The sequence below is a fragment of the Stegostoma tigrinum genome, chromosome 31, assembly GCF_030684315.1.
Source record: "Stegostoma tigrinum isolate sSteTig4 chromosome 31, sSteTig4.hap1, whole genome shotgun sequence".
In the NCBI taxonomy this organism is placed as follows: domain Eukaryota; kingdom Metazoa; phylum Chordata; class Chondrichthyes; order Orectolobiformes; family Stegostomatidae; genus Stegostoma; species Stegostoma tigrinum.
The window spans coordinates 40,724,898-41,834,832 of record NC_081384.1 but is presented as its reverse complement, the minus strand read 5'-3'; the positions used below and the strand labels follow the sequence as shown (position 1 = coordinate 41,834,832).

At 44.5% G+C, this 1,109,935-nt stretch overlaps 4 protein-coding genes and 3 long non-coding RNA genes across 12 annotated transcripts; 3 read left to right on the top strand and 4 right to left on the bottom strand.

Moving 5' to 3' along the window:
• Positions 1 to 11,201: 11,201 nt before the first annotated feature.
• On the bottom strand, positions 11,202 to 71,794 carry LOC132206137 (complement C4-like). Its single transcript, XM_059638815.1, has 7 exons — positions 71,393 to 71,794; positions 33,969 to 34,022; positions 28,672 to 28,881; positions 24,924 to 25,085; positions 17,535 to 17,594; positions 15,859 to 16,023; positions 11,202 to 11,432 (listed from the first exon to the last, which is right to left on the bottom strand). The coding sequence occupies exons 3-6, from the start codon at positions 28,798 to 28,800 to the stop codon at positions 16,000 to 16,002; spliced, it is 375 nt and encodes a 124-aa protein (XP_059494798.1). The 5' UTR covers positions 28,801 to 28,881; positions 33,969 to 34,022; positions 71,393 to 71,794; the 3' UTR covers positions 11,202 to 11,432; positions 15,859 to 15,999.
• Positions 71,795 to 264,152: 192,358 nt separating this feature from the next.
• On the bottom strand, positions 264,153 to 307,181 carry LOC125466435 (uncharacterized). The gene is made up of 8 exons (XR_009442832.1): positions 306,911 to 307,181; positions 302,608 to 302,767; positions 299,891 to 300,056; positions 298,700 to 298,802; positions 271,207 to 271,343; positions 269,279 to 269,437; positions 265,035 to 265,094; positions 264,153 to 264,492 (listed from the first exon to the last, which is right to left on the bottom strand). It is a non-coding gene; the product is annotated as an uncharacterized LOC125466435 (long non-coding RNA).
• A 3,975-nt stretch (positions 307,182 to 311,156) lies between these two features.
• Positions 311,157 to 405,674, top strand: LOC132206113 (uncharacterized). Its single transcript, XR_009442834.1, has 3 exons — positions 311,157 to 311,236; positions 321,829 to 321,937; positions 405,647 to 405,674. It is a non-coding gene; the product is annotated as an uncharacterized LOC132206113 (long non-coding RNA).
• LOC125466178 (corticotropin-releasing factor receptor 1-like) lies at positions 365,485 to 636,891 on the bottom strand. Of its 5 annotated transcripts, XM_059638671.1 has the most exons (15): positions 635,877 to 636,891; positions 592,531 to 592,640; positions 576,468 to 576,576; positions 560,645 to 560,764; positions 507,581 to 507,666; positions 489,225 to 489,331; positions 469,484 to 469,601; positions 464,842 to 464,995; positions 438,610 to 438,670; positions 425,638 to 425,710; positions 415,001 to 415,086; positions 405,182 to 405,317; positions 388,466 to 388,507; positions 371,762 to 371,863; positions 365,485 to 368,958 (listed from the first exon to the last, which is right to left on the bottom strand). In XM_059638671.1, exons 3-15 carry the CDS (start codon positions 576,535 to 576,537, stop codon positions 368,953 to 368,955), a joined length of 1,161 nt encoding a protein of 386 aa, XP_059494654.1. In that variant the 5' UTR covers positions 576,538 to 576,576; positions 592,531 to 592,640; positions 635,877 to 636,891; the 3' UTR covers positions 365,485 to 368,952. The 5 variants fall into 5 exon arrangements, with proteins under 5 accessions (XP_059494654.1, XP_059494652.1, XP_059494655.1 ...); XM_059638669.1 differs by having other exon boundaries at positions 365,485 to 371,863; XM_059638672.1 differs by lacking the exon at positions 388,466 to 388,507 and having other exon boundaries at positions 365,485 to 371,863.
• LOC132206112 (uncharacterized) lies at positions 506,132 to 850,334 on the top strand. Its single transcript, XR_009442833.1, has 3 exons — positions 506,132 to 506,246; positions 790,429 to 790,594; positions 849,952 to 850,334. It is a non-coding gene; the product is annotated as an uncharacterized LOC132206112 (long non-coding RNA).
• A 23,128-nt stretch (positions 850,335 to 873,462) lies between these two features.
• On the top strand, positions 873,463 to 916,653 carry LOC125466344 (aquaporin FA-CHIP-like). The gene is made up of 4 exons (XM_048560728.2): positions 873,463 to 873,843; positions 882,617 to 882,778; positions 883,837 to 883,917; positions 915,505 to 916,653. The coding sequence occupies exons 1-4, from the start codon at positions 873,472 to 873,474 to the stop codon at positions 915,658 to 915,660; spliced, it is 771 nt and encodes a 256-aa protein (XP_048416685.1). The 5' UTR covers positions 873,463 to 873,471; the 3' UTR covers positions 915,661 to 916,653.
• Positions 916,654 to 952,406: 35,753 nt separating this feature from the next.
• Positions 952,407 to 1,057,058, bottom strand: cdc27 (cell division cycle 27). 2 transcript variants are annotated; one of them, XM_059638691.1, is made up of 19 exons: positions 1,056,908 to 1,057,058; positions 1,037,527 to 1,037,602; positions 1,033,548 to 1,033,695; positions 1,029,201 to 1,029,326; positions 1,018,959 to 1,019,056; positions 1,018,707 to 1,018,861; positions 1,007,926 to 1,008,143; positions 1,006,720 to 1,006,834; positions 1,002,137 to 1,002,252; positions 999,322 to 999,430; positions 993,849 to 994,056; positions 991,315 to 991,487; positions 987,856 to 988,008; positions 984,205 to 984,413; positions 973,031 to 973,148; positions 963,817 to 963,945; positions 963,650 to 963,724; positions 961,941 to 962,121; positions 952,407 to 953,418 (listed from the first exon to the last, which is right to left on the bottom strand). In XM_059638691.1, the coding sequence occupies exons 1-19, from the start codon at positions 1,056,932 to 1,056,934 to the stop codon at positions 953,327 to 953,329; spliced, it is 2,526 nt and encodes an 841-aa protein (XP_059494674.1). In that variant the 5' UTR covers positions 1,056,935 to 1,057,058; the 3' UTR covers positions 952,407 to 953,326. The 2 variants fall into 2 exon arrangements, with proteins under 2 accessions (XP_059494674.1, XP_059494675.1); XM_059638692.1 differs by lacking the exon at positions 987,856 to 988,008.
• Positions 1,057,059 to 1,109,935: the final 52,877 nt, after the last annotated feature.

The following is a 1,109,935-nucleotide window of genomic DNA, read 5'->3' as shown; positions in this document are numbered from 1 at the left end:
CCCACTACTATCCTTGATTGGGCCTAATCTTACTTTTCTCATTCTTTTATTTCTTAAATACCGATAGAAAACCTTACGGTTCACCCTGATCCTATCTGCCAACAAATTCTCAAGTCTCCTCCTGGCTCTTCTGAGCTCTCTCTTTCGGTCTTTCCTGGCTACCTTGTAACCCTCAAGCACCCTGACTGAGCATTCACATCTTATAGTAACAGAAGCCTTCTGCTTCCTCTTGACCAGAGATTCCACTTCCTTCGTAAACCACGGCTCCCGCGCTCTACAGCTTCCTCCCGGCCTGACAGGTACATACTTATCTAGGACACACAGGAACTTTTCCTTGAATAAGCTCTACATTTCTATTGTGCCCATCCCTTGCAGTTTCCTTCCCCATCCTATGCTCCCAAAATCTTGCCAAATCTCATCGGAATTGCCTTTCCCCCAGATATAACTCTTGCCCAGTGGTGTACACCTCTACCTTTCCATCACTAAAGTAAACATAACAGAATTGTGATCGCTGAGGTTGGCAGTTTATTATCTTAGAATTGTGATCGCTATCACCAAGGTGATCACCTACTTCCAAATCTAACACCTGGCCAGGCTCATGACCCAGTTCCAAATCTGATGCGGTCACTGCACTCCAATTCCATTAGTCACTACATCCCACTTCCCTCAGTCACTGCATCCCACTTCACTCAGTCACTACAACCCACTTCACTCAGTCACTGCCACCCATTACCCTCAGTCACTGCATCCCATTTCCCACGGTCACATCATCCCATTTCACTGAGTCACTGCCTCCCATTTCACTGAGTCACTGCCTCCCATTTCACTGAGTCACTGCCTCCCATTTCACTGAGTCACTGCCTCCCATTTCAGTGAGTCACTGCCTCCCATTTCAGTGAGTCACTGCCTCCCATTTCAGTGAGTCACTGCCTCCCATTTCAGTGAGTCACTGCCTCCCATTTCAGTGAGTCACTGCCTCCCATTTCAGTGAGTCACAGCCTCCCATTTCAGTGAGTCACACCCTCCCATTTCAGACAGTCACTGCATCCCATGTCCACAGAGTCACTGCGTCCCATTACACTCAGGCACTGCATCCTATTTCCCTCAGTCACTGCATCACATTTCACTCAGTCTCTGCTTCCAATTTCCCTCAGTCACTGCATCCCAGTTCACTCAGTCAGTGTTTCCCATTACACTCAGTCACTGCGTCCCATTTCCCTCAGTCACTGCATCCCTTCTAACGGAGACAGTGAATCCTATTCAACTGCAACAGTGAATCCATTTCGATCATCACCACACCCAATTCCCCACAGTCACGGCATCACATTACACTCAGTCACTGCATCTCATTTCCCTCAGTCACTGCATCTCATTTCCCTCAGTCACTGCATCTCATTTCCCTCAGTCACTGCATCTCATTTCCCTCAGTCACTGCATCTCATTTCCCTCAGTCACTGCATCTCATTTCCCTCAGTCACTGCATCTCATTTCCCTCAGTCACTGCATCTCATTTCCCTCAGTCACTGCATCTCATTTCCCTCAGTCACTGCATCTCATTTCCCTCAGTCACTGCATCTCATTTCCCTCAGTCACTGCATCTCATTTCCCTCAGTCACTGCATCGCATTGTCCTCAGTCACTGCATCGCATTGTCCTCAGTCACTGCATCGCATTGTCCTCAGTCACGGCATCCCATTACACTCAGTCACTGCATCCTATTTCCCTCAGTCACTGCATCCCATTTCACGCAGCCACTGCATCCCATTTCACGCAGCCACTGCATCCCATTTCACGCAGCCACTGCACCCCACTTCACTCAGTCACCGCATCCCATTTCACTCAGTCACTGCCTCCCATGTCAGTCAGTCACTGCCTCCCATGTCAGTCAGTCACTGCATCCCATATCACTCAGGCACTTCATCCCATATCACTCAGGCACTGCATCCCATTTCCATCAGTCACTGCATCCCATTTCCTTCAGTCACTGCATCCCATTTCACTCAGTCACTGCATCCCATTTCACTCAGTCACTGCATCCCATTTCACTCAGTCACTGCATCCCATTTCACTCAGTCACTGCATCCCTTCTAACGGAGACAGTGAATCCTATTCAACTGCAACAGTGAATCCATTTCGATCATCACCACACCCAATTCCCCACAGTCACGGCATCACATTACACTCAGTCACTGCATCCCATTTCACTCAGTCACTGCATCCCATTTCACTCAGTCACTGCATCCCATTTCCCTCAGTCACTGCATCCCATTTCAGTCAGTCACTTCATCCCATATCACTCAGGCACTGCATCCCATTTCCATCAGTCACTGCATCCCATTTCCTTCAGTCACTGCATCCCATTACACTCAGTCACTGCATCCCATTTCACTCAGTAACTGCATCCCATTTCACTCAGTCACCGCATCCCATTTCACTCAGTCACCGCATCCCATTTCACTCAGTCACCGCATCCCATTTCACTCAGTCACCGCATCCCATGACCCTCAGTCACTGCATCCCATTTCACTCAGTCACCGCATCCCATTTCACTCAGTCACCGCATCCCATTTCACTCAGTCACCGCATCCCATTTCACTCAGTCACCGCATCCCATTTCACTCAGTCACCGCATCCCATGACCCTCAGTCACTGCATCCCATTTCAATCAGTCACTGCATCCCATTTCAATCAGTCACTGCATCCCATTCACTCAGTCACTGCATCCCATTTCACTCAGTCACTGCATCCCATTTCACTCAGTCACTGCCTCCCATTTCAGTCAGTCACTCACTCCCATTTCAGTGACTCGCTCCCATTTCCCTCAGTCATTGCATCCCATTTCACGCAGCCACTGCATCCCATTTCACTCAGTCACTGCATCCCATTACACTCAGTCACTGCATCCCATTACACTCAGTCACTGCATCCCATTTCACTCAGCCACTGCATCCCATTTCACTCAGCCACTGCATCCCATTTCACTCAGCCACTTCATCATATTCACGCAGTCATTGCATCCCATTTCACTCAGTCACAGCATTCCATTTGACTCAGTCACTGCATGCTATTTAACGGCGACAGTGAATCCTATTCAACTGAGACAGTGCATCCATTTCGCTCAGTCACCGCACCCTATTCCCCTCAGTCACCGCATCCCATTTCACTCAGTCACGGCATCCCATTTCACTCAGTCACTACATCCCATTTCACTCAGTCACTACATCCCATTTCACTCAGTCACTACATCCCATTTCACTCAGTCACTGCATCCCATTTCAATCAGTCACTGCATCCCATTTCAATCAGTCACTGCATCCCATTCACTCAGTCACTGCATCCCATTTCACTCAGTCACTGCCTCCCATTTCAGTCAGTCACTCACTCCCATTTCAGTGACTCCCTCCCATTTCCCTCAGTCACTGCGTCCCATTTCTCTCAGACACTACATCCCATTTCACGCAGTCAGTGCATCCCATTTCCCATAGTCACTGGATCTCAATTCCTCAGTCACGGCATCCCATTACACTCAGTCACTGCATCCCATTTCACTCAGCCAGAGCATCCCATTACCCTCAGTCACTGCATCACATTTCACTCAGTCAGAGCATTCCATTTCACTCAGTCAGTGCATCCCATTACCCTCAGTCACTGCATCTCATTTCCCTCAGTCACTGCATCTCATTTCGATCAGTCACTGAAACCCATTTGCATTAGTCACTGCATCCCATTATCACTCAGTCACAGCATCCCATTTCACTCAGTCACTGCATCCCATTTCACGGAGACAGTGAATCCTATTCAACTGAGACAGTGAATCAATTTCCATCAGTCACCACACCCTATTCCCCACAGTCACGGCATCACATTACACGTGGTCACTACATCCTATTTCACTCAGTCACTGTGTCCCATTACCCTCAGTCACTGCATCCCATTTCACTCAGGCACTCCCTCCCATTTCAGTCAGTCACTCCCGCCCATTTCACTCAGTCACTGCCTCCCACTTCACTCAGTCACTGCCTCCCACTTCACTCAGTCACTGCCTCCCACTTCACTCAGTCACTGCCTCCCACTTCACTCAGTCACTGCCTCCCACTTCACTCAGTCACTGCCTCCCACTTCACTCAGTCACTGCCTCCCACTTCACTCAGTCACTGCCTCCCACTTCACTCAGTCACTGCCTCCCACTTCACTCAGTCACTGCCTCCCACTTCACTCAGTCACTGCCTCCCACTTCACTCAGTCACTGCCTCCCACTTCACTCAGTCACTGCCTCTCAAATTCAGTCAGTCACTACCTCCCATTTCACTCAGTCACTGCATCTCCTTTCCCTCAGTCACTGCATCACATTTCACTCAGTCATTGCATCCCATTTCCCTCAGTCATTGCATCCCATTTCACTCAGTGACTGCATCCCATTTCACTCAGTGACTGCATCCCATTACCCTCAGTCACTGCAACCCATTTCCCACAGTCACTGCATCGCATTTCACTCAGTCAGTGCATCCCATTTAACTGAGACAGTGAATCTCATTGAACTGAGACAGTGCATCCCATTTCCCTCAGTCACAGCATCTCCTTTAACTCAGTCACAAAATCCCCTTTCACTCAGTCACTGTATCCCATTTCACAGAGTCACTGCACCCCATTTCACAGAGTCACTGCACCCCATTTCACTCAGTCACTGCACCCCATTTCACTCAGTCACTGCACCCCATTTCACTCAGTCACTGCACCCCATTTCACAGTCACTGCACCCCATTTCACTCAGTCACTGCAGCCCATTTCACTCATTCACAGCTTCCCATTTCACTCAGTCACAGCTTCCCATTTCACTCAGTCACTGCCTCCCTTTTCCCACAGTCACTGCAAACTTTTCCCTCAGTCACTGCATCCCATTTCCCTCAGTCACTGCATCCCATTTCCCACAGTCACTGCATCCCATTTCCCACAGTCACTGCATCCCATTTCCCACAGTCACTGCATCCCATTTCACACAGTCACTGCATCCCATTTCACACAGTCACAGCATCACATTTCACACAGTCACAGCATCACATTTCACACAGTCACAGCATCACATTTCACACAGTCACAGCATCACATTTCACACAGTCACAGCATCACATTTCACACAGTCACTTCATCTCGTTTCCCACAGTCACTGCATCCCATTTCCCACAGTCACTGCATCCCATTTCACGCAGTCACTGCATCCCATTTCACGCAGTCACTGCATCCCATTTCACGCAGTCACTGCATCCCATTTCACGCAGTCACTGCATCCCATTTCACGCAGTCACTGCATCCCATTTCACGCAGTCACTGCATCCCATTTCACGCAGTCACTGCATCCCATTTCACGCAGTCACTGCATCCCATTTCACGCAGTCACTGCATCCCATTTCACGCAGTCACTGCATCCCATTTCACGCAGTCACTGCATCCCATTTCTCGCAGTCACTGCATCCCATTTCACGCAGTCACTGCATCCCATTTCACGCAGTCACTGCATCCCATTTCACGCAGTCACTGCATCCCATTTCACGCAGTCACTGCATCCCATTTCACGCAGTCACTGCATCCCATTTCTCGCAGTTACTGCATTCAATTTTCATCAGTCACTGCATTCAATTTCCATCAGTCACTGCAATGCATTCCACTCTGTTACTGCATCCTATTTCACTCAGTTACGGTGTCCCATTTCACTCAGTCACTGCATCCCAATTCACTCAGTCACTACAACCCATTTCCCACAGTCATTGCAGCCAATTTCACTCTCTCACTGCATTCAATTTCCATCCGTCAGTGCATTCAATTTCCGTCAGTCACTGCATCGCATTTCACTCAGTCAGGGCATCCTATTTCACTCAGTCAGGGCATCCTATTTCACTCAGTTCCTGCATCCCATTTCCCTCAATCACTGCATCCCATTTCCCTCAATCACTGCATCCCATTTCCCTCAATCACTGCATCACATTTCACTCAGTCACTGCATCACATTTCACTCAGTCACTGCATCACATTTCACTCAGTCACTGCATCACATTTCACTCAGTCACTGCATCACATTTCACTCAGTCACTGCATCACATTTCACTCAGTCACTGCATCACATTTCACTCAGTCACTGCATCTCCTTTCCATCAGTCACTGCATCTCCTTTCCATCAGTCACTGCATCTCACTTCACTCATTCACTGCATCCCATTTCCCACAGTCACTGCATCCCACTTCACACAGTCACTGCATCCCACTTCACACAGTCATTGCAGCTCATTTCCCTCAGTCACTGCATCCCATTTCCCTCAGTCACTGCATCCCATTCCCCTCAGTCACTGCATCACATTCCCCTCAGTCACTGCATCACATTCCCCTCAGTCACTGCATCACATTCCCCTCAGTCACTGCATCACATTCCCCTCAGTCACTGCATCACATTCCCCTCAGTCACTGCATCACATTCCCCTCAGTCACTGCATCACATTCCCCTCAGTCACTGCATCACATTAACCTCAGTCACAGCATGCCATTTCCCACAGTGACTGCATCCCATTTCATTTAGGCACTGCATCCCAGTTCAATCATGCACTGCATCCCAGTTCACTCAGTCGCTGCATCCCAGTTCACTCAGTCGCTGCATCCCAGTTCACTCAGTCGCTGCATCCCATTCCGCTCAGTCAGTGCATCCGATTTCCAACAGTCCCTGCAGCCCAATTAACGGCCACTGCATCCCATTTCACTCAGTCACTGCATCCCAGGACACTCAGTCACTGCATCCCCGTTCACTCAGTCACTGCATCCCCGTTCACTCAGTCACTGCATCCCCGTTCACTCAGTCACTGCATCCCATTCCCCTCAGTCACTGCATCTCCTTTCCCTCAGTCACTGCATCCCATTTCACAGAGTCACAGCACCCCATTTCACTCAGTCACTGCAGCCCATTTCACTCATTCACAGCTTCCCATTTCACTCATTCACAGCTTCCCATTTCACTCAGTCACAGCATGCCATTTCCAACAGTGTCGGCATCTCCTTTCCATCAGTCAACGCATCACATTTCACTCAGTCACTGCATCCCATTTCGTTCAGTCACTGCATCCATTTCCCCACAGTTTCCGCATCACATTTCACAGAGACACGGCGTCCCATTTCACTTCACCACTGCAACCTGTTACCCTCAGTAACAGCATCCCGTTTCCACAGTCACTGCATCCCATCTCCACAGTCACTTGCACCCATTTCATTCAATCACTGCATCCCATTTCCAAAAGTCACTGCATCCTATTTCCCTCAGTAACTGCATCCCATTTCCCTCAGTAACTGCATCCCATTTCCCTCAGTCAATGCATCCCATTTCCCTCAGTCACTGCATCCCATTTGCATCAGACACTGCATCCCATTTGCATCAGACACTGCATTCAATCTCCATCAGTCACTGCATCCCACTTCACTCAGTCACTGCATCCCACTTCACTCAGTCACTGCATCCCACTTCACTCAGTCACTGCATCCCACTTCACTCAGTCACTGCATCCCACTTCACTCAGTCACTGCATCCCACTTCACTCAGTCACTGCATCCCATTTCACTCAGTCACTGCATCCCATTTCACTCAGTCACTGCATCCCATTTCACTCAGTCACTGCATCCCATTTCACTCAGTCACTGCATCCCATTTGCATCAGACACTGCATTCAATTTCCATCAGGCACTGCATCTCACTTCACTCATTCACTGCATCCCATTTCCCACAGTCACTGCATCCCATTTCACTCAGTCACTGCATCCCATTTCACAGTCACAGCATCACATTTCACACAGTCACAGCATCACATTTCACACAGTCACAGCATCACATTTCACACAGTCACAGCATCACATTTCACACAGTCACAGCATCACATTTCACACAGTCACAGCATCACATTTCACACAGTCACTGCATCCCATTTCCCACAGTCACTGCATCCCATTTCCCACAGTCACTGCATCCCATTTCCGTCAGTCACTGCATCCCATTTCACGCAGTCACTGCATCCCATTTCTCGCAGTCACTGCATCCCATTTCTCGCAGTCACTGCATCCCATTTCACGCAGTCACGGTATTCCATTTCACTCAGTCACTACAACCCATTTCCCACAGTCGTTGCAGCCAATTTCACTCTCTCACTGCATTCAATTTCCATCCGTCAGTGCATTCAATTTCCGTCAGTCACTGCATTGCATTTCACTCAGTCGGGGCATCCTATTTCACTCAGTCGGGGCATCCTATTTCACTCAGTCGGGGCATCCTATTTCACTCAGTCGGGGCATCCTATTTCACTCAGTCGGGGCATCCTATTTCACTCAGTCGGGGCATCCTATTTCACTCAGTCGGGGCATCCTATTTCACTCAGTCGGGGCATCCTATTTCACTCAGTCGGGGCATCCTATTTCACTCAGTCGGGGCATCCTATTTCACTCAGTCGGGGCATCCTATTTCACTCAGTCGGGGCATCCTATTTCACTCAGTCGGGGCATCCTATTTCACTCAGTCGGGGCATCCTATTTCACTCAGTCGGGGCATCCTATTTCACTCAGTCGGGGCATCCTATTTCACTCAGTCACTGCATCCCATTTCCCTCAGTCAATGCATCCCATTTCCCTCAGTCAATGCATCCCATTTCCCTCAGTCAATGCGTCCCATTTCACGCAGTCACTGCGTCCCATTTCACGCAGTCACTGCGTCCCATTTCACGCAGTCACTGCGTCCCATTTCACGCAGTCACTGCATCACATTTCAGGCAGTCACTGCATCACATTTCACGCAGTCACTGCAACACATTTCACGCAGTCACTGCATCACACTTCACGCAGTCACGGCATCACATTTCACTCTGCCACTGCATCACATTTCACTCAGTCACTGCATCTCCTTTCCATCAGTCACTGCATCTCATTTCACCCAGTCACTGCATCCCATTTCACACAGTCACTGCATCCCGTTTCTCATCTGATGCTGCATTCAAGTTCCGTCAGGTACTGCATCCCATTTCCTCAGTCACTGCGTCCCATTTCACTCAGTCACTGCGTCCCATTTCACTCAGTCACTGCGTCCCATTTCACTCAGTCACTGCGTCCCATTTCACTCAGTCACTGCGTCCCATTTCACTCAGTCACTGCGTCCCATTTCACTCAGTCACTGCGTCCCATTTCACTCAGTCACTGCGTCCCATTTCACTCAGTCACTGCGTCCCATTTCACTCAGTCACTGCGTCCCATTTCACTCAGTCACTGCGTCCCATTTCACTCAGTCACTGCGTCCCATTTCACTCAGTCACTGCGTCCCATTTCACTCAGTCACTGCGTCCCATTTCACTCAGTCACTGCGTCCCATTTCACTCAGTCACTGCGTCCCATTTCACTCAGTCACTGCGTCCCATTTCACTCAGTCACTGCGTCCCATTTCACTCAGTCACTGCGTCCCATTTCCCTCAGTCGCTGTATCCCATTTCTCTCAGTCACTACATCCCATTTCCCACCGTGATTGCATCCAATTTCACTCTCTCACTGCATTCAATTTTCATCTGTCACTGCATCCCATTACCCTCAGCCACTGCATCCCATTTATCTCAGTCACTGCATCCCATTTATCTCAGTCACTGCATCCCATTTCACTGAGTCACTGAATCGCATTTGTTGTTCTCACTTGAATGCAATGGTCATGAATCTCCTCCAATGGCTGGTCATGTATTTCCAATGCAAAATTTTACCAAGTTTTGATTTTCAATTTTGATTACATGTGTCTCCTCTAATCTATAAGATGCTGCAATAAACTCAAATTTTATAAATCATAATTCAACCACCATTACCTACAGAGTTAATTTCATCAAACAGATCCAATTAGAATTGTCACATTCCCAAATCCTGATTCTACTTTTTCTAATTATGGGCCACGTGGTTCAGAAAAGAGACACTTAGAGTCAGAGAGATGTACAGTCGGGAAACAGATCCTTTGGCCCAATTTGTCTATGTTGACCAGATATCCTAAATTAATTTAGTCCCATTTGCCAGCATTTGGCCCATATTCCTCTCAACCCATCCTATTCATATACCCATCCACATGCCTTTTAAACGTACAAGCCTCCACCACTTCCTCTGGCAGCTCATTCCATACATGCACCACTATGAAAAAAATCCGGTCCATTTTAAATCTTCCCTCTCTCATTTTCAACCTATTCTCTCCAGTTTTGGATTCCAGCAACCCGGGGAGAAGATCTTGGCTGTTCGCTCTATCCACGTCCCTCGTAATTGTATAAACTTCTATATGGTCAGCCCTGAACTCCAAAGTTCCAAGAAATCGCTGCCTGTTCAAGCCCACGGTCTACCTTCAACCTCCGATGCTGGTAACATCCTTGTAGATCTTCTCTGAACCCTTTCAAGTTTACAACATACAACAATACAGCGCAGAACAGGCCCTTCGGCCCTCAATGTAGCGCCGACATCCTTCCTCTCGCAAGGAGACCAAAAGCGATTGCAGTAGTCCAAAAGCAGCCGAACCAACGTCCTACATGGCTGCTAAGTGATCTCCTAACTCCTACACTAAATGCACTGACCGATAAAGGCGAGCACACCAAATGTCTCCTCAATATCCTTTCTACCGGTGGCTGTACTTTGATGGAACTACGAAACTGCACTCCAGTGTCTCTTTATTAAGCAACACTCCCCACAACCTTCAGTGTAAACGTGCTGCCCTGATTTGCCTTTCCAAAATGTAGCACCTCACATTTGTCTAACCTCAACTCCATCTGCCACTCCTCAGTTTATTCGCCCTTGTCAATGTCCCATTGTATTCTGAGGTGACCTTCTGGGCTGGCTACTACACCTTCAATCATTGGGAAACTTACTAACCACACCTTCTATTTTCATATCCAAATCATTGCATCACTTCAACTCCCCCTCCCACTCCCTGGACGACATGTCCATCCTGGGCCTCTTCCAGTGTCACAACCACACCACCCAGAAACTGGAGGAGCAGCACCTCATATTCCGCCTCGGGAGCTTCCAACTCAATGGCCTCAATATGGACTTTGCCACCCTCAAAATCTCCCCACCCGTCAGCCTCATCCCAAGACTAGTTCCTCCACTCATCCCCCCCTCCATGACCTGTCCGCCTTCTCTCCCACCTATCCACTCCTCCCACCTCACTAACCAACTCCCACCACTGCTTGGAATTATTCTTCTTTTCACACTTCATCAGCTCGATGTTATTTCTAAAATCTATTTTCCAATTTTGGAAAAAGTGAGATAAAGAGAAGTAAAAGAAGTTACATTCTTATCACTCGTGAAATCTCTGAATATTCTTCTGTTGAAAGGCCGCCAAGGAACGATGCAATTCTTGTGTCACAAACGCTGTGAGGGAGACATCTTTTTCGGTTCCACTAACTCCACCCTAAGGAAGACAAACGCACGTAACATATCTAGTGACTTAAAGCATACTCTATTGTTGCCCAAGGTGGAGAGCTGGATGAACACAGCAGGCCAAGCAGCATCAGAGGAGCAAGAAAGCTGATGTTTCGGGACGAGACCCTCCTTCAGAAAATTGGCGCTGGAGAATCTGAGATAACAAGGTGTAGAGCTGGATGATACTGCTTGACCTGCTGTGTTCATCCAGCTTTACACCTTCTTATCTCAGATTCTCCAGCATCTGCAGTTCCTACTACCTCTATTGTTGCCCTTTCACTTTACTGAACTAATATGAGCCAGTAGTTTTGTTTAGGCTCGTGTAATCTGACGGTTATTGGCCTGTACAAAATCCTGAATTAATTTTGATCGACTGACGGGAGGAGAGATGAATTTTATAGAAATTTTTGTTTTCTACCAATTTGCAGAGGGCATCGTGGGTGATTGAAGGACAGTGTTATTATCCTCCAGGTCTGCGGACTGCATCGTTACCAACTTGCCCATTTGCTTATACATACAGTATTCATTATGTACCAATGAAACATAATAAACCAATACTGTGTACTAAAAACAACGTTCACATATCAATGGAAAGTTAAATATTTATCATAGACTTTGAAGGATTGAATTCAATGATACAAAGCAAAAACCAGTGAAGATGAGTGCAGTTGGTCAGCACTTTTGCCACTAAGTGGAGGTTGGCAGTTTGAGGCCACCCAAGAACAAGCAAGCTCTGTCTAACTCCAAGGGCAGCACGGTGGCTCAGTGGTTAGCACTGCTGACTCACAGCGCCAGGGACCCAGGTTCGATCCCACCGTTGCGTGATTTTCTGTGCAGAGTTTGTACATTCGGCCCATGCCTGCATGGGTTCCTGCTGGGTGCTCTGGTTTCCTCCCACTGTCCAAAGATGTGCAGGCTAGTTGTATGGGCCATGCCAAACTTGCCCATTGTGTTTCGGGATGTGTAGATTAGGTGTGTTAGTCATGGGAAATGTAGGGTTACTGAGGAAAGGGTCGGGGAATGAGTCAGGGTGAGATGCTCTTTGGAGGGTGGCTGTGGACTTGTTGGGTCAAAAGGGGCTTGTTTCCACACCGTAGGGATTCTATGATATGGAAGTATCTTTTGAAGTGGGCATTCATGGGTATGCTGTAACAGAGACCTTGAAATACTACACAACAAATATTTGGAACTAGACTGCATCAAGACATAGCATCAAAAAAAGTCATGGAAGTTGTCACCGATATAAAGCAGGATTGATGAAAATCCAGCAGGAAATGGTGTCAAAAGGCACAGTATCTTTTATTCATCTCCAGTTATTTTGTCCAAGGCACTGGATGCTGGCAGGATTGAAACATTTAAGAAATGATTCACAAATCACATATAAGGACCTGCACATCTTTGAACAATGGGAGGAAACTGCAGCACCTGGCAGAAGCCCCTCGCAGACGCGGGGAGGACATGTCAGTTCCACACAGATAGTTACCCAAGACTGGAATCTCAATTGGCTCCCCAGTGCATGAGCAGCTCTAACCACTGAGCAACTACCTTGCCCAGAAGGGGTTTTATAAGCGCATACATTATTTCCATTAATAGTTGGGGTAAGACAGATCCAATCCTCTATGTCCAATCAAAATAACATATCGTAGATATCATGACAACAATCATAAATGATTTTGAATAAGTAAATCAAAAAAATAGAAATTGTTTCCAAGCCTAAATACTAAATATGGTGCAGTTAAGATGAATAGCGCAACAACAAAAAGGCCATATTTTATGTGACCATCGGTAACACTTGAAAACTTGCAACAATATAGTCACCAGTAGAGATCTGGAGTGGTTTGATGATGCACTCCTTCATACACTGGAATGAAACTCCAAAGATCACAAATTCTCCTTCAATACCGTGTTATAACAGTGACTGCATCAACCTGTGTTTATGGGCCTGACTGGAAACCTACACAACACGCACAAACAAAAATATAATCTAAGGTGATAGGAGAAATAAATGTATGTATGCAACGTCTTTGAAAAGCAATCATTTCTAGCGGATGCAAGCCCATAAGGAATCTCGTTTCGCAGATTATATTCATTTGCACTGCAGTTCACGCCAGTCAGAATCAGTTTTCGTTTCATGACAGATAACTAAAATGTCCATTACAATGAACTTTGTTTGATCAGAAGATTTTAAGTAAGGACTATGTCTTGTGTGAGCTGACGGCATTAGGGGATGGAGAAGGTACGCTCACTGCTGGCATCTTGACACCATTGAATGAGCAAGCGTGGACGCAAAGGTTGTAACAGGTAACAATTGTACAGGCAATATCTTTTGAGCTCCTTCCGAGCAGGCCTGTAATACTCTAAAGCTGTGCTAGACCCTCACTTACTCCACCTTACGTACGCTGCCTTTTTCTTTTCGACAAGAAGCACCTCTGCACCCCTGCACCCGTCATCCAAGGCTCCTTAATCTTACCCCTTCTTACCTGTCTCAGAGGAACAAATTCATACATCACTCGCAACAACTGCTCCTTGAACAGCTCCACATGTCTGCTGTGCCCTTTCTGTGGAACAATTGCTCCCAATCTGTAGTTCCCAACTCCTGTCTGATTGCATCATAGTTTCCTTTTCCCCAGTTAAATATCTTCCCCTGGTAACTGCTCCTTTCCCTTTCCATGGCTATGGTAAATGTGAGGCTGTTGTAGTCACTGTCGCCAAAGTGCTCTCCCACCACAAGATCTGACACCTGTCCTGGCTCATTGCCGAGCACCAAATCCAAAATGGCCTCCCTCCTCGGCCTGTCCACATACTGAGTAAGGAAACCCTCCTGAACACACCTGACAAAAACGGCACCATCCAAACCATCTGCACTCAGGAGGTTTCAATCTATATTGGGAAAGTTGAAGTCACCCTGAACAACAACCCTGCTACGTTTGCACTTTTCAACTATCTGCCGGCCAATGAGTTCTTTGATCTCCCAACTGCTATTTGGGGGCCGTAGAAAACCCCCAGTGAGGTGACTGCTGCCTTGCTGTTCCGAACTTCCACCCATACTGACTCAGTCAACAAACCTTCCTTGGCAACCTCAGCCCATACCACCGCAGTAGACGAGTCCTCAAAGGTTCTTTCAGCCGCCGTTATCGTGTCCTTGACCAACAAAGCGACCCCTCCCCATCTTTTACCACCTTCCCAGACCTTAATCAAAGATCTAAACCCTGGAACCTGCAACATCCATTCCTGACCCTGCTCTATCCATGTCTCCGAAATGGCCACAACATCGAAGTCCCAGGTACCTATCCAAGCTGCAACCTCACCTAACTTATTCCGGATACTCCCGGCATTAAAGTCGTCACACTTCAATCCAGCTTGCTGTCTGCCAGCACACTCCTGTGACAGTGAGGTCCTGACCATGTCCTCCCGACGCTCATCCTCCTGTGTACTAGGACTACACCTCAGTTTCCCATCCCCCTTCTGAGCTCGTTTAAATCCACCCAAATGGCACTAGCCAATTTCCCACCCAGGATATTCGTGCCCCTCTGGTTCAAGTGGAGACCGTCCTGTTTGTACAGGTCCCACCTTCCCCAGAACGAGCCCCAATTGTCCATGTACCTGAAGCCCTCCCACCTGCACCATCCCTGCAGCCACGTCTTCAGCTGAAATCTCTCCCTGTTCTTTGCCTCGCTATCACGTGGTACGGGTGACAAACACAGATGACCACGCTCTTTGTTCCAGCTCTCAGCTTCCACCCTAGCTCCCTCAAATCCTGCCTGGCATCCCTATCCCTCTTTCTACCTACGTCACTGGTGCCTACGTGGACCACGACTTGGGGCTGGTCACCCTCTCCCCTCAGGACCCTAAACACACTATCCGAGACATCACGGACCCTGGCTCCTGGTCGGCAACACACCAATCGTCAGTCTCTTTCGTTCCCGGCAAATCTTCTATCAGTCCCTCTAACTATTGAGTCCCCAATGACTATCACTCTCTTCCTATCCCCGCTTCCCTTCTGTGCAAGAGGGACAGACTCTGTGCCAGAGACCTGCACCCTACTGCATGCCCCTGCTAAGTCGTCCCCCGGAACAGTATCCAAAACCGTATACTTGTTTTTCAGGGGAGCGACCGCAGGGGATTTCAGGGGAACGACCACAGGGGAAGGTTGGTCGAGCTACACCGGGTAAACGTACATTTTTGGCTGAAGAAACATGTGTTTCAATGTGAGCTAATGGAAGAAGCCATGGAGTCAAAGCTAAACATTTCGACAGTAAGACAACCATTCTTAAAAGCAGCAGACAGCATGAAAAAGAAATCAGCGGCTTTAATATCCGGTTAAAATTTGTGGAATATCAGATGGAATTTTCTTATTGACTCCATTGTGCAATCATATCGATCTAAAAATGTTAACTGCATTAATTAATACTAACCAGAAACGGACTTTGTAGTAAATGGTTTGACTATTTTCTGTATCTGGAACATCCCTTTTCCTTCTCCAACGAAGATCGTATCAACCTATGGTACCAAACTGTGAGTCAAACGGACGGGACTCGTGATCTTTAAGTTCCTCATCAAAACAGTCTAATTGTATGGTTCTGTGCAATAAAAGAGAAAGAATAAACATGTTTCCCACAATTTTGCTGATGTTTACGAACAGAATGCACAAATTCAACAAGTTTGAGCTGGCATGTCTGCTTCCTCCAGCCTGTTTAAACTGTTCCATTCAATGTGAAATTTGTCATAAGTTTTAGCACACAGGTCTACTTGATCTGTGCCACCACCTTCTATTAGTCATACATGCTTTTCCCACCTTCCTGTAATACATTCCTTGAAGTGTTCAATGAGATTTTGATTTTAAATCTTATCGTCATATTCTTTTGATTCTCAAGCATCAATGAATCTGATGTCGCCGCCATTCCATGCAGTGCATAGCACGTCAAACAGGAGTCTGACTCTTGCCATGAGCACTGAGGGAGTACGGGATCATAACTGTCTCATAGTTCAGAACGAAATTCTACATCTAGGGCTATGTAGAGTCATGCAGTTAATTTTATTTGACATGCTATTTCTTTTCTTCACAAATATGCTGGATTTAAAGTGATCTTCACCCTCATTTAAAATGAATCCAATATCCAACCATGTGTAAAACAAGCATATCCAAATTTTAATTGGAGTTTAGTGTTTCACAAATATATTACTTTCTTAAAAATTATATTTGAGTCAACATTATCATTTCATTCCCTGACAGCGGGTGAACTTACTTTTAAACTCCAATTTTCCTTCGGTATTAACGGAGAGGTGAGCCTTTTTGCAAGCACCGAAAGGCTGCACCAGTTTATGCTAAAACTTACGGAACTGTAAGTTTCACAAATATGTTCCTGTTAAACACTAATTCCTATTGAAGCAGTATGAAGCTAAATTCATTCAACTGGACAGCAAAAATGGTCAAGATTTTAAAAGCAAGCAACTATTTTGAAGTCACTCTTTGAACTAAATTCCGTCTTGGTGTGTGAGAGTCCATAGGTTCCTCACTCTCAAAGAACCATTCAAACTGTCATGCAATTACTGAAACACACAGACAAAAAACATCAATGTTAACAGTCACTAAGATTTTGAGAGTGATTTGGAATTCGTACTCAATACCCCCTGGGGAAAATCTGTTCCAATCTGGATAGTACTCACTTATCACCATCCCACCTACCTTCCCCAGCACCTCCTCCCCCTCCACACTGTTTGTTTCTGAGCTCCCTTCCACCCTCCATTTCTCAGGAAGGGTCCTGACCCAAAACCTCACCTTTCTTGAGCCTCTGATGCTGCCTGCCCTGCTGTGTTCCTCCAGCTCCACAATGTGTTATCTCAGACACCAACACTGGCAGTTCTTACTATCAGGAGAACTCATTCTCACCTTGTCACAAGTGATTTATACTCATTTTCTTTTCAGATTACGCATGTACATGTATATACATAGATATACATTTACACTTTTGTGCCTGAACCACTAACCTAGAGGATATTTTAAAATAGTCTCTTCATATCTGCATGAAAGAGAAATCATCAAGGTCATAACTTTCATTTTAGGAATAACTCGAACATTCAAAGTACTCACAGTCAGTGTCCCATTTCCTTGACCAGTCAACTTGATGTGAATCTTTCTTCCAAGTGGAAACTATAACAACAATTATATTTGAGAATCAAACTCTTCATTGCATCACCAATATTTCCTTGTCTGTTTGAAACATAAGATAATGAAATAATCAGGGACAGATTGGCCAACAGTGTAATTTAATGCGTGTTACAACCATTGAAGTGATCTTTAAAAAGCTGTTGTCACACAACACACCACTTTTTGAGATGCAGTGATGAACATACTTCCTGAGACGCAAATAATGTATGCCGAATTAATTCCAAAGAATACCTTTACAATTAAAAAGAAGCTAAAAATCTCTTTACATTGTGATGCTTATCAGATTGTTATTCGTCAATGGAAATCGTTCAGAACAGTTATTTATTCCCAGATGAAAAGGAAGTGTAGACATTTCATTTTCACATCTTATCCAAGAGAGAAAAAAAAACACCTTCATGAATGCATTGTCAAACAAGAAGACTCAGAAAAAAAGTCATTTGGCCCATTGAATTTCCTCCATCATTCGCTGAGATCATGGTTGATCTCATTACATTTATCACGACACAACATTTCCACCAAACCCTCCTTACAGCTAATACATAGAACATAGAACAGTACAGCACAGAACAGGCCCTTCAGCCCACAATGTTGTGCCGACCATTGATCCTCATGTATGCACCCTCAAATTTCTGTGACCATATACATGTCCAGCAGTCTCTTAAATGACCCCAATGACCTTGCTTCCACAACTGCTGCTGGCAACGCATTCCATGCTCTCACAACTCTCTGCGTAAAGAACCTGCCTCTGACATCCCCTCTATACTTTCCACCAACCAGCTTAAAACTATGACCCCTCGTGCTAGCCATTTCTGCCCTGGGAAATAGTCTCTGGCTATCAACTCCATCTATGCCTCTCATTATCTTGTATACCTCAATTAGGTCCCCTCTCCTCCTCCTTTTCTCCAATGAAAAGAGACCAAGCTCAGTCAACCTCTCTTCATAAGATAAGCCCTCCAGTCCAGGCAGCATCCTGGTAAACCTCCTCTGAACCCTCTCCAAAGCATCCACATCTTTCCTATAATATGGCGCCCAGAACTGGACGCAGTATTCCAAGTGCGGTCTAACCAAAGTTTTATAGAGCTGCAACAAGATCTCACGACTCTTAAACTCAATCCCCCTGTTAATGAAAGCCAAAACACCATATGCTTTCTTAACAACCCTGTCCACTTGGGTGGCCATTTTAAGGGATCTATGTATCTGCACACCAAGATCCCTCTGTTCCTCCACGCTGCCAAGAATCCTATCCTTAATCCTGTACTCAGCTTTCAAATTCGACCTTCCAAAATGCATCACCTCGCATTTATCGAGGTTGAACTCCATCTGCCACCTCTCGGCCCATCTCTGCATCCTGTCAATGTCCCGCTGCAGCCTACAACAGCCCTCTACACAGTCAACGACACCTCCTACCTTGGTGTCGTCTGCAAACTTGCTGACCCATCCTTCAATTCCCTCGTCCAAGTCATTAATAAAAATTACAAACAGTTGAGGCCCAAGGACAGAGCCCTGTGGAACTCCACTCACCACTGACTTCCAGGCAGAATATTTTCCTTCTACTACCACTCGCTGTCTTCTGTTGGCCAGCCAATTCTGTATCCAAGCAGCTAAGTTCCCCTGTATCCCATTCCTCCTGACCTTCTGAATGAGCCTACCATGGGGAACCTTATCAAATGCCTTACTGAAGTCCATATACACCACATCCACAGCTCGACCCTCATCAACTTTTCTAGTCACATCCTCAAAAAACTCGATAAGGTTTGTAAGGCATGACCTACCCCTCACAAAGCCGTGTTGACTGTATTTGATCAAGCCATGCTCTTCCAGATGGTCATAAATCTTATCCCTCAGAATCCTTTCTAACACCTTGCAGACGACAGACGTGAGACTTACCGGTCTTTCATTGCCGGGGATTTCCCTATTTCCTTTCTTGAAGAGAGGAATTACATTTGCCTCTCTCCAGTCCTCAGGTACGACTCCAGTGGAGAGCGAGGATGCAAAGATCTTCGCAAGTGGCGAAGCAATTGCATTTCTCGCTTCCCAAAGCAGCCGAGGACAAATCTGATCCGGGCCTGGCGACTTGTCAATCTTAATGTTTGACAAAATTTTCAGCACATCAGCTTCGTCTATCTCTATCCATTCCAGCATGCACACCTGCTCTTCAAAGGTTTCATTCACTACAAAGTTGGTTTCTTTCGTAAAGACAGAAGCAAAAAACTCATTTAGGGCTTCCCCTACCTCCTCAGGCTCCACACACAAGTTCCCTATGCTATCCCTGATCGGCCCTACTCTTTCTTTGACCATTCTCTTATTCCTCACCTAAGTGTAAAATGCCTTTGTGTTTTCCCGGATTCCTTCTGCCAAGCCTTTCTCGTGCCCCCTCCTGGCTCTCCTCAGACCATTTTTGAGCTCCTTCCTTGCCTGCATGTAATCCTCTCTAGCTGAACTTGACCCTAGCTTCCTCCACCTTATGTAAGCTACCTTCTTCCTTTTCACTAGAAGCTCCACCGCTCTCGTCATCCAAGGTTCCTTAATCTTACCCCTTCTTGCCTGTCTCAGAGGGACATATTTACTCATCACTCCCAACAACTGTTCCTTAAGCCGTCTCCACATGTCTATAGTTCCCTTACCATGGAACAACTGCTCCCAGTCCATGCTTCCTAACTCATGTCTAATCGCATCATAGTTTCCTCTTCCCCAATTAAATATCCTCCCATTCTGCCTAATCCTCTCCTTCTCCATAGCTATGTAGAATGTGAGGCAGTTATGGTCACTATCACCAAAATGCTCTCCCACCACAAGATCTGATACCTGCCCCGGCTCGTTTCCGAGCACAAAGTCTAGAATGGCCTCTCCCCTCGTCGGCCTGTCAACGTACTGCGTTAGGAAACCCTCCTGAACACACCTTACAAAAACAGCTCCATTCAAATCTTCTGCTCGAAGGAGGTTCCAATCAATATTAGGAAAGTTAAAGTCACCCATTACAACAACCCTACTGCGTCCACACTTTTCCAAAATCTGTCGACCTATGCTTTCTTCAATCTCCCTGCTGCTATTGGGGGGCCTGTAGTAAACCCCTAACGAGGTGACTACTCCCTTCCGATCCAAGTAACATCCTGGTAAATCTCTGTTTCTGTGCCATGCCTTGTCTTTCTAAATATTTTTTCAGTCATCTACAAATTTAGCCACAGCACATGCACCTCTTTCCTCCAAGTCATTAATAAACAAGCACAAGAGCTGTGGTTCCTTCAGCGCGACCTCATTTCTTACTGACAAGCCAATCCTGGCATCTCTGTCCATTTGTATCGGAGATAATGGGAACTGCAGATGCTTCAGAATCCAAGATAACAAAGTGTGGAGCTGGATGAACACAGCAGGACGAACACACAGAAGTAGAAGGGCCTCGGCACGAAACGTCAGCTTTTACGCTCCTGAGATGCTTCTTGGCCTGTTGTGCTCATCCAGCTCCACACTTTGTTATCTCTGTCCATTTGCCTGTTCTTTCTATTGGACATGAATCATTGGATATTTCGTTCCCAACACTTATCCCCTAACAACCACCTCTCTGTGATACCCAGAGTGATGTATCTGTCAATTTCAATCTGCTCCACAAACTCATTCACTTTGTTTCATACACTCCCTGCAATTCAATACAAGATCTTCAGTCTGGCATTTACAGCCACCCTTCTTATCTGCTGCAGCTGAAGTGAGATTCCTGACCATTTCGATACTTTTTGTCCTATTACTTGCTCTGGAAACTTTGCTGAGCACTTACCAGCTTCTAACTCTTTCCACAATTTTCCATGCAACTGAGCTCACCCGCTCCACACTTTTTATTTTAACGCCCTACCCCAAGACCGAGCTCTGTATTTTGCCAGGATACTTGTCCCAAAATGATTCTCGTCGAGCCTATAACACCAGAACGACTCCCTCCTTCCCCATACCGATGCCAATGTCCCATGAATTCAAACACATTTCTGCCATGCCACCATTTGAACAATGCATTTGCATCTATAATTATGCTCACACCGTGCCAAATTGCTCAGATAATAATCCAGAGATTATTACCATTCTGGTTCTGCTTTCTCATTCAGCACCTCAGTGCTCATAATCCCTCAGCAGAACCTCCTTCCTCTTTCTTCCATATCAATGGTACCTGTGTGGACCACAATCGCTGGATTTCTACTCTTCGCACTTCAAGTTCCTTTGTAGCCGAGATGGAATATCCTGAACCTGGGCACCAGGCAGGCAACACTACTTTCGAGACTCTCGATCCTAGTCACAACGAACAGTGTTCATTCCCCAAACTATACTACCTCTGATTATAACTACATTTCACTTTTTATCCCCTCTTGAACGTCCCCCTGTACCACAGTGCTACAGTCAGTTTACTCATCTTCCCTATACCCTGCACTCTCATCCACACAGGAAGAAAGAATCTCAAACCTGTTAGATAAGATCAAAGGCCAAGGTTCCTTCTGCACTACATCCTGGATCCTTCCATCTGCCCTGTTCTTTGTCACAGTCTCACGTCTCTGGCCACTGACCGAGTTTCTTCGAGTTAATCTAAGGTGTGTGACTGCTTCCTGAAGCAGGGCATTCTCTGGTAACTCTGCCCCACATGATTTGTTGATTGGTCGAAACTGAGATTCCAGTTCATCAACCCTGAGCTGGAGTATGGGGTCTGACCACTCCCCCATCATGTAGGTATAAATCATCATCTGGCCTGGCATCTCCATTTCAATTACTTGGATCTTAATTTGATTTGAAAACATTCTGGTCTTTTAGTTTGTAGCCTGTAAATATTTCTCTGATTTACTTTCAACCTGAAAGCTACCGTTAGTAGATTCTTAAACCAGTAGCGATCACCAACCAATGAACCTGGTTCACCCTCTCGGTCCCTGATTCTGGCTTCAATTCACCCTGTCTCAACAAAAACTGCTTACGAACTATCAGGCGAAAAAAAGCAAGCAAATGGCACCTCTTACCCTCTGCACTGACTTGCCACATTGCCACCAACTTCCCCAAAATATATATTCATTTGGTGCATTTCACTCGAGATGTGATCTCTCCTTCCAGGACGTGCAAAGCATACTGAACCATCGCAATATACTACCTTCAAAACCTCAGCTCTTAGCTTATTACTTTTGAGTACATTCTCAAATGCTTTCTCCAAGTCCAAACACAACACATGTACTGGTTTTCCTCTATTAATTCTCCTTCCAAAACTTCCTCCAAAAACCCAAACAAATTAGCCAGACATAATTTCTCTTTCACCAGGCTATGGTGATTCTGTTTGATTAGATTCTGATTTTCCAAATGTCCTGCTATTATTTTCTTCATAGTTGATCACCGCATATTTCCAACAACAGATGTTAGGCTGTTTCGATTGTAGTTATCTTCTTTTTGCCTCTCTCCTTTTTAAATAGGAATGTCACATCAGCATTTTTCCAGCCCTCAGATGCTTCTCTAGAATCTAAACCTTTTTGGGAAATTACAATCAATGCATACACCGACTCTGAAGCTCATTGTTTAGAATCTTAGAAAGTCAAACATCACGGCAAAGAGTGTAATCTGCTTTCACTCCATTAGATTGTCTCCTGCTACTTCTCTCATGGTAGTGATGGTGTGGTAGTGATGTGTTTAATTCCTCCCTGTATTCTTTACTAATAAGGGGATCCTTGAAGTATCTTCCACTGTAAATACTACCCTTTTCTCATTGTCGTTGTTCCTTGATTTAAAAATTAACCTGGCCATCTCAGCCGTGCATATAATTAATGGCATTACCTCTAAAACCTTCTCTGCCAAAGTGTTCAATAGATTGCTACAACCTGAAAGAAGTAATTCTTCCCCTAAATTAATAGGCAACCAATTTGAAAATGTGGCCTCTGGTCGCAAAATCTTTCACAATGGGAGTAATCTCTACGGATATACACTATCAAGCCTCTTAAGAATCTTAAATGTTGAAAAAATAAGATTTTTTTCAATCTTATAAACTCCAATGAATGTCGTCTCAGCCCGCCCAACATTCCTAAGCATGGCGATTCCCTCCGCCATTTCCGAAATCAACCCAGTCAACATGAGGTGTACGGCCTCCGCAGCATTCACTCTGTGGCCGTAGACGACTTATAAGTTACCATCCTGCTGCTACTTCTCGACTTCTATTTGCGATGCAGTCCTCTGTCCATCCTAACATACTACCCTTGAACACGTGGGCTCTTTTCTTTTGAGACACCTTCTGAGCTGTACCTTATCAAATGCTTTGTTGAAATCTCAATGTACTACATCATCAGTAATGTTTGTTTCCTTCTCAAAGCACTGTAGCAAGTTTGTCAAGTATTATTTCCCCTTTATGAAAGGATGTTAACTCTGTAGGATGTTATAGCACACTCAGTACCCTGTTATTTCATCTTTCATTGCCGGCATGAACATCTACCCAGGTTGACCTAAATTGGCAATACTTGCTTGCTATTTTGTCGAAGTATTTTTCTCATCATGGTGTTATGTTCACAATCTTTCAATCCTCTGAGAAGTTTCCCCAATCTAAGGATTTTTGCGACATTATCATCAGTGCCTCCATTGTATCTGTAGCTGCATTGTTCAACATGAGAGGATACAACTCATCATACCCCTTGGATATTTTCTCTACTGATTGGAGTCATGTTTGGAATTCTGTGCAGTGACATTCACTTTTAACAGTTTGCTAAATACTACCAGGAACAGAAATTGTGATCCAGCTGCAACTAAACTAAAGCTTTCAGCACGGAAGAAAGTATTTGAATTCATTATGACCCGAATAACTCCTGAAAAGGGCAATACAATTTGCCTCAGTCCATAAATGTTCTTTCTCCAACATCCTGAGATGCATTATCTGTATTTCTTCAAATTTACCACAGATTCTGTTTCAATCACCCTTTCAGCAATACGCATGACAACATTTCAGCATTCTTAGTCCCCCTGTAGCCTCCGTTGCACATGTGCATTGTTGGACGATTATTTGTTTGTGTGCCTGCTTTTTTGCTCAAATGGTTAAAGGTAAGTTGGTGTTCTTTTGTCATCAGAGCTATTGCCTCCTCATTCTCATCTTCCTTGTTTTATCCTGTGCTGGAATATTTAATTTGTTGACATTGTGAAATATGTTGTTGAATGGATTGGGTTTTGTAACATTGCATTCCCCATAGACCATCTCCCGATATTGTTGCTTGTTCTGACAGTTATTAACTTGCAGAGTGGAAAATGCAGTTTGAAAGCAATGGAACATTATCGATGAAGAAGTTGATGCATTAATTGCTGCGATCTTCCAAACTACAAACTCACCTTCAATTCTTTCTCGGTCAGAGCATTATGCTGGCGCAAATGAATCGTGTTCTCAATGGGACTTCCAAAACCATGGAATTGAATTTGCATGTTGATTTCTTCTTCCCTCTTCAGAAATGCAATGTCGTATCGTGATGAAGCTTCCAAGGCAATGATTGTGTCCTTCAATGAAGGGAAAAGTGACTTTTAGATTCATGGAAATATTTCAGTACTTCCACATACATGAAATGCAAACATTCTCCCTGCATGCTGACAAGTCCGCAAGACTAGGGCATGACCCAGTCTCATTTTATCGTATCTTTCTGATTTTACATGCCACGGGATAATCATTCAGGCGTAACAGAAATGTTGATCATGGAAATTTATCAGTGTTTTAAGAAATAATGGCAAATTTTCAACATCCTGCAAGTGTATGAAGGCTCAATCTCGTGACACCTTGCCTGCTGCACAAAGACATTCTTACACTGCTTTGAACGTTGGGGCTCAAACAAAACACAATCATTACACAAATGCATCAACACACTACTTTCAATAGGATCTGGCGCAGGCTTGGAGGGCCGAAGGGCCTGTTCCTGTGCTGTAATTTTCTTTGTTCTTTGACCACATAAAAAGGAAAACAGAGGTGTATAACAGTCATCAAGGGAACAAGAGTCCTTGTAGACGCACTAACGTCAACCAGGCCAACATCCCCAGCACTGAGGCACTGACCATCCTCGATCAGCTACAATGGGCTGGACACTTCATCTGTATGACTGACACGAGACTCTCCACATGTTCTCATCCCAGCTTCAAAACAGCAGGTGCGACCCAGATGTGCAGAGGAAGCACTCGGTGATAAACTCAAGTCCTCAATGGTGAAGTGCGACATTCCTGCAGACACCTGGGAATCGCCGGCCTAAGACGGTCCAAAGCCTGAAGAGCACCTGGGAAGGCATCAAACACTTCGAGGCTTGCCTTTGGAAGCAGCGGAAGCCATGCAGCCACACCAACACCTCCCTCACCCCTTCCCACGACTGCCTTCTGCCCCGAGTGCAACAGAGCCGACGGTAGCTGCATCGGTCTGTACAGCCGGCGATCAATTCAGCCTGAGAGTGGGAGAGTGTCATCCATATCTGCGAGAAACCACCATGATGATGATGTATAGTGTGCAGGGGCATCTCGTCATAGCAATTCAGAGAACAAATACAGGGCAACAGAACACTGGTGACCAAGATTAGGATTAGGGAGAATCTCACAATCTTCTCCAAGTGTCTCAGAGGGAAAGAGAAAACCCAGGGAAAACCAGGTCTCATTAGGGATGAAGAGGCAAATGAATGGTTTGAACTGGAGGGCAATTGTCAGGTGTTAAACGAGAACTTCACATCAGCTTTTACATGTGAGAAGGAGCACACAATTCTTGGACAGAATTAACAGAGGCTGGGGAGATGTTAGGTGTTTCGGTGAATTTAAAATTGGACAAATCCCAGGTTTGGATGAGGTGTATGCCAAGATGCCCAGGGAGATGAGAGCAAAAATTCCACTCGCCCTCATACAAAGCTTTCAAAAGTACCAAAGGACTGGAGAACAGGTAACATAGTTCCACTTATCAAAATGCATGACAAACATAAAGCAGAGTATTACAGACCGGTGAGTATCACATCAGTAGATAGGAAAATATTGGAGAAAATTCTGAACGGCAGACGCAATTTCCATTTCAAGAAGTGGGGTCTGATCAGCGATCGTCAGCATAGTTTTGTCAGAGGGAGGTCACGCCTCACAAACTTAGATGATTCTTTCAAAGAGGTGACAGAGTGTGCAGATGGGAGTTGATGTCGTGAAAATAGATTTCAGCAAAGACTTGGACAGGGTCCCAAATGGGAGCGTGGCAAAGAAGGTAAAGCTCGGGGGGTCCAGGAAAATACAGCAAGTTGAATCCAAAGTTACAGATTGGTCAAATGGGCAGGTCAGTGGGAGATGGAATGTTAACCCTGATCAATAAGGCAATTTGGACAAACTAACAAGGCAAGGAATCATTCAAAGAAATGCCAGGACACTAGGAAGATCAGAGGAATGGTGTGATCTTGGGGTGCTTGTCCACAGATTCCTGAACATGGAATGGCAGCTTAAAAGGACAGTTCAGAAAGCATGTGGCTCAAGAGCTGGACAGGACTTTGGTTAGGCCCCAGCTGAAGTGCTCAGTGCAGTTCTGGTCTCTCCATTATAGAAAGGAGGTGTTTGCATTTGAGCATGTGTGGAGGACATTCATCAGGATGTTCTGACGGGGTGAAGCATTTTAACTCGTGGGAGAGTCTGGATAAGTTTGCGTTAGCAATAACTGCCAATGCTGGAGTCTGAGATCACACAGTGTGGAGCTGGAGAAACACTGCAGGCCAGGCAGCATCACTGTTGCCGATCTCTGATTAAGGGTCTAGGCCTGAAACATCAGCTTTTGTGCTCCTGAGATGCTGCTTGGCCTGCTGTGTTCAGCCAGCTCCACACTTTGTTCTCTTGGATTCTCCAGCATCTGCAGTTCCCATTGTCTCTAGCATCACTGTTTTAACAGGATAAGGTTGGATTGTTTTCTTTCGAGTAGAGAAGGTTGAAGGAGGTCCTGAAAAAATTGTTTGGATTAATATGGGTAGGGGCGAGGTAAAAAGAAGGTCCATAATGGGGTCGGTCGGGGGGCGGTGGTGGTAGAGGAAGAGATACATACATTTAAGCTAAAAGCTCAGAAGGAATTTCAGGAAGGAAAAGACACCCAGAAGGTGCTGGGGGTTTGGAATTCATTGTCTGGGACTTCAGTTGAGGTGGATAATCTTTTCACATTAAAGAAAAAGGGTTGGTGCAACACTTAAAATGAAATAACATTCAAGGCCATAGGCCTATTGCTAGAACATGAGCTGAATGTCAACTTAGTGTGGCTTCAGTGGTTACAGACACAATGGAATGAAGTGCCTGTTCAATTCTGTAGAATTCTCTGATTCTATGATTCTGGAGCAGGGAACAGTGAGTGGACAGCACGGGACAGTTCACCTATCTTCTCCTTTATCCATCTTCTATCTGCCTCCCCACTTCTCCCTACTTTTTACAGAATCCCCTTCTCCTCCCCCATTTTTGAAGAAGGGTCTCGACCCGAAACGTCAGCTTTCTTGCTTCTCTGATGCTGCTCGGCCCGCTGTGTTCATCCAGTTCGACACCTTGTTCTCTCAGATTCTCCAGCATTGGCATGTTCCTACTATCCCTTGAGGAAACTTACTTGTTTTTGCACCCAACCTGTGGTGAGAATGTGGAACGCACCGAATGTGTGGGTGGTAGAGGCAGAAAGCATGATAACATTTAACAAGTCTGTGATTGGGCATTTGCGATGCCAAGGCATACAAGGCTCTGGGTCGAGTGCTGGGAAATGTGATGAGAATAGTTCGGGACTTGCATCTTGTGAGGGCACATACAATTTGCTGAAGGGTCTGTTCCATTGCCATGGCACTCTATTATGCTGTCCCTCAATGATCCTGTGACAAGCAAGTGAAGGTTTACAGAAACAGGTACTTTTCAAGGACAATGCCAAAAGGAAAAGTGATGCACAGTCAAAGTGCATGTCAGAATTTAACAAAGGATTAACACCATTGAAGAACTGGAATTTGTGCCAATGCACCAAACCTGCAGATGAAAATGCAGTGTCCAGTTTGATTGCAAACTGCAACAACCACCAGTTAGTAACATGATCAATGGAAATATCTGAATGCCTGTTCTTGTGATCTCAAGCATTTACCTGCGTCGAGTGAAATCCACCACCATAGTTCTGTTGCATCGTTAGCCACCTCGCAATCGGTGTTGCATAGTCAATATCATTCCTTGACAATGCTTGAAGCAAGGCATAAGCAGTGGTTTCCACAGTCATCGCAAAAGCCTATGCTGCTTCAATTGGATACGGCTTCTCGTCCTCCAACAATGGAGGCTTTCCAGTTACCGACATCAGAATCTGTCATTTGAGAAAGGGATTAGCTGAGAATAAAGTTTACATCATATAGATTTTTGTTTGCATTTCACCAACACAACAATGGTTTTCTGGTCAAGATCCACCATTGTCTCACCACTGATGTCCATAACATTCTCCGTACTTCCCGCTCAGTGATGGGTCCTTTTGTTTGGGAAAAATAGGCACCTTCGAATGCAAATGAATCAAGATGAGGTTTAGTTTCTCATCAGGCTACATGGCAGTTATTACAAGATGTTACGAACAAAAGGTGAAGAGGCAGATGAAACCATTCAGAGCATCAGTCTGGATGACCTTCTTGCCCTCATCCTGAGGAGGCATCACAGATCTTAACTTACACGCAATTCAAGTTATTTCACGCAATGACAAGACTGAATGTTCTGGATACTGCAAATGCCATGGCACCTGGCAGCATCCCACAAACTGTATTGGAACAATGTGCCCCAAGGTCAGCACACCAACAGTAAATGTTTTTCAGTACATTTTTAAACACTGGCGACACTCACATTTCAGAGAAAGATGACCTATCACGCAATCGGCAGACAAATTGTGCTGACCAATTGTGGCCTCAATGTATTCTCAATCATCAGCAAAGTAATGCAACATCTGGATGACAGTGCTGTCAAACAGCTGCACACTGAGGTTCAGTTTACTTTTCGTCAGGCTCACACTTCTCATAACCTCATTCAGGATTTACCACAAATACAATCAGAGATCCTGAGCTTGAAAAGGAAGGAAAGTGCAATCTGTCATTTCCACCAAGGCAACTTCTGATTGAATGTGGTGTGAAGCAGAGGAATAGGAAGTTGAGTCAGTGGCATTCACTGGATACCTGCACTGGTTGAAGTCATGTCTTCATTTGAACCAAAGTGGAGACATGAATGTTCACTGAATATTGTCCAGGTATCCAGCAGAATTCATGACTTTTCCAACAGTGAAGTCAACGATGAGAAAATACAGTGAGACTTGGACAACGATCAGGCTGGGCCTGATAAAGGATAAGTAACATTTGCACCACACAAGTGCTAAGCAGCAATCAGCTCCAACAAGAGAGAATATGACCATATCACAAAATTCCATGTCCTTACCTGAACATCATCCTTACATTTTTGTTTTAAATGTACAAGTGCTATCCAAGCCATGCAAGGCTATGCGCCAGGTGTTGGAAATGAGGTTAGAAAAATTCACTGCTTCTCTTTGACTGTCACAGAATCCGTGAGCTTAAGAATTTAATTCTCCTGTATTGTAAACTACTGAGGTGCTTGGCTATCCACTTAATCAAGGTTAACACTGATCTAAAACTAAACCAGGTCAGTTAGCTAATCAGCAGGAGTCAGGTCCGTGGTACAAACCGCCCTGCTGTGGAACAGGGTCAGGCAAATCCAAGTGAGTGATCGTGGTTGGAGATTCATTCGTTGGGGGCAGAGTGTCTGTAGCCACATTTGAGACACCAGGGCTGTGTGTTGCTTCCCTGGTGCCAAGGTCAAGGACATCTCTGAGTGGTTGCAACAAATTCTTAAGGGGGAGGGTGAGCAGCCAGGGGCCATTGTGCACATTGGTACCAATGACGTAGGTAGAAAGAGGGATGTGATCCTGTGGACTGTGTACAAGGAGTTAGCAAAGAGGCTGAAAGGCAGGACCTAGAGGGTAATAGTTACTGGGTTACTACCAGAGTCACATGTTCGTGAGCTAAATTATAGAAAGATAGGTGAGACGAATGCATGGTTAAGGAGCTGGTACTGGGGCCAGGGTTTCAAGTTCATGGATAACTGGGTCCACTTCTTCGGCAAGGGGTGACCTGTGTAAGAGGGATGGGTTGCACCTGAACTGAACGGGAACAAATATCTTCACACGGAGGTTTGCTAGTGCTACTTAGGATGATTTAAAGACTGGCAGGCAGCTGGAAATGAGAGCAGCAGGTCAGCAAGTCGATGAATTGATGGCAGGTACATGTTAGGACCAATAAATCAGAAAAGAAGGCAGTCAGAGACAGGTACATGAACGTGATGGCACAAACAAGCTGTAATATGTTTATTTCACTGCAAGGAGTATGATAGGTAAGGCAAATGAGCTTAGAGCCTGGATCAGTACATGGGTCTCTGATGTTGAGGCCATTACATGGGTTTGGTTGAGACAGAGACAGGACTGGTTGCTCAATGTTCCAGGGTTTCATTGCTTTAGACAAGATAGAGGGGAAGGTAAAAGAAGGAGGTGCACTCCTAACCTGTGGGAAATGTTACATCTGCACCGAGAAAGGACATTCAGGAGGGCTTGCCCACTGAGGCAATAGAGGTAGCGTTCAAAAATAAGATAGACACAATCACTCTGATCAGATTAAACTAATAGCCTGCTCCCCTGTTGCCACTGACACACTGAGGAACAAATATGTAGGCAGCTTGTGAAACGATGCACTAACTCAGAGTTGTCACAGTCAGTGAATTTAACCTCCACGGTATTGACTGGGACTCCCTTACAACAAGAGTTTAAATGAGGCTGAATTTGTTAAGTCTATCCAAGAGAGTTTCTTGACACAGTATGTGGATAGAAGATGGGCCATGCTGGACTTTGTCCTGGTCAGGTAACTGGTGAGAAGGGTGGGAAAGCATTTTGGAAATAGTGATCACAACTCCTTCAATTTTAAGATTGCTATGAAGAAGTATAAGTCAGGACCTTGGGGGAGAGTAAATTATATCAATTTTAGGTAGGAGCTGGGGTGTGTTAATTGGGAGGAGCTGTCACATTTGCCATATGGGAATTGTTTAAAGGCCTGCTTATGAGTTTAGGATCAGGAAGGAGGAAGGACAAGGATGGCGAGGTAAAGACCCTTGGATAATTGGGGAGGTTGTGAAGTTAGTCAAAAGGGAAAAAAACAGAAATATGTCAGGTTTAGGAAACTAAAATCGAACAGGGCCGACATAAGAAAAAGCAGAAAAAGAAAGGGCGATGAAATGACCTTGGCAAGGAGGGTTGAAGGAAATCCCAAGGCATTCTGTGCATACATCAAAAACAAGGGGATAAATAGTGAGAAAGTAGGACCATTCAGGATAAAGGAGGGAACTTGTGTACGGAAGCAGAGGATATGGGCAAGATCCGAAATGAGTACTGTGCATCACTATTCACTCAGGCGAAGGGTGTGGAGGATAGTGGGATTTGTGTGGAGCATGCTCATATGATAACAGCATTTTGAGATCAACAAAGAGCATTAAGGTGGATAAGTCCTCAGGACCCAATGGTATCTACTCAAGGATTTTGAGCGAGGTGAGAGAGGAGATTGTCGGGGCATTCAGCGATATCTTTGTATCCTTGGTAACCACTGGAGATGTACTGAGGACGAGCAAGTTGCTAAATGTTCTTCTTCTGTTCAAGAAGGTAAATAGGGTCAATCCAGGAAACTATAGACGAGAGAGTCTCTCATCGTTCATTGGGAAGCTATTGGACAGAATTCTTAGGGATTGTATTTATCTGTATTTGGAACAGCATGGCCCAATTAGGGACAGTCAGCATGGCTTTGTACAGGGCAGGTCATGTCTTGTCTTACTAAATTGACTGAATTTTTTGAGGAGGTAACTAATGTGATCATTGAAGATAGAGTGGTGGATATTGTTGACATGGATGTTCGCAAGGCTTAAAACAAGGCGCTTCACCGTAGGATCATCCAGAAGATGAAGATCCATGGGGTCCGTGGTCACTTAGCTGCTTGGATTCACAACTGGCTTGCCCAGAGAAGGCAGAGGGTGGTGGTGGAAACGTGCTTTTTAGGCTGCAGATCCAGGACTATTGTGTTCTGCAGGGATCTGTACTGGGACCTCTGCTGTTGTGGTATATATATAAAATGACTGAGGTGACAAGATAGATGGATGGGTTAGGAAATTTTTAGACGATAGAATGATTGGTAGAGTGGTAGTTAGGGTAGAAAGTCATAAAAGGATACAGAAGGATACAGATCCATTGCAGAAATGGCAAGTGAATTTTAATCCATTAAGTGTGAAGTGCTCCACTTTGGGAAATTAAATGTTAAGGAAAAATATACAGTTAATGGCAGGACCCTGAGCAGCATTTGTGTACACAGGGATCTTGGGATTCAGTTCATAGCTCCCCGAACGGGGCCACACAAGTTGATAGAGTGGCAAAGAAGACGCATGGCATGCTTGCCTTTATTAGTTCAGGAATCGAGCACAAGAATCAGGATGTCACGTTCCAGCTTTAGAACACTTTGGTTCGGCCTTAAGTATTGCACTCTTAAGAATTATATCCAATTCTGGTCGTCATGTTACAGGAAGGGCGTGGAGGTTTTGAATAGGGTGCAAAAGAGGTTGCCTGGATTTGAGGGCTTGAGCTAGAAAGGAGAGGCTGGAAAGACTCAGGCTGTTTTCTCTGCAGTGGCAGAGGTTGAGGGAAGACTTGATAGAGGTTTACAAATTTATGACATGCATAGACAGATTCTGACTGTAACCCTTCTCCCAGATTTGAAATGTCTAAAACTGGGGGCATGTATTTAAGGTGAGAGGGGGAAAGTTCAAAGGAGATGTCAGAGACAATTCTAATAGACAGAGAGTGGTAGGAGTCTGAAAAGCACTGCCGGGGTGGCTGTGGAAGCAGATACAACAGGGCCGTTTAAGACACTTTTATATATGTACATGAATATACAAGGAATGTAGGGATATGAATCAAGGACATTCAGAAGGCTTTAGCTAAATTTGGCATCATGTTTGGCACAACATTGCATGCCAAAGGGCCTGTTCCTCTGCTGAAGTGTTCTCGGATCTATGTTAATCAATGTGACTGGAACCGTAGATCAGAGACAATAGATTCTACAGCAAGTAACTCACTTTGGACTTCTCAACATCTGTCCACTGCCGAGAAACTCCAAATCCGGGTGTCAATGAAATACTCTTCACTCAGCTGAACGAGTGCGACTCCGACAACACTATCGATAAACGACAGCAATGCAGTCAAATCATCCCATTGATTGATCCCCCTTCTTACGTAAGGATATAGGAAAACAAGTCAGCCATTCAACCCTTCAAACACTTTCTACCATCCAATGAGATTATAACTTAATTGTGGCCTACCTCCATATTGCCTTTGGTCCATATCCCTCAATGCTGTTTTTCCTTTCGGTCGAACTGAAAATGTACAATTAACAATGGATCTAGAATGAACTGTTGTTTGAGATGGGGAGTTACAATGAGACAATGCACCAATTCATCAAACTCCTTCCACAGTACCTGATAATTGTGTGAACCCTACCACCCAAAAATATTTAAACAGCAGCTCCAGAATCTGCATGTTCCCTGTCAAAATCAGCAGAATCCTGATCTGGAACTGTATGACTGTTACTTCATTTCCACTGAGTAAAAGCAATTCATCTCCTGTCCTCAGTCGTTCATTAATATATTCATACCACGTGCATTGCAGCTATTCAACAGGCCAATTCTCCACAACCTTCTCAACAGCAATTCTGGATGGATAGCAAATGCAGCCCAAGAAAGCAACATCAATGACATGCTCGTGAATTTTAAAAATTATAATGACAATATTTGCGGATTATAACAAATCTCCGACTTCATGACGTCGCAAATCCGTTCTCCCCCTCTCCCCACTGCTTGGATGTGCATTCATGATTGTGATTTACAAAGAACAGCAACTAATTTGAAACAATTCACTTGCAAAAATAGAACAGAAATCTAGTTTTGTGCAAAACCGATGCGAAACAGATAGTAGCGGATAGCGAAGGGGACTGTTGGAGAATGCAGAATATAGACAGATTGGAGAGTTAGGTGGAGAAATGGCAGATGGAGTTCAATCTGGGCAAATGTGAGGTGATGCATTTTGGAAGATCCAATTCAAGAGCGAACTGTACGGGAAATGGAAAAGCCCTGGGGAAAATTGATGCACAGAGAGATCTGGGTGTTCAGGTCCATTGCACCCAGACGGTGGCAACGCAGGTCAATAGAGTGGTCAAGGAGGCATACGGCATGCTTTCATTCATCAGACGGGGTATCAAGTATAAGAGTTGGCACGTCATGTTGCAGTTTTATAGGACTTTGATTCACATTTGGAATACGGCGTACAGTTCTGGTCGCCACATTACCAATAGGACGTGAATACTTTGGAGATGGTGCAGAGGAGGTTCACCAGGATGTTACCTGGTTTGGAGGGCACTAGCTATGAAGAGAGGTTGAGTAGATTGGGATTATTTACATGAGAAACACGGAGGTTGAAGGGGGTGACCTGATTGATGTCGACAAAATCATGAGAGGTATAGGCAGGGTGGATAGCAAGAAGCTTTCTATCTCAGAGTGGGGGGATTACTAGACGTCACAATTTCAAGGTGAGAGGGGAAAAGTTTAAGGTATATGAGTGGAAAGTTCTTTATGCAGAGAGTCGTGGGTGCCTGAAACGCGTTGTCAACGCAGGCGTTCGAGGCGGCACAATAGCGTCATTTAAGATGTATCTAGACAGAAACATGAATGGGCAGGGAGCAAAGGGAACAGATCCTTGGAAAATAGGCGACAGGTTTACATAAAGGATCTGGAACGGCACATGCTTGGAGGGCCAAAGGGCCTGTTCCTGTGCTGTAATTTTCTTTGTTCTTTTCCTCTTTGAAACAGTTTGAAGGCTGGCTATCAGCTAGACAACAGCAGCGAAACCTGGGATTCGTCATTAGAAACATGAAGGAGTTTCCAGCATCAATTGGAGAGAGAGCATATATGAAGATTCAAGTCACTATTTCATCTGCAACTTTCCACTCACACCGGTGAAATTCCCTTTCAGAACTACAGTGCACGTTAGTCCAGAACATGCTGCACTCAAGCCACTTCCATTTTTCCACTTCCTGAACTACAATTTGATCCCTTCATTTCCTGGTTTGTTTGCTTTTATGTTTTTCTAGTCTTGAAGATTTCTACAGTACAAATTTACAGTTGCCCTATTTTAGAAGGATATTATTAAGCAAGAGTGGGCACAGAAGAAATTTACCAGATTGTTGCTGAGCATGGAAGGTTTCAGTGTTAAAGGAAGGTTGGGTCAGCGAGAACTTTTTTCACTGGAGCAAAGGGGATAAAAGGTGACCTGATCGAGGTTTATAAATAGGACAAGGCTGAAGGGATATGGGCCACGAAGAGGCAGTTGGGACTAGTTTAGTTTGGGATTATGTTGGACCTAAGGGCCCATTTCCACGCTGTACGACGATGACTCTATAAAATAGGCTGACAAGGTCAAGTAACACTACCGTACCAAAACGAGAAAAAAAAGCACAGCATCCCCTTCAAATTACATCTCACCACAGGACAAGTTAAGGCCAGGCTACTACATAGAACAAACATCAACACTGCATCTCAAACCTCCACTGGAATTGAATAGTTTTGCATTTATCTTGATAAGTGAAACCACATTCTGTTCTCCAACCCTCTGGTACTTCCCTTGTGAGAGGAATTGAAAAACTGGTCAGGGCCACTGAGAGATAATGGGAACTGCAGATGCTGGAGATTCCAAGATAATAAAATGTGAGGCTGGATGAACACAGCAGGCCAAGCAGCATCTCAGGAGCACAAAAGCTGACGTTTCGGGCCTAGACCCTTCATCAGAGAGGGGGATGGGGGGATTTTCTTTGAGGTAACAAGGTGTACAGCTGGACGAAAACAGCCGGCCAAGCAGCATCAGAGCAACAGGAAGGCTGACGTTTCAGGCCTAGACACTTCTTCAGAAATGGAGGAGGGACAGGGGGTTCTGAAATAAATAGGGAGAGAGCGGGAGGCGGATAGAAGTTGGATAAAGGAATAGATAGGTGGACAGGAGACACGCAGGTCAAAGAAGCAGGGATGGAGTGCAGGTGGGAAGTTAGGGAGCAGACAGGGCAGTCCAGAGAGGACGAACAGGTCAAGGGGGCGGGAAGAGGCTAGTAGGTAGGAGCTGGGGGTGGGGCTTGAGGTGGCAGGATGGAATAGGTGGGTTGGTTTTGGGTTGCGGGAGCAGGAGGGGAGATTTTGAAGCTTGTGAAGTCCACATTGATACCACTGAGCTGCAGGGTTCCCAAGCGGAATATGAGGTGCTGCTCCTGCAATCTTCTGGTGGCACTGCAGGAGACCCAGGATGGACATATAATCTGAGGATTGGGAGGGAGAGTTGAAACGGTTCGCGACTGGTAGGTGCAGTTCTTTTGTGCATTAGTGACTTGCAAAGGTCCCGAAGCCTCCGCTTGGTTTCCCCGATGTAGAGGGGGCTACAATGGGAACAGCGAATACAGTATATCACATTAGCAGATGTGCAGGTGAACATCTGCTTGATGTGGAAATTTCTTCTTGGCGCTTGGGATGGGGGTGAGGGGGGAGGTATTGAGACAGGTGAAGCACTTCCTGCAGTTGCAGGGAAAAGTGCCGCATGTACTGGGTGCTGGAGGGGAGTGTGGAGCGCACAAGGGAGTCACCTAAGGGTGGCGAGGGAAAAAATGTCTTCGGTGGTAGGGTCAGAGTGCAGATGGCAGAAGTGTCGGCGATGATGCATTGAATCCGAAGGTTGGTGGGGTGGTACGTGAGGGCGAGGAGGACTCTGTTTTGGTTGTTGTTACGGGGAGCGGGTGTGAGGGGTGAGTTGTGGGAAATGTGGGTGACCCGGTCGAGGATGTTTTCGACCACTGCGGGGGGGTGGGGGGTAGTTGCAGTCCTTGAAAACTAAAACTTCTCTTTTAAATCCTCCCACCTCCTACAGGCAAAGTGGGTGGCCAGGGTATCCACATGGGCCCAAGCTATGCCTGCCTCTTTGCAGGTTACATGGAACGATCCCTCTTCCGTACCTACACTGGCCCTAAACCCCACCTCTTCCTCCGTTACATTGGCGCCGATACGGTCATCACTAATGTGGTATGCTGCAAAATGTGCTATGTGGTAATCCTTTCACCATGTAGATTTCGTAATCAAACAACAACCTAAAGGAAGACAACAAAATGTGGGGCTGGATGAACACAGTAGGCCAAGCAGCATCTCAGGAGCACAAAAGCTGACGTTTCGGGCATAGACCCTTCATCAGAGAGGGGGATGGGGAGAGGGTTCTGGAACACATAGGCGGAGAGGGGGAGGCGGACCGAAGATGGAGAGAAAATAATATAGGTGGAGAGGAGAGTATAGGTGGGGAGGTAGGGAGGTGATAGGTCAGTCCAGGGAAGACGGACAGGTCAAGGAGGTGGGATGAGGTTCGTAGGCAGAAAATGGAGGTGCGGCTTGAGGTGGGAGGAAGGGATGGGTGAGAGGAAGAACAGGTTAGGGAGGCAGAGACAGGCTGGGCTGGTTGTGTGATGCAGTGGGGGGAGGGGACGAACTGGGCTGGTTTTGGGATGCAGTGGGGGAAGGGGAGATTTTGAAGCTGGTGAAGTCCACTTTGATACCATTGGGCTTCAGGGTTCCCAAGCGGATTATGAGTTGCTGTTCCTGCAACCTTCGGGTGGTATCATTGTGGCATTGCAGGAGGCCCAGGATGGACATGTCGTCTGAGGAACGGGAGGGGGAGTTAAAATGGTTCGCGACTGGGAGTTGCAGTTGTTTATTGTGAACCGAGCGGAGGTGTTCTGCAAAGCGGTCCCCAAGCCTCCGCTTGGTTTCCCCAATGTAGAGGAAGCCACACAGGGTACAATGGATACAGTATACCAACTGCACCTCCCAGTCGCGAACCAATTTAACTCCCCCTCCCATTCTTTAGATGACATGTCCATCATGGGCCTCCTGCAGTGCCACAATAATGCCACCCCAAGGTTGTAGTAACAGCAACTCATATTCCGCTTGGGAACCCTGCAGCCCAATGGAATCAATGTGGACTTCACCAGCTTCAAAATCTCCTCTTCCCCCACCGCATCCCAAAACCAGCCCAGCTCATCCCCTCCGCCCACTGCAACCCAAAACCAGTCCAGCCGGTCTCCGCTTCCCTAGCCTGTTCTTCCTCTCACCCATCCCTTCCTCCTACCTCAAGCCGCACCTCCATTTCCTACCTACTACCTCATCCCGCCTCCTTGACCTGTCCGTCTTCCCTGGACTGACCTATCCCCTCCCTACCTCCCCACCTATACTCTCCTCTCCACCTATCTTCTTTTCTCTCCATCTTCGGTCCGCCTCCCCCTCTCCCCCTATTCATTCCCGAAACCTCTCCCCATCCCCCTCTCTGATGAAGGGTCTACACCTGAAACGTCAGTTTTTGTGCTCCCGAGATGCTGCTTGGCCTGCTGTGTTCATCCAGCTTCACACTTTATTATCTTGGATTCTCCAGCATCTGCAGTTCCCATTATCTCCTGGGGGTTACCATTGACTAGAAACTCAACTAGGCTTGGCACACAAATAGATTGGCTACAAGAGCACATCAGAGGCGAGGAATACTGTGGTGAATAATTTACCTCTTGACTCCCTAAAGCCTGTGCATCGTCGACAAGGCACAAGTCAGGAATATGATGGAATACACCCTTCTCGCCTGGACAGGTGCAGCTCCAACTTTCAAGAAACTTGACACCTTCCAGGACAAAGCAGCATGCTTGATTGGTCCCATATCCTTTCCCACGACTACTGACACTCAGTAGCAGCACTCTGTACTATCTACAAGATGCACTGCAGAAATTCACCAAAGACTCTCAGACAGCACCTTCCAAATCCACTACCAATTCCATCTAGGACAAGCACAGCAAATACATGGGAACACCACCACATGCCTGTTCCCCGCCGAGCCACTCAGCATCCTGACTTGGAAATATATCACTGTTTTTTTTCCACTGTTGCTAGGTCAAAAGACTGGAATTCCCTCCCTGACAGCATTGTGGGTCAACTTACAGCATGCGGATTGCAGTGGTTCAAGAAGGCAGCTCACCACCACCTTCCCAAGGGCAACCAGGGACGGGCAATAATGCTGACCCAGATAGTGATGGCCCACGTCCCACAACTGAATAAAAATAAACATAAGAACACACACACAGTAACATGACAATGACTAGAAAATCTGTTTTTTTTTTGTTTGCTTTCATGATACTTATTGTGGAAATAAATCCCAGCCAGATGAGCAAGAAGAATGTCCATGATTACATGTGGGATTTTTTGCATCGAGCTGAGAGGGTTAATGTTTCATCTTAATTACAATACCTCAGGCAGTGTTGCACTCTATATGTCGTCCCCTGCTGTGGGATTTGAACCCCTGAACTACCAGGCAATATATCTCATAAATTTCACTTCTGAGGGTAGGAGATAATAACTTGCAGAAACTATCCTGATGTATCAATGGATTTCCCCTTAGACACAGAACCTTTTCATCATGTTTGTGCAGAAATGACCAAGTTTCTGCATTCAAAGGACAAGCAACAGCTAACACTGCTGGAGAGACTCGGGGAGAGAGAGAGAGAGAGAGAGAGAGAGAGAGAGAGAGAGAGAGAGAGAGAGAGAGCACCAAAAGATGAAAGCGCCATGTGAAGAAATTTCAGTGAGAAATGCAAAAACGTTCCAAATGAAAATTCAAACACAGAAAGCACAATTGCAGTATTATACTGAACGCTGAATTTAATGGAAGTGATGGACATTAAGCGAAGAAAAAAAACAACACTGAACGGTTTGTGTCTTGTATTTTATAGCTGTACTAGCATGATAGATTTTCATACAGCTCCTGGTCCATTATTAATGGGTGGTTTTTCAGTGATGGTAGCTATACCCATATTTAAAGCCCACCTCTAGCTGCCCGCAGTGAATTGTATTGAATTATTTATTGTCACTTGCAGTGAATAATACGGTAAGATACAGTGAAAAGCTCCAACTGTTTCCGCAATACAGTGCCATTATGGATGGTCTGAGAATAAAAAGAGTAAAAAGAAAGTTTTTGTTCCACTGCCTCCAGGATGACTCTGAGCCGGCTCACCAAAGACATCTGCACTGCCAGCCCTCTTGCGCCGTCTTGCACCATCTGTGCCAGGTCCACCAACATAGGTGTCGCCACTCTTCAGGAGCCTTGCCACGGGGCTCACATCACTGTCACCAAGTCCCGTGCTCAACACATAATCGCCCCACATACGGGAATTCCCGATTGCAATCCGTCGCCACCTTGCCAATAACCAGGGGTCCCTGCTCCAGGCCTGCAATCAGCGGTGCCTGCCCGCACTGCCACCTTGATGATGCCAGGAGTTCCCACTCTAGGCCCACCACATCCAGGAGTCCCTGGCTCTGCTGGCGACCACCTCGCCAAGAGCCTCGCTCTGGCTGCCTTCACCCAAGGTGTTGACTTGCCGGTGCCGCCATCTTGAAGCATGCGCAGCAGCTGCTGGCCCCACGTGAGGACATCCCTGATGCCATTGCCATGGTTTCTGACTGCCAGGAAGCAGCTGCCAGTCTTCACGTGGCCCGTGCTCACTGCAACGTCAATCCGGGTGACTCACACGCCAAAAAGATAATCCAGGAAAAAAAAGCAGAAATAAAAAGAATAAAAAGTGAAAGAAAACAGATGGGAGTGGGTGAGCCCCAGGCAAGAGCCCAGACACAACACTGCTACTCCCTCCTAGAAGGAGTGCAGTGGTTTCAGGCACTTGAAGAGTTTGAGTAACAGGCTGAGGTCCAGTTCCTGTTCCTATCTCAGCCAGAGATAACAAGGTGTAGAGTTGGATGAACACAGCAGGCCAAGCAGCATCATAGGAGCAGGGAAGCTGACGTTTTGGGCCTAGGCCCCTCTTCAGAAATTTCTGAAGAAGGGCCTAGGCCCGAAACATCAGGTCTCCTGCTCCTATGATGCTGCTTGGCCTGCAGTGTTCATCCAGCTCTACACCTTGTTATCTCAGATTCTCCATCATCTGCAGTTCCTACTGCTTATGTCAACCATCTTGTGTGGAAATGTTGTTCAGTGCAGAAAATACAACAAATGCAGACTAGCGTGGTGGCTTGCCTGACAGATATCAGGATGCCATTTAGGAGTTTGCGACAAACCAAAAGCTTTTGTCGTCATTTCCTGATGCCAGTCTGTTGTTTCCAGCATGCACTGAGAGACCACTTACTTACTGATTTTCAATCATGAAGGAGCCACGGGTTTCCATGAAAGACACTTAGAACATTGAAGGCAATGCCAGGGGCTCATGTCTTTGGAGTGTTCTGCCAGTCATGTCTAAAATAGACCAGCAGGTGAAGCAAAGTGATAATGGGAACTGCAGATGCTGGAGAATCCAAGATAATAAAATGTGAGGCTGGATGAACACAGCAGGCCCAAGCAGCATCCTGAGATGCTGCTGGGTCTGCTGTGTTCATCCAGCCTCACTTTTTATTATTAAGGTGAAGCAAAGGGCAGTTTTCAACCTTAAAAGCTCCAACACGCAGCCACAATCAGCAGCTCTCACTGCACAATGGACGGTTCCTGCTTATTATTTCACGTTTGGAGTGCGCTCTAATGAGTACAGTTCATTTTTAATACACGAATTATTTCAAACATCAATTCAGAATGCGTAAACATTTTTGCATTAATTCAGCTTTAATTGGCCAATTTGCTCTCATAACAAGCATTGTTGCAAAACAATCTGACCCAGAGCTGAAAGATTAAAACATCCTGTAAAAGCCAACACATGAGAATTGTTAAGAATGATATTCACTCATTCACATCACCCATTTGGATCTTTGCAGCTCTTAAAAAGGTGAATCCTGCTCTCTGTGTTTAAATAGGTTTCCAGTGGATGCTTCTGTTGCTGGTCATGAATGCCTCTGTTGGCATTGCTGAGATGTTGACTGCTCTGCGCTAACCCTCTACTAATTTTGCATTTATGGGCTTTACATCATACTAATGTACCTATCACAGCAACTTTATTCAGAACTGCAGATCATCCAGCTTGTTTAAATCTGAGCAAGGTGAAGAACTTTGAATATGGGAAAAGAAAAGCATACTTTGTGTATCATTGTCAGCTGTTTATCTCTAGCATTAGAAAGTTAGGCAGTTCTGAACAGTTTGATTAGAAAAGTAGGTCAATCATAATTTCTATTTAAAAAATGGACCAAAAGAGTGGGCACTGCAGGGGATAGGGTGCTTTATTTCCCCATGAGAAGAAAGAAAGCAAAAAGGGGAAAAAATCTAGGCAGTTATGATTCCATTATTTCCCACTCCCAGACTTAGAGTTCCACTACCTTGAATCAGTATTCAACAGCCTTTTGTCATCCAACCATCCTGAGAGACGAATTGGAACAGTCTTAAAGAAAAACTGCATTAGTGCAATGCTTTTCACAAGTTCAGGGCATCTCAAAGCAATCAAAGCCAATGAAATACTTTCTGAATTGTAGTCACCACTGTAAAGTAGAAAACAGCAAACTACTGCAAGCAACAATGTAACCTTGTTTTGCCCTTGAAAACACAAATTTTGATTGTATTATGTTAACTGTTGAGCTCAATGACATTCAAAAAGAAAGTCAGAATTCCATTTAATAGTTAAAAACAGTAACACTACTGAAACTTATTTTAAAACCTGTACTGCAACAGATGACCAAAACACCATTGATTAAGCATTATTATGAAAGACAACTTAGATTTTGAACTACAAAAAGGATCATTTGCCTTTTAAACTTACCCACACATTGCACATTCCATGCACATTGTAAACCATATGCAGTAGCTCCAACCCTACAATGGATTTGTATTTCCATGTTTTACATTCTAGCAGCTTCAAGTGGCCCTCTCCAGGTACTTCCCTCAATTTTTATAGTTTCCTAATCCACCAGGAGTAGTAAAGTCTATCTCAATGGATTTTCTTCCCCGACCATGTCAAGACAAATCTCCTGCGATCTTTATATCTCTATGCCTATGAAATGCATCTCTTCAACTAGAGTTGGTCTCATACCACAGCCAGTTCACAAAGTCAAGTGATAATGGGAACTGCAGATGTTGGAGAATCCAAGATCATAAAATGTGAGACTGGATGAACACAGCAGGCCCAGCAGCATCTCAGGAGCACAAAAGCTGACGCTTTGGGCCTAGACCCTTCATCAGAGAGGGGGATGGGGTGAGGGTTCTGGAATAAATAGGGAGAGAGGGGGTGGCACACCGAAGATGGAGAGAAAAGAAAATAAGTGGAGAGGAGAGTATAGGTGGGGAGGTAGGGAGGGGATAGGTCAGTCCAGGGAAGACAGACAGGTCAAGGAAGTGGGATGAGGTAAGTAGGTTGGAGATGGAGGTGTGGCTTGGGGTGGGAGGAAGGGATGGGTGTGGTGCAGTCGGTGGAGGGGACGAACTGGGCCCAGTTCGTCCCCTCCCCCCACTGCACCACACAACCAGCCCAGCTCTTCCCCTTCACCCACTGCATCCCAAAAGTTGAGGGAGGCAGAGACGGGCTGGACTGGTTTTGGGATGCAGTGGGTGGAGAGGAAGAGCTGGACTGGTTGTGTCGTGCAGTGGGGGGAGGGGACGAACTGAACTGGTTTTGGGATGCGGTGGAGAACTAAAAAAAAATTATACAGGTTTTAATCAAACAGAGACTCAAAAAAGGAGTGGGTTGGAGGTGATGTTGGTGGTAGGAAAGAGCTCAGAGGGGCAAAATCAAATGATGTTACAAAGGGGGAATTGGGCAGGTCTGACTCTACGTTGTGGATAAGTGATTGGAAGCTCATCTCAGAGTCACATATGACACCACCGAGTGCGCAAACAGGCTCCAGCCTCTGACAGACGCCAGGAAAAGGAATCTGTGGCCAGGAAGCGTAGTTTGTTTTGGGTTTGAAGATAATGGTTTGCAATACAGAATAGAATCACGACAAAAGGGAGATGAAAAATCGAGCACAATATCGGATTCCTCATATAACGAAAATATAATAACAATGACGTGATTGCAAGCTTTCAGGATCTCTGCCATATATTCATTAAGTGGTAATGGAAAACAATGTTGCATTGTTTGGATACAAGTGCATTTTTACAGTAGAAACATTAGAAAAAAAATTATACTGCAATATAGACAGATTAGAGAGAAGTTAAAAATAGTCTTCTGAACTTAAGTTGATGAAAGCTCCGTTAAGCCGATGGTTATGGATCTGTGCCGTTCTTTGCATTAAATCTGTCAGTGCTGGAATTTCACAGAATCTCAAACAGGGCTTTGGGTCAGCTTGGATTGAGGTGAAGTCCAAGACAAATATACAGCTATTATCACAATTCTCCAGCACAAAATAGCCACAAAACATTTGGAAGCAAACAAGACCCCATTTTCTGTTGTCAAAATTGGTTCTGCACCAACAGAATATACAGATGCAAAGATGGCATTCTGAAAAGATTCAACACTGACCAGTGGGCCGTCTAAAAACTGGATTGAGGCCATTGGCTATTGTGTGTGAACAGTCCTTCCACCTCTCTGGAAGAAACTTGTGAAAATGGCAAAGGAAATGAGAATGCTTTTTGGCCTGTAGCAATGTAGAACCAATGAGATAAAGGAGAAAAATTGGGTTTCTGATATACAGCGGAAGGGGCAGTATGGTGACTCAGTGGTTAGGCCTCAAGTGCCAGAGACCCAGGTTCGCAGATGAGTGTCTGTGTGCAGTTTGCACGTTCTCCCTCTGTCTGTGTAGGTTTCCTCCAGGTGCTTTGGTTTTCTCCACAGTTCAAACAAGTGCAGGTTAGGTGGATTGGCCATGCTAAATTGTCCATAGTGCCCAGGGATGCGCAAGCTGGGTGGGTTAACCATGGGAAATGCAGGGTTACGGTGATAGGGGGTTGGGTTTGGGTGGGATACTCTTTGGAAGGTCAGTGTGAGCTCAATGGGTCGCATGGTCTGCTTCCATTCTGTGGGGATTCTACGAACTGAATTATCAGTGAGGAGGACCTGATCTTCAAACTTTACATGAGATAAATCAAAATATCTTCCAGCCACACTCTGATAAATGAGCACATATTAGAAATCAGCATTTAGCATACAAGAGCAGCTACAGCTAAATGCATTGTTACTGTTGATTACTGGCTTTCGATATGTAGAAGAAGTACATCCAACAGATTTTCATGTAGGCAGTGTGGTATTCTGCAAAGCTGCATTTGGTCAGTTGATGAGGACACTACTTCTACAACCTCCTCTTAAACAAGCAGATCTCTGATCTCCTACAACTCAGGCCTTGTGTGCAAGCCTTACTCCTTTGACCCATTGCTGGTCAAGCATTTAGCCATTTCCAACCTGAGGTTTGGAATTCATTCCAGAGACCTCTTTATCCCTGTCTCCTCCTATAAGATACTTCTCAAACACTTTCTTTCACTCAGTATGGCTCCCTGTTTGATTCTGCTCCTCTGACATGCTTTGGGGCTTGGTAGCTATGGCAAAGGCACGAGACAAATGCAACTTTGATTACAGATGACAAGTGAATGTGAAGTGTACAGAATCTGTTAGTTCGTGCCAGTTTTAGCAGCTCTGCTGATAGGTTCCTAAAGATTAGCCCTTAGGATCATCCAGACACTTGACTGCATTTACTTAATCCTGGAAAGCATCATTTTGGTCCACTTATCAATAACATTCACACTCGGAGAGAAACAAAAAATGTTGCCAAACCAGAAGTTTGTTGATTTAACAAAACAGAAATAAATCAAGAGTTAAAGAAAAATCTGCTCTCATAAAGACAGATCAGAATATCTGTTTATTTGACAATCATCCAGGACTCTAAGGGCAGAGATCTTCACCTCGTCATTGAGCTAGCTAGGAAAACACATTGCATTGAACGGAACTAATTACAATGGGAAACAAAAACACTTGTCAATAGAAGGGTGACAACTGATAGTCAGCATGTGACATTGCTGTGTTGCTGTTGCCAGGTCTATTTAAGTCACAGTAAACCTTTAGGCTCCTTGAGTCTTAGAAACAGCAGCAGCTTTCCTGAATAAAATACTACATCAAAGTCATTAGATTTCTGACAGCCTGGAACAGTAGCAAGGCCAGATTTGAAACAATAGCTGGTTGAAAATAGGCCACATAAGAATCTATGCATGAGGTTTTTCTGTACTTGGGATGAAAATCTAATGTCTCATTTAGTTAAAGAACAAAGCAAAACAAAGGTCATTTTAAAAAATTTAAAAATGCAATCAAAGTTCAACAATGAAGAGAAGGAACAATTGCACTCAAACAGGGAAGTTGGTGCTTAATCGTACAAATTGATTGCTTTGGTTTTGTATGAATTATAATGGCACTTTTACTTCACACTTAATTTTCAACCTTTTGACTGAGGCGGTCAGTCATATACAGGAAAGTTGAGTTGTGTGTGCACATGCTCCGTTTTATCTGTCCAGAAAATAAGAACAGGAGGCCATTCAGTCCTTGAACTTCTTCCACTGTTCAATTACATCATGACTGTTCTCTGATTTAACTCCAAAAGCCCAACTTGCTTCAACAAGACTCTTATAAAATCTCAGTCACCTTCCAAACTGGTGATCACTACTATTTAGATAAACAAGGAGAACTGACTCATGGGAGCACCACCTTAAAGTCACTCACTATACGTTCTTGGAACTATATCGCTGCTTCTTTGCTGCTGAGTCAGATCCTTCAAACTCCCTCCCTGACAACACTGTGATGTCCTACACCACATCAAAAGCAGACGTTCAAGAAGGCAGTTCATGACCTTTTTCTCAAGCGCAGATAGGGATGAACAATAAATATGCATTCCAAACTCAAACAGACAAAAAGGATTGATCTCCCACCTCGATAGGTTTTGAGGGGAAGAGCTTTCCAATGCTTTCAGCAACCTTTGTTCAAGAAGTACGTCTGGAACAGCCTAGCTCTGATTTCAAGGTTACACGCTCCTTGAGCTGCAATAGGATGAAACTGACATTGAGGGTCCTGAGCTCGCTGGGCCTGACATCAGTGAGTTCCAGCTGGTTTCAGAGCTCCATGTGTAGAAATTGCATTGTAAATGCATGTTTTGCAATGAGTTCGGAAACCACCCCATCTATCAGCATCACTGAGAGCACTTTCACTGCACAAACTGCCAGCAATTCAGCAAGGCAGCCCCTTTCGCAAGTTCAATAAACAATGATCAGCAAATGTCAACTTTGTCACCAACATCCCATGAGTTATTTTTTTACAAAAACACATTGCAAAACATTGAAATTTCTTTTACCAAGATAAAGATCTTTTACCGCATGACTGTCAACCGGAATTGCCACTGAACATATTCTTGGACTATAATCACACAAGATGTCCAAGTACTGGACTGTTTTCCTCTATTTCCAAAATTTGTTTAATTAAGAAATTGAAGTATTTAAAGAAACACCATTTTCAACGTCCCTGGATTTTTCTCTCACAATCTTCAATCCTCAAGGAATTCCAGAGAAATCCGAGAAGGTTGGAAATCCTACTCTAAGCCATGTTGATTACAGTTCAGCCACATGAAGACCCACAGCAGAAATTTGCAATCCTGAGTAGACATCATCCTCAAATGCAGGGATAGCTGATGATGGTGACTAACAATGGTGGGCTTACAATGGAAGTTAGACAAGTACATGAATAAAAAAGGAGCAGAAGGACGTGCTGATAAAGTGAAGATGAGGAAGGTATGAGGACTCATACGAAGTATAAATAGCAGCTTACCCTAGTTGAGCAGAATGGCCTGTTTCTGTGCTGTAAATTCAACATAATTCTACACAGGAGTCAGGAAATCTTTCCTGTACGATGAAACATTGAGAAGGCCATGATGAGACTGAGCTGGCAAAAACCAATTCTATCATACTCCCATATTAAAAAAACCTGAAGAGTTCTGAGGAATGGTCACTGGACCCGAAACATTAACTCTGTTTTTCCCTTTGCACATGCTGCCAGACCTGCTGAGCTTTTCCAGCATCTTTGTTTTTGTTCTATCATACCCTTTCTGGATAGAAACACAAAAAAAAGGAATAGGAGTAGGCCATTCAGCCCTTTGAAGCCAGCTCTGCCATTATGATCGTGCTGGTCATCCAACTCAAGTACCCTGTTCCCTCTTTTAACTATACTGTTTCATCCCTTTCACTGCAGGAACTATGCTTGTCTCCTTCTTGAAAATATTCAACGTATTGGCCCCAGCTGATTTCTTTGGCAGTGAATTCCACAGGCTCACCACTCTCTGCGTGAAGGAATCTCTCCTCATCTAAGTCCTAAATGGCCTACCCATATCTTTACATTATCATTCCTGGTTCTGAACTCCCCACTCCTCAGAAATATCCTTTCTTGGGTTTACTCTGCCTATTCCAGTTAGAATTTTATAGGTGTTTCGGACACACCCCTCCCCCCCCACCCCCAATCTGCTGAACAGCACTGAATACAGTTCAAATTGATCTTGACTCTCTTCATACAACAATCCTGTCATCCCAGGAATCAGTCAATTTCAAACTCAACATTGGATTGAATATTTCATGGTATTATTTCAAGAAATTCAGTAGCAGTGCCCAAGTATGAATACAGTGTAGGTCAATATTTTTCTCTCAGCTTTGCTTAACAATTCCAGATTATCAGAGGGTATTTGGGATGTTTTTGTCTGCACAATGATATTGGGGCTACAAGAGTTAAAGTGTGGGGCAGGCTGCAAAAACTTGGCTTAATTCCCAAATTTAAAAGATTAGGGAGTTTACAAATTGATCTGCTTAAAATGATTTGATGAGGGAAATGAAGAGAAACTATTTTTTTCTGGTCATACAGTCTGAAATAAGGGAATATAATGTTAAACTTAGAGCTAGGCTGTTCAGGCTGATGTCAGAAAGCATTTCTTCACCCACTGCAGAGTTGAATCCTGAAATTGGGACCTCACCCCCACCAACTCAAACCCCCTCAAAAAGCTGTTAAATGTGAGGATCAACTGAAAATCTCAAATCTGAGTTTATTTATTTAGGTAAGGGTAGTAAGGAATACAGAATCAAGTTAGGAAATCTATTATTTTAAAATTCATTCACGGGACCTGGGAATCTCTGGCTACATTAACATTGATTGTTCATCGATAATCACCTTTGACTACCAGCGAAGGTAGTGAGAAGCATTTTTTGAATCACTGCATGTTCTGAAATGTAGAAACGCCACATGAAAGGAATTTCCAGGATTTTGCCCCAGTTGACAGTGAAGGAATAATGATAAATATTTCTGAGTCAGGATCATGTGTGACTCGGAGGGGAACCTGCAGGTGGTGGTGATCCTATGTATCTACTGGCCCAATCCTTCGAGCTGGGAGAGGTCGCAGATTTGGAAGGTACTGTCAATGGAGTTATAGATAGTATTTCACTGCTTTTTCCACATGGTAGCTGTCACTGTCCATCCTGTGGTTGGAGGGCATGACTGTTGAAGTTGGTGGATGGGGTACCAATCAAATGGGTTGTTTTAGCTGGGCTGGAGTCACACTGCTCAAGTATTGTCGGGGTTATACTAATCAAGACAGTGGCCCCAGTTTGCTGTTAGCTGTTTGGATGTGCTGGGAAAGCAGGGCTTAGAGCTGATTTGTTTCTGGGCTGACCTTAGCTCTGTCTATCACTGAATGGCATGCAAGTAGTCCCATGTTGTGGCTTCACCAGGTTGACACCTCATTTTTAGGTATGTCTGGCATTGCTTCTAGCATGTCCTCCTGCCCTTTTCACGGAAGAAGGGTTGTTGCCCTAGTTTGATGGTAAGGGTAGAGTGGGGGATATGTCTGGATGTGATTATGTAAGAGTAAAATTCCGCTGCTGTTGATGCCCCTTCTGAATGCCCAGTCTTAAGCTGATGCCCTTTTGGAATGCCCAGTCTTGAGCTGCTAGATGTGTTTGAAGCCTGTCCCATCTACCATGGTGTTGGTGCCACATGACAAAATGGAGGGTACACTCAAAGCCAAAACAAGACTTTGTCTCCGCAAAGACTGTGCAGTGGTCTCTCTCACCAATACAATCAGGGACAGACACCTCTTGGTGAGAACAAGATCAAATAGATTTTTCCCTCTTGTTGGTTCTTTCAGCACCTGCCACAGATCTAATCAAACAGGCTCGTCCTTTCAGACTTGACCAATTCGATCAGTCGGGTACTTAATGAAACAGTCCAGAGCAGAGTTAGTAGTGAAGTCCCTCACCCAGAGAGCCCTGTGTGCCTTTAACACCCTCGATGCCACCTCCAAGTGATGTTCAACATGGAGCAGCTGTGGAGAAAGGGTGAGGAGTGGTTGTAGGTAGTAATCAGTGGGATGTTTCCTTGCTCATGTTTGATTTGACGCCATCAGACTTCATATGGGCTAGAATCAAAACCAGGGACTCGCAGGGTAATTGCTTCTTGGCTGTAGTTTCTGTGCTACCATCTCTGTCAGGTCTGTCCTGTTGGACCGGGCACACCCAGGGTGGTAATGGTGGTGTCTGGGTTATTGTCTGTCCGCTATGACTCAGTGAGCATGAGAATGACAGGTTGTTGATTGCCTCGTTTGTGGAACAGCTCTCCCTATTTTGGTGCAGATGTTAATAAGGAAGGCTTTGCAGCGTCAGGGGGGGTTAGGTTTACCATTGGTTTGACGCTGACCAGTCAATCTACTTTAGTCCCTTTGTATGGGCTTTGTAGTAGTTTGACTGGCTTGCCGAGCCATTTCAGGGGGCAGTCAAGAGTGAACCATATTGCAATGGGTCTGGAGTCACATGTAAGCCAGTCCAGGTAAAGACAGCAGATGTCGTATCCTCAAGGACACTGGCAAACCAGCTGAATTTTCATGACAATTAGCAATAATTTGATTGCTGCCATTAGTCTCTTTTTTATCTCCAGGTTTTATTGAATTAAAATTTCACCATCTGCTGCCTTGGGATTTAAGGCCAATCAACCTTAATCTAACTGCATAATAGCACCAGCTTTAGAATGATGTGTCTTCTAGATATGATATGGTCTGAGTGCTGTCCTATATGTTAGCTCACATAACATTTACCACAAAGACTGGGTACTCCTTGAGACAGATGTCTTGAAGTTCATTAACAACACTAACTATTTACACTGCTATAGCATCTCGTACTCATAGTCTGGTTTCAGTGCTTATTGATGTTACTACAAATTACATGCACGTAGCTGACTGAACATGCCAGACTGACCTAATTGTCTGAGCGCTTGACTGAAGGTGAGGTGGGTATCTTTATGCAAGAGTGTTACACATGATGTCAAGTAACTGTTTTAAAGGTACACTGCCTGTCTGTGCTGGAATCTCTGTAATAACAAACAGAAAAGCTGATTGGCCTACACCAGTTCATATGTCAGACAAGGAAAGGCAGCAAGTTAGCCATTATTTGAGGTTTTTTAGTCAATATGCATCTAACAGTGCAGTGTAGGCACAGCCATTATACAAAAGCAGTGTTGCACTCCAGTATCCCACAACGTCTTTAACAGGCTGGTAGAGCTTATAGGCACCACTGCAAAGTATTTAATTTCCATCAGATGGTGTCCTTTCAAGTGCAAGAATTTGTTTGCAGACCATCAGTCAAACCTGGCTGTTAAAATTATCCCCATTACTACAAAACACCAATTCTGCAACACTCTTTAAAAGAACTACTGAGGTGGGAGATCAGCATGTATTCATAGTGATAATGGAAACTGCAGATGCTGGAGAATCCAAGATAATAAAATGTGAGGCTGGATGAACACAGCAGGCCAAGCAGCATCTCAGGAGCACAAAAGCTGATGTTTCGGGCCTAGACCCTTCATCAGAGAGCATTTATTCATACATCTGTTTAAGGTCACGAGTGAGCCGAGTCGAAAAACATCAGGCTCCAAGGTTGGGTACACAGAATTCTGTGTTTCTTCCCAAATCTGTCCTCCCCGCTACGTCTGCAAAACTATAATTATTCTTGGCATTTAAAAGCCGGAAGAAAAGAGTGGTGTTTAGAAAGGTGGGGGGACGGGGGGACAAAGAGGGAGAGCTGCACATCTTATTTGTCATGAAAGGTGAAGCTTCAATTTGTAATTAGATTAAGTGACAGCAGTCGCAAATGTGACCATTCTTATCAACAACTCCTCAAGTCAATTAGCTGTAGAGAGCTCTTTTCCAATCGAGTGCTGGGGAGAAAGCGTGATAAAAAGCTGCTTCATTAAAAAAAAGACAGAATTTTAATAGCCTGCCAGAGAAGAGTGGACTCACCTCTTAAAGGAACAATGCCAAACATGGACAGATGATTTTTTTTTCAGGCAACTTTGGTTCGTGGGAGTTGTCACGTATTAGAGTGTCATCCCAAACCCTGCAGTAGGTACATTTTTGTTTATTTAAAAATATAATGCTGCTTTATTTGAAATGAAATGTCTGTGTGGATTTCCTCCAGGTGCTCCAATTTCCTTCCACAAGATGTGCAGGTTAGGTGGACTGGCTATTCTACATTGCCCATAGTGTCCAGGGGTGTGTGGGCTAGCCATGGGAAATGCAGGGTTATAGGGATAAGGATGGATTGGGTGGGATGCTCTTTGGAAAGTCGGTGCAGATTCACTGGGCAGAATCTTGTAGGGATTCTATGATTCTAGGAAATTCCAACAAAAGTGAAGTTGTGGTTGATCTGAAGTCAAGGACAATGATGTTGTTGTCAGCAAATATGGCTGCAAGAGAAGTCACCCTTTAAAATGAAATAGCCTTTCTGCCAGCATGAAGCTTATTTCTGAATCGAACAATTAAAACTAATAGCAAACTTGCATAAGTATTGCTTAAGAATGTATTTCTTCAGGAGGGAACTTTCAAATTGACAGTGTACTTGGCAACATTTCCCAGAAATTATTATGTTTTCTATATGCCAGGATGTCTCAGCTGGGAAAAGGAAAGGCTTTCCAGACCTTGCATCTTGTACCAATATCAAGCACTCCTCGGTCAGGTAGAATATGGCTTGATAGTAGGGAATTGGTCCCATACTGAAAATGTATGACATTATCCATCACATGAACTATTGTTTTAGAGATTCTAAGACTGCCAATGCCGTGCCAAGTAATTCCAAATCAGAATTACAGCAGCAATGGTTTACTTTATGTGGACCAATGAATAATCTAATTGCATATATTTGGTGGTTTTCACCACTGTTCTTTTTCAACTAGCATCCTATCCTCCCCATCTGAAATAAGCATCAACCAAATGCACCAAAATGGACCACATCAGCTGAATAGTTAGTTTCTATGCTGTAAAAATCTATGTAAATGTTAAATCACTCCATTCCCTATTTGTGGGATCTTTCTGTGCATGGGTAGCCACCAGCTTTGTCTACGAATTGTCATTGTACTGTGAGATGATCTACTGTAAGAGTTACTTTGAAAGATTTCTGAGGGCTAGGCATGTTTGTTTTTCCTTCGAAACTGGCTGGCTCTTTCGAAGACATTGGAACATGTTCATTGGCTTCCATCATTGTAAAAGATTTCTGACTTCCCGTTGCTCACTGAGGACAATTAGTGGCAGAAACTCAGTGCTGCAGCTTTAGCGCAGCACTCCATGTGATCTTTCCCAAAATGATCTGAAATGTTGAGGCCACAGGTTCTGAGGCAGGAATGATATTCACAAAGTTCTGACCATGTTCTATCAACTGTGTGCCTATTCTAACAGTTTCCTGTTCTCACAGGCCACCCAACAACTCACAACTTCCCCCAATGACCCCGCACCCATACATGCCTCACAGAGGGGATGCAAGATGTTTTAGGCCTCAAAATGGGTCACAGTGGCAAGATGTTGAAGGAGCACTGGCTCATTGGATCCTAACTCACTTCCCAGTGTGTACACCAGCCACAGACTCCAGTTTTAGACAAATGTGGCTATCTGTTTGACATCACTATTAATATGGCACAGTGGCTCAGTGGTTCGCACTGCTGCCTCACAGCACCAGGGACCCAGTTCAATTCTAACCTCTGGCAAATGTCTGTGTGGAGTTTGCACATTCTGCCCTTTGTCTGCGTGGGCTTCCTCTAGGTGCCCCAGCTTCCTCCCACAGTCCAAAGATGTGCAGGTCGGGCGGATTGGCCATGGTAAATTAAGACCGTAAGACCATAAGACCATAAGACATAGGAGTGGAAGTAAGGCCATTCGACCCATCAAGTCCACTCCGCCATTTAAATCATGGCTGATGGGCATTTCAACTCCACTTCCCTGCACTTTCCCCGTAGCCCTTGATTCCTTCTGAGATCAAGAATTTGTTGATCTCTGCCTTGAAGGCATCCAACGTCCTGGCCTCCACTGCACTCCGTGGCAACGAATTCCACAAGCCCACCACTCTCTGGCTGAAGAAATGTCGTCTCATTTCAGTTTTAAATTTACCCCCTCTAATTTTAAGGCTGTGCCCACCGGTCCTAGTCTCCCCACCTAACGGAAACAACTTCCTAGCGTCCACCCCTTCTAAACCACGCATTATCTTGTAAGTTTCTATCAGATCTCCCCTCAACCTTCTCAACTCTAATGAGCACAATCCCAGGATCCTTAGCCGTTCACCATATGTTAAACCTACCATTCCAGGGATGATCCGTGTGAATCTCCGCTGGACACGCTCCAGGGCTAGTATGTCCTTCCTGAGGTGTGGGGGCCAAATTGTCTGTCGTGTCCAGAGATGAGCAGGCTTCGTAAATGCTGGGTTACAGGGATAAGGCAGGTGCGAGACTCTGCAAAGAGTTGGTGCTGACCTGATGGGCTGAATAGCCTCTATCAGTACTGTAGGGATTCTGTGGTATCAATTACAAAAGTTACACTTCAAAGGGGTTAAGTACAGTAGCTATCTTGAGTTGGACAAGGGACTGAAATTTTGTGCCTTTCTATTTTCAAGGAACTGCCAGAAAACCAGCCCCATTTTACCTCAGTACCAATCACAGACATTAATGCTTTGCTCTGACGTGTTGAAAGAACAAATCAAGTCCTGCTCGGCCCTCTGCAAGTATAGGCAGAATGGTTTTGATCCAGATAGGGAGACCCAGAAACAGTCCAGGGTTCGTTGTTTTGACCATACAGTGGTCTATTCTTTTCTTTAGGTTTTGTCAAATTTTGATGTAACTGGGTGCCTTGCTAAGCCATCCCAGAGAGCAGGCACCCATCGCTGTGGGTATCAAATCACAAGCAGAGGGCAAGTGACCAGCTAAGAATAGCAGTTAAAGGGTACTAGTGAACCAAATGAGTTTTCACAACATTCAACGTGGTTGCCACTAATTCCATTTCAGTTACTGCCATGGCAGGGTTTGAACCAACGACCTCAGTACATTGCCCTTGTCCTCGGGACTCCTCAGACAGTAAGACTGTCTTCGCATTGCCGCCTCCCCATTTTCTCAGCACTTCTGTATGATGATGCTTGGCATAAAGGATCCCATGGCTGCTGTTGTCAAGTTTTTCCTGGTATCCTTGCTATTACTGGGATCTTGCTGTGTGCAGCCCTGTCAACCTACATTTCCTCCATCACAACCGCACCTACACTTCAGAAGTGTCTCTTAGGTTGTAACACATCCCAAAATAATGAAATATGCCAAATAAATGCAAGAATTGTCATTTTTTCATCTTTTTGTATAAGGCTAAAACCATGATAAAAGTAAAAGTAGAGGCAAGCTCAAATTAACTTAAATACAAAAGGTTCTGACTACTAGAAGCCACATTGATGCATTGATTAAAATGAATGGCTAGGTCATCAAGCAATAAAGGTGAAACACACAAGAATCATGGAGCCAATTAAATTTGTGTTGCATGTGTGACAGGGTCACAGGATCATAACACACTCCTTTACAATGGGCACATATTTCACAGAATGTTACCTGATCAAAATAAGTCAATTTTTTCTCAGCTTGATGCTGCATATAATTAACACAATGGTTTCCATCTGGAAGTGTTTTAACACATGAACATTCTATTTTAATATGGGATGGGAGACAAGAACTTCAATAAAGCCAGTCCATACTGGATGTAAATGCTGTTAAATACAACAAGAATAACTTGTTAATAAAATGTGAGGCTGGATGAACACAGCAGGCCCAGCAGCATCTCAGGAGCACAAAAGCTGATGTTTCGGGCCTAGACCCTCCTGAGATGCTGCTGGGCCTGCTGTGTTCATCCAGCCTCACATTTTATTATCTTGGATTCTCCAGCATCTGCAGTTCCCATTATCACTCAAGAATAACTTGTTAATATGGAGTGTTTTTAGAGTCCCAAGTTGCTTCACGAGAAGTCATTGGGTAATTTTTTACATTGAGCTACATCGTGATATATTAGGACAAGTGACCAAAAGGTGAGCACTTTAAGTGAGCAGAAACAGATAGTGGAGATTCAGAGAGAGGTTTGTGAGGGAATTACAATGGTAAGGCAGTAGGAACCTGAAGCTAAAACTGCTGGAACAGTGAAGACAAAGCAAAGTTAAGTACATTTAAGACGTCATTGGACAAGCATATGGAATAGTGTAGGTTAGATGGGCTTCAGATTGGTCTGGCTGGTCGGCACAACATCAAGGGCCGAAGGGCCTCTACTGTGCTGTAATGTTCTATGTTATATTCTATGAAATTAAGGGTGTGGAAGAAGCCAGATTTGAAGGAATGAAAGAATCACAGAGAGTTTGAGATTTGGAGGGATTGACCAAGATAAGGAGGAATGGGGCCAAGGAGGGCCTTGGACTGTGTAGCCAAAGACCCGAGTAATATTCTGGGCACCTGGATTCATATCCTGCCGTGACAGACGGTGGAATTTGAATGTAATTTAAAAATCTGGAATTAAGAGTCGAAACAATGACCAGGAATCCATCGTTGACTGTCGGAAAAAGCCGTCTGGTTCACAAATGTCATTTAGGGAAGGAAACTGCTTTCCTTACCTGGTCTGGCCTACACGTGACTTCAGACCCACAGCAACATGGTCGACTCTTAACTGGCCTCTGGGCAAACAGGGAAGGGCAATAAATACTGGCTTAACCAGCAACGCCCCCACCCTGTGAATGAATAAGTAAATATTTTGTTTCCCGAATCCTTCAGTTCTCTGATCTTTCTTTGTGTTTCCTTCACTGCTTCATAGGAGGCACAGAGCGACCAGTTCACAAATTACAAAGTCTTTGGCTTATCGGTTAAAAGCAACAGCTTACAACAAGTGTTGAGCGAAACAACTGGTTTTCTTTTAGTTCCAAGTATTATTTACTGCAGAGACAAAGAGAGACTCTACCTTCCATTTCTGAAGCCTGAAGGCTTCCACGGTATCATTCACACCCACAAGCTGTTCACCTTCCCAGGAACCAGAGAGCTGTCGTCAGGCTGATGACCTGTAGCATCCACAACTAGTCACAATTCCACAAACCAATCAGCAACCACAGCATGTACTGCATGATACGGCCCAGTCCATAAGCAGCAGGAGGCTGACTTGGGTTTTCAACTTGTGAAAGAAATAGAAAACTGGGAAAGCTAAAGACAATTTCATTGCATCGAAGAAGGAGTGAATTAGCTGAGAGAATGTGTTTTGAACTTTAATTTCAAAAAGAGGCAAATTATTCCACAGGTAAGTCCATGTAATGAACAGAACATTACAGGTTCAATATCTGCCTCAATTTCGAATACCTTCCACCCCAAGGTACCAACTTGAGGCAAGACATTTTGCTGAGGGGAATCAACAGATCTCCCATTGCTTCCTGGTATGTATGGTGATTAAAGCACTCTATTGGGTAGACAGGGGAAAATGAAATAATTGAATAGGCTAATGGCCTTACTAGAATGCAACAGGATAGAAATCATGCTTCAGTGATATGAAGCTCCACATCTCAAGAGGAGTTTTGGACACCATGTCTTAGAAAGGATATTCTAACCTTGTAAATGTAGGTTTAATCAGAATAATACTTCTAAAAACCTACAAGGGTGAAATAATGAAGAGAGATTACACAAACAAGGGCTGTACCTGCTATAATTCAAAAATATTAAGGCATAAATTGATTGAAGATTTTAAAATAATAAGGGGAAAAGTCGTAAAAAGATGTTTCTGCTCATTTGAAAAAGTCTATGGCGGCGAGCGTCTTCAAAAAATTTGAGTCAGGCCTTTCAGGAATAATTGTTTTATACAAAGGGTGGCTGCATTTAGACCTTACTTCACAATTGTCAATTTTTAAAAAAAAATGATTGATTTATTTTTGTTAGCTGAGGGTATCAAAGAATATAGAGCAAAGGTGGCTATACAGAGTTGGGTCACATATTGGCTATGATCTCACAAAGTGGCAGAACAGGCTTGAGAGACTAAATGGCCTCTTCCTGTTCCAATGTTCCGGCTGTTTCATTTGGTTTGGGAATTCTGAACAACACAGCATAAACGTAACATCAGGGCTAGGCCGATCTTGGGCACCGTCAGGAAGCAGCATTGTACACAGTGTGACAGAAATCTGGAACTCTGACATCCAAAAACGTTAAATTTCAATTGAAAGTTTCAGAACTGAGAGACTGGTAGATTTTCATTTGGCAAAATGAAGCAATATGGAATCAGGGCAGGTCAATGGAGTTCGGATTCAGTTTGTCCGTTAGCTAAGTTAAAGGTAGAATAAGCTTAAGGAGCTGTAAGGCCTCCTATGATACAGAAACACCAGTTTGTGTGTGTCTGAGCAGTTTGCCTTCCTGCCATTACCTGTTCAATTGATTCAGTGATCCACTGGGGTTTAAATGAACAGAGAACAGTAAAATAATGTGAGAATTCATAGTGATAAGGAGATAGAGCCTTACAGTCATTACAAATGAGGGGGGCGTTCCATCAATAGTACTTAATCATCATCCATGAGTAATTCCTTCAATCTATATAAATATCATACTGAACAACAGTTAGATTGTCCTATTCCTATAATTAAAATATCATACTTGAGGCATTTGGAGCCTGAAGAGCATATGAAGCAGACACAGGGCACACAGTAATTCCATCAGAATTATAAAGCAATCAAATAGAGAGAAAATAACATCTAAAATCCAGGTTCACCTATTTTAGTTCTACTGTAAAAATTTGGCCCAATATAATTTTAAAAATTAATATAATGAAAAGCATCATATTAAGTTGTCAAAACAAAGTCTTTGAAATTAACCTCGAGCTACAGGGAAAATTTGGCAATATTCTACAGTGGTGTATGAATAATATGTTTTCCAGGAGCAAAGCAGAGTCCTCCCACTGAAATACTAATGCACACCTTTTTTTTATCTTTTCCGAATAAAGGCAAAAGTCTATGGTATTTGCATGCAATAGAAAACACGCTGACCTATGTATCGTACACACATTGTTTGTGCATCTTATATCACAGAAAAACAAATACTTTATTCTTCCTGTAATTTAAGGTATTATAACGGGCACCCTTGCATTTAGTCTTCACATCGTCAACTGTTTCACTCCTCACCAGTGATTTCTTTGCTGACATTTACAGTAGCATGTAGATGTCCTTTGGTTTACTACTAATCGGAAACAAAGGCACCAAATGACATGAATCAGTTTCAATTGTGGGTTGACTGCTGATCACAAGTTTTATTGACCATAACTGATATGTGTCAGAGTAGTCAGTTCATCTTATGTCCGTTGAGATTATCATGGGTTTCATATCACATTGATGTTGCCAATTGAAAATACTATTGTATCTGAGCCCGAGTACATACCGAGTTAATTTGGTTACATTGCTTTATTTTAAAGTTCTGTCTTTCTCAGTTTGAAGAGATTAAAGCAAGACATCATCACCTTGAAACCTCTATGTGATGTACACGCTTCACAAATAATGTTCATTAAAACATTCAAATAGGCCGGCTCCATCATTCAATTGGATTATTGATGATCCCAGCTCAACTTCATCTTCCCACGCTTTGCTCTAAATTCCTTCAAAACCTCACTGAACAAAAGAAAACTATCAGAAAATTTATACAGAGATAGTAGGAACTGCCGATGCTGGAGAATCTGCTGTGTTCATTCAGCTTCACACCATGTTATCAGAAAATTTAAAATGATGCACAAACACAGCCCTCTGGAGGGAATTTCAGATTTCCCCTGTCTTCTGTATACACAGCTGCTCCTGCTCAGCTTGGGTTCCAATATGAAGTATTAATCTTTTGTTCTGGATTCACCCCAAGAGGAAACAGTTCCTCTATATTTATCCTAATGAATCTATTCATCATGTTAAATATTTTGTTGAGATCAACGCGGACCATCTAAACTGAAGAGATAAGCTATGTCCAGACAACCTGTCTCCATAACTTAACTCTTTAAGCCCTGCTATCATTCTGGTGAATCTACAATTTACCTCCTCAAAGGCCTTCTCTGAGGCATGCTGACCAAAACTGAACATTGAATTCCAGATGCAGTCTGGCCAAGCTTCATGAATTTGAACTGCCTTGAGATAAAAGCAATCTTTTCTACTTGAACTCTATCCTGTAATGGTCTGTTTGTCTTGACACACCAATCTTTTAAAGCTCCTGGTCTCATTATTAAGGAGATCGGCCTCAGACTTGTTCACATTGCGATGCTTTGACCCATTCCCCTTCTTTTTGTTTCTGCGCTGTATCCTCCTGACTTTTGAAGAGATAACTCGGTGAAAATGCAGAATTTCCTATTGACAGCTTTGTTTTTTCAAATATTATTGAAATTACAACTTCTCCTTGGCATACAGTCCTTCACGGTAAACTCAGCCGGTACAAGAATCGGACTCACACTATTGGTATCATTTTGCATCCCAAACCAGCCATCCAGCCAACTCAGCTAACCAACCAAGTATATGCTGAAATATTTCAAGTTGAATGTAATGGAAAGTGCATTAGAATTCAACTTTCCTCCTTACAACATATTCCGCTCTGAGGCATCTCAGAGCAATTTCCGTACTATTAGTATTTACTGCATACATACCATGCCAAACGTACAACCTTCGGGAATCTATGTCATTTTGGCCACTAGGGTAGAATAGCTAAAAGGCAATGGTGATCCTTCCCCAGTACCATCTTTATTTTATATCCACCAAAGGCTCAGGCAGTACAAAAACTGTCTGGTTTGGAATTGAATGACACAGACCAGTCTGTGATATGTTATCTGATCTAAGTGATGAAGAAGACATTACTAGTAATCTCTGCATGCCAGATTAAAGGAAGGAATGGGAATCAGAGCTACCCACAACCGCTGCTCATAAGTGATATCTCTTTTCAAAAGGTTGCTCTGCACAGTCACTCGGAGATATCAAGAGCTGCAGATGTTGGAGTCAGAGTCAACACAGTGTGGAGCTGGAGGAACATGACAGGTCAGGCAGCATAAGAGGAGCAGACAAATTGACGTTTCAGATTTACAGCCCTGATTGAATGTATGGTCACTATTCTGTGCCCTGTGATGCTCCCACTGAGAACAAGTCAATTCTTGGTCTCATGACACTCCTGCAAATAGTGGGTGCTCAATTGGAGAACCAAATCCTGGCAGCTGGTGTTGTTTCTCAAATGTTGGCCTCATATAAGATGTGTGAAAGATATGCGAGCCCTCCGATGTTTGTTGGATGAGTGTGCATTCTGCTACATTCAAATACCATGACTCTTAACCTTAATCTTGAATAACTTATACAAAGGGATAATGCAATGATGCACATTAGTATTTAAGACTGCAGACTCAGCTTTACTCGTGAAAAAATACATTGCTCATACTTTGCAGTACTGCCTCATTTTAGCTTGTAATTTAATTGTAAAAGGCTACGTTTTGACTAATCATCGTTTCTTAACATAGAACTTCTATTTCACTCCACAAGAAAGGATCTTCAATGCAGCTGAAAGCTGGGTGAACATCGCTGTGAAATGGTATTATTTCTCTGTCATTTGATAGTGATTGGGTCATCATGAACCACAGCTCTGGTAAATGCCAGTGTCTTCAGTCAGGGAAAAGGATTGGTTTTGTGCCTTCATACATGTGTTCCAATATGGTTACGAAATGCAATTGCGATATTAAAAAGAAACATCCACCAGCTCGGCCTATTGGATGTCACAGTCATTCAAATTCACTCACAAGTAATTGGCTACAGCCAGTCATCAAGCATCAATGGGCAGGAGTCTCTTGCTTCTGTCAGGGAGGATCATTCACTCTTCAAACACCAATAAAACATGTCACTCAATGATACAAACTCATCTGATGTTTGTCTGATAGTTCAATAGAATAAAGCACTTTGTTTTCTTTGCCAGAAATTCTTCACTGAACTATAACCCACATTAACCATCAGGATTGAGAGAGTGTGGGGTAGAAATTACATGTAATTCATTCATTTTATTATAGCATCTGGTACTTTCATAACTTTTCTTTCCACTGGTAGATAGGTCAACACATTGAAATATCAAGCACTACTCTGGTTTGATAAGCTCCAGGCTTCTGTAAATAATAATAAATACAGATAAAATAAGGCCAGCCTCCTCCTCCCATCCAATCGCCACTCCAAATACAATGAGCATCTCTGTATTTTAGATCATAGGATGACTCTGTAAAGCTGTACCTACTCATCCAAATTACACTTAACTGCTCGATGTACCCCACATTATTAAAAAGCATGTAATTTGTATTATCATGACTTCTGCAAAGTGAAGCATGGTGTTTAGTTATTAAATATGGTTGTAATCTCATCATTTTTCTAAATCAAATTATACTATGTCCAATATTATAGAAGCCACTGGAGAATCCTCATGCAACAGAATTCCTCTTCTTTCATTTTTAAAAAGATGAACAATACATAGTGCCTTATAGTGCATCAAACATTTCAGGAATAGATTGTAAAATTTGAAAGTTACGAATATTAGCTTCAAATCACACAGAAGAATGAGCTGTTGAGAAAATATAACTGGAGCCAACTTTCCGACAGAAATCCACAAATAACTTGCCTTTATAAAATCTCTCCCTGAGCTTAAAGGACATCTCCAAAGCATTTTTTTCAGCTAAATAAGTACAATATTTGGTGTAGGCCAAACCTTAACTTAATTTCTCACCCAATAAAAAGTACCTCTGACATTGCAGCACTCCTTCAATACTGCAGTGAAACGTGCTCATATCTCTAGAAAGTGACTTGAATCCACAACCTTTTGACTCAATGGTGATATTTCTACTAAGCCAATACAGTAACAATGGAATCTGTCATGTACCTTCACATCACAGCTATTTCTTTTCTCCATGACTTCATCTTGATTGGCAGCTTGTAAACAGTCAGCACCATACAATACTAGCATAGTAAGTGGCTCCCTACACTCAGAATAGAGGATCTCGAATGAGGATGCAAGTAGATGCCTTAAAGTGGATGCTCCAACTGGAATCTACAAGATACAGTGCAATAACATTTCTTCAAAGGTTTCTCCAGAACCCACAACATCTACCAACCAGCAGGGCAAGGACAGCAGGCACATGGGGGCATCACTTCTCAGTTTCCCTTCAATCTTCGGATGTACACACAATCCTGACATGAAAATGTTGCCATTCCATCATCTTCACTGATTGAGAATTCTGCAGCTCCCTCCTTATCATCGCTTTGGGAATACTGTGGTTTTGGAAGGCAGCTCAGGAGCATCTGCTCATGAGCAATTAATGCTGGCCCCGTATCAGTGATGCCCACATTCAATAAATAAATAATATTTTAAAAAGAGGCATTCAGAATGAATCACCTCTCTTGCCACCCACTTTGCCAATAGTGTTTCTAGGCCAACCCAAGCAGCACAATGAAAGCAAGATGCTCTGAGGCAGGAGGAATGAAGTAGTTTAAAATGGGAAATATTTGCAGTGGTGCAGAGAAAAGACTGGGAAGTGGGGCAGATCAGAAATCTCTTTCCGCCAGTCAACCCAGGCATAATGGATTGAATGGACTCATTCTGTGCTGTACAATTTTATGATTTTAACCATTGCGGAAAGTGGATGGCAAAGCACAAAGCCATCTATACAAAGTCTAAGTGCTTCAACAAGCAGCTAGGCTGCCACATTACTTTCTGATTTATTGTGCAATTCCATTTCTTTGGTTTAATAGCTTTTTTAAAAAATAAATCTGTATGTACTTACAATGTGTTCTGCAAAACCCACAGCAATTGCTATTCTCCTTCCTTGAAGTTATAAGCAGTTTTACGACAAGGTACGAGAGGCAAGCAAAATCAATAAGGCCATACAAAGCAACCAATTCTGTTCAGGCCAGACTATTCATTTCCTGAGTTAGATGCTATAACACCTAAAAGACACTTAGAATCGTACATGAACAGGAAAGATTTGGAGAGTTATGGACCAGGAGCAGGCAGGTGGGACTAGTTTAGCTCGAAAATATGTTTGGCACGGGCTGGTCTGACTGAAGAATCTGTTTCCATGCTGTATGATTCTATGACTCTGTTTCTCAAGCAGTTCTCAGAAATATTATAAAAAGATTGAATCTAAAATGAGAAGAACAAAAGGTACTCATATACTCCTTTTTCCTCTCTCCAAATCTAATAAGTGACACCCAGAAAAAAAGAGTCACAATTTTGGCTATTTGATCTGAGCTTACAAGCTAAGAGATTCTGGACAGCAGCAGGAAGAGGGATCAACCTATGTGCAGTTGGATGATGGATGTTAGAACGGAATATAGGAACATGTCATTTGAGAGCAACAGAAGACCATTCAGCCCTTTAACTCTGCTCCACCATTCAGTGGCTGATCTGCTTGAGGACTCAAGCCCCTCTGTCCTTTTTCCCCAAGCCCTCGTCTCCCACATCTATCAAAAAACCATCTAACTCAACCTAGAATAAAGTCAATGGTACAGCCGCCAATACTTTTTGGGGAAGAGAATTCCACAGACCCATACCCCTCTGATGGAAATCCTCCTCGTCTCCATCATAGAAAGAAGACCTCCTGTTCTTAAATTGTACCCCCTTTTTTGAGATTCCCTCACAAGAGGAAACATTTTCCCTGTACATAATGTATCAAGTCCCCTCAGGATTTTATATATTGCCATAGGATCAATTCTCATTCTTCTAAGTTCCAACTGGTACAGATCCGACCTTTCCTCACAGGAGAACCCTATCTTCCCAGGAACAGGTCACAGAGTGGTGTCACAGAATGGCTGCCAACAAACCACAACCGATGTATGAGGGTGGCATAAGACAGACAGAATTGGCACACCATGACAGCAGGTCTCCTGGCAGGAGCGGCTACAAGCAGCAGCTTAATAAGAAGGTGCACTCACAATCTATTGGCAAGTTTCTGAAAATTTGCTCCGAGTGAGTGAATGAGAGCAGGCTGCACAGTGTGGTGTTTACACCATTTTCCTTTCACTCACTATACAGATCAATCATTGGATATGAGCTGCAGCTCAGTGGGTTTCACTCCAACCGTTAAGACAGAATGTCATTGTTCAAGTCAGGATCTATAGACCTGAGAAGAAAATCTAGGCTAACATACCCAGTGCTCCATTGTTGGAGGTGCTGACCTTTGGATGATACCATTCGAACCAACACTCTACCCTTGGAAATTGTGGCTTCAGGTGTCTAGTTGTTAAATACTCGTATTCCCTCTCAGGTAATATAATGCCTCTGTTGTCAAGCAGAGTTATCCTGGTGTTTTGGTCAATACTAAGCTCTGAACTGATATTACTGAAGGGGTTTTCTGGTCACTGTGATGTTGCTGTTTGTGAGATCTCACTGTGCACAAATGGACTGCCATGTTTCCACATTACGACAGTGACTCCAATTCTCAACTATTCTCTTGGCCAGAAGTTGTTTGGGATATCCTAAAGCTGTGAAATGCACAATGTTAAGAAAGAAAGCCTTCTCTTTCTTCCCTTTCATGACCTCAGGACATTCCAAAGCACTTTACAGCCAATGAAGTATTTTGGCAGTAATCAGCTGGTAATACAGAACTTGAAAAAAATACATTTTGTTTATCCTTTTCATCTTGCACTTATTGGGGCAATTTGCAAGAAGTGAAGGGAAAAGCTGTACACAAAGAGAGAGTGCTGATTCATTTGGAAGTGGAACCACATCAATATTTAGGAACAGGTACAGCAAATGGTTGGAGTAAAGATGAATAAAGCAATTACAGTGGACTCTGAGGTGTTTCCACAGGGAAAACACCAGGACTCACTTCTTATTTACTATAATAGTTGATCCTTTTACATTGTATTTGATGTGAATTGTCCTGTTAAGTGCAAGTTGAAAAGCTGTAGCAATATGTGCCTTTTCTCAGCAGTATTCATATTTTGGAAGTGTAGTCACTATTGCAATGTCAGGAAATGCAGCAGTCAATTTAGGCACAGCAAACTGCTACAGTTAACAAAGCAATAGTGAGAAAAATTCATTCCCTCCACCAGTGATGGGAAGTAGCAGCTGTGCACATCATCTACAAAATCCCCTGCATAATTTCACCAAGGCTCTTTAGAAACCAACACTTTCATAAATACTACCATCTAGAGGATAAGGGCAGCAAATTTATGGGAATACCACCACCTGCAAGTTGCCCTCCAAGCCATGGTTCAAGAAGGCAGCTCACCAACACCTTGTCAAGGGCAGCTCTGAGTGGGCAATAAATACTGGCCAGCCAGCAGCAGATCCATTCTAAGAATGAATACAAAAAAGCCCCAGGTAATTTATTCAGTGCCAGTTCTTCCTTTCTTTAATGACTATTTAAAGTCTCTATTGATGGTATAACTAAAGCAGCACAAGCCCTTGTTTCCAACTGCTGCATCAAACACAGAGTTCAAAATGTGCAACCAGAATTAATGACTGAACAGGCAGCCAAGTCAATATTTAGGAATAGGTTAAGCAAGTGGTCAAAGTAAGGATGAATAAAGCATTCACTGGAACAGAGTGGGCACATGGGATTAAGACTCATGTCCATGTAGAGGGTAAAATCTTTATACAAAAACGTTGGTGAGAGTGAGTGGCAACTGTTTGCCTTTATTCACGTCTTTAATGGATTCTAAGGCATGTCTCAGAAACTGATACTGCAATATCAAGTAGATAGTAGCAAGGGGAAGAGGTAGGTTTTCATCAGACTGATGTTCTATGTCATTAGCGAACTTCTGGAAGAGCTTTACATTCTACTTCAATATTCAAAGGGGAGACTAAAACCTCTCCAAAGTAACGCCGCTGATTATATCAAATGATTATATCAAATATCACAAGGTATACACACACACACACACAGTATCCATATTGTAATTTCCATGTCATTTTCATTGTGATTGTGTTGAAGGTCAAAAGGCATGGAATTGTCACAGCAAACCTCAAACTGCTGAAGTCTGGCAGAAATCCAAGAATCATCCCAACTGAAATAAAATGCACCTTTCAATCTGTGAAGACATGTCACAGCACAGGAGTTGACATAGGTGCAGTTGGAATTTTGAGTTTTATCATTAAGAGAATAAAAATGTCTCATGATTTTAATTTTTCATACCAACTTGCAGAGAAATCACGTACTACACATCTGGCATGATAGTAAAATAACAGTGGGACACATAGATGCTCTACAATAGAGATAACAAGGTGTAGAGCTGGATGTACACAGCAGGCCAAGCAACATCAGAGGAGCAGGAAGGCTGATGTTTCAAGCCAAGACCCTTCTTCAGAAATCTTTGACATGATTTTGGAGTATCGTGGAAATTTGCAGCAATGGAAGGAGAGCATTTGGCCCAGCGCATCTTTGCCAGCCAAATTAAAACTATCAAGTTGAATCCTGTTTTCCAGCTCTTGGCCCTCTACATTAATGTTAGTTCAAATACAGATCCAAGTTATTTTTAAACTCTAGCAGCTTTTATGTCTTCAGTTGCAAAACTTTATGGACCCTCTCGACACTCTAAATATTTTGTCCCATCCTCTCCTAAAAACACTGCTTCGTGTTTTTGGCTGCAAAGTAAGTGACCACAGTCTCAGCCAAGAAACCAATCAGTCAGTATCTTGTATTATCATGGGAGGTGGAGACAGAACACTGGGCTTAGCCAGGATCTGTACTTCCATTAGCATTGCACACACCACATAGAGTTCCCAATTTAATAAAGAAACGTTCTAATTATGTGGATTATGCTGGCAAAGTCACCATTTTATTGCCCATTTTTATGAACTATTTGCTATACTACTTCAGAAGGCAAGTAAGGGTCAACTGCCTCAGGGCTGAATGACACAAGACTCTGGGTTCCCCACCTCTTTGACTAAAAGCACAGAGGTGGGGAAGTCTGCCAAGCTCTGCAACCATCTGATGGGTTGATTGCTCCGCTTATACATGAAGATGTCCTGCCTCAGAGAGATTCAGGCCAGTAAGTGATTGGCAGCATTCCAGCACTGTACCAGCAGCACCACCAGAAGACGTGGTCTTTACTGGTATTGCACTTGGGACTTAGACAGATTGTTCCAGATTCAGCTCACCAAGTGAGAAGAATTGGTAGGCCCTAGTGAGGATATGTTGGGGAGTTGGGGTGTTGTCAGAATTTTGAAGACTGGTGATAAGCAAGGCATTACGTATGATCCTCTAATGGGAGCATGGGCTAATTTAGAAGAGACAGTCACCATCTGCCACCCCACCCTCAAACCCAGCCCCAACACAGCTACCTGCTGGGTATTTGGCGTTAGGCCTCTCCAGCCATTTAAATCCCAATGATACCGCACCCTCCCACCTCGACTTATTGTCTAATAACAACAGCATGTATGCATCTTGCATTGCTAAAAGTAAAATGTCTCACAATATTTCATAGGAGGAATGATCTAATCAAACGTGACACTGGCAATATCAACACAGGTAACCGCTCTGGTATTTTATAACCAATAATGTAAAGGAGAACATGGTCGGGGGGGGGGGGGGGCGGGGGGTGGTGGTGGTAAAGGAGTGGTGAGATTTATGGAATAAATTCCAGAGCTGAAGGCATTGTCAGCTGAAGGCATGGTCACCAATTATGGAGCACCAATAGACACGAAGACAGACTTTGTGAAGCATGGAGATTTTCATTATCTGTCCCAAGGAAAATAGCATCATCATCACAGATATGATCATTATTGGTAAACATTGATACAGTGTTGCATTCAGTCAGTGAACTTAGAGAACCAATAGAGAGAAATCCAACAAATGCACAGGCCACGCATTCAAAATCTAAACTCAACAGGGATCATGAGGTCAAAGGGAGAGTCAACCCACAAAGGTTCTCAACACCAGAGAATAAGCCAGAAAATTACAAATCAAAGTACTGTGTGTGACATGATAAATCAGTAAGAAACTATTTTTAAAGGGACATGGTGTCTTCTCCTCAAAGACTTCCACTGCATCCAACAATTGGAGTCTTGTAGAACACAACTACAGCAGCTCTTCATAACTGGATAGCAGAGCAGCGCATCTCCAGACTATGACAGAATCTCATCCTGGCAAATAATGCTTTTAGTTTATTCCACCATCCTTAATCACAATATGTTTTACTCATGTAGGAGCAAGTCACATCAAAATAAATTAACATTTTCCCACGATTTACTCACAGTGTACCCTTCAAATCCCATTATTCTTTTATTTTTAACAAAATATCTGGAGTGAAGCTTTAGGCAAATATAGAACTGAATAAGATTCCCCCTCCCACATTGTGGCGTACATTATCAAGTTTCCAGTTAAGCGATACATAAATGTTTCAGAAATCCTCACTGTGCCTTGTTCGGAAAGGGTTGCCTTTTCCTCCTCCTTGCAGCCAGGATAACTGGGAGAGACATCACTCCTGCGTCTCAGACAATCTTTCCGAAAATACTGTTATTACTACATCATAGATCAGCCAGCTCGAGGTCTCCCCCGTTTAATCCTGGTTAATTTTAGAATTGAAATCTATCAATTAAAGCGTCTCCCAGCAAAACTGCTTCTAATTACCAGATCTGCAGCATCTGTTGCTTTGTCATCAACAGGCACTTGTCAGCCCATCAATCAAGGGGTTAAATTTAAAATAGCCCCGGTTGTTTGGGGCGTGCGAGCCAGTGAGCATCCGGCAGGAAGGGAACAGCGTCAGAGGGCTGCAAGCTAACGGGGTCCGAATCATGTTGCCAAACCACTGCCCGGGTGTGGAGTCACTGCATTTGTCACATCCAAGTCCCCCCTCACGTCTCTAGGCTCTCTTTGCAACACAGCAACAACAACCTGCACAGAGTGGGTCAAACAAGATCTCCAGTTTGCACTTCCTCAGAAGCGAGACTCTGAGCTATTACCTTCTTGACAGCTTTCCACTAGAATTAGCTGTTTAACCATCTTAGTCACTGGCCTGATATTCTCTGGTCGGGCACTTTTTTTGCCGAAACAGAACAGTGCAAACCTCCAGAACCACCTTTCCCCTTATACGAACTGATTCTGTGCGTTGTATCTCAACCGTGGATTCGCTACAAACCATCTGCAATCTCTTGCCCGGTTGATAGGGAATCTAGGATTCCCAGTATTGACCTTATCAATCCTCAACGTCCAATCTGCGCTGTTAGGAGCAGAAAGCGCCGGCTTGTGAAGCTGAGGGATGCAGGGGAGCTGTCTGAGGGAGAGAGAACGCACTATTCAGGCTAATGCTACATTCCCACCGATTGCACTGTATCAAGAGTCGCTAACAGCATCGGTCAAGATAGGAGAGCCCATATTGAACAACAGACCAAACTCCCTCCCCTCCTACTCCACAATAACAGGACATTTGCAAAACACACACACACAAAAAAACGCAGGCACATTCACATCAGCCAATGGAACGGTGTGTAAAGGGTACTCACTCGCTTTGCCTTGTTTCGGCCTTTGCAACAGCTTCTGCATTGCAGCTACATCTTCAGTTTTGACAGCTTGCAGTAATTCCTGATCTTTCCCCATGGCTTGTTGATGTGTGTGTGTGTGTGTGTGTTTATGTGCGTGTTTTTATATCCGATGCATCTTACGTTTTAGGAGCTGAAGCGAGAGAGAGACACACACACACAGAGAGGGAGGAAGACTATGCCTGGCAGTGTGTGTGCATAGAGGCAGGGACAGGAGGAGAGCTACCGATGGGTGAAAGGCATAGACAGCCTCGTCTCGTGTATCACAAACCAAAACAGCTCTCTCTCCCAAGATAATAAAATGTGAGGCTGGATGAGCACAGCAGGCCCAGCAGCATCTCAGGAGCACAAAAGCTGACGTTTCGGGCCTAGACCCTTCATCAGAGAGGGGGATGGGGAGAGGGAACTGGAATAAACAGGGCGAGAGGGAGAGGCGGACCGAAGATGGAGAGTAAAGAAGATAGGTGGAGAGGAGAGTATTGTTGGGGAGGTAGGGAGGGGATAGGTCAGTCCAGGGAAGACGGACAGGTCAAGGAGGTGGGATGAGGTTAGTAGGTCGCTGGGGGTGCGGCTTGGGGTGGGAGGAAGGGATGGGTGAGAGGAAGAACCGGTTAGGGAGGCAGAGACAGGTTGGACTGGTTTTGGGATGCAGTGGGTAGTGGGGGAAGAGCTGGGCTGGTTGTGTGGTGCAGTGGGGGGAGGGGACGAACTGGGCTGGTTTAGGGATGCGGTGGGGGAAGGGGAGATTTAGCATCCCTAAACCAGCCCAGTTCGTCCCCTCCCCCCACTGCACCACACAACCAGCCCAGCTCTTCCCCCCTACCCACTGCATCCCAAAACCAGTCCAACCTGTCTCTGCCTCCCGAACCGGTTCTTCCTCTCACCCATCCCTTCCTCACCCCCGCCCCCCCAAGCCGCACCTCCATCTACCTACTAACCTCATCCCACCTCCTTGACCTGTCCGTCTTCCCTGGACTGACCTATCCCCTCCCTACCTCCCCACCTACACTCTCTCCACCTATCTTCTTTACTCTCCATCTTCGGTCCGCCTCCCCCTCTCTCCCTATTTATTCCAGTTCCCTCTCCCCATCCCCCTCTCTGATGAAGGGTCTAGGCCCGAAACGTCAGCTTTTGTGCTCCTGAGATGCTGCTGGGCCTGCTGTGCTCATCCAGCCTCACATTTTATTATCTTGGAATTCTCCAGCATCTGCAGTTCCCATTATCTCAGCTCTCTCTCTCTCCTTCCCCACCCTGGATTATTGCAAATAAAAAGGACAACACAAAATCCTCCTTGCTGTCCTCCCCCGAGAGCCTGGTGGCTGCACTAAGTACACAGCGGCGATGCCATGGTTCTTCAGTCCGTCCTGACTCCCATCGCGTTTCGCAGCCGCTGCCTCACGCTCTCTCTCCACAAGAGCTGAGATCTGCTTTCAATGCTCCTACCCTGCCGCATGGCGGAGCAAGATTGTACAGGAGCCAAATCATCACATCCCTCTCATACCAAATCGGACAGATCCTGGGACAAGGCAGGTTTATTTCTGGAAGCGCTCTTAAAGGAAACCCCTACCAAAGAGTGCGTGTTGGGGGTGGGGTGGGTGGGAAAGGGGTGGAACTAATCGTTTTAAAATCTCTGGTTTGTAACCATTTTCTGAAAATAACACCGCTTTACTTTCTAACATCCCGCTAATCCTTCCCACCATTGCAATATCTGTATTTATTGGTCGATAGACAAGAATTGAACAGGTGAAACTGCACATTTAAACATTATGCTCATCACAATATTAACTGATGGAAATGGATGCTGTAACTTCAACTTGGCCGGGACTGTTCCAAACTCTCTATCATCCTGGATTAAGAACTGCAAGGTAATGCAGCGTTGGTACCTGGTCCCTTTTCACTGGGGGTTGCCAACCTGCTGTCTCAGGAGTCAGCATAACATTTGGCGATTGCAATTTTACGCTGCAAATAGCGCCAATTTGAAAATAATACCGGCGTCTCCGGAAGTGAATTAAACTTGGACAAGAAGCAAATGCGGCTTCCATCAATCATTCCACCCGCCACCACAGCCCTCTCCCACTTCTTACGCCCCTTCAATTATACTTAACACACAAATACAGCTCAATTCCGATTAGCACGTCTCGTTATTTTTTCACTCCCTTCCCCGCCACGTTAACCAGTTCTCACTGAGCACCCTGGCTGGTTCCTTATCTGGTCAATCCATAATTGTACATCCCATCTGTGGTCTGGGATCAAGCTAGTTATTTGGGAATTATCTCCATACCTGTCTGAAAGGCAGTGTCTTGTTCTCCCTGGGTTATTTTTAATCTGGAAGCAATGCTAATGATGCTGTCTGACTTGGGGGTCATGCTTGTCATCAAGATTTGTATGTGCACTCTGCGCAGGGTGGCAATTAACTCGGAAATGTTTTCAGCTAGCGGCTGAACGGCTCTAAGTGTCTGCACCCCTCTCATGTGTGTAAATTATCACCGACATGTAAATCTCTGATGGTTCTAATTTGGGATACCACATTATCAATGAGTTATTTTCCGTGTCTTAAGATCCAATAACGTCAGTATCCACTTGCCCACATCATTTGGATGCTTGAGATAGTCGCAGGTAACAGAGAAGGTTGAAAAGGACAAAGATGCTGTTGTGCTGTGCATGGGCTATCCAAAAGCATTTTGTACAATTTTTGAAGAAAATCTTAGAATGAAAGGGACAGCAGCAAAATGGATCCAAAATTGTCTGAGGGATAAGAAAGAGAGTGTAATATAACAAAGTGTGTAGCTGGATGAACACAGCAGGCCAAGCAGCATCTCAGGAGCACAAAAGCTGACGTCAGCTTCTGTGCTCCTGAGATGCTGCTCGGCTTGCTGTGTTCATCCAGCTGCACACTTTGTTATCCTGGATTCTCCAGCATCTGTAGTTCCCATTATCTCTGATCACAAGAGAGAGAGTGTGATGGGTGTTTTTCTGATTGAGAGGATGTTTGTTGTGGAGTTCCCCTGAGGCTGGTATTGAGACCCTTGCTTTCCTGATAGGTACATAAATGATCTAGGCTTGGGTGTGCAGGGGACAACATTGTACTGTACAGATGACATAAAACTCCAATGTACTGCGACCTGTTATGAGACATAGAGTCATAGAAATGTACAGCACAGTCGTTGGTCCATTTCATGGGCGCTATTAGACTTTCATTCCTGGGTGTTGTTTTTAAATTGAAATTGGATTCAAACATGCGTCATGGTGAAAGTTGATTCTGATTACCTGAATCTCCGGATTACTAGTCCAGTGATGTTGTCACAACGCCTCCATTTATGAGAATGATTCTCAGGGATGAGAAACTCAGTTATGAGGATTTTTTCAAGGTACTGGGACTGCTTTCCTTGGAAACTTGATAGAAACTTTCCAAAACCATGAGTGCTCAGGAGAAAGCAGATAGGAATAAAATGCTTCAGAGATAGTAGGAACTGCAGATGCTGGGGAATCTGAGATAACAAGGTGCTGAGCTGGATGAACGCAGCAGGCCCAGCAGCATCAGACGAGCAGGAAGGCTGACATTTCAGGCCTAGACCTTCTTCATTTTTCTGAAGAAAGTTCAGAAAGCTCTTCATCCAGTTCTACACCTTGTTATCTAGGAATAAAATGTTCCCACTCCTAAAATGAATCTAGAACCAGAGGGCACAGTTTCAAAGATGCTAACAAAAGAAGCAAATGGGCAGTGAGAAAAAAATACTTTATTCAGCCAGTGAGTGATCTGGGCCTGGAATCCACTGCCTGGAAATGTGGTGGTGGCAGATTCAGCGAAGGCACGCAAGAGGGATGGTTACTTAAACAGAAAAAAAAATACATGCAGGGTTTTTGGAAAAAGGTAGAAGATTGGCCTTAAATTAGAGTGCTCAGAGAGCTTGGCAAGTATGATGGGCTGAATGTCCTCCTTCTGCGTTGTAGCAATTCTGCGTTTCTGCCAGGTTCACTCTTCTGTTGTGGGCAGTGATGGATGGCATTTTTGCAGGCAATCACGTAGGTGCTGGATTTTGTACATGACGGGTAGAATTTAACACCCCTCTCTTTATGCGGGGTTTGAGCTGGAGAGTGTAAGTACGGACCTGACTGTCTTTCAAGTTTTACCCTGATGCAGTCTCGATTGGGAAGGCTGGTAAATGGTCTTTACTCCCCTGAGTGGGCAATTAATAACTTAGGCTGAACAAATATCACACAGAAAGTTTGAGAAGTAAAACTCTTAATTATAGAATCCCTACAGTGTACAATCAGACCCTTTGACCCAACATTGACCTTTGCAGCATTCCACCCACACCCATTCCACTATAACCCACCTAACCCACACATACCTGGACACTCTGGGCAACTTAGCATGGCCAAGCCATCTAACCTGCACATCTTTGGACTGTGGGAGGAAACTGGAGCACCCAGAGGAAACCCATGCAAACATATACAGAATGTGCAAACTCCACACAGACAGTCACCTGAGGTTGGAATTGAACCTGGGTCCCTGGAGCTGTGAGGCAGCAGTGCTAACCATTGATTCGCCATGCCATATTAGTAGCGATGGCAAACAGATAGCACCTGACTACCTTTTCTTACAACCTCCTGATTCCCTGGCCAGAAAACCTCTCCCACGACCCCAATTTGTTCATGACTCACTAATAGCATTGGATTAATTGCAGTACCAGCATCAGCCACCCTTCCTGGTGGCACCACCTGCAATGGCGAGACACTAGTCTCTGTTTGGCCAGCATCTCTCAGTGAGTGGGGTTTTAGCCACAGACTGCCCCCGAATGGTAAGTGCTCGGTTGGCACTTCATTCACTGGAACTTTCCTGACAAGGTAACCTGGGGTTTCTGTCAGTTCTCCAAGTGCTAGGTATAATCCCTGTCATCTGATTCACATTCTGATGGAAGTATGCGTAATGCTGCTTGGATGCTAATGGTATATGTTTTGACCTCAGTATTCCAGTTACAATCCTCTCTTAATCCAGTGCAGTGAGGTTAGAGATATCACCAACTACTTACAGGTTAGATGCAAGTGGATTTCCGCTGACTCTTGTAAAAGTGTTTCGTGGTTTTCAGAGCTGTTTAAGCCAGCTGAAATCTCTCAGGAATGGGGAAGCATTCCCTGACTGTGAGGATACTGCACAAGTCAACAACAGGGCTACAGTAGTGGCTATCCCCTCAGACAAGCATGACTGAGAGAATGGACAGAAATCACACAGAGCAGGACAGGTGACTGGAATAAGGTGAATGATGAAGGAGACAACGATTCTCAGTGGGATACCTGAATCTCCAGAGTCTGAATGGAGCCATTTTTCCCGTCGTGAAGAACTGTGCGTGAGCTTTCACCTTAGTACAGACATCCTCACTGGAATTGATCACTTCTGAAACTGTAACTACAACCTCCAAGCAGGGTCACAAGGTCATGGCCAGAGGATGGGAAGATTCCAGGCTGGCCCAAAGATTACTTGCAAAATTTTCCAGCTTGTCATTTTTCCTGTTCCCATAAGGACCTGTAATGGGAATCAAAATTACATGAAAATCAAGTACATTTCTGAATCTGTCTCAGAGTTTTAACCTTTATTTCAAAAGCAGGAATTTACAAGATGCCACACTGACTGACTGTAACTACAAGTTGTGTGCTTTTTCAACAAAATATCTGCAAATAAACAAACATCCTGGATGAAGACTTATTATCTGACACTCCACTCTCACCGGTTGTATGATCTTTTGGTCTGTCTGCTTGTAAATTGTGTGTCTGTGTGTTTTCCTCTCTGGCCGCGCGTGGTGGGGGGACTGCATTCCGGGGGCTTGTGTGATTTCGGGTGAACCTGTCGGATTATAACCTGGTGCCATGTGACTTCTGACTTTGTCCATCCTAGTCCAACTTCAACACCTCCACATTATAAGTGTTTGGAACCAAGTCAGTGCAACAGGCATATGTCGAACATTTGACTTCGGAAGGATGCCTAGTGTCGACAAATTCATGTGATTAGGTTCCCCATGGTAGGCTCATTCAGAAGGTCAGGAGGAATGGGATACAGGGGAACTTAGCTGCTTGGATACAGAATTGGCTGGCCAACAGAACACTTGAGTGGTAGTAGAAGGAAAATATTCTGCCTGGAAGTCAGTGGTGAGTGGGGTTCCACAGGGCTCTGTCCTTGGGCCTCTACTGTTTGTAATTTTTATTCATGACTTGGATGAGGGGATTGAAGGATGGGTCAGCAAGTTTGCAGACGACACAAAGGTCGGAGGTGTCGTTGACAGTGTAGAGGGCTGTTGTAGGCTGCAGCGGGACATTGACAGGATGCAGAGATGGGCTGAGAGGTGGCAGATGGAGTTCAACCTGGATAAATGCGAGGTGATGCATTTTGGAAGGTTGAATTTGAAAGCTGAGTACAGGATTAAGGATAGGATTCTTGGCAGCGTGGAGGAACAGAGAGATCTTGGTGTGCAGATACATAGATCCCTTAAAATGGCCACCCAAGTGGACAGGGTTGTTAAGAAAGCATATGGTGTTTTGGCTTTCATTAACAGGGGGATTGAGTTTAAGAGTCGTGAGATCTTGTTGCAGCTCTATAAAACTTTGGTTAGACCGCACTTGGAATACTGCGTCCCGTTCTGGTCGCCCTATTATAGGAAAGATGTGGATGCTTTGGAGAGGGTTCAGAGGAGGTTTACGAGGATGCTGCCTGGACTGGAGGGCTTATCTTATGAAGAGAGGTTGACTGAGCTCGGTCTCTTTTCATTGGAGAAAAGGAGGAGGAGAGGGGACCTAATTGAGGTATACAAGATAATGAGAGGCATAGATAGAGTTGATAGCCAGAGACTATTGCCCAGGGCAGAAATGGCTAGCACGAGGGGTCATAGTTTTAAGCTGGTTGGAGGAAAGTATAGAGGGGATGTCAGAGGCAGGTTCTTTACGCAGAGAGTTGTGAGAGCATGGAATGTGTTGCCAGCAGCAGTTGTGGAAGCAAGGTCATTGAGGTCATTTAAGAGACTGCTGGACATGTATATGGTCACAGAAATTTGAGGGTGCATACATGAGGATCAATGGTCGGCACAACATTGTGGGCTGAAGGGCCTGTTCTGTGCTGTACTGTTCTATGTTCTATGTTCTATTTCAGTTTTCCTTGTCAGAGAGCAGCAGGATACCGAACAGAAGACTTTGTAATAATTTTTCAATATTCTGCCCTGCCATCCTCATTTGAACAACTTGAAGTAATGAGGAGGTGACAAGAGCCTTTGTTTGATGACGTGGGCCATATGGGAGTGTGTATTATACACTCAGAGGGGCTGCATAAAGTACCACAGGAAATGTAATGGTGCAGACCACTGGAGTAGTTCAATGTTGTTTCTGCTGCCTGGAGCACTCTGGGGCAGTCCTGCAGTACAGAGAAGGGCCGGTGTCGTCACGATTCTTGATAGTCTCCAACCTTGGCATCATGAGGGTACGCTGTCGCTGCCAGTGATAGGGCACCAGCTGAGAAAGAGGAGGAGTTGGAAGCAGTGAGGAGGTAACCATTGCAGCTTTTTTGTTGCCAGACTTTCTGTGATCCACTCGACCAACTGTAATACAGGTAAATGTAAGATCAAATTCCACTAACAAGGCTGAACCTTCCCTCTCCTTGGCTGTTGACTACCACTGCACCACTTGTCTACAAACAACAGTAAATGCCATCACAATATCGATATTTCAAAACAATAATGTTGAACAATCTATGCCATAATGCATGCAAATATCAACTGCCCTCATTTATTTCCTTCATACCAGTATTACAGGTGCCTTTTTCTTGCTTAATGCTCCCACAGAGTGCGATCCCTGTGACTGTGGCACTGCAGGTGAAAGCTGATGATTTTTATTGTGTTTATCCTGAGTAACTCTCGCTCCAGAAGGGCCCACCCAGGACTGTACCACAACAGCAAGGTGTGGCAGAAATCAGGGCTGGCTGGCTGACCAGCAATGTTAGCAAGGGCACTAACAAGGCAAAGGATTGGCAATAAGGGAAGGACACTTGCAGACAGCTGTTTCATGACCCATTGCATCCTTGCCACTTCTTGCTGTGACTGTCACCCCCACCACCCCCCCACCACCCAGCCCTGGGCAGCAGTGCTGGAAATGCACTGCACTTTGAGCACTGGAATTGCTGGGCATGATGACATGAGTCTGACCTTGCAGCCATTTCATTGGCTTCTGCTTTTTCTGGAGCAGAGATACCAATCATGACTCAATCTGTAACTGTTCCCATCAGGTTGGCCACAACTCAGTGCTGGAGTGGATGGGTTCCAAACACTGCGCCAGATTGAAGCCAGAGTCTTTCATGCTCCGTGACATTAATGGCAGGCTTTCTAACCTGCCAATGCACCAATCCTTCTTCTGTCGGCCACCCCATCCCCATTGCAGTTCTCATCTGAATCCCCTGTAGCTGAAATGGAGTGCGACTTCATCCTCTGGTGAACTGGCTCCAATTCCTTGAGACCTCACTGCAGGTCACTCATGCTCAGTGTCCGAAATGAGGAATAACTGGTTGAGGGACAGAATGGTTGAGGAAAGAAATTCCAGTGTTCGTACCTTGGCAGCTCACAGCAATGCCACCTGTGAGCTAACTACAACTGGAAATGTTCAGGAATGAGTTAGTGTAAGACTGTAGATAGCTCTGAAAACTAGGAGACTGGAGGGGATTACAGAGATTAGGAGAGGGATTCAAGACCGTGGAGGGATTTGAAACCGAAACTAGAGTTTATTAATTAATATTAAAATTGAGGATTTGCTGAACTTGGAATTGATGCAGGTCAAGGGGCACAGGATGTGCTATGAACGGTTAACATAAACAGCAGAAGACCCTGATTTTATCGAGAATAGAAAGCGGGAGGTGCGCAGGGTGCATTGGAATAATTAAGTGCAAAGGGACCAATAGCAAGAAAGTCTGTTTCAGCAACAAATAAACTGGGATTGGAACAAAGTAAGATGTTACAACAGCATTCGTTTGATCGTTCTTTGTGAAAGGGGTGGGGAGCGGTTGTGAGGAAAGAAGGGCTGAGGGCAGGACATTTCCATAATTCTTCTTTCTTTGAATTAGAGTTTCTTTATTTAGTTTTACTGTCTTCTGTCCCTGTAGAGTGCACTGGGTTAATGGCAGGAAATGTACAAGGAGAAGTCCCCTCAGTGACAGCCAACTGTGTGAGAGCTATTAAAAGAGGAATTACTAAATAATGGTTACTAAATCTGGAGAACTATGATTTTGTTTACTAATGAGATTTATCAGCTCTGGTTTCTTTCAGTTGACAGCAAGAAGTTTGTTGATGAATCTCTAACATTCACAGCTTTGACTTTCAACCAACTTTCCACAAGGGGTGGGGGGGGGTGGGGTTCGTGAATGGAAGGAGCTGCCAACAGATGTGGTCGAGGCAGATAAAATTGCTGTATTTAAAAGACATTTGGACAGGTACACAATTAGGAAAGGTTAAGACGGATACCAAACACAGGCAAATGGGACCGGTTAAGTTTGGGACACCTGATCAGTACAGATGATTGGGACTGAAGGTCCTGATTCTGTGCTGTATGACTCTATGAATCTATGACTGAAGAGCTAACTAGGTGTGTGCATGAGGGCAATGCATTTGATACAGTCTACTTGGGCATCAGCAAAGATTTTGACAAGATCCCCCATTTGAAGACTGTTAGAACAGGAAACAGTCCATGGGATCTGAGGACACGTGCACAGGAAATCATAACTCATGTAATTTGATTGAGTTTTTTAAAGTAGTAATCAAGAGCATTGATTAAGGCAGAAAGATGGACGCATACGGGCTTCAGTAAGGCGTTCAAGAAGGTTCCTCACGGTAGTCCAAGAGGGAAGTTAAATCACACGGAGCACAGGGAGAGCTAGCCACAGAACATAGAACATTACAGCACAGTACAGGCCCTTCGGCCCTCGATCTTGTGCCGACCTGTCATGCCGATCTAAAGCCCATCTAACCTGCACTATTCCATGTACGCCCATATGCTTATCCAATGGCGACTTAAATGGACCTAAAGTTGGCAAATCTACGACCGTTGCAGGCAAAGCGTTCCATTCCCTTACGACTCTCTGAGTAAAGAAACTACCTTTGACATCTGTCCTATATCTTTCACCCCTCAATTTAAAGCTATGCCCCCTCGTGTGCGCCGTCACCATCCGAGGAAAATGGCTCTCCCTATCCACCCTATCTAATCCTCTGATTATTTTATATGTCTCAATCAAGTCACCTCTCAACCTTCTTCTCTCTAATGAAAACAGCCTCGAGTCCCTCAGCCATTCATTCTAAGACCTTCCCTCTATACCAGGCAACATCCTAGTAAATCTCCTCTGCACCCTTTTCAAAGCTTCCACATCCTTCTTATAATGCGGTGACCAGAACTGTACACAATACTCCAAGTGCAGCCGCACCAGAGTTTTGTACAGCTTCATCATAAACTCTTGGTTCCGGAACTTGATCCCTCTATTAATCAAAGCTAAAGCACTGTATGCCTTCTTAACAGCCCTGTCACCCTGGGTGGCAACTTTCAAGGATCTGTGTTCATGGACACCAAGATCTCTCTGCTCATCTATACTACTAAGCATCTTACCATTAGCCCTGTACTTTGCCTTCTGGTTACTCCTACCAAAGTGCATCACCTCACACTTGTCTGCATTAAACTCCATTTGCCACCTCTCAGACCAGCTCTGCAGCTTATCTATGTCTCTCTGCAACCAATCCTTTGTCACTATCCACAAGTCCACTGATCTTAGTGTCATCTGCAAATTTAACCCATCCTTCTACGCCCTCATCCAGGTCATTTATAAAAATGACAAACAGCAGTGGACCCAACACCCACCCTTGCAGTACACCACCAGTAACTGGTCTCCAGGATGAACGTTTCCCATCAACTACCACCCTCTGTCTTCTTTCAGCAAGCTAATTTCCGATCCAAACTGCTATATCTCCCACAATTCCATTCCTCTGCATTTTGTACAAGAACGTCCTGTGGGGAACCTTATCGAACGCCTTGCTGAAATCCATATACACCACATCAACCGGTTTACTCTCATCCACCTGTTTGGTCACTTCTCAAAGAACTCAATAAGGTTTGTGAAGCACGACCTTCCCTTCACAAAACCGTGCTGACTATCCCGAATCAATTTATTCTTTTCTAGATGATTGTAAATCCTATCCCATATAACCTTTTTCAACACTTTACCAACAACTGAGGTAAGGCTCACTGGTCTATAATTACCAGGGTTGTCTCTACTCCCCTTCTTGAACAGGGGAACCACAATTGCTATCCTCCAGTCATCTGGCACTATTCCTGTAGACAATGATGAGTTAAAGATCAATGCCAAAGGCTCGGCAATCTCCTCCCTGGATTCTCAGAGGATCCGAGGATAAATCCCATCCGGCCCAGGGGACATAGCTATCTTCACCCTCTGTAGGATTTCAAAAACCTCTTCCTTGTGAACCTCAATCCCACTTCGTCCAGTAGCCTGTATGTCTGTATTCTCCTCGACAACATTGTGGTTTTCTAGAGTGAATACTGTTGAAAAATATTCATTTTGCGCTTCCCCTATCTCATCTGACTCCACACACAACTTACCACTACTATCCTTGATTGGGCCTCATCTTACTTTTGTCATTCTTTTATTCCTTAAATACCGGTAGAAAGCCTGAGGGTTTACCCGGATCCTATCCGCCAACAACTTCTCATGTCTCCTCCTGGATCCTCTTTCGGTCTTTCCTGGCTACCTTGAAACCCTCAATCACCCTAACTGAGCCTTCACATCTGAAAGTAACAGAAGCCTTCTTCTTCCTCTTGACCAGAGATTCCACTTCCTTCGTAAACCACGGCTCCCGCACCCTACAGCTTACTCACTGCCTGACAGGTACATACTTATCTAGGACACACAGGAGCTTTTCCTTGAATAAGCTCCACATTTCTATTGTGCCCATCCACTGCAGTTTCCTTCCCCATCCCAAGCTCCCTAAATCTTGCATAATCTCTTCGTAATTGACTTTCCCCCAGCTATAACTCTTGCCCAGTGGTGTACACCTATACCTTTCCATCACTGAAGTAAACATAACAGAATTGTGATCGCTATCACCAAGGTGATCAACTACTTCGAAATCTAACACCTGGCCAGGATCATGACCCAGTACTGATGTGGTCACTGCACCCCAATTCCATCAGTCAATACATCCCATTTCACTCAGTCACTGCATCCCACTTCCCTCAGTCACTGCATCCCATTTCACTCAGTCACTGTATCCCATTTCACTCAATCACTGCAGCTCCTCCACCACAGTCACTGCGTCCAATTTCCATCAGTCACTGTTTCCCATATCTCACAGACGCTGCATTCAATTTCCGTCAATCACTGCATCCCATTTCCGTCAGTCAAGGCATCCCATTTCCCATAGTCACTGCATCCCATTTCCCTCAGTCGCAGCATCCCATTTCCCTCAGTCACTGCATCCCATTTCACTCAATCACTGCAGCTCCTTCACCACAGTCACTGCGTCCAATTTCCATCAGTCACTGTTTCCCATATCTCACAGACGCTGCATTCAATTTCCCACACTCACTGTATCCCATTTCCCATCGTCACAGCATCTCCTTTCCCTCAGTCTCTGCATCGCATTTCACTCAGTGATTGCATCCCATTTCCCTCAGTCACTGCATCCCATTTCCCTCAGTCACTGCATCCCATTTCCGTCAGTCACTGCCTCCCATTTCCGTCAGTCACTGCATCCCAGGTCCCTCAGTCACTGCACCCCAAGCCCGCACGGGCACTGTATCCCCATTAACTCACTCACTCCTTCCCAGTACCTCAGTCACAGCATCAGATTTCCATCAGACACTGCATCTCATTTCACTCAGTCACTGCAGCTCATGTCACTGTGTCACTGCATCCAATTTCCATCAGTCACTGCATCTCATTTCACTCATTCACTTCATCCCATTTCACACAGTCACTGCATCCCATTTCACTCAGTCACTGCATCGCATTTCTCTCAGTCACTGCATCGCATTTCATTCAGTGATGCATCCCATTTCACTCAGTGATGCATCACATTTCACTCAGTGACTGCATCCCATTTCACTCAGTGACTGAATCAAATTTCACTCAGTCACTGCATCCCATTTCACTCAGTCACTGGATCCCATTTCAAGCAGTCACTGCAACCCCTTTCACGCTGTCACTGCATCCCATTTCACTCAGTCACTGCATCCCATTTCACTCAGTCAATGCATCCCATTTCACTCAGTCACTGTGTCCCATTTCCCACAGTCACTGGATCCCATTTGAAGGAGTCACTGCATCCCATTTCACGCTGTCACTGCATCGCATTTCACGCTGTCACTGCATCGCATTTCACCCTGTCACTGCATCGCATTTCACGCAGTCTCTGCATCCCATTTCACTCAGTCACTGCATCCCATTTCACTCAGTCACTGCATTTCCTTTCCCCGAGACACTGCATCTCCTTTCGCCAAGACACTGCATTCCATTTCCATGAGACACTGCATCCCATTTCCATCAGACAATGCATCCCATTTCACTCAGTCACTACATTTAATTTCCTTCAGTCACTGCATCCCATTTCCATCAGTCACTGCATCACATTTCTGTCAATCACTGGATCCCATTTCACTCAGTGATGCGTCCCATTTCACTCAGTGACTGCAACACATTTCACTCAGTGACTGCAACACATTTCACTCAGAGACTGCATCCCATTTCACTCAGAGACCGCATCCCATTTCACTCAGTCACTGCATCCCATTTCACTCAGTCACTGCATCACATTTCTCTCAATCACTGCATCACATTTCACTCAGTCACTGCATCACGTTTCACACAGTCACTGCATCCCATTTCACTCAGTAACTGCATCTCATTCACCACAGTCACTGCATTCCATTTCCATCAGTCACTGTTTCCCGTATCTCACAGGCGCTGCATTCAATTTCCCACACTCACTGCATCCCATTTCCCATAGTCACAGCATCTCCTTTCCCTCAGTCTCTGCATTGCATTTCACTCAGTCAATGCTTCCCATGTCCCTCAGTCACTGCATCCCATGTCCCTCAGTCACTGCATCCCATTTCCCTCAGTCACTGCATCTCATTTCACTCAGTCACTGCATCTCATTTCACTCAGTCACTGCATCCCATTTCCCTCAGTCACTGCATCCGATTTCCCTCAGTCACTGCATCTCATTTCACTCAGGCACTGTATCCCATTTCCCTCACTCACTGCACCCCAAGTCCGCTCGGGCACTGCATCCCCATGAATTCAGTCACTCCTTCCCAGTACCTCAGTCACTGCATCCCATTTCCCTCAGTCATTGCATCCCATTTCACTCAGTCACTGCATCCCATTTCCCTCAGTCACTGCATCTCCTTCACCACAGTCACTGCATCCCATTTCACGCAGTCACTGCATCACATTTCACTCAGTCACTGCATCGTATTTTACTCAGTCACTGCGTCCCATTTCACTCAATCACTGCATCTCCTTCACCACAGTCACTGCGTCCAATTTCCATCAGTCACTGTTTCCTGTATCTCACAGACGCTGCAGTCAATTTCCCACCCTCACTGCATCCCATTTCCCATCGTCACAGCATCACCTTTCCCTCAGTCTCTGCATCGCAATTCACTCAGTGATTGCATCCCATTTCCCTCAGTCGCTGCATCCCATTTCCCTCAGTCACTGCATCCCATTTCCATCAGTCACTGCATCCCATTTCCCTCAGTCACTGCATCCATTTCACTCAGTGACTGGATCACAGTACACTCAGTGAGTGCATCATATTTCACTCAGTGACGGAATCACATTTCACTCAGTGACTGAATCACATTTCACTGAGTCACTGCGTCGCATTTCACACAGTCACTGCATCCCATTTCACGCAGTCACTGCATCGCATTTCATGCAGTCACCTCATGGCATTTCACGCAGTCACTGCATCCCATTTCACTCAGTCACTGCATCCCAATTCACTCAGTCACTGCATCTCCTTCACCACAGTCACAGCATCCCATTTCCATCAGTCACTGGTTCCCGTATCTCACAGTCGCTGCATTCAATTTCCGACACTCACTGTATCCCATTTCCCATAGACACAGCATCTCCTTTCCCACAGTCTCTGCATCTCATTTCAATCAGTGATTGCATCCTACTTCCCAAAAATACTGCATCCCATTTCGCTCAGTCAGTGCATCTCATTTCACTCGGTCACTGCATCCCATTTCCCTCAGTCACTGCATCCAATTTCCCTCAGTCACTGCATCTCATTTCCGTCAGTTACTGTATACCATATCCATCAAACAACGCATCTCATTTCACTCAGTCACTGCAGCTCATGTCACTCTGTCACTGCATCCAATTTCCATCAGTCAATGCATCTCATTTCACACATTCACTGCATCCCATTTCACTTAGTCACTGCATCGCATTTCACTCACTCACTGCATCGCATTTCACTCAGTCACTGCATCCCATTTCACTCAGTCGGTGCGTCCCATTTCGCTCAGGCACTGTATCCCATTTCCCTCACTCACTGCACCCCAAGTCCGCTCGGGCACTGTATTCCCATGAACTCAGTCACTCCTTCCCTGTACCTCAGTCACTGCATCCCATTTCCCTCGGGTACTGCATCACATTTCCATCAGACACTGCAGCTCATGTCACTCTGTCACTGCATCCAATTTCCATAAGTCACTGCATCTCATTTAACTCATTCACTGCATCCCATTTCAGGCAGTCACTGCATCCCATTTCCATCAGTCACTGCATCCCATTTCACACAGCCACTGCATCCCATTTCACTCAATGCTTCACGTTACACACAGTCAGGGCATCCCATTTCCATCAGTCACTGCGTCCCATTTCCTCAGTCACTGCATCTCCTTTCCACAGTCACGGCAATCCCATTTCACTCAGTCACTGCATCCCATTTCACTCAGTCACTGCATCTCCTTTCCATCAGTCACTGCGTCACATTTCACTCAGTGACTGCAACACATTTCACTCAGAGACTGCATCCCATTTCACTCAGTCACTGCATCCCATTTCCCTCAGTTCACTGCATCCCATTTCCCTCAGTCACTGCATCACATTTCCATCAGACACTGCAGCTCATGTCACTCTGTCACTGCATCCAATTTCCATCAGTCACTGCATCCCATTTCACCCAGTCCCTGCATCCCATTGCACTCAGTGATGCATCCCATTTCAAGCAGTCACTGCATCACATTTCACTCAGTCACTGCATCTCATTTCACTCAGTCACTGCATCACATTTCACTCAGTCACTGCATCCCATTTCACTCAGTCACTGCATCCCATTTCACTCAGTGACTGCATCACAGTTCACTCAGTGACTGAATCACCTTTCACTGAGTCACTGCATCCCATTTCATGCAGTCACTGCATCGCATTTCACGCAGTCATTGCATCTCATTTCACTCAGTCACTGCATCACATTTCACTCAGTCACTGCATCCCAATTCACTCTATCACTGCATCTCCTTCACCACAGTCACAGCATCCCATTTCCATCAGTCACTGGTTCCCGTATCTCACAGACGCTGCATTCAATTTCCCACACTCACTGTATCCCATTTCCCATAGACACAGCATCTCCTTTCCCACAGTCTCTGCATCTCATTTCAATCAGTGATTGCATCCTACTTCCAAAAAATAGTGCATCCCATTTCGCTAAGTCACTGCATCTCATTTCACTCGGTCACTGCATCCCATTTCCCTAAGTCACTGCATCCCATTTCCCTCAGTCACTGCATCTCATTTCCGTCAGTTACTGCATCATATTTCCATCAGTCAGTGCATCTCATTTCACTCATTCACTGCATCGCATTTCACTCAGTCACTGCATCGCATTTCACCCTCTGACTGAATCAAAGTTCACTCAGTGAGTGCATCCCATTTCTGTCAGTCACTGCATCCCATTTCCCTCAGTCACTGCATCCCATTTCACTCAGTCACTGCATCTCCTTCAACACAGTCAGTGCATCCCATTTCCGTCAGTCACTGTTTCCCTTATCTCACAGATGCTGCATTCAATTTCCCACACTCACTGCATCCCATTGCTGATAGTCACAGCATCTCCTTGCCCTCAGTCTCAGCATCTCATTTCACTCAGTGATTGCATCCTTCTTCCCACAAATACTGCATCCCATTTCCCTCAGTCACTGCATCTCATTTCACTCGGACAGTGCATCCCATTTCACTCAGTCACTGCATCACGTTTCACTCAGTCACTGCATCACATTTCACTCAGTCACAGCATCACATTTCACTCAGTCACTGCATCCCATTTACTCAATAACTGCATCACCTTCACCACAGTCACTGCATCACATTTCCATCAGTCACTGTTTCCCGTATCTCACAGACGATGAATTCAATTTCCCTCAGTCACTGCATCCCATTTCCCTCAGTCACTGCATCCCATTTCCCTCAGTCACTGCATCACATTTCCATCACACACTGCAGCTCATGTCACTCTGTCACTGCATCCAATTTCCATCGGGGTCACTGCATCCCATTTCACCCAGTCCCTGCATCCCATTGCACTCAGTGATGCATCCCATTTCAAGCAGTCACTGCATCACATTTCACTCAGTCACTGCATCCCATTTCACGCAGCCACTGCATCACATTTCACTCAGTCACTGCATCACATTTCACTCAGTCACTGCATCGCATTTCACCCACTGACGGAATCAAAGTTCGTTCAGTGAGTGCATCCCATTTCCGTCAGTCACTGCATCCCATTTCCCTCAGTCACTGCATCCCATTTCACTCAGTCACTGCATCTCCTTCAACACAGTCAGTGCATCCCATTTCCATCAGTCACTGTTTCCCTTATCTCACAGACGCTGCATTCAATTTCCCACACACACTGCATCCCATTGCCGATAGTCACAGCATCTCCTTGCCCTCAGTCTCAGCATCTCATTTCACTCAGTGATTGCATCCTTCTTCCCACAAATACTGCATCCCATTTCCCTCAGTCACTGCATCTCATTTCACTCGGTCAGTGCATCCCATTTCACTCAGTCACTGCATCACATTTCACTCAGTCACTGCATCACATTTCACGCAGCCACTGCATCACATTTCACTCAGTCACTGTATCACATTTTGACCCAGTTACTGCATCACATTTCACTCAGTAACTGCACCCCATTACCAACAGTCACTGCACCCCATTTCCCTCAGTCACTGCATCCCATTTCACTCAATCACTGCCTCCCATTTCACTCAGTCAATGCATCCCATTTCCCTCAGTCACTGCATCTCCTTTCCCTCAGTTACTGCAGCCCATTTCACTCAGCCATTGCATCCCATTTCCCATAGGCACTGAATCGCATTTCACTCAGTCGCTGCATCACATTACACTCAGTCACTGCATCCCATTACACTCAGGAGACTGCATCCCATTACACTCAGGAGACTGCATCCCATTTCACTCAGTCACTGCATCCCATTTCACTCAGTCACTGCATCCCATTTCACTCAGTCACTGCCTCCCAATTCACTCAGTCACTCCATCCCATTTCAGTCAGTCACTGCATCCCATTTCACTCAGAAACTGCATCCCATTTCACTCAGTCACTGCATCCTATTTCCCTCAGTCACCGCCTCCCATTTCACTCAGTCACCGCATCCCATTTCACTCAGTCACCGCGTCCCATTTCACGCAGTCACCGCGTCCCATTTCACGCAGTCACCGCGTCCCATTTCACACAGTCACCGCCTCCCATTTCACGCAGTCACTGCATCCCATTTCACACAGTCACTGCATCCCATTTCACGCAGTCACTGCATCCCATTTCACGAAGCCACTGCATCCCATTTCACTCAGCCACTCACCCCATTTCACTCAATCACTGCATCCATTTCATTCAGTCACTGCATCCCGTTTCACTCAGTCACTGCATCCCGTTTCACTCAGTCACTGCACCCCATTTCACTCAGTCACTGCGTCCTATCCTCAGTCACTGCATCGCATTTCACTCAGTCACTGCACCCCATTTCCCTCAGTCACTGCGTCCTATCCTCAGTCACTGCATCGCATTTCACTCAGTCACTGCGTCCCAGTTCACTCAGTCAGTGCATCCCATTTCACTCAGTCACTGCGTCCCATTTCCCTCAGTCAGTGCAACCCAATTCGCAAAGTCACTGCAACACATTTCCCACAGTCACTGCATCTCCGTTCCCTCAGTTACTGCATCCCATTTCACTCAGTCACTGCAACCCATTTGGCACAGTCACTGCAACCCATTTGGCACAGTCACTGCAACCCATTTCCCACAGTCACTGCAACACATTTCCCACAGTCACTGCAACACCTTTCCCACAGTCACTGCATCCCATTTCACTCAGTCACTGCATCCCATTTCACTCAGTCAGTGCATCACATTTCACTCAGTCATTGCAACCCATTTCCCATAGTCACTGCATCCCATTTCCCTCAGTCACTGCACCCCATTTCCCTCAGTCACTGCGTCCTATCCTCAGTCACTGCATCGCATTTCACTCAGTCACTGCGTCCCAGTTCACTCAGTCAGTGCATCCCATTTCACTCAGTCACTGCGTCCTATTTCCCTCAGTCAGTGCAACCCAATTCGCAAAGTCACTGCAACACATTTCCCACAGTCACTGCAACACATTTCCCACAGTCACTGCATCCCATTTCACTCAGTCACTGCATCCCATTTCACTCAGTCACTGCATCACATTTCACTCAGTCATTGCAACCCATTTCCCGTAGTCACTGCATCTCCTTTCCTCAGTCACTGCATCACATTACCCTCAGTCACAGCATACCATTTCCCTCAGTCACAGCATCCCATTTCCCACATTCACTGCATCTCCTTTCCCTCAGTCACTGCATCCCAGTTCACTCAGTCACTGTATCACATTTTGACCCAGTTACTGCATCACATTTCACTCAGTAACTGCACCCCATTACCCACAGTCACTGCACCCCATTTCCCTCAGTCACTGCATCCCATTTCACTCAATCACTGCCTCCCATTTCACTCAGTCAATGCATCCCATTTCCCTCAGTCACTGCATCTCCTTTCCCTCAGTTACTGCAGCCCATTTCACTCAGCCATTGCATCCCATTTCCCATAGTCACTGAATCGCATTTCACTCAGTCGCTGCATCACATTACCCTCAGTCACTGCATCCCATTACACTCAGGAGACTGCATCCCATTACACTCAGGAGACTGCATCCCATTTCACTCAGTCACTGCCTCCCAATTCACTCAGTCACTCCATCCCATTTCAGTCAGTAACTGCATCCTATTTTACTCAGTCACCGTGTCCCATTTCACTCAGTCAGTGCATCCCATTTTCCTCAGTCACTGCATCACATTACCCTCAGTCGCAGCATCCCATTTCACTCAGTGACTGCATCCCATTTCACTCAATCACTGCCTCCCATTTCAGTCAGTCACTCCCTCCCACTTCACTCAGTCACTCCCTCCCATTTCACTCAGTCACTGCATCCCATTTAACGGAGACAGTGAATCCATTTCCGTCAGTCACCGCACCCTCATCCCCACAGTCACTGCATCCCATTTCCCTCAGTCACCGCGTCCCATTTCACGCAGTCACCGCGTCCCATTTCACGCAGTCACCGCGTCCCATTTCACGCAGTCACCGCATCCCATTTCACGCAGTCACTGCATCCCATTTCACACAGTCACTGCATCCCATTTCACGCAGTCAGTGCATCCCATTTCACGCAGTCACTGCATCCCATTTGACTCAGCCAACTGCACCCCATTTCACTCAATCACTGCAAACCATTTCCCATAGTCACTGCATCCCATCACACTCAGTCACTGCATCCCATTTCACGCAGTCACTGCATCCGATCGCACGCAGCCACTGCATCCCATTTCACTCAGTCACTGCACCCCATTTCACTCAATCACTGCATCCGTTTCATTCAGTCACTGCATCCCGTTTCACTCAGTCACTGCATCCCGTTTCACTCAGTCACTGCACCCCATTTCCCTCAGTCACTGCGTCCTATCCTCAGTCACTGCATCGCATTTCACTCAGTGACTGCGTCCCAGTTCACTCAGTCAGTGCATCCCATTTCACTCAGTCACTGCGTCCCATTTCCCTCAGTCAGTGCAACCCAATTCCCACGGTCACTGCAACACATTTCCCACAGTCACTGCATCTCTTTTCCCTCAGTTACTGCATCCCATTTCACTCAGTCACTGCAACCCATTTCACTCAGTCACTGCAACCCATTTCCCACAGTCACTGCAACATATTTCCCACAGTCACTGCATCCCATTTCACTCAGTCACTGCATCCCATTTCACTCAGTCAGTGCATCACATTTCACTCAGTCATTGCAACCCATTTCCCATAGTCACTGCATCCCATTTCCCTCAGTCACTGCACCCCATTTCCCTCAGTCACTGCGTCCTATCCTCAGTGACTGCATCGCATTTCACTCAGTCACTGTGTCCCAGTTCACTCAGTCAGTGCATCCCATTTCACTCAGTCACTGCGTCCTATTTCCCTCAGTCAGTGCAACCCAATTCGCAAAGTCACTGCAACACATTTCCCACAGTCACTGCAACACATTTCCCACAGTCACTGCATCCCATTTCACTCAGTCACTGCATCCCATTTCACTCAGTCACTGCATCCCATTTCACTCAGTCAGTGCATCACATTTCACTCAGTCATTGCAACCCATTTCCCATAGTCACTGCATCTCCTTTCCACAGTCACTGCATCACATTACCCTCAGTCACAGCATACCATTTCCGTCAGTCACAGCATCCCATTTCCCACATTCACTGCATCTCCTTTCCCTCAGTCACTGCATCCCAGTTCACTCAGTCACTGTATCACATTTTGACCCAGTTACTGCATCACATTTCACTCAGTAACTGCACCCCATTACCCACAGTCACTGCACCCCATTTCCCTCAGTCACTGCATCCCATTTCACTCAGTCACTGCCTCCCATTTCACTCAGTCAATGCATCCCATTTCCCTCAGTCACTGCATCTCCTTTCCCTCAGTTACTGCAGCCCATTTCACTCAGCCATTGCATCCCATTTCCCATAGTCACTGAATCGCATTTCACTCAGTCGCTGCATCACATTACCCTCAGTCACTGCATCCCATTACACTCAGGAGACTGCATCCCATTACACTCAGGAGACTGCATCCCATTTCACTCAGTCACTGCCTCCCAATTCACTCAGTCACTCCATCCCATTTCAGTCAGTAACTGCATCCTATTTTACTCAGTCACTGTGTCCCATTTCACTCAGTCAGTGCATCCCATTTTCCTCAGTCACTGCATCACATTTCACTCAGTGACTGCATCCCATTTCACTCAATCACTGCCTCCCATTTCACTCAGTCACTGCCTCCCACTTCACTCAGTCACAGACTCCCAGTTCACTCAGTCACTGCATCCGATTTCACTCAGTCACTCCCTCCCATTTCCTTCAGTCACTGCATCCCATTTCACTCAGTCACTCCCTCCCATTTCAGTCAGTCACTCCCTCCCATTTCACTCAGTCACTGCATCCCATTTAACGGAGACAGTGAATCCATTTCCGTCAGTCACCGCACCCTAATCCCCACAGTCACTGCATCCTATTTCCCTCAGTCACCGCATCCCATTTCACTCAGTCACCGCATCCCATTTCACGCAGTCACTGCATCCCAATTCACACAGTCACTGCATCCCATTTCACGCAGTCACTGCATCCCATTTGACTCAGGCAACTGCACCCCATTTCACTCAATCACTGCAACCCATTTCCCATAGTTACTGCATCCCATCACACTCAGTCACTGCATCCCATTTCACGCAGTCACTGCATCCCATCGCACGCAGCCACTGCATCCCATTTCACTCAGCCACTCACCCCATTTCACTCAATCACTGCAACCCATTTCCCATAGTCACTGCATCCCATTTCCCTCAGTCACTGCATCCCATTTCCCTCAGTCACTGCATCCCGTTTCATTCAGTCACTGCATCCAGTTTCATTCAGTCACTGCATCCCATTTCACTCAGCCACTCACCCCATTACCCTCAGTCATAGCATCCCATTTCCGTCAGTCACAGCACACGATTTCCATCAGTCACTGCGTCCCACTTCCATCAGTCACTGCGTCCCATTTCCCGCAGTCACTGCAACCCATTTCCCGTAGTCACTGCAACCCATTTCCCTCAGTCACGGCAGCGCATTCCCCTCAGTCAGTGCATCCCATTTCCCTCGGCCACTGCATCCCATTTCCCTCGGCCACTGCATCCCATTTCACTCGGCCACTACATCCCATTTCACTCGGCCACTGCATCTCATTTCACTCAGTCACTGCATCCCATTTCCCTCAGTCACTGTATCCCATTTCCCTCAGTCACTGCACCCCATTTCATAGTCACTGCATCCCATTTCACTCAGTCACTGCATCTCATTTCCCTCAGCAACTGCATCCCATTTCCCTCAGTCACTGTATCCCATTTCCCTCAGTCACTGCACCCCATTTCATAGTCACTGCATCCCATTTCCCTCACTCACTGCAACCCATTTCCCACAGTCACTGCAACCCATTTCCCACAGTCCCTGCATCTCCTTTGCCTCAGTCACAGCATCCCATTTCACTCAGTCAGAGCATCCCATTTAACTGAGACAGTGAATCTCATTGAACTGAGACGGTGCATCCCATTACCCTCAGTCACCGCACCCTATTTCCCAAAGTCACCACATTCCATTCCCCTCAGTCACCGCATCCCATTTCGCTCAATCACCGCATCCCATTTCCATCAGTCACTGCATCCCATTTCACTCAGTCACTGCATCCCATTTCAGTCAGTCACTCCCTCCCATTTCACTCAGTCACTGCATCCCATTTAACGGAGACAGTGAATCCATTTCCATCAGTCACCGCACCCTAATCCCCACAGTCACTGCATCCTATTTCCCTCAGTCACTGCGTCCCATTTCGCTCAGTCACCGCATCCCATTTCGCTCAGTCACCGCATCCCATTTCACTCAGTCACCGCGACCCATTTCACGCAGTCACCGCGTCCCATTTCACGCAGTCACTGCATCCCATTTCACGCAGTCACTGCATCCCATTTCACGCAGTCACTGCATCCCATTTCGCTCAGTCACTGCATCCCATTTCGCTCAGTCACTCCCTCCCATTTCACTCAGTCACTCCCTCCCATTCCAGTCAGTCACTCCCTCCCATTCCAGTCAGTCACTCCCTCCCATTTCACTCAGTCACTGCATCCCATTTAACGGAGACAGTGAATCCATTTCCATCAGTCACCGCACCCTAATCCCCACAGTCACTGCATCCCATTTCACTCAGTCACCGCGTCCCATTTCACGCAGTCACCGCGTCCCATTTCACGCAGTCACCGCATCCCATTTCACGCAGTCACTGCATCCCATTTCACACAGTCACTGCATCCCATTTCACTCAGTCACTGCATCCCATTTCATGCAGTCACTGCATCACATTACCCTCAGTCACTGCATCCCATTACACTCAGGAGACTGCATCCCATTACACTCAGGAGACTGCATCCCATTTCACTCAGTCAGTGCATCACATTTCACTCAGTCATTGCAACCCATTTCCCGTAGTCACTGCATCTCCTTTCCTCAGTCACTGCATCACATTACCCTCAGTCACAGCACACCATTTCCCTCAGTCACAGCATCCCATTTCCCACATTCACTGCATCTCCTTTCCCTCAGTCACTGCATCCCAGTTTACTCAGTCACTGTCTCACATTTTGACCCAGTTACTGCATCACATTTCACTCAGTACCTGCACCCCATTACCCACAGTCACTGCACCCCATTTCCCTCAGTCACTGCATCCCATTTCACTCAATCAATGCATCCCATTTCCCTCAGTCACTGCGTCTCCTTTCCCTCAGTTACTGCAGCCCATTTCACTCAGCCATTGCATCCCATTTCCCATAGTCACTGAATCGCATTTCACTCAGTCGCTGCATCACATTACCCTCAGGCACTGCATCCCATTACACTCAGGAGACTGCATCCCATTACACTCAGGAGACTGCATCCCATTTCACTCAGTCACTGCCTCCCAATTCACTCAGTCACTGCATCCCATTTCAGTCAGTCACTGCATCCTATTTTACTCAGTCACTGTGTCCCATTTCACTCAGTCAGTGCATCCCATTTTCCTCAGTCACTGCATCACATTACCCTCAGTCACAGCATCCCATTTCACTCAGTGACTGCATCCCATTTCACTCAGTGACTGCATCCCATTTCACTCAATCACTGCCTCCCATTTCACTCAGTCACTGCATCCCATTTCACTCAGTCACTCCCTCCCATTTCAGTCAGTCACTCCCTCCCATTTCAGTCAGTCACTCCCTCCCATTTCACTCAGTCACTGCATCCCATTTAACGGAGACAGTGAATCCATTTCCGTCAGTCACCGCACCCTAATCCCCACAGTCAGTGCATCCTATTTCCCTCAGTCACCGCGTCCCATTTCACTCAGTCACCGCATCCCATTTCACACAGTCACCGCATCCCATTTCACGCAGTCACTGCATCCCAATTCACACAGTCACTGCATCCCATTTCACGCAGTGACTGCATCCCATTTCACGCAGTCACTGCATCCCATTTGACTCAGCCAACTGCACCCCATTTCACTCAATCACTGCAACCCATTTCCCATAGTCACTGCATCCCATTTCCCTCAGTCACTGCATCCCGTTTCATTCAGTCACTGCATCCCATTTCATTCAGTCACTGCATCCCATCTCCCTCAGTCACTGCATCCCATTTCCCTCAGTCAATGCAACCCATTTCCCACAGTCCCTGCATCTCCTTTCCCTCAGTCACTGCATCCCATTTCACTCAGTCACTGCCTCCCATTTCACTCAGTCACTGCCTCCCATTTCAATCAGTCACTGCTTCCCATTTCACTCAGTCACAGACTCCCATTTCACTCAGTCACTGCCTCCCATTTCACTCAGTCACTGCCTCCCATTTCACTCAGTCACTGCCTCCCATTTCAGTGAGTCACACTCTCCCATTTCAGTCAGTCACTCCCTCCCATTTCAGTCAGTCACTGCATCTCCTTTCCCTCAGTCACTGCATCTCCTTTCCCTCAGTCACTGCATCTCATTTCCCTCAGTCACTGCATCGCATTATCCTCAGTCACGGCATCCCATTTCCCACATTGACTGCATCTCCTTTCCCTCAGTCACTGCATCCCATTTCACTCAGTCCCTGCATCCCATTTCTCTCAGTCCCTGCATCCCATTTCACTCAGTCCCTGCATCACATTTCACTCAGTCACTGCATCCCATTTAATGGAGACAATCAATCCTATTCAGCTGAGACAGTGCATCCATTTCCCACAGTTACTGCATCACAAGCCCGCTTGGGCACTGCATCCCATTGCACTCAGTCACCGCATCCCATTTCACTCAGTCACCGCATCCCATTTCCCACATTCACTGCATCTCCTTTCCCTCAGTCACTGCGTCCCATTTCACTCAGTCAGTGCATCCCATTTCCCTCAGTCACAGCATCTCCTTTCCCTCAGTTACTGCAGCCCATTTCACTCAGCCATTGCATCCCATTTCCCATAGTCACTGAATCGCATTTCACTCAGTCGCTGCATCACATTACCCTCAGTCACTGCATCCCATTACACTCAGGAGACTGCATCCCATTACACTCAGGAGACTGCATCCCATTACACTCAGTCACTGCATCCCATTTCCCTCAGTCACTGCATCCCATTTCACACAGTCAGGGCACCCCATTTCACTCAGTCACTGCGTCCTATCCTCAGTCACTGCATCGCATTTCCCTCAGTCAGTGCATCCCAGTTCACTCAGTCAGTGCGTCCCATTACCCTCAGTCACTGCGTCCCATTTCCCTCACTCACTGCAACCCATTTCCCACAGTCACTGCAACCCATTTCCCACAGTCCCTGCATCTCCTTTGCCTCAGTCACAGCATCCCATTTCACTCAGTCAGAGCATCCCATTTAACTGAGACAGTGAATCTCATTGAACTGAGACGGTGCATCCCATTACCCTCAGACACCGCACCCTATTTCCCAAAGTGACCACATTCCATTCCCCTCAGTCACCGCATCCCATTTCACTCAATCACCGCATCCCATTTCCATCAGTCACTGCATCCCATTACCCTCAGTCACTGCATCCCATTACCCTCAGTCACCGCATCCCATTTCACTCAATCACCGCATCCCATTTCATTCAGTCACTGCATCCCATTACCCTCAGTCACTGCATACCATTACCCTCAGTCACAGCATCCCATTTCCCTCAGTCACTCCCTCCCATTTCAGTCAGTCACTCCCTCCCATTTCACTCAGTCACTGCATCCCATTTAACGGAGACAGTGAATCCATTTCCATCAGTCACCGCACCCTAATCCCCACAGTCACTGCATCCTATTTCCCTCAGTCACCGCGACCCATTTCACGCAGTCAACGCGTCCCATTTCACGCAGTCACTGCATCCCATTTCACGCAGTCACTGCATCATTTCCCGCAGTCACTGCATCCCATTTGACTCGGTCACTGCATCCCAGTTCACTCAGTCACTGCATCCCATTTCACTCAGAAATGGCATCCCAGTTCACTCAGAAATGGCATCGCATTCCCCTCATTCACTGCATCCCATTACCATCAGTCACTGCATTCCCTTTCACTCAGTCACCGCACCCTGTTCCCCACAGTAACTGCATCCCATTGCACTCAGTCACTGCATCCCATTTCCCTCAGTCACTGCATCCCATTTCCCTCAGTCACTGCATCCCATTCCACACAGTCAGGGCACCCCATTTCACTCAGTCACTGCGTCCTATTTGCCTCAGTCACAGCGTCCTATCCTCAGTCACTGCATCGCATTTCCCTCAGTCACTGCGTCCCATTTCCCTCACTCACTGCAACCCGTTTCCCACAGTCACTGCAACCCGTTTCCCACAGTCCCTGCATCTCCTTTGCCTCAGTCACAGCATCCCATTTCACTCAGTCAGAGCATCCCATTTAACTGAGACAGTGAATCTCATTGAACTGAGACGGTGCATCCCATTACCCTCAGTCGCCGCACCCTATTTCCCAAAGTCACCACATTCCATTCCCCTCAGTCACCGCATCCCATTTCACTCAATCACCGCATCCCATTTCCATCAGTCACTGCATCCCATTTCACTCAGTCACTGCATCCCATTTCAGTCAGTCACTCCCTCCCATTTCACTCAGTCACTGCATCCCATTTAACGGAGACAGTGAATCCATTTCCATCAGTCACCGCACCCTAATCCCCACAGTCACTGCATCCTATTTCCCTCAGTCACTGCGTCCCATTTCACTCAGTCACCGCATCCCATTTCGCTCAGTCACCGCATCCCATTTCACTCAGTCACCGCGACCCATTTCACGCAGTCACTGCATCCCATTTCGCTCAGTCACTGCATCCCATTTCACGCAGTCACTGCATCCCATTTCACGCAGTCACTGCATCCCATTTGACTCAGCCAACTGCACCCCATTTCACTCAATCACTGCAACCCCTTTCCCATAGTCACTGCATCCCATCACACTCAGTCACTGCATCCCAGTTCACTCAGTCACTGTATCACATTTTGACCCAGTTACTGCATCACATTTCACTCAGTAACTGCACCCCATTACCCTCAGTCACTGCACCACATTTCCCACAGTCACTGCAACACATTTCCCACAGTCACGGCAACACATTTCCCACAGTCACTGCATCCCATTTCACTCAGTCACTGCATCCCATTTCACTCAGTCAGTGCATCACATTTCCCATAGTCACTGCATCTCCTTTCCTCAGTCACTGCATCACATTACCCTCAGTCACAGCATACCATTTCCCTCAGTCACAGCATCCCATTTCCCACATTCACTGCATCTCCTTTCCCTCAGTCACTGCATCCCAGTTCACTCAGTCACTGTCTCACATTTTGACCCAGTTAGTGCATCACATTTCACTCAGTAACTGCACCACATTACCCACAGTCACTGCACCCCATTTCCCTCAGTCACTGCATCCCATTTCACACAATCAATGCATCCCATTTCCCTCAGTCACTGCATCTCCTTTCCGTCAGTTACAGCAGCCCATTTCACTCAGCCATTGCATCCCATTTCCCATAGTCACTGAATCGCATTTCACTCAGTCGCTGCATCCCATTACACTCAGGAGACTGCATCCCATTACACTCAGGAGACTGCATCCCATTTCACTCAGTCACTGCCTCCCAATTCACTCAGTCACTCCATCCCATTTCAGTCAGTCACTGCATCCTATTTTACTCAGTCACTGTGTCCCATTTCACTCAGTCAGTGCATCCCATTTTCCTCAGTCACTGCATCACATTACCCTCAGTCACAGCATCCCATTTCACTCAGTGACTGCATCCCATTTCACTCAGTGACTGCATCCTATTTCACTCAGTGACTGCATCCCATTTCACTCAATCACTGCCTCCCATTTCACTCAGTCACTGCCTTCCACTTCACTCAGTCACTGACTCCCATTTCCTTCAGTCACTGCATCCCATTTCACTCAGTCACTCCCTCCCATTTCAGTCAGTCACTCCCTCCCATTTCACTCAGTCACTGCATCCCATTTAACGGAGACAGTGAATCCATTTCCGTCAGTCACCGCACCCTAATCCCCACAGTCACTGCATCCTATTTCCCTCAGTCACCGCGTCCCATTTCACTCAGTCACCGCATCCCATTTCACGCAGTCACCGCATCCCATTTCACGCAGTCACTGCATCCCAATTCACACAGTCACTGCATCCCATTTCACGCAGTCACTGCATCCCATTTCACGCAGTCACTGCATCCCATTTGACTCAGCCAACTGCACCCCATTTCACTCAATCACTGCAAACCATTTCCCATAGTCACTGCATCCCATTTCCCTCAGTCACTGCATCCCGTTTCATTCAGTCACTGCATCCCGTTTCATTCAGTCACTGCATCCCATCTCCCTCAGTCACTGCATCCCATTTCCCTCAGTCAATGCAACCCATTTCCCACAGTCCCTGCATCTCCTTTCCCTCAGTCACTGCATCCCATTTCACTCAGTCACTGCCTCCCATTTCACTCAGTCACTGCCTCCCATTTCACTCAGTCACTGCCTCCCATTTCAATCAGTCACTGCTTCCCATTTCACTCAGTCACAGCCTCCCATTTCAGTGAGTCACTGCCTCCCATTTCACTCAGTCACTGCCTCCCATTTCAGTGAGACACTGCCTCCCATTTCAGTGAGTCACACTCTCCCATTTCAGTCAGTCACTCCGTCCCATTTCAGTCAGTCACTGCATCTCCTTTCCCTCAGTCACTGCATCTCATTTCCCTCAGTCACTGCATCACATTATCCTCAGTCACGGCATCCCATTTCCCACATTGACTGCATCTCCTTTCCCTCAGTCACTGCATCCCATTTCACTCAGTCCCTGCATCCCATTTCACTCAGTCCCTGCATCCCATTTCACTCAGTCCCTGCATCACATTTCACTCAGTCACTGCATCACATTTCACTCAGTCACTGCATCCCATTTAATGGAGACAATCAATCCTATTCAGCTGAGACAGTGCATCCATTTCCCTCAGTTACTGCGTCACAAGCCCGCTTGGGCACTGCATCCCATTGCACTCAGTCACCGCATCCCATTTCACTCAGTCACCGCATCCCATTTCCCACATTCACTGCATCTCCTTTCCCTCAGTCACTGCGTCCCATTTCACTCAGTCAGTGCATCCCATTTCCCTCAGTCACAGCATCTCCTTTCCCTCAGTTACTGCAGCCCATTTCACTCAGCCATTGCATCCCATTTCCCATAGTCACTGAATCGCATTTCACTCAGTCGCTGCATCACATTACCCTCAGTCACTGCATCCCATTGCACTCAGGAGACTGCATCCCATTACACTCAGGAGACTGCATCCCATTACACTCAGTCACTGCATCCCATTGCACTCAGTCACTGCATCCCATTTCCCTCAGTCACTGCATCCCATTTCCCTCAGTCACTGCATCCCATTTCCCTCAGTCACTGCATCCCATTTCACACAGTCAGGGCACCCCATTTCACTCAGTCACTGCGTCCTATTTGCCTCAGTCACTGCGTCCTATCCTCAGTCACTGCATCGCATTTCCCTCAGTCAGTGCGTCCCAGTTCACTCAGTCAGTGCGTCCCATTACCCTCAGTCACTGCGTCCCATTTCCCTCACTCACTGCAACCCATTTCCCACAGTCACTGCACCCGTTTCCCACAGTCCCTGCATCTCCTTTGCCTCAGTCACAGCATCCCATTTCACTCAGTCAGAGCAACCCATTTAACTGAGACAGTGAATCTCATTGAACTGAGACGGTGCATCCCATTACCCTCAGTCACCGCACCCTATTTCCCAAAGTCACCACATTCCATTCCCCTCAGTCACCGCATCCCATTTCACTCAATCACCGCATCCCATTTCCATCAGTCACTGCATCCCATTTCACTCAGTCACTGCATCCCATTTCAGTCAGTCACTCCCTCCCATTTCACTCAGTCACTGCATCCCATTTAACGGAGACAGTGAATCCATTTCCATCAGTCACCGCACCCTAATCCCCACAGTCACTGCATCCTATTTCCCTCAGTCACTGCGTCCCATTTCACTCAGTCACCGCATCCCATTTCGCTCAGTCACCGCATCACATTTCACTCAGTCCCTGCATCACATTTCACTCAGTCACTGCATCCCATTTAATGGAGACAATCAATCCTATTCAGCTGAGACAGTGCATCCATTTCCCTCAGTTACTGCATCACAAGCCCGCTTGGGCACTGCATCCCATTGCACTCAGTCACCGCATCCCATTTCCCTCAGTCACCGCATCCCATTTCCAACATTCACTGCATCTCCTTTCCCTCAGTCACTGCATCCCATTTCACTCAGTCAGTGCATCCCATTTCCCTCAGTCACAGCATCTCCTTTCCCTCAGTTACTGCAGCCCATTTCACTCAGCCATTGCATCCCATTTCCCATAGTCACTGAATCGCATTTCACTCAGTCGCTGCATCACATTACCCTCAGTCACTGCATCCCATTACACTCAGGAGACTGCATCCCATAACACTCAGGAGACTGCATCCCATTGCACTCAGTCACTGCATCCCATTGCACTCAGTCACTGCATCCCATTTCCCTCAGTCACTGCATCCCATTTCCCTCAGTCACTGCATCCCATTTCACACAGTCAGGGCACCCCATTTCACTCAGTCACTGCGTCCTATTTGCCTCAGTCACTGCGTCCTATCCTCAGTCACTGCATCGCATTTCCCTCAGTCAGTGCGTCCCAGTTCACTCAGTCAGTGCGTCCCATCACCCTCAGTCACTGCGTCCCATTTCCCTCACTCACTGCAACCCATTTCCCACAGTCACTGCAACCCATTTCCCACAGTCCCTGCATCTCCTTTGCCTCAGTCACAGCATCCCATTTCACTCAGTCAGAGCAACCCATTTAACTGAGACAGTGAATCTCATTGAACTGAGACGGTGCATCCCATTACCCTCAGTCACCGCACCCTATTTCCCAAAGTCACCACATTCCATTCCCCTCAGTCACCGCATCCCATTTCACTCAATCACCGCATCCCATTTCCATCAGTCACTGCATCCCATTTCACTCAGTCACTGCATCCCATTTCAGTCAGTCACTCCCTCCCATTTCACTCAGTCACTGCATCCCATTTAACGGAGACAGTGAATCCATTTCCATCAGTCACCGCACCCTAATCCCCACAGTCACTGCATCCTATTTCCCTCAGTCACTGCGTCCCATTTCACTCAGTCACCGCATCCCATTTCGCTCAGTCACCGCATCCCATTTCACTCAGTCACTGCGACCCATTTCACGCAGTCACCGCGTCCCATTTCACGCAGTCACTGCATCCCATTTCACGCAGTCACTGCATCCCATTTCACGCAGTCACTGCATCCCATTTCACGCAGTCACTGCATCCCATTTCGCTCAGTCACTGCATCCCATTTCGCTCTGTCACTCCCTCCCATTACACTCAGTCACTCCCTCCCATTCCAGTCAGTCACTCCCTCCCATTTCACTCAGTCACTGCATCCCATTTAACGGAGACAGTGAATCCATTTCCATCAGTCACCGCACCCTAATCCCCACAGTCACTGCATCCCATTTCACTCAGTCACCGCGTCCCATTTCACGCAGTCACCGCGTCCCATTTCACGCAGTCACCGCATCCCATTTCACGCAGTCACTGCATCCCATTTCACACAGTCACTGCATCCCATTTCACGCAGTCACTGCATCCCATTTCACGCAGTCACTGCATCCCATATGACTCAGCCAACTGCACCCCATTTCACTCAATCACTGCAACCCATTTCCCATAGTCACTGCATCACATTTCACTCAGTAACTGCACCCCATTACCCTCTGTCACTGCACCCCATTTCCCACAGTCACTGCACCCCATTTCCCACAGTCACTGCACCCCATTTCCCACAGTCACTGCAACACATTTCCCACAGTCACTGCATCCCATTTCACTCAGTCACTGCATCCCATTTCACTCAGTCAGTGCATCACATTTCACTCAGTCATTGCAACCCATTTCCCATAGTCACTGCATCTCCTTTCCTCAGTCACTGCATCACATTACCCTCAGTCACAGCATACCATTTCCCTCAGCCACAGCATCCCATTTCCCACATTCACTGCATCTCCTTTCCCTCAGTCACTGCATCCCAGTTTACTCAGTCACTGTCTCACATTTTGACCCAGTTACTGCATCACATTTCACTCAGTACCTGCACCCCATTACCCACAGTCACTGCACCCCATTTCCCTCAGTCACTGCATCCCATTTCACTCAATCAATGCATCCCATTTCCCTCAGTCACTGCATCTCCTTTCCCTCAGTTACTGCAGCCCATTTCACTCAGCCATTGCATCCCATTTCCCATAGTCACTGAATCGCATTTCACTCAGTCGCTGCATCACATTACCCTCAGTCACTGCATCCCATTACACTCAGGAGACTGCATCCCATTACACTCAGGAGACTGCATCCCATTTCCATCAGTCACTGCCTCCCAATTCACTCAGTCACTGCATCCCATTTCAGTCAGTCACTGCATCCTATTTTACTCAGTCACTGTGTCCCATTTCACTCAGTCAGTGCATTCCATTTTCCTCAGTCACTGCATCACATTACCCTCAGTCACAGCATCCCATTTCACTCAGTGACTGCATCCCATTTCACTCAGTGACTGCATCCCATTTCACTCAATCACTCCCTCCCATTTCACTCAGTCACTGCATCCCATTTCACTCAGTCACTCCCTCCCATTTCAGTCAGTCACTCCCTCCCATTTCAGTCAGTCACTCCCTCCCATTTCAGTCAGTCACTCCCTCCCATTTCACTCAGTCACTGCATCCCATTTAACGGAGACAGTGAATCCATTTCCGTCAGTCACCGCACCCTAATCCCCACAGTCACTGCATCCTATTTCCCTCAGTCACCGCGTCCCATTTCACTCAGTCACCGCATCCCATTTCACGCAGTCACCGCATCCCATTTCACGCAGTCACTGCATCCCAATTCACACAGTCACTGCATCCCATTTCACGCAGTGACTGCATCCCATTTCACGCAGTCACTGCATCCCATTTGACTCAGCCAACTGCACCCCATTTCACTCAATCACTGCAACCCATTTCCCATAGTCACTGCATCCCATTTCCCTCAGTCACTGCATCCCATTTCATTCAGTCACTGCATCCCGTTTCATTCAGTCACTGCATTCCATCTCCCTCAGTCACTGCATCCCATTTCCCTCAGTCAATGCAACCCATTTCCCACAGTCCCTGCATCTCCTTTCCCTCAGTCACTGCATCCCATTTCACTCAGTCACTGCCTCCCATTTCACTCAGTCACTGCCTCCCATTTCAATCAGTCACTGCTTCCCATTTCACTCAGTCACAGCCTCCCATTTCACTCAGTCACTGCCTCCCATTTCACTCAGTCACTGCCTCCCATTTCAGTGAGTCACTGCCTCCCATTTCAGTGAGTCACACTCTCCCATTTCAGTCAGTCACTCCCTCCCATTTCAGTCAGTCACTGCATCTCCTTTCCCTCAGTCACTGCATCTCATTTCCCTCAGTCACTGCATCGCATTATCCTCAGTCACGGCATCCCATTTCCCACATTGACTGCATCTCCTTTCCCACAGTCACTGCATCCCATTTCACTCAGTCCCTGCATCCCATTTCTCTCAGTCCCTGCATCCCATTTCACTCAGTCCCTGCATCACATTTCACTCAGTCACTGCATCCCATTTAATGGAGACAATCAATCCTATTCAGCTGAGACAGTGCATCCATTTCCCACAGTTACTGCATCACAAGCCCGCTTGGGCACTGCATCCCATTGCACTCAGTCACCGCATCCCATTTCACTCAGTCACCGCATCCCATTTCCCACATTCACTGCATCTCCTTTCCCTCAGTCACTGCGTCCCATTTCACTCAGTCAGTGCATCCCATTTCCCTCAGTCACAGCATCTCCTTTCCCTCAGTTACTGCAGCCCATTTCACTCAGCCATTGCATCCCATTTCCCATAGTCACTGAATCGCATTTCACTCAGTCGCTGCATCACATTACCCTCAGTCACTGCATCCCATTACACTCAGTCACTGCATCCCATTGCACTCAGTCACTGCATCCCATTTCCCTCAGTCACTGCATCCCATTTCACACAGTCAGGGCACCCCATTTCACTCAGTCACTGCGTCCTATCCTCAGTCACTGCATCGCATTTCCCTCAGTCAGTGCGTCCCAGTTCACTCAGTCAGTGCGTCCCATTACCCTCAGTCACTGCGTCCCATTTCCCTCACTCACTGCAACCCATTTCCCACAGTCACTGCAACCCGTTTCCCACAGTCCCTGCATCTCCTTTGCCTCAGTCACAGCATCCCATTTCACTCAGTCAGAGCATCCCATTTAACTGAGACAGTGAATCTCATTGAACTGAGACGGTGCATCCCATTACCCTCAGTCACCGCACCCTATTTCCCAAAGTCACCACATTCCATTCCCCTCAGTCACCGCATCCCATTTCACTCAATCACCGCATCCCATTTCCATCAGTCACTGCATCCCATTACCCTCAGTCACTGCATCCCATTACCCTCAGTCACCGCATCCCATTTCACTCAATCACCGCATCCCATTTCATTCAGTCACTGCATCCCATTACCCTCAGTCACTGCATCCCATTACCCTCAGTCACAGCAACCCATTTCCCTCAGTCACTCCCTCCCATTTCACGCAGTCACCGCGTCCCATTTCACGCAGTCACTGCATCCCATTTCCCGCAGTCACAGCATCCCATTTGACTCAGTCACTGCATCCCATTTCGCTCAGTCACTGCATCCCATTTCGCTCAGTCACTCCCTCCCATTTCACTCAGTCACTCCCTCCCATTCCAGTCAGTCACTCCCTCCCATTTCACTCAGTCACTGCATCCCATTTAATGGAGACAGTGAATCCATTTCCATCAGTCACCGCACCCTAATCCCCACAGTCACTGCATCCCATTTCACTCAGTCACCGCGTCCCATTTCACGCAGTCACCGCGTCCCATTACACGCAGTCACCGCGTCCCATTTCACGCAGTCACCGCATCCCATTTCACGCAGTCACTGCATCCCATTTCACACAGTCACTGCATCCCATTTCACGCAGTCACTGCATCCCATTTCACGCAGTCACTGCATCCCATTTGACTCAGGCAACTGCACCCCATTTCACTCAATCACTGCAACCCATTTCCCATAGTCACTGCATCCCATCACACTCAGCCACTGCGTCCCATTTCACGCAGTCACTGCATCCCATCGCACGCAGCCACTGCATCCCATTTCACTCAGCCACTCACCCCATTTCACTCAATCACTGCAACCTATTTCCCATAGTCACTGCATCCCATTTCCCTCAGTCACTGCATCCCATTTCCCTCAGTCACTGCATCCCGTTTCATTCAGTCACTGCATCCCGTTTCACTCAGTCACTGCATCCCGTTTCACTCAGACACTGCATCCCATTTCCCTCAGTCACTGCATCCCATTTCCCTCAGTCACTGCCTCCCATTTCACTCAGTCAATGCATCCCATTTCCCTCAGTCACTGCCTCCCATTTCACTCAGTCAATGCATCCCATTTCCCTCAGTCACTGCATCTCCTTTCCCTCAGTTACTGCAGCCCATTTCACTCAGCCATTGCATCCCATTTCCCATAGTCACTGAATCGCATTTCACTCAGTCGCTGCATCACATTACCCGCAGTCACTGCATCCCATTACACTCAGGAGACTGCATCCCATTACACTCAGGAGACTGCATCCCATTTCACTCAGTCACGGCCTCCCAATTCACTCAGTCACTCCATCCCATTTCAGTCAGTCACTGCATCCTATTTTACTCAGTCACTGTGTCCCATTTCACTCAGTCAGTGCATCCCATTTTCCTCAGTCACTGCATCACATTACCCTCAGTCACAGCATCCCATTTCACTCAGTGACTGCATCCCATTTCACTCAGTGACTGCATCCCATTTCACTCAATCACTGCCTCCCATTTCACTCAGTCACTGCCTCCACTTCACTCAGTCACAGACTCCCAGTTCACTCAGTCACTGCATCCGATTTCACTCAGTCACTCCCTCCCATTTCCTTCAGTCACTGCATCCCATTTCACTCAGTCACTCCCTCCCATTTCAGTCAGTCACTCCCTCCCATTTCAGTCAGTCACTCCCTCCCCTTTCAGTCAGTCACTCCCTCCCATTTCACTCAGTCACTGCATCCCATTTAACGGAGACAGTGAATCCATTTCCGTCAGTCACCGGACCCTAATCCCCACAGTCACTGCATCCTATTTCCCTCAGTCACCGCGTCCCATTTCACTCAGTCACCGCATCCCATTTCACTCAGTCACCGCGTCCCATTTCACTCAGTCACCGCGTCCCATTACACGCAGTCACCGCGTCCCATTACACGCAGTCACCGCGTCCCATTTCACGCAGTCACCGCATCCCATTTCACGCAGTCACAGCATCCCAATTCACGCAGTCACTGCATCCCATTTCACACAGTCACTGCATCCCATTTCACGCAGTCACTGCATCCCATTTCACGCAGTCACTGCATCCCATTTGACTCAGGCAACTGCACCCCATTTCACTCAATCACTTCAACCCATTTCCCATAGTCACTGCATCCCATCACACTCAGTCACTGCATCCCATTTCACGCAGTCACTGCATCCCATCGCACGCAGCCACTGCATCCCATTTCACTCAGCCACTCACCCCATTTCACTCAATCACTGCAACCCATTTCCCATAGTCACTGCATCCCATTTCCCTCAGTGACTGCATCCCATTTCCCTCAGTCACTGCATCCCGTTTCATTCAGTCAACGCATCCCGTTTCATTCAGTCACTGCATCCCATTTCACTCAGCCACTCACCCCATTTCACTCAATCACTGCAACCCATTTCCCATAGTCACTGCATCCCATTTCCCTCAGTCACTGCATCCCATTTCCCTCAGTCACTGCATCCCATTTCCCTCAGTCACTGCATCTCCTTTCCCTCAGTCACTGCATCTCATTTCCCTCAGTCACTGCATCGCATTATCCTCAAAAACGGCATCCCATTTCCCACAATGACTGCATCTCCTTTCCCTCAGTCACTGCATCCCATTTCACTCAGTCCCTGCATCCCATTTCACTCAGTCCCTGCATCCCATTTCACTCAGTCCCTGCATCACATTTCACTCAGTCCCTGCATCACATTTCACTCAGTCCATGCATCACATTTCATTCAGTCCCTGCATCACATTTCACTCAGTCACTGCCTGCCATTTGACTAGTCACTGCCTCCCATTTCCATCAGTCACTGCATCCCATTTCCCTCAGTCACTGCATCCCATTTCCCTGAGTCACTGCATCCCATTTAATGGAGACAATCAATCCTATTCAGCTGAGACAGTGCATCCATTTCCCTCAGTTACTGCATCACAAGCCCGCTCGGGCACTGCATCCCATTGCACTCAGTCACCGCATCCCATTTCACTCAGTCACCGCATCCCATTTCCCACATTCACTGCATCTCCTTTCCCTCAGTCACTGCGTCCCATTTCACTCAGTCAGTGCATCCCATTTCACTCAGTCAGTGCATCCCATTTCCCTCAGTCACAGCATCTCCTTTCCCTCAGTTACTGCAGCCCATTTCACTCAGCCATTGCATCCCATTTCCCATAGTCACTGAATCGCATTTCACTCAGTCGCTGCATCACATTACCCTCAGTCACTGCATCCCATTACACTCAGGAGACTGCATCCCATTACACTCAGGAGACTGCATCCCATTGCACTCAGTCACTGCATCCCATTTCCCTCAGTCACTGCATCCCATTTCCCTCAGTCACTGCATCCCATTTCCCTCAGTCACTGCATCCCATTTCACACAGTCAGGGCACCCCATTTCACTCAGTCACTGCGTCCTATTTGCCTCAGTCACTGCGTCCTATCCTCAGTCACTGCATCGCATTTCCCTCAGTCAGTGCGTCCCAGTTCACTCAGTCAGTGCGTCCCATTACCCTCAGTCACTGCATCCCATTTCCCTCACTCACTGCAACCCATTTCCCACAGTCACTGCAACCCGTTTCCCACAGTCCCTGCATCTCCTTTGCCTCAGTCACAGCATCCCATTTCACTCAGTCAGAGCATCCCATTTAACTGAGACAGTGAATCTCATTGAACTGAGACGGTGCATCCCATTACCCTCAGTCACCGCACCCTATTTCCCAAAGTGACCACATTCCATTCCCCTTAGTCACCGCATCCCATTTCACTCAATCACCGCATCCCATTTCCATCAGTCACTGCATCCCATTTCATTCAGTCACTGCATCCCATTTCATTCAGTCACTGCATCCCATTACCCTCAGTCACTGCATCCCATTACCCTCAGTCACAGCATCCCATTTCCATCAGTCACAGCATCCCATTTCCCTCAGTCACTCCCTCCCATTTCAGTCAGTCACTCCCTCCCATTTCACTCAGTCACTGCATCCCATTTAACGGAGACAGTGAATCCATTTCCATCAGTCACCGCACCCTAATCCCCACAGTCACTGCATCCTATTTCCCTCAGTCACTGCGTCCCATTTCACTCAGTCACCGCATCCCATTTCGCTCAGTCACCGCATCCCATTTCACTCAGTCACCGCGACCCATTTCACGCAGTCACCGCGTCCCATTTCACGCAGTCACTGCATCCCATTTCACGCAGTCACTGCATCCCATTTGACTCAGTCACTGCATCCCGTTTCGCTCAGTCACTCCCTCCCATTCCAGTCAGTCACTCCCTCCCATTCCAGTCAGTCACTCCCTCCCATTTCACTCAGTCACTGCATCCCATTTAACGGAGACAGTGAATCCATTTCCATCAGTCACCGCACCCTAATCCCCACAGTCACTGCATCCCATTTCACGCAGTCACCGCGTCCCATTTCACGCAGTCACCGCGTCCCATTTCACGCAGTCACCGCATCCCATTTCACGCAGTCACTGCATCCCATTTCACACAGTCACTGCATCCCATTTTACGCAGTCATTGCATCCCATTTCACGCAGTCACTGCATCCCATTTGACTCAGGCAACTGCACCCCATTTCACTCAATCACTGCAACCCAGTTCCCATAGTCACTGCATCCCATCACACTCACTCACTGCATCCCATTTCACGCAGTCACTGCATCCCATCGCACGCAGCCACTGCATCCCATTTCACTCAGCCACTCACCCCATTTCACTCAATCACTGCAACCCATTTCCCACAGTCACTGCATCCCATTTCCCTCAGTCAATGCAACCCATTTCCCACAGTCCCTGCATCTCCTTTCCCTCAGTCACTGCATCCCATTTCACTCAGTCACTGCCTCCCATTTCACTCAGTCACTGCATCCCATTTCAATCATTCACTGCTTCCCATTTCCCTCAGTCACTGCATCCCATTTCCCTCAGTCACTGCATCCCGTTTCACTCAGTCACTGCATCCCGTTTCACTCAGTCACTGCACCCCATTTCCCTCAGTCACTGCGTCCTATCCTCAGTCACTGCATCGCATTTCACTCAGTGACTGCGTCCCAGTTCACTCAGTCAGTGCATCCCATTTCACTCAGTCACTGCGTCCCATTTCCCTCAGTCAGTGCAACCCAATTCCCACTGTCACTGCATCCCATTACACTCAGGAGACTGCATCCCATTACACTCAGGAGACTGCATCCCATTTCACTCAGTCACGGCCTCCCAATTCACTCAGTCACTCCATCCCATTTCAGTCAGTCACTGCATCCTATTTTACTCAGTCACTGTGTCCCATTTCACTCAGTCACTGCCTCCCACTTCACTCAGTCGCAGACTCCCAGTTCACTGCAACACATTTCCCACAGTCACTGCAACACATTTCCCACAGTCACTGCAACACATTTCCCACAGTCACTGCATCCCATTTCACTCAGTCACTGCATCCCATTTCACTCAGTCACTGCATCACATTTCACTCAGTCATTGCAACCCATTTCCCATAGTCACTGCATCTCCTTTCCTCAGTCATTGCATCACATTACCCTCAGTCACAGCATACCATTTCCCTCAGTCACTGCATCCCATTTCCCACACTCACTGCATCCGCATTCCCTCAGTCACTGCATCCCAGTTCACTCAGTCACTGTATCACATTTTGACCCAGTTACTGCATCACATTTCACTCAGTAACTGCACCCCATTACCCTCAGTCACTGCACCCCATTTCCCATCGTCACTGCAACACATTTCCCACAGTCACTGCAACACATTTCCCACAGTCACTGCAACACATTTCCCACAGTCACTGCATCCCATTTCACTCAGTCACTGCATCCCATTTCACTCAGTCACTGCATCACATTTCACTCAGTCATTGCAACCCATTTCCCGTAGTCACTGCATCTCCTTTCCTCAGTCACTGCATCACATTACCCTCAGTCACAGCATACCATTTCCCTCAGTCACAGCATCCCATTTCCCACATTCACTGCATCTCCTTTCCCTCAGTCACTGCATCCCAGTTCATTCAGTCACTGTCTCACATTTTGACCCAGTTACTGCATCACATTTCACTCAGTAACTGCACCCCATTACCCACAGTCACGGCACCCCATTTCCCTCAGTCACTGCATCCCATTTCACTCAATCACTGCCTCCCATTTCACTCAGTCAATGCATCCCATTTCCCTCAGTCACTGCATCTCCTTTCCCTCAGTTACTGCAGCCCATTTCACTCAGCCATTGCATCCCATTTCCCATAGTCACTGAATCGCATTTCACTCAGTCGCTGCATCACATTACCCGCAGTCACTGCATCCCATTACACTCAGGAGACTGCATCCCATTACACTCAGGAGACTGCATCCCATTTCACTCAGTCACTGCCTCCCAATTCACTCAGTCACTCCATCCCATTTCAGTCAGTCACTGCATCCTATTTTACTCAGTCACTGTGTCCCATTTCACTCAGTCAGTGCATCCCATTTTCCTCAGTCACTGCATCACATTACCCTCAGTCACTGCATCCCATTTCACTCAGTGACTGCATCCCATTTCACTCAGTGACTGCATCCCATTTCACTCAATCACTGCCTCCCATTTCACTCAATCACTGCCTCCCATTTCACTCAGTCACTGCCTCCCACTTCACTCAGTCACAGACTCCCAGTTCACTCAGTCACTGCATCCGATTTCACTCAGTCACTCCCTCCCATTTCCTTCAGTCACTGCATCCCATTTCACTCAGTCACTCCCTCCCATTTCAGTCAGTCACTCCCTCCCATTTCAGTCAGTCACTCCCTCCCATTTCACTCAGTCACTGCATCCCATTTAACGGAGACAGTGAATCCATTTCCGTCAGTCACCAGACCCTAATCCCCACAGTCACTGCATCCTATTTCCCTCAGTCACCGCGTCCCATTTCACTCAGTCACCGCATCCCATTTCACTCAGTCACCGCGTCCCATTTCACGCAGTCACCGCGTCCCATTACACGCAGTCACCGCGTCCCATTTCACGCAGTCACCGCATCCCATTTCACGCAGTCACAGCATCCCAATTCACACAGTCACTGCATCCCATTTGACTCAGGCAACTGCACCCCATTTCACTCAATCACTGCAACCCATTTCCCATAGTCACTGCATCCCATCACACTCAGTCACTGCATCCCATTTCACGCAGTCACTGCATCCCATCGCACGCAGCCACTGCATCCCATTTCACTCAGCCACTCACCCCATTTCACTCAATCACTGCAACCCATTTCCCATAGTCACTGCATCCCATTTCCCTCAGTCAATGCAACCCATTTCCCACAGTCCCTGCATCTCCTTTCCCTCAGTCACTGCATCCCATTTCACTCAGTCACTGCCTCCCATTTCACTCAGTCACTACATCCCATTTCAATCAGTCACTGCTTCCCATTTCCCTCAGTCACTGCATCCCATTTCCCTCAGTCACTGCATCCCGTTTCATTCAGTCACTGCATCCCGTTTCACTCAGTCACTGCATCCCGTTTCACTCAGTCACTGCACCCCATTTCCCTCAGTCACTGCGTCCTATCCTCAGTCACTGCATCGCATTTCACTCAGTGACTGCGTCCCAGTTCACTCAGTCAGTGCATCCCATTTCACTCAGTCACTGCGTCCCATTTCCCTCAGTCAGTGCAACCCAATTCCCACTGTCACTGCATCCCATTACACTCAGGAGACTGCATCCCATTACACTCAGGAGACTGCATCCCATTTCACTCAGTCACGGCCTCCCAATTCACTCAGTCACTCCATCCCATTTCAGTCAGTCACTGCATCCTATTTTACTCAGTCACTGTGTCCCATTTCACTCAGTCACTGCCTCCCACTTCACTCAGTCGCAGACTCCCAGTTCACTGCAACACATTTCCCACAGTCACTGCAACACATTTCCCACAGTCACTGCAACACATTTCCCACAGTCACTGCATCCCATTTCACTCAGTCACTGCATCCCATTTCACTCAGTCACTGCATCACATTTCACTCAGTCATTGCAACCCATTTCCCATAGTCACTGCATCTCCTTTCCTCAGTCACTGCATCACATTACCCTCAGTCACAGCATACCATTTCCCTCAGTCACTGCATCCCATTTCCCACACTCACTGCATCTCCATTCCCTCAGTCACTGCATCCCAGTTCACTCAGTCACTGTATCACATTTTGACCCAGTTACTGCATCACATTTCACTCAGTAACTGCACCCCATTACCCTCAGTCACTGCACCCCATTTCCCATCGTCACTGCAACACATTTCCCACAGTCACTGCAACACATTTCCCACAGTCACTGCAACACATTTCCCACAGTCACTGCAACACATTTCCCACAGTCACTGCATCCCATTTCACTCAGTCACTGCATCCCATTTCACTCAGTCACTGCATCCCATTTCACTCAGTCAGTGCATCACATTTCACTCAGTCATTGCAACCCATTTCCCGTAGTCACTGCATCTCCTTTCCTCAGTCACTGCATCACATTACCCTCAGTCACAGCATACCATTTCCCTCAGTCACAGCATCCCATTTCCCACATTCACTGCCTCTCCTTTCCCTCAGTCACTGCACCCCATTTCCCATCGTCACTGCAACACATTTCCCACAGTCACTGCAACACATTTCCCACAGTCACTGCAACACATTTCCCACAGTCACTGCATCCCATTTCACTCAGTCACTGCATCCCATTTCACTCAGTCACTGCATCCCATTTCACTCAGTCAGTGCATCACATTTCACTCAGTCATTGCAACCCATTTCCCGTAGTCACTGCATCTCCTTTCCTCAGTCACTGCATCACATTACCCTCAGTCACAGCATACCATTTCCCTCAGTCACAGCATCCCATTTCCCACATTCACTGCCTTTCCTTTCCCTCAGTCACTGCACCCCATTTCCCATCGTCACTGCAACACATTTCCCACAGTCACTGCAACACATTTCCCATAGTCACTGCAACACATTTCCCACAGTCACTGAAATGGGACGCGGTGACTCAGTCACTCCCTCCCATTTCAGTCAGTCACTCCCTCCCATTTCAGTCAGTCACTCCCTCCCATTTCACTCAGTCAGTGCATCCCATTTTCCTCAGTCACTGCATCACATTACCCTCAGTCACTGCATCCCATTTCACTCAGTGACTGCATCCCATTTCACTCAGTGACTGCATCCCATTTCACTCAATCACTGCCTCCCATTTCACTCAATCACTGCCTCCCATTTCACTCAGTCACTGCCTCCCACTTCACTCAGTCACAGACTCCCAGTTCACTCAGTCACTGCATCCGATTTCACTCAGTCACTCCCTCCCATTTCCTTCAGTCACTGCATCCCATTTCACTCAGTCACTCCCTCCCATTTCAGTCAGTCACTCCCTCCCATTTCAGTCAGTCACTCCCTCCCATTTCACTCAGTCACTGCATCCCATTTAACGGAGACAGTGAATCCATTTCCGTCAGTCACCAGACCCTAATCCCCACAGTCACTGCATCCTATTTCCCTCAGTCACCGCGTCCCATTTCACTCAGTCACCGCATCCCATTTCACTCAGTCACCGCGTCCCATTTCACGCAGTCACCGCGTCCCATTACACGCAGTCACCGCGTCCCATTTCACGCAGTCACCGCATCCCATTTCACGCAGTCACAGCATCCCAATTCACACAGTCACTGCATCCCATTTCACGCAGTCACTGCATCCCATTTGACTCAGGCAACTGCACCCCATTTCACTCAATCACTGCAACCCATTTCCCATAGTCACTGCATCCCATCACACTCAGTCACTGCATCCCATTTCACGCAGTCACTGCATCCCATCGCACGCAGCCACTGCATCCCATTTCACTCAGCCACTCACCCCATTTCACTCAATCACTGCAACCCATTTCCCATAGTCACTGCATCCCATTTCCCTCAGTCAATGCAACCCATTTCCCACAGTCCCTGCATCTCCTTTCCCTCAGTCACTGCATCCCATTTCACTCAGTCACTGCCTCCCATTTCACTCAGTCACTGCATCCCATTTCAATCAGTCACTGCTTCCCATTTCCCTCAGTCACTGCATCCCATTTCCCTCAGTCACTGCATCCCGTTTCATTCAGTCACTGCATCCCGTTTCACTCAGTCACTGCATCCCGTTTCACTCAGTCACTGCACCCCATTTCCCTCAGTCACTGCGTCCTATCCTCAGTCACTGCATCGCATTTCACTCAGTGACTGCGTCCCAGTTCACTCAGTCAGTGCATCCCATTTCACTCAGTCACTGCGTCCCATTTCCCTCAGTCAGTGCAACCCAATTCCCACTGTCACTGCATCCCATTACACTCAGGAGACTGCATCCCATTACACTCAGGAGACTGCATCCCATTTCACTCAGTCACGGCCTCCCAATTCACTCAGTCACTCCATCCCATTTCAGTCAGTCACTGCATCCTATTTTACTCAGTCACTGTGTCCCATTTCACTCAGTCACTGCCTCCCACTTCACTCAGTCGCAGACTCCCAGTTCACTGCAACACATTTCCCACAGTCACTGCAACACATTTCCCACAGTCACTGCAACACATTTCCCACAGTCACTGCATCCCATTTCACTCAGTCACTGCATCCCATTTCACTCAGTCACTGCATCACATTTCACTCAGTCATTGCAACCCATTTCCCATAGTCACTGCATCTCCTTTCCTCAGTCACTGCATCACATTACCCTCAGTCACAGCATACCATTTCCCTCAGTCACTGCATCCCATTTCCCACACTCACTGCATCTCCATTCCCTCAGTCACTGCATCCCAGTTCACTCAGTCACTGTATCACATTTTGACCCAGTTACTGCATCACATTTCACTCAGTAACTGCACCCCATTACCCTCAGTCACTGCACCCCATTTCCCATCGTCACTGCAACACATTTCCCACAGTCACTGCAACACATTTCCCACAGTCACTGCAACACATTTCCCACAGTCACTGCATCCCATTTCACTCAGTCACTGCATCCCATTTCACTCAGTCACTGCATCCCATTTCACTCAGTCAGTGCATCACATTTCACTCAGTCATTGCAACCCATTTCCCGTAGTCACTGCATCTCCTTTCCTCAGTCACTGCATCACATTACCCTCAGTCACAGCATACCATTTCCCTCAGTCACAGCATCCCATTTCCCACATTCACTGCCTCTCCTTTCCCTCAGTCACTGCACCCCATTTCCCATCGTCACTGCAACACATTTCCCACAGTCACTGCAACACATTTCCCACAGTCACTGCAACACATTTCCCACAGTCACTGCATCCCATTTCACTCAGTCACTGCATCCCATTTCACTCAGTCACTGCATCCCATTTCACTCAGTCAGTGCATCACATTTCACTCAGTCATTGCAACCCATTTCCCGTAGTCACTGCATCTCCTTTCCTCAGTCACTGCATCACATTACCCTCAGTCACAGCATACCATTTCCCTCAGTCACAGCATCCCATTTCCCACATTCACTGCCTCTCCTTTCCCTCAGTCACTGCACCCCATTTCCCATCGTCACTGCAACACATTTCCCACAGTCACTGCAACACATTTCCCACAGTCACTGCAACACATTTCCCACAGTCACTGCATCCCATTTCACTCAGTCACTGCATCCCATTTCACTCAGTCACTGCATCCCATTTCACTCAGTCAGTGCATCACATTTCACTCAGTCATTGCAACCCATTTCCCGTAGTCACTGCATCTCCTTTCCTCAGTCACTGCATCACATTACCCTCAGTCACAGCATACCATTTCCCTCAGTCACAGCATCCCATTTCCCACATTCACTGCATCTCCTTTCCCTCAGTCACTGCATCCCAGTTCATTCAGTCACTGTCTCACATTTTGACCCAGTTACTGCATCACATTTCACTCAGTAACTGCACCCCATTACCCACAGTCACGGCACCCCATTTCCCTCAGTCACTGCATCCCATTTCACTCAATCACTGCCTCCCATTTCACTCAGTCAATGCATCCCATTTCCCTCAGTTACTGCATCTCCTTTCCCTCAGTTACTGCAGCCCATTTCACTCAGCCATTGCATCCCATTTCCCATAGTCACTGAATCGCATTTCACTCAGTCGCTGCATCACATTACCCGCAGTCACTGCATCCCATTACACTCAGGAGACTGCATCCCATTACACTCAGGAGACTGCATCCCATTTCACTCAGTCACTGCCTCTCAATTCACTCAGTCACTCCATCCCATTTCAGTCAGTCACTGCATCCTATTTTACTCAGTCACTGTGTCCCATTTCACTCAGTCAGTGCATCCCATTTTCCTCAGTCACTGCATCACATTACCCTCAGTCACTGCATCCCATTTCACTCAGTGACTGCATCCCATTTCACTCAGTGACTGCATCCCATTTCACTCAATCACTGCCTCCCATTTCACTCAATCACTGCCTCCCATTTCACTCAGTCACTGCCTCCCACTTCACTCAGTCACAGACTCCCAGTTCACTCAGTCACTGCATCCGATTTCACTCAGTCACTCCCTCCCATTTCCTTCAGTCACTGCATCCCATTTCACTCAGTCACTCCCTCCCATTTCAGTCAGTCACTCCCTCCCATTTCAGTCAGTCACTCCCTCCCATTTCACTCAGTCACTGCATCCCATTTAATGGAGACAGTGAATCCATTTCCGTCAGTCACCAGACCCTAATCCCCACAGTCACTGCATCCTATTTCCCTCAGTCACCGCGTCCCATTTCACTCAGTCACCGCATCCCATTTCACTCAGTCACCGCGTCCCATTTCACGCAGTCACCGCGTCCCATTACACGCAGTCACCGCGTCCCATTTCACGCAGTCACCGCATCCCATTTCACGCAGTCACAGCATCCCAATTCACACAGTCACTGCATCCCATTTCACGCAGTCACTGCATCCCATTTGACTCAGGCAACTGCACCCCATTTCACTCAATCACTGCAACCCATTTCCCATAGTCACTGCATCCCATCACACTCAGTCACTGCATCCCATTTCACGCAGTCACTGCATCCCATCGCACGCAGCCACTGCATCCCATTTCACTCAGCCACTCACCCCATTTCACTCAATCACTGCAACCCATTTCCCATAGTCACTGCATCCCATTTCCCTCAGTCAATGCAACCCATTTCCCACAGTCCCTGCATCTCCTTTCCCTCAGTCACTGCATCCCATTTCACTCAGTCACTGCCTCCCATTTCACTCAGTCACTGCATCCCATTTCAATCAGTCACTGCTTCCCATTTCACTCAGTCACAGCCTCCCATTTCAGTGAGTCACTGCCTCCCATTTCAGTGAGTCACTGCCTCCCATTTCAGTGAGTCTCTGCCTCCCATTTCAGTGAGTCACACTCTCCCATTTCAGTCAGTCACTCCCTCCCATTTCAGTCAGTCACTGCATCTCCTTTCCCTCAGTCACTGCATCTCATTTGCCTCAGTCACTGCATCCCGTTTCATTCAGTCACTGCATCCCGTTTCATTCAGTCACTGCATCCCATTTCACTCAGCCACTCACCCCATTTCACTCAATCACTGCAACCCATTTCCCATAGTCACTGCATCCCATTTCCCTCAGTCACTGCATCCCGTTTCATTCAGTCACTGCATCCCATTTCACTCAGTCACTGCCTCCCATTTCACTCAGTCACTGCCTCCCATTTCAATCAGTCACTGCTTCCCATTTCACTCAGTCACAGCCTCCCATTTCAGTGAGTCACTGCCTCCCATTTCAGTGAGTCACTGCCTCCCATTTCAGTGAGTCACACTCTCCCATTTCAGTCAGTCACTCCCTCCCATTTCAGTCAGTCACTGCATCTCCTTTCCCTCAGTCACTGCATCTCATTTCCCTCAGTCACTGCATCGCATTATCCTCAGTCACGGCATCCCATTTCCCACATTGACTGCATCTCCTTTCCCTCAGTCACTGCATCCCATTTCACTCAGTCCCTGCATCCCATTTCACTCAGTCCCTGCATCACATTTCACTCAGTCCCTGCATCACATTTCACTCAGTCCATGCATCACATTTCATTCAGTCCCTGCATCACATTTCACTCAATCACTGCCTGCCATTTGACTAGTCACTGCCTCCCATTTCCATCAGTCACTGCATCCCATTTCCCTCAGTCACTGCATCCCATTTCCCTGAGTCACTGCATCCCATTTAATGGAGACAATCAATCCTATTCAGCTGAGACAGTGCATCCATTTCCCTCAGTTACTGCATCACAAGCCCGCTCGGGCACTGCATCCCATTGCACTCAGTCACCGCATCCCATTTCACTCAGTCACCGCATCCCATTTCCCACATTCACTGCATCTCCTTTCCCTCAGTCACTGCGTCCCATTTCACTCAGTCAGTGCATCCCATTTCACTCAGTCAGTGCATCCCATTTCCCTCAGTCACAGCATCTCCTTTCCCTCAGTTACTGCAGCCCATTTCACTCAGCCATTGCATCCCATTTCCCATAGTCACTGAATCGCATTTCACTCAGTCGCTGCATCACATTACCCTCAGTCACTGCATCCCATTACACTCAGGAGACTGCATCCCACTGCACTCAGTCACTGCATCCCATTTCCCTCAGTCACTGCATCCCATTTCCCTCAGTCACTGCATCCCATTTCACACAGTCAGGGCACCCCATTTCACTCAGTCACTGCGTCCTATTTGCCTCAGTCACTGCGTCCTATCCTCAGTCACTGCATCGCATTTCCCTCAGTCAGTGCGTCCCAGTTCACTCAGTCAGTGCGTCCCATCACCCTCAGTCACTGCGTCCCATTTCCCTCACTCACTGCAACCCATTTCCCACAGTCACTGCAACCCGTTTCCCACAGTCCCTGCATCTCCTTTGCCTCAGTCACAGCATCCCATTTCACTCAGTCAGAGCATCCCATTTAACTGAGACAGTGAATCTCATTGAACTGAGACGGTGCATCCCATTACCCTCAGTCACCGCACCCTATTTCCCAAAGTCACCACATTCCATTCCCCTCAGTCACCGCATCCCATTTCACTCAATCACCGCATCCCATTTCCATCAGTCACTGCATCCCATTTCACTCAGTCACTGCATCCCATTTCATTCAGTCACTGCATCCCATTACCCTCAGTCACTGCATCCCATTACCCTCAGTCCCTGCATCCCATTACCCTCAGTCACAGCATCCCATTTCCATCAGTCACAGCATCCCATTTCCCTCAGTCACTCCCTCCCATTTCAGTCAGTCACTCCCTCCCATTTCACTCAGTCACTGCATCCCATTTAACGGAGACAGTGAATCCATTTCCATCAGTCACCGCACCCTAATCGCCACAGTCACTGCATCCTATTTCCCTCAGTCACTGCATCCCATTTCGCTCAGTTACCGCATCCCATTTCACTCAGTCACTGCGACCCATTTCATGCAGTCACCGCGTCCCATTTCACGCAGTCACTGCATCCCATTTGACTCAGTCACTGCATCCCATTTCACTCAGTCACTCCCTCCCATTTCACTCAGTCACTCCCTCCCATTCCAGTCAGTCACTCCCTCCCATTTCAGTCACGACTTCCCATTTCACACAGTCACTGCATCCCTTTTCCACCAGTCACTGCATCCCATTTATCCCAGTCACTGCATCCCATTTCCATCAGTCACTGCATCCCATTTCCCTCAGTCACCGCAACCCATTATCATCAGTCACCGCATTCCATTTCACTCAGCCACTGCATCCCATTCCCCTCAGTCACTGCATCCCATTTCCCTCAGTCACTGCTTCCCATTTCCCTCAGTCACTGCATCCCATTTCCCTCAGTCACTGCTTCCCAGTTCACTCAGTCACTGCATCCCAGTTCACTCAGTCACTGCATCCCAGTTCACTCAGAAATTGCATCGCAGTTCACTCAGAAATGGCATCGCATTCCCCTCATTCACTGCATCCCATTACCATCAGTCACTACCTCCCATTTCACTCAGTCACTGCCTCCCATTTCATTCAGTCACTGCGTGCCATTTCCCACAGTCAGTGCAACCCAATTCCCACAGTCGCTGAAACCCATTTCCCACAGTCACTGCAACTCATTTCCCATAGTCACTGCAACTCCTTTCCTAGGTCACTGCATCGCATTACCCTCAGTCACTGCATTCTATTTCCCTCAATCAGTGCGTCCCATTTCACTCAGTCACTCCCTCCCATTTCAGTCAGTCACTCCCTCCCATTTAGGTCAGTCACTCCCTCCCATTTCAGTCACTCCCCTCCAATTTCAGTCAGTCACTGAAACCCATTTCCCTCAGTCACTGCATCCCATTTCCCACATTCACTGCATCTCCTTTCCCTCAGTCACTGCATCCCATTTCACTCAGTCAGTGCATCCCATTACCATCAGTCACTGCATCCCATTTCCCTCAGTCACAGCATCCCATTACCCTCAGTCACAGCATCTCATTACCCTCAGTCACAGCATCTCATTACCCTCAGTCACAGTATTCCGTTTGCCACAGTCACTGCATCCCAGTTCACTCAGTCACTGCATCCCACTTCCCTCAGTCACTGCACCCCATTTCACTCAGTCACCGCATCCCATTTCACTCAGAAACGGCATCCCAGTTTACTCAGAAACGGCATCCCATTACCCTCAGTCACAGCATTCCGTTTCCCACAGTCACTGCATTCCCTTTCAGTCAGTCACTGCATCCCATTTCAGTGAGACACTGCATCCCATTACACTGAGTCACAGCATCCCAGTTCACTCAGTCTCGGCATCCCATTCCCCTCACCCACTGCAACCCATTACCCTCAGTCATAGCATCCCATTTCCGTCAGTCACAGCACACGATTTCCATCAGTCACTGCGTCCCATGTCCATCAGTCACTGCGTCCCATTTCCATCAGTCACTGCATCCCAAGCACACGATTTCCATCAGTCACTGCGTCCCATTTCCATCAGTCACTGCGTCCCATTTCCATCAGTCACTGCATCCCATTTCCATCAGTCACTGCATCCCATTTCCATCACTCACGGCATCCCATTTCCCTCAGTCACTGCAACCCATTTCCCGCAGTCACTGCAACCAATTTCCCTCAGTCACTGCATCGCGTTCCCCTCAGTCAGTGCATCCCATTTCCCTCGGCCACTGCATCCCATTTCCCTCGGCCACTGCATCCCATTTCACTCGGCCACTACATCCCATTTCACTCGGTCACTGCATCTCATTTCACTCAGTCACTGCATCCCATTTCCCTCAGTCACTGTATGCCATTTCCCTCAGTCACTGCACCCCATTTCATAGTCACTGCATCCCATTTCCCCTAGTCACAGCACCTCATTTCACTCAGTCACTGTATCCCATTTCACTCAGAAACGGCATCCCAGTTCACTCAGAAACTGCATCGCATTCCCCTCAGTCACTGCATCCCATTTCACTCAGCCACTGCATCCCATTTCACTCAGCCACTGCATCGCATTTCACTCAGCCACTGCATCCCATTTCACTCAGTCACTGCATCCTATTTCACTCAGTCACTGCATCCCATTTCACTCAGTCTCTGCATCCCATTCCCCTGTCACTGCATCCCATTACCCTCAGTCACTGCATGCCATTTCCCACAGTCACTGCATCTCCCTTCCCTCAGTCACTGCATCCCATTTCCCTCAGTCACCGCATCCCATTTCCCTCAGTCACCGCAACCCATTACCATCAGTCACTGCATCCAAGTTCACTCAGAAATGGCATCCCAGTTCACTCAGAAATGGCATCGCATTCCCCTCATTCACTGCATCCCATTACCATCAGTCACTGCATTCCCTTTCACTCAGTCACCGCACCCTATTCCCCACAGTCACTGCATCCCATTACACTCAGTCACTGCATCTCATTTCACCTCAGCCACTGCATCCCATTTCACTCAGTCACTGCCTCCCATTTCACTCAGCCACTGCATCCCATTTGACTCAGCCACTGCATCCCATTTCACTCAGCTACTGCATCCCATTTCACTCAGCCACTGCATCTCCTTTCCTCAGGCACTGCATCCCATTTCCAACAGTCACTGCAGCCAATTTCACTCAGTCACTGCATCCCACTGCCCTCAGTCACTGCACCCCATTTCATAGTCACTGCATCCCATTTCCCCCAGTAACAGCACCCCATTTCACTCAGTCACTGCATCCTATTTCATTCAGAAACGGCATTCCAGTTCACTCAGAAACGGCATCGCATTCCCCTCAGTCACTGCATCCCATTACCATCAGTCACTGCATTCCTTTCACTCAGTCACTGCATCCTATTTCAATCAGTCACTGCATCCCATTTCACTCAGTCACTGCATCCCATTTCACTCAGCCACTGCATCTCCTGTCCTCAGTCACTGCATCCCATTTCACTCAGTCACTGCAGCCAATTTCACTCAATCACTGCATCCCACTTCCCTCAGTCACTGCACCCCATTTCACTCAGTCACCGCATCCCATTTCACTCAGAAACGGCATCCCAGTTTACTCAGAAACGGCATCCCATTACCCTCAGTCACAGCATTCCGTTTCCCACAGTCACTGCATTCCCTTTCAGTCAGTCACTGCATCCCATTTCAGTCAGACACTGCATCCCATTACACTGAGTCACAGCATCCCAGTTCACTCAGTCTCGGCATCCCATTCCCCTCACCCACTGCAACCCATTACCCTCAGTCATAGCATCCCATTTCCGTCAGTCACAGCACACGATTTCCATTAGTCACTGCGTCCCATTTCCATCAGTCACTGCGTCCCATTTCCATCAGTCACTGCATCCCATTTCCAGCAGTCACTGCATCCCATTTCCATCAGTCACGGCATCCCATTTCCCTCAGTCACTGCAACCCATTTCCCGCAGTCACTGCAACCCATTTCCCTCAGTCACTGCATCGCATTCCCCTCAGTCAGTGCATCCCATTTCACTCGGCCACTGCATCCCATTTCCCTCAGTCACTGTATCCCATTTCCCTCAGTCACTGCACCCCATTTCATAGTCACTGCATCCCAATTCCCCTAGTCACAGCACCCCATTTCACTCCGTCACTGTATCCCATTTCACTCAGAAACGGCATCCCAGTTCACTGAGAAACTGCATCGCATTCCCCTCAGTCACTGCATCCCATTTCACTCAGCCACTGCATCCCATTTCACTCAGCCACTGCATCCATTTCACTCAGCCACTGCATCCCATTTCACTCAGTCACCGCATCCCATTTCCATCAGTCACTTCCTCCCATTTCCCTCAGTCACTGCAACCCATTTCCCGCAGTCACTGCATCCTATTTCCGGCAGTAACTGCATCCCATTTCACTCAGCCACTGCATCCCATTTCACTCAGTCACTGCACCCCATTTCACTCAGTCACTGCACCCCATTTCACTCAGTCTCTGCATCCCATTCCCCTGTCACTGCGTCCCATTACTCTCAGTCACTGCATGCCATTTCCCACAGTCACTGCATCTCCTTTCCCTCAGTCACTGCATCCCATTTCCCTCAGTCACCGCATCCCATTTCCCTCAGTCACCGCAACCCATTACCATCAGTCACTGCATCCCATTTCACTCAGTCACTGCATCCCATTTTCCTCAGTCACTGCATCCCATTTCCCTCAGTCACTGCATCCCAGTTCACTCAGTCACTGCATCCCAGTTCACTCAGTCACTGCATCCCAGTTCACTCAGAAATGGCATCCCAGTTCACTCAGAAATGGCATTGCATTCCCCTCATTCACTGCATCCCATTACCATCAGTCACTGCATTCCCTTTCACTCAGTCACCGCACCCTATTCCCCACAGTCACTGCATCCCATTACACTCAGTCACTGCATCCCATTTCACCTCAGCCACTGCATCCCATTTCACTCAGTCACTGCATCCCATTTCACTCAGCCACTGCCTCCCATTTCACTCAGCCACTGCATCCCATTTCACTCAGCTACTGCATCCCATTTCACTCAGCCACTGCATCTCCTTTCCTCAGGCACTGCATCCCATTTCCAACAGTCACTGCAGCCAATTTCACTCAGTCACTGCATCCTACTGCCCTCAGTCACTGCACCCCATTTCATAGTCACTGCATCCCATTTCCCCCAGTCACAGCACCCCATTTCACTCAGTCACTGCATCCTATTTCATTCAGAAACGGCATTCCAGTTCACTCAGAAACGGCATCGCATTCCCCTCAGTCACTGCATCCCATTACCATCAGTCACTGCATTCCTTTCACTCAGTCACTGCATCCCATTTCAATCAGTCACTGCATCCCATTTCACTCAGTCACTGCATCCCATTTCACTCAGTCACTGCATCCCACTTCACTCAGCCACTGCATCTCCTCTCCTCAGTCACTGCATCCCACTTCCCTCAGTCACTGCACCCCATTTCACTCAGTCACCGCATCCCATTTCACTCAGAAACGGCATCCCAGTTTACTCAGAAACGGCATCCCATTACCCTCAGTCACAGCATTCCGTTTCCCACAGTCACTGCATTCCCTTTCAGTCAGTCACTGCATCCCATTTCAGTCAGACACTGCATCCCATTACACTGAGTCACAGCATCCCAGTTCACTCAGTCTCGGCATCCCATTCCCCTCACCCACTGCAACCTATTACCCTCAGTCATAGCATCCCATTTCCGTCAGTCACAGCACACGATTTCCATCAGTCACTGCGTCCCATTTCCATCAGTCACTGCGTCCCATTTCCATCAGTCACTGCATTCCATTTCCAGCAGTCTCTGCATCCCATTTCCAGCAGTCACTGCATCCCATTTTCATCAGTCACGGCATCCCATTTCCCTCATTCACTGCAACCCATTTCCCGCAGTCACTGCAACCCATTTCCCTCATTCACTGCATCGCATTCCCCTCAGTCAGTGCATCACATTTCACTCGGCCACTGCATCCCATTTCCCTCAGTCACTGTATCCCATTTCCCTCAGTGACTGCACCCCATTTCATAGTCACTGCATCCCATTTCCCCTCGTCACAGCACCCCATTTCACTCAGTCACTGTATCCCATTTCACTCAGAAACGGCATCCCAGTTCACTCAGAAACTGCATCGCATTCCCCTCAGTAACTGCATCCCATTTCACTCAGCCACAGCATCCCATTTCACTCAGCCACTGCATCCCATTTCACTCAGCCACTGCATCCCATTTCACTCAGCCACTGCATCCCATTTCCCTCAGTCACTGCATCCCATTTCACTCAGTCACTGCATCCCATTCCCCTCAGTCAATGCATCACATTTCACTGAGTCACCGCATCCCATTTCACTCAGTCACTGCATCTCATTTCCCTCAGCCACTGCATCCCATTTCACTCAGCCACTGCATCCCATTTCACTCAGTCACTGCACCCCATTTCACTCAGTCTCTGCATCCCATTCCCCTGTCACTGCATCCCATTACCCTCAGTCACTGCATGCCATTTCCCACAGTCACTGCATCTCCTTTCCCTCAGTCACTGCATCCCATTTCCCTAAGTCACCGCATCCCATTTCCCTCAGTCACCGCAACCCATTCCCCTCAGTCACTGCATCCCATTTCCCTCAGTCACTGCATCCCAGTTCACTCAGTCACTGCATCCCAGTTCACTCAGTCACTGCATCCCAGTTCACTCAGAAATGGCATCCCAGTTCACTCAGAAATGGCATCGCATTCCCCTCATTCACTGCATCCCATTACCATCAGTCACTGCATTCCCTTTCACTCAGTCACCGCACCCTATTCCCCACAGTCACTGCATCCCATTACACTCAGTCACTGCATCCCATTTCACCTCAGCCACTGCATCCCATTTCACTCAGTCACTGCCTCCCATTTCACTCAGCTACTGCGTCCCATTTGACTCAGCCACTGCATCCCATTTCACTCAGTCACTGCATCCCATTTCCCTCAGTCACAGCATCCCATTACCCTCAGTCACAGCATCTCATTACCCTCAGTCACAGCATCTCATTACCCTCAGTCACAGTATTCCGTTTGCCACAGTCACTGCATCCCAGTTCACTCAGTCTCGGCATCCCAGTTCACTCAGTCTCGGCATCCCATTTCCCTCAGTCATTGCATCCAATTTCCCTCAGTCACTGCATCCCATTTCACTCATTCACTGTATCCCATTTCAATCAGTCACTGCATCCCATTTCCCTCAGTCACTGCAACCCATTATACACAGTCACAGCATCACATTTCCACAGTCACTGCATCTCCTTTCCATCAGTCACTGCTTCCCATTTCACTCAGTCACTGCATCCCATTTCCACCAGTACTGCATCCCATTTCACTCAGTCACTGCAACCCATTTCCCGCAGTCACTGCATCCTATTTCCGGCAGTCACTGCATCCCATTTCACTCAGCCACTGCATCCCATTTCACTCAGTCACTGCACCCCATTTCACTCAGTCACTGCACCCCATTTCACTGATTCTCTGCAGTCCATTCCCCTGTCACTGCATCCCATTACCCTCAGTCACTGCATGCCATTTCCCACAGTCACTGCATCTCCTTTCCCTCAGTCACTGCATCCCATTTCCCTCAGTCACCGCATCCCATTTCACTCAGCCACTGCATCCCATTACCATCAGTCACTGCATTCCCTTTCACTCAGTCACCGCACCCTATTCCCCACAGTCACTGCATCCCATTACACTCAGTCACTGCATCCCATTTCACCTCAGCCACTGCATCCCATTTCACTCAGTCACTGCCTCCCATTTCACTCAGCCACTGCATCCCATTTGACTCAGCCACTGCATCCCATTTCACTCAGCCACTGCATCCCATTTCACACAGCCACTGCATCTCCTTTCCTCAGGCACTGCATCCCATTTCCAACAGTCACTGCAGCCAATTTCACTCAGTCACTGCATCCCACTGCCCTCAGTCACTGCACCCCATTTCATAGTCACTGCATCCCATTTCCCCCAGTCACAGCACCCCATTTCACTCAGTCACTGCATCCTATTTCATTCAGAAACGGCATTCCAGTTCACTCAGAAACGGCATCGCATTCCCCTCAGTCACTGCATCCCATTACCATCAGTCACTGCATTCCTTTCACTCAGTCACTGCATCCTATTTCAATCAGTCACTGCATCCCATTTCACTCAGTCACTGCATCCCATTTCACTCAGCCACTGCATCCCATTTCACTCAGCCACTGCATCCCATTTCACTCAGCCACTGCATCCCATTTCCACCAGTCACTGCATCCCATTTCAGTCAGTCACTGCATCTCATTTCCCTCAGCCACTGCATCCCATTTCACTCAGCCACTGCACCCCATTTCACTCAGTCACTGCACCCCATTTCACTCAGTCACTGCACCCCATTGCACTCAGTCACTGCATCCCATGCCCCTGTCACTGCATTCCATTACCCTCAGTCACTGCATCTCCTTTCCCTCAGTCACTGCATCCCATTTCCCTCAGTCACCGCATCCCATTTTCCTCAGTCACCGCAACCCATTACCGTCAGTCACTGCAGCCTATTTCACTCAGCCACTGCATCCCATTCCCCTCAGCCACTGCATCCCATTCCCCTCAGTCACTGCATCCCATTTCCCTCAGTCACTGCATCCCAGTTCACTCAGTCAGTGCATCCCAGTTCACTCAGTCACTGCATCCCATTTCACTCAGAAACGGCATCCCAGTTCACTCAGAAACTGCATCGCATTCCCCTCAGTCACTGCATCCCATTTCACTCAGCCACTGCATCCCATTTCACTCAGCCACTGCATCCCATTTCACTCAGTCACTGCATCCCATTCCCCTCAGTCAATGCATCACATTTCACTCAGTCACTGCATCCCATTTCACTCAGTCACTGCATCTCATTTCCCTCAGCCACTGCATCCCATTTCACTCAGCCACTGCATCCCATTTCACTCAGTCACTGCACCCCATTTCACTCAGTCTCTGATCCCATTCCCCTGTCACTGCATCCCATTACCCTCAGTCACTGCATGCCATTTCCCACAGTCACTGCATCTCCTTTCCCTCAGTCACTGCATCCCATTTCCCTCAGTCACCGCATCCCATTTTCCTCAGTCACCGCAACCCATTACCATCAGTCACTGCATCCCATTTCACTCAGCCACTGCATCCCATTCCCCTCAGTCACTGCATCCCATTTTCCTCAGTCACTGCATCCCATTTCCCTCAGTCACTGCAACCAAGTTCACTCAGTCACTGCATCCCAGTTCACTCAGTCACTGCATCCCATTTCACTCAGAAATGGCATCACAGTTCACCCAGAAATGGCATCGCATTCCCCTCATTCACTGCATCCCATTCCCATCAGTCACTGCATTCCCTTTCACTCAGTCACCGCACCCTATTCCCCACAGTCACTGCATCCCAGTTCACTCAGTCTCTGCATCCCATTCCCCTGTCACTGCAGCCCATGACTCTCAGTCACTGCATGTCATTTCCCACAGTCACTGCATCTCCTTTCCCTCAGTCACTGCATCCCATTTCCCTCAGTCACCGCATCCCATTTCCCTCAGTCACCGCAACCCATTACCATCAGTCACTGCATCCCATTTCACTCAGCCACTGCATCCCATTCCCCTCAGTCACTGCATCCCATTTTCCTCAGTCACTGCATCCCATTTCCCTCAGTCACTGCATCCCAGTTCACTCAGTCACTGCATCCGATTTCACTCAGAAATGGCATCCCAGTTCACTCAGAAATGGCATCGCATTCCCCTCATTCACTGCATCCCATTACCATCAGTCACTGCATTCCCTTTCACTCAGTCACCGCACCCCATTCCCCACAGTCACTGCATCCCATTACACTCAGTCACTGCATCCCATTTCACCTCAGCCACTGCATCCCATTTCACTCAGTCACTGCCTCCCATTTCACTCAGTCACTGCCTCCCATTTGACTCAGCCACTGCATCCCATTTGACTCAGCCACTGCATCCCATTTCACTCAGCCACTGCATCCCATTTCACCTCAGCTACTGCATCCCATTTCTCTCAGTCACTGCATCCCATTTCACTCAGTCACAGCATCCCATTACCCTCAGTCACAGCATCTCATTACCCTCAGTCACAGCATCTCATTACCCTCAGTCACAGTATTCCGTTTGCCACAGTCACTGCATCCCAGTTCACTCAGTCTCGGCATCCCAGTTCACTCAGTCTCGGCATCCCATTTCCCTCAGTCATTGCATCCAATTACCCTCAGTCACTGCATCCCATTTCACTCGTTCACTGTATCCCATTTCAATCAGTCACTGCATCCCATTTCCCTCAGTCACTGCAACCCATTATACACAGTCACAGCATCACATTTCCACAGTCACTGCATCTCCTTTCCATCAGTCACTGCATCCCATTTCAGTCAGTCACTGCATCCCATTTCCACCAGACACTGCATCCCATTTCACTCAGTCACTGCACCCCATTTCACTCAGTCACTGAACCCCATTTCACTCAGTCTCTGCAACCCATTTCCCACAGTCACTGCATCCTATTTCCGGCAGTCACTGAATCCCATTTCACTCAGCCACTGCATCCCATTTCACTCAGTCACTGCACCCCATTTCACTCAGTCACTGAACCCCATTTCACTCAGTCTCTGCATCCCATTCACCTGTCACTGCATCCCATTACTCTCAGTCACTGCATGCCATTTCCCACAGTCACTGCATCTCCATTCCCTCAGTCACTGCATCCCATTTCCCTCAGTCACCACATCCCATTTCCCTCAGTCACCGCAATCCATTCCCATCAGTCACTGCATCCCATTTCACTCAGCCACTGCATCCCATTCCCCTCAGTCACTGCATCCCATTTTCCTCAGTCACTGCATCCCAGTTCCCTCAGTCACTGCATCCCATTTCACTCAGAAATGGCATCCCAGTTCACTCAGAAATGGCATCCCAGTTCACTCAGAAATGGCATCGCATTCCCCTCATTCACTGCATCCCATTACCATCAGTCACTGCATTCCCTTTCACTCAGTCACCGCACCCTATTCCCCACAGTCACTGCATCCCAATACACTCAGTCACTGCATCCCATTTCACCTCAGCCACTGCCTCCCATTTCACTCAGCCACTGAATCCCATTTGACTCAGCCACTGCATCCCATTTCACTCAGCCACTGCATCCCATTTCACTCAGCCACTGCATCTCCTTTCCTCAGGCACTGCATCCCATTTCCAACAGTCACTGCAGCCAATTTCACTCAGTCACTGCATCCCACTGCCCTCAGTCACTGCACCCCATTTCGTAGTCACTGCATCCCATTTCACCCAGTCACAGCATCCCATTTCACTCAGTCACTGCATCCTATTTCATTCAGAAACGGCATTCCAGTTCACTCAGAAACGGCATCGCATTCCCCTCAGTCACTGCATCCCATTACCATCAGTCACTGCATTCCTTTCACTCAGTCACTGCATCCTATTTCAATCAGTCACTGCATCCCATTTCACTCAGTCACTGCATCCCATTTCACTCAGCCACTGCATCCCATTTCACTCAGCCACTGCATCCCGTTTCCACCAGTCACTGCATCCCATTTCACTCAGTCACTGCATCTCATTTCCCTCAGCCACTGCATCCGATTTCACTCAGCCACTGCATCCCATTTCACTCAGTCACTGCACCCCATTTCACTCAGTCACTGCACCCCATTGCACTCAGTCACTGCATCCCATTCCCATGTCACTGCATCCCATTACCCTCAGTCACTGCATCTCCTTTCCCTCAGTCTCTGCATCCCATTTCCCTCAGTCACCGCATCCCATTTCCCACAGTCACCGCAACCCATTACCGTCAGTCACTGCATCCTATTTCACTCAGCCACTGCATCCCATTCCCCTCAGCCACGGCATCCCATTCCCCTCAGTCACTGCATCCCATTTCCCTCAGTCACTGCATCCCAGTTCACTCAGTCACTGCATCCCAGTTCACTCAGAAACGGCATCCCATTTCACTCAGAAACTGCATCGCATTCCCCTCAGTCACTGCATCCCATTTCACTCTGCCACTGCATCCCATTTCACTCAGCCACTGCATCCCATTTCACTCAGCCACTGCATCCCATTTCACTCAGTCGCTGCATCCCATTTCACTCAGTGACTGCATCCCACTCCCCTCAGTCAATGCATCACATTTCACTGAGTCACCGCGTCCCATTTCACTCAGTCACTGCAACCCGTTACCTTCAGTCCCAGCATCCAGTTTCCACAGTCAATGCACCCCATTTCACCAGTCACAGCGTCCCATTTCACTCAGTCACAGCGTCCCATTTCCCTCAGTCACTGCATCCCATTTCACTCCATCAATGCAGCCCATTTCACAGAGTCACTGCAGCTCATTTCACTCACTCACCGCATCCCACTTCACTCAGTCACTGCATCCCATTTCCCTCAGTCACGGCATCCCAGTTCACTCAGTCAATGCATCGCATTTCACAGAGTCATTGCAGCCCATTTCACAGAGTCATTGCATCCCATTACCGTCACACACTTCATCCCATGACCCTCAGTCACTTCATCCAATTACCCTCAGTCAGAGCATCCCATTACCCTCAGTCAGAGCATCCCATTACCAACAGTCAGAGCATCCCACTTCCCTCAGTCACTGCATCCCATTTCCCTCAGTCACTGCATCCCAGTTCACTCAGTCACGGCATCCCAGTTCACTCAGTCACGGCATCCCATTCTCCTCAGTGTCTGCATCCCATTGCACGCAGTCATAGCATCACATTTCCCACAGTCACCACATCCCATTACCGGCAGTCACAGCATCCCAATTCACTCAGTCAGTGCATCCCATTTCACTCAGTCACTGCATCGCATTGCCCTCAGTCACGGCATCCCATTTCCAACAGTCACTGCATCTCATTTCACTCAGCCAATGCATCCCATTTCACTCAGCCACTGCATCCCATTTCACTCAGCCACTGCATCCCATTTCAGTCAGCCACGGCATCCCATTTCAGTCAGACACTGCATCCCATTTCACTCATCCACTGCATCCCATTTCACTCAGCCACTGCACCCCATTTCACTCAGTCACTGCACACCATTTCAATCAGCCACTGCACCCCATTTCACTCAGTCACTGCATCCCATTTCACTCAGCCACTGCACCCCATTTCACTCAGTCACTGCACACCATTTCACTCAGCAACTGCATCCCATTACCATCAGTCACTGCATGCCATTTCCACAAGTCACTGCATCTCCTTTACCAGAGTCACTGCATCCCATTTCCCTCAGTCACCGCAACCCATTACCATCAATCACAGGATCCCATTACCCTCAGTCACTGCATCCTATTTCACTCCATCAATGCAGCCCATTTCACAGAGTCACTGCAGCTCATTTCACTCACTCACCGCATCCCACTTCACTCAGTCACTGCATCCCATTTCCCTCAGTCACGGCATCCCAGTTCACTCAGTCAATGCATCGCATTTCACAGAGTCAGTGCAGCCCATTTCACAGCGTCATTGCATCCCATTACCGTCACTCACTTCATCCCATTACCCTCAGTCACTTCATCCAATTACCCTCAGTCACTGCATCCCATTTCCCTCAGTAACCGCATCCCATTTCCCCCAGTCACCGCAATCCATTACTCAGCCACTGCACCCCATTTCCTCAGTCACTGCATCCCATTTCACTCAGTCACTGCATCGCATTGCCCTCAGTCACGGCATCCCATTTCCAACAGTCACTGAATCTCCTTTCCCTCAGCCACTGCATCCCATTTCACTCAGCCACTGCATCCCATTTCAGTCAGCCACGGCATCCCATTTCAGTCAGACACTGCATCCCATTTCACTCATCCACTGCATCCCATTTCACTCACCCACTGCACCCCATTTCACTCAGTCACTGCACACCATTTCAATCAACCACTGCACCCCATTTCACTCAGTCACTGCATCCCATTTCACTCAGCCACTGCACCCCATTTCACTCAGTCACTGCACACCATTTCAATCAGCCACTGCACACCATTTCACTCAGCAACTGCATCCCATTACCGTCAGTCACTGCATGCCATTTCCCACAGTCACTGCATCTCCTTTACCAGAGTCACTGCAGCCCATTTCCCTCAGTCACCGCAACCCATTACCATCAATCACAGGATCCCATTACCCTCAGTCACTGCATCCTATTTCACTCCATCAATGCAGCCCATTTCACAGAGTCACTGCAGCTCATTTCACTCACTCACCGCATCCCACTTCACTCAGTCACTGCATCCCATTTCCCTCAGTCACGGCATCCCAGTTCACTCAGTCAATGCATCGCATTTCACAGAGTCAGTGCAGCCCATTTCACAGCGTCATTGCATCCCATTACCGTCACTCACTTCATCCCATTACCCTCAGTCACTTCATCCAATTACCCTCAGTCACTGCATCCCATTTCCCTCAGTCACCGCATCCCATTTCCCCCAGTCACCGCAATCCATTACTCAGCCACTGCACCCCATTTCACTCAGTCACTGCATCCCATTTCACTCAGTCACTGCATCGCATTGCCCTCAGTCACGGCATCCCATTTCCAACAGTCACTGAATCTCCTTTCCCTCAGTCAATGCATCACATTTCACTCAGCCACTGCATCCCTTTTCACTCAGCCACTGCATCTCATTTCACTCAGCCAATGCATCCCATTTCACTCAGCCACTGCATCCCATTTCACTCAGCCACTGCATCCCATTTCAGTCAGCCACGGCATCCCATTTCAGTCAGACACTGCATCCCATTTCACTCATCCACTGCATCCCATTTCACTCACCCACTGCACCCCATTTCACTCAGTCACTGCACACCATTTCACTCAGCCACTGCACCCCATTTCACTCAGTCACTGCATCCCATTTCACTCAGCCACTGCACCCCATTTCACTCAGTCACTGCACACCATTTCACTCAGCCACTGCATCCCATTACCGTCAGTCACTGCATGCCATTTCCCACAGTCACTGCATCTCCTTTACCAGAGTCACTGCATCCCATTTCCCTCAGTCACCGCAACCCATTACCATCAATCACAGGATCCCATTTCAGACACTGCTTCCCATTTCACTCAGTCACTGCATCCCATTCCCCTCAGTCACTGCATCCCATTCCCCTCAGTCACTGCATCCCATTACCCTCAGTCACAGCATCCTATTTCACTCCATCAATGCAGCCCATTTCACAGAGTCACTGCAGCTCATTTCACTCACTCACCGCATCCCACTTCACTCAGTCACTGCATCCCATTTCCCTCAGTCACGGCATCCCAGTTCACTCAGTCAATGCATCGCATTTCACAGAGTCAGTGCAGCCCATTTCACAGCGTCATTGCATCCCATTACCGTCACTCACTTCATCCCATTACCCTCAGTCACTTCATCCAATTACCCTCAGTCAGAGCATCCCATTACCCTCAGTCAGAGCATCCCATTACCAACAGTCAGAGCATCCCACTTCCCTCAGTCACTGCATCCCATTTCCCTCAGTCACTGCATCCCAGTTCACTCAGTCACGGCATCCCAGTTCACTCAGTCACGGCATCCCATTCTCCTCAGTGTCTGCATCCCATTGCACGCAGTCATAGCATCACATTTCCCACAGTCACTGCATCCCATTACAGGCAGTCACAGCATCCCATTTCACTCAGTCAGTGCATCCCATTTCACTCAGTCACTGCATCGCATTACCCTCAGTCACGGCATCCCATTTCCCACAGTCACTGAATCTCCTTTCCCTCAGTCAATGCATCACATTTCACTCAGCCACTGCATCCCATTTCACTCAGCCACTGCATCTCATTTCACTCAGCCACTGCATCTCATTTCACTCAGCTACTGCATCCCATTTCACTCAGCCACTGCATCCCATTTCACTCAGCCATTGCATCCCATTTCACTCAGCCACTGCATCCCATTTCAGTCAGCCACTGCATCCCATTTCAGTCAGACACTGCATCCCATTTCACTCAGCCACTGCATCCCATTTCTCTCAGTCACTGCACACCATTTCACTTAGTCACTGCACACCATTTCACTCAGTCACTGCACCCCATTTCACTCAGTCTCTTCATCCCATTCCCCTGACACTGCATCCCATTACCCTCAGTCACTGCATGCCATTTCCCACAGTCACTGCATCTCCTTTCCCAGAGTCACTGCATCCCATTTCCCTCAGTCACCGCAACCCATTACCATCAATCACAGCATCCCATTTCAGACACTGCATCCCATTTCACTCAGTCACTGCATCCCATTTCACTCAGTCACTGCATCCCATTCCCCTCAGTCACTGCATCCCATTCCCCTCAGTCACCGCCTCCCATTCCCCTCAGTCACTGCATCCCATTACCCTCAGGCACGGCATCCCATTTCCCGCCGTCACTGCAACCCATATCCCGCCGTCACTGCAACCCATTACACTCAGTCACTGCATCGGATTTCCCTCAGTCAGTGCATCCCATTTCCCTCGGCCACTGCATCCCATTTCACTCGGCCACTGCATCTTATTTCACTCGGTCACTGCATCCCATTTCCCTCAGTCACTGTATCCCATTTCCCTCAATCACTGCACCCCATTTCATAGTCACTGCATCCCATGTCCCCTAAGCACAGCACCCCATTTCACTCAGTCACTGCATCCCATTTCACTCAGAAATGGCATCCCAGTTCACTCAGAAACAGCATCGCATTCCCCTCAGTCACTGCATCCCATTTCAGTCAGCCACTGCATCCCATTTCAGTCAGCCACTGCATCCCATTTCACTCAGCCACTGCACACCATTTCACTCAGCCACTGCATCCCATTTCACTCAGTCACTGCAACCCATTTCACTCAGTCACAGCATCCCACTCCCTTCAGTCAATGCATCACATTTCACTGAGTCACCGCATCCAATTTCACTCAGTCACTGCAACCCGTTACCTTCAGTCCCAGCATCCAGTTTCCACAGTCACTGCACCCCATTTCACTCAGTCACAGCGTCCCATTTCACTCAGTCACAGCGTCACATTTCCCTCAGTCACTGCGTCCCATTTCACTCAGTCACTGCACACCATTTCTCACAGTCACTGCATCCCAGTTCACACAGCCATGCGTCCCATTTCCCTCAGTCACTGCATCTCATTTCACTCAGCCACTGCATCCCATTTCACTCAGTCACTGCATCCCAGTTCACACTGTCACTGCATCCCAGATCACACAGCCACTGCATCTCATTTCACTCAGCGACTGCATCCCATTTCACTCAGCGAATGCATCCCATTTCACTCAGTCACTGCATCCTAATTAACGGAGACAGTGAATCCAATTTAACTGAGACAGTGCATCCATTTCCCTCAGTCGCTGCATCCCATTTCCGTCAGTCACTGCATCCCAATTAAGGGAGACAGTGAATCCCATTTAACTGAGACAGTGCATCCATTTCACTCAGCGACTGCATCCCATTTCACTCAGTCACTGCATCCCATTTCCCTTAGTCACTGCATCCCATTACCCTCAGTCACTGCATGCCATTTCCCACAGTCACTGCATCTCCTTTCCCAGAGTCACAGCATCCCATTTCCCTCAGTCACAGCATCCCATTTCACGCAGACATTGCATCCCAATTCCCTCAGTCAGTGAATCCCATTACCGTCAGTCACTGCATCCCATTCCCCTCAGTCACTGCATCCCATCACCCTCAGTCACTGCATCCCAATTCAGTCCATCAATGCAGCCCATTTCACAGAGTCACTGCAGCTCATTTCACTCACTCACCGCATCCCACTTCACTCAGTCACTGCATCCCATTTCCCTCAGTCACGGCATCCCAGTTCACTCAGTCAATGCATCGCATTTCACAGAGTCAGTGCAGCCCATTTCACAGAGTCATTGCATCCCATTACCATCACTCACTTCATCCCATTACCCTCAGTCACTTCATCCAATTACCCTCCGTCAGAGCATCCCATTACCCTCCGTCAGAGCATCCCATTACCAACAGTCAGAGCATCCCACTTCCCTCAGTCACTGCATCCCATTTCCCTCAGTCACTGCATCCCAGTTCACTCAGTCACGGCATCCCAGTTCACTCAGTCACGGCATCCCATTCTCCTCAGTGTCTGCATCCCATTGCACGCAGTCATAGCATCACATTTCCCACAGTCACTGCATCCCATTACCGGCAGTCACAGCATCCAATTTCACTCAGTCACTGCATCGCATTACCCTCAGTCACGGCATCCCATTTCCCACAGTCACTGAATCTCCTTTCCCTCAGTCAATGCACCACATTTCACTCAGCCACTGCATCCCATTTCACTCAGCCACTGCATCTCATTTCACTCAGCCACTGCATCCCATTTCACTCAGCCACTGCATCCCATTTCAGTCAGACACTGCATCCCATTTCACTCAGCCACTGCAACCCATTTCACTCAGCCACTGCACCCCATTTCACTCAGTCACTGCACACCATTTCACTCAGCCACTGCACCCCATTTCACTCAGTCACTGCATCCCATTTCACTCAGCCACTGCACCCCATTTCACTCAGTCACTGCATCCCATTTCACTCAGTCTCTGCATCCCATTCCCCTGTCACTGCATCCCATTACCCTCAGCCACTGCATCCCATTTCACTCAGCCACTGCATCCCATTTCACTCAGCCACTGCATCCCATTTCACTCAGCCACTGCATCCCATTTCACTCAGCCAATGCATCCCATTTCACGTCAGCCACTGCATCCCATTTCACTCAGTCACTGCATCCCATTTCACTCAGTCACTGCCTCCCATTTCACTCAGCCACTGCATCCCATTTCACTCAGTCACTGCACCCCATTTCACTCAGTCTCTGCATCCCATTCCCCTGTCACTGCATCCCATTACCCTCAGTCACTGAAAGCCATTTCCCACAGTCACTGCATCTCCTTTCCCAGAGTCACTGCATCCCATTTCCCTCAGTCACCGCAACCCATTACCATCAATCACAGCATCGCATTTCAGACACTGCATCCCATTTCACTCAGACACTGCATCTCATTTCACTCAGTCACTGCATCCCATTTCCCTCAGTCACTGCATCCCATTTCCCTCAGTCACTGCATCCCATTCCCCTCAGTCACTGCATCCCATTACCCTCAGTCACTGCATCCCATTTCACTCCATCAATGCAGCCCATTTCACAGAGTCACTGCAGCTCATTTCACTCACTCACCGCATCCCACTTCACTCAGTCACTGCATCCCATTTCCCTCAGTCACGGCATCCCAGTTCACTCAGTCAATGCATCGCATTTCACAGAGTCAGTGCAGCCCATTTCACAGAGTCATTGCATCCCATTACCGTCACTCACTTCATCCCATTACCCTCAGTCACTTCATCCAATTACCCTCCGTCAGAGCATCCCATTACCCTCCGTCAGAGCATCCCATTACCAACAGTCAGAGCATCCCACTTCCGTCAGTCACTGCATCCCATTTCCCTCAGTCACTGCATCCCAGTTCACTCAGTCACGGCATCCCAGTTCACTCAGTCACGGCATCCCATTTCCCTTAGTCACTGCATCCCATTACCCTCAGTCACTGCATGCCATTTCCCACAGTCACTGCATCTCCTTTCCCAGAGTCACAGCATCCCATTTCCCTCAGTCACAGCATCCCATTTCACGCAGACATTGCATCCCAATTCCCTCAGTCAGTGAATCCCATTACCGTCAGTCACTGCATCCCATGACCCTCATTCACTGCATCCCATCACCCTCAGTCACTGCATCCCAATTCACTCCATCAATGCAGCCCATTTCACAGAGTCACTGCAGCTCATTTCACTCACTCACCGCATCCCACTTCACTCAGTCACTGCATCCCATTTCCCTCAGTCACGGCATCCCAGTTCACTCAGTCAATGCATCGCATTTCACAGAGTCAGTGCAGCCCATTTCACAGAGTCATTGCATCCCATTACCATCACTCACTTCATCCCATTACCCTCAGTCACTTCATCCAATTACCCTCCGTCAGAGCATCCCATTACCCTCCGTCAGAGCATCCCATTACCAACAGTCAGAGCATCCCACTTCCCTCAGTCACTGCATCCCATTTCCCTCAGTCACTGCATCCCAGTTCACTCAGTCACGGCATCCCAGTTCACTCAGTCACGGCATCCCATTCTCCTCAGTGTCTGCATCCCATTGCACGCAGTCATAGCATCACATTTCCCACAGTCACTGCATCCCATTACCGGCAGTCACAGCATCCAATTTCACTCAGTCACTGCATCGCATTACCCTCAGTCACGGCATCCCATTTCCCACAGTCACTGAATCTCCTTTCCCTCAGTCAATGCACCACATTTCACTCAGCCACTGCATCCCATTTCACTCAGCCACTGCATCTCATTTCACTCAGCCACTGCATCCCATTTCACTCAGCCACTGCATCCCATTTCAGTCAGACACTGCATCCCATTTCACTCAGCCACTGCAACCCATTTCACTCAGCCACTGCACCCCATTTCACTCAGTCACTGCACACCATTTCACTCAGCCACTGCACCCCATTTCACTCAGTCACTGCATCCCATTTCACTCAGCCACTGCACCCCATTTCACTCAGTCACTGCATCCCATTTCACTCAGTCTCTGCATCCCATTCCCCTGTCACTGCATCCCATTACCCTCAGCCACTGCATCCCATTTCACTCAGCCACTGCATCCCATTTCACTCAGCCACTGCATCCCATTTCACTCAGCCACTGCATCCCATTTCACTCAGCCACTGCATCCCATTTCACTCAGCCAATGCATCCCATTTCACGTCAGCCACTGCATCCCATTTCACTCAGTCACTGCATCCCATTTCACTCAGTCACTGCCTCCCATTTCACTCAGCCACTGCATCCCATTTCACTCAGTCACTGCACCCCATTTCACTCAGTCTCTGCATCCCATTCCCCTGTCACTGCATCCCATTACCCTCAGTCACTGAAAGCCATTTCCCACAGTCACTGCATCTCCTTTCCCAGAGTCACTGCATCCCATTTCCCTCAGTCACCGCAACCCATTACCATCAATCACAGCATCGCATTTCAGACACTGCATCCCATTTCACTCAGACACTGCATCTCATTTCACTCAGTCACTGCATCCCATTTCCCTCAGTCACTGCATCCCATTTCCCTCAGTCACTGCATCCCATTCCCCTCAGTCACTGCATCCCATTACCCTCAGTCACTGCATCCCATTTCACTCCATCAATGCAGCCCATTTCACAGAGTCACTGCAGCTCATTTCACTCACTCACGGCATCCCAGTTCACTCAGTCACTGCATCCCATTTCCCTCAGTCACGGCATCCCAGTTCACTCAGTCAATGCATCGCATTTCACAGAGTCAGTGCAGCCCATTTCACAGAGTCATTGCATCCCATTACCGTCACTCACTTCATCCCATTACCCTCAGTCACTTCATCCAATTACCCTCCGTCAGAGCATCCCATTACCCTCCGTCAGAGCATCCCATTACCAACAGTCAGAGCTTCCCACTTCCGTCAGTCACTGCATCCCATTTCCCTCAGTCACTGCATCCCAGTTCACTCAGTCACGGCATCCCAGTTCACTCAGTCACGGCATCCCATTCTCCTCAGTGTCTGCATCCCATTGCACGCAGTCATAGCATCACATTTCCCACAGTCACTGCATCCCATTACCGGCAGTCACAGCATCCAATTTCACTCAGTCACTGCATCGCATTACCCTCAGTCACGGCATCCCATTTCCCACAGTCACTGAATCTCCTTTCCCTCAGTCAATGCACCACATTTCACTTAGCCACTGCATCCCATTTCACTCAGCCACTGCATCTCATTTCACTCAGCCACTGCATCCCATTTCACTCAGCCACTGCATCCCATTTCAGTCAGACACTGCATCCCATTTCACTCAGCCACTGCAACCCATTTCACTCAGCCACTGCACCCCATTTCACTCAGTCACTGCACACCATTTCACTCAGCCACTGCACCCCATTTCACTCAGTCACTGCATCCCATTTCACACAGCCACTGCACCCCATTTCACTCAGTCACTGCATCCCATTTCACTCAGTCTCTGCATCCCATTCCCCTGTCACTGCATCCCATTACCCTCAGCCACTGCATCCCATTTCACTCAGCCACTGCATCCCATTTCACTCAGCCACTGCATCCCATTTCACTCAGCCACTGCATCCCATTTCACTCAGCCACTGCATCCCATTTCACTCAGCCACTGCATCCCATTTCACGTCAGCCACTGCATCCCATTTCACTCAGTCACTGCATCCCATTTCACTCAGTCACTGCCTCCCATTTCACTCAGCCACTGCATCCCATTTCACTCAGTCACTGCATCCCATTTCACTCAGTCTCTGCATCCCATTCCCCTGTCACTGCATCCCATTACCCTCAGTCACTGAAAGCCATTTCCCACAGTCACTGCATCTCCTTTCCCAGAGTCACTGCATCCCATTTCCCTCAGTCACCGCAACCCATTACCATCAATCACAGCATCCCATTTCAGACACTGCATCCCATTTCACTCAGACACTGCATCTCATTTCACTCAGTCACTGCATCCCATTTCCCTCAGTCACTGCATCCCATTTCCCTCAGTCACTGCATCCCATTCCCCTCAGTCACTGCATCCCATTACCCTCAGTCACTGCATCCCATTTCACTCCATCAATGCAGCCCATTTCACAGAGTCACTGCAGCTCATTTCACTCACTCACCGCATCCCACTTCACTCAGTCACTGCATCCCATTTCCCTTCAGTCACGGCATCCCAGTTCACTCAGTCAATGCATCGCATTTCACAGAGTCAGTGCAGCCCATTTCACAGAGTCATTGCATCCCATTACCGTCACTCACTTCATCCCATTACCCTCAGTCACTTCATCCAATTACCCTCAGTCAGAGCTTCCCATTACCCTCAGTCAGAGCATCCCATTACCAACAGTCAGAGCATCCCACTTCCCTCAGTCACTGCATCCCATTTCCCTCAGTCACTGCATCCCAGTTCACTCAGTCACGGCATCCCAGTTCACTCAGTCACGGCATCCCATTCTCCTCAGTGTCTGCATCCCATTGCACGCAGTCATAGCATCACATTGCCCACAGTCACTGCATCCCATTACCGGCAGTCACAGCATACCATTTCACTCAGTCAGGGCATCCCATTTCATTCAGTCACTGCATCGCATTACCCTCAGTCACGGCATCCCATTTCCCACAGTCACTGAATCTCCTTTCCCTCAGTCAATGCATCACATTTCACTCAGCCACTGCATCCCATTTCACTCAGCCACTGCATCCCATTTCACCTCAGCCACTGCATCCCATTTCACTCAGTCAATGCATCACATTTCACTCAGGTACTGCATCCCATTTCACTCAGCCACTGCATCTCATTTCACTCAGCCACTGCATCCCATTTCATTCAGCCAGTGCATTCCATTTCACTCAGTCAATGCATCACATTTCACTCAGCCACTGCATCCCATTTCACTCAGCCACTGCATCTCATTTCACTCAGCCACTGCATCCCATTTCACTCAGCCACTGCATCCCATTTCACTCAGTCAATGCATCCCATTTCACTCAGCCACTGCATCCCATTTCACTCAGCCACTGCATCTCATTTCACTCAGCCACTGCATCCCATTTCACTCAGCCACTGCATCCCATTTCACTCAGCCACTGCATCCCATTTCAGTCAGACACTGCATCCCATTTCACTCAGCCACTGCATCCCATTTCACTCAGCCACTGCATCCCATTTGACTCAGCCACTGCATCCCATTTCACTCAGCCACTGCATCCCATTTCACTCAGCCACTGCATCCCATTTCACGTCAGCCACTGCATCCCATTTCACTCAGTCACTGCCTCCCATTTCACTCAGCCACTGCATCCCATTTCACTCAGTCTCTGCATCCCATTCCCCTGTCACTGCATCCCATTACTCTCAGCCACTGCATCCCATTTCACTCAGCCACTGCATCCCATTTCACTCAGCCACTGCATCCCACTTCACTCAGCCACTGCACCCCATTTCTCTCAGTCACTGCACACCATTTCACTCAGTCACTGCACACCATTTCACTCAGTCTCTGCATCCCATTCCCCGGTCACTGCATCCCATTACCCTCAGTCACTGCATGCCATTTCCCACAGTCACTGCATCGCCTTTCCCAGAGTCACTGCATCCCATTTCCCCCAGTCACCGCAACCCATTACCATCAATCACAGCATCCCATTTCAGACACTGCATCCCATTTCACTCAGTCACTGCATCCCATTCCCCTCAGTCACTGCATCCCATTCCCCTCAGTCACCGCCTCCCATTCCCCTCAGTCACTGCATCCCATTACCCTCAGACACGGCATCCCATTTCCCGCCGTCACTGCATCCCATTTCCCTTAGTAACAGCATCCCATTTCCCTCAGTCACAGCATCCCATTTCATGCAGACATTGCATCCCAATTCCCTCAGTCAGTTAATCCCATTACCGTCAGTCACTGCATCCCATTCCCCTCAGTCACCGCCTCCCATTCCCGTCAGTCACTGCATCCCATTACCATCAGTCACTGCATCCCATTTCCCGCCGTCACTGCAACCCATTTCCCGCCGTCACTGCAACACATTTCCCTCAGTCACTGCATCCCAGTTCACACTGTCACTGCATCCCATTTCCCTCGGCCACTGCATCCCATTTCACTCGGCCACTGCATCCCATTTCACTCAGTCACTGCAACCCGTTACCTTCAGTCCCAGCATCCAGTTTCCACAGTCACTGCACCCCATTTCACTCAGTCACAGCGTCCCATTTCACTCAGTCACAGCGTCCCATTTCCCTCAGTCACTGCATCCCATTTCACTCCATCAATGCAGCCCATTTCACAGAGTCACTGCAGCTCATTTCACTCACTCACCGCATCCCACTTCACTCAGTCACTGCATCCCATTTCCCTCAGTCACGGCATCCCAGTTCACTCAGTCAATGCATCGCATTTCACAGAGTCAGTGCAGCCCATTTCACAGAGTCATTGCATCCCATTACCGTCACTCACTTCATCCCATTACCCTCAGTCACTTCATCCAATTACCCTCAGTCAGAGCATCCCATTACCCTCAGTCAGAGCATCCGATTACCAACAGTCAGGGCATCCCACTTCCCTCAGTCACTGCATCCCATTTCCCTAAGTCACTGCATCCCAGTTCACTCAGTCACGGCATCCCATTCTCCTCAGTGTCTGCATCCCATTGCACGCAGTCATAGCATCACATTTCCCAGTCACTGCATCCCATTACCGGCAGTCACAGCATCCCATTTCACTCAGTCAGTGCATCCCATTTCACTCAGTCACTGCATCGTATTACCCTCAGCCACGGCATCCCATTTCCCACAGTCACTGAATCTCCTTTCCCTCAGTCAATGCATCACATTTCACTCAGCCACTGCATCCCATTTCACTCAGCCACTGCATCTCATTTCACTCAGCCACTGCATCCCATTTCACTCAGCCACTGCATCCCATTTCACTCAGCCACTGCATCCCATTTCAGTCAGCCACGGCATCCCATTTCAGTCAGCCACGGCATCCCATTTCAGTCAGACACTGCATCCCATTTCACTCAGCCACTGCATCCCATTTCACTCAGCCACTGCACCCCATTTCACTCAGTCACTGCACACCATTTCACTCAGCCACTGCACCCCATTTCACTCAGTCACTGCATCCCATTTCACTCAGCCACTGCATCCCATTTCCACCAGTCACTGCATCCCATTTCACTCAGTCACTGCATCTCATTTCCCTCAGCCACTGCATCCCATTTCACTCAGCCACTGCATCCCATTTCACTCAGTCACTGCACCCCATTTCACTCAGTCACTGCACCCCATTGCACTCAGTCACTGCATCCCATTCCCATGTCACTGCATCCCATTACCCTCAGTCACTGCATCTCCTTTCCCTCAGTCTCTGCATCTCATTTCCCACAGTCACCGCATCCCATTTCCCACAGTCACCGCAACCCATTACCGTCAGTCACTGCATCCTATTTCACTCAGCCACTGCATCCCATTCCCCTCAGTCACTGCATCCCATTCCCCTCAGTCACTGCATCCCATTTCCCTCAGTCACTGCATCCCAGTTCACTCAGTCACTGCATCCCAGTTCACTCAGAAACGGCATCCAGGTTCACTCAGAAACTGCATCGCATTCCCCTCAGTCACTGCATCCCATTTCACTCAGCCACTGCATCCCATTTCACTCAGCCACTGCATCCCATTTCACTCAGCCACTGCATCCCATTTCACTCAGTCGCTGCATCCCATTTCACTCAGTGACTGCATCCCACTCCCCTCAGTCAATGCATCACATTTCACTGAGTCACCGCGTCCCATTTCACTCAGTCACTGCAACCCGTTACCTTCAGTCCCAGCATCCAGTTTCCACAGTCAATGCACCCCATTTCACTCAGTCACAGCGTCCCATTTCCCTCAGTCACTGCATCCCATTTCACTCCATCAATGCAGCCCATTTCACAGAGTCACTGCAGCTCATTTCACTCACTCACCGCATCCCACTTCACTCAGTCACTGCATCCCATTTCCCTCAGTCACGGCATCTCATTTCACTCAGTCACTGCATCCCATTTCCCTTAGTCACAGCATCCCATTTCCCTCAGTCACAGCATCCCATTTCACGCAGACATTGCATCCCAATTCTCTCAGTCAGTGAATCCCATTACCGTCAGTCACTGCATCCCATTACCCTCAGTCACTGCATCCCATCACCCTCAGTCACTGCATCCCATTTCACTCCATCAATGCAGCCCATTTCACAGAGTCACTGCAGCTCATTTCACTCACTCACCGCATCCCACTTCACTCAGTCACTGCATCCCATTTCCCTCAGTCACGGCATCCCAGTTCACTCAGTCAATGCATCGCATTTCACAGAGTCATTGCAGCCCATTTCACAGAGTCATTGCATCCCATTACCGTCACACACTTCATCCCATGACCCTCAGTCACTTCATCCAATTACCCTCAGTCAGAGCATCCCATTACCCTCAGTCAGAGCATCCCATTACCAACAGTCAGAGCATCCCACTTCCCTCAGTCACTGCATCCCATTTCCCTCAGTCACTGCATCCCAGTTCACTCAGTCACGGCATCCCAGTTCACTCAGTCACGGCATCCCATTCTCCTCAGTGTCTGCATCCCATTGCACGCAGTCATAGCATCACATTTCCCACAGTCACCACATCCCATTACCGGCAGTCACAGCATCCCAATTCACTCAGTCAGTGCATCCCATTTCACTCAGTCACTGCATCGCATTGCCCTCAGTCACGGCATCCCATTTCCAACAGTCACTGAATCTCCTTTCCCTCAGTCACTGAATCTCCTTTCCCTCAGTCAATGCATCACATTTCACTCAGCCACTGCACCCCATTTCACTCAGTCACTGCATCCCATTTCACTCAGCCACTGCACCCCATTTCACTCAGTCACTGCACACCATTTCACTCAGCCACTGCATCCCATTACCGTCAGTCACTGCATGCCATTTCCCACAGTCACTGCATCTCCTTTACCAGAGTCACTGCATCCCATTTCCCTCAGTCACCGCAACCCATTACCATCAATCACAGGATCCCATTTCAGACACTGCTTCCCATTTCACTCAGTCACTGCATCCCATTCCCCTCAGTCACTGCATCCCATTCCCCTCAGTCACTGCATCCCATTACCCTCAGTCACTGCATCCTATTTCACTCCATCAATGCAGCCCATTTCACAGAGTCACTGCAGCTCATTTCACTCACTCAGTCACTGCATCCCATTCCCCTCAGTCACTGCATCCCATTCCCCTCAGTCACTGCATCCCATTACCCTCAGTCACTGCATCCTATTTCACTCCATCAATGCAGCCCATTTCACAGAGTCACTGCAGCTCATTTCACTCACTCACCGCATCCCACTTCACTCAGTCACTGCATCCCATTTCCCTCAGTCACGGTATCCCAGTTCACTCAGTCAATGCATCGCATTTCACAGAGTCAGTGCAGCCCATTTCACAGCGTCATTGTATCCCATTACCGTCACTCACTTCATCCCTTACCCTCAGTCACTTCATCCAATTACCCTCAGTCACTGCATCCCATTTCCCTCAGTCACCACATCCCATTAACCTCAGTCACCGCAATCCATTACCATCAGTCACTGCATCCCATTTCACTCAGCCACTGCATCCCATTCCCCTCAGTCACTGCATCCCATTTTCCTCAGTCACTGCATCCCATTTCCCTCAGTCACTGCATCCCAGTTCCCTCAGTCACTGCATCCCATTTCACTCAGAAATGGCATCCCAGTTCACTCAGAAATGGCATCCCAGTTCACTAAGAAATGGCATCGCATTCCCCTCATTCACTGCATCCCATTACCATCAGTCACTGCATTCCCTTTCACTCAGTCACCGCACCCTATTCCCCACAGTCACTGCATCCCAATACACTCAGTCACTGCATCCCATTTCACCTCAGCCACTGCCTCCCATTTCACTCAGCCACTGCATCCCATTTGACTCAGCCACTGCATCCAATTTCACTCAGCCACTGCATCCCATTTCACTCAGCCACTGCATCTCCTTTCCTCAGGCACTGCATCCCATTTCCAACAGTCACTGCAGCCAATTTCACTCAGTCACTGCATCCCACTGCCCTCAGTCACTGCACCCCATTTCGTAGTCACTGCATCCCATTTCACCCAGTCACAGCATCCCATTTCACTCAGTCACTGCATCCTATTTCATTCAGAAACGGCATTCCAGTTCACTCAGAAACGGCATCGCATTCCCCTCAGTCACTGCATCCCATTACCATCAGTCACTGCATTCCTTTCACTCAGTCACTGCATCCTATTTCAATCAGTCACTGCATCCCATTTCACTCAGTCACTGCATCCCATTTCACTCAGCCACTGCATCCCATTTCACTCAGCCACTGCATCCCATTTCCACCAGTCACTGCATCCCATTTCACTCAGTCACTGCATCTCATTTCCCTCAGCCACTGCATCCCATTTCACTCAGCCACTGCATCCCATTTCACTCAGTCACTGCACCCCATTTCACTCAGTCACTGCACCCCATTGCACTCAGTCACTGCATCCCATTCCCATGTCACTGCATCCCATTACCCTCAGTCACTGCATCTCCTTTCCCTCAGTCTCTGCATCCCATTTCCCTCAGTCACCGCATCCCATTTCCCACAGTCACCGCAACCCATTACCGTCAGTCACTGCATCCTATTTCACTCTGCCACTGCATCCCATTCCCCTCAGCCACGGCGTCCCATTCCCCTCAGTCACTGCATCCCATTTCCCTCAGTCACTGCATCCCAGTTCACTCAGTCACTGCATCCCAGTTCACTCAGAAACGGCATCCCAGTTCACTCAGAAACTGCATCGCATTCCCCTCAGTCACTGCATCCCATTTCACTCAGCCACTGCATCCCATTTCACTCAGCCACTGCATCCCATTTCACTCAGTCGCTGCATCCCATTTCACTCAGTGACTGCATCCCACTCCCCTCAGTCAATGCATCACATTTCACTGAGTCACCGCGTCCCATTTCACTCAGTCACTGCAACCCGTTACCTTCAGTCCCAGCATCCAGTTTCCACAGTCAATGCACCCCATTTCACCAGTCACAGCGTCCCATTTCACTCAGTCACAGCGTCCCATTTCCCTCAGTCACTGCATCCCATTTCACTCCAACAATGCAGCCCATTTCACAGAGTCACTGCAGCTCATTTCACTCAATCACCGCATCCCACTTCACTCAGTCACTGCATCCCATTTCCCTCAGTCACGGCATCCCAGTTCACTCAGTCAATGCATCGCATTTCACAGAGTCATTGCAGCCCATTTCACAGAGTCATTGCATCCCATTACCGTCACACACTTCATCCCATGACCCTCAGTCACTTCATCCAATTACCCTCAGTCAGAGCATCCCATTACCCTCAGTCAGAGCATCCCATTACCAACAGTCAGAGCATCCCACTTCCCTCAGTCACTGCATCCCATTTCCCTCAGTCACTGCATCCCAGTTCACTCAGTCACGGCATCCCAGTTCACTCAGTCACGGCATCCCATTCTCCTCAGTGTCTGCATCCCATTGCACGCAGTCATAGCATCACATTTCCCACAGTCACCACATCCCATTACCGGCAGTCACAGCATCCCAATTCACTCAGTCAGTGCATCCCATTTCACTCAGTCACTGCATCGCATTGCCCTCAGTCACGGCATCCCATTTCCAACAGTCACTGAATCTCCTTTCCCTCAGTCAATGCATCACATTTCACTCAGCCACTGCATCCCATTTCACTCAGCCACTGCATCTCATTTCACTCAGCCAATGCATCCCATTTCACTCAGCCACTGCATCCCATTTCACTCAGCCACTGCATCCCATTTCAGTCAGCCACGGCATCCCATTTCAGTCAGACACTGCATCCCATTTCACTCATCCACTGCATCCCATTTCACTCAGTCACTGCACCCCATTTCACTCAGTCACTGCACACCATTTCACTCAGCCACTGCACCCCATTTCACTCAGTCACTGCATCCCATTTCACTCAGCCACTGCACCCCATTTCACTCAGTCACTGCACACCATTTCACTCAGCCTCTGCATCCCATTACCGTCAGTCACTGCATGCCATTTCCCACAGTCACTGCATCTCCTTTACCAGAGTCACTGCATCCCATTTCCCTCAGTCACCGCAACCCATTACCATCAATCACAGGATCCCATTTCAGACACTGCTTCCCATTTCACTCAGTCACTGCATCCCATTCCCCTCAGTCACTGCATCCCATTACCCTCAGTCACTGCATCCCATTACCCTCAGTCACTGCATCCTATTTCACTCCATCAATGCAGCCCATTTCACAGAGTCACTGCAGCTCATTTCACTCACTCACCGCATCCCACTTCACTCAGTCACTGCATCCCATTTCCCGCAGTCACGGCATCCCAGTTCACTCAGTCAATGCATCGCATTTCACAGAGTCAGTGCAGCCCATTTCACAGCGTCATTGCATCCCATTACCGTCACTCACTTCATCCCATTACCCTCAGTCACTTCATCCAATTACCCTCAGTCAGAGCATCCCATTACCAACAGTCAGAGCATCCCACTTCCCTCAGTCACTGCATCCCATTTCCCTCAGTCACTGCATCCCAGTTCACTCAGTCACGGCATCCCAGTTCACTCAGTCACGGCATCCCATTCTCCTCAGTGTCTGCATCCCATTGCACGCAGTCATAGCATCACATTTCCCACAGTCACTGCATCCCATTACAGGCAGTCACAGCATCCCATTTCACTCAGTCAGTGCATCCCATTTCACTCAGTCACTGCATCGCATTACCCTCAGTCACGGCATCCCACTTCCCACAGTCACTGAATCTCCTTTCCCTCAGTCAATGCATCACATTTCACTCAGCCACTGCATCCCATTTCACTCAGCCACTGCATCTCATTTCACTCAGCCACTGCATCTCATTTCACTCAGCTACTGCATCCCATTTCACTCAGCCACTGCATCCCATTTCACTCAGCGACTGCATCCCATTTCACTCAGCCACTGCATCCCATTTCAGTCAGCCACTGCATCCCATTTCAGTCAGACACTGCATCCCATTTCACTCAGCCACTGCATCCCATTTCTCTCAGTCACTGCACACCATTTCACTTAGTCACTGCACACCATTTCACTCAGTCACTGCACCCCATTTCACTCAGTCTCTGCATCCCATTCCCCGGTCACTGCATCCCATTACCCTCAGTCACTGCATGCCATTTCCCACAGTCACTGCATCTCCTTTCCCAGAGTCACTGCATCCCATTTCCCTCAGTCACCGCAACCCATTACCATCAATCACAGCATCCCATTTCAGACACTGCATCCCATTTCACTCAGTCACTGCATCCCATTTCACTCAGTCACTACATCCCATTCCCCTCAGTCACTGCATCCCATTCCCCTCAGTCACCGCCTCCCATTCCCCTCAGTCACTGCATCCCATTACCCTCAGGCACGGCATCCCATTTCCCGCCGTCACTGCAACCCATATCCCGCCGTCACTGCAACCCATTTCACTCAGTCACTGCATCGGATTTCCCTCAGTCAGTGCATCCCATTTCCCTCGGCCACTGCATCCCATTTCCCTCAGTCACTGCATCCCAGTTCACTCAGTCACGGCATCCCAGTTCACTCAGTCACGGCATCCCATTCTCCTCAGTGTCTGCATCCCATTGCACGCAGTCATAGCATCACATTTCCCACAGTCACCACATCCCATTACCGGCAGTCACAGCATCCCAATTCACTCAGTCAGTGCATCCTATTTCACTCAGTCACTGCATCGCATTGCCCTCAGTCACGGCATCCCATTTCCAACAGTCACTGAATCTCCTTTCCCTCAGTCAATGCATCACATTTCACTCAGCCACTGCATCCCATTTCACTCAGCCACTGCATCTCATTTCACTCAGCCAATGCATCCCATTTCACTCAGCCACTGCATCCCATTTCACTCAGCCACTGCATCCCATTTCAGTCAGCCACGGCATCCCATTTCAGTCAGACACTGCATCCCATTTCACTCATCCACTGCATCCCATTTCACTCAGTCACTGCACCCCATTTCACTCAGTCACTGCACACCATTTCACTCAGCCACTGCACCCCATTTCACTCAGTCACTGCATCCCATTTCACTCAGCCACTGCACCCCATTTCACTCAGTCACTGCACACCATTTCACTCAGCCTCTGCATCCCATTACCGTCAGTCACTGCATGCCATTTCCCACAGTCACTGCATCTCCTTTACCAGAGTCACTGCATCCCATTTCCCTCAGTCACCGCAACCCATTACCATCAATCACAGGATCCCATTTCAGACACTGCTTCCCATTTCACTCAGTCACTGCATCCCATTCCCCTCAGTCACTGCATCCCATTACCCTCAGTCACTGCATCCCATTACCCTCAGTCACTACATCCTATTTCACTCCATCAATGCAGCCCATTTCACAGAGTCACTGCAGCTCATTTCACTCACTCACCGCATCCCACTTCACTCAGTCACTGCATCCCATTTCCCTCAGTCACGGCATCCCAGTTCACTCAGTCAATGCATCGCATTTCACAGAGTCAGTGCAGCCCATTTCACAACGTCATTGCATCCCATTACCGTCACTCACTTCATCCCATTACCCTCAGTCACTTCATCCAATTACCCTCAGTCAGAGCATCCCATTACCCTCAGTCAGAGCATCCCATTACCAACAGTCAGAGCATCCCACTTCCCTCAGTCACTGCATCCCATTTCCCTCAGTCACTGCGTCCCAGTTCACTCAGTCACGGCATCCCAGTTCACTCAGTCACGGCATCCCATTCTCCTCAGTGTCTGCATCCCATTGCACGCAGTCATAGCATCACATTTCCCACAGTCACTGCATCCCATTACAGGCAGTCACAGCATCCCATTTCACTCAGTCAGTGCATCCCATTTCACTCAGTCACTGCATCGCATTACCCTCAGTCACGGCATCCCATTTCCCACAGTCACTGAATCTCCTTTCCCTCAGTCAATGCATCACATTTCACTCAGCCACTGCATCCCATTTCACTCAGCCACTGCATCTCATTTCACTCAGCTACTGCATCCCATTTCACTCAGCCACTGCATCCCATTTCACTCAGCCACTGCATCCCATTTCACTCAGCCACTGCATCCCATTTCAGTCAGCCACTGCATCCCATTTCAGTCAGACACTGCATCCCATTTCACTCAGCCACTGCATCCCATTTCTCTCAGTCACTGCACACCATTTCACTTAGTCACTGCACACCATTTCACTCAGTCACTGCACCCCATTTCACTCAGTCTCTGCATCCCATTCCCCGGTCACTGCATCCCATTACCCTCAGTCACTGCATGCCATTTCCCACAGTCACTGCATCTCCTTTCCCAGAGTCACTGCATCCCATTTCCCTCAGTCACCGCAACCCATTACCATCAATCACAGCATCCCATTTCAGACACTGCATCCCATTTCACTCAGTCACTGCATCCCATTTCACTCAGTCACTACATCCCATTCCCCTCAGTCACTGCATCCCATTCCCCTCAGTCACCGCCTCCCATTCCCCTCAGTCACTGCATCCCATTACCCTCAGGCACGGCATCCCATTTCCCGCCGTCACTGCAACCCATATCCCGCCGTCACTGCAACCCATTTCACTCAGTCACTGCATCGGATTTCCCTCAGTCAGTGCATCCCATTTCCCTCGGCCACTGCATCCCATTTTACTCGGCCACTGCATCCCATTTCACTCGGCCACTGCATCTCATTTCACTCGGTCACTGCATCCCATTTCCCTCAGTCACTGTATCCCATTTCCCTCAATCACTGCACCCCATTTCATAGTCACTGCATCCCATGTCCCCTAAGCACAGCACCCCATTTCACTCAGTCACTGCATCCCATTTCACTCAGAAATGGCATCCCAGTTCACTCAGAAACAGCATCGCATTCCCCTCAGTCACTGCATCCCATTTCAGTCAGCCACTGCATCCCATTTCAGTCAGCCACTGCATCCCATTTCACTCAGCCACTGCATCCCATTTCACTCAGCCACTGCATCCCATTTCACTCAGTCACTGCAACCCATTTCACTCAGTCACAGCATCCCACTCCCTTCAGTCAATGCATCACATTTCACTGAGTCACCGCATCCAATTTCACTCAGTCACTGCAACCCGTTACCTTCAGTCCCAGCATCCAGTTTCCACAGTCACTGCACCCCATTTCACTCAGTCACAGCGTCCCATTTCCCTCAGTCACTGCGTCCCATTTCACTCAGTCACTGCACACCATTTCTCACAGTCACTGCATCCCAGTTCACACAGCCATGCGTCCCATTTCCCTCAGTCACTGCATCTCATTTCACTCAGCCACTGCATCCCATTTCACACAGTCACTGCATCCCAGTTCACACTGTCACTGCATCCCAGATCACACAGCCACTGCATCTCATTTCACTCAGCGACTGCATCCCATTTCACTCAGCGAATGCATCCCATTTCACTCAGTCACTGCATCCCAATTAACGGAGACAGTGAATCCAATTTAACTGAGACAGTGCATCCATTTCCCTCAGTCGCTGCATCCCATTTCCGCCAGTCACTGCATCCCAATTAAGGGAGACAGTGAATCCCATTTAACTGAGACAGTGCATCCATTTCACTCAGCGACTGCATCCCATTTCACTCAGTCACTGCATCCCATTTCCCTTAGTCACTGCATCCCATTACCCTCAGTCACTGCATGCCATTTCCCACAGTCACTGCATCTCCTTTCCCAGAGTCACAGCATCCCATTTCCCTCAGTCACAGCATCCCATTTCACGCAGACATTGCATCCCAATTCCCTCAGTCAGTGAATCCCATTACCGTCAGTCACTGCATCCCATTACCCTCAGTCACTGCATCCCATCACCCTCAGTCACTGCATCCCATTTCACTCCATCAATGCAGCCCATTTCACAGAGTCACTGCAGCTCATTTCACTCACTCACCGCATCCCACTTCACTCAGTCACTGCATCCCATTTCCCTCAGTCACGGCATCCCAGTTCACTCAGTCAATGCATCGCATTTCACAGAGTCAGTGCAGCCAATTTCACAGAGTCATTGCATCCCATTACCATCACTCACTTCATCCCATTACCCTCAGTCACTTCATCCAATTACCCTCAGTCAGAGCATCCCATTACCCTCCGTCAGAGCATCCCATTACCAACAGTCAGAGCATCCCACTTCCCTCAGTCACTGCATCCCATTTCCCTCAGTCACTGCATCCCAGTTCACCCAGTCACGGCATCCCAGTTCACTCAGTCACGGCATCCCATTCTCCTCAGTGTCTGCATCCCATTGCACGCAGTCATAGCATCACATTTCCCACAGTCACTGCATCCCATTACCGGCAGTCACAGCATCCCATTTCACTCAGTCAGTGCATCCCATTTCACTCAGTCACTGCATCGCATTACCCTCAGTCACGGCATCCCATTTCCCACAGTCACTGAATCTCCTTTCCCTCAGTCAATGCATCACATTTCACTCAGCCACTGCATCCCATTTCACTCAGCCACTGCATCTCATTTCACTCAGCCACTGCATCCCATTTCACTCAGCCACTGCATCCCATTTCAGTCAGACACTGCATCCCATTTCACTCAGCCACTGCAACCCATTTCACTCAGCCACTGCACCCCATTTCACTCAGTCACTGCACACCATTTCACTCAGCCACTGCACCCCATTTCACTCAGTCACTGCATCCCATTTCACTCAGCCACTGCACCCCATTTCACTCAGTCACTGCATCCCATTTCACTCAGTCTCTGCATCCCATTCCCCTGTCACTGCATCCCATTACCCTCAGCCACTGCATCCCATTTCACTCAGCCACTGCATCCCATTTCACTCAGCCACTGCATCACATTTCACTCAGCCACTGCACCCCATTTCTCTCAGTCACTGCACACCATTTCACTCAGTCACTGCACCCCATTTCACTCAGTCTCTGCATCCCATTCCCCTGTCACTGCATCCCATTACCCTCAGTCACTGAAAGCCATTTCCCACAGTCACTGCATCTCCTTTCCCAGAGTCACTGCATCCCATTTCCCTCAGTCACCGCAACCCATTACCATCAATCACAGCATCCCATTTCAGACACTGCATCCCATTTCACTCCGTCACTGCATCTCATTTCACTCAGTCACTGCATCCCATTTCCCTCAGTCACGGCATCCCATTTCCCTCAGTCACTGCATCCCATTCCCCTCAGTCACTGCATCCCATTACCCTCAGTCACTGCATCCCATTTCACTCCATCAATGCAGCCCATTTCACAGAGTCACTGCAGCTCATTTCACTCACTCACCGCATCCCACTTCACTCAGTCACTGCATCCCATTTCCCTCAGTCACGGCATCCCAATTCACTCAGTCAATGCATCGCATTTCACAGAGTCAGTGCAGCCAATTTCACAGAGTCATTGCATCCCATTACCGTCACTCACTTCATCCCATTACCCTCAGTCACTTCATCCAATTACCCTCAGTCAGAGCTTCCCATTACCCTCAGTCAGAGCATCCCATTACCAACAGTCAGAGCATCCCACTTCCCTCAGTCACTGCATCCCATTTCCCTCAGTCACTGCATCCCAGTTCACTCAGTCACGGCATCCCAGTTCACTCAGTCACGGCATCCCAGTTCACTCAGTCACGGCATCCCATTCTCCTCAGTGTCTGCATCCCATTGCACGCAGTCATAGCATCACATTTCCCACAGTCACTGCATCCCATTTCCCTCAGTCACTGCATCCCAGTTCACCCAGTCACGGCATCCCAGTTCACTCAGTCACGGCATCCCATTCTCCTCAGTGTCTGCATCCCATTGCACGCAGTCATAGCATCACATTTCCCACAGTCACTGCCTCCCATTACCGGCAGTCACAGCATCCCATTTCACTCAGTCAGTGCATCCCATTTCACTCAGTCACTGCATCGCATTACCCTCAGTCACGGCATCCCATTTCCCACAGTCACTGAATCTCCTTTCCCTCAGTCAATGCATCACATTTCACTCAGCCACTGCATCCCATTTCACTCAGCCACTGCATCTCATTTCACTCAGCCACTGCATCCCATTTCACTCAGCCACTGCATCCCATTTCAGTCAGACACTGCATCCCATTTCACTCAGCCACTGCAACCCATTTCACTCAGCCACTGCACCCCATTTCACTCAGTCACTGCACACCATTTCACTCAGCCACTGCACCCCATTTCACTCAGTCACTGCATCCCATTTCACTCAGCCACTGCACCCCATTTCACTCAGTCACTGCATCCCATTTCACTCAGTCTCTGCATCCCATTCCCCTGTCACTGCATCCCATTACCCTCAGCCACTGCATCCCATTTCACTCAGCCACTGCATCCCATTTCACTCAGCCACTGCATCACATTTCACTCAGCCACTGCACCCCATTTCTCTCAGTCACTGCACACCATTTCACTCAGTCACTGCACCCCATTTCACTCAGTCTCTGCATCCCATTCCCCTGTCACTGCATCCCATTACCCTCAGTCACTGAAAGCCATTTCCCACAGTCACTGCATCTCCTTTCCCAGAGTCACTGCATCCCATTTCCCTCAGTCACCGCAACCCATTACCATCAATCACAGCATCCCATTTCAGACACTGCATCCCATTTCACTCAGTCACTGCATCTCATTTCACTCAGTCACTGCATCCCATTTCCCTCAGTCACGGCATCCCATTTCCCTCAGTCACTGCATCCCATTCCCCTCAGTCACTGCATCCCATTACCCTCAGTCACTGCATCCCATTTCACTCCATCAATGCAGCCCATTTCACAGAGTCACTGCAGCTCATTTCACTCACTCACCGCATCCCACTTCACTCAGTCACTGCATCCCATTTCCCTCAGTCACGGCATCCCAATTCACTCAGTCAATGCATCGCATTTCACAGAGTCAGTGCAGCCAATTTCACAGAGTCATTGCATCCCATTACCGTCACTCACTTCATCCCATTACCCTCAGTCACTTCATCCAATTACCCTCAGTCAGAGCTTCCCATTACCCTCAGTCAGAGCATCCCATTACCAACAGTCAGAGCATCCCACTTCCCTCAGTCACTGCATCCCATTTCCCTCAGTCACTGCATCCCAGTTCACTCAGTCACGGCATCCCAGTTCACTCAGTCACGGCATCCCATTCTCCTCAGTGTCTGCATCCCATTGCACGCAGTCATAGCATCACATTTCCCACAGTCACTGCATCCCATTACCGGCAGTCACAGCATACCATTTCACTCAGTCAGGGCATCCCATTTCATTCAGTCACTGCATCGCATTACCCTCAGTCACGGCATCACATTTCCCACAGTCACTGAATCTCCTTTCCCTCAGTCAATGCATCACATTTCACTCAGCCACTGCATCCCATTTCACTCAGCCACTGCATCCCATTTCACCTCAGCCACTGCATCCCATTTCACTCAGTCAATGCATCACATTTCACTCAGCTACTGCATCCCATTTCACTCAGCCACTGCATCTCATTTCACTCAGCCACTGCATCCCATTTCATTCAGCCAGTGCATTCCATTTCACTCAGTCAATGCATCACATTTCACTCAGCCACTGCATCCCATTTCACTCAGCCACTGCATCTCATTTCACTCAGCCACTGCATCCCATTTCACTCAGCCACTGCATCCCATTTCACTCAGTCAATGCATCCCATTTCACTCAGCCACTGCATCCCATTTCACTCAGCCACTGCATCTCATTTCACTCAGCCACTGCATCCCATTTCACTCAGCCACTGCATCCCATTTCACTCAGCCACTGCATCCCATTTCAGTCAGACACTGCATCCCATTTCACTCAGACACTGCATCCCATTTCACTCAGCCACTGCATCCCATTTGACTCAGCCACTGCATCCCATTTCACTCAGCCACTGCATCCCATTTCACACAGCCACTGCATCCCATTTCACGTCAGCCACTGCATCCCATTTCACTCAGTCACTGCCTCCCATTTCACTCAGCCACTGCATCCCATTTCACTCAGTCTCTGCATCCCATTCCCCTGTCACTGCATCCCATTACTCTCAGCCACTGCATCCCATTTCACTCAGCCACTGCATCCCATTTCACTCAGCCACTGCATCCCACTTCACTCAGCCACTGCACCCCATTTCTCTCAGTCACTGCACACCATTTCACTCAGTCACTGCACACCATTTCACTCAGTCTCTGCATCCCATTCCCCGGTCACTGCATCCCATTACCCTCAGTCACTGCATGCCATTTCCCACAGTCACTGCATCTCCTTTCCCAGAGTCACTGCATCCCATTTCCCCCAGTCAACGCAACCCATTACCATCAATCACAGCATCCCATTTCAGACACTGCATCCCATTTCACTCAGTCACTGCATCCCATTCCCCTCAGTCACTGCATCCCATTCCCCTCAGTCACCGCCTCCCATTCCCCTCAGTCACTGCATCCCATTACCCTCAGACACGGCATCCCATTTCCCGCCGTCACTGCATCCCATTTCCCTTAGTAACAGCATCCCATTTCCCTCAGTCACAGCATCCCATTTCATGCAGACATTGCATCCCAATTCCCTCAGTCAGTTAATCCCATTACCGTCAGTCACTGCATCCCATTCCCCTCAGTCACCGCCTCCCATTCCCCTCAGTCACTGCATCCCATTACCATCAGTCACTGCATCCCATTTCCCGCCGTCACTGCAACCCATTTCCCGCCGTCACTGCAACCCATTTCCCTCAGTCACTGCATCCCAGTTCACACTGTCACTGCATCCCATTTCCCTCGGCCACTGCATCCCATTTCACTCGGCCACTGCATCCCATTTCACTCAGTCACTGCAACCCGTTACCTTCAGTCCCAGCATCCAGTTTCCACAGTCACTGCACCCCATTTCACTCAGTCACAGCGTCCCATTTCACTCAGTCACAGCGTCCCATTTCCATCAGTCACTGCATCCCATTTCACTCCATCAATGCAGCCCATTTCACAGAGTCATTGCATCCCATTACCGTCACTCACTTCATCCCATTACCCTCAGTCACTTCATCCAATTACCCTCAGTCAGAGCATCCCATTACCCTCAGTCAGAGCATCCCATTACCAACAGTCAGGGCATCCCACTTCCCTCAGTCACTGCAACCCATTTCCCTAAGTCACTGCATCCCAGTTCACTCAGTCACGGCATCCCATTCTCCTCAGTGTCTGCATCCCATTGCACGCAGTCATAGCATCACATTTCCCAGTCACTGCATCCCATTACCGGCAGTCACAGCATCCCATTTCACTCAGTCAGTGCATCCCATTTCACTCAGTCACTGCATCGTATTACCCTCAGCCACGGCATCCCATTTCCCACAGTAACTGAATCTCCTTTCCCTCAGTCAATGCATCACATTTCACTCAGCCACTGCATCCCATTTCACTCAGCCACTGCATCTCATTTCACTCAGGCACTGCATCCCATTTCACTCAGCCACTGCATCCCATTTCACTCAGCCACTGCATCCCATTTCAGTCAGCCACGGCATCCCATTTCAGTCAGCCACGGCATCCCATTTCAGTCAGACACTGCATCCCATTTCACTCAGCCACTGCATCCCATTTCACTCAGCCACTGCACCCCATTTCACTCAGTCACTGCACACCATTTCACTCAGCCACTGCACCCCATTTCACTCAGTCACTGCATCCCATTTCACTCAGCCACTGCACCCCATTTCACTCAGTCACTGCACACCATTTCACTCAGCCACTGCATCCCATTACCCTCAGTCACTGCATGCCATTTCCCACAGTCACTGCATCTCCTTTCCCAGAGTCACTGCATCCCATTTCCCTCAGTCACCGCAACCCATTTCACTCAGTCACAGCATACCATTTCAGACAGTGCATCCCATTTCACTCAGTCACTGCATCCCATTCCCCTCAGTCACTGCATCCCATTCCCCTCAGTCACTGCATCCCATTACCCTCAGTCAATGCACCCCATTTCACTCAGTCACAGCGTCCCATTTCACTCAGTCACAGCGTCACATTTCCCTCAGTCACTGCGTCCCATTTCACTCAGTCACTGCACACCATTTCTCACAGTCACTGCATCCCAGTTCACACAGCCATGCGTCCCATTTCCCTCAGTCACTGCTTCTCATTTCACTCAGCGATTGCATCCCATTTCACTCAGCGAATGCATCCCATTTTACTCAGTCACTGCATCCCAATTAACGGAGACAGTGAATCCCATTTAACTGAGACAGTGCATCCATTTCCCTCAGTCGCTGCATCCCATTTCCGTCAGTCACTGCATCCCAATTAAGGGAGACAGTGAATCCCATTTAACTGAGACAGTGCATCCATTTCACTCAGCGACTGCATCCCATTTCACTCACTCACTGCATCCCATTTCCCTTAGTCACAGCATCCCATTTCCCTCAGTCACAGCATCCCATTTCACGCAGACATTGCATCCCAATTCTCTCAGTCAGTGAATCCCATTACCGTCAGTCACTGCATCCCATTACCCTCAGTCACTGCATCCCATCACCCTCAGTCACTGCATCCCATTTCACTTCATCAATGCAGCCCATTTCACAGAGTCACTGCAGCTCATTTCACTCACTCACCGCATCCCACTTCACTCAGTCACTGCATCCCATTTCCCTCAGTCACGGCATCCCAGTTCACTCAGTCAATGCATCGCATTTCACAGAGTCAGTGCAGCCCATTTCACAGAGTCATTGCATCCCATTACCGTCACTCACTTCATCCCATTACCCTCAGTCACTTCATCCAATTGCCCTCAGTCAGAGCATCCCATTACCCTAGGTCAGAGCATCCCATTACCAACAGTCAGAGCATCCCACTTCCCTCAGTCACTGCATCCCATTTCCCTAAGTCACTGCATCCCAGTTCACTCAGTCACGGCATCCAAGTTCACTCAGTCAAGGCATCCCATTCTCCTCAGTGTCTGCATCCCATTGCACGCAGTCATAGCATCACATTTCCCACAGTCACTGCATCCCATTACCGGCAGTCACAGCATCCCATTTCACTCAGTCAGTGCATCCCATTTCACTCAGTCACTGCATCGCATTACCCTCAGTCACGGCATCCCATTTCCCACAGTCACTGAATCTCCTTTCCCTCAGTCAATGCATCACATTTCACTCAGCCACTGCATCCCATTTCACTCAGTCAGTGCATCCCATTTCACTCAGTCACTGCATCGCATTACCCTCAGTCACGGCATCCCATTTCCCACAGTCACTGAATCTCCTTTCCCTCAGTCAATGCATCACATTTCACTCAGCCACTGCATCCCATTTCACTCAGCCACTGCATCTCATTTCACTCAGCCACTGCATCCCATTTCACTCAGCCACTGCATCCCATTTCACTCAGCCACTGCATCCCATTTCAGTCAGACACTGCATCCCATTTCACTCAGCCACTGCATCCCATTTCACTCAGCCACTGCACCCCATTTCACTCAGTCACTGAACACCATTTCACTCAGCCACTGCACCCCATTTCACTCAGTCACTGCATCCCATTTCACTCAGCCACTGCACCCCATTTCACTCAGTCACTGCATCCCATTTCACTCACTCTCTGCATCCCATTCCCCTGTCACTGCATCCCATTACCCTCAGCCACTGCATCCCATTTCACTCAGCCACTGCATCCCATTTCACTCAGCCACTGCACCCCATTTCTCTCAGTCACTGCACACCATTTCACTCAGTCACTGCACACCATTTCACTCAGTCACTGCACCCCATTTCACTCAGTCTCTGCATCCCATTCCCCTGTCACTGCATCCCATTACCCTCAGTCACTGAATGCCATTTCCCACAGTCACTGCATCTCCTTTCCAAGGGTCACTGCATCCCATTTCCCTCAGTCACCGCAACCCATTACCATCAATCACAGCATCCCATTTCAGACACTGCATCCCATTTCACTCAGTCACTGCATCCCATTCCCCACAGTCACTGCATCCCATTCCCCTCAGTCACTGCATCCCATTCCCCTCAATCACTGCATCCCGTTCCCCTCAATCACTGCATCCCATTACCCTCAGTCACTGCATCCCATTTCACTCCATCAATGCAGCCCATTTCACAGAGTCACTGCAGCTCATTTCAATCACTCACCGCATCCCACTTCACTCAGTCACTGCATCCCATTTCCCTCAGTCACGGCATCCCAGTTCACTCAGTCAATGCATCGCATTACACAGAGTCAGTGCAGCCCATTTCACAGAGTCATTGCATCCCATTACCGTCACTCACTTCATCCCATTACCCTCAGTCACTTCATCCAATTACCCTCAGTCAGAGCTTCCCATTACCCTCAGTCAGAGCATCCCATTACCAACAGTCAGAGCATCCCACTTCCCTCAGTCACTGCATCTCATTTCACTCAGCCACTGCATCCCATTTCACTCAGTCAATGCATCCCATTTCACTCAGCCACTGCATCCCATTTCACTCAGCCACTGCATCTCATTTCACTCAGACACTGCATCCCATTTCACTCAGCCACTGCATCCCATTTCACTCAGCCACTGCATCCCATTTCACTCAGCCACTGCATCCCATTTCACCTCAGCCACTGCATCCCATTTCACTCAGTCAATGCATCACATTTCACTCAGCTACTGCATCCCATTTCACTCAGCCACTGCATCTCATTTCACTCAGCCACTGCATCCTATTTCACTCAGCCACTGCATCCCATTTCACTCAGTCAATGCATCTCATTTCACTCAGCCACTGCATCCCATTTCACTCAGCCACTGCATCCCATTTCACTCAGTCAATGCATCCCATTTCACTCAGCCACTGCATCCCATTTCACTCAGCCACTGCATCCCATTTCACTCAGTCAATGAATCTCATTTCACTCAGCCACTGCATCCCATTTCACTCAGCCACTGCATCCCATTTCACTCAGTCAATGCATCCCATTTCACTCAGCCACTGCATCCCATTTCACTCAGCCACTGCATCTCATTTCACTCAGCCACTGCATCCCATTTCACTCAGCGACTGCATCCAATATCACTCAGCCACTGCATCCCATTTCAATCAGTCACTGCATCCCATTTCAGTCAGACACTGCATCCCATTTCACTCAGCCACTGCATCCCATTTCACTCAGCCACTGCACCCCATTTCACTCAGTCACTGCACACCATTTCACTCAGTCACTGCACACCATTTCACTCAGCCACTGCACCCCATTTCACTCAGTCACTGCATCCCATTTCACTCAGCCACTGCACCCCATTTCACTCAGTTACTGCATCCCATTTCACTCAGTCTCTGCATCCCATTCCCCTGTCACTGCATCCCATTACACTCAGCCACTGCATCCCATTTCACTCAGCCACTGCATCCCATTTCACTCAGCCACTGTATCCCATTTCACTCAGCCACTGCACCCCATTTCTCTCAGTCACTGCTCACCATTTCACTCAGTCACTGCACCCCATTTCACTCAGTCTCTGCATCCCATTCCCCTGTCACTGCATCCCACTACCCTCAGTCACTGCATCCCATTTCCGACAGTCACTGCATCTCCTTTCCCAGAGTCAACGCATCCCATTTCCCTCTGTCACCGCAACCCATTACCATCAATCACAGCATCCCATTTCAGACACTGCATCCCATTTCACTCAGTCACTGCATCCCATTTCAGTCAGTCACTGCATCCCATTCCCCTCAGTCACTGCATCCAATTTGCCTCAGTCACTGCATCCCATTACCCTCAGTCACTGCATCCCATTACCCTCAGTCACTGCATCCCATTTCACTCCATCAATGCAGCCCATTTCACAGAGTCACTGCAGCTCATTTCACTCACTCACCGCATCCCACTTCACTCAGTCACTGCATCCCATTTCCCTCAGTCGCTGCATCCCAGTTCACTCAGTCACGGCATCCCATTCTCCTCAGTGTCTGCGTCCCATTGCACGCAGTCATCGCATCACATTTCCCACAGTCATTGCATCCCATTACCGGCAGTCACAGCATCCCATTTCACTCAGTCAGTGCATCCCATTTCACTCAGTCACTGAATCTCCTTTCCCTCAGTCAATGCATCACATTTCACTCAGCCACTGCATCCCATTTCACTCAGTCACTGCATCCCATTTCACTCAGCCACTGCACCCCATTTCACTCAGTCACTGCACACCATTTCACTCAGTCACTGCACCCCTTTCCCCTGTCACTGCATCCCATTACCCTCAGCCACTGCATCCTATTTCACTCAGCCACTGCATCCCATTTAACTCAGCCACTGCATCCCATTTCACTCAGCCACTGCACCCCATTTCTCTCAGTCACTGCACACCATTTCACTCAGTCACTGCACCCCATTTCACTCAGTCACTGCACCCCATTTCACTCAGTCTCTGCATCCCATTTCACTCAGCCACTGCATCCCATTTCACTCAGCCACTGCATCCCATTTCAGTCAGCCACTGCATCCCATTTCAGTCAGCCACTGCATCCCATTTCACTCAGCCACTGCATCCCATTTCACTCAGCCACTGCACCCCATTTCACTCAGTCACTGCACACCATTTCACTCAGCCACTGCATCTCATTTCACTCAGCCACTGCACCCCATTTCACTCAGTCACTGCACACCATTTCACTCAGTCACTGCACCCCATTCCCCTTTCACTGCATCCCATTACCCTCAGCCACTGCATCCCATTTCACTCAGCCACTGCATCCCATTTCACTCAGCCACTGCATCCCATTTCACTCAGCCACTGCACCCCATTTCTCTCAGTCACTGCACACCATTTCACTCAGTCACTGCACCCCATTTCACTCAGTCACTGCACCCCATTTCACTCAGTCTCTGCATCTCATTCCCCTGTCACTGCATCCCATTACGCTCAGTCACTGCATGCCATTTCCCACAGTCACTGCACCTCCTTTCCCAGAGTCACAGCATCCCATTTCCCTCAGTCACAGCATCCCATTTCACGCAGACATTGCATCCCAATTCCCTCAGTCAGTGAATCCCATTACCGTCAGTCACTGCATCCCATTACCCTCAGTCACTGCATCCCATCACCCTCAGTCACTGCATCCCATTTCACTCCATCAATGCAGCCCATTTCACAGAGTCACTGCAGCTCATTTCACTCACTCACCGCATCCCACTTCACTCAGTCACTGCATCCCATTTCCCTCAGTCACGGCATCCCAGTTCACTCAGTCAATGCATCGCATTTCACAGAGTCATTGCAGCCCATTTCACAGAGTCATTGCATCCCATTACCGTCACACACTTCATCCCATGACCCTCAGTCACTTCATCCAATTACCCTCAGTCAGAGCATCCCATTACCCTCAGTCAGAGCATCCCATTACCAACAGTCAGAGCATCCCACTTCCCTCAGTCACTGCATCCCATTTCCCTCAGTCACTGCATCCCAGTTCACACAGTCACGGCATCCCAGTTCACTCAGTCACGGCATCCCATTCTCCTCAGTGTCTGCATCCCATTGCACGCAGTCATAGCATCACATTTCCCACAGTCACCACATCCCATTACCGGCAGTCACAGCATCCCAATTCACTCAGTCAGTGCATCCCATTTCACTCAGTCACTGCATCGCATTGTCCTCAGTCACGGCATCCCATTTCCAACAGTCACTGAATCTCCTTTCCCTCAGTCAATGCATCACATTTCACTCAGCCACTGCATCCCATTTCACTCAGCCACTGCATCTCATTTCACTCAGCCAATGCATCCCATTTCACTCAGCCACTGCATCCCATTTCACTCAGCCACTGCATCCCATTTCAGTCAGCCACGGCATCCCATTTCAGTCAGACACTGCATCCCATTTCACTCAGCCACTGCATCCCATTTCACTCAGCCACTGCACCCCATTTCACTCAGTCACTCCACACCATTTCACTCAGCCACTGCACCCCATTTCACTCAGTCACTGCATCCCATTTCACTCAGCCACTGCACCCCATTTCACTCAGTCACTGCACACCATTTCACTCAGCCACTGCATCCCATTACCCTCAGTCACTGCATGCCATTTCCCACAGTCACTGCATCTCCTTTCCCAGAGTCACTGCATCCCATTTCCCTCAGTCACCGCAACCCATTTCACTCAGTCACAGCATACCATTTCAGACAGTGCATCCCATTTCACTCAGTCACTGCATCCCATTCCCCTCAGTCACTGCATCCCATTCCCCTCAGTCACTGCATCCCATTACCCTCAGTCAATGCACCCCATTTCACTCAGTCACAGCGTCCCATTTCACTCAGTCACAGCGTCACATTTCCCTCAGTCACTGCGTCCCATTTCACTCAGTCACTGCACACCATTTCTCACAGTCACTGCATCCCAGTTCACACAGCCATGCGTCCCATTTCTCAAAGTCACTGCTTCTCATTTCACTCAGCCACTGCATCCCATTTCACTCAGTCACTGCATCCCAGTTCACACTGTCACTGCATCCCAGATCACACAGCCACTGCATCTCACTTCACTCAGCGATTGCATCCCATTTCACTCAGCGAATGCATCCCATTTCACTCAGTCACTGCATCCCAATTAACGGAGACAGTGAATCCCATTTAACTGAGACAGTGCATCCATTTCCCTCAGTCGCTGCATCCCATTTCCGTCAGACACTGCATCCCAATTAAGGGAGACAGTGAATCCCATTTAACTGAGACAGTGCATCCATTTCACTCAGCGACTGCATCACATTTCACTCAGTCACTGCATCCCATTACCCTCAGTCACTGCATGCCATTTCCCACAGTCACTGCATCTCCTTTCCCAGAGTCACTGCATCCTATTTCCCTCAGTCACCGCAACCCATTTCACTCAGTCACAGCATACCATTTCAGACAGTGCATCCCATTTCACTCAGTCACTGCATCCCATTCCCCTCAGTCACTGCATCCCATTCCCCTCAGTCACTGCATCCCATTACCCTCAGTCAATGCACCCCATTTCACTCAGTCACAGCGTCCCATTTCACTCAGTCACAGCGTCACATTTCCCTCAGTCACTGCGTCCCATTTCACTCAGTCACTGCACACCATTTCTCACAGTCACAGCATCCAAGTTCACACAGCCATGCGTCCCATTTCTCAAAGTCACTGCTTCTCATTTCACTCAGCCACTGCATCCCATTTCACTCAGTCACTGCATCCCAGTTCACACTGTCACTGCATCCCAGATCACACAGCCACTGCATCTCACTTCACTCAGCGATTGCATCCCATTTCACTCAGCGAATGCATCCCATTTCACTCAGTCACTGCATCCCAATTAACGGAGACAGTGAATCCCATTTAACTGAGACAGTGCATCCATTTCCCTCAGTCGCTGCATCCCATTTCCGTCAGACACTGCATCCCAATTAAGGGAGACAGTGAATCCCATTTAACTGAGACAGTGCATCCATTTCACTCAGCGACTGCATCCCATTTCACTCAGTCACTGCATCCCATTTCCCTTAGTCACAGCATCCCAGTTCCCTCAGTCACAGCATCCCATTTCACGCAGACATTGCATCCCAATTCTCTCAGTCAGTGAATCCCATTACCGTCAGTCACTGCATCCCATCACCCTCAGTCACTGCATCCCATTTCACTCCATCAATGCAGCCCATTTCACAGAGTCACTGCAGCTCATTTCACTCACTCACCGCATCCCACTTCACTCAGTCACTGCATCCCATTTCCCTCAGTCACGGCACCCCAGTTCACTCAGTCAATGCATCGCATTTCACAGAGTCAGTGCAGCCCATTTCACAGAGTCATTGCATCCCATTACCGTCACTCACTTCATCCCATTACCCTCAGTCACTTCATCCAATTGCCCTCAGTCAGAGCATCCCATTACCCTCAGTCAGAGCATCCCATTACCAACAGTCAGAGCATCCCACTTCCCTCAGTCACTGCATCCCATTTCCCTAAGTCACTGCATCCCAGTTCACTCAGTCACGGCATCCCAGTTCACTCAGTCAAGGCATCCCATTCTCCTCAGTGTCTGCATCCCATTGCACGCAGTCATAGCATCACATTTCCCACAGTCACTGCATCCCATTACCGGCAGTCACAGCATCCCATTTCACTCAGTCAGTGCATCCCATTTCACTCATTCACTGCATCGCATTACCCTCAGTCACGGCATCCCATTTCCCACAGTCACTGAATCTCCTTTCCCTCAGTCAATGCATCACATTTCACTCAGCCACTGCATCCCATTTCACTCAGTCAGTGCATCCCATTTCACTCAGTCACTGCATCGCATTACCCTCAGTCACGGCATCCCATTTCCCACAGTCACTGAATCTCCTTTCCCTCAGTCAATGCATCACATTTCACTCAGCCACTGCATCCCATTTCACTCAGCCACTGCATCTCACTTCACTCAGCCACTGCATCCCATTTCACTCAGCCACTGCATCCCATTTCACTCAGCCACTGCATCCCATTTCAGTCAGACACTGCATCCCATTTCACTCAGCCACTGCATCCAATTTGACTCAGCCACTGCACCCCATTTCACTCAGCCACTGCATCCCATTTCACTCAGCCACTGCACCCCTTTCGCTCAGTCACTGCACACCATTTCACTCAGTCACTGCACACCATTTCACTCAGTCACTGCACCCCATTTCACTCAGTCTCTGCATCCCATTCCCCTGTCACTGCATCCCACTACCCTCAGTCACTGCATGCCATTTCCCACAGTCACTGCATCTCCTTTCCCAGAGTCAACGCATCCCATTTCCCTCAGTCACCGCAACCCATTACCATCAATCACAGCATCCCATTTCAGACACTGCATCCCATTTCAGTCAGTCACTGCATCCCATTTCAGTCAGTCACTGCATCCCATTCCCCTCAGTCACTGCATCCCATTACCCTCAGTCACTGCATCCCATTTCACTCCATCAATGCAGCCCATTTCACAGAGTCACTGCAGCTCATTTCACTCACTCACCGCATCCCACTTCACTCAGTCACTGCATCCCATTTCCCTCAGTCACGGCATCCCAGTTCACTCAGTCAATGCATCGCATTTCACAGAGTCATTGCAGCCCATTTCACAGAGTCATTGCATCCCATTACCGTCACACACTTCATCCCATGACCCTCAGTCACTTCATCCAATTACCCTCAGTCAGAGCATCCCATTACCCTCAGTCAGAGCATCCCATTACCAACAGTCAGAGCATCCCACTTCCCTCAGTCACTGCATCCCATTTCCCTCAGTCACTGCATCCCAGTTCACTCAGTCACGGCATCCCAGTTCACTCAGTCACGGCATCCCATTCTCCTCAGTGTCTGCATCCCATTGCACGCAGTCATAGCATGACATTTCCCACAGTCACCACATCCCATTACCGGCAGTCACAGCATCCCAATTCACTCAGTCAGTGCATCCCATTTCACTCAGTCACTGCATCGCATTGTCCTCAGTCACGGCATCCCATTTCCAACAGTCACTGAATCTCCTTTCCCTCAGTCAATGCATCACATTTCACTCAGCCACTGCATCCCATTTCACTCAGCCACTGCATCTCATTTCACTCAGCCAATGCATCCCATTTCACTCAGCCACTGCATCCCATTTCACTCAGCCACTGCATCCCATTTCAGTCAGCCACGGCATCCCATTTCAGTCAGACACTGCATCCCATTTCACTCAGCCACTGCATCCCATTTCACTCAGCCACTGCACCCCATTTCACTCAGTCACTGCACACCATTTCACTCAGCCACTGCACCCCATTTCACTCAGTCACTGCATCCCATTTCACTCAGCCACTGCACCCCATTTCACTCAGTCACTGCACACCATTTCACTCAGCCACTGCATCCCATTACCCTCAGTCACTGCATGCCATTTCCCACAGTCACTGCATCTCCTTTCCCAGAGTCACTGCATCCTATTTCCCTCAGTCACCGCAACCCATTTCACTCAGTCACAGCATACCATTTCAGACAGTGCATCCCATTTCACTCAGTCACTGCATCCCATTCCCCTCAGTCACTGCATCCCATTCCCCTCAGTCACTGCATCCCATTACCCTCAGTCAATGCACCCCATTTCACTCAGTCACAGCGTCCCATTTCACTCAGTCACAGCGTCACATTTCCCTCAGTCACTGCGTCCCATTTCACTCAGTCACTGCACACCATTTCTCACAGTCACTGCATCCCAGTTCACACAGCCATGCGTCCCATTTCTCAAAGTCACTGCTTCTCATTTCACTCAGCCACTGCATCCCATTTCACTCAGTCACTGCATCCCATTTCACACTGTCACTGCATCCCAGATCACACAGCCACTGCATCTCACTTCACTCAGCGATTGCATCCCATTTCACTCAGCGAATGCATCCCATTTCACTCAGTCACTGCATCCCAATTAACGGAGACAGTGAATCCCATTTAACTGAGACAGTGCATCCATTTCCCTCAGTCGCTGCATCCCAGTTCTGTCAGTCACTGCATCCCAATTAAGGGAGACAGTGAATCCCATTTAACTGAGACAGTGCATCCATTTCACTCAGCGACTGCATCCCATTTCACTCAGTCACTGCATCCCATTTCCCTTAGTCACAGCATCCCATTTCCCTCAGTCACAGCATCCCATTTCACGCAGACATTGCATCCCAATTCTCTCAGTCAGTGAATCCCATTACCGTCAGTCACTGCATCCCATTACCCTCAGTCACTGCATCCCATCACCCTCAGTCACTGCATCCCATTTCACTCCATCAATGCAGCCCATTTCACAGAGTCACTGCAGCTCATTTCACTCACTCACCGCATCCCACTTCACTCAGTCACTGCATCCCATTTCCCTCAGTCACGGCATCCCAGTTCACTCAGTCAATGCATCGCATTTCACAGAGTCAGTGCAGCCCATTTCACAGAGTCATTGCATCCCATTACCGTCACTCACTTCATCCCATTACCCTCAGTCACTTCATCCAATTGCCCTCAGTCAGAGCATCCCATTACCCTCAGTCAGAGCATCCCATTACCAACAGTCAGAGCATCCCACTTCCCTCATTCACTGCATCCCATTTCCCTAAGTCACTGCATCCCAGTTCACTCAGTCACGGCATCCCAGTTCACTCAGTCAAGGCATCCCATTCTCCTCAGTGTCTGCATCCCATTGCACGCAGTCATAGCATCACATTTCCCACAGTCACTGCATCCCATTACCGGCAGTCACAGCATCCCATTTCACTCAGTCAGTGCATCCCATTTCACTCAGTCACTGCATCGCATTACCCTCAGTCACGGCATCCCATTTCCCACAGTCACTGAATCTCCTTTCCCTCAGTCAATGCATCACATTTCACTCAGCCACTGCATCCCATTTCACTCAGTCAGTGCATCCCATTTCACTCAGTCACTGCATCGCATTACCCTCAGTCACGGCATCCCATTTCCCACAGTCACTGAATCTCCTTTCCCTCAGTCAATGCATCACATTTCACTCAGCCACTGCATCCCATTTCACTCAGCCACTGCATCTCATTTCACTCAGCCACTGCATCCCATTTCACTCAGCCACTGCATCCCATTTCACTCAGCCACTGCATCCCATTTCAGTCAGACACTGCATCCCATTTCACTCAGCCACTGCATCCAATTTGACTCAGCCACTGCACCCCATTTCACTCAGTCACTGCACACCATTTCACTCAGCCACTGCACCCCATTTCACTCAGCCACTGCACCCCATTTCTCTCAGTCACTGCACACCATTTCACTCAGTCACTGCACACCATTTCACTCAGTCACTGCACCCCATTTCACTCAGTCTCTGCATCCCATTCCCCTGTCACTGCATCCCATTACCCTCAGTCACTGAATGCCATTTCCCACAGTCACTGCATCTCCTTTCCCAGAGTCACTGCATCCCATTTCCCTCAGTCACCGCAACCCATTACCATCAATCACAGCATCCCATTTCAGACACTGCATCCCATTTCACTCAGTCACTGCATCCCACTTCCCTCAGTCACCGCAACCCATTACCATCAATCACAGCATCCCATTTCAGACACTGCATCCCATTTCAGTCAGTCACTGCATCCCATTTCACTCAGTCACTGCATCCCATTCCCCTCAGTCACTGCATCCCATTCCCCTCAGTCACTGCATCCCGTTCCCCTCAATCACTGCATCCCGTTCCCCTCAATCACTGCATCCCATTACCCTCAGTCACTGCATCCCATTTCACTCCATCAATGCAGCCCATTTCACAGAGTCACTGCAGCTCATTTCAATCACTCACCGCATCCCACTTCACTCAGTCACTGCATCCCATTTCCCTCAGTCACGGCATCCCAGTTCACTCAGTCAATGCATCGCATTTCACAGAGTCAGTGCAGCCCATTTCACAGAGTCATTGCATCCCATTACCGTCACTCACTTCATCCCATTACCCTCAGTCACTTCATCCAATTACCCTCAGTCAGAGCTTCCCATTACCCTCAGTCAGAGCATCCCATTACCAACAGTCAGAGCATCCCACTTCCGTCAGTCACTGCATCCCATTTCCCTCAGTCACTGCATCCCAGTTCACTCAGTCACGGCATCCCAGTTCACTCAGTCACGGCATCCCAATTCACTCAGTCACGGCATCCCATTCTCATCAGTGTCTGCATCCCATTGCACGCAGTCATAGCATCACATTTCCCACAGTCACTGCATCCCATTACCGGCAGTCACAGCATCCCATTTCACTCAGTCAGTGCATCCCATTTCACTCAGTCACTGCATCGCATTACCCTCAGTCACGGCATCCCATTTCCCACAGTCACTGAATCTCCTTTCCCTCAGTCAATGCATCACATTTCACTCAGCCACTGCATCCCTTTTCACTCAGCCACTGCATCTCATTTCACTCAGCCACTGCATCCCATTTCACTCAGCCACTGCATCCCATTTCACTCAGCCACTGCATCCCATTTCACCTCAGCCACTGCATCCCATTTCACTCAGTCAATGCATCACATTTCACTCAGCTACTGCATCCCATTTCACTCAGCCACTGCATCTCATTTCACTCAGCCACTGCATCCCATTTCACTCAGCCACTGCATCCCACTTCACTCAGTCAATGCATCTCATTTCACTCAGCCACTGCATCCCATTTCACTCAGCCACTGCATCCCATTTCACTCAGTCAATGCATCCCATTTCACTCAGCCACTGCATCCCATTTCACTCAGTCAATGCATCTCATTTCACTCAGCCACTGCATCCCATTTCACTCAGCCACTGCATCCCATTTCACTCAGTCAATGCATCCCATTTCACTCAGCCACTGCATCCCATTTCACTCAGCCACTGCATCACATTTCACTCAGCCATTGCATCCCATTTCACTCAGCCACTGCATCCCATATCACTCAGCCACTGCATCCCATTTCACTCAGCCACTGCATCCCATTTCACTCAGACACTGCATCCCATTTCACTCAGCCACTGCATCCCATTTCACTCAGCCACTGCACCCCATTTCACTCAGTCACTGCACACCATTTCACTCAGTCACTGCACACCATTTCACTCAGCCACTGCACCCCATTTCACTCAGTCACTGCATCCCATTTCACTCAGCCACTGCACCCCATTTCACTCAGTTACTGCATCCCATTTCACTCAGTCTCTGCATCCCATTCCCCTGTCACTGCATCCCATTACACTCAGCCACTGCATCCCATTTCACTCAGCCACTGCATCCCATTTCACTCAGCCACTGCATCCCATTTCACTCAGCCACTGCACCCCATTTCTCTCAGTCACTGCACACCATTTCACTCAGTCACTGCACACCATTTCACTCAGTCACTGCACCCCATTTCACTCAGTCTCTGCATCCCATTCCCCTGTCACTGCATCCCACTACCCTCAGTCACTGCATGCCATTTCCCACAGTCACTGCATCTCCTTTCCCAGAGTCAACGCATCCCATTTCCCTCAGTCACCGCAACCCATTACCATCAATCACAGCATCCCATTTCAGACACTGCATCCCATTTCACTCAGTCACTGCATCCCATTTCAGTCAGTCACTGCATCCCATTCCCCTCAGTCACTGCATCCCATTCCCCTCAGTCACTGCATCCCATTACCCTCAGTCACTGCATCCCATTTCACTCCATCAATGCAGCCCATTTCACAGAGTCACTGCAGCTCATTTCACTCACTCACCGCATCCCACTTCACTCAGTCACTGCATCCCATTTCGCTCAGTCACTGCATCCCATTTCACTCCATCAATGCAGCCCATTTCACAGAGTCACTGCAGCTCATTTCACTCACTCACCGCATCCCACTTCACTCAGTCACTGCATCCCATTTCCCTCAGTCACGGCATCCCAGTTCACTCAGTCAATGCATCGCATTTCACAGAGTCAGTGCAGCCCATTTCACAGAGTCATTGCATCCCATTAGCGTCACTCACTTCATCCCATTACCCTCAGTCACTTCATCCAATTACCCTCAGTCAGAGCATCCCATTACCCTCAGTCAGAGCATCCCATTACCAACAGTCAGAGCATCCCACTTCCCTCAGTCACTGCATCCCATTTCCCTCAGTCGCTGCATCCCAGTTCACTCAGTCACGGCATCCCATTCTCCACAGTGTCTGCGTCCCATTGCACGCAGTCATAGCATCACATTTCCCACAGTCATTGCATCCCATTACCGGCAGTCACAGCATCCCATTTCACTCAGTCAGTGCATCCCATTTCACTCAGTCACTGAATCTCCTTTCCCTCAGTCAATGCATCACATTTCACTCAGCCACTGCATCCCATTTCACTCAGCCACTGCATCTCATTTCACTCAGCCACTGCATCCCATTTCACTCAGCCACTGCATCCCATTTCACTCAGCCACTGCATCCCATTTCAGTCAGCCACTGCATCCCATTTCAGTCAGACACTGCATCCCATTTCACTCAGCCACTGCATCCCATTTCACTCAGCCACTGCACCCCATTTCACTCAGTCACTGCACACCATTTCACTCAGCCACTGCACCCCATTTCACTCAGTCACTGCATCCCATTTCACTCAGCCACTGCACCCCATTTCACTCAGTCACTGCACACCATTTCACTCAGTCACTGCATCCCAATTAACGGGGACAGTGAATCCCATTTAACTGAGACAGTGCATCCGTTTCCCTCAGTCGCTGCATCCCATTTCCGTCAGTCACTGCATCCCAATTAAGGGAGACAGTGAATCCCATTTAACTGAGACAGTGCATCCAGTTCACTCAGCGACTGCATCCCATTTCACTCAGTCACTGCATCCCATTTCCCTTAGTCACAGCATCCCATTTCCCTCAGTCACAGCATCCCATTTCACGCAGACATTGCATCCCAATTCTCTCAGTCAGTGAATCCCATTACCGTCAGTCACTGCATCCCATTACCCTCAGTCACTGCATCCCATCACCCTCAGTCACTGCATCCCATTTCACTCCATCAATGCAGCCCATTTCACAGAGTCACTGCAGCTCATTTCACTCACTCACCGCATCCCACTTCACTCAGTCACTGCATCCCATTTCCCTCAGTCACGGCATCCCAGTTCACTCAGTCAATGCATCGCATTTTACAGAGTCATTGCAGCCCATTTCACAGAGTCATTGCATCCCATTACCGTCACACACTTCATCCCATGACCCTCAGTCACTTCATCCAATTACCCTCAGTCAGAGCATCCCATTACCCTCAGTCAGAGCATCCCATTACCAACAGTCAGAGCATCCCACTTCCCTCAGTCACTGCATCCCATTTCCCTCAGTCACTGCATCCCAGTTCACTCAGTCACGGCATCCCAGTTCACTCAGTCACGGCATCCCATTCTCCTCAGTGTCTGCATCCCATTGCACGCAGTCATAGCATCACATTTCCCACAGTCACCACATCCCATTACCGGCAGTCACAGCATCCCAATTCACTCAGTCAGTGCATCCCATTTCACTCAGTCACTGCATCGCATTGCCCTCAGTCACGGCATCCCATTTCCAACAGTCACTGAATCTCCTTTCCCTCAGTCAATGCATCACATTTCACTCAGCCACTGCATCCCATTTCACTCAGCCACTGCATCTCATTTCACTCAGCCAATGCATCCCTTTTCACTCAGCCACTGCATCCCATTTCACTCAGCCACTGCATCCCATTTCAGTCAGCCACGGCATCCCATTTCAGTCAGACACTGCATCCCATTTCACTCAGCCACTGCATCCCATTTCACTCAGCCACTGCACCCCATTTCACTCAGTCACTGCACACCATTTCACTCAGCCACTGCACCCCATTTCACTCAGTCACTGCATCCCATTTCACTCAGCCACTGCACCCCATTTCACTCAGTCACAGCACACCATTTCACTCAGCCACTGCATCCCATTACCCTCAGTCACTGCATGCCATTTCCCACAGTCACTGCATCTCCTTTCCCAGAGTCACTGCATCCCATTTCCCTCAGTCACCGCAACCCATTTCACTCAGTCACAGCATAACATTTCAAACAGTGCATCCCATTTCACTCAGTCAATGCATCACATTTCACTCAGCTACTGCATCCCATTTCACTCAGCCACTGCATCTCATTTCACTCAGCCACTGCATCCCATTTCACTCAGCCACTGCATCCCATTTCACTCAGTCAATGCATCTCATTTCACTCAGCCACTGCATCCCATTTCACTCAGCCACTGCATCCCATTTCACTCAGTCAATGCATCCCATTTCACTCAGCCACTGCATCCCATTTCACTCAGCCACTGCATCCCATTTCACTCAGTCAATGCATCTCATTTCACTCTGCCACTGCATCCCATTTCACTCAGCCACTGCATCCCATTTCACTCAGCCACTGCATCCCATTTCACTCAGTCAATGCATCTCATTTCACTCAGCCACTGCATCCCATTTCACTCAGCCACTGCATCCCATTTCACTCAGTCAATGCATCCCATTTCACTCAGCCACTGCATCCCATTTCACTCAGCCACTGCATCCCATTTCACTCAGTCAATGCATCTCATTTCACTCTGCCACTGCATCCCATTTCACTCAGTCAATGCATCCCATTTCACTCAGCCACTGCATCCCATTTCACTCAGCCACTGCATCTCATTTCACTCAGACATTGCATCCCATTTCACTCAGCCACTGCATCCCATATCACTCAGCCACTGCTTCCCATTTCACTCAGCCACTGCATCCCATTTCAGTCAGACACTGCATCCCATTTCACTCAGCCACTGCATCCCATTTCACTCAGCCACTGCACCCCATTTCACTCAGTCACTGCACACCATTTCACTCAGTCACTGCACACCATTTCACTCAGCCACTGCACCCCATTTCACTCAGTCACTGCATCCCATTTCACTCAGCCACTGCACCCCATTTCACTCAGCTACTGCATCCCATTTCACTCAGTCTCTGCATCCCATTCCCCTGTCACTGCATCCCATTACACTCAGCCACTGCATCCCATTTCACTCAGCCACTGCATCCCATTTCACTCAGCCACTGCATCCCATTTCACTCAGCCACTGCACCCCATTTCTCTCAGTCACTGCTCACCATTTCACTCAGTCACTGCACACCATTTCACTCAGTCACTGCACCCCATTTCACTCAGTCTCTGCATCCCATTCCCCTGTCACTGCATCCCACTACCCTCAGTCACTGCATGCCATTTCCCACAGTCACTGCATCTCCTTTCCCAGAGTCAACGCATCCCATTTCCCTCAGTCACCGCAACCCATTACCATCAATCACAGCATCCCATTTCAGAAACTGCATCCCATTTCATTCAGTCACTGCATCCCATTTCAGTCAGTCACTGCATCCCATTCCCCTCAGTCACTGCATCCCATTCCCCTCAGTCACTGCATCCCATTACCCTCAGTCACTGCATCCCATTACCCTCAGTCACTGCATCCCATTTCACTCCATCAATGCAGCCCATTTCACAGAGTCACTGCAGCTCATTTCACTCACTCACCGCATCCCACTTCACTCAGTCACTGCATCCCATTTCCCTCAGTCACGGCATCCCAGTTCACTCAGTCAATGCATCGCATTTCACAGAGTCAGTGCAGCCCATTTCACAGAGACATTGCATCCCATTAGCGTCACTCACTTCATCCCATTACCCTCAGTCACTTCATCCAATTACCCTCAGTCAGAGCATCCCATTACCCTCAGTCAGAGCATCCCATTACCAACAGTCAGAGCATCCCACTTCCCTCAGCCACTGCACCCCATTTCACTCAGCTACTGCATCCCATTTCACTCAGTCTCTGCATCCCATTCCCCTGTCACTGCATCCCATTACACTCAGCCACTGCATCCCATTTCACTCAGCCACTGCATCCCATTTCACTCAGCCACTGCATCTCATTTCACTCAGCCACTGCATCCCATTTCACTCAGCCACTGCATCCCATTTCACTCAGCCACTGCATCCCATTTCAGTCAGACACTGCATCCCATTTCACTCAGCCACTGCATCCCATTTCACTCAGCCACTGCATCCCATTTCACTCAGCCACTGCATCCCATTTCAGTCAGCCACTGCATCCCATTTCAGTCAGACACTGCATCCCATTTCACTCAGCCACTGCATCCCACTTCCCTCAGTCACTGCATCCCATTTCCCTCAGTCGCTGCATCCCAGTTCACTCAGTCACGGCATCCCATTCTCCTCAGTGTCTGCGTCCCATTGCACGCAGTCATAGCATCACATTTCCCACAGTCATTGCATCCCATTACCGGCAGTCACAGCATCCCATTTCACTCAGTCAGTGCATCCCATTTCACTCAGTCACTGAATCTCCTTTCCCTCAGTCAATGCATCACATTTCACTCAGCCACTGCATCCCATTTCACTCAGCCACTGCATCTCATTTCACTCAGCCACTGCATCCCATTTCACTCAGCCACTGCATCCCATTTCACTCAGCCACTGCATCCCATTTCACTCAGCCACAGCATCCCATTTCACTCAGCCACTGCATCCCATTTCAGTCAGACACTGCATCCCATTTCACTCAGCCACTGCATCCCATTTCACTCAGCCACTGCACCCCATTTCACTCAGTCACTGCACACCATTTCACTCAGCCACTGCACCCCATTTCACTCAGTCACTGCATCCCATTTCACTCAGCCACTGCACCCCATTTCACTCAGTCACTGCACACCATTTCACTCAGTCACTGCACCCCATTCCCCTGTCACTGCATCCCATTACCCTCAGCCACTGCATCCCATTTCACTCAGCCACTGCATCCCATTTCACTCAGCCACTGCATCCCATTTCACTCAGCCACTGCACCCCATTTCTCTCAGTCACTGCACACCATTTCACTCAGTCACTGCACCCCATTTCACTCAGTCACTGCACCGCATTTCACTCAGTCTCTGCATCCCATTTCACTCAGCCACAGCATCCCATTTCACTCAGCCACTGCATCCCATTTCAGTCAGCCACTGCATCCCATTTCAGTCAGACACTGCATCCCATTTCACTCAGCCACTGCATCCCATTTCAGTCAGCCACTGCACCCCATTTCACTCAGTCACTGCACACCATTTCACTCAGCCACTGCATCTCATTTCACTCAGTCACTGCACCCCATTTCACTCAGTCTCTGCATCCCATTTCACTCAGCCACTGCATCCCATTTCACTCAGCCACTGCATCCCATTTCAGTCAGCCACTGCATCCCATTTCAGTCAGACACTGCATCCCATTTCACTCAGCCAGTGCATCCCATTTCACTCAGCCACTGCACCCCATTTCACTCAGTCACTGCACACCATTTCACTCAGCCACTGCACCCCATTTCACTCAGTCACTGCATCCCATTTCACTCAGCCACTGCACCCCATTTCACTCAGTCACTGCACACCATTTCACTCAGTCACTGCACCCCATTCCCCTGTCACTGCATCCCATTACCCTCAGCCACTGCATCCCATTTCACTCAGCCACTGCATCCCATTTCACTCAGCCACTGCATCCCATTTCACTCAGCCACTGCACCCCATATCTCTCAGTCACTGCACACCATTTCACTCAGTCACTGCACCCCATTTCACTCAGTCACTGCACCCCATTTCACTCAGTCTCTGCATCCCATTTCACTCAGCCACTGCATCCCATTTCACTCAGCCACTGCATCCCATTTCAGTCAGCCACTGCATCCCATTTCAGTCAGACACTGCATCCCATTTCACTCAGCCACTGCATCCCATTTCACTCAGCCACTGCACCCCATTTCACTCAGTCACTGCACACCATTTCACTCAGCCACTGCATCTCATTTCACTCAGCCACTGCACCCCATTTCACTCAGTCACTGCACACCATTTCACTCAGTCACTGCACCCCATTCCCCTGTCACTGCATCCCATTACCCTCAGCCACTGCATCCCATTTCACTCAGCCACTGCATCCCATTTCACTCAGCCACTGCACCCCATTTCTCTCAGTCACTGCACACCATTTCACTCAGTCACTGCACCCCATTTCACTCAGTCACTGCACCCCATTTCACTCAGTCTCTGCATCTCATTCCCCTGTCACTGCATCCCATTACGCTCAGTCACTGCATGCCATTTCCCACAGTCACTGCACCTCGTTTCCCAGAGTCACAGCATCCCATTTCCCTCAGTCACAGCATCCCATTTCACGCAGACATTGCATCCCAATTCTCTCAGTCAGTGAATCCCATTACCGTCAGTCACTGCATCCCATTACCCTCAGTCACTGCATCCCATCACCCTCAGTCACTGCATCCCATTTCACTCCATCAATGCAGCCCATTTCACAGAGTCACTGCAGCTCATTTCATTCACTCACCGCATCCCACTTCACTCAGTCACTGCATCCCATTTCCCTCAGTCACGGCATCCCAGTTCACTCAGTCAATGCATCGCATTTCACAGAGTCATTGCAGCCCATTTCACAGAGTCATTGCATCCCATTACCGTCACACACTTCATCCCATGACCCTCAGTCACTTCATCCAATTACCCTCAGTCAGAGCATCCCATTACCCTCAGTCAGAGCATCCCATTACCAACAGTCAGCGCATCCCACTTCCCTCAGTCACTGCATCCCATTTCCCTCAGTCACTGCATCCCAGTTCACTCAGTCACGGCATCCCAGTTCACTCAGTCACGGCATCCCATTCTCCTCAGTGTCTGCATCCCATTGCACGCAGTCATAGCATCACATTTCCCACAGTCACCACATCCCATTACCGGCAGTCACAGCATCCCAATTCACTCAGTCAGTGCATCCCATTTCACTCAGTCACTGCATCGCATTGCCCTCAGTCACGGCATCCCATTTCCAACAGTCACTGAATCTCCTTTCCCTCAGTCAATGCATCACATTTCACTCAGCCACTGCATCCCATTTCACTCAGCCACTGCATCGCATTACCCTCAGTCACGGCATCCCATTTCCCACAGTCACTGAATCTCCTTTCCCTCAGTCAATGCATCACATTTCACTCAGCCACTGCATCCCATTTCACTCAGCCACTGCATCTCATTTCACTCAGCCACTGCATCCCATTTCACTCAGCCACTGCATCCCATTTCACTCAGCCACTGCATCCCATTTCAGTCAGACACTGCATCCCATTTCACTCAGCCACTGCATCCCATTTCACTCAGCCACTGCACCCCATTTCACTCAGTCACTGCACACCATTTCACTCAGCCACTGCACCCCATTTCACTCAGTCACTGCATCCCATTTCACTCAGCCACTGCACCCCATTTCACTCAGTCACTGCATCCCATTTCACTCACTCTCTGCATCCCATTCCCCTGTCACTGCATCCCATTACCCTCAGCCACTGCATCCCATTTCACTCAGCCACTGCATCCCATTTCACTCAGCCACTGCACCCCATTTCTCTCAGTCACTGCACACCATTTCACTCAGTCACTGCACACCATTTCACTCAGTCACTGCACCCCATTTCACTCAGTCTCTGCATCCCATTCCCCTGTCACTGCATCCCATTACCCTCAGTCACTGCATCCCAGTTCACTCAGTCACGGCATCCCAGTTCACTCAGTCACGGCATCCCATTCTCCTCAGTGTCTGCATCCCATTGCACGCAGTCATAGCATCACATTTCCCACAGTCACCACATCCCATTACCGGCAGTCACAGCATCCCAATTCACTCAGTCAGTGCATCCCATTTCACTCAGTCACTGCATCGCATTGCCCTCAGTCACGGCATCCCATTTCCAACAGTCACTGAATCTCCTTTCCCTCAGTCAATGCATCACATTTCACTCAGCCACTGCATCCCATTTCACTCAGCCACTGCATCTGATTTCACTCAGCCAATGCATCCCATTTCACTCAGCCACTGCATCCCATTTCACTCAGCCACTGCATCCCATTTCAGTCAGCCACGGCATCCCATTTCAGTCAGACACTGCATCCCATTTCACTCAGCCACTGCATCCCATTTCACTCAGCCACTGCACCCCATTTCACTCAGTCACTGCACACCATTTCACTCAGCCACTGCACCCCATTTCACTCAGTCACTGCATCCCATTTCACTCAGCCACTGCACCCCATTTCACTCAGTCACTGCACACCATTTCACTCAGCCACTGCATCCCATTACCCTCAGTCACTGCATGCCATTTCCCACAGTCACTGCATCTCCTTTCCCAGAGTCACTGCATCCCATTTCCCTCAGTCACCGCAACCCATTTCACTCAGTCACAGCATACCATTTCAGACAGTGCATCCCATTTCACTCAGTCACTGCATCCCATTCCCCTCAGTCACTGCATCCCATTCCCCTCAGTCACTGCATCCCATTACCCTCAGTCAATGCACCCCATTTCACTCAGTCACAGCGTCCCATTTCACTCAGTCACAGCGTCACATTTCCCTCAGTCACTGCGTCCCATTTCACTCAGTCACTGCACACCATTTCTCACAGTCACTGCATCCCAGTTCACACAGCCATGCGTCCCATTTCCCTCAGTCACTGCTTCTCATTTCACTCAGCCACTGCATCCCATTTCACTCAGTCACTGCATCCCAGTTCACACTGTCACTGCATCCCAGATCACACAGCCACTGCATCTCATTTCACTCAGCGATTGCATCCCATTTCACTCAGCGAATGCATCCCATTTTACTCAGTCACTGCAGCCCAATTAATGGAGACAGTGAATCCCATTTAACTGAGACAGTGCATCCATTTCCCTCAGTCGCTGCATCCCATTTCCGTCAGTCACTGCATCCCAATTAGGGGAGACAGTGAATCCCATTTAACTGAGACAGTGCATCCATTTCACTCAGCGACTGCATCCCATTTCACTCAGTCACTGCATCCCATTTCCCTTAGTCACAGCATCCCATTTCCCTCAGTCACAGCATCCCATTTCACGCAGACATTGCATCCCAATTCTCACAGTCAGTGAATCCCATTACCGTCAGTCACTGCTTCCCATTACCCTCAGTCACTGCATCCCATCGCCCTCAGTCACTGCATCCCATTTCACTCCATCAATGCAGCCCATTTCACAGAGTCACTGCAGCTCATTTCACTCACTCACCGCATCCCACTTCACTCAGTCACTGCATCCCATTTCCCTCAGTCACGGCATCCCAGTTCACTCAGTCAATGCATCGCATTTCACAGAGTCAGTGCAGCCCATTTCACAGAGTCATTGCATCCCATTACCGTCACTCACTTCATCCCATTACCCTCAGTCACTTCATCCAATTACCCTCAGTCAGAGCATCCCATTACCCTCAGTCAGAGCATCCCATTACCAACAGTCAGAGCATCCCACTTCCCTCAGTCACTGCATCCCATTTCCCTCAGTCGCTGCATCCCAGTTCACTCAGTCACGGCATCCCATTCTCCTCAGTGTCTGCGTCCCATTGCACGCAGTCATAGCATCACATTTCCCACAGTCATTGCATCCCATTACCGGCAGTCACAGCATCCCATTTCACTCAGTCAGTGCATCCCATTTCACTCAGTCACTGAATCTCCTTTCCCTCAGTCAATGCATCACATTTCACTCAGCCACTGCATCCCATTTCACTCAGCCACTGCATCTCATTTCACTCAGCCACTGCATCCCATTTCACTCAGCCACTGCATCCCATTTCACTCAGCCACTGCATCCCATTTCACTCAGCCACTGCATCCCATTTCAGTCAGACACTGCATCCCATTTCACTCAGCCACTGCATCCCATTTCACTCAGCCACTGCACCCCATTTCACTCAGTCACTGCACACCATTTCACTCAGCCACTGCACCCCATTTCACTCAGTCACTGCATCCCATTTCACTCAGCCACTGCACCCCATTTCACTCAGTCACTGCACACCATTTCACTCACTCACTGCACCCCATTCCCCTGTCACTGCATCCCATTACCCTCAGCCACTGCATCCCATTTCACTCAGCCACTGCATCCCATTTCACTCAGCCACTGCACCCCATTTCTCTCAGTCACTGCACACCATTTCACTCAGTCACTGCACCCCATTTCACTCAGTCACTGCACCCCATTTCACTCAGTCTCTGCATCCCATTTCACTCAGCCACTGCATCCCATTTCACTCAGGCACTGCATCCCATTTCAGTCAGCCACTGCATCCCATTTCAGTCAGACACTGCCTCCCATTTCACTCAGCCACTGCATCCCATTTCACTCAGCCACTGCATCCCACTTCCCTCAGTCACTGCATCCCATTTCCCTCAGTCGCTGCATCCCAGTTCACTCAGTCACGGCATCCCATTCTCCTCAGTGTCTGCGTCCCATTGCACGCAGTCATAGCATCACATTTCCCACAGTCATTGCATCCCATTACCGGCAGTCACAGCATCCCATTTCACTCAGTCAGTGCATCCCATTTCACTCAGTCACTGAATCTCCTTTCCCTCAGTCAATGCATCACATTTCACTCAGCCACTGCATCCCATTTCACTCAGCCACTGCATCTCATTTCACTCAGCCACTGCATCCCATTTCACTCAGCCACTGCATCCCATTTCACTCAGCCACTGCATCCCATTTCACTCAGCCACTGCATCCCATTTCAGTCAGCCACTGCATCCCATTTCAGTCAGACAGTGCATCCCATTTCACTCAGCCACTGCATCCCATTTCACTCAGCCACTGCACCCCATTTCACTCAGTCACTGCACACCATTTCACTCAGCCACTGCACCCCATTTCACTCAGTCACTGCATCCCATTTCACTCAGCCACTGCACCCCATTTCACTCAGTCACTGCACACCATTTCACTCAGTCACTGCACCCCATTCCCCTGTCACTGCATCCCATTACCCTCAGCCACTGCATCCCATTTCACTCAGCCACTGCATCCCATTTCACTCAGCCACTGCATCCCATTTCACTCAGCCACTGCACCCCATTTCTCTCAGTCACTGCACACCATTTCACTCAGTCACTGCACCCCATTTCACTCAGTCACTGCACCCCATTTCACTCAGTCTCTGCATCCCATTTCACTCAGCCACAGCATCCCATTTCACTCAGCCACTGCATCCCATTTCAGTCAGCCACTGCATCCCATTTCAGTCAGACACTGCATCCCATTTCACTCAGCCACTGCATCCCATTTCACTCAGCCACTGCACCCCATTTCACTCAGTCACTGCACACCATTTCACTCAGCCACTGCATCTCATTTCACTCAGTCACTGCACCCCATTTCACTCAGTCTCTGCATCCCATTTCACTCAGCCACTGCATCCCATTTCACTCAGCCACTGCATCCCATTTCAGTCAGCCACTGCATCCCATTTCAGTCAGACACTGCATCCCATTTCACTCAGCCACTGCATCCCATTTCACTCAGCCACTGCACCCCATTTCACTCAGTCACTGCACACCATTTCACTCAGCCACTGCATCTCATTTCACTCAGCCAATGCACCCCATTTAACTCAGTCACTGCACACCATTTCACTCAGTCACTGCACCCCATTCCCCTGTCACTGCATCCCATTACCCTCAGTCACTGCATCCCATCACCCTCAGTCACTGCATCCCATTTCACTCCATCAATGCAGCCCATTTCACAGAGTCACTGCAGCTCATTTCACTCACTCACCGCATCCCACTTCACTCAGTCACTGCATCCCATTTCCCTCAGTCACGGCATCCCAGTTCACTCAGTCAATGCATCGCATTTCACAGAGTCAGTGCAGCCCATTTCACAGAGTCATTGCATCCCATTACCGTCACTCACTTCATCCCATTACCCTCAGTCACTTCATCCAATTGCCCTCAGTCAGAGCATCCCATTACCCTCAGTCAGAGCATCCCATTACCAACAGTCAGAGCATCCCACTTCCCTCAGTCACTGCATCCCATTTCCCTAAGTCACTGCATCCCAGTTCACTCAGTCACGGCATCCCAGTTCACTCAGTCAAGGCATCCCATTCTCCTCAGTGTCTGCATCCCATTGCACGCAGTCATAGCATCACATTTCCCACAGTCACTGCATTCCATTACCGGCAGTCACAGCATCCCATTTCACTCAGTCAGTGCATCCCATTTCACTCAGTCACTGCATCGCATTACCCTCAGTCACGGCATCCCATTTCCCACAGTCACTGAATCTCCTTTCCCTCAGTCAATGCATCACATTTCACTCAGCCACTGCATCCCATTTCACTCAGTCAGTGCATCCCATTTCACTCAGTCACTGCATCGCATTACCCTCAGTCACGGCATCCCATTTCCCACAGTCACTGAATCTCCTTTCCCTCAGTCAATGCATCACATTTCACTCAGCCACTGCATCCCATTTCACTCAGCCACTGCATCTCATTTCACTCAGCCACTGCATCCCATTTCACTCAGCCACTGCATCCCATTTCACTCAGCCACTGCATCCCATTTCAGCCAGACACTGCATCCCATTTCACTCAGCCACTGCATCCCATTTCACTCAGCCACTGCACCCTATTTCACTCAGTCACTGCACACCATTTCACTCAGCCACTGCACCCCATTTCACTCAGTCACTGCATCCCATTTCACTCAGCCACTGCACCCCATTTCACTCAGTCACTGCATCCCATTTCACTCACTCTCTGCATCCCATTCCCCTGTCACTGCATCCCATTACCCTCAGCCACTGCATCCCATTTCACTCAGCCACTGCATCCCATTTCACTCAGCCACTGCACCCCATTTCTCTCAGTCACTGCACACCATTTCACTCAGTCACTGCACACCATTTCACTCAGTCACTGCATCCCATTTCACTCACTCTCTGCATCCCATTCCCCTGTCACTGCATCCCATTACCCTCAGCCACTGCATCCCATTTCACTCAGCCACTGCATCCCATTTCACTCAGCCACTGCACCCCATTTCACTCAGTCACTGCATCCCATTTCACTCACTCTCTGCATCCCATTCCCCTGTCACTGCATCCCATTACCCTCAGCCACTGCATCCCATTTCACTCAGCCACTGCATCCCATTTCACTCAGCCACTGCACCCCATTTCTCTCAGTCACTGCACACCATTTCACTCAGTCACTGCACACCATTTCACTCAGTCACTGCACACCATTTCACTCAGTCTCTGCATCCCATTCCCCTGTCACTGCATCCCATTACCCTCAGTCACTGCATCCCAGTTCACTCAGTCACGGCATCCCAGTTCACTCAGTCACGGCATCCCATTCTCCTCAGTGTCTGCATCCCATTGCACGCAGTCATAGCATCACATTTCCCACAGTCACCACATCCCATTACCGGCAGTCACAGCATCCCAATTCACTCAGTCAGTGCATCCCATTTCACTCAGTCACTGCATCGCATTGCCCTCAGTCACGGCATCCCATTTCCAACAGTCACTGAATCTCCTTTCCCTCAGTCAATGCATCACATTTCACTCAGCCACTGCATCCCATTTCACTCAGCCACTGCATCTCATTTCACTCAGCCAATGCATCCCATTTCACTCAGCCACTGCATCCCATTTCACTCAGCCACTGCATCCCATTTCAGTCAGCCACGGCATCCCATTTCAGTCAGACACTGCATCCCATTTCACTCAGCCACTGCATCCCATTTCACTCAGCCACTGCACCCCATTTCACTCAGTCACTGCACACCATTTCACTCAGCCACTGCACCCCATTTCACTCAGTCACTGCATCCCATTTCACTCAGCCACTGCACCCCATTTCACTCAGTCACTGCACACCATTTCACTCAGCCACTGCATCCCATTACCCTCAGTCACTGCATGCCATTTCCCACAGTCACTGCATCTCCTTTCCCAGAGTCACTGCATCCCATTTCCCTCAGTCACCGCAACCCATTTCACTCAGTCACAGCATACCATTTCAGACAGTGCATCCCATTTCACTCAGTCACTGCATCCCATTCCCCTCAGTCACTGCATCCCATTCCCCTCAGTCACTGCATCCCATTACCCTCAGTCAATGCACCCCATTTCACTCAGTCACAGCGTCCCATTTCACTCAGTCACTGCGTCCCATTTCACTCAGTCACTGCACACCATTTCTCACAGTCACTGCATCCCAGTTCACACAGCCATGCGTCCCATTTCCCTCAGTCACTGCTTCTCATTTCACTCAGCCACTGCATCCCATTTCACTCAGTCACTGCATCCCAGTTCACACTGTCACTGCATCCCAGATCACACAGCCACTGCATCTCATTTCACTCAGCGATTGCATCCCATTTCACTCAGCGAATGCATCCCATTTTACTCAGTCACTGCAGCCCAATTAATGGAGACAGTGAATCCCATTTAACTGAGACAGTGCATCCATTTCCCTCAGTCGCTGCATCCCATTTCCGTCAGTCACTGCATCCCAATTAGGGGAGACAGTGAATCCCATTTAACTGAGACAGTGCATCCATTTCACTCAGCGACTGCATCCCATTTCACTCAGTCACTGCATCCCATTTCCCTTAGTCACAGCATCCCATTTCCCTCAGTCACAGCATCCCATTTCACGCAGACATTGCATCCCAATTCTCACAGTCAGTGAATCCCATTACCGTCAGTCACTGCATCCCATTACCCTCAGTCACTGCATCCCATCGCCCTCAGTCACTGCATCCCATTTCACTCCATCAATGCAGCCCATTTCACAGAGTCACTGCAGCTCATTTCACTCACTCACCGCATCCCACTTCACTCAGTCACTGCATCCCATTTCCCTCAGTCACGGCATCCCAGTTCACTCAGTCAATGCATCGCATTTCACAGAGTCAGTGCAGCCCATTTCACAGAGTCATTGCATCCCATTACCGTCACTCACTTCATCCCATTACCCTCAGTCACTTCATCCAATTACCCTCAGTCAGAGCATCCCATTACCCTCAGTCAGAGCATCCCATTACCAACAGTCAGAGCATCCCACTTCCCTCAGTCACTGCATCCCATTTCCCTCAGTCGCTGCATCCCAGTTCACTCAGTCACGGCATCCCATTCTCCTCAGTGTCTGCGTCCCATTGCACGCAGTCATAGCATCACATTTCCCACAGTCATTGCATCCCATTACCGGCAGTCACAGCATCCCATTTCACTCAGTCAGTGCATCCCATTTCACTCAGTCACTGAATCTCCTTTCCCTCAGTCAATGCATCACATTTCACTCAGCCACTGCATCCCATTTCACTCAGCCACTGCATCTCATTTCACTCAGCCACTGCATCCCATTTCACTCAGCCACTGCATCCCATTTCACTCAGCCACTGCATCCCATTTCACTCAGCCACTGCATCCCATTTCAGTCAGACACTGCATCCCATTTCACTCAGCCACTGCATCCCATTTCACTCAGCCACTGCACCCCATTTCACTCAGTCACTGCACACCATTTCACTCAGCCACTGCACCCCATTTCACTCAGTCACTGCATCCCATTTCACTCAGCCACTGCACCCCATTTCACTCAGTCACTGCACACCATTTCACTCAGTCACTGCACCCCATTCCCCTGTCACTGCATCCCATTACCCTCAGCCACTGCATCCCATTTCACTCAGCCACTGCATCCCATTTCACTCAGCCACTGCACCCCATTTCTCTCAGTCACTGCACACCATTTCACTCAGTCACTGCACCCCATTTCACTCAGTCACTGCACCCCATTTCACTCAGTCTCTGCATCCCATTTCACTCAGCCACTGCATCCCATTTCACTCAGGCACTGCATCCCATTTCAGTCAGCCACTGCATCCCATTTCAGTCAGACACTGCCTCCCATTTCACTCAGCCACTGCATCCCATTTCACTCAGCCACTGCATCCCACTTCCCTCAGTCACTGCATCCCATTTCCCTCAGTCGCTGCATCCCAGTTCACTCAGTCACGGCATCCCATTCTCCTCAGTGTCTGCGTCCCATTGCACGCAGTCATAGCATCACATTTCCCACAGTCATTGCATCCCATTACCGGCAGTCACAGCATCCCATTTCACTCAGTCAGTGCATCCCATTTCACTCAGTCACTGAATCTCCTTTCCCTCAGTCAATGCATCACATTTCACTCAGCCACTGCATCCCATTTCACTCAGCCACTGCATCTCATTTCACTCAGCCACTGCATCCCATTTCACTCAGCCACTGCATCCCATTTCACTCAGCCACTGCATCCCATTTCACTCAGCCACTGCATCCCATTTCAGTCAGCCACTGCATCCCATTTCAGTCAGACAGTGCATCCCATTTCACTCAGCCACTGCATCCCATTTCACTCAGCCACTGCACCCCATTTCACTCAGTCACTGCACACCATTTCACTCAGCCACTGCACCCCATTTCACTCAGTCACTGCATCCCATTTCACTCAGCCACTGCACCCCATTTCACTCAGTCACTGCACACCATTTCACTCAGTCACTGCACCCCATTCCCCTGTCACTGCATCCCATTACCCTCAGCCACTGCATCCCATTTCACTCAGCCACTGCATCCCATTTCACTCAGCCACTGCATCCCATTTCACTCAGCCACTGCACCCCATTTCTCTCAGTCACTGCACACCATTTCACTCAGTCACTGCACCCCATTTCACTCAGTCACTGCACCCCATTTCACTCAGTCTCTGCATCCCATTTCACTCAGCCACAGCATCCCATTTCACTCAGCCACTGCATCCCATTTCAGTCAGCCACTGCATCCCATTTCAGTCAGACACTGCATCCCATTTCACTCAGCCACTGCATCCCATTTCACTCAGCCACTGCACCCCATTTCACTCAGTCACTGCACACCATTTCACTCAGCCACTGCATCTCATTTCACACAGTCACTGCACCCCATTTCACTCAGTCTCTGCATCCCATTTCACTCAGCCACTGCATCCCATTTCACTCAGCCACTGCATCCCATTTCAGTCAGCCACTGCATCCCATTTCAGTCAGACACTGCATCCCATTTCACTCAGCCACTGCATCCCATTTCACTCAGCCACTGCACCCCATTTCACTCAGTCACTGCACACCATTTCACTCAGCCACTGCATCTCATTTCACTCAGCCAATGCACCCCATTTAACTCAGTCACTGCACACCATTTCACTCAGTCACTGCACCCCATTCCCCTGTCACTGCATCCCATTACCCTCAGTCACTGCATCCCATCACCCTCAGTCACTGCATCCCATTTCACTCCATCAATGCAGCCCATTTCACAGAGTCACTGCAGCTCATTTCACTCACTCACCGCATCCCACTTCACTCAGTCACTGCATCCCATTTCCCTCAGTCACGGCATCCCAGTTCACTCAGTCAATGCATCGCATTTCACAGAGTCAGTGCAGCCCATTTCACAGAGTCATTGCATCCCATTACCGTCACTCACTTCATCCCATTACCCTCAGTCACTTCATCCAATTGCCCTCAGTCAGAGCATCCCATTACCCTCAGTCAGAGCATCCCATTACCAACAGTCAGAGCATCCCACTTCCCTCAGTCACTGCATCCCATTTCCCTAAGTCACTGCATCCCAGTTCACTCAGTCACGGCATCCCAGTTCACTCAGTCAAGGCATCCCATTCTCCTCAGTGTCTGCATCCCATTGCACGCAGTCATAGCATCACATTTCCCACAGTCACTGCATTCCATTACCGGCAGTCACAGCATCCCATTTCACTCAGTCAGTGCATCCCATTTCACTCAGTCACTGCATCGCATTACCCTCAGTCACGGCATCCCATTTCCCACAGTCACTGAATCTCCTTTCCCTCAGTCAATGCATCACATTTCACTCAGCCACTGCATCCCATTTCACTCAGTCAGTGCATCCCATTTCACTCAGTCACTGCATCGCATTACCCTCAGTCACGGCATCCCATTTCCCACAGTCACTGAATCTCCTTTCCCTCAGTCAATGCATCACATTTCACTCAGCCACTGCATCCCATTTCACTCAGCCACTGCATCTCATTTCACTCAGCCACTGCATCCCATTTCACTCAGCCACTGCATCCCATTTCACTCAGCCACTGCATCCCATTTCAGCCAGACACTGCATCCCATTTCACTCAGCCACTGCATCCCATTTCACTCAGCCACTGCACCCTATTTCACTCAGTCACTGCACACCATTTCACTCAGCCACTGCACCCCATTTCACTCAGTCACTGCATCCCATTTCACTCAGCCACTGCACCCCATTTCACTCAGTCACTGCATCCCATTTCACTCACTCTCTGCATCCCATTCCCCTGTCACTGCATCCCATTACCCTCAGCCACTGCATCCCATTTCACTCAGCCACTGCATCCCATTTCACTCAGCCACTGCACCCCATTTCTCTCAGTCACTGCACACCATTTCACTCAGTCACTGCACACCATTTCACTCAGTCACTGCACTCCATTTCACTCAGTCTCTGCATCCCATTCCCCTGTCACTGCATCCCATTACCCTCAGTCACTGAATGCCATTTCTCACAGTCACTGCATCTCCTTTCCCAGAGTCACTGCATCCCATTTCCCTCAGTCACCGCAACCCATTACCATCAATCACAGCATCCCATTTCAGATACTGCATCCCATTTCACTCAGTCACTGCATCCCATTTCCCTCAGTCACCGCAACCCATTACCATCAATCACAGCATCCCATTTCAGACACTGCATCCCATTTCAGTCAGTCACTGCATCCCATTTCACTCAGTCACTGCATCCCATTCCCCTCAGTCACTGCATCCCATTCCCCTCAGTCACTGCATCCCATTCCCCTCAATCACTGCATCCCGTTCCCCTCAATCACTGCATCCCATTACCCTCAGTCACTGCATCCCATTTCACTCCATCAATGCAGCCCATTTCACAGAGTCACTGCAGCTCATTTCAATCACTCACCGCATCCCACTTCACTCAGTCACTGCATCCCATTTCCCTCAGTCACGGCATCCCAGTTCACTCAGTCAATGCATCGCATTTCACAGAGTCAGTGCAGCCCATTTCACAGAGTCATTTCATCCCATTACCGTCACTCACTTCATCCCATTACCCTCAGTCACTTCATCCAATTACCCTCAGTCAGAGCTTCCCATTACCCTCAGTCAGAGCATCCCATTACCAACAGTCAGAGCATCCCACTTCCGTCAGTCACTGCATCCCATTTCCCTCAGTCACTGCATCCCAGTTCACTCAGTCACGGCATCCCAGTTCACTCAGTCACGGCACCCCAATTCACTCAGTCACGGCATCCCATTCTCATCAGTGTCTGCATCCCATTGCACGCAGTCATAGCATCACATTTCCCACAGTCACTGCATCCCATTACCGGCAGTCACAGCATCCCATTTCACTCAGTCAGTGCATCCCATTTCACTCAGTCACTGCATCGCATTACCCTCAGTCACGGCATCCCATTTCCCACAGTCACTGAATCTCCTTTCCCTCAGTCAATGCATCACATTTCACTCAGCCACTGCATCCCTTTTCACTCAGCCACTGCATCTCATTTCACTCAGCCACTGCATCCCATTTCACTCAGCCACTGCATCCCATTTCACTCAGCCACTGCATCCCATTTCACCTCAGCCACTGCGTCCCATTTCACTCAGTCAATGCATCACATTTCACTCAGCTACTGCATCCCATTTCACTCAGCCACTGCATCTCATTTCACTCAGCCACTGCATCCCATTTCACTCAGCCACTGCATCCCATTTCACTCAGCCACTGCACCCCATTTCACTCAGTCACTGCACACCATTTCACTCAGCCACTGCATCCCATTACCCTCAGTCACTGCATGCCATTTCCCACAGTCACTGCATCTCCTTTCCCAGAGTCACTGCATCCCATTTCCCTCAGTCACCGCAACCCATTTCACTCAGTCACAGCATACCATTTCAGACAGTGCATCCCATTTCACTCAGTCACTGCATCCCATTCCCCTCAGTCACTGCATCCCATTCCCCTCAGTCACTGCATCCCATTACCCTCAGTCAATGCACCCCATTTCACTCAGTCACAGCGTCCCATTTCACTCAGTCACAGCGTCACATTTCCCTCAGTCACTGCGTCCCATTTCACTCAGTCACTGCACACCATTTCTCACAGTCACTGCATCCCAGTTCACACAGCCATGCGTCCCATTTCCCTCAGTCACTGCTTCTCATTTCACTCAGCCACTGCATCCCATTTCACTCAGTCACTGCATCCCAGTTCACACTGTCACTGCATCCCAGATCACACAGCCACTGCATCTCATTTCACTCAGCGATTGCATCCCATTTCACTCAGCGAATGCATCCCATTTTACTCAGTCACTGCAGCCCAATTAATGGAGACAGTGAATCCCATTTAACTGAGACAGTGCATCCATTTCCCTCAGTCGCTGCATCCCATTTCCGTCAGTCACTGCATCCCAATTAGGGGAGACAGTGAATCCCATTTAACTGAGACAGTGCATCCATTTCACTCAGCGACTGCATCCCATTTCACTCAGTCACTGCATCCCATTTCCCTTAGTCACAGCATCCCATTTCCCTCAGTCACAGCATCCCATTTCACGCAGACATTGCATCCCAATTCTCACAGTCAGTGAATCCCATTACCGTCAGTCACTGCATCCCATTACCCTCAGTCACTGCATCCCATCGCCCTCAGTCACTGCATCCCATTTCACTCCATCAATGCAGCCCATTTCACAGAGTCACTGCAGCTCATTTCACTCACTCACCGCATCCCACTTCACTCAGTCACTGCATCCCATTTCCCTCAGTCACGGCATCCCAGTTCACTCAGTCAATGCATCGCATTTCACAGAGTCAGTGCAGCCCATTTCACAGAGTCATTGCATCCCATTACCGTCACTCACTTCATCCCATTACCCTCAGTCACTTCATCCAATTACCCTCAGTCAGAGCATCCCATTACCCTCAGTCAGAGCATCCCATTACCAACAGTCAGAGCATCCCACTTCCCTCAGTCACTGCATCCCATTTCCCTCAGTCGCTGCATCCCAGTTCACTCAGTCACGGCATCCCATTCTCCTCAGTGTCTGCGTCCCATTGCACGCAGTCATAGCATCACATTTCCCACAGTCATTGCATCCCATTACCGGCAGTCACAGCATCCCATTTCACTCAGTCAGTGCATCCCATTTCACTCAGTCACTGAATCTCCTTTCCCTCAGTCAATGCATCACATTTCACTCAGCCACTGCATCCCATTTCACTCAGCCACTGCATCTCATTTCACTCAGCCACTGCATCCCATTTCACTCAGCCACTGCATCCCATTTCACTCAGCCACTGCATCCCATTTCACTCAGCCACTGCATCCCATTTCAGTCAGACACTGCATCCCATTTCACTCAGCCACTGCATCCCATTTCACTCAGCCACTGCACCCCATTTCACTCAGTCACTGCACACCATTTCACTCAGCCACTGCACCCCATTTCACTCAGTCACTGCATCCCATTTCACTCAGCCACTGCACCCCATTTCACTCAGTCACTGCACACCATTTCACTCAGTCACTGCACCCCATTCCCCTGTCACTGCATCCCATTACCCTCAGCCACTGCATCCCATTTCACTCAGCCACTGCATCCCATTTCACTCAGCCACTGCACCCCATTTCTCTCAGTCACTGCACACCATTTCACTCAGTCACTGCACCCCATTTCACTCAGTCACTGCACCCCATTTCACTCAGTCTCTGCATCCCATTTCACTCAGCCACTGCATCCCATTTCACTCAGGCACTGCATCCCATTTCAGTCAGCCACTGCATCCCATTTCAGTCAGACACTGCCTCCCATTTCACTCAGCCACTGCATCCCATTTCACTCAGCCACTGCATCCCACTTCCCTCAGTCACTGCATCCCATTTCCCTCAGTCGCTGCATCCCAGTTCACTCAGTCACGGCATCCCATTCTCCTCAGTGTCTGCGTCCCATTGCACGCAGTCATAGCATCACATTTCCCACAGTCATTGCATCCCATCACCGGCAGTCACAGCATCCCATTTCACTCAGTCAGTGCATCCCATTTCACTCAGTCACTGAATCTCCTTTCCCTCAGTCAATGCATCACATTTCACTCAGCCACTGCATCCCATTTCACTCAGCCACTGCATCTCATTTCACTCAGCCACTGCATCCCATTTCACTCAGCCACTGCATCCCATTTCACTCAGCCACTGCATCCCATTTCACTCAGCCACTGCATCCCATTTCAGTCAGCCACTGCATCCCATTTCAGTCAGACAGTGCATCCCATTTCACTCAGCCACTGCATCCCATTTCACTCAGCCACTGCACCCCATTTCACTCAGTCACTGCACACCATTTCACTCAGCCACTGCACCCCATTTCACTCAGTCACTGCATCCCATTTCACTCAGCCACTGCACCCCATTTCACTCAGTCACTGCACACCATTTCACTCAGTCACTGCACCCCATTCCCCTGTCACTGCATCCCATTACCCTCAGCCACTGCATCCCATTTCACTCAGCCACTGCATCCCATTTCACTCAGCCACTGCATCCCATTTCACTCAGCCACTGCACCCCATTTCTCTCAGTCACTGCACACCATTTCACTCAGTCACTGCACCCCATTTCACTCAGTCACTGCACCCCATTTCACTCAGTCTCTGCATCCCATTTCACTCAGCCACAGCATCCCATTTCACTCAGCCACTGCATCCCATTTCAGTCAGCCACTGCATCCCATTTCAGTCAGACACTGCATCCCATTTCACTCAGCCACTGCATCCCATTTCACTCAGCCACTGCACCCCATTTCACTCAGTCACTGCACACCATTTCACTCAGCCACTGCATCTCATTTCACACAGTCACTGCACCCCATTTCACTCAGTCTCTGCATCCCATTTCACTCAGCCACTGCATCCCATTTCACTCAGCCACTGCATCCCATTTCAGTCAGCCACTGCATCCCATTTCAGTCAGACACTGCATCCCATTTCACTCAGCCACTGCATCCCATTTCACTCAGCCACTGCACCCCATTTCACTCAGTCACTGCACACCATTTCACTCAGCCACTGCATCTCATTTCACTCAGCCAATGCACCCCATTTAACTCAGTCACTGCACACCATTTCACTCAGTCACTGCACCCCATTCCCCTGTCACTGCATCCCATTACCCTCAGTCACTGCATCCCATCACCCTCAGTCACTGCATCCCATTTCACTCCATCAATGCAGCCCATTTCACAGAGTCACTGCAGCTCATTTCACTCACTCACCGCATCCCACTTCACTCAGTCACTGCATCCCATTTCCCTCAGTCACGGCATCCCAGTTCACTCAGTCAATGCATCGCATTTCACAGAGTCAGTGCAGCCCATTTCACAGAGTCATTGCATCCCATTACCGTCACTCACTTCATCCCATTACCCTCAGTCACTTCATCCAATTGCCCTCAGTCAGAGCATCCCATTACCCTCAGTCAGAGCATCCCATTACCAACAGTCAGAGCATCCCACTTCCCTCAGTCACTGCATCCCATTTCCCTAAGTCACTGCATCCCAGTTCACTCAGTCACGGCATCCCAGTTCACTCAGTCAAGGCATCCCATTCTCCTCAGTGTCTGCATCCCATTGCACGCAGTCATAGCATCACATTTCCCACAGTCACTGCATTCCATTACCGGCAGTCACAGCATCCCATTTCACTCAGTCAGTGCATCCCATTTCACTCAGTCACTGCATCGCATTACCCTCAGTCACGGCATCCCATTTCCCACAGTCACTGAATCTCCTTTCCCTCAGTCAATGCATCACATTTCACTCAGCCACTGCATCCCATTTCACTCAGTCAGTGCATCCCATTTCACTCAGTCACTGCATCGCATTACCCTCAGTCACGGCATCCCATTTCCCACAGTCACTGAATCTCCTTTCCCTCAGTCAATGCATCACATTTCACTCAGCCACTGCATCCCATTTCACTCAGCCACTGCATCTCATTTCACTCAGCCACTGCATCCCATTTCACTCAGCCACTGCATCCCATTTCACTCAGCCACTGCATCCCATTTCAGCCAGACACTGCATCCCATTTCACTCAGCCACTGCATCCCATTTCACTCAGCCACTGCACCCTATTTCACTCAGTCACTGCACACCATTTCACTCAGCCACTGCACCCCATTTCACTCAGTCACTGCATCCCATTTCACTCAGCCACTGCACCCCATTTCACTCAGTCACTGCATCCCATTTCACTCACTCTCTGCATCCCATTCCCCTGTCACTGCATCCCATTACCCTCAGCCACTGCATCCCATTTCACTCAGCCACTGCATCCCATTTCACTCAGCCACTGCACCCCATTTCTCTCAGTCACTGCACACCATTTCACTCAGTCACTGCACACCATTTCACTCAGTCACTGCACCCCATTTCACTCAGTCTCTGCATCCCATTCCCCTGTCACTGCATCCCATTACCCTCAGTCACTGAATGCCATTTCTCACAGTCACTGCATCTCCTTTCCCAGAGTCACTGCATCCCATTTCCCTCAGTCACCGCAACCCATTACCATCAATCACAGCATCCCATTTCAGATACTGCATCCCATTTCACTCAGTCACTGCATCCCATTTCCCTCAGTCACCGCAACCCATTACCATCAATCACAGCATCCCATTTCAGACACTGCATCCCATTTCAGTCAGTCACTGCATCCCATTTCACTCAGTCACTGCATCCCATTCCCCTCAGTCACTGCATCCCATTCCCCTCAGTCACTGCATCCCATTCCCCTCAATCACTGCATCCCGTTCCCCTCAATCACTGCATCCCATTACCCTCAGTCACTGCATCCCATTTCACTCCATCAATGCAGCCCATTTCACAGAGTCACTGCAGCTCATTTCAATCACTCACCGCATCCCACTTCACTCAGTCACTGCATCCCATTTCCCTCAGTCACGGCATCCCAGTTCACTCAGTCAATGCATCGCATTTCACAGAGTCAGTGCAGCCCATTTCACAGAGTCATTTCATCCCATTACCGTCACTCACTTCATCCCATTACCCTCAGTCACTTCATCCAATTACCCTCAGTCAGAGCTTCCCATTACCCTCAGTCAGAGCATCCCATTACCAACAGTCAGAGCATCCCACTTCCGTCAGTCACTGCATCCCATTTCCCTCAGTCACTGCATCCCAGTTCACTCAGTCACGGCATCCCAGTTCACTCAGTCACGGCACCCCAATTCACTCAGTCACGGCATCCCATTCTCATCAGTGTCTGCATCCCATTGCACGCAGTCATAGCATCACATTTCCCACAGTCACTGCATCCCATTACCGGCAGTCACAGCATCCCATTTCACTCAGTCAGTGCATCCCATTTCACTCAGTCACTGCATCGCATTACCCTCAGTCACGGCATCCCATTTCCCACAGTCACTGAATCTCCTTTCCCTCAGTCAATGCATCACATTTCACTCAGCCACTGCATCCCTTTTCACTCAGCCACTGCATCTCATTTCACTCAGCCACTGCATCCCATTTCACTCAGCCACTGCATCCCATTTCACTCAGCCACTGCATCCCATTTCACCTCAGCCACTGCGTCCCATTTCACTCAGTCAATGCATCACATTTCACTCAGCTACTGCATCCCATTTCACTCAGCCACTGCATCTCATTTCACTCAGCCACTGCATCCCATTTCACTCAGCCACTGCATCCCATTTCACTCAGTCAATGCATCTCATTTCACTCAGCCACTGCATCCCATTTCACTCAGCCACTGCATCCCATTTCACTCAGTCAATGCATCCCATTTCACTCAGCCACTGCATCCCATTTCACTCAGCCACTGCATCTCATTTCACTCAGCCACTGCATCCCATTACCCTCAGCCACTGCATCCCATTTCACTCAGCCACTGCATCCCATTTCACCTCAGCCACTGCATCCCATTTCACTCAGTCAATGCATCACATTTCACTCAGCTACTGCATCCCATTTCACTCAGCCACTGCATCTCATTTCACTCAGCCACTGCATCCCATTTCACACAGCCACTGCATCCCATTTCACTCAGTCAATGCATCTCATTTCACTCAGCCACTGCATCCCATTTCACTCAGCCACTGCATCCCATTTCACTCAGTCAATGCATCCCATTTCACTCAGCCACTGCATCCCATTTCACTCAGCCACTGCATCCCATTTCACTCAGTCAATGCATCTCATTTCACTCAGCCACTGCATCCCGTTTCACTCAGCCACTGCATCCCATTTCACTCAGTCAATGCATCCCATTTCACTCAGCCACTGCATCCCATTTCACTCAGCCACTGCATCCCATTTCACACAGCCACTGCATCCCATTTCAGTCAGACACTGCATCCCATTTCACTCAGCCACTGCATCCCATTTCACTCAGCCACTGCACCCCATTTCACTCAGTCACTGCACACCATTTCACTCAGTCACTGCACACCATTTCACTCAGCCACTGCATCCCATTTCACTCAGTCAATGCATCCCATTTCACTCAGCCACTGCATCCCATTTCACTCAGCCACTGCATCCCATTTCACTCAGTCAATGCATCTCATTTCACTCAGCCACTGCATCCCGTTTCACTCAGCCACTGCATCCCATTTCACTCAGTCAATGCATCCCATTTCACTCAGCCACTGCATCCCATTTCACTCAGCCACTGCATCCCATTTCACACAGCCACTGCATCCCATTTCAGTCAGACACTGCATCCCATTTCACTCAGCCACTGCATCCCATTTCACTCAGCCACTGCACCCCATTTCACTCAGTCACTGCACACCATTTCACTCAGTCACTGCACACCATTTCACTCAGCCACTGCATCCCATTTCACTCAGTCAATGCATCCCATTTCACTCAGCCACTGCATCCCATTTCACTCAGCCACTGCATCCCATTTCACTCAGTCAATGCATCTCATTTCACTCAGCCACTGCATCCCGTTTCACTCAGCCACTGCATCCCATTTCACTCAGCCACTGCATCCCATTTCACTCAGCCACTGCACCCCATTTCACTCAGTCACTGCACACCATTTCACTCAGTCACTGCACACCATTTCACTCAGCCACTGCATCCCATTTCACTCAGTCAATGCATCCCATTTCACTCAGCCACTGCATCCCATTTCACTCAGCCACTGCATCCCATTTCACTCAGTCAATGCATCTCATTTCACTCAGCCACTGCATCCCGTTTCACTCAGCCACTGCATCCCATTTCACTCAGTCAATGCATCCCATTTCACTCAGTCACTGCATCCCATTTCACTCCATCAATGCAGCCCATTTCACAGAGTCACTGCAGCTCATTTCACTCACTCACCGCATCCCACTTCACTCAGTCACTGCATCCCATTTCCCTCAGTCACGGCATCCCAGTTCACTCAGTCAAGGCATCGCATTTCACAGAGTCAGTGCAGCCCATTTCACAGAGTCATTGCATCCCATTAGCGTCACTCACTTCATCCCATTACCCTCAGTCACTTCATCCAATTACCCTCAGTCAGAGCATCCCATTACCCTCAGTCAGAGCATCCCATTACCAACAGTCAGAGCATCCCACTTCCCTCAGTCACTGCATCCCATTTCCCTCAGTCGCTGCATCCCAGTTCACTCAGTCACGGCATCCCATTCTCCTCAGTGTCTGCGTCCCATTGCAGGCAGTCATAGCATCACATTTCCCACAGTCATTGCATCCCATTACCGGCAGTCACAGCATCCCATTTCACTCAGTCAGTGCATCCCATTTCACTCAGTCACTGAATCTCCTTTCCCTCAGTCAATGCATCACATTTCACTCAGCCACTGCATCCCATTTCACTCAGCCACTGCATCTCATTTCACTCAGCCACTGCATCCCATTTCACTCAGCCACTGCATCCCATTTCACTCAGCCACTGCATCCCATTTCAGTCAGCCACTGCATCCCATTTCAGTCAGACACTGCATCCCATTTCACTCAGCCACTGCATCCCATTTCACTCAGCCACTGCACCCCATTTCACTCAGTCACTGCACACCATTTCACTCAGCCACTGCAACCCATTTCACTCAGTCACTGCATCCCATTTCACTCAGCCACTGCACCCCATTTCACTCAGTCACTGCACACCATTTCACTCAGTCACTGCACCCTATTCCCCTGTAACTGCATCCCATTACCCTCAGCCACTGCATCCCATTTCACTCAGCCACTGCATCCCATTTCACTCAGCCACTGCATCCCATTTCACTCAACCACTGCACCCCATTTCTCTCAGTCACTGCACACCATTTCACTCAGTCACTGCACCCCATTTCAGTCAGTCACTGCACCCCATTTCACTCAGTCTCTGCATCCCATTTCACTCAGCCACTGCATCCCATTTCACTCAGCCACTGCATCCCATTTCAGTCAGCCACTGCATCCCATTTCAGTCAGACACTGCATCCCATTTCACTCAGCCACTGCACCCCATTTCACTCAGTCACTGCACACCATTTCACTCAGCCACTGCACCCCATTTCTCTCAGTCACTGCACACCATTTCACTCAGTCACTGCACCCCATTTCACTCAGTCACTGCACCCCATTTCACTCAGTCTCTGCATCTCATTCCCCTGTCACTGCATCCCATTACGCTCAGTCACTGCATGCCATTTCCCACAGTCACTGCACCTCCTTTCCCAGAGTCACAGCATCCCATTTCCCTCAGTCACAGCATCCCATTTCACGCAGACATTGCATCCCAATTCTCTCAGTCAGTGAATCCCATTACCGTCAGTCACTGCATCCCATTACCCTCAGTCACTGCATCCCATCACCCTCAGTCACTGCATCCCATTTCACTCCATCAATGCAGCCCATTTCACAGAGTCACTGCAGCTCATTTCACTCACTCACCGCATCCCACTTCACTCAGTCACTGCATCCCATTTCCCTCAGTCACGGCATCCCAGTTCACTCAGTCAATGCATCGCATTTCACAGAGTCATTGCAGCCCATTTCACAGAGTCATTGCATCCCATTATCGTCACACACTTCATCCCATGACCCTCAGTCACTTCATCCAATTACCCTCAGTCAGAGCATCCCATTACCCTCAGTCAGAGCATCCCATTACCAACAGTCAGAGCATCCCACTTCCCTCAGTCACTGCATCCCATTTCCCTCAGTCACTGCATCCCAGTTCACTCAGTCACGGCATCCCAGTTCACTCAGTCACGGCATCCCATTCTCCTCAGTGTCTGCATCCCATTGCACGCAGTCATAGCATCACATTTCCCACAGTCACCACATCCCATTACCGGCAGTCACAGCATCCCAATTCACTCAGTCAGTGCATCCCATTTCACTCAGTCACTGCATCGCATTGCCCTCAGTCACGGCATCCCATTTCCAACAGTCACTGAATCTCCTTTCCCTCAGTCAATGCATCACATTTCACTCAGCCACTGCATCCCATTTCACTCAGCCACTGCATCTCATTTCACTCAGCCACTGCATCCCATTTCACTCAGCCACTGCATCCCATTTCACTCAGCCACTGCATCCCATTTCAGTCAGACACTGCATCCCATTTCACTCAGCCACTGCATCCCATTTCACTCAGCCACTGCACCCCATTTCACTCAGTCACTGCACACCATTTCACTCAGCCACTGCACCCCATTTCACTCAGTCACTGCATCCCATTTCACTCAGCCACTGCACCCCATTTCACTCAGTCACTGCACCCCATTTCACTCACTCTCTGCATCCCATTCCCCTGTCACTGCATCCCATTACCCTCAGCCACTGCATCCCATTTCACTCAGCCACTGCATCCCATTTCACTCAGCCACTGCACCCCATTTCTCTCAGTCACTGCACACCATTTCACTCAGTCACTGCACCCCATTTCACTCAGTCACTGCACCCCATTTCACTCAGTCTCTGCATCTCATTCCCCTGTCACTGCATCCCATTACGCTCAGTCACTGCATGCCATTTCCCACAGTCACTGCACCTCCTTTCCCAGAGTCACAGCATCCCATTTCCCTCAGTCACAGCATCCCATTTCACGCAGACATTGCATCCCAATTCTCTCAGTCAGTGAATCCCATTACCATCAGTCACTGCATCCCATTACCCTCAGTCACTGCATCCCATCACCCTCAGTCACTGCATCCCATTTGACTCCATCAATGCAGCCCATTTCACAGAGTCACTGCAGCTCATTTCACTCACTCACCGCATCCCACTTCACTCAGTCACTGCATCCCATTTCCCTCAGTCACGGCATCCCAGTTCACTCAGTCAATGCATCGCATTTCACAGAGTCATTGCAGCCCATTTCACAGAGTCATTGCATCCCATTATCGTCACACACTTCATCCCATGACCCTCAGTCACTTCATCCAATTACCCTCAGTCAGAGCATCCCATTACCCTCAGTCAGAGCATCCCATTACCAACAGTCAGAGCATCCCACTTCCCTCAGTCACTGCATCCCATTTCCCTCAGTCACTGCATCCCAGTTCACTCAGTCACGGCATCCCAGTTCACTCAGTCACGGCATCCCATTCTCCTCAGTGTCTGCATCCCATTGCACGCAGTCATAGCATCACATTTCCCACAGTCACCACATCCCATTACCGGCAGTCACAGCATCCCAATTCACTCAGTCAGTGCATCCCATTTCACTCAGTCACTGCATCGCATTGCCCTCAGTCACGGCATCCCATTTCCAACAGTCACTGAATCTCCTTTCCCTCAGTCAATGCATCACATTTCACTCAGCCACTGCATCCCATTTCACTCAGCCACTGCATCGCATTACCCTCAGTCACGGCATCCCATTTCCCACAGTCACTGAATCTCCTTTCCCTCAGTCAATGCATCACATTTCACTCAGCCACTGCATCCCATTTCACTCAGCCACTGCATCTCATTTCACTCAGCCACTGCATCCCATTTCACTCAGCCACTGCATCCCATTTCACTCAGCCACTGCATCCCATTTCAGTCAGACACTGCATCCCATTTCACTCAGCCACTGCATCCCATTTCACTCAGCCACTGCACCCCATTTCACTCAGTCACTGCACACCATTTCACTCAGCCACTGCACCCCATTTCACTCAGTCACTGCATCCCATTTCACTCAGCCACTGCACCCCATTTCACTCAGTCACTGCATCCCATTTCACTCACTCTCTGCATCCCATTCCCCTGTCACTGCATCCCATTACCCTCAGCCACTGCATCCCATTTCACTCAGCCACTGCATCCCATTTCACTCAGCCACTGCACCCCATTTCTCTCAGTCACTGCACACCATTTCACTCAGTCACTGCACACCATTTCACTCAGTCACTGCACCCCATTTCACTCAGTCTCTGCATCCCATTCCCCTGTCACTGCATCCCATTACCCTCAGTCACTGAATGCCATTTCCCACAGTCACTGCATCCCATTTCCCTCAGTCACCGCAACCCATTACCATCAATCACAGCATCCCATTTCAGATACTGCATCCCATTTCACTCAGTCACTGCATCCCATTTCCCTCAGTCACCGCAACCCATTACCATCAATCACAGCATCCCATTTCAGACACTGCATCCCATTTCAGTCAGTCACTGCATCCCATTTCACTCAGTCACTGCATCCCATTCCCCTCAGTCACTGCATCCCATGCCCCTCAGTCACTGCATCCCATTCCCCTCAATCACTGCATCACGTTCCCCTCAATCACTGCATCCCATTCCCCTCAGTCACTGCATCCCATTTCACTCCATCAATGCAGCCCATTTCACAGAGTCACTGCAGCTCATTTCAATCACTCACCGCATCCCACTTCACTCAGCCACTGCATCCCATTTCAGTCAGCCACTGCATCCCATTTCAGTCAGACACTGCATCCCATTTCACTCAGCCACTGCATCCCATTTCACTCAGCCACTGCACCCCATTTCACTCAGTCACTGCACACCATTTCACTCAGCCACTGCATCTCATTTCACTCAGTCACTGCACCCCATTTCAATCAGTCTCTGCATCCCATTTCACTCAGCCACTGCATCCCATTTCACTCAGCCACTGCATCCCATTTCAGTCAGCCACTGCATCCCATTTCAGTCAGACACTGCATCCCATTTCACTCAGCCACTGCATCCCATTTCACTCAGCCACTGCACCCCATTTCACTCAGTCACTGCACACCATTTCACTCAGCCACTGCATCTCATTTCACTCAGCCAATGCACCCCATTTCACTCAGTCACTGCACACCATTTCACTCAGTCACTGCACCCCATTCCCCTGTCACTGCATCCCATTACCCTCAGTCACTGCATCCCATCACCCTCAGTCACTGCATCCCATTTCACTCCATCAATGCAGCCCATTTCACAGAGTCACTGCAGCTCATTTCACTCACTCACCGCATCCCACTTCACTCAGTCACTGCATCCCATTTCCCTCAGTCACGGCATCCCAGTTCACTCAGTCAATGCATCGCATTTCACAGAGTCATTGCAGCCCATTTCACAGAGTCATTGCATCCCATTATCGTCACACACTTCATCCCATGACCCTCAGTCACTTCATCCAATTACCCTCAGTCAGAGCATCCCATTACCCTCAGTCAGAGCATCCCATTACCAACAGTCAGAGCATCCCACTTCCCTCAGTCACTGCATCCCATTTCCCTCAGTCACTGCATCCCAGTTCACTCAGTCACGGCATCCCAGTTCACTCAGTCACGGCATCCCATTCTCCTCAGTGTCTGCATCCCATTGCACGCAGTCATAGCATCACATTTTCCACAGTCACCACATCCCATGACCGGCAGTCACAGCATCCCAATTCACTCAGTCAGTGCATCCCATTTCACTCAGTCACTGCATCGCATTGCCCTCAGTCACGGCATCCCATTACCAACAGTCACTGAATCTCCTTTCCCTCAGTCAATGCATCACATTTCACTCAGCCACTGCATCCCATTTCACTCAGCCACTGCATCGCATTACCCTCAGTCACGGCATCCCATTTCCCACAGTCACTGAATCTCCTTTCCCTCAGTCAATGCATCACATTTCACTCAGCCACTGCATCCCATTTCACTCAGCCACTGCATCTCATTTCACTCAGCCACTGCATCCCATTTCACTCAGCCACTGCATCCCATTTCACTCAGCCACTGCATCCCATTTCAGTCAGACACTGCATCCCATTTCACTCAGCCACTGCATCCCATTTCACTCAGCCACTGCACCCCATTTCACTCAGTCACTGCACACCATTTCACTCAGCCACTGCACCCCATTTCACTCAGTCACTGCATCCCATTTCACTCAGCCACTGCACCCCATTTCACTCAGTCACTGCACCCCATTTCACTCACTCTCTGCATCCCATTCCCCTGTCACTGCATCCCATTACCCTCAGCCACTGCATCCCATTTCACTCAGCCACTGCATCCAATTTCACTCAGCCACTGCACCCCATTTCTCTCAGTCACTGCACACCATTTCACTCAGTCACTGCACCCCATTTCACTCAGTCACTGCACCCCATTTCACTCAGTCTCTGCATCTCATTCCCCTGTCACTGCATCCCATTACGCTCAGTCACTGCATGCCATTTCCCACAGTCACTGCACCTCCTTTCCCAGAGTCACAGCATCCCATTTCCCTCAGTCACAGCATCCCATTTCACGCAGACATTGCATCCCAATTCTCTCAGTCAGTGAATCCCATTACCGTCAGTCACTGCATCCCATTACCCTCAGTCACTGCATCCCATCACCCTCAGTCACTGCATCCCATTTCACTCCATCAATGCAGCCCATTTCACAGAGTCACTGCAGCTCATTTCACTCACTCACCGCATCCCACTTCACTCAGTCACTGCATCCCATTTCCCTCAGTCACGGCATCCCAGTTCACTCAGTCAATGCATCGCATTTCACAGAGTCATTGCAGCCCATTTCACAGAGTCATTGCATCCCATTATCGTCACACACTTCATCCCATGACCCTCAGTCACTTCATCCAATTACCCTCAGTCAGAGCATCCCATTACCCTCAGTCAGAGCATCCCATTACCAACAGTCAGAGCATCCCACTTCCCTCAGTCACTGCATCCCATTTCCCTCAGTCACTGCATCCCAGTTCACTCAGTCACGGCATCCCATTCTCCTCAGTGTCTGCATCCCATTGCACGCAGTCATAGCATCACATTTCCCACAGTCACCACATCCCATTACCGGCAGTCACAGCATCCCAATTCACTCAGTCAGTGCATCCCATTTCACTCAGTCACTGCATCGCATTGCCCTCAGTCACGGCATCCCATTTCCAACAGTCACTGAATCTCCTTTCCCTCAGTCAATGCATCACATTTCACTCAGCCACTGCATCCCATTTCACTCAGCCACTGCATCGCATTACCCTCAGTCACGGCATCCCATTTCCCACAGTCACTGAATCTCCTTTCCCTCAGTCAATGCATCACATTTCACTCAGCCACTGCATCCCATTTCACTCAGCCACTGCATCTCATTTCACTCAGCCACTGCATCCCATTTCACTCAGCCACTGCATCCCATTTCACTCAGCCACTGCATCCCATTTCAGTCAGACACTGCATCCCATTTCACTCAGCCACTGCATCCCATTTCACTCAGCCACTGCACCCCATTTCACTCAGTCACTGCACACCATTTCACTCAGCCACTGCACCCCATTTCACTCAGTCACTGCATCCCATTTCACTCAGCCACTGCACCCCATTTCACTCAGTCACTGCATCCCATTTCACTCACTCTCTGCATCCCATTCCCCTGTCACTGCATCCCATTACCCTCAGCCACTGCATCCCATTTCACTCAGCCACTGCATCCCATTTCACTCAGCCACTGCACCCCATTTCTCTCAGTCACTGCACACCATTTCACTCAGTCACTGCACACCATTTCACTCAGTCACTGCACCCCATTTCACTCAGTCTCTGCATCCCATTCCCCTGTCACTGCATCCCATTATCCTCAGTCACTGAATGCCATTTCCCACAGTCACTGCATCCCATTTCCCTCAGTCACCGCAACCCATTACCATCAATCACAGCATCCCATTTCAGATACTGCATCCCATTTCACTCAGTCACTGCATCCCATTTCCCTCAGTCACCGCAACCCATTACCATCAATCACAGCATCCCATTTCAGACACTGCATCCCATTTCAGTCAGTCACTGCATCCCATTTCACTCAGTCACTGCATCCCATTCCCCTCAGTCACTGCATCCCATGCCCCTCAGTCACTGCATCCCATTCCCCTCAATCACTGCATCACGTTCCCCTCAATCACTGCATCCCATTACCCTCAGTCACTGCATCCCATTTCACTCCATCAATGCAGCCCATTTCACAGAGTCACTGCAGCTCATTTCAATCACTCACCGCATCCCACTTCACTCAGCCACTGCATCCCATTTCAGTCAGCCACTGCATCCCATTTCAGTCAGACACTGCATCCCATTTCACTCAGCCACTGCATCCCATTTCACTCAGCCACTGCACCCCATTTCACTCAGTCACTGCACACCATTTCACTCAGCCACTGCATCTCATTTCACTCAGTCACTGCACCCCATTTCAATCAGTCTCTGCATCCCATTTCACTCAGCCACTGCATCCCATTTCACTCAGCCACTGCATCCCATTTCAGTCAGCCACTGCATCCCATTTCAGTCAGACACTGCATCCCATTTCACTCAGCCACTGCATCCCATTTCACTCAGCCACTGCACCCCATTTCACTCATTCACTGCACACCATTTCACTCAGCCACTGCATCTCATTTCACTCAGCCAATGCACCCCATTTCACTCAGTCACTGCACACCATTTCACTCAGTCACTGCACCCCATTCCCCTGTCACTGCATCCCATTACCCTCAGTCACTGCATCCCATCACCCTCAGTCACTGCATCCCATTTCACTCCATCAATGCAGCCCATTTCACAGAGTCACTGCAGCTCATTTCACTCACTCACCGCATCCCACTTCACTCAGTCAGTGCATCCCATTTCACTCAGTCACTGCATCGCATTGCCCTCAGTCACGGCATCCCATTTCCAACAGTCACTGAATCTCCTTTCCCTCAGTCAATGCATCACATTTCACTCAGCCACTGCATCCCATTTCACTCAGCCACTGCATCGCATTACCCTCAGTCACGGCATCCCATTTCCCACAGTCACTGAATCTCCTTTCCCTCAGTCAATGCATCACATTTCACTCAGCCACTGCATCCCATTTCACTCAGCCACTGCATCTCATTTCACTCAGCCACTGCATCCCATTTCACTCAGCCACTGCATCCCATTTCACTCAGCCACTGCATCCCATTTCAGTCAGACACTGCATCCCATTTCACTCAGCCACTGCATCCCATTTCACTCAGCCACTGCACCCCATTTCACTCAGTCACTGCACACCATTTCACTCAGCCACTGCACCCCATTTCACTCAGTCACTGCATCCCATTTCACTCAGCCACTGCACCCCATTTCACTCAGTCACTGCATCCCATTTCACTCACTCTCTGCATCCCATTCCCCTGTCACTGCATCCCATTACCCTCAGCCACTGCATCCCATTTCACTCAGCCACTGCATCCCATTTCACTCAGCCACTGCACCCCATTTCTCTCAGTCACTGCACACCATTTCACTCAGTCACTGCACACCATTTCACTCAGTCACTGCACCCCATTTCACTCAGTCTCTGCATCCCATTCCCCTGTCACTGCATCCCATTATCCTCAGTCACTGAATGCCATTTCCCACAGTCACTGCATCCCATTTCCCTCAGTCACCGCAACCCATTACCATCAATCACAGCATCCCATTTCAGATACTGCATCCCATTTCACTCAGTCACTGCATCCCATTTCCCTCAGTCACCGCAACCCATTACCATCAATCACAGCATCCCATTTCAGACACTGCATCCCATTTCAGTCAGTCACTGCATCCCATTTCACTCAGTCACTGCATCCCATTCCCCTCAGTCACTGCATCCCATGCCCCTCAGTCACTGCATCCCATTCCCCTCAATCACTGCATCACGTTCCCCTCAATCACTGCATCCCATTACCCTCAGTCACTGCATCCCATTTCACTCCATCAATGCAGCCCATTTCACAGAGTCACTGCAGCTCATTTCAATCACTCACCGCATCCCACTTCACTCAGCCACTGCATCCCATTTCAGTCAGCCACTGCATCCCATTTCAGTCAGACACTGCATCCCATTTCACTCAGCCACTGCATCCCATTTCACTCAGCCACTGCACCCCATTTCACTCAGTCACTGCACACCATTTCACTCAGCCACTGCATCTCATTTCACTCAGTCACTGCACCCCATTTCAATCAGTCTCTGCATCCCATTTCACTCAGCCACTGCATCCCATTTCACTCAGCCACTGCATCCCATTTCAGTCAGCCACTGCATCCCATTTCAGTCAGACACTGCATCCCATTTCACTCAGCCACTGCATCCCATTTCACTCAGCCACTGCACCCCATTTCACTCATTCACTGCACACCATTTCACTCAGCCACTGCATCTCATTTCACTCAGCCAATGCACCCCATTTCACTCAGTCACTGCACACCATTTCACTCAGTCACTGCACCCCATTCCCCTGTCACTGCATCCCATTACCCTCAGTCACTGCATCCCATCACCCTCAGTCACTGCATCCCATTTCACTCCATCAATGCAGCCCATTTCACAGAGTCACTGCAGCTCATTTCACTCACTCACCGCATCCCACTTCACTCAGTCACTGCATCCCATTTCCCTCAGTCACGGCATCCCAGTTCACTCAGTCAATGCATCGCATTTCACAGAGTCAGTGCAGCCCATTTCACAGAGTCATTGCATCCCATTACCGTCACTCACTTCATCCCATTACCCTCAGTCACTTCATCCAATTGCCCTCAGTCAGAGCATCCCATTACCCTCAGTCAGAGCATCCCATTACCAACAGTCAGAGCATCCCACTTCCCTCAGTCACTGCATCCCATTTCCCTAAGTCACTGCATCCCAGTTCACTCAGTCACGGCATCCCAGTTCACTCAGTCAAGGCATCCCATTCTCCTCAGTGTCTGCATCCCATTGCACGCAGTCATAGCATCACATTTCCCACAGTCACTGCATTCCATTACCGGCAGTCACAGCATCCCATTTCACTCAGTCAGTGCATCCCATTTCACTCAGTCACTGCATCGCATTACCCTCAGTCACGGCATCCCATTTCCCACAGTCACTGAATCTCCTTTCCCTCAGTCAATGCATCACATTTCACTCAGCCACTGCATCCCATTTCACTCAGTCAGTGCATCCCATTTCACTCAGTCACTGCATCGCATTACCCTCAGTCACGGCATCCCATTTCCCACAGTCACTGAATCTCCTTTCCCTCAGTCAATGCATCACATTTCACTCAGCCACTGCATCCCATTTCACTCAGCCACTGCATCTCATTTCACTCAGCCACTGCATCCCATTTCACTCAGCCACTGCATCCCATTTCACTCAGCCACTGCATCCCATTTCAGCCAGACACTGCATCCCATTTCACTCAGCCACTGCATCCCATTTCACTCAGCCACTGCACCCCATTTCACTCAGTCACTGCACACCATTTCACTCAGCCACTGCACCCCATTTCACTCAGTCACTGCATCCCATTTCACTCAGCCACTGCACCCCATTTCACTCAGTCACTGCATCCCATTTCACTCACTCTCTGCATCCCATTCCCCTGTCACTGCATCCCATTACCCTCAGCCACTGCATCCCATTTCACTCAGCCACTGCATCCCATTTCACTCAGCCACTGCACCCCATTTCTCTCAGTCACTGCACACCATTTCACTCAGTCACTGCACACCATTTCACTCAGTCACTGCACCCCATTTCACTCAGTCTCTGCATCCCATTCCCCTGTCACTGCATCCCATTACCCTCAGTCACTGAATGCCATTTCTCACAGTCACTGCATCTCCTTTCCCAGAGTCACTGCATCCCATTTCCCTCAGTCACCGCAACCCATTACCATCAATCACAGCATCCCATTTCAGATACTGCATCCCATTTCACTCAGTCACTGCATCCCATTTCCCTCAGTCACCGCAACCCATTACCATCAATCACAGCATCCCATTTCAGACACTGCATCCCATTTCAGTCAGTCACTGCATCCCATTTCACTCAGTCACTGCATCCCATTCCCCTCAGTCACTGCATCCCATTCCCCTCAGTCACTGCATCCCATTCCCCTCAATCACTGCATCCCGTTCCCCTCAATCACTGCATCCCATTACCCTCAGTCACTGCATCCCATTTCACTCCATCAATGCAGCCCATTTCACAGAGTCACTGCAGCTCATTTCAATCACTCACCGCATCCCACTTCACTCAGTCACTGCATCCCATTTCCCTCAGTCACGGCATCCCAGTTCACTCAGTCAATGCATCGCATTTCACAGAGTCAGTGCAGCCCATTTCACAGAGTCATTTCATCCCATTACCGTCACTCACTTCATCCCATTACCCTCAGTCACTTCATCCAATTACCCTCAGTCAGAGCTTCCCATTACCCTCAGTCAGAGCATCCCATTACCAACAGTCAGAGCATCCCACTTCCGTCAGTCACTGCATCCCATTTCCCTCAGTCACTGCATCCCAGTTCACTCAGTCACTGCATCCCAGTTCACTCAGTCACGGCATCCCAGTTTACTCAGTCACGGCACCCCAATTCACTCAGTCACGGCATCCCATTCTCATCAGTGTCTGCATCCCATTGCACGCAGTCATAGCATCACATTTCCCACAGTCACTGCATCCCATTACCGGCAGTCACAGCATCCCATTTCACTCAGTCAGTGCATCCCATTTCACTCAGTCACTGCATCGCATTACCCTCAGTCACGGCATCCCATTTCCCACAGTCACTGAATCTCCTTTCCCTCAGTCAATGCATCACATTTCACTCAGTCACTGCATCCCTTTTCACTCAGCCACTGCATCTCATTTCACTCAGCCACTGCATCCCATTTCACTCAGCCACTGCATCCCATTTCACTCAGCCACTGCATCCCATTTCACCTCAGCCACTGCGTCCCATTTCACTCAGTCAATGCATCACATTTCACTCAGCTACTGCATCCCATTTCACTCAGCCACTGCATCTCATTTCACTCAGCCACTGCATCCCATTTCACTCAGCCACTGCATCCCATTTCACTCAGTCAATGCATCTCATTTCACTCAGCCACTGCATCCCATTTCACTCAGCCACTGCATCCCATTTCACTCAGTCAATGCATCCCATTTCACTCAGCCACTGCATCCCATTTCACTCAGCCACTGCATCTCATTTCACTCAGCCACTGCATCCCATTACCCTCAGCCACTGCATCCCATTTCACTCAGCCACTGCATCCCATTTCACCTCAGCCACTGCATCCCATTTCACTCAGTCAATGCATCACATTTCACTCAGCTACTGCATCCCATTTCACTCAGCCACTGCATCTCATTTCACTCAGCCACTGCATCCCATTTCACTCAGCCACTGCATCCCATTTCACTCAGTCAATGCATCTAATTTCACTCAGCCACTGCATCCCATTTCACTCAGCCACTGCATCCCATTTCACTCAGTCAATGCATCCCATTTCACTCAGCCACTGCATCCCATTTCACTCAGCCACTGCATCCCATTTCACTCAGTCAATGCATCTCATTTCACTCAGCCACTGCACCCCGTTTCACTCAGCCACTGCATCCCATTTCACTCAGTCAATGCATCCCATTTCACTCAGCCACTGCATCCCATTTCACTCAGCCACTGCATCCCATTTCACACAGCCACTGCATCCCATTTCAGTCAGACACTGCATCCCATTTCACTCAGCCACTGCATCCCATTTCACTCAGCCACTGCACCCCATTTCACTCAGTCACTGCACACCATTTCACTCAGTCACTGCACACCATTTCACTCAGCCACTGCACCCCATTACCCTCAGTCACTGCATCCCATTTCACTCCATCAATGCAGCCCATTTCACAGAGTCACTGCAGCTCATTTCACTCACTCACCGCATCCCACTTCACTCAGTCACTGCATCCCATTTCCCTCAGTCACGGCATCCCAGTTCACTCAGTCAAGGCATCGCATTTCACAGAGTCAGTGCAGCCCATTTCACAGAGTCATTGCATCCCATTAGCGTCACTCACTTCATCCCATTACCCTCAGTCACTTCATCCAATTACCCTCAGTCAGAGCATCCCATTACCCTCAGTCAGAGCATCCCATTACCAACAGTCAGAGCATCCCACTTCCCTCAGTCACTGCATCCCATTTCCCTCAGTCGCTGCATCCCAGTTCACTCAGTCACGGCATCCCATTCTCCTCAGTGTCTGCGTCCCATTGCACGCAGTCATAGCATCACATTTCCCACAGTCATTGCATCCCATTACCGGCAGTCACAGCATCCCATTTCACTCAGTCAGTGCATCCCATTTCACTCAGTCACTGAATCTCCTTTCCCTCAGTCAATGCATCACATTTCACTCAGCCACTGCATCCCATTTCACTCAGCCACTGCATCTCATTTCACTCAGCCACTGCATCCCATTTCACTCAGCCACTGCATCCCATTTCACTCAGCCACTGCATCCCATTTCACTCAGCCACTGCATCCCATTTCAGTCAGCCACTGCATCCCATTTCAGTCAGACACTGCATCCCATTTCACTCAGCCACTGCATCCCATTTCACTCAGCCACTGCACCCCATTTCACTCAGTCACTGCACACCATTTCACTCAGCCACTGCACCCCATTTCACTCAGTCACTGCATCCCATTTCACTCAGCCACTGCACCCCATTTCACTCAGTCACTGCACACCATTTCACTCAGTCACTGCACCCTATTCCCCTGTCACTGCATCCCATTACCCTCAGCCACTGCATCCCATTTCACTCAGCCACTGCATCCCATTTCACTCAGCCACTGCATCCCATTTCACTCAACCACTGCACCCCATTTCTCTCAGTCACTGCACACCATTTCACTCAGTCACTGCACCCCATTTCACTCAGTCACTGCACCCCATTTCACTCAGTCTCTGCATCCCATTTCACTCAGCCACTGCATCCCATTTCACTCAGCCACTGCATCCCATTTCAGTCAGCCACTGCATCCCATTTCACTCAGCCACTGCATCCCATTTCACTCAGCCACTGCATCCCATTTCACTCAGCCACTGCACCCCATTTCACTCAGTCACTGCACACCATTTCACTCAGCCACTGCATCTCATTTCACTCAGCCACTGCACCCCATTTCACTCAGTCACTGCACACCATTTCACTCACTCTCTGCACCCGATTCCCCTGTCACTGCATCCCATTACCCTCAGCCACTGTATCCCATTTCACTCAGCCACTGCATCCCATTTCACTCAGCCACTGCACCCCATTTCTCTCAGTCACTGCACACCATTTCACTCAGTCACTGCACCCCATTTCACTCAGTCACTGCACCCCTTTTCACTCAGTCTCTGCATCTCATTCCCCTGTCACTGCATCCCATTACGCTCAGTCACTGCATGCCATTTCCCACAGTCACTGCACCTCCTTTCCCAGAGTCACAGCATCCCATTTCCCTCAGTCACAGCATCCCATTTCACGCAGACATTGCATCCCAATTCTCTCAGTCAGTGAATCCCATTACCGTAAGTCACTGCATCCCATTACCCTCAGTCACTGCATCCCATCACCCTCAGTCACTGCATCCCATTTCACTCCATCAATGCAGCCCATTTCACAGAGTCACTGCAGCTCATTTCACTCACTCACCGCATCCCACTTCACTCAGTCACTGCATCCCATTTCCCTCAGTCACGGCATCCCAGTTCACTCAGTCAATGCATCGCATTTCACAGAGTCATTGCAGCCCATTTCACAGAGTCATTGCATCCCATTATCGTCACACACTTCATCCCATGACCCTCAGTCACTTCATCCAATTACCCTCAGTCAGAGCATCCCATTACCCTCAGTCAGAGCATCCCATTACCAACAGTCAGAGCATCCCACTTCCCTCAGTCACTGCATCCCATTTCCCTCAGTCACTGCATCCCAGTTCACTCAGTCACGGCATCCCAGTTCACTCAGTCACGGCATCCCATTCTGCTCAGTGTCTGCATCCCATTGCACGCAGTCATAGCATCACATTTCCCACAGTCACCACATCCCATTACCGGCAGTCACAGCATCCCAATTCACTCAGTCAGTGCATCCCATTTCACTCAGTCACTGCATCGCATTGCCCTCAGTCACGGCATCCCATTTCCAACAGTCACTGAATCTCCTTTCCCTCAGTCAATGCATCACATTTCACTCAGCCACTGCATCCCATTTCACTCAGCCACTGCATCGCATTACCCTCAGTCACGGCATCCCATTTCCCACAGTCACTGAATCTCCTTTCCCTCAGTCAATGCATCACATTTCACTCAGCCACTGCATCCCATTTCACTCAGCCACTGCATCTCATTTCACTCAGCCACTGCATCCCATTTCACTCAGCCACTGCATCCCATTTCAGTCAGACACTGCATCCCATTTCACTCAGCCACTGCATCCCATTTCACTCAGCCACTGCACCCCATTTCACTCAGTCACTGCACACCATTTCACTCAGCCACTGCACCCCATTTCACTCAGTCACTGCATCCCATTTCACTCAGCCACTGCACCCCATTTCACTCAGTCACTGCATCCCATTTCACTCACTCTCTGCATCCCATTCCCCTGTCACTGCATCCCATTACCCTCAGCCACTGCATCCAATTTCACTCAGCCACTGCATCCCATTTCACTCAGCCACTGCACCCCATTTCTCTCAGTCACTGCACACCATTTCACTCAGTCACTGCACACCATTTCACTCAGTCACTGCACCCCATTTCACTCAGTCTCTGCATCCCATTCCCCTGTCACTGCATCCCATTACCCTCAGTCACTGAATGCCATTTCCCACAGTCACTGCATCCCATTTCCCTCAGTCACCGCAACCCATTACCATCAATCACAGCATCCCATTTCAGATACTGCATCCCATTTCACTCAGTCACTGCATCCCATTTCCCTCAGTCACCGCAACCCATTACCATCAATCACAGCATCCCATTTCAGACACTGCATCCCATTTCAGTCAGTCACTGCATCCCATTTCACTCAGTCACTGCATCCCATTCCCCTCAGTCACTGCATCCCATTCCCCTCAGTCACTGCATCCCATTCCCCTCAATCACTGCATCACGTTCCCCTCAATCACTGCATCCCATTACCCTCAGTCACTGCATCCCATTTCACTCCATCAATGCAGCCCATTTCACAGAGTCACTGCAGCTCATTTCAATCACTCACCGCATCCCACTTCACTCAGTCACTGCATCCCATTTCCCTCAGTCACGGCATCCCAGTTCACTCAGTCAATGCATCGCATTTCACAGAGTCAGTGCAGCCCATTTCACAGAGTCATTGCATCCCATTACCGTCACTCACTTCATCCCATTACCCTCAGTCACTTCATCCAATTACCCTCAGTCAGAGCTTCCCATTACCCTCAGTCAGAGCATCCCATTACCAACAGTCAGAGCATCCCACTTCCCTCAGTCACTGCATCCCATTTCCCTCAGTCACTGCATCCCAGTTCACTCAGTCACGGCATCCCAGTTCACTCAGTCACGGCACCCCAATTCACTCAGTCACGGCATCCCATTCTCATCAGTGTCTGCATCCCATTGCACGCAGTCATAGCATCACATTTCCCACAGTCACTGCATCCCATTACCGGCAGTCACAGCATCCCATTTCACTCAGTCAGTGCATCCCATTTCACTCAGTCACTGCATCGCATTACCCTCAGTCACGGCATCCCATTTCCCACAGTCACTGAATCTCCTTTCCCTCAGTCAATGCATCATATTTCACTCAGCCACTGCATCCCTTTTCACTCAGCCACTGCATCTCATTTCACTCAGCCACTGCATCCCATTTCACTCAGCCACTGCATCCCATTTCACTCAGCCACTGCATCCCATTTCACCTCAGCCACTGCATCCCATTTCACTCAGTCAATGCATCACATTTCACTCAGCTACTGCATCCCATTTCACTCAGCCACTGCATCTCATTTCACTCAGCCACTGCATCCCATTTCACTCAGCCACTGCATCCCATTTCACTCAGTCAATGCATCTCATTTCACTCAGCCACTGCATCCCATTTCACTCAGCCACTGCATCCCATTTCACTCAGTCAATGCATCCCATTTCACTCAGCCACTGCATCCCATTTCACTCAGCCACTGCATCTCATTACACTCAGCCACTGCATCCCATTACCCTCAGCCACTGCATCCCATTTCACTCAGCCACTGCATCCCATTTCACCTCAGCCACTGCATCCCATTTCACTCAGTCAATGCATCACATTTCACTCAGCTACTGCATCCCATTTCACTCAGCCACTGCATCTCATTTCACTCAGCCACTGCATCCCATTTCACTCAGCCACTGCATCCCATTTCACTCAGTCAATGAATCTCATTTCACTCAGCCACTGCATCCCATTTCACTCAGCCACTGCATCCCATTTCACTCAGTCAATGCATCCCATTTCACTCAGCCACTGCATCCCATTTCACTCAGCCACTGCATCCCATTTCACTCAGTCATTGCATCTCATTTCACTCAGCCACTGCATCCCGTTTCACTCAGCCACTGCATCCCATTTCACTCAGTCAATGCATCCCATTTCACTCAGCCACTGCATCCCATTTCACTCAGCCACTGCATCTCATTTCACTCAGCCACTGCATCCCATTTCACTCAGCCACTGCATCCCATATCACTCAGCCACTGCATCCCATTTCACTCAGCCACTGCATCCCATTTCAGTCAGACACTGCATCCCATTTCACTCAGCCACTGCATCCCATTTCACTCAGCCACTGCACCCCATTTCACTCAGTCACTGCACACCATTTCACTCAGTCACTGCACACCATTTCACTCAGCCACTGCACCCCATTACCCTCAGTCACTGCATCCCATTTCACTCCATCAATGCAGCCCATTTCACAGAGTCACTGCAGCTCATTTCACTCACTCGCCGCATCCCACTTCACTCAGTCACTGCATCCCATTTCCCTCAGTCACGGCATCCCAGTTCACTCAGTCAAGGCATCGCATTTCACAGAGTCAGTGCAGCCCATTTCACAGAGTCATTGCATCCCATTAGCGTCACTCACTTCATCCCATTACCCTCAGTCACTTCATCCAATTACCCTCAGTCAGAGCATCCCATTACCGTCAGTCAGAGCATCCCATTACCAACAGTCAGAGCATCCCACTTCCCTCAGTCACTGCATCCCATTTCCCTCAGTCGCTGCATCCCAGTTCACTCAGTCACGGCATCCCATTCTCCTCAGTGTCTGCGTCCCATTGCACGCAGTCATAGCATCACATTTTCCACAGTCATTGCATCCCATTACCGGCAGTCACAGCATCCCATTTCACTCAGTCAGTGCATCCCATTTCACTCAGTCACTGAATCTCCTTTCCCTCAGTCAATGCATCACATTTCACTCAGCCACTGCATCCCATTTCACTCAGCCACTGCATCTCATTTCACTCAGTCATGGCATCCCAGTTCACTCAGTCACGGCACCCCAATTCACTCAGTCACGGCATCCCATTCTCATCAGTGTCTGCATCCCATTGCACGCAGTCATAGCATCACATTTCCCACAGTCACTGCATCCCATTACCGGCAGTCACAGCATCCCATTTCACTCAGTCAGTGCATCCCATTTCACTCAGTCACTGCATCGCATTACCCTCAGTCACGGCATCCCATTTCACACAGTCACTGAATCTCCTTTCCCTCAGTCAATGCATCATATTTCACTCAGCCACTGCATCCCTTTTCACTCAGCCACTGCATCTCATTTCACTCAGCCACTGCATCCCATTTCACTCAGCCACTGCATCCCATTTCACTCAGCCACTGCATCCCATTTCACCTCAGCCACTGCATCCCATTTCACTCAGTCAATGCATCACATTTCACTCAGCTACTGCATCCCATTTCACTCAGCCACTGCATCTCATTTCACTCAGCCACTGCATCCCATTTCACTCAGCCACTGCATCCCATTTCACTCAGTCAATGCATCTCATTTCACTCAGCCACTGCATCCCATTTCACTCAGCCACTGCATCCCATTTCACTCAGTCAATGCATCCCATTTCACTCAGCCACTGCATCCCATTTCACTCAGCCACTGCATCTCATTTCACTCAGCCACTGCATCCCATTACCCTCAGCCACTGCATCCCATTTCACTCAGCCACTGCATCCCATTTCACCTCAGCCACAGCATCCCATTTCACTCAGTCAATGCATCACATTTCACTCAGCTACTGCATCCCATTTCACTCAGCCACTGCATCTCATTTCACTCAGCCACTGCATCCCATTTCACTCAGCCACTGCATCCCATTTCACTCAGTCAATGCATCTCATTTCACTCAGCCACTGCATCCCATTTCACTCAGCCACTGCATCCCATTTCACTCAGTCAATGAATCCCATTTCACTCAGCCACTGCATCCCATTTCACTCAGCCACTGCATCCCATTTCACTCAGTCATTGCATCTCATTTCACTCAGCCACTGCATCCCGTTTCACTCAGCCACTGCATCCCATTTCACTCAGACAATGCATCCCATTTCACTCAGCCACTGCATCCCATTTCACTCAGCCACTGCATCTCATTTCACTCAGCCACTGCATCCCATTTCACTCAGCCACTGCATCCCATAACACTCAGCCACTGCATCCCATTTCACTCAGCCACTGCATCCCATTTCAGTCAGACACTGCATCCCATTTCACTCAGCCACTGCATCCCATTTCACTCAGCCACTGCACCCCATTTCACTCAGTCACTGCACACCATTTCACTCAGTCACTGCACACCATTTCACTCAGCCACTGCACCCCATTACCCTCAGTCACTGCATCCCATTTCACTCCATCAATGCAGCCCATTTCACAGAGTCACTGCAGCTCATTTCACTCACTCGCCGCATCCCACTTCACTCAGTCACTGCATCCCATTTCCCTCAGTCACGGCATCCCAGTTCACTCAGTCAAGGCATCGCATTTCACAGAGTCAGTGCAGCCCATTTCACAGAGTCATTGCATCCCATTACCGTCACTCACTTCATCCCATTACCCTCAGTCACTTCATCCAATTACCCTCAGTCAGAGCATCCCATTACCCTCAGTCAGAGCATCCCATTACCAACAGTCAGAGCATCCCACTTCCCTCAGTCACTGCATCCCATTTCCCTCAGTCGCTGCATCCCAGTTCACTCAGTCACGGCATCCCATTCTCCTCAGTGTCTGCGTCCCATTGCACGCAGTCATAGCATCACATTTCCCACAGTCATTGCATCCCATTACCGGCAGTCACAGCATCCCATTTCACTCAGTCAGTGCATCCCATTTCACTCAGTCACTGAATCTCCTTTCCCTCAGTCAATGCATCACATTTCACTCAGCCACTGCATCCCATTTCACTCAGCCACTGCATCTCATTTCACTCAGCCACTGCATCCCATTTCACTCAGCCACTGCATCCCATTTCACTCAGCCACTGCATCCCATTTCACTCAGCCACTGCATCCCATTTCAGTCAGCCACTGCATCCCATTTCAGTCAGACACTGCATCCCATTTCACTCAGCCACTGCACCCCATTTCACTCAGTCACTGCACACCATTTCACTCAGCCACTGCACCCCATTTCACTCAGTCACTGCATCCCATTTCACTCAGCCACTGCACCCCATTTCACTCAGTCACTGCACACCATTTCACTCAGTCACTGCACCCCATTCCCCTGTCACTGCATCCCATTACCCTCAGCCACTGCATCCCATTTCACTCAGCCACTGCATCCCATTTCACTCAGCCACTGCACCCCATTTCTCTCAGTCACTGCACACCATTTCACTCAGTCACTGCACCCCAATTCACTCAGTCACTGCACCCCATTTCACTCAGTCTCTGCATCCCATTTCACTCAGCCACTGCATCCAATTTCACTCAGCCACTGCATCCCATTTCAGTCAGCCACTGCATCCCATTTCAGTCAGACACTGCATCCCATTTCACTCAGCCACTGCATCCCATTTCACTCAGCCACTGCACCCCATTTCACTCAGTCACTGCACACCATTTCACTCAGCCACTGCATCTCATTTCACTCAGCCACTGCACCCCATTTCACTCAGTCTCTGCATCCCATTTCACTCAGCCACTGCATCCCATTTCACTCAGCCACTGCATCCCATTACCCTCAGTCACTGCATGCCATTTCCCACAGTCACTGCATCTCCTTTCCCAGAGTCACTGCATCCCATTTCCCTCAGTCACCGCAACCCATTTCACTCAGTCACAGCATACCATTTCAGACAGTGCATCCCATTTCACTCAGTCACTGCATCCCATTCCCCTCAGTCACTGCATCCCATTCCCCTCAGTCACTGCATCCCATTACCCTCAGTCAATGCACCCCATTTCACTCAGTCACAGCGTCCCATTTCACTCAGTCACAGCGTCACATTTCCCTCAGTCACTGCGTCCCATTTCACTCAGTCACTGCACACCATTTCTCACAGTCACTGCATCCCAGTTCACACAGCCATGCGTCCCATTTCCCTCAGTCACTGCTTCTCATTTCACTCAGCCACTGCATCCCATTTCACTCAGTCACTGCATCCCAGTTCACACTGTCACTGCATCCCAGATCACACAGCCACTGCATCTCATTTCACTCAGCGATTGCATCCCATTTCACTCAGCGAATGCATCCCATTTTACTCAGTCACTGCAGCCCAATTAACGGAGACAGTGAATCCCATTTAACTGAGACAGTGTATCCATTTCACTCAGTCACTGCATCCCATTTCACTCAGCCACTGCACCCCATTTCACTCAGTCACTGCACACCATTTCACTCAGTCACTGCACCCCATTCCCCTGTCACTGCATCCCATTACCCTCAGCCACTGCATCCCATTTCACTCAGCCACTGCATCCCACTTCCCTCAGTCACTGCATCCCATTTCGCTCAGTCGCTGCATCCCAGTTCACTCAGTCACGGCATCCCATTCTCCTCAGTGTCTGCGTCCCATTGCACGCAGTCATAGCATCACATTTCCCACAGTCATTGCATCCCATTACCGGCAGTCACAGCATCCCATTTCACTCAGTCAGTGCATCCCATTTCACTCAGTCACTGAATCTCCTTTCCCTCAGTCAATGCATCACATTTCACTCAGCCACTGCATCCCATTTCACTCAGCCACTGCATCTCATTTCACTCAGCCACTGCATCCCATTTCACTCAGCCACTGCATCCCATTTCACTCAGCCACTGCATCCCATTTCACTCAGCCACTGCATCCCATTTCAGTCAGACACTGCATCCCATTTCACTCAGCCACTGCATCCCATTTCACTCAGCCACTGCACCCCATTTCACTCAGTCACTGCACACCATTTCACTCAGCCACTGCACCCCATTTCACTCAGTCACTGCATCCCATTTCACTCAGCCACTGCACCCCATTTCACTCAGTCACTGCACACCATTTCACTCAGTCACTGCACCCCATTCCCCTGTCACTGCATCCCATTTCACTCAGCCACTGCATCCCATTTCACTCAGCCACTGCATCCCATTTCACTCAGCCACTGCACCCCATTTCTCTCAGTCACTGCACACCATTTCACTCAGCCACTGCACCCCATTTCACTCAGTCACTGCACCCCATTTCACTCAGTCTCTGCATCCCATTTCACTCAGCCACAGCATCCCATTTCACTCAGCCACTGCATCCCATTTCAGTCAGCCACTGCATCCCATTTCAGTCAGACACTGCATCCCATTTCACTCAGCCACTGCATCCCATTTCACTCAGCCACTGCACCCCATTTCACTCAGTCACTGCACACCATTTCACTCAGCCACTGCATCTCATTTCACTCAGTCACTGCACCCCATTTCACTCAGTCTCTGCATCCCATTTCACTCAGCCACTGCATCCCATTTCACTCAGCCACTGCATCCCATTTCAGTCAGCCACTGCATCCCATTTCAGTCAGACACTGCATCCCATTTCACTCAGCCACTGCATCCCATTTCACTCAGCCACTGCACCCCATTTCACTCAGTCACTGCACACCATTTCACTCAGCCACTGCATCTCATTTCACTCAGCCACTGCACCCCATTTCACTCAGTCACTGCACACCATTTCACTCAGTCACTGCACCCCATTCCCCTGTCACTGCATCCCATTACCCTCAGCCACTGCATCCCATTTCACTCAGCCACTGCATCCCATTTCACTCAGCCACTGCAGCCCATTTCACTCAGCCACTGCACCCCATTTCTCTCAGTCACTGCACACCATTTCACTCAGTCACTGCACCCCATTTCACTCAGTCACTGCACCCCATTTCACTCAGTCTCTGCATCTCATTCCCCTGTCACTGCATCCCATTACGCTCAGTCACTGCATGCCATTTCCCACAGTCACTGCACCTCCTTTCCCAGAGTCACAGCATCCCATTTCCCTCAGTCACAGCATCCCATTTCACGCAGACATTGCATCCCAATTCCCTCAGTCAGTGAATCCCATTACCGTCAGTCACTGCATCCCATTACCCTCAGTCACTGCATCCCATCACCCTCAGTCACTGCATCCCATTTCACTCCATCAATGCAGCCCATTTCACAGAGTCACTGCAGCTCATTTCACTCACTCACCCCATCCCACTTCACTCAGTCACTGCATCCCATTTCCCTCAGTCACGGCATCCCAGTTCACTCAGTCAATGCATCGCATTTCACAGAGTCATTGCAGCCCATTTCACAGAGTCATTGCATCCCATTACCGTCACACACTTCATCCCATGACCCTCAGTCACTTCATCCAATTACCCTCAGTCAGAGCATCCCATTACCCTCAGTCAGAGCATCCCATTTCACTCAGCCACTGCATCCCATTTCACTCAGCCACTGCACCCCATTTCTCTCAGTCACTGCACACCATTTCACTCAGTCACTGCACACCATTTCACTCAGTCACTGCACCCCATTTCACTCAGTCTCTGCATCCCATTCCCCTGTCACTGCATCCCATTACCCTCAGTCACTGAATGCCATTTCCCACAGTCACTGCACCTCCTTTCCCAGAGTCACTGCATCCCATTTCCCTCAGTCACCGCAACCCATTACCATCAATCACAGCATCCCATTTCAGACACTGCACACCATTTCACTCAGTCACTGCACACCATTTCACTCAGTCACTGCACCCCATTTCACTCAGTCTCTGCATCCCATTCCCCTGTCACTGCATCCCACTACCCTCAGTCACTGCATGCCATTTCCCACAGTCACTGCATCTCCTTTCCCAGAGTCAACGCATCCCATTTCCCTCAGTCACCGCAACCCATTACCATGAATCACAGCATCCCATTTCAGACACTGCATCCCATTTCACTCAGTCACTGCATCCCATTTCAGCCAGTCACTGCATCCCATTCCCCTCAGTCACTGCATCCCATTCCCCTCAGTCACTGCATCCCATTACCCTCAGTCACTGCATCCCATTACCCTCAGTCACTGCATCCCATTATCCCCAGTCACTGCATCCCATTTCACTCCATCAATGCAGCCCATTTCACAGAGTCACTGCAGCTCATTTCACTCACTCACCGCATCCCACTTCACTCAGTCACTGCATCCCATTTCCCTCAGTCACGGCATCCCAGTTCACTCAGTCAATGCATCGCATTTCACAGAGTCAGTGCAGCGCATTTCACAGAGTCATTGCATCCCATTAGCGTCACTCACTTCATCCCATTACCCTCAGTCACTTCATCCAATTACCCTCAGTCAGAGCATCCCATTACCCTCAGTCAGAGCATCCCATTACCAACAGTCAGAGCATCCCACTTCCCTCAGTCACTGCATCCCATTTCCCTCAGTCGCTGCATCCCAGTTCACTCAGTCACGGCATCCCATTCTCCTCAGTCACCGCAACCCATTACCATCAATCACAGCATTCCATTTCAGACACTGCATCCCATTTCAGTCAGTCACTGCATCCCATTTCACTCAGTCACTGCATCCCATTCCCCTCAGTCACTGCATCCCATTCCCCTCAGTCACTGCATCCCATTCCCCTCAATCACTGCATCCCGTTCCCCTCAATCACTGCATCCCATTACCCTCAGTCACTGCATCCCATTTCACTCCATCAATGCAGCCCATTTCACAGAGTCACTGCAGCTCATTTCACTCACTCACCGCATCCCACTTCACTCAGTCACTGCATCCCATTTCCCTCAGTCACGGCATCCCAGTTCACTCAGTCAATGCATCGCATTTCACAGAGTCAGTGCAGCCCATTTCACAGAGTCATTGCATCCCATTACCGTCACTCACTTCATCCCATTACCCTCAGTCACTTCATCCAATTACCCTCAGTCAGAGCTTCCCATTACCCTCAGTCAGAGCATCCCATTACCAACAGTCAGAGCATCCCACTTCCCTCAGTCACTGCATCCCATTTCCCTCAGTCACTGCATCCCAGTTCACTCAGTCACGGCATCCCAGTTCACTCAGTCACGGCACCCCAATTCACTCAGTCACGGCATCCCATTCTCATCAGTGTCTGCATCCCATTGCACGCAGTCATAGCATCACATTTCCCACAGTCACTGCATCCCATTACCGGCAGTCACAGCATCCCATTTCACTCAGTCAGTGCATCCCATTTCACTCAGTCACTGCATCGCATTACCCTCAGTCACGGCATCCCATTTCCCACAGTCACTGAATCTCCTTTCCCTCAGTCAATGCATCACATTTCACTCAGCCACTGCATCCCTTTTCACTCAGCCACTGCATCTCATTTCACTCAGCCACTGCATCCCATTTCACTCAGCCACTGCATCCCATTTCACTCAGCCACTGCATCCCATTTCACCTCAGCCACTGCATCCCATTTCACTCAGTCAATGCATCTCATTTCACTCAGCCACTGCATTCCATTTCACTCAGCCACTGCATCCCATTTCACTCAGTCAATGCATCCCATTTCACTCAGCCACTGCATCCCATTTCACTCAGTCAATGCATCTCATTTCACTCAGCCACTGCATCCCATTTCACTCAGCCACTGCATCCCATTTCACTCAGTCAATGCATCCCATTTCACTCAGCCACTGCATCCCATTTCACTCAGCCACTGCATCTCATTTCACTCAGCCACTGCATCCCATTACCCTCAGCCACTGCATCCCATTTCACTCAACCACTGCATCCCATTTCACCTCAGTCACTGCATCCCATTTCACTCAGTCAATGCATCACATTTCACTCAGCTACTGCATCCCATTTCACTCAGCCACTGCATCTCATTTCACTCAGCCACTGCATCCCATTTCACTCAGCCACTGCATCCCATTTCACTCAGTCAATGCATCTCATTTCACTCAGCCACTGCATCCCATTTCACTCAGCCACTGCATCCCATTTCACTCAGTCAATGCATCCCATTTCACTCAGCCACTGCATCCCATTACCCTCAGCCACTGCATCCCATTTCACTCAGTCAATGCATCTCATTTCACTCAGCCACTGCATCCCATTTCACTCAGCCACTGCATCCCATTTCACTCAGTCAATGCATCCCATTTCACTCAGCCACTGCATCCCATTTCACTCAGCCACTGCATCTCATTTCACTCAGCCACTGCATCCCATTTCACTCAGCCACTGCATCCCATGTCACTCAGCCACTGCATCCCATTTACTCAGCCACTGCATCCCATTTCAGTCAGACACTGCATCCCATTTCACTCAGCCACTGCATCCCATTTCACTCAGCCACTGCACCCCATTTCACTCAGTCACTGCACACCATTTCACTCAGCCACTGCATCTCATTTCACTCAGCCACTGCATCCCATTTCAGTCAGACACTGCATCCCATTTCACTCAGCCACTGCATCCCATTTCACTCAGCCACTGCATCCCATTTCACTCAGTCTCTGCATCCCATTCCCCTGTCACTGCATCCCATTACACTCAGCCACTGCATCCCATTTCACTCAGCCACTGCATCCCATTTCACTCAGCCACTGCATCCCATTTCACTCAGCCACTGCATCCCATTTCACTCAGCCACTGCACCCCATTTCTCTCAGTCACTGCACACCATTTCACTCAGTCACTGCACACCATTTCACTCAGTCACTGCACCCCATTTCACTCAGTCTCTGCATCCCATTCCCCTGTCACTGCATCCCACTACCCTCAGTCACTGCATGCCATTTCCCACAGTCACTGCATCTCCTTTCCCAGAGTCAACGCATCCCATTTCCCTCAGTCACCGCAACCCATTACCATCAATCACAGCATCCCATTTCAGACACTGCATCCCATTTCACTCAGTCACTGCATCCCATTTCAGCCAGTCACTGCATCCCATTCCCCTCAGTCACTGCATCCCATTCCCCTCAGTCACTGCATCCCATTACCCTCAGTCACTGCATCCCATTATCCCCAGTCACTGCATCCCATTTCACTCCATCAATGCAGCCCATTTCACAGAGTCACTGCAGCTCATTTCACTCACTCACCGCATCCCACTTCACTCAGTCACTGCATCCCATTTCCCTCAGTCACGGCATCCCAGTTCACTCAGTCAATGCATCGCATTTCACAGAGTCAGTGCAGCGCATTTCACAGAGTCATTGCATCCCATTAGCGTCACTCACTTCATCCCATTACCCTCAGTCACTTCATCCAATTACCCTCAGTCAGAGCATCCCATTACCCTCAGTCAGAGCATCCCATTACCAACAGTCAGAGCATCCCACTTCCCTCAGTCACTGCATCCCATTTCCCTCAGTCGCTGCATCCCAGTTCACTCAGTCACGGCATCCCATTCTCCTCAGTGTCTGCGTCCCATTGCACGCAGTCATAGCATCACATTTCCCACAGTCATTGCATCCCATTACCGGCAGTCACAGCATCCCATTTCACTCAGTCAGTGCATCCCATTTCACTCAGTCACTGAATCTCCTTTCCCTCAGTCAATGCATCACATTTCACTCAGCCACTGCATCCCATTTCACTCAGCCACAGCATCTCATTTCACTCAGCCACTGCATCCCATTTCACTCAGCCACTGCATCCCATTTCACTCAGGCACTGCATCCCATTTCAGTCAGCCACTGCATCCCATTTCAGTCAGACACTGCATCCCATTTCACTCAGCCACTGCACCCCATTTCACTCAGTCACTGCACACCATTTCACTCAGCCACTGCACCCCATTTCACTCAGTCACTGCATCCCATTTCACTCAGCCACTGCACCCCATTTCACTCAGTCACTGCACACCATTTCACTCACTCACTGCACCCCATTCCCCTGTCACTGCATCCCATTACCCTCAGCCACTGCATCCCATTTCACTCAGCCACTGCATCGCATTTCACTCAGCCACTGCATCCCATTTCACTCAGCCACTGCACCCCATTTCTCTCAGTCACTGCACACCATTTCACTCAGTCACTGCACCCCATTTCACTCAGACACTGCACACCATTTCACTCAGTCACTGCACCCCATTTCACTCAGCCACTGCATCCCATTTCAATCAGCCACTGCATCTCATTTCACTCAGCCACTGCACCCCATTTCACTCAGCCACTGCATCTCATTTCACTCAGCCACTGCATCCCATTTCACTCAGCCACTGCATCCCATTTCACTCAGTCAATGCATCTCATTTCACTCAGCCACTGCATCCCATTTCACTCAGCCACTGCATCCCATTTTACTCAGTCAATGCATCCCATTTCACTCAGCCACTGCATCCCATTTCACTCAGCCACTGCATCCCATTTCACTCAGTCAATGCATCTCATTTCACTCAGCCACTGCATTCCATTTCACTCAGCCACTGCATCCCATTTCACTCAGTCAATGCATCCCATTTCACTCAGCCACTGCATCCCATTTCACTCAGCCACTGCATCTCATTTCACTCAGCCATTGCATCCCATTTCACTCAGCCACTGCATCCCATATCACTCAGCCACTGCATCCCATTTCACTCAGCCACTGCATCCCATTTCAGTCAGACACTGCATCCCATTTCACTCAGCCGCTGCATCCCATTTCACTCAGCCACTGCACCCCATTTCACTCAGTCACTGCACACCATTTCACTCAGTCACTGCACACCATTTCACTCAGCCACTGCACCCCATTTCACTCAGCCTCTGCATCTCATTTCACTCAGCCATTGCATCCCATTTCACTCAGCCACTGCATCCCATTTCACTCAGCCACTGCATCTCATTTCACTCAGCCACTGCATCCCATTACCCTCAGCCACTGCATCCCATTTCACTCAGCCACTGCATCCCATTTAACCTCAGCCACTGCATCCCATTTCACTCAGTCAATGCATCACATTTCACTCAGCTACTGCATCCCATTTCACTCAGCCACTGCATCTCATTTCACTCAGCCACTGCATCCCATTTCACTCAGCCACTGCATCCCATTTCACTCAGTCAATGCATCTCATTTGACTCAGCCACTGCATCCCATTTCACTCAGCCACTGCATCCCATTTCACTCAGTCAATGCATCCCATTTCACTCAGCCACTGCATCCCATTTCACTCAGCCACTGCATCCCATTTCACTCAGTCAATGCATCTCATTTCACTCAGCCACTGCATCCCATTTCACTCAGCCACTGCATCCCATTTCACTCAGTCAATGCATCCCATTTCACTCAGCCACTGCATCCCATTTCACTCAGCCACTGCATCTCATTTCACTCAGCCACTGCATCCCATTTCACTCAGCCACTGCATCCCATGTCACTCAGCCACTGCATCCCATTTACTCAGCCACTGCATCCCATTTCAGTCAGACACTGCATCCCATTTCACTCAGCCACTGCATCCCATTTCACTCAGCCACTGCACCCCATTTCACTCAGTCACTGCACACCATTTCACTCAGTCACTGCACACCATTTCACTCAGCCACTGCACCCCATTTCACTCAGTCACTGCATCCCATTTCACTCAGCCACTGCACCCCATTTCACTCAGCCACTGCATCCCATTTCACTCAGTCTCTGCATCCCATTCCCCTGTCACTGCATCCCATTACACTCAGCCACTGCATCCCATTTCACTCAGCCACTGCATCCCATTTCACTCAGCCACTGACCCCATTTCTCTCAGTCACTGCACACCATTTCACTCAGTCACTGCACACCATTTCACTCAGTCACTGCACCCCATTTCACTCAGTCTCTGCATCCCATTCCCCTGTCACTGCATCCCACTACCCTCAGTCACTGCATGCCATTTCCCACAGTCACTGCATCTCCTTTCCCAGAGTCAACGCATCCCATTTCCCTCAGTCACCGCAACCCATTACCATCAATCACAGCATCCCATTTCAGACAGTGCATCCCATTTCACTCAGTCACTGCATCCCATTCCCCTCAGTCACTGCATCCCATTCCCCTCAGTCACTGCATCCCATTACCCTCAGTCACTGCATCCCATTATCCCCAGTCACTGCATCCCATTTCACTCCATCAATGCAGCCCATTTCACAGAGTCACTGCAGCTCATTTCACTCACTCACCGCATCCCACTTCACTCAGTCACTGCATCCCATTTCCCTCAGTCACGGCATCCCATTTCACTCAGTCAATGCATCGCATTTCACAGAGTCAGTGCAGCGCATTTCACAGAGTCAGTGCATCCCATTAGCGTCACTCACTTCATCCCATTACCCTCAGTCACTTCATCCAATTACCCTCAGTCAGAGCATCCCATTACCCTCAGTCAGAGCATCCCATTACCAACAGTCAGAGCATCCCACTTCCCTCAGTCACTGCATCCCATTTCCCTCAGTCGCTGCATCCCAGTTCACTCAGTCACGGCATCCCATTCTCCTCAGTGTCTGCGTCCCATTGCACGCAGTCATAGCATCACATTTCCCACAGTCATTGCATCCCATTACCGGCAGTCACAGCATCCCATTTCACTCAGTCAGTGCATCCCATTTCACTCAGTCACTGAATCTCCTTTCCCTCAGTCAATGCATCACATTTCACTCAGCCACTGCATCCCATTTCACTCAGCCACAGCATCTCATTTCACTCAGCCACTGCATCCCATTTCACTCAGTCAATGCATCCCATTTCACTCAGCCACTGCATCCCATTTCACTCAGCCACTGCATCTCATTTCACTCAGCCACTGCATCCCATTTCACTCAGCCACTGCATCCCATGTCACTCAGCCACTGCATCCCATTTACTCAGCCACTGCATCCCATTTCAGTCAGACACTGCATCCCATTTCACTCAGCCACTGCATCCCATTTCACTCAGCCACTGCACCCCATTTCACTCAGTCACTGCACACCATTTCACTCAGTCACTGCACACCATTTCACTCAGCCACTGCACCCCATTTCACTCAGTCACTGCATCCCATTTCACTCAGCCACTGCACCCCATTTCACTCAGCCACTGCATCCCATTTCACTCAGTCTCTGCATCCCATTCCCCTGTCACTGCATCCCATTACACTCAGCCACTGCATCCCATTTCACTCAGCCACTGCATCCCATTTCACTCAGCCACTGCATCCCATTTCACTCAGCCACTGCATCCCATTTCACTCAGCCACTGCACCCCATTTCTCTCAGTCACTGCACACCATTTCACTCAGTCACTGCACACCATTTCACTCAGTCACTGCACCCCATTTCACTCAGTCTCTGCATCCCATTCCCCTGTCACTGCATCCCACTACCCTCAGTCACTGCATGCCATTTCCCACAGTCACTGCATCTCCTTTCCCAGAGTCAACGCATCCCATTTCCCTCAGTCACCGCAACCCATTACCATCAATCACAGCATCCCATTTCAGACACTGCATCCCATTTCACTCAGTCACTGCATCCCATTTCAGCCAGTCACTGCATCCCATTCCCCTCAGTCACTGCATCCCATTCCCCTCAGTCACTGCATCCCATTACCCTCAGTCACTGCATCCCATTATCCCCAGTCACTGCATCCCATTTCACTCCATCAATGCAGCCCATTTCACAGAGTCACTGCAGCTCATTTCACTCACTCACCGCATCCCACTTCACTCAGTCACTGCATCCCATTTCCCTCAGTCACGGCATCCCAGTTCACTCAGTCAATGCATCGCATTTCACAGAGTCAGTGCAGCGCATTTCACAGAGTCATTGCATCCCATTAGCGTCACTCACTTCATCCCATTACCCTCAGTCACTTCATCCAATTACCCTCAGTCAGAGCATCCCATTACCCTCAGTCAGAGCATCCCATTACCAACAGTCAGAGCATCCCACTTCCCTCAGTCACTGCATCCCATTTCCCTCAGTCGCTGCATCCCAGTTCACTCAGTCACGGCATCCCATTCTCCTCAGTGTCTGCGTCCCATTGCACGCAGTCATAGCATCACATTTCCCACAGTCATTGCATCCCATTACCGGCAGTCACAGCATCCCATTTCATTCAGTCAGTGCATCCCATTTCACTCAGTCACTGAATCTCCTTTCCCTCAGTCAATGCATCACATTTCACTCAGCCACTGCATCCCATTTCACTCAGCCACAGCATCTCATTTCACTCAGCCACTGCATCCCATTTCACTCAGCCACTGCATCCCATTTCACTCAGCCACTGCATCCCATTTCACTCAGGCACTGCATCCCATTTCAGTCAGCCACTGCATCCCATTTCAGTCAGACACTGCATCCCATTTCACTCAGCCACTGCACCCCATTTCACTCAGTCACTGCACACCATTTCACTCAGCCACTGCACCCCATTTCACTCAGTCACTGCATCCCATTTCACTCAGCCACTGCACCCCATTTCACTCAGTCACTGCACACCATTTCACTCACTCACTGCACCCCATTCCCCTGTCACTGCATCCCATTACCCTCAGCCACTGCATCCCATTTCACTCAGCCACTGCATCGCATTTCACTCAGCCACTGCATCCCATTTCACTCAGCCACTGCACCCCATTTCTCTCAGTCACTGCACACCATTTCACTCAGTCACTGCACCCCATTTCACTCAGTCACTGCACCCCATTTCACTCAGTCTCTGCATCCCATTTCACTCAGCCACTGCATCCCATTTCACTCAGCCACTGCATCCCATTTCAGTCAGCCACTGCATCCCATTACCATCAGCCACTGCATTCCATTTCACTCAGCCACTGCATCCCATTTCACTCAGCCACTGCACCCCATTTCACTCAGTCACTGCACACCATTTCACTCAGCCACTGCATCTCATTTCACTCAGCCACTGCACCCCATTTCACTCAGACACTGCACACCATTTCACTCAGTCACTGCACCCCATTTCACTCAGCCACTGCATCCCATTTCAATCAGCCACTGCATCTCATTTCACTCAGCCACTGCACCCCATTTCACTCAGCCACTGCATCTCATTTCACTCAGCCACTGCATCCCATTTCACTCAGCCACTGCATCCCATTTCACTCAGTCAATGCATCTCATTTCACTCAGCCACTGCATCCCATTTCACTCAGCCACTGCATCCCATTTTACTCAGTCAATGCATCCCATTTCACTCAGCCACTGCATCCCATTTCACTCAGCCACTGCATCCCATTTCACTCAGTCAATGCATCTCATTTCACTCAGCCACTGCATTCCATTTCACTCAGCCACTGCATCCCATTTCACTCAGTCAATGCATCCCATTTCACTCAGCCACTGCATCCCATTTCACTCAGCCACTGCATCTCATTTCACTCAGCCATTGCATCCCATTTCACTCAGCCACTGCATCCCATATCACTCAGCCACTGCATCCCATTTCACTCAGCCACTGCATCCCATTTCAGTCAGACACTGAATCCCATTTCACTCAGCCACTGCATCCCATTTCACTCAGCCACTGCACCCCATTTCACTCAGTCACTGCACACCATTTCACTCAGTCACTGCACACCATTTCACTCAGCCACTGCACCCCATTTCACTCAGCCACTGCATCTCATTTCACTCAGCCATTGCATCCCATTTCACTCAGCCACTGCATCCCATTTCACTCAGCCACTGCATCTCATTTCACTCAGCCACTGCATCCCATTACCCTCAGCCACTGCATCCCATTTCACTCAGCCACTGCATCCCATTTCACCTCAGCCACTGCATCCCATTTCACTCAGTCAATGCATCACATTTCACTCAGCTACTGCATCCCATTTCACTCAGCCACTGCATCTCATTTCACTCAGCCACTGCATCCCATTTCACTCAGCCACTGCATCCCATTTCACTCAGTCAATGCATCTCATTTCACTCAGCCACTGCATCCCATTTCACTCAGCCACTGCATCCCATTTCACTCAGTCAATGCATCCCATTTCACTCAGCCACTGCATCCCATTTCACTCAGCCACTGCATCCCATTTCACTCAGTCAATGCATCTCATTTCACTCAGCCACTGCATCCCATTTCACTCAGCCACTGCATCCCATTTCACTCAGTCAATGCATCCCATTTCACTCAGCCACTGCATCCCATTTCACTCAGCCACTGCATCTCATTTCACTCAGCCACTGCATCCCATTTCACTCAGGCACTGCATCCCATGTCACTCAGCCACTGCATCCCATTTACTCAGCCACTGCATCCCATTTCAGTCAGACACTGCATCCCATTTCACTCAGCCACTGCATCCCATTTCACTCAGCCACTGCACCCCATTTCACTCAGTCACTGCACACCATTTCACTCAGTCACTGCACACCATTTCACTCAGCCACTGCACCCCATTTCACTCAGTCACTGCATCCCATTTCACTCAGCCACTGCACCCCATTTCACTCAGCCACTGCATCCCATTTCACTCAGTCTCTGCATCCCATTCCCCTGTCACTGCATCCCATTACACTCAGCCACTGCATCCCATTTCACTCAGCCACTGCATCCCATTTCACTCAGCCACTGCATCCCATTTCACTCAGCCACTGCACCCCATTTCTCTCAGTCACTGCACACCATTTCACTCAGTCACTGCACACCATTTCACTCAGTCACTGCACCCCATTTCACTCAGTCTCTGCATCCCATTCCCCTGTCACTGCATCCCACTACCCTCAGTCACTGCATGCCATTTCCCACAGTCACTGCATCTCCTTTCCCAGAGTCAACGCATCCCATTTCCCTCAGTCACCGCAACCCATTACCATCAATCACAGCATCCCATTTCAGACACTGCATCCCATTTCACTCAGTCACTGCATCCCATTTCAGCCAGTCACTGCATCCCATTCCCCTCAGTCACTGCATCCCATTCCCCTCAGTCACTGCATCCCATTACCCTCAGTCACTGCATCCCATTATCCCCAGTCACTGCATCCCATTTCACTCCATCAATGCAGCCCATTTCACAGAGTCACTGCAGCTCATTTCACTCACTCACCGCATCCCACTTCACTCAGTCACTGCATCCCATTTCCCTCAGTCACGGCATCCCAGTTCACTCAGTCAATGCATCGCATTTCACAGTGTCAGTGCAGCGCATTTCACAGAGTCATTGCATCCCATTAGCGTCACTCACTTCATCCCATTACCCTCAGTCACTTCATCCAATTACCCTCAGTCAGAGCATCCCATTACCCTCAGTCAGAGCATCCCATTACCAACAGTCAGAGCATCCCACTTCCCTCAGTCACTGCATCCCATTTCCCTCAGTCGCTGCATCCCAGTTCACTCAGTCACGGCATCCCATTCTCCTCAGTGTCTGCGTCCCATTGCACGCAGTCATAGCATCACATTTCCCACAGTCATTGCATCCCATTACCGGCAGTCACAGCATCCCATTTCACTCAGTCAGTGCATCCCATTTCACTCAGTCACTGAATCTCCTTTCCCTCAGTCAATGCATCACATTTCACTCAGCCACTGCATCCCATTTCACTCAGCCACAGCATCTCATTTCACTCAGCCACTGCATCCCATTTCACTCAGCCACTGCATCCCATTTCACTCAGCCACTGCATCCCATTTCACTCAGGCACTGCATCCCATTTCAGTCAGCCACTGCATCCCATTTCAGTCAGACACTGCATCCCATTTCACTCAGCCACTGCACCCCATTTCACTCAGTCACTGCACACCATTTCACTCAGCCACTGCACCCCATTTCACTCAGTCACTGCATCCCATTTCACTCAGCCACTGCACCCCATTTCACTCAGTCACTGCACACCATTTCACTCACTCACTGCACCCCATTCCCCTGTCACTGCATCCCATTACCCTCAGCCACTGCATCCCATTTCACTCAGCCACTGCATCGCATTTCACTCAGCCACTGCATCCCATTTCACTCAGCCACTGCACCCCATTTCTCTCAGTCACTGCACACCATTTCACTCAGTCACTGCACCCCATTTCACTCAGTCACTGCACCCCATTTCACTCAGTCTCTGCATCCCATTTCACTCAGCCACTGCATCCCATTTCACTCAGCCACTGCATCCCATTTCAGTCAGCCACTGCATCCCATTACCATCAGCCACTGCATTCCATTTCACTCAGCCACTGCATCCCATTTCACTCAGCCACTGCACCCCATTTCACTCAGTCACTGCACACCATTTCACTCAGCCACTGCATCTCATTTCACTCAGCCACTGCACCCCATTTCACTCAGCCACTGCATCTCATTTCACTCAGCCACTGCATCCCATTTCACTCAGCCACTGCATCCCATTTCACTCAGTCAATGCATCTCATTTCACTCAGCCACTGCATCCCATTTCACTCAGCCACTGCATCCCATTTTACTCAGTCAATGCATCCCATTTCACTCAGCCACTGCATCCCATTTCACTCAGCCACTGCATCCCATTTCACTCAGTCAATGCATCTCATTTCACTCAGCCACTGCATTCCATTTCACTCAGCCACTGCATCCCATTTCACTCAGTCAATGCATCCCATTTCACTCAGCCACTGCATCCCATTTCACTCAGCCACTGCATCTCATTTCACTCAGCCATTGCATCCCATTTCACTCAGCCACTGCATCCCATATCACTCAGCCACTGCATCCCATTTCACTCAGCCACTGCATCCCATTTCAGTCAGACACTGCATCCCATTTCACTCAGCCACTGCATCCCATTTCACTCAGCCACTGCACCCCATTTCACTCAGTCACTGCACACCATTTCACTCAGTCACTGCACACCATTTCACTCAGCCACTGCACCCCATTTCACTCAGTCACTGCATCCCATTTCACTCAGCCACTGCACCCCATTTCACTCAGTTACTGCATCCCATTTCACTCAGTCTCTGCATCCCATTCCCCTGTCACTGCATCCTATTACAGTCAGCCACTGCATCCCATTTCACTCAGCCACTGCATCCCATTTCACTCAGCCACTGCACCCCATTTCTCTCAGTCACTGCTCACCATTTCACTCAGTCACTGCACACCATTTCACTCAGTCACTGCACCCCATTTCACTCAGTCTCTGCATCCCATTCCCCTGTCACTGCATCCCACTACCCTCAGTCACTGCATGCCATTTCCCACAGTCACTGCATCTCCTTTCCCAGAGTCAACGCATCCCATTTCCCTCAGTCACCGCAACCCATTACCATCAATCACAGCATCCCATTTCAGACACTGCATCCCATTTCACTCAGTCACTGCATCCCATTTCAGTCAGTCACTGCATCCCATTCCCCTCAGTCATTGCATCCCATTCCCCTCAGTCACTGCATCCCATTACCCTCAGTCACTGCATCCCATTTCACTCCATCAATGCAGCCCATTTCACAGAGTCACTGCAGCTCATTTCACTCACTCACCGCATCCCACTTCACTCAGTCACTGAATCCCATTTCCCTCAGTCACGGCATCCCAGTTCACTCAGTCAATGCATCGCATTTCACAGAGTCAGTGCAGCCCATTTCACAGAGTCATTGCATCCCATTAGCGTCACTCACTTCATCCCATTACCCTCAGTCACTTCATCCAATTACCCTCAGTCAGAGCATCCCATTACCCTCAGTCAGAGCATCCCATTACCAACAGTCAGAGCATCCCACTTCCCTCAGTCACTGCATCCCATTTCCCTCAGTCGCTGCATCCCAGTTCACTCAGTCACGGCATCCCATTCTCCTCAGTGTCTGCGTCCCATTGCACGCAGTCATAGCATCACATTTCCCACAGTCATTGCATCCCATTACAGGCAGTCACAGCATCCCATTTCACTCAGTCAGTGCATCCCATTTCACTCAGTCACTGAATCTCCTTTCCCTCAGTCAATGCATCACATTTCACTCAGCCACTGCATCCCATTTCACTCAGCCACTGCATCTCATTTCACTCAGCCACTGCATCCCATTTCACTCAGCCACTGCATCCCATTTCACTCAGCCACTGCATCCCATTTCACTCAGCCACTGCATCCCATTTCAGTCAGACACTGCATCCCATTTCACTCAGCCACTGCATCCCATTTCACTCAGCCACTGCACCCCATTTCTCTCAGTCACTGCACACCATTTCACTCAGTCACTGCACACCATTTCACTCAGTCACTGCACCCCATTTCACTCAGTCTCTGCATCCCATTCCCCTGTCACTGCATCCCACTACCCTCAGTCACTGCATGCCATTTCCCACAGTCACTGCATCTCCTTTCCCAGAGTCAACGCATCCCATTTCCCTCAGTCACCGCAACCCATTACCATCAATCACAGCATCCCATTTCAGACACTGCATCCCATTTCACTCAGTCACTGCATCCCATTTCAGCCAGTCACTGCATCCCATTCCCCTCAGTCACTGCATCCCATTCCCCTCAGTCACTGCATCCCATTACCCTCAGTCACTGCATCCCATTATCCCCAGTCACTGCATCCCATTTCACTCCATCAATGCAGCCCATTTCACAGAGTCACTGCAGCTCATTTCACTCACTCACCGCATCCCACTTCACTCAGTCACTGCATCCCATTTCCCTCAGTCACGGCATCCCAGTTCACTCAGTCAATGCATCGCATTTCACAGAGTCAGTGCAGCGCATTTCACAGAGTCATTGCATCCCATTAGCGTCACTCACTTCATCCCATTACTCTCAGTCACTTCATCCAATTACCCTCAGTCAGAGCATCCCATTACCCTCAGTCAGAGCATCCCATTACCAACAGTCAGAGCATCCCACTTCCCTCAGTCACTGCATCCCATTTCCCTCAGTCGCTGCATCCCAGTTCACTCAGTCACGGCATCCCATTCTCCTCAGTGTCTGCGTCCCATTGCACGCAGTCATAGCATCACATTTCCCACAGTCATTGCATCCCATTACCGGCAGTCACAGCATCCCATTTCACTCAGTCAGTGCATCCCATTTCACTCAGTCACTGAATCTCCTTTCCCTCAGTCAATGCATCACATTTCACTCAGCCACTGCATCCCATTTCACTCAGCCACAGCATCTCATTTCACTCAGCCACTGCATCCAATTTCACTCAGCCACTGCATCCCATTTCACTCAGCCACTGCATCCCATTTCACTCAGGCACTGCATCCCATTTCAGTCAGCCACTGCATCCCATTTCAGTCAGACACTGCATCCCATTTCACTCAGCCACTGCACCCCATTTCACTCAGTCACTGCACACCATTTCACTCAGCCACTGCACCCCATTTCACTCAGTCACTGCATCCCATTTCACTCAGCCACTGCACCCCATTTCACTCAGTCACTGCACACCATTTCACTCACTCACTGCACCCCATTCCCCTGTCACTGCATCCCATTACCCTCAGCCACTGCATCCCATTTCACTCAGCCACTGCATCGCATTTCACTCAGCCACTGCATCCCATTTCACTCAGCCACTGCACCCCATTTCTCTCAGTCACTGCACACCATTTCACTCAGTCACTGCACCCCATTTCACTCAGTCACTGCACCCCATTTCACTCAGTCTCTGCATCCCATTTCACTCAGGCACTGCATCCCATTTCACTCAGCCACTGCATCCCATTTCAGTCAGCCACTGCATCCCATTACCATCAGCCACTGCATTCCATTTCACTCAGCCACTGCATCTCATTTCACTCAGCCACTGCACCCCATTTCACTCAGACACTGCACACCATTTCACTCAGTCACTGCACCCCATTTCACTCAGCCACTGCATCCCATTTCAATCAGCCACTGCATCTCATTTCACTCAGCCACTGCACCCCATTTCACTCAGCCACTGCATCTCATTTCACTCAGCCACTGCATCCCATTTCACTCAGCCACTGCATCCCATTTCACTCAGTCAATGCATCTCATTTCACTCAGCCACTGCATCCCATTTCACTCAGCCACTGCATCCCATTTTACTCAGTCAATGCATCCCATTTCACTCAGCCACTGCATCCCATTTCACTCAGCCACTGCATCCCATTTCACTCAGTCAATGCATCTCATTTCACTCAGCCACTGCATTCCATTTCACTCAGCCACTGCATCCCATTTCACTCAGTCAATGCATCCCATTTCACTCAGCCACTGCATCCCATTTCACTCAGCCACTGCATCTCATTTCACTCAGCCATTGCATCCCATTTCACTCAGTCACTGAATCTCCTTTCCCTCAGTCAATGCATCACATTTCACTCAGCCACTGCATCCCATTTCACTCAGCCACTGCATCTCATTTCACTCAGCCACTGCATCCCATTTCACTCAGCCACTGCATCCCATTTCACTCAGCCACTGCATCCCATTTCACTCAGCCACTGCATCCCATTTCAGTCAGACACTGCATCCCATTTCACTCAGCCACTGCATCCCATTTCACTCAGCCACTGCACCCCATTTCTCTCAGTCACTGCACACCATTTCACTCAGTCACTGCACACCATTTCACTCAGTCACTGCACCCCATTTCACTCAGTCTCTGCATCCCATTCCCCTGTCACTGCATCCCACTACCCTCAGTCACTGCATGCCATTTCCCACAGTCACTGCATCTCCTTTCCCAGAGTCAACGCATCCCATTTCCCTCAGTCACCGCAACCCATTACCATCAATCACAGCATCCCATTTCAGACACTGCATCCCATTTCACTCAGTCACTGCATCCCATTTCAGCCAGTCACTGCATCCCATTCCCCTCAGTCACTGCATCCCATTCCCCTCAGTCACTGCATCCCATTACCCTCAGTCACTGCATCCCATTATCCCCAGTCACTGCATCCCATTTCACTCCATCAATGCAGCCCATTTCACAGAGTCACTGCAGCTCATTTCACTCACTCACCGCATCCCACTTCACTCAGTCACTGCATCCCATTTCCCTCAGTCACGGCATCCCAGTTCACTCAGTCAATGCATCGCATTTCACAGAGTCAGTGCAGCGCATTTCACAGAGTCATTGCATCCCATTAGCGTCACTCACTTCATCCCATTACTCTCAGTCACTTCATCCAATTACCCTCAGTCAGAGCATCCCATTACCCTCAGTCAGAGCATCCCATTACCAACAGTCAGAGCATCCCACTTCCCTCAGTCACTGCATCCCATTTCCCTCAGTCGCTGCATCCCAGTTCACTCAGTCACGGCATCCCATTCTCCTCAGTGTCTGCGTCCCATTGCACGCAGTCATAGCATCACATTTCCCACAGTCATTGCATCCCATTACCGGCAGTCACAGCATCCCATTTCACTCAGTCAGTGCATCCCATTTCACTCAGTCACTGAATCTCCTTTCCCTCAGTCAATGCATCACATTTCACTCAGCCACTGCATCCCATTTCACTCAGCCACAGCATCTCATTTCACTCAGCCACTGCATCCAATTTCACTCAGCCACTGCATCCCATTTCACTCAGCCACTGCATCCCATTTCACTCAGGCACTGCATCCCATTTCAGTCAGCCACTGCATCCCATTTCAGTCAGACACTGCATCCCATTTCACTCAGCCACTGCACCCCATTTCACTCAGTCACTGCACACCATTTCACTCAGCCACTGCACCCCATTTCACTCAGTCACTGCATCCCATTTCACTCAGCCACTGCACCCCATTTCACTCAGTCACTGCACACCATTTCACTCACTCACTGCACCCCATTCCCCTGTCACTGCATCCCATTACCCTCAGCCACTGCATCCCATTTCACTCAGCCACTGCATCGCATTTCACTCAGCCACTGCATCCCATTTCACTCAGCCACTGCACCCCATTTCTCTCAGTCACTGCACACCATTTCACTCAGTCACTGCACCCCATTTCACTCAGTCACTGCACCCCATTTCACTCAGTCTCTGCATCCCATTTCACTCAGGCACTGCATCCCATTTCACTCAGCCACTGCATCCCATTTCAGTCAGCCACTGCATCCCATTACCATCAGCCACTGCATTCCATTTCACTCAGCCACTGCATCTCATTTCACTCAGCCACTGCACCCCATTTCACTCAGACACTGCACACCATTTCACTCAGTCACTGCACCCCATTTCACTCAGCCACTGCATCCCATTTCAATCAGCCACTGCATCTCATTTCACTCAGCCACTGCACCCCATTTCACTCAGCCACTGCATCTCATTTCACTCAGCCACTGCATCCCATTTCACTCAGCCACTGCATCCCATTTCACTCAGTCAATGCATCTCATTTCACTCAGCCACTGCATCCCATTTCACTCAGCCACTGCATCCCATTTTACTCAGTCAATGCATCCCATTTCACTCAGCCACTGCATCCCATTTCACTCAGCCACTGCATCCCATTTCACTCAGTCAATGCATCTCATTTCACTCAGCCACTGCATTCCATTTCACTCAGCCACTGCATCCCATTTCACTCAGTCAATGCATCCCATTTCACTCAGCCACTGCATCCCATTTCACTCAGCCACTGCATCTCATTTCACTCAGCCATTGCATCCCATTTCACTCAGCCACTGCATCCCATATCACTCAGCCACTGCATCCCATTTCACTCAGCCACTGCATCCCATTTCAGTCAGACACTGCATCCCATTTCACTCAGCCACTGCATCCCATTTCACTCAGCCACTGCACCCCATTTCACTCAGTCACTGCACACCATTTCACTCAGTCACTGCACACCATTTCACTCAGCCACTGCACCCCATTTCACTCAGTCACTGCATCCCATTTCACTCAGCCACTGCACCCCATTTCACTCAGTTACTGCATCCCATTTCACTCAGTCTCTGCATCCCATTCCCCTGTCACTGCATCCTATTACAGTCAGCCACTGCATCCCATTTCACTCAGCCACTGCATCCCATTTCACTCAGCCACTGCACCCCATTTCTCTCAGTCACTGCTCACCATTTCACTCAGTCACTGCACACCATTTCACTCAGTCACTGCACCCCATTTCACTCAGTCTCTGCATCCCATTCCCCTGTCACTGCATCCCACTACCCTCAGTCACTGCATGCCATTTCCCACAGTCACTGCATCTCCTTTCCCAGAGTCAACGCATCCCATTTCCCTCAGTCACCGCAACCCATTACCATCAATCACAGCATCCCATTTCAGACACTGCATCCCATTTCACTCAGTCACTGCATCCCATTTCAGTCAGTCACTGCATCCCATTCCCCTCAGTCATTGCATCCCATTCCCCTCAGTCACTGCATCCCATTACCCTCAGTCACTGCATCCCATTACCCTCAGTCACTGCATCCCATTTCACTCCATCAATGCAGCCCATTTCACAGAGTCACTGCAGCTCATTTCACTCACTCACCGCATCCCACTTCACTCAGTCACTGAATCCCATTTCCCTCAGTCACGGCATCCCAGTTCACTCAGTCAATGCATCGCATTTCACAGAGTCAGTGCAGCCCATTTCACAGAGTCATTGCATCCCATTAGCGTCACTCACTTCATCCCATTACCCTCAGTCACTTCATCCAATTACCCTCAGTCAGAGCATCCCATTACCCTCAGTCAGAGCATCCCATTACCAACAGTCAGAGCATCCCACTTCCCTCAGTCACTGCATCCCATTTCCCTCAGTCGCTGCATCCCAGTTCACTCAGTCACGGCATCCCATTCTCCTCAGTGTCTGCGTCCCATTGCACGCAGTCATAGCATCACATTTCCCACAGTCATTGCATCCCATTACCGGCAGTCACAGCATCCCATTTCACTCAGTCAGTGCATCCCATTTCACTCAGTCACTGAATCTCCTTTCCCTCAGTCAATGCATCACATTTCACTCAGCCACTGCATCCCATTTCACTCAGCCACTGCATCTCATTTCACTCAGCCACTGCATCCCATTTCACTCAGCCACTGCATCCCATTTCACTCAGCCACTGCATCCCATTTCACTCAGCCACTGCATCCCATTTCAGTCAGACACTGCATCCCATTTCACTCAGCCACTGCATCCCATTTCACTCAGCCACTGCACCCCATTTCACTCAGTCACTACACACCATTTCACTCAGCCACTGCACCCCATTTCACTCAGTCACTGCATCCCATTTCACTCAGCCACTGCACCCCATTTCACTCAGTCACTGCACACCATTTCACTCAGTCACTGCACCCCATTCCCCTGTCACTGCATCCCATTACCCTCAGCCACTGCATCCCATTTCACTCAGCCACTGCATCCCATTTCACTCAGCCACTGCATCCCATTTCACTCAGCCACTGCATCCCATTTCACTCAGCCACTGCATCCCATTTCACTCAGCCACTGCACCCCATTTCTCTCAGTCACTGCACACCATTTCACTCAGTCACTGCACACCATTTCACTCAGTCACTGCATCCCATTCCCCTGTCACTGCATCCCATTACCCTCAGTCACTGCATGCCATTTCCCACAGTCACTGCATCTCCTTTCCCAGAGTCACTGCATCCCATTTCCCTCAGTCACCGCAACCCATTACCATCAATCACAGCATCCCATTTCAGACACTGCATCCCATTTCACTCAGTCACTGCATCCCATTTCACTCAGTCACTGCATCCCATTCCCCTCAGTCACTGCATCCCATTCCCCTCAGTCACTGCATCCCATTCCCCTCAGTCACTGCATCCCATTACCCTCAGTCACAGCATCCCATTTCCCACAGACACTGCATCTCCGTTCCCTCAGTCACTGAATCCCATTTCCACCAGTGACTGAATCCCATTTCCACCAGTCACTGCGTCCCATTTCCCACAGTCACTGCAGCTCATTTCTCTCATTCACAGGATCCCATTTCACTCAGTCACTGCATCAAATTTCACTCAGTCTCTGAATCCCATTTCCACCAGTCACTGCATCCCATTTCCACCAGTCACTGCATCCTATCTCACTCAGTCACTGCACCCCATTTCACTCAGTCACTGCACACCATTTCACTCAGTCACTGCACACCATTTCACTCAGTCTCTGCATCCCATTCCCCTGTCACTGCATCCCATTACCCTCAGCCACTGCATCCCATTTCACTCAGCCACTGCATCTCATTTCACTCAGCCACTGCATCCCATTTCACTCAGCCACTGCACCCCATTTCTCTCAGTCACTGCACACCATTTCACTCAGTCACTGCACCCCATTTCACTCAGTCACTGCACCCCATTTCACTCAGTCTCTGCATCCCATTCCCCTGTCACTGCATCCCATTACCCTCAGTCACTGCATCTCCTTTCCCAGAGTCACTGCAACCCATTTCCCTCAGTTACCGCAACCCATTACCATCAATCAAAGCATCCCATTTCAGACACTGCATCCCATTTCACTCAGTCACTGCATCTCCGTTCCCTCAGTCACTGAATCCCATTTCCACCAGTGACTGAATCCCATTTCCACCAGTCACTGCGTCCCATTTCCCACAGTCACTGCAGCTCTTTTCTCTCATTCACAGGATCCCATTTCACTCAGTCACTGCATCAAATTTCACTCAGCCACTGCATCCCATTTCACTCAGCCACTGCATCCCATTTCACTCAGCCACTGCACCCCATTTCTCTCAGTCACTGCACACCATTTCACTCAGTCACTGCACACCATTTCACTCAGTCACTGCACACCATTTCACTCAGTCACTGCATCCCATTCCCCTGTCACTGCATCCCATTACCCTCAGTCACTGCATGCCATTTCCCACAGTCACTGCATCTCCTTTCCCAGAGTCACTGCATCCCATTTCCCTCAGTCACCGCAACCCATTACCATCAATCACAGCATCCCATTTCAGACACTGCATCCCATTTCACTCAGTCACTGCATCCCATTTCACTCAGTCACTGCATCCCATTCCCCTCAGTCACTGCATCCCATTACCCTCAGTCACTGCATCCCATTACCCTCAGTCACTGCATCCCATTACCCTCAGTCACAGCATCCCATTTCCCACAGACACTGCATCTCCGTTCCCTCAGTCACTGAATCCCATTTCCACCAGTGACTGAATCCCATTTCCACCAGTCACTGCGTCCCATTTCCCACAGTCACTGCAGCTCATTTCTCTCATTCACAGGATCCCATTTCACTCAGTCACTGCATCAAATTTCACTCAGTCTCTGAATCCCATTTCCACCAGTCACTGCATCCCATTTCCACCAGTCACTGCATCCTATCTCACTCAGTCACTGCACCCCATTTCACTCAGTCACTGCACACCATTTCACTCAGTCACTGCACACCATTTCACTCAGTCTCTGCATCCCATTCCCCTGTCACTGCATCCCATTACCCTCAGCCACTGCATCCCATTTCACTCAGCCACTGCATCTCATTTCACTCAGCCACTGCATCCCATTTCACTCAGCCACTGCACCCCATTTCTCTCAGTCACTGCACACCATTTCACTCAGTCACTGCACCCCATTTCACTCAGTCACTGCACCCCATTTCACTCAGTCTCTGCATCCCATTCCCCTGTCACTGCATCCCATTACCCTCAGTCACTGCATCTCCTTTCCCAGAGTCACTGCAACCCATTTCCCTCAGTTACCGCAACCCATTACCATCAATCAAAGCATCCCATTTCAGACACTGCATCCCATTTCACTCAGTCACTGCATCCCATTTCACTCAGTCACTGCATCCCATTACCCTCAGTCACAGCATCCCATTTCCCACAGACACTGCATCTCCGTTCCCTCAGTCACTGAATCCCATTTCCACCAGTGACTGAATCCCATTTCCACCAGTCACTGCGTCCCATTTCCCACAGTCACTGCAGCTCATTTCTCTCATTCACAGGATCCCATTTCACTCAGTCACTGCATCAAATTTCACTCAGTCTCTGAATCCCATTTCCACCAGTCACTGCATCCCATTTCCACCAGTCACTGCATCCTATCTCACTCAGTCACTGCACCCCATTTCACTCAGTCACTGCACACCATTTCACTCAGTCACTGCACACCATTTCACTCAGTCTCTGCATCCCATTCCCCTGTCACTGCATCCCATTACCCTCAGCCACTGCATCCCATTTCACTCAGCCACTGCATCTCATTTCACTCAGCCACTGCATCCCATTTCACTCAGCCACTGCACCCCATTTCTCTCAGTCACTGCACACCATTTCACTCAGTCACTGCACCCCATTTCACTCAGTCACTGCACCCCATTTCACTCAGTCTCTGCATCCCATTCCCCTGTCACTGCATCCCATTACCCTCAGTCACTGCATCTCCTTTCCCAGAGTCACTGCAACCCATTTCCCTCAGTTACCGCAACCCATTACCATCAATCAAAGCATCCCATTTCAGACACTGCATCCCATTTCACTCAGTCACTGCATCCCATTTCACTCAGTCACTGCATCCCATTACCCTCAGTCACAGCATCCCATTTCCCACAGACACTGCATCTCCGTTCCCTCAGTCACTGAATCCCATTTCCACCAGTGACTGAATCCCATTTCCACCAGTCACTGCGTCCCATTTCCCACAGTCACTGCAGCTCTTTTCTCTCATTCACAGGATCCCATTTCACTCAGTCACTGCATCAAATTTCACTCAGCCACTGCATCCCATTTCACTCAGCCACTGCATCCCATTTCACTCAGCCACTGCACCCCATTTCTCTCAGTCACTGCACACCATTTCACTCAGTCACTGCACACCATTTCACTCAGTCACTGCACACCATTTCACTCAGTCACTGCATCCCATTCCCCTGTCACTGCATCCCATTACCCTCAGTCACTGCATGCCATTTCCCACAGTCACTGCATCTCCTTTCCCAGAGTCACTGCATCCCATTTCCCTCAGTCACCGCAACCCATTACCATCAATCACAGCATCCCATTTCAGACACTGCATCCCATTTCACTCAGTCACTGCATCCCATTTCACTCAGTCACTGCATCCCATTCCCCTCAGTCACTGCATCCCATTACCCTCAGTCACTGCATCCCATTACCCTCAGTCACTGCATCCCATTACCCTCAGTCACAGCATCCCATTTCCCACAGACACTGCATCTCCGTTCCCTCAGTCACTGAATCCCATTTCCACCAGTGACTGAATCCCATTTCCACCAGTCACTGCGTCCCATTTCCCACAGTCACTGCAGCTCATTTCTCTCATTCACAGGATCCCATTTCACTCAGTCACTGCATCAAATTTCACTCAGTCTCTGAATCCCATTTCCACCAGTCACTGCATCCCATTTCCACCAGTCACTGCATCCTATCTCACTCAGTCACTACATCCTATCTCACTCAGTCACTGCATCCCATCTCACTCAGTCACTGCATCCCAATCCCCTCAGTCACTGCATCCCAATCCCCTCAGTCACAGCATCCCATTTCCCACAGTCACTGCATCTCCTTTCCCTCAGTCACTGCAATCCATTTCATTCAGTCACCGCATGCCATTTCACACAGACACGGCATCCCATTTCACTGAGTCACTGCATCCGATTACCCGCAGCCACAGCATCACATTTTCAACAGTCACTACATCTCCATTCCCTCAGTCACTGCATCCCATTTATCTCGGTCACTGCATCCCATTTCACTCAGCCACTGCATCCCATTTCCATCAGTCACGGCATCCCATTTCCCTCAGTCACTGCAACCCATTTCCCTCGGCCACTGCATCCCATTTCACTTGGCCACTGCACCCCATTTCACTCAGTCACTGCATCGCATTCCCCTCAGTCACTGCATCGCATTCCCCTCAGTGATTGCATCCCATTACCCTCAGTCACTGCATCCCATTTCCCTCAGTTACTGCATCACATTTCACTCAGTCACTGCATCCCATTTCACTCAGTCACTGCATCCCATTTCACTCAGTCACTGCATCCCATTTCACTCAGACACTACATCCCATTTCCCTTCGTCAGTGCATCCCATTACCGTCAGTCACTGCATCCCATTTCCGTAAATCACTGCATTCCATTTCCGTAAGTCACTGCATCCCATTACCCTCAGTCACTGCATCCCAGTTCACTGAGTCACTGCATCCCATTTCACTGAGTCACTGCATCCCGTTTCACTGAGTCACTGCATCCCGTTTCACTGAGTCACTGAATCGCATTTGTTGTTCTCACTTGAATGCAATGGTCATGAATCTCCTCCAATGGCTGGTCATGTATTTCCAATGCAAAATTTTACCAAGTTTTGATTTTCAATTTTGATTACATGTGTCTCCTCTATTCTATAAGATGCTGCAATAAACTCAAATTTAATAAATCATAATTCAACCACCATTACCTACAGAGTTAATTTCATCAAACAGATCCAATTAGAATTGTCACATTCCCAAATCCTGATTCAACTTTTTCTAATTATGGGCCACGTGGTTAAGAAAAAAGACACTCAGAGTCAGAGAGATGTACAGGAGGGAAACAGATCCTTTGGCCCAATTTGTCTATGTTGACCAGATATCCTAAATTAATTTAGTCCCATTTGCCAGCATTTGGCCCATATTCCTCTCAACCCGTCCTATTCATGTACCCATCCAGATGCCTTTTAAACGTACAAGCCTCCACCACTTCCTCTGGCAGCTCATTCCATACATGCACCACTATGAAAAAAAATCCGGTCCATTTTAAATCTTCCCTCTCTCATTTTTAACCTATTCCCTCCAGCTTTGGATTCCAGCAACCCTGGGAAAAGATCTTGGCTGTTCGCTCTATCCACGTCCCTCGTAATTGTATAAACTTCTATGTGGTCAGCCCTGAACTCCAAAGTTCCAAGAAATAGCTGCCTGTTCAAGCCCACGGTATACCTCCAACCTCCGATGCTGGTAACATCCTTGTAGATCTTCTCTGAACCCTTTCAAGTTTACAACATACAACAAGACAGCACAGAACAGGCCCTTTGGCCCTCAATGTTGCGCCGACATCCTTCCTCTCGCAAGGAGACCAAAATCGATTGCAGTATTCCAAAAGCAGCTGAACCAACGTCCTACATGGCTGCGAAGTGATCTCCCAACTCCTATACTCAATGCACTGACCGATAAAGGCGAGCACACCAAATGTCTCCTTCATATCCTTTCTACCGGTGGCTGTACTTTGATGGAACTACGAAACTGCACTCCAGCGTCTCTTTATTAAGCAACACTCCCCACAACCTTCAGTGTATACGTGCTGCCCTGATTTGCCTTTCCAAAATGTAGCACCTCACATTTGTCTAACCTCAACTCCATCTGCCATTCCTCAGTTTATTGGCCCTTGTCAATGTCCCATTGCATTCTGAGGTGACCTTCTTGGCTGGCTACTACACCTTCAATCATTGGGAAACGTACTAACCACACCTTCTATTTTCATATCCAAATCATTGCATCACTTCAACTCCCCCTCCCACTCCCTGGACGACATGTCCATCCTGGGCCTCTTCCAGTGTCACAATCACACCACCCAGAAACTAGAGGAGCAGCACCTCATATTCCACCTCGGGAGCTTCTAACTCAATAGCCTCAATATGGACTTTGCCACCCTCAAAATCTCCCCACCCGCTAGCCTCATCCCAAGACTAGTTCCTCCCCTTATCCCTGCCTCCATGACCTGTCCGCCTTCTCTCCCACCGATCCACTCCTCACACCTCACTGACCAACTCCCACCACTGCTTGGAATTATTCTTCTTTTCACACTTCATCAGCTCAACGTTATTTCTAAAATCTATTTTCCAATTGTTGGAAAAAGTGAGATCAAGTAAAAGAAGTTACATTCTTACCACTCGGGAAATCTCTGAATATTATTCTGTTGAAAGGCCGCCAAGGAACGATGCAATTCTTGTGTCACAAACGCTGTGAGGGAGACATCTTTTTCGGTTCCACTAACTCCACCCTAAGGAAGACAAACCCACATAACATATCTAGTGACTTAAAGCATACACTATTGTTGCCCAAGGTGGAGAGCTGGATGAACACAGCAGGCCAAGCAGCATCAGAGGAGCAAGAAAGCTGATGTTTCGGGACGAGACCCTACTTCAGAAAATTGGCGCTGGAGAATCTGAGATAACAAGGTGTAAAGCCGGCTGATACTGCTTGACCTGCTGTGTTCATCCAGCTTTACACCTTCTTATCTCAGATTCTCCAGCATCTGCAGTTCCTACTGCCTCTATTGTTGCCCTTTCACTTTACTGAACTAGTATGAGCCAGTAGTTTTGTTTAGGCCCGTGTAATCTTACGATTATTGGCCTGTACAAAATCCTGAATTAATTTTGATCGACTGACGGGAGGAGAGATGAATTTTATAGAAATTTTTGTTTTCTACCAATTTGCAGAGGGCATTGTGGGCGATTGAAGGACAGTGTTATTATCCTCCAGGTCTGTGGACTGCATCATTACCAACTTGCCCATTTGCATATACATACAATATTCATTATGTACCAATGAAACATAATAAACCAATACTGTGTACTAAAAACAACCCTCAAATATCAATGAAAATTTAAATATTTATCATAGAGTTTGAAGAATTGAATCAATGATACAAAGCAAAAACCAGTGAAGATGAGGGCAGTTGGTCAGCACTTTTGCCACTAAGTGGAGGTTGGCAGTTTGAGGCCACCCAAGAACACGCAAGCTCTGTCTAACTCCAAGGGCAGCACAGTGGCTCAGTGGTTAGCACTGCTGACTCACAGCGCCAGGGACCCAGGTTCGATCCCACCGTTCCGTGATTTTCTGTGCGGAGTTTGTACATTCTGCCCATGCCTGCATGGGTTACTGCTGGGTGCTCTGGTTTCCTCCCACTGTCCAAAGATGTGCAGGCTCAGTGTATGGGCCATGCCAAACTTGCCCATTGTGTTTAGGGATGTGTAGATTAGGTGTGTTAGTCATGGGAAATGTAGGGTTACTGAGGAAAGGGTCGAGGGATGGGTCAGGGTGAGATGCTCTTTGGAGGGTGGCTGTGGACTTGTTGGGTCAAAAGGGGCTTGTTTCCACACTGTAGGGATTCTATGATATGCAAGTATCTTTTGAAGTGGACATTCATGGGTATGCTGTAACAGAGACCTTGAAATACTGCACAACAAATATTTGGAACTAAACTGTCAATTCAGACATAGCATCAAAAAAGGTCATGGAAGTTGTCACCGATATAAAGCAGGATTGATGAAAATCCAGCAGGAAATGGTGTCAAAAGGCACAGTATCTTTTATTCACCTCCAGTTATTTTGTCCAAGGCACTGGATGCTGGCAGGATTGAAACATTTAAGAAATGCTTCACAAATCACATATAAGGACCTGCACATCTTTGAACAATGGGAGGAAACTGCGGCACCTTGCAGAAGCCCCTCGCAGACGCGGGGAGGACGTGTCAGTTCCACACAGATAGTTACCCAAGACTGGAATCTCAACTGGCTCCCCAGTGCATGAGCAGCTCTAACCACTGAGCAACTACCTTGCCCAGAAGGGGTTTTATAAGCGCATACATTATTTCCATTAATAGTTGGGGTAAGACTGATCCAATCCTCTATGTCCAATCAAAATAACATATTGTAGATATCATGACAACAATCATAAATGATTTTGAATAAGTAAATCAAAAAAATTGAAATAGTTTCCAAGCCTAAATACTAGATATGGTGCATTTAAGATGAATAGCGCAACAACAAAAAGGCCATATTTTATGTGACCATCGGTAACACTTGAAAACTTGCAACAATATAGTCACCAGTCGAGATCTGGAGTGGTTTGATGATGCACTCCTTCATACACTGGAATGAAACTCCAAAGATCACAAATTCTCCTTCAATACCGTGTTATAACAGTGACTGCATCAATCTGTGTTTATGGGCCTGACTGGAAACCCACACAACATGCATAAACAAAAAAATAATCTAAGGTGATAAGAGAAATAAATGTATGTATGCAACGTCTTTGAAAAGCAATCATTTCTAGCGGATGCAAGCCCATAAGGAATCTCGTTTCGCAGATTATGTTCATTTGCACTGCAGTTCACGCCAGTCAGAATCAGTTTTCGTTTCATGACAGATAACTAAAATGTCCAAAACAATGAACTTTGGTTGATCAGAAGATTTTAAGTAAGGACTATGTCTTGTGTGAGCTGACGGCATTAGGGGATGGAGAAGGTACACTCACTGCTGGCATCTTGACACCATTGAATGAGCAAGCGTGGACGCAAAGGTTGTAACAGGTAACAATTGTACAGGCAATATCTTTTGAGCTCCTTCCGAGCAGGCCTGTAATACTCTAAAGCTATGCTAGACCCTCACTTACTCCACCTTACGGACGCTGCCTTTTTCTTTTTGACAAGAAGCACCTCTGTACCCGTCATCCAAGGCTCCTTAATCTTACCCCTTCTTACTTGTCTCAGAGGAACAAATTTATACATCACTCGCAACAACTGCTCCTTGAACAGCTCCACATGTCTGCTGTGCCCTTTCTGTGGAACAATTGCACCCAATCTGTACTTCCCAACTCCTGTCTGATAGCATCATAGTTTCCTTTTCCCCAGTTAAATATCTTCCCCTGATAACTGCTCCTTTCACTTTCCATGGCTATGGTAAATGTGAGGCTGTTGTGGTCACTGTCGCCAAAGTGCTCTCCCACCACGAGATCTGACACCTGTCCTGGCTCATTGCCGAGCACCAAATCCAAAATGGCCTCCCCCCTCGGCCTGTCCACATACTGAGTCAGGAAACCCTCCTGAACACACCTGACAAAAACGGCTCCATCCAAACCATCTGCACTCATGAGGTTTCAATCTATATTGGAAAAGTTGAAGTCACCCATAACAACAACCTTGCTACGTTTGCACTTTTCAACTATCTGCCGGCCAATGAGTTCTTTGATCTCCCTACTGCTATTTGGGGTCCGTAGAAAACCCCCAGTGAGGTGACTGCTGCCTTGCTGTTCCGAACTTCTACCCATACTGACTCAGTCGACAAATGTTCCTTGGCAACATCATACCACCTCAGTAGACGAGTCCTCAAAGGTTCTTTCAGCCGCCGTTATACTGTCCTTGACCAACAAAGCCACACCTCCTCCTCTTTTACCACCTTCCCTGACCTTAATCAAAGATCTAAACCCTGGAACCTGCAACATCCATTCCTGACTCTGCTCTATCCATGTCTCCGAAATGGCCACAACATCGAAGTCCCAGGTACCAATCCAAGCTGCAACATCACCTAACTTGTTCCGGATACTCCTGGCATTAAAGTCGTCACACTTCAATCCAGCTTGCTGTCTGCCAGCACACTCCTGTGACAGTGAGGTCCTGACCATGTCCTCCCTACGCTCATCCTCCTATGTACTAGGACTACACCTCAGTTTCCCATCCCCCTTCTGAGCTCGTTTAAATCCACCCGAATGGCACTAGCCAATTTCCCACCCAGGATATTCGTGCCCCTCTGGTTCAAGTGGAGAACGTCCTGTTTGTACAGGTCCCACCTTCCCCAGAATGAGCCCCAATTGTCCATGTACCTGAAGCCCTCCCACCTGCACCATTCCTGCAGCCACGTCTTCAGCTGAAATCTCTCCCTGTTCTTTGCCTCGCTATCACGTGGTACGGGTGACAAACCAGAGATGTTCTAGCTCTCGGCTTCCACCCTAGCTCCCTCAAATCCTGCCTGACATCCCTATCCCACTTTCTACATATGCCGTTGGTGCCTATGTGGACCACGACTTGGGGCTGGTCACCCTCTCCCCTCAGGACCCGAAAGAGACGATCCGAGACATCACGGACCCTGGCTCCTGGTAGGCAACACACCAATCGTGAGTGTATTTCGTTTCTGGCAAATCTTCTATCAGTCCCTCTAAATATTGAGTCCCCAATGACTATCACTCTCTTCCTGTCCCCCCCGTCCCTTCTGTGCAAGAGGGACAGACTCGGTGCCAGAGACCTGCACCCTACTGCATGCCCCTGGTAAGTAGTCCCCCGGAACAGTATCCAAAACGGTATACTTGTTTTTCAGGGGAGCAACCACAGGGGATTTCAGGGGAACGACCACAGGGGAAGGTTGGTCGAGCTACACCGGGTAAACCGGGTACATTTTTGGCTGAAGAAACATGTGTTTCAGTGTGAGCTAATGGAAGAAGCCATGGAGTCAAAGCTAAACATTTCGACAATAAGACAACCATTCTTCAAAGCAGCAGACAGCATGTAAAAGAAATCAGTGGCTTTAATATCCAGTTAAAATTTATGTGGAATATCAGATGAAATTTTCTGATTGACTCCATTGTGCAATCACGTCGATCTAAAAATGTTAACTGCATTAAATAATACTAACCAGAAACGGCCTTTGTAGTAAATGGTTTGATGATTTTCTGTATCTGGAACATCTCTTTTCCTTCTCGAACGAAGATCGTACCAACCTATGGTACCAAACTGTGAGTCAAACAGACGGGACTCGTAATCTTTAAATTCCTCATCAAAACAGTCTAATCGTATGGTTCTGTGCAATAAAAGAGAAAGAATAAACATGTTTCCCACAATTTTGCTGATGTTTACGAACAGAATGCACAAATTCAACAAGTTTGAGCTGGCATGTCTGCTTCCTCCAGCCTGTTTAAACTGTTCCATTCAATGTGAAATTTGTCATAAGTTTTTGCACACAGGTCTGTTTGATCTGTGCCACCACCTTCTATTCGTCATACATGCTTTCCCCACCTTCCTGTAATATATTCCTTGAATTGTTCAATGAGATTTTGATTTTAAATCTTATCAGCATATTCTTTTGATTCTCAAGCATCAATGAATCTGATGTCGCCGCCATTCCATGCAGTGCATAGCACGTCAAACAGGAGTCTTACTCTTGCCATGAGCACTGAGGTAGTACGGGATCATAACTGTCTCATAGTTCAGAACGAAATTCTACATATAGGGCTATGTAGAGTCATGCACTTAATTTTATTTGACATGCTATTTCTTTTCTTCACAAATATGCTGGATTTAAAGTGATCTTCACCCTCATTTAAAATGAATCCAATATCCAACCATCTGTAAAACAAGCATATCCAAATTTTAGTTTGAGTTTAGTGTTTCACAAATATCTTACTTTTTTAAAAATTATATTTGAGTCAACATTAACATTTCATTCCCTGACAGCGGGTGAACTTACTTTTAAACTCCAATTTTCCTTCGGTATTAACGGAGAGGTGAGCCTTTTTGCAAGCACCGAAAGACTGCACCAGTTTATGCTAAAACTTATGGAACTGTAAGTTTCACAAATATGTTCCTATTAAACACTAATTCCTATTGAAGCAGTATGAAGCTAAATTCATTCAACTGGACAGCAAAAACGGTCAAGATTTTAAAAGCAAGCAACTATTTTGAAGTCAGTCTTCGAACTAAATTCCATCTTGGTGTATGAGAGTCCATAGGTTCCTCACTCTCAACGAACCAGTCAAACTGTCATGCAATTACTGAAACACACAGACAAAAAACATCAATGTTAACAGTCACTAAGATTTTGAGAGTGATTTGGAATTCGTATTCAATGCACGCTGGGGAAAATCTGTTCCAATCTGGATAGTACTCACTTATTACCATCCCACCTACCTTCCCTAGCACCTCCTCCCCCTCCACACTATTTGTTTCTGAGCTCCCTTCCACCCTCCATTTCTCAGGAAGGGTCCTGACCCAAAACCTCAACTTTCTTGAGCCTCTGATGCTGCCTGCCCTGCTGTGTTCCTCCAGCTCCACAATGTGTTATCTCAGACACCAACATTGGCAGTTCTTACTGTCTGGATAACTCATTCTCACCTTGCAACAAGTGATTTATACTCATTATCTTTTCAGATGACGCATGTACATGTATATACATAAATATACATCTTGCACTTTTATGCCTGAACCACGAACCGAAAGGATATTTTAAAATAGTCTCTTCATATCTGCATGCAAGAGAAATCATCAAGGTCATAACTTTCATTTGAGGAATAACTCGAACATTCAAAGTACTCACAGTCAGTGTCCCATTTCCTTGACCAGTCAATTTGATGTGAATCTTTCTTCCAAGCGGAAGCTATAACAACAATTATATTTGAGAATCAAACCTTCATTGCATCACCAATATTTCCTTGTCTGTTTGAAACATAAGATAATGAAATAATCATGGACAGATTGGCCAACAGTGTAATTTAATGCGTGTTACAACCATTGAAGGGATCTTTAAAAAGCTGTTGTCATACAACACACCACTTTTTGAGATGCAGTGATGAACATACATCCTGAGACGCAAACAATATATGCCGAATTAATTCCAAAGAATACCTTTACAATGAAAAAGAAGCTAAAAATCTCTTTACATTGTGATGCTTGTCAGATTGCTATTAGTCAATGGAAATCGTTCAGAACAATTATTTATTCCCAGATGAAAAGGAAGTGTATACATTTCATTTTCAAATCTTATCCAAGAGAGAAAAAAAAACACCTTCATGAATGCATTGTCAAACAAGAAGACTCACAAAAAAAGTCATTTGGCCCATTGAATTTCCTCCATCATTCGGTGAGGTCATGGTTGGTCTCATTATATTTATCATGACACAACATTTCCACCAAACCCTCCTTATCGCTAATACATTCCGATCCATGTAACATCCTGGTAAATCTCTGTTTGTGTGCCATGCCTTGTCTTTCTAAATATTTTTTCAGTCATCTACAAATTTAGCCACAGCACATGCACCTCTTTCCTCCAAGTCATTAATAAACAAGCACAAGAGCTGTGGTTCCTTCAGCGCGACCTCATTTCTTACGGACAAGCCAATCCTGGCATCTCTGTCCATTTGTATCGGAGATAATGGGAACTGCAGATGCTTCAGAATCCAAGATAACAAAGTGTGGAGCTGGATGAACACAGCAGGATGAACACACAGAAGTAGAAGGGTCTCGGCACGAAACGTCAGCTTTTACGCTCCTGAGATGCTGCTTGGCCTGCTGTGCTCATCCAGCTCCACACGTTGTTATCTCTGTCCATTTGCCCGTTCTTTCTATCGGACATGAATCATTGGATATTTCGTTCCCAACACTTATCCCTGAACAACCACCTCTCTGTGATACCCAGAGTGATGTATCTATCAATGTCAATCTGCTCCACAAACTCATTCACTTTGTTTCATACACTCCCTGCAATTCAATACAAGATCTTCAGTCTGGCATTTACAGCCACCCTTCTTATCTGCTGCAGCTGAAGTGAGACTCCTGACCATTTCCATACTTTTTGTCCTATTACTTGCTCTGGAAACTTTGCTGAGCACTGACCAGCTTCTAACTCTTTCCACAATTTTCCATGCAACTGAGCTCACACGCTCCACACTTTTTATTTTAACGCCCTACCCCAAGACCGAGCTCTGTATTTTGCCAGGATACTTGTCCCAATATGATTCTCGTTGAGCCTATAACACAAGATGATCAGTGGATGAGATCGGGTGGACAGTGAGGGTCTTTTTCCGAGGATGATGACGTCAGCTTGTGTGAGGGGGCACAGCTAAACAGTGGGGGATAATAGATTTGAGATAGATGTCAGAGGCAGGTTCTTTACTCAGAGAGTGGTAAGGATGTGGAACCCCCTGCCTGCCAATGCAGTTAGCTCAGCCACATTAGGGGCATTTCAACAGTCCTTGGATAAGCATATGGATGATGATGGGATCGTGTCGGGGGATGGGTTTAGATTAGTTCACTGGTCCATCCACATCATCGCAATGAGCAAAAAAGCACACCGTTGTCTCTACTTCCCAGGAGGCTAAGGCAATTCCGTGTGTCCACAAGGGCAACTTTCATTGATGTACCACAGAAAGCATCCTATCTGGATGCATATCACAGCACGGTTCCTCTAGCAAAACAATCCCTAATTATTATGGCTCCTGCCTTTCTTCTTCCAGGCAGAATTGGTTCTGCTTTGTCATAACTAATTTGGGAGAAAATCCATGCTCAGCGTAAGTTAATTCTTCCAACAATTCAGATACCATGGAATACTGAGCAATGAGTTGGTGTGTGAGAGAGCGAGAGAGAGACAGACAGACAAAGCCAGAGAGGTTGGGGGGGTGGGGGAGGTAGACAGAGAGAGAGAGAGAGAGAGCGAGAGAGAGAGAGAGAGCGAGAGAGAGAGAGCGCGAGAGAGAGAGGGAGCAAGAGAGAGAGAGAGCGAGAGAGAGCGAGAGAGAGAGAGAGCGAGAGAGAGAGAGAGAGAGAGCGAGAGAGAGAGCGAGAGAGAGAGCGAGAGAGAGAGCGAGATGGGTGATGAGGGAGAGAGAGACAGACAGAATCGGCGACAGAATGTGAGTGTGTGAGCGCCTGCATCAGACAGTGAGAGAGATGTTGCTGAGGTGGAGATAGTTGAGAGTGTCGATCACCAACAATCTCTCCTGGTCCACCCAGATCGTCGCAATGGACAAAAAAGCACACCCATGTCTCTATTTCCCCAGCAGGCTAAGGTAATTCAGTGTGTCCACAAGGTCAACTTTCATGAATGTACCAGAGAAAGCATCCTATCTGGATGCATGTCACGGCATGGTTTGGCAACAGCTCTTCCTAAGACCACAAGAAACTCCAGAGTCATGAACACAGCATAGTCCATCATGCAAACCAGCCTTCCATTCGTTGATTCCACCTATACTTCCCGCTGCCTCGGGAAAGAAACTGACATAATCAAAGGCCCTTCTCACCCCACAGTTACACTCTCTTCTCCCTTTTTCTGAAGGGAAGGTGTAAAAAAGTTTGTATACATGTGTGAAAAGATTCAAGAACAGCTTCTTCACCGCTGTTATTGGACATCTGAATAGGACACTGAAAAGTTTAAATCTAATTTTGATCTCGCTCTCTGTAGCTGTCACTATGTTCCATTTCATTAATACGCCTTGTATGGTATGATCTGTCTATACTGCATGCAGAAGAAAACTTTTCACTGTACCTGGGCACATGTGACAATGATGACTCAAGTCAAATTGACTGTGTGCAATAAAGAGGTGAGCGTATGATTGTGTTCAAGAGTGCAAAGACAGTGCATGGAAGTGTGAGCGTGCGCACGACAGAATGCGTGTGCCAGTGACTGTGCTCGAGAGTGTGTGAAAGAGAGTTAGCACAAGAAGGGAGTGTTACAGCATGCATGAGGGAGTGAGAGTGTCTGTAAGAGTGAGTGAGCTTGACAGCAAGCAAAATTGCAAACCTAAGTGCGTGAGGGAGAGATTTGTGGTAGTGTGCGTGTACTTGAGAGTAACAGCATTGGCAAAAGATCCTGCGACAGTGCATGCAAGTGTGCCACAGAATGTGTGCAAGACCGTGTACGACTGTGTGATAGTATGGAGTATGAATGAGTGAGAATGTGACAGAGTGTGTTCGTGAGAGACTGTGTTCCTGACTTTTTTTTGTGTGTGTGTAGTGTGTTTGTGCATGAGGGACAGGATATGCATGTGCAACATAGTGTGACTGTGAACTTCTGTTTGTGCCTGTGAGTGAAGTGATGGGGGAGAACAGGGAGAGGAGAGATAAAGAGAGAGGGAGAGAGAGAGAGAGAGAGAGAGTGCGTGAGAGAGAGATGAGATGAGGAATTAGAAATGATGAGTGGTCAATACCTGGAGGAAAAAAAGAACAGTGTGTGAGCGTTAAGAGAAGCTGCTGGATGTAATATGGAGGCTATTGTTTTACTGATTGTACTGAATGAAAAGCAAGTATCAACTCTCAGTGTTAGGGGACAGGAGATGTGCATTAGAGAAGGAGATATAGTCAGCCTTGTTTGAGACAGCAGACACATTGCAAATGCACAGAAACTGACATTAAAGCTTTCATGTCAATGTGTAAAGAGGTGAGACAAGTATGACGAGTTAATATTGTACCTTTGCGCTCAGTAAAATCATAGAATCATGAATCAGAGAACCCTTACTATGTGGAAACAGATCCGTCAGCCCAACATGTCCACACTGCCCCTCACAGCATCCCACCCAGACCCATCCACCTATAACTCACCTAACCTACACATCACTGAACACCTTGGGAAATTTAGCATGGCCAATCCACCGACCTTGCACATCTTTTGACTGTGGGAGGAAACTCGAGCACCCGGAGAAAACCCATGCAGGCACATGGAGAATGTGCAAACTCCACACAGAAAGTCACCAAAGGGTGGAATTGAGACAGCAGTGTTAACCAGAGCCACTGTGCTCTATATTATGCTCATTAAGCTGCAAGCATTTTTTTTCAAGAAAGGAAACTTACCATCGTCACAGGATGCGAGTGCTTTCAATGTTCTATCAGCTTTGAGAACTTTATCCATGTCTGCCTTCACAAGGGCAAGGTGATGGCAATGGTGCGAGACCGGTTAGTATTCAGCAGCTCGCCATGCAAAAAATTAACGGCACTTTCATTGCTTTTTCCCTCGGGGCATAACAGAAAGACAAGAACATGAAAAAATCCTGAAATCTTTCTCCAATTTCAATCTCAAAGGGATCATCCATTCCTCAAAAGTCATAACCAAACTGAACATGGGCCTCCTGCAGTGCCACAAATGATGCCACCCCAAAGTTGCAGGAACAGCAACTCATATTCCGCTTGGGAACCCTGCAGCACAATGGACATGGCTGACAGCTCTGTCAACCACGAATGCAAGGAATGCTCAGTTGAGGAAGAATGCAGACATTTCGGAATCCCTCCAGCAGAAGATGATATCATTAGAACAAATGGATCTGTCTGGACAGTCCTGTTTGTAGATTTTGGGAAGTAAGACTCTATTGTTTGTCATCAAGGATATGGTTGAGTGATCATATTCAGACTGAAGAGACCAAGGCTGGAGAATGGGTGGAGAACTATGCCTCTAGGAATCCCTCTGCGTGTCTATGCTTGGCTTGGGCTACTATGGTTACCTTGTCCCAGTTTCGTATGAGAGGCGTGATTCTCCACCGATAATGCCACCAACAAACAGATACAATTGGACCCCCACACACAAACCCATACAGATCAAAACCGGAAATGACAGTACTCATGGTAACAGACTGGACAGTGTCAATTCCAGACAGAGTAGAATAACATCGTTTCATTGGAGGCTGTACCGATGATGTCACCGATCATGGTGACGAAACGTCTGAATGAGAAGAAGCCAGCTCGGCGAGCAAGTCAACAACCTCAATCAGAGAACTGGCTGTTTTGAACTACCTTGTTCAAGAGTTTCATTTTTGATCTTGAATGTTAAATCTCGCTCCCACATAGGGATGGAGGATTACTGTTAACAGCTGCATTCTAACTAATTCGTATCGAATCATTATTGTTTTGACCAGTCTTCGGGTCAGGCTCCCTCGGTGACTGAGTCTCCCAAATTGTTAAGTTCCCTCGTGAAAGACTCCCCTTCTTTACACACCCAACTAGATCCACCTCAGTTGGTACGAATTAAGCTGATTGAAAAGGATCTTTGTCTTGTGGATACCTTCCTATGTTTCAGAAGGAGTCAAGATAACTCAGGGTGACACGGTGACTCGGTAGTTAGTACTGCTACCTCACTGCACCAGGGACCTGAGTTCCATTCCAGCCTCGGATGACTGTCTGTGTGGAGTTTGCACATTCTCCCCTTGTCTGTGTGGGTTTCTGCTGGGTGCTCTGGTTTCCTCCCACAGTCCAGAGATGTGCAGGTTAGGTGGATTGGCAATGCTGAATTACCCACAGTGCCCACGGATGTGTAGGTTAGGTACATTAGCCATGGGAAATGCAGGCTGACAGGGATAGAGTAGGGGAATGGGGATGGGTCTAGGTGGGATGCTCTTTGGAGGGTTGCTGTGGGCTTGTTGAACTGAGTGGCCTGTTTCCACACTGGGGATTCTATAAAACTAGCTTCTCCTGAACTCATGAGAGAGTGAGTTTATCAATTGCTAAATGCAAGAAGTCATAAGGCACCACAAATATGCACAAGTTAGAAACAAGAAATTAGCTCAAAAACCAGAAAAGTTAAGAGGGATACGGATACTTCAGCCTTTGGATTGTTTGTGAAGAATAGAAAGTGGGATGTTGTGGCCACTAAGTTGGGCAATCCCCGTAATGTTGATATGAATTCAGCAGTTAATTTTGAGATTCTTGTTGAAATTCTTTTGACCTTGTTTCCCTTTTGACATTGCCCAGGTTTGCAGAGCTCAGAGCAAGAGATTTTCTTTTCTTCTTACCTGCAGCATAGGGCGATGAAACGGCTGTCCCAGAGCCGTGACCTCCGCAACTCCTGAGACCACACGAGCACATTCGCCCAGGAATACACACGGACTGAGATGAAAGAACTATCGGGATAACAATACTCAGCGTGGGACTGGAAAAGACAGCATGTACAAACAGAAAACAGCTGTAAATAGTGTCAAGAGGTGAAATCAAGTGATAAAGCTAAATTCATGGCTCTTTGCTTGCGTGCTCATTGTATTCAGAACAAAATCAACAAATTCAAAGCACATTTCGAGGTTGACGGGCATGATTTTATAGCTATTACAAAGACATGTTTACAAGGAGATCAACACTGGAGGTAAGTGTACAGGGCTGTACAACATTCCAAAAAGACAGGCAGGAGGGAAAGTGACTGTAAGCAAAGAAATTATTATGAGAGCAAGAAACGATCTTGGATCGGAAGATGTAGAATCTAATTTTATTTATTCATTAATGGGAGGAGGACATCACTAGCTCGGCAGTGTTTATTGTGCATCCCTAATTGCCCAGGGGACAGTTCAAAGTCAATCATATTGCTGTGGGTCTGCAGTCACATGTAGGCCAGACCATGTAAGGGTGGCAGTTTCCTTCCCTAAAGGACATCAGTGAACCAGGTGGGTTTTTCTGACATTTGGCAATGAATTCATGGTCATCATTATATTCTTAATTCACGATTTTCTTTTATATTGAATTCAAATTCCACCATCTGCTGTGCTGGGATTTGAACACAGATCCCCAGAATGTTATCTAAGTCTCTGAATTAACAGTCCAGCAATAATACCACAAGGCCATTTCCTCCCCCATCTTGGAACAAGAAAACCTGTAGCTGACTCCCACTTGGGAAAAACACTGAACCAGGAGCTTCTTAAATGGGGCGATCGCATCTCCTTACATTTTAAGACAACTATGAATAATCAGGACCTTGTGGGAAGGTACTAAATTGGGGGAGGGAAAATTACATCAGTGTTAGGTAGAACCTGAGCAGTATTAATTGGGAGGAGCTTTTATTGAACAAGTCAACATTTGATACGTGGGAATTATTTCAAGTCCTACTGATCAGCGTTCAGAACTGGCCTATTCCAGGGAAGGAGGAATGACAAGGATGGCAATCTAAGGACATAAGGACATAAGAAATAAAACAGGAGTCGGCCATCTGACTCTTCCAGCTCGCTCCTCTGATCTTTTTTGCGGACTCAGCTCCACTTAGCCTCCCATTCACCATAACCCTCAATTCCGGTCCTGTTCAAAGATCTATCTGTTTTGGCCTTCAAAACATTCAACCAGGGAACCTCAACTGTTTCACTGGGCAGAGAATTCCACAGATTCACAACCCTTTGGATGAAGAAGCTCATCCTCAACTCAGTCTTCAATCTGTTCACCCTTATTTTGAGGCTGTGCCCCCGAGTTGGAATTTCACCCATCAGTGGAAACAATTTCCTATCCATTTGTTTCATAATTTGAAAAGATTCTATTAGATCACCCCTCATTCTTCTAAATTCCAGTGAGTGCAATCCTAGTCTACTCAATCTCTCCCCATACAGCAACATTTTTAATTCTGGAATCAACCTCGTGAAGCTCCTTTGCACCCCCTCCAGTGCCAGTACATCCTTTCTCAAGTGAGGAGACTAAAACGGTACAAACTACTCCACACCAAGCCTCACCAGCTCCCTATACACTGTACCATACCCTCCCGATTTTTAAACTGCATCACTCTCGCAATGAAGGACACTATTCCATTTGTTGTCTCAATTACCAGCCGTATCTGCAAACTATGTCATTCATACACAAGGCTGCCCAGCTCCCTCTGCATAGCAGCATGCTACAATTTTTCACCATTTAAGTAATACTCCATTTTTCCATAATTGCTACCAAAATGATGGGCCTCACATTTACCATCATTGGACTCCATCTGCTAGACCCTTGTCCATTCACTTAAACTTTCTGTATCCTTCTGCAGATTTTCATGGTCCTCTTCAGACTTTACTCTCCCACTCATTTTAGTGTCATCTGTCAACTGTAATAGAACATAGAAAAATACAGCGCAGAACAGGCCCTTCGGCCCTCGATGTTGCGCCAACCTGTGAACTAATCTAAGCCCATTCCCCCACACTATCCCACCATCATCCATATGCTTATCCAAGGACTGTTTAAATGCCCTGAATGTGGCTGAGTTAACTACATTGGCAGGCAGGGCATTCCACACCCTTACCACTCTCTTGGTAAAGAACCTGCCTCTGACATCTGTCTTCAATTCATCACCCCTCAATTTGTAGCTGTGCCCCCTCGTACAAGCCAACATCATCATCCTAGGAAAGAGACTCTCACCGTCCACCCTGTCTCATCTTTCTCTGATCGTCCTGTATGTTTCTATTAAAGGCCCTCTTAGCCTTCTTCTCTCCAATGAGGACAGACCCGAGTCGCTCAGCCTTCTCTCATAAGACCTTCGCTCCAGACCAGGCAACATCCTGGTAAATCTCCTCTGCTCCTTTTCCAATGCTTCCACATTCGTCCTGTAATGGAGCGACCAGAACAGGCCACACGAGTGTTTTGTGCAGTTGCAACATGACATCACGGCTCTGGAACTCAATCCCTCTACCAATAAAATCTAACACACCGTATGCCTTCTTCACAGCACTATCAACATGGGTGACAACTTTCAGGGATCTACGTACATGGACACCAAGATCCCTCTGCACATCCACACTACCAAGAATCTTTCCATTGGCCCAGTATTTTACCTTCCTATTATTCCTCCCAAAGTGAATCACCTCACATTTATCCGCATTGAACTCCATTTGCCACCTTTCCGCCCAATTTTGCACTTTATCCAAGTCTCCCTGCAACATGCGACATTCTTCCACATTGTCCACCACTCCACCGACTTTAGTGTCATTTGCAAACTTACTAACCCATCCACCTATGCCTGCGTCCAAGTCATTTATAAAAATGACAAACAGTAGTGGTCACAAAACAGATCCTTGAGACACATCATCAGTAACCGGACTCCAGGCTGAATATTTTCCATCAACCACCACTGGTTGCCTTCTTACCCAAAGCCAGTTTCTAATCCAAACTGCTAAATTTCCCTCAATCACATGCCTCCGTATTTTCTCCAATAGCTTACGATGTGGAACCTTATCAAAGGCTTTACTGAAGTCCATGTACACTACATCAACTGACCTTCTCTCATCCACATGCTTGGTCACCTCCTCAAAATCTCCATGAGGTTTGTGAGACACGACCTGCCCTTGACAAATCCATGTTGACTATCTCCAATCAAATTGTGGCTTCCGAGATGATTATAAAACTTCTCTCTTATCACCCTTTCCAAAACTTTTCCTGCAACAGATGTAAGGCTCACTGGCTGTAATTGCCTGGGTCATCTCTACTGCCCTTCTTGAACAAGGGCACAACATTTGCAATCCTCCAGTCCTCTGGTGTTAAACCTGTAGACAATGAGGACTCAAAGATCAAAGCCAAGGGCTCCGCCACCTCCTCCCGAGCTTTCCAGAGAATTCTCGGAAAAATCCTCTCAGGCCCAGGGGATTTATCTAGCTTCACACCTTCTAGAATTAATAACATCTCCTCCTTACTAACCTCAATCCTTTCAAGTCTAATAGCACGTACCTCAGTCGTCTCCTCGATGATATTCTCCTCTTCCTCAGTGAAAACAGATGAGAAATATTCATTTAGCACCTCTCCGATCTCTATCCGGTCCACACACAACTTCCCACTTCTGTCTTTGATTGGCCCTATTCCTACCCCAGTCATCCTTATATTCCTCACATACCTATAGAAAACTTTACAGTTCTCCTATATTCTACCTGCAAATGACTGCTCATGACCCCTCCTTGCTCTTCTTAGCTCTCTCTTTAAATCCTTCCTTGCTCATCTGTAACTCTCCATTGCATCAACTGATCCATCTCATCTCAACATCACATAAGCCTCGCTCTTCTGCTTAACGCGAGATACAATTTCTTTAGTAAACCACGGTTCCCCTACCTTATCACTGACCCCTGCCTGACAGGGACGTACCTATCAAGGACACGCAATATCTGTTCCTTAAACCAGCTCCCCATTTCGATTGCCCCCATCCCCTGCATTTTGCTACCCCATTCTTTGCCTCCTAAGTCTTGCCCAATTATAATTGCCTTCCCCCATCTGTAACTCTTGCCCTGTGGCATGTTCCTCTCCCTTTCCATCGCTGAACTAAATGTAACCGAATTATGGTCACTCTCTCCAAAGTGCTCATCTACCACTAAATCAAACACCTGGCCTGGTTCATTGCCAAGTACCAGATCCAGTGTGGCCTCCCCTCTTGTCAGCCCTTCGACATACTGTGTCAGGAAACCCTCCTGCGTACATTGGACGAAAACTTATCCATCCGACGTACGAGAGTTACAGCATTTCCAGTCAATGTTTAGGAAGTTAAAGTCTCCCATAATGACCACCCTGTTCCTTTCACTCCTGCCCAGAATCGTTTTGCCAATCCTCTCCCTCAGATCCCTGGAACTTTGCGGAGGCCTATAAAAAACTCCCAGCAGTGTGGCCTCTCCTCTCCTGTTTCTGACATCAGCCCATCCCACCTCAGTAGACGAGTCCTCCTCAAAAGTTTTTTTCAGCCCCCGTTATACTGTCCTCGACTAACAAAGCCACACCTCCCTCTCTTTTACCACCTTTCCTGACCTTAATGAAAGATCTGAACCCTGGAACCTGTAACATCCATTCCTGACCCTGCTCTATCCATGTCTCCGAAATGGCCACAACATCGAAGCCCCAGGTACCTATCCAAGCTGCAAGCTCACCTCGCTTATTCTGGATACTCCTGGCAGTGAAGTAGACACACTTCAATTCAGCTTGCTGTTTGCCAGCACACTCCTGTGACACTGAGATCCTGTCCACGTCCTCTCTATTCGCTTTCTCCTGTGTACTGGAACTACACCACAGTTTCCCATCCCCTTGCTAACCTAGTTTAAACCCACCCGAACAGCACTAGCAGATTTCCTGCCCAGGATATTAGTGCCCCTCTGATTCAAGTGGATACCGTCCTGTTTGTACAGGTCCCACCTTCCCCAGAATGAGCCCCAATTGTCCATGTACCTGAAGCCCTCCCTCCTGCACCATCCCTGCAGCCACGTTTTCAGGTGAAATCTCTCCCTGTTCTTTGCCTCGTTATCACGTGGTACAGGTGACAAACCAGAGATAACCACTCTGTTTGTTCTAGCTCTCAGCTTCCACCCTAGCTCCCTGAAATCCTGCCTGACTTCCCTATCCCTCTTTCTACCTATGTCGTTGGTACCTATGTGGACCATGGCTTGGGGCTGGTCACCCTCTCCCTTCAGGACCCCAAACACACTATCCGAGACACCACCGACCCTAGCACCTGGGAGGCCACACACCAATCGTGAGTCTCTTTAGTTCCAAACAAGCCCTGTCCCTCTAACTATTCAGTCCCCAATGACTAACACTCTCCTCCTATACCCAATTCCCTTCTTTGCAAGAGCGACAGACTCTGTGCCAGAGACCTGCACCCCAGTCAGTATTGAGGTAATGCCTCATTGTAAGGAGGTCAGAATTGAGGGAGTGGCAGATATTTAGAGGGTCAGTACTGAGGCAGTGCACAACCGTCAGAGGGTCAGTACTTAAGGAGAAGCCTATATCAGAAGGTGAACACGAATGCAGAGTCACGTTGTCAATGGTTCAGTCCTGAGGAATCACCTCATTATCATAGGGTCAGTCCTGAGGCAGTGCCTCATTGTCAGAGAGTCAGTATTAAGGTTTAGAATTGAGGGAGTGCTCTCTGATTATGTCACTCTGACAATGAGGCACTTTCTCAGTTCTGAATCTCTGACAAGGAAGCATTCCCTCAGTGCGAACCTTCCAACAGCGCTTCAACATCTCTGCATGGACCCGATGTCAATGAGGCATTCGCTGAGTACTGACCCTCTGACAAATTTCCAATAGCTTACTACTGACCTTCTAATCATGTGCCCCCTACCCCATTTCTAAATCTATTACATTGAGGGCACTGCCTCAGAACTGACCCACTGGCTATAAGGCAGTCCGTAAGGACTGATCCGCTGATCATGAGGCTGTCCCTCAGTTAATGACCCTCTAAATATGAGGCACTCCCTTAATTCTGACCGTCAGCAACTACCTCAATGTTGACTCACTGATATAGAGGCACTGCCTCAGAATTGACATGCTGACAATGGGGCACTTGCTCACTCTGATAGACCTGCAGGTTTGATATTAGGGCAGCGATGCACCACGACCAGGTCAGTATTAAGGGAGTGCCACACAGTCAGTGGACCAATATTAGGGAAGTGCCACACTGTCAGAGGGTCACTCTTAATGGAGTGCTGCACTTGTGGTGAGTGAGTACTGAGGCAGTGCAGCACTGCAAAGGGTCAGTAATGAGACATAGCTCCATTTTCAGAGGGTTAGCACAGAGGAAGTGCTTAATCAGAGAGTTATTTCAGAGAGAGTGCTGTATTGTCAGAGTTTCGCACTGAGGGAGTATCACAAAATCAGAGGTCCAATATTAAGGAAACAGTGCACTGTTGGAGGGTTGATATAAAGGGAGGGCTGCACTGTCACAGGGTTAATGATGTGGGAGTGCTGAAATATCACAGAATCAGTCCTGAGAAGTGCTGCACATTCAGAGAGTTAGTGCTGAGGGAATGGTCTAATGTGAAAAGATTGATATCAAGGGGCACTGCCGAAGGATCAGTCGTGCAATACTGTCAGAAAAACAATATTGAGGGAGTTCTGCTGTGTCAGTGGGTCAATATTACAGGATTGCTACACTATCCGCGTATCAATGTCAGACGGTCAGTCCTGAGGGAGTGCTGCACTGTTGGAGGGCCAATATTGAGTGTGTGCGACACTCAAAAGGATCATTTTGTTGGAGTTGTGCACTGTCAGAAGTTCAATTATAAGCAAGTGCCACACTGGTAGTGGGTTAATATTATGGGAGTGCTGCACTGTCAGAGGGTTAAAGATGAGGGAAAGCTTCTCTTTGCGGGGATGAGTATGAAAGAGAACCGACCGTCAGGGGATAAATATTAATGTTGTAGAGTCATCACAGAGGGAGTGCTGCACTGTTGGAGGGTCAATAAGAAGCATGTTGCTACACGATCGAGGAGTCAATGATGACAGAATGCTGCACTGCCAGAAGATCAGTCGTGAGGGAAAACTCAGTGTGTCAGTGTGTCTTCATCAAGAAAGTGCCACTCTGTCGGAATGCCAATATTAAGGGAGTGCTGCACTGTCACTGGATCAATATTAGGGGAGCGTTGCATGAACAGAGGGTCAGTGATGATTGAATGCTTAACTGTTGCAGAGCCAGGACTGAGGGAAGCCCTTGATGTTACGGTGTTATCATTGAGGGAGTGCTGCACTGTTGAAGGGCCGATATTAAGGGAGTGTGACACTGTCAGAGTGTCGTTATTAAAGGTGTGCTACACCATTAAATGGTGATTAATGAGGGAGTGCTGCACAGTTGGAGGGTCAGATCATCAATATTAATGGGGTGCTTCACTTTCAGGGGTTTGGTATTCGGGGAGTGCTGCACTGTTAGAACATAGAACGTCGAAAAGTACAGCACAGTACAGGCCCTTCGGCCCACCATGTTGTGCCCTGGAATATTCCTAATCCTAAAATAAAATAACCTAACCTACATTCCCCTCAATTTACTGCTGTCCATGTGCATCTCCAGCAGTCGCTTAAATGTCACTTATGACTCCGCTTCCACGACTGGAAGGTCAATATTAAAGGAGTAACAGAGGGACTGCACTGAGGGAGTGCAGCTGCTGCGAAGATCACTACAAAGGATATGGCAGACTTTGAGTGGTCCATTTTGTGGGGACTGATGAAATGAGGTTCTGTCCTGTGAGACGGTTCACTGTCACAGGGCCCGCATCGAGGGAGTGGTGCACGAACAAACCAACACTGCCAGACCAAAATAAACAAAACAACTGCGGATGCTGTAAATCAGGAACAAAAACAAATTTGCTGGAAAAGTTCAGCAGGTCTGGTAGCATCTGTGGTGGAGGAAACACAATCAACATTTCAAGTCCAGTGACCCTTCCTCAGATCTGGGGAACTTCCTCAGAATAGTTCTGAGGGTGACTGGACCCGAAACATTTACTCTGTTTGCGCCTCCACAGATGCTGCCAGACCTGCTCAGCTTTTCAAGCACTGCCAGACAACTGACGCTCTGATTGTGAGGCACTTCCTCAGTACTGGCCCTCCAAAACTGTGTACTCTGATGACTGATTCTCTGACGGTGCATCTCTGCCACAGTATTAATCCTCCGACATACAGGTATTTTCTCAGCAACAACACTCTGAGAATGCCATGCTCCCTTCCCATTGACACTCTGACCATGGGACACCTCTTCAGTGCAGCATACACTCATCATTGCCTCTGTGATATTGCAGTGCTGCCCTCAGACTGACCCTTTCACAGTGCAGGACGCACCAATATTGAACATCTAAAAGTGCCGCTCTCCCTCAGTGCTGACCCCAGTCTGTGCAGTACCACCTCAATTCTGACCCATTCAGCGTAGCACACCCTTCATTCTGAACCCCTCAGTGCAGCACTACCTCAATGCTGACCCCCACGGTGCAACAGCCCCACAGTAATGACCCCATCAGTGCTGACCTCCCTTCAAGTGTTGGCTGCCCTCTGTGCAGCTCAGCGCTGGCCACCTTCAGTCCTGACCCCTCTCAGAGCCGGCCCCACTCTGTGCAGCACTCCCTCAGTGCAGCATACCCTCTGGGCTGACATCCGTCAGACACGCTCACAGTTCTGTCCCTCCCACAGACCCTCGCAGCTGACAACCCTCAGTGAAGCACTCCCTCAGTGATGACCCCACATAGAGCAGCACTCCCTCTGTTCCGCATTCCCTCAGTGCTGACCCCGCTTTCTGCAGCATCCCTCAGTGCTGACCACCCTCACTGCAGCACCCACTCAGTGCGACCCTAGTCGATGCAGCACTCTCTCATTCCTGACTTCCCTCAGTTCAGATCCCCCGCCTCAGTGCGATGCCCCTCATGCAGGACTCCCGCAGTGCTGACCGCACTCTGTACAGCAATCCCTCCCTCAGTCTTAACCACCCTCAGTGTTCACCAACTTAGTGCTGACGCCCTCCTCACTCAAGCTCATCATCTGACAGGGCATCACTCCCTTCATATGAACCCTCAGGCGGTGCAGCACTCCAACAAGTTAGTTTCAGAGGCATGTTGTCCCATCAAATTGACCCTCTGAGACTGGAGCATGCACTAAATATCGACCCTCTCACAATGCAGCATTCCCTTAATACAGGCCCTCTGGCAGGGCGGCTCCCTTCCACGCCTTCCAACAGTGCAGCATTCTCCCATCATTGACCCTCTGACAGTGCAGTACTCTCTTAATATTGAATGTGTCACACTGCACAACTCCATTAAAATTGACCCAAGCAATCCATGAATATTTGCCCACTGACAGTGCAGCTCTTCCTCAGTTCTGACTCTCTGACAGTGCAGCACTCCCCGAAATACTGTCAGAGGGTCAATACTGAGAGAATGCTGCACTGTCAGAGTCAGCTCCCTGCAGTCCTATCAGATGTTCAGTATTAAAGGTATGCCGCACTGGGAGTGGGTGAGCGTCAGTGAATACTGCACTGCAAGAGGGTCAACAATGAGGAAGAACTGCAGTGTCAATGTAACAGGGTCGGAACCGAGTGCCTCACAATCAGAGGGTCAGGATTGAGGTCAGAATTGAGACAGTACTGCAGGATTAGAGTGTCACTGCTGTGGTACAGTAGTACTCTGAGGGTCAGTGCACAGGGAAAGATTCATGGTCAATGGGTCAGTTCTGAGGCTGTGCTACTTTGTCAGAGGGTCATACTCATGTGGTGCCTCATTGTGGGGTTAACACTGAGGGCGGTGTGGGTGAAAAGAATGAGGAAGTGCTGCACTGAGCGGGGCCAACATTGAAAGAGTGTTGCACTGAGCAGGGTCAACACGGAGGCAGTGCTGCACTGAGGTTGGGTTAGCATTGAGAGGTGGTCAGCACTGAGGCAGTGAGGCACTTAACAGTGGCAGCCCTGACGAGGTGCTGCACTGCGGGGCCTCAGACCAAGGGAGTCCTGCACTGGGGGATAGTCAGTATTGGGATTGCGGTCAGCCCTGGGATGGGGTCAGCAGTGGGATGGCGTCAGCTCTGGGATAGTGTCAGCACCGAGGGTATGCTGCTCTGTGGGGGATCGGCACTAGGGAAGTGCTCCACTAAGGGGGTTTGAGCAACGATGGGGTGTTAGCACTGAGGGAATTCTGCACTGATGGAGCGCTACACTGAGGGGTACTCAGCACTGGGATGGTGTCAGCACTGGGGAAGTGCTCCATGAAGGGGGTTTCAGCAACGAGGGGCGAGTTTGCACCGAGGGGGATCCAATATGAAGGAAGTACTGCACTATCTGACCATCAACAATAAGGGTGTGCTCCACTCTCGGAGGGTCATTCTTGAGGAAGCACCGCGTTGTTGGAGAGTCAGTACTGAGGGAGTGTTGCATGGTCAGTGTCATCACTGCGGGAGCTCTACACTGTTGGAAGGTCAATACTAAGAGTGTGCTGCACTGTTAGACAGTCAATGATGAGCTAGTGATGCATGTGCGACATTCCCTCAACTCTTATCCCATTACAATGAGGCACTGCATTAGTATGGCCCTCGGACAAAGTAGCACAGCTTTAGAACTGACCCATTGATCATGAAGCTTTCCCTCAGTACTGAACCTCAGAGTGCTCCTCAGCCACAACACTGACTCTCTAATCCTGCAGTACTGTCTCAATTCTGACCTCAGTCCCGACCCTGTTACATTGACATTGCAGTTCTTCCTTACCATGGACACTCTGGCATGGGACACCACTGTTGGCCCTGTTGCAGTGCAGAATTCACTGACACTCACCCTCTCCCATACCTTCAATACTGAATGTCTGATAGGACTGCGGGCAGCTGACTCTGACAGTGCAGCATTCTCTCAGTATCGACCCTCTGACAGTAATTAGGGGACTGCTGCATTGTCAGAGAGTCAGGACTGAGGAAGAGCTGCACTATCAGAGGGCAAATATTAATGGAGTTGTGCACTGTCACAAATTCAATATTAACAGAGGGCTGCACTGTCAGAGAATCAAAGATGACGGGGCAGTGCGTTGTGAAAAGACCTGTAATAAAAGGCATGCGGCCTGTCAGAGGGACCAAACGGAGAGCTTCACTATGAGAGGGCCAACATTACTAAATGCTCCAGTCTCAGAGGGTCAATGTGATGGGAGAACATCTCTCTGACATTATCTTGTTGGCGGGTCAGCGCTGACGTAGTGCTGCACCGTCCGAGGGGTCGGAGAAAGGGAGCGATGCACGACCAGGTCATCAGGGAGTGCTGAAGTGAGGGGGTCGTCAGGGATAAGTGGGTGAGCTCTGAGGGAGCGCAGCACAGAGTGGGGACTGAGAGATTGCTGCAGTGAGGTGGGGGGCGGTGTTCGCACTGAAAGGTTGTCAGCACTGAGGGAGTGTTGCACTGCGGGTTGTTCGCACTGAGCGGGAGTCCGCACGGTGGGAGAGCTGCACTAAGCGGGGGTGAGCACTCAGCGGCACGTCACCAATGAGGGATTGCTGAACTGTAGTGGGTCAGTTTAGGCGAGGTCACCACTCGCGGTGGGGGGTCAGCACTGAGTGCAGCTCAGTACTGAAGAGGCGTCAGCCCGGGGGGAGCGCTTCACTGAGGGAGGGCCAATTTTCAGAGAGTACTGCACCTTCAGAGCATCAGTGCTGTGTGTAGGAGTTTCAATAATGAAGGAATTCTGTACTGTCAGAGGGTTAAACTTAAGGGAGTGTTACAGTTTCAGAAAGTTAATGTTGTTGGCGGGGGCGTCGCAGAAAGTCATGATGGGTAAGTGGTAAGTCAAGCTACACTACTGAAGGGAGATGAGACAAAACCTCTCAGAGGGTCAATATTGAGGGAGAGCTTCAGTCTCAGGAGATCAATATTAAGAGAATGCTCCAGGGTCAATGATGAACAGGTGCTGAAGTCTTGCAGAGTAAGTACTGAGGGAGTGCTGCATTATCAGTGTCATCTCGGAGGTAGCTCCACACTGTCGTTTGGCCAATATTTGGGGAGTGTTGCACTGTCGGAGGTCACTACTGAGGGAGTACTGCACTGTCAGAACAGTCAACCATGATGGAGTGCTGCACTGTCAGAGTGTCAATATTAAGAGTATGCTACACTGTTAGACAGTCTATGATGAGCGAGTGATGCACTGTGCGACATTCCCTCAATTCTGATCCCATTACAATGAGGCACCGCATAAGTATGGCCCTCTGACAAAGTCGAGCAGCCTCAGAACTGAGGGGGTGATGCAATGAGGTGATCAGCACTGAAGGAGTGCTGCACTGAGGGGTGTCAGGACTGAGTAGGAGTCTGCACTGAGGGAGTGCCGAATTGAAGGGGGTCAGCACTGCAGGAGTGCTGTTCTGAGGGGGATCAGGACTGAAGGGTGTCAGCACTGAAGCAGGTCAGTATTAAGGGAGTGCTGCGCTGAGGGGTTCAGAAGAAAGGGTGTGCTACACTGAATGGGTCAGCACTGAGGGAGAGCTGCACTTTAACGTGTTCAATATTAGTGTGTACTGCACTGTGAAAGGGTCAGTATGAGGGCAGCACTGCAATATCAGAGAGGCAATGATGAGTATATGATGCACTGCTGAAGGGTTAAATTTGAAGTGGTGTCCCACGGCCAGAGTGTCAATGGTAAGGGAGCATGGCATTCTCAGAGTGTTATTGCTGAGGGAACACCAGTATGACGGAGGGTTAATACTGTGGCAGAGATGCACCGTCAGAGAATCAGTCATCAGAGAGTACGCAGTGTTGGAGGGTCAGTACTGAGGGAGTGCCTCATAATCAGAGCGTCATTTGTCTGGCAGTGCTGGAAAAGCTCAGCAGGTCTGGCAGCATCTGTGGAGGCAAAAACAGAGCTAACGTTTCGGGTCCAGTGACCCTTCCTCAGAACTGTTCTGAGGAAGATCCCCAGTTCTGAGGAACGGTCAATGGACTCGAAACGTTGATTCTGTTTTCTCCTGCACAAATGCTGCCAGACCTGCTGAGATTTTCCGGCAACTTTCTTTTTGTTCCTGACTTACAGCATCCGCAGTTCTTTTGTTTTTTATGTCTGGCAGTGCTTGTTTGCTTGTGACCTTCTGAAAGCACAGCACACCCATATTGTTGGCCCTGTGACAGTCCAGCACTCCCTCAGTACTGATCCTCCAACAATGGAGCATTCCTTCAATACTGACCCCCAGCGCAGCACTTTATTTCTGAGAGTAGTCTGAAAGAAACTACCTTTGCTTACCCAGAGACACAGGGAGAGCAAGTGCGTATTCTGTAGGTGACTCAGGATGTATTGTAACCTTAACAAGTCAAACAGTATTTCAGATTAGTTTATAATAAAAGATTATTGTAAGTGTTCCTGACAAAGTACAGTCTCCACAAGGTGGTGCTGATACTAATACACTCACTCAAAAGTGACCCTCCAGCAAAGCAGCCCTGCCTCAGAACTGACCCTGTGACAATGAGCTACTGCATCAGCAGTGAATCTGTAATCACGTGGCACTCCCTCAATTCTGAAAACATTACACTGAGGCACTCCTACAAAGGGATCTGCGTTTTAGGGATTATTTACAGTGATCCCTGTGATTTACAGGTTATTGAAAGGGGTCACTGTTTTCGGGTTTATTTTCACCCTCCAATCTTGCAGCACTCCCTCAATTCAGGCGTGTAGCAGTAATATCTCCAGACTGAATCTCGAAAAGTGTTGCAAACCCTCAATTCTGATCTGCTCAAAATGAGCCACTGACTGAGTACTGGCCTACTGACATAAAGTCACTTATTCAGAACTGGCCTTCTGACAATGTGACACTCGTTCAGATCTGACCCTCCAGCAATGAGGTAATGCCTCAGAACTGATCCGCTGACAGTAAAGCACTGCCCCCTCAGTTCTGACCCTCTGACAGAGCTGCAATACTTCAGGACTGAACTTCTAATCATCTTGTACTCCATCAACTCTGAATCCAATGCACTGAGGTACTGACTCAGTATTTACAGTCTGCTCCTAATACACCCTCAGAATTGACCCTCAGGCAATGTGACCCTGCCTCAGAACTAACTCTGTGACAATGAAGCACTTACTCAAAGCTGAACCTCTCATTGTGTAGCACTCCCTCAGTTTTTAGGCACTCCTTCCATACTGGCACACTCTCAAGGCTGATCCTGCAGCAATGAGGTATTGCCTTACAACACAGCCACTAACAACCTGAGATGCTGCTGGGCCTGCTGTGTTCATCCAGCCTCACATTTCATTATCTTGGATTCTCCAGCATCTGCAGTTCCCATTATCACTAACAACAAGGCCCTCTTTAGGACTGTGTCTGATAACGAGGCACTCACTTGGTTCTGAGCCTCTGACAATGAAGCACTTGCTCAAGTCTGACCACATTAAAATGAGGCACCCTCAAACTGATCTGAAACACCTCTGTTTCGACCTTCTCATGGCTCTGAAATGCCTCAGTTTATATCCTCTGACTGGTCTTTTAATTCTGACACAATTACAGTGAAGGTCAGCCTTCGTGCTGACACTGAGAGTACGTCACTCCCTCTGACAGTGTTGCACACCCTGAGCATCAACCCACTGACAGTTTCAGCGTTCCCTTAATATGGACCAACTCAGTGCAGCACTCCCCTAATATTATTATTAATATTGACCATCTGACAGTACAGCCCACCTCAGTGTTGACCCTCCGACAGCACAGCATTCCCTCATTACTCACCCTTTGATACTGTAGCCCACCATTGGTAATGACACTCTGTCAGTGTCAAAGAGGCACTCCCTTAGGGCTGACCTTGCACCAATCAGATACTGCCTCACACCAAACTCTCTCGAATAATGAGGGACTGCTTCAGTACAGACCCTCTGACAAAGACGCACTGCCTCAGAACTGACTCTCCAGCTATGGCAACCGGCCACAAAACGGACCTGCTGACCATGAGGCACTTCCTACCATCTTGAATCATGCGGCATATCTCTAATCCTGTGGCCCTCTCTCAGTTCTGTCACCATTGCATTGAGGCATTCTCTCTTCGTTGATCCTCTGAACTCCCTCAAGACTGACCATCCACCGTTGATGCACTACCTCAGATCTGACCCACTGACAGTCCTACAATCTGTTACCATTCCACGTAGCATTCCATCAATTCTGACCCCATTTCAATGAGACGAAACGAAGCACATTCTCAGGACGAAACCTCTGAAACTAAAGCACTTCCTCAGTACTAACTCTCTGGCAGGCAAGTACTGGGGGTTAGGTTAGGGCTGAGGTTAGACTTGGAGCTTAGGCGAGGGTTGGGGTTGAGGCGAAGCGTTAATTGGGGCTGTGTGTTACGGTTCATTTTAGGGCTGAGGCCATAGCTAGTGGTAGGGCTGAGGCTCACTTTAGGGCTGAGACTAGATGTTCAGTCTGAGGATCAGCATTAGGGCTGAGGGGAGGGAGGGTTTACGCTGAGGATAGGGTTAGGGTTAGGGTTAATGCTGAGGTGAGGGTTAGCCTGAGGCGAGTGTTTGTATGGGTTTAGGGCTGAGGCTGGGTTTAGAGTCAGGGTTCGGGCAAAGAGACGCTGCCTCAGAACTGACCTGCTGACAATTAGCCAGTACCTTAGGTACTGATGAGCTAATAAAAAGGCCCGCTCTCAGCACTGACACTGCAGCAATGAAGTCTCGCCACACAACTAACTCACAAAGGGCTCATAATTGAGGAAGTGCCGAATGATGAAAGGGTGCGGACTGAGGTGTTGCATAACTGTCAGAGGGTCAGAACTGAGGTATTGCATCATTATCAGATGGTCAATACTGCAGCAGTGGCCCACTGTAATAGGGTCAGAAAGGTCATACTGAGGTCTTGCAAGATAGGGTCAGAACTGTTGGAGTGATTCATTATCAGAGGGTAGGCACTGAGGCATTGAAGCATTGACAGAGGGTCAACACACTGTCTGTCTTGAACATGTGGCAATAATGTTCTGACTCCATTACATCAAGGCACTGCCTCAAAACTGACCCTTAGTACTGACCCTCGCACAGTGCTGCATTGCCTCAGTCGTGATGCTGCATTCGTGTGGTACTAGCAGTTCCAACCCCATGAATAGGATGGGCTGAAGGGTAACATTTCTTGATATTTGAGAAATGGTTGACTTTGAATGAGTCCTGTCAGCATTCCTGTTTTACAGTTAGTTTTATTTCTGTAACTGGTTTTTTTCTTTGCCAAGTTGTTGTTACACCGTAGCAGAGGGACCATTTTGTTCCTCAGCACTGGACGTCATCTCGGACTGAGACCGTGAATGGTGCCAGGAACAACCTCAGCCTCCAGGCCAGCCATTGATCGAGGGGTCCCTCACAGCCACAAGAACATGAGGCTTATTGTTTTTTACTCTCTTCTTTTTATTCTTTTTAATTACTCTTTGTCCATCTTTTATTTCCTCAATAAATGTTCATCTTTCAGAAAATTGGCAAGCATTCCTTTAACTGCACTTGATAGAATCACAAAAGAACCACTTTGATGCACGCTGTCATCAAAAACGCACCATTATTATGAGGCACTGCCTCAGCTTTGATCCTCTGACAATATCGCACTCCCACAGTTTTGACCCTTTGACAATGAGGCACTGCCTCAGTATTGAAGCTCTGACAATGCTTCAATCCCTCAGTTCTGACCATCTGACAAGGAGGCACCTTTATTTCTGACCCTCTCACAGTAGCAATATCTCAGGACTGACCTTCTATTTGTATGGCATTGCCTCACCTTAGAATGAGGTGCTGCCTCAGTCTTGACCTTCTGACAATAATGCACTCCCACAGTTCTGACCCTCTCATATTGCTGCATTTCCTCAATACTGACACTAAAAATGTGTGGCAGATCTTTAGTGCTGATCCTTTTACAAGGAAGCATTGTCTCAGTACTGACCATCTGACAATGATGAACTCTCACAGGGGTCAGGACTGAACCCCTGTCAATGTGGCACTTCTTCAGTGCCCGCACTCATTATTCCCCTTCTGACAAAGCTTCAATACCTCAGTACTGACCCTCTCACAGGGCCGATCTTCTGTCAAATATAGAGAATTAATACAGAGGAGGTGTCTCTTATTAAAGGGTCTGCCTGAACTCCAGCTTCAATGTAATGTTGAGGGTTTGCTCCAGCTGAGGTATTGCAGCTCTATCAGAGGGTAAGTACTGTGTTAGTGCCTCATTATCAAACAGTCCAAACTGATGGAGTGACTCTTTGTCAGATGGTCCATTCTGAGGCAGTGGCTCAGTGTAATAGTGTCAGAATTGAGGGTTCGCACACATTTAAATAGTCAGTGATGTGCTTTTGCATTTCTATCAGTGGCTCATACTGACCGAGTGCTTCATTATCATAGGGTCCGTACTGAGGTATTGAAGCACTGTCAGATCTTCAGTGCTGACGTATTGCAGAACTGAGAGTGGCTCAGTGCTGAGAGAGTGCATTACTGTCAGAGGTTGAACGCTGAGGCAGTGCCTCAATCGGAAGGTTTCAGAATTCTGCGAGTGTCCCTTGATGAGAGGGTCAGGACTGAGGTATTGCAGCTCTGTGAGCAGGTCAATTCTTAACCAGTGCCTCGTTCTCAAGTGGTCAGTGTTGAGGCAGTGACCCCACGCTGTAAGGTCAGTCTTGAGGGAGTGCCTCATTGTTAGAGGGTCGTTCCGGAGGCTAAGTCTCAACGTAATGTTGACAGAACTGAGACAGAGCCACATGATCAGAGATTCAGGGCTAAGGGATTGACTCCATCACAGGGTTGACCTGAGGCAGTCCCTCTTTGTCAAAGATAACAAAGTGTGGAGCTGGATGAACACAGCAGGCCAAGCAGCATCTCAGGAGCACAAAAACTGACCTTTCGGGCCTGGACCCTTCATCAGAGAGCTCCCGAGATGCTGCTTGGCCTGCTGTGTTCATCCAGCTCCACACTTTGTTATCTTGGATTCTCCAGCATCTGCAGTTCCCATTATCACTGATACAATTTTACCCTCTTTGTCAAAGGTTCAGTTCTGATGGAATGTATTTGTCAGAGGCGTTCAATACTGAGCCAGTGCCTCATTGTAGTGGGGTCAGACTGACAGGGTGCTGAACAATTATCAGGTCAGTTGTGAGGTGTTACAGTTCTATCGTGGGGTCAGCACTGAGGGAGTGCCAGAGTATCAGTACTGAGGTATTGAAGCACTGTCTGAGCATCAGGGGTTAGGGAGTGCCTCATTTTGTCAAACATTAAGATTGACAAGTCGCCAGGCCCGGATCAGATTTGTCCTCGGCTGCTTTGGGAAGCGAGAAATGCAATTGCTTCGCCACTTGCGAAGATCTTTGCATCCTCGCTCTCCACTGGAGTCGTACCTGAGGACTGGAGAGAGGCAAATGTAATTCCTCTCTTCAAGAAAGGAAATAGGGAAATCCCCGGCAATTATAGACCGGTAAGTCTCATGTCTGTCGTCTGCAAGGTGTTAGAAAGGATTCTGAGGGATAAGATTTATGACCATCTGGAAGAGCATGGCTTGATCAAATACAGTCAACACGGCTTTGTGAGGGGTAGGTCATGCCTTACAAACCTTATCGAGTTTTTTGAGGATGTGACTAGAAAGGTTGATGAGGGTCGAGCTGTGGATGTGGTGTATATGGGCTTCAGTAAGGCATTTGATAAGGTTCCCCATGGTAGGCTCCTTCAGAAGATCAGGAGGAATGGGATACAGGGGAACTTAGCTGCCTGGATACAGAATTGGCTGGCCAACAGAAGACAGCGAGTGGTAGTAGAAGGAAAATATTCTGCCTGGAAGTCAGTGGTGAGTGGAGTTCCACAGGGCTCTGTCCTTGGGCCTCTACTGTTTGTAATTTTTATTAATGACTTGGATGAGGGAATTGAAGGATGGGTCAGCAAGTTTGCAGACGACACAAAGGTCGGAGGTGTCGTTGACAGTGTAGAGGGCTGTTGTAGGCTGCAGCGGGACATTGACAGGATGCAGAGATGGGCTGAGAGGTGGCAGATGGAGTTCAACCTGGATAAATGCGAGGTGATGCATTTTGGAAGGTCGAATTTGAAAGCTGAGTACAGGATTAAGGATAGGATTCTTGGCAGCGTGGAGGAACAGAGGGATCTTGGTGTGCAGATACATAGATCCCTTAAAATGGCCACCCAAGTGGACAGGGTTGTTAAGAAAGCATATGGTGTTTTGGCTTTCATTAACAGGGGGATTGAGTTTAAGAGTCGTGAGATCTTGTTGCAGCTCTATAAAACTTTGGTTAGACCGCACTTGGAATACTGCGTCCAGTTCTGGGCGCCCTATTATAGGAAAGATGTGGATGCTTTGGAGAGGGTTCAGAGGAGGTTTACCAGGATGCTGCCTGGACTGGAGGGCTTATCTTATGAAGAGAGGTTGACTGAGCTCGGTCTCTTTTCATTGGAGAAAAGGAGGAGGAGAGGGGACCTAATTGAGGTATACAAGATAATGAGAGGCATAGATAGAGTTGATAGCCAGAGACTATTTCCCAGGGCAGAAATGGCTAGCACGAGGGGTCATAGTTTTAAGCTGGTTGGTGGAAAGTATCGAGGGGATGTCAGAGGCAGGTTCTTTACGCAGAGAGTTGTGAGAGCATGGAATGCGTTGCCAGCAGCAGTTGTGGAAGCAAGGTCATTGAGGTCATTTAAGAGACTGCTGGACATGTATATGGTCAATTTGAGGGTGCATACATGAGGATCAATGGTCGGCACAACATTGTGGGCTGAAGGGCCTGTTCTGTGCTGTACTGTTCTATGTTCTATTGTCACAGGGTCAGAAATGTGGGAGTGCGTTATTGTCAAAGGGTCAATGCTGAGGGAGTGCTGCCATTTAAGGGGGACAGAATTAAGGAAGTTGCTCACATTTCAAGGGCCAGTACTGAAATAGTTTTGCACTGGGAGGGCCTCAGATGCGGTGGGTTAGTATGACGGTCTCCCCTATGGTCAGTGGAACAGTCCTGACACACTCTCTCATTGTCAGACGGTCAGTACTGAGGTACTGAATCACTGTCAGCATATCAGAACTATGGGACTGTTTTATTGTCACAGGGTCAAAACTGAAGCAGTGCCTCATTAAAAATGGGTTAGAATTGCGAGAGACCCACACATTACACAATCAGTAATGACGTATTGCATCACTGTGAGACAGTCAGAATGAGGGAGGGCCTCATTGTCGCAGGGTCTGTGCTGAGCGATAGCATCATTTTCAGACACTCCGTACTGAGGCAGAGCCTCATGGTGATAGGGTCAGAATTGAGGGAGGGCCATTCGATTACAGGGACAGTACTGAAGTATTGCAGTTCTATGGGATGGTCAGGTCTGATGGAGTTCCTGATTGTTAGGTGGTCAGCACTGAGGTATTGAAGCACTGTCAGAGCATCAGGACTGAGATGTTACAGGTCTATCAGAGGTCAGTATTGCGGGAGTTCCTCATTGTCAGAGATACAGTACTGAAGGATTGCCTCATTGTCAGAGGTCCAGTCCTGAGGCAGTGCCTCATTGTCAGAAGTCCAGTACTGAGGCAGTGCCTCATTGTCAGAGGTCCAGTACTGAGGGAGTGCCTCATGTACTCCACATGTCCAGACAGTTACCCCAGGGTGGAATCAAACCCGAGTCTCTGGCACTGAGGCAGCAGTGCTGATCCCTGAGCCACCGTACCACCCTTGTTGGAGTGTTACACGATTCAAGGAGAGTACTGAGGTATTGCATCACTGTCACACAATTAACTATGAGGGACCGCCTTATTGTCAGAGCTTCAGTCCTGAGAATGTGCCTCATTGTCAGAGGATCACGTCTGACGGAGTGCATCATTGTCAGAGATCCGGTACTGAGGGAGTGCCTCATTGTCAGAGGTCTGGGGTATAACCTCTGTCTAATGGAGTAAGCATCGAGGGAGTCCTCTCCTGATAATATAATAATTCGTACAAAATTACTGGCGTTTTGCAGACTTGTCAGAGGATCAGAACTGCCAGAATGCATCCGACCCCAGCACCAAAGACATTTTTCCCTCCCCACCCTGATCTGCTTTCTGGAGGGACCACTCTCTCCATGACTCCCTTGTCCACTCCACACTCCCCTCCAGCCCCACCTCACCTGGCATTTTTTCCTGCAAGTGCAGGAAGTGCTGCACCTGCCCTCACAATGATGCAGGCCCGCAGATCTGACCCACCGGCAGTGTGGACTTGTTGGGCTGAATGGCCTGTTTCCACACTATCGGGATTCTATTAATCACTATTAAGAGAGTGCTGCACTGTCAGAGGGTCAGTATTAAGGGAGTGCTCCAGTATCAGAGGGTCAATAGTAAGGGACCACATCTCTCTCAAATGGCCTTGTCAAACGGTTAGTCATCAGATTCGTGCTGAGGGAATGCCGGTATGGCAGAGGGTTAAAATATGGCAGAGGGTCAACATATGGCAGAGGGTCAGTCATCAGTACTCCAGAGTGTATCGTACTGTCGGACGGTCAGTACTGAGGGAGTGCCTCGTAGCCAGAGGGTCAGCTCTCTGGCAGTGCTTCTTTGCTGGTGTGCCACTCCCTTAACGCTGACCCTCTGACAGTGCCTCATTGTCAGAAGGTCAGTGCTGAAGCAGTGCCACATTCTCAGAGGGTCAGTATTAGGGTTTAGAATTGAGAAAGTGCTCTATGTTTATGTCACTCTGTCAATGAGGCACTCACTGAGCACTGGCCGTCTGACAGAGCTGCAATAGCTTACTACTGACCTTCTAATCATGTGCCCCCTACCCCATTTCTAAATCTGTTACGTCAACCTACTGCCTCAGACCTGACCCACTGGCTATAAGGCAGTCCCTCAGCACTGACCCGCTGATCATGAGGCTGGCCCTCAGTAATGACTCTCTAAATGTGAGGCATTCCCTTAATTCTGACCCTCATAGGCACTACCTCAGTATTAACCCACTGATATAGGGGCACTGCCTCAGAATTGACATGCTGACAATGGGGCACTTGCTCACTCTGATAGAGCTGCAGGTTTGATATTAGGGCAGAGCTGCACCGGGAGCAGGTCAGCATTAAGGGAGTGCCACACTGTCAGTGGACTGATATTAGAGGAGGGTCACTATTAATGGAGAACTGCAGCTTCGGTGAGTGAGTACTGAAGCAGTGCAGCACTGTAAAAGGTCAGTAATGAGAGAAAGCTCCATTTACAGAGGGTTAGCACAGAGGAAGTGCTTAATCAGAGAGTTATTTTAGAGGGAGTGTTGTATTGTCAGAGTTTCGCACTGAGGGAGGATCACACAATCAGAGGTCTAAATTGAAGGAAATAGTGCACTGTTGAAGGGTTGATATAAAGGGAGGGCTGCAGGGTCAGAGGGTTAATGATGTGGGAGTGCTGAAATATCACAGAATCAGTCCTGAGAGAGTGCTGCACTGTTACAGTACTGAGGGAGTGCTATAATGTCAGAAGATGGATGTCAAGGGGCACTGCCGAAGGATCAGTAGTGCAGTACTGTCAGAAAAACAATATTGAGGGAGTTCTGCTGTGTCAGTGGGTCAATATTACAGGGTGTGCCACTCAGGGGATAATTTTGTCGGAGCTCTGCACTGTCAGAAGTTCATTTTGTAAGGAAGTGCCACACTGGTAGCGGGTTAATATTAAGGGAGTCCTGTACTGGTCAGTGGGTTAAAGATGAGGGAGAGCTTTGTTTGCGGGGATGATATGAAAGAAAACTGCCCATCAGGAGATAAATATTAATGTTTTAGAGTCCGTACAGAGGGGGTGCTGCACTGTTGGAGGGTCTGTAAGAAGCATGCTGCTGAACTGTCGAGGAGTCAATGATGACAGAATACTGCACTGCCAGAAGATCAGTAGTGAGGGAAAACTGCATTGTTAGTGTGTCTTCATCGAGGAAGTGCCACTCTGTCGGAAGACCAATATTAAGGGAGTGCTGCACTGTCACTGGATCAATATTAGGGGTGTGCTGCACTAACAGAGGGTCAGTGATGATTGACTGCTGAGGGAATCCTGCGTTGTTACAGTGTCATCATTGAGGGAGTGCTGCACTGTTGAAGGGCCGATGTTAAGGGAGTGTGACACTGTCAGAGTGTCATTATTAAAGCTTTGCTATGCTATCAACGGGTGGGTAATGAGAGAGTGCTGCACTGTCGGAGGGTCAGCACTGAGGTGGGCTGTACTGTCAGATCGTCAATATTAATAATAATGGAGTGCTTCACTTTCACGTGTTTGATATTAGGGGAGTGCTGCACTGTGAGTTGGTCAATATGAAGGGAACGCTGAAACTGCCAATGGATTGATGCCAAGGGTGTGCAACACTCTGGGGAGTGCAGCAACTGCGAAGATCACTACAAAGGATATAGCAGACTTTAAGAGGTCCATTTTGTGGGGATTGATGAACTGAGGTTCTGTCCTGTGAGGCGGTTCACTGTCACAGGGCCTGCGTCGAGGGAGTGGTGCACGAACAAACCGGCACTGCCTGACAAAAATAAACAAAACTGCGGATGCTGTAAATCAGGAACGAAAACTGAGGAACTTCCTCAAAACAGTTCTGAGGAAGGGTCACTGGAACGAAACGGTACCGAAACGGTAGCTCTGTTTTCACCTCCACAGATGCTGCCAGACCTGCTGAGCTTTTCCAGCACTGCCAGACAAATGACGCTCTGATTATGAGGCACTCCGTCAGTACTGACCCTCCAACAGTGCATACTCTCTGATGGCTGATTTTCTGCCACAGTTTTAACCCTCTGATATCCTGGTATTCTCTCAGCAATAACTCTCTGAGAATGCCATGCTCTCTTACCATTGACACTCGGACCATGGGACACCACTTCAAATTTAACCCTTCAGCAGTGCATCATATACTCATCATTGCCTCTCTGATATTGCAGTGCTGCCCTCATACTGACCCTTTCACAGTGCAGTACACACTAATATTGAACACGTTAAAGTGCAGCTCTCCCTCAGTGCTGACCCATTCAGTGTAGCACACCCTTTCTTCTGAACCCCTCAGCGCAGCACTCCCTTAATACTGACCTGCTTCAGTGCTGACACCCTTCAGTCCTGATCCCCCTCAGAACAGCACTCCTGCAGTGCTGACCCCCTTCAATTCGGCACTCCCTCAGTGCAGACTCCTACTCAGTCCTGACACCCCTCAGTGCAGCACTCCTTCAGTGCTGATCACCTCATTGCATCACCCCCTCAGTTCTGAGGCTGCCCGACTTTGTCAGAGGGCCATACTTATGCGGTGCCTCATTGTAATGGGATCAGAATTGAGGGAATGTCGCACAGTGCATCACTCGCTCATCATAGACTGTCTAACAGTGTAGCATACTCTTAATATTGACACTCTGACAGTGCAGCACTCCATCATGGCTGACTGTTCTGACAGTGCAGTACTCCCTCAGTAGTGACCTCCGACAGTGCAACACTCCCCAAATATTGGCCAAACGACAGTGTGGAGCTACCTCCGAGATGACACTGATAATGCAGCACTCCCTCAGTACTTACTCTGCAAGACTTCAGCACCTGTTCATCATTGACCCTGGAGCATTCTCTTAATATTCGATCCGCCTCCCTCTCGCTCCCTATTTCTTTCAGAACCCTCTCCCCATTCCCCTTTTCTGATGAAGGGTCTCGACTCGAAACGTCAGCTTTTGTGCTCCTAAGATGCTGCTTGGCCTGCTGTGTTCATCCAGCTCCACACTTGGTTCCCAGAGGGAGTGGTGGAGGCTGGTAAAATTACAACATTTGTGAGGCATCTGGAAGGGGATATGAATGAGGGGGGTTAAGATGGCTATGTAGCAAACGCTGGAAAATGGGACTGGATTAATTAGGATATCTGGTTGACATGGACAAGTTGGACCAAAGGGTCCATTTCCATGTTCTACAGCTCGATGACTCTGACTTTATTTGGCAAGTTGGACTCAGAATGGGCTGAGTTGGCAGGAAGCAGAAGGTTATGGTTGATCCATGTTTCATGACTGAAAGTCTGTGTCCAGTGAGGCTCTCCAGGGATTATTGTTCGAGCGCTCACTGCCAGAATGATTTAGACTTAAATGTTAAGAGGGGTGATCAGTAAGTTTGTCAAACATATGAAAATTGCTGAGATGGTAACTTGTGACAAAGAGAGCCCAGGATTGCAGGGTGATGTAAACAGGCAGGTCAGATTGATTTGTGTGGCAAATGGAAATTAATCTGAACACATACGAGATGGTGCACTTGCGAAGTACATACAAGGCAAGGGAATTCACCAAAATCCATCAACAGCATTTTCTAATTCACAACCACTTCCATTTAGAGGGACAAAGGCAAAAGTAAGATAGGATTCCTGTGTGACAACCCTGCATTTCGCTCTGTCATGACATTGAGAGTACCCACAGCACATAGACAACAGCTGTTCAAAAAATAAGCTCCCACCACCTTCTATATACTCGCATAATTGAATCCTGTTAACTAAATCGTAGAACTCTGTTTTTGGAGCACTAATTGGGCCATCGTTATTAAATCGAAAATTATTGAAAATGCTTCAGAACTTGGAATTTGCCTGTGAAGGCAGGCTTTTGTTTTTAAAAGTCTTCCATTCAAATTAAAATGCAACACACACTCACAACGCATTGCTGCAGCAGCCAGGACATTATATTTCAAATCCTGGAGTAAAAGAAGGCTCCACAACCGATTGGAATCAGCTCAATGCCGCAGCCCAATGACCCACCGGTTATACTTGAATTTTTTGAGACAGCATAGCCTGGGTTAGAGATCGTCTCAAGTCTTGACAGACCACCGAAACTGCCTGCAAAATCAAGTTAATGTACCTTGGCTTGTTCTAGAAATATCATCTTTGACAAAGACATCATCTTTGAATTCATTTCCGAGATGTTGACATCACTGGGCCTCGTTGCCATTGAGGAAGTCAGGATGAGCTAGCTTCAATTTTGTGTAACTAGATTCACAATCCTGTTAGGAAGTCGGTTTCATGATTTTAACCATGAGGGAACTGAGATATATTTCAGTTTCAGGATCATCAGTAGCTTGAATAGGAACATACTGCTGATGGGTCCCCATTTATCTATCGTTCTTGTCCTTCTAGTTACCAAATATCATCGTTTAAGACTACATGGCCAATAGAAATAGGTCCTTTGACCTGATCCTCCATCCAATAGGATAATGGTTGATGTAATACTCTGCATACCCACTTTGCTGTCCTTTCACCGTCACCCTTGAACACCCATAACTTGCCAAGAATGTATTTATCTCAGTCTTATGCATGCTTTCGGACTTTTCCATCATAGATATCTATTGGCCAGGTGTTCCAAAGACACTCAGCGCTCTGAAAGAAGAAATTCCTTCTTATCTCAGTTGTAAACTGGTGCATCTTTATTTTGAGTCTACGCCCTCTGGTCCTAACCTCTTCCGTGAGGGAAACACAATGCTCTCAGCATTTACCCTGTCAAGACCCTTAAATATCCGACATCTCTCAGCATGATCACCTCTCACTCTTTTAAACTCCAGTGGATTGAAGCTCAACCTGTTTAGCCTTTGGTCACAAGACAATCCTTCAAGACTAGGGATCATTCCAGTCAACTTTCTCTGAATTGCTTCCAATTAAATGATATATTTCCTTCAATAAGGGGACCAAAACTGTAAACATACTCCAGATGTGTTCTCACCAACATCTTTTACAATTGCAGTCATACTTTAGTACTCTTATGCTCCAATGCCCTTGAAATAATGGCCAACATTCCATTAGCCTTCTTAATTATCTGCTGTCCTTGTGTGTTTTCTTCTGTTTTGTGCACAATAGCTCTAAGTCCCTTTACGTTGCAGCTTGCTTTTACTGCAGTTATGCAGTTATTCCATTTGTAAATATTCTGCTCTTTTGCTTTTCTTTCCAAAATAAACAACCTAGTGTTTTCCCCACATAATGCTCCATTTAAGAACCTTTTGCCCACTTACTTAACCTCTCAAGATCACTCTGTAAGCTACTTGTATTCCTGTCACAACATGCCTTTCACCTGTTTTTGTCTTGTCTGTAGACTGACGACAGTGCATTCACTTCTTTCATCCAAGTCAACAACATTTACTGTAACAGTCATGATCCTAGCGCTGATCCCCCTGAAACCCCATTGGTTACAAGTTGCCAACATGAAAAATAACCCTTTATCTCTTTTCACTGTTTCTTGCCAATGGGCCATTTGGAAAGGCACTGCCTGAGGCGTGTTCAAAAAGTTTCTGTTAGGCAGGAATGCAATACCTTGAAGCCTTCTTCAAAACATAGCAGACTGAAGGCTGTGGTGACACTCCCTCCTCCTTCCACTTAGGATGGGGTGACAAAACCGAAAGTAAGCTGTCACTTACTTGGATTATAGAAATCATATGGAGTGGCTGATGCTGGCTGCATGAAACCCATTGGCACAATTTGTTTGGTGGCAAACACGATACATTCTTTCTGCTCATGGATCTGAAGCAGATCAGAAAAGAAACAGTCACAACAAAGAGACTATTTCAATTTAATGTATAATTAAAGACAATCAATCTGAAGGGAATCCTTTTGTAAATGATCCTATCCCAGGTGAAAATGAGTGAGCACAAATAAAAACCTCAGCATTAATGTGAGAAATAATCAACCCCTTTGGCAAACAAAATCTAACTACTAAGTTGAAAATTGTTCTCTTCGTTATGACTTGATATACTGTGAAAAATAATGCTAGAATATGCTGATACAGCACGAGATTATTTCACTGAGAATGTCTTTGAATGTCTTGGGGTGGCACAGTGGCTCACTGGTTAGCACTGCTGCTTTATAGCGCCAGGGACCCGGGTTTGATTACTGCCTCGGGTGACTGTCTGTGTGGAGTTTGCACATTCTCCCCATGTCTACGTGGGTTTCCAACGTTGTTGGGCCAAAGGGCCTGTTTCCACACTGTTGGGAATCTAATCTAAATGTATTCTAATCTATATGTGAGTGAATCTTTATCAGGGACTTGTATATTTAAAAAAAAACTTACAACAAGGTGTCTGAATGATGGCATTATCCAATTTAGATAACTGCAAATATTTTTACAGGCCTCTTGAGATCAATTGACACTAGGTTTGCAACTCACTAGGAGCGAAAATGTCCTTCTTCGATTACTCAATTATATATTTTGACGAACAAAGCAAAGCAAAATGAAGGTACATGGAGCTTCAAAACATCAAGGGCATCAACAAGTTTGCAGCGGGGGAATGTGGTGATAGAGGCATATCGAAGACCTTGAATGAGCATGGCATTGGAAGATGAATGTTGGTCAAGCTACACCGGGTAAACATACATTTTTGGCTCAAGAAACACGTGTTTCACTGTGAGCTAATGGAAGAAGCCATGGAGTCGAAGCAAAACATTTCGACAATAAGACAACCATTCTTAAAAGCAGCAGACAGCGTGAAAAAGAAATGAACTGCTTTACTAGCCACTTAAAATTTATGTGGAATATCAGATGGAATTTTTTGTTGACTCCATTCTGCAATCATGTCGATCTGAAAATGTTAACTGCGTTAATTAATACTAACCAGAAACAGACTTTGTACTAAATGGGTTGACGATTTTCTGTATCTGGAACATCCCTTTTCCTTCTCGAACGAAGATCGTACCAACCTATGGTCCCAAACTACGAGTCAAACGGACGGGACTCGTAATCTTTAAATTCCTCAACAAAATTAGTGTAATCGTATGGTTCTGTGCAATAAAAGAGAAAGAATAAACTGGTTTCCCACAATTTTGCTGATGTTCATGAACAGAGTGCACAAATTCAAAAGTTTGAGCTGGCATGTCTGCTTCCTCCAGCCTGTTTAAACTGGTCCATTCAATGTGAAATTTGTGCTAAGTTTTATCACACAGGTCTGTTTCATCTGTGCCACCGCCTTCAGAGTGTATTCAATTTTATTAGACATTCATGCTTGCCCCCTTTTCCTGTAATACATTCCTTGAAGTGTTCAATGATATTTTGATTTTAAATCTTATCGTCATATTCTTTTGATTCTCAATCATCAATGAATCTGATATCACCGCCATTCCATGCAGTGCACAGCATGTCAAACAGGAGTCTTACTCTTGCCATGAGCACTGAGGTAGGACGGGGCCATAACAAACAGGTCCAGTTCTTCGCCGCCTCCCTAGCCAGTCTTTTCTCCCTCCTATCCCCTCCTCCCACATCAAGCCCAACCCCCATCTCCTACCTCCTAACATGCTAACATTGTCCCGCCCCCTTGACCTGTTCTTCCTCCCTGGACTGACCTATCTCCTTCCTAAGGAGCAGGTAGAATCACGGAGAACCCTAAAGCTTTCTCTATGTATGTAAGGAGTAAGAGGATGACTAGGACAGGAATAGGGCCAGTCAAAGACAGAAGTGGGAAGTTGTGTATGGGCCCAGTGGAGATTGGAGAGGTGCTAAATGAATATTTCTCATCTGTTTTCACTCAGGAAAAGGAGAATATTGTGGAGGAAAAGACTGAGTTACAGGCTACTAGAATTGAAAGGATTGGGGTTATACGGAGGAGGTGTCATCAATTCTACAAGGTGTGAAGGTAGATAACTCCCCTGGGCGAGATGGGATTTTTCCAAGGATTCTCTGGTAAGCTAGGGAGGAGGTGGCGGAGCCTTTGGCCTTGATCTTTGAGTCCTTAAAGTCTACTGGTTTAGTACCAGAGGGCTGGAGGGTTGCAAATGTTGTGCCCTTGTTCAAGAAGGGCAGTAGATTTGACCCAGGTAATTATAGACCTGTGAGCCTTATGTCTATTGTAGGAAAAGTTTTGGAAAGGATGATTTTTAATCATCAAGCAAGCAACAATTTGCCTTGTTTCAATAAAATATGCCTCACCCCAAACCAAATACATTTTGTTTTTTTTTTAAACAGATTGACATTCTCCTCTCCCATGTTGAAAAGTCTGTTGTCATGGTCACTATCACTAAAGCACTTAGCCACTGTTACCCTGAACAATGGCTTTGTGTCCCAGAAATAGGTCCAGCATTGCACTGTCCCTGACAAGCTCGTCTACACGTTGATGTAAAATAATCTTTCAAATGTATTTAAAGAATTATTTCCCAAGTCAAACTTTTATGTGATCTCAATTAATGTTGTGCAGTTGAAATCCCCTAATACAACTTTTATTTTATTAGTTTCTCACCCCTCAGTGAATTACCTGCTCTTCAATTGCCAATGCTTGCAGGCCTAGAGCTTAAATTCCTCACAACATTAGCAAACCCTTGTGCAAGGATTTTGGTTGCTTTCTGGTTCAGCTGCAGACTAGCGCACTTGTAGAGTACCATACCCACAAATTGTCCTTCAGATCCAGGTGCGCGCGTGGGGTGCGCGTGTCGGGGGGTGTGTGTGTGTCTAGTATGTTGGTGCATGAGGGATAGGATATGCATGTGCAACATAGTGTGACTGTGAACTTCTGTTTGTGCCTGTGAGTGAAGTGATGGGGGAGAACAGCGAGAGGAGAGATAAAGAGCGAGCGTGTGAGAGAGCGAGCGAGAGAGAGAGCAAGAGCGAGAGAAAGCGAGCGCGAGAGAGAGAGTGTATGAGAGAGAGATGAGTGAGGAATAAGAAATGATGAGTGGTCAATACTTGGAGGAAAAAAAGAACAGTGTGTGAGTGTTAAGAGAAGCCACTGGATGTAATATGGAGGCTATTGTTTTATTGTTGTACTAAATGAAAAGCAAGTGTCACCTCTCAGTGTTAGGGGACAGGAGATGTGCATTAGAGAAGGAGATATAGTCAGCCTTGTTATAGACAGCAGACACGTTGAAAATGCATAGAAACTGAAATTAAAGCTTTCTTGTCAATGTGTAAAGAGGTGAGACAAATATGACCAGCTAATATTGTACCTTTGCGCTCAGTAAAATCATAGAATCATGAATCAGAGCATCCTTACAGTGTGGAAACAGGTCCGTCAGCCCAACATGTCCACACTGCCCCTCACAGCATCCCACCCAGGCTCATCCACCTGTAACTCACCTAACCTACACATCACTGAACACCTTGGGAAATTTAGCATGGCCAATCCACCGACCTTGCACATCTTTTGACTATGGGAGGAAACTGGAGCAACCAGAGAAAACCCATGCAGACACATGGAGAATGTGCAAACTCCACACAGATCGTCACCAAAGGGTGGAATTGAACCTAAGCTGCTGGTGCTGTGAGGCAGCAGTGTTAACCAGAGCCACTGTGCTCTTTATTATGCTCATTAAGCTGCAAGTTTTTTTTTAAAGAAAGGAAACTTACCATCTCCACAGGATGCGAGTGCTTTCAACTTTCTATCAGCTTTGAGAACTTTATCCATATCTGCCTTCACAAGGGCAAGGTGATGGCAATGGTATGAGACTGGTTAATATTCAGCAGCTCGCCATGCAAAAAATTAATGGCACTTTCAATACTTTTTTTCCTAGGGGCACAACAGAAAGACAAGAACATGAAAAAATCTTGAAATCTTTCTCCAATTTCAATCTCAAAGAGACCATCCATTCATCAAAAGCCATAACCAAACTGAACAGTAATTTGATTCACTCTAAATCAACTATAACACTAATTTCCAAATCTTTGAAAACTCAATGTCCTGTTTTTCGAAGATGTCTGCAAGTTCCATGTAAAATCATGTATTTTCCACTGCCTACCAGGCTAATCATTTGCTCACTATGATCTCTGACTCTCTCTCTCTCTCTCGCTCGCACTCTTTGATTTCTGTAATACCCACCATCCCTACCCTCAGCTACCTGTGCTCGAGGCTTCTCCAATTTTCTGATGTTCGTGCTAATGCTTTAAAGATCCCTGCAGTGAATGTCAGCAATTTTTTCCATAAGCCTCAATGACTACTGCCCAGTGGATCTTACATCCATATTTATAACTATGAGCTGCTTTGAGAGGTTGGTCATGGGTCGCATCAACTCCAGCCTCCCACATTACCTTGATCCACTGCAATTCACCGACTGATGCAGCAGATCCATGGTAGATGCGCTCTCCTTGGCTTTCCACGCTTCTCTGGAACATCCAGATAATAAGGACATCTACGTCAAGCTCCTACTTATTGACCACATCTCCACCTTCAACACCCTAATTCCAAACAAACACATCTCCAAGATTGTGAAGAGGATTAATTTCTTCTATTTTTATGCCAATTATATGACTGACTTAATCAAGTTGATTTAATTTTCAAACAAGTCTAGATTTCTATTTATTTCACCAGAATCCAAATGTAAATTTATTCACATTAAAATTATTTGTATGTTGAAGCCATTCATGTAAGTTCAGAGCTGATACACATTGTCATATAGGTTATGACACTTAGAAAACATGATGTAGCAAAGACACCTAACATGTATAGTCTCTATGATAACAAGGTGTAGAGCTGAATGAGCACAGCAGGCGAGCAGCATCAGAGGAGTAGGAAAGCTGACGTTTTTGGTCTCGACCTTTTGTCAGAAAATGGACACGAAAGAATCTGAGATAACAGGTGTCGAGCTGGATGATGCTGCTTGGCTTGTTGTGTTCATCCAGCTCTACACCTTGTTATCTCAGATTCCCCAAAATTGGCAGTTCGCACTATCTATGTGGGCGTCCTCCTACGAGGGTGCTCCCGTTTCCTCCCACAGTCCAAAGATGTGCAGGCTAGGTGGATTGGCCATGCTAAATTGCCCATAGTGTTCAGGGGTGCGTGGGTTATGGGGGATGGGTCTGTGTAGGTTGCTGCAAAGGGGAGGTGTGGGCTTGTTGGGCTGAAGGGCCTGTTTCCACACTGTAGGGAATCTAATCTAATCTAATCCTCCACATCAGGGAAACCAAGTGGAAGCTAGGTTCACACTAAACAACTGAACCTCCCAGTCACCAACCATTTCAACTACCTCTCCCATTCCTCAGATGGAGTGTCCATCCTGGGCCTCCTGCAGTGCCACAACAATGTCACCCAAAGGTTGCAGGAACAGTACCACTTATTTGACTTGAGAACACTGCAGCCTCATGGTATCAGTGCGTACTTCACAAGCTTCAAAATTTCCCCTCCCGTTACCACATCCCAAAAGCAGCCCAGCTCATCCCCGCCTCACTAACCTGTCCTTCCTCCCACCTATCCACTCTCCCACTTCAAGCCTTACCCCCCATCTCCTTTTCGTCTCTGATGAAGGGTCTAGGCCCGAAACGTCAGCTTTTGTGCTCCTGAGATGCTGCTGGGCCGGCTGTGTTCATCCAGCCTCACATTTCATTATGTTACATTTGGACATAGAGCAGTTTTTCTGCCACCGTCGCCTCCATGCTTACTTCTCTAACCGGGAGCCGAACCCTCCCTCCACTGACCCCTTCACCCGCCTCCAACACAAGTCCTCCTCCTGGACACCACCCCCAGGCCTCCTACTCTCTCTCGACCTCTTCATTTCCAACTTCTGTCGAGACATCAACCGCCTCAACCTCTCCACCCCTCTCACCGACTCCAACCTCTCCCCCGCAGAACGGGCAGCCCTCCGCTTCCTCCGCTCCAACCCCAACCTCAACATCAAACCACCCCCGAGCACCAAACCATCATCTCCAATACCATCCATGACCTCATCACCTCTGGGGACCTCCCAACAACAGCCTCACACCTCACTGTTCCCCAACCCCACACCGCCCGCTTCTATCTCCTTCCCAAAATCCACAAACCCGCCTGCCCTGGCTGACCTATTGTCTCCGCCTGCTCCTGCCCCACCAAACTCATCTCCACCTATCTGGACTCCATTTTCTCGCCCTTGATCCAGGAACTCCCCACCTATGTCCGTGATACCACCCACGCCCTCCAACTTCTCCAGAACTTCCAATTCCCTGCCCCCACCACCTCATTTTCACCATGGACGTCCAGTCCCTATACACCTGCATTCCTCATGCAGATGGCCTTAAGGCCTTCTGCTCCTTCCTGTCCCGCAGGCTCGACCAGTCCCCCTCCACCGACACCCTCATCCGCCTAGCCGAACTCGTCCTCACCCTCAACTACTTCTCTTTCGATTCCTCCCACTTCTTACATACAAAGGGGATGGCCATGGGTACCTGCATGGGCCCAAGCTATGCCTGCCTCTTTGTAGGTTACATGGAACAGTCCCTCTTCCGCACCTACACTGGCCCCAAACCCCACCTCTTCCTCCGTTACATTGATGATTGTATCGGCGCCGCCTCTTGCTCGAACAGTTCATCCATTTCACCAACACCTTCCATCCCAACCTCAAGTTCACCTGGGCCATCTCGAACACATCCCTCACCTTCCTGGACCTCTCTGTCTCCATCTCAGGCAACCAGCTAGAAGCTCATGTCCATTCCAAGCCCAGCGACTCCCACAGCTACCTAGAATACACCTCCTCCCACCCACCCCCCTGCAAAAATTCCATCCCCTATTCTCAATTCCTTTGCCACTGCCACATCTGCTCCCAGGATGAGGCATTCCACTCCCACACATCCTCGATGTCCGCGTTCTTCAAGGACTGAAACCTGCACCCCCCCCCACCACAGTGGTTGAGAATGCCTTTGACCGTGTCTCCCGCATTTCCCCCAACACATCCCTCACACCCTGCCCCCGCAATAACCGCCCTAAGAGAATCACCCTCATCCTCACATACCACCCCATCAACCTACGGATAGAACGCATCATCCTCCGACACTTCCGCCATCTGCAATACGACCCCACCACCCAGGACAATTTTCCATCCCCACCCTTGTCTGCCTTCCAGACAGACCACTGTCTCCATGACTCCCTTGTCCACTCCACACTCCCCTCAAACCCCACCACACCTGCAACTTCCCCTGCAACCGCAGGAAGTGCTATACCTGCCCCCAAACCTCCTCCCTCACCCCCATCGCAGGCCACAAGAGGACTTTCCATCTTAAGCTGATGTTCACCTGCACATCTGCCAATGTGGTATACTGCAGCCACAGTACCCGGTGTGGCTTCCTCTACAATGGAGAAACCAAGCGGAAGCTTGGGGACCGCTTTGTAGAGCACCTCCACTTGGCTCGCAATAAACAACTGCACCTCCCAGTCGTGAACCATTTTAACTCCCCCTCCCATTCCTTAGATGACATGTCCATCATAGGCCTCCTGCAGTGCCACAATGATGCCACCCAAAGGTTGCAGGAACAGCAACTCATATTCTGCTTGGGAACCCTGCAGCCCAATGGTATCAATGTGAACTTCACCAGCTTCAAAACCTCCCCCTCCCCCACTGCATCCCCAAACCAGCCCAGCTCGTCCCTGCCTCCCTAACCTGTTCTTTCTCTCACCTATCCCCTCCTCCCACCTCAAGCCGCACCTCCATTTCCCACCTACCAACCTCATCCCACCTCCTTGACCTGTTCGTCCTCCCCGGATTGACCTATCCCCTCCCCACCTATACTGTGCTCTCCACCTATTTTCTCCTCTATCCATCTTTGGTCCACCTCCCTCTCTCTCCCAATTTTTTCAGAACCCTCTCCCCATCCCCCTCTCTGATGAAGGGTCTAGGCCCAAAACATCAGCTTTTGTGCTCCTGAGATGCTGCTTGGCCTGCTGTGATCATCCAGCTCCACACTTTGTTACCTTGGATTCTCCAGCATCTGCAGTTCCCATTATCTCTCATTCACAGTCTTGATGTCATTACCGCCTCGTTCATTGACCCTTTGACTTGATGTAATTGCATGCATCGTAACAGTTAGTAGAATTACATGATTCCAATCTGAGAAAATATATTCAGAAAAAATGTCGAGCAGGTATTATGTAGAATCAGCTCGATCATCCTGCATGACGATTTTGACCTCCTCTCCCTGCTGTAAGCGACTGTCACTCGATTCAACCGCTGTTCCTGCTGAAGCTTGCTGTCTTCTTACCTGAGAGAAAGAAGTCACTCTTACATATTGCAGCAAAGTGAGAGGGTGGGAGTGAGAGAGAACCTCATTGTCAGAGAGTCAGAACTGAGCGAGTGCCTCATTGTCAAAGAGTCAGATTTGAGGATGTGTCACGCATTTAGGGGCTCAGTACCTAGGAATTGCAGCACTGTCAGAGGATCAGAACTGTGGGAGGCCATGCATCAATGTTAAAGAGTCGAAACTGAGACAGTTACTAATTGTGAATGCCATCAGAGTTGTGGATGTACAAGATAACAAAGTGTGGGGCTGGATGAACACAGCAGCCCAAGCAGCATCTTAGGAGTTCAAAAGCTGACGTTTCGGGCCTAGACCCTTCATCAGAGAGGACGATGGGGAGAGGGTTCTGAAATAAATAGGGAGAGAGGGGGAGGCGGATCGAAGATGCTTCGAGGAGAAGATAGGTAGAGAGTATGGGTGGGGAGGTAGCGAGGGGATAGGTCAGTCCGCGTAGGACAGACAGGAAAAGGGGACAGGATGAGGTTAGTAGGTAGGAAATGAGATGACGCTTGACGTGGGAGAAGGGGATAGATGAGAGGAAGAACAGGTTAGGGAGGTGGGGAACAGCTGGGCTGGTTTTGGGATGCAGTGGGGGCAGGGGAGATTTTGAAGCTTGTGAAATTCACATTTATACCATTGGACTGCAGGGTTCCCAAGTGGAATATGAGTTTCTGTTCCTGCAACCTTCGGGTGGCATCATTATGGCACTGCAAGAGGCCCGGGATGGACATGTTGTCTAAGGAGTGGGAGGGGGTGTTGAAATGGTTTGCGACTGGGAGGTGCACTTGTTTATTGCAAACTGAGTGTAGGTGTTCTGAGAAGTGGTCCCCAAGCCTCCGCTTGGTTTCCCCGATGTAGAGGAAACCACAATGGGTACAGCGGATGCAGGAGACCACATTGGTAAATGTGCAGGTGAACATCTGCTTGATGTGGAAAGTCATCTTTGGGCCTGGGATGGGGGTGAAGGAGGGGGTGTGCGGGCAAGTGTAGCACATCCTGCAGTTGCAGGGGAAAGTGCCGGATGTGGTGGGGTTGGAGGGGAGTGTGGAGCGGAGAAGGGAGTCACAGAGAGAGTGGTCTCTCTGGAAGGCAGACAAGGGTGGGGTTGGTAAAATGTCTTTAGTGGTGGGGTCGGATTGTAGATCACGGAAGTGTCGGAGAATGACGCGTTCTAGGCAGAAATGTTGTGGATGATGCGTTGTAGGCGGAATTCTGGGCTTGCCTCATGATTAGATGGTTAGTGCTGAGGTATCGCAGCTGTATCAAAGTGTCAGTCCTGATGGAGTGCCACATTGTCAGGGATTCAGAACTGAGGATGTCAGAGTTTTATTCCTAAATGTAGTCCTCAATGTCAAAGGGTCATTACTGAGCCAGTGCCTCACGATCATGGGGACAGAACTGAGGGAATGCCACATGACAAAAGGGTCAGTAGTGAGACATTATTATAAGCAGAAACCAAAAGATCTGCTGATGCTCTAAATCGGGAACAAAAACAAAGTTGCTGGAAAAGCTCAGCTCATCTGGCAGCATCTGTGGAAGAGAAAACAGAGTCTGCAGCTTTCGTCTGACCCTTCACCAGACCCAAAACATTAACTTTGTTTTCTCCATCAGAGATGCTGCCAGACCTGTTAAGCTTTTCCAGCAACTTTGTTTTTGTTCCTGATTTACAGCCCCCACAGCTCTTTCAGCTTTCATAGTTACAGGAGGCTCTGTTTTACAGGTTTGTTTAAATAGGATTCTGTGTTCTAGGTGTTATCGTCATCATTTCATTTCAGAATTTGCACCTCAATATAGTAGTAGCAGAACTGACAGTGGGCTGCATTGAAACACTGTCAGAAAGTGAGAATTGTAAGAGTGCTTTATATTATATTCGGATCCGGTGACCCTTCCTCAGAATGTTAACTCTGTTTTCTCACCCACAGATGCTGCCAGAATTGCTGAGCTTTTCCAGCAACTTTGTTTTTGTTCCTGAGATATAATATCACTGCTGGGACGTCAGAATTGAGGGAGTACCTCAGTGCTGGAGGGTCAGTTATGAGGGAGTGCATTGTCAGAGTGTCACTAGTGAGGGCTTGTCCCATTGTCATTGGATCAGTTGTGTGTGTGAGGGGCATCATTATCAATATTACAGTGCTGAGAGCGTGCCTTACTGTCACGTGGTCAATACTGAGGCAATGCCTCAAGATAATAGGGTCAGAATCTAGAAAATGGTGAATGATTAGGGGATCACTTGGTATTGCAGCTCGATCAGACAATCAGTACTGAAGGAGAACTGGACTGTCAGTCATGAGAGAGAGCCTCATTCTCAGGCAACATGTTGTTGCCCAGTGCCTCTTTGTGAGTGGGTCATTGCTAAGGGAATGTAGTACTGCCAGAGGGTCAGTGCTGAGGGCGGGCTTCATTAGCAGTGTGTCAGTACTGAGGGAGTACCTTCTCATCAGAGGGTCAGGTCTGAGGCAGTACCGATTTGTCAGGTGGTCAGTTCTCAGCTAGTTTCTCATTGTCAGAGGGTCAGAACTGACGGAGTGCATTAATCTCTCACAATGAGTACTAACACTTTAGCAAAGATGCAATCCTTCCAGAATGACTCTTAAATCATGTTGCATTCCCATGGTTCTGACCTGTTAATCAGGCACTGCTTCAATATTTACCCTCTGAATATAAAGCACTCTTACAATTCTCACTTCCTGACAGTGTTTCAATGCAGACCCAGTAATTGAGTGCCCACCGTCAGTTCTGCTCCTACTATACTGAGGTGCAAATTCTGAAATGAAACAATGACAATAACACCTAGAACACAGAATCCTATTTAAACAAAGCTTAAAAACAGAGCCTCCTGTAACTATGAAAGCTGAAAGAGCTGTGCGGGCTGTAAATCAGGAACAAAAACAAAGTTGCTGTAAAAGCTTAACAGGTCTGGCAGAATCTCTGATGGAGAAAACAAAGTTAATGTTTTGGGTCCGGTGAAGGGTCAGACGAAAGCTGCAGACTGGCTGCAGTGCCCCAAGTAGGGAACACGTCCCTGGCTCATGGGGACAGCAAAAGCAGGCAAAGTACATTTGTTAAAATCAGCCCTCTTCAATTGTTGGATTTGTAATGACAAAAAAGTGACTCGCCCAGGCTGAGCACTAAAGTGACGAGGAAGTAGGCTGCCTCCAGACTTGAACTCGGGTCGCAGAGATCAGAATCGCATGGTCACTTCAGATGTCATTACATTTCAGGCCGAGTAGAAAGAATAAGACGGTCCAATCGCTGGATGAACACAGCAGGCCAAGCAGCATCTCAGGAGCACAAAAGCTGACGTTTCGGGCCTAGACCCTGAATGTGTTTCGGAGCCTGCCTGAGAGTGGAATTCGCTGTGCTGTTTTCTGAGCCGCCTTCAAAGCCGGCATACGAAACGCTGAGGCTGACAAGTGAGCCAGTGCGTGCGAAAGCTGAAAGCAGAAAGAAATACCGGCGGCAGATTGTCAGTTTGCAAGTGAGAGAGGCCAGCGAGCAGCACCTCCCTTCGGTGACTATGGTGGGTTACAGCGAGGCTGCCGCTCAATGGCACATTTGAAAAAGTTGACCAGAACTCAAGAGCAATGCCTTGCAGCACCTAGAGTGTCGTGGTTGCTGTGGCGTAGTGGTGAGCATGTGGATTGGTGACCGCTGGGGTCTGAGTTCAAGTCTCACGGCAGCCTATTTCTTGGTCAATTTAGTGCTCAGCCTGGGCGAGTTCCTTTTTTGTCATTAAAAATCCAATAATTGAAGAGGGCTGATTTTAACAAATGTGCTTTGTCTGCTTTTGCTGTCCCCATGAGCCAGGAACGTGTTTCCTTCTTAGGCTTGTAGCAGTTCTGTTTGTTTGTTTGAAACTGCTTGTTTGAAACCAGGGCATAACATTGTGTGCTCTGAGCAAAACAGCGCTGTCGGTTCCATGGTGTAACGATTAGCACTCTGGGTTTTGTATCCAGCGATACGAGCTCGAATCTCGGTGGAACCGCTAATTGTCGGGAAGGCGGTGAGTCAGAGATTTTAAAACTTTAAAAAGCTTACCTCGAGCGTCGGAGCCTTCCATTTCTTTGTGCAGCAGCAGCAGCACCTCGGAGCGGAGGTTTCTGGGCAGGGAGGGATTTTTTTTCATCCCTCAGCTATACAAGTGATCGTTGTCTAAACCTGAGACCCGACTCTTGTAGGGCCTCCCACCCATCCGCCTCCTCTAACCTTATACACTAGGGACAAATCAAGGTAACCTTCTCTTTTTTTTAACTTTCTGTTTAGGGGATTAGCAGGGATGGCAGTGCAGGTGGACGAATGTTCCTCCTGCATGATGTATGAGGTGAGGGACGCCATTAGTGTCCCTCCAAATACATCTGCAGAAAGTGCACCCAACTCTTGCTCCTCCAAGACCGCGTTAGGGAACTGGAGCGGGAGCTGGATGAACTTTGGATCATTCGGGAGGCAGAGTCAGTAATAGAGAAGAGTTACAGGGAAGTAGTTACTCCTAAGCATGAAGAAAGCTGGGTAACTGTTAGAAGCGGGGAAAAGCAGTCAGTGCAGGGATCCCCTGTGGTCGTTCCCCTGAAACACTGTGTACCGTTTTGGATACTGTTGTGGGGGAACGACTTACCAGGGCAAGCAGTTGGGTGCAGGTCTCTGGCACAGAGTCTGTCCCTCTTGCACAGAAGGGAAGGGAGGATAGGAAGACAGTGACAGTCATTGGGGTCTCAATATTGAGAGGGACTGATAGAAGGTTTGCCGGGAATGAAAGAGACTCACGGTTGGTGTGATGCCTCCCAGGTGCCAGGGTCCGTGATGTCTCGGATCGAGCGTTTGGGGTCCTGAAGGGAGAGGGTGACCAGCCTCGAGCCGTGGTCCACATACGTACCAACGACATAGGTAGAAAGAGGGATAGGGATATCAGGTAGGATTTCAGGGAGCTAGGGTGGAAGCTGAGAGCTAGAACAAACAGAGTGGTTATCTCTGGCTTGTTACCCGTGCCACGTGATAGCGAGGCAAGGAACAGGGAGAGATTTCAGCTGAACACGTGGCTGCAGGGATGGTGCAGGAAGGAGGGCTTCAGGTACGTGGACAATTGGGGCTCATTCTGGGGAAGGTGGGACCTCTACAAACAGGACTGGGACTTCGATGTTGTGGCCATTTTGGAGACATGGATTGAGTAGGGGCAGGAATGGATGTTGCAGGTTCCAGGGTTTAGATCTTTCATTAAGGTCAGGAAAGGTGGTAAAAGAGGGGGAGGTGTGGATTTGTTAGTCATGGACAGTATAACAGTGGCTAAAAGAACTTTTGATGAGGACTCGTCTACTGAGGTGGTATGAGCTGAGGTTGCCGAGGAAGGTTTGCCGACTGAGTCAGTATGGGTGGAAGTTAGGAACAGCAAGGGAGCAGTAACCTCATTGGGGGTTTTCTACAGACCCCCAAATAGCAGTAGGGAGATTGAAGAACTCATGGGCCGGCAGATTGTTGAAAAGTGCAAACATAGCAGCGTTGTTGTTCTGGGTGATTTCAACTTTCCCAATATTGATTGAAACCTCCTTAGTGCAGATGGTTTGGATGGAGCGGTTTTTGTCAGGTGTGTTCAGGAGGCTTTTCTTACTCAGTATGTGGACAGGCCGACGAGGGGGGAGGCCATTTTGGATTTGGTGCTCGGCAATGAGCCAGGACAGGTGTCAGATCTTGTGGTGGGAGAACACTTTGGCGACAGTGACCACAACAGCCTCACATTTACCATAGCCATGGAAAGGAAAAGGAGCAGTTACCAGGGGAAGATATTTAACTGGGGAAAAGGAAACTATGACACTATCAGGCAGGACTTGGGAAGTACAGATTGGGAGCTGTTGTTCCACAGGAAGGGCACAGCAGACATGTGGAGACTGTTTAAGGAGCAGTTGTTGCGAGTGATGCATAAATTTGTTCCTCTGAGACAGGTCAGAAGGGGTAAGATTAAGGAGTCTTGGATGACGAGAACAGAGGTGCTTCTCATCAAAAAGAAAAAGGCAGCTTACGTAAGGTGGAGGAAGCAAAGGTCTAGCGCAGCGTTAGAGGATTACAGGCTTGCTCGGAAGGAGCTCAAAAGTGGACTGAGGAGCGCCAGGAGGGGGCACGAAAATAGCTTGGCAGGAAGGATTAGGGAGAACCCTAAGGCATTTTAGTCATACGTGAGGAATAAGAGAATGATCAGGGAGAAGGTAGGGCTGATCAGGGATAGCGTAGGGAACTTGTGCGTGGAGTCTGAGCAGATAGAGGAAAGCAGACAAAGTGCATTTTTTAAAATCAGCCCTCTTCAATTGTTGGATTTGTCATGACCAAAAGGTGACTTCCCCAGGCCAAGCACTAAACTGACCAGGAAATAGGCTGCTGCCAGACTTGAACTCGGATCACAGCGGTCAGAAACCAGCGTGCTCACCATTACGCCATAGAAACCACAGTGCTTCAGGCAGTGCGCGGCATTGCTCTTGAGTTCTGGTCACCTTTATCAAATGTGCCATTGTGTGACAGCCTCACTGTTTCCCATCATCATCAACAAAAGGAGGTGCTGCTCGCGGGCCTCTCTCAGTTGCACACTGACAATCTGCTGGACAATTGCAGCCACCGGTATTTCTTTCTGCTTTCAGCTTTCGCACACACTGCCTCACTTGTCAGCCTCAGCGTTTCGCATGTCAGCTTTGAGGGCTGCTCAGAAAACAGCACAGTGACTTTCACTCTCAGGCAGGATCTGAAACAAATTCTATTAGACCAGGGATTGGACCGTCTTGTTCTTTCTACTTGGCCTGAAATTTAATGACATCCGACATGACGGTACGAAAAGGCCAGGCCTTAAATTCGCCCGTAGGCGGATTGCACTGTCACATCCCAAATTAAGCAAGGAGGGACGCAACAATTAGAGGTTCCACTGAGATTCGAACTCAGATTACAAAACTCAGAGTGCTAACCGTTACACCATGGAACCGACAGCGCAGTTTCTCTCAGAGCACACAATGTTGTGTCCTGTTGTCAAACAAGCAGTTAAACTGCTACAAGCCTGCAGACGTAAGTTGCAGACTGGCTGCAGTGCCCTAAGAAGGAAACATGTCCCTGGCTCATGGGGACAGCAAATAGTCATAAATCCTATCCCTCGGAATTCTTTCCAAAACCTTGCTGACCACAGACGTAAGACTGACTGGTCTGTAATTGCCAGGGATTTCCCTATTCCCTTTCTTGAAAAGAGGAACAATATTTGTCTCCCTCCAATCTTCCGGTACGACTCCCGTGGAGATTGAGGAAGCAAAGATCTTCGCCAGCGGCTTAGCAACCTCCTTTCTTGCTTCCCGGAGCAACCTAGGATAAATCTGTTCTGGCCCTGGGGACTTATCAATCTTAATGTTTGCCAAAATTTCCAGTGCATCAACTTCCTCAATCTCGATCTGTTCAAGCCTGTTTCCCTGCTCCTCAAAGTTCTCATTCACAGCAAGGTCCCTTTCCTTAGTTAAAACCGAAGCAAAAAACTCATTTAGGGCTTCCCCTATCTGCTCAGACTCCACGCACAAGTTTCCTACGCTATCCCTGATCAGCCCTACTTCTCCCTGATCATTCTTGTATTCGTCATGTATGAGTAAAATGCCTTCGGGTTCTCCCTAATCCTTCCTGCCAAGCATTTTTCGTGCCCCCTCCTGGCCCTCCTCAGTCCACTTTTGAGCTCCTTCCGAGCAAGCCTGTAATCCTCTAAAGCTTTGCTAGACCCTTGCTTATATAAGTTGCCTTTTACTTTTTTTTGTTTTATGTTCTATGCATTTGTGCATGAGCTAGAAGTTATATATATAATTTCACAGCACCCTGTTTTATGTAGGCAAAAGGAATTTGTACAGATATTGCAATTCTTTAATAAGAAAGGCGTCATGGGGACAACCAAACACAGCTGCATGACCATGGTGACACTCATCACTCAGAGTCCAGCTATGTGGTCTGAGAGATACTAGGAACTGCAGATGTTGGAGAATCTGAGATAACAAGTGGCAGAGCTGGATGAACACAGCAGGCCAAGCAGCATCATAGGAGTAGGAAAGCTGACATTTCGGGCCTAGGCCCTTCTTCAGAAACGTCAGCTTTCCTGCGCCTATGATGTTGCTTGGCCTGCTGCGTTCATCCAGCTCTACACCTTCTCATCCGTGCGGTCTGAGAATTATGATTGACAGCTAACTGTTTTTGCAGCATCTCCATGGTAATAATGGTCCAACCAATCAGCACCCTTTTCTCATTTTGTGTAAAAGCTTCCAACTCCTTTCTTAATGGTTTCAAAGGAGAAAAGATGGATTTGTACCTGTATCAGCAATATTTCTCACACAGTTTTCATGGAAATACTGGGAATATAATTTGGGATGCAGTTGTTCACTATTGTTGCATCAGAAATCTAGTTTAAACACAGAGGATGGAAGTTTGGTGAGTTCAGTTACTATGTTTCTAAAAGTTCAAATTTGTTTGAATTGAAGACCTAACAGTTTTGATTTACCAGAATATTACTGTTCATTAATAAACATTCATTAGTTCACAAAACCTATCCACCTTGTAGCAAAGCTTTAAAACTTGTCCTTTTTCTAACAGAATTATTACAAATGCAAAAATACTGACAAGTTAGATGTTAACTTCAACTACACAGAAAATCCATCAGTTTCTTGCTCAACAGCAAAATCCTATCAAGGACTCACTGGTGGAGAGAGTGATGAAGATAGTTTTTGGTATCCTTGTCTTCATTGGTCAGTGCAGTGAGTATAGGGATTGGGTTGCCATGTTGTTGGACATTGGTTTGGCCACTTTTAGAACACTGCATTCAATTCTGGTCTCCCTGCTGCAGGAAACTTGAGAGTGTTCAGAGAAGATTTACAAGGCTATTGCTGGAAAAGGAGATTTTCAGCTGCAGGGAGAGACTGAATATGCTGGTGCTATTTTTTCTTGACTGTTGGAGGCTGAGGGGTTGACCTTGCAAATGTTGCATAACGAGTGTTACTGATGACTTGCACAGCTGTCATAGTACAAGGCAAGCTGGACTGGATTCACAGGACATGATATAAACATGGCTTTGGAACCACCGTGACAGGTCCACCCACAGGAGACAAACAATGAGGCTCCTGGTGTTTATAGTATTTGGTCTATTTGTGCAGGGTATTGTGTCAAATTATTTAGAATAAGCCCCTGATAACAACTTATTTCTGTCTTTAAGCTCTGAATATGTGCGGTTAAATGTCTCCTCTTGCTGGGTATGCATCCATTATCTGATTCACTCAAAAAGGGGGCAATCCCATTATGACCAATCTCCTTTAATGCCTCCGAAGTGGCTGAGTGGGTATTAAAACAGAATGGCTCACTACTCGGGAATTGGGATGGCGTGCAGCCTGAAGTTGGTCACTATGTGGTTAATGCCGATACAGACAGGCAACAGTGGAAGTCGGCAGGGTACTCCCTTACCACTTTTGTAGGATGGTTCCAGCCGGATTATTGTAACACCTCCCCCCGTCATCTCTTTTTTTTATGTTAACTGTTGAAAACAACCACATGGTCCCAATTTGCATCACTAAAATAGCAATACAGAAAAGGGTAGACCCATTGGTAATAGCCATTGCTCCCAATATTATAATGTCTCTACTTCATCCTCCCAGCCTTGGGAAAATTCCCAATTTTTCTGATCAGAGGGGTTCTTAACGAGTCTCTCAGTACGCAGGGCTTCAACAGCCTTCTCAGTTTTCCAAAGCCAACCATTTAGGCATTTTTCAACAAAATTGGTACCTGGAGTTGATCACTCAGTGCATTCCCTTTAACGGTACATATGTTGTATATGGCTACACAGCCTACGTCTGGCTGCCTCCCTCCTGGACAGGATCCTGCTATCTTGCATATATAGTCCTCCATATGTGCCACTTCCCCACTTTACACTATCATCCCTGGATTAAACGGCGCAATAGGGCTATAAATGAGACCAAGCATTTCTTCATGATAGTCTTCCTCATTTATGGAACAGGGAGAGCAGCCCAGGAACTGATGAACATGGCCTCAGCCCCAGAGAAATTGGCCAACGAAACCGCCCATGCTGTCGAGGAGACAAACCAAGCCATTACCGAGCTGAGTGCTGAATATGTAGTGGTGCAAACAGTGGCCCTACAGAATATACTGGCCAAATTTTTTGCTGGCCAAAAAAGAAGGCACTTGCAGTTATGGGACAGGATTGCAGCACCTTTATCCCAGATCAGTCTGAAAACACCACACGCCTATCGGATTATGTTCAGTGAGCTGTCAGCAAAATAAAAGTGATAGGGAATGAATTCCACAATGGCAACCACCCCGGGATCTAGATGGTGGCCCTTTTGGGACTTGATGGAGCATCCTGAACCATTATGGGATCACCCTTGTTATAACTGTAGTACGCGTTCTAGGACCTGCCTAATATGTGCCATTCTCCCCTGGGCGTGACAAAACCCTGTTCCCACATTTCTCCGTTACATATCCAACAGTTCTGATTATGATGAAAAGGAATGCTTGGGCATGAGACCTTATCCCCGAGGTATGCCCGTCCATTTGCAGAGGAAGACTGGAGAAGCTGACCTGGGGATCAAAAAGGAGGGAATTGTGGAATTCTTGTATGTTGAGACTGTTTAATTTAGGCTGAGTAGTAATGAGTTAAAATGATACATGACTAGGAGCACAAAGTAGGGAAACTTTAGCATTATGAAACAATGCATCTTGCTGTAACTGCAAACTGCTTTTCCCTAGTCTGAGAAGTCACGTAGGATAGATAGCAAAAAGCTAGAGCTTGCAGCATCTGCACACTCTTATCTTCACCAAATTCTGCTTTAATTAGTGTGTGGCTGGTTGCCTCAGGAATAACCTCGCCTTGCTAAAACACAGTACAATTGCAGTGTGTTTTAACTTGTTTGTACCACTGTATAAATTCTGCCTCTTTTCTGTATGTGTCAGAGTCTTCGGACCTGATCTTTTGTCAGCGTTGACTCTCCATGATATCATGAATAAAATCCCTTTACCTCAAAGTAAAGGGCCTTTGGTGTGTGATTTAATCTAGTCTCTTCGACAACATCCTTCCTATAACAGGGAGACCAGAATTGAGCACAGTAATCCAAAAGTGGCCTAACGAATGCCCTGTACAGCCACAAAATGACCTCCCAATTCCTGTACTCATTGACAACATTGAGGAACGGTCACAAGACCCAAAATGTTAACTGTTTTTTTCATTCACAGATGCTGTCTGACCTGCTGAGCTTTTCCAGAAACTTTGTTTTTGTTCCTAATTTACAGCATCCACAGTTCGTTTGTTTTTTTTTTAAGATTTTTAAGTTGGTTCTCAACTCTTATTTACTGAAAGCAGACATTCACTGGCCAGCATACATGTTCCAATTCCTATTGGAAAGGAAAGGATCACCCATTTCAGTGACAAATGTGAGCCCAGGATGGAGATCATACAGTGACTCAAATGTTGCAAACATTTTTTGCATGTTGGAAATATGCAAGGGGTTAGAGGCTAGTTATCATGCCATCACAAATGTATTTTGCACAGTTACCAAACAAAGATGTGAGCAAGAGTTTGACTTGGAGAATCCACCATGCTAATACCAACTGTTTAGGCATACGTGATGTTATTGGAACTTTAGTTAACAGCACAAATTGTGAAGTTCTTGAGTTTGATGAACCCCAATCAAACACAGGTGGTACATTTAGATTTCACTGGGTTATTTGAATGGTTTAGTGATAAATACATTGGCAATGTTGAAAGAACACATGGCATGCCGTTGCTCTCAACATGTAGGTCTTAGATGGTCTTAGTGAATGTGAAGGAATCCTTCACTATGTATGTGGAAAAGTCATTTAGATGTGATTGCCACAGTTTTACACAGCCATCTGGCCAGTTAATGCTGTCAGCCCTGGATTTGATAGGATATAAAAGGGTCATCACTTTTGTGTGTCTCGGGTGACCTATACATGGTGGGTGCAGTGAGCCCTGACACACATTCTATGGTATACATCATTAGGCAGTTTACCTCCTTTACACAAGCCCAACAAGTGATTCGTCAATCTCGACACGTGTTTCATTACCAGAGAGATGCTAGAAACTACATCGCAATGACAGTTGGACCATAATCACAATGCTTGTCGATTTGACCATTCTCTGCTGGCAGCAGGCTGCTTGTGATTATCCAAGCCATGCTTGTAGGCCTCAGAAAAGCATATACACTATTTGAAGTGATTCTGCTTTGGAAATCATTTATCAAATAATCTGAACTATGCTAGGTGTTAAACTGGAAACCAATTTAAGATCATCAGCTGGGATTACGGTGTGATGCATCTGTGCATAAGCTAGAAGTTACATATATAATTTCACAGGACCCTGGTTTTTGTAGGGAAAGGGAATCTATATAGACATTGCACTTCTTTAATAAGAAAGGCATCATGAAACAACAAAATACTGCCACATTGCCATGGTGACACTCTGACCACTCAGACCACTCACTGTCTCATCTGAGAATGAGGACTGAAAGCTAACTGTTTTTGATGCACCTCCCTGTTAATAATGCCCCAGCCAATCAGCACTCTCTTCCCAATCTGAATAAAAAGTTTCAATGTCTTCCTTAATGCTCTCAAAAAAAGGGCTGGATTTCTACCCGTATCGGCAATATTGCTCTCACGGTTTTTACGGTCATCCTGGTATTATTGTTTGGTACACAGTTAATCACCATTGTTCCATGAGAAATTTAGCTTAAACGCAACGGGTGGAAGTTTTGTGATTTAAGGGAATATCTTTCCAAAAGTTTTACTTTGTTTGACTTTAAGACACAACAGTTTGGGATTACCAGAATATTATTTTTAGATTTTTGCCCATTCTGGATTCTGTATGGGATCTCACTGTGTGTCAATTGCCTTCAGCATTACTGGCACAGAAAAAGTCCTTGACTTATAAAAATATTGTCAAAAATAAATGCTACAATCTTTTTAAATATGAGACAATGATTGCAGTGTACGATTCAAATGAAAGAGAGAGAGAGACAGAGAAGATCAGAGATGGATTACATAAAATTGCGATGCGTGGATAGTTGGAGTCTCCTTCCCAGGAAGAAAACGTGAAATACCACTGGACGTAGGTTTCAGGTGAGAGGGGAAAGTGTAAAGGACACCGTGCTGCATAGGGAGGTGATAGAAGCAGATACAAAAGCACCGTTTAAGAGGCATCTAGTCAGAAACATGAATAGGCAGAGAACAGACGCGTATGGACTATGTGCAGGCAAAAAGTATACGGTTTAGTGTAGCATCATGGTTAGCACAGACGTGATGGAATGAAGGGCCTGTTCCTGTGTTTTCTTGTTCTATGTTCAATGGAGCAAGAGGGCTGAGGAAAAGGAAAGGCAGCAGTATTTTCAATTTGTTAAACAACAGGACTTTCTCTTTCTGTAGTAATGTGGCTAAAACTGGTCCCTTAAGTAGAGTGACTGGAATACAAGGTCTGGTTGATGTTACTTTATGGGATCTTCCAATGCACTGATTTGAATGTCTTGATGTGACTGCATGGAAATTAAATAGCCATAAACTGGAGTCTGGTGTAATTCCAAAAATATTAATGTCTGTTTTGGTGTCAGGTATTTAACTTTGAAGTTAAAAGTCCAAAGGGAGTATTTGAGTGCAGTTTTAATTTTTACCTTAATTCTGTTTGTGGGACTCTCTGTGCCCTCACTGTCTCTCTCGCCCTCTCCTTCCTCTTTTTTAAGAGGGAAAGAAAGAGAGAGAAAGAGAGCAAGAGTGTCAGACTTCCATAGTGGAAAATCAGAGAGAGGGAGTAAAGACATATATGGATACTGAAAGAAGGGACTGTCTGACCATTAACAGTTGGATCTTGCTGTGAATATACTGTCTGAATTTAGTCTCTCTTTACAACAGGGACAGCACTTTTAAAAAAAAATTTTACTGCCTCGTAAGTTCTCCGAAAGGTTTCCAATTGATGTCACAAACGTTTGTTTTTTAGAAACTTCATCACTTTTCTGGGTAGGCTGGACTGTGAAAACACAGCTGTTTGTGGGTTCTTACTGTATATGAATTACCTATGTCACTTATTTGATCACAATCATTTAGAAAAAGAATGAGATCAAGAGAAGACAATGTCATGAGAGAGAAGGAGCTTGATGACATGGCAGCAGCTGAGTGAGAGCCAGGTTGTTTGCAGCTGCACAAAGCAGAGAAATGAGAAACAGATAGATGGGGGACAGAGAGAGCGAGAGAGACAGTTGGAGGCAGCTGGATGGTGGTAAAAAAAAGTCACAATCTGAACATAGATAATAAAATGTGAGGCTGGATGAACACAGCAGGCCCAGCAGCATCTCAGGAGCACAAAAGCTGACGTTTCGGGCCTAGACCCTTCATCAGAGAGGCTCTCTGATGAAGGGTCTAGGCCCGAAACGTCAGCTTTTGTGCTCCTGAGATGCTGCTGGGCCTGCTGTGTTCATCCAGCCTCACATTTTATTATCTTGGATTCTCCAGCATCTGCAGTTCCCATTATCACTGATACAATCTGAACATGAGTGTTCAAAATACCGTATGGTGAGATCTTGCTTTGTAAAATACCTGCAGAAACCACTAAACTACAGCAGAGACCAGCCTGTACAGATTCATTCATGGACTGCAAGTGCTTCCAAGGGCAGAGCACAAGAAGCGGGGACCACTAACAAGCAAAGATTTCGTGAGTATTCACAAGTGACCTGCACCTCTGGCTTACTCAGTGAACCATTACGGTCTGGTACTCCCGCCTCATAAGATGAAATTTCACTTGAGTGGTAGGTAGCAACTTTATAGATGATCCGTCCTTTAAGTACATGGTCATGAGCCACCTTGAGACCTCTTGGATAGTTAAAGGCAACTAGGTGTGAAAACTACACCTTGTGAGAAACAAACCCCTGAAGGTGGCCCACGGGCAGGACTTGACCAAATTGGACAGGTGAGTAAAGACAGATGGTCGAGGTTCCCTCATGGACATTGTGTGGAGGTGCTGGTGTTGCTCAGAAGTCACATGACATCAGGTTATAGTCCAACAGGTTTATTTGAAATTACACACTTTCAAAGCATTGCGTCTTCCACTGGTAAAGTGTAAAGAAGCACAGACGTACAGAATTACAGCAGAGAGGTCAAAAGATCATACAAATGGGCAAGTTGAATGTCGACAAGTTGAATAATAAGCCTCTGCAAGTGATCGAGTGCATCTGAAGGTGTGGGTAAAGTGTCAATAGCTGAATAGCAGCTGAAGGGTCGACCTATAACCCAAATAATTGAGGCTGATATACAATTCCAAAATTTTAAGGATAAGGCAGCGCTGGAGACAAAGCAAAAGGCTGGAATAACATGACAGGTATAAGAGTCATATGCCGAGAGTCTAACTAAAATAACAAGGAATCCAAATCTGTACAAATTAAATACTGTGGAGACGTCATGGCGAGTTTTCAAAGTGATGGTGTTAAAACAGGAGAGTAAGGAGAATATTACACGTACGGAACAGTACGGTGGAGTTACATGTTGCATGACATGAGCCCAAGATCGCAGTTGAGGCCGTCTTCTTGGGCTCAGAACTTGGTTGTCAGTTTCTGCTCAGTGACTCTGCATTGTTGTGTATCTCAAGGCCAGAAGGAATGGTGAAGGAGGTCACATGTTTCTCAGTCTGTCATTCTCTCATCCCCACAATCACCACTCCACAACATTTCTATCCCCTACTTGTTTGAGAGTAGCCATCTCAGCTCGAGGACATGATTGAATCATAGAATCCCTGCAGTGTGGAAACAGACCATTCTGTCCATTGAGTTCTCCGAATGATTCCAGGGATGAAGGATTTGAAGGGATGAGTAATGGTAGAGGACTCTGGGTGTGTGTATGATGGAATTTAGCAGGACGAGGGGGGAAACCTGATAGAAGTGCATAGACTTCTGAAAGGCCTTGATAGAGTGGACATGGGAGAGTTTCAACCTGTGGGAGAGACTTGAGTGAAAGTATGGCTCTATCGGATCTGAGATAAGTAAGAGTTTTAGCTGCAGTGTGGTTAATTTTGGAACTCATTGCTACAGAGGATTGTGGAAGCCAAGACATTGAATGTATTTAAGACCAAGATATGTATAAGACAGATCAATTTCAGCTTATATAATGGAAGGGTGATTGTCCCAGAAAATGAATGACGTCAGCTGCTAGATCATGTCCCTAGAAGCTGCAAGGATAACAGGTAAAATTATGTCATAGTGAATAGTTGCTTCTTGGAAGCTACCAGCAATATTAAATATTTTCTCATTAAAAATGCTCCAATCATAGAAGTTGGTTTCAATACATAACCAGGATATAATACACTTCTTTTTAGATGTAGCGAATAACTAGCCATTGAAGATGCCTTCTTTATGCCCCAAACAAGATAGCCCATAAATTACAAAATACTGATAGTAAATGTAGTTGTCAATAGTTACATGTAGAATTAACTTTATAACAGAAGTTAACCTTTAAGCAATTAGTTAAAACTAACTGACTATTTATTTTTACATGATGTAATTGAGACAGTGGAAAAATAAAAGGAATAACTGAGTCTGATAAAAGACAGCACCAAAACACAATGGGAAGTAGAATTTGATCTGTCCTTACAGATAAACAAGCCTGAGAAAAACCAGGTGGAGTAGAGCCATTGAAATTTTGGAATGTGAATGAATAGGATGCATGGGCGGAGATCCCAAGTCCTAGACATTATTACAGTGTCTGATTAATATCATAAGATTATGGGAACCTAGGGCTGTCCATGCAAGTGCCAATCACTGATTAGGTGTCCTACACAGGATTTGCCAATGGCAACATTTTATTTGAATACTGTAACACAAAATGTATAAAAATGCTGTATTTATTTGTAAAAGCAGAGCCAGATTTGGGGAAGATCCTTTAGCCCTCTCCCTGCCTAAGCCGGTTTCTGCTTGAATAAGTATCTGCCACTTGCCTGAACCCTGCCTGCCTCCCAGGTCTTTGTCCCAGTTTGGGAAAAACATTCCTACTAAAATATTGCTGTGGCCCTGGAGTTATAAGTAGGCCAAACCATGTAAGGATGGCAGTTTTCTTCCCTCAAGAAAATTAATGAACTAGATCGGTCTTTCTGACCATCCACAATGGTTTCATGGTCATCAATGGAGTCCAATTTACAGAATTTCATTGAATTCAAGTTGCACCATTGGCCATGGTCAGGTCTTAGCCCGGGTCTTACAAACATCAGCTGGTTTCTGCTGAACACTAGGTCAAATCAACACTTTGACAACTTCCCCCAACACACAGACAGACAGATGCACACAAACACACAGACAGGCAGATGCACACAAACACACAGACAGATAGACGCACACAAACACACAGACAGACAGACACACAGACAGATAGACGCACACAAACACATAGACAGACAGATGCACATAAACACACAGACAGATAGACGCACACAAACACACAGACAGACAGATGCACACAAACACACAGACTGATAGACGCACACAGACTGATAGACGCACACAAACACACAGACAGACAGACAGACGCACACAAACACACAAATTCATGTAGCTCATACATCCATACAGTATACAAAAGGTCCTTTAGCCTGTTGAGCCTAGTCCCACTCAGCAAGTTATGAAAGCCTCAACCACACAATGTTATGACACTTCAAGTGCTAATCTAAGTACTTTTTGAATGTTGAGATTTTCCCCCTCAAGTGCAATGCTTTCCAGATCGCTTCCACCTCTGAATGAAGAAGATTTTTCTCCAATCCTCTCTGAAACTCCTGTTTTTCAGTTTAAAATTATGCTCCCTCATTACCGAACCTTTGAATGGGAACAGCTGTTTTCTATTCACTCCATGCATGTCCCAGATAATTCTGTACACGTCTATCAAATACCCCGCTGACAACCTCAATCTTCTCTGCTTGAAAGAGCCACTTGAGCTTTATTGTTTCTCTTCGCATCTGAATCCCATCTCAAGCAACGTCCTGGTTACTCTCTTGTCAACCCCCTCCATCACAATTCCATCCTTCCTTTAGTGCAGTGACTAGAACTGCACAAAATAGACCAGCTATGGCCTAACCAAAGTTTTGTACAGCTGCAACATAATCAACCTGCACATACAAAATATGCCTCAACTGAAAAATGTAAACATCCCTTACAGCTTCTTAACTATTCTAATAACCTGTGCAGCCATCTTCAGGGATCTGTGGACAAACACACCAAGATGTGTCTGTTCCTCTAAGTTTCCTCCTATTCATTGAGTACTCCCTTGTCTTGTTACCTTGTTGAAGTGCATTTTCTCAATTTTATCAGGATTAAATTCTGTCACTGATCTCTCTTCCTTTCATTTGCTTTGCCTGTCTGCCTTGCATCAGACTCATTTTTCTCTCATTTGCCCCGCCTGCCTTCCTTGTTTCTTCTTTCTCTCCAGTTCACTCTTGCCTGCTGCCCTCTCCTCATTCTGTCTCTTGCTCGCTCTCTTTCACTGTCTCAATCTATTTTTTTCTTATTTCTCCATCTGTGGTCCTCTCTGTGTCTTGCTATTTCTGACCATCTCACCATATCTCTCTCTTCGTTAATATCTCACCACTTCTTGTTTCTATATCACTGTTTTTCTCCCCTCCCCCACCCTGTCTATCTATCTCTCTGACCTCCTCTTTCAGTATTCCTCTCTATCTTTTCCCATTTCCTCAGAACTGATGGTGACTGGCAAAACGTCAGTTTATATCGTATGATATAAACTTACGTTCTCCCAACCACCATCAGTTCTGAAAGGGTCTTCGGACCCGAAATGTTAACTCTGTTTCTTCCTTCACAGATGCTGCCAGACCTGCTCAGCTTTTCCAGCAACTTTGTTTTTGTTCCTGATTTACAGTATCCGCAATTCTTTTTGGTTTTTATTTTGTTTATCCAATAACTTCTCCTCATCAATTCTCAACACTTTATCGCTTGCTTTGTCACTGTGACAATGATCATTTGTGTTGTGAATGCTTTACCCAGGCGAAGACTTCCTGACAAGGTAGCAGCTTGTGATTTATAACAAACCTGTTGGACTATAACCTCATGTCGTGAGACTTCTAACTTTGTTCACCTCAGTCCAACACTGGCACCTTCACTTCATGGCCTTACCTGATGGTATGATGGAACAATTCTTGGAAATGTGTGTCCCTCAACAGGGAGCCTCTGGCTCTGAGAGAAAAGAGCAGAAGTTTAGCCATGGACTCTTAATATTTTTTTCACTCATTTACATCAGGTCCAAATGGTTATGTTGTTTATTCTCCTCGTGTTGTGTGTTGTCTATCACTGGTTGCTTGTGGAGTGCTGTCAACAATCATTCTTCCTAATACTGAGTCAAAGGGCTTATCTAATTAGCAGTACTGGATGATAAATCATAATTGAATTTTCAGGAATAAAAGAATACATAACATGATGTAATAGGCAATGCACATCTGTCTCGATCGGGACTTCATTCCCACCTAAAACTATGTGATATCACGAGCTTGGGTGCAGCCTAAGAAAGTCTGATATTTATACAAGACCTCCCATTCTTCTTCTCACCTTATCAGCATAATCCTCTTCCTTACATATTAATCTAGCTTCTCCACAAATATGTGGCACGGTGGCTCAGTGATTGGCACTTGGGACCCAGGTTTGATTCTGGCAGGCTTGGTGGATTGGCCATGCTAAATTACCCAGACTGTTCTGAGATGCGTAGATTAGGTGTATTAGCCATGGGAAATACAGGGTTACAGTGTAGGGGGGATGGGTCTGGGGGGGTGCTCTTCAGAGGGTCGTTGATGGGCATAAGGGCCGGTTCTGGATGTGAGTTTGCTCGCTGAGCTGGAAGGTTCGTTTTCAGACGTTTCGTCACCATTCCAGGTAACATCATCAGTGAGCCTCCGACGAAGCGCTGGTGTTATGTCCCGCTTTCTATTTATCTGGTTAGGTTTCCTTGGGTTGGTGCAGGAAATGACATCACCAACCCAAGAAAACCTAACCAGATAAATAGAAAGCGGGACATAACACCAGCGCTTCGTCGGAGGCTCACTGATGATGTTACCTAGAATGGTGACGAAACGTCGGAAAACGAACCTTCCAGCTCAGCGAGCAAACTCACATCCAGATTCTTCACTGAAACGGTTCAGAGAAATCTGTAAAGAAAACACAAAATTCCCAAGTAAACAAGTGAATGTTCAGTAAGATTTGGTTTCAGACAAACTTCTGATTTAAATTTAATTGATTTGTTTCTGATGTAGTCTGTTAGTCAGGTGGAAATGCCTAAGCTTTGTAGTAACCAATGGGGATAATTATGTTCAAATGTTGAATGCGTTGAGAAACGGATAGGAGCAGGCAAATTCAGTCTCTCAAGCCTGTACTGTGACTGAACTAGATTCTACTTGAGTTCCTTAAAACATTACCCATCAGCCATAAAACCTATTGCATGGATACTTTTTGACCCCATTGCCATGTCAGGACATGATTTTGAAGACTGCAGGATACATCTGGTCGAGTAGGGATACAGCTATGGGAGCTGTCAAAGGAAAAAAAACATTTTCTTTCTGCTCAGTGCTGTTTGTGGTAGCCATTGACCCGAAAGGTCGTTGGTCATACAATCTCAAAACAGACTGTCTCTGTCCTCTTTCCCATCACAAATTAAATATTAAACTGGCCTGAATGTAGGAATCGTATGCACGACTCACCTCTCTTTGGCCACAGAAGTGAATGGACTGTTTACAACCAATTCCTTTAACGCTTCTCTGGGATTTGGGAGACTCCAAGTCTCCTCGTTGTGAATTCAGAACTGCAGCCATTGTTTCCAAGGGTGAATAACTTGCACTCCCTTCTCACTAAAACAGTCTAAGCCTTTTTTTGATCTTATATCATCAAGTTGCCCAGCATGGAGATTTCAGAACAGGTCACATGATCCGCTTCTTTTGGGCCAAATTTAAAGACACAGCCCCGAAATGTAATCAACTTATAGTCACATAATTATAACAGCAATAACACTCTCACATACTGATTATGCTCTTGACTTGAGATAATGCCATCAAATCCAGGGAGATGTATTTGATTATCGAGAAATTTATTTCCCAAATGCGATGTTTTGATGGTGATCAGAGCAATTGGGAATTTCCTCTTGGGATTGGGAACAATTAATCTGTTGTAGACTACAATGAGTCATTTAATCACAAATTTACTGAGGCAAAACCCAGCGACACTTACTTTCCTCCTTATGTTTGCCTTACAATTTTAATTTTCCTGCTCTGTTAAAAATTCTCCAGATTCCACAAGTCTGCTTTACCTCCGGCTGCTAGCCCCAGAGTCACTGACAGTCATCACTAATCCTTACGCGCCTCAACTTGAGACCAGGTTATTTAATTGTCATCCCAGTTGAAATGCAACTGGAGATTACAGCATATAAGCAGCAGTTTGGCTATGCTTAATCCTATCCCTACTGCCTCCAGAGGAAGTGGTGCAATGAATTCACTAGACAGCAGCTTTGAACGTAAAGCCTCTGCTCAAACAAGAGATATAAATGCTAGCTGACAATGAACCTCTGAGTAATTATTTCTGAAGCCACTATCCTCACCATCACCTTCTCAAGGGCAGCTGGGGACAGGCAATGAATGTTGGCCAGCCAGCAACTCATCCCACAACAAAAAAAATAAAAACGACTGTGAGAAGATGACGCTGATCCTGAGCCAGGTATTCTAAGAACAAAGAAAATTACAGCACAGGAACAGGCCCTTCAGCCCTCCATGCCTGTGCTGATCGAGATCCACTGTCTAAACCTGTCATCTATTTTCCACGGGTCTGTATCCATTTGCTCCCCACCCATCCATGTACCCATCCAAATACATCTTAAAAGACATTATTGTGTTGGCGTCTACCACCTCCAGTGGCAACGCGTTCCAGGCACCCACCACCCTCTGTGTAAACAACTTGCCATGCATATGTCCCTTAAACTTTCCTCCTCTCACTTTGAACTCATGGCCCCTAGTAATTGAGTCCCACACTCTGGGGAAAAAGCTTCTCGCTGTCCACCCTGTCTGTACCCCTCATGATTTTGTAGACCTCAATCAGGTCCCTCCTCAATCTCCGTCTTTCTAATGTAAAAAATCCTATTCTACTCAACCTCTCTTCTTTGCTACCACCCTCCATACAAGGCAACATCCTTGTGAACCTCCTCTGCACCTTCTCCAAAGCATCCACGTCCTTTTGGTAATGTGGCAACCAGAACTGTATGCAGTACTCTAAATGTGGCCGAACCAAAGTCTTATACAACTGCAACATGGCCAGCCAACTTTTGTTCTCAATACCCCGTCCAATGAAGGAAAGCATGCCGTATGCCTTCTTGACCACTTTATTGAACTGTGTTGCCACCTTCAGGGATCAATGGGCCTGAACACCCAGATCTGTCTGTACATCAATTTTTCCCAGGGCTTTTCCATTTACTGTATAGTTTGCTCTTGAAACCATAGCTGAGTGCATGACAAATTATTCTTGAAGCCAGCAAAGCTACCGATATGACCTCATCTATATTACTGGAATTGTAGTTGGCAGAAAAGCTTTCTTTCCTTCCCTAGATTTATATGCAGTTTCAGCTGGATGATCTGTGAAACTAAAATGTCTTGTAGTTTTTTTTTCATCTTGTAGAGTGAGTATTAGTAATTGGTGAGCTTGTCCATTTGCGGAGCTCACTGGAATGACGAAGACAAATCCTTCAATAATGAATTCGAGGTATGGGGAGTGAGAAACAAAAACAGAAATTGCTCGCCGAACTCAGCAGGTGTGGCAGCATCTGCAGCCAGAACGTGATGCTTACATTTTCAGTCTGGTGACTCTTTCTTGTGATGATTATAATGAGTGTGGCTAGTTGAATTGTTCTTGCAGAGATCCTGCACTGGACCAACTTTGCAGACTCATTCACATTGGAGAAAGTACAGAGGCACGGGATTGAGGGAGATTTAGCAGTTTGGATTAGAAACTGGCTTTCTGTTAGAAGGCAACAAGTGGTGGTTGATGGAAAATATTCAGCCTGGAGTCAGTGGTGTGCCTCAAGGATCTGTTTTGTGACCACTGCTGTTTGTCATTTTTATAAATGACTTGGACGCAGGCACAGGTAGATGGGTTAGTAAGTTTGCAGATGACACTAGTCGGTGGAGAGGTGGACATTGTGGATGAATGTTGCAGGTTGCAGGGAGACTTGGATAAACTGCAGAATTGGGCTGAAAGGTGGCAAATGGAGTTTAATGCAGATAAATGTGAGGTGATTCACTTTGGGAGGAATAATAGGAAGGCAGAATACCGGGTCAATGGAAAGATTCTTGGTTGTGCGGATGTGCAGTGGGATCTTGGTGTCCATGTACATAGATCTCTGAAAGTTGCCACCCAGGTTGATAGTGCTGTTAAAAAGTCTTATGTTGTGTTAGGTTTTATTGATAGAGGGATTGAGTTCCAGAGCCGTGATGCCATGCTGCAACTGTACAAAACGCTAGTGCGGCCTCACTTGGAATGTTGCGTACAGTTCTGGTCGCCCCATTACAAGAAGGATGTAGAAGCATTGGAAAAGGTGCAGAGGAGATTTACCAGGATGTTGCCTGGTCTGGAACGCAGGCCCTATGAAGAAAGGCTGAGGGACTTGGGGTCTGTTCTCGTTGGAGAGAAGGAGGCTAAGAGGGGATTTAGTAGAGACATACAAGATGATTGGAGGATTAGATAGGATGGACAGTGATAATGAAGTGTGAAGCTGGATGAACACAGCAGGCCGAGCAGCATCTCAGGAGTACAAAAGCTGACGTTTCGGGCCTAGACCCTTCATCAGAGAGGGGGGATGGGGTGAGGGTTCTGGAATAAATAGGGAGAAAAGGGGAGGCAGACCGAAGATGGAGAGAAAAGAAGATAGGTGGAGAGGAGAGTATAGGTGGGGAGGTAGGGAGGGGATAGGTCAGTCTAGGGAAGGCGGACAGGTCAAGGAGGTGGGATGAGGGTAGTAGGTAGGAAATGGAGGTGCGGCTTGAGGTGGAAGGGATGGGTGAGAGGAAGAACAGGTTAGGGAAGCAGAGACAGACTGGGCTGGTTTTGGGATGCAGTGGGGGGAGGGGAAGAGCTGGGCTGGTTGTGTGATGCAGTGGGGGGAGGGGACAAACTGGGCTGGTTTTGGGATGCGGTGGGGGAAGGGGAGACTTTGAAGCTGGTGAAGTCCACATTGATACCATTGGGCAGCAGTGTTCCCAAGCATAATATGAGTTGCTGTTCCTGCAACCTTTGGGTGGCATATATTGTGGCACTGCAGGAGGCCCATGATGTCATCTGAGGAATGGTTAAAGTTAAAATGGTTCGCGACTGGGAGGTGCAGTTGTTTATTGCGAACCGAGCGGAGGTGTTCTGCAAAGCGGTCCCCAAGCCTCCGCTTGGTTTCCCCAATGTAGAGGAAGCCACACCGGGTACAATGGATACAGTATACCACAGTGGCAGATGTGCAGGTGAACCTCTGCTTAATGTGGAAAGTCATCTTGGGGCCTGGGATAGGGGTGAGGGAGGAGGTGTGGGGGCAAGTGTAGCACTTCCTGCGGTTGCAGGGGGAGGTGCCGGGTGTGGTGGGGTTGGAGGGGACTGTGGAGCGGACAAGGTCTCTCTGGAAGGCAGACAAGGGTGGGGTTGGAAAAATGTCTTGGCTGGTGGGGTCGGATTGTAGATGGCGGAAGTGTTGGAGGATGGTGCATTGTATCCGGAGGTTGGTGGGGTGGTATGTGAGGACGAGGGGGGTTCTCTTTGGGCGGTTATTGCGGGGGTGGTGTGTGAGGGATGTGTTGCGGGAAATGCGGGAGACAATAGGATTCTCCAGCATCTGCAGTTACCATTATCTCTGATTAATCCTCACTTTGCAGTCTTCCTCCTTGGTCTTTTGGCTGAGATTAAGTGTGTGTTATACCAAGTAGTACCACTTGGTGGCGCTCTAACGTGCTGAGGCTTTGTCTCAGTGACGGTGATGTCTGGGGTCGTTTTAAACGGTCTCAGTGTGGAGGCAACACCACAGAAAAAGCAAGAAGTTACTATGATGGCCACAAGTGAGGCAAAATGAGTGGCTTTGCCCTCCTGCAGGTGATGTCAACAGAGAGAGCTGATTAGTGGGTAAAGTAACTAAGTCCCTACAATGTACAGAGCTTACGGTACTTTGTTGGCTTCAAATCTGTAAGAGTAGAGAAAGGCTGGCCACAAATAACTGGATTTGATTTAAATCTAATGTAAACTGCTCTTCCAGGTATAAGCCTTGATTTGCTCCTCATGCTCCATGTGGCAGGCTGGGGACGGTTCCAGTCCCCCAGGCCAGCATGTGTACAGGAAATGTCTCCAGCTACAGCTCCTGGAAGCTCAAGTTACAGAGCTGGAGCGGCAGCTGGGGACACTGTGGGGCATCCACGAGGCAGACAGTATTGTGGACAGCATGCCAAGAGAGGTGGTCACACTGCAGGCTCAGACTCTGCAGGCAGGAAGGGAATGGGTGACCACCAGACAGAGCAAGAGAGATAGGCAGGTAAGTGCAGTAATCTTCTGTGGCCATTCCCCTGTAAAATAGTGAAAAAGACAAGCTTAAAGGCTTTGTGGCTGAATATATGGAGCATTTGCAACAAAGTAGGTGAACTAATCTTGCAGATAGTTGTAAACGAGTATGAATATATTGGGATTAAGGAGACATAGCCACAGGGTGAGCAGGGGTATTCAGTTTTTAGGAAGGACAGGCAAAAAGGAAAAGGTGGTGGAATGCCATTGCTGGTTAAAGAGGAAATTAACACAATAGTGAGAAAGGAAACAGATAACAAAGTGTGGAGCTGGATGAACACAGCAGGCCAAGCAGCATCTTAGGAGCACAAAACTTTCTGATGAAGGGCCTAGGCTTGAAACGTCAGCTTTTGTTCAGTTGTGTTCATCCAGCTCCACACTTTGTTATCCTGGATTCTCCAGCATCTGCAGTCCCCTTTATCTCTTATCAGTGAGAAAGGAAAGTTGCTGTGACAATGTGGAGTCTGTATGGGTAGAGTTGAGAAATACCATGGTGTAAAAAACATTAGTGGATGTCGTACATCGACCCACAAACTGCAGTGGTGATGTTGGGAATTGCATGAAACAGGAAATTTAGAGATGCATGTGATGTGGGAATATCAGTGATTATGGGTTATTTTAATCTGCATGTAGACAGGGCAAATCGTATTTTCCACAATACTGTAGAGGAGGAATTTCTGGAGTGTGTATGGGATGGTTTTCTTGACCAATATGTGGTGAAACCAACTGGAGAACAGGCCATCTTAGACTCAGTACTGTGTAATGAAAAGTGAATCATTGTCACTAGCTGCGTGAGACCACTTGGGGACGAGCAACCGTAACATTAAATACTACTCCAGGATGCACATTCCCAATCAAGTAGGTCTGCTACCATATTCTATTTAAATAAAATCCTTTCCCTTGACTGGATCCATGCTATTCCATCTATTATACATTATACAAGGTGCGTTAAATATGTAAGCAAAGCAGATAAGGTGCTTTCTTGCAGCAAACAACCAAACATTAATGCAGCATCACAATGACACAATTGATTTCTATTTGCTGTAGTTAACTCAATAGCAGCGTCTGTGATATTTTTCAAAGGGAGATTGAGTTTTGGGGACAGTACAGCACAGGAACAGGCCCTTCAGCCCTCCAAGCCTGCGCTGACGCATTTTATTGTTCCACACTAAAACTGCCTTCACTTACGTGATCTGTATCCCTCTATGCCCTTCCTATTCATGGATTTATCCAGATGCTTCTTGAATGCTACTACTGGGTCTGCTTCCACCACCACTCTTGGCAGTGTGTTCCAGGCACTCACTGCCCTGCAAAGAACTTGCCACGCACATCTGTTTTCTACTCCCTGTCCCCTATCGTGAACCTGCGTCCCTTAGTAATTGACTCCTCCACCCTGTCCTTTCCACTCTATCCATGCCATTCACAATCTTATCATTTCTGCCCAGTTATGCCTCAACCTCCTGAATTCTGGTGAAAAGAAATCCAATCTATTCAACCTTTCTCCATAGCTAAAATCCACCATACCAGGCAACATTGTGGTTAACCTTTTGTATACCCTCTACAAAGCATCCACATCCTCCTGGTAGTGTGGCGACCAGAACTGTATGCAATATTTCAAGTGTGGTCCAACTAAAGTTCCATAAAGTTGCAGCAAAACTTATGATAGGGTTAGGGTTAGGCTTTCCTTGTACTCAATGCCCCTTCCAATGAAGTCAAGCATGCCATTGGCCTTTTTTTTTTGTTACCTTATCTGTTTGTGCTGCCAGCTTCAGTGAACAGTGGACCTGCACGCCCCGATCCCTCTGCATATCAATACACCAAAGGGATCCGCCATTCACTGTAAATGTTACCTATTCTAGGCCTTCTAAAATGTACCCCCTCACATTTTTCTGGATTACAGAAAACTCCATCTGCCATTTTTCTGACCATGTCTTGAATTCATCTGTCTCCTGCCTCATCCTCTGACAAGCCTGCTCACTGTCTGCAACTCAACCAATCTTTATATCCTTGCAAATGTATTAATTAGGTCAGCCATGTATTCCTCCAAATTCTATATGCAGACCATGAAAAGTCGAGGTCCAAGCATTGATCTGTGTGGAACACCCCAACTAGTCACAACCCTCCATTCCAAAAAGCATCCTTCCAACACTACCCACTGTCTCTAGTTACTAAGCCAGTTCTGTATGAATTTTGTAAGCTCACCCCAATACCACGTGACTTCACCTTTTGTACCAGTGTGCCATGAGGGGCTTTGTCAAAGGTTTCATTGAAGTCCATGAAGACAACATCAACTGCTTTTCTCTCATCGTTCATCCTCATCACCTCCTCAAAAAAGCTGGATCAAGTTAGTGAGGCATGACCTCACTAAAACCATGCTGTCTATTGCTAATAAGTCCATTTGCTTCTCAAAGTGTGTATATCTTGTACCTGAGAATGTTTTCTGAAAATTTCTTGACTACCAATGTGACTCTCACAGGCCTGCAATTTCCTGGATTATCTCTGCTACCCTTTTTAAACAAGGGGATAACATTAGCTATTATCCCCTCTGGGATCTCACCTGTAGCCAAAGAGGATGCAAAGATGTGTGTTAATGTTCCAGCAATTTGTTCTCTTGCCTCTCTCAATATTTTGGGATAGAGCTCATTGAGACATTTTGTGTGTCACATCCATGTTATGAAACACATTTTCGTGGTAGATGTGCTTGGCCTGGGAAAATAGTGGCTTGATTTTTAATATAGTCATCTTAGTTTTTCAATCCCTCTGTGGCCTCGCCCCTCTCAATCTTTATTTGCCAACCTGGAAACTTCCAAGATAGCTGCACACCCTTTACGTATCATCATCATCATTGGCAGTTCCTTGTAGATGACAATGATTCGTCTCCACTCTCAAGGTGAGTCTGTAGGTGACTGTACAATTTGATGTGGCTTCCGTGGTCTCTACCAAACTTGGGGCACAAGGTCCTCGTGGGAAGTGATGGGTGGGCTTTGGTGAGACAATGCTCTCTTTAAGCTACAAAAACAAAGTGGATGGAAAAGCTCAGAAGGTCTGGCAGCATCTGTGAAGGAGAGAACAGAGTTAACATTTCAGGTCCAGCGACCCTTCATCAGAACTGATGGTGGCTGGAAAAGAATCAGTTTATATGCAGAAAATAGGGAGGTCGGTGGAGTAGGGAGTAAATGATAGGATAGAGCCCAAAGAGGGAGAAAAACAGTTGGACAGACAACGGAGCTGATAATGACTGTGAAATTAAAGTTGGTGGGCAAGAAGAGAGATTGAAATGGAAATCCCGTCAGAGAGGAACAGAACTTCAAGGTGGGCATGCCTGGAAGAGATGTGGCAGTGAGTTAAATACTAAATAAAAACTAAAAGAACTGTGGATGCTATAAATCAGGAACAAAAACAAAGTTGCTGTAAAAGCTCAGCAGGTCTGGCAGCATCTGTGAAGTAGGAAACACAGTGAATGTTTCGGGTCCGGGGACTCTTCCTCAGAACTGAACCCAGGTCTCTTTAAAATATCTGCCCAGCGTTAAAACTTTCGTAAGTATATTAAGTTTCAATCACTCTACTATTGGTGACGCTGCCCAGGCTATAATCACTGGAATAAATTCTTTCAGCCTCTGTGACTTGACCTCACTTTCCTCCTCTGAAACGATTCTGATGAAGGGTCTAGGCCCAAAACATCAGCTTTTGTACTCCTAAGATGCTGCTTGGCCTGCTGTGTTCATCCAGCTCTACACTTTGTTATCTCGTATTCTCCAGCATCTGCAGTTCCTGTTATCTCTGATATCTACCTCATTGACCAAGCTTTGGCCTCCGCAGCCCTCTGTGGCAATGAGTTTCAAAGACTAACCCTTTTTGGCTGATGAACTTCATCCTCATCTCCTTGCTAGAGGATCGTCTCTTCGCTCCGAGGCTGTGACTCCACAATATAATTATTCCCATCACTGGGAAGATCTTCTCCACATCTGCACTAGCAAGACCTCTCAATGTTTTACGTTTCCATCAGATTCCCACTATCCTGCTAAAGTCCATTGAATACAGGCCCAGAGTCCTCAACCTCCTCATTTGACATGCCCTTGAAGCTTGGGATCATTTTTCTAAACCTTCTTTAGATTTCCTCCAGATCATGTTTCCTTCGATCCTGGGGCAAGAACTGCACACAATGTTCCACGTACTGTTTGACCAGAGCCTTCTACAGCCTTGGCAGTACAACTCTGTTCTTGTATTCCAGCCCTCTTGAAATGAGTGCTGACATTGCATTTGTCTTCTTACCTGCCATACGAATCTACATGCTAACCTTTAAGAGAATCCTGAACTCGGACACCAAAGTTCCTTTATTTTCAGATTTCTGAAGGTAAGCTTCCTACTTCCTAAATACATAACCTCACACTTGCCCACACTGTCTTCTTTGCTACTTCTTTGCCCACTCTCCCAGCCTGGCCAAGACCATCTGCAACCTCCCCATTTCCTCAGCGCTATCTGCACTTCATCACTGTGTCATCTGTAAACTTGGTTACAATACTTTCAGACCTGTTTTCCAGATTGTTCACATACAACGTGAATGGATTTGTCCCAACATGGACCTCTGTGGAACTCCACTAGTCACTTGCTGCTACCCTGAAAAAAGACCCATTTGCCCCTACTCTCTGCCTTCTGCCAGTCAACCAACCTCTATCTATGCCAGCACCTTGCATGAAGAACCTTCATTTCCTGCCCCACATCGTGACTACAACTAGCAAGCCACATTCATCATTTCCATCAGTGTATTTTCTCCTTTGTGATTCCTCATCTCAGCTTGTGGGCTCTTGTCTTATTTTGCACATTTCTGTAGGGTACCTTGCCAAAGAGCTTGTGGAAATCCCAATAGATCATATCCACATCTCCTTTGTCTAATTTGATAACTTGTCCTCAAAGAATCTATTTTTGATTTGTCAAGCATGACCTGGCTTTGACAAAGCCATGCTGACTCAGCCTAATTTTACCATACACTATTAAGCACTCTGCAGTCTCACCCTTAATAATGGACTCTAAAATCTTACCAACAACAGAGGTCAGACTAACTGAACTATAGATTTCTATCTTCTACCTCTTTCCCTACTTAAATAGTAGTGTTGCATTCGCCATTTTCCAGTCTTCTGGACCCCCTCTGACTCCAATGATCCTTGAGAGATCACCATCAATGCCTCTGCAAAAGCCTCAGCAATCTCTTTCGGATCTCCAGGGTATAGTCCATCTGATCCAGGTGTTTTGTCCATGTTTAGACCATTCAGCTTCCCAAGCACATGATGGCCACCACCTAGACCTCTGCCCTCTGATTCTCTTGAAGTTGTGGTATTCTTTTGTGTTTTCCACTGTGAAAAACTCTTTATTATCAGATAGCATATTCACATATTTCATCTTCTCCCCATTATTACTTTTTTTCAGTTATCCTCTGCTGGTTTTTCAAGGCTTCTGTCATCCTCCTCGTCTTCACCACCTTGTATGCCTCTTGTTTTGCTTTGATATTAATCCCGGATTCCCTTGTCAACAAGGGTTGCCTCATCCTACCCTTAGCATCTTTCTTCTTTGGGAGGCACAGCAGAAATTTTCCCAAAATTGTCCCAAGAAACTCCTGCCATTGCAGCACCACCAACTTCCCTGCTAGGCTTCCCTACCAATCAACTCTGGCCAGGTGCACCCTCAAGTCTTTGTAGTTATCTTTTCTTAATTGTAATATTGTTACATCTAATTCAATGTCCTCCGTCTCAAACTGCAGGTTGAATTCTATCATATTATGATCACTGCTTGAGAGGTTCCTTCACCTTCGGCTCCCTTATCCAGTCTGTCTCATTATAACACCAAATCCAGAATTGCCAGTTCCTTAGTGGGCTCTACTGCAAGGTGCTCCACAAAGCCATCTTGTGACATTCCACAAATTCCTTTTCTTCAGATCTGTTAACAACCTGATTTTCCCAGTGCATCTGCACATTGAGAAGTCCCCCATGATCATGGTTATGGCGCATTTCTTCCCTAGCTTTTCGATCATGTGAATCATTTCCTGCCCCACAGCCTGAACTGCTGCTAGGAGGCCCATGCGTAACTCCCGTCATGTTTTTTCTCCTTCGATTCTTCAACTTGACCCATGCAGTTTCTGTGCCTTCTGACTCCATATGAATTGTTGCTATTTTAATTTCATTTCTATCTGACAAAAAAACCCCATTTAGCCAACTGACCTATCCATTCAAAAGGGTGCATCACATTGGATATTTAGTTTCCTGCTCTTACCCCCTTTGCAGCCACATCTGTGATACCCATAATATTGCACCTGTCAATTTTAATTTGCAATACAAGCTCATTTAGAGATAGTAATAAATGCTGATGCTGGGGTCTAAGATAATAGCGTGGAGCTGGAGGAACACAGCAGGCCAGGCAGCAGCAGAGGAATAGGAAAGCTGACATTTAGGGTTGGAACCCTTCTTCGGAAATGGGGGAGGGGGAAGTTAGTTCTGAAATGAATACAGAGAGGAGGGGGTGGGGCTGGGGGGATGGTGATAGGTGAACGCAGGTGAGATCAATGTGGACTTTACTGGCTACAAAATCTCCCCACCCCCATCCTCATCTCATGGCCAACCCTTCCTCTCATCCCTGCCTCCTTGACCTGTCCATTTTCTCTCCCACCTATCCATTCCTCCCACCTCACTGACTGACGGCCACCATTGCCAACCTGCACTCACCTCTGATGCCTTCCATTTTGGATTTTGGATCTCAGAGCAGTCCTGACCCGGCTGTCAAATACCTTTATTATCCTCTGTAAATCATCTTGGGATTTTTTTTTAATGTGTTGAATGCGCTGCAAACACAAATTGGCATTAATGTAGCTTGGCACGTCTATAATGTCCATGGGTGTTGGTGCCAAGGAACTACAGGAAAGCTCGGTATCTTATCTCGAGATAGTAGGAACTGCCGATGCTGGAAAATCTGTGATAACAAGGTGTGTAGCTGGATGAACATAGCAGGCCAAGCAGCATCAGAGGAGCAGGAAAGCTGACCTTTCGGGTCAAGACCCTTCTTCAGAAAAAGTTTTGACTTGAAACATCAGCTTTCCTGGTTCTCTGATGCTTGGCTTGCTGTGTTTATCCAGCTCTACGCCGTGTTACCTTATCGAGGGCCTGCTTTTTAATTGGGTTTCTGTTTGGGTTTCAATGACTTGACATGTTCCTTTCTAATCCTTTTGTTACCTGCTTTTCTTTATCCCAATTTGGCAGAAATCTACAGAAGACTTGGGCAAGGCACAAGTTTGTTTGCCATCTTTTGCTTTGTCTCTGTAGGCTATTCCAGTCAATGTTATTGATGATTTGAGATAATTGGCAAAGAAAAAGAGAACAGTGCTATGAGGAAAAAACCTTCTGGACAATGAGTATCCGTGATTTGGAATGCACAGAGTTAGAACAAAGAACGAAGAAAATTATAGCATAGGGACAGGCCCTTCAGCCCTCCAAGCCTGTGTTTATCAAGATCCTCTGTCGAAACCTGTCATCTATTTTCTAAGGGTCTGTATCCCTTTGCTCCCTGCCCATCCATGTACCTGTCCAAATACATCTTAAAAGACACTATCGTGTTGGCGTAAAGAACCTTCCATGTATATCTCCCATAAACTTTCCTCCTCTCACTTTGAACTCATGACCCTTCGTAATTGAGTCCCCCACTGTGGGGGAAAAAGCTTCTTGCTATCCACCCTGTCTGTACCCCTCATGATTTTGTACACCTCAATCAGGTCCCCCCTCCATCTCCGTCTTTCTAATGTAAATAATCCTAATCTACTCAACCTTTCTTCATAGCTAGTGCCCTCCATACTAGGCAACATCCTGGTGAACCTCCTCTGCACCCTCTCCAAAGCATCCACATCCTTTTGGTAATGTGGCGACCAGAACTGTACGCAGTACTCCAAATGTGGCCGAATCAAAGTCCTATACAACTGTAACATGACCTGCCAACTCTTGTACTCAATACCCCGTCCAATGAGGGAAAACATGCCTTCTTGACCACTCTATTGAACTGTTGCCACCTTCAGGGAACTATGGACCTGAATGCCAGATCTCTCTGTACATCAATTTTCCCTCGGACTTTTCCTTTTACAGTATAGATCTTCCAAAATGCATCACCTCGCATTTGCCCGGATTGAATTCCATCTACCAGTTATCTGCCCAACTCTCCAATCTATCTATATTCTGCTGTAATATCTGACAGTCCCCTTCACTATCTGCTACTCCACCAATCTTCGCGTCACCTGCAAACTTGCTAATCAGGTCACCTATACCTTCCTCAAAGTCATTTATGTGTATCACAAACAACAGATACCACTGGTCACAGGTCTCCAATTTGAGAAACCCCCTTCCACTACTACTCTGTCTCCTGTTGCCCAGCCAGTTTTTTAGCCATTTCGCTTGCACACCCTGGACCCCATGCAACTTCTCTTTCTCCATCAGCCTGCCATGGGGAACCTTATCAAATGCCTTACTGAAGTCCATGTATATGACATATACACCCTTTCCCTCATCAATCAACTTTGTCACAAATTAAATACTGGCTTTCAGTGGAGAATTTGACCAGCATTTGAAGGATATAGAACTGCTGAGAAAGGATAGACAGTAAAGTGGCTGAGTAAGTCTTGCAGTTAGCTGGCACAAGCTGAATAGTCTTCTCAGCTGTCACTACTATAATATTAGTGTAAAAAGGACACAGAAATTTAATCAGTTCTGGTTAATCAACTGAAATGATTTCCTCATTACATTTTTCTGGTCTTTGCTATCTTATTCCTTTGTTGCCTTTTAAGTGCTACCAATAATCAATGTCAAACCAACAGAAAGAATGACTTGCTTTTGTCTAAAGTCTTTTGTAATGTCAGTATATATGTGCAACGAAATAATTCTGACGTACTGTAGTGTAAGAAATTCAGCATTCAATTTGCACACTGTAACATCTGAAGCTGTTGGTTGTTGGATAATTATTGGCCAGAACATCTGGGAGAATGTCCTTGCGCAGCTTTAATTAAAGTAGAGCTGAGGGTGCCAGAGGAGGGATTGGTTTCAAATCTGTCATGAAAAATAGCAGCTTTGACAGTGCAGCTTGCCCTCAGTACTGCAGTGAAAGAAGAATATAAAATTATAAAACTATAAATTTGAAACCGAAGCCCTCCTCTGGCACCGTCAGCTCTACTTTAATTAAAGCTGCGCAAGGACATTCTCCCAGATGTTCTGGCCAATAATTATCCAACAACCAACAGCTTCAGATGTTACAGTGTGCAAAGTGAATGCTGAATTTCTTACACTACAGTACATCAGAATTATTTCGTTTCGTATAGGGTGAACAGTCAGAGACTTTTTTTTCCAGGATGGAAATGTCAAATACTGGGGGACATAACTGAAAGAGGAAAAGTTAAGTAAAACGTTTTTTTTTAGCAGACAGTGATAGGTGCCTAGAACGTGCTGCCAAGGGAGATGGTAGAAGCAGATAGGACACCAATGTTCAAGAGGCATTTAGAAAGCCACATAAACAGATAGAGAGTAGATGGATACAGACCATGAGCAGGCATATGGATTTAATAATAGAATAGCATCATGGTCAGCACAGGTTTGGTGGGCCAAAGGGCTGGTTCGGTACTGTACTGTTTGATGTTCAAGCTCATAAATGATTTTAATATGTCTGAACTATTGCATATGTCTGCATATTGCCTGGGAAATTCCTCTGTTGTTCCTGCTCCCCTGGCAAATTTATGGTGAAGTAGAGGCAGGATTTCCTTTCCCTCCCTGCAGAAATTACAACATGTATGCTGACCAGTGGATGCAGGTTTTCAGTAAATAGGAGTTAAGAACCAATTTGGCCAATTTCTCAATAGATATATCACGGATAGGATACTCATTTTCAGTGGTAAATTTCAGCTGATGATGGAGCTCAGAGAGCGATATAAAGAAATTCTTCAATACAGATTCAAATATCACAAACATATTCTCTACATATCGTAAATATGCATGGAGATAGAAGCTAGTTAGCATGCCATTAAATATTGTTTTGCAAGAGTTTGACCTGGAGAATCTCCCATTGTAACACCAGCTATTTGGGCATACATGGTGTTGTTGCAACAGAAACAACTGCACAAGTCGCTGAGTTTGTGAGTAAGGTGAACACTGAATCAGACATAGAACATGGAACGTTACAGCGCAGAACAGGCCCTTCGGCCCTCAATGTTGTGCTGACCTGTGAACTAATCTAAGCCCCTCCCCCTAAATCATCCCATCCATATGCTTATCCAAGGACTGTTTAAATGCCCCTAATCAGGCCGAGTTAACTACATTATAATAAAATGTGAGGCTGGATGAACACAGCAGGCCAAGCAGCATCTCAGGAGCACAAAAGCTGACGTTTCGGGCCTAGACCCTTCATCAGAGAGGGGGATGGGGTGAGGGTTCTGGAATAAGTAGGGAGAGAGGGGGAGGCGGACCGAAGATGGAGAGTAAAGAAGATAGAAGATACCTATAGAACATAGAACAGTACAGCACAGAACAGGCCCTTCAGCCCACAATGTTGTGCCGACCATTGATCCTCATGTATGCACCCTCAAATTTCTGTGACCATATACATGTCCAGCAGTCTCTTAAATGACCCCAATGACCTTGCTTCCACAACTGCTGCTGGCAACGCATTCCATGCTCTCACAACTCTCTGCGTAAAGAACCTGCCTCTGACATCCCCTCTATACTTTCCACCAACCAGCTGAAAACTATGACCCCTCGTGCTAGCCATTTCTGCCCTGGGAAATAGTCTCTGGCTATCAACTCTATCTATGCCTCTCATTATCTTGTATACCTCAATTACGTCCCCCTCTCCTCCTCCTTTTCTCCAATGAAAAGAGACCGAGCTCAGTCAACCTCTCTTCATAAGATAAGCCCTCCAGTCCAGGCAGCATCCTGGTAAACCTCCTCTGAACCCTCTCCAAAGCATCCACATCTTTCCTATAATAGGGCGCCCAGAACTGGACGCAGTATTCCAAGTGCGGTCTAACCAAAGTTTTATAGAGCGGCAACAAGATCTCACGACTCTTAAACTCAATCCCCCTGTTAATGAAAGCCAAAACACCATATGCTTTCTGAACAACCCTGTCCACTTGGGTGGCCATTTTAAGGGATCTATGTATCTGCACACCAAGATCCCTCTGTTCCTCCACGCTGCCAAGAATCCTATCCTTAATCCTGTACTCAGCTTTCAAATTCGACCTTCCAAAATGCATCACCTCGCATTTCTCCAGGTTGAACTCCATCTGCCACCTCTCAGCCCATCTCTGCATCCTGTCAATGTCCCGCTGCAGCCTACAACAGCCCTCTACACTGTCAACAACACCTCCGACCTTTGTGTCATCTGCAAACTTGCTGACCCATCCTTCAATCCCCTCGTCCAAGTCATTAATAAAAATTACAAACAGTAGAGGCCCAAGGACAGAGCCCTGTGGAACTCCACTCACCACTGACTTCCAGGCAGAATATTTTCCTTCTACTACCACTCGCTGTCTTCTGTTGGCCAGCCAATTCTGTATCCAAGCAGCTAAGTTCCCCTGTATCCCATTCCTCCTGACCTTCTGAATGAGCCTACCATGGGGAACCTTATCAAATGCCTTACTGAAGTCCATATACACCACATCCACAGCTCGACCCTCATCAACTTTTCTAGTCACATCCTCAAAAAACTCGATAAGGTTTGTAAGGCATGACCTACCCCTCACAAAGCCGTGTTGACTGTATTTGATCAAGCCATGCTCTTCCAGATGGTCATAAATCTTATCCCTCAGAATCCTTTCTAACACCTTGCAGACGACAGACGTGAGACTTACCGGTCTATAATTGCCGGGGATTTCCCTATTTCCTTTCTTGAAGAGAGGAATTACATTTGCCTCTCTCCAGTCCTCAGGTACGACTCCAGTGGAGAGCGAGGATGCAAAGATCTTCGCAAGTGGCGAAGCAATTGCATTTCTCGCTTCCCAAAGCAGCCGAGGACAAATCTGATCCGGGCCTGGCGACTTGTCAATCTTAATGTTTGACAAAATTTTCAGCACGTCAGCTTCGTCTATCTCTATCCATTCCAGCATGCACACCTGCTCTTCAAAGGTTTCATTCACTACAAAGTTGGTTTCTTTCGTAAAGACAGAAGCAAAAAACTCATTTAGGGCTTCCCCTACCTCCTCAGGCTCCACACACAAGTTCCCTATGCTATCCCTGATCGGCCCTACTCTTTCTTTGACCATTCTCTTATTCCTCACGTAAGTGTAAAATGCCTTTGTGTTTTCCCAGATTCCTTCTGCCAAGCCTTTCTCGTGCCCCCTCCTGGCTCTCCTCAGACCATTTTTGAGCTCCTTCCTTGCCTGCATGTAATCCTCTCTAGCTGAACTTGACCCTAGCTTCCTCCACCTTATGTAAGCTACCTTCTTCCTTTTCACTAGAAGCTCCACTGCTCTCGTCATCCAAGGTTCCTTTATCTTGCCCCTTCTTGCCTGTCTCAGAGGGACATATTTACTTATCACTCCCAACAACTGTTCCTTAAACCGTCTCCACATGTCGATAGTTCCCTTACCATGGAACAACTGCTCCCAGTCTATGCTTCCTAACTCATGTCTAATCGCATTATAGTTTCCTCTTCCCCAATTAAATATCCTCCCATTTTGCCTAATCCTCTCCTTCTCCATAGCTATGTAGAATGTGAGGCAGTTATGGTCACTATCACCAAAATGCTCTCCCACCACAAGATCTGATACCTGCCCTGGCTCGTTTCCGAGCACCAAGTCTAGAATGGCCTCTCCCCTCGTCGGCCTGTCAACGTACTGCGTTAGGAAACCCTCCTGAACACACCTTACAAAAACAGCTCCATTCAAATCTTCTGCTCGAAGGAGGTTCCAATCAATATTAGGAAAGTTAAAGTCACCCATTACAACAACCCTACTGCGTGCACACTTTTCCAAAATCTGTCGACCTATGCTTTCTTCAATCTCCCTGCTGCTATTGGGGGGCCTGTAGTAAACCCCTAACGAGGTGACTACTCCCTTGCTGTTCCTAATTTCCACCCATACTGACTCAGTAGGCAGATCTTCCTCGACAAAGGAAGCTTCTGTAGCTGTGATACCCTCTCTGATTAGTAGTGCTACACCCCCTCCTCTTTTTCCCCCCTCCCTATTCTTTTTAAATGTTCTAAACCCTGGAACATCCAGCAACCATTCCTGCCCATGAGAAACCCATGTCTCTGTTATGGCCACAACATCATAGCACCAGGTACTGATCCATGCTCTAAGTTCATCACTTTTATTCCTGATACTCCTTGCATTAAAGCAAACACACTTTAACCGATCCCTTGGTTCCTTCCCAGGAAAATCCTTCCCACTAGCTGGTCTACCTCTTGCTACTGCCTCACCTGCATCAACGCTCACCTCTGGTATACAGCTCAGGTTCCCACCCCCCTGCCATACTAGTTTAAACCCTCTCGAACTACTCGAGCAAACCTTCCACCCAGGACATTGGTCCCCTTCCAGTTCAGATGCAACCCGTCCTTCTTGTACAGGTCCCACCTTCCCCAGAAGGCATCCCAATTATCAACATATCTGAAGCCCTCCCTCCTACACCAGCTGCGTAGCCACGTGTTCAGCTGCGCCCGCTCCCTGTTCCTCACCTCGCTATCTCGTGGCACCGGTAGTAAACGAGAGAACACTACTCTGTTCGTCCTGCTCTGCAGCTTCCATCCTAACTCCCTGAAATCACTTTTTATATCCTCAAACCTATTTCTGGCTATATCATTTGTTCCAATATGTAACACGATTTCTGGCTGTTCGCCCTCCCCTTTTAGAACTTTATACACCCGATCGGAGACGTCCCGGACCCTGGCACCAGGGAGGCAACATACCTTCCGGGAATCCCGATCTTGCCCACAAAATCTCCTGTCGATTCCCCTAACTATCGAGTCCCCTACCACGAGTACTTTTCTATTCTGCCCCCTTCCCTTCTTTGCCAGTGTCAGGCTCAGTGCCAGAGAACTGACTACTATGGCTTTCCTCTGGTAGGTCATCCCCCCCCAGCAGTATCCAAAACGGTATACTTATTGCTGAGGGGAATGCCCACAGGGGATCTCTGCTCTGTCTGTCTGTCTGTCTGTCTGTCTGTCTGTCCCCTTTCCTCCCCCTAACTGTAACCCATCTATCCTCGTCCTGAGCCTTAGGAGTGACCAACTCCCGATAACTCGTCTCAATTACCCCCTCTGCCTCCCGAATGATCCGTAGTTCATCCGCCTTGCTGATATATATGGTCACTGCTTTCCTTCCCGGCTGCCCCTCTGGTCCTCGTCACTTCCTCTGGTGCTCCCGCTCCTTCTCTGAAAGAGGTAAAAAACACCGCTGCCCGCTACCGGTAAGTAATTTTAAAAATAAACTGCTTTACCTTAGCTGCAGTCTTCCGGGTCCGTCTTGCCTCCGCTGCTGCTCGCACTCAAAATGGCCGTTGGCGTCGAAGGGTGAGTATTTATACTCACTGCTTTCCTTCCCGGCTGCCCCTCTGGGCCTCGTCACTTCCTCTGGTGCTCCCGCTCCTTCTCTGAAAGAGGTAAAAAACACCGCTGCCCGCTACCGGTAAGTAATTTTAAAAATAAACTGCTTTACCTTAGCTGCAGTCTTCCGGGTCCGTCTTGCCTCCGCTGCTGCTCGCTCTCCATCTTCGGTCCGCCTCCCCCTCTCTCCCTATTTATTCCAGAACCCTCACCCCATCCCCCTCTCTGATGAAGGGCCTAGGCCCGAAACGTCAGCTTTTGTGCTCCTGAGATGCTGCTTGGCCTGCTGTGTTCATCCAGCTTCACACTTTATTATCTTGGATTCTCCAGCATCTGCAGTTCCCATTATCTCTGAGCTAACTACATTGGCAGGCAGGGCATTCCACGCCCTTACCACTGTCTGAGTAAAGAACCTGCCTCTGACATCTTTTTTAAATCTATCACCCCTCAATTTGTAGCTATGCCCCCTTGTACAAGCTGAAGTCATCATCCTCGGAAAAAGACTCTCACTGTCCATCCTATCTTCTGATCATCTTGTATGCCTCTATTAAATCCCTCTTAGCTTCCTTCTCTCCAATGAGAACAGACCCAAGTCCCTCAGCCTTTCTTCATAGGGCCTGTGCTCCAGACCAGGCAACATCCTGGTAAATCTCCTCTTTTTTTCCAATGCTTCCACATCCTTCCTGTAATGGGGCGACCAGAACTGAACGCGATATTCCAAATGAGGCCGCACTAGCGTTTTGTACAGTTGCAGCATGACATCTCGGCTCTGGAACTCAATCCCTCTACCAATAAACCCTAACGCACCGTAAGCCTTCTTAACAGCACTATCAACCTGGGTGGCAACTTTCAGGGATCTGTGTACATGGATACAAAGATCCCTCTGCACATCTACACTACCAAGAATTTGTCCATTGACCCGGTATTCTGCCTTCTTATTATTCTTCCCAAAGTGAATCACTTCACATTTATCCGTATTAAACTCCATTTTCCACCTTTTGGTCTAATTCTGCAGTTTATCCAAGTCTCCCTGCAACCAGCAACATTCATCCACAATGTCCACCACTCCACCGACTTTAGTGTCATCTGCAAACCTACTAACCCATCCACCAATGCCTGCGTCCAAGTCATTTATAAAGATGACAAACAGCGGTGGTCCCAAAACAGGTCCTTGAGGCACACCACTAGTAACCGGACTCCAGGTTGAATATTTTCCGTCAACCACCACTCGTTGCCTTCTTACAGAAAGCCAGTTTCTAATCCAAACTGCTGAATGTCCCTCAATCCCGTGCCTCTGTATTTTCTCCAATAGCCTACCGTGTGGAACCTTATCAAACGCTTTACTGAAGTCCATGTACACCACGTCAACTGCCCTACCTTCATCCACATGCTTGATCACCTTCTCAAAAAACTCAGTGAGGTTTGTGAGACACGACCTGCCCTTGACGAATCCATGCTGACTATCTCCAATCAAATTGTTGCTAGCTGGATGATTATAAATGCTATCTGTTATAATCCTTTCCAAAATGTTTCCTCCAACAGATGTAAGGCTCACAGGTCTATAATTACCTGGGTCATCTCTACTGCCCTTCTTGAACAAGGGCACAACATTTGCAATCCTCCAGTCCTCTGGTACTAAACCTGTTGACAATGAGGACTTAAAGATCAAGGCCAAAGGCTCGGCCATCTCCTCGCTAGCTTCCCAGACAATCCTCGGAAAAATCCGATCTAGCCCAGGGGATTTATCTACCTTCACACCTTCTAGAATTGATAACACCTCCTCCTTACTAACCTTAATTCTTTTAATTCTAGTAGCCTGTAACTCAGTGTTCTCCTCTACAATATTCTCCTGTTCCTTAGTGAAAACAGATGAGAAATAATCATTTCGCACCTCTCCCATCTCCACAGGGTTCACATACAACTTCCCACTTCTGTCTTTGACTGGCCCTATTCCTCCCCTAGTCATCCCCTTATTCCTCACATACCTATAGAATGCTTTAGGGTTCTCCTTTATTCTACCTGCCAATGTCGGCTCATGTCCCCTCCTTGCTGTCTTTAAATCCTTCCTAGCTAATCTGTAACTCTCCATCGCCTCATCTGAACCATCTGGTCTCATCGTCACATAAGCCTCCCTCTTCCGCTTAACAAGAGATACAATTTTTTTAGTAAACCACAGTTCCCTTACCTTATCACTTCCTCCCTGCCTGACAGGGACATACCTATCAAGGACACACAATATCTGTTCCTTAAACCAGCTCCACATTTTGATTGTCCCCATCCCACATCACATAGGTGATACTTTTAGATTTTAATGACTTATTTGAATGATATACTGATAAATAAGCTGGCAATGTTGAAAGGGCACATGGGCAAGCTATTGCTCTCAATATGTAGGTCTTAGAAGGTCTCAGTGAACATGAAGGACTCCACTGTCTCTGTAAAAACTCATATAGGCACGGTCACAACAGTTTCACACTGCCATTTCGTGAATTCACGCTGTGCAGAGTCAGTTATGGATGTGACAGGATGTAAAAGGGACATCATTTTTGCGTGTTCTGGGTAACCCATATATGTTGGATCAGAAATTGGCTTGCTGAAAGAAGACAGAGGGTGGTAGTTGATGGGAAATGTTCATCCTGGAGACCAGTTACTAGTGGTGTACCGCAAGGGTCGGTGTTGGGTCCACTGCTGTTTGTCATTTTTATAAATGACCTGGATGAGGGCGCAGAAGGTTGGGTTAGTAAATTTGCAGATGACACTTAGGTTGGTGGAGTTGTGGATAGTGACGAAGGATGCTGTAGGTTGCAGAGAGACATAGATAAGCTGCAGAGCTGGACTGAGAGGTGGCAAATGGAGTTTAATGCAGATAACTGTGAGGTGATGCACTTTGGTAGGAGTAACCGGAAGGCAAAGTACAGGGCTAATGGTAAGATTCTTAGTAGTGTAGATGAGCAGAGAGATCTCGGTGTCCATGTACACAGATCCTTGAAAGTTGCCACCCAGGTTGACAGGGCTGTTAAGAAGGCGTACAGTGTTTTAGCTTTTATTAATAGAGGGATCGAGTTCCGGAACCAAGAGGTTATGGTGAAGCTGTACAAAACTCTGGTGCGGCCGCACTTGGAATATTGTGTACAGCTCTGGTCACTGCATTACAAGAAGGATGTGGAAGCTTTGGAAAGGGTGCAGAGGAGATTTACTAGGATGTTGCCTGGTATGGAGGGAAGGTCTTATGAGGAAAGGCTGAGGGACTTGAGGCTGTTTTCATTAGTGAGAAGGTTGAGAGGTGACTTAATTGAAACATATAAAATAATCAGAGGGTTAGATAGGGTGGATAGGGAGAGCCTTTTTCCTAGGATGGTGACGGCGAGCACGAGGGGGCATAGCTTTAAATTGAGGGGTGAAAGATAAAGGACAGATGTCAGAGGTAGTTTCTTTACTCAGAGATTAGTAAGGGAATGGAACGCTTTGCCTGCAACAGTAGTAGATTCGCCAACTTTAGGTTCATTTAAGTCATCATTGGACAAGCATATGGACGTACATGGAATAGTGTAGGTTAGATGGGCTTGAGATCGTTATGACAGGTTGGCACAACATCGAGGGCCGAAGGGCCTGTACTGTGCTGTAATGTTCTATGTTCTATGGGCGTAGACAGCTGTGATAACACATTCTACCATATACGTCATTAGGCAGGTTACCTCCTTTACACAAGCCCAACATATGATTCACAAATGAATTACATGACATTAGTTTCTGTGCTGCCAAATATGTAGGTCCTACATTGTGATTACTGGTGTACTGTACCACAATGCATGTACCATTCGCTGCTGGCGGTAGCCTGCTGTGATCAAGCAGCCTATGCTCTTAGTCGTCAGAAAATCATATCCACCATTAGAAGTGATTTCAGTCTGGAAATTGTTTATTAAATAATCTGAACTATGCCAGGAGCTAAACTGGGAAGTAATTTAAGATCATCAGCTGGGATCACAGTTTTATGCATTTGTGCATGAGCTGGACACTAACTCTGCAATTACACAGGATCCTGGTTTATGTAAGCAAAAGGGATTTGGACGGACATTTCAATTTAATGGCTACAACCAAACTGTGCTGCATTCCCATGGTGACATACTGACCAATCAGACTCCAACTGTCCAGTCCTGGAATTAAGGTTGACAGCTAGCTGTTTTTGCAGCATCTCGATGGTAATGATGGCCCAGCGAATCAGTACTCTCTTCCCATTTCAGAGAAACAGCTTCAACTCATTTTGCAACATTTAGAAAAAAAGGATAGATTTCTACCTGTATGTGAGAAATATTGCTGACACTGTTTTCAAGGAAATGCTGAGATTATATTTTGGGATATGGTTGATCACTTTTCCTGCATCAGAAATACAGCTTAGACAAAGGGGATGGATGTTTGGTGAATTGAGCAAAAGTCTTTCCAAAAGTTTAAATTTGTTTGACTTTAAGACATCACATTTTAGATTTAATAGAAAATAACTATTCATTAACAAACATTCACTAGTGCACAAAACCCATCCACTCTACAGCAAAGCTTTAAAACCTGTCTTTTCAAGAAATTGCCACAATTGCTAAACCACTGAAAAGTTAGTTGTTAACTTCAGATACCCCTGAAAAACTCACCAGTTTCTTGCTGAACAACAAAAATATTCCATATATACCCTGCAATTTACATCACAATGGACCTCATGTAGTAATCAAAATTGTGTTATAGTGCAGAAGGAGGCATTTTGGCCCATCATCGTTGTTAAAGCTCCTGGTTGTTAAAGGTTACCTTATGCCAGTCTCCGGCTTTTTCCCCTTGCACATTATTGCCCTGGGAACTGGTAGTTGACAAAGGGACCTGGAGTGTAGGCACATTGTTCCTTGAAAGTGGAATCGCAGGTGGACAGGGTAGTGAAGAAAGTGTTTGGAATGCTTGCCTTCATTGTTGAGAGCAGTGAGGAGTGGAGCTAGGAAGTCCAGTTGTAGGCCATTGCTTAGGCCACATTTAGAATACTGTTTTGGGAAAGATGTTATTAAACTTGAAAGTGTTCAGCGAAGATTTGCAATGATGTTGGGATTGCAGGGCTTGAGCTGCAGGGAGAGGCTGAATAGGCTGGAATGTTGGAGGCTGAGGGGTGACATTACAGAAGTTCATAAAATCATGAAAGGTATAGATAAGATGAATAGCCAAGGTATGTTTCTCACTGTAGGCAGTCCAAAATTAGAGGGCATTTGGTTTAAGGTGAGTGGAGAAACTTTTGAAAGGAACCTGAGGGACAACTTTTTCACACAGAAGGTGGTGCATATATGGAATGAACTGCCAGAGGAATTGGTGGAAGCAGGTATGATTATCACATTTCAAAGGCATCTGAATGGGCACATGAATTGAAAGGATTTAGAGAGATATGGGCCAAAAGGTGGCAAATGGGACTAGATCAGTTTAGGCAATCTGGCCAGCATGAATGAGTTGGACTAAAGGGTCTGTTTCCATGCTGTATAACTATGACTCTAAGCGCCCTGTTGAATACCTCAATTGTACCTGCATCTGGCACATTTCAGAAATTGGATTCCTTACCTGAACTGCTCACAAAGTGAAAAAGCTTTTCTTCACTTCATCCTTGCTTCGTTTACCAAACACTTTAAAACTATGCCTTTTTGTTGTTCCTTTTATGAGCTGGAATAGTTTCTCTTTATCTACTCTATCCACTTGCTCATGATTTTGAAAACGTCTCTATCTGATCAATGCTGAGTCTTCTTGTCTGCAAGGAGAACGGTTCCTTTTCTTTCATCAATTCTTATCACTGAAGTTTGTCATTCCTGGAACCATTCTTGTGAACAACTTCCAACTCTCTCCAGTTCATTCACAGCTTTAATGTAATATGGTATCCATAACTGTACACAGTTTTCCAGTGGAGGACCAGCAAGTGTTTTTGCTAGTTCAACATCACCTCCTTGTTCTTGTACTCTAGGGCTCCACTGACACAGTTGAGAATACTGTATGTTATATTTATATCACTATCCAACAGTCCTGCCACTTTCAGTGATTTATGCACATATGCACTCTTCAAGATAGTACCTTTCTCTTTATACTGTCTTATCTACATGTGCTTTCCATCTCACATTTCTTTGCATTAAACTTCATCTGCCACCTATGTGTGCACTTCACATGCTTGTCAATGTCCTTTTGAAGCTGTATACTGTCCTGTTCACAATTTACAACACTTCCAAGTTTTGGATCATGCACAAGGATTGAGATTGTTCCCTGCACACTGATGTCCAGATAATTAACTGATATCAGAAAAAGCAAGGATTCCAATACTGACCCCTCAGAAAGTGTTAGTGTGAGAAACGGAAAAGGGCAAGCATCCCTCCAGCCATCGCAATGATCTTCTTAACCATCACTTCTCCTTCCTTATCCAAATGCCTTGTATCCAGGAATATTCAATACCCAGTCCAAGCATTTCTTGAGCCAAGTCTCTTATTGCTGGAACACCATAATCCCATGTGGTAATCTATTTTTGTTTCATCCTTTATTCATTCACAGGATGAGGGCATCGCTGGCTCGGCAGCATTTATTGCCCATCCCTAATTTCCCAGAGGGCATTTCAGAGCCAACGACGTGCTGTGGGTCTGGAGTCACATGAAGGCCTGACCAGGTCAGGGTGGCAGATTTCCTTCCCTAAAGGGAATTCGTGAACCAGATCGGTTTTTCCGACAATTGACAATGGATCCATTGTCATCATTAGACTCTTAATTCCAAATGTTTATTGAATTGAAATTCCACCAACTGCTATAGCGGGATTCAAACCCGGGTCCCCAGGATTTTATCTGGGTCTCTGGATTAACAGTCCAGTGATAAATGCCACTAGGCCATTGCCTCCTCAGATGCCTGTAATTCACCAAAATTATTTATTCTTCTCCACACATCCACAGAAATGCACAGTAACTCTGATTTAAAAGATTTAAGTTTCTCCAACTCCACCTCCTAACTTGGGCCAGTAAATTATTTGGTTGACACCAATTAACTAAGAAGGCATTTGGCACAGTGCAATGAGTATGGGAGTTGGGACATCATGTTGCAGCTGTACAGAACATTGCTGAGGCCACTTATGGAATACTGTGTTTAATTCTGGTCTCCATGCTTATGGGAAAGATGTTGTTAAACTAAAAAGGGTTTAGAAAAGATTGGCAAGGATATTGCTTGGAATGGTGCATTCTGAGGTCTGGGGAAGGCTGACAAGTCTGGGGCTCCTTTCCCTGGAATGTTGGAGACTGAAGAATGATTTTATGGAGGTTTATAAAATCACGAGGGGCATGGATATGGTGAATACTAACGTCATTTTCCCAGGATAGAGAATTTTAAAAGCGGAAATTTAAGATGGGGGGGGAGATTTAAAAGGGACTTGAGGGGCGGCTTTTACTTGCAGAGGGTGGTGCACATCTGTTATGAGCATTTGTAGAGTAACTGGTGGAGGCAGGTGTAATTGCAACATTAAGAGGTACCTGGAGGGGTATATGAACAAGAAGGGTTCAGCGGCCTTTTCAGTTGTTTCAGTGACAGGAGTCTGGGAGGAAGTGGCAGCCTGGGAAGGTAGGTTTCCACCCAATAAATTTGGGAGTATGATGCAGGAGCAAGCTGACCCCATTGAGAACGGCACTGACAACATCTGCAGCAAGTGTTGGCAGCTTGAGGAGACCTGGCTCAAAATTGATGAGCTGGAATCCGAAAGTACATCTGGGAGGGGGAGAAATACCTGGATACTGTGTTCCAGGAGGCAGTCACACCTGGTAGATTAACTAATGTTAATTTGATCAGTGGGCAGGGACAGCAGTGTGTGACTGCGTGTGAGGCAGGTAGAGGGACTCTGCAGACAGAAACACAGGAGCCATAGCCCTTGATATCGTCCCACAGGTATGAGGCACTTCCTCCCTGCGTGGATGAGGAACAGGGCTGCAGGAAAGATGAGTCAACTGACCAAGGCACCATGATCCAGGAGGCCATTGAAGAGGGAGCAGTAAAAGACAGATTGTAGTTGTAGGGGATTCCATCATCAGGAGGATGATGGCTAGCAAAGGACACTTTGGTAGCATGATAGAGAATCCCACATGGTGTGTTGCCTGCCCGGTGCCAGGGTGTGAGTCATCTCTGACTGGCTGGAGAGGATACTAGAGAGGGAGGGGGAGGATCCAGTTGTTGTGGTCCATGTAGGTACCAACAACATAGGCAGGATGAGGAAAAAAGACCTGTTTCAGGATTATGAAAAGCTAGGAAAAAATAAAAAAAACAGGTCTTCAAGGGTCATAATCTCTGGATTGCTGCCCTAGCCACGTGCAGATTGGCATAGGGAGGCAAGGATCAGGGAAGTAAACACATGGCTAAAAGAGTGGTGGGTGAAAGAGGGTTTCCTTTTCATGGGGCACTGGCGTCAGTTCTGGGACAGGAGGGATCTGTACCACTGGGATGGACTCCACCTGAACAGGGCCAGGTCCAGTGTTCAGGCGAAAAGAGTAAATAGGGTGGTTAGGAGGACTTTAAACTAGTAAATAAGGGGGAAGGGAGAAGTGAGCGTAGAGGGAGAAAAACAATGAATGCAAGGCAAAGCAGCAGGTTAGCAGGTGACCGGGAAGCTTCAACTCCATTGAAAAGTAGGAAAAAAGCTAAAGGGAAGGAGAACTCAAGAGCTGTTAGTAATGGAGGTAACAGGACCCAAAAAGAAGGTGCAAAAACTGGCATAAGGGCACTTTTTCTGAATTCTCACAGCATTCAAAACAAGGTGGATGAATTGATGGTGAAAATCATGGCAAATGGGTACTGACTCTTGGTTACGGGATGGTCATGACTGGGAGTTAAATATCCAGGGGTATCAAACTGTTCGGGAGGACAGACAGGAAGGTAGGGTAGGTGGTGTTGCTCTGATCTTTAAGGATGATATCAGGGCGGTTTTGAGAGATGAGATAGGTTCTACTGAACAAAACGTTGACTCCATTTGGGTGAAAATTAAGGATAGCAGGAAGAAGAAGTTACTGATAAGTGTGATCTGTAGGCCACCACATAGTGACAATGTGATGGGGGGGGGAATAAACATAGAAATAGCTAATGCATGTAAAAATGGAATAGCAATTATCATGGGGGATTTTAAACTACATATCGATTGGTCAAATCAGGCCAGTCATGACAGCCTTGGGGAGGGGTTCATAGAATGCATCCATATTAATTTCCTTGAACAATACGAGGGAGCAAACTATCCTAGATTTAGCCCTGTGTAATGAGACAGGAATAATTAATGATCTCACAGTTGGGGATCCCCTCGGAAGGAGCGATCACAGTATGGTTGAATTTAAAATACAAATGGAGCGTGAGAAGGTTAAATCTAGTACCAATGTCCTATGCTTAAACAAAGGAGGCTATGAAGGATTGAGGAAGGAGTTAGCTAAGGTAGAATGGGAGCAAAAACTTGATGGTGCATCATTTGAGGAACAGTGGATGACTTTCAAAACAATTTATCACCGTGCTCAGCAGAAGTATATTCCAGTGGTAAGGAAGAACTGTAGGAAAAGAGAGAGCCAGCATGTCTAAAGAAATAAAGGGAAGTATCAGATTGAAAAAAAAATACAAAAAACAAAGAGTAGTGAGAAATTAGTAGACTGGGAAATCTTTAAAGGCCAACAGAAAGCTACAAAAAAAATTATAAAGAAAAGTAAGGTAGATGAGAGTTATCTAGCACAGAATATAAAAAACAGGCAGCAAAAGTTTCTATAAATTTGTAAATCGTAAAAGAGTGGCAAAGGTAAACATTAGTCTTTTCGAGGATGAGAAGGCCAATTTAATAACTGGGAATGAGGAAGTAGCCAAGACTTGTGTGAATGAGCAGGAAGATCTCGGTGTCCCATGCGCATGAAAGTTGCCACCCAGGTTGATAGGGTTGTTAAGAAGGCGTAGGTTTTATTGGTAGAGGGATTGAGTTTCGGTCATGTTGCAGCTGTACAAAACTCTGGTGCGGCCGCACTTGGAGTATTGCGTGCAAGTTCTGGTCGCCGCATTATAGGAAGGACGTGGAAGCATTGGAAAGAGTTCAGAGGAGATTTACAAGGATGTTGCCTGGTCTGGAGGGAAGGACTTATAAGGAAATGCTGAGGGACTTGAGGCTGTTTTTGTTAGAGAGAAGAAGGTTAAGAGGGCGACTTAATAGAGACGCACAAGGTGATCAGAGGATTAGATAGGGTTGTTGGTTAGAGCCTTTTTCCTTGGATGGTGATGGCTAGCATGAGGGGACATAGCTTTAAATTGAGGGGTGAAAGATTTAGGATAGATGTCAGAGGTAGGCTCTTTACTCACAGGGGAGTAAGGGCGTGGAATGCGCTGCCTGCAACAGTCGTTGATTCGCCAACTTTAAGGGCATTTAAATGGTGATTGGATAAACATATGGATGATAATGGAATAGTGTAAGTTAGGTGAGCTTCAGAATGATTTCACAGGTCAGCGCAACATCGAGGGCCGAAGGGCCTATATTGCACTGTAATGTTCCCATGTTCCTGCTTTTTGTGCCAGTCTTCACAGTGGAAGACACAAATGACATGCCAAAAACTGATAGCAAGAAGGTTATAGCAGGTGAGGACCTAGAAACTATCATTATCACTAAGGAACCAATGCTGGGCAAGCTAATGGGGCTGAAGGTGAACAAGTCTCGTGGCTTGTTGATGAAATGCATCCCACGGTACTAAAAGAGGTGATGGGGGAAATAGCAAATGCACTGGACTCTGCAGTGATTCCTGTGGATTGGAAGACAGCCAACGTGATGCCACTGTTTAAAAAGGAAGTAGACAAAAAGCAAGTAACTATAGGCCAGTTAGTTTAACTTCAGTTGTGGGAAATGCTTGAATCTATCATGAAGGAAGAAATAGCAAGACATCTGGATATAAATTATCCCATTGGAAACACCCAGCATGGGTTCATGAAGGGTATGTCATGTTTAACTAATTTGGTGGAATTCTTTGAGGACATTTCTTACATGGTGGATAACGGGGAACCTGTGGATGTGGTGTTATCTGGATTTCCGGAAGGCATTTGACAAGGTGCCACACCAAAGGCTGCTACATAAGATAAAGTTGCACAGTATTACAGGTAATGTATTGGCATGGATAGAGGTTTGGTCGACCAGTAGAAAGCAAAGAGTAGGGGTAAATGGGTGTTTTTCTGGTTGGCGGTCAGTGGCTAGTGGTGTGCCTCCGGAATCAGTGTTGAGACCGCAATTGTTTACAATTTACATAGATGATTTGGAGTTGGGTACTAAGTGTGGTGTGTCAAAATTTGCAGATGACACTGCAAGTCTGCAGAGAGATATAAATAGTCTAAGTTTGTGTGCATAAGTCTGGCAGATGGAGCACAATGTTGATAAGTATGAGGTCATCTATTTTGGTAGGAATAACAGCAAAATGGACTATGTTTTAAATGGTGAAAAAAATTGCAGTATGCTGCTGTGCTTGGGTGTCCTTGTGCATGAATCGCTGAAGGTGGGGTTGCAGGGATTAAAAAGGCAAATGGAATTTTGTCTGCTATTGCTCGAGGGATGTAATTTAAAAACAAGGAAGCTATGCTACAGCTGTATAGGGTCCTGGTGAGGCCACACCTGAAATAGTGTGCAATTTTGGTCTCCTTACTTGAGAACAGATATACTAGCATGGAGGGGGTGCAGAAGAGATTCAGTTGGTTGATTCCAGAGTTGAGAGGGTGGGATTATGAGGAGAGACTGAGTAGACTGGGAATATACTCAGAAGAATGAGGGGAGATCTTATAGAAACATATAAGATTATGAAGGGAATAGGTAAGGTGGAGGCAGGGAGGTTGTTTCTGCTAGCAGGTGAAACTAAGACTAGAGGGCATCGCCTTGAAATAAAGGGAAGCAGATGTAGAACTGAGGGCAGGACGACCTTCTTCACCCAAAGGGTTGTAAATCTGTGGAATTCCCTGCCCAGTGAAGTGATTGAAACTACTCATGGAATGTTTTTAAGGCAAGGCTAGATAAATTTTTGAACAGTAAATGAATTAAGGGTTATGGTGAGTGGACAGGTAAGTGGAGCTGAGTCTCAAAAAGATCAGCCATGATCTTATTAAATGGCGGGGCAGGCTCGAGAGGCTAGATGACCTGCTCCTGCTCCTAGTTCTCATGTTCTTATATGGATCAGTTGCTGGAAAACTAGCCTGGATCAGTCCAGGCTATGTGGTTGGCATGGATGTTTTGAACTGAAGGGTCTTCTTCCATGCTGTATTTACTGTATGTTTCTGTGACTCTATGCTAATTCTTGCTATCCTAGTCTTTCCCAGTATTTTCTGTACCCTGCTACTCCTGTGATGTTTACTTCTAAATCCCAAACCTCAGCTGATTTACTGTAAACCCTCTCCAAACACTCTGTCAAAATGCTGCTTGGAACCTAATGTCAGCTCTGTTCAGGTACAAACAGGGGGTCCAATGTGAATGGCTGCTATCTGTCCCAGAGCAAGTCATAGGATAGAGAAGTCACGAGGGAGGTGGCTGTTGCATCTGGGGAGTATTTCACATCGGGGAAATCTGGCGATGGGGTCAGACCAGTACTGGAGGAGGAGGGTTATTGGAAATTTCATTTCGGATCAGGGGCTTGTCAAGTCTGGTGATAAGAGGACACCAATAGGTCATGGAATGAATGAGAGAGAGAGGGTAGAGGGGATGTAATCGAGTCAGGTCGTTAAGGTGGTAGGAGGTGGGGAAGTTGTGTTTGGATGGAGAGTGATTGACACGGGTGCAAGTGGTCGGGTGATGAAGTTGGTAGGGGAAATTTCACGAGCGATGTCCGGGTCTGCTTAATAGTTACACTGCAGTTAGAGTGGATTTTTATTCTCTTACTTTCCAAGGTAACTATTGAGCTTAAGTGAGTCTAACTTGTTAACCTGAACCGTCAGAAGTTTTCATTCTTAAAAGGCAATCCTTCAAAAGCTTCCAGATGCAGGAGAGTTGTCCATTGGAGATTTTAGAATCCCAGGAAATTCCCAGACAATCTGCTACATCAGGTTTTTGCACAGTCATGATATATAACTCTAATCTATCTTGTTCCAACACCTTTCTGGCCAGTGGACTATCTGGGCCTCGTTACAGAAGAGACAATGCAGAAAACATTTCCTCAACTCATTGATTAGTTTACAAGAATGAGAGGTGATCCTACTAAAACTGATATAACTGGTGCAAATGACTGAACCAGCTCCTTCCTGTATGTCCAACCTTCTGAGATGGTCGCAGGATCTGTATGTTGGATAAAGAGTGTCCGAATAAGCATCATGACTCAGTACCATTTTCCTGCTTCTTTTTTCCCCATCTCCTTGCAGACTATTTCTATCCAAATATTCATCCAAAGACTTGTTGAATATCTCAACTGAACCTGGCTCCATCACATTTCCAGGCAGTGCACTCCACACCCTACTATTCGCCGTGTGAATTTTTGTTTTCACTGGCACATTGTGATTTTCATTGTAGTTTGATGGGTTTTATCATTGGTGTCAGAGAGCATCATTTCCCTGTGTTAAAGTGAAGATTGGTTTAAACTGAAGCAACAGAACTTAGTATACCGTGTTAGCGTGTCGATTGATTAATTGGGTTTATTACTGGTTTAATAGACTGTAACTATACTATTATAGTACAGATTGACTGGATGTATTAATGGTGTAAAAGAACTTTATTACCCTGTGCTGGAGTGTAGTTTGGTAGGGTTTATTTACTGGTGTTACAGAGCTGTGTCACATAGTGTTAGACTGTAGATTGAGAAGGGTTTATTATTGGTGTAGGAAAGTTTTTTTGCCCTGTGCTGGAATGTTGATTGATAAGGCTTTGTTCTCAGCACACTGTGTTCGAAATTAGACTGGAAAATACACATCAAACAAAACTGATGCTCCCACTGTCACACTAGCATTTGTTGCCCACATCCTGTGGTCCTTTCTTTCTGGAATTTGGCGCTGTTTCTTCATGAAATATTGACAATGAGCTTCCCATTCCTAACACACGCACTTCTCTCTTTTTCACTCTGACATCCCCAAATGCACTCCCCACCCTTCTCTCTCCTTGATCATTATGTTTTGCCTAGTATCACATTTGGTGGGGAGGGGACAGCAAGGCATGGGGAATTGAGAAAGAAGTGGTGCAATTCATTCACAGATCAAGAGCAAACTGAAGGTGGGGGCACTGTTGTAGAGTGAGACAGATGTACAGAATAGAATCACACCCATTGGATCAAGTCATCCATGCTGACCCAATGTCCAGGATAAATCTAGTCTCATTTGACAGCACTTGGCCCATATTCCTCAAAACCCTTCCTATTTGATACCCATCTAAATGTCTTTTAAATAGTTTAATTGTACCAGTGGAAGCTGCAGAGGCTGGTCACAATTGAAATGTGGAGTTTGTTCAAGGAACAGCTACTGCGTGTCCTTGATAAGTATGTACTTGTCAGGCCAGGAGGAAGTGGTCGAGCGAGGGAACCGTGGTTTATTAAAGAAGTTGAATCTCTTGTCAAGAAGAAGGAGCCTTGTGTAAAGATGAGGCGTGAAGGCTCAGTTAGGGTGCTTGAGAGTTACAAGTTAGCCAGGAACGATCTAAAGAGAGAGCTAAGAAGAGACAGAAGGGGACATGAGAAGTCTTTGGTGGGTAGGATCAAGGAAAACCCTAAAACTTTCTATAGGTATGTCAGGAATAAAAGAATGACTAGAGTAAGATTAGGGCCAGTCAAGGACAGTAGTGGGAAGTTGTGTATGAGCTCCGAAGAGATATGAGAGGCACTAAATGAATAATTTTTGTCAGTATTCACACAGGAAAAAGACAATGTTGTCGAGGAAAATACTGAGATACAGGCTATTAGACTAGATGGTGTTAGGTTTGTTTTCGGAGACCCTCACAGACTTGATGCAATAATAAGACACTGACCTGTTTAGAAAAACTCAAATAATTTATTACAAAGCAAGTACAAGCTGTGGAGGATCACTGTACTCAACCCAGCACAGAGTGCATAGTCTCGTAAGCAATTCTCTCTGAGCAGCGGACAGTCCCTGCTTTTTATACCTTATCAAGTGCATAATACATAAAGCAATTTTAACATCTCACAATGGCATGATGCATGAAACAATCACTACAACAGACAATGACATGATACAAAACAATTACTACATCGAAAACATAAAGAGAGCAGGATATAGTATTGATCGTTCACAAAGTGACTGCTCATGTCAGGAGGCGATTTCAAGTTGCCGAAGTGGCAGGATGTAATTTCAAGCTGCCAAAGTGTCTGGCTTGAACATAAATCAGTGCCCTGGTCCCTTTGTCAGAGACAAAAGTTACGTACTTCAGAAGTCTCACACCTTTACAAATGATCCTCACTTAACTTTATTTGAGACAGTTTCCACATACCCCCTTGCAGGAAGATAAAGATTTGCACAGTTTAACTCTAATTCTATTCAGGCAGGAAGCATAAGGCAGTGTCTGCATGCCTATGTGTAGGAAGATAAGGAGTTACAAAGTTTTACACCTAATTTCTAGTTGGGCAGGAAGTTTTAAGGCAGTGTCTGCATACCTATGAGAAAGCAGATAAAGGACTAATTAATTTATAGAAATATAGAAATCAATGGGATGTTATGCCAATAACATCTCAATGGGATTGAGGTTCATAAGGAAGACGTGTTAGCAATTCTTTAAAGTATGAAAATAGATAAGTCCCTTGAGCCAGATGGCATTTATCCTAGGATTCTCTGGGAAGTTCCCACAAGTCCTAGCACTAACCCTATTGCTAGTATAAATCCTTGCACTAATCCTAAACCTAACCCTAATTTTAACTCCAGCCCTCACCCTAACCCTAATCCGAACCTTAAATCTCACCCTAATCCCAATTTTAAACCTAACAGTAACCGCAACCCTAACCCTAACTGTAATCTTAACCCTAGCCCTAGCCCTAGCACTAGCTCTAACTCTCAACCTAGCCCTACCCACAGTCTATAATTATCCCTAGTGTTAATCCAAACCCTATCCCTAACCCAAGCTTAACACTAACCCTATCCCCAACCCTAACCTTAACAGAATCCTAGCCCTGACAGTAGCCTGGGATCTGACCATAACCCTCGATCTAACTTCACCTTGATCCTAGCCCTCACCTTAGCCCACACCATAACCTAACCCTAGTCCTAATACTAAACTTAACCCTTGCTCTAGCCCTAGTCCTAACCCTTAAGTTAACCCTAACCTTAACCCAAAACCTAACCCTAAACCTCGCCTAGCCAATGCTAAGCCTTATCCGAGCCCTAACACTAACAGGAATAAAAACTGAAAGAACTGCAGATGCTGTAAATCAGGAACAAAAACAGAAGTTGCTGGTACAGCTGAGCAGGTCTTGCAGCATCTTTGAAGAAATGTCAGAGTTAACATTAGGGCCTGGTGACATTTCCTCAGTTCTGAGCTTTTCCAGCAACTTCTGGTTTTGTTTCGGACAGTAACCCTATCCCTAATATTAACCCTAACTCTGACTCTGACTCTAACACTAATCCAAACCCTAGGCCTAACCCTAACCCTAACCTTAGCTCCACCCTTGCCTTTGCCCACACCCGACCCTAATTCTAACTGTGACCTTAACCGTATCCTAACCCTAGTCCTCCTGCTAACTCTAAACGTAACCATGAACATAGTGCTAACCTTGACTATATCTGTAGTCCTAGCCCTAGCCCTTCACCTTAAACTAGATCCAGCCCAAAGCCTAATTCAACTCAAATCCTAAACCTGATCCTAGACCTTGCCCTAACCCAAATCCAAACACTAAATGTGGCCTTAGCTGTCGCCCTTGTCCTTACTTTAGCCAGATCCATAATACTAACCCTAAGTGAACTCTAACCCTAACCCTAGCCTTAATCCAGTCCCCAACCCTAAGCCTAACTTTATCCTTAGCCCTAACTCAAAACCTACTATGAACTCTAACCCACACCATAACATTAATCCTAAACCTAACTCAAGCCCTAACCCTTATCCTACCCCTTGTCCTTGCCCTAGCCCTAGCTCTATTCCTAATCTACCTCTTACCCTGGGCTGTGGCCTTACCTAGCCCTTTTCCAACACTATCCCTAACCCTATTGCTAATACTAAATCTAACACTAGCCCCAGCCTTAGCCCTCAGCCTTATACTACAGCAGCACTTACCCTTGCTGTAGACGTATCTGTAATCCTAATCCTCACCCTAAACCTAACACTATCCATAGCCTTAGCCCTTGCCCTCGCCTTAACCGACACCATAATCCTAACTCTAACTGTAACTCTAGCCCTAACCCTATACCGAACCCCAAACCTTGCCTTAACCCTAACTCTAGCCCTAGCTTTAGACCCAGACCTTACATTAGACGTAGCCCAATCCTAACCCAACTCAAACTCTAAACATAACCCTAGCACTTGTCCTAAGCCTAATCCTAACACAAAACTTGGTTGTAGCCCTAGCCCTCCTCTTTACATGAGAGCTAACCCTAATGCGACCCCAAATTGAGCTCTAACCCTAGCCCGGAATCTAAATGTAACCTTATCCCTAGCCCTACCCCAAAACCGAGTCTGAGCTCTAAGCCACATCATAACCTTTACCCTAACCCTCACCCTTGCCCTAGCTCTATCCCTAAATCTAACCCTAACCTTAATCCGACCCCTTACTCTAGGCTGTAGCCTAGCCCTTGCCCCATCCCTGACTGCTCCACCCTGAGTCCTAGACCTAGCCCTAACAAGCACCTTAACCATAATAACCATAAACTTATCCCAACCCGTGGCTCTCACCTGAGACCTAACACCAACCCTAACTCTTAATGTAGACCTCATTAATCTCAATCCTTGGCCTTTCCCTAGCCATAACCCTTTCCTTAAGACTAAGCCTAACCATTCTTGGCCTAGACGTTATCCTAACCTCAACAGTTGCTCCAGCCCTAGACTTCTCTCTGACTCTAACCCTCACCCTAACCCTAATCCTTGCCCCAACCCCTTGCCCTAGCCCTATCCCTAAACCTACTCCTAAGCCTGACCCTAATCTGTGCTCTAATCTTATCCCTAACCCATCACTAACCCTAACCCTTACCCTTGCCCTCACCCTTCTCATAGCCCCAACCCTAACCCCTACCCTCACACTACTCTTGCTCTAGCTCTAACCCTAACTCTGTATCTAACCCTTACAGTAGCCCTTACATTAGACCCAACCTCGCCCTAACCCTTACCCAACTCAAATACTACCCCTAACTCTAGCTGTAACCTTAACCCTGCCCTAACCCTAACACAAAAACTGGCCTTCGCCCTAGCCTCATCCTTACATCAGCCCTAACCCTCACCCTGGTCCTAGACTTAACCCTCATCCTTAACCAAGGCCTAGCTTTAGTCCTTGCCTTAACCTTTATCCTAACCCTAACTTAAACCTAAGTCTAACTGTAGCCTAACCCCAGCCTAACCCTAACCCTAATCCTAACCTTAATCTTAACCCTTGCCCTGTGCTAGCCTTGACCCTAACCCTAGCCTTAGCATTTCCCACAGCCCTAACCTTCACCCTTGCCCTTGTCCTAGCCCTAACCCTAACCCTAGACATACCTCTAAATCCAGTCCTTTCCACGCCTCTATCTCTAACTCTAATTGGACCCCAAGTCCTAGCCTCAAGAATAACCCTAACACTAGCCCTAACCCTAACACTTACTGACATATGCTGTGTAACACTATAGTGTCATTTGTATCAAATATTAAAAAGCTTGATGGAAATGGAGATTTTGGTGTGCCAATTTCTTGTCTCAGTGAATTATGCAGTTAAGTAAAATCCAACAGATTTTTAGGTGTTTGATAGAATTGGGGACTTTGATGCGTAAAGTTGCTTATCTCAATGAGATATGCACTTTAGCAGCATCTACAACACATTTTAAGCGCATACCAGCATTTTGCAGACATTTTCTGGAAAAGATAAGTTTGGTGTTTAAACCTGCTGATCTCACCCAAAATACACTTTAGCAACATCTACATCAGATTTCATGAAATTTGCTGGAAATGGAAATATCACTGTTCCAGGTTACTTATCTCACTGAGGTATGCACTTTAGTAGCATTAACATCCGATATTAAGAAGTTTGCTGAAACTGGAAACTTTGGTGTTCCATGTTGCCTACCTCACAGAGATATGCATATTAGTAGCATCTATAACACAAGTTAAGAACATGCCAGTATTTTGCAGAAGCTTGCTGGAAATCAAGATTTTGGTGTTTATACCTGCTGATCTCACCCAGGCATGCACTTTAGTGACATCTGCAATGTATCTTAAGGTGTTTGTTGGAAATGGAAATTTTGGTGCTCCAAGTTCATTATCTCACTTACGTGCTTTTGTAGCACACACATCAAATTTTAAGAAGCTTGATGGAAATGGAGATTTTGGTGTGTCCAATTGCTTGTCTCAGTGAGTTTTGCAGTTTAGTAACATCTAGACGAGACTTTAAAACATTTGATAGAATTGGAGACTATGATATGCAAAATTCCTTTATCTCACTGAGACATGCAGTTTAGTATCAGCTACAACACATTTTTCTAATCCCAGCATTTTCCAGATGTTTGCTAGAAATGCTGATTTTAATGTTTAAGCTTGCAGGTATTATCTACATATGTACTTCAGTAACATCTATGTTAGATGTTGCTAAAATTGGTGATTGTGGTGTTCACCCTTTTTTATCTCACTGATATATGTACTTTGGTAGCATCTAAAAATGATTTTTTAAAAGTTTGCTAGAGCTTGAGAGTTTGGTGTGCCAAGTTGCTTATCTCACTGAGTTGTCCACTTTAGTAGCATCATAGAATCCCTACAGTGTGGAAACAGGCCCTTTGGCCCAACAAGTCCATGCCGACCCTCACAGCATTCCACCCAGACCCATCCACCTGTAACGCACCTAATCTAATACATCCCTGAACACTACAGGAAACTTAGTATGACCAATTCACCTTGCCTGCACATCTTTGGACTGTGGGAGGAAACTGGAGCACCCAGAGGAAACTCACGCAGACACAGAGAGAACGTGCAAACTCTACACAAGGGAGGAATCAAATCCCGGTCCCTGGCGCTGCGAGGCACGGAGCCACCGTGCTGCCCCAAACGGAGCACCACTGTTTCTGCCTGGTTTCTAACCAGGGATCTTTTGCGTGTTAAACATACATGATGACCCACTCCACTAAAGAAACCCCACAAACCCCAGCATCCGAAATAGATTTTAAGAACACGGTAGAAATGGGGATAATGATGTGCAAAGCTGCTTACATCAGTGGGATATGCACTTTAGCACCATCTACAGCAGATTTTAAGAAGTTCAACAGAACTGGAGATTTTGATGTGCCAAGTTGCTTATCTAAGTGATTTATGCATGTTGGTATTTCCCACAAGAGAATTAAAGAAGTTTAATTGAATGGCAGATTTTGAAGTGGAAGGTTGCTTATCTCAGCGAGTTATGCATTTTACTAACAAGATTTTAAGTAGCATTCAAAAACTATTTTAAGATTTAAAAAATATTGCTAGAAATGATTAGCTAGTTAATAAGTTGTTCTGTAAATTTTGCATGGTAGACCAGAGTGAAATTGGATGTGAAAGTTGCCATAGGGTCATAAGTAATTAATATGAATTGTGCAAGACATGGTGATACAATTCATTGTGTGTGATGGTGATAAACTCATTAGGCCTTGAGACAAAAAATCCATTAAAAAGTTCATCACAATTTGAACTCAGCCAAAAATACATAAATCTCTGTTCTATCAATGTTGTTGGATTAAAGTCCTGGAACACCCTTCCTGATAGGGTGCAAAGTTTTATAAGCACAAAGTGAACTGTCCCTCTCCAGTTTCACAAATCTTACTGGTCACAACATAAAATTATGTTTTCCCCAGTTAGCTACATAATAATTTGTCAATATGTTTTGTCAATGATAGGATTTAGGATAAAAAAAGTTTCCATCAACCAGGTTGCTTTAATAACCAACAAAGTAGATTCATCATGAAAACAGAACTTATTCAACAATGATGTAAACCAGGTTCAAACACAGTTTATAGCATGAAAGTATTAATAGTCTGACAATGCTGTGTTACTGTAAAAAGTTTTCTTTGAAGAGAAGTTGTAAAGGCAGCTGTTCCAAAGAGTCTGAGAAGCTAGAAAGCTGAACCAATTTAACAATGGAAGGGTGTGGCTGGTTTGCCCAGTTCAGGGTTTTCTAGTTTTTTTTCTAGCTGTAGCAGTCACAAGATGTTTTGAGTACCAGAAAGGTTACAAGCTTCAGTAAAGGATTCCTCACTGGCTTTCTCTAAAATTTCTCTGGATGTTGTTCCCTCCTGCTATTAAGAATCTGTATTTGAAACCTTTTTGCTCAGAGGTATGTTTATGGGATGTTGCCATATTGGAACAGTTAATTAACTGAGTTGCAGTATCAGGTCGGTTAAGTTTTCCAGTAGTTAAGTTATCCTAAATTCCGGTTTTTTCGACTGCAGTGTTTAAATAAATTCTTTTTTGCTTAAAGCCAAGTGGTTTGACCAATTGCATCACACCAGGAACTCCACTTCACACCTATCTTTAAAATAAGAAAAAGTTAGGCTACATTTTAAAAATATTTTGAGAGAGTCTGGCCTGGTCTATAACAATAGTTACCTTTCTAAATAACCATCCCCTTACACAGCATTTTTAACCATAAAAATAACAACCATGGAGTGATTAATTTCAAGGTCAAAATATATTTTGACCAAGTAATGCTTCGTTAACGTATATAAGGATATCTACTGTAAGCGACTCAGTATTGTGTATGTGTGTGTGTGCGTAAGCGCGCTTGCAAGTGTGCATGTGTTTGTGGTATGTTTTGCGTGCAGTCCTACTGGAGCTTTCTAATTTGGGGGGTTATACACAGAAATAATTACCATGATGTCCTGAGTTGTTTAGGTAAATTAAAATAAGCTATCATGATGCTCCGAACAACGGGACAGCAAGAACCGTTTTGGAGTAGTTGGAAACGGAGCATGATACAACAATTTGATTTCCATAAATTCCAAGATTACAGCAATGAAAATTCCACTACCGTAATCCCTTGTTTAGATAGAATTTTCTTTGCATCAGTTGCAGAGTATCCACTTTTACTATACTGCAATTAGAAACAGCCAAGCGCTGGAATGGCTTAGGGAAGCAAAAATTGAAATATTTTGAAATTACTGAAGTGCAGAAAAGTGGAAAAGGGCATCATTTATTTCCCTAAATGAGAGCTCTTTTCAGTCAACATTTGAAGAAAATAGAACAGACCTGAAGTCTGGATAGACATGGAGAAATACGACTTAAAGATAGGGGGAGGAACAGGAAGTGTTCAGGATCTGAGCAGACTGCAGAAGGACTTGGATAGGCTAGGAGAGTGAGCAAAGAAGTGGTAGATTGAAGACAGTGTGGTATGAGGTTGTGCCCTTTGGTAGGCAGAATTATGATGATATTGACCATTAACAGATGTGTCCTGTCCTGTTTCTCTTGTAGAGGGGTGATGTCATTTGTAGAGGGGTCACAAAATGTCTTTTTCATACAAGCAGTTGATAAAAAGTTTGAGTTCTTCCTAGGTGACTCTTTTTTTAGGTAAGACAAAAGAAGCATGAGTGGATGGGCTCAGCCCAAAAGGGTTTTAGCTTTGCTAGTTGTGTAGGTTTTTTTCTGGCTGATGGAACTGAAAGTTTGAATTCTCTGCTGCTAGCAGCACGGTGGCTCAGTGGTTAGCACTGCAGCCTCACAGCGCCAGGGACCCAGGTTCAATTCCAGCCTCGGGCGACTGTCTGTGTGGAGTTTGCACATTCTCTATATGTCTGCATGGGTTTCCTCCGGGTGCTCCAGTTTCCTCCCACAGTCCAAAGCTGTGCAGGCTAGGTGGATCGGCCATGCTAAATTGCCCGTAGTGTTCAAGGATGCGTGGATTATAGGGAGATGGGTCTGGGTGGGATGCTTCAAGGGGCAGTGTGCACTCGTTGGGCCAAAGGGCCTGTTTCCACACTGTAGGTAGTCTAATCTAATCTAGATTGAAGCCTTACACAGAAAGGCTAGTTCGGAATGTTCCAGTTGATTGTCATTGGACATTGAAGACACTCTACCAACTGAAGCTAAAAATCAACTTCCTCAGGATCATATGGAACACCAGATCAAATGTTAAAGAAAAACTGAGAATTAATTGGACAAATTTAACTATGGCACAGCATTTACTGAAACACAGAATCATTTGGAAACAGAATATGCTAGCCAACAGAAACAACTATATGAAACAAATGAGAACGAAAGATCTACAGAACAGATTCAGCTGGAAAATGGAATCAACTTTATCATAGTATTGATAAAACACCAGTCTACTGGATGACATAATCAAACAGAATAGTAAATCTACTGGTCACAGATTCAACTGGAATACAGAAACAGTTTGAACAGAGATTCAGCTGAAACGCAATCACTTTGAAAATAATATCCTCTGAAAATAGGTTTTACTCTTTTGAAATGTAAAAGTGATATTCTTTGATAAATCAAGGGTCATCTTTTTGATTTAGCATTCTAACATTCTGAGTGGGTACAACCAAATTTGGTGGTGGATAATAGAAAACAGGCTGTTGATAAACTATGAAAAAAACTGGGAAAAGATACTTGTGTTCGTCTTGTGCGACCTGATGGAGAGATTCGCAGCTGTGAATCTTCCCAAGTGACAGATTGGGCCTGTCAACTTTCTTTCGTGTCATACAACGGTATTCAGCATTAGAACTCTACACTAGTTATTTGCTTAATGACACAATATTGTTGAAATTACTCCATAGAGTTTGATTGCTGTATCTTTGTGTGCTTTTTGTCAGGGCCTCTAAATGCCACAAAGTACACTGACTGTTAAAAGTGGCAACAATGTTAACTATAACTGACACTGTACATTATACATACGTTAGAGATAAATTAAGCCACTTTAATCCCTACCATGACATTGTTACACTTAACAGCACTTTACAAGTTTGGTGTACAAGAGAGACAGCTGCTTCCAGGAAAGGATTTTGTGGCTGGGGAAAAATAAAATGGTCAATTTTGCTACAGGGACCTAAAAGTTGAAATTTGAAATTAATTAAACGCCATTCCACTTAGCTATGAATCTGCTAATGTTCATATATTTTTGTTGCTTGTATCCCTCAACAATTATTGTGGAGTTAAATATGAAGCCCAGGTCAGTTTGATAGGCAAGCAGAAGCAGAGAATGTCTGGGTCAGTTTTATGAAGCCCAACATGTACTGAAGGTCAGCTGGAGGAACACAGTGAGCCAGCATCAGCTTGTTCTAGTTCCATGTGTTTACACAGCTGTTGTCTGCTTGATGCTCTGAAAACTGACCCTAGTGGGAGATGTTGGAATGGACATTGCCCTGGCAACCCGAGTCTGGATCCAGTGATTGTCTTGCCAACGATGCCATCTTTTTCTCACAGCTGAACGAACCTGTGAGAGGATACATTGACATTAAACAACTGAACAGGTGCTTTTCATCTTTAAACCTTCATTGATGGTAGATTATACAATCCTGTGAAATTATTCCATGCAGCATCCCTATTTAGTTATTACCTTACTGGCACAACTGAAGCAAGCCCCAATTAGATAAATATTTAGCCCCCAAATTGATACATAAGCAAACAAGTGTTAATTCAGTGCATTTATAACTCTAAATATACTCTTCTTGTTTCTCTCTCGCATATTATTGAGAATCTGTTCCGGACCCAGGAGACAGAATGAAAAACTGATTAATATTGAAGTCTAATTTTTTTGGATCAAAGGCTTTTCTTAAAAAAAGGAAGTGAGGACTCATATTTGTTTTTTTTTAACCCATATCTTCTTGTCCCGGAGAACACGGGAGTGAGCTACATTCTTGAACCTGTGCAGTCAGTGTATCAGGAGTTCCAGGATTTTTTGATGCAATATCAGTGAAGGAACCATGTTATAGTTCCAAGTTGGAATGGTCTGCCTTGAAAAAGAACTGAAATGTGATGATCTCCATTTTTTCCAGCTCTTAATGTTTGAGATGATAGAAGTTTTAAAACTGTTGTTAAAATGTCAAATAACCCATTTCAAATTCTTACCACTGTTATTGGTATACACTGCTGTTATTGGTGAAGTGAATGATTAAAGTAGGAGATTTATTTGTCTTGGATGTTACTGAGCGTTTTGAGTGTTGTCAAAGTATCCAAGTGATTTGAGAGCACTTCTAGTCCTGGGATTGTAATTCAAAAGCCCATGCTCTGGCTGCATGTGTGCAAATTCCACCATGGGAGATGGTGAAATTTGAATTCAATAAATCTAAAACCTAATAATAACTAGGAGCAGGGAGAGGCGATTCTATCGCTCAGGCATGTTCCATCATTTGATAGAGTCATGACTAATCTCATCTCAGCCTCAACTCCAAATTTCCTATCAGGTAGAACCCATCAATGTATTCCTTATTAAAAATCCATCTATCTTTTCCCTAAATTTGCTCAATGTCCCCGAATCCTTATAGTACTCTGGTGTCATGATTCACCACCCACTTCATCTCTGTTTTAAATCTGCTACGCCTTATCCTAAACCTCTCTCACTCTAGATTTTCCCATATGAGGAAACTTCTACTTACATATTCTTTAACATTTCCTAATGATGACCGTGAGACCATTGTTAATGCCCATCTGGTTCAGTAATGTTTTTAGGGAAAGAAATCTACCTGACTTTATACGATTCCATACAAAGCAATGAAGTTGGTTTAATGAAGTCTTAAATGTCCCCTGAAATGGCTTAGTAATCTTTCAGTTATAACTGATAGGTTTGAAGTTCAGGAAAAAAGGACTGAAATCAGAAAGACAACCTGACATTGACCTCGGCACTGAAAAGGACAATGGCAAACCCTGTTGATCCTGCAAAGTCTTTCTTATTAACATCTATGTGCTAGCTCCGAAACTGGGAGAGATATCCTGTAGACTAGTCAAGTAGCAATCATATCTAAAGATATCACCATCCGACATCCAAATGTAGCAAGACCTGGACAACATCCAAGTTGATGAGTGGCAATTAACATTAGCACCACACAAATGAGACTAGCATATAGAAAAATAGCAATCTCTCCTTGATATTCAATAGCAATATGATCGCTAAATTCCCTATTATTAGCATCCCGGGCATTACTATTGTCAGAAGTTGAACTGAACAAGACATCTAAATAATGTGGCTACAAGGCATGATGCACGTCTTGCATTTCTGCAGCAAGAAAATTACCTCTTGACTCAACAAAGCCTGTGCAGAACGAGCAGGACACAAATCAGGTCTTTTGCCAGTGTGGCACAGCTGCAACAACACTAAAGAAACCCAACATCATCCAGAACAAAGCAGCATGCTTAATTGGCACCCCAACGTACTAACCGTGACATTACTCCATCAACAATGAACAGTCGCAGCAGTGCATATCATCTACCAGATGCACTGCATCAACTCAACAGTGATCCTTCAATAGTAACTTGCACACCACTTCCTTTACCACTGAAAAGGATAGCAGCAGCAGCTGGCCCAGTGGTCCTATCTCAATTTTTCTAGAGACCCAAGCAATGTTCTGCATTTCTTCAACAGACCAGTCAGTGGAGCAACCACACTGCTATAATTTGGAACAAATTTCCAACGGAAACCACTCAGTGCCTGGAATCCTAATGCTTTCCTCTCTGTCAATGATATGGGCAACTCACCAATAATCTTTGTTTTCACAGCCTATGAGGCCATCTGCCCCTCACCGTTAGCCTGGCTTTTCACCAAGCCTGCCTTGTGAAATCGATCAATCAATTCCAATAGATGCTCCAAATGTTCTTTCTATATGTGACTAAAAATCAATTTGTACACCACACAATTGGGTAATCCCAAAATTATCTTATTGGTTAGTTTTTGAAAGGTAGCTAGTGCATTTTTCATATCAAATAGCATAACTTTAAACTTGCAAAGTCCATTCAGTGTCACAAAAAACAAAATTTCCTTTGCTCTTTTGGATAAGGGTACTTGCAAGTCCTCTCTGACAAATTCAACTTAGAAATATAACTTGTTTGTCCCACCTTCCTAACACAGTGATCCAGGTGTGCAAGAAACAGATTTTGTAGCTGCATTGACTTTGAGGTAATCAACACACGCTCGCTGGTCACCATCTGGTTTTAGAACTATCACTTTGGGTTAGCTCCATTCACCGCAAATCACTTTGAAAATATTGTCTCTGAGAAGAGACACTAACCAGAAATGTTAATGTTGATTCCTCTCCACATTTCTTGCCAGACCTGCTGAGCTTTTTCAGCAATTTCTGTTTTTCTTAATTCTATAAGGATGTTGCTTAATTGGAACAACATTTCCTGTAGCTACTTCATGCATAATTAAGTTAGTGCTTCTCAGCATATTCCAACATATAACTCCATGTGATTGTAATATCTCTTACAAGTCATTTCGATTTTCCTCTAGAAAATTCATCCCAATTTATGAAAACTTTATCACCTAATTTAATTTGAGGAATATCAAATGCAAATTTATCTGGATTTGGCTTTTCACACAAGTTGTAACAAATACTACATTCTCGTTTTGCTTTTCATCTCTATCCATATACTGCTTGACCATATTCATAACACATACTCTGTGGGTTTTCCTTCTGTCTGGCATTCCTATCAAGTAATTTACCTTGCTCAATTTCCTTTCAATTTGATAAGGTCTGCTCAACCATGCTTTTAAAGAATTATCTATCACTGGTGCTTAACTAACATTTTATCCCCTCAGGCCAAAGTATTAATTTTTGATTACTTGTCTGCTTCCTGTTTCATCATAGAATGTGCTACATTCAAATATTGCCTAGCCAACTCACCTATTCTATTTAATCTTACCTTAAAATTTGACACATCATCTAAATATGTGGTCTCTGAACTCTGATTTACCAATTGTCCTTAACTAAATTCAGTGGTCCTCTCACCTCATGTCCAAAAACTAATTCAAACTGACTAAATTTAGTTGATTCATTAGTCCATCCCTAATGGCAAAAAGGCCCAATCTTCTGGGTAGTCTTGACTATAAGCTGTCAACATGGTTTAAAGTTTAACATTTGATGCCACCGTTCTAATGCTCCTTGCGATTCTGGACGGGATACAGTTGATTTAAATTGTTTTATTCCGAAGCTATCGATAACTTCCTTGAATAATTTTGATGTAAAATATGACCGCTGATCTGATTGTATCTCTGTGAGTAGTTGTATCTAGTACAAAATTTGTGTAACTTTTCTACGATCCTTTGCACTACGATATTGCATAATGGAATGGCCACTGAAAATCTAGTCGACACATCCATTATGGTCAACAAATCTGCACAGTCAATTATGGCTCTTCTAAAAGGTTCCTCAAATTCTGGAAGCGGTATGAAGGATGCTGTTTTCAGAAGTGCATGAAGTTTTCCAATTATCTTACATGACGCATCCAGCTAAGCTTAACCATATCATTTTGCAGTCCAGACCATTAAAAATCATTTTGTATTTTGGCTTCAGTTTTCCTTACTCTCAAATGACCTCTACTGGTAACTCATGGACCAGCAACAAGATCTCCTTTCTATAATTTGTCAGTAATACAACTTTAGAAGATCATAGATCATAAAATCCCTACAGTGTGGAAACAGGCCCTTCAGCCCGGCAAGTCCACACCATCCCTCAGAGCATCCTACTCAGACCCATCCCCCTATAACTCACCTAATCTACACATGCCTGAACACTACGGGCAATTTAGCATGGCCAATCCAACTAGCCTGCACATCTTTGGACAGTGGAAGGAAATGGGAACACCTGGGGAAACCAACGCAGACATGGGGAGAATGTGCAAACTCTGCACAGACAGTTTCCCAAGGGTGATATCGAACCCAGGTCCCTGGCACTGTGAGGCAGCAGTGCTAACCACTGAGCCATCGTGTTGAACCCCTGCTCATTTTTCTTTTGTTTGAATATGTAGTGGCCTCCATTTCCTCATCAAGACTTCATTTTAAGGTAGTAACATTCTGGGACACACTGAGATTTTACTTTTGTCTATGCTGTCTGATACTCGGCTTTATTTTTTCATTTTTTTATTGTAATTCAACTGAGTCTCTGAATTAAGAATACTCACTTTGCCGCCCTCCTGTTCTTTTTTTCTTATCCATTTGATCAAACATAGTTTCTGACAATTGAACTTCAACTTCCTTACCTTTATTCTTTGATTTCTCCTCCTGTTTCAACTTGTGACTTTGTGACCTTGTTACCAAACAGTCAGGAAAAATCCCATGATATACTTCCTGTAATCCCTCAGTTATTTGATTGAAAAACCAACGGAAAACCAATCACTTTCACCTGTGATCCAGCTATATCATACCCGAGGATAAACTGTATCTCTGGAACAGAGAATTTCTCTGTTACTCCTACCACCAGTTTTCACCAGAGTCTCCAACCTCACCTCAAACAATGGAACACTACTTTTCTCATCATGAATTCTGTATATTACCACCTTTTCTGACAATGCAGCTTCAACGTAAATACCTCCTCATCTCTCACCATTGAAGACTGACTTGCTCCTGTATCTCTTAAAATGTTAATTTCTTTATCTACTCCTCCTGGTACACATGAGTAAACCACAGATAAACTTAAAGAGATCTGGTACTTTCTTATTAACTGAATACTGACTCTTTTCTTTTGCAGCTCTTTAGCTTCCAATGGGATCTCCTGTACAACTTCAATAAACTCCATTGGCTTATCCTGTTTTACCATATCTGTTTTCCCAGTGTTTTTCTCGAACCACTGACACTGCAACTTCATGCACACATATTATTGCTTTATTACAGTGCACGAACCTGAGATTTTTTACTTCACCTCCCCACCTCACAAGTCATCAAGATGATCAGAGGATTAGATAGGGTGGACAGTGAGAGTCTTTTCCTTGGATGATGACGTTGGCTTGTACGAGGGGGCACAGCTACATATTGATGAGTGATAGATTTACGACAGGTGTCAGAGGCGGGTTCTTTACTCAGAGAGTGGTAAGGGCTTGGAATGCCCTGCCTGCCAATGTAGTTAACTCAGCCACATTGAGGGCATTTAAACAGTCCTTGAATAAACATATGGATGATGATGGGATAGTGTAGGGGGATGGGCTTTAGATTAGTTCACAGGTCAGCACAACATTGAGGGCTGATGGGCCTGTTCTGCGCTGTATTGTTCTATGTTCTATGTCATGCTTTTTAACCTGTAGTAAATTATCTCTACTGTCTCCAATGAGATCTCCTTTGCTTTTACTACCTGAGGATGTCTTATTTTCCTCCAATTTCTATCCCTCACAGAATTAAATTTATGTTGGAAGCCAAACTTTAGTTTGTGAACTAATTCAATCCTACAGGATTAGCAGCAGAAATTGCAGACGATGATGAGTTACGAACCCTCTGCTCCTCCATGATTTTGCACAATCTCAGGAAGTGAATTGAACTCCTCCAAAATAACCATCTCTCTAAAAGTATCTGATGTCTGTTTGATCTATTTTAATGCCCTTATCTGCCAATCAGTGTAACATTGTTTGATCCTTTTAAACTCTCGGTAGATTTGCCCAGGTTCCCTTCTTAGATTCCTAAAATATCATCTGTAGGTTTCTGACACTAGTTCATATGAATTTAACATGGCTTTTTTCATGTCATTAGGCTCCTTGGATACCTCTTCTGATAGTAATGCAAATATCTCATGAGGTCTACCTACCAATTTTGTTTGAATCAACAATGCCAACATAGTTACTGGCCATTTCATTTGTTTAGCCACTTTCTCAAATGAAAAGATAAAGGCTTCTATGTCCTTCTCAGGAAACTTTGTTAATGCTTGGACATATTTAAACAGATCCCACTAGGCTCTTTCTCACTGTCCACACCACTATTCCTGTCTTCTACCTTCACAATTTTAAGCCAGCTTTCTTCTTTCATTGTCAACTATTGAAATTCAAACCTCTTTCTGTCTCCCTTTCTTCTTTCTCTTTCTCCCTTTCCTTGGCTCGGGTCATCCTTCATTTTTATTTTCATGCTGTTAGGAACATTCTTTCCTTTTCTTTTTGTTCTACCAGGGCTATTCTTTCCAGGTCTGAGGAAGGGTCACCAGACCCGAAACATTAACTCTGTTTTTCCCCTCACAGATGCTGCCAGACCTGCTGAGCTTTTCCAGCCACTTTGTTCCTGATTTACAGCATCCACACTTCTTTCAGTTTCTATTCTTTCCTTTGCTTTCTCCTCTACTTTTAATCATAATTCAAACTGTTTCATTTCCTTTCCTCTTCCTTTTTCCCATGCCATTGCTTCAAATTCAAGCTGCTTCATTTGCAATTGAATTTTAGCCATTTCCAATGACTCTGAATGTATGTCCTGCTAAAGGGTCAGACAGACCCGAAACATTAACTTTAATTTTTCTTCACAGATGCAACTGGATCTGCTGAGCTATTCCAACAACTACTGTTTTTGCTCCGAATTTACAGCATTTCAGTTTAGATTCCAAATGTATTCCTGATAATCACAAGTGTTGAGCTTTGCTAAGTTTTTCCCGTTTCCTCACGGACACAGGTAACTCCAGCTTTAGCTTGCTTGCCAGCTCCGAACATTTTGCCTTGCTCACGTTTGAAGTGGCTTAATACAAACCCCAGAAAACTCTTAGTGACTGGAAGAGCCATTATCTCACAAGGTACACACCTGTTTAAACCAACCAAATACAACATCCGAAGTGTCCACCAACTGACTGTCTTTGAATCCAAAAATCCTCAAAATTGGAATTAGACATGTTGATCCCAACAAGAACCCCCAGATTGTTATGGACCAGGCCAAACCCCTTCAAAATACATCAAGGAAATAGCATACACCCTAACTTTTATTTACAGGTAAGTGTAAGGTGATGGTTTCCAGATGTGATTCGGTTGGTCATACTACCAGGCTTTAAGCAAAACACACTTTATTATTACACTACATTTAAAATACAAACAAAAGATCAAATAATTGCACTAACTTTAACTGCATTGGAAAACTTAACAGAATAATAGATTATTTCACTACTAAATAACAGCTGTTCCAAAGTAGTAACATCCCATAAACACATCCTTGGCAAAGGCAAATTCAATAAAATAGATTGTCCCACATGTGACTTTTTTTCTAGTCCAGGAGAAATGAACACCAGGAGAAATTCAATGAGAGAGAGAATTCCAGCTTTTTGCTGTGGCCGACAGATATATACAGCTTCAACAGCCAACTTCAAAACCTCCACAACTGAAACCTAAGCTAAAACCCAGACTCTGTGGGAGCCTGACTCCACCCATTAGTGCTGCCTCTATTATTGTAACTTAAAAACACACTCTCACAAGCTGCTTATTTCATTGGCTTCAAAGTGACAGCTCACCATCTCTGGCTCAAAATCTCTCTTCAAAAAACCTGGATAAAATACACCTCTTAAAGGCATAGTATTGTCACAACAGGTTTGCTCAGTGACAATTGATAGAATTTAGGTGCAGAACAAGATGAAGTAGATGATGTCCTTAATAACTACTGCATCAGTCTTCCACAAGAATGATGGTAAGATTAGAGAGGGGCATGTTGATATTCTAGGGTATGTCAATATTACGGAGGAGGCGCTCGATAGCTTGAAAAACATTATAGCAGACGGATCTCTCGGCCAGATGGGATCTATCTATAATGAAGGAGTCATACGAGGAGATTGCTGTGCCTTTACAGAGATCTTTGTATCTGCTTTAACCACAAAATGAGCCCCTGTAAGACAGATCAATATTTAATATTGTTCCTTCGTTTAAGTAGAGCAACTGGGATAATCTAGAAAATTACAGGTTGGTGAGTTTTACATCAGTGACAGGGAAATTATTTGGAGAAGATTCTTAGGGGCAGGATTTACTCACATTTGGAAAAAATAGATTTATAGGGATAATCAGCATGGCTTTACAATTGTCTCAGAAACTTGGAGTTTTTTGAGGAAGTGATGAAGATGATTTATGAGGGCAGTGGATGTTGAGAACATGGAATTTACTATAACATTTGACAAGGTCCCTCATGGTAGCCTGGTCCAGAAGATTAAGTCTCATGTGAAATCTATGGTGTGTTGATAAGTTTGACACAAATTTGGTCTGGTCATAAAAGACAAGGTTAGTTGTTCAGAGGTGTTTTTCTGGCTGCAGGATGTTGTTTGCAATTTCTGTAAATGGCTTGGTTGAAAATGTGGATGGTCTGATTCAGATGACATAAAAATTGGTGGAGTTGTAGATATTGAGGTCAAAGGATGCAGCAGGATATAGGTTAGTGGGAAAGTTATGTGGAGAAATGGCAGATGGAGTTTAATCTGAATAAGTGTGCAATGCATTTTGGGAGGTCAAATGTAAGGTAAGGAAATGACAGGACCCTTAGGAGAACTGATATAGAAAGGGATCTTGGTGTACAAGTCCACAGCTCCCTGAAAGTGGCAATAAAAGTGGGTAATCATAGAATATTTACAGTGGGGAAGCAGGCCATTTAGCCCATTGAGTCCACCTTTCTGAATAGCATCTCTCCTAGACTCACCACCCAAGCTTATCCCTGTAACCTTGCATTTTCCATGGTTAATCCATCTAGCCTCTACATCCCTGGGCACTATAGACAATTTAGCCTGGGGTATCCACCTAATCTGGACATCTTTGGACTGTGGGATGAAGGGAGCACCTAATGCAGACACAGGTAGAATGTGGTTAAACTCCACACAGTTGCTTGAGGGTGGAATCAAACTTAGAACCCTGGCGCTGTCAGGCTGCAGTGCCAACTACCATAAGGTGGTAAAGAAAATGTCTGGCATGGTTGCCTTTACTGGACATGGCACTGATTATGAAAACTGGCAAGCAATTTTGCAAGTGTATAAAACTTTAGCTCGGTCACGTTTGGAGTACTGTGTGCAGTTCTGGTCACCATGCTATAGGAAGGATGTGGAGGCCTTGGAGAGGATGCAAAAGAGGTTTACCAGAATATTGCCCCTGGTTTGGAGTGTGTTAGTTGTAAGGAGAGATTGAGAAAACTTGAATTATTTTTGTTAGAGCATTGGAGGCTGAGGGGTGAATTGATAGAAATATGTAAAATTTTGAGCGGCATAGTTGGGGTGGATAGTCAGGGTCTTTTTCCCTAAGTGAAAATGTCACATACTAGGAAGCACATGTTTAAGGTGCTTTAAGGTGAGAGGGGGTGAGTTTAAAGGAAATGTGTGAGGAAAGTTATTTTACAGAGCTGGTAGATGCCTCGGACCTGGTGCCCAGGGAACATGGAAGAAACAGATATGATGGCAACATTTAAGAGGCATGTAAAATGTCACATGAACAGGCGTGGAATAGAGAGATGGAAATAGTTTAGAGAGGCATCATAATCACACAGAGAGTTGGTCAAAGGTCCTGTTCCTGAGCTACACTGTTCTGTGTTCCTTGTTCTAAGCTCTGTAGTCCTGCCTCAACTAGTTGGGAACGATGCTGGACAATTAAACAACTCACTGGAGGACGAGGCTCCACAAATCCTCAATGATGGTGGAATCCAGCACCTAAATGCAGAAGATAAGGCTGGAGCATTGAAAACAACCTTCAGTCAGCAGTGCTGATTGGATTCATAGACATTGTCATAGAATCCCTACAGTGTGGAAACAGGTCCTTTGGCCCTACAAGCCCACACTGATCCTTGGAACACCCCATCCAGACCCATCCACCTATAACCCACCTAAGCTACACATCCCTGAATACTACGAGCAATTTAGCATGGCCAATCTACCTAACCTGCCCATCCTTGCTCTGTGGTAGGAAACTAGAGTACCAGGATGAAACCCACGCAGACATGGGGAGAATGTGCAAACTCCACACAGACAGTCACCCAAGGGTGGAACTGAACCCTGGTCCCTGGTGCTGTGAGGTAGCAGTACTAACCACTAAGTCACCATGCTGCCCTTCATGGCCTCCTTGTCAGGTCCCCAACATCACAGATGGCAATACAATTCACTCCATGTGATAACATGAAAATTAGGTTGTTGACTCGCTCGCTGAGCTGGCTTGTTTTTGATCAGACATTTGTCACCATGCTAGGTGACATCATCAGTGGAGACTCTGATGAAGAGATGTTATTCTACTCTGCTTGGAATTTATACTGTCTGGTCTGTTATGGTGAGTGGTGTCATCTCTGGTTTTGATCAGTATGGGCTTGTATATGGGGTCTAATTCTGTATGTTTGTTGATTGAAGTATTGATGACGAACCATGCCTCTAGGAATTCCTGTGCGTGTCCATGTTTGGCTTGGGCTACTATGGTTACTTTGTCCCAGTTAAACAGATGTCCTTCATTGTCTGAATGTACCAATATTAAGGAGAGATCCTTGAAAGTTGCCACCCAGGTTGACAGGGCTGTTAAGAAGGCATACAGTGTTTTAGGTTTTATTAATAGGGGGATCGAGTTCCGGAACCAAGAGGTTCTGCTGCAGCTGTATAAAACTCTGGTGCGGCCGCACTTGGAGTATTGCGTACAGTTCTGGTCACCGCATTATAAGAAGGATGTGGAAGCTTTGGAAAGGGTGCAGAGGAGATTTACTAGGATGTTGCCTGGTATGGAGGGAAGGTCTTACGAGGAAAGGCTGAGGGACTTGAGGCTGTTTTCATTAGAGAGAAGAAGGTTGAGAGGTGACTTAATTGAAACATATAAAATAATCAGAGGGTTAGATAGGGTGGATAGGGAGAGCCTTTTTCCTAGGATGGTGACGGTAAGCACGAGGGGGCATAGCTTTAAAATGAGGGGTGAAAGATATAGGACAGATGTCAGAGGTAGTTTCTTTACTCAGAGAGTAGTAAGGGAATGGAACACTTTGCCTGCAATGGTAGTAGATTTGCCAACTTTAGGTACGTTTAAGTCGTCATTGGATAAGCATATGGAGGTACACGGAATAATGTAGGTTAGGTGGGCTTGAGATCGGTATGACAGGTTGGCACAACATCGAGGGCCGAAGGGCCTGTACTGTGCTGTAATGTTCTATGTTCTATTTTTTATGTTCTAGAGTTCATTGTGCTGTTCTGCTGCTAGCTGATGTTCCTGTATTCTTATGGCTAGTTTTCTTCCTGTCTCTCCGATGTAATGTTTGTGGTAGTTATTGCAGGGTATTTTGTAAACTATATTGGTTCTTGACGTTGTGGGAATGGGATCTTTAATCCTTGAGAGTGTTGGTTGTAGAGTTGCTGTGGGCTTCTGTGCTACCCTGATTCCTAGTGGTCGTAGGAGTCTCGTCAGTTCTGATATGTTCTTGATGTCGGGCAGTGTGGCCAGTGTGTTAGGGCGTACTGTATCCTCCTGCTGTTGCCAATTTAGTAAGCACCTGAGGTTGAAGCTGCGGGGAAATCTATTCATAGCAAAGATTTTGTATATGTGCTCTTCCTCTTTCCTGCATAGTTCTGGTGTGTTACGAGGATCTTGTATAAGTGTTCTTCTATACAAGATCCTTTTGCCTTAACTGGATATCCCCACAACTTCATCCACAGATACCTATGTAACAGACAACAACAGGAGGACATAGTATGACCTAACACACTTACCACACCACACGAACATCAGCTAGCAGCAAAGTGGCATGATGAACTCTTCTTAACATTGAAGACCATCAGTTTAACTGGGACAAAGTAACCATAGTAGCCCAAGCCAAACATAGACACACATGGGAATTCCTAGAGGTATAGTTCTCAAATTGTAATGCAATCAACAAACATATGAAATTGGACCCCATATATAAACCCATATGGATCAAAACTGGAATGATAGTACTCATGTAACGGACCAGACAGTATAAATTCCAAGTGGAGTGGAATAACATTGCTTCATCGGAGGCTACACTGATGTCACCTAGCATGATGACAAAATGTCTGAACATAAACAAGCCAGCTCGGCGAGCAAGTCGACAACCTCATTCACAACCCACGCTACAGATCTTTGCCCAAACTTTAAATTACATGAAAATGCCTGAGGCAATGGATACCGTAAAGGTTATGGGCCCTGACAATATTCCAGCAATAGCACTGAAGATTTGTGTTCCAAAATTTGCCGCAACTCTATCCATGCTGTTTCAGTCCAGTGAAAACACTGGCATTTATTCAACAATGTCAAAAATCGGCCAGATATGTGCTGCTCAGCAATAACCTGTCACTGGTGCTCAGTTTGGATTCCACCAGGATCATTCAATTCCTGATAACAAAGTGTGAAGCTGGATGAACACAACAGGCCAAGCAGCATCTCAGGAGCACAAAAGCTGACGTTTCGGGCCAAAAGAGCTCTCTGATGAAGGATCTAGGCCGGAAACGTCAGCTTTTGTGCTCCTGAGATGCTGCTTGGCCTGCTTTGTTCATCCAGCTTCACACTTTGTTATCTCGGATTCTCCAGCATCTGCAGTTCCCATTATCTCTGATCACTCAATTCCTGAGCTCAATACAGACTTTGTTCAAAAGTGCTGAATTTCAGATGATGCGAGCGTGATGGCCCTTGACATCAAGGTCACATTTGACTGAATGTGGCATCAAGGAGACCTACCAAAACTGGATTCAATGTGAATTAGGGGATAAATTGTCCATTGGTTGGAGTCATATGAAAATGACTGTGGCTGTTGCAAGTTAATCATCTCAGATCCAGAACATCTCTGTAGAAGTTCCTTACGGCCATACCCAGGATCAATCGTCTTTAATTGCTTGGTCAATGACCTTCCCTCCATCATAAGGTCAGAATTAGGGATGTTTGTCGATGTTCGCATGGTGTTCAGCACCATTCATGACTCCTCAGATACTGAAGCAGTCCACTTCCAAATGCAGCAAGACTTTGAAAATCTTTAGAATTTGACTGAACAGTGGCAAGTAACATTAGCAATACACAAATGTTAGGCAATGAGCATTTCCGATGAGAGACATTCTAACAACGGACATTCAAAGGAGTTATCATTGTTGAAGACTGCAAAGAATATTTTGCAGGAAGAGGAAATGCATCTCTTGATTGCCCAGAACTTGTCTACTATGTACAAGGTACAAGTCAGGAGTGTGATAGATGGCCTCCCTCTTGCCTGGATGAGTGCAGTCCCAACAATACTCGAGATGTTTGGCACGATTCAGGTCAAATCCACTGCTTGATTGGCACCACATCCATGAACAGTCATTCCTTCCATCGCCAAACTCAGAAGCAGCAGTGTGTACCACTACAAGATGCACTGGAGGAATTCACCAAAGATCCTTAGCCAGTACCATCCAAACTCACATACATTGCCATCTAAGATAATAGGAACTGCAGATGCTGGAGAATCCAAGATAACAAAGTGTAAAGCTGGATGAGCACAGCAGGCCAAGCAGCATCTTAGGAGCAGAAAAGCTGATGTTTCGGACCTAGACCCTTCATCAGAAAATATTTTCAGCTCCCCTTCAACCCAATCATTATCCAGACTTGGAAGCATACTACCCATCCTTCAGTGTCAATAGGTCAAAATCCTGAAATTGCTTCTAATATCACTGTGGCTGTATGTATCTGCCCCTCACCACCGCCCCCCCCCCCCCCCCCCCCACCCCACCCTGCCCCCAGCTGCAGCAATTCAAGAAGCTACTCACACCATTTTACTCAGAGTATTGGGGATGAGCTGACTCAGTCGGCAATATTGTATGAAAGAATAAAAATAATCCCCCTCTTGACATATATTGTCATGGGTGAATTTGTAAAGTCAGGAACTGTGTTACTCCACATAGAATTCCCACCATCTGATGACAAGTTGTTTTCAGGGTTTTCAGAATATTCTGTAATATTCATCCTGACTAATTTTATGTACAGATGGTCTTAACCAAAATCCTTCTGTCCCACACATCCTTATGTCATATTTTTTTCAAGTGAGTGCTTTGGCCCTTGTTAAAATTAATTGTTGCACTGAGTCATAGTCCAATTTTGCCTTTACAAATTAATCTTTTATTAAAACATTGTTGATCAGTATTTCCTTGAACACTTCCCTGAAAACTCCATTGTTAGATCTTATTCCACATGATATAAATATCACATGAATTCAAAGAGAAAGTGCTGGAAATACTCATCAGATCAAGCAACAGTGGTGAGTGAAATGAAGATAACTGGTGAATTTTTCCTTTATTAACTTTATTTTCACAGCCATTCTTCTTCTTTCGGCGTGGATTTTTAAACAAATGTGTACTCTGGTATATTTATTACTTAACATTAGTCACCTTATTTCCATGCTGTTGTCATAGCAATTTTATCAAATCCATTTATCTCTATTTGTGTCATTAATTTGTCTTTTTTTGTAATGCTTTAATCTAAAGAGACTTTAATTGTATTTTATCACTAATTTTGTCTGGACCTTATTTACTTAAGCACAGTAATCGTGAAACTCTCAGTGCCTTCAAGTCCCACACAATTTCTCTTTACCAAAGTCATTCTTACCTTAACTTTTCACTTTGAAGTTCTAAATTTTCAGCACTCAATTCTCAGTTCGCTTAAAGACTTATTCATAGTCATATTATACAACTTGCTGGGACACTGAATTAAGCCCAGTTTAAGTGGAGCCCATCTTAATGGAACAGCTCACTCCCATTTTTCCTAGTACTGCTGCTGGTGCGTCATGTATCAAAACTCACACCACTCATAGTCATGGAAAAATTCACCAGTTATCTTCATTTCACTCACCATTGTTGCTTGATCTGATGAGTATTTCCAGCACTTCCTCTTTGAATTCGTGTGATATTTATATTATGTGGAATAAGATCAAACAATGGAGTTTTCAGGGAAGTGTTCAAGGCAATACCAATCTGATCAACAATGTTTTAATAAAAGATTAATTTGTAAAGGTAAAATTGGACTATGACTCAGTGCAACAATTAATTTTAACAAGGGCCAAAGCATTCACTTGAAAAAAATCAAGTTGCAGTACAGCTGCCAGTGAAGATGCATGTCGTTGCAAATTATAACTGGATTTGACATCCTATTTCAAGTCGGCCATGCAAGTGTTGCAAGGTGAGCGCTTGCTTCGTCAATGAACTGCACAATGGAACGATCATTGGGTGCAGACATCTGGTGCTGGGTGTTTTGAGGAATTGGGATTATTATGCTTTAGAGGCCTTGCAGAGTCTGGAAAGGGTTGGCAAGCTGTGTACATCATTGAAAGTCAGGAATATTGCACAGAAGCAGTGCAGCTAAATTAAAAGCACAGCCATATGCTCTGAATGAAACTTTGTTTGAGGTGCTTGAATGACAGTGTTTGAGGTTGGGCACTTATGAGTTAATGCTCCTTCTTCATTTGATTTAGTATATTTTCTTCAAGCAGGGCAAGATGAAAGAGATGAGTTCTCAAGTGGTAAGTTTCAAAGAGCCAGCAGGAAGTTACAGGTTAGAACATAATGACATATTATTTATTAGATGCCTGAATCTAATCAAGGGTTACTGAGTTTTTTAAATAAAAATTAAGATGCCATCAAGATAAATTAAGAGTGGGGGATATTGGCTGCAATCTAATTGAGATGTTTGAGTGGTTTATAAATTAAATAACATGTTCCTTGATGTGACTTACAGGCCGGAATCTAAGTGAAGAGTGATTAAGGACAACAAATTTAGCAAGGAATGTTGTGGAAGTGTGAGATCAGAGGTGAGGGACACAGGACAGAATGGGTTGTCCTTCACATATCCATATTGTACAGACATTATGCTTCAGCTGACCAGAATAGAGCAATAGCTTTAGGAGAGCATTTTGTATGCCTTGCAAAGAATTGATGCATTGAGTGATACAGGTGGGTTAAGTGTCAATGTGTTAAAAACAATGGGAAACTCATCAGTATTGATGGGTATATTAGACAGGGAAAGAACACCTTATTCACAGCAGTGACAAAATACTTGAGAAGAGAGGAAGGTGAAGGACCTGGGAGCTTCAGATGGAGGTTGTTACTTAGGCTGTCAATGATGGTGAGAATGAACTCTGTGAATTCTTCATCAGCCAAAGCAGCACTGCCCTATTGAAGCAGGGATTTCATTTGCTTACCTCACCATTCAAGAAACAGTAAAAGATGGAGACAAAGAAGCCCTGTAAGGAGAGAAGAGACATTTTAAGAATCATCAAACTTGGAATTCAACATTACAGATCCATATAGGTCATTCCCCCTTAACAGCAGGAATTGAACAAGTTTCAGGTACACAAAAAAATTAGGCAAGTAGTTATATGTAGCTGTTGTGGGGAAGTTGTTGGAGTCTATAATCAAGGATGAAGTAGCTGAACATCTTTAAAAAATTTCAGTTAATTAGGGTGAGCCAGCATAGATTCATGACAGATAGGTCATGACTGACCAACGTGAACAAGTGGCTGAAGTGCTGGACAGGGGAAGGACTTTATGGGGACTTCCGAAAATGTTTTGATAAAGTTCCACATTAGAGACAGTTAACTAAGAATTGAGAGCAAATTGTCGATATGGTTAGATAATTGGTAGGTGTTCAAACTGACTAATGGTTTCCCACAACGATTAAGGTTTAGGGCCTCAATTATTCACATTACTTCTGAAACACTTGAATGGTGGCATAGAAAGTCATATATCCAAAATTTGCTGATGACACAAAGTTAGGTGACATTGTAGACAGTGTAGATGATAGCATAAAATTACAAAGGATAGACAGAGTGATAGAACTGTGGGAGATGCAATACAATGTCAGAAAGTCGAAGGTTATCTATTTTCAACTGAAAAAGGATAGCTCAGGTACTTCATAGATGGTATGAAGTTAAATATAATGGATGTCCAAAGAGATTTGGCGGTTCAGGTGGATAGATCTTTAAAATGTCATGAACAGGTGCAGAAAATAATCAAAAAAGCTAATGGAATACCTCGAGGACAGGAATGCAAGGATGCAAATGTTATGTAATACCCTGATTATATACCACTTGCAGTATTTATGAAGGATATATTGGTTTTGGAGGGAATACCACATAGGTTTACAAGAATGATATCTGGACCAAAGGAGTTAAGTTATGAGGATAGATAATACAAATTAGGCCTGTTTTCTCTAGGATTTAGAAGTTTAATGGGTGATCTGATTGATATTTTCAAGATATTGACAGAAAAAGACAAGGTCGGTGAAGATAAATTATTTCTACTAGTTGTTGATGATTCTAGATCTAGGGGTATGGTCTGAGAATTAGGGTCAAACCATTCAGGAGAAATGTTGGGAAGAACTTCTGTACACATTTACGAAGTTAGATCATAGATCAACCATGATCTCATTAAATGGTGGCACAGGCTGAATGGCTTACTCATGTTCTTATTTTCTCATTGTAAGTCACTTGGAGGATAAAAATGAAGAAGTGTTAATGCAATTGTAAAAGTCTTTAGTAAGACCGCATTAGCATATGGTGTACAGTTGGGTGGATCTCCTGAATTAAGGAAGAGTATATGGGACCTGCAGGGAGTACATAGAAAGTAAGCAACACTGATTCAGCTAGAATACAAGGATTGGCCTATGAGGGGAATTTGAGTACACCATTTCGATACTCCCTCGATGGCACAACAAGAGGTGACTGCATTTTGAGATAAAATTTCTAAGGGGCGTGGACGTAGTATATTTACATTTTCAAAAGGCTTTTGATAATATCCTTCATGACAGGGTAGTAGGCAGAGCATAGGATGGGGTAATCTGTTGGCATGGATTGAGAATTGGTTGACACTGAACAGAGTGGGAATAAATGGGTGGCAGGCAGTGACTAGTCGGTTTCCACAATAATCATGGAATATCGAACATAGAATAGTACAGCATAGTATAGGTCCTTCGGCTCATGATGTGCTGAACTTTTACCCTAATCCTGAGGTCTATCTAACCTTCATCCCTACCTTATACTATCATCCATATGCCTATCTAATAGACGCTTAAATGTCCCTAATGAGGCCGACTTCACTACCCTCTCTGGCAATACACTCCACGCCCCTACTACTCTGAGTAAGGAACCTACCTCTGACCTACCTCTACCACTTCTTCTGCTAGGTCATTCCACACATGTGCTTGCCTCGGTGTGAAAAAGTTGGCTCACAGTTTGGTGTGAAAAGTAGAAAGCAAGAGTATTATTGAAATGATGATATATTGAGAAGTATGATGTCCTAAGGGATATGAGTGTCCTTGTCCACCAGTCAATGAAAGTAAACAGATAAATGCAACAACCTTTCGGCAAATGTTAAACTGTCCTTCATTGCAAGAAGATGAGTTCAAGTAGGGATGCTTCACTGTAATTATACAAGAACTTAGTGAGACCACACCTGGAGTATTGCATGCAGTTTTGATCTCACTACCTAAGAAGGGATATACTTACCATGGAGGAAGTTTAGCAGAGGTTCATAATGCTGATACCAAGATGGAAGGACTGTCCTATGGGGAGAGATTGATACAACAGGCCTTATATTCACTAGAGTTCACTAAAAGATGAGAGGGTATCTGATTGAAATATGTAAATTTCTAACAGGGCTGGCCAGACTGGACATGGAATATGTTTCCCCTGACTGGGGAGTTGAGAACTAGCGGATATAGGATATGAGATAAACCATTCAGGACTGAGATGGGGAAACATTTCTTCGTTCAAAGGGTAATAAGCGGCAGAATTCTCTGCTATAGAAGACTACGGAGGCCAAATCACTGAATATAATCAAGGAACAGAAAGATAAACTTTTATATTTTAAAAACATCAAGAGGTATTGAGAGAATGCAGGAAAGTGGCATCTAAGTAGAGGATGAGGAATGATCAGATTGAATGGCGAGCAGGCTCAAAGGATCGGATGGCCTAATTGTGCTCCTAGTTTCTAATTTTCTGTGTTAATTAATCCATGAATGCTGAGTACCCTATAATCCAAAGTTTCCAACCATTATGGCTGGTAATGCAGCACAACAAACCTGTGAGCAAAGTTATAATTATTAGAACAAATGGGATAGTAGCAAAGTGAGTGCAAAATTGGTTAAATGGTAGGGAATAGACAGTGCTTGTTAATGGCTACGTTTGGGCAAGGGAAGGTTTTAGTAGAGTTTCCCAGGCATCATGTTGGGACTTTTGCATTTCCTGATGATATACTTTAGACCTTTATGTACTCGTTAAAATTTCAAAGATTGCAGAAATGATACTCTCAACATTTTGAAATGTAAAGACTTGAAAAAAAAAGAGTTGAAAAGTTGTTGGAATAAACAGTCAGTTGGAAGTTGAAATTCAATGTGGAGAATTGGGAAGTGGTTCATTTTGGTAGGAATAACATGGAGAAACAATACAAAATAAAAGTATGATAGGCAGAGGGATCTGGATATACAGGTACACAGGTCACTGAAAGTGGCAGTGCAGGTGGATGAGGCTGTCATCAAGGCATATGGCATGCTTGCCTTCATTGGCCAGGGCACTGAGTTTAAAAATTGGCAGGTAATGTTGCAGCTTTATAGAACCTTAGTTAGGCCACATTTGGAATATTGTGTTCAATTCTGGTTGTCATACTACCAGAAGGATGTGGTGGCTTTGGAGATGATACAGAAAAGATTTACCAATGTGTTGCCTGGTATGGAGGGCATTATCTGTGAGGAGAGGTTGGAGAAACTTGGGTAGTGCTTACTGGAACAACAGAGGTTGATGGGTGACCCAAGAGGTCTACAAGATTACGAAGGGCATGGACAGACTGGAGAGTCAGAAGCTTTATCTGAGGGTGGAACGGTCAGTTACCAGCGGGCATAGGCCTCAGGTGCAAGGGGCAAGATTTAAAGGTGATGTACGAGGCAAGTACACAGAGGATGGTGAGTGCCTGGAACTCACTGCCAGAGGAGATACTGGAAGTTGATATGATAGTGACTTTTAAAGGGCGTCTTGACAAACAGATTAATCCAATGAGAATAGAGGGATACGGTCTCTGCGAGGGTAGGGGGTTTTAGTTGTGATGGGCAGCATGTCGGTGCAGGCTTGGAGGGCCAAAGGGTCTGTTTGTGAGCTGTAATTTTCTTTGTTCTTTATTCTAAAAATGGTTCAACTTTAAAGTGAATATAGGAGCAGAGGGACATGGAGATATATGTTCATAAGCAAGTCTAGGTGACAGGATAGGTTCATAGTACATCATATATGAGGAGAATATGTTGAACTTGTTTTGACATCAGCTAGTGTATTATGCACTATTTTGGGTACTGTTATTTAGCAAGGCACTAGAAAGACTACAGAGAAATACATGTGAATAGTTCCAGGGACAAGGAAACTCAGGTATGAAGATAGATTGGAGGTGTTAGAAAGATTTTCCCTCGAGAAGCAAAATTTGATTAGAGATATTCAAAATTATGAGGGATCTAGACAGAGTAAATGAGCAAAGTTTGTAAAAAGGATCGATTAAGGGCAAAAATGAAATAACATCAAAGCTGATCTGCTAATGACTGAGAAAAGAGTCAAACTTTTCACTTTGCACTCATCAGGACAGACTTAAAAATGCCAATTTTCAAAGGGACCAACAACCTATACCTGAGGTTTTGCCATGGAAATGCACCAGGGGATATTTGTCAGAAAAGCTTTCATTTAATTCAAAAAGACACAATACTTGGATAATTCCCTGCAAATGTAGCTTCTAGCAATGACTCATATGTCAAGCCCAGGTGATTACAATTACAATATCTTAGCAAACTAGATGTGCTGCCAATATCTGAGACTGCATTCAATGAAGTAACATTTACAAGTGCCAGGCAATGATCACATTCAACAAGAGAGATTCTAATTTTCTTCCCATGACAGTCAATGGCATTATCATTGCTGAATTCCACACTGCCAACATTTTGGGATTGATCCTATCATTGAGCAGAAAGTGAACTGGACCAGCCAAAAGAGTAAAGAACAAAAGAGAAGTGCAGCATAGGGTTAGACCTTTTGGCCCTCCAAGCCTATGCCAATCATCATGCTGTAACTAAACTAAAAAACTAAACTTTTCTGCCCTTATTCTCTCTGGAGAGAAGGAGGAAGAGAGGTGACCTGATCGAGGTGTACAAGGTAATGAGAGGCATGGATAGAGTCGATAGCCAGAGACTTTTCCCCAGGGCAGGATTGAGTGCCACGAGGGGTCATAATTTTAAGGTGTTAGGAGGAGGGTATAGAGGAGACGTCAGAGGGAGGTTCTTCACCCAGAGAGTTGTGAGCACATGGAATACTTTACCAGTGGTAGTCGTGGAAGCAGAGTCATTAGTGACATTTAAGCAACTGCTGGACATGCACATGGACAGCAGTGAATTGAGGGGAATGTAGGTTAGGTTATTTTATTTTTGGATTAGGATTATTCCACGGCACAACATTGTGGGCCGAAGGGCCTGTACTGTGCTGTACTTTTCTATGTTCTATGTTCTATGTTCTTATTCAGTCAGTATCCCTCTATTCCCTCCCTATTCATGTACGTCCACACACCTCTTAAATGTCACCAAAGTGCCTGCTTCCTCCACCTCTTCCTGCAATGCATTCCACGCTCCCAGCCATCTTTGCATGAAAAACATCCTGTGTACATCTCCCTGAAACTTTTCCCCTGACAAGTTGAACCTGTGCCTCCTTGTAATTGAAACTTCAATCTGGGAAAAAAGCCTCTGACAATCCGCTCTATCTATGCTCCTCATAATTTTGTAGATCTCTATCAGGTCACCTCTAAGCCATTGCCTTTCCAGTGAAAACAATCCTGGTCTTTTTAACCTTTTCTCATAGCCAATGCCCTTGAGATGGGGCAACATCCTGGTGAACGTTCTCTGTACTCTCTCCAAAGCTTCCATGTCCTTCTGGTAATGTAATGACCAAAACTGCACGCAATATTCCAAATGTGGCCTAACAAGGGTTTCAGATAGGTATAATATGGGGTTTGCCAACTTACGTACTCCATGCCCCGGGCGATGAAGGCAAACATGGCATTTGCCTTCTTAATCACCTTGACCACCTGTAATGCTGCTTTTAGGGAACTGTGGACCTGCATGCCCAGATCCATACGTACGTTAATGTTTCTATTAGTTCTGCCGTTTACAGTATAATCCAAACCTAAATTTGATCCTTCACTTCGCATTTGTCTGGATTAAACTCTATCTGCCATTTATGTGCCCAAGTCACCAGTCTAGCTATATCCTGTTGTATACTTTCACAATCGTCGGTATTATCAGCAACTCCACTAATCTTCATGTCATCTGCAAACTTGTTAATCACATTTTCCATCACATTATTTATATATCCTACAAACAGCATAGGACCTAAGGCTGATCCCTGTGGAACACAACTAGTTACTGGTCTCCATTCAGAAAAACATCCTTCTGCCACTAACCCTCTGTCTTCTATGACCAAGCCAGTTTTGTATCTAGCCAACCCAGCCCAAATCACATGGGGTTTTAGCCTTCATACCAATCAGCCATATAGGACTTTATCAAATGCCTTACTCAAGGCCATATAAACTACAACCACAGGCCCTTCCCTCATCGATTATCTTTGACGTATTTTCAAGAGGCAACAGTCAGGTTGGTGAGACATGACCTTCTCTGTACAAAACCATGTTGCCTGTCACTAACCAGTCCATTTCATTCAAATGTGCACATAGCTTGTCCTTCAGTATCTTCTTCAAGAACTTCCCCACAACAGACATCAGGTTCACCGACCCATAATTTCTTGGATTATCCCTGCTTCCTTTCTTAAACAAGGAACAACATTGGTTGCTCTCCAGTACTCTGGAACCTCACCTGTGGTCAAACAGGATGTGAAGCTATCTGCTAACGGCCAAGCTAATTCTTGTCTTGCCTCTTGCAGTAACCTGGGATAGGCTCCATCTGGCCCCTGGGGTTCCTATCTACCTTAATGCAATTTAGGATACCCAAATTTTTCTTCTTCAATACAGTGACATTCTCTGGAGTAGTCATACACTCATCCCTGACCTCAACATCAGTCATGTCCTTTTCCATAAGACCATAAGACGTAGGAGTAGAAGTAAGGCCATTTGGCCCATCAAGTCCACTCCGTCATTTAAATCATGGCTGATGGGCCTTTCAACTCCACTTCCCTGCACTCTCCCGATAGCCCTTGATTCCTTCTGAGATCAAGAATTTGTTGATCCTTGCCTTGAAGGCATCCAATGTCCTGGCCTCCACTGCACTCCGTGGCAATGAATTCCACAAGCCCACCACTCTCTGGCTGAAGAAATGTTGTCTCATTTCAGTTTTAAATTTACCCCCTCTAATTTTAAGGCTGTGCCCACGGGTCCTAATCTCCCCGCCTAACGGAAACAACTTCCTAGTGTCCACCCCTTCTAAACCATACATCATCTTGTAAGTTTCTATTAGATCTCCCCTCAAACTTCTAAACTCTAATGAGTACAATCCCAGGATCCTTAGCCGTTCATCATACATTAAACCTACCATTCCAGGGATCATCCGTGTGAATTTCCGCTGGACACGCTCCAGGGCTAGTATGTCCTTCCTGAGCTGTGGGGCCCAAAATTGGACAAAGTATTCTAAACGGGGCCTAACTAGAGCTTTATAAAGCCTCAGAAGCACATCGCTGCTTTTATATTTCAACCCTCTTGAGATAAACAACAACATTACATTTGCTTTTTGAATTACGGACTCTACCTGCAAGTTAACCTTTAGAGAATCCTGGACCAACTCTCCCAGATCTCTTTGTACTTCTGCTTTGCGAATTTCCTCACCATTTTGAAAATAGTCCATGCCTGTATTCTTGTTTCCAAAGTGCAAAACCTCACATTTACTCACATTGAATTTCATCAGCCATTCCCTGGACCACTCTCCTAAACTGTCTAAATCTTTCTGCAGCTTCCCCAGCTCTTCAGTACTACCTGCCTGTCCACCTATCTTTGTATCATCGGCAAACTTCGCCAGAATGCCCCCAGTCCCTTCATCCAAGTCATTAATGTATAAGGTGAACAGCTGCGGCCCCAACACTGAACCCTGTGGGACACCCCTCATCACCGGTTGCCATTCCGAAAAAGAGTCTTTTATCCCAACGCTCTGCCTTCTGTCAGACAGCCAATCCTCAATCTAAGCCAGTAGCTCACCTCGAACACCTTGGGTCCTCACCTTGCTCAGCAGCCTCCCATAAGGCACTGTATCGAAGGCCTTTTGGAAGTCTAGACAGGTAACATCTACTGGGTTTCCCTGGTCTAACATAATTGTTACCTCTTCAAAGAATTCTAACAGGTTTGTCAGGCACGACCTCCCCTTACTAAATCCATGCTCACTTGTTCTAATCTGACCCTGCACTTCCAGGAATTTAGAAATCTCATCCTTGTTGGATTGTAGAATTTTACCAACTACCGAGGTTAGGCTAATTGGCCTATAATTTTCCATCTTTTGCCTTGATCCTTTCTTAAACAAGGGGGTTTCAACAGCCATTTTCCAATCATCTGGGACTTTCCCTGACTCCAGTGACTTTTGAAGAATCACTACCAAAGCCTCTGCTATTTCCTCAGCCACCTCTCTCAGAACTCTAGGATATAGCCCATCGGGGCCAGGAGATTTATTAATTTTTAGACCTTTTAGCTTTTCTAGCCCTTTCTCTTTGTAATGCCTACCATGCTCAACTCTGCCCCCTGACTCTCCCTGTGTTGGCATACTACTCATGTCTTCCACTGTGAAGACTGACGCAAAGTACTTATTAAGTTCTTCAGCTATTTCCTTATCTCCCATCACTAGCCTCCCAGCATCAATTTGGAGCAGCCCAATATCTACTTGTGCCTCTCGTTTGTTTCTTGTGTATTGAAAGAAGCTTTTACTATCATTACTAATACTACTAGCTAGCCTACCTTCATATGTGACCCTCTCCTTCCTTATTGCTCTCTTTGTTATCCTCTGTTTGTTTTTGTAGCCTTCCCAATCTTCTGATTTCCCAGTGCTCTTGGCCATTTTATAGGCTGTCTCTTTTTCTTTGATATATTTCCTGACTTCCTTTGTCAGTCATGGCTGTCTAATCCCATCCCAGATAATCTTTCTTTTCTTTGGTATGAACCTCTGTACTGTGTCCTCAATTACACCCAGAAACTCCTGCCATTGTTGCTCGACTGTCTTCCCCGCTAGGATCTGCTTCCAGTCGATTTTCATAAATTCCTCTCTCATGCCCCTGTAATTACCCTTATTTAACTGTAACACCATTACATTCGATTTTGCCTTCTCTCTTTCAAACTGCAGACTGAACTCTACCATATTATGATCGCTGCCTCCTAAGCGTTCCCTTACTTTAAGGTCTTTTATAAAATCTGGCTCATTACATAGCACTAAGTCCAGAATGGCCTGCTCCCTTGTGGGCTCCATCACAAGCTGTTCCAAAAAGCCATCCTGCAAACATTCCATGAATTCCTTTTCTTTGGATCCACCGGCAACATTATTCACCCAATTCACCTACATATTAAAGCCCCCCATGATCACCGTGACCTTGCCTTTCTGACATGCCTATCGATTTCTCGGTGCATCTTGCGCCCCTGGTCCTGATCACTGCTAGGAGGTCTGTACATAACTCCCATTATAGTTTTTTTGCCTTTGTGGTTCCTCAACTCCACCCACACAGACTCCACGTCTTCTGACCCTATGTCATTCAGTGCTGTAGATTTAATTTCATTCTTAACTAACAAGGCAACCCCACCCCCTCTGCCCACCTCCCTGTCTTTTCGATATGTTGTGAATCCTTGGATGTTTAACTGCCAGAACTGAGCTCCCTGCAACCATGTCTCTGTGATGCCTACCACATCATAATCATTCAAGAGGATTTGTGCTGTTAATTCATCTACTTTGTTGCGAATACTACAAGCATTTAGATAAAGTGCCTTAATGCTAACTTTCTTATCATCATTAGAGAGGTAGGAAATCCCAAGATGTCTTAAGCTATCCTTCCTTTTTGCTGTATTCCCAGTCTGCCGTGAGCTTAAATCCACCTGTACACATGCTATCCTGTCACTTATATTTCCATTTAACTCCATACTCCCTGTCTCTTTCACTTTCCGTTCCCCCCCAACTCAGAAATTTAAAGTCCTACTGATCACCCTATTTATCCTTTTCGCTAGAACACCGGTTCTAGATTGGTTCAGGTGGAGACTGTCCCAACGGTACAGATCCTCCCGGTTCCAAAACTGATGCCAATGCCCCATGAAATGGAATCCCTCTTTCCCACACCAATCGCTTAGCCACGTGTTTACTTCCTTAACTTTCTTTTCCCTATGCCAATTGGCACATGGCTCAGGCAGTAATCCGGAGATTATGACCCTTGAGGACCTGTACTTCAATTTCTTTCCTAGTGCTTCATAATCCCTGAACAGGTCTTCTACCCTAGCTTTGCCTATGTTGTTAGTCCCAACATGGACCACAACAACTGGATCCTCTCCCTCCCGCTCCAATATCCTTTCAACCCGGTTGGAGATGTCCCGCACCCTGGAACCGGGCAGGCAACACACCATGCGGGACTCACAATCCGGCTTGCATAGGATACCATCTGTTCCCCCTAATAATAGAATCTCCTATAACAACTACCTGTCTTTTTGCTCCCCCCTCTTGAATGGCCTTCTGCACCACGCGCCGTGGTCAGCTGGCTCATCCTGTCCACAGTTCTTTTCCTCAACCGTACAGGGAGCAAGAATCTCATACCTGTTGGTCAAGATCAAGGGCTGAGGCTCCTGCACTCCTGAACTCTGAATCCCTCTACCTGCCACACTTACAGTCACACCTTGTCCCTGAGCACTTTCTGAATTTGAGTTATTTAATCTACCGGGTGTGACTGCCTCCTGAAACAAAGTGTCCAGGTAACTCTCCCCCTCCCAGATATGCCGCAGAGTTTGAAGCTCAGATTCCACATCATTATTCTGATCCGGAGTTCTTCCAGCAACCAACACTTGCTGCAGATGTGGTCGCTGCCGTTCACAATGGGATCAGCCAGCTCCCACATCATACAGCTACAGCACATCACCTCTCCAGCCATTACTACTTATTTAGTTAACTTTTACAATTTATGTAACAATACGCAAGGATATAAATTGAAAAGCCTTACCTTAACAACACACGAGAGTCCTTCTCAGTTAGAGCTCCCGCTTTTCCTGCTGCTGGAACAGGAATGGAGGGCTCCGCCGGTCAAGGTAGGTATTTGCTAATCTTTAAAGCAGAGACTCACCCACCTGTAGGCCTCTGATCAACACTCTCGCTCTTCCTGCTGCGAGTCTGTGGACTTTTAATTAGGTTAGAGGAGGAGGGAGGCCGTACTGTGTAGGACCTGGGGCTTCAAGGTAAGGTTTAAATAACGGTCACTTACCTTCCCAATTGCGTCTCTGCTCCGACCTCACTTCTGCCCAGCTCCCGCTGCTCTCTGCTGAAGAAAAGACCGCTGGCTTCGAGGTAAGGGTTTAAATAATGGTCACTTGCCTTCCCAACTGCCTCTCTGCTCCGACCTCACTTCTGCCTGGCTCCTGCTGCTTTCTGTCTATCCCTGGTGAATACCAACATAAAACAAAGGTAGTTCTCCTGTGACATGATAGTTGCATTATTGTGTAACCTCTTACAAAAGAGAATTGCTGTACCTTTACAGCAGAAAGTTTACGTTAGCCAAACAGCATCCACTAATCATTTATCGCATTATGGCCAATTTGCATTAATAAAACATGCATTGTAGCAGAACTACCTGTACGCGTTAAGGTTCTGTCCCACTTCCTGTGGCTCCCATGTATAACTTCCCCCCTCTGTCCTTGACTAAGCATACAATTTCCCTTGTCATACCTGGTTCTTGAATCCTCTCATTCCTACTCTTCAGTTTTGCACGGACATGCATGTCCTGCACTTTAATCAACTGCTCTTTAAGACAGGTGTAGATATCTGCTCCCGGTCAGTATTCCCTAGTTCCTGTTAATTTGGATGTAATTGGCCCTTAACTAAGTAAACACTCTCACCCAAAGTCGAGTTTTGTCCTTGTCCATGACTACTTGAAATCTTATGGAGTTATAGTCATTAAGCTAAAAGGCTCTCCTCCTGAAACATCACTCACCTGTCTTCGCTCACTCCCTTGTACCAAGTCTAGTTTGGCCTCCTCTCTGGTTGGATTGTCAACATATTATCTCAAAAACCCCTCCTGGACCCATCTAATAAATTGCTCTCCATCTGAGCCCTTGGATCTCAGGGTGTCCCAGTCAATAAGAAGAAATTTAAAGACACTCACCACAACTACCTTGCTTTTTTCACACCTTTCCAGTATCTGACTACATATCTGCTCCTCTCTTTCTTGTGGGCTGTTAGGGAGTCTATAGAAAACTGCCAACATCATGATTTAACCCTTCTTATTCCTGAGCTCTACGCATAATGCCTTACTCGAGAACTCCCAGGACAACTCCCTCCTGATTGTATACCACTGTGTCCACACCTCTGATTGATCTGCCCTGCTGGTGGAACAAGGCATACGGTGATGGTGATGGTGCCAGTAAGGTGTGATTCTATGAGTATGCCTATGTCAGGCTGTTGTTTGACTCATCTGTGAGACAGCACTCAAAATTGTCGCACTAGCCCTGAGTTGGTAGCCAGGAGAATTTTGAAGAGCCAATAATGCTGTTTTCATTGTGGCCATTTCCGGTCTTTTGGACAATGCCAGTTGTTCCATCTAGTTTTGTTTTTGTATGGAGACTTCACTGCAATTAATACAACTGTGTGGCTTACAAGCCTATTTCAGAGGGCAGTTTAAAATCAACTGTATCACTGTGGTTCTGGAGTCACTTGTAGAACAGACCATTTTGGGAGACTAGCATATGTCATTTTATTGAATTAGATGGGTTTTTCCTGACAGTCAACAATGGCTTCATGGTAATAGGTAGATTTTTAATTCCAAAGGTATTATTTATTGCATTGAAATTCCATCATTTCTGCGGCGGGATTCGAACCCATCCCCAGATCATTAATTGAGTTGCTGGATTTATAGTCTTGTGAACATAACACTAGGCTGTCACCTCTGCCAATTAGTAACAGGAAACAAATGCTGTCCTTGCTAGCTGAAGAGAAAAGCATTTCTGAAGAAGGGTCTAGGCCTGAAACATCAGCTTTCCTGCTCCTCTGCTGCTGCTTGGCCTGCTGTGTTCATCCAGTGCTACACCTTGTTATCAAAGCATTCCTGTACTTGTTCCAAAGTCCCTAACACTAATCATGCCACCACTGACAATAGTATCTCAAGTTTCCTGGGTCCAGTATCAGAATAAAGTAGCAGCTATACTCAATGAGAAACCTTGTCACCTGAAAAGAGCTGCAAATGCCTGAAACCATACACCCATGGATACTCAATCGTCAAGGGCAGCCAGAGCTCAACAGATTGCAGGATACTAAGAGAACCCACAAATATGAGATATTGGAAGGAGCAGCTATGTTTGAAAGTAACCTTGATCTCATTGAATGATGGTGGAGCAGGCTCCATGGATTAAATGACCCATTTGCACTCCTAATTCTTGCAATGTGATGTCCCAGACTGTAGAATGCATGCGCTAGATCTTTACATCTCACTAACTCTCATTCTCTTATGAGGAAGAGAGGGATGGAGAAATTGGAGGCAATTTCAGAACCTCCAAAGAATAGGCAGCTTCTAAACTGATCTCAGGACAGGGTTAAAGTGACAGAATAAAATTTGCAATAGCACAGAATAACATATTGTGCATATTGTAGCTGTAAAGGCTCTTTATTCACAAGTAAAAATGGGTACTATGAAGAATTGTGCATGTCACTTATATATAATTCAACCTCAGATTTTGTGTGTCATTTATGATTAAATTCCAGGTTGTCAATGACCTGTATGATTAGGGCCAGATCATGTCACAGGATGACAGATTTGTTGTGGTGTAGAAGGACCTATTGTGGCTGCACTAAAATTTCAAGCAGACATCATAGAGTAATACAGCATGTAAACAGGCCCTTTGGCCCAAACTGGTCCATGTTGACCATGGTTCCCAATCAGCTAATTCCAGTTGCCTGCATGTGCCTGCATATCTTTCTAAATTTTTCTCATCCATGTACGTATCCAACTTTTTTTTTAAATGATGCTATTGTACCCGCCTCAACCACTTTCTCTGCAGCCCATTCCATATATGCACCACTCTCTGTGTGAAGACGTTGCCCCTCAGGTCATTCTTAAATCTTTCCCCTCTCACCTTAAACCTATGCCCTCTAGTTTACAATTCCCTATCCCTGGGAAAAAGACTCTATGCATTCATCCTATCTGTGCCCCTCATGATTTTATATAGTACAATAAGGTCACTCCTCATTCTCCTATGTTCAAAGGGCAACACAGTGGCTCAGTGGTTAGCACTGCAGCCTCACAGCGCCAGGGACCCGGGTTCAATTCCAGCCTCGGGTAACTGTCTGTGTGGAGTTTGCACATCCTCCCTGTGTCTGTGTAGGTTTCCTCCGGGTGCTCCGGTTTCCTCCCACAGTCCAAAGATGTGCAGGCTAGGTGGATTGGCCATGCTAAATTGCCCGTAGAGTTCATGGGTGTGTGGGTTATAGGAGGATGGACCTGGGTGGGACGCTTCAAGGGGCAGTGTGGACTTCTTGGGCTGAAGGGCCTGTTTCCATACTGTAGGGATTCTAATCTAATCCTCAGAATAAAGTTCTATACTGGCCAACCACTCCCTCTAACTCAGGCCTACTAGTCCTGGCAACGTCCTCGTAAATCATCCTTCCATATTTTCCAGTTTAACCGACTCTTTCCTATGACAGGGTGACCAAACCTGGACACAATACTCCAAGTACAGCCTCACAATGACTTATACAGCTGTAACATAATGTCCCAACTCCTATTCTCAATATCTTGACCAATGAAGGCCAGGCATGCTAAATGCCTTCTTCATCACCCTGCCCACCTGTGATGCTGCTTTCAACGAACTATGTACTTGTACTCCTAGGCCTCTCTGTTCCACAACACTGCTCAGGCCCTTACCATGTACTGTATAAGTCCTAACTTGACTTGACTTCCCAAGTTCAACACCTCATACTTATCTGTATTGAATTACATTTGCCAATCCTCAGTCCACTTTCCCATCCTTCTGTAATTTTTGATAACCTTCTTCGCTGTCAATTACACCTCCTAACTTTGTATCATCTGCAAACTTACTAATCATGCCTTGTACATTCACATCCGGATCATTTAAGTGCATAACAAATAACAAAGGCCTCAGCACCGACCCCCGTGGCACACCACTAGTCACGGGCCTCCTGTCCGAGAAACAACCTTCAACCATTACCTCCTGCTCCTACCGTTGAGCCAAATTTAAATCCAATTAGCCAGCTCTCATTGGATCCCATTCAACCTATCCTTCATGGTTAGCCTGCCATGTGGGACCTTGCCAATGGCCTCACTAAAACATTAGTACCTAATGCCAATCTCCTGTTTTTTTCTCCACACCTTTGCACATTATTTCTATCTAAATAATCATCCAATGTCCTCTTAAATGCCTCAAATAAACCTGACTGCAAGACATTTCCAGGCAATGGAATTTCATACACTAGCTACTCTGTGCATGGATATGCTTTTCTTTCTCTCCTATCATTCTTGTTGTTTTGCACATCATTTAAAATACATGCACCCCTCATTTCTTTCATGAGCATGTACAGCTTTCCCTGTCTACTCCATCCAATCCACTCATTATTTTAAAAATCTTAATCAGCCTTCTTCTCTCCAAGGAAAACAGAACTAACTTCTTCAATCTATCCTCAAAACTGAAGTTTCTTACTCCTGGAACCAAAATTCTAAATCACTTCTGTACTGCATTCACATCTTTCCTATACAGGTTGTTCTGCTTTAATACAAGCTTCATTAACACAAATTGGCTCTAAAGTGATTGATGAATCGTGGATGCTGTTTGGATAACATAAAATTTCTGCTGTACAGGTATAGTGATTTTCTATAGTGATTTCCCTATGATGCAATTTTCTGTGGTGATTTTCTATAGCGTGAGGTCACACAAGAATTATCACATTATAGAAAAACTACCTGCACACTGTGGTACTTACAACTGTACACAATATTCCAACTGTGAACTAATAAGTGTCTTGTGCATCACCTCCTTACTTTTGTACGCTATGTCCCTATTAATAAAGGCAAGGATACTTAATGCTTTATTAACTATCTTTCCTACTACATTCAATATCTGTGCTCATAAACACCCAGGACTCTCTGCTCCCATACTCCCTTTGGAATTGTTTTCCCTATTTTATATTTACTTTTCAATGTTCTCCTCTCGTAGTGCGTCACCTTACGCTTCTCTGCTTTGAACCCCACAGCCATCTATCCTCCAAAATTGTCAATGTCCTTGAAGAACACTGCGTGCCCTGTTTGTAAACAGTGTGTTTTGAAGGTGTTCACTTCGTGTGTAATGCAAAGAGGACACAACTAGTGAAGACCAACCATGATTAGTGGAGAGTCATGTCACTGATGTGGGAAACTTGGGACTGGATGAATCGGGAGCTGAGTGGACCAGGATTTGTCTTATGATATGCAGCAGGTGTCTAGGTATTTTGTTCCAACTTCTTGCTGCTGTGAAGTTTCCAGTGGATTCCATTAATCTAATGTTGAATAATCTGACATCAAACAAAAATCATGAGTCTAAAAGTTTCACAGAATTCTTTCAAATTTAACTGTTTTTACATCTCTCTGGAAATCAAATGTTGACAACATTCAGGCACAGGGCAGTTGCTGCGCTGTCTCGGTGTCAACATAGCAATACACAGTGAGACGTGAACAGTGATCATATTTATGTACCTGAAAGGACTGAAGGAATGAATTGAAGTAGATGAAGACGATCTGTGATATGTCATCCTCGCCAGGATTGACAAAGAACAGCATGTAGGTAATCCCAAGCAATGGCAACAGAACGAGTGTAGCTTTCACCGCTTTCCTGTGAGGGGAGACAACAATCAGAATAAGAATCAGAATCAGAGTAATGAGCACCTTTGTTAGTGCGCTGGAACTAAGACTTCTTAAGATCTCCATCTACTAAAACTTTCCTTTGTAGCTGTGCCACCAGAACCAGAGATTTAATGGCTGCTCAACCCGTACATGGTCACAGTAAGATGACAAAAGGAAATGGGAGGAAACAGAGGAGCGAATTTAAGGAACAAATGAAAAGTATAAAAATATATGTCGTCAGATGACTGTGATAGGCATGCAATCAGTACTGGAGAGGTTGCAATAACTTTCTTCATTTCCTTTTGTTTTTAATTTCAGATTTCTTGCAATGCAGATTGTCCAATTGGGAAATCTCTGATTCATCAGCTGATGTGGCTATTAATTCAGGTACAGACATTGCCATCAATTAACAGACTGCACAGTATTCTCTCCTTATATTTCAATGTGGCTACAAATGATGCACAGTTGCTGACTGGCAAATCAGACACTGACCCAGTATAGCAGTGCTGGATTTAATGCAGGGCCTGGTAACTTGCCCATCAGCTGGAGAGCTGGAAAGACCTTCATGTTGCCTATTTTCAGTCAGGCTATATAATGTGTCAGAAAGGCACTTTATAACAACAAGATCAAGAACTCTGGTGACAGTGGTCTGCCTGCCAAGACCCTCTGGTCAGAGACTGGTTGAACCACCGAGAGGATAGCAACTGCTGATATCACAACATACAGCCGAAAACATTGCATGGGTAGTCAGGTCATGCTCTCAGCATCGTGTCTGCTGCTGGGTAAATAGCAGAGGTGGCAAGATGAAGTCTTTAAGTGGGTGTTAATTACATTCTCAGGGGCTTCAACTGGTTTGGGGAAGACCTTCCATAAGATAAACTACAACATATTTAATTGGGGTTGAAATGTCTAAGCACCAGGGTCCTTACCCATCTGCTCCACAAGAACACATGCATTAGGGGCAGTAGTCGGCCAATCAGTCTCTCAATTATACTCTGCCACTCAACAAAATCATGACTGATATGGCTATGGTCCCAATGCCACTCTTCCGTCATAACCTTTGACTCCCTTGATCAAATTTTATCCATCTCATTCATCAGCTCAGCCTCCACTGCTCTCTGGGAAGAGAATTCCATAGAAATACGGCCTCCGGGAAAAAGAAAATTCTTATTTTCTCAGTCTGAAATGTGAACCCGTAACATTTCAGAGTCCATGCAGTCATGTCCCCTCAAGATCTTATATATTTCTATTCACTTATTCCATCACTTATTCTTTTAACTACATTGGTAGGACCCAATTTGCTTAACCTTTCCTCCTAAGCTAAGTCATTCATCCCAGGAATTAGTTGAATTATCACTTTCTGAAATGCTTTTAATGCTATAGCGTACCTACACTGATTGCAGTTACAGTAAAGGTCAACCATTCTTTTGCTTTCCTAATCATTTCTTGTACCTGCATAATAACTCTTTGTGATGAATGTCGATCACTTTGTACCACTGTTATCTGCAATCTCTCAACATTTAAATCATACATTGCTATTTTATTAGTGTCAGAGAGGGTAAGTTCTTATTTTTTCATGTCATATTCAATTCGCCATATTGTTGCTCACTTTCTCAGCCATTCCAAATTCCTTGTGTGCCACACCAGTGCGCTACTCACCCCTTCCCAAAACAACCACCTGCCCCAAGTGTAACAGAGCCTGTATTGGTCTGTACAGCTACCCATAGGACAAAGAAAAAAGAAAGATAAAGAAAATTATAGCACACGAACAGGCCCTTTGGCCCTCCAAGTCTGCGCTGATCCAGATTGTCTATCTAAACCTCACCGTGAGAGTGGAAGAGAGTCATCCTCATCTGCAAGGGACTGACTTTCCTATCTATTCTTGGAAAGGCCTGTGAACTATGAATTTGTGCAAGCTCATTTGCAAACACTTTTATTCACAGAATCATAGACTTTTACAGTACAGAAGGAGACAATTCAACCCATTGCATTTTTACAGACTCCTGAAACAGTTACCCAGCTAGTCTCCATAGCTCTCTAAATTCGTCACTTCTAAATATATATCCAGCTCTCTTTTGAAACATTCTATGAGATCTTGCTCCCAGGTGCCAGGGTCCGTGATGTCTCGGATCGTGTCTTTGGGGTCCTGAAGGGAGAGGGTGACCAGCCCCAAGTCGTGGTGCACATAGGCACCAACGACATAGGTAGAAAGAGGGATAGGGATGTCAGGCAGGATTTCAGGGAGCTAGGGTGGAAGCTGAGAGCTAGAACAAACAGAGTGGTTATCTCTGGTTTGTTACCTGTGCCACGAGATAGTGAGGCAAGGAACCGGGAGAGATTTCAGCTGAACACGCGGCTGCAGGGATGGTGCAGGAGGAAGGGCTAAAGGTACATGGACAATTGGGGCTCATTCTGGGGAAGGTGGGACCTCTATAAACAGGACGGCCTCCACTTGAACCAGAGGGGCACTAATATCCTGGGTGGGAAATTTGCTAGTGCTATTCGGGTGGATTTAAACTCGCTCAGCAAGTATAGTCCTAGTACACAGGAGGATGAGCGTAGGGAGGACATGGACAGGACCTCACTGTCACAGGATTGTGCTGGCAGACAGCAAGCTGGGTTGAAGTGTGTCTACTTTAATGCCAGGAATGTCAGGAATAAGGTAGGTGAGCTTGCAGCTTGGATAGGTGCCTGGGACATCGATTTTGTGGCTATTTTGGAGACATGGATAGAGCAGGGTCAGGAATGGATGTTGCAGGTTCCAGGGTTTAGATCTTTCATTAAGGTCAGCGAAGGTGGTAAAAGAGGGGAAGGTGTGGCTTTGTTGGTCAAGGACAGTATAAAGGTGGCTGAAAGAACTTTTGATGAGGACTCGTCTACTGAGGTGGTATGGGCTGAGATTGCCGAGGAAGGTTTATCGACTGAGTCAGTATGGTTGGAAGTTAGGAACAGCAAGGGAGCAGTCACCTCATTGGGGGTTTTCTACAGACCCCCAAATAGCAGGAGGGAGATTGAAGAACTCACTGGCCGGCAGATTGTTGAAAAGTGCAAACGTAGCAGGGTTGTTGTTATGTGTGACTTCAACTTTCCCAATATTGATTGAAACCTCCTTAGTGCAGATGGTTTGGACGGAGCCGTTTTTGTCAGGTTTATTTCCTTACTCAGTATGTGGACAGGCCGACGAGGGGGGAGGCCATTTTGGATTTGATGCTCAGCAGTGAGCCAGGGCAGGTGTCAGATCTTGTGGTGGGAGAACACTTTGGCGACAGTGACCACAACAGCCTCACATTTACCATAGTCATGGAAAGGGAAAGGAGCAGTTGCCAGGGGAAGATATTTAACTGGGGTAAACGAAACTATGACGCTGTCAGACAGGACTTGGGAAGTATGGATTGGGAGCAATTGTTCCACAGAAAGGGCACAGCAGACATGTGGAGGCTGTTTAAGGAGCAGTTGTTGCGAGTGATGTATAAATTTGTTCCTCTGAGACAGTTAAGAAAGGGTAAGATTAAGGAGCCTTGGATGACGGGTACAGAGGTGCTTCTTGTCAAAAAGAAAAAGGCAGCGTACGTACAGTGGAGGAAGCAAGCGTCTAGCACAGCTTTAGAGGATTACAGGCTTGCTTGGAAGGAGCTCAAAAGTGGACTGAGGGGGGCCAGGAGGGGGCACAAAAAAAGGCTTGGCAGGAAGGATTAGGGAGAAGGCGAAGGCATTTTAGTCATACGTGAGGAATAAGAGAACGATCAGCGAGAAGGTAGGACTGATCAGGGATAGCGTAGGGAACTTGTGCGTGGAGTCTGAGCAGATAGGGAAAGCCCTAAATGAGTTTTTTGCTTTGGTTTTCACTAAGGAAAGGGACCTTGTTGTGAATGAGAACTTTGAGGAGCAGGAAAACAGGCTTGAATAGATCAAGATTGAGGATGCTGATGTGCTGGAAATTTTGGCAAACATTAAGATTGATAAGCCCACAGGGCCAGACCAGGTTGCTCCGGGAAGCGAGAAAGGAGTTTGCTAAGCTGCTGGCGAAGATCTTTGCTTCCTCACTCTCCACAGGAGTTGTACCAGAAGATTGGAGGGAGGCAAATGTTGTTCCTCTTTTCAAGAAAGGGAATAGGGAAATCTGTGGAAATTACAGACCAGTCAGTCTTACGTCTGTGGTCAGCAAGGTTTTGGAAAGAATTCTGAGGGATAGGATTTATGACTATTTCAAAAAGCATAGCGTGATTAAAGGGAGTCAGCATGGCTTTGTGAGGGGCAGGTCATGCCTTACAAATCTTACTGAGTTCTTTGAGGAAGTCACGAGACAGGTTGACGAGGGTTGAGCAGCGGATGTGGATACAGGGTGATTTGGCTGTCTGCATTCAGCATTCGTTGGCTGACAGGAGGCAGAGAGTGGTTGTAGATGTTAAGTATTCTGCCTGGAGGTCAGTGCTGAGTGGTGTCCCACAGGGCTGTGTTCTTGGGCCTCTGCTCTTTGTAGTTTTTATAAATGACTTGGATGAGGAGGTTGAGGGGTGGGTTAGTATGTTTGCTGATGACACAAAGGTTGGAAGTGCTGTTGATAGTATCGAGGGCTATTGCAGGCTTCAGCGAGACATTGACAGAATGCAGAGCTGGGCTGAGAAATGGCAAATGGACTTCTACCTGGATAAATGCGAAGTGATGCATTTTGGAAAGTCGAACTTAAATGCTGAATATAGGATTAAGGGCAGGATTCTCGGCAGTGTGGAGGAACGGCGGGATCTTGGTGTTCAAGTGCATAGCTAACTCAAAGTTGCCACCCAAGAGGATAAGGTTGTTAAGAAAGCCTCTGGTGTTTTGGCTTTCATTAACAGGGAGATTGAGTTTAAGAGCCGCGAGGTTATGCTGCAGCTCTACAAAACCCTGGTGAGACCACACTTGGAATATTGTGTCCAGTTCTGGTCGCCCTATTATAGGAAAGATGTGGAGGCTTTGGAGAGGGTGCAAAGGAGGTTTACCAAGATGCTGCCTGGACTGGAGGGCTTGTCTTACGAGGAGAGGTTGACTGAGCTCGGACTTTTCTCTCTGGAGAGAAGGAGGAAGAGAGGTGACCTGATCAAGGTGTACAAGGTAATGAGAGGCATGGATAGAGTTGATAGCCAGAGACTTTTCCCCAGGGCAGGATTGAGTGCCACAAGGGGTCATAGTTTTAAGGTGTTAGGAAGAAGGTATAGAGCAGACGTCAGAGGGAAGTTCTTCATCCAGAGAGTTGTGAGCGTATGGAATACTTTGCCAGTGGTAGTCGTGGAAGCAGAGTCATTAGTGATAGTTAAGCGACTGCTGGACATGCACATGGACAGCAGTGAATTGAGGGGAATGTAGGTTAGGTTATTTTATGTTTGGATTAGGACTATTCCACAGCACAACATCGTGGGCTGAAGGGCCTGTACTGTGCTGTAGTTTTCTATGTTCTATGTTCTACTCCAGTACTCTCCCAGCCATGGCATTCAAAATCCTAACAGTTCTAAATTTCATTTCACCCCGAGGTATCTTGCTGAGAATCTTGAAATCGTGACCCCTAGTTACTGACGTACTAACTCGTGGAAATACTTTATCCTTGTCAAAATTGTTCATAATTTTTAACATCTCAATAAGGTCATCTCTTAATCTTCTTTACTCCACGGACAATAAGCCCAATTTCTGTCATTTTTTTCTTTGTATCTAAAATTCCCCATTCTTGCGCCTGTATAGTGACTCTTTGTGATCAATGTGCCAAAAAACTTTGATCCCTTTGTACCACAGTATTCTGCAATCTCTCATCATTTAAATCAAACATTACAGTTTTGTTTTGACTGTCAGGGTGAGTCAGTTCTTATTTTCTCACATTATGTTCCATTTGCCAAATTCCAGTAAAAATCCTTTGCACTCTCTACAGGGCTTTAACGTCCTTCCTTAAGTAAGTTGGCTAGAACAGAAAACAATAGCCCAAATGTAGTCTGACCAATGATTTGTACAGGTATAGCATCATTTGTATTTACTTTATGCCTCTATTTATAAACCTCTAAGCGTTCTTAACAACTGTTTCAACTTGCCTGGCCACCTTCAGAGAATCATTGATGTGAACCTTGAAGTCCCTTGCTGCCCTCAAGGTTGTACCATCAACATGTGCTGTCTTTCCACGTTTCTTCTATCAAAATGCATTATCTCACATTTCTCTGCAGTGAAAGTAATCTGCCAAGGCTTTGTCCATTGGCCAACTTGTCATTGTCCCTCTGAAGTCACCTAGCATTATCCTCACAATTTGCTGTTCTCCTTAGCTTTGTGTCATCTGCAAATTTAAAGATTTTTCCAACACTCACCTCCAAATCATTTACATGAAGCAGAAAAACGGTCCCAATACTGATTCCCTAGGGAACACCACTTCCAATACATCTCCATTCTGAGAAATGCCCATCGATACCCATGCTCTGTTGCCTGTCATTTATTTAAATTCTAATCCATGCTGCCAAGGACCCATCAATCCCAAGCATTTCTAATTTACTCACCATCCTATGATGTGGCATCATATCAAATATTTTCTGCAAATCCAAATACACAACATCTACAGCATTACCCTCATCTTCTCCCTATGTCACCTCAATCATTTGTCAGAAATGACCTGCCCCAAACAAAACCATGTTGGCTGTCTGGTATTAACTTATTTTCCTCTAAGTATATATTTACCTTAACTTGTATTATGGCCTCCATTGGGTTGCCCACTATTAACATAACTGAACAGGATTGCAGTTTGCTGAGTTATCTGTTGCCCTTTTCTGAAACACCAGTGTCACATTTGCAATCCTTCAGTCTCCCCAGACTAATTCTGTTTACAAATTTCTGTCAATGGCTTCACGAATTGCTCCATGACCTCTGTGAGCCGTCTAGGAAGCATCCCATTTGGGCCTGGCGACTTCGCTGCCTGGAGTGCTGCCAGCCTTTTTAGGATCTTTTCTTTATCTATCACTATATTGCTCAGTTGCTGAATACCCTCATTTTCAACTAGGTTATTGTCACCATTTTCTAATCTGGTAAAGAATAGAAGCACAGTACTTATTTAGTACCTTTTCCATCTTTGCTTCAGTGAGCAGCCTACCTTGTTTGTTCGTTATAGATCCTACTCTATTTTTTGCTAATCTTTTATTCATAATATGTTTAAAGAACACTTTTTTTATTTGTTACAGAGCATCTTGCCTTTCTTGCCTCATGTTTACTCTTAACCTTAAATTTCTCCTGCATTTGAGAAACTCTCTCAAATTTCTATTGCTATTAATATTCCAGAAAACATCGTATGCTTCCTTTTGCTTCCTTATGTTCTCACCAATATCTTTAGTCATCCAGGGTACTTTAGCCTTGGATACCCTGTATTTACTTCTCACAGTTATGTACCTAGCTTACACTCTATACATCTCTCTTTTGAAATTGCCCCATTTTACATCTACCGTCTTATCTATCAAAAAGATTTTCCAATTAACCTGCTCTAGTTCAACTTATAGACCCATTAAAATCTTCCCTTTTCCAGTCTGGGATCTTAATTATTAACTGATTATATCCTTTTCCAACTCAATAATTAACCTTGTTATATAATGATTGCTATTCCCGAATGCTGTCCCATTCCGATTTCTCTACCTGGCCTGCCCAATTTTCAAGGACCAGATTCAGCACAACTCCCTGCCTGTAAATGTACTGTTCCAGAAAGTTCTCCTGCACACATTGCAAGTATTTCTCCCTCTGTGCCCCAAACTCTGTCATTTCCCCAGTCCACCCTAGAGTAAAGGAAGTCACTAACTATCACACCCTACTCATCCTGCAGATTTCCATAATCTTCTTATAAATGCTCTCTTCTGCTTCCTCCCCACTATTTGTCCTGGGCCTCCTCCAGTGTTACAATGACACCATCTGGAAACTGGAGGAGCAGCACCTCATATTCCACCTTGGGAGCCTACAACCCAATGGTTTTAATGTGGCCTTTACTAGTTTCAAAATCTCCCCAACCCCAACCTCATCCCAAGACCAACCCTCCCTCTCATCCCAACCTCCTTGACCTGTCTATCTTCTCCCCCATCTATCCGCTCCTCCCACCTCTCTGATCAATCCCCACCACTGCCTACCTGCACTCACCTATCACCATCCCACCTACCTTCTCCAGTACCACCCCTCCTCTCTCTGTTTATCTCCCAGCTCATTTCCCCCTCCCCATTTCTGAAAAAGAGTCCCAATCTGAAACTTGAGCTTTCCTGTTCCTCTGATGCTGCCTGGCCTGCTATGTTCCTCCAGCTCCATACTGTGTTGTCTCTGGCTCCAGCATTGGCTGTTCTTATTATCTCCAAGAGGCTCACAATCTCGACTACAAACTAGACTGTCTACCCATCTAATTACTGAGCCTCTCACTACTACTACCTTTCTAACCTGCCAAACAGTCTGTCTTTTCCCAGAGTAGTCTTGAGCATCAGGGTTTTTTCTTGAGCTATCCACACTGATGTCAGTTGTGCTGCTCACTAGACAGGCATCTGAAATTTCATACCAGTTAGCTGCAAGGAGTCCTGGGATTCCTGGACCTGCTGTCTCCTTCCCTTTTGGAAAGTGGTCACCCACTCAACTGCCATCTACGCACTCCTCTTTGCTGGCTGCTGTGGAATGTGGAATGACCACTATTTGGACTGTTCTAGAAACCTTTCTCCTCCTTTTATGGTGTGCAATGAAGAGAGCCACTGTTCCAAATCAGCCACATGTTGTTCAAGGACTGCTACCTGCTGGCACTTCATGCAGATGTGCCTTTGGATCCAAAATCTCTTATGTTTTACATGTCATACACATTGCAAGCTTTCCAAGCATCCCTTCCATCTTTACTGATCTAGATGATGGACACCCTCTTGTGGCACAGTGGTACTGTCCCTATCCCTGGACTGAGGCACCTGAATTCAAGTCCCACCTACTCCAGATGTGCGTAATAACATGTCAGAACAGGTTGCTTAAAAAAAAGTTAAATAATTTTTTTAAAAATTGGGTGAAGGCCTAGTGGTATTATTGCTGGACTGTTAATCCTGTTGTGGTGGATTCTGTAGTCAAATAGCTGGGGATTGCTTCCTGTTGGTTAAGCAATCCTCCTCCTATTCAGATGTGTAACTCCCTAGACATGAATGCCTACTTGGGAAGTAACCTTTGATATGCCACTTTCTTAAATGCCTTTTGGAAATCCAATTGAACCACTTTTGCATCTTGCTCAGGAAATTGTTCACCCAATAAATTGGACCCTACCACCAAACTTACAGTGGAAGGACGCATTAAATTCAATTCTGTTCTCAGATTCAAAATGGCACTGTCACCATCACAGATTCTGACATGACTACTGATAATGATGCAGACTCCACATATATCTTTCTTATGGATTGATAGACATGGACACAAAAATAATCTTGACACTACTGTGCCCACTACTGTCGTGCTGATAGAATTTCTTGTCATATTTTGTATTTCCCTAAACTCTATAAACCTTCCATTTGTTTTTGATGATGTGGGTGATTTATTCAAACATGTAGCCCCTTATAGTTTGGAGGAACTAAAAGTTTAACAACTTTTTTACAGTTGAGCTGCAACTTTCAGAGTTAAAAGGAACATTGCCCAGGACTCTGTTTTCTGATTCCCCATGAAAAAAGTTGCTTTTTAGCCATTTACCTGTACTGCATGGTTTCGGAGGTAGTGGATGCACGTAGTTTTGTCATCAAGATCCTCACAATGTTAAAAAGAAAGATGAAGTTAATCTGAGAATGAGAAAAGAATTAAAGATCCCTTAAGAAGCAGCAACAAAAAGGGAGACTTTTTGAAAGAAGTCACAAAGTCCATTCATGTCACACAACCAGGGGAGCCTATCGACAGGCTTTCTGCCCTCTAGCTCCATAAAATAGATTTTATAGAAAATACTGCTCTTCTGTTGTTAATTGAAAGATTTGGTGGAAAATATGACACCTGGTCAGATGCTCAATGACAACTCCTGCCAAACACACAAACCCTTCTCTGGGAGCACACTGCCCAAAATATCAAACACCTGACAAGATAGACAGAATCTTTGAATACCATCCCTTTATGACTGAGGTTTGCGGTATTTTCTAGTTCCACTCCAATGGTTACAGTAAATTTTAAATGTAACCGGGTTGGTGATATAGCCAATTATACAGGTCTCCGACTGCATCAGGTTCAGTATTAACAACAATCCCTCAGTTAGCAACAAATAGTTGGTTTATCACCAAAGACAAACTTGCATAAACAGATGCAAAGATTATTGAAAAAAGTTAATGCAATTTCATGTATCTACCCTTTTGAAATAGAATGAACACATGCACTCATGTCTAAGGACAAACCAAAAAATCTGCAGTTTTCATTTTAAAGCACTCTGGCCAATTAATTGTTCAACTCATTAAAAAAGGATAAATCATGGATTATTCTAATTCTGATATGTTCTGATTCTTAATGTAATCTACACCCCTGCTGGTTGTACTGCTGTCTTTTCCTAGAACAACTGTGATAGCTGAATTCCCCTTGCTTTAAATGGTAGGATACATTTCAATAAATCATCTTCAGGAATCTTCAGCTCACACACTAAGGAGAGAGGTTGCAGAGAAGGAGAAATGGGCTGTTGCTATTCAGGCAGGTTAAATCCACTCTCAGAGAACGCCAAAATACAATATCCTTATCTCACTCACAAAGTGGGTCCTGTGGTCTCTCTCTGAAAGTTCTCCATATTGCATGGTTCCATCTGAACTCTCTGATCGCTGCAAGTGCAAATTGTTACTGTTGTACCCAGTACCTTTACAAAGTGTCCTTTGTTTAAAAGCTCAAAATATTTTCATAAATGAAACATTTTTAACTTCATCTTTGCTGGGCATTTGTTTAGAAAGAACAAACTTAATTCTGAATAAAAACTGAAAGAAGTGTGGATGCTGTAAATCAGGACAAAAAACAAAGTTGCTGGAAAAGCTCAGGCAGAATCTGTGAAGGAAAAAACAGAGTTAGAGTTAACGTTAACGTTTCAGGTCCAGTGATGCACGCCGACCTTCGGAGCATTGCACCCAGACCCATCCCCCTGTAACCTACCTAATCCACACATCCCTGAACACTACGGGCAATTTAGCATGGCCAATCCACCTAGCCTGCACATCTTTGACTTGTGGGAAGAAACTGGAGCACCAAGAAGAAACCCACACAGACACGAGGAGAATGTGAAAACTCCACACAGACAGTCGAACCCCGGTTCCCTGGCGATGCGAGGCAGCAGTGGTAACCACTGAGCCACTGTGCTGCTGTTTTCTTCATTCAGTTAGACTACAAATGGTCAAGTCATTTTTGGACAATGAGAAGCCACTGGCAATAATGACAGGTTCTTTGGATTCCTATCACATCAGGCTTCCTCCCTCCTTGAATCAGCAAAGTCAATCACCTGCGTGGGGCAAACTGTAGCAGGAGTGATTAAGTTGTCCTAGACTCATATCACAAATTCAAATTCCAGGAACTAACACACTGAGAAATCCAGAATTTACAAATAATGTCGGAATGAAATCTACTTAGTTTCTGTCATTGGATTTAGGCTACGAGACCACACATAGCTTTAATAATGCATATTCTGAAGCCTACACAAAGTCTCGAATTATTTTTAAAAATTCACATCGAGGAATGTGAGTTATGCCTCAAACATATTAAGGGTCCTTTAGCAAGGGAGTGAGGGCTGAATATTTATGAAATCACCACCATGACTCATTTCAACAATTTCTATTTATACAGCATATTTAATAAATAGGCTGCATCAAAATACTTCAAGGAAGAATTTTATAAAACAAAATTTGACACTGAGCAATATCAAGAAATGTTAAGACTGATAACCAAAACTTGATAAAATGAGTTTTTAAAATTGAAGGAGATCTGACAGTTGGAGAGACTTAGTGAAGAAATTACAGATTTTACTGTCTCAAGCAGCCGAAAGCATGGTCACCATTGATGCAGTAAATCATAATGAGAATTGCGCAAGGGTAAAATTTGGAAGAGGACTATTTTCTTGAAGGATTGTGGTGCTTGAGGAAATTACAAAGATTGGTGAAGCAAAGCCATGAGGAATTTTAAAATGGATAAAAAAATTTAAAACTAAGGCATGGCTTAGTCTGGAAGCAATATAGTTAAGTGAAATCTAGAGGTATAAAAGCACAAAGTAAGGTTTCTGCTGGAGTTGAGGTGAGACACAAACAAGGTTGGACAAATTCATGGAGGTGAAAATACGCAGTGTTAGGGAAGACTATAAATATGCAGGCAAAAGCTCAGTTTGGGGGTCAAGTGAGATCTCAAGATGGTGAATACTTTGATTTACTATCAGTTATTGGCCAGGGAGAAAGACAGTGTCCGGCATTCAACAGGAGGTTTGAGGTGGAGACCCAAATAAATCATTTCAGTTGTTCTAATATTTATGTGGAGCAAATTTCTGCTCATCAGTACTATATATCAGAGAAGAAGTTTGATGATTTCGAGGCAAGGTCAGAAATCATATGACACCAGGTTGTAGTTCAACAGGTTTATTTGAAAGCACAAGCTTTTGGAGTCCCGTTCCTTCTTCAAGTGTTAGTGAGACAGGTGTTATCAGAATTTAGAAGTAAAAGATCAAAGGGTCACACCACTGATGAGGATGTATTAAACAAACCTGAGATGTTGTTAAATCTTTAGGAAGTTAGAAGGTTTTAATTGATTAATATTTTTACATAAATCATGAAATTCCTTACAATTCACTGCCCTGAGAGAACTAAAGGTTTTATCAGTATAAAGAAAAAATGACATTTTAGGTCAGGCAATGCATGTTAGGTGTGAGGCCTTGTTTAGAATCTGTTTGTGTTTTGGTTTGGAGGGAAACTGATTTTATTCCTAAAGTAGGAATATATAAATGCTATATGGACTGACTGTATAAAAATTGTGTGCTTTTTGGACAAAATAGAACGTATCTGCAAATACAAATTCACCCCACAGATTTAGGGGTGTGTGTTTGTGTGTGTGTGTGTGTGTGTGTGTGTGTGTGTGTGTGTGTGTGTGTGTGTGTTAGACACAGGCATCTCCATCAGAGACAGACAGCTCAATACCTCACTGTACTGGAGATATACGGATACCCTCAAAATTCTGCACTTCTCTAGCTTCCACTCTAAACAACCATCCCCTACACACAAACAGGCTATGTTCAGATGAGGAGGAACATAAAGAATACCTTAAGGTGTTGAAGGATGCCCTCATAAGAACAGGATACGATGTCTAACTCTGACGTGCCACAGCGAAAAACCGAAATGACCAACTCAGAAGACAGACACTTGATACGTCCAATAGAGTACCCTTCGTCATCCAATACTTCCCACAAGCGGAGAACTGTGCCATGTTCTTCGCAGCCTTCAGCACATTGTTGATGACAATGAGTACTTCACTAAGATATTCCCTATGCCTCTACTTTTCACCTTCAAACAACTGCCAAACCTTAAGCAGACCATTGTTCGCAGCAAACTACATACTACAAGGGCAATATTGGCCACAGTGCTATACAACTGTGTCATGGCAACCTCTGCAAGAAATGTCATATCTTCGACATGGACCTACCATCACATGTGTATCACCACCCACCATGTACACAGCAGACACTCATGTGAGATAATAAAATGTGAGGCTGGATGAACACAGCAGGCCCAGCAGCATCTCAGGAGCACAAAAGCTGATGTTTCGGGCCTAGACTCTTCATCAAAGCCTCTGATGAAGGGTCTAGGCCCGAAACATCAGCTTTTGTGCTCCTGAGATGCTGCTGGGCCTGCTGTGTTCATCCAGCCTCACATTTTATTATCTTGGATTCTCCAGCATCTACAGTTCCCATTATCACAGACACTCATGTGACTCAGCCAATGCTGTCTATCTCATACACTGCAGACAAGGATGTCCTGAGGCATGGTATATTGGCAAAACCAAGCACATGCTATGACAACAGATAAGTGGTCACTGCGCAACAATCGCCAGACAGGGATATTCCCTCCCACTGGGTGAACACTTCAGTGATCAAGTGCATTCAGCCTGGCAAATGTCCTGCAAGGCGGACTTCAGGTAACACAACAACGCAGAGTCAACAAGCAGAGGCTGATAGCTAAGTTCCATAAGGGCAGCCTCAACTGGGATCTTGGGTTCATGTCACACACACCACACACACAGACACACACACTCACGCACACACACAGTTTTTGAGTTAAAAATCTCAGGTACTCCACAGTTATAATTAAGAAAGACATTGTGGGATCGACAGGGCAGTGTTTGTGGTCGTTGTTTTCAGAGTCTAAGTCAATGTCCGGTGTTCTAGCTTGTTTTGTTCCTTTGTTTAGACTTCATAGGAGTTTAACACAACTGACTGGCTCGAGAGGCAGTTAAGACTGACCCACATTATCTTAACCCGACAAAACCAGCTAAGTTGGAAGATTGGAATATAAACAGAGGCTGCTGGAAATGCTTAGCAGATCTGGTAGCATCTCTGAAGAAAAAGTCAGAGTTAACTTTTTGGGTCTAGTGACCCTTTGTCAAAACTAGTTCCTCAGAAAGTTCTGTGGAGGGATCACCGCACCCAAAACATTAACTCTGACTTTTTCGTCACTAAAGATGCCAGATCTGCTCAGCTTTTCCAGCAACTTCGGTTTTTGTTCCTGATTTACAGCATCTGAAGTTCTTTTGGTTTTTATTAAGATGGAAGATTTTCTTCCTTCAGGATATTAGTGAAGCTAGTGGACTTTTATGGCAATTGATAATAGTTGCAGTGGTTGCCATGAGCCAACTTTTAATTCCAAATGTTTGTTGAATTCTAATTTCACCATCTGTCCAGGTGGATTTCTAACCCATAACCCCAGAACAATTATTATGGATTACTAGTCCAGTGATAGCGCCTCCCCACTGTCATAGGGGTCAAGGGTAGACCTTTTTTCAGAAAACGGTGGAGGATACCAGATTTGAAGAATGGAATAGTGTTACCTAAAGGGAAAAGAAACCTATTCATAAGCCAGTTTACCTAGGAGATGGGCAGAGAGGTCGCATGGTCTGCAGCTGAAGTGGACTAATATTGAGGAAGGAGAAGATAGCATGAATGGACTTTACCAGTTTCAAAATCTCCCAACCCCTGACCTCATACCAAGACCAACCCTCCCTCTCATCCCTGCCTCCTTGACTTGTCCACCTTCTCTCCTACCTCACTGACCAATCCCTACCACTGCCTACCTGCATTCACCTGTCACCGTCCCACCTGCCTTTCCCAGCTCCGCTCCAGCTCTCCATTTATTTCAAAGATCCCTTCCTCCTGCTCCATTTCTAAAGAAGAGTCCCGACCCAAAACGTTAGCTTTCCTGCTCCTCTGAACCTGCCTGGCCTGCTGTGTTCCTCCAGCTCCACGGTATATTTTCGCATGTTCAAGATGAGTTTAGAATTGTTGTGTGAGAGGATTCTGCACAAACTCAGGGAAATGCAGTTTGAGGGCAAGGATTGATCTCAAAAAGAAGATGGGCCTGCTAGGTTAGGGAATGGAGGGAACCATAGAGAGAGCTGATCGGACTGTCACTAAGATTGAGACTAACAGTTTTTGCACTTATGAATGAATAAGTCTAGATAGCGTTTCACATGGTCCAGCCAGATCTGGTGATGAATTGTTATTACCGGTTATTCATGATACCCATTCCTTGGACATTAGGGAATGAAGGAGTAATGGCTCGGATGAGAAACTTTTTTCTTCTGCTCCACAAGAAAGCCTTCAAAGGATGCTTCTTTATCTTCAGGGCAACTTTAGTATTTTTTCCAGGTCTGAATAGCACCTTTATTTTCTCTTTTTTTCTTCCCCCCTAAACACAAGATATATATTTGGGAAATAATGCGAGGCAAGTGACTGAGGTGTTAGTGGGAGAGCCATTTTGGACCAGTGACCATACTACTGCCAGTTTTAAATAGTTACAGAAAAGGATAAGTTGCATCCACAAGTTAAAGTTTTAAACTGGGGCAAAGCCAATCTGGACAAGAGCTTTCTAATATTTATTAGGGGAGGCTGTGCATAGTGAAATGAACATCTGGAAGGTGGGAGGCTTTCAATAACAAGATAATCAGAGTTTAGGGCCAGCATGTTCCTGCTAGTGTGAAATACAAGGCTGACAGGAGGAGAGATATTGAGTCTCAGGTCAAGAAAATGAACGAGGAACTTCTCATGTATAGGCAGCTGGGATCTACTGAATACCTTGGAAGACTATAGAAATTGTAGGAGTACACTTGAGAGGGAAATCAGGAGGGAAGAAACAGTACAACAGCTTTAACGGTTAAGGTTAAAAAAAATCAAACAGCTCCTACAAGTATATTAATGGCAAAAGAGAAAGTAGGGATAGAATGGAGCCCTTTAAAGATCGTAAAGATCAATAAGAACATGTATGTGTGGAGCGACAGGAGGTTCTTAGTAATATTTGTCATTAGTATTTACCACGGAGAAAGAAATGGAAGCTAGGGACACAGAGAAGTAAATAGTGATATCTGAAAATAATCCACATTACAAAAGAGGTGGCGATGGAAATAAACAAATCCCTGAAACCTGATCAAGTTTTCCCCAGGACATTGTGGAAGCTAGAGAAGTAATTGTCAGGCCCCAAGTGGATACAAATTGATAGGAGACAGAGGGTGGTGGTAGAAGGCTGTTTTTCAGACTGGAGGTCTGTGGTTAGCAATGTGCCACAAGAATCAGTATTACTACTGTTTGTCATTTATATAAACAATTTGAATGAGAAGAAGACAGAGGGCGTGGTTGGTAAGTTTGTGGATGACATTAAAATTGGTAGTTTATTGGAAAATAAAAGATTATCTAAGTGTATAACAGGATCTTGATCAACTGGGCCAGTGGGCTGAGGAATGATAGATGGAGTAGAATTCAGATAAATGTGAGGTATTGCAGTTTGGTAAGGAAAACCAGGGCAAGACATACACAGCTAATGATAGGGGCCCTTTGATTGTTGTCAAACAGAGAGACTTAGGGTTGCAGGTACCTAGCTCCTTAAAAGTAGAGTCACAGGTGCCAATTTTGCCTTCGTAGTTCAGAAATTGGTAAGGCCACATTTGGGGTACTGCAAACATTTCTACCCACCCTGCTGCAGAATGTTATTGAACTGGGCAGGATGAAAATAAAATTTTATTGAGGATGTTACTGAAAATGGAAGGTTTGAGTGACAAGAAGAGGTTGTATATGCTGGGACATTTTCCCTGGAGGTTATAAAATCACGAGGGGCATAGATAAGGTGAATAGTCAATCATTTTTCCTCAGCGTAGGAAGTCAAAAACTAGATGGCATAGGCTTTAGGTGGAAGAGGAAGGATTTAAAAGGGACCTGAGGGGCAACTTTTCCATACAAAGAGCAATGTGTACATGAACAAACTGCCAGAGGAAGTGTAGAGACAAGTATCGTTACAACATTTAAAAAAACATTTGGACAGGTACATGGATAGGAAAGGTTAGAGGGATATGGGCCAAATGCAGGCAAATGCTCAGTTTACAAAACGTGGTCAGCATGGGTCAAAGTGCTTGCTTCCATGCTGTACACTTCTGTGACTTTATCCAAGATAAAGGGGCCGTGAATTGAGAAGAAAGAGAACAGGAAAAGTTGAGATAGTGGTTGATGCCGGTTACCAAAATAAGAAGTTGCCGAGGACAAAAGCCACGGGAGACAAAATCATAACAATGTCCTGCAAGAAAACTCTCACAACCCTTGAGTTGGCAATAGAAGTAAAGTATTTTGAATGAGAGATGAGAGGATCAGAACTGGTCAAATCCTGAAAAAAAAGAGAAACTGTCAGTAGCTGGTGAAATCCCTGAATACTGGGTTGATTTCTTCCATCCACCACCGCGCCCCCCACAACCAATTCGTCCCCGACTAATCTAAGGCAGATGTCTCCCTCCAAGGGCAGTATGGGATTTCCAGGTGACACTCTATTCTACCTGATTCAATGAATTGATTAGGACAAGTCATTGTGAAGGTTACCCCGGGACAGATTGATATATTTTCTTATTTATTAGTCCTGACAGTGTATACCAGGATTAATGAGTACACTATTCCATGTGCACAAAGAAATAGCAGAAATGAATGAACTCAGATCTTATGATTCCAACAGTTTTATGGCACTAGAAGTAGACAAGCCTCAGCTTCCTACTGCTAATAAGCTGCCAGTATCTGATTAAATTGAGACTTTTGTTAATTCAGGTGGTTAATGACCTCATTCTCAGGTATGGCATCCTGCAATTTCAGTCCAGCTCATCACAGTTTCCCTGCTTTACTGTGACAGTAATGGAGTCATTAGTGGTGACTCTAAAGGGCTGGATTAAAGGGTTACAGATAAAGTAAGGATTCCTCTGTACTATTGTATCAAATAGTCTACGTCAGTTATCAGCTAGATTAGATCTAAATAAAGCTGGGCTGTTCCGGACTGAAATAAGATGAAAATTCTTGTGGTTAATATTTTTCAAGACTATGAAATGTCTCAAACTCTTGACAGTTTGCAATGTCACTGTCACCTACAAATCCAAAGAAGGATAACATCTGCTTAATTGCATGATTTCTGTCCTTAAATATTTCAGCTGGCCAATACTAAACCTATACATCTTTAGGCACAAGGAGATGGGAGTTGTACTGAAGTACAGGGACCTCAAGTAAAGGGTGTACTCTTTTTCCTTCCCTTCTATAGCTTCTCCATAACTATTTATCTGTCAGTTACTGTCGATGTTGGATGAGCCATCACCACATTGTGCAATTAGCAATTTCCTACCATTCATTGATGTCAATTTGTCTTCTTTTCAATGAGACCTTCAGAATATCCATGAAAAAGTTTCTCTGCTCCCTTGAGATTGGGTACCATTTAAGTTGAGAAAAGAGGTTCAGCTTCAGAATCTGATTATCGTAGAAGTTCAGTATTGTGTGATTGTGATACTGGTTTTCAGTAATGTGGGTTTGTTCATCTGCTTCCCATTCAACTGAGTATCCTGCTGAGACACTATTGGTGGTAATTCTCTAGCAAACAAAGGTGTATTTCTTCAGTGATCCAACATCATTGGAGGCTCAACCCCTTGTTCCCCTAGGAGATCTATCTCATCTGTTGTTCAATTTTGAAAGGTTACCCTAACATAGCAGATTCTGTTCTGAACCTCCTCTTTGATGGTAAATCTTTAAGAGCCTTTTCTGCGAGACAGGGAAGTGTTTGATTAGTTCTATAGTCTTCCTATTATTAATGATAGTTGGAATGTATTTGTTGTTATAATACAGAAAATATGGCAGCCAACTCCCAAAAACAATATTGTGAGATTGGTTGAACAGTGTGTATTTATCAAGTTAATCAGGCAAGTAGCCCCATTGTTTATAGCTACCTGAGTTGGCAGGATGCCAGTTTAAAACTTGAATAAAAGCACAATGCTGCAGATACTGGAAACCTTAAACAAACACAGAATACTGGAGAAACTCAGCAGATACAGCAGTATCTGCAGAGAGAGAAACAGAGCTAATATTGCGTCTGGTATGACTTTGTTCTGAAGAACAGTCATACTGGACTTGAAAACATTAATTCTGCTCCTTTTCCACAGATGTTGCCACACTTATTGAGTTTCTGCAGCATTCTCTGTGTTTGTCTTGGTTTAACATCCTGCCCAAAAGGTTGTATCTCCGACAAAGTCACACACTTGCTCAATACTGTCATAGAGCAACAGCCTTGATTTTTGTGCTTGCGCCCTCAAATAGGACTTGTAGCCAGAATCTCTGACTTCAGAGTCAACACTACGAGACACTACATGCATTTGACAACATTGACAGCACTTCAAAAATTGGTCATTGGCTTGAAAGTACTTACAGAAATTTGGTGATTTTGAAAAGAGCTATATAAGTGCAAATGTTCACTTACCAGCCCTCCTCTATACTTTGGGAATGAGAATGTCACTGTTTACACACCACCATGTGATGGCTTTGTATCGAATTAAAAAGATTCAAAAAATGCTAGAAACACTCAGCAAGTCAGGGAGCATCTGCGGAGAGAAGCGGAGAGACAGAAACTGTTCAGTATAATTGTCAATGACCTGAAATGTTAATTGATTCTTTCCACAGATGCTGTCTCAGCTGCTGAGTTTCTCCTGCAGCTTCTATTCCTAGTTTGGATCTTCAGAACCAATAATATTTTGCTTTGTTTTAAAGTAACTTGATTTCAACATGAACTGATTGGATCAAAGTGCTTCTTTCTCCATTATCACTGTAGTATTTCGCTACATATAACACTTACCAGTAACACCAAGATCACTGGGCCTTGGTAGATGTAGTCAATATGTTTTCGTGACCGCTTACCAAACCAGCACCTACAGTCAAACAAATAAATTGTGACAGAAGTGAACAAAACCAAACTGACGTGCTCACCTTCAACGTTTAGCTCCCTGGTTTATCTGCTCACTGTAAGATGGTACTATTGCTTTAAGAGGTGTATTCTGTCCCTTTTTTAAATAAAGAGGTTGAGACATAGGCACTGAGTGATCTGTTTCAAGCCAATAAAATAAACAGTTGTGATGTCTTGGGTTAAATACTAAATAAAAAACAAAAGAACTGCGGATTCTGTAAATCAGGAACAAAAATAAAGTTGCTGCAAGTGCTCAACAGATATGGCAGCACCTGTGGAGGAGAAAACAGAATTAATGTCACTGGACCCGAAACATTAACTCTGTTTTCTCCTTCACAGATGCTGCCAGACCTACTGAGCTTTTCTAGCAACTTTGTTTCTGTGATGCCATTAGGTTTTCTTAAAGTTAAAACTATAGAAACAGCATGAATGGGTGAAGTCAGGATTTCACGAACTGGGATTTTAGTTTAGTTTTTAGCAGTTGTTGGTGTTTTGAAGTTGGCTGTGGAAGCTGTCTCTCTTGCTACCAGAATTTTCTCTCTTTGCTATCAGAATCACAAATGGGACAATGTATTTTATTGAATTTGCCTTTGCAGTGTTTCTGGGGTGTTAGCATATTGGAACAGTTGTTGTTTAGGAGTTAAAGAATCTATTATTTTATTAATTTTTCCATTCGAGTTTATCATATCAATTCTTCTTTCTTTTGTTTGTACTTTAATGATAGCGTAAGAATAAACAGTGTTTTGCTTAAAGCCAAATCAGTGTATCCAATCTAATTATATCTGGAACAGAGTACCTTACATTTGCCTTCAAATAAGATTTAAAGTCAGGGTCCAGGCTATTTCCGTGATATTTCTGATATTTTTGATCTGGTCCACAACAACTGTAACTACAACCTCTCTCCTCAAATGTCTACTATGATGTAGAACTGCCGATGTTGGACTGAGGTGGACAAAGTCAAAAGTCTCACTAATGGTCCAGGCCAGGTTGTTTAAAATCACAGGCTTCATACACTTCACCTGATGAAGGAGCAGGTGCCGAAAGCTTGTGATTTCAAATAGATCTGTTGGACTCTAAAAAGTCTCACTAATGGTCCAGGCCAGGTTGTTTAAAATCACAGGCTTCATACACTTCACCTGATGAAGGAGCAGGTGCCGAAAGCTTGTGATTTCAAATAGATCTGTTGGACTCTAACCTGGTGTCATGTGACTTCCGACTTTGTACACAAATAGCTACTGAATATTACATAATAAGCTATGCCGAATGACAAAATCAGAGAGAACCAGTGTCTCTAATAGGTCATCTTTATATCCCTTGTATATAGTTAAGATTAATAAAACGGGCGGCACGGTGGCTCAGTGGTTAGCACTGCAGCCTCACAGTGCCAGGGACCCTGGTTCGATTCCAGCCTCGGGCGACTGTCTGTGCAGAGTTTGCACATTCTCCCCGTGTCTGCGTGGGTTTCCTCCGGGTGCTCTGGTTTCCTCCCACAGTCCAAAGATGTGCAGGCTAGGTGGATTGGCCATGCTAAATTTCCTGTAGTGTTCAGGTGTTCAGGGGTGTGGGGTTGTAGGGGGATGGAACTGGGTTGGATGCTTCAAGGTGGGGTGTGGACTAGTTGGGCTGATGGGCTTGTTCCCGCACTGTAGGGAATCTAACCTAATTTAATCAAAAAATAAAATTAATGTTCATACTCCTGATCTGACTTTACTAAACAGTAACAATGGTGACCAGATGGGTGGCATGGTGATTTAGTGGCTAGCACTGCCACCTCACAGTGCCAGAGACCCTCCCGGAGGGTCGGTGTGGACACGATGCACTGAATGGCCTTCTTCCACACTGTAGGGATTCTATGAACTATAAGCTCCATGGAATAAAAGACAAACAGCACAAACCACCTGAAGTGAGACCCAGAAACAGGTGATTCAAACAAGTTGAGTGAGTGGAAAAACAAATGGCATATGAAGTACAATGTGGCTAAACGTGAAGCTGCTCACTAAGATGTGAGAAGCAGAGAAGGAAGAGTATAATTCAAATAGTGATAAATTGGGAAGTGTGGATACCCAAAGAGATCTGAGTGTCCTTGTATAGCAGCTAATGAAAGTGGACAGGTGGGTGCAGCAAGCAATTTGGAAGACAAATGGTATGCTGATTTTCATTGCAAGAAGGTTTTAGCTCAGAAGTAGGGATGTTTTACTGCAGTTATACAGGGTGTTAGTGAAACCACATCTGGAGTATTATATGAAGGTTTGGCCCCTTCCATAAGAAAGGACATACTTGCCATAGAGGAAGTTCAGCAGAGGTTCACTGGGCAGATCCTTGGAATGGCAGGACCGTCCTATGAGGAGGGATTGGTTCAACTGGGCTTATATGCACTGGAAGTTAGAAGAATGAGCAGGTACCTGATTGAAGCATATAATATTTTAACAGATTGGGCAGGCTAGATGCAACGAGGATATTTACCCTGGTTGGGAAATCTAGAAGCAGGAGACCTAGTCTCACGATACGGGACAGATCATTTAGGACTGAGATGAGGAAAAAATGATTTCACTCAAAAGGGTAGTGAACTCTTAAAATTCTCTTTGACAGAAGGCTGTGGAGACTAAAACACTGAATATATTTAAGAAAGAAATAGATACATTTTTAGCTTTTAAAGGCATAAAGGAAATGGGGAGAATGCAGGAATATGGCAAAATATTAGCCATGATCATGTTGAATGGTGGAGCTGGCTTGAAGATCCTAATAGCCTGCTCCTTTTCCTAGTTTGTGTTTCTATGAAAGCAAAGTGCTACATGTGAACAAACCTAAAGTGTGAGAAAAACAACTGAAAAGAAACTTAGCAGTGACAGGCAGGAATGAATAACAGACTTCAAAGTATACTTAGGGATCCAAACAATGGAAATACAAAGCCCATTAAAAGACTAAAAAGGAAGATAAAGCTCACAACAAGAAACATCTCAAGTAAAACGTAAGTTATTGATCACACCAAGTAAAACATTACCGGAAATCTTTTCAGCGATAGGGAAGAAAATAGTACTCAGAGTCTGCCTGATAAAAAAGAGTGAGAGAAAACATAGGCTGCTGAAGGCAGGAGCTAGGCCTGGCCAGTATTATGCTCTTGAGGCAAACAAACAGACCAGATTGGAATTGTATTGACAGCACAGAAAGAAGAAAACAGATTGCAGCAGTTTGCAAGAGTTAGGCTAAAGAATGTTGAAGAAGAAATCAAATTATTTTTGGGGGATATAGCACACCTACTGGATGCTTTCAGATCCTCTGATTTTGCAGACACACAAGACAAGTTTATATTTGTAGATATAATGATTAATGGCTTGAAAATAGCTTTAAATTTGATACTAGGACTGAGGTATTTATTCTTTCAGATGCTCACCCAAGATTGGGACAAAAGTTTCTCAGATCATCCTACTACATTCACCTTTGGAGTGCAGGACATGGTGAAATCAGAATGACAGAGCAGATTCACACTCAGTATAATGGAAGAACATTTCAGAAACCCTGTACATCCTTCTAAATATTGTGCTTCTTTATGAACTGGAGATGCTTGTGTAGCTTTGATTTATAGAAGAGGTGCTTTGGCCGATCATGTCCCTATTAGGGAGAAAGAAAAAACTGGCAGGTTTAGGGATCCCTGGCTGAAGGCCGGAGCTAGGATAGTGAGGCACTGGTCAGGAAAAAGAAGGCAAAAGATGATTTAAGCTATTGGGCTTGAGTAAATCCCTAGTTGGCTATAAAAAAGCATAGGAGCACACTTAAGAAGGAAATCAGTAAAGCAAAAAGAGTGTTTGAGATGGATCTGACAGATAAAGTTAAAAATAATCCCAAGAAATTGTGTACCTATGTTAAGAGTAAAAGGGTGTCGTGGGAGAGAATAGGTCCCCTTAAAGATCAGCATGGCTGTCTTTGTGTGGAACCTCAGGAGATTTTTAATGTATTCATAGAATCCATACAATCCCTACAGTGTGCAATCAGGCCCTTCGGCCTAACAAGTCCATACCAATTCTCAGAACATCCCATCCAGACCCATTCCCCAAACCCACCTAATCTACACATCCTTGGACACTACGGGCAATTTAGCATGGCCAATCCACCTAGCCTGCACATCTTTGGGTTGCGGGAGGAAACCGGAGCACCCGGAGGAAACCCACACAGATATGGGGAGAATATCTCCACACAGGCAGCTGCCCAAAGAGGAATTGAACCCAGGCCCCTGGTGCTGTGAGGCAGCAGAGCTAACCATGGAACCACTGTGCTGTTTTTACTGTATGCTTTTTTAAAATTTATTTATTAAAGGGGTGAGGGCATTGCTGGCTAGGCAGCATTTATTGCCCATCCCTAATTGCCCAGAGGGCAGTTGAGAATCGTTCACATTGCTGTGGATCTGGAGTCACATGTAGGGCAAACCAGGTGAGGATGGCAGTTTCCTTCCCTAAAATAATGAAGGGCATGAATGGGATGAATGCATTTAGTCTTTTTCCCAAATTAGGGAATTAAACTAGAGGGCATAGATTTAAGGTGAGGGGGATAGATTTAAGAAGGACCCGAGGGGCAACTTCTTCACACAGAGAGTGGTGTGATTATGGAATGGTCTGCCAAAAAAAGTGGTTGAGGCAGGTACAATCGCAACATTAAAAAAACTATTTGGATAGGTACATGGATGGGAAGGATTGAGAGGGATATGGACCAAATGCCTAGTTGGAACTAGCTGAGTGGGTACCGTGGTCAGCATGGACCAGTTTGAGCTGAAGGGCCTGTTTCCATGCTGTATTACTGTATGACTATATGACTCTGTCTGCACGAACAAAAAAATTACTTTAAATCTGTGATGAACCGAGCACTGCCAGGAAAGCAGGAAACAAGAGAGTTTATTACAGTTCAATACCAAATATACACAAGAGAAATTACAAACATTCCTACATCCAGAAAATTCACCACAATACTTTAAATACTTTGAGAACTTAGAAAAAAATCTTTAATCATGCATACAGCTCGAATAAAGATTCATTAATATTGAAGCAGGCTGGAGGATATCCCAAATGCATTGCCAGAATATGATCACATCTTTACTATCATGCATAGAAAACATCTGGAGTCATTGAGTCATACCGCATAGAAACAGGCCCTTCAGTCCACCACACCTATTCTGACCAACAACACCAAATTATACTAATCCCATTTACCTGCACATGGTCCACAGCCTACAATGCCCTGGCATTTTCAGTACTCATCCTGATGTTTCTGAAATGTTGCGAGAGTACCTGCCTCCAGCACCCACTCAGGCAGTGCATTTCATATTTCTTCCACCCTCTGGGGAAAAAGGTTTTCCTCAGATCTCCTCTAAACTACTTTGGCTTCACCTTAACCTGTGCCCTCTTGGCTTAGATATTTCTGCCATCAGGAAAAAGATTCTTAATCTGTCTATGTCTCTCATAACTCTGTATGCTTCAATCAGATAATTCCCTCAGTCTTCTTTGATCTAGGGAAAACAAACCCAACCTATCTGACCTCTCCTCATAACTATGATTTTCTAGTCCAGGCAGCATCCTGGTGAATCTCCTCTGCACCCTCCACCTTGCAATCAAGTCCTTCCAATAGTATGCTGACCAGAACTGCACATAGTATCCCATCTGTAGCCTTATCTCTATAAAATTGCAACAGGACTTCGCTGCTCCAATATTCATTGCCCCAGCTAATGAAGGCAAGCTTACTGAATGTCTTCATTGTCATGAGGTCAGCCAGCTGGACCTCAGAATATGAGTTCCCTGCCTGGGTCTGCTAATCTGGTCCAATAGAGAGCTCTGACTGACATAAAAGGGTCAAGTGTCAGTGATAATGACACTCTGGTGCCTGACTCTATATGAGGCACTACCCTATCAAGAACTGTACATGTGCAAATAAGGGGTGGCTTAGTGGCAAAGACAGGCCTCAGAGTTATTTCATTCACCACCCTGTTTACTTGTGCTGACAGCCGCAGGGGTCTATGGATTTGTACTCAAAGGTCCCTTTTAACTTCATTACTCTCCAGGGAACTACTATTCATTATATAAGTCTTTCCTTACTAGACCTCCAAAAATGCATGACCTCAGACTTATCAGGATTAAATTCCACCTGCCATTACCTTGCCCAATTTATCAGCAGATCAGACTATACTCTTCAATATCAACAACATCACTAATTTTTCATGACATCTGCAAACTTAGTAATTACACCTTCTACATTCACATCCAAGTTATCAATGTACACAGCACACAGTAAGAGTCTCAGCAATGATCCTTGTGGCATGCTGCTGGTCACAGGTTTCTAATTACAAATACAACCCTCTACCATTTGCAAGCCAATTTTAGATCCAGTTTGCCAACTTGTCTTAGATCCCACGGACCAGGTCTCCATGTGGGACTTTGTCAAAGGTCTTACTGAAGCCCGCATAAACCGCATCAATTGCACTCAATATATTTGGTTATCTTTTCAAAAAACTGAATTGAATTAGTCAGACAGGATCACCCCTTTAACAAATCCACACTGACGATCCCTAATCAATCCCTGCCTTTCCAAGTGTTGATTTATCCTGTTTCTTAGAATTTTTCTCAATGATTTCCCTACCACTGATGTCAGACTAACTGGTCTGTAACTACCTGGCCTATCCCTGCTGCCCTTCTTGAACAAAGGGACCACATTTGCTATCCTACAGTCATCTGGCACTTCACCTGTGGCCAGAAAAGTATCTACTTTATAAATATACATGATATAAATATATCTACATTAAAATTATCTACTTTTAACTTGGCAAATTTAAAGGAAATCTTCAAACTTTAAAAACAGCCCATCAAGTGGTAGCTTGAAATGTGCAAGCAGCTGATAAAAAGCTATCTGGGGAAAAGGATATGCTTCAGCACAAATTATGCCATTATTCAATATTCAGAAGTGACTGAGCTGTAGATAATGACGGCTCAGAACTGCAATGCAGGCCCACCAGCCAGCGATACATAAAACTTTTAAGATTTTTTTCAGTTACCTACTAAAGGACAAAACTATAGAACTTCAAGATAAGGAGAAGGTTTACACTAAATTTAAAGTTGAACATCAAAAGCAGCTTGAACAATCAAATTTAAACACGCGACGTTAGATGCCTTCAAGGTAGAGATCGACAAATTCTTCTTCTCAGAAGGAATCAAGGGCTATGGGGAGAGTGCAGGGAAATGGAGTTGAAATGCCCATCAGCCATGATTTAAATGGCAGAGTGGACTCGATGGGATGAATGGCCTTACTTCCACTCCTATGTCTTATGGTCTTATGGTCTAAACAAGAATGAGAGAGCCCCAACTATCACAAAAGAGACCACTGATTTAGACGTCCAGCTGTTAGCAGCAATGCAATGACAAATTAAAGTAGATTTCCAAAAGACCAGTGCAGAAAGGGCCAATTTTCCCATGCAGTTGACACAGGTGATACTATCATGGAAGAAAAAGTGTCTGTTTCATAAAATTATTCAGAGCTCACTGCGCTGAGGAAAGATTTTACTGCAATTAATGAGTGATGATCTTGTATAAACTGACAGAGAGAACAAACAGCATGGTTTAAGTTAATAGAGGACTATCATAGAGAAGCATCCACTTGTAATTGACCTGCAGAAAGAGAATCATCTTTTGAAAAAAAGGTCAAGACACGCAAAGCAAGATAATCCAATTTGCTGTCCAACCCGTAGACTACTAGTGTTGTGCATTGTGTATTGGCATATCTGTGCTTAAGCATATCATTTTCTCTGAATAGCTTTTTATTTGTTTGCAAATCTTGAACAATCACTTGATGAACAGTCTCTGAAGTTTGAAGATTTTATGGATGCTGGTACAGAATTCCATTTCTTTATTGACAATGAAACATTGCACTTTCTGATGGAGTTTCAGAAATGTTCTTGTCTGCAGAGAATCTGCCCTGAGCTTACCCTCCTGGATAACAACAAGGATGCCTAGATACATCCTCTGTACACTCTAAGAGAACTGAGAAGACGATTGGAGATTAATGCCTCAGGCCGGGCATCAAGCTGGAGGTTGGGTAGGGGTAAAGAGTTAAAATGTCCATGGTTAAATGTTAAAAGTTAAAGGGGATCCTACAAAAGGATCTTGGGGGAGATGTACGGTAAAGGTTTCGCAATGGCTTTAGGAATAGTTGCTGAGAATTTGCAAGGTCAGAAGCTACATGGTGTCAGGTTTTAGTCCAACAGGTTTATTTGAAATCACAAGTTTTTGGAGCTTTGCTCCTTCATCAGGGTGGAGTGTACTCTACCTAACAAAGGAGCAGTGCTCCGAAAGCTTATGGCTTTAATTAAACCTGTTGGACTATAACCTGTTATCATGTGACTACCAACCTTGTCCACTCCAGTCCAACACCAGCACTTCCACAACGGGAATATGCATGAAGGGGCTATGCCATAATGATTGAACGGCCAGTGAGACAATGCTACGGTTTGAAGAGATTATTTTGTCCTTTTTTTCAAAAATGCAAGGATATAAGACATAGGTACTGAGCTGTCTACTTGGCAACCTAGCAAAGTAAACTGAACTTTTACCTGAAACCTAAGGTCCATCTAACCTCCACCCCTACCTTATACAATCATCCATATGCCTATCTAATAGCCGCTTAAACGCCCTTAATGAGGCCAACTCCACTACCTTCTCCAGGAATGCATTCCACGCCCCTACCACTCTGAGACAAGAGCCTACCTCTGACATCTTCCTGATATCTACCTTCTTTCACTTTAAAACAATGTCCCTTCACAAAAGCTACCTCCACCCTAGGAAAAAGTCTCTGGTTGTCTACTCTATGTCTCTAACCATTTTGTACACCTCTATCAAGTCACCTCTCATCATTTGTTGTTCTCAGGAGAAAATCCCTAGCTCTCTCAACCTTTCCTCGTAAGACCTTCCCTCCATTCCAGGCAACATCCTGGGAAATATCCTCTGCACCTTTTCTAATGCTTCCACATCTTTCCTGTAATGAGGTGACCAAACTTGACACAATGCTCCAGATGTGGTCAAACCAGGATTTTGTATAGCTGGAGCATAATTTCACGGCTCTTGAACTCAATCCTTGGATTAATGGCGGCACAGTGGCTCAGTGGTTAGCACTGCAGCCTCACAGTGTCGGGGACCCGGGTTCGATTCCCACCTCGGGCGACTGTCTGTGTGGAGTTTGCACATTCTCCCCGTGTCTGCGTGGGTTTCCTCTGGGTGCTCTGGTTTCCTCCCACAGTCCAAAGATGTGCAAGTTAGGGGGATTGGCCATGCTAAATTGCTCGTAATGTTCAGGGGTGTGTGGTTTATGGGGGAATGGGCTGGGTGGGATGCTTCAAGGGGCAGTGTGGACTTGTTGGGCCGAAGGGCCTGTTTCCACACTGTAGGGAATCTAATCTAATCTAATCTAATCTAACAAACCATATGCCTTCTTAACAACTCTATCCACCTGGGTGGCAGCTCTCCAGGAACTTTGGACATGAACCCCAAGATCCCTCTGCTCCTCCACACTGCCAGGAATCTTTCCATTAACCCTGTATTCTGCTTTCAAGTTTGTCCTTCCAGAATGAATCACCTCACTCTTACTAGGGTTAAACTCCATCTGCCACTTCTCAGCCCAGCTCTGCATTCTATCAATATCCTTTTGTAACCTTGAACAGCGCTTCACACTGTCCACAACATGAAGCATCTTTGTATCGTCCGCGAACTTGCGAATCCACCCTTCCACTCCTTCATCCAAATCATTTACAAAAATCATGAATAGAAGAGGATCCAGTACAGATCCTGTGGAACACCACTCATAACTGAGCACCATGTTGAATATTCTCCGTCCACTACCACCCTTTGTCTTCTCAGGGTCAGCCAATTCTAAATAAAAACTTCCACATTTCACCCGATCCCATGTCTCTTTACCTTCTGCATGAGCCTACCAGGGGAATCTTATCAAATGCTTTACTTAAATCCATGTGTACCACATCCACTGTTCTAACTTCATCCATGTGTTTGGTCACCTCTGCTAAGAATTCAATAAGGTTTGTGAGGCATGATCTACCTCTTCAAAATCCATGCTGACTGTCACAAATCAAACTGTGCCTTTCCAAGTGATGTTAAATCCTGTCTCTCAGAGCCTTTTCCAATAATTTGCACACCACTGATCCAAGACTAACTGGCCTGTAATTTCCAGGGTTATCCCGATTCCATTTTTTGAACAAGGGAATGATATTGGCCTCTTTCCAATCTTTCAGCACTGTACCTGTGGACAGTGAGGATGAAAATATCATCGCCAAAGGCCCTGCGATCTCATCCCTCACTTTCCATAGAATCCTTGGATAAATCCCATCAGGACCAGGGGACTTATCTATCTTCAGTTTCCTCAGAATTCCTAGCACATCTTCTTTACTAACATCGACCTCCCTAGCTTACCAGCCTGTTTCACAATGTCATCCTCTGAACTAGACCCCTCTCAGTTGTGAAGACTGAATAAAAGTATTCATTAAGGACCTCTCCTATCTCTTTAGGCTCGGTGCACAAATTCCCTTTACAATCCTTGATTGGTCCTACCCTTTCTCTGGTCATTCTCTTATTCTTCACATACATGTAAAAAGCCTTGGAGTTTTACTTGATCCTATCCACCAAGGTCTTCTTGTGCCCCCTTATAGCTCTCCTAAGCCCTTTCTTCAGCTCCTTCCTGGATAACTTGTATCCCTCTAGAGCCTTTTCTGTTCCTCTTTTCCTAAACCTTATATAAGCCTTCTTCTTCCTCCTAACTAGTCGTTCGACGTCTCTTTAGGACCAAGGCTCCCTCACTCGATCACAACTTCACTGCCTGCTAGGGACAAACACATTAAGCACAAACAGTATGCATTCCTTAAATAATCTCCACATTTCAACAGGGCTCTTCCCTGACAGCATCTGCTCCCAATTTATGTTATCAAGTTCTTGCCTAACTGAATTGTAATTACCTTTCCCCCAATTATAAACTTTACTCGGCCGGATGTACCTATGCTTATCCGTGACTCTTGTAAAAGAAACAGAGTTATTATTGCTACCTCCAAAATGCTCTCCTACCAATAGGTCCAACACTTGGCCTGGTTGGTTGCCAAGCACCAAATCCAAAGTGGCCTCTCCTTGTGTTGGTCAATCTACGTACTGTGTCAGGAATCCCTCCTGACCGCACTGGACAATATCTGCTCCATCTAAACTATTACAACTAAAATGTTTCCAATCAATATTTGAATATTGAAGTCACCCATGACTACAACCCTGTGACGTCTGCACCTTTCCAGTATCTGCTGCCCAATCAGCTCCTCCACTTCTCTGCAACTTATTAGGGGGTCTGTTTTTAAAAAAAACTCCATCAAAGTGACTGCTCTTTTTTTGATCCTGATCTCAACCCAAACTGACTCTATAGACAAAGCATTCTCGAACTGCCTTTCAGTAGCTGCTATACTTGCCCTGACTAGCAATCTCACTCCCCCACCTCTTTATCCACCCTCCCCATTTCTTTTAAAGCAACTAAATCCCAGAACTTCCAACAACCATTCCTGTCCCAGAGTTTCCCAAGTTTCTGTACTAGCCACGACATCATTGCTCCAAGTGCTGACCCATGCTCTAAGTTCATCCGCTTTATTTCTGATGCTTCTAGCATTGAAGTATACACACCTCAAACCGTCTTGTTGTCTACAATTACACTCCATTGACCACATTTCTTTATAAACAACCTCAGCCCTTGTTGCGTCTGTTGGAAGCCCGAATACTTCATCCTCTAAATTATAAATCCGGTTCCCTACCCCCTGCCAAACTAGTTTAAACCATCCTGTACCGCTCTAGCAAACCTCCCTCCCTGGATATTTGTGCCCTTCCTGTTCAGGTGCAACCTGTCCTTACTGTACAGGTCCCACCTTCCCCAGAATGTGATCCAATTATCCACATAATAGAATCCCTCCCTCCTACACCAGCCCTGTGGCCATGTGTTTAGCTGCACTGTCTCCCTGTTTCTTACCTCATTATCACGTGGCACTGGAAGTAATCCAAAGATAACTACCCTGTTTGTCCAGGACTTCAGCTTCTAACTTAACTCTCTGTACTCATTTTTCACGTTCTCAGTCCTATTTCTATCTATGTCATTGATATCAATGTGTACCATGACTGCTGGTTGCAGCATCAGAGGAGCAGGAATCTGACATTTTGTGTCAGGAACCTTCTTCATTTTCTGAAGAAGGGCCCCAACCCAAAATGTCAGTTTTCCTGTTCGTCTGATGTTGCCTGGCCTGTCGCGTTCCTCCAGCTCCACACTGTGTCATCTTCTTCTTTCTTTTGTTGTATTTCAACTATAGTGTTTAAATAAATTGTGTTTTGGTCACTTTCTTAAAATACTTTGATGGGGTCTGGACTGGTCCATAACCATAGGGAAAACCAGGAGACTTGAGTCTGTAGGATATTACCATCCTATATAATAATCATATAACTATATCATCCTATTGCAATTTTTATTGAAACCTCTTAAGGTTTAGTTTCAGACATGATTTTACTGCTCTCAGTTTTAACTATTGCACCTCTTGTTGAAGTTTTTTAATCATACTCCCATCAGGACAGTTCACAAGAAATGGAGAAGAAAAGGGAAGATGACTTGGATTGTATGAGAGAAGGATGTTCATTGGTCACTGGTTGACTGACGTGTAAGGTATTGTCATGGAAACATACCAGTTAGATGATGACAGGCAGTTAACAGAGAAAATAAAGAACCTTGGATGCTAAAAGTATGAAACAAAAACAGTTCTGTAATAAAGCTACACAAAGTTCCCCTAAGAATGATCATCCAGTATTATATAGAACTTACTGCTCATTTTCATAGTATAGTTTTGCGACTGACCAGGCCATAATGATGGGGAGTGGAATACCTGCAAAATAGATCAGAGAACAATATTACACTGATATCATGAAGCTGTATTATCACTTTAGCTGTGTCCTTCCTTACTTTGATCCCAGATTCTCAAGAAGTGTGGCAGGTGGAGTTTAACTTTGATAAAGTGAGGTGTTGCATTTTGGTAAGAGAAATCAGGGCAGCACTTACACAGTTAATGGTAGACCTCTAGGGAATGTTGCCAAACAAAGGGATGTAGGGGAGCAGGTGCATAGTTCCTTGAAAGTGAATCGCAGGTAGACGGGGTAGTGAAGGAGGTGTTTGGCATACTAGCCTTTATTACATAGATCATAGGAGTTGGGATGTCAGGTTGCAGCTGTACAAGACATTGGGGAGGCCACTTTTAGAATATGGCTTTCAATCAGAGAATGGCTGAGAGTCATCACAGCAGAATTATGGAAGACATCACCACAGTCATTATGACTATCCAGAAGACCTCTGCAGGACACCCTCCGTGAAACAGCAACTCAATGTTCCAGGATACAGAAGCTATAGATGTGACAGAAGTACAAGTAAGCAAGGAGGGGAGTTGCTCTTTTGATAAGGGAAGACATAACAACATTGCTTAGAGAGGATATTCTTAAAGGGTCATCAAATGAGGCCATATGCTTAGAACTTAGAAACAAGAACGGGATTGTCACTCTATTGCGATTGTATTATAGACCCCCAAACCAGCCAGCGGGTACTAGAGGAGCAGATGTATAGAGGTTGCACATACCTGGAGTAAGAACAGAGCAGTATCGGTTGGTGATTTTAATTTCTCCTGTATGACTAGGCCATCCAGACTGTAAAAGGCTCAGACATGGTGAAATCTGTCAAACATGTCCAAGAATGCTTCCTAAATCAATATGTAGAGGGCCCTACTCAGGAGGGCGCAACACTAGACCTCCTCTTCGGAAACAAGATTGGACAAGTGACTGAAGTGTCAGCCAGGGAGCACTTTGGGTCCAGAAAAAGATAGAATGGATTCACAAGTTAAGGTGCTAAACTAGAGCTGGGCCTATTTTGGGGCCATTAGGCAGGAAATAGCAGAGGTTGACTGGGTGAGTGTGTTTGCAGGAAAAGAAACAACTGGCAATGGGAGGCTTTTAGAAGTGTGACTTCAAGAGTCCAGGGACAGAATATCCCTGAGAGGGTGAAGAGTGACAATGGATATTGAGGGTCTGGTCAGGAAAAAGAAAACGGCATATATTAGGTTGAAGCTATCGGGCTCAAGTGAATCCCCAGATGATTATAAAATGTGTAGGAGCACACTTAAGAGGGAAATCTAATAAACAAAAAGAGGGTATAGGATTCATCTGGCAGATAAGGTTAAAGATAATCCCAAGAGGTTCTTTAGCTGTGTTAAGAGTGAAAGGTGGCTAGGGAGACAATAGGTCCCTTTCGAGATCAGCATGGCCATCTATGTGTGGAGACACAGGAGATGGGGGAAATGTTTTAATGAATATTTCTCCTCAGTGTTTCCTGAAGAGAGAATCATGGATGCTAAGGAAATAAGGGAAACAAGTGGGGATGCTTTGGACCGCATTCACATTATCAGAGAGAAAATGTTTGCAGTCTCAGATAACATTAAGGTGGATAAATCCCCTGGGCCTGATCAAGTCCCTCTTCAGACATTGTGGGGGGGCTAGGGAAGAAATTTCAGAGGCCCTTGCAGAGATTTTTGCTTCATTTTTAGCTACTGGTGAAGTTCCAGAAAACTGGAAGGTGGCTAATATTGTTCCATTGATTAATAAAGGTAGAAAAGACAAGCCAGGGAACTACATCAGTGAGTCCTATGCCAGTGGTAGACAAGTTATTACAGAGATACTGAGGGACAGGTTTAACCAACATTTAGATAGTCGAGGTCCAATTAGGGATAATCAGTGTGGATTTGTGTGCGGGAAGTCGTGACTAGCGAGTTTTGAGAAGGTTTGTAGCTCAGGTTGAGGTTCTGGATGTGAGTTTGCTCGCTGAGCTAGAAGGTTCGTTTTCAGACATTTTGTCACCATTCTAGGTACCATCATCAGTGAACCTCCGGTGAAGCGCTGGTGTTATGTCCTGCTTTCTATTTATCTGGTTAGGTTTCCTTGGGTTGGTGATGTTATTTCCTGCTCTTTTTCTCAGAGGGTGGTAGATGGGCTCCAAATCAATGTGTTTGTTGATGGAGTTCCGGTTGGAATGCCATGCTTCTGGGAATTCTCGTGCGTGTCTCTGTTTGGCTTGTCCTGGATAGATGTATTGTCCCAATCAAAGTGGTGTCCTTCCTCATCTGTATGTAAGGATACGAGTGATAGTGGGTCATGTCGTTTTGTGGTTAGTTGATGTTCATGTATCCTGGTGGCTAGCTTTCTGCCTGTTTGTCCAATTTAGTGTTTGTCACAGTTCTTGCAAGGTATTTTGTAAATGACGTTCATTTTGCTTATTGTCTGTCTAGGGTCTTTTAAGTTCATTAGCTGCTGTTTTAGTGTGTTGGTGGGTTTGTGGGCTACCATGATGCCAAGAGGTCTGAGTAGTCTGGCAGTCATTTCCGAAATGTCTTTGATGTAGGGAAAGTGGTTCTGGTTTCTGGGCATGTTCTGGGATGGTTGCCTCTGTAGTTCAGTATCTGGTCCGTATGTGTTGTTTTCAACAATACTGAACTACAGGAGCAACCATCCCAACACCCACAAACGAAGCTGCATTAGAACATTATTCCAACAAGCCACCACACACTGCAGCACAGAGGAACTACGAAGAGCAAGAGAAAATCACCTATGTGGCATATTCAAAAAGAACGGGTACCCAATGAACACAGTCCGCTGATTTCTCAGCAACAAACCCAAACAAACAGACAAAACGTGCCCAGAAACCAGAACCACTCTCCCCTACATCAAAGACATTTCGGAAATGACTGCCAGACTACTCAGACCTCTTGGCATCATGGTAGCCCACAAACCCACCAACACATTAAAACAGCAGCTAATGAACTTAAAAGACCCTATACAGACAATAAGCAAAATGAACGTCATTTACAAAATACCTTGCAAGAACTGTGACAAACACTACATTGGACAAACAGGCAGAAAGCTAGCCACCAGGATACATGAACATCAACTAGCCACAAAAAGACATGACCCACTATCACTAGTATCCTTACATACAGATGAGGAAGGACACCACTTTGATTGGGACAACACATCCATCCTAGGACAAGCCAAACAGAGACACACACGAGAATTCCTAGAAGCATGGCATTCCAACCGGAACTCCATCAACAAACACATTGATTTGGAGCCCATCTACCACCCTCTGAGAAAAAGAACAGGAAATGGCATCACCAACACAGGAAATGACATCACCAACCCAAGGAAACCTAAACATAGAAATAGAAAGCGGGACATAACACCAGTGCTTCACTGAAGGTTCACTGATGATGTTATCTGGAATGGTGACGATACAGATTAGTGTGAGGTGTTACAACTTGGAAAGTCAAATCAAGGTAGAACTTATACAGTAAATGTTAAGGTCTCAAACAGTGTTGTGGAACAGGGGGATGTAGGAGTACGAGTACATAATTCATTGAAAGTGGTGTCACAGGTAGACAGAGTGGTAAAGAAGACATTTAGTATGCCAGCCATCACTGGTTGAGGCACCAAGTATCGGAGCTGGGATGTTATGTTACAGTTGTATAGCTAGTTGGTGAAGCTACCCTTGGAGTATTGTGTACAGTTTTGATCACCCTGTTAAACGAAAGACATAGTTAAACTGGAATGTGTGCGAAGAAGATTTATGAGGATATTGCCAGGACTAGTAGGCCTGTAGAGGTTGGCCAAGACAGGACTTAATTCCTTGGAACATAGGTGAAGAAGGGGTGACCTTATTGATGCATATAAAATCATGAAAGGCATAGATAGGATGAATGCATGTAGTCCTTTATTTCTCCCAGGGATAGGGAATTGAAAACTAGAGGGCATAGGTTTAAGGTGAGAGAAGAAAGATTTAAGAATGACCTGAAGGGCAATGTCTTCATGCAGAGAGTGGTGCATATATGGAATGGGCTGCAGAGAATGTGGTTGAGGCAGGTACAATAGCATCATTTAGAAAGCAGTTCCATAGGTCCATGGATGGGAAGGGTTTAGAGGGATAAGGACCAATTCAGGCAATTGGAACTAGCTGAGTGGGCACCATGGTCAGCATGGACCAGTTCGGACCGAGAGGCCTGTTTTCATGTCGTGTTGCTCTATGACTGATTAATTAAAAAGGCACGGTGGCTCAGTGGTTGGCACTGCAGCCTCACAGCGCCAGAGACCCGGGTTCAATTCCAGTCTCGGGTAACTGTCTGTGTCGAGTTTGCACATTTTCCCTGTGTCTGCGTGGGTTTCCTCTGGGTGCTCCGGTTTCCTCCCACAGTCCAAAGATGTGCAGGCTAGGTGGATCGGCCATGCTAAATTGCCCGTAGTGTTCAGGGATGTGTGGGTTATAGGGGGATGGGTCTGGGTGGGATGCCCCAAGGGGCAGTGTGGACTTGTTGGGCCGAAGGGCCTGTTTCCAGATATCTTAAATAAATCCTATCGCATTTGCCAGCATTTGGCCCATATTCTTCTAAACCCTCCCTATTAAACATAAAATAACCCGTTGTTCTCTGGATTGTGGACTCTACGGTGGAGGTTGCTTTTCAGACTGGAGGCCTGTGACCAGCGGTGTGCCACAAGGATGAGTGCTGATCCATTGCTTTTTATCATAGGAATATGAAGATGAATATAGAATCATAGAGTCATAGAGCAGTACAGCATGGAAACAGACCCTTCAGTCCAATTCATCCATGCCGACCAGATATCTGAAATAAATCTAGTCTCATTTGTCAACATTCGGCCCATATCCCTCTAAATCCTTCCTATTCATGTACCCACCCTGATGCCTTTTACATGTTGTAATTGTACCAACCTCCACCACTTCCTCTGGCAGATTATTCCATACAAGCACCAACCTCTGCGTGAAAATGTTAGGTCCCGTTAGGTCCCTTTTAACTCTTTGCCCTCTCACCTTAAACCTATACCCTCTAGTTTTGCACTCCCCTACTCCAGGGAAAATAACTTGCCTATGCACCCTATCCATGCCCCTCATGATTTTATGAAATTCTATAAGGTCACCCTTTTGCCTCTGACACTCCTGTAGCCCCAGGCAGTCAGCCCCTCCTATAGCTCAAACTGTCCAATCCTGGCAACATCCTTGTAAATCTTTTTTGAACACTTCCAAGTTTCACAACATCCTTCCTGTGTTAGAAAGACTAGAATTGCACACAATATTTCAACAGTGGATTAGCCAATGTCCTGTACAGCTACAACATGACCTCTGATCGCCTCCACTCAATGCACTAACCAATAAAGGTTAGTGTACCAAATGCCTTCTTCACTATCCTGTCGACCTGGGACTCCACTTTCAAGAAACTATGAATCTGCGCTCAAAGGTCTCTTTATTCAGCAACACTCCCCAGGACTTTATCATTAAATGTATAAGCACTGCCCTGGTTTGCCTTTCCAAAGTGTATCCCCTCTTATTTATCCAAATTAAACTCCATCTGCCAGTCCTCGGTCCATTGGCCTGTCTGCTCAAGGTCACAATGTACACTGAGGTAGCCTTCTTCGCTGTCCACTACACCTCAAATTTTAATGTCATCTTTAACTTACTAATCATACCTCCTATGCTCGCATCCAAATCTTTTATAAAAATGACAAGAAGCAGTGGACCCACAACTGATCCGTACTATACCCTGCTAATTGCAGGCCTCCAGTCTGAAACAACTCTTCCCTGTCACCCTGTCTTCTACCAGTGAGCCAGTTCTGTACTCAATAGCTAGTTCTCCCTGTATTCCATGTGATCTAACCTTGCTAACCAGCCGACCATGAAGAACCTTGTTGATCACCTTACTAAAGTCCATATAAATCACATCCACCTCTCTGTCCTCATCAATTCTCTTCATTACTTCTTCAAGAAACTCAATCAAGTTAGTGCGATATCTGATGAAGGGTCTCGGCCTGAAACATCAGCTTTTGTGCTCCTGAGATGCTGCTTGGCCTGCTGTGTTCATCCAGCTTCACACTTTGTTATCTTGGATTCTCCAGCATCTGCAGTTCCCACCATCTATAGTTCCCTGGCTTTTTCTTGCCACCTTTCTTAAATAGTGGCACCACCTTAGACAACCTCCAGTCTTCTGGCACCTCACTTGTGGCTTTCAATGTTACAAATACCTCAGCAAAGGGCCCAGCAATCACTTCCCTGGCTTCTCACAGGGTTCCAGGGCACATCTGATCAGGTCCTGGGGGTTTATCCACCTTCATGCATTTTAGGACACACAGCATCCCTGTAATATGGACAAATTCTCAAGATGTTGCTCATTATTTCCCCATATTCTCTAACTTTCATAACCTGTTACCTGTAACTTACAGTGAGAGAAAAGAGGAAAATACAATGAAAAGCTTTTCCACTGCCACTGTAATTCGGCATTATTTTGAATATTTTAAGAATAGAAAAAAAATAGAAAGATACAGCTTATGGAGTATCTATCAGTCCTGAGCAAGCTTATCATAAACAGTACCTACAGCACCATCCCTCCTCCACTGCGGTCTACACCATACCCAATAAACATTGGGGTTGCCACTCTTCAGGTGCCATCTTTCACTATTGGGCTGATTCTCTTCTGCCACTGCCTCATCGCTGCCTGTGCCGGACCCATCGGCGTCAGAGTTGCATTTCTCACTGCTGGGCCCATCTCGAAGTCCCTGCGATGCTCACCAGTGCCAGACCGATCTTTGTGTGCCATCCTTCATCACTGAGCCTCCTTTGCTGACATCGCCTCTGCTGATGTATCAACTGCCAATCGTGATACCAGATCCCGTGCTTACCAAAATTAAACAAGGGCTCACACAAGTCATCTCTGGGATTCCTCACTATTACTGATGCCATACAAGCTTGGGATAAAAGGTAAGTAAGGGAAAAGACAAGGAGGAAAAAAAAAGAGATGACAAAAAAAAGTGGTCAGAGCAAACCATTCAGAAGCCCAACTCCACTGACATCTTGATGAGGAGGTATGGTTAGTAAGTTTGTACTTGACACCAAAATAGGTGATGTGGTGGACAGTTAAACTTGAGAGAGCGCATAAGAATTTCCAAGGATGTTACTCAGACCGGAGGGTTTGTGCTCCAGGGAGAGGCTGCATAGGCTGGGGCTTTATCCGCCTGGAGAAGTCAGAGGCGAGGGTTGATCTTATACAAGTATATAAAATCATCGGGGAATGGTCAGGATGAATAGCCAAGGTCCTTTACCTGGGGTGGGAGAGTCCAAACTGAAAGGCCATATGTTTAAGGTGAGAGCGCAAAGATTTAGAAGGACCGAAGGAGCAACTTTTTCATGCAGAGGGTGTCGCATGCATGGAATGAGCTGCCAGACAAAGTGGTGGAGGCTGGTAAAATTACAACAACATGTAAAAGGGATCTGGATGGATATATGGATAAGAAAGGTTCAGAGGGCTATGGGTCAAATGCTGGAAAACTGGGATGTCCAGTCAGCATGAACTAGTTGGATCGAAGGATTGTTTCTGTGCTGTATGACTTTATGACTGTAAGTTTATTCCATGGCATAGGTGTATACGTCCTGCCCTGATGTGCCTTTCCAAAATGCAGCACCTCACATTTATCTTAATGGTATCAGCCAGTCCCCTATCCATCTGCCTCTCTGATCATGGTCCTAATGTACTCTGAGGTAATCTTCTTCACTGCCCACTATACCTCCAATTTCTTCTTTAGTTTTTAGCAACAGGGCATTCTATTACAGCCTTCACTTTAATTGGCCCTTGCAAATACTTTTCTCATGGTACAGTGTGCCTTAGGTAAGATACTTTTACTGTTCTAATTTCACTTTTGATTAGATTTAACATTAAGCCACAACAGTACTTGCTTAAATAGGTCTGCTACTCATTTCACATGGTTTTCCCATTTTTCACGATATACCACAAAGGGGAAAATATGTAGTTGTGCACTTTGGCAAGAAAAATAGAGGAGCTGAACATTATTTAAATATGGAAGGCTATGGAATAAAAGGCCTAGCTTATGAGTGTGCAGTGATTGTACCAAGGTGAACCAGGTGGAGCTCGTAGAATATGACTGGGGCTGATAATCTGGTCTAACCAGGGAGCTCTGGCTGACAGACATAAATATGAGCGTCCATAGCCTTTGAAACCATTTGATTGCTGATCATATGAAACTGGATGATAAATGGTGTTTGAAAGTAATAAATAAATGAAAAGAAGTCAGAGATCCTGTTCACTCTGAAAGCTAGCTCTGAAGAAACTGGACCAGTGTCAAGGACTCTCAATGTGTAAAGAAAGGGTGAGTTGGTGATGGGATACTGGCCTCTGGAGTTATTTCAGTGGCAATGAGAGAAAAGTGTGCTCCTGAAGAAATTCACTCTCAACAGCCATCTTTAAGTTGGGGTAAACATTTTCAGAATCATGCCACACTTGGGGAAGTTTGATTCATTTGATCCTGCTGTCAAAGACTAGGCCCATGATGTGGAAGAATTTTTTTTTCTGGGTAAATGACATTAGGGAAGATAAAAAGCAATGAGTAATTCTTCTCACAGAGTGTGGACCCATAGCATTTTTGCTTATTAGGAGCCTAACTTGCCCCGAAGCACCAAATTTAAAAACCTTTCAAGAGTTGCTAGATTTAGTTAAGGAATATTGCGACCCAAAGCCTCCTCTAATTGAGATGCGATTGGTTTTACTTTGGTAATTTGAGAACTGGGGAACCCATATCAGGATTTTTTTGACTAGGTTAAGTTGACTGACATGAGACTTTGGCTTAACGCTTAATGAGATGCTCAGAGTCCATTTGGTTTGTGGGGTTAATGCTGTGCCTATTAGCTGAAGCCCAACTGGACTTCAAACAGGCATTACAACTGGCTTGAGATAATAGGAACTGTAGCTGCTGGAGAATCCGAGATAACAAAGTGTGGAGCTGGATGAACACAGCAAGCCCAGCAGCATCATAGGAGCAGAAAAGCTGACATTTCAGGCCTAGACCCTTCAAAACAATCTGATGAAGGGCCTAGGCCCCAAACGTCAGCTCATCTGCACTACACTTTGTTATCTCACTACAACTGGCTTCATCATTGGAAAATTCAGCAAGTGGGCACATGAGTTAAAAGATATTCTGATGGAAGTGCATACCCTTACCAATCCAAATGAGCTTGGGGAACACTGCTTGAGTAAGGCAATTGCACAGCTTCACTCAAGATCGATCCTGAACAGCAGACTTAAGGTCAGCCACTGCTAAACCCCTAAACCAATGTAAAACCTTGGCTAAATGGTTAAAATTTTCTTCAGGATCCAGGCCCACAAGCCATTGTAGCTGCTGCTGGCATTTGGATTCAAGTTGGCAAAAAGAGTTCCACAAGATCTAAACTGAGTAAGATAACTCAAGCTGGTATTGCAGAGCATGCACACCCTGTAAGGTCCACCAACATGTGGTTTGGAACTGTTAAATTGTTTAGTAACATCCAAATCAGAACCAATCAAAATAAGCATCTGGTTATATGATCACCTGTTTCTAATTGAGTTTGATACTGGCTCAACAGTGACTACAGAACCGGTCTTTAACAAAATTCACTCTAGACTCCACCCCTTAAGTTTGCACAAAACTTCAGCGAGACTGAAAATCCATACTGAGAAACCTTTGCAGATTAAGGCTACAACTTCAGGTCCAGCCTCGCTTGAAAAGCAGCTGGTTCAGTTACCACTGATTCTAGTGAAAGGCATGGACAAAATTGGTTGAGAAAGATTCACCTCAATTGGTTCATCTTTGTTTTCATAGAACATAGAACAGTACAGTGCAGAACAGGCCCTTCAGCCCTCGATGTTGCTCCGACCTGTGAACGAATCTCAGCCCCTCCCCCTACACTATCCCATCATTATCCATATGCTTATACAAGGGCTGTTTAAATGCCCCTAATCAGGCTGAGTTAACTACATTGGCAGGCAGGGCATTCCAAGCACTTACCACTCCCTGAGTAAAGAACCTGCCTCTGACATCTGTCTTAAATCTATTACCACTCAGTTTGCAGCTATGCCCCCTCGTACAAGCTGACGTCATCATCCTAGGAAAAAGACTCTCACTGCCCACTCTGTCTAATCCTCTGATCATCTTGTATGTCTCTATTAAATCCCCTCTTAGCCTCCTTCTCTAGACCTAAGTCCCTCAGCCTTTCCTCATAAGACCTTCGCTCTAGACCATGCAACATCCTGGTAAATCTCCTCTGCACCTTTTCCAATGCTTCCACATCCTTCCTGTAATGGGGCAGCCAGAACTGTACGCAATATTCCAGGTGAGGCCGCACTAGCGTTTTGTGCAGTTACAGCATGACACCACGGCTCTGGAACTCAATCCTTCTACCAATAAAACCTAACACACCGTAAGCCTTCTTAAAAGCACTATCAACTTGGGTGGCAACTTTCAGGGATCTATGTACATGGACACCAAGATCCCTCTTCACATCCACACTACCAAGAATCTTTCCATTGACCCAGTATTCTGCCTTCCTATTATTCTTCCCAAAGTGAATCACCTCACAGTTATCTGCATTAAGCTCCATTTGCCACCTTTCAGCCCAATTCTGCAGTTTATCCAAGTCTCCCTGCAACCTGCAACATTCATCCACAATGTCCCCCACTCCACCAACTTTAGTGTCATCTGCAAACTTACTAACCCATCCACCTGTGCCTGCGTCCAAGTCATTTATAAAAATGACACACAGTAGTGGTCACAAAACAGATCCTTGAGGCACACCACTAGTAACTGGACTCCAGGCTGAATATTTTCCATCAACCACCACTTGTTGCCTTCTTACAGAAAGCCAGTTTCTAATCCAAACTGCTAAATCTCCCTCAAACCCATGCCTCCGCATTTTCTCCAATAGCCTACCATATGGAACCTTATCAAAGGCTTCACTGAAGTCCATGTACTCCACATGAACTGCCCTACCCTCCACATGTATGGTCACCTTCTCAAAAAACTCAGTGAGGTTTGTGAGACACGACCTGCCCTTGACGAATCCATGTTGACTATTTCCAATCAAATTGTTGCTTGCTAGATGATTATGAATCCTATCTCTTATAATCCTTTCCAAAACTTTTCCTGCAACAGACGTAAGGCTCACTGGTCTATAATTACCTGGGTCATCTCTACTGCCCCATTATAGGAAGGATGTGATAGCATTGGAAAAGGTGCAGAGGAGATTTACCAGGATGTTGCCTGGTCTGGAGCGAAGGGCACAAAATTTGCAATCCTCCAGTCCTCTGATACTAAACCTGTAGACAATGACAATTCAAAGATCAAGGCCAAAGGCTCCACCATCTCCTCCCTAGCTTCCAGGAGAATCCTCAGAAAAATCCCATCTGGCCCAGGGTATTTATCTACCTTCACACCTTCTAGAATTGATAATACCTCCTCCTTACTAACCTCAATCCTTTCAATTCTAGTAGCCTGTAACTCAGTCTTCTCCTCTACCATATTCTCCTTTTTCTGAGTGAAAACAGATGAGAAATAATCATTTAGCACCTCTCCAATCTCCACAGGGTCCACATACAACTTTCCACTTCTGGCTTTGACTGGCCCTATTCCTACCCTAGTCATCTTCTTATTCCTCACATATCTATAGGAAGCTTTAGGGTTCTCCTTTATTCTACCTGCTAATGTCTGCTCGTGTCCCCTCCTTGCTCCTCTTAACTCTCTCTTTAAATCCTTCCTAGCTAATTTGTAACTCTCTATCACGTCATCTGAGCCGTCTCGTCTCAACATCGCATAAGCCTCCCTCTTCCGCTTAACAAGAGATACAAGTTCTTTAGTAAACCACGGTTCCCTTACCTTATCTCTTCCTCCCTGCCTGACAGGGACATACCTTTCAAGGACATGCAATATCTGTTCCTTAAACCAGCTCCACGTTTCAATTGTCCCCATCCCCTGCATTTTGCTAACCCATTCTATGCCTCCTAAGTCTTGGGTAATCACATTATAATTGCCCTTCCCCCATCTGTAACTCTTGCCCTGTGGCATGTTCCTATCCATTTCCATCGCTAGATTAAACGTAACTGAATTATGGTCACTCGCTCCAAAGTGCTCACCTACCACTAAGCTACACTGGCCTGTTCATTACCAAGTAGTGGATCCAGTGTGGCCTCCCCTCTTGTTGGCCCTTTGAAGTACTGTGTCAGGAAACCCTCCTGCACACATTGGACAAAAAGTGATCCATCCGACATACTAAAGTTATAGCAATTCCAGTCAATGTTGGAGAAGTTAAAGTCTCCCATAATGACCACCCTGTTCCTTTCGCTTCTGCCCAGAATCGTTTTACCAACCCTTTCCTCCATATCCCTGGAACTTTGTGGAGGCCTAAAAAAAACTCCCAGCAGTGTGACCTCTCCTCTCCTCTTTCTGACCTTAGCCCACACCACCTCAGTAGACAAGTCCTCGTCAAAAATTCTTTCAACCACCGTTGTATTGTCCTTGACTAACAAAGCCACACCTCCCCCTCTTTTACCACCTTCCCTGATCTCTATGAAAGATCTAAACTCTAGAACCTGCAACACCCACTCCTGACCTTCCTCTGTTGATTAGAAAGTGGCTGCCTGAATGAAATTTTCATTAAATACCCTGACATTTTTCAGATATCTAGGGACTATCAAAGGAGCCAAAGTCACCTTGCATGTTGACCAGGGTTCAATGCCACAATTCTGCAAGGCCTGCCCAGTGCCATTTGCCTTAAGTAAAGGCAGAAATCAGAAGGCTGGATAATGAAGGAATCATCAAACCAGTCCAGTTCGTAGAACTGGCAACACCAGCCATACCGATTGTAAAGCCCAACGGGTTAATATCCATAGGGGCTTGAACCAGTATATAAGACTGTGTCATTTCAGGTATCCTCTGCCTGTGCAATTTTTTAGCAGACAATGGAGAGCTGTTTTACAAGGTCTACACTGAGTTGCTATTTGTCTAGACTACATGCTAATAACAATGAAGAACAATAAAAGTCCACTTAGATGTAGTCCATAAGACCATAAGACATAGGAGTGGAAGTAAGGCCATTTGGCCCATCAAGTCCACTTCGCCATTTAAATCATGGCTGATGGGCATTGCAACACCACTTCCCTGCACTCTCCCCGTAGCCCTTGATTCCTTCTGAGATCAAGAATTTGTTGATCTCTGCTTTGAAGGCATCCAGCGTCCCACCCTCCACTGCACTCTGCGACAACGAATTCCACAAGCCCACCACTCTCTGGCTGAAGAAATGTCGTCTCATTTCAGTTTTAAATTTACCCCCTCTAATTTTAAGGCTCTGCCCACGGGTCCTTGTCCTTAGATGTATCTCTCAGGTGGCCCTATGCCTTAAGGGAAAATGTGGTCCAGGTGCCTCAAGTGACCCATTCAGGTTACAGAGTCAACAAGATCAAGTTACATCGTTGGAAGATAAAGCTGGCTCCCATGTTTGTACTGAAACTTAGTCTTTCTGTGGGCTGATGAATTCTTAGAGGAATTTCATACATAACCTAGCCTCCAACCCAGTAGCTTTGCATCTGCTTCTTCTAGGCCGAAACGTCAGCTTTTGTGCTCCTGAGACGCTGCTTGGCCTGCTGTGTTCATCCAGCTTCACACTTTATTATCTTGGATTCTCCAGCATCTGCAGTTCCCATCATCACTCAGCCTCAGAAATGGTTGAGTAGCCAAGCTATAGCTTTCAGAAAATTGAAGAAACAGCTATCATATTCTAAGGTGTTGACACACTATGATCCCAAGTGAGATCTGGTATTGACAATGCGATTCTTCCCTGGACAGCATTGGTGTAGTATTAACCCATAGGTGACCCAATGGAGCGGAATGCCCAACAGTGTATACATCCAGGACTTTGGCTAATGCAGAATGTAAATAATCCCAGGTAGAGAAGGTTTGGTAGCCATATTTGGAGTCAAAGTTCCACCAATACTTTTATGGACATAAATTTGCAGTAATAATTGGCCACAAATCTCCACTAGGTCTACTTAAAGAGGACAAGGCGGTGCTTCCAGCAGCTTCAGGCAGAATTTAGCAGTGGGCTCTAATAATGAGCATATATAATTACAAGTTGGAAGACTGCAGAAGACAAAGTAGCAAATGTGGATGCATTGAACTGCCTCCTGCTGGCAGGTACACCACCGGTGGTATTGTCACTAGAAGAAGACGTAATAGTTTTAAATCTTCTGGATACTTCTGGTCACAGCTGACAATCTTAGAATTTGGATACAAAGATCCAGGTCTGGCAAAACTAAAACATCTGGTGGTGATGGGGGAACCCAAGGAGCAGTCACAACCAGAATTATGAATATCTGGGATCTGGAGAAACCAGATCACAGTACAGGACAGTATATTATTATGGGGGGGAAAGTAAGTGTCCTGAGCAAAGATCACTGCCAGATACTGGCTGAACTTTATCAGGGTTATATGGAGTTTCCAAAAGGAAGATGTTAAAGTGAATTGTTTCGTGGATATAGCTGCATTGCTGGGCTCGTGCCCAGGGTTCAACAAGGATGAAAATTAACACCAGCAGCTTCCCCACATTCGTGGGAATGGCCGGACAAAGCCTGGTCTTGGATACATGTCAACTATGCAGGTCCTTCCATTGGCCCTGTTTTTTTTTTATTCATTATGGACACCCACTCAGAATGGTCACAGATAACGGGTTACCATGATGAAATTACGTATTTCTTGAAGCCAAATTGTATTGGTCATATGAGGAGAGCTTCATACCATCTATCATCCAATGGTCTGGCAGAAAGAGCAGTCCTAACTTTGAAGGCAGGCTTAAAAAGACCACCTACATATTCACTGGATACCCAGTTCTTATTCGATTATAATAGGACCACCCCTCATGCAACTACAGGGATAGCTCCAACAGAGTTGCTAATGGGGAGAAGACTCTGCACCAGGTTAAATTTGATCCGCCCAGGCCTGAGGGAAAGAGTGAAACAGTGAGAAACTGTGTTTACTTCAGGGGGATGACAATTGGTGTAGGAACCAAGGGTAATGGCCCTGCATAAGGAAGAAGCATGGTCAGTGAGAGGTCAGGTCCAGTGAACTATGAAGTTCAGGTAGGTGTCACAGTCCTGAACAATCTTCAGAGAGCTCAGAGTCATTATATTCCTGTTCAAGTAAAAGGTAAGGCTGGTAGGTTTAGAGAACAATGGGTAAAAGAAGATATTGAGATTCTGGTCCAGAATAAAGATTAGATATAAAAAACTGAGTTCAAATGAATCTCTTGAACATTATAAACAGTGTAGAGTTTAGTAAAGCTTTTGTCAAGGTTCCACATGGTAGACTAATTGGTAAAGTTAGATCACATGAGATTCAGGGGTGACCTTGTCAACTGGATACAAAATTGGCTTCACAACAGGAGACAGTGATGGTGAAGGGGTAACAAAGTGTGGAGCTGGATGAACACAGCAGGCTAAGCAGCATCTTAGGAGCACATGGTGAAGGATTGTTTTCTGGGCTAGAGCCCTGTGGCTAGCAGTGTTCCGCAGGTATCAGTGCTAGGTCCACATTTTGTTTGTCATTTATGTCAATGATTTGAGTCAGAATATGAAAAACATGGTTAGTAAGTTTGTGGACGACAAAGGTTGGTGGTATAGTGGACAGTGAAGATTGTAGAGATGATTTACCAGACATGGATAGAGCAGGGACAGGAATGGTAGTTGCAGGTTCTGGGATTTAGATGTTTCAGTAAGAACAGAGAAGATGGTAAAAGAGGGGGAGGTGTGGCATTGTTGGTCAAGGACAGTATTACAGTTGCAGAAAGGATGTTTGGGGACTCATCAACTGAGGTAGTATGGGCTGCGGTTAGAAACAGGAAAGGAGAGGTCACCTTGTTGGGAGGTTTTTATAGGCCTCTGAATAGTTCCAGAGATATAGAGGAAAGGATAGCAAAGATGATTCTCGATGGGAGTGAGAGAGAGAAGGTAGTTGTCATGGGGGACTTCAACTTTCCAAATATTGACTGGGAACACTATAGTTCGAGTACTATAGATAGGTCAGTTTTTGTCCAGTGTGTGCAGGAGGACTTCCTGACACAGTATGTACATGCCAACAAGGGGCGAAGCCACATTAGATTTGGTACTGGGTAATGATCCTGGCCAGGTGTTAGATTTGGAAGTAGGTAAGGACTTTGGTGATAATGATCACAATTCTGTTATGTTTAGTGATGGAAAGGGATAGGTGTATACCACTGGGCAAGAGTTATAGCTGGGGGAAAGGCAATTACAATGAGATTAGGCAAGATTTAGGGAACATAGGATGGGGAGGGAAACTACAGGGGATGGGCACATTAGAAATGTGGAGCTTATTCAAGGAAAAGCTGCTGTGTGTCCTACATAAGTATGTACCTGTCAGGCAGGGAGGAAGCTGTAGAGCGTGGGAGCTGTGGTTTACGAAGGAGGTGGAATCTCTGGTCAAGAGGAAGAAGGAGGCTTATATTAGGATGAGATGTGAAAGCTCAATTAGGGCGCTTGAGGGTTACAAGGTAGCCAGGAAAGACCTAAAGAGAGAGCTCAGAAGAGCCAGGAGGAGACATGAGAAGTTGTTGGCGGATAGGATCAGGGTAAACCCTAAGGCTTTCTATAGGTATTTAAGGAATAAAAGAATGACGAGAGTAAGATTAGGGCCAATCAAGGATAGTAGTGGGAGGTTGTGTGTGGAGTCAGAGAAAATAGGGGAAGCACTAAATGAATATTTTTTGACAGTATTCACTCTAGAAAATAACAGCGTTGGCGAGGAGAATACTGAGATACAGGCTACTAGACTAGGTGGGATTGAGGTTCACGAGGAAGAGATATTAGAAATCCTACAGAGTGTGAAATAGATAAGTCCCCTGGGCCGGATGGGATTTATCCTAGGATCCTCTGGGAAGCCAGGGAGGAGATTACCGAGCCTTTGGCATTGATCTTTAACTCGTCATTGTCTACAGGAATAGTGCCAGAAGACTGGAGGATAGCAAATGTGGTTCCCCTGTTCAAGAAGGGGGGTAGAGACAACCCTGGTAATTATAGACCAGTGAGCCTTACCTCAGTTGTTGGTCAAGTGTTGGAAAAGGTTATAAGAGATAGGATTTATAATCATTTAGAAAAGATTAATTTGATTGGAGATAGTCAGCATGGTTTTGTGAAGGGTAGGTCATGCCTCACAAACCTTATTGAGCTCTTTGAGAAGGTGACCAAACAGGTAGATGAGAGTAAACCGGTTGATGTGGTGTATATGGATTTCAGCAAGGCTTTCGATAAGGTTCCCCACAGTAGGCTATTGTACAAAATGCGGAGGAATGGGATAGTGGGAGATATACCAGTTTGGATCAGAAATTGCTTGCTGAAAGAGGACAGAGGGTGGTGGTGTTCTTATAATGAAAGCTCAGGGGCAGTACATTCCTGTTAGTGCAAAGGGAAAGGTTGGTAATGTAGGGAATGCATGATGACTAGAGAAACTGAGGCTCTGGTCAAGAGAAAGAAGGAACCATATATCAGGTATAGACAGCTGGGATTGAGTAAATCCTTGGAGGAGTATAAAGGCAGCAGGAGTATACTGTGATGGAAAATGTTCATCCTGGAGTCCAGTTACTGGTGGTGTACCGCAAGGTTCAGTGTTGGGTCCACTGCTGTTTGTCATTTTTATAACGACCTGGATGAGGGTGTAGAAGGGTGGGTTAGTAAATTTGCAGATGACACCAAGGTCGGTGGAGTTGTGGATAGTGACGAAGGATGTTGTAGGTTACAGAGAGACATAGATAAGCTGCAGAGCTTAATGCAGACTGTGGAGTTTAATGCAGACAAGTGTGAGGTGATGCACTTTGGTAGGAGTAACCAGAAGGCAAAGTACTGGGCTAATGGTAAGATTCTTGTAGTGTAGATGAGCAGAGAGATCTCGGTGTCCATGTACACAGATCCATGAAAGTTGCCACCCAGGTTGACAGGGCTGTTAAGAAGGCATACAGTGTTTTAGCTTTTATTAATAGAGGGATCGGGTTCCGGAACCAAGAGGTTATGGTGCAGCTGTACAAAACTCTGGTGCGGCCGCACTTGGAGTATTGCATACAGTTCTGGTCACTGCATTATAAGAAGGATGTGTAAGCTTTGGAAAGGGTGCAGAGGAGATTTACTAGGATGTTGCCTGGTATGGAAGGAAGGTCATATGAGGAAAGCTGAGGGACTTGAGGCCGTTTTCGTTCGAGAGAAGGAGGCTGAGAGGTGACTTAATTGAGACATATAAGATAATCAGAGGGTTAGATAGGGTGGATAGGGACAGCCTTTTTCTTAGGATGGTGATGGTGAGCAGGAGGGAGCATAGCTTTAAATTAAGAGGTGCAAGATATAGGACAGATGTCAGAGGTAGTTTCTTTACTCAGAGTAGTAAGGGTATAGAACGCTTTGCCTGCAACGGTAGTAGATTCGCCAACTTTAAGTACATTTAAGTTGTCATTGGACAAGCATATGGACGTACATGGAATAGTGTAGGTTAGATGGGCTTCAGATTGGTATGGCAGGTCAGCACTACATCAAGGGCCGAAGGGCCTGTACTGGGCTGTTATGTTCTATGTTCTATATTGCCAGGCATGGAGGGTTAGAGTTATTGGGTCTGGATAGGCTGGGACTTCTTTCACTGGGGTGTAGGAGGTTAAGAGATGACCTTAGAGGTTTATTTAAAAAATGAGGGGTATAGATAGAGTCAGGTGTTCTATCATCAGGATAGGGGATTTCAAGACAAGGGGACATATTTTTGTGGGGCCAGCAGAAAGATTTTAAAAAAGTCATGAGGGGCAAATTTTATACCATGTGATTTGTGTGAAAAGAACCTCCAGAAGAAGTGGTGGATGGGGGTACATTTACAATGTTTAAAAGACAGTTGGATAAGTATATAAACAAGAAATGTTTGGAGGGATATGGGTCAAGTGCAGGTAGATGAGACTAGTTTAGTTTCAGATTATGGTCGTCATGGACTGATTGGACCAAAGGGTCTGCTTCCATGCTATATGACTCTATGACTCTAAGCATGTGAACTGTCTCAATGCTGCAAGCTCACAAATGGTGCCACAGCAAAATGCGCTTAGTCCCACAATTGTCTTTCCAACTGTTCTAGTACCTCTTCAATAGATCAAACTTAGCAATAAGACAACGTAATAATCATGCAATCTTCTAACCATTCAAATTGGTACACACTTGTCTTCACAACCATATTTAACATTCCAAAAATCAGTACAGAGTCAAGCTAATCCATCCAGCTTTGAAACTAACGTTAGAGATGAACTCCAGTTCCTCTGACTGCATTCAACTGATAAAGATATTATTTAAATTGGTCCTGACTACATCCACATCATATCTAGCTAATGAAGAGATCCAGATTTATCTCTACGTAACCTTTCACTTTCTCAGTCATCTTACAAGATCCTCCTGTTGTCCTTTCTCTAAAAATAACCATAAGACATAGGAGCAGAAATTGGGCCATTCAGCCTATTGTCTGCTCTGCCATTCAGCCATGGCTGATTAGTATAAATATGAGAACATAACGTCTAACTATTCCAGTATTTCTACATTAGCTAGCCAAATTACCAGAGGTTCACTGAGAACTGTCTGTCTCTCCTTTTGCCTCATTCTTACTTTATTCTTGTGTGTCAAGTGATGAGTGGTCGAAAATTACAAGAATTTGACAGGTACACAACTGTCAAAATTACTTCACTTAACCTTGAATTCACTACCAGATTTTCCTGCTATTCCTTAAATTCTGAAACTTTTATCTATCTGCCCTAGGCTCTCACTCACTTGCAGCCAACGTAGTTTTCCAAGTGCCATAATTCCTAGAAACCTCCCCTGACAGTGAAGCAGAAATTTATTGTGCTTAATCTGTCAATTTGTGCTATCCCCCAATTCATTGTCTAGTCATTTTCTCAAATGATATGGAGAACACCCTCATGTCCTTTTACTCAAATTAGTAGGGCTTGTACAAACTTAAAAATTGCCTTTCTGGACATTAAATTATGACTCCAGTTCTCACCACCTCAGATGCTGGAAGACCTGAGCTTTTACAGCATTTTCTGCTTTTATTTCTAATTCTAGATTACTAATTCTAGTCTTCTCATTTCCATTATTTTCATTTGTATTTCCCTCTCCTTACCTTTGTGTCTGCCATCTCCTAATTTCTTTTATTGTATCGTTGAGCTCAAGCTCTAACCATAACGAAACATCATCTAATTCTAAAATGTCACTCCCCAGAGCATATGATCTCTTTTTGTTGGTACTCTAAACCCAAGTACCGTGCTGGCACCTTAATTAACTCTCCCTTCCTAGCTTTGCTAGGCAATGCAACTACCAGTTTACTAGTCAAGTCAATCAACCTGGTTGTGAAGCCTGTTCATGACTGAACAACACAAAATGGCCAAAAGCTACCCATGGCTAATACAGCAGAAAATTACTGATAGCAGTTCGAGAACTTGGGAACATATTTACTTAATGCAATCTTCACTAGTAGAACAATAGCAGCACTGTAGACCCGAGGTTACTGGGCTAAGATAGGATGTGCAGCAGCAGTTGTTTAAGACATAGATAAGAACATTTCACATTAATTTGTGCTCTTGAATTACTTGATTGTTCTGTTGCAGTACTAAGAGTAGATTTTAATTATTATTTTTCAGATAGTCATAGATATAGATTCTGAAGTTGTTATAGATCATGGAAAGGCAATGGCCTAGGTATTACCCTGGACTGTTAATCCAGAGACCCAGGTAATGCTCTGGGCACTTGGGTTCAAAACCCACCATCGCAGCTGGTGGAATCTGAATTCTATAAATATCTGGAATTAAAGGTCTAATGATGACTGCCAAGCCTTTGCCAGTTGTGTGGAAAAGAACACCTGGTCCACTAACATATTTTAGGGAAAAAAATTGCCATCCTTAACTGATCTGGTCTGTATGTGACTCCAGTCCTACAGCAATGTGGTTGACCCATAACTGCACTCTTGGCAATTAGGGATCAGCAACAAATGCTGGCCTAGCTAGCAATGCCCTCATCCCATGAATGAATAAAGGATGTCCACCTATGTACAAAATAATCTCTAAAACCATTAGAGGAAAAGATTCAAACCGTCTCATAGTAAAAGCAACCCCCCCATCCCATATCAGTACAGGGAGATAGCAAAGTCTGGTAACACCATGGAGAACCAGGGGTGGATCACAAGCCTGTCCATCTTTGTCACTCAGTAACATGATTAGCTTAATTGGAAACACATTGAAACTACTGGGTGCGACAGTACTTCTTTGGGTTATGGGCTATTAATATTTAAACCACTAACACAACAGCAAATAAATTGCTGAGGCAAGCTTGAACTGGCTAAGGTGCTGTACCAGAACCAATTACAAAGTGATAACTTGTCACCACTGACCAATTGTAAACAAAGGAGGGGCATGTGTGTTCCAAGTTCAAACGGTATAAGACATTCTGATGCTTTTTGTGTACCTTTATTGATCTGGAGAAAGCTGCAATGAAGGTCACTGGAAACAACCCCGCAACTCGGATTCTCATTGGAAATTGAGATCTAACGTTGGTCTTTGCGCTTCTGTTAACACTGCCAGAGGCAAATCTATCACCTGCAGGAAACCCTTTGTTTCAAGGGCCATGTCTTAAATGCAGTGTAGATCAGGTATTCTCCTTTACTATGTTATTTACAAATACCATACCCAAATCCTCATTTGATTCAAATTTCTCCCAGATGAGCCCTCAAACTTTGTCACAACTAACTGAACTATCTGTTAGAAATCAACCATTCCCACAGCTATTATAAACGTTAAGAATTTTAGAAGAACAGCAAATTCCCCAGTTTATCTACCTTACTATTTGCCAGGACTCCAGAAAGCTCAGAACAGATTTCTATACTTAACAAGAATTATTAGAATGAGGTTTGATTCCAGCCTCGGGCGATTGTCTGTGTGGAGTTTGCACATTCTCCCCGTGTCTGCCTGGGTTTCCTCCCACAGTCCAAAGATGTGTAGGCTAGGTGGATCGGCCATGCTAAATTGCCCGTAGTGTTCAGGGGTGTGTGGGATAAGTCTGGGTGGGATGCTTCAAGGGGCGGTGTGGACTTGTTGGGCCAAAGGGCCTGTTTCCACACTGTAGGGAATCTAATCTAATTACTTATTAAAAATACTACATACAACTATAATAATCAAAACTTTAACCGACTTATAGAATTTCTGCTGTACTCAGGCATGTTGACAGGCACAAGGAGAACATGGCTGTTATAGGCAGATGAAAGGACTGGAAGCAGTTTAATGCTCCCTGTCTACAGGGTTTGTTCAGATGATCCTTTTGTTAATCAGATTGCTTCTCAGCCTTCCTTCTGCAGGTGTTTTCTTTTGTTTACAGGAGGCACAGGACGACATTTTGACACAGGCCTGATAAAGGTCTCTGGCTTATTAAAAGTCACAGTCCTGATGAGGTCAAATAAGCTGGCTATCTTCATGTTTGAGACGCTTTTTACTACAGAGCTAAACAGTTCCTCTCCTTCTAGAAGTTAGTTTGCTTTTGGCCTAAACACTCTTGCCCCCAAGCTGTTCAGCTACATGGGAGCCAATCACATTGTTGTTGGCAGGTAGAAAGCCTTTGTTGTGGATAACCTGTCACCATTTGACCAACAGCTTGAACAAAACTAGAGTAGCCAGCATTTACGATGTGTCGGGGTACCTTTTTTTAAAAATAGTGAAGAAATTCTTCAACACCCCTTGGTTTTTAAAACAATATTTTTATCCCCCCTCATTTCAGTTTAGCCCAATCCAGCGAAGACTATTTATGAACATTGTAAAGCCTAAGTTGGGCTGGTGGCAAGGTCTGGAGGAATATGTCAAGTCTGGGGAAGTGTCTAGAGTCTGAAACATTTAGGGCTGGGGCAATGCACAGGATATGGTTAAAAGTGTCAAGCCTGTGGCCTGGAATGGAGAGTACAGAGTCTGAGGGATTGTGTACAGTCTGTAGGAATATATAATGCCTAGGAGAGTGTGCAGGTTCTCAGGTATTGTGTGGAGTCTAGGGAGCACGCAAGGTGTGGGGGATGTTTGGAGACCCTGGGGGAAGTTTTAATGATCTGATTATGTATCTCCAACTTGGGGACTGCATAGGGATTTAGGAAATCTGTCAAAATACATTGGACGTTTCAGAATGCAAATCCAGGGATTGATCTGTGCCAAACATGCAGGCAAGGAAGGAGCTCAAAAATGGTCTGAGGAGAGCCAGGAGGGGGCACGAGAAAGGCTTGGCAGAAGGAATCCGGGAAAACACAAAGGCATTTTACACTTACGTGAGGAATAAGAGAATGGTCAAAGAAAGAGTAGGGCCAATCAGGGATAGCATAGGGAACTTGTGTGTGGAGCCTGAGGAGGTAGGGGAAGCCCTAAATGAGTTTTTTGCTTCTGTCTTTACGAAAGAAACGAACTGTGTAGTGAATGAAACCTTTGAAGAGCAGGTGTGCATGCTGGAATGGATAGAGATAGAGGAAGCTGATGTACTGAAAATTTTGTCAAACATTAAGATTGACAAGTCGCCAGGCCCGGATCAGATTTGTCCTCGGCTGCTTTGGGAAGCGAGAAATGCAATTGCTTCGCCACTTGCGAAGATCTTTGCATCCTCGCTCTCCACTGGAGTCGTACCTGAGGACTGGAGAGAGGCAAATGTAATTCCTCTCTTCAAGAAAGGAAATAGGGAAATTCCCGGCAATTATAGACCGGTAAGTCTCACGTCTGTCGTCTGCAAGGTGTTAGAAAGGATTCTGAGGGATAAGATTTATGACCATCTGGAAGAGCATGGCTTGATCAAATACAGTCAACACGGCTTTGTGAGGGGTAGGTCATGCCTTACAAACCTTATCGAGTTTTTTGAGGATGTGACTAGAAAAGTTGATGAGGGTCGAGCTGTGGATGTGGTGTATATGGACTTCAGTAAGGCATTTGATAAGGTCCCCCATGGTAGGCTCATTCAGAAGGTCAGGAGGAATGGGATACAGGGGAACTTAGCTGCCTGGATACAGAATTGGCTGGCCAACAGAAGACAGCGAGTGGTAGTAGAAGGAAAATATTCCGCCTGGAAGTCAGTGGTGAGTGGGGTTCCACAGGGCTCTGTCCTTGGGCCTCTACTGTTTGTAATTTTTATTAATGACTTGGATGAGGGAATTGAAGGATGGGTCAGCAAGTTTGCAGACGACACAAAGGTCGGAGGTGTCGTTGACAGTGTAGAGGGCTGTTGTAGGCTGCAGCGGGACATTGACAGGATGCAGAGATGGGCTGAGAGGTGGCAGATGGAGTTCAACCTGGATAAATGCGAGGTGATGCATTTTGGAAGGTCGAATTTGAAAGCTGAGTACAGGATTAAGGATAGGATTCTTGGCAGCGTGGAGGAACAGGGATCTTGGTGTGCAGATACATAGATCCCTTAAAATGGCCACCCAAGTGGACAGGGTTGTTAAGAAAGCATATGGTGTTTTGGCTTTCATTAACAGGGGGATTGAGTTTAAGAGTCGTGAGATCTTGTTGCAGCTCTATAAAACTTTGGTTAGACCGTACTTGGAATACTGCGTCCAGTTCTGGGCTATTATAGGAAAGATGTGGATGCTTTGGAGAGGGTTCAGAGGAGGTTTACCAGGATGCTGCCTGGACTGGAGGGCTTATCTTATGAAGAGAGGTTGACTGAGCTCGGTCTCTTTTCATTGGAGAAAAGGAGGAGGAGAGGGGACCTAATTGAGGTATACAAGATAATGAGAGGCATAGATAGAGTTGATAGCCAGAGACTATTTCCCAGGGCAGAAATGGCTAGCACGAGGGGTCATAGTTTTAAGCTGGTTGGTGGAAAGTATAGAGGGGATGTCAGAGGCAGGTTCTTTACGCAGAGAGTTGTGAGAGCATGGAATGCGTTGCCAGCAGCAGTTGTGGAAGCAAGGTCATTGGGGCCATTTAAGAGACTGCTGGACATGTATATGGTCACAGAAATTTGAGGGTGCATACATGAGGATCAATGGTCGGCACAACAGTGTGGGCTGAAGGGCCTGTTCTGTGCTGTACTGTTCTATGTTCTATGTTCTAACTGCTGAAAATCCAAACTCGGGCTCCAATTTTCATAAACCATCTAATGTATCTTACAAAAGTCCCAACCTCAAGAGAATTTCCTTGACCTAACTACATCCTCTAGCTAAACTTTCAAGTGTGAAATGTGTTGCCGTGCACACTGGCTACTAGGTCAACTCTAGATTTTTGACAAAAAAAACGACAAAATGCGCAGCACTGAAGACACTGTGCCACATGAATACCAAGATCTTAAGAATTAGAGGTTCTCCCTAAAAGGCTTTCCTGAAAATTACAGCAGTGCCTGATTGGGTCAGGCACTTAAAACTGGAAGACAGAGGGTATTGGTTACAGATGGTTACTGAAGTAGCAATAATTAGGAAAAGGCTGGATAATGACAATAAGTCATGATACTCATTTGCAGAATCAGTGTACACATGATCAGCTGAATGGCTTCCTTTTATGCAGCACTTGTGTGATTTCATGATTCTACATCTATTGACCACTCTCGAATGATTTCCTTGGATTCTGCCTACTTTGCCAGAGATGATCTCCACTTGGCATTTGACCAAATGGGACCATAGGTTCATGGGCAAAAAAAAATTGCCAGATTCAACATCCTACACTTCCCATTGTCCAACATCACATTTAAGATGCTGGCAAAGTTTCATTTTTGTGCACTGTTTTATAGATGTTTGGATATGTTTGAGTTTTAATCTTGAAGATCTTGCTGATTATATTTGGACTAGAAAAATGTTAATATTGTATAAAATGAGGCAGAAAGGCTTCCCAATCCACTATTTTCTAAAACAATTCCTTTTCTGGGCTCATTGTTAAAACTAAACATCATTCAGCACTCAAACTCCTGATTCCACTGATAAGCTGGTCTCAACTTGAGCTGGGAATACCTCACAGCACCAGATTGTTCAGTTTATCAGAATGTTCAGAAATTCACAAGGTTATTTCTGAACTTATAGCCCCAGATGTGAGCACATGCAAAGCCCAAGCTTTAGGAAGTCAAAAACTCACACCAGCCAATGCAGAGGAACATCCATTTGCGCAGTTTATTTGTGGAGTAGGTCAGGACAATTGCTGTGTGGAGGTAGCAGCCCTCACCAAACATCCAGAAGAAATTAGTCACACAAAAGTAATTATAAACAGCTGTGACCAATCGGCACCAGACCTAAAATGGGAGACAAATAAAAATCAATTAACATGATTACCTTTTGTTCATGCAGATGATTAATAACTATTGATTCCTCAAATCACCCTATTAACAATCAATCACTGGCTACCTACTCTCCCAACGTGGGATTAGTTATTAACATTTATTAGAAGAAAAACGCTCAGTTGCAAACCTTTATCACTATCACTAATCAAAAGACATAGTTACCAAACAGAATCAGAGTCAGACAGTGCAGAAAAGACCTTTTGGCCCATCAAGTCTAAAAGTGTGCTAATCCTAATTTCGTGCACTTGCCCCATATCCTTAAACGTTATGATATTTCAAGTGCTCATCCAAATATTTTTAAAAGTTGTAAGGTTTCCGGTCTTCACAACCTTCCCAAGTAGTGCATTCCAGAATCCCACCACCCCCTCAGTGAAAATAGGGTGGCACTGCTGCCTCACATTGCCCAGAAACCAGGTTCAATACCAGTCTTGGATGACTGTGTGGAGTTTGCATATTCTCCCTGTCAGTGTGGATTTCCTTGCACAGTCCAAAAGATGTGCAGATTTAGTGGGTTGGCCATGGGGAATGCCGGGTTATAGGCAAGGGTGTTTGTCTGGATGGGACGCTATTTGGAGGGCTAATGTGGGCTTGATAGGCTGAATGATTCTATGAATTTTTCTTTTTCTCAAATCCCCTCTGAACCTCCTGCGCCTTACCTTAAAACTATGACCCCATGATTGACTGCTCAACCAAGACTGCTGTCTATTCACCGTGTCCATACCAGTCATATTCTTGTACCCCCACAGTCTTCTCTGCTCTACAGAAAACAATCCAAGCCAATCTAGTCTGTCCATAAAGCCCAACTTTTTCATCTCAGACAACATGCTGATGAGCCTCCTCTGTAGCCACTCCAGTGCCATCACATCCCTCTGTCGTGAGGTGACGAGGACTGCACACAATACTCCTAACCAATGCTCTGTACAACTCCAACATTACCTCTTTGCTTTTATATTCTAAGCCACAACTGCTGAAAGCAAGTATCCCATATGCCAGCTTAACTATCCTATTCACTTGCTCTGCTGCCTTCAGAGATCTGTGAATAATTACCCTAAGATCCCTCTCTTCCTCTAAGCTACCACTGTCCTGCCATTCATTCGTACACTCTCATCTTGTTTCTTCCAAAGTGCCATTTGCCACTGCCATCAGATCAACTCATCTATGTTTTCCCACAATCTACAACCATCTTCGTCAGTTTCAACCACCTTACCAATCTTGGTGTCATCTACAAACCTGCTTAACATTTTTCCCACACTTTCATCCATATCATTTATGTACATAACAAACAACAACTGTTCCAGTACTAATCCCTGTGGCACACTACTGTACACCAGCCTGTAGTCACTCAAATAGCCTTTGGCCTTTGTGTTCTATTACTAAGTCAGTTTCTTCCCTCAATCTCAATCAGTATCACATGTGGGACCTTGCCAAATGTTTGGCTAAAATCAATCTAAATTACATCAACTGAACTTGCTTCATCCACACGTGATCACATTTTCAAAAATTTCTGACAAATTTGTTAGGCACGGCCTTCCTGTGACAAAGCCATGCTGACTATCACTAATTACCCACTTGGAAAGGCATGGGTTATTAATTTACACCTTCAGAATTTTCTCCTATAGTTTCCTTACTGCAGTGAGAGTCACTAGTCTATAGTTTCCTGATTCATCTCTACCGTCCTTCCTGAAATGTGGGAACAAATTAGCCATTTCCCAGGCCTATAGTACTTGCTACATGCCTAGAGAGAAATTTTAAAAAATTGTCAGAGTCCCTGCAATTTCTTGCCTCATCTCCCACACCAGCCTGGGATGAAATTCATCTGGGCCAAGGGATTTGTCTATTTTTTTAGCCAAACAGAGCCTCTAGCACTTCCCCATTTCCTGTGTCTAACTTTGCAAGTTCCTCACAGTCCCTTACCCTGATTTTCATACCTACCTTCCCCTCTTGCAAAGTGAAGACTAAAGATAAGTATTCATTTAACACCCTTCCAATATCCTGCGGCTTCACACTTAGGTTGCACTTGGGTCCCTAGTAGAAATGTAGAAACGTAAAAACAGGTGCAGGAGTCCGCCATTCAACCCTTCGAGCTGCACCACCATTCGATATTATTGTGGCTGATCATCTAATTTCAGTATCTCATTCCTGCTTTCTCTCCATATTCCTTGACCCTTTTAGCTGCAAGGCCTACATCCAGCTCCCTCTTGGATATATCCAGTGTTGGCCCTAACGGCATTCTGTGGTAGAGAATTCCACGTGCTCATAATTCTGTGAAGAAATTCTTCCTCATCTCAGTCCTGAATGACTTACCCCTTATTCTTAGACTGTGATCCCCTAGTTCTGGACTTCCCCAACATTGGGAACATTCTTCCTGCATCTGCCCCATCCAGTCGGATCAGGATTATGTATGTTTCTGGATTCCCTCCTTATTTTTCTAAATTTCAGCAAATACAAAGCATCAATCCAGTCTTTCCTCATATGTCAGTCTTGCAATCCCAGGAACCAGTCTTGTGAACATTTTCTGGACTGCCTCTTAGCAAGAATTTCCTTCCTCATGCTACGAGGCCAAAGCTGTACACAGTACTCAGTGTGGCCCCATGAAGGCCCTGTATAACTGCAGCAAGACATCCTTACTCCTACATTCAAATCCTCTTGTTATGAAGGCCAGCATGCCATTAGCTTTCCTCACTGCCTCCTGTATCTGCATGCCACCCTTCAGTGGCTGTTCCACCATGACACCCAGGTCTCACTGCAACTCACCTTTTTCTAATGTGCCACCATTCAGATAATAACCTGCATTCCCGTTTTTGTTATCAAGGTGGATAACCTCACATTTATCCACATTATATGGCAATTGCCAAGTATCTGTCCACTCAGCCAGTCTGTCCAAATCACCCTGCAGCCTCTTGGCATCCTCCTCACAGCAAACACTGTTGCCTGAATAGGCCCTACTTTATCAGAGATAATGGGAACTGCAGATGCTGGAGAATTCCAAGATAATAAAATGTGAGGCTGGATGAACACAGCAGGCCAAGCAGCATCTCAGGAGCGCAAAAGCTGACGTTTCGGGCCTAGACCCTTCATCAGAGAGGGGGATGGGGTGAGGGTTCTGGAATAAATAGGGAGAGAGGGGGAGGCGGACCAAAGATGGAGAGAAAAGAAGATAGGTGGAGAGAGTATAGGTGGGGAGGTAGGGAGGGGATAGGTCAGCCCAGGGAAGACGGACAGGTCAAGGAGGTGGGATGAGGTTAGTAGGTAGATGGGGGTGCGGCTTGGGGTGGGAGGAAGGGATGGGTGAGAGGAAGAACAGGTTAGGGAGGCGGAGACAGGTTGGACTGGTTTTGGGATGCAGTGGGTGGGGGGGAAGAGCTGGGCTGGTTGTGTGGTAACCTCTTCCCTTTAATGTATTTATAAAACATCTTAATATTCTCCCTAATCCTGTTCACAAGTCCTTTTTCATGTACCATTTTTGCTCTTCTAATTGCTCAGTGAAATTCCCTCTTGCACTACCTATATTCCTCTAGGGCAGCAGCTGAATTGCTTGCTCTGAACTTGCTACAAGTCTTTTCCTTTTCCTCTTCCTCATCCATGAATTGTCCCAGCCATTATCGCTGCCACGTTTCTCCCTAAAGCGTACTCATCGGACCTGTACTCTCCCCAGCAACTTTATGAATGATCCTACCCTGCTGTAGATGTACGCACTAGGAGCTGACCTGTTTATTAAATAAAATCTACCTCCTCCCCCATCCTCCAACAAAGCCATCTTTTACTAGCCGTCTTTTTCCTTGTCCATAACAAATTTAACCCGTACTGTGTTGTGGTCATTAGTGCTAAAATGTTCCCCCACTGCCATATCAAACACTTGCCCAGCTTTTCCCTAGAACCAGAACCAGCACTGCCCCATCCATTGTTGAGCCTTCCACATGATGACACAAGAAGCTCCCCGAATATATTTCAGGAAAGCAAATCTTATCTTAGGACATCACTGCTCTGTATACATCTGCTCACGCGCCCTCCCCCAGATGTCTTTTTTTCCCCCACCCGCAACTTTCCTATGCTGTAGCCTGCCATAACCATTGGATCCTGACAGTGTGGAAGCAGGCCATTAAGCCCATCAGGTCCAAATCAACCCTGCAAAGAACATTCCACCCAGACCCATCCCTTACACCATCCCCATGTCGCTCATGGCCAATTCAACCAACCAGCACATCTTCGCACTTTGGGAGGGAACCAGCAGAAACCTACACAGATACGGGGAGAATGTGCAAACTCCTCTCAGACAGCAAATCAAGGGTGGAATTGAACCCAGATCCCTGGTGCTGTGAGACAGTAATGCTAACCACTGAGACACTGTGCTGCCCAAAAACCAAAGAAAATAGAGTCCAGCAGTCATCCATCAAGGAATCCTGCCAAAGTGAACTCCCTACAATGTGCAACATGACCAACCTTATTACTTGCATGAATCCTGGGATCAATCTTCTGTAGCACAAACCAGGTGGCATTACGTAGGATAAAGGTGGAAATCAGATTCCAGTGGATAATGTTCCGAAGACATCGGATACTCCTAATGTGGAATTAAAACAAAAATGTTTTCTTTTTCAGATGACCAGTCATGATGTTTCTTTGCTCTATATTACTTGCTATGTATGTACTCACTGTGTTCACAAAAAAGTCACTCTGAAGCAATGTGTTTAGATGCAGATACTTTACGATTCCATACTCCAAGAAGGCTTAGGCATTGTAGCTGACACTGATTCAGGTACAGTCACTACAGCTGTGTTTAGCTACAATAAACTTGTGACTGAATGAATGTCTACTCACAGTCATTTTGTGAATGTGTGCTTGGACATGATCACCTTGTTACTGTCAACACAGGTAAGACTGTGTGCTTAAGATGTATCTGTTGGATTTTATTCAGGTATAGTCACTCACTGCATATTGTGGTTGGTGTTACTGTGTTTGGAGAAACCTGCTCTGTGATTTCAACTGGTTCCGTGAATAAACTCCTTCCTCTCTCCTTGAGAACACCCATCCATTTCCTAACTACCCTCTTGCCCCTAATACTCACATGAAATTGGGTTGAAGAAGCTAAAGTTGCCAGCCTTAGGGCAGTAGGATCAAGTGGTGATTTGCCAGATGTGTAAAAGATTGCCAAAAGTTTTGAAAAATGTAACAAAGAAGAGTTATTTGTATATTTTGGTAGCATAAAGTTGAAGAGAGACAGATTAGGGTTTTGGGCAAGAGATGCAAAGGGGTGTGGTGCAGAACCTTTTTATGCTGCCAGTGGTAGTGATGTAAATAAAGTCAAGGACTTTATTGTATCAGTGATAATGCGAACTGCAGATGCTGGGGAATCCAAATAACAAAGTGTGGAGCTAGATGAACACAGCAGGCCAAGCAGCATCTTAGGAGCACAAAAGCTGACATTTCGGGCCTAGACCCTTCATCTACAGCAGGGTAGGATCATTCATAAAGTTGCTGGGGAGAGTACAGGTCCGATGAGTACGCTTTAGGGAGAAACGTGGCAGCGATAATGGCTGGGACAATTCATGGATGAGGAAGAGGAAAAGGAAAAGACTTGTAGCAAGTTCAGAGCAAGCAATTCAGCTGCTGCCCTAGAGGAATATAGGTAGTGCAAGAGGGAATTTCACTGAGCAATTAGAAGAGCAAAAATGGTACATGAAAAAGGACTTGTGAACAGGATTAGGGAGAATATTAAGATGTTTTATAAATACATTAAAGGGAAGAGGTTACCACACAACCAGCCCAGCTCTTCCCCCCCCACCCACTGCATCCCAAAACCAGTCCAACCTGTCTCCGCCTCCCTAACCTGTTCTTCCTCTCACCCATCCCTTCCTCCCACCTCAAGCCGCACCTCCATTTCCTACCTACCACCTCATCCCGCCTCGTTGACCTGTCCGTATTCCCTGGACTGACCTATCCCCTCCCTACCTCCTCACCTATACTGTCCTCTCTACCTATCTTGTTTTCTCTCCATCTTCGGCCCGCCTCCCCCTCTCTCCCTATTTATTTCCAGTTCCCTCTCCCCATCCCCGTCTCTGATGAAGGGTCTAGGCCCGAAACATCAGCTTTTGTGCTCCTGAGATGCTGCTTGGCCTGCTTTGTTCATCCAGCTTCACACTAGGTTATGGCAACATTACACTTAATAATGATTTATTTTAAGATTCCCTTCAGTGTGGAAACAAGCCCTTCAGCCCCAAGTCCACACCGCCCCTTGGAGCATCCCAGCCAGACCCATCCCCCTATAATCCACACACCCACGAACACTACGGGCAATTTCGCATGGCCGATCCACCCAGCCTGCACATCTTTGGACTGTGGGAGGAAACCAGAGCATCCGGAGGAAACCCATGCAGACACGGGGAGAATGTGCAAACTCCACACAGACAGTTACCTGAGGATGGAAATAAACCCGGGTCCCTGGTGCTGTGAGGCTGCAGTGCTAACCACTGAGCCACCGTGCTGCCCAAAGTTGGTCAGGAAGGGACATGTTGTATAAACTTAAGAAGAAAGCAACAAATTGGGTCATAAGTGTTAAAAGACAGAATGAATGGCCTGTTTATTTTAATGTGCATGGTATTTGGAACAAAATAAATAAACTAATGGCACAAAGTGGCTAATGGGTCTGACCCTAGCCATTGGAGAGACATGGTTACAAGGAAATCAAACTTTGCAACTAAATATCTGGGAGTATGTTGCTTTATGAAAGTTAAAGCTGGAAGGAAAGGGTGGGGAGTTAGCTATAATAGTATGAGATGGAATAAATACACAGTGTCAAATGTTGTAGACTCCATATGGGTGGAGGTCAGAAACAACAAAGGGAAGAAGTCATAGGTGGGAGTAATCTACAGGCTCTCAAACAGTTTATTTCCTGTAGGATAGAGAATGAATTAGGTAGCATGGTGGTTAGCATAGCACCAGGGACCCAAGTTCAATTCTAGCCTTGGGTGACTGTATGGAATTTGTACATTCTCCCCATGTTTGCATGGATTTCCTCCCACAGTCCAAAGATGTGTAGGTTAGATGGATTGGCCATGCTAAAATTGTCCGTAATATTCGGGGACGTATAGGCTACTTGGATTAGGCATGGTAAATGTGGGATTATGTGGATACAATGGAGCTGATTCTGGGATGCTCTTCAAAGAACCAGTCAGGACTTGATGGGCCAAATGGCCTTCTTCCACATCATAGGGATTCAATGAAATCATAACATGAAGATCGATAAAATTCACCTGACAAAGGTAGCCACGAGGAAGAATTCAGAGGGCATTCAGACAGTTTCCTCGAACAATATAGATAGATCGGAGAGTTGGGCAGATAAATGGCAGATGGAGTTCAATCCGGGCAAATGTGAGGTGATGCATTTTGGAAGATCTAATTCACGAGCAAACTATACAGTAAATGGAAAAGTCCTGGGGAGTATTGATGTTCAGAGAGATCTCGGTGTTCAGGTCCATTGTTCCCTGAAGGTGGCAACGCAGGTCAATAGAGTGGTCAAGAAGGCATACGGCATGCTTTCCTTCATCAGACAGGGTATTGAGTACAAGAGTTGGCAGGTCACGTTACAGTTGTATAGCACTTTGGTTCGACCACATTTGGAATACTGCGTACAGTTCTGGTCGCCACATTACCGAAAGGATGTGGATGCTTTGGAGAGGGTGCAGAGGAGGTTCACCAGGATGTCGCCTGGTATGGAGGGTGCTAGCTATGAAGAAAGATTGAGTAGATTAGGATTATTTTCATTAGAAAGACAGAGATTGAGGGGGGACTTGATTGAGGTCTATAAAATCATGAGAGGTATAGACAAGATGGATAGCAAGAGGTTTTTTCCCAGAGTGGCGGACTCAATTACTCGGGGTCATGAGTTCAAAGTGAGAGGAGGAATGTTTAGGGGAGATATGCGTGGAAAATTCTTTACACAGAGGGTGGTGGGTGCCGGAACGCGTTGCCAGCGGAGGTAGTGGACGCAGACACGATAGTGTCTTTTAAGATATATTTGGACAGGTACATGGATGGGCAGGGAGCAAATGGACACAGACCCTTAGAAAATAGTTTATAGGTTTAGACAGAGGATCTCGATCGACGCAGTCTTGGAGGGCCGAAGGGCCTTTTCCTGTGCTGTAGGTTTCTTTGTTTCTTTGTAATATGTTGTGGATCCAAACAGGGATCAAACTATTTTGAATCTGGTAAAGTGCAATGACGCAATAAGAGATCTCCTGGGGAACAGTGACCGTAGGATGGCAGAAGTTAGCATTCAGTTTGAGAATGAGAAACATGGGTAGGAAATAATTTGTTAAATTTAAATATGTGTATTTGCAAGGAAAGAAGGCAGAGTCGGTTGGAATGGACTGAGAAAGGAGTTCAGAAAAAATATGGTTGAGTATCAATGGCAAACATTTAAGAAAATAGTTAATGACTCACAGCAAAGACATATCCATTGGGGAAGAAGGATTCTAGGAAGGGAATAAATTCATTGATGAACCAAGCAAGTCAAGGACTGTATCAATTTGGGAAAAATAATGACATACAATGTCACAAAGATTAGTGGTTAATTGGAAGATTGTGAAAGCTCCAAAAGCCAACAAAAGCTGACAAAAATGTAAAGAGAAGGTTAACAATAAATGCAAATTAATAAGTAATGTGAAAATGGACAGTAAGCTTTTCTTTAAAAATATAAAAAGGAAAAGTGAACAAAAGTGCTTTAGAAAACAAAACTGGCATAATATTGGGGAACAAGGACATGGAAGAGGAGTTTTTATAAAGAAAACCTTGCATCAGTATTCACAGGGCAGGACATTATCAGCATTCCAAAAATACTAAATTAACGGCCCCAATTTAAAAAGAAATTTTTTCATGGGACGTGAACATTGCTGGATTGTCAGGATTTACTCACTTTGAGAAGGTGGTGGTGAGCTGCCTTATTGAAGCACTGCTGTCTAGGTGCAGTAGGTAGACTCTCAGTGCTCCAGGATTTTAGCCCAGTGACAGTGGCCTGGAGGGGATTTTGCAGGCGACAGTATTCCCAAGTATTTGCTGCTTTTTAAACTGAACTGGTCATGGATTTAGAAAGTGCTCTCTAAGTATCTTTGTATTTCTGCGGTGTGTTGTATACATAGTACACATTGCTGCTATTAAGTGTGGAGAGAATGGATGTGTGTTGATATGGTGCCAATCAAGTAGACTGTCTTGTCCTTGACGGTAAATAAAAACTGAAAGAACTGCAGATGCTGTGAATCAGGAAGAAAAACAGATGCTGCTGGAAAAGCTCAGCCAGTCTGGCAGCATCTAAGAAAAAATAGTTAACATTTTAGGTTTGGTGATCCTTGGTTAGAACTAGTTCCTCAAAGTCCTAAGGGTCACTGGACTCAAAACATTAACTCGTAATCAAGCTTCTTGCGTGGTGTTGGAGAGGCAATCATCCAGGATTGTGTGGAGTATTTCATCACACCCCTCACTTGTGCCCTGTAGACGCTGGATTCTGGGGAGTCAGGAGATGAGATACCCTCTGCCGTATTCCTCACCTCTGACCCGCTCTTACGATAGGGTTATGGTTAGGGTTAACATAGAACTGTACAGCACAGTACAGGCCTTTCGGCCCATGACGTTGTGCTGACTATTACCCTACTAAGGTCAGTCCACCCCTGTATACCCTACATTTTGCTATCCAACAGTCGCTTAAAAGGCTCTAAAGTATCTGACTCCACTACCACTGCCCCAGCGCATTCCACATGCTCACCACTCTGAAGAACCTACCTCTGACATCTCCCCCATACCTTCCTCCAATCATCTTAAAATTATGCTCCCTCATTTCTGCCCTGGGAAAAAGTCTCTGACTATCCACTTTACCTATGCCTCTCATAATCTTGAATACTTCTATCAAGTCTCCTCTCATCTTTCTTCGCTCCAATGAAAAAAGTCCTAGCTCCCTCAACCTTTCCTCAAGTCCTGTCCTCCAGTCCAAGCAGCATCCTGGTAAATCTCCTCTGCACCTTCTCTAAAGCTTCCACACCTTTCAGGTAATGAGGTGACCAGAACTGAACACAATATTCCAAGTGTGGGGGTGTAACCAGAGTTTTATAGAGCTGCAGCATAATCTCACAGCTCTTAAACTCAATCCCCCTGCCAATGAAAGCCAACAAACCATATGCCTTCTTTACAACCCTATCAACTTGTGTAGAACTTTGAGGGATCTATTGAAGTGGACCCCAAGATCCCTCTGTTCCTCCACACTGCTAAGAATCCTGCCATTAACCCTGTATTCTCCATTCAAATTCACCCTTCCAAAATGAATCTCTTGACACCACCGTATTTTATATGGAGAATCCATTTGAGTTTCTGGTCAGTGCCAACATCCAGGATGTTGATTGTGGGGAATTCCACGATAATGGCATTGAATGTCAAAGGGCAGTGGTTGGCTTGCCTCTTATTGCCTGACATTTCTGTGGCACAAATGTTACCTGCCATTTCTCAGTCCAAACCTTGATATTAGGTAGATACCAAGGGGTCAAAACAGCAGAAACCCTGGATAATCTCCCCTCTACTAGATAGGGTTCCTTTCGTACCAAGATCTTGGATGGGGTCAGGGGAAGTTATTAGGTGTGTCTAGGAGGGTTTCTGGAAGCAATATGTAAATAGTCCAACTCGAGAAGGGGCTGTACTAGATCTCTAATTGAGCATGATAAAGGTAATCAAAGTTTAATTGAGAGAGCATTTCAGATAGTGACCATTATTTTGTAAGCTTTAAGTTACGTATGGGTAAGAATAAGACCAGTCCTTGGGTGAAAGTATTAAATTGTGGGAAAGCTAACTATGACAATATTAGATAGAAACTAAGGAATGTAGAATAGGGACAGTTGATTGAGAGAAAATCCAGATCTGCCATGTGGGAATCTTTTCATGGTCAGTTGATCAGAATTCAGGACTAACATATGCTGTAAATCAGAAACAAAAACAGAAATCCTTCCTCACTGGACCTGAAATGTTAACTCAGATTTCACTCCACGGATGTTGCCAGATCTGCTGAGCTTTTCCAGCAATTTCTGTTTTTGTTCAAGACTAGCGTGTTCCTGTGAGGATGGAAGGGGTAGCAAGATTCAGAAACCTTGGATGAAGCAATATTGAAACCTTGGCCACAAAGAAAAAGGAACCAGATGTAATGTTTCAGAAATGGAAATCAAGACGGCATGTCAGTTTGAAGCAAGGAGAAAAGCTTTTTAACAAGAATTTAGGAGGGCAAAAAGGTGTCATTGAATGTCCTTAGCACTTAGGATTAAGGAGAATCTTGAAGTATTTTATCTGAATAGCAACAGGGTAACAAGGGAAAGGGCGGGTCCGCTCAAGGACAAAAGGAGGGAATTTATATGTGGAGCCAGAGAGAGTGGGTGAGGTCCTTAAAGACCGCTTCACATCACTATTCACCAAGGAAAAAGACATGAAAGATTAGATTAGGGAAGGGTATGTTGAAATTCTGGATGGGAAATAAATGCTGGCCTAGCCGACAAAACACTCAACCTGTGAATGAAAATCAAATTAAGGAGGAGGAGGTTTATTTCAATTCATTCGGGATGTCAGCAATATTGGTTGGCCAGCATTTCTGGCCCGTGCCTAGTGAAATAGCTCTACAGAGGCTGGTATCTCATCACCAAGCTACCCTTTATTTACATCTGAACAATCCTTGACTATAATGTTCTGGTACCTGACTCTGTATGAGACAGTGTCAAAATATCTCTGCTCACATAATTGGATTAGATTAACAGCCCCAATCAGGGAGCTCATATTCTGAAGCCTAGCTGGCTGCCCTCATTTCAATCATTACACCGAGTTGTCCTTAGAATGTGTTGCTGTCTTGAAAAACATTAAGGTAATGGGGGTTTGATGGGGTCTATCCCAGGATACTAAGAGGCAAGGAAGGAGATTGCTAAACTTTGACAGAGATCTTTGTAGGACCTTTAGCCACAGGTGAGGTTCCAGAAGACTTGAGAAGGGCAACAGGTTAATCCACGAAATTAAAGGATGGTGAATCTTACATCAGTGGTAGGGAAATTATTGGAAAAGATTGAAGAAGAGACAGGATTTCCTTGCATTTAGAAAAGAATGGACTTATTGGGAATTGTGAGCAAAGCTTTCAGGGGAGGTCTTGTCTCAATCCTGAATGAGTTTTTTGAGCAAGTAATGAAGAATGGCAGTCGATGCTGTCTGCATGGACTTTGTTAAAGCGTTGAATAAGGTTCCTGATAGCAGGCTGGTCCAGAAGTTTAACATGGCATCAATGGTGAATTGCCAAGTTGGATATAAAATTAGCTTGGTTTTAGAAAACAGCGGGCAGTTGTACAGAGATGTTTTTCTGACTGGAGGTCAAACCAGTGGTGCTCTGCAAGTATCAGTGCTGGGACCTCGATTGTTTGTATATAAAAAAACTGCTGGAGTTGTGGATAGTGAGTAAGGTTGTCAAAGAAAACAGCCTGATTATAGATTGTGTGGGATGCTGTTCGGAGGGTCCGCTATGTGGATGACACCTTTGTCATCACTAAACAAAACAAATTAGAGGAAACCTTCAAGACCATCAATAATACCCTTTACTGGCATAACATTCACAAAAGAGGAGGAAAACAACAACAAACTGCCATTCCTAGATGTCACAGTAGAGCGAACAGCCAATGGGGAACTTCAAACCAGCGTCTACAGGAAAACAACACATACGGACCAAATACTGAACTACAGGAGCAACCATCCCAACACCCACAAATGAAGCAGCATTAGAACATTATTCCAACGAGCCACCAAACCCTGCAGCACAGAGGAACTACGAAGAGCAGAAGAAAATCACCTATACAGCGTATTCAAAAAGAATGGGTACCCTATGAACACAGTCCACCGATTCCTCAGCAATAAACCCAAACAAACAGACAAAACGGGCTCAGAAACCATAACCACTCGCCCCTACATCAAAGACATTTCCGAAATGACTGCCAGATTACTCGGACCTCTTGGCATCACGGTAGCCCACAAACCCACCAACACACTAAAACAGCAGCTAATGAACTTAAAAGACCCTAGACAGACAACAAACAAAACGAACGTCATCTACAAAATACCTTGCAAGAACTGTGACAAACACTACATTGGACAAACAGGCAGAAAGCTAGCCACCAGGATACATGAACATCAACTAGCCACAAAACGACATGACCCACTATCAGTGATAATGGGAACTGCAGATGCTGGAGAATCCAAGATAATAAAATGTGAGGCTGGATGAACACAGCAGGCCCAGCAGCATCTCAGGAGTACAAAAGCTGACGTTTCGGGCCTAGACCCTTCATCAGAGAGGGGGATGGGGTGAGGGCTCTGGAATAAATAGGGAGAGAGGGGAAGGCGGACCAAAGATGGAGAGAAAAGAAGATGAGTGGAGAGGAGAGTATATGTGGGGAGGTAGGGAGGGGATAGGTCAGTCCAGGGAAGACGGACACGTCTAGGAGGTGGGATGAGGTTAGTAGGTAGGAGATGGAGGTGCGGCTTGGGGTGGGAGGAAGGGATGGGTGAGAGGAAGAACAGGTTAGGGAGGCAGAGACAGGTTGGACTGGTTTTGGGATGCAGTGGGTGGAGGGGAAGAGCTGGGCTGGTTGGGTGGTGCAGTGGGGGGAGGGGACGAACTGGGCTGGTTTTGGGATGCGGTGGGGGAAGGGGAGATATTGAAGCTGGTGAAGTCCACATTGATACCTTTGGGCTGCAGGGTTCCCAAGCGGAATAAGAGTTGCTGTTCCTGCAACCTTCGGGTGGCATCATTGTGGCACTGCAGGAGGCCCATGATGGACATGTCATCTAAAGAATGGGAGGGGGAGTGGAAATGGTTTGCGACTGGGAGGTGCAGTTGTTTATTGCGAACCGAGCGGAGGTGTCCTGCAAAGCAGTCCCCAAGCCTCCGCTTGGTTTCCCCAACGTAGAGGAAGCCACACCGGGTACAGTGGATGCAGTATACCACATTGGCAGATGTGCAGGTGAACCTCTGCTTAATGTGGAAAGTCATCTTGGGGCCTGGTATAGGGGTGAGGGAGGAGGTGTGGGGGCAAGTGTAGCATTTCCTGCGGTTGCAGGGGAAGGTGCTGGGTGTGGTGGGGTTGGAGGGCAGTGTGGAGCGAACAAGGGAGTCACGGAGAGAGTGGTCTCTCCGGAAAGCAGACAGGGGTGGGGATGGAAAAATGTCTTGGGTGGTGGGGTTGGATTGTAGATGGCGGAAGTGTCGGAGGATGATGCGTTGTATCCGGAGGTTGGTGGGGTGGTGTGTGAGAACAAGGGTATACTGCATCCACTGTACCCGGTGTGGCTTCCTCTACATTGGGGAAACCAAGCAGAGGCTTGGGGACCGCTTTGCAGAACACCTCCGCTCGGTTCGCAATAAACAACTGCACCTCCCAGTCGCAAACCATTTCCACTCCCCCTCCCATTCTTTAGATGACATGTCCATCATGGGCCTCCTGCAGTGCCACAATGATGCCACCCGAAGGTTGCAGGAACAGAAACTCATATTCCGCCTGGGAACCCTGCAGCCCAAAGGTATCAATGTGGACTTCACCAGCTTCAAAATCTCCCCTTCCCCCATCGCATCCCAAAACCAGTCCAACCTGTCTCTGCTTCCCTAACCTGTTCTTCCTCTCACCCATCCCTTCCTCCTACCCCAAGCCGCACCTCCATCTCCTACCTACTAACCTCATCCCACCTCCTTGACCTGTCAGTCTTCCCTGGACTGACCTATCCCCTCCCTACTTCCCCACCTATACTCTCCTCTCCACCTATCTTTTCTCTTCATCTTCGGTCCGCCTCCCCCCTCTACCTATTTATTCCAGAACCCTCACCCCATCCTCCTCTCTGATGAAGGGTCTAGGCCCGAAACGTCAGCTTTTGTGCTCCTGAGATGCTGCTGGGCCTGCTGTGTTCATCCACCCTCACACTTTATTACCATGACCCACTATCACTCGTATCCTTACACACAGATGAGGAAGGACACCACTTTGATTGGGACAACACATCCATCCTAGGACAAGCCAAACAGAGACACGCACGAGAATTCCTAGAAGCATGGCATTCCAACCGGAACTCCATCAACAAACACATTGATTTGGAGCCAATCTACCATCCCCTGAGAAAAAGAACAGGAAATGACATCACTGACACAGGAAATTACATCACTAACCCAAGGAAACCTAACCAGATAAATAGAAAGCGGGACATAACACCAGCGCTTCGTCGGAGGCTCACTGATGATGTTACCTAGTATGGTGACGAAACGTCTGAAAACGAACCTTCCAGCTCAGCAAGCAAACTCACATCCAGAACCTCAACCTGAGCTACAAATCTTCTCAAAACTCGCTAGAGATAAACCTCCAAGGCCAGATGAAATGTATGCCAGGTTGTTGAGTGAAGAAAGGGAGGAAATAACAGGGGGACTCAGGAAAATTTCAATTCCTCTTTAGCCACTGGAAAAGTGCCATAGGACTGGAGGGCAGTCAATATAGTACTGTTATTGAAGAAGTGAGCAGTGGATAAACTAAGAAATATTGGCCAGTCAGTCTGATCTCGGTGGTGGAGAAACAATTGGAATTTAGCTCTTTTGGCCATATGTAAACCAAGGCTGTAATGAGATCATGAGCTCAGTGACGCTGGTGGAACCCAAACCAGGCATCAGTGAATAGGTTGTGCTAAGTAGGTGCTAATTGATAGCATTATTGACGATACCATCCATCACTTCACTGATTAAAAATGACCTCTTGGGATAGTCAGTGGCTTGGTAAGATTAGTCCTGCATTTTTGCGCATAGGATATACCTAGGCAATATTCCACATTGTTGGATAGATGCTAGTGTTATAGCTGTACTGGAACAGCTTGGCCAGGACAGTAGCAAATCTTCAGTGCTATGCTGGAGCATTGTCAGGATCATAGCCTTTGCGGTATCAAATGTCTCCAACCATTTCTTGATATCATGTGGAGTGAATTGAATTGGCTGAAAACTGGCATCTGTGCTGGGTACCAATGGTGGAGGTTGAGATGGATCATCCACTTGGCACTTCTATGAATGCTTCATCCTTATCTTTCATAGTGATGTGCTGGGCTCTTCCATCATTGAGGTTGGGGATACTTGTGGAGCCTCCTGCTCCAGATGCTCAATTGTCTATTACTATTCACAACTGGATGTGGCAGAAATGCAGCATTTAGATCTGATCTGTTGGTTGTGAGATTGCTTTGCTCTGTCCATCATTTGCTGCTTATACTGCTTGGTATGCAAGTAGTCCTGTTTGGTAGCTTCACAAGATTGAGACATTTTTTTTAGGCATACTCGATGTTGCTCCTGGCATGCCATCCTGAAATCTCCATTGAGCCAGGGTTGATCCCCTGGCTAGATGGTAATGGTTAATTGGGAAAATGCTGAACTGTGAGGCTGCAGATTGATCTGGCATGCAATTCTGCTGTTGATGGCCCACAGTGCCTCTCAGATACCCAGTTTTGAGTTGCTACATCAGTTCAAAGGTTGACTTGCTCACTGAGCTGGCTTGTTCTCATTTAGACATTTTGTCACCATACTAGGTGACATCATCAGTGAAGCCTACGATGAAGCGATATTATTCTACACCGCATGGAATTTATACTCTCCGGTCTGCTATGGTCCACCACCGAGCTGCAGATCCAGCCTGCCAGCTAGATCCTTTGTGGCTGGACCAGGTTGATCTGTAATGCTGCTGCCAAGCTACTCTTGGTGATGGACATTAAAGTTTTCTTGATATTTGGCAGCGATTTCATGGTCATCATTAGATTCTTAACTCCAGACATTTATTGAATTCAAAGTCCACCATCTGCCGCAGTGGGATTCAAGCCTGGATCCATAAATGTGAGGAAGAATCTGTCTGTCTCAGCCTTAAAAATACACAAGGACTCTGCCCCTATTGCTCTCTTGGAGTTCAAAAGACATTCAACCCTCCAAAAGAAATTCCTCCTCTTCTCAGTTTTAAATTTACAGCCATTTATTCTGACAGCCCACAGTATTTATGCTTAGCATCAAATACCAAGATACAGTTATGCCATTCCCCTTTACGAGGGGAGAAAACCTAACCCTGCCTGGCTGAAGAGGGCTGTGGCTGATGCCATGCCTATGCACATAGCCCTAAGACAAAGACAGCATTCCAACCACTAATCCCTGTGACATCTGGACTTTGATTCAGCAGGTGGACTTGAGTAAGATCCAAACCAGGTCTGGACAGGTAGAGCCAAGAGTGGTTTAACCTTTGCCATCTATCTCAGAGGACCTCGGAAAACCTCAGCTGATTGACATAGGCATCTCAGAGAGAGAGAGAGAGAGAGAGAGAGAGAGGGTTGTATTAAATCATCCTTTCCAAAAGTCTCAAATGTCAAATGCTACTGGCAGTTCCTGTTCAAGCAAGCAAACAAGAGACAACAGGGGGCTGCCCTGACCAGACAGTGATATTACTGACCCAGGATTGTTGCTTATTATTGATGGTGACTGTCTCAGTTGTGAGAGAAGGACTTTGAAAGCCAGGTGATGACTTCTCCCCAGCAAAGGATCCCTGGTCATCAAGAGATCTCTGGAATTTTGCAGTGAATCCCTTGACTCCAGTAGTAACAGGACTTGGCATGTTTTCAATATTCACAGATGTCTCCAAGTTAACATCGGCCATTCCTACCAAAGGGCCTTAACTGGTCCCAGAGTGTTAGTACATGATTGGCTTGTCTGCTCTTTTGTTACATGTTGGGTTTACAGTGATCAGGCCTGCAACTTTGAGAGCAAATCCTACAGGCATTTGGGAAGTTTTATGGCATTGTCAAGAACTGTACCAACCTTTATCATCCAAAGGGTAATGGACAGTGTGAAGGATTCAAATGTATTCTACATGACCATTTATGCACCTTGCTTCCTGAGAATAAACAAAAGTGACCTGAGTATGTTTCAGTGTTGGTTTATACTTGTAATAACACCCCATAGGCTGTCCTCCATGCTTCTTTAATGAGATTCAGTCCTTTTGGTCGACCATCTCCTTGGCCTCCTCCCACCTTCATATTGGGCTAATCAGGGCAATTTGTGGATAGCCAAGCATCACATGAGGCTAAGCCAAGGATTTAAGATGGTGTCTAATTGACTGTGAACTAAACACAAGAAGTGAAACATTGACTCTTTTCAAGGCAGACAGGACTGACCATACAATTGGTGCAAGGGTATTTCTCTGAAATTGGAATATCAGGGGTCTGTGTAAGATACTGTATGTGTGGGACCCTGAAACCTATAGACATCAAGCAGAGATAATGGGAACCGCAGATGCTGGAGAATCCAAGACAACAAAATGTGGGGCTGGATGAACACAGCAGGCCAACCAGCATTCCAGGAGCACAAAAGCTGACGTTTTGGGCCTAGATCCAAGCAGCTGGATACAGGGAACCATACTAATGGTGGGGGAAAATCAGAAAGTGGATGCTAGGGAGAGGGGAGTTGCTTGAGACCAATTCACTCTACTTATCTACTCATCAACCATCAGACCAGCAGATTCCTGAAATGACTTGCGTGTAGTGAACCAGGAGGACCCCTGGAAAATAGTGCAAGTTGTAGCTGCCAGGACCCAGAAACTGAAGCAACAAATGTTGCTGATATGGATCCCTGAAGACCTGACTGACACAGACCTCAACTTGGGTGATCTGCCACGAAGGTAAGACAGATAACTGGCTGAGGAGGGTTTTTTTCCCCAGACAAATTCTGCATATCAACCTCAACCATTAGCTTAGATTAGTGGTGCAGCATTATTGTGGGCTCAAACATTGTTATCAGGGAGAAACTGAAGAGTTTGGTAGTTGTAATCATACAACTGCTTAGCACATGGTCACTGAGTTGTGTTTAGATGCTGCAAAGCAACGGCAACACAATGGCTCGATGGGTAGCCCCCAGTGCCAGGCTCTTGGGTTTGATTCCAGGCTTGGGTGACCGTCTGTCTGTGTGGAGCTTCACGCATTCTCCCTTTATCTGCATGGGTTTCCTCTGGGTGCTCCAGTTTCCTCCCATATTCCAAAGATGTGAAGGCTAGGCGGATTGGCCATGCTAAATTGCCCATTGTGTCTGGGAATACACAAGCCATATAGATTAGCCATTTGAAATGCAGGGTTACAGGGATAGGCTAGGGTGGTGATCCTGGGTAGGATACTGTTTAGAGGGGTGATGTGAACTCTAAGGGCTGAATGGCCTGTTTTCACACAGTATAGATTCTATGAAGTATCCATTGGGGATGTGTGCAATGGGACCTGCTGCAGCTGGAACAGTCAGACTGCACCTGGGGTTGCAAAGTATGGGTCTGACTGTGGAATGAACTAAGGAGTGGGACTGCTCTGTTAGTTTCACCTGTCTTTCATGGAGAAATTTGCAAACAGAAACACCTTTGATCACAAGTCCATCAGGAAGTGGTCAGCACATAGCATCCTTCCGATACTGTTAGAAAAGCAGAGGGTGGATCCTGTCACATGGCTCCCTAAGCAGGCTGTCAATGTCATTTGGCAGAATGTCTCACCACTTTTTAACAAGCACCAAAACGTTGCTTGGCTGCGAGTGGGAAAGACACAGCCTATGAAATCCTTCATATTTACCTGGACTCTCTGCGCTACCATACTGCCCTCAAAGCAGCTGGAGGGGTAGAGACTGACCCACATCTCCTGCTAGAATGTACTTTTTGCAAAGGAATTGTGGAGAGAGGCGCAGTGGCTTTTGTTGACATTTGTTCTGAGCAGCTCCGTGATGCTGGACTCTGCTCTATGGTCTATTCCCCAGGACCCACAGAGTGGGGGATTACTTTAGCAATAGTGACCAAAGCTCGGTACCATTCAAATTGTTCTGGACGAGGAAAAAGATGGTCTGCAAAAGATGGTTTTGGATTGGGGAAGGCAACCTTTATTAAAATAAAGCAAAATCTGGCCACAGTTGACTAGGAACGGCTCCTTGCACAGCTGAGCAGAGGGGAAATTCAAAAAGGAGCTGGGGAGAATGTAAATCCAACGTGTACCCTTTACAGGAAATGTAGGAGTAAAAAGTTCAGAGAACCCTGGACGTCAAGGAAAAAGGACTGGAAGAGGAAGAAAAGGGCTTTTAGCAAGTCCAAAGGGAGAAATTCAGCTGTAGATCGAGAGGAATACAGGAAGTGCAGGACGGAACTTAAGAAAGTGAAAAGGAGTTGTGAACATGATTACAGAGAATCCTAAGTTTTTTTACAACTGTAACATTAAAGGGGAAGAGCTTAACTAAGAAAATATTAGGGTCAATTAGGGACCAGGTGCAACCTGTAAGGTACTAAATGAATACTTCTGTTCGGTGTCCACTCTAGAAAAGGAGAATTATAGGTACAGATTTCAGGAAAAGAGACTGAGGGGGACTGGCACAATTTGACATAAGAAATGGGTTGCTATTGGAGGCTCTGTCAGTCTTCAAAAGGAGAAATACCCAGGCCTGGATTGAAGGAGGGGCAGGAAATTGCAGGGGCTCTGACACACGTTTTGTATTCGTTTCTGGCCATGGGAGAAGTGCTGGAGGACTGAAGGATGGCAAAAACGGTTCCACATTTTAAGAAGGGTGGTCACGTTGTGCTAGGAAATTGCAGACTGCTGAGTCTAATGTCAATGGTACAGAAACTATTGGAGCAAATTCATATCACTTGAAAGACGTGTCAATGAGGGATAGTCAGCATGGCTTTGTTAGAGGGATGTCATGCCTAACAAATATGTTAACATTTTGAGAATGTGTTCAAGTGTGTGGATGTCAGAAGTTTGGTTGATGTCGTTTATGTGGATTTTCATAAAGCTTTCCCCACATTGGAAACTGATTGTGAGGTAAAAGCACATAGAACTGAGGGAAACTTGGTGAGCTGGATTAGAACGTTGTTTAGTAATGAGTCACAAATTGTATTGGTAGAAAGCTGTGTGTGTGTGATTGGAGGCCATTGTCTCGTGCTGTCTCACACAGATCAGTATTGGGACTCTTATTGTTTGTGGTATTCATTAATAACATAGATGAAAATGTGGGGGGCATGTTAAGCAAATTTGCAAATGACACCAAGCTTTGTAGAGTGGTTAACAGCAAAGAAGATGGTTGTAGTTTACAGAAAGATATAGCTGGGTTGGTCAGATGGGCAGGCCAGAGACAGATGATATTTAACCCTGATAAGTGCACTTTGGAAGAAGAAACAAGAATGAGATAATTTAACAATGGGCAGGACACTGAATAGTTTAGAGGAGCAGAAGGGTAATTATTCACCGATCCCTGAAGTCAGCAGAGCAAATGAACAGGATAGTTAAGAAGACATACAGGACACTTGCTTTCATCAGTTGCAACTGGGAGTGTAAGAGCAAGGAGGTAATATTGGATTTATACAGAGCATTGATTAGGCCACACCTGGAGTAGTGTGTGCCATTCTGGTCACCTCACCATAGGAAGGATGTGATAGCGCCAGAGGGGGTACAAAGGAGGTTTGCCAGGATGTTACCTGGATGGAGAAATTGAGCTACAGGAGAGGATGGATTGGCTTGGATTGTTTACTTTAGAGCAGAGAAGACTGGAGGAACATGATTGAGGTGTCCTAGATTGAGGGATATGCACAGGATGAATAGAGAGCAGCTGCTGCCCTTGGTTGAGAGGTCAATCATGAGAGGGCATTGTTTTATGGTAAGAGGCAGGAGATTTTGAGGTTTTTTGAGGTGGTGGGGGGAAAAGAGAGAAAACCTTTTCAATTAATGGGTGTTGGGAATCCAGAATGCACTGCCAGAGATTGTAGTGGAGGTTGGGAACCTTTAAAAATATTGGATGAACACTTGAAATATCATAACATCCAAGAATATGGGACAACTGCAGGAAATTGGGATTAGAGCACCTTTAAGTGGTAGTTATGTTGGTGCAGACCAAATAAGCTGAAGGGTCTGCTCTGCACTGTATGAATCAATGAATCTGTTCTGAGGGGTCTGGATTAGCTAACTACTAGAAAGTAGAATGTGTAAATTTAGAATAGTTCTTTTGTTGCCAACTCAATTGCCTTTTTCTGTACTGTATGATTCCATAATTCCAAGATAGTAGCAATAGACCTCAAAACAGCATAGATTGGTGGAATGGGAGCACATGTGGTAGACAAAACTCAATGCAGAGAAGTGTGAAGTAATACATTTTATTAGGAAGAATGGGAAGAGGCAAAATAAAATAAAGGGGACAATTCCAAAGGGAGTCCATGAACAGAGACCAAGCGGGTAAACATGCACAAGTTGCAGAAGGACACATGGCAGGTAAGAAAATGATTAGTAATGGAGAGCTACACAAAGTAGGCAGGGGAGTGGCACAAGGTGAATTTTTCTGTCAAAGAACCTACATAAACAGGTGGAATTGTCTCCCTCTTGACAATAACTATCGTATGATTAGAACCATAAAACTGTAGAAATGAGACAGCACAGAAGAGTACCATTTGGCCCATCTTGTCCGTGCTGATCCAAAGATATCCAAATGCCCTTTTTAATCCCATCTTTCTCCATTTGGCTCATAATCCTGCAGCTTACAACACTTAAAGTGGAAATCAAAAAGAAAGAGTTTAGGGTCTCATTATATCTATACTTTTGATTTTTTTAATTCCTCTGCAAATGAGGGAGACTATTCCATATTCCTTTTTGATAACTTTATCTACCTGTACAGTTACCTTTAGGTACCTGTGCACTTGCATGTCAAGATCTCCCACTTTTCTTGCCTTCTCAGTACATTCCCATTTATTGACTTTCTTAAAATGCACTACCTCACACTTATCACCTCACTTGACCTCCATTTGCCACTTTCCTGCACACTCCACTAACCTATCATTTTGGAGGTTAGAGCTATCCTCTATACTACCTACTATGCAGCTAATTTTTGTGCTGTCTGCAACTTTCCCAACTGTGCCTGACACTTTCAAATCCAATTTGATAGTGTATAAAACAAACAGCAGGGATCTCAACATTCAGTCCTGCAAAACAGCACTTAACAGTCATAGAGATACACAGCACAGAAGTAGACCCTTCAGTCCAACTCATCTATGCTGACCAGGTATTCAAAATTGATCTAGTTCCATTGCCAGTATTTGGCCTACATCCCTCTACACCATTCCTATTCATATGCCCATCCAGATACCTTTTAAATGTTGTAATTGTAACAGTTTCCTCCACTTTCTCTGGCAGCTCATTCCATACATGTACCATCATCTAATAAAGTACTCTATTGTTCTCTCTTTGACTTCCTTATTTCTTTTTTAAACTCAATCCCTGTGCTTTCTACACTCCTAGGCTATTTGCACCATTGAGGTTTTAGTTTGTGACTATCATGCACTTTGTTTTTCTGGTTAATATTTGTTTTTCTTGACATCATGGGGGTCTGGTTTGAAGAGGACATATCTGCTTAGTGTCCTGAGAATCTAACTTTATAGTGCCACTCACTAGTTTAACACTGATTTATCCTTTAGCAGTCCTGTATGGTTCACCTCAGCCAAATCACTTGTCAGTTTTGTAAAATTTGCCTACCTTCCAGATCAAAACTTTTTCTCCTGATTTATCCTTTACCATCATAATATTCAACCTAACCAAACTGTGGTCACTATGCCTGACATGGTCACCCACTGTCATTTCACCTACTTGCCCATCCTTATTTCCCAAATCCAAATCTCCTGTATCTCCTCTCATTGGGCTCATTATGTAATGTAAAAAAAATAAACATTCCTGATTTCTTTGATGAGCTGGTGCAGTTCTCTTTCAAGAAGAATTTGAGAGATTTGTTAGAACTGCTCAAAATCACAAGAAATCGAGATGGAGTAAGTGAGAGAAACTCTTCCATTGATAGAGGGTAGAAAAACAAAGGGCATCAATTTAAGATGAATTACAAAAGAACCAATAATGAAAATATTTTTCATGCAGCAAGGGTTGGGATCTGGGATGCACTACCTGAGAGTGTGGTGGAGGCAAATCAATGCCAACTTCAACTTAAGAATTTTAGATAAGCACCTAATACAATTGTTTGTGTGTGGAATAAAGGCAATAACTAACTTGCTGTTGTAGAGAATTGTCATGAACACAACTGACCAAACAACTTCCTTCTGTGCTGTTAAGAGTTCTATGGTTCTATCAATTTGCTTACCTCAGACGCATGAATAGCATGAAGGCAATGATGAGGGCAGCTAAGGAAAGGCAATGTCCCAGATAATTGATGATCACTGCCAGTTTGTAGTGTATCTGGTGTTTCCTCTGAAAGACAAGGGAATATCAAAGTGAGGAGAGCTTGACTTACTTACATTATGTTCAGCGAATGTCTTCTGCCCAGCAGGTTAAGGTATTTCAATATCAGTGCTTCTTTCATACATTGTCAATGTCATGACTTCTAAAGCTATGTTAAATTTAAGTATTTCACAGCAGGAGAGATGTTTTGAAACTTACCAGTTCTAAAAAAAGAGATGAAAGGGTTCCTGTGGTGGTTTACTGATGCAGCGCATAACTAATCTCATATACCAATGTCTGAGGTGATTCAGTGAAGGACTATTTCACCTTCCCTCAGATCAGCCACACACTGTAAATCCTAGAACTTCTGGCCAAAAAACCAAAAATGCTGGAAAAACTCAGGAGGTCAGTACCATGAGTGGGCAAATTGAGAAAAGTTGGAAATGTAATTGATTTTGAGTAAGACAAGGGAGGGGTTGGAGGCAAAAAAAAATGAAATGGAAGCTCTGACAGGATGGAGGACAAGAGATTCTAATCAGCGAATATAGACCCTCAGATGTTAACTCTGTTTCCCTCTCTTCCAGATACTGAGTGTTTCCAGCATTTTTTGCTTTTAAGCGCGAAAAGGATCCTGGCTGGAAACAAACCAACATTGAGACAACTTCAAGATAATAAAATGTGAGGCTGGATGAACACAGCAGGCCAAGCAGCATCTCAGGAGCACAAAAGCTGACGTTTCGGGCCTAGACCCTTCATCAGAGAGGGGGATGGGGGGAGGGAACTGGAATAAATAGGGAGAGAGGGGGAGGCGGACCGAAGATGGAGAGTAAAGAAGATAGGTGGAGAGGGTATAAGTGGGGAGGTAGGGAGGGGATAGGTCAGTCCAGGGAAGACGGACAGGTCAAGGAGGTGGGATGAGGTTAGTAGGTAGCTGGGGGTGCGGCTTGGGGTGGGAGGAAGGGATGGGACAACTTCACTCAGTGTCAGGCTGTAGTGTTCCTCTCTGTCCCCTCAACATAATTTTTCTGCTTCTCATTTTCTTCTTCTTCATCTTCCTCTATTTTCCTTGTTTTGTGACTTTTTTCTCGTTCTCACTCTTTTTTTGCATTTCTCTCCTTTATTTCCTATTTCTCTTACTCCGTCCCTCTCTTTCTAGCTCTGTTTCTCTCTTCTTTCACTCTGTTTCTCTCCTTTTTTAATTTTTCTCACTTGTCCCATTGTTTACCTTTTCTAATTAAGTCATCAACTCTTCAGAGTCATTCTGGGCAATAAGCCTACAATCACCTTATCTTTAAGTTCTGGGAGAGCTCTTTTTGAAACTACTGTGGCTCCCACTTTTACAAGTTAGTCATCAGCTTACACTTTGTACTAAAAACAATTCAGGTAAGATGCAAGAGGTTTGAGTAAATAATACTTTCCTTCCAATGAATTCAGGGAGCATTTTCAATGAAAATTTGGTCTAACCACAATAAGGTTCAGAGATCCAGTATAACTCAAAGGCCGCCCAAGTTTATCCCATGTTCTCTATATTATGTGAATGTTTCATTCTGAATGAGAGACCCTTGGGGATAAGAGAAGATTTGTGTCTCTGAAAGCAAGCTTTTGTGGTGACAGTATGGCTTTAACAGGTGTTTCTATGGTCCTGGGTTTCTTTTTGAAGAAAGATTTTAAGTCAGTGGTGATGAGCTGTCACGAAGTAAACGGCGTGTGAAGGCTTATTTATAAAAAATGTTAGAACAATAGAAGCAGGTTGAATGGGTGGGGTCAAGCTCCCATAGAACCAGAATTTTTAGTTTTAAGTTTTCACTTGCTCTTCTGGGGTCTTGAAGCTGGATATGGAAACTGTTTCTCCACTGAAAGCTGGGGGTTCTCTTCCTGCTGTTATGTGAGACAATCTATTTTGCTGAATTTGCCTTTTGTCAAGGGTGTATTTATGGGATGTTACTATATTGGAAGTTACTGTTTAGTAGTTAAATATTCTGTTCTTTTGAATTTTCGAATACAGATGTTATTCCAATTTCTTCTTTGTTTTATAAGTTCATAAGATATAGGGGAAGACTTTGGACATTTTAGCCCATTGGAGTCTGCTCTACCATTCGATCATGGCTGATATGCTCCTCACGCATATTTTCCTGCCTTGTCCCCATGACCATTCAATCCATTCCCAATTAAAAATCTATCTAACACCCTTTTAAATTTACTCACTGTCCCAACATCCAAAACACTTTGGGGTAGTGAATTCCACTGATTCACAACCCTTTGGGAGAAATAGTTACTCCTCAGCTCCGGTTTAAATTTGCTACCCTTTATCCTGAGACTATGACTCCTCATCCTAGAATGCTCTGCAAGAGGAAGCATCTGCTACTCGTCTCTTTTATCTATACCTTTTATGTTGAATACTTCAATTCTACCTCCCTAATTCCAGAATTTAGAAGAGAGTATAAGCCTAAACTGCTCAATCTCTCTTCATATGACAAATCCCTCATTTCTAAGATCAATTCAGTGAACCTCCTCTGATCTGCCTCTGATGCCATCATATCCTTCTCCCTATAATGGGTCCAAAATTGTGCACAATACTCCAGGTGCAGTCTCACCAATGCCTTGTATATTTACAACAATACTTCCTTACCTCTATATTCTATTCCTTTTAGCTAGAAAAGCCAACATTCCATTGGCTTTCTTTATCTGCTATACCTGCATGCAAGTTTTCTGTGACTCAGGAATGAGGACATCCAGATCCCTCTGCATTGGAGCACCTCAAAGTTTTGCCCCATTTAGATAATAGGTCGTCTTCCCATTTTTCTGACCAAAATGCATGACCTGACACTTATCCACATGAAACTCTATCTGCCACACTTTGGCCCACTCCTAACCTATCTGTATCCATTTGTAAGGTTCTTATTTCCTCATTGCAATTTACTGTCCCGTCTACTTTTTGTCATCCACAAATTTGGATATACAGCCTTCTACTCCTGTGTCCAAGTCATTAGTGTAGATTGTAAATAGCTGGAGTCCAAGGTCTGAACCCTATGGCACCCCTTTAGTTACTGCTTGACATCCAGAAAAAAACCTATTTATCCTGATTTGTCTTCTGTCAATCAGCCAGTCACCTGCCCAACTAGTAAATTTACTGTGGACTTCACCAGCTTCAAAATCTCCCCTTCCCCCACCGCATCCCAAAACCAGCCCAGCTCGCCCCCTCCACCCACTGCATCCCAAAACCAGCCCAGCCTGTCTTTACCTCCCTAACCTGTTCTTCCTCTCACCCATCCCTTCCTCCCACCCCAAGCCGCACCTCCATTTCCTACCTACTAACCTCATCCCACCTCCTTGACCTGTCCGTCTTCCCTAGACTGACCTATCCCCTCCCTACCTCCCCACCTATACTCTCCTCTCCACCTATTTTCTTTTCTCTCCATCTTTGGTCTGCCTCCCCCCTCTCCCTATTTATTCCAGAACCCTCACTCCATCCCCCTCTCTGATGAAAGGTCTAGGCCCGAAACGTCAGCTTTTGTGCTCCTGAGATGCTGCTTGGCCTGCTGTGTTCATCCAGCTTCATATTATCTTAATAAATTACTCCTAATCCTATTTGATCTAACCTGGTGAATTAACTTTTTGTGCGGCACCTTATCAAATGTCTTTCAGAAGTCAAGATATATTACTTCTACAGGATTCCCATTATCCACCACTTTTTACATCTTTGAAGGACTCTATCAGATTATTCAAACATGATTTGCCCTTAATAAAACCATGCTGACTCTGATGGATAGTGTTTTGACTTTCCAAATGTCCCAATATTGCTTCCTTGATCGTTCATTCCAACACTTTGCCAACAACAGATGTTAAACTAACACGTCTGTAATTTCCCACATATTGCCTCAACCCCACCCCACCCCCACCTTTTGGAATAAGGGCATTACCTTACCATTTTTCCAATCCACTGGAACCTTTCCCTTGTCCAGGGAATTTTGGAATATTGTAACCAATGGATCCGCTATCTCCGCTGCCATTTCCTTTAATATCGTAGGATGTAGGCCCTCAAACCTAATAGTTTGCTGAGTACATTTTCCCCATTGATGTGCGTTCTAAGTTCTACCCTTTCTACTACTTCTGACTTGCCCATTCCAATTTGAATGGTACTACTGTCCTCCACCATTAAAACTGATGCAAACTACTGATTTACCATCTGTCATTTCGGTGTTCCCCACAATTAACTCTTCAGTTTCATCTTCTGAGGGACCAACATTTACCTTAGTGACTCTTCCCTTTTATATACTATTGAACATAGAACATAGAACATCACAGCACAGTACGGGCCCTTCGGCCCTCAATGTTGTGCCGACCTGTCATACCGATCTCAAGCCCATCTAACCTACACTATTCCATGTACGTCCATATGCTTATCCAATGACACCTTAAATGTACCCAAAGTTGGCGAACTTACTACTGTTGCAGGCAAAGCATTCCATTCCCTTACTACTCTCTGAGTAAAGAAACTACCTCTGACATCTGTCCTATATCGTTCACCCCTCAATTTAAAGCTATGCCCCCCTCGTGCTCGCCGTCACCATCCTAGAAGAAAGGCTCTCCCTATCCACTCTTCTAACCCTCTGATTATTTTATATGTTTCAATTAAGTCACCTCTCAACCTTCTTCTCTCTAATGAAAACAGCCTCAAGTCCCTCAGCCTATCCTCGTAAGACCTTCCCTCCATACCAGGCAACATCCTAGTAAATCTCCTCTGCACCCTTTCCAAAGCTTCCACATCCTTCTTATAATGCGGTGACCAGAACTGTACACAATACTCCAAGTGCAGCCGCACCGGAGTTTTGTACAGCTGCAGCAGAACCTCTTGGTTCCGGAACTCGATCCCCCTACTAATAAAAGCTAAAACCATATGCCTTCTTAACAGCCCTGTCAACCTGGGTGGCAACTTTCAAGGATCTGTGTACATGGACACCGAGATCTCTCTGCTCATCTACACTGCTAAGAATCTTACCATTAGCCCTGTACTTTGCCTTCCGGTTACTCCTACCAAAGTGCATCACCTCTCACACTTGTCTGCATTAAACTCCATTTGCCACCTCTCAGCCCAGCTCTGCAGCTTATCTATATCTCTCTGCAACCTATAGCATCCTTCGTCACTATCCACAACTCCACCGACCTTAGTGTCATCTGCAAATTTACTAACCCATCCTTCTACGCCCTCATCCAGGTCATTTATAAAAATGACAAACAGCAGTGGACCCAACACCGACCCTTGCGGTACACCACTAGTAACTGCTCTCCAGGATGAACATTTCCCATCAACTACCACCCTCTGTCTTCTTTCAGCAAGCCAATTTCCGATCCAAACTGCTATATCTCCCACAATTCCATTCCTCCGCAATCATCCAGGTGATTTGGAAGAAAAAGAATACCAATCCCTTGTTTTCTGGAACATGACAAATTGTAGCTACCTTCAAGAATGGAGATAAATCATGATGTAGAAACTATTGAGGTGTTTCACTTTTGTCCATGGCAGAAAAAATCTGGGTACACATTGTCCTAAATCACCAACCTCCTGTAATGAAGAAAACCAAAGCTTTGGTTATATTTAGTCTATGAATATTGTGAGTTTTTCTTCAAATCTCATAGGTTCGATGAATCAAATTGTACCCAGAATGCAATGCTTGGCACTTGATCTATAAAATAAGAAAAGTTAGGGTCTAGGCTGTCCTCTTAATATAATCTTAAGGGGATTTGATCTGGCTTATAATAACAAAGAGCTTTTGTTGGCATCAAAATCTTTAAATCCAGGTTGGCTTTAGGCAGTTGGCAGTGGGTGGTGAGTGTGGATTTTTTTTTAAACTTCGGGAGTTGAATTTGGTTGTTTTAAACAGGGTGTGATTTATATAATAATGGCTCTTTCAGAGTTTCCTGACGATGGAAGAAATCACTTTGGGAGTTTAAGAGAAAGTGAGCAAGGCAAAGCTTTCACAATTGGCAAACAAACTGAATTTGTGGTTGCCTGTGCCTGTTAGGAAAGGGGAGATAATTTGTGGTAATCACTCAGCATTTACAATTGCCAGGAATGGCATCAGAATCTTTGGAAATGGTTAATATTTAATTGAAAACGAAACTGCTTGAACAGGAAAAGTAATGAAGCAGTTTGAATTGGATTAAAAACAGAAGAAAGGGAGAAATAGTTTTTGAACTTGAGATTGGAACTGAAAACTCAAAGATGATTTAAAATGGTGGAGGCAGAGGTGAAAAGTAGATGCAGTGGTGAGGATAGTGAAGGAAAGCAACCCCATCATAGCCAAAGGCCTGTGGGGGGATCTGTTGAAATGTGTCCAAGCATTACCTAAGTTCAAGAAGAAAGTGGAAGCCCTTTTCATTTCATCTGAGAAAGTGGCTAAACAAAAAATGGCCAATGACCATTGTAGATCCAAACAAAGTTAGTAGGTAGAGGTATCTGGCGAGAAAAATGAAGTGAAAAATCCTGTTTTAGGTATGTATAAGCTATTATCAAAAGCCTACAGACACTTTTTTCAGAGTCGAAGGAGGGAACCTAACCAAATGTACATTGAGTTTGAAAGATCAAACGAAGAAATTTTGACAGATGGATATGGACATTGAATATAGATTAAACAATTGACGCTCTCAGAGAAATTATTTTGAAGGAGTTCAAAATTCATATCTGGAAGTAGAGAGAACTTGTCAAAAAGCAGGGAGTTAAGACTACAGAATTAGTAGCAGAAATGATGGATGATTATGGTCTCTAAATCAAAATTTGGCTTCCAACATCAGTTTCAATCTGTCAGGGATAAAAACTGGGCAAAGCAGAAATCCTTAGGTGGTATGGGAAAAGGAAAAGGCATTGAAGATAGTTAAGACAGTTTACTGCAAGGCAAAAAGGAATCTCATAATGTGCGAAGATGTAAAAAAGCTCTGGTCTTTCCACTGTAATAAAGTAGGCCACATGCAGTCGCAGTGTTGGTTTAGAAAAAGCACTGGGAAAACAGATGTGAGAAAACTGGATAAACTGGTGAGTATCGTTATAGCGGTAAAGGAAAGCACATTGGAAGCTAAATAGCCGCATAAATACTCAGAACCTGTTCAGGGGTTGGTTGAGAAGAAAGTGCCAGATCCCTGTAAAGAATTTACTTGAGGGGAAGGCCGACTCCTGTGTGTCAGGAGGAGCAGGTAAAGAAATTAAATTACAGAAGCAAGTCAACGTTCGTGAGAGATAAGGAGGTACATAACTCCCAAGGAGTATTCCAGATAACATTGTAATGTGTGGAATTCATAGTGAGAAGAGCAATCTTCCATTATATAAAGTTAGGTAGGAGAATCTGGTGAAGAGTGGTGAAGTGACAATAAGAGTAATGGAGAAATTCTCAATTCCAGACATAGTTTATCTTTGTGTCAGAGATCGTAGGAACTGCAGATGCTGGAGAATCTGAGATAACAAGGTGTAGAGCTGGATGAACACAGCAGGCCAAGCAGCATCAGAGGAGCAGGAAGGCTGATGTTTCAGGCCGAGACCCTTCTTCAGAAATGGGGGAGGGGAAGGAGGTTCTGAAATAAATAGGGAGAGACGGGGAGGCGGATCGAAGATGGATAAAGGAAAAGATATGTGGAGAGGAGACAGACAGGTCAAAGAGGCAGGGATGAAGCCAGTAAAGGTGAGTGTAGGTGGTGAGGTAGGGAGGAGACAAGTCAGTCCAGGGAGGACAGACAGGTCAAGGAAGCAGGATGAGGTTAGTAGGTAGGAGATGGGGGTGGGACTTGACGTGGGAGGAGGGGATAGGTGGGAGGCAGGACAGGTTAGGAAGGTGGGGACGAGCTGGGCTGGTTTTGGGATGCGGTAGGGGGAGGGGGGATTTTCAAGCTTGAGGTCCGCATTGATACCATTAGGCTGCATGGTTCTCAAGTGGAATATGAGTTGCTGTTCCTGCAACCTTCAGGTGGCATCATTATGGCACTGCAGGAGGCCCAGGATGGACATGTTGTCTGAGGAATGGGAGGGGAAGTTGAAATGGTTTGCGACTGGGAGGTGCAGTTGGTTAGTGTGAACTAAGCGTAGGTTTTCTGCAAAGCAGTCCCCAAGCCTCCACTTGGTTACCTATCTTCTCCTCTTCTATCTGCTTCCCCCCCCCTCTCTATTTATTTCAGAACCCCCTTCCCCTCTCTTCACCCAGAGAGTTGTGAGCACATGGAATACTTTTCCAGTGGTAGTCATGGAAGCAGAGTCATTCGTGACATTTAAGCGACTGCTGGACATGCACATGGACAGCACTGAATTGAGGGGAATGTAGGTTAGGGTATTTTATTTTTGGATTAGGATTATTCCACTGCACAACATCGTGGGCCGAAGGGCCTCTGCTCTTTGTAGTTTTTATAAATGACTTGGATGAGGAGGTTGAGGGGTGGTTACTATGTTTGCTGATGACACAAAGGTTGGAGGTGCCGTTGATAACATCGAGGGCTATTGCAGGCTTCAGCGAGACATTGACAGAATGCAGAGCTGGGCTGAGAAATGGCAGATGGAGTTCAACCTGGATAAATGCAAAGTGATGCATTTTGGAAGGTCAAACTTAAATGCTGAATATAGGATTAAAGGCAGGATTCTCGGCAGTGTGGAGGCACAGCGGGATCTTGGTGTTCAAGTGCATAGCTCCCTCAAAGTTGCCACCCAAGTGGATAAGGTTGTTAAGAAAGCATATGGTGTTTTGGCTTTCATTAACAGGGAGATCGAGTTTAGGAGCCGCGAGGTTTTGTTGCAGCTCTACAAAACCCTGGTGAGACCACACTTAGAATACTGTGTCCAGTTCTGGTCGCCCTGTTATAGGAAAGATGTGGAGGCTTTGGAGAGGGTGCAAAGGAGGTTTACCAAGATGCTGCCTGGACTGGAGGGCTTGTCTTACGAGGAGCGGTTGACTGAGCTCGGACTTTTCTCTCTGGAGAGAAGGAGGAAGAGAGGTGACCTGATCGAGGTGTACAAGGTGATGAGAGGCATGGTTAGAGTTGATAGCCAGAGACTTTTCCCCAGGACAGGATTGACTGCCACAAGGGGTCATAGTTTTAAGGTGTTAGGAGGAAGGTATAGAGCAGACGTCAGAGGGAGGTTCTTCACCCAGAGAGTTGTGAGCGCATGGAATACTTTGCCAGTGGTAGTCGTGGAAGCAGAGTCATTAGTGACATTTAAGTGACTGCTGGACATGCACATGCAGTGAATTGAGGGGAATGTAGAATAGGTTATTTTATGTTTGGATTAGGATTATTCCACGGCACAACATTGTGGGCCGTTGGGCCTGTACTGTGTTGTGCTTTTCTATGCTCTATGTTCTATTTCTGAAGAAGGGTCTAGGCCCAAAATATCAGCCTTCCTGCTCCTCTATAGTTTATCCTTGGTAAGGATACAATTGGATCACAGGTGGGAGTGATGCCTACTATGGTTGTAAAGCCAGTGGAAAAATCAAGAAACTGAGGTGTTAAACAAAGTATATCCTGGGATTTTTCCTGATGTGATCAAATGATCGAGAGAAAACAAGAAACTATAGAGGATAATTTGGATATTTTTAGTTCAGAGAATTAAATGGAAAGATGAAAAACCAAAGAAGTTGTGCCAAAAATCATACACAGAAGAATCTGTGTATCCCAGAATGTTACTATCCTTAAAATGACATCTTGATGAGGAAATGTAGACCCTATTCAGGCAGAGACATGGGAAGAAGTTTGTCAAGTTGTGTGCGAAGGTGGGTTACAGAAAGGAAGTGTTGCAGGTAGCAAATGAATTATGAGTAGGAGGCAATTTGGGAGTAATGAAAACTCAAGCCAAAATACAAAACATTTTTATTGGCATGGACTGCATGAGAATGTGGTTGAATTTTGCCAGACATGTCAGATAATTGGAAAAAAACTCAGGCAGGAATAAAACCAGCACCCTTAATACCAATTACCATCAAGCCAGGGGATTAACACCGGCTCAGTGGAGAGTGCAGCACAGAAAACCAGGACCAGCTTCAGGCGTACCTGAAGAACAGGTGTCAATCTGATGAAGCCACCAAACAGCATAAACATCAAGTGACAAGAGATATGCAATCGCACAACTAACGAATCAGTCTAAGCTCTGCAATCCCACCACATCAGTCATGAATGGTGGTGGGGGATTAAACAAATCACTGGAGGAGGGGGCTCCATTTACATTGGGAAAGCCAAATGCAGATTGGGTGAGTGCTTTGTGAAAAACCTCTACAGAGTTAACAAGCTTAACCTCTACCTTCTGGTCACTTTTGATTTTGATACACCATCTTGTTCTTGAGCTCACATTTCTGTCCAAGGCCTGCTACAGTATTCCAGTGAAGCCCAGTACAAGTTGGAGGAACAGCGGCTCATTTTCTACTTGGGTATGTTACAGCTTTCAAACTCAACACTGAGTTTAACAATTTCTGACCATGAATTTTGTACTCCATTATGATGTTCTTATCTCCATGTCTGTACATTGTCTTCATGTCTTTGCTTCAATTTGGAGCTGAACATTTCCCTTTTATTTCTTTCACCATAAAATCCATCACCTTCTTACAACTGTTTCTTCCGTTCCAAAGAGTAAACATAATGAGCTCTCCACTTCAATTGTTACTCACTACACAAAGGCTGCCAAACCTGCTGAGTTTTTATCCAGCACTTCATTTTTATTCCTAATCATTAAATCCTTATAACGTGGAAGCAAGCTGTTCGACCCATCAAGTCCACACCAACCGTCCAAGGACCATCTGACCCAGACCCACTACGATATGGGCAATTTAGCATTGCCAATCTATCTAACCTGCACATCTTTGAACTGCAGGAGGAAACTGGTACATCCAGAGAAAATCCACAGGGAGAATGTGCAAACTCAACACGGATAGTTGCCTGAGGCTACAATCGAACCTGGGACCCTTGCAGGGAGGCAACAATGTTAACCACTGATCCACCATGCTGCTTCAAATCTGACCCTTGAAATCAATCTTGTGAATCTCTTCTGCACAAACTGTGATGCCTTCGCCTCATTTCAGAAAGCATGATGCCCAGAGCAGGATATATTACAGTTTCAGAGGCTGAGGGGCAACCTGACAGAAGTATATAGGAGTGTGGAGGGTTTGAATCTTTCAGCCAGGGTGGAAATGTCAAATAGGAGATAATCTGAGGATGGGAAATATTTAAAGGTGTCATGTAAGGCAAGGTGGTAGGTGGTTGGAATGTGCCAGCAGAAGCATTAGAAATAGATGATAACAATGTTTAATAGGTATTTAGACAGATACATGAATAGGCACGTACTAGAGGGATATGGACCACATGCAAGGAGATGGGATTAGTTCAGAATGGCATCATCATCAGCACAGACATGTGGTCCAAGGAACCAGTTTGTATGTTATACTGTTCTGTGTTCTAACGCTTCAGTTGAAATTGAACCAGCATTTTGTGCAGATTAATCATAACTTTATGTTTTATAAAGCTCCAACAGGCTTTGTTAACTACTCTCCTTGCCCACCAACCACCTTCAAAATTTGGTTACGTATACACAGTTGCCCTGCTCCTGCAGCCCCTTCAGAATCATACCTTTCATTTATTATTTCTTCATGCTCAACCTACTGGAATTAGCGACTTCACACCTCTACAGTAAACATATTCAGGCACTTTTCTGCCATTACACTGACTCACTACCTTTTGCATTATCTTCTTGACATTTCACCACTCTTTCAAGTCTCATCTAAATATTGAAATTAAGTAGTGTAAGAAAGTTATTAATACATATCAAAGAGCAAGGCTCTAAACTTGACCCCTGGATCTTCACCATCAATCTTTCTCCAGCTTGACAAACAACTGTTCACCACTCCTTTTCCCTGTCATTCAGTCAATTTTGCATTGGTCAGTCACATCTCTTGAATTCCACAGTCTCTATCTTTATTCACAGATCTGTGGGATGCAGTTTTATCATGCCAGAGAGTTGAACACGAGTTTAAATTGTCACAAGGGAGTATTGCACCATCAAAGGTGCTGTCTTTTGACTGTTTTATTGTACTTTAGAGTCATGTGGATATAAAAGATGCTACAGCACTAGGTTAAAAAGCAAGCAAATGTTTCCAGTATCCTGACAAAACTTGACTCCCCACTCAACATTACAAAACCAAAATTACCTAGTTGCTGATATGCTGAGTATTCTTTGTTACACAATTGCAGGCTAACACATTGTTTTCATATCAGATGGTAAACAAACAATGAATCAAACTATTAGCACTTTGCACACTTTCTTCTTAAGACTACTTGAAACTTATTTGTTACAATATTTTTCTGTGGGGGGAAAAATGGTCAAAAAATCCTAAAACTTCAGCTTTGATGAAGTGGTTTGTCAGCAAGGTGAAAATGCATGCTACCATCTTGGGTATAAGTACTTGAAGGTGGGGCATAACCAAATACAGCTTAGGTCCCCTTTCATTGCAGATGTTCCCAAGAAACGGAACCATTTTCAAGGAACTTGAACAAAACAAATTCTGGAAATGTAATACTCCAATAACACTCAAGAAGCTCAACAGTATTCAGGATAAATCAGCCCTCTGATTTAGAACCGATCCACCACCTTAAGCATTTGTTCCCTCTGCCACAGGGTCACAGGAGCTAAAAGTGTAGCATCTCCAAGATACAATGCAGAATTTATGACAGTCTTCAATGACCTTGACATCCACACTGATCAAGACCCTTGTGTATAAAGCACTCATCCTTCTGACTCTTCTGTACATCTCTGAAATTTGGACTATGTATAGATGCCACCTCAAAGCTGGAGAAGTACAATCAATGATAATGGGAACTGCAGATGCTGGAGAAGCCAAGATAACAAAGTGTGAAGCTGGGTGAACACAGCAGGCCAAGCAGCATCTCAGGAGCACAAAAGCTGATGTTTCAGGCCTAGACCCTTCATCAGAGAGGGGGATGGGGAGAGGGTTCTGGAATAAATAGGGAGGGGGGGAGGCGGACCGAAGATGGAGAGAAAACAAGATAGGTGGAGAGGAGAGTATAGGTGAGGAGGCAGGTTAGTCCGGGGAAGATGGACAGGTCAAGGAGGCGAGATGAGGTGGTAGGTAGGAAATGGAGGTGCAGCTTGAGGTGGGAGGAAGGGATGGGTGAGAGGAAGAACAGGTTAGGGAAGCGGAGACAGGCTGGGCTGGTTTTGGGATGCATTGCAGGGAGGGGACGAGCTGGGCTGGTTTTGGGATGCATTGGGGGAAGGGGAGATTTTGAAGCTTGTGAAGTCCACATTGATACCATTGGGCTGCAGGGTTCCCAAACGGAATATGAGTTGCTGTTCCTGCAACCTTCGGGTGACATCATTGTGGCACTGCACGAGGCCCATGATGGACATGTCGTCCAAAGAATGGGCGGGGGAGTTAAAATGGTTTGCGACTGGGAGGTGCAGTTGTTTATTGCGAACCGAGCAGAGGTGTTCTGCAAAGCGGCCCCCAAGCCTCCACTTGGTTTCCCCAATGTAGAGGAAGCCACACCGGGTACAATGGATACAGTATACCACATTGGCAGATGTGCAGGTGAACATCTGCTTAATATGGAAGGTCATCTTGGGGCCTGAGATGGGGGTGAGGGAGGAGGTGTGGGGGCAAGTGTAGCACTTCCTGTGGGTTGCAAGGGAAGGTGCCGGGTGTGGTGGGGTTGGAGGGGTGTGTGGAGCGGACAAGGGAGTCCTGGAGACAGTGGTCTCTCTGAAAGGCAGACTAGGGTGGGGATGGAAAAATGGCTTGGGTGGTGGGGTTGGATTGTAGATGGCGGAAGTGTCGGAGGATGATGCATTGTATCTGGAGGTTGGTGGGGTGGTATGTGAGAATGAGGGGGATCCTCTTGGGGCGGTTGTGGCAGGGGCGGGGTGTGAGGGATGTGTTGCGGGAAATGCGGGAGACGCAGTCAAGGGCATTCTTGACCACTGCGGGTGGAAAGTTGTGGTCCTTGAAGAACTTGGACATCTGGGATGTGCGCGAGTGGAATGCCTCATCCTGGGATCAGATGCGGCAGAGGCGGAGGAATTGGGAATAGGGGATGGAATTTTTGCAGGAAGGCGGGTGGGAGGAGTTGTATTCTAGGTGGCTGTGGGAGTCAGTGGGCTTGAAATGTTCCTAGCTAGTTACCTGAGATGGAGACTGAGTTCCAGGAAGGTGAGGGATGTGTTGGAGATGGCCCAGGTGAACTTGCGGTTGGGGTGGAAGGTGTTGGTGAAGTGGATGAACTGTTCGAGCTCCTCTCGGGAGCAAGAGGCGGCGCTGAAACAGTCATCGATGTAACAGAGGAAGGGGTGGGGTTTGGGGCCTGTGTAGGTGCGGAAGAGGGACTGTTCCACGTAACCTACAAAGAGGCAGGCATAGCTTGGGCCCATGTGGGTACCCATGGCCACCCCCTTTGTCTGTAGGAAGTGGGAGGAATCGAAAGAGAATTTGTTGAGGGTGAGGACGAGGTCGGCTAGGCGGATGAGGGTGTCGGTGGAGGGGGATTGGTCAGGCCTGCGGGACAGGAAGAAGCAGAGGGCCTTGAGGCCATCTGCATGAGGAATACAGGTGTATAGGGACCGGACGTCCATTGGTGAAAATGAGGTGTTGGGGGCCAGGGAATTAGAAGTTCTGGAGGTGATGGAGGGCATAGGTAGGGATATCCTGGACCAAAGGGGATAAAATGGAGTCCAGATAGGTGGAGATGAGTTAGGTGGGGCAGGAACAGGCTGAGATAATGGGCGGCAGGCAGGTTTGTGGATTTTGGGAAGGAGATAGAAACGGGCCGTGTGGGGTTGGGGAACATTGAGGTTGGAGGCTGTGGGTGGGAGGTTCCGTGAGGTGATGAGGTCATGGATGGTGTTGGAGATGTTGGTTTGGTGCTCGGGGTGGGGTCATGATCAAGGGGGCGGTAGGAAGAGGTGTCGGAGAGTTGACGTTTGGCTTCAGCGATGTAGAGGTCAGTGTGCCATACTACAACTGCGCCTCCCTTGTCTGCGGGTTTGATGGTGAGCTTGGGGTTGGAGCGGAGGGCTGCCCGTTCTGTGGGGGAGAGATTGGAGTGGGTGAGAGGGGTGGAGAGGTTGAGGTGGTTAATGTCTCGACGGCACTTGGAGATGAAGAAGTCGAGGGAGGGTAGGAGGCCTGGGGGTGGTGTCCAGGCAGAGGACTTGTGTTGGAGGTGGGTGAAGGGGTCAGTGGAGGGAGGGTTAGGCTCCCGGTTAAAGAAGTAAGTGTGGAGTTGAAGGCGGCAGAAAAACTGCTCGATGTCCAAACGTGATTGGTATTCGTTGATGTGTGGGTGGAGGGGGACAAATGTGAGCCCCTTGCTAAGGACTGACTGTTCGTCTTCAGTCAGGGGGAGGTCTGGGGGGAAGGTGAAGATGCGGCAGGGCTCAGTGTGGCTGTCTTCTCTGGGGTTGCTGGCTGTGGAGGTTGTGGGCGGAGCGATGAAGTACAATCAATGTTGTTTGAGACAGATTCTCCACATCTGCTGGGAGAATAGGCACACTAACATCAGCAACTTTGAAGCAGCCAATAGCATCAGCACTGAGACCATAATCCTCCAAAACCAATGCCTCAGGAGCAGCCACATGCTTAAGATGCCTGAATTCTGACTGCCAAAGCAAATCTTCTTTGCCCAGCTCAAGAGAGCCTCTCAAATGAGAGGAGACCAAAAAATCTTTCAAAAACTCCCTGAAGGCTTCCCTCCAGAAATGAAACATAGACATCCAAGACCCGTGAGACCTTCACTCAGAAGAAACTGACTTGGGAAAACAGTTACATTGCTGTATGAAGAGATATAATTCTTCAAAAACACCCATCAGCATGAAGTATGGAAAAGAAACTTGAGATAGGAGTGCAAATGATTTCACGGCCGAAGGACTGTTTTCACTTCCTGGAAACCCTTGCTAAATGTGTAGTTGGAGATGTAGCTCTAGGATCAGGCCAATTAGCCATGCAAGAACCCACAGAACTCATGACAGTGATAGAGTTTCTTAGGTAGACAATCATACTCATTAGTGAGTGATTGTTGATGATAACAGCAGGGGAATGTCTGTGGATATTGTTTAAGCAGTTACCTAGAAAGCAATCTGTGAGCCAACCACTGCAAGTTGAAGGGACAAACCAGTTCGAGGATCGAAAGTCAAATGTGTGACGAACAGGAGCTGGCTATCTCTGGTGACTTAGGATTAGTTTATGATGTATTTGTACTTGCTGGAAGTAATGTAACAAAAGTTTTTTTTAAAAAATGAGCCTTTTTCTCCCCCTGTTATTTCTTAAATTTGTAATCCTTTTCTGTAATATTAACCTTAGGTCATTTTAAAATTTGTATTTGTGATATAAATACATTACTCATTTGAGAATATCAATTTCTTCCTTCGGTTTGCGTCATCATACCTCAAAGGAGTTTGTCAGGAAACAAGTAAACTATTTGGATTGTTAATTTAGAAGCTTAAATGGTGATTTGGTTTAAGTCTTATAACATTTAAGGGGAAACCAATGAGTACATAGAGAGAAAATATTTTTATTTGGTAGGAATCTAGGTCTGTGAGGAGTTAAACCAGAGCTTTACGTCAGAAATTAAACACTTCTCTATACAATAGCTGGCGGACATTAGGAACTGCCTTCCACAATGGCAATTGATTTTTGATTAGATCTGAAATTGATGGAGTTTTGTTGCTTTAAGGGATATCATGAAAAAGAGCAATATGGAATAGTGCTACAGATTTGCCACAATTTAACTGTTTGAAGGAACGAGGTCAAAGGGCTGAATTGCCTCCTGCTGTTCTTATGTTCATTTGACACAATCCCTCATGGACTGTAAAACTGAGGATGTTGGTCATGAGCACTGAAGCCACGGAAACAAATAGAAAGCATCTAGCTCTGCCGAAGCCATTGGGGTTACATATAGTGTAGGAATACTAAAAAAGGTAAGAACAAGGATTTGTAATTGATAATACATGGCTGTTCAATGCTGTGTTACAATAACATTATAGTTTAATTGTATGAACTATAAACTTTGTTTCAAAGCACAGAGAGAGACCATGAGGGAAACAGAGTAAGAAAGCAAAATCAGGTAATTGACAAAGGAATAAGGAAAGTATGCAGTATGGTGATGCTGCAGCTTTAAGAGGTATATTTTTTCCTTTTGTCTGGAGAGGTTTAAAGTAGAGGTAGCAAATTTTCTAGTCAAAGCCAAAGCTAATCAAGTAAAACAGCTTGTGAGGACATTTTTTAAAGTTGGAACAATAATAGCATCCAGAATGGATGCAGCAAGCTCCCACAGAACCCAGGTTTTTAGATTTTTAGTTTTGCAGTAGCAGTTGTTGCTGGGGTCTTGACGATGTGGAAACTGTTTTTTCCTCTCTTGATTCTCTTCCTGCAGCTGGAGTGGCTCATGAGATAATCTCTTTATGGGATGTTTATGGGATGTCTGTATATTGGAACAGTCACTGTTTAATAGTAAAGTAATCTATTATTCTGTTAAGTTTTCCAATTGCATTAAGTTAATCCAATTTCTTCTTTCTTTTGTTGTGTTGTAACAATAGTTAATGAATAAAGTGTGTTTTGCTTCAAATCTGGTAGTTTGACCAGTCAAATTGCTTCCAGAATGCAACACCTGGCACTTAGTTTTTAAAATAAGAAAATGTTAGGGTTTAAACTATCTTCTGAGTAATTTCAGGGAGTTTGGTCTGGTCCGTAACAGCAGCCAAAGAAAGGGATAGTTATGGGAAAATGGTTTGGGGATTGAGATAAGCGCATGTCAACAATAAGTTTCAATAGGTCTTGGTTTTGATGTGAGTTGGAATTTGGATCAGGATTGCAGTTAGGTTTGTGTTGAGTCCAGGTGTGGATCTTGATGAGGTTGTAATCTGTTAGGGTCAGAGTCTGATTGGAATCTAGGTATCCTCCATACAGAATGCAGAATGGTAGAATTGAGCCCATGGAGGAAGTAGGAAAGAAATAGATTTTGACTTTCTTTAATGAGAGGAAATGAAAGCATGTCAAGACTGCAGGTTCCAGAAGTAAACCTCCAAACCAGATGCTGACCCCCTGTGTTCGTGTCCGTTTTAACAGTCACACACTGATACCATTACTGACCCATTTAAGAAGTCGTGCTGACATATGGGATTATTGGCTTTAACACACTCTAACCCCTGGAGTTACTACAGATGTGTGTGAAGTTTGAGAATGTAATTACGTTGTAAAATGATCTCTTCCTATGCTATTCATGTCTTTCTAAATGTTTTAAAGCAGCACAAACCTTTTGGTGCAGGATTGGTTGGCACTGGGAGTAGTCAATCCTGCTTGCCCAAGTCCCATTTCCGAGGCATTCTCTGAACACATTATCTGTAGGGAAATGGTTGAGAAAATTTATTCCAGTCATTCATGAGAAACTGACAGTGACATACATGTATTATAGCGTGCCTCTGTTATTTGAGGAATATAAGAAAATTTAAGCAAGGAAATGGGCCAGCCCATTTGATTCTTCATGTCTGTTCCAACATTTAAAACAATCATGGCCAATCATCTCTTTTTATTCCTTCTTGTCATACTATCACTATATTTCCCGATTTCCTTGAGATTCCATGGTCAAGTGCTTCTGATGCATGTTGGTTTTTTTTAATCTGTGAATACTTCACTCACTTCAAGATTTTTGCTGTCAGTCTCAAGCTTGGGTAACAATTTTCCATGACTCCCATCTGGTGGTTGCTACAAGCGCAGATGCAGAAGGGTCCAGCCCGAGAATTTCAAAAGCCTACTGCCTTAATCTCAAACTGAACACTGCAGAACCTCGACCCAGTCTGAGTATTTTATTTCCTGTTTTAAACTTGTATTTCTTGTTGATTTCTTCTGAGTGATTAAATACCAGGTAAATATTAATAAAACCCGTGATTGTAAACGTTTATGGGGGAGCTAGGGGTCACTAATTAAAACTTCCAGGGTCGCCCATTTAAAACGAATCGCATTTCAAGCAAGGAATTGAAATGTTATCAGGAATAGGGAGGAGTATGTACTTAAGGTTATATTCAGATCAGCCATGATCCTATCGAATGGCGGAGCAGGCTCGAGGGGTGAGTGGCCTATTCCTGCTCCTGGTTTGTGTGTTTGTATATTGACAGGATCAATTTTACTCATCATACATTTCAGTTAGGCAAGGTGTAAAACCAAACCGCAATCTCATCAACTAATTTTGATTCACAGGTTTCCCAACGGAAGAGTTTTAGTATAATAGCAATGCACCATCAGCGAATTCCCCTCCCAACAAAATTCTGCATTTATGTGATATCTGATGTAACTCAATGGTGTGAAAATGAAGTAATCACACAATCCATTCACAAGTACACAAGTCTGCATTCTTTGTGGTGGACTCACTTGAAGACTGTTCAGTAAAGAGTCGAATTATTGTGATCTTCACATAATTTTAAACGTGACAATGCCTTTTGCAGCTGTAATGCCTTCTAGCTATATACCTCATGGACTTTACTGTATACAGGAGAGGTTAAGATTAGATAAGGGAGAGATGGGTTTGAAATGGAGCAGGTAATGGTGTGCATGCTTAAAAGTTTTTTTTTCTAATCCATTCCAATCTATACAGTATAGTAAATACAGAATCAAGTGGCTACTTGATTCAAGCAGCAGGAGTGGTGTGACCGTGAGCCAGGGGCAGCCAGGAAGGTAAGGTTTTGCTTATAAATGCTGAGGTTGTGAATTAGCAGCCTACTTGATTTGAACAGCGAGTGTGGAGTGAGCGTGAGCCGACTAGTGAACAATTATATTCGGGCATTGTCTAAATCCAAAACACTACACAAAACCCCCACCCAGCCTCCTCCTCTAATCAAAAAAAAAGACTGTGTGGCGGGTCAGTAAGGTAAGGCATTTTTCTTCATTCTTTTGGCAATCTAGAGTAGAGGGAACGGAAGCTATGGCGTTTCATGCTCCTCTTCAGGATGTAAGAGGTAAAGGTCACTACTGGTGTCCTTCTGACTTCACCTGCACCCAACTCCAGCTCCTCACAGATCACGTTAGGCCATTCAGGAGGCTGAGGGAGTGAGAGAGAAGAGCTATAAAGAGGTGGTCATACCCAAGGTACAAGACAAAGGTAGCTGGGTGACTGTCAGGAGGGGGAAAGGGAATAGGCAGACAGTGCAGGGATCCCCTGTGGCCATTCCCCTCAATGATAAGTATACCACTTTGGATACTGTTGGGGCAGAATGACCTACCAGGGGAAAGCCATAGCGGCCAGATGTCTGGCACTGGGCCTGGTTCTGTGGCTCAGAGGGAAGGGGGGATAAAAGGAGAGCAATAGTGATAGGAGATTCTGTGGTTCTGAGTGAGACTTCCGGATGGTATGCTGTCTCCTGGGTGCCAGAGTCAGGGATGTCTTGGATCGAGTCTTCAGGATTCTTAAGGTGGAGGGAGAGCAACCAGAAGTCATGGTAAACATTGGTACCAGTGACATAGCTAGGAAAAGGAATGAGGACCTGAAAAGTGAAAATAGGGAGTTAGGATGGAAGCTGAAAGCCAGGTCGAGCAGAGCAGTAGCTTCAGGAATACTACCAGTGTCACAGGCTAGTGAGGCTAGAACCAGAGAGCACAGCTGAACACGTGGCTGCAGAGCAGGTGTAGGAGGGAGGGCTTCAGGTTTTTGGAAGATTGGGATACCTTCTGGAGAAAGTGGGACCTGTACTAGAAGGATGGGTTGCACCTCAACTGGAGGGGTACCAATATCCTGGTGGACTGTTTGCTAGAGCTCTTTGGCAGGGTTTGAACTAGTTTGGCAGGTGGATGGGAACCAGAGCTACATATCAGAGGATGGGCTAGCTAGTGTACTAGGGTATACAGGGTAGATTGATCTTAATAGGATAATAGGCTGGCAGGACATTGTGGGCCGAAGGCCTGTGCTGTGCTGTACTGTTCTATGTTCTGTTGAAACAAATAAATACTCCTCAGCGTTGATGATTCCCTTTCTTGTTGGGAGATAAGAGACTTTTACAGCAGATGAATGTTAACAATAAATGTATCCTCTAGAGTTTGAGAAGTATAGAATCATTATGGCACAGGAGAAGACCATTCAGCCCACTGAGTCAATGCTCATTGTATCATTGTTCGACAACTCAAGTCATTTTGCACAAAACATTATAATTAGGTACAATCAGTGATGTCACTTCAACAGCTGGATTTGATAGTCAGTGGGGACAATTTGAAGGGGGATGAAAAGAATACAGAAGAGACTAATGAAAAATGGGGAAAAGAGGATAAACTGAAGTAACCAGGTTAAAGGAGGGGAGTAAGTAGGTAGAGAGAAAACAGGATAAGAAAGACATTTACTTGAGCTAAACTTTCTCCATTCTCGCTGTACTTGTAGAAGCTTTTTGCTTTTTTATTTTTCCAATAGTTTACTTTTATATTCTTATTTTGCCTTTATTATTCTTTAGTCATTCTTGATTTTTGATTTTAGTGCCAAAGCATTTGAACTGGAGATGCAATTTTCCAAAATATTAGCTGTTTGCTACTGCAAACTGACTAGATTAAACAGGACCAGTCAAAAGCTTGAGCTAAGGAGGGAAGAAGTGGAGTGAAAAATGACTTATAGATTTGCTCATTTCTATCTCTCTTATTGGGTGGTCTTTCTGATCAAAGATCAGTAAAGTGCAACTAATTTGACAATGTAATGTGACTAACACATAAGAAAAAAATCCCAGTGGTTTCATAAGTGTCAACAGGAAGACTTCAATTCCATTTGAAGGGTAGAAGTGGTTACCTTTAACTTAGATCAAATCTCAGAAAAAGATGAAAAAGAAAACTTAATATATTCAAGCAGCTTCTTTAGAACTGGATAGTAGCTACAAAAATGTACCACGTATGAAGTCAGGGCTTGGTGCTGGTGGTGGGTGCGGGAAGGGTAAGGGAGTAAACGTTAGGTGAAGACAGAGCTCAGAGGTAGAGAAAAATACAGTCAACCCATTTTCGCCTACTTATGATTCCCATCATCAGCTTTTCTGTCTCCCCGGTTTATGATTATCAATCCTTTGCCTGCCTTACTTTCTTACTCTTCTCGTGGGCTTCGTATCCACCTACTGTTTAATCTGTTATGCACACTCCAGAGTCTTCAGCACATACCACTTTTGCCTACTACTATCTATTCTGAAGAAGGGGCATTGGACCTAAAGCTGTTTTCTCTCCATTTGATGTTGCCAGGCCTGCCGAATTTCCCTAGCAATTTCTATCTTCGTTTCAGATTTCCAGCAATTGCAGTTCTTTGTTTTATCCCTTCGTTAATGTCTCCATTGAGCCTTAACCTTAACGCACTCACAGGTAGTGCAATCCAGATCTTAACCACTCGCTGGATGAGACAGATTCATGGGATGTGGGCATCATTGGTCGAGCCAGCATTTGTTAACAATCCCAAACTGTCTTGACAGACCTTTGCGATTTACGTGGTGTACTGTCTAAAGGGCAGGCTGTACACTAAAGATAGCCACAGTGCTATTAAGAAGGGATTTCCAGAACTTTGATCCAATGACAGTGAAGTAATGCGATAGTCAGAATGGAGGGATACTTGAAAGTGGTAGTTCTCCCTTGCATGTGTTTTCCTTGGCCTTCTAGGCAGTAGAGAACAGTTTTGTTTTTGAAGGATCCTTCACTGGATCATATCAGCAGTGCTTCTTTGGTCAAAGTACTTTTAAATCTGTACCCTCTCATTCTTAATACACTGTTGCAATTGGAAATAATTCTTGCCCAGTTACTTTGTCTAGACCCCTCATGATTTTGGAACATCTGTTCAAAAATTTAGTAAATGTCCATTCTGTAAACAGAGGTAGGATTAATACTGGTATTTTCATTAAAAAGTGGTTAAAAATAACAATGGATTTCCACTTGCACAATACTTTACATGACACCAGGAGAAATTAAAGCAAAGTAGCTGTTATGGTGGGCTTTGGAAACCAGCAGGCAATGTAATTTCACATTTTCGTTTCTTTGTTCTAGCCAAATTAATATTGTCCTTGACCCAATGGGACATTTTCATTCTCTAACACAGATGTTTTCAAGGGCAAATAGAGATGAGATTTGCAATAAATGCTCATCCTATGACTGAATAATTAAAGTTAAAAAAGTGACAATTTGAACACAAGATCCAACAAAAACAGACGGTGTTAAATAGATTCAGAGTATGAACTGCTGATGCTGGAGAATCTTAGATAACAAGGTGTAGAGCTGGATGAAGCCAGCAGGCCAAGCAGCATCAGAGGAGCAGGAAGGCTGACGTTTTGGGTCTGGACCCTTCTTCAGAAAGGGTTTTGAAGAAAACATTTCTGAAGAAGTGTCCAGACCCAAAATGTCAGTTTTTCTGCTCCTCTGCTGCTTGACCTGCTGTGTTCATCCAGCCTTACACCTTGTTATCTGTGATAAATAGTTGTTTTTGTGATGCTAAATACATATTGTCCAAAATACAAAGTCACAGAACTGTTACATTGCAGGAGGTGGCCATTTGGCCTGTTGTCTGCTCTGGCTCTGCTAATGAGTGATTTTGCTTTGTATCATTTTTCTGCCTTCTTACTCTGGCTCGTTGACTTTTTTTTGCATGATCAGTGTCCTTTAAATATTTCCCCATTGACACTTGGTCCAACTTATTCTCCAGAACCAGAACTAGTGCAGATCCTTTTTTCATTGGACTGGAAACAAATTGCTGTAGGTAACTTTTCTGATCACACTCGATGATTTCTTGCCCCTCTCTGCCCTTTACATTGGTATTATCAGAGTCTGTATGTTAATAAATAACATCCCACTACTCTATAACTATAACTCTACAGTTCTTGCATTTCTCTATAATGTGTTCCTCTATATTCTTCCTCTCTCTTGTGTACTGCATGTTCTTCTTAAGCAATGCTGTTATTACACTCTCCGTTCTTCCTTTACTGTCTTTCCTACATTTTGTAACCAGGAGTATTTAGTACTTAGTCCTGCCCTTCTCTGAGCCAGGTTTCTGTTTTAACCATAAAAATTCCTTGGGAGCTTTCAGCTGTTGTCACCTCAAGAAGCAGTCTATCCAGCTACTGGTTACATTTTTAGCACAATCAACGCAGTCCTGTCTTTTCCTTGATGGCAGTTGTGTTTGGACAAGGTATGATCTCAATTGCTGGAACCCCAATGTACTATAGGCCACACAATAATCGACAGGAGAATGAGAATCAAACATGTAAGGAGATCACCGATAGCTGCAATAGGTTGAAATAATAGGGTATTTTAGCTTTCCTAACATTGGCTGGGACTGCCAGTGTTAAGGGCTTGTATGGAGACAGATTTGTTCAGGAGAATTCCTCTTGTAGTACACAGATGGCGCTACTAGAGAAGGGGCACAGTTTGACTTTCTCATGGGAAATAAGGTAGAGCAAGTGGCAGAAGTGTTAGCAGGGGAACACTTTGGGACCAGTAACTGTAAATCCATTAGTTTTAAAATATTTGCAGAAAAGGATAGGTCTGGTCCACAACTTAAATTTCTAAATTGAGGCAATGCCAATTTTAATAGTTTTAAATAGGAACTAAAGTTGATTGGGGAAGGCCCTTTGCTGGCAAAGGGACGTCTGGTAAGTGGGAGGCGTTCAAAAGTTAACTAATATGGGTTCAGGGACAATATGATCTTGTTAGCGTGAAGGGTAAGGCTTGGAAGCATGGAGGACCCTGGATGACCCTGTTATTGAGGCCCTGGCCAAGAAAAAGAAACAGGCAAATGACAAGAATAGGGAGCTGGGAGCAAGTGAATTCTTTGAGGAGTACATAGGGTGCCTTGAGAGAAATCAGGAGGGCTAACAGGGGACATGAGACGGCTTTGACAGATAAGCTCAGGAGAATCCAAAGAGATTCTACATGTACAAGGGCAAAAGAGTAACTACAGAGAGAATATGGCATCTTAAAGGTCAACATGGTCATCTACGTATGGAGCCACAAGAGAGGGATGAGACCCTAAATGAATATTTCTCTTTAGTATTTACTGTTGAGAAGGGCATGGATACTGGGGAACTTGGGGAAATAAAGTGATGTCTTGAAGAGAGTGCACATTACATAAGACAAGACACTGAAGTCTTAAAACATATTAAGGTAAATAAATCCCCACATCTGATAAAGTATATCCAAAGACTCTGTGGGAGGCTAGGGAGGAGATTGTGGGACACCAGCAGAGATATTTGTTCCATTGACAACCACAGGAGAAGTGTCTGACGACTGGAGGGTGACTAATGTTGTGCCATTATTTAACATAGGTTGGAGAGAAACTGTTAGGAACTAAAAACTAGTGAGACTGATGTCTGTGGGGGGTACGTTGTTAGAGGAGATTCTGAGACAGTATCTGCAGACATTTGGAAAGGCAAGGACTCATTTAGTAGTGTCAACATGGCTTTGTGCATGGGACATTTGTAGTGATTTGAAGGTGTGACCAAGAAAGTAGATGAGGGCAGTAAGGTAAATGTGGTCTACATGGACTTTTGCAAGGCATTTGACAAGATACAGCAAGGTAGATTGTTGAGTAATGTTAAATCTCATGGGACCCAGCAAAATGAATACAAAGATAATAAAATGTGAGGCTGGATGAACACAGCAGGCCAAGCAGCATCTCAGGAGCACAAAAGCTGACGTTTCGGGCCTAGACCCTTCATCAAATGCTCTCTGATGAAGGGTCTAGGCCCGAAACGTCAGCTTTTGTGCTCCTGAGATGCTGCTTGGCCTGCTGTGTTCATCCAGCCTCACATTTTATTATCTTGGAATCTCCAGCATCTGCAGTTCCCATTATCTCTAAAATGAATACAAAATTGGCTTGAAGGTAGAAGACAGAGGGTGGCGGTAGAGAGATGTTTTTGAAACTGGAGGCCTCTGACCAGTGGTGTGCCACAGGGATTGGTGCACTGTTGTTCATTTATATAAATGATTTGGATGAGAATTAAGGAGGTATGGTGAGTAGGTTTGCCGATAGTACCAAGACTAGTGGTACAGTAGACGGTGAAGGAAGTTATTTGGGAATACAGCAAGATCTTGATCAACTGGGCCAGTGGGCTGAGGAATGGCAAATGGAGTTTAATTTAACAAATGGGAAGTGTTGCATTTTGGTAAGGCAAACCAGGGCAGTAGTTAGTGTCAATGGTAGGGCCCTGGGAGCGTTACAGAACAAGGAGTCTGGGGTAAAAGTTCATAACTCCTTGAAAGTGAGTCACATGTATGCAGGTCGATGAAGAAGGCTTTTGACATGCTTGCTTTCATTGGTCACAGCACTAAGTACAGGAGCTGGGATGTCTTGTTGCAGCTTTACAAGACGATGGTCAGGCCAAAATTGGAGCACTGCATATACTTCTTGTTGCCAATGATAGAAAAAATATCATTAAAGAGTGCATAAAACATTTACTAGGATGCTACCTGGACTGGAAGGCTTGAATGAAAAGGAGGGGTGGATAGGTTGGGACTTTTTACCCTGGAGCACAGGGGTATCAGAAGGGTGAACTTACAGAGGTCTATAACATCATGAGAGGCATGGATAAAGTAGATAGCTGACAGCTTTTCCCCATGGTAGGGGAGTCTAAAACTAGAGGGTATGGTAAGAATAGAATAGAATGTTTTTATTGTCACATATACACCTGTGCAGAAGTACAGTGAAAAATTGTTACAATGGCTGCCTTTAATGGTGTCATCGTAGGTACAAGTCTTAGAGTAAACAAAAATATAGATTAGCGTGAAACAGCAAAAAAGTACAGAATGATAATAAGTGACCATAAGTACTTAAGTTCCAGTCCGTGTCTATAGCCTCCAGAGCATGACGTCATGCTGCCTCAATATGCCGGCCTCCATCCAGGGCTCACTCTGCCCCCGGGACTCGACCCACTTGTTCCATTCCTCAATTCCACTCTTCCGGTAGTGCGACTCATCAGGTGGGGGAGGAGGGGTGATGGTGGAGAAGAGAAAGCCACAAAAGAGAAGGGAAACAAATAGGAAAGGGACAGGCAAGCAGAGGAGCTCCGAACAGAGCTTTCTACTCTGTGGTTCTGTTTTGGGACCACTGCTGTTTGTCATTTTTATAAATGACTTGGACGCAGGCACAGGTAGATGGGTTAGTAAGTTTGCAGATGACACTAAAGTCGGTGGAGTGGTGGACAGTGTGAATGAATGTTGCAGGTTGCAGGGAGACTTGGATAAACTGCAGAATTGAGCTGAAAGGTGGCAAATGGAGTTCAATGCGGATAAATGTGAGGTGATTCACTTTGGGAAGAATAATAGGAAGGCAGAATACTGGGTCAGTGGAAAGATTCTTGGTAGTGTGGATGTGCAGAGGGATCTTGGTGTCCATGTACATAGATCCCTGAAAGTTGCCACCCAGGTTGATAGTGCTGTTCCGAAGGCTATCAACCTAACGGTGTGTTAGGTTTTATTGATAGAGGGATTGAGTTCCAGAGCCGTGATGTCATGTTGCAACTGTACAAAATGCTAGTGTGGCCTCATTTGGAATATTACGTGCAGTTCTGGTCGCCCCATTACAGGAACGATTTGGAAGCATCGGAAAAGGTGCAGAGGAGATTTACCAGGAAGTTGCCTGGTCTGGAGCGCAGGCCGTATGAAGAAAGGCTGAGGGGCTGGAGTCTGTTCTCATTGGAGAGGAGGAGGCTAAGAGGGGATTTAATAGAGACACACAAGACGATCAGAGGATTAGATAGGGTGGTCAGTGAGAGTCTTTTTCCGAGGATGATGACTTCAGCTTGTACAAGGGGGCATAGCTGCAAATTGAGGGGTGATAGATTTAAGACAGGTGTCAGAGGCAGGTTCTTTACTCAGAGTGTGGTATGGGCGTGGAACGCCCAGCCTGCCAATGTAGTTAATTCAGCCTAATTAGGGGCATTTAAACAGCCCTTGGATAAGCATATGGATGATGATGGGATAGTGTAGGGGGAGGGGCTTAGGTTAGTTCACAGGGTGGCGCAACATCGAGGGTCGAAGGGCCTGTTCTGCGCTGTATTGTTCTATGTTCTATGTACTCTGCCACCCTCTTAAAGCGGTCAAGAGAGGAGAGATACAAAGGGGTCCAGAGGGGCAATTTGTTTCACACAGGGGTAATGAGTGCCTGCAATGGACTGCCTGAGGTAGTGGTGGAGGGCAGTACAATTTCATCATTTAAGAAATAGACGCTGCATGGATGGGATAGGTATGCAGTGATATGGGCCAAAGGCAGGGAAATGGGACGAGTTCAATTGTGAAAACTGGGCAGCATGGACAAGTTGGACCAAAGTACTTGTTTCCATGCTGTAAACCTCTATGACTTTCAAACATGGTACCCTCTTGCTGGTCCCTGAGTCACACTCACGTTCTCTTTTCCCCCACAGACATGCCATAGAAGCTGAATCCCTCCGAGTGAAGGCAAGAGGTTGGTTCATCCTATAACATTCTTCTTTCTGTCATGCTAGGTCATGTTTCTGCATTCTGACACTTGGTAGCAATGCCTGGGACAGGGAGGGAATTTGGATTCACAGCTCAGCAAAACCTGGCAACCTCAAACAATGCTCAAATCATTTGTTCACCAGTTAGCTTCAGTACTAAATAGTCACATCAAACCGTTCATGCAAGATTATGATCAGATCATTTCTTGTACATCATCAATGGGTGTAAGGTTACCACTTTTGATTCCGTGTGCCAAGGAAATGTGTCAGGTCTACCTCAGACTACCCTGGGAGGGCAGGATATCTCAAAGATTAGGGAATAGTGAAGCTTGCTGTTTCATGCTGCTACTTGGAATAGTAACATGCCTCTAACAACAGGATGCTGCCATCAAGTCAAAAAGACATTCTGCCTATCACATGAATGAGCAATGCAGTTTAGGAATTTTATAGCCAGATAGGATGCCAGATACGTGGGCCAGGAGTCCCAAACAGTAGTGGATCAAATGCAACAGCATACCTTCTTGACACTTTGTACCATATCAGCCGGTGCTTTCAAAACTCTTCACATTGTTTTTAACATTAGATATGATTCCATAATTGGACAGCATATTAATTATGATTGTGCTAAGAATTACTCTTTCTATATTTTAAATGTAGGGGAGTGGCAATAGTGTCAATATTTCAAGTCCAGTGACCCTTCTTCAGAACTGAAATAGGGTTAAGTTTAAGGACCCAAAACATTAACACTGATTTCTGTCCACAGATACTGCCTGACCTGCTGAGATCTTCTAGCGTTTTCTGTTTGTTATTAATTCAGATACTCTGTACTGTTCTGTGACATGGATTTGAAACTCACCATGACAGATGGTAGAATTTCAATGCAATAAATAGGAGTCCAATGACGACCATGAAGAAAATGTCCTTTAGGGAAGGAAGCTGTCAATCCTCCCTGGTCTGGCCTAAGTGTGACTCCAGGCACACAGCAATGTGGTTGACACTTAACTGCCCTCTGAGTAGTTAAGGATGGCTATTAAATGCTGGCCAGGCCAGTGTTACCCACATCCTATGAATGAATTTTTAAAAAGCCAATCAAATTTGCGGTATGATGCATTTGCTCATTACAGGAAAGATGTGGAAGTGTTGGAAAATGTGCAGAGGAGATTTACCAGGATGTTGCCTGGAATGGAGGGAAGGTCTTACAAGGTAAGGTTGAGAGAGTTAGGGCTTTTCTCTTTAGATCAACAAAGGATGAGAGGTGACTTGATAGAGGTGTACAAAATGATCAAAGGTATGAATAGAGTGGACAGCCAGAGAATTTTTCATAGAATCATAAAATCCCTACAGTGTGGAAACAGGCCCTTCAGCTTAACAAGTCCACACTGATCCTTGGAGCATCCCACCCTGACACATCCCCATATAATGCACACACCCCTGAACACTATGGGCAATTTAGCATGGCTAATCCATCTAGCCTGTACATCTTCGGACTGTGGGAGGAAACCAGAGCACCCGGTGGAGACCCACACAGACGCAGGAAGAATGTGCAAACTCTGCAGTCGCCTGAGGCTGGAATTGAACCCAGGTCTCTGGAGTTGTGAGGCTGCAGTGCTAACTACTGAGCCACCGTGCCGCCAAGCAGAGGGTGATAGTTGAAGGTTGTTTTTCGGACTGGAGGCCTGTGACTAGTTGTGTGCCACAGGGGTCGGTACTGGAATCTTTGTTATTTGCATAAATGATCCGGATGTGAATGTACAAGGCACGATTAGTAAGTTTGCGGATAATACAAAATTAGGAGGTATTGTTGATAATGAAGGAGGTTATCAAAAATTACAGAAGGATCTTGAGCAGATGGGGAAGTGGACTGAGGATTAGCAAATGCAATTCAATACAGACAAGTGTGAGGTGTTGCGCTTTGGAAAGTCAAAGCAAGGTAGGACGTACAGTAAATGGTAAGGTCATGAGCAGTGTTGTGGAACAGAGGGGCCTAGGAGTACAAGTACATAGTTCATTGAAAGTGGCATCACAGGTGGCCAGAGTGGTGAAGAAGGCATTTACCATGCTGGCCTTCATTGGTCAAGGCACTGAGTATAGGAGTTGGGACGTTATGTTACAGTTGTAGAAGTCATTGGTGAGGCAGTTTTGGTCACCATTCTAGGAAAGACTTAGTTAAACTCTTGAAGTGTGCAATGATGATTTATGGGATGTTTCCAGGAAAAATAGGACTGATATGGAGCGGTTGGATAGGATAGAGGACTTTATTCCTTGGAATGTAAGAGAATGAGAGGTGACCTTTTTGAGGTGTATAAAATCATGAGGGGTATAGATAAGATAAAAGCATAAAGCCTTTTCCTCGGAATGGGGAATTGAAAACTAATGGGCATAGGTTTAAGGTGAGGGGATAGATTTAAGAACTGAGGGGAAATATGTTCATGTAAAGAGTTCTGTGTATATAGAATTGGCTGCCAAAGAAAGTGGGTGAAGCAGGTATAACAGCAACATTAAAAAAAAAATTTGGATAAGTATATGCATGAGAAGGGTTTAAGAGGGATATAGACCAAATGCAGGCAATTGGAATGAGCTGAATAGACACCGTGGTCAGCATGGATCAATTTGGGCCAAAGGGCCTGTTTCCATGCAGATTGGCCATGCAGGGGTTGTTTTCTTTGGAGCAGTGGAGACATGATTGAGATGTATTAAATTATGGGAGCGTAGGGAGCACAGAATGGGTAGACAGGAAGAATCCTTCCCCCTTAATGGGGAGATCAATAACAACAAGGGACAGAGATTTAAAGGTAAGGGACATCAGATTAGAGGGAAAGTGAGGGATTTATTTTTTCACCCAGACGATGGTTGGAATCTGAAACTTACTGCCTGTAAGCGTCGTAGAAATAGAAGAATCAAGTAGTATTTAGATGTATGCTGGTGATGTCAAGTGCTCAAAAATGGGATTAGAATATAGTTAGGTGCTGGGTTTAATGGTGTGGACTCAATGCATTAAAAGGTTCTTCTCCTGTGCTATAGACCCCTACAACTTGACGACAGCCTGTAATTAAAGTTGACAATGTATCAGGAACAAGTGGGATGCATCCAAATATTTTCAAGGAAGTGTTGGTGGAAATTACAGGGGCATGGGCCATAAACTTTCAGTCTTCCCTGGACTTGGGGAGGTTTCAAAACTGTATTGATAATCCCAGCAATTCTAGGCCATTCAGTGTTGTGAAATTTTGAGAAATAATTACGTTGGATAGAATTAGCAGATTCTGGGCTCATTTGGAAGAAAAGCTGGGTTCATTAGGAAGAGACAGCATGGATTTCTAAAGGGGAAATCATGTTTCCCTAACTTGGTGGAGTTTTTATAAGGGGTAACAGAAAGGGCTGATAAAGGTAACGCTATTGACATGATGTATGTGGCCTTCCGGAAGGACTCTGATACAGTGCTATACAACTAATTTGTGAGTAAAGTTCGAGGTTATGGAACAAAAGGGACAGTAGCAATGTGGATTAAAAACGGGCTGAGTGATAGGTAAGACAGCAATGGTAAATAGGTATTTTTCAAGTTAGTGCAAGTAATTCTATGGCGGTCCCTACAGTTTGGTTGGTATTGGGACCTTTATTTTCTTCATATACATTAAGAATCTCAATCTTCATGTGGAGAGGACACTGATCTTTGAAGAACTGTAAACTGTGAGGAGTACAGTGTAGAATTCCAGAAGGACATGACAAGTGAGTGGAATGGACAGATAAGTTGCAATTGGGGCTCAATGCATAGAGGTTTAAGGTCAATCATATTTAGCATGGGTTCATGAAAGAGAAATTGTATGTGACTAATTTATCAGAGTTTTTCAAGGCGTTTGACGAGTTACTTCACAAAAGGTTAAGTAATAAAATAAGAAGCCGTGTTGTTGGAGGTAGCACAGATAGAAAATTGGTGATTGGGGAGAAACCAAGTGGAGATAAGGGGTTCACTTTCAGGTTGGCGACCTGAGATTAGTGAGGTTCCACAGGGTTCGGTGCTAGAACCATAACCATTTGCAATATATTAATGGGCTTGAAGGAAGGAAGTGAATGTACTGTGGCTAAATTTACAGACGACACAAAAATAGGTGGAAAACCAGGTTGCAAGGGGAACACAAACAGTTTAACGAGAGCTATTGAAAGGTTAGATAAGTGGACAACAAATTGGCAAATGGAGTATAATGCAGGAAAACTTTAGAAGGGAGAACATAAGAGTGCAGTATAATTTAAAAGAAAATGGCTCATAGCTACAACACAAAGGGGCTTGGGGATCCTTAAATCATGAAACATAGATGACCAGCACATTTGTGTAGCAGATAATCAGGAAGGCTGAAAGAACTTTGGCTCGGGCCCTCTTGTGGTGCAGTGGTAGGGTGACAATCCCTGGACCGAGGGTCTTGGGTTCAAAGTCCCACTTGCTTTAGAGGTGTGTAATAACATCTTCAAACAAATTGATTAGAAAATAAATTTTAATAAAAGAAATGGAATGCTGGCCTCTATGTCAAGGGAATTAGTGTATAGGTGTAGGGAAGTCTTATTGCAACTGTACAATGTTCTGGTGAGACCATATGTGGAGTACTGAGCAGTTTTGGTCCCTTGGTTTATAACATGATATTATTTCCTTGTGAGCAGTTCAGAGAATGTTCACAAGGGAGGGATGATCTATTGAGTAAAGGTGAAACAGGTTATATCTCTACTCACTGGAGTTTAGAAGAATGAGAGGTGATCTCATTGAAATGTATAGGATTCTTAAGGAACTTGACACAGTAAATGCTGAGATCAGTCTATGACCAGAAAGCATAGTCTCAGAATAAAGAGTGCCAATTTAAGACTGAGATGAGGAGTAATTTTGTGTCTTGAGTGTCTTTGGAACTCCCTGGCACAGAGTGTAACAAGGCAGCTGGCCTGACAATAGTTAAAGCTAAGATAGGTAGATAGATTCTTGATCGGTAGGGGAATGAAGGGTTATGGGGAAACGGCAGGATTGTGCTCTTCAGGAATGTTGAGTTAGTCGAGAATCACTCCACACAATTTGACACGGTTGAGGAGTGTGGTGGCGTCCCGTAGCTACTTAGGAAATCAAAAAGCAGAGGATGGAACAAAAAGCAAAAATTTGTCCTGTCTTTATATGAGATAACAAGGTGTGGAGCTGCATGAACACAGCAGGGCAAGCAGCATCATCTTGCTCCTAAATGTTGCTTGGCCTGCTGTGTTCATCCAGCTCCACACCTTGTTATCTTGGATTCTCCAGCATCTGCAGTTCCTATTATCCCTAACTTTATATGATTTATTTCTTTTTATAATTCTTGTAATGAATATGGCACTGGCTTATGCTGATTTATACCAATGTTATTGTATTTTCATAAATATACGTAACAATAAATTACTATTACTATTCCCTGCTTATTTGCATATCGGTCAAGATGCCTCTTAAAATGTTGCTATTGTATCTGCCTCTATCGCCTGTTCTGACAGCACATTCTAGGCACTTACCACCCTCTTAAAAAAAAAGAAAAGAAAACTGCCTCTCACATCTCCTTTAAACATACTCCCTTTTACATTAAAAGAAGTGGGGTTTCTTCTTTTCAGGGAGCAAATCGGATTGGTTTTTGAAAACCATGAGTTGGCTAGATAGAATAGAAAGGAGAAATTTTTTACTTCTCATAATAGGAATGATATCAAGGAAACATAGATTTAAAATTAATTTGTAAAAGAAGCAAATGTGAGGTGAGGAAGGAGCTTTCATACAATTTATAGTTCTGCTCTGCAATGCATTGCCCAAAAATGCGATGGAGGCAGAGTCAATTAAGACATTAAAGAGGAAATAAATGTGCAAGGGTATGGAGAAGAAGCATGAGATTAGTACTAAGAAATGATAGTAATTTGGACAGGATGGGTCAAGTGACCTCATTTTGTTCTGTCACACTTCCTTTCAAACAAACGAGACATTGGGGAAAAAACTTGAGCGGCCTGATTCAGTTCATCACTTTATACCGAGAAACCTCCGTGTTGGGAACAGGCACCATCATTTCGGGGCGCACTCCATAGGCACTAGCTATAATGTACCATGTGACATCTGATGTGTGTCGGCCTCTGAGTGCCCTTAAGATACATCTTTGATCCACTTAAAAGATGCTTCTGAACTTCGATACTGTGCCAGCCCCATAGAACATAGAACATTACAGGCCCTTCGTGTTGTGCCGACCTGTCACACCGATCTCAAGCCCATCGAACCTACACTATTCCATGTATGTCCATATGCCTGCCCAATGATGACTTAAACATACCTAAAGTTGGCGAATCTACTACCGTTGCAGGCAAAGCGTTCCATTCCCTTACTACTGTCTGAGTAAAGAAACTACCTCTGACATCTGTCTTATATCTTTCACCCCTCAATTTAAAGCTATGCCCCTTTGTGCTTGCCGTCACCATCCTAGGAAAAAGGCTCTCCCCATCTAACCCTCTGATTATTTTATATGTTTCAATTAAGTCACCTCTCAACCTTCTTCTCTCTAACGAAAACAGCCTCAAGTCCCTCAGCCTTTCCTCGTAAGGCCTTCCCTGCATACCAGGCAACATCCTAGTAAATCTCCTCTGCACCCTTTCCAAAGCTTCCACATCCTTCTTATAATGCGGTGACCAGAACTGTACATGGACACCGAGATCTCTCTGCTCATCTACACTACTACCAAGAATCTTACCATTAGCCCAGTACTTTGCCTTCTAGTTACTCCTACCAAAGTGCATCACCTCACACTTGTCCGCATTAAACTCCATTTGCCACCTCTCAGCCCAGCTCTGCAGCTTATCTATGTAAATGTATCATTGTAATGCTGCAGAAAAGGCACTGAACTGAACCAGACTGCATCTCCGGGCTTTTCGTTTTCACTTACTCTCATAAACTACATTCATTCACAAAATCCCTGCCCTTTATTTGTCGCATTCACCCTCAGACACAGATGTCAGGCTGACATAACTGCCATATTGTACTGCCATTTAGTGAGGAAAGAATACCATGAGGCTTGTGTTGGTTGTGATCTTCTGGGGAACTTTGGCCCCCATGACTAGCAGTTGAAGTTCTATGGGAACTAGTGCTAACTTCATCAAGATATTTTGGTTAGCATTTACTGTCAAGAAATGCATGGATGTTAGAGAACTTGGGGAAATAAATAGTGATGTCTTGAAAAGGGTCCACATTCCAGAATAAGTGGTGCTGGAAATCTTAAAAGACACTAAGGTAGGTAAATTCCCAGGACTGAAGAAGTGCATCCCAGGACTTTTGTAGGAAGTTAGGGAGGAAATTGCAGGGCCGCTGGGAGAGGCATTTGCATTATTAACAGCCACAGGTGAAGTGCCTTGCGTAGTGGCTAATGTTGTGCTATTATTTAAGAAAAGCTGCAGAGAAACGCTTGGGAACTACAGACCAGTAAGCCTAATGTCTGTGGGTGGCCATGTTGCTAAAGGGGATTCTGAGAGACAGGATCTGCAGGCATTTGGGAAACAAGGACTCATTTGGGATAGTCATCATGGCTTGTGTCTGTGGAAAATCAAGTCTCACGAATTTAATTGAGTGTTTTGAAGGGGTGACCAAGAAAGTAGATGAAGGCTGTGCAGTAGATATTGTCTACATTGATGTTAGCAGTACCTTTGACAAGGTAGCATTTGGTAGGTTGTTGAGTAAGGTTAAATCTCATGGGGTCCAGGGAGAGCTGGTTAATTGGGTACAAAATTGGTTTGATGGTAGAGGTTTGTTTTTCAGACGAGTGAACCTGTGACCAGAAGTGTGCTGCAGGGATTCGTGCTGGGTCCACTGCTAATCATCATTTATATAAATGATTTGGATTAGCATTTATGAGATATACATTTGTGGATGACACCCAGATTGGTGATATACAGGACAGTGAAGAGGACCGTCTGGGAATGAAGCGAGGTCTTGATCAACTGGGCCAGTGGGCTGAGGGATGGCGGAAGGAATTTAATTTAGATGAATGCATGGTCTTGCATTTTGGTAATGCAAATCAGGGCAGGTTTCACAGTCAAAAGTAGGGCCCTGGAGAGTGTTATAAAACAGGGAGATCTGGGGGTACAGATTCATAGCTCCTTGAAAGTGGATTCATAGGTTGACAGGGTGGTGAAGAAAGTTTTCAGCATGCTAGCTTTCATCGGTCAGGAGTTGGGATGCCTTGTTGTAACTATACAAAAAGTCGTTGAGGCCACATTTGAAGTACTGCTTGCAGTTCTGGTCATTCTATAGAAAGGATATAATTAAACCAGAAAGATTGGAGAAAAGATTAATGAGTAAGCTACTTGCACTGGAAAGCTTGGATTAAAAAGGGGAGGTTGGATAGGTGGGCACTTTTCCCCCTGGAGCGTGGGAGACTGAAGGGTGACCTTATAGAAGGCTGTGAAATCATGATAGGCAGTGATAAGGTGGATAGCCAGCAGCTTTTCTTTATGGTAAGAGAGTCTAAAACTAGAAGACATAGGTTCAAAGTGAGAGGGGAAAAAAGGTACAAAAGATTCCAGTGGGACATTTTTTTTCCATATGGGGGTGATGAGTGTGTCTGGAGCAGGCTGCCAGAGACAGTGGTGGAAGTGAGTAAAATATGGTCATTTAGTAAACATTTGGACAGGTATATTGGACAGTTAGGAACAGCAAGGGAGCAGTCACCTCATGGGGGTTTTTCTACAGACCCCCAAATAGCAGGATGGAGATCGAAGAAGTCCTAGGCCGGCAGATTGTTGTAAAGTGCAAACGTAGCAGGGTTGTTGTTATGGGTGACTTCAACTTTCCCAATATTGATTGAAACCTCCTTAGTGCAGATTGTTTGGATGGAGCAGTTTTTGTCAGGTGTGTTCAGGAGGGTTTCCTTACTCAGTATGTGGACAGGCCGACGAGGGGGGGGCAGTTTGGATTTGGTGCTCGGCCATGAGCCAGGACATGTGTCAGATCTCGTGGTGGGAGAACACTTTGGCGACAGTGACCACAACAGCCTGACATTTACCATAGCCAAGGAAAGGGAAAGGAGCAGTTACCAGGGGAAGATATTTAACTGGGGAAAAGGAAACTATGACGCTATCAGGCAGGAGTTGGGAAGTACAGATTGGGAGCAATTGTTCCACAGAAAGGGCACAGCAGACATGTGGAGGCTGTTTAAGGAGCAGTTGTTGCGAGTGATGTATAAATTTGTTCCTCTGTGACAGGTAGGAAGGGGTAAGATTAAGGAGCCTTGGATGATGGGAACAGAGGTGCTTCTCGTCAAAAAGAAATAGGCAGTGTACGTAAGGTGGAGGAAGCAAGGGTCTAGCACAGCTTTAGAGGATTACAGGCTTGCTTGGAAGGAGCTCAAAAGTGGACCGAGGAGGGCCAGGAGGGGCACGAGAAAGGCTTGGCAGGAAGGATTAGGGAGAACCTGAAGGCATTTTACTCATATGTGAGGAATAAGAGAATGATCAGGGAGAAGGTAGGGCTGATCAGGGATAGCGTAGGGAACTTGTGCGTGGAGTCTAAGCAGATAGGGGAAGCCCTAAATGAGTTTTTTGCTTCAGTTTTCATGAAGGAAAGGGGCTTTGTTGTGAATGAGAACTTTGAGGAGCAGGAAAACAGGCTTGAACAGATCAAGATTGAGGAAGTTGATGTGCTGGAAATTTTGGCAAACATTAAGATTGATAAGTCCCCAGGGCCAGACCAGATTTATCCTAGGTTGCTCCAGGAAGTGAGAAAGGAGGTTGCTAAGCCGCTGGCGAAGATCTTTGCTTCCTCACTGTCCATGGGAGTTGTACCAGAAGATTGGAGAGGGGCAAATGTTGTTCCTCTTTTCAAGAAAGGGAATAGGGAAATCCCTGGAAATTATAGACCAGTCAGTCTTACGTCTGTGGTCAGCAAGGTTTTGGAAAGAATTCTGAGGGATAGGATTTATGACTATTTGGAAAAGCATAGCGTGATTAAAGGGAGTCAGCATGGCTTTGAGAGGGGCAGGTCATGCCTTACAAACCTTATTGAGTTCTTTGAGGAGGTGACGAGACAGGTTGACGAGGGTCGAGCAGTGGATGTGGTGTACATGGACTTCAGCAAGGCATTTGAGAAGGTTCCCCACGGCAAGCTCATTCATAAAATCAGGAGGTATGGGATACAGGGTGATTTGGCTGTCTGGATTCAGAATTGGTTGGCTGACAGGAGGCAGAGAGTGGTTGTAGATGGTAAGTATTCTGCCTGGAGGTCAGTGCTGAGTGGTGTCCCGCAGGGCTGTGTTCTTGGGCCTCTGCTCTTTGTAGTTTTTATAAATGACTTGGATGAGGAGGTTGAGGGGTGGGTTAGTATGTTTGCTGATGACAAAGGTTGGAGGTGCCGTCGATGGTGTCAAGGGCTATTGCAGGCTTCAGCGAGACATTGACAGTATGCAGAGCTGGGCTGAGAAATGGCAGATGGAGTTCAACCTGGATAAATGCAAAGTGGTGCATTTTGGAAGGTCGAACTTAAATGCTGAATATACGATTAAAGGCAGGATTCTCGGCAGTGTGGAGGCACAGCGGGATCTTGGTGTTCAAGTGCATAGCTCCCTCAAAGTTGCCACCCAAGTGGATAAGGTTGTTAAGAATGCATATGGTGTTTTGGCTTTCATTAACAGGGGGATCGAGTTTAAGATCCGCGAGGTTATGCTGCAGCTCTACAAAACCCTGGTGAGACCACACTTAGAATACTGTGTCCAGTTCTGGTCGCCCTATTATAGGAAAGATGTGGAGGCTTTGGAGAGGGTGCAAAGGAGGTTTACCAGGATGCTGCCTGGACTGGAGGTCTTGTCTTACGAGGAGAGGTTGACTGAGCTCGGGCTTTTCTGTCTGGAGAGAAGGAGGAAGAGAGGTGACCTGATCGAGGTGTATACGGTAATGAGAGGCATGGATAGAGTCGATAGCCAGAGACTTTTCCCCAGGGCAGGATTGACTGCCACGAGGGGTCATAGTTTTAAGGTGTTAGGAGGAAGGTATAGAGGAGACATCAGAGGGAGGTTCTTCACCCAGAGAGTTGTGAGCGCATGGAATACTTTGCCAGTGGTAGTCGTGGAAGCAGAGTCATTAGTGACATTTAAGCGACTGCTGGACATGCACATGGAATGAATTGAGGGGAATGTGGGTGAGGTTATTTTATTTTTGGATTAGGATTATTCCACGGCACAACATCGTGGGCCTAAGGGCCTGTACTATGCTGTACTTCTATGTTCTCTGTGGATGTGTTAGGTATGGATGGATATGGACCAAGTGCAGGAAAATTGGACTAGTTTAACTTTGAAAACTGCGTGGCATAGGCAGGTTAGGACAATGGAGCCTGTTTCCATACTGTAGACTTCTATGACTCTCCAATGAGAAAAGGGAGAAGTGAAACGAATTGTCTGGAGCTAACAACAGAAGCAGAGGTGTCCTGTTTACACGACTCTTGGAAAAAACGTGCTAAGAACTATAAGGATTTTATGGAAAGGAGGCATGCCAACATTCTTGAAGATTAGGAGAAAACATATCAAAGAAGATACATAGGGACATCAACAGCAATGACTCAAAACCCACCATTGTAAAGAGGACACCTTGAGTTCAGAACTCAGGGAAGACCACGACTCAGTGAAGCTGGCTCGTTCATCATGAGTAGTTTATAGGTTTTAGTTAACTCTTTAGATAATGTATGGATTGTATGCTTTTGAAGGACTAAACAGCTACTAAAAAAAGAGGAAGCTCTATTTGATCCTAATTTGGCTGTCTGTTCTTCATCTGTCATGAAATTCAAGATCCTAATGGAAAAGAGGTCAACATAGTCATCAGCAGCCTTGAGTCTAGTCAAAGGAACAGCTAATTTCAGCGTCTCCTGGTACAGTAACTGAAGGGAAGCTTCCAGTACCAATCCAGATCCAACATCATAAACATTGAAGAGCTTAATGATGGGAGCACATTACTTATCTTGATTCATTCTTCTCTATTATGGGCTGTTTTCCACCTGGAATGGGAGACAGGCAGGTATTACAGCAGATGAAAGTTGGTGGCACAGCTGATGCTGTTGGTGCAGCAGTGCCTCAAATGAGTGAGTAAGCAGTGCAGAGGGCATGGCAATGGTGTCAGTGTTTAGGGGAGTGAGAGTGGGTGAAGATGACATTGAAGGTGCACCAAGCCTCGCAATAGCATACCTGGGAAGCCTTTTTCCATGTAGTTGCTTCTCACTATTGCTCATTAAAAGGGCCAGCTTGCCAGAGAGAAGTTCCCTTCTCAATTAAGCTCTCTCCAAATTAGCAATATGCAACTTCAGATTGGAGGTTGTTCGAGAGGCGTTCAGCAGCCAAGGTAGTGTACTGATTGAACTTTGGATTTAGGGGTGACAGACAAAGGCTGTCCAAAAAGGACAAACCTCAGCCTTACCAGGGTTGAGATCAGGTGGTAGTTGCTGGAGTTGCACCAGAATGCATGATAACCAAGGGAGAGATACCAAAGTGGGCTTAGGTCAAGGAATCCAAAGTTGGGAATCTGTTAAGGGAGAAGGGTAGAGTGGCTGGGAAAGGAGGGAAGGGCCAGGCTATTTAGCTGCAGGTGTCCATGCTGAGAGTTCATGAGATGCAGTGAGTAAATGCCTGATTGTGTGCCCTTTAAATGCAGTGCCAGGACCATTGAGCCCAGAATGTACCCAGAATGACTTTTCTGCCTCTCTGCACAACAAGATTCACTGAACTATATACACATGCACACATAATGGGCTGAGAATTATATAATCACTTGAGAAAAGCTGACTTCCTGCCGAGTAGTAGTGATGTTCACATGCATGCTCAGCACCAAATGTACACTCTAACAGAAAATTCTGAACAATGTGATTTTTAATAATGTTCAGATTAGCATTCTGAATCACAGTGATCATAAATTTTCACAACTATTACAGACTGTATCCTCATTGTGGTCTTTTTCTCAAAATGTTACCCTTTGGATGAGATGTTAAATATCTGTATTTTCAGGTGGGGATGATCCCATAATTGAAAAACAAAAAGGAGCAGCAAATTTTTTTCCCTTTACCATCATAATGAAAACAAATTATCCCTTCATTTATCACACATTATTCTTTAGTCCTTGTTGTGTACAAATTAGCCACTATGTCTCCCACATTATAGAACTGACTTCATTTCAAAAATATTATCCAGACAATTAAATGCTTTTTTGGGCCCTAAAGACATGAAAGCTGTACAGAAAATTTCCATCTTGTATTTAAACTACAAAATTGCACCATCGTGGTTAAGATCTTCATATCAGCCTTGTCCTTTGTTGCCTCAAACAGGAGATCATTGAATGGTTCCATGTGTTTCACACAGGTAATTATAAAACAGCTTCTTTTTGTTACAGAGTCAGAGTCAAAGTTACATAGCACAGAAGCTGACCTTTTGGTGCATGTCATCTTTGCCCAGACATCCCAATCTGACCTAGTTCCATTTGCCAGCTTTTGATCCATATTCCTTCAAACTCTTCCCATTTGTTTACCCATCCAGATGCCTCTTAAATGTTGTAATAGTACCCACCTCCAACATTTCCTGAAGCAGCACATTCCACACATGCACTATTCTCTGCGCATTACCCGTCATGTCCTTTGTCAATCTTAAAACAATGCCCTCTAGTTTTGGACTCCCTCATTTTAGGAAAAGAGACCTTGGTGATTCACTCTATCCATGCCCCTCATGATTTTATACACCGCAATAAGGTGTATAAGCCTCCGACACTCCAGGAAAAAAGTCCCAGCTTATTCAACAATTTTGTACAACTCAAACCCTTCTATCTTGGCTGCATCCTTGTAAATCTTTACTGCACCTCACAAGTCTAACAACATCTTTCCTGTAGAAGGGTGGCCAGAGTTATGTTCCAAAAGTGTCTTGTATAGCCAGAACATAATATCCCAACTCCTATAATCAATTGTTCTGATCAATGAAGGCAAGCATGCCAAGCACCCTCTTCACCACTACCTGCAACTCTACTTTCAAGAAACTATGCACAAATTAAACTGTATATGCCACTCCTAGGCCCATTGCATTGATGATTATTGGGAGAGAAAGCAAACTCAATCTATTCCAATACCTAACAAAAAATCCAAAGAAAGGTAGATGCTGGAAATCAGAAACAAAATTGCTGAAAAAAATACTCTGCATGTCAGTCAGCATCTATAGAGAGAAAGCAGAGTTAACATTTCAGGTTCAGTGACTCTTCTTCAGAAGAGTAATTTTTTTTTAAATTGTACGATGGATTAGCTGGCTATTGCCATTGTACGACAAAGATCACAGCAACAGAAATCTTCTGTTTATTATTTTCTTTTAAATCTTCTCTTTCAATATTCTCAGAATAAGCTATTTCAATGCAACAGAGTGTGGTTTTACTGATGAAACTAATCAGAAATCAAGTAAAAATGCTTTAGAGTTTACAAACATTAAGACTACTTGAAGAACTTGAATTTGTTACTTCAGTTCATCCAGTCTGCTACGCCTTCAACGCCATTGAACATAACCTCTGGAATTCCTTCCATTACCCTAACCATCCTTGTATCTGTCTTTCCAACTTTAAGATTCTTTAAAAATGTATCTTTTTAATGAGGCTTTGTAGTCATCTGACCTAATACTTCCTCATGGGAAAAAAATCTCAAACATATTTTATTTCAAAGATTCTATATAAATCTAAGCCATTGTTGCTAATCACAAATACTTCCTTGGTCAGAGGGAACAGTCAGAGGGCATCTTGCAGTTTATTGTGAAGATGAGTGTTACAATATATTGTTGCTTTACAGTCATGTAGCACAGAAACAGGCCCTTCGGTCTTACCTGTCAACGTCAGCCTGGTATCCTAAACCGATCTAATCCCGCTTGTCCGCATTTGACCCGTATCCATCTGAACACTTCCTATTTATGGACCATTCTTTTAAATGTTGTAATTGTAAAAGATAAAGCATCATGGTTCTTCATACACCATGACCAATATTTGTAGTCTCGAGTAGAATCATTTAATTTGTAATAAAGAGCAGAAGGAGAAATCGTGGGCCTCATCTGGTTTGGATGATTGTGTATTTGCTGAACTTACTACTTGGAAGCTAGAAAGTTGAGAAATCGTCTGTACCCAATCCATTTCCAGAATAACATTGTTGATGTAATAGCAGTATTATCTGGTTTAAACAAGTCTACAAACTGTGGGAAAACAGGAAATTTTTCCAATAAGTAGACTGGACAAAGGCTTTGAAAGGTCCAAATCTAAGAACAAGTGGAAATAAAGAAATTCAAATCATAAAGTCATGATTTCTTTCCAAATGAAGCCACCAGATGTGCCTAATTTGTCATCAGACAGTATAATGAACAGGACAGGCAAAGTGATTTGAAAAATTAATAGTTGCTTCTAGCTCAGAGGAAGAAGTGAAGCATATCAACATTTGTGATAAATGGTGTGGAAGCAGATGTATTTTGAGCTCTTTTGAAGAGATTGGAGATAATTGAGATGATTGAACTACTTTGAGATCAATAGTAGTCTCAGAAATATAAGCTTTGAATGAAAAAAAATTAATCCAGGGAGCAAGATCAATACTTATCAGTGAATGTTTTTAAAAAAAGCTTGCAAACAGCTGACGATTGTATGGGAATGAGCAGCAGCACAAAATGTACATGTGTACACATGTACACACTCTCTCTTTGGGAATCGTGGAAGAACTCCAGGGTGATTATCAACCACTGAACTGTATTATTTATAAGCATTCCTTCTATGGCCAATAAGTTCTGGTAGGACTTGAACTTGTCTTCCTGACTAGATGTCAGTACGTGATCCATTGTGTCACAAAATCTCCTAAGCGTAGAATCAAGAGACAGTGAAAAAGTGGCTGAAATAACTCCACAGATGCCAGTATCCCTTCATCAAGTCACCCTTCACACATGGTTGTCTTCAACTCTAATCCAGCCCCCTCAGAGCAAACAGGAAGTCCTGTTCTTCTCCTAAAAAAAAACAAATCCATGATTCAGCTGATGCCTTACGCCGGTTTCAGAGCTTCCGGTTTACTGGTTCCAGCCACCTTCTCTTTACCATGGACGTGTAATCCCTTTACACATCCATTCCCCACCAGGAGGGCCTTAGGGCTCTCAACTTCTTCCTGGAGCAAAAAACCTGAACCACCCCCAGCCACCACCACCCTTCTCCGCTTGGCTGAGCTTGTCCTCACCCTCAACAGCTTCTCTTTCAACTCATTTTCTTCAGATAAGAGGCGTTGCCATGGGTACCCGCATGGGACCCGAGTTATGCCTGTCTCTTCGTGGGGTATGTGGAACATTCCTTGTTCCAGTCTATTCTGGCCGCCACCCACAACTGTTCCTCCGATACCTCGATGATATCGTCGGTGCTGCTTCCCTCTCATTGGGAATTGGGAAACTTCATCAATTTCGCCTCCAATTTCTACCCTACCCTCACTTTCACCTGGTCTATCTCTGACTAACCCTAACCCTAGCCCTAACCCTTCTCTTCCTTGACATTTCTGGGGATAGACTGGCCACTAATATCCATTACAAACCCACTGACTCCAACAGCTACCTGGACTATACATCCTCACACCCACTTCCTGTAAAGACTCCACCCCATTCTCTCAGACCCTCCATCTCTGTCGCATATGTTCAGATGAGGCCAACTTTGACAAGGGAGCTTCTGAAATGTCCACATTCTTCCTCAACAGAGGATTCCTCAGCTCCGTTGTCAACAAGGCCCTCAATGGGGTCCAACCCATCTCCTGCACTTCTGCCCTCACCTCTTCTCTTCCTTCCTGCAACAGCAATAAGATTCGCCTTATTCTCACCTGCCATCCCACCAGCATCCACATCCAGAAAATCATCAGACGCCATTTCCACCACCTCCGGAGAGATGCCACCACCAGACACGTATTCCCCTCCCCTCCGCTGTCCACCTTCCACAGGGACCGTTCCCTCCAAGACACCCTGGTCCATACCTCCTTCACCCCCAACACCTCCCCACAGCCCTATGTCACCTTCCCCTGTAACTGGCAAAGGTGCAACACCTGTGCATTTACCTCCTCCCTCCCCAAAATCCAAGGGCCCAAACATACCTTCCACGTGAAACAACACTTCACCTGCACTTCTAAGAATCTAGTCTCCTGCATTCGCTGCTCAAAATGTGGTCTCCTCTGCATTGGGGAAACGAAACATAGACTTGGCGACCACTTCGCAGAACATCTATGTCCTGCTCGCAAAAAAAGACTCTGAAATACCTGTTGCTTGCCACTTCAATATACCACCTTGCTCCCTAGCCAACATGTCTCCAGCTTGCTACAGTGTTCCAGCGAAGCCCAACGCAAGCTGGAGGAACAACACCTTATTTTTCACTTGTGGACCCTACAGCCCTCTGGACGCAATATTGAGTTCAATAATTTTAGGGCCTAAACTCTCCCATGTCCCACGCCCCCACACCAACACAAGGCCTTGTTACTGCATAGCCTGCCACTGCACACCCCCCCGTTGTTAGTCACTAACTGTCCCCATTAACAACTATTCACTCTCCCAGCCTGAGCGTTATCAACTCTTAGTCTGTCCAACTGACTTTGTCTCTCTTTGAGCTCTATTCTATCATTTACTCCCTACCCCACCCACCTCCCTATTTTCTGCATATAAATTGACATTTTCCCAGCCACCATCAGTTCTGAGGAAGGGTCACTGGACCCAAATTGTTAACTCTTGTTTTCTCCTTCACAGATGCTGCCAGACCTGCTGAGCTTTTCCAGCAACTTTGTTTTTGTTCCTGTTCTTTACTGTTGGCGATAGATCCCTGATTGGATGGGATTAACAGCCCCCATAAGAGAACTCATTCTAAAGTCCATCTGCCTAACTTAGTTACAATCACTACATACCTTACTTTCCAAGTCTGACACCTTCTGAGGTGAAAAGCCATCCAAGGTGTTTTAGCACTGGGTCAGTTTCCTCCAACTCTGCCTCTGATATGGGTGGCATGTAACACACAGTATTTCACCTCTTGTGCCTGAAGCAAATCGAAGAAATTCTTTTTTCAGGTGGAAAAACATTGAGCTTGCAACATCCACCTTGTCCATCTCAGATTCCAAGGTACTTTTGATGCTTGATGGAGAGGGAGAGCCCATGGGCTGTGGAACAGTCAGGAATGTGGTCAAGTAGCCAGGCACACTTTGCTCCAGCATCATTTGCAAGTTGTCAGCTTTCATATGGTCCACATGCTTGTGCAGTACCCACCACACCTAACCAAACTTTATACATCACTGGATCTGACCTTGAGATAACCATGCCTCATACCCTAAAGAGGCCATTCCCACAATTTCTACAGCAAACTGTGCCTGCTAAAGAAAAACTGTCTCTCTTGCTTAGCAATCTTGTCTAGCATTGGCATTCCACCATCCCAGGTCCAGGAAGATCATGGAGTCAGAGGTCTATAACATAGAAGTCTTTCGTCCCAACTTACACATGCCACCCAGTTTTCACAATTAAACTAGTCCCCTTTGCCTGCATTTCATCCATATCTCTCCATACCTGTTCCATGCACATATCCATCTAAATGTTTCTTAAAAAACAAAATTGTATTTGCTTCCACCACTATCCCTGGCAGCCTATTCCAGACACTTTCACCACCCTCTGTATGAAAAAATTGCCCTTCATGATCATTTTGTATCTCTTCCCCCTCACCTTAAACTTATGCGCCCTGGTTTTAGCCAACATCTTTTCCCCATGTTAGGAATCTATCTAACCTACCTATGCCTCTCATGATTTTATAAACTTCTACTAGGTCACCCCTCAATCTTCAATACTCCAGAGAAAAATTCCCAGCTTATCTAATTTCTCCTTGTAACCCAAACCTTTCACTGCAGTTATCTTTGCAGTAAACCTTTTCTCTAATCTTTCTGATTTAATAATGTCCTTTCTATAGGGTGACCAGAATTGCATGTAGTACTCCAAATGTGGCTTCAACAACCTTTTGTACAGTTGAAATGAGACATCCCACCTCCCATACTCAATGCTCTAACTATTGAAAGCTGGCATGCCAAAAGCCTATAAATCTATTTGTTCTATAGCACGGCCCTACCATTGACTGTTTAAGTCCTGCCCCGATTTGACCCAAAAAATGCAACACCTTGCATTGATCTAAGTTAAATTCTGTCTGCCATTCCTTAGCCCACTGGCCTAGTTGATTAAGATATTGCTGCATTCCCACTTTTTCACTGATAGTAGGAACCGCAGATGCTGGAGAACCTGAGATAACAAGGTGTAGAGCTGGATGAACATAGCAGGCCAAGCAGCATCAGAGGAGCAGGAAGGCTGACGTTTCGGGCCTAGACGAGCCCTAGCCTGGCCTTCCTTCTGAAGGATGATCTAAGCCCGAAATGTCAGCCTTCCTACTCCTCTGATTCTGCTTGGCCTGCTGTGCTCATCCAGCTCTATACCTTGTTATCGCTAACCTTCTTCACTGTCGACTATACCACCAATCTTGAATTCCTGTGCAAACTTATTAACCATACCTTCTAAATTCTCATATTCCTCATTTTATATAAATGATTTGTAACAGTGCACCCAGCACTGATCGATGTGACATACCCCTGGTCACAGGTTTCCAGTCTGAAAAACAACCCTCTACCACCACCCGCTGTCTCCTATCTGCAAGCCAATTTTGTATCCAATTTGCTAGCTCTCCCTGGATCCCATGAGATTTAACCTTACTCAACAACCTATGTGGTACCTTGTCAAAGACCTTGCTAAAGCCTATGTAGACAACGTCTACCTCACTGCCCTCATTTACTTCCTTGGTTGCCCCTTCAAAAAACTGAACCAAATTTGTAAGACATGATTTCCCATGCACAAAGCTGTGCTGACTATCCCAAATGAGTCCTTGCCTCTCTGAATGCCTGCAAAGTCTGTCTCTCAGAAATCTCTTACATACCACAGACATTAGGCTCACTTGTCTGTAGTTCCCAAGCATTTCCTTGCAACTATTCTGAAATAATAGTGCAACATTAGCCACCCTCTAATAGTCAGGCACTTCACCCGTGGCTGGCAACAATTCAAATTTTTCTACTAGCCTCCCAGAATTTGGTCTCTAGCCTCCCACAAAGTCCTAGAATGCACTTCATCAGGTCCCAGGGATTCATCTTTCTTAATATGTTCCAAGACTTCCAGCACTTCCTCTTATGTAACGTGGTCTCATTTCAATACATTACTATTTATTTCCCCAAGTTCCCTAGCATCAATGCCTTTCTCGGTGGTGAATACAGAAGATAAATGTTCAATTAGGATCTCAATCACCGTTTGTGGCTCTGCACACAGACAACCTTGTTGATAGTTTACAGGCCCTTTTCTCTCCCTAGTTACTCTTTTGCCCTTTGTGTGCTTGTGGAATCTCTTTGGATTCTCCTTTACATTATCTACCAAAGCCACTATTAGCCTACCTATTTATCTCTTAGGTGTTCTCCAACACCCTCTGCACTCAAGGAATTCACTTGGTCCTAGCTGCCTCTACATGTAATTCCTTTTCTTGACGAGGTCCTCAATAACTCTAATCATCCAGGGTTCCCTACTCCTGCCAGCTTTACCCTTCACTCTAACAGAAACATGCTGGCGCTGAACATGGAATTGAAAACTAGAGTGCATAGATTTAAGGAGAGAGGGGGTAGATTTAAGAAGGACCTGAAGGGCAACTTCTTCTCGCAGAGAGTGGTGCATATATGGAATGGGCTGCCAGGAAAAGTGTATGAGGCAGGTACAATAACAACATTTTAAAAAACATTTGGATAGGTATATGGATGGGAAGGGTTCAGAGGGATATGGATTAAATGCAGACAGTTGGAATTAGCTGAGTGGGCACCATGGACCAGTTTGGGCTGAAGCACCTGTGTCCATGCCATATTACTCTATGACTCAGTGGTCCCAAAGCATTCATCGACTAACTCTTCCATCACTTGTCCTGCCATATTTCCCAATCGGATGTCAGATTTTACCCTTCCCTAGTAGGACTATCTATATACTACATGAGAAATTCTTGCTGAACACACAAGTTTCTCTCCATCCAAGCCCTTAACATTGTGGCAGTCCCAGTCAATGTTAGGAAAATTAAAATCCTCTACTATTACAACATATTATTCTTGCAGGAATCTACAATTTCCTTACATGTTTGCTCCTCAATCTCCTACTGACTACTTGGGGCCCTATAATACAATTCTATCAAACTAATCTCGTCTTTTTATTTCTCAGTTCTACCCATATAGACTCAGTGGACAAACCCTTTCTTCTCACAGTTCTACTGTGATGTTTTCCTTAATCAAAATTGCAACTCCCCCTCCTCTCTTCCTTCCCCTTCTATCCATCTTGCAGCATCTGTATCCCAGAGCTTTGAGCTGCCAGTCCTTTTCCTTCCTCAGTCATGTCTCGGTCTTAACTATAAATATCCCAGTCCCATCCATTCCCGGAGTTCATTGCCTTATCTGTCAGGCCACTTACATTGAAGTAAATGCCATTTAACCCAGACATCCCTTCCTTTCCGCTGTGGTCTTGCCTGCCCAGTCTAGTCAGTCCCAGTGGATTATCAACAGTGTATTGACTACTTAAATTACTCTCATTAACTTCTGTACTGTCCTCAACCTTCTCTTTCATCTCTCTTCTGCTTTGGACCCCAGCCCTTGATGAACTCATTTAAACCCACTCCAGTGGCTCCATCAAATCTGAGAGAGGATTTTGGTCCCCCTCCAGTTCAGGTGTAACCCATCCCTCTTGTACAGGTCACCTCTAACTCAATTAGGTTTAACTGGCACAGAGTTTTCTCTCCATTAGTAACTCTGCTAGAACTGACCCTGTAGTTGCATGAGGGGTGGTCCGATAATCAAATAGAAACTAGGACAGCTTGGTATCTAGTGAACCTGTAGGCTGTTCCTTTCATACTGCCTCCAAAGTTTGTCCTGCTCTTTCTGTCAGAGAAAAAGGTGATGGATGGTATGGAGATGTCCTTAAATGTCAAATACCATTTGATTTTAGGACATGCTCAATTTACTTACTGGTAATGATAGCCTGTTACCTATAGCCAACACTTCCAGGAGTCCGTATACTGCAAAAAAAATGTCCACAGTTTTTCTTTTGTCATCCCCAAGTCTGAAAATTGCACATCCAGCCACTTTGAGTGGGCGTCAACAAAGATTACGAACATAGAGCCCATGAAAGGGCCTGCATAGTTGATGTGTAATTGAGTCTAGGATTTACTCAACCATTCCCAGAAATGTGGGGGAGCTGCTGGTGGTAATTTTTGTCCTTGTTCGGCTACATCAGCATCCAATCCTGGTCACCAGACATAATCTCTCACCATGATCTTCATTTTGGACACCACTGGATGACCTTGGGAGTTCAGCCAGTATCTGGCAGCAACCTTTGCTCAGGGCAATCTCTCCTGCTCCCCATAATAGATCCTCAACAGTGATCCGGTCTCTCCGGGTCCAAAAACGTTTCAATTCTAATAGTGGCTACTCCTTGGTTTCCTCCATCACCACCAGCTATTTCAGTTTCCCCAGGTCCAGATTTTTCTGTATCTAAAGTCTGATACTGTCAGCTGTGACTGGAAGTGTATCCAGAAAATTTAAAACCATTACAGACTCTTCCAGTGGTCGTACCGCTGATGGTGTATCAGCCAGCAGGAGTTGGCTCAATGTACCTGCATTTGTTACTTAGCCTCCTGGATGGTGTCCCAGTTTGTAATTGTACACATTTAGTATTACAGCTCACCACTGAATTTGACCTGAAGCTATGCACAGCACCACCTTGTCCACTTTAAATATACCAGCAGGGATTTCTGGTCCATAAATATTATGACAAATGTACATCATACTAGTATTGTTGGAACTTCCTGACTCCAACCTTCCTCATCTATCTGGGCATATTTACCCCCTGCATTAGCCTGGATGCATACACCATTGGGCATTCCTCTCCATTGGGTCACCTATGAGCAAATACTATCCTGATGTTATGCAGGGGAGATCGCACGTTAATATCAGATCTCACTTGCAATCATAATGTGCCAACACCTTAGCGGACGATAGCTGTTTCTTTACTTCCCTAAAACCTGTGACTTGGTTATGTGACCGTCTCCAAAGTGGACCCTTTAAGAGCGGATGCAAAAGGTGCCAGGATGGAGGCAAAGTTATGTATTAACTTTCTGCAGTAATTCACCAAACCAGAGAAAGTTTCAGTACACATGGGAGCCAGGACACCTTTGATCGCCTTCACTTCCAACAGATGTAACCCAATCTTGTCGACTCTGTAGCCTGGTGCAGGTCACTTGGGATGCCTAGAACACATTTAATCCCTTCTAAAGTACAGTCACTTGGTGAAAAACATTTAAGACAATGTCTGAGTTCTCCAAATGGTCCTTATTGGTCTTTTCTGTTATTAGGACATCATTTAGATAAATGGTGACCTGGGGCAGACTTTGCAAAACGTTTTACTTTGTCCAGTGAAAAATTGAACAAGCTGATGATACCCTAAATAGCAGTCTGGTACAAACCCTTATGGGTTTAATTGTCACAAACTTTCCCAGAAATAGTATTGTCCAGCTGCAAAAAGTAGTTTAAAATTCCCACAAAGACAAACTGACTCATCAGGCTTCACAATTGGTACAAACAGTGCAGACCATTCAACAAACTGAACTGGTTTGATGATCCCTTGACTTTCCAGCCTTCTAATTTCTGCCATTACTTTTGCCCATAAGACAAATGGCACTAGTCAGGCCTTGCAGAATTATGACATTACTTTCTGGTCAACATGCCAAGTGGCCTTGGCTCCTTCGGCTCCTGATAACCACACAGATATTTAACTAGGTTTCACTCAGGCAGCCATTTTCTAAATGAAAAATGTTGAGCTAATCAAGTTGAATCTTTCTCAACCAATTTTGCTGAATCAGGCACGCACCCAAGCGTTTTCCTCCAGTAGACTGGCAAAGAGGCAAAGTTATCCCCTTAATCTGTAAAGGTTCCCCCGTTCTCAAAGTTTCTCAACCTGACCAAGGTCTTGCACAAAAGTAAGGGTTGGAGTTCAGAGCGAATTTTGTGAAAGACTGTTCCAGCAATCACTGATACAGCCACATTGGTATTGACCTCCATTAGAACTATGTGACCGTTTAACCAGATGTTTGTTTCAACTGAGAAAAAAGAAGCACAAATTGCAGGAAAAGATCAGCAGGTCTAGCAGCATCTGTGTTGAAAAGCCAGAGTTAAACGTTTCGGGGACGGTGACCCTTCCTCAGAACCACTCCAATTGCCACATTTTCCAATGATAAACCAGTTGTAGTGCCTATCTGGAGCCCATTTGGGCTCCAACAAGTAGCTTTTGCATTGAAACATCATTAAATCCTATATACCAAACAGTCTCTCAGCATCGCATTAAGGGTTAAACCAAAGCCACATGCTTCTGCCAGTCATCTTAACCCAATCAAAAATCCCAACACGGACACCCCGGTCCTTGAATTGCCAAGTTAAACCAAGCAAATCTCAAAATTAAAGCCAAGTTGGGTCATAACATTCCTTAATTAGAACATAGAACAGTACAGCACAGGAATAGACCCTTCGGCCCATGATGTTGTGTCAGACATGATGTCTAATCTCTTCTACCTGTCAATGGTCCATTTCCCTCCATTCCTGCATATTCATGTGCTTATCTAAAAGTCCTTTAAATGCCCTACCGTATCTGCCTCCATGACTACGCCGGCAGTGTGTCCTAGGCATCTACCACGATAAAAAACTTGCCTTTACATCTTCTTTAAACTTTCTCTCTTCCCACTTTAAATGCATGCCTCCTAGTATTAGGCATTACAACTTCGGGAAAAAGATTCTGACTGTCAATCCTACCTATGCCTCTGACAATTTTATAAACTCATATCAGGTCTCCCCTCAGCCTTCACTGATCTAGAGAAAACAACCTTAGTTATCCATCTCTCCTTATAACTCAAACCGCTAATCCAAGCAGCATCCTGGTAAGCCTCTTCTACACCCTCTCCAAAGCCGCCACATGCTTCCTGTCATGTGGCAACCATGACAGAGGATCTCAAGTGGTGCTGGCTTGGAGGGTCAAAGGGCCTGTTCCTGTGCTGTAATTTTCTTCGTTCTTTGTTTTTTATTCAGAACTTAATGCAATACTCCAAGTGTGCCTAACCAATCTTTTATAAAGCTGCAACATCACTTCCTGACTCTTGTCAACTCTTACTTGATGCCCCAACCAATAAAGACAAGCACACTATACAACTCTTTCATCACCCTACCTATTTGTGTGGCCACTTTGAGGGAGCTATGGATTAGGATTCCCAAGATATCTCTGTACATCAATGCTGTTCAGGGTCCTGCCATTAACTGTATACTTCTAACATCTGATCTCTCAAGCTGCAGCACCTCATACTTACCTGAAATTCTACTCTCACATCTGCAAAAGATCTACATCCTTTGACAACCTTGCACAATATCCACAAATCTCCTGATCTTTGTGTCATCTGCAATCTTCCTAACATGCCCAACTACATTTTTATCCAAGTCAATTATATAAAATCAAAACATCTTACAGTCCTCTGGCACTTCCATTGTGGCCAGACAGGAATTAAAAATTTATGTCAGAGCTCCTGCAATTTTCTGCCTCACTCCCAAAGTAGCCCAAGATGCAATTTGTCAAGGCTGGGATTTGTCCATTTTTAAAACTGACAAAGCCTCCAATACATCCCCATTTCCTATTTCAAATTGTGCAACTTTCTCATAGTCCCTTTTCCTGAATTTCATACCTACACTCTCCTTTTCCAGATAGAAGACCAAAGAGGCATATTCACTTAACATCCTTCCAATATCCTGCAGCTTCACACTCAGATTGCCCTCTTGTCCCTAATGGGCCCTATTCTTTCCCTAGTTAACCTCTATGTATTTATAAAATACCTTGGGATTCTGCCTAATTCTATTGCTAAGTCCTTTTTGCTTTAATTGCTTTAAGTTCCCTCCTGCATTCCTTTAGGGCCACAGCTGCCTTGATCCCTTTGGACTTGCTAAAAGGTTTATCTACTTCCTCAACCAGTCCCGGATTACCCTTGACATCCAAGGTTCTCTGAACTTAGCACTCTATCTTCTCCCTCGAAAGGGTACATGTTAGACCTGTACTCTTCCCCAGCTCCTTTTTGAATGACACCACCCCCCGCCCCCCACCACAAGCCAATCCATTGCCCTGCTGTAGACATACCCTCAAGGAACTGTTCTCATCAACTTTGGCCAGATCCTGCTCTACTTTAATAAAATCTGCCTTCGCCCCAATATAAAGCCATCTTTTACAGGTGATTACCACCTTGTCCAAAAAAAAAAATCTGTACCATACCATGCTTGGTTGATATCGTGAAAATGATCCCCCACTGCCACGTTGAACATTTGTCTGGCCTCTTTCCCTAGAACCCAATCCAGCACTACATTGTCCCTTCTGTGCATTGATAGAAAATAACTCTTCTGGATACATTTCAAGAAATCCAACCCCTCTAAATCTTTAAGGCTATGAATATCCCAAATTATGTTGTAAAGTTGAAATCCCCGAGTATAATTACCTGATGATTACTCTTATACACCTCTGTGAACTGTCTTCATATTCACTTCTCTAATGTATACTGCAGGCTGGTAGTACAGCTGCCTTGCGCTCAATATAGTTCAGCAACTACCCTAGAACCCAAATTGATCACTACTCAGCTGATGACTCACCTACATATCAGTTACCTTGCTAACCTATTACCCTAACTAGTGATTGTTGCCTTCTGATCCACCCACCGTAATACTCACTTCCTCACTTAAGAACTAGTACTGTAAAAAGGGATCATGCCTAATTTTGCCCCCAGTGCTACATAGCTGTGATGAAGATCTTTAGAAACTGTACAGTCTGTATGCCCCATTAAATCACCCTCAAAAACACCAACCACCACATAGTCATGGAACAGGTCAACTGGAATGTCAAACCGATGATGATTACCATTCCTGGAAGATGCAAGCCATTGTTTAGCGGGGATTACAATTACTTTTGTAATGTTCTCAGCAGATGCAATTACTGGACAAGTCAGAACCCATCCAGTAACCTAGCTTGATCAAGCATGTTTTGTTTTGGTTTCAAAAAGTGGATTCTCAGTGAAACAGAAACATAATGAGGACTGGCTTTTAAGTAATGAGAAACATAATGCTGCTTTTTTTTTGAAGAATAAGATAAAAGCTTATTAGCAACCAAAGTGAAGGTAAAAATAAAATTAAACCAAACTCTCTACTTATTACACAAACTCAAAATTTTTAAACACGCAGTGAAAGTATCCCATTAATCCCAAAACATTTCTTTTATAAATTGAAAAGAGAAACAACAGCTTTTGTGTAGTACCCAAAACTCCACATATACAGTAGTCACTCCCTGCCTTTAATATTTTCGTTGCCTTAAGTCACTTGTGACCTTAACGTATAGACTGGAACTGCAATTAGCTTTTACCTAGAGCTAGTTTACAATTGAGCCTTCATGAACTTAAACTGAAGTAACCTCTTTAGGGTCTTATCCCACCATTATTGCTTTGGGACTAACACTAACTCTTTTCTCTAAGATATCACTATAGCCCTCCCTTCTCAGGAGCACTAATCAGCCTTTTTCACATGAGGACATGACACTACGCTCAAAACTTGATGTGAAACTAGTCAAAGTTCCCTCTCCAAACAACAGATGTTTTCCCCAAGCCTGAAAAAACAAAGTTCCCCAAATCTCAAATAAATCTTAAGGCTCTACTACTTACCTTGCAAAATGATCCAAGGTAAACAAAAATCCATTAGTAGCGTTCAAAAGTACTTAAAAGCCAGTCCTCAAAAATCGGTCTTAAAAGAAACTATCATGACTACAGAAATAGTTAAAGAATGAATTATTAACTTCAAACACATGGAAAAACCCATGTTTCTTACTACCCAAAATCCAAAAATCTAAAAATTTTCAATAAATTATATCAAAAATCTACATAAATCCTACCGCATACATTATACTTCATTAGCATTAATATTGCAATATAAATTCACTGTTTTAAAATCTTCAGCCTGAAGCCTCCAGTCTTAAGTGAGACCCTTGGTCACCTTCCACCAAAAGAGTACATCCACTGTTTATGATAGTTTATAATTCCCAAACACGACAGCACACTACCTTTCTGACCCATAGACAGTAGTCAGTAAGAATTGGTAATAATACCTCCTTCACCAAAAATCCATAACACCAGTGCCCCATGGCTGCATTCTCAGCGCCCCTACTATACTCCTTATAAACTCGTGACTTGTGGGCCAAATTCCACCTCAACTCCATTTACAAGTTTGCTGATAACACCACCATAATGGGGCAGATCTCAAACAAGGACAAGACAAAATACAGGAAAGAGAATGCTCAGTGACAGTGTAAAGGAAAACAATCTCTCCATCAACGTCAGCAAAACGAAGCAGCTGGTCATTGACTTCAGGAAGCAGAGTGGAGGGCATGACTCGTCTGCATCAGTGGTGCAGAGTTCAGGATGTTGGAGAGCATCAAGTTCCTGGGAGTGATGATCACCAATCTGTCCTGGTCTACCTACATTAATGCAAGGGTTAAGAAAGCACATTGACGTCTCTTCTTTAGAAGTTTAAGAAATTCAGCATGTCTACAAAGACTCTTGCCAATTTTTATAGATGTACCACAGAGGGCATTTTGTCTAGATGCACCACAGGTATGGTAATTGCTCCTCCCAGAACTGTAAGGCAGTACAGAAAGCTGTGAACGCAGCCCAGTCCATCATGCAAACTAGCCTTCCATCCACTAACCTCATCTGTACTTCCTGGTGCCTCAGGAAAGCAGCCAACATAATTGAAGACCAGCCCCTCCATCCCAATTATACTGTCTTCCACTCTTTTCTGTCAGGCAGAAGATAAAGTTTGAATACATGTACAAAAGATTCAACAACCGCATCTTCCCCACTGTTAGACTTTTGAATGAACCTCACAAACATTAATAATGATCTCTTTCTGAACCTTCTGTATAGATGTAACACTGCATTTTACACTCCGTTCTGCTACCCTGATGTACATTGTATGGTACAGTCTGCCTGTATAGCATACAAAACAACACTTTCTGTATCTCTGTTCAGGTGATGACAAACTCAAACTCCAAACTCACACTGTTGCCACCACTCTGCAGCGCAAACCAGCTGCCCTTCCAACTGAACTAACTGAATTCCATACCCTGTTGAGAGCCTGATGCATCATGAGTAATAAGAGAAAGAAGGGTCATACAGAGCAGTGGGCCCAGCTGATATCCTTGGCTAATAAAATGTGAGGCTGAATGAACACAGCAGGCCCAGCAGCATCCCAGGAGCACAAAATCTGACGTTTCGGGCCTAGACCCTTCATCAGAGACGGGAATGGGGTGAGGGTTCTGGAATAAATAGGGAGAGAGGGGGAGGCAGACCGAAGATGGAGAGAAAAGAAGATAGGTGGAGAGGCAATGGGAGAGAGATTCCCTGAGGTTGGTCCGGAGGAAGGAGCTTTTGTGCTCCTGGGATGCTGCTGGGCCTGCTGTGTTCATCCAGCCTCACATTTTATTATCTTGGATTCTCCAGCATCTGCAGTTCCCATTATCACTGATATCCTTGGCTCTTGTCTTACAACCCTTTCTCTATTCTTTCCCTGGCTTCTGCATCTAACAGTGTTGAGGTAAGAGAGTCAGTCAACAATGTCTGGGACAGGAGGTGCAATACAAATGGTGGTGGACAGTGGATGGCCAGAGAATAGGAACCTTGCAGGTCTGTGCCCTGCATAGTGCATAGGCCTGTGTGCAATGTTGTTCCACTTCAAAAGGCCCGAGCACAGGGTCTTGCAGATCCTTCCTCACAGGTCAAGACACATCACATGCACTCTGGGTGCAATTGAAGCCATTTTTATCACATTGCACGTTTTTAATTTCTGACACAATGGAAGGTGCCTGTGATAACTCTTCAACAAGTGGTTTGCAGCCTCCACCACCTACAAGCTAGTGAGCCCCCAAACATCCACTTCTTGATAGTCTTTCCTGTAAACTCCTTACCCTTCGTGCAACACATCTGTATGAGCATTCACCCATCCACCTTTTCCCGCTCCCTGGCTTGAGGTGACCATGCCAGATGTTGCTATAAACGTACTCCACCGCCTCCGCACTATCCCACCAAAAGCCAGGCTGCTCCTGATGTGGATAAACACTCCACTGCATGACCCTTCAGGCACATGCTATTGTTCTCTTCCCAATTGTCAGTTTTCATTACCCCAACCTGCAGTCCCAGTCCTGAAGAACAATTTTGAGTCTCCTTTCCTTCCCACTGCAGTGATGCCCCTTGTCCCAACTCCCTTTTCCCCCCAGGTTTCTGTGGACTCAGCAAATGGATCGACTACGACACAACCCATACAGCAACCAACCTGAAAAACGCCAGACATGAAATGGCCAGATCCCCAGTTGGTGACTGCATTTCTCCCTGACTGTGTAAGTCCTATCCCCTAGACTGGCCACAATGAAGCCACAACACTGACAATGAGCCACTCCCTGGACTGCAGAGACACAAACGTCTCACCAAGAATACCCCACACAGACCCTGACTAGGCCCAATATTCTGGATCGATATAGGAGGTTGCCTTCGACTTACTGTGCCAGGATACCTGACTGGCAGGTGCCTCAATGAACCTCAGTGAGAATAACTCCTTTTGATCCCTGACTGCCTGCACTCTATACGTGCAGAGTGTTTGCTACACAAGTTGCTGGCACATGGAGCAGGTGTAAGATTGTTGCAGCACATTCAAGTCCCTTGAACGAGGATTGGTGACCAGTAAGGCAAGCTGCCTTGTCCTGAGCTAATTGGCATGTCATGGCTAGGCAAAATGGCATGAACATGCAGTGAGGTGCGACATAAGTGACCACTGAGAGAAGTATTGAGCTGCAGCCTGGTCCAGTCCATAAGCCGTCCATGTGCCCGTCATCCCTGTTGTAGTCTTTCAGTGCAGAGCACACCAGTGACCAGCAATGCAAGTCTGTGTTTTTTGAGTATCCTGCAAGCATATCAGAGATTTTGAGAGGGGTTGGCAAATGCTAGACGTCAATACCTAGAGACAAAGTGTGCATGCGGCTGGAGACCACAGATCATGATTGGAGGAGTTGCTTGGTTGCATTGCACCATGGAGGTCCTTTGGAGTAAACAGTGAACTGAATTCGTCAGATACCTGCTCTGATTTCCATGTTCAGTTTCCCAAAGTTTAGCCTGTTTGTACATTTTGTCAGATAGGAAAGTGAACATTAATGAAGTGGCTTTGGCTGTTAACAAAATCTTTAACAAGCATTAAGCCCCTTTAACTGACAATTCACTGCTGACTGGTAAGAAACTTGTCATGTCATTTGTGAAAGTATTAAGGATGGAAAGAGTTGAGTTTTTCCAGATTTCACTCTAATTCTACCACAAATCTTTGCCATATCCATGTTGGTCAGACACCTGTAAATGTATCTCACTGTTCCTGCCTTCACAGTGTGTAAATCGAATTGAGTCATGGCTCACTGCATGGTATCAACCTAAAATTCCTATGAGAATATTTAATGAGAAACGCAAGGAGGAGCTTCAGTACATCAAATTAGAGATAAAGAATATCTTCATATCACACTGGTTGCCTAGTAACACGGTGAACCACTGACACGGGAACAAAGAAGCCTATTAATTGCTTGTTAACCTAATTGAAAGCCTTGTAATTATACATGTTTACATCAATCAACAGCATGAAGCTGCATAAAGACATCTAATTATGTTGTCTACTCAACCATCTGCTGGTAGCAGCTGATAAGAAACACCCTAATATTAACCATGATGCCAATACCAAAACCAAGATCAATAACACTCTGGTTTCACAAACCATAAATAATATGTCAGAGTCAACAGTATAACAGTATCTCCATTAAACCAGGATCACTAATGAAACAATGTAACCTGTTACATCAATATCATTAACAGTACTACCACCACTAAGCCAACCTCTTCAATCAGAAAAACCTTGCCTATAAGACTCAAAGAACGGATGTGGTGCACAAGGAGGTTACTTGATCAATCATGTCTGCACAACCCTTTCAAACAATCTCATGACTTAGTGCCAATCTCCTGCTTTTTCTCCATATCCCAGTATATCATTTCTCTCCAAGTAATCATTCTAATACTCTGATGAATGCCTCAATTGAAACTGCCACCATCGTATTGCCAGGCAGTTCATTCCAAAGTCTAATTACTCACTGATGATGAAAAAGACTCTCTCTCCTCCAATCACCCTTGCTTCTTTTGCACATAACTTTAAACCTATGATAACAAGGTATAGAGCTGTATGAACACAACAGGTCATGCAGCATCAGAGGGGCAGGAAAGCTGACGTTTCGGGGCTAGACCCTTCTTCAGAAATGGGGGAAGGGAAGATTTAAATCCATGCCGTGTTGTTCTTGTTCCTTTTACAGTTGGGAACAGCTTCTCCCTATCTTCTTTATCCAGCCCACTTGTAATTTTGATAACCTCTATCAAATCTCCTGTAAGCCATCTTCTCTCCAAGGAGAACCATCCAAACTTCTTCAATCTATTCTCATAATTTAAAAAATTCTCATTCCTGGAATGTTGTCACAAAATCCTTTTGCACCATCTCCAATGTATGTTGCCTAAAATGTGACACCCACAACTTTACACAATACAGCTGAGGTGTAACAAGTGTCTTGTACAGGTCCAACATCATCTCTTTGCTGTTGCACTCTATGGTTCTATTAATGAAGTTCAGGACATTGTACTCCTTATGAATTGCTCTATCTACCTGTCTCACCACCTTCAACGACCTATACACATATATACTCCGTTCTGTCTGCTGCGGCATCCCTTTCAGAATTGCACCCATTATTTTATGTTGAAATTGAATGTTCTTTCCAACAAAGTGCATTACCTCATATTTCTCTGGATGGAACCACATCTGCCACCTATAGAACATAGAACATTACAGCAGAGTACAGGCCCTTCAGCCCTCGATGTTGTGCCGACCTGTCATACCGATCTCAAGCCCATCTAACCTACACTATTCCACGTACGTCCATATGCTTTTCCAATGATGACTTAAATGTACTTAAAGTTGGCGAATCTACTACCGTTGCAGGCAAAGTGTTCCATTCCCTTACTACTCTCCGAGTAAAGAAACTACCTCTGACATCTGTCCTATATCTTTCACTCCGCAATTTAAAGCTATGCCCCCTCGTGCTCGCCGTCACCATCCTAGGAAAAAGGCTCTCCCTATCCAACCCTCTGATTATTTTATGTCTCAATTAAGTCACCTCTCAACCTTCCTCTCTCTAATGAAAACAGCCTCAAGTCCCTCAGCCTTTCCTCGTAAGACCTTCCCTCCATACCAGGCAACATCCTAGCAAATCTCCTTTGCACCCTTTCCAAAGCTTCCACATCCTTCTTATAATGTGTTGACCAGAACTGTACACAATACTCCAAGTGCGGCCGCACCAGAGTTTTGTACAGCTTCACCATAAACTCTTGGTTCCGGAACTCGATCCCTCTATTAATAAAAGCTAAAACACTGTATGCCTTCTTAACAGCCCTGTCAACCAGGGTGGCAACTTTCATTCCACCTCCAATCCACCAACTTGTCAATGTTTTTTTTTGGGAGTTCCATGCTGTCTTCTGACAGTTTACAATTCTTCTAATTTAGTGTCATCTGCAAACTTTGAAATTGTTCCCTGCACATTAAGATTGTGATCATTCAGGAAAAACAAGGGTTCCAATACCAATCCCTAGGGAACTCCACTATTAACTTCTTCCATCTAGAAAAATATCCATTGCCCTCTGCTTTCCATCCCTCAGCCAATTTTATGACCACATTGCTACTGTATCTTTTGTACTATAACTTATACCACAAGTCTATAGAGTGGCACTCTCTCAAATGTCTTCTGGGTAAGTATATTACATCAACTAGCATTTCTTTCACCCATTCTCTCTGTTGTTTCTTCAAAAATCTCCAGGAAGTTCAGTAAACATAATTTCCCCTTTAGAAATCCATAGATCTTCTGAATCAACACACCCTTTTCTCTGTGACTACAGATTCTATCCAAATAACTATTTCTAGAAACTTCCACACCACTAACATTAAACTGACTAGTCTGTGTTGCTGGGATTATCTATACAAACCTTCTTGAACAACGCTGTAACGTTTGTATATCTCTAGTCTTCTGGCATCACCCTGGAGTCCAGGGAATATAGAAAGATTGTGACAAGTGCCTCCACAATTTCTCACTTCTCAAAATTCTTAGATGGGTCTCATCCAGTTGTGGTGCCTTGTCAACTTTAAATCCCAACAGTCTATCCAAGACTTCTTCCTTGTAATTTTGAAATCTCCAAGTTTCCTCCTATTGTCATCACTGTCCAGGCAGCTTTTGCTATTTTGGTAAAGACACAATCAAGATCCTCTTAAGTCCTGTAGACTCATGTCAAAATTGGGAGTTTTCCACGACGGTAGTCATGTAATAGACTGACCTAGTCACCAAATCCCACATGACAATGTGCTTGACACCTACATGAGTATTCCTGGGCATTTCCTTTTACATTAGCACAAAAGATCCTCTCGTGGTATACAATCAGGAGGGACCTGCCTTGGAATCTTTAACATTGACTTCTGGGAAATCATGGCAACAATTGAGTCTTAGATTAGATTCCCTATAGTGTGGGAACAGGCCCTTTGGCCCAACAAGCCCACACCGCCCCTTGGAGCATCCCACCCAGACCCATCCCCCCTATAACCCACACACCCCTGAACACTACGGGCAATTTAGCATGGCCGATCCACCTAGCCTGCACATCTTTGGACTGTGGGAGGAAACCGGAGCACCCAGAAGAAACCTACGCAGATACAGGGAGAATGTGTAAACTCCACACAGAAATGTGGACAAGGAAATCTTCTGATTACTATCTTCCATAACCCCCATGAATTAGTGTTCCTCCATGTTGAACATCAATTGGAAGTAGCACTGAGGAAAGCAATATGTTCTGGATAGGGGATGGAGTCTTTCATCAATGAAAAAAAAAGTACACTCCCCAAGGTCGGTTTGCTGGTTGTGCGGTATTTATTTGCTTGAAAGGATGGTTAGTGGGGTGCCCAATGCTTAAATCACTCGGCCCTCGTTAAGGCCAAGGTGAGGAGAGAATACGTGGACAGCCTTTCTGCCTGGCCCCCAGATAAGGCCCTTAAATAGGCAACTAATGTCCATTTGAAGGTTACATTCTGTCATCACTGGCATTTACCCTTCGGAGGTGGGGGAATGGGACTTGCCATGCTGAAAGACAACAAACAAACCCAGTTCATTCTAGGTGAGAGAGTTAGTAAGAACTGCAGATGCTGGAGTCAGAGATAACACAGTGTGGAGCTGGAGGAACACAGCAGGCATGGCAGCATCGCCTGCTATGTTCCTCCAGCTCCATACTGTGTTATATCTGTTTCTTCTGCGTGCTAGCTAAGAGGTTCAGGGGACTTGATTGTTCAAAAGAATTTGATGCTGATTTATGGTCCTGGCAAAAGGAAGGGGAAGCTCAGTGGAGCCCACTGACCTTGTTACCAACTCCATTCCCTCCTCAAAGACCCCAACTCCCCTGGCCATCAATCACCTACAATGACAGTTGCCAGTGTCCAATTGGCTGGCGGTTCTTTAGTTTCAAAATTCCCACACTCATTCAACAGACAGTCTGAGCAGGTAATATGAGGCTGTCATTTTTCTTCCCAACAGTGGACGAGGCCCTTGTTGCCTCTATTAAATATTACTGTAAGACTGACTCAGTAGGATTACAGCTCAAACTTGGCAAATTCTAAAGGATTTATCCACCAGGAAAGATTTGTGGCAGAGAGTAAGAGAATAACATGGGTGAAAAATTTTCTCAAGCACCTCCTTGTCTAAGTGTGCCAGATAAACATGTTCATAAGAGATTGTGCAGTCCTTGCAGAAGTGAAGTGCTGTCATCACAATAAAGATATCTACAATCACGATGCGTGATACTACCACTGTACTCCCTGAATATGAACTGTTCAAATCAGAAACATTGCTAATAAGAGATAAACACTCGAAGCTTCTAATCTTGCATCCATCATGAGGATGCAAGGAACAGATCTTTCAAAAAAAAGGGACCCCAATTTACACAGCATGTGAAGAGGGTGCTGATTGGTTGGGCTGTTATGACCATGGGATTGAGCAATAACAATTAACTGTTAATCTTAGTTCTCAGACAAGGCAGTTAGACCCTGGTCAAGGTTTGCCCTGGGAATGCAGAAGAGATCAAAGTCTTCAAGACCCTTTTTGACCTATGGGAAAGGTGCAATGTTTGCTTAAATGTCTACATGAAACAGGGCTCTATATGTTAATACATATAGCTAGGGGAGGAGGTAAAAGAAGAGAGGTGTCACAATATTGAACAGGGAATTAATTTACAGCAATAAGGAGGGATGACATCTTAGAAGGCTCCTCAAATGGAGCCATATGGAAAGAATTTAAAAACGAAAAAGGAAGAATCACATTGCTGGCCCATAGACCCTCTAACAGTTCAAACAAAAGAAAAGAGCAGATATGTAAACAAATTTCAGGGAAACGCAAAAGTTGTAGGGTAATGATAGGAGGGGATTTCACCTTCCCCAACATTAAATGATGTTACACAGAATAAAAGGAGTAGAAGTAATGAAATACTTAAAATGCACCCAGTACAGCTTTTTAAGCCAGTACATAGAATGCCCTAATTTTAGGCAAAGAGATGGGCAAGTGGTTGAAGTATGGTGTAGCATTTTGAAAACAGTGACTATAACTCTGTTAGATTCAAGATTGTTATGGTGAAGGACCAGGACACGCCATAAATCAAGATTCTAAACTGGGGGAAGGCCAATGTTAATAAGGTCAAATATGATTTTGCCAGAGTGCATTAGGAGACAAAATTCTCAGGTAAATCTGCCTCCGAACAGTGGGATGCATTTAAGGAAGAAACAAGATGAGTACAGGGCCAAGTTGTTCCGTTAAGGAAAAAGGGTGAGTGAACTAAAGATGTTGTGTTGATTATGATGCTCAGCGAAACGAATCGCTTCTGCAGGCCCTTGGTTCATATCCCTCCATTCCTGCACATTCATGTACTAATCTAAAAGTCCCTTAAAGACTTCTATCTTATTTGCCTCCACCACCACCCTTGGCAGCATGTCCCAGACTTCAAGCACATTCAAAAACTTGCCCGTTACATCTCCTTTGAACTTTTCCCCCCTCTAACCTTAAATGCATACCCCTTAGTATTAGATATTTTAACTCTGGGGAAAAGATTCTGACTGTCAACTCTTATTGCATATCATAACTTTATAGACTATCAAGTCTCCCATCTGCCTCCACTACTCAAGAGAAAACGATTTGTGTTTTTCTAGCCTCTCCTTATAGCTCATACGCTCTAATCCAGACAGTATTCTGGTAAAGGAATAATGGGAACTGCAGATGCTGGAGAATCCAAGATAACAAAGTGTGAAGCTGGATGAACACAGCAGGCCAAGCAGCATCTCAGGAGCACAAAAGCTGTCGCTTCGGGCCTAGAACCTTCATCAGAGCCCAAAACGTCAGCTTTTATGCTCCTGGGAGGCTGCTTGGCCTGCTGTGTTCATCCAGCTTCACTCTTTGTTATCTAGTATTCTGGTAAACCTCTTCTGCAACCTCTTCAAAGCCTCCACATCCCTCCTGTCATGTGGCAACCAGAATTGAACACAAAACTCTAAGTATTGCCTAACCTAAGTCTAAGAAAGCTGCAGCATGACACCCTGACTCGTACTCAATTTCCTGACCAATAAAGGCAAGTATGCCACAAACCTTCTTTATCACCCTATCCACTTGCTTGGCCACTTTCAGGGAGCTATGGACTTGAACCCCAAGATTCTTTTGTACACCAATGCTGTTCAGGCTCCTGCCATTAACTGTACAATTTTCCTTAACATCCAATCTCCCAAAGTGCAGCACCTCACCCAGATTAAAGTCCATCTGCCATTTCTCCACCCATATCTGCAACTGATTCATATCCCACTATATCCTTTGCTAAGCTTCTATATAATCCACAAGTTCACCAATCTTTATGACATCTGCAAACTTACTAACGTACAAATCAACATTTTCATTCAAGTCATTTATATATATCACATAGCAGAAGTCCCAGATTCCTGTGAAACACCACTAGTCAAGGACCTCCAGCCGTTAAACCACCCTTCCACCATTACCCTCTGACTTCTATGGGCAAGCCAATTCTGAATCCAGTTGGCCAAGTCACCGAGGAACCTACCAGGTGGGACCTTCTCAAAAGTCTTACCGAAATCCAGGCAGACAACATCCACTACTCTACCCTCATCGATCATCTTCATCACCTCTGAAAAATTCAATCAAGTCAGGAAGACACGACCTGCCCTACACAAAGCCAAGCTGACCGTCTCTAATTAGACAGGTTTTTATTCCCCCAAATGTGCATAAATCTTTTCCCTAAGAGTTCTGTCCAATAGCTTCCCAATCACTGATGTAAGACTCACTGTCTAGTTTCCTGAATTATCCCTATTTCTCTTCTTGAACAGAGGAACATTATCTACTCGCTAGTCCTCTGTGATCTTTCCAGTGGCTAGTGAGTGATCCTACCTTCTCCTTAGTTATCTTCTTATTTTTAATGTGTATACGCAATGACTTAGGATTTTCTTCAAATCTATTTGCTAAGGGCATTTCATGGTCCCATCTTGCTCTCTCTCCTAACTCCCAGCTTGAGTTCTTTCCTGTTTTCTTTATATTCCTCATGGGCCCTGTCCAATTTTAGCTTCATAAAACCTTATGTATGTTTTTATCCTTTTGACTAAATTCATAACCTCCCTCATTATCCTTGCCTTGCCACCCTTTTCCTTCTTCTCTACTGGATCATGCCAGTCCAGAAATTTGATCAGTAGGTCTTTAAAAAACTCCTACATGTCAAGTGGGATAACAGCTCCTCCCAATTAACACTCACGAGCATCTGACTAATACTGACATAATTTGCCCTCCACCAATTTAGTGCCCGCAAGGCCCCAACTTATCTTTGTTCACAGCTACTTAAAACTTAAGGAGATAGTGAGAACTGCCGATGCTGGAGTCTGAGATACCACAGTGTGGAATTGGAGGAAAGAAGAGTCCTGATCCAAAACGTCAGCCTTCCTGCTCCTCTGATGCTGCCTGGCCTGCTGTGTTCCTCCAGCTCCACACCTTGTTATCTAAAACTTAAGGAGTTGTGATCACTGTTTCCAAAATGCTCTCCCACTAAAAGGTCAGCCACCTGACCAGGTTCATTAGCTAATACAAGGTCTGGTATGTCCTCTTCCCCTAGTTGGACAACCCACATACTATTTCAAGAAACTATCTTGGATATACTTAAATTCTGCCACATCTAAGCCTCTTGCTCTAAGGGAGTCCCAGTCAATAGTGGGGAAGTTTAAATCCGCCACTATGACAACAGTTATTGTACCTTTCCATAATCTGCCTACATATCTGTTCCTCAAATCTCAGTGGCTGTTGGAATCCCTTAAGTATAATCCTAACAGAATGATTACACCCATCTTATCTTTGAGCTCTACCCATACTGGCTTAGTGATGAACCCTCCATTATATCCTCGGAGTTAAGGTAACGACCTTCTCCCTGATTAGTAATGCAACTCAACCTCTTTTTTTCTTTCTGTCCAGCTCATCTAAATCAATGAGACCCTGGAACGTTGAACAGCCACAACATCACAGTCCCATGTACCGATCCAGTCTCTAAGCTCATCTGCCCTACCTGTAATACTCTTGCATTGAAATAAACACACATCAGCCCATTAGTACCAGCGTGTTCATTTACCTCTCTCTGCCTGTTCCTCATTTCAGTTTTACTGGCCCTGACATCTACCTTCGTCTCAATCCCTCCACTTGCTGGCCTACTTCTTTGATTCCCATTCTAGTTTAAACCCTCCCAAGTAGCACCAGAGAGCCTCCCTGTGAGGATATTGATTCCCTTCCAGTTTAGGTGCGACCTGTCCCTCTTGTACAGGTCACCCCTCCCCCAGAAGAACATAGAACAGTATAGCACAGTATAGGCCCTTCGGCCCATGATGTTGTGCTGAACTTTTACCCTGAACCTAAGGTATATCTGACCTCCACCCCTTCCTTATACTATCATCCATATGCCTATCTAATAGCCGCTTAACTGCCCCTAATGAGGCCAACTCCACTACTCTCTCCAGCAACGCATTCCACTCAGTAGGTCCCAATGATCCAAGAACATGAAACCTTGTCCCCTGCACCAACTCCTTAGCCATGCATTCATCTGTCCTATCGTTTTATTCCCTGCCTCACTAGCACGTGGCAGTGCTAGTAACCCAGAGATTACAACCCTTGAGATCCTTCTTTTCAGTCTCTCTCTCTCTCTCTCTCTCTCTCTCTCCCCTAACTCCCTGTACTCATTCCTCAGGACCTCATCCCCTTTTCTACCTACATCATTGGTACCCATATGCAAAACGACCTCCAGCTACTCACCATCCCCCTGAAGAATTGCATGCAACTGTTCAGAGACATCTTTGACCATAACATCAGGGAGGGAACACACGATTCAGGTGTGTCAAAGGCAGACACAGAAAAGCATGTTTGTGCCCCTCACTGGAGAGTCTCCCTTTACTATCGCTTGATAGGACTTTGCCTGACCCTGCTCTACAGCAGAGCCAGTTGTAGTGTCACAGGGCTAGCTGCTGCTGTTACACTCCCATGAGAGGCTGCTCCAGTCCAACCCCAGCAGTAGAGTGGATGTTGAGAAGATGTTTCCACTAGTAGGAGAGGCTAGATCCCAAGAGCACAACGACATATGAAAGGATGAGCCTTTAGAACTGAGATGAAGAGGAATTTCTTAAGCTGGAACTGATTGCTGAAGGCTATGGAGGCCAAGTCATTCGCTGTATTTAAGATAGAGTTTAGAGGTTCATGCTTAGTCAAGACGATCAAAGGCTAAGGGGAGAAAACAGTAAATTGGGGTTGAGAAACATCTCAGCCACAATCAAATGGCAGAGCAGACTTGGTGGGCTGAATGGCGTAATTTCTGTTCCTATCTTATTGTCGTGCCGCAGTTCAACAATGATTGTATTGAATCTTGGATTAGATTAAAGGGACTGAATTTCCTTCTGTTTTATTGTTTCTCGATTAAGCAGATTTAAATGATCATTTGCCACATCTCCATCATTCTCTTATGGACTGTATTGCTATTTGCCTGTGTGCTCACCAACTCTAAGAAAAATGTTACGATCTGAGATTTATGTTTGAGATCTGGCCAGGGATTTGTGGGCACATTGTGAGATTCCATGGATTCTCCTTGATTCCATGGTTTTGAACAAGAATAATAAATGTTGTTGGACAACATTAGATTTCTAACATCTGAATTAATATCAGCAGATATGAATAATAAGTTGTGATTTGACAACCTACAGAGAACATCAAATTATAAGTGCTAATAAGTCAGATCCCAGATTTCACAGCAATTCCCCTTGCATATGGGGTTTTGAACCTTATTAACCCTCAAAAAAAAACAGTAATTCTTACATTTGCAGATCTGCCCTTGAAATTCATTCTCAAGAACTTCACCTTCATGGACTACTCAATGACTGCTGCTATTTTGGGTGATTACCTTAGATCTTGAGTGATTGCCCTCCTGAATGGCAAAACTGCATCCAGTACTCACTTAAAGTTATAATTCCAGCTCTTCCCTCGCACCTAGCTTCACTGAACCAGACCAACCCCCAAGCTTTTCCTTGAGCTCTGATCTTGCTCAGTTGCATCCAGCAAGTTTGGCTGGTGGCCTTTTCAACCTCCACACTCTCAACCTCAATATTAATGCCGACAGGCTTTTTTTCCCCCAAGACCCTCACAGCTTTTCCGAACTTAAAGCTAGTGACCTTCCCACTTTTCCATCCTCCAAGGATGACTTAGTGTCTAGACTCCAACACACTTAAACAGCACAGTGACATCCGACTGCTGTTGATTCTGCACCGAGACCCCTACGCATGTACTTAAGCTGCCTTCCCTGCAATACAGCTAACAGAACCTTCTGTCTCTAACACAGACACACACACACACACACACACACACACACACACACACACACACACACACACGAGAAATTTCTTCACCCAGGGAGAGGTAAGCCCATGAAATTCACAAACACAGAAAGCAGTCAAGGGCAGCACAGTGGCTCAGTGGTTAGCACTGCAGCCTCACAGTGCTAGGGACCCGGGTTCAATTCCAGCCTTGGGCGACTGTCTGTGTGGAGTTTGCACATTCTCCCCGTGTCTGCGTGGGTTTCCTCCGGGTGTTCCAGTTTCCTCCCACAGTCCAAAGATGTGCAGGCCAGGTGGATCGGCCATGCTAAAATTGCCCGTAGAGTTCAGGGGTGTGTGGGTTATAGGGGGGATGGGTCTGGGTGGGATGCTTTAAGGGGCGGTGTGGACCTGTTGAGCCGAAGGGCCTGTTTCCACACTGTAGGGAACCTAATCTAAAAAAAAATTGTATGATTTCAAGAATGAGCTGGATATAACACTTGGGGCTAAAGCGAGAGTAAGCAGGAACAGACTATGGAGTTGGATGATCAGAAAGGGTAGTAGAGCAGGCTTGAAGGACTTAATGGCCTACTCCTGCTCCTATGTTCAGCGTCCTTGAGCAACCAATTTACAATGCCTCCCCTACTGCTGAGCAAAAGTGAATGTAAGCCCTTGAATTTTCTGTTCCAATGTAACATGATCACAGAATTGCTGCAAATGGATTTCATCACAAAATACTTACTTGTTGTGTTGTATTGGATACCATTGAAGTATTCTGGACAGGGTCTTGTTACAAGTTGCCCAACTGGGCTTTTGTGCCAACATGTTCCAATCAGGTCGGTGGATGAATTGCAATAGGGTCCTGAAAAATAAATATCTATTGAAGATACAAATATTCTGATATTTAATTAAATCACAAATGTATCAACTTAAGAAGCTGGCCTCTTTAGTGTATTTTGTCTTTTCCTTTACCTGATTTCTACACTACATTTGGTTTATGTCAGACTCTTCCCAATAGATCTGGCTCAAGACTGCTTTATAAATTTGGTAGTTAGAACCATCATCAGAATCAGGCTTTCTTTGTTCACATCTGAACTACATCCAGAAACAAGAACCAAAGTTCAAACGAGATTTACCAGAATGCGACCAGAGATTTTTGTATTTATTCACGCATGAGATGTGGGCAGTACTGGCAGGACCAGCATTTATTGGCTATCCCTAATTACCTTTCAGAAAATGGTAGCGAGATACTCTTGAACTGTTGCAGTCCACATGCTGCAAGTAGATCTAAAATGCCTTGAGGGAGAGAGCTCCATGCTTTTTGAACCAGGGACACTGAAGGAATGATGCGATATTTGCAAGTAAGGATGGTGGGTGGCACAGAGGAAAATATGCAGGTGATAGCATTCTCATCTATCCTTTCTTGTCCTTTTAGATAATAGTGGTCATAGGTGTGGAGAGTGCTGTCTTTGGAGCCTTGGTGAATTTCTTCAGTACACCTTATTGGCATACATACTGCTGCTACTGAATGTTGGTAGTGGAAGGAGTGGATGCTTATAGATTATAGTGCCAGTCAAGTAGGCTGCTGTATCCTGAATGGTGTCAAGCTTCTTAAGTATTGTTGGAATTGCACTCATTCAGGTAATGGACTGAAGGGTGCAACTCATCACAATCTCGATTTGTGCCTTATAGATGGTGGACATGTTCTGGGGAGTCAGGTGGAGGGTTACTTGCTACAGTATTCCCATCCTCTGACCTGTTCTTGTAATCACTGTATTTAAACAGCTAGACTATGCCACCCAAGATTCACCAGGATGTTGCCAGAAATGAAAAGTCTCAGGTATGAGGAGAGATTCTTTGATTTCCTTGGAGGAAAGTAGGCTGAGAGGAGTATCTGATTGAAGTAAACAAAATTGAGATGTACACAATAAAGTAGATCATAAGAATTTCTTCTCCATGTCAGCTGTGTCCAAGGCAATAGTGTATAAGTTTTTTTTCCTAAGTTTAACGTGAGGAACAAGTGGTTTAGAGGGGATCTGAGAGATCATTTTTGCTCATTCAGCATATGCTGGAATATGGAATGACCTGCCTGAGGATGGTAAAGGCAAGCACTCTCAACACTTGAGAAGCATCTGAATGAGTACCTAAAATGCCAGGACATAGGAGCCTATGCACCAAGTTCAGGAAAATGGGACTGATGGCATATGCTGCTTGATTGCACTGTTGCTGATCTGTTCAAACATTTTACTGACGATCAAGAGTAGTCAGATGGGATGATAATTGACCAGGTTAGATTTGTCCAACTTTGCATGTACAGGATATCCGGGCAATTTTCCACATTGCCCGGTAGATGCCAGTGTTGTAGCTGTACTGGATTAGGGGTGTGGCATGTTCTAGAGCAGTTCTAGTCTTGAGTGCTTTTGTCAGAATATTTTCCTCTAGCTGAGATAAGATAGGCATTTGTGTTGCTTGTTGCTCTTTTAATTACAGATTGATTCCTTCCTGTGGAGATGACCACCAATGACATTACTGGACAGCCAAGTATTCACACTCTAGTGGGTGGTGAATCTATATTTTAATAAAAATCTGGAATGAAAGGGTAGATTGAAAGCTAACAGGGGTGGGATCCAGAGATAATTTTCAACAGGGGATGTCGAATAGCCAAAATCAGAAGAGACAACGACTGACTAAGGAAGGCATTGTCATCGTAGGTCACATAAGGCACAAGGGAGTTTGGCAAGCTTTGATCATACTTACTTTACTTTTAGGACTCTGACAAACAAGGCAGATGAGTAGAGGACACAAATTAAAACACATGAGTATGATGTTGTTGCTGTCTGAGATATGGTTGAGAGAGGGGCAGGATGGCAGCTCATCATTTCAGGTTACAAGGTCTTCAGGAGAGGTAGAGGAGGTGGTAAAAGAGGAGGAAATGTCACAATATTGATCAGAGAATCTATTGCAGCAGTAAGAAGTTAGAAGGCTCCTGAAATGAAACAGTTTGGGTAGAACTTAAAAACTAAAATGGAGCAATCACATTGCTGTGAGTGTACTCTTGGCCTAACAATCGGAGAGAAACAGAAGGGCAGATATGTCAGCAAATTTCAGTGAAGTGTAAAAGTAATAGGGTAGTGGTAGTAGGGCATTTCAACTTACGCAATATTGATTGGAGTAGCCTTTGTGTGAAAAGGTTTGAAGGGAACAGATTTTTTAAAATTCATCCAGGAGAGCTTTATGTCAGTACATAGAAAGCCTTAAAAAGAGAGGGAGTGTAACTGCGCTTAATTTTAGTGAACACAACAAATGGTTGAAGAATTGAAGTTCTAAACTGGGGGGGAAAGGCTGACTTTAATACAATTAGGTATAGTCTGGCCAGAGCGGACTGGGAGCAGATACTTTCAGTTAAATCTGCCTCAGAACAGTGAGATGATTCAGCAAGGCAAGAAGAGTATATGGCCAACATGTTCCAATAAAGGATGGGACCATCAAATCCTGAGAAACCTGGATATTGAGTAGTATGCAGCATTTGATAAAGAGAAAAGGGAGACTTATGACAGAGGCTGAGGGCTCAAAACAACAGATAATCAGGAGAATTGAATGTACAGGAAGGAGCTAAAGATTAGGAGAGCTAAACGGTGATATGAAAGGATACCGACAGGTAAAATAAAGGAAAATCCTGAGTTATTTTTCAGGCATGTGTAAAGGATGCAACTTGGGTTCTAAATGAATACATTCACCAGTGAGGGGCATGTATATGAACACAAAAAGAAAACAAAAGTAATCAGGGAGAAGGTCTGTGATACAATTGAAGAAATTAGTATAGACAGAAAGGAGGTTCTGCATGATCTGACAGACTTAAAATTTCCAGCACCAGATGAAATATATCCTAGTTTGAGTGACACAAGGGAGGAAATAGTAAAGGTGTTCCAAAAATTTTCAATTTATCTCTGGCCAGAGAAGGAATACCAGGGGACTGGAGGACAGCCAGTGTGGCACTGTTAATCAAAAAGGGAGCAAGGGACAAACCAAAAACTGACAGGCCAGTCAGTTTAACCTTGAAGAGGAAACTACTGGAAGCAATTCTGAGGGGCAAAATTAATCTGCATTTAGAGAGATAGGGATTAAATCAAGAACCGTCAGCATGATTTTGTTAACAGGAAATCACATTTGATCAACTTGACTGAATTTTTTGAAGCGCCGACCAGGTGCATAGATGTGGACAATGCTTTTGATGTAGTCTACTTGCATTTCAGCTTTGTGATAAGATCTCACATGGGAGACTGATAACAAAGAGCCCATGGGATCCAAGGAAATTTAGCAAATTGGATCCACACTTGGCTGATTGGCAAGAAACAGAGGGTGATGATCGGGGTTGGGGGGGCGGTGTTTTTTTTTCCCTGACTGGAAGCATTATCCAGTTGGATCCCACAAGGGTGCTGGGGTCCTTGCTGTTTGTCAGTTATATAAAATGGGTTAGACTTGAATGTAGGACAGTTGATCAGTAAGTTTGCAGACAATACAAAAGTTGGTAGGATTGTAAGTAGCTGGGAGGATTGCCTCAGATCATTGCAGAATATAGACAGGCTGGTCAATAGTTTATAGAATTCAGTCCAGTTAAGTGTGAGATGATGTACTTTGGCAGGACAAACAAGGCAATACAATGGTAAGACCCTAGCAAGCACTGAGGGTCAGAGGGGCCTTGGTGTGGATGTACATTGGCCGTTAAAGTATCAGGACAGGAGCATGAAGTTGTACAGAAGGCATATGGTATTATTGTTGCCTGGGTTGGAGAGTTTCAGTTACAAAGACAGATTGGACAAACTGGATTATTTTCCTGAGAAGAAGAGGTTGAGAAGGGACCTGATTGAGATGTAGAAAATGATGACGGGCAGATACGAAACATTTCCTCTTGATGGTGGGCTCAGTGATAAGGGGGCATAGATTTTGTTCCTGGGCAGATGGCAGGTGACTGCCCTTGATGTCATGATGGTGGCAATCTGGAAATCACTACCTGTAAGAGTGGTAGAGGCAGAAACCTTCATAATATGTAAGAAATTGCAACATTTGCAATTTCAAGACATACAAGATAATGGGCTGGAAAATGGGAATAGAAAAATAAGGTGGTTGTTTTAGACTGGTGCAGACATGATGGGCTGAAAGGCCTCCTTCAGTGCTGTAGATCTCTAGGATGATCAACACCACTCCCTCAATTTTTTGCAATTTGATCAGGATCCACATCCCCAGCTTTTTTTGCTCTGAGAATAACAACCGTGGTCCATCTAGCAATAGGAACAGAAGCAAGCCATTCAACACCTCAGACATGTCCTACTATTCAATAAAATCACGGCTGATCTGTGACCTAACTCCATATACTGCCTTTGACCCATATTCCTTCATAACTTTGGTTAACAAAAATTTACCTGCCTCTGTTTAAAGTTAATAACTGATCTGGCATCAACTACTGTCTGTGGAAGAGCATTCCAAACGTCGACCACCCTTTATGTATAGAAGTGCTCCCTAACATTACTACTGAATGGTCTGGCTTTAATTCATCAATTATGCCCCTTAGTCATAGTTGAAAACAGTTGACCCACCCTATCTTTTCCTGTGGCCTCTGTGCCCATTTGGAATCACTGAGTAAAGTGAGAGACATACAGAACAGAAACAGATCCTTCAGTCCAACCAGTCCATGCTGACCATAATCCCAAACTAAATCAGTCCACTTGTCTGCTCCTGGTCCATATTCCTCCAAACCTTTCCTATTCATGTACTTATCCAAAATGTCTTTTAAATGTTCACCACTTCCTCAGGAAGTTCATTCTATATGTGAGCCACCTTCTTTAAAAAAATTTGATTCACTTTTTTCTTTAAAATCTCTCTCCTCTCACCTTAAAAATATATCTGCTAGTCTTCAAATTGACGATCCTAGGGAAAAGACAACTTCCATTAACTCTACCTATGCCTTTCATTATTTTAAAAACTTCTATAATATCACCTCTTAATCTCCTACACTCCAGCAAAAAAAAGTCCCAGTGTATCCAGCCTCTCTCCATAACTCAAACCTTCCATACTGGGCAACATCCTGGTAAATCCCTTCTGAACCTTCTCCAGCTTAATAATGTCCTTTCTATAACAGGGCGACCAGAACAGTAAACAGTATTCCAGAAAAGGCCTCACTGATGTCCTGTACAACCTCAACATGACTTTCCAGCCCTTTTACTCAAAAGTCCAGCAGAGGGCAACAATGACATTGATTGGCAGTTGGGGATGAAGATTTGCATCGACGCAGTCACCAGAGCAGACAGAGGACCTAAGTAAGGCACCAGAGATAACAGGAACTGCAGATGCTGGAGAATCCGAGATAACAAAGTGTGGAGCTGGATGAATACAGCAGGCCAAGCAGCATCTTAGGAGCACAGAGCTGATGTTTCAGGCCTAGACCCTTCACACATTCATCTCCTCTATCCTCTTATTCCTACCTTCACTAGCTCGTGGCATTGGGAGTAATCCAAACATTACTGTCCTTAATGCAACAAGGTGTAGAGCTGGATGAACACAACAGGCCAAGCAGCAGAGGAACAAGAAAGCTGATGTTTTGGGCCTAGACCCTCGTCAGAAGAAGGGTCTAGGCCTGAAATGTCAGCCGGCCTGAAACGTCAGCCTTCCTGCTCCTCTGATGCTGCTTAGCCTGCTGTGTTCATCCAGCTCTACACCTTGTTATCTTGGATTCTCCAGCATCTGCAGTTCCTACTACCACTATTCTTGAGGACTTCATTTTGAAATTACTGCCTAATTTCCTACATTCTCTCCTCAAAATCTCATCCTTTTCACTTCTAATATCATTAGTTTCAATGTGTGCTATGACCTCCTGCAGGTCTTTCTCCGCTATGAGAATATTCTGTACTCTGAGTTATCCATGATCCTGGCTCCAGGGAGGCAACACATCATTCTGATTTCTCGCTATGAGCCGCAGAATCTGTACGTCTGTGCCTCTGACTAAAGAGTCTCCTGCCACAAATAGATGGCTCAGAATCTGGCACGCACCTCATTATGTTAGAGCCAGTCTCTCACTTACAGAAGCCTGGCTGCCTCTCCTATCTTTGCTGGAGGTCATCCATCTACTTGACTATATCTTTGGTTTTTCTCCCTTCCTTCACCTGACATCTATCAAACCCCCTTGCTCCTGCAAATTCCTCACTGCCTCTAATGGCTGCTGCAAACAATCCATGCAATCAGAGATAATGGGAACTGCAGATGCTGGAGAATCCAAGATAATAAAATGTGAGGCTGGATGAACACAGCAGGCCAAGCAGCATCTCAGGAGCACAAAAGCTGACGTTTCGGGCCTAGACCCTTCAGAGAGATCCATGCAATCAGGTAGGATTGCAACCAACTTCCTGCAGACATAATCATCAGTAACAATGGAAACTCTCCCTAATGTCCCACAACCAACAGAAAGAGCACATCAATCTACTAAAGGCCATCTTTGCACCCTAATCTACAGACGTAGAAAACAGCGCAATCTTACTGCTGATAAGAACACTGCTCCAGGCTAACTTAGTAACTAAGCTTTAGATTTTTAAAGTTTAAACAAGAAGACTTCAAAAAAATTAGAAGAGTTAAGCGTGTGCATGAGAAAGCATTCGTGTGTAGAATAATGAAAAGACAACTCAAAAAGATAAATTTAAGGGAACTCTACCTGAATGGACATATAACTTGCAACAACATAGATTCATGAGCACAAATAGAGATCCATAGTTATGATATATTTGGCATTACAGAAACATGGTGACATGGTGATCAGGACTAATAAGTGAATATTCAAGAATATTTGATGTTTAATAATAGATAAGGAGGGATATGTGGAGCTGTGCTGATAATAAGGGATGACATCAGTACATTAGAAAGGGAGGAGCTTGGATTGGAAGAACAATGTGAAAATCTGTTTGCATAGAGATAAGACATAGCAAGGGGCAGCAGACATTGATTAGAGTTATTTATAGGACACGAATAGTAGTGGGGAGGTGGGAAGTGGTATTATTCAGGAGATGAGAGAATCATTTAGCATGAGCAACACAATTATCAAGGGTGGCTTCCATCCAAATATCATACATCACAAGAAATTTTGGAAGCAGACTGTTCGTCCCATCAAATCCACAACAAATTTCCAAAGAGTACTTCACCCAGACCCACAACCCTATGCTATCCTATCCGTGTAACCCTACATTTCACGTGGCTATTCTACCTGGTCTACACATCCCTGGACACGATGGGCAATTTAGTGTGGTCAATCCACTCACCTATCAGGCCACACTAACAGTGTAACCGGTACTGCCAATTCTGCAAACTGGACTGGTTTGCTGATTCCTTTGCTTTCCAGCCTTCGGATTTCTGCCTCTACCTTTGCCTAAAGGACAAATAGCACCGAGTGAGCCACTTTCTGGTCAATATGCAAGGTGGCCTTGTCTCTTTTGATAGTCCTTAGGCCTTCCTGAAAAACTTCCTGGTGTTTAATGAGGATTTCACTCAGGTAGCCATTTTCTAATTGAAAAACATTGAGCCAATTAGTTGAATGCTTCTCAACCAATTTTGCCCCAACAAGCTTGGGCCCAAGCCTTTTACTACAATCAGTAGTAACTGAACCAGCTGCTTCTCTTAAGACACTGAAACAAAGTCATACGCTTAATCTGTAAATATTTACCATTTAAGTTGTCGGTCAAGCTGAGATCTTATACAACCTTATGGATTGGAGTCCAGAGTGAAATTTCTTAAAGACTGGTTCTACAATCACAGAAATGGCCATCCTGGTATCAACTTCCATTAGAACTGGGTGACTATTTAGTCAGATGTTTATTTTGATTGGCTCTGATTTGAATGTTGCTAAGCAATTTAACTGTTCCAAACCAGGTGCTGGTCAACTTTCAAGGATGTGCATTCTCACGGATACCATCTTATGAGTTTTTGTACTTAGCTTAGGTCTCACGGGACTCCTTTGCTGTTTCAAGTCTGCATACTGGCAGCAACTATAATGGCTTGTTGGCCTAGAGCCCGAAGAAACTTAAGTATTTGGTTGAGGCTTGGCTTTGTTTTGAACTGATCTAGCGTCGCTCAATTCACAATATCTCCTGAGTGAGACAATGCATTTTCCTTCCATCAAATGGTGTTCCTTAAGCTCCATCAGACTGATGATGGTGTCTACTTCCATTGGAATGTCCTGCAACTCATATGCCTCACTTGCTGCATTTTCCACTGATAATTTAAGATATTTATCAATTTGGCAGAAGAGATTTTGACATAATTTATGTAATTTTTTAAAACCATACTTAGGATGTGGCATCACTGGCTAGACTAGCATTTGTTGCCCATTCTCGATTGCCTTTGAAAAGGTGATGTAATCTGCTTTCTTGAACCGCTGTAGTCAATCCGATGTAAGTGTTGATTACAAGGAGATACATGCTTTTGACAGGGTTCAGGCATGCACTTTTTACACTGAGTTTTATTTCAAATGTTCATAAATGAAAAGCCCTCCAAACTTCTGACTGACAAATCTTTATGCACATTTTAAAGTAGTTAACTAATTAGCCTTTTTACATCTAACTTCAAGGTATTTAGCATCCCATTAATGAAATCAGATACTAACAACAGGTACATCCACAATGCCATTAGGTAGGGAGTTGCAGGATGGTGACTCATCGACAGTGAAAGAGCAGTGTTATAGTTCCAGGACAGAATGATGTGTGGCTGGGAGGGGAAATTGCATCATGTTCCAATATATATCCTGCCGTTGCCCTATTAACTTGTAGAAGTCATAGATTTAATGTGCTGTGCATCTTGTAGATGGTACACACTGCTGCCATTATGTATCAGTGGTGGAAGGACTGCATGTTAAAGTAATAAATTGGGTGCCAATCGATTCAGCTGTTTTGTCCTCAATGCTGTCAAGCATCCTGAATGTTTTTTAGCTGCATTCATTCAGGCAAGTGGAGAATATACTAACACATTTTTGACCTGTGCTTTATAGATGGTGGAATGGTTTTGAGGCATAAAGAGGCTAGTTATTTGCTGGAGAATTCCTGGTTTCTGTCTTGCTTTTCTGGTCACGGAATTATATGATTGGAAACTGGACTGAACCAATCAATGGTAACCTCCAGGATGCTATAGTGTGGAGATGTCAGTGTTGACAAAGGTGACAAAGTCAGAAGTCCACACGACATCACGTTATAGTCCATCAGGTTTATTTGAAAACACAAGCTTTCGGAGTGCTGGTCCTTTGTCAAGTAAAATCACCAGAGTAGATTCTAGTACGTTGATTGTGTGGGTCCAATGATAATAATTCCATTGAATATCCAGGGGCTGTGGTTGGATGGACGATTGTAATGTAGCACACGTACAAGTGTGTTGTCAGGGCCCATGGCCTTTGCAGCATCCACTGCTGAGAGCTGTTTCTTGATATCATATGGAATTAATTCAATTGGCCAAACCCTCGGATTTTTGATGGTGGGACCTCAGGAACAAGCCATGAAGCATCATCCACTCAGTACATCTAACTGAGGATGCCAGTGCTTCAGCATTGTCTTTAGCACTGGTGTACTGGTCTTCCCCCCCCTCACTGAGTATGAGGATATTTGTGCAGCCTACTTCCCCAGTGAATTGTTTAATTACCCACCAACATTGATAACTGGATCAGACAGGACTGTGGAGCTTAGATCTTAGATTATAGGGTAGGCGACGGCCTAGTGATATTATTGCTATCCATAAACCTAGTTTATGTTCCGTGGATCCGGATTTGAATCCCACCATGGCAGATGGTACAATTTGAATTCAATAATTAATATTAAAGTCTGGAATTAAGAATCTACTGAGCGCCATGATATCATTGCCACCATCATCTGGCCTGGCCTACGTGTGACTCCAGACCTACAGCAATGTGGTTGACTCTCAATTGCTGTCTGAATTGGCTTGCTAGACTATCAGTTGCACAAATTGCTACAAAGTCTCAAAGAAATGAAACCAGACAGATCAACTGGCATTAACCTAGGCAACAGAAAAGACCATGGCACAAACAGCATTGTCAACCCTGCAAAGTCCGCCTCTCTAACATCTGCGGGTTAGTGCCAAAATTGGGAGAGCTGGCTCACAGACTAGTTAAGCAATAGTCTGACTTGTCATACTCACAGAATCATACCTTACAATGTCCCAAACGCCACCATCACCATGGATATGTCCTGTCCCATTGGCTGGACAGATCCAGCAGAGGTGGTGGCACAGTGACATACAGTCAGGAGGGTGTTGCTCTAGGAATCCTCAACATTGACTCCGGACCACATGAGGTCTCATGGTTTCAGGTTAAACATGGGCAAGGAAACCTTGTAAATGATTTGAATGAAGGAATGGAAGGGTGGATTAGCAAGTTCGCTGACAATATGAAGGTGGGTCACATTGTGGACAGTGCGGACAGCTGTTCTAGGTTACACAGAGACATTGATAGAATGCAGAGCTGTGCTGAGAAGTGGCAGATGGCGTTTAACCCTTAAAAAGTGTGAGGTGATTAATTTTGAAAGGACAAATTTGAAAGCAGAATGCAGGATTAACTAAAGATTCTTGGCAGTGTGGAGGAGCAGAGGGATCTTGGGGTTCATGTTCACAGTTCCCTGAAAGCTGCCACCCAGGTGGATAGAGTTATTAAGAAGGCATATGGTGCGTTAGCTTTCATTAATAGAGGAATTGAATTCGAGAGCCGTGAAGTTCTGCTTCAGCTGTACAAAAGCCTGGTTCGTCCACATCTGGAGTATCATGTCCAGTTCTGGTTGCCTCATTACAAGAAAGATGTGGAAGAGTTGGAAAAGGTGCAGAGAAGATTTCCCAGGATGTTACCTGGAATGAAGGGAAGGTCTTACAAGGAAAGGTTGAGAGCGCTAGGGCTTTTCTCTTTTGAATGATAAAGCATGAGAGGTAACTTGATAGATGTGTACAAAATGATCAGAGGTATAGATAGAGTAGACAGCCAGAGACGTTTTCCTTGGGTGGAGGTAGCTTTTACGAGGGGACATTGTTTTAAAGTGAGTGGAGTTAGATAAGGGGGAGATGTCAGAGGTAGGTTCTTTACTCAGCATGGTAGGGGCATGGAATTCATTGCCGGAGAGGGTAGTGGAGTCAGCCTCATTAAGGGCATTTAAGTGGCTATTAGATAGGCATATGGATGATACTATATGGTAGAGGTGGAGGTTAAATAGACCTTAGGTTTCAGGTAAACGGTCTGCACAACATCATGGGCCGAAAGGCCTGAACTGTTCTATGTTCTATGTTCTAAAGCCAATTGTTGTGCCTGTTTGATGTCCAATTGAGCTTCAACTCCTAGGTGCTTTTGCAGGGTTACATCATTCATCCCACTTACCAAACAATCAATCTGTCACCATCTCATTAAGGGTTAAATCCTGATATGGGTTCCCCTGGTTTTTGAATTGCTGAGCAAAACCGATAGCACCTCAGAAGTAGACGAGGCCTGGTGTCATAATATTCCTTAAGTAAATCCATCAACTCTTGAAAGGCTTGGATCTCAGGGAAATTCAGGCTCCTAATAGTCAAAGCAGATGTGTGTCCACAAAGTCAGGATAATTACTTGCTTTTTATCTGCCCCAATATTTGCTCTGAAAAAAAAAATTCTTTCTATGTACTGGTCCCAGTTTTCAACAGCAGGGTCAAATAAGTCAACTTTTCCAAATAATTGTGTGATAGTAAAACCTGGGAATTATAGATAAGTAACCTTAACATCTGTGGTAGGTAAGTTACTTTTGAAGATTCTAAGGGATAAGATATATATGCATTTGGAAAGACAGGGTTTGATTACTAATACTCAACATAGCTTTGTGCGTGGGAGATCATACCTGACATGTTTGTTAGAGTTCTTTGATGAAGTGACCAGGAAGGTTGATAAGGGCAGGATGGTAGCTTAAGTCTATATGGATTTCAGTAAGGCCTTTAATAAGGTTCCACATGGTAATCCAGCTCTGGAAGGTTAGATCACATGGAATCCAGGGAGAGCTGGCAAATTGAATATACAATTGGCTTGATGGTAGGAAGCAGAGAGTGTAATACTAGAAGGATGCTTGTCTGACTGGAGGCCTCTGAGGTCAGTGCTGGGCCCATTATTGTTTGTTATCTAGGTCAATGATTTGGATGGGAATGTACAAAGTATGATTAGTAAGTTTGCAGATGACATTAAAATATGTGGTATCATGGACAGAGAGGAAGGTTATCAGAAATTGCAGCAGGATCTTGATCTCAAAGTGTGGAGCTGGATAAACACAGCAGGCCAAGCTGCTTGGCCTGCTGTGTTCATCCAGCTCCACACTTCGTTATCTTGGATTCTCCAGCATCTGCAATTCCCATTATCTCTGAGGGTCTTGATCAGCTGGGGAAGTGGGCTAAGAAATGAAGAATGGAGTTTAATAAAGAATGCGTGTGAGGCGTTGCATTTTGGAAAATAAATCAAGGTAGGAGTTTCATGGTGAATGGTGGCGCATTAAGGAGTATAATGGAACAGAGGAACCCTGGAGTTCAGGTGCATAGTTCTCTGAAAGTGAAGTCACAGGTAGATAGGACAGTAAAGAAGGCGTTTGACACACTGGCCTTCAGTCAGGGCATTCAGTGTAGAAGTTGGGAAGTTACGTTGCAGTTCTACAGGATGTTGGTGAGGCTGCAATTGGCATATTATGTTCAGTTGTGGTTGCGCCTTACAGTAGGAAGAATGTTATTAAACTGAAAAGAGTGCAGAAAAAAATTTACAAGGATGTTGCTGGGACTCAAGGGACTGAGTTAGAGGGAGAGGTTGGACAAGCTAGGACTTTTTTTCTTCTTCAAGGCATAGGAGACTGAGGGAGTATCTTATAGAAGTATATAAGATTGAGAAGCATGATTAGGGTGAATATACTCAGGGTTTTTGCAAGGTTTGGGGAATTGACAACAAGAGGGCATCGGTTTAAAGGAAGAGGAGGAGAAAAGAATACATGGGAACCTGAGGGGCAACATTTTTATACAGAGCGTGATACACATATAGAAGGAGCTGCCAGTGGAAGTGGCTGAGGCGAGTACCTTAAAAACATTTAACAGACATTTAGACAAATACATAGATAGGAAGAAAGGTTTAGAAGGATATGGGCCAAGCTCAGGGAAATTGGATAGATGTTTTGGTCATCATGAACCACTTTGGGCCAAAGGGCCTGTCTCTGTGCTGTAGGACTACAAATGCAACCCCAACTCAAAGACAATTGTTGTAAGTTAATTTCTTCAAGACTATACTTTTTCTCTCATCACAGCTAAAATACTCCAGAGGCATTTATCTTTTTCCTGGAGAATCACTGACATTAATCCAGTTCTGTCAGAGTGAGGAGGATGTTAGACACTGTTCCTTTTTCCTTCTTTCCCAAGGAAACACTAGCTATGGTCAGCCAGCTCAGAGTCAATTCTCAAACAGAGGAGATTCTAAATTTTTTCACCTGTATTGTGGGGGTGAGGGAAGTCAGTAAAAACACAGTGAAACATAACTTTATTACACATTTCCACCACCAGGAAAACACCAAGGCAGTCAGTAAACCAAGTGAACAAGCAGTACTCATCTGAAATCAAAAGTGGGACAGGAGTGTACTCCCATTCTTACCTGTTCATCAGGGTACTCTGATTGAACTGGACTAACAGCTCTAATTATTTTCTATAAAGATCCACCTGGCTGACCTCATTAGACTCATTGTGCCATTGTGACATCATGTGCCATTGCATATGTAGTGACTCAGTAAAGACACTGTTGTGCAAGAACTTCAAAAGACCTTTTAAATTGAGGTGAGCTGTGATGACTCATACTTGTTAAGCTTCAATAGTAATTAGCACCTATTAAGGCTGTATTCAACCTTCAGGTGGCGGACTCAGTCAGTCACCTTATTAAACTTTTCAACCTATGGTTGTAGGTGGGCAGTTTGGACAAGTGGAAAAAGGATGGAGTCAAGGTAGGATGAAATGAGTTTGGTGGGATGGGAATAGGTTAATGTGATGAGTCTACTGGTGTGGTCTGGTTTATGGATTTTGGGAAGGAGGTAGAAGTAGGCTGTCTGGGGTTGGGAGAATATTAGGTTGGAGGCAGTGGGGAAAGATCTCTGGAAGGAATGAGGTCAGTGACGGTCCAAGCAACAATGGCCTGATGCTTGGATAAGGGGGTCATGGTTCAGTGGGGAGGTAGTAAGTTGGGTTTGAGCCTCTACAAGGTAAAGTGTGCCAGGCAACAATGGCATCACACTTGTTGGCAAGTTTGATGGCAAAGTTAGGGTTGAACCTGAGAGAGCAAAGTGTTGCAATTTCAGAGGGGGACAGGTTTGGTGGGGGGGGAAGCAGTGAAATTGGGATAGCCAATAACACACTAACAGTTTTCAATCATAATGTTGAGGGCAGGTAAGGGGTCAGAAGAGGTCCAAGCGGAGAGAGAATACAGGAGGCAGGTGACAAAATCAGTGGAGTAGGGGGTTTGTGATAGAGTGGGCAATGTTGGTGATGGTGGTTCTAGATTCCTGCCCAAAGAAGTGAGAATGAAGATGGAGATGGAGACAGTGGGAAAGCAGTTCAACATCAGGATTTGCTCCTAAATGGAAAATTGCCTGCTATTTCCTACCTTGCTTGTTTAATAACCTGAGATGTGTTTCATCTAGCCCTGGAGCTTTAGTTTCTTTTAAACCTGCCTGACCACACAGAATCCTCTCTCTGTCTGTGCTAATTTCTTTAATTGTATCACAGATTAAATGAGTTTTTGTCAGTTCCGTGGAGGGCAGTCAAACCAGTTCTAGTTCCCTGTGCTCTACCTGTAACTCTGCTAATTTAAGTTCCTCCAGTGTGTATCCAATTTTCTTTTGAAATTATTCATATCTCTGATTCCAGCAACTTCATGGGCAGTGAGTTCTAAGTCATTACCTGTCATCATGTAAAAATATTCTTCCCTGAAATCACCCTTTTTATCTTTCACAAAACAACATAAAACAAAGAACAAAATCATGGAACGGAAACAGAAAATGTGAGAAACTAGTACTCTGTTAGTAATTAGTCAAAATGAAGATAAGGCATTGCCTATGCCGTAATTTTCAAGTTCATTTTTGTTCGGCTTTAATATTGCAACAAATCCCTGCTGTCTACTTCAATACAGAGCACTCTCAAATTACTTCATTATTTGTAAATTGTTTGGGGGTATCTTAAAATATCCCTAAAGCAACAATATATGAACAGAAATATTGTAAAAAGAAATAAAGCTCTCTGTAGATGTGGTATAACAAAGAGGAACTTTAATTTATTCATTCATGGGAATTGGGTGTCACTGGCTGGGTCAGTGTTTATTGTCTATCCATAATTGCCCTGGAGAAGGTGATGGTGAGCTGCAATAAGGAAGCATAAACTTTGAGGTGGTAGTGGTCATCTCACAGTCAGAAAGGTAGAGTCAGCAATTTCTGCAGATTTAGTAATAACTTTGTGACTGAACCATCTTTCTGGTATTTAGAGAATGAAGCTGTTCATTACAAGGTCTGTTTGCTCACCTGTGAAGTTGCTTGCAGCTGAGAGAGCCTCACAGTACTGATCAAGTATGGTAGCTGAATGCAGCATCATGCAATGAAGGATCGCGTGTTCAGAGAGAAGAATGCTGAACTAAAAACGGAAGAAACAACAACTGGAATCAAATGCTGTGACATAGTTAACTAAACCTTTCCACTAATAACAGCTACTGGACATGTGCATAAGTAATATTAGATTACATGGATAATAAAATGTGAGGCTGGATGAACACAGCAGGCCAAGCAGCATCTCAGGAGCACAAAAGCTGACGTTTCGGGCCTGGACCCTTCATCAGACCCTTCATCACCCTCTCTGATGAAGGGTCCAGGCCCGAAACGTCAGCTTTTGTGCTCCTGAGATGCTGCTTGGCCTGCTGTGTTCATCCAGCCTCACATTTTATTATCTTGGAATCTCCAGCATCTGCAGTTCCCATTATCTTAGATTACATGGAACTGGGATATGTCTGTAGGTTTCCAGCGATGTCCTCACTTACAAGATTTTATATATAGTTATGTTTAATCAATTCCATTCATTTTCTTTCACCCAAAAGCATATCTGATATTTCTACACGGTGGCAGCAGTGACTAGACCCAGTAGAACCAGAGGCAAATGGTAAGTCTCTCCTGAATTGAAAACAAGCAGCACCGGTCACCCATCTACTTGACTGCAACTGCAGTGTTACCACAGCTCCTTAATTAGTGTCTGTCACACACTCTCTGTCCACTGCCTGCTCTCCAGTGTGACCGATGACAACACCAGTTGAGCGACATAGCCTGTGAGGAGCTGCAGTCAGTCACACTTCCTGCATACATAGTCATCAGGGACATTAAAATGCTCCCTAATCTCCCATATCTGGCACCACTGTCCTAACTGCCATCTTTGCCCCTTACACTGAGAAAGATAAAAGAATCTTACCTTGCCTTTATCTTGCTCACCTTTCTTACTGAAGCCCAATATTTACCTAAGCCCATACTTTTACCAACCAGTTGTACTGGCTACCTAAATTTTTATAGTGCCGTCTTTACAAATAGACCAAGTACCCTCTTAGACTGTGAACCTTGTTCTCATCGTCCCCCAATACCAGGAACACTCTTCCTGCATCTAGTCTATCCAGTCCCATTGAGATTTTGTTTCCGAGATTCCTCTTCCTTATTCTAAGTTCTGGTGAGTACAACCCCAGTTGATCCTGTCTTTCTCATATCAGCCCAGCCATCCCAGGGTATCAGTCTGGTAAACCTTCACTGGACTCCCTCAACAGTGAGAATTTCTTTCCTCAGACTGGGAGACCAAAATTACACTCAATACTCAATGTGTGGCTTCACCAAGGTCCTGTATAACTGCAGCAAGGCATCCCTAACCCATACTCAAATCGTCTCACTGAAGGCCAGCATGCCATTAGCTTTCCTCACCACCTGCATGGCAACCTTCAGTGACTGTTCCACCATGACACCCAGGTCTCACTGCACCTCCTCCTAAATGGCTGCCATTCATTTGATAATCTGCCTTCCCATTTTGGGGACCAAATGTGATAACCTGACATTTATCCATATTATATTGCATTTGCCCACTCGGCTAGTCTGTCCAAGTCACCCTGCAGCCTTTTATTATCCTCCTCACAGCACATACTGCCACCCAGCTTAGTGTTGTCTGCAAATTTGGAGATATTGCATTTAATTCCTTCATCCAATTGTTAATGTATATTGAGTATGCCTGGGGTCCCAGCACTGAACCCTGAAGTACCCTACACATCGCTGCCTGCCACTCTGAAAAGGACCTGTTTATTCCAACTCTGTCTGCCAACAGTCCTCTATTCACGTAAATACATTGCATCCAATATAATGCTTTAATTTTCCTTATTAATTTTTCATGTGGGCCCTTGTCAAAAGCCTATTGGAAGTCCAAATACATAATACCCATCGATTCACGCTTTTCAACTCTACTGGTCACAAACCTCAAGAATTCCAGAAGGTTTGTCAAGCATGATTTCCATTTAGTTAATCCATGTTGACTTGGACTGAGCCTATCACCTCTTTCCAAGTGCTCAGTTATTACATCCTTAATAATTGATTCCAAAATTTTTCCTACCAATGATGTCAGGTTAACCAGACTATAATTCCTCATTTTCTCTCTTCCTCCTTTTTGAAGAAGTGGGGTTATCTTAGCTACCCTCCATTACATTGGATAGCATCCAGAGTCCATAGAACACAGTAAATGATCACTAATGCATCCACTATTTCTAGAGCCACTTCCTTAAGCACCTGATTCTAACTTAAAGGGACTTCCGTTTGTCTTCACCAGTCCTTTTCCTTTTCACAAATCTATGGAAGCTTTTGTGGTCAGTTTTTGTTTTCTGCAAGCTTAATACAGGACTCTATTTTTCCCTTCCAAATGAAACCCTCTGTCCTCCTCTGTTGAATGTTAAATTTCTTCCAGAACTCAGCTTTGCTGCTTTTTCTGGCCAATTTATGTGCCTCCTCTTTGGCATTAACACTAACCCCGATCTCCCTTGTTTTCTCTAATTGAGCCATCTTTTCTGCTTTAGGAGATGAGCTCCTGCAACGGGAATTGAGGGAATTAGGAAAGAAGTTGAAAAGTAGGGCTTCTACATTTGTAACCTTGGGATAACTCCCAGTGAAGCCAGGAGTAGGAAAGTAGTACTTATTGAATATGTGGCTAAAGAATTGGTAGAAGACACAGGGCTTCAGATATCTGGATCAGTGGAATCTGTTCCAGGGAAGGTGGGAGCTATACAAGAAAGACTAGATGAACCTAAACTGGAGGGGCATCAATATCCTGGCAGGGAGATTTGCTAATGCCACTGGGGGAGGGGAAAGAAGCAGAAAGTGGAACAGGCAGGATTATGCCACCCCAACACCCAGGTTTTATTGCACGGCTTCCTAAACGAGCATGGTGGGACTGGCAGTCTGAAGTGTATTTATTTTACTGCAAAAAGTATAATAGGTAGATGAGCTTAAAGCCTAGACTAGTACATGGAGCTATGATGCTGCAGCCAGTACAGAAACATTTATTCCCTTTATTCATTCATAGGATGAAGGCATGGCTGGTTAGGCAGCATGTATTGGCCATCCCTAATTGCCCAGAGGGCAGTTAAAAGTCAACAACATTGCTGTGGGTCTGATGTCACATCTCCCTAAAGCACATGAGTGAACCATATGGGCTTTTTCAACAATCAACATTGGATTTATGGTCATTGTTAGACTCTTAATTCCAGATTTTTATTGAATTCAAATCCCACCATCTGCCAGGATTTGAACGCAGAACATTACCTCTGGATTAACTGTCTAGCAAGAACTCCGCTAAGCCATCACCTGTCAATATTCCAGGATTTATATGCTTCAGGTGAGATAGAAATGGATCTAAAAGAAGTGGTGAAGTTGCATTATTAGTCCAGGAGAATATCACAGCTGTACTATGGGAGGGCATTATGGAGACCACGAAGGCCGTATGGGTATATGAGAGTCAATAAAATGTAGAGCCGGAGAAGCACTGCAGGTCAGACAGCATCAGAGGAGCAGAAAAGTTAATGTTTCAGGACTGACTGGGTATATGAAAGTTTGGACAAGCTTCGGCTGTTTTTGCTGGAGCCTTGGAGGCTGAGGGGTGGCCTGATAGAAACTTTTAAAACTACAAAAGGTATGAATCATTGAAGTCTTCTTACCAGATTGAATTATCAAATACTAGAGACATAGATTTAAGGTGGGAGGGGCAAAATTTAAAGGAGATGTGCAAGGAAAGTTTTGCTACACAGTAGATAATAGGTGCTTTGAACATTCTGCCATTGCATGTGGTAGAAGTAGACGCATAAGCAAAAGGGTGTTTCGACAGACATGTGAACAGGCAGGGAATAGAGGAATAGAAACCATATGCAAACAGATGGGATTAGTTTTGAATTGAAACGATCAGCAGAGACATGGTGGGCTGAAGGATCACCTGTGCTGTATTGTTTTATGTTCTAAGTTGACAGTGTTTTACTTAGGAGAGGTGAGGGCCAGGAGGTGTAGATAGAGTAGATAGCTAGACACTTTTTCTTAGGGTGGAACTGACTATTACGAGGGTGCATAGTTTTAAAGTGAGTGGAGGTAGATATAGGGGAGACATCAGAGGTAGGTTCTTTACTCAGAATGGTCGGGGACAGAGGGGGTAGTGGAGTCGGCCTCATTAGGGGTGCATTTAAGTCACTATTAGATTGGCATATGGATGATGGTATAAGGTGGGGACGGTGGTCAGATTGACTTTAGGATTAGGGTAAAAGTTCGGTACAACATCGTGGGGCGAAGGCCCTGTACTGTGCTATACTATTCTGTGTTCTAAATTTTCAAAATCATGAGTGGGCAGAATAGATGGGGAGAAATTGGTCTTGCTTGTAAGAAATATCAAGAATGAGAGGACATAGATTTAAAGTAGTATGCAAACAAAACATGCAATATGAGAGAGGGGAAAAAAAGTATCACTTAGCTAGGGTATGGAATCCGCTCTCTGGATGTGTGGTGACAGATTCAATTAAGGCATTCAGGAGAATTAGATTAGATTATATTCCATTCCCTACAGTGTGGAAACAGGCCCTTCGGCCTAACAAGCCCACACTGCCCTTTGCAGCATCCCACCCAGACCCATCCCCCATATCCCTGAACACTACGGGCGATTTAGCACGGCTGATCCACCTAGCCTGCACATCTTTGGACTGTGGGAGGAAACCGGAGCACCCAGAGGAAACCGGTGCAGACACGGGGAGAATGTGCAAACTCTGCACAGACAGTCGCGTGAGGCTGGAATCGATCCTGGGTCCCAGGTGCTGTGAGGCTGCAGTGCTGACCACTGAGCCACTGTGCCACAATAATTGAGCAATTATTTTGGATAAACATAATGTGCAAGGGTATGGAGAAAAGATAAGAGAATGATACTAAGTCAAAACTGTGCTCTGGTTTTCTCCCACAATTGAAAGATATACAGAGTAGGTGGGATGTTCAGGTTAGGTGGGTTAGACATGTGGAAATGCAGGGGTAGGGGAATAAGTCTGGGTGGGTGCTCTTCGGAGGGGCGGTGTGGACTAGATGGGCTGAATGGCCTGTTTCCATACTGTAGAGGTTCTATGATCAAAATGCTTGTTTGGAGAGCTGGTGTAGATGTGATGGGCTGAATGGCCTCTTTCCACATAAAAGCAAGGCTATGATTCTGTGATCTGAAATGTCCCTCTCCAATCTCTCTCCAACTGCCCATATTGTCGTTGAGTTTATATTGTCTCTAAGACTCTCCTCTGACACCCATGACCTCATTCTGAAAGTGCCATGTGAAGAGTTTATTATACGAATAATGTTCAGTCGTTTAGTTCGTCATGAAATTTTGTTCATCAGCTTATTGTCAAGATCACTGAGTAAGGTGAATTTAAACCACAAGCTGAAGGAACAGCATCTCATGCAAAACTAAAAATGGAACTTTGAAGCCCATTAAGTTTTATACATTAAACAAGAGGAACTGCTTCATTTGTTCATCTTGCCCTCGGAAGCAATCAACTGCAGAGGATGATTTTCCTGACAATAGCTGGGAGGACCCTGCTTGACCTTTCTGAAAGCAGGCAGATGGACTGCTCAGAATTCAACTAAATGTAGAACAATTCAAAGATTCAACTCAGCTCAACATAGCCTACGGGTGGAGGAGGGGACGATGGAAAGCATGATCATAAAAATAGATCATTGCAATAAGGAGACATCACAAAATGTCAAGAAGAGCACAAGAAGATGGCAGTGGAGTTTAGGACTCTCTCCTTCACCATATTCACTGAGCTACTGTTGGGATGGCAGAGACTGGAGAAGATAAATATGTAAATATGCCTCTGAGGTGTGTTGTGATGTAACATGACTTCAGCTAATAATCAATATTATTAATAGTTAATAATCAAAGCTAACCAACAGATTTCTGGAGACTAATGATATCAAAAGGATATTGAGATAATGTGGGAAAGTAGCATTGAGATAGATGATCTAATTGAATGGTGAGGAAACTTGATGAGCTGAGGGGCCTCTTTGGTCCTATGTTCCTCAAGCAGCTGGTAATCATTATCAAACTCTGTTTTTAATGCCCATGCCAGGGCCCTCTTTTTGTGTAGTGGTAATGTCCCCACCCCTGGAATGACAGCAAGATACAAATAGAATCCATGGAAGCCCTAAAGTGCGGAAACAGGCCATTTGCCCCACTAAGTTCGCACCGACCCTAGAAGAGCACCCATTTCCTCCTGCCCCCCCCCATCATGCTACATTTTACATGGCCTACACATCCCTGAACACTATAGGTAATTTAACACGGCCAATCCACTTATCCTGCACATCTGGATGGCTGTGGTTAGCACTGCTGCCTCGCAGCCCCAGATCCCAAAGATGTGCAGTTTATGTGGATTGCCCATTGCTAAATTGCCCATGGTGTTTATGGTGGGAAATGCAGGGATAGGGTATCAGGGTGGATCTGGGTGGGATGCTCTTCGGAGGATTGGTGTAAACTCAATGGGCCAAATGGCCTGTTTCCGCACTGTGGGGATTCTGATTCTATTCTATCCTTGGACTGTGGGAGGAAACTGGAGAACCTGGCAGAAACCCAGACAGACATGGGAAAATGTGCAAAATCCATATAGCCCGTCAGCTGAGATTGGAATTGAAGCTGTGTCCCTGGTGCTGTGAGGCAGCAGTGCTGACCGCTGAGATACTGAGCTGCCCTGGAGGAAGTCAGCCACACCCCACAGGCAGAGGAAGTGGCCGACTATTGGGAGGAAATGTAATGAATACTGCCAGAGTTGGAGGGTTTGAGCAATAAGGAGAGGCTGAATAGGTTGGGGCTAGTTTCTCTGGAGCATCGGAGGCTGAGGGATGACCTTTATAGAGATTTATAAAATCACAAGAGTCATGGATAGGGTGAATAGCTAAGGTCTTTTTCCCAGGGTAGGAGAGTCCAAAACTAGAGGGCACAGTTTAAGGTTATCATGCAGTGGGTGCTGCATGTATGAAATAAGCTGCCAGAGGAAATGATGGAGGCTGGTACAAATACAACATTTAAAAGGCATCGGGTTGGGTTGATAAATATAGAACAAAGAAAATTACAGCACAGGAACAGGCCCAGCTGCCCTCTAAGCCTGTGCCGATCCAGATCCTCTATCTAAACCTGTCGCCTATTTTTCAAGGATCTGTATCCCTCTGTTCCTTGCCCATTCATGTATCCATCTAGATACATCTTGAATGATGCTATCATGCCCGCCTCTACCACCTCTGTTGGCAACGCGTTCCAGGCACCCATCACCCTCTGCAGAAAGAACTTTCCACACAGATCTCCCTTAATCTTTTCCCCTCTCATCTTGATGGAGGGTTTAGAGTGATATGGGCCAAATGCTGGCAAATGGGACTGGGCATATTCAGGAAATCTGATGGGCATGGATGAGTTGGACCGAAGGATCTGTTTCCATGTTGTATGACTCTATAACTGAGGGGAGTAGCCTGGATGAGAGGAGAGTGGCTCAGCTCAGACTAGCCTGTTGAGAGGAAATGAGAGAAGAGCTTGTAGAAGCAGTATAGTCCAGATTGAGGAAGAAGGCAAGGTCACACAATAGTTGCAGTTGCTGTTTGTTCTCTAGAAACAAGGTCAGCACTACTGCCTGGACCACCTTCGTACTGAATTGTTTTGCCGCTGCCTGGGCCCAGCCCTATCCTGGACTGTCTGCGGTTGCTGCTTGGGCCTAGCGACTGTGCTCAGCTGCAACGGTTTTGTACGAGGCTGGTCCAGGCAGTAGTGCTGACAGCCATTCCTGACAGCCTTCTGCTCACAGCAGTGAGCTGTGTAAGTGAATTCCATGGATGGAAGGCCAGCATCGTGATGGTCTGGGCTGTGCACACAACCTTCTGTAGTATCTTACAGTCCTGGGCAGAGCAGTTGCCATACCAGGCCGTTATGCACCCGGACAGTTTGCTTTCAGTGGTGCGTCTGTAGAAGTTGGCGAGGGACCTTATGGACATGCCAAATTTCCTGAGCTGCCTGAGGAAGAACAAGATGCCTTGTTGTGCCTTGACTGTGACACCTATGTGATAGGCCCAGGACGGGTTGTTGGTTATTGTCACTCTGTGGAACTTGATGCCCTTAAACCTCTCAACTTCAGTTCCATTGATTTAGATGGGGGAACATTCTCCTCCCTTCTTTCTGAAGTGAATGATCAGTTCTAGATAATTCTGGATGTGATTCCACTAGTGAGAACCTTGATTGTGTGACCAACACCCCAATCCCACTCAAAGTTTCCCCGGCCTGGCCCTTTGTCACCTGATTATGGGGAGTTCAGAGCGCAATAAGAAATGACAGAGACAGTCTTCCCCGACATTGTCACTCACCAGCCTTGCCCTAGCCAAGTGATTGTCGAGCAGCTGGCAAGAAGGTGCAAAACTCCCAAGAACACCAGACATGGCATGCTAAAGGAGACCACCACCATGAAAGAAGAAATGCTGCTCCCTGCAGGAGCAGAAGTCCCCTTTCATCAGGGTGAGGTACTGCTCTTGCCCCAGGGGAGAACCCGCAGCACCCCCTGCCCCTCTGGTGCTGTGGCCTAGCGGTCTCGAGCCTTGGGAGTTTACAGCAGGCTCTTCTGCTGCCAAAATCCCAGTGACATGTGGGATTGAGCTGGAGCCCTGCAAAGGCTGTAGTGTGGTTACTGTTACCAAGTCATCGGGTGGTAGAGAAGAGGGAGGTGTTTTGCTTACTCCTCCTTCCCAGGCTGTTTTATCGAGTGCCTTGGTCCTGGAGGAAGACATTTTCCCTGAGGAGCCGAGCGACCTAGTGTCGGGAGATGAGCTGGGCCCCCGAGTCCCTGCCACCAATTACATAGAGCCAGAGCGTCCCCTGATGGAGTCCACTAAGCAAGTCCCTGCTGGTGACATACATGTGGTGTAACTTGGGCGAATACAGCCAGCTGGTAACTTAAAGCCAACTCTCAGCCAGGGTGGGAGAGCAGGTGGCTGGGGATGACTGCCTGGAGGACTACACAGTGTCGATAATGGGAGCTGTGGCTGACATAGTGTCTGTCTCCAGCAAGATTTTTGGACTCCCTGGTGCCTTCCACTGAGTTTCCCCTTATCCTCATTGAGGAACCCCAGGATTTTCTTTCGAAAAGTTTCAGTTGTTGCAATAGAGTTCAGCTGGCTCTGGACTGCTGGAATAATTTTGAACTTGTCCACCTGGGCGCCTCTCAGGCACCTGGATTGTCCTGGTGGCAGTTCAGGACACTTCTTGATGGGGAAGGCAAGGGACCGTGTGGCTTTCCTTCAACCATGCACTGAGCATTTTAAAACTTTGATGGGTTTCACATTGCTGCCAGCATGAAGACTACCATAGCCAGCATCAACATCAATGGCTGCAGAGGATCACAACACAGATTCTACAACTTCTCAGTCCTTTGGAACGGGAAATATGTGGTGTGCTCCCTGCAAGAAACCCATACCATCCCAGGAGATGAAGCCACCTGGTTTCTGGCGTGGCAAGGGGGGTGGGGCCTGGTCTACATGAGTCACCTTGCCTGCAATTCTGACATGGTGGCTATTGGCTATCTTGTTGGCCCCACATTTTCAGATTTTGCGGGTCCAGGAGTCTGTGCCAGGGTGCTTGCTTCACCTGATGGTCTGCCCAAGGGGACACAATTCTTCACTTTGTGAACGTATGCGTTCCTCTGGTCAGGCCGAAGTAAACGCACTTCTTCGAAAAAGTATCCACTCACTTCACCTCCGTTGACGAAGGCCAATGCATTATTGTTGGGGATTTTAATTTCATCTTCAAGGAGCCTCACCTTTGTGAGGCCTGGGGTCAGAGTGCTGAGGCTCAACTGCCTCTATGTTTTGCAGGCGTACGCCTCCTGTGTGCTGGTGGCCTCCATGCAGCGGGTACCATGCAGGGACCATCACCTGGTTTTATTTTATTCATTCATGGGATGAGGGCTGTCACTGGCTATATAGCATTTATTGCCTATCCCTAATTTTCTGGGTGTATTAAGAATCAACCACTTTCCATGGGTCTGGAGTCACATGGAGGCCAGACCAGGTAAACATAGCAGTCTCCTTCCCTAAATGACGTTAGTGAAGCAGATGTTGACTCTTAATTCCAGATATCTATTGAATTCAATCCCACCGTCTGCCTTGGTGGGATTCAAACCCAGGTCCCCAGGATGTTATCTGGGTCTCTGGACTAACAGATCAGCGACAATACCACTCAGCCATCTCCTCCCACTGGTGTAAGCAGAGCTCCTTCCATTTGGTTTCCAGCTCGAATCTGTGTACCGGCACTCTAACAACCTGTTGCTGGAGGGCGAATGGTTCTAGGATTCATTTTGTTGGTTCTGGACCAGCTGGAGAAGGAAGCGGGGGACTTGCCTCAAGGAGGTGATGTTAGGATGTGGGCATCCAGCTTGTGGCTGATGCCAGCCGTCCCCTGAAAACAACAGTGTTCAGACCCAATGTCAGGCACCAGTTGGAGGATGCTCAGGTGTGCGGTGGAATCCCATCTGCATTACCCCTGCTTGGATGGAATTTCACATTGGACCCAAGATCCTGAACCTCTGTCAAGAGCCCATGCCCCCACAACCTGAGCCACCTCCTGAATATGTGTTGTGTCCTTTTAGGGATATCTTGTATAGACTGCAGTGTTAGGGCCCTCTGGGATACAGTGGCACTGTCCCTACCCCCTGGGCCAAGAGATGCAGGTTCAAGTCCCACCTGCTCCAGAGGTGTGTAGTGATGTCTCAAGTAGGTTGATTAGCAAGATAAGTTTAAATAAAATATTTGTAAATAAGTAAAAATGGACCAGCCCCTCCAACTCTATTTCAATGTAATTCTCTTCCTACTTTCCTCTAATTTTGTTGTTGCACTGTCCCAGAAGATAGTGCTTATACTTTGTGAATTTAATGAGAGACACTCATGATTTAGCAGCAGGCTAGTTATGAAAAATAAAATTAAATAGGAGCAAGTGTGACTTATCCATGGAAGGAATTGTAAGAGTGAACAGAGGTCATGTTGCGGCACAATGGTAGTGTCCCTATCCCTGGACCCAGAGGCCTGGGTCCAAGTCCCACCTGCTCTGACATGTAATAACATCTCTGAACAGCTTGATTAGATAAATAGGCTGATCTTTTTTTTTAAAAGATCAACGTCCCTTCCAGAGGCCCTCTTGCTACACAGCAGAGGCATCATTGGTACTGGACCAGGAAACCTGGGTCCAAGTCCCATCTGATCTACAGATGTGTAGTTACATCTCTGAACAGGTTGATTAGAAAGTAGCTTAATGCCCATACCAGCCAACATTGCTGGCTCTCAGTCGAGACTTTAATTATACCCAGATAGCTCAGGCGGTAAAGCATGAGACTCTTAATTTCAGAATCGTGGATTCACAAGTCCCACATTGGTTGCCTTTATTTCAGAACTTCACTTTTGAGGTGAAACCCAGATCTTCATTCCCCCAACAGTGTCACTACTCAAACAATATTTTAATCCTGGTGATTTGAGACCGCAGAGCTTTAGCGTCCCTACCCCTGGATCCCAGGTTCAATTCCCACAGGTGTGGAATAACGTCTCTGAAAAGATTTATTAGAAAAATAGGTTAAATAAAAAGAATGTTTCATTCTCTTGAAATGAGAGCTGCCTTAAACAGGAGTTAAAATCAGTAAGTCCCATTTACCCTTACAGTAAATCTACCTATCGATAGTCATATATTCAAATAAAGAACATGATTGTTGTGCCGAGTGTGTGAGAGACACACATTCTTCTTTCAGACAAAAATGTAACACGATGGCAGCTGGAGTTTTCTGAAGATTTTTGATTTTAAGTATATCATCCGCAATGTGTTGGAAGTGTATTTTTGAAGATTTGACTGAACAGAACATAAGACTCTATGTTTCACACATAGAAAGAAGAAAATACTGGTGTGAACATGAAATATCTAACATTTGGATTCAATTTTGCTGGTCTGCAGGTCTTCTACACACAATGCCTTTGCTGCAAAGCACCTCATTCTAACCAGAAAGGATCAGATCCCAGTAAGATTGGTCAAATCTGGGAAATTTAGAATTTGGAATTTGACTGCAGTGTTTAAATTGGGGTACAACTTAAATATCAGATTCTGGAGTGAGACCTTATCTCAGTGAAATATTTGTTAAAGTCACAGGCAATAGTTATTTTGCAAAAGCAAAGCTATGGGATTGGTGGTAATATACTGGCATGGATTGAATTTTGGTTAGCAGGCAGAAAACAGATTAGGAATGAATGGGTTGATTTGAAGTAAAAGATGATGAAAAGTGGGATCCTGAAGGTATCAGTGTTCAGACTACAGCTATTCACAGAATATATCAGTGATTTGGTGGCACATTAGCTTGCACTGCTGCCTCACAGCACCAACTTCTCAGGTTCCAGCCTTGGGCAACCGTCCATGTGGAGTTTGCGTGTTCTCCCTGTGTCTGCATGGGTTTCTTACTGGTGTTCTGATTTCTTCTCTCAATCCAACTGGATTATTTTCACTGAAGCATTGGAGGCTGAGGAGTGATTTGATAAGATTACTTAAAATTATGAGAGGCATGGATAGGGTCGGTAATTCGGCTCTCTTTCCCAGGCTGTGAATGTCAAATATTTGACATGAGTTTAAGGTGAGGGGGAGAAGTTTAAAGGAGACTTGAGGAAATTTTTATTTTGATATAAATAAAAATTTTGATTTTTATACAGAGAGTAGTATGTGCCTGGAACACACTGCTGGGGAAGTGTTAGAAGTAGACACATTAGAAAAATTTAAGAGGCATTTAGATAGACACGTGAACTGACAGGGAATAGAGGAATATGGACCATGTGCAGGCAGATGGGATTAGTTTAAAATGGCATCATGATCAGCATGGATTTGTTAGCTTAAAGGGCCTGTTCCTATGCTGTGTTTCTCTATGTTCTATGTTCTAATAGAATTTTGAAATGTAACAAGCAATGTATTTCCTGAAATGCCCCTTAAAGCTGTATATCATGTCACAACACCCTGACACATCAGGGTAAATAGTGAATTTATGTGAAGCTGTAAAATGTAGATTAGCAAAATGATGTTGTTGCTGTTATTACAATAGTCAATTTATTAAAAAGAAATTGCCCATACTGATTACATGCTCTTGGTTTCTTGGGAGTGCCATCTATACCCTGTATGCTTCTAATACTCTCTCTATATCTATAATCCATTTCCTACCTACTCAATTCTTCTCTTTGACTGATTAGCATTATTTTCTTACCTGATGAGAATGCTGAAGGGTTCTCTTACCTTCATCTATAAACTCCTCAAAGGCCTAGATCTTCTTCATGTCACACAGGGTGGAATTAGCAATTAGAATCATAACCCATGCACTTGATTAAAATTCACTTCATCAAGGCAAGAATGAACAGTCCAACTGAGAGATGAGCAATTATCAAGGAGAGTATCGGGAAAAACATTGGATAGTTGAAGAATGTTGGACTTCTTGGCCATCATTAAAATATTTACAATGATCATGAACAACCGGTGACCAAGGAAAAATACTTCTGGATTACTTTTGCACAATCTGGAGAGCGGTCCATAAGCATATTTGCTCTTCCTCAGGGCCTGTGAATTGCTGTATCATATATAGTTTAGCTGCAGCTCTTAACTGCTCCAAACAGTCCTGTAGAACTGGTATGAAGATGCCTGGCTGTAGTAACAGCCTGTCTTCCTTTTTATTTTGTGAAAATGATTTTTCTAAATGAAAATCCTGCCATTTAATCAACAAATCCCCAATCTCAAGACGTGTTGCTCACATCCATGACTCAAAACATCTGCCTGTGATTCTCTGTCTTGGTTCATTTCACACCATAGTCACTCCTGGAGTGCCAACGTCAGGTGATACCTGGAGTTTGGTTTAATAGAGTGTAGGCAGATGGATTTAGTTGTCAAGGAGGCAAGCCTATCAAGTGGCAACTGTTTAGATTAGATTCCCTACAGTTTGGAAACAGGCCCTTCGGCCCAACAAGTCCACACTGCCCCTTGAAGCATCCCACCCGGACCCATCCCCCTATAACCCACTCACCCCTGAACATTACGGGCAATTTAGCATGGCCAAGCCACCTTGGCTGCACATCTTTGGGCTGTGGGAGGAAACTGGAGCACCCAGAGGAAACCCACACAGACACGGGGAGAATGTGCAAACTCCACACAGACAGTCACCCAAGGCTGGAATCGAACCTGGGCCCCTGGTGCTGTGAGGCTGCCGTGCTAACCACTGAGCCACCGGGCTGCCCAAACTGTGCCGTTTAGTGGCTGACTCACCATTAATAGACAGGAGTTGTATTTAATGGAGTGCCCTAAAAGGTCAAGAGGCAGGTCTGGTGAGGGGCGACCATTTGGTGGCCCTCTGAACATTAATAGACTGAAAACAGAATTTGCATCCCTGAGGAACAGGAAGTCCTATTTCAAAGAACTACCAGCCAATCAGAGGTCAGCAACTCTTCAGTAGTGGCAGCACCATTGCAAGTAATGAGCACTGGCATTGTTACACTATGGCCTTCACCAGGCCTTATTGCTATTCTTCAAAAAGAAGGCATCTGGCCAAAGATTCAAATCAAATTGAATACTGTAATTTAAATTCAAAAGAAACACCATCCCCATCATGTTTTCAGCTAATTGTATTCACTCTCTGTGAAGAAATGGAGCAAAGACAATAAATGCAAAGCTTGGGGCAGTACATGGCTCAGTGGTTGGTACTGCTGCCTCACAGCGCCAGGGGTCTGGGGTCGATTCCTGCCTCAGTCCACTGTTGATGTGGAATTGGATGTTCTCCCTCTGCCTACATGGATTCCCTTCAGATGCTCTGATTTCCTCCCACAGTCCAAAGATGTGCAGGCTAGGTGGATTGGTCATGCTAAATTGCCAATAATGTTCAGGAATGGGTAGATTAGGTGGGTTATATGGGAATGGGTGGGATGCTCTGAGGATTGGTGTAGACTTGCTGGACCGAAGATCCTGTTTCCACACTATAGGGATTCAGTGATCTTATGCCCTGATAATACTGTGGCAACAGTATTGAAGATTTATGTTTCAGAGCTAACTGCAGCTCAAGACAGTCTGGTACCTAACTTAGAAAACAGAAAACTGTGTGGGCATATTCTGTCATCCAAAATGGGACAAATCCAACTTTGGCTATTTATTGCCCCATCAATCTACTTTCGACTGTCTGCAAATTGATGAAACAGTGAAGGGACAAGTACTTAGCAAAAACTTACTCGCTGATGCTCTCACCAGTTTGGGCCCCGGCCTCACTGTAGATATGGACAAAAGGTGAGATGAGAACAACTATCTTTGACATCAGTGGTATTTGACCAATTTGTGAAATCAAGAAACTCTAGCAAAACTGAATATGAATCAAGGATAAAAGTGAAACACTCAAGAAGCTTCACACCTTCTAGGACAAACCAGCTGTTTGATCTTCTCCCATAACATTCACTTCAAATATGTGTGACATATACTAGATACACTATCGCAACTCACCAGAACAAAATCAGAAATTGCTGGAAAAACTCAATGGGTCTGACAGTGTCAGTCACTGGATCCAAAATGTTAACCTTTTCTTTGTCTCCATAGATGTTGCCAAACCTGCTGAGTTTTTCCAGAAATTTCTGATTTCAAGCATCCACAGTTCTTCGGTGAGTTGCTGTAAATAAAAAAAAATGCCTTCATGATCTCTACAAAATAGAAAAAAAAAGCCAGCTGATGCAAGACAACCATTACGAACTGAAATTTAACTCCCAAAACCATATCACCATCCTGACTTGGAAATAGCTTGCCACTCCTTCACTGTCATTGGGTCAAAATCCTGAGAGTCCATCCCTACCCCATAAGCACTGCAGCAGTTCAAGAAAGTAGATCACATGACCTTCTCCAGGGCAGCTGGAGATGTGTAATAAATATTGGCCCTATCCATGATGCCTAGATCACGTCACATCAATAAATAATGAATGAATGAATGCAGTCATCTGTAAAACTACTTACTTTTTCAATAATGCAATCTTGGCCCCAGTGAGTTGTTGACTGTTTTTTGAAGACAGAACACCAGCACGTTTTACATTAACCTGTAGTACAAACCACAGTCTCTCTTCTCTCTGAGAAAAGAAATATTTAACATCCAATCTAATTCAATGCTTGCATGGATTTACTGATCAGTTTAATGCATTTTAAACGTATGTTAACTCACGGTGCTGCATGTCAACTGGACTGAACAAGAACTATTATTTATTTGAAATCTTTAGACTACAGCTACAGGTGACAAGATATAAACAATTGGCCTAAATGCTACAAGCTAAAACTCAAATAACATTATAACCTCACACACACTTTTTTCATTCTTGGGACATGAGTGTCATTTGCTGCTCCTCATGTTGGCAACCTTTATTGGTCTCCCTAAATTGAAGGTGGTGGTGAGCTACCTCCTTGGGATCTTGCAGTCCATGAGGTGTAGGTAGGTCCACCATGGCGTTTAGGAGGGATTTCCAGGATTTTGACCCAGTAACAATGAAATAATTGAGATGATATTTCCAAGTTAGGATGGTGAGTGGCTTGGAGGGGAACTTGAGCAGATTGTTGATATAGCTGCTTGATAGCATTGTTGGTGACACCTTTCACTACTTTACTGATGATTGAGAACAGACTGATGGAGCAGTGATTGGTCAGATTTCATTTGTCTGCTTTTTCTGAGCAGGACATACCTGAACAACATTGACAAGTAAATGCCAATGCTGTTACTGTAACTGTACTGGAACAGCTTGACTAGGTAAGTGGCAAGTTCAGGAGCACCAATCTTCAAAACTATTGCTGGATTGCTGTCAGAGTACATCACTTTTGCAATATCCAGTGTCTCCAACCGTTTCTTGATTCAAATTTGCTGAAGACTGACAGTTGGGATGCTGGACACCATTACAGGAGGACAAGATGGATCATTAACTCAGCACCTTTGGCTGAAGATTACTGAAAATGCTTCAGCTCTATCTGAAAGCTTTGAGTATAAGACTTGAGACATCTTGTTGCAGCTGCACAAGACATTAGTCAGGCCACATTTGGAATATTGCATGCAGTTTTGGTTGCCCTACTATAGAAAGGATATTGGAATTAAACAAGAAAGAATGCAGAAAAGATTTACCAGGATGCTACCTGGACTGGAAGGTTTCAATTATAAGGACAGGCTGGATGAGCTAAGGCTTCTTTCCCTGGAGTGTAGGATACTGAGGGGTGACCTTATAGAGGTCTGTCAGGCCATGAGAGGCATAGACAAAATAGACAGCCAACAGATCTTCCCCATGATACAGGAGTCCGCCTTGCGACCGCTTTGCAGAACACCTACGCTCGATTTGCACTAAACAACTGCACCTTCCAGTCGTGAACCATTTCAACTCCCCCTCCCATTCCTCAGATGACATGTCCATCCTGAGCCTCCTGCAGTGCCACAACGATGCCACCTGAAGCAACTCATATTCCGTTTTGGGAACCCTACAGCCCAATGTGAACTTTACAAGCTTCAAAATCTCCTCTCCCCCTACCACATCCCAAAAAACAGCCCAGCTCATTCCTGCCTCCCTAAACTGTCCTTCCTCTCACCTATCCCCTCCTCCCTCCTCAACCCCGACCCCATCTCCTACCTACTAACCTCATCCTGGCTCCTTGACCTGTCCATCCTCCCTGGACTGACCTATCTCCTCCCTACCTTCCCACCTACATTTACCTTTACTGGCTCCACCCCGCCTCTTTGACCAGTCTGTCTCCTCTCCACCTATCTTCTCCTCCATCCACCCTCCTTCCACCTCCCCCTTTCTCCCTATTTATTCTCCCTTCCCCTCCCCCATTTCTGAAGAAGGGTCTAGGCCCGAAACGTCAGCCTTCCTGTTCCTCTGATGCTGCTTGGCCTGCTGTGTTCATCCAGCTCTACGCCTTGTTATCTCAGATTCTCCAGCATCTGCAGTTCCTACTGTCCCCAAAACATTAACTCTGTTTGCTCCTCCACAGATGCTGCCAGATCTGCTGAGCTTTTCCAGCAACTTTGTTTTTGTTCCTGATTTACAGCATCCGCAGTTCTTTTGGTTTTTCTTTTTGGATTTTAGATTAGATTAGATTCTCTACAGTGTGGAAACAGGCCCTTCGGCCCAACAAGTCCACATCACCCTTGCAGCATCCGACCCAGACCCATTGCACTCACACCCGTGAACACTACGGGCAATTTAACATGGCCAATACACCTAGTCTGCACATCTTTGGACTGTGGGAGGAAACCAGAGCACCCGGAGGAAACCCACACAGACATGGGGAGAATGAGCAAACTCCACACAGACAGTTACCCGAGGCTGGAATCGAACCTGGGTCCCTGACGCTGTGAGGTTGCAGTGATAACCACTGAGCCACCGTGCCACCCCTATTGCATTTCCTTCCCATCTTGTTCCTTGCACAAATTTTGATATTATGTTCTATCTGACTCCATGCCCCCAACATAATGCCCACTCAATAATAAAAATCATGAAGTTTAAGGAGCTAACAATTGATTCCTAAATAACACCATTAGTATCATTTTCTGAAGCTGAAACTTATCCATCAACGTCAACTAAGGGACTGCAGCCAATTCAAAATCTAACATTGCAACCTTCCAATGTGTACAGTAATTTATTCTGTAGAACGTTATTTAAATCTTTCTTAAAGTCCAATTAAGTGATGTCTACGGGATTTCTGTCATTCTTTGTTCCAGTCACTTCCATAGCTTATCAAATATGTTAGGCATGTTCAATTTTAACATGTTGTGTGATTAATTTCTAATGATCCCAGTGATGTGATTGGCATCACCAATATTCCCTTCTGACAGCATCTCCATAACAGATGTCAGACCCAGAGCTCCCTAGCTTTGATTTGTCCATTTCCTTGATCAAAATGATGAACTACATAAGTTAGCTTCCAGTCTAAGGGAAATATCCCTAAATTCATTAAGCTTCTGAAAATATGGATAAGAGGCTCACGGAGCATTTGTTTCATGACTTTAATCGTTCTTGAAGAAATATAGCCCGGATCCAGAGACTGATCAAATTTGATCTCTCTAACAGATCCAAAATGACATACCAATAGTGCTGAGCACATTCATTATCACCAAAGCATCATCTAAAGGGTAATAGGCTGATGCAAAAAAGGCCCTTAGCAGCTCTGTCATGACCTGAGAATCAGTTTGAATATTGTGATGATGCTGTCACTTTAAGAGGTTATTTTGTCCTGGTTTCTTTTGAAGTGAGGCTATATGGCAGAGTGACTGAAATTGGCTACTTTTGAGAAAATAGCTTGGGAGGCTTTGGGTGTGGCCAGCTCTCACAGGTCACATTTCTGGGGTTTGTTTTTTTTAAATCACATCAGAAGTCTTTGGGTCTCAAAAGAGTAGGAAGCTTCAGTGAATATCTCCTAGCTGCTACTTTCTCTGAATTTTCTCTTTGTTTTTGTTTATTCCTCCTGGATTGAAGAACAGCATGCAAAAATTTTTATTTGAATTTGTCTTTTTTATGAAGGAGTGTGCTTATGGGATGTTACTACATTGGAACGGTAAATTAGTAATAGATAGTGTATCTATTATTCTGTTGAGTTTCCAATCTGTTAAGTTATTCTAAATTCCTCTTCCTTTGATTGTATTTTAACTACAGTGTTTAAATGAATTATGTTTTGCTTAATGCCAAGTCGTTTGAGCAGCTGTATGGCAACTGAGGCTGTAGTGATTGGAATCAGGTGGAACTCATTGACTACAGGAAGAAAGTTTAAGGGAGATATGCGTGGAAAGTTCTTTACACAGAGGGTGGTGGGTGCCTGGAACGCGTTGCCAGCGGAGGTGGTAGACGCAGACACATTGGCATCTTTTAAGATATATTTGGACAGGTACATGGATGGGCAGGGAGCAAATGGACACAGACCATTAGAAAATAGATGACAGGTTAGAGAGAGGATCTTGATCGGCGCAGGCTTGGAGGGCCGAAGAGCCTGTTCCTGTGCTGTAGGTTTCTTTGTTCTTTGTTTGTATAAGGTCCCTGATTGGGTTTGTTAACCTGGGCCAATTTGATGGCACTGGCTGACCAGTATAAACAGGGATTTAGAATCTCCTCAGTTCAGGGGACCGACTCCGAGTTAGCTGGCCACAGCCAGTACACTGTGCACAAGTAAATAAAAAGTGAGAGAGATAATGGGAACTGCAGATGCTGGAGATTCCAAGATAATAAAATGTGAGGCTGGATGAACACAGCAGGCCAAGCAGCATCTCAGGAGCACAAAAGCTGACGTTTCGGGCCTAGACCCTTCATCAGAGAGGGGGATGGGGGGAGGGAACTGGAATAAATAGGGAGAGAGGGGGAGGCGGACCGAAGATGGAGAGTAAAGAAGATAGGTGGAGAGGGTGTAGGTGGGGAGGTAGGGAGGGGATAGGTCAGTCCAGGGAAGACGGACAGGTCAAGGAGGTGGGATGAGGTTAGTAGGTAGCTGGGGGTGCGGCTTGGGGTGGGAGGAAGGGATGGGTGAGAGGAAGAACCGGTTAGGGAGGCAGAGACAGGTTGGACTGGTTTTGGGATGCAGTGGGTGGGGGGGAAGAGCTGGGCTGGTTGTGTGGTGCAGTGGGGGGAGGGGATGAACTGGGCTGGTTTAGGGATGCAGTAGGGGAAGGGGAGATTTTGAAACTGGTGAAGTCTACATTGATACCATATGGCTGCAGGGTTCCCAGGCGGAATATGAGTTGCTGTTCCTGCAACCTTCGGGTGGCATCATTGTGGCAGTGCAGGAGGCCCATGATGGACATGTCATCAAGAGAATGGGACGGGGAGTGGAAATGGTTTGCGACTGGGAGGTGCAGTTGTTTGTTGCGAACTGAGCGGAGGTGTTCTGCAAAGCGGTCCCCAAGCCTCCGCTTGGTTTCCCCAATGTAGAGGAAGCCGCACCGGGTACAGTGGATGCAGTATACCACATTGGCAGATGTGCAGGTGAACCTCTGCTTAATGTGGAATGTCATCTTGGGGCCTGGGATGGGGGTGAGGGAGGAGGTGTGGGGACAAGTGTAGCATTTCCTGCGGTTGCAGGGGAAGGTGCCGGGTGTGGTGGGGTTGGAGGGCAGTGTGGAGCGAACAAGGGAGTCACGGAGAGAGTGGTCTCTCCGGAAAGCAGACAGGGGAGGGGATGGAAAAATGGAAAAACGAGGGGGATCCTCTTGTGGTGGTTGTGGCGGGGGCGGGGTGTGAAGGATGTGTCGCGGGAAATGCGGGAGACGCGGTCAAGGGCGTTCTCAATCACCGTGGGGGGAAAGTTGCGGTCCTTAAAGAACTTGGACATCTGGGATGTGTGGGAGTGGAATGTCTTATCGTGGGAGCAGATGAGGCGGAGGAATTGGGAATAGGGGATGGAATTTTTTGCAGGAGGGTGGGTGGGAGGAGGTGTATTCTAGGTAGCTGTGGGAGTCGGTGGGCTTGAAATGGACATCAGTTACAAGCTGGTTGCCTGAGATGGAGACTGAGAGGTCCAGGAAGGTGAGGGATGTGCTGGAGATGGCCCAGGTGAACTGAAGGTTGGGGTGGAAGGTGTTGGTGAAGTGGATGAACTGTTCGAGCTCCTCTGGGGAGCAAGAGGCGGCGCCGATACAGTCATCAATGTACCAGAGGAAGAGGTGGGGTTTGGGGCCTGTGTAGGTGCGGAAGAGGGACTGTTCCACGTAACCTACAAAGAGGCAGGCATAGCTGGGGCCCATGCGGGTGCCCATGGCCACCCCCTTAGTCTGTAGGAAGTGGGAGGAGTCAAAAGAGAAGTTGTTGAGTGTGAGGACGAGTTCAGCTAGGCGGATGAGAGTGTCGGTGGAGGGGGCCTGGTCGGGCCTGCGGGACAGGAAGAAGCGGAGGGCCTTGAGGCCATCTCCATGCGGAATGCAGGTGTACAGGGACTGGACGTCCATGGTGAATATGAGGTGTTGGGGCCAGGGAATTGGAAGTCCTGGAGGAGGTGGAGGGCGTGGGTGGTGTCACGGACATAGGTGGGGAGTTCCTGGACCAAAGGGGAGAAAATGGAGTCCAGATAGGTGGAGATGAGTTCGGTGGGGCAGGAGCAGGCTGAGACGATGGGTCGACCAGGGCAGGCAGGTTTGTGGATTTTAGGAAGGAGATAGAAACGGGCCGTGTGGGGTTGGGGAACAATGAGGTTGGAGGCTGTGGGTGGGAGGTCCCCTGAGGTGATGAGGTCATGAATGGTGTTGGAGATGATGGTTTGGTGCTCGGGTGTGGGGTCATGATCGAGGAGGTGGTAGGAGGTGGTGTCGGAGAGTTGGCGTCTGGCCTCGGCGATGTAGAGGTCAGTGCGCCATACTACCACTGCGCCACCCTTGTCTGCGGGTTTGATGGTGAGGTTGGGGTTGGAGCGGAGGGCTGCCCGTTCTGCGGGGGAGAGGTTGGAGTGGGTGAGAGGGGTGGAGAGGTTGAGGCGGTTGATGTCTTTGACCTGTCCGTCTTCCCTGGACTGACCTATCCCCTCCCTACCTCCCTATCTACACTCTCTCCACCTATCTTCTTTACTCTCCATCTTCGGTCCGCCTCCCCCTCTCTCCCTATTTATTCCAGTTCCCTCACCCCATCCCCCTCTCTGATGAAGGGTCTAGGCCCGAAACGTCAGCTTTTGTGCTCCTGAGATGCTGCTTGGCCTGCTGTGTTCATCCAGCCTCACATTTTATTATCTTTAAATAAAAAGTGACTTGGGTGACAGGATACCGGCCTCTGCAGTTATTTCAGAGACTTTTAATATCTGCCTTTAAAATAAGAAAACATTAGGGTCTAGTCTACTTTTAAATGTGATTGCAACAATAACAAAGATAGGAACTGAATGTTCAAACAGTATTCAGCAATTAGGAAGGACAAGCAGCAAGTAAAAGGAGGCAACATGGTACTGCTTGGGTGGAGTTGAGAAAAAGCAAGGGGCAGCAAACATTGGTAGGAGTTGTTTATTTGCCATTAAACAGCAATAGAGGAAATAGTTTAAACCAGGAAATTTAAAAAGTAAAAACAGGTATCACGGGGGATATAATCTACATAAAGATTGGGTAAAACTAATTAGCATTAATTGTATAGAAGAATCCTTAGGAGAAACTTTCCATCAACAGTGTGTTGAAGAATAACCAGAGCATGTTCTATTTTGGATCTAGTATTGTGTAACAAAATAGGGCTAATTAATAATCTTGTGAAGCTGGATGAACACAGCAGGCCAAGCAGCATCTTAGGAGTATTATCTCATATTCTCCAGCATCTGCAGCTTCCATTCTCTCTAATTATCTTGTTGTAAAGGAGTCTTGAGAGAAAGTGACCATAATATGATGGAATTTTACATTAAGTATTAAATTGACTAGTTTTAATTCAAAACCAGATCTTTAAATGTAAACAAGAGAAACTATGGAGGCGTGAGATGCAAATTTGCTGTAGTGGATTGAGAAACTATACTTAAAGGATATGGTTTACATGAAATTAACATTCCTTTGAGGTGCAAACACCAAGCAGGAAAGGTCATCCACCACGGCTGACAAGAGAAGATAAAGCTTATATTAGATCAAAAGAAAAGAATTATAAACTTATCAAAAATGTAGTTAGCCTAGGGATTGGGAACATTCTAAGAAACTGACAAAGAAAGAGAAAATAGAAAATGGAAACACACTTGCAAGAAATATAAAAACAATTTTAAGAGTTTCCATAGATAGGTGAAGAGCAAAAAAAAGTCACCCAGCTAAAGGCAGAGACAGGAGAATTTCTGATAGGGGACGAGCAAGTGCTAGTGAACTCTAGGCCTGAAACGTCAGCTTTTGTGCTCCTAAGATGCTGCTTGGCCTGCTGTGTTCATTCAGCTCCACACTTTGTTATCTCAGAACCTATACTTTTTTTTTGGTACTTCAAAGCCTCAAAATAGCAGAGAACTAGGGGGCAGGAGGCAGACTACCCACCTTGTCCAGGCCAAATAGGAATGCATCATAAATTGCTGGCCCAGCTATTAACACCCATATTCTCTTGAATGAATCTTACAAAATGATAATTTTCTTGATAGGCTGTGTATATTGGGCAACCTGCGATTGCAATCAGAATGTATGCAGCCTTTTAAGTTTTTTTTAGGTAATGTGGATTACTTGGAAAAATGGATTTTTTTTCTCTGTGATTTGTCATAGTCATTGGATCTGAAATGTATTTGTGTTCTGCACTGATGCATTGAATTAGAAACCAATGAAGCCTGAACAGGCCGAGTGTAATGGGGAGAAGGGAGAGAGGGTGAGCTGTGTAAGTGTGTGAAGGGGATGATGTGTAAGGGAAGAGAGAATGTGTGAGGGAAGTGACATTGTGTGAAGAGAGAGTGAGAAGGATGGAGTAAGTGAAAGAAGAGAGCAGTGGATGGTTATCTGTGGGGCAGGGAATATGTATGAGTATACATCTATTCAGGTTGCAGACTGTAGTATAGAGGATAAATATTATTGTTACATTGTGTTAATGCCAATGTAAAACTGAGATATTTCCCTGTGGGATCTTCACTTCAGCAGTAAATGACTAATTAATTAGACACTGGAGAGTATCCAGTGGGCAGGGCCAGGACACCATTTCCAATGGATGCGCAAAATGGAAACGTCCCTAATTCAGCATGAATTAGTTATCACATTGGATGATAGCTGTGGGTAATGAAACAATGCAGTATTGATACTGGAAAGGGAAGTATTCTGCCTTTAGTATCAGATTTTTTTGTTGGAGCAAAGCAAAGGAAGCTTTTGCCTGCATCAAAACCATCCTGCACTTGTATGAAACTAATTGGCATAGGCATTGGCCGACAGGTATTAATTCCTTGTGTCAAATGTTTGGGATTTGTGGTCTCTGTGTTAGAAGCGAGATTGAGCATCTGTCAACCTCTTGTAAACATAATCATATAAGAGTCAGCCCTGTGACTTCTGACCAAAAAAAACTCTCAAAAATATTATGCAAACGTATAAGGTAATTAAATGAAGCAGTGGAAATGAATCTCAGCCAAAATAGAACTATTAAAAATAGAACCTAAAATCACATAGAACACAACAAAACATGTGCTGGTCAGGCCAACCTGTGACAGAATATACCCAATGAGCTAAATTCACAAACCCTCCTCAAGGGAGCCATTGTAAGAACCTGCTAGACATTTGCTGCCAATCACAAAGTAGCAATTTCTTGAGCTGTGAGAAATAATGCCATAAAGGCCAATATCTCAACACCAAGTCACACGTGCATAATACTGACCCAACTACATAAAAACCAGCTCCTAAAGACAGCAGAATCTCTGGCACACTAGTTTATGTCTATCAGCCAGGAGTCCCTGATTAGACCAGATTAACAGACCAATCAAGGAACTCCTATTCAATGAAATCCACCTGGCTAACATAATTACAGTTACTACATTCCTTCCTCTCTAACGGTCATAGTCCTGTTCTCTGTCGCTTCTCCAGGTCTAGTTTCTCTAACTGTACCTTGGAAACTGGCAGAGTGTACCAGACTGTAACCCACCTCTTGCATCACCACACCTTTTACCTATGGTTTCATCGCAAAACTTTGTTCCCTGAAGTAAGCTGCCATTCTCTCTTAGAGGAGCCTTGTGTCCAGCATTTGCATTCCCAATGCCTTTTCATCTGCCACCACCACCACCAAGCCCCACCAAGTTCGGGAAGTGCGTAGTCTTCACCCATTAGTAACTCTGATGAAGCTGTCCCTGTAGTTGCGTGAGGGGTGATTCCATAATCAAACAGGAATTGGGGCAGTTTGATATTGAGCCAAGCTGTAGGTTATATCTTTGAGCCTGCCTTCAAAGTTTCAACTGCTCTTTCCACCAGACTATTGGGTGACAGATGGTATGGAGCTGTCTTTACATTCTGAATGTCAATCGATTTTAGGAAATACTCGAATTCCCTGCTGATAGGTCATGGCCCGTTGTCTGTGACCAACACCTCTGGAAGTCCGTGCATTCCAAAAGATGTTCGTAGCTTTTTAATCGTTGACAAATGACGTCCAAGTTGATAAGTAACGAAGCCCAGGGTTTACCTGGCCATTCCCACAAATGTGAGGGAGCTGCTTGCACTAATTTCTGTCCTTGTTGGCACTCTGGGCAGTACCCTACCAACGCAGCTATGTTGCATCCAATCCTGCTCACCAGATGTAACTTCTCGCCAGCATCTTCATTTTGGAAACCCCTGGACGATCTTGGTGGCGTTCAGCCAGTATCTGGCAGCAAACTTTGCTCAGAAAAATTCACTCATACTGCCAATGGTAATATGCCATCCTTTATAGCGATCTGGTCTCATTGGGTGCAGAAAGGTTTCAAGGCTGGATGTGATGACCCTTTTGTTTCTCACATCACCACCAGCTGTTTTAGTTTTGTCAGGACGGGATCTTTTCACGTCCACGGCCTAATCAGTGGTGACAGGAAGGGTGTCCCAAAAGTTTAAAACCAGACTCTTCCAGTGGCAGCACCACCAGTCATATATCTTCCAGTAGGTGGTGGCTCAAGGCATCCACATTTGCCAATTGGACTCCCTAACTGTGTTCTAATCTATAATGATACACACTCCGAATAAGAGCCCACTGCAGAATTCAAAGTGAAGCATAGGTGGCACAGTACTGTCCTCTTTAAGTAGCCTGAGGAGGACTTTGTGGCCTGTTACTATTTCAAATTTATGCCCGTAAAGGTATTGGTGTAACTTTTTCCACACCAAAGATGACTGTCAAATCGTCCTTCTCCAGCAGGACATGTCTGCGTTTGCATCAGCCAAAGTCCAGGGAGGATGCGCTGTTGAGCCTTCTTCTCCACTGAACCACTGGTGAGTCAACACTACCCCAGAACGTACAGGGTAATATCGCATGTCAGCACCACATCCTGCTTGGGATTGCAATGTGCCAACATCTTCACTTCCCAAAAGTTTACAACTTGGCTGTGAGACCATTTCCAAGGCTGACCCTTTCTCAATAGCAAATGTAATGGAGGCCAGTTTACATATGAATTTTCTGTAAGAATTCACCAACCCATGGACAGACCTAAGTTCCAGTACAGACATGAGAGCCGGGTCATCTTTGATCCCCTCACTTTATTTTCCAACAGTGTAACCTGATCTGTAGCCCTGTTTAGGGTCACTTGGGTGCCTGGAACATGCATTTTTCAATCCTATTACACATGTTTGAAATTTCTACAAAGGCGAACCATGCCGTCAGGCTTCACAATTTGTACAACCGGTGCTGCCCATTCCACAAACTGTACCAGTTTGATGATTCCTTCACTTTCCAGACTCCTGATTTCTGTCTCTACTTTTATAGGTAAGGCAGATGACAACTTGTGGGTCTTGCAGAACCATGGAATTGCTTCTTGGTCAACGTGCAAGGTGGCCTTAGCCCCTTTGATAGTCCCTAGACTTGCGTGAAAAAATTTTGGGTATTTAGTTAGGACTCCACTCAGGCAGCCATTTTCTAATTGAGAAATGTTGAGCCAATAAGGTTGGATCTTTCTCAACCAATTTTGCCCCATTAAGCTTAGATCCAAGCCTTTTACTACAATCAGTGGTAACTGAACAAACTGCTTCTCAAGAGACTGGAACAAAAGTAGTACCCTTAATCTGTAAAGGTTCCTTGGTAGAGGTTCTCAGACAGGCCAAAGTCTTACGTAAACTTAAGGGTTGGAGTCCAGAACAAATTTTGGTAAAAATTGGTTCCATAAATCACTGACTGTGCCGTGCTAGTATCAACCTCCATTACCACTGGGTGACTATTTAACCAGATATTTATTTTGATCAGTTCTGATTTGGACAATGCTAAGCAATTTAACTGTTCTGAACCAGCTATGAGTGAACTTTCCAGTGTGTTCACTTTCCTGGGTACGGGCCTATGAGTTGTCTAACTAAATTCAGGCCTAGTGGCACTCTTTTGCTGTCTTGAATCTACGTACCGGCAGCATAATCAAATGGCCTGCCATCTGGGTCTTCAAGAACATTACAATTGTTTGACCAAGGCTTGGCTTTGTTTTGGGGCTTTGCTGTGGGCTCACCTGAGTTCCTGTGTTCAGGATATGTGAGGCACTGCAATTGCCTTCACTCAAATGATGTTCACCCAGCTCAGTCAGCCTAGCGAGGATGTCCATTTCCATCAGAATACCCTGAACTCATAAGCTCCACTTACTGCTTTTTCTAATGACAAAGCCAGTTGTAGCACCTGTTTGAAATCCTTTTCAGCTTTAGCTGGTAGGTGCTTTTGCATGGTCATATCAATCCCACATACCGAACAGTCTCTCAATATCTCACTTAGGTTTCAATAAAAACTACATGCCTCTCCCAATCATCTTAACCTCATCAAAATCATGATATGGATTCTCCTATTTCTCCATCTGTCAAGTAAGACTGATAGTGTCTCGGAATTAGAAGCAGTTTGGTGCCATAATGTATCTTAGCTAAATCTGTCAACTCTTGAAAGGTTTAAGTATCCCTGGTACCTCAGGCAAAGAAGCTGCTAATAACTGAAAAAGCTGCGGGTCCACATGCTGTCAGGAGAATTACTCATTGCTTTTCATCTGTCTCAATGACATGTTTCTTCCAGGCAACTAACACATTCGTTCCACATCTGAGGTCCAGTCTTCGATGGCAGTATCAAATGAATTAAGCTTCCCAAACAGCAGCATGCCAGCAATACTTACCCCAACTCAAAGAAAACTATTGCAAATGAATTTCTTCAGGGGCTTTTGTTTTTCTTGTCACAACTAAAATAACTCATGAAGGCCAGTATCCCATCACCAAATCACCTTTTTTTTAAACGTGTGCATAGGGCATGGCACCATCCTAGCCAGCACAGATTGGCTCATAGAGTCAGCAGAACCAAATCAGTCCAAAGCAGTTTCTGGTCATTGTTAATCCCCAGATTGCTAAAAATGGGGGATTCAGGGATGGTAACACCATTGAATGTCAAGATGTAATCATTAGACTATATTTCTTATTGAAGGTGATCATCATCTAGCATTTGTGTGGCACAAAGTTTGCTTGCCCAGGCCTACGTTTTCCTGCATTTGAACATGGATTGCTTAAGGGTCTGAGGGGTCACAAATGCGGCTGATCATTGTGCAATTAACACTAAACATGCCCACTTACATTAGGGAATGTTGTTGCATATCTGTCTTCACACTGTCCTTGCCATCATTAGCAAAGTTTGAAATTTTACTCCCTATTCCAAAAACCAAATCATTTCTATATTTCAAAACAAGCACTTGCTTTTAGAGAAAATCTTGACTTAACATTCCCTAACCATCTATCGTAACTCACCACTTTCTGTACTTCAATCAGTTTATTATCTACAGTGCTCTTTCCATGAATTGCTCCCTTGCCACGATAGAGTGGCTTGAGTGCTCCATTGATTCTAAGAATGATACATCTGGAGTTCTGTCAGAGTCAACCATGACAGTAAGGCTAGAGGGGAGGAACCTGACGAAGTGCAATCTTACAAAGTCCTCAAAGATGATCCAGGCAGAAAATATCTGTGGGATATCAATGACTGCAATGGAGGGTGAAGGTTGCAGCAGTAGGGAGATCCCTAGTTCTTGCGGTTTCCTTCCCATTGAACTAGACCTACCTTCTTGCAATGACAGTGTGACTACAAATGTACAACAGCCTTCCCCATTAAAAGATATTCCCCTAAGATATCTACCTAGAGAAATTCGAACACCCACAGACATACAACACAAGCCCTGCGGCAATTGGCAAGAGTGACAGGGTCAGGATTGAGAGTTCTGGAAGTCCCTAGCTTTCAGTTGCCAAAAGATAAAAGCAGAAATTGTTGGAGAAACTTATCAGGTGTGGCAGCATCTGTGGAGAGAAATCAAAGTGAAGGTTTCAAGTGCCTCCAGCATAGTCAACTCATTTTTAAATAGTTCTGGCCTCCATTGTCAGGTTTTCTGTCTCCCTGTCTTACCATGATCCATGCCTTTATCTGCCTAATTGTTTTTCAATCCCTGCACACATTGCCTACTCCTTTATACCCTTGCCACCCTCCTCCCTACATTTGCCTTTAGCATATATAAAAACAACAGGGTTGTTGTTAATTTCCTCAATATTAACAGGAATTCCCTTTAAACCAGTGGATTAGATGGGTCAGAATTTGTTAGGTGCTTCCAGAGAAGTTTAAGGGAACAATCTCAGTCAGGTGATCAAAATTGCTCTGAAGGATCATTTGGGAACAGCGATCATAATTTCATAATTTTTAAGCCAGTTAAGGGTAACAATAAGACTGGTGTTCCAGTGCAAATGCTAAATTGGAAGAAAGCTAATTACAACAGTATTAGGCAGGAACTGCAGGAATTATATTGAGGGCTGCTATTTGAGAGTAAATCTATATCTGATATGTATGAGTCTTTCAAAGACCAGTTGATTAGAGTTCAGGACCTGCATATTCCTGTGAGGATGAAAGATGAGAATAGCAATATTTGGAAACCTTCGATGACAAGAGAGATTGAAAGTTTAGTCAAAACGAAAAAGGACGTATATGTAAGGTTAAGGATACTCAAATCAAGCAAGGCCCTTGGGGATTATAGAGAAAGCAGAAAGAAACTTAAACAAGGAATTAGCAGGGCTAGAAGGGGCCATGAAATGTTCTTGGAAAGTAGGATTAAGTAGAATCCCAAGGCATTTTACACAGATATTTGGAACAAGGGGGTATGTTCACTCAGGAGAAAATTTCTGCGCTGTGCCAGAGGAAGTGGGTGAGGCTCTTAATGAGTATTTTGCATTGGTGTTCATCAAGGAGAGGGACATGGGCGATGGTAAGATTTAAGAATGGTATGATGATATTCTAGGTCATATCAACGCTAAAAATGAGGTGGCATTGGGTGTCTTTAAAACCATTGAGGCAGACAACTCCCCAAGGCCTGATGTGAGTCACCTGAGGATAGTGAAGGAGTTAAGGGAGGAGATTGCTGGACTTTGACAAGGATCTTTGTATCCTTTTTTGCCACAGGTGAGGTCCAAAAAAATGGAGAAGAGTCATTGTTGCTCCTTTGTTGAAGAAGGACAACAAGGATATTCCAGGAAATTATAAGTCGATGAGCCTTACATCAGTGGTAGGGAAATTATTAAATTACTAGAAGCAGGATTTACTTGCATTTAGAGAAAAATGGACTTGAAAGGGATAGTCAGCATGGCTTTATGTGAGATAATAGGATCTGCAGATGCTGGAGAATCCGAGACACAACAAAGAACAAAGAAAATCATGGCACATGAACAGGCCCTTCGGCCCTCCAAGCCTGCGCCGATCGAGATCCTCTGTCTAAACCTGTCATCTATTTTCTAAGCAGCATCTCAGGAGCACAAAAGCTGATGAAACGTCAGCTTTTGTGCTCCTGAAATGCTGCTTGGCCTACTGTGTTCATCCAGATTCACACTTTATTATCTTGGATTCTCCAGCATCTGCAGTTCCCATTATCACTCATCTATTTTCTAAGGGTCTGTATCCCTTTGCTCCCTGCCCATCCATGTACCTGTCCAGATATATCTTAAAAGACACTAGCGTGACTGCGTCTACCACTTCTGCTGGCAATGTGTTCCAGGCACCCACCACCCTCTGTGTAAAGAACTTTCCACACATATCTCCCATAAACTTTCCTCCTCTCACTTTGAACTCATGACCCCTCGTAATTGAGTCCCCCACTCCGGGGAAAAAGCTTCTTGCTATCCATCTTGTCTATACCCCCTCATGATTTTGTAGACCTCAATCAGGTCCCCCTCTCAATCTCCGTCTTTCTATTGAAAATAATCATAATCTACTCAACCTTTCTTCACAGCCAGTGCCCTTCATACCAGGCAACATCCTGGTGAACCTCCTCTGCACCCTCTCCAAAGCATTCATATCCTTTAGGTAATGTGGCGACCAGAACTGTATACAGTACCTTAAATGTAGCTGAACCAAAGTCTTATACAACTGTAACATGACCTGCCAACTCTTGTACTCAGTGCCCTGTCCGATGAAAGAAAGCATGCCGTGTGCCTTCTTCACTGCTCTATTGACCTGCGTTGCCACCTTCAGGGAACAATGGACCTGAACACCCAGATCTCTCTGTACATCAAACCCTTCTCCCTCAACAACTTCTCTTTCAATTCCTCCCACTTCCTACAGAAAAAGGGGGTGGCCATGGGCACCCGCATGGGCCCTAGCTATGAATGCCTCTTTGTAGGTTACATGGAACAATCCCTCTTCCGTACCTACACTCGCCCTAAACCCCACCTCTTCCTGCATTGCATAAAGTTTTCTGCAGAAGGGTCTAGGCCTGAAACAATAACCTTCCTGCTCCTAAGATGCTGCTTGGCCTGCTGTGTTCATCCAGCTTTACACCTTGTTATCATGGCTTTATGTGGGGGAGGACTTGTCTCTCAAACTTGATTGGGTTTTTTGAGTGAGGAAGTGATGAAAATGTTTGAATGTAGGACTGCAGATGTTGTCTCCATGGGCTTGATTATATGCTTTGGACAAGTTCCCTCATGGTAGATTGATGCAGAAGAATAAGTTCATGAGATCCATGGTGAGTTGGCAAAATAGATACAAAATTGGATTGGTCATAGAAGACAGTGGGTAGTTGTGGAAGCGTGGTTTCCTGATAGGAGGCCGGTGACCAGTCACGTCCTGCAAAGATCAATGCTGGGATTTCTATTGTTTGTTATTTATCTGAATGATTTGAATATGTGGATGGCCTGATCAGTAAGTTTGCAGACACAAAAACTTGTGAGAAGATTATCAAAGGATACAGCAGGATATAGACCAGTTGGAAGTTTGATTGGAGAAATGGCAGGTGGAATTTAATCCCCAGACAAGTGTGAGGTATACATTTGGGAGGTCAAATGCAAATACAAAAGGAAAGTTAGCAGTAAATAGCACTGATATACGGATAGATCTTGGGGTGCAAGTCCATACCTCCCTAAAAGCAGCAATGTGAATGAATATGGTAGTTAAGAAGGTATACAGCATACTTGCCTTCATCAGTTGGGGTAATTTTATTGCCGCTGTGTAAGAATTTTGTTGGATCACATTTGGAATATTGCGTGCAGTTCTGGTTGCTACACTCTACGAAGGATGGGGAGGCTTTGGAGAGAGTGCAAAAGAGATTTACTAGGATGCTGCCTGGATTGGAATCAAGGTTTTAAAAATCCATATTTATAATAGCCACAACATTGACTTCATCAATTTTCCCTGTTACTTCATCAATTGAAGAGCAGCACAGTGGCTCAGTGGTTAGCGCTGCTGCTTCACAGCACTAGAGACCCAGATTTGATTCCAGCTTCGGGTGGCTATCTGTGAGGAGTTTGTGCATTCTCCCTGTGTCTGTGTGGGTTTCCTCCCACAGTCTAAAGATGTGTAGGCTAGATGGATTGGCCATGCTAAATTGCCCTAAGTGTTCAGGGATGGGTAGATTAGGTGGGTTGTAGGGTAATGGGTCTGGGTAGGATGTCTGAGGGTGAGTGTGGACATGTTGGGCTGAAGGGCCTGTTTCCACGCTGTAGGGATTCTTTTAAAAGAATACAAATTTAATTGGTCAAATGCAAATATATTTTTACAAATCTATTCTGTTTCTCTCTCTCTTCAATTAACTCAAACTTTTACAAGTCAGAGTTATAGAGTTATAAAAGCCTACAGCACAGAAAAAGGCCCTTTGGCCCACTGAGTCTGCTTCAGTCAAAAACACCCTCATTTTCTGGCTATTGATCCATGGAATTGTATGCCTTGGCATCATACATGTACATTTAAATACTTAAATGTTAGAGGTTTTTGCCTCTACCGTACTTACAGGCAGTTAATTCCAGATGAACAAAACTTTCCTCACAACAGTTGTAAACCTTCCATCCCTGAACTTAAATCCATTTTGACCCTCTTCCAATGAGAAAATGTCTTTGCATCTGCTCTATATGTTCTCCATAATTTTACGTGTCTCAATCATGTCCCCCTCAGTTTCCTCTGCTACAAGGAAAACAATCTCATTCCATCCAATCTTTCCTCATAACTAAAACACTCCAGCCCAGGTAGCATCCTGGTAAATCACCTCTGCACCTCCTCCCATGCTATCATATTCCTCCTATGATGTAGATTCCAGAATTGTTCACAATACACTAACTGTGGCCGAAACAATTTTCTGTACAGTTCCAACATAACTTCCCTGCTCTTATATACCACAAACAACATGGACCCTAACACTAACTCCTGATCCCTGTGGAATCCCACCGGACACAGGTTTCCAGTCAGAAAAACACCCATCGACTTATCACCCTCTGCTCCCCTCTGCTTCAGTCAATTATACTTCCAATATGCCAAATTTCCTTGGATCCCCGGGCCTCTAAACTTTGCTATCTGTCTCCCATGCAGGACTATACCTAAAGCCTTATTAAAGTTCAAGCAGACTATATTGAATGCATGCGTATTAACATTTTGTTACCTCAACAAAAATTTAAATCAAGTTGGTCAGACATGATCTCCCCTCAGCAAACCAATGCTGATTGTTGTTTATTAGCCCCTGCCTCTCCAAATGCAGATTAGTCCCATCCCTCAGAGTTGATTCAAATAGTTTCCATATCACTGAGGTCAGACTGACTGGCCTGTCGTTTCCCGACTTATCCATTTCTCCTTTCTTGAATAATGGTACCATTAGTTGACCTCCAGTCCTCTGGCACCTCCCCTGTGACCAGAGTGGGATTAATAACTATTGTTAATACCCCTGCTCTTTCCTCACTTAACAATCTGGGATACAGTTCTTTCAGCCCTGGATATTTATCTACTTTTAAGCTTGCCAGAGGGCTTAGAACCTCTTCTCTGTCTATGCTAAATTCTTTAATTATCTCATAGTTCTTCTCCAGGTCTGATCCCAATCTCAGTCGACTGTCTCTGTGGAGTTTGCACATTCTCCCTGTGTCTGTGTGGGTTTCGTCTGGGTGCTCAGTTTCCTCCCACGGTCCAAAGATGTACAAATTAGCTGGATTGGCCATGCTAAATTGCCATAGTGTTCAGGGACATATGGATTAGGTACATTACACAGAGGAAGTGCAGGATTATAGTGTAGGGGGATGTGTCTGGGTGGGGATAATCTTCAGAGGATTGGTGTGGACTTGTTGGGCCAAATGGCCTGTTTGCCACACTGTGGGGATTCTACCTGCTGACTATTTATATGCCAGTATGATGTTTAGGCTCTCTCTGTTAATGCTCTCCGTTTAATTCGTTTCCACTTCCCCTTTCAACTAATTGCATTTCACCTACTTCCTGCTTGAAGAATTCACCTTACATGATACAGTTTCATTAATTGTTTCATCATATGCTCTTGCCTCCCTCATTATGCAAGGAGCCCAGGTTTTGATTGCCCTGCTCTCCCTCTTGTTAAAATGTCTGTCTCAAGGCCCTGAATGTTTTCCTCCTTGAAGATCATATGCTATTCTGTTAAAACATTTCTTGTCAGTCTTTGGTACAGTGATGTTGTGGGTAGTTCTGTCATCCCATTCAATTTATCCAATTTAGAAACACTGTTTTGCTCTTTTACCTGACTAATTCATATGATGGTCACTCTCACCCCAGTGATCTCTGACAGAAACTTGGCCCACCTCATTCCCCAGCATCAGATCAGCAATGTCTCCTTTTGAAAATAAAAGCAAAAAGTGCTGGAGAAACTCAGCAAGCCTAACAGCATTGATGGGGTTATTTCAAAGGGAATTGGGTATAAAATAGGGAGGTCTTGTAAAACTATATAAGGCATCAGTCAGACCACAAGTATTTGCACAGAGACTCTTGCTGTTTGTAACAGAAATGTGGAATTCCTCCAGTGTGGAAGTAGGCCATTTGTCCCATTAAGTCCACACCAAACCTCCAAAGAGAATTCCACTCAGACCCACTCCCCCGAGTCAAGCCCTGTAACCCTGCATTCCCCATGGCTAATCTAGCTAGCCTGCATATCATGGGCAATTTAGCATGGAACCCAACCAGCACACCTTTGGACTGGTTGCAGATGACATGAAAATTTAAGCTTGTTATTGACAGAGATAGGAATAGTCTCAGGCTACAGTCAGATAATGATCAGCTGGTACATTGGGCAGAGCAATGGCAACTGGAAGTTAATCCTGACAAGTGTGAGGTGATGCCTTTTAGGAAATCTAATCAGGGAAGGATTACATGAAATGTACCCGAGAGGGTGGTGGAGGTGGGTATTCTTGTAACGTTTACAAAGATTCTGCACGAGCGCTTAAAATGCCAGGGCTGAGTAGGCTATGTGCTTAGTGTACAATAACAGAAGTTGCTGGAAAAGCTCAACAGGTTTGGCAGCATCTGTGAAGAAAAATTCAGAGTTAACATTTCAGGTCTGATGACCCTTCCTCAGAACTGATGATAGCTGAGAAAATGTTTATTTATTTGCAGAAAATAGGGAGGGATGGCATAAGGGGTAACCGACAGGATAAAGGATAGAGCCTGAAGAGAGAGAAGAGCAGTTGGATAGACAAAGGAGTTGATAATGATCTAGCTAGGAAGTTGAATAGCTGTTAATAAGACCATAAGATATAGGAGTGGAAGTAAGGCCATTCAGCCCATCAAGTCCACTCCGCCATTTAAATCATGGCTGATGGGCATTTGAACTCCACTTCCCTGCACTCTCCCCATAGCCCTTGATTCCTTCTGAGATCGAGAATTTGTCGATCTCTGCCTTGAAGGCATCCAATGTCCTGGCCTCCACTGCACTCCGTGACAATGAATTCCACAAGCCCACCACTCTCTGGCTGAAGAAATGTCGTCTCATTTCAGTTTTAAATTTACCCCCTCTAATTTTAAGGCTGTGCCCACGGGTTCTAGTCTCCCTGCCTAACGGAAACAACTTCCTAGCGTCCACCCCTTCTAAGCCATATATTATCTTGTAAGTTTCTATTAGATCTCCCCTCAACCTTCTAAACTCTAATGAGTACAATCCTAGGATCCTTAGCCGTTCGTCATACATTAAACCTACCATTCCAGGGATCATCCGTGTGAATCTCCGCTGGACACGCTCCAGGGCTAGTATGTCCTTTCTGAGATGTGGGGCCCAAAATTGGACGCAGTATTTGAAATGGGGCCTAACTGGAGCTTTATAACGCCTCAGAAGCACATCGCTGCTTTTATATTCCAAACCTTTTGAGATAAACGACATTACATTCGCTTTCTTAATTATGGACTCTACCTGCAAGTTAACCTTTAGAGAATCCTGGACCAACACTCCCAGATCCCTTTGTACTTCTGCTTTATGAATTTTCTCACCATTTAGAAAATAGTCCATGCCTGTATTCTTTTTTCCAAAGTGCAAAAACCTCACATTTACTCACATTGAATTTCATCAGCCATTTCCTGGACCACTCTCCTAAACTGTCTAAATCTTTCTGCAGCTTCCCCACCTCCTCAGTACTACCTGCCTGTCCACCTATCTTTGTATCATCAGCAAACTTCACCAGAATTCCCCCGGTCCCTTCATCCATATCATTTAATATATGAGGTGAACAGCTGCAGCCCCAACACTGAACCCTGCGGGACACCACTCATCACCGGTTGCCATTCGGAAAAAGAGCCTTTTATCCCAACTGTCTGCCTTCTGTCGGACAGCCAATCCTCAAACCAAGCCAATAGCTCACCTCGAACACCATGGGCCCCTCACCTTGCTCAGCACCATATCAAAGGCCTTTTGGAAGTCTAGATAGATAACATCCACTGGGTTTCCCTGGTCTAACATACTTGTTACCTCTTCAAAGAATTCTAACAGGTTTGTCAGGCACGACCTCCCCTTACTAAATCCATGCTGACTTGTTCTAATCTGACCCTGCACTTGAGGAATTTAGAAGTCTTATCCTTGACAATGGATTCTAGCATTTTACCAACTACCGAGGTTCGGCTAATCAGCCTATAATTTTCCATCTTCATCTCACGGGGTCTGTCAGTAAGTAACAATAGGTAGTGTGTAATGGCAGGCTGTGATAACAAGGCCTGGTGTATGGGGTAGGGGGTCTAAGATATGGGAGAGTTTAGGCCCTAAAATTATTGAACTTGATATTAGAACATAGAACAGTACAGCACAGAACAGGCCCTTCAGCCCACAATGTTGTGCCGACCATTGATCCTCATGTATGCACCCTCAAATTTCTGTGACCATATACATGTCCAGCAGTCTCTTAAATGACCCCAATGACCTTGCTTCCACAACTGCTGCTGGCAACGCATTCCATGCTCTCACAACTCTATTGAACCTTGAAGTCTGAAGGGTCCCCAAGTGGAAAATGAGGTGTTATTCTTCCAGCTTGCTTTGAGTTTCGCTGGAACACTGCAGCAAGCCAAAGACAGATGTTGACCAGGGAACAGGGTGGTATATTAAAGTGGCAAGCAAGCGATAGCTCAGGGTCTATTTTGCGAGCAGAACGTAGATGTTCTGCGAGGCAGCCACCCAATCTACGCTTCATTTCCCCAATGTAGAGGAGACCACATTGTGAGCAGCAAATGCAGTGACTAGATTCTGGGAAGTGCAGGTGAAGCATTGCTTCACCTGGAAGGTGTGTTTGGGCCCATGGATAGTGGGGAGGAAGTGAGTAAATGGGTAGGTGTTACACATTCGATGGCTGCAGGGGAGGGTGCCGTAGGGCTGTGGGGGAGTGTTGGAAGTGAAGGAAGAATGGAGCCGGTTGTGTGGCCCGTGTGGTGCCTGGGTTCGAATGGCTAAATGACCTATTTTTGCTCCTCTGACTTATCGGTGTACAGATACAAAGTTTCAAGTACAATGTGACTTCTTCAGAAGAGAGAAGTGGAAATGTGATGGGCTTTATCCTTTTGAAAATGGGCAGGAACATCAGGAACAGAAGAGCAGGTCATGGAAAGGTTATCAGAATCAAACATATCATAGAGCAAAAGTCAAAGGGAGTAATGATGTGTAGACTACTGATAGATCTTAGATAGTAACAATAAATAACAGCTGGAATAAAATGGGCTCTGACTGAAAGCAAAACTATAAGAAATGCAATTAAATCAGAGGATAGAATTTACGATTTGAAGTTGTTCAAGTCAGCGTTGGCTCCTGAAAACTATAAAGCGTCCAAATGGAAAATATGGTTTGTTCCACCAGTTTGTGTTCAGCTTCAATGCAATGCTGAAACAGGACTAGGGCAGAGGTGTTAGCATGAGAGCATGATGGTGTATTGAAACAGGCAGTGACCAGAAAGCTGGAATAAATCTTGCTGATAGAGTGGGTGTGAACTGCAAAGCAATCATGGAATGTGACCTTGTTCTCCCCTTTGTACAGGCAGCTATGCTGTCAAGAAAGCTTCCTTCCTAAATAGACCAAGAATGTACTGACCAACAGTTCCCTGAACACATTTTAAAAATTTCTGCCCATCCTTTGCCGTTGCTCTAATCTTCTCCAAATTGATATTTGAGTAAGTAATTAATACTTTTATTACTCTAAACTCCTTGCACATAAATTATGTCCCTGGATATTGGCTTCAATGTCTCTCTTACTATTTAAAGATTTATAGAATGTACCCCTTGCCCCGACTCTTTGTCTTGTGGTCATTTTTGCTTCAAGCTCTAACTGAATGGAAAGCAAAAGAACTGTGGATGCTGTAAATCAGTAACGAAAACAGAAATTGCTGGAAAAGCTCAGCAGATCTTGCAGCATCTGTGGAGACAGATCAGAGTTAACGATTTGGGCAGTGACCCGGGAAGCTGACTGTGATATACATGAACAAATTAGCATTGAGAAGGAGGAGGTCTTTGCAATTTTAGCATGCTTGCAAGTGGATAAGTCAGCTTAAATGAGGGTAATGTAGTTGGTGTAGTCTACATGGACTTCAGTGAGACATTTAACAAGCTCTCACATAGCAGACTGAATAATGAACTAAGACCCCATCGGATCCAGAACAATTTGGAAATCCAAAAGCTGGCTTACTAATGGGAAGCGGAGTATAGTGGTTAGGAGAATGATTGTGTGACTGGGAGCCTGTGTCAGTCCTGGATGCCTTGCTGTTTGTTGTGTATTTTACTGATTTGGACATGAATGCAGGAGTACAACGGTAAGTTTGCAGACGACACAAAAATTGGTGGTATGGTAAGTAGTGAGGAGGATAGCCTGAGACCACAGGATGATATAGACAGAGTGATCAGATGGGCTGAGTGGCAAATTGAATATAATCCTGAGAAGCATGAGGTAATGCATTTTGAGAGAACAAACAGGGAAGGGAGTACATGATGAATGGTAGGACCCTGGAAAGTACAGAATATCAGTGTGACCTCGGTGTGCATTTCCAGAGATCCTTAAAGTTAGCAGGACAGGCAGATAAAGTCATTAGAAGGCATAAAGAATAATTGACTTTATTAGTCAAGGCATTGAATATGAGAGCAGGGAGATTATGATGGAACTGGTTAAGAGCTGGACTACTATGTATATTTTGGTCACCACACTATAGGGAGGATCTGATTGCGCTGGAGAGGGTGCGCGAGCGATTCACACAAAGTTGTTTGAGCGAGAATGAATCATCAATGAAGAGAGACTTGATAGGCTGGGACTGTTATCCTCAGAACAGAGAAGGCTGAGGGGGCACTTGATAGAGATGTAAAAGATTATGAGGGATATATTACAGAGCAAATAAGGAGAAATGTTTCCCTTTCAGAGAGGGATCAATAACCAGGTGCACTGTTTTAACCTAAGGAGCAGGGAGTTGAGGGAACAGCTCAGATTTTCTTTCTCCCCCCAGAGTGTTGTGGATGTTTGGAACTCACTGCCTAAAAGGGTGTTGAGTTGGGAACTCTCAGGACTGTTGAGTAGTTTTTTGATGAGGTCTTGAAACACTATAAAAAACAAGGTGATGGCCAAATGCTAGGAAATAGGATGAGAAGAGATAGATGTTGGATGATTGGTGTATATATGATGGACTGAGGGGCCTTTTTCCTTGCTATAATGATTCTCTAAGTAGCACTGCTATCTTTGCCTGTCGCTATCTTTTTAGGAAAGTTTGAACATCAAGAACCATAATCACACAAGCCAAGTAGAGACATGTCAGAGAACTCCTGGAGGCCTGGTATTATAACTGGGACTCCACCAACAAATATACATTGAATTAGATACTGTGTATAAACCATGGAGAAACAGAACCAGAAGTAATACCAGCTACCCCAGCAAACCGAGGCACATAAATAATAAGCAGGACAGAACACTGACACTTCACTGGAGGTGCACTGAGGATGTTACCGCGCAGGATGATGAAACGTTTGCAACCAAACACATCGGTTTGGCAAGCATGTCCATAACCTCATCCACAACCTGAGCTACAAATCTTCTTGAAAACATCAAGAACTGTTGTAACTGTTGCGCTTCACCATTTTAAAAGCATGTATCCAATAGAACCATTACATTATAGTCAGCCATGTGTGTTTGTGCCCACAGCTCATCAACCTTATTCACAACAGCGTGTTTGTCTCCATACCTGCAATATAAACCTATTGTTTTTAGTCCTTCTTAGTCTGCTAATGTGAGCGTGTTCTATTCCCTTGTATGTGATATTGTCACTACTTTAGCTTTAGTTCTTCATTCATAGGATGAGGTCAGCACTTGAATATTGTCCAGGAATTGCCGCAGTTAGACATGCGCTGCTTCTGTATCTGAGAAGTTGTAAATGATGCTGAACATTGTGCAATCATCAGGCAACATCCCCACTTATGATCTTATGAGGAAGGAAAGATCGATGATGGTTGGGCCTAGGGCATCACCTTAAGGAAATCCTGCAGAGATATCCTGGAGCTGAGATGGTTGTAAACCTTATTTGCTCCTCCTATATGTTGGTGCCCGTCCCCTGCTTTAAACCTTCCTGAACATACTAATGAAACTCCCAATGAATACTTCGGTCCTAGTCTTCTTGAGGTACAACCTACAATTTTTGAAGAGATGCTGCTGCCCCAGTTGGGGTGCTCTAAAGAATCTCAAGCGCTCCCTCCTATACCATTGCCTCAAGTCACACATTGATCCTCCCCTTATTCTTATTTCTAATCAGAAAAATGCATGACATTTTGAGGTGCTACTTTTGAACTCCCATTCATACAACTTAAAATCTGACTGTAGGACCCCAATATCTGCTTGCTCTGTATCCATGGTACTGTCAACACCTAAAACTTCTGGCTCATTCCCTTCTCCCTGCAGAATATTCTAAACCTTCTCCATGTACCATTAACCTGAGACCAGTGCCTCACAATGACTAGTCATGTCTATACCAATAGAATCTCATATAACAACTGCATTTCTACAATTTCCTGTTTCTCCACTAGAGTCATTTGCCCATTGGCAACAAAATCTGGACTGTACTCCTTCAGGGTATCATCAATCTCAGCAATCAGCTGTATAGACTACAACATTGAGAGGGACACCCCCATGTTATTTGAGAGGTTCTCATGAAAGCACTTACCGTATGAATCCAGAAGGTCACTACCCTTGCTTCTGGTGGGACTCCCTTATTAGCAGAGTTGAGATCATGAGTTTCAAATAATCTAAATGCAGATCAAGTAGGTGAAATTGTCTGTATTAATTTCCATGTTTGAATGACAGAGATTCGGGACGCATTCATGAATGGTGTCCAGTGTTTAATTTGGACAGGCTTGGCTTTGTTCTGTTGTGTAGCCTCCAAACTCATCAGCAATTCGGTATTACTTGACAGTGATATACTTGAGAGATTTGGTGTCAGATTTAGAGTATTGTGATTATAGTTTAGATAGAAATGTAAGGGAAGTTGGGATATGTCCATTATCAAGCTATGTCCATTATCAAACTGTGAGCAACCTGTACACATTAGGTTGTGGTAAGGTCCAACACCTCAGGTGACACATTGCTATGGCAAGCTGATCTTGTTAGGATCAACAATTTCACTGTTGCCAAATCCTTACGGATGGAAGGTTTGAAATTGCCATGGTTTGATATTGCCTTCTTGGGGCTCGACAACAACATTTACATCTTTCCTGCTGCCTTAGCTCCATTTGGTGCTGTGTTTTTCATTCACTAATGATTGAAAATAATTTCAATATTGAGGCACATCTATTTACGTGGAGATGTACTGGGAATAGTGGAGCAAGTGGAACAGGGGATTCCTGACCTCCTCCTTGCCACGTTGGTACACTTCCCATTGCATGAAGGCTCTGTCTGAAGCATTGAAAAGGTACATGTTTTGAAAGTAGAGAGTATGTCTGAAGAATTTTCATCATTTGATACCTTTCTGCAGTTGCAATTGACAGAATTTGTTTGGCTGTTTCCCCACTTCTGCATAACGAGTTTGCATCAGCCAACACCAGTTCCAAGGCAACTGAGACACAGTCACATACGTTGACTTTCACTGGGTATTGTTGGGAAGGACTCCTTAAGGCCATAAGACAGTTCATGTGGCTCCAAGTGTAAATATGTTGATCAATCAGCAAGGTAGCAAGCCAAGGGCTTACTGCATAGGGGCTAGACACACTGTAGGAAGCTGTCCTTGGAATCAGGTTATTTCTCACTGGTCCTTCTGGAAGTGACATTCGTCTGCTTTGTTCATTCAACCGGTGGTATTGGTGACAGTGAGGAAGATGATATCAGGTTTCAGTCTGACATTGATCAACTGGTAAATTGGGCAGATGGAATTTAATCCTGGTAAGTGTGAGGTGATGCATTTTGGGAGACATAATAAGGAAACACTTTACATAATGAATGGTAGGTCCCTAGAGAGTACAGAGGAAGAAAGTATTGTTGCACATGACCATAGAAGGTGTCAGCACAGGTGGACAGGGTGGCTTGTCTTCATTTGCCAGAGTATAGAATACAGATTTAAGGAATTCTTGTTTCCAACTTTACAAAGCATTTGTTAGGTCACACATGGAATAGTGTGAGCAGTCTGCCACACTATCGAAAGGTTTTGATTGCACTGGAGAGGGTACAGGTGAGGATCGACCAGATGTTGCTTGAGCTGGATAGTCTCAGTTATGAGGAGAGAGTGGATGGGCTGTATAAGATATGTTCTCCAGAGCAGAGAAAGTTGAAGGAGGGATCTGATTTGAGGTATACAAAATTGTACAAGGCACAGACAGAGCAGATTGCAAGAATTTTTCCCCATGGTAGACATATCTAAGGCCAGAGTGCGCAAATCCAAGGTGAGAAGTTAGTGATTTAGAGGAAATCGGAGGAAAAGTCTTTTCTCCCAGAGGACGATAGAAATACGGGATGTGCTGCCTGAGAGGGTCATGGATGCAGGTACTCTCATAACATTTAAGGAACATCTGGATGAGTTTTTAAAATGCCAGGACATAGTAGGCAATGCTCCAAGTGCAGGTAAATGGGATTAGTATAATTTGGTCAGCGTAGACATAGTGGGCTGAAGGGCTCGCTTCTATGTATCTGGCTCCATGAGTCTCTATGATGTAATCTGCCTCCTTATGAAAGATGGAACAATATCAGCTGTTTGTTTTGGTCAGTTGTTTTTGTAGATTTCCAGCAGCCAGTGACAATTCTACAGTTTTATTGAACATTGAATCCAAGATCTCGGCCTGAGCCAACATTCCTAAATAAGACACTTATCTAACTATTAAATAACATAGGGCCAGGGCAAATGTCTCTCTTGTTCTGCTATGGCAAAATATATCAAGTTCTTGGTTTGCATCTTTATTGCTCAGATGAAAGGATATGGTATTTTTTAAGATGATCAACAAACTAATAACAAAGTATCTACTGTAGTTAGCTCACTAGCATACTGGCAAAGGACTTCTCTGTTATGTTTAACAAGTGATCCAAAGATAAACAAATCATCAGTGTAGAGAAAACTTCTGGTGGGCTAGTCATTGGCATAAATATTGAACAGCATGACTGAAAAACACTACCTTGAGGTAAACCTTTTTTTCTGCCTGCACCATCTGTTCTGCCTATGAACCGTCTGTTAATTAGATTTCTCAGCTCAATCTGATATTGCAGGTTACACAGAGTAACTTCTATGCAAGAAACACAATTATTGTATAATATGCAGTAGTTAAATTTCAGTGCCTGTAATTAATTCTGTTTTGTGATCATCCTCAGCATACTTGTCTGAGATTTAGGAGTTAATGCATGCAGGATTACTGTGGTTGAAACTCCACACCTTCAGGGCTGAGCTAATCATCGACAAAGGGGTCAACGCATTTAAGGACGAATCTCTAGAGTAATAGCGAAGAAGTGAGACTGTGGTGCTGTCAGCCTGCAGGGTCTTTGCCTGACTTGAGGATTGTCTCTATTCTTCCTCATCGCCATCATTTAGCAATTTTGCTGTACAATGGAGAATAGGATAGTGAGAAACATCGAAAACCACAGGTCCAAAATTTGTTGGTGTAAAATATTGTCAAGTCGAGTTGCTTTGCTTTTTTTCATTACGTTGATACCTCTGGACTATGAGTCCTTGGTTCAAGTCCCAGCTCCTCCAGAGGTATGTAGTAATATCTCTGAACAGGCTGACTAGAAAATGTCTAAATCGTGCGTTACGAATTCACAACCTTTTGTTGATAGTGGGTATTTTACCTTGCCGAGTCAAGACGTTAGGCCCCTTCAGTTGTCCAGAGGATTTTATGGGTGACATAATCAAGGTTGGGCTTTTGTGACTTTGTTTCCACTCTTCTATTCTTTTCTGCTGCTATCTGATATATCTATCCATTCAATCAATTCCTGTCACTTTTTAAAATTCATACCTGATGTAACATCAACAAACTTTTCTCCAGTTTCCAGAGAGTGCTCTGTCCAAATGGATCTGGCCAGAAACAGCCAAAAAAGTCTTCAGCAAGGTCTTTACAACCTGAGTCGATTAGAGAGTGCTCATTTGTCCAGTAGTATCGGGAATGTTATTTCTAGAGGAGATTTTCAGTGGAGAAAAATAGTTTTCAGATGATGGAAGGACAGTTGTGCTTGCAACATCCAAGTCAATGAAGAATTTCTCCATTTTCTCTTTTTGAAATTATAACATGGACAAAACAAGGACAACTCATTGTCATACCTGTTGTATGTTGTTGGGAGTTTGGGATACGTTCTATAACATTGAACATTACAGCACAATACAGGCCCTTCAGCCCACAATGTTGTGCTGAAATTTTATTCTAAACCCAAGGTCTATCTAACCTCCACCCCTACCTTACACGATCATCCATATGCTCTTCTAATAGCCGCTTAAATGCCCTCTATTCTGCTTTCAAGTTTGTTCTTCCAAAATGGATCACCTTACACTTTTCAGAGTAAAACTCCATCTGCCACTTCCCAGCTCTGTATCCTATTAATGTCCCTTTGTAACCTAGAACAGCCCTCCGCACTATCCACAACTCGACCCACCTTTGTATCGTCCACAAATTTGCTAATCCACCCTTCCACTCTTTCATCAAAATCACTTACAAAAATCACAAATAGAAGAGGACCCAGAATAGATTCTTGAGGTACACCACTCTTAACAGTGCACCATGTTGAATATTTTCCGTTCACTAAGGAAAGTGGAAAATTCACTAAGGAAAGTTGTCCACTAAGAGTCACTCAATTCTGAATCCAATCTGCCATATTACCCCCTATCCCATGCCTCCTTACCTTCTGCATGAGCCTACCATGGGGACCCGAATCAAATACCTTACTTAAATCCATGTATACCACATCCACTGCTCTTCCTTCATCCATGTGTTTGGTCACCTCTTCAAAGAATTCAGTAAGGTTTGTGAGGCATGATCTACCCCTCACAAATCCATGCTGACTATCAAAAATCAAACTGTGCCTATCCAACGATCATAAATCCTATCTCTCAGAGCCCTTTCCAATAATTCGCCCACCAGTGACGTAAGACTAACTGGCCTGTAATTTCCAGGGTTATTCATGTTCCCTTTTTTGAACAATGGAATGACATTTGCCTCTCTCCAATCTTCCGGCACTATACCCATGGACAGTGAGGACGAAAACATCATCACCAAAGGTCCTGCAATCTCTTCCCTTGCTTCCCATAGAATCTTTAGATAAATGCCATCAGGCCCAAGGGACTTATCTATCTTCTAATTCCTCAAAATTCCTAGTACATCTTCCTTACTTACATACACTTCCTCTAGCCTACCAGTCTGTTTCATACTGTCCTCCTCTACAATTAAGTCCCTCTCAGTTGTGAATACTGAAGAAAAGTATTCATTAAGGACCTCCCCTATCTCTTTAGGCTCCATGCACAAATTCCCTTTACAATCCTTGATCAGCCCTACCATTTCTCTGGTCATTTTCATATTCCTCACATATGTGTAAAAATCCTTGGAGTTTTCCTTGGTCCTATCTGCCAAGGTTTTCTCATGCCCCTTGTAGCTCTCCTAAGCCCTTGCTTCAGTTCCTTCCTGGCTAACCTGTATCCCTTGAGAGCCTTTGCTGATCTTTGTTTCCTAAACCTTACACAAGCATCCCTCCATAACAATCTCCTCACATTATCCAGCTATACAAGTAGAGATATGAACATCTAATCCAGGTTGTAGCCATGCCTCCGCTGCAGAAGTTTGGTCATTTTCTATCATGAGTGGGAAACAGTTGTCTTGTCTCTTGGCAGTTTTCAAATAAATCTGTCCTTATTTGTTTCTACTGTGTGCCGTAGCTTCTTTTTATTTTACATTTGTTCATGGAGTGATAACGTTCCTGGCTAAACTAGCATTCACTGTTCAAGAAGATGGTGGTGAGCAGCCTTCTTGAACCACTGCAATCCATGGGTAGACCACAATGTTGTTTAGAAAAGAGATCCAGCTTTTTGATGGTGTAACGGTGAAATAACAGCAATATAGTGATAGAATGAAGTATGGCTTTCAGGGTAACTTTATTGTGCTCCTAAGTAACCACTGCCCTCATCCTTCTAGGTGGTAGAGTTCATGGAGTTATAAGTTGCCAATCATAATATTCACCTGTTTATCAGTAAAAACATCTGAGAAACTTTACTTGGCGCTTATATTTATAACACTGACTAATTCCCGTAAGCTAGATATTAAAGACTTCAATGTTTTGACATTGCGAATTTATCTACAGCAACTGCAGTTCAAATGAAATCTGCATTTCCAATCTGACCATGAGGACACTCTCTTTCTTTTTCTCTCTCTCTCTCTCCTTCTGTCTCTCTACACCACAAAATATGTTGCTGGTAAATATTTTGAACAACCTGTTCAAACATTTCGTGACACGCTTCTAGGCCAGGTTAGACTTGAACCTGGGCCTCCTGGTCCAGGTCAATGCTTCTTGCGCAGATGAGAAATGTTGTTTTAGTGTTGAAAGACCCTAAATGCTAGCTAAGATAATAGTCACAAGGACAGTCAATAACCTAGTCAGAGCTCAAGCATCTGATATCATTGCCAGCCGTGACATGAACCGAAGAACATTCTAATTAGGAGTAGGAGTACTTCATTCAGCTCCTGTAACGTGGTCTGTCATTCAGTTAAGATTATGGCTGATCTGGTTGTGGTCATTTCAATCACATTTTTACCTACCTCCAAAAACTCCCTTGTTAGCCAAGAATGTATCAAAGTTAGCCTTAAAACAGTCAATGTTCCAGCTTCCAATGCCCTCTAGAGAAGACAGTTACAAAGAGTCATCGTTCTCAGAAGAAAATTTTCCTCCTCAATGTCTTAATTGGGAGACCCCTTATTTTTAAACTCTGTTCCCTTGCTCTACTCCCTCCCACAAAGGGAAACATTCTTTCAGCATTTATCCTTGGAGTCCAAATCCTCTAAGAATGTACGTCTCAATATGTTCACCTCCTGTTCTAAACCCTAATGGGTACAAATCAAAACTGTCACTCTCATGAGATTAAACTCCACCCAGGCATTTATTGAGTGAACTTTCTGAATCTGGTTTGAATACAAGTTGGCCCTGTTTTGACTGTGATTTCAAACTGCATTCTCATGTTGGGAAGTCTGGGTGGCATAAAATTTTGATGTGAATGCTCCTTCTGTGGTCCCTTGGATCCTAAGCAAAACCAGAGGTAAATTCAGAATACCATTCAGATGGTGGCTTAATACCAAAATGGTAGTGGATGAGGCTACATTTAAGTGGGCAGTTAGAGCCTCAGTTGATGATACAATGGAAAGATTATCCATGGACTTTTCTGCTACAAACTCAATCTCAAACAAACTCCATTCTCAATTTCACCAACTACCATCTCATCCAATTTAAATATCCTGCACCATAGGGGAGGTTTCTGTTGGAATACTCCTGGCCTGTACCTGAAGCATCTCTACTTTGAAGCTCATGTATTGTTTTGTGACAGTTTTTCATGTCAATCTCCTGTTTTCCCTTAGGTAAATCATTTCCCATCACGGTCTCAAAGTTCAAATTCCCTACATGTGTTCGATATGTTTGTCCCTAGCAGGCAGAGAAGTTGCAGTCGAGCGAGGGTTCTCAAGAGAGGTTGAACGATTTGTTAAGAGGAAGAAGGAGGCTTATATAAGGTTTAGGAAACAAGGAACAGAAAAGCCTCTAGAGGGATGCAAGCTATCCAGGAAGGAGCTGAAGAAAGAGCGTAGGAGAGCTATAAGGGGGAGTGAGAAAACCTTGGCAGATAGGACCAAGGAAAACTCCAAAACCTTTTACACTTATGTGAGGAATAAGAGAATGACCAGAGAAAGGGAAGACCGATCAAGGATTGTAAAGGGAGTTTGTGCACGGAGCCTAAAGAGATAGGAGAGATTCTTAATGACTACTTTTCTTCAGTATTCACAACTGAGCGGGATCTAGTTGTAGAGGAGGACAGTGTGAAACAGGCTGGTAGGCTAGAGAAGATCAATGTTAGTAAGGAAGATGTGCTAGGAATATTGGGGAAGTTGAAGATAGTTAAGACCCCGGGCCTGATGGGATTTGTCTGAGGATTCTATGGTAAGCGAGGGATGAGATCGCTGGGCCTTTGGCAATGATCTTTTCGTCCTCACTATCCACGGGTATAGTGCCGGAAGATTGGAGAGAGGCAACTGTCATTCCCTTGTTCAAAAAAAGGGAATAGGGACAAACCTGTAAATTGCAGGCCAGTTAGTCTTGCATCAGTGGTGGGCAAATTATTGGAAAGGGCTCCGAGTTAGGATTTATGATCACTTGGAAAGACACAGTTTGATTTGTGACAGTCAGCATAGATTTGAGAGGGGCAGGTCATGCCTCACAAACCTTATGAATTCTTTGAAGAGGTGACCAAACACGTGGAAGAAGGTAGAGCAGTAGATGTGGTATACTGGATTTAAATTACGCATTTGATAAGGTTCCCCATGGTAGATTCATGCAGAAAGTAAGGAGGCGTGGGATAGGAGGAAATGTGGCAGACAGGATTCAGAATTGGCTGACCCTTAGAAGGGTGGTAGTTGTCGGAAATTATTTAACATAGTGTTCAGTTACGAGTGGTGTACCACAAGGATCTGTTCTGGGTCCTCTTCTATTTGTGATTTTTGTAAATGATTTGGATGAAGGAGTGGAAGGGTGGATTAGTAAGTTCGGGATGATACAAAGGTAGGTTGAGTTGTGGATAGTGCAGAGGGCTGTTCTTGGCTACAAAGGGACATTGATAGAATGCAGAACTGGGCTGAGAAGTAGCAGATGGTGTTTAACCCTGAAAAGTGTGAGGTGATTCATTCTGGAAAGACAAACTTGAAAGCAGAATACAGGGTTAACGGAAAGATTCTTGGCAGTGTGGAGCCGTAGAGGGATCTTGGGGTTCATGTCCACAGTTCCCTGAAAGCTGCCACCCAGGTGGATAGAGTTGTTAAGAAGGCATATGGTGTGTTAGCTTTCATTAATAGAGGGATCAAGTTCAAGAACCGTGAAGTTATGCTCCAGCTATACAAAACCCTGGTTTGGCCACCTCTGGAGTATTGTGTCCAGTTCTGGTTGCCTCATTACAGGAAAGATGTAGAAGTGTTGGAAATGGTGCAGAGGAGATTTACCAGGATGTTGTCTGAAATGGAGGGAAGGTCTTATGAGGAAAGTTTGAGACAGCTAGGGCTTTTCTCTTTTGAACAAAGGATGAGAGGTGACTTGATAGAGGTGTAGAAAATGACCAGAGGTATGGATACAAGTGGACTGCCAGAGACTTCTTCCGGAGAGTGGAGGGACCTATTACAAGGAGGCATAGTTTTAAACTGAGTGGAGGTGGATATAGGGGAGACATCAGATGTACGTTCTTTACTCAGTGGTAGGGACATGGAATTCATTGCCGGAGAGGGTTGTGGAGTCGTTCTCATTAGGGGCATTTAAGCAACTATTAGATAGTATGTGGATGATAGTATCAGAAAGGGGTGGAGGTTAGATAGACCTTAGGTTTGCGGGTAAAAGTTCGGCACAACAGTGTGGGCCAAAGAGTCTGTGCTGTGCTGTGCTGTTCTATGTTCTCTGTTCTCAACTTTATCCTCAGGCAAATATCCCATATACATTCTTAACCACTTTACCTGTCTTGCTCCCCTAAGGGACAGGTGTACATACATACCAAGGTCCCTCTCGTACTCAGTGCTTCTCACAGTTCTGCTGCTCATCTTGCATTCTCTTGCCTTGTTTGTCCTCGCAAGTGCATTACCCTTTATTATTTCTGTATTGATTTCCATTTGTCACTGATCAGCTCTACTGACCAGCCTATATATATTCTCCTGCAATTCAAGACTATCCTCCTCATTTTTTTTATCACTCGACCAACTGGGCTGAGGATGGCTTAGTGGTATTGTAGCTGGACTGTTAATTCAAATCCACAGTATACAGTATATAAAAGTACACAGGGAACTAGTCAGGCTGCAGTTGGAATACTGAACAGTTTTGAGCCCCTATCTAAGGACAAATTCTGAACTTCAATAGCAACTCCCCCACCATACACAAACAGAGCTGCTTTAAGACACTATTTAAACTCGACATATCACACTGCAATCCTACAGAACTCTGGAGAATGGAAAAGGAACACCTGCACAATGTATAATGTATTTATCAACAACGGATACCCAAGAAGTTTTGTCCGCAGACCCCGACAAAACAAATGACAGTCAGAGGACATGATTCAACAGCATACACTAGTAATGGTACCCTACATCAAAAATATGTCAGAAATGACGACCAGACTCCTTAGACTGCATAAGATCATGATCGCACACAAACCTACGTCAACACTGTGTCAAATGCTGTCAAAGACTAAAGACCGCATACCAGCAGGAAACAGGACTGATATACAGAATCCCATATCGCAAGTACAATAAACATTACATTGGACAAACAGGGAAGAAACTGATAACCAGGAGACACAAACACCAGCTGGCAGTAAAGACAAGACCAATATTCATTTGTTTCGATACTCACGGATAACAACGGCCATCAGTTTGACTGGGAAAAAGTGACTATACTGGGACAAGCAAACAGCAGACATGCAATGGAATTTCCAGAAGCCTGGTTCTCAACCCGCGACTCCATTAAAAAACACATAGAAATAGGCCCATGTATGGTCCACTGTTTTAAAAAAAACACAGAATCCGAGTGGCCCACCACACGAGCATCAAATAAATTCAGAACGGAGCAGAACACCTCATTATAGGAAGGATGCGGAGGCTTCAGAGGGGGTGGCAGAGGAGATTGACCAGAATGCTGCCTGCACTGGAAGGCAAGTCTTATGAGGAAAGGTTGAGGGAGCTAGGCCTTTTCTCATTGGAGCAGAGAAAGATGGAATGCGACTTGATCGAGGTGTGCAAGATGATGAGAGTCACAGAGAGAGTGGATAGTCCCAGACTTTTTCCAGTGCCGCAAACTACTCTTATGAGGGGGCATAATTTTATGGTGATTAGAGGAAGGCATGGGAGATGTCAGAGGTAGGTTCTTTACACAGAGAGTTGGTACATGGAGTGTGCTGCCGGCAGTGGTAGTGGAGTCAGATGCTTTAGAGACTTTTAAGCGACTCTTGGTTAGGCACATGGAGGATAGTAAAATGTAGGGTATGCAGGGTAGATTGATCTTAGTGGGATAATAGGTTGACACAACATCATGGGCTGAAGGTCCTGTACTGTGCTGTACTGTTCTATGTTCTATGTTTTTAACACTAATGCTTTGATTAGGGGTTACCCTGATTATGTTGACTAGAATGGTAATGAAATGAATGGTAACAGAACAACCAGCTTGGTGAGCTAATGAACAACTGCATCCACAACCTGAATTACAAATTTTCGCTAAGACCTCTAGGACTGATATGCTGGCACTGGAGGCCATCCAGAGAACAATCACTACACAGGCACTGGGTATGGACACACTGTCCTACCTATTTTTGCTAATCAACCTGCTCAGGAAAGTTGTTTTTACACATCTCGGGAGAAGGTGGAACTTATACCAAGGCCTCCTAGTCCAGGGGTACGGACATTGTCTTTTCACCAAAAGAGGGTCCCCTGATGGACTGAACTGTAATGAGAGGTTGGATAGGGGGCAGCTGTACTTACTGAAATCTGGAAGACTAAGACGCAACTTTACTGAAACATTTAAGATTCTCAGGGGATTTGACAGAGTAGATGTGCAAAGATTGTTTGTCCTTGCAGAACAGTTGAAAATCAGAGGACATAACCTCAGAATAAGGGGTTGCACATTTCACACAGAGATGAAGAGGACTTTCTTCTCTTAGAGGGCAGTAAATCTGAATTTTTTTTACCACAAAGGACTGTTGACACTAGGTTAAGTATATTCAGTCCTGAGATACACAGATTTTTAATCAATAAGGAATTCAAGGTTCATGGGTAAAAGGCAGGAGAGTGGAATTGGGGTGACAGTTGCTGAGTGGATAGCACCGCTGCCTCAGAATGCCAGTGATCTGGGTTCAATCCCAGCCTTGGGTAACTGTATTGGGTTTGCATTTTCTCACTGTGTCTGTGTGAGTTTTCTCCAGGTGCTCCGGTTTCCTCCCACAGTACAACAATGGGCACGTTAGGTCGAGTGACCGTGCCGAAATGGTCTGTAGTGTTCAGAGATGTGTCGATGGATTAGCCATGGTAAGTGTAGAACATTGAACATTGAACATAGAACAGTACAGCACAGTATAAGCCCTTCGGCCCATGACGTTGCACCAAACATTTATCTGAAACCTAACGTCTATCTAACCTCCACCCCTACCTTATACTATCATCCGTTTGCCTATCTAATAGCCACTTAAATGCCCTTAATGAGGCCAACTCCACTACCCTCTCTAGCAATGCATTCCATACCCCTACCACTCTCTGAATAAAGAACCTACCTCTGATATCACCCCTATGTCTACCTCCATTCACTTTTTAAAACTATGCCCTCTCCAAATAGCTACCTCCACGCTAGGAAAAAAGTCTCTGGCTGTTCACTCTATCTAGATCTCTGATCATTTTGTACACCCTTATCATATCGCCTCTCATCCTTTGTTGTTCTGTAGAGAAAAGCCTGAGCGCTCTCAACGTTTCCTTGTAAGACCTTCACTCCACTATAGACAACATCCTGGTAAATCTCTGCACCTTTTCCAATGTTTCCAATGTAGGTATATGGCAGTTGGCTGGGTCTAGGTAGGATGCTTTTTGGAAGGTTGGTGCAGACTCAATGGGCTACTGTTGGGATTCTATGATGTATATAGAATGCACAGCAACAGGGCCTTTAGCCACCATGTCCACGTGCATCATGATGCCATCCTGAGTTAATCTCAGCTGCCTATACATGGTCCATACCTCACTATTCCGTGTCTTCTCACGTCAGTCTAAATGCCTCTTAAGTGTTGCTATGGTATCTGCTTCTACCACCTGTTCTGGCAGCATGTTCCACGCATCGACCACCATCTCTAAAAGACTTTCCTTGCACATTTCCTTTAAAATTGCTCCATCTCAATTTAAACCCAGACCCCTGAGTATTTGGCATTTCCACTCTGGGAAGAAGACTCCAACTATCCATTGTATTCATGCCTCTCATAATTTTATATACTTCAGTAAGGTCACTTCTCAGCCTCCAATACTGCAGCAAAAACAATCTAAGTCTATCCAACCCTTACTTATAGCTAAACCACTCCAAACCAGGCAACGTCTTGGTAAAGCAGTGTGAGGCTGGATGAACACAGCAGGCCAAGCAGCATCAGAGGAGCAGGAAAGCTTGACATTTCGAGTCAGGGCCCTTCTTCAGGAAAGATTTTCTGAAGAAGGGTCCCGACCTGAAACGTCAAACTTTTCTGCTCCTCTGATGCAGATTGGCCTGCTGTGTTCGTCCAGCCTCACACCGTGTTATCTCAGATTCTCCAGCTTCGGCAGTTTCTACTATCTCTTTAACATCCTGGTAAACCTCTTCTGCACCCTCTCCAACCCTCCACATCATTCCAATTATAAGGTAGCTAGGACTGCACACAATACTCCAAATGTGGCCTCAGTAAAGTCTTACAGAGCCACAACATGACTTGGCAACTGTTATGCGCAATGCTCCATCTGATGAAGACATGGATGCTGTTTACCATCTTACCTGCTTGCGTTGCCACTTCCAATCAGCTGTGTTTTTGCACCCCAAGATGCTCCGAAGAGTTTTGCCATTTACTATATACTTTCCTCTTGCATTTGACATCCCAAATAAATCACCTCATACTTGTCGAGATTAAACTCCATCTGCCATTTCTTACTCAACTCCCAAATTGACAGACATCTGCTGTCTCCTTTGACACCCTTCCTCACCATCCAAAACACCATCAATTTTTGTGTCATCTTCAAATTTAGTCATTGAATCGCCAACATTTTTATAAAACCATTTATGTTTACTACAAATAGCAGACATCCCCACACTGATCCTTGCAGAACACCACTGGTCATAAATCTCCAATCAGAAAAGTGTCCCTCTAAAACTACTGTCTTCTATGACCAAGCCAATTTTGCATCTAACTTACCAACTCACTGAGGTTCCTGTGTGACTTAATCCTCTGGACCAGTCTATTATGAGGGACTTTGTCAAATGTTTTAGTAACATCCATGTCGAAAATATGCATTGCCATACCCTCAGTCATCTTCCTCAAAAACTCAATTACATTTGTGCAACAAGACCTCCCCCACATAAAGCCATGCTGAGTATTCCTAATAAGTCCATTCTTTTCTAAATGTGAGTAAATCCTATTTATAAGAATCTTTTCCAATAATATTCCCTACCACTGATCTAAGGCTCACATGACTATAATTTCCTGGATTATCCCTGCTGCCCTTCTTAATCAAATACCAATATTGGCTATTCTCTAGCCTTCTGGCATCTTGCCGCTAGCTAAATAGGATAGAAAGATCGTCGTCAAGGGGCCAAAAAACACATGCTTGCCATTCTTATCTATCCCAATATTTTTCAAGACACCCAACATCTCCTCATTCTTAATATCAACATGCCCTAGAATATCAAAATAACCTTCCCTAATCTTATCATCAAGCATGCCCATTTCTATGATGAATAATGATGCAAAGTAGTCATTAAGGATCTCAACGATTTCCTGTAGCATCGCATATAAATTCCATTCTTTTTGATCTTGAATAGATCAACCATTCCCTAGCTACGCTCTTGCTCCTAATATCTATGAAATGGATTGGGATTCCCCTTAATTCTACTTGCCAAGGAAATTTCCTGACCCCTTTTAGCCGTCCTAATTCCTTGTTTAATTTCTTTTTGCTTCCTTTATATTCCTTAAGGGTCTTGCTTGATATCAGTTTCCCAAACCTTACATATGCCTCCATTTTGTTTTTTTAACTAACCCTTCCATATCTCTTATCATCCAGGACTCCTGAATCTTGCCATCTTTCATCCTCACAGGAATAGACTGGTCCTGAGCTCTGATCAACTGGCATTTAAAAGATTCTTACATATCAGGTGTAGATTTACCCTCACACGGCTGCTCCTAATCAAATTTATCTAGTTCCTACCTAATAATGTTGTAATTAGCCTTCCTCTAATTTAGTATTTTCACTCTAGGATCAGCCTTATCCATATCTATAACTATTCGAAAACTTATGGAATTATGATCCCTGTTCTCAAAATGCTCTCCCGCCAAAATTTTGACCATCTTGCCAAGTCCGTTCCCCAAAACAAGGTCCAGAATGGCCCCTTCCCTAGTTGAACCATCTACATTTAATTTCAAGAAACCCTCGCAGATGTGTCTAACAAATTCTACCTCATCTAAGCCCCTGTTAATAAGGGAATCCCAGTTAATACTGGGGAAGTTAAAATCACGCAATACAACAACACTTGTTTTCACAACTTTCCATGATCTGCTTACATATCGGGTCCTCTAATTTCTGCTGGCTATTGAGGGACCCACCATAGTAATTGCACCTTTCTTATTCCTGAGATCTATCCATAAGGCTTCACTGGATGAGCCCTCTATATGGAGCTGTGACATTCTCTGTAGTCAATAATCTTTTTACGTTCCTCTCTTTCAGATCAGCCATGATCTCATTGTGGAGCAACAATATGCTCAATTGCTTAATTCTGCTCCTACATCTTCTGGTTTTATGGACAGGTGGAGAGCTGTAAAAAGAGTATGCAGTTTTCTTGGCTGCATTGATAAGGACATACTGTACAAGATCAGTGTGAAGATCAAGATTAGAAAGGATGTGAATGCATTTGAGGTGGTGCAGAAGAGGTTTTCAATAATGGCTCCAGAGATGAGAAACTTGAGTTACAAGGATGGGTTGGAAAAGTTGTGACTGTTTTCCTTGGAGAAGGCTGAGGAGAGATCTGATGGATGCTTAAAAATTGTGAGGGGCCTGGACAGATGGGGAGTAATTGTTTCCCATTTATTAGAGATTCAAGAACCAGAAGACACCATTTTAAGTATTTCACAAAAAGAAGCAAATGCAAGATGAGAAATAATCTCTTTCACACTACTTGGAAGTGTGGCTAAGGTAAGTACAGTCAAGGCATTCAAAAAGACATTGTTTCTATTTTAAACAATCATGCAGAGTTGTGGAGGAAAGACAGGAGAAGGGCAAAAAGTTGAAATGCTCTGAGACATGATGAGCCAAATGGTCTCATTTGCACTATAACATACTGTGATTCTGTGACGGACAGCTACTAAAGAAGAAGGGATATCTGACAGACAAAGCTTAGGTCATAAGATATGAGAAGAGACACATGACAAAAAGACAAGTTAGCATCAGACAGACTATCATTTGAGGGAGATGTCAGACACAAGATGTATAGGCAGAGAATTAAACAACATCGGGGAGACAGGCATAACTGGATGGCTAGACAAGAGACAGACTTCAGACAAAATACACAACAAAAAATGCTAATTTTTTTTAAAAAATCTATAAAAAGGAAAGGAAATAACCATAAATGTAAGAGAGCTGTAAAGGTAGAGGGTGTAAAACACAGAAAGAAAGCTATAAACATGAGGAAAGGAGCAGAGAAAGTAAAAGACATTGCTGTGATACAGTGACTTGGAAAAGAGACTGGATGCATTTTCCATGTGTCAGCAACTGGGCAACTCTATGGGGACTCTATGTAAAATGCAACACAGTGATGAGCTGGAGAATAAATATAGCAGGGAAGATCGTATTGCCGAGGACTAGAAAAAAACAAGAAGAAGCTACTTCAATTCCAGCTGAGCAAGAGTTGGAAGGGTAGCTCAAACAGAAATGCCGGCACGCAGAAGCTCCAGTTCAAATGGAGAAATGGTGTCTGCACTGACAGCTTCCAAACAGGGGAACTCTATCTCCGAACAAATCGGGGTGAAACACTCTGTCAAATACAAATACAAGGGTAAATTTACATCCAACGCGCTCTCATCTTCTGCTGGGTTAAACCAACTGCTGCAAATTAAATGAAACATAATGATTACTGAAAGGTATCTATATCTGACCATCCTGAGCTGCTGTTGAGATATATATAATTATTCTCTGTGATATTCCATAAATCACTGGTTTATTCTGTTTCGCTCGAGCAACATTCGCTCAGTTGGCTCGATCTCCAATCTCTCTAGATTCGATCAGTTTGTGGACGCACTTCAGCTTTTGTTTTGTAATCAGAACGTAAAGAATCGTTTCTGTTTTGAACTAGAACAAGAAATAAACAGTACAGTGCCTCAGGGAGAGGACAGGGACTAATTCTCAGATCCCGTTCTGAGGAAGGGTCAGTGGCCCCGAAACATTAACTCTGATTCCTCTCCACAGATGCTGCCAGACCTGCTGAGATTTTCAAACAATTTCTGTTTTTGTCTCCTGCCCAGCAAGTTCACCGCTCCCATATCCAGAACATCACCGCACCTCGCTCCCAGCTGCAGAAAATTCCAGCTTCCATACGTCTCCCTCAACGCTGTATCAGATTCCTAGCTATTGCTTTTCAAATTGTAACAATAAATGAAAAGTCGGTCTTACCCTCAGCTTTCAGGAGTTGCACAAAAGCAGCTACTGCACGGAGTCTCTGACCTGGTCAGAGATAATCAGTTTGTCCTGCTCTCTTCGTCCTCCTCCTTCATTCCCAGGGCAGCAGGAACCGCTTCAAACAAGCAGAAAGATCGCCTTCCCGGATTGCAGGAGAACTCCCACTGTTCTCGGCGTCGCCACGCGGCTCTGTCACTAAAGTGTCCCCGAAAATGGTCCAGATTCTCTCTGATCTGAATGCGATCTGTCTCTCCGTCTCTGTCCCTCTTCCTTTGTCTCTGTCACTCTCTCAAAGCCTCTGACTCAGTCTCTCTCCATTTCTGGCACACACTGTCTGTGCGTCTCTCTCAATCTCTGACTCTCTGTCTCTGACTCCCCCTCTCTCAGTCTGTGACTCCCGCTCTCTCAGTCTCTGTCCCCCCTCTCTCTCTGACTCCCTCTCTCTGTCTCTGTCCCTCTCTCTCAAGCTCTGTCTCCCCCCTCTCTCTCTCTGTCCTTCTCAATCTCTGTCCCCCCTCTCTGTCCCTGTCCCCCTCTCTCTCAACCTTTGACTTCGTCTCTCTGTCTCTGTCCCTCGCTCTCAGTCTCTGACTTCCTCTCTCTGTCTCTGTCCCTCCCTTTCAATCTCTGTCCCTGTCCCTGTCTCTGTCCCTCTCTCTCAATCTCTGTCCCTCTCTCTCTCAATCTCTGACTCACGCTCTCTGTCTCTGTCCCTCTCTCTCAATCTCTGACTCCCTCTCTCTGTCCCTCTCTCTCAGTCTCTGACTCCCCCTCTCTCAGTCTCTGTCCCTCTCTCTCAATCTCTGTTCCTCTCTCTCTGTCTCTCTCCTCGTCTCTCAATGTCTGTCCCTCTCTCTGAGTCTCTGTACCCACTCTCGGCCTCTGACTCCCTCTCTCTGTCTCTGTCCGCCTCTCTGTCCCCCTCTCCCTCGGTCTCTGACTCCCTCTCTCTCGGTCTCTGACTCCCTCTCTCAATCTCTCTCCACCTCTCTAAATCTCTGACCCTCTCTCGGTCTCTGTCCCCCTTCTCTCGGTCTCTGTCCCCCCGCCTCTCGGTTTCTGTCCGCCCCCTCTCGGTTTCTGTCCCCCCTCTCTCGGTTTCTGTCCCCCTTCTCTCGGTCTCTGTCCCCCCCTCTCTCGGTCTCTGTCCCCCCCTCTCTCGGTCTCTGTCTTCCCTTCTCTCGGTTTCTGTCCCCCCTTCTCTCGGTTTCTGTCCCCCCTTCTCTCGGTCTCTGTTCCCCCCTTCTCTCGGTTTCTGTCCCCCCTTCTCTCGGTCTCTGTCTCCCCTTCTCTCGGTTTCTGTCCCCCCTTCTCTCGGTCTCTGTCCCTCTCTCTGTCTTTGTTCCTCTCTATCTCTGACTACTCCCTCTCTGTCTTTGACCCCTCTCTCTGTTTCTGACTCTCACACAGTCTCTGTCCCTCTCTGACTGACCCTCACTGCGCTTCTCCCCGACTCTGTCCCTCTCTGCTCTGATTCTCACTCAATCTTTCTCCGTTGCGGCCCCCCTTCTCTTACCCTCTTTGTATCTCTCTCCGCCTCTGCCCACCCCCGCCTTCGTCTATCACTGACCATACTCTGTAGCTTCCTGCCCTGACCACCCCTCTCCGTCTCTCTCCCTCTTTCCCTCCGGCTCTGTGTCTGACCGTCACTCTGTATGCCTCTCTGTCCCTCTCCTCCTCCCTCATTCGCCCAATCGCTCCGGTGCACTGGATCAATCAGAATTTGCTCGGTCTTGTGCGAAATTCAGAGCGAGCGACCCCTCCCGATTCCGGGGCGGGGGGTGGGACTGGGACTGTGGTGCTAACAGCCGGCTGCGGTAAGAGGCTGTTGTCCGGGGACACCGGGGAGCTTTTTCAACTTTCACTTTGGTAACTCATGTCACATCCAGTCACGGAGTTTATTCCGTGTGAAAAGCAAACTTTGTCATTTCATCTGATTTCTTTATCAAATTGGATCCCTTTTGAGCGCGGGCCATTGATCAGAGCAAACCGCAGTAGCTCGCTCTAAGTTATCACATTCCTGAGTTTCTCTTTTAGGTTACCGTTAACTCTCTCGGTCTAAAATCAAACAATCCTTGTTTCCATACAATTGAAGTCCTTCAAATAAATGTCACGGTGCAGAAAGATGCCATTCGGCCCAACTTGTCCCTGTTGGTTTTCTGGCTATTTTAATGTATTGTCGCTCTCCCACTTTTCTCCATAATTGTGCGCATTGTTTCAATTTAAATCAGCCAATGCCTTCCCGAATACCTTAATTTTATCTGTTTTTTACCATTTTTAAATCATTCACAGGACATGGACATCACAGAGGGTGGTGTGTGTATGGAGTGAGCTGCCAGAGGAGGTGGTAGAGACGGGTACAATTACAACATTTAAAAGGCACCTGGGTGGGTACATGAGTCTGAAGGGTTTAGACAGATATTGGACAAATGCTGGCAAGTTGGACTAGACATATTTACGATATCTAATTGGCATGGACAAGTTGGATTGAAAGATCTGTTTACCGACTGTACAATTCTGAATCCACACCAACTCTCTAAGGAGGACCTAATACACTGACTTCCTACTGTATCCCTTAACCACACATTTACTAAGGCCAACCCACTTGGCCTATCCTAAACACTACAGACAGTTTCAGTATGGCCAATCTAACTAACTGCACATCCTAGGACTGTGGGAGGAAACTACAGTACCCGGAGGAAAGACATGCAGATGCGGGCAGAATGCACCCGGAGGAAAGACACACAGACAGAGGGGGAATGCCTAAATTCCACACAGACCAGTTGCCTGAGGCTAAAATCAAACCCAGGTCCCTGGTGCTGTGAAGTAATAGTGCTAACTACTGAGCCACCAAGCCTCTCCTCTGTTGTCCTTTTCAAATGTGAAAACTGGTGCAAAATATTCATTAAGGAATGTGTACATGTCTTCCAGGTCCACAAAAATGGGATATCTATAGCCCCTGATGAGTCTTACCTCTTTCCTTTATTATTTTCTTGCTCTTTATTTACTTAAGAAACCACCTTGTGTTTTCCCTTATTTTACCCACCAATGCCTTCACTTTTCTAATTTATTTTCCATGCACTTTTTATATTCCTTTAGGGACTCTTCCTTTTTGAACCTTTCAGTATCTGTTGTCAGCTTCTCCTTTTTTCCTCAACCTGACATTTTACCCCTTGACATCTCTCCTCTGCACCTATACTTTGTCCTTACGAGAATGTATTTGTCCTTTACTCACTCTATTTCCTCTTTGAGTGACACCCACTGCTCTGACACATTTTTATCTGCAAGTGGCTATTGCCAGTGCAATTGTGCTAAATAGTACCTTTATCCTTATAAACTTACCCCATCCTGAGCCTTTTCCATAACTATTCTAAATCTAACTGAGTTATGGGCACTATTTCCAAAATATTCTCTTAATGATACTGATACTGCTTAGGCTCATTTCCTAATATTGGGCCCAGAGCTCTCACTCCCGTTATGGGCTTTTCTTCCCCTACAAATTGCCTGAAAATGTTGTCTTGAATGAATCTAAGAATTTTTCTCAGTCCCCACCTTCTGCACTCAAACTGTCTTCCTGCTATAGGAAGGATGTTGTTAAACCAGAAAGAATGCAGAAAATAGTTTACAAGGATATTGCAGGGACTGGAGGGTTTGAGTTATAAGGAGAGATTGGATAGGCTGGGACTTTTTTCCCAGTAGCTTAAGAGGCTGAGGGGTGATCGTCTCTGTTTATAAAATAATGCGAGATATAGATAAAGTGAATAGCCAAAGTTTTTTCCCCGGGGTAGGGAAATCCAAAACTAGAGGACATAGGTTTCAGGTGAAAAAGGTTTAAAAGGGATTCTGAGGGGCAACTTTTTCACATAGAAGGTGGTGCATGTGTGGAACAAGCTGCAAGAGGAAGTGGTAGAGGCTTGTATAGTTACAAAATTTAAAGGCAATTGGGCAGGAACATGAATAGGAAAGGTTTAGAGAGATATTGGTCAAATAGAGGCAAATAGGACTCGATCAGTTTAGGAACTTGGTTTCATGGACAAGTTGGAATGAGATGTCTGTTTCAGTGCTGTATGAATCTCTGATTCTATTTTAGTTATGTTTGGGGAGTTAATATCACCTATTATTACTGCATTATTATTCTTACTCTTTTCTGAATTTTGATCATTTATTTGCTCCTCTGTATTACTTTGAGTGTTTGGAAGAAAAGGGATCTCACAATACAAACTGATAGATAAGATTTCACTTCTAAAAATTACAGTTAAACCCAAAATCATCATTAAATCAATTATGCATTTATGTATAAATAATATTTCAAGAGGAACATAGTCAAAGTCAATACAAAAAAAACCCCACCAGCCTTTCAGTGTTCGTGCCCACACAGATATGGTGACAGTTTGAGAATCTTTTGAACCTAGCTTCCTGTATTTGGAATTCACATACTTTCCACTTAATGGATATGCTCTTAAGCCACTTTCGCTGGCAGCTATATTTCATTCAAAGTCCTCAGTTCCAGCTAACACTGATGCCATGCATGTCTGCAAACCTTGTCTCTCTCAGCACAATCCTGATGGTGTAGCCTTCCAGAATTCTATCACAACCAACTTACCGCAAACATACTGTTCACAGGCCGGTACATTCATCTCTCTAGAATGCCAGAGCTGCTCCCACCATCAGATCCTTTTAATTGTCTTGCACATTGTTTCACCACGAGCTTCAGGATTTGTACTTTCTTCTTATCATCAAAAAGCAAACTTACTCAACAAATTTCTTGCTTCTCTTCAGCACACCAGGAGCTGTATGACTGTCCTACTGCAGCTTAAAGGGGTCCACACCTCACACCCTGCAATTATTATTTTTCAAACCTAGCCTATATTTGCCACAGCAGTGTCCAGTTTCTCTGACATGATGGCCTAGACCCCCCAGTCTCCGGATAGTTCGAGACCAGACATATTCTAAAAGAAGCACTTTAAGACTTCTCAAAGTGCTAATGTGCTGACTATGGGGAATTTACCCAGGAAGTTTAATCTTCAAATGTGCAATGCCCAGCATCTGGACCCTTCCATTAAATTCTTCCATTCTGAGTTTGATCCTGAGACATCAGAGAATTCCAACTCACCTTCCTGGATAATTACCCGCGAAAGATTAGAGTATTTAAGAGAAAGTCCAAACCCTAAGTAAATATAATATAATATTAACCCCCTAGCCCAGTCACTCACACCAAGTGCTAAAAACACTAAGCCTCCATAATGAATACAATCTCCTCTTGCCCCAAGATAGGCAACCCAATCATCCAAAAACTGGTCACCAACTTCCTCCACTGATCTCATACCCTTTGATGCCAGACCATTCCTTCTCCACAACCCTGGACTCAACTGAGTTAACCCCAGCCCTGGAGCCCAACTCCCTCTGACACCCAACCATCCCTCTGCAGACACCACTACACTTCCCCAAACACCTAACTCCCACCACTACCCACAGAAACCCAATCGTCTGAACCAACATTCAAGAAATCTTTGTGGATACACAAATCCCAATACATAATTTCTACGATGACCAGCCACCCTTGCCCTCTGGGCACTTGATAACCAAACATTTCATCTCCCAGACACTCGACACAGTATGCCCTTTTCCCAGGACACCTGACAACATTGGCTGGAAAACCATCTTCCCACCTACTGGCCTGACCAAAAGCTCATTCTGACTTGTGAACCACGCAACCACCTCATCCATTCAATTGTCCCCTGTTCTCCCTCACCAATGTGCCATACTAATCCTCATCTACCCATCTACTACCTTGTCCCCTTGCCCGTTGGAACAGTATCCATCACCCGCTTAACTTAGCCACTTATCTTCTCACAGTTTGAATAGCAGATGGGGTTGGAGAAATTCAACAGGTCTGGCATATCTGTGGTAAACAAAACAAAATTAATGTTTTAAGCCCAACCATCTCCAACAACCTGACCTAGTCAAATCAAGTCCATGAGACAGTCAAGAAAGCACAACACTGTCTCGACCTCTTCAGGAGGCTAAGGAAATTCAGCATGTTTACGAGGACTCTTAGAAATGTTTATAGATGCACCAGAGAAAGCATTTTATCTGGATGCATCACGGCACAGTACGGCAACTGCTCTTCCCAAGACCACAAGAAACTGTAGAGAGTGGTCCACACAATCATGTCCAGCACACAAACCAATCTTCCACCTGTTGTCTCCATCTATTTGTCCCACTGCCTCCAGAAAGCAACGATACGCTGCACGGTGGCTCAGTGGTTAGCACTGCAGCCTCGCAGCACCAGGGACCCGGGTTCGATTCCAGCCTCGGGCGACTGTCTGTGTGGAGTTTGCACATTCTCCCCGTGTCTGCGTGGGTTTCCTCTGGGCTCTCCGGTTTCCTCCCACAGTCCAGAGATGTGCAGGCGAGGTGGATTGGCCATGCTAAATTACCCCAAATGTTCAGGGATGTGTAGATTAGGTGGGTGAGAGGGGGATAGGTCGGGAGGAATGCTTCAAGGGTCAACCTGGACTCATTGGGCCGAAGGGTCTGTTTCCACACTGTAGAGATTCTATGATAATCAAAGACCCATCCACCCAGTTATATTCTCTTTCACCCCCTTCCATTGGACAGAAGTTTGGATACTTGTACAGATAGATTCAAGAACAGCTTCTTCTCTTCTGTAATCTGGCATTTGAAGGCACCTCTCAAATGTCAATTCTGATATTTCTGTCTGCACCTTCTGTGCAACTGTAACACTGGATATTGCACTGTTTTCTGCTACCCTGATGCACTTTGTATGGTACGATCTGCCTATATAGCATTCATAACAAGACTTCTCACTCTATTTTGGTACATGTGACAACGATCGATCGATCAATCAATCAATCAACCCCAATTTGATTAGTCTTCAAAACATTCCTATAAATTATTTTAGAGATTGAATTCATTGTTTAGACTGGTACTTGCTACCCATCTTTAAAAACCCTAAAGAAAATGGTAGTGAACTCTTCTCTTGAACCATTGAAATACTTGGATGTAGGAACACCGACAATGCCATGTAGAAAGGAATTCCAGGATTTTGACCTGGGGTGACAAAAGGAATATTTGTAAATCAGGAGGATGAGTGGTTTGGAGGAGAACTTGCTGGGGGTGGCTCTGCTGTCTTTTAACCTTATGGATGGTAGTGGTCATGGATTTGGAAGATGCAGCCTAAGGAGACTTGATAAATCTGTAGCACGTCTTGTCGATCTTGTTGATCATCAGTGATTGATGGAGTACATGTTTTTAGATGTGGTGCCAACCAAGCGGATTGTTTTGTCTTGGATGGTGTCAAGCTTCTTGTATATTGTTACAACTGCACTCAATGAGGCAACTTGGGAGTGTTTCATCAATCCCCTGGCTTGTGCCTTGTAGCTGGTGGATAGGCTTTGGGATTTAAGGAGGCAAATTACTTTTTACACAGTTCCTAGCCTCTGACCTGTTCTTGCAACCATTGTCTTGGTATGGTGAGCCCAGCCCAATTTCTGTTCAATGGTAACTTCCAGGGCATTGATAGTAGAACATCCTTTACTGAATATCCTTTATTATCATGTGTACTCCAGTATAGACGTATGGGAGTACAGCGAAAGGTTTTTACAATGACTGTCTCTAATGGTGTCACTTTAGGTGCATGTCCCTGGGTACAAATCTTGGATACGAAAGAGGAACAAAAGGATAAGTAGTAGTATTACTTAGTGCCTGGAAAATAAGCTATAAATAAGATAGTTATTACATAGTTAAAGGATTGACATTACTGTCTGGTAAAGAATTTCAAATAACAGCAGCTCAGCACGTGGCCTGAACGCCATGCCAGGCCTCAGTCCAACAACTGTCCGGTTCCAATCCAAGCCTCCACAGCACTGACAGTCAGCTGCACCAATGTAAGTTGCACTGCTCCAGGACTCGCTTCCTCTTGTGCTGCACTGGGACTCATTTCCCCTCGTGCTGCTTTGGGATGCATTCCCCTCACACTGCTCAAGGACTGCTTCCTCGCATGCTGCTCCAGAACTAAAAGAGAGAAAGAAAAGAAAGAAAAGGAACTGGCAGAGCAGAGGAGCTCCATGTGGAGTGTCCCACTCTGCCACCATCTAGCCGGAATCAGATCTGGCAGCAGTTTGGAGAGAGAAACCTGATTCAAACATAGCGTGTGTTTGAACTCCAGAGGTGAGGTGGTACTAGAGGTGACAGTAGGGATACCACCACCGAAAGTCAAGGGGTGGCGGTTAGATTTTCTTGTGCCAGAGATGGTATTTGTGTACATGTGTGTCACGAAATGTTATTTGCCACTCGTCAGCCGAAATCTGGATAAAGTCCAGATCTTGTTTCAGAGATAGCAGGAACTGCAGATGCTGGAGAATCTGAGATAAAAATGATGTTTCAGGCCTAGGCCCTTCTTCAGAAATTTATGAGGATGGGTCTAGGCCCAAAACGGCAGTCTTCCTGCTCCACTGATGCTGCTTGGCTTGCTGTGTTCGTCCAGCTCTACACCTTGTTATCTCAAAGTCCAGATCTTGTTACATTTGGAAATGGGCTGCTTCAGTATCTGAGGAATCACAAAGGGAGCAGAACATTGTATAATCATAGGTGTTAATCACCACTTCTGACTTTATAATGAAGGGGAGATCATTGAGAAAGCAGCTGAAAATGGTCGAGCCTGGGACACTACCCTAAGGAAATCCTGAAAGATGTCCCAATCTGAGATGACTGACCTCCAATAGACACAGCCATCTTTCTATGTGCCAGATATGACTCCAACTAATGGAGGGTTTTCTCCCAATTCTCATTGACTCCAGTTTTTCTAGCGCTCCTTGATGCCACACTTGGCCAAATGTAAATTTGATGTGTAGGGCACTCACTCCCACCTCACCTCCAGAGTTTAGCTACATACACTATGTTCAAATCAGGTTTCTCTCTACAATGCCGCCAGATCTGACAAGCTTCTCCAGCATATTCTGTTTTTATTTCAAGACTTCCGACATTTGCAAAACTCTGTTCTTACTTTGTTTCAGTCACATTCAAAGAGGCTTTCGGTCATTTAAATGTTTTATTTACTTACAGCAACCACTGCTTTAAAAATGGGGCACAGCTTCTATGAGGATTCGCTAAGATGCTGCCTATGGTTTGACGCTCTGTTACTATTTATGGAAGGATCCAGCTTCAAATGTCAGGCCTAAAAAATCCTGAGATGGTAAAGTTGGAGACACTTGTCAGATCTAATGTAGACAAACAGGAGGCTGGAAGAACACAGCAAGCCAGTAACTGAAGGAAAGGAGAAGTTAACATTTCGGGTTTTATCCTTCTTCAGGACTGGTTAAATCTAAGTTGGAAATAAAGGTTTCAATCCTAATCAGGAGATTCAGATGCTAGAGAGTTGTGATGTGGTTCAGATCTGTTCAGATCTGGAATTGGGAGGGGTTTAGGATGGATGTAGGGCTGAAATGATGTTTTTAAAGTGAAAATTGTTTGCAGAGTTCATGCATTGCAACTGATGATAAGGTTGCAATCAAAATAAGATAGTATTAGGCATTTGGTAAAATTTGCAGACAGACTGAAAAGTGGTTCTGTGTAACATACAGAGTAGATTGTGTATGCAGACTATAGAATATGTGCGAGCTTCTGGAGAATGAAACCGTCCTATATGCAGATAATATCTTAATTCAGTAATTGAGGTGGAAAGTACAGTGGAGATACTTTGATGTATAAAGAAGGGGGAGCGATATCTGAACAGTTTGTTCTCGAATTCAGCCTCATATCATCAGAGGTGACAAAGTGTGGAGCTGGGTGAACACAGCAGGCCAAGCAGCGGTAAAGGTTCACCACAGAATTGGTATAAATATTTAAGTACAGAGCAAGTGCAGCTGAAGTAAAACAGTAAACAAGGATCTGTCAAAACTGATCTTATTTGATAGCTACTAAGTACTTCTGCCTGTGAGGAGAGGGGCTCACAGAAGAGAGCAGAATTTTCACCATGGGAAACCTAAGATGGCAAGTGTACAGGATTAAGTCATGGGGGTGCCAGGATAAGAAGTTTCATATGGTCAGTTGTCCAGCTGCTCCCAGGTTGGAGGACAGCATGAATTGATGTAATATGGTATTTCAGAGGGAAGTGAAGAATCTGGTCATTGGAAAGGATGTTGGAACTAACAACATGGATAAGAATATGTAAATGATTGCCGTTGAAGAGAGCAAAGAACTAGGATCTCAAGGGCTATAAACTTTGTGTTAATGGTATTGTAATTCTTCCGTTAAGATTAAGAATATGCAGACAACATTCAACTGATTAAATATCTTGAATATATACAGAGAGAGAGAATCCTGGGGTTGTAAGTGTTGTTTAGGGAAGAGGCAAAAAATACCTTTTAAAGTTAAATGTTGGTCTTTAGCTCCTTGATTCACAGACTGGCTTCAGAAAGAACTAACATGGCAGAAGAGAACGGCTGACCAAAACTGAAGAATAGAAGCAAAGAATTGCTTTCGGATTGAAGGTTGTAAACAGAGTTATTTCTAGCGAGTTTTGAGAAGGTTTGTAGCTCAGGTTGAGGTTATGGATGTAAGTTTGCTCGCTGAGCTGGAAGGTTCGTTTTCAGACGTTTTGTCACCTTTTTTTTATTTGAAAAAATATACTTTGTTCGTAAGATGTACAAAAAAAAAACATATTCACACACCTACCCAGTCGTGCAAGCCGCTCCGGGTTACCCAGGGGGTACATACACCAAATAAAGGAAAAAAAAACAAAGAAGGAAAAAAAAACAAAGCAAAGAAAATACCCCGGCAGTCGTCACCCCGCACAGTCCCCGTTGGCCCCCTGACCAGTTGGGGAAGGCGCCAGCTGGGCCCAGTTACCAGATAGGGTTCTTTTTTCTATTCTGGACGAGGGGTTTCATACGGTGGTCTTTCCCCACCGTGCCTTGGCAGCGGCTGCCCCAAGCTTTAGCGCGTCCCTCAGCACGTAGTCCTGGACCTTGGAGTGCGCCAGTCTGCAAAACTCAGTTGGGGTCAGTTCTTTCAGCTGGCAGACCAGCAAGTTGCGGACGTTTTGTCACCATTGTAGGTAACATCATCAGTGAGCTTCTGGTGAAGCACTGGTGTTATGTACTGCTTTCTATTTATGTGTTTAGGTTTCTTTGGGTTGGTGATGTCATTTCCTGTGTTGATGTCATTTCCTGTGTTGGTGGTGTCATTTTCTGTTCTTTTTCTCAGGGGATGGTAGATTGGCTCCAAATCAATGTGTTTGTTGATGGAGTTCCGGTTGGAATGCCATGCTTCAAGGAATTCCCGTGCATGTCTCCGTTTGGCTTGTCCTAGGATGGATGTGGCCACCAGGATACATGAACATCAACTAGCCACAAAAAGACATGACCCACTATCACTAGTATCCTTACATACAGATGAGGAAGGACACCACTTTGATTGGGACAACACATCCATCCTAGGACAAGCCAAACAGAGACACACATGAGAATTCCTAGAAGCATGGCATTCCAACCGGAACTCCATCAACAAACACATTGATTTGGAGCCCATCTACCACCCTCTGAGAAAAAAAACAGGAAATGACACCACCAACACAGGAAATGACATCTCCAACCCAAGGAAACCTAAACACTGATGATGTTACCTAGAATGGTGACGAAACGTTTGAAAACAAACCTTCTAGCTCAGCGAGCAAACTTACATCTAGAGTTATTTCTGTGCAAAATGGCCAAAAGTAAGTGTGAATTGCCAGTCTGATACACATTGAAGAATACAAAATCCCCAAAGAATACAAAGAAAGTAGGAAAGAACTCAAACAAGGAATTAGGAGGGCTAAATGGGGCCATGTAATGTCTGTGGCAAAAAGGATTAATGAAAATCCTTAATTTTATTCATTTATAAGGAACAAGAGGGTAGCTAGGGAGAAGGTACATCCACTCAAGGGGAAAGAAGGGAATTTATGCGTGGAACCAGAGGAAATGGGTGAGGTCCTTAATCACTACATTGGTACTAATACATTTTTTTTATTAATACATTGGTATTCGCAAAGGTGAAGGACATGGTGCATGGGGAGTCCAGGGTAATTTGGTATTCTAGGAATTTTATGATTCACGGATTGAAAGTGTCACTGACATTTATTCCCAATCCCTAATTGCCCAGAAGCCAGTTAAGAGTCAATGACATTGCTGTGGGTCTGGAGTCTCATGTATGCCACACCAGCCAAAGATGGTAGTTTCCTACCCTAAAAGACACTAGTAAGCCAGATGATTTTTTTTCTGTGGTCATTATTAGACTCTTAATTTCAGATTTTTATTGAATTCAATTCCACCGCTACTATGGTGGAATTCGAACCCAGATCCCTGGATCATTATCTGGGTCTTTGGATTAATAGGTCTAGTGGTAATAGCACTAGGCCATAACCTCCCCAGTGAGAATGCTTGTGGGTATGTCAATATAAAAAAAGGAGAAGATGTTGGGTGACTTGAAAAACATTAAGGTGGACAAGTCCCTAGAATCTAATGGAATATATCACAGAATGCTGAAGGAGGCAGGTGTAGAAATTTCAGGGGCCTTGCATGAAATCTTTGTGTCCATTTTAGGGACAGGAGAGGTCTCAGAGGACTGGAGAATAGCCAATGTTGTTCCATTGTTTAAGGAGGACAAGAGGAATTAGCTCAGTGTGGATCCAGTGGTGGCAGTGTCGATGGAAGCAAGACAGCACAAAAGAATGGTGACACAGTTCTGCAGTGGCAGCATGGCAAAGGGACTTGAGGCTGGTTGACTGCTTCGTGCTGGTGTTAATCTAAATGTGGCGGTGGAAGAGCCTGGATCCAGCCCCTAGCTAAGCACTTAAGAAGGGCTGTAACGTTGAGCTTTTAACTTTATTTCTTTATTTTTCTATTTTGTACCTAGCTCCCTTTGCACCTAAAATGATGCTGGGAATTTGTACACTTTTCATGTACTCCTGTACCCATGTACTTGAGTGCATGTCACTTGACTTGCTCTGACTTGTTGTCATCACGTGTACCTAAGTATTTACTGTATACTTAAGTGAAAAACTGTGTTTGTAAGCAATAGAGACAGATCAGAGTAAACAGGGACATACAGTTCATTGGGTACATACACAGAGTGAGCCTTATAGGTTACACTGTACAGGAGGTGCACGAAGAAAGATCAACATTATTTGAAGTTAGAGAGTCTGTTCATCAGTCTAATAACAGTAGGGAAGAAGCTGTTCTTGAAACTGTGGGTGCTTGTGCTCAAGCTTCTGTATCTTCTACCTGATGGAAGAAGGTTGTGGGAGAACATTACTGGGGTGGAAGCAATTTTGATGATGTTGGCAGCCTTTCTGATGCAACCATGGATGGAAGGTTGTTTTCTGTGATGGTCTGGGTTATGCACACAACCTTCTGTAGTTTCTTATGGTTCTGGGCAGATCAATATCTGTATCAGGCCATTATGCACCCGGATAAGTATGCTTTCTGTAGTGCATCTGTAAAAGCTGGTAAGAGTCCTTATGGACATGCCAAATTTTCCAAGGCAACTGTGGAAGAAGAGATGTTGTTGTGCCTTCTTGACTGCTGCATCCATGTGGAAGTCCACGAAAGGTTGTTATTTATCGTTACTCCTAGGAAAGTGACAGTAAAATCTAATTCTAATTCTAATCTAGGAAATTGCAGGCTGATGACCTTTATGTCAGGTGTAGGGAAATTATTGGAGAAGATTCTCAGAGATAGGATTTACTCGAATTTGGAAAAGCTGTGAACTTTTAAGTGATATGGAACATTGGTTTGGGTGGGTAAAGTTGTGTCTCATAAACTTTATTGACTTTTTTTGAGAAAATGATTAAAATAATTGTTGGGGACAAGGGTGGTAGATGTCATCTATATGGACTTTAGCAAGGTCTTTGACAAAGTCACTCATGGCACAAAAGATGGTAAGACAAATAGGATCCACGGTGAGCTTAAACAGAAGACAAAGAGAAAGGTGTCTTTCAGATTGGATATCTGTGACCAATGTATTCTGCAGGGATCAGTGCTGAGATCCTTGTTGTTTGTAATAGATATAAGTGATTAGGAGAAGTAAGTGCCCTGATTAGAAAGTTTAAGGAAAGGCACAAAGATTGGGGGACCCGAGGATAGTGAGGCAAATTGCCAGAGGATACGATGGAATACAGATAAGGTTAGACACTTGGGTGGAGAAATGGCAAATGGAGTTTAATCTGATCAAAGGCAAGCTGATGCATTTTTGGTGATCTAATGCACGAGGGAAGTATACAGTAAGTATCAGAACCCTTAGTAGCATCAACATTCAAAGGGATGTACAGGTCCACAGTTCCCTGAAAGTAGTAACACAAAGTAATAAAGTAGTCAAGGAGGCTACAGCATGCTTCATTAGTTGGGGCATTGAGCGTAAAAATTGACAAGTTCTGTTGGAGCTGTACAGAACTTTAGTTAGGCCACATTTGGAAAATTGCATACCGTTCTGGTCATGACAGAACTATCAGAAGGATGTGGAGGCTTTAGAGACGGCACAGAAACATTTTGTCAGGATGTTGCCTGGTTTGGAGTGTTTTAGCTATGAGGAGAGATTAGATAAACTTAGTTTGTTTTCACTTGAACGTCGAAGGATGAGAGGCAATCTGAGTAGAAGTTTACAAAAATATGAGAGGCCCAGATAGAATACAGAGTCTTTTTCCCAGGGTAGTAATGTGAATTACTAGGGGACATAAATTTAAGAGAAAAGGGGGTAAGTTTAAAGGAGATGTAAGAGTTAGATATTTTACACAGAAAGTGAAATGTGTTGCAGATGAAATGGTGGAGGCGAATACAAAAGCAACTATTAAGAGGCATTTTGACAAATGTACAAATAGGTAGGGAACAGAGGAATATAGACCAAATAGAGCCAAAAGATTTATGTGCCAGCATAGCCTTGGTGGGCCAAAGGTCTGTTCCAATGCTGTACTGTTTTTTGTTTTTTATATTAATGTTCTCTGACTTTGAACCTAATGACTAGAGGGAAATTAAGTAGATATGAGGACATGGCTTGAGTCTATACTGAAAGGGAAACAAGGAATAGATTTCACACTATCCCTTCCTAACAAAAGTTAAAGTGAAAATCAAATATCTAGTGAGCAGGATGCAAATTAGTTGAATATTCATGACGATCTGAGTCTTTTATGCTTCATTCGTACAATTTACCAGGAGAATGATTCTTTTGGTTACTGATGGACCCGGTCAGACTTTGATGGATTTCAAAGATGCACAGTCATTCCACAGAGGAAGATATGATGGACTTTAACAGACTACAAATGCTGCAGAATTTCAATCTGGAAATTCTTTATTCAGTGCTCACATTTAAATTGATTGTGCTAATATATCACGTCTGGATAGGCACATGCAGGTTGTTTCTCAGAAAAAGACACCCTTTTGAATCAAAAGTAATCCTGAGGGAAACAATAATTTCCAACTGCCAAATGGGATACTCTGCAAAGTTACGAGGGTTTGAAGACTCAATGTTTGCAGCATTTTGAGATCATTCAGATAAAGGGCACAGGCATCTGCACAACAGGAGTGTTACAAACAAAAGGAATGAGGAAGAAGGATTTTTGTCAGGCATCCAGGAATGTTCAAGGAACAGTTAATACGTGCATCGGATGCGACTCAAAATAACGTTGTGCAGAACTGCCCAAAGCAGAACAGCAGGGTTTTTGAAATGACATGTGACACAGAGAATTGGGAAGTTCAAGCTGATGATAATAATCAGTCTGAGGGAATTGTACTAGTCACAGTTGTTTTTGGCCAGTGATGAGTGTATTAGTCATGGATTTATTTAATTGTGTCGTATTAGATAGTGGTTGCACATTGATGGTGTGTGGACACGTTGATTAAAATGTTATTCACGCAGTAATGCAGATCACAGTGAGGTCAGGAAGTACAAATTTCGACATGTTTCAAGTTCAGCAATGACAACACATTGGATGCCGAATAGCTTGAGTAAAGCTCCTTAGTAGTTCTGATGAAGTCTCTTGTGAGATATCCTTACTGATCAACAATGGAAAAATAACTAGTAGAAATAAGCATGAAACATGATAAAGGAATCATTTTTGGAAAAGTAGTGCATCAGTATTTGATCCAATGAGGCCTTACTGCACCCCCTTAACAAAACCATGACCTTCCTCATCAGAATGTTAATAATACCAGGTGACATGAATCTGAGAGAAAGAGGAACAAAATTGTCTGATATAAAAAAACAAAATTATCTGATTTTAAAAAAAACAAAGTTGTCTGAACTTTTTGATATCATTGCATCGGGCTCTGCATGCAGGTTGAACAACTGGAAGCAAAGGGGATTTAATGGCGATGGTTAAAATGTAAAATCTGCCATGGGTGATTTGGTGGCAGAAAATTCTGTTTAGTTGTGTGTGAAAACACTTCTCGAGCAGCGGCAGTATCCCTAACCTCTCAGCCAGGAGGTTTGAATTCAAGTCCAAAAACAGTCTTATACAGTGTTACTGTTCCTACCTTTGAACCAGGAGACCATGTTGAAATTGTACCCTCTCCAGAGGTGTATAATAACATCTCTGAACAGATTGATTAAAAAGAGTGAAATTGCCTTGAACTTATGCAGACTGTTTGTTTACTAACCCATTTTGCCACAGACATGGTCAATAGCTGATGATGAGTACTCAAATCTCATTGAGAAGATTAGCGAGAAATATCATATTTGTAAAAAGTATCACGTTTCTGGATGTGAGTTTGCTCGCTGAGCTGGAAGGTTAGTTTTCAGACATTTCGTCACCATTCTAGGTAACGTCATCAGTGAGCCTCTGACAAAGCGCTGGTGTGGTGTCCTTCCTAATCTGTATGTAAGGATACGAGTGATAGTGGGTCATGTCGTTTTGTGGCTAGTTGATGTTCATGTACATCAACTAGCCACAAAACGACATGACCCACTATCACTCGTATCCTTACATACAGATAAGGAAGGACACCACTTTGATTGGGACAACACATCCATCCTAGGACAAGCCAAACAGAGACACGCATGAGAATTCCTAGAAGCATGGCATTCCAACCGGAATTCCATCAACAAACACATTGATTTGGAGCCAACCTACCATCCCCTGAGAAAAAGAACAGGAAATGACATCACCAACCCAAGGAAACGTAACCAGATAAATAGAAAGCGGGACATAACACCAGCGCTTTGTCGGAGGCTCACTGATGATGTTCCCTAGAATGGTGACGAAACGTCTGAAAACTAACCTTCCAGCTCAGCGAGCAAACTCACATCCAGAACCTCAACCTGAGCTACAAATCTTCTCAAAACTCGCTAGTATCACGTATGCATCGCATCCCATTCTAAGACCAGGATCTTATAAAGGTCTAAGTGACATGGTCTATGGTGAGAAAGAATCAGGCAAAAAGTATGGTTTGGCTAATCGTGATGTCAAGATTGACCTGTCCCATCCTTTCTGCTTTTCACAAGTGCATGGCTAAAGTCTTAGCAGGATGCAAAAAGCTGCCAATTGATCAATACTCATTAAGTTGAGGACTTCATTGATCTCATTAATATTCCAGTTATAATTTGGCCAAGCAATCAAACCACCCAGAAAATGCAATATGGAAACTAGAGTGAATCCAACTCCCTACTCCCTCCAAACATCCTCTTCCTTGCACAATCAATAAGCACCAGGCAGACAGGCCCTTCCATCACCTGGCTTTCAGTGTCAGTGCACAATCCTGACATCTCTCCAATGCATTGGCAATGTGCCCTGCAAGACCAGACTTATCTATCAGGGCACACAAACGTTCAACAGTAGATGGTTAAATCAGGTATAGTTCACAGAATCACAAGAGTCACGGTGCAGAAGGAGGCCATTAAACCCATCATGCCAGTACCAGCTCATTAATAGTGCCAACCATCTGCTTTTTCCTCATTTCCTGACAGTTGTTTTTATCCAATCAGTTAATCCATAGGGGTTGGCACCCAGTCCATGACATGGATCAGGCTGCTGCTTACCAGGGCTGCTCTCTTGCTCTCTCAGTCAGGGAGAGACCACAACCCTGCTCAAATGCTAGTCAAGGCTCTGAGCCAGTGATAATGGGTCAGGTCTCTAGGAGGAGTGGGCTATTGATGCCTCATCACCTCCGCTCACAGAAATTAAGAGGAACAGAGTAGGAGAAGAGTGGCAGTTGTGGATGAAAGATGGCAGAGAAACATATGTGTCATGGTAACAAAAGAAATGTGAACACTGTGAGGTCTGCAGAATGGGCAGTAAGAAGAAAAGGATGATGTTGGGGATGTCAGCAGTACATTAATGCTGAGGCTGGAAGCCAGTGGCAGCAATTGTACCGTGTCTTGGTGAGACCACACTGCGAATATTGTGTGGAGTTTTGACCTCCTTACCTGAGGAATTATGTTCTGGCTGTGAAGGGAGTGCAGCAAAGATTCACCAGACCAATACATAGGTTGGCAGGATTGACGTATGATGAGAGATTAGAGCATTTAGGACCACATTCACTGGAATTTAGAGGAATGGAGGTGTGTGGAATCTGATGGAAACCTATAAAATATTATCAAGACTCGACAGGGTAAATTCAGGGAGGATGTTCCCAATCACCAGGGTGTTCAGAACAAAGGATTATAGTCTAAACATAAGTAGCAGATATTTCAGCACTGAATTGAAAAGAAATCTCTTCACCTAGAGAGAGGTGAGCCTGTAGAATTTGCTAAATCAGAAAACAGTTGAGGCCAAAACATTGAATGTTTTCAAAAAAGAAGTAGATATAATTCTTAGGCCTAAAGAAATCGAAGATTATAGAATGGAAGCAGAACAATATGCCGAATTAAATGATCAGCCATGACTGTGTTGAATATAAAGCAGTCTTGAAGAGCAGAATGGTTTACTCCTGCTCCTCCATTCTATGTTTCTTTGTTCCTATGACTGTTCCCTGTTATTTTGATCATGAAACGCTTGGAAAGTGCTAAATGTTGAGGAGAAAGGTTACGGATGCACTAGCAGTAAGCAGGGAAACTGAGGTGACAATTGAGGAAAGGTCTGAATCTACAACTTGTTACTGGATGTTCACAGGGGAAGAACATTGGCAATGAACACATGACGTATTGACCACTCAAGCAGGATGCGTACTCTCTGGCCATCCTCCGTGATTGACCTGTGTGTTGCTCTGTCACTGTTGGAGAACTACACTCTGCCTGCATAGGGAGCCCTTCAGTGGGCAATGTTGAAGGTGAAGTCTATGGTGTTGAATTGAGGTGATGTACACATTTTGGTACCCCTGTTTTCATATGATGTGATCGGCATTCATCATACATCTCCAAACACTGTGCTTTGTTACTGGCTAAAGAGCAGACAACCCATTAGGATCTATAGCGATTCAGACTGCCAACTGAGCCATAGAAAACAAATGTTTATGAACCCACTATAAAATCCCCACAGTGTGAAAGGAGAACTTTTGAGCCATCGAGTCTGCACTGACCCTCTGAAGTGTCCCACCCAGACCCAGACCCCAACTAGATCTCCGTAACCCCACATATTTCACGGCTAATCCACCTATCCTGCATATCCTCAGACACTATGGGGCAAATTAGTACAGCCAATCCACCTAACCTGCACATCTATGCACTGTGGTAGGAAACCAGAGCATCCAGTAGAAACCCACACAGATGTCAGGGGTATGTGTAAACTGCCCACAGACTGTCACCTAGTTCTGAAATCAAACTCTGGTCTCTGATTCTGTACGACAGTAGTGCTAATGGTTTGGCAATGGTTTTGCCCTGCGTAACATAGTCATAGAATCATAACAGTGCGGTGACAGGTCATTCGGCCCATCAAGTGCACATTGATTCTCCGATGACTAGTCCATGCAGACCTACCCCCTCACCCAGTTCCCATAACCCTGCATTTCCCATGGTTAATCCACTGACCTGCATGTTCCTAGACACTATGATAAATTTACTGTGGTCAATCCACCTACCCTAACATATCTAAATAATATTGTCAGTCTTTGTCCACCTATGCCCCTGGTATAATATTCTTCCCTTCTCCCTCCAACGCAGAGCACTGAGCTCCCTGTTTCACAAATGAGGTGGAGAGAGGCTGCTCTTTGGTAGTCATTAGCCCTAGAGGTTTGGTTCGGCAACTGTGTGTGTATTTGGAACTGGACAGGCCAGATATGCTGGAGGAAGTTGACCCTTCTTTGTCTGAATTTCCAAGGCTCATTGAGGAATGTACAGGCAGAGTGAAGATGGAAGGCCCCACCAGAGTGTGAATGGCCAAGGGTCCTGGTTCTGCCTCTTCCTCTGTCACCATTCTATCTCATTGTGAGTTCAACACTCCCTGCTTTGCTTCTTGAGAACCTGTGCCTGGAGCAAAGGATTGCAGATGTTAATGACCATCCAGTATCCCCAGAGAATGCTGGCCTTGTCTCTTCAGAGCAGCCAGCAACTGGTCCGTGGAGGTGGGCAGATGGCCACAAGACGAGTGCACTTCTCCAGCATCTGAGCAATGATGGCCGGTGAGTTTCAGGACTGACTGTTTCACACCGGTTGTCAGTGATGAAGGCCAGTGTATTTCAGATGGTTGACTGCCACTGCTGCTCCATCCTGTATATATGAGCAAATCCTTCAGCACTGGGACACAGGGGCTTCTCCCACTGAGGCCTGAGCAGATGCCTGGTCTCCAACAGCCTTCTAAGTGCCATTGGGCTGGGGCAATCCTCCCTTGCCATCTACAAAATAGTGCGAGACCCTCAGCAGCCTTCGATCCCACACTTGTTCACCTATTGACTCCACTGATATTTCAACATTGGAGGTGGTGGGTGTCCAGGAGTCAGCCTGGCCAATGCTTCCTCCAGGCTCTGGGTATTGATGTCTGAGTAGAGGAAGTATTGTTTGGGGAACTTTGGTGGAAATCTGCCAATGTACTGGGCATGCTGGTTACTCTTGTAAAAGGCAGAAAGCATCATGGCCACTGGTTACAAGTGGTCCTGATACATGACACTGACCATCTGGTTCTCACCAGTGTTTTACCGCATCAACAATGATAATTACTGAGTTGCTGGGATATGAATGTTTCTGCACCCCCATAGGACCAGTCCTAGACTTCTTACAAGAACAGGTCTGTCCTCATACAAAGCAGCAGGTTTTTAGAGATGGCACCAACAAAAGAAATGCTGGTCTTTGGGTGGAAATCCACTGAGTGGTTTGTACATCATTGGGGCAGCAGCCTCAATAAATGCGATGAGTGTGGTAAGGTACAATGCGAAATCCTGCTCAGCCTTACAGCAAGAATCACTCAGCTAAACCTGATATGACTCACTCTTTGTTGAAAACATGTAAAATTCACCCGATGGTCTTCCATTAGTGTGAGATTTCAATGAGGTAGTAGCTGTAGATTTAAGATCTAGGACAAAGTCTGAATCATTTCTATTTTTACATTTTACAAACATGGCAACAGAACTTGATCTTTACAGTAATACATGATAAGAACATTAGGGCATTTGCAGATTATGAAAATATGGATAAAGACTGCACTGGGAACAACAGCTAAATTTCTACAGTAGGGTTGGTAGAAACAGTGCCAATCTTGAGTTTAGACATGTAAAATATGAATTTCGGATTGATTGACCTTCAGAAGTTCAACATGCAAATAAGCCAAGTACCGAGATGGTCTCATATGACCAGAGGCCACACTGTAGCTCTCAAGGCATAGGCATAGGCATCTGAATGGGTATATAAATAGGATGTGTTTAGAGGCATATGGGCCAAATGCTGGCAAAAGGGACTAGATCAGCTTTGGATACCTGGTCGGCATAGACGAGTTGGACTGAAAGGTCTATTTCTATGCTGTATGACTCTGACTATGACTCTGTAACAAAAATTAGACAAGACCTTTGGGGAGTCTAAATAATTTAGAAAATGGCTTAAACAAGAAATGCGGTGGGCTGAAAGAGGCCATAAAATGTCCTTGGCAAATAGGATTAAGAAGATTAACGTTTAACAAAGATCTATAGCTTGGGTTGCAGTTGGAATTGTTGGTTGGTTCGCTGAGCTGACTGCTTTTCATGAAAATGTTTTATCTCCCTTCTTGGTGACATCATCAGTGCTATGTAGTCTCCATTGAGATGCTTTTGTTCTGTCCCACTCTGAATTTATATGTTCCGATCTGTCATGGTAGGCAGTCTTGTTTTCGTTTTCGTACCAAAGTGATTTGTAGATGTCGTCTATTTCAACATGTTTGTTAATTGCATCAGTGGTTGAAAACTAGGCGTTCAGGAATTCTCGTGATTGTCTTTGTCTTGCTTGTCCTAGTACTGTCACTTTGTTCCAGTTACATTGATGTCCTTCTATGTCAGAGTGTGTTGAAATGGGGGAGAGCTGGTCATGCCATTTTGCTGCAGCAGACCGGTCCAGATAAATTGAGAGTGGGACAGAACAACAGCACTTCAACCGAGGCCACGCAGCACTGACAATGTCACCTAGAAGGGAGACGAAACATTTGCATGAAAACCATTCAGCTGGGCGGATCAACCAATGATTCCAATTGTAACCTGAACTACAGATCTTCGTTAAAACATTGAACATCTATGAGTAAAACATGTTCAACAAGCCTGAAGATGGGAAACCTATGCTAGCCGACTGAGCACTACCCACGAGCAAATCCATTTTCTACATGAATGCCTCAGAAACCAGGTACTACCTCACAGCATCAAATGCAAAACCCCACCTTAACAATGCATAAGCAAGCAAAACACAGCAAAATGGCATGACCAGCTCTCCCTCGTTTCAATACATACAGAAGTAGAAGGACATCAGTTTAACTAGGACAAATTTACAGTACTATGACAAGCAAGACAAAGACAAGCACGAGAAATCCTGGAGGCCTGGTTTTCAACACCGATGCAACTAACAAATGTTGAAATAGACACCATCTACATACCACTATGGTATGAAACCAGAAACTAGACTGCTCACCATGACAGACCGGACCAATTAAATTCAGAGTTGGAGAAACAACAGTACTTCAATAGAGGCTACACAACACTGATGATGTCACCTAGAAAGGAGATGAAATGTGGAAAACCAGTCAGCTTGGTGAACGAACAACACCAGAATTAAGGAGAACCCGAAGGAGCAAAAGGGTAACCAGGAAAATAGTACTTCGACTCAAAAACAATTTACCTGTAGAGCCAGAGGAACTGGGTGAGTATCTCACATCAGTATTTATCAAGAAGGAGGGCATAGATGATGGTAAGATTAAAGAGAGTAAGTTGATATTCTTAGGTATTTTGATATTAAGAAGGGTGAGTTTTTTTTCCTTTATTCATTAACAGGAAGAGGGCATTACTGGCATTTATTGCCCAGAGGGCATTTCTGAGTCAATCACACTGTTGTGGTTGTGGAGTCACATGCAGCCCAGACCAGACAATGGATTCATGGTAATCATTAGATATTTTATTGAATTCAAATTCTACCATCTGCTGTGGCAGGATTCAAACCTGGGACCCGAGAATGTTGTCCAGGTCTCCGGATTAACAGTCAAATGATAATACCATGAGGCCATTACCTCTCCTTGTATCTGCAAACAGATACAATCAGTGTCAGAACAATGAGCGATATTCAAAGGGAAGTTTGAAGGGTTCAGGGTAAACATTCCACAAAGAAAAATGGAGGGACATGCAAATTTATCTTCCCCGGTGTGTCAGGGTATTGGATGTGTTGAGAAACATTATGGTCAAAAAGTCCCCAGGGCCTGATGAGAACCATCCAAGGACACTGACACAGGCAAGGGTGGAGATTGGTGGGGCCTTAATAGAGACCATTGTCCCCTCTTTAATCACAGGCAAGATCCCAGATCCTAGTGAATCGCCAATTTTGTTCATTTGTTAAAGAAGGACAACAGGGATAATCCATGATATTATAGGCTTTGGAGCACAGGAACAGGCCCTTCGGCCCTCCAAGCCTGCACCAATCCAGATCCTCTATCTAAACCTGTCACCTATTTTCCAAGGATCTGTATGTCTCTGCCCATTCATGTATCTGTCTAGATACATCTTAAATTACGCTATCATGCCCACCTCTATCACCTCCACTGGCAACATGTTCCAGCACCCACCACCCTCTGCATAAAGAACTTTCCACGCATATCTCCCTTAAACTTTTCCCCTCTCACTTTGAAATCATGACCCCGAGTAATTGAGTCCCCCACTCTAGGAAAAAGCTACTTGCTACCCATCCTGTCTGTACCCCTCATGATTTTGTAGACCTCAATCAGGTCCTCCCTCAATCTCCGTCTTTCTAATGTAAATAATCCTAATCTACTCAACCTCTCTTCATAGCTAGCACACTCCATACCAGGCAACATCCTGGTGAACTTCCTCTGCACCCTCTCCAAAGCATCCACATCCTTTTGATAGTGTAACAACCAGAACTGTACGCAGTATTCCAAATGTGGTTGAACCAAACACCTTTACAACTGTAACATGACCTGCCAACTCTTGTACTCAATATCCCATCCGATGGATGAAAGCATGCAGTATGCCTTGTTGACCATGCTATCGACCTGTGTTGCCACCTTCAGGGAACAATGGACCTAAACACTCAGAACAGTCTGTGTATCAGTTTACCCCAGGGCTTTTTCATTTACCATTTAGTTCACTCTTGAATTGGATCTTCCAAAATGCATCACCTCGCATTTGCCTGGATTAAACTCCATCTGCCATTTCTCTGTCCAACTCTCTAATCTATCTATATTCTGCTGTAATCTCTGACAGTCCCCTTCACTATCTGCTACTCCACCAATCTTAGTGTCATCTGCAAACTTGCTAATCAGATATGTAAGGAAAATGTTTTATACTGGAACTTGCTGCCGGGGGATGGGGTAAAAGTAGATATGTTAGCAAATCTTTAGAGGCATTTAGACAGACACATGAACAGGCAGGAAATGGAGGGATATGGACTATGAGCAGGCAGGTGAGGTTAGTTTAGAATGACATCATGATCGGCACAGACATGGTGGATGGATATGCTGTACTGTTCTATGGTCAGTGTAATATTATGTTATTACAAAGCTCATAGCTCAAAGTATCTTCGGTCATGGGTTCGATGAATGAAATCAAAAGGGCATGAGTTTTGAATAAATTATAAGCTCAGGATTGTAAGAACACAGAGGATGTTTATTTAACCCCTGTGCTACCCCTCCTAAGGAGCAACTCTTCATGTTTGCCCCATCCCTACATCCTTGTGCATGCTTTCTTTTCAGATGTTACCAGTTACTAGTGATGTATCGCAAGGGTCGGTGTTGGGTCCACTGCTGTTTGTCATTTTTATAAATAACCTGGATGAGGGCGTAGAAGGATGGGTTAGTAAATTTGCAGACGACACTAAGGTTGGTGGAGTTGTGGATAGTGACAAAGGATGCTGTAGGTTGCAGAGAGACATAGATAAGCTGCAGACCTGGGCTGAGAGGTGGCAAATGGAGTTTAATGCAGACAAGTGTGAGGTGATGCACTTTGGTAGGAGTAACCGGAAGGCAAAGTACAGGGCTAATGGTAAGATTCTTAGTAGTGTAGATGAGCAAAGAGATCTCAGTGTCTATGTACACAGATCCTGTTGCCACCCACGTTGACAGGGCTGTTAAGAAGGCATACAGTGTTCTAGCTTTTATTAATAGAGGGATCGAGTTCCAGAACCAAGAGGTTATGGTGAAGGTGTACAAAACTCTGGTGCGGCTGCACTTGGAGTATTGTGTACAGCTCTGGTCACCGCATTATGAGAAGGATGTGGAAGCTTTGGAAAGGGTGCAGAGGAGATTTACTAGGATGTTGCCTGGTATGGAGGGAAGGTCTTACGAAGAAAGGCTGAGGGACTTGAGGTTGTTTTCATTAGAGAGAAGAAGGTTGAGAGGTGACTTAATTGAAACACATAAAATAATCAGAGGGTTAGATAGGGTGGATAGGGAGAGCCTTTTTCCTAGGATGGTGACGGCGAGCACAAGGGGGCATAGCTTTAAATTGAGTGGTGAAAGATATAGGACAGATGTCAGAGGTAGTTTCTTTACTCAGAGTAGTCAGGGAATGGGACGCTTTGCCTGCAATGGTAGCAGATTCGCCAACTTGAGGTACATTTAAGTCATCATTGGGCAAGCATATGGACATACATGGAATAGTGTAGGTTAGATGGGCTTGAGATCAGTATGACAGGTCGGCGCAACATCGAGGGCCGAAGGGCCTGTACTGTGCTGTAATGTTCTAAGTTCTATGTGTGGAATATTTTGATAATTTAGAAAAAATTACACAGGAGGTTGTGGCTGCACAGGCAGATAAAGTGTCAAACAGCCTATCCCATCTTCAGCTCTTTGTCATCCTTCCACCAATCACAACAATTGGAGATTCTCTTTACCTTGTTGGACCTCCTCAAATATACTCCTTCACACTTCTCTCTGAGTTGAATTCCATTTGCCACTTTTCTGGTCAACTGATATCTTCCTACAGTCTAACTTTCCCCTGCAATATCAAATAAGTAGCTAAATTTTTTGCCATCTGCAGACTTCTTTTTCATGGACCCCCATATTTAAGTGCATTTCATTAACATTTATCACAAAAAGCCAGTATTCCTTAATGCACAGTTTTATTTTTCTTATCCCAAAATGATTTCATCCCTGCACTCTATATTCTTCCCTGCTCTGTGTAGCATTGAGTTCTTTGTATCTGAAGTAAAGTTTCCTTTCTGCCTTTTCTTACACCCAGGGGAATATAAATTTGCATGTCCCTCCGTTTTTCTTTGAGGAATGTTTACCCTGAGCCCTTTGAAACTCCCCTTTGAATGTCACTCATTGTTCCCACACTGATCATATCTGCTTGCAGACTACTTTTGCAAAATCAGTCATCCTCAGCTCAGTAAAATTGGCTTCACCCCTATTTAAAACTTAAACTCCTGTTCTGCCTTCATCCTTTTCAATAATTGTAATGTTAACTGAATTATGATCAATATTAAAATATACTCCCATTGCCACTAAAACAGTCCAGAAAACTGTTCTTTCTTCTTGGACTTGCTGCACGCTGTTCAAGACTGTTCTCCTGAATGAATTTCAAGAATTTTGCTGACTACCAAAAGGACCATGGCATTTGGCTGTACGTCCTCCCCGTCCAGAATATTCTGCAGCCACTCAGTGGCATCCATCATCCTGGCACTAAGAAGGCCACACACTATCCTGGATTCACAGCTGCAGCGGCAATGCACCTTCTGATTGCCTAACTTTCAAATCACTAGTCACGATGGCTCCAGTTGAACCACCTGCGTGGCCACGGATTTGGTTGTGGTTGCATTCACCAATGAACCATCACTCTCTGAAAGTGACAGGTATTCAGAGTACTGCTGCAATACCTGCCTGTTTCTTTTAACTGAGTGATGGACACCCATTCCTTTTCTCTTAAACTATAGTGTGGCCACATCTATAAACTAGATCTGAGCCTCATTATTGCAATGCATTGCTGCTGCTCAGTCTCTAAAACTTGGATCTCAGTTTCCTCCCTGGTACAAAGGAAGTGCCAGAGCATCAGTGAGTGGTAACTATGAGATCCTCGTTCAAGCATTGGACAAAGGACATTCCTCATAGCTACAGGGCATCAGTTTAAAATTCAGTGCTTTATTTAGTGTTTCGGCACCTAACAGTGACTCACCGTTGTGCTCAACAATTTCAAAGCATGAACTCTGTTTTATGTAATAACACAAAGAACTGTGGATGCTTGCGATTTGAAATGAAAGCAAAAATTACTGGCAAAATTCAACAGGTCAAATAACATTTGTCAGAAGAAAGCAGAACTAATGATTTCAAGTCCAGTGACTATCTATCAGAATTGTGTCTTCTAGAATCACAGAATCCCAACAGTGTGGAGGCAGGCCATTTGGCCCATTGAGTCCAAACAGACTATCAAAGACGATCTCACCCAGACCCACCCCAACCCCCACCCTATTCCCATCACCCTGTACTTCTCATGGCTACCCCACCCAGCCTATTCCTCCCTTAACACTACAAGCAATTTAGCATGGCCAATCCACCTCACTTGCACGTCTTTGGACTGTGGGAAGAAACTGGAACACCCAGAGGAAACCGATGCAGACACAGACAGCCAACCAAGGGTAGTGTCAAACCTAGGTCCCAGGTGTGTGAGCCACTGCATCACTCCAACTCAGTGAAATCCAGCAGGTGGGGTTAGTATGGGGATTAAACCCATGACCTTGGCATTATCAGCACCACACTCTAACCATCTGAGCTAACCGGCCAGCTCTTTGATGAATCTTTCTTTCTCCAGTATCGATATCCATTCTCATGATTTTTGGTTTTGGTCAGAATTTACTTTTTGCTATTCACACCTATTCTGCATCTATGGTTTATCTCTTGTCCACAACCACTGTTATTCCCTATGCCTTTCTGTTGTGATGAAAGTTGTGTGATTTACATATATATTAGCAACAATTTTAGAGTTGGATTTTAAAGCAGTGATATGTTGGTTTTGTCTATTTGTGATAAGGGATTTAGTAATTAATGAGGTCAATCTTTCCAAACACTGATTTTAAATCTGTATGTGCTTCCTGGAGTGTTTATGGAAGTTTGTTTGTATTATGGGTTTATGAAAGGTTATTTAAAAAGTTAAAGATATTATTTTGCTATTGATTTTGAATAATCAAGGATTGATTTTTTTCTTAAATCGATGATAGGCTTTCATTTAGTAAAATCCAGAGATAGAATAGCAGTTGAAGGCATTTTGAAGAGGACATAATCAGAGATAGATGCCAGTATGGTCTCTCTTATTAGAAAAAAGGGAGACTATACACAATACTTAATGGAATAACTGAAATAATGCAGTTCGTGAAACTTCCAAACCTGATGCATTTGGTTAGAACCTTGCAGGTCATTCAAAGACAAGAGAAGTCTCAGGTAGGTAAAGAAAAAGGTTCTGCAGAGTGAATATAGGAAACTAGGCAAGACATTAAAAAGTAGGTCCGCAAGGGTAGTAACAGCTGGACTACTACAGGTGCCACATTTTGGTGCAAGTAGGAATAGGAGGCTAGAGTGGTTGAATGTATGGGTGAGGAGCTGGTGTAGGTGGCAAAGATTATCATTTTTGGACCTAAGAAAGCGAGGCAAGAGACGAGGGGGAGTGGCACTTTTGGTTAGGGATAACATTACAGCTGCACTTTGTGAGGATATTCCTGCAAAATTGTCCAGTGAAGTTCTATGGGTAGAATTGAGAAATAAAAATGGGATGATCACCTTGTTGTGATTGTATTATAGGTTCCCCAATTGTCAGTTGGAAATTGAGAAACAGCTATATAAGATGATCTCAAATTTCACTTGAATATCACTGGCTCAGTGAGCATTTATTGTTCACTTCTCACGGTCCTCATTGAGGTGGTGATGGTGAATCACTCTCTTGACCCACTACAGTTTGTGTGTTATGCCTACAGTGGAGCTAGGGAGGCGCATTCAGGAGTTGACCCAGTGATTCTGAAGGAACAACAAGATATTTCCGGAATAGGATGGTGAGTAGTTTGGAAGGTTTTGAGTGTTCCCTGTATTTGTTGCCCTATCATTCTTGATCTTACTGGTCATGGGTTTGGAAGATATTTTGAAGATTTGGAGTCTTGCTGAATTTCTACATTGCATCTTGTTGCTGGTACACACTGCTGCTGTTGAGCTTTAGTGCAGGAAGGAATGAATGGTGAAAGTATTAACTGGTGCAGCAAGTTGATTTGTCTTGGATGCTGTTGGGTTTCATGAAAGCATATGGTGCAGCACTCATCCAGGCAAGTGGAGAGTATTCCAACACACTCATGATTAGTAGAATGTGAGGCTGGATGAACACAGCAAGCCAAGCAGCATCTCAGGAGCACAAAAGCTGACGTTTCGGGCCTAGACCCTTCATCAGGGAGGGGGATGGGGGGAGGGAACTGGAATAAATAGGGAGAGAGGGGGAGGCGGACCAAAGATGGAGAGTAAAGAAGATAGGTGGAGAGGGTGTAGGTGGGGAGGTAGGGAGGGGATAGGTCAGTCCAGGGAAGACGGACAGGTCAAGGAGGTGGGATGAGGTTAGTAGGTAGCTGGGGGTGCACCCCCAGCTACCTACTAACCTCATTCCACCTCCTTGACCTGTCCGTCTTCCCTGGACTGACCTATCCCCTCCCTACCTCCCCACCTACACCCTCTCCACCTATCTTCTTTACTCTCCATCTTCGGTCCGCCTCCCCCTCTCTCCCTATTTATTCCAGTTCCCTCCCCCCATCCCCCTCCCTGATGAAGGGTCTAGGCCCGAAACGTCAGCTTTTGTGCTCCTGAGATGCTGCTTGGCCTGCTGTGTTCATCCAGCCTCACATTTTATTATCTTGGAATCTCCAGCATCTGCAGTTCCCATTATCTCTGACACTCATGATTAGTGCTTTGCAAAAGATAGATAAATTTGCAGGGGTCTTGAGGTGACTTACTCATTATGGGCATCCCGGGCTTTGACATGACCTTCTAATCATGGTATTTATATGGCTGGTTCAGTTCAATTTTCACTCACTGGTAATCCCCAGGATGTTAATAGTGGGGGATTTGTTGATGATAATGTCATTGAACAAAATAGAGGCTCATAAAAGTTTAGTTTTAATTTTAAAAATGGTTTAAGAACAGGAACAGTGAGTTATAGCAAGTGGGTGCTTTTCTGACTGGTGGATGGTAGGTTTGGTCCAATGCTCTGTTGATAGCTTTTCTGATATATGTTATAAGCCCTGTAGACAATGATGACTGGAAGTTTGAATTTCTTTTTAAAATAACTGAATGGGTGACAGGCACAATTTTATTTCCTCATGTAACAGAATAAAGCACTATTGAACAAACATTTCTTATAGACAATATAAGCTTTAAATTATAGGGCAGTTGTCACAATTTTGATGAAGAATCTGTCACAGCAGTAAGGAGGATGCTATCTGACAAGGCTGCTCAAATGAAGCCATAAAGGGAGAATTTAAAAACAAAAAAGAGAAATGACATTGCTGGGAGCGCACTATGGTGCCTCTAAATGATTTGAAAAAAATTGAAGAGCAGATATGTAGGCAAATATAATGAAATGTAAAAGTAATAGTGTCATGATCATAGGGGTTTGCAGCTTCCCCAACATTAACTGAGGTAGTCACAGTGTGAGATGTTCAGAGGGAGCAGAATTCTTGAAATATTTCCAGAAGAGCTTTGTAAGCCAACTCGTAGAAGGCCCTGTAAGGGATGATGTGGTCTAACATTAGGTAACAACCCTGTGCAAGTGTTCGAAGCATCAGCGGCAGACAGTGATCTTAACTCTGTTATATTCAAAATTGTTATGGAAAAGGTCAAGGACAAGACTGAAATCAAAGTTCTCACCTGGGGGAAGGCCCAGTTCTTTAATAAGATCTTTAATAAGATCAGACATAATTTAGCCAGAGTGGACTGGAAGCACTTACAGGTAAATCTGTCTCAGAGCAGCGGAATACATTCAGTCCTGATTGTGATACCCCTTTTGATTCCCCCATCACCACCAATGTTTTAGTTTTGCCAGAGTGAGATCTTTTTGTGTCCACAGTCGGATATTGTCAGCAGTGACTGGAAAGGTGCCCAGGAAGTTTAAAACCAGAATGGAATCTTCCAGTGGAGGCACCACTGGAGGTGGATCTGCCAGTGGGAGGCAGCTCAAGGCACCCATATTTACCACTCGGTATGGTGTTCCACTTGTAATTTTATGTGCTGAGAATAAGAGTCCATGTGTGAATTTGAACAGAAGCTATGCGTGTCATGGCCTTGTCTTCTTTAAGTAGTTCTAACAGGGGTTGGTGGTCCATTACTTTGACAAAGTTACATCTGCAAAGGTATTGGTGGAACTTTCCTAAGCTAAAGATGATTGCCAAACCTTCCTTCTCTATCTGGGCATATTGGTGTTCGGCATTAGCCAAAGTCCAGGAAGCAGACACACTTGGGCATTTCTCTCCATTGGTCCACTGGTGATCCAACACTACCTCGATGCGATATAGGTAGGCATTACAGGTCAAGAATATCTCTCGCTTCAGACTGTAGTGGGTCAACACCTTAGATGATGATAGCTGTTTTTTCACTTTCCTAAAGGCTACTTCTTGGCTACTTGGCTATTTCCAAACCTGACCTTTTTTCAGTAGCAGGTATAAGGATGTCAAGGTGAAGGCCATGTTACATTTGAATTTCCTGTCACAAAACACCAATCCAAGGAAAGACCAAAGCTCTGGCACAGATTTGAGAACCAGGGCACCTTTGATCACCCTTACTTTATCATTCAATGGGTATAACCTGGTCTTGTGAACTCCATAGCCTAAAGTGGTCACTATGGATGACTGGAGCATACTTTTTTCCCCTTCTAAGGCGCATGCCCACCTGGCAGAAATGTTTAAGTACCACGTCCAAGTTCTCCAAGTCCTCTTCATTGATCTTCCCTGTTATTGTTGCATCAATCAGATCAATGGCAACTTGGGATAGCCCTTGTAAAATGTTTTCCATGGTCCACTGGAAAAGGGCACAGGCTGATAATATCCCAAATGGCAGTCTTATACGTAGATTTATCCCTTATGGAAATTGTTTATGGCATACTTGTTGGACCCCCTCATCTAGTGGCAAGTATGCTCGGCTCATGTCTAGCTTTGTGAAGGACAGCTGTCCCCACACTAGTTTTGTGCACAAGTCCTCTATGTGAGGGACTGGATATTTATCCAGCTGCAAGTGGTTTACTGTTTGCTTAAAATCCCCATAAAGCCAAACTAAGCCATGAGGCTTCATAAACGTTATGACCAGGGCTGTCCATTCTGAAAACTGGACTGGTTTGACGATTCGTTCATTTTCTAGCCTCCTGATTTTGACCTTTGCTTTTGCCCTTAAGGCAAATGGCACTGGATGGGACCCTACAGAATCGCTAAATTGATTCCTGGTCAACATGTCAACATCCTCAGCCCCTTTGATAGATGCTAGAACTTCCTGAAAATCTTCTGAGTACTTAATAAGGACTTCACTCGGGCAGCCATTTTCTAATTGAAAAATGTTGAGCCAATCAAGGTGAATCTTTTTGAACAATTCTACTCCAACAAGCTTGGGCCTAAGGCTTTTTCTAAAATCAGTGGTAATTGCACCAACTGCTTCTCATAGATAACTGGAACCAAGGTCGGACATTTAATCTGTGATGATTTCCCAGTATAGGTGCTGAGACTAGTCCAGGTCTTGCACAAATGTAAGGGATGGAGTGCAGGGAAAATCTTGTTAAAGGCTGGTTCTGCAACCACTGACACAACTGCGCCGGTATTGACCTCTGTGAAAACCAGGTGATCATTTAACTTGACATTTATTTTGATTGGTTCTGATTTGGATGTTACTAAGCAATTTAACTGTTCCAAACCACATGAGGGACTTTCCAGAGTGTGTGTTTTCCTAGAGACTGGCCTATGAGTTCTCTTGCTCAAGTCAGGCCTCATTGTCCTTTTTGAGGTCCTGAGTCCACAAACCAGCAACAACTACAATGGCTTGCCAGACCAGATCCTGAAGAACATTCTAATCATTTGGCTAAAGCTTGGCTTTGTTTTGGGGTTTTGCTGTGTGCTGACCTAGGGTCCCTCTGCTCAGCATGTGCCCTGGGTGAGCCTTTGTGATTGCCTACACTCAAATGGTGTTCCACAAGCTCAGTTGGACAGGTGAGGGTGTCCACATCCATTGAGATGCCCTATAGTTTCTATACTCTACTAGCTGCATCTTCTAATGATAAGGCCAGTTCTAGCATGGGTGGTACGGTGGCTCAGTGGTTAACACTGCTACCTCACTGTCCCAGGGACCTGGGTTCAATTCCAGCCTCAGGATTGTGTGGAGTTTGCACATTCATCTCATGGCTGCGTGGGTTTCTTCCCAGTGTCAAAAGATGTGTAGGGTAGGTGGATTGCCCGCAGTGTTCAGGAATATATAGATTGGGTTAGACACAGGAAATTAGGGGGATGGGTTTGGGTGGGATGCTCTTCAGAGGGGTGGTGTGGACTTGTTGGGCTGAATGGCCTGTTTCCACACTGGAGGGATTCTATGATATAGTTAAGAGATAACAAGGTGTAGAGCTGGATGAACACAATAGGCCAAGCAGCAGAGGAGCAGAAAGGCTGATGTTTCGGGCCTAGACCCTTCTTCAGAAATGATTTCTGAAGAAGGGACTAGACCCAAAATGTCAGTTTTCCTGCTTGACCTGCTCTATACATCCAGCTGTACACCTTGTTATCTCAGATTCTCCAGCATCTGCAGTTCCTACAATCTATGATATAGTTGTTGTGCCTGTTTGAAGTTAAGTTGGGCTTCAGCTAGCAGGTGCTTTTGCATGGTTATGTCATTAATCCCACATACCAAACAGTTTCCCAACATCTCATTCAGGGTTAACCCAAAATCACATCACTCTGCCAAACATCTTAACATCATCAAAAATTCTCTTGAACTGGCAAATCAAATTGACAGCAGGGAAGGGTTGGGGTTGTAATATTCTTTACCTAAATCTGTCAACTCTTGAAAGGTTTCAGTGTCTGATGCTTCAGGGGACGTTAGGCTCTGAATAACTGAAATTGTTGCGAGTCTGCCAGCCGTCTGAAGAATCACCCATTGCTTTTCATGAGCCCCAACATCATTTGCCCAGGAAAAAAAAAGCACATCCTTTCCACAGACGGTATCAATGTGGACTTCACCAGCTTCAAAATCTCCCCTTCCCCCACCCCATCCCAAAACCAGCCCAGTTTGCCCCCTCCCCCCACTGCACCACACAACCAGCCCAGCTCTTCCCCTCCACCCACTGCATCCCAAAACCAGTCCAACCTGTCTCTGCCTCCCTAACTTGTTCTTCCTCTCACCCATCCCTTCCTCCCACCCCAAGCCGCACCTCCATCTCCTACCTACTAACCTCATCCCACCTCCTTGACCTGTCCATCTTCCCTGGACTGACCTATCCCCTCCCTACCTCCCCACGTATACTCTCCTCTCCACCTATCTTCTTTTCTCTCCATCTTCGGTCTGCCTCCCTCTCTCTCCCTATTTAGAACATAGAACATAGAACAGTACAGCACAGAACAGGCCCTTCAGCCCACAATGTTGTGCCGACCATTGATCCTCATGTATGCACCCTCAAATTTCTGTGACCATATGCATGTCCAGCGGTCTCTTAAATGACCTCAATGACCTTGCTTCCACAACTGCTGCTGGCAATGCATTCCATGCTCTCACAACCCTCTGTGTAAAGAACCCACCTCTGACATCCCCTCTATACTTTCCTCCAACCAGCTTAAAACTATGACCCCTCGTGCTAGCCATTTCTGCCCTGGGAAATAGTCTCTGGCTATCAACTCTATCTATGCCTCTCATTATCTTGTATACCTCAATTAGGTCCCCTCTCTGCCTCCTTTTCTCCAATGAAAAGAGACCGAGCTCAGTCAACCTCTCTTCATAAGATAAGCCCTCCAGTCCAGGCAGCATCCTGGTAAACCTCCTCTGAACCATCTCCAAAGCATCCACATCTTTCCTATAATAGGGCGACCAGAACGGGACGCAGTATTCCAAGTGCGGTCCAACCAAAGTTTTATAGAGCTGCAACAAGATCTCACGACTCTTAAACTCAATCCCCCTGTTAATGAAAGCCAAAACACCATATGCTTTCTTAACAACCCTGTCCACTTGGGTGGCCATTTTAAGGGATCTATGTATCTGCACACCAAGATTCCTCTGTTCCTCCACACTGCCAAGAATCCTATCCTTAATCCTGTACTCAGCTTTCAAATTCGACCTACCAAAATGCATCACCTCGCATTTATCCAGGTTGAACTCCATCTGCCACCTCTCAGCCCATCTCTGCATCCTGTCAATGTCCCGCTGCAGCCTACAACAGCCCTCTATACTGTCAACGACACCTCCAACCTTTGTGTCATCTGCAAACTTGCTGACCCATCCTTCAATCCCCTCATCTAAGTCATTAATAAAAATTACAAACAGTAGAGGCCCAAGGACAGAGCCCTGTGGAACCCCACTCACCACTGACTTCCAGGCAGAATATTTTCCTTCTACTACCACTCGCTGTCTTCTGTTGGCCAGCCAATTCTGTATCCAAGCAGCTAAGTTCCCCTGTATCCCATTCCTCCTGACCTTCTGAATGAGCCTACCATGGGGAACCTTATCAAATGCCTTACTGAAGTCCATATACACCACATCCACAGCTCGACCCTCATCAACGTTTCTAGTCACATCCTCAAAGAACTCAATAAGGTTTGTGAGGCATGACCTGCCCCTCACAAAGCCGTGTTGACTGCATTTGATCAAGCCATGCTCTTCCAGATGGTCATAAATCCTATCCCTCAGAATCCTTTCTAACACCTTGCAGACGACAGACGTGAGACTTACTGGTCTGTAATTGCCAGGGATTTCCCTATTTCCTTTCTTGAAGAGAGGAGTTACATTTGCCTCTCTCCCGTCCTCAGGTACGACGCCAGTGGAGAGCGAGGATGCAAAGATCTTCGCAAGTGGCGAAACAATTGCATTTCTCGCTTCCCAAAGCAGCCGAGGACAAATCTGGTCTGGGCCTGGCGACTTGTCAATCTTAATGTTTGACAAAATTTTCAGCACGTCAGCTTCCTCTATCTCTATCCATTCCAGCATACACACCTGCTCTTCAAAGGTTTCATTCACGACAAAGTTCGTTTCTTTCGTAAAGACAGAAGCAAAAAACTCATTTAGGGCTTCCCCTACCTCCTCAGACTCCACACACAAGTTCCCTATGCTATCCCTGATCGGCCCTACTCTTTCTCTGACCATTCTCTTATTCCTCACATAAGTGTAAAATGCCTTTGTGTTTTCCCTAATTCGTTCTGCCAAGCCTTTTTGGTGCCCCCTCCTGGCTCTCCTCAGACCATTTTTGAGCTCCTTCCTTGCCTGCGTGTAATCCTCTCTAGCTGAACTTGACCCTAGCTTCCTCCATCTTATGTAAGCTACCTTCTTCCTTTTCACAAGAAGCTCCACCGCTCTCGTCATCCAAGGCTCCTTTATCTTGCCCCTTCTTGCCTGTCTCAGAGGGACATATTTACTCATCACTCGCAACAACTGTTCCTTAAACAGTCTCCACATGTCTATAGTTCCCTTACCATGGAACAATTGCTCCCAGTCCATGCTTCCTAACTCCTGTCTAATCGCGTCATAGTTTCCTCTTCCCCAATTAAATAGCCTCCCATTTTGCCTAATCCTCTCCTTCTCCATAGCTATGTAGAATGTGAGGCAGTTATGGTCACTATCACCAAAATGCTCTCCCACCACAAGATCTGATACCTGCCCCGGCTCGTTTCCAAGCACCAAGTCTAGAATGGCCTCTCCCCTCATCGGCCTGTCAACGTACTGCGTTAGGAAACCCTCCTGAACACACCTTACAAAAACAGGTCCATTCAAATCTTCTGCTCGAAGGAGGTTCCAATCAGTATTAGGAAAGTTAAAGTCACCCATTACAACCCGACTGCGTCCACACTTTTCCAAAATCTGTCGACCTATGCTTTCTTCAATCTCCCTGCTGCTATTGGGGGGCCTGTCGTAAACCCCTAACGAGGTGACTACTCCCTTGCTGTTCCAAATTTCCACCCATACTGACTCAGCAGGCAGATCTTCCTCGACAATGGAAGCTTTATTCCAGAACCCTCACCCCATCCCCCTCTCTGATGAAGGGTCTAGGCCCAAAACGTCAGCTTTTGTGCTCCTGAGATGCTGCTGGGCCTGCTGTGTTCATCCAGCCTCACATTTTACATCCTTTCCACAATACTGGGCCTAGTCTTCAAAAACAGAATTGAACTTCCTGAATAAAAGGCATGTTGTCAGAAATAGGAGAAAATTACTGCAGATGCTGGAATATGAATTTAAAACCAGAAATGCTGGAGATCACAGCAGGTCAGGCAGTGTCCGTTGAGGTAAAGCAAACTAACATTTCAAAGATAATGGGAACTGCAGATGCTGGAGATTCCAAGATAATAAAATGTGAGGCTGGATGAACACAGCAGGCCAAGCAGCATCTCAGGAGCACAAAAGCTGACGTTTCGGGCCTAGACCCTTCATCAGAGAGGGGGATGGGGGGAGGGAACTGGAATAAATAGGGAGAGAGGGGGAGGCGGACCGAAGATGGAGAGTAAAGAAGATAGGTGGAGAGGGTGTAGGTGGGGAGGTAGGGAGGGGATAGGTCAGTCCAGGGAAGACGGACAGGTCAAGGAGGTGGGATGAGGTTAGTAGGTAGCTGGGGGTGCGGCTTGGGGTGGGAGGAAGGGATGGGTGAGAGGAAGAACCGGTTAGGGAGGCAGAGACAGGTTGGACTGGTTTTGGGATGCAGTGGGTGGGGGGGAAGAGCTGGGCTGGTTGTGTGGTGCAGTGGGGGGAGGGGATGAACTGGGCTGGTTGAGGGATGCAGTGGGGGAAGGGGAGATTTTGAAACTGGTGAAGTCCACATTGATACCATATGGCTGCAGGGTTCCCAGGCGGAATATGAGTTGCTGTTCCTGCAACCTTCGGGTGGCATCATTGTGGCAGTGCAGGAGGCCCATGATGGACATGTCATCAAGAGAATGGGAGGGGGAGTGGAAATGGTTTGCGACTGGGAGGTGCAGTTGTTTGTTGCGAACTGAGCGGAGGTGTTCTGCAAAGCGGTCCCCAAGCCTCCGCTTGGTTTCCCCAATGTAGAGAAAGCCGCACCGGGTACAGTGGATGCAGTATACCACATTGGCAGATGTGCAGGTGAACCTCTGCTTAATGTGGAATGTGGAACCCCCACGGTGATTGAGAACGCCCTTGACCGCGTCTCCCGCATTTCCCGCGACACATCCCTCACACCCCGCCCCCGCCACAACCGCCCCAAGAGGATCCCCCTCGTTCTCACACACCACCCTACCAACCTCCGGATACAACGCATTATCCTCCGACACTTCCGCCATTTACAATCCGACCCCACCACCCAAGACATTTTTCCATCCCCACCCCTGTCTGCTTTCCGGAGAGACCACTCTCTCCGTGACTCCCTTGTTCGCTCCACACTGCCCTCCAACCCCACCACACCCGGCACCTTCCCCTGCAACCGCAGGAAATGCTACACTTGTCCCCACACCTCCTCCCTCACCCCCATCCCAGGCCCCAAGATGACATTCCACATTAAGCAGAGGTTCACCTGCACATCTGCCAATGTGGTATACTGCATCCACTGTACCCGGTGCGGCTTTCTCTACATTGGGGAAACCAAGCGGAGGCTTGGGGACCGCTTTGCAGAACACCTCCGCTCAGTTCGCAACAAACAACTGCACCTCCCAGTCGCAAACCATTTCCACTCCCCCTCCCATTCTCTTGATGACATGTCCATCATGGGCCTCCTGCACTGCCACAATGATGCCACCCGAAGGTTGCAGGAACAGCAACTCATATTCCGCCTGGGAACCCTGCAGCCATATGGTATCAATGTGGACTTCACCAGTTTCAAAATCTCCCCTTCCCCCACTGCATCCCTCAACCAGCCCAGTTCATCCCCTCCCCCCACTGCACCACACAACCAGCCCAGCTCTTCCCCCCCACCCACTGCATCCCAAAACCAGTCCAACCTGTCTCTGCCTCCCTAACCGGTTCTTCCTCTCACCCATCCCTTCCTCCCACCCCAAGCCGCACCCCCAGCTACCTACTAACCTCATCCCACCTCCTTGACCTGTCCGTCTTCCCTGGACTGACCTATCCCCTCCCTACCTCCCCACCTACACCCTCTCCACCTATCTTCTTTACTCTCCATCTTCGGTCCGCCTCCCCCTCTCTCCCTATTTATTCCAGTTCCCTCCCCCCATCCCCCTCTCTGATGAAGGGTCTAGGCCCGAAACGTCAGCTTTTGTGCTCCTGAGATGCTGCTTGGCCTGCTGTGTTCATCCAGCCTCACATTTTATTATCTTAACATTTCAAAGCTTAGATGACTCTTCATCAGACTTTACATCAGCTTTGATGAGTGTCATCTAGACTTGAAATGTTAACTTGCTTTCTCTCTGTGCATGATGCCAGAAATGCTTTCTCAAACTCAAAGATGACTGAAGAAAATCTTCTCACAACAGAGTGTACTGTTTTGTCTAGCTGCCACTGACATAACTCCAAGGAGGCAGATATCCTGTCACCAAGCCGCCCTTTATTTACACGTCCACAGTACATGGCTGTGACCAGCCAACTCCAAGCCAGTCCCTAGAATGAAGAGACTGTCTGAATCTCCTATTTATATATATATATATTTCTTATGGAATATTTTAAATTTAACCTATTTTCAGTGGTGTAATTGCATACCTTTGGAGCAGGCACGATTTAAAACTGGACCTGCCAGTCTGGGGTAGGGACACTACCATTGTGCCCTAAGAGGGCCCAATCTCCTGTTTATATCTGTCAGCCAAGGCTCCCTGATTGGCCCAGGTTAACAACCCCAATCAAGGATCCCATAGTCAATCAGACCCACCTGGTCTTTACTCTAATCATTACAGTCACATGCATTTGAAGGAGTTCAGCAAAATGTTTGCAATGTTGCCACTTTTGGCACCATCTTAGGTACAAGATATCTAGACACAGATACTTAAGCATTTGGTATGAAATAGAAAAAATAATAAAAGTCCAGTATTAAAATAAAAAAATCAAAATAAAAATTCTAAGAAGTACTCAATTTACAGTCCTTCCACCCCATTCCATGCCAGCACCTACCTTCCAGACCATACCAGGCCAAGCCTCCTGACACACTTGGCTTCAAACCTTGAGCCTTCCCTTCAACAGGAGCTCACCTCCCTGTGACAGCCTCGGGAATTGGATCTTGGCAATGGCATCCAATCCAGGGCTCCCCTCCCAAGATGGCCTCCAGTCAGGGGTCAGCTCTTGGTAATGGTGTCCAGTCAGGGAGTCAGCTCTCTGTGATAGCCTCCTGTCTAGGAACCACTTCCCTACACTGACTTCCAGCCCAGGAGTCATCTCTTCCATTTCTACTCAAGTAATTTTTAAAAGTTTTAAAATGAAGTTTTTAAATAAGCAAACAAAAGAAAAAAAATGTAGAATAAGTGGACAGGCTTCTGCATCAGAGCCTAACTTGTTCATTGATCAGCCACAGCACAGAATACCTCCTTAAACCTTAAACTTAAACCTCCCCTTCCCAGTAAAGCAGCTTTATCTGTTTTAGCCTTCCACAATCAAATAATCCTGACCATCTATCAGGCAGAGTTCAGAACAGGCCAAATTAGCCTCAACATTGACCTTAAAGACACTACTATTCCAAAACATAATAATATTATAAAACTCATTGTGGTACCAATATAAAGGGCGGCACTGTGGCTCAGTGGTTAGCACTGCAGCCTCACAGCGCCAGGGACCTGGGTTCAATTCCAGCCTCGGGCAACTGTCTGTGTGGAGTTTGCACACTCTCCCCGTGTCTGCGTGGATTACCTCCAGGTCCTCCCACAGCCCAAAGATCTGCAGGCTAGGTGGATTGGCCATGCTAAATTGCCCATAGTGTTCAAGGGTTTGTGAGTTATAGGGGGATGGGTCTGGGTGGGATGCTTCAAGGGTCAATGTGGACTTGTTGAGCCAAAAGGCCTGTTCCCACACTGTAGGGAATCTAATCTAAATACTCTGGAATTCAGAGTAAACTATCAAAATGTACCATTGATACAAAGCTTAGAGGTTTGACAAATAATTCGGTGATACCAATTGGAACAGGGCATAGATTGGCTGGCAGAATGATCAATCATGAGCCAGACAGAATTTGTATGGAAGATAATAAAATGTGAGGCTGGATGAACACAGCAGGCCAAGCAGCATCTCAGGAGCACAAAAGCTGACCTCACTGCGTTTTGTGCTCCTGAGATGCTGCTTGGCCTGCTGTGTTCATCCAGCCTCACATTTTATTATCTTGGAATTCTCCAGCATCTGCAGTTCCCATTATCTCTGATAGAATTTGTATGGAGAAGTGCAAGCTAATGCATTTTGATGGAAAGGCAGGGAGAGAGAATTTTACCTCAATGCGAATCATTGATGCACAGAAGGAAATAGACTTTTTAATGCAGCAGGATAGATTAAGACAGTGATTAGCAAAGCATAAAACTGGTTAGGATGCAAACTTCAGTGTTCTGTACAGTTGTCATCAACAAATTTTCAATAGGATGTGACAGCTCTTTGGAAGATTCACGGGAAATTTAGCAGAATGTTTCAGTGATGATGAGTTTTGCTATAGGGTAAAGCTGGAGAAGCTCAGGCTGCTGTCTTGAAGCAAATGAAGTTAACGGGAGATTTAATAGAGATAAGCAAAAGTACAACATGCTTACATATGACAGCTGAAGGAGGACTGTTCCTATTGGCTGAGCCCTAGGAGATACAAGTTTAAGTTTTAGACTTGTGATACAGAGCAAAAGTGAAAAAGAATGTTTTTACACAGTGATACTAAGGTGGTGGAAGTGGAGACAATCAATGGTTTCAATAAGAAATTGCACTGGAATTTGAGGGAAATAAATATGCAGCATCACAGGGAGAGAGAGCAGAAGAATGCAACTCAGCAGCCTGTCCCACAGAGAATTAGAATAGAGTTGCTAAGACAAAGGGCTTCTTCCTGTTTTGTATTGACACTCTTCTGTTAACAAGCTAATCATGCATGAATATTTATTCGACAACATTTGCAATTGACTACATTGAGTTTAATGTAGTGTTTAAAAGAGAGAAAGTTGAAACAGTGACTAGATTTATAGATTTAGGTGATGCTTACTTCAATTAGTTGGAGACAGTTCACAGTAAACTGAGTAAATCCATTAATGGATAAAATGACAGAAGCTCTGTGAGAGGTGTTAAAAAAACAAGTCCATGTGGTGCTGAACTGGATTATACCCCTAAGGGTCAAGATCTCTACTCACCAAGAGAGAAATAAAATCTTGTAAATGACTAAAGCGCAAATTTAAAGAAGTACGCAGGTATGCAAAACCAGCTCAGATCCTTATGATGGACCAATAGCAGCAATGGATGATAGACTGAATGAACCAAATAGAATTGAATGTAGATTGATTTGGGGTCATTCATGAGAAATTAAAATGAATTGCACAGGGAACCTTTTAAATTATAAAAACTTAGAAACAGTGAAAATCCAAATTTAATTGGATTAATTAACATGCCTTGAAGAGACACAAGAAATAATCAAAATAGGGTGAGAGAATCCTGGCCTTCATAAAAAATTGACTAGACTAGTCCAAAATAGTAGGTATATAAAAATATGATGCACACAGGGCCTTGTATCATTAGGGCTACGATGAAGAAATTCTGCTGGTTCCAGGAAATCCACCTGCTCACGTGGTGAAGATTTCACTGTTCCGAACATTTTGGGTCACTTTCAGCCAGGAGTTGCTGGGACTGAGTAGAAATCGGATTTCACAATGGACTTGGTTGGTTTTGGATGAGCTTGTGCCATCTGAACTGACCAGTCTATATTATTGTTAAGGGTAACTGGAGTAAACATTAACTGTGTCGTTGTTACATTTCAATGAGACAATGTGACTGCACCCATTGGATATATTGGAATGCCAGGAACAAATGACAGATGCAAGAAGCTTTGTTGAAATATGAAATATGTGTGAAAATATGTACAGGTTTATCAGAGCTAGTAATGTTTTAGGATTTAAAAGTTAAAGTGAGGTGATCAGATTCAGAATAAAACAAGTTTTGAGTTCAAGAAAGCAATTTATCTTACAAAGAAGATCCCAGAAGTGTAAGAAAAACAGAAAATCCTCTAAACTGCCAGCAGTCTGGCAGCATTTATGGAGAGTGAAATAGAGCTAATGCTTCAAATCCAATATGACTCTTCTTTAGAAATTTAAGGCAAGCTAACAAATTCCTTATTGCTCAAAACAGGCATATTGTTTTCATTCACAGAGGTATTGAGAATGTCTTGAGATATATTGTCTGCCCTAATGGTAACCACATAACAGAGCTTGGGGTTGAGAGCTCATTTTGGAGTCTTGTAGACAATGTGGCTCGCCCAGCATAGATGACTGACTGTAACTAGTCTCTTGATACTGGAGATGCTGACTTGAGAAAGGATGCTCAGTATTGGAGCACAAGTCTTACGCGTACAAAGAACAAAGAAAATTACAGCACAGGAACAGGCCCTTTGGCCCTCCAAGCCTGCGCCAATCAAGATCCTCTGTCTAAACCTGCCATCTAATTTCTAAGGGTCTGTATCCCTTTGCCCCCTGCCCATCCATGTACCTGTCCAGATACGTCTTAAAAGACACTATCGTGTCTGCGTCTACCACCTGTGCTGGCAACGTGTTCCAGGCACCCACCACCCTCTGGGTAAAGAACTTTCCACACATATCTCCCTTAAACTTTCCTCCTCTCACTTTGAACTCATGACCCCTAGTAATTGAGTCCCCCACTCTGTGGAAAAAGCTTCTTGCTATCCACCTTGTCTATACCCCTCATGATTTTGTAGACCTCAATCAGGTCTCCACTCAATCTCTGTCTTTCTAATGAAAATAATCCTAATCTACTCAATCTCTCTTCATAGCTAGCACCCTCCATACTAGGCAACATCCTGGTGAACCTCCTCTGCACCCTCTCCAAAGCATCCACATCCATTTGGTAATGTGGCGACCAGAACTGTACGCAGTATTCCAAATGTGGCCGAACCAAAGTCTTATACAACTGTAACATGACCTTGCCAAGTCTTGTACTTAATACCCCGTCTAGTGAAGGAAAGCATGCCATATGCCTTCTTGACCACTCTATTGACTTGCGTTGCCGCCTTCAGGGAACAATGGACCTGAACACCCAGATCTCTCTGTACATCAATTTTCCCCAGGACCTTTTCATTTACTGTACAGTTTTACATTTACTGACCTCGCTCTTTCCCATTGATTCCTCACTGGCACTGGTTTTATCATGTAGTAGCAGTCACACAACAAAGGCTCTTTGCTCTCAGCACTGCAAATCTCTCCTTCGCAAGTATTCTTGAGATTTATTCCTAAATTTGCTCTTTTGAGTCATGTATTTATGATCACAAGAACTTGCTGTGTAAACAAAACTAACTTTGCATCTCCTTTTTGTCATCTCTTTTACTGAGGTTTCAAATCAGATCTATGTTTTCAATCGTATTTCATGAGATGCAACAATTTAGACAATAGACAATAGGTGCTGGAGTAGATCATTCGGCCCTTTGAGCCAGCACCACCAAATTTATGTTGAAAGAAATTCACAGCCAAATCTTATCAGCATGTACATTGATTTAATTTATCCAAGTGAACTTATTGTATGTAGAATGCAGGCAACACCTTCCGCACTGCTTGCACAAGCCAGCTCCAACTTTTCTAAATAGCCGACTTTTCATTAGAAGGTGCAGAAGGTAGAGTTTCTTTTTTTCTTGACACACACAGTGGTAGTTAAGTATTCCTTATATTTTGGAACATTGTTAAGAATCTAAGGGTTCATTCACTCTCTGTAAACTGGAGTGTTAGATTTCATTGAATCATGGATCAGTATCAAATATGTTTGCTAATATATTGTTAATCTAAAAAAGAAGCCATTAAATCAGAATAATGCTATGATGCAGAGGCAGACAGCAAAACCAAATCAGCCTTTCTCCCTCCATATTGTAAAATTAAACTGCTGAAGACCCCCATATTGTCATACTAATTATTCCCAACCAGGCTTTTGAAAAGCCAACAGCAGACTTCGTGAATAGTTAATTTCCAGGCACTGTTTTATATCTTAAACACGAGATTTAATTGTGCAGTAACTTTAGCAGACAGAAAATTAAACAACACAGCAAGCAGATTAAGGCCTGAGCTTTGAACTTGAGACATTTGTTTTCAGCCCCCATTCACACAAAAGACAGACATAGCTAAGGGGTATAGGAAAGAAAATATCAAAACTGGTCGAATAGTTAAATAGCTTCCACAACATGTTGATTCGCAGGCGTAAATATGGACTCCTTAGCTGTGAAACATTGATTGGTATCATCTTCTCTGTTCACCCAGGAATAGGCAGCAATAATTCTAACTCAGAGATAGTAAGAACCGCCGATGCTGGATCTGAGGTAACACGGTGTGGAGGTGGAGGTACACAGCAGGCCAGGCAGCATCAGAGCAGCAGGAAAGCTGACATTTCAGGTCGGGACCCTTCTTCAATGTTTCTAACTCAGCTTTCTACTCTTTGGGTTTCTGGATGCTGGTGTTGCAGATTAGGCAGGGAGCCCCCAAGTCTTCATGCTGTCTCAGCAGCAGCCCAGAAGGATCTCTCAGAAAACATAGTTTAAAAAAAACACAACTCTAAGTCTATATCTACCTTGATAAACCGGTCGACTCTACCCATGGCCTCAATTACCATTCAACAATTGCTTGAACATTGAGTTTCTTCCAACCTTGCTGGAACCAATTCCCAGGAACTTCATTAATAGCCTCCTTGGGCTATCTGTTTAAACATAATACCCTTCCTGGAGTTGTTGTGTCTGTTTGAAGCTTTTTAATTAAGTCTTGCCAGTGGTTAATCTCCAGGTCTGGCCTGTTAAACAAGCAAAACTTGTTTGACCTGTTCTTTTCTAATTCTACAAGTTGCCCCAAAGTCCACCAGTCAAATCCAGTACATAATTCCAAACTGATAAAAGAATAAAAACAAAATAATGAAAAATAAGTGAGTGTTCTAATAATCAGCAGAGTACATTAAGTGTCAATTCAATGGCATGGTACATCATTTCTGGAAGAAGGGACTTTGGTGCAAGGCTAGCCAGTTACATTGACAAGTCTGTAAGGTGTAGTAGATGACATTGTGCTGGGCTCTGTCAGTCCAGAGAGACAATCAACAACTTACAAACGATACCACTGTTTTAGCAATGATTTGAAATAGAGAACCAAAGAAATGTTTCCACACAAATTACTGAATAAACACATGGCATATATGGCACAGAAACAACCCATTTAACTCAAACGGTCAGTGTTCTACATGATCAATTCACCAACCACTTTACACTGTCTAACTATTGTATCCTCCTCATGCTTTCTCCCTTACCTACTTAGCTAGCTTCTTCCCCTTGAAATGCATTTTATATTCCCTAACCATTCTTCACAATGGCAAGTTCCACATCTTACCCGTTCCCGTTGGGTGAAGAAATTTCAACTGAATTGTCCATTGGATTTATTAGCCTCAATCTTCCATGTTCTGGAATTTAATCTGGGCCATGGCAGTGAGAATTGTAATGATTAAGCTAGTGAGGAAGCATGACATAGTTACCCCTATAACTACTGTACCTGTATCTTGGCATTATCAGCACAATGTTCAAACTAACTGAGCAAATTGACTGGTATAAGAAATGAAAAGGAAGAAAAATTTTTTGAGTTTGAATTGAATCAGTTACCCAAGAATGTATTTTCATTTTGTTTCATTCCCTCTTTCTTTCTGCTGAGCAATTGAAAATGTGAATGAGTTTGGCTTTCTTCTAAATATTAGCTTGTAAGTTGGAAAGTGCTGTGGGTATTGGCTCCATCAGGGTACTTTATCTATTGTGTCAATGCTTATGTTAACTCCCATATAAAGTGAGAAACTAGACATGGATTGTATGTTTTGAAGAATTGAAGAGATGCTTATTACAACTAGAGATTATATACCATAAGACCATAAGACATAGGACTGGAAGTAAGGCTAATTTTTATATTTCTCAGACACCAAAATGTCTGGGATAACATTATCAATTTGCAAAGAGCAGTATTCTTCTTGTGGTGTCATACTTCAAGTGATCCAAAGAAAGATGGAGTCTGGAATTTTTATATCCACAGGCCATGCTATGATCTACTGATGATATTCATGAGCATACCTCTTAGACATATACTGACAGTGAGACATAAAGCAACAGAAAGGTGTTTCAGATGCCGTGTATGGCTTCCTTTCAGATGTTAGACAAGTTAATACATCCTAGACCTATGCCTCAGCTATACAACAATGAAAAAAGGGGAAATTTTCCAGCTTGAAAGCTGGAATCTCCAGACCATGTATCCTGGCATCAATAATGGCCCCCATTTTTTTTTGGCATGTGTATGCTTGTTTGATATTGACATTGGCAGAAAACCAGATTAACTGAAACCAGCTTTAAAAATCAGGCTTTTGTGCAACAGTGCTAGTGTCCCTATATCTGGGCCAAGAGGCCTTGGTCAAGTTCCACTTGCACCAAAAGGTGTCATAACAGATTGATTAGAAAATATATTTTTAAAACATTCCGTCTATCGGTGGTGTAAGTGCTTAGAAGATCATTGCGAGTGTTGTCCGGGTTTCACAGTCAGCTATAGTCCAGCAGAGTTGGTTGTGCTACCAGTAGAAACTTCTGAAAACCTTGCCTGTGTCTATCATCTGATGAGGGTACTATCAACATCACCTGCACTAATGTACCAACCTTACAGACCGGCTTGTCAGACAGAAATCAATTCTATGACTTCCATTGTTCTGGGGCATTGACTAACTGGCAAAAAGTTAGTCATCTTGCCGTGGCAATGTCAATGCTTATGTTGGATTGGACAAAAATCCAATGTGCTTCAGTCACCAAGGGAATGGAAAGATAAATGACAGGATACAATGGCTTATTATGTTTGTGCCCAGTATGAACTTTGCATTGCCGACAATTTCTTTCACAGCGAACCTCACCACAGGGTATCATGATGTCATTCAAAATCTGCCCATTGAACATTAACTTGATCTGATTATTACCAGAAGACGTGAACTGCTGAATGCTCCTGATAACGCAGTTCACATTGCCACACTGACCACTCACTTCTCAGTAACAGAGAGCAACCACACATTTCACAGCTCAAATGCAATGGCTTATGAAGCACCAACTTTGCTAATATGAAAAATGATATGAACATGTCTCTGTGGCATTGTTTTTCAACATTCTTTTTCAAGAAGTCCGAATCAACAATGAAAAGAAATATAGAAAACAGCGAGGGTTCTAAAATTGTTCAAATCCCAATGTAATAGCTGGTGGAATTGGAATTCACACAGCACAAAAAATGTCTGGAATTAAAATCACATAGCAATGGTACTATGAAACAAACATCAATTACTGTTTAAGTGTTTATTTAGTAACATCCTTTCAGGAAGGAAATCAGCTGTCATCACCTGGTCAGGACTACACTTGTCTCTAGCCCCTCAATAATGACTCTTAACTGCCCTTTGAAATAACCCAGAAAATCACTCAACTGAAGGGCAACTAAGTTTGAGCAAGAAATGCTGGCCTTGCAGGCGACACCCACATCCCTTGAAAGAATAAAAAAGAAACATTGCTTCACTTGAAAATTGCTCAGTTCAATCATTTATGAACCAGCAGCAACAACACTTGCTACAGTCACAATAAAGACTGGCTTAAGACCTGCTCAGCAGAGGGGCATCTCTCATTGAAGCAGAAAGTGAAGTCTCCCTGATACGCAACATAAATCCAACAGCTAGAACAATGGCATGAAATGAAAGCAGGAAGAAGCTTTTGCAACATATGAGAAGATATTGTGGATATAAACACTGCAGCAAGAAAACCAAACTCTCCTGTGACATGATAGGATTTGAACCCGTGTCTCCAGAGTAATAGGGGCCTCTGAATTACTAGTACAGTGACATCGCCCTGTTGAATTGAGCACCACTGTGAGCTGTACTCCCATAAGACTAGTCTGTGTTTAACACTCTCCTACAGCTTCCAGTCATGACTGAGTTGGACTAAGAGCACACATCATTTGAGCTTGAAGAGAAGTAGAAAGGCACCTGGCAATGATGGATGGCTAAACTGCCTAATAACAGAAAGTGTTTAGAAGCACTTGTTCTCTGTTTGGAGATTCAATCAGTACCACAGAATAAATGTAACACAAAAATTTATCACAATATACAAAAACAAAGCAGACAGAGGACACTGCAACAACTACAGAGGCATCTCTCGCCCTCACAGCTTGGGGAAGGCCTTAGTTAAGGTTGTGCTTATCTATTTGCTGATTAAGTTTCCAGATGTGCCACTAAGTTTCTGTACTAACAGGTATATAGTGAGCATGATGTGCTGTGTAAATCTGCTACAAGGGAACCATGGGAAACTCAAAGATAATAAAATGTGAGGCTGGATGAACACAGCAGGCCAAGCAGCATCTCAGGAGCACAAAAGCTGACGTTTTGGGCCTGGACCCTTCATCAGAGAGGGGGATGGGGAGAGGGAACTGGAATAAATAGGGAGAGAGGGGGAGGCGGACCGAAGATGGAGAGGAAAGAAGATAGGTGGGGAGGAGAGTATAGGTGGGGAGGTAGGGAGGGGATAGGTCAGTCCAGGGAAGACGGACAGGTCAAGGAGGTGGGATGAGGTTAGTAGGTAGCTGGGGGTGCGGCTTGGGGTGGGAGGAAGGGATGGGTGAGAGGAAGAACCGGTTAGGGAGGCAGAGACAGGTTGGACTGGTTTTGGGATGCAGTGGGTAGGGGGGAAGAGCTGGGCTGGTTGTGTGGTGCAGTGGGGGGAGGGGACGAACTGGGCTGGTTTAGGGATGCAGTAGGGGAAGGGGAGATTTTGAAACTGGTGAAGTCCACATTGATACCATATGGCTGCAGGGTTCCCAGGCGGAATATGAGTTGCTGTTCCTGCAACCATGGGAAACTGTCACTTTATCCTATCTTTTCTCTTTATCTTACTTTCATTGATGTTACTGAAAAACTGGCAGAGCTCTCCAACATTTTAGGGATCCTGAGAAAGCTCCTCAATCACCTTCACTCTTGTCATATGCTCTATGATTTGATAAGGTAAGATTGGGATGAGACAGAAATAAGAAAGCTCCACCCTATTCCTGTTTGACACTTTCTTCCCTAATGTTTCTGACCTTTAACTTTCTTGTTGACTTGGAAGGCATTTATACCTGCATGCTAGGTCAGACTGAAATTTATATCATCACTAGACTCAGGATAGAGATAAGCATACAGCAAGGCCTGATCAGGGAACTTCTTTATACTGGTGCTGCATAGTTGCTCACACAAAAATTCAGCTACAAAGATACATAAGTTGTTTTTCCCATGACTGTAATTTGTTCTCTGTGGCTATAAGCATCAGCAAAACAGTGGCTACAGGGCAAGGGATTGCATCTTCATCACATTAAATATCACCCCTCTGAAAGTGGTTAGCAAATTCTATTAGCTCAGGTCCACAGTAATCGACATATTGTCTCTTGATACAACACACTCATACAGGATAGGGAAAACAGCTCATGCCTTAAGCCATGAAATGTGTGTGAACCGACCTCAAGCTGATCGTTTGAGAGTTGTGTTCTCAGCACCTAGTAGTATAGCTGTGAGACATGTGAGACTTATGCCTATCAAGGATGGAACTGAAGAGTTTTCATCTTCATCATGTCTCATCTGAGCACACAATGGCGAGAAAAACATAAATGTCCCAAAGTCAACATCTCAATACTCAACCAAGGGTAGCACGGTGGTTCAGTGGTTGGCACTGCTGCCTCAGTGCCAGGGTCGCAGGTTCGATTCCACCCTCAGGTGACTGTCTGTGAGGAGTTTCCACATTCCCCCTGTGCCTGTGTGGGATTCCTCCGGGTGCTCTGGTTTCCTCCCACAATCCCAAAGATGTGCAGTCTAGGTGGATTGACCATGCTAAATTGCTCGTCATGTTCAGGGATGTGTAAATTAGGTAGGTTATAGGGGAATGAGTCTGGGTGGGATGGCCTGAGGGTTGTTGTGGACTTGTTAAACTGAAGGGCCTGTTTCCACACTGTAGAGATTCTATGATTCAACGTACAGAGTTGACTTGGCTGGTTCAGGCACATTCACAGGATGGAGGGAAGTCACATTTAGAAAGATTTTGTGAATGACAGCTACTTAGTTGGAGATAGACAACAAACTGACCCCAAAAGCTGCACTTCAAGACTGCTGACAAGTATAATGTGAAGGCCCTAAACATTAATGTTTGATACTGAAATGTTAGCTAACAGCAGAGGAAAATGGCAACATTACCTGTAACATGTGGCATCATGCCTTTTTGGCAACACCAAAAGTGACACAATATCTGTTACCTGTTCCCCATTCCCACTGAATTTGATATGCTGCATCAAATTAAATCTGATATATTGCCATTTAGTTATTAAGAACTTAAGAAAAAGAAAAAGGAATAAGCCATTTGGCCTGTCAAGCCTGCTCTGCCATTCATTAAGATAATGGCTGATCCCTTTGTGGATTCAGCCTCGGCTACCTGTCCACTCAGTATAACTCTTAAATCCTTTACAGTTCAAAAATCTAACTTTGCCTTAAAAACATTCAATAAGATAGACTCAACTGCTTCACTTGGCAGGGAATTCCACAGATTCACAACCCTTTGGGTGAAGAAATTCCTCCTCAACTCAGTTCTAAATCTGCTCCCCCTTATTTTGAGGCTGCGCCCCCTAGTTCTAGTTTCATCTGCCAGTGGAAACGACCTCCTTGCCACTGTCTTATCTATTCCCTTCATAATTTTATATGTTTCTGTAAGATCCCCCCACATTCTTCTAAATTCCAATGAGTATAGTCCCAGGCTACTCAATTTCTGCTCATAAGCTAACCTTCTCAATTCTAGAATCAACCTAGTGAACCTTCTCTGCACGTCCTTCAGTGCCAGAACCTTCCCAAGTAAGGAAACCAAGACTATACACAGTACTCCATATGTGGCCTCAGCAGCACCCTACATAGCTCCAGCATAACCCTCCTATTTTTAAATTCCATTCCTCCAGCATTGAAGGACAATATTTCAATTGCCTTCTTAATTATTAATAGGTATACATATAATTATTTCAGATCTCCACAATCTTCAGTATTTTGCTGATACTACCTAATCTTGGACTGCCCAACAAGCAGAAAAATCATGCCTTATCTCCCCTTTATTGAACCCCTCTGATCTTGACAAAAGCATGCCACAGGCTTCTTTTCTTTGGAGTAAAGCCTATTCAAACCATTCTGCCAATCGGATGTTAGCTGTAGTAGCATGTAAATATGAGAACAATAACAAACAGGAAAACGCCTTTCGTCTACCTCATCTCTCCAATGCAAAACAAAATCTCAGAATCTGCAAGAAGAAGTGAATACTGATAAAACTGCAGCCCAATTTAAGAACATAGAACATAGAACATTACAGCACAGTACAGGCCCTTCGGCCCTCGATGTTGTGCCAACCTGTCATACCGATCTCAAACCCATCTAACCTACACTATTCCATGTACGTCCATATTTCTTGGAAATAAATGACGGCATCAGTTTGAGCAGGTCTCTCTGATTTGTTTCTACACAGTACCCACTTCTTGTAAAGCATAATGTTCAGTTCAGGTTCAAAATGGATCCAGAAAAATTCATGTCCTTAGCACCAACTGGAAGTCTGTTCAAAGGACCATAAGTCTTGAGGGAAAGGAACCACTTTCTTATATTGAGCCTAGATCTGGCCTGAGACTATTTCAAATTGTGATTCCTGGATTCCCAAAGCCTATTCATTTGGAATAAATTGTCAATTGGAACACAATCTGTTCCCTTCATCCTCTTATAAACCTGAATCAGATCAACCCTGAGTTTATTCTACTCCAGCACAGTGTGTCCCAGTTCTTGCAGTTTACGTCTGTTTGAAGCTTAAGGTTGAGATGCTTTATGGCCTAGAGCCTCAATATCACACATCATGTGGCAGTACCAAAGCTGGACGTGTATCTTAGGCCTGACTACTGTCTGCTAAGGGACAAAATATCACGCCTTGAACGAAACATCTCTCTTGATTGGAGAAAAACCTAATCTTGTAATTAGTTATCCCATGAGTGCGCCCATTTGACAACCGTATGATTTAATTTCAGAAATGCAGTAGAACACACAACTCTCTCTCTGTTTTCCTTTTTCTCTTTCAGTCAACCTGCCTTAATGCTTTTGTCTCAGGGCTATATGCATATTCAGCATTCACTCTGGTCATAAGCACAGCAAGTTATATAACATTTTCCAGTTACAAACACAATCTCCCAAAATGGCAAGAGCTGTCTGCAGAAGTCAAACATTGTTCACACTTCTGACACTCCCATACATCTTAGCACTATTGCTGACTTGCAGCTAGTGCCCTCAATACCTAGAAGAGGAATTTCTTTTGTGATACCTTATCGAAAGATTTTTTGATAGCTAGATATCTTCCATCTACCAGCTTGTGGACTTTTCCAAACAACAATAATCATACTTATAAATAGTTTTTGGCACATTTCCTTGTGCCTTTACATTTTGTTTGTAATACGAACACCAACCAAATACATTGCTATGTTTCTGAAGAAGGGTCTCGACCCGAAATGTCAGCTTTCCTGCTCCTCTGATGCTGTTTGGCCTGCTGTATTCATCCAGCTCTACACCTTGTTATCTCACATTGCTATGTTTAGCAATTTACCTATTTGTAATCCTAAATTCATTATCGCATTCCTACTCTAGTTGCAGACAGGAACTAAGGAGACTTGAAACCATTTTTACTTTCCCTTGCTGTGCATAGTCAATGCTTTTCTGCAAATGAAGACTTGTATTTCCTCACCCCTGAATGTACCGCCTGTTTGGATAAACAGTCGTATGTTTTGCCTGGATTTAAAAGACTCCCTTAGAGATCCACAGCTTCACAGATGCCAGTCTTCAGCCAATTTGTTTAACTCCATGTGTGATATCAAGAAATAGCTGAAAGCATTAACTATGAAACCACTGAATTATCATAAAAAATTCATTATGTTCACTAATCTTTTAAGAATGAAATCTGCTAGTGCAATATTTTTCAGATTCTGCCATACAATGAATACGTGGGTTTAACAATTAGAAATTCCAGGGCTAGCCTCTAACCTTAGACCTTATCCTTATGCTCCATGGTCCCAAGACTCATCTCAAGCACTTTGATTGCAATTCTCTTTCTATTGTTATAAGTTCCCTGATGATTGAGGCAGGTTTCTAAAATAGCAAATTGAAATATAGCATCACTTTTTTCAGGTTAATGATGCTCCTCATCTTTCATTTTGGAGAACCTTATGATTTGAATTAGCTTTATTGAACTGAATTCCTATTGGGACAATATGACAACAAACAGGCATCATAACTGTGCAAATGAAGATATACTTACAAATGCATGCATGTTATACAGTACTTGAACACTGATGTACCATTTGAAGATTTTGTTTTCCTCTCCCTCCTACTACATCTAGATACCAGCCTGCTATAAATAGCCAGGGTGGAGGAAGTCTGCTGACTTGTATGACCTAATGATTCAGAAGTCTTGATGGGGAGGGGGGGGAGGGGTTGGCTGTGGGATCTGGGCCTGGAGGAATCTGACCTGCTGACAGCCTCCTGCACAGGTATAGATACAAGTTTGACCTAAGATGCTGGAGGTTACGGGGTCACTGGTGGAAGGGAGCTGAATGGGCAGAACATTCCCTGAGATGAAGAAAATACTAGGATACTTGGTGTCATTCCTCCTTCTTATCTCTTGTCCACCTCTTATTGATTACAAGCATGAGTGATGGAATGATAGAGCATATATAGTCAGGAGCCACTGCTGGTTTGGGTCTCCTTCTCCAAGTACCCACTTGCCAGATTCACATCATAGTGAGAAGATGGAAGAATTCCTCCATCTTTTGTTTTAGTATACAGAGGGTGTCTGGTATATCCATTTCCTGATGTTATCTGACTGTCTTTGATAGCCAGATCACTTATGGCTGAGCACAAAAGAACATCTTCTGTACAGGGCTGAGCAGGACCTGATCTCTGGAAGTCCGCAGTGTTAGAGGCCTTGACACTTCTTCCACCACCAGCTATAGATCTTGTCAGTGATGTGCTTAACAGATTGGGACCCCAAGTCTGCTATATCTGGGTTACTCACCAAGGTGACTGCCTCTGGACTGGTGGGGATTGCAGATGACTTGCTGTTAGGTCCTCTGAGAGTTCACAGTCCACACCAATCCCAGAGGAACCCCACTGGTTACAGGTTGCCAACCAGAAAAGAAAACATCTGATCTCCACTATTTGTTTCTTGCCATTAGTCAATTCTTCACGAACACTAATGTCTACCTCCAACACTTATGACTTAACCTTTTGTGCAGTACATTTTCGAGCACCTTCTAGATAGAACAAGAACATAGAACATTACAGCACAGTACAGGCCTTTCGACCCTCGATGTTGTGCCGACCTGCCATACCGATCTCAAGCCCATCTAACCTACACTATTCCATGTACGTCCATATGCTTATCCAATGACGACTTAAATGTACCTCAAGTTGGCGAATCTACTACCGTTGCAGGCAAAGCGTTCCATTCCCTTACTACTCTCTGAGTAAAGAAACTACTTCTAACATCTGTCCTATATCTTTCACCCCTAAATTTAAAGCTATGCCCCCTCGTGCTTGCCGTCACCATCCTAGGAAAAAGGCTCTCTGTATCCACCCTATCTAACCCTCTGATTATTTTATATGTTTCAATTACTTCTCCTCTCAACCTTCTCCTCTCTAACGAAAACAGCCTCAAATCCCTCAGCCTTTCCTCGTAAGACCTTCCCTCCATACCAGGCAACATCCTAGTAAATCTCCTCTGCACCCTTTCCAAAGCTTCCACATCCTTCTTATAATGCGGTGACCAGAACTGCACACAATACTCCAAGTGCGGCCGCACCAGAGTTTTGTACAGCTGCACCACAACCTCTTGGTTCCAGAACTCAATCCCTCTATTAATAAAAGCTAAAACACTGTTTCTGTCACAGTGAACGAGATACTATAAGTACATAGTCACCATGACACGATGAATAGCACAATGTAACAGTATATTATGCGTCATGTTGTGAATAACATAACAGTACATTATTTCATACTGCAAATAATAAAATATAACAGTTCAATCACTCTTACATTGTAAATAACCCGTTAGAACAGTACGTAGTAGCTACTTTTGGTAGGCTATTGGAGAAAATACAGAGGCATGGGATTGAGGGAGATTTAGCAGTTTAGATTAGAAACTGGCTTTCTATAAGAAGGAGTGGTGGTTGATGGAAAATATTCAGCCTGGAGTCCGGTTACTAGTGGTGTAACTCAAGGATCTGTTTTGGGACCACTGCTGTTTGTCATTTTTATAAATGACTTGGAAGCAGGCATAGGTGCAGAATTGGGCTGAAAGGTGGCAAATGGAGTTCAATGCCGATAAATGTGAGGTGATTCACTTTGGGAAGAAAAATAGGAAGGCAGAATACTGGGTCAATGGAAAAATTCTTGGTAGTATGGATGTGTAGAGGGATCTTGGTGTCCATGTACATAGATCCCTGAAAGTTGCCACCCAGATTCATAGTGCTGTTAAGAAGGCTTACAGTGTGTTAGGTTTTATTGGTAGAGGGATTGAGTTCCAGAGCCGTGATGTCATGCTGCAACTGTACAAAATGCTAGTGCAGCTTCACTTGGAAAATTGCATACAGTTCTGGTTTCCCCATTACAGGAAGGATGTGGAAGCATTGGAAAAGGTGCAGAGGAGATTTACCAGGATGTTGCCTGGTCTGGAGTGAAGGCCTTATGAAGAAAGGCTGAGGGACTTGGGTCTGTTCTCATTGGAGATAAGGCGGCTAAGAGGGGATTTAATCGAGACATACAAGATGATCAGAGGATTAGATAGAGCGGACAGTGAGAGTCTTTTTCCTTGGATAAGCATATGGATGATGATGGGATAGCGTAGGGGGAGGGGCTTAGATTAGCTCACAGGTCGGCGCAACATCGAGGGCCGAAGGGCCTGTTTCTGCGCTGTATTGTTCTATGTTCTATGATGACGTCAGCTTGTACGAGGGGGCATAGCTACAAATTGAGGGGTGATAGATTTAAGACAGATGTTAGAGGCAGGTTCTTTACTCAGAGTGGTAAGGACGTAGAATGCCCTACCTGCCAATGTAGTTAACTCAGCCACATTAGGGGCATTGAAACAGTCCTTGCATAAGCATATAGATAATAATGGGATAGTGTAGAGGGATGGGCTTAGATTAGTTCACAGGTCGGCGCAACATCGAGGGCCGAAGGGCCTGTTCTGCGCTATATTGTTCGATGTTGTTCGATGTTTAACAGCCCTGTCAACCTGGGTGGCAACTTTCAAGGATCTGTGTACATGGACACCGAGATCTCTCTGCTCATCTGCACTACCAAGAATCTTACCATTAGCCCAGTACTTTGCCTTCCAGTTACTCCTACCAAAGTGCATCACCTCACACTTGTCCACATTAAACTCCATTTGCCACCTCTCAGCCCAGCTCTGCAGCTTATCTAAGTCTCTCTGCAACCTACAGCATCCTTTGTCACTATCCACAACTCCACCGACCTGAGTGTCATCTGCAAATTTACTAACCCATCCTTCTACGCCCTCATCCAGGTCATTTATAAATAATGACAAACAGCAGTGGACCCTAACACCGACTCTTGAGGTGCTCCACTAGTAACTGGTCTCCAGGATGAACATTTCCCATCAACTACCACCCTCTGTCTTCTTTCAGCAAGCCAATTTCCGATATCTCCCACAATTCCATTCCTCCGCATTTTGTACAATAGCCTACTGTGGGGAACCTTATCGAACACCTTGCTGGAATCCATATACACCACATCAACCAGTTTACTCTCATCTACCTGTTTGGTCACCTTCTCAAAGAACTCAATAAGGTTTGTGAGGCATGACCTTCCCTTCATAAAACTGTGCTGACTATCCCTATTCAATTTATTATTTTCTAGATTATTATAAATCCTATCCCTTATCACCTTTTCCAACACTTTACCAACAGTTGAAGTAAGGCTCACTGGTCTATAATTACCAGGGTTGTCTCTACTCCCCTTGTTGAACAGGGAAACCACATTTGCTATCCTCCAGTCGTCTAGTACTATTCCTATAGACAATGACGAGTTAAAGATCAATGCCAAAGGTTCGGTAATCTCCTCCCTGCTTCCCAGAGGATCCTAGGATAAATCCCATCCGGCCCAGGGGACTTATCTATCTTCACCCTCTGTAGGATTTCTAATACATCTTCCTTGTGAACCTCAATCCCACCTAGTCTTTGTTCAGATACAACACATCTACTGGTTCCCTTCTATCCATTCTCATTGAGACTTCCTTGAAAATCATTCATGCATTAGACACCATTTTCCTTTCATGAAGCTATGCTGATCTGATTTGATTCAATTATGATTTTCCAAATGTACTGCTCTTCCTTAATGTACTTCCTTAGTAATTAATTTTATCTTTTTCCAACAATAGCTGTTAGGGTAATTGACATATAGTTACCTGTTTTTGTCTCTGTCCTTTTTGAATAGGGGTGTCGCATTAGCAGTTTTGCAATAATTTGGTATTTCTCAAGAATCCAAAGATTTTTGGGAACTTACAACCCAATGCATTCAGCTACTCCATTTAGGATTCTTGGATGGAAGCCACCAGGGCCAGAGACTTCTCTGCCTTTAGCCCTGTTAGTTTGTCGAATACTGTCTCTGATGTGATGATACTTCATTTCATCCCCATGTTCTTTAGTATTAATGGAATGTTTGAAGTATCTTCTATCGTAAAAACTCATGCAAAATATCTGTTTTACTTCTCTATCATTCCCTTGTTCCCAAAAGTATCTCCCAGACTCATTTTTGAAGGCGCTTATATTGACTTTGATATCTCTTTCTTTTTAGATATGAGAAGAAATTCTTATTTTAGTCTTTTATATCCGTTAACTACTTTGCCCTCATAGTTTATTTTCCCTCTCTTTAGTATCTTTCTAATCTCCATTGCTGGATTCTGAATTTATCTCTGTCATCAGGTTTATCATTAACTTTTATGTCCTTATAGGCTTTTCATTTCAACTTTATACTTAACTTCCTTGGTTAGCCACGGTTCCATTTATATCTCTCTTAAAATCTTTCCTCCTAAATGGGATTTTCGCTAAGAGTCAGGAATTACCTCCTCAAATTACTGCTTCTGATTGCTTTCTGCCATTCCAACTAATCTATCTACCCTGTACATTTTAGCTAACTCTATCCTCATTTGTCTGTAATTCACTTTATTTCAGTTAAACAAAGTTGTTTCTGACCCGTATTTCTCACACTCGAACTGATCATTACTTCCTTGGGGATCTTTTATTCCGCGGTCATTTATTAAACCTAACTCATTCCCCATTAAGAGGCCCAGGTGTTATAGAGAAGGAAAGGTTAAATTAAAGAAACTTCCTGATATTTACATTACTTTTACGTTATAAGTAACAAGTAATAATTTATTTATCTAACCTTAACAGTGAACAAATTAACGGAACTACTAACAAACTGAACAACGCCCCTCTAACTCCTAACTATTCCCTAATTAAATGAAATTCTTCTGGTATGCTACTCAAATAAACAGAAGATAATAAGTTGTAGAGCTGGATGTACACAACAGGCCAAGCAGCATCAGAGGAGCCAGAAAGCTGACGTTTCGGGTCTCGACTTTTCTTCAGAAAACTTTTCTGAAGAAGAGTCTAGGCCTGAAACGCCAGCCTTCCTGCTCCTCTGATGCTGCTTGGCCTGCTGTGTTCATCCAGCTCTACACCTTATTATCTCAGATTCTCCAGCATCTGCAGTTCCTACTATCTCTGAACCAGTAAACAGAAGTCCCGCTTATGTAACCCAAGTAGTAAGAAAAATAATAAAACTTACTCGCTTAAAGTCCACACAGAATGTGTCTACCAGGATGGTCTAGCTTCTCCACTGTCTCTCCCATCACAAACACATTTCTTATGCTGTTCTTATGTTATAAACACCTTTCTTCTGTTGATCCTACTGTCAGGGATGTTTTCTCTGTGAAGACTCTGTGCTAGAAGTGCCTTGGTAACTTTCATGGATATGATGGTGCTTTCTTAGAGAGCTTAGAACTTTCTTGTGTGAGCTATTTGCTTATTTCTCAGATGGGGGTTTGCTCTCACATCAATTTTCAAAAACCCTGTCCTCATACACCTTGAATGACATATCAATTTTCTTACAATAGCATTGGTCTGAGATTGTCAAAACCATCAGATTCAAATTTAATTGGCTTTCAGTTGCTATCTACTTGGTTTAAATTAATTGGCTGATTCCAGCCAGTTGCAAAACACCAAAGCAAACCTAAGGTTTCCAGTCACGCAGTCAACTAATGCATGATTCCGTTTTAGAATTGTCTGTATATCTTCAGCTACATACAGGCATTTTTGTTTTACAAATCTCTTAGCTCTGAAAAGCACATTATCTCTCAAAGGAACCACACACTCTACACAACTTCATAACACAAGATAGCCTTGTTACCTGGTTGGCTCCATGACATATTGCTGTATCCCTATAAAAATATCCCCAATACACTATATGAATTTGTTGTTGTAGCTACCCTTTCCAACCTGACTGATCCAATCAATATGAAGATTAAAGTCACCCATAAATATTGTACTTTTTTCACATGCTTATATTAATAGTTGTTATTGATTCGTCCTTTTCCTACAGTATGGCTTCTGTTTGGGGGTCCATACATTATTCCTGTCTTCCGTGCCTTGCTGTTACTTAACTCCAGCTAAATCAACTCGGTATGAACTAAGCATAGATCATCTCTCTCAGGCCAACACCTTCATACCTCTCATTTAATGCATCTCAGCTCCAGCACTTCTGCTCTGAGCAGTTCAAGTCAGATTTCCTGTTACCTTCCTGCATTTCTATGTTTCTGAGAGTAAAGCAAGACAAAAGAAAGGAGCTTGCTGCTTGTTGCATTTGATCACAAAGCACAGGAAACTGGAAATAAAAGTAAAGTTATGTAGATATATGTTAATGAAGTTAATAAGCAAATCAACACCTTGGATACAATGAGACATCAAAGGTTTTCTGAGATAAATTAACTGTCTGCTATAAATACACAAAGAAAATTCCTTTTAGTTCAGATAATATGACTATGTTGAACTCAGTATTTTGTGTCTCTGGAATCTGAAATAGTGCAGCAATGCATTAAAAAACTATAATTTATACATTCACTCTCACTTGCATTATTTCAAGGAATAGTTGCGATCTGGTCAAACCTTCCATCAGCTTCCTCTGCTTCATATTAATTGAGTACAGGATACAGCACGGTTTGTGATTTTGTATATTTATAAAATCCTGAGGGAACTTTGAAAGCTTCCATCAGAGCTGTGATTTGGATTTATTAAGCTGACATTTGCTGTGCAGCAATCCATGATTCATTTCTCAATTTAAGACCAACTTTGCACTATCTGATTTTCAAACATTTTTAAAGGTGACTTGGACTTTCATTTCTGTTTCTTCTTCATTCCCTTCCGTGTGGCACGATTACACAGTAGCCGGGAGACGTACAGATCAGTCCAGCTGAACATCCAATCCCAAGTGTTGCAATTCAATTTACATCACCAGAGGGCAGTGGAAATTGGTAGTCAACCCAAGTGGTCTGATTGGAGAAAATCCTCCAATTATGATTGACAGAAAATATTCTGTGCGTTGGAGCAAAGCCAATTCCACACAGATCCGCTTCCCAGAATCACAGGATGGTTGCATGACAGAATGAGGCCATTCAGCCCATTTTGTCTTTGTTGACTCTCAATAAGATCGATTCACTAAGTGCCACACTCTGCCTTATCTCTGCACATTTCTTTTTTCAAGTTTTCAGGTAACAGTCTAATTCCTTCTGAAATGTCTTAATTGACCCTGTCTTTAATATTTTCCGCACTCTCGGTAATGCATTTAGGTAAAGGTTGAGAATGAAAAACAAAACTGAATTCAGTTCAAGTTCCACATCTGCACTTCGAAACATGAATAAGATGCATGGAGTGGAAGATAGCAATGCAATCCAAATAGTAATACAAATTAATGCAATCCATGTAACCCAGTGAACTTCAAAACTCAAGAAGAATGGAACTCATGATACATGAGTTGACCAAGTACTCATGTTGGATTGGAGAGTCTGAGTTTGTCATAAGGACTAGATTCTGGAGTTGTTACAATGGTTTTTTTATAAGTAACTAAAAGAACTGGAAAGCAGTCTGACGTCTTTGTGATCCTGTCGTGATTTGTCTCTCAGAGTTGGGTGAGTCAGATATGATATTTTCTGATATTTTCGGAATTGGTTAAGTCAAATTTGTTTTGGGGAATATTTGGTATGAAACCTATAATTCCTTAAGAAGTTATTTGAACCTAGTGGCTCATTCTTAAGAAATAGGAGAGGAAACAATGACGGTAGAACATAGTGTGTTTGGTTGAAAAGCAAAGGGTTAAAAGTTCAAAACTGAGAGAAAAAAAAACCATTTCCACTCCCCCTCCCATTCTCTAGATGACATGTCCATCATGGGCCTCCTGCAGTGCCACAATGATGCCACCCGAAGGTTGCAGGAACAGCAACTCATATTCCGCCTGGGAACCCTGCAGCCATATGGTATCAATGTGGACTTCATCAGTTTCAAAATCTCCCCTTCCCCTACTGCATCCCTAAACCAGCCCAGTTCGTCCCCTCCCCCCACTGCACCACACAACCAGCCCAGCTCTTCCCCCCCACCAACTGCATCCCAAAACCAGTCCAACCTGTCTCTGCCTCCCTAACCGGTTCTTCCTCTCACCCATCCCTTCCTCCCACCCCAAGCCGCACCCCCATCTACCTACTAACCTCATCCCACCTCCTTGACCTGTCCGTCTTCCCTGGACTGACCTATCCCCTCCCTACCTCCCCACCTATACTCTCTCCACCTATCTTCTTTACTCTCCATCTTCGGTCCGCCTCCCCCTCTCTCCCTATTTATTCCAGTTCCCTCTCCCCATCCCCCTCTCTGATGAAGGGTCTAGGCCCGAAACATCAGCTTTTGTGCTCCTGAGATGCTGCTTGGCCTGCTGTGTTCATCCAGCCTCACATTTTATTGTCTTGAAAAAAAAGGGCCTTAGTGTTACCATGTAAATGTTGGTGTGCTACAGTGTTACAGTGCTTCATGTCATAATATACTAGGAATACGGTTTCGGATGTTATAGTGATACAGTGCTGATGTTATTGTACTATAGTATTAAAGTGCCTAATGTAGCGTTACAGTGCCTAAACTTCCAATATTATAGTGTAAAAGCTTAATGTTCCAGTATTATTTTTATAGAATCCTTACTGTGTGGAAGCAGGCCCGTCAGCCCAACAAGTCCACACTGAACGTCAGACCATCCTACCCAGGCTCATCCTCCTATAACCCAACTAATCTACACATTCCTATGGGCAATTTAGCATGACCAATTTATTACAGTAGCTAATGTTACATTATGGTAATATATAGTGTTTCATGTTGCAGTAATATAGAGTAATCGTGTATGTGTTTAATGTTACACAGAGTACTTAGGGTATGCAGGGTAAATTGACCTTAGGAGGATAATAGGTCGACACAACATCATGGGTCGAAGGGCCTGTACTGTGCTGTTCTGTGCTGTATGTTCTATGTAATTAGTGTGTCTAATGCTACAGTCTTACGCTGTCGAATGTTACATGCCTAATGTTTGCAGTATTATGTTTTTACAGGTTCTCCTGCTGTAGTGGTTAATTTTATAACTATCTACTGGCAACTAGCAGGGATAAAGGAAACTTTGAGCAACAGATAGCCTGAAATTGGAATGGGATCTTGCAAATGAATAAAATGGGAATCCCAGTTTAGAGAAAGGGATGTCTAAAATGTAGCAACGAGTAGAGACCTAGGCAAGCACAGTGAAGGGTCACTAAGTGTCTAACATAAAACAGAGAACAATACAGCGCAGAACAGGCCCTTCGGCCCTTGATGTTGCGCTGACCTGTGAACTAATCTAAGCCCCTCCCCTACACTATCATCATCCATATTATTATCCAAGGACTGTTTAAATGCCCCAAATGTGGCTGAGTTAACTACATTGGCAGACAGGGCGTTCCACGCCCTTACCACTCTCTGACTAAAGAACCTGCCTCTGACATCTGTCTTAAATCTATCACCCCTCAATTTGTAGCTATGCCCACTCGTACAAGCTGAAGTCATCGTCCTTGGAAAAAGACTCTCACTGTCCACCCTATATAATCTTCTGATCATCTTGTAAGTCTAGTTAATGATAATCACTGATTAGGGGTTAATGAATATGTATATGTTAATCCCCGAATTCCTCCAGCCCTGAGACAAGTGAAGGTTTTATTGGTGTAAAGGAGAGGTGACATTTTTGGTCAAACCATCCTTGTTAGGTGTGAGATCTTGTTTAGAATTTGTTTGTAGGTTACTTTGGTGATCAACACTGTGGTGTTTCAATTAAAACAGTAAAACACATCACAAGTTATGAAGCAGACATTACAACAAACCAGTTGAAGTGTGTGTGTGTGTGTGTGTGTGTGTGTGTGTGTGTGTGTGTGTGTGTGTGTGTCAGGCCTACTGCCAGACAGTTGCAACATTGTAAACACACAGCAGACGGAGCTCTTAAAAGTGAACTCTCTTAAAGGCAAGGTACTCATACAATACCTCTCACTCTGCACGCTGGAAAATAACGAAAAGGTGGAAAATAGTAGAATTAGTGCCAAGTGCAAACTGAACATAATGATGCTTCAGCTTCAAAGTTAAAAATGGGGTTTTGGAATAGGAGAACTATCATATCCTTCCCACCCTTTCCATTTCTCTGATATTGAAGGCTCAGGACCACATTCTGGTGTAATGTTAGGTGAGGAGGAAGAGAAACTGGATGCCTCTTTGGTTCCTCAGAAAAATATGGTGGACCTTTTAGAAACACAAAGATTAACATAGCTGTATTAGGATGGATTATATGAAAGCCAGTGCAGGTTATGAGAACTTCACCACTTCTATTGTGTTTTGGGGATTTATGATTTGATAAAGAATGTAATATAGAATTCTATTCTATTCTAATAGAGAATCACAGTGTTATTAGAGTGCAAAGAGAATCATTCAGCTGTTAATGTCTGTGTTAGCTTTCTGAATGAGTAAAGCATATAGTGCAGCTCACTGACAGTCAACATGAGGTTAAGGTCAGAAATCAGACAACACCAGGTTATAGATAACAGGGCATAGATCTGGATGAACACAGCAGGCCAAGAAGTATCAGTGGTGGAGCAGAAAGCAGCAAATATTTCTGAAGTGGGGCCTAGGCCCAAAACGTCAGCCATCCTGCTCCTCTGATGCTGCTTGGCCTGCTGTGTTCATCCAGCTCTATACTTTTGTTATCTCAGCATTTTCATGTAGTTGCTCTTGAGAAGATAATGGTGAGCTGCCTCCTTGAATCACTGCAGTCAATGTGTGCATGTAGACCCACAATGTCCTTAGGGAGGGAATTCCAGGATTTTGATCCAGTGAAAATGAAGGCATGGGCAATATATCCTCAAGTCAGGATGGTGGGTGTCTTGGAGGGGAATTTGCAAGTTGTGGTGTTCCCGTGTATCTCATAGAAACATAATGTCACCAAAGTGTGGAAACAGGCCATTCAGTTCAACAAGTCCACACAGATCTTCTGAAGCGTATCCCACCCAGATCCTTCCCACTACCTTATCCCTGCACTTTCCATGGCTAACACATCCAACCTACACATCCCTGAACAATATGGAAATTTAGGATGGCCAATCCACCTAACTTGCACATCTTTGGACTATTGTCTTTCTCCTTCTAGATGGAAATAGTCAGGGGTTTGGGAGGGGCTGCTTAAGAATTTTTTTGCAAATTTCTAATATGAAGAGAGGTTGAATAGATTAGGATTATTTTCATTAGAAAGATGGAGATTGAGGGGGGGACCTGATTGAGGTCTACAAAATCATAAGGGGTGTAGACAGGGTGGATAGCAAAAAGCTTTTTCCCAGAGTGGGGGACTCAATTACCCAGGGGTCATAAGTTCAAAGTGAGAGGAGGAAAGTTTAGGGGAGATATGCGTGGAACGTTCTTTACACAGAGGGTGGTGGGTGCCTGGAACGCGTTGCCAGTGGAGGTGGTAGACACAGACACGTTAGCGTCTTTTAAGATATATTTGGACAGGTACATGGATGGACAGGGAGCAAATGGACACAGACCGTTAGAAAATAGATGACAGGTTAGACAGAGGATCTTGATCGGCGCAGGCTTGGAGGGCCGAAGGTCCTGTGCTGTAGGTTTCTTTGTTTCTTTGTGTTTCTGCAATGCATCTTGTGGATAGTATACACTGCTGCTACTGATGTCTGTGGTGGAGATAGTGGATGCTTGGGGATCATGATTGGATGCCAATCAAGAGGGTTCCTTTGCCCTGGATGGTGTCAAGCTTCTTGAGTGTGGGTGCTGCAAGTGGGGTATTCTATTACATTCATGACTTGTACCTTGTAGAGGGTGGACAGGCTTTGGGGAGTCAGGAGGTGAGTTGCTCACTGCAGTATTCATAGCCTGAAACCTGCTCTTGTAGCCACTGTATTTATGTGACGAGTCCAGTTGAGTTTCTGGTCAATGGTGACCCCAAGGATGTTGATAGTGGAGGATTCAGTGATGGAAATACCATTGAATGTCAAGAAGCAGTTATTATGGTGTTGGAGAAGGTCATTGTCAGGCATTTTTGCGACACAAATGTTACTTGTCACGTGTCAGCCTGAGCCTGGATATTGTCCAGATCTTGATCCATTTGAATGTGGACTGCTTCAGTATCTGAGGAGTCAGGAATGGTGCTGAACATTGTGCAATCATTAGTATGTGTCCCCACTTCTGACCTGATGGATGGAAGATCATTGATGAAGTAGCTGAAAATAGTTGGGCCTAGTATACATACCTTGAATAATTCAAGCAGAAATGTCCTAGAGCTGAGATGCCTGGCCTCTGACAGCCACAGCTATGGTTCCTAGAGTCCAGGTATGACTCTAACCAGCAGAACTTTTTCTGCCAATACCCATTGATTCCAGTTTTGTTAGGGCTCCTTGATGCCACACTCAGTGAAATGTGACTCTTACTCTCATCTCTCCTCTGAAATTCAACTCTTTTGTCCATGTTTGATTGAGGCTGCAATGAAGTTTGGAGCTGATTAGCTTTGGTGGAACCCAAACTGGGCATCACTAAGCAGGTAATTGCTGAGCAGATGCTGCTTGAGAGAACCGTTGATGCAACCTTTCATCACTTTACTGATGATTGAGAGTAGACTGCTGGGGAGGTAATTGGCTGGGTTGGATTTGACCTGCTTTTTGTGTACAGGACATACCTGGGCAATATTCCACAATGTTGTGTAGATGCCAGTGATGCAACTGTACTGGAACAGCTTGGCTTGGGGAGCAGCAAGTTTCAGACGACAAGTCTTCAATACTATGGCCAGAAAGTTGTCAGGGCCTGTACCCTTTGCAGTATCCAGTGACTCCAACCAGTTTGCTAGGGAGCAGTGCTCACTGCTCTCCCATAATCTTGGAGACGAGCCTCAGCAAGCAATTGGAAAGTACTATAATTGGTGTCTTTTCAAGATCCTACAGAAGTGATTTGATTTATTATTGTCACATGTACTGAGATACAGTGAAAAGTACTGTTTTATGTGCTGTACAGACAGATCATGCTACACGTGAAGTACATTAGGGTAATAGGTCAGGGTGAAGAATACAGTGTTACAGCTGCAGGGAAGGTGCAAAGAGATATCAACATTAAAATTTGAGAGGTCCATTCAAAAGACTAAAACAGCAAGGAAGAAGCTATTCTTTAATTTGTTGGTACGTGTATCTCCTGCCTGATGGAAGAGGGTGGAAAAGAATATAACTCTGGTGGGATGGTCCTTTAATGATGTGGCTGCCTTTCCCTGGCCGTAGGAAGTATAAATAGAGTCAATGAATGGAAGGCTGTGTATGACTGTAATTTCTTGCTATCTTGGGCAAGCAGTTGCCATTCCAAGTTGTAATGCATCCTAATGGGATGTCTTCCATTGTGCATCTGTAAAGATTTGCAAGAGGCTTTGTGAAAATGCCAAATTTCCTTAACCTTCAGAGGAATTAGAGGCATTGGTATACTTTCTTCACTGTAACATTGATTTGGGTGGACCAGGACAGATTGTTGATTATATTTACTCCTCAGAACTTGATGTTCTTGACTATCTCCACCTTAGGATATTGATGCAGACAGCGGTGTGTCCTCCACTCCGCTTACTGAAGCCAATGAGCAGCTCTTTCATTTTGCTGATGTTGATGGAGAAATGATTGTCTTTAAATGATGCCATTAAGCTACTATGGTGGTGTCATCAGCAAAAGTGTAAATGGAATTAGGGCATAATTTAGCCACACAGTCATAATTACATAAGGAATATAGTAAGGCTTAAGTACACAGCCTTGTGGGGAGGATGTATTATGGCCTATCCATACTGATTGCAGTCGGTCAGCTAAGAAATCGAGCATCCAGAGGGGAGCAGAGAACTAGGTCTCAGTGTTTGGAGATCAGTTCAGTTGTAATTATAGTGTTAAAGGTAGAGTTATAGTCAATAAGTTGGAACTTGACATAGGTATCCTTATGGTCTGAATGTTTCAGGGATGAGTGTAGGGCCAAGGAGATGCCATCTGCTGTGGACCAGTTGCACCCGCTGGCAAATTGTAAAGAAGCAAGGCAATCTGGGAGGCTGGATTTGATGTGAGCCATGACTCACATCATGAGTCTCGAAGCAGTTAATAATGATGGCGGTCAGAACCATTGGGCAGTAGTCATTGAGGCACGTTGCATGATTTTTCTTTAGCGCAGGGATGATGGTGGTCTTCTCCTGAAGCAGGTGGGAACTTCCGATCATAGTGAAGTGAGATTAAAGATGTCTGCGAATAGTCCCGCCAGTTGGTCTGCACAGGATCCAAATGGACGGCCAGGAATTCCCTCTGGGCCGGTCGCTTTCCATCAGTTGACTCTTAAGAAGGCTATGTGTCGTCTGTTGCAGTGACTGCGGGAGTAAAGATGCATCCAAGGCTTTCGGGGCTTATGACATCTTTTTACTGACCTTCTGCTCAAAATGAGCATAGAGTGCATTGAGCTCATTGGGGAGGGATGAATTGTTGCCAGTAATTCTGTTCGACTTTGCTTTGTGGCCCATTATATCATGCAAGCCTTGCCACAAGCAATTGTTGTCCATGTGATTCATTTGGGACTCTAGGTTCATGTGGTATTGTATCTAATGGCTTTGTGAAGGTCATACCTGGATGTCCTGTATGAGTCAGGGTCATTTGACTTGAATGCCTCAGCGCTGGACTTCAGTAGGGAGTGGATATCCATCCATGATTTCTGGTTAAAGATCATTTGGATTAAATTCTTTGACATGCAGTCTTCCATATACTTACTGATGATGTCTGCGATGGTGGTGGCACACTCATTTAGATTGGCCACTGAGTTCTTGAATATAGACCAGTCCACCAATTCTAAGCATTCCCATAGAAGCTCATCTGCTACCTCATACCAACATTGTACAACTTTCTGTACCACATCCTCACACTTGAGTTTCTGCTTGTAAACCAGGAGAAGAAGCACAGCCTTATGGTCTGATTTTCCCAAATGTGGGGAAGGGGGCGGGGTGCGGGGGAGTGTGTGGAATTGTAGCATCTTTGATGGTTGAGTAGCTGTGGTCAAGTTGAGACCTTTGGTGGGACAGGAGGTGTGTTGACAGTATCTTGGTAGCACTGCTTGAGGTTGGCCGAATTGAAGTTTCTGGCTATAATGAACAAAGTATTCTGTCTCAAGAATATTTGTAGTGCGATATAGTTCATCAAGCATTCTTTTCACTTCCTCATGGGTTGTGATGTAAACTGCTGAGAAGAAAGCAGACATCAGGTAGTAGGGACAGCATTTCACTGTTTGATATTCTAGGTCTAGGGAGCAATAACTCACCAGGGTCACCACATCTGAACACCAGGAGTTGTTGATTAGAAGACAGACCCCAACTCTCTTTGTCTTATGTAGTAAGGGTGTAGAATGCCCTGCCTGAAACAGTAGTAGACTCACTAACTTTAAGGGCATTTAAATGGTCATTGGATAAACATATGGATGATAATGGAATAGTGTAGGTTAGATGGGCTTCAGATTGGTTTCACAGGTTGGCGCAACATCGAGGGCCGAAGGGCCTGTACTGTGCTGTAATGTTCTATGTTCTATGTCTTGCCCAAGGATGCTGAGCAGTCCATTAGTGAATCCAGTAACCTTCAAGTTGTAAGGCACAGTCAGGTGTAGTAGCAATAAGCCATATCTCTATAAAACAGAGCACCCAACAGCATCTTAATTCCCTTTAGAAGGGGAACCTAGATTTAAGTTCACCCAACATGTTTTCCATGGCTTGCACATTTCTAGGAGTATGCTGAGGAGGGTGCACTTAAAACCATATTGTTTCAGTCTCACCCATAAGCCAGCATGTCTCCTGACTGTTTTTTATTGGGTCTGTGAATGGGTGAGGGAAATCTGCTACTCTGGAAGGTAACTGTGTGCATCCATTGCGGTCCTGGACACTGGTCACAAACAGTCCAGGACTTTGCCATCCATTTGGTCAGGCATCCTCAATGTTGGATATCCTTGATGCCAGGTCTTGTCCCTCCAGATTTGGATTTCCATGAGGTCATACCTATGAAAAGCTGATAGGCCTCTAATCCCTCTGGACCTGCATCTCCATTTCCAGCATTGGCAGTCAGGACTTGTCAGTCTAAGGGTCTCCAGACCTGAAGGTAAATTTAAGAGAACATTGTGAATAATTCTGATACACTTGAGGGTTAAAAGATCAAAACGATAATAAGAGATGAAAGGAGAAGATCTGCTGTAGACAACTTGCAAAGAATTGCCACACTCTGGCACCATCTTGAACTTGTGAAGTAAAAAAGACAATCCAATAGCAACATCATGTCCCAAACCAATGTGCCCACTATTGAATCACTAATCATTTGAATCGAGGTCCTCCTGTACAGCAATGGAAGCAAGCAAGCATCTGTGTCCCAACTAGGAGAAAGTAAGATAATAAAATGTGAGGCTGGATGAACACAGCAGGCCAAGCAGCCTGCTGGAGCACAAAAGCTGATGTTTCGGACCTAGACCCTTCATCAGAGCAAAGCAATACAGGAGAAAGTAATACAGGTTTGTCTGTAGCCCCAGTACCATGTGCAGTTTTGGAATCCTTATCTCAGCAAGGATATTATTGCCATTGAGGGAGGGCAACTAATTTTTACCAGACTTGCTCTCAGGATGATGAGACTGTCCTATGTAGAGAATTGGGCTGAATGGACTCTGTATTCTTGAATTATGAAAAATGAGACATATCATTGAAACTTACAAAATCTTAAAAGGGGTAAATATAGATGCAGATTTAGTTGTTTCCCCTGGTTAGATAGCCTAGAACCAGGAAACATGGTTTAAAAATATTTCAAAAATCAATTTGAGATGAAGAGAAAGTGTTTTTAGTCAGAGAGTTGTGAACCTTTCGAATTCTCTATCGCAGAGGGCTATGGAAGATCAGTCTTTGGGTATGTTTATGATAGAGATTGATAGATTTCTGATTAGTGTACGGAAATGTGGGTGGTTAAAAAACATTGAAGCGTTTGATCAACCATGGTCCAAGAAGCAGATATGTTGGGGTGGGCTTGATAAGCTCCTGTTCCAATGTTCCTCACAAAAGTCCTGTGGTTCCATACTAGTCCATGGGGAAGGGCTAACACTATAAGGGAGGTTTAAGGCCACCAGCTGAGGGTCTAGTCATGCCTCATCCAGGGCTGTCTGGTTCCATTACTCAAGGGGGTGGATCATCAACAATCTATTTGTTCTATCTGCAGAAATAGGGAGGGGCTGGCAACTATGACCACTGCCATGAAATGGGGCCTCAGTAAATTCTTCTCCAGCACTGGGGATTATACACTGCGGGAAAAAAAGGGATAACAGTTGTGAAAGGGAGCACAGTATCTGCAAGGGGGAAGGTGGTAAAATATGAATGTGAAGGAGTTCACAGAGCAAAGGGCTTTGTCCATGGTCAAGAATACTCTGCTTCAGAGGAGGCAGTGAGTGAAAGATGCCCAGGTCCAGGCTCATGTGGCCAGGTTGTATGGGGACCTGGAAAGTTGTGAGGCTCAATGGGTTTACAGGAAGGATTATCAGGAAGAGGTCGGTTAAATGTATGGGGACTCACTGGCATGTAGATAGTGGATGCTGCGAGCCACTGACGATGGGCTGCTTACTGTTGCCTTCCATTAAGCTGGAAATTGAAAATGTGCAAGGGGGATGAAAATGGCTGTGAATATCCACAAATGGGCAGCGGGATGGCTGCAAGACCCACTCATACGAGGGCTTTAAAAGGGAAAGAATATTATACACAGACACGTGAAATGTAACCCATGGATATTAACCCATGGAATCCCCTGTTCCCTGACCATCTGAAGCCATGGCATTGCTCGTAATGCTACATTTCCCTGCCACAAGCATCAATGAACAACTCATTCACACCTACAGTTCTAGGTTAGAGGCTGTGAAAAAAGAATGATGTTATACAAGGAGGGCCACAGATATCTGCAATACCTGTTGCCCTGCATAAGCTGCAGGCTCTCAACACAGACTTAGCTCCATGGAACATCATCTGTGATCATGAGGTGATGCTCCATGTTGTCATAATGCCATTGAGGATGACACAGAGACCAGAAACTAGACGTAAAGCAAGATCAGTGACAGTCATAAAACGTACAAAATCACAGACAGTTACATCCATGCCACCAAATTACCCTCGAAAGTGTTCTTCTTCCTCTTGCTCCTATTGTATCAGAGTGCACTCCTTGCTTCTGCAGCTGGACTGAAGCAAGCATCTTAGTCAATGTGCCTGTTGGACCTGAAGATTGGTTAGATGACACTGGGGACACTTGTATCTGGATGGGCCAGACATGCCAAGGTCTATTTGCCAGAGCCAAGAGATCCATACACAATTTTAAATTCAAAAACCAGGAGTGGGTGAGGAGGAAGGGCGGAGGTCCTGTCCACCACTGCAGTGTCACCTCACATTTATCCACACTGAATTCCAATGTATTTTCCCAATATATTCCCAATATATTTTCCTGTACGCTAAGGCTAACCTCCTCACTATTTACCACTGCACCAATGTTCATATCATCTACACCATGGGTGGCACGGTGACTCAGTGGTTAGCACTGCTGCCTCACAGCGCCAGGGACCTGGGCTCAATTCCACCCTCATGTCACTGTCTGTGTGGAGTTCGCACATTCTCCCTTAGTCTGCGTGGGTTCCCTCTGGGTGCTCCGGTTTCCTCCCACAGTCCAAAGATGTGCAGGCGAGGTGGATCAGCCATGACAATGTAATTCAAGTATCAGTAACAGAAACTTCAAGTGCTTGACATCTCTTTACTTTGTGTATATAAACATTGTGAATTGACAGAATAGATTGGAGAGCAAAAGCCATCATTCAAGCAATTTTAAGGGGCATTGCTGTTTCAATAGATTAATGGATTTATGGTTCTTTCAGCTAAGAAAGCATAAAGAACTTGCAGGTGGTCGTGTTCACATACGTTGTCTGCCCTTGTCTTTAGATGGAGTAGAGCTTATGAGTTTGGGAAGTGATGGTGGAAAGAACACTGATGAGTTGCTACAGTGCACCTGATGGATGATACACAGTGCTGCCACGCTGTGTTAATGGTGAAAGGATTGAATGTTGAAGGTGTTTGACAGTGTGCCACTCAAATAATCTGATTGTTACTAGATGGTGCCAAGCTTCTCGAATGTTGTTGGAGTTGTTATCATTAAAGGAAATGGAGTGTATGTCTTCATTGTGCCTTGTAGACAGTGGGCAGATTTTTGGTATTCAGGAATTGAGTTGCTTCTCACAGAATTCTAAACCTCTGATGTGATCTTGAAGCCATGGTATTATGTGCTAACATGGAATAAACTACATCATTTTTAAAACGATCTTCTTCTCACTTGAGTAGCAAATGTTTTTACCACATTGGATCCAGTGTACCCTGTAGATTCCTACCATAAAAGAAGATGGTGGCAGCAAATCTGCCATTTTTGCCTTACAGCTACTATTGCTCATCATTCAAACCTTTCTGGGAAATCTCCTCTGCACACTCACCAAAATGTGGTGATCAAAACTAGATGTAATAGCTTAATTATGCTGTAATCACAGCTTCGTACAGGTTCAACTGAACATCCATGTTTTGGTGTTTTACTTAAGAAGCCCAATAGTCCTTATGCTTCTTTAATGGCTTTCTCAGTATGCTTTGACATTTTGAAAATCTATTTACAGAAACTTTCAGGTCCTTCAGTCACTCCACACTCTTTCAAATTGGCATTGATTTAATACTGCCTCTTCCTATCACTTCTTCTGAATGCATCACCCCACACATTATCGCAATTAAATTTCAGCTGCCACTGGTCTATCTTTGTCCTGTTGCAAATTATTTGTATCATCCTGATTTCACCAATACGCTCCCAAATTTGAAATCACTTTTGAAATTTTACTGCAAAGTCCAATTCTTTGGTATAAAATGAAAAGGGGACCCAGCACTGATCCTTTGGGGAACATATCTGAACACTTAGAAGCAACCGTTCGCCATTTTCCTGCCCTTAAGTTAGTTTTTCATTTATATAAGATTATGATGTCCCTCCTATTCCATGAGTCTCAACTGTGTAAATCGATTTTTCAAATGGTAATGTGTCAAATACTTTCTTAAAACACCATCAGTGTCAGCAAAACAAAGGAGCTGGCCATTGACTTCAGGAAGCGGAGTGGAGGATGTGTCCCTGTCTGCATCAATGATGCTGAGGTGGAGATGTTCAGGTTCCTAGGAGTAAAGATTACCAACAATCGGTCCTGGACCACCCACATCAATGTTACAATCAAAAAAGCACAACAATGCCTCGACTTCCTCAGCAGGCTAAAGAAATTCAGCATGTCCAAAATGACTCATGAATTTTTACAGATGCACCATAGAAAACATCCTGCCTGGATTCATCACAGCTTGGTATGGCAACTGCTTGAAATTACTGAGAGTCATACATAGCCCAGTCCATCGTGCCTATCAGCCTTCCATTCTTTGACTCCATCTATACCTCCCAGTGCCTTGGGAAGGCAGCCAGCATAATCAAAGACCCATCCCACCCTGGATATACTCTCTTTGACCCTCTCCCGTTGGACAGAAGATACAAAAGTTTGAATGAGAGTACCAACAGATTCAGGAACAGCTTCTTTCCTGCTGTCATCAGACTTTTGAATGAACCTCTCAGATTTTAATGTTGATCTCTCTTTGCACCTTCTCTGCAGCTGTAACACTCTGCATTTTGTTCTATTACCTTAATGTACTTTGTGGTATGATCTGCCTATATTGCTTGGAAAACAATACCTTTCACTATATCTCCATATATGTGATAATAATAAATCAAATCAAATCAAAAATTCAAATAGACAGCGCCCACCACATTCCTTTCATCAGCCATATCTGAAATCTCATGAAAAAAATATTGTTAGCTGAGCATCATTTACATTTTACAGATAAAATTACAGAAGCAAACCTTTACAAGTGTCTGCTAATTCTTTCAGAGAATCCCTACAGTGTGGAAACAGTCCCTTTGGCCCAACAAGTCCACACCGAACCTCTAGAGCTTCCCGCCCAGACCTATCCCTGATAAACCCACCTAATATATGCATCCCTGAACACTACAGGCAATTTTGCACATCTAATCCACCTAGCCTGCACATCTTTGGGCTGTGGGAGGAAATCAGAGCACCTGAAGGAAACCCATGCAGACACAGGGAGAATGTGCAAACTTCACACAGACAGTCGCCCAAGGGTGGAATTGAGCCCAAGCCCCTGGGACTATGAAGCAGCAGTGCTAACCGCGGAGCCACTGTGCCACCCATCATTCTTGCTTCTAAAATCGTTTTGAATACTGCTGTAAAACCTAACTGACTTGTAATTACTAGCCTTTCTATACAACAATGTCACATTTGCTGCCCTCTAATTCTTTGGCACCTCCTCTCAATTTAGGGAATATTAAAAGATAGTCATAGGAATTAGAGAAAGATAAAATAGTCACAGAAAGAGCATGTCATGTCATAAAATCATACAGCCATAGGCACAAAAGGCCCTTCAGCTCAACCGGACTGCATCAACATGACTACCACTAAAGGTACACCAATCCCAATTTCCTGCACTTATCCCATATCCCTGAATGTTATGATATTCAAAGTGTTCTTCCAAATATTTTTAAAGGTTGTAAGATTTCCAGCTTCCAATAGTTTCCAGGCAGTGCATTTCAGATTTCCACCACCCGCTGACTGAAAAAGATTTTTCTCAAATCCCCTCTGAATCTCCTGCCCCCACCCCAAAACTACACCCGCTCGTGATTGACACCTCAACCAAGGGGAACAGCTGCTCTCTATTCACCCTGTCCATACCACCCATAATCCCATACCTCAATCATATTCTTCTTCAGCCTTTTCTGCTCTAAAGAAAACAAGCAAACCCTATCTAGTCTCACCTATAGCTCAATTTCTTCATCCCAGGCTACATCCTGGTGAACCTCCTTAGTACCCCCTCTATATCTTTCCTGTAGTGAGGTGACCAGAACTGCACATAGTACTCCAGTTGTGGCCTGACCAAAACTTTGTACCTCCTTGCTCTTGTACTCTATGCCACAACTGATTAAAGCAAGTCAAAGTCAAAGAGTCAGAGCATGGAAACTGACCCTTTGGACAAACCAGTCCATGCAGACCATTATCCCAAACTAAACTAGTCCCACCTGCCTGCACCTGGCCCATATCGCTCCAGACATTTCCTATTGATTTACTTAGCCAAATGTCTTTTAAATATTGCAACTGTACCATTCTACCACATCTTCAGGAAGTTCATTCCACACATGAACCACCGTCTGTGTAAACAATTTACCTGTCATGTCTTTTATAAATTCTCTCCTCTCACCTTAAAATTGCACTCCATTGTCTTGAAATCCTAGGGAAAAGACAACTACCATTAACTCTATTTACACACCTCATTATTTTATAAATTTCTATCAGGTCATCTGCCAACCTCGTACACTCCAGTGGAAAATTCCAGCCTATCCAACCTTTCTCTATAGCTCAGGCCTTCCATGCCCATCAACATTCCAATAAATCTTTTCTGAACCCTCTCCAGCTTCATCATATCCTTCCTATAACTTGTTGACCACAGCTGGACACAGTATTCCAGAACAGCCCTCACCACTGTCCCGTACAACCTCAACATGATGTCCCAACTCCTATTCTCAAAGGACCGATGCTAAATGCCTTCTTAACCACCCTATCAGTATGTGATGCAAACTTCAAAGAATTATGTCCCTGAACCCCTAGGTGTCTCTGTTCTACAACGCTACCCAAGACCCTACAATTAATTGTTTCAACCCTACCATTGTTTGTCATACCAAGCTACGGTACCTTGCATTTATCCAGATTGAACGCCATCCACCATTTTTCAGCCCATTGACCAATTTGATCTTCTTCAGTGTCTACTATCAATTTTGGTCTAGTCTGCAAACGCACTAACCATGCCTTCTATATTGTCATCCAAATCATTTACAAAACAGGGCCCAGAGCTGATCCCTGTGGAAAACTGCTGGCGTACCTTCTTAGCCTTCCTATTCTCATGCTCTGTTAACTACGGGGATCTGTGAATAATTAGCCCAAGATCCTTCGGTTTCTCTAAAGCTAACCAATGCCTTGCTATTCATTATATGCTCCTTCATATTGTTTCTTCTTCCAAAATGCATCATCTCACAGTTATCAGGGTTAAATATCATCTGACCAACCCATTTATATCTTTTGTACCCTACAACCATCTTCTTCACTATTAACCACTTTACCAATCTTGGTATCTCCTATAAAGCTGCTTAGCTTTCCCCCAACATTTTCATCTGTAACATTTCTTTATGTAACAAACAATAAGCATCCTAGTACTGATCTTTGTGGTACACTGCTGGGCACTGGCCTCCAGTCACTTGAACAGCTTTCTCCCATGATGTTTTTTGAACTATTACCTATTTTCTGATCCATCTTGTGAAGTTTTCCTGAAATCCATGTGTTTTAACCTCTTCAATCAGTCTCCCATTTTATCATTAACGTGTTCCCCCACTGCCGCATCAAACACTAATTCAATTTCTTTCCTGAGAACCAGATACAGCACTGCCCTATCCCTTCTACATATTGTTACAAGAAAGTTAGCACTGGCTCATTGCAGGAGAGTTCATCCAGTGCCACTGCCCTGCCTCTATCAAACAGTCCTGCTAATTTTGTTTTTTCAGGTAATGATCCAGTTCCTTTGTGACTGCCTTGATTGAAGCTGCCTCCATGCACTATCAGGTGGTTCATTCCAACTCCAACACTTGCTTTATGAAACATGAGGTTTTTCCTCATTTCACCAATTACTTTATTTTGCCAATTAACTTAAATCTGCCCTCTCTTGTTTTCAATATTTTGACCAATGAGAACGTTTCACCACATCTGTGCAATGGTTGTTACTACCTCTGTAAAATCTTCATGCAGCCTTCCCGTCTCCAAGAAAACAGTCCCAAAATTCTCCATTATTCACATTACTGATATTCTTCTTTGTTGGTATCATTTTATAAATTTCTCTGTGCTCTCCACTGATGCCTTTATATATTTCTCAACCTGTCTGTCACTTTCAAAGATGTATGCACAGACACATCCAGGTTCCCCCTATTCCCAGAACACTTCAGAATTCTACCCTAAACTTCATCTTGGCCTTTCTACTACCTTTATCTCCACTTCCCTCAGGTACTTATAATGCATACCATTTGGACCAGGGGGCAATTTAACCATTTCAAGTGTAACCAATCTTTCCACTGCAACCTGTCAATCAATTATTACCCCCTTTATTACCTCAGGCTTCTTCGCCATACCGATATGTTGTCAGAATCCTTTTCATTAGCAAACATGAATATAAGTTACTCAAATTACGTTGAGAGGTCGTTTCTACAGGAGAATCTAAAATATGAGCTGATCATCTCAGGGCAAAGATGAGGAGAAATTTTGTCACTCAAATAGTTGTGAATTTTTGGAATGGTCTATCATGGAAGTGTATGAATTCTCAGTTGTTGCATATTTTCAAGCCCGTGATAGATTGAATTTTGAACTCTGAAAGGAATCAATGAGATGCTATTTCATGGTAGCATTACTGGATCAGTCATTAAGGGACACAAGTTAATGTCCAACCCTCTCTCCCTATTTATTTCAGAACCCTCTCCCCATCCCCCTCTCTGATGAAGGGTCTAGGCCCGAAACGTCAGCTTTTGTGCTCCTGAGATGCTGCTTGGCCTGCTGTGTTCATCCAGCTTCACACTTTGTTATCTTGGATTCTCCAGCATTTGCAGTTCCCATCATCTCTAATGTTCAAGGGACGTCGGTTCAACTCCCACCATGGTAGCTTGTAGGATTTAAATTAAATTAATGAACAATGCAGAATCCATCTCATTTTTTAAAGTTCTTCAGAGAAAGAAATCTACCGTCCTTATCTGATCTGACCTTCACATGACTCCAGACCCACTGTAATATAGCTGACTCTTTATTCCACAATGAAATGGCCCAGCAGGCTGTTCAGCTCAAGGGCACAAATGCTTGTCTCATTACCAATACCAAGTCTGACGAAAGATTAAAGGATAGAAATGAGGATAGGGTGGAAATATAGGAATTAAGGTCCTTCCTTGGCAAATGGCAGAGCAGGTTGAAGAAGTCAGAAGATTTGGTTTATTTCTTATTTAAAGAAAAGCACAAGGAATTATTTTTATAAATGATTTTAAAAATACCTTATCTTAACACAGAACAATTATTGTTGACATGGAACATACAAAGCAAATTCAATTGAAGCAAAAGGTATTTTACATAGTTAAGCTTGCTTGAATAAAAGAAAATGGATCACATATAATTAAGGAAGACAAAAATAGCCATAAGATTTGCCAAGGGACGTCTGGAAAAGAAGATAGTGTATAATTGTGACAGTAATAACTAAAGTCAGCTTTCTCAGAAGACCTCCCTTGATTAATCAGAAGGTCATTAAACCCATGTAGCACATTAAAGTATACTATAGGGAAAATTGAAACTGATTCTCAGCCTATGGCAGAGCATGATTGTTTTGTATTAAATTGTTCCCTATAGATGATGCTTAAGTTCCAGATGAGGTTTACACAGAATCAAGTAGCAGTATTCAAATTAAAATGCATAATAATGCCATTTCAGATTGATCAGAGAGCTCAAATTTGTTAGAATTCCAAATAATATTTAGCCTGTGAATACCTAAGTTATATCTGCAATTATTTTAATAATATCAGGAACAGTTCTTTTAGAGTGCAGTCTATACATAACTTTCAGCATTGTAATGTGAATTCAAAAAATAATGCGGAATAGGGAGAATTGGATTATTTTGGAAACATTCAGCATTGAAACAGCAGAAATTATGTTTGAATTATGTAATCTTCTGGAGAAAAAGATTGTTTGCAGTGGGAATTTTTTTTCTACATAAACCTGAATAAATCCACGAATACTTTGCTCTTGATATCCAGAACCTTTATTCTGGAATACAGTTAAGAATCCATCTGTATTTATGTTATGTTATGACTCCTACATAGAACATAGAACAGTCCAGCACAGTATAAACCCTATGGCCCACGATGTTGTACCAACTTAATTATCCTACTAAGATCAATCTACCCTGCATATCCTACATTTTACTATCCTCCATGTGCCTATCCAAGAGTCGCCTGAAAGTGTCTAAGTATCTCACTCCGCTACCACTGCTGGCAGCGCATTCTACATGCCCACCACTCTCTGTGTGAAGAACCTACTTCTGACATCTCCTCTATACCTTCCTCCAAACACCTTAAAGCAATGCCCCCTCATTATCGTGATTTCCACCATGGAAAAAAGCCTCTGGCTATCCACTCTATCTATGCCTCTCATCATCTTGTACTCCTCCATCAAGTCACCTCTCATCCTTCTTCACTCCAGTGAGAAAAGCCCTTGCTCCTTCAACCTTTCCTCATAAGATCTGCCCTCCATTCCAGGCAGCATCCTGGTAAATCACCACTGCACTCTCTCTAAAGCTTCCACATCCTTCCTGTAATGAGACAGCCAGAACTGAACACAATATTCAAAGTGTGTTCTAACCTGGGTTTTATAGAGCTGCAGCATAACCTCGGCCCTTAAATTCAATTTCCCTGCCAATGAAAGCCAGTGCACCATACATCTTCTTCACAAACCTAATAACTTTGAGGAATCTTTAGACGTGGCCCCTAAGATCCCTCTGTTCCTCCACACTGCCAAACATGCTGCCATTAACCCTGTCTTCTGAATTCAGATTCGACCTTCACACTTTTCTGGGTTGAATTCCATCTGCCACTTCTTTGCCCAGCTCTGCATCCTTTCAATGTCTTGTTGCAACCTATAACAGCCCTCCACACTGTCCATAACTCCACCAACCTTCATGTCATCGACAAACTTACTAACCCACCCTTCCACTTCCTCATCCAAGTCATTTATGAAGATCACAAAGAGCAGAGGTCCCAGAGCAGATCCCTGCAGAACACAGCTGGTCACCGAGCTCCAGGCGGAATACTTTCCATCTACTCCCACCCTCTGTCTTCTATTGGACAGCCAATTCTGTATCCAGACTGCCAAATTTCCTGGAATCCCATGCCTCCTTACTTTCCGAATGAGCCTACCAAGTGGAACCTTATCAAATGCCTTGCTAAACTCCATATACACTATTCTCTACCTTCACAGATGTGTTTTGTCACATCCTCAAAGAACTCAACAAGACTTATAAGGCATGAGCAGCCCCTCACAAAGCCATGCTGCCTATTTCTAATCAAACTGTGCTTTTCCAAATAATCATAAATGCTATCTCTCAGAATCGTCTCCAATAATTTGCCCACTACAGAAGTAAGACTGACTGGTCTGTAATTCCCAGGATTATCCCTATTCCCTTCTTGAACAAGGGAATGACATTAGCCACTCCCCAATCATCTGGTACTACTCCAGTGGACAGTGAGGACACAAAGATCATTACCACAGGAGCAGCAATCTCTTCCCTCGTGTGCCAAAGTAACCTTGGGTATATCCCATCTGGCCCAGGAGACGTATCTATCCTCATGTTTTTCAAAATTTCTAGCACATCCTCCTTCTTAACATCAACCTGTGTGAGCATATCTGCCTGTTTCATGCCATCCTCACAAACGTCAACGCCCCTCTCACTGGTGAATGCTGGAGCAAAGTATTCATTCAGGCCCACCCCTACCTCCTCTGACCCTGTGCACAAGTTCCCTCCACTATCCCTGATTGCCCCCTACCCTCACTCTGACCATCCTCTTGTTCCTCACATGAGCATAGAAAGCCTTGGGGTTTTCCTTGATCCTACCCTCCAAGGTTTTCTCATACCCTCTTCTAGCTCTCCTAAGTCTATGCTTCAATTCCTTCCTGGCTACCTTATAGACCTCCACAGCCTGTAATACTCCTGTTAGAGGATCCTAAAGCAAAATAGCTTAATTTACCAAAGGATCTGCAAATGAAGAAATTATCAACATTCTAAAAGTAGTGTCTTAAATTTAAACAAAGGAAATTGTTCTGAATGAAGGAAATTTGTTTTTGGGGAAATGGAAAGACACACTAAAAGGTATGATGGTAGACAGGTAATTGGTTGTATTCAAAGAGTTAATGGATTTTATTCACAACAAACATATATTCTTTTAAGGGACAAAAAACAAATAGGAAAACAAATGCAACTGAAGCTTAAGAAGGAATTTAAAGTTCTATTAGATCAAAAAGTAGGCTATCAAAGTTGCCCAAAAAGTCATAAGCCTGAGCATTGGAGTGTTTTAGAATTTATCAAAGGGGATAAGTGAAGTCAAATGTGGTCCACTACAGACAGGAGAATCTATACTGGGAAATAAGGAAGCATCGGAGAAGCTGAATAATTGCCATATGTCCGTCTCCACAATGGAAAACTCAAGAAATCTCTGAGGAATACCAGAGATCTAAGAGCCTAGTGAGAATGAAGAACTGAAAGAAACCAGCATTCATAGAAAGAAAGCCAGATTGGAGAAATGAACTAAAGGTGTCAATCCCTGGGACACCATGATTTATATCCAAAAAGTGTTGAAAAAAGATGACTATCATGATAGTAGATACATTGTTGATCATCTTTCAAAATTCTAGAGATTCTGGAATAGTGTGAGCAGATTGGATGGATACAAGTGTAACCTATTTAAGAAAACAGCAAAAAATTACGGGGCTTTTGACACAAACAACCTCCACAGAAGACAGACACAGGATACAACCGATAAAGTACGCCATGTTCTTCTCAGCCTTCAACACATTATCGATGACAATAAGCACCACGTCAAGATCTTCCTCATGCTTCTATTTCTTGCCTTCGAACAACTGCCAAACTTTAAACAGGCTATTGTTCGCAGCAAACACAGTACGATCCTGTCATAGCAAATTCTGCAACACATGTCAGACCTTTGACATGGACACTACTATCACACATGGGAATTCCACCCACCACATGCACGACAGTCCCTCATGTAACTCGGCCAATGTTGTCTATCTCATATACTACAGGCAGGGATGCCCTGAGGCAAGGTATATTGGTGAGATCATGCAGGTGCTTCGACAACGGATGAATGGACACCGCACAACAATTGACAGACAGGGATGGTCCCTCCCGATGCGGGAACACTTCAGCGGTTAAAGACATTCGACCTCAGATCTTAAGGTAAACGTCCTCCAAGGTGGACTTCAGGATACACAACAAATAGAGGCTGATAACCAAGTTCCATACCCATGAGGACAGCCTCAACCGGGATCTTGTGTTCGTGTCACTCTCCAGGTAACCCCACACACTATACTCTCTCTCTCTCTCTCTCTCTCTCTCTCTCTCACAAACACACACACACTCCACACTGGAACCTCCACATTAATCATGAGTAGGACAAAACAGTTGTGGCAAATGTCCATGGGTAGAAGGATGAGAGTTGGAGTTACAGTTCAAGGTGAATGGTGAGTTCAGTAATGGGTTGTCCAGGTAATGCATATAAAATGGGAAATGGATGTTCATGGGGGACCTGATGATCAGGTCAATCCAGGCACACATCATTTTGAAAGTGACCTGTGTTACCTTCCACAATCTGTCGAATGGTAAATATGATGTACAAATGGAAAACGTCTTTGATCATGCCCAGAGAGGACAGAGTTAGCCTGTTCACTGATCAAAAATGAAGGCTTTACATCTGAGCAACAGGTGACACTTCGAGAGGCAATTGCTTCAATTATGCTCTTGCAGAGTACATGATGAGACCAGCTGCAATCATTTCATTGTGTGGGTGAAATGCAAGCAGTGTCTAACTGCATGGGGAGTGCAAATACTGAACACAAGCAATTTTGACCATGTCCTTGCACATTGTCGGTAGACATCTGTGAGAAGCAGAAGTAATCCCAGGTGATTTTAAAAAAGGATCCTGTAGACCACAATGCACATGGCTAATATGCAACAGGGGCATGGAACTGATTCCCTCTAACCCTGAAATGTATGTTTAATGTAGAATGTTCTTCATCGCAATGTTGTCTTTCTGGGGTGATATGCAGGTGAAGAGGAAGGTGTCAGTGCTTATGTAGCAATTATGATCTGCTATTGTGTCTTTGCCACATGACTGGCACATTCATTGAAACAAGGCCCAGTGTCAAAGGACAAAATGATCAATCCATGGCCATCCTTGACTGAAGGGCACATGTTCCGCTTTTTAGGGGGATTGAGTAAAGCCAGCAATTCTCACAGATGGCTTACATTACCAAGGAGCTGTCATGTTCCTTATGTTCCCCACACAGGGTCATTGGAAGCATGACTGATGAATCCAGCCATGGCAGAGGTTATCATCACTATCGCTGTGGAACAGTGATGGTGCAGAGAATAGATGAGGTACAGATGCTCGAGCAACACCAGGCTCAGCAGCAGCTGAGAAAACTTCATATGGAAGAGATCGAAGTTGAAGGTCTTCTCAGGATAATCAGGGAATTCAGGAGGGCAAATGTCCTGCAAAGAGCAAGGCGCAATGTTGCCACAGCCGAAAAGATTCCGGGGTCACTGTGACTGAGCTGTGCCAACTACTGGAGTGGGATCCATTACCAGAAGGAATGCGTGGCCATCCTATTCCAGTAGCCATCAAGGTGACAGCTGCATTGAACTATTGTGCTTGTTCCAGGAATCCACATGGAACTGATGTGGGATCATTCAGTTGTTCAACTGCTAATGTATCAATGCTGTTACCAATGCCATTTGTGCAAGATCACACAGCTTCATCTCGTTCTCCATGATGAGGTCAGTGCTAGACCCTGGGCTGTAGGATTTGGCAACATTTTTGTCTTCCACACAGTATAGAACACTATAGGCTGTTACGTAGGTCACATTGTGAAGGCCATATCATAATGCATCTGAGTTCATCAATAGAAAAGGTTTCCAATCCAACAATGTGTAAGTGAACTGTGATTACCCATACTACTTTTTAGAAGATTGCAAGAGGCTCCATGGGAGCTGCCATGATCCCTATGTCATTGAGAACTTTCATATTCCTGTTGTGTTAGAAGATCCAGATGCTTTCTAAAGGCTGGTCGCTATGGGATAAGACCATCTACTGAAACAATGATCAATGTCTCCATTATGTAACCTCCAGACTGAAGTGGAGCGTGGGCACAATACAGCCCATTGTTTGATCAGGGCTGTGCTGGATAGATGATTGACCTCCTGAGTATGTGGTCTGGTCGGAAGAGGCCGTACATTACACACCAGATGAAGTGAATGTTGTGTTCTGCATAACTGAAGCACGCAGCATCAGGATGTGATGGAGGCTGATTTACTGGGACAGCATAAGACCATAAGACATAGGAGTGGAAGTAAGGCCATTCGGCCCACCCAGTCCACTCTGCCATTTAAATCATGACTGATGGGCATTTCAACTCCACTTCCCTGCACTGTTGCCATAGCCCTTGATTCCTTGTGAGATCAAGAATTTGTCGATCTCTGCCTTGAAGGCATCCAACGTCCCGACCTCCACTGCACTCCATGGCAATGAATTCCACAAGCCCACCACTTCTGGCTGAAGAAATGTCGTCTCATTTCAGTTTTAAATTTACCCCCTCTAATTTTAAGGCTGTGCCCACAGGTTCTAGTCTCCCTGCCTAACGGAAACAACTTCCGAGCGTCCACCCCTTCTAAGCCATACATTATCTTGTAAGTTTCTATTAGATCTCCCCTCAACCTTCTAAACTCCAATGAATACAATCCCAGGATCCTTAGCCGTTCATCGTATGTTAAACCTACCATTCCAGGTATCATCCGTGTGTATCTCTGCTGTACACGCTCCAAGGCTAGTATGTCCTTCCTGAGGTGTGGGGCCCAAAATTGGACACAGTATTCTAAATGGGGCCTAACTACAGCTTTATAAAGCCTCAGAAGCACATCACTGCTTTTATATCCAACCCGCTTGAGTTAAATGACAACATTACATTCGCTTTCTTAATCACGGACTCTATCTGCAAGTTAACCTTTAGAGAATCCTGGACCAACACTCCCAGATCCCTTTGTACTTCTGCTTTATGAATTTTCTCACCATTTAGAAAATAATCCATGCCTGTACTCTTTTTTCCAAAGTGCAAAACCTTACATTTACTCACATTGAATTTCATCAGCCATTTCCTGGACCACTCTCCTAAATTGTCTAAATCTTTCTGCCGCCTCTCCACCTCCTCAGTACTACCTGCCTGTCCACCTATCTTCGTATCATCGGCAAACTTCACCAGAATACCCCCAGTCCCTTCATCCAGATCATTAGTATACAAGGTGAACAGCTGCGGCCCCAACACTGAACCCTGCGGGACACTACTCGTCACCGGTTACCATTCGAAAAAGAGCCTTTTATCCCAACTGTCTACCTTCTGCCAGACAGCCAATCCTCAATCCAAGCCAGTAGCTCACCTCGAACACCATGGGCCCTCACCTTACACAGCAGCCTCCTGTGAGGCACCATATCAAAGGCCTTTTGGAAGTCTAGATAGATAACAACTGCTGGGTTTCCCTGGTCTAACATACTTGTTACCTCTTCAAAGAATTCTAACAGGCTTGTCAGGCACGACCTCCCCTTACTAAATCCATGCTGACTTGTTCTAATCTGACCCTGCACGTCCAGGAATTTAGAAATCTCATCCTTGACAATGGATTCAAGAATTTTACCAACTACCGAGGTTTGGCTAATCAGCCTATAATTTTCCATCTTTTGCCTTGATCCTTTCTTAAACAAGTGGGTTACAACAGCAATCTTACAATCATCTGGGGCTTTCCCAGACTCCGGTGACTTTTGAAAGATCACAACCAAAGCCTCTGCTATTTCCTCAGCCACCTCCCTTCGAACTCTAGGATGTAGCCCATCGGGGCCAGGAGATTTATCAATTTTTAGACCTTTTAGCTTTTCTAGCACTTTGTCTTTTGTCATGCCTACCGTACTCAACTCTACCCCCTGACTCTCCCTAATTGTTGGCATACTACTCATGTCTTCCACTGTGAAGACTGATGCAAAGCACTTATTAAGTTCTTCAGCTATTTCCTTATCTCCCATCACTAGCCTTCCAGCATCAATTTGGAGCGGCCCAATATCCACTTTTGATTCTCGTTTGCTTCTTATGTATTGAAAGAAGCTTTTACTATCATTTCTAATATTACGAGCTAGCCTACCTTCATATTTGATCCTCTCCTTCCTTATTGCTCTCTATGTTATCCTCTGTTTGTTTTTGTAGCCTTCCCAATCTTCTGATTTCCCAGTGCTCTTGGCCACTTTATAGGCTGTCTCTTTTTCTTTGATATATTTCCTGACTTCCTTTGTCAGCCATGGCTGTCTAGTCCCACCCCGGATAATTTTTTTTGCTTTGCGATGAACCTCTGCACTGTGTCCTCAATTACACCCAGAAACTCCTGCCATTGTTGCTCTACTGTCTTCCCCGCTAGGATCTGCTTCCAGTCAATTTTTGTCAATTCCTCTCTCATGCCCCTGTAATTACCTTTATGTAACACCATTACATCCAATTTTGCCTTCTCTCTTTCAAACTGCAGACTGAACTCTACCATATTATGATCGCTGCCTCCTAAGTGTTCCCTTACTTTAAGGTCTTTTATAAAGTCTGGCTCATTACATAGCACTAAGTCCAGAATAGCCTGCTCCCTTGTGGGCTCCATCGCAAGCTGTTCCAAAAAGCTGTCCTGCAAACATTCCATGAATTCCCCTTCTTTGGATCCACCGGCAATATTATTCACCCAATCCACCTGCATATTGAAGTCCCCCCTGATCACCGTGACCTTGCCTTTCTGACATGCCCTAGCTATTTCTCGGTGCATCTTGCGCCCCTTGTCCTAATCACTGCTAGGAGGTCTGTACATAAGTCCCATTATAGTTATTTCGCCTTTGTGGTTCCTCAACTCCACCCACACAGACTCCACATCCTCTGACCCTATGTCATTCAGTTCCGTAGATTTAATTTCATTCTTAACTAACAAGGCAACCCCACCCCCTCTGCCCACCTCCCTGTCTTTTCGATATGTTGTGAATCCTTGGATGTTTAACTACCACTCCTGAACTCCCTACAACCATGTCTCTGTGATGCCTACCACATCATAATCATTCAAGAGGATTTGTGCTGTTAATTCATCTACTTTATTGCAAATACTACGAGTATTTAGATAAAGTGCCTTAATGCTAACTTTCTTATCATTATTAGAGAGATTGGAAATCCTAAGATCCTAAGTCTTAAGCTATCCTTCCTTTTTGCTGTATTCCGAGTCTGCCTCGAGCTTAAACCCACCTGTACACATGCTATCCTGTTGCTTATCTTTCCATTTAACTCCATACTCCCTATCTCTTTCACTTTCCCTTGCCCCCGACTCAGAAGTTTAAAGTCCTACTGACCACCCTTTTCGCTAGAACACCGGTTCTAGATCGGTTCAGGTGGAGACCATCCCAACGGTACAGATCCCTCCGGTTCCAAAACTGATGCCAATGCCCCATGAAATGGAATCCCTCTTTCCCACACCAATCGCTTAGCCATGTGTTTACTTCCCTAACTTTCTTTTCCCTGTGCCAATTAGCATGTGGCTCAGGCAGTAATCCTGAGATTTTGACCCTTGAGGACCTGTACTTCAATTTCTTTCCTAGTGCTTCATAATCCCTGAACAGGTCTTCTACCCTAGCTTTGCCCATGTCGTTAGTCCCAACGTGGACCACAACAACTGGATCCTCCCCCCGCCGCTCCAATATCCTTTCAACCCGGTTGGAGATGTCCCGCACCCTGGCACCGGGCAGGCATGCTCCGGATGTGCCACAGAATTTGAAGCTGAGATTCCAGATCATTTACTCTGATCTGGAGTACTTCCAGCAACCAACACTTGCTGCAGGTGTGGTCACTGTCGTTCACAATGGACATTGAACAGGAAGAACATCACCTTCTCCATGATAGATTACAGCGGTGTTGGGCAGTACAAGCCAGACAGGACTGAATTGACGCATAGTTCCAGTAAATGTGAAGTGAGTGCAATGATCACTCATTGCTGGTGTTCAACAAAGCGAGATTTTTTCCTTGTGTTTCAAAGGGCAAATGTAACATCTGAATGTTTAAGTTCTCTTCACTTTCGGTGATTGCAAATATAAATGATTTTTTGAGACAACTAAAGGTCATACAATGGTCTCACTTTGAATTATAGTAAGATTTAGGCTACAGTGGGCAATGGGGAAACAGTAGCAGTAACAGACAGGGATATAAGTTGAGATGTGGTTAAGAACAGGTAAGCTATGTAGCCAGGTGCTTAAACAGTGATTGGTGTAGGAATGTGCAGATGTTTATGCAGGAATTGTCAGCCAGAACATCTCCATGCCATGAGAAGCATTGGTTTGTGGATGCTGTGCCACTACATTGAAGGTGGAGGGCAATTCTAAATTGTCAACACTTGACCAGATGTATGGCTTGTATTCCAAGGGATACCGGTATAGTCCAAGATATCCCAGCATCGGTGAAAACATTGGCTTTCCTTTATCAATTTTGATAGTAAAATCTTATTAAACTCTAACAAGTTCATCAGACATAAGAACATAAGAACTAGGAGCAGGAGTAGGCCATCTGGCCCTTCGAGCCTGCCCCGCCATTTAATAAGATCATGGCTGATCTTTCTGAGACTCAGCTTCACTTACCCACCTAATCACCATAACCTTTAATTCCTTTACTGTTCAAAAATTCATCTCGCCTTATCTTAAAAACATTCAGCGAGGTAGCTTCAACCATTTCACTGGGCAGGGAATTCCACAGATTCACTACTCTTTAGGTGAAGAAGTTCCTCCTTACCTCAGTCCTACATCTGCTTCCCTTTATTTTGAGGCAATGCCCTCTAGTCCTAGTTTCACCTGCTAGCGGAAACAACCTCCTTGCCTCCACCTTATCTACTCCCTTCACAATCTAATATGTTCCTATAAGATCTCCTCTCATTCTTCTGAATTCCAATGAGTATAATTCCAGTCTACTCAGTCGCTCCTCATAATCCAACCCTCTCAACTCTGGAATGAACCGAGTGAATCTCCTCTGCACACTCTCCAGTGCTAGTATATCCCTTCTCAAGTAAGGAGACCAAAACTGGACACAGTACTCCAGGTGTGACCTCAACAGGACCTTAGTTAGCTGCAGCATAGCCTCCCTGTCTTAAAACTCCATCCCTCTAGCAATGTCAGACAAAATTCCATTTGCCTTCTTAATTATCTGCCGCACCTGCGATCCTTCCTTTAGCGATTCATGCACAAGGACACCCAAGTTTCTCTGCACAGCAGCGTGCTGTAATTTTTTACCATTTAAAACATCGTCCATTTTGCTGTTAATCCTACCAGAATGGATGACCTCACACTTATCAACATTGTACTTCATCTGCCAGACCTTTGCCCACTCACTTAGACTATCTATATCCCTCTGCAGACTTTCAGTGTCTTCTGCACACTTTGCTCTACACTCACCTTAGTGTCATCTACAAATTTTGACACACCACACTTCGTCCCCAACTCCAAATCATCTATGTAAGTTGTAAACAATTACAGTCCCAACACTGATCCCGAAGGCATACCACTAGCCACTGTCCGCCAACCAGAAAAACATCCTTTTACCCCTACTCTTTGCTTTCTACTGGTCAACGAATCCTCTATCCATGCCAATACATTACCTGTAATACAGTGCAACTTTATCTTATGTAGCAACCTTTGGTGTGGCACCTTGTCAAATGCCTTCTGGAAATCCAGATACACCACATCCACAGGTTCCCCATTGTCCACCAAGTAAGAAATGTCCTCAAAGAATTCCCCAAATTAGTTAAACATGACCTACCCTTCATGAATCCATGCTGGGTGCTTCCAATGGGACAATTTATATCCAGATGTCTTGCTATTTCTTCCTTAATGATAGATTCAAGCATTTTCCCCACTACTGAAGTTAAGCTAACTGGCCTGTAGTTACCTGCTTTTTTCCTACTTCCGTTCTTAAACAGTGGCATCACATTGGCTGTTTTCCAATCTATGGGAACCATCCCAGAGTCCAGTGAATTTTGATAAATAATTACTGGTGCATTTGCTATTTCCCCCATAACCTCTTTTAGTACCCTGGGATGCATTTCATCAGGGCCAGGGGACTTGTCCACCTTTAGCCCCCCATTAGCTTGGTCAGCACTGCCACCTTAGTGATGATGATAGTTACTAGGTCCTTGCCTGCTATAACCTTCTTGCTATTAGCTTTTGGCATGTTATTTGTGTCTTCCACTGTGAAGTCCAACATGAAATAATTGTTTATGCCTCGCCCAATTCCTCATTCCCAGTTATTAAATTGGCCTTCTCATCCTCTAAAGGACCAATGTTTACCTTCACCACTCTTTTACGACTTACATATTTATAGAAACTTTTGCTGTATGTTTTTATATTCTGAGCTAGTTTACTCTCATAATCTTTCTTACTTTTCTTTATAGATTTTTTTGTGCCTTTCTGTTGGCATTTAAAAATTTCCCAGTCTACTAGTTTCCCACTACTCTTTGCTTTTTTGTATGTGTTTTTATTCAGTCTGATACTTTCCTTTATTTCCTTAGACATCATGGCTCGCTCTCTCTTTTCCTACACTTCTTCCTTATCACTGGAATATACTTCTACAGAGCACTATGAAAAATTGTTTTGAAAGTCATTGATATTGCATTTGCAAAGCTACACCAACTATATCTTTCCATGATGTGGAGGTGCTGTGTTGGACCAGAATATTCCCCTGGCTCTGCCAGACATGACAGCATAACACTGACATTGACTTTGTAATCATTTTACACACCATCTAACACTCGTGGTCACCTGCAGAGAATTACTTTCTGACACTCCATTCATACCAGTTGTATGATCTTTTGATCTCTCAAGCCTATAAACTCGGTGTCTGTGTGCCCTGCTGTCTCCCTGAACCTGACGAAGGGGCTGTGGTCCGAAAGCTTGTGTGATTTCAAATAAACCTGTTGAACTAGAAACAGGTGTCGCGTGACTTCTGACTATATCCATCCAGATCATTATCAACCAGTTGTGTATTTATCCTGTTCTTTGTAATGGATAGTAGGATTTTTCTTCCTAATAATGTAAAGCAAACATGTCTGTAATTCAGGGATAGTAGGAACTGCAGATGCTGGAGAATCTGAGATAACAAGGTGTCGAGCTGGATGAACACAGCAGGCCAATGATGTTGCTTGGCCTGCTGTGTTCATCCAGCTCTACACCTTGTTATGTATGTAATTCCTCAACTTTGCTTCTCAACTAGTACAATAATATTTTCTACCCCAATTCACAGGAATCATTCTAGGATCTAAAGAATTTTGGAAGATAATCACCAATGCACCAACCAGCTCTATAGCCTTTCCCTTCAATACTCTAGGGTAAAAACTATCAGGTTCTAGGGATTTATCAATTTTTAATACCATTAATTTCTCCAGCACAGCCCTCTTACTAAAGCTACTTTTCCTCAGTTCCTCATTTTCCAATCCTACAGGGACAGGGTAGATGCAGAGACAGTGCAATATTTAGTCACCTCTTGAATACATTCAATGCTTTGGCATCAACTTCTTCCTGTGGTAATGAATTCCACTGGCTCACCACTCTTTGGATGAAGAAATTTATCCTCATCTCCGTCCTAAATTGTTTACCCCAATCCTTAGAGTGTGACCCCTGGTTCTGGACACCATTAGGAACATTGTCCCTGCATCTACCCTGTCCAGGCCTGTTAGAATTTTATAAGTCTCTATGAGATTCCTTTTTATTCATCTGAACTTGAGTGAAATAAATCCCAACCTAATCAATCTCTCCTCATACATCAGAACTGTGATCCCATGAATGAATAAAAAAATTTAGACCACCCACTTACATCCAACATTTTTTCTCCCTTCCTCCACTGAGAAACTAGATCTTTCATATTGCCAACAGTTTAAAAAAAAGCTTGCCAAATGCCTCTTCTGCTCAATGTCCTTGCATGCTCATTGGTCACAATCTTCCTCAATGCTTAATCCACATGATTTAGAATCTGGAAAAATCACCCTTACACATCTTCATCTCTCAGATCTATTTGGGCACTCAAACCAGACCTTCAGCGCTTTACTTTGGAGCTGAGAGACATCTTTAACTTGCAGATTTCCACCAGTTTGCTTAGTGGACAGGGGCAGCCATTCAGTCCACACCAGATGTGTTTGCAATTACAAGGCCTTGCTTTCTTAACACTTATTCATTTCATTGCTTGAAGGCTGCAACCTTCTATGTGGGCCTTATTGAGGATTTGAGTATAGGAGTAAGGATGTCTTGCTGCAGTTATACATGGCCTTGGTGAGGCCACACCTTGAGTATTGTGTGCAATTTTGGTCTCCTAATCTGAGGAAGGATATTGTTGTTACTGATGGAGTCCAGTGAAAGTTCACAAATGGATTCCTAGGATGGCAGGACTAACATAAGAGGAAAGATTGGATCAACTGGGCTTGAACTCATTGGAATTTAGAATAATGAGGGGAATTCTCATAAAAACATATAAAATCCTGATGGATATGGATAGACTAGATGTGGGAAGAATGTTCCCAATGTTGGCAAAGTCCAGAACTAGAGATCACAGTCTAAGAAGAAAGAACTAAGATGAAGAAGAATTTTCTCACTCACAGAGATGTGAACCTGTGGAATTCTGTCCCACAGAAAGCTGTTAGGGCTAGTTTATTAGATACACTCAAGAGGGAGGTGGGCATGGCCCTTGTGGCTAAAGGGATCAAGAGATATGGAGAGGAAGAGGGAATAGGAGACTGAAATTGTATGATCAGCCATGACCATACGGAGTGGTGGTGCAGGCTTGTAGGGCCAAATGGCCTCCTCCTGCACCAATATTCTATGTTTCTTAACCTACAAAGTCTTCAATTTTGAGTTAGAGGCTGCAGACCTCTATGCTTTAGCTTGTTATTCTTTTAGTTCAAGGGAAGGGCAGGTGAGTTGTGTGTTCTGTGTGCTTCTCTCTCACTTCGCCTGTTGAAGGGGCTATGATCTGAAATCATGTGATTTCAAATAATCCTGTTGGACTATAACCTGGTGTCGTGTGACTTCTGACTTTGATGGAAGTGTGTCATTGTATACAACCAAATTCCTGATTATCAGCACAGTCACTGAAGTGCCTGTAACTGCAACATATATGCATATACAGAAAAGGGCATTGGGACCACAGGGGCTGTGCTGCAACCAAAAGGAATGTGAAGGATGGGAAGAAAATTGTGCATCACTTTCACCATCACAAATATCAAATAACAAGTGCGATAATTTCACAAAGTGGCTGCAAAATCCCAAGTTGGTATCCAAGAAACCCCTTGTTAAAGAAAATTTCCCTGTAATGATTGAGACAAGTTCAGCCGGGTAGATCTCATAGAATATGAATTTACTAATTGAAGTTGTTAATCTGGTCTAATCAGCAAGTCCTGGCCCCACAAATATAAAGAGGAGTGTCAGGTGATCTGCTGTCTCTAGGAGCCAGCTCTGTGTTGGTTGTGTCAGCACTGCATATTACGTACGTGTAGATAAGTGGTGATTTGGTGACAGGATCATCAGCTATTTCAGTGGCAATGAGAGAAAAACATGCCCCTGAAGAGCTTTGCTCACAACTGTCGTCTTTGAGGTGTGGTAACCATTTCTAGCATCATGCTGCTATTTGGGAAGCTTGAATTGTTCAATCCTGGTGTCAAAACTGGGCCTATTATGAGGAAGGAATGCATTATTCTTTTCCAGGAAAATTACATTGGGGTAGTTGAAAAGCAATGAGTAATTCTTCTGGTTATTGGTGGAACTGTAGGTTTCTCAGTTATTAGGAGCTGAACTTCCTGGAGGCACCAAGTACTAAAACCATTCAAGAGCTGACTGACTTAGCAAAGGAATATTATGACTCCAAGCTTCCTCTAATTCTGAGGCATTTTTGGTTTTACTCGACAGTTCAAGAACCAGAGGAATCCTTATTGGTGTTTTTGACAAGGTTAAGATGACTGGCAGATGCATGTGATTTTGGTTTAACTCTGAGTGAGATGCTGAGAAATCACTTGGTATGTGGTATTAATGATGTGACCATGCAAAAGTGCCTACTATCTGAAGCCCAACTGGACTTCAAACAGGTACTACAACTGGCTTTGATGTTAGAAAATACATCAAGTGGAGCTTATTAGTTATAGGGTATTCGGACAGAGGTGAACAACTTCGCCAGGTCAACTCATCTTCAGGAGCACCATTTGAATGAAAGTAATTACACAACCTCATTCAGGACATGCGCAAGCACATGTGGAGACTGTTTAAGGAGCAGTTGTTGCGAGTGATGCATAAATTTGTTCCTCTGAGACAGGTAAGAAGGGGTAAGATTAAGGAACTTTGGATGACGGGAACAGAGGTGCTTCTCGTCAAAAAGAAAAAGGCAGCTTATGTAAGGTGGAGGAAGCAAGGGTCTAGCACAGCTTTAGAGGATTACACTCTCTTTGCTCAGAAGGAGCTCAAAAGTGGACTGAGGAGGGCCAGGAGGGGGCAGGAAAAATGCTTGGCAGGAAGGATTAGGGAGAACCCGAAGGCATTTTAGTCATACGTGAGGAATAAGAGAATGATCAGGGAGAAGGTAGGGCCGATCAGGGATAGCATAGGGAACTTGTGCGTGGAGTCTCAGCAGATAGGGGAAGGCCTAAATGAGTTTCTTGCTTCGGTTTTCACAAAGGAAAGGGACCTTGTTGTGAATGAGAACTTTGAGGAACAGGAAAACAGGCTTGAACAGATTGAGATTGAGGAAGTTGATGCGCTGGAAATTTTGGCAAACATTAAGATTGATAAGTCCCCAGGGCCAGACCAGATTTATCCTAGGTTGCTCCGGGAAGTGAGAAAGGAGGTTGCTAAGCCGCTGGCAAAGATCTTTGCTTCCTCATTCTCCACGGGAGTCGTACCAGAAGATTGGAGAGAGGCAAATGTTGTTCCTCTTTTCAAGAAAGGAAATAGGGAAATCTGTGGAAATTACAGACCAGTCAGTCTTACGTCTGTGGTCAGCAAGGTTTTGGACTTCAGCAAGGCATTTGATGAGGTTCCCCACGGCAGACTCATTCATAAAGTCAGGAGGTATGGGATACAGGGTGTTCTGGCTGTCTGGATTCAGAATTGGTTGGCTGACAGAAGGCAGAGAGTGGTTGTAGATGGTAAGTATTCTGCCTGGAGGTCAGTGATGAGTGGTGTCCCACAGGGCTGTGTTCTTGGGCCTCTGCTCTTTGTAGTTTTTATAAATGACTTGGATGAGGAGGTTGAGGGGTGGGTTAGTATGTTTGCTGATGACACAAAGGTTGGAGGTGCCGTTGATAGTATCGAGGGCTATTGCAGGCTTCAGTGAGACATTGACAGTATGCAGAGCTGGGCTGAGAAATGGCAGATGGAGTTCAACCTGGATAAATGCAAGGTGATGCATTTTGGAAGGTCAAACTTAAATGCTGAATGTAGGATTAAAGGCAGGATTCTCGGCAGTGTGGAAGAACAGCGGGATCTTGGCGTTCAAGTCCATAGATCCCTCAAAGTTGCCACCCAAGTGGATAAGGTTGTTAAGAAAGCATATGGTGTTTTGGCTTTCATTAACAGGGAGATCGAGTTTAAAGAGCCACGAGGTTATGCTGCAGGCCTACAAAACCCTGGTGACACCACACTTGGAATATTGTGTCCAGTTCTGGTCGCCCTGTTATAGGAAAGATGTGGAGGCTTTGGGGAGGGTGCAAAGGAGGTTTACCAGGATGCTGCCTGGACTGGAGGGCTTGTCTTACGAGGAAAGGTTGACTGAGCTTGGACTTTTCTCTCTGGAGAGAAGGAGGAAGAGAGGTGACCTGATCGAGGTGTACAAGGTAATGAGAGGCATGGATAGAGTCGATAGCTAGAGACTTTTCCCCAGGGCTGGATTGACTGCCATGAGGGGTCATAGTTTTAAGGTGTTACGAGGAAGGTATAGAGGAGACATCAGAGGGAGGTTCTTCACCCAGAGAGTTGTGAGCGCATGGAATAATTTGCCAGTGGAAGTCGTAGAAGCAGAGTCATTAGTGATATGTAAGCGACTGCTGGACATGCACATGGACAGCAGTGAATTGAGGGGAATGTAGGTTAGGTTATTTTATTTTTGGATTAGGATTATTCCACGGCACAACATTGTGGGCCGAAGGGCCTGTACTGTGCTGTACCTTTCTATGTTCTATGTTCTAGGACATGTCCCAACAGAGGGACTTTAGGTCACCCCACAGCAAAATCCCAAAACAAAGCTAAGCCTCAGCCAGGAGGTTAAAATTTTCTTCAGAATCCAGGCTGGCAGGCCATTGCAGTTGCTTCCAGTATGCAGACTCGAGACAACAAAAGAGCCCCACTAGATCTGAATTGAGTTTGAGAGCTCATTGGCAATATCCAGGAAAGTGCTAGAAAGTTCACCTACTGCAACATCCAAAACAGAACCAATCAAAATAAAGATAATACATGTGAAGCTGGATGAGCACAGTGGTCCCAGCAACATCAGAGGAGCAGGAAAGCTTGACGTTTCCGGTCAGGACCCTTCTTCTGAAAAAAATCTCATTCTCCAGCATCGGCAGTTCCTACAATCTCAATCAAAATAAAGAATTGGTTTAAAAGGTCATCCAGTTCTAACGGATGTCAATGCCAGTATGACTGTATCAGTGATTGGGGAAACAGTTTTTTACCAAAATTCCCTTGAACGCCAACTCTTAACTTTGCATAAAACCTTGGCCAGGCTGAGAACCTATACTGGGGAACCCCTACAGATAAAAGGTATAACTTCAGCCAAGAGTCCAAACTGAACCCATGAAGAGCATCGTACCCTGACCCACCCCTATCCCTCCAACCCTGCATTTTCCACAGCTAATCCACCTAGCCTGCACATCCCCAGACACTATGGCAATTTAGCACAGCCAAACCATCTAACCTGCACATCTTTGGACTATGGGAGGAAACCCACGCAAACACAGTGAGACTGTGCAAATTCCATACTGGTACTCAACCAAGGGTGGAATCAAACCCAGGTTTCTAGCAGTTTGAGGCAGCAGTGCTAACTACTGAACCACTGTGCCAACTTTTATATCTTCTTGTAACCTAAGTCCTTATTCCCCACTGTCAATCAGCTAGACAATATCAGGTCATCTGAAAGCTTACTTATCCTTCCTATTTGTGATATTTGTTTGTTTGTTTGTAGTGTATGGATATATTTAGAAAGGATTAGAGCTAAAGTTGTAATGCAGCAATTCATGCTTTTTTTCTGGTTAAAAATGATCTGTTTGCAATAAATATCTGTTATTTTGTTCAGTACAGAAACCTGCTGGGTGTTTTTCTTTTAACCTGTGCTCATCACTCAGGTAAGTTAGGCACTTTTGATAGTTTGATTAAAATTTTTCACAATCATTGCAACTTGTAGAACAGTGGGTCTTAACTTCCAGTACATGACCCAATGTGAGTCACGACACTCTGTATACATTGTCTGAGTTATACTAATATTGCCTGTCCTTTCGTCATCCTGAGCTTCTTTTTCCATTTTTAACCTTGTACTGGCAGTCTCTGACCCTATCCTAACTCTCCCTTGTTAAACCCTTGCAGAGAGTCTCTGACTGTCATTAACTGGATGCTGACTCTGATGATCTCCCTGCTAAAAATCTTTGATTTAACTCTTTGCTGACTCTGTGATTAACCCCATACTGACTAACTGTGACTCCATGGTTAATTTCTTTGATGAATGTAGTATTGACTACAATTTATTAAGCTACTCTTTGACCACAATTAACCCAGGGCTGATGTTTCTGCGTGAGCTAATATCGTCTATTTCAAATTAACCTTGTATCGTGTCTCCCTGACAAAACTTTTATTAGCCCTGTGCTGATTATTTCCATCAGAATGGGTTTCATTAGAGGTCATCAGCTCTGATTAATGTTTTAATCACAAAGATTCAGCACTGTATAAATCAGAGGTTGCCAATATAAGATTAATCAAAGTGTTTTTGATTGACCCTGTGTAGACTCAGATTTACACTGTACCATCAGCGTCAGGTGAGCTGCATGCTGACCCTTTGTGTTCTGTCAGCCTCTGATTATCACGAGATCAATCTTGTGCCAGCTGATTCTAGTTACCATTGCAATGGCTAACTCTGACAGCCTCTGCGTTAACTGTCTCCGAGTGTCTCTGCAGTGACACATTCTGAGTGTCTCTACGGTGACTGTCTCTATAGTAACATATTCTAAGAGTCTCTATGGTTACTGTCTCCGTGTGGCTCTATGGTGACATAGTTTGAGTGTCTTCGAGGTTTGCCAAATTAATTCAAACCCTCCCCAGAAATACTAGCAAATCTCCCACAAGGATGTAGTCCCATTCTATTTCAACTCTCAGTGACCCCCAAAAACAACCTCAGTGCACCAGAAATCCTGACTTTTGCACCATCTCTCCAAAATCACAGGCATCTGAACTAAACTCCTAATCCTATGCTCCCATGTACTTGGAACCAGAAGTAACCCTAGCTCCGCACCTACACTCACCTTTACTGACTCCATCCCCGCCCCCTTGACCTGTCCATCTCCTCACCACCTATCTGCTCTTTTATCCATCTTCCATCCACCTCCCGCTCTCCCGCTATTTATTTCAGAATCCTCTTCCCCTACCCCATTTCTGAAGAAGGGTCCAGACCCAAAGCATCAGCTTTCCTGCTCCTCTGTGCTGCTCGGCCTGTTGTGTTCATCCAGCGCTACACCTTTTTATCTCTGTAATTCAGAGATACTACCTTTTGGACCTGTTTTGTAGATCCCTTATTCTGTTTACAGTATCTCATCCTTTGTCGACTTAAATTACTGGTGCCAATATGTGCCATGATTTCTATTGTTTGCCCTCTTTGTGAAGATCCAACAGCCATTCAGTGACATCCCTGAACCTAGCATCACAGAGACAATGTACCATCCTGGAGTCTCTCTTTCTCTTTTGAACAGACAGTATGTCTGTTCCCCTTACAATTGAATTGCTCCCCTCTAGCCCCAATGTTCATCATCCTCCCTGCTTGTGCAGCCATGGTGCCATGCAGTTTTCTGTCACTGCTTTGTTGTGCACAATCATCACCTCCAAGAGCATCCAAAATGGTGTATATTTTAGAAAAGGGGAGGGTCCTGAACCATCTGCCTTCCTCTACTATACCTGTTGGTCATCCATGTCCTTTCTGCCTGATAAATCTGCACTTGCAGCATGACCACGTCGCAGAATGTGCTGTCCATGACTCTCTCAGCATCCAGGACGCTCCCCAGTAAGTTTACCTACAGTTCCAGTTCCGAAATGTGGCTTGCCAGTAGCAGCAGCTGGACACACTTCCTGCACACGTGTTCAGTTTCTGTGATTTGCCAGAGAGCACAAAAGCAGCATATCATGGGTGCAAGCTCTGCTGCCATGGCTTCTTTTAGAACCTGAGTAAGTCTCTTTTCTAAAAATGTAATAATTATGCTTATATAAAAATGTTGTTAACTTTCCTCCTTGGGCTAAATGTACATCCCTTAACCTACTTTGTTTTCTTATATTTCTTTATTATATTGGCCATGACTTTCGCTCATTCCTGCGCTTTCTCAGTTAACCCCTTCTTCTTTTAAAATAATGAACCAATCAACACACTACTTTCCTGTGGTGTCACTGTTTTGATTTGTTTTCCCAACCAGCAGTCCCCTGAAGCTGCAGCTGCAGCTGTTAAATTGGGACTCCCTTTCCTCTGTACAGTTGAAGCTGAAGGATGTAGCTTCACAAACTATAAACCGTGAAAAATGACCTTCTCCTCGTGCCCTGATTATGCTTTGAAGATGCCCACTGTAGTGTTGTACGTTGCCTACAAGGAGGCCATGGTGGTGATCACTGTATTTCACTGCCCCTGCCATAGTCTTCCATGCCCTCCCATTCACCACAGTCTCCCCCCACCTCCATACCCCCCAATCTACTTATACATTGAGTTCATCCATCACCATCCTTGTTTCCTCTTCAACCCAGTTGTCCACATCTTCTTCCCAAAGTTGAATACCCCCAGCCCTTATTCCTAAAGAGCTCCTCTTTTCTTTCCAGCCATTTTAAACTCCTTCCTTCAACGTTAGTCTCCCAGGCCTGACTGCTCCACAGATCTATGACTGACTTCAATGGACAGCCCTAAGTAATGATCAATAAAATCTCTGTGTGCCTTGTTCGTAGCTCCTCAACTGATTTTGTATCAGTCCTTTGCTTAAGGCAGTCATGCTGGATTGATTGTGGGCCATTCCCTGGACTATGACTGACTGTGTTCAGGCCACATGACTAACAGCAGGCCTATTAACTCAACTGTGGACTACTTCACTCAGACTTCCAGAAATGCTATTTAGTTGAATTTGTTTGAGTGTTTAGCATGCAGGCAGCTGGAGATTGAATCACATCTAGCGAGATATCTGTTTCCTGGATTGATCACTACTGACAGGCACTACAAGCTGCCTGAGCCTACGCCTGCACAAACCAGCAAAGCAATACAGTAATCCCGTGAGCCTTTAGGTGCTGTCTGAGGCGTCTTCATGCTAAAAGACATGGTACTGCAAGGCAAGAATTTTGTGATCACACAAGTTGGCACAAAGTGAATGCACATTAAAATAGCAAACAAACAACTCTCAGGTGCAACTTGGGCTAGTCCATCAGCTGGATGGCTGTTCCTGTGCACAAAGTGTCCTTGCAGCAGCATTTTAATGCTCATTACTGGTGACACTGAATTGTAGCTTTAAAAAAGTACAGAAGCATCCACTATGTGGGCTGGAGATGCACCATGATGATGTGGAGACGCCTGCAGCTTTTAGATGCCAATATTCATGGACAAAGAGCTTGTGTAGCTGCTGCCCATGGAACATACCCTTGGTGCTAGACAGATGCCTAGAGGACAAAGTGTGAGCTAGAGCTACCAGCTACCCACTCAGGCTTGTATTACCTTGGTACCTAGTTTCTTCATGGTGGACAGTACAATGGAAAGCTGATTGTTAATGGGGTAAAATCTGCAGTTAATGAATGTCACACAAGTATTAATCCTGAATTAATTTGTATCTCACTACTTTTGAGCAAGAGCTTATTTGGAGCAGCGGCAGGAGGGGAGAGGAGCAAACCTGGGCGTGAATGATGACAGTGGAGCTTCAGGATAAAAACCTGAACAGCGAGGTGCAGATCAAGCTCAGTGAGAACAGCAGTGGGAGAGGAGCAGTGAAACATTGAGTCCAGAGGCAGAGCTCTGAGGTGACATTAGGGTGAAAAATGGTAATGCAGGGCACAAGGATTTGCTGCTTAGGAACCAGCTTTAGAGACTGAGTGAGTAGTACTGGGAGTCTAAACACCTTGTCTTTGCCATAAATAGTGTAAGTATTGAGAAAGGGCGAAAGAGAAATCCGCTTTGAAGAGCAATGGGTACGGTTGCATAATTTTTTCCTAGTTTGTTGCCTGTAGTTAGTAAGGATCGCAATGGCAGGAGAACTTAGCCTAGTAGAATGCTCCTCCTACAATATGTGAAATAACAGGGTCACTATGGTAACAAGGTATGCAGGAAGTGTGTTCAGCTGCAGCTCCTGTTTGCGTAGAACAGCCAGAGCTGCCATGAGGCTGAGAATGTCATGAATATCATGTTTAGTGATCTGGGTACACAAATAGTTAGAGTTACGCAGGCAGAGAAGCATTGGGTGACCACCAGAAAGACTAATAAGCCTGGGCAGGCAGTGCAGGTGTTCTCAGGCGATCAGGTACATTGAGTGAGATAGTGTTGGGGTGGAAGGCCTTTTGGGAAAGCAGTAACAGTCAAGTTTTTGGCAACATGGTACGCTCTGTTGCATAGCAGAGGAGGTAAAAGCCTGGGAGAGCTTTATTGACAGTTGAGCTGACAGGCAGTTCTGTGGCAGCAAGTGTATTGTCTCCTGGTGCCAGGGTCAGGGATGTCTCAGAGTGGCTGCAGAGCATTTTGAAGGGAGAGGGTGAACACCCAGGAGTCATGGTATGTCTCAGTACCAATGACATGGCTTAAAGAAAAAAAGGCCCTGCAAAAGGAGTTCATAGAGTTAGGTAGCAGATTAATGAGGAGGAACTACTAAGGTTGTAATCTGCAGATTACTTCCATTGCCATGTGTTGCTGAGTTTGGAATAGGAAGATAGGTCAGATAAATGTGTGTCTACAAGGCAGACAAACAGGAGGCTGGAAAAACACAGCAAACCAGGCAGCTTCTAGAAGAAAGGAGCAGTCAAATTATTGGGACAGTTCCTAATGTAGGTTGGACAAGGTACATGGGTTGTGCCTGAACCAGAATGGGTTCAATGTCCTTGCTGGGAGGTTTGTTCGTGCTCTTGGGTAAGTTTTAAACTGATTTGGCAGGGGGAGGGTTCACAGAGTGGATGCAACTCAGGAGCAAGATCAAAACAGATATAGATATAGAAGGAATACTAGGAAAGTCCATTAGGCAGAGAAGACAGGGGCTTAATAAGGCACATGGAATGGCTGGCAGAACAGGACTATCAACTCAACATTCCATGGTATGGAAGTTTTAAGTGTCAGGGAGTGAAAGTAAGAGGTAGGGGGTCATTGCATTATTGATGAAAGAAATCATCTCAACGGTAATGAAAGAGGGTGTCCTAGAAGAATTTTCTAATGAGGCCATCTGGGTAGAGTTTGGAAATAACAAGAGGTGATTATCTTGTTGGATTTATACTACAGGCCTATCAACAGTCAGAGGGAGACAAAGAAATTATAGAAGGGTGTGAGAGAAACAGGGTAATGGGATTAGAGGCCTTCAAATTTCCTAACATTAACAGGGACCACCTTTGTATGAAAAGATGAGATGGGCTGGAATTCTTCAAGTGCATATGTGCGATTATGTAGTTAGTACTACTAGGGATGGGGTTGCCCTTCCTTCAGCCATGTCTCAGTGATTGCAACATTATCATATACCCACATGCTGATCGATGCTCAAAGTTCATCTGCCTTATCAGTTAACTTCCTTGTATTGAGGTACAATTTAGCTTCCCAGTCCTCCCGTGTGCCTAAGCCTAGGGAATGAAGCCGGTCAAGTGGTTGAAGTTTCAGTGGGCAAGCCATTTTCGGAATAGTAACCATAATTCTTAAGTTTCAGAGTCATGATGTGGAGGTGCTGGTGTTGGACTGGGGTGGAGAAGGTCAGAATGGAAAGGAATAAAGTTAGAGCAAAAGTTATCTAAATTAGGGGAAGGCGGACTTATAATATCATTAGATAAGATCAGGCAAACAGATTGGAAGCTGCTACATGCAGGTAAGTTTACATTTAGAGTCCTTTCATGTTAGAGAAGTGTGAAATTAAGGCTAATATGTTCCTCTTAAGAGCAAGGGTAGTAAGCCAGGGAACTCAGGATGTCCGAGGCATCAAGCAAAAAAAAAGGTAGCATATGTTAGATACAGTGCATTAAAGACAAAGAACCCCTTCAGAAGTATAGAGAATGCAGAAGGTTTCTTAAAAAGGAAATTAGGAAGACAATGAAAGACCACAAAATATATTTCGCAGATGGGATGAAGGAAATCTCTATAAGGTTTTTTATAAATATATTGAGTAAGAGAATTACCAGGGAAAGTGTGGCACCTAGTAGAGACCAAAGGTCCAACATATGCATGAAGCCACTGGATGCGAATGAGGTCTTGAATAAATATTTATCTGTATTTACGGAGGAAAAAATACATTGTAGCTGGAGATTTCAGCTGAGATGGGACACATTAAGAGGAGGAGGTTTTTGATGTTTTAGCAGGTATACAGGTGCTTAAATCCCTTGGTTTCATGAGATATATCCCAAGCTGAGTAAGGAAGATAAGGTTGTCAGGGCCCTGGCAGAAATATTTGATACTTAGCTGACCACAGATGAAGACTAGATGACTGGAAGGTAGCTAATGTGATTCATTTGTTCAAAAAGAGCAACGCAAATTGGCCAGGTAATTACAGACCAGTTAGTCTGACATCAGTAGCAGGGAAATTAATGGAAATCGTCCTGAAGAACAGGATTAATCAATACTTGGAAAGACATGGATGGATTAGGGATAGTCAGCATGAACTTGCTAGAGGTAGATCCTGTCTGACTAATTTAATTGAGTTTTTTGAAAATGTGACTAAATTAATTTATGACGTTGGTGGAGTTGATGTGTTTATACAGCCCTCAGGAAGGTCTTTGATAAGATCCCGCATGGAAGGCTTGTCCAAAAGGAAAAAACCCAATTGCATCCAAGGCATGGAGTCTAGGCCCGAAACATCAGCTTTCCTGCTTCTCTGATGCTGCTTGGCCTGCTGTGTTCATCCAGCTCTACACCTTGTTATCTCAGATTCTCCAGCCTCTGCAGTTCCTACTGCATGTTGGCAAACTGGATCCAAAATTGCTTTGCATATAGGAGGCAAAGGTTAATGGTGAACGGTTGGTTTTGTAATTGGAAGCCTGGGACCAATGGCTTGGACCCTTTCTGTCTATTATATATGTTAATGATTTGGATGTGAATGTAGAAAGTATAATTACTAAGTTTGCAGATGACCCTAAAATCTGTGATATTGTTAATCATGAGGAGGATGCTCTCAGACAACAGTCTGATGTTGATCAGCTGATATATCCGCTGGGCAATGACAAATCAAATTTAGACTTGGTAAGTGTGAGGTGATTCATTTTGGGAGGTCTAATAAGGGAAGGATGAATGGTAAGTCCCTAGGGAGTATTGAACAGTAAATAAACTTTGGTGTACAAGTCCATAGATCTCTGAAGATGTCAGTTTAGGTAAACAGGGCAGTGAAGGAGGCATATGGGCTTGCTGCACTCATTAGCTAGGGTATAGTGTTTAGGAGTAAGGAAGTCTTGTTGCAATTTTATAATTGTTTATATTCATACATTGTTTAGGCTACAGATGGAATACCATGTGCAGTTCTATTTGGAACTGGAGAAGGTGCACAGGAAATTCACCAGGATAATGTCTGGGATGGAAAGAATCAGAGACTGGATAGACCGGGTTTATGTTTCCTGGAGCAGAGGAGCTGGAGGGGAAATCTGATTTAGGTATCAGATATACATTTGTGAGAGGCGTAGACAGAGTAGATTGTGAGCAGAAGGTTTAAGGAGCAAGTGGTTTATAAGAGATCTAAGGAATCCCAGAGGATGGTAGAAATATGGAATATGCTGTCTGAGAGGGTCATGGAGGCAGGTACTCTCACAGTAAAAAGCATCAGGACAACTCCTTAAAATGCCAGGGCTTGGACCAAATGCAGATAAATGAGATTAGCGTAGTTTGGTGTATGTTGAACAGCAAAGGCATGTTGAACCGAGCGGCCTGTTTCATTGCTGTATGACTTTATGATCTTATAACTGTTGGAAAATGCCCCTGGCATCAAGAAAGATGTTTCTTGACTTCTCATATGATTCGCCCGCACTTCTCACCTTTACTCGCGTCATTCAGACCAGTTTAAGATTCTGCCCTTAAGCTTAATTTACAAATGGACAAGGGGCCATAGGGGTAGTGTAGACCTTTGAAGATGGTAGGATGGATTCCAAAAGTAGTTTGTGAAGCAAATGAGATCTTGGCCTTCATAAACAGATTTTTTAATGTACGAAATCCGGGGCTTTGCAATGAGTCCTTATAATTGCTATGTTTAGGCTACAGTTAGATTACTACATTCAATTACACCTTCAAAAGAAAGGATTTTAGCAACAAGATTCGAGTGGAGAAGCTGGATTGTTTTTCCTTGAAGCAAAGGAGATTAACAGGAAATTTGATTGAGTTATATGAGATTATGCAGACTTAGATGTATTTGGCAAAGGAAAACTGTTTCCATTTCCTGATGGTATTAAGGACTTGGGATAAGACTTCTGGTCTTGGACAAAAGATAGAAGAAAAATGTGAGGAAGAGCTTTTGTACATTGGCAGTGATGAGTGGTAATGGAACTTACTGCTAATGGGGTCTTGGAAATGAACCATAAGACAATAAAAAGGGAAAAGGAATAGGCCATTTGACCACTCAAACCTCCTCTACCATTCAATAGGACCATGACATTCCTCATAACTACTGTTGTGCCTTTACCCCAAAATACCTGATTCCCCTACTAACCAAGAATCCAGTAACCAATAAGGTAGAGTGGTAGCAGATTTAGGCCTAGCCTACAGGTTACTTAGCTTAGAGCAGGGAAGCCCTGTAGCAGCAGCCAGGATGTGGGGAGGAACACGGTAATTGATTAGCCAACAAATCTAGCATACTGTGGATAAAGCAGGAACATCACAAGAATCTTCATGTGGCTCTTGTTAGAATATAGAACAATACAGCGCAGAACAGGCTCTTCGGCCTTCGATGTTGCGCTGACCTGTGAACTAATCTAAGCCCATCCTCCTACACTATCCCATCATCATTTATATGCTTATTCAAGGGCTATTTAAATGCCCCTAATGTGGCTGAGTTATCTACATTGGCAGGCAGGGCATTCCATGCCCTTACCACTCTCTGAGTAAAGAACCTGCCTCTGACATCTGTCTTAAATCTATCTCCCCTCAATTTGTAGCCATGCCCCCTCATACAAGCTGATGTTGTCATCCTAGGAAAAAGACTTTCACTGTCCACCCTATCTAATCCTCTGATCATCTTGTATATCTCTATTAAATCCCTTTTTAGCCTTCTTTTCTCCAATGAGAACAGACCCAAGTCCCTCAGCCTTTCTTCATAGGGCCTGCGCTCCAGACCAGGCAACATCTTGGTAAATCTCCGCTGCACCTTTTCCAATGCTTCCACATCCTTCCTGTAATGGGGTGTCCAGAACTGCACGCAGTATTCCAAGTGAGGCTGCACTGGTGTTTTGTACAGTTGCAGCATGACATCACGGCTCTGGAACTCAGTCCCTCTATCAATAAAACCTAACACACCGTTCGCCTTCTTAATAGCATTATCAACCTGGGTGGCAACTTTCAGGGATCTATGTACATGGACACCAAGATCCCTCTGCACATCCACACTACCAAGAATCTTTCTATTGACCCAGCATTCTGCCTTCCTATTATTCTTCCCAAAGTGAATCACCTCACATTTATCTGCATTAAACTCCATTTGCCACCTTTCAGCCCAATTCTGCAGTTTATCTAAGTCTCCCTGCAACCTGCAACATTCTTCCACACTGTCCACCACTCCGACTTTAGTGTCATCTGCAAACTTACTAACCCATCCACCTATGCCTGCATCCAAGTCATTTATAAAAATGACAAACAGCAGTGGTCTCAAAACAGATCCTTGAGGCACATCACTAGTAAGTGGTTGACAGTATAATTTCAAAAAGTGAGGCTTTGGGTTGGTGAGTACTGGGAACCTGGCAATTACTGGTTAACCCTTCCTCATCCTACAGTTTTAGATCAGTGGAAACTTAGTTGCAAGTAACCATTTCATAACCTTAGTGATAGATTATGAAGTCTAACAAAGTAAAACTAATAATTCTAGTCAAAGGCATTAATTGTGAGTTTAAGAGATGTTCGGAGAGGCCAGCCAAGTGGACTGTGTAGCTTGTCACATGTGGGGAATCCTGGACACTGCCAGTGTCCTAGCTGACCACATATGCTGACCACAGGTGCTTCCAGATGCAGAAGCTGGAGTTCTGGGGTCTCGCAGCTTGAGCAGCAGTTGCAAACAATGTGGCACAAGGTTGAGAATGACATGAATAGCATGTTTAGAGAGGTGGTTATGCTGCAGCTCAAGGGACTAGAGGATAGAAGGGAATGGGTAACCACCAGGCAGTCCAGAAAGATTAGGCAGGTAAGTGCAGGATTCCCCTGGAGTCCCACTCACTAACCCATATTCCATTTTGGAAGCTGATGTGGGTGCTGGTACCTCAGAGGAATGCAATTAAAGCGAAGATTCTGGCACTGCAACTTGCTTGACTGCATTGGCATGGTGGTTGTGGTTGGTGGTTGGGGGTTGGGGATGGGGAGTGTTAGGGTGGTGGGGAAGGGTGATAGTGATACGAAATTCTTTAATCAGGGGAACAGACAGGCTGCAGCTGAAGACGACTTCAGGATGGTATGTTGCCTCCCTCATGTCAGGGTCAGGGTTGTCATTGAATGGCAAGAGGGCAACCTGAAAGAGGAGGGTGATGAGTTAGAGGCCATAGTACATGTTGGTACTAATGATATGGGAGAAGTGAGGAATGAGGTCTTGCATCAAGAATTCTGGGAGCTGGGCAGTAGATGACAAAGCAGAATGTCAATGGTTGTAATCTCTGGATTACTCCCAGCACCACATGCGAGCAAGTTTAGAAATAGGAAAATAGGACAGATGAGTACGTGGTTAAACAGATGGTGCAAGAGCGAGGATTTCAGATTGCTGGATCCCTGGAACTGTTTTTGGGGAAGGGGAGACATGTACAAACAGGGATAGTCTGCCCTTCAACCACATTGGGACGGATATCCTTGCAGGTAGGTTTGCTAGTGCTATTGGGAGGAGTTTAAACTAGTCTGGCAGGGAGAGGGGACACAGAGTTATCGATGAATCAGAGACACATCATACTATAGCAGAGGAAGAAAGTTAGTCAGCTCAGCTATATTCAGTATTAAAAGTGTAAGGCATGACTGGATGGTCTTTAATGCTGGAGTGTAATAAATGAGACTGAGTTAATGGCTTGGATTGACACGTGGAAGTGTGATATTCTTGCCATCAGAGAAACATGATTCAAGGATGGGCTGGCCTGGCTATTCAACATTCCATGGTATAGGATCTTTAGGCGTGATAGAAGAGGGTGTAAAAAGCATGGTGGTGTAGCACTGTTAATTAAGGAATCAATTACTGCAATAAAGAGAGATGATATCTTGGAAGTGTCCTGAAGTGATGCTTTGTGAGCCGAGCTGAGAAATGTAAGGGGGTACCAACTTTACTGGGATTGTATAATAGGCCCCCAAACAGTCAGCAGGAAATAGACAAATAAATTTGGACAGTTCACAGAGTTGTGTAAGCGTAATAATTAGGTAATTATACTAGGGGATTTCAACTTTACAACATAAATCACGAAGGTCATAGCCTTAAGGGTTTAGAGGGGTGAATTTCTTGAAATGTATCCAGAGGAGTCTTTAGTATCAATGTGTAGAAAGCCCAAAAAGGGATGGTCCAGTGCTAGATCAGATTCTTGTGCGAGAAGCCAAACAAATGTTCCAATTGTGGCAGTGGGAAACATTTCGGTGATAGCGACCACAACACGGTAATGTTCAGATATGTTCTGGGGACAAGGTAATAGATGGCCTGCAAAAGACTTTGGAATGAGAGAAGACAGATTTTATTAAAAGAAAGCAGAATCTGGCCATAATAGCCTGAGTAAGTCAATGGTGGAGCAACGGGGTCATTCAAAAAGGAGCTGGGGAGTGTTCCTTTACAGGGAAATGTGGGCACAATAAGTTCAGAGAACTCTGGATATCTGGACAATTAGCCAATTAATACGTACTTGGAAAGGCATGGGTCAATTAGAGACAGTCAGCATGGCTTTGTCATGCCTAACAAACCTGTTAGAATTTTTTGAAAATGTGATTTAGTTTATGGCTGAGAGAAGTTCAGTTGATACAGTTTACATGGATTTTAGCAGACCTTTTGACAAGATCGTATATGGGAGACTGAGAAGGTTAAATCACATGGGAATTGAGGGAAACTTGGCGAGATGGATCAGAAACTGGTTTAGTCATAGGGCACAAAAAATCGTGGTAGAAGGCTGTTTGAGTGACTGGAGGCTGGTGTCCAGCAGTGTGCCACAAGGGTCAATACTCAGCATTTTATTGTATGCTACATACATAAATGATATAGAACATTGAACATGAAACAATACATCATAGGATTGAAGACAGCAGGCCAAGCAGCATCAGAGGAGCAGGAAAGCTGACATTTCGCGTCTTAAACTCTTCTTCAGAAAGAAGGGTCTAGACCCGAAACATCAGCTTTCCTGCTCCTCCAATGCTGTTTGTCCTGCTGTGTTCATTCAGCTCTACACCTTGTTATCTCAGATTCTCCAGCATCAGCAGTTCCTACTATCTCCATCATAGGAATGGGCCCTTTGGCCACAATTGTTGTGCCAAACAGGACACCAAATAAAACTAATCCCTTCTGCCTGACCTTGGTCCATATCCATTCATTCCATGCATATTCACGTGTTTTTCTAAAAGTCCCTTAAACACCCTTATCATATCTGCATCTTCACCACCTGGTAGCTCATTCCAGACACCTACCACTCTGTGTTTAAAAAAAACCTGCCTCTCATATCTCTTTTGAACTTTTCCCCTCTCATATTAAATGCATGCCTCTCGTTTCAGACATTTCAACTCTGAGAAAAAGATTCTGACTGTCAACCGTATTTAAGCATCTCATAATTTTATAGACTTCTATCAAGTCACCCCTCAGCTTCCACTGCTACAGAGAAAGCAACCTGAATGTTTCGTGCCCTCCTTGTAGTTCATACCTTTTCTATAGATGAAAATAATGGGAGAATATTAAGCAAATTTGCAGGTGACACCAAGATTGTCAAGTGGCTAATAGCAAAGAAGATGTTTGTAGAATGCAGGAAGATGCAGTGGGTTGGTCAGCTGGGCAGACCAGTAGCAGATGGTATTTAACCCTGATAAGTGTGAGGTGATGCACTTTGGAAGAAAAACAAGATGAGAGAATATATAATGTATGGCAGGACATGGAGTAGCTTAGTGTAACAGAGGGATCTTGGGGTACTTATTCACAGATCCCTGAAGTCACAGAACAGATGAATAGGATAGTTGAGCAGGCATATTGGCTATCATCATCTGGGGAAGGATTACTAAATGTTCACATTTATTTAAAATGTTAACTCTCATTTTTTTTCTTCACAGATGCTGCCAGACCTGCTGAGCTTTTCCAGCAACTTTATTTTTGTTCCTGATTTACATCATCCGCGGTTCTTTTGGCTTTTACTCGCTTTCATCAGTTGTGACATGGAGTATGAGAACAAGCACTTCTATACAGCATTGATCAGGCCACAGCTGCAGTACTGTGTGCAGTTCTGGTCACCTCAATCCAGGAGAAATGTGATAGCAGTAGAGGTGTTAGAGAGGATGTTTATCAGGATGTTGCCTGGGATGGAGAAGTTGAGCTATAAGAAGAGACTAGACAGGCATGGATTGTTTTCTTTAGAGCAGAGAAGTCTGCATGGGGGACATAATTGAGATGCATAAGATTATGAGCCGTATGGACAGGGTGAATAGAGAACAGCTGTTCTCCTTGGTTGAGGGGTCAGTCATGAGAGGGCATAGTTTGTGCATAAGGGGCAGTTGCTGCTATACCTGCTGAGGTATAAACGACCTGGATGAGGGCGTAGAAGGATGGGTTGGTAAATTTGCAGACGACACTAATGTTGGTGGAGTTGTGGATAGTGACGAAGAATGTTGTAGGTTGCAGAGAGACATAGATAAGCTGCAGAGCTGGGTTGAGAGGTGGCAAATGGAGTTTAATGCGGACAAGTGTGAGGTGATCCACTTTGGTAGGAGTAACCGGAAGGCAAAGTACTGGGCTAATGGTAAGATTCTTAGTAGTGTAGATGAGCAGAGAGATCTCGGTGTCCATGTACACAGATCCTTGAAAGTTGCCACCCAGGTTGACAGGGCTGTTAAGAAGGCATATGGTTTTAGCTTTTATTAATAGAGGGATTGAGTTCTGGAACCAAGAGGTTATGGTGCAGCTGTATAAAACTCTGGTGCGGCCGCACTTGGAGTATTGCGTACAGTTCTGGTCACCGCATTATAAGAAGGATGTGGAAGCTTTGGAAAGGGTGCAGAGGAGATTTACTAGGATGTTGCCCAGTATGGAGGGAAGGTCATATGAGGAAAGCTGAGGGACTTGAGGCTGTTTTCATTTGAGAGAAGAAGGTTGAGAGGTGACTTAATTGAGACATACAAGATAATCAGAGGGTTAGATAGGGTGGATAGGGAGAGCCTTTTTCCTAGGATGGTGATGGTGAGCATGAGGGAGCATAGCTTTAAATTGAGGGGTGGAAGATATAGGATAGATGTCAGAGGTAGTTTCTTTACTCAGAGAGTAGTAAGGGAATGGAACACTTTGCCTGCAACGATAGTAGATTCGCCAACTTTAAGTGCATTTAAGTCATCATTGGACAAGCATATGGACGTACATGGAATAGTGTAGGTTAGATGGGCTTCAGATTGGTATGGCAGGTCAGCTCAATATCGAGGGCCGAAGGGCCTGTACTGTGCTGTAATGTTCTATGTTCTATTTTCTATCTAGGTTTTCCAGTAATTTCTGCTTTTGTTTCTGACTTCCAGCATCTGTAGCCTTTCTTTGTCTTTTCCATTATCCCCACTTGTTACCTCCCCAGTAGCCAATTCTCTATCTGTGACAATAAAATACCCCAACACCATGACATAATTTATGATGTAACCTTTTGTGAGGTACTTTGTCAAACACCTTTTGGAAGTCAAAATACAGCATATCTACTAGTTCCCCTCGATCCATTCTGGTTGAGGTTTTCAAAACAATACTACAATAAATTAGTCAGACATGATTTCGCTTTCAGAGATTTTCCTTGGTGATGATTAATGATTTCAAAATGAAGTTGGGTGGATACTTGAGGGAAATAGACTTGTGAGGCTACAGAGATCAAATAGGAAAATGGGACCAATTATGTTCCACTACAGCGAGCCAGCACCAATGGTTTCCTTTGGTGTTGCTCTCTGATCCTAATACTGGTTATGTACTGTGAGTTATGGAGCAGCATTAATCATAAAGACTGTCTGCCCATTCTCCATCATTGCTAGATTTGTATTTGTTCATATCCCTTCATCCTATTGTCTGCCTGCTTCAGAATTTCACACATTTCATTCCTGTCTCATTTTATTCTCACCATCAACCATTTGCTGAGGTATCAATTGTTTGGTTCAAAGGCTTCTTTCTTGACACTAAGGCAGCTGTTCCATTACCATGAATGCATCTTGTCTAACTTATGTTAATTACTATGTAAAAAAGTTCTTCTTCACAGCTCTCCTGTACCTTTTACAGAGCATTAAATATGTACCAATTAATGCAAATTTTTCCCTCAGGTATGGCTCTTGAGGAAGCTTCTGATCTAATACCTCCTGAATATATTGCTCCTTTCAGTTTAAGTTGTTTAACTGATTTCATGCTGGCAGCCATCTGTCATGTCGTTTCTCAGTACTACTCTTTTTTGCTCAATTACTTTTTGCTTTATCTACATTCTGCAATGCCCCCAAATTAGCTGATTTAATTGGTGACTTTCCCAACACTTCTAACTACAATAACCAGGGAAGTAACCAGGACGTAAGAGAAGCTCTGAATAGTATAGTCCTCCAGTGTTCCAAGGTCATGGTAAAGTAGTGTTTCTGGGTTGACTTGTAAGAGTCTCTTCAAGTGTTGGGAAACCCATAGCCTCGGTGTCTGGTAACACTTGTTCTTTCGTGTATTCAAGTCAAAACTTGAAGACTGTTCTTAACTTTGCCTTTTCCTTGGCCAATCTGTAAAGAACCCAAACTCATTGTTTGATATCGAATCCCATAAGAAAAAATGTCTCAAACTCACTTTCCTCATTGCCCCCTTAACCTTAAACTCTTTTGGCTTCAAAAAATCTATCTAACTCTATCTTGAAAAAATGAAAGAATCCTTCCCAGGGGAATGAAATAAAATGGGCTAACAACTTTTTAAAAAACAAACCCTTCTCTTTTTCCGTTTTGAAACCCAGAACTCTTATTTTCAAGCCGTGCCCCCTCATTTAGTCTGCCCCACGGAGGGGAAAAGTTCCTTTCAGCGATTACCCAGTAATTTGCTTCTGGATCTTATCTGTTTTGTAAAGATCAACTCTCATTCTTCCAATATAGATAGGTCCAGCCTGTCCAAATTTTCCTCATAATATAACCTACCAACCCTGGAATAAATGAAACAAAACTTTCTCTGAACAGCTTCTAATGTAATATTCTTTTGCAAGTAAGTAGAGCATATCCAGAATCCAAATGTGATCTCACTAAAGCCCTGGACAGCTGCAACAAAGTTTTCCCACTATTATTTTTCATTCATAGAGTCATTGAGACAATTAGGACAGAAACAGTCCTTTCGGCCCAACTCATCCATTCCAACCAGGTTTCCTAAACTGAACTAGTCCCATTTACCGGCATTTGTCCCTCATTCCTCTAAACGTTTCCTATTCACATAGCTGTCCAAATGTCCTTTAAATGTTGTAATTGCATTTGCCTCTACCACTTTTTCTGGCAGCTTGTTCCATACCATGAACATGCAAATATTGCCCCCAAGTCCCTTTTAAGTCTTTCCACTCTCGCCTTAAACCAATGCCACCTAATTTTGGACTGCCCTACCCTTGGTTATTCACTTTATCTGTGCCCCTTATAATTTTGTAAACCCCTTTGAAGTCACCTTTCAGCATCTTACATTCCAGAGAAGAAGTCCCAGCCTATCCAGCCTTAACTTAAACCTCCAGTCTCAGTAAATATCGTTGTAAATCTTTTTTACATTCTTTCCAGTTTAATAATATCCTTCCTATTGTAAGGTGACCAAAATTGCACACAGTACTCCAAAAGTGACCTTACCAATGCCTTGTACAGCCATTACATGACGTCCCAACTCCGACACTCAGTGCTCTGATCGATGAAGGCAAGTGTGCCAAATTCCTTCTTCACCACCCTGTCTATATCTGGCACAACTTTCAAGGAACTATGTACCTGCATCCCCAGTTCTCTCTGCTTGACAACACTCCCCAGGCCCCCACCATTAATTGCCCAACAGCAATATTCTATTTTCCTTCCTAATTGCTAGTTATACCTGAAAGCTAACTTTCTGTGATACACGCACAAGGATAATGTTGTTTCTTCCCCTTGTCCTACCAGGCAATGTACGTGGGCTGCCAAAATGAATTTGATTATTAGAAAAGTTAAAAGTTATGGAATTAAAGGAATGGAAACAAAAATTTACCATTCATCCACTATCTCCATAATTACTTTCCTAAATATTCTAGAAAGCATATTTTTTCTGGTGACTGTTATTTGTAGTCACTTGAAGCATTACAAGTGATCCTACCACAAATGAATCAATTTACACTTTTCTACAATGAAGGTTATCTGCCACATGCATGTCCATTTCCTCGATCTGACTGCTTTTTTGAAGTTTAACATTGTACCCTCATAATTTCATGAAATCTACAAATTTTGGAATTATGCCCTGTTTAACAAGGTCTAGTTCATAAGTATATAGCAGGAAACTCAGAGGTGCTAACACTGACCCCTGAAGAATTTCATATCAGTATCACTACTGTCTCTTCTGTTGCATGAATTCTACTTTGTTTACGTGTCTGTTATGTAGCACTTTTTCAAACACCCAACTGTTCATTTCATTTCTAGCAGCTTCTCCAATAAAGCAAATCCCATAGTTGCTCTATATGCTTTTTTAAACAAGGGTATAACATTTGAAATTTTCTACTTGTCTCATGGGTTGAAAGATGCTTGGAAAATTATGGTCAGTGCCACTGAAATTTCCAATTTCTCTTCCCTTGGTCTTCTTGGGCACATCTCATTTAGTCATTTTACAAACTTATTTTAACCAATTTTAAGTCCTGTAGTTTCTGAACATTCCGTCTTTCACCATAGTTTAGACAGCTAATGATTTCCTTGGAAAAGATAGGTGCAAAGTATTCATTTAATACTGAACCCATGCCTGTGCCTTCATGCATCAATCCATTTTTAAGTCCCAAATTGGCCCCACTGCTCCTGTTACAAACATTTTACTCATATGAGGCTATTGATGACTTTTGAGTTTCATTTTGTTAACTCCTCATCTCACTTTCTCCCTTCTTGATTGAGCCCTTGCCAAGCTAATTATATTTTACTCTGGACCTTATTTGATCCCCTTCTGTAAACATCCTAAATCTTAAGACATAACAATCAGATTCTTCCTTATTCCCATGAATCAGTTCTAGCAGTGTTTCCTGTCTCATTGTGCTTTCAAATTAATGACAGTATAAGATTTTCCTTAACACACTGTAGCAAACTTTATCCCTCACTGCTCTTTACCCTGTTATTAATCTAGTCTTTACTCTAATAATTAAAGTCCCTCTTCATAACAGCTCTCTAATTATTACACCTTTCTTTAATTTGTCAGGTTTCTGCCTCCCTATCTTTCCCGTAGTCGGTGCCCAATAGAATACACTGCAGTTTTTATTGTTTCTTACTTCCAGTCAAATGGATTCTGACATTGACCCCCATTCTGGAATATCCTCCTCCAGCTCTTTAATTTTTTTCTTAATCTTACCACAAATCCTCCATTGTTCACAGCTTCAATCCGTCCTGAGCATCTATACTGGGGAATATGTAATGGCCATAACATCATGAAAGCTGGATTTTTCCCTCCCCTAAATGAAAGAGTCAGTTGTCAGCAAATGGGCCTGAAACATAGCTGCCCCTCAGTGATAACACACTAAAAAAGGCTTTAATGCCTTTGGGTTAGGGACTCCTGCCCTTATCTAATTGCTGATTGACCCAGTTATACAACTACAATGTGGTGGCCACTGCTGGGACAACACATGGTCATAGAAACTAAGAGAAGGAGTAGGCCTTTAGCCTTTTGAATCTGCTCTGCCATTCAGTCTGATCGTTTGTCTCATTTCAAGCCATATTCCCCTTTCTGCCCATATCCCTTTATCTCTCCCAAGGAATGTTGTGGAACAGAGGAACTTAGGAGTGTAAGTACAAGCGAACTGAGTGGTAAAGAAGGTATTCTGGCCTTCATCGGTCAAGGCATTGAGTATAAGAGCCAGGATGTTATGTTATAGTTGTACAAATCATTGGTGAAGCCACAGTTGGAGTATTGTGTACATTTCTGGTCTCCCTGTTACAGGAAAGACATAATTAAACTGTAAAGTGTATAAAGAAGATTTACGAGGATGTGGTCAGGACTAGTAGGCCTGCGTTATATGGAGAATTTGGCCAGGATAAGATTTTATTCTTTGGAATGGACGAGAATGAAGCATGATCTTATTGAGGTGTATAAAATCATGAGGGTCATAGATTGGATGAATGCATATCATCTTTTTCCCAGGGATGAGAAATTGAAAACTAGAGAGCATTGGTTAACAGTGAGAGGGGATAGATTTAAGAAGGGCCTGAGGGGCAACTTCTCCATGCAGAGTGGTATGTATGTGGAATGGGCTGCCAGAGAATGTGGTTGAGGCAGGTACTACAACAACAACATTTAAAAAAAGATTGGATAGGTACATGGATGAGAAGGGTTTAAAGGGATATGGACCAAATGCGAGCAATTGGAACAAGCTGAGTGGGCATCATTGTCAGCATGGATCACTTTGAGCCAAAGGGCCTATTTTCATGCTGTATTACTCTATGACTTCTGTTGCCTTTAAAATCTAAATTGTTATCGATCTTTTTCTTATACATAATCAGTGACTTGGCGTCCGCAGACTTCCATGGTAGAGAATTCCGTAGGTTCACAACACTGTGAGTGAAGGATTTTTTTCCTCATCTCAGTTCTAAATGGTCTAACATAGAACGTAGGTGCAGGAGTTGGCCATTCAGTCCTTTGAGCCTATACCAAAACCCAATTTGATCATTTCTGATCATGTGATCTCAGTATCCCACTCCTGTTTTCTCGCCAGGCCCCTTGATCACTTTAGCCACAGGGGACACATCCAACTCCCGCTTGAATTTATCAAATGCACAGCTTTCGGTGGGAGAGAATTCCACAGGTTCACAACCCTGGGTGAAGAAATTCTTCCTCATCTCAGTCTTATTCTTAGACTAAACCATATCCTGAGATGTTGTCCCCTGATTCTAGACTTCCCAAGCATGAGAAATATCATCCCTACATCTAGAGATAGTAGGAACTGCCGATGCTGGAGAATCTGAGATAACAAGATGTGGAGCTGGATGAACACAGCAGGCCAGGCAGCATCAGCAGGAAAGCTGACGTTTCAGGCTTGGTCCCTTCTTCAGGAGTGGGGGAGGGGAAGGGAGCTCTGAAATAAATAGAGAGAGGGGAAGGTGGTGATAGAAGGTGGAAAGTTGAACAGATAGCAGAGAGAAGACAGACAGGTCAAGGAGGCGGGGATGAAGCTAGTAGGGGTAAGTGTAGGTTGGAAGTAGGGGTGAGGGTTGGTCATTGAGGTGGAAGGAGTGGATAGCTGGGAGACAAGATGTACAGGTCAAGGAGGTTGGGTCAAGACGGACGGCTGATCTTGGGATGAGGTCAGGGGTGGGGAGATATTGAAGCTTGTGAAGTCCACATTGAGACCATTGGGTTATAGGATTCCCAGGTGGAATATGAGGAGCTGTTCCCTACATCTAGTTTATCTAGCCTTGTTAGAATTTTATACATTTCAACTAGATTTCCTCTCATCCTTCTAAACTGTAATGAATACATGCCCAGTTGAAGCAATCACTCCTCAAATGGGAGGGAGGATTCTGAAGAAGTGGTTGTAAACTGGAATAGATTTTATTGAAATGTTGGGAAATTGGTAGCAATATTACAAAGCTAGAGGATCTGCACAAATGTCTGACCTGTTTGGTTCCTCACTGCACACTGAGACTAAATGTGAATTACCAATAACACCATTAAGGCCCTACTATCTCTAAGGCAAAATCCATGTGGTGTTATGGAAGGGAAATCATACTTTACAAATTAATTCAACACGTTTGGGACTGAACAAACAGAGTGAATAAAGGCAATTGAGTAGCTTATTTTCATTTTCATTTTCTAAAAGCCACAGAAAGTGTCAATGATGGTGAATCTGAAAATTCATTAATAACTTGCTCATTGATGTTCAGTTTCACTAGCAGTCTAAAACCTCTGCTGTCAGGAATAGTTTTCCAAGACTTAGATCCACCAGCAATAAAGGACCAGCGAAATGTTTCCAGTCAGGATATTATGTAGATTGGAGGGGGACTTGCAGGTGTTAATCAATTTGGGAGAGGTCATGGCCTAGGAAGGTGTTGGCAAAGAATGCCTAGTGAGTTACTACAGTGCCTCTTGGAGATGGTGCCCATTTAACCAATGATGGAAGGTGTGAATTCTACTGAATGTTATTGGGATTAAAAGGAGGAAGGTGAAAGAAAACTTGCAATGAGAAAAGCAGCATGGCCAGCTTAATGGCTTATTTCTGAACCGTAAATAATCACAGAATCCTGATGGTGCGGAAGGAGGCCATTTGGCCCATCTAGACCGCACCAACCCTCAAAAGAGCATCACCCCGAGCCACCATGGCCAATTTCAGCATGACCAATCCACCTAGCCTGTATATCTTTGGTCAGTGGGAGGACACCAGAGCACCTGGAAGAAATCCACGCAGACACAGGGTGAATGCGTAAACTCCACATAAACAGTTGCCTGAGGCTAGAATCAAACCTGGTTCCCTGGTGCAGTGTTAATGACTACCCACTGTCCCACTGTTGGAACCTCGCAAAGGCCAGGAATTGAACCTACATCAACTACTTGGAAGGCAGTTATGCTCGCCACTATATCACTGTTGCTTGTCAAATATGAAATAACATGATAATGAATATGCACTGCCTGCTGGAATGTGGCCGAGCAGTTTGCTAGGAAATCTGTAAAGCAATAGAAGTAAAGCTTTAAACATTGAGGCTGAAAGTCCCTCACAAAATTGTTGGTTTGGGAATGGGGAGAACAGCACAAGATATATATCTTTTTATTCTTTCATGGGACCTGGTCATCACTGGCTGGCCATCATTTATTGTTGGTCTCTAGCTACCCTTGAGAAGGTGGTGAGCTGCTTTTTTGAACTGCTACAGTCCGTGTGCTTTTGGCAGACCCACAATGCAATTAGGGAGGGAATTCCAGAATTGAGACGCAGTGATACTAAAGGGATAGTGATATAGTTCCAAGTCAGAATGGTGATCCAGGAAAGTGGGCATTTTCCATCACACTCCTGACTTTTGCCTTGTAAATGGTGCATAGGCTTTAGAAATCAGAAGGTGAGGTATTTGCTGCTGTACTGGTAGCCTCTGACCTGCTATTGTAGCCACTGTATTTATTTAGTGAATCTAGAATCATAGAAGCCATACAGCATGGAAACAGGCCCGTCAGCCGTTGAGTCCACACCATTTCCCATGGCTAATCTGCCTAACCTGCACATTCCTGACACAGAGAAAACCCACACAGGGAAGGTCTAGGCCTGAAACGTCGGCTTTTGTGCTGCTAAGATGCTGCTTGGCCTGCTATGTTCATTCAGCTCCATACTTTGTATTCTTGGATTCTCCAGCATCTGCAGTTCCCATTATCTCAGACACGAGAAGAATATCAGACTTTTGAAGAGACCCCTCAAACGTGAATTCTGATCTCTTTCTCTGCACCTTTCCTGTGGCTGTAACACTGTACTCTGCACTTTCTTCTACCATCCTGATGCATTTTGAATGGTACGATCTGCTTGTATAGGATGCAAAACAATACTTTTCACTATATCACGGTACATGCGACAACAATAAATCAAATCAAATCAATCAGTGTGCAAACTCCACACAGATAGTTACCCAAGATTGGAATCAAACCCAGTTCCCCAGCACTGTGAGGTAGCTTGTCACCCAACACTTGAGTTTCTAGGAAATTTAACAGAAATGCTACATCTCTGGTAACCTCAGATAGTTGTGATGCTTAAAGATTGCATAATTTGCACAAACTTGAATTATCACATGAGTGTTCTAGTGAATTTAATAATTCCATTCTATCATTTAATAGTTTCTCCATAAATACAGAATGAGGTGTCAGCCGAAAGCTTGCAGATCAAGAAGAAAAATCCATTGAACAAATTTGTTATGTCATGAAAATTATATCGTTTAAGCACACTTTCAAAAGATGAGTGCTTACTCCTTGAAAGGAAGCAAATGTTTCCTTCAGGGGACTGCTAATGGCTTCAATGGACAGCAAAACAGGCATCTGGCCTGAGTTTGACTATGCTTAGTGATAATGACTGATGCAGTTTGACAGTGACTATCACAGAGTGTTAGAGAGCTGAGGTGAGAGACAGAACTTATGCGCCGTGTGTCATTATCACCATGATTTTCACTGTTCAAAATGACCATGTTAATTTATCCACTTCTATTTTATTTTTATTGTAATGATTACACATGCTAACTGCAGTTTATACTGTGTAATGAAACATGGTAGCTAATGTAACCCCGATTTATTAAGAAAGGAGGGAGAGAGAACAGACAGGGAATTATAGGCAGTTAGCCCAACATCAGTCATGGGGAAAATTCTGGAATCAGTTATTAAAGATGTGATAACTGAACATTTGGAAAGCAGTGACAGAATTGATTCAAGTCAGCATGGATTCATTAAACAAAAATCATGGTTGACAAGTCTTATGGAATTTATCGAGGATGTGACCAGTAGAGTGGACTCTACTGTGGGGAAAGTTAATGGCTTGCTGGCCTTAGTAGCGAGAGGATTTGAGTGTCGGATATCTTGCTGCAGGACCTTGGCGAGGCCATGCCTTGAGTATTGTGTGCAGTTTTGGCCTCCTAGTGTGAGGAAGGAAATTCTTGCTATTGAGGGAGGTCAGGGAAGGTTCACCAGACTGATTCCCGGGATGACAGGACTGACATATGAGGAAAGACTGGATTGACAGGGCTTGTCCTCACTGGAATTTAGAAGAATGAGGAGGTGGAATCTTATGGAAACATTTAAAAGACTGTTGGGACTGGACAGGCTAGATGAGGGAAGGATTTTCCATCACAGTCCTGACTGTTGCCTTGTAAATGGTGCATAGGCTTTAGAAATCAGAAGGTGAGGTGTTTGCTGCTGTCCTGGTAGCCTCTGACCTGCTGTTATAGCCACTGTATTTATTTAGTGAATCTAGAATCATAGAAGCCCTACAGCATGGAAACAGGCCCGTCTGCCATTGAGTCCACACCATTTCCCATGGCTAATCTGCCTAACCTGCACATTCCTGACACGGAGGAAACCCACACAGACACGAGGAGAATATCAGACTTTTGAAGAGATCACTCAAATGTTAATTCTGATCTCTTTCTCTGCACCTTTCCAGTGGCTGTAACAGGACCCTTTATCCCTTCATTCATTGGATGAAGGGTCCAGGCCCGAAACATCAGCTTTTGTGCTCCTGAGATGCTGCTTGGCCTGCTGTGTTCATCCAGCTACACACTTTGTTATCTTGGATTCTCCAGCATCTGCAGTTCCCATTATCTCCAAACATTGAAAGTGAATTGAGGTGTAAGGAAGCAGTGCAAGAATGTAAGGCAAGACTGCAAAGATGGCAACTTTTGGATATTAATAAACATCTCTGTTCAAAAAGATGAGGCCCTTTCAGTTGGTGGCTGGAACCAACTTCTTGTGTACAGCCCAACACTCTCACCCTAGATGTCCTCTTGGTCATGGAGAATTCCTCCTCCACACCTTCAGAATGCTATTGCTTTGTGCAAACCAGCTGCTGATTGGCTTGCTGATGCTTGATTCCACGAGCTGAGATGATTGGACTACCTACTTCCTGTTCTGCTTTCCTTATCACAAAAACATCCAATCCTGCCCATTGAATCAGAGAATGGTTGCAACACAAAGAGTTTATTTGGTCCATCATGTCCCTCCCAGCTTCTCCACAAGCAACTTATCTAGTCCCATCTACTCCCTGACCGTAGTCTAGCAAATTTTTCCCCTTCAGTAATCCAATTCTTTTGAAATTTTTGATTGAACCTGTCTCTATGACACTCTGAGGCAATGTGTTCCAGACCCTAACCACTCGAGTGAACCTGCCTCTACCACACTCTCAGGCAATGCATTCCAGATCTTAATTAGCTACTGCATTAGAAAGATTTTCTTCATGTGATATTGTTGTTTTTAACTAATCATCTTATATTTCTGGAGTAAATGCTGACAGTTACCAGTTTGATAAGAAAATCCCCACCCTTTTGTCCAAATCTAATTTTGTTCGTGATTAGAATTTAAGGGAAATAAACAGTTTAAATTATAAAGCTCTGAGACATAAATAAGGTTTTAATTGGAAGAGCAGTTGAGCTCAGTTAATTAAAGAAATAGTTGAGACAGGTTCCTCCGTAACTGAGCCAGTTAGATGTTTTGTGTTAGGAGCATACAAAACTAGCTAACGTAGTGAGATTTATAACAGAATACTGGAACTTGGGTGATTAGGGCAGTCAGGGAAAAAAGGGAAATAAATGTTCATTTGCTTTTATGCTACAGGAGAAGTAGCTTGTTTTTTGGTGAGCATCTGTAAGTGATTAAGGTATATTTTATTCTTAAATTTCTGCTGGTAATAGTAAGAAAATACAGAAAAATAAAAGTAAATATCTAGATCAATAAATAATTCTAATTATCATGCTTGCCTTCATTAGTTGTGGTATGGAATACAAGGGCAAGGAAGTCTTGTCACAACTTTATAAAACATTGGTTAGGCCACAGATGGAATATTGTGCACAGTTATGGTTGCCACTCTATTGGAAGGATGTGATTGCACCAGAGAGGGCACAAAGGGGATCAACTAGGATGTTGCCTGTGATGGAAAGTCTCACTTAGGATGAGAAACTGGATAGGATGGTTGTTGTTTCCCTGGAGTGGAGGAAACTCAGGAAGGATTAGGTTGAAGTATATAAAATTATTAGAGGCGTGGATAAGGTACACCATAAGAATCTTTTCCCCATGGCAGAAATGTCTAAGACAAGACAGCATAAGTTTATGGTGAAGTCCAAGTTTTGAGAGGATCTAAGGGAAAGAATTTTTTCGGATGGTGGTAGAAATATAGAAATATGCCTGAGAGGGCAGAAAAGGCAGGTACTCTCGCAACATTTAAGAAGTATCTTCTGGAGCACTTAAGATGCCAAGGCATAATAGGGTATGGGCCAAATGCAGATAAGTGGAATTAGTATAGTCTGCTATTTGTCGGTCAGTATTGACATGGTTGGCTGAAAGTCCTGTTTCCATGCTGTATGACTCTATGACATTAAAGATGGCTTGATGAATGATACGTCACAGTTGCAGCCTGTCGGGGTTTCTGGAAGCCAGATTGATCCAGGGTAGTTGTGTCTGTGACAAATATTTGTAGCTTGAACAGCTTTGGTTCAGACTATGAGCAGGAAGTTCATCGAGAGACAGCGTGATGCTTCAGGGAATGAGAACTTAATTGGATGCTTTGAGGCAAGAGGCAGTCACATCTTTCAGGTTAGGATTTTCTCAGATGGTCATGATCAGGGACAGGAAATTGTGACTGAGAGTGAATTAGGTTAAGGGGCACAGAGCCTGTCATGTTCTGTGCGATATCAAAAACAATAGACAGGGCAAAGAAGGAGGTTCTACATAATGAGGGACATGTTCTGGAGAGCTGAATTCCTGAGGTGAGGTGAGGGTGACTATCCTTGACATGAAGGACACATTTGATCAAGTGTGACATCAATGAGCCCTTAACAAACTGGAATAAATGAGTATCAGGAGGACACTCTGCTGTTTGAGTCATAGCTGGCATATGGGAAGATAGTTTTGGTTGCTGGAAGTCATTATCTCAGCTCCAGCACATCTCTGTAGGAGTTCCTTGGTCCAATGAATTCCCTCCATCATGATCAGAAGTGGGGATGTTTGCCACTGATTGTTGCTGAACATTGCACATTTACAACTCCTCAGACACTGAAGTAGACTATGTCCATATACAACAAGATCAGGCTAAGGCAAGTAACGTTCACACCGTACAAGTGCCAGGCAATGACAAGAAAGAATATAACCCTTGAATATTTGGTCCAGGAATTCAATGACATCATCATCAATGAGTACCTAACTATCAACATCCTGGGTTTAACCATTGACCAGGCACTCAATTGAACCAGCCACTGAATACTGTGGCTAGAAGAACAGGTCAGAGATAATTCACTTCCTGTCTTGCCTATGAGATAACTGCTGTGTTCAGTCCTGATGACTGAAGCTGCCCCTGCAGAGATTGATATGATCCAGGCTGTGCCAGGCCCCTAAAGGACTAGACAGACCAGAACTGTCTACCACAGGAATCTAATGCACTGGAACAGCAAGGCCATCACCTCTTGCTGCAAAGGGAGCTCAACATGGAAGCTCTTGGAATCAAATGGCAAAATGTATCACCTTGCACAGGGGGCTCATGGTGCCTTTTATTCCACATATGGCTCTGTATGTTTGATTTGACCATCTAAACATTTGTTTAATGCTTACACTCAGGCCAAATGTGGCACTGGTTCCGCTAGGAGATTGTGACCACATGCAGGGAATGAATGAAAGTCTCATGAAAGTGATACTGAGGGGAAGAATACCAAATGATGTCATGGTATCTTGAATAATATCACAGTATCTATCTAGTTTTGGTCCAGTGACAACATGTGGAGCCTCAGTGAGTTTCAAGTGAGTGTTTCCCTTGTGTGCAGATCAAAGGCCACTAACATTGGCACCTCCTGTTTATGTATGGTCATTGATCATCAGAGCTAGGTCCCATTGCCGTTTATCCTCCTCATTAGAGGTCAAAGTGATCATCCAGTGCCTTTTCAACTGTTCTCTGTTACATTTGGTCATGCAGAGCATTAGAAAGCTGTAGTGATAACTTCCTCATGGATAAGAGAAACCATATCCTCAGTAAGGATCCTTTGTCATTCAGAAAGGCTTCTAGTAGAACTAACAGCCAAGTCTTAGAAGGAAATGGGTATGACAATTTACCAGGGATCCAGTACACTAAGTTCAGCTCTGTATTGTCAAAATAGTTTTCAAAGGTAAAGACAGAAATTGATTTTGATTTATTATTATTGTCACATGTACATAAGTACAGTGAAAAGTTTTGTTTTGTGTGCATTACAGGCAGATCATGCCATACAACCTGCATTAGAATAATAGAACAGAGGAAAGAAACTTGAGAGGTCCATTCAGAAGTCTAATAACGATGGCGAATAAGCTGTTCTTGAATCTGTTGTTCTGCGTGTTTAAACTTTTGTTTCTTCTGTCTGATGTAAGGGGTTGCAGGCGATTGTATTTGGGGTTGGAAGAGTCTTTGATTACACTGGCTGCCTTCCCGAAGCAGCAAGGAGTATAAATGGAGAGAATAGATGGGAAATTGACTGGCATGATGGATGTATTCACAACTCTCCATCATTTCTAATGGGCCTGGGAAGAGCAGTTGCCTTTCCAAGCCATGATATATCTGGATAGAATATATAAAATCAATTTTGAATTCTGAAGGCTGCAGGTCCCCAAGCAGAAAAGGAGGTGCTGCTCTTCTAGAGCTGAGCTGAGCTGGAACACTGCAGCAAGCCTGAGATAGAGATGTTGGCCAGGGAACATGATGATGTGTTGAAGTGGAGAGAACTGGAAGTTCAGAGTAAGTTTTGCCTCCAGAATGTAGGTGTTCTGCAAAGTAGTCACTCAGTCTGTGTTTCGTCTCCCAGTGTGGAGGAGAACACATTGTCAGCATCTATTACAGTAGATTAAGATTGAGTGAAGTGCAGGAAAATGACTGCTTCACCCAGGATAGCCTACAAAGAACCTGCAAGCAGCTAACTGTTCTCAGTATTCCCTTTGCACTTGGAGAGCACCTTCTTCCAACATGCACCTGTGTTACTGCCCCTATATATCCACCATATGCACTTGCCAGCACAACTTCATGCTTCATGTGTGTTTGCTCACTGTAGTACATTACAGAGCTGCTGCTGAAATTCGCTCTCTCACTTTCCTGCTGACTCAGACTGCAGAACACCCATGCCAGAACATTTCTGAAGAAAGGTCTGGGCTCAAAACGTCAGCCTTCCTGCTCCTCCAATGCTGCTTGGCCTGCTATGTTCATCCAGCTCTACACCTTGTTATTTCACCCATGCCACATTGCAATCTTCAACTTATGTTCCTTGGCCTCACTTAAGTGCTCCACCATACAGCAGAGAAACAGACCTTCAGCCCAACTCGTCCATTCTGACAAGATATCCTAAATAATTCTCGTCTCATTTGACAGCATTTGGTCCATATCCCTCTAAACCCTTCCTATTCATAAACCCATCCAGAGCCTCCAGCACTTCTTCTAGCAGCTCATTCCATGCATGCACCACTCATTTATATGAAAACATTGCCCCTTAGGGCCATTTTAAAGCTTTTCCTTCTCACCTTAAACTTTTGCCATCTGGTTTTGGGGTTCCCTATTCTGAGGAAAAGATCTTGTCTATTTACCCTATCCATGCTACCCATGATTTTATAAACCTCTAAAGTCGCCCCACAGCCTCCGACGCCCAGGGAAAATAGCCCCAGTCTATTCAGCCTTTCCCTTTAGCTCAAACCCTCCAACTCTGGCAACATCCTTGTAATTTTTTTCTGAACCCTTCCCAAGTTTTATAACATCCTTCTTATAGTAGGAAGACCAGACTGCATGCAGTGTCTAACCAATACTGGTCTAACCAATATCCTGTACAGATGTAAAATGTCCTCCCAACTCCTATACTCAAAGCATTGACCAATAAAACCAAGTGTACCAAATGCCCTCTTCACTATCCTATCTACCCGTTTCTCCACTTACAAGGAACAATGAACCTGCACTCTAAGATCTCTTTTGTTCAGCAACAGTCCCCAGGACCTTACCGTTAAGTGTATAAATCCTGCCCTGATTTGCATTTCCTAAAGCCACCAATTCACATTTATCTAAATTAAACTCCATCTGCCACTCTTCAGCCCATTCCTTTCCGTTCCTCATCTGTGCAGCAGTTGTTTTACACAGCAATCTCTTTAAAGTACCCGCACTTCAAATGACCACTCTGAGCCTTCTTCATTTGAAACTCTGCAGAACTGAAACTCTTTCACATACAGGCAACAACCTGCTCCTCTATGGTCTATGCAACAACCCTCTATGCTCTTCCTTATTGCCAAATGATGAGCTGCTGATGACTGTGGGTATGCTGCACCATTTGTAAAATTCAGATTATTGGACATTAATGCGCCCTTAACAACTTCAAATAGATATAAAACTAGAATTTGCTGGAGAAGTCTGGCAACATCCATGTAGAGAAAGCAGAGCCAACCTTTCAGGTCTACTGATGCTTCATCAGAACGGGCCTGAAAAGTTTACTCTGCTTTCTCTCCACAGATGTTGTCTGACCTGCTGAGTTTTACCAGCAATTTCTGGTTTTGTTTCAGCTTTCAAGAATGCAATGTTCCTTTGTTTTTTGTTAACTTCAAATCGATCCCTGCCACCTGCTAACAAGTTCCTGTTCTCATGACCGAGCAGTTCCAGAGAAATTTGCAGGGAGGCAGAAACACATCAAGGATCCTCTCAAGTTTATCTCCACATTTCCCAGACAATCCACCCTCCAAACCTGATTTTATGGGGCTGGAGTATTTATCCCACAGAAATTTTAAAGAGAACACACATGGCAACATAACGGATACACAAAAAACCAAAGATCTTGAGTATATCCAACATTTTTACTCGATTTTCTTGCTTTCCAGCTTTTGTTTAATTATTTCTAAAATGTGTACACGGGATGATGGCAGAGTTGTCTAGGCCAGCGTGTATTATCCAGTTCTAGTTGCCCAGACGGCAGTTAAATGTCAGCTACATTACAATGAATTTGGGCTAACGTGAAGGACAAACCAGGGCAGGCAGGTAGATTTTCTTCCGTGAAGAAGATTAGTGAACAAAATGTGAACAAGAGTGTAATAACAATCAACATTATTTTATTCACTCCTGGCACATACGCATCGCTGGATGGCCAACATTTATTGTCTGTCCCTAGCTGCCTTTGAACCAAATAACTTGCTAGGCCATTTTAGAGAGCAGTTGAGAGTCAACCACATTGCTGTAAGTCTGGGGTCACATGTAGGCCAGACCAGGTAAGGATGGCAGATTCTTTCCTTGTAAGAATTAATGAAATAGATTTTTTCCTGACAATCAACACTGGTTTCATGATCATCAGTAGATTCTTAATTCCAGATTATACTGAATTTAAATTCCACCATCTGCTATGACAGGATTCGAACCCAGGCTCCAAGAACATTAGCTGAGTTTTTGGATTAATGTCTTGATGAAGGGTTCTGAACTGAAACATTGGCATTCCAGCTGTTCTGATCCTGTCTGACCTCCTGTGTTCCTCCAGCTCCACTCTGTATGGTTTCTGGATTAATAGTCTAGCAATATACCATCAGGCCATCTCCTCCCCAAATGGTCATCAGGTTAGTTTTGCTTGTACTAAATTTTTATTGAAACTAAATTTCATCATCTGTCATAGTGGAAGTCAAACCCATATTTCTGACATGGGAAGCAAAAACAGAATTTGCTGGAAAAACTCAGCAGGCCTGGCAGCATCTGTGGAGAGAAATCAGAATAACATTTTGGGTCAAGTGATCCTTGTTCAGAACTACATTTTTTTTCCAAAACACATGCCTGGTGTTTTGGTTTACCAGTTTAATGATATTACTACCACATCCCTACACATGACCTTATAAATTTACCATGAACCTGAACCTGCACTTCAGCACCTACTCACCATTATCATTTCAATTATTTCACAGATAACGTGCTTCACTCTGCTCGCATTGCTCCAGTTTTATCAGCTGCATTATGCTTCTTTTGTCCCCAGACAGCTAAATGGAATTATAAATGATCATCAGTCCTTTTATGGGCTCTACGTCTTGCATAACTTAGGGGTTGCAATCCAGAGCAAATTTTATTAAAAACTGGTCCTGTGATCATTGATAAAATCACCCAGGATTTACCTGGGTTTCATATGGATGGCCATTTATTTAGATGTTTATTTGATTGGTTCTGAAATTAATGTTGCTAAGCAATTTAACTGTCCCAAGTAAGATTAAGGTTGACTTTCAAGGCTACTGGCCTGTTAGTTACCTTATTCAATTCAGGTCCTGTAGGACTCTTTAGCTGTCTCGAGTCCACATACAGGCAGTCAGGAGAATTGCTTGTTTCTTTTCATTTGCCCCAGTGTTGTTTGCCCAGAAAAAAATAATGCATTCTTTCCACATTCTGGGCTCAGTCTTTGACAGCAGGGTTGAAGGACCCAAGCTTCCCAAATAACAACATAACACAAAAAAATGTTTCCCCAACTCAAAGATGACAGTTTTACAATTGGGTTTCTTCTGAAATGTGATTAACTTTCATCTAACATTGAAATAACTCCATAGAGATTGGTGTCACTTCACCAAGTCACCCTTTATTTGCATGTGAAAATTCCTTGCATCTAGCTGACCTTGTAACAATTACTGCATTACCCTGTAGTAAACTATCTTTACTATTGTCAATGACATTTCCTATTCTCGCATCACCTGAGGATTTCTATTTTCTCAATTTTTACCCCTCACAGATTGAAATTGATGTCAGAAGCCAAAATTTGATTTCTGAATTAATTCAATCATCTCCCATTTTCCATGATAATCTGGTTGTCTTAACTCTCCGCTCTTCCAAATGGGTTCTCACAACTTGAGGAAGTGAACTTTTGAATTCTTTCAAAATAACCGTCTCTATAAAAGGATGATATGTTTGATTTATTTTCAATGCTCTTATCCACCTATAAATTTTACTTTGTTTGATTCTTTCAAATTCTATGTTTGTTTGACCAGGCTCCTTCCTTAGATCTCTATAAAAGGATGTCTGCAGGCATTTGATAGTATCTCATATGCACTTAAGATGGTTTCTTCACCTCATTATACTTCCCAGATACCTTCTCTGATCGTGATGCAAACACCTCACTAGCTCTATGTACCAACTTTGTTTAGATCATCAATACCTACAATATCACTAGCCATTTCATTTGTTTAGCCACCTTCGCAAATAAACTGAAAAAGTTGCCTGCGTCCTTCTTATTGAAGTTAGGCAACACTTGGACATATTTAAACAGATCCCCACCAGGCCTTTGGCTATGATGGGATCATTCTCCATCACTGCCCTCTTCACTACTCCCACCTTTTATTTTTACCTCCTCCATTTTAAGTCAACTTTCAGTTTTTAGTTCAAACATCCAAAGCTCAAAAACTGTTTCCCCCTTTCTTCTGCGAGAGCTATTCTTTCTTTTTCTTTTTCTTCCAGTTTCAGTCATAATTCAAACTGTTTCATTTCTTTTTCATGTTCAAGCTGCTTCAGTTACATTAGAATTTTAGCTCCTTCTAATTATTCTAATTGCATTTCTGGCAATTGTAAATGTCAAGATATTGCTGCAATTACCTCCCCTTGCAACACTGACAAAGGCAACCCCAACTACAGCTTGTTCACCAATTCCACAAGCTTTGCTTTACTCACCCTCTGTAAATTACCCCAAATGATCTCTTCTACACCCATAGAATTCTTAGCCTCTGAAAGAGCCATTATTACACATAGCACACTATTTAAGCTAACTAAATGCAGCAAAAAGAGAACACTAACACTCACCACTCACAATCTTTGAGTCCAATAACTCTAAAGTCAAACTGGACTTAGAGATTTTGATCCCAACACGAGCCCCCAGTCTGTTATGGACCAGACCAAAACACACCAAAATATAACTAGGAGATAACCGAGATCCTAACCTTTTTTTATTTAAAGATGTTGCATTTCAGATGCAAGTTGATTAGTCAAACTACTGGGCTTTGAACAAAACACTCTTTATTCTTATACTACAGTTAAAACTCAAACAAAAGGGAAAAAAAGATTTGGCTTAACTTTATCACCATGGAAATACTTAATAAAAGAATGTATTATTTAGATTAGATTCCCTACAATGTGGAAACAGGGCCTTTGGCCCAACAAGTCCACACTGCTCCTTGAAGCATCCCACCCAGACCCATCCCCCTATAACTGACACACCCCTGAACACTGCGGGCAATTTAGCATGGCCAATCCACCTAACCTGCACATCTTTGGACTATGGGAGGAAATTGGAGTACCCGGGAGAAACCCACGCACGCACGGGGAGAATGTGCAAACTCCACACAGACAGTCACCCGAGGCTGGAATCGAACCCGGGTCCCTGGCACTGTGGGGCTGCAGTGCTAACCAATGAGCCACCGTGCTGCCCAAATACTATGCATTAACTGTTCCAATATAGCAGTATCTAATAAAAACTCTTTACAAAGGCAAATGCAGCAAAATAGACTTCTGTCATTGATATCTCCAATCTAGGAGAAAGGAAAAACTCAAAAGCAGAAAAGAAAGATCTGAAGCATTTTCAACAGCAATGAATTGGATCTTTCTCTGAAATCTCAGCTTCACCAACTGAAAGCAATACCTGGAAACCCTGTGACTATGTGAGCCTGACTCCACTCACTCATGCTTCTTTTAGCTACTAAAGAAAATCTATCTATCTGCATGGCGCAGATAGCTTGTCACCAGGTTTACAACACCTGTTCTCAAGACAAACAGGACAGAACAAATCCCTCTTAAAGATACATCTTGTTACAATGTTTTTTTTACATAATGTGAATAAGTGTGAAGAGGATGAAAAAATCATCAATGAATGATTGTAGATAATTTACACTTTTAAGACACTGAAAGCTGAGCAATCTTTCTTTGAAAAGAAATTTCATAGTTTGTGCTTACATTTCAATTTTAGGATAAATTTGAAGTTTTGCCAGACTCTCAAAGGCTCTTTGACTCTCTACATGTTGAATACTGGGAGAGTCAGTATGGATGACGCACAGGGGTCATAAAAGTAAAATTGCGGTAATGGAAAGAGCATGGAAGGAGGTCAGGGCTTGAAGGAAACATGGGATATAAATCATTTGTGGAAGATGTGAAGAAGCATTGACAACAGCTTTTAAGTGTGCCTATCAAAACATACCTGACTCCTCAGCATGTTTCCTCCCAGGCTCATGAACTCACTCACCTGGTGGGGTTCCAGCAGGTTTCAATAACCCATCCAACTACATTAAAATATTAAAGGGTTGGGACATCTGAATGTCCAACAGGGATTCACGCAAAATCAGGAGATAAAAATGTGGTCCAGTGTAATAGGAAAAGCTAGGGAAGGAAAGAGGGAGCATCAGTGATGATTAAGTAGAATACAAAAGTGCTGGAGAGAGAGGATATTGTGTTGGGTCAAGAACAAAATCTTTTTTTTAGTGCTACAAAACAACAGACTTGCCATTACACAACCAGGTGTGTTTTACAGCATATCAACTATTGGGAAAGATGGAAGAGTATGTTTGCCAAGAAATTTCAGACAGGTACAAAAACTAGAGAGAAATTGAAATTTCATTCTCTAAACATAACCCAAATTGGAAGTAAAATGAAGAACACAGAAGAACAAGTTTGTTTAGACACTTGTTTAACTGTTGTTTTTTTAACTTCAGCTTTTTATTTAGAATTCTAAGAAGTACCGCAGAGTGGCAAGTCTTTGCACTTTTCATGGTATTCCTGTATTCCTATATCTGAGTACACATGACAATAAAGTCTTATCAAAGACGTAGTTGATGTAAATTCCCCCAAGACAAAAGGCTGCACCCAACAAAAAGAAACTTCCAGATATAGAAAGAGTTGGAGAGGAAGATGCCTGTGAATTGAAAAATTCTGTGTATGACAGATCCCAAGTTACTAACGCAATGGTGACGCACAGAATTGTAATTGTCACATAGTGAGTGATCAAAATCTGGAAAGGACAGCCTGACTGTGTGTTGGAGGCAGGTTCAATCATGGTGTCTTTTTGTTAAAGAAGAATTACATAACTAACTGAAGGAAAAGTATCTCAAAGGTCAGTAGACATAGCAGATATAATGCATCGAAATGTATACTCACAAATCTGGCAAGTAAAATGTTAGACCAAATGCAAAAATACAAACTGGCTCTTCAAAACAAAAGTAACAAAATTATTGCAGTCTGAGAGAAAGTTTTCCCAAGTGGCTTGGCAAAGAACACTATGTTTTTGATTAATAGCTGATTGTACTCCAGTGGCCTCTTTCCATTTACCATCAGTCATCAAGCAAACAAGACTCAAAAGGACAATTTTAACAGTTTTCAATTGTCACATCCATTTTGTGACTAATTTACCTGACAGTTTGCTCCCAGTAGAAAGGATTGACACTTTGAAACTGTCATGTCCCATTCATTATTAAATGAAGTCTTCAGACCCAGAAAACTTGAGTGCAAAAAGTTACAGTAACAAATTCAGTGCTGTTGATTGCACAATCTTGTGCATCAGTAAGACAGAAGAAGCCAGTATAGAATGAGCTTTGTGGAGAAATCTTAGACACAGGACTAGAGAGCTGTATTTGATAAGCTACTAAATGCAGATGCAAATAAATGAATTCTACACACATAAAGAGTTGAAGAACGATAAGGACCAAGTAGCCACAGGAACGGCAGTTGGGAAGACACCTACAGCCTGAGATATTCCAGAAGAGGATCTCAATGTGCAGGGAACAGGTGCTGGCTGAAAACACATGATAAAGCACAGCCTTCACGATACGTAGAAGTACAGATGTGCCAGGTCATTGTATCAAAGAAATGATTGAATAATAAAAATTTAGAGTAGAGCAGGAAGCCATTCATATCCATACTACCTGACTAGCTATCCAGCCTAATCACATTTTCAGCCCTTGGTCTGTGGTCCTGTAGGAAACAGCACTGAAAATGAGTAGTTAGTATTTTTGAAATGTTATTAACTATTAACTTTCAAGCAGTTGATCCCTCCTACCCTTTGTACAAAAAAGGCCTCAATACTTGGTGTTCTAGACATACATTCACATAACAATTAGTTCATACATATTTAGGATTAATGTGGGGATGCATTCCTGGTTATGCGTGGAAAATGTAGGAACTTTGGCCACATCCATCATTTTACTTTTACAGGTAGGCAAACTTCTCCGTGTCTAGTTTATCCAGCCCACTCATGATTATGAAATGCCTCACAAATCTCCCCTCAGTCTTCTTCTCTCCAAGGCGAGCTATCCCAACATCTTCGTACTATCCTCATCACTGTTTCTCATTCCTGGAATCATTCTTGAAAATCACTCCTGCATTGTCTCCAATGCATTCACATCCTTCTGAAAACATGGTACCCATAACTGTACACAATATTCTTGCTGCGGTCTAATAAATATTTTGTAAGTTCAACATGACCTCCTTGCTCTCATACTCTATGATCCCATTAATAAAGCTGAAAATACTGTACACTCTATTAATTGCTCTGTCCACCACCCTACCAGCTACAATGATCGGTATACATAAACACCCAGGATCCATGGCTCCTACACGCCCTTTAGAAATGAACTCGTTATTTTGTTTTGTCATTTAATGTTCTCCTGACCAAAGTACATTACCTCACGTGCTTTGCATTGAATCTCATGTGTGCACCTTTTGCACACTCCACCAAATTATTAATATTCTTTTCGAATCCCACACTGTCCTCCTCACAGTTTAAAATTTTTCCAAGGTTAGTGACATCTGCAAATTTTTGGAATTGTCCTCTGCACATCAAGATCAAGACCATTAATATCATCAGGCAAAGCAAGCATCCAAATACCGATCATTATAGAACTCCACTACAAACCTTTCTCCAACCTAAAAACTATACTTTGATCATTGTTCTCTGAGTCCTACCCTCAGCTTAATTTTATATCCACATAATATCTGAATGGTGACAGACTGGGAAACAAGATCTCGGTGTCCTTGTGCACGAGTTTCTGAAAGTAAGCATGTGGATACAGAAGTGTAATGATTGGAATCAGGTGGGCCTTGTTGACTTTGAGGGCCTTGATTGGGGTTGTTAACCTAGGCCAATCAGGAAGCCCTAGCTGATCAATAAAAACTGGAATTTAGAATCTCCTTGGTTTTCAAGCTGGTTGGCCACATCCAGTGTACTGTGCACAAGTAAATAATGAGTGACTTGGTTAATAAAATGTGAGGCTGGATGAACACAGCAGGCCAAGCAGCATCTCAAGAGCACAAAAGCGACTTGGTGATGGGATACAGGGATCTGCGTTTATTTCTGTGATGACAGGAAAAAAACAATACGTACCTGAAGAACATTTGCTCATGATAGTCATCTTGGAGTTGGGGTAAACATTTCTGGCATCATGCTTGAAGTTTAATTCATTTGATCCTGCCATAGAAGACTGGGCCCAGTATGTGGAAATAATGTTTTTTTTTCTGGGCTAATGCCATTGGAGCAGATGAAAATCAATGAGTAATCCTTCTGACTGCTTGCAGACCCACAGTATTTTTGGTTATATGCACTAAAACCTAAGAGTTGGTGGAGTTGGTTAAGGAATGTTATGACCTTAAGCCTCTTCTAATCCTGAGACACTATTAGTTTTATTCAGGCTGTTAGAGAACCAGGCGAATCATGTCAGGATTTTTAACAAGGTTGAGACAACTAGCAGAGGTGTGAGATTTTAGGTTAACCCTGAACAAGGTGCTGAGAAACTGTTTGGTACTTGGGATTAATGACATAACCATGCAGAAGCACCTAATAGCTGAAGCCCAACTTGACTTCAAACAGGCATTACAGCTGTAACTAGCTTTGTCATTAAAAAAATGCAACAAGTGGAACATGGGAACTGCAGGACATCCCACTGGAAGTGGATCCCCTCACCTGTCCAACTGAGCTTGGGAACACCACTTGGGTGTAGGCAATCACAGAGCCTCACACAGGGCATATCCTGAGCAGAGGGGTCCTAGGCCTATCAGTAGAACCCCACAGCAAAGTCAAGCCTCAGCCAAGTGGCTAAAGTGTTCTTCAGGATCTGCTCCAGTAAGCCATTGTAGTTGCTGCTGGTATGTGAACTCCAGAGAGAAAAGGAGGCCTATAAGGCCTGACTGGAGTAAGAAAACTCATTGGCCAGTACCCAGGAGAATGCACATGCTGGAAAGTCTGCCTACACATGGGTCGGAACAATTAAATTGCTTAGCAACATCCAAATCAGAATCATTAAAAATTAATGTTTGGTTAAATGATCACCCAGTTCCCATGGAGGTCAATACCAGTGCAGCTGTATCTGTGGTTGCAGAATCTGTCTTTAACAAGATTCACTTAGGTCTCCAACCCTTAAGTTTGCAGTCAAACTGAAAGCATACACTGGGGAACAAACTTTGGTTCTGGTCTCCTATTATGGAAAGCAGTTGGTGCAATTACCATTGGTGGTAAAAGGCTTGGGCCAGAGTCTATTGGGGCAGCATTGGTTGAGAAAAATCCACCTGGATTGACTCAACACTTTTCAATTAGAAAATGGCTGCTTCAGTGAGGTCCTAGTGAAATACACAGGAGTTTTTCAGGAAGGGTTTGGGACTATCAAATCAGCCAAAGCCACCTTACCTGTTGACCAGGAAGCAATTCCATGATTTTGCAAGGCCCGCCCAGTGCCACTTGTCTTGCAGATAAAAGTAGAAGCAGAAGTCAAGAGGCTGGAGAGTGAAGGAATCGTCAAACCAGAGCAGTTTGCAGAATGGGCAGCATTGGTCGGACCAATTGTAAAGCCTGATGGCTTGGTTCGCCTTTGTGGGGACTTTAAGAAAACATTAAACTGCCCCTCATTGCTGGATAAACATCCAAACCCTCACATAGAGGACTTGTATGCAAGTTGGTGGGAGTCTGTCTTTTAGGAAGCTGGACATGAGCCACAACTACCTGCAATTATGACTGGATGAGGGGCCCCAGAAGAACAGAACAATTAGTACCATTAAGGGTTTATAATGATAAACAAGGCTGCCATTTGGGGTATCATCGGCCCTTTTCCAATGGACCACAGAGAAAATTTATGAGAGCTACTCCAGACTGCCATTTATCTGGATGACGTGTTAACGACAGGGAATACCAATAAAGAGCACTTTGTAAACTTGGACACGGTGCTTAAATGTTTCTCCCAGGCAGGCGTACACCTTAGAAGGGAAAATTGTGTATTCCAGGAACCCCAAGTGATCTACTTGGATTACAGTGTTGACGAAGATAAAGTGAGAGCAATCAAAGGAGTCCCAGCTCCATATCTGTACCGGAGCTTGGGTCTGTCCTGGATGAGTAAATTATTATGGAAAATTCATACGGACCCCAGCCTCCATCATGGCACTCTTATACCTGGCATTGAAAAACGGTCAGCTTGGAAATGGTTGCATTGCCAAGAAGTAGCCTTTACGAAAGTGAAGGAGAAGCTGCTGTCACCTAAGGTGTTGGGCCACTATGATCCAAAGCGACAGGTAATGCTGACATGTGATGTATCGGGGTAGTTTTGGTTCACCAGTGGCCCAATGGAAAGGAATGACTAATAGCGTACACTTCCCAGACTTTGATAGATGCTGAACGCAAATATGCCCAAACAGAAAAAGAAGGTTTGGTGGTTTTCTTTGGTGTGAGAAAGCTTCAGCAGCACCTGTACGGATGGAAATTAGTCATAGCAACAGATCACAAACCCCTGCTGGGGCTACTGAAGGAACACAAGGCAGTGCCACCCTTGCTTTTGGCAGAATCTAGCATTGGGCCCTTATTCTCACTGCATACAAGTATAAGTACAAGCCAAGTAGGCTAATGTGGATGCCTTGGGTTGCCTCCCACCAGCAGATACTCCACCGATGTCTACTCTGGAAGAGCTTGTTTTGCTTTCTGGACACCTTTCTAGTCACTGCCAAAAATATCCAATTGTGGACACAAAATGGTCCTGTCCTAATTAAACTAAAACAGCTGGTGATAATGGGGAAGCAGAAGGGCTATTGCAACTGGGACTGAAACCTTTCTGGACCCAGCAAAAACAGATCACCGCAAAGGATAGTATATTACTGTGGGGAGCAGGAGTAATTGTTCTAAGTAAAGGTCACTGCCAGATACTGGCTGAACTTCAGGGTCATCCAGGGGTTTCCAAGATGAAGATGCCAACAAGAAGCTGTATCTGGTGACTGGGCGTTGGATGCTGCCATAGCTGCTTTGGTGGGACAGTGCCCAAAGTGCCAACAAGGTCAAAAATTGCCATCAACAGCAGCCCTACAGTCATGGGAATGGCTGGGTAAACCTTGAACTCTGTTGCATGTCGACTATGCTGATCCTTTCATGGGGTCAGTGTTTCCTGGTCATTGTGGATACCCATTCAAAGTGGGTAGCAAACTCACAAATGATAATTGAGAAACTGCGAGTATCATTCACGATATACAGAGTGGACATAGACATAGAACATTATGGCACAGTACAGCGTCTCGGAAGTATTGATCATAGACAATGGGGAGTCATCTACCAGCAGGGAATATGAGTGTTTCCTGAAGTCAACAGTATTCAGGACATAAAGACAGCTCCATACCATCATTCATCCAATGGCCTAGAGGAAAGAGTGCTCCAAATGTTGAAGGCAGGATTAAGGAAGCAGCCTACAATGTCAATTGATACCAAACTGTCTTGGCTCCTGTTCGATAATATGCAACAACAGGGTAACTCCAGCAGAGTTGCTGATGTGGAGAAGACTCCACATGAGGTTAAACCTGATATTCCTAGACTTGAGGGGTGGAGTCAGACGGCAGCAGGAATGCCACTGCCAGCCACATGCCTTTTATAAACGAGGGAGTCAATTTAATTTGCAGCATGAAATTTGGTGCTGGAACCATGGAAATGGCCCTGTATGGGTACAAGTTGAGGTTGATGTGAGGTCAGATCCTGACACCTACAAAGTTCAGGTAGGTGAGGTGGTAGGAAAGCTATTACTTCACAAGCGGGGCAGGAATAAAACATAAAAATCAAAAGAACTACAGATGCTGTAGATCAGGAACAAAAACAGAAGTTGCTAAAAAATCTCACCAGGTCTGGTGGCATCTGTGAAGGAAAGTCATTCTGTGGAAGAGCCACAGGACCCAAATTGTTAGCTCTGACTTTTTCTTCTCAGATGCTGCCAGACCTGCTGACTTTTACCAGCAACCTCTGTTTCTTTTCAGGAGCAAAACATACCTGGTCCCTGAGGACAGCCAGAAGGCCTGTCAGAAATTGTAAGTTCTCTCCCTCCATCTACTCTCGAGGAATCTTCAATGTCTGAGATGGATGCAGACTAGCTACCACTGCCACATGGAAGAAGAGGAGGAAACCCTCCCAAGATGTTCTAGGTGCAAGAGACAGGCTACGATGCAATCCAGGCTGCCTGTGTCTGAGTCCGAATCAGAGGAACAGGACCTGGGGTGCAAACGTCACAGAAAAAGCTACAAGACCAGGCCTACAACCTTGGACTTGGAGGGGGAGGGATGTAGTGATTGGAGCCAGGTCGACCTTGTTGACTATGAGTTCTGTGATTGGGGTTGTAAGTCTGAGGGAACCAGGAGGCACTGGTCAACCAATATAAACAGGGATTTAGAACATCCTTGGTTCAGGGGACTGACTCTGAGCTGGTTTGCCACAGCCAGTGCACTGTGCACAAGTAAATAAAAGGTGACTTGATGAAGGGATACTCGCCTCTGTGCAGTTATTTCAAGAAGAAGTTGAGGGCAGATTGTTGAAAAGTGCAAACGTAGCAGGGTTGTTGTTACGGGTGACTTCAACTTTCCCAATATTGATTAGAACCTCCTTAGTGCAGATGGTTTGGATGGAGCCGTTTTTGTCAGGTGTGTTCAGGAGGGTTTCCTTACTCAGTATGTGGACAGGCCGACGAGGTGGGATGCCATTTTGGATTTGGTGCTCGGCAATGAGCCAGGACAGGTGTCAGATCTCGTGGTCAGATCTTTGCTTCCTCACTCTCCATGGGAGTCATACGGGAAGATTGGAGGGAGGCAAATGTTGTTCCTCTTTTCAAGAAAGGGAATAGGGAAATCTGTGGAAATTACAGACCAGTCAGTCTTACGTCTGTGGTCAGCAAGGTTTTGGAAAGAATTCTGAGGGATAGGATTTATGACTATTTCGAAAAGCATAGCGTGATTAAAGGGAGTCAGCATGGCTTTGTGAGGGGCAGGTCATGCCTTACAAATTTTATTGAGGTCTTTGAGGAAGTCACGAGACAGGTTGACGAGGGTCGAGCAGTGGATGTGGTGTACGTGGACTTCAGTAAGGCATTTGATGAGGTTCCCCACGGCAGGCTCATTCATAAAGTCAGGAGGTATGGGATACAGGGTGATTTGGCTGTCTGGATTCAGAATTGGTTGGCTGACAGGAGGCAGAGAGTGGTTGTAGATGGTAAGTATTCTGCCTGGAGGTCAGTGCTGAGTGGTGTCCCACAGGACTCTGTTCTTGGGCCTCTGCTCTTTGTAGTTTTTATAAATGACTTGGATGAGGAGGTTGAGGGGTGGGTTAGTATGTTTGCTGATGACACAAAGGTTGGAGGTGCCGTTGATAGTATCGAGGGCTATTGCAGGCTTCAGTGAGACATTGACAGTATGCAGAGGTGGGCTGAGAAATGGCAGATGGAGTTCAACCTTGATAAATGCGAAGTGATGCATTTTGGAAGGTCGAACTTAAATGCTGAATATAGGATTAAAGACAGGATTCTCGGCAATGTGGTGGGAGAACACTTTGGCGACACTGACCACAACAGCCTCACATTTACCATAGCCATAGAAAGGGAAAGGAGCAGTTACCATGGGAAGATATTTAACTGGGGTAAAGGAAACTATGATGCTATCAGGAAGGAGTTGGGAAGTACAGATTGGGAGCAATTGTTCCACAGAAAGGGCACAGCAGATATGTGGAGGCTGTTTAAGGAGTAGTTGTTGCGAGTGATGTATAAATTTGTTCCTCTGAGACAGTGGGATCTTGGTGTTCAAGTGCATAGCTCCCTCAAAGTTGCCACCCAGTGGATAAGGTTGTTAAGAAAGCATATGGTGTTTTGGCTTTCATTAACAGGGAGATCAAGTTTAAGAGCCGCGAGGTTATGCTGCAGCTCTACAAAACCCTGGTGAGACCACACTTTGAATATTGTGTCCAGTTCTGGTCGCCCTATTATAGGAAAGATGTGGAGGCTTTGGGGAGGGTGCAAAGGAGGCTTATCAGGATGCTGCCTGGACTGGAGGGCTTATCTTACGAGGAGAGGTTGACTGAGCTCGGACTTTTCTCTCTGGAGAGAAGGAGGAAGAGAGGTGACCTGATCGAGGTGTACAAGGTAATGAGAGGCATTGGTGGAGTCGATAGCCAGAGACTTTTCCCCAGGGCAGGATTGACTGCCACAAGGGGTCATAGTTTTAAGGTGTTAGGAGGAAGGCTTAGAGGAGATGTCAGAGGGAGGTTCTTCACCCAGAGAGTTGTGAGCACATGGAATACCTTACCAGTGATAGTCGTGGAAGCAGAGTCATTAGTGACATTTAAGTGACTGCTGGACATGCACATGGACAGCAGTGAATTGAGGGGAATGTAGGTTAGGTTATTTTTGGATAAGGATTATTCCATGGCACAACATCGTGGGCCGAATGGCCTGTACTGTGCTGTACTTTTCTATGTTCTATGTTGTAAGGCACATTGGCTTTCATAGCAAGAGGTTTTGAGGACAGGAGCAGTATATCTTGTTTCAAATACACAGGACCTTGGTGAGATCACATCTGGAGCACTGTGTTTTGGACTCCTTAATTGAGGAACGATATTCTGGCTATGGAAGGAGTACAATAAAGGTTACCAGGCTATTGCTGAGATGGCAGGACTGACATATGAAGAAAGGCTGGAACAGTGATGACCGCATACACTGGAGTTTAGAAGAATAAGGGAAGATCTCATAGAAACATATAAAATTCCATCAGGACTGGACAGAGGAATCACTGAAAGCAGATAGTAAGGATTTCAGATGCTGGAAGCTAGAGTCAATAAATGTGGAACTCAAAAAGCACAGCAGGTCAGACAGCATCCTAGGAGCAGGGAAGCCAAGGTTTCAGGCTGAATCCCTTCATCAGGATTGGGGAAGGGGAGGGGATCCCAAATTGTGGAGTTGCTGTGGTTGGCCAGTAGGAAGGATGGAGCGGATAGCTGAGTAGGAATGTGGATAGGTTGGGGGTGGAGAGATTTTGAAGCTGGTGGAGCCAATATAGAAGCCATTGAGCTGAAAGCTCCCAGGGTGAAATATCAGGTGTTGTTCCTCCATTTTATCTTTGGCCTCACTCTGACAGTTGGAGGAGGCCAAGCATGGACATGCCACCAGGGGACTGGGAGAGGAAGTTAAAGTGGATGGCAACCAGAGGGTCAAGTTAGTTGGTATGTGCTCTGCAACTGGTCTCCAAGTCTGCTGAAGGGGGTAAACATGAAACATCAACTTTCTTGCTCCTTTGATGCTGCCTGACCTGCTGTGTATCTCCAGCTCCATACTGCATTAATCTGATATTTTGCCTTGGGAACTTAGAGCCCAATGGCCTGAATATTGACTAAACCAGCTTCAAAATCTCTCCACCCCTAACATCTCCATCTTCCAACTCACCTAACTGCTGCACCCTTCCCACTGACCAATAACAGTAACTCTCTACCTGCATCCACCTATCTCCATCCTACCTACCCTCCCTCCATTTATGTCTGGGCTCCCATCCCCCTCACCAGTCCTGATGTGCGGTTTCAGCCTGAAATGTTGACTTCCCTGTTCCTCGGATGCTGTCTGACCTGCTGTGCTTTTCCGACTCCAATTCATAAACAGTGGAAGGCTGTTCCTGATGACTGCAATGTCCAGAACAATAGGTCACAGTTTAAAAGATATGAGGTCGGCTATTTAGGACTGAGGAGAGATTTCTTCAACCAGACAGTGGTGAGCCTGTGGAATTATCTGCTGCAGAAAATGGTTGAGGCCAAAATACTTCATTTTCAAGAAAAGTATTCTGTATAAATCTTAGGCATAAGCGAATCAAAGGCATAGGGAGAAAATGGGAGCAATGTCCTGAGGTGAATAATCAAACATGATTATGTTGAATGGTGGAACAGATTTGAAGGGCTGAATGGCCTACTCCTGTTCCAACTTTTCTATTTTTTTCCCTTTGTCAGCCCATTATACCCCACTTCACAGTCTGGCCACTTATGAGAAAATATCCAGTTCTTTATTGTCTCTGATCTATTCCCACTATTTTAGGCCTGTTTAGCCAGCTTGCATAGTATCTCCAAGAAGCCCTACGTCCTTTGCTGTCCAGCAGGGAAACTAACCCTTCCTGAGACAAATCAGCTTCTTCACTTCATAAGAATTCTCCATTCTCCGTTTTCTATCTCTTCTTGCTTTCTCTCTCTGTCTGCATCTGTGTGATGATCACCTGCAAGCTTCAGATTCTCTACATATAGCTTTCTTTTATGCCTGTCACTCTGCTTTGAGCGAGTCGGCCACCAAGATTTTTTTTACCTTCTTTCCTGTTGTTACTTCCTCCAAGTCACATTGTCACATGTCTTGTAAGATAAATGGAATGGTAGCTTTCATTGCAAGATTGAGTATTAATATGCAGAAGTCTGGCTACAACTGTGCAGGGAATTATTGAGACTGCATCAAGTTTGCTGTGAACAGAATTTGTCAGCATATTTAAAGAGAAACATACTTGCATCAGAAGGAGTCCAGACACAATCCACCAGGATTATTCCTCAGACAAGAATGTTAACTTATAAGGAAAGATTGAGCAGGTTGGACCTATAATCATTGTAGTTTAAAAGAATGAAAGGTGATCTTATTGAAATATGTACGATCCCGAGGGAACTTGGCAGGTTTAATGCTAAAATATTGTTTACTCTTATGGAAGTATCTAGAACTGGAGGGTGCGATTTAAAATGAGGGATCTTTCAATTAATATGAAGATGAGGAGGAATTTATTCTCTTAGCATATCGCTTGTGTTTGAAATTCTCTCTAGGAAGCAGTGGAGGCCATGTTATTGAATACATCCAAGGCTGAATTCAAAAGACTCTTGATTGGCAAGGGAGTATATTTATTATTACTTATCTCTTAGTATCCAAGGTAATTACGATTGTTTCCTTTATAATGATATAAACACTTAAAAGCCAAACAATCTTAAAAGCAATTGCAGATTCCACTTACCTTCTTCAGAAATTACAAGATTTTCTTGCTGTGCTACTTCCAGGTCAAAAGTCATCACACCAGCCTCAACTGAGAATGCTCAGTTCCAATTAGTGGGAGTGCTTTTGACACTTTGCCTTTTAGCACATTTCATTGAAGTGCCGAAGTGAGACTAATTGGTAGTAGTCAGAGAGACATCAGACTGTGTTCTGATTCATTGCTCATTTAAAAAAAGAAATCCCAGATGGAGCAACTGTATAGAAAGGCTCCTGAAGTTGACAAGGGAAGAATAAGGCTCTGATTTGGAATGCTATCCTCACTTTGTCACAAAACGTAGTGAAATAATTCCACAGAGGCTGGTATCCCATCACCAAGACATCCTTTATTTACACATAGAGAGCCCTTGACACTGATACAGTTCCCTTGTCTGCCCCTCCTGTTCTTCTCTGTCAGCCAGGGCTCCCTGATTGTAGCTAATTAACAGCCCCAGTCAGGGGGCTCCACCTGGCAGACCTTGTTACAATGACTGCATCCTTTCCACTCTGAGTTCAAAGACATAGCCGGTCTTTTTTTTTGTAGCTTCTCTTAGGGTGTTTAGTATTGGGTCAGATTCCTCCAACTCTCTGATATAGACAGTGAGTGATGTATATGTAGCCCACCTCTTTCACCCAAAGGATCTCAAAAGAAATCAATTTTTCAGCTCGGCAACAAAGGCACCGAGGCAGCATATCCATGCATCCATCTCAGATTCTGAGGTATCATCGACACGTAACAGAGAGGGAGAACCCACAGTCAGAAAGGCAGTCAAGGAGCTGGGCACATTTTGCTCCTACACTGTCTGTAAGTTTGCAGCTTTCGTATGGTCCATGTACTTCAGGGCCATCACACCCTCCCCAACTTTATATGTCTTGGACCTGACCTTGAGTCAACCATGTCTTTTACCTATGCAGGGCCATTCCTGAGGTTCCTACACCAAACTACATCCCCTGAAATCAACTATCTGTCTTATTTAGAGGAGGCTTGTGTCTGGCATTGGTGTTCCTGTTGCTGTTTCACCCCTCCATTCCCCAGGTCTGGGAAAATCACATTTAACCTGGTGCAGAGTCTTCTCTCCATCAGAAACTCTGCTGGAACTATCTCTTAGTTGCACGACGAACCAGAACATTCGATATCGAGTGAAGCTGTAGGCTGTTTCTTTTAGCCTGCCTTCAAATTTTGGACTGCTCTTTCTGTCAGGCCATTATATGATCGATGGGATGGAGATGTCCTATCATTTCAGCTTAGGAAATACTCAAATATCCTGCTGGTAAATGATGATCCATTGTCTTTGACCAATGCTTCCCGATGTCCATGCAATGCAAAAGACACGCACAGTTTTTCTATCATCCTCCCGCGTTTGATGAATGAACTGTATGCACATTTAACCAATTTGAGTGAACATACACAATGATTAAGAATATTGGGCCCATGAAAGGACCTACATAGCTGGCACATAACAGAGTCCAGGGTTTACTGGACTGCTCCCATGAATGTGGGAGAGCTGCTGGAGGTAACATTTGTCCTTGTTGGCACTGCCCCAACAATGTGGCTATGTCTGCATTCAGTCCTGGCCACCAGACATAACTTTACACCAACATCTTCATTCTGGAAACCCTTGGATGTCCATGGTGGAATTCAGTCAGTATCTGGAAGTGGCCTTGCTCAGGACAATCACTCTTGCTCCATATAATAATATGACATACTCTACTGTGATCTAGTCTTTCCAGGTTCAAAAACATTTCAGTTCTGGTTGTGATAGTCCTTTGGTTTTCCCCATCACCACCAGCTGTTTCAGTTTTTCCAGGACCGGATCTTTCTGTGTCCAAAGTCTGATATTGTCAGCTGTGTCTGGAAGTGTGTCCATAAAGTTTAAGACCAGAAGGGACTCTTCCAGTGGTGGTACCACTGTTGGTGTATCTGCCAGCAGGAAGCAGCTCAATGCATCCACATTTGCTATTCGGCCTCCCGGATGGTTTTAGTATTAAAGCCCTATGCTGAGTTTGGCCTGAAGCTAAGGATGGCACTGCCGTGTCCTATTTAAGTGGACCAAGAAGGGGTTTGTGGTCTGTTATTATTACAAATTTACATTTGTTCAGTATCAGTGGAACTTCCTGACTTCAAATATGACTACCATACCTTTCTTCTCTATTTGGGCACATTTACACTCTGCATTGGCCAAGTCCCAGATGCATACACTATTGGGCATTCCTGTCCATTGGGCTACATATAAGCTAATACTGTCCTGATGCCGTACAGAGGCGCATTGCACGTCGATACCAGATCTTGCTTGGGATCATAATGTGCCATAAATAACTGTTTCTTCAATTCTCTTGAGGCTATGGCTTGGTTATGCAACCATTTCCAAGGCTGACCTCTTTTTAAGAGTTGAGGCAAAGGCACCAAAATGGAAGTCGAGTTATGTGTGAACTTTTCATAATCATTTACCAGACCTAGCCCGTGTAACTGACATGGGAGACAGAGCACCTTTAATTGCCCTCACTTTATCTTCCAATGGGTGTTACCTGGTTTTGTCAATTGTGTAACCCGAGTAGGTCACTTGGGATGCCTGGATCACACATTGTTCCCTTCTAAGGCATACACTCACCTATAAGTACTTCTTACTGTTCATCCCTGCTATTAGCACATTCTCCAGATAAATGGTGACCCAGGATAACCGTCATAACCGCTGAAAAATGGAATAGGCTGACAATACCTCACATGGTAGTCTCATATACTGGTACAAATCCTTTTGGATATTAATTGCAGTATACATCTCGGAATCCTCATCTAATCGCAGTCATCGGTATACTTGGCTCATGTCGAGCTTCATGAAGGACAGCAAATCCACCCCCACCAGTTTTGCTTAGATGTCATTTATGGAGAGATTGGGTATTTATTCAGCTGCATAAAGCAGTGAGCCATTTAAAAAATACCCACAAAAGCGAACTGTCCCATCAGGCTTCTCAATCATTACAACCGGTGCTATCCATTCTGCAGACTGAGATGGTTTGATAATTCCTTCACTTGCCAGTCTTCTGATTTCAGCCTCGAGATGAGATTAGATTAGATTCCCTACAGTGTGGAAACAGGCCCTTTAGGCCCAACAAGTCCGCACAGCCTCTTGAAGGATCCCACCCAGACCCATCCCCTTATAAGCCACTACTTTTGCCCGTAAGCAAATGTTACTTGGCAGGCCTTGCAGAACTGGGGAATTGCTTCCTGGTCAAATGCAGGTTAGCCTTGTCTCCTTTGATAGTCCCTAGACCCTCCTGAGAAACTTCCAGATATTTAATTATAACTTCACTCAGGCAACCATTTTCTATTTGAAAAATGCTGAGCCAATTAAGGTTAATCTTTTCCAATCAATTTTGCTCCATTAAGCTTGAGCCAGAGTCTTTTTACTGGAATCAATGGTAACTGAACCAGCTGTTTCTCATAAAAGACCAGAACCGAAGTTGTACCCTTAATCTGCATGGATTTTCCAGTATACATTCTCAGTCTAGCCACGACCTTGCACAAACTTTAGATTTAGAGTCTAGAGTGAATTTTGATGAGGCAGTTTTGCAATCACTGGAATGGCCACACTGGTATTGACCTCCATTAGCACTGGATGACTATTTAACCAGACGTTTATTTTGATTGGTTCTGATCTGGATGTTGCTCAGCAATTTAATTGTTCCAATACCAGATTTAGGTGGAACAAAATCAAAGTTGCTGGAAAAGCTCAGCAGATCTGTGGAGGAGAAAACAAAGTTAACATTTCAGGTCCGGTAACCCTTCCTCAGCTTTTCCAGCAACTTTGTATTCATTCCTGATTTACAGCATCCACAGTTCTTTTGGTTTTTAATTCAGATTTAGGTGGACTTGCCTTGGTGGGCAGTCTCTTGGATACAAGCCTATGAGTTCTTTCATGCAATTTAGGTCTAGACTATTCAGCTGTCTCAAGTCCACATACTGGTAGCAACTACAAGGGCTTGCTAGCCCAGATCCTAAGGAAAATTTTAACTGTTTGGCTGCAGACTTGGCTGTGTTTTGGGGATTTTTTTGTGGTATCGCTTAGAGTGCCTCTGTTCAGGGTTATGTCCTGAGTGAGGTTATGCAATTGCTTTCACTCACGTGGTGTTCCCCAAGCTCAGTCAGACTGGTGAGATTCTCCATTTCCATTGGAATACCCTACAACTCTTATGTTCCACTTGCTGCATTTTCAAATGATATAGCCAGTTGTAGTGCTTGTTTGAAGTCCAGTTGGGTTTCAGCTGGTCAGCACTTTTATATGGTTACATCATTAATCCCGCACATCAAATGGTCTCTCAGCATCTCATTAAGGGTTAAACCAAAGTCACACTCCTCTGCCAGTTGTCCTAACGTAATCAAAAATCCTGATACAGTTTCCTAGCTTCTTAAATTACCATGTAAAACTGACGCCATCTCAGAATTAGAAGAGGCTTGGGGCCATGTTATCCCTTAACTAATTCTGGTGCCTCAGGGAAAGTTAGGATCCTAATAGCCATTAAAGTGATGGATCCACAAGCTGTCAGGAGAATTACTTGTTGCTTTGCATCTATCCCAATGTCATTTGCTTGAAAATGAATATTTCCACATACTGGGGCCAGTATTTCATAGCAGGATTGAATGAGTCAAGCTTCCTAAGTCATGGCATGATACCAGAAATCCTTACCCCAACTCAAAGATGATTGTTACAAGCAAAGGCAGGTGTTCTGTCACTAATTCATCCTTTATTTAGATGTGGCATGTCCTTGATACCAACCAAACTCCCTTAGAGCCAGCTATCAGAGTGAACAGAAGTGCTGACACTCCTGTTTATATCAGTCAGCCAAGACTGTCTGATTGGACCAGATTAAAAGCCCAGTCAGGGAACTTGCATTCTGTAAGGTCCACCTGATCTTGTTACAATCACTACACATCAGATGATCAGATGGGCCAATGGGCTGAGGAGTGACAGATGGAGTTTAATATATGTAAATGGGAGGTGCTGCAGTTTGGAAAGACAAATCAGGGCAGGATTTATACACTTAATGGTAACGTCTTGGGGAGAGTTGCTGAACAAAGAGACCTTGGAGAGCTGGTTCATTGTTTCTTGAAAGTGGAGTCGCAGGTAGATAGGATAGTGAAAGTGGTGCTTTGTATGCTTGTTTTTATTGGTCGGTGCATTGAGATTAAGAGTTGGGAGGCCATGTTGCAGCTATACTGGATGTTGGTTAGGCCACTCTGGCAATACTGCATGCAGTTCTGTTTCCCTCATATAGGAAGGATGTTGTGAAACTTGAAAGGGTTCAGAAAATATTTAGAAGGATGTTATCAGCGTTGGAGGGTATAAGCTATAAGGAGAGGCTGAATAGGCTGGGTATATTTTCCCTGGAGACTCAAAGGCTGACGGGTGACGTTATAGAGGCTTATAAAATCATGAGGTGCATGGATAGGATAAACAAACAAGGCTTTTCCCCTGGGATGGGGAAGTCTAAAACTAGAAGGCATAAGTTTTTAAGGTGAAAGAGGAAAGACTTATTTGGGACCTTGGGGGCAAATTTTTCATGCAAAGTGTTGTGATTGTAGGAAATCAGCTGCCAGAAGAAGTGATGTGGGCTTTTGCAACATTCAAAAGACACCTAGATGGGTATAAGAATAGGAAGGGTTTAGAGGGATATGGGCCAAATGCTGGCAAATGGGGCTAGATTTATTTAGAATATATAGAATTTTTGTAATTGATTTGGATGAAGGAGTGGAAGGGTGGATTAGCATGTTCGCGGACAATATGAAGGTGGGTTGCGTTGTGGACAGTGCGGAGGGCTGTTTTAGGTAACAAAGGGACGTTGATAGCATGCAGAGCTGGGCTGAGAAGTGGCAGATGGAGTTTAACCCTGAAAAGTGTGAGGTGATTCATTTTGGAAGGACAAACTTGAAAGCAGAATACAGGGTTAACAGAAAGATTCTTGGTAGTGTGAAGGAGCAGAGGGATCTTGGGGTTCATGTCCACAGTTCCCTGAAAGCTGCCAGCCAGGTGGATAGAGTTGTTAAAGCGTATGGTGTGTTAGCTTTCATTAATAGAGGGATTGACTTCAAGAGCCGTGAAGCTATGCTTCAGCTGCATAAAAGCCTGGTTCAGCCACATCTGGAGTATTGTGTCCAGTACTGGTTTCCTCATTACAGGAAAGATGTGGAAGTGTTGGAAAAAGTGCAGAGGGGATTTACTAGGATGTTGCCCTCAATGGAGGGAAGGTCTTATGAGGAAAGTGAGAGAGAGAGCTAGGGCTTTTCTCTTTAGAACAATGAAGGATGAAAGCTGACTTGATAGAAGTGTACAAAATGATAAGAGGTATAGATAGAGTGGACAGCCAGAGATTTTTTTCCTAAGGTGGAGGTAGATATTATGAGGGGGCATAGTTTTAAAATGAGTTGACTAGATATAGGGGAGATGTCAGAGGTAGGTTCTTTACTCAGAGAGTGTTAGGGGCGTGGAATGCATTGCCGGAGAGGGTAGTGGGTTTGGCTTCATTAGGGGCATTTAAGTGGCTATTGTATAGACATATGGATGATAGTATAAAGGTAGGGGTGGAGGTTAGATAGACCTTAGGATTATGGCAGAAGTTTGGCACAACATCGTGGGTTGATGGGCCTGTACTGTGCTATCTGGTTGGCATTGACATGTTGGACCGAAGGGTCTGTTTCCATCTGTATATCTGTATCACTCTCTGACTCTATGACATCCCATTAGTATTTTATCATAACTAGACCCAGAAAACATTCTGTTGGATTGTTACATTCCGTTTATAGAAATTAAAGGGGTTTATATAACTTGCCTTTCTCTGCTTGACAGGCAGGAGAAGATCTAGGGAAAATTAAAATATCAACTTTGTAAAATGTGACCCTGGCAACAGCAAATGTGCCTGTTTCCATTTGAAATTACTGTACCATTGCTTTCTTCTAAATGTATTCAAGGTTATTGAGTGAGGTAAGGAAGGAAATAGCAGGGGAGCTGACGATAATTTTTCAATTCCTTTCAGGCCACAGGAGAGGCACGAGAGGACTGGAGAATAGCTAATGTGGCACTGCGATTCAAGAAGGAAGCAAGGGATGAATCAGGAAACTGCGGCCCAATCAGTCTGACCTCAATGATGGGAAATTATTGGACTCAATTCCAAGGCAGAGCATTAATCTGCATTTGGAAAGGTAGGGATGAAATCGAAGAGTCAACATGGTTTCGTTGATGGGAAGTGTTATCCGGCCAACTTGATTGAATTTTTTGAAGAGGTATGTGGACGAGGGCAATGCTTTTGATGTACTCTACATAGTCTTCAGCAAGGCTTTCAATCAGGTTCCAGATGGGGACAGACGAAAAAAACCCAGGGGATCCAAGGTAATTTGGCAAATTACATCCTAAGTTGGCTGAGTGGTAGGAAGCAGAGAATGATGTTTGACTGTGTTTCCAACTAGAATTCTATGTTTAGTGCAGTGCCACAGGGGTCAGTGTTCAGGCCCTTGCTGCTTGTGGATTATAGTATTGGTTTAGACTTTAAAGAGGCTTGATCAGTAAGTTTGTAGATGGCACAAACAATTGTTTAAATGGTAAATAGTGATGAGGACAGCCTTAGACTACATGAGTACAGATAAAGTCATCTTCCTCCCAGAGGGCTGCTCCCTCATGAGCGAGAGAGAGAGACAACTGATGATGGTTTAACCTGAGAAACATCACACCTCAAGTGAAGAATGAAGTTGAGAGGATAGTCATCATAGTTACCTCAGCTGGTGTAGGAATTGAATTCATGCTATTGGTATTACTCCATGTCACCCAGCTGTCCAGCCAACTGAGTATTACAAAAAGAAATATTCAGGCTGATCAGAGGTAAATGGAATTCATTTGGGTAAATGTGAGGTGATGAACTTGGACAATACAATGAAAGCAAAGAAATATATACAGTCACAAAGTCAACGAAAGAAATAGACCCTTCAGTCCAACTCATCCATGCCGATGAGTTATCTTAAATTAATCTACCCATTTGCCAGCATTTGGGCCATGCCCCTCTTAAACCCTTCCTATTCATATACCCATCCAAATGTCTTTTAAATGTTGTGATTTTACGACTTCACCACTTCCTCTGGCAGCTCATTTCATGCATGCATCATTCTCTGCGTAATGAATAACAGGACCCTGGGAAGCATCGAGGATCAGAAGGAACTGAGTGTGCATATTTTAAGATAGATTTTATTTATTCATGGAATGAGGGCATCACTCTCTGGGCCAGCATTTATTGTCCACTGGTGGTTCGCCCTTGAGAAGTTGATGGTGAGCTGCCTTCTTGAACCACTACAGTTCATTTGGTGCAGGTGGATGCAGAATACTCTTATGGACGGTGTGTGTGACTCTTATGGAGGGCTTTCCAGGATTTTGACCCAGTGACAGTGAAGGAATGACAAGTAAGGATGGTGAATGATTTGAAGGAGAACTTGCTGATGGTGGTGGGCAAGATCTAGCAAATGGAATTTAATGTGGAAAAAATATTAAATTGTCCATTTTAGCAGGAAGAATGAAAAAGAAGCAAATATTCTAAATGGGAAGAGGTCATAGAGATACAATGGAATATGGGTATCCTAATCCATGAATTGCAAAAGTCAAATATGAAGACATAGCCAGTAATTAGGAAAGCTAATAGAATGTTGCCATTCATTGCAAAGCCCCCTAACTTCATCTTTCTTAAATATATATCCAGCTCTCTTTGAAACGTCTTATGGAATCTGCCTCCACCACTCTCCCAGGCAGTGGATTCCAAATCCTAACTACTTTGAGAAAAAAAGTTTTACCTTATCTCACCCCTAGCTCTCTTGTTGACAATCTTGACGTAATGACCCCCTAGTTACTGACAGACCAACCTGGGGAAATATTCATTACCCTGTCAAATTTTTTCATAATTTTGAACACATGAGTAAGGTCACCTCCTAATCTTCTCTGCTCCAAGGAGAAAATGTTAAATCTCTTGAATCTTAGATGACAAGATGTGGAGCTAGATGAACACAGCAGGCCAAGCAGCATCAGAGGATCAGGAAAGCTGACGTTTCGGTTCTGTACCCTTCTTCAGAAATGGGGGAGGGAAGGGGGATTCTGAAATAAATGGAGGAGGGAGGCAGATGGAAGATGGATAAAGGAGCGGATAGGTGGAGAGGAGACAGACAGGTCAAGGAGGCAGGGTTGGAGCCAGTAAAAGTGAGTGTAGGTGGGGAGTTTGGGTGGAGATAAGTCAGTCCAGGAAAGATAGATTTTATTTAAGTCAAGGAGGCAGGATGAGGCTGGTAGGTAGAAGGTGGGGGTGGGACTTGAGGTGGGAAAAATTGATAGGTGGGAGGAAGGATGCACAGGCTAGGGAGGCGGGAACAAGTTGGGCTGGTTTTGGGATGTGGTCAGGGGAGGGGAGATTCTGAAGCTTGTGAAGTCCACACTGATACCATTGGGCTGCAGGGATCCCAAGCGGAATATGAGATGCTGTTCCTGCAACCTTTGGGTGGCATCGTCATGGCACTGCAGGAGGCCCAGGATGGACATGTCATCCAAGGACTGGGAGGGAGAGTTGAAATGATTCACAACTGGCAGGTGCAATTGTTGAATGCAAACCAAGCATAAGAGTGTTCCACAAAGCAGTGTCCAAGCCTCGCTTGCTTTCCCTGATGTTGAGGAGGCCACCTCATGGACAGTGCATACAGTATATCACATTAATAGATGTGCAGGTGAATATCTGCTTGATGTGGAAGGTCTCCTTGGGGCCTGGGATAGGGGTGAGGGGGCAGGTGTAGCACTTCCTGTGGTTGCAGGGAAAAGTGCTGGGGGTGGTAGGGCTGGTGTAGAGTGTGGAGCGGTCAAGGAAGTCATGGAGATGGTGGGCCCTCCGGAAAGCAGATAAGGGTGTGGAGGGGAAAATATCTTTAGTAGTGGCGTCAGATTATCTATCTTCAATCTGCCTCCCCCTCTCTCTCTATTTTTTCAGAACCACCTTCCCCTCTCCCATTTCTGAAACTGCAGCTCTGCTGCTCCTCTGCTGCTTGGCCTACTGTGTTCATCTAGCTCGACACCTTGTTATCTCAGATTCTCCAGCATCGGCAATTCCCACTATCTCTCTCTCTAATCTTTCCTTGTATCTAAAATTCTTCATTTATGGTATCACTCAATAAATCTCCTTTGAACTCTCTCCAGGGTTTTAACATCCTTCCTTAAATAACCTGCCCAATGCCGAACACAGTACTCCAATTGCAGTCTGACCAATGATTTGTACAGGTGTAGCTTCACTTCCTTGTTTTATACCCTATGCCTCTATTTATAAACCCAAGAATCTTATAAGCTTTCTTAACAACAGTTTCAACTTGCCTGGCCACCTTCAGAAAATCATGTACATGAACCTCGAATTCCCTCTCCTCCTGTCCTCTCCCTCAAAGTTGTACCACTGAGCCTGTATTATTTCTCCATTTTTCTTCTACCAAAATGCATGACCTCACATTTGTCTGCATTGAATTTCATCTACCAGATGTTTGCCTGATTGGCCAACTTGTCAAAGTCCTTCTGAAGTCACTCAGCATCATTCTCATAATTCACAATTTTTCCTATCTTAGTATCATCTGCTAATTTAGAAACTTTCCCTCAACATCCATTTCCAAATATTTATATAAATCAGAAAAAGCAAGGATCCCAACACTGATAACTGGCAAACTCTATTTTCAAAGATAATGGGAACTGCAGATGCTGGAGAATTCCAAGATAATAAAATGTGAGGCTGGATGAACACAGCAGGCCAAGCAGCATCTCTATTTTCAACTTGTTTCTAACCTGAGAAATGCCCATCTATAGTTACCCTCTGTTTCCTGCCTTTTGGACAACCTCTAACCCGTGCTGCCAAGGGCCCATCAATCCAAACATTTCTAATTTGTTAACCAACCTGCCATATGCTTTCTGAAAGTACAAATACACAACACTGCCCTGTCACCTCATCAAAGAGCGCAATTAAATTTGTCAGACATGACCTGCCCTTGACAAAGCCATGTTGACTGTCTGCTGTTAATTTATTTTTCTCTCTAAGTGTATATTTACTTTATCCCATATTATGGCCCACTACTGATGTCAAGCTGACAGGTCTAAATTTCCTGGGTTATCTGTTGTCCCTTTCTTCAATAACAGTATTACATCTGCAATCCTCCAGTCCCTGGGACTAATCCTGTGTTCAGAGAGGCCTGAAAATCTTCTATCAATGACTCTGTGATTTGCTGCCTTAATTCTTTCAGCAATCTAGGATGCATCCCATCTGGGTCTAGCAATTTCTCTACCTAGAGTGCTGCCAACCTTAACAGCACCTCTTCTTTGTTTATCACTGTACTGCTCAGTTTTCAACTAGACCATTGTCACCATCATCTGGCTTGGTAAAGGCAGAAGCAAATTGTTCATTTTGTACCTCTGCCATATCCTTTGTTTCAGTGAGCAGTGTTGCCTGCTCCTTCAATTAGCTCCAAACTCTACTCCTAACTGTGCTTTTGTCTGTCTTTTACTAAATGGTAGCGTAGTGGCACCTGTCAAAGTAACAATCAGGTCACTGTAAGTCACCATCAAATCAGCTCCAGAGTTGATTTTTGAAGAGGTTGATTTCTCAAGGATGTTTTATTTAAGTACTGAAATCTGAGAGGTGGACACCATGCAGCTGGAGTGCATTGTCTCCCTGTTCAACTCTATTTTGATTCCGTCCCCTCCCTTTTCTTCTTTCATTTGTAATTTGTTATTATAAGCAGTGCTTGCTTTATTTGTCAACTGGCTACTGTGATATTGTGGTTTCAAGAGTGTATTTGGTCATTTTTCATTGAAAAGAGGTTTTAAGACAGAGGCGATGAGCTGTCTATTTGAATCCAATGAAGTAAACAGCTTGTGAGACCCTTTGTTTGAAGTTGGAACAATAGAAGCAGCATGAATGTCTAGGGTAAAGCTCCCATGGAACCAGGATTTTTAGTTTTAGTTTTGGTTTTTCAGTAGCAGTTGCTGAGGTCTTGAACCTGGATTTGAAAGATGCAGTACAGCTCCCTGCTACTCTCTTTCAGGGTTTTCTCTTGATTATTTTTCCTCCTGGGCTGGAGAATTGTCTGTGAGACAACCTATTTTGCTGAATTTGCCTTTTCCAGGGACGTTTTTATGGGAAACTATGTATTGTAACAGTTACTGCTTAGTAGTTTAATAATCCACTATTCCGTTAAGTTTTCTGATAGACTTAAGTTACTCCAATTTCTTCTTTCTTTCATTGTATTTTAATTATAGCATAAACAGCATGAGTTTGGTTTCAAATCTGGTAGATTGGTCAACCGAATGGCATACAGAAAGCAAAGCAGACACTTACCTTTGAAAGAAGAAAAATTTCGGGTCTAGATTATCTCCTGAATATATTTTGAAGGGGTTTGGTCTGATCTGTAATAGTATTTTGTTTAATTGGTGGTGAGTTTCAAAATTTAAAAAAGGACCTCTTAAATAACCCGCTGCTAACTTAGCCAGACATCTAAATACATAATTACAAACACTGCCTACCAAGGACAAAGTGGCAAATTTTCTGCAACTTCTGATTACTTGTCGCTTTTCTGGGCTCATGATCATGCTTGGGTGTCCTTAGAGAGGGACCATATAGCACCCAACAGTAGCCTTGAAGTTATTAGAGAGAGACGGGTAGCGTAGGGTTAGAGTACATTATCTACTACACGAACAATAGTTCGCTCCCTTGTTCCCTCTTACTTTTTCTTAAACGGTTCCACTACGGCTGATGGGTAATGTTTGTAACTGGGTGATCAGATGTTTTATTTAATTGGTACTGGATTATTAAAATAAAACAAATTTTAAAAATAGCAGTTAACTCCAGGGAAAGGTCCAGATGTGAAAGGTAGAAACTGATGTTTATTCTATGCTGGAGATTTGCAATAAAACCTGTGTAAGTCTCTGGATGTACTTTGCTAGCTGATGCAATGTATGGATACTAGTGTGTGACATATGGTTGCAATTAGCCTCGTTCTCTTCAGTTACGAAGATAAAGAAAACAGAAGGTAAACTCTGCTTCTGGCAGAAGCAAAGTTTCTTGGTTTTTTTTTACAAAGTACAATGGCTTACCCTGCCGGATCACAAATTACAAATCACAGAAGAATGAAAGAAGTGGAAGAATTAGGTGGAGATGTGGATTGGAGTCACTTCTGTAAACAAGGTGAGGCAAACTATGGGTTTAGCTTTATTTTTACCAGAGATTAGTAAAATTGGACAGAATATTTTCAGAACCAGCTGTAACAGACCACGGCCCTAAAGAGGGATTGAAGATTCTAATATAATTTACAGACAGAGTTTAAAAAAAGATGACCCATTGGAAGCCAACTAGGCATGGTCACTATGTGCCAAATTTAAGAAAATAGGCAATCAATGCATGGAACCATATATTGTAAAAACTATGTCTTTTTAGATTTGTTTCGTGAAAAATTGTAGATTGTAGTCAGAAAGGATTACTTTAAAAGCAGGGATACCAGGATTGTGATATAATTTCACAGCAAGTAATCTGATATCTATTGTAAACTCTTATTTTTTGACTCTGGATTCCTGCAATGTGCAGATGATCAGGAACAGAGGAGCTATTTACAAATTAAACTGACTGATTCTCAGCTAACTGAGCAGGTTAGAACTGAAAACTCATACAGAGGAAGAAAGAAAAGACACAAATGTGTGCATAGTTGTTCTCCCAGGCAAAAGCTGCTGGCTCTCCACAGTAAAAAAAAACTCGGTTTAAGCTTGAAGAAAATCAGCTAGCTACCTTTCTTGCAGCAGTAGTTGTGAGATGTAACTTTTGAAGTGATAATTCAGAGACATCTTCTAAGTGGATTAGTCATTCTATACTTCTCATAAACCCATGGAAGTTTCCAGAAAAGGCAACTGATGGACAAAGAAAGAACATCTCAACATTGAAATTGGGAAGCAAAGATTACTGAACTGACATTCTAATTTTTCCGTCTCTTCTTGCAATCTATTTTCCTTATGTTTATCTTTGTATGTTTATGCATAAAGGGATTAGAAACTTGGTTAACAATATTATAAGCCAATTTTTTACATTTGTCTATTTGTGGCTTTAGCCCAATTACTTATAGTAAATAATAATTTTAGCTTAGTACAGAAACTTGGTCCATGCTTTCTGTCAACATTTATCTGAAAGTTAGGTAAACAGGACAATATGCACACTTGGAAAATATTGATACGTCTCCAGGAATAGTGGGGCTTGATTTGTGATGCATGTCCCCAGTGGACCATAACTTTTGAAGCGTATTGTCTGGGATTTGGATTGAATTGGAAAAAAGAGGCAACAAGAATTTGGGCGTGCTTTTGTAAGTCATGCAGGTGAGCAAAAAATCAGGGTTCTGCGCAGTACTGGAAACAGCACAGGAGTTCTTGCAGCTGGCAGAAGTTTCACTGACAGTCTTAAGAAAATTTCAAAACCACGATTGATCATCTGTCGGTAAACCAGAAGTAGCATGCCTAAAAGAACCACAAAGGCAGAGACAGGTGAGGCACTGGCACAGTACTTGGTTAGAGGAAATACAAAAACAACCAGAGTATTTCAGGGAGTGAACTGTCAGAATCAAATGATATTTGGGTACAGTTGATACAGTTGAAGAATGAGGAGAGAATGGAGGAACTAGAGATGGCAGGAAAAATAAGAAAAGGGCAAAAGGAGATGGGGGGAAGGATGGAATTAAAGAAAACGGAAAATAGAATGGAGAAGATTAGAAGCACAAAAGGAAAAAGAAGAGAATATAACTATAAGCTGAAAATGACGTAGTTAAAACAGGAGATGTCAGCTGCTGATTCAAGATCTGGACAGAAGAATATAAGTCATAATTTGAAATCCATGAAGGAAATGTTTGTGTGCACAGCCCTGTCAAATTTTGCTGAAAATGATTTGGAGAAATCCTTCATGTCATTTGAGAAAATGTTTGGACAAATGATTTGTGAAAACATTGGACACTGCTCACATAGGGTAAGTTGACAGGTGAAGCTCAGGAAATGCATGCTTCACTGTTGGAGGAGCTTTCTCAGGATGATGAGATAGTGAAGAAAACCAGACTAGCTGCAGTAATTAGAGCCTTAGGCATACAGGCAAAAATTCCAGAATTTAAAGCAGTCTAGGCAAGCCTATGTTAGATTCAAAAAGGCGAAGCAAAGTAATTTTGACAGGTACATAACAGCATTTGAAGGAGAAAACATATATGGAACTCTTAGAAAGCCAATTTCCTTAGATGAATTTTAAAATTCACTCCCTTCCATAATAAGAACTCATGTTAAGGACTGAAAGGTTGTGACTGTAGACAGACTGCTAGACAGAAGTGTCTAGGCTCGAAACGCCAGTCTTCCTGCTCCTCTGATGCTGCTTGACCTGCAGTATTCATTCAGCTCTACACCTTGGTATCTTAGGCAGACAACAATAATAGCTGGCAATTATTAACTAGCCTATAAAACTAAATCATCGCCATCATAAATTCAAGAGGGATAGAAATGGGAGCCTGAATGGAAGGCAAGTTGCAAAAGTAAGGAAAAGATAGCTGGAAATGACCCAAGGTCTCCTTACCGAATCAGAAGGGAAAGTGGTGAGAATTGGAAGCCAAGCCATTGTAACAAGGTGGCACACATTGGTTTGAAATGCTAGAAATTGAAATAGAAATCCATGAGACTCATTGGAATTTGAAAGAACGAGTCCATGAAGGAATTCAGGAGAAAAACGACACAGATCAAATTGTAGCTTTAACTATAACTAAGGGACCATGGGTTGACAGTCTCTGAGTACAGAAGAAGTGCATAATATAGATGAGACATGAAGGGTTTTTTATCAAAAAGAAAGATAATCACATTCTCTTCAAAGGAATCTTCCAAGCCCATAACTATACCAAGGGATATAAGATGTATTCAAACTATCTTGCTTGGGAAAGATTTAGTTTCCCTTGAGATAGTTCGTTTAATTGCATCATGTTGTTAAATGGGGTAGGTGGAGAGTCTACTCCAGGATCAATTGGGGTGTGTCATGTTATCTGGGCTAATGGTAGTCGGGGTAGTTAGGAAATTAGCTAGTGGGTGGAGTTGATTTACTGTTGGGGAATTATTTGGTAGGAGTGAAAGTTACAGATTCACCCATAATCATGGAAAGGCTTGTTGAGGCTAAATAGATGGAACAGTTGTCTGAACAGGTTCTGGGTATTTTTCTATCATGTGTAGTGACCAGGGCAATGGCAAAACAAAGTCCTTCGTTAGGAGGTTCACAGTAATACCACAAAAGGCATCAGGGTAGCAAACTTTTTTTAGAATGAGAATTATTCAAAATTAGTGTTTGGCATGTCTTCATTAATTGACGTTCAGGAAGCAGATCCAGATTTAAGTAGGTTAACACAGATAGACAGTGATGAGGCTGAAGGGGTTCCAGTGCATATGAACGGAGAGGAACCAGAGACATCTTCACAAAGATGCAGACCTGGCTGTTCATCAATACTGGTACCACCCAGATATCAGCAGGAGATTTGAGAGTAACACGAGGTTCCTCTGGCAGGACATATAGGAATACAGAAATCACAGTCATCGATAAATCTGTATTTCACATGGTCAGGACTTCATAACGATATAGTGTAAATTTGTAAAATGTCATTCATGCCAGGGATAGTAAAATCTTGACGTAATCAGATCAGCACCTTTTCAGACCTACACCAGATTTTGAAGAGCCATTTTGTTGAATATAAGTGAATTATGTAGGAAATTATCAGAATCAAAAACAGGCCATCAATATATCGTCACAATTATGCACATGATAATTTAATACTCCTGTCTTTGAGTGTGATTACAGCTAGGATAGTAATGAAAAAGTTAACACAGCTTTTTTTGCTTATTCTGGACATGAGACTGAGGTACAATCTGATAAGAGTTCTAACTTAATGTCTAAGATTTTTTCAGGAAATCATCAGCAGTTTAGGAATACATAATTGAAGTCAACTGTATTATCCACAAACACAAGGAGCATTACAAAGGTGCTATGACTCTTAAAACTATGATTAAGACAAGAGTTTGCTGGAGGTGTCTCCAGCTGCAGCTCCTGGAAGTATAGGTTTTGGAGTTGGAGTGGTGGGTGGAGACACTGTGCAGCATGCATGAAGCTGAGAGAATAATGTATAGCATAGATAGAGAGGTGGTCACAGCACAAGCAGAAAGGGAATGTGTGACCACCATGCAGAGTTAGGGGCAGTGCGGGAACACTCTTTGGCCATTTTCCCGCAAAACAGAGATACCGCTTTGGATACTTTAGGAGGAAACGGCCTGTCATTGGAAATTAGCAATAGCCAAATTCTGCGAATATGAATTTGCTGCACAAGAGAGTAGGAATAAATGTGGACAGTGAAGTAATATGGGATACAGTTGAAGGAAAATAAGTAGAAGTTTCTGTGGTCATAAATTAGACACTACGATGGCATATTCCTGGCTACTAAAGTCAAGGGCATCTCAGAGCAGCTACAGAGCATTCTGCAGGGCATGGGAGTTGAACAGCTAGTGGCCATGGTATGCATTCGTACCAACATAGGGTAAGAAATTGGATGAGGTCCTAAAAGCTGTATATGAGGAGTTAGGATGCAATTTAAAAAATAGGACCCTTAAGAGTATTTAACTCAGAATTGCTACGAGAGGCACCTGTTGGTCAGAGTCGAGACCTGTTGGGCAGGTTATATCACATGAATGCGGCTGGAGAGAGGGGCAGGGTTTAAGACTCCTGGGACATTGGGACTGGTTGAGGGAAAATGGGACTGGTACAAGCTGGACAGAATAGGACAAAGAACAAAGAAAATTACAGCCCTCCAAGCCTATGCCGATCCAGATCCTCTATCTAAACCGGTCACCTATTTTCCAAGGATCTGTATCCCTCTGCTCCCTGCCCATTCATGTGTCTGTCTAGATACATCTTAAATGATGCTATCGTGCCTGCCTCTACCACATCCACTGGCAATGCGCTCCAGGCACCCACCACCCTCTGCGTTAAGAACTTTCCACGCATATCTCCCTTAAACATTTCCCCTCTCACTTTGAAATCGTGACCCCTAGTAACTAAGTCCCCAACTCTGGGAAAAAGTTTCTTGCTATCCATCCTGTCTATGCCTCTCATGATTTTGTAGACCTCAATCAGGTCCCTCCTCACCCTCTGCCTTTCTAATGTAAATAGCCCTAATCTACTCAAGATAACAAAGTGTGGAGCTGGATGAACACAGCAGGCCAAGCAGCATCTCAGGAACACAAAAGCTGACATTTCGGGCCGAGACCCGAAACTGGTCTAGGACTCGGTCTAGGCCCGAAACATCAGCTTTTGTGCTCCTGAGGTGCTGCTTGGCCTGCTGTGTTCATCCAGCTCCACACTTTGTTATCTTGGATTCTCCAGCATCTGCAGTTCCCATTATCTCTAATCTACCCAACCTCTCTTTATAGCTAGCAACATCCATACCAGGCAACATCCTGGTGAACCTCCTGTGCACCCTCTCCAAAGCATCCACATCCTTTTGATAGTGTAGCGACCAGAACTGTACGTGGTATTCTAAATGTGGTTGAACCAAAGACCTATACAACTGTAACATGACCTGTCAATTTTTGTACTCAATATCCCATCCGATGGATGAAAGCATACCATATGCCGCCTTGACCAGTCTATTGACCTGCGTTGTCACCTTCAGGGTACAATGGACCTGAACATCCAGATCTCTCTGCATCAATTTTCCCAGGGCTTTTCCATTTACCGTATAGTTCGCTCGTGAATCAAATCTTCCAAAATGCATCACCTTGCATTTGCCTGGATTGAACTCCATCTGCCATTTATCTGCCTAACTCTCCAATCTATCTATATTCTGCTGCATTCTCTGACAGTCCCCTTCACTATCTGCTACTCCACCAATCTTACTGTCAAACTTGCTAATCAGACCATCTATACCTTCCTCCAGATCACTTATGTATATCATAAATGACAGTGGTCCCAACATGGATCCCTGTGGAACACCACTGGTCATAGTTCTCCATTTTCAGAAAATCCCTTCCACTACAACCTTCTGTCTCCTGTTACCCAGCCAGTTTTCTATTCATCTAGCTTGTACACCCTGGACCCCATGCAACTTCACTTTCTCCATCAGCCTACCATGGGGAACCTTATCAAATTCATTACTGAAGGCTATGTATTTGGCACCTACAGCCCTTCCCTCATCGATCAACCTTGTCACTTCTTCAAAGAATTCTATCAAGTAGGTAAGACATGACCTTCCCTGCACAAAACCATGCTGCCTATCACTAATAAAACCATTTCCTTCCAAATGTAAATAGATCCTATCCTTCAGTATCTTCTCCAGCAGCTCCTCCACCACTGGTGTCAGGCTCACTGGTCTAGAATTACCTGGATTAGCCTTTCTACCCTTCTTAAACAAGAAGATAACATTAGCGATTCTCCAGTTCTCCGGGACCTCACCCGTGTTCAAGGATGCTGCAAAGATATCTGTTCAGGCCCCAGCTATTTCCTCTGGGACTGATGTCCTAGAGGCAGTATTTGCTGGTGTGATTGAAAGTATTAAACTAAAATCACAGAGGGATAGGGAGCTACACAAGGAGACAGTGGAAGGACAAACAAAGGGCACAGAATTGGAAGTGAGAAAAGTGATTGGCACAGAATACAAGCCATCGGGCAAAACAATTTGAGCAGAATTAAAAATAAGATAAAAACCAAAGGGACATATGGCAATTGTGAGGCTTTCAATGGAGAGAAAATGAGAGTTTAATGTTCCTGTTAGAGTGAAGAATGAGGCTGGCAGGAGTAGGGAACACTGGATAACAAGACATGTTGAAGCACTGGACAAGGAAAAGGAGGCATATGTTAGGTGCAGGCAGCTGGAATCAAGTGAATCCCTTCGGGAATATAAGGGTGCAGGATTACATTTAGAAGGGAAATCAAGAAGGCAAAAAGGGGATGTAAGTTAGCTGTGGCAGGTAATGTAAAGGAGAATCGAAGAGATTCTACAAGTCAAAAAGGGCAACAAGTAACAAAAGCAAGAATAGGGTCCTTCAAAGATCAATGAGGTAATCTATATGTGGAACTGCAGGAGATGGGTGAGATCCTTTATGAATATTTCTCATCAGTAATTACCATGGGAAAAACTAGAAGATAGGGAGCTCAGGAAAGTAAAGAGGGATTTCTTGAATAGAGTCTACATGACAAAAGAAGTGGTGCTGGAGGTCCTAAAGCTTGATAAGAGTTAAATCCCAAGACCTGGTCAAGTGCATCCCAGGACATCGTGGGAAGCCAGATGAGGAAATTGTGTGGCCCATAGCAGAGATACTTGCATCATCGACAGCCACTGGTGAGGGGCTGGAAGACTGCAGGAAGGTGAATGTGCCATTACTTAAGAAAGGCTGCAAGGAAAAGCCAGAGAACTACAGATCAGTGAGCCTGACACGTAGTGGTGAATAAGTTGTTGGAAGGAATTCTGAGAGACAGGATCAACATACACTTGAAACTCAAATACTGATTTGCATTAAAAATAAAGTTGCTGGAAAAGCTAAGCAGGCCAGGCAGCATCTGTAGAGGAGAAAACAGTTAACATTTAGGGTCCGGTGATCCAAAACCTTAACTCTGTTTTCTTCTCCACAAATGCTGCCTGACCTGCTGAGCCTTTTCAGCAACTTTGTTTTTGTTCCTGATTTACAGCATCTGCAGTTCTTTTGGTTTTTACTGATTCGGAATGTCAACATGGCTTTTTGCATGGGAAATCATGTTCCACAAATTTAACTGAGTATTTTGAAGAGGGCAGGGTGGTAGATTTGTCTGCATGGACTTCAACAAGCTCTTCAGCAAGGTACTGCACAGTAGGCTAGCTAGTAACGTTAGATCACTTGGAATCCAGGGAGAGCTAGCCAACTGGATACAAAATTGGCTGGATGGTAGGAGACAGAGGGTTGGGTAAAGGGTTGTATTTCAGATCAGAGGCCTGTGACCAGTGGTGTGCCACAAGGATCAGTGTTGTGTGCACTGTTGTTCATCATTTACATAAATGATTTGGATTTCGGTAGCACAGTGGATCAGTGCTTTGCATTGCTGCCTCACAGCACCAGGAACCCGGGTTCAAAGCCACCCTTGGGTGACTGCTTGAGTAGAGTTTCCACATTCTCCCTGTGTCTGCATGGGTTTCCTCGGGGTGCACTGGGTTCCTTCCATAGTCTAAAGATGTGCAGGTTAGTTGGATTGGCCATGCTAAATTGCCTATAGTGTTTAGGGATGTGCAGATTAGGTGGGTTATAGGGAGATGGGACTGGGTAAGATTCTCTGAAGGTTGGTGTGGACTTGTTGGGCCGAAAAGCCTATTTCCACACCGCAGGGATTCTGTGATCTTCTATGATCTATGAAGAATACAGGAGGCATGGGTAGTAAGTTTGCCAATGACACTGAAATTCGTGATATAGTGGACATTGTAGAATGTTATCTAAGAGTACAATGGGATCTTGGTCAACTAGACAGTTAGGCTGAGGAGAGGCAATAGACAAGTGGTATTATCGCTGAACTGTTAATCCAGAGACCCAGATAACATTCTGAGGACCTGGGTTTTAATCCCACCATGCTAGATTGTGGAATATGAATTCAATAAAATATTTGGAATTAAGAATCTAATGATGACCATTTTGATTGCTGGAGAGACCCATTTGGTTCTCTAATGTCCTTTTGGGAAGGAAACAGCCATCCTTACGTGGCCTGGCCTATATGTGGCTCCAGACCCACGGCAATGTGGTTGACTCTGAACGGCACACTGGGCATTTAGGGATGGACAATAAATGCTGCCTGGCTAGTGATGTCCTCATCCTATTTATAAATAAAGAAAAAGGAATGGCAGAGTTTAATTCAGATAAATGTGAAATGTTGCATTTTGGTAAATGCAGGACACAGTTAATGGCAGGGGTTTTGTCGAACAGAGAGAGCTAGAGGTGCAAATACATACGTCCTTGAAAGTGGTATCACAGATAGACAGGGTGACCAAGACGGTGGAGATAGCAAGAACTGGAGATTCCAGAGTCAGAGTCAATACTGTGTGGACTTGGAGGAGCACAGCAGGTCAGACAGCATCAGAGGAGCACGAGAGTCGATGTTTCGGGTTTACTCCCTTCATCTGGATGGGAGAGGAGAAAGTGAGCTTGAAAATAAATAGAGGGAGGGGGTAGGGGCTGGAGGAAGGTAGGTGGGATGGTGATAAGTGGATGCAGGTAGGGAGTGGTGGAGATTGGTCAGTGAGAAGGGTGGGGCGGATTGGTGAGAAAGAAGCTAGACAGGTTGTGTCAGGTCAAGGAGGTGGGGACGAGAGGGAAGGTAGGATAAGGGATGAGGCCATGGGTGGGATTTGAAATTGGTGAATTCTATGTTGAGGTCATCGGACTGAAAGCTCCTGAAGCGGAATATGAGGCATTGTTCTTCCAGTTTGCGTGCAGCATTATTATGGCACTGGAGGAGGGAGTGCGAAGAACAAAGGGACCTTGGTGTAAAAATTTACAGACCCCTGAAGGTGTCAGCACTGGTAGACAGGGTGGTGAGGATGCCTTACAAGATGATTCCTTCATTAGCCAGGATGGAGAATATAGAAAGCAGGGAATCTTATGCAAATTTCTAGAGCATTGGCTAGGCCACAGATGAATATCGTGTGCAGTTCTGGTTGCCAAACTATCACATGGACTCGATTGCAATGGAGAAGGTGCAGAGGAGCTTCATGAGGAATTTGCCTGGGATGGAATGTTTCAATTATGAGGGGAGACTGGATGGCTTGGCTTGTTTCCCTTAGAACATAAAAGACTGAGGGGGGATCTTATTGAGGCATGCAAAAGTATGAGAGACATTGACATAACTCCACAGAGGCTGGTTTCCCAGCAGCAAGTCACCCTTTATTTACACACGTATAGCACTTGACATTGACCCCGCTTTGTCAAAGCAAGCTCTCAGGGTGAACAGAATCTCTGACACACTTGTTTATATCTGTCAGCCAGGACTCCCTGAATGGGACAGATCAAAAGCCTCAATCAGAGAATTCATATTCTATGAGGCCTGCCTGTCTGATCTCATTACAATCATTACAGGCATAGATTGTGAAAACCTTTTCCCCATGCCAGATGGGTCTAAGACAAGAGAATACCAGTTTAAGGTGATGTGTGAGTGATTTAGAGAAAGTGGTGGAAATAGAGACTGTCACAACATGTAAAAAGCATCTGGACAAGCACTACAAATGCCAGGGTATAGCAGGCAATGGACCAAGTGCAGATAAATGGGATTGCTATAGCTTGGCGAGCTCAAGGGCTTGTTTCTCTGCTGTATGACGCTCTAACAAATATCATAGAATCCCTACTGTGTGGAAACAAGCCCTTTGGCCAGATAAGTCTACACCAACCTTCAGGGCAAACCCCAGATCCATTTCCCTATAACCTACCTAATCTACACATCGCTGAACACAATGGGTGATTTAGCATAGCCAATCCACCTAACCTGCACATCTTTGGACTGTAGGAGAAAACTGGAGCACCCGGAGGAAATCCACACAGACACAAGGAGAACATGCAACTGGCAGTTGCTTGAGGCAGGAATTGAACCCAGGTCCCTGGTACTGTGAGGCTAACCACTGGTCTAACCACTGATCCACTGTGCTGCTGTGAATGCCTGCTTCTATTTGGAAGACAATGTTAGATTTAAAAAATACTTATTTTGATTAACAAGGTGTAGAGCTAGAACAAAAACAAAGTTGCTGGAAAAGCTCAGCAGGTCTGACAGTATCTGTGGAGGAGAAGGGCCTGTTTCCACACTGTAGGTAATCTAATGTAATCTAATCTAATGTAATCAAAACTGGAATCAATGGGTATCGGGGGGGAAATGCTCCTATGGTTGGAGTCATACCTGACACGTAGGAAGATGGCTGTGGTTCTGGGAGGTCAACCATCTCAGCTCCAGGACATCTCTGCAGGAGTTCCTCAGGGTAGTGTCATAGGCCCAACCACCTTCAGCTGCTTCATCAATGACCTTCCTTCCATCATAAGGTCAGAAGTGGGGATGTTTGCCAATGATTGCATAATGTTCGGCATCATTCGTGACTCCTCAGATACTGAAGCAGTCTATGTTCACATGCAATAAGATCTGGATAATATCCAGCCTTGGGCTGACAAGTGGCAAGTGGCATTTGAGCCACACAAATGCCAGGCTATGACCATCACCATAAGAGACAATCTAACCAATGTCCCTTGATTTCCAATGGCGTTACCATCACTGAATCCCCCACTATCATCATCCTGGGGGTTACCATTGTCCAGAAACTCAACTTGACTCACCACATAAACACAGTGGCTACAACAGCAGGCCAAAGCAGGGAATACTGCGGAGAGAAACTCACCTCCTGACTCAAAGCCTGTCCAACATCAACAAGGCACAAGTCAGGAGTGTGATGGAATACTCCCCACTTTCCTAGATAAGTGCAGACCCAACAACACTCAAGAAGCTTGAAACCATCCAGGACAAAGCAGCCTGCTTGATTGGCACCACATCCACAAGCATTCACTGCCTCCACCACCGACGCTCAGTAACAGCAGAATGTATGCTCTATAAGGTGCACTGCAGAAATTCACCAAAGATTCTCAGACAGCACCTTCCAAACCCACAATCACTTCCATCTAGAAGGACAAGTGCAGCAGACATGTGGGAACACCACCACCTCCGAGATCCCCCCCAGGTCACTCACCATCCTGAGTTGGAAACATATCGCCATTCCTTCACTGTTGCTGAATCAAAATGCTGGAATTCCCTCTCTAATGGCATTGTGGGTCAACCCGAGCAGGAGGACTGCAGTGGTTCAAGAAGAATCTCACCACCACGTTCTCAAGGGTAACTAGGGAGGGTTAAGAAATGCTGGGCCCAGCCAGCAACACCCACATCCCACAAATGAATAATAAAAACTCAGATAATAATTTGCCTTCCTATTTTTACCACCAGGATTTTGCCAGGTATTTACCCACTCAGCCAGTCTGTCCAAGTCAACCCGCAGCCTCTTAGCATCCTCCTCATAGCACACACTGCCACCCAGCTTAGGGCTTCCTGCACATTTGGAGATATTGCATTCAACTCCTTTGTCCAAATCGTTAATACATATATGAAAGCTAGGGTCCCATCACTGAGCCCTGCAGTTCTCTGCACATTCACTGCCTGCCACTCTGAAAAGGGTCCATTTATTTTTAGATTCCCCACAGTGTGAAAACAGGCCCTTCAGCCCAACAAGTCCACACCACCCCTTTGAAGCATCCCACCCAGGCCCACCCCCCCTATAACCCACACACCCCTGAACACTACGGGCAATTTAGCATGGCCGATCCACCTAGCCTGCACATCTTTGGACTGTGGGAGGAAACCGGAGCACCCGAAGGAAACACGCAGACACGGGAAGAATGTGTCAACTCCACACAGACAGTCGACGGAGGCTGGAATCGAACCCGGGTCCCTGGCGCTGTAAGGCTGCAGTGCTAACCATTGCCGCCCTATTTGAACTGTATGCCAACCAGTTCTCTATACACAAACACATTATCTCCTATACCATGAGTTTTAATTTTGTTTACTGATCTCTGGCTTGGGACCTTGTCAAAAGCCATTTGAAAGTCCAGATATACAATATCCATTCATTCACCCTTCTCCACTCAAAATAAAGAACAAAAGAACAAAAGAGGCTCTTCAGCCCTCCAAGATTGTGCCAATCATCGTTCCCTAATTAAACATTGTTCATTTTCAGGAGGCGTGTGAGAGAGAGAGAGAGAGAGAGAGCACCAGGAGACTGCCAGGAATGTAAGTTTTCCCACTTTAAAAAGCTTACCTCAAGCGGGAGCGGCCTTCATTTATTTGGGCAGTGACCTCAAAGGTAGTAATCTCAGGATTGTGAGTCAGAGCAGAAATGAAAGAGTAGCCAGGATGAACGCGTGGCTTGAGAGATGGTGCAGGAGGGAGGGGTTCAGATTTCTGGGACATTGGGACCAGTTCTGGGGAAGGTGGGACTATTACAAATTGGACGGTCTACGCCTGGGCCGGACTGAAACCAATGTCCTTGGGGGTGCTTTTGCTAATGCTGTTGGTGGGGGGGGCGGTGAGTTAAACTAATATGGCAGGGGGATGGGAACCAAATATTGGACAGGTTATTTGACAGTAAGGAGGTAGTAACTAAAGCCTGCAGGGAACTAGATAATGAAGTCAGCGTGACTAAAGGGAAGAGTAGGCAGGGAGCAGATAATGAACACAAAGGGACAGGTGGTCTGAGGTGCATTTGTTTTAATGCGAGAAGTGTGGTAGATAAGGCAGATGAACTTAGGGCTTGGATCGGTACCTAGGAATATGATGTTATTGCTATTACTGAGACTTGATTGCGGGAAGGGCATGATTGGCAACTAGATGTCCCAGGATATTGATGCTTCAGATGGGATAGAGAGAGAGGTAAAAGGGATGGAGAGTAGCTTTACTGGTCAAAGACGACATCACAGCTGTACTGAAGGAGGGCACTATGGAGGACTCTAGCAGTGAGGCAATATAGGCAGAACTCAGAAATAGGAAGGGTGCAGTAACAATGTTGGGCTGTACTACAGGCCTCTCAACAGCTAGCGTGAGATAGAAGTACAAATATATAAACAGATTATGGAAAGGTGTAGGAGCAACAATGTGGTGGTGATGGGAGATTTTAATTTTCCCAACATTGACTGGCATTCATTCAGTGTTAGGGGTCAAGGAGGAGCAGAATTCGTAAGGAGCATCCAGGAGGGTTTTCTAGAGCAGTATATATGTAGTCCAACTTATGAAGGGGCCATACTGGACCTGGTGTTCAGGAATGAGCCTGGCCAGGTGGTTGTAATTACGATAGGGGACGACTTTGGAAATAGTGACCACACTTCCGCAAGTTTTACAATATTCATGGACAAAGATGAGAGTGGTCCTACAGGAAGAGAGATAAACTGTTCCTAAACTATACCAAAATTCGGCAGGATCTGGGGAATGTAGATTGGGAGAAACTGTTTGAAGGTAAGTTCACATTTTGTCTGTGGGAGGCTTTTAAAGAGAGGTTGATTAGCGTGCAGGAGAGACATATTCCTGTGAAAATGAGGGATAGAAATGGCAAGATTACGGAACCATGGATGACAGGTGAAATTGTGAGACTAGCCAAGAGGTAAAAGGAAGCGTAAATAAGGTCTAGGTGACTAAAGACAGACGAAGCTTTGGAAGAATATCAGGAATGTAGGCCGAATCTGAAACGAGGAATTAAGAGGGCTAAAAAGGGACATGAGATATCTTTAGCAAACATGGTCAAGGAAAATCCCAAAGCTTTTGATTGATATATAAAGAGCAAGAGGGTAACTAGAGAAAGGACTGGCCCAATTAAGGACAAAGAAGGAAAGTTATGCGTTGAATCAGAGAAAATATGTGACATTCTTTGCGAGTACTTTGCATTGGTATTCACCAAGGAGAGGGACATGACAGATGTTGAGGTTAGGGATAGATGTTTGCTTACTCTAGGTCATTTCGGCATAAGGAGGGAGGAAGTGTTGGGTATCCTAAAAGGCATTAAGGTGGACAAGTCGCCAGGTCCAGATAGGATCTATCCTTGGTTGCTGAGGGAAGCAATAGAGGAATTAGCTAGGGCCTTAACAGATATCTTTGCAGCATTCTTAAACATGGTTGAGGTCCCGGAGGACTAGAGAATTGCTAATGTTGTCCCATTATTTAAGAAGGGTAGCAAGGATAATCAAGGTAATTATCGACTGGTAAGCTTGACGTCAGTGGTAGGGAAGCTGCTGGAAAAGATACTGAGGGATAGGATCTATTCCCATTTGGAAGAAAATGGGCTTATCAGTGATAGACAACATGGTTTTGTGCAGGGAAGGTCATGTCTTACCAACTTAATAGAATTCTTGGAGGACTTGACAAAGTTGATTGATGAGGGAAAGGCTGTAGATGTCATATACATGGATTTCAGTAAGGCGTTTGACAAGGTTCCCCATGGCAGGCTGATGGGGAAAGTGAAGTTGCATGGAGTCCAGGGTGTGCTAGCTAGATGGGTTAAAAAAGCTCGATGGATAAATAAATTGGCCAGGCAACAGGAACAGAGAGTAGTAGTGGAAAGGGGTTTCTCAAATTGGAGACCTGTGACCAGTGGTGGGACCACAGGGATCTGTGCTGGGACCAGTGTTGTTTGTGATATACGTAAATGATTTGGAGGAAGGTATAGGTGGTCTGATCAGCAAGTTTGCAGATGACACAAAGATTGGAGGAGTAGCAGATAGTGAAGGGGACTGTCAGAGGTTACAGCAGAATATAGATAGATTGGAGAGTTGGACAGAGAAATGGCAGATAGAGTTCAATCCGGGGAAATGGAGGTGGTGCATTTTGGAAGATCTAACTCAAGAGCAAATTATACAGTAAATGGAGAAGTCCTGGGGAAAATTGATGTACAGAGAGATCTGGGTGTTCAGATCAATTGTTCCCTGAAGGTGGCAACACAGGCCAATAGAGTGGTCAAGAAGGCATACGGCATGCTTTCCTTCATTGGACGGGGTATTAAGTACAAGAGTTGGCAGGTCATGTTGCAGTTGTATAAGACTTTGGTTCAGCCACATTTAGAGTACTGCGTACAGTTCTGGTCACCACATTACCAAAAGGATGTGGATGCTTTGGAGAGGGTGCAGAGGAGGTTCACAGGATGTTGCCTGGTATGGAGGGCACTAGCTATGAAGAAAGGTCGAGTAGATTAGGATTATTTTCATTAGAAAGACGGAGATTGAGGGGAGACCTGATTGAAGTCTACAAAATCATGAGGGGTATAGACAAGGTGGATAGCAAGAAGTTTTTTCCCAGAGTGGGGGACTCAATTACTAGGGGCCATGAGTTCAAAGAGAGAGGAGGAAAGTTTATGGGAGATATGTGTGGAAAGTTCTTTACGCAGAGGGTCGTGGGTGCCTGGAACACGTTGCCAGTGGAGGTGGTAGATGCAGACACGTTAGTGTCTTTTAAGATGTATCTGGACAGGTACATGGATGGGCAGGGAGCAAAGGGATACAGACCGTTAGAAAATAGATAACAGGTTTAGACAGAGGATCTCGATCGGCGCAGGCTTGGAGGGCTGAAGGGCCTGTTCCTTTGCTGTAATTTTTTTTGTTCTTTGTTCTAACTAAACTAAAAAACAAGCCTTTTTTCCCTTATTCTGTGCGTATCCCTCTATTCCCTCCTTATTCATGTAACCCTCCAAATGCCTCTTCAATGTTGCCAATGTGCCTGCTTCCAACACCTCTTCCAGCAGTGTGTTTCAGGCTTCTACCACCCTCTTTGTGAAAAATTTTCCTCACACATCTCCCTTAACTTCCCCCCTGTCATCTTGAACCTGTGCCTCTTGGAATTGAAACTTCAACCCTGGGAAAAAGCCTCTTATTATCTATCTATCTAGGCCTCTAATAATTTTGTAGACTCTATTGGGTCTCCTCCTAGCCACTGCCTTTCCAATGAAAACAATTCTAGTCTTTTTAACCTTTCCTCATAGCAAATGCCCTTGAGACCAGGCAACATACTTCTCTGTACTGACTCCAAAACTTCCATGTCCTTCTGGTAAAGTGGCAAACAAAACTGCACACAATACTCTAATTGTGACCTAACAAGAGCTTAAAAAGCTGCAACATGGTTCACCCACTTGTGTACTCCATGCCCGAGCTGATATAGGCAAGCATGCCATATGGCTTCTTAATCACCTTGTCCACCTGTGTTGTCACTTTTAGGGAACTGGGAACCTGCATGCCCAGATCCGTCTGTACGTTAATATTCCTAAGGGGTCTGCGATTTACAGTATAATCACACCTAAATTTGATCCTCCAAAATGCACCACCTCGCATTTGTCTGGTTTAAACTCCATCTGCCATATCTGTGCCCAAGTCCTGTTGTATCCTTTCACAATCGTCGGCACTATCAGCAACTAAACCAATCTTAGTGTCATCTGCAACCTTGCCAGTCAGACCACCCACATTTTCATTCAGATCATTCATACACACTACAAACAACAAAGGACTTAAGACTGATCCCTGTGGAATACCATTAGTTACTGGTGTCCATCTGAAAAACACCCTTCCACTGCTACCCTCTGTCTTCTCTGACTAAGCCAGTTTTGTATCCATCTGGCAAGCCCACCATGAATCACTTGTGATTTTATTTTTTGTATCAATCTGCCATGTGGGACTTTATCAAATGCCTTACTTAAGTCCATATAAACGACATCCAGAGCTCTTCCCTCATCAATTATCTTTGTCACCTGTTCAAAAAGTTCAATCAAGTTGGTGAGACATGACCTTCCCATAAAAAACCATGCTGCCTGTCACTTACTAGTCCATTTTGTGCACATGGCTTGGCCCTCAGTATCTTCTCTCAGAGCTTCCCCACCACAGACGTCAGGTTTACCATCCTATAAATTCCTCGATCATCCCTGCTTCCTTTCTTAAGGAAGGGAACAACATTGGCTAATCTGGAACCTCGCCTATGGTCAAAGATGGTGTGAATATATATTGACACTCTCTAGAATATCCACACACTCATCCCTGACCTCAACATCAGTCATGTCCTCCTTGGTGAATATCAATACAAAATACTTACTAAGGGTCTCTCCCACTTCCTGTGGCTCCACGTATAAGTTTCCTCTTTTGTCCTCGAGATGCCTACTCTTTCCATTCCTTTTCCTTTTTCTTCTATATATGTACAAAAAGCTTTGGGATTCTCCTTGACCCTGTTTCCTAAAGAGATTTCATGGCTCCTTTTCACCTTCCTAATTCTGCGTTTAAGTTTCTTCCTAATTTCTCTATACTCCTCAACGGCTTTGTCAGTTTGTAGCTGCCTAGACATATCATATGCTTCCTTTTTCATTTTGACTAAGCTTACAATTTTTCTTGTTATCCATGGTTCCTGAATCCTGCCATTCCTATCCTTCAGTTAAGCAGGGACATGCATGTTCTGCACTTTAATTGTTCTTTAAAAGCCTCCCACATGCCAGATGTAGATTTTCCTTCAAATAACTGCTCCCAATCCACATTCCCCAGTTCCTGTCTGATTTGGATGTAATTGGCCCACGTGCAATTAAGCATCTTCATCCAAGTGCCACTCTTGTCCTTGTCCACGACTCCTCGAAATCTTAAGGGGTTATGGCCATTCAGCACAAATCCCCTCCTACTGAAACATTGATCACCTGTGCTGGCTCACTTTTTCTAGTAGCAAGTCTAGTCTGGCCTCCTGTCTTGTTGAATTGTCAACATATTGTCTGGAAAAAGCCCTCCTGGACACATCTGTCAACAAGAGGAAAGTTGAAGTCACACTCCACAACTACCTCGCATTTTTCACACCTTTTCAGTATCTGACTACCTATCTGCTCCTCTGTCTCCTGCAGGCTATTTGGTGAATGTGAGACTTTGATGCTCTAATGTGCTTAACTCACCTACAATTATCACTCACCTGGACTCTGTCCCACCCTGCTTTACAGCAGAATCAGTTGTTGTACCACAGGCCTGGCTGCTACATTACTATCTCCTGAGAGGCTAACCCCACTCAACAGCATCCAAAATGGTATACCTGTGTGAGAGGGGAATAGCCACAGATTCCAGCATCACCTGCCTGCTTTTCCTGGCAGTCACCTGTGTATCTGTCTGGGCCTGTGTTGTGACCACCTCCCTAAAGGTGGCCTCTATAACTCTCTCTCTTCCCCTGGAATGCACCGCAGTGTGTCCAGCTGCCTCTCCAACCATAGCACACAGTCTGTGAGGAGCTGCAGCTGGTCATTCTTCCTGCAGATGTAGTTGTCAGGGACACTGGATTGCTCACTGATTTCCCACATCTGGCAGGAATAGCATACCACTGTTCTAACTGCCATCTCCGCCCTTGTACGTTTAAAAAATGATAGGAATGTTGCTTTGTCAGTGTTCTTGTCAGTGATGCCTCTGCCACCTTCTGAATTGATGCTCTACCTCACGTCAATCACTGAGGGTGTCCTGTCACGATCCACTCCCTAGTCATGGTGACTGCAGTGCCAACTCTCAGAATTTCACTCATCTCTGCCGCCCTCTGATTCTCCTGGTCACATCCTCAAAAAATTCCAGAAGGTTTGTCAAGCATGACTTCCCTTTAGTGAACCTGTGCTGACTAGGACAGATCCTGTCACTGCTTTCCAAATTCTCAGTTATTACATCTTTAATAATTCATTCCAGCATTTTCCAAGCCACCAATGTCAGGCTAACTATCCTATAATTCCTTGCTCTTTTGCTCCCTCTTTTTTCAAAAGTACAGTTACAATAGCTACCCTCCAATCCATTAGAAATCTTCTAAAGTCAATAGAATGGTGGAAAATGATTATTAATTTCGTGAAATTCTCTGTCTGTAAGAATAAAGGAGAAATCATGAGATTTTCAAAAATGTTTGAATTTTACCAGTCGTTTATGTGCATTTTCCTACAATAGTTTTGGACAAATTGTCAAACAAGCAAGAAAAAATGGAACAGTCAGCAGAGAATCTGAAGACAATGTTAATAAGTGAACTGGTACTTGCTACCAAGCCTTTCAAAATAACAAAGTGTGGGGCTGGATGAACACAGCAGGCCAAGTAGCATCTTAGGAGCACAAAAGCTGACGTTTCGGGCCTAGACCCTTTCAAAATGTCAGTTGATACAAGTGGCTTGGATATGCGTGCTATCATGTTGCAGGATAATAATTTAAGATAGATAAACCAGTGGGACACTTCTCTAAGAAACTAAAACAATATTGGAAGAAGCACTCTACTGTAGAAGAAAAGACTTTGGGATTGTTGTTCGGTCTTCAGTAGTTTGAATCTATATCCGACACGGAACCAAGTAAACACTAATTCATAGTAATCACCATCATTGAAAGGATTAAAAGTCAGAATGTAAGACTATTCAAACGGACCTTTTTGTGACAACCATTTAATGTAAAGATTGTTCATGTTAATTGAAAAGGCAATAATTGTGGGTACATGATCCCAAATGTAACATGTTGGAATAAGTTAAAATGTAAGAAAACCCTGGAAAGAGAAAAAAGAATGAATGAATATAAATCTGTTTTTGTGTATTGTATGTTGATAACAAAATATATTTTGGAATGGCATTTCATCTTCCTTAAGTATAGAGGCTTGCCAAAACTGTGAAGTTAAAAATTGTGGACTGCAATTCTTGTTTTTAAAAACAAGGATTTACCTGGATTGCTGCATAATTTCACTTATGCAATTTCATACCTTTATTTTCCAATCATTTGCAGGACTTGCCTGGCCCCAATATTTATTGTCCATCCCTAACTGCCCAGACAGCAGTTGAGTTGAACATATTACTATGGGTCTGGAATCACATGTAGGCCAGACCAGGTAAGGGTGGCAGACTCTTTTTTTCCCCTAAAGAACATTAGTGAACCAGATAGGTCTTTTTTCTCAAATCAGCGATGATTGCATGGTCATCATCAGAATCTTAATCCCAGAGTTTTTTCATTTTTAAACTTAAGCCTTAGGACATCATCTAGTTCAGTGATAATGCAACTAGGCCATCACCTTCCCTTTGTGAGCTCTTCTTTTTTATGGCTGTGGATTCCTGCAATGTGCAGATGATCAGGAGCAGATTGATTCTCAGCTAACTAAGCAGGTTAGAACTGGAAACACACACAGAGGGAGACAGAGAAAGACACAGATGTGTGCTTAGTTATTCTCCCCAACAAAAGCTGTCAGTTCTCTACAGTAAAAAAAACTCAGTTTAAACTTGAAGCAAATCAGTTATCTTTCCTGTAATAGTTGTGAGCTGTGACTTTTGAATTGATAACTCAGAGATATTTCCCAAGTGGATTAGTCACTCTATACTTCTTACAAACCCACAAAAACTTCCCGAAAAATACAACTGAACACCACAGGCAAGTCTGGTCAAAGAAAGATCATCTCAGCATTTGAATTGGGAAGCAAAGACCAATGAACTAATTGTACAGTTTTCCTTTCTCTGCTAATAATCTATTTTCCCTATTGGTTCCTGTGAGTGTACAAGGAGAGTTTATAATGGCATTAGAGTTTTCTTTAGTAGTGTAATAAGCCAATGGTTTATATCTGTTTGCTTGTAACAATAGCCTAATTACATATACCCAATCCTGTTTTGAACAAACCCGATCCAATTTTTGTCAAGCTTGGTTCTAAAGCCGGGTAAATTTTAGTACTCTTAGGAATCTTAAAATGTTATGACATGGTATGTCACCAGGAATTGATAGGCTTGACCCAGTGGGTCATAACAGTGTAATAAGGTTTGAAAGGTTATACAACCACAAAATACTGAAATTTGTGCTGGTGTTTTAGACCGTTACATTCCACACAAATCACACATATGGATAGACTTTTGCCTTTGACAGGTGTTCAATTTCATGGTAGTGACTCTCTTTTAAACAAATTGTTGCTGCTCCAAAAATGTCTTTAGGAAGACAACTGTTTCCAGCTCCCTTCACAGGACATGTTTGGAGTTCTGTAGTGATACAGGGAATGGAAGACTCGAGGACTACTAACTGTAAGACTTGAAGAAGACTAACCACAGATGCCTATGTAAGGATGGAATTTCTGAAAGACATTTTGAGAGGCAGCATAACTTTAATAGAATTGCAAACCAAAAGAAAAATCAGGATAGATGCAATAGCTGTCAATGAAAGAATAGATATACACAGATATACACAGGAAATTGTTAACAGATTTTTCCAATGTGACAAAAAAAATCACTATGCCAGGAATTGTCCAGGGATGATCAACAAGAAAATATTGTGTTCATGACTGAAGACTTAAGTTGATCAATGTATCTTATTTGTTGATTCAATCAAAATTATGCCTTACCATACAGTAGCTGCACCTCAACAATGTATGGCATCAATTAGTTATACTTTGTAATTTGGAAACCCTGGAGAAAGCAGACAAAAATAGGGTCAAGGAACATAGAAGCTCTATCTGGGGCTGATAACCATCTGTATTTAAAGAGAGTGTTTCTCTGCTTTGAAATTTCAGGGCTATGTCATTTCATAAATACTAATGCCATCCAGAGGGGTTTACCATTATTACTGAATAGGTCTTTGATGTTTTTGGACACAGAGAATTATAAAATATTTATATTCAGCAAAGTGGTAAACTTGAAACTCATGAGGTTGGGCATTATTATATTCCTAAGGAAACATGAAGTTTTAGTTGGGAGGTCCAAGAGGTGTTTTTGATCTCTGTAGATACAATTCTGCCTGATAAGGAGGGAGTTATATTGGGATCACATTAACAATTTGTTCCCCATAAAAATTAGAGCTACTGTTGAAGGATGCTGGAGTTGTGGACTATGAAAAAGAAGGCCCTGTAGAACGTATCACATCACAGTGATGAGTTAAATATTGAAAGACACTACCACACCCAGTTGCAAGTATTCCTTTCGCTTGGAAATGTAATGAAGTAATAGTTATAGATCTGAGGATATGGGATAGAGATCAGAATGTCAACCTATTACAGTTTGAAGATATGGTTTATCATATTCACATTGAAAAGCAATAAGGGCAGTTCAATATAGTGGTCAAAGTTATGGGAAAATGGATCAATACAAGACTTGCGACGCTAACAAAATACTTAAACAGGTAACTTTCAGAATGTGGATGTAAAGTCCAGGTAGAACTCAAATTAGCATGTGGGAGTGACAGTTTGTTGACTGTCTAAATCTGTCTTTGCATTGTTATACTGAGTAATGTGGAGATGGGAAGCCAGCCCATTAATCAGCATCTCACCCTGTGAAAACCATTACTATGACAACTGACATTTTATATTAATAATTAACAAGCGGCATTGTTATTAAAAAGAACTGATAAGTGCCCCTGTCTCACTGTTGCACCAACTGTAACAGAACACCTAAATCAAAAATTAAAATTCAGTTTTAGATGTTGAGAAAGTAAGCTATCCCCTAATTCAGCATGTAGGTGCAGCACATTGTAGAGATGGCAAATGGTATATTGGCATTCCTAGTAAGAGGATTCATGTACAGGAGCAGGTACGTCATATTTGGAGGATTGTCTGCATTTTTTTTGTCTGAGAATGGATGTTCTGGCTATGGTGAGAGTGCAATGGATGTTTACCAAGCTGTTCATGAAATGGCAGGACTGAAATATGAAGACAGATTGGATTGGTTAGAACTAAATATTCACCAGACTTGAGAACAACGTGTGGGGATCTCATAGAAACCTGTAAGATTCCAGAGGACTAAACGGATATTTGCAGGAAGGATGTTCCCACTGAATAGAGATAATGGGAACTGCAGATGCTGGAGAATCCATGATAACAAAGTGTGAAGCTGGATGAACACAGCAGGCCAAGCAGCATCTCAGGAGCACAAAGCTGATGTTTCGGGCCTAGACCCTGATGTGTTCATCCAGCTTCACACTTTGTTCCCACTGAACAGTGACTCCAGAACAGTCACAGCCTCAGGAAATGGGGTAGGTCATTTAGGACTGAAATAAGGAAAAATGACTTCATCCATTGAATGGTGAGCCTTTGGAATGTTCTGCCCTCAGAAAGCGGTTGAGGTCAAACTATTGAATGTTTTCAAGAAAGAGTTAAACATTCTTAGGGCTAAAGAGATCAGAGAGTATGGGGAGAAAGCAGGAACAGGGTACTGAGTCAGGTAATACACCATGATCATATCAAATGGTGAAGCAGGTTCAAATGGCTGAATGGTGAATGATCCAATTTTCTGTGATTATATGTTTATGAATTCCATCTCCACGACATCCCCTGGCATGAACAAGGAGCTCGTGGACTTGTGTCTTTACAATCAAGATCAGTTTGTCAGCTGCCTCTGATTCTTCCCTTGCACTTGCTCAACAAGGTAAAAATTCTTTCTGTAATTTCCTTCCCATCAGCCTCATTTAGTCCCCAAACTCACCTCAGCAATGAAACCTACCTCCTGTTCTCTCAACCAGATTCTTCTGTATTTCGTTCCTGTTCCCAGTTAGGCCAATGTTTTTAAAGCTTCTCACTTCAAGTGTTGTTTCCATCTTCTTTAAATCTACTGTCATCACCCAACTTGCCAAAAAAAGTTCCATGGCCCCGCTTTCCATCTAATTACTGTCACATCACCAATCACTTTTTCCCCTCCCAAGTCCCTGAACATGTTGCCATATCCCCAAATCCATCTTCATCCTTTCCAGAACTCCATGTGTAACTCCATCCAAATTGATTCTTATCAAAGTATTAATGTCACATCTCGCTGAGGCAGTGCGCTAGAAATCAAGCCTCACTATTCCCAAATGCATAATAAAAACTAAAGATTTTATAAAGTGTGCAAGGTTTTCCAGTTTACCTGATTTTTTTCCAAACCATCTTAATAGAAAGCACAGACCAGGTTCCATACTGAACAAGAATGACTACTTATTACAAGTAGTCAGATTCTAGCTTCAAATAAACAGTTATAAACTATCAGCATAACAATTAAGTAAAGGTAAAGTCATCATATTCCCAGCGGGTTGAGAGATGTGACTGCTAGTGAGTTTACCCTGAAGATCACCACTTCGGGTGAGGGGCAAAGTTGAGAAGGCAGGACCATCATGAACATTAGCTTGTATGGGAATTGAACCTAAGCTATTGGCATCACTTTGCATTGCAAGCCAGCCATATGGCCAACAAATACACAGATAGACAAAGACAAGGCAAAATCAGTTTTGGACAGAGGGGTAAAACTGGGTAGACAGTTCAGTAGTCTTTGTTCCCAGGTTCTGTAGTTGATATGATCTTCACGTTTCTTCTGCTGGTTTTACGCCTGGAGCATCTCAAAAGAAATTCATTCTCTTCTTCAATTCTCCAAGGCGGTCATATGTCTTAAAAGGGAAATATGTGTGTACCAGGCACCCCAAGTCACCTACTTGGGCCATAGAGATGACAAAATCAGGTTACATGTATTGAAAGATAAATTGTGGGTAATCAAAGATCTGTACTGAGATTATTTCTTTCCTTGAATTGGTGAATTATTATGGAAAGTTCATACATAACCTGGCCTCCATCCTGGCACCCTTACATCTGCTAATGAAAAGTGTTAGCCCTGACAATGATTTCATAGCCAAGATGTAGTCTTTCGGGAAGTGTAGAAGCAGCTATCACTGTTGAAGGTGTTGGTATACTATGATCCCAGGCAAGATCTAGTGCTGGCTTGTGATGCCTACACCCTATTAGGATAGTATTGGTTCACACATGGCCCAACAGAGAGGAACATCCAGCTTCCCAGACTTTGGCTGATGCAGAGCACAAATACGCTCAGATATAGAAGAGGGCTTTGGTATGAGAAAGTTCCACAGATACCTTTACAAATATAAATTTGTTATAGTACAGAGCACAAAACCCTGCAGGAACTACTCAAAAAGGACAAGGACAGGTCGCCCATAACTTCAAGTAGAACCCAGCAGTCGACTCTCATTCTAAATATGTACAATTAAAGTTGGAAAACCATCAGGGAGACCCAAGTAGCAAATGCGGATGTCTTAAGCCAGATGTAGGTGGGCTTTCAGGGTGTCCATAAGCCTATGAGTTCTCTTACTCAATTCAGGCCAAGTGGGCCTCTTTTACTGTTTTGAGTCTGCATTCCAGCAGCAATTACAGTGGCTTGCCGGCCGGCATCCTGAAGGTAATGTTAGCTGATTGGCCAAGGCTTGGTTTTGTTTTAGGGTTTTGCTATGGGCTAACCTAGAGTCCCTCTGTTCAAGATATGTACAATTACTTTCACTCAAGTGGTGTCCCCCAAGTTCAGTCGGACTGGTGAGGGTATTCACTTCCATTGGCATACCGTACAAGTCATATGCTCTACTTGCTGCATTTTCCAATGACAAAGCCAGTTGTAGAGGCTATTTGAAGCCCATTTTGGCATCAACCAGTAGGCTTTTGCATGATTACATCATTTATTCCACATACCAAAACAATCTCTTGGCATCTCATTAAAGGTTACATGCCTCTGCCAGTCATCTTAACCTTGTCAAAAATCTCGACACAGATTCACATGGCTCTCCCACTGCCATCCAATAGCATCTCAGAATTACAGAAGACTTGGAGTCATAATATTCTCTGACTTAATCCATCAACTCTTGAATGGTTTTAGTATTTGGTACCTTAGGAAATGTTAGGCTCCTAATAACTGAAAAAGCTGTGGATCCACTTACTGTAAGGATAATTACTCTTTGCATTTCATCTGCCCCAATTTCATTAGCTCAGAAAAATTCATGCATTCTTTCCATAGACTTGGCCCAGACCTCAATGACAAAATCAAATCAGTCTAACTTCCCAAATAGTGAGATGTTGCCAGAAAAGCTTACCCTCAACTCAAATACAACTGTCGAGAGCAAATTTCTTCAAGTGCATTTTTTTTCTTTCATTTCCGCTGAAATAACTCCACAGAGGCTGGTATCCTGTCAGCAAGTCACCCTTAATTTGCACATGCATAGTACTTGACATTGGTCCAGCTTCCTCAGAGCCAGCTCTCAGAGTAAACAGAAAATCTGGCACTCCTGTTTATATGTGTCAGCCAGGGCTCCCTGATTGGATCAGGTTAACAACCCCAATCAGGGGACTCACATTCAGTGAGGTCCACCTTGCTGATCTCATGAGAAGAATGCAGGCCTCTCCCAGGACATTTTTGCACCGGGTTTGGTTCCTCCGACGCAGTCTCCGATATGGGCTGCGTGTATTGGACATCATCTTTTTCAGGTGGTAAAAGCGTCAAGGCTAAGATGTCCACTGTGTCCACCTCAGATTCTGAGGTTCCTTTGATGCTAGAAGGAGAAGAAAAACCCACTGAAGCCTTTTTAGTTGATCTGAGGAGCTAGGTATGTTTTGCTCCCACACCATTTGTGAGTTTGCTGCTTTGATGTGGTCCACATGCTTGTTGATGACCATCTCACCTACCTGAACTTTGCACATCAGAGGACCCCCTTTCATGTCAACTATGCTTCTCACCCATGCAGGACCATTTTTGTGGTTTTAGCACCAAAATTTGACTCTTCAAGTAAACTCTCTCTCTCTCTCATATAGAGGAGACTTCTGTCTGACATTGACATTCCTGATACCATTTCACCCTCATTCCAAGGTACAGATAACCTGGTGCAGGGTCTTCTCCCCATTAGCAACTCTGCTGGAGCTATCCCTATTGTTACCTGAGCAGTGGTCCAATAATTAAAGAGGAACAGGGACAGTTTGGTATCGAGTGAAGCTGTAAGCTTTCCTTTAAGTCTGCCTTCAAAGTTTGTACTGTTCTTTCCACCAGATCACTGGATGATAGATGGTATGGAGCTTCCTTCTGTGATGATGCAATGGCTTTAAAAGATGTATCTTGTCCTTTTTTGTTAGGAGAGGTTTTAAGGTAGAGGTTTTAAGCTGTTTTTTGAAAACTCATAAAAGTAAGCAGCTTGTGAGCCCTTGAGTTTTCTTTTAAAGTTGGAACAATAGAAACAGCCTGAATGGGTGTTGTCATGCTCCCATAGAGCCAGAACGTTTGGTTTTAGCTTTCAGCAGTTGCTGCTCGGTGTCAAAAAAGTGGAAGATATATTTTTCTCCTCTCACAGTGAAAGCTAAAATCTGGGGGTTTCTGTTCCTGCCACTGGATTTACATGAGATAAAATCTATTTTCAGAATTTGCCTTTACCAAGAGTGTGTTTGTGGGATGTTATGATATTGGAACAGCTCATTAGTAATTAGTTTGCAATAGAGTTAAGTGATGCCAATTCGTTCACACTTTTGTTGTATTTTAACAATAGTGGATGAATAAAACCTGTTTCGCTATAAATCTAGTGGTTTGACCAATTGAACTGCATCAGAACGACATGCCTGGTACTTTAAAATAAGAAAACGTTAAGATCTATGCTATCTTCTTAATGTATTTGAGAGGGTCTGGTCTGATCCATAACAAACTGGAGGCTCTTGTCAGGATCAAAATCTCTGATTCCATGTTTGGTTTAGAAAGGACTGAAAGGCAGAAAATCGTAAGCATTAGTATTTTTTCATTTCAGCTGTTTTTTATTATTTATTTCAGCTCAGTTGGTTTAAACAAGGTGTGCCTCATGTAATAATGTCTCTTTCAGTCACCAAGAATTTCCTGGTGGTGAAAGAAGTCACTTCAGGAGCAAGGCAAAGTTTTCAGAATTGGCAAGCAAACTGGAGTTGGGGTTACCTGTGTGTGTGAGGAAAGGAGAAATAGTTGTGGTAATCATGCAGCCTTTACAATTGTCAGGAATGCCATCGGAATCTTGGGCAATGGCTAAAAATGAAGCAGTTTGAAATTGAAAGGAAATAAAACTGTTTGAATTACAATTGAAAGGAGAAGAAAAGCAAAAAGAGAAAATAGCCCTTGCAGGCGGAAAAGGAAAGGAAAGAACAGCCCTAAGCAGAAGAAAAGAAAAGGAAATGATAGCCCTGGTAGAAGAAAAGGAAAAGACTTTTTGATTTGAATTGATTTATTATTGTCACTTGTACCTAGATACAGTGAAACGTTTCGATTTTGCATGCAGTGCAGGCAGACCATACCATACAAAGATCATAGATTGCTAGCGAGGAATACAAACTTAGGGCTGCAAAGGTAGATAAAAAGCAAGATCACCATTAGATTTGAAACTTGAGAAATCCAGTCAGAAGTCGAATAAAAAAACAGCAGGGAAGAAACTGTTCTTGAACCTGTTGTTCTGTATGTTTAAGATTTTGTATCTTCGGCCTGATGGAAGAGGTTATAACCACGGTGGGACTGGTCTTTGAAGATGTTGGCTGCCTTTCCGAGGCAGTGAGAAGTGTGGATGGAATCAGTGGATGGAAGGTTGGCTTGCATAATGACCTGGGTTGTGTTCACAACTCTCTATAGTTACTTAATATCCTGGGCAGAACAGTTGCCATACCAAGCCATGATGCATCAAGATAGAATGCTTTCTATGGTGCATCTTTAAAAGTTGGTGAGAGACTGTTATGGACATGCCAAAATTTCCATAGAATCTCCTACAGTGTAGAAACAGGCCATTTGGCTCACACTCCTACCCAATATGGGTAGTGTAGCGAGATAGGCTTAGATTAGTTCACAGGTCTTTGCAACATCGAGGGCCAAAGGGCCTGTTCTGCGCTGTATTGTTCTCTGTTCTATGCCTGCATCTCCCCTGGCTAATCCAGGTAACCTGTGCATCCCCAGACACTATGGGCAATTTAGTGTGGCCAATCCATCTAATCTTCACATCTTTGGATTGTGGGAGGAAACTGGAGCACAAATCCCACACAGACAGTTACCTGAGGCTGGAATTGAACCCTAGTCCCTGGCAATGTGAGGCAGCAGTGCCTACCGCTGAGCCACCATGCCACCCTTAGCTCCTGAGGAAGAAGGCATGTTGTTGTGCCTTCTTAACCATCACATCAACATGGATGTTCCAGGACAGATTGTTGATCATCGTCACTCCTTGGAAATTGATGCTTTTGACCATCTCCAACTATACTCTGTTGATTCAGATAGAGGCATACCCTCCTCCTTGCTTCCTGCAGTCAATGATCAGCTCTGTAATTTTGCTGACATTGAAAGAGAGATTGTTTTCTTTGCACCATACCACCAAGCACTCGATGTCTTTTATGTTTTCTATCTCACAATTGTTTAATATCTGGCCTACAACGGTGGTATCGTCAGCGAACTTACAGATGAAGTTAGGGTGAAATTTGGCCAAATAGTCATGAATGGACAGGGAGTATAGGTAAGGGCTGAGTACACAGCCTTGCAGGCACCATTGCTGAGAATTGTGGAGGAGGTGCTGTTGCCTATCCCTATTGATTGCAGTCTGTGGGTCGGCAGGTCATAGATCCAGTTGCAGAGGGCAGACCAGAGACCTAGGCGTTGGAATTTGGAGGTTAGTTTGGTTGGGATTGTAGTGTTGAAGACAAAGCTGTGGTCAATAAGTAAAAGCCTGAGATCGGTCAGAAAGAGAGAGTTGTTGAACTCTGGAGGTTAGGACTAAAAACTCAAAGTCAACTTAAAATAGCAGAGGTAGAGATGAAAAGTAAGAGTAGTGATGAGGACAGTGATGGAGAGCAATCCCATTGTAGCCAAAGATCTGGTGCGGATCTGTTTAAATATGTCCAAACATCGTCTAAGTTCAATGAGGAGGACATAGAAGCCTTCTTCATTTCATTTGAAAAAGTGGCTAAACAAATGATATGGCCAGGGACCACATGGGATCTTGTTGATTCAAACAAAGTTGGTAGACAGAGCTAGTGAGGTGGATGCATCACTATCAGATGAGGTATCTGGGAAGTATAATGAGGTGAAAAATGCCATCTTATGTGCATATGACCTCATATCAGAAGCCTATGGACAACATTTCAGGAATCTAAGGAGAGAACCTGGTCAAACGTACATTGAGTTTGAAAGGATCAAAAAAAGTAATTTTGATAGATGGACATGGGCATTGAATATAGATTAAACATATGGCACTATTTGAGAGATGATTATTTTGGAGGAGTTCAAAAATTGTCTGACTGATGCATCGAGAAATCATGTAGAAGAGCAGAGAGTTAAGATTACAAGGTTAGCGGCCGAAGTGGCTGATGATTATGAGCTGGTTCAAAAATCAAAGTTTGGCTTCTGACTTCAATTTAAATCTGTGAGGGATAGAAATTGAGGAAAAGGGAAATCTTCAGGTGGTAAGAGAAAAGGAGATCTCATTGAAGATAATAAAGATACCTTACCACAGGGGGAAAGAGAAGTTAAAAAGCTCAGGTGTTTTCACTGCAGTAAAGTAGGCCACATGAAGTCACAGTGTTGGTGGTTTAAGAAAAGCACTAGAAAGATGGATGTGGGAAAACAGGATAAGTTGGTGAGTCTTGTTGAAGCGGTAAAGGAAAGCACAGTAAAAGCTAAAAAGCTACAAAAGAATATACAATCTGGTCAGGGGTTGGTTGGGAAGAGAGTGCCAGATCGCTTTAAATAATTACTTGAGAATGTGAGGCTTACTCAGGTGTGCCTGGAGGGCTAGGTAAAGAAAGTAAAATTTTAAGACATAGTGAGTCAATCTTTGATGGTGAGAGATGAGGAAATATTTAATTCAGAAGGAATATTGTTAGAAAACATAGTAATATATGGAATTGATGATGTGAAGAGCAGTCTCCTATTGTGTAAAGTGAGGTTGGAGAGTCTGGTGAAAAGCGGTAAAGCGGTAGTAATAGTAATGGAGAAATTCTTGCTTCCAGAAATACAGTTTATCCTTGGTAATGATATAACTGGATCACATGTGAGAGTGATGCCTAGTGTGGTTGTAATGCCAGTGGAAAATCAGACAGCTACATGGTGTGGTAGCTCAGTGGTTAGCACTGCTACCTCATAGTGCCGGAGGCCCATGTTCAGTTCCAGCACTGGGTGACTGCCTGTGTGGAGTTTGCATGTTCTCCCCATGTCTGCGTGGGTTTGCTCTGGTTTGCTCCCACAGTCTAAAGATGTTCGGGTTAGGTGAATTGGCCATGCTCAGATACCCATAGTGAATAGGTTAGGTGGATTAGCCATGGGGAGTCCAGGGTTACAGGGGTAGGCTAGGCAGGTGGGAAATTCTTTGGGTAGGTTGACTTGATGGGCCAAATGACCTTCTTCCACACTGTAAGGATTGTATGTTACAGGGAAGATATCCTTGGATTTTTCCTGACTGTTGATGACAAGGTCACAAAGCCACAAGTTAAAAGGGGAAGAGAAATCAAAGAATAAAGATAAGGAAACTGATGTTGTTATCAGAGACCATGTTTGATCAAATAGTTGAGAAAAAAAAACAAGAACAGATCAAGACAAATTGGATAACTTTATTAAAAAATTAGCTGGATTTCAAGTGAAAGATGAAAAACTGAAGCAGTTGTATCAAAAATCTGGGTCTATTCCAGAATGTTACTATCTCAAAAGTAACATCTTGATAAGGAATTGGCAATTACCACATATTCAGGTGGATGAGAAATGGACAGAGTTATATTACTGGTGGGTTACAAAAAGGAGATGTTGTGAGTAGCACATTAATTTGGGAGTAAGGAAAACTCAAGCCAAAATACAAAAACATTTTTATTGTCCTGAACTGCATAAGGATGTGGTTGAATTTTGCCAGACATAGCATACATGCCACGTAACTGGAAAACCTCAGGAAGTGATAAAACCAGCACCCTACAATTCCTGCATTTCAGGAAACTTTTACAAGGGTCTTAATTGATTAAGTAGGAACCTCACCTAAAACAAAAAGTTGACCATAATGGATGTGTCTTCTAGATTTCCAGCAATCATTCCATCATGCAGTATCATAGCTAAAAGGAATGTAGAAGACTTACTGAATTATTTTTTGTAAGATAAGGACTACCTACTGAGATACAATCCGATCAAGGGTAAAATTTTACATCAGGATTATTCAGGGAAGTTATACATAGCTTAGGGCAGTTATACAAATGAAACCCACTGCGTACCATCCAGAATTTCAGAGAGTATTAGAACAAAGACATCAAACTTGAAAGACCATATTAAGGGCTTACGATGAAGACTATCCAGAGATTGACAAAGAGGAATTCTATTTTTACTTTTTGCAATTAGGGATGCACCAAATATATCCAACAAATTTAGTGCATTTGAATTTTTGGGCATGAGGTGTGGGACCACTGAAATTAATTAAAGAAAAATTGATAAGTTAGAGTTCAGAGACCACACATTTGGACTTCCATTGGTAGGTAAACATTTAAAGAGAAGGCTTAGTAGGCCTTATCATTGCAAAAGGAAATTAAGTAAGATGAATTATTTAATAAGAACACCAGAAAGAAAGAAATCTCACCGAGTATGTCACGTGAATATGACTTAAGGTATTTTGATATGGAAGGAAAGCAAAAGGAGGATGTGTCACTGGTTACACCACAGAGTGAAGAAACAAGTACAGATGACTCTGAATTGGACACTCTTCTAATTTAGTTGGACAATGAGGAAGTTCTCAAAAATTGGTATAAATTATCGAATTACCCCCAGAGGAAAATGAAATAAAAGAGTTATTACAATCATGCGCGGAGATATGTGAGAATAAGCTGGGAAATACTAATTGCACATGATCTAGATAAAGGAAATGTTGTTCCAATTAACATCCTTTTAGACTTAACACTCTAAAGTAGGCACAGGTTCAAAAAAAACGAATGCATGCTCAGATACAACATTATCAAAGTGAGTAGAGCACATCCATAGTAATGATGCCAAAACCAGATAGTCCACAAATAGTCATTGGGTACCATCACAAAGTCAATGCAGTCACAAAATCTGGTTCATATCCTATTCCACATTTAGAAGACTGTATTGAGAAGGTGGGTCAGCAACTTATATTTCTAAGTTAGACTCAATCAGAGGATACTGGCAGGTATTTTTAACCAAAAGAATGAAGAAAACTCGGCTTTTATGACACTGAAATGAACTATACCAATTTAAAGTTTTGCTGTATAGTATGAAAAATGCACCAGCCACACTTCAAAGACTAAATAATAAAATCATTTGTGGATTACCCAACTGTGTGGTGTAGATTGATGATCTGACGATTTTTAGTCACATATGGAAGGAAGCATTTGGACCATCTTTCGAAATTGTTTGATTCATCCTGGGAGGTAGACTTGGTAATAAACCTAGCTAAGAATGAGTTCACAAAAGCCCATGTCATTTTTCTGGACCATGTCATTGGACATGAACAGTATTTGATGCCTCCGAAGAACTGAAAAAGCTGCAGGTGCACATACTGTCAAGACAATTTATCTTTGGTCTTCATCTTCCCCAATGCCATTTGCCCAGAAAAATAACGCATTCTTCCCACACACTGGGCCCAGTTTTCAATGCCAGATCAAAGGAGTCATGACTCCCAAATAACAGCATGATGCCAGAAACGTTTACCCCAATTGAAAGACAACTGTTGAGAGCAAATTTCTTCAGGGATGTACTTTTTGTCTCTTTTTTCTGCTGAAATACCTCCACAGAGGCGCATATCTCATCACCAGATCACCCTTTCGTGACACATTTACAGTACTTGACAACAGGCCCAGCTTGCTTAGTCAGAGTGAACAGAACATCTGACTCTCCTGTTTTCTTCCCCAAAATCACCCATGTCTCTGTGTGTATGTGTATCACTCCTGTTTATACTTGTCAGCCAGGGGTCCCTGACGGGCCAGGGTTAACAGCCCAAATCAGGGACCTCATGTTCAGCGAGGCCCACCTCACTGAGCCTGTTACAATCACTGTAGTCTGCATTTTAATCACCTTCTTGTTCTGAGCAAAAGCCATATATCACAGCTCAGTTCCAAATCATCTGCAAGTCAAACTTCAATTTCTGCTTTTCAAATGGTTTCTGATATGTGTTATGCGTGCCAGTTTGCTTGCTTTTCAAAAATGACAGTCAAACTTTTAAATACTGGTTTCAAAATAATCCCCAGGTTTAAAAATCTGAAAATAAAGTACGCTATCCTTACAATTACCATAGTGCCATTAGACAACGACAAGGTTATGCTCTCCCTTCTTGACCTGTGTGCAGCTTTTGACATAGTTGACTACATAATCCTATCCAGTGTCCGCTCACTGTCATCCAGGTGGGTGGGATTGATCTCACCTGGTTCTACTCCTAGCTTTCTAATTGAAGTCCAAGTGTCAGCTCCAATGAGTTAAAGTATGAATGGTGTCAGAGAACCTATGAGTATGATACCATAAATCAATAAAGACCTAACAATTACAGGCCAGTTACAACAAGAACAAAAGGAACAAAGCACAGTATAGCACAGGAGCAAGCCTGCGAGGGCACATTTTGCCCTTCCACACCAAAACTGTCTTCAACTTACATGGCCTGTCTCCTTCTATTCCTGCCCTATTCATGTATTTGTCCAGGTTCTCCTTGAAAGCTGCTATTGTGTCTGCTTCCACCACCTCCTCCGGCAGCGTGTTCTAAGTACTCACCATCCTTTGTGTGAAAACTTGCCTCACACTTTGAACCTGTGTCCCATAGTAATTGACCCCTGTACCCTGGGAAAAAAACCTCATACTTCCACTCTATCCATGCCATTCTGTTGACAGTTTAACAACAGAAGTAAAATCTATAACCAGGGAAAAAGTGAACATGTACTTGGACAGGTTTGTCTAAATGAAGTTGAGCCAGCACAGATTTATCAAGGACTTATCAGTTTGCACTAATTTAATTGAATTTATTAATTAAGTAATGAGAAGGTGGATTGTGATAGACAATATTTATATGGATTTTAAGAAAGTATTTGAATAAATGTCACATAAAAAGCAGTTCAGCAAAATTTAGGCTCATGAAATAAGAGAGTCAACATCATTTCAGATAATAGTTTAAGGATAAAATTAAGCGAATTGGAGTCAATGATCATGTTTCAGGCTGGAGGTTGGTAGACAGTGGTGTTCACCAAGGGTCAAAGTTGGTTCCTTTTTATTGATATGTTGAAATGGTATAAATATTAGAATATATCATAAAACTCATAATATGCCAATGATTACAAGCTTGAAGATGTGTGAGATGGTGATGAAGATATCAATTATCTGAATAGTTTGGCAGAATGGGCAGACCATGAACAGATGGAATTGAAGATGAGAAAGTGCAGATACAGAGCACTTCATTTTGGCAGAAAAGATAGGCAGAAACAAAATAGACTGGATGGGTGAAATATTGCAGGTAGCTTAAACAACGTGGACTATGATGAGATTTGTGGCAAAATCAAATATGAAGCCCGGCAAAGTCTATCTCAACATCAGAAGCAACTGCTGCATCAGCCAAGCTTTGAAGATGAACTTATTGCTAAGCAGCAGTGAGTTACAAATTAAATGGGGCAATTGCTTGTTAAATGGCTTATTAATGCCACAACTCATCTCATTAATATTTAGCTTCCTATCTTACTATATATGCCAATCAAGTGAGACATCCATGTTGCTCAGCACCAAACAATATCTCAGGGTAAGATACACAGGCGCCATTCAAATGCACTCCTTGTCAACAGAGACTGGCTTCAAATATATGGAAACGTCTTACCTCTATCATGGAACCACTTTAATACAGGATGCTGAGGAATTACAGATTTACATTACAGAATACAACTGGCATTGGAAAGATGCAACAAGAACATTGTACACACACAGGAACTGTTAAAAGGCTGGGTAGATACTTGTGGCTGAGAAGGCAGGACCATTAGAAATTCTTTGTGAAAGAGTAGTGGGGAAGATTGTGTGGGCCCTTTAAAAATTGATGCGCGTTTTACAGGCTTGAAGATTTAAAAAATTGCTGGTAAACAGCAGCAGGCACAGAGAGCTCATAAAATTGAAACATTTGTATGAAAGGTCTGTATGGTTAGCAGCACAGGCAGTTTTATTAAGGCAACAAAGTTGAATATCGGCCAATTAATTTAAACCAGGTAAACTTAAATCTGATGGCTTTGACAACCCAGGACAAATCCTATTGTAAGAAAGTGACGGATCACTGAGGGTATAAAAGAAGAGAGTATTTGAAAATCAGTGTGGGAGCAACTGCCATCTGTTACAGTTAACAACCAACTGCTCTAAAGAGAAAAAAAAATCACTGGCTCTCACAGAATTCCCTAAGTTCTCAGAAATCACAGCTGTGATGAAGGAGGGCATTGTGGAGGACTCGAGCAGTGCAGCAACATGGGCAGAACTCAGAAATAGGAAGGGTGCAGTAACAATGCTGGGGCTGTACGACAGGCCTCCCAACAGTGAGCTTGAGATAGAGGTACAAATATGTAAACAGGTTATGGAAAGGTGTAGGAGAAACAGGGTGGTGGTGAGTGAGATTTTAATTTTCCCAACATTGACTGGGATTCACTTAGTGTTAGAGGTTTAGATGGAGCAGAATTCATAAGGAGCATCCAGGAGGGTTTTCTGGAGCAGTATGTAAATAGTCCAACTTGGGAAGGGGCCATACTTGGACCTGGTGTTGGGGAATGATCCCAGCCAGGTGGTTGAAGTTTCAGTAGGGGATTACTTTTGGAATAGTGATCACAATTCCATAAATTTTAGAATACTGATGGACAAAGACGAGAATGGTCCTAAAGGAAGAGTGTTAAATTGGGGAAGGGCCAACTGTAGCAAAACTGGGCAGGAGCTGGAGAGTGTGGATTGGGAGTAGTTATTTAAAGGTAAATCCACATTTGATATATGAGAGGCTTTTAAAGACATGTTGATTAGAGTGCAGGACAGACATGTACCTGTGAAAATGAGGCATAGAAGTGGCAAGATTAGGGAACCATGGATGACAGGTGAAATTATGAGTCTAGCAAAGAGGAAGAAGGAAGCATACATTAGGTCTAAGTGACTGAAAACAGACTCAGCTTTGTAAGAATATCGGGAACGTAGCACCAACCTAAAATGAGGAAAGAAGAGGGCTACAAGGGATCATGAAATAACTTCAGCAAACAGGGTTGAGGAAAATCCCAAGGCCTTTAATTCATAGAGGGTAACTAGAGAAAGGTTAGCCCACTTAAGGACAATGCGGGGAAGTTATGCGAGGAGTCAAAGAAAATAAGTGATATTCTTAATGAGTATTTTGCGTCGGTATTAACTGAGGAGAGGGACCTGACGGATGTTGAGCTTAGGGGTAGGTGTTTGTTTACTCTTGGCCAAGTTGGCATGAGGTGGGGAGAAGTGTTGGGTATTTCTAAAAGGCATCAAGGTGGTCAGGTCCCGAGGTCCGGATGGGATCTATCCTAGGCTATTGAAGGACGCAAGAGAGGAAATAGCGGGGCCTTAACAGATATCTTTTCAGCACCCTTGAACATGGGTGAGGTCCTGGAAGACTGGAGAATTGCTAAAGTTGCCCCCTTGTTTAAGAAGGCCAGCAGGAATAATCCAGGTAATTATAGACCGGTAAGCCTGACATCAGTGGTGGGGAAGTTGCTGGAGAAGATACTGAGGGATAGATCTATTTACATTTGGAAGGAAATGGGCTTATTAGTGATAAGCAGCATGGTTTTGTTGCAGGGAGGGTCATGTCTTACCAACTTGATAGAATTCTTTGAGGAAGTGACAAAGTTGATAGATGAAGGAAGGGCTGTAAATGTCATATACATGGTCCTCAGTAAGGCATTTGATAAGGTTCCCCGTGGTAGGCTGATGAAGAAAGTGAAGTTGCATGGGGTCCAGGGTGCACTTGCTAGATGGATAAAAAACTGGCTCGGCAACAGAAGACAGAGAGTTGTAGTGGAAGGGAGTTTCTCAGAACTGTGACCAGTGGTGTTCCAGAAGGATCTATGTTGGGGCCACTGTTGTTTGTGGGAGGTAGGTATAGATGATCTGATTAACCAGTTTGCAACCACATTTAGAATACTGCATACAGTTCTGGTTGCCACATTACCAAAAAGATGTGGATGCTTTGGAGAGGATGCAGAGGAGGTTCACCAGGATATTGCCTGGTATGAAGGTCACTAGCTATAAGGAGAGATTGAGTAGATTAGGATCATTTACATTAGAAAGACGGAGGTTGAGGAGGGGACCTGATTGAGGTCTACAAAATCGTGAGAGGTACGGACAGGGTGGATAGCAAGAAGCTTTTTCCCAGAGTGGGTGACTTAATTACTAGGGGTCATAATTTCAAGGTGAGAGGGGAAAAGTTTAAGGGAGATATGCGTGGCAAGTTCTTTATGCAGTGGGTCGGGGGTGCCTGGAAGGCATTGCCAGGAGAGGAGGTAGAGGCAGGCACGATAGCGTCACTTAAGATATATCTAGATAGATATATGAATGAGCAGGGAGCAGAGGGATACAGATCCTTGGAAAATAGGCAACAGGTTTAGATAGAGCATCTGGATCAGCGCAAGCTTGGTGGGCTGAAGGTCCTGCTCCTGTGCTGCAATTTCCTTTGTTCTTTGTTCTTTAAAACCATTATCCGACATAACAATGTGGGCCGAAGGGCCTGTTCTATGCTGTAATACACCGTTCAAAGTTCTGACTGGATTCAAATGAATCTTTTGAACGGTAAAAAGAGTGTTGGGGCATTCTTAAGAAGGAGGTCAGGAAGGGAAAGAGAGAATATGAGACAGCCTCGGCCAAATAGGATAATGATAATCCAAAGAGATTCCACAATTACACTAAGAGCAAGAAAACAACTAGAGAGAGGGTAGAGTCCCTTAAAAAGCAAAGAGTTAAAAAGAAGGACGGTGGCTCAATGGTTAGCACTGCTGACTGACAGTGCTTGGAACCTGGGCTCGATTCCACCCTTGGGCAACTGTCTGTGTGGAATTTGCACATTCATCCCATGTCTGGGTAGTCTGGTTTCCTTCCACAGTCCAAAGATGGGCAGGCTAGGAGGATTGGCCATGCTAAATTACTCATAGTGGTCAGGAATATATAGGTTAGGAGGTTTATAACAGATTGGTCTGGGTGGGATTCTGTGGGGATTGACGTGGGCTTGCTTTGCTGAAGGGCCTGTTTCTACACAGTAGGGAATCAGGTCATCTTTGTACTGAAGCCAAGGAGATGAGAGGGATATTAAATTAATATTTGCATCAGTTTTTACAGTGGAGAAAGAAATAGAGGTTGGAGAACTCAGGGAAATAAATAGTGATGTTTTGAAACCAGTTTACAGAACAGGAAGTTTTGGTGATCTTAGAAAATATAAAGGCGGATAAATCTCTGGGATCTGATCTAGTATGTCCTAAGACTTTGTGAGAAGTTAGAGAGGAAATCATGGGGAGCCTAGCAGAAATATTTACATCATCTATAAATATGTTTGAGGTGCCAAATGTCTGGAGAGTGGCTGAAGTTGAGCCTTTGTTTAAGAAGGGATGTAAGGAGCAACCTGGCACCTATAGACCTGTGAGTCTGACTTTAGAAGTGGATAAGTTGTTGGAAGTGATTCTGAAAGATAGGATTTATATGCATTTGGAGTGGCAAGGAATGATTAGGGGTAGACGGCATAGTTTTGTCTGAGGATAATTGTATTTCACAAACTTAGTTAAGTTTTTTTGAGAAAGCAACCAAGATGATAGACGAAGTCAGAGTGTTAGACATTGTTTACTTGGATTTCCGTAAAGCCTTTGACAAAGTTCCATATGATAGACTAATTAGTAAAGTTAGATCACATGGGATTCAGGTGAGCTTGCCAACTGAACACAAAATTAGATTACCTGCAGGAGACAGAGAGTGAGAGTAGAGGGTTTGTTTTCAGACTGGAGATATGTGACCAGTGGTGTTCCACAGGGATCGGTGTTGGTTCCACTTTTGTTTGTCATTTGTATAAATGACTTGGGTGAGCATATAGAAAACGGGGTTAGTAAGTTTGCAGCTGACATCAAGGTTGGGTGGACAGTGAAGAAGGTTATCCAAGATTACAAGGAGATCTTGATCAATGAGATTAATGAGCTGAGGGATGGTAAATGGAGTTTAATTTTGTATTGCATTTTGGTAACACAAACAAAGACAAGAGTTGCACAATTAAAAGTAGGGCCTTTGGTACTGTTGTAGAAGAAAAGAGGGTTCAGGCACATTGTTTGTTCTTTGAAGTTTGTATCACATATGGATAGGGTAGTTAAGAAGGTGTTTATCACACTTGCCTACGTTGCTGATACTTTTGAGTCTAGGAGCTGGGATATTATGTTGAGGTTTTACAGGACATTGATGAGGTCTCTTCTGGAGTACTGTGTCCAGTTCTTGTTGTCCTGTTGCAGGAAGGATATTATTAACCTAGACAGGGTTCAGAAGGGATTTACCAGGATGTTGCCAGGAATAGAGGTTTTGAGTTACAAGGACAGGCTGGATAGGTTGGGACTTTTTTCACTGGACCACAGGAGGTTAAGAAGTGACCTTATACAGGGTTATAAAATAATGAGGAGTATAGATAAGATTAATAGCAAGTGTATTTTCCCTGAGGCTGGAGATTTCAAGACTAGGGGTCATTTTTTTGAGGTGAGAGGAGAAAGATTTAAAAAAGACATGGGAATTATTTCTTTATCCAGAGAATAGTTCATGTGTGGAATGGTGGATGTGGGCACAGTTGCAACATTTAAAAGACATTTAGATAAGTACATGAATGAGAACTGTTTGGAGGGATATGGGCCAAGCTCAGGCAGATGGGACCAGTTTAGTTTGAGATCCTGGTCAGCATGAACTGGGTGGACCAAAGGATCTGATTCCATGCTGACTCTATGATTCTATAATTCTGATTCAGAGGTCCCCCTGTCAAAGTTGGCATCATCAGAACTGATACAACTGAGACAGAAGAACCAGGAGAATGGAATGGAGTCTTTACAGGAAGTCGGGTATGAGGATGTATAGTCAAGGTAACTGTGGAAGTCAGTTGGTTTGTATTGGATGTTAGTGGCCAGCCTATCCCCAGAAATAGAAACAAAGATGTCGAGGAAGGGAAGAGTAGGGAGTAGTCAGAGATGGACCAGGTGAAGGTGAGAGTGGGGTCGGAATTGTAAGTGAAGTTGATGAACTTTTCCAATTCGAGATGAGATAGGGAAGCAGCGCCAATGATATCATCAATATACCTAAGAAAGAGTTGGACAGAAATGGTGTGCAGAGATATGAGCAGCGTTAGGTAAAAGAACTAGTTCAAGCACAACTGACCAAATGGCCGCCTCCTGCATGTTAACAATTCTGCAATTCAGTCATACTAAAGGTTTGTGCTCCAAAACTTACTGCCCCGCTAACCAACATTTTCCAGTGCAGTTGTATCACTGGCATCTGCCGACCAATGCAGAAAATTGCCCAGGTATGTCCTGTACACAAACATCAGTACAAATCCAACCCGGCTAATTACCGCTCCATCAGCCTACTCTTGCTCATCATTAAAATGAAGGAAGGTGTCATCAACAGTGCTATCAAGCAGCACGTCCCCAGCAATAACCTGCTCAGTGAAGTCCAGGTTGGGTTCTGCCAGGGCCACTCAGCACCTGACCTCATTATAGCCTCTGTTCAAACATGGAAAAAAGTGCTGAATTCCAGAGGTGAGTGAGGATGACTGTCCTTGGCATCAAATCACACTTGACTGAGTGTGGCATCAAAGAGCCCTAGCCAAACTGGAATCAAGGAACAAACTAGTTGGTGTCATATCTGGCACAAGGAATGGTGGTTTGTTTTTGTTGGAGGTCAGTCATGTTAGCTCTAGGACATCTCTGCACCAGTTCCCTGGGGAAGTGTCCAAAGCCCAACTATCTTCAACTGCTTCAACAACCTTCCATTCTTCATAAGGTCTGAAGTCTTCATGTTCGCTGATGATTGCATACTGTTTGGCACCATTCCCAACTCCTCAGATATTGAAGCAGCCCATGCCCAAATGTAGCAAGACATGGACAATATCCAGGATTGGACTGACAAGTTCCAAGTAACATTCACACCACACAAATGCCGGATAATAACCATCTTCAACAACAGACACTCTAACCATCGTGCCTTGATATTGAATGGTGTCACCGTCACTGAATTGGCCAGTTTCAACATCCTGAGAGCTACCATTGACCAGAAATTCAAATAAACACAGTGGCAACACGAACAGATCAGTGGCTAGCAATACTGCAGCATATGCTTCTCCTACTGACTCCCTAAAGCCTGTTCACATCTACAAAGGCACATGTCAGGAGTGTGGTGGAATATTCACCTCTTACCTGATGAGTGCAGCTCCAACAACACAACATCATTCACAACAAAGCAGCTCGCTTGATTGGTACCGTATCTACAAACACCCATTCCCTTTATTGCTGTCAGTAACAGCTCTGTTTACTATCTACAAGATGCACTGTAGAAACTCAACAAAGATCCTTAGACAGCACCTTCAAAAACCACTTCCATCTAGAAAGACAAGAATAAGAAAGAAGGCATTGTGGGTTGCAGCTAGAATGGTGTGCAATAATTGATATTGACAGCAGGGTTACTGTGAGAGTTGCAATGGAATGAAAAATGGTACTGACACGATTGGGAGATATGGATAATTCAGCAGCTCTGCAGGACTGGTCTGATCTTCTCCAGTGAGAGCTAGGATTCTGTCCTTGTAACATCTCCTTATAGCTTCCCCAACGCATTTGGGCTATTTTTACCTTTTGTGGGCATGTCTTCTGATGGATTGAGGGAGGTATTAAATGCACTGAAAGGGGGTACACAGCTGGTTGTGTTGGTGCAAGGGTGGAGAAGGTGGTAAGGCGACCTAGCTGAGAGAGTGGGCAATGCAGAGGGCATGTAGGGTCTGTGGTGTGGGCTGATTGGGTGGGTGAGAGGAGTGAGGAAAGACGTTTTAAACAATAGTAAAAGCGGTAGAGTATGAGTTTTGGTGGGAAATGGGTATGATAGCAGAGCTAAAGTGAGTAGGAGGGACCAGACAGAAGTGTGGCAGTTTCCCTAGTATAATTTCCACCAGATGGCAAAAGGTTCAAATCCCTTAGGGTACAACTGGCTATGTTGCCTCTCTCCCTCAGTTTTCCTCTCTTGCTTGGTTCCCTGATTTCATCTTTTGGATCCTCTTAAATTTGTTTTTAATTTTATTTTTAATGACTAGATTCCTAGATTCCCTACAGCGTGGAAACAGGCCCTTCGGCCCAACAAGTCCACACTGCCTCTTGGAGCATCCCACCCAGACCCATCCCCCTATAACCCACGCACCCCTGAACACTACGGGCAATTTAGCATGGCCGATCCACCTGGCCTGCACATCTTTGGACTGTGGGAGGAAACCGGAGCACCCGGAGGAAACCCACGCAGACATGGGGAGAATGTGCAAACTCTGCACAGACGGCTGCCCGAGGCTGGAATTGAACCTGTGTCCTTGGCGCTGTGAGGCTGCAGTGCTAACCACTGAGCCACCGTGCCGCCCTAGTGCGTAATTCCACAAGGGTGTTGACTCTCATTGTTTAAAAATCTTTTCTGAGTTTGTGTGAGAGTGAGACAGTGAGAGTATATGCGTGAATGAGAACATGACAGTATGTGCGTGAGTGAGAGTGAGTGCGTGTGCGTACCTGAGGGTGTGTGTGAGTGAGTGAGAGTGGGAGTGGGAGTGACACCTGTCACAAGTCCTTGTGGACCACAGGCATCATCTGACATCACATGATCAAACACCAGCAATGCCTCTGACCAGACAGGACAAACAAGTGCAGCAGAGCATCAAGCCTGTATCAGAAGGAAACCTGGATACTCAGAATTTAGCTTGATGAACTGGGCCTGTTATTCCACAGAATGTTCTGCTATGGTCTGTGTGGGAGATGAGTGTCACCTCAGGAAGGGGAGAGGGTGACTGTTGGGAGCTGGTTAGGCCAGTGACATGTAAACTATTCAAGATACAAGGGAACAATGCAGTCAACTCCAGGCTCTCTCTTTCTGATTGACCTGCTTATTCAAGCAGAGTTTGCATCTTAAAGTACAGCAGACAATTTTGACAATGTTATCATTTAACAGTTTCCTTTAATCAAAAATATTCAATCAAGATTTAGTTTCTCTCACAGGAGCAAACAACAGATCTCCAACTGTCCTTAACTGAGGTCAGGCTGAAACCATTCTTTATTTTGTTCTTAAAGTAATATTCTCTTGTTGAGTGATTGAATCTCTCTGTACTACTAAATCTGATATCTTTTTCATTAATTTTTGCTCAGAAACAGTTGCTCCTCGATGAACAGCTTATTGAGATCTGATCCAATTGCGAAAATAATAATCCACTCCTTCATTTGCCAGTACCTACGCCAATTCTCTTCACCTTGATACAAGTTCATATTTGACTTTGAGATAGTATGACTGCTTTATTTAAATGCCACTTGTAATTCAGTCTCTAATATTCTGGGCCTGGTTCTGCTTCCACAGAATATTTAGTATGTTGAGGCAAAGGGAATATTAATTTGAAAAGTCATTTCATCATGGTTTCATCTCACCACAAGGCTGCAAGAGAGAACAAATCTTGTGACATGTTTTATCACTTCCTGTGTTAGTGTGTATTATATTTCATTAGCATATCACATGGCTGAAATTATAGTATAATTCCCGCCAGAAAGCAAAAGGTTCAAATCCTTGTCCTCACATACACTGCTACCCTATCCACATTGCCACCTGGTGACCCCTGACATCCTACCCCTTTACTTCATTCACTAACACACAGAAAGGTTGTTTAAATGTCCCATAACTGTTCCAATGAAAATGAATGAGAGTTGTGAGAGCATGGAATGCGTTGCCAGCAGCAGTTGTGGAAGCAAGGTCATTGGGGTCATTTAAGAGACTGCTGGACATGCATATGGTCACAGAAATTTGAGGGTGCATACATGAGGATCAATGGTTGGCACAACATTGTGGGCTGAAGGGCCTGTTCTGTGCTGTACTGTTCTATGTTCTATGTTCTTCTAACCAGAATGTAGCAGAAAATGCTGTAAAAGGGGAGTTGGGCTTTGCTACTTCTGACTGTCTTTCATGCCAAAGATTCAGCCTGATCAAAAGATCATTTCCCATTGATAAGGCCTCCAACATCTGATATTGGAGCCAGAAATGTGGGGTACAGACACAACATATAAAAGACTGCAAGATAACAAAGTGTGGGGCTGGATGAACACAGCAGACGAAGCAGCATCTTAGGAGCACGTATAAAAGACTGCAACTGTCAGAAGATTCATTCAGTCTTATTGGCTGCATGCAATGCAAAATTGAGAAAGTGCTGCTTTGTCAGGAGATCCTATCCTTTCCATTGGCATGAAAAATCCATTTAGCTGGATGTTAAAACATCAGCATCAATGGATTTGGGTGAGTCTGTCACAATGAGGGCACACAACAAAGTTCCAATCCTGGAATGGATTGTGAATGACCAACCACAGTGTCGTTTCTTTACTGATCAACTTAGTGAATTCATCACCAATGATTGCTGACTCATTTTGCCCTTGTGGAGAAACTATTACATTCATTCAGCAAACAGATGGCTTGCAGTGGGAATTTAATACCCTTTCCATTTACCATTAACCATTCCTTCCTCACCTAGACTGCCACAATCTCCTTTATATTTTGCAGTCATCCCATCCAGTTAATCCATGACTGTTTGTAAAGCAGCTCAGCTCAATTAATTGTTTGCATGGCATTGCAGCTGTAAACATTAGAGTGTTTTCCCATCATGGCTTTTATTCAAAAATATTGATTAATGGAATAAATCCATATCCAATATTGAGTTAATATATCAGATTCCAGAAGTCTCCTAACCATTGACATCATCACTGCGCCATCAGGTATTCGTAAATGAATACCACCCACATTCAGATCACCAGGAGTTAATTATACAGATTTTGTAGCTTTTTGCAGTAAACGCGGACCCTGTGGTTCCCACAGTCAGAGATGTGTAAAGAATATAATACAGTCATGTTCGAACCAGTGGTAACTAATAATAGCTGGCATGACCCTCATGAAACTTAGAATTAATGAAAAGCTGATTCTCCAGGTCCACAGGAGCCATATTCCGTTATAGCTGTGTGCTCAGAACCCATCATTGTCAGTCTGGATATTTTGGCTTATCCTTTAGCAGTGACTTTCAGTACTAGGCCGAATGGTCAAGGATGGTTGTGCATAGTTAATTACTGATGCAAAGAATTTGTCCTAAATTTATATCTGTGGGAATAGAATTGGGGGTTGGTGGAACAAGGGTTGTTAAAACCCAAGATAACAATGTAATGAGCTGGATGAACACCGCAGGCCATGAAGCATCAGAGGAGCAGGAAAGCTGATGTTTCATGTCTAGACCCTTGACTCCTGCCACATATGAATTGATTACTTCAACAGTTTCTCTTTCAGTGCCCCAATAAAGAGATCCGTCTCCACCAGATCAGTTCTTGTTCCTTGGAATCGTACCAAATCTCTTTGTCTACTCTGATGCTACTATGCTCTCTAGGGTAAAACCTCTTGGCTGAATGAATCCAATATTTCCCCAAGACTTCATTCTGCTAGCTGCCCATTGTCTGGTACATTCTGATTTGTCTGATTAACAGCGGTCATGATCACAGACAAACGCAATTTTTACTCACTATTCCACCTGACACCAATGTTCAGAGGAATAACTTCATATATTTTCTCAACTAGGATGATTGATGTCTATCAGAAACTGAAAGGAAAGATACAACTCATAAAATCTTTGGTCAGTTAACTGTGGCTGCCCTTGCTGTCCTTGTTCAAACGAATTATAAATAAATGGTCAATCCATTCCTATTATTTGTGACCTTGGGAATTGGTAAAAGTGGCAAAGACTCAAAGTGTCCCTTGAGATCTGACTCAAACCAAACAATAATCTGCTTAAGAGCTGGATTATTGAATTCAGGAGATACATGCAGGAGGGGTTCTGGGTGGGATGCTCTTCAGAGGGTCGGTGTGAAATCAATGGGCTGAATGGTCTGCTTCCACACTTTAAGTATTGTAATGATTCTAATAGTTCCAACAGCTGGAATATTTGAGAAAGATTTAATGGACCACTCCTGTCTTTAATCACACTTGTCATTTACACTATCACCTGCTATTGGATGGGGATGATCAAGAAATGTTCCTCATAATGGTTTGACCTAATGGTTAGTCTGCTCAGTCTGGTCTACCTGTTTCAATGTTCCACTCAGATCATCCACAGTATTTTGCTGATCATCCCTCAATCCTCCAATCTGCCTTATCTACAACATGTCGCCACATTACAGAAAGAATGCGGAGGCATGGGAGAGGGTGCAGAAGAGGTTTATCAGGATGCTGCATGGGTAAGAGGGTATGAGCCATAAGGACAGGCTAGTAAAACTCTGGTTATTTTCTCTCAAACGGTGAATGCTGAAGGGAGACTCAATAGAAGTGTATAAAATTATGAGCTGCATAAATAGGGTTGATAGTAAGAATCTTCTTCTCAGAATTGATACTAGGGAGCATGTAGTTAAGGTGAGAGGGAGAAAGTTCAGAGGAGATATGAGGGGCAGTTTTTTACACAGAGTCATAGGAGTCTGGAACAAGCTGCCAGGGGCGATGGTGGTGGCAGATATGATAAGTGTATTTAAGGAACTTTTAGATAAGCGCAGAATATGCAGGGAATGGAAGAACATGGACCAAGGGCAGGCAGAAGGGATTGGTTTCATTTGGCATCATGTTCAGCACGACGTAGTGGGCCGAAGGGCCCATTCCTGTGCTGTACAGTTCTATGTTCTCCATTAACATCTTCAGGTTAATGCCTTATCAGAGCTGTTCTCCACTGTGTCTGACTTCTGAGCTATTTGCTTCCAATGCTGTTGATGGCAAGGATTCCCTATTTCCTTAGTACACTTGAACCCGACTCTCAGTGGCTGTCTTCTATCTTCTCTTTGTTCTTCTTTATTTTTTACTTCCTTCCTTCTCACACATGCTCCTGACCAATCTGTTTTAACCACTAAACACCTGTTAAGTTGAAAAGCACTGTTAGTTTTCAGATTTTTTTTAAACATTTGTGGGATGTGGGCATTTGTTTCCTCGACAGCATTTATTGTCCACCCCTAGTTGCCCTTGAAAATATAGTGGTGAGCTGCCTTTTTGAACCGCTGCAGTCCACCTGGTGTGTGTTGACCTATAATGCCATTGGGGAGGGAATTCCAGGATGTTGACCCTGCGCCAGTGAAGGAGTGGTAATATATTTTAAGTGCCATGGAGGAGAATTTGAACTTGGTGATGTTCCCATGTATCTGCTGCCGTGGTCTTTCTAGATGGATGAAGTCCTGGGTTTGGAAGGTGCTGTCTGAAGATCTTTGGTGATTTTCTGTAGTACATCTTGTAATAGTACACACTGTTGCTCCTCAGTGTCGGTGGTGGAGGGAGTGGATGCTTGCAGATTTAGTGCCAATCAGGTGGCCTGCTTTGTCATGGATGGTATCAATTATTTTGAGTGTTGTTAAAGCTACACTCATCCAGGCAAGCAGGAAGTATTCCATCACACTCTTGGCTTGTGCCTTCTAGATAATGGACAAGCTTTGAGAAGTCAGGAGGTGAGTTGCTCACTGCAGTATTCCTAGCCTCTGATCTGTTCTTGTAGCCCCTGTTTTAATGTGGTGAGTCCAGTTGAGTTTCTGGTCAATGATGCTGATAGTGGGAGATTCAGTGATGGTAACACCATTGAATGTCAAGGGGCAGTTGACAGATTGTTTCTTACTGGTGATGGTCATAGCCTGGTATTGGTAGGGCATAAATGTTACTTGCCACTTGTTAGCTCGAGTTTAGATTTTGCCCAGATCTTGTTGCATTTGGACATGGACTGCTTCAGTGTCTGAGGAGTCATGAATGGTGCTGAACTTTTGAAATCATTGATGAACATCCCCACTTCGGACTTTATGATGGAGGAAAGGTCATTGATGAAGCAACTGAAGTTAGTTAGGTCTAGGTCACTACCATGAGGAACTCCTGCAGAGATCTCCGAGAACTGAGATACTGATCTCCAATAATGATGACAATTTTCCTATGTGCCAGGTATGACTCCAACTACTGGACAGTTTGCCCTCTAATATCCATCAATTCCAGGTTTGCTTCGACTCCTTGATGCCACACTCTCTAGAATGCAGCCTTGATGTCAAGGGCTGTTATTCTCACCTCAACACCAATCTATCTCTGAACTCACTGATTCACTAGATAATCTTTCCATTGATCTAGTCAGATCCAGGCTGGTTAACTGTGGAGGATAGTGCATCATCCTCACTCCAAGTGCAAACTGGGATTGCCATCTTCCTCACCACAACACTCCATCCCAACTCCATGAAGGCCCCTGCGAGAGTGGAGATAACCTAAAGGAGAAGTGGAAAACTGTTCAACCTGCAATGCCTGTCAGGTCAAAACCAAAACCATATCAACTGCTGACATTGAGCAGTAGATGAAACCTGTATAGGTGCACACTTAGGGGCCAACCTAAAATCCATCGTCAAGGACTGAGTCATATGAGAGAATGGCCTTCAGACTAGACATCTGGAAAATAAAGGTTCTTTATCTACCCAGTCCTGCTGTAGAACACTGTCTCCCGACAGCATAATCCATTGCAACCCCTAGACACCATGGATCATTGCCCATTATCCAGAATGTCCTTTCAGTGTGAGTAGACATTAACGATGGTATCGAACACCGACTCCAATGCACTAGATCATCATTTGGACACCTAGGGATCAAAATATTCAAAGACCAAGATTGTAAACCCAGCATGAAACTCATTGCCTGCAGAGCAACCATGGTCCCCACCCTCCAGTATACATCAGAAACATGGACCATGTACAGTAGACACCTCGAATCCCTGAAGAATTATAACCAGCACTGCCTACACAAAATCCACACAGGATAGGTGTACCAATGTGAGTGTTTTTACAGGCCAAAATTCCCATTATTGAGGCCCACATAACTAAATGCGAAAGGGAGGCCATATTGTCCCCACATATACCACAAGATACTCTAAACAAGCATTCTACTCCAAACTTCACAATAGGAACTGATCAATAAGAGGGCAAAGGAAACAAGCTCAAGGATGCCCCAAAAGCCATCCTAAACAAATGAAATATCTCCAATGACGCATGCGAGTTGCTTGCCCTCGAACGTATGACTGGCGAAGATGCATCTACACAGGTACAAATCACTTTGAGCATCAGTGAGTGGAAACCAAACATAAGCAGCAGAAAAAGCACAGAATCCACAGTGTCCGACCAATCCACTTCCTCAAACAGCACCAGCCTCACCCAAAGCAGAGACTGTGGCTTCAGGATAGGCCTATTAATCACTACTGAACGCCTCACCCTGGAGTGGAAGCAAATTATCCTCAATCCTAAGAGACTGCCAAAGAATAAGGAGTGTATCAACCTCGCCCTTAGTCTCTTAAATTAGGTTCCTCCACCAGATGCTCAGTGATGACCCTCTGCAGTCTGAAACAATTCTGCTACAAATCCATTGCCCTGTTTTGCCAATTGTCATTGGATTCCATGTGTAAAGGATGCTTACTGCTAGGTTATCTTGCCAATGACTCAGTTAGTCAATCCATATTGGATATTAAAAAGCCATATAACCAGTCTTCCATCCATTGACTCCATCTATACTTTCCGCTACATTGGGAAAATAGGTAGCCCCCATCTCACCTCCCCTCTTTGTCATACTCTCTTCCAACTTCTTCCATCAAACAGAAAATATAAAAGATTGAAAACGCTTTTAAACAGATTCAAGAACAGCTTCTACCCCACTGTTATTGCACTTTTGAACAGATATCACATATATTAAAATTGATCTAACGCTGCACCTTTTCTGTAGCTGTATTCTGCATTCTGTTCTATTATCTTAATGTGTTAATATATGGTTTCACTTGCCTGTACAGCATGCAAAACAATAATTTTCACTATCCCTCAGTACATACGATAACAATAAATCAAATCAAATCAACGGTGTACTCAATATTTACGTGACAATTAACAGAATTAAGGTGGCCTCGTCACTCATGCTTCTAGACAACTGGTTTGGAAGATCCTGTACAAAACATTCAAAATTGTATCTTTTATGTCATGCGCACTTGTTTATATCTGTTTTCCTAATGGCTCAGTGAGCATCATATCCTTGCTTCAGCTAAAATCCATTAGCTTGTCTTGTTTTAATTAGCCATCCTCTCTCACAGTCCATGAAAATGGTTTGACCAAAGAGTGAAGGAGGATGTTAAGTGGATGCAATACTCATACAACATGACTGTTTGAAAATCTGGAAGAGCCGTGTCATTTTGGTCTGAATTAATTATTATAATCACTTCAATTTGTGAAGGTTCTAAAAGAGTAACTTGCAGCTTTAGTACTCAAGGGCTGATTAGACAAAATTTTTAGTTAGTTTTATATTCGGGTTCCTTGATTTACTTCCAGTGGAAGTGCAGAATGTTTCGGCTGACTAACAGAGTGGATGGTTTCATTTTATATTCATTCATTATATATTCATTCCTTCATGGGATGTGTGCATTGCTAACAAGGATTCACTGCTCATCCCCTGCAAGCCATGCTGAACAGGTGTTTCTCCTGTGGAATGATTTCCAAGATTTTGACTCAGCATCACTGAAGGGACAGCGATAAATTTATGAATCAGGTTGATGAGTGGTTGGAAGGGAAATGTAGAGGTGGTGGCGTTCCCAAGTATCTGCTGCCCTTGTCCTTCTAGAAATGAGGTTGAGAGTTTGGAATGTAGTGTTGGAAGTGCTTTAGTGAGTTGCTCTAGTACATCTTATAAGTGCCACCGCTGTGCATTTGTGTGAAGGAAGTAATGTGTGGGTGAGCTCCCAATCAAGTAGGCTGCTTTGCCCTGAATGGTATCAAGTTTCTTGAGTATTGTTGGAGATGCATTCATCCAGGCAAGCAGGGAGTACTCAATCACACTCCTGACTTGTGAGTTGTCATTGATGGTTGGCTTTAAAGGACAGGAAGTGAGTTATTTATTGTCATTATCATAGAGTTTTGCAGCACAGAATGAGGCCCTTCAGTCCACCATGTCAGCACTGCAATACAATTCCCAGCCTTTGACCAACTGTAGAGGCCACAATATTTATATCTCTGGTCAAGTTTAGTTTTTATTTAACAGTGGCTACCACAATATTATTGGTGAGGAATTCAATGATGACAATGGACTGAATCTTTTGCATTTTTGTCTAAATGTGAGCTGTGTTGAATATTTTGAAGTGATTCACACCGTGGGGCCCAGTGAAATTTCTCACCATGTCTAAATGAAACATGCTTCACTAATTACTTATCCTGCTATTATGGCATCCCTCCTTTCCAAATCCATCCCAATCTTCCTATGCATCATTCCCAAAACAGCTTTCCGCTCAGCAGAGATCCTGTGAGAGTAATGAGGTTAACTCCCAGCTTTATCCACAGCCTGTCTGGGGATGTCATGCGCCATAAGTGACTCTAGCTTGCTTAGATCAGTACTTGCTTTACAATAACTTTTTAAGTTGTTCCTCTGCCAAGGATCCCAACGCATTCTGGGATACCCTGACAGTGGCGAATTGTTCCACAGATAGCAATTCGTGGTATAGGACTGGAATCAAACAAGCAAGGAGCAATAGGGATAGTGTAGTTAACAAAGCAGGTTTGGTAAGGTTTCAGTTGTTAATTTTATATTTTAAATCTGGGGTAGATAAGCCTTTGTTAAGGAAAGGTCATAAGGCATATGGCCAGAGGCAGACATACGGAAATAAGCCTCAGATCAACCATAATGATATTGATCGGCAGGACAGACTTGGAAGGCTGAATTCCTCTATCCCTATTTGGCAGGAAACTCACTAGACCTTGCAGAGAGAAATCTTCCATGAAACTCAGTGGAATTCACAGCCAAAAATATTTAGCATTCAGCTGACTTTGTTTTGGTTTTCATCTTGTGCTCATCAGGACGGTTTGTACGAATACCAACAAAAGGGAAAACTAACATTTTGGCTATCACTTTTGTGCTGTTCTCTTCTTTTCTCACTCTTCTGTTTTGTATTTCAGGCTGGACTTGAGGACAAATAGAGCTCTGTTCAACAGATGCTGAGTTGATATCACAGTCTCATCGACTTGGAGATAATATTCACCAGGAAAACATCCAAGACCTGTATAGACAACTTTGTATATTCTAGAAACTGTTCAGTAGTCCATGGCTTGATAGCTTGCACAACTCTGCAAATCTTTTCCTGTGCATTCAGTTTTACACCAAGCTTTGGAGTTGTTTCATGTGCAATGTCAGATTTGCTTAATGTCACTGTCTGGAACTCTAGCTCTTCATTCTTCCCATTGCCCTAGATTATCAGCTTATCTTGTCCTCTTGGAATGAGAATCATTCACTCAACAACCTCAATATTACTCCAAGCAGCACCACTTCTATGTCACCATCTTGAGCCACTTTGCACAAATCGGCAAAGCTCATAATGTTACGCAACACACTGGTGTCCGTCTGACATTTCACATTCGTTTGATACTTTCTTTCCGCAATTCCTAGAACTGTACGGCACCGAAAAAGACCTTATGTCCAGACTTGTCCATGTCAACCAGATCTCCTCAATTAATCAAGTCCCATTTGTCAACATTTGGCCCATATCCCTCTAAACCCTTCCTATTCATATAACCATTCAAATGCCTTTTAATTGTTGTAATTGTACCAGCCTTCATCACTTCCTCTGGCAGCTCATTCCATACACACATCATCCTCTGCATGAAAACAGTGCCCCTTAGTTCCCTTTTAAATCTTCCCTCTCACCTTAAACCTATACCATCTAGTTTTACACTCACCTACTCTTGGAAAAAGACCTTGGCAATTCACTCTGTCCATGCCCCTCATGATTTTATAAACCTTTACAAGGTCTCCCCTCAGCCTCTGACACTCAGGGAAAATAGGCCCAGACTATTCACCTTCTCCTATAGCTCCTACCCTCCAAACCCAGCAACATCCATGTAAATCTTTTCTAAACCCATTCAAGTTTTGCACATCTTTCCTGTAGCAGGAGACCAGAATTGAATGCAGTATTCCAATAATGTCCTAACCAATAGTGTCCTACAGCCCAACTCCTACATTCAACGCACTGACCAATAAAGACAAGCGTACCAAAGGCCTAATTTAAAATAAAAAATACACAGAAAATGCGAAAAATACACAGTAGGTAAAAGAACACCTGAAGAGAAAGGGGTCACATTACAAGAACAATTCTGATGAAAGGCCACCAACCTGAAATACTGATGTTGGGTCTGACCTGCTTGAGCATTGTCCATTTTCTAAAATCACTGCTGCAAAGTACATTTTACAACAATATAAATGTGCTTGTTACATTGAAACAAAAGTCACCAAAATAATATGCATTACCGCAGTGGGAGAGAAACAACGTTGTATTTCCATGTTGTCAAAATGATTCAAATTATTTGAAGCTATTATAAAACAGCAACACGTGGAGCAAGTTTGAATCTGAGAGCAAACAAACATCATTACAAAGCCTTTGGAATAAACCTGCATTATGGGATCAGGAAATTTGTGGAAGACAGAGATCAATAAATCCAAACCAAACCAACAGACACAAAGTTAAATCAATAAAACCCAATTAAACATGAACTAGATTGTAAAGCATGAATTACTGCAGTAATGGTAATACTGGTATAATGATTCCAAATTAAATTTGTTTGCGTGAGGAATACCATTGGGAAGGTATGTTTTGTTATTAACATCATTTGTATTCAGACAACGCTCAGTGCAAAGCCTGGGACCCTGTGACAGCTCTGCCTTGCTGCACATTTTCCGGCTGGCCCCTCATCTCATCCCCAACACAAACCAAAACCCTACCCCCACTTCCCCTCCCCCAACTCCTCATTCCTCTCCCACACCTCCAAAGCCCTACCCGTATATCTTTCCCCAAACCCATTCCCCTTCTCCTCACCTCCAACCCCTCCCGATACTCATTCCACAATACTGTCACTTCTGACACCCACACCCTCTATCTGTCCCCATCGCCTCCCTCTCTATCCCCCCATCCACACCCCCTTCTTCCCACATCTCCTCCCTCTATCCCTATTCCCATCTTCCTCCTTCTCTCCCCACTCTCTTCCCTCTCCCCACTCTCTCAGTCCCCTCTCTCCCCCTTCTCACAGGTCCTCTCCCTAACCATCACCCTCTCAGCATCCCCTCCTCTCTCTCCCCACCCTCAGCCCCCTCCCCCTACCTCTCACCACCTCTCCCACCCCGACCCCCTCTTCCCAACTCTTCACTCACCCTCACCCCACTCCGTCACCCCCACACTCCCTCACCCCTCTCCCCACCCCCTCAAACCCCTCTCCCCACCCCGTTCCCTCCCTGCATCCCCTCAGCCCTGTCTCTCCCCATGTCATCATGCCTACTCCCCACCTCCATCTCCCTCCATCTCCCCACCCACCTTACCTTTCTCCCAGCCTACCCTTCACACCATCTTCCCCTTCTTCCCTCTCCCCAAATCTTCTCCCCCCGATACCCCACTCCTCCTTTCCCCACCCCCACTTTTTCCCTCCCCTGTCACACCCTTCCCTGCACCCCTACATCCTTTCCCTTCCCCTACACCCACCTCATCACCTCCCCACTCTCCCTCCCTCCCCATCTGCCACCCACACCCCTTCTCTATCCCCTCCACCTCCCACCTGCTCCTCTCCCCCTTCTGTCTCCCACTCCCTCTCCTTCTCACTCCCCCATTCCCTCCCCTCTCTCCATTCCACCTCCCTCCCATCACCTTCCCTTTCCCTGCCTCCCATCCCTTGCCCCTTTTGCCTCTCCTCCATTTCCCCTTCCTTCCCCCTCTCCTTCCATCTCACACTTTCCCTCCTTTGTTCTCCATAATCTTGCCCCCTCTTCTCCTCCCACCTCTCCCCTTCTCGTGCTCTGACATCTCTCAGCAGCGATCTTTATTCGTATGCTTTGCTTCTTTCTAGCTAAGGGTGCTCCCTCCATCCTGGACAAACTTCCTTCCCTTTCATGTGAAGTTTCCACATAATATTTATCATGTCCTTTGGCCTTAATATTTCTGTTGGCTGTTCTGAAAATGCTTCTTCCTTTTTCCTAATCTGTTGTTCCTGCTTGACCTGGTATGTTTTTCAGCATAATGCAAAGCCTCATCTGCTTTCCCAGTAATATGCTTTAGCTAATAATTGCTAATCTGAGTTTCTGCATGTGTCAATCGCTTTCGTGAGAGTAACTTTCCCCTCTCTCCGCAGATGGCCTTTCGTGCAGCATCTGTTTGTTGGTAGAATACTTGCTGATTTTTCATAATTTTAATTATTCCCCTCTTAGCAATTTTGGATTGGCGTTGTGATTTGGGAATTCTGAGCTGAAGATGACTTGCACACTTTGTGAAAAAGTTTGTGGTAAAAGGAAAAGAGCAGACCAAACCAGCTTCTGTATGTCAGTCCAGGACTGGATGTTAATTGCAGACTGATCCTTGATTTAAAGAGTTCCTACAGACAAAGCAGCACAGGAAGGACATTGTGTTTAAACAGGTTAGCAGAAGTTGGCAATTAACTACATCCTGGGAACTGGTTCTGGCAAGTTTGGAAGACATCCTAGGTTCAAGCTGATGGTGGATGTTAATTTGTAATTGAGATATCAGGAAGAGCCAGTCAGTCCATTTGGCCAGGGCTATAGTTGAAATTGTTTTGTTTTAAATGATATTTTCTGTGAAGATGAGTTTGGCAGCTGGTGACACAACATGCAGATTTGAAAGCTCCCTGCCACTCTCCCTCACCAGCTTTCAAAGCCCAAATTGTAGAAAGTTGAGTTAGAAGCATTACAACATTTACCTTAGAGAACCAAAAATGTGATCCTGGTCAATGTTTCCAGAAAAGTGACCAAGGAATACACATCTCTGCCTGTGAAACAATGCATCCTGAAAACCATTTGAGTAATCAGGCCAGTTTATTATTTTCTTTTATTTATCACTTAACTGTGTTTGTCTATCTGACTACCTTTTGTGTGAATGGGAGCTGAGAACAAATATTTCAGATTTAAACCACAGTCATTAATTAGATTACCTTCTTTAAATCTTCTCTGCTAAATATGTCGTATTTTTAATAAAGTGGTAGATCTTTTGTTTGAGGTACAAAACCAGTGTCTGGAATTAATTATTCACAATGTCCGGGACTGGTTATTCAAAAGTCTGGTTAGGAACCAGTAGAGTAATTATTGAAGGTTTTCAAAGGATTTAATTTTGCTGAGTTGCAAGTACAGAGGTAGAAGGCTGAATTTGGTTTCGCAGTCTGCATGTTCGCCATAACAATGTTTAAGGCAATCAAACCTCTAAGATCATATTCTAATCACGCAAACTCACAGAATACAGCTAGATGCATCAGTGCAATCAATAGTTTCCCACTCCTCTTGAACTGTGAAGTTGAATAAATACCATTTATAAGTAACATTAATATAACATCAAAGTTTCTCATCAAAATCTCTCCTGTCTGGATTTTCTGTTCCTAAGATATAGGCTACAGTACAGCTTGCAGCACTGGTGCCAGATTTGCTATTCTTATTGGCTCAGATGTTTGAATTCATTATTTAGCTATTTCTTAGTTTTGCTATTAAAAGGATTAAAAATTTCAATTCTGTCTTGTGCCTCCTTTCATTTCCACAGTAGCAGGTAGTAGAAAATGCACAGCTATTTTGAATCACCCTGAAATTCAAAATTACAAACTGTTGTTTTGTTGTACTTCTTCCTCGCTGTACTTTGCAGTAGCTATCTTTCTACTATCCCCGAAAATCTATATATTTTCATCCATATAATTTCCTGAAACCATGTTTCAATAATGTGACTAATGGTTACCACAAACTGCACACAAAAGTAGAGGTCACATGCCTATGGCAGATCAGCCTGGACATTAAGTCCAGTTGCATTTCACCAAACTAACTGGAAAGTTATCATTCTATCAATTACTCAATTAGATGAATTTTGATTGCAATCACTAAATTAGGTAAGTGTTGAAAGAAATTTAAAATAAAAATATGACTCATTGGCATCTTCTTCCGGGTCACTGCAAGCGACGGCCTAGAGGTTAGTCATTAATCCTGAAAGATTTCACAATGAGTCCCAGGGAAATTAACAACATTAAATCAGTGTGAATCACCTTGGATGTTTGACTTTGTTAAACCAATATCTAAATTATAGTTTGTTGGTCATTATAACTCAAACATAGAGGATGATTAATTTAATTCTTACTTCTTGCATGAATTGCTGACCTTTGTGTTTAAATATGGAAAATTTCAGACTAGGAACTGCACTGTAAACATTATTTGACACATACCGGGAAAGGAAAATAGAGACACCTGGCGATTTCAAAAGCAGCAGAGAATGAAAGTGTGCATTAATGGAGAGTTTTTGAATGGTTGAAGCATGTTTGAGGGAAAAGACTATTCCCTCAGATTCACAATTCCCATAGAGACAGGCCCAGTGAAACCGTCACTTGAGGACTACCCAGTGAAACTGTGTCTCAGTGGGGCTCTTGTGATGCCATCCATTGGGGCTTTCTGGTGAAACCATCTCTCAGAGCATCCCCCGTTATACTATCCTTTTCGGTGAGACTCCAATGAAACCACTTCTAGCCAAGCCTACAGTGGAAACATTCTTCTGTGAGCCTCCAGTGAAATAATCACAGGAGAGATGGTTGATGTCACTTGGCGCTGCAGAAGCCTCAGTTGGTGAGCAATCCATAACAGCATTATTAGATTTAGATTTATTATTGTCACTTGTACCTAGTTACATTGAAAAGTGTATCATGTTGCCATATTTCGGCACTACCTTGGATTACAGAGTAAACTACTGAATAAATTGTACACAAGGTAAAATAGTGAATAAATTGATGTTAAGTTGAAATTACTAAAATTGAAACAGCTTCAAAGGTCCATTGATCCATTTCCGTAGCCTTCACCCTCTCTGCTCCTCCATTCGCTGCCATCTAACATTGTGCCCAAGGTCTAGGCAATATGTTCCTTTCCTGCCACCACAGGCAGTATTGCTTTCTGTTTCCACTACCTCTGAACTCAAGACAGCCGTGCTGTGCAGATCCCGCACCTCCTCCAAAACTGGACATCAACTATTTGGGTCCTGGCTTGTCTTTCAGTGCTGCCACACAAGATGGAACAAGGTGGAGATACATGGACCATAGGCAATCTACAGGAGAACATCAGGAGGAGGCCCCAGTGCAATCAAGACCAAAAAATACATGACCGAACTGGAAAAACACCAAAGGAGCCCTCTGGATTTGGCTGGACCCCGGACACGGGGAGCCGAATGTTGTGACCTCCACCACCACCATGGTGGAGGACACATCAGGCAACAAGCGTTATCCAACACTGGTCCATCACTCAACTGTTGCAACATTTAAACCTCTAAAATTGATTTAACTTCCATTTATTTACAAATAGTGTTATGAAATATTCCTCTGAACAACAGTTGTTCGAACTGCGATCAGTTTAACTAGTCACTGTTTTTCCTCAGATGCAAAGTTAATGGTTAATCTGAAAACAGTTAGCGTTAATGTATGAATATTAATGTGGTTCGTTTGTTTGCCAGTGAACTAATTATTGAATTCATTTGGCTATTTATTAAACCTCAATTGATCTCTTTATTATTTCCTTGATTAAATTTGATCACGCTTTATTTACTAATGTCTTAACTCCAACATGTGCATTTCCTGCCTTTTTGCTGCTTTCCATAAGTGCCATAAGCAAAGATCCATTGATAAATCTATTTTTTTTTGCATGATATGAGTAAACATTTATTTTTGTAATTAAATTAGTTGACCTATCACTTGCTTTTTCTGCTCAATTATTTTTTGCAAATGCCTTATCTCACTATCCAGCATCCTCATCTTTGGCATTGTATTATCCATTTCTATTCCTACATTGAACTTTGGTCAGTTATTAATCTGCATTCATTCTGCATTTTTAATACTGGTTATTTGTCACATTCCATTTCCCTGAACCAAATGAACCCAAGCTATTTTTATGCTTGACGAAAACCATCAGTTTCAGATTCCCCAGCAAGACCCAGACCAACCAAACCTGGATATGTATTTCCCTCTGTCCATCTACCATAACTGGAGAAAGTCAGGTATTGTTATATTAGCCTGAAGTTTAATTAGTTTTTCTGTTAAATGACTCTCAAAGTCTAGTTTGGTACAAGAGAATTAAAAGTTGTATAGGCTGAAATAATCTTTAGCTGATGAGAACATTAGCAATGAATAAAGAGGTTATATCATAGAAAGTAGGATTGGAAGTACGACATTCAGCCCTTCCAGTCTGCTCCACCATTCATTATGATCATCTGATCATCAACTCAGTACCCTCTTCCCACTTTCACCCCATACCCTTTCATCCCTTTTAGCCTAAGAACTGTATATAACTCCTTTTTAAAAACGTTCAATGTTTTGTCCTCAACTACTTTCTCTGGTAGTGAATTCCAGAGGCTCACTGCTCTCTGGGTGAAGAAATTTCTCCTCATCTCAGTCCTAAATGACCTGTACCCTTAAACTGCATTTCTTGATTCTCAGTTCCCCAGTCAATAGGAACATCCTTCTTCTGTTTTACCTGTCTCGTCCTGTTAGAATTTTTTAGGTTTCTATGAGGTACACCCTCATTGCTCTCAATTCTCATGAGTACTATTCTGACTGACCCAGTCCATTTTTACATGTCAGTCTTGCCAACACAGGAATCAGCCTGGTAAACATTGGTTGCACTTTCTTCCCAGCCGTCTTCCATATAAGGAGAGCAAAAGTGCACACAATATTCCAGATGTAGCCTCAAAGCCCTGTACAGTTGCAACAAGATATCTCAACTCCCATATTCGAATTTGTTGCTCCATACTGAAAGTAGTACCTGCCCAAGACAGACAAGAGATGTGAATTTTCAGCTAAGGGCAAATTCTGACCCTTATATTGCAAGAATAGGACTGGCAAGTCAGAGAATGAGAAATGTGAATTTAGAAATATGTGGTTTCTAAGTGGCAGAATTGGAAAACAGGAAAAGTGGATATAGAATTGGTACTCAAGATTCATTGTTTGTTGGTATCCTGAGGTTAGAGACATATAATGTGCTTGCTTCCCTTCTGTGCCAATAGAGTCCCTATAAACTGCCTTTTTCTCATGGAATGTGGGCGCCACTGTCTGGACTAGCATTTATTATCCATTCCTCATTGTCCTGGAGAAGTTGGTGGAGACCTGCCTTCTTGAACTGCTACAGTGCATGTAGGTTCACCCACACAGCTGCTTGATGTTAATATAATCATTGTTAATAATTGCCACTTTACGTTTAGTACCTATCACGTTATTGATTTTCTTCCCAAATATTTTGCGAATTTTTGAAATACATAAATTAGAAGAATGCCTAACTTTTAAAAGCTTTTTGAAAGCTTCAGAAAGTGCCACATAACCTCATTAGGGCATTTAGAATTAGAGTTAGAATTGGATTTACTGTTGTGTGTTCTCAAGTTCAGGAATACTGTAATACTGTGAAAGTGCACACAGTCACCATTCTCTGGTGCCATCATAGGTACAAAACAAGAATTTTAAATAAAAACACTCCAAAAGCAGAAATAAAAGAAACAGAGGCAAAGAAGGGTGGTGCGGTAGCTCAGTGTTTAATGTTGCCTCACAGCGCCACGGACCTGGGTTCAATTCCAGCCTCAGGCAACTGTCTGTGTGGAGTTTGTACAGTCTCCCCTTGTCTGTGTGGGTTCCCTCCAGGCGCTCCAGTTTTCTCCCACAGTCCAAAGATGTGCAGGCTAGGTGGATTGGCCATACTAAATTGCCTGCAGTGTTCTGGGATGTGTAGATCGGGTGGGTTAGACATGGGGAAATGCAGGGGCAAGGGAATAGTCTGGATGGGGTGGTTTTCAGAGGAATGGTGAGGACTTGTTGGGCCGAAAGGGATGTTTCCACACTGTAGGGATTCTATGATTTGGAAAGGAAAATGTCCAGAACTTAAAGCCCTATCTTACACCTATCCACAGCGTGGAGTTTCAGTAAGCCTGCAGTTCCTGCTGCTGTTGCTGTAGTATTCCTTGAACATTGGAGGAAACGTGTTTGTAGCTGCCAATACTCCCTCCAGTCTCCAGGAGGACCTTTGATGCTACTGCTGCCGCCACCATCCTCAGTCGCCAGGAGTTGCCACGTCCTTTCCACCATTGCTGTCTCCGATTGCCGGGGGAGCTGTGTCCACATCCTGGAATATGTTCAGGAGGCTACAGTCATTCCACGCATGGCCCACTCATGCTGCCGTGCCAATGCCTCCGATAACCCCACCATAGAAACCTTGAAAGAAAATAAGAGGAGGAAAATGTCAAAAGTAAAGAGAAGAAAGCAGACAGAAGCAGTTGAGCGTCAGGCTCAGGAGCCCAAATGCAGCATTTTTACTCTGCCGCCATCTTTACATCATGTCTTTAACTCAGTAAAGCAAAAACAGGAAAGTTATCAGGGACTAAACTGATGCCAAAAGCTTCAGAAATAATCACCTTTTTAAGGCATATCGGTGTCAATGGCAAGATCAACATTTGTGGCTGTTGCTATTCTCTAAATACTTTTGGACTGAGCTGCTTACGAGGCCATTACACATTGCTGTGGGACTGGAGTCGCATGTAAGCCAGACCAGATCAAGATGGCAGATTTCCTTCTCTTAAGGACTTCAGAGACCCAAACTGGATTTTACAAATATGACTGATAATTTCATAGTCACTAATTTTGAGACTAACTTTCAATTATGCATTTTTCTATTAGTTGAATTTAAATTGCACCATCTGCCATGAGCTGTGCACTTGACACTCTTCCATATCCCTAAAACAACAGCCTCAATGTCTGATATAAGATAATAAAATGTGAGGCTGGATGAACACAGCAGGCCAAGCAGCATCTCAGGAGCACAAAAGCTGACGTTTCGGGCCTAGACCCTTCATCAGAGAGGGGGATGGGGGGAGGGAACTGGAATAAATAGGGAGAGAGGGGGAGGCGGACCGAAGATGGAGAGTAAAGAAGATAGGTGGAGAGGGTGTAGGTGGGGAGGTAGGGAGGGGATAGGTCAGTCCAGGGAAGACGGACAGGTCAAGGAGGTGGGATGAGGTTAGTAGGTAGCTGGGGGTGCGGCTTGGGGTGGGAGGAAGGGATGGGTGAGAGGAAAAACCGGTTAGGGAGGCAGAGACAGGTTGGACTGGTTTTGGGATGCAGTGGGTGGGGGGGAAGAACTGGGCTGGTTGTGTGGTGCAGTGGGGGGAGGGGATGAACTGGGCTGGTTTAGGGATGCAGTAGGGGAAGGGGAGATTTTGAAACTGGTGAAGTCCACATTGATACCATATGGCTGCAGGGTTCCCAGGCGGAATATGAGTTGCTGTTCCTGCAACCTTCGGGTGGCATCATTGTGGCACTGCAGGAGGCCCATGATGGACATGTCATCAAGAGAATGGGAGGGGGAGTGGAAATGGTTTGCGACTGGGAGGTGCAGTTGTTTGTTGCGAACTGTGCGGAGGTGTTCTGCAAAGCGGTCCCCAAGCCTCCGCTTGGTTTCCCCAATGTAGAGGAAGCCGCACCGGGTACAGTGGATGCAGTATACCACATTGGCAGATGTGCAGGTGAACCTCTGCTTAATGTGGAATGTCATCTTGGGGCCTGGGATGGGGGTGAGGGAGGAGGTGTGGGGACACATCTGCCAATGTGGTATACTGCATCCACTGTACCCGGTGCGGCTTCCTCTACATTGGGGAAACCAAGCGGAGGCTTGGGGACCGCTTTGCAGAACACCTCTGCTCAGTTCGCAACAAACAACTGCACCTCCCAGTCGCAAACCATTTCCACTCCCCCTCCCATTCTCTTGATGACATGTCCATCATGGGCCTCCTGCAGTGCCACAATGATGCCACCCGAAGGTTGCAGGAACAGCAACTCATATTCCGCCTGGGAACCCTGCAGCCATATGGTATCAATGTGGACTTCACCAGTTTCAAAATCTCCCCTTCCCCTACTGCATCCCTAAACCAGCCCAGTTCATCCGCTCCCCCCACTGCACCACACAACCAGCCCAGTTCTTCCCCCTCACCCACTGCATCCCAAAACCAGTCCAACCTGTCTCTGCCTCCCTAACCGGTTTTTCCTCTCACCCATCCCTTCCTCCCACCCCAAGCCGCACCCCCAGCTACCTACTAACCTCATCCCACCTCCTTGACCTGTCCGTCTTCCCTGGACTGACCTATCCCCTCCCTACCTCCCCACCTACACCCTCTCCACCTATCTTCTTTACTCTCCATCTTCGGTCCGCCTCCCCCTCTCTCCCTATTTATTCCAGTTCCCTCCCCCCATCCCCCTCTCTGATGAAGGGTCTAGGCCCGAAACGTCAGCTTTTGTGCTCCTGAGATGCTGCTTGGCCTGCTGTGTTCATCCAGCCTCACATTTTATTATCTTGGAATCTCCAGCATCTGCAGTTCCCATTATCTCTGATACTATTTTAGCCTCAATGTCTGGATTACTCATCCAGGGATATTATCACCATATCACCATCTCCCCATACAACTGAAAATCTTCAAATATCTTTCACAAACCTGACAAATCCCTCAAACATTCTCCTCTGATGCAAACATTTAACCACATCCACAAGCCATCACAAATCTCAATAACTCATTAAAACATCCTCAACTCTGAACAAATCTTCCTAATACTTCAGAAACCTTCATACACCTTTACAAACATTCACAAGGCTTCATAACCCTTCGCAAATCTTTAATAAAACATCATAAATATTCAAAAGCCTGAGCAATCATTCATACCTTTTAAATAGCTAAATATTTCTTTATATACTTTCACGTTGCTTTACTATCCTCATAAACCTTGAACAATGCCTTTATAAATCTTCACAAAAGCTTTCAAATTCATCAGACAGCCTTCACACAATTTCGCAAATCATAAATAATCCTTCATAACAAAACTTCAGCACTCTTCATATCACACACCCTTAAAGTTAAAACACCTTCAAACACTTTTATATACGTTCAAAAACACTCCTGGTTAAAACGTCGTGAACACATTCGCAATCCTGCAGAAGCATCATGCAACTTCTAAACCATTGCACACATTTACAACCCTCGCACACAGAAAACAATACATACAACTCCACAAACTTTAACAAGCCTTCAATAAAAAACACGCTGTTGGAAACATTCACATAGCTGCCTAATCTTGCAGTGGGAAGATTGCCTCAACTTTTTACAATTTATATCACTGGCTTAGATGCATGTCATTAAGTTTACAGATGACAACAAGATAGGTTGGAATGTAAATTGATATAGGGAGGTTGAATAAATGGGTGAAAATCAGAGTCATTGAGAGTGAGTCATAGTATTTTACAGTATGCAGCATCATGTCCGTGCTGGCCATCAAATGTCCATCCATTCTAATTGCTATTTCCAGCATTTGGTCCTTAGCCTTGAGTTTCAAGTGTTAATCTAAATGCTGTTTAAATGTCTTGAGGTTTCCCACTTCTTTCAACACTGTGAGTTCCAGTTCCCCACAACCCTCTAGGTGTAAAACATATTTCTCAAATCCCTCCGAAGATTATAAGGGAATGGATAAGATTTTTAACAGCAGCTGAGCCAAGACAAGTTCAGAGTGAGAAATAGGCAGTTTTAGTGATTGCTTGGAAGCTCAACTCTGAGCCAAAGATGACATGTGCGCACTCTAGTAATTAGCCTCAAATAGTTGCCAGGGAAACAAATGGAGTCAGTGGTTAGGGAATAGCATTTAAAGAAAATTTCTGCTGATACGTTATGGGATATCAAAAAAACAGGGTGATAATTTAGCAAGCAAGGTGGTGCTGAGATAGAGGTGTCGGCAGTATACATGTGAAAACAACACTTCACTTTTATAAGAACATAAGAAAGAGGAGAACGAGTAGACCATTGGGCCTATCGAATCTATGCTCAGAGCGGGAATTGCAAAGAAAATTAAAATGACAGGAGGCAGGAAGCTCAGTTGCAGTGAGATGGTTCCTCTAGAATGCCCAAATTGAAAAACATACAGAACATAGAACAGTACAGCAAAGTACAGGCCCTTCGGCCCACAATGTTTTGCCGACCTATTATCATATTAAGATCAAAAAAAGTGGGCAGGTGCTCCAGGAATGCCTAAACCATCCCCAGCCACCACCACCCTCTTCTACTTGGCCAAGTTTATCTTCACCCTTAACAACCTCTCTTTTAACTACTCTCATTTTCTTCAGGTCAGAGGGATGGCCATGGGCACCTGCATGGGCCCCAGTTATGCCTGTTGCTTCATGGGGCACATGGACCATTCCTTGTTCCAGTCCTATTCTGGCCCCCATTCACAACTCTTTCTCTGATATATCAATGATTTCATTGGTGCTGCTCCCTCTCTTGTCCAGAATTGGAGAAGTTCATCGAATTCACTTCCAATTTCCACTCTGCCCTCACTTTCACCTGGTCTATCTCTGACACCTCCTTTCCCTTCCTTGACATCTCTGTTTCCATTTCTGGGATAAACTGGCCACTAACATCCACTATAAACCCACCAACTCCCACAGCTACCTAGGTTATACAGCCTCGCACCCTGCTTCCTTTAAAGACTCCATTCTCTCAGTTCCTCCGTCTCCTCAAATGAGGCCAACTTCAACTAGGTTGCCTCCGAAATGTCCACCTTCTTCCTCAACCGAGGATTCCCCAGTATCGTTGTCGATGGGGCCCTCAACAGGGTCCAACCCATCTCCTGCACTTTCGCCCTCACCCCTTCTCTTCCCTCCCATAACAACGATAGGGTTCCGTTTGTCCTTACCTGCCATTCCACCAGCATCCACATCCAGAAGATTACCAGATGCTATTTCTGCCACCTCCAGCAAGATGCCACCACAAGACAAATATTCCCCTCCCCTCCCCTGTCCACCTTCCTCAGGGACCATTCCCTCTGGGACACTCTGGTCCACTCTTCCCACTCCCAACACATCCCCACAGTCCCATGGCACGTTCCCCTGTAATTGGCGAAGGTGCAACACCGACACGTTTACCCTGTCCCTCCCCAATAACGAAGGGCCTAAGCATGTCTTCCAGGTGAAGCAACACTTCACCTGCAGAGTTAGTAAGAACTGCAGAAGTTGGAGTCAGAGATAACACAGTGTGGAGTTGGAGGAGCACAGCAGGCCAGGCAGGATCAGAGGAATGGGAGACTTGATGTTTCAGATCAGGATCCTTCTCCAGAAATGGAGGAGGGGGCTCTGAAAAAGAGAGAAGGAGGGGTAGGGCTGGGGAAGGTGGTTGGTGTGATGATAGGTGAGTACAAGTTGGCAGTGGTGGGGATTGGTCAATGAGGTGGGGACGCGGATAGATGGGAGAGAAGATGGGCAGGTCGTGTCAGGTCAAGGAGGCAGAGTTGAGAGGGAGGGTTGGTCATGGGATGAGACAGGGGATGGGGAGATTATAAAGTCCACATTGAGACCATTGGGTTGTAGGCTCCCAAGGTGGAATATGAGGTGCAGCTCCTCCAGTTTGCGGGTGGTGTCATTGAGACACTGGAGGAGGCCCAGGATGGACATGTCACCCAGGGAGTGGGAGGAAGAGTTGAAATGGTTCGTGGCCGGGAGGTGTTGTCATTTGTCACGAACATAGCACAGATGATCTACAAGACAGTCTCTGAGACTCCACTAGGTCTGACCAATGCGGAGGAGGCCACATCAAGAGCAGCAGATGCAACAGACCACATTAGCAGATATGCAAGTGAACATCTGTCTGATGTGAAAGATTTTTTTGCTTCCGTGGATAGAGGTGAGGGGATAGGTGCAGGGGCAGGTGTAGCACTTCCTGTGGTTACAGGGAAAGATGCCAGGGGTGGTGGGGCTAGTGGCGAGTGTGAAGCAGACGAAGGAGCCATGGAGAGAGCGGTCCCTACAGAAGGCAGATAGGGGTGGGGAGGGAGACATATCCTTGGTCGTGGGGTCAGATTGCAGGTGGTTGAAGTGGCAGAGGATGATATGTTGAATCCGGAGGTTAGTGGGATGATACGTGAGGACAAGAAGGATTCTGTCTTTGTTTTTGTTGCGGGGAGTGAATATGAGGGCAGTGGTGTGGAAAACGCAAGAGATGTGGTCGAGAGCATTTTTGACCACTGAAGTGGAGATCTTGCAGTCCTCAAAATAAGAGGACATCTGGGATGTTCGGGAGTGGAACACCCCATCTTGGGAGCAGATGCGGCAAATGGAGAGGAATTGGGAATAGGAGATCACATTCTTTCACCTGCACTTCCCAAAATCTAGTCTACTGCATTTGCTGCTCATAGTATGGTCTCCTCCAGATCAGGAAAACGAAAGATAGACTGGGTGACCACTTCACTGAACACCTAGAGTCTGCTCACAAAAAAGACCCTCAGCTTCCAGTTGCCTACTACGTTAACACACCACCCTGTTTCCATGCCAACATCTGTCTATTAGGCTTTCTGCAGTTTTCCCGTGAAGTTCAGTGTAAACTGGCAGAACAACATCTCATTTTCCGCTTGGGGTCCATGCAACCCTCCAGACACAATATCGAGTTCATTAATTTCAGGGCCTGAACTCTCCCATGTCCTAGCCCCCTATGCCACACACCAGGCCTTGTGATCGCAAAGCCTGCCATTACACACTACCTATTGTCAGTTATTAACAGTTCCCATTAACAGCTAACAAGGTTTGGAGCTGGGTGAACTCAGCAGGCCAGGCAGCATCAGAGAGGCAGGAAAGCTGACATTTCAGGTCTGGACCCTTCTTCAGAAAAAAGGGTCCAGACCTGAAACATCAGCTTTCCTGCTCCTCTGATGCTGCTTGGCCTGCTGTGTTCATCCAGCTCCAATTGGCAGTTCCTACTATCCCATTAACAGCTGTTCACTCTCTTGGCCAGATCATTATCAACTGCTTTGTCTGTCCAACTGCTGTTCTCTCTGTGGGCTCTATTCCCACTTATTGTTTACTCCCTACCCCCTCCCCCTTGCTATCTTCTGCATATAAACCAATCTTTTCCTAGCTACAAAAACAGGAGTTGCTGGAAAAGCTCAGCAGGTCTGGTAGCATGTGAAGAAAAATCACAGTTACATTTTCAAGCACAGTGACCCTTTCTAGCTATCATCAGTTCTTCATTGACTTCATAGAACCCCTACAGTGTGCAAACAAGCCATTCAGCCCATTGAGCCTACATCGACCCTCCGCAGAACATCCCACCCAGACCCACCACTTAGCCCATCCCTGTATTTCCCACCCTAGACACTATGGGCAATTTAGCATGGCCAGTTCCCTAAGTTCTGAGAAAGAGTCACTGGATCTGAAATGTTAACTGTTTTTTCCTTCACAGAAGCTAACAGGTCTGCTGAGCTATTCCAGCAACTTCTATTTTTATTCATGATCTACAGCATCTGCAGTTCATTTGTTTTTTGAGGGTTTAGAGGGATAAGGACCAAATGCGGGCAATTGGAACTCACTGAGTGGGCACCATGGTCAGCATGGACCAGTTTGGGCCAAAGGGCCTGTTTCCATGCTGTATTACTCAATGACTACATAACAGAGTGCAGCAAGTTCAAGAAGAGGAATTTAAAGTGTATGAGGGGAGCAGCATAACCTGAACTGCTGATGTCATGTTGCCAGTGTTCAATGGAAAGTTCAAGAGAAACCGGAGTGAGAGGTAAAAATGTCAGCCTACTGTCCTTGGGATAGGACACCTCGCCAATAACGTGAGGGAGGCAGGAGAAGAGCTCAACGTCACATTGAGTTTGATACCTCTGGAGACAGGGAAGAAGCTACAGCTTTTGCAAAGGACTGATTGTCTCCACTCTGAGTATTCTGAGCATCAAGTCTACCTGCCAAAGTTAACACTTGAAACAGGAACATAGCATCAGAGCCAATCAAAGAAGAAGGGTCCAGAGGAGGCTCAATCCCTATGAGTTGTTGGATTCCAACACTCCTGAAAGGAAAATAGAAAGATTTTTGTTAAAGTGCAGCAAAAGGATGAACTCCCAATCAGGCCATTTTTGAAATTAAGTGAATCAGTATTGTTGAAGAAAAAGGTAAGAAGTTGCGATACACAGTAGCTTATTGGATATCACTGTTGCCTCACAGCCACAGGGATCCAGGTTCAAAATCAACTCGGGGGACTGTGCATGGGTTTCTTCCAGGTGCTCTGGTTTCCTCCCACAGTCTAAAGATGTGCAGGCAAGGTGGATTGGCCATGCTAAATTGCCCCATTGTATTCAGAGTTGTGTAGGTTAGATGCACATGGAAAATGCAGAATTACTGGGACGGTTTGGAATGATCTTCGGAGGGTCGGTGTGGACTTGTCAGGCCAAATGGCCTGCTTCCATACTCTGGAAATACTATGATTCTATTGGTACATTGTATTGCGTGTAGATCTCAGCATGGCAAAAGAACAGTCAGCTGAGGAATGCAGAATAACTTGGAAATATATGTAATCAGGAGTGAATCTGAAGCAAAGAATATGGAATTTCAGTTGTGATCCACTTGGAATAAACCCAAGCCAGCAATGGTATCTGATCATTTTAGAAAGCGATGAAGGTGAACAAAGGAATGGTGACAAGTGGAAATCCACTGGGCAGGAATGCAGGATGTCTTCAAGGTGGGCATTGGAGTAAGAGAAAAACAGTGAGTTAACCACTTCGGACAATGTGCACAGAATGATTGATGTGGTTTAACCATTGTTGATATGATACAACCAGAATGCAACAGCAGTCAGGAAATCAAAACAATAGAAGTTCAGTGCAGAGTCATAATCAAACAGCATGAAAACAGATCCTTCAGTTCCAGAGATAATGGGAACTGCAGATGCTGGAGAATTCCAAGACAACAAAATGTGAGGCACAGCAGGCCAAGCAGCATCTCAGGAGCACAAAAGCTGACGTTTCGGGCCTAGACCCTTCATCAGAGAGGGGGATGGGGTGAGCGTTCTGGAATAAATAGGGAGAGGGGGAGGCAGACCGAAGATGGAGAGAAAAGAAGATAGGTGGAGAGAGTATAGGTGGGGAGGTGGGGAGGGGATAGGTCAGTCCAGGGAAGACGGACAGGTCAAGGAGGTGGGATGAGGTTAGTAGGTAGATGGGGGTGCGTCTAGGGGTGGGAGGAAGGGATGGGTGAGAGGAAGAACAGGTTAGGGAGGCAGAGCCAAACAGTCCAACCTGTCTCTGCCTCCCTAACCTGTTCTTCCTCTCACCCATCCCTTCCTCCCACCCCAAGCCGCACCTCCATCTCCTACCTACTAACCTCATCCCACCTCCTTGACCTGTCCGTCTTCCCTGGACTGACCAATCCCCTCCCCACCTCCCCACCTATACTCTCTCCACCTATCTTCTTTTCTCTCCATCTTCGGTCCGCCTCCCCCTCTCTCCCTATTTATTCCAGAACCCTCTCCCCATCCCCCTCTCTGATGAAGGGTCTAGGCCCGAAACGTCAGCTTTTGTGCTCCTGAGATGCTGCTTGGCCTGCTGTGTTCGTCCAGCCTCACATTTTGTTGTCCTTCAGTTCCAACTCGTCCATGCCAACCAAGTTTCCTAAACTGAACTAAACTGAAATTGGGGGAGGAGGAATTATAATGCTATTAGGCAAGAACTACAGAGCACCAATTGGAATCAGATATTCTCTGGGAAAATGCATGATGGAAATGTGGAGGTTGTTTAAGGGGCAATTGCTACAGGTTCTGGGTGGGTTTGCCCCACTGAGACAAGGAAAGGATGGTAAGGTGAAGGAACCTTGGATGACAAGACATGTTGAACACATAGTCAAGAGGAAGAAGGAAGCTTACTTAAGGTTGAGGAAGCAAGGGTCAGACAGGGTTCTAGAGGTCCACAAGGTAACCAGGAAGGAACTGAAGAATGGACTTGGGAGAATTTGAAGGGAGTATGAGAAAATCTTGGCGGATAGTATCAAGGAAAACCCCGAGGCTTTCTATACTTATGTGAGGAACAAGAGAATGGCCACAGTGAGGGTAGGGCCAATCAGGTATAGTGGAGGGAACTTGTATGCAGAGGAGATAGGAGAGGTCCTTAATGAATACTTTGCTTCAGTATTCACCAGTGAGAGGGACCTTGACATTAGTGACGACAGTATGTTAGGAAGGAGGTTGTACTAGAAATCTTGAAAAACATGAGGATAGACAAGTCCCTTGGCCAGACAGGCCATACCCAAGGTTACCATGGGAAGTGAGGAAAGAGATTGCTGCCCCTTTGGCAATGATCTTTGTGTCCTCACTGTCCACTGGACTATTACCAGAAGACTGGAGGGTGGCAAATGTCATTTTCTTGTTCAAGAAAGGGAATAGTGATAATCCTGGAAATTACAGACCAGTCAGTCTTACTTCTGTGGTGGGTAAATAATTGGAGAGGATTCTGAGAGATAGTATTTATGATTATTTGGAAAATCACAGTTTGATTAGAAATAGTCAACATGGCTTTGTGAGGGGCAGGTCATGCTTCACAAGCCTTACTGAATTCTTTGAGAATGTGACAGAACACATTGTTGAAGGGAGCAGTGGTTGTGGTGTATATGGATTTTAGCAAGGCATTTGATAAGGTTCCACATGGTAAGTTCATTCAAAAAGTAAGGACAAATGGGATTCAGGGAAATTTGGCTGTCTGGATATAAAACTGGCTGTCCAATAGAAGGCAGAGGGTGATAGTAGATGGAAGGTATTCAGCCTGGAACTCAGTGACCACTGGTGTTCTGCAGGGATCTCTTCTTGGACCTCTGCTCTTTGTGATCTTCATAAGTGACTTGGATGAGGAAGTGGAAGGGTGGGTTAATAAGTTTGTCGATGATACGTAGGTTGGCAGAGTTGTGGACAATATGGAGGGCTGTTGTAGGTTGAAACAGGACAGTGACAGGATGCAGAGTTGGGCAAAGAAGTAGCAGATAGAATTCAACCCAGAAATGTGTGAAGTGATTCATTTTGGAAGATCAAATTTGAACACAGAATAGAGGGTTAATGGCAGGGTTCTCGGCAGTGTGGAGGAACAGAGGGAACTTGGGGTCCACGTCCATAGATCTCTCAAAGTCGTTACCCAGGTTGATAGGGATGTAAAGAAGGCATATGGTCTGTTGGCTTTCATTGGCAGGGGAATTGAGTTTAAGGGCTGTGGGGTTATGCTGCAGCTCTATAAAACTCCGGTGAAACCACACTTGGAATGCTGTGTTCAGTTCTGGTCACCTCATTACAGGAAAGATGTGGAAGCTTTAGAGAGGGTGCAGAGGAGATTTATCAGGATGTTGCCTGGACAGGATTGCAGGTCTTCTGAGGAAAAGTTGAAGGAGCTAGGGCTCTTTTCATTGGAGCAAAGAAGGATAAGAGGTGACTTGATAGAGGTGTACAAGGTAATGAGAGGCATAAATAGAGTGGAAACCCACAGGCTATTTCCCAGGGAAGAAGTGACTATTATGAGGGGACACAATTTTAAGGTGATTGGAGGAGGGGATAGGGGAGATGTCAGAGGTAGTTTCTCCACACAGAGATTGGTGGGCATGTGGAATGCACTGCCAGCAGTGATAGTGGAGTCAGATGCTTTAGACTTTTAAGCGACTCTTGGATATGCACATGGAGGATAATAAAATGTAGGGTATGCAGTGATATATTGATCTTAGTAGGATAATGGGTCGGTACAACATCGTGGACCAAAGGGCCTGTGCTGTGCTATACTGTTCTATGAACTAGTCTCTTTTGCCTGCATTTGGCCCATATCCCCCCAAACCTTTCCTATCTGTATCTGTCCACGTGTCTCTTAAATGTTGTACATGTACTTGACTCTACCACTTCCTCTGTCAGCTCGTTCCATATACGCACCACCCTCTGTAAGAAAAATTTGCGCCTCAGGTCCCTTTTAAATCTTTTTCTTTGTTCTTTAAACCTATGCCCTCTAGTTCTGGATTCCCCTACCCTGGAGAAAAGACATTGGCTGTTCAACTTATCAATGCCCTCCATGATTTTATAAACCTCTATAAGGTCATCTCTCAGCATCTTTTACTCCAAGGATAAAAGACCCAGCCTATCCAGCCTCTCCTTATAACTCAAATCCTTCAGACACGGTAGCATCCTTGTAAATCTTTTTTGCACCCTTTCCAGTTCAAAACATCCTTTTTATAGCAGGGCAATACGCAATACCCCAAATATGATCTTAACCAACGTTTCGTAGAGCTGTAAAATGATGGTCCAATTCCTATAGTCAGTACTGTGACTGAAGAAAACAAGTGTGCCAAATGCCTTCTTCACCATCCTGTCTACCTGTGACGCCACTTTCAAGTATCCATGTACCTGAGCCTCTAGCTCTCTCTGTCAACAACATTCCTCAGGGCCTTAACGTTAACTCTGTAACTCCTGCACCAATTTGTCTTGCCCTTGACTTGGATAATTAGTGGTGCCAGTAAGCTTGAGGCAATTTGGCAGTCCAGTGTTTTAGTACCGTAAAAATTAATGTATCAATAAAGAAATACTGAATTTCTATCTGTCTTTTAATTTTTCAACGTAAATAAGACTAAGACTAAACTGTGAAAAATATTTATTCACAGTGACATAAATCAATTTATCTGCAGTAAATATCTCCACCTTGTACCTCTTAAGCTGAATCACTGACATGAGATACAAGGGAAAGAAGGGGAAAATAGCAGCGTGGTTTGTTTCACGCTCTAATTATTCTGCAAAGAGCTCCAGGTTCAGAGCAGTGTTGGCACAATTGATAGAATACAGGGTGAGAGAAATATAAGCAACATAAAAACTGAGCAACAGCAGAAACCAATCTTGTTTAACATTACAATAGATTTGATACTTGTGAGGTAAAGGATAAAAACTGTAGGAAAAGTAACCTATGGGCCCTAGCATGTTGGAGCAGGGGGCTGTCTCATTTGGGGAGTGGGCAGAAGGAAGAGGAGGGGAAGTTTGATGCAATAGTTGTTCAAGATTCAATTATTAGGGGGAGAGATGACATCCTGTGTGAGCAGAATTGACCAACAACATTGGAAAGAGGAGAAAAGAGATCTTGTTACAGACTACGAGAAATTAGAGCTAAATTAAAAGAGCAGGATGTCAATTTCTGAATCATTTGAACCACAGGCAAATTGACAAAGGGATAAGCAGATCAGCAAATTGAGTATGTGGTTGAAAGAGTAGCTCATAAAAGGTGGGTTTGTTCTGTGAGACTGCAACATTAATACAGAACTAGGGCAGGAAGGAGATGTACTGATGGGACAAGTTCCACCTGGACTGTGCTGGGACCACAGTCTTTGTGATAACAAGGTCTTTAAACTTGGAAGAGGAGTGAGCTCTGAAAGCATAAAAAGTAGCTCAAAAAGAATTGTAAGAGAAGAGGGTAGAGTGACTGTTGGAAGTTGAGCTTTAGACTGTAGGGCAATCAGGAAAATGTGCCCCTGAAAGTGTCCAGCCTGTGCCTCAGAAATTTACACCTCTTTAACCCAGTGAGAAACAGACTCTAATCCCAAGAAGTGTCAGACCCAAAACCTAGAGAGTGACAGCAATGACAGCAATGACAGACCCTTACCTTCAAGACCCCATTCCAGCACGTGACAGACCTAAACCCTAGACAGTGACAGGTCTCCAAATCTATTGAATGACAGGCCTGTACCCTGTTTAGTGACAGGTCCCTAGTCCTGTGAGTGACAAACCCAAACCTTAGCAAGTGACAGACCCTACCGTAGTCAGTAACACCCATATCCTAGAGACCTACTGGTCCCTACCCCAGTGAGTAACAAGCCCATACCCTATACAGTGCCAAGTCCCCCACTACCCCAATAAGCAACAGCTCCTGTCCCAGAGAGTGATGTTCCCCAGTCCCAGTGAGTGACATCCCCATTACCGCAATGAGTGACAGGCCCCATAACTCAGTGAGTGACATCCCTGTTACAGCAATGAGTGACAGGCCCCATATCCCAGTGAGTGACAGGCCCCATATCCCAGTGAGTGACAGGCCCCGTACCCCAGTGAGTGACAGGACCCATATTCCAGTGAGCGACAGGCCCCGTATTCCAGTGAGTGACAGGACCCATACCCCAGTGAGTGACAGGCCCTGTATTCCAGTGAGTGACAGGCCCCATATCCCAGTGAGTGACAGGCCCCATATCCCAGTGAGTGACAAGCCCCGTATTCCAGTGAGTGACAGGCCCCGTATTCCAGTGAGTGACGGGCCCCGTATCCCAGTGAGTGTCAAGAGGGATTGCAGAAAAGGAAATATGAAGAATCCACTGTCTGTGGGTAATATCACAGAATGTGTTACTAGAAACTGTTGACAGAAAAACAGAAAATCAATGGAAGTGGTAAATTATGTTCTTGTAATCTTCACACAGTTTTGAAAGATCCTCACAAACAGTGAGTCTGAAACTGCAAGTGGAAAAATACCAGAAAGTTTTTTTTCGAGTCATTCAACTGCTGACCTTTAGGTTACCCTCCTTTAAGTGGGCCCCTCCCAGGCAGCCAGCTACAAATAGCCAGAATTGGAGATTTGTCCTCATCACTGGCTAGCCACAGCTCCAAGATGAAGCAAATAAAGGAGGAACTGCAGAATGAGTCATTCTGGAGAGCTCTGACTGCAGAATTCCTGGGTACTGCAGCCTTTGTGTTCTCCAGTGTGGGCTGTGCTCTGTTCTGGGCTGGAAACAATCCTGGCACTCTGCAGATAGCTCTGGGTTTTGGCCTGGGAGTGGCCACTGTCTCTGTTTTTACACAAGGCGTGAGTGGGGGTCATCTCAACCCTGCTGTCAGCTTTGCTTTGTTCCTCAGTCTGCGAATTAGCCCACTTCGGGCTATACTCTACATGGCTATGCAAGGGCTCGGGGCAATCACAGCCTGTGCCCTACTGTATGCACTTACACCACAAGATATCCGTGGAGAGCTGGGACTCAACAAGGTAAGTGAGCAGCCATAGATTGAGAGATGCATGTGTTCCTAAATACTGAGAGATGTCGTCACTAATGAGTTCTCAGTTTCAACTTCCATTCAACTCTCATCCTGAACTCATAATTGCCCTGAAACCCAACTCTGAATACCTCCTAACACAACTTAGCAGCAGCCCAGAAACTTAAATAATAAGAGCTCCCAAACTCAGCTAGAGCCAGCTGTAACCCATCTAACTAGTTACAGTTTTCCTACAGAAAAAGTGATAGCTCTCAACAAGAAGCAGAGATGACACTCAAAGATAATTGGTAACTGCTCTCATCTCCAAATAATGACAGTTCTTATCTGAAACTAGGAACTATAAGATCATAAGACGTAGGAGGAGAAATAGGCCATTCAGCCCATTGAGTCTGCTTTGCCATTCAATGAGATAACGGACGATCTGATATTTCCTTTTTTCTCTCTTAACTCCATAACCCTGATTCCGTTAATGATTGGAAATGTGTACCTCAGTTTTAAATATATTTAACAAGCCAGTTGAACCACTCACCCTGCAGTAAAGAATTCCACTTATTGCCAACTAGAAACCTAACAAGTAAAAGCTCTTTTCCCAAAACTAGTAACTGCTCTCCTCGCTAACAAGTATCAGCTATTGAACCCACTTAGTGACAGCTCTGATCACCTAATAGTAACTGTTTCAATCCCTAACTATTGTCAGTTCTCAATCGCAACTAGTAAAAGCACTCAACTCCATCTCAGGGCAAGCCCTGCAAAAAAAGGAGACTGATACTGTGACTAACTGTCTAGAGTCTGGGATTTCATTGTCAATGCTGGACAAGGCTGCCGTTCAGCAAATCACAAAAGTTTAAAGAAGGAAAGAGGAAGAGCAGGAGGGATAGAGAGAGGGAGAGAATCGATTGACCCATGTGAGAGTTGTTTTACTGATGAACACCAAGTTTGAGTGTGCAAAGCGTTTATGTTAAAAACATCATTGAATCACAGAATGATAGAGTACAAAATAAGGCCATTTGGCCCATTTAATCTGTGCTATGTGGTAGGTTTATCCAAATAATCACACCATCTTCTTTCTTCTCCAAAACTCTGTAATTGTGTCCTTCTAAGTACTTAAACTGGTTTTCATTTGTATGTTATTTTTATATCTGTTTTCACTGTTTCAACGAGTGCATTCCTGATTACATATTGAAGTAAAACATGTTTCTTCAAGTTTGGTCCCTTTGACAGTAACCTTATAGACATTACTGCTGTCAATGGGAAAATATTCTGCATGTTTACCTTATCAAAACTGTTCATGGTTTTGAATACCTCTTCTTAACTTTCCATCAGGAGACTTTTACAGGTTTCTGTGGTATTCCATGGAAGTGGATCCCCTCTTCCCTGATTACCAATCCAGTAAATCTTTTGTGCACTATCTCCGAACGTTGACAATACTTCCAAATGTGTGATGCTGTGAATTGCAACCCAACTGAGGCCGAATCGGTTTTCCTGTTGAATTTTCCATTCCCTGTGTGACAAGAGTAATGATGAGGAAGGTGAATAAATAGGGCAAAATTGAGAAAATCAGATTCTCGAGTCAAGAAAAATTCATGACTTTTCCCTCAAACCTGAAATAGCAAGATCCTAATCACCCCATTGATTGGTGGCTAGCTCGTTTGCATACATTTGCTTCTCAGTGAAATCTAAGCCATCATATTTACACTGCCAATCCAATTTTCCTTTCCTCCACAGAGAAGCTTAACAGCCAAATCTCGACAGTCAATACAGAGCAAGTATCTGGCCATTTGACCTACCAATACCTGTTGCAGCTCATGGAATGTCCATGTGGACTGTCCAAGGGCAGAGCCAGAAATGACAGGCCCAGAGCTGCTGCTGGCCCAGGTACAGTGGACATGGTACAGCCTCCAACCCAAATTCACCTGCCCCAACCCAACCAGGATGCTGGGCCCTCAAGAATACTGGGTTCATTGCTTATTGGGCCCTTACGTAATGCCACAACTGCCCAAGTTCTCTTTACATGAAACTGCTTCTTCTGCACAAGGAGCTTATGTGATCAATGGAATCATTCTTCCTGGACCCTTCATCCTCAGAACTCGGTATCAGCAATCCACTAAACTGACCACTTCTTCATGCCTGCTCTCAGACCAGCTCAACCACCACTTCAGTTCTTCACCCATTTACCTTGGAGCTAAGAAGTATCATTAGTTTTATAAATGCACATGATCTTTAGCACTTATATGCTGGCAGTCTCTTCAGTTTACCCTGCTTTTGAAGACAGAGACCGTGAAGCATCTACTGGTAGTGAGGACCATTTATCAGTATATGTATTAAACAGAAGGTGGACATGTTGACTTGTGGCACTGTGCTACATCAATGTCAGATTACAGCATATTCCATCAGCTAACATAGTAAATACACTGCATGTGCTTCAAGCAAATAGCAATGTCTGAGTATCAAAGGGGAAGGGTTAGTGGGGTGAGGGTGAACTAGCCAGTTGGAGGTACCACCACAGTCAGTCAAAAGGTTTGATCCTACATGAGTCCAGGGATTCATATCTTTTCATCGTGGGCATTGGACCATGGCAGTCAGTCCTGTAAGTCAAGTGCGCACAGTTCTGGGCTTACAGAGGGGCCAACTGGGGGTGGGGTGCTATTGAGGAATCAAGGCCTTGTTCGGTACTATGGAGTCAATAATGATCGGGGGCAGTCCATGGAGCTCTGAGGAAAACAGAAAATTCAAGTATGGGGGCAGGTCATTGTGATGGCGGGGTGGGGGGAGCACAATTGCAGATAGAATGTGACGTCATAGTGAACAGAAAGATCTTGGGAGCTCCACGGAGGTGGGTGGCAATGGTGGGTTCGAGTAGGTCACCCTACCCTCGAAATGGGGAAGTTGTAGAGACAACATGGGAATTTCTGAGTTTAGATGGATGAAGGATCTCTTTGAAACTTGAGAAGCCTGAATAGAGTGGATGTGGAGAAGATGTTTCCACTAGATTAAGATCTCAAGGCACAGCCTCAGAGTGAAGGGACAACCCTTTAGAACCAGAGTAGGAATTTCTTCAGCCAGAGGGCGACTAATCCATGCAACTCCTTGCTGTGCAATGCTGTAGAGGACAAATCATTAAGTGTATTTAAAATAGAGATCAAGGTTCACAGGGAGAAGGCAGGAAAAAGGGGTCAAGAAACATACCAGCCATAATCAAATGGAGGAGCAGAGTCAATGGGCTGATAAGCCTAATACTGTTTCTAGATCGTATGGTTTATTGTCTTGTGGTCTCCTGGGCTCTGGAGGTAAAGTGGGCGCATTAATATCAACATAGAGAGTCAACCAAAACAAGAGGAGGCTGCAAGATCATTGAGCCAGAGGGCAGCAACAGATGAAGGCCCACGAAGAATGGGAGAATAATTATTCATCAAAGACTGGGCTTGCAATGCACTCACAAAAACCCTAAGTTGGAACGAAAGTCAACTGCACAACAATTTTACAACATGGTTGTAACCCCACGAAAGAGAATAGTGTAAATTATTGTTTCTTTGTTTGGGAGTAGAGTTACCAGTTTTGAGCCTTGCTAAGGGCAACTAGAAAAATCGTGCCTGCACTAATTAAATTCTGTCTTCTACCTCCAATTTGCATTACTTCATGCGGTCAATAATTGCCAAGGTTGGATTTATCATTAAAACCACCAATGGATTAAGCATTGAATGAACATGTGCAGCAACACAGTCTGTGCTTCTTCACTGCAATGTGACAGGGCAACAGCTGCTTGTAACATACATGGTACTGTCTGTGTATTCACAAGAGAATAAGGTTGAGGTAGCAGTGAAGGAGTGTTTTTCTGACTGGAAGTATGCGACCAATGGTTTCTGCAAGGATTAGATTCTTCTGAAGAAGAATCCAGACCTGAAACGTCAGCTTTCCTGCTCCTCTGATGCTACTTGGCCTGCAGCGTTCATCCAGCTCTACACCTTGTTATCTCAGATTCTCCAGCATCGGCAGTTCCCATTATCTCAGTGCTGGGACCCCTGTTTTTTGTAACATATAAATGATTTGGATGAAAATGTTCATAAGTCTAAGTCCAATTCGAAAGTTTACAGGCAACATGACAGTTGGTTGAGTTGTGGATAACGATGAAGGTTGTCAAAGGTTGCAACAGGAAGTAGATCAGTTGGAAAAATGTGTAGAGAAATGGCAGATGGAGTTTAATCTTGACAGGTGTGAAGTCATAAATTGTGGGAGGTGAAAAGGAAAGTATACAATGAATGGCAGGACCCTTAGGAGCTTTGATAAACAGAGGGATCATGGGGTGCAAGTCCATAGCTCCCTGAAAGTGGCAACACAAGTGGAGAATATGGTAAAAAACAGTGAGTGTGCTTGTCTTCATTGGTTGGGGCATTGAGTGCAAAAGTTGGCAAGTATTGTGGCAGCTATATAGCACTTTTGTTAGATCCCATTTGGAGTATTGTGTGTAGTTCAATCACTGTACTGTAGGAAGGATGTGAAGGCTTTAGACAGGGTGCAGAAAAGGTTTACCAGAGTGTTGCCTAAATTGGAGTGCATTTGCAAAGTTGGAATGTTTTCACTACAATGTTGGAAGCTGAGGGGCGACCTGATAGAAGTATATAAAATTATGAGAGGCATGGATAGGGTGGATAGTCAGTTTCTTTTTCTCAACGTGGAAGTGTCAAATTCTAGGGGACAGATGTTTAGAATGAGAGGGGAAATGTTTAAAGGAGATGCACAAGGTAAGTTCTTTATTCAGAGCTTGTTAGCTGCCTGGAACCCGCTGCCATGCTGGTGGTAGGAATAGGTACAATGACAACATTTAACAGGTATTTGGAACCAGCAGAGAACAGAGGATATGGACCATGTGTAGGCACATGGAATTTGTCTATAATGATATCATGGTTGGCATTAGACATGGAGAGACAAAGGGCCTGTTCCTCTGCTGTCTTGTTCTATGTTCTACGAGACAAGTTCATGAGCATTGGTTCCTTGTCACTAAACTGAGCTGACACTTGACCTCCCACCTTCTTGCCTCATCCAGCATACAGATCAATAAGCTGTTTGATGCAGGAATATCCAGAAGAAGTTGCAGCTTCAAAAGAATCACTTGTATTTCTGGAGAAAGTGAATGGAAAAGAAATACTAAACCACATATCCTATCCAATGCTGAGAATGTGCTTCTAGAATAATGTTCAATAAAATAAAGGGATTATCTTTTCATTATTCGTTCATACAATTTGGACATCATTGGCATTCATCATTAATCCCTAACTACCCTGGCAAGGTTAGCAAGGGGATGTTTTCCTCAATCACTGACACCTACAACACTGTTAAGGAAGCAGCTTTGTGATTTTGACCCAGTGACTCAGAAGGAGCAGCAATATATTTCCGAGTCAGGATGGTGAGTGGTTTAGAGGTGAGCTTGCAGGTGGTTGTCGCCCCACATCCCTCATCCTTCGAGCTGGTAGAGGACATGTGTTTGAAAGGTGATAGTTAGGATCCTCGGTGATTTACTGTAGTGCACCTTGTTGATGGTAAATGCTGCTGCCACTGCGCATCAGTGGAGAGAACGATTGTTTATGCATGAGGATGTGTTGCTAATCAAGTGATCCTCTGGCCTGGATGGTATTGAACTTCTTGCTTGTTATAAAGTTATAGACTCCTAGAGGTCTACAGTGCAGAAGAAGACTCTTTGGCCTATCAAGTCTGCACTGGTCATAAAACAAACTCCTAACTATTCTAATTCTATTTTCAGCACTTGACCCATAGCTATGTATACCTTGGCATTACAAATTTACATCTAAGTATTTCTTAAATATTACATGGGTTTCTGCCTGTACCACCCTTACAGGCAGTGATCCCAGATTCCCACAGTTAATTACTAAAGTTCGGAATTTGAAACCAAATATAAAAAATAGAATATCTAATTCATTAATTTCCTTTAAGGAAAGATGTCTACCATCTGACCAGTCTGGCCTACATCTAACTACAGGCCAATGTGGTTGACCTTAACTGCCTTCAGATGTGGCGCAGCAACTCAGCTAATTGTAACAAGCTGCTGACTGCCATCACCTCAGGCAACTAAGGAAAATGCCAGTGACACACAGACTCATACAGTTCAGAAGAGGCCTTTTAGCCCATCAGGTGTGCACCAACAAAAGTAAAACCAATATCTATCTACACTTAGGGTGGCATGCTGGCTCAATGGTTAGCTCTGCTACCTCACAGAGCCAGGGAATCAGGTTCAAGTCTATCCTTGGGCGATTGTGTGGAGTTTACATATTCTCCCTGTGTCTGTGTGGGTTTTCTCCGGGTGCTTTGGCTTCCCCCCATTATCCCAGGATGTGTAAGTTAGGTGGATTAGCCATGCTAAATTGCTGACAGTGTTCAAGAATGTGTAGGTCAGGTGGATCAGCCTTGGGAAGTGCAGGGTTATGGGTGAAGCTTTCTGTGGGCAGCATCTGAGGAGCAGAAAAGTTGACGTTTCAGGTCGGGATGCTCCTGGCTGCCTAATGCTGCTGGCCTGCTGTGTTCCTCTAGCTCCACACTGTCATATCTCTGACTCCATCATCAGCAGTTCTTGCTCTCTCTGAGTGTTTACAGATAGCTCACCAATCACTGTGACTAAACAATTGATGCTGAAATAGCATCAAGCCCAAAGTAAAGCATTTTGGGGAAGGGGTGGTTTGGTAACCCTGAAAGGAAAATAAATCCCAGGGTGAGAGGGTATTGAAAATTCTGTAAAAGTCAAGTGATTCGGTTGGGATGCTTTTCAGAGAGCCAGTATGGATTTTTTGGGCCAAATGACCTGTTTCCACGCTGTATTGATGATATGATTGACATTAACCCCACTTTCCAGTACTTGGCAAATAGGTTTGAACATTATGACATTTCAAATGTTCATCCACATACCTCTAAAGTTTATGAGGCAGAAGTTGAAGCCACCATTACGCACATAAATACTTAAAAAAATGCACGAGCAGGCCCAGCAGAGACTTTCAAACTTGGAGGAGCAGACCTTACCTGTCATCTCTGAAATAACTCCACAGAGGCTGGTATCCAAGCATCAAGTCACTCTATATTTACATGCAGAGAATCCTTGACACTGATCCAGCTCCCTCCGAGCCAGTTCTCCCAGAGTCTAACACCCCTATTTTTACTTGTCAGCTTGGTGTCTCTGATTCAACTAGGTTAACAGCCCCAGTCTGGGAACTCATATTCTATGATGTCCACTTGGTTGACCTTGTTACAATCACTATATCCCTGTCCCTCTGAGTCTGGGACATAAGCCGGTCCTTTTGTTTGGTAACTCCTGGAGCATTTTAACACCAGGCCATGTTCCTCCAACTCTGCTTCAGATATGGGCAGCATATAATGCACAGTAGCTCCCCTCTTGTGCCTGGATCATCTCGAAAGAAATTCATTCTCCTCTTCAGGCAGCAAAGGCATTAAGGTGGTGATGTCCACCGTGTCCATCTCAGCTTCCAGAAACAGAGAATCCAGGAGTTCTGGAACAGTCAGAAAGGTAGTCGAGATGCCAGACACATTTTATTTCCACACCATTTGTGAGTTTGCAGCTTTCATATGATCCACATGCTTATTCAGGACCATCACACCTACCCGAACTTTAAACGTCACTGGACCTGACCTCAAATCAACCATGCCTCTTGCCCATGCAGGACCATTCCCGAGGCTCCTACACCAAACTTCATCCCCTGAAGTAAACGACATCACCCCCACCATGGAACTGTTTCCATCCCCACACAGGATTATAATTCTGCACCCCTCTTTCATCCCAGACCAAACTGCTTAACTTTTACAGAATTTTCCAAACACTCTCAACCTGGAATTTCTTCCTTCCAGGATTACCAAACCACCCTTCCCCAAAAATGCCTTACTTTGGGCTTGAAGCCATTTCATCACCAATTGTTATGAGTCACAGTCATTGGTGAGCTGTGTTAACACTGACCACTGAAATCTTCACAAGCCTTGGTGAATTTCAGGCCTGTTATCAATGTCCGTACATTGCCCATTCATCCTATTTGATATCTGACTATTGTTAAAATTTACACAATGGTTATCAGAGAAATTCTGTCAGGGAAAGGTGTCAATATTTAACATGGACCAAATGAAGAGGTTACGTTGTGGTGAATAATTCATATAGACTGTAGAAGATTAAATAGCATTCTCATTGGCAACATCATCCCAAATCCCAAACTACAACACAGTCAGCATTATTTCTCCGCTTGACAATACTTGATAACTAATTTCAATTAATTATTCATTCCTGGGATTTGAGCAAGTTCAGAATTAATTGTCCACCTCTACGTATCATTGAAATGAGCAGCCTTTTTGAACCATTGCAATCCATGAAGAGTAGGGATACCCACAATGCTGTACCAGAGGAAATTCCACGATTTTGACCCCGTAACTGAGGAAGAACGGTGATATGTTTCCAGGTCAGAATGACAAGTGGCTTGGAGGGGGAACCTGAAGGTGATGATGTTCCCACACAACTTGTTCTTCTGGATGGCTAAGTTTGTGTGTTTGAAAGGTACTGTTGAGGGATTCCTGATGAATTGATGCATCTTGTAGATTATATACACTGCTTGTCATGATGCTAGAAGTTTATAGTTCATCCAGAAGTTAATGCACCATAAAATCTACTAATGTTATGAACTAAAAATAGTTTGAAAATTTTAGAAGCCATGAGAATTGTTGTTTAAATCCCTATGATTTTCTAACTGCTGTCATTTACTCTACAGCCTTCTCCAGGAGTTACACAGATCCAGGCCCTGGGAGTAGAAATCATTGTTACCTTCCAGCTTGTCATGTGTGTATTAACCATCTCACACAAGGAAAGCAACTTTGAAGGGTCTGTGCATGTGGCCCTTGGAGCATCTGTGACCCTTGGACATTTAGTGGCAGTAAGAATGATACATTTTTGCTTTTATTCTTAGAGTGTCACAATTAATTTTTGTAGACTGAATATATAGTTTCTTAATTCCACACCCATGGCACAACAATCCCGAGGCAAATACAGCTGGGACAGAGAACAGACTGGGGAGAATACAACCCTGGGCAAGCTACAATGTGGGCAGAACACAGCAAAAAGTGTTACACACCCAACAAAATAGAAATTGCTGGAACTATTGTTGTTGCAAGCCCAAGCTCTCTGAAGCATGGAAAATTCCTTTGAATTTATGACTGACATAAAAGTACACATCAGAGTGTTTTATTAAATTGTGGTGTGGCTTTCTGTCTCTACTATCCTTAGGCAGTGAGTTCCAGGTGCCCAACATCTGCTGGGGCAATGTCCTCTATAACTATGGTTGGACAGTGAGACTCTTTTTCCGAGGATGGTGACGTCAGCTTGTATGACGGGGCAAGTTGAGGGGTGATAGAATTAAGACAGATGTCAGAGGCAGGTTCTTTACTCAGAGAGTGGTAAGGGCGTGGAACGCCCTGCCTGCCAATGTAGTTAACTCAGCCACATTAGGGGCATTTAAACAGTCCTTGGATAAGCATATGGATAATGATGGGATAGTGTAGGGGGAGGGGCTTAGATTAGTTCACAGGTCGGCGCAACATCGAGGGCTGAAGGGCCTGGTCTGCACTCTATTGTTCTATGTTCTAAATAATTAATCTTGTATAATCCTGCTTTCCCCAGAATTAAGGGTTATCATTAAATTTGTTGCCCAAAGAGTGATTGGTATATGTCTGTTTTTGTATCTCATGATCCTAGTTATTGGAACCGTATTGGAAATGCCTGAGTTGTTTGAATGCACAGATTATTCATTTACCTAAGGCTCCTGTTTCTGTTCCAATAATTACAGCAGCCATTTAAAATGCAGGATTTTAGCTCCTTTACGACAAAAATGCAATCTGGATGTAGTATGATCCAGATTTCTCTTAAAATGTCTCTATGTTTTGGCCTGTCAAAGGTCTGGCAGCCTCTCACTCTGCTGTTCTACACTGCTTGCAGATTGGATTTACTGGGTGCAGCATGAATCCTGCTCGATCCTTGGGACCAGCTGTCATTACAACAAACTTCAGCAATCATTGGGTAAGTGAAGTGTCCAGCCTAGCCCAAAAGCTGTATATATTTCCTTTCTTCATTAAGATGTGAAATCAACAGTGGAAACCAATGTCACACATCAGCGCAATTAGTGAAAATATGACTGTCCATTAATTCAATCTCATAGTCTTATAGATGTTCACAGCACAGAAGGCCATTCAACTCATATTGTCTACACCAGTCAATAAAGATCTGACTACACCAATCCCTTTTTCCAGCTTTTGGCCCACAGCCCCAAAGACAGTGAGTTCCAGACTCCCATCACTCTCTGAATTAAAGAATTTCTTCTCAACTCTCCTTTTAGCCTTCTATCTGTTACCTTAATTCTACATCTTCTGGATGTTCACCATTCTACTGATGGAAAATATGTCTTCTCATTCACCAGATGTATGACTCCTAATCTTATACACCTCTATCAACCTTTGCCGCTCCAATGAAAACAGCCTCAGCCTATCCAATCTTTCCTCAAAACTCAGACCCTCCAGCCCAGACAGCATCCTGGTAAATATTCTCTGCATCTTCTCTATTGCAATCAATCCGTCCTATAATGTGGTAACCAGAACCACACACAGTACTTCAATTGTGGCCTAAGCAGGATTTTATATTGGTCTAAAATAATCATCTTGTTCTTGTATGCTATGTCTCAGCTAATAACATATCTCATATGCCTTCTTAACCACTTTAACACGTGAGCTGATACCCAAGGGAATCTGTGGATGTGCACACCACTGTCACTTTGATCTCTAGTACTTTTCAGAATCCTGCCATTCATACCCTAATCATTTTCCTCATTAGCCCTCCCAAAGTGAATTAATTCACACTTTTCCACAATTAACTTAGGGCATGGTTGGGAACACTTGGCTAGGATATCATAGCTATTACAGAAATGTAGCTCAAGAATGGGCAGGACTGGCAGCTTAATGCTGTGGGGTACAGGGAAGATAGAAAGGGAGGCAAGAAAGGAGACGTTTTTGATTAGGGAGAACATTGCCACTGTACTTAGGGAGGATATTCCTAGGAGACTGTCCAGTGAAGTTATTTGGCTAGAAATTAGAAATAAGAAAGGGATGATCACCTTGTTAGTATCGTATTATATGCCCCCAATACCTGGCAGGAAATTCAGAAACAATTACATAAGTAGATCTCAAATATCTGTAAGAAAAATAGGGCTGTAATGTTAGGGAATTTTAACTTTCCAAACATAGACTGTGACTATCCAGTGTTAAGGTCTTTGATGGGGAGGAATTTGTTAAGTGCATGCAAGAAAACTTTCCAATTCAAAATGTGGGTGTACCTGCTAGAGAAAGAGCAATATTTGACATTCTGTTGGGAAATAAGACACGGCAAGTGCCTGAGGTGTCAGTGGGGAATACATTGAGGCAAGCGATCATAATTCAATTTTGTTTTAAAATAGCTATGGAAAAGGATAGAGACAACAAAACTGCAGATGCTGAAATCCAAGGTAGACAAACAGGAAGCTGGAAGAACACAGCAAGCCAGGCAGCATTTGCAGGAAAGGAGCAGTCAACGTTTTGAGTATTACCCTTCTTCAGCCCAGAAGAAGGGTAATACCCAAAACAGCGACTGCTTCTTTCCTCCACATGGAAAAGGATAGAACTGATCAAAAGGTTAAAGTTCTAAATTGGAGTAAGACCAATTTTGACAATATTAGACTGGAGCTTTCAAAAGTTGGTTGGAGGAGTTATTTGCAGGTAAAGGGACAGTTGGAAAACATTTTAAGAATGAGATAACAAGAGTTCAGAGACAATATGTTCCTGATAGTGTGAACAGCAAGGCTGTAGGGAATGATGGATGACTAGAGAATTTGAGGCTCTGGTCAAGAAAAAGAAGGAGCCACCTATCAGATCTAGACAGCAGGAATCAGGTGAATCCCTAGAAGAGTATAAGGGCAGTAGGAGTATACTTAAGAGGGAAATCAGGAGGGCAAAAAGGGGACATGAGATAACTTTGGCAAGTGGAGTTAAGGAGAGTCCGAAGAGCAATACATTAAGAGCAAAAGGATAACTAGGGAGAGAATGGGGAGAATAAAGATCAAAGTGGCCATTTATGTGTCGAGCTACAGGAAATGAATGAGATACTAAACAAATACCTTGCATCAGTATTTGCTGTGGAGAAGGACATGGAAGCTAGGGAACATGGAGAAATAAATGGTGACATCTTGAAAAGAGTTCATATGACAGAAGAGGAGGTTCTGGATATATTAAAACATAGAAAGGACTTGATCAAGTGTTTCCCAGAACTTTGTGAAAGCTAGGGAACAGATTGCTGGGCCCCTTGCTGGGATATCTATATCATCTATATGTAAGGAAAATCAAAGAAACTATAGACTGGTAAGCCTTACATCAGTGGGTAAGTTGTTGGAGAGGATTCTGTGCGACAGGATTTTATGCATTGGGAAAGACAAGGACTGATTAGGGATAGTCAGCAAGGCTTTCTGCATGGGAAATTGTGTTGCACTAACTTGACTGAGTTTTTTGAGGAGGTGACAAAGTAGTTTGATGGCATAGTGGTAAATGTTGTCCATATGGACTTCAGCAAAATGTTGGGCAAGGTTCCACATGGTAGACTGGTTAGTAAGGTTAGAACACATGGGATCCAGGGGGAGTTGTTAATTGGATACAAAATTGGCTTGAAGGTAGGAGACTGAGGGACGTGTTGAATGGTTGATTTCTCTGTAGAGGGCAGAGCATTGGCAGTCTGCATTCTGCTGTTATTGAAACTTAGAGGCTGGAGTGGCAACCTGTTAGTTGGAGCTAATTGAAACCAGAGCCTGGGTTTCAGGTGCTGCAGTCTTCCTGCCTGGAAGGACTCAAACTTGGGACTTGCTGCTGCCCTGAGTAGTATGGTAGCCTGCGTCTTTGTCTGGCTGGTGCCAAGGATGCTTGTTCCTAGAGTTGGAATGCTTCTTCAGCTGGGGCATTCAGGCCTGGACATTAATCACTTGGAGCCTGATCACTTACAGTGAGTGACTGTATTTTGGAACCTGGGATCTAGAGCTGTTTGAAGCCTGAGCAATCTCCTGGTTATTACTTTGTGACTGTGGCCTGCTTACTGCCAGTGACTATGCTTCTGGGCATTAGAGATTGATTGATTGTTTTGGGCCTGTGGGTTGGTTCATGGCTGCCTGAGGTGACTGGGCTGGCAGGTGACTTTCTCAGTTTCATCTACTTAATGTTTGTGTGAGGAGAGGTGTTGGTTATGGTTTGGGAGGAATGGTGGTGACCGTGGGACCCTCTAAACCAAAATCCACTGTGGGTTATCTCCCCCAACTCCGACCACCACCACCTCTCCCCCTGGGTACCTTGTCACCCTTATTTGACAGAACAGTTTGAGATGAACTGTTACATTCACCCTAACATGACCATTGAGGTGGGGGTAGTCAGCAGCTCCCCCCTCCCCCCCATTGTTGCTGCGTAGAAGATGTATGGGAAGGCAGTGTTCTTCCTGATGACTGAGTGGACAGTACACCTCGCCATGGAGAACGTGCTTACTGTCTGTGGGACATTCTCCCCTGTCAATCCTCTGAAGTATTTGCTCAGAGGGTCATTTATTGAACATCCCACCCTTTGTTCCAACTGAGCTCCTCCTCCTCCTCCATCCCCCCCACCTCTGTCAGCTCAGGGACGTGAGGTCGGGCGTGGTGCTGCTACTGCTTGGTCTGAAGGAGGTCCGCCTAAGACATGTCTACCCCTTCCAGTGACAGTTTCTTATCTGCCTTGCCTAGGAAAAGGTCACCGAGGGTAACTTCACCATTGAGCACTAGAGTGAAGCATATTGGGTTGACTGGTCATTGGAGGGTGTGCGGTGTCATGCCTACAATGAGATGGAGGACCTCCTGAGGAACTACCCTGTCAACATCCGAGCGGCTGCAGCTGGCATTGTCACCCCTTCCCTTGCGAGCCCGAGCCCACCCCACCGCTTCATCCCCTTTCACCCACTGCAGGAGGGAGCTGCCTTGGTTCCTGAACATCAGTGGGGTGGGAGGACAGTGTCTGCAGGGGAGGAAAGCCCTGAGAAAGGCTAAGTATTCAGGAGCAGAATCCAGGAGGATTCCCTGGATGAACTTGACACCATCAGTTCCCTGACTGGGGAGGGATCCCCCTCAAAGGATAGCATTCTAGGCCAGTCAGGAAAGCATGGTACCAGGGCCCATCAATGAAGAAAGTGCGAGTGAGCAGGCAGTGCCCCAGTTTCCCCTGGTCCCTCATGTGTCCCAAAACTCATGAGGGATAAGGGAAACGGGAGAACAGTTTGAAGAGGGAGGCAGCAGGATGGTGGAAAAAGAGAACTGTCTCTTGTCTCCTACCCTTTCAGAAAAGGCACAACTGCTTCAGGTCAGAGAGACAGTGGGAGGCCAGTACCTTCCCCCAGTGATGAGGGAGTAATGTCCCCTGAAAATCCCTTTCTCTCCTCACATGGAGAGGGGTTACAAAGCTGCCCCTGCAGTCCTCCACAACTGGGCAAGGCAGCTCAGAGGCTGAGTTGAGCGTGGCCACTGAGACCTTGCCGATGCCACACAAACTGGTAGGCCTCTAGGTTCCACTAGAGAGTGCAGGGTTACCCTGAGGGTGCTCCCTTCCAGGTCTTTATACCGAGCACACCTGCCCCTTACTGGGGATTTTTTCCCTGACACGGAAGGTGGCCCGGTGCTGGGAGCGCAGCAGGTTTCCGAACCGTTGCCGCCTGGGGAGCCTGACATTTTAGTCAATGTTTTAGTTGAGTCTGGTATAATCCAAGACTTGGAGGCTCCTGGAATAGATCTTTCTGTTATTGAGCCTTGGAGTAGGGTCGAGGTAGGGGTGAGCCTGTGACCCTGGACCACTCCCCGCACTTGACGTGGCAGAGAGGTCAGGAATCAGGGTTTGGAGGCACCGACCTGAAGGAAGACTGCCTTGCCTTAAACAGAAAGAAACAATAGATCACTCTGTGGATATAATTTTGTGTTGGCAACACGGGTCCCAGCCGCTGACTCCTGTGTTGTGCTCTTCCCTGAGAGGTCTGGTGGTTCTCCATTCTGATGAGACAGTCAACAGACCAGCATCAGGTCTTGTCCCAGCATCAGGAACCCAGTAACAGAGCTCTACATACCGAGATCTGTTGGTAATAAGGACCAGTAGCCTCATCAGTGGCCACCGCCAGAACATCAAACACCCTGAGCCCCAAAATCCAAGCCACAGTGTGGAGCTGGAGGAGCCCAGCAGGGATGTGGGGTGAAGAAGAACGGTGTTGAAGAAGGGTCTTGACCCCAAATGTCAAACTTTCCTGCTCCTCTGATGCTGCTTGACCTGATGTGTTCATCCAGCTTCACACTGTTGACTGTGTTCTGTTTATTTTGAAAAAGATCCTGAAGTTACAGATTTTCTGTTTGCAGTTAATATTTGATCTGAGCCTAGAGTGGGTCTGCAAGAGATCCTTCCTTCATTCTGCGTGTTCATTAATGTTCTCCTGTAATTTGTTGTAGTCCTCCTCACTACTGACTGCTCCCCCATTCATACATAAATTTAGCAATTGTATTTTAATTCTAAATCCAAATCATTAATGTAAACTGATTCTTATGGAATACCATTGCCTACTTAGAGAGAAATTTTAAAAAATAGGAGAAGGAGTAGGCCATTCAACCCTTCGAGCCCGCTCCACCATTCAGCATCATTCCTCTGTTCACCCTGTCTAAGTTCTGAGGATGGGTCACTGGACCAAAACATTGACTCTGATTTTTTTCTGCACAGATGCTTCCAGACCTGCTGAGCTTTTCCAACAAATTCTGTTTTCATTCAGCCTGTCTGGTCCTGGTTAAAATTTTTATAGCTTTATATGAGATCAGCCCTCATTCTAAACTTCATTGAATAAGGTCCAAGCCAATCAAGTCAGCCTTCTGCATCAGTCCTGCCACCCCTCGAATCAGTCTGCTGAACCATTCTTGCACCCCTCTTTAGCCAGAACATCTTTCATTAGATGAGGACACAGAGCTGCGCACAGTTTTCCAGGTCTGGTCTCACCAACGTCCTGTAGAATTACAACAAGACATCCCAGCTCCTGTATTCAGGTCTCACTACGATTCCAAAATACTATTTGCTGCCTTCACCACCTTGTGCCCTTACTTTCAGTAACTGGTACAGAAGGACGCCCAGGTCTCATTGCAGCTGCCCTTTTCCCAATCTATACCCGTTCAGTTAATAGTTTGCCTTCCTGTTTTTGCTGCCAAAATGGATTAGCCTCATATTTATCCACATTATACGTCATCTGCCGTGCATTTGCCTATTTACTTAACTTGTCTAAATCATACTGAAGCACCTCTGCATCCTCCTCACAGTGCACCCTCCTACCCAACATTTCTCATTGACATTTAGTTCCTGCATCTGAATCATTAATATATTTTGAATAGCTGGGCTCCAAGCACTGATCTTTACGGTATTCCAGTGGTCACCGCATCCCACTCAGAAAAAGATCTATTTGTTCTTATTCTTTGTTTTTACTTTCTGCTGAACAGTTGTATATATCCATGTCAGTACATTACCACTAATCTCAACCTTTAGGATATCCAATTTTTCTGCCACTCTGACCAACTCCCATTTACACCTACCACCTTCATTCTGTCCTGAAGCCCAGCAGCAATCCATTTTGCGCCTTGTTCCCAAATGCTGACCATGCCCTGCCCAGACCCCCTCCCCCATTAGATTAGATTCCTTACAGTGTGGAAACAGGCACTTCAGCCCAACAAGTCCACACTGCCCCTTGAAGCATCCCACCCAGACTCATCCCCCTATAACCCACACATCCCTGAACACTACGGGCAATTTAGCATGGCCAATCCACTGAGCCTGCACATCTTTGGAATGTGGGAGGAAACCAGAGCACCCGGAGGAAATCCACGCAGACACGGGGAGAAAGTGCAAACTCCACTCAAACAGTCACCCGAGTTCTCTGACCTTCTTCATTCATTCATTAAGATAAATTACATTGACCGCATTACCATTTTCTATACATTACCTCTTCCAAAAAATCATTAAGATTGCTCAAGAAAAACAATTTTTTGAAATTATGTTCTCGTTATTCATTGTTATATTTCCCATTTATAGATGTTCATTTGTTCCCTCCTTTGGTAGAGATTCCATTATTCTTCCCACCACATTATAAAAAGAGGCTTGACAGCTTGTCTGATCTATGCTAGCTCTCATTAGAGTAACTCGGCTTGTTTCATACCCCCCTCTTTTTCCCATAGTGCACTACTTCCTTGTCTCAAATTCAGTTTTGCAAGTCTTGATTGAATCTGCCTCCTCCATAATCTCAGATAGCAAACTGCAGATCCAAACCACTCACTGAGCAAGGTTTTCGTCATGTTGCTTTTGAATCTTTTGTTAATTCCTTTAAATCTGTGTTCTCTGGTTCTCAAGTCTCCTATCAATGGGGAGAAACTCTTTCCATCTATTCCATATTGTCTCCTGTTGATTGTGGACAACTCTATCAAATTCCCTTCTCAGCCTCCTTTTTGATATTAACAGACCCAATTCTCCAACCTAACTACAACACAGGAAAGTTCATTCACCTCCATGTTAGAATGTGAAGCCCAGATTTTAACCCAATGAATTTTGAGGTGGCAATTCAGGTTGATAACTTTCCTGGTTCAGCATACCTGTCTTGGGTGGAAAAGTATTGCAAACAGTGTGATCTTTGTTACAGGCAGAGTGGCATAGTGCAGGGTTGGGCTCAGATTGGGAGTAGCCACAGAGGCTGTCAAGTGCCAAGACAAGCTGATGCAAATGCCCACTTAAATTGCCTGAGACTTTGTTCGAGTTACATTGTTCAATATTTGGCCTTCTAGCCCTCATTCCTCAGACCCCTTTGTGGTAAATGTAACAAGGTCAGCCAGGTGGACCTCATAGAAAATGAATTCCCCAACTGGGTCGTTAACCTTGTCTAATCGGGGAGCCCTGGTTGATAGATAAGAACAGGAGTGTTACAAGTTCTGTTCACACAGGGCGACAGTGGATGTCCGGCTTGCGGCCGCTGCCCTTGCTCAGACCCGACATTGTGCACCAGTTGGAAGATGGTGTGGTGGAATCCACTCAGCTGTGCAGTGGGATCCCATGTGCGCATACCCATACTCAGATGGAAATTCACATTGGCCCCAGGGAGCCAATACCGCACATCCTGAGCCGCCTCCAGAACATTGATAGAATGGATTGTAGAGGGGTGAAATGGTGGGCCCTGCATGGATTGCTGTTGTACACCATTCACCTCTTCTCCTTCATCCACCTCCCAGATTCACCTTGGCATGCCCATTGACCACTGGGCGCTGGAGGTCCTCAGTGGAGGGCTTTCTGTGGGGATTTGGGGGAGGAGGGGGTTGCAGATTTAGAGGGTGTTGCACGCAGCGGTCCCATGCAACCACAGATTTCAGTAGTTTATGGACTCCCAGTTTGTCTTGAGGCACTGTGGAGTCCGTGGACCACGTGGATTTTGAGTATTGGCATTTGCACTCCCTTTTAGTTATCTCAAAGACCTTACCCTCTGCTTTTGGTTGCACTTCAGCTCCATGTTCCTGATCTTAGGAGATCCGATTCAGGGGGGAGCAGGCAGGTCAGAGGATCTCCTTGTAGACCTGGCCAAGCTGGTCATTGAGTGCACTGTGGGCTTTGGAGGGGGTCACTTAGACTGACTGCCTGCTCCTCTTCTGCGGCTATGTTCAAGCCTGGATGTCCCTGGAAAAGGAGCATGTGGAGTTCACCAACACTCCTGATGCTTTTAGGGAGAGATGGACAGCAGGGGGTGGAGATCTTTATTTCCTCTTCCAATTCCTTTTTGACTTGATCCATACACTCGCCTTCATTTTTTTCACGTAAGCATTTGCTCATTACTGGTTTGTTGGTTGCGTGGGTGTTTTTCCTGGTGGTGGAAATGTCAAATAAAATTATCTTGCACTTTGTGTTTTCGTTTAAACTGACTCCTGCACTTACATAGGCACACAACACAGGTGCTGTGGGGAGAAGAAAGTACTACTGCTGTAAGGCAATGAGTAGGGGAAAAAGCAAAAAAAACCCAGGAGATTAGAATTTCAAACAAAATAAATAAACAGAAGTGTCGGAGGTTCTGATAATTTATTTTGAGCAAGATAATTTTATTCAATATTTCCACCACAGTAAAAATACCCATGCAGCCAGTGAACCAGTAACAAGCAAAGCACAGAACCAGCAATGCTTTTGTTTTAAAAAGTGAAGGGGAGGGTAAGGATCAAGTCAAAATAAAACTGGAGGGGAAATAAAGCACTCTACCTTCCCCCACCCCTCCCCAAACGGCACTCACCTCCCCCTAAAAGCAGAGGTTCTGTTCGTTACACATGCTAGCTCTGAGGAACCTAGATCAGTGTCAAGGACTTCCACATGGAAGTAAAGGCTGACTTGGTGACAGGATGCTGACCTCTGTAGAGTTAATTCATTGCAATGTGAGAAAAGCATGTTCCTAAACAAATTTGCTTGTAACAGTCATCTTTGAGTTTGGCCCTGGCATCATGTCATTATTTGGGAAAATTTACTCCTTCGATCCTGCTATCGAAGACAGGGCCCAGTATGTGCAAAAACTGTGTTATTGTTTCTGGTCAAATGACAGGGGCAGATGAAAAGCAACAAGTAAATTCTCTTGAAAGCTTCGGACCCGCAGTTTTTTTTGTAATTAGGGGCCTACTTTCACTGAGGTACCAAATACCTAATACTAACCTTTCAAGAGTTGACAGATTTAGTTAAAGAATGCTACAAACCCAAGCCTCCTCTAATTCTGAGACATTCTCGGTTTTACTTGGCAATTCCAGAACCAAGGGAATCAATATTGTGATTTTTGATTAGGTTAAGACGACTGAAAGTAGCATGTAACGTTTCGGTTTAACACTTAATGAGATGCAGAGAGATGGTTTGGTATGCGGGATTAATGATCTTACGGTGCAAAAGTGCCTACAAACTGAAACCCAAACAGACTTCAACCAGGCTCACAATTGCCTTTATCATTGGAAAATGCAGTAAGTGAAGCATGTGATGGCTTTGCAGAGATGGGTCAGTTTTTATCCAGTGTGTGCAGGACGGCTTCCTGACACAGTATGTAGATAGGCAACAAGGGGCGAAGCCACATTAGATTTGGTACTGGGTAATGAGCCCGGCCAGGTGATAGATTTGGACGTAGGTGAGCACTTTGGTGATAGTGATCACAATTCTGTTATGTTTACTTTAGTGATGGAAAGGGATAGGTGTACACCACTGGGCAAGAGTAATAGCTGGGGGAAAGGCAATTACGATGAGATTAGGCAAGATTTAGGGAGCATAGGAGGGGAAGGAAACTGCAGGGGATGGGCAAATTAGAAATGTGGAGCTTATTCAAGGAAAAGTTCCTGTGTGTCCTAGATAATTATGTACCTGTCAGGCAGGGAGGAAGCGGTAGAGCGCGGGAACCGTGGTTTACAAAGGAAGTGGAATCTCTGGCCAAGAGGAAGAAGAAGGCTTATGTTAGGATTAGATGTGAAGGCTCAGTTAGGGCGCTTGAGGGCTATGAGGTAGCCAGGAAAGACCTAAAGAGAGAGCTCAGAAGAGCCAGAAGGAGACATGAGAAGTTGTTGGCGGATAGGATCAGGGTAAACCCTAAGGCTTTCTATAGGTATTTAAGGAATAAAAGAATGACGAAAGTAAGATTAGGGCCAATCAAGGGTAGTAGTGAGAAGTTGTGTGTGGAGTCAGAGGAGATAGGGGAAGTGCTAAATGAATATTTTTCAACAGTATTCAATCTAGAAAATGACAATGTTGTCGAGGAGAATACTGAGATACAGGCTACTAGACTAGGTGGGATTGAGGTTCACAAGGAAGAGGTATTTGAAATCCTACAGAGGGTGAAGATAGATAAATCCCCTGGGCCGAATGGGATTTATCCTAGGATCCTCTGGGAAGCCACGGAGGAGATTGCTGAGCCTTTGGCATTGATCTTTAACTCATCATTGTCTACAGGAATAGTGCCAGATGACTGAACGATAGCAAATGTGGTTCCCCTGTTCAAGAAGGGGAGTAGAGACAACCCTGGTAATTATAGACCAGTGAGCCTTACTTCAGTTGTTAGTAAAGTGTTGGAAAAGGTTATGAGGGATAGGATTTATAATCATCTAGTAAAGAATAAATTGATTAGGGATAGTCAGCACGGTTTTATGAAGGGAAGATCGTGCCTCACAAACCTTATTGAGTTCTTTGAGAAGGTGACCAAACAAGTAGGTGAGAGTAAACCGGTTGATGTGGTGTATATGGATTTCAGCAAGGTGTTCGATAAGGTTCCCCACAGTAGGCTATTGTACAAAATGTGGAGGAATGGAATTGTGGGAGATATAGCAGTTTGGATCAGAAATTGGCTTGCTGAAAGAAGACAGAGGGTGGTAGTTGATGGGAAATGTTCATCCTGGAGACCAGTTACTAGTGGTGTACCGCAAGGGTTGGTGTTGGGTCCACTGCTGTTTGTCAATTTTATAAATGACCTGGATGAGGGCGTACAAGGATGGGTTAGTAAATTTGCAGATGACACTAAGGTCGGTGGAGTTGTGGATAGTGACGAAGGATGCTGTAGGTTGCAGAGAGACATAGATAAGCTGCAGAGCTGGGCAAAGAGGTGGCAAATGGAGTTTAATGCAGACAAGTGTGAGGTGATGCACTTTGGTAGGAGTAACCAGAAGGCATAGTATTGGGCTAATGGTAGGATTCTTGGTGGTGTAGATGAGCAGAGAGATCTCGGTGTCCATGTACACAGATCCTTGAAAGTTGCCACCCAGGTTCTCAGGGCTGTTAAGATGGCATACAGTGTTTTAGCTTTTATTAATAGAGGGATTGAGTTCCGGAACCAAGAGGTTATGCTGCAGCTGTACAAAACTCTGGTGCGGCCGCACTTGGAGTATTGCGTACAGTTCTGGTCACCGCATTATAAGAAGGATGTGGAAGCTTTGGAAAGGGTGCAGAGGAGATTTACTAGGATGTTGCCTGGTATGGAGGTAAGGTCTTACGTGGAAAGGCTGAGGGACTTGAGGCTGTTTTCGTTAGAGAGAAGAAGGTTGAGAGGTGACTTAATTGAAACATATAAAATAATGAGAGCGTCAGATAGGGTGGATAGGGAGAGCCTTTTTCCTAGGATGGTGATGGCGAGCACGAGGGGGCATAGCTTTAAATTGAGGGGTGAATGATATAGGACAGATGTCAGAGGTGGTTTCTTTACTCAGAGAGTAGTAAGGGAATGGAACGCTTTGCCTGCAACGGTAGTAGATTTGCCAACTTTAGGTGCATTTAAGTCGTCATTGGATAAGCATATGGACGTACATGGAATAGTGTATGTTAGATGGGCTTCAGATTGGTATAGCAGGTCGGCGCAACATCGAGGGCCGAACGGCCTGTACTGTGCTGTAATGTTTTATGTTCTATGTTCTAGATCATATCTGTATTTCTGCATAGGTCTGAGTTGTCCAACTCGAATGCTGCATGCCTCATCTTCCATAGGCAGTGGACTTCCTGGTTCATTCAAGGGTTCAGCTGGGGACTACCCATGTGGAAGCTGTCATCCACGCACTGTAATGAAATCCGTGACAGTGGCAGCGTACTACTCCAGGTTGTCTGCCGAGTTCTTGAATATGGTATAAGCCACTGATTCCAAGCATTGTACTACTTTCTGTGAAGGATTTTCCCATTTCACTTTCTGCTTGCAAGCTGGGAGGAGGAACACAGAGTTGTGATCTGATTTTCGAAGGTGTGAATGTGAATGAAGCAGTGTCTTTGATTGTGAAGCAGTGATCCAGGGTGTTCAGTCCTCTGAAGCAGGACACATGTTGGTTGTATTTGGCAGCACCCTCTTGAGGTTAGCTTGGTTGAAATCACCAGCCACGATGAACAAGACCTCAGGGAATTTTTTTCTCCAAAGTGTTTGCAGCAGTATAAATTTCAACACATTCTTCACATCTGCCTGGGGTTATATGTAGACTGCTGTCAAAATTGTGGAGGTGAAATTACATGGTAGTTAGTAGGGACAGCATTTCACTGTAAGGTATTCTAGGTCCTGGGAGCAGTGGCTCACCAGAGTCGCAACGTCTGAGCACCAGGAAGTGTTGATCCAGAAGTATACCTCTCCACCCTCTGCCCTATCTAAGGAAGTTGTGCAGTCCATGCAATGTGTGGAGAACCCTTCAGCTTACAAGCCACAATCAGGTATGGCAGAAGTGAGCTAGTCTTCATAAAACAGAGCACACAGCAGTTTCTCAGTTCTCTCTGGAAGGTAAGTCTAGATCTGAGTTCATCCATTTTGTTTTCAAAGCTCAGATGTTTCCTATAAGTTTGAAATTACATTGTTTCTGTCTCACCTGCAGGCCAGAGTGTCTTCCCTGTTTTCTTTAGGTTTCCTGCATCTGGACAGTATCGAATATCAGTGAAGCATGTCTGCTGCTCCAGTAAGTAAGTGAGTTGGGTCCAGTCAGGTAGGGCCTCTCCCAGGGCGGGACGCTGCAAGGTCAGAGATTGGGTCTGGACTCGACTGGACTGGTCACCTGTGGGACAGGTCACAACAGTAGGATCCTTGCTCCTGGACGGTCCCAGGTGTCAATGCTGCAAGTCTGCTGCTCCAGAAGGTAAATGAGTCGAGTCCAATTGGGCTGAGCCTCCTTGGGATTGAGTAGCTGTGGGAAAGGGGACTGGGTCTGGGCTGTTGGGCCTCCTCAGAGATGAGTCACTTTGGGGCCAGATTCATTCCGGTTTGGGATAGGTTGGGTCGTCAAGGGGTTGTGTTGCTGCAGGGTGAGTGGTTCCAACTTTGGTTCCATGTATCCTCACGGGTCCTGTGGGAAGCCGGTAGGTTTGTATTGGGCCTGCGAATCTAGCATTGGTAGTACTTGGGCCTGGATGTTTGTAGGATCCTCACACTTGTAAGAGATTTTAAAAAAAATTATTAGCAGTTTTTACCGGCTTAGAATTTAGGTTTAAAAGTGCAGCCATTCCCACAAATGTAGGGAATTGCTTGCGGTAATTTGTCATTGTTGGTACTCTGGACATTGCCCCACCAATGTCTGCATCCAATCCTGGACACCAGACATACTTTTGCACCAACAAGTTCATTTTAGACACCTCTGGATGACCCTGGTGGATCCTGGGAGGATCCTTCACAGAAGGTAATACAGCACTGGTCTGAGGCAGTGGAAGAGCTTCTCCGGGACAGCTTGGAATCAGTGAACTAGAACTCAGCAGACAACCTAGACACATATGCCACCATAATCACAGATTTCATTAGCAAGTGATTGGAGGACTGCATGCCAAAGAAGCCAATCCGGGTGTTCTCCCAATTGTACAACTTGTATGAAGAGTTTGTGATGTTATTTTGGTTGTACTATAGGCCCCCACATACTCAAAGGAAATTAGAGGAACAAATATGCAGGGAGTTTGTGGAGACTTGCAGGAGCAATAGGGTTGTTATAGTGGGGGCTTTTAATTTTCCTAACATAGACTGAGACTGACATCATGTTAAGGGCTTAGATAGGCTGAAATTTGTTAAATGTGTTCAGGAAAGTTTCCTCAAGTAGCATATAGAGGGTCCTACTCAGAAGGGGAAAGACATGACCTACACTTGGGAAATAGGGCAGGACAAGTGACTGAGGTGACAGTGGGGGAGCACTTTGGGACCAGTGACCATAGTTCTATTAATTTTGATGGCATTAAACGGGATCTTGCAGGGGTTGATTGGAATAGTTTGTTTGCAGTCAAAGGGACCTCACTTTAAAAATGTGATAGCTAGAGTCTGAGGTCTGTAAGTTCCTGTCGGGGTGAATGACAAGGTTGGCATGAGTAGGAAATCCTCGATGACAAGAGATTTTGAGGCTTTGACCAGAAAAAAGGAAGAAGCATGGCTCAGGTACAGACAGCTGTGATCAAGGGAATCCCTGGAGGTATATCGGGATACAGGAGTTTACTGAAAAAGGAAATCAGGAGGGCTGAATGGAGGCATGAGATAGCTTTGGCTGACAAGATTAATGTGAATCCAAAGAGATTATTATTTAAGTATATTCAAGGAAAAGGATTAACTGGAGGGAGAATAGAACCCTTCAAGGACCAAAGTGGACATGTATGTGTAGAACTGCTGGAGATGGGAGAGGTCTTCAATGAATATTTCTTCTCTGTGCTTACCGTGGAGAAGGACATGAAGATTTGGGAATTCAGGGAAGTTAGTGGCGATATCTTGGGGACAGTCCATATCACAGTAGAGGATGTGTTGGAAACACTAGAATGTATGAAGGTGAATAAATCTCCTGGTCCTGATCAGATCTATCCAAGAACCCTGCAAGAAGCTAGAGAAGAAATTGTGGGGACCCTGGCTGATATATTTGCATCATCATTAGCCACAGGTAAGGTCCCGGAAGACTAGAGGGTAGCGACTATTGTACCCTTATTTAGGAAGGGCTGCAAAGAAAAACCTGAGAACCAAAGACCAGTAACCTTAACATCTCAGGTAGATAAGTTTCTTGAGAAGATTCTACAGAATAAGATATATATGCACTTGGAAAGACAGGGTTTGATTAGAAGTAGTCAGCATGGCTTCATACGTGGACGATCATGCCTCTCAGATTAGTTAGAATCCTTTGGTGAAGTGACCAGGAAGGTTGCTGAGGGCAGACCAGTAGTCGTAGACTACGAGGATTTCAAAAAGGCCTTTGATAAAGTTCCATATGGTAGGCTGTTCTGGAAGGTTAGATCACATAAAACCCAGGGAGAGCTGGCAAATTGGATACACAATTGGATACACAGTGGGCTTGATGGTAGGAAGCAGAGAGTAATACTGGAAGGATGCTTGTCAGATTTGAGCCTGTGTGATGTGCCTCAGGGGTCAGTGCGGCACCCATTGCTGTTTGTTATCTATATCAGTGATTTTGGATGAGAATGTATAAGGCATGATTAGTAAGTTTGCAGATGGCACTAAAATAGTCGGTAATGTGGACCGTGAGGAAGGTTATCAGAAATTGCAACAGGATCTTGATCAGCTGGAGAACTGGGTCCACAAATGACAAATGGAGTTTAATAAAGATGTGTGAGATGATGAATTTTTGAAAAATCAAATTAAAGTCGGAGTTTCATGGTGAATGATAGGGCCTTAAGGAGTGTAGGGGAACAGAGGGACGTTGGAGTTCAGGTACATGGTTCCCTGAAAGTGGAGTCACACGTAGACAGGGCAGTGAAGAAGGCTTTTGGTACACTGACCTTCATCAGTCACGGCATTGAGTATAGAAATTGGGCAGTTATGTTACAGTTGTACAGGACGTTGGTGAGGCTGCAGTTAGAGTACTGTGTTCAGTTTTGGTCACCTTGCAATAGGAAGGATGTTATTAAACTGGAAAGAGTGCAGAGGAAATTCACAAGATGTTGCCAGGACTCAAGGGACTGAATTATGTGGAGAGGTTGAACAAGCTAGAACATTTTTCTTTAGAGCGTAGGAGTCTGAGGGGGGATATTATAGAAATGTATAAGAGGCACGGATAGGGTGAATGCATTCCGTCTTTTTCCCAGGTTTGGGGAATTGAGGACAAGAGGGCATCAGTTTAAGGTAAGAGAGCAAAGAATACATCGAAACCTGAGGGGCAACGTTTTTACACAGATGGTAATACGCATATGGAATGAGCTGCTAGGAAAAGTGGTTGAGAAGTGTTAATGTCTACATTAACAACATTTAAACAGCATTTGGACAAATACATGGATAGCAAAGGTTTAGAAGGATATGGGCCAAGTTCAGAGAAGTAGGGTTAGCATGGACCAGTTTATGCCAAAGGGCTTATCTTGGTGCTGTAGGACAATATAGCTCTATGAGTCTCACCAGGAAATCCACTCCCTACTCAAGACTAGGCATGCAGCATTCAAGTAGGATGACTCAGACCAATACAGGGAATCTAGATATGACCTCTGCAAAGCCTTGAGAGATGCCAAGAGGCAATACTGGACCAAGTTAGAGTCCCAAATCAACCATACAAGCACCTTCCACCTGTCGCAAGGCCTAAACGATGTTACAGGATACAAAATGAAGCAGAGCAAGATAGCAAATAGACACATTCCTCCCTGATGCACTTAATGCTTTCTATGCTTGGCTTGAGCAAACTGCCAACAGCATGGTGTCATCTGCCCTACATACAGCTGTTCCCTCCGTCAGACTGGCCTTCTTGGGAGTCAATGCAAGGAAACAACAGGCCTAGACAGATTCACCGGCCGTGCACCAAGATCTGCTGAGCAGCTGGCGGAGGTATTCACTGACATCTTCAACCTCTCCCTCCTACAAGCCAGTTCCCACCACTTTCAAGAAGGCCACCATCATCCTGGTACCTAAGAAAACAATTACAGTGTGCCTTAATCACTACTGTCCAGTGGCTCTGACCTCATAATCATGAAGTGCTTTGAGAAGCTGGCCATGACCCAAATCAACTCCAGCCCTCTCTCTGATGAAGGGTCTAGGTCCGAAACATCAGCACTCCTGCTCCTAAGATGCTGCTTGGCCTGATATCTTCATCCAGCTCCATGCCTTGTTACCTCAAATTCTCCAGCATCTGCAGTTCCTATTATCTCTGATATAATTTCAATCCCTTGCAATTTGCCTATCGATGAAACATATCCACAGCGGGTAGCATTTCCCTAGCCCTGGAACATCCAGACAAGGTGTCCGACATCAGACGCCTATATTATCGACTTTCCACCTTCAACACCATTATTCCCTCCAGACTAATCTCAAAACTCGAGACCTAGGTTTCGGCTCTGCCCTTTGCAATTGGATCCTCAGCTTCCTGACTCTCAGACTGCAATCAGTGAGGATAGACAATTGCATCTCCTCCACAATAACCCTCAACACTGGAGACCCCCAAGAATGCATTCTCAGCCCCCTGTTGTACTCCCTGTACATTCACGACTGTGTTGCCAAATTCTGAATGGACGCTATCTACAAATTTGCTGATGACTATAGTATCAAACAATGCTGAGTAAGAATACCAGGAGATAGAGGGCTTGCCGTTGTGGTGCAATGGTAACAACCTGTCTCAATGTCAGCAAAACTAAAGAACGGATAATTGATTTCAGGATGAAAGGAGGAGGACATGCCCACATCTACTTCAATGGAGATGAGGTGGAGATAATTGAGAGCGTCGAGTTCCTAGGAGTGACGATAACCAACAACCTGTCCTGGACTTCCCATGAAGATATGACGGTCAAGTAGGCACAACAACACCTCCTCTTCCTCAGGCAGCTTGTATAGGTGAACCATCGAAAGCATCCTATCCAGGTCCATAACGGCCTCGTACGGCAACTACTCTGCTGAGGACTATAAGAAACTACAGAAATTGTGTGCACAGCCCAGGCCATCACAGAAGCCAGTCACCTAGTCACAGACTCCATTTACACTTCTCATTGCTGTAGAAAGACTGCCAACATCTTCAAACCCAACTCCCCACCCCGGTAATGCCTCTTCCATCAGGCAGAAGATACAGAAGCTTGAACACACACATCAATAGGTTCATAAACAGCTTCTTCCTTGCTGTTATTAGATTGCTAAATGGACTCTCTAAGTTCAAATCATGTTGATCTTGCTTTGTGCACCTCCCTTGCAGTTGTAACCTCTATGCCTTGCTCTGTCTAAGCATCCTTTGATCTCTGTGTCCTTGTTTGCTATCATCTGCCTGTACTGCTTGTAAATCAAAGGCTTTTCACTGTTGTTAGGTACATGTTACTATAATAAATCAAATCAAATCAAATCAAGCCAGTATCTGGCAGCAACCTTTGCTCTGGACAATTGCTCTTACTCCCCGTCATAAAATGCCATCCTCAACGGCGATCTGGTCTTACCAGGTCCAGAAAGGTTTCAGTTCTGGTTGTGATTGCCCTTCTGTTTGCTCCAGCACCACCAGCTGTTTTAGTTTTGCCAGGATTGTACCTTTTTGCATCCACAGTCTGATATTGTCAGCTGTGACTGGAAGGGGGTCCAGAAAGTTTAAACCAGAATGGACTTTTCTAACGGTGCACTACCGGTGATTGTATCTGACAGCAGAAGGTGGCTCAAGACATCTGCATTTGGTACTTGGCCTCCTGGATGTTATTCAAACTTGTATGCATGAGAATGATAGCCCACTGCTGAATTCAAACTGAAGCTATGGGTGGCAAGGCCTCATCCCCTTTAAGTAACCCCAACAAGGTTTGTGCTCTGTTAATGTTCCAAATTTACATCCATAAACTTGGATGGTGGAACTTTCTCACACCAAATATGACAGCCAAATCTTCCTTCTTGATCTGAATGTTTATGTGCTCTGCATCAACCAAAGACGTGGAAGCATCTGCCATGAGGCATTCCTCTCCCTTGGGCCATCTGTTAGCCAATACTACCTGATATCTGGCAACGCATACCAGCACCACATCTTGCTTGGGATCATAGTGTGTCAAAACCTCAGGGGATGATAGCTACCTCTTCACTTTCACAAAGGCTACATCTTGGCTACAAGACCACTTCCAAGGCTGACCCTTTCTCATTAGCAGCTGTATGGGGGTGGGGGTTGGGACAGGATGGAGGCCAGGTTATGTATGAATTCTCTGTATTAGTTCACCAGTCGAAAGAAAGGCTTAAGCTCTGGTACAGATGTGGAGCAGGGGTACATTTGATTGCCCTCACTTTATCTTCCAACAGGTGTAACCCTGGTCTTGTCAACTCTGTAACCCAGATATGTCAATGGGTTGCCTAGAACATGTTTTTCCATTCAAAGGCATACGCCTGCCTTGGAGAAATATCTTAAGGCTGCGTCCAAATTCTCTAAATGCTCTTTATTTGTCTTCCTTGTTATTAGCATGTCATCCAGGTTAATAGCAACCTAGAGTAAACTTGTAAAATATTCTCCATTGTCCACTGAAAAATTGCACAAGCAGGCAATACTCCAAATAGGGCAGTCTCACATATTGGTACTGACCCTTATGGGTATTCATTGTAGTATACTTCTGGGAATCCTCATTTAACCACAACTGCAAGTACACATGGCCCATGTCCAGCTTTGTGAAGGAAAGTCTAGTGCCAGCTTTCTGTATGAGTCCTCAATGCAGGAGAATCAGTATTTATCAAGCTGCAAGGAGTGGTTTACCATTTATCTAAAAATCCTTTACCCCCTTGCCACACCAAACTAATACACTGCCGTTCACAATTGCTACAGCCAGTGCTGTCCATTCCTCAAACTGTATTGGTTTGATGATTCCTTTGCTTTCCAAGCTCCTTATTTTCGCCTCTACTTTTGCACATAGGGAAATGGCACTGGGTGGGATTGCAGAATCGTGGAACTGCTTCACAGTCAATATGGTCAGTAGATGAATAAAGATGTTAAGGTTGTAGTCAAGAATGAAAAAGAATCATAAATGAGATATAAACAACTATGTTAAGTATGCTTGATGAGTATAAAGAGCGTAGGGCATTATTAAGAGGGAGCTCAGGAAGGCTGAGAGAGGATATGAGACAGCCTTGACAAATAATGTTAAGGATAATCCAAAGAGATTCTAAAGGAAAATTAAGAGTAAGAGAGCAACTAGAGAGAGAGAGTAGAACCCTTTAACAATTAAAGAGGTCAGTTTGTGTTGAACCTGAGGAGAAGGGAGAGATATTAAATGACTATTTTGCATCAGTTGTTGCTGTGGAGAAAGAAATGGAGGCTAGAGAACTCAGGGAAATAAATAGTGATGTTTTGAAAACAGTTCATGTTACAGAGAAGGAAGAGCTGGAGATCTTAGAAAATATAAAGGTTAATAAATCTCTGGGACCTGCTCTGTGTATCCAAGGACTTTGTGGAAAGTTAGGGAGGAAATTGCGGGACCCCTTGCAGAAATATTTGTCTCACCTATAAATATAGGTGAATGGCAAATGTTGAGCTGAATGACTGGATGGTAGCTAAGGTTGAGCCTTTGTTTAAAGCGGAATGTAAGGAGAAACGTAGCCCTACAGGCCTGTGAGTCTGACTTTGGTAGAGGGTAAGTTGTTGGAAGTGATTCTGAAAGATAGAATTTTTATACATTTGGAGTAGCAAGGAATAATTAGGGATAGTCAGCATAGTTTTATGTGAAGAAAATCTTGTCTCTCAAAGTTGATTGAGTTTTTTGAAGAAGTAACCAAGAGGATTGATGATAACAGAGGGGTAGATGTTGTTCACTTAGACTTTACTAAAGACTTCAACAAGGTTCCACTTGGTAGACTGATCAGTAAAGTGAGAACACGTGGGATTCATGAAGTGGAGGTGCCGGTGTTGGACTGGGGTAGACAAGGTCAAAAATCATGTGACATGATGTTATGGTCCAACAAGTTTATTTGAAAACACGAGATTTTGGAGCTCTACACCTTGCTCAGGTGTAGTGTGAAAGAGAAGGTATAGCAACACAGAATTTATAAGCAGAAAGGTAACAGCCCTAAAAATGGCTCACTGACTATCTCCTGTTGAATCTTTAATAAGTTAGGAAGGACATACAGGTTTCTATTGATTAAAATGCAAATCCTAGATTTTCTTTCAAGTCATTGCTCTGAGATAATTAAAGGGTTTATCAATGTATGCAAGTGTTGACATCTCAGGTCAGACAATGCATTTTAGGTGCGAGTCCCTGTTTACACTCTGCCTGTGTCTTAACCTGTGTTTTAAACCCATGGGGATTGACAGGATGCAGAGCTGGGCAAAGAAGTGGCAGATGTAATTCAACCCAGAAGGGTGTAAAGTGATTCATTTTGGAAGGTCGAATCTGAATGCAGAATACAGGGTTAATGGCCGGATTCTCTGCAGTGTGGAGGAACAGAGGGATCTTGGGCTCCACATCCGTAGATCCCTCAAAGTTGCTACCCATGTTGATAGGGTTGTAAAGAAGGTGCATGGTGTGTTGGCTTTCATTGGCAGGGAATTGAGTTTAAGAGCCGTGAGGTAATGCTGCAGCTCTATAAAACCCTGGTTAGACTACACTTGGAATATGGTGTTCAGTTCTGGTCACCTCGTTATAGGAAGAATGTGGAAGCTCTAGAGAGGGTGCAGAGGAAAGGTTGAGGGAGGCTTTTCTCATTGGAGCGAAGAAGGATGAGAGGTGACTTGATAGAAATGTACAAGATGATGAGAGGCACAGATAGAGTAAATAGCTAGAGGCTATTTCCCAGAGTGGAAATGACTATTACGAGGGGACATAGTTTTAAGGTGATTGGAGGAAGGTATAGGGGAGATGTCAGAGGTAGGTTCTTCACACAGAGAATGGTGGGCGTGTGGAATGCGCTGCTGGCAGTGGAAGTGGAGTCAGATACTTTAGAGACATTTAAGTGACTCTTGAATAGGCACATGTAAGACAGTAAAATGTAGGGTATGCAGGGTAGATTGATCTTAGAGTAGGATAATATGTCGGCACAATATCATGGGCCAAAGAGCCTGTACTGTGTTGCACTGTTCTATGCTCAAACAGAATGTATCTGCAAATGAACATCTTGGATGAAAAAATTCACCCCATAGATTAATATATACACATATATATGTGTGTGAGAGAAAGTGTGTGTATGTGTGTTTGAGTGGGTTTGTGTGAGAGAGTATATTGTGTGCTGGATCATCTGTAGCTTGACATGAATCTAAGATGATGTCATCCCCATGGATATAGAGCTTTGCTATCAGCCTCTGCTTGGCGACTCAGTGTTGTTGTGTATCCCAAAGTCTGCCTTGGAGGATGTGTACCTGAAGATCAGAAGCTGAATGCCCTGACCACTGGAGTGTTCCCCCAGTGGAAGGGAACACCCTTACCTGGCAACTGTTGCACCGTGTCCATTTTTCCGTTGTTGTAGCATCTGCACTGTCTCACCAATATTCTCTGCCTCAGGGCATCCTTGCCTGCAGCATGTGAGATAGACAACATTGGCCAGGTCACATGAGTATCTGCTATGTGGTGGGTGGTGTTCCCACGTGTGATGGTGTTATCTCTGTTGATGATCTGATATGCCTCACAGAGGTTGCCATACCAGGGATGTATAGTGTTGTGCTCGACGTTGTCCTGAAGGCATGGTGGTTTGCTGTGAACAATGGTCTGTTTTAAGGTTTGGAGGTTGTTTGAAGGTGAAAAATGGAGGCGTAGGGAAGATCTTGGCGAGTTGCTCATCATCGTTGTCAATAATGTGTTGAAGGATTAGTGAAGAACATGGTGTAGTTTCTCGGCTCTAAGAATCAATTGGACGATAAGGTACACTGGCTATGTAAGAAGACAGACGGTGGTGGTTGATGGGAAATGTTCATCCTGGAGTTCAGTTACTAGTGGTGTACCGCAAGGATCTGTTTTGGGGCCACTGCTGTTTGTCATTTTTATAAATGACCTGGATGAGGGCATAGTAGAATGGGTTAGTAAATTTGCAGATGACACTAAAGTCGGTGGAGTTGTGGATAGTGCGGAAGGATGTTGCAGGTTACAAAGGGTCATAGATAAGCTGCAGAGCTGGGCTGAGAGGTGGTAAATGGACCTTAATGTGGAAAAGTGTGAGGTGATTCACTTTGGAACGAGTAACAGGAATACAGAGTACTGGGCCAATGGTAAGATTCTTGGTAGTGTGGACGAGCAGAGAGGACTCGGTGTCCATGTGCATAGATCCCTGAAAGTTGCCACGCAGGTTGAAAGGGTTGTTAAGAAGGTGTACAGTGTGTTAGGTTTTATTGGTAGAGGGATTGAGTTTCGGAGCCATGAGGTCATGTTGCAGATGTACAAAACTCTGATGCGGCCTCAGTTGGAGTATTGCATACAGCTCTGGTCGCTGCATTATAGGAAGGATGTGGCAGCATTGGAAAGGGTGCAGAAGAGATTTACCAGGATGTTGCCTGGTATGGAGGGAAGGTCTTATGAGGAAAGACTGAGGGATTTGAAGCTGTTTTCCTTAGAGAGAAGAAGGTTAAAAGGTGACTTAATAGAGACATACAAGCTGATCAGAGGATTAGATAGGGTGGACAGTGAGAGCCTTTTTCCTCAGATGGTGATGGCTAGCACAAGGGGACATAGCTTTAAATTGAGGAGTGATAGATATAGGACAGATGTCAGAGGTAGGTTCTTTACTCAGAGAGTAGTAAGGGCGTGGATTGCCCTGCCTACAACAGTAGTAGATTTGCCAACCTTAAGGGCATTTAAGTGGTCATTGGATAAACATATGGATGATATTGGAATAGTGTAGGTTAGATGGGCTTCAGATTGGTTTCACAGATCGGTGCAACATCGAGGGCCGAAGGTCCTGTACTGCATTGTTATGTTCATTGTTCTAGGTTCTATATCGGTCATATCCCATGTCTGCCTTCTGAGGAGGCCATTACGGGTTTTTGCTGTGGTATGTAGAACTGACGATTGATGAGTTGAACATCGAATCTTGTTTTTAAGAGGGCATTCTTCAACAGCTTCAGGTGTCCGTTGCATTTCCCCCCCATCTGAGAAGATCCTGTGTATGCATAGGGTATGTAGGGGATGGCTTTTTTACGTTTCAGGTGTTAACTAGAGAAATGTAGCATTGTGAGGTTATCCGTGAGCTTGTAGTAGAGGGAGGTACTGAAGTGTCTTCCTTGATGGAGATGCGTGTGTCCAAGAATGAGACTTATTCTAAAGAATAGTCCACTGTGAGTCTGATGGGATGAAACTGTTGCTATCACTGTGTAGTTGTTTCAGTGATTTCTCGCCATGAGTCCAAAGGAAGGAAATGTTGTCAGTGTGTCTGGTGTATAGCATTGGTTGGAGGTACTAGCAGCAAAGAGTCTTGTTCGAACATGTGCATGAAAATGTTGGCACAATGGGGAGCAAATCTGGTCCCCATGATTGTTCCAAGTGTCTGTATGATGAACTGGTTGTCGAAGGTGAAGCTGTTATAGTCGAGGATGAAGTGGATGAATTGTAGGATGGTGTCTGAAAATTGGCAGTTGGGCGTATTGAATACTGATGCTGTTGCGGTGATGCAGTCATCATGGGGGATGCTAGTGTAGAGTGCCGAAACGTCCATTGCAACAAGGAATGTTCCACGTTTGACTGGTCTGTCGGAGTTAAGTTTCTATAGAAAACCTGTAGTGTCGCAACAGAAGCTGGTGGGTTCCCTGTACAATGGGTTTCAAGTTGCCCTCAACAAAGAGGTTCTCACACAGGGTCCCATTGCCTGATACAATGCGACATTCAGGTGTGTTGGCTTTGTGAACCTTCAAAAGGCAATAGAAGCCCCCTATGCGAGAAGTGTGCATGATGAAAATGAATAGGGTACTCTGAAGGACTGGATCAGAGATCTTGATCAATGTGTTGAGTTTATAGGTATGTTCTCTGGTTGGATCAGCAGGTAGTTTAGATTAGATTAGATTCCCTACAGTGTGGAAACAGGCCCTTTGGCCCAACAAGTCCCTTGGAGCATCCCACCTAGACCCATCCCCCTTTAACCCATACACCCCTGAACACTATGGGAAATTTAGCATGGCCAATCCACCTAACCTACACATCTTTGGACTGTGGGAGGAAACCGGAGCATCTGGAGGAAACCCACGCAGACACGGGGAGAATGTGCAAACTCCACACTGTCGCCCGAGGCTGGAATTGAACCCGGGTCCCTGGTGCTGTGAGGCTGCAGTGCTACCGCTGAGCCACCGTGCCGCCCTATACTGCTTATACTGTAATGTGAGGCTGGATGAACACAGCAGGCCAAGCAGCATCTCAGGAGCACACTGCTTGGCCTGCTGTGTTCATCCAGCCTCACATTTTATTATCTTGGAATCTCCAGCATCTGCAGTTCCCATTATCTCTGCTTATACTGTTCCTGGTTGTTGAGTTGTCTGTATACTTCTCTGCAGTAGTCTGTTCTATTCTGTATGACAATGGCTTCTCCTTTGTCTGCTGGTTTGATGACAATGTTGCGATTGATCTTGAGGGCAGGGATGGCATTGCGTTGTGCTTGGGTGATTAGAACCATGTGACCATTTAATCAGCCATTTAATTTGATTTGAATATTGCTAAGTGATTTAACTATTCCAAACCAGATGTAGGTGGACTTTCCATGGTGTCCACTCTCCTGGACACAGGCCTATGAGTTTTCTAACTCAGCTCAGGCTCAGTGGGATCCTTGCTGTCTCAAATCCACATTTCGGCAGCAACTACAATAGCTCTGTTAATAGTTCTGATTAAGCCTCAAGGGATGTAATAAGTTGACAATAAGTCAAGGTGTAGATCTTTCTTTATTCTTGGCATTTTATGAGAGTTCTTTTTACCACCTGGATGTATGTTTCTATACACCTGTATCCCTGAGGGCCATGTGATGTTGAACCCAGAAATTGATCTCTGAAATTTACATCATCCATTCTTTTAGGAACTTCTTCAACAGAACAGAATTGCTGACCTTTTGATCCTGGCTCTTGAATCTTTCATCTTTTAGATAAATGGAAACTTTCATTTTATAAGCTGCACTTGCAAGATGCCGTTTTTCACCAACTGAGTATGAATCAGCCTCTACAGTATGCCACGTTCAGGGCAGCCCTTTAGCTACCCTCTTCTCTTCCTGCTTTGTATTGTACATTTCTGCATGTACTACATGTCAACAGCCTCTCCCCCTCTCTCCCTATTTATTTCAGAATCCTCTCTCCATCCCCCTTTTCTGATGAAGGGTCTAGGCCCGAAACGCCAGCTTTTGTGCTCCTGAGATGCTGCTTGGCCTGCTATGTTCATGCAGCTCCACACTTTGTTACCTTGGATTCTCCAGCATCTGCAGTTCCCATTATCTCTGATCACAATTTTAACTTCACTGCGAAGCCTCTTCCAGGATGCCTAACCTGAAGAAGTTACCCTCCTCCCTCTGGACCAACCTCAGGGGATCTCTCTCTCACTGCAACTCTCTTGTGGTGCTTCTTTAACCGGGAGCCTAACCCTCCCTCCACTAACCCCTTCTTCCACCTCCAACACAAGTCCTCCTCCTGAACACCACCCCCAGGCCTCCTACCCTTGCTCGACCTCTTCATCTCCAACTGCTGTCGAGACATTAACCGCCTCAACCTCTCCAGCCCTCTCACCCACTCCAACCTCTCCCCTGCTGAACGGGCAGCCCTCCGCTCCCTCCACCCCAATCCCAACCTCACCGTCAAACCCGCAGACAAGGGAGACGCAGTTGTAGTATGGCACACTGACCTTTACATTGCTGAGGCCAGACGACAACTCTCCGACACCTCCTCCTACAGCCCCCTTGATCATGCCCCTGCAACCGCAGGAAGTGCTACACCTGCCCCCACACCACCTCCCTCACCCCCATCCCTGGCCCCAAGATGACTTTCCACATCAAGCAGATGTTCACCTGCACATCCGCCAATGTGGTATACTGCATTCGCTGTACACGGTGTAGCTTCCTCTACATTGGGGAAAGCAACCGGAGGCTTGGGGACCACTTTGCAGAACACCTCCGCTCGATTCGCAGTAAACAACTGCACCTCCCAGTTGCGAACCATTTTAACTCCCCCTCCCACTCCTTAGACGACATGTCCATCCTGGACCTCCTGCAGTGCCATAATGATGCCAGCCGAAGGTTGCAGGAACAGCAACTCATATTCCACTTGGGAACCCTGCAGCCCAATGGTATCAATGTGGATTTCACCAGCTTAAAATCTCCCCTCCCACCATTGCATCCCAAAACCAGTCCAGCTTGTCCCAGCCTGCCTAACCTGTTCTTCCTCTCAACTATCTCCTCCTCCCACCTCAAGCCGCACCTCCATTTCCTATCTACTAACCTCATCCAGCCCCCTTGACCTATCCGTCTTCCCCGGACTGACCTACCCGCTCTCTACCTCCCACCTATGCTCTCCTCTCTACCTATCTTCTCCTCTATCCATCTTCAGTCCCCCTCCCCCTCTCTCCCTATTTATTTCAGAATCCTCTCCCCATTCCCCTTTTCTGATGAAGGGTCTAGGCCCGAAACATCAGCTTTTGTGCTCCTGAGATGCTACTTGACCTGCTGTGTTCATCCATCCACACTTTGTTATCTAGCATTGTTCTAATGTCTTTACAAATACCTATCCCAGTTACAATTGACACTGAGTTTACACTTCTCCATTCTCATGTGGCCTTAATGAAACTTTGAGAGCAGTTCTCTCTGTAACATTAAATTCTATTATACCAAGTCTCGACTTTGCTTACAGGCTTTTAATCTCTGTTTTATATTACAACATTTTAAAATGTCTAAAACAATAAAATGTCTAATTTTATATCACAACTACACTGTAGTATTTTAATCCTTTTAGGTTTAAAACTGCCCCTCCATGAGTCTGCCCATGCCTATTGTCATGCCAATGCTAATCCCACTATTGTTTTTCAGTTTCGGAAGTTGCCATTGTACACAGACCTTGGAGGCTGGCGCAGAAGTAAACAAAGTAGAGGGCACCTAGCTCTTGGTCTTATCGCAGTCTTCTAACTATTGTCTTCAGTCGATTAAGTATTTTAAATCTTTTTCATAGCACTCCTGTCAATTCAAATCTGCTCTGTGACATCCCTGATGCTGTGGCTTTGATTAAACTTAAGTTACTGGCCATTGATGTCATTACTATAGCCATGCTGTATCGTGTGCACTCATAAAGATAGTGGAATCAAGGGTTATGGGGATAAGGCAGGAACAGGATACTGATTGTGGCTGATCAGCCACGATCATCATGAATGGTGGTGCTGGCTCGAAGGGCCAAATGGCCTACTCCAGCACCTATTGTCTATTGTCTATTATGACTATGATGGTCACTATGGACAACAAGTGCTTCTTTTTTTCTATCATTTTCAGGCTGGTCATTTTCTTAGTTAATTTCAGATGTTATCCCCTTGCCCGAAAGGATCTTCAATTTTATTCCACGAGCTCTGAAATGGTTGCTTCCCAGACAATCCTCAAACTGGGACTGATACTACAGATCCTTCTTTTCTAAGAATTCTATATCTGCCATGTGAGACTAGGCTTTTACTCTAGCCATAGCCCACACTGGCTTTCCTGCAACTCTTACCAGGTCTACGATGAAAGTTGCCGCCTGGACCACAGCTTTAGCCCAGCTGCTCCTTCCATAGATTCTGATAATTGCTTCCCTGGTCAACCGCTTCGAACTGCTGACTGACTAAGTATTCTTAAACTGGTAATGTTCTTAAAGTGATAAACTCACTTGTCTTCTAAAAATTTATCTCCTGAATGGAGACTGAATAAATTTCTTTCACTACTGTTGACATATCTAAGCAACAATCCTACCATTGATCACCCTATTGTATGTCTCTGAAACCAATTACTTGCTATGGCAAATGGGGTAGAACACTGAAATACAAGGCCAGTTATTCCTGGGCCTCATTACAAAAGTTGGATATTATAAAAGTACACAACATTGCCCAATTTCCCTGACTTTTCGACTCAGTTCACAGGAGGCACTTTACAAGAACAACTAATTATTGCAAATAAATAGGTTCCAGTTATAGGATAAACAATAATGAAGTGTTGACGATACAATGTTACTACTGAAAAATAAAGTGTGGTGCAGTGTTCCCTCTAAGCTGTATGGTGTGCAGTCACTCCAAGGTTTCTCCAAGGTTCCGTGCATGCCAGTCGGCCGCAGCCTACTTTCAGAAGTTGTGGCTGTGTACAGACCTCACAGGGCCACGCACCAAAAAACCATTTAGACAAACTATTGGTATGATGAGCAGAGGGTAAATCTGGAAGGGTAGTTCACTTGTCCCTGTTCACAGGGTTTGCTGACACAATCCCTTACTTGATGAGGTTGTTGCTTCTTGACCTTCCTTCTCCAGATAGTTCTGTTCATGTAAGGATTTAGTGTTAGGGTTAGGTAAGGCTGGTTCACACCTATGGCAACTGCTGAGGGAAAAAGGAATTGGCTTTCTTCATCCTTATCAGGGATATGCAGGAATGTAGGGCCCAGGTTAAAATCAGATCAGTCATGATCTCATTGAAGGGCCGCAGAAAAAGGAGTCCACTCCTGCCCTTGTAGAATTTCAGTTGATTCTCCCAAGCATTCACACCCCCAGGCTGTTCAGTTACCTGCCATAGCAGAAGACCTCTGTCGTTAAGAACTCGTCACTAGCCCACAGAACAATCAGTTACTTGTTGCTAACTGAAGTTAGCCAGTTTCCCCTTTGCTCCAACTAGTCTGTGACTAAGCTTGCTCTGTCTACTACTTGAGCAAGCAGCTGAGGAAACAGCACATACAATGATCAGGCGGTTACTTGCTTTTAAAAAGTGTGATAATCCTTTGATAATCCTTGATGTTTAACCAGCCTGTCCCAAGTTCAGTCCATAATCAACAATTCAGAAAAAAAATGTGGCCTTTACACATTGATAGATGCTAATTGTGACAGAGCGCTGCCACAATCCTCCTTTCTATACTGGGTCTAAGGGCTTGTTTGGTTAATATTGATGAAGCGTGAATCGCTAATGAGTTTCAACATGAAGGTACACTTGTCTTAATAACAGGATGTAGTTTGGTGCATGATAGCAATTGATGCAAGTCACATGGTTTGCTTAAAAAGAACAATGGAGTCTATGAAGTGCCAGGTATGACGTATCTGACTCCATCAGGTTCTTAACTAGACTCCCCAATTCTCCACTCAAGATGCTGTAATATGGTGAAACCTAATACATCTCAAAAATTAACCTTTTCAGAATCTAAAATACACCATCATACTCCCACACACATTTATTTTTTCTCAGTGGATACCATACAGGCTTTGGAACATTTAAAAACCAAAAGAACTGTGAATGCTGGGAATCAGGAACAAAAACTAAGTTGCTGAAAAAGCCCAGCAGGTCTGGCAGCATCTGTAAAGGAAAAAACAGCGTTAAACATTTTGGGCCCAATGACACTTCCTCAGAACATTTAAACTTTATTTACTTACTGAAATATTGTAGCTACATCATAAAAATGGGGTGTGACTTCTGTGAAGATTCTCGACAATGCTGCTCATGGGAAAGTTACACTATAACTATTCAGATGGATCCTGCATTGGATGTCAAGCCCAAAAAATGAGGAAAAAACTTTTTGTTTGATTGTAAGATTTGGGCCCCGATTTCCACATGGCAATCTGCACCTGATTTACCAGAACTATGTGTAGTTTTTTTTAATTTTGGAAACAGCCCCTTTGGCCCAACAAATCCAAACCAAGCCTCACAGCGTCCCACCCAGACCTGTCCCCTTGTAATCCACCTAATCTACACATCACGGAACACTATGGGCAATTTAGCATGGCCAATCCACACTAATTTACACATTTTTGGACTGTGGGAGGAAAGTGGGGCACCCAGAGGAAACCCACACAGACACAGGGAGGATGTGCAAACTCCACACAGACAGTCGCCCGAGGCTGGAATCAAACCTGGGTCCCTGGCACAGTGAGGCAGCAGTGCTAACCACTGAGCCACCGTGCCGCCCCAAACAATTAAACAGCTGCAGCTCTGCGCACAAAAGGTTGTTAACATTGGGATGTTTGATTTATCTTTTAACACCTACCAGCTCAGATCACAAGCTGCAACTTTAGAAATTAATTTGCATCTGTTGTGTTGTTGCAGATTTTTTGGGTGGGACCCATGCTCGGAGGAGTCTTGGCTGTGATCGTGTACAGCTTATTGTTGAGGCCAAAGAGGATCAGGTGCAGAGACTGTCTGAAATTACTGAGCACTGAGCACAAGGGAGAATTCACCGTGGAGTCAAAACCTTCAACATAAAGCTTGTTAACAGAGCTGCTGTACTGCAAACCAACCATGTGGCTATAACTACACTGCCCGATGGCAATAACATATGTAAACCTTAACACCTTTTCCACATCATTACATTGTTAAAATCAGTCACTTATGTAAATAAATATCAGGTCTTTGATGTTCTATGTTGTACATATCAATTTAAGCATTGATGAAAAAAGATGCATTTTGTCAAAGAGACAGCAAGAACTGCCAATGCTGGAGAATCTGAGATAACACGGTGTGAAGCTGGATGAACACAGCGGGCCAAGCAGCATCAGAGGAGTACGAAAGTTTGACATTTTGGGTCGGGACCCTTCCTACTCATCTGATACCGCTTGGCCCGCTGTGTTCACCCAGCTTCACACCATGTTATCTCATTTTGTCAAAGGTTCTTTTCTCTTATACCAATCAGGACAATTTGTGAAAAATGCAACTTAAAAAGGAAATATTTATACTTAACGACTGGTGATTGGTTGCCAAATGGACCCTAGATGGTAAAGGCCTTGCTGTGGAGAATGCATCAGTTAATGATGGCTGGTAGTTAATTGCCAAGCCCTGTTTAAATTATTAACAGGGCTTGGTGATTCTGATTTGGCAAGGCCTTTTTTTACTGAGAAAGGAATCAGAAAATCACTATTACTTATTTTGTTGAGTGGAAACAGGTGCATGTTCTTCCATCTGCAAACAACAGGGCCTTGTGTATTACAAATATCTTGACAGATCAGCCTGCCTTGTTTAAAATGTAAACAAATTTTGACAGTTAACTACCAGCCATCATATCTCTCATACAGTATAAATGTTTTTTTCCACTTACTTCTGTTTGTCTTACGAATGTTATAATGAGTGCAAGATCTTTGACAAAATCTGTCTTTTCTCACCAGTACTCAAGTTCTTTGCTATCAAACAACTATTTATACTAAATGAAAATAGAAATTGCTGGAAAAGCTCAGCAGGTCTGGCAGCATCTATGGCGAGAAATCAGGGTTAATGTTTTGGGTTGAGTGACCCTTCCTCAGAATCTCCATCAGTTCCAAGGAAGAATCACTGAACCCAAAATATTAACCCTGATTTCTGTCCACAGATACTGCCAGACCTATGAGCTTTTCCATTAATTTCTGTTTTTGTTTCTGATTTACAACATCCACAGTTCTTTCAGTTTTTGCTTATACTTAAATTGTATTCAAGTAAGTGATGTTTCTCTGCTGTGTTTAGCAAACGTGGTGGTGGTGGTAGGGACAGAGATATATCATGACGTGAAATAAAATCTCAATCACAGGAGTTCAATAATTCTTCAGTGTTCAGTAATTCAATCTAATCAGCAATTGATCCAAGCAGTTCGTTGGCTTTTAACTAATGGATCTCTTCAAATGTAACCTTAAGTTTGAGGGGTAGCAGGAACTGTTGATGCTGGAGAAACTGAGACAAACAAGCTGTAGAGCTGGATGAACACAGCAGGCAAGCATCAGAGGAGCAGGAATGTTGACATTTTTGGGTACAAAACCAGCCCAGCTTGTACCCGCCCCCCTAACCTGTCCTCCCTCCTATCCAGTCCTCCCAACTTAAGCCCCACCCCCATCTCCTATCTATTAGATTCATCCCGCCTCCTTGACCTGTTCGTCCTCCCTGGACCAACCTATCCCCTCCCTAACTCCCCACCTACACTCACCTTTACTGGCTCCAACCCCGTCTCCTTGATCTGTCTGTCTCACCTCCACCTATCTTCTCCTTTATCCATCTTCTATCCACCTGCCCCTCTCTCCCTGATAATAAAGTGTGGAGCTGGATGAACACAGCAGGCCAAGCAGCATCTCAATGCTGCTTGGCCCGCTGTGTTCATCCAGCTCCACACTTTATTATCTTGGATTCTCCAGCATCTGCAGTTCCCATTATCTCTGCCCCTCTCTCCCTATTTATTTCAGAATTCCCTTCCCCTCCCCATTTATGAAGAAGGGTCTGGACCCAAAACATCAGCTTTCCTGCTCCTCTGATGCTGCTTGGCCCGTTGTGTTCATCCAGTTCTACACCTTGTTGTCTTAAGTTTGAGGGACCAGTTTTTACAATGAGACAAGACCTAAAAAATCTAAAGTTATTCTCACAGGATAGCAACTTCAAACTGGGCAACACCACAGCCAATATCTAAGGTTTGCATCTTAGAAACATGCCATTGGGCTCTATCAGCTCACACTGGTGTCTGTGCTTCATCTAAACCCCTACTGATGCACAGTGGCAACAGTTTGAACCATCTAGAAGATGCACCACAGGAACGACCCAAGGCTGCTTTGACAGCACCTCCCAAATTCATAATCTCTACTCAGTGAATGTGCATGGGAACACAATTACCTGCAAGTTCCAAATCCAAGCCACACGTTTTAATTTATCACCATTCCTTCACTATCACGGGATCAAAATCTCTGTACTCCCTTCCTACCAGCACCTGTCATCTTTTTTTGTCATTGACTCTCTTGTACATTCTACCCTATCAGAGATGTCCCATTTTAACCTGCCTCCAGATCATGCTCCTTCCCCGCATTTGATTATAACCTCTTACTTTCAAATTTCTACCATTTCTGCTGAAAGGTTAGCCCACTTCACTCTCCAGGCATTTCCAGACCTTCTGGAATTTTCTATTTTAATTTCAGATTTCCAGCATTCATTGTAATGAGCATAAACGCCTTGCTGCATGTGAGTACTCCTAAACCTGTAATATGTGATTGAGAAAGAATGTCAACCTTGTTCCCATTCCCGATTGTTAACTGCTCATCTTTTGACAGAGAAGGGTGATGTCTGACAGCTTCCCTGTTCCTAGTTGCTACCCACTGATCAAGAAAGGCTGAAAGAATATTAACCTTGATTTTTGATCCTTAACCATTGAACCTAAGATACAAATGATGGACTATCAGCCTGGGTACCTGCCCCTGGTTCCTAGCCAGTGGCCTGGTATTGAAAAAGTGAATATCACCCCTGAAGCCCGATGCTGCACAATTCCCACTGAAAATGCACGAGTGGGACTATCAGACAACATGCCTCAATATCCTTGGAGGCTTTCACCATTTCCAGCTTTTCTTTTAGCATTTAAAAAATACATTGCTGTATAGGTTTTGTCAAGAGTTCTTCTAAAACTCTTTCATGAGATAAGGTGTCACTGGCTGAGCCAGAATTAGTTGCACATTCCTAATTGCCCTTGAACTGAGTGCCTTGCAAGGCCACTTGTACTGATATTATGCCTTTAAGAGGTTAATTTTGTCCTTTTCTTAACGGAGAAAGGTTGGGAGAGATAGGTACGAGCAGTCTATTCAGAGACACTAGAGTAAACAGTTTGTGAGACCTTGGTAAAAAAGTGTGAAAATGAATGAACACAGCAGGCCAAGCAGCATCTCAGGAGCACAAAGGCTGATGTTTCGGACCTAGACCCTTCATCAGAGAGGGCTCTCTGATTCATTCGCTCTCTGATGAAGGGTCTAGGCCCGAAACATCAGTTTTTGTGCTCCTGAGATGCTGCTTAGCCTGCTGTGTTCATCCAGCTTCACACTTTGTTATCTTGGATTCTCCAGCATCTGCAGTTCCCATTATCTCTGCGAGACCTTGGGACATTTTTTTCCTCAGGTTGGAATCACAGAATCAGTCTGAATGGGTGGGGTCAAGCTCCCACAGACCCAGGAATTTTAGTTTCAGTTTCATTTATAGCTGTTGAGTTCTAGAAACTGATATGGATGCTGTTTCCTTCTCTTGGTTAGAAGCTGGGAGTACTCTTCCTGCTGCTGGAATAGCATGTGAGACAATTGTTTTACTGAATTTGCCTTTGCCGAAGGTATGTTTATGACTCCAAGCTCATAGTCTCCAACCCTGCTCAACTCACTTCTATCTCCTTCCCAAAATCCACAAACAGGACTGTCTGAACAGACTGATTGTTTCTGCTGCTCCTGCCCCACAGAACTTACGTCTTCCTACAGCGACATGATTTTCTTTCTTCCCTTGTCCTGTCCTTTCCAGCTTACATCCGCGATTGGTCTGCCACTTTACGTCAGTTTCAGAATTTCCAGTTTGCGGGATCCAGCCTTCTCCTCGTTACATGAAATCCCTTTATATGTCCATCCCCCATCAGGATGGTCACAAGGCTCTCCACTTTTTCCCAGGAAAAAGGCATGAACTGGTCCCATCCACCACCACCCTCCTCCACCTTGTCCTCGGTCTGAACTCTTTTAACTCCTCTCACTTTGTTCAGGCCAGAAGGGTGGCTGTGGGTACCTGCATGGGCCCCAGTTATGAATGTCTCTTTCTGGGTATGTGGACCATTCCTTGTTTCAGGCCTATTCCACACCCCACCCCCAATTCTTTCTCTGGGATAGTGATGATATCATCGGTGCTGTGTCCCTCTCTCATCCGAATTGGAAAGATTTATCAATTTCACCTCCAGCAGGAAGTTTTGGTTATCCTAAATTGCATTGTGGTAGATGGGATCTATCCCAGGTTACTGCGAGAGGCAAGAGAAGAAATAGCTGGGGCATTAGCAAATACTTTCACATCATCTTTGACCACAGGCGAAGTTCCAAAGGACTGGAGATAAGCCAATGTTGTTCCCTTGTTTAAGAAAGGAAGCAGGGATAATCAAGGAAATTATAGGCCGGTGAGCCAGACATCTGTGGTGGGAAAGGTCTTGGAGAAGATACTGAGGGACAAGATATATGCACATTTGGAAAGAAATAGAGTGATTAGTACAGGCAGAATGGTTTTGTACAGGGAAGGCCATGTCTCACCGACCTGATTAAATTTTTTGAAGAGGTAACAAAGATAATTGATGAGAAAAGGGCTGTGGGTGTAGTTTATATGGACTTTAGTAAGGCATTTGATAAATTCCCATGTAGCAGATTAGTATGAAGACTGAAATCACATGGAATTCAGGGTGGTCTGGCTAGAAGGTTACATAACTACCTCGGTCATAGAAGGCAGAGGGTAGCAGTGGATGGGAATTTTCAGAATGGAGACCGGTAACTAATGGTGTTCCACAGGGATCAGTCTTACGTCCTCTGCTGTTTGTAGTATATCTAAATGATCTGGAGGAAAGTGTGGGTGGTTTGATTAGTAAGTTTGCAGATGACATGAAGATTGGTGGAGTTGCTGAATGTGCTGACAATTGTGAAAGGATACAACAGGATATAGATAGATTGGCAACTTGAGTACAGAAATAGCAGATGGAGTTGAATCCAGACAAATGTGAGGTGATATATTTTGGAGGATCAAATTTAGGTGTGAATTACACTGTAAATGGCAGAACCATTACAAACATTAACATACAGATGGATCTGGATGTGCAGGTCCACAGTTCCCTAAAAGTGGTGACACCGGTGGCCATGGTGATTAAGAAGGCATATGGCATGCTTGCGTTCATCGGCTGGGGCATGGAGTACATGAGTTGGCAAACAACCATGTTGCAGCTATATAAAACCTGTGTTACGTCGTATTTGGAGAATTGTGTGCAATTTTGATCGCCACATCACCAGAAGGACATGGAAGATTTGGAGAGAGTGCAGAGAAGATTCACCAGGATATTGCCCAGTCTCAAAGGCATTGGCTATGAGTAAAGGTTAACTAGGATTGTTTTCACTGGAAACTGAAATCTGAGTTCTGTGGAAGTGTCAGCAGACCTGAAATGTTAACTCTGATTTTTCTTCACAGATGCTGCTAGGCCTGCTGAGCTTTTCCAGCAAGTTTTGTTTTTGTTCCTGATTTACAGCATCCACAGTTCGTTTGATTAATTGAAAGTTTAAGAGAGATGCCAGAGGGAGATTTTTCACACAGAGAATGGTAGAAGCCTGGAACACACTGCCAGAAGAGGTGGCAGAAGTGGGCATATTGGCGATGTTTAAGAGGCATCTGGATGGCTATATGAATAGGGAGGGAATGGAGGGATATGGACTGAATAAGGGCAGAAGGATTGGTTTTTAAATTAGCTACAGCATGATGATTGGCACAGGCTTGGAGTGCTGGAGGGCCTGTTCCCGTGCGGGGGGCGGTACCTCTGTTTTGTTCTTTTCATTCATTTATTCTTCAATTTCCACCCTGCTTTCACCTTCACCTAGTCCATCTCTGACTCCTCCCTTCCCTTCCTCAACATCTGTTTCTATTTCTGGGGATAGACTGGCTACCAATATCCACTACAAACCAACCAACTCACACAGTTACATTGACTATACATCCTCACACCTTGCTTCCTGTAGAGTCTATTCCATTCTCCAGTTCATCCATCTCTGTTGCATCTGCTCCGATGATCCCAAGTTCGACAAAGGAGCCTCCAAAATGTCCACCTTCTTCCTCAGCTGAGGAGTCCCCAGTGCTATGACAGGCTCTCAGCTGAATCTGACCAATGTCCCACACTTCGGCCCTCACCCCCAGTCATCCCCCCCGCCATAGCGATAGGTTTCCCCTTGTCCTTACCTATCATCCCACCAGCGTTCACACCCAGAGGATTATTTGCCACCATTTCTATACCTCCAGCAAGAGGCCACCACCAGACACATATTCCCTTCCCCTGTCAACCTTCTGCAAAAAGTGTTGTCTCCAGGACAACCTGGTTCACTCCTCCTCTACTCCCAACAACACCCCCAACAGACACAAAGCACCACTTGCGTATTCACTTCCTCCCACGTCAGCATCCAAGGTTCCAAATGTACCTTACGGTGAAGCAGCAGTTTACCTGCACTTCATTCAACCTGGTTTACTGAATTCGCTGCTCACAATGTGGTCTCTGCATTGATTTGATTTGATTTGATTTATTGTAGTCACATGTACCTAACAGTGAAAAGCCTTTGATTTACAAGCAGTACAGGCAGATGATAGCAAACAAGGACACAGAGATCAAAGGATGCTTAGACAGAGCAAGGCATAGAGGTTACAACTGCAAGGGAGATGCACAAAGCAAGATCAACATGATTTGAACTTAGAGAGTCCATTTAGCAATCTAATAACAGCAAGGAAGAAGCTGTTTATGAACCTATTGGTGTGTCTGTTCAAGCTTCTGCATCTTCTGCCTGATGGAAGAGGCATTACCGGGGTGGGGAGTTGGGTTTGAAGATGTTGGCAGTCTTTCTACAGCATTGAGAAGTGTAAATGGAGTCTGTGATTAGGTGTATCAGAGATAATGGGAACTGCAGATGCTGGAGATTCCAAGATAATAAAATGTGAGGCTGGATGAACACAGCAGGCCAAGCAGCATCTCAGGAGCACAAAAGCTGACGTTTCGGGCCTAGACCCTTCATCAGAGAGGGGGATGGGGGGAGGGAACTGGAATAAATAGGGAGAGAGGGGGAGGCGGACCGAAGATGGAGAGTAAAGAAGATAGGTGGAGAGAGTGTAGGTGGGGAGGTAGGGAGGGGATAGGTCAGTCCAGGGAAGACGGACAGGTCAAGGAGGTGGGATGAGGTTAGTAGGTAGCGGGGGGTGCGGCTTGGGGTGGGAGGAAGGGATGGGTGAGAGGAAGAACCGGTTAGGGAGGCAGAGACAGGTTGGACTGGTTTTGGGATGCAGTGGGTGGGGGGGAAGAGCTGGGCTGGTTGTGTGGTGCAGTGGGGGGAGGGGACGAACTGGGCTGGTTGAGGGATGCAGTAGGGGAAGGGGAGATTTTGAAACTGGTGAAGTCCACATTGATACCATATGGCTGCAGGGTTCCCAGGCGGAATATGAGTTGCTGTTCCTGCAACCTTTGGGTGGCATCATTGTGGCACTGCAGGAGGCCCATGATGGACATGTCATCAAGAGAATGGGAGGGGGAGTGGAAATGGTTTGCGACTGGGAGGTGCAGTTGTTTTTTGCGAACTGAGCGGAGGTGTTCTGCAAAGCGGTCCCCAAGCCTCCGCTTGGTTTCCCCAATGTAGAGGAAGCCGCACCGGGTACAGTGGATGCAGTATACCACATTGGCAGATGTGCAGGTGAACCTCTGCTTAATGTGGAATGTCATCTTGGGGCCTGGGATGGGGGTGAGGGAGGAGGTGTGGGGACAAGTGTAGCATTTCCTGCGGTTGCAGGGGAAGGTGCCGGGTGTGGTGGGGTTGGAGGGCAGTGTGGAGCGAACAAGGGAGTCACGGAGAGAGTGGTCTCTCCGGAAAGCAGACAGGGGAGGGGATGGAAAAATGTCTTGGGTGGTGGGGTCGGATTGTAAATGGCGGAAGTGTCGGAGGATAATGCGTTGTATCCGGAGGTTGGTAGGGTGGTGTGTGAGAACGAGGGGGATCCTCTTGGGGCGGTTGTGGCGGGGGCGGGGTGTGAGGGATGTGTTGCGGGAAATGCGGGAGACGCGGTCAAGGGCGTTCTCGATCACCGTGGGGGGAAAGTTGCGGTCCTTAAAGAACTTTGACATCTGGGATGTGCGGGAGTGGAATGTCTTGTCGTGGGAGCAGATGCGGCGGAGGCGGAGGAATTGGGAATAGGGGATGGAATTTTTGCAGGAGGGTGGGTGGGAGGAGGTGTATTCTAGGTAGCTGTGGGAGTCGGTGGGCTTGAAATGGACATCAGTTACAAGCTGGTTGCCTGAGATGGAGACTGAGAGGTCCAGGAAGGTGAGGGATGTGCTGGAGATGGCCCAGGTGAACTGAAGGTTGGGGTGGAAGGTGTTGGTGAAGTGGATGAACTGTTCGAGCTCCTCTGGGGAGCAAGAGGCAGCGCCGATACAGTCATCAATGTACCGGAGGAAGAGGTGGGGTTTGGGGCCTGTGTAGGTGCGGAAGAGGGACTGTTCCACGTAACCTACAAAGAGGCAGGCATAGCTGGGGCCCATGCGGGTGCCCATGGCCACCCCCTTAGTCTGTAGGAAGTGGGAGGAGTCAAAAGAGAAGTTGTTGAGTGTGAGGACGAGTTCAGCTAGGCGGATGAGAGTGTCGGTGGAGGGGGACTGGTCGGGCCTGCGGGACAGGAAGAAGCGGAGGGCCTTGAGGCCATCTCCATGCGGAATGCAGGTGTACAGGGACTGTACATCTCCGCTCCCTCCGCTCCAACCCCAACCTCACCATCAAACCCGCAGACAAGGGTGGCGCAGTGGTAGTATGGCGCACTGACCTCTACATCGCCGAGGCCAGACGCCAACTCTCCGACACCACCTCCTACCGCCTCCTCGATCATGACCCCACACCCGAGCACCAAACCATCATCTCCAACACCATTCACGACCTCATCACCTCAGGGGACCTCCCACCCACAGCCTCCAACCTCATTGTTCCCCAACCCCGCACGGCCCGTTTCTATCTCCTTCCCAAAATCCACAAACCTGCCTGCCCTGGTCGACCCATCGTCTCAGCCTGCTCCTGCCCCACCGAACTCATCTCCACCTATCTGGACTCCATTTTCTCCCCTTTGGTCCAGGAACTCCCCACCTACGTCCGTGACACCACCCACGCCCTCCACCTCCTCCAGGACTTCCAATTCCCTGGCCCCCAACACTTCATATTCACCATGGACGTCCAGTCCCTGTACACCTGCATTCCGCATGGAGATGGCCTCAAGGCCCTCCGCTTCTTCCTGTCCCGCAGGCCCGACCAGTCCCCCTCCACCGACACTCTCATCCGCCTAGCTGAACTCGTCCTCACACTCAACAACTTCTCTTTTGACTCCTCCCACTTCCTACGGACTGAGGGGGTGGCCATGGGCACCCGCATGGGCCCCAGCTATGCCTGCCTCTTTGTAGGTTACGTGGAACAGTCCCTCTTCCGCACCTACACAGGCCCCAAACCCCACCTCTTCCTTCGGTACATTGATGACTGTATCGGCGCCGCCTCTTGCTCCCCAGAGGAGCTCGAACAGTTCATCCACTTCACCAACACCTTCCACCCCAACCTTCAGTTCACCTGGGCCATCTCCAGCACATCCCTCACCTTCCTGGACCTCTCAGTCTCCATCTCAGGCAACCAGCTTGTAACTGATGTCCATTTCAAGCCCACCGACTCCCACAGCTACCTAGAATACACCTCCTCCCACCCACCCTCCTGCAAAAATTCCATCCCCTATTCCCAATTCCTCCGCCTCCGCCGCATCTGCTCCCACGACAAGACATTCCACTCCCGCACATCCCAAATGTCCAAGCTCTTTAAGGACCGCAACTATCCCCCCACGGTGATCGAGAACGCCCTTGACCGCGTCTCCCGCATTTCCCGCAACACATCCCTCACACCCCGCCCCCGCCACAACCGCCCCAAGAGGATCCCCCTCGTTCTCACACACCACCCTACCAACCTCCGGATACAACGCATTATCCTCCGACACTTCCGCCATTTACAATCCGACCCCACCACCCAAGACATTTTTCCATCCCCTCCCCTGTCTGCTTTCCGGAGAGACCACTCTCTCCGTGACTCCCTTGTTCGCTCCACACTGCCCTCCAACCCCACCACACCCGGCACCTTCCCCTGCAACCGCAGGAAATGCTACACTTGTCCCCACACCTCCTCCCTCACCCCCATCCCAGGCCCCAAGATGACATTCCACATCAAGCAGAGGTTCACCTGCACATCTGCCAATGTGGTATACTGCATCCACTGTACCCGGTGCGGCTTCCTCTACATTGGGGAAACCAAGCGGAGGCTTGGGGACCGCTTTGCAGAACACCTCCGCTCAGTTCGCAAAAAACAACTGCACCTCCCAGTCGCAAACCATTTCCACTCCCCCTCCCATTCTCTTGATGACATGTCCATCATGGGCCTCCTGCAGTGCCACAATGATGCCACCCAAAGGTTGCAGGAACAGCAACTCATATTCCGCCTGGGAACCCTGCAGCCATATGGTATCAATGTGGACTTCACCAGTTTCAAAATCTCCCCTTCCCCCACCGCATCCCTAAACCAGCCCAGTTCTTCCCCTCCCCCCACTGCACCACACAACCAGCCCAGCTCTTCCCCCCCACCCACTGCATCCCAAAACCAGTCCAACCTGTCTCTGCCTCCCTAACCTGTTCTTCCTCTCACCCATCCCTTCCTCCCACCCCAAGCCGCACCCCCAGCTACCTACTAACCTCATCCCACCTCCTTGACCTGTCCGTCTTCCCTGGACTGACCTATCCCCTCCCTACCTCCCCACCTACACCCTCTCCACCTATCTTCTTTACTCTCCATCTTCGGTCCGCCTCCCCCTCTCTCCCTATTTATTCCAGTTCCCTCTCCCCATCGCCCTCTCTGATGAAGGGTCTAGGCCCGAAACGTCAGCTTTTGTACTCCTGAGATGCTGCTGGGCCTGCTGTGCTCATCCAGCCTCACATTTTATTGTCTGTGACTAGGTGACTGGCTTCTGTGATGGCCTGGGCTGTGCACACAATTTCTGTAGTTTCTTATAGTCCTCAGCAGAGTAGTTGCCGTACGAGGCCGTTATGGACCTGGATAGGATGCTTTCGATGGTGCCTCTATAAAAGTTGGTGAGGGTCCTCATGGACATGCCAAATTTCCAAATCTGCCTGAGAAAGGAGGCGTTGTCGTGCCTTCATATCTTCATGGGAAATCCAAGACAGGTGGTCGATTATTGTCACTCCTAGGAACTTGACGCTCTCAACTGACTCCACCTCAGCTCCATTGAGGTAGGTGGGAGCATTTTCTCCTCCTTTCATCCTGAAATCAATTATCCGTTCTTTAGTTTTGCTGACATTCCGACAGGTTGTTACCATTGCACCACAACGGCAAGCCCTCTATCTCCTGATATTTTTACTCAGCATTGTTTGCTCTCTGTCCTACCATGGTGGTGTCATCAGCAAACTGGTAGATGGTATTTGTTCGGAATTTGCCGACAAAGTCATGAATGTACAGGGAGTACAACAGGTGGCTGAGATTGCATTCTTGGGGGCCTCTAGTGTTGAGGGTTATCATGGAGGAGATGCAGTTGTCTATCCTCATTGATTGCAGTCTGTGAGTCAGGAAGCTGAGGATCCAGTTGCAGAGGGCAGAGCCAAGACCTAGGTCTCAAGTTTTGAGGTTAGTCTGGAGGGGATAATGATTTTGAAGGCAAAGCTATAGTTGATGACGCAGGAGTATGATGTAGGTGTACTTGCTGTCCAGATGTTCCAGGGAAGAAGGCAGTGCTAGGGACTTGGTGCCCACAGTGGATGTTTTGTCAATAGACAAATTGAATAGATCGAGGCAGGCTGAGGGGCTGGAGTTGATTTGAGCCATGACCAGTCTCTCAAAGCACTTCATGACTATGGAGATCAGAGCCATTTGACAGTTTCATTAGGGTACACTGCTTGTGCTTTCTTAGGTACTGGGCTGATGGTGGTCTTCTTTAAGCAGGTGAATACTTCAGCTTGTAGGATGGAGAATTTGAAGATATCAGTGAATACCTCTGCCAGCAGGCCCTCATAGGATCTATGAGCACAGTAGGGGACCCTGTTTTGGTCTGTTGCTTTCCTTCGGTTGACTCTCAGGAAGACCAATTTGATGTGTGCAGCAATGATGGGGTTAGCAGGTAGATCTGGAGCCATTGGGGCAAGTAACACTGCACCGCTGGCATTCTGTTGGAACCAAACAGAGAAAGTATTGAATGCATCAGGGAGGGATGTGTCTTTGTCCTTTATCTTGCTCTGCTTCATTTTGTATCCTGTAATGTTGTGTAGGCCTTGCCACAGGCGGCAGGTGTCCATATAGTTAGGGCCTCTAACTTGGTTGGGTACTGACTCTTGGCATCTCTAATGGCTTTGTGGAGATCATATCTGGATTTTCTGTATAGATCTGAGTTGTCCGACTTGAATGTCGCATGTCTGGTCTTCAGAAGGGAGTGGATTTCCTGGTTCATCCAAGTTTCAGTTGCAGAGCACCTGGATTGACTTTTTTGACACACTGCCCTCCACGCATGTGGTAATGAAGTCCATGATGGTGGTGGAGTACTTGTCTCGGTTTTGTGCTGAGTTCTTGAATACAGTCAAGTCCACCAATTCCAAGGAACCCCGGAGACCCTCTTCCTTTGCCTCAGACCAGCACTATACTACTTTCTGTGAAAGATCCTCCCATTTCAGCTTCTGTTTGTAAGCTGGGAGGAGGAACACAGTGTTGTGATCTGATTTTCCAAGGTCTGGATGGGGAATGGAGCGGTAGGCATCTTTGATGGGTGTGTAGCAGTGATCCAGGGTGGTTGGTCGTCTAGTGGAGCAGGAGATGTGTTGGTTGTATTTTGGCAGCACCCTTTTGAGGTTGACCTTCTTGAAGTTGTGGCATGATGAACAAGGCCTTGGGGAATTTTGTCTCCAGAGTATTTGTCATAATGTGAATTTGATCACATTCTTCACATCTGCCTGAGGTGGTATATAGACTGCTGTCAGGATGGCAGAGATGAATTCATGTGGCAGGTAGTAGGGACAGCATTTCACTCTGAGGCATTCTTAGGAAAACAAAGCTTCGACTTAGTGACTGCTTCACAGAACACCTACATTCTGCCCACTAAAAAAGGACCCTAAGCCTGCCACTTCAACACAGCGCCTTGTTCTATGGCCAACACCTCTGTCTCAGACTCCCTCTTCACAGATGTTGCCAGACCTGCTGAGCTTCCAGCAATTTCTGTTTTTGTTCCTGATTTACATCACCTACAGTTCTTCAGTTTTTATCTCTTCCTCGTGCTTGCTGCCATACTCCAGCGAAGCTCAATGCAAGCTGGATGAACAGCACCTCATTTTCCACTTGGAAACTCTTCTGAGATCAATGTCAAGTTCAACTATTTTAGGGCTCGAAGCACTTTCTCCTGTGTCCTTACCCCAGCACCCTCACATTTGATGCTGCTTGGCCTGCTGTGTTCATCCAGCTTTACACCTTGTTATCTTGTTATCATATGGTGTGCTATTACACACCACCATCTTTAGCCACTCATTGTCCCCATTTGGAGATATTCATTCTCCCAGGCTGATCATTATCCACTCTTTGTCTGCCCAACTGTTCTTCTGTCTCTTTGAGCTTTATCTCCACCTATGATTTACTCCTTACGTCTCCCCCAACTCTATCTTCTGCACACAGCTAACATTTTTTGCTAGCTACAATCAGTTCTGAGGAATGGTTACTGAACCTGAAATGTTAACTCTGATTTCTCATTACAGATGCTGCCAAACCTGCTGTGCCTTTTCAGCAATTTCTGTTTTTATTTGTGTTTATGCAATACTGCTATATTCGAACAGCTACTGTTTAATAGTTAAATAATCTATTATTCTGTTGTTTTCCAATAGTGTTAAGATATTCCAATCTCTTCTTTGTTTTGTTGTATTTTACCTATAGTGTGTAAATGCAGTGCGTTTTGTTTCAAATCTGGTAGATTGACCAATCAAATTGCATCCAAAATGCAATGCCTGACTCTTATCTTTGAAATAAGAAAAAGGTGGGTCGAGACTATCTTCTGAATATATTTTGAGGGCCTTTGGTCTGGTCCATTGCAAACTGGGGGCTCTCGTCGGGATCAAAATTTCTGATTACTGTTAGGGTTTAGGATTATTGGTCTCCAAGGCAGTAAGTGGTAAGCTTTGGAGTATGTTCTTTATTTCAGGTATTGAGTTCGGTTGGTTTAAACAGGGCATGCCTTGTGTAATAATGGCTCTTTCTGTACTAAGAGCTTTCCTGGGTATGGAAGAAGTCACTTCAGGAGCTTTACAGAAAGTGAGCAAGACATAGCTTTCTGAATTGAGAACGGGCAAAAAGTCGGAGTTAGGGTTAGCTGTGCCTGTGAGGAAAGGGGAGATAAAGCTGCAACATGCATCCTGACAGTTGTATTCAATCAAGTTAGAAAGACATGACTTGTCCTGTACAAAGCCATGCTGACTGCCCCTGATTAGGCCGTGCTTTTCCAACGTGTGTAAATCCTATCTGTAAGAATTCTCTCCAACTGCTCCCTAACCACCAATATGAGACTCACTGGTCTGTTGTTTCCTGCCATAACTGTGGACATAATGGTAGAATGCAAAAACAACAGGGAACTCCAGACTAGCGTATATAGAAAGACCATACATTTGGACCAAATACGCTAGATTAATCAATGACACTAGCAACCACCCCAACACCCACAAACAGAGCTACATCAGAACACCATTTAAACAAGCTACAACACATTGCAGCAACCTTGAACTATGCAGAGTGGAACAGGAACACTTATACAGAGTAATCAAAAGAAATGGATACCCAAAAATCTTATCCACCATTACCTCCACCACAGACCACAACAGGAAGGCGCAACATGTCCAGACTCACTAATCACCCTATCATACATCAGAGATGTATCAGAGTTGACCACAAGGCTACATAGACCCCTAGGTGTTAGAGTAGCCCAAAACAAACAACCACCCTACGACACTGATGAACGTAAAGGATTCCATATCCAAAACCAGCAAAACTGGGGTAATGTACAAAATACCATACAAGGACTGTGAGAAACATTGTATGGGCCAAACGGGAAGAACATTGATTATACGGATACAAGAACACCAACTAGCCACCAAGAGACATGACCGATTCTCACTTGTTTCACTACACACAGACAATGAAGGACATGAATTCGACTGGAACAACACATTGGCAACAGCACAAGCCAAACAGAGACACACCAGGGAATTCCTGGAGGCCTGGTATTACAACCAGAGCTCCATCAGCAAACACATTGAATTAGATCCTGTGTACAAACCACTGCGAAATAGAACCGGAAGTAATACACCCCAGCAAACTGAGGCCTATAAATAACAAGCAGGACAGAACAGCGACACTTCACCGGAGGCACGCTAGTGATGTACCGAGCAGGGTGATGAAACATTTGCAATCAAACCCACCAGCTGGGCGAGTATGTTTACAAAAGCTCTTGTTTTAGTGCCCCTTAGTTCATCTTAGAATCCCCACAATATGAAAGCAGGCCATTGGTCCATTGAATCCATACTGACCCTCTGAAGAGCATTCCACCTTGCATTCCCTATGACTAATCCAGCTCGCCTGCACAGTATGAGCAATTTAGCATGGCCAATCCACCTAACCTGGATTATGGGTAGAAACCAGAGCTCCCAGAGGAAACCCACACAGACACAGGCAGAATGTGTAAATTTACACAGATAGTCACCCAAAGCTGGAGTTGAAACTAGACCCTTAGCACTGTGAGGCAGCAGTACTAATCACTGAGCCACATGACATCATCTTTCTCAGTGTCATCCTCACATTCCATTTCCAATGAAGGCCTCAGGGTTAATGTTAGTTCAACCATGTTGCATTTTCACAGAAAATGTTTGTCTGCTGCTTCAGCATCCGAGCATGTTTATGTGATTTAAACAATTTTTTCTTTTAACCTGACTCTTGAAAACATACAAATGTAAAATGAATTTTAAATGACTTACATGATTATACAAAGAACAATACAGTACAGGTCCTTCACCCTCCAAACCTGCACTGTCACATTTCACCCTTCCATACTAAAACTGTCTTCACTTACAGGATCTATATCCCTCTATTCCCTTTCTATTCATGTATTCCTGCAGGTGCTTCTCGAATGCGGCTATAGTGTCTGCTTCCACCACCTCCTCTGGCAACATGTTCCAGCCTTTCACCACCCTTTGCATGAAAAACTTTCCTCATTCATCTCTTTTAAACATCATGCCTCAAACCTTGAACCTACGTCCCCTAGTAATTGACCCCTCCACCCTGGAAAAAAGCCTCATACTTTCTACTATATCCATTCCATTCACAATCTTATAAACTTTTATTAGGTCACTCCTCAACCTCCGGTGTTCCAGTTAAAACAAACCCAGTCTATCCAACCTTTCTTCATAGCTAAAATCCCCCATTCCAGGCAACATCCTGATAAAATCTTTTCTGTAACCTCTCCAAGGCCTCCACATCCTTCTGGTACTGTGGTGTCAAGACTGTACGCAATATTTCATGTAACTAAAGTTCTATAAAGCTGCAGCATAAATTGTCTGTCCTAATCTTCAATGCCCCTTCCAATGAACGCTAGTGTGCCATAGGCCTTTTTCATTACCTTATCTATCTGAGCTGCCACCTTCAGTGATCTATGGAACTGGAAACCCAGATCCCTCTGTATATCAATACTCCTAAGGATTCTGCCATTCACAGTGCAATTTCCACCTATAATTGACCTTCCAACATGCTTCAAATTTCATTTGTCCAGATTAAACTCCATCTGCCATTTTTCTGCCCCTACCTCCAACTGATCTATATCCTGCTGTATCCTCTGACAATCCTTCTCACCATCTACAACTCCAATAATCTTTGTATTATGTGCAAACTCACTAATTAGACCAGCTATGTTTTCCTCCAAAATGATTTACGTAGATCACAAACAGCAGAGGTTCCAGTACTCATCCCTGTGGAACACCACTAGTCACTTCCCTCCGAAAAACAGCCTTTCACCACCACCCTCTGTCTCCTATGACTAAGTCAGTTCAGTATCCCTCTTGGCAGCTCATCCTTGATACCTTGTCAGTTGCTAATAAGCCCATTTGTTTCTAATTCTGTTTAGATCTTGTCCCTAAGAATCTTTTCCAATAATTTACCTACCACACATGGGACTCAAAGGCCTGTAATTTCCAGGATTATCGCTGTTACCCTCCTTAAACAATGGGACAACATTAGCTGGTCTCCAGTCCTCTGGGACCTCACCTGTGGCCAAAGATGATACAAAGTTTTCTGTCAATGCTCCAGCAATTTGTTCACATCAGGACCTGGGGACTCATCTACATTTACCCTTTTTAAAGTGTGTAACACCTTTCCCTTACTAATAGCAACTTGGCCTAGAAACCTGACACTCCCTTCCCTGAAATCATCCTCCACCAATTCCTTCTCTTTGGTGAATAGTGACAAATACTTTTTTTTAACCTATGTCATTAGCACTAATATGTACCATGATTCACCATCCCCCTCCAGAATGTCCTGCAACCACTCCAAGACATTCAAGGACCCTAGCACCATGGAGGAAACACATCGTCTTGGACTCATGTTTGCAGTCGCAGAAACGTCTATCTATTCTCCTTACAATTGAATCCCCTATAACTATAGCATTTCTATGCCCATTTCTCCCTCCCTCTGCAGCAGAGCCAACCATGGTGCCATGAATTTGGCTGCTGCTGTTATCCCTTGACAGTCCATTTCCCTCAACAGTATCCAAAATAGTATATCTGTTTTGCATAGGAATAGCCACAGGAGATTCCTACACTGCCTGCTTAGCCCTCTTGCTTTGCCCGGTGGTCACCAATTCCCTTCCTGCCTATGGAGTCTGAGTCTGCAGTGTGATCACCTCTCTATACATGCTGCCCATGACACTCATTGCCTTGGGAATGGTCCACAGTGTCCCTGGACACTACTCCAACTACAAAACTCGGGCTTCCAAGAGCAGAAGCTAGAGACACTTCTTGCACACATGTAGTTTCTGGGCACTACGGTTTATGAAATTAACTAAAACTATCTACCTCATTCTAATTCCAGCTGGAAATTCATGTGGATTTACTAATTAACTCATGCCATACATGGAAATTAGTTGATCCTTACAGTGCTCTACATTGTTGATGTTCTGTTTCCTATTGATCAGCCAATCATCTATTTATCACCCCCAACAGCATGAGCTCTTGTCTTCTGTATTAACTTTTTGTATACAATGTATTTTGGAACTCCAAATCACTTCTAAAATTTTATCCATGACAGATATTAAGCTGATTAGCCTGTTCTTCCTGTTTTCTGGCTCCCTCATTTCATGCATAGAGGTGTCACATTTGTGGTTTTCCAATCTACGAGGATTTTTCCAAATCTAGGAAGTTGGGAACAGTGCCTTAACTATATCGGCAGCTTCTCCCTTAGGATGGAGGTCATTGGATCCAGGGGACTGATTAGCATATAGTTTTGTTATTTCCATCCCTACCCCAAGTATATTTCCTGTAGTGATAATGATTATTTTAAGTTCTTCTTCCCTTCATGCATCTTGATTTTCCTCAATTCTCACAATGAAATTTGTGTTCCCTACTGTGCATTCAGATGTTTACCCCGTCTCTGCTGTTTCTTTGATTCCCAGTCTTGTAAGCACATGAGCTATCCTTTCTTCTTCTTTTCCACTTATAGTAGCATTTACAGTTTGCTTTTATATTACTTGTTAGTTTCCTGTCACACACTAACTTCTTTTTTAAAGTCACCCTTCGCAGGTATCTAAAAACGTCTCAGTCTTCTGGCCTACCTCAAATTTTCACTTTTCTCTTAAATTGATATCATTGTTAACTTTTTCAATTACCCATGAATGTTGCAGCCTTCTGGAGTTTTCCTTTCTTAATGAAATATGCCTTTGTCTATTGTATGCGAGTGCTCCTCTGATATTTTACTTTTTAAACTACTTCCTCTATCCATTTAGCTAACCCTCTGTTCATACCATTTATTTTTATTTAAGTGATTTCACTGCTAATGAAGGTTATATTTTGTCAAAGATTTTCATTTTACACTCATCAGGGCAATTCCCATGGAATGGCCTGACAAGTCTCGATTGATCAGAGTCCTTTCGCAATCAATCAGCACTCTCTTCTCGTGCAGTTTAAATGTCAATTTTCTCCCTGAATTGGTATTTTTCCAAATTGTCTTGACATGTTAAGATGAAAACTTTCAATAAAATGTGTCCTTTTACTGCAGTACACAAGTTCTGTATGAACAAATGATAATGTGCACACTTGTTTTAGACCTATATTTCTTTTACCCCAAACTATATGTGAAATTCCCCATAGTCACTCTTAAATTTGTTCAATGATGTGTTTGTGTTACTGGCTAAGCCAGCCTTTATTGTCCACCACAAATTGCCCTTGAGAAATGCTGGTGAGCCATCTTCTTGCATCACTGAAGCCCTGGAGTATAAGTACATCCGCAATGATTTAAGGAAGGCAGATCCAGGATTTTGACATAAGGCATATAGTTTTATGATATATTGTGTAGAATACAGTTCTAAGTCAGGATAGCATGCAGCTTGGAGTGTGAATTGCAGGTATTGGTATCACTATGCATTTAGTATCCTTGTCTGTCTGGATGGTAGATGGTCACAAGTCTGGAAAGTGCTTTCAAAATGAGCATTGGTGAGTTACTGCAGTGCATCATTGATGATACACACAGCTGCTACTGTGCATCATTGGCAAAGAAGGTTGGCAAAGAAGATGGCAAAGAAATCAAGCAGGCTGCTTTGTCTTGAATGGTGTGAAGCTTCTTCAGCATCGCTGGTGTTGCACCCATCCATTCTTGTCTTGTACCTTGTAAATGGTGATCAGGGACTGACTGAGAGGCAAAAGATGAATTAGCCAGCACAGAAATCCTTGGCTCTGGCCTGGTCTTACAACCAAAGTATTTGTACGACTGATAACAAAGTGTGGGACTGGATGAACACAGCAGGCCAAGCAGCATCTCAGGAGCACAAAAGCTGACGTTTCGGGCCTAGACCCTTCATCAGAAAAGGGGAATGGGGAGAAGATTCTGAAATAAATAGGGAGAGAGGGGGAGGCAGACTGAAGATGGATAGAGGAGAAAATAAGTGGAGAGGAGAGTATGGGTGGGGAGGTAGGGAGGGGATAGGTCAGTCCAGAGAGGACGAACAGATCAAGGGGGCGGGATGAGGTTAGTAGGTGGGAAATGGAGGTGCGGCTTGAGGTGGGAGGAGGGGATAGGTGAGGGGAAGGACAGGTTAGGGAGGCGGGGACGAGCTGGGCTGGTTTTGGGATGCAGTGGGGGGAGGGGAGATTTTGAAGCTGGTGAAACCCATATTGATACCATTAGGCTCCAGGGTTCCCAAGCAGAATATGAGTTGCTGTTCCTGCAACCTACAGATAGCATCATTATGGCAATGCAGGAGGCCCAGGATGGACATGTCATCTAAGGAATAGGAGGGGGGAGTTGAAATGGTTCGCAACTGGGAGGTGCAGTTGTTTACAAACCCAGCGTAGGTATTCTGCAAAGCGGTCCCCAAGCCTCCGCTTGGTTTCCCCAATATAGAGGAAGCCACACTGTGTACAGCGGATGCAGTATACCACATTGGCAGATGTGCAGGTGAACATCTGTTTGATATGGAAAGTCATCTTGGGGCCCGGGATGGAGGTGAGGGAGGCGGTGAGGGGCCAGGTGTAGCACTTCCTGCGGTTGCAGGGGAAAGTGCCGGGTGCGGTGGGGTTGGAGGGGAATGTGGAGCGGACAAGAGAGTCGCGGAGAGAGTGGTCTCTCTGGAAGGCAGACAAGGGTGGGGATGGAAAAATGTCTTTAGTGGTGGGGTCGTATTGTAGATGGCGGAAGTGTCGGAGGATGATGCATTGTATCCGGAGGTTGGTGGGGTGGTTAGTGAGGACTAGGGGGATTCTGTTTTGGCAGCTATTGCGGGGGCGGGGTGTGAGGGATGAGGTGCAGCAAATGCGGGAGACATGGTTGGGGGCGTTCTCGACCACTGCAGGGGGGAGGTTGAGGTCCTTGAAGAACGAGGACATCTGGGATATGCGGGAGTGGAATGCGTCATCCTGGGAGCAGATGTGGTGGAGGCAAAGGTATTGGGAATAAGGGATGGAATTTTTGCAGGAAGGTGGATGGGAGGAGGTGTATCCCAGGTAGATGTGGGAGTCAGTGGACTTGAAATAGACATTTATACGACTGGCCCAGTTCAATCTCTGATCATTATAATGCCCAGGATGTTGCTAGTGTGGGATTGAGCAAGCTAACTTTACTGAATTTATTTGCAAAAACAAAGATTAAACTCACACACAATGTTTGCAATCCCCTTTAATTCAATGCAGAGTAATGTGGTGTGATTTATTTTAGTGGGAAGAATGTGGAAAGACAATATGGAAGAAAGCGTGCAATTCTAAAGGAGGTGTATGAGCAAATAAATCCAGGTATTTATGTGCACTTATCATTGAAAGTGTTAGGACAGGTTGCAAGATTGGTTAATAAAGAATACAGCTTCCTAGGCATTATTAATAGCAACATAATATAAAGTCTACTAGTAAGAAGGTTATGTTAAACTTGCAAAGAATACTGGTTTGCCTTAAATGGAGTTCTTTATTCATTCACGGGATGAGAATGTCGCTGGACAGGCAGCATTTATTGCCCAGATGGCAGCTAAGAGTCAGCCACATTGCTGTGGGTCTGGAGTTACGTGTAGGCCGGATCAGGTAAGGATGGCAGTTTCCTTCCCTAAAGGACATTAGTGAACCAAATGAGTTTTCCTGACAATTGGCAATAGAATCCCAGGCATCATTAGATTCTTAATTCCAGATATTTATTGAATTTAAATTCCACCATCTGCCATAGCAGGATTCAAACATGGGTCCCCAGTACATTATCTGGGTCTCTGGATTAACAGTCCAGTGATAATATCTTCATTGGAGGCCATTGCCTCCCCAGTATTGCAGCCAGATCTGTTCTGAAAGCATATCAAGGTATGACAGAGTGCTGAAAAGATTATTGAAAACAGGCTGAAAGATGAGAAACATCAGTAATGTAGATTGATTGGAGAAATTGGTATTGTGGTCCATGGAGATTTCAGTAAAGTTTTCAAAATCATGAGGAGTCTGGTCAGAGTAAACAGATAAAACTGCTCCAACTCATGAATGGACTGAGAGTGGGGTTGAAAGATGAGATGCTATTCCTTGAACCTGCATTGAGTTTCATTAGAACACATTTTTGTTATTCATTCATTCATAGGATTCACTGGTTGGGCCAGCATTTATCACTGTAAAGTATTCTCATGAAGTTCTGATATGGAGGTGCTGGTATTAAACTGGGGTGGACAAGGTCAGAAGCCACATGACATCGTGTTAGAGTATAACAGGTTTATTTGAAATCATATGCTTTCAGAGCGCTGCTCCTTCATCAGGTGAACTCACAAGCTCTGAAAGCATGTGATTTCAAATAAAGCTGTTGGACTATAACCTTGTGTCATGTGACTTCTGACCTTGTCCTCATGAAGTTCGTGGTGATTTCTTGAACTATTGCAGTTATTGATGTGTAGTCATGTAATCAGGATTTTAAACCAGTGACAGTGAGGGTACAGCAATATACTTCCATGTGAGATAACAAAGTGGGGCTGGATGAACACAGCAGGCCAAGCAGCATCTTAGGAGCATAAAAGCTGACGTTTCAGGCCTGCTGCTTGGCCTTCTGTGTTCATCCAGCCCCACACTTTGTTATCTTGGATTCTCCAGCATCTGCAGTGCCCATTATCTCTACTTCCATGTGAGGATGGTTCATGATTTGAAGCAATCTTGCAGGTGATGATGCTCCAGTGCATCTACTGCTCTTGTCCTTCACCCTGTTTCTTCTTCTATAAATGTTGCTCAACCAACAGTATTTGTTTGTATTTATTTGTTTATTGCATCTAATTAATACTGTGAGGGAAAATATCAGCAGCATCTTCTGGAAAAGGGGTAATGAGAAAGCATAAATAGTCTCCGTCTTTCAGGTAGTGGGAGATTAATTCCCCCAGCTACATGAAGTGAAACGTTCAAGACTAAGATCAATAAATTTGTTATGGGAAGATATCAGTAGTTCTGGGGAGAAGTAGGTAAGCAGTGTTGAGATAACACAGTGATGAGCTGGAGGAACACAGCAGGCCAGCAACTTCAGAGGAGCAGGAAAGTTGTCACTTCTGAACTCTGACTCACTAATTTTTCCTTAATTAATTTCAGTGGTCCTCTCATCTCATGCCCAAAAACTAATGCAAATGGACTGAATTAAGTTGATTCATCAGGTAATCGCTAGTTTCGAAAAGTACAAATAGGATTCCTTTATCCCAATCTTCTGGATAGTCTTCACTATGAGTCCTCAACATGGTTCTTAAAGTTTGATCTGCTCATAAACAAAAATTTTCACTGTACTTCAGTACACATGACTATCAATCAATCAAATGCTTCCTTTGATTCTGGATGCTATGCAGTGGATTTGAACTGTTTTATTCTTAAGCTATCCATAAATTCCTTGGATAATGTTGGTGTAAAATTTGACCCTTGATCTGATTGCACCTCTATGGGTTACTTAAAGACATTTAAGTAACTCTGAAAATCAGTGGACACATCCATCATGGTGAACAAATACTGATTCCCACTTATATGTTTTATGTGGGGTCCTCTGCAATCAATTAATACACTTATAAAAGGTTCATCAAATGCAAGAATGAATATTCAGGGTGCTGCTTTTATTACTGCCTGAGTTTTTCCAGTTACCTGACACGTTATACACGTCTGGCGAAATTCAATTCTTACGCAGTCCAGGCCATTAAAAAAAGTTTTTGTAGTTTGGTTTGAATTTTCCTTACTCCCAAATGACTTCCTACTGGTTACTTATATGCTACTCCACTTCCTTTCTGTAACCCACTGGGAATACAACTTCATGAACTTCCACCTATTGCTCATCCACCTGAACGCGGGATGATCTCAATTTCCTCAACAGGACGTCATTTTTAAGATTGTAATATTCTGGGATGCACTCAGATTCTTCCGTGTGGACTTTTTAAAATGACTGCTTCAGATTTTCATCTTTATGCTGTAATTCACTTAAATTTCTCTTAACTAAAAATGTCCACTTTGTCTTTCCATATGTTCTTATGTTTTTCCTCAATCAATTGATCAAACATAGTTTCTGTTGAACAACTTCAACTCGCTTATTTTTATTCTTTGATTTCTCCACCCAAGGCTTTGAGACCTTGTTACCACAGTCAGGAAAAAACAATCCTAGGATATACTTCCTGTAATGCCTCAGTTGGCTGATATCCCATTGGCTTATCAACCACAGAAGGCATCACTCCCACCTGTGATCAAGTTTTATCATTACCAAGGATAAACTGTATATCCGGAACCAAGAATTTCTCCATTACTCCTACGGCCACTTCACTTTTCACCACACTCTCCAACCTCTTTTTATATAATGGAATACTGCAGTGCTCACCATGAATTCCATATACTACCATGATATCTGGCAATACTCCATCTGACTGACAAATTGGACTAGATTTATCGAGGATATCTAGTTGACATGGACAAGTTGGGCCAAAGGGTCTGTTTCTTGTACATCCCTATGACCCTATGATTTACATATCTCCTCATCTCTTGCCAAAGATTGCCTTGGCTCCTTGTCTCAAAGTTTTAATTTCTTTACCGGCTACTCCTGAGATGTACGAGTAAACTTTACCCTCACTATTACACTGTTTAAAAAGAGATTTGGCACTCGCTTCTCAACCAACCCCTGATCAGGTTATACATTCTGGTACAACATTTTAACTTCCACTATGCTTTCCTTTATCACTTTAACAAGACTCACCGCCTTATCTTGTTTTCCCACATCATTCTTCCCAGTGCTTTTTTCAAAACACCAACACTGCAACTTCATGTGGCCTACTTTACTACAGTGAAAACACCTGAGTTTTTTTTTATTTCTCATTCCGTTTCATGGGTTTTCTTTTTACTCTGGAGTAAGGTATCCTCATTTTCTTCAATGAGATCTCCTTTTACCTCACCACCTCTCTTTTCCTAGGTTGAAATTGATGTCAGAAGCCAAACTTTGATTTATGAACCAACTCACAATCATCTGCCATTTCCCCTGCTCTTCTTGCCGTTCTAACTCTCTACTCTTTCACAAGGAAATGAATTTTTGAACTCCTCCAAAATAATCATTTCTCTCAGAGTCATATGTTTGATCCATTTTCAATGCCCTTATCCACTTATCAAAAATTGTTTGATCCTTTCAAACTCAAGTGTATATTTGTTTCGGCTCCCTCTTTGGATTCCCAAAATGTTGTCTGTATGCTTCTGGTATGAGCTCATATGCAATTAAGATGGCATTTTTCACCTCATTATATTCCCCAGATACCTCACTAGTTCTACTTACAACATGGTCATAGGCCATTTCATTTGTTTAGCCACTTTCTCAAAATGAAATGAGAAAGGCTTCTACATGCTTCTTGTCGAACTTAGACTTGTACATATTTAAAGAGGTCCCCACTAGACTTTTGGCAACAATGGGATTGCTCTCCATCACTACTCTTACTTTTCACCTCTACCTTCACCATTTTAAGTTGACTTGAGGTTCCAACCTCAAGTTCAAAAACTCATTCTCCCTTCCTCAACTCCCTTCTCTTTCTTCTGCTGTGGCCTTCCTCTTCTCTTCTCTTTTTAAGTTGGACAATAGAAGAAGTCTGAATGGGTGTGGTCATGTTACTACAAAATCAGGATTTTTGGTTTGTTGATTTTTGTTTTCAGTATAGCAGTTGTTGCTGCAGTACCTTTCTCCCTGCTATATTCTGAGTTCCTTTGATGTGTATCCTATTGGGCAGCTGGATTGGCATGTGAGACATTCTGTTTTCTGGATTTGCCTTTTGTCAAGGGTGTGTTTTATGTGACTTATTCTACCCCCAGGAAAATTTGTGACTGAAAGAGCCATTATTACATAAGTCACACTCTGCTTAAACCAACCATCCATATTCAATACCCAAAATAAAAGACACTAACTTTTACCACTTCCTTTTCTCCAGCTTTAAATTATAATACAAACTTTAATTTCCTTTGCATGTTCAAGCTACTTCGCTTTCAACCACATTTTAGCCAATTCCAAAGATTCCGATGGCACGTCTAGCAATTGTAAATACTGCATGATTACCACAGTTATCTTCCCCTTTCCTTGCAGACACAGGCAACCACACTTACAGCCTGTTTGCCAATTCCAAAAGCTTTGTGTTGCCTATTTTCTGTAAAACTCCCAAAGTGACTTATTCTACCCCCAGGAAACATTGTGACTGAAAGAGCCATTAATACGTCAGGCTCACCCTGCTTAAACCAACCATCCGTATTCAACACCTAAAATAAAAGACACTAACTTTTACTACTCATTGTCTTTGAGATAAATAATCCTAAATTCAACCTGGAATTAAATTGTTTGACCCTGACAAGAGTCCCCCAATCTGTTATGGGCCAAACTAGACCCCCTCAAAATATATTAAGATGACCTAGACCCTGATTTTTCTTATTTTAAAGGTAAGTGTAAGGTGCTATGTTCTGGATATAATTCAATTGGTCAAACTACCAGATTTGAAGCAAATCATACTTTATTCATACACTCCAGTTAAAATATAAAAGAATAAAGAAAAGAATTTGCTTAGCTGTAATTTTATTAGAAAATTTAACAGAATAAATTAGTTAACCACGAAACAGTAATGTTCCAAGATAGTAACATCCCATAAACACACCCTTGACAAAAGACAAATTCAGAAAACAGAATGTCTCACATGCCAATCCAGCCGCCCAATAGGATACACATCAAAGGAACTCAGAATATAGCAGGGAGAAAGGTACTGCAGCAACACCTGCTATACTGAAAACAAAAATCAACAAACCAAAAATCCTGATTTTGTAGTAACATGATCACACCCATTCAGACTTCTTCTATTGTTCCAACTTAAAAAAAAACAAGGCCTCACAACGTGTTTATTTTGCGAGTTTTCGAAAGACATCTCAGTATCTGCCTTCGGCCCTTTTTTTAGAAGGAAAGGGCAAAGTAGACCTCAAAGGCATAGTATTGTGACAATGGGAATTCTGGGTGTTAGAAATAAGTTGTACTTATTGTAGATTTTCCTACTGCTCTAATTTGTATAGATAGTTCCAGATTCAGTGATAATATGTTTAAAGACAATGGGAGATAGTTAAAATCTCTCGCTGGAAAGGCTTATTGTCTGTCAGTTGTGTGATATGGATGCTATCTATCACTCACCAGACTGAGCCAGAAAGTCATCCAGATCTTTCTGCATTCAAGGTTAGACTGTTTCAGTCAGTGAGGAATGGCAAATGGTATTGAAAATTACAATCAACAAACATCCAAATTCTTACCTTATGAAAGAGGGATGATGTTTGATGGCTTCACTGAAGATGAATTGACCTTAGACACCAAGAAATTCCTGCAGTGATGGCCTGGGATTTCAAATAAAAAATTTGCAACCATCTTCCTTCATGTTATTTTATGCTTGATACAACCAATAGAGAGCTTCACCTGCCCACTAATTCCTGTTGATTTTAACTTTGCAACCACAAATCAAAATGCTGCTTTGATGTCAATAACAGTCAGTCAGTTATTCTCACCTAATCTCTGGAATTTAGCTCCTTTGCTCAAGTTTGGATCGAACCTGTAAGTGACCCTGGTGAAATGCAAATTGAGCATCGGTAAGCACATTGCATATATGCGCCATTTTATAGCATGGTTTATGATGCATTTTGTTGTTTTGCTGATCAAGAGTGAACTGGTGGAGTGAGGAAAAATAAACCTGATGGAGCAGTAATTAGTCAAAATGAAATTTTCCTGCTTTTTGTGGATAAGATGCACGCAAATTATCCACATTGTTACACACTGTACTGTAATTGTACCAGAAGAGTTTGGCTGAGAACTGCAGCTCGTTTTGAAGTGCAAATGTGGACACATTGCGAGGATTAAATCACAACCTATAATTAATACTGTTTCTAATAACTTCAACCATTTCTTGGTACTTCACAGAGTGAACAGAAGATTAGGGACTATGATGGTGGAAACTGAGGTTATAGAATCATCAAAGCCTTATGACACATGTTGAGTTGCTTTGGTCCATCATTGGCACTAGGCATAACGAGCTGGGGCAGGCAATCTTTTGCTTGTTTCCATAAGACCATAAGACATAGGAGTGGAAGTAAGGCCATTCGGCCCATCGAGTCCACTCTGCCATTTAAATCATGGCTGATGGGCATTTCAACTCCCTTGATTCCTTGTGAAATCAGAAATTTGTCGATCTCTGCCTTGAAGGCATCTAACGTCCCTGCCTCCACTGCACTTCGTGGCAATGAATTCCACAAGCCCACCACTCTCTGGCTGAAGAAATGTCGTCTCATTTCCGTTTTAAATTTACCCCATCTAATTTTAAGGCTGTGCCCACGGGTCCTAGTCTCCCCGCCTAACGGAAACAACTTCCGAGCGTCCACCCCTTCTAAACCATACATTATCTTGTAAGTTTCTATTAGATCTCCCATCAACCTTCTAAACTCTAATGAATACAATCCCAGGATCCTTAGCCATTCATCATACTTTAAACTTACCATTCCAGGGATCATCCGTGTGAATCTCCGCTGGACACGCTCCAGGGCTAGTACGTCCTTCCTGAGGTGTGGGGCCCAGAATTGGACACGGTATTCTAAATGGGGCCTAACTACAGCTTTATAAAGTCTTAGAAGCACATCACTACTTTTATATTCCAACCCTCTTGAGATAAACGACATTACATTCGCTTTCTTAATCACGGACTCTACCTGCAAGTTAACCTTTAGAGAATCCTGGACCAACACTCCCAGATCCCTTTGTACCTCTGCTTTACGAATTTTCTCACCATTTAGAAAATAGTCCATGCTGGTATTCTTTTTTCCAAAGTGCAAAACCTCACATTTGCTCACATTGAATTTCATCAGCCATTTCCTGGGACCACTTTCCTAAACTGTCCAAATCTTTCTGCAGCTTCCCCACCTCCTCAGTACTACCTGCCTGTCCACCTATCTTTGTATCATCGGCAAACTTCGCCGGAATGCCCCCAGTCACTTCATCCAGATCATTAATATATAAGGTGAACAGCTGCAGCCCCAACACTGAATCCTGCGGGACACCACTCATCACCAGTTGCCATTCCGAAAGAGTCTTTTATCGCAACTCTCTGCCTTCTGTCAGACAGCCAATCCTCAATCCAAGCCAGTAGCTCACCTCGAACACCATGGGCCCTCATCTTGCTCAGCAGCCTCCCGTGAGGCGCCGTATCAAAGGCCTTTTGGAAGTCTAGATAGATAACATCTACTGGGTTTCCCTGGTCTAACCTACTTGTTACCTCTTCAAAGAATTCTAACAGGTTTGTCAGGCACAACCTCCCCTTACTAAATCCATGCTGACTTGTTTAAATCTGACCCTGCACTTCCAGGAATTTAGAAATCTCATCCTTGACAATGGATTCTAGAATTTTACCAGCAACCGAGGTTAAGCTAATCGGCCTATAATTTTCCATCTTTTGCCTTGATCCTTTCTTAAACAAGGGGGTTACAACAGCAATTTTCCAATCATCTGGGACTTTCCCTGACTCCAGTGACTTTTGAAAGATCACAACCAAAGCCTCTGCTATTTCCTCAGCTACCTCCCTTAGAACTCTAGTATGTAGCCCATCGGGGCCAGGAGATTTATCAAATTTTAGACCTTTTAGCTTTTCTAGCACTTTCTCTTTTGTAAGGCCTACCATACTCAACTCTGCCCCCGACTCTCCCTAATTGTTGGCATACTACTCATGTCTTCCACTGTGAAGACTGACACAAAGTACTTATTAAGTTCTTCAGCTATTTCCTTATCTCCCATCACTAGCCTTCCAGCATCAATTTGGAGCGGCTCAATGTCTACTTTGGCCTCTCGTTTGTTTCTTATGTATTGAAAGAAGCTTTTACTATCATTTCTAATATTACTAGCTAGCCTACCTTCATTTTTGATCCTCTCCTTCCTTATTTCTCTCTGTTATCCTATTTGTTTTTGTAGCCTTCCCAATCTTCTGATTTCCCAGTGCTCTTGGCCACTTTATAGGCTGTCTCTTTTTCTTTGATACATTTCCTGACTTCCTTTGTCAGCCATGGCTGTCTAATCCCAACCCTGATAATCTTTCTTTTCTTTGGGATGAACCTCTGTACTGAGTCCCCAGTTACACCCAGAAACTCCTGCCATTGTTGCTCTACTGTCTTCCCCGCTAGGCTCTGCTTCCAGTTGATTTTCGTCAATTCCTCTCTCATGCCCCTGTAATTACCTTTATTTAACTGCAACACCATTACATCCGATTTTGCCTTCTCTCTTTCAAACTGCAGACCGAACTCTACTGTATTATGATCGCTGCCTCCTAAGTGTTCCCTTCCTTTAAGGTCTTTTATAAAGTCTGGCTCATTACATTGCACTAAGTCCAGAATAGCCTGCTCCCTTGTGGGCTCCATCACAAGCTGTTCCAAAAAGCCATCCTGCAAACATTCCATGAATCCCCTTTCTTTGGATCCACCGTCAACGTTATTCACCCAGTCCACCTGAATATTGAAGTTCCCCATGATCACCATGACCTTGCCTTTCTGACATGCCCTATCTATTTCCCTGTGCATCTTGCACCCCTCGTCCTGATCACTGTTAGTTATGTACAGACCTCCTATTATGGTTTTTTTTGCCTTTGTGGTTCCTCAATTCCACCCACACAGACTCCACATCCTCTGACCCTATGTCATTCAGTGCCATAGATTTAATTTCATTCTTAACTAACAAGGCAACCCCACCCACTCTGCCCACTTTCCTGTCTTTTTGATATGTTGTGAATCCTTGGATGTTTAACTGCCAGTCCTGAACTCCCTACAACCATGTCTCTGTGATGCCTACCACATCATAATCATGCAAGAGGATTTGTGCTGTTAATTCATCTACTGTGTTGTGAATACTACGAGCATTTATCCCCAGCTCTGATCTTCACCCACCAAAGTCTGCTCTCATCCTGGACTGTTGCACGTCATCTGAACTTTGAATGATCACCATCTCCTAAATGCTCCTCTAATGGCACTTGACCCACTTGGTTCACCTCATTTGCAAGAACTAGGTCCAACTCTCTTGCACACAATCCAGGAACACCTCCCTCAATATCTCCATCTATATTTGGGTAATTGAAGTCACTATTATAGTACTCCTATAGTGTTGGCACCCTTCCAATTTCCCTGCAGGCTTGTTCTCTTTTCTGCATTCTTTCTACTGATCAGTTGTCTATGCATTAAACATAGCAATGTAATTGCGTCTATTTTGTTTCTTATTTCTAGCTGAACTGGTTATGTGTGCTTGGACCCCCACACATCATCTTTATCCAGCACTTAAACATTCTCCTTAATCAATTCTGCAACCCCTCATGCTCTTGTTCCTTTTCTATCTTGTCTGAATACCTTGTACCAAGAAATATATAAACTCAAGAGTCTTGCCCTTCCTTGAGCCAGGAAGGCACCAAAGTTGCACATGGCAATCTGCGTCTATAACTCCCTAATTTAGCATACTTCGTGCATTTATATACATGCACAATAGCCGTGACTTGGAGACTTCATCTTTTTCTTCCTTACTCTGATCTCATCTACGAACTTGCTATTGTCTATAATAGCACCAGCTGTATCCCCAAGTATTCAGCGAACCCTACTATTCTCCCATCATTCCCAGGCACAATTACTTCAAACCTAATGAAATACATCTGGCAATGATCTCAGTCCTAGATCTGTTAAGATTCAAATGTAGATTCTATAGCTGCCATATTTCCCAGATCCAGGCCCAGCGTCCCAAAAATCTGAACACCTTTCCTCTGAAAACACATTTCTCGTCACATATTAATCTGTGTTATCCACCTATTTCTGTACTTGCAAATGGGACTTGGAGCCATCTGGCAATTACTACATTTGAGATCCTGCTTGCTGACATTCTATCTAACTCCTTAAATTTTGATTGCAGAAGCACATTTTCCTTCCTTCCAAAGTCATTGGTACCAACATGGGCCATACTTCCCCAGAATTATCTTGCAGCTGTTCTGTAACTTCTTGGATCTTGGCGCCAGGAAGATAATGTATCACCCCATGTTCAGATTGGCAGCCATAGAAACATCTTTTTGGTTCCCCAATTAATGATTACTAGTGTTGTCACTATCATTGTCCTTTTCTTCTTCCTGCCCTGCTGTACTGTCAAGCCATCTGTGATGCTAGAAGCTTAGCTCAGACTGCATTCCAAAGAGGAACCAGCACCCTCACCTGTAAGCAGTACATTACTGGGCTCCTGCACTACTAGCCTGCTTCTCTTGCACTATCTAGCAGTCACTGGTTTCTTTCTTTACTCTAAGCTACTTAGCTGCAATATGGCATTTACTCTCTCAGATGTGCCAGTGTCTCCAGTGGTCATTCAAGCACCAAAGATAGAGCTATTTTCTGCAGCTGAAAGCACTTTCTGTATGCATGATTGTGTATGACCCTGGTAAGGTCCCCACTTGCTATGTATTACTAGATGCACATTCCATTTAATCAACAGGTGCTACCATGTCTTAATCTTAAACTTGACTTTATTTGACTTACTTCCCTTAACCTACTTTGCTTACTTATATCACCACTTTTTGCCCGACTTTCACTTTTCCTGTTCTCAGTTAACCCGTCTTCCCCCTAAAAAATTCACTTCATTAATCATGAACCAATCTACCCAAGACATCCCGTGACGTGCTTGATTTCCTGACCCCCAGTCAGCAATCCCTCCAAAATGCAGCTCTTAAACTATGCCTTAGAACATAGAACGTAGAAAACTACAGCGCAGTACAGGCTCTTCGGCCCTTGATGTTGCGCCAACCTGTGAAACCAAACTGAAGCCCATCTAACCCACACTATTCCATTACCATCCATTTGTTTATCCAACGACCATTTAAATGCCCTTAAACTTGGCAAGTTTACTACTGTTGCAGGGAGGGCCTTCCATGCCCTTACTACTCTGAGTAAAGAACGTACCTCTGACATCTGTCCTATATCTATCACCCCTCAATTTAAAGCTATGTCCCCTCGTGCTAGCCACCTCCATCTGAGGAAAAAGGCTCTCATAGTCCACCCTGTCTAATCCTCTGATCATCTTGTATGTCTCCATTAGGTCACCTCTTAACCTTCTTCTCTCTAACGAAAATAGCCTCAAGTCCCTCAGTCTTTCCGTATAAGACCTTCCCTCCATACCAGGCAACAGCCTAGTAAATCTGCTCTGCACCCTTTCCAATGCTCCCACATCCTTCCTATAAAGCAGCGGCCAGAACTGTACGCAATACTCCAAGTGTGGCTGCACCAGAGTCTTGTTCAGCTGCAACATGACCTCATGGCTCCGAAACTCAATCCCTCTACCAATAAAACCTAACACACTGTACACCTTCTTAGCAACCCAACTTTCAGCGATCTATGCACATGGACACAGAGATCCCTCTGCTTGCCCTCACTACCAAGATTCTTACCATTAGCCCAGCACTCTGTATTGGTGTTACTCTTTCCAAAGTGAAACACCTCACACTTTTCTGCATTAAACTCCATTTGCCACCTCTCAGCCCATCTCTGCAGCTTATCTCTGTCCCTCTGTGACCTGCAACATCCTTCCACACTATCCACAACTCCACCAACTTTAGTGTCATCTGCAAATTTACTAACCCATCCTTCTACGCACTCATCCAGGTCATTTATAAAAATGACAAAAAGCAGTGGCCCCAAAACAGATCCTTGCGGTACACCACTAGTAACTGAACTCCAGGATTAACATTTCTCATCAACCACCACCCTCTGTCTTCTTCCAAATAGCCAATTTTTGATCCAAGCCACTAAATCACCCTCAATCCATCGACTCCGTATTTCATGCAAGAGCCTACCGTGGGGAACCAACACTTTACCATAAACACCGCTTTACCCTCACCCATCTGTTTGGTCACCTTGTCTTGCTGCATCCCACAACCCCCTACCAAAGTGCTGGTCACTGATCATGGGCTTCGATACATCCTTTTGATGCCTCCTCTCCACAGGTGTGTCAAAGTTGAAGTCATGGATGATGCCAATTTATCCACCAGAGCACTTCTCGTTGAAAGCGATTACAAATATTCAGTTAAATCTTTGGCATTAATGTGCAATGTTCCTTGAACCTTGAGGGTGTAGATTTTATGGTGGCACCTCCTCCGGCTAACAAGGTGTGGAGCTAGAGGAACACAGCAGGCCAGGCAGCAGAGGAGCAGGAAAGTTGATGTTTCGGCTCTGGACTCCAGCATTGGCAGTTCCGACTACCTCCGACAGTTAGCTGTTTAATTGGTAATTCCCATTCACGGCTGGACGCGGCACATCTGTGGAACTATGATCTGATGGCTGTGCAGTCATTTACCATCACTACCTGCAGTGCTTTCACTCTTTGGTACACAGATGGCCATGTGTTGTCACTTCACCAGTTTGACAGGTATGAATGTTGCTGTTCTTAGCATATAATCCTGTAGGTTGATTGCCTGTCTTGGTGGTGATGGTAGAATGTGGTATATGCATTTTTAAACTGAGCTACTGAATCTGTTCCATACCCATTCTTATTTAGCACAGGGGACCTGCCACACATGATGAAGGGGCCCTCAGTTAAGATGGATCCTCATCTTGCTTACATGGGCATTACTGACTAGGCCAGCATTTGTTGCCCATCTTTAAATCACCCAATGGGCAGTTTAGAGTCAACACAATTGGTATGGATCATCGCACATGATGTGTGCGAGGCAGTTCTTCACCATGTCTATGAAACAGCTCTTAAATTTTTAGATGTTCCACTCATATTAGTCAGTATGTTGCAATGGGTCTGGAGTCGCACGAAGGCCAGACTAGGAAAGAAAGCTAGCAAACAGTAGTGTTTTTTGACAATCAATAATCATGTCACGTTCACTAAAAATCTAGAATTGAGAGTCTACTGAATTCAAACTCCAGCATGTGCCATGGCAGGATTCAAATTACAGTCCCCAGAAACTTGGCCAACTTTTGGCATTAACAGCTCACTGATAACACTACTAGGCCCTTACCTCTCTAGAAATCAACATATCTGTTCATGGAAGTATCTTTAACAGATGGACTCACCAATCTATGTTTAGATAGGCTTTTTGCTGTTTAGTTCCTCACCATCTGCTAAACACCTAATCTAACAAATATGGGCAGCTCCAAAATCTTGCTTTGTGATTGGCATTTAATGTAATTAGGGTGACTAATTAAGTGTCCTTGCTACATTTAGTACTTCTTTCAAGTGGAAGACTTGTAATTGAAGAGTTCTGATGCATTAATATCAGTTTCTCCAATGCAAGGCAGATGTCAGGGTTCACAGTAAATATTGAGGACTCGCAGGCCAACTGTACTGATTAGTCACCAATGTGCCAACAATTCTGCTAAATCTTTACTGGCAGTGGGACACGGCTTACTCGTAAATTGCGACTGAGAAGTCTGGTGGATTAGTTGAAAAGTAGGATTCGGGTGACCATGATGTGTGCATGGCAGTTCTTCACCATGTCTATGAAACAGCTCTAAATTTTTAGATGTTCCACTCATATTAGTCAGTATGTTGCAATGCTGACTGCCAGGGCACATCTGTGTTATTTCTGGTACAGAGGTTAGTGGCAGATGGGACATCTAGGTTTATTTCTTTTCAGTTTACCTCTTCTGCTTTAGTACAATACAGTGGCTTACCAAGCCACTTGGGCTTGCAGGAATCAAAGCAGATCTAAAGTGACATTTCGGGAAAACTAGGTAAGGATGACTAGATCTGCTTCCCTAAGGCAAACTAATTAGCAAACTAGATGGAATGTTTTTTAACTCTAAAAGGGAAATTCAAATTCTACCATGTAAAGACTGAGGTGCTATTGCAATTACTTTCCAGCTAAGCTTGAAAGCAAGACAACAGTAAAGCATGGTTTGGAAATAAATGAAGGCATCTGGAAAACTGAGCTTACCTAATTGCACTGTACCTTTTGTGGCATCTTTTGTAATCTCAGAATTATACAAAAGGTAAGTGTAACAGTGAATCTGAAATAAATCTTCAACTCTGAGTTTAATTTATCCATCACACAGGCACTGGACTTAGGAATGTGATATTTATATTCTATTCATAACAGTTCATCAGCATGATAGCAGTGGTTATCTCAAGAGGGAGTGTCATAATCGACATATGCATCCAAAAAGTTTTCAAAGTATTTTATTTTTGATTTTTTTCACATCATTAAACTGAGTTGCAAATATATTAACAAAAAGACTTTTTCTAAGACTGTACAAATATCTGAAATTAAAAAGGAAAGCAACAGAAAAAATCCACTTAAGACACCAAGTTACATTTTTAAATGAAAATGAAATTAAAAAAATAGACTACATTTCACACACCCACGCGCATACATACCCACGCGCACAGACACACATTGCATTTTCCATTCGTCAACACTTCTGCTGATTCCACATTGACAGCAGGCTCTTGTTATCAGTGCGATCTTAAAGGATGCCATCAATGTAAGTAACCAGCATGCAGACTTTCCAAAGAGGCTGCTTTGCACTCTATGGTGAAGTAAAGACAAAGGACTGGAAGAGATGCAAAAAAATGCCTCCACTCACAGCTACTAAGTTGCCAAAGCAACACAACAGCCACTATAACCCAAGTGCTGCTTGGAAATAGCTGTCAGCTAAAACAGCTTGCACTAACCAGTCATTGAGGTAATACCTGCCACTGGACTTGGAACCCCCACCCAGACCCCCTAAGGATTTTAACAGGAATTCCTTTTAGGATGAAAGGGGCTTAAAAACAGCAGCACAATTATGAACTTGGTAACAGTAATGTCAGGTCTTGCATGAGCAGAAGTAGCAAAAGCAAAGGGGAATTGCGCAAGTTCACTTTCAGATCAGTAATAACACTTACATTTAAAAACAAAGCCCCTGTTTAACATGTATATTGCTGAGGCTGGAAATTAAAAGATGATGCGACAGGCTTCATTGTAACCAAGTCATGGGTCTCTCCAGCCTACGTTCTTAATGTTGGCAAACTGCACCAGACAGACAATGCTCAAAGCAGAAATACAGGCCCAATGTGAGGGAAAGAGGGAAAGGCCAGGGAGTAGCAGCTCTTGCTCTGAAACCATATTTTGGTTGGTATGGCTTTTACAAGTTGAAGCTCTCATCGCTCTCTGCTGCATGAAGCTGGGTGTCATCAGCATCAGTCATGCTGCTTTCCTGGGATTCATCGGTTCCAGCTGTGACAACAATGCAGAATTAGTGTCTAGTTCCAATAATCCAAGGTAGCAATTCAGCTGGAGGCAAGTGGTAAATCCCCAATTCTAGAAACTTCACAACCAAGAATTTTGGAGGCACTACCAGAACCGTAAAAGAACCAAAGTTTGCTGGTTTGAGCAATATAGGTAAATATACATCATGATGGCCAATCGCTGCTCGTTTCTCATGACTGTCCAGTCAAGCCATGGTTACTTTGTCTCTCAACCTTGTCTGCCTGCCTTTGGCACGTGCCCCTTGATACTTAATCAACTGTTCATAAATATTGTGACACACCTCTGGGGCAGGAGGGACATGAACCTGGACCTCCTGACCAATATGTAGGGACTACACTGTGCCACAGACCCTATGCCTTTCACTAAACGGAAGAACATAGAACATAACAGCACAGTACATGCCCTTCGGCCCTCAATGTTGTGCCGACCTGTCATACCGATCTGAAGCCCATCTAACCTACACTATTCTCTGTACGTCCATATGCTTATCCAAAAGGGCATGGGCAAAATGGGCATTCAAAAGCTTTTTCCTCAGGGTGGATGAGTCAATTACCAGAGTGCACAGACTGAACTTGCGAGGGGCAAGGTTTAGAGGTGATGTGAGAGACAATTTTTTTTTAAAAACACAGAAGGCAGTGGGTGCCTGGAACCCACTGTCAAGGGAGGTAGTGGAAGCAGATATGAGAGTGACTTATAAAGGGCATCTTGAGAAATACATGAATAGGATGGGAATAAAAGGGATACGGTCCCTGGAAGGGTTTTAGTTGTGGTGGGCAGCATGTCTATGCAGGCTTGGAGGGCCGAAGGACCGGTTCCTGTGCTGTAATTTCCTTTGTTAATCAATAAATTATAGCATATTTATAACAATGAAAGTAGCCATTTAAACCATCAGATGTGCACTGGCTCTCTACAACAGCAATTTAACTCACCCCATTCCAACCTAATCCACGTTTTTCCCTCAAATTCTCTTACCTTATGTACTTACCTAATTGCCTTTTGAAAGTCAATTCCATTCCCGAGTTCACTGCCGAATGGATCAATTTTAGCGCTGAAGTGCCACCACTCTGATCACCTGAAAATCTTCCTTCCTACTGCTGTTAATTGCACCCTTCATCTCTCACTTATTCACCAAATTTTCTGACATATTTGAAGATCAAATGGCCATGAATATTTAGCCCACAGCTTGTGCTGGATCTTAGTAATAATTGGTTCATCAAGTATAACAGAACTGAAACAGACCATTTGACCCAACTGGTCTGTTAAATCTTCAACACAAGGTTCTTTTCAACATCCATCTCACCCTCAGCGTATACAAACATCATTTTAAACTGACATGTTTCTGATTAATTTGCTTACACTATAAGCACTGCTGTACAGAATCCTCACCCGGGTAACTATCACTAACCTATCTTTTTGTTCCTTTTGACTGTCTATGGGCTTAACTATTTATAGACTGGCTAATATTCCCATCACAGAATAAGATAGATCTGCATACAGCTTCAATGGATTTTACTGCAATAGGAACCCAGACGGTCAACAAGACGGGAATTAAATGAGGAAAATATTTATCTAGCAGTGAATCAGTGACAGCTCCTGTTGAAACAATGTGATCCAGCTATACAAAAGCCTGGTTTGGCCACATCTGGAGTATTGCGTCCAGTTCTGGTCACCTCATCACAGGAAAGATGTGGAAGCATTGGAAAAGGTGCAGAGGAGATTTACCAGGATGTTGCTTGGAATGGAAGGAAGGTCTTACGAGGAAAGAGCTAGGGCTTTTCTCTTTGGAATGACGAAAGATGAGAGGTGACTTGATAGAGGTGTAGAAAATGATCAGAGGTATAGATAGAGTGGACAACCACAGACTTTTTCCTTGGGTAGACGTAGGAGGGGCATAGTTTTAAAGTGAGTGGAGATAGACATACTCAGTGGTCGGTGCGTGGAATACATTGCTGGAAAGAGTAGCAGAGTCAGCCTCATTAAAACTATTTAAGTGGCTATTAGACAGGCATATGGATGATAGTATAAGGTAGGGGTGGAAGTTAGATAGACTTTAGGCTTAGAGTAAAAGTTTGGCACCACATCATGGGCTAAAAGGCTTGTACTGAACTGTACTGTGCTATGTTCTACAATATTTGACTAACTTGAATATGCGGCAACTGTAACTTTATACCTTTCTGATATACATTTCACACCAGAGATATAACTTGCTTATAGAGATGGCATTCAGCATTACTCCTTTTTCTGCCATCTCTCCAAGTTCTTCAACAGCCAAGACATCTGGCACAGATATCCAGATGGCCCTGCTGCATTTTAAGTCAACAGGTAGGGCAGATCCAATGCTTCTTGGCATTCATTTTAACCGACAACTTGCCTGGAGATTTGTAAATACAAGATTATACTAGATGAGTAGAGTTAGCTGACAGTAAATGTTTAACCAGAAGGTTGGTACAAATTAGGTTTGATGGTTGTAGTTTAAGAAATACATACAAAGGGGTACTCAGGGTGAAGCACCTTTTTTGATTTTATTATATCACAGCCGGATGACATTTGCTGATGACTGAATAGGTAAATGAACAATAATAATAAAATCAATTTGATTTAGACAATAAACCTTAGTCTGATAAGAATCTACTATTTTTAGATAGTAGATGGATGTAGGGGTGTCACATTTCATTCCAGTAAATTGATGTACAGCAGTGTCGTTTTGTTGCTACAGTTTTACTATTCCACTTGTCTAGACTTTGGCTAAGTAAAGGCACATTCTGGCTCGAAGGACAAGCTTGTGGGGGCAATTAGTGACACTGAACTAGAACAGAACATTGAGTGAAGCTTGATCGTTGAAGCCAGAGGACAGCTCTCATTAATTGCCATCATTCTCTTTGGTTTAAGAAAACACTAGAAGGTTTAAACTAATTCAGCCGGGGGATGGGAACCTGAATTTGTAGCTTCAGTGTACAGGAGGTTGAGAGTAGTGAGGTCATGAATAAGGTTTCGGTTGCAGGAGTATACCAGCAGGCAGGAAGGTGGCTTGAAGTGTGTCTACTTCAATGCTTCAACTTTAAGACATAGCGGTTGAAATTACTGTAGGGAACTACTTTGGAAATAGTGACCACAATTCTGTAAGTTTTACAATACTCATGGACAAAGATGAGAATGGCTCTACAGGCAGAGTTCTAAACTGTGGGAAGGCCAACTATACCAAAATTTGGCAGGATCTGGGGAATGTGGATTGGGAGAAACTGTTTGAAGGTAAATCCACATTTGATACGTGGGAGGCATTTAATGAGAGTTTGATTAGCGTGCAGGAGAGACATGTTCCTGTGAAAATGAGGGATAGAAATGGCTAAGAAGGAAAAGGAAGCATACATAAGGTCTAGGCGACTGAAGACAGGCGAAGCTCTGGAAGAATTTCAGGAATGCAGGACAAATCTGAAATGAGGAATTAAGAGGGCTAAGAGGGGACATGAGATATTGTTAACAAACATGGTTAAGGAAAATCCCAAAGCGTTTAATTCATATATAAACAGCAAGAGGGTAACTAGAGAAAGGAGTGGCCCACTTAAGGACAAAGAAGGAAAGTTATGCATTGAGTCAGAGAAATTGGGTGACATTCTTAACGAGTACTTTGCATCGGTATTCACCAAGGAGAGGGACATGACAGATGTTGAGGTTAGGGATAGATGTTTGATTACTCTAGGTCATTTCGGCATAAGGAGGGAGGAAGTATTGAGTATCCTAAAAGGCATTAAGGTGGACAAGTCGCCAGGTCCAGATGGGATCTATCCCAGGTTTCTGAGGGATGCGAGGGAGGAAATAGCCAGGGCCTTAACAGATATCTTTGCAGCATCCTTAAACACGGTTGAGGTCCCGGAGGACTGGAGAATTGCTAATGTTGTCCCCTTGTTTAGGAAGGGTAGCAGGGATAATCAAGGTAATTATCTACCGGTAAGCCTGACGTCAGTGGTAGGGAAGCTGCTGGAAAAGATACTGACAGATAGGATCTATTTCCATTTGGAAGAAAATAGGCTTATTAGTGATACACAACATGGTTTTGTGCAGGGAAGGTCGTGTCTTACCAACTTAATAGAATTCTTTGAGGACGTGACAAAGTTGATTGATGAGGGAAAGGCTGTAGATGTCATATACATGGACTTCAGTAAGGCCTTTGATAAGGTTCCCCATGGCAGGCTGATGGAAAAAGTGAAGCTGCATGGGGTCCAGAGTGTGCTAGCTAGATGGATTTAAAAACAAACTGGCTGGGCAACAGGAGACAGAGTTGTAGTAGTGGAAGGGGAAAGGGGGTTTCTCAAATCTGATCTGTGACCGGTGGTGTCCCACAGGGATCTGTGCTGGGACCACTGTTGTTTGTGATATACGTAAATGATTTGGAGGAAGGTGTAGGTGTTCTGATTAGCAAGTTTGGAGATGACACGAAGATTGGAGGAGTAGCAGATAGTGAAGGGGACTGTCAGAGGTTACAGCAGAATATAGAGAGATTGGAGAGTTGGGCAGATAAATGGCAGATGGAGTTCAATCCGGACAAATGCGAGCTGATGCGTTTTGGAAGATCTAATTCAAGAGCGAACTCTACAGTAATGGAAAAGTCCTGGGGAAAATTGATGTACAGAGAGATCTGGGTGCTCAGGTCCATTGTTCCCTGAAGGTGGCAATGCAAGTCAATAGGGTGGTCAAGAAGGCATACGGCATGATTTCCTTCATCGGATGGGGTATTAAGTACAAGAGTTTGCATGTCATGTTACAGTTGTATAAGACTTTGGTTCGGCCACATTTAGAGTACTGTGTATATTTCTGTACATTTCGCCACATTATCAAAAGGATGTGGATGCTAACTATGAAGAAAGGTTGAGTAGATTCAGATTACTTTCATTAGTAAGACAGAGATTGAGGGGGGACCTGATTGAGGTCTACAAAATCATGAGGGGTACAGACAAGGTGGATAGCAAGAAGCTTCCCCCCCGCCGCCCCCCATATCCCGCCCAGAGTGGGGGACTCAATTACTCGGGGTCATGAGTTCAAAGTGAGAGGAGGAAAGTTTAAGGGAGATATGTGTGGAAAGTTCTTTACGCAAAGGGTGGTGGGGCCTGGAATGCGTTGCCAGCAGAGGTGGTATACGCAGGCACGTTAGTGTTTTTTAAGATGTATCTAGACAGGTACATGAATAGGCAGGGAGAAAAGGGATACAGACCCTTAGAAAATAGATGACAGGTTTAGACAGAGGATCTCGATCGGCTCAGGCTTGGAAGACTGAAGGGCCTGATCCTGTGGTGTAATTTTCTTTGTTCTACCGCCAGGAGCATCCGGAATAAGGTGGATGAAATTGCATTATGGGTTGGTACCTGGGACTGCAATGTTGTGGCCATTTCAGAGACATGGATCGAGCAGGGAAGGAATGGTTGTTGCAGGTTCTGGGGTTTAGATATTTCAGTAAGATCAGGGAAGGTGGCAAAAGAGGGGGAGGTGTGGCACTATTGGTCAAGGACAGTATTACGGTGGAAAGGACACTTGATGAGGATTCGTCTATTGAGCGAGTGTGGGCTGAGGTTAGAAACAGGAAAGGAGGGGTCACCTTGCTGGGAGTTTTCCATAGTCCTCCAAGAAGTTAGAGATACAGAGGAAAGGATAGCCAAGATGATTCTGGATAGGAGCGCAAGTAACAGGGTAATTGTTATGGGGGACTTTAGCGTTTCCAGTCAATATTTGGAAAGTTATAGATAGAGTACTTTAGATGGGTCAGTCTTTGTCCAATGTGTGCAGGAGGGTTTCCTGACAGTACGTAGATAGGCCAACTAGAGGCGAGGCCACATTGGATTTGGTACTGGGGAATGAACCAGGCCCGGCGTTTGATTTGTGAGAAGTGAGCACTTTGGTGATAGTGACCACAAATCAGTAACGTTTACTTTAGCGACAGAAACGGATAGGTATATATCGCAGGGCAAGAGTTATAGATGGGGGAAAGGCAATTATGAGGTGATTAGGCAAGACTTAGGATGGGGAAGCAAACTGCAGGGACTGGGCACAATTGAAATGTGGAGCTTGTTCAAGGAACAGCTACTGCGTGTCCTTGATAAGTATGTACCTGTCAGGCAGGGAGGAACTGGTCGAGTGAGGGAACCGTGGGTTTACTGAAGAAGTCGAATCTCTCATCAAGAGGAAGAGACTTTTGTAAAGATGAGGCATGAAGGCTCAGTTAGGGCGCTTGAGAGTTACAAGATAGCCAGGAAGCACCTAAAGAGAGAACTAAAGAGAGCCAGGAGGGAACATGACAAGTCTTTGGCAGGTAGGATCAAGGAAAACCCTAAAGCTTTCTATAGGTATGTCAGGAATAAAAGAATGACTAGAGTAAGATTAGGGCCAGTCGAAGACAGTAGTGGGAAGTTGTGTGTGGAGTCCAGAGATAGGAGAGACACTAAATGAATATTTTTTGTCAGTATTCACAAAGGAAAAAGATAATGTTGTTGAGGAGAATACTGAGATACAGGCTATTAGACTAGACAGGATTGAGGTTCATAAGGGAGGAGGTGCTGGCAATTCTGGGAAATGTGAAAACAGATAAGTCCCCAGGTGGCGCCTATCCTAGGATTATCTAGGAAGCTAGGGAAGGGATTGCAGAGCCTTTGGCTTTGATCTTTATATCGTCATTGTCTACAGGAATAGTGCCAGAGGACTGGCGGATAGCAAATGCTGTCCTTGTGTTCAAGAAGGGGAGTAAAGACAACCCTGGTAATTATAGACCAGTGAGCCTTACTTCAGTTGTGGGTAAAGTGTTGGAAAGGATTATAAGAGATAGGCTTTATAATCATCTATAAAGGAATAACTTGATTAGGGATAGTCAACACGGTTTTGAGAAGGGTAGGTCATGCCTCACAAACTTTACTGAGTTCTTTGAGAAGGTGACCAAACAGTTGGGAGAGGGTAAAGCGGTTGATGTGGTGTATATGGATTTCAATAAAGCATGTGATATGGTTCCCCACAGTAGGCTATTGCGTAAACTACGGAGTCATGGGATTGAGGGTGGTTTAGCAGTTTGGATCAGAAATTGGCTAGCTGGAAGAAAAGAAAGGGTGGTGATTGATGGAAAATGTTCATCCTGGAATTCAGTTACTAGTTGTGTACCGCAAGGATCTGCTGTTTGTCATTTTTATAAACAACCTGAATGAGGGCGTAGAAGGATGGGTTAGTAAATTTGCGGATGACGCTAAAGTCAGCAGAACGTACAACATAACAGCACAGTACAGGCCCCTCAGCCCTCGATGTTGTGCTGACCTGTCCTACCAATCTGAAGTCCATCTAACCTACACTATTCTATTCTATTTGAGTAGAGTTGTGGATAGTGCGGAAGAATGTTGCAGGTTACAGAGGGACATAGGTAAGCTGCAGAGCTGGACTGAAAGGTGGCAAATACCGTTTAATGTGGAGAAGTGTGAGGTGATTCACTTGAGGAGGAGTAACAGGAATACAGAGTACTGGGCTAATGGTAAGAATCTTGGTAGTGAGGGTGAGCAGAGGGATCTCAGTGTCCACTTGCATAGATCCCTGAAAGTTGCCACCCAGGTTGATAGGGTTGTTAAGAAGGCGTACAGTATGTTAGCCTTTATTGGTAGAGGGATTGAGTTTTGAAGCCATGAGGTTATGTTGCAGCTGTACAAAAATCTGGAGCGGCCGCACTTCTACTGCATACAGTACTGGTCACTGCATTATAGGAAGGATGTGGAATCATTGGAAAAGGGTGCAGAGGAGATTTACCAGGATGTTGCCTGGCATGGAGGGAAGGTCTTATGAGGAAAGACTGAGGGACTTGAGGCTGTTTTCGTTAGAGAAAAAGGTTAAGAGGTGACCTAATGGAGACATACAAGATGATCAGAGGATTAGACAGGGTGGACAGCGAGAGCCTTTTTCCTCGGATGGTGATGGCTAGCACGAGGGGACATAGCTTTAAATTGAGGAGTGATAGATATAGGACAGATGTCAGAGGTAGGTTCTTTATTCAGAGTAGTAAGGGTGTAGAATGCCCTGCCTGCAACAGGAGTAGACTCGCCAACTTTAAGGGCATTTAAATGGTCATTGGATAAACATATGAATGCTAATGGAATAGTGTTGGTTACATGGGCTTCGGATTGGTTTCACAGGTCGGCACAACGAGGGCCAAAGGGCCGGAACTGCACTGTATTGTTTGAAAGAAACAGAATGAGAATTCGTCACATGTTTGAAATAATGTACTTCTATTACTCATCATTTGCCTCTTCAGTTGACTTGAGCACTTAGGGCAATGGATGGTTTTGAATTAAGTCTGGGGTGGTTACAAACACAACAACAGGGGTTACAAACACAACAGGTGACAGGCCATCCTACTTTAGCTTCAAGAAAATAATCAGAATGAGAATAAAACACTCCAAACTTACCAAACCTACCTTATGCTAACTTTACAAAAAGGCAATCTCATTAAATTGGGAGAATGCTTTAATACCAACCTGTATCATATTGGTACCCCTCACTAAGCTGCCCATCATTTGTCACAGGCTCCTCATCATCTGGTAAGTAGCGCTTGTCAATAGCCTCTTTGATCTGGTTGTTGGCTCCCTTAGGGTCAAGATCCATGGCCCAGGAGAAGTTCATCAAAGCCAAGTGCGTCTGCCCTAACTTCTTGTAGACCTAAAGGCAATGAAGTCTCAATGTTGGAAAACTGTGATAGGAGATAAGTTTCTGAACACAATACTAGCCACCTTTCAACCTTCAATGATTTATGTATACAGATACCAAGGTCAAAACACTGAGGTGATACATTTTGGCAGAAAGGAAGAGGAAAGGCAATACAGACTTAATGGTACAATTCTAAATGTGGCACAGGAACAAGGAACCAGAGGGTTGTGCGTGCATCAATATTGGACAGAGACAGGTCATATTGAGGTAGTTAGAAAAGCACATAATTTGCAACATTAAATCCAAAAGCAGACAAGTCATGCTGAACCCTTAAAATGCTCTGATTAGGCTCCAGCTATAGATTTGCATCCAATTATAATCACCACATTTGTAGAATACAAAAGACCATTTCCAGGTTAGGGACTTAATTTACAAGGCTACAGGAGTTATACAGAAGCAGTCCAAATCAAAGTTGGGCCAAGAAAACCCTTCTTCTTATTTGATGATACGTGGATGATGAAAGATATATTCAAAATTTTGGGCAAGAGATGCAGAGGAAATGTAAGGAAGGCCTTTTTCCTATCCAGTGAATGGTAATGATTTGGAACACACTGTCCACAAGAATGGTGGGAGGAGAAACAGCAATTTCAAAATGAAATTAGATAAATGTTGGAAAAAGAGAGTGTAGGTATATACGTAAGTGGAGTGCAACAGACTGGACTGCTCTTAGAAACAGCAAACACAGACTGGATGGCTTCCTATCCTAGGTTGTGCTATTCCATGATTCTCCATCTTTTGCAGTGAGAATTACCCCACCAGCTTCTGCCTGCAATGGAAGTACCACATTGGGCCATGGTTCGTTAGTGTCCAAATGCGCCATTGTTAGCAGCTTGGAGCTTATAGGTAATACGTACCCAGAAATGTTCTTTAACATGCCTGAGAATTCTTATCTTCAAGATATCAGTTGTACAAGATACATGAACTTATCCACTGACTGTCTTGATCAGGAAACATAGGAAATAAAAATAAAACTGACTGTATTTCTATACAGTTTCTCCATTTAACATTTTTTCACACTCACCAATTCTGTTCAAGACCTTTGAAAATTTCAAGGGCTGGTCAGTGTCAGACAGACCATTTGAAGGTGGGACCCATTAACGTCAGATATCACATCAAGTGTATTAAATAAAATCATCCAATTCCTGAGGAACTATTAAACTCTCTCAACCCCCCTACTACATTTCCCACATCCCAAAGTACATAACCATTTGGCTGGGCTGACAGCACCAGTCACCACATGCACTACAAGAGACCTATTTGAATGGAAATACAGCTCTATATTTTGAGGAGCCCCGAGTAAGAACTTTCTTTTGAAATTGAGAAACTCCCAAAGAAGGGGCAATCTGATTGAGACTGCAACTGCTTGGAAAAATCTAGCCTTCTGTTTCAGACAATATTCAACGACAGCAGGGAAGAGGGGAGAAGAAAGTGAGCACATGCGCTTCTGAAAAATTTGCAGGTCAAGAGTCATCTCTCTTACCTTTCCTATTAGGAAGTAAACAAGTGACTCTTTGGGGACAATTTGTTTCAGTTCCTCAAGCTCCTGTAAAGCTGCCTGATGAAAGAGAAACATCATGAGATGCTGAAGCCAAGACAAGCCAAAACAATGCAGAGTGCCTCAAACAAAAATCAACACAGAAAACTTACTTTGTATTTTTCATTTGCAAACAAAATGGAGGCTCTGTGGAATTTGCATAGAGGATTTTTTGGATCTATACTAATGGCTTTATTTAGTGTTTCAAGTGCACACTCGGACTTCTTTAGTGCATGCTGGACCTGTAAAAAACAAACACAAAAGAAAACCCCATTAAGTTGAGATAAAATCACAAAAAAACGTAACAGAGGATTCCTAGACAACACTTGGAGGATATCATACAACAACAGGACATGAATGTTAAAAACCGACCTGTTTGCCTGTCAAGAGTAAACAACCCATTAAGAATGCATTAAGAACAGAGAGATCTCTGATGTCATTCGGTATTCTTCCTTCAATCATACCCAAACTGATCATTCTCCTCATTTGCTATTAGCATATTCCCTGCACATACTAGCATGTTCACTTATATACATTAGTTCTGAATCTTAGTTCAGTGGCTGTGGTGTTTTGAGAGATGTACCACATGAATACAAGTTCCTCCTTTATGAGCAGCGGCGACACAGAACTTGTATTGTAAATCAATTTTCGAACTTGATTGCACTCAACAGATACCAACCTTGACTAAGCGTCCATCTGATCCAACTGCATCATAAAATTTACTGCTGGTCAATGTCAGAAATCCATGGAGGTCAGTTCAGGTCCCAGAGGCGAAGAAAGATTCTCCTCATATACAAGGTCAAATTTCTGAAATTTCCATTTTAAAAGTTCATCCTCAATTTTATGATAGCTTTGTTGCTTTTATATTGCCACTTTTTTTGCATTTACCCTGCCAGAATATATAATAATCCCCTAGGATTAGAGAGTTAACGCAAAAATAAGTGACTGCATAATAAAATATTATGCTTCTTTGCTCCCAGCTAGGCTTAGGTTACCTGGAGTCCCTATGACAGTTTTAGTAGCCAAGCCTGACAAAATGTACATTTCTGTGCCATTTCATTCATAAATAGTGTCAAAGCAGAGCCTAACCTTGTTCTTATCATATGCCTGAAAACACCCTTTCAGCAGGGACTACAAGATAAGCAGAATTTGGAATTCAAGAAAATTGATCAGCCTCTCCAGTTACTGAGGAAACTCATATTCAATGAGCTCCACAGGGAGATTAATTAGTGTTTCTACATGGGCCTTGAAAGTGTTATCACATGGTCTAAAACAATACTTTCTGTCATAAAGCAAAGTGTTAGATCCATCAGTGTTGAGGTGGAGAGACCAAAGTGGTTTCGCTGCAGCAGCCATTCACAGGAGAACATGATTTACAGTCAGGAGGCCCAGCCCATTCCTATGGCACTGAAAGCAGCAAAAATCAAATCCAGGATATATAGTGTGCTTCCCTCCTCTTATTATTTTCCACATGCTCTGTGTAGCACAGTGGTGATGCGGACAAGGAATGGAGGGAGGAGGTAGGAAAGGGTGGGGTGGAAGAAAGACGGCAACAACAATGACCAGTAAGGTCAGTAATGGTGACATAAAAAGCAAGCTTTTCTGAAAGCCCATCTGGTTCACTACAGGCCCTGAGGAAAGTAAATTTGAAGTCCTAAGCTGATCTAGCCTATAACACTCCTGATCCACATGGTAAATCAATTTTCGAACTTGATTGCACTCAACAGATACCAACCTTGACTAAGCGTCCATCTGATCCAACTGCATCATAAAATTTACTCTGTGACTGCATAATAAAATATTATGCTTCTGACTCTGCTCTCTAAAATGGTCAAGCATGCCAGTTTTATCACAATAGAAAAGTGAAGAATGAAACTAGATGACCTACCCAGGTCCAAACTTGGCATTGGAAATGACAATGAAACAACCAGTCCCGTCAATTCTGCAAAGGCCTCCTTGCTAACATTTTTGGAAATATGCAAAAACAGGGGTGAGTTGTCCCATAAACTTGTCAAGCATCAACCTGACGTAGTCTCACTCAATGAATCAACATCCTTTACTCAATTCCTATTCCCCGACACACTACTTTGTGAGCCAGACATACCCACCAAAAGTCACGACACAGTGGTATACAATTAGGATGGAGTTGCCCTCAGACCCCAATATCGATTTTATATCCATGAATCAAATGTGACCAAGGAAATCTCTCACTGATAGGCCCTACTTCATCACTTCAACTGCTGAGTCAGTGCTCCACCATGTTGAATACCACTTGGAAGAATCACACCGGGTAGCAAGAGCACAAGATATACAAAAAACCCACCTTAGAACTGACAGCCAGACTGCTCAGGAATCATGAAAGCACACAAACCAGCAGCCACACAAAAAACAACAACTGACAAGGGTTAAAGACCCAATAGATACCATGGACGGGACGAATGTAGTTTACAAGATACCATGCGGAGACTGCAAAAAACACTGGGTGGGACAAACAGGCAGACAACTAGCGATCAGCATCCCTGAACATCAACTAGCATCTAAACGACACAACCAGATGGTCTTGGTTTCAATACAAAGATGAGAAAGACCACACTACTTTTAATGGACAAGCCAAACAGAGGACAGCCAGGGAGGCTTGGCGTTCATCCGCGGGTCCTATCAAATACATTGAATTAGACCCGAAATACAGACCATTACAATGCACAGTCGGAACCGGCACCTACCGGAAGCAGCAAAAAATCAGACCTTATAAATTCAAACTGGCACAGGGCAACAGCGCTTCACAGGAGGCTCCACAGCACTGAGGATGTCACCTAGTAAGGGGACAAAACATCTGCTATCAAACCTCCCAGCTCAGCGAATACACCAACATCTACAAGATATACTCCTAGGCAGGAATACCAATGTTTAACACCATGCCTGGCTCAGCAGTAAGATTACTGACTGAGCTGACAGGTCCTGAAAGACACAGCTGTTAGATTGGGCCTACAAATCACTAAAAACCAAAAGTGACCTCATCTTCACCAATCTACCTGTTAAAGACATCTTTCCATGACAGTATGATAGAAATGACGGCCACACAGTCCTTGTAGAGACCAAGTCTTTGTTTTCTCCACAGTGCCACACACACAATCACTGCTCAAAACAAGCATATAATTATGAGGCACCATCAGCACATGAAGTCTATTCAAGCATGGTCGATGACCTCAAGATCCTGCATATCTCCTCTCTAACATTACTGTGAAGCCAGGGAACAAAATGGTGGCAGAAAACTTTAACAAACGAAATGGAGCAGCTCCACAAATTTTTCACCTCAAAGTCAGTGCAAAAGGTAGGACGGAATTATTTGCAAAGCCAGAATTACCAAGTGAGCAATCAAAATCTTACAGGAAGAATAGTATTAAGCAGGTTCAGAAGAGATTCGGCAGGATGTTGCCTGGTATGGAGGGTTTTGAGTTATTAAAGAAAGGCTGGATAGGTTTGGGTATTTTTCACTGGAGCATAGGAGATTGAGACAACCTTATAGAAGTTAATAAAATAATGAGGGGTATAGAGAGAGTTAATGGTAGTCGTCTTTTCCCTAAGGGTTAGTGTCAGTAGTCTTTTCTCTACAATGGGGGGTGACATTTTAAAGGTGAGAGGAGAAAAATTAAAATAAACATGAGGGGCAATTTTCTTTCTTTTTACACAGACGGTGGTTTGCGTGTGTAATGAACTTCCTCAGGAAGTGGTGAATGTGGGGACAAGTACAATGTTTAAAAGACATTTAGACAAGTACATAAATAGGAAAGGTTTTAAGGGGTATAGGTCAGGAGCAGGCAGGTGGGACAAGTTAGTTTGGGATTACCTTTGGCATGGACTCCTTGGACTGAAGGTTATGTTTCTGTGCTGTATGTCTTTATAACTCTGCTTGAGGTCTCCACCATGCCCATCTTCAGACAATTAGATTGACTCCATTCCACTAGAAATGACTGAGGCAATGGATATATCAGATGCTGAGAGGATCCCTACAGAATTTCCTGGCTATGGTATTAAACAGGTATGCTCCAAAACGAGATGCATCCTTGGATATGCTGTTGCATCAACTTGTTAGACAGGTACAGCAATGAAACTAGTGCATGGGTAATGTAAGGTGTCATTAAAGATGCCGTCAAGTGAGATCAACACAGCATCAACCTGCTCAGGCAATTCCACCAGGCCCTTATTTTGAAGGGACCAATAACCTGAATTAGCAACAAAAATCTTTCCAAGTTTTACAATTTAGAACCAATTTTCACCTTTCCCTTCTGAACCCTTTCTCTGTCCATAGGTCCTTCCATTGCTCCCTGCGACGAGGGAAGATCAGCTTTGTTTTCCCTTTTAGGAAATAGCCCAATTAAAAGTTAAGTAATGACCAAACAACAAACAATGCCCACCAGGGCAGTGTGAAAAGACCTAAATAAATGAAAAAACAAAAAACAGGGGAAAACAGAGGTGCTCACAAAATCTAAATAGTGTCCCAGGGTGAAATAATGCACTTCACAAGAGGAAAGTGGGCACCTTCAACAGAAAGGCATCAAGGAATCAATTGGAATCCAAACAGGACTCAGAGCAGGTGAGAGATATACCAAAAAGGAGGATGGTTATGGATGCTGCAGAGTGGTCATTACTGGACATTACTGCAGAGTTCCTCGGGAAAGTTTCCTAGGTCCAACCAACGTTAGCAGCTTCAATGTCCTGTCTGCCATTACAGGAGCAGAATGTTTACTTGTGACTGTACAATTTTCAGCTCCATTCACAACATCCCAGAAACTGAAGTAATAATAGCACTTAGCAGCCAAAATCTGAAGATAAGTGACATCTGTGCCACACAAATGCTGGAAAATGACCTTGTCCAACAAGAGAAAATGCATCCATGCCCCTTTAATGTTAAGCAGCATTATGAATACTAAATGCCTTCACTATCAATGTCTTTGTGGTTACCACTGATCAGAAAGTGACAAGTACAGCCACATAAATACTGAGAGAAGAACCTGTCAGAGGCCATGAATTTTGTTGCAACAACTCTCTACAAACAGTCCACTGTATACAAGACAGAAGTCAGGATATACAGACTGGACTTGTTTGCAGCAAATTATATACAAGATTCACTGCAGCAAACTTTGATTGACAGCACCCATCAAACCAAAAGCATAGAAACACTACCATCTGCAAGTTCTATAAGCATCCTCACTTATACCAGCTGCGTTCCCACTCTCAGATATTCCCACCCCCTCAGTTCTCAAAGAGTTCACAAGTTTCAAACTTGGAATTGGGGTCACATAGCAAAAATTGTTTGGGGAACACTCATTACACCACAACCTGTAGCAGTTTGAGATGATAGTTCACCGCCACCTTTTCATCAGCAATTAGAGATGCCTTCCGCTTTGAGCATTGACAAAGGATTATTCCATTCAGGACATTCCTGGTCCACTCCCCAATCAATCATCCCTTCCTAACAACACCTTTCAGTGCAAATGCCAGTCTTTTCACCTCATTTCTTTTCACTATCCAAAGCCCCAAAGTCTTTCAAGTGAAAGAGCATTCACATGTGCTCCTTTCAAGGTAAGATACTTCAATCAGAAATACCTCCATTCAGTTCCCAGACAGGGCCTTTTGGCCTTCCTGGGATAACAAGACGTAGAGCTGGATGAACACAGCAGCATCATGGAGCAGGAAGGCTGATGTTTTGGGCCTACATCTTTCTTCAGAAATGGGGGAGGGGAAGGGGGTTCTGAAATAAATAGGGAGAGAGGGAGAGGCGGATAGGAGATGGATAGAGGAGAGGATAGGTGGAGAGGAGACAGACAGGTCAAAGAGGCGGAGATGGAGCCAGTAAAAGGGGAGCATAGGTGGGGAGGAGATAGGTCAGTCCAGACAGGGGGCAGGATGAGGTTAGTAAGTAGGAAATGGGGGTGCAGCTTGAGGTGGGAGGAGGGGATAGGTGAAAGGAAGAACAGGTTAAGGAGGTGGGGACGAGCTGGGCTGGTTTTGGGATGTGCTAGGGGGAGGAGAAATTTTGAAGTTTGTGAAATCCACATTGATACCATTAGGCTACAGGGTTCTCAAGCGGAATATGAGTTGCTGTTCCTGCAACCTTCGGGTGGCATTGTTGTCACACTGCAGGAGCCCCAGGATGGACATGTCACCTGAGAAATGCGAGGGGGAGTTGAAATGGTTTGCAACCGGGAGGTGCAGTTGTTTAGAGCAAACCGAGCACAGGTCTTCTGCAAAGCAGTCCCCAAGCCTCCGCTTGGTTTCCCTGATGTAGAGGAGGCCACAACAGGTAGAGTGGATGCAGTAAACCACATTGGCGGATGTGCAGGTGAACATCTTGAGATGGAAAGTCTCCTTGGGGCCTGGGATGGGGGGGGTCAGGTGAAGCACTTCCTGCGGTTGCAGCAAAAAGTGCTGGGTGTGGTGGGGCTGGAGAGGAGTGTGGAACCAACAAGGGAGTCACAGAGAGAGTGGTCCCTCCGGAAAGTAGATAAGGGTGGGAAGGGAAAAATGTCTTTGGTGGTGGGGTCAGATTGCACATGGAAGTGTCGGAGGATGGCGCATTGGATCCGGAGGGTGGTGGGGTGGGGTGGTACGTGAGGACAAGGGGGATTCTGTTTTGGTTTTTATTGCAGGAAGGGGGTGTGAGGGATGAATTGCAGGAAATATGGTTGAGGGTGTCCTCGACCACTGGGGGAGGGTGGGAGGGGGGGTGGTGGAGTTGCGGTTCTTGAAAAACGAGGTACATCTCAGATGCCGGGAGTGGAAAGCCTCATCCCAGGAGCAGATGCAGCAGAGGCAAAGGAAATGGGAATAGGGGATCGCATTTTTGCAAGAAGGTAGGTGGGAGGTGGTGTATTCTAGGTAGCTGTGGGAGTCAGTGGGCTTGAAATTGATAATCGGTTTCTAGGTGGTTGCTCCAGATGGAGACAGAGGGGTCCAGGAAGGAGAGAGAGAGGTATTAGGGGTGGTCCAGGTGAACTTAAGGTTGGGGTGGAAGGTGTTGGTGAAGTGGATGAACTGTTCAAGCTCCTTGTGGGAGCATGAGGCAGCACCAGTACAGTCATCGACGTAATGGAGGAAGAGGTGGGGTGTAGGGCCAGTGTAGGTACAGAAGAGGGATTGTTCCATGTAACCTCCAAAGAGGCAGGCATAGCTTAGACCCAAGTGGGTACCCATGGCCGCCCCCCTTGTCTGTAGGAAGTGGGAGGTATGGAAAGAAGTTGAGGGTAAGGACGAGTTTGGCCAAGTGGATGAGGGTGTCAGTGGAGGGAGACTGGTTGGGCCTGCGGGACAGGAAGAAGCTTTCTGTTAAATGCAACTTTCATTGTCTATTTGGTACCAATTCAAATATTTGTTTGTGGTCTTCCAGGGCTCTAATGAAGCACAACGCAAGCTCGAGGAACAGCACCTCATCTTTCAATGCAGCACATTACAACTGTCTGGACTCAATATGGAGTTCAATAATGTTATACACAAAATGGCTGCAAAAGGTGTTTATTATTAATTTTGAGGCTTTTTTAAAATCCAAAGAATCATTTGGTAGGACAGAACTTCAATATTGCTGCAAAAGAGATACATTACAGAAATGAAATATGAGGCTGGATGAATACAGCAGGCCCAGCAGCATCTCAGGAGCACAAAAGCTGACGTTTCGGGCCTAGACCCTTCATCAGAGAGGGGGACGGGGTGAGGGTTCTGGAATAAATAGGGAGAGAGGGGGAGGCGGACCGAAGATGGAGAGAAAAGAAGATAGGTGGAGAGGAGAGTATAGGTGGGGAGGCAGGGAGGATACAGGTCAGTCCAGGGAAGACGGACAGGTCAAGGAGGTGGGATGAGGTTAGTAGGTAGGAGATGGAGGTGCGGCCTGGGGTGGGAGGAAGGGATGGGTGAGAGGAAGAACAGGTTAGGGAGGCAGAGACAGGCTGGACTGGTTTGGGATGCAGTGGGTGGGGGGGGGGGGGGTTGGGGAAGAGCTGGGCTGGTTGTGTGGTGCAGTGCGGGGGGGGGGGGGGGCGCGGCGGGAGAGGGGACGAATTGGGCTGGTTTTGGGATGCGGTGGGGGAAGGGGAGATTTTGAAGCTGTGAAGTCCACATTGATACCATTGGGCTGCAGGGTTCCCAGTGGAATATGAGTTGCTGTTCCTGCAACCTTCGGGTGGCATCATTGTGGCACTGCAGGAGGCCCATGATGGACATGTCATCTAAAGAATGGGAGGGGGGAGTGGAAATGGTTTGCGACTGGGAGGTGCAGTTGTTTATTGCGAACCGAGCGGAGGTGTTCCTGCTCGGCCATTTAACCACATTACAGAAATGTCTTTTTTATTATTCAGAGCAAACATATGAATGCTGAATTTCAGGAAATGATGATGGGATAGTGTCAGGGAATGGGATTAGATTAGTTCACAGGTTGGCGCAAGATCAAGGGCTGAAGGGCCTGTTCTGTGCTGTATTGTTCTATGCTCTATGTTCTAAATAGTCCTGATTGGTTGGCAAGTTGACTTTGATTGAACATGGTGTTATCAGGCAGAAAGCACAAGAGAACGACAGGTACATTGCCTCCTGTAGATTACCCAGCATCAGAAAAATAAGTTTCTTTCATTTGCAGAGAACAGCCCCTGCAAATGAATGAACAACAAGTTTAAATAAGTCATGTCACAAGCATGACTAATTATTTTACGCTGGTTTTTAGTGTACACTGAGGATTGTTTAATACATACCCCTATTGCAGATGCATATCCAATGTCTTGTTTTGGGTTTTGAAAGCATGAGCAGGTTGAACAGTCTGCCTATTATGAGCAGCTGGACCAACAGGTTTGATTTGATCTGGCACTGGGTGTGCAGCTTATACCCCTGGCACCACACTGCAATTAAAACTGATATACAACTATGCAGTAGACATAGACATGGATGCCTTTTTGCAGTGCCAACAGCATCCTATCATGTGAAAGATAGTTTACAGCTACCGTGAATGCACAGCAGCAAAAGGACTTGCTTAAGTGTGTTACTCAAAATTTTAAAAAAAGGTACTAATGGTTTTCCAAGTTAACTACTTTGTCCAAGCATCTTCCAGCTCTCAAAGTGAACGCTTTTGGCTGATTTGCAAGTTGAGTAATTCACAGCAAATCTCGTGAGGATAGCCATAGTCCTGCAGGACAGCTATGCATTCTTGAAGCATGAAATTGGCATTCCAGTCTACATCCAGATGATCACAAGAGAAAACGCCTTGCCAATCATCTTTCTTTTTAAAAGAAATATTCAATTTCTGCTCTACCAAGTGAATGCTTTGGTCTTCATTTCTTGGTTACTTACCACACCAATGTGACACAGCAATACCGAACTTTGGGGATTGATGTTAAGAGCCTTTCGGAAATGAATTTCTGCCAGGTTGAACTTCTCTTGCTTATAGTAGATCATCCCCAGACCATACCTGCAGAAGACAGAAGATTACACAGGGCTCAATCTATAACAGAGACTTGGACAGTAATTTAGAAGTTAGTTACTTGCTCATCTCAACTTGAAAAGTTACTCTTAAAAATACTGGATAATAAAGTGTGAATCTGGATGAACACAGCAGGCCAAGCAGCATCTCAGGAGCACAAAAGCTGACGTTTTGGGCCTAGACCCTTCATCAGAGAGGGGGATGGGGTGAGGGTTCTGGAATAAATAGGGACAGAGGGGGAGGCAGACCGAAGATGGAGAGAAAAGAAGGGTGGAGAGGAGAGTATAGGTGGGGAGGTGACAGGTCAGGGAGGTGGGATGAGGTTAGTAGGTAGGAGATGGAGGTGCGGCTTGGGGTGGGAGGAAGGGATGGGTGAGAGGAAGAACAGGTTAGGGAGGCAGAGACAGGCCGGACTGGTTGTGTGGTGCAGTGAGGGGAGGGGACGAACTGGGCTGGTTTTGGGATGCGGTGGGGGAAGGGGAGATTTTGAAGCTGGTGAAGTCCACATTGATACCATTGGGCTGCAGGGTTCCCAAGCGGAATATGAGTTACTGTTCCTGCAACCTTCGGGTGGCATCATTGTGGCACTGCAGGAGGCCCATGATGGACATGTCATCTAAAGAATCTAAAAAATAATCCTCTACATTGGAGAAATCAAGCGGAGGCTTGGGGACCGCTTTGCAGAACACCTCCGCTCGGTTCGCAATAAACAACTGCACCTCCCAGTCGCAAACCATTTCCGCTCCCCCTCCCATTCTTTAGATGACATGTCCATCATGGGCCTCCTGCAGTGCCACAATGATGCCACCCGAAGGTTGCAGGAATAGCAACTCATATTCCGCTTGGGAACCCTGCAGCCCAATGGTATCAATGTGGACTTCACCAGCTTCAAAATCTCCCCTTCCCCCACCGCATCCCAAAACCAGCCCAGTTCGTCCCCTCCCCCCACTGCATCCCAAAACCAGTCCAGCCTGTCTCTGCCTCCCTAACCTGTTCTTCCTCTCACCCATCCCTTCCTCCCACCCCAAGCCGCACCTCCATCTCCTACCTACTAACCTCATCCCACCTCCTTGACCTGTCCGTCTTCCCTGGACTGACCTATCCCCTCCCCACCTATACTCTCCTCTCCACCTATCTTCTTTTCTCTCCATCTTCGGTCTGCCTCCCCCTCTCTCCCTATTTATTCCAGAACCCTCACCCCATCCCCCTCTCTGATGAAGGGTCTAGGCCCGAAACGTCAGCTTTTGTGCTCCTGAGATGCTGCTGGGCCTGCTGTGTTCATCCAGATTCACACTTTATTGTCTTGGATTCTCCAGCATCTGCAGTTCCCATTATCTCCTAAAAATACTGGTTTATTTACATGGCTGAAATGTGAAAATCAACCAAAATCTAGCTGCAGAGATAGTAGGAACTGCCAATGCTGCAGAATCTGAGACAACAAGGCGTAGAGGTGGATGAACACAGCAGGCCAAGCAGCAGCACAGCTGACATTTTGGGTCTAGACCCGAAACACCAGCTTTCCTGCTCCTCTGATGCTGCTTGGACTGCTGTGTTCATCCACCTCTACACCTTGTTGTCTCAAAATCTAGCTACACCAACTTTTGCCAAGCAAGCAATTTTTAAACTTCCTCCCACTGTTTGCAATGGCTGATACAATTCTTGACAAATTCGATGGCAAGTGAGCTTTAAAATAATGCAACAAAATTAAAGGCAGGGATATGGCAAGTGGAAGAAAAGGTGCCCAAGCTCTCTGGCCCAGAAGAATGTTCCATGTCTTCAAGAAACTGACTCTGAGACACTTCAAATAAGAAATACCACACTTCACAACAGGGCGCAATCTAGGCAGATTTAGTATCGAGTTGAAGAAAATTTTTTAGAAGCTTTTTCGTTTATGAATTAAACCTGATTAATTTCCTAATCTTTAGCTACTGCAATTTCTAGAAGATGCTTGCGAATGTGACAACCTGGAAGCAGTAGAATAATAGAATCTCCAACTAGAAAGAAGTCAGTAGGATCTGCAGTTGTTTTTAAGAATGATTCAAAAAGAACCTTTAAGATACGCCACCAATTGAAAAGGGATGAACTGCAGTCTTCCTAAGGAATACTGATCCATGGGACCCGGCAACCTCTGGCCCGGAGGTAATGTCAACAAGAAGGAAGTTAAGGTGGTGTGTTATTGGCAGACATAAATGGAAATCTACAAGCAAAAGTGCATAGACAGTCTAGAGAGTAAACAGAGACAAAGAGGATCACAATTCTTAGGAAAAGTAAATCTCTCAGGAAGTGGTGAGATATTGTGCTTCAGATTTGCTCTGTGACTTGGATTTAAAAAAGGTCAAAAGCCTGGAAAACTGAGTGATTAATTCAGAGATAGTAAGAATTGCCTATGTTGGAGTCAGAGAAAACAGTGTGGAGCTGGAGGAACACAGCAGGCCAGGCAGCATCAGAGGAGCAGGAAAGTAGGCATTTCAGGTCGGGACCCTTCTTCAGAAATGGGGGAGGGGAAGGGAGCTCGGATATCAAGTGATGGAGGAGGGCTGAGGCTGCAGAAAGTAGGTGGAATGGTGATAAGTGAGTGCAGGTAGGGGATTGGTCAATGAGGTGGGAGAGAAGATGGACAGGTTGTGTCAGGTCAAGGAGTTGGGGATGAAAGGGATGGTTGGTCACGTGATGAGGCCAGGGTGGGAGGCGCAAGATTTTGAAACTAGTGAATTCCATGTTTAGGCCACTGGGCTGTAGACTCTCGAGGCGGAATGTGAGGTGCTGCTCCTCCAGTTTGTAGGTGGCGTCATTGTGACACTGGACGGACCTGTCACCCAGGGAGTGGGACAACGAGTTGAAATGGTTCATGACCAGAAGGTGCTGTCATTTGTCACGAACAGCATAGATGCTCTACAAAACCGTCCGAGTCTCTGCTTGGTCTCATTGAGGTAGAGGAGGCCACATCAAGAGCAGCAATTGCAACAGACCACATTGACTGACGTGCAGGTGAACTTCTGTCTGATGTGAAAGGCTTGTTTGATTCCCTGGATGGAGGGGAGGGGGGAGGTGTAGCACTTCCTGTTGTTGCAGAGAAAGATGCCAGGGCGGTGGGGTAAGTGGGGAGTGTGGAGTGGACAAGGGAATCACAGACAGTGGTCCCTATGAAAGGAAGATAGGGGTGGGGAGGGAAATATCTTTGGTTGTGGGGTTGGATTGTACGTGGCGGAGAATGAAAGATACATTGGGTTCAGAGGTTAGTGGGGTGATGTGAAAACAAAGGGGATTCCGTCTTTGTTTTTGTTGGGGGGAGGGACGAGAGGGCAGAGGTGTAGGAAACGCAGGAGATGTAGTCGAGAGCATTTTCCACACCAAGGGGGGAGGGGAGTTGCGGCCCTTGAAATAAGAGAACATCTGGGGTGTTGGGGAGCGAAATGCCCCATCTTGGGAGCAGATCCAGTGGAGGTGAATGAGGGGGCTTTCCCAGTTGACGAACAGTGAGGTGGGATTTGATCGACTGGTCAGCTGTAGAACTCTAGAAAGTTCACCAAGATTTTTGGGGCCCACGGATGGCATCTTGCCATTGAGGATCATTCAATGGCACTTGAAATTGAAGGCTATTGTCAGATAGTGGTCTTGACCTACTCTGAATGAATTAAAAAATATATATATATCTTGGAACTGGGAAGGTATGTAATATCACGCTCGGGTGAGAGTGATGTGGATGTTTGCAGTTATGCAGATCATAAATTTGTTGTTTTGACTGTTACAAGTGAAATTTCCAAGATTTTTGTTGGTGAGTTGGGGAATTTCTTCAAACACGTCCTTGTCTATGACTGCATGGCAGTTTAGAAATTCTTTCAAGTGTTCTCTCCATTGAACCTCATGTTTTTTCTGTTGGTGAAATGTGTTCCCTCCCTACTCCACACCAGTGAGGTTGTTGGATATATATATTGCCGTGGTGGCACTGAAGACCACCTGGATGTAGTGCCTGTAAGGAATTGCAACTCCTTTGTCCACGACATTCCTCCTATCATGTGGTGACCAGTAACACACACAGTATCCAGCTATGATGAAACCAAAGTTCTGTATAGCTCCACCAGTGCCTCTCTCCTCTTTAATCTCTGCCTCAACTAATAAAGATATGCCTTCTTTTTTCTGCCCTGCTGCCTTAAGAAATCTATGGGCAAGCACCCAAGACCCTTCAGTTTTTGTGAGGGTTCCTAGAGTCTCATCATTCATTGGAGTACCCCTTTGTCTTCTTCCCCCTTCCAAAGTGCATTACCTCATATGAATGAGGATTAAATTCCATCTTCCGTTGTTCAGTGATTGGTCCATCTAACCAATGCACATACAACTGTAAGCCAAAACATTCCTCCTCACTGACAGCCACTTAGCCGATCTTTATGTAATCTGTAATCTTATCACCTCCATTGCCACAATCTCACCTATTTATAGGTATCACTAACAACAACAAAAATAAATCCAGCACTGATTCCTGTGGTACACCACTCTACATCAGACTTAAGTCACACAAACAGCCTCCGTCACTACCCTCTGTCTCCTGCCACTATGTCAATATTGGATCTATCTTGACAAGTTATGCTGGCTCCTACCAGCCTTTCACTTCTTTATCAGTCTCCGACATAGAACCTGGGCAAAGGCCTTGCTGAAAGCCATATCACCTGTATCAACTGCACTACCCTCATCAACACAGCCAAGGTCAACTCCTTGTCCTAAATCGCACCCAGTTCCGTTCAAATATCGATTTCATCCTGGCCAAACAACTTATTTTTAAAACAGTTATCCTTGTTCTTAACTCCTTCCTTTACCTACATTCCTTCAGTCCTATAATCTTCCAAGACAGCTGCACATTTCAAATTCTGACCTATTCAGCATCCTGTACATAGGCAAAGATTAAAATTACAGGATTTCCAGAAACTTGGCCCACTTGAAATTCAGTAAACAGCACGCAAGATTTCTCGGATGAAATGAAAATAAAAGGAAACCAAATGAAATAGCAGCAGCAAAAGCATAAGGTTAGATGTGATCTTGGCTTAACAAGCTGACAGAGGACTGGATTAAAAGAAGGGGTCTGATCCACATCATCCATGCAAACAAAGGCATTGTGAGATGAGATGCGTCAACCATGATTTCTAAACCAGAGGGATCACTGCACTGAATTGCATTAGCTTCCAAGATAGAGTCCACAAGATCCAAGACATAGCAACAGAAGTAAGCTATTTGGCCCATCAAGATAATTCTACTACCCAATTATATGTTTCTCAACCTCATTCTCCTGCCTTCTCCCTGTAACGCTTTAGCCCCTCACAGATTGAGAACCTATCTAAAGTACACTCAATGACTTGGCCTTTACAGCCCTGTGGCAATAACTTCTACAGATTAACCATCCTCTGGCTGAAGACATTGCTCCTCATTTCAGTTCCAAAAGGTCGTCCCTTCACTGAAGCTGTGCACTCTGATTCTCATCTCTCCAGCTTCTGGAAACATCTTTTCCATGTCCACGCAATCCAGACCTCTCAGTATTTGTAATTTTCAATGAGATCCCCTTTCATCCTTCTAAATGCCATCGAGTAAAGGCCTAGAGTCTTCAACCAGTCCTCATATGACAAGCCCACTCTCTTTATCTGTCCAAATACTTCTGCCACTTCAACATTATCTTTGTCCTTCGGCATCCTCTGCAAATTTAACAACAATGCTCTCAGTTCCTTCGTCCCAAGCATTAAAGGAATAACGTGAATAGTTGTGGTTCCAAATCTATCCTGTGCTACTCAATGAGTCACTGGCAGCCATCCTGAAAATGGTGTTTTTATCCCCACTCTGCCTTCTGCCAGTCAGCCAATCCTCTAACTAAGCCAGTATTGTGCCCTTAGCACTCATCTTATTTCACAGTCACCTGTGGGGCACCTTATCAAAGGCTCCTCTTTGTCCAACTTGCTCATTACCTCTTCAAAGAAGTTTAACAGATTTGTCAGGCATGGCCTCCCCTTAATGAAGCTGTGCTGACTTAGCACTCTTCGACCATGCTCTTCACGAATTGGCCTTAATAAAAGGACTCTAACCACCAAGATCAGGTAATCAGCCTACAGTTTCTGCTCTCTGCTTCTCTCCCTTCCTAAACAGGGATGTTACATGAGCCATTTTCCAGTCCTCTGGCACCAGCCCTGACAAATCACTTCCAATGCCTGTTCAATCTCTTCAGCTATCACCTTCCCAACTCTGGGGTGCAGTCCATCTGGTTAGGATAACTTCTTCACCTTCAGACTTTTCAGCTTCCCTCGCATATTCTCCTTAGTGATGGCCACAATGTTCACCTCTACGTCCTGATTCCCTAAATCTGGTGTCTTCCACTATAAAGCATCAATTCAGTTTGTCTGCCATTTGTTCCACATTACCACTTCTCCACCCTCATTTTCCAGCAATACAATGTCCACTCCTGCCTCTTTCTTCCTTCTAGCTATTGAAAAAATGTCTTGCAATCTTCGTAATAATAGCCAGCTTACTCTCAGTCAATCTTCTCATCTATTATTGCTTTTTGGGTTATCCTCTGATGCTTTTTAAAAGCCTTCCCAATCCTCTGGCTTCCCACTAAACATCATCATATTGTATGCTGAGAGATAACGGGAACCACAGATGTTGGAGAATCCGAGATAATAAACTGTAGAGCTGGATGAACACAGCAGGCCAAGCAGCATCTGAGGAGTACAAAAGCTGACATTTCGGGCCGAGACCCTTGTATTTTTCTTCTTCCTTGGGAACAATCTCTGTTGTGCCTCCCAAATTATCCCCAGAAAATCCTGCAATTGCTGCTCCACAATCTTCTCCCTCTTCAATCAACTATGGACAGCACTTCCCTCGTGTCTTTGTACTTAGTATTACAATTGAGTGAAGCTATCACGCCCAATTCCAGCTTCTTCCACTAAGTATTATAGAATTCACTCTGCCCCTAGGGGTTCCTGCATCTTAAGCACCTCAATAAGTACACAGCACCAAATCCAGAATTGCCTGCTCCCTCGTGTGCTCTACCACAAGTTGCTCCAAATAAAACAGTGCGTTGGCATTCCATTAACTTCTTTTCTTGAAATCTGCTACTGATTAGATTTTCCCAGTCCACCCACATAATCAAAATCCACCATGAAAACTATAACAGAAATGACATATAACGCAGGCACTATCTCCTGATTTATTTTCTTTCCCACATCCTAACCACGAGGCCTTGCACAACTCCCATCAGGGTAGTCTCTCCTTTGCAGTTCCTCAAATCAACCCACCCAAATTCTACTCTATCACTTCTTACTGTCATTTCTTACCAAGAAGACAACCCAGCCTCCTCTGCTCATCACTTGTCCTTTTGATGTGTATTCTTGAATATTTAGTTCCCAGCCTTGATAGCGTGGAGGCCACATTTGTGATACCCACAACGCTGCACCTGCCAATTTCAATCTGCGCTATTAGTTCATTTACCTTGTTTTGTGTAAAAATTGCAATCAAGTACAACACTCTTAGCCCTGTGTTGATTGCCAACTCCCCTTCTCATAACTGTCGTCTCATTTGCTGTGCCTAAAGTTAGATTCCTGACCCTTTCCATAATGTCCCATTACTTGTTCTAAAAATTGGATAGCCTCTACTGAGCCCACTCCCATAACCTCTTCCAAGCAAGTGAACCCAACACCCCTGTTATTTAGTTTCAAGTCCTACCCACAGCCCTCGTCATGCAATCTGCCAGGACTCTAGTCCCACATAATTCAGGAGCACATCCCATCGGAACAGCTTCTTCTTCCTGCAGTACAGATGCTAATGCCCCAAGAATTCAAACAAACAGTCTTCTCCTACACCAAACATTAAGCCATCTGTTTACCTCCATTGTATTCACCTTGTGCCAAGTAGCTCATGGCTAACCTGCACATCTTTGGACTGTGGGAAGAAACTAGAGCACCCGGAGGAAACCGACACAAGACATCTCTGCAGCCTAGATGAAATACCCTGAACACAGGCACCAGAGCCTTTGGAACTCTCGATTGGCTGCAAAAAAGTCTAGATGTGAAAATTAATTAGTATCAGGAAGTGCTTTCCTTATCCCATTCCTGACATTCTCCTTTTAGGGGTGACAGGGTGGCTCAGTGGTTAGCACTGCTGCCTCACAGCACCAGGGATCTGGGCTTGATTCCACACTCCGGCGACTGTCTGCATGGTCTCCCAGTGTGCATGGATTTCCTCCCACAGTCCAAAGATGTGCAGGTTAGGTGGATTGGTCATGCTAAATTGCCCATAGTGTTCAGGGACGTGTAGATGAGGTGGGTTATAGGGATGGGTCTGGGTGGGATGCTCTGAGGGACGGTGTGAACTTGTTGGGCCGAAGGACCTGTTTCTATGCTGTAGGGACTCTATGATTTAGGATCTCTAAAAAGATGCCTGGTCAATCCTGAACAAATTAGACTGTTCACAACTTCTTAGTTACAAAGTACTAGCAGGGAAATTAACACTTTTTTACTGACTTTATAACAGAAATTAATATGAATCTTACAGCTATTAGTTAAAACCAACTACCTTTTGTATTTTTTATAATTGGGACAGTAGAAAATGGAGAGGAATAACAGAATTTAATAGACATCACACTTGGAATACAATGGATAACAGAATTCAAACAGTCCCGAGTGTTAAGCAAGTCTGGGACAGACCCAAAGGAGTATAACCAGTAACTTTGGAATGTGAATGAATAGGATGCATAGAAAGATCCCGAGGCTTGGACATTACAATGGCCGTTTAAACATTGAGATCATGAGAAGCTACGGCTGTCCATATGAATTCCCATCATTTATGAGGTGCTTCACAGGATTGGGTGTATGGAATACAGGGGAAGAATACAGTGACTGTGCTATATGTGTTAATTGAAACAAAAGATACAAAGATGCTCTATTTCACGGTTAAAAAAAAATCAGCATATTACATTGAACTCTCTTCCGATCTGACCCGTAAATTAACAGAAAGGCTGGGTTCTCACGTTGAAACCAGATTCGGGCGAAGATCTTTGGCCCTCTACCTGTGTTAACTGGTTGGTGCTTGAACAAAAGTCTGCCAGTTGCCTGCATCCTGAGTCTTTGTCCCCTGTCAGGGGGTAATGCTCCTACACCGAGAACAACTGGAGGCGGCCGAGCTGGATCATCCACAGGCATGTCTGGCTGTAGATCACTGTGAACGCGTCAGCCTTATCTTTTACACTGAAGTGCTGAGCTCTCCCATCATTGAAGATGATGTTATTGATTGGAGCTGCCTCCTCCAGTGAGTGGTTTAATTTTCCACCACCATTAATGACTGGATGTAGTAGGACAGCAGGGCTTAGATATGATCCACAGTGGGATTGCTTAACCCTGTCCATCACCTGCTACTTATTCCACGTGGCACGTACGTAGTCCTGTTTGCTCACTTCACCTGACTGATACCTCTTTTATAGCTATGCTTTTGTGGCACCTGGCATACCTTGCTGCCCACTCCATTGAACCTGGGTTGATCCCCTGGCTTACTGGTAGTGACAGATTGAGGGACTATGTCAGATCATAAAGTTCCAGAGTATGTTACAGTATTGTTCTGCAGTTGTTGATGGCCCTGTGTCCCTTGGATACCCATGCTTGAGTTGCTAGATCCATTCAATGTCTGTCCCATTTGCCATGCAACACAATGGAGGGTATTCTGTCCCCACAAGACTTGTACAGTGATCACTCTTACCAATACTATCATGCAGACGCACATCTGCAACAGGCAGCTGATATGGATGAGGTCAAGTATGTTTTTCCCTCATTGGTTCTTTCACAACGTGCAGCAGACCCAGTCTTGTGGCTTTGTTGTTTATAACTTCACCAAATCAATCAATAATGCCACTGCCGAGCCACTCTTGTTCGATGACAGTCAAATCTCCCACCCAGAGTACATTTTGCACCCTTGCCATCTTCAGTACATCCTCCATGTGTTGATCAACATGGAGGAATACCGATGCACTAGCTGAGAGAGAATGATACTTGGTAATCTGAAGGAGGTTTCCTTGCCAATGTTAAACCCAGTGTCATGACATGTTTTAGCTCTGGAGTCAATCCTCAGGACTCCCAAAGAAACTCCCTCTTGACTGTATACCATTGATGGGACAGGACATATCCACAGATGATGGTGGTGGTGTCTGGGATGTTGTTAGTGTGGTAAAAGTCCATGACTATGACTATGTCAGGCTGTTGCCCAATTTGTGTGCAAGATGCTCTTGCAATTTTGGCATGTTTGTAGGGTCAGAGCTATTTTTGCCATTGCCTGTTCAGATGCCTAAGTTGATGTGAGGTGGTTTACCTGATTTTCACTTCTCTGTTGGGATTTTGTAGCAATTGATACAATGTAATGGCTTGCTACGCCATTTCAGAGGGCAGTTGAGAGTTTACCACATGGCTATGGTTCTGGAGTCACATTTTGGCCAGACCAGGCAAGGATGGCAGCTTTCCCGTAAGACATTAGTGAACCAGGTGGGCTTTTCTGACAATCAGCAGTCGCTTCTCATGGGCATCATTGGATTCTTCATTCCCGATATTCTATTGGATTCGAATTCCACCATCTGCATCAGCAGGATTCAAATCTAGATCCTCAGAAATGATTTTTATGTGGGCTTCAAATTCAAGGAGGAATATAAAAGTTATTTAATTGGTCTTTTGTATCTCATGATTACACAATATAATGGTCTGAATGGCTACCTTGGAACTACAAACTTGTTTCCATACACTTTAAGCTGTGAATTTTATACCATCACAAGGTGATATGTTTGCTGCTTAATGCAGTGCACTCACTGTTTTTAATTAATAGCCACAATGAAATGAGTTGTTTCAATGTGACTGTGCATTCAGCTTACATCTGTCAAGTGAAGACCCAGACTTCCCACCAAAAACAAGGAACATGTTTGCTTCTTCTCATCCAAAAAAGGCAGCATTAACCACTACAGCAAAATCTCAGCTGCTTCAGCAGTTACTTTACAAACCTAACAAGTCACTGCTAAACACAAATAACTTGTACTTACCAGGCATTGTAGTGTTGAGAGTTTACATGAATTGCATTTCTGAAACAGGCCAGTGCTTTGTCCAACTCTTCTGTTAATACAAACTCATGACCAAGGAGAGTATATGCGTAAGCAAAGTTTGGATCCACTTGAATGGCTCTCTGGAAGAACTTGATTGCTATATCATGCTCTCGCTGCAAACTGAAGCAGTTCCCTGCTGCACACCAAGCCTGTATGAAGAATGAAAAAAAATTCAGAGCAACTGTATGCCAGCACTCATTTCCACGCATCAATTAACCAATACAGGGCAACAGTAGCATTGCTTGAAGGATCAAACTAATCAGACTCTCAAAATCTACAACGAATAATGAAAACTGACAATTTGAAATTGCTTGGTGTATCTTCATCTCAAGTCCAAGTCTAAACATTAATTGGACACACAAGGAACACCAAAGTAAACAAAAACTGTGGAAGCTGGAAATCTGAAACAAAGACAAAGTGCCGGAGAAATTCAGTTTCCATGGAAGGTGACTGGACTTGAAAGGTTTCTCTTTTTACAGATGCTGAGAGACCAGTTTCTCAGCACTTTTTGTTTTCAAGTTATTGAACAGGGTCAGCTGTCTGATCGAGGATTCTTTCCTCAAAAAACTCAAACATAAAATAAACAATCCAAATTTCCAGCATCTGTAAACACACAAACGTGTTAGAACTGGGTGTTGTGCTAGATTAGTGGCCTGTGCAATTGGTTCATACGACACCACCTCAGGGGGAAGAGTACTTTAGTCAGCAAGCAATGAGAAATAGAGTGAGCCAAAAATTAAAAAAAATGAAGAGGCAGATAGGTCACGTATATTAGATGGAGGAGTAACTGAAGCAAGATCAGATTTGAAGCAACATGTTAATTTTTTAAAAATCCATTCATAGAAATTGGGTATTGCTCACAAAATAGCATTCACTGTCCATCCCCAAATGCCCGAGAACCATGTCAGAGAGCAGGTGAGAGTCAAATTACATTGCTATTGGGTTTGGTGTCACAACTAGGCCAAATCAGGTGACGGCCGCAAACTTCCTTATAAGGGTAGTTGCAAACCAGCTGGTGATCTTTTTGTTTTAAAAAACAGTTGAAAATTATTTCATGGTTGCCACTAGACCATCTTTTAATTCCAGATTAATTAATTACATCTGTTAATTTTACCAACTACAGTGGGGAATTACAACCGTCACCACAGCATCATACAGTGGTTCTAAATTACTAGTTCATTGACTATACCTCTACAGACTGCCTCCCTTTTATGTTAATGGGTGCAAGTAGTTCAGATGCCAGACATGGACTTGAATAAATTTACGAGGATGGAAAGAATAAATAAATATAGAAAAAAATTGAAAGAACAAGAGTTGAGAAAGAGAACTTCATGTAGTGACTAAAAACTTTAAACAAAAGGAAGTGGAATAATGAAAATGAGAGAACTGGTCAGAAACTCAAATCGGAACAGCACATGATAGATGAAATGTCTTATTATGTGACATTCAAACTCAACTGTGATAAAGTCTAAAACGTACAGTAAAAATGAACTTCCTAGTATAGCAGTGAACTGTTCAGGAGTCTAAATTTTGAGGCAATTCCAGAAAGCAGCATAAGCAAATCTATTAGGTAACTCTGAATTGGACAGGCTCATTTTGAGCAATGACCACTGCATCTTTTCAAATTATCTCCTTGAAAAGCAGGCATATTTTCCTTCATTTTCAAAGTGGGTATCTGGTTTTCTAACACCTATCCACATAAAAAATACCTTAAAGTAATATTTTAAAATTATCCCCTCTATTAACTGCACCGCTGACCAGAAGAAAGTGTTTTGCGATTTGCTAAATATAAACTTTTTTCAAATTAGCATTTAGTCAGATTTCGCAGGTGTTTTTAGCAAAAAGAAACTCAGATTCTTTACTACCTGCTCCATTCAAAACTTGTACTGTGCTCAAGACACAGACCTACTTCTGTCAAAATGCATCACCTCCTGAGGCTTTCTAATAAAATCCAACTGACAAATACATTTGCCTAAATTAAAATGATGTCCTCTGGAAGTCAATACGATCCAGTTCATACAGCTAATTTTCCTTTTTGTAGTGTAAAATCAGAACCACGAAAGGAAAACACTCGGTTCATCATGTCCAAGATAAATCTGTGCAAGAACAATTCAGCTACTTTGATACATCTGTACTTTCCCAGAGACCAGCAATTTTTTTCTATTCACAGTCCCTTTTATTCCATGGGCATTAACATTGCTGAAAAGCCTTTTATCAAACCCTTCTGGTAGATCACATATACCATGATAATCCCATTATCTGCAATTTTGAAAAAAATAGTCTAACTAAAAAACTTTTTAAAAAATCCAACTAGTTAAACATGATCTGCCTACAAAATATTGGTGTCTTCCCTTAAGTAAACCATACATAATCCAAGTAAATGTTAATTTTATCTACATTATTGTTACTAATTCCCACCAGTGAGGTTAAACTCTAATTGTTCAGCTTATTCTACCACCTTTTTTTTGATGCAGGTCTCCATTATTACGATGACACATTCTTTTACTTGTTTCCATTTTCTGCATTCTCTGCATTCTGCATGGGGAAAAAACTGGTTCCATTGCTTAAAGGATCGAGAATCAGAAGGTGTAGATTTAAAGTAATTGGCAAGGAAAGCAATGGAACATGAGGAAACGTTTTCTACCTGCAACACAATAAGCAGTTAAGATCCAAAAAGTACTGCCTGAGAGCATGGTGAAGACAGATATAATCAAGACATTCAGGAAGAGAATTCAATTGTCATTGGAAAAATGAAATGTGTGCAGCATTACAGGGGAATGGCAAGCAAGAGGCAGTAGGTGAATTGCATCTGCAGAGGACCAGCACAAATATTTGATGATTCCTTGAGGTTTACTGAACATTTATAAAAAGTTCTGATTAGGCCACAACTAGAATACTGCATATAGTTCCAGTCACCACACTAAGAGTGACAGGCAAGAGAAGCTACAGAGAAGCTTTGCAAAAATGGTTCCAGAAATGAGGGAATTTAACTACAAGATCAGACAGAGAAGTTGTGGCTGTTCTCCTTGAAACAAAAGGAGATTGAAGGAAGTTTTATCGAAGAGTGTAATCCAGGAAGAATCTGTCCTCTTTAAATAGAAACACAGGAACAGGAGTAGACCATTCAGCTCTTCGAGCCTGTCCCACCAATGAGATCATGGCTGATCTGTGACCTAACTCCATACACGTACCTTTGGCCTAGATCCCCTAATACGTTAGATAATTTTTTTATTAAACAATCTCAGATTTAAAATGAACAAATGAATCAGCATCCACTGCATATATGGAAGAGAATTCCAAATATCTTCCACCCATTGTGTCGAAGTGTTTCCTAACATCTCTCCAGAACAGTCTTGCCCAAATTCTCACTATGTCTCAGAGTTCTCAAACCCCCAACCTGTGGAAATAGTTTTTGTTTCCCGTCTTTTCCTGTTCATAGCTTGAAAACTCAGTGGACAGGACGGCTGCAATGCCTAATAGGATCAGCCAGCCTGCAATACTGCATTCTTTGGTTCTCAACTACTCTTTTGAGCTCCACCTTAAATACAATTCCATCTGAGTCCCTTTAAAAGAGGTCAAATGACAACACACCTCTGGCGTATTTTTATCCATCTCAGTCAAATCCTTGGAGAGGAGAGAGAGTGTCACATCCTTCTGTAGGTGCCACAATGTAGTGGAGTAGATCTCCATACCCTCTACCCGGAAGCTCTCAATACGCCTCACCTCTGAAAATATCCTCTCTGCCTGAAACGGGAGCAAAGAATTTCAGATGCAGAATTAAGTTGACAGCAATAGAGACAATGAGCCAGCACAAGAATCAGCAGAGGCTGTTAGTTGCGGACCACGTTTGTGGAGGCTGAATGCTTGATCCATCTGACCTACCAAATGTATTCCAACATTTGATATGGCTTAAATTCTAGCGTAGCACCTTTTGGAGTAGACAAGAATGTATGGCCTACAGATGTTGAGCATAGTGGTGGAATGGATTATTCATCCTGCGGTTCCATTCAGGTGGGGGAGAAGAGGACTAAGTATTTGTAACAGCCAAAGGTATTTCAGCATTCAATTACTACTGAAATTCAAACAAACTGTCATTTATTTACGTACAATAGGATCTCAAGCAACACTGAACTGGTGACTAAATCTTGCACCTTCTGGGATGATAGCGATCATAACACTTAAGAGGAATTCCTTTACCTTTGAAACAAAAATTTGTATGTCCACTTGAACAGACAGTTGGATCACTGGCTAGTAAACTGCTGGTCATATTCCACAACTGTTCCTGTTGAACCATTTTTAGTTGAAAACTTGATTAGTCATTGCCTGCCATTTCCAGAGAGCTCCCTTCTGGTGTGGGAAAAGCAGACCGTGCTTCTGTGCATCTCACTCGTCTTTTTTGAGCTAGAATAGCTTTCATTCCATTAACTGGTACATAAGATTATTCAAATTGGGAGTATGAGCTGCCATTTGGCTTTTCAATGCTCTGTCATTCAGTAAGATTGTGGCTGATCCGATTACACCAGATTTCTGATTTTCCTTCATAAACTTTTGCTCCCTTGCTTATCAGAATCTATTTATCGACACCTTAAATTCCTGTGATAAGCTATTCCAAAACCTTCTCAACTTTCAGGAAATAAATTCTCCTTTTGTCTTGTTTTAAATGGGTGTGTCTCCTGATTCTTAAACAGTAACCCCAGTTCAAGACTGGACAATGACAGGAAACATCCTTTCGACGTGCATCTTGTCAAGATCGCTCATTTAAAAGAACAAAGAACAGCACAGCACTGAAACAGGCCTTTTGGCCCACTATAGTGTTCAAGGACATACAAAGCCTTTCTGAACCAAAAACCTTATGTTTCCACTGTCTAAATCCCACTGTTTTCTGCCTCTTCACGCACCTGTCAAGATGCCTCTTGGATCCACAGAACCCCTACACAGTGTGGAAACAAGCCCTTCAGCCCAACAAGTCCACACTGACCCTCAGAGCATTCCAACCAGACGCATTCCCCTAACCCACCTAACCTACACCTCCCTGAACATCACGGGCAATTTAGGATGGTCAATCCATCTAACCTGCACAATCTTTGGACCGTTGGAGGAAACCGCAGCATCTGGAGGAAACCCAAGCCAACGAGGAGCATGTGCAATCTCTACACAGTTGCCCAAGCAGGAATCAGACTCAGGCCCCTGGTGCTGAGGGAGCAGTGTTAACCATTGAGCCACCATGCCGCCCATTTTACTGTTGTTCTGTCACCACCTCTGGCAGTACATTCCAGGCTCCCAAACATGCTTGACTGAAAAAAAATCCAGCTCTCACCTACTTTAAGTTTTCCCTGTTTATCTGAAGTCTACATTCGCTCGTAATTGACACTTCAATCTTGGGAAAAAAAAAGACTCTTCCATCCAGGCCTCTCAATTTTGTAAACTTCTATTCAGGTTGCCCCTCATTCTTCAACATAAGCGAAAACAAACAAAATTGGTCTAATCTCTCCTCATAGCTAATACCCTCCAAACCGGGCAATATCCTTACAAACCCTTTCTGGCCCATCTGCAAAGCCTCTACATCATTCTGGCAGCGTGGTGACCAGACCTGCATGCAACATTCCAAACGCAGCCTAACTAAATAGCTACCACGTGACTTGCTAATTTTTATACACTATGTCAGGGCCAATGCAATGCTATATGCCTTCTTAACTACATTATCCACATGCAAATTTCAGGTATTTTTGGACCTGTACACCGGGATCCCTCTTTATGTTAATGCTTCTCAGAGTTCTGCCATTCACTGCATATTTTCCTCCTGCATTCAACCTTCCAAAATGCATTACTTCACATTTGTTTGGATTAAATCCCATCTATTTCTCTGTCCAAGTCTATGGTCTATCTATATTCTGTTGCATCCTCTAGCAACTCTCCTCACTGTCTTCAGCTTCCCCAATGTTTGTGCCATCTGTAAACTTACTGATCAGGGCACCTACATTCTCCTCCAAAATCATTCATACATATGACAAACAACGGGGTTCCCAGCACTGATGCCTGTGAAAGACAAATTCCTAGTCAGGAAAACACCCTTCCATCAGTGTTCTCTGTCCGAAAGACGGAGATTGTCTCCATCTTACCAGCTCACTGCAAATCCGATATGGCTTCACCTTCTGTGTCAGCCTGCCACAAGGGACCTTATCAAAGGCCTCACTAAAGTCCGTGTAAACAATATCCACTGTCCTACCCTCAAATCGTCTTTGTCATTTCCACAAGAAAACTCAATCCTGCACAAAGCCATGCTGCCTATCGGTAGTGAGTCCATATTTTTCCAAATGTGTATATCCTGTCCCCAAGAATCTCCTCCAGTAATTTCCCCAGAAGTGACACAAGACTCACCAGCCTCTAATTTTCCAGATTATTCCCACTGCCCTTCTTAAGCAACACAGCAACATTTTCTATTCTCCAGTCCTCTGGAGCCTTTCCTGTGACTAAGATGACACAAAGATTTCATACAAAGCCCAGCAAATTGGTTCCTCGCCTCCCTCAAGTGCTGGGGAGCTTTCTATCTTAAATGTTTCTCAAAACACCCAAAACCACCATCTTTTTTCATATTGACCTGTCTTATATACACCTTGCGATACTCATTATCCACCAAGTCTTTATCCTTTGTTAATGACCATTCCCACTTCCTCCAGCTCCATGCATATATTCCTCCTTTAATCATGAGTAGACTTTGTGTTTCCCTAGCTACTCTCTTGTGCCTCACTTACATTGACAACACCTTTGGGTTTTCCTTAATCCTGTTAGCCAAGAACACTAGGACCCCTTGTTAGCAGTCCTAATTCATTGTTTAAGTTCTTGCCTACTCTTTACATCCTCGAGGGCTTGGTCTTCAGTTTCTTAAACCTTACATTTGCCTCCTTTTTCCTTTATGACTAAGCTGACAATTTCTGTTATTATCCATATTCTTTACTTTCACAGGAACATGCTAGTCCTATACGTTTAGGGTATTAAAAGTTCCCAAGAACAAATTTCAATCATGTTTTGTTAGTTCCACCATCCACTTACCTGCATATATTCAGCCAGTTCAAAATGTGCTCTGCCTATCTGACACAATACCCAACCCGTGTTGTAGTGATGTGAAGGCAGCTGGCTCAGGATACTGATTGCATCTTTACAGTTGTAAGAGCAAAGTGCCAAATAACCTTTGCCCATTTCACGCAGCAGGTTCATCAGTCCATCTGGCATTGTTTAAAAAAGAAACAGAAATCTCATCATTAGATAATATCGAATAACCCCCCACAACTAAGCGGACAATAAACCCAAACATTATCACTACATCAGGCTTTGAAGGAAATGAGCCTTCAGGGTTAATTCAGTAAGAGCCTAAATAATATTTCTGATACTAGATAATCAGGCAGTGAGATTCTGAACAGGTTATTCTTTTTGAAGAATTTAAATGCATTTCTAAACGAAGGATTTCAATTTGTCCCTAGCTGCAAAGAAATCATGTGAAGATGGAGAGAAAGGAAAAGTATACCAGAATTTTGCAGATCAATAAGCTTCTAATACAACGAAGATGATGCACTGGTGCACACTGTTCTGAAGAATGTAATGTCAAGTAATTCAAATGTCAGTAGAGATGCTGTTAGGGAACAGTGATCATAACAACATAAGTTGGGTTATCTATGCAAGTATGCATATCCGATGCATACCCTGCTTCTTCTCCAAAAATCTATCAATACACTAGGCCATAAGGAGAAAAACTGAACAGACTGAAAGGCAACCTCATTCTGACACCCACTCTCAGACAAATGCCACCAAAACCAGCTCAAAGCCTGCAAAGTGAATGCATGAATAGTGCTAGTTCATTCCAACTCCTTTCACCCTTCTCTCAACACTGTGACCAGTGATCAGAACTTAGTGCCCAGTCTGTTTCTCTCTACCTCTACTTCTCAAGTCAAAGGCAAAAAAAGGTTTTTAATGCTCATCTTTGTTACTATTTCATCAAAGTATCATGGTTTTGCTTGAGCTTTTTCCTTACTCAAGCAAGTAATATCTTCTTCATACCTCTACCAGTATCTACAGCACATGGGCTGTAGTGACTCAAAAAGGCAGTTCACCATGACCTTCAAGGCATCCAGAGGTGGGCAATAAATGCTGGCACAGCCAGGAATGCCCAGATCCCATGGGTGAATTAAAAAAGTACATGCACTTTGAAATTTGAAATACTTTCTCCACCCTGTCCATACCCCTCATTATTTTATGCATGTCAATCATGACCGTCTCTACTCAGTCTCCTCTGCCCTAAGGAAAACAACCCCAGTGTATCCAATCACTCTTCATAAACTCTGCAGAAGAGGCAAGATCTTGGTAAATCTCCTTTGTACCCTCTCCAGTTCTATCACATCCCTCTTATAATGTGGATTCTAGAACTGCATGTGAGCTGTGGCTTGCACATGAGCTGTGAATTAAATAATATTTTACACAGTTCCAACATATCCTCCCTACTCTTGAGCTCTCTGCCTCTGCTAATAAAGACAGCTATACCATATATCTTCTTAATCTGTCATGGGACCTTAAGGAACTGGAGTACATGCACACCGAAGGTCCCTCTGATCCTTGGTGCTTCTATACTTTAGATCATATATTCCTTTGTCTTGACAAGTGTATCATCTCACCGATCAGGATGAATTCCATTTGCCACTGAATCCGGCCATCCAACCAGACCATCTACATCTTCCTGTACTCTAAGGCTAACCTCCTCATAATTTACCATCCCACCAATTTTTGTGTCATCTGCAAATGTACAGATTAACCCTCCAATACATTCAAGTTTGCATCATTTATATAAACCACAATCATCAAGAGCTCCAATATTGGCGCCTGTGGGACCTCACTGGACTGGCTATCATGCGTCTCACAAGACAGCAAGTAGACAAGTAAAGAAGGCAGTACAGAGAAGAGCCAGGTGTCACAGGACTGAATTCTGTGGATACACTGGAGCAATTTGGGCTCTTCATATTTCAAAAGGAAGATGACTGAGGAGATCTTCGTTGACCAGCGCAGACATCACAGGCCCAATGACGGCCTCTTGTGCTGAAATTTTTGGAGTCCAGGATCTATGCATAGAAGCAAGCCACTAGACAATGTAGACAAGTTACATTTGCCAACTGGAAAGTTTGGGTCCTACACCAGGAATAATCAGCAAAAACTACTCAAACATTGTAAATTATTTGAAAATGCAGAGTTTTTCTTGGATAAATGAAGTGTGATGGAGTTTGTAGTTACAAAGAGTCAGTTGATGAATCAGAGAAGAAAGAAACGATAGGCGAGAATAGTAAAAAATCTTTCAGACTCTTAAGTTAAATGACATGCTGACTGGGGGTAATAAAAAGGGGTAAAGCAGTTTTATCCCAGATAAATTAAACTATTAGAGCAAGGATGCACACACACCCGAACTATAAGGCTTTGAAGTCATTGCAGTATCTGTAAAAGATACTGGGTCACAGAATTACCACATACATTATAAAGTATTTTTGGTCTGTGAAGGCAGACTGAGCCAACCCACTACAAGGTGATTTCAGTGACAAGGCACTTACCTGCAGCTGCTTTCTGTATATTAAAGGCCTGCACTTGAGGTGTAACTGAGGAGACTTTGCCTTCAGAAATGACTGAAGAATCCAGTTTGCTAATCTCTAGGCTGTCATTGAGGTTTGGCTGTGTTATGCCTCCTTTACTAGTTTTGTTTTTTGGCTTCCTGTTTGGAATTTTAGGTGGAAACTTCATCTTCAGCTTTTTACTGTTCTCCTGGATGAAAACATATACACAGCTGAGCAGGCAGCTTAAGAATATCACTAAATTAATCAGCACAAGGATTTCTACAGTTTCCAAATATTAACACTAGAGATTGAGAACTGCTAAATACAGATTTTTTTTGCTTTGCACTCATTAGGACAATTCATAAGGATTACTAAAGGAAAGGGGAAACACCATTTATTCTGTATGAGAGGACAGCACTGATGAACTGGCAAATGGGCTCTGGTACAAATATTTCAATGGAGAATGCAATAATTAATAGTGACTGTCGTCAGTTAACTATCAAGCTTTGTTTAAATTTTAAACCAGGCATGTTAATTGGTCAAGTCATTGTCCCAAGAAATTAGCTGAAGAATATTTTAAGTTGAAACAGCCACTGAGTGTACATGTTCTGTCTATAACAAACAGAACCCTTTTTTTTGTATTTGTGTAACACTATGGGCCTGACTGACAATTCTTATAAGGTTGCCAACATAATTAGTCACACACCTGGTTTAGCAAACACTGTCCAACCGCAGAATCACATCCAGCATAAGATATCGTCACTTTTTAGAAGTGTGAGTTGGGAGGGTTCAGGCAGTAACTTACCTGTTGTAGGGATATATTGTGTGTTATGAGCTGCCAGGCTTTGGGACATACAGCCTGCGGGCCGAGCATCACACTGGTACCAAAATTCATATCCTGAGTCATGTGTGAAACAGGCCAAATGCACCAGATGTTCTTTGATTAAATTTAACATGATCTGGGATTCAGGAGCACCAAAAGATCGAGACTCTCATTTTCTTGTAACACTGTTCAAACATCGAGGAAGCACCAAAATGAAACTGAATTAAGGGTTGTAGAGGCACATAGTTCAACACTTCAGCACTATGCTCAGCTTACAACAGTCATAAGTCAAAATTAGAAACTTTTTTCTTAATTCATTCACAGGATGAGGGCATCACTGGCTAGGCTGTATTTATTGCCCATCCCACAGTTCAAAGTCAGCCACATTGCTGTGGATCTGGAGTCACGTGTAGGCCAGACCAGGTAAGGATGGTAGTTTTCTTCCCTAAAGGACATTAGTGAACCAGATGGGTTTTTCCTGACAATTGGCAATGGAATCACAGTCATCATTAGATTATTAATTTCAGATATTTATTGAACTTAAATTCCACCATCTGCCATTGTGGGATTCGTATCCAGATCCCCAGAATGTTATCAGGGTCTCCGGGTTAGCAGTCTAGCGATAATATTATTAGGGCATCACCTCCCTGTTAACATATCTACATTAACATAAATAAAAAGGAAAATTGTGGAACGAACAGACGAGAAATTAACTTGCCAACCCCCTAAAAGTATACGGATGAGATGGATCTGAAAACACAAACGTGTGGAAGAGCAGTCACTGGAAAAGACAAAGCCTGACAGTTACAACTACAGTATGTTAAACAAGACAAAATGTTTCAGCATCTTTGTCAAGGACAAAAGAATCAAATAAGTGAGCATATAAAAGGATGAGAAAGGAACAGCTAACATGTAAAGTGATTACTGCCTCTAAGCATTCACAAGAACCAATAAACAAAAAGGTGGTGCTGGAGGTCTTAAAATGCATAGAAAGTAGATAAATACCCTGGACCTGATCAAGTGTATCCCAGGGCTTTGTAGGGGAAACAATTCTAGGGGCCCTAGCAGAGCTATTTATATCAATAGCTACAGGTGAGGTGCCAGAAGATTGGAAAGTGGATAATGTTGAGCCATTATTTAAGAAAGGCTACATGGAAAAGCCAGCTAACTACAGATTGGTATGCTTGACATCAATAGTACATGGATATGAAAGTTTTAGAGGAATATTGGCCAAATGCAGGCAAACAGGGCTAGTTCGACTTAAAAAGAAACATAGGCTGAAGGGCCGACTTCCACGCTCTACGACTATCTGCTGCCCCTGTCCTTCTCAAATGGAGGTAGTTTTCCGGTTTGGAAGGTGCTATCTAAGGATAGCACACACTGCTATTCAGTACAATGGTGGAAGAGGGAATAGATATTTGTGGGTGTAGTGTCATATCAAGCAGGCTGTCTTAGATGGGTGCTGAGTTTTTTGGGTCTTGGCAGAGCTGGTTAAGGGCATTTTCCTCCTCTCAGACACTAGTCCCACTTTGGAACTCTACTTCAGAAGGCGATGGAGGCAAGGTCACTGAATATTTAAAAGGTGGAGGTAGGTCAGTTTTTTGTTGGACAAGAGGATCAAGGGGGATATGGGAATATGGAATTCTGAATGACAGAAAAGGCTTGAAGGCTCAAATGGCCTACTTCTGTTCCAAATTTCAATGTTCATATTTTACGCAGAAATCCAGGGAAGACAATGGGGAAAGATCTGTGCTGTAGTTGTGAAGCAGATTTTAGGTATTCTGAAATTCAATTGAATGTGAATAATAAAGGACATATTTAGTTTTGAAAATGGTGAAAAACCAGACAGCAAATACATGTCCCATAAAAACCAAAAGAACTGTGGATGCTGTAAATCAGAAACAGAAACAAAGTTGCTGGAAAAGTTCAGCAGGTCTGGCAGCATCTGAGGAGGAGAAAGCAGAGTTAACATTTCGGGTCCGGTAACCGTTCCTCAGAACCGATGGTGGCTGGGAAAACGTCAGTTTATATGTAGAAAATAGAGGGGTGGGTGGGATAGGATAAAGCCCTGAGAGAGAGAGAGAAAGGCAGTTGTACAGACAAAGGAGATGTTAATGATAAGGCTGGAAGGGTGAGTAGCTGTTAATGGGGACTGTTAATGACTAACAACGGAGGGCGTATAGTGGCAGGCTGTGTGTGGGGTGGGGGGGCTGGGACATGGGAGAGTTTAGGGCCTAAAATTATTGAGTCCAGAGGGCTACAGAGTTCCCAAGTGGAAAATGTAGTGTTGTTCCTCCAGCTTGCACTGGGCTTCACTGGAACACTGTGGCAAGCCAGAGACAGATGTTGGCCAGAGAGCAAGGTGGTGCATTAAGTGGCAGGCAACAGGTAGTTCAGGGTTTTTTTTGCTAGCAGAACATAGATGTTCTGCCAAGCGGTCACCAAGTCTATGCTTTGTTTCCCCAACGTAGAGGAGCCCACATTGTGAGCAGCGAATGCAGTCAACTAGATTCTTGGAAGTGCAGGTAAAGTGTTGCTTCAAGGTATGTTTGGGCCCTTGGATACTGGGGAGGAAGGATGTAAATGCGTAAATACATACCCCAGTTGTCTCAAATTTAATATTGTGCAAGATAACAGTAATAACCATGTTTAAAATCAGGATTATTTGTATTTAATGACCATAACAGACTGCAGCAGCAAATCTAGGTGTGCAAGCACAAGCGTCTTTCTGAATGTAGACAGAAAAAGACCACAAAGACAAAATTATTTGCTGTGCTGAGCAGTTCTGAACAGTACACTAAATTTGTACAACACACTGAAAAAGAGACATATCCGGAAAACCACTTGCAACTTTGGACACCTCATGACAATAAGAATATTCAGAGCATTGGAACAGTACTGGAAACATCCATGAAAATATCAGAAATGAAGAGTTATTTTCACATTACATTATGAATATTAAGGTTAACATCATAAAAGATCCATGAAAGAAGTTGAAGATTTTTGCTACTGTTTGAGTTGTTATCAAGTGTAAAGGCAAGATCAGAAAATCAAGTTGGTAAAGGCTGACTACGCATCGATTTGCACACAAGGATGAGAGCACAGGATATGGTCCCGTAGGCAGTGTCTAAGGCAAGTTCTGTGAAAAAGGTTCAAGGATCACAAAAATATAACCACAACCCTGTCACTCTCACCAGATGCTGCCTGATGTACTGAAAGTTTGAAGCAATTTGCCTCCATTTCTTGACAGTCAGTGTTGTCCCTTTGTTTAAGGAGGGCAACAGGGATAATCAAGGCTATCACAGGCTGGTGTGCCTTACATCAACGTTACAAAAGTTATTCGGGAAGATTCACAGGGAGAAGATATGAAAGCAGTTTGGAAAATGATTAGTGATAGTCAGCAAGGCTTCATGCAAGGCACGTCTTTTCAAACAACTCAAGTTCGTGAGATGAGGTGACCAAGATGCTTAATGAAAGTAGAGAAGTGTATGTTATCCACATGGACTTTATCAAGGCTTTTGGCAAGATCCTTCAGGGTAAGCAGGTTCAGAATATTAAATCAAATGGGATCCACGGTGTGTTGTTAAGTTGAAAACAAAATTGGCTTAGTCACAGAAGACAGAGGGTAGTTACGGAAGGATACTTTACTGATTGGAGGTCCGTGGCTAATGATATTCCACAAGGACAGCGTTAGCACCATTGTTGTTTGCCAATATATGTATACAAATATGATTTGGATGAAAATGCAGATGGTCTGATTAGTAAGTTTGCACATGGCACAAAAATTGCTAGAGTTGCGAAAAGTGAAGAAGGTTGTCAAAGGATACAGATCAGTTGGAAAGTTGGATGGAAAAACAGCACAAGAAGTTTTTTCCAGGCACATGCAAGGTTAAGCACTTTGGGAGGTCAAATACAAGACAGCCAGACTCTTACGATCAATGATATATCGAGGGATCTTGGGTTGTAAGTCTATGGCTCCCTCAAAGTGGCAGTGCAAGTGGATAAAGGTGAAAAAGAATGCATACAGCATGTTATCTTCATCAGTCAAGGCACTGAACATAGAAAGTTCAGAGGTCATGTTGCAACTGTGTAAGACTTCAGTCAAGCCACATTTGGAGCACAAATTGGAGTTCTTGTCACGACACAATAGGGAAGACGTGGAATCTTTGGAGAAGGTGCAGAAGAGGTTTACCAGGATATTGGTTGGATTAAAGTATATTAGCTATAAGGCATGTGTAAAATGAGACTTTAACTTTAAAGGAGACGTGGTGGTCAAGTTTTTTTCTTAGAAAGGGCAGAGAGTGGTGGGTCCTAGAATGCACTGCCAGGGAAAGTGGTGGAAGCAGACACAACAGCATCATTTAAGAGGCACTTGGAGAGATGGATCGACAAGCAGCAAATATTAGGATACGGAACACATGCAGGCAGATAGGACTAGTTTGAAATGGCACCACGATCGGCACGGATACAATGGGCCTGGCTCCAACACTAATTTTACGTTCACATTTCCAGCATCTACAGAATTTTGATTATTTCTTTCAAATCAGTTGTGTGTAAATGTTAGAAGAATATTACTGAATATGCAAAAGGGAAGAACCAGTGGCATAGCTAGTACAATCAGAAGTAAAACATGAGAGTAAAGCCAGTTACCTTTGTAGTCGAACTGGCACTTGTAAAGAGTCTGGAACTTCTTCGGGGCGGTGCATTACCAGGTGCATTGGTGGGGACTGTGCTGGTTGGAAACAGTACCTGTGTTGCACTGAACAACAAGACCATGACAAAGAAACCACAGTTATTGTGCGCAGGCTTTACAACTCCTCCATGTTTAGGACAAGATCAATTCTCTTGTTATTATCATGTCGTCATGTAGATGCTAATTTGAGTATACCCTTATAAATACAGACTAGACCCAAAGCTTGAAACATTCTGTTTTCCAACAGCAGACAGTAACTGTTTGTGTATTAAAACTAAAATTCTGAAAAAACATTGCAGACTACAAACTGTTAATTCTTACTCGACTGTTCATCAGCAACTTATATTTTACATTTTTCACGAACTGTCAAGGGTGTGAGTACCCTGGTTAATTGAATGTACAGTGCATCACACTGCTGATATGAGAATAAATGCTGCTTTTCCCCCATAGATCTATTCACACACTGCTCAGGCCCTATCCCTGCCTTCAGGCAGTTCCTTCCTCCACCAAACGTCACATCCCATGGCATATTGGCTGTTTTCTCCCAGTCCTCACATATTCTAACCGTTTCCCATTCTATCTTATTCTGCTCCACCTGACACTCGAACTTTAACTCATTCTCCTGAAATGAGCCCACATTGCCAGGACAGCAGTTGAAATGCAAATGGAAGTAGATGGGACACAGCATGTGTTTAATGCTTCACTGAATCTTTTGCTTCCAGGCTGTTATGCACAGTTCAGTCAGTGCTAAATACAAGCGCTAATTTGCCATACTCCATGAATAACCCAATCCAAACATAAACCAGCCCATGAGAAAGCTCAAGGCGCTCAATGAGGTGAAACTGTCCCATCACCTTCACTCCTGGTCAAGCAGTACATATCTTTTTGACTAGGCCTAGATAATAAAGTGTGAAGCTGGATGAACACAGCAGGCCCAGCAGCATCTCAGGAGCACAAAAGCTGACGTTTCGGGCCTAGACCCTACATCAGAGAGGGGGATGGGGTGAGGGTTCTGGAATAAATAAGGACAGAGGGAGAGGTGGACCGAAGATGGAGAGGAGAGTATAGGTGGGGAGGTAGGGAGGGGATAGGTCAGTCCAGGGAAGACAGACAGGTCAAGGAGGTGGGATGAGGTTAGTAGGTAGGAAATGGAGGTGCGGCTTGGGGTGAAAGGAAGGGACGGGTTAGAGGAAGAACAGGTTAGGGAGGCAGAGACAGGCTGGGCTGGTTTTGGGATCCAGTGGGGGGAGGGGAAAGAGCTGGGCTGGTTGTGTGACACAGTGGGGGGGGGGGGGGCGGGGGAGGGGAAGAACTGGGCTGGTTTTGGGATGCGGTGGGGGAAGGGGAGATTTTGAAGCTGGAGAAATCCACATTGATACCATTGGGCTGCAGGGTTCCCAGTGGAATGAGTTGCTGTTCCTGCAACCTTCGGGTGGCATCATTGTGGCACTGCAGGAGGCCCATGATGGACATGTCATCTAAAGAATGGGAGGGGGAGTTGAAATGGTTCGCGACTGGGAGGTGCAGTTGTTTATTGCGAACTGAGCGGAGGTGTTCTGCAAAGCGGTCCCCAAGCCTCCGCTTGGTTTCCCCAATGTCGAGGAAGCCACACCGGGTACAATTGATACAGTATACCACAGTGGCAGATGTGTAGGTGAACCTCTGCTTAATATGGAAAGTCATCTCGGGGCCTGGGATAGGGGTGAGGGAGGAGGTATGGGGGCAAGTGTAGCATTTCCTGCGGTTGCAGGGGAAGGTGCCGGGTGTGGTGGGGTTGAAGGGCAGTGTGGAGCGAACAAGGGAGTTACGGAGAGCGTGGTGTCTCTGGAAAGCAGACAAAGGTGGGGATGGAAAAATGTCTTGGGTGGTGGGGTCGGATTGTAGATGGCGAAAGTGTTGGAGGATGATGCGTTGTATCCGGAGATTGATGGGGTGGTGTGTAAGAACGAGGGGGATCCTCTTTGGGCGGTTGTGGCGGGGGCGGGGTGTGAGGGATGTGTTGCAGGAAATGCTGGAGATGCAGTCAAGGGCGTTCTCGACCACTGTGGGGGGCAAGTTGCGGTCCTTGAAGAACTTGGACATCCGGGATGTGCGGGAGTGGAATGCCTCATCGTGGGAGCAGATGCGGCGGAGGCGGAGGAATTGGTAATAGGGGATGTAGGTTACGTGGAACAGTCCTCTTCCGCACCTACACAGGCCCCAAACCCCACCTCTTCCTCCGTTACATTGATGATTGTATCGGCGCCGCCTGTTGCTCCCTAGAGGAGCTCAATCAGTTCATCCACTTCACCAACACCTTCCACCCCAACCTTCAGTTCACCTGGGCCATCTCCAGCACATCCCTCACCTTCATGGACCTCTCAGTCTCCATCTCAGGCAACCAGCTTGTAACTGATGTCCATTTCAAGCCCACCAACTCCCACAGCTACCTAGAATACACCTCCTCCCACCCACCCTCCTGCAAAAATTCCATCCCCTATTCCCCATTCCTCTGCCTCCGATAGGGTTAGGGTTCATCATTCAGTTCTGCGACAGCTGAACGAGAATCTAATTTTTCTGTTAGTTAACTGTTCAAGTTCGTAACTCCATAATAAATGAACTCACGTTGCAGAAGCAGGAACCTATTCAGCCCTTTCAGTCTCTTGCACTATTCTTTCAGTTCAGTTTATTGATGACTTTTACCTCAGTTCTATTCCCTGCTTTTTAATCCACGTTTACCAGGTTTACATTTAAGACTGAGAACAGGACAGAACAGCAAGGCTGGTCTTCTACCTGGTCTGTGGACCCGACGTTTGTGACTGAGTCAACGGAGTTGGAGTTACATCTCGGCTGTTTCCACTCTGCGTAAAGACTGACTTGGTTCCACCTTGAGTTATTCGTGCTATAGACTTGGGGTTAGGCAGGCAGCAACAACAGGAAATAGTATTAATTACTTGGAATTGCATCAGCAAGAATTATTGTCTTGCAACACGCTACGTAAGAGAACATTGAATAGCAGGAACAGGTCTTTCAGTCTATCATGTCCATATCAATTGTGTTGTTACTCTAAACTATCTGCCTGCACAGTCAGTATCCTTCTACTCCCTACTTGTTCACATGACTTTCTAAATGCCTCAAAACGTTGACATCATCTGCTTCTACCACCTCCCCAGGTAGACATTCCAGATACCTACCACTATATAACAAACTTGCCTGGCACATCTTTAAATTTTCTCCTTCTCACTTTAAACTAATGATGTATTTGGCATTTCCATCCTGGGAAAAAACCTCCAACTATCCACCTGAGTCATGCCCACATGGTTTTATATACATCCACCAGTTCACCCTTCAGCCATTTCCTGTCTCCACACACAAATCTCTGCCGTCTCCTTTGAGTGGACCTGCCTTTTCCTTAATTAACCACTACTTTCTAATTTACTTATAAAATGCCTTGGGGATTCTCCTTATTCTGAAATGCCAAGGACATTTCATGGCAGGTCTAGCCCTCCTAATTTCTATTTTAGGTTCTTTTCTGCTGCTTTTAAACTGAAGGATCTTGTATGATTTCTGTTTCTGAAACCTTACATGAGCTTCCTATTTACCTCTCCAAGTATGTGGTGGGATCTCAAATATATCGAAGAATAATTAGGTTACCACAGGGATTTTACATTTCCAAATATTGACGACGACTACCATAGTGTTAAAGGTTTGGATAGTGAAGAATTTCTTAAATGCACTCAATAAAATTCTCTTTATCATTGGAGTTTGATTTAGCTAAGTGTGAGGTGCTCCATCTTGTAAAGGCAAATCAGGGAGCAGGACTTATATACTTAATGGTAAGGTCCTGACGAGAGATGCTGAATAAAGAGACCATGGAGCGCTGGTTCATAGTTCCATGAAAGTGGAGTACAGGTAGACAGGACAGTGAAGATGGTGTTTGGTACACTTACCTTTATTGGTCAATGCACTGAGCAGAGGAGTTGGGAGATGATGTTGTGGCTCTGCAGGACATTATGCGGCCATTATTGGTTTACTGCATTTAGTTCTGGTCTCCATGCCACACGGAGAGAATGTTGGGAAATTTGAAAAGGTTCAGAAAAGATTTACAAAGGATGCTGCCAGGGTTGGAGAGTTTGAACTATTAGGAGACGCTGAATAGGCTGGGGCTATTTTCCCTGCAGTGTTGGAGGCTGAGAGGTGACCTAATAGAAATTTATAAAATCATGAGGGGCCGAGATAGGGTGATTATCAGGGTCTCCTCCCCCAGGGTAGTAGACTCCAAAACTAGATGGCATAAGTTTACGGTGGAAGGGAAAGATTTAAAAAGGGATACAAGGGGCAACTTTTTCACGCAGAGGGCAGTGTGTGTATGGAATGAGCTGCCAGTAGTAGTAGTGAGGGGCCAGTACAAGTACAATGTTTAAAAGGCATCTGGATGCATAGACTAATAGGAAGGATATGAACCAAATGTTGGCAAATGGGCTACATTCATTTAGGATATCTAGTTGGCATGGATGAGTTGAACCAAACAGTCTGTTTCCTTGTAATACAGCTCTGTGGCTCTATGAGTCTATGACTGTTATGTACATGTTCTTCACAGAGGAGTAAAACGACCTTCTCATGTGAAATAAGGCAGTGTTAGGAGGGGAATACTTTGGACTAGAGATCATAATAATATTACTACTTTTAAAATTGTTAAGGAAAAGGATAAGTCTTGCATAAAAGTTAAAGTCCTTAATTGGAATAAGGCAAATTTTAAGGGCATGAAAAGAATTTGCAAAAATTGACTGGCGTTGACTATTCACAGGTAAAGGAATGACTGAGAAGTGGGAGGCCTTCAGAAGTGTGGCATTATTAGAGTGAAAGGCAAGGCTGGTAGGGGTAGGGAACAACTGATGAATAAAGATAAAGGGACTAGCCAAGAATAAAAATGACTTATATAGTAAATATAGATAACTGGGGTCAACTGAATCTCTTCAAGAGTATAAACTGTGTACAGACATTCTTAAGAAGGAAATTAGAAAAGCAAAGCAGGGATAAGGAGATAGTAGGAACTGCCGATGCTGGAGAATTTAAGATAACACGGTGTGAAGCTGGATGAACACAGCAGGTCAAGAAGCATCAGATGAGCAGGAAAACTTGACGTTTCGGGTCGGGACCCTCCTTCTGAAGAAGGGTCCCAACCTGAAACATCAAGCTTTCCTGCTCCTCTGATGCTGCTTGGCCTGCTGTGTTCATCCAGCTTCATACCGTGTTACATGAGATAAGGTAAGGATAAAAGATAATCCAAGAAGATTCTACAAATACATTAACAGCAAGAGAACCATTGGCAAGAGAGAATAGGACCCCTTAAAGATCAACAAGGTCATCTTTGGGTTGAACCTGAAGAGCAGGGAGAGATACTAAATGAATATTTTGCAAAAGAAGTTGTTACTGTGGAGGAAGAAATAGATGCTAAAGAACTAAGGGGAAAAAATAGTGATGCTTTGGAAACAGTTCATGTTACAGAACTAGTGGTGATAGAGATCTCAACAATCACAAAAGGTGGATAAAGCTCCAGGTTCTGATCTAGTGTAGCCCAGGACTTTGTGGGAAGCAACGGAGAAAATTATGGGGCCCCCTAGCAAAACTACTTGGATCATCTATAAACACGGGTGAAGTACCAGAGGACTGGGGTGGGGCGGTGACTAATGTTGTGCCTTGATTTAAAAAAAGCTGAAAGGAAGCCTGGAAACTGTAGATCTCCGAGACCAAGACTTTGGTGGTGGACAAATTGTTGAAGTGATTCTGAAAGATAGGGCATACATACATTTGGAGAGGCAGGAAATGATTCGGGAATGTTGGCATAGTTTTGTGCAAGGGAAATTTAGATTTTTTTTAAGAGACCAGTCAAGTTTGTCGTTTAAGCAGCCAATAAAACTGATGAAAGCAGAGTGGCAGACATTGTTGACTCAGGCTTTAATAAAAGGTTATTTTATTTTGACAAGATTCTGCACAGTAGACTAATTAGTAAAGTTAAATCCTATGGGATTCAGGGTGAACTTGTCAATTGGATACAAAACAGGCTTAATGCTCGGAGACATGAGGTGGTGGCAGTGGGTTGTTTTTTGGACTGGAGGCCTATAACCAGGAGTGTTGAACAGGAGTCAGTACCATGTCCACATTTGTGCAAGTGATTTGCATGAGAAAATAGGAGGCATGGTTAGCAAATCTGCAGATGACATTAAAATTGGCAGTATAGTGGACAGTGAAGAGTACAACGTGATCTTGATCAATTGGGTCAACGGGCTAGCATACGGAATTTAACTTGGATAAACGTATTTGCAATTGCAAAATGTATTGCACTTTGGTAATACAAAGGAGGACAGGATTTATATAGTTAAAGGGAGGGCCTCGGGGAGTGTTGCAGAACAGACAGAACTGGGGGTTCAATTTCATATTCTTTGAAATTTGCATCATGGGTAGACAGGATGGTTAAGGTGGTGTTTAGCACTCGTCTTCATTGCTCAGACCTTTCGGTATAGGAGTTAGGCCATCATGTTGAGGTTGTACAGACGTTGGTGAGGTTTCATCTAGAGTACTGCGTGCAGTTCTGGCCACCTTGTTACAAGAAGGATATTATTAAACTGGGGCGGGTTCAGAATAAAAACTTACCAGAATGTTGCTGGGAATGGTGGGTTTGAGATATAAAAATAGATTGAATAGACTAGAATACACTGGAACACAGCAGGTCAAGTGGTGATTGTAGAAACCTCATTAAGGTCATGAGGGGCATACATAAAGTGAAATGAGAAGAATCTTCTCCCTTGAGTGGTAGAGTTTAAAACTAAGGGGCATATTTTTATGGTGAGAGAAAGAAGATTTCAAAAGGACGTGAGGGGCATTTTTTTTTAAAAAAAAAGAAACAGGTTTGTCTGTGGAATTAACAGCCAGAAAAAGTGGACGTAGATACAGTTATAAATGTTTAAAAACGCTCGGGTAAGTTCATGAATAGGAAAGGTTTGGACAGATATGGGCCAAGCTCAGAAATGTGGCAGTAGTTAATTTGGGGACATGTTTGGCATGGACTTTTTGGACTGAGGGGTCTACTTCCATGCTGTATGACTATGTTTTAAACATACAGCATCTCTCATCATCCAAGGTTCCTGAATCTTGTCATGCTCATCTTTTATCCACACAGAAATATGCTGGTCCTGAACTCTGGTCAAGTGGCCTTTAAAAGACTCCAAAGTCAAATGTGGATTTACATTCAAACAATTGCCCCAGTCTAATTTGTCCAGTCCCAGCCTAAGGTGCATGGAACCTAATCTTGTCAACTATTCAAATACTCTCTTCACTTCATGACTGAACATCTTTCTAAAAAAAAAGGTGATTACCTTCTTAGCAGGGCCTCCTGTAGAAGACGAATCAATCACAGATGAAGAATTTGTATAATTTGGCAAAAAGGAACTATCACCAGGGCTTGGTGTCTCCAGAGGCAAAACTCCAAAACTGCAAAGTATTAAATACAGAGATAATAGGAACTGCAGATGCTGGAGAATCCGAGATAACAGTGGAGGTGGATGAACACAGCAGGGCAAGCAGCATCTTAAGATGTGTTCATCCAGCTCCACACTCTTAAGTACAATCAGTCCATTTAGATACATACAAGTTTTACAAGTGCGAAATCCTTCCTAGCTTGCAAAAGCCAATATGCCAATCCATACAGACCACAACCACTCTTTCCATTTACAGCTATAAACTTCACCCGTTTTTGGTGGGTTCACACTTGAAACATCCATTTAGCTGAAATGTTTGCATAAATTACCGGATACAAAAACATACTTAGTCTTTATGGTTAGGATATGCAGATCAGACTGCAGTTTTGTTCCCCAACAGTTTTCTCAAGGACCATGAAGTATCGGAACTAAGAACTGAGAAAGAGAACAAAAATTCTAAATGAAATTGGAATGTGGAATCCATGGAATAGATGCCCCCTGAGCCAAGAACACTGAAAATACCCACAATTAATGCTGTGATTAAAACTCTAGATTCTCCCTCACCCTCTTAAACTTTTAATGCTACACTCTGTGCGACATTTCTTCTGAATCCATCCATGCTGCAGAAATAAAACCGGGCCATTGTGGTTACTGGGATGCAACAAACAGAATGACAAATTAAGTGATCCATCAGATGCCAAAGGTCTTACAGCAGTTCATGTTTCTCTGGCCAAACAGGTACATAACTGCCAGGAAATTTGCCTATTTTAACGCCAAGTCAATAAGACTGAAAAACAATACATTCGGAGTAAGGCAACAAGAATTAACAGATACAGACATTGCTGAAAAAGCTCAGCAGCTAGGTCAGCATCTGTGCAGAGAAAACAGAGTTAATATCTTGGATCCACTGACCCTTCTTCAGAACTCAGGAACTGAATTCTGAGGAATGGTCGCTGGGCCCAAAACACGAACTCCGATTTCTCTCCACATGCTGCCAGACCTGCTGATCCTTTCCAGCAAATTATACATCTGCAGTTCTTTTGGCTTTTCAAAAAGAATGAACAGGTACAAAGCTTTGTTTTGAGAAAAACAAAAATTTTTTACCTTGGCGTTAGGGGACTAAGAGCAGCAGGACCACCAAGCAAACTCCTCCCAGACTTGGGTTTATTTACAAGCTGTTTGGACAATACTGAGGATCCAGAACCAAGAGGCAAAGAATCAGGAGAAATCACAGATGGATCAATTAAAGATACTGACGAATCAGACATCATTGAGGAATATTTTGAATTGGCAGAGGATTCAAGGTTTAATCTGTTTAATTCCTACAAAACAGAAACAGAAAAAGAACTTGAAAACTACGAGGCTTTGCAGGTTAAAACTCAGTATTGACGCACAGAGTGAACAAAAACAAAAAAAAAACTTAGATCAACTGGTTTTGGGGAAATTACATATTTTCAGAAAGGAATTGAAAGCCTTGGGAGCTAGAATGACAGCGCATTACAGCATGTTGATAAATGCATGGGCAAAGATGTTCACCATGCCCCACTGCTCTACTGTTCTTTGGTTCAAGTAGTTCAGGAAGTGGCCTCCCAGCACTTGAAAACATTTTTTCATTAAGTATCTAAATGAATGCCATTTGAAGGTGGTTAGGGTCAGGGAAAAAGGACAGTTTAAAAAAAAAAAACACTTCGGGGGGGGGGGGGGGGGGGAGAAACCACAACGCAATCTCACAGACCAGGCATGCCAAAACGATATCTTTTTCATCCATTCGTGGGACGTGGACACCGTTGATTGGCCAACGAGTTAGGCAGAAAAACAGAAGAAAGCAGTAGGCCATTCCACCCCCTCACTAAGCCTCTTCCACCATTCACTATGTTCATGGCTGATTATCCAACTCAAGAACCTCATCCATGCTGCTCTCCAGCCGTGTCATTTCCTTGGTCCCTTTCGACGCAAGAGCCTTCTCTCCTTCCTTGGTGAAATAACAAAATGTTTTGGTATCAACTACTTTCTATGGAAATGAATTCCCCTGGCTCAACACTGTCTGGGTAAAGAAACTTCTCATTGCAGTCCTCAAAGACTTACCCATTATCTTAAACGTGACCCCTGGTTTTGGGCACCTCACCATGAGGAGTATCCTTCCTGCATCCAATCTGTCAAGTCCTGTCAGAATTTGTGCAGATTTCTATAAGAATTCCTAATTTTTCTTAACTGCAGTGAAACAATCCGAAACATGCATCTTGTCCTCACACATCGGTCCTGCCATCCAGGAATCACTGGTAAACCTTTACCGCACTCCTCCTATAGTAAGAGCATCCTTCCTCAGATAAGGAGGCCAAAGTTACACACATTACTCCTTGTGCAACCACACCAATGCCCTTATTAATTGCACCAAAATCCTTGTTCTTATCCTAGATAAGAAAATCTAGCATCTTCCCGGCTACCAAGTTCAGGCTTTCTCGTCTCTAATTTCCTGTTTTCTCTCTACTTTCCTTTTTGAATAGTGGGGTTACATTAGCTACCCTCCATTCTGTAGAAACTGTTCCAGAGTCTAAAGAATCTTGGAAGATGATCATCAAAGCATCCCTATTTCTAGGGCCACAGAGTTCACTATTCTGGGATGTACATGATCAGGGTCTTGGGATTTATCAGCCTTCAATCCCATCTATTTCTCTAACACCTTTTCTCATTGAATACAGACTTCCTTCAGTTCCTCCCTCTTCCGGCAGTTTGTTCTTGTCCTCCTTCAACAGGACCTTGATCAGATAGGTCAATGGGCCAAAGAGTGGAAGCTGGAGTTTAATTTTGATGAATGATAGATAATTTAGAAATTATAAATCACAAAAGACCTTACAAATTACAAGCAATAAAAATTATAAATATTTACCTGACCTATTTTCTCCCTTAGCCACTACTCCTGAAATAACGCAAGACCACGCCAGTTCTCCTGAGATGGCAGTCTCTGCATCTTCTCAACAAACAGGACACTGTTCCCAAACAGCTTCACCGTGATGCTAATTGTGACACTTTCCAAATTGTTTCACTTTGATGCCACTGCAATGACAATCTTCACAGACTGCTACATTGGAGTTGGTGGTGTTCAGCTGCTTTCTTGCAACACTGCAGACCATGCAGTGTAGGTAGGCCTACAGCACTGTCTGGCATGAAATTCCAAGATTTTGACCCAATTGCACTAAACAAATAGCGATACATTCCAAATATGCAGGACGAGTGAGAAGCTTAAACACACACCCGAGGTGGTAGCATTGCTCTTGTCCTCAACAGAAGTGGCTTAAGGCTTGGAAGTTCTGAGATAACAAGGTGCAGAGCTGGATGAGAGATAATGGGAACTGAACACAGCAGGCCAAGCAGCACCTGAGGAGCACAAAAGCTGACATTTCAGGCCTAGACCCTTCTTCAGAAAAGGGGGAGGGGAAGGGGGTTCTGAAATAAATAGGGAGCAAGGGGGAGGCGGATATAAGATTATAGAGGAGAAGATAGGTGGACAGCAGATAGACAGGTCAAAGAGGTGGCGATGGAGCCAGTAAAAGGTGAGTGGAGGTGGGGAGGAGATAGGTCAGTCCAGGGGGCCAGATGAGGTCAGTAGGTAGGAAATGGGGGTGTGGCTTGAGGTGGGAGGAGGGCATAGGTGAGACGAAAAACAGGTTAGAGAAGCAGGAACGACCTGGGCTGGTTTTGGGATGCAGTAGTGGTGGGGGGGGCAGCGGAGATTTTTGAAGCTGGTGAAGTCCACATCGATACCATTGGGCTGCAGGGTTCCCAAGCAGAATATAAACTGCTGTTCCTGCAACCTGCGGCTGGCATTGCAGGAGGCCTAGGATGGACATGTCGTCTGAGGAATGGGAGTGGGAGTTGAAATGGTTCGCGACTGGGAGGTGCAGTTGTTTATTGCAAAGAGCATAGCTTTTCTGCAAAGTAGTCCCCAAGCCTCCACTTGGTTTCTCGATGTAGAGGAGCCAACAACGGGTTCAGCGGATGCGCTATACCACATCAAGCAGATGTGCAGGTGAACATCTGCTTGATATGGAAGGTCTTCTTGGGGCCTGGGATGGGGGTGAGGGAGGTAGTGTTGAGGAAGCGGTAGCACTTTTTGCATTTGCAGGGAAAAGTGTCGGGTGTGGTGGGGCTGGTGGGGAGTGTGGAGCAGACAAGGGAATTATGGAGAGTGGTCCCTCCAGAAAGCAGACAAGGGTGGGGAGGGAAAAATGTCTTTGCTGGTGCCTCATCCTGGAAACAGATACGGCGGAGGCGAAGCAATTGGGAATAGGGGAAGGCATTTTTGCAGGCAGGTGGGAGGTGTACTCCCGGTGGCTGTGGGAGTTGGTGGGCTTGAAATGGATATTGGTTTCTAGGTGGTTGCTCCAGATGGAGGCAGAGGTCCAGCAAGGTGAGAGAGGTGTTAGAGATGGTTCAGGTGAACTTAAGGTTGGGGCGGAAGGTGTTAGTGAAGTGGATGAACTGTTTGCGCTCTTCGTGGGAGCACAAGGCGGCGTGGATACAGCCAACGTAAGAGGTAGGGTTGGAAGTGTAGGTGCGGAAGAGGGATTGTTCCACGTAACCAACAAAGAGGCAAGCATAGCTTGGGCCCATGCGGGTACCCGTGGCCACCCGTTTTGTCTGTAGGAAGTGGGAGGAATTGAAACAAGTTGTGGAAGGCAAGGACGAGTTCAGCTAAGCAGATGAGGGTGTCAGTGGAGAGGGGCTGGTCAGGCCTGCAGGCAGGAAGAAGTGGAGGGCATTTAGGCTATCTGCATAGAGAATGCAGGTGTATAGGGACTGGACCTCCATAGTAAAAATGAAGTGTTGGGGATCGGGGAATTCTAAGTTCTGGAGGGCATGGGAGGTGTCACGGACTTAAGTAGGGAGTTCCTGGACCAAGGGGCAGAAAACGGAGTGGAGGTAAGTCAAGATAAGTTCAGTGGGACAGGAGCAGGCAGAGACAATGGGTTGACCTGGGCAATCAAGTTTGTGGATTTTGGGAAGGATAGAAGCGGCCAGCGTGGGGTTGGGGAATGATGAGATCGGAGGATGTGGGTGGGAGACCACCTGAGGTGATGAGGTTTTGGATGGTTTGGTGCTCGGGGGTGGGGTCATGATCTCGGCGGGGGGTGGGGAGCGATGTAGAGGTCATTGAGTTAAACTGCAACTGCATCTCCTTTGTCCACAGGTTTTATGGTGAGGTCAGGATTGGAGCGGAGGGCTGTACGTTCTGTGGGAGAGAGGCTGGAGTTGGTGAGAGGGGTGGGGAGGTAGAGGCCATTGATGTCTCAGCGGCAGTTGGAGATAGCAAGGTCGAGGGAGGGTAGGAGGCCTTGGGGTGGTGTCCAGGAGGAGGGCTTGTGTTGGAGGTGGGTGAAGGGGTCAGTAGAGGGAAGGTTAGGCACACGGTTAAAGTCGTAACCATGGAGGCGGAGGAAATACTGCTCAAATGTCCAAACGTGACTGCTATTCATTGACGTGTGGGTGGAGGGGGACAAAGGTGAGCGCTTTACTGAGGACTGACCGTTCATCCGCAGTCAGGGGGAGGTCTGGGAGAATGGTGAAGACTCAGCAGGGCTCAGTGTCGCTGTTTCCTCTGGAGCTCTGGCTGTGGAGGCTGTGGGAGGAGCGATGTCGGGATCAGGTGTGGGCGGAGTTGCGTCAGCATCCGTGGTGGGCGGAGTTGCGTCAGCATCCGTGGTGGGCGGAGTTGCGTCAGCATCCGTGGTGGGCGGAGTTGCGTCAGCATCCGTGGTGGGCGGAGTTGCGTCAGCATCCGTGGTGGGCGGAGTTGCGTCTGCATCCGTGGTGGGCGGAGTTGCGTCTGCATCCGTGGTGGGCGGAGTTGCGTCTGCATCCGTGGTGGGCGGAGTTGCGTCTGCATCCGTGGTGGGCGGAGTTGCGTCTGCATCCGTGGTGGGCGGAGTTGCGTCTGCATCCGTGGTGGGCGGAGCAGGGGAGGCGGTGGCAGCAGTGGTGACGGTACTGTCTGTGGTGTTGGTCTCAGAAATGGAGGCAGTGGCTTCAGCAGCAATGGTGTTCGCTGTCCCAAAGTGGTGTATTCAGCAGTGGCAGATGTGACATCATCTTTGGGTTCTCCAACAGTGGCCTCGTGGCTACTGGCGGTGGGCACATTGTGGGCAAGGTCCTGGGTACGGCTGGGGATTTGGCAGGTGGAGTAATCCCGTTTTGGGTGGTAGACACCAGTAAGTTTACTGTACTTACGGTTTTTAGTGTCCAATAAAGCTGAGTAGAATTGAGAGTTCAGGTTGTGGATCCTACGAAGAATAAAAAACAGGAGAGGTCCTTTGCAGGTCTAAGCTTGGAAGTTGCTGTCTAAGAAAAAAGTACAATTCCACACGGATGGCTACAACAAATGGCTGCTTGATAAATCTGAGAGACGGGCCTCCCCATTGTGGCACTACATGTTACAGCAGACAACTTCGCAAGATCAACGGGGCTGTTTTTGCTGTTGTCACTTCCACTGCCTAGGGTGAAGTCAGGTGGTCTGTCCAACTTCATTTCTTTTATCAGACTTCGCAGCAGTTGTTACAACTGATTCACTTTTCAGCTATTTCAGAGGATGCTGGTTCTGGATGTAAGTTTGCTGGTTATGGGCCAGACCAGCCAATGATTAAAGATTATGTTCCTTATAGGATGAGTGAACCAGATAGGTTTTGCAAACCTTTAACAATGGTTTCATGGTCATCATTAGACTCTTAATTCCAGTATTTTTTTTTCCCTCCTATTGCATTCAAACTGCTTCATCTGCCTTGTTGGGATTCAAACCTGGGTCCTGGGAAATTACCGGGCTGTCTGTGATTAATATAGTCTGACAATTATACCATTAGGTAAATTCACTGTCTGTTTATAAGAGAGGAGGCTAGTTTGAGCCAGTATAAAAGTTCAACATCACCTAACTTAGTCTTTGTGTTATCAAGGCTTTCAGAAGGTACAAAATGTACTAACTAGGATACTGTCAGGCAGAAACAGCAAGATAGAATTGAAAATTGGTGCTCTATCAAAAGACAGCCAATGTGAATATGGGAAAAGAAATGATTAGACTAGTTCAACGAGATACCAGGTGGAAGTAGCCTGCATTCGATAAATGCGCAGATTGAGAATACAGGGCACGGTAAACATGATGTAGCACAAACAATTTGGAACAGGACTAAGAAATTTATTCAAATGGAGTTATTAAAATTGGAATTCACTGAGATATTCGGGTAGAAACAATACAACGTTCAAGATTACATTGGACAGTACTGCCAAAGAGACAATAAGCTTTACAATCATGAGGATTACTCCATCTGGCACTGGCATTAATCAAACAGCAATTTGTTCAAAGACGAGCAGGGATCAGTTAAGTAATGAGCACAGTGACTTTCAAACACAGAATTGTATAACGCAGGAATGGGCCCTTTTGGCCAAATGATGTTCTGACAAAACTGATGCCAAATTAAACTAATCCCATCTGCCTGCCTTTGGTCGATACACCTTCATTCTCTGCATATTCATGTACTTAAAGTTCCTATAATGCTCCTATCGCATCTGCTGCTGCCACCACCACCCCTGGCAACGTGCGCTAGACTCCTGGCATTGTGTAATAAAAATGCGCCCTTTACATTTCCTTTGAACTTTCCCCTTTCACCTTCAATGCATGCCCCAACTTTAGTGGGCCCAGGTGTCTTTCCTGCATAAGGGAACAAAAACGTTCATCCACCTCTTGAACCATATGAGGTACATGATGTGACCAGTTGTGTAATGATAAAGTTCTGCTACATGTTTTCTGTCCAAGTTGAACCGAGAAGCTACTTCTGGCAGTTCCATTTGCACAAGTGCATCTAGACAGCGTGCTATATCAAGTGCAATGAATGAATAAGTGTTTGCTGTTCACTAAAGCTGTGCACACAAACCAAAACTCTGCAGTTTCCCTATAAAGAAACAATAAAACAACCAACACCAACTTATAACAAATTATAGTCCCAGGTGGAACTAAGTAAATGCCTTTGAGAGGGCTCAGAAAAGATTCACTAGCAGGTTGTAGGCTTGGACTTTTTCCAAGGGAGGTAGAAGGTTGATGGGTGATCTTAGAGGCTTATAAAATAATAAAAGGGGCAGAGATAGGGAAAAGATCTTTGCTATTCAACCTAAGGTGGGAAGAGTTCAAAACTACCAGGCATATTTTTAAGCGGTGCGGGGGGGGGAGGGGAGGAGAGATTTCAAAAGGGACTGGAGGGGCAACCTTTTCACACAAAGGGTGCTTTTTATGCGGAATGAGCTTCCAGAGGCGGTGGTTGACGCAGGTACAGTTACAACATTTAAAACACATTTGGATTGTATGTAATTGCAAAGGTTTACAAGGATATGGGCCAACTGCAGGCAAATGGTACCGGATTAGTTCGAAAAACTTAGTCATCTGTGGACAGGCTGGAGTGGAGGGCCCATTTCCATGCTGTCTGACTGTATGACTCTGAAACAACTAAGCATCATAGAAATTAAACAAAGCAGAGTTCAAAACTGACTGAATAAATGAGGAAGAGATGAGAACATTTGAACTCAGCAAGGGCTATCAAAATGTATACGGAATAGGTACAGGCACTTGTCCATTGTGTTCTAAGCACCATTTCAGGATACACTGATCATTTATCACGGTCACCAACCTAGGGAAGATTACACTTGAACCGTTAACGTCAATTAATTAGCTCCATTTCTTGGATTAAGAATTGGAGCATTCTATGCAGTAAATGCAAACTGTTCCGAGCAATTGTCAAGATGTCAGAAAAATACCTTGTGATGCCTATACAGAGTCAGATCAATATATTTGTATTCTTCTGTGCAGGACCTTTAAATGGGATCGCAGACATATTTTGTTCAATTCATCTTCTCAGAGGTAATTCGCCCTAGCCCCACAACTAGGGATAGGCCATTCCACTCCTCAAACCTGCTCAGCCATTCTAGAAGATCATGACTGACCTAATCTAAATCATCAACACTTCTTTCATGTCAATGCCTTGATATTTCAAAACTTTAATTCCTCTTTGAGTACTTAGTGATCTAGTCTCTAGTCTTCTCTCGTAGAGAAGGGAAGGCATCGAATGTCATTAGGGGAAAAAACCTTTCTTGCCATCTCAGTTTTAAATTACTTCCTTATTCATTGATCATATCCCCCAATCATGAAAACGTATTTTCAACAGAACCTTGGATGTTTCAATAAGTTCACCGTTAATTCATTTAAATGCTAAATGAATAAAGACTGAACCGGTTGCCCTTCATCTTAGGATTCAACCTAATGAATCTCTTTTGTAACTGCCATTACATGGTTCTTAAATACAGGATGAAAACTGGACACAGTACGTCAGGTGCTGACTTAACTGACACACGGGCAGTTGCAAGCAAATTACTTTTTTCCTTACATCTCGAGATGTTCAGCAATAAAAAGGTAAAAATTCTATTTGCCTTCTCAATTATTAGTTGGACTGCATGCCTAATTTTTTGGTTCATGGGCAAGAACACCCAGATTCTTCTGTGCTGTACTTTTTCAAAGTCTCTTTCCTTTGAAATAATAGTCTGCTTTTTCGTTCTTCCAACTGATGTGCATGTCCTCACATTTTTCTATATTACACTCCATTTGTCAAGTTTTTGGCCACCAACTCAACTGTATATTTCCCCTTCCTGACTCCTCCTGCCCTCAACAAAACATGCTATCCCATTTAATCAAGTATTATTAAATATGGACAGATTGCATACTGTGTGTATAAACTGTAATTAATTGAAGTCTTAGGACTGGTCACTCCACGAGTTGGATCATTCCAACCTGAAAAACAACAATTAATGCCAAATCTGTCACGTGTGTTATCCAATCCTCAATCTATGCTAACATATTGTCTCTAATATCATGAGCTTCCATCATTTTTTTTCTGTGGCACCTTATTGAATGCTTTCTGGAAATCCAAATATACAAAATCTACAATTTCTCCTTTATTAACTCTGCTTGTTACATCCATAAAGAACTCTAACAGACAGAGGACAATCCTCTCCTTCTTAGCTATAATCCTCACATCTACCTCTAAGTTTCTTTGCTATCACCCAAGAAACGGAGTTGGATCCGCCTGCCTCAACCTTGTCCCATTGAACTGATGACCACACAAATTGCCTTCATGGCCACCATATAAACTGATTTTTTTGTTTGGAAAAACAGATTCAGCTGGTACCATTCACTACTTGCTGACCGAGAATCATGTTCTTCCTACCATATTGCCTCTGCAAACTTGAGGTGCAAACACCAACAGGCAATTTAAGCCTGCTCTCTTTAATATAATGTAGATATCATCTTAGCTTCAACGGCATTTTTCTGACTATTGTCCCCAGCCCTCTAATGAATAAAAAATGTGTCTATCTTCCTTAAAATTTATTCAGTATCCTGGCACTTGCCACACTATGGGGGCACTGAATTCTACAGATTCATGATTGAGAGAAATAATTCATCTGTTTGAAATCTGTTACTCAGCCTAAAATTATGACCTCTCATTCCAAATTGTCCCACAAGAGAAAACATCTGCTCTACCTCTACTTTGTTAATCCTCCTTAGTATCAGATTGATGCTCATTCTTCTAAACTCTATTAAATACAAACCGCTCAAATCACTCCTCATTAACAGTTGCCTTGCATGTCTTAAGCTAATCTCGTGAACATTCTGAATGACAGGAAGGCGAAAGTTTGGCCAACACTGTTACAGACAACAAGAAAATACACAGTCATGTTTGCCACCAGCTACAAGCATCGATTGTCTTGATCTAGATAAATGACACATACTTGGTGGAAAGGGACAATTCCAAAGTTTTCACAAGTTTTCAAAGCACTGCCAAAAGGAAAATGGTGAACAGGCTGGTGGAATTGGCAGATACAGGACAGAAAAACGTCTGACATAGCAAATATGAAGCGGTACATTTTGGTAGGGCGAGAGTCAATATAAAATTAAGAGCACAACTATAGACAGAGAGTTACATGAACATGTGCAATAATCGTTGAAGGTGACACAGCATGTTGAAGAAGTACCTAAAAAAGGTATTTGAAAACCTGAGCTTTATATATAGAAACAGAAAGAGGCAGCAAGGGATTTTCTCTTCCAACTGCCCCAGTGTCCTCTTGCCCAACCCCCACCTCCTCCACTGAGAAAGCAGTAGATCAAGGAAGCACCTCAGCTCCAGCAGTCCTTGAAAAAAAGTTCGGGTTAGGCGATAAATGCTGGTTTAGTTCATGCCACTTATCTCATAAATGAAGGAAGAAGGGAGCTATGATGAATCCTGATGTAGCACTAGTTTGGTCTCAGTTTAGCATAGCATCCAATTATTAAGGACTAAAAGCTTCAGCGCACAAAAAAAAACTAAAAATACACTACAAGGACTTCTGTCAATCTTATCAAAGAACCACCACCCCACTATCTCCATAATACCACGTGGCTGAAATTTTGAAGAGGTGCTCAAAATCACGAGGAGTTGAGACAAAAAGGGAAGGTAGGTGGAACACAGAAGGCAGGGCAGTTAGGTAGCAAATATACAAACCTGACTGTATCATACCTTTACTAACAGACATTGCATAACAGTTACACCAACGATAAAAGCATCAATAATACACGATATAGTTTTAGATTATTTCAAACATTTCATGTTAAGCTAACCAACAAACTAGCTTCTGCCAAGTTGTGATGCATTTTAGGTCCAAAAACTTGAAAGAAAATTATTCCTGAAAGCTGAACTGTCATTTTTCTCCTTAGGGCATAGCAATTACTGCAAAAATTTAAGATAGTGAAATCTTGGAATATGAGTTTCAATCAAGTGCAAAACATAGCTGCACAGAGCAAACATGAATGCAATTGGACTCACTATAGTATCCTGTGGAGTTTCCATTAATACAGTGTCCGGTTGTCTGTGTTGCATGCTGTGATTCAAAACCAATGGCATACATAAACTTGGTTGATAGCTACTAAAATTTTGAAGAGATGTTAATTTAAATGTTTGATCAGGATCTGGCTTTTCACCTGAAAGGTAGAGAGATAGAGAAATTATTCAGCTTCTTCCTCGTAAGATTTTACTGACATGCTTTCTAAACAAATTGGAAACGTTTCAAGTGCTTACCTATATCACACAAGGATTCAAAAGGGGACCAAAGAAAGGGATTTAGACTAAGGCTCCTTTGGTAACACTCTGATCCTTTGGCCATTCGATCCGTTTTACTGTTTAAAAACAAAATTTACAATAAAGTCACACAGCACTGGATAAGTCAAGGAATTCAAAAATAAATCTAACCTGAAGATGAAGTTACTGTCAAGCTCAACAGTGATAACATGTCATGACGTGTCCTGTTACATTTCCAAACGTCCCAAGATACTACATCCAAAAATCATTTTATCCTTTTTCCTGTCCAAATGACCATCATTAAGCGACAGTGAGTGTTGATACAGTACCAACACAACAGACAGTAATATACTGACGTCACATACAGTCACTAGTGCCTGACCAAGAGCTGGAGAAAACATTTCAGGGCAGTGGATTTAAAACAGAGATAAGGTGAAATTGCTTCACTCAAAAGGGTCACGAATCTATGGAATTCTCTCCCTACACTGCACTGAAGCTGGGACTTCAGTAAATTTGAGGAGGAGATACATATATTTTAAGTCAGTAATGGGTTTAAGTGCTATGGAGAGCAGGTAAGGAAAGATTTGAGATTAAAAGGAGATTAGCAATGATCTATTCAAATAGCAGAGCAGGCCCAAGAGGCTGAAATGCCTATTTCTCCTCCTCATTCTTATAATCGAGTCCAGGCAGATTTACTGCATCCTAACCAACACGCAATCAGCTTTAAAAACTCCAATCCAAAAAGAGGTCATACTGGACAAGAAACTTTTAACATTTTCTCTCCACAGATGCAGCCAGACCAGAGTTTCTTCGTCATTTTGTTTTTACTTCCAGTTTCAAGAATCAGAACCAGAGAACCCCGATTGCGTGGAAACAGGGCATGCAGCCCAACGGGTTCACACTGAACAGGCCTCCGAAGACCATCCCACCCAGGCTCATCCTCCTACCCAATCCCTGTAACCCTGTTTCCCATGGCTAACCCATCTAGCCTGCACATCCCTGAACACTGTGGGCAATTTAGCATGGCTAATCCTCCAAACCTGCACATCATGCAGACAGGGAGAGAATGTGCAGACTCCACACAGTCGCCCAAGAATGGAATCAAGCTCGGATCCCCGGCACTAGGAGGCAGCAGTGCAAGCCACTGAGCCACCATGCCATTCAAGACTTTGCTTTTAATTTAGGTAATGCGGTTAACTGCAGCACCTGAGGCTGAACAATGCAGAGGAATCCATGAGCTTACTACAATCAGTACATCTGATACAGTGCCACAAGTGAATAAAGTAGTGCTTGGGTTTTCAATCAAAAGAATCAGAAGTTAAATCCACTCACTACTTGTGCTTGTACACCGTACCAGACTTCTGTCAACTAATATACACATTACGTTTTTAATGCAACTCAGCAATTCTTCCTTATCAAGAAAGATGAAATTTCATTCCTATGATAATTTCAAATCAGTACGCAGACCCTGGCTAATGAACACATTCTTGAATTCAAGTTCTGGTTTGTACACATCTAGATTCCATACATACTTTGTGCAAATAAGTTTATTTATGTTCTGCAATCTAAAGATGTTCTCTGTTTGACTGGCAGTGATGTTTTGCCATTTCCCAACTTGAATTCTAATGCTTATGTTTAGCCAAAGTTACTTTCATTAGTGATCACATTTCTGTAAAAGAAAATCTGTAATGAACTACTTAACACAACGTTCCAAAGACAACAATTGAGATGTAAACCAATTGTATATATTGTAAAAGTTAACCACATGAAAAAGAACAATGAATACCATCAGGAATTCCATACAAGGAAGGAAAATCATGAGATACAAAGTTTGCCAACAACCACGATGTGCACAATTTCTTCACCAGAGTCAAGACTGCACGCACGCACCTAAGGTCCCATCTATGCTACAGAAATGCAGTGGTGCTCATCAAGGAGAGGGGAGAAGTTGGCACCTGTTGGAAAGAGCACTTCAAAGATCTCGTGAACAGAAGATGCCTTCAATATCACCATCATCAACTCCATTCTGTTACCCACTGTCATCTCAAGAGCCACACCAAACTTGAATAAGGCAGGAGATGCCACTCAACAAAAGAAGAGCTAGGCATTAAAAGTCGATGAAATCCTCAACAAAGCACTAGAACATGGCAAAGAGGTACTGTCCGAATGCATGACCTCATTTCCCCAATCTGGGAGGACCAGAAGATCACAGAGATACAATAGTTGTGACTATCTTCAAGAAAGTGGCAGGCCACTTTCAACTGTCATACTGTCAACTATGACGGATTATGGAGCATCCTTCTAGGTTATGGAAGCACCCCTAAAGTATTTCTCCATCCTCTGCCTAGTTCAAAATGACATGAAAGTTGTGCCAGGCAACTGATCCACTATGGAAAAAAAAAAGCCGAAACAGCAGGCTTGAGCAGCTAAATGGCCTACACCTACTTTCTATTTTGAATTCAAATTCTTCCATTTAACGACCACAACTGATATATCAAAGTGCTAGTCTGGGAAGAGTATCCTGCAGTCAGGTCTTCGTCAGAAAATGACAAGGGTGACTGAAAATCTAAACGCTCACTGGCTGAAGTATTCAATTTTTGAAGGTTACCCGTGGAGTCAGAAGCAGCAGCACCAGTGATGGAGTGGTGCACAGTGGGGAAAATATAAATTATGGCAAAGGCTAGAGGCCAACACCCGGGAAGTCAGAGATACCACAAGACCTGCAAAGGAGCAGCACCCGTGAGGGACCAGCAAGTGCTGTGTTTTTCTCGCTGTGCTTCAAACTAAGTGATAACATAGGAAAATCACAAGTTCACTGGTTAGTAAGAATCTGCTGTTGGGGATTGCCAACAAACTGTACTAAGTGAGAAAAGCTAAACAAAAAGTTTTTCATCAAGTAGCTGTACTTGAATTCAACTGTAAAAACGAGGGCTACATAATAAAAGGTAATAATGGCATATGGGAAATAAAATTAAGACTTAAAATATAGTTTCCACGGACTCAACTCAAGAATTTGGCATTGCTGCGGGACTGTTTGGAGTGAAATAAAGTCCCTTGAAACAGATCTACAACAGAAGTTCTTTGGCCCATTGCATCTGTACCATCAAAAACAACCACCCATTTTAACCCCGCACAGTTAGTACTCTTTAAAATGGAGTAGCAAACAAGCTTAACCCTGGCTATCATGCACACAGGACATGCCCAGCTGCAGCTACTGTCTAACCATATTTTGCATCTGCAATAGCAGGCAGTCTCACTGTGATGCTAAGGTAGTTGTGCACAACATATTCAATGAGGCGGTCACAGCACAATGAAGTTTGAACTAACAAAAGGGAAATGACTGACCACCAGAATGGGTAGAGCAAAGTACAGGAGTGGCCAGAGGCTGTCCCACTTTCAACAGGCCTATAATTTTGAACACTACTGCAGGAGACAATTTCTCATGAGACAGGAGTGGAAGCCAAGTCCAAGGCACTCTGGGTAGCTTTGGTACACAGAGAACAAATAAGACTAGCGTGGCTGTCATGACAGGAGATTCAAAGGTGAAGAGAGCAGGCAGACATTTCTGTAACCACAAAAGAGAATCTAGGATATATGCTGCCTTCCTGGCATCAAGGTTAGGGATGCCTCAGGGCATTCTGCAGGAGAAAGGTGAACACTGGTGGTAGTACATTTCAGTACCAACAACAGACGAGGTCAGACAAGCAGAGTATAGGCAGTTAGGGTGTAACATTTAAAAAAAAAAGACCACAAAGGAAGTACTTTCAGGATTACTGCCAGCATCACACGCTCACGATGAAAATGGGAATGAAGAAATGGTACAGCTGTTGAGGAATGATAAGCACGCATTAGCTAGAATGAATTGGTGATCCTTACTGAAGGGTTGGATGGTTGATAGACAAAGGATCAAATTTAAAGAACATGTGCAATGAAATGCAACTCCTATCCGGCACAAAAATTCAAGCGGAACGGTGGCTCAACCATGGCTTACAAAGAAATTAGAGGAATCTAAGGAGACACAAATTTGCCATAAAACAGCAAACCTGAGGTTTGGGAACATTTTAGACTTCAGCAAAAGAAAAGAAAAATGTTTAATTAAGATGGGGGAAAACAGACCATGACACTAAAATTGCAGCAAACATAGAAACTGACTGCCAAACCTTCCATAAATGTGAAAAGAAAAAATATTAGTGAAGGCAAATACAGGGCAGTCATAAGCCAGGAAACTTTTATGTGAAACAACGAAGTAGCAGAAGAATTGAACACATACTTCGGTTCCATCTTCACACATAAAAAATGGGGTCAAAAAACCTCCCAGAAACGTTTGGGTATCGAACGTCAAGTGAGAAGGTAGCACAGCATGAAGTTAGTACTAGTGAGAAAATGGTGCTGGAGGAAGTCATGTGGATAAAGATGAAAAAAAAAAATCACCAGGACCCAATAATCCATATCCTAGAGTACAAAAGAAAATAGCCTGGAAATATATTATGCATTGGTGGCTAGCTTCCAAAGTTTCCAGACCCTGGAGCAGTTCCGACTGATTGAAGGGTGGCACATCATTTAAAAAGGGGAGGAGTGAAAACACAGAATTCAGGCCAGTTAGCCTGGTGTGGCAAATACTCATCTCTTATAAGAGAGACTGATATCAGAATATTTGGCAAGGTTTAATGGGATTGTCAAAGCCACCAGGGATTTAAAGAAAGACACATCATGCTAAACAAAATCTACTGGTGCTTTAGGAAGATGGAACAAGAACAGATTAGGGAAAACCAGTGGATGTGGTGTACTGGATTTTCAGAAGGCTGCTAATATCTTTTTGATGAAGTTGGTAGATAAATTTAAAGCACATGAGATGGGGTAATATATTGTCATGGATTGAGAATTGGTAAACATACAGAAAATGTCGTTGGAATAAAAGGTTTTTTTTTTGAATAACAAGCAGTTGCTTCGGGGAAAATCAGAGTGATCAGTGCTTAGGACTCGATTATTCATGACTTATCTTGGTGACCTCGATACAACATTTTCAAGTTTGCTGACTGCACAATACTGCACAGGACTGACAGTTGTGAGGAGAATGCTAAGAGGCTTCAAGATGATTTAGACAAGTTGAGAGTACGTGAGAATACACCTAGCAAATGCAGTGGCTCAACGTGAAGTGACACACTTCGGTGTGAAAAACACCAGGAATTTTTTAAATGGTGATATAATGGGAAATATGAACATGGATCTGGTGACCTGTACACTGATCAATGAAAGTAAGCAGGTAGATGCAGCAAGCAATTAGGACTGCAAATGGAAAGTGGCCTTTGTTGCAAGTAGATGTGAGTTCAGAAGTAGTGAATGTGTAACTGTAGTTATACAGGGTCTTACTGAGGCCATGCTGTTGTAATGCAAGCAGTTTTGGTCTCCCTATCTAAGAAAGGACATAGGTGCCTCAAAGGGAGTGCAGCACAGATTCATTCGACAGATTCAGAGGATAACATGACTTCCCTGAAAGGCAGCGTTAGTTCAACTGAGCGTGTAAGCACTACAGTTTGGAAGGATGACAAGGAACCCAATAGGATTTAATACATTTCGAACAGTACAGGACAGAAGAGATGCAGGTAGGATGTTTTCCCTGGTTGGTGAATGCAGAACCAAGGGAAGGAGTCTCAGGAGCAAATAAAAACAGAAATCGCTAAAGAAATTCAGCAGTTCTGGCAGCATCCAAGACTACCTTTTATTCTCTCCACAGATGCCACACGAATTTCTCCAGCAATTTATGTTTGTGTGTGTTTTGGATCTTCACCATCCACAGTTCTTTGCTTTGTTGACACAATCTCAGGATACAGGTAGATCATCTAGGACTGAGATGAGGAAACATTTCTCCATGCAACGGGGAATAAAAAAGTGTGGAATTCTCAACCAGAGAAGGCTGTGGTGGCTCAGTCATTGACTAGGAAGAAACATTAATAGCATCAACAGGGACGGAAGGAAAAAGAGAAGAGGAATATGACATTGAGATGGATTATCAGTCACGATCATACTGAATGGCAGAGCAAGCTCAAAATGCTAAATGGCCCACTCCTGCTCTTAATTTCTGTTTCTCTATCTCACCCAGTTCCTGACTACGACTGCATGCAGGCATTGCTTGCATGTGCACACACTCAGATGCTGAGCTCCAAACTGTTGTCAACATCTTCACTAAGGCATACAACAGGTCTACCCACCCCCAAAAATCTTCACATCCAACAACCCAGTTACCCAAATAAATAAGACCTTGGAATACATGAATCACCTTGTACCATTTGGCCTATGTTGAGAGCTGACTGTCAACAAGCACAGAGATCTGTGTCAAAGTTCAATACTGCACTGAGTGTACAACTGCAAACTTTGGTTGCCTGAGCTGTAGTTTTGGAAGGCCAGGATCTCAAGCCAGGCACAAATCTCAGTCCACAGAGGACTATCAAACCGATATGACTCAAACACAGGCTTATGCCCAACAGGCACTTCAAAATCCTCAAGAAATGTCAAAAAAGAAATGCTTCAAAGTCTCCTTGAAGTAGTGCAACATCCTCACCTGGGAAATCCTGGCCCAAGAACACCTGAAGTGATGGGAAATTAGGGAAGAACTAGACACAGAGTTTCATCATGGATGGAAAGCTGAAGTTAAGCATTGACAGAATGAATGAAAATGTGACAATCCAGGCTTTGCCACTCTTCCGTAACACTAACCACTATCTGCCTCAACTATGACGAACTGTAGGACTCTTCAAGTCACCCAATAGTTCATTTTTAGTGAGGTAACAAGTCATCGGTAACAAGGAACTGCTCAAGAAAGGGGATTTACGCATGAAAGCAGGGCAATATAGTTGAGGTATCAAGTGAATATTTTACATTTGTCACCCGTGGTAAAAGAGAAGCAGTCTTAAACTGATAGAGATGTTACCAGATAGTCACTTAAAATATAGATAACCTAAGACATCCAAGGGAAAATGAGTAAAAATTATGGAGGCACTGATCATAATTTTCCATGTTTCTTTTTTTCACACCACCGCTAAGGTGAATGAATCGAGAATGGTTACAATGTTCTTCAAATATAGATTTAAAATAAACACAGCAACTACAGGTCAATTAGATGATCCTCCATGGAAGGGAAGATTCTGCAAATACTAATTCCAAACAAAACCACTATCCTCTTGGGTAAAGAAAAAAGCCAGCACAAATTTCTTCAGATAAACAAAATGAGGCTTAACTAAGAGTTTTCTTTAAGAGAGACAGAAAAGTTTGAAGGTAACACCGATGCTGCAGTGAGCATGGACATCCAAATAATATTTGACAAACTGCCACACAGACTTCCGAGCAAAGTTACATTTCATGGCATGAAAAGGACAATTGCAACATGAATACAAAACTGACCAAAAGCAAAACAAGTCGCGGCTCATGGAAGTTTTCCCAAATGGAGGAACGTGCAGTTCCTTAGGAGATAGTCTTGGGACTCTTGCTATTTATTAATGAAAGAGACCTTGACGTACAAAGTTTGGATGAAACAAACTTGAAAACATTAACTGCGGGTAGTGCAGAACTTGGGTGTTAAACCTTAACTATTTCACATATAATCATGGAATAAATCGTCATATTTTCAAAATTTCTCCTACAATTTATGTCTCAAACTTGCATCTACCACTCTCTCAGGAAGTACTTTCCAGATCCTAACCACTGAGAAAAGTTTCTGTCATGTTGTCTTTACCCGCTTTGTCAATTATCTCAAATCTGTGCTGCCCTATCCCTCTGGTTGGAATTGTTTTTCTAAAATTTATATAGAGCGCAGACCTTTGATGATTTTCAACACCTCACTCAACCTTCAAATCTTCAAACTAATTCCTGGTTAATTCCCATGAATCATTTCTGCACCCTGTGTCATGCTTTCATATCCTTCATGAAGCACTCAGACACAGCTGGTGGAAACGACAAACAGGTAACAGGTGCAATTTAATTTGGAGAAGCACGAAAAGATTCATTTGGTTGGAAAGAATATGGACAAAGTAAGGGGTACAACTGTGAAAGGAGTGCAGGAGCAGAGGGCTTTGGATGTGTGCATAGATTATTGAAGTTGACTAGGCAATTGGGCAGGGCTTTACAAACAGGGGCAGAAAGTGAAAGAGCAAGGAGTTTTGTTGAACCTTTGTAAAGCAATGGTTTGATATGAACTGGCAAACAGTGTCCAGCTCTGAGTACCGCATCACGAAGGGTATAAAAGAAATACATGGGTGCAGAAAACATTCATGGGAATCATCCAGAAATTACTTTATGTATGAAATAGTATGTAATTATGGCCTAAACACAGATCCTTATGGGTCTCTACATCAGCATACATGCCTGTTCTCAATACCACATCTCCTGCTGCTCAGCTAATTTCTTGAACAAGTACATTTTTCCAACAACATTGAAGGAACAATGATGCTTCAAAGTTGGGATGGTGAGCAGTTTGATGGGAAACTTGCAGGTAGTGATATTCTCATGTATCAGCTAGGACAAGGTCGTTGAGGGTGGTTGATGTAGTGCCAAATCAAGCAGGTCGCTTTGTCTTGGATGGCATCAAGCTTCTTGGCAATTTTTGGAGCCACAGTCATCCAGGAAAGTGGGGAGTATTCCACCACACTTCTGACAACTCAAGGACAGTGGATAGGCATTGCAGCCACAGATGACAATTTACTCACCACAAGATTTCTGGCTTCTGGCCTGCTCTTCTAACCATACGATGTATTGGGTTGGGTTTTTAAGATTAGATTAGATTCCCTACAGTGTGGAAGCTGGCCCTTCGGCCCAACAAGTCCACACCAACCCTTGCAGCCTCCCACTTTGGTTTAGTTCAGTTTCTGTTCAAAGGTAACCTTCCAGGTTATTGGATGGTTAAAGAATGACATTCCATGGTATTATCAAATGTTGGTCTAGTTCATGGTTAACTAAGTTGTGCTTGACACTTGACAAGACCATATTGACCATTTACAAGTTCAACACGTAATATCGTTTATGTCTTGCCATATATAGAAATAGGCTATTTTACAGGAGGAATTGCAACTGGTACTGAACTCTGATCATCAAACATCCTTACTTCTGACAGAGAAAGAGGGCGATTATAGGCAAAGCGGCTGTAGTTAGTTGGGCTGAGGATAGCACCCTTAAGAACTTGATGGTTCTGGTGGCACATTAATAATGTCCCTCACTCTGCATCAGGAGGCTAAAGTTCAAGTCCCACCTGCTCTACAGCTATGTCATGACCTGTTTGAACAGGTCAATTAAAAATATCTACCCTCAGGAACTCCTACAGCAATGCCCCAGGACAGAGAAGACTGACCTTCAACAACAACTATCTTCTCAACCATCTTATTTAAGACCTCAACCAACACAAGAGTTTTCCCCTCAATTCCCAGCAATATCAGTTTGGTCAAGAGTCCTTGGTGTCAAAGGCTGTCAATCTCATCTCCTCTCCAGAACACAGTCTATCTGTCAACATTTGGACAAAGGCCTTCAATTCCAATAATTTCTATTTTAGTCAAATCTCGAAGGTTTTCTCAAAGTCTCTGAAAATGAATTGCATAGACATCCTTCTTTTTCTTGATTTAGTTACCTTTTGAAAAAATGATCAGTTTGATCACGCATGACCTAACTGGATAAATTTATGCCAGCTGTCTCCAATCAGCTGAACATTTTCACTAGGTTCAATCTCCCTATTGTCAATGAAACATTTAAATTTCCAACACCACACATGGGCCATCTGGCTAAAAGATTTAGTTTTCTCCTCAGCAATTTTTTTTAAATTGAAAACCTTCATGTGTCACTTGCAATCTGAAGGAATGATTCCTACGTTACGAAATATTGGAGATTATTGTTTGGGCATTTGCTAGGTTGCCAGCTAATGTGCAAAACCTGTGGATAGAAACCATTTCACTGTGGGGAATCTGTTCCCTTTCAGTGACACTAATTCCTTTGTGACATCTGATAAGCTGACTTCTTCCTCAACTGCAAACACAATTGCAAATGAATGATGTAGCATGCTTGCCATTTCTTTTTTTCAAGTCAAATTACAACTTCAGTTCCCAAGAGGTCCAACATGCTTCTGGTCAACGTTTCTTCTTCAATGTATTTATAAAAGAATTTGTGATAATTTCCACATCTCTTGCAAGGTTTATTTCATACGCTTTTTGTAATTTTCTTGTCTATTTCACCACCCTTTGCTGTACTTTATAACAAAAGTCTTACCAGTATATATGCCCTAATAAAGACAAAGTAAAACAAGCTGAGTCTCCAAACTCTGTAACAATGTCATCGTGACTTCTCTGCTTGTTCAATATTCCACCGGCTAAAATCTGCTCTCCTTCTGCCAGCCTAGGAAAAGAAGAAGTAGGGATTATTTTAGAACAGAAGTTCTCTCTATTACTAGATTAAAACAAAATTTGCTGCATTTCAAGATAAACTCTTCCTTCTATATACTGGGGTTTGATCTTGCTCAAGCAATGTTGGGAGATAATAAGTTATTTTGCTCCCAGACTACTAATTTAGTAACTCAAATCTTTGATGAGTGACCAGTGAAGTACCTTCACACGGACAGGGCAAGGATTCTCTGACTATGACGTGGTAATAGTCAACATCCACTACTCAAGCATGTACCCTGAGGGTGAGGAGCATTTCACCAGTATACAGTGTGTAGAGTTTGCTTATAAAAGAAATTAGGAGGGGAAAGAGGGGCTGCAAAATATCTTTGGCAAACAGGATCAAGGAAAGCCCCAAGGCAACACAATTACCAAAAAAAGAGTGGGATTATTAGAGACCAAAAGAACAACTTGTGTGTGGAGCAGGTTACGTGAGGTGGTCTTAAATGCTGTTTCCCATGCATATTCACAAATGAGAAAGAAATCATAGCTGGAGATTTCAGTTGGGAAGGTGAGGCGCTAGATCATGTTAACATTTGCATGAGGTTTTAGATATTTTAGCAGGTATAAAAGTGCATAAGTCCCTGTGACCTAATGGGATGCATACCAGGCTGCTAAGATAGGAATAGATTGCTGAGGTTTTGGCATAGATATTTAATATTTTGTTGGCCACAGACAAAGGGCCAGAAGACTGGAAGATGGTTAACGCAATACCAAGGCGGGCAGCAGCGACAGATCAGGTAATTACATACCTATAGTCTAATGTCATTGGTAGGGAAATTATAAGAAAGAATTCTGAGATGGGATTAATCAACACTTGGAAATGCAGAGATTGATCATGGATAGTCAACACGGATTTGCTGGAAGGAGATCCAATCTCACTAATTTCGTGTTGTTTTTGGAAAAATTGGCTAAATATATTCTACAGAAACCAAAAGAACAGCAGACGCTAAGAACCTAAAACAGACCAGGAACTGTTGAAAGGAATTCAGCAGGTCTGGCAGCACCTTTGGAGAGAAAGCAGAGTCACTATTTCAGGTCTAGTGTCCCTTCTTTACACCGTACTTCTGGTAGAGAATTGTTCTTGTGACTGGAAGCCAGCGAACAGCTTGTGTACCACAGGGATCAGTCTGCTGTTTTCTTACAGTAATGACTTACTTGGATGTTAATGTAGAAAGTAAATTTGTGAATTTGCAGATGACAAAGAAATGTTGACAGTGGAGAGTGTAGTCTCAGGTTAGTCTGAAATTGAACAGGGTCTAAATTGGGCAGAGCAGTGGAATTGAACGCTGGTCAGTGACAAGTGATGCATTTTGGAACGTCTAATAACAGGCAGACATATACAATGAATGGTAGGTCCCTCAGGAGTACTGAGGAACAAAGGAATCTTGGTGTCTGAGTGCATAGGTCTCTGAAGGTATCAACACCGGTAGATAAAAGGTGGTGAAGGCAGCAATAGAATGCTTGTCTACATAAGCCAGGAGTAGAATATAGGAGCAGGGAAGTCTTGCTGCAACTCTATAGACATTGGTTAGGGCAACAGAATACCTTGTGCTGTTCTAGTTACCATAGATGCTGCGCCAAATGTGACACCAAGTTAAACTAATGCCTTCTGCCTGCCATTGGTCCATATCCTACCACTCCTCACATATTAGTATGATGATTTAAAATTCCCTTAAATGACCCTATCGTAGCTGCCTCTGCCACTAGCACCCCTGGCAATGTGTTCCAGACTTTCATCCCTCTCACCTTCAATGCATGCTCCTAGTATTAGACATTTCAACTTTTATATACGGACCTCAAATTTTGCAGACTTCTCACAGGTCTCCCCTCAGCCTCTACAGACAAAACAACCTGACTTTTTCTAGCCTCTCCTTATCGCTCATAGCTCCTAATCCAGGCAGCATCATGGTAAACCTCTTCTGCACCCTCTCCACTTCGTTCCTCACAGAATCATAGAATCTTTACAGTGCAGAAGCAGTCCAATCACCCCATCAAGTCCACATCAGCCCTCCAAAAAGCATCCCCCACACCCCAATCTACCCCTGTAGCTCTGCGTTTCCCACACCTAACCCACCAAGCCTGCACATCCCTTAGCACTATGGGCAATTTAGCATGGCCAATCCACTGAAACTGCACATCTTGGGACTGTGGGAGGAAATCCACAGAGACAGGGAGAATGTGCAAACTCCACACAGACAGTTGCCAGAGGGTGGAATCGAACCCAGGTCCCTAGCACTGTGAGGCAGAAGTGCTAACCACTGTAACGTGGTGACTAGAACTGAACACAATACCCTAAATTTGGCCTAACCAAAGTCTTGTAAAGCTGTAACATGACATCCCGACTCTTGTCCTCAATTCCCCAACGAAAAAAGGCAAGGACACACCGTATGCCTTCTTCACCATCCTAACTACTTATGTGGCCACTTTCAGTGAGCTATGGACTTGAACTCCAAGATCCCTCTGTATATCAAAGTTGTTCAGGATCCTGCCATTAATTGCATACTTTTCTTTCGCGTTTGATCTTCCTAAGCGCAGCACCTCACACATAGCCAGATTAAACACCATCTGCCTTTTCTTAACCGACACCTGCTACTGATCCATATCCCACTATATCCATTGACAACCTTCTACACTATCCACCCATCTTTGTGTAGTCTGCAAACTTACCGACCCATCCATCTACGCTTTTGTCCAGGAAGTTTTTTTTTAAACTATGCAAATATGCAGAGGCCCCAGTACGGGTCCCTGCAGAACACCACTAGTCACAGACCTCCAGCGAGAAAAACTCCCCTCCACCAACACCCAATTGGCCAGCCAATTCTGAATCCAAGTGGCCAAGTTATCATGGATTTCTTGCATCTTAATCTTCTGGATGAGTTTGCCACAAGGGGCTTTGTTGAAAGCCTTGTTAAAATCCATAGACAAAATCCACTGCTCTACCCTCGCTGTTCATCTTTTATCACGTTTAAAAAATTCAAATTAGTGAGATATGATATACTTGCACAACATTTAAGCAGTATTTGGACAAGCACTTAAAATACCAGGATATAGCAGACTATGGGCCAAATGGAGTCAATGGGATTAGTACAGTTTGCTGTTTGTTAGTGAACAGATGCATTGGATCAAAAGGGTCTGTTTCTACAATGTACAACTGTTTCAGCCCAAAACTCCAAACTCCTTGGGAAATTTAGAATCAAACATAACCAAAAGATCACAATGTGAATATCCATTTGAAGCATAAGGTTAATTTCAGTTAATTCAGTCAAAAGTATGCTCCCCATCAAAATGCACATTGGTTGGACAAAATTCACTGCTACTCTCAGCTTGAAACTCCATACTTTCCATGCAGAATTTTAAAAGTATCCATCCACCTGGCCAGAGGGTTCAGCCATCAATTACAGAGAAAAGTAAAATGATTCAGACTATGAAAAAAGTTATATATTTTTTACGGTCCAATCCAATTTCATTTGGACTTGCTTCACAGTCGTGTTTGGTAAATCATGCTTCATCATGGGTAATTTGAGTCAGCTATTCAGATGACCAAGTCATTAAAACAAAGGACAGAGGACAGTCATAAAAGGTGGAGAAGAATTTCAAGAAACCACCTTGGCTTACTCATGGCAGTGATCTTGATTATAATATCATCTTCAATATCCACAGAGATCAGAAAAAAGAAAAATCAGAATGGTGAGGAACATAGGATCAAAAAATTAATGGATGGAGAAGGAGGGCAAAAGAAAGAAAATAAAACACTAATTAATTGAACATTTGTACGTGCAGTTAAGATGGTCAAACTGCATACGATATCCAAATACATAGAGATTATACCAGGCTGCTCACTCATGTGCAGGATTTCTCCTCCCTCCACCCTCCTCCTTTTCCAACCCTCCAACCCACACATTATCCATTTGATGCATGCAATCTGTTGCACAACACATTTCAAAAGCAAGGGTTAATTATAATCTTGGCTAATTTCAAAGACTGACATCAGAAAATACCTCCCCACATTTCAGTGATATACCAAATCCCAAAACAGCACACGATCAACTCTCTTCAAAGGAAATACTCAGGAGGTAGCATCATTATGCAGCATCGGGCAGTGGCCTCAAGTATATTTCAATGTTGCAGAATTAAAGAATTCACAGTTGCCAAATTTCTATTTTCATATACTTACTTGTTAAGATCAGTGCAACATTTGGCAAGAAGATATTTGCACTGAGGGGTAGTACAGCTATGCGTTTTCAAAAGCCGATAGGCTTTGTATACTTTCCCTGAGCGATAGTAACATGTTGCCAAGAGAAACAGAGCCTCTTCTGAACGCACTGAAAAATAAAAGAAAGTAGCTTTTAAGAGACTGATAACTCTCAATTTCTCAATTAAAGTAAATCACTCATGAGACCAAAAGGTAGTAGAGGACAGAAATCAAATCTTAATTAAAAGCTTAAAATTCTGAACTATCACCATTGCTTAAGTTAAAATAAAGTTAACACCATTTAAAAAGGTTCATTTCAGAAGCATCCTCTCCATCAAGATAATGTGAATTTTAACCTGCGCTTTATCTAATACAAACGTATTCCTTTTTAATTGCCTAAGTTTACTACATGAGCGTCATGAAAAAAGCTGAGCAATGAATTAAAAAAAAAAATTAAAATCGGTACTGGACTGGAACTGCATACCAGAGAAACAGGGTCTAGTTAAGTTAGACATAGTAGGAACTGCAGATGCTGGAGAACCTGAGATAACAACGTGTAGAGGTGGATGAGCACGGCAGGCCAAGCAGCATCGAAGGAGCAGGAAAGCTGATGTTACGGGCCTTACATACTTTGAAAGATATCTACAATAAAATGGTTTTCCCATTAATTTGTCAGCTTTGGAGGACTGAATAAACACACCATACCATAGTTAGATTTGAATTCCTAACTCCTGACTGCCTGGCCTTGACAAGAACACACACACACACAGATTGACAAAAACACAGGTCAAACAAATACTTGCCTCAATTATTTATTTTCCTATCTAATAATCCCAAGGATTTAATTATGGGAGGAGATAATTCAACCACTGCATGTCACTAGCAGCATTTAAATTTGATGTTGTGCAATTAGGCTCACATTGATCATTACATTGCAAGGTTAATGAAAAAAGGCTAAACATAACATTAGAAATTGTGCTTGCAAAGCTTTGTCACGAATTTGATGGACTTCACAATCTTGAGGGAAGAGCGTCATCTGGTAGATAATGCCAAAGACATCAAAATTACTTTTTAACAAGAGGTTTCTCCAGACGATCCAAGCTCAGAGAAATTTGGTGATCTAATATTGAGGGGAGTACAACTGCCTTTGATGTCAATACTGCACTCAGTGAAAGGCGCCTGTAAGAAGCCTGAGCAAAACTGGAATCAGTGAATCAGACAAAATTCTTCGCTGGTTGGAGTCAGAGCGCAAAAGGAAGATAGCTACTGTTTTAAGAGTCAATCTTCTCAGTCGCAGGAGGACGCCATTCAATAGCTCAAACTCAGTACCCTGCTCCCATTTTGCCCCCATTTAACCTGTGCTTGAAAACATCCAAAGTTTTGGCCTCAAACATTTTCTGTGGCAGCAAATTCTACAGGATCACAACTATCTGTGAAGAAGTTTCTTCTCATTTCAATCGTCAGATCCATGATGTTCAGCAGCATTTTGGTCATCTCAGATACTGAAACAGTCTATGAATGGGTGCCGCCCGAGTTTGAAATTGGGCTACCAGGAATGTAAATGACTGTAGCAGCAGGCCGATCTTGACTTGTTAGTTTGTTGGGTTGGGCACTAGAAAATGTTGAACTGGGCAAGGTACAGTGCTGAATATCCATATATCTTCAAGGGCAAAGTGTTAAAATATAGGTCGAGTGAGCAATCTGTGTTATCTCTAAAATCACTTCATACGATTGTCAAAAAAGGGTGCACTCTTAGTACTGCTTACAAGACAAGGCATTTTGTCCTTGTACCAGACAGTAGTCAGGCCTCAGTTACAAATTTAGTTTTATTCCTTTCACATCATGTGATATTGAGGCTAATTCTCAGGATAAAAGATCGCATCTGACATAAGCTACTATAACTGGGACACACTGTAATGAAGTGGAATAAAATCAGGGTTGATCAGTTCCGAGGAAAGGTCACCATCCAGACCTGAAACGTTATTATCTGTTCTTTTTCCTTCACAGATGCTGCCAGACCTGCTGAGCTTTTCCAGCAGCTTCATTTACGCTCTTGATCAGATGGTAATGGAAATAGATGGCTCTCCAATTGAATGTTTATCCCAATAAATAGATTCAGGGATCATAATTTGAAGCTAAGGCCAAATCAAGGAAAATAACCCACAATCCAAGCTCGAACCTGAAGAACTGTGCCTCTTTGAACAGGCTTTCAGTCGGTGCTGAGGACTTGAATTGACTAAATTCTTTCAAATGAGCACTAGACATGTTTCTCACTAGCAATGAACATTACTTTCAAGGAGGGAGAAAACACCTGAACAATCAACAGGAGTAGTGTGATCTCCTATACAAGTTTCTGGGATTGGGAGGGCAGCAGAGGCAGAGTCAAAGGAGAATATTTCAATTACCTAGAACATAGAACGGTATAGCTCAGAACAGGCCTTCGGCCCACAACGTTGTGCTGACCTATTACCCTACTCTGAGATGAACTACCCTGCATACCCGACATTTTACTATCATCCAATGTGCCTATCCAAGGGTCGCTTAAATGTCTCTAATGTATCTGACTTGATTACCACCGCCAGCAGCGCATTGCATGCACCCACCCCTCTGTGAAGAACCTATCTCTGACATCTCCCTTATACCTTCCTCCAATCACCATAGATAAGCTGCAGAGCTGGGCTGAGAGGTGGCAAATGGAGTTTAATGCAGACAAGTGTGAGGTGATGCACTTTGGTAGGAGTAACCAGAAGGCCAAGTACACAGCTAATGTTGAGATTCTTAGCAGCGTAGATGAGCAGAGAGATCTCGGTGTCCATGTACACAGATCCTTGAAAGTTGCCACCCAGGTTGACAGGGCTGTTAAAAAGGCATACAGTGTTTTAGCTTTTATTAATAGAACGATCGAGTTCCAGAACCCAGAGATTATGGTGAAGCTGTACAAAACTCTGGTGCGGCCGCGCTTGGAGTATTGTGTACAGTTCTGGTCACCGCATTATAAGAAGGATGTGGAAGCTTTGGAAAGGGTGCAAGGGAGATTTACTAGGATGTTGCCTGGTATGGAGGGAAAGTCTTACGAGGAAAGGCTGAGGGACTTGAGGTTGTTTTCATTGGAGAGAAGAAGGTTGAGAGGTGACTTAATTGAAACATATAAAATAATCAGAGGGTTAGATGGGGTGGATAGGGAGAGCCTTTCTCCTAAGATGGTGATGGCGAGCACGAGGGGGCATAGCTTTAAATTGAGGGGTGAAAGATATAGGACAGATGTCAGAGGTAGTTTCTTTACTCAGAGAGTAGTAAGGGAATGGAACGCTTTGCCTGCAACGGTAGTAGATTCGCCAACTTTAGGTACATTTAAGTTGTCATTGGATAAGCATACGTACGTACATGGAATAGTGTAGGTTAGATGGGCTCGAGATCGGTATGACAGGTCGGCACAACGTCGAGGGCCGAAGGGCCGGTACTGTGCTGTAATGTTCTATGTAATTACACACCCTTGTAATAGAACATAACGTCCATGTACTAGTCATTTCCACCTGGGAAAAAAGTCTCAAGCTATCCACTCTATTTATGCCCCTCATCACCCTGTATACCTCTATCAAGTCACTTCTCATCCTTCTTCGCTCCAATGGAAAAAAGCCCTATCTCCCTCAACCTTTCCTCCTATGATGTGTCCTCCATTCCAGTCAAAAGTGGAGAAATTACTATGTAAATTTTTGGGCAGATGAGAACAAATACTTAGAAACTGTCTTGCAACATGCAGCACCACACTTCACTTCACCTGTGCAATATTTGAGTCAGCCACTTCCTTCTCTAGCTGCCAACTAAGGTTCTAGGATTCAGTCTCTAATCAGTAAGCAACACCACATATCAATGAAGTAACTTGAATCCTCAATTGTTAATTCAACACTCATGAATAGATAGCACTCCTGCAGTTACATTTAGCATCATAGTTCCTACATACCTTCAGCATATAGTCTTTCTGCAAGGAAGACAGCATCCCGATAAGCATAGTGGTTAAGTGCATGCCAAATAGCAGCCTGTTGATAAAAGATAAACAATTGTCACAAAGATGCATCAAATTTAATATTCCTAGAAGACTTCAAATAAATTCGCTTTTCACAAACTGCAAAACTCAACACTTGTGGGCATATCTGGCAGAGTTTCTTGAAAATAGGATTTCAGAGATTTTTTTTAAAAAAGGTTGTTTGTAAAACCTATGTCTTGTGCTAACTGAGATAATGGGAACTGCAGATGCTGGAGAATTCCAAGATAATAAAATGTGAGGCTGGATGAACACAGCAGGCCAAGCAGCATCTCAGGAGCACAAAAGCTGACGTTTCGGGCCTGGACCCTTCATCTCTGATTGAAGGGTCCAGGCCCGAAACGTCAGCTTTTGTGCTCCTGAGATGCTGCTTGGCCTGCTGTGTTCATCCAGCCTCACATTTTATTATCTTGTGCTAACTGCTTTGCTGTAGATCCCTGCTGGAGCTGTTTTAGAAAGGTGCTTGTTTTACCTGCTGAGAGCAAGCAGTGCAGCTATTCAGTCATTTCAGAAAAGAAAACCCTCTTGAGAAGTTCAGGGTGAAATGTATTTATTCTTTTGATGGAATAATTGAGGGAAAAATTATATTTCCCAAAAAGTAGCATCTGCAAGAGTCCACAGCTGATTATTTACAGATCATGACTTGATTGTTCAAGCCAAAATATCAGGGCAAAAAATGCTGTGTTCAACAATTTCAGCACTTATTAAATAAGTTCTATATTAAAGATAAATTAACATTTGTTTAAGAAATCTGATTGTCATGTGTTAGATATCAAGGTCTATCAAAGTTAAAAGATATTTAATAGGTCAACAGGAAAAGTGCAATTTTCCAGCCTCCACTGCAGATAGGTTTAACCAACCCGTTCAGAAATGTTATGACACTTTTGTAGCAGGTAGGACTTGAACAAGGACCTCCTGGTTTCAGATGTATCGATGTTACCACAGCATCATTATATTACAATTAGCACTGATAATCTAAAGAATACTTTGCTGAATTGTCATTTGAGAAGCAGTCAGAACTTGAGATCTGTCAGTGGTCCAGAGAAGTAAATATCAATGAATGTAAAACTAAATGAAGCCCAATGGGAGATAGGCTAGGAATTGAGGCTTGTAAGGCAAAAGGCCAATATCAAGTCATAATACATGTCATCAGAAAATCAAGAAACAAGTGTGCCAACATTAAAAATCTGGAGACAGCAAAAGGAAAGCAAGAAGTTCTGGCTTTAAGTAACCAGGCAAAAAAATAAGTAGACCCTGCACACAGTCTTTGAGTACAAACGAGAAATATCTATCATGGCAAAAACTGACGGCAAGAAGCTTATAGCAGGTGATGACCTAGAAACTATTATCACTAAAGAGGCAGTGCTAGGCAAGCTAATGGGGCTAAAGGTAGACAAATATCCTGGCCCTGATGAAATGCATGCCAGGGTACTAAATGAGGTAATGGAGGAAATAGCAAATGCACTGGTAATGATTTACCAAAATTCACTGGACTCTGGGGGGCTCCCACAGATCAAAAGACAGCCAATGTGCCGCCACTGTTGAAAAAAGGAAGTAGACAAAAAGCATGTAACTATAGGCCAAGTTAGCTTAACTTCAGTAGTGAGGAAAATGCTTGAATCTACCATTAAGGAAGAAACAGCAGGACATCTGGATATAAATAGTCCCATTGGAAACACCCAGCATGGGTTCATGAAGGGTAGGTCATGTTTAACTAATTTGGTGGAATTCTTTGAGGGCATTACTTGTATGGCGGATAGTGGGGAACCTGTGGATGTGGTGTATCTGGATTTCCAGAAGGCATTTGACAAGGTGCCACACCAAAGGCTGCTACATAAGATAAAGTTGCACTGTATTACAGGTAATGTATTGACATGGATAGAGGATTGTTTGACCAGCAGAAAGCAAAGAGCAGGGGTAAATGGGCATTTTTCTGGTTAGCGGTCAGTGGTTAGTGGTGTTCCTCAGGGCACAGTGTTGGGACCGCAATTGTTTACAATTTACATAGATGATTTGGAGTTGGGGACTAAGTGTGGTGTATCAAAATTTGCAGATGACACTAAGGCGAGTGGTACAACAAAGTGTGCAGAAGACGCAAAGTCTTCAGAGGCATATAGATAGTATAAGTGAATGGGCAAGGTTCTAGCAGGTGGAGTTCAATGTTGATAAGTGTGAGATCATCCATTCTGGTAGGACTAACAGCAAAATGGGCAGTTTTAAATGGTAAAAATTTGCAGCATGCTTCTGTGCAGAGAGATTTGGGTGTCCTTGTGCATGAATCGCTGAAGGTGGGATTGTAAGTGCAGCAGGGCATTAAAAAGGCAAATGGAATTTTGACTGCTATTGCTGGAGGGATGGAGTTTAAAAACAAGCAGACTATGCTGTAGTTGCATAGGGTCCTGGTGAGGCCACACTTGGAATACTGTGTGCAGGTTTGGTCTCCTTACTTGAGAAGGGATATACTAGCACTGGAGAAGGTACAGAGGAGATTCACTCAGTTCAATCCAGAGTTGATAGGGTAGGATTATGAGGAGAAATTGAGTAGGCTGGGATTGTACTCAATGGAATACAGAAGAATGAGGGAAAATCTTATAGAAAGATAGAAGATTATGTAGGGAATAGATAAGATGGAGGTAGGGAGGTTGTTTCCACTTGCAGGTGAAGCTAGGGCTAGGGGGCATAGCCTCAAAATAAAAGGGAAGCTGAAGTAGGACTGAGGTCAGGAGGCACTTCTCCACCCAAAAGTGTTGTGAACCTTTGGAATTCCCCGCCCAGTGAAGCGGGTGAAACTACCTCACTACATGTTTTTAAGGCAAGGTTAGATAAATTTTTGAACAGTAAAGGAATTAAGGGCTATGGTGCCTCCATCTGCTTCTACCACTACCACTATCCCTGCCAGCGTGTTCTAGACTCCTACCTACTCAGGCAACTCAAAAGCCACATGTAGACTCTCTGTGCAAAAAGGGAAAGTGGAGCTGAGTCTCAAAAAGATCAACCATGATCTTACTGAATGGCGGGGCAGGCTCCAGGGGCCAGATGGCCTACTCCTGCTCCTAGTTTTTAGGTTCTTATTCATTGCTGAGAGTAACATGAGGAAAAGGTGTACACATTCAAAAGGATCAATAAAATAGGCACAAGAAAGTGAAAAAGTGTTGTCAACAGATTGGCAAACGGCAAGATTTCTTTGCCTGTTCAGGAGCTTGGTGATGCTAGAATAGATTTTCCATGTCCAGCCAGTCACTTATGGCACACGGTCTATCTGTCTGGATTCTTGGCTTGGTCTGCTTCTCCCCCATTAAGCTCTTGAAAGAATTATTCAAATCTCAATGACCAAACATTATTTATTTTCTCAAACTATGGACAACATAAACAGAGTCTCTTCAAATGTGTCTCAAAAAGGACAACTCCAACATTGTGGAAATTAGGGAAACAAACCTTGAATCCAGTCCCTCAGTGGAGTATCTCAATGTCCGCTTCTGATCAATATCAAACAACAAAAAAAACACAACCCAGAGAGCAGGTGACAATAGCGAGTCGCACAAAAAAAAAATCAGGCAACTCAAAAGCCACATATAGACTCTTCAGAACAGTCAAGATGAGCCACAATCCAAGCACCAATGGGCTGACACCACACAGTGCTGCTTCGAGACCGTAATACAAATCAGTACTCACTGGAAGGAGCACTACAAAATTGTCCTTAACCAAGACTTAGTTCTTCACTGGGGTATCCTTGACCACATTCAACAGCAGGGCACCTGCCATCACATCAGCACAATTCTATGCCAATAATAGGTTGAAAAAGCCATCCGATAGCTGGGAACTAACAACACTCAACTCGGAAGAAGTTTCCGTTGAAATAGAGTGGAGAAGCAGTCTTGGTAGTTACATGATCTTACGCGGAGGAGGAAAGCATGCGAGTTGATGTTCTCGACTCAATTATTGTTACCAACTTAGACAGGCGAGGAATCAATTATGGTAGCTACAGAAAAGTCTCCCAGCTGACTGCCACAACTCCCAGTGGCACCTTTCAAAGTTAACAATGAGGGTGGCATCCAAAAAAAGGGCACAGCGAACCTGATCTTCACAGGGGTGTGGGAGAGGAGAAGGCAGGGAGGGAGGAGATAATTGAGTCCTCTCCATGAATTTGGCAGATTGCACAAAATCAATCATCATTCTCCTGTTACTGCCTCACATTCTCAACAACAGATCTAAAGATCCAAGACATTTGCAACTAGGAAAAATAAGGTTGTATCCTGGAACCAACACTTTTCTCCAGCTTTCTCATCACAACACTACACCCCATTTCAATGATGTCTCCGACTTGACTGGAATTCTGTACAGCAAGAACAGGAAACTGATAATCTTATTTCTGCATGAAAAGCGTGGCAAACTGTAATAGAACTGCAATATACAGATAATACTGTGGGCACACATATTCACAGACAAAGTTCCAAACCATCATGAGATGTCTGCATGAAAAACTCAATGTCTGCACGACCAAAGTTCTCTGCATTCATCCATTACTGAGCTGCTCGAGACCAGCCCACACTAGGTTGGGGTTTATTATTCATAGAATCCCCACAGCACAGAGAGAAGCCATTTGGCCGACATGGTCTGCAACAAACTGCCAAACATCATCCCACCCCAGCCCCATAACCCCACATTTATCCTACATTTAACCCACCTAGTCTAGATATCCCTAGACACGATGGGACAATGTAGGGTGGCCAATCCATATAACCTGCAGATCTCTGGGCGGTGGGAGAAAACCCAAGTAAACTCAAGGAGAATGCACAAACCCCACACAGACAGACGGTCCCCTTGGGCTGGAAATGAACCGGAGTCCCTGGCAGTGAGAGACAGCAGTGTTAACTACTGTACTGTTTACACTCACTGTCTAAGTGGGAAGTTTCTCCCCCTCTCACACGCTCTCTACAGTCTACTCAAGGCAGTCATAATTGTGAACACCTCCCATCAAATCTCCTCCTGTCAGCCTCCTTCTCTCTAAGGAGAACAGCCCCAACTTCTTCAATCTGTTGTCTTCACTGAAGCCCCTCATCCCTGGAACCATTCTTGTAAATTGCTTCTGCACTCTCTCTGGTACACTGACATCTTTCCTCGAATGTGATACCCATGAATACAGAAGTTAACACTTCCTTGTACTTGTACTCTATACCCCTATTAAATGAAGCAGAGGACATCGTATGCTTCATTACATGCCGTCTCTAACTGTCCTGTCATCTTCAATGATTTATGCACATATATCCAGCTCCCTCTACTTTTTCACTCCCGTTCGAACCATAGAAAATGGGTGCTGGAATAGACCGTTTGGCCCTTTTGGAGCCTGCTCTGCCACTCAATGTGATTATAACTGATCATCTAAATTGATAGCGTCTTCCTGCTTTTCTCCCATATTCTTAGCCTTTCAGTCCCAGGTAACAGATAAACAACTCCTTGAAATCATACCATATTCTGGCATTAATTCATTTCTGTGATTGTGGAATCTCTCACTACTGAGTAGAAATTCCTCCATTTTGGAAACAATTGTGCCCCCATTTTACATTGTCTTCCCATGTTATTTCTAATGAAAATGCATTACCTCTCACTTGTCTGCATTCAATCTCATTTGTCACCAGTTTGCCAACTCCACTACCACGTCAGTGTACTTTAACTCTTCCAAGTTTCACGTTATCTGCACACTTCGCTATTGTCCTCTATATAGCGAGGTCCAGATCATTCATATATACCAGGGAAAGTAAAAGGTTTCCTGTACTGACCACTGGGGAGCTCCAATACAAATCTTTCTGCAGCCCAAAAAAGTATGAATTAATCACCATCTTTTCTTTTCCATCTCTGAGCCAACTTTGAATCCACTTTGCTTCTCTCCCTTTTATACCATGATTGATAACTTTGCTGACAAGTCCACTGTTTGCATCATTTCAAATACTTTGTTGATGTGGTATACGTGATTTTCACACTGTTAGTGTTATTCTCATTGAGCCACTGCCATTCCAAAAAACTCCGGCAAGCTGGTTAAATACAATTTCTCCTTTAAAAATCCATACTGACACCTACTTTTTCCGTATGACTATTAATTTCTCAAAGCTTCACCACCGTTCAGGTGGGATTATCCTTCCAATGTTTTCTTGAACAAGGCCATCATGTTTGCAGTTCTACAGGCTTGTGGCACTTCCCTAGAGTTGAGAGAAAATTAAAAAATTATGGCCAGTGACCCCACAATTTCTACTGTACTCTCCATTCAAATCCTTGGATGCATCTCATCCAGTCCCAGGGCCTTGTCAAGTTTGTTTTCCCTTTCCCATTTAAGGGAATACACCTCGAATGGTTCATGTACATCTGCTGTGTGTTCATCTATCTATTTCCTGCCAACCTCTTGCTGCACGCACTCCTGCTGAGCTCTTTTGCCATTTTGACATCAGCTCTCTGCCTTCAGGATTGTGGTATATCATTCTCCACTAATATCCTGAACCTTATGACACAATGATCATTGTCCTCCACTGATGCTTGATCCACCTCAGTGCTAGGAACCAAGTCCATCAATACATCACTTTCGAGGAAGCATCACTTGACCCAAAAAGTTAACTCTGATTTCTGTCAACGGATGCTGCTAGACCTGCAGAGCTTTTCCAGCAACTTCTATTTTTGTTTGATTTACAGTATTCATTGTTCCTTCCGTTCTTATTAGGCATCACGTCTGGTTGGACTGAACACCTGCTGTAGGAAACTCTACCAAACATAATCTAGACACATTTGCGCCTCATTGCCCCTTAAATAAACCAGTTTGACAGCCTGTATTTGGTTAATTGAAGTCTCCTATTATAGCTATCCCGTATGTTGGCATCTGATTTCCCTGCACGTTTGTACCTCTACATCTTTCCACTAGTTGGTAGTCTATAGATTACACTGAGCAATCTAACTGCACCCTTTTTAAGAGTCATACATCATGAAAACAGACCACACCGACTACGTTCACAAAAAACTAGGTCCAGTTGCCAATGCTTGGCCCATATCCCTCCAAACCTTTCCTATACATGAGCTCATCCAAATGTCTTTTAAATATTCTAACTGTTCTTGAACCACTTTCTCTGGCAGTTCATTCCACACACAAACTATTCACTGTATAAAAAAGTGGTCTATTTATCCCCTGCCCTATTTTAAAATCTTTCTCCTCTCACCTTAAAACATGCCCCCTAATTTTGAACTCCCCCCAACTCTATGAAAATGCTATATTGGTTATTAGTCTTATCTCTGCCCTTCATGACTTTACAAACCTCAATAAGGTCACACCTCCATCTCTTGCGCTCCAGTTTCAAAAACAAGGAAAAAAACTTCCCAGTCTCTCTCTAAACCCACCATTCCCAGCAACATCCTGGTAAATCTTTTCTGAATGCTCTGCAGTTTAATAACACCCTTTCTATAACTGCAGACATAACTCCAGAAGAGGCCTCAACAATGTCCCGTGCAATCTGAACACTCAGGTCTGAGCAGTGAAGGCCAGAGTGCTAAACACCTCCTTAATTACCCTGTGCGCCTATGATGCAAATTTCAGAGCATTATATACACCTGAACTTCTGGGACCCTGTTCTACAAACCTACCCAAGGCCCTTCTATTAATGTAGAAGTCCTGTCCTTATTTGTATTATCAAAATGCAATTATTCACTCTTATTCAAATGAAACTGCCACCTGCCACTCATCAGCCCATTGATCAAGATCTCTTTGTAATCTTAGATCACCTCCTTCACTGTCTACTTTATCACCAATCTGTACTGCCCTTGATCCATATCACTCCATTCCTGTACGCTCATGCGCTTATCTAAAAGTCTCTTTAAATGTCCCCATCACATCTGCTTCTACCACAACCACCACCACCATCCCTGCCAGTGTGTTCTAGACTCCTATCAGTCCCTGTGCAAAAAGCCTGCCCCTCTCAACTGCTTTGAACTTCTTCCCCCTCACCTTTATATGCGTGCCTTCTAACATTGTTTCTCCCAGAGTGGAAATATCCAGTCTCACTATCAACCTTACCTATCCATCTCATAAGTTTATAGACTTCCATCAAGTCTCAACTCCACCTCTGCTGCTCCAGAGAAAACAACCTGAGTTTTTCTAGTCTCTCCTACTCATACTCTCCAATCTCAACAGTATTCTAGTACGCCTCTTTTACACCTTCTCCAAAGCCTCCACATCCTTTCTGGATTGTGGCGCCAAGAACTGAACACAATCCTCTAAATGTGGTCTAAGCCAAGTTTAAGCCAACAACACTTCCTGACTCTTGTACTCAATTCCCCAACCAATAAAGACAAACACGTCATACACCTTCTTTACCAACCTATCTACTCGCATTGCCACTTTCAGAGAGCTGTCGACTTAAACGCCAAGATGTGTACGTTATTGCTGTTCAAGGTCCTGCCATTAACTGCATACTTTTCCTGAACATTTGATCTCTCAAAACGTAATACCTGGCACTTGCCCGGATTAAATTCCAACTGCCATTTCTCAGCCCATACTGCAACTGATCCATACCCCACTGTATCCATTGACAACCTTCTACACTGTCCACAATTCTAACAATCTTTTGCATAGTCTGCAAACTTACCCACCCATCTAATTTTCATTCATGTCATTTATGTAGAGGTTCCAGTACAGATCTCAATGGAACGCCACTGGTCACGGACCTCCAACCTGAAAAACACCCTTCCACCAATACCTTCTGTCCTCTCTGGTCAAGCCATTCGGAATGCAAATGGCCAAGACATTGTGTATCCTTCTGGATGAGCCTTCCACAGGGGAACTTGCCGAAAGATTTGCTGAAATCTATGTAGACAGCATCCACTGCTCTACCTTGATTGATCACCTTGGTTATCTCCTTGAAACAGACATGGCCTACCCCTCGCCAAGCTGTGCCATCTATTCTGAATCAGACCTTGCTTTTTCCAAATGCATGCAAATCCCGTCCCTAAGAATTCTCTCCAATAGCTTCCCAACCACCGAAGAGAGACTTACTGGTCTACAGTTTCCTGGATTATCTCTATTTCCCTTCTTGAACAGAGAAACAACATCATCAACTCGCCAGTTCTATGGGGTCTCTCCAGTGGCAAGCAAGGATACAAAGATCTTAGACAAGGTCCCAGCAATCTCCCCTCTTGTTTCTTGCATCAATCTGGTATAGATACAATTGGAGTGCGGGGACTTAACCACCTTAATGCTCTTCAAGAGACCCATCACTTCTTTCTTGATCTCAAAATGCCCTACCACATGAGCATGCTCCACATACATCTTACGATCCTCCATATCCTTCCAGGTAAATACCGACACACTCCTTTAGGATCTTGCCCATATCCTCTGCCTCCAAGCACAAGTTCCTTCTTTTTCCTTGAGTGGTTTTACCTTCTCCTTAGTTGTCCTCTTGTTTTTAATGTATGGAATGCCTTGGGATTCTTTTTAACCTTGCTTGCCAAGGTCCTTTCACAGCCTCTTCTTGCTCTAACTCCCTGCTTGAGTTCTTAGTTGCTTCCTTGACATTTGTCATGGGCCCTGTCTGATTTTTGCTACCTCAACCTTAGATATGCTTCTTTTTGCCTTTTGACTGAATTCACAACCTCTCATTATCCAAGGATCCCTAAAATTGCCATTTTTATCCTTTCTCCTGACTGATTGTACCATTGGAGTGAAGGGACTTAACCACCTTAATGCTCTTCAAGAGACCCATCACTTCTGATTGTAGAAAAGGCTTGGTCCAACACCTGATGGGGCGAAATCAGTTGAGGAAGATTCACCTCAACTGTCCTGGTATTTCCTCGATTAAAAAATGGCTGCCTGAGCAAAGTTTTAATTAAATGCCCGGTAGATTTTGAGGAAGGTCTAGGAACTATCAAAGGAGGCAAGACTACCTTGCATGCTGACCAAAAAGTACTTCCACAATGCTGCAAGGACCACCTATTGCCATTTGCCTTACAGGCAAAATCAGAAGTGAAGGAATCATCAAATCAGTCCAGATTTGGAAACAGCAGGAACAGTTGTATTGACTGTCGTCTTTGTGGGGATTTTAAACACACGGTAAATTACCTTTTGCAGCTGGATAAAAATCCAAACCTGGCATTGAGATTCATACATAAAGCTATGTTTTTTTTGGGGGGGGGGGAGCGTGGTATGTTGGGGGTGTTGAGGGGTGCTGTCTTTCATAAAGCTGGACGTGAGCCATGCGTACTTGAAACTGCAGTTAGATGCAAATTCCCAGAAGCTATGATTAATACTCTTAAGCATTTGTACAAATTAGACTGGTCGTCATTTGGGGTATCATCAGCCTGTGCAATTTTTCAGTGCACAATGGAGAACATTTTACAAGATCTCTTCCACGTTGCTATTTACCTAGATGACGTCAACAGGGAAGACAAATAAAGGAGCACTGCAATGTTTCTCCCTGGCAGCAGACACCTGAGAAGAAAGGAAAAATGTGTCTTCCAGGCACCCCAACTGACCTACTTGGGCTAGAGGGAGTTGTCAAGATCAGGTTACAGCTGTTGGAAGATCAAATAAGGGTGATCAAAGGTGCCCCGGCTCCTGCATCAGTATTGGAGCTCAGGTTTCTCCTTGGGCCATTGAACTGTTATGGAAATATCATACATAACCTGGCCACCATCTTGTCACCTCTGCATCAACTCTCGAAGAAAGGTTAGCCTGGTCATGGCTGCCTAGTCAAAGCATAGCCTTCACACAAGTGAAGAAACAGCTATCATTCTTTAAGTTGCTGGCACATACGATCCCAATCGATACCTGGTATTCTCGTCCAATGCCTCCACATATGGCACTGGGGTCATATTAATACATATTAATGTGAATGGAGAGGACATCCAATACCTTATGCAGTAGCCAAAGTCCTGGTCACAAAGTGTAAGTATGCTCAGATACAGAAGGTTTGGCATCAGCATTTGGAATGAAAAAATTCTACCTCTACAATGATGTATAGTTCAGTAGGTACAGTGGTCCTGAAGCACGTGGACCAGAAGAAATCTGCAAACACGACAACGGTGCTGGAGCAAAACAAGCCCTGGTTCCTCGACCTTTTGACTATTCTGGAATCCATAGACTCTCTCTGTCAAGTGTTGATGATATCTTGGAGTTGGAGATGGATGCGACATCTTTGCCACATGGAGGGAAGGTTGGATTTCTTCTGAGTTGCTCCTGGTGCAAGAGGTAAGCGACTGTGCATTACATACCACTGATCTAAGAGGCAGAGGTGGAGTAACCTGGCCCAATGCTAAGATGCCCCCAACAGAGGCTACAAGAGAAAGAAGTGGCCTACATTTGCAGTCTTAGAGGGGGTGCAATGTAGTGATTGTAACCAGATCAGCCAGGTGGATCTCAGAATCAGTTCCTCGAATGGGCCAGATTAACAGCCTCAACGAGGGATCCCTAGCTGACAGATATAAACAGGAGTGTCAGCTGGCTCTGAGGAAGCTGGGTTAGTGTCAAGGGCTCTCCATGTATAAAGCAAGAGTGGCCAAGCAACAGGATACCAACCTCTGTGGAGCTCATTTCATTCTTTTCCTGTTTTTGCACCACTAATTAGTAGCCCATGCACCCATCACATAAATGGTACACTTCATTTTGAACTTCAACTAATTAAATGCTGCCTTTGGCTTCCGGAGGACTCACCTCTCCCTCTCCACCCCACGCTACCCCATCCCTTCCCTCTCTTCTCTCTCCCTCTCCAATTACTGACTTGCAATGTTACAGAACAGAAAGAACAATTCTTCTTTATTAACCCTGCACTGTTGCTCCTTTTCACATCTTCTCAAGACCTTCTGTCTAAAAATATTTGGCAGTCTTCCTCAAAGAGAACCAGATCTATATTATTCCCAAACATCACAAGATGCCTAGATAACAAAGTGTGGAGCTGGATGAACACAGCAGGCCAAGCAGCATCTTAGGAGCACAAAAGCTCACGTTTCGGGCCAAGACCCTTCATCAGAGAGGGGTATGGGGAGAGGGTTCTGGAATAAACAGGGAGGGCAGGGATCTCTCTTCGACCTGCCTCCCCTTCTCTCCCTATTTATTCCAGAACCTTCTCTGCATCCCCCTTTTGTAATGAAGGGTCTGGGCCCGAAACGTGCTAAGATGTTGCTTGGCCTGCTGCGTTCATCCAGCTTCACACTTCGTTATCTTGGATTCTCCAGTATCTGCAGTTCCCATCACAAGATGCCTATGTAGCTGTTTGTGCCTCCAGCTCATTAACTAATTACCATGCCTTAAGTATTTATACGCATGCTCTGCATGCAAGAGGTCTTGGTGCATAACAACTTAGCCAGGAGGTCCAGCTTCAAGTTTCACCTACGTTAGAAGTTTGTTATAAAGACCCATTCCAGCACAGAAGAGGGTCATCCCTACATCAACTGATTAAACTTGTCACCAATTTTAAATCGCACTGTCCAGAACTTCATCTGGAGCCTTGCATGTTATTGTGCTTCAGGTTCCATGTAAACGAGAATTTGAAGATTGGTTTGCACCAGAGATATTAATGGAATAACATCCCATTAGTTTTTATGCTCCTTATCTTCTCACACAGGGGTATGTGGAAACTGTCTAAACTTCCTGCCCAAATAGGATTGGGTGGAAAACAGTCGTTGAGGTGTGAGACTCCTGTAATTCTGTAAAGGGGTGAAACTTCTGTAAAGGTATGAAACTTCTGTTTCTACCCAAGTGACCAGGTCAGTGACCTTTTGCTCAAGCCAGACACTTCAGCAGCTTGAAATCACATTCTGTCATTATCAGTCACTTTGTGAACGATCAACGCTGTATCCAGTTCTCTATGTTCCAAATGTAGTAATTGTTTTATGTATCAGCCAAAAGAGTATAAAAAGTGTGGACTATCCGCTGTTCAGGGAGAATCGCTCATGGAACTCTGCACTCTGTGCCGGCTTGTGTACACGCGATCCTCCAGCTTGTGCTTAATAATAAAGGATTGTGTTTTTGTAGCCAGGTCAGTGTCTTGCTATTGCATCAAGTCCGTGAGGGTCTCCAAAAAAATGAACCTAACACACCAAAGCAGCAAATTCCAGATATCCATCACCCCCTCCCCTCTCCAAGCCAAGTTTCCATGATAGCAATGATATTATGCTGCTACGTGTCTATCAGCTCACTGGCTTTATTTGCTCTACTCTTTGTACTATACATATTTTAAACACTGCCAAATCCCAAGTTCGATACAGTTTTAACCTCTACACTCTCCAGCTTTCAGAACTCACTAACTTTGTGACCCCATTCCTGAGTTAGACCGTAAGATATAGCAGCAGAAGTAGTGCGAATGGCCTATTGAGTCTGCTCTACCATTCAACGAGATCATGGCTGATCTGATAATACTCAGCTCCACTTTCCTGCCTTGTCCCCACCATCCTTGATTCCCTCACTCGTTAAATTGAGCACTGTGCCTTCAGATGATGTCACAAAGAGCAGCATGTAGATGAGAAATAGGGGAGGCCGAGATTTGTGCAATGCAGATACTAGACATAAGTGACGGAACAGATGATATTGAAAAATGATTCGAGAGTAGCTAAGGAGGTTAGACTCACACAGCACAGAAAAGGCCCTTCAGCCTACCAAGTGTGCACTGCCAACTACCACTAAAAATGCACTAATCTCAATCACCTACACCTATCCCATATCCTTGAATGTTATGATATTTGAAGTGCTCATCCAAATTATCTTTTAAAACAAAACACACGACTTTTGGCTTCCACTACCTTCCCAGGCCCCACATTCCAGATTCCCACCATCCACTAAGTAAAAAGTATTTTCCCCAAATCCGCTCTGAATGTCCTGCCTGAAAGCTATGTTCTCTCATGATTGACCACTCTACCAAGAGGAATAGCTGCTCTGTATTCTCCCTGTTGATACCCCTCAATCTCATACACCTCAATTATGTATCCCCGCAGTCTTGTATGCTCTAAAGAAAACAATTCATGCCTACCTCGTCTCTCCTTGTAGCTCAACTTCTCCATTCCAGGCAACATCCTGGTGAGAGATAATGGGAACTGCAGATGCTGGAGAATCCAAGATAATAAAATGTGAGGCTGGATGAACACAGCAGGCCAAGCAGCATCTCAGGAGCACAAAAGCTGACGTTTCGGGCCTAGACCCTTCATCAGAGAGGGGGATGGGGAGAGGGAACTGGAATAAATAGGGAGAGAGTGGGAGGTGGACCGAAGATGGAGAGTAAAGAAGATAGGTGGAGAGAGTATAGGTGGGGAGGTAGGGAGGGGATAGGTCAGTCCAGGGAAGACGGACAGGTCAAGGAGGTGGGATGAGGTTAGTCGGTAGATGGGGGTGCGGCTTGGGGTGGGAGGAAGGGATGGGTGAGAGGAAGAACCGGTTAGGGAGGCAGAGACAGGTTGGACTGGTTTTGGGATGCAGTGGGTCGGGGGGAAGAGCTGGGCTGGTTGTGTGGTGCAGTGGGGGAGGGGACAAACTGGGCTGGTTTAGGGATGCAGTAGGGGAAGAGGAGATTTTGAAACTGGTGAAGTCCACATTGATACCATTAGGCTGCAGGGTTCCCAGGCGGAATACGAGTTGCTGTTCCTGCAACCTTCGGGTGGCATCATTGTGGCACTGCAGGAGGCCCATGATGGACATGTCATCTAGAGAATGGGAGGGGGAGTGGAAATGGTTTGCGACTGGGAGGTGCAATTGTTTGTTGCGAACTGAGCGGAGGTGTTCTGCAAAGCGGTCTGCAAGCCTCCGCTTGGTTTCCCCAATGTAGAGGAGGCCACACCGGGTACAGTGGATGCAGTATACCACATTGGCAGATGTGCAGGTGAACCTCTGCTTAATGTGGAAAGTCATCTTGGGGCCTGGGATGGGGGTGAGGGAGGAGGTGTGGGGGCAAGTGTAGCATTTCCTGCGGTTGCAGGGGAAGGTGCCGGGTGTGGTGGGGTTGGAGGGCAGTGTGGAGCGAACAAGAAAGTTACGGAGAGAGTGGTCTCTCCGGAAAGCAGACAGGGGTGGGGATGGAAAAATGTCTTGGGTGGTGGGGTCGGATTGTAAATGGCGAAAGTGTCGGAGGATGATGCGTTGTATCCGGAGGTTGGTAGGGTGGTGTGTGAGAACGAGGGGGATCCTCTTAGGACGGTTGTGGTGGGGGCGGGGTGTGAGGGATGTGTTGCGGGAAATACGGGAGACGCGGTCAAGGGCATTCTCGATCACTGTGGGGGGAAGTTGCGGTCCTTGAAGAACTTGGACATCTGGGACGTGCGGGAGTGGAATGTCTTATCGTGGGAGCAGATGCGGCGGAGGCGGAGGAATTGGGAATAGGGGATGGAATTTTTGCAGGAGGGTGGGTGGGAGGAGGTGTATTCTAGGTAGCTGTGGGAGTCGGTGGGCTTGAAATGGACATCAGTTACAAGCTGGTTGCCTGAGATGGAGACTGAAGGGTCCAGGAAGGTGAGGGATGTGCTGGAGATGGCCCAGGTGAACTGAAGGTTGGGGTGGAAGGTGTTGGTGAAGTTGGTGAACATCCTGGTGAGCCTCCCCTATTCACCCTCTAAGTGTTATCACATCCTTCCCATAGTGAGGTAGCCAGAACTACCACAGCTGTAGCCTAACAAATGCTCTGTACAATTCCAACATTACCTCCTTCCTCTTCAACTCTTGGCCACAACTGACGGAAACAACTGCCCCATATGTGTTAACTATCCTATTCACATGTTGTGCCAACTTCAGGGGTCTGAATAATTACCCCAAGATTTTTCTCCTCCTCTAAGCAACCCAGTGTCCTGTCATTCATTAAATACTTTATCATCTTGTTTCTTCTTCCCAAATGCATTACTTTGCATTTATCAGGGTTAAATGTCATCTGCCACTGGTCTGCCCAACTAACCAACCCATCTACATATTCTCGTGACCAATCTTGGTGTCATCTGCACACGTGCTTAACATTCCCTCTACATTTTCTTCTGTATCATTTACATGTATAACAAAGGAAAAGAATTGCAGTACTGATCCTTGTGGCACACCACTGGATACCATGCTGTAATCATTCAGACAGCGTTCTATCACTAAGCCAATTTCTGATCCATCCCACCCAGTTTTCCTCAATTCCAGCTTCAACTTTCTCAATCAGTCCCCCATGTGGGACTCTGTTCAAAGCTTTGCTAAAATCCAAAAAACACAAATCAACTGAACTTCCTATACACTGGATCACATTTTCAAAAAGATTCTGAATTTGTTAAGCAGGGCCATCCTTTGACAAAGACATGCCGACTATCCCTAATTAACCCATCCCTTTCCCAATGGATATTAATTCACTCTTGCAGATTTTTCTCCAATAACTTCCCCACCACTGATGTGGGACTCACCAGTCTGTAATTTCCTAGTTCAACTCTACTTAAAAAGTGCTATCATATTTGTTATCCTCCAGTCTTCTTGCACCCTCCCCTCCCTGAGGCCAGAGAGGAATTAAAAATTTATGCCAGTGCCCCTGCAATTTCCCACAGCAACCTGGGATGGAATTCATCCAGGCCAAGGGATTTGTCTGTTTTTAAGTCTGACAGAGCCTCCAATTTCCTTTCATTTCAATTCAATTCCAATCATTTCGTATGTTACATTGCGCAACTTCCTCAAATAATGCCTTTTCCTGAATTCTATACCGACATTCTCCTTGAGGATAAAGACTGAAGTGACATATTCATTCAACATCCTTTCAATATCCTGCTGCTTCACACACAGGTTGCCCCCTTGGTCCCTAATGGGCCCTATTCTTCCCTGAGTTAACCTCTTCCCTTTAAAATATTTATAAAATGTTTTAGGATTCTCCCTAATTCTGTTTGCAAATAATTTTTCATGTCCCCCTTTTGCTCTTCTAATTGCTTTAAAGTTGCCACCTGAACTTCCTGTACTCAAGTGCCACAACTGAATTGCTCCCGTTAGACCTGGCCTACTCTTGTTCCTTATCCAGTCCTGATTTGCCCTAAACATCCAGGATTCTCAGAACTTATTGCCCCTTACCCCTCAAGGCTAAGTGCTGGGCCTGTAGAATGTACTTCATTATCACTTGAGCTACAATACAGAAGTACAGAGGGACACATCTTGGTGTTCTTATAGAAAAGGGATTAAAGGAATGCAGAAGCATTACCTACAAAAGGTAGTTACCACAGTAGAAAGGTTTCAAATGACAGTCCATTTTCAGCAGCTCAGCACATGCGCCAGGCCCAAGACCACCAATTGTCCTGTTTTGCTCCAGCCTCCAGTCTGCTCCTCAATGGCACTCAGCAGCCACAAAGCTAAGTTGCACTTGACCAGGATTCATCCCTTAGCCCCTCCAAGTATTCTCCCCAGCTCCTTTCTGAATATCACCCATTGCTTCGCTGTAGATTTACCTGAAAGGCGATGATCCCCATCCAAGGTTAGTAGGCAAGAATGGCATTGGTGACTGCAATCCCACCTAACTGAACATCTTTGAAGTACCAGGTCCTGAATAGATCAAAGTTCTCCAGATGTGGCCTAAATCAGAACTTGATATAAGTGTAACATAACTTCTAGCCCTTTTCATTTCAGTCTTATACAGACTATAGATTGTTCTAATCTTTTAAAGTTATTTTCAAACCTGTCCATTAGTTTCTGATTGTTTCTGCATATGAAACCCTAAATGTCTAAGATCAGCCATGATTAGCTTTCTACAATTTGAGTAACACCTTTTGTTTGAAATGGAACTGACTCTGACTAGTTTCTGTGCTGACAGAGAAACCATCAATCACCACCTCCTCGTCATTGGCCCAAAGCTGCTGGATGCTCCTCAAGATCAGCAAAGCAGTTACAATACACCGTTCAAAAACATACAAAGCTGCTTGTAGGCTAGGACAAAGGACACAAAGTACACACTTGCAAAGATATTGCATTTTCTGCAATTCTGTGGCCAGTTGAATAATATTTTGAAATGTAAACTTGTAGGAAAAGCAGTCACCAGTTTTCACACAGCAAGTTGGCACGAACAACAACTAGATGAATGATCAGATCATCTACTTTAAGCAATGTCAGTTGGAAACTAAAATACTCAAAATTCAATCAAAATCAACATTCACTCAAATCAAAGTTACAGACTTGGGCCTCAACTTCCATTCTATCACTATTTCTTGCCCTCTCCTTTCTTTCTCATCCCTTTGATCTGAAGAACTTTTTCCTCCAAAAACTGACATGTATATTTTCCATAGCATTCAAAGTTTATATTCACTGAACGAGCACAAGCTGATGTTTTTCTGATTGCAACTAAGAAAAATCAGCAACTTGGCAAAATCAGTCAGCTCACAGTAATTCCAGACTCGATCAACCAACTTGACAATGTTCATCATGACACGCAAACTAATCACCACAGATCATGCAAGCGTCACGTGTTGTCCATTTAGAACAGTTTTCTAAAGGTCATGCATCTTTGGAACTCTCAAGATCATCCAGCAGATTCTTCAAATGCTTTAAAGTCAAGGCAGAAAACTTCTTGTTAAGCAACAGGGTGAAAAGTTATCAAAAAAGTAGGTTAAAAACAGATCATCCATGATCTTATTGAAAGACAAAAGAAGTTCAAGGAGCTGAATGATCTCCCCTGTTGCTTGCTCATATGTTTCTACTACCTGCAGAGTTTGTAATCATTAGTACTCCATTCTACATAGCTGAAAATTTTCTTCCCCCATATACACAATGTTTCGAGCCAATTATCTCAATCCTACCTCATGAAACTTCGCTGTTCAGAAGTGAACATTCCAACACCCACCATTACACTCTCAGCACCTACTAAACAGGAAGAAAGCAGTTAAATTCCAACAGGACCATCACCAAAAACTAAGTATTTTCTGTTTCTCTCGAAACCTGCAGGATTGCCTTAAAGCTCTGCGGGGAAGAAAAAGGATAGCAATCTTCATACCGAATAGGCGTGATCATCCTGTTAACAAAACATGCCTAACTGTTGTATTTGCCTCAAAATCGTTTTTTTTAAAAAACCAAGGAGTAAACTAGGCCTGACAGAATGCTGGATTAACATAAATCCACCAAACAGTACCGCTGTTTGGAAAACAAAAAGCTTTTCCAATTCCAGAACCACGGCTCTAATACAGACTTCATAGCCAGTTTAAAAACTCAATGACAATCAGTCCCCTCGCACCCCCTCAAGATACACAGGCCCACTCCTCTGGCCGGACCGCGCCAGGCCGGGAAGGTAGGAGCAGGCGGCCCACTCTTCACACACACGGGTCGGACTTGTAAGTGACAGCGGGCCTGGAATCCCCAGGGCCGTTTTACCTGAACGGGTTCCTGCAGCACTGTCATGATGTAAGAACCAGTCTGTACCAAGTAGCGCGGCTTCTCATCACACACAGCTCGGCCCAGGATTCAAATTTCAACAGTCACAGCCACCGTAGCCTAACGGCCAGCAGGACGACGACACACCGGACGGAAATCACCGAGTTATGCCGGGAATTGCCGAACCTTGTCGGGAATCGCCGAACGCTGCCGGAAGTTGTCGCCTCACGACCGGAAATTAGTTAGGTGAGAGTTGTGAGGAGTGAGAGTGGAGGGCGTATAGTCCTGAGTCCATCCCAGCTGATGGTAATATTCTGCAGGTCACCTTCTACGGTGATGCTCACCTCGTGGACCGTAAGATTTAATATTGCTTTTGCTTCCTTCGCTGCTGTGAGCAGTAACTGGAAATTTCTAAAGAATTGCCAGTGTATTGCAAATTCTTTTCGTGCAGATGGAAACCATTTGGCCCATTGTGCCTGCATTATCACTGCGCCATTTTGCTGCTTTTTTCAACGTAAGCCTGCATATCGTTACGATTTAAATAATCGTCTGACGCCCTCTGAACGCTCTGAATCTAGCTCCTGTACACTTCCAAACAGTGCATTCCAGGCACAAAAACAGAAATTGTTGCAAAAGCTCGGCAAGTGTGGTAGCATCTGCGGAAAGAAATCAGATTTACGTTTCGGCTTCAGTGACCCTACCTCAGAACTCTCTTCCTCATTCCAGACCCTCATTCCTTGTGTGATGGAGTTTTCTTCGTGCCCCACATTTGCTGTGTTTGCAAATCATTTCACTACTGTAGTCTAGGTCTGAAGCAATCAAGTTGGGTGACCCTGACTTACACAGGAAATCTAGGTACAATTTTCACAAAACTATTAGGGATGCCAAAGGACAATACCAGGCTCCAACTCCACACTGCATTGACTGTGACTCCGGCATATGCAGTTCTTACCATCTCCAGGTGATTGAAAACCCAAATGTGAAGCCTTTTCCCAGGATACCCACCCTGAGGAAGTTGTCCTCCTCACTCCAAAAAAATCAAGGATCTCTCCCATTGCAAACCACGGATGACTCTTCAGCCCTGAAGCTCTTCAATTACATACTAAAACAAATCCATTACTTCAACCTGGGCTTCTTCCTGTATCATAATGACACCACATGCAAATTGGAGAAACAACACCTCATATTCCACCTTGGGAGCCGATAGTCTAATGGCTTCAACATAGATTTCGCCAGTTTTAAAATAGAACATAGAAAAGTACAGAACAGTACAGGCCCTTCAGCCCATGATGTTGTGCCGTGGAATATTCTAATCCAAAAATAAAATAACCTAACCTACATTTCCCTCAATTCACTGTTATCTATGTGCATGTCCAGCAGTCGCTTAAATGTCACTAATGTCTCTGCTTCCACGACTACCACTGGCAAAGTATTCCATGCGCTCACAACTCTCTGGGCGAAGAACCTCCCTCTGACGTCTCCTCTATACCTTCCTCCTAACGCCTTAAAACTATGACCCCTCGTGGCAGTCAATCCTGCCCTGGGGAAAAGTCTCTGGCTCTATCCATGCCTCTCATTACCTTGTACACCTTGATCAGGTCACCTCTCTTCCTCCTTCTCACCAGAGAGAAAAGTCCGAGCTCAGTCAACCTCTCATAAGACAAGCCCTCCAGTCCAGGCAGCATCCTAGTAAACCTCCTTTGCACCCTCTCCAAAGCCTCCACATCTTTCCTATAATAGGGCGACCAGAACTGGACACAATATTCCAAGTGTGGTCTCACCAGGGTTTTGTAGAGCTGCAGCATAACCTCACGGCTCTTAAACTTGATCCCCCTGTTAAGAAAGCCAAAACACCATATGCTTTCTTAACAACCTTATCACCTGGGTGGCAACTTTGAGGGAGCTATGCACTTGAACACTAAGATCCCACTGTTCCTCGACACTGCCTAGAATTCTGCCTTTAATCCTATATTCAACATTAAGGTTCGACCTTCCAAAATGCATCACTTCGCATTTATCCAGGTTGAACTCCATCTGCCATATCTCAGCCCAGCTCTGCATTCTGTCAATGTCTCGCTGAAGCCTGCAATAGCCCTCGATACTATCAATGGCACCTCCAACCTTTGTGTCATCAGTAAACATAGTAACCCACCCCTCAACCTCCTCATCCAAGTCATTTATAAAAACTACAAAGAGCAGAGGCCCAAGAACACAGCCCTGTGGGACACCACTCAGCACTGACCTCCAGGCAGAATACTTACCATCTGCAACCACTCTCTGCCTCCTGTCAGCCAACCAATTCTGAATCCAGACAGCCAGATCACCCTGTATCCCATACGTCCTGACTTTATGAATGAGCCTGCCGTGGGGAACCTTATCAAATGCCTTGCTGAAGTCCATGTACACCACATCCGCTGCTCGACCCTCGTCAACCTGTCTCGTGACTTCCTCAAAGAACTCAATAAGATTTGTAAGGCATGACCTGCCCCTCACAAAGCCATGCTGACTCCCTTTAATCACGCTATGCTTTTCCAAATAATCATAAATCCTATCCCTCAGAATTCTTTCCAAAACCTTGCTGACCACAGACGTATGACTGACTGGTCTGTAATTTCCAGGGATTTCCCTATTCCCTTTCTTGAAAAGAGGAACAACATTTGCCTCTCTCCAATCTTCTGGTACAACTCCCATGGAGAGTGAGGAAGCAAAGATCTTTGCCAGTGGTTTAGCAACTTCCTTTCTGGCTTCCCGGCGCAACCTAGGATAAATCTGGTCTGGCCCTGGGGACTTATCAATCTTAATGTTTGCAAATCTCCCCACCCCCAGCCTCATCCCGTGTCCAAGCCTCCTCCTTGACCTGACACAACCTGTCCATCTTCTTTCTCACATATAACACAGTGTGGAGCTAGAGGAATGCAGCAGGCCAGGCAGCATCAGAGGAATCGGAAAGTTGATATTTCGGATCAGGACCTTTCTTCTTTTTCTGAAGAAGGGTCCCGACCCGAAACATCAACTTTCCTGCTCTTCCAGCTCCACACTGTGTTATCTCTGACACCAGAATCGGCAGTTTTTACTATCGTCTTTCCTACCTATACACCCCACCCTTCCCACTGACCAATCCCCACTACCCTGCATCCACCTATTACCACCTTCCTCCAGCCCCACTTCCCTCCGTCTATTTCCCAGCTCCCTTCCCCCTCCCCAGTCCTGAAGGGCCCCAACCTGAAACGTCGGCTTTGCTGCTCCCTGATGCTGCCTGACCTAGAGTTCCTCACTGTATTGACTCTGACTCCAGCATCTTCAGTTCTTGCTATCTCCTAAACTAGAGTACCAGACTAACCACACAAACACACATCTACTGTGTCAAGGGTTACATGATATAATAGGCTACAAAACAAAGCTGAATACAATCGGTAACAACAATGCTTGTCTCCCCGATGAGCTCAATGCATTCTATGCTTGTTTTGCACCAAAAGTGGTGAAAAATTGTCACCTATGAAAACCAGCCTTCCTTCCATTGAATCTGTCTACAGTTCCTGCTACCTCAGGAAAGCAGCCAACACAATCAAAAACCCCAGCTATATAAATGCCAAATGAACTGTGGATGCTGTGAGTCAGGAGCAAAAACAAAGTTGCTGGAAAAGCTCAGCAGGTCTGGCAACATCTGACCCTCCCTCAGAACCCAGTTATATTCTCTTCCATCCTCTTCCAGGCAGAAGATACAAAACTTTGAAAACACAGACCAAATGATTCAAGAACAATTTCTTCCTTGCTGTTATTTAACTTATGAACAGACTTAGAGTTACAGTGCCGTATAGCTTTATCGCGCCATAGTGATGTGTACCTTTCAGTCCAACCCATCTATGCAGACCAGATATTTGCCAGCATTTGGCTCATATCCCTCTAACCCTTCCTATTTATACACCCATCAAGATGACTTTCAAATGTTATCATTGCAGTAGCTTCTACCACTTTCTCTGACAGCTCATTCCATACAAGCATACCCTCTGTGTGAAAAGGTTGCCCCTTAGATCCTTTTTAAATCTTTCCCCTCTCACTTTCAACCTATACCCTCTCATCTTGTTTATTAGAGTTGATCGTTCTCTTCATCTCTGTAACTGTATTCTGCATTATGTTCTATTACCCCCCGATGTACTTACGAATGGTATGATTTGACTGGATAGCACATGAAACAACACTTTTCACTGTACTTTGGTACATGTGACAAATAAATCAAATCCAATCTTGATCCTTTTTTTAAGCAGCAACGATTCCTGCCTGTTTACTCTGCCCAGAGCTTTCAAGTTTTCATATTTTTTCATTAATGGGATGTGCTTGCTGTTGTCTGGACCAGCACTTGTTACTCATCCCTAAAGAAGGTGGTGGTGAACTGCCTTCTTGAACCACTCCAGTCCTTGTGTCATTGTTAGGAAGGGATTTCCAGGATTTTGACCCAGGAACCCTGAAGGAATAATGATGCAGTTCGATGGCCGGTTGGTGAGTGGCTTGTGGTGTTGCCAAGTTCCATGTTCTTTTGAATGAGGTTGTCGGCTTAGTTTTCTCTCCAGGGAAAACAGTCACAATCTCTCCAATCTGTTGTCATAAACTGAAGACAACCATCCCTGGAGCTATTTTTTTGAAATCTCTTCTGCACTCTTCCCTATGTATTCACTTCCTTTCTAAAGTGTGGCACGCATAACTGAATACAAACACCAGCCGAGGTCTAAGTTATGCCTTTACTTAAAGTGAGAAATCACACAACACCAGATTATCCTACAATTTTATTTGAAATCACAAGCTTTTGGAATGCTGCTGCTTCATCAGCTCTGAAAGCTTGTGATTTCAAATAAAATTGTTGTAGGATAATCTGGTGTTGTGTGTAAACCTGTTGAACAATAACTTACACAACCACCAACTGAGACACAACCAATATTCACTGATCTCTATCAACATGGATAAGTAGAACCACCAGTTCAACTGGGACAAGCTAAGGAGAGACAGACATGGGAATTCCTCGAAGCCTGGTACTCAACGAAGAAAGCCATCAATAAACACATAGAACTCGACTCTATATACACTCCACTACGAAGGAAAATCGGAAGTGAGGCAATCCAGCTCAATAGGCTCCAGAGTTTAAAAGTTCAGGTGGGAAAACACACCAACGCTTCATCGGAGGCTGCACTGAGGATGTTACCCAGTATGGTAACAAAACATCTGTAGAAAAACTACCCAGGTCAGCGAGCCAACCAACCACAATACCCACAACTGGAGCTACAGATCTACTCCAAACCTTTGGAACTTGGTGTTGTGACACTTCTGACTTTGTCCACCCTAGACCAATAGCAGTACCTCCACATCATGGCTACCGTCAACACCACAAACTGCCAGGTGAAAATTTGAGAGGATCTCTGAGAAGATCACAAGACTTTTTTCTTTTTCAGATCACCTGATGAAGGAATGGTGCTGCAAATGCTTGTGATTTCGAATAAACTTGTTGGATTATAACTTGGTGTCATGTGACTTCTGACTTTGTCCACCCCACTGCAACACTGGCATCTCCACATCCTGCCTATATTCAAGTTCAGCATCAGGGAGGGAATGAAATTCCTCAGGCTTGAGACTAATTCTGGTAAAGATCAGATGTATGTAAACTGGATGGATTGTGCTGCAGCAGGACTGGGCCAACATCCTTACAGAGGCTTTTGCAAATACTTTGGAGGATTTAAACTCGAGTGGTAGGGTGATGGGAACCTGAGCAGGGAGACATAACAGAGAGAAACAAAGATGGATAGAAAAGTAGAAAGCAAAGTTAACAGGCAGATGGAACAAGGGCCAGCAGAAAATAGGGCCATGGTACAAGACAAAGTGTAAAACTGTAAAAAGACACAATTCTAAAGGGAACATCTTGTAGAGCTAGATGAAAACAGCAGGCCAAGCAGCATTTTAGAAGCGGGAAAGCTGATGTTTTGGGCCTAGGCCCGAAGCATCAGCTTTCCTGCTCCTAAGAAGCTGCTTGGCCTGCTGTGTTCATCCAGCTCCACACCTTGTTATCTAGGATTCTCCAGCATCTGCATTTCCCATTATCTCTGATACAATTCTAAAGGAACTGTATTTGATTGCATAGTGTTGTTAGTAAGATAGCCAAATTAACTGCACACATAACTAAACTGGCACAATATGATTGTGATTACAAAGACATGGCAGAGGGTTGCCAAGGCTGGAAACTGGACTTCTAAGGGTGTTCAATATGTAGGAAGGCAAGCAGAAAGTTTAAGGAGGTAAAATGGCATTATTAGTAAAGGATGAAATTAGTGCAACAGCATAAAAGTGTATTGGCTCAGACAATCTAATTGTAAAATCAGTCTGGAGCTAAAAAGCAACAAGAAGTGCTAAAAATTAGTGGCAATTGTTGATAGGCCACTGATCAGTCATGGTGAGATACAGGATGGCACTAAACAAGAAATTAACAATGCATGTCATGAAAGTGCTACAGTAATCAGAGATAACTTTAACCTACATATAGACTGGACGAAACACATCAGCAATAAGACTGCAGCAGTTCAGTTCTTGGAGAGTATGCGACATGTTCTTTTTAGATCAGTACGTTGAGAAACTAACTCAGGAACAAGCTATCCTCAGGTAGCAAAGGAAAGGGTAGGTCATCTCGGGGACAAAGGAGGAAGTTTATGTGTGGATTCAGAGGAGGTGCATGAGGTTCTTAGGGAATATTCCACATCGATATTCACCAGAGAGAAGGACATGGATGTTGATTAGATTAGGAAGAGCTATGTTGATGGAGCATGTCAATATTCAGAAAGAATAGGTATTAGGTGTCTTGAAAACATCATGATAAGTTAGTCCCCAGGCTTGGAAGTATCTATGTGAGTATACTGAAGGAGGCAGAGGAGGAGTTTAATAAGACCTTAACAAAGATCTTTGTTTTGTCTTTAGCCATGGGCAAGGTCTCAAAAGACTGGCAAATAGTCAGTATTATTCCTTTGTTTAAGAAGGACAACAGAGATAATATAAGAAATTAAAGACGAATGAGTCTTACATCACTGGCATTAATATTATCAGAGAAGTATCTTACAGAAGATAAAACTACACAGCATGGGAATAAGCCATTCCGGCCGACGACATTGTGCTGAACATGATGGCAGATTAAACCAATCCCTTCAGCCTGCCCTTGGTCCATATCTCTTCATTCTTTGCATATTCGTGTGTTTATCTGAAAGTCCCTTAAATGCCACTATCCTATCTGCCTCAACCACCACCCCGGGCAGCGCATTCCATACTCCTATTGTTCTCTGTGCAAAAAATCTGCCCCTCACAACTCGTTTGAACTTTTGCCTTCTTACTTGAATGCATGCCTCGTCTTTTTAGATATTTCAAGACTGGGAAAAAGATTCTGACTGTCAACCTTACCTACGCATCTCATAATTTTATAAATTTCTACCAAGTCTTCTCTCAGCTTTCACCGCTCAAGAGAAAACAACCTGAGTTTTTTCTAGCCTCTCCTTATAGTTCATACCCTCTAAACCAGGCAGCATCCTGGTAAACCTGTCCTGCACCTCTCCAAAGCCTCTATATCCTTCCTGTAATGTGGCGACCAGAATTGAACACAATACTCTGAGTGTGATCTAACCAAAGTCTTATAAGTTGCAACATGACATCCTGACATTTGTTTCAGAGATAGTAGGAACTGCAGATGCTGGAGAATCTAAGATAACTAGGTGTAGAGCTGGATGAACACAGCAGGACAAGCAGCATCAAAGGAGCAGGAAAGCTGACGTTTAAGCGTGGACCTTTTCTGAAGAAGAGTCTAGGCCTGAAATGTCAGCCTTCCTGCTCCTCTGATACTGCTTAGCCCGCTGTGTTCATCCAGCTCTACACCTTGTTATCCTGACATTTGTATTCAGTTCTCTGAAAAATAAAGGCAAGCATGTCCCATTCTTTCTTCACCACCCTATCTACTTGCGTAGCCACTTTCTAGGCATTATGGACTTGAATCCCAAGATCCTTCTGTACCTCAATGCTGTTCAAGGTCCTGCCGTTAACGGTATACTTTGCCTTAACATTTGATCTCTCAAAGTGCAGCACCTCACATTTACCTGGATTAAACACCATCTGCCATTTCTCTGCCAATATCTGCAACTGATCCATATCGCACGGTATCCTTCGACAAGCTTCTTGAGTATCCACAGCTCCAAGTATGCAAACTGATTAACCCAAACAGTTGAGGTCTCAGTACAGATCTCTGCGAAACACCATGAATCACAGATCTCCTGCCTAAAAAACGCCCTTCCACCACAACACTCTGTCTTGTATGAGCAAGCTAATTGTGAATCCAAATGGCCAGGTCACCATGGATCCCATGCATCTGAATCTTCTGGATGAGCCTACCATGAGGGACCTCATCAAAAGCCTTACTAAATCCATATACCCAACATCCATTGCTCTACTGTCATCGATCACCTTCGTCACTTCCTCGAAAAATTCAATCAAGTTAGTTACGCATGATCTGTTCTGCACAAAGCCATGCCAACTGTCCCTAATTCAGCTTTGCCTTTCTAAATGTGTGTAACTCTTATCCCTAACAATTCTCTCCAAGAGCGTCCCAACTGTGTGAGACTCACTGGTCTACAGTTTCCTAATTATCCCGATTTCCCTTTTTGAACTGAGGAACAGCATTAGTTCTCACGAGTCCTCTGGCAGCTCTCCAGTGGCAAGCAAGTCTACAAAGATACTGGTTAAGGCCCCAGCCATCTCCCTCTTGCCTCGCTCAGTAACCTAGTGTAGATTTCATCAGGCCATGGGGACTGATCCACCTTGAAGGTCTTCAAGAGATCCAACAAAACTTCTTTCTTGATCTCAAAATGCCCTAGGATATTAGCATTCTCTACTCTAACCTCATTATCCTCCATATCCCTTTCCAGGATGAATACCGATGCAAAATACTCATTTAGGATCTCACCCACATCCTCTGTCTCCAAGCGCAAATTCCCTCCTTTATTCTTGAGTCATCTTACCTTCTCCTTCATTATCCTTTTGTTTTAATGCACCCATAGAATGCCTTGGGATTCTCTTTAATACTCTTTGCCAATGTCATTTCATGGCCCCTTTTTGTTCTCCTAACTATCTGCCTGAGTACTTGTCTGCTTTCCTCATATTTCTGACAGGCCTTGTCAGTTTTAACTTCCTAAACCTTTGATATGCTTCTTATGGCCTTTTGACTAAATTCACAACCTCCCTTGTTATCCAAAGGCCTTTTACCTTGCCATCCTTGTTCTTCTTCCTTACTGGAACATGCCGGTCTTGAACTCTCCTCAACAGGTCTTTAAACAGTTCTCATATGTCAAATGTGGATTTGCTTGATAACAGCTCCATCCAATTAATACTCCCTAGCTCCTGACTAATACTGACATAATCTGCCGTCCCCCAATTTAATACCTTCACGCAAGGTGCTAACCTATCCTTGCTTATAGCTATCTTAAAACTTAAGGAAAACTGAAAGAACTGCAGATGTTGTCAGCCAGGAACAAAAACAGAAGTTGTTGGTAAAGCTCAGCACATCTGGCAGCATCCATGAAGAAAAGTCAGAGTTAACATTACATGTCTGGTGACCCTTCCTCAGAACAGTTCTGGCCAGGTTCATTAGCCAATACTAGGTCCAGTGTGGCCCCTCCTTTAGTTGGATACTCACACACTGTTTCAAGAAACCCTCTTGGGTGCACTTAACAAATTCCACCCATCTAAGCCTCTTATTGCAAGGGAGTCCCAATCAATGCCAGGGGTGTTACAGTCACCCAATATGATAATTCTGTTTTTATTGCACCTTTCCATAACTGCCAGTCTGGTAGCATCTGTGAAATCAGAGTTAACGTTTTGGGTCCGGTGACACTTCCTCACATCATTCATTCACCGGACCCAAAACGTTAACTCTGATTTTTTTTCATGGTTGCTGCCAGAGCTGTGGAGCTTTTCCAGCAATCTCCATTTTTGTTCCATGTGATCTAATCTTGCTAGCCAGTCTACCATGCGGAACCTTGTTGAATGCCTTGCTGAAGTCCACACAGATGACTCTACCTTCATTAATCTTCTTTACCACTTCTTCAAAAACCTCAGTCGAGTTAGAGAGATATGACTTCCCTTGCACAAAGCCATGTTGACTGTCCCAATTCAGTTCTTGCCTTTCCAAATACATTTAAATCCATTTTCTCAGAATCACCTCCAACAACTTGCCCACTGCTGATGTCAGGCTCACTGGTCTATAGTTCCCTGTTGTTTCCTTATCACCTTTCTTAAATAATGTCACCACATTAGCCACGCTCCAGTTTTCTGACCCCTCACCAGTAGCTATTGATGATACAAATATCTCAGGAAAGGGGCACAGCAGTCAGTCCCTTAGTTTCCCACAAAGTTCTGGGATACACCTGATCAGGTATCATGGATTAATCCCCCTTTATGCATTTTAAGACATCCAGCACCACCTACTTTGCAATGTGGATATTTTTTCAGATATCACTATATATTTCTCCGGTTCACTCGCGTCCTCCAGCAACCTCTGTTGTTTGGAACATTATATGAACATCACAATGGCTCAGTGGTTAACACTGTTGCCTCACAGCACCAGGGACCCAATTCCAGCCTTGGGTGACTGTCTGTGTGGAGTTTGCATGTTCTCATTGTGTCTGTGTGGATTGGCCATGCTACATTTTCTGTAGGAATATGTAGGCTTGCTGGATTAGCAATGGTTAATGCGGTGTTACTGGAATAGGATAGGGGCTCAGTCAGGGTGGAAGACTCTTTGCAGAATTGGTGCAGACCTGATGGACAGAATGGCCTCTTTCTGCGCTGTAGGGTTTCTATGATTCTACATAAATGATTTGGATGAAAATGTAGGTGGTCCGATTAGTAAGTTAGCAGACAACATGAAAACTATTGGACTTTTAGACAATGAAGAAAGATGTCAAAGGATATCAACAAATTGGAAAGGTGGGTGGAAAAATGGCAGCTGGACCTTAATATGGATGAGTATGAAGTGATGCATCTTGGAAGGTCAAATGTAAGAGCAAAGTATACTGAAAATGGCAGGACCCTTAGGAGCATTAGTGCACAGAGGGATCTTGGGATGCAAGTCCATTGCTCCTTGCAAGTTGGTAAGGTGGTCAAGAACGCTTGCAGCATTCTTGTCTTAATCGGTCAGGGTGTTGAGTACAAAAGTTGGCAAGTTATGTTGCAGCTATATAAAACTTTAGCTAGGTCACATTTGAAGCACTGTGTGCAATTTTGGTCACCACATTATAGAAAGGATGTGGAGATTTTGAAGCCAGTGAAGAAAAGATTTACGAGGATGCTGCCTGGATTGAAGTGTATTAGCGAGGACAGAGGTAGTATAAATTTGGATTGTTTCTGCTAGACACTAGAAGACTAAGGGGCAATCTGAAAGAAGTATTTAAAATTATGAGAGGCATGGACATAAAGAGTGGATAAGCAGAGACTTTTTTTGCCCCAGGGTTGAAATGTCAAATAGTAGACTATGATGGATCAAGTATTTTAATTAAAAGTCATGATGATGGAAAGTTAATTGCTAATGTCTAAGGAACAAATACAAGCATTGCAACAATTATATATGTTCTTTCTTGTTCAAAATTGCAACAGAATACAATAAACCAGAGCTAACAAAAAAAAGTTAAAAATCATCTTAGATCCAAAGAGCAATCATATAAAGTTGCTCGAAAACACAACATTCATGTGCCTAACTAAAACTCTTACACTCAATACTCCGTCCGATCAATGAAGGCATACCGTATGCCTTCTTGAACATTCTATCAACCTGCGTTGCCAACTTCAGGGGACAATGGATCTCAACACCCAGATCTCTCTGTGCATCAATTTTCCCGAGAGCTTATCCAATTCGCTCTTGAATTGGATCTTCCAAAATGCATCACGTCACATTTGCCTGGATTGCGTGTGACCTCTTAGTTTTTTGATTCTGTATTTCTACTCAAAATTATTCTTTTTCAAACACAGGCAGTCTCTCTCAGCTGTCTGAATGACATCCTTAATCAACAAAACTATCCACCATTTTGTTCAAACTTCCTTAATTTGGTCGTTACAGTCAGATTGCAGTTCTTCCACACTCTCCTCTGCAGCTCAGATATAACACCTGCAGGTTTTACATTGTCTGTATTGGTTTCAGCATCAAGTGACAGATTGCTGGAGGTTGTGGAGGTGAGAAATGTGAAGTTATCAACAACCTCCAGCATCACATTACCAACACTGATCGATAGCAGTTTGCAACATCCTGGGCTGTTAATTTGACTTGCTGATGTTCAAACCAAATTTATCCCTGTTTGATGCCACTGCAGATTTCTCCGGGTATCAATGTTGCTCTGTCATTGTGGACCTTTCTCATCATATTATCATCGAAAGAGATAATCCCATTGATCAGCTTCATCGGGCAGCCATTGTTCTCCAGCACTTTAAATAGGCCATATCTGTTCACATGGTCAAAAACTTCAATGGATCAATGAAGATAGGTAGGTAAAAATATAACTTTACCGACAGTTTAAATTCCATTGATAATGAAGTTTAGCAGCAGAAGAAGAATGTGTAGTTCGCACAGGATGTGGTAGTTTTAAGTGACAAGTGTTAACATAGAAGATGGTACAGCACAGCACAGGAACAGGCCCTTTGTCGCATGATGTTGTGCTGAACATGACATCAAATTTTAACTAAGCCCTTCTGCCTTTATGGTCCATATTTCTCCATCCCTTGATTATTCATGTGCCGAACTAAAAGCCCCTTAAACACCCTTATCATATCTATCTGCACGACTACTCATGTCAGTACATTCCAGGCTTATCACTCTGTGTGAAAAGCTTGACCCTCACATCTCCTTTGAACTTGTCCCCTCTTAAGTGTATGCCCTCTTATGAGTCATTTCAACTCTGGAAAAAAAAGATTCTGTAAGTCAACCCTATAATTGCATCTCGTAATTTTTAAGTTTCTATCAGATCTCCCCTAAGCTTCAGCTGCTCCAGAGGAAACAATGCTGGCTTGTCCAGCCTCTCCTTACAGCTCATACCCCTAATCCAGGCAGCCTCCTAGTAAACCTCTTCTATACCCTCTCCAAAACCTTCACATCCTCCCTGTAATGTGACGACCAGAATTGAATGCTTTACTCTAAGTCTGGCCTAAGTCAAAGTTTTATAAAGTTGCAACATGATATCTCAACTATTTTACTCAATGCCCCATCCAATAAAGGCAAGCACACCATATACCTTTTTTCCCACCCTCCCTATAGGATCAAACACAGCCGTTGGAAGAGTTGTAACATATATTGATTGTGCTCAAGGTGTCAGAACTTGAGACATCCTGGAATTTCAGGAACAGTATGAAGTTACTTGAGAGAACAATTCTGAGCATAATCTCACCATCAAGAAATAAAAAGCTGACAATGGAAAAATAGCATGAAAAGAATGAGGACTACTGACAGTTTATGGCAGGTGAAGAGGTACGTCCTTTATTTGTGGAACTGTCCAAGAAAGACATATTGAGAAGGTACCTGTATCCTCTAGAGTTTAAATAATGAGAGGCAACCTCACAGAAACTTACAAAATTTCTTAAAAGGGATACACAGAGCAGATGCAAAGAGAATGTTCCCATAGTTATGGGGTCTAGAGCTAAGGAACACAGTACCAAAATAAAAGGCAAGTCACTGCTGACTGAGATGGGCGGGGGGGGGGGGGGGGGGGGATCTTCTTCATTGAGATGGTAGTGAGTTGGAATTCTTTATTTCACAAGATAATGGAAGCTGAATCACTAAGAAAAATCAAGTCAGAGAATGATTGATTTCTGGTTAGCAATAGATCAAAGGATTTGGGAATAATATGGGAAAATACATGAAGTTAAATGATCAGCCATGATCTAGAATGGGGAGCAAGATGGAGAGGTTACATAGCCTACTTCTCCTGTTTTTATATGAACCTATATCCAAAACGTTTGAGGAATTATCTTGCTACAGAAAGGTTGAGGACTGTTTGTAGGACCATCAAGGGAACAAAAAAAGGATACAAAGAAACCAAAGGTGCCTGAAGCAGGAGAGATGATCAAACTAATTAGGAATGTAACTGTACTTACTTTTATTTGTTCTTGTGGGTGATGCTAAAATGACTTTCTTAATGATAATCTCCAGATTAATGACCCAGTCCTAATACAGATATAAATAAGAATTGGGAAGATGAGGAGCTTAATTGTTGTCAACAGACCATTCATGAGCGGTATTAGGAAGTGCTTTTGTACACAAAGGGTGGTGTTTCTCTTTTACAAATAACAGTGATGCTGGGTCAGGTGTTGATTTTAAATGAAAGACAGATAAAGTTTTGTTTAGCAAAGGTTATATCCAAGCAAAATAATTGTTAAATGTGTGAAGGTAGGGATCTTTGTTCACCTTACAACATTGCAAGAGGTCCAAATGGTTATCTTGAAAACATGAACAGATATCTATGATTGCTTTGGGCATGCACTTTGAACACATCATTTTGTAAAACAAAACTGTCCTCGAACCATTTGGTGAAAATTAAGTTTCAGAAGCAAATATTTTCTTAGTTGTGACTATTGGTTTCTGAAGAGTGCTTCAAATGAAAAAGAAGCAATGAAATTGTTTCCATCTGTCCCAACAGAAAACATCACAACGCATCACTCTTCCTTCACATCCAACACATTCCCATGCACCGTCCAATGCAATCACAGAAGGTAGAACACCCACCTCCTCTCTCCTCACTGTCTAAGGCCCAGACATGCTTTCCAAGTGAAGCAATGATTAACCTGCACTTCATTCAATTTAGTTTACTCAGTTTGCTGCTGACAATGGTGTACATAGCAGGGTTGAAGCACAGATTAGGTGATCACTTTGCAAAACACCAATGTTCTGTCCACAAAAATTACCTTGAGGTTCCAATGCCATCTATTCACAACACCATCATGTTCCCTCACCAACATCTCTGTCTTGGGCTTTCTGAAGTGCTCTACTCAGTGAGGTCGCGGTACAGAGACAGTCGGGAAGCACCAAAAACTTGTGTTTCCAAATAAACCTGTTGGACAATAACCTGGTGTCGTGTGACTTCTGACCTTTTTCATACATTAGAGTAACAGCATTATCTGCAGCTGGTTCCCATGGTCATCATTCTTGCCTTTGGTGGAACTAGCTAGTAAATCTGAAAAGTTGGAAAAATATTTTGGTAAGATCCCAATGCCTTTGGAAAGCCTTACCTGGCACGGGTTGGGACTAATAGCAGATCCCATCTCTGACCCGTCATGAATGGTTGGAGAATCCCTTCTGATGGCAGCAACACTGCCCTTGGTTCCTATTGCACCCATCAGTCACAGTACATCATGTCATCCTCTTCTGCATTAACAGATTAGGTTTTTATTTTATCTATTCCTCTGGTTCATATCTCTTAGTTGCTTTGGACTTTCTTATGCTCAGATGTTTTTTTCAAATTATGATTCTTTGTGCAAGACCCAGAGGCAGAAGCAGTAGAATATGATTCAAAGTGAAAACACTTTGGTTTGGTAGGTCGCCGGTGGTGAGATGTAACTGGGACATGAGTACTAGGTTGTATTTTTGGTGTTAATGGATGCTGGTCTGGAGTAGGCTCAGCCAAGGTGAATATTGGAGCTTATGCACTGATTCTGTGCTGCTGTGCTTCACCTGCATGACTGGTTTAATTGTGGTTTGAGGAGTTGGTCTTTTGTCAGTCTTCAGCAAAGAGTTCCAATGAGCAGGAACAATTAAAGGAAATCAGAAACCAGAAATTCCAGGTAATCCACCCACCTTTTGCTCAGGAGCCCTGTGTTTTAATCAAGTAGGAGGAGGTCCTATTTTCTGCTGCACGCAGAGGTCGCTAGTCTGGGCTGCAGGGTGCAAAGGTCAGACAATAGGGAAGAAACATCAGGAGATTGTGAGGTCAGTCAATGTCACGTAGTATTCTAGAATGCTTGGCAGAACAGTTAATCTCAGAGAAAAAGGGGGATCTTGCATTGTTTGTTCTCAGATGCCTGAAGGTGGCAGAGCAGGTTAGTAGTGCAGTTAAGAAGGCTTTTGGGACACTTGTCTATATCAGTTGAGGCATAGATTATAACAGCAGGGATATTATGCTGGAGCTGTATAGAATGTTGTTTATGCTGGTGTGTTGTGTGCAGATCTCCACACTATGGGAAAGATGTGATTGCATGAGAGGGGATGCAGAGGAGGTTCACCAGGATGTTGCTTGGGATATAGCACATTAGCTATGAAGAGAGGCGAGACTAGCTTAGGTTGTTTTCTTTGCAGCACAGAACGTTGAGGAGGGACCTGTTAGAGTGTGTAACATTATTAGCGGCATGGACAGGGTGGATGAAAGGCAGCAGTGGATAGAAAGTAACACATTTAATCAAACGGTTAGTAACAAGGGAACATAATTTTAAGGTGAAAGGCAAGTGGTTTAGAGAGGATTTGAGGAAAAATGTTTTTACCCAAAGGGTAGTGGAGATCTGGAATGCACTGCCCCGAATTGGGGGGATATGACAGAAAGTTCAGAGATAGCAAGAACTGCAGATGCTGGAATCTGAGATAACACAGTGTGGAGCTGGAGAAACACAGCAGGCCAGGCAGCATCAGAGGAGCAGGAAAGCTGACGCTTTGGGTCGGGACTCTTCTTCAGAAAATGAAAAAGGATCCTGACCCAAAACATCAGCTTTCCTGCTCCTCTGATGTTGCCTGGCCTGCGAACAGAAAGTTCAGCAATTTGAGTTTGTAAACCATTTCAGCGATCAATATTTTTAGTCTCAAGGAGTTGGGGAACCGAAGGAAAGTATGAAGGCAAAAATATATTCATTTGGTGATGGTCTAGTGGTATAATTGCTGAACTGTTATTCTAGAGCCCAGGTGATGTTCTGGGAACCTGGGTTCAAATCTCATCATGGGAAATGGTAGAATTTAAGTTCAATAAACAATTCTGTATAAGAGTCTACTCATGACCATACATCAATTATTGGGGAAATCCATTTGGTTCACTAGTGCCCTTTAGGGAATGAAATCTGCCATCAATACCTGGACTGGCCTTCATATGACTTCAGACCTACAGCAATGCAGTTGATTTTTAAGTGCCCTTGGAGCCATTCAGAATGGGCAATAAATGTTAGCCAAGCCGGTGATGCCCTCATCCCATGAATGCATAAAACAAACAGAAAGTGCTGCAGAAATAAAGCATGTCTCACAGTATCTGTGGAGAGAGAAATGGAAGTCAATATATTGAGCCTGATATGACTTTTTTGGAACTGAAGGAGGCTGGATAAGTGATAGGGTTAGTGCTGCTAAAAAACAGGAAAAGCAAGTGGAACAGACTCTTCATTACACGGAGAATAGCTGACCAATTACTCCCCAACAACCTGTACCATTGCACTGAAGTAAGAGCCAATTACTGGATGGTGAAGGGAGTGAATAAAAAATGTGTGGTGTTGGGGGGAGAGGAAGAGCGCCTCTTCCCTATTTTACCAAACTCACCACTTAGCAAACTCACTCTGCTTGAAATCTGTACTGTGCTTGCAACCTAAGAGGTACCCAAGACGGCACCATAAGAGCACATGTGACAATAAAGCTAATTCTAATTCTATTTCTAATACATGAAGATCCTGCATTTACACTCTTTGGAGCTATAATGCAATGAACTGATCAACCACTCTGTTTACTCTATCTAAGGCTGGGAGAAAATTACATTACTTCTTAACTTGCACTAATTCTTAACCCAGTAATTAAAAGGAACGTTAGCTACAAAACACACTTTTCGAAAGATTTTGCAAGTTAATAACTTACCATTCATCATCTTGCTTGGGTTAAAGTGTCAAAAGAACTTGTCAAGGATGTGGAAAGGTTTTCAGGGTTGTGGGGTTCAGAAGGAGCTGTGTGCCATGAATAGTTTAGTACAGCTGAGCGTACAGGTTGAAAAGCACAGAAGCAGTATTTGTTTGATGGAACAGAGCAAAATTAGAGCTCAGGAGAAAAAAACAGATTCATTTCAGCTTGTAGCTAGCTGTTAGTGAAAATCTGGATTTGATTTAGTGAGTCAGTACTGGAGTGCAGTTTTCAGAGATCAGGTCGATCTAGACTCAAGAAAGAAGGGTGGTCAACTAGAATGGGAGCTGCCATTGAAGAAGTCCATGACAGAGCAACACCTGACAGAGAGTTTCAAACCAAATCAGCAAAAGAGAAGAATTATAATTCTGAAATTTAATGTGATTTGATGAACCCAATGAGATTTTTGAGGACGTGTTCTCAGAAATATCTGGGATCTGTTTTTATCACATTTGTAATTCGCTGTGTGCAGTGGCATATTCTGTCATAGTGTATTGTCCCTCAGCTGAGATGGTAACATAACAATAATGTCACAGGCCGAGTAAATCAGAGACCCAGGAAACTGCTGTGGAGACACATATTTGAATATAATCACAGCACTTGGTGAAATTTAGGTTGTCTCAGTAAGAGTGACCACAAAACCACCAATATTTTTTAAAAAATCCATGTAGTTCACAAATGTCCTTCAGAGAAGGAAATCAGCTATTCATCCAGAGCTGACAAAATGTGAGGCTGGATGAACACAGCAGGCCAAGCAGCAACTCAGGAGCACAAAAGCTGACGTTTCCGGCCTAGACCCTTCATCTGATTGAAGGGTCTAGGCCCGAAACGTCAGCTTTTGTGCTCCTGAGATGCTGCTTGGCCTGCTGTGTTCATCCAGCCTCACATTTTGTTGTCTTGGATTCTCCAGCATCTGCAGTTCCCATTATCTCTCATTCATCCAGAGCTGGTCTCATTCACATATGACTCCAACCCTCACGAATGTAATTGAGTTATAACTGCCATTTGAAATTGCCTAGTGTATCATTCAGTTCAAAGGCAATTGGGGATGTTTCATCTCATAGTTAGTATGTCAATATATCTTTAAGATCAATATATCACATTATGCAGCCTGATGGTATGGAAATCAGAGACTATCTTAAATCAGCTCAGTTGAAGCATGTCATGCTGAGGAAAGCTTTTGGAATCCAAATTGCCTTATTCTAGCCCAGACACCTCTGAGGTGTCAGTGATAATGGGAACTGCAGATGCTGGGGAATTCAAGATAATAAAATGTGAGGCTGGATGAACACAGCAGGCCCAGCAGCATCTCAGGAGCACAAAAGCTGACGTTTCGGGCCTAGACCCTTCATCAGAGAGGGGGATGGGGTGAGGGTTCTGGAATAAATAGGGAGAGAGGGGGAGGCGGACCAAAGATGGAGAGAAAAGAAGATAGGTGGAGAGGACAGTATAGGTGGGGAGGTAGGGAGGGGATAGGTCAGTCCAGGGAAGACGGACAGGTCAAGGAGGTGGGATGAGGTTAGTAGGTAGGAGATGGAGGTGCAGCTTGGGGTGGGAGGAAGGGATGGGTGAGAGGAAGAACAGGTTAGGGAGGCAGAGACAGGTTGGACTGGTTTTGGGATGCAGTGGGTGGAGGGGAAGAGCTGGGCTGGTTGTGTGGTGCAGTAGGGGGAGGGGATGAGCTGGGCTGGTTTTGGGATGCGGTGGGGGAAGGGGAGATTTTGAAGCTGGTGAAGTCCACATTGATACCATTGGGCTGCAGGGTTCCCAAGCGGAATATGAGTTGCTGTTCCTGCAACCTTCGGGTGGCGTCATTGTGGCACTGCAGGAGGCCCATGATGGACATGTCATCTAAAGAATGGGAGGGGGAGTGGAAATGGTTTGCGACTGGGAGGTGCAGTTGTTTATTGCGAACCGAGCGGAGGTGTTCTGCAAAGCGGTCCCCAAGCCTCCGCTTGGTTTCCCCAATGTAGAGGAAGCCACATCGGGTACAGTGGATGCAGTATACCACATTGGCAGATGTGCAGGTGAATGCTTAATGTGGAAAGTCATGTTGGGGCCTGGGATAGTGATAAGGGAGGAGGTGTGGGGGCAAGTGTAGCATTTCCTGCAGTTGCAGGGGAAGGTGCCGGCCATGGGCACCCACATGGGCCCCAGCTATGCCTGCCTCTTTGTAGGTTACGTGGAACAGTCCCTCTTCCGCACCGACACAGGCCCCAAACCCCACCTCTTCCTCCGTTACATTGATGACTGTATCGGCGCCGCTTCTTGCTCCCCAGAGGAGATCGAACAGTTCATCCACTTCACCAACACCTTCCAACCCAAACTTCAGTTCACCTGGGCCATCTCCAGCACATCCCTCATCTTCCTGGATCTCTCAGTCTCCATCTCAGGCAACCAGCTTGTAACTGATGTCCATTTCAAGCCCACCGACTCCCACAGCTACCTAGAATACACCTCCTCCCACCCACACTCCTGCAAAAATTCCATCCCCTATTCCCAATTCCTCCGCCTCCGCCGCATCTGCTCCCACGATGAGGCATTCCACTCCCACACATCCCAGATGTCCAAGTTCTTCAAGGACTGCAACTTTCCCCCCACAGTGATCGAGAACGCCCTTGACCGCGTCTCCCTCATTTCCCACAACACATCCCTCACACCCCACCCCCGCCACAAACGCCCAAAGAGAAACCCCTCGTTCTCACACACCGCCCCACCAACCTCCGGATACAACACATCATCCTCCGACACTTCCGCCATCTACAATCCGACCCCACCACTCAAGACATTTTTCCATCCCCACCCCTGTCTGCTTTCCGGAGAGACCACTCTCTCCGTGACTCCCTTGTTCGCTCCACACTGCCCTCCAATCCCACCACACCCGGCACCTTCCCCTGCAACCGCAGGAAATGCTACATTTGCCCCCACACCTCCTCCCTCACCCCTATCCCAGGCCCCAACATGACTTTCCACATTAAGCATTCACCTGCACATCTGCCAATGTGGTATACTGCACCCACTGTACCCGGTGTGGCTTCCTCTACATTGGGGAAACCAAGCGGAGGCTTGGGGACCGCTTTGCAGAACACCTCCGCTCGGTTCGCAATAAACAACTGCACCTCCCAGTCGCAAACCATTTCCACTCCCCCTCCCATTCTTTAGATGACATGTCCATCATGGGCCTCCTGCAGTGCCACAATGATGCCACCCGAAGGTTGCAGGAACAGCAACTCATATTCCGCTTGGGAACCCTGCAGCCCAATGGTATCAATGTGGACTTCACCAGCTTCAAAATCTCCCCTTCCCCCACCGCATCCCAAAACCAGCCCAGCTCATCCCCTCCCCCTACTGCACCACACAACCAGCCCAGCTCTTCCCCTCCACCCACTGCATCCCAAAACCAGTCCAACCTGTCTCTGCCTCCCTAACCTGTTCTTCCTCTCACCCATCCCTTCCTCCCACCCCAAGCCGCACCTCCATCTCCTACCTACTAACCTCATCCCACCTCCTTGACCTGTCCGTCTTCCCTGGACTGACCTATCCCCTCCCTACCTCCCCACCTATACTGTCCTCTCCACCTATCTTCTTTTCTCTCCATCTTTGGTCTGCCTCCCCCTCTCTCCCTATTTATTCCAGAACCCTCACCCCATCCCCCTCTCTGATGAAGGGTCTAGGCCCGAAACGTCAGCTTTTGTGCTCCTGAGATGCTGCTGGGCCTGCTGTGTTCATCCAGCCTCACATTTTATTACCTCTGATGTGTCCACTGCTTATGTTATGAGGCAAAACATAAGCATTGTCGTTATTAGGTAAAGACAAATGAGAGGCAAGCAAAACCAGTAAAAGTAATAAACAAATGCTGCACTGCACTCTACATTTAAAATAAAATTAGCCAGGACATTCAAAGATTGCATCTAATCAAAAATCAAAACCTAGTTTTATTTTACAATCAAAAAATTATCCCAAAAATAACGCTCTGAAAATCCTGCTTGCCAATGGTAAGGAGGAATATCAGAGAAATAATTTGTCTGGTCTTTCTGAAAGAACTGCACAGAGGGCAACATCCTGTCACCAAGTCACCCTTTATTTACACATGGAAAGTCCTTGATACTAATCCAGCTTCCTCAGGGCCAGCTCTTAAAAAGGACAGAACCTCTGACAGTCCTAGTTATATCTGTCAGCCAGGGCTCCCTAATTGAACTAGATTAACAGCCCCAATCAGGGAAATCATCCTATGAGGGCCATCTAACTGACCTCATTACATTCAGCTGAGTCTGAGAACAGAGGCCGGTTCCTTGTTCTTAGCTTCTCCTGAGGTATTTCAGCACCGGGTCAGGGTCCATCAGCTAACTTGTAATCATGCTTAGTGTTAGATCCACCACTGAATTTGGCCTGAAGCTATGGGCAGTATCACCTTATCCTCCTTAAATAGATCTAGCAGGGGTTTGTGGTGAGTTATCATTACAAATTTACGTCCGTCAAGGTTCTGGTGGAACATCTTGACACAAAATATGACTGCTGAACTTTCCTTCTCTATTTGGGTGTACTTACCCTCTGTATTAGCCGAAGTCTGCTTTTGGGCATTCCACTCCATCGGACCACCTAATAACTAATACTACCCCAGTGTCGTATGGGCAAGCATTGCATGTCGACTTTAAATTTTGCTTGGAATAATAGTGTGCTGACACCTTAGAGGATGACAGCTGTTTCTTCACTTCCATGAAGGCAATGGCTTAGCTATGTGACCTTTTCCAATGCTGGCACTTTTTTAAAGAGTTGATGCAAAGGTGCCAGGATGGAGACCAGGTTATTTATGAACAGGTTGTGATAACTCATCAGCCTTAGGAAAGATCTAAGCTCTCCCACAAATGTGGGAGACTTTGATCATCCTCACTTAATCATCCAACTCAGTCTTGTTGACCCTGTAGCCCCAAGTAGGTCACTTTGGGTGCCCGGAATACATTTTTCCCTTCTAAGGCATATGTTGGCCTGGGAAAATTGTCTCAGGACAATGTCTAAGTTCTCTAAGTCCTCTTAATTGATCATTCCTGTTGTTATCATGTCATCTCGATAAATGGCAACCTGGGGTAGACCTTGTAAAATGTTCTCCATCATCCATGAAAAAATTGCACAGGCTGATAACACCCCAAATGTCAGTCTCGTAAGTCGCACAAACCTTAATGGATATTAATTGTGAAATACTGCTAGGAATCATCAGTTAACAGGAATTGCAAGTAGTTGATGTCCAACTTTGTGAAGGACAGCACCTCCGCCATCTTTGCATTTAAATCCTATTTGCAAGGGATAGGGTATTTATCTAGCTGCAAAAAGTGGTTTACTACCTGTTTAAAATCCCCACAAAAGCAAACCGACCTGTCGGGTTCCATTGTTGATATGACTGGTGCTGCCCATTCCACAAAATATACTGGTTTGATGATTCCTTTGCTTTCCAGCCTTCTGTATCTATTTTTGCCTGAAAGGCAAACGGCACTGGGTGGGCCTTGCAGAATCATGGAATTGCTTCCTGGTCAACAGGCAAGGTAGCCTTGGTCCCTTTGATTGTCCATAGACCTGTCTGAAAAACCTAGTATTTGCAGTTTGGAAGAGAGAAGGCAAAATCGGATGTAATGGTGTTAAGTTAAATAAAGGTAATTACAGGGGCATGAGAGAGGAATTGACAGAAATCGACTGGAAGCAGAGCCTAGTGGGGAAGACAGTAGACCACAATGGCAGGAGTTTCTGGGAGTAATTGAGAACACAGTACAGAGGTTCATCCCAAAGAAAAGAAAGATCATCTGGGGTGGGATTAGACAGCCATGGCTGACAAAGGAAGTCAGGAAATGTATCAAAGAAAAAGAGACAGCCTACAAAGTGGCCAAGAGCACTGGGAAATCAGAAGATTGGGAAGGCTACAAAAACAAACAGAGGATAACAAAGAGACATATAAGGAAGGAGAGGATCAAAAATGAAGGTAGGCTAGCTAGTAATATTAGAAATGAGAGTAAAAGCTTCTTTCAATACATAAGAAACAAACGAGAGACAAAAGTAGACATTGGGCCGCTCCAAATTGATGCTGGAAGGCTAGTGATGGGAGATAAGGAAATAGCTGAAGGACTTAATAAGTACTTTGTGTCAGACTTCACAGTAGAAGACATGAGTAGTATGCCAACAATTATGGAGAGTCAGGGGGCAGAGTTGAGCATGGTAGGCATTACAAAAGAGAAAGTGCTAGAAAAGCTAAAAGATCTAAAAATTGATAAATCTCCTCGCCCCAATGGGCTATATCCTAGAGTTCTGAGGGAGTTGACTGAGGAAATAGCAGAGGCTTTGGTTGTGATCTTTCAAAAGTCACTGGAGTCAGGGAGAGTCCCAGATGATTGGAAAATTGCTGTTGTAACCCCCTTGTTTAAGAAAGGATCAAGGCAAAAGATGGAAAATTATAGGCCGATTAGCCTAACCTCGGTAGTTGGTAAAATTCTAGAATCCATTGTCAAGGACGAGATTTCTAAATTCCTGGAAGTGCAGGGTCAGATTAGAACAAGTCAGCATGGATTTTGTAAGGGGACGTCGTGCCTGACAAACCGGTTAGAATTCTTTGAAGAGGTAACAAGTATGTTAGACCAGGGAAACCCAGTGGATGATGTCTATCTAAACTCCCAAAAGGCCTTTGATAATGTGCCTCACAGGAGGCTGCTGAGTAAGGTGAGGGCCCATGGTGCTCGAGGTGAGCTACTGGCTTGGATTGAGGATTGGCTGTCTAACAGAAGGCAGAAAGTTGGGATAAAAGGCTCTCTTTTGGAATGGCAACCGGTGACAAGTGGTGTCCTGCAGGGTTCAGTGTTGGGGTCGCAGATGTTCACTTCATATATTGATGATCTGGGTGAAGGGACTGGGGGCATTCTGGTGAAGTTTGCTGATGATACAAAGATAGGTGGACAGGCAGGTAGTACTGAGGAGGTGGGGAGGCGGCAGAAATATTTAGACAGTTCAGGAGAGAGGTCCAGGAAATGGCTGATGAAATTCAAGTGAGCAAATGTGAGGTTTTGCACTTTGGAAAAAAGAATACAAGCATGAACTATTTTCTAAACGATGAGAAAATTCATAAAGCGTAAGTACAAAGGGATCTGGGAGTGTTGGTCCAGGATTCTCTAAAGGTTAATTTGCAGGTAGAGTCCGTGATTAAGAAAGCGAATGTAATGTTGTCGTTTATCTCAAGAGGGTTGGAATATAAAAGCAGCAATGTGCTTCTGAGGCTTTATAAAGCTCTAGTTAGGCCCCATTTAGAATACTGTGTCCAATTTTGGGCCCCACACCTCAGGAAGGACATACTGGCCCTGGAGCGTGTACAGCGGAGATTCACACGGATGATCCCTGGAATGGTAGGTTTAACGTACGATGAACAGCTAAGGATCCTGGAATTGTGCTCATCGGAGTTTAGAAGGTTGAGGGGAGATCTAATAGAAACTTACAAGATAATGTATGGCTTAGAAAGAATGGATGCTGGGAAGTTGTTTCTGTTAGGTGGGGAGACTAGAACCTGTGGGCACAGCCTTAAAATTAGAGGGGGTAAATTTAAAACTGAAATGAGACGACATTTCTTCAGCCAGAGAGTGGTGGGCTTGTGGAATTCATTGGAGTCTGGGACGTTAAATGCCTTCAAGGCAGAGATCGATAAATTCTTGATCTCACAAGGAATCAAGGGGGACGGGGGGGAGTGCAGGGAAGTGGAGTTGAAATGCCCATCAGCCATGATTTAAATGGCAAGGTGGCCTTGATGGGCCGAAAGGCCTTACTTCCACTCTTATGTCTTATGGTCTTATGGTCTTATTTATTTAAGACTTCACTCAGGCAGCTATTTTCTAATCAGAAAAAAATATTGAGCCAATCTAGGTGAATCTTTCTCAATCAATTTCACCCCATCAAGCTTGGACCCGAACCTTTGACTACAATCAGTGGTAATTGAACCAGTGGCAATTGCCTCTCATAAGAGATAAAGTGTAGGGCTGGATGCACACAGCAGGCCGAGCAGCATCTTAGGAGCACAAAAGCTGATGTTTCGGGCCTAGACCCTTCATCAGAACTTTTTCTGGTGCAGGTTCTCGGCTCGGAACGTCAGCTTTTGTGCTCCGAAGATGCTGCTAGGCCTGCTGTGTGCATCTAGCTCCATACTTTGTTATCTCGGATTCTCCAGCATCTGTAGTTCCCATTATCTCTGCCTCTCATAAGAACCTGGATCCAAAGTTATAACCTTAATCTGTAAAGGCTCCCCGTATAGATTCTTGGTTGAGCCGAAGTCTGAGGCACACTTAAGGATTGGAGTCCAGAGCAAATTTTGTTCAAGACTGATTCTGTGATCACTGAAATGGCTGTGCTGGTATTGATCTCCATTAGAATTGGGTGATCATTTAACCAGACAATTATTTTGATTTGTTCTGATTTGTACATCTCTCTGTTGACAGCATGTGGTCGTGGTTAGTACTGCTGTATCACAGTACCAGGGACCTCAGTTCAATTCTACTGTCAGGTGATTGTGTGGACTTTGCATGTTCTCCCTGCAACTGTGTCTCCTTGTGACAGTCTGAAAATGTGCAGGTTTAGTGGTAGTAATTGTTTCAGAGATAGCAGGAACTGCAGATGCTGGTGAATCTGCAATAACAAGGTGGAGAGCTAGATGAACACAGCAGGCCAAGCAGCATCAGAGGAGCAGGAAGGCTGACGATTCGGGCTTAGAGTCTTCTTCAGAAATGAGTCTAGGCCCAAAACGTCAGCCTTCTTGCTCCTCTAATGCTGCTTGGCCTGCTGTGTTCATCCAGCTCTACACCTTGTTATCTCTTATTGCAGGTTTGGTGGATTGGCCAGGCTAAATTGCTCATGATGTGCAGGGTTGGCGGATTAGCCATGGCAAATACAATGTTATGTGGACAGGTTGGGTTTGGGTAGAATGCTGTTCAGAGGTTCTGGATGGGCTGGATTGCCTGCTTCCACACTGTGGGTATTCTCTGAAGCAATTTGTCAGTTCCAATCCAGACATAGATGGATTTGCCAGGGTGTACATGCTCCTGGATACGTCTATGAGTTCCCTTGCTCAATTTAGGTCTACTGGGAAATGTTTTCTCTCTTGAATCCGCATATTCAATTGCTGCCAAATACAACGCCTTGTCCATCCACGTCCTGAAGAAAATTTTAACCATTTGGCCAGGGCTTGGCTTTGTTTTGGGGTTTTTCTGTGGACTGATCTTGAGTCTCTCTGTTCAGGTTATGTCCTGAATGAGGCTATTCAATTGCCTTCACTCAAGAGGAGTTCCCCATTCTCAGTCAGACTGGCAAGGGTGCCACTTCCATCAGAATACTCTGTAACTCATATGCTCCACTTGCCGCATTTTCCAATGACAGAGTGAGTTGTAGTGCCTGCGTGAAGTCCATTTGGGCTTTCACTAGTAGGTGCTTGTGCATGGTTACTTAATGAATTCCACACATCAAACTGTCTCTCAGCATCCCATCAAGGGTTAAAAACAAAGGCAGATGCCTCTGCTAGTCATCTTAATCTGGTCAAAAATCCCATTATAAAGCCAAAAAAAATGGATTCCCTGGTTCTCGAATTGCCAAGTAAAGCAATTGCGTCTCAGAATTAGATGAGGGTGAGGTTCATAACATTCTGTAACCAAATCCATCAACTCATAGAATCCCTACAGAGTGGAAACAGGCCATTCGGCCCAACAAGTCCACACTGACTCTCAGTGCATCCCACCCAGACCCATCCACCTATAACCCACTTAATCTACACATCCCTTAATACGATGGGCAATTTTTCATTGCTAATCCACCTAGCCTGCAAACTTTTGGACTGTGGGAGGAAACCAGAGTACCCGGAGGAAATCCACGCAGACACGGGGAGAATGTGCAAACTCCACATAGATATCACCCAAGAGTGGAATTCGAACCTGGGTCCCTGGCACTATAAGGCAGCAGTGCTAACCACAGAGACACAGTGCCGCCCCAAGAAACAAACTGAATTGTTTTGAAAGGTTTTGAAAACTCTTGAAAGGTCTTCGTATCTGGTGCCTCCGAGAAAGTAAGGATGCTAATAATTGAAAAAACTGTCAGGAGAATTATTTGTTGCTTTTCATCTGCCCTAATGTCATTTGACCAGGAAACGATAACGTATTGTTTCCCCATATTGGGCCCAGCCTTCAATGGCAGGGTTGAATGAGTCAAGCTTCCCAAATAACGGCATGATTTTAGAAATATTTACCCCAATGCAAGGGTAATTGTTGTGAGTGAATTTCTTTTGGAGCATGCTTTTCTCATTGCCAGTGAAATGACTCCCTTGAGGATGGTGTCCCATCACTAGGTAACCCTTTATTTACATACCCAAGGTCTTTGACACGATCCAGCTTCCTCAGGACCAGCTCTCAAAAAGAACAGTACCTCTGACAGTCCTAGTTGTATCTGTCAGGCAGGGCTCCCTGATTGAAACAGATTAACAGCCCCAATCAGAGATCTCGTTCTACCCTTTCTGAGGGAGATCAGAAAGATCTAGAAAAGATCTGGAAGGTTCTCTAAGTTTAGCACAAAGTAAAAATTAACTTCAGGATTTTCAGACTCCAACTCATGTAATATAGACAGCCAACCCAAGAATCATAGAACGTAGAACGTAGAACATAGAACAGTACAGCACAGTATAGGCCCATCGTTGCTGTGCCGAACTTTTACACAAAACCTAAGGTCTGTCTGACCACCACCCCTACTATATACTATCATCCATATGCCTGTCTAATAGCCGCTTAAATGCCCCTAATGAGGCCGACTCCACTACCCTCTCTGGCAATGCATTCCATCCCCCTACCACTCTGAGGTAAAGAACCTACCTCTGACGTCTCCCTGACATCTACTTCTACTCACTTTAAAACTATATCCCCTCATAAAAGCTTCCTCCACCCTCGGAAAAGGTCTCTGGCTATCTATTCTATCTGTGCCTCTGATCATTTTGTACACCTCTATCAATTCACCTCTCATCTTTCGTCGTTCCAAAGAGAAAAGCTCTAGGTCTCTCAACTTTTCCTTTTAAGACCTTCCCTCCATTCCAGGCAACATCCTGGTAAATCTCCTCTGCACTTTTTCCAACACTTCCACATCTTTCCTGTAATGAGGCAACTAGAACTGGATCCAATACTGCAGATTTGTTCTATTTTCACAGCAGCAGCGAGAGCAGTGAGTGCGAGGACCAGGGACTGCGGGAAGGTAAATTAATCGTTTAAAAAATTACCTCATGACTAGGCAGAGCACGCGCTGTGCAGGAGCGGACATGGAACGGCTGAGTCAGTGAGGTAATATATTTGGGCGGTTGCTTTACCCGAAACACTACTTAGGTAGTGTCTCCCACCCATTCTCCTCCTCTAACCAAAAAAAAAGGCTCTGAGCGCCGATTTGGTAAGGTTACTAGTTCTTTTTTCAATAGTCTGTTTGGGAATTCAGAACAGTGGGAATTGATGTTAGGGCAGTTGCATGCTCCTCCTGTAGAATGTGGGAGGTAAGGGTCACCACAAGTGTCCTCACAGACTTCATCTGCGGGAAGTGCACCCAAGTCCAGCTCCTCGGAAACCGCATTCAGGAACTGGAGCTGGATGAACTTCGGATCATTCGGGAGGCTGAGGGGGTAATTGAGAGGAGTTACAGGGAGGTAGTCACACCTCAGGTACAGGAAAAAGGTAGATGGATTACAGTCAGGGGACAGAAAGGGAACAGGCAGACAGTGCAGGGATCCCTTGTGGCCATTCCCCTCAATAACAAGTATACCCGTTTTGGATACGGCTGGGGAGGGGTGGGCGACTTACCAGGGGTAAACCATGGGGAATAGGTCTCTGTCACAGAGTCTGTCCCTGTTGCTCAGAAGGGAAGGAGGGGAGAGGAGGAGAGCATTAGTCATTGGGGACCCCATAGTTAGGGGGACAGATAGGAGATTCTGTGGGAACAAGAGAGACTCACGGGTGGTGTGTTGCCTCCCAGGTGTCAGGGTCTGCGATGTCTCGGATCGTGTTTTCAGAATACTTAATGGAGAGGGGGAGCAGCCCCAAGTCGTGGTCCACAGAGGCACCAACGACATAGGCAGGAAAAGGGATGGGGATGTAAGGCAGAAATTGAAGGAGCTAGGGTGGAAGCTTAGAGCTAGAACAAACACAGTTATTATCTCTGGTTTGCAACCTGAGCCACATGTTAGCAAGGCGAGGAATAGGAAGAGAACAGTTGAACACGTGGCTAGAGGGATGGTGCAGGAGGGAGGGATTCAGACACCTGGATAATTGGGGCTCATTCTGGGGTAGGTGAGACCTCTACAAATGGGATGGTCTACACCTGAACCAGAGAGGTACCAATATCCTGGGGGGACAATTTGCTGATTCTCTTCGGGAAGGTTTAAACTAATTCAGCAAGGGGATGGGAACCTGAATTGTCGCTCCAGTGTACAGGAGGTTGAGAGTAGTGAGGTTATGAATAAGGTTTCATGGTTGCAGGAGTGTACCGGCAGGCAGGAAGGTGGTTTGAAGTTTGTCTACTTCAACGCCAGGAGCATCCCGAATAAGGTGGGTGAACTTGCAGCATGGGTTGGTACCTGGAACTTCGATGTTGTGGCCATTTCAGAGACATGGATAGAGCAGGGAGGAATGGTTGTTGCAGGTTCCGAGGTTTAGATGTTTCAGTAAGATCAGGGGAGGTGGTAAAAGAGGGGGAGGTGTGGCATTGTTAGTCAAGGACTGTATTACGGTGGCAGAAAGCACGTTCGATGCGGATTCATCTACTGAGATAGTATGGGCTGAGGTTAGAAACAGGAAAGGAGAGGTCACCCTGCTGGGACTTTTCCATAGTCCTCCGAGAAGTTCCAGAGATATAGAGGAAAGGATTGCAAAGATGATTCTGGATAGGAGCGAAAGTAAGAAGTAATTGTTATGGGGGACTTTAACTTTCCAAATATTGACCGGAAACGCTATAGATCGAGTTCCTTAGATGGGTCCGTTTTTGCCCAATGTGTGCAGGAGGGTTTCCTGACACAGTACGTAGATTGGCCAACAAAAGGCGAGGCCACATTGGATTTGGTTCTGGGGAATGAACCAGGCTGGGTGTTTGATTTGGAGGTGGGTGTGCACTTCGGTGATAGCGACCACAATTCAGTTACGTTTACTTTAGCGATGGAAAGGGATAAGTATATACCGTAGGGCAAGAGTTATAGGTGGGGGAAAGGCAATTATGAGGCGATTAGGGAAGACTTAGGATGCATAGAATGGGGAAGGAAACTGCAGGGGCTGGGCACAATTGAAATGTGGAGCTTGTTCTAGGAACAGCTACTGCATGTCATTGATAAGTATATACCTGTCAGGCAGGGAGGAAGTGGTAGAGCGACAGAACCGTGGTTTACTGAACAAGTTGAATCTCTTGTCAAGAGGAAGAAGGAGGCTTATATAAAGATGAGGTGTGAAGGCTCAGTTAGGGCGCTTGAGAGTTACAAGTCATCCAGGAAGGACCTAAAGAGAGAGCTAAGAAGAGCCAGCAGGGGACATGGCAAGTCTTTGGCAAGTAGGATCAAGGAAAACCCTAAGAGTTTCTATAGGTATGTCAGGAATAAAAGAATGACTAGACTAAGATTAGGGTCAATGAAGGACAGTGGTGGGAAGTTGTGTGTGGAGTCCAAAGAGATAGGAGATGCACTAAATAAATACTTTTGTCAGTATGCACGAAGAAAAAAGATAATGTTATTGAGGAGAATACTGAGATACAGGCTATTAGACTAGACCGGATTGAAGTTCATAAGCCAGGAGGTGTTAGCAATTCTGGAAAATGTGAAAATAGGTAAGTCCACTGGGCCGGATGGGATTTATCCTAGGATTCTCTGGGAAGCTAGGGAGGAGATTGCAGAGTCTTTGGCTTTGATCTTTATGTCGTCATTATGTTCAGGAATAGTGCTAAAAGACTGGAGGATAGCAAATGTTGTCCCCTTGTTCAAGAAAGGGAGTAGAGACAACCCAGTGAGCCTTACTTCGGTTGTGGGTAAAGTGTTGGAAAGGATTATAAAAAATAGGACTTATAATAACCTTGAAAGGAATAATTTAACTAGGGATAGTCAACATGGTTTTGTGAAGGGTAGATCGTGCCTCACAAACCTTATTGAGTTCTTTGAGAAGGTGACCAACTTTGATGTTGGATGAGGTGGATGAGGTAAAGCTGTTGATGTGGTGTAAGTGGATTTCAGTAAAATGTTTGATAAGGTTTCCCAAGGTAGGCTGTTGCAGAAAATACGGAGGCATGGGATTGAGGGTGATTTAGTGGTTTGGATCAGAAATTGGCTAGCTGTAAGAAGACAGAAGGTGGTGGTTGGGAAATGTTCATCCTGGAGTTCAGTTACTAGTGGTGTACCACAAGGATCTGTTTTGCAGCCACTGCTATTTGTCATTTTTATAAATGACCTGGATGAGGGCGTAGAAGGATGGGCTAGTAAATTTGCAGATGACACTAAGGTCGGTGGAGTTGTGGATAGTGCAGAAGGATGTTGCAGGTTACAGAGGGGCAGAGATAAGCTGCAGAGCTGGGCTGAGAAGTGGCAAATGGAGTTTAATGTGGAAAAAGTATGAGGTTATTCAGTTTGGAAGGAGTAACAGGAATGCAGCGTACTGGGCTAATGGTAAGATTCTCGATAATATGGACGAGCACAGAGATCTCGGTGTTCGTTTGCGTGTATCCCTGAAAGTTGCTGCCCAGGTTGATATGGTTGTTAAGGCAGCATGTGGTATATTAGGTTTTATTGGTAGAGGGAGCCACGAAGTCATGTTGCAGCTGTACAAAACTCTGATGCGGCCGGACTTGGAGTATCGCGTACAGTTCTGGTCACCACATTATTGGAAGGATGTGGAAGCTTTGGAAAGGGTGCAGAGGAGATTTACCAGGATGTTGTCTGGTATACAGGGAAGGTCTTATGAGGAAAGGCTGAGGGACTTGACACTGTTTTTGTTACAGAGAAAAAGGTTAAGAGGTGACTTAATAGAGACATACAAGATGATCAGAGGATTAGATAAGATGGACAGTGAGAGCCTATTTCCTCGGATGGTGGTGGCTAGCACGAGGGGACATAGCTTTAAATTGAGGGGTGATAGATATAGGACAGACGTCAGAGGTAGGTTCTTTATTCAGACCGCAGTAAGGGCATGGAATGCCCTGTCTGCAACAGTAGTAGACTCGCCAACGTTAAGAGCATTTAAATGGTCTTTGGATAAACACATGGTTGATACTGGAATAGTGTAGGTTAGATGGGCTTCACATTGGTTTCGCAGGTCGGCACAACATCAAGGGCCAAAGGGCCTGTACTGTGCTGTAATGTTCTGTGTTCTATGTGAGATGTGACCAAATCAGGCTTTTGTATAGCTGGAGCATAACTTCACAGCTCTTGAACTCAATCCCTCTATTAATGAAAGCTAACACACCAAATGCCTTCTTAACAACTGAAACCACCTGGGTAGCAGCTTTATATTCCTACAACCCTATATTCTGGTTTCAAGCTTGTTCTTCCAAAATGAATGACCTCACACTTTTCAGGGTTAAACTCCATCTGCCACTTTTCAGCCCACCTCTGCATCCTATCAATGCTCCTTGGTAACCTAGAACAGCCCTTCGCACTATCCACAACGTGACCCACTTTCGTGCCATGTTGAATATTTTCCTCCTACTACCACCCTTTGTCTTCTAAGGATCAGCCAACCCATTGACAAATGTCGCTGAAGATGCCACAGAAAAGCTGTGAAAAAGCTACTTTTCCAAAGAGTATATGTCAGGGAGGGTCATCAAATTTGTAACTATCTCTAACCAATTGAAGCTTTCAGAAAGGATCTTCTCACATCATTTCAAGATAGGTGGAAGTATGAAGCCATGGGAACAAGGCAACATCATTAAACGCAGCCAACATTATTGTTGCAGTCAGTCTAGTGCACCAATAAAAATTATCATTCCACCCAAAAGCTGTCCAGGTTTTCTTCGTATTTGTAAAGAACCAAAGGACATCAAATGCACATGCAAGAAATTTGGTTTCAAACCAGACCCCTGAGCAAACCGGAAGTAATCAACAAGATAGTACACTACAGCACTGTCAGAAGGGATAGTGTTAAGTAGGTATACAAACTTAAACATGCCCATGACTTTCAGGTTAAATTTAGATAAAGGCAGATTGCAGAAGACTACATTTATCATATTGTTAACCTTGTGCACCCTATTGATAGTATAAGGCAATCAGAAGCTTTTACAATAACTCATACCATATGCCATGAAATGGCAGGATAATACACTTTAAAACATGAACACCAGAACTAATGGCAAAATATTACTGCTCAGCATCCTGAAAGAAATCATCCTTAAAAGTGGCACTTCATGGTATACAGCCTATGAAAGACCATCTCAGAGCACAAAGCCAATTAGCAATAAGATGTCTTAACAGAAACATTCTGCAATGCCAATACGTAAGCTCACCTTGGTTTTCTGAAAGCTTTTACCTCATAGATACCGAATTTCCAGCAGTGATGTAAGTAAATCAGAACATAAGAAATAGGAGCAGGTATCTGGCCCTGCTCCACCATTCAACAAGATTGTGACATCTTTTCATGGACTCAGCTCTATTTACCTGCCCACTCACCATAACGCTTAATTCCTTTAGTGTTCAAAAATCTATCTATCTCCGCCTTTAAAACATTCAACAATGTAGCCTCAACTGAATCGCTGGGCAAGGAAATCTACAGATTCACAATCCTTTGGGTAAAGAAGTTCCTCTTCAACTCAGTCCGAAATCTGCTCCCCCTTATTTCGAAGCTATGCCCCCAGTTGTCATTTCACCTGCCAGTGGAAACAGACTCCTTGCTTCTACCCTATCTATTGCTTTCATAATTTTATATGTTTCTATAAGATCCTACCCCCGTTCTTCTACATTATAAGTACAGTCCCAGTCTACTTAATATCTTCTCGTAAGCCCAGAATCAACCCAGTGAACCTCTTGTGCACCCTCTCCAGTGTCAGTAGATTCATTTTCATGAAAGGAGATCAAAACTGTACACTGTACTCCCTGTGTGCCCTTAGCAACAGCCGATATAGCTGTCGCATAACCTTCCTATTTTTAAACTCCATTCCTCCAGCAAATGCTTTCTTAATTACCTGATCCATCTACAAACCAACTTTTTGTGATTCATGCACAAGGACATCCAGATCCCTCTACACAGCAGCATGCCAAATTTTTTTACCATTCAAATAATAGTCCATTTTGCTGCTATTCCTGCCAAAATGGATGACCTCACATTTACTAGTATTGTACTCCATCTGCCAGTCCCTTGCCCACTCACTTAACTTGTCAGTATTCCTCTACAGACTTTCACCTCTGCACACTTTGCTCTACCACTCCTTTTAATGTCATCTGTGAACATTGACACATTATACTTGGTCCCCAACTCTAAACCATCTATGTAAATTGTAAACAATTGCAGTCCCATGACTGATTCCTGAGGCACACCATGGATCGTCAAGCAGAAAAACACCCATTTATCACCACTCTTAGTTTTCTGTGAGCTAGCCAATCTTTTATCCTTGCTAACACATTACCCGTAATGCCATGCACGTTTACCTTAGGCAGCAGCCTTTTGTGTGGCACCTTGTCAAAAGTTTTCTGGAAATCCAGGTATACCACATCTACCAGTTCTCTGTTGTCTACCATGATTATAATGTCCTCAAAGAATTCTAGTAAATTAGTTATGCATGACCTGTCTTTCATGATCCCATGCTATGTTTGCCCGATGTGACAATTTCTGTCCAGATTTCTTGCTGTTTCCTCCTTGTTTATAGATTCAAGCCTTTTCCCCGCTGCAAAAGTTAAGCTAACAGGCTGATTGTTACCCACATTTTGTCCACCTCATTTCTTAAATCGTGGCATCACATTTGCTGTTTTTCAATCTGCTGCAACTGCCCTAGAGTGCATCTTATTTTGGTAAATTACAATGAGCATATCTGGTATTTCCCCTGCCATCTCTTTTAGTAAACTGGGATGCATTCGATCAGGACCGGGAGACTTCTCTACCTTTAACCCCATTAGCTTGCCTAACACTACCTATTTAAAGCTAATGATTTTTCTCGGCCGTCACCTGCCATAGACTCCGTGTCATCAATTATTGGCACGTAATTTGTGTCTTTCACTGTGAAGACCAATACAAAATACCTATTCAAAGCCTCAGCTGTTTCCTCATTTCCCATTACTAAATCCCCCTTCTCATTGTCTAGAGGACCAATGTTTACCTTAGCCACTTTTTTCTGTTTTATATATATATAGAAACTTTTGCTACTTATTTTTATATTTTGAGTTAGTTTACTCTCATAATCCTCACATTTTAGCTTTTCTTCTGGCTTTCTGTTGACCTTTAAAGATTTCCCAATCCTCTGGTTTCCCACTAATCTTTGCCACTTTGTAAGCATTTGCTTTAAGTTTGATGCCCTCCTTTATTTCCTTAGTTATCCATGGCTGATTTTCCCTTTTCCTATTGTCCTTCCTTCTCAGTGGTATACACTTTTGCTGAGCACTGTGAAAAATCACTTTGAAAGTCCTCCACTGTTCCTCAGTTGTCCCACCATACAGTCGTTGTTCCCAGTCTACCTTAGCCAACTCCTCCCTTATTCTATTTTAGTCTCCTTTGTTTAAGCACAAGACACTGCAGTTAGATTTTACCTTCTCGTCTTCCATCTGTCTTTTAAATTCAAGCTTACTGTGATCTCTCCTTCCAAGGGGATCCCTAACGATGAGATCATCAATTATTTCTATCGCATTACACAGGCCCAGGTTGAACAAAGAACAAGAACATAGAACAGTACTGCACAGTACAGGCTTTCGGCCCACGAAATTGTGCCGATCTATTATCCGGTAGTAGATTCACCAACTTTAGGTACATTTAAGTCGTCATTGAACAAGCATATGGACGTACATGGAATAGTGTAGGTTAGTTGGGCTTGAGATCAGTATGACAGGTCGGCACAACATTGAGGGCCGAAGGGCCTGTACTGTGCTGTAATGTTCTATGTTCTATGTTCCATCCTACTCTAAGATCAAACTACCCTGCATACCCTACATTTTACTATCTGCCTATTTACTATCATCCACTTTCATACTTATCCAAGAGTTGCTTAAATGTCCCTAATGTATCTGGCTTCACTACCACCGCTGGCAGAGGATTCCACGCACCCACTGCTCTCTGTGTTTAGAACCTACCTCTGACATCTCCCCTCTACCTTCCTCCAATCACCTTAACATTATGCCCCCACGTAACAGTCAATTCAAACACTTGGAAAAAGTCTCTGGCTATTCACTCTATCTATGCCTCTCATCATCCTGTGCACTTCTATCAAAATCACCTCTCATCCTTCTTTGCTCCAATGAGAAAAGCCCTAGTTCCCTCAATCCTTCCTCAAAGGATCTGCCCTCCAGTCCAGGCAGCATTCTGGTAAATCTCCTCTGTACCCTCTCTCAAGCTTCCACTCCTTCCTGTAATGAGGTGACCAGAACAGAAAACAATATTCCAGGCGTGGTCTATCCAAGGTTTTACAGAGCTGCAGCATAACCTTGTGACTCTTAAACACAATTCTCCGGACAATGAATTCCAACACACTATACGCCTTCTTTACAACCCTATCAACTTGGGTAGAAAATTTTAGGGATCTGTGGACATAGACCCCAAGATCCCTCTGTTCCTCCACACTGCCAAGAATGCTGCCATTAACCCTGTATTTTGCATTTAAATTCGACCTTCCAAAACAAAACACTTCACACTTTTCTGGGTTGAGTTCGATCTGCCACTTCTTTGCCCAGCTCTGCATCCTGTCAATGTCTCGTTGCAACCTACAACAGCCCTCTACACTGTCCACAACTCCACCAACCTTCGTGTCATCGACAAACTTACGAACCCACCCTTCGACTTCCTCATCCAAGTCAATGATAAGGATCACAAAGAGCGGAGATTCCAGAACAGATCCCCATAGAACATCACTGGTCACTGTGCTCCAGGCTCAATAATTTCTATCTACTACCACCCTCTATCTTCTACTGGACAGCCAATTCTGTATCCAGACTGCCTGAATCCTATGCCTGCTTACTTTTTGAATGAGCCTACCTTGGAGACACTACGTCAAGCCTGCAGGCAAGCAGCATATCAATGCTACTACGACCCAACATTCAGACAAAGGGGCAGTAATCATCAAGTCACTGGAGGACATCCTCCTTGCAGACCCAGAAGGAGCTGCTCAGCAGAGATGGGACTCTCTAAGGGACACTATCCACAGCACTGCATTGAAGACCTTTGGGAAAAAGCGAAGCAAGACACAGGACTGGTTCGAAGCAAATGTGAATGAGTTCAACGCAACCATTAAGACAAAGCGTGCTGCACTGTTGAAACACAAACACCAACCTACCCAGGTAACACTGCAAGTGCTGAGGACAACAAGAGACTTTGCACAGAAGACAGCCAGACGCTGTGCAAATGACTGCTGGTTACAACTATGCGAAACAATCCATTTATCATTTGTCACAGGCAACATATGTGGAATGTATGAGGGGATCAAGAAAGCCATCGGTCCAACCTAGAGCAAGACAGCTCCACTAAAGTCCAGGACAGGCGAGATCATCAAAGACAAAAGCAAGCAGATGGAGAGATGGGTGGAGCATTACTCCAAACTCTACTCCAGGGAAAACAACATCTTGGACAATGTGTTAGACACTGTGGAATGCCTACTGGTCATGGAGGAGCTGGACACATTGCTGACTGCTGACGAGCTGAGCAGAACCATCGACAGCTTACTCACGGGGAAGGCATCAGGGTTGGATGGCATCCCACCAGAGGTCATCAAAGGGAGTTCTGCTTAGCCACCTGTTGGAACTACTGTGCCAGTGCTGGGAGGAGGGAATGGTGCCACAAGGCATGAGAGACTACAACATTGTCACCTTCCATAAGAACAAAGGGGACAGAAGCGACTATAACAACTACAAAGGAATCTCGCGGCTGCGCATCGTTGGGAAGGTCTTCACCTGCATGGTCCTGAACAGACTATAGAAAATCGCCGAAAGGGTATACCCTAAAAACCCAGTGTGGTTTCAGGTCAGAACGCTCCACAATCGACATGATCTTCTCCCTCCGACAGCTACAAAAGAAATGCCGAGAGCAAAGACAACTACTCTGCATCACTTTCATTGGCCTCACGAAGGCATTCGACCTTGTGAGCAGAGACGGCTTGTTCAAAACCCTCGCCAGGATTGGTTGTCCTCCGAGACTCCTCAGAATCGTCTAATTGTTTCACGTGGATATGAAAGGCATTGTTCAATTTGAAGGCTCTTCTTTGGAGGCTTTCAATATCTGCAGCGGTGTGAAGCAAGGCTGTGTGCTAGCCCCCACCCTGTTCGGCATCTTCTTCGCAGTCATGCTGAAACACGCGTTTAAAACATCAACTGACGGCGTCTACCTCTACACCAGATCGGACTGAAGGCTGTTCAATCTGTCCTGGCTGAGGGCAAAATCCAAGCGTCATGAAGTAGTCATTAGAGACATGTTGTTTGCAGATGACGCAGCTTTGGCAGCACACTCTGAAGAGCAACTGCAGCACCTTATGGACAACCTCTCAATAGCCTGCCAGAAATTCAGCATGATCATTATCCTGAAAAAGACCAACATGCTGGGTCAAGGCATTAAGCACCCCCCCCACCGTCATCACCATCAACAACTACGAGCTGGAGGTAGTCCACGAATTCACATACCTCGGCTCCACCATCACAGACAACCTCTCCATGGACTCCGAGATCAACAGGCGGATTGGGCGAGCAGCCTCCACATTCGCCAGGCTGACCGAGAGAGTCTGGGAAAAACTTTGCAGCCTGAGACGCATTCTGGACATCAAGTGAGCCGACCAAGTCACCAACACCAAATTCCTCACCCGCACCCAGGTACCCAGCCTCTTCACCCTACTCCAACAACGTCGCCTCCGCTGGTTGGGTCGCATACATCATATGCCGGACAGGAGGATCCTGAAAGATGTGCTATACGGGGAATTGGCAAGAGAGCTCGAGGATGACCTCAGCTTCATTTCAAGGACATCTGTAAAAGGAACATGAAGTCAATGGATCTGGACGTCGAGAGATGGGAACACGTCGCAAACGAACGCTCATGCTGGAGACGGGAACTATGCAGAGGGCTGGAGCGAGGAGAGGAGAAACTGAGGCTTGCCACTGAGGAAAAGCGCGCTCGATGGAAAGACAGCAACACGGCAACACTGGAAGAGAGTGTCTTCAAATGCAGTTGCTGCAACTGAGACTGTCACTCCCGTGTGGGCCTGTACAGCCACAATAGACACTGCGCCATCATCAGCAGCTGAATCAACACTCTCCAGGCGCAGATCTATGGTCTCTCGAGACTGACAGATGCCACACACACACTTTGGAGAACCTAATCAAATGCCTTGCTGAAATCCATATACACCATATCCACTGCTCTACCCTCATCAGTATGTTTTGTCACATACTCAAAGAATTCAATGAGGCTTGTGAGACATGACCTGCCCCTCACAAAGCCATGCTGACTATTTCTAATCAAACTGAGCTTTTTCAAATAATTATAAATACTATCTCTCAGAATCCTATCCAATAATTTGCCCACTGCAGAAGACTGACTGATCTATAATTCCCAGCGTTATTCCTGTTCCCTTCCTTGAACAAGGGAATAGCATTGCCACCGTCCAATCTTCTGGTACTACTCCGTGCAGACAGTGAGGACACAAAGATCATTGCCAAAGGGGCAGCAACCTCTTCCCTTGCTTCTTGATGAAACTTTGGGTATATCCCATCTGGCCCAGGGGACTTATCTATCCTCATATTTTTCAAAACTTCCAGCATATCCTCCTTCCTAACAACAAGCTGTTGCAGTATATTATTTCACGCTGTCCTCATAAATGTCTAGGTCCCTCTCACTGGTGAATACTGAAGCAAAGTATCTATTAAGGACCTCCCCTGCCTCCTCTGACTCCACGCACAAGTTCCCTTCACTGCCCATGATCGGCCTTACTCTCACTCTGACCATCCTCTTGTTCCTCACCTAAGTATAGAATGCCTCAGGGTTTTCCTTAATACTAACCGCCAAAGCTTTTTCATATCCCCTTCTGGCTCTTCAGTTCCTTCCTGGCTGCCTTGTAACCCTCGAGAGCCCTGTCCGATCCTTGCTTCCTCAACCTGTAGGAAACTTCTTTCTTTCTCTTGGCTAGATGGGTTTTTTTTAGATTAGATTCCCTACAGTGTGGAAACAGGCCCTTTGGCCCAACAAGTCCACACTGCCCCTTGAAGAATCCCACCCACACCCATCCCCCTATAACCCACACACCCATGAACACTACGGCCAATTTAACATGGCCAATCTACCTAGCCTGCACATCTTTGGAGGAAACCAGAGCACCCAAAGGAAACCCACGCAGACACGGGGAGAATGTGCAAACTCCACACAGACAGTCGCCCGAGGCTGGAATCGAACCCGGGTCCCTGGCGCTGTGAGGCCACAGTGCTAACCACTGAGCCACCATGCTGCCCCGACATATGTTCCATGTGTCTTGACATCCAAGATTAGTAGGTAGGGAATGGGGGTGTTGATTGAGGTGGGAGGATGGAATAGGTGACAGGTTAAGGAGGCGGGGACCTGCCCCCACGCATCCTCCCTCACCCCGATCCCAGGCCCCAAGAAGACTTACCACATCAGGCAGATGTTCACCTGCACATCTGCTGAAGTGGTATACTGCATCTGCTGTACCTGTTGTGGCCTCCTCTACATTGGGGAAACCAAGCGAAGTTTTGGGGACTGTTTTGCAGAACACCTACCCTCAGTTCGCAATAAACAATTCCACCTCCCAGTCACAAACCATTTCAAGACTCCCTCCCATTCCTCAGACAACATATCCATCCTGGGTCTCCTGCAGTGCCATAAAGATGTCACCCGAAGGTTTCAGGTACAGCGTCTCACATTCAGCTTGGGAATCCTGCAGCCCAATGGTATCAATGTGGATTTCACAAGCTTCAAAATCTCCCCTCCCCCCACCACATCCCAAAACCAGCCCAGCTTGTCCCTGCCTCCTTAACTTGTTCTTCCTCTCACCTATCCCCTCCTCCCACCTCAAGCCGCACCCCCATTTCCCACCTACTAACCTCATCCTGCCCCCTTGACCTGTCTGTCCTCCCTGGACTGACCTATCTCCTCCCCACCTACACTCACCGTTACTGGCTCCATTCCCGCCTCTTTGACTTGTCCATCTCAACTACACCTATCTTCTCCACTATCCACCCTCTTTCCGCCTCCCCCCTCTCCCTATTTATTTCAGAACCCCCTTCCCCTCCCCAATTTCTGATGAAGTGTCTCGGCCCAAAATGTCAGCTTTCCTGCTCCTAAGATGCTGCTTGGCCTGCTGTGTTCATAGAGCTCTACACCTTGTTATCTTGAAACCTATCAGTATCTTAATGTTTAAAAATATAAGCGAAACTTAGAAACAACAGTTCCATGCTTATTCTCAGCAATCAAAATGTAACTGTCACTGCTTCCAAACAACTTGGCATAGTCTGCAGGATTTGCAAAGATCCCAAGAACATCCCCTTCACCCATTGGCACTCTAAGATAAGGACTCCTCTTTTAACAAAAGTCCATTCATGTGAAGGATTTGCCGGGACAGTCCAACACAACTCAATTAAAAGAACGTTATCGTCAACAGGAAATGCAAGTCCATAGCAAAAAGCAGACATCCAGATCGTCATAAAAGACCCACGGTTCTTTTAGTAGGCCAAACGATTCTAATATCAGAAGCATATAAACATCACTCAAGCTGTCTAAATCTGAATTGCTAGTGATTGTTAAAGGCTGGCACGGCCTGCCCAATATACCTGAGGATGAACTTCTCCAAAATTTGAAAGAATTCATTGGATAACAATTTGACTTCTTTCCGACACTGACTAAAATCTGCCAAAAATATGGTACGTCCATAGGGCAGTGGTTCCCTGGATGACATTAAACATGTTTTGGGTAAAACTACCCGACTGAAAGAGAAAGAATGAATTTGCTGGTCTATATATGTAATGCAACAAGCCAGAAAGCAACAAGAAATTATTGAGAAATCTAATCATTACCACAAAGTTAGTAATCTAAAGCCCAACTAAAAGTAGCCCCTCCCTAAAATTGACTACAGTAAGGTTTTGGTTTGTCAGCAAAATGACAATGAGGAATTGAGAGATTACACAGTGTTTCATGCCAGTATCGATTGACCAGCAATACTGACACTCCAGACGGTAACCTCACACCCTTTGAATCTTCATTTTTTGCAGGGCTAAAACCAGAGTTAGTGAAAATGTTAAAAGTTATGAACCCAGATTGGGAGAACAGTGCAAAAATATATGGAGAACTAGTTCAGGCTGCAAATCATCTTGAGCAAAATATGAGACCATAAGGCATAGGAGTGGACGTAAGGCCATTCAACCCGAGTCCACTCCGCCATTTAATCATGGCTGATGGGCATCTCAACTCCACTTACCCGCACTCTCCCCATAGCCCTTAATTCCTTGTGAGATCAAGAAATTATCAATCTCTGCCTTGAAGACATTTAATGTCCCGGCCTCCACTACGCTCCATGGCAACGAATTCCACAGGCTCACCACTCTCTGGCTGAAGAAACGTCTCCTCATTTCCGTTCTAAATTTACCCCCTCTAATTCTAAGGCTGTGCCCACGGGTCCTAGTCTTAATGGAATCCAGATTGAGAATGATGCAGACTGTATGAACTACACCAAGGATCTCAGCAGAAAGATGCACAGGCAAATGCCATAATTGTGGCCGAGAAGGACACAGGGCAAAAACGTGCTGGTTCAAAAAGAAAATGACCGCAGGTAAATCCACTTCTAAACCAGAACCTAAAACCCAGATAAACCTTCTCGCTGAACAGGCATTACTGGAACACACTAAAGGACTGGGTTGGGCCCATACAACAAGCCCAATTAGGAATGGATGTCTTAACCCAGATAAATTCGTTGCTACAAGTTCAATACAATACCTCAAACAGGAAGAATGGCAGAATCATCTGACTTGGGCGAAGGATAAAAATGACTGCAGTCTGTTAAAGATGGCCCTGGTCACTTTTACCGGGATTGGCCTGCCATGTACTAAACAATGCCCCATTAGTCGTGCCTGCATTACTGGTATTTTGCCCATGATCAAATGATTAGAGCAACAAGGTGTGATAGTACAAGTCCATAGTTCATCTAATAGGCCAGTCTGGCCAGTTAAAAAGCCGATGAAACCTGACATCTGATAGTAGACTACAGGAGAGCGAACCACTGCATTGGTCAAAAAGTACCCTTGGTAGCCGATCCCTCTACCGTTTTTAACCCTCTTTTACAGGTCATGAAAATCTTTTTGGAGGTGGACGTGGCCAAAGGATTTTGGTCTGTTCCCTTGGCCCCTGAGGTACAACCATGGTTTGCTTCTACCACCCAACAAAACAGTATACCGGGATGCATCTGCCACAGGTCTTTCACAGTAGCTGTGCTGTATTCCATATGGCTTTGCAAAATCATTTGTGGGAATTGCCTCCAACAGCATTTACAGTAATTCAATACAAGGATGATATTCTAATCGTGTCGCATATGGAGGAATAGCACAGAGGATTTATACATTCTCCTCGAGCATTTCTACTCCTGTGGCCAAAAGGTCAACCTTATAAAGGCGCAAATTGCCCAAGAAGAAACAGTATACTTGGGACAAAAGATTTCAGCAGGAAAACATGAAATGACCCAGGAGTGGTTAGCTGCTATTGAAATAGCCAAAGAACCCACTACTAGTCAGGAATTGAGATCTTTTCTAGGCCTTTGTAATTTCAACTGAAAGTGATTCTTAAGTGTCCTCACACAGTTCACACCATATTGTCCATGAATCAGGTCTCCCAGCTGACAGCGGCGAGGCGGATATACTGGACTAACTTCTTGGAAACCCCCAAACTCCAACTCATTCATGCTAGTCTGGACAATCCTGCTACTCTCTCCCAATTTCATAGGACCAAGGTGGGAGGGGAGGAGGGGGAGACACCAATGAGGTTGAAGACGAACATGATTGTGTAGAAATTCTGCAGCACTTAGATGAAGCAGCTCGGACAGCAGCAGAACCTTTTCAGAAGCTGGGCTCAGTCCTTTTCACAGATGGGTCTTCATTTGTTGAGAATGGCTAATGAAAAGCAGGCTGGGCCATTTCCACTTTATACAAAGTGATAACTCAAGACTGCTTGCCAGCAGGCATCTCAGCACAACAGACGGAACAACGAGCTCTTACAGAAGGCAGTAAAATAGGGGAGGGAAAAATTTCAAATATTTATATAGACTCCCACTATGCACTTGGATTAGCCCACAATTTCTGACCCTTTTGGTAGGAAAAAGGATTCGTTCTAACAGCTGGAACACCTATCCGAAATGAGGATGAAGTATGAGACCTCCTCAATGCCATACAATTGTCACAGGAAGTTTTGGTTTTGAAATGGCCCGACAGAACACCATGGAAGCACAAGGCAATGCCTTTGCCGACCAGGCAGCTCTCGTGGATCAATAAAACCCAAAATACAAACCCTTACAAACAAGTTACAGGACTTTAAGACTATGCAAAGACAGTGCTCTCAAAAGGAGAAGTGAACATGGATTGAAGTAGGAATTAAGTTATGCGAGGATGGGGCCTGGAGGCAAAGTGATACAGATAAACCAGATGCAGTGGAAGAATCTCAGGCTCAGCGAGCCTCGGGTGATCGCACCACTGAAGTCCTCTGTCAGGAATACATTTCCCAATGGGGAGTCCCAAAGAGTATAGACTCAGATCAAGGACACATTTTAGAGGTGTAGTGTGCCAGAAAGTGTGCAGACTGCTGAATATTAAGTGAGACTTAAACCGCCCTAAACATCCGCTGTCATTGGGATTTGCGGATTGCACAAATCAGACTCCGCTAAGTGCCATCAAGAAGGATTGCCAGGCCTTAGCCCTTTTGATGTGGTAACTGGCCAACCCATGTCTTTACCTGGCACAATAGACCTGAAGACAATGGATTGCCATCTACTAAGTGACTTATTGTTAAAGTGTTGTCAGGAGCTAACCGAAGCTATCAATTCTGCTTCCCAACGGCTGCTAGTGACTTGGGGAGACCCCCGAGGGTGGACACAACATTGTCCCTAGAACATAGGTGTATGTTAAGAAAATACATAAAGAGCCAAGTGAGAAGGACCATATCACATTCTCCTTACAATGGCATCATCTGCCAAGGTACAAAGCAAGAAAGTCTGGATCATAAATCAGAGATCACCTGGGACCCAAATACTGATCCTTGCAGCACCCGTCTCATCACAGCCTGCCCATGCAAGAATGACCCATTTATTTCTACTGCCTGTTTTCTGTCTATGAATCGATCCTTAATCCATGTAAGTCTTCAATACTGTGCGCTTTAACTTTCCTAAACAGCCTCTTGCGGAGACATTATCAAAGCCCTCCTGGAAATCCAAATATAGAACATAGAATTCTAACAGGATTCTATATTTGGATTTTCAGGAGATTTTTGATAAAGTCCCACAGAAGGTTCTACATCCATCCTCTGCCAGCACTCCCTTCCATCAACATTTTTTGTAACATCTTCAAAGAACTCCCGATAGATTTGTCAAATACAATTTTCCACTCACAAATCCAAGTTGACTAGGTTGAATTGGATCATTTTATCCAAGTGACCATGCATTATGCCCTTTCTGATTCCAACATTTCCCTACTACTGACATCTATCAAGAGGCTATCATGTCTGATGGGCGCTGTTTTTGTCTTGCTCCTTCTTAAGTAGTGGAGTGACATATACAATCCTCCAGTATGCAGGAATCATTCCAGAATTGAATTTTGTAAGCTAATTACAAAACATTAACAATTTCCACAGCCATATCCTTCAACAGTCTGGGTTGTAGACCATCAAGGCCCAGGGAACTATCAACTTTCACCTCTTTAATTTCCTCAGCATGACCTTCTCACTAATTCTAATTTAATCTCCTTCTCATTCTCTCTTGTCACTTGATTCTATATTTCTGGGAGATTTCTTGTTGCTTCCTCAGTGAAAACAGACAGTAATCATTTAGCTTAAGAGATAATGGGAACTGCAGATGCTGGAGAATCCAGGATAATAAAATGTGAGGCTGGATGAACACAGCAGGCCAAGCAGCATCTCAGGAGCACAATGAGATGCTGCTTGGCCTGCTGTGTTCATCCAGCCTCACATTTTATTATCCAGTAATCATTTAGCTTATCTGCTACTTCTCTGTTCTCTATTATAAATTCTCCTGACTACTTTTAAAGGATCCACATTTGTCTTAGCCAAATGTTTGCTTTTTATTAGGGTCCGATTTTATATTTTTTTTGCTAGATTTGTATTCTATTCCTTTCCTTATCAGGTTCTTCATCCTTCCTTGCTACATTCTAAAAGCTTCCAAATCCTCAGAATTATTATTATTTCTGGCCAGTTTTTAGGCCTTTTCTTTTAACTTATACAATCTTGAACTTTTGTATTCAACCATGGTTGGCTGACCTACTTTGAGTTTCAATTTCTTTGTGTATTTTGCTTTTAGCAGCTCACCTTTGGGTGAGATGTTGGCCAAGTGGTATTATTACTAGACTGTTAATCCAGAAACTCAGCTAATATGCTGAGGACGTGCATTCGAATCCTGCCCCAGCAGAAAGTGGTGTTTTAATTCAATTTTAAAAATCAATATTAGGAATCGACTGATGACCATAATACATTGTTGATTATTGGGAAAGCCCACCTGTGTCACGTATGTTCTTCAGGTCAGGAAATTTGCCATCCTTACCTGGTCTGGCCTACATATGACTCCAGACCTACAGCATTGTGGTTGATTATCACTTGCCTGCTGAAATTGCCTAGCAAGCCATTCAGCTGTACTAATCGTTACAAAGTCTCAACAAAGAAATGAAACCGGACAGGGCACCTGACATTCACTTGGGCACAGAAAAGACGATGGCAGAAACAACTCTACTGATCGCGCACGGTCCTCCTGACTAAAATCTGGGTCTAGTGCCAAAATTAGGAGAGCCACCTCACAGACTAGTCAATCAACAACCTGACATAGTCATACTTATGAATCATACCTGGCAGACAATGTCTCAGACACCATCACTGGGAGGACAGATCCAGCAGAGTTAGTAGAATAATGGTATAGAGTCAGGAGGGGGTTGCCTGGGAGTCCTTAGCATTAACTCTGAACCTCATTAAGTCTCATGGCTTCAGGTTAAACATGCTCAAGGAAACCTCCTGCTGATTACCACATATTGACCCTCCTTCAGCTGATGAATCGGTGCTCCTCCATATTGAACAACACTCACAGCAAGCACAGAGGATGTAAAATGTACTCAGATGGAGAATTTCAATGCCCTCCACCAAGGGTAGCTTGGCAGCAGTACTGATCAAGCTGGTTGGCTTCTTAAGCACATAACTGCAAGACTGGGTCCGTGGCAGGTCTTGAGGGAACCAACATGAGAGAAAAACACACTTGACCTCATTCTTACCAATCTGCCAGGTGCCGATCCATCCAGCCATGAATGTATTAGTAAGAGCGACCATTGTACAATCCTTGTGGAGACAAAGTCCTGCCTTCACATTGAGCAAAAACTTCCATTGTGTTGTGTGGCACTCTCACCATACTAAATGGGATAAACTTCAAACAGATCTAGCAACTCAAGCCTGGGCATCTGTGAGGCTCTGTGGGCCGTCAGCAGCTGCAGAATTACACTCCTGCGCAATCTGCAACCTCATGGCTTGGCATATCCCTCACTCAACCATTACCATCAAGCCATGAGATCAATTCTGATTCAATAAGATTATAGGAGAGCTTGCCAGGCATAGCACCAGACCTACCTAAAAATGAGCTATCAACCTGGTGAAACTACCAAACAGGTTTACTTGCACACCAGACAGCATAAGTAGCAAGTGATAGACAGAGCTAAGTGATCCTACATCAGATCTAAACTCTGCAGTCCTGCAACATATAGTTGCGAATATTGGTGGACAATTAAACAACTCACTGGGGGAGGAGGCTCCACAATTATCCCCATCCTCAGTGATGGAAGACCCCAATGTATAAGTGTAAAAGATAAGGTTTAAGAATGTTCAGCAATCTTCAGCCAGAGGTACCGAGTGGGTGATCCATTGTAGCCTCCTCCGACTGTCCCCAGCATTTTAGATATTAGTCTTCAACCAATTTGATTCACTCCAATTCACATGATTCCTTCAGGGAATGGTCTTGTTGAAAATTGTAAGGATATATTCATTTTGGGCTTTTGTTTCGGATAATGGCCCTACACAATCTACTAGTAAACAAATGAATGTCTCCTCAAAAGCCAGTGTGGGAATCAGGGGAGCTGGTCTCATTACATGTTGCAGTTTAGTGACAAATCATCAAGAATGGCATGTTTTACAAAACTGCACCTCTCTATGTAAATTTGACCAGGTAAGAAAACCTGTTTATGAATAGCTTTCAGAGCCCCATATGTCCTGCCATGGGCATTTCACGTACCACTCAAAATCCCCCTATGATAGCTGAGTGATATCTCTACCTGATGAACAACGACACATTTTTCATCTGCAGGTCTGTGAGGGACTCCACTGCCTCATTCTCACTTTAAATAGCACTCTGGGTCTCCTTCAGCATCTACCTCAAGATGAATTGGCTGTGATAATTTATTTAATTCAGGATCTGCTTCTGAGTTTGAGATAGTGAATTCATTGTAGCTTCAAGGAGGTGGTCACACTGCAGGTTTAGTCATATAGATTGGTGACCACCAGGAAAGGTAGGCAAGTAATGCAAGGGTCTCCTGTGGCACCTCTCAAATAAGTTGGATACTGTTGGGGGGATAGCCTCTCAGGGGCAAAATAGCAGCAGCAGCCTGGTGTTTGGCACCACAACTGGATCTGCTGTAAAGATGGGTATGGCAAAGAATTATGATAGCGAACTGTATAGTCAAGGGCATAGACATTTCTGTAGCTGCAAACAAGATTCCAGGAATGGTGTGTTGCCTCCTTTGTGCCAGGGTCAAAGACATCCCAGAGCAATTCCTGGAAATTTTCAAAGGAAAGTGTGAGTAGCGAGAGGTTGTTGTATACATTGGAATCAATGATATAAGCACAAAAGGGGATGAGGTCCTACAGAGTGAATATAAGGAGTTAGGCAGGAGGTTAAAAAAACAGGGCCTCAAGAATAGTAATCTCTGGATTATTCCTGGTGCCAGGTGCTTGTGAGAGTAGGAGTAGGAGGATAGGGCAGATGAATGTGTGGCTGAGGACACAGGGCAGGGGGCAGAGATTCAGATTTTTGGATCATTTGGATCTCTTTCAAAACAGGAATGACTAACACAAGAGGGGCAGGTTGCACCATAATTGGAAGGTGACCAATTTGCTGGTGGGAGATTTGCGAGAGCTATTCAGGAGGGCATAAAATAGGCCGGCAGGGGTTGGGACCCTAAGCAGTAGTGAGAGAACAGAGATGGTTGAGGCTGGTACAGAAGCTAAAGAGATCAAGTTAAGTAGATAAGGCAGACAAGAGCACGACAGGGAATGAGGGAACTGCATTTATTTCAATGCAAGAGACCTGACAGGGAAAGCAGACCCGAAATGTCAACCTTCCTGCTCCTCTGATGCTGTTTGGCCTGGCTGTGTTCATCCAACTCTACACCTTGTTATCTCAGGGCATAGATGGGCACATGGGTCTGGATATTGTAACTATGACAGACACATGGCTGAGGGAGGGACAAGACTGGCAGCTCTGTTCTGGGCTGCAGATAATGTAGGAAAGAAAGAAAGGGAGATAAGAGAGGGGGAGTGGCATTTTTAGGGAAAATATCATGACACTTCTTAGACAGGATATTCCTGAGGGATTGTCCAATGAAAGTTATGTGAGTGGAACTGAGAAATAAGAAGGTGGAGATCACTGTAATGAGATTGTACTGTAACCACCACACCCACCCCCAACAGTCAGAAATTGAGGAGCAAATATGTGGGGAGATCACTGACAGGTGTAAGAATAATAGTGCTGTAATAGTGAGGGATTTTAACTTTTCAAACATTGACTGATATAGTGATAAGGGCTTGAATGGGGAAGATTTTGAAAACTTAATCAATATGTAGATGACCATACAACACAAGGTGCAAAACTTGGCCTCCTTTGGGAAATAAGGCAGGGCTAGTGGCTGATATGTTAACAGGGAAACACTTTGAGACCAGTGACCATAATTCTATTAGTTTTATTTTTGTTATAGAAAAGGATAGGCCTGATTCACATATTAAAGTTGTAAATTGGGGCAAGGTCAATTTTGATATATTAGACAGGAACTTTCAAAAGTTGATCGGGGAGGTCCGTTCATAGGTGAAGGGCTATCTGACAGGTGGGAGGTTTTCAAAAGTGAGACAACAAGAGTTCAGAGCCAGCATGTTCCTGTTGGTATGAAGGGCAAGGCTGGTAGGGGTAGGGATAGGGAACACTGGATGATTAGAGATATCAAGATTCTGCTCATGAAAAAGAAGGAGGCATATGTCAGGTATAGTCAGCTGACACCAAGTGAATCTGTGGAAGACTATGTAGCAGTACATTTAAGAGGGAAATCAGAATGACAAAAAGGGACGTCATTGTAGATTGGGTAAAGGAGAATGCAAAGACATTCTATAAGTATACAAATAAGTAACAAAGCAGAGAAGAAGGCCCCCTAAAATTCAACAGGCTGTGTATGCATAAAGACACGGGAAATGGATGAGATCCTCACCACATATTGCACTGCCATATTTACTGTGGATAAAGATATGGAAGCTCGGGAACTCGGGGATGTAAACAGTGATGTCTTGAAAAAAGGTCCAGCATTACAGAAGAGGAGATGCTGGAGATCTTAAAATGTATAAAGGTAAATAAATCCCTGGGACCTCATCAAGTACATTACGTTAAATTAGATTCCCTACAGTGAGGAAACAGTCCCTTTGGCCCAACAAGTCCACACCGACCCTTGAAGCATCCCACCCAGACCCATCCCCCTATGACCCACACACTTCTGAACACTACGGGCAATTTGGCATGGCCAATCCACCTAACCTGCACATCTTTGGACTGTGGGAGGAAACCGGAGCACCCGGAGGAAACCCACGCAGACACGGGGAGAATGTGCAAACTCCAAACAGACAGTTACCCGAGGTTGGAATCGAATCTGTGTCCCTGGTGCTGTGAGGCTGCAGTGCTAACCACTGAGCCACCGTGCCACCCTCAGGACATTGTGAGAAACTTGGGAAGAAATTGCAGAGTCCATAGCAGAGATCTTTGTACCATCAACAGCCATTGGTGAGGTGCTGGAAGACTGAAGGTTGGTTAACGTGCTACTAGTTGAACAGTAACTATAATAACTAGTTACAAAGGCTGCAAGGAAAATCCAGTGAACTGTAGACTGGTGAGCCTCACGTCAGTGGTGGGTAAGGGATTTTGAGAGAAGGATCTACATGCGTACGTAAAACCGAGACTAGATTACCGAGGAAGATGCTGGATAGGCTAGGACTTTTTTTTCCCCCTGAAGTGTAGGAGGCTGAGGAGTAAGTTCGTCGAGATCATAGAAGCGTGGGGCGCATAGATACGGTGAATAGTACCAAGTACCCTCTGAATTCTTTCTCTGCTAATCTGACTATCCCAATCTACATAAAAATTAAACTGACCTCAAAGGCTAAAGTCACTAAAGGTTGGTACAATGCGTTTGTTACTTACCCTTATTATTTCCGGATTTATTCAGTGCAAACGTATCGCTACTGTTAGATTGCCTATAGACCATTCCGCCCAGTGGCTTCTTTTCCCCTTGTTTTCTTTTAACCTGAACCTATACTGATTCTACGCACAGAAAAAGAATAGACAAAAAGTTCAGAGGGGAATAGAAGAGGAAAAACGAACTTTAAGTTTAAAAGAAAAATCAGGAACAAACTTGAAGACCGACTATCGGCTTAAGGTTCACCATCAGGGCTCTATAGTTAAACCTTCAG

Bases quoted from the DNA above. Each gene is read 5' to 3' on its own strand.
- LOC132206137 (XM_059638815.1), bottom strand. From the start codon at position 28,800: ATGACTGTGGAAACCACTGCTTATGCCTTGCTTCAAGCATTGTCAAGG. The intron at 17,595-24,923 runs GTGAGTTTGTAG...TTGTTGTTATAG, and splicing joins TGACCGAGAAAGAATTGAAG to TTTCCACTTGGAAGAAAGAT. The intron at 16,024-17,534 runs GTGAGTACTTTG...TTTATTGCACAG, and splicing joins AAGGAAATGGGACACTGACT to AACCATACAATTAGACTGTT.
- LOC125466178 (XM_059638669.1), bottom strand. From the start codon at position 576,537: ATGATGCTGCATTCAGCTACCATACTTGATCAGTACTGTGAGGCTCTC. The intron at 489,332-507,580 runs GTTTGTGCTGCT...CTTGTCTTTCAG, and splicing joins AACCAATCCTGCACCAAAAG to AGGAAACACCAGATACACTA. The intron at 425,711-438,609 runs GTAAGTTCTATA...GTTTGACTGTAG, and splicing joins CTATACTATGAAAATGAGCA to GTGCTGGTTTGGTAAGCGGT.
- LOC125466344 (XM_048560728.2), top strand. From the start codon at position 873,472: ATGAAGCAAATAAAGGAGGAACTGCAGAATGAGTCATTCTGGAGAGCT. The intron at 882,779-883,836 runs GTAAGAATGATA...CACTGCTTGCAG, and splicing joins CCCTTGGACATTTAGTGGCA to ATTGGATTTACTGGGTGCAG. The intron at 883,918-915,504 runs GTAAGTGAAGTG...GTGTTGTTGCAG, and splicing joins CAAACTTCAGCAATCATTGG to ATTTTTTGGGTGGGACCCAT.
- cdc27 (XM_059638691.1), bottom strand. From the start codon at position 1,056,934: ATGACAGTGCTGCAGGAACCCGTTCAG. The intron at 1,018,862-1,018,958 runs GTAAGCACTTGA...TCTACCTTTCAG, and splicing joins TGAATCCTTGTGTGATATAG to GTGAAAAGCCAGATCCTGAT. The intron at 991,488-993,848 runs GTAAGTGCCTTG...AAACAATGCCAG, and splicing joins TATACAGAAAGCAGCTGCAG to ATGGACTGATGAACCTGCTG.